This window comes from Lissotriton helveticus, chromosome 4_1 (genome assembly GCF_964261635.1).
Source record: "Lissotriton helveticus chromosome 4_1, aLisHel1.1, whole genome shotgun sequence".
NCBI lineage: Eukaryota > Metazoa > Chordata > Amphibia > Caudata > Salamandridae > Lissotriton > Lissotriton helveticus.
In genome coordinates, this window is record NC_136063.1 from 270,526,959 (window position 1) to 271,680,391 (window position 1,153,433).

At 45.4% G+C, this 1,153,433-nt stretch overlaps 2 protein-coding genes and 1 non-coding gene across 18 annotated transcripts; 1 reads left to right on the top strand and 2 right to left on the bottom strand.

The window, feature by feature from the left end:
• Window positions 1-335,583: 335,583 nt before the first annotated feature.
• Window positions 335,584-340,366, bottom strand: LOC144826808 (uncharacterized). The gene is made up of 3 exons (XM_078685305.1): window positions 339,728-340,366; window positions 336,478-339,632; window positions 335,584-335,915 (listed from the first exon to the last, which is right to left on the bottom strand). Exons 1-2 carry the CDS (start codon window positions 340,364-340,366, stop codon window positions 337,317-337,319), a joined length of 2,955 nt encoding a protein of 984 aa, XP_078541431.1. The 3' UTR covers window positions 335,584-335,915; window positions 336,478-337,316.
• Window positions 340,367-346,443: 6,077 nt separating this feature from the next.
• On the top strand, window positions 346,444-824,513 carry CYRIB (CYFIP related Rac1 interactor B). Of its 16 annotated transcripts, XM_078686765.1 has the most exons (15): window positions 415,180-415,323; window positions 425,474-425,513; window positions 537,368-537,452; window positions 569,457-569,492; window positions 618,927-619,009; window positions 619,837-619,919; window positions 630,530-630,651; window positions 646,240-646,345; window positions 653,653-653,789; window positions 689,920-689,997; window positions 690,403-690,519; window positions 710,315-710,394; window positions 759,335-759,461; window positions 815,929-815,999; window positions 823,733-824,513. In XM_078686765.1, exons 6-15 carry the CDS (start codon window positions 619,847-619,849, stop codon window positions 823,794-823,796), a joined length of 975 nt encoding a protein of 324 aa, XP_078542891.1. In that variant the 5' UTR covers window positions 415,180-415,323; window positions 425,474-425,513; window positions 537,368-537,452; window positions 569,457-569,492; window positions 618,927-619,009; window positions 619,837-619,846; the 3' UTR covers window positions 823,797-824,513. The 16 variants fall into 16 exon arrangements, with proteins under 16 accessions (XP_078542884.1, XP_078542889.1, XP_078542883.1 ...); XM_078686764.1 differs by lacking the exon at window positions 537,368-537,452 and having other exon boundaries at window positions 415,147-415,323; XM_078686760.1 differs by lacking the exons at window positions 537,368-537,452; window positions 618,927-619,009 and adding an exon at window positions 488,678-488,787 and having other exon boundaries at window positions 415,182-415,323.
• A 34,876-nt stretch (window positions 824,514-859,389) lies between these two features.
• LOC144829867 (U6 spliceosomal RNA) lies at window positions 859,390-859,496 on the bottom strand. The gene has a single exon (XR_013610858.1). It is a non-coding gene; the product is annotated as a U6 spliceosomal RNA (small nuclear RNA).
• Between the last annotated feature and the right edge of the window lie 293,937 nt (window positions 859,497-1,153,433).

Below are 1,153,433 nucleotides of genomic sequence, written 5' to 3' on the forward strand. Positions count from 1 at the left end.
AGGCTGCGGATCTGAGTGGGGAGCAAGTTCCAGAGTAGAGTCGCCAGATTACGGAATGTGCGTCCACCAGTATGTGCCCTCCTTACACAGGGGACAACTACCAAGTTTTGCCCCAGGGAACAGAGCTGCCGTGTCAGTACATATGGCAGTAACAAATCAGCCAGGATTCCTGGAGTGGCTAATTTCAGGATCTTAAAGGCCAAGCAGAGAGCCATGAACTCAATCCGCCTGGCCACCGGCAACCCATGAAGTCGGTGAATCGCATCCGACACATGACAGGCTCTGCGGAGATCAAGGAGAGTTCTGGCGGCCGTGTTTTGAACCCTCTGAAGTCTCACAATTTCAGCCTTGTTAGACCCTAGATAAAGCGAGTTGGCATAGTCCAGCCTTGACAAGATGATGATTTGCCGTGTGGGTGCGTCGAAAAACCCAGTAAAGGTTTGAGCTGAAGAACCGGGTTATTTAAGACCCAGCGGCGCCAGGGGCACACCCAAAGTCTTCGGGTTCACCTGTCTTAGAATATAGAGACACGGGACTCTTCGTGGTGACGTCAAAGATCAAATTTATTGACTGCAGCCAGTAACAGAAGTCGTAGAAATCATCACGGTATGAGTTCTCAGGAGACTGCTCAATTTTACAAAGCAAGCCATCCCTTTTTATGCTTAAAATCACATTCCAAACAAATACCTTACATTTACAAACTGACCAATCACATGTATCCACACCAAAAGTATCGCATGACGGTAAAACCCACTTTTCAATTACCCGGCCCACGATCAATCATCGGACAAACCCAACATTCTTCTTAAGACAGGCCGAACGAACCCATAATAAAAAAGGCCACAACCCATATCATAAATAGACCATAAAGGAAGAAACAGAAACAGCTGGGAGTAGGATAAGACATATTTGTGTGTAGTAAAACTTTACGATGCCCTGCGCTCTGATTTTAGTCTTGATCAGCTAGCGGGCAAGAACTGGCTCAGCAAGGTCGGCTTCAGGCAACGAGGTCAATTCACTTCGGGTCATGTAGAAGTCAGCACAAACCCCAGCTAAAGGACACGAGTCTTAAAGGCTCATTCAGCCACAGTTCATCGGCCTATGTGAGGGCAACCACAAAATGGCTGCCTTGCGCAAAATGGAAACTATGGTTTGGAGCAGAATCTTCAAATACACTGCGAGTCTTCGTGTGTAACATGGCGAAAACACTCATACTTGCCGAACTCATCAGTTACGGTTCCTTGTTACCCAAATCGTAACGGAACCATGACATTTAGAACACGGGTTCAGAATTCATGGAACCTCAGACCCTCCTGTTGCCCTTACATAGGCAATTACTCAGTCTATATCTGAGTATCCAATGATCATCAGAAGCTTCCATCCCCAAACCGATAATAGTCCCCAAAACCATCCAGTTAATGACCAATCTCCTTTGTCCACATGTATAGACTCGGAGATCTTATGTAACTTGGAAATGGCCTCGTATACTGTCGGAGCATTATCTGGGATAAAAACGCAGCAACTCGATTGGATCACTTTACATACTCCACCTCGATCTGCGAGTATGACGTCTAAAACCATACGATTCTGTAACGTCATAAGGCGATCCGCTTGAAGCTCAGCTGTCAGATTACTAAGGGCACCGGCAGTTTCGTTTATGGTGGATTCAACCACTCTAGTCAATTGCCGTAAGCCTCTACTGTTAGCCATAGGTCCCCAAAACGGTAAGAAACCCTTAAAGAAGTCTCCCACTTCCTGTCCAGCGGTATCTTCCCGATTGAAGACACCTCTAACAACTCTTGTCTTGTGGTAATCTGCAGCAGCAGTATACATAGGAGGCAACAAGTATCCAACATAACACGTTCCTGAAAAATCAGGGGGAAACCATGTATATGCTCTGTTGTAACAAACAAAATACGTGCCCTTAGCTGCCAAAAACTGCGGGGAATATTGAGACGTAAAAACATACGTCTGAGTACAAACACTCTTCCCCAGCTGAGCTTTCGGATTTTTGCCATTACCTTGCAGACACAATTGACCTCGGTGGGGTACGACCCAAATCGGAGGTGACCTCTTTCGTTTCTGCCTTTCACTCAGACTAACACTGTAACCGGTCGTGTTCCATCCAACATAAGCCGATAACTCTTCCTTGGGAATATAGTCCTGTACGTATCGATATCTCTGCTCATATTCATAACTCCCTTCACCAAGGCTTGATTACTCAAGTTATCTCTCATAGAATGCAGAGGATAGACTTCCAGGGCGTAAATGAACATAGTCTGAAAAGCCCATATCGACCCATTCTGACTAAACGGTAGGATCAGATAGGGAACAACTCTATCTGTAGTATGTGGCAGAAGACCACATACCCAACAATTAGTAATGTTCACTACCAACTGATGTTGGTGCAGTAGCTGTATGAATGTGTTATGTACAAACTCTGACCTTCTAATCTGCTCGTGTTCGGGTAAGATATGAAAGGAATGCAAAGAAGTAGTAGTAGGAAAAGTCGTAGGTTGAGAAATGGGTGCAGAAGTCAATTGAGTAGAGAAAAACAATCCAACCCACCAAAGTTAACGTCATGCTAAAAAACATCAGAATACATGTAATCAGAAAGTACTTGTTATGCATTATTTTACATAGTTTCATCTTAAAGTTCATTTTCTCAGCAGCTCTCTCTGTCCCGAAAAACTCCATCCTCTAACTGGGCTGTTCGCGGCGGTTGGTTTTCTTCTGCTAAGGAGTGCATCTGTCAGCCCAGGGAACGCCCTGAGACCAACCAGAACCGTCGACCTTGTGTCTACATGGCTGCAATCCCAAGTCTTTACACCGCGACCCTACAGCTGAACCCGGATGGCGGTTGGAAAAAAGGAAAAAGAAAGGATCAAAACAGTTTTTTGGCTGAGAGAGTGCAGTTCTAAAATCAAAAAGGAATTATTTTCTCTTTATAAATCCAGTATTTCTAGGTCGTAGATTATAACGGTTTTTACCAAGCTCTGTCTGGTTCTGAAATAGCAGTTCAGGCTCGGTGGTGTCCAATCTCAAAGGTGAAGGCACAGCTGCTTGTAAGACATCATCGTCTTCTTTCTCAGACCCTCTCCATACCAACTCAGCATCGCTAAACTGTGTGAATTTCGGCAAGCTTTCAGTCTCGGTGTCTGCAATACCATCGAGGACCCACTGGTCGTACGGCAGAGGTAAAGGTACCCTCTTACAATGTACGCCGTGGATCCAATTTTTCTTTCCAAAGACTTTCACAGACGTTCTCATAGCCAACAGTACTTGGTGAGGGCCTGTCCAGCGGGGCTGGTCGTTCTTGGTTCGTTGAAAATTTTTCACGAGGACCCAGTCACCAGGATTGATGGTGTGACCTGGGTCCACAGAGGCTGGTGGTAGGTTATCGTGAATCTGTTGATGCAAGACACGCAATTTAGCCGTTAGGTCATACAGATAGTCCACCAACACAGGATAGTCAATATCGCTAAATTTCGTTGGTCTCGGCACTCCCCACACATTTGCCGGTCGACCAAAGACAATCTCATATGGACTAAGTCCGATTCGGGAATGCACTGTAGTTCTAGTTGACAAAAGTGCCAACGGCAAAGCATCGGGCCACTGGAGGCTAGAACTCGCCTGAATTTTGGCTAACTTTAGCTTCAAAGTACCATTGTAACATTCCACTAATCCAGCTGATTGGGGATGATTTGCAGCGTGGAATTTTTGTCGTATGCCCAAACCCTCACACACTCTCTTCATGATCTTCCCCACAAACTCACTTCCGTTATCACTCCACACCATCCTTGGCAATCCAAACCTAGGGAAATATTCTTTGAGCAAGACTTTAGCTGTGGACGAGGCCGTATTGTCTTTTAGGGGCTATGCCTCTACCCATCTAGAAAAGGCACAAACAACTACAAGGACGTATTTCAAGTTGTTACATCTCTCCATGTGGATAAAATGCAATTGCAGAACCTCGAACGGATACGTCGGAGGCGCAAAGTGACCAGCTGGAGTTGGAGTTCCCTTACCTGGATTATACATCAAACACACCATACAATTCTTGACCACATTCTCAGCACATTTAGGAATTCCAGCATTCTGCCATACTGGAGTCAACAATTTACAAATTCCTTTCGCACTAATGTGAGACAACAAATGTGCCATCGTAACCACCGCAAGCACATATGCATCTGGCAACATCCATCTTTGGTGTTCTGATAACTCAACCCAACAACCAGTCGAATCCAATCTACCCGTAGTTTCTCTCCACACACTTTTTTCATTTTCAGTGGCTTCAGCCTGGATTGATTTCACACTCTCAATCATATCTTCACACATTCCAGTTGCACCGATCCATCTCGCAGGGCCTGCAACATACATTCGACTCATCACATTTCTCTCTGTTTCTTTCGCAACTTCATCCGCAAACGCATTACCGCGACCAACATCATCCGTAACCTTCCGGTGAGCACTACACTTCACAATCGCAACTTGCTTCGGCAAAGTAAGTGACTCCAGAAGCTCATTCACCAACTGCCCATGTTGAATCTTAGTCCCATGCGATGTGAGAAATCCTCTTTCTCTCCACAAGCGTCCAAAACTATGTGCTACAACAAACGCGTACTGACTATCGGTATACACATTCACTCTTTTTCCCCTCGGATAAAATACATGCTCTAGTTAATGCAATCGATTCTGCTGCTTGCGCCGAATTATGGCTCACTCGTGCAGTTTCAACAATCGTACATAATGTAGTCACGGCATATGCCGCAGTCGTATCGCCATTCGGGAGCTTGTAGCATGACCCATCCACCCATAGCGTACCATCAGGATCCGAAAGAGGAGTATTTTTTAGATCGATTCTCCCCTTCATTTCCTCCTCCGTCCTAAGAAAACAATCATGCTGTTCCTGACCATCTGTGTCCACAGAAATCGGCAACAATGTTGCTGGATTCAATACATTACACCGCTTGATGTGTATATGACTAGCCAAAAGCGTCAACTCATAGCCCGACAATCTCGCACTAGTAAGGTGCTGAGTCTTGGTTCTATTTAACAATGTATCCACTGCATGTGGAACCATCACGACCAACGTGTTATCCATCACCAATCCAGCAGACTGTCGGATAGAAACAGCCGCTGCCGCTGTAGCTCTTAAGCAACTTGGCAGCGCTCTAGCAACCGGATCTAAAGTCGACGAGAAATACGCACATGGACGCTGCTTATCACCAAATTGTTGAGTCAAAACTGATAATGCACAACCCTCTCTCTCGTGGACGTAGAGCGTAAAAGGCTTACTGTAGTCAGGAGTACCCAACACTGGAGCAGAACACAACGCATCACGCAACTCAGAAAAACTTTTCTGACAATCGTCAGACCAAGGAAGGGGATTCGGTATATCCTTACAAGTCAATTCCAACAGAGGTTTTGCCAACAAGGAAAAATTCGGAATCCACTGTCTACAATACGATGTGATACCCAGAAAAGCACGTACCTCTCTCTGCGTACTTGGCACAGTCATTCGAGCAATCGCTTGAATTCGTTCTGGGGTCAACCTTCTTCCCTCCTTCGACAAGAGATGACCTAAGTAGGTCACCTCTTGGCGGCAATACTGCAACTTTGAAGGTGACACTTTATGATGCAAGTCCGACAAATGTCGTAACAAAGAAAGAGTAGCCCCTTTACAAGTTTCCTCATCATCAGCAGCCACTAATAAATCGTCAACATACTGAATAAGAGCAGTACCAGCAGGCAGCACAACAGTATCAAGCTGAGTTTTCAGAGCCTGGCTATAAATGGAAGGACTTTCGCAATAGCCTTGAGGAGCGCGTTTAAACTGGAAGCATTCTTCAGATCTATAACCGAAAACCAGGCAGCTGAGGCAGGAATCATAGTCAGCAAAGCAGTAATGTCCGGAACAACAGGAAACTGTGGCACGACAATTTTATTAACCTCTCGAAGGTCGATCACAAACCTGAAGACAGGTGGCTGAGAAGAGTCAGTGCGCTTCAGGACAGGTAAAACGGGACTGTTACACACATTACCTCTCGTTTCTTCAATCACACCCTTCTCAATTAAATCATAAATGATCGCTAAAAGCGCTCTTTCACCATCGCTTGAAATCCTGTATTGGGGAATACGTGGCAATTTGACATTCACTTTAAGCGTTACAACGTAAGGTGGGATCTCCAAAAGACCCACATCATTAGGACCAGTAGCCCAAAGAGTATCAGGGAGAGAACTCAATTCCGGTGGAAGCCGATCTTTAGACAAATACATCGGAGAGATCACTTTCTTACCCAATGTAAGGAGAACAATGCAATGTCGCATTCAACCTTTTCAACAAATCCAAACCTAACAAATTCTCACCACAACCTGTCGTTAAAATGAGAGGTGCTTCCAATTCACGAGGCCCTATAGAAAGAGACAAGGGACTAGAAACTGGATTACGAACTGGGGCGCCAGAGAATCCTACCGAAACATTCGTTAAGCCAGACAAAGGTGTGCCAGGGAGTTTAGAGTGCATTATAGAACTCTTCGCTGCACCGGTATCCAAAAGAAAAGGCGCTACCACACCTGATGTAACTACTGCAACATAAGGCCCACTCTGATCTACTGGAACCGACACTACTCCCTCTCTTTGTCCATGGCTGTCCTAGTAATCATTATAGTCAGCATTCTCACTCTCAACATAATAGTCATCAGCATAGTACTGAGTCGACTGACCAGATGCAATTTTCTGTTGATCAAAACAATTCATAGAATTCTGTGGGGGAAAGGAACGTTCGTTCTGAGGAAACGCACCACGTCCTCTACCCCTAGACACTTGCTGAAAACCACCACGGCCTCTCGGGGCCGTCATACCACTCGCGCGCTGTCGCAACACAGGGCACTCAATTTTATAATGACCTTCCTCCCTACAATACGCACACTGATTCAAGCCCAAAGGTGGTCTTGGAGGAAAATACCCAGCGTTCGGTTGCGATCTCTGAAATGGTGGAGGTTGCTGAAACTGTGGGCGTTGCTGTGACTCTTGCTGATTCGAGCGAGGCGGATACGCCTGCTGCAAAAGAACCTTTGTCATTAAGTCTTTAGTCTTCTTCTCTACTCTGTCTTTTTCGTCCTTATCCCTATTCTCATAGTACTGTGCAGTCGCCAATATCTGGGCCGATGAGGAAACAGCCCAAGAACTCTCAGAATCTTTCAACTTATTACATAGTTCAGGAAGTAAGTTGAAGACAAACTTATCTACGAACAATCTTTGCCCACCTTCCGTACTCATATCCTGACCACTATGATCTATAAATGTCTCTTCGAATCTAGTGAAGAAATCAGATACACTTTCGTCCTTCTTCTGCTTACAGGCTGCTAACTTGTCCCAATTTACTCGTAACACTGGCATCATCGTTTTCATAAGATCTAGAATTCTGCCAGGTAGATCTGCCACTAGAGCCTCAGGCTTAGCACCACCAACTTGTCTAGCGTTCGCAGCTGCAATATTAAGCCATGAGTCACCTAATTCAACTGCATGATCCTCATAATGAATCTTTGCCCATAGAGGTTGAGGTACTACATTACCCAACAGCATATCTATATCTGCCAAATTCATGATGCATGCGTCAACTGTCTGGGACAATTCTTTGTAATAGCCTGCTGGATTCTTACGGGGATCAGGTAAAGACTGTTTAAGGGCCAAAACTTCTACTCTCTTCCAAGGCTCATGTACCCATACTCTTTGAAAATGTGCTGGTATAGCTGGGGGAACATTATTCGGACCAGCAGCTACCGTACCCCTCCATACTGGAGGAACTTCTCTCATCGGATACTGTCTCACTTTCCTCCTAACTGCGGAATCAGGCTCAAACAGTCGCTGAGAAGGGAAATCGCTCCTAAACGCAAGTATCGTCGCAACTGCTTTCTCAACGCCGAGACCCACTATCGTCCCTTTCGCAAACTCGGACTGTACATTAAGCAACTCCAACGGGACCTGACCCGATTCAATATCTTCCCATTCCTCACGGAGGACAGTGCACATAACATCAAAAACGTACCTTTGTTTTGGTGCCTCCCACTGCTGGAAGACATCCATAACTGACTCTATGTCATATCTCGAGACATTCGAAATCCATCTACGAGCCAAAAGATCTAACACCGCCCGTTCTTCGGGACCAGGAAGCTGGCTACATAATTGTTTACGTGTAGAAACAGGGGTCATCCTCAATGACCCAAAGAAAGGAGACAAAAGACCAGTAACAGTATCAGTCATTCTTTGTCGAGCAGAAGGAGATGCTGTCATAAGGACGGGAGACAAAGTGTTTTGAGGTGATAAAAACGTAGCAGTAGTAGGAAGAGAAATCAAAGGTACAGGAGAGTAGGATACAGAAGTTTGAGGCAGAACTGATAGCAAAGTCGGCGGCCCCAGAGGAGGCTGCGCCGTAGGAGGAGAAACCAACTGAGGAGGAGCTGGCGGTTGAGCAAGACCAGTAGGCGTAACAACTGGAGGTGGAGGGGGTGCCATAGCGTTCTGTGCATAAGGGGGCGGTAATCTCAAGAGATGCGACATTAAAGGGTCCTTTTCAGGATCCTTTGTTGCCTTCTCAAGAATAGGTGGCAATGCTGGGTAACATTTATCAACACCGTCTTACAGAACCCCCAGACCTCTGCATTTTTTCAGGCCAAAAAGTGAGTAATTTTACATTTTCTGTGACACAACTTACCCCACACACTGTGTGCTTGTTTAAGGTCCAAATGGTTTAAATGCATATTTTCACTCCAATGTATTCGATTGACAATGTATGCTCATGGTTAAATTCTTTAGAGTTGTTTGAAAAAATTTCTTTTGGAGTATACAAGCATAATCATGCAATTATCAGGCTTGTTTTTCACTAAGTCTTTATTCTGTTGTGGCTAACTGTAACACTGTATGATGTCAGACCAATACGTTAGACTACATCAATATTTATGTTGTCTTTCAGGTACTGCCCCCGACGAAGGGCCGCGTGGCCCGAAATGCATTGGGCATGATCACTTATGGCAGTAAAATTGTAAGATATAAGTAAATGATAGATGTGATTACAACATTAATTCAATGAATTCCTTGTACAACTCATATGAGAGTGAATAACTACAGAGAATATAATTTAATGTGATTGAAATCACACCTTGTGTTGTGTTCATTTATTTTTGAATTTCATTTGTTGAATTTCACATGGAAACTATTTAGCATTACTATTCGCAGTCCAAAAGGGCAACAGTTACGGTGCGCAGATGGCAAGCTGTTCAGCTTGAGTCTTTCATGTCTATTTTTCAAGGCGCAGTATGGGCATTGCGTCCTCCTCTGCAGCACGCTTAGAGAAACAAGTTAAATTACGATTATCATTGTAAGAAACTGGAGTGCCTCTCCCACTACTAATTTTTAACATTTATCAATAGCCATATTAAGTTGCCTATCTGATACCTCAATTGCTTTATCTTCTTCGTCTTCTTTAAACTGCCTGGCAGCTTGCATTATCGACGACCCCTTTTCTCTCTTATCTCTTTTAGCTTGTTTGATTTCTCGTTGTCTGGCTTCTTTACGCCAAAGGCGAAAGGAGTCAAACATTGCCGGCCGGACTTTCTTCCTAAATCATTTCGTTTCTAGATTATCTAAAATCTCAGTGTCAAAACTACCATATTGGGGCCATCGTAAAACCCCATTTTTTCTGGTGTAGTGGACCCATACTTCATTGAACGTAATGGGACCCACGCCGTGTTTAGAATAAAGTTCATAAGTCGGAGTTCCAACTGGAGGTATCGGACATGAATCCTCCAATCGGGAATCCCTGTTACAACCACAACAGAATATTCTCCTAATTTTGCTAAGACTAGGCATCTTCGCTCACTAATCTAGCTTCAAACTTCAAGGGATTATCTACAACGATAGTCTCGCAAATATACGAGTCCCCCGGCTTTGGAAATTGCAATACCCAAATCAAAGACCCAAAAAGCAAGTATTCAAAGAACCAAAATACAAAGAACAACAAAGAACAGGGAGCGACCCACGTATACTTAACTAAGGTATCAGTCACGTCACCAGAAGACCCGTCTATCGTCTCGCCTTACAAAGCTGCACACAGGGGGGTCCAAGACAGGGCGACAGTCAGGGCAGCGGTCCTTCATAGCCGTCTAGAAGGCGGGAAACCTCGGAGCAAAGACCTTCAGTCCACGTTCGACATACCGGGGTCGATGGAGTGGGGGCCCTCTTCCGGAATTTCCTCACGAAGCTCTTCACGATCTTCAGGCTTGGACCGGTACCGCTTGATGTCGCCCCACGAAGGCGCCAACTGAAGAACTGGGTTATTTAAGACCCGGCGGCGCCAGGGGCACACCCAAAGTCTTCGGGTTCACCTGTCTTAGAATACAGAGACACGGGACTCTTCGTGGTGACGTCAAAGATCAAATTTATTGACTGCAGCCAGTAACAGAAGTCCTAGAAATCATCACGTATGAGTTCTCAGGAGACTGCTCAATTTTACAAAGCAAGTCATCCCTTTTTATGCTAAAAATCACATTCTAAACAAATACCTTACATTTACGAACTGACCAATCACATGTATCCACACCAAAAGTATCGCATGACGGTAAAACCCACTTTTCAATTACCCGGCCCATGATCAATCATCGGACAAACCCAACATTCTTCTTAAGACAGGCCGAACGAACCCATAATAAAAAAGGCCACAACCCATATCATAAATAGACCATAAAGGAAGAAACAGAAACAGGTGGGAGTAGGATAAGACATATTTTTGTGTAGTAAAACTTTACGATGCCCTGCGCTCTGATTTTAGTCTTGATCAGCTAGCGGGCAAGAACTGGCTCAGCAAGGTCGGCTTCAGGCAATGAGGTCAATTAACTTCGGGTCATGTAGAAGTCAGCACAAACCCCAGCTAAAGGACACGAGTCTTAAAGGCTCATTCAGGCACAGTTCATCGGCCTATGTGAGGGCAACCACAAAATGGCTGCCTTGCACAAAATGGAAACTATGGTTCGGAGCAGAATCTTCAAATACACTGCGAGTCTTCATGTGTAACATGGCGAAAACACTCATACTTGCCGAACTAATCAGTTACGGTTCCTTGTTACCCAAATCGTAACGGAACCATGACATTTAGAACACGAGTTCAGAATTCACGGAACCTCAGAGCCCCGCATATGCCCAAAGCATGTGGCAGTCACCTTCTTTGTTTGGACTTGGAAATTGAGGGCCGAGTCCATCCATACCCCCACATTTTTTACCACCTGCTTGGGAAGGGGTGTCACCGAGGGTTTCGGCCCACCAGTGCTCTCTCCAAAGCTCGGGGTCGTTCCCTACCACCAACACCTCCGATTTGTTGGCATTGAGTTGGAGGCAGTTGGTGGTCATCCACCCGGCGACGGCCGCGAGATTGCTCCAAAACTTAGGGGGCGCCTCGTATGGGGTCATCCGAGAGAGCCACCACCAACTGTGTATCGTCGGGGTAGGAGACCATAGTTAACCCTCTACTCTTGGCTACCAACGCAAGGGGTTGGACGTACAGGTTGAACAATAGTTGGCTCAAGGAGGAGGCCTGGGGCACCCATTGTTTGATGGCATTAACACCGGAGCTAAAAGGGGGGCAGTCACCTGAAACGTCCTCCCTGCGAGAAACGAAGAGAGCCAATCAAGAGCAGGCCCCACTATGCCTGCCACCCCCAGATGTTGCAACAAGATGGAATGAGAAACCGTATCAAATGCCGCACTAAGATCCAGTAATTTCAGTACCGAAGTGCGCCCGGCATCTAGTGCAGTCCACAGATGTTCGGTCACAACCAGAAGCGCTGACTCCTTGCTGGGACCAGGACGGAAACCATTCTGGGAGGGGTCCAAGATGTTGTTAATGTTCAGGAAATCTGTTAATAAGGAATTGATGTAGCCCTCGGTGATCTTAGATGCCCAAGGCAGGAGGGAAATAGGGTGGAAATTCTCTGGTTTAGATGCATCCAGGATGGGTTTTTTGAGCAGAGGTACCCCTTTGGCGTGTTTCCATGTACTGGGAAACTGAGACCTACCGCTGTGGCAAGAGATCTATTAATCACCTGGCCCAGTGGTGCTAGAAGTGCCGGCAGGATTTCCCTGAATTGATTGGGCTTGAGAGGGCCGGCTGGAGAGCCTGATTTGATTTTGCTGCACAGCGAGAGAAGCTGCTCTTGAGAGATAGGGGGAAAGGCTGCAAGGGTACGAGTGGTGCAAGGACTAGGTCCAGTACATATGCCCGTTTGGATCGGCGGAAACAATTTATAGATATTTTCCACCTTCCTAATGAAGAAGGTAGCCAGGCCTTCACACTGCTGGTCTGATGTGATTTTGGGTGTTGTAGAGGAATTTGGGGATTTGAGGTCTGCGGGTATTAAAAAGATGCTTTTTGCAGGTTTGCAGCTCTCTCTGATTTTCTGAGCATGGTAAGCTGCCTGTTCAAATTGAACGGCCCTATGATAGCTTTTAATAGAAGCCCGATAATTCCCCTTTGCGACAGGGACGAAGTCCCGTCTCCAGATTCGCTCTAGCCTTTTGCAAGCCTTGCGCATGGTCCACAGTGAGTCATTGTACCACGTGCTAGATTTAGATTTGTGGTTCTTAAACCACCTGGTAGGGATCAGTGCGTCCAGGAGCTGGAGAATCCAGTCACAGAGCAGTGTGTTAGCAGCCTCCGGGTCAGCCGGCAAACTGGGGGTATTAGTGGAAAGAAAGACACCAAGTTGGTCCCAGTTTAGTTTGTGCCAAGGCTGCTTGAGAGAGGATTTCTGTCCCATTTTCCGGAGGGGTGTGACATCCTGGAGAGACATGGAGACGAGGAAGTGGTCGGTCCAACACATCGGAATGGGGGTATGAACTGTGTGAGAGGATAAGTTAGAGAAGACCAGGTCCAGCAGATGGCCAGCAGAGTGGGTGGGTTCTGCAACCAGTTGGGTTAACTGGCATGTCGAGAGGTCTATGACAAAATTAACCGTCTCCATGTCCAAAGAGTTTTCTAGGTGTAAATTAAGATCCCTGATGATGCTGAAATTAGCAGGATTCACAGACAGGGAGCTAACTACCTCAATTACATCGGTCCTGAAGTTTCTTGACGGCCCAGGTTGCCGATATACTAGGAGCCCCGACATGGTGTAATTGGGGCTAAAGGAGAACCTGAAACACGCGCACTCACAATCAACCACCACCTCTTTCTCCAGTGTGCAAGGATAGCAGGATTTGAAGATGACTGTAATTCCTCCACCTCTAGTCAGTCTGTGGAGGATTACATTTCTGCTTTAAGAAAATCAGGCTCAACTTGCAATTTTGGTGCTGGTTTAGGTACATGTTTGAGATATCAGTTTGTTTACAGTTGTTCATAAAAAAAATGGCTAAAAGTATAGAGAGATCTATAACTTCTACTAAAGCAATGTCTAATGATTCTTCTTTTAGCAGTACGTCGATTTCCGTCATCTCAGATGAAGGTGATCATATATCCACAATTGATACGCGGAATAAAGAAGCTAGAATACCATTTAAAAAACCTAACACTTTTTGTTACAGGTGTGGTTATCGCAACCATATGGGCAATAATCTGAATTGTCCTGCTTCTTTCAAGCGATGCACCAAATGTGGTAAGATGGGGCATTTCATGTCAGTTTGTAGAAGCTCAAAAAACACTGTTAGAATTATCTCAGTAGAGGCCACCCCTGATACTTGTGCACGTGATTTGGCTAAAGTAGTACTTACAATTTCTGAGGATACCTCAGATCAGATTATTATCAAAGGCCCGTTTTGTCAAGCAACGGTGGCTCATGTTCCCATAGAAATGATGGCGGACTCGGGTGCACCAATTACTATTATTGCTGATTGGCTATTTGCAAACAAGTGGAAAGAGAGACAATTGTCTGAAACAGATATTCCCCTAAAAGCTTTTGGCGTTCAGGATATTAATATGTTAGGATACTTCATTGATGTTCTGTCCTATTTGTGTAGACAAATTACAACCAATATCTATGTGGCCATTAAGGGAAAAAAATATCATTGGCTGGAAAGATTTGGAAAGGTTGGGCATCATTCTAGTTCCCGGTGCAGAGAATCCCATTTTTATTGCTGAAAATTTTAAAAGTGATGTGGAAATGAATGTACTTAATGTTAAAAAATTCCAAAATATTTTTTCAGAGAAAATTGGTAACATTTGTCAATTTGAACATTTCATCAAGCTTAAAGAGAAGGCTACTCCTGTTGTTCATAAGGTGAGGCCGGTTCCGCTTAGTGTCAGACATGATCTCAAAGTTTTACTGGACAAAATTTGCAAAGAAGGCGTCATTAAAGCTGCAGACTCCTCACAATGGGTCAGTCCAGTCGTTATAGTTAAAATAAAGACAGGCGAGATCCGCCTCTGTGTGGACTTACACACTCTTAATAAAAATATAATTATCGGGTGTCACCCCTTACCTAAAGTACAGGACCTTTTAGCCAATTTGGGTAAAGCAAACGTTTTTTATTTGCTGGATCTTCGATCCGCTTACCATCAGATACCACTTGCTGCAGAGAGTCAATACCTCACCACCTTCATAACACCTTTTGGAGCATTCAAGTTCTTGCTTATGCCTTTTGGTCTTGTCTCTGCAGCAAGTGTATTCCAAAAAATTATGGACACTATTCTTAAAGATATTTCTGGTGTGCAAGCTTTCCAAGATGATGTCCTTATTTTTACGGAGTGTGCAAGCAAACACAATCTTATTCTGGAAAGAGTGTTGTCTGTTTTTGAGAAGGTGAGAATTACATTGAGAAAAGAGAAATGTAATTTTATGGTGGATCAATTAGATTATCTTGGTCATTGCATTTCCAATCAAGGTATTAGTCCCAAGATGTCTCTCATCTCTGCCATTAAAGACACCACACCTCCCACAAACAAAGACACTCTTCGTTCATTTCTTGGATTGTGCGAGTACTACTCTAGTTTCATTCATAGACATGCTTTAATTGGTAAACATCCTTTACAACGCAACTTTTACCACGCAGTGTCTTTACGACGCAACTTTTACAACGCAAACCATTACAACACATTGCGCTGAGGGGCGCTCTAGGATAGGGAATAGGTTTAATGTACTATCCAACACCTTCCCTACTATCCACGGGGACTGGAGTTGGAATAGTAAATTAAACTATTCACTATCCAGCGCCCCAAAGATCTATGCGTTGTAATGGTATGTGTTGTAAAGGTAGGCGTTGTAAAAGTATGCGTTGTAACGTCATACATCCGCTTTAATTGTACAGCCTTTAAGGGACTTATTACGTAAGGGCAAAACATTTGTTTGGTCTGATTTGGTGCAGAAATAATTTTCTGAGATCAAAACTTTAATCACCTCTGCACCCCTTTTATCACCCTTTACTGCTGGTCAATTGTGTTGCCTAACAGTACATGCAAGTCAATTGGGGTTAGGTGCTGTTCTGTCGCAATGTGTTGGGAGTAATGAACATACCATTGCTTATGCCTCACGCTCCCTATCTTCCTAAGAAGTAAATTACAGCACCATTGAGAAAGAGGCACTTGCCTGTGCCTGGGCAGTTGAGAAATTCAAAACCTATCTTGGGGTACCTAGTTCAAAGTTTTCACTGACCACAAGCCTCTTATGTACATGCTTAGTGGAAATGGCACTGGTAAAGCTTCGGCTGGGCTACTGTGCATTATTTCCAGACTGCAGTGTACAATTTTTCTCTTTATTATTTACCTGGTGGCGAAAATGGACGTGCTGATTGCCTTTCCAGAATGCCCATCAAAGATTCTGCTCTGCCTGAAACAGATGAAGTAGAGTGTGTTGTGGCTCTCATTGAGGATACTGTTGGTGAGAACTCTTCTTTTTCCAAAGAGTCATGGTTATCCGCACTTGGTAAGGATGCTCTCCTTCAGCAGGTTATTACTCACATCAAGCAAGGTTGGCCTCACGAGAGAAATTTTTCTCCTGGTGTTAAACCTTTTGCACAACTTTCTGATGATTTATCAGTTGTGAATGGATTTTTGCTTCATCATGACTCATTAGTTCCTCCCACTAATCTTAGGGAATTGTTATTCAAGAAGAGTCATGAAGGTCACAAGGGTGTTTCAGCTACCATTCGCAATTTACAGCAGTTCAACTGGTGGCCTTGTCTTGATTCCCAGGTTAAAAAATGGATTTCTGATTGCAGCACATGTTTAATTTCCGATAAGCATTGGAAATTATCTGAATCCAATCTACACACGGTTCCCATTCCTGATTCTCCATGGGACAAATTTGCTCTTGACTTTGCGGGCTTTTCGAATTCCTTCCCAGTAACAAAAGGCACCTTTTAGTTTTGATTAATTACATGTCTAACTGGGTGTACTTTGATTGTGTTTCATCACCTGATACTAATGCTGTAATTACATTTTTGAAAGGTATTTTTGAAAATGAAGGTCCACCCAGAGAACTGGTAACTGACAATGGTACAAAATTTAAATCTCACCAGATGCTGAAGTTTGTTCAGGATTTGGGAATTAAACACATTTGCGTCATATTCCCCTTCTTCTTCCAATGGCCCGGTAGAACAAATCAACACCTTTTTGAAGGAGGGGATTCAAACTGCTCTGTCTGGTGGTTTTCATGTGGAGGAATTTTTAAAACACAAGATTTGGAGTTACCTTGCAACTCCTCACAGCACCACCGGTGCTTCTCCTTTTAGATTATTACGCAATAGACTTGCCACTTCACATTTATGTCCTACATGGGTGAGAGATTTAACTATCTCTCCTTGCAGTTCTCAGGGCAGTTTGGAAACAGAAAAAGGATTCTGTCAAGCAAAAACATGCAGCTATTTCCATTTATCATAAGAATTTAAAGAACACAAAAGATGTCTTATTTACTGTTGGTGATTAGCTTTTAATTTAATAAAAACAGGATTAAAAAAGGAGAATCCAAGTTCACCTTACCTGTCAGGGTTATTAGAGTTCCAAAAAGGGTAGTTCTTTTGGATGGCAGAGGGTGGTGGAACAGGAGGAGCCTTGTGAGAATTACAACTGAACAAGCCTTAAAAATTACATCTGCAAAAACGAGAGGTCTTTGTATGTCAGAGGTTTATGGGGAAAACTCTGGTATGGACTTTTGTTTTGACAAACCTGTTTCTTCTTCATCAGATAGTGATATTCATGTTAATGAGGGCATGTGTACTAATAATTTTCCTCATGTGGCTTCACCAACTATTGAATCCAGACAAAGTGGTTCCACCAACTTGCAGTTGTTACCTGAAGATTGTTTAATTCCGGTGACTTCTCATGGGTTACCTAGCAATGTTTCTCTTCCTCAGAGGTTTAGAGATTATTATTTAATGTAGTTTCACATTTCAACATATTGTTATTTATTTATTTATTTATATTTTACATTCTGTGATTTGTATTGTGTTATTTATTAATTGCAATGTTACAACATGTTTTTCTTTTCTGTCAAAATAAAGGGGGTGATGTTGTAGTGACAAGTTGTTCTTGTTTCTGTAAGAACAATTTGTCTTCCCTGTGCGCCTGTCCTCGGGCGCTGTTTGTGTTCAATGTCCACTCCAGATTCTGGCGTTCTCGTCTGCCCTGCTGAAACTGCTTACTTCAGAAGTTACGTCGAGAGCACCAGAATGAGCGGTTGTGTGTTGCATATTCGTCCATGCATATTTCTTGAATAAACGGATGTTAAAATGCCATCTGCTTCCTGATCTTCACTTTCAACAGTTACTGAAGTTGTAGGATTTACCTGCTTGTTCTCAACAAAGAGAACCTACTACATTTCTGCGTAGAGGAGTTCTTACAAAGTGGCAACAACAAAACGGGAAGCTGTGTGTGAGCATGGCACACAAATCACTTCATTGCTGTGTCACCACAGAGTCCAGGAGTGTTTGGCCAAGCCCGCGAGCTCGCAGAGCAAGCAGAAGGAGTTGTTTGTGGGGATGTGAAGTCGGGATCTCGTTGTGGCCTGTGGCAGTGTGCTCACGTTGCCTGGAGGAGTTCCAGCAATTTGGAAATAGGGACGAGTGTTGAGGTGTTGGCGCAAGAGATCGGCACGCGAGCAGAGCATGCGATTGGTTGCTATGTAACCAGACAGAGCATGTGCTGCCGAGCTTCTGACAACCTGCTTGTGATTAGAGTGTCATTAAGTCATCTGTTTTGCTGCCTTGACATGCTCTTAGCGTTCTTTCGGAGTAACAAGGTGCGTCATAACGTATTTTGACACGTTGTCAACGCTATCTTGCATGCACCCTAGGCGGGTATTCACACATTTATACGCTACGTTTATGGTATTTCGCAGTGTAAGTGCAGCAGTAAAACTCAGAATGTAATCTTTTTTAATAGGCGCAGATTTTCACATCGTACGGGTCGGCGGAGCAATTTAGTTAATGCTGAGGGACTGTTGAATCGAGGGAGGGGACAGATTAAGGTTTCACATATAGGTGATCTCAACATACAGGAGCCGTACCAGTGGTTTACGGGTCCCGTAGTAAATTGGTAAAATTCAGGAAACAGTAAGGGGCGGGTCCCAAAACGTGATGAGCTTAAAATGGCGGCAAATGTGAAAGAGCCGTTAACCGGCTCGAGGAATGAGAACTGGGTTTACGAAAATCTTCACAGGTACGAGAGGGATTTTTATTTAATGTGGAACGAGAGGCAATGGGCAGGTTTTGTCATCTAAGCTAGTGGGGAGACAGTTTCGGAGATGTTTTCTAACGTGGGATTGTAAAAGCAACCGAAATGCATTGGGAATATGATACTATTGAGAATGAACTATGTATGTTTCCTGCCGTAAAAATAAGGCCCGGATGGGCATATTTACCGCATCAGAATTAAATACATAACGTTTTTTCATGTGACGGACGAAAAGGAATTACAAATTGAGAACTGGAATAAATGGATTAAAATTACAAAACTGGATCAATTTTTGCAATCTTTTGTGCGACAAAGTCTTTAAGCAGTGCTTCCGGTATGGGAGCGAAATTACGTTCCCTAACCCATTGTCAATTACTTTTCCACGCGGATGGAGGGCGGACCGCGTTCCCGGAATGCACGCATTCTACTGCCAATACTGATGATATTGATTACATGGATGAAATGGAGTGCACTCCACTCTATAATTGTGCAGTAAGGAAGGATCCATATCGTAAATCGGAACAACATGCATTTCAGTGATGCGCACACCATAAAACCGTACCCTTATTTTTTAGCAATTTGAAGGAAGCGTGCTTTTCGGTTACGCGCACACCACCGCATCTTGTCAATTTTGGTCTCTGAATATGGTGACATGTAGTGACAATTTTTACCTGGCAGTAACTGCATTTAATAGTATGGTACATGAATTTCGGTGACGAGCACACCACAGCAGTTTTTGAGTTTTAAGAATTTGTTTATATGTGTACAAGTGAGAGCTTCGGGGTTATTATTATCCTGGTCACATTTGCAAGGTTTTTTTGGGGGGGTGAACAGGCACATGATTTATGCCTGATTCAAATGGAAAAAGGTACTTTTTTGTGATACATTGACTCACTTATAACAGGTTATAGCACACACTTTGTATCTATGGATTTTTTTTAGGGTTTTAGGGTTTTCCCATCATTCAAGTTTAGTGTGTTGCTTATTAAGTCAACATTTCTAAGCAAACCTTTATATCTTGTTAATATATCTTGACCAAGCAGAGGACTCACACCTCCGGTGTCAATTCTTCCTCGTCCAGGTGAGCCTTTGTTGAAATGGCCTGATTGGAAGGATTATTTTCTGAACTACTTATCTGCTCTAGAGGAAGAAAATGAAGATGAGTTAACACTCCCTAGGGAAAAATAAATCTTCAACACAGTCTAGGGCCAAAAGGATTGCGTGTGTAGAATCAGATGGAGAAAAGGTCTCGACCCAAAAAGAACGCAAATGTTTTTATGGAATCGTTAGATTATTTAGATATTCATTATAATCCGACTGTTTGCGTAGCCACTGGCAGGTACTCCTTCTTCCAAAGGAAGCATATGAAAACTGAATTTGTGGAAGATTATGTGGCAGTGCTAAAGAAACTGGCTATAACTTGCAAATTTGGGTCTTTGCACAACAATCTTATAGTGCATCAACTTGTGCTGCACTCTAACAATGCAAGGATAGAAGAACAATTGTGGGTGTGTGGAGAGTCCCCACTAAATGAAATTGTAGCAATAATAAAGAAGGCAGAAATGTCCAAGAGATACGCTAAGGCAGCAATATAGAACAATACTAAGGGAGAAGTAGTTGGTAAAGTGTGCAATCCCAAGGAAGACGGGAAGAATAATGATCAATACACTTACAAAGATCCTGGTTGGAAAGGGCTAGCTAAAAACAAAACCGAGTTGGAAGACACGCGCCCAACTTAATTTAGATGTATTAAGAAGGGCCATATGGTCAGAGATAAGTGTTATCCTGCTATGAAGTCCAAATTTTCCTTTTATGGGCTCATGGGCCACCTTGCCAAAGTTTGTAGGAAGAAGTTGAACAAAGGAAACAAGAAATGTGTGAAGTGTGTAGTGGACAAGGAGGATGATGAAGAAGGTGATAGTGAATCATTGAGCAATGAAGTGTTTTGTGTACTGATGATACTTCTAGATGTAGTTCTATGTATGTCCCAAATCAAAGAAGAAACCATTGTGTGACATAACTACTAGAGGAGCATAGATACAGATTGTTCCTGATTCAAGTTCTCCTTACACTATGATACAGCGATCGTTGTCAGAGGACACATTTGTGAAGGTGCTAGGTAACCTACTGATATACATCCTGTTAGGTTTACAGGAGAGGAGATTCCCATGGTTGGGTTTGTGGAAGAGGAATTTTAGTTCAAAGACAGATCTGCAACAGGAAAATTATATGGGGCAGAAAAAGGACTATCTGTGTTAGTGGGTTGATCAGGGAATTACTTTGCCCCAACAGAAGGGACAAAGTAATTTTACTCAATTTACATGATGAGTGTATGGTAAGGGAAGTTAGAGAACAATTTCCCAGTGTCTTTTCGAGTAAGGTGGGCAAGATGTGTGGATTTGTACATAAAATAGTTTTAAAAGAAGGTGCTGTACCAGTGTGTCACAAGGCTAGGAACATTCCTATTGGTTTGCGAGGAAGTGAGGGCAGAGTTGGACGCACCTGAAAGTAAAGGCATTATAGAACCAGATGAGAGTGCTGAATGGCTGGCTCCCTTGGTCATCATACACAAAGTGGATGGTAGCTTGTGACTATGCATTGATCTCAGAGATTTAAATATAAGTATTGTGATTGATAAATTCCCCTTGCCCAGGATTGATGAGCTTCTTGCACAATCTAAAGGAGTATAATCGTTCTCCACTATTAATTTGACATCGGCCCACCACCAGGTTCAGTTACATCCCTCCAGCAGGAATTTGACAGCGTTCATCACTCCCTTTGGTTGCTACAGGTTTATATGCATCCCTTTCAGTCTTGCATCAGCATGTGCTGTATTCCAACGCTTAATGCATAACATTTTTAAGGGCATTAAGGGAGTGACGTATTTTCAAGGTGATATCCTGGTGATGGACTGAGACAAATCAGAACATGATGAGAGATTAAAGCAGTCCTAAGCAGGTTATCAGAGAAAGGAATTCTACTCTACAATACATTTGAACAGAATTTGCTATGAAAACACAAAACACATGGTTTGAGGCAATTGTTGAAACTAAAACAGGAATTTCTATGGATTGACAATTTGCAAAAAGATTTTGAAAGGATCAAACAAGATTTGTGTACTGCTCTTCCTTTACAAGGATTTGATACTACAGCACATAGCATAATATCTACTGATGCCAGTGGGAAGGGACTAGAGGCTGTATTGACACAAGTGGCTGACTCAGGTGAGGCGGCTATAGTAGCGTTCACCTCTCGATCTTTGTCCCCAGCGGAGTGAACATTTTCTGTCATCGAGAAGGAAATGCTGGCCACTGTTTGGCCCATGGAGAAATTCAGCAATATGTTTGAGGGGGTCCCAATTCACTCTACGCATGGACCACAAACCTTTAGTGAAGGTTCTGACATCTGAAAGTATAGTTAAATCCACTCCTAGAAAAGCAAAGATGAATTTCAAATTGCTTGATTTTATGTATGAAGTGGAGTATCTACCAGGGAAAAGGAATCAAATAGCTGATATCTTAACCCCTTCCATGCTGATGACGGCCCCCATCCGTCATGCACCCCGGTGGGCGTGTGCTGATGACGGCTGGGGGCCGTCATGAACCCGCCCACTCATTAAAACGGCCGCACAGGCGCAGAATCGCGGCCGCGCCCAAGGGGTTAAGCAGATCCCCTTTACCTTGCAGTGGTATAATTGAAGGGGATTGGGAAGATTTTAGTGTGGCTGTATTCAGAGTGACTAACAATACAATTTTGAAGGATGAAAGGAATTTAGAATACAGGAAAGACACAATGCTGTGCAAGGTGATTAGTTTCATTATTAAAGGATGGCCTGGAAAGAATGAGTTACAGGAGAAGCAGAGAATATTATGGGAAATCAATAATGCCAATTATGTTTTCAGAGGGAACAGATTGGTGGTTCCGGAAAAGTTAAGAGCCAGGGTACTGGGTACAAACCATTGAAAAAAATTGAAGAGAGTTAAATTGTTATATCGGTGGTTGGGTATAGACACAAATATTGAGAGATTTTTAAAACAGTGTCTAATTTGTGCAAATTCAGACAAAGCACAACAAAGGTTGGGGCCGTAGTTAGAAGGAAGACAGACTGCTGAGTGTCACTGGGATGATTTAAGCATAGATTTGTTGGGTCCCATTCTGTATGACAGGGAGACCACAAACATGTTATAGTTGCTATTGACAATTTTTCGAAATGGCTGGAAGTAGAAGTGACTGACAATTGGGACAGCAAAAGGGTGGTACATTTTCTTGGATTTTTGTTTAGCTGTAGGACATTCCCAAATCCATTCTCAGTGACAATTACCTCAATCTGTTTCAGATAAATGTGATGGTTTCCTAAGCAGGAATGGCATATGTGGAAAGAAAACTTCAGCTTATCCTCCAGCAGGTAATGCCGTGGTGGAACGCTTTAACAGAATTGTTATGGCGAGCATTCAGGCATCTATAAGTGCTGGTAAAGACTGGGTGAAAGAACTTCATAGCACTATTTGGGCATATACAATAACGCCCACTGGGTTACAGCCCTTAAAGGATCTTGAGAGGGAGGTAAATCTTCACTAGGGAGTTTGTAGCATGGAACAACATGAGGATTTGTGGTAAATGGTCACCTGCTGTGGTGAGATCCAACTTGAGGAAAATGCAATACGTTTATAAGACCATTGGTGCAGAGGATGTATATTGAACTCCAGGTGATTGGGTGAAGTTGGGGTTCAAACAAAAAAAGAGAAAGCAAGTTTTCAGAACCAAGGCAAGTAATATTAGTATATTCTAAGTCAGCAAAATTAAGCGACAATAAAGTATGGCATTAGCAGAATGGCAAGATGCAATAGATTTCTGATTGGGATAATGCCAAGAGAAATTGCATACCATATGGATTGGATGTGGGAAGAGGTAAAAATACTGGAGGCACTGTAAGTGCTTCTTCTTCGGGGGTAGATACAGCAAGAGATTCTTTGTTACAACCTCCTGGCAAGTCTGGTGGTGTGACGCCTACACGTAAGGACAGACCAGTGTTCTTACCCAAGAGATTGGAAGGTTTTGTCATGTAATTTACTGTGTTAAGGGGGAGGATGGGTTGGTTGACATTCAGAATGTAACATATGTGTTGTAATTTCCTCATACTACCTTCTTCTAGCGTGGAGCGTGGAGCACTGTGTTTAGTGCATTCCACATTCCACCTAGATAGTATTGTTCTATTCTTGGCAGTTGGAGACAGGCTGGCTTTGGATGAGCCCCACTTTCCACGCCAGCTGTAATTTCTCAATAAAGAGTTTTTTAGCTACTTACCTGACTTCGTCTTCATCTATGAATTTCACCTTTCAACATTGGCGACGATCTAGCCAGCGCTCCTGCAGTGGTGGTGGCTCAGAACCTGCGTGTGTACAGCTCTCAAGAAGATTTGTCTGCTGGTTTCCTACGAGTCCGACGTCCCAAAAGTGTGATTTTGGAATCATCCTTCTGACACTTTCGTGCCGTTGCGGTTTTCATTTTCTACGTTGTGGGAGTCACCGTTGGTTTCGTAACGTTTGCCCCTTTGCTCGAGCCACTTGATCACGAGTGCATTTTTCTCGCGCTTGTGCGTCATTTCTCCAATTGTATATGTGCTCGATTGCCTGTAGAAACACTGAGCAAAGCACGTAAGGCATGCTTGTGAAACAAGCCCCACTTACTTCAGAAGGCACGTTGTTACGACGTTGGCAGCCATTTTACAGAGCCACACGTCAATTCCTCAAACTGTTTAACGTTCAAGTGTTATAGAGTGAAGATTTTCTTAAGTTCTGACAGAGTCATTGCTGAAGCAATGGTACCTACATTATATTTATTTACCAAGCGCTCACTGTTACATTTAGCGCTCTAAGTACTTACTGCACAGTTGTGTATTTCCTCTTCATTGGTGATACACACACTTATATTTATCGTGATGCTCAAACAAAAGTATTTTAACTCGTTAATTTTCTTGAAATATTAAATTCTACATTGTTAATCCTGTAAGCATTTTCTCTACAGCCTTAATAGCCATTACCAAGAACTTGAACAAAGGTTTTCACAATTTATTGAACTTCTCAGTGCTCATTGTTCTACTTAGCGCTTTGTGTACTTCTAGCAGTATTGTGTATTTCCGTATCATCGGTGATACACAAACCCTTTTTACTTACTCACATATAGCTATTAAAGAAAATTCACGCATTTTCCATACTAATCTCAGAAATTTACCTTTGTGACATTGTAGTGAGATGGAATATCAAGGCTCTATCATTTCACCTCCTATTTTTTTGGCTTCCTCTGGACCGCTTTCCATGGAATGGGAAGACTGGCTATCCATGTTTGAAAATTATATAGATGCTATGGACGGTTCTAAATTCAGTGCTGCAAGGAAGAAGGCACTGGTATTAAACAATTTTGGCAAAGAAGGTCAATGCATCTTTAAATATCTACAAATAGCCACTCTACCTAATGGCAATGCCATTGAAGATGTTTATGTGGAAGCAAAGAAACGCCTTGAAATTAGATTTGCTAAGGAAACTAACATTGTTATGAATCGCTATCAATTTTATACACATAAACAAGAAGAAAATCAATCTATTGATGACTTTGTATCCAAGCTTCATGAATTATCATTAAAATGCAAATTTGGCGCAATGACTGATGAACTAGCGCGAGACCGGTTAATAGTACAATGCAAATGTAAGAAAATGCAAGAACGACTTTGGGCAGCTAAGAATCCTTCTCTGAAAGATGCAATAGATAGTGTAAAAGTTGTCAAACAATCTCAATATTGTATGCGTGAGTTGGGTAAAAAACAGGGTGGAAACTCTGAAGGAGTTTCTGTTGTGTCTAGAGAAGATTCTAACGTTGCAGCTATATTCAAATCGGGAATATTCACCCAAAGAGGCAGACAGCAATTCAGATCGTGCTACAGATGTGGCAGTTCCTTTCACAACGCTGATTATCGTAAATGTACGGCTATTGACAAAAATTGTAAGAAATGTGGCCGTAGGGGTCACTATTCAAATATGTGTAGACAATCTTTTAAACAAAGAGTTGCAATGATAGATGATAATGCTGATGCTATGTCTCATAATGCTAATTCACTCTGTGCAACTAATGAAGTTCCTTTACAGGCTGATAGAATTTTAAGTGTGGATGATCCCTCTGACCATGCAGGTAGAAAAAACAGACCTAAAGCTGACTTTATGATTAATAGTAAACCAGTACAACTGATGGTTGATTGTGGGTCCATGTACACCATTATTCCCAGAATCATATATGATAAATCATAGTCCAATGTTTCTCTACAACCCAAGGATATTAATCCAGGAGGTTATCAAGGTGAAACAATAAATCTTCTCGGATACATGAATTCCACCATAGAGTTTGGTGGAAAATCTGTGCAAGGCAAAGTATATGTTGCCACTGATGGTCCACCTATCCTTGGATGGATGCACCAATATGATCTTTCGATCATAATTGATCCCAGAGCTCCCACTCAGGTAATGGTGATAGAAAACCCATCTGTAGAGAAAAATTTAGAAGAAGCAGTGATGAATTGGGTTGCTTTAAAGGCTATGTACATGAAATAATATTGAAATCTGACGCCATTCCTATACAACATAAGGTATGTAGGACACCCTTAGTTTCCAGAGCAGCTGTTAAAGAAATGTTAAAAGATATGGTTTCTCTTGGTGTAATTGAACCAGTGGAGAACTCCATGTGGGTTTCTCCCATAGTTATTACTGAAAAATCTGGTGGAAAATTTAGATTTTGCATTGACCTTAGGTCACTTAATCAAAATGTAGTAGTTGACACGCTTCCTCTCCCGAATATTAATGAGTTGATCTTAGCTCCGAGTGGTGGTAAGTTTTTTTCCAAATTAGATTTAAAAAATGCCTAGCACCAAATTAAATTAAATGATGAATCCAAATAACTTACAGCTTTTATCACCATGGATGGCATTTTTCAATGTACCAGAATGCCCTTTGGTCTTTGCTCAGCTGCCAGCATTTTTCAAAGGATGATGAATGTACTTTTTAAAGATGTTAAAAATATAGTCTACTTTCAAGATGATATCTTAATATTTGGTGACAATATAGACCAACATAATCATACACTGAGAGAAGCTTTATTTAAAATCAGAGAATCCAGATTAACCCTTAGACGTGAGAAATTTAAATTTCTAGTTGATAAAGTAGATTATCTTGGGTACGAAATCGCTGACCTTGCGGTAAGACCCAATCAAAATCTTTTAGATGCCATCCGTTTAGCTCCCATTCCCTCCGACAAGGACAAGTTGAGGTCCTTTTTAGGACTCATTGAATAATATTCAAAGTTTGTTAAAGATTTTTCTACCAAAACTAACGATTTGAGATCTCTCTTAAAGAAAGGTGCCACTTTTATGTGGGGCACCTCACAACAGAAATGCTTTGAAAACATAAAGAAAAGTATTTGTGAACCGGGTATTCTCACCCCATGTGATACGAAACTCCAATCTGTGCTCACTGTGGATGCCAGTGCCACTGGCCTTGGTGCTGTTTTAGCTCAAATGCATAATGGTAAAAAAAAAACTGTGGCGTTTGCATCTAGAACCTTAACCAATTCTGAAAAGAATTACTCTGTAATAGAACTTGAAGCGCTGGCAGTTGCTTGGGGTTGTGAATACTTCCGGACATATTTGTGGGGTTCAAAGTTTATACTCAAATCAGATCACAAACCTCTTATTAAAGTTGTGTTACCAGGAGGTACTACTAAATGTTCCTTGAGATTAGCTAGACTAGCTTCTCGTCTTCAAGAATATCGTTACAATATAGTGTACATTCAAGGTTGGAAAATGTGCAAGCCAACTGTTTGTCGAGACTATCACTCAATTGGGAGTCTGTTGACAAAAATGCAGTTTTAAAGAAGTAAAAAGGAGGAGCTGTTGCATCAGTTCAAGATGTTTTACGTGTGTTTGAATATCAAGCTCTGACTGCAACTGAGTGGATCAAAGAAATGTCTAAGGATAATTCCATGTTAGAACTTAAAAAGTTAATTATTGTGGGTAGTAGAAGGGAAAGCACAGTTTCTCCCTCTATCAGACCTTATGTTAAGATCCTAGATGAATTATCAGTATATGGTGATGTAGTAATCATGAGAGGTGAATTGTTTATTCTCCCTGTTGCTTTAAGACACAACCTTATCAGATTAGCCCATGAAGGACATTTAGGTCAAACAAAAACCAAACAAAGATTAAGGGCGAATTGGTGGTGGCCAGGTATGGACTCCGATGTTGAGTCGTAAAGTGTGAAATATGTAAAGAAAGTGACAAGCGTTTGAAGGTTGGTGGGTCACATTACTAATCCAGGCCAACCATGGCATGCCATCTGTTTAGACTTCATTGGACCCATGAATGGTCTCAAAGATAGTCTTCGCTTTGGTTTGGTAATTGTGGATGTCCTTACAAATTAGTTAATAGTTAAGTTCTTAAAGGACATTACCACATTAACTACTATTAACACTTTGAAGGATATTTGTGTGGAAGAAGGTGTACCTTCCGTTTTGATAACAGACAATGGCACTCAATTAACTTCTGTTGAGATGCAGAATTTTTGTGTTCTTTTGGTATCAAACACATTCGCACCTCCCTGTACAACCCACAGGGTAATGGTATAGTTGAGAGAGAATACCGCCTTGTCAAAGTCACTATGCAAATGGCCATGTCCTGTGGGAATGATGTCAATGTACTAGTGACTGAAATGCTTTGGGCATATCGCTTCAGTGTGCATGGAGTTACAAACAAAACTCCATTTGAAATGATGCGTGGGAGGCCCCTTAATACTAACCTTGTTCCCACTTGGATTAAAAACATTGTATCAAAAGATTTCACTTCTATTGATGCTTTCTCTCCTTCTCAGCAAGGAAGGTGTAACACAAAGAAAACTGAGAAACGTATTTGCTCTGGTGATTGGGTTAAAATACGAAGTGGAAGACCAAGTGCACGTTTCTCTAAGTTCCTAGAACCTTATAAAGTTAAGCACACTTTGCCTTATTGTATTGTCTTGGGCAATGGTGACAAGTGGAATTACAGATGTGTAGCCTTGTATCAGAAAGGCAATACTGGTGTTAATGTCAAAACTAATCATCAACATTTGTGTTCCAGTAATACCTTCCTTTCAATGTCTGATAATGATCTCATTTGCAGTCCTCATGTTAGAAATTCCACACACAATGTTGTTCAAGGTTGTGGCGATGCTCCTGTTTCTTCTAACGTAATTGCACCTATGTTAAGTGATGTAAGACATAATAAAGGTAGTCATCCTCTAAGTTATTTGAAAGATAACATATGCACTTAACCTTTATTATCATTTTTTCTGTGCCTCACCGTTTGTTTCATAATGATAACCCGTTTGTTATCATTAATAATCTTAGATCATACCCTTCATAGTTCATTCTTTCTCTCTTTCCTTTTTCTGTTCATTGTTCCTTTCTTTTTCTGTTTCTCCTTCTTTCTTCCCTCTTTTCTTTTCTTTTTTTACTGTTTCTTTCCTTGTTATAAGAGAAGAGGATGTGTTGTAATTTCCTTTACTAGTGCATGACACTGTACCTTCTTCTAGTGTGGAGCGTGGAGCACTATGTTTAGTGCGTTCCAGATTCCACCTAGATAGTATTGTTCTATTCTTGGCAGTTGGAGACAGGCTGGCTTGGGATGAGCCACACTTTCCACGCAGGTTGTAATTTCTCAATAAAGAGTTAATTACCTACTTACCTGACTTCGTCTTCATCGATGAATTTCACCTTTCAACACTATGATATATCAGAATGTAGCCTATGTTATAACTTGTATTCAACTTGGATGACATTTCATTGTCTTTTTCCCCATCTCTTTTAATTATCATTGGAGATACCTTTGAGTTTGTATTTCTATTTGGTTGTGTTATTATGCACATTATACCTATGAGGTTACACCTTTTGTAGGATTTTAGTGCGAATGTTTCATTGCGCTTAATATATAGTAAAACTTTGTTTTTTGTTGAGTAAAGAAGGAAGATGTGGTATCCTGGTTACTGGCTCCCTGGTAACAGGATGGCACAGGTTCTGGAATGGTGACCTTGAGTGGGAGTTGGTGGGAGCTACAGAAGTTGTAGGAGGTACCTTCTTGCTCTCAATAAAGAGAACCTACTTACCTACATTTCCTCATAGAGGAGTTCTTCCTCACTGTGTTTTCCTCTATTTTGTTTAAGGGATCAATCTGACTAACTGGTCCATGTTTCTCCAAATAGCGCTTCCACTCTTTTCTAGATGGGCCTTCTCTGAAATTCACCAGGACCACTCAATTGTGATGTCACGACTTCCCCCCAGATGCCTGCTCATAATTTGGGCGTTTACTCAGCTGCTTCTTAGCCAGAGGTGCTGCCTCTATAGTGCTGTTCTAGCAGTTGCAGCACACACCTGTTGCTGCGCCTTAACTACTAGCTGCACTTCAAATTGGCTGTTTTGGGATACTAAACTAAACATTGAGATAATTGTAGCTTTGTGTCATCATCTGGTTTAGGAGGATTTTCTCCGTAGAATTAACTGTTTACTTTCTTCTTGCTTTGGCCACACTACAAGGTCAGGCGCCACTGGCTTGTTTACGTTGTGGTAACCATTGAAACTGATTAGTTTACAGGCTGATATGGTGCCTGCTGAGTTTGTCACGGCAAGTGCCTAGAATGACCTTGTGCAGGGAAGGCAACATTCTTGTTACTTAGAAACTGTATGTGCCATCCCGAATAATTTTGCCAGGTATTATGTGGCACCATTTGTGCAGGGAAAACCACTGTTTCAATTTAAAATCTGCACACTACTTGTGATGGCGAGTTGGGCACAAAGCCCTGGTTGCTCTTGAGTCAGCTTTACCTGTTTTCTTTCTCCTTTTTGGATAGTACACTTCAATACGATATAAACACGCTTTCATTGATTGATTTGTTATTTGCATTGATTAGCTACATTTTATTCTGTTGTTTGATTGGAAATGTAGTATTATGTCTGAATTGTATATATTAGCAAAGAGTAATCTCTATTGCTCCTTGCCTTATTCTTACACTTCACAATCTTTATTATTGAAGTGGATTCCACCTCTGAGATCTTCAGTGTGTGTGTGTCTGTGTGTGCGCGTTTGTGTGTGTGCTGGTGTGTGTGTGCGTGCGTGTGTGCGTGCTTGTGTGTGTGTGTGTAGTGTCCCGTACACCAGTTGTGTGTGTTATGAATGGATCTAGCCCTCCCAGATTTATTTATTTACTTATATAGCGCCTGAATCGACCCCCGAAGGGGTACCTCTGCGCTGCAGACATGCATCAGAGGAGCTGAGGAGCTGGAACAAGAGCAGAGGCAGAAGAGGAAGGTCTTAAGGTGGTTTCTGAATAGGAGGTGGACCGGGCATTGTATTAGGTACAAGGGAATCTGGTTCCAATAGAGGGGAGCAAGGTGGGAGAAAGCCTTTCCTCCGAATCTGGCCCTCCTAACTTGGGGAATCACAAGAAGGGATTTGGTTCCAGAGCAGAGGGACCTGGAGGGTGTATGTTTGCCTGTGGCAACCGTGCTATCCAAAAGGACTGGTGGGCGTGGCATGAGGTTTTTAATGCACAAGAGTAGTAGGAGTAAGAGTAATGGAGCTCACTCTCCAGTAATCTAAGCCCATAACCCACAAACTTTTGCCTGCATTGCAGTATGTGCTAATAAAAAAACATACCAAAAGTGAGTCCCCAGCAACTACGGTTTCCATGTCAAGAGAATAACAACTAAAACTGCAATTATCGTCATCTAAAAACTGAATACAATCCAAAGGCTGCCGGTGTGATCCATCACATGGGCAAGGCAGCCGGGGTCACTACTCGACAGCACATCTAGAAGGCCACCTAAGATGAACCCAGTCTGACAGAATCACAAGTCTAACAGGACAACTCACCATTGCTGTTTACTTGCCAAGCGGCCTCTAGTTAACTTACTCTCACACCATCCGAGGCATACATTAGGAGGCCCCTAGGTAAGTCCAGGAATCTTGTTAGAAAGAGCACAGAATAGTCCTAAAACACCATTGGGTGGCTGTCCCATGCCTTGTTGTTTAGGTTAAAATATATTTTTATTGGTTTTACAACACGTTTTCCAGAACAAGACAACACAACTTCTACCCTCCGTAACGACCCCCTCCCTCCAAGGACCCCCACCCTCCAGGAGCCCCAAAGTCTGTTGCTCAACCACCCCCACCGAACAGTGTCACAGGCCATTGCACTGACTGTCCACTCTGCACCCGCCCCGTGTACTCAGATGGTCACTTAGTCTCCCAAATCTATCAATAATATTCATAAATGGTTTGATTTTGTAGTATCCGTAAGTCCCTTAATCTTTTGGGGCATGTAAGTTCTTTAAAGTCTGTTTGAAAGTAGTGCAATAATGGACCTCATTGTTTAGCAAAGTCTTTCATTTCCCTTCTCACCCCTTTAGCCAGCTTCCATCCCCAATAGCCACCACAAGCCTTCGTCTCCGAGGGTACTATACTTTGTCCCCACAATGCCAGTATGGTTTGTTTGGCAGCCAATATCAGTAGGGATGTTGGTCATCCTCTCCTACGCCCCAGTGGGTAACATTCGTCATCCGGGCAGCCCAGGAGTATGACCTCTAGGCATTGGGTTAGCTCTGAACTCGTGATCTGATGTATCGCCAAGAGGATTTCATCCCAGAACTCTTGGTTCTTTGGGCAAGACAACAAGATCTGATGTAGTGATCCCTTCTCCCCACATGCCCTCCAACATTCTGCTCTTTGTTCTTTATTCATCTGAGCTAAGCGCTGAGGTGTGTAGTGCCATCTATATAAGATTTTGAGAGTTGTTTCACTCCCAACCTTATGTGTGGCCCTTTTAGTATCCCTTTGAAGAGTCTCCTGCCATTGGTCCTTGTCAAGGGTGATGTGTAATTCTCTCCCTCATGCTCTCTGAAACTGAAGTTTACCTGTGTCCCGTCATGTACTCAGCGTGCAGTAAATTCTGGAAACCATATGTGTGTCGTTTGGGGCCATGCTAAGATATTTCTCAAAGGGTGTCACAGGTGTTGTCGCTCTCAGTTTGACAGCCCGTTGGAGGAGCCAATGGCGGAGTTGGCAGTTTTAGTACCTCCCCCCCTCCAAGAGTCCATATTCATGTCTCAGCTTATCCGCAAACATAGTTAGCTTAATATTCAGCATCCCAAATCAAATACCCAATATTTTAAGAATATCTGCTCTTTCTGACCAATGATTCTAGCATTGCTGTGAACAAGGGCAGGGCTAGCGGACACCCTTGCAGAGTCGCTCATGAGATGTGAGGCAATCCTGAAAGCACCCTATTCAACCTGAAGTGAGCCTAAGGAGCCTTGTAGCCCACCAACAGCCACTTACTATAAGAACCCGGAAAATGACATCGGTCAAGAAGTCCCAGTCCAGGTGGTCAAAAGCTTTTTCAGCATCCAGAGAGACCAGGACTGATTGCTTGGCCCCTGTTTTGCCTATATTGATCAGATGTAAAGCCTTCATGGTATTATCACTGGCTTGATGTCGAATGATTTAATCTGTCCCCCCTTGAACATGTCTCATAGTGTTTTACATCTGCCCTCCCACCACATCCCACACTGTTCTCTATTTCTTCCAGGTAAAACATCTGCGTTACCCCATAGGGGAGTAAAGGGTAAGGGAAAGGTAGTAAGCCAGTTTCACTGCCCATCTACCCCTGATGTCTTAGCATTGGCGCAAGGGCCACCCCCAGGTATTCGATGTGCGAAGTGGCACATTGATTCGGGAAAAGCTGCTTCAACTCGTCTGCCAGGCAGTCTGGGATGGAGAAATTGAGAATCACTGATTTTGTGAGATTGATTTTCAATCCCGACACTACCTGATTTTATGCAAGCTCTGTTAGGAGTTGAGGAAGGGAGTGTCTCATGTTAGCAAAGGATACCAGGATGCCATCCGCAAACATAGTGTGCTTAATATTCTGCATCCCAAATCAAATACCCAATATTTTGGGAATATCTGCTCTTTTTGGCCAATGATTCTAGCATTGCTGTGAACAAGGGCAGGGCTAGCGGACACCCTTGCAGAGTCGCTCATGAGATGTGAGGCAATCCTGAAAACACCCTATTCAACCTGATGTGAGCCTAAGGAGCCTTGTAGCCCACCAACAGCCACTTACTATAAGAATCCGGAAAATGACATCGGTCAAGAAGTCCCAGTCCAGGTGGTCAAAAGCTTTTTCAGCATCCAGAAAGACCAGGACTGATTGCTTGGCCCCTGTTTTGCCTATATTAATCAGATGTAAAGCCTTCATGGTATTATCACTGGCTTGATGTCCTATGATGAAGCCCACCTGATCAAAGTGTATGCGGTCCTCTCTCATCTACTGAAGGCATAAGGAGTCGATTTTGGTGAAAATGTTGACATCCACATTCAGTAGGGATGTCGGGCAGTAGGAGCTACACCTACGAGGGTCTTCGCTCGGCTTAAGTATAAGCGATATCACAGTCTGCCAAGGAGGGCGTCACTTGCCCTTCCTGTATCATTTACAAATATACTTTGTGCAGCAGTCATAGTAGGGCAGGGCCCAAACATTTATAAAAGGATGTTGTGATGGTGTCAGGCCCTGGGGCATTCACACTCTTAAGTTTAGCGATCGCCTCTAAGATCTCATCCTTGGCTAGTGGTTTATCTAATTTATCAATGTCCCGACTGGTTAAGGTGAGAAGGGCCAGTCCCTTCAAGTAAGACTGTCATGCCTGGAAGTGTGTTTGTTGCTGCATGTAAAGGGTTGAGTAGTATGCCCCAAAATACTCTAACTTGTCCTGGCAGAGTGCGTAAAGCTTGCATCAGGACCATGCACTTCTGTTATTCAGTTGCATGTTTGCCTGGCCCGCAGGAGGTTCGCCAGAAGCATGCCTGATTTTTTGCCCTATCCATCCCTATCAAGGAAGTAGGCTGCCCTATCCATCTTAAGCATCTTAAACGGACCTTGGGTCCTGTGGATATTCCTCCAGATTTTTTGGGTGAATGTGCGCTTGTGCTCCCAATGAAATATTTTCAGGTCAGACAGAAGCTTCTGATGCAAGGCCTCCCTCAGTTTTTTCAATTGTGATGTCTCGGCGATAAAACACCCTCAGGTCACAGCTTTTTGGGCGGTTCATTGAGTTGCTACTATCATATTGACCGTGGCATTGAGCTTTATGTAGTCCAGAATGCTTTGTTGATGTTCGTAACCATTGGAGGGTCATTTAGGAAGGAGTTCTGCAGCCTACAGGAGGTTGCAGATCCACGTGAATCCCTCTGGCTGAACCTTAGGAAGCATGTGACTGGACCATGATCTAACAGCATGATTGGCTTCTGCTCCACTTAAGTCAAGCTGGGTAAGAGCCACCTTTCTAGGAGAAGATAATCCAGTAGCATATAGGTTTTATGGGTGGCGGAGATGTGGGAATAATCCCGCCCCAGTGGGAAATTCCCCTCCCCCGGCATCCTCATGGCCCAGCTCTTCTATTAAGGAGCTGCCAATGGGAGATAATACCAGTGTCCCTCCGCAGCCCATGATGTCCATGTCTACTGTGCTGTCCCACACCAATTTAAGGTGTCCCCCTATCAGGATTGGAGTTGAAGACCATGCAGCCAGAGTATGTATAGTGTCAGTAAGGAAGTGTTCCTGCCCTTGGTTGGAGCAATAAACTAAGTCACCGTCAAGCATAACCCTTGGAGGGTACCTGTTAGGGTAATCCAGTGTCCAGCTTTGTCTCTGTATTTTAACTCTACCTGCATCGGGCATCGTGAGTGTATCAATATTCCCACCCCGTCTTTTTTTCTCCTGAGGAAAAGTATTGTAGGGGGAAATATTTGGACCTCAGGCATGACCAATCATGTTGGAGAAGGTGAGTCTCCTGGAGCAATGCTACATCAGTTTGGAGACTAACCAATTCTTGGAGTACTGACCGCCATTTGAGGGGGTTATTAAGACCCCTCACATTATATGTTGTCATTTTTTTTTAAAACATATTTGTATTGAATTTTTTAGTACCATATACATTCACATGTCTTGGTCACATTAGTGTAACAATCTGAACGGTCCGTGAGCTTTGTAGCGTTGTCCTTTGACAAAACACATAATTGACCTTACAAGATGGATATTTTCAAAACCTCCCTCATACCTCCCCCCCTCCCTCCTCCCCAAACTGTGGTCACACTCCATACGCAGCAGCATCAGTAATACATGTACACCCCAATTCCATCTTATCCAATAGGTCATGGTAGAACACAACTTTTCATACATTATATACAGTATAGACATTATGTACCAAGGTATGGACTGTTGATGGTATGATCCCTTCAGGCATAGCTACCTTCTAAGCTGGCATATCAATCTCTATGGACTTAAGCTCTTCCAACATAGCCCCCCCATTCCAGTGCTATTGGCGTCTTCCTTAGTCCTCTCACCTCTTCTCTACGTAGTGCTGCGCCCTCTGCAGTGCCCCACTTCAACATTTCCGTAATCCAGGTGTATATCTCCGGAGGTTTACTAGACTTCCAACGCATCGTGATATTCCTAACAGCTAGGAGCAGTGCCAGGTCTATGAAGCGGTATTGTACCTTGTGTTTCGACCTGTGCTTGTGTAATCCCAGTAGACATTCCTCCACTGTATCTTGTAACGTGTGATGAGCCGCCAGCCCTGTAATTTCTCTTATCCTGACCCAATAGGCTGACAGCTCATTACACGTCCACAACATATGTAGGAGTCCCACTCCCTCCATGTGGCATCTAGAGCAAGAGTGTTGTGTCCCCGGGAACATCTTATCCAACTTCTCTGGAGTCAAATAAGCACGGTGTTGTACCATGGTTTGGATAAATTTGAACCTCGATACCTTCCTGGGGTGTTCCATGACCACCGCCCATTCTTTATCCGTTATTTCCCTACCTATCTCCTCTACCCAGGTCTCACGTAGGGGATATAAGGGTATCCTAGAATGTGTGCTGATCCCATGGTAGAGCCAGCGGACCAGGTGCCTTCCCCTCCCCATGTAGTGTACCATCTTTACCAACTCATTTTGGTCTGGTTCCTGGCCCTGCTGCGCCCAGTGTTTCTTAACATATTGTAGCAATGTGGCATGTGTCATAAATAAGGTATGGGGTTCACCCGTCTCATGTTCAAATGTGTCGTGGTCCAATAGGACCCCATTACTGAAAAGGTCCGCCACTGTGGCGACGCCAGCCTCCGTCCAGGGTGTTATCCTGCGTTTAGTGAGTGTACCTGCGGTAAGCGGAATGCCCATCAGTGGGATGTTACCCGCATACGTTGAGGCCGCCCTAGCGTATTTCAGTGCACCCTTCCAGCACCGAAGCGTGGTATCTAATAAGGATGGCAGATCTCTCGGAAGCTTTTGTCCGGGCAGCAGGAGAGTGTGCAGTGCACCTGTATGTACGTCTGTATCAGTGTATCCTATTTCATCTAGGTTACGCACCGCCACCCAATACGATAACCATGGTAACTGGCAGGCGTAATAATACGCCCGGAAGTCCGGTAATCCTAGCCTTCCCCCGTTGGTTCCCACTTGCATTTTTTTCAGGCTAATGCGTCTCCGTCCCTTACCCCATATTAGCTCCACAAGCATCGTGTACATTATATGTTGTCATAAGGGTTGTGTGTGTCGGCATAAGTCACAGGTGTCTGCGTACCAGTATGTGTCTGCCCAGCTCCAGTTCCTAGTGACAGTGTGGACACAACTCTTCCTCCTTCCCCACATGCCTTTCCCCCTCACCATCCCACCCCCAACAAAATACAATAGAACCGACCCAACTGTAGAACTGAAGAGGCCTCCAACTCGAAACAACCTACGATTTCCATCTCCAAGCCACTGTCGGGCCGGAGCACCTCCATCTGCGTGGAGCACACAGGACCTCTGTCAACTCCGGTGGAATCTACTTGCTTCCCTGACACGAGTCCATGTTTCGTTGCAGATTATCCCCTGTCTGGAAGTCCTGTACATAAGGGCATTGTCAATGACAATGCCCGACCTGGGGCAATGGGCACCCTGCTGTGTCAATGTATGGGCTCAGTGGAGGGAATATTGGGCAGTTCCGAGGGTGGGGAACTGCCAATTACCTTTTGTACCAGCACAAGGCGGCTTGCAATCAACAAGGGCGTGTTATTTGCTTGAGGACAATAATTTCCTTTGGTTTGATTTCAACCTCCACATCGGGCTATGTGGTCACATGAGCTCCTCCAGGGTGCCATGACTGTCTTCAAGGTGTGGGTGCTCGAGGATTCGAAAGGCTTCTTTAAGTGATTTAGTTGCCCATTACTTGCCCCTTCATTCAAAGTGCAGAGGAAATGGATGTAGTGTGTTTTGTGTTCCTTAACAAAGGTGGTGACAGGGCAGAAGGCCTTGCGCTGGGCCAGCTTGATTAAGGACACACCCTGTAACATTTGGGGAGAGTCACCATTGTAGCTAATTGGGTCTCCCCTCAAGCCGCTTCCAGCGACACCTCCTTATCTGCGTACTGGTGGAAGCACACCAGGATGTCAGTGCCCAACCGCGAATTATGGGATGATGGGCACGCTTTATGCGCTCGATCAATAACAAGAAACTCTGAGCCATGATCGTCCAAAAGTGTTTCCTCGAGGGCTTGGCTGCATTGCCTGAGGTCATTCCCTTCTCTCCCCGGCGAGAGCTCCCTTATTTGCAAATTATAACACTGTGATCTGTTTTCCAGATCCTGAATCCGTTTCACTTTCTCTTGTAATTCTATCAATCGAGCATGGTATTCTTTGAGATCCAGGCAGTGCTCGTCTTGAGCTGATTCAAAATCGATATATTCTGTAAATATAAAGTCAATAGGAAGACTGACATGAAGTCTGCCTTCAAAGAGAGTAAAGGGAAAGATGGATCACCTACCTTACAAACATTTCTGCTTCAATTAAGAGTATTTTACAAGATGTTAAAGGACACATTGTAACTTGAGCTGCACACACAGAGAAATAAGAAAAGTGCAGTCTACAACAACTGTAAATGAATTTGAGGCATGACTAGGCCTCTAAACATAAAAGGCTTTGTAAAATACTGCTGAATTACATTATTGGCAACCTGTTCATGCTAATTCAACACGCTTTATTTATTACTTGTAAATTCAGTGTTTTCAAAGGACATGCTGCATGTAGTGCACTGGCAATGAACTACAATTTCCAATGGCCACAAAAACTCGAGTGTCTAAAGAAATGGCAGCCCGCTTGTATATTCAGGTAGAAGTTCTTCATATTTTTGGCATCCTGCTCGGTAATTATACTAAAATGTTAGTGAAACTAAGACCTTGCTACATGAATCTTGGATTTCCTTGGTCAAGATCCTTTGCTTGCTAAGTGGTTGTTTTTATGGACATTTGTAATAAATAGCCATGAGTTGATGAAAACGAACTGGGATATATAATTATCAGAACTCTTGATATTGGGTTTAGTCAAAATTCTTTGTTAAGTAACAGAAAATATTCCTAAATATAAGATAACATTGCACACAAATACACACACAACATACATGTCTAGTATACACATAAAGTTGCTGGGCGAGGGAAAAGTATGTCAATGGTATTTATTATTTAGCAGTTCTACAGAGGTCAAGAAGGATAAAGCTTGGGGTAGTTATTAGAAGCAAAGAGAAATGTATTAGTACCATTGTATTTTGAGATACTTATTTTTCATATGTTTAGTTTTCAGGAATTCCCAGTCTCATATCAAAGTAAAGAGAGTTGATTATAGGGAGATACTGCTATGGTATACATATTTACAATTACAACTACAACTACTCTTAGAATTCTTTACCACAAGTTACTTGAACTGTCTCTTTATCTTTTACAGAGCCAACCTGCAGATCTCCTTGACCAACAGAAGTGAGAAGGAAGAGTGGTGGAGTCTGTGCCCCAGTTTTCTCTCTTGTCCCATTCCCTTTCCCGTCTTTTACCACTGGCCTTTGTACTCTTGTGTATGTGGTCACTAGTGGGGACCGTGAGAGACAAAAAAAGCATTGCTACTGTTTCGTGCTCACACGATTAGTGCATCCTGAGTAAGGTGCAGGTGATCTCCATTACAAGATTCCACCATGGATGACACAACTAGGACAGGAGATTTGTAGAAGGAATTATCTTAAAGCACAATTGGATGCCACACCCTGGTTACTGTCCAGTGTCTAAAAGACGGTTGAAAAATGATAAGTCCAGAAGTGGTGATGATCTGGCCCTCCATATGTTACAATCTCTCTTAGTCCGCTGCATTATCTCCTCTTAAAGTACTAAGGGCTTTGCATGACCACAGAATAGTAAAGAAGATGTACAGTGAACTTGCAAATACCTTCCTCCATCAGAAAAGGAGAAGCTCTCATTTAGTATTTCAGTCCAGCATTGCTTGATAAGTAAAATCTATAGACACATCATTTTGTGAACTCACTAAAGGCTAAGATCATATTTTGGCCACATCAATGTCGTTTATGCAAGCATTGAAATCCAGTCTCATAAGGTGATCCCAGAGAGATCCCCCAACATGAGTCATTGAGCTAAATAACACATTTAGAGATTCCTCTCCAGAAACGGGAAGAGGAATCCAGCTTAATGAATCAAAATGATACTGCTCTGGTGAAGGGGGTAAACCATACTAACCATTCTCTATGGTAAGCTTTGACTCTGAAAGAGACAGTGGACTCTAGATTTATTTAATTTAGTAGCTCTTATAGAGCACGCTGATACTGCAAAGGGCCTGCTGGTGCTTGTTTAATATAATCTATAGAGCACCAGACAAGAGGGACAGAGTACAGCTCATTGGAAAAACAGTAAGTTGTCAATTTTTTGCTCTACAAAAAGCAAAAGGTCTCAGAAATGTTTTACTTTAGGTGAATGCATGTTCCACATCTTAGTAGTAAGGTGGGATAAATAACTCCATTCAGCTTTTTCCATGCCTTCACATACTAGTTTATTTCAGGGTATAACCAGAACTGTTTCTTCCTAGATCTAAGGTCCTGAACAATATGATCTCTAAGCAATTTGGGTTGAAAAGATAGACATTGGGCCTTTAATTATAGTTTGGTCAAAACTTGTCAGATGTCCTGTGGCATTGACCATAATTGACTTTAATCATGGTAAAAGGGGATGTCCAGAATGTTTTTGATGGAGTATACTGTCTGCCAAACTCTAAATGAGGTCTTCAGTATGTTGAATCCTTGGTAGACAAAGCACAATACCTTTAAAGTGATTCCTTTCCGCACAATCTTCAAAGCCTGGGTACCTGGGGGAGAAGTAAGTACTACCAGATATAGAGCAAGTGGTGGGAACAAGAAAGGCCAGTACAGTGGTTGGTGAGGTGCAGGATGAATGGTCTCAGGGCAGAGAAAGTGCCACAGAGAGCACAGCTCTGGAGAAACAGAGAGAAGATGAAAGAGAGGGGAACAGACCGATTACAGCACAGGGCAGAAACAGAAGAGCATAGTGGGCAGAGCGAGCACAGCAGAGCGGGCAAACAGCACAGCAGAGTGGGTATTGAGCACAGCAGAATGGGCAGCGAGAGCAGGAATGATGTACCCGCTAGCAAATAATTCCCACTATATGCCGAGAATTGCTACCATTATATACCTATTTGGCAGGGGGCAACTAGTGAGCTAACCAATATTCTCTATTAATGCAACTTGTAAGCAGTGTGCACTATACATGTAGGTATCTTTACCAAATTAATCACCTTGCTAAAATATCATTACATTCCTTTACATTATTTATTTTCAATTATTACCATAAATCACTGTTGTATGATTCATTCACATTCATGAATATAAGCTATGTTAAGTATTACATATACGCATTATCCACTTTCCTATACATTGTATGGTTACATAAACATGTTCTAAACATGTTGAGTGTTTCAAGCCCAATGCATTTCGGGACTCTGGGTCCCTTCATCAGGGGAAATTCTGCTAAAGAAAAAAATAATGCCAACTAATGATGTACAAGGATAGATCTTTTTGTAAAAGAACAATCTTATGACCTGATCATTTCCAAAATTCACCACAACTAGTGAGTTTACAGAAGTCACATCTGACTTAAGAGTACTTTGGGTCTGCACCAAGGCCTAGTCCCTCACACCTACTTACTTCAGCCACCACACATGGTTGTGGTTGAAAGAGAAGATGCTGTTGAGCTGTGTGTGGCAAAACACAGCACTTTATTCTCGGTGCTGGTGCAACTCATGCACTCAGCTCTTGCATTTCCCAGCCACGGCTTGGCCAGGTGAGGGTATCTGTGAGAGGCAGCAATCATGCCACATCCCTGGCTTCAGAGGCCGCCAAGCGAGGAGAGGGAGTGCAGCAGCCATCCATGCATTTTAATACAGAGGAGTAGATTTCAGCGGGAGTGCTCACTACCCTTGCAAGCATACAATGTAAGTATGCAGGCAAAGAGCGTTGTGGCAAGTAAATACAGAATGGGACCAGGAACAGCATGGGGCTAAGATTCTCTTATGTTTTGTTTACTTTGTGTGGTCAGCACTATGCAAGACTTATCTGTACAAATGTGGACTCCTGACACCCCATCTTCACCCTAACTTAGGAATCAAACATCTTGTAGCTGACGCAGTTACAGTAGTTCTACATGTGATCAGTGCTTAATTTGAGCCGGTGGTTTCAGGTGCTGGACACCGGCAATTAATTGGCAACACCATCACTTATGACAGTCTGCCACATGGTGGTGCTGTTTGTCTAATTCAGAGATTAGTACAACAGTTGTTTATTAATTCAAAATGCATTAAAAATGACTGATAGGGGGGAGGAGCTACACTGCGAAGCACAATGGTCGCATGAGCTCCTGGCTCCGCTGACCTCCGTCCGTCGATCTACTATCCTGCATGAAATCCTGATTCTACGCCGGACCCCCGCACAGATGAATAGCTGCTGAGTCCATTGGTGTGGTCCCGAGAATTTTATCGCCCAGATATATGGAGTTATGCCGTGTGGAAGTTTCCGGCCTAACCCACTCCATGAGCCGGGGTCTCGAGTGCTGACCCTACCGGGTCGCAAGTGAACAACACCGGCCGTGGGACCCAGATAGGGTCCGGTCTTGTGCTGCGGAGAAAATCCTAGTCTGGTTTGTGTGGAGTGCCATCGGTCTGCTGCATACGAAGGAGGTGCGGTATTATTGACTGGCCGCGGCGTAGGGGGGGTCCCCGCGCTGGCGGCTCCCGCCCCTGCTGGGTTGGGACCCTCGCTCGACCCGCCGTATCGTGGCTCGATTGTGCACCCCCTGTCGCCGGACGCCCCGCTCCAGTCTGCTTACCCGGAGACACCGGGTACTCCAAGGCATTTCTCGATGTCGGGAAGAGAGCGAGTGGTGGAGGTCCGGGGACATAATGAACCGTCCTTGCAGACCGTTATGGCCGCCATTGGGGAGCTTCACTCATTTATGACTGCCAAGTTTCACGAACTGATCGCTGGAAACATCGAAACTGCGCGATCGTGTTCGGCACCTGTTTTACCTGTGCACTCGCAGCAAGTGGATTATCCCACGACAGACCGGGACCTCGGTCACGAAACTGATCTGGCGCCATTGATCGGGTCACGTAATGCTAGCGACCTTAAGACTCTGGAGAGACAGCTGCTTCCACCACCGCAGCCTCTTACCGTGGGAATCATAGACTTGTCACTCCCTGCCCATGTGTTTGACGACAATCGATGGATGCTGGGAACCCCTCCCGCCCCTGCAGAACTGTTGCAGCTGTGGATTACTGAGTACTTTGACGTTGGGTCGGTGATGGGGGACATAGCACTGGTGGAGGCCTACGAAGAATCGGGGAGTTCGAGTGGACGCGTAATATCTTTCCTCGAACTGTTTATAACTTTTGACTCTCTTGGGGCATTGGTGGTAATACCGGACAGAGTGCGTATGAGAAATCGGAGGGGTCAAGGGTGATATGGTTGGTCGGGATCTGAACTTGGGGCTTTAGAAGAAGAGGGAGTTGCCAATTTACTGTTTTGCGGGAGGTCGGGCGGTGTTTGACGTCTTCCCTTTGTTGCATTGCTTGAAATGATTCTGACTCATGGTTGATTGCGATTTAGGGTTGTTCGTTTCGGACGGGGGGTTGAGGTCACCGGGGGCGTGTATGACACTTTCCTCCTCCATCTTTTCTCTTTTATATTTCTTCACTCTTTCTATATTTCGGGTTTCCGTTACTTGGGCGACAGGCACGCTGCTAGGGGGGGTAGGCCATAGCCATCTGCAGGGGTGCAGGGTGGGGGGTTGGGGGAGGGGATTTTTTGGTTTTCCCCTTTTTTGTTTCTATGGCCCTTTTTCTCTTTGTTTTCCTTCCTTTGCCTTTCCTTTCATTTCTTCCTTCTTCTTTGTCTTGGATCAGCAAAGTGGGTCACTCCTTGTGTCTCTTATTGATCTTTCGTAACTTGTGCCTCTATTTTCTACTGTATTATCAGTATCAATGGGCGGGCGCTTAACTGGTGCAAACGGTGACTGTATGCTTGTCTATCCTGATTCATTTGACTTGGCGCCGGTGCATTAACTGTGGTCGTTCTAACGGTGGATGTTCGCTATTTGGCCCGCCCCTGGTGTGACTCTGTATTATTGTATGGCACCTGATCCTTCTATTTTCCTATTACAAAATGGAGCCTTTCTTGTATTGGGTTTATTTCTTTTCAAAACCAGATTTTATTGACATTTTCAAAATGGATTGCGAAAACAAGCACAGCGCTCCGGACACAGGAGAGGCTGTAAGCACAGAGCCAAGAATCATAGCGGCCGCAATCTGTAGTTAACTTACATAGGATATATGACTTTTAACCTCCCGGATCCCTCCCTCCAACACCCCAACAACCCCCCACCCGGGTCCCACCCTTGTCCCGTTCACGATGGTCACCAGTAACGACGAAAACATGAGCTGTACAAAAGCATGTGTTCACTCTCACTCCCGCTCCGGTACACATGGGTATTGGGTTTATTTCTGATCCAAAAGTAAAATTAAACCTCATTAATCCGGAGCTGTGACCAGTGTATGCCATGAGACTACGATTTATTGTGCTGCCGTGCCTCAGGGATGTTCGGCTGAATAGCTGTGTACACTTTTATATAAATAAAGGTTTAAAAAAAAAAAAAAAAAAATGACTGATAGCTGCCGCCCAAGCCATTCTTATAACTTTGGGGGCCTGGAATAGTCTCATTTGTCACGCCTGTATGTGTGATGGCAGTAATTGTGTTAGTACTCTCACTGGCATCATGGGCAGGGGCAATTGTTGGTGCAAGCTGCAGTGACCTCTTGACGAGGGCCCAGGATTTACAAATTAAGTACTGATGAGGTAGGAGCATAGGGTGGTGGGAGCACCACCCTCCTGCCGATGCCTTCAGTGGTTGCTCTCAGTGAATGCTGGTTAGGCGTTGGCTTTGCGGCTTGTATGTTCTGTGCTGGATGAAGCTATCCAGGGTGGGTGGGTTGTACAGAGCTCTATTAGTGAAGTTGAGGGGGAGTCTGGTTTGTTGTTCCTTTGAGCATTCTCTGGGTGCAGAAGAGGACTGGTAGGGGGAGCGCATTAGTGCCAGTGGGCACTTTTGGTGATTCCATGGCAGCTTCCTTTCTTGCAGAGATTCTTTCCTCTTACCCTATTTTTGTCCAGGCTACATTGCTGGCAGAGAGACTAATCTTCCCTTGCAAGGCAGGCATGAAGTTTTCTCTATATGGCAATGGTACTTTGCTTTGCTCAACAACGTTGTGGTTCGGCACGCCACTGGAGTTAGTTCAGGGAACATCTCCAAAATGTTTACATCTCTGTCAATATTAACAGGCAGAACAGAGCATTGTCCTAATGATTGATTTACAATGGTCCATCGAGCTGGAACCACTTTGTTTACTACTGTTTTTAAGGTGCAGGATGGGACGTAAGCCCATTGGCGATACAGTGGACATATAAATAAAGTTACAAGAGAAGATCCCTCTTCTCAAAATAGAAGCCCTCCTTCGAATCGCAGGGAAAGGGAGGTGAGCACTGCCTTTATCTTTCAACAATCAGTCACATTGTACTGTTGTTGGTGCAGCCAGTCTTACAGATATTTTCCATGTCAAGTAATATATTTCGTATTTTCGAATGAAAGAAGGTTTCTACCCCTGCCTGATGACTGTGATGGAGGAGGTCCAGCATAGAGGGATCCATATGTTCCGTTACAATGAAATAAAACCCTTTTGTGGTATTTAGTGCATTAATTTCTTTGTTATGACAATGGCCTTCAGATCTTTACCTGGATTTTCCAGGCTTGTTCTATTTTTTTCTTCTGCCGGCACCTTATTGAATCAGGGTATCGTATGCTTATATGTGCACTTATATTGGAAAGGGTTCATTGGGATTTCCCTGTCTAAAGTCCCACACAAATCAGTACAAACCATCTGAAGAAAGGAAGAAGCCTCTTCGTTCTTCTTGTTTCCATCTGGAGAAGGGGTTTCATTTTGAGCTCTCTTTGTGGCTAACCAGCAGAAGAGAAGATAGGAGAGTCTGTGCATTCATCGTGGATTTCTAGAGTGGTGAGCTGTGGGAGTTTCTTACCACACAATGCCTGGAGAAAATGGAACAGAGCTGGCTGAATGAAGATTTACTGTACCGTTGAACTACTTTGCTCTACAGCGGACGAGGACTGGAGTCCCGTACTCTTCCGAGAGATGATCCCCTGGTGTTGCTGCTGATCATGATAATCATTTTGGGATTGCTTGAAACGACATGAGCCGTGTACCCTCGCAACATTGCCATGTGACAATTCTGATCCACTAAAGCTGCGCAAGCCGGTGTGCAGGTGACATTCTGTGTATAACAACCAGGGCACGAGTCGGAGGTACACGCGGGTGGACGGCGTCCGCCCACTGTTTCCACAGGGTGAACGCCGTCCACCCAGCCAAGAAGTTGGTCCCCACTAAAAAATATGCTGAATTCGTCCCAGTGTTATTTGCAAATGCTGTGACACGTTTATTTAGCAGCGCCTACACTTTGTAGTCTGCTATTGAGCGCAACAATGTGCAGGCTGGGACGGGGCTTTCTTAGTTCAGACTCTTGCTGGGCCCATAACAAAGGCCGAATCGGGGGGTTCATCAGGCCTCCTTTTGTTCGAGTCTCCTGGCTGGGAGCAGTCAGGAGCCTCACACTTAGAACCAAAAGCAGCAGATGGGAAACAAAGGCTCAAACCTTGCTAGCACTTCACACACACTTAAGAGAGGCAGCTTTTCACTTTGATCAGTCCCTGTTTACAAGATATGCATGCACTGTAAGAATGTCAGATGCGTTGGTCTTTCCCTGTATTTACACAAAATATATGTAATTTATGTAGTGCTTACTATCCCTGAGGAGGCATTGAAATAATTTAAGTACCTCTATTTTTTGTTGTAAATCACTATGGGTAGAGGAATTTTGCACTGACAAAAGCCAACACTGTTTTATGCATAGCTTTCAAAAGTGTGAATCTTCTGCTTCAATCAGGAGGGTTTGCGTGTATGCTCGAAATGTGCTTCAATGTACTCATGATAGTCCTGCTAACCATATATGTGAGGGCTCAAGATCGGATGTCACTTCTAATGATGTCACTTCCTGTGATGTCACGTGCCGTGATGACACTTGCATTCTGATTAACTAGAGTAGTCCCCCCCACTTCTTTTTTTGGACTTGTGCCCTGGTGACAGCTCTCTGGGATGAAGCAGAGGTCACGATGTATGACCCAACATGGCGGCCATCTTGTGGTTGCCCGAGGAACATTTTGGCTGTGCATAGAGATATTCAGAGATATTCAACTTTGACGATTGGCAGTGATTTTCACGATCCCCATTATTCTCCTTCACGATTGGCAGTGATTTTCAAGTTCTGCGTCGTGAGAGAAGGCTTTCCCTTGAGGCATTGTTTAATTATTTATCAGATATTTACTTTAGAAAACTTATCAGTATGATACTATATCTTTTCTTGTTATACTTACATGTGCTACACTCATGTGTGTGCAAAGTGTCAGCCTCACTGCTCCTTGGGCATTCCTTTCTCTGCTAGGTGACCCTCTTATGAAACAGCCTGAATGTACAATTACATTCAATCATCAGTTTGTGTCACAATAGACAGGTTTATTTTTTTCCCAATTGAAGCAGGGATCTATAGAAACTATTGAGCAATATGTAGTTAATTAAAAAAAATTGGCCATCTCTTGTAAGGTTGGTCTCTTACCTGAAGAGCTTATTACAGATCAAATTATACTGCATACCAGTCTCTCCAACCTCCAGGCGAGACTTTGGGCAAATGGAGATGTTTCCTTAAAGGAAGTAATTGCCATTGCAAAAAAGGCGGAATTATAAGAGAGATGGCTGAAGCAGCCCCAAAAACACCACTACTATTTTACACACACTGAAAGATCTTCTATGTTTGAAAAATCCCTCCCAACAACACCATGAAATCTGCGACTTGGACCAATTGTGGATTCTCATGGTACCCCAAAACATGTTCTTGTATTGTTACATCTGTTTTCGAAGTGGTCTGTTGTAGAAATTTTGACTAAAACAGATTCCCAAGCTATTGTTTCCTTTTAAGAAAAGATCTTTCGGAGGGACTGTATACCCAAGTCATTGCTTAGTGATAATGGACCCCAATTTATGTTAGATTTTATGAAACATTTCTGAATTAGGAATGGCATCAAAGGTAGGCATTCTTCTCTGTATTACCCTGCCATTAATGGAGCTGTGGAACGATTTAACAAGGTGATAATGAGTAGTGTACAGATTGCTGTTAGTAATGGCCTGATTTGGGGATGAGAGTTAAACAAGCTAATCTGGGTTTATAGAAATACTCCCACTCTAACGGCCTACAGTCCCTTCAAAGTATTTGGAGGCAGGGAACCATTCAGCAAGGGTAATGCTGCTTGGCTATCTGGGGATAGAAGGAAAGTATGGTCACCTACTGTTGTGAGGGATAACATTGAAAAATCACACATTGTTTACTGAAAGAATCATGACTGGAAGCATGGTGTCATAGCTGGGTCTGGTGGCTCAGTGGACTAAAGCCGCCACTGCAGGGTCCTGTGTTCAACCTCATGGTCACAGGTCCACCCAGCCTTTCATCCATTTGAGGTCGATAAAATGAGTACCATTGAGTTGGGTAACAATAAACATCTGTTATTCAGCGCCAGGACACCTTTGGGTAATCGTGCGCTTTACAAATACACCAGTTATGCTAACCTAGAGATGGGAGATTGGGTGCGTGTCAAATGAACATACAGAACCTGGAAGGGACAGAGTTTAGTAAACCTCTCTGGGATGTAAGGTTTTACGCCAATTCTGCATGGCTGAATGATGGTAAAATATAGCAATTTAGCAAGGCGGCAACGTGCAGCAAGATACTGATGTGGAGAGTATTCCTGATGACTCGCCCTCTGAAGCATGGTTGTGAGATGTTCTTGACAATGAAAGGAATGATGTTATGAGTGGAAGAGTCAATGTGCTTTGAGTAAATGTTCCTCAGATGAGTTCTGGTGCGGATTTAGTGAACGGTGAGAACGAAGATTCTTTTTCAGATTCTGAAAATGTTACTAGGTGTGGAAGGATGATTGAACAACCTAATGAACTGAAAGATTTTGTTGTGGTTTAACACATCTTTACAAGTTATGTTTTTTTGCCAAGTACTTCAGGATTTACTCTACAAAGCCTTGTACTTATCACTTATAACTTCAGGTACTTTTTTCTGTTTTTTTGTATTTTAGTTCCTTCCTGTTATTTCTATAATTGTACATTTGTTGTGTTTTATTGTTTTGGGAGGGAAGATGCATTGCATGTCCTCGAGCTACCACTCTACACTCACACTGCATTGTGAGGTTCTGGAGTGGTGAGTTGTGCCAGTTTTTTTTGTACTGAATACCAGCTGGGGAAGACGTAACAAGCTGGCTGAATGAAAGAGTTACTCTACCCTTGAGTTCTCCTCAATCCTACACATGGCTACCTTTATTTTACTATTTAGCTTGAGCCCAGTTCAGTTGCCTCATATTAGGTCTTAGAAATGACTGCACAGTTCTGCCTTCAAAACCGCAGCGTGAGTTGCCATGTTGAGTGGGGCATCCGCACTTCATGCATGCACACAAGTTAAAGGGCAAGCACTGCTAGTGCATTGCACAACTTCTAGCCAAACTGATCCTTTGACAGACATAACAGTCTGATGGGAACAGATGAACTGCTGAGCTTGCTCAGTAGTTGGAAAGCAGGTGACTACTGTTTGTTACGTTAACCTGGCTATAGCGTGGAGAAGCGTGGCTCAATGGTTAGAGCGGCAGACCCTGATGCAGAGGTCTGGCCCGGGACCAGGGTTCAATTCCCGCCTCGGTGGCTCTTGGACTCAATCTCCCTGGACCTGATAATTCTCGCCTCGGTGCCCAGTCTAATCATGGGTCCCACTCTGTGACTCTGGGCAACAGCTTGCTTAATCTCCACAATGGCCCCAGCAGCGCTTGGATGCCTGGCTTCACCTTGGGGGTGCCCAGGAGTGGACAGTTCACATGGAAAAGCCAGGAAGGGTTCCACAGCGGTATGAGTGCAGCGCCGGGACGCCGCGTCGCGTGGGCAGCCGTGCGCTTTACAACAACACATTTACATAGCTCCAGCGGACGTGGCCTCATTCAGCTGAAGTGGTTGTCCCTTGTACCTTAGAGAGCAATGACTGCCCTCAAGCTGTGCTTTTCAGTGTGGATTACTATGATGAGTAAGGGAGATGAAGAGTTCACATGTGTGTATGAGACTAGTGGGTGGAAATTCAATAGTTATGGAAGGGTGTTCTCTGGAGTACATTCCTATGGTGTTCTTCCAGATATGGAACAAAATGACGGGGAACACGAGCGAAGGTAAGGCTTTGCAGCAGTGTAAGGCTGGATACAGTTTGTCTTAATGTTGATACCAGGCTTGTGGTCCTCATAAAACCTAGGCTGATCAGAGGAATCGTGCATTCTCCTTTGTAATGCTCAAATAGATGGACTGTAGAAGGCTACGAAATAGTGTTGGTGATAGAAGACACCGCCTTCCAGTTATTGGAAGAGGTAATGTTGCTGTAACTCTGTGGCTTCATATATGAAGGAAAGTAAATAAGGTTAACACTGATGTATAGAGTCTTGATAATTGGAGGCCATGCTTACACTTCAAGTTCAAAGGTTTAAAAAACTATAGGCTCCATCTTGGCTATTCTCACATAACCTGGACCTCTTACCTGTGACCAAGAACTGACTGCAAGAGTCATTACGCCTGACATTGAAAACATACAGAGAGGTTACAAAATCATTCATAAAAAGGGACTAAAGGGTCGCAGAGAAGGAGTGATACTTAATAGGCGCAAGCAGAAAACATCTAAATTATAAGGATCAAGTTTTGCTATTCTTACATAATCTGAACCTCTTACAGGTGACATTGGTCATCAGGACATAACATTAACAATGCCATACCTACAGGTTAAAAAATAATTCATAGAAATGCAGAAAAGGGTTGCAGAGCAGTAGAGGTCCTTAATGGGTGTGAGAATTTTAGCACCTTCACCACTGGTATTCCATTGTCCTTACATACAGAAACATTAATACTAACTTCTCAATTGACAAATACCACTTTGACACTAGTAATAGTAGTTTGCACTTGGCCAATCATACATGCACAGTTTGAAGTTGACTTTTGGTGCTACTCTAGCTGTGTGACTAAGGGCAGTGCCACGCAGCTCCAAACATTTGGAGTAGCACCAACAGTTCGAACTCTGCATGTGTAATTGGGTACCTAGCCAATCACACATAGACAGTTTATGCTTTTCTATCAGCTCTCACCAAAGAACAGACTCCTGCATTCCCTCTTCAGACAATTTGGGGCTTCAGGTACACAGGGGGGAGGTTGGGGAATCATGCACGCAAGTACTGACAGATAACTACTCTGAGAAGGTGGAGGCTCACTGTGTAGGGAATAAGGGTCATGCCTATTCAAGATGGTGACCAGTTTCCTCTTCCGGGTCACGGCAGGCAGAACAATATATATAACTGCACTTTCAGATGGCTTTCATCTGGCAACTGTACATGTTGGTGGGCTTTCTTGCTCCTCATCTAGGTTACACTCAGTCTCCATTCCATTGTCACATTTTTGGAGTTTTGTTTTGCATTTTTGTGGTAGTTTTCCCTTCGGAATTATTGAAGTTGTTGCTACTAATCCTAGCTCTTTCTAATTCAGCTCCTTTCATCTCAGAATCCCTTGATTCATCATTGTTGGCAAAGCTGTCCCAGTTTCCTGGTGATGAGTTGCATTACAATTGCCTCTATGATTAACTTGACAACTTATCTTGATTGCTCAGATGCCCGTTCACTGAGAGGAGGGGGCAAACTACATCCGCCACAAGCCCCAGCGAAATTCGCGGCTCCCGCCGCCAAGCACCAGCACTTCTGCGCATGGAGGAGCATATTTAGATCACCTGCAGCTCCCGCTGCACGGGTCGCCCCTTCACTGAGAGAAGGGGCCAGGACTACATCTGCCACAAGCCCCCGCGAAATTCGAGGCTGCCGACGCCAAATACCAGCACTTCCATGCCCGGAGGTGCATACTTATATCGCCTGGGGCTCGTGCTGCATGGGATGTCCCTTCACTGAGAGGAGGGGCAGGACTACATCTGCCACAAACCCCAGCAAAACTCCCGGCTACCGCCCCAAACGCCAGCACTTCCATGCCTGGAGGCGTGTCTTTAGATCACCTGGGGCTCCCGCTGTGCAGGACACGCGTGAGACTCACCTGGGCACGTTCCTGGGCGAAGACCGGGCCAGGAGTTGGCCAGTCTGCGCCTGTCAGCACCCGGAGGAGGCTGGGCTGGGCTGGGCCTACTCTCTTGGGGGCAGATTTATAAAGGCCTTGCGCCGCCGGTGCGTCACTTTTTCCCATGTTAAAAATGACGCACCGGCGGCGCAAGGCCGTCATAAATCTGCCCCTTGGTTTTTATATTTTGGTGCCCTGGCATCTCATCAGTCTTCAAATCTGCAGGGGGTAGATTGATACCGGACGCTATCCCTGTTACAGGACACAATAGAAGTTTACGCAGTGAGTAACTGATTATATAGCGTTGCAAAGAGACTTGGTCCCTGCCACGTGCCTCTGCCTTGTTCGGGTTCCCTGCAATCCGGGCAAAATGGGGAAGAGGAAGGCTGCACCCGTTACAACTCCTACTGGCCCAAAGCGCTCAACTATTGACTCTTTTCTAGCAAAAGCGGTGGGGGCTATTTCATAAGAAAGTGATTGGGCAGATAGATGATCTCTGTAGGACCTGGAAGTTCATCCCTATATTTGGCTAGGGAAGTTGTGCACCTGGCTGGTCCAAACCCATGACACAGGGGCCGCACCAATACACCTAGATGGCCGTAGACCAACATCTCTCTCTCTGACCCCAACAACAGTAGGGTAACCTCAGCCTCACCGGTAGGATTTGGAGTTTCCCCCAGCCCCCAAGCGGGAAAGCAAGGCCATAAAGCTGGACGAAATGCAAAACACTCAGAAGGGGGCAGAGGAGGATCACACAAAAAGTAAAATGGGGGATTCAGAGGAGTTCTGGGACCTCTAAACACAAAAAATCATTGACTGGATTAATGACCACTTTTTGAGACAAATTTGTAAAACTGATGTCAGACTCCAGAGACATACTCAATAGAGTTGAAAGTGTTCTGCCCACTATTAATAAAGCTCCCCCTTTTCCAACTTCACAGATTCAGGCGACAAGCATTGAGATGCCTCCCCCTGATTACTCAAGTAGTGGACAGTTGCATATTGATAAACTATCGTAGTGGGAGCCACAAGCCTGAATGCCCCCTCCCAGCCTGCTCATGCTCAAGCATGCCGCAAGCACACAATTATTATCAGCCAGCGTCCCTCGTAACACATCCCTGAAGTAGCAAAGGAATCTCTAGCCTCTATTAGTAGTCCCAATTTACCAGTAATTAACCTTCCCCCAGCTTTTTGCCTTTACACCCTGGTCTTGGCAGGGGGAGCAGGGCTCGGCTCCCCAAATCAGGAAACCACGGACCAATTAATTAACAAAGCTTCTCACTGGCTAGGCAGGCATATCAGTTATAACTTGGCAGATGACAGGCACATCCTGATGGACAGGAGCGTTTCCTGGATAGGCGCATCTAGGAAAAGGTTTGAGGGAGACTGCATGATCATTACTTTTAAAGATCCAGAGATGGCACGAAACTTCTTGAGGTATTCATCTCAGTCCTCTTTCCATCAATCTGGTATTAAACCAATACCGTTGAGCTTCTTTTATAGACCTTTTCATAACACTATGAATAGTGATCAGCTTTTACCAGTGGTGGGGGAGAATGTGCCCTGGGTGGGTTGCAGGCAATCTCTAACCCCTATGCTGCTTTTGGTGGACCTTAATGATTTAGATTGACTGTCAGAGAATGTCATCAGAAGTACAGTTATAAAACCCCTCTAGAGCCTCTCTCACAGGAAGTGGCGGATATCGAGGCTTTGCACCACACAAATGCATAACATTACCCTGGTAGGCTACCCATTAATGAGGCCACAGCCGAGCTTGTAGATCCTACAATGCCTTATTTAAGCTACAGTCAGGGCACTGGGAAAAATTTGCAGACATAGGTAAATTTTGTTCATTAGATCTTTTTAACATTATTCGCCTTCAGAAAACCTGGGAAGTTGAGAATAATTTTTTATCGAGGGTTTTAAGACCTTTTTCCTTTCGGTGGTGGGCTCCAGATGCCTAATCATGTTTGTAGCCTTGAGCACTGCAGGTCACTGAAGCCACTGAAGTGGGACTCTACAGTACTCAAGGGCCTCAAATTAGTAGTGGGAAGATCGCTGCGATTGACAGTAATTCATTTCTATAATGCAAAATTGAGGAAGCAAGGGCCCTCAAACCTATCATCTCAAAGCGGCGTCCTTGACTCAAAACGGGGAGAAGGAGAATCTTATTGTGACAGGAGATTTTAATTGTCACCCATGTTCAGATTAATTGCAACACTTGCATAGTCTGCAAACATGCAAAATTGCAGGGGGATTGCATATGGAGGACTCCCCAGAAGGCCTTGAATTGAACGGTCTTTTACATATTTATAATTTAATATTCACCTCAGATAAGATGTCTAATTTTCTAAATCTCATATTCCCCCAACTTATAAAGGCTGGGGATGCTCAACGATTATTGACTACAATTTTGTTTCGGCTTCCTTGGGTTGTCTCCCATTTTCTTTTAACATTTTACATAGTCCATTTAGTAACCATAACTCTTTGACCCTTGTACTTGAAGGGGCGGGTATTCAGATGGTGCTCCCTAGCACAATTGTGGGCACACTATCTTTAACCGATCAGGGGAGGCACCTACGCTGGTCGCAGCTAGACACTAAAGCTTTTAACCACTCTTTTTTTAAAATGTGACAACAAGAAATCTTAACCTGCATATAAACCTTAGCCTCTGGCGAAGAGACTATGGGGTCCATTAGGATGGCGGGCGGACAAAGTTCGCCCGCCATCCCGCCGTAAAAAGGGACCGCCCGCCATAAGGGCTGGGGTCCCGTTTGGGCCATTAGGATGCACCCGCCACAGTGGCGGGCGCATCCCGTATTTTTAACATTGCGGCGGGCGGTGCTGAAAGCACCGCCCGCCGCAATGCTAAAAATGCACACCAAGCAGTTCAATGTACAACATGACAGGCACCGCGCGGTGCCTGCCCCTTTGTATATTGAAATGCAGGGGGTACATTAAACTCTTTTCCACCTGGTCAACTTGTTGACCAGGCGGAAAAGCAGCGGACGGTCTTTCCGTCCGCCATGGTCCCCCCACCATAGTAATATGGCGGGGGAAATGGGTGGGGGGCGGGGCGGATGTCAGGCGGATCGCCTCTGCCATGCGGGTGGCGGAAATCCACCTGACATCTTAATGGGGCCCTATATGTTCATTTAACTCCATTGTCCAGTCAATTGCTAGCTTGTTAACAGTTCCAGCAGTTGAACATCTGAAATTCTTCGACGCCCATTGTTCTCTGGCCCTCCGTCTCTTGAAGGAGGCCCTGAAACAGATCCCTGGAGATAGAATCTGGGTGGCAAACTGCTGCAGTAATTATAAGACAAACCTGTGGCGCTCTAATGTACTTTTAGCTTTTGCCTAATGATTATACGCTTTTTGCAGTAATTATTTTAATGAGAGCAGCACTCAGAGCCAGAAACTCTAGATGCGACTGAGGGCTGCTAGGATTTAGTGATTTTGCACACATTTTAAATGAATTTTAACTGTAATGTTGTTGTGTTGTATACTGTGTTTTTATATTTTATGGTTGTGATTACTTCCGAATAAAGATTATGATGATGATGATTGATTGCTCATATCTGTAAAACCTACTTGGAGTCTGATTGTAAAATACCTTCTATTTACATGTGGTGTTAAACCTTGAACTCATAAACAAAAGGAATCCACTTAGGTAGGGTTCGGTTGTCACTACAATGGTGAGGAGCAACCCGTGTTGTTTAAATACCCCTCACACACCAACAGGCCCCTTGGTGTCATGCTTCATCATCGGGGTCTTCGCAAACCTCTACGGGATGCGGCGTGCTACGACTCAAGATTACGTAGGAGCACTGTCAGTGAGCTATGTGCTGGTGTGTGTGGGTAAAAGATGTGAGTGGTGAGGTGAAAGTGAAAAATTAAAAAATACCTGGCACGTAAGTACAGAAAATTTTTATTAAGTCTTCGGCTGGTATCATTAAAAAAGTGCTAGGGAGGTTGCTTTTTTACTAATTAGGGTAAAACAACCATATTAGTGCGTCGACATGTTTCGGAGTAGAAAACTCCTTCTTCAGGACAAGGATGTGCACTACTTATCCCCACCTTACTCACATGTGTGTAGATGTAAAAGTGTGCTCTACAAAAATAATCTTAGGTGAAAATGTACCTATCCGTTTTAAAGGTCATGTAGTCCATTGCGCCCAATTGGCGATGAACTGAACCTGTGAATGAAGAAAGGTCATATAAACCGAGATGTAATATACATGTTCAATAAACACTGTGTAAATACACAGTAGGGTAACAAGGAGCAAAAATGGAGGTCCAGGAACCCTAAAAAGAAAAAGAAAATACCGAACAACACATAGACTGGGACACACATTAATGGTCTCTGGAGATCTGCAAATGATGCCATGAGATGAAAAAAGCATGGAGATAATATACAATAAGACATAGATGTATGTAGCTTACTTATAGTTATGGGCCAGATTGCCTCATGAGCCAAAAGCGTGGTATTGGGGATTCCTTTTGTTTATGAGTATTGTTAAGGGAGATAGAATCCACTTCTCCCTCTCCATCCCCCCTTTGTTTATTACTAGTTCTAGACAGCGCACAGCTGTGGGAGCCCCTCCCTACTTGAACAACACATTTTGGCGACACACATTACACTCTACACCGTACTGATCATCCACTCCATCTATACCATCATGGAGGATGAGCATGGGCTAACATTTACCGAGGATGATATTGACAGGATTTTGGCTGAAGATAATCCATTCGAAGGACTGAGTACCAACAATCCAGCTCCTACAGTAGGGGATTGGGATGAATTGACAAATGTACGGAAAGTACAGATCAGAGCTGCTTTGCATGGTCTGTTAATGAGGGAGTATTTAAGGAACAAACTAGCCCCTCAGGGTTTATTAGTAAAAAACGAACCTTTTATCTTCCAAGATGACCTTACCTTCAAAAAGGCCTGGTCTCTAATTTCCTGGCATTGTAGCAGGGATTGGTTGGTACTAATAGTACAGACTGCGAGCCGAAAATCCCAGGAATTGAAAACCGAGATACAAAGACTAGAAGTCCAACTAAAAGCTTACATCCAACCTGCTGATCTTAAGAAAGGGTTGAAAGAACTCAATAAACAAATGTCGGACTTTGAGGCTACTCTAAAACAAAGTAAATTTAATAAATTCAAAAAAGACAAAGATCGTTTCACAGCCGAATGGGCGTACCCATACACGAAAGCAGATTATGTGGCTAGTGGGAACGTGAGCGATGCTGACAGCATCAACTCAGATGGACGCTCCTCTAGTACCAACTCAGGGGGATTCAGGAACAAAAGACAACAGAGGGGTGGTTACCGCCAACAAAGAACAGAGGGGCATATTATCAAGGGGTTTATCTCCGCTTTTTTGGCTTTAAAATCCAAAAAAGCGGAGATAAAATGATCTCCCTATTACCTAGCTGTAGCTAACACCAGTTAGCGACAGCAAGTAGGAGATAGCGACCATCTTGGGCCCCGCTTTGCATGTCAGAGATATTAATCACTAATGACATGCAAAGTGGGAGTGCCAAGATGTTAGCGACTGGAAACAGTCGCTAACATCGCTATCTCCTATTACCAACATTTGGAGATATTCGCGCTAAGCGCGAATATCTCCAAAAGCTAACACCTGCCCTGAGTAGTTCTTAGCCATGTTATCCAATGGGAGGTGGATAACATGGCTAAGAGCATTAGCTCGGTAATGCATGAATATCGCTGACTTTACAGCGATATTCATGCATTTCGGACGATTTTTATCGCTTAGGAGATAAACCTTGATAATAGCAAGGCTCCTAAGCGATAAAAATCGCCGCAACACGGCGATAAAATTATTGCCGCTAAGCCAACATAGCGATAATTATCGCTAGTTGTTGGTAATATGCCCCCCAGTTTCCACGCCAGAGAGGGTGGCGAGGTTTTCAGGGACCACCTATTTTCAACCCTTTCCTGGGCCCATTTCAGTTCCCCCAATACCAGTATGGCCCACCACAAATAGGACCAATGTACCCACAGTGTGGAGAAGACCCGACCACTGCACCACAGCAAAATCAACAGCCTTTTTTATCATGGGGCCCAGGATCCAACAGGGGCAGGAACAGGGGAGGGAACAACGTCACCTGGCAGCCGGTGACCGAGACAGACCCCAGGATGCGCACCAGGAGCATGACAGCGGGTCGAGCGTCAACCAGCAAGAGAGGGACCTAGTCATAAATATCTCACCTTGGCCTCTAACCAACATGCAGAAACAAGTACTAAATAAAGGCCTAGGCTACGTCCCAACGAATAAGCCAGATATGTTCCTCCTACGCAAAGAGGTTCAGGACTTTGTCAGAACTATTAAGCTAAAGGCTTTCTTTTACAACCAAGCACCAAGAGTTGAGACATCCGACACAGGCTTAAAACCTAAGTCGTCCTTTACACCACAGGATAATCAGCTTCCAGTTGAAGTTCTAGCTTTCGAAAAAGCGGTCATGTTGGAATTAGGCAAAATGGGTGCCGACTCTAGAGTTTTCCAAAATATGAGTAGACTAGAAAATGAAGCAGTAAGGGAACTGTCTCAAAACAAACAGATCGTCATAAAACCTGCGGATAAGGGCGGAGCAGTTGTGATTCAAACAACCACGGCATACGACCAGGAATGCAGGAGACTTCTCTCGGATAGGAGGAACTATCAGGTTCTGGATGAGGACCCCACAGAGTCCATACGTATCCAAGTAGGAGCAATGACTGAAGAAGCTCTTACCCATGATTGGCTTTCAAAGAAGGAGGCCCTTTTCTTGACACAAAAAAACCCGCGAAAACCTTATTTCCACACAATACCCAAGGTTCACAAGAATCTAGAGAATCCTCCTGGTCGCCCCATCGTGTCTGGCATCTCATCTATACTGGAACCACTTTCCAAGTTCGCGGATGCCTTCTTGAGACCGCTGGTCCAGGCCACTGACACGTATCTCAAGGACACAAAAGCTGTGCTCCAAATGTTAAAAGACCACCCGTTCAACCCTGACTCTCAAATACTACTGAGCCTCGATGTGGAGAGCCTCTACACCAGTCTCCCACACGAGGAAACTCTTCTCATTATTGAGGAAGTATTACACAGCAAACAATGGAACTTTCATACCCCACGTGGAGTAGTGATGGAATGTATCTCGATGGCCCTCACCAAGAACTTCTTTGAGTATGAAGGAACCCTTTACTTGCAACATCATGGGACCAGCATGGGCAGCACATTTGCGCCGAGCCTGGCAGGTCTTTATGTACACCATCTGGAGACCACTAAAATCCTTCACCAAAACAATCCGTTCAGGAGTAAGATCCTCTCCTGGAGGCGCTATATCGATGACTTCTTGGTCATCTGGGAAGGAAATAACCAATCTGTCATGGAATTCATGCAATGGATCAACAATCAGAATGACTTCCTGAAATTTACCCACCAAATGTCTAATGATTTAATGGTTTTTCTAGACCTGAATATTTATCATGAAGCAGGTCAATTAAAAACCGAGACACACTTTAAACCTACAGCTAGGAACTGCCTCCTTAGGTTCGACAGTTTTCACCCACGTCACCTAAGAGAGAACTTACCATATGGATAGTTCCTACGCCTGGGCCGCAATTGCAGCGATGTGGGGAAGTACAAAACCCAAGCCCTTGACCTGAGTAAGAAATTACAACAAAGGAAATATCCAAACAAAATCATAAACCAGGCTATGAGAAGGGCCCGCAACAATAACCGGGAAGCCCTCCTGGAAGATAATCCCCCAAAAGAAGAAACAGAAAACAGAACAGTCTGTGTCACGACATACAGCCCTGTCTCAAACCAGATCTCCAAGATGGTGAATAAACATTGGCGAATTCTGACAAGTGGGAATCTAGTCTTAGAAAAACCCATCTTCGCCCACAGGAGAGGAAGAAACTTAAAAGATATCTTGGTGCATACGAGACCCCAAACTAATGTAATTCAACAGACTAGGCTGCAAGGTCTGCATGGGCATTACCCGTGTGGAAATTGTAACAATTGCCACCTCACTGAGAAAAGCCTAAGTCTCGAATTCAGAAATGGCACTAAGTGGGAACAACGTGCTGTCACTAATTGTAACAGCCGTAATGTGGTGTACCTCATCACTTGCCCTTGTGGAAAAGAGTACGTGGGAATGACGACACGTGCTGTAAAAACCAGAATCAATGAGCACAAGAGCAATGTGAGATGTAAGAAACAGACAACAAAAATGGCATCACATTTTCTTGAGGCACAGCACTGTGTAAATGAGATACATTGGACAGTAATTAAACAACTGCCTTCAGAAAGAGGTCTGTTTGAAAAAGAACAGAGATGGGTGTTTCGTTTGGGCTCAAATGTCATGGGGCTTAATGACTCCATCCCATGGAGCCAATTACGTTAAAATAGAGACCCCAGAAACCATGTACTTAGGTGTCACTAAATACTGCATTGTAGTTCAATTCTGAAATTTCAAAATACACCCCAAAACAATGTGTATTGCGATATAGCCATCTTCTATACCTGCCAAAAAACGCTGTCCAATCACCCCTTTCCCCGCCCGCACCTTTTTCCAATTAGAATATGTCTAAAGTAGAGGGTTTCTACATGGCACTACATTACGATGTGTGAAACGATCCCGAGGCATGCGCGAGTGACCACCCAGCATTTCCCGCGCATGCTCGTATGACAAACAATCTCTCTACGGAGGTTCACGAAGACACTACCGCCATGCGCATGCGCCGGCGATTATCGTCTCCCCTCCGCACACCCGCGCACCACTAGGGAAACGCCTTACCCATTTGGCGCAGAAGCGGGTCAACATCAGAGGGTTAGGTCCTTGTATGGGCCGTTTCCTTTTTCAATAAGGGGTCAATTAGTGACAGGTGAAACACTATAAAAGGGCTCACCTCTGACCAAACCGACCATTCGTCGGAGCCGCGTTGAGGGGAAGAGAGCCAAACAGCCCTGGAAGTAACCGTGAGTGTTTGTGTATGCATGGGAGTTTTTTGATCGGCCTGAAACCCTTACCAGGATCGAGGGCTCATAATGCTTTAACTCGTTCCCTTGAATACCTCACAGGTAGCCACACCGGGCAGAACGGGAACCCCCAATACCACGCTTTTGGCTCATGAGGCAATCTGGCCCATAACTATAAGTAAGCTATATACATCTATGTCTTATTGTATATTATCTCCATGCTTTTTTCATCTCATTGCATCATTTGCAGATCTCCAGAGACCATTAATGTGTGTCCCAGTCTATGTGTTGTTCGTTATTTTCTTTTTCTTTTTAGGGTTCCTGGACCTCCATTTTTGCTCCTTGTTACCCTCCTGTGTATTTACACAGTGTTTATTGAACATGTATATTACATCTCGGTTTATATGACCTTTCTTCATTCACAGGTTCAGTTCATCGCCAATTGGGCGCAACGGACTACATGACCTTTAAAACGGATAGGTACATTTTCACCTAAGATTATTTTTGTAGAGCACACTTTTACATCTACACACATGTGAGTAAGGTGGGGATAAGTAGTGCACATCCTTGTCCTGAAGAAGGAGTTTTCTACTCCGAAACATGTCGACGCACTAATATGGTTGTTTTACCCTAATTAGTAAAAAAGCAACCTCCCTAGCACTTTTTTAATGATACCAGCCGAAGACTTAATAAAATTTTTCTGTACTTACGTGCCAGGTATTTTTTAATTTTTCACTTTCACCTCACCACTCACATCTTTTACCCACACACACCAGCACATAGCTCACTGACAGTGCTCCTACGTAATCGTGAGTCGTAGCACGCCGCATCCCGTAGAGGTTTGAGAAGACCCCGATGATGAAGCATGACACCAAGGGGCCTGTTGGTGTGTGAGGGGTATTTAAACAACACGGGTTGCTCCTCACCATTGTAGTGACAACCGAACCCTACCTAAGTGGATTCCTTTTGTTTATGAGTATTGTTAGGGGAGATAGAATCCACTTCTCCCTCTCCCTCCCCCCTTTGTTTATTACTAGTTAAACCTTGAACAACAGTATTCCTCCCTTCCCGTTCCCTCCTCCCCAGTCTCCCCAGGGCCTGGTTCTACTTGCATATGGTTTTAGTATAAGTACCAAGAATCTTAGGCTTCAATGAGGCTTGAGTACATCTTTGTGGATTCCAAACCTACTGAACGTATGACACTTTTAGATGGTGCTCATGCACGGAGGGCCCTCAGAGAGAACTGGGGCTTTGCAAACTACATCACATCATAGTGATTAGCTGTATTGTAGGTCCCAATGGTGGACACTACAACTGGAAACAAGCCCTTGCAAAGCCAGATCTCGCTTTAATGTTTGTAAGCATGTGAATTACATACCTTTGTTGGCATATTAAAGCAAGACCTTATTTGTCAAAGTTTATGGTGCATTCCAGTAGGTAAAATGAGAGTCCGGACTTAAAACATTTGTTGAAAAGCCAGCTGCAGGGAATAAAAGCTTTGCTTTCTGCATACCATTAATGTATGGAAAAATAATTTAATGTGTGATAATTCAGGGTACTGTAGATGTAAAATGTTCCCTCATTGTGAGAAAGTAGTTTATTAGTTGGGTGGACTGGCATCCACTACAAGTAATAAAGTGTCTGTCTTGTTAGGTCCAATCAAAGGTTGCATTTCTTTAAACCTGAGATCAACCTCTGGTAGCAGTGGCACAGAGCTGACAGGCTTAACTTTACAAAAATGTGTGAAGGACTTATAAGTACAAAAACAGTTAACAAACCAAAAACACAACATAGAAATCCTACTCAAATTTATAATAATAGAGTACATTTTAAGTAGCAAAATGACACCAAACAAAGGGAACAGAAATATGAATTTATGATGATTTAACTGAAAAAAACACCAAAAAGCACAAAGTGCCAATGAAGCGGTAGACTAGCAAATGGGTTCGGTCCGATACACCAAGCAGATTTGCCTGCTAGGATTTGGAAAGGGTTTCTAAGTCCCAATCTGAAATGCGATTTCTTTTTCAGAGGAAAAACTATTCTCCATATGGGATAAAGCTGGCATTTAATACGATGTTGTGGACTGCCAATGGGATACTTTTTGCGTAGCTCTCCTTGAGGATTGGGTGGAAGAGTTTTGAAAAAAGTTCTCAAACTTCTTTTGATGCCCAAACAACCATATTGGTACTCTTCCAAGGTACTGGGGAAGTCAGGAGGGGGCATTCAGGGCCAGATATACTAAGATAGGATTCACAAAAAGTGGTTGCAATTTGCACACTGATTTTTTGCTAATCCTATTTTTGTGAACAAACCTATGTACTAATTGGTCAGTTGACAAAATACGAATCAGAATGGGACTCACAAGTTGGGCCCAGTGCGATTTGCTTCCATCATCGGATTGTTCCCTGCTGGGAAAAGCAGATCACCATGTCTGTGATTGCGTTTAAATAAAAAGAAAAAGGGTTACTTTAAAAAAACAAATATATAACACACACACAAAGTTACCTCCAAACAGAAGGGGCCCACACAGGAAGGTGAGTATTGCATCCGTATTTAATGGCAGCTGGTATGCAGTTCAAAGCGACTTTTCCACCAATTATTAACAGAAGTCCAGCCGACGCGTTTCGTGCTCTGCGCACTTCATCCTGGGGTCATGGACTGGAAACGAAGAACTCTCAGCATGCAGGTGCTACAACTTGATCCTGGCCCGAGTGGGCGTGGCCACACTGTGGCCTCCTGGGATCTGTAGTGTGAATTAAAACTCCAGTGAGTTGCTGTGAGTTGAATCGTGCAAATAAAAGTCATAAACACCCCAGTGGGTCGTAGTACAGTCACCTCTTGCTGCACAACATTATTCATGCCACCATTATGCACTTCCTGTCCCAAAGCATTGTCACACACAGTGGCGTTACTACAGGGCTGTCCACAAACAGCGGGGCTCCTTCAAGCGGCTGAGGCCAACCGCTATTTAAATCAACACACAAAGTTACCTCCAAACAGAAGGGGCCCACACAGGAAGGTGAGTATTGCATCCGTATTTAATGGCAGCTGGTATGCAGTTCAAAGCGACTTTTCCACCAATTATTAACAGAAGTCCAGCCGGCGCGTTTCGTGCTCTGCGCACTTCATCCTGGGCTCATGGACTGGAAACGAAGAACTCTCAGCATGCATGTGCTACAACTTGATCCTCGCCTGAGTGGGCGTGGCCACACTGTGGCCTCCTGGGATCTGTAGTGTGAATGAAAACTCCAGTGAGTTGCTGTGAGTTGAATCGTGCAAATAAAAGTCATAAAAACCCCAGTGGGTCGTAGTACAGTCACCTCTTGCTGCACAACATTATTCATGCCACCATTATGCACTTCCTGTCCCAAAGCATTGTCACACACAGTGGCGTTACTACAGGGCTGTCCTTCAAGCGGCTGAGGCCAACCGCTATTTAAATCAACACACAAAGTTACCTCCAAACAGAAGGGGCCCACACAGGAAGGTGAGTATTGCATCCATATTTAATGGCAGCTGGTATGCAGTTCAAAGCGACTTTTCCACCAATTATTAACAGAAGTCCAGCCGACGCGTTTCGTGCTCTGCGCACTTCATCCTGGGCTCATGGACTGGAAACGAAGAACTCTCAGCATGTAGGTGCTACAACTTGATACTCGCCCGAGTGGGCGTGGCCACACTGTGGCCTCCTGGGATCTGTAGTGTGAATTAAAACTCCAGTGAGTTGCTGTGAGTTGAATCGTGCAAATAAAAGTCATAAACACCCCAGTGGGTCGTAGTACAGTCACCTCTTGCTGCACAACATTATTCATGCCACCATTATGCACTTCCTGTCCCAAAGCATTGTCACACACAGTGGCGTTACTACAGGGCTGTCCACAAACAGCGGGGCTCCTTCAAGCGGCTGAGGCAAACCGCTATTTAAATCAACACACAAAGTTACCTCCAAACAGAAGGGGCCCACACAGGAAGGTGAGTATTGCATCCGTATTTAATGGCAGCTGGTATGCAGTTCAAAGCGACTTTTCCACCAATTATTAACAGAAGTCCAGCCGACGCGTTTCGTGCTCTGCGCACTTCATCCTGGGCTCATGGACTGGAAACGAAGAACTCTCAGAATGCAGGTGCTACAACTTGATCCTTGCACGAGTAGGCGTGGCCACACTGTGGCCTCCTGGGATCTGTAGTGTGAATTAAAACTCCAGTGAGTTGCTGTGAGTTGAATCATGCAAATAAAAGTCATAAACACCCCAGTGGGTCGTAGTACAGTCACCTCTTGCTGCACAACATTATTCATGCCACCATTATGCACTTCCTGTCCCAAAGCATTGTCACACACAGTGGCGTTACTACAGGGCTGTCCACAAACAGCGGGGCTCCTTCAAGCGGCTGAGGCCAACCGCTATTTAAATAAACACACAAAGTTACCTCCAAACAGAAGGGGCCCACACAGGAAGGTGAGTATTGCATCCGTATTTAATGGCAGCTGGTATGCAGTTCAAAGCGACTTTTCCACCAATTATTAACAGAAGTCCAGCCGACGCGTTTCGTGCTCTGCGCACTTCATCCTGGACTCATGGACTGGAAACGAAAAACTCTCAGCATGCAGGTGCTACAACTTGATCCTCGCCCGAGTGGGCGTGGCCACACTGTGGCCTCCTGGGATCTGTAGTGTGAATTAAAACTCCAGTGAGTTGCTGTGAGTTGAATCGTGCAAATAAAAGTCATAAACACCCCAGTGGGTCGTAGTACAGTCACCTCTTGCTGCACAACATTATTCATGCCACCATTATGCACTTCCTGTCCCAAAGCATTGTCACACACAGTGGCGTTACTACAGGGCTGTCCACAAACAGCGGGGCTCCTTCAAGCGGCTGAGGCCAACCGCTATTTAAATCAACACACAAAGTTACCTCCAAACAGAAGGGGCCCACACAGGAAGGTGAGTATTGCATCCGTATATATATATATATATATATATATATATATATATATATATATATATATATATATATATATATTATATATATATATGCACAGGAACCCGCCAGCAAGCAGAAAGGAAGAGGCCACACGTGGAATCCGATTAGGAGGCTTTAATGTAGACAGCATGTAGGCATAGGTGAGGTGTGGCGCCGCGGCCAGGGCGACTGACTCTGGAATCTGGGATCACGGTTCGATCCCCGGCTCCGGCGGCAGGTTAGCCCAGCACCATGTGACTCTGGGCAATAGCTCGCTTAATCTTCCCGACGGCCCCCAGCGCCTAGAGACCCTTACGGGTGATTGTGCGCTTTACAAATGTGGACTTTACTTTATAATGCATTTCGGCCGGAGCCTTCTTCAGATGCCACTGCTAATGAGGAACACAACCAACTCTGCGCTTTAAAAATCTTCCTGCTGTCCTGTCATTGGCGGGAACAAACACCCTCTCCAACCATGTGATCGCCCATCAGATGAAGCACTGTAGGTACTACATCTCCCAGAAAGCACCAGATCTGGGCAGATGTTGCGTGGAGAAACGAGAAATGAGTCCATGAGGACTGGTGTAATGCAGGACAAAGCACTGTGTGCCTCATTTGATAAAAGTCCCAAATGGCCTCCTTTGGTCAGCGCATACGTTTTCAACCTCTTGGAAATGAGCACGCCGGGCCGTGAGTTAGATTATAATAAATCGACACTCCTTGTGCAGTCACAAGACACCCCTGGCAGAGGCTCTTTCTGTAGTCAAACTTTGAGGTGGGCTGGTACCGATCCAATACCTTGGACGAACAGAGTGCTGCAGAAGCAGAAACCAGAATGGCAACCAGCCAACTTAGCGAAAACGGGGCCTCTTAACGCGCCTCTGGCCGGCGCGAACAAATGCACAGGAACCCTCCAGCAAGCAGAAAGGAAGAGGCCACACGGGGAATCCGATTAGGAGGCTTTACTGTAGACAGCATGTAGGCATAATACATTTCAGCCGGAGCCTTCTTCAGACGCCACTGCTAATGAGGAACACAACCAACTCGGCGCTTTAAAAATCTTCCTGCTGGCCTGTCATTGGCGGGAACAAACCCCCTCTCCAACCATGTGATCGCCCATCGGATGAAGCACTGTAGGTACTACATCTCCCAGAAAGCATCAGACATGGGCAGATGTTGCGTGGAGAAACGAGAAATTAATCCATGTGGACTGGTGTAATGCAGGACAAAGCGCTGTGTGCCTCATTTGATAAAAGTCCCAAACGACCTCCTTTGGTCCCCGCATACGTTTTCAACCTCTTAGAAATGAGCACGCCGGGCCGTGAGTTAGACTATAATAAATCAACACTCCTTGTGCAGTCACAAGCCAGATGTACTAAGATAGGATTCACAAAAAGTGGTTGCAATGTGCACACTGATTTTTTGCGAATCCTATTTTTGTGAATCAACCTATGTACTAATTGGTCAGTTGACAAAATACCGAATCACAAGTTGAGACCCAGTGCGATTTGCTTCCATCATCGGATTGTGCCCTGTTAGGAATATCAGATCACCATGTCTGTGATTGTGTTTAAATAAAAAGAAAAAGGGTTACTTTAAAAAAAAAACATATATATATATAAAAAAAAAAAAGGCTTCCGCAAGTGCATCTCGTGCAGGGCATGCAAGTTCGGGATCAATACTGCTGAATTTCAATCGCCATTTAATCCCACCCCAACACCAATTAGAGAGCTTTACACTTGCCGCACCGATCACGTGGTATATGTCTTGGAATGCTCTTGCGGGTTAAAATACGTGGCCAGCACCAAGTTGCAGGTGTTTAATAGAATACTTCAGCATTTAAGGGCGATCGTCAATTCGGATGTCACTTATCCTGTTGCCCGCCATTTCGAACTAGTACATGCCAAAAATGTAAACCACTTAACATACTTTGTGATCGATTCCGTACCGAAAAACATCCGTGGTGGGGATCGAGAGAAGCTTTTAAGACAGCTTGAGAGCAAATACATTGTACTCCTCGATACCAGGATACCGAACGGGCTAAACAGAGGGGAAGATTTACAGGTCTTCCTTTGAGATTTGGCTCCCAATAGGTTGTGAGTATTAGTTCACTCAGACGGTCGATGTTCATTGCTTTGAGAATAGTCTCACACACACTATATACGCAATTCATTTTTTGAAATATGTAAGTAATGTCTCTAATCCATCAGCTTAGTCTTCTGTGATGTTAGTCTCATGATTTTAGTTTTTAGACTAACTGTATATGAAATACCAAGTCCATTATCATTGACTATTCTTGATATGATTGCTTCTTCTTTTTTTAAACTTGGTTTCTGTACTATCGTACCGGGGCAATTTGATACATGAATTTAGTGCACCATAATTCATTCAGTCACTATGGCTATAGTTGGTTCTCAGCAACAGCAGTTATGCTTTATATGTTTTTTTGACTGTGTATATTTCTATAAATTCTCGCGCAGATACAATGATCTAGAAATCGATTGTGATGATCATGATATATTGTAAACCATCATTTTGTACATATTGCGCGTTATCTTTGCACATCTTTTTAAGCACTTTAGCACTTTTTGGATAACATCAAATTTTATGGGTTTGCCTTATAATTTGGACATGGAAATATAGATTGATCTATATCATTTTTTCGTTCTTGAGTGCACATGTTAATATTAACATTTCATGTGTAGTCACCCAAGATACGAATTGGGTGTCAACAATAGAATTTTTGTATGCACTAACACTTTATTGCAATTTGCACATCGGGTCTGACGGAGTTTCCTAATGTAGATATCATTACAGATCTTGTTTGGGAAAATGATAGTTTGTAAATAGCTTATCAAACTGTTCCTTGCAATTTTGTTCTACTTTGTTGCACTTATTGTGATTTTAAGCTTGAGTATTTCCTTTATGTCCATTACCCATGTGATTTGACGTTTCCTTTATTGAGCACAGTATTTAAACACCCCCATTGGTCATTTGAAGCCATGTGATCAAGGCCGTTTTTTACGGCCGAAACGCGTCATGCTGATGGAGAGGGAAAAATAAAACCACTTTGAAATATCACTTTTGGTGTCGAGAGATCTGTACCTGAGGAGGCGAGCGTGTGGGGAGCCACACTCACAGGACTTTGTTCACATATATATATATATATATATATATATATATATATATATATATATAGATATATATTTTACCTACTGGCGGTTGCCAGTAGGTAGTTATAGTTAGGATCTAGTTTCCAAAGGGAATAACTTTGGCGCCGGTTGTTGAATCTTTGCGAATTTCTCAAAGAAGATGGCCCGCTCCACTCCGCTCCTTCCCTGAAAGTCTCGGGTAGATTCGTCAAGTGGGGGTCGAGAAAAAAGGGGGGTCCCAAAACGAGTTTTCCCCATGTTAATTTCCATAGGACGATTAGACACGACTACAGCCCGAACCGCTGAACGGAATTACACCAAATTTATCAAAATGTTAGAGTCTGATTCGCAGATCGCCCTTTTGTTTAAATGGTGTAAATCCCTTCAGTAGTTGTTGAGAAAATCAAATGTGAAAAAATGGATATATCTATATGCGCGAGCGGAATTCTGATTTGCTGTTGGACGTCTGTGAACATTCGATTCGGTGGTAAACAAGAAGTGTTGGCCGCCATTTTGTCAGTGTGAGGCTGAAAAGAGGGGAAAATAAAAGGTAAGAACATGAAAAGGGGGCAGGGTAGAGAGTCCCTGACCCCCTAGGCTTTCTCAGAGGTCCTTGAAGGACCCCGAAGGCCAAACAATTATTATTATTTTTTTTTAAATCACGAGGTGCGCGCACGGTGCACGCACCCTCGAGGCTCACCAGAGTGAAAAACAAAAGTGGAGAACATGAAAAGGGGTTATGGTAGAGACTCTCTGACCCCCTAGGCCTTCTCAGGGGGTCTCTGAAGGACCCCAAAGGGCAAAAAATCCTTTGTTTTAAAAAAAAAAACATTGCGAGGTGCGCGCACGTTGCGCGCACCCTTCAGCCGCCATTTTGTGTAGTTTCAGAAGAGAGTGAAAAACTAAAGTGGAAAACGTGAAAAGGGGGCAGGGTAGAGTCTCCCTGACCCCCTAGGCCTTCTCAGGAGGTCCCTGAAGGACCCCAAAGGGCAACAAAAAAAAAATGTGTTTTTTTTTAAAAATCACGAGGTGCGCGCACGGTGGAAAAAAACCAACAAAAAAAGACAGTTAAATAATAAGTTTGAGTGTTTAGATGTTGATTGGCTCTAAAAAGAGCCGTTGTGTTCATTGAGTGTTTTTTGTACCTACAAGTAGGTACCGATGCAGAGTCTAAAGTTTAAAAGGAAGACTCTGTTCCCCTCATCTGTGAAATGTACACCATCTCTCCTATAGATGCCTTGCATGTTGTAACGCAAGTTGTTGTGGTATATAGAACCCATACCATAGTCTCTGAGGAAAGCAGAAACAGACTTATTCACATGTTTCCTTGCTTTCTCAATCTGCAGACAATATTGGTTGGACCAGTTCCATTTTTGCCTTTGGCATATATTAGAATATACAAAGGCAGTTTGTGGAAAAAGTGACATCAATTGCCCAAAGGTGTCCTATAAAAGCATTTCCAGACCTACCCCAGTCAAAGTGCACAGGACATTTCCACCACAGTGCACAATTATGAGGTCAGGGTGTGGGAGATGCAAAAAGGATTTTACCAATGGCATCAATTGGTGACATCTTAATCCTCTCTGGCCAATCCACATACTATCCACATTTGGTAAATCAAGGATGAGAAAGCATCTATTTTCTGCATACCTTTCACTCCAGAATATACAACTGTGTCCTACAATCCACACTCTAAGCATCTTGAAGGCAGATCTGGTTGTACTCAGATGGGCTCTGGAAATGAAATGGCAGTTTGAAAACTTGGAGTTTAGAAATAAATGTGCTTGAGATTCAGTGCACTTGTAAAACAAAGAAATGATTGGTGGTTTCTGATAATTTAACATTGAAAACTAGTGTGCATACTACTGGTTTTTAAAAGGAATAATACTATTGGTTTAGAAAAAGTCATTGAAAAGAACATTGCACAGGATAAGCTGGAATATTGAGAAGTCAAACACACTTGCTGCTTTGGTTTGCAACATTGAGAGATGAACTTTTCACCTTTTGAGTTCAGTTAGGTATTCTATGGAGAGTTACCATGGTAACAGGCAGAGAGAGCAGTGGGGGAAGGTTGATAGTGTTGAAATGTACAACCAATTAAAATGTTAGTTTGGTTTTGAATTTGTGTGGGAAGAAATTTAATTGGTTATTTACAGGGATATGGGTGAAAAATGAGAGGGAATCAGGGCCATTTTGTGGTTCCAGTGTCTGAGGTATATTTCAGAGATTCTGCTTAAGAAAATCTGGTGTGTGATTGACACTGTTCTAAATCTTCAAAATCATTTTTAAAGGTGAGTTATTAATTTGTAAGGGGATATATGTTGTGCATTGTAAGTTAATATTAAAAATGTGTTCTAATGTGGAAGTTACTCACTTTCCCTCTCTTTCACTCTCTCTCACTGTCTTCCTTTCTCTCCACCACTGTTCTTTTTCCTTCCTCTCTTTTTCTATAAATCCTTCTGTTTCACTTACTCCTTTATCCTTTTTCTTAATATGCTTTTTTTTCTCTCACTCTCCTTTCCTCACCCTCATATCTCTTTCCTCACTGTCATTATCCCTTTCCTTTACTCCTCTTTTCTAACTCCCTCTCTCTATCTGATTTACTCCCTCTTTCTCTCTCCCTCACCCTTGCTCTCTTTATACAACACTACTAGCAAGACCCCCCTTCACTGTAGTAATCATTTGACTGAATTGCAAGTATTTCTGTTATGTGTCTAAGATCACAGTGTGAGTCAGTATTCATTTCAGACGATTCTGGCAGAATAATTTACTTTTTTCTTTCTGCCTGTAGCTTTTCACCCTCTTCTGTACCATTTTCTCTCTGTATGTATTATCTCCCTCTCTGTGTGTTTCATCTCCCCTCTGCGTGTAACATTTCTTTCTCTGTTTGCAGCATTTCTTTCTTGCTGTACCATGTTATCCCTTTGTGTGCATTATCTCTGTGTCTGTGTGCACCGTTTGTCTCTCTGTGTGAACCATATTACCTGTCTCTGTCTGCAGCAACTCTCCTCTGCCTGCAGCCCTGCATCATGTATTGTTTTTGGTTGTAATGTATTGTTTTACATTTTTGGTCCAGGATCACACTGAGTGTCTGTCTACATGAAAGAATTATATTTTGATCTTTTTTTACAATCTCCCCTGTCTGTCCTCACAGTCTACCTCTCTCTACTTATACTGTCCTTTGTTTTCTGAAATTTCCACTCTTTCCTTATTTTTTCTTTTCTTTCTTGAGAGTGCTTTTTTTTAACTGTTTCTTGTGTTCTCTCTGTTTTGGTTGTCTTTACTGTCCCCTAATGTTTCCCTTTCTTTTTATACTCCCTCCTCTGCTTTCTTCATAATACTCTCTGTTTTATTAGACCTCCTCATAGCAATGACCGACTTAATAGATAGAGTGCTGTATACACTCTTGGGTAGATTTACAAGCATATTGGGCATCTTTCTTCTTGCATTGTGTCTCATGTTTGGATGTAATGCTGGCAAAAAACTAATGGTGCATATTGGAAATGTATTTTGGAAATGAGTCAGGTTTCTGCACTGTAATGTAGTGCTCATTTACATGGGCTGTGTTCTGTCTCTTAAACGATTTACTGTGGTATATGTGTTTTGATAAAATGTATGATTTTAACATTTTTTACTAGGATCACACTGAGTGTCTGTGTAAATTAAAGAATTATATTTGTACCTTTTTCTATAATGTTACCTGTGTCTCCTCATAGTTTGCATCTCTCTGTTTATAGGGTACTCTTTATTTTGAAGCATTTCTTCTCTGTTGTACCATGTTATCTTCTGTGTGTACCATGTCTGTGTCTGCTTCCACTATCTGTGTGTCTGCTTGAACCATCTTACCCTCTGTCTGCACCATCTTTTCTCTGAGTGCACCATATGTTTCTCTGCATGCAGCCCTGCACCATCTATCCTCTGCCTGAACCAGTTTAGTCTCTGCCTGCATTATCTCATTTTCTGTCTGCATCATCCCTCTCCCTCTGCCTGTAACCTCTGCCTGCACCCTCTCATGTGCTTTCTTCTTAATACTCTCTGTTTTATTAGACCGCTTCTTAGCAATGATCCACTTAATATAGATAGAGTACTATATACACTCTTGGGCAGATTTACAAGCATATTGGGCTTCTTTCTTTTTGCATTGTGTCTCATGTTTGGATGTAATGTTGGCAAAAAACTAATTGTGCATATTGGAAATGTATTTTGGAAATGAGTCTAGTTTCTGCACTGTAATGTAGTGCTCATTTACATGGCCTGTGTTCTGTCTTTTAAAAGATTTACTGTGGTATATGTGTTTTGGTAAAATGTATGGTTTTAACATTTTTGACTAGGATCACACTGAGTGTCTGTGTAAATTAAAGAATTATATTTGCACCTTTTTCTATAATGTCACCTGTGTTTCCTCACAGTTTGTATCTCTCTGTTTATAGGGTACTCTTTATTTTGATATTGTGTATCATGTTTTGATTAAATGCTGGTATAGAGATAGTGCTGTAAATTGGAAATGTGTTTTTTGTCTGCACTATCCCTCTCCCTCTGCCTGCACCCTCTCATGTGCATCTGCAGAGGCCTATTATGATATGGCTGCTGGTGTGTATTAGACAGCGGTACCATGTTAAATCTTTTCCTTCTCTGCCTGTAGTCTCGTACCTTCTGCGTGTATCATTTTATCTCTGTCTTTACTATCTCCCCCTCTGTGTGCTCCAATTTGCCTCTGCATGTAACATTTATCTCACTGTTTGCTGCATTTCTTCTCTGTTATACCATGTTATCCTCTGTGTGTACCATGTCTGTGTCTGCGTCCAATTTCTGTGTTTCTGCTTGAACCATCTTACCCTCTGTCTGCACCATCTTTTCTCTGAGTGCACCATATGTTTCTCTACATGCAGCCCTGCACCATCTATCCTCTGCCTGAACCAGTTTAGTCTCTGCCTGCATTATCTCATTTTCTGTCTGCATCATCCCTCTTCCTCTGCCTGTAACCTCTGCCTGCACCCTCTCATGTGCTTTCTTCTTAATACTCTCTGTTTTATTAGACCACTTCTTAGCAATGATCCACTTAATATAGATAGAGTACTATATACACTCTTGGGCAGATTTACAAGCATATTGGGCTTCTTTATTTTTGCATTGTGTCTCATGTTTGGATGTAATGCTGGCAAAAAACTAATTGTGCATATTGGAAATGTATTTTGGAAATGAGTCTAGTTTCTGCACTGTAATGTAGTGCTCATTTACATGGCCTGTGTTCTGTCTTCTAAAAGATTTACTGTGGTATATGTGTTTTGGTAAAATGTATGGTTTTCAACTTTTTGACTAGGATCACACTGAGTGTCTGTGTAAATTAAAGAATTATATTTGCACCTTTTTCTATAATGTCACCTGTGTTTCCTCACAGTTTGTATCTCTCTGTTTATAGGGTACTCTTCATTTTGATATTGTGTATCATGTTTTGATTAAATGCTGGTATAGAGATAGTGCTGTAAATTGGAAATGTGTTTTCTGTCTGCACTATCCCTCTCCCTCTGCCTGCACCCTCTCATGTGCATCTGCAGAGGCCTATTATGATTTAGCTGCTGGTGTTTATTAAACAGCGCTACCATGTTAAATCTTTTCCTTCTCTGACTGTAGTCTCACACCCTCTGCGTGTACCATTTTATCTCTGTCTTCACTATCTCCCCATCTGTGTGCTCCAATTAGCCTCTGCATGTAACATTTCTCTCACTGTTTCCAGCATCTCTTCTCTGTTGTACCATTTTATCCTCTGTGTGTACCATGTCTGTGTCTGCTTGCACTATCTGTGTCTCTGGTTCAACCATTTCACCCTCTCTCTGCATCATCTTTTCTCTGACTGCATCATCTGTCCCTCTGCATGCAGCCCTGCACCATCTATCCTCTGCTTGTACCAGTTTAGTCTCTGCCTGCATTATCTCATTTTGTGTCTGGACCAACCCTCTCCCTCTGCCTGCACCCTCTACCTGCACTCTCTCATGTGCATCTGCAGAGGCCTATTATGATATGGCTGCTGGTGTGTATTACACAGCAGTACCATATTAAATCTTTTCCTTCACTGCCTGTAGTTTCGCACCCTCTGCGTGTACCATTTTATCTCTGTCTTTACTATCTCCCTCTCTATGTGCTCCAATTTGCATCTGCATGTACCATTTGTCTCACTGTTTCCAGCATTTCTTCTGTGTTGTACCATTTTATCTTCTGTGTGTACCATGTCTGTGTCTGCTTGCACTGTCTGTGTCTCTGCTTGAAACATCTCACCCTCTCTCTCTGCACCATCTTTTCTCTGACTGCACCATCTGTCCCTCTATCTGCAGCCCTGCACCATCTATCCTCTGCCTGTACCAGTTTAGTCTCTGCCTGCATTATCTAATTTTGTGTCTGCACCAACCCTCTCCCTCTGTTTGCACCCTCTGTCTGCACCCTCTCATGTTTATCTGCAGAGACCTATTATGATATGGCTGCTGGTGTGTATTAGACAGCACTATCATGTTAAATCTTTTCTTTCTCTGACTGTAGTTTTGCACCCTCTGCTTGTACCATTTTATCTCTGTCTTCACTATCTCCCCTCTGTGTACTCCAATTTGCCTATGCATGTAACATTTGTGTCACTGTTTCCAGTATTTCGTCTCTGTTGTACCATTTTATCCTCTGTGTGTACTATTTCTGTGTCTGCTTGCACTATCTGAGTCTCTGCTTGAAACATCTCACCCTCTCTCTGCACCACCTTTTTTCTGACTGCACCATCTGGCCCCCTGCCTGCAGCCCTGTACCATCTATCTTCTGCCTGTACCAGTTTACTCTCTGCCTGCATTATCTCATTTTGTGTCTGCACCCACCCTCTCCCTCTGCCTGCACCCTCTGCCTGCACCCTCTGCCTGCACCCTCTGCCTGCACTCTCTCATATGCATCTGCAGAGGCCTATTATGATATGGCTGCTGGTGTGTATTAGATAGCAGTACCATGTTAAATCTTTTCTTTCTCTGACTGTAGCTTTGCACCCTCTGCTTGTACCATTTTATCCCTGTCTTCACTATCTCCCCCTCTGTGTACTCCAATTTGCCTCTGCATGTAGCATTTGACTCACTGTTTCCAGCATTTCTTCTCTGTTGTACCATTTTATCCTCTGTGTGTACCATGTCTTTGTCTCCTTACACTATCTGTGTCTCTGCTTGAAACATCTCACCCTCTCTCTGCACCATCTTTTCTCTAACTGCACCATCTGTCCCTCTGCCTGCAGCCCTGCACCATCTGTCCTCTGCCTGTACCAGTTTAGTCTGTGCCTGAATTATCTCATTTTCTGTCCGCACCAACCCTCTCCCTTTGCGGGAACCCTCTCTCTGCACCCTCTCTTGTTTATCTGCAGAGGCCTATTATGATATGGTTGCTGGTGTGTATTATACAGTGCTACCATGTTAATTTTTTTCTTTCTCTGACTGTAGTTTCGTACCCTCTGCGTGTACCATTTTATCTCTGTCTTCACTGTCTCTCTCTCTCTGTGTCCTCCCATTTGCCTCTGCATGTAGCATTTGTCTCACTATTTCCAGCATTTCTTCTGTGTTGTACCATTTTATCCTCTGAGTGTACCATGTCTGTGTCTGCTTGCACTATCTGTGTCTCTGCTTGAAACATCTCACCCTTTCTCTGCACCATCTTTTTTCTGACTGCACCATCTGGCCCTCTGCCTGCAGCCCTGCACCATCTATCCTCTGCCTGTACCAGTTTAGACTCTGCCTGCATTATCTCATTTTGTGTGTGCACCAACCCTCTCCCTCTGCCTGCACCCTCTGTCTGCACTCTCTCATGTGCATCTGCAGAGGCCTATTATGATATGGCTGCTGGTGTGTATTACACAGCAGTATCATGTTAAATATGTTCTTTCTCTGCCTGTAGTCTTGCACCCTCTGCGTGTACCATTTTATCTCTGTCTTCACTATCTCCCCCTCTGTGTGCTCCAATTTGCCTCTGCATGTAGCATTTGTCTCAGTGTTTCCAGCTTTTGTTCTGTGTTGTACCATTTTATCCTCTGTGTGTACCATGTCTGTGTCTGCTTGCACTATCTGTGTCTCTGCTTGAACCATCTCACTCTCTGTGTGCACCGTCTTTTCTCTAACTGCACCATCTGTCCCTCTGCCTGCAGCCCTGTACCATCTATCCTCTGCCTGTATCAGTTTAGTCTCTATCTGCATTATCTTATTATCTGTCTATACCATCCCTCTCCCTCTGCCTGCACCCTCTCATGTTTATCTGCAGAGACCTATTATGATATGGCTGCTGGTGTGTATTAGACAGCGCTATCATGTTAAATCTTTTCTTTCTCTGACTGTAGTCTTGCACCCTCTGCGTGTACCATTTTATCTCTTTCTTCACTATCTCCCGCTCTGTGTGCTCCAATTTGCCTCTGCATGTAGCATTTGTCTCAGTGTTTCCAGCTTTTCTTCTGTGTTGTACCATTTTATCCTCTGAGTGTACCATGTCTGTGTTTGCTTGCACTATCTGTGTCTCTGCTTGAACCATCTCACCGTCTCTCTGTACCATTTTTTCTCTGACTGCACCAACAGTTCCTCTGCCTGCAGCCCTGCACCATCTATCCTCTGCCTCTACCAGTTTAGTCTCTGCCTGCATTATCTCATTTTCTGTCTATACTATCCCTCTCCCTCTGCCTGCACCCTCTGCCTGCACCCTCTCATGTACATTTGCAGAGGCCTATTATGATATGGCTGCTAGTGTGTATTAGACAACACTATCAGGTTAAATCTTTCCTCTCTCTGCCTGTAGTCTTGCACCCTCTGCCTGTATCATTTTGTCTCTGTTTGTACTGTATCTCCCTCTGTGTGCTAAATCACCTAAATCATGAAGTGAGTCATGAATTAGGAGATGTAGTTGTAGAAAGTCCTATGCAGTATGTGTGTCAGGCCTCTTAATTCCCAAATTGTGTTTATGCTGTACAACTTAGATACTGGTTGTGTTGTTGAAATGCAAAAGCAACTGTCTCTGTAGCATGTAGTAATCATTTCAGTGAATTTTCATTAGTACATTCTCAGTCCCACCGTGACTCTGTACACTGCTTGAACACCACTTCCTGGTCCTAAACCCTGAAACTACATCGCTAGAAAAATATTCTAAACTCTTTCAACACTACTGCAGTGCTGTAAACTCTGAAAGAATACTCACAGCAAGACCCCCTTTTACTGTAGTAATCATTTTACTGAATTTGAAGGGATAGTGTTATGTTTTTAAGATCACAGTGTCAGTCAGTTTTCATTTCAGAAGAATGTGGCAGAATAATTTGCTTAGTTGATGTGTTTAAAAATATGGCAATACATGTACTTATAAAGTTGATAAAGCTAGTTTTGTATTATCTATTAGTGAAAATGATATAATTTAGTGTTTATATTTTTTTGCAAGGTCCAGCAACATTATACTAGATATAATGGATCAAAATCAGGACAACATTCAAGTCAATTTTGAAATTTCCATCGATGTCATAGAAGACTTAAATGTACCTTCGAGGATGACATTGATCAACAAGATAATGGAGAAGGAGATTTAAGCAGTGATTTTTTTTAATCAAAGTTTGGACATTGAGTTGATGGAAGCAGTAGAAGAGATTGAGCTTCAAGTTGCAAATTTTGAAGTTGAGGACAATGGAAACGAAATCTCAGATGAAATCATGCTGGATGTTTTGCTACAGTATGAAATGTTTGAAGAATACATTTATGATTTTGAATTAAAAATGATTCGAGAGAGTCTTTTTATACAATTGTAATAATTTGCTTAGTTGATGTGTTTAAAAATATGGGAATACATATTCTGATGAAGTGAGTCAGGCTTTAGGATATGTAGTGCTAGAAACTGCTGTGCAGTACGTCTGTCAGGCATCTTAATTCGCAAATAGTCTCCATGCTGTGTACTGAAGATCCTGGCTGTGCTGTAGAAATGCCATACTAACTCTCTCCGTAACATGTAAGCATTTCAGTGAATGGCAAGGCATATTTCTATCTGTTTTCAGTGTGTTTTTTTAACCCCTTTGGTGCTAAGGCAATTCTAGCAATTTACTCTAATTTCCATTGAAATGAATGGGCACTGCATGACGAGCTGACCTTGTCATTAGCATGGAAGTGGTTAAAGATTGTGACGGAATCACTTGCTCTGCGTATCTGTTTTAAGACATGGGAATACATGTACTCATGGAATGAGTTAGGCTTTAGGAAATCCAGTGCTTTTTACTCGTAGCCCTTGTATGATACCATACACTGCCTACACATAACTGTATTGCTCTAAACTCAGAAATATCAATCTCACCATAAACCCTTACACTGTCTGAACAGCACTGCACTGTTCTGAACCCTGAAACACCATTCTCAGCAAATTACCTTATAATGTTGAAACACCACTGCACTGCGATAAACTCTGAAACAGCACTCACTGCATGATTTCCTACTCTGCTCAGACACAGTTGCTGTGCCTTAAACTTACTTATGAAGTAAACCAGTGTTTATATCATTTAGTGGTTGTAATTGTTATGTAGTATGTTAGTAGTGGTCTATAACATGTTCTTTTTCTTCACAACAGATTGAAATTATCTACAGAAAGAAAAACCAACATGCCTACTAAGGACGCAAAAAGAAAAAAAATATAAACAGGCTTACTTTTCCAAGACAACAGAATTACAAGATTTATCTAAACAACAAAGTACGGAGAAAAAGAAGAATGCTCCTGGTAAGACAACAAAGGATTTTATAAGGATATTAACCCAATGTAGAAAAAATGTGGATAATGTGCAAAAGAAAACATTTTCATCTGTAACTACAAAGAAAAAGCAGACCCCCCCAAAAATGTTGGAAAAGTTTGTGGCGATCATATTCTCTACAGTAATAGACGAAACAACCAGTTCGTTCAAATTCGCAAGAGAATGTTTTATAACAGAGTAGTTTTAAATGTATTAAAAAATGTAAAGAATTGTAAAAGGAAAGCAGCTTTTTATAAGAAAAAGAAAAATATTGAGAGTATAGTTGATCAGGCTTTTGAAATGAAAAAGAAGTATATTTTAGTAATCAATAGAATTCGTACACTAGACAAGGCAATCAATGTTTTGAAAGAGAAAAGTAAGTGGAAAAGAGTAATTAATAGAACTAATTTTTGTAATGTTTTTTCTGGAGAACGGAAGCATAGTTCAAGTTGTGAGCCATTTTTTTAATGAAGAGACTTACTTTCAGACTAATGATTTGTTGCATGCAGTTGACACCAGTGGTCGAGCATATGAGGTGAAGGACGGTTGTCCGATTGAAAAAGAGAAAATTGTGTCTAGAAATGCAGAAGAGGTGTTAGCTGATGAAGTTTTAGGGAGACGTCCTAAGGCTCCAGTGTACACTTGGAATTGTAGTAGTATTTGTAGTGTTCGACAGGATTCAATTGATTTGTTTCGCAATTTCTTTCGTACATATACTAAGAAAAGTCTTAAACAAAAGATGAAGATGTTGCAAGAATTAGATCCTTGCAGGCTGAGAGAAAAAACGGGTTTGCAAGGGCATTCACTGGTTTGTCTTTCTAGAAAAGTATGCCAGAGTGTTTTTCACCATTTTAGCATGTTAGCAGTGCATCATACTGAAGTGAGGAAATTAGTGAGAAGGTTGTATTATGCAAAAAGTCCAGCACTTAAGCTAAAACAGTTAAACAGCGCTCTTTTGCATGGATCTGTATTAGATGTAAAGAACATTTGTGAAGAAATTGAGGTTAGTTACTTTGGTGAAAAAGAGGACAGTGCAGAAATGGACACAGTAATAGAAGGAAATGTGGAGGAAAATGTACAGAATTTTAGTACAGAAATTTTTGACCAAGAAATTACAAGGTTTAAGGTCATTTCAGGTGAAAGGCCAAACTTATCTTGTGTGTGTTGTCGACGAACTCATTATAAGAATCAGACTAGGTTAGTTGATTTATATGTAAAAAGTGAAAAGGAAAATAATAATGAGTGGAAGGATTTTACAACTTATTTGTTGGTAGAGGATTGTTTTGATTTGGGTTCTGATCAACGTATTTGTAAATATTGTTATAATAAATTAATTGATAACAAAATGCCTGCTAGAGCTGTACATAATAATCTTGAGTTGGTAAATATTCCTTCTGAACTGATGGATTTAAAGACCTATGAGTCTATTCTGATTCAACGTGTGGATCCATTTCAGGCTATTGTTCGCATGGAGCCTAAGACAGGGAAATTGCCTCCTTCAGATTTACAGAGAGGATTAAAGGGAAGAGTTGTCTATTTGCCTCTAGATTTAAAGAAAAAATATTGAAACAATTGGTGTAGAAAAAGTGGAAGAGGAACCTCTAGTTATTCTAGTTAATGGCGTTCCTACAAAGAGTAAGAAAATCTGGCAGGAATTAGTGGATGTTAGGAAAGTGAAAAAGGCAACGTTGTATTTGGTAAAAAACAATCAATACTACAAAAATCTACATGTAGGAGAAGAGGAAACAACTGTAGAAGAGGACAGTGATTTGTCAGCTGGGCGAATTGAAAAAGTGGATGTGTCCAGAACTGAACAAATTTATGAACATTATAGTGTTCATCCTCTGCATTCCAAAGAAGTAATGGGGTTACCCATTGATAGAAATGAAAGAAGCAAAACGAAGTCCCATTAGTGTATGGGAAGAAAGCTTGGAAGCTCGTTGTTTTCCTCAGTTATTTCCAACAGGTCAAGGTGGACGATATGATGACCGACCAGTGCAGATTCCTGCATCTGAATACCGGACATCAAGATTATATGCAGAAGATCCAAGGTTTCGCCAATGTATTCCATATTTGTTTCATCTTCTGTTTGAGAGTGACTTGTCTGGACTTTCTTATGCAGTGAACCATATACTAAAAAGTGGAGTACATCTGCAAAATGTTTCGGCAAGGGGCTTTATGGATAAAGTCCAACAGAAAGACACTGTTTTGGAATCTCAGCTAATTAATCTCATGGCATGTCAGCATGGTACTAACGAGTATTGGTACCGTCGTCATGGGGAATTGAAATGTATGCTAAGAAACTTAGGAACTTCTACATGGTTCCTTACTCTTAGCTGTGCTTAGCATGCTTGGGAAGATTTACTTCAATTTCTTCGAGAGGCAAATGCAAACATAGAAAATATAGAATACAAGACACCTGGAGAACTGTGCTCTTTGGATCCAGTTAATGTATGCAGGTATTTCAATCATAGATTCGAAGCTATGATGTCTTTTATCACAAACAAAAAAAATCCTCCTCTTGGAGAGGTTCTGGATTTCTTTTGGAGAAAGGAAGCAAGAGGTGCTCCTCACATACATATGCTGCTATGGATCAAAGATGCCCCCAAATTTGGAACAGATTCAGATGACCCAGTGATGAGTTTTATTGAACAGTATTCTACATGTGCTGTACCAAAAAGTACAGAACAAAACAACTTAAGACATCAAGTCTTACGGTTTCAAACCCATCGTTGTGGAAAATACTGTAGTCAAAAATACAAATCAAAGGACAAGTTCTACACAAAATGTCGTTTTGGATTTCCACGACCAGTAATATCAAAAGGAAGAGTGAAAAATGTTATGTCATCATTGCGACACACTGTCACTAGAAAGTCACCGAAAAATACCTACAACTTAAGAAGAAATGAAGAGTCAAAATACATAAATGACTATAACCCAGTCATTTTGTCCATGTGGAATGCAAACATGGATATTCAATATGTTGCAGACAACTCCATTGCTGTGGCTCGGTATGTAACATCTTACATTACGAAATCTGAAAAGACAGAACTAAAGGAAATGTGGGAGGAAATTTTTCACGAAAAGAGCCTAAGTAAGAAATTGTACAGCTACAGTTTGAAGATGTTGTCTCATCGAGAAATCGGAGCATTGAATGTTCAGATTGCTTATCATCTGCAAGTCTATATGCCAAATCTAGAACAATCATTTGGGTGAGTTTAGGTCTTGCAAGAACACAAAACCGAGTTTTGAAATCTGTACAAGAAATTGAGTATTTAGCAGAGAAAGAACCAAACAGTACAGATATTTTGAAGACAAATATGTTGGATACATACTATCCAAATAGAAGTAATCATCTTGAGAATGTTTGTCTCTATGAAGTACTGCAAAGCTGTACTTTTAAGAGGAATATTACAGAAGATATCAATAAAGGTGTATATGCTGTGATTGGATCTGAAGGATGTCTGGTGAAACAAAGAAAAGGACATTTGATTAATCATCGAAAACTGAGTTGCGAAACTCCTGACAAAAGGGAATTTTACTATTTAGATCTTTTGCAACTCTTTAAGCCATGACGTACAAAAGAGGAACTACTTGGAGATTTTCTCAGTTATGAAGATTCATTCAACACAACCAAAAATACTATAGAATGTCCTGTTTTTACTAATTATCTACAAATGTTGAACGACGAAATACAGCAAGAAGCTACAATTGCAGCAGAGATTGCTAGAGACAGTTCTCAAGACAGTCAAAGTTCTGCTTCGTTGAGTCAGAATTCACTAGGAGGACCAATTATCCAAAATGAAGCAGCCACTGCCATGGATGAGGTGGAAAGAGCAATGGAACAAGCTCAGGAGGATGTAATAAACTTAGAAGAATAGGAAACACAACTAAATGTTCAGCAAAAACAAATATACGATGAAGTGACAGAGCAGATTGAGCATGGTTTATGTCATGAGAAAAAAGAGTGCTCATGTACGTCATTTAAACCTGTCCGACTGTACGTGAGTGGAGAAGCAGGAACTGGAAAAAGTTTTCTAATTAAAGCAATTGCAACTTATCGACAAAAAAGAACTGAGTCGTCACTCTCTTGTGTTGTTACCGCTCCAACTGGGTTAGCAGCACATAACATTAAAGGGATTACTTTACATCGTTTATTGATGCTGCCAGTAGAGCACGAAAATAAATTAGAATAACACAAGCTATCTGAAGAAGCTTGTTGTGAAGTTTCCAGAGTCCTGAAAAAAATGAAAATTCTCATTATTGATGAGGTAAGCATGGTATCAAATGTAATGCTTGCCTTTGTGTATTTAAGAATGCAACAAATTCTTAAAACAGAGTATGATGTGTTATTTGGAGGCAAACATGTCATCGTTTTTGGAGATCTACTACAGCTAACTTCTGTGAAAGGTCATATTTCGAATATTCAGAACTCATTCAAAATATGCGACAAGCAAAAGATACTGATTATAAAAGTATTCTTCAAGGTATAAGAATTGGAAAAGTGAGTGAACATGGCAATGAAGCTTTACAGGCACGATTACTTTCAAATTTGTTTCCAAATGAAAATGTTGGTGCAGAGAATATATATAGAAAAATTGCAGAAAAGAAATCAGTGATATGCTTGATGTCAACTCTGCAAGAATGTTCAATCTTCAATGAAAAAATTTTAAAGTTAGAAAATCAAGAAATTATTAAAGTGGAAGCTATTGATAGAATAGAGCATGAAGGAGCTCCTATTATTTTGTCAGAAAAGTTGAAGTCAAAATTGGATTCTTTAGACAAATCAATATCTAAAACGGCTGGTTTAGAAAAGAATCTATATGCATGTTTAAATTGTCGGATAATTTTACGACGTAATTTACCTGTGGAAAGAGGTTTAGTAAATGGAGCAATGGGTCATGTTGTTGATTTTGTGAATTATCCAAATAGAGATGACATTGAATTTTTGAAAATCAAATTTGATGAAATTGAAGAAGTACAACAATTGAGTTGTTGTTCGACTCAATTTTTGCTTGTAAAAGATTTATATGTCCGCCGAAAAGTTTCCTGTTTGTTTGGCATATGTGGTGACTATTCATAAATCTCAATGTTTAAGTGTAGATAGTGCTTTGGTAAATATTGGAAGTGCTGTGTTCAAGGAGGGTATGGCATATGTTGCTTTATCTCGAGTCAGAACTTTATCTGGATTATACTTGATTGATTTTGATGAGACAAAGATTAGTGCAGATCTAAATTGTGTGAAAGAGTATAATAGGTTAAGAAGAGAATATGCTCCAAATTTACCTCAATATCCTTTATTTGAAAAGCGTGTGGTAGGTCGAAAAAGAAGATATGAGAAAAATTGTAACGAGGTTGTAGAGAAAAGAAAAATAGTAGATGAACCAGTAATTTTAAGCAAAAAGAAAAAGGATAGTATTGAAGAGGTTGTTGGATTTCCATTTGAAAACAGTTCTGGTGTCAACTGTTACGCTGATGTAGTGGTTAATGTTGGTTTTTTTCTTCAAATTTTACAACAACAGATTGTTAAAATCGGGATCAAAGATTTTGTTGTTTGTTGAATTCTGTCTTTGAGAAATGTAGCAGTGATAAAACAAAAATAGAAAGTGTTTCTGATATTCAAAATGTTTTAGACATATGTTCTGGTCTAAATCAATTTTCACAGAATATTCAGCAAGATTGTCAGGAATTTCTACTGTATATGCTTGTTATATTGCAAGATGAAGGTATAGATATTGAAAATCTTTTTGGCCTTTCTTATAAATGGCAACATGACTGTGACAATTGTTCGTTTTCAAGTAGTACTAAAATAGACACTGAAAGCAAATCAAAACATGGTCTGTACCCAATGTAACTCTCAAATGTTATCAACATTATTTATACAAAGATATGGACAGTATGTAATTTTAATGCTCCAACGATGTAGAACTGATGGAACAAAATTGACAACTTTATTTAAAAAATTGTGGCTTCTCAATTATCAATTTCAGGAAGAAGTTTTATAACTGTAGCAATTATTTTCCATGATGGTCCTTCTACAACATCAGGACATTACACAGCTTATTTAAAATGTCCAAAAGGCTGGACTCATTGTAATGATACTCAATTGACTTTTAAACAACGTTTGCCTTTTGACTTACCAAATTCTTACCTAGCGTTTTTTCAACCAACATTTTAGGGAAAATAATTGGCCTAGGAAGATTAGTGCTGTTAAAAAAGGTTAGTCAGCTATTGAGAATTACTTTGTGAGTGAGGGTGATCAAGATTAAAAAAAAACTTGTACTTGTCATAGAAGTAGTGTAAGTGTGTCACAAAGTGAGTGATATGAGTATTACAGGAAATGTTGATCATGAGTGAGGCAGAGGTGTTTTAGACTAGTTATAGTTCTTGTAGATGTTGTTGACATTTTTGATTCTCTTAAATAAGTTTCTTTTAATGGTATACAGCTCCTTGCTAAGATAAAGGATGAGCAAAGTGTCATCAGCATACCACATGACTTCCAAACAAAGGACTTTCCATATACTATTTGGCCATGTGGAAAAGTATATCAATCAAAAATTAGTATTTCGGGTAAATGTTGTTAATATATGTTTCTACATAAGTTTACTTTGAGAGTATAAAAAAGAAGTAATAATGTTTTATTACTTTGTGATTGTTGATATTAACGTAAGAAATTGGTGTTTGGAAGAAAACATTTAAGATATGTTTTTTTCTGATTTTTACATTATTTATTGAAACGTTGTATGGGTTTTTTAAACACAATCTTTTTGATTGTGTTTTTTTTTGCCCGCTGTCATATGATGAGTAGTATTGAACTCACTGTTTTTAGTGAAATTCAATATATTCTGAGAACAGCAAAATAAAACATATAACATATTGTACAAATTATTTTGTATTGTGAAATATATATTATAACTCAATTGTTTATTCTCTTCCACATATATTATATTTATAAGGTAAGTACAACAAACAAAAAATACTTCTTCATCACTTTCTTCCTTCTCTTTCTCTCTATCCTTTCTTCACTCTCTCTCTTACTCCTTTACCTTTCCTCATCTTACTCCTCTTCCCTCATTCTACTTACTCCCCTTCATTCACCTTTACACTCCTTCTCTCACCACCAGTACTCTTCCTTCACCCTCACTCATCTTGTCCAAATCCCTCTTTGCCCTGTCTGTCCCTCACTTGTCTTTCCTATCTTCCTCCATCACTTCCATTGTTTTGCTGTATCGATCAGTCTCTTCTCACTGCCCCCTTACTCTCTTTTCTTCACATCATCACTCAGAGACCTTCACTCACTTCACTTCTTTTACTTCCTCACTCCCTTTTGCTCACTCCCCTTTCCTCCTTCCGTCTCTAAGTCTGTTCCTCTGTGTCAGTCACTATAACTAATTTACTCCCTCACAGTCCGTCACTCTCCCTCTGTTTCTCTCTCTCACTGTCTCCCTCTCTCTGCACCAGTCTTCCTTTTCTTTTCTCTCTCTTTCCATGAATCCTTATCTCTCACTTACTTATTTTTCCTTTCTCTTAATATGCTTCTTTTTCACTCACTCCCTTTCCCTCAATCTTATATCCCTTCCCTCACTGTCACTGCCCTTCATTCAATTTGAGTCTTCTTCCTCCACTTAAAGTTCTCTTCGCTCTGCACCACTCTCATTCTATTTGTCCTGCACCCATTCCCTCACTCTCCCTCATACTCTTTCACTCACTCCATCCGTCGATCTCCTTTCCTTATTCCCCGTACCTCAATCCCTTTTGGTAACTATCATTCCATTAGTCTCTCGCTCCTTTCACTCCATTTCTCTCTCCCTCTCTCCCTTTGTCTCACTCAGTCTAACCACTTCATTTCATGTCAGTCACTTCCTCTCTCTCTACTTCTCTCTCACTCTCTCCCTCTGTGTTTCTCCCTCACCCTTTCTTTCTTTACCTTTCTGTTTTTTTTCACTTCGACTTTCTTTTGTATTATGAAATATATATTATAACTCAATTTTTTCTTGTCTTCCACAGATACTATATCTATATAAAAAATATTCTATTAAGTTGTCATTATTTATAAGGTAAGTATGACAAACAGAAAATACTTTTACTCCACTCTCTTACTTCTCTTTTTCTCTATCCTATTCTTTAATCTCTCTCTTACTCCTTTACCTTTCCACATCTTACTCCTCTTCCCTCATTCTACTTATTCCCCTTCATTCACCTTTACACTCCTTCTCTCACCATCAGTACTCTTCCTTCACACTCACTCATCTTGTCCAAATCCCTCTTTTCCCTGTCTGTCCCTCACTTGTCTTTCCTATCTTCCTCCATCACTACCCTTGTCTTGCTGTATCGATCAGTCTCTTCTCACTGCCCCCTTACTCTCTTTCCTTCACATCATCCCTCAGTGACCTTCACTCACTTTACTTCTTTTACTTCCTCACTCCCTTTCACTCACTCCCCTTTCCTCCTTCCGTCTCTAAGTCTGTTCCTCTGTGTCAGTCACTATAACTGATTTACTCCCTCACAGTCCGTTACTCTCCCTCTGTTTCTCTCTTTTACTATCTCCCTCTCTCTTCACCAGTCTTCCTTTTCTTTTCTCTCTCTTTCCATAAATCCTTCTCTCTCACTTACTTTTTTTTCCTTTCTCTTAATATGCTTCTTTTTCCTTCACTTCCCTTCCTTCACCCTTATATCCCTTCCTTCACTGTCACTGCCCTTCATTCAATCTGAGTCTTCTTCCTCCACTTCATGTTCTCTTCTCTCTGCATCACTCTCATTCTATTTCTCCTGCACCCATTCTCTCACTCTCCTTCATATTCTTTCACTCACTCCATCCGTCGATCCCCTTCCCTTATTCCCCGTACCTCTATCCCTTTTGGTAACTCTCATTCCTTTAGTCTCTTACTCCTTTCACTCCATTTCTCTCTTACTCTCTCCCTCTGTCTCACTCAGTCTAATCACTTCATTTCGTGTCAGTCACTTCCTCTCTCTCTCTTTCTCTCTCACTCTCTCCCTCTGTGTTTCTCCCTCACCCTTTCTGTTTTTTTCACTTCTACTTTCTTTTCTATTATGAAATATATATTATAACTCAATTTTTTCTTGTGTTCCACAGATACTATATCTATATAAAAATATTCTATTAAGTTGTCATTATTTATAAGGTAAGTATGACAAACAGAAAATACTTTTACTTCATTCTCTTACTTCTCTTTCTCTCTTTCCCATTCTTTAATCTCTCTCACTCCCCTTCCTCTACTCATCTAAGTCTCCTTTTCTCATTCTCATTACTGCCCTTCATTCACTTTTACAGTCTTTCTGTCACTATCAGTACTCTCTCTTCACCCTCACTCACCTTGTCCAACTCCCTCTTTCCCCTGTCTGTCTCTCACTTCTCTTTCCTAGCTTTCTCCATCACTACCCTTGTGTTGCTGTATTGCTTAGTCTCTTCTCACTCACCCCTTACTCTCTTTCCATAACATCATCCCTCATTCACCTTCACTCACTCCACTTCTCTCACTCCCTCACTCTCTATCGCTCAGTTCCCTTCCTTTATTCCCTCCCTCACTCTGTTTTCCTCCATCTGTGTCTAAATATCTTCCTGTGTCTCAGTCACTATAACTGATTTATTCCTTCACACTCCCTCACTCTCCTTCTGTTTGTCTCTTTCACTGTCTCCCTCTCTCTTCACTACTCTTCCTTTTATTTTCTCTCTCTTTCTATAAAGATGCTTCTTTTTCAATCACTCCCTTTCCCTCAATCTTATATCCCTTCCCTCACTGTCACTGCACTTAATTCAATCTGAGTCATCTTTCCCACTTCATGTTCTCCTCACTGTGCATCAGTCCAATCCCCTTTCTCTTGCTTCTATTCCCTCACTCACCCTCACTCTCTTTCACTTACTCCATTCGACAATACCCTTCCCTTATTCCCCTTTCCTCATTCCCTTTTGCTAACTCTCATTCCTTTAGTCTCTCACTACCCTTCACTCCTTTTCTCTCTCCCTCTGCCTCACTCAGTTTAACCACTTCACTCCCTGTTACTCACTTGCTCTCTCTCTCTTTCTGTCTCACTCTTTCCCTCTCTCTCTCTCTCCCTCACCCTTCCTTTCTTTCCCTTTCTGTTTCTTTCACTTCTACTTTCTTTTGTATTGTGAATTATATATTATAACTCAATTTTTTCTTGTCTTCCACAGATACTATATTTATAATAAAAAGTACTAATAACTTGTCATTATTTATAAGGTAAGTATGACAAACAAAAAATACCTTTTCATCACTCTATTATTTCTCTATCTCTCATTCCCTTTCTTCACTCTCTCTTTTACTCACCTTCCTTTTCTTCATCTTACTCTCCTTTCCTCATTCTCCTTACTCCTCTTCATTCACCTTTACACTCCTTCTCGCACTATAAGTACTCTTCCTTCATCCTCACTCACCTTGTCCATTTTTGTCTTTTCCCTCTCTGTCCCTCACTTCTCTTTCCTATTTTCCTCCATCACTACCCTGGTCTTGCTGTATCGCTCAGTCTCTTCTCACTTTCCCCTTACTCTTTTTCCTTCATATCATCCCTCACTCTCTTTCACTCACTCCACTTCTCTCACTTCCTCTCACTCTCTTTCCCTCACTCCATCCGTCAGTCCCTTTCCCTTACTCCTCTTTCCTCATTCACTTTTGCTAACTCCCATTCCTTTAGTCCCACACTCCCCTTCACTCCATTTCTCTCTCCCTCTCTCCCTCTGTCTTACTCAGTCTAACCGCCTTACTCCCTCTCAGTCGCTTGCTCTCCCTCTCTTTCTCTCTCACTCTCTCTCTCTCTCTTTCTCTCCCTCACCTTTCCTGTCTTTCTCTTTCTGTTTCCTTTACTCCTACTTTATCCCTCAGTTCCCTTTCCTCTCTCTTAATCTCCTTCCTTCTCTCTCATTCCCTTCCCTCACCCTCATACACCTTCCCTAAGTGTCACTGCCCTTCACTCACCGTCACTACCCTTCCCCACTTCACTTCCTCCTGTCTGTATCTCACAAGCCCTTCTCTTTTTCGCATTCTTTCCCTCACTCTCCCTCACTCTCCTTCCCTCATTGAAATCCTGACTCCCTTTCTCTCACTCCAGTTTCCTAACTCCCTCCACCCCCTCACTCCACTTCTCTCTCCCTCACTCCCCATCTCTCACTTTCCCTTACCCCCCTTTTCTTATCCTCATACCCCTTCTCTCACCATCACTCGTTCTTTTACTTTTACTCCCTTTACCCTGCTCTACTTCTTCCTCTTCGTCTCTTACTCCCCTTTCCGGTCTCCGTCCCCTGCTCCCATTTTCTCACTCCCCCTCCCTCACTCTCCTTTCCTTACTGCCATTACCTTACTCTTTCACTCCTCTTACCTCACTTCCCTACCCTTTGTCCCCTTGTTTCAATCACTCTTTGACTCCCCTTTCCTCCTTCATCATACTCCCCTTTCCTCGTTCATTCTCTCAGTCCCTTCCACCTCTTCACTCAGTCATTTCAGTCATTCATTTATACACTACACATTCAAAAAGAATGACACAATATATAAGAAATACAGCTCTTCTTGGAGAAGTGAAGTTAGTTCTGAAAAGAACTGTTTTTTTTGTCTTTTTGTTTTATATTTTTTTTCTTTTTTGAAGTTTTATATATTCTTTTGGTCTTTTTTGTACAAAAAAACCAGGAAACAAAAAACTGCTCAACAGGAACAAAGTAAATAAAAAAAATTAAAAAAATACTTTCTGGAGCATTGGTGCTGCCTAATCCTGTTTTCAATCAGATTGAGACTCTGCTCTCCATAACATAATATTTCATTGCAGAAATTTCATCTAAAATGGACATTGCTCAAAAGAATTCATTCAGGCGATTTGTGCGATGTATCTCTCTCCAAGAGCGCAACTTCGCATTTCTGGCCAGCAGACAAGTTCTTTCCCCATCACTAGGGGCACACGACAGGGGTGTCCCTGTTCACCCCTGTTGTTTGCCCTGTATATAGACCCCTTCCTTTCCAAAATCGAGGCTAATCAGGGTATAATATGGATAAGAGCAGGTAATACGTCATATAATTTGTTAGCGTATGCAGATGATATAGTTGTTATAACATCAGACGTCTCATCTGCTTTTAGGGAACTTAAGGAATTAGCAGGGCACTTTGGGGCAGTATCGGGCTATAAGCTCAATGTTTCAAAGACCTAGGTGGTTCAGACCTCGGGTATGCCAATATCAGATGCCTCAGTTGTTCCGGATGCCACGTATTTAGGTGTGCGTATAACCTCCGCAGTGGATACCATACCGGATTTAAATATCCTACCGGTTATAGATGATGTAAACTCTAAATTGGAACGACTTGGAACGACTAGATAACCTGCATCTATCTTTATAAGGACGTTGCAGCGTCATTAAAATGCTAGTCCTTCCTAAGTTTTTTTATCTATTCAGGACCATTCCTCTTTTGATTTCCCAAATAAGTTTGGCAAAGGCAGATAGGGTCTGCCACAGGTTTTTGTGGGGTTAAAGGCGTTCACGTAGGGCAGCCAAATCGATGTGTCTTCCCCGTGATCGAGGGGGTTGATCGGTCACGAGTCTTGTTATGAACTATTGGGCTGCAATGTTACAAGCAATGGGCGTGTTGCTTTGTGGAGATAAAGCGAATATACCAATATGTAATAGTCCAACTATTTTTGAGTTTGGGTTGGGGTCTGCTGCAAAAGGTATTTTACTCGAGGTCCTCAAACCCAGTTATTACAAGAGAACCCGCTTCAAAGTTCTGATCGCAGCATGTACTATATGGCGGCTGATCAGGAGGAAATTAGCTATCCCAAATATGAATTTATATACGCCTTTTATGGCCACTGAAATGTTTCCTAGCATCTTTCAGGGTCTTGTTATGCATAGTTGGCAAAACAAAGGTATTTATGGGTTGGGTGATATGGTGGAGGACTGAGCAGTATTATCCTATAGCGATATTAGGGATAAATTTCAGCTATCTCCACGTGATTTTTTAAAGTATTTACAGATCCAAAGCTTTATTCAAAGGCACTAGAAGAAAACACCTGCTATGCTGGAGAAAGTACCATTTATCGAATTGATCAAGAAGAGAAGTAGAATAGGAATATTGTATCAATATATAGTTTCAACACTTCCGGATGATCTGACAGTTCAAAACGCTAAGTGGGAATCTAAATTAGGAAGGACCGGTATCGATTTAACCTTGGTGCTAGAGCTTGCCAGTCAGGTTATTGTGTCAGGCTCACTTAAGACTCAAAGCTATATGGCAATGCTAGATTTATATTACACACCCGCTAAGATAGCAAAATGGGGTTCCATAAAGGGCAATACCTGTGCACGATGTGGGCTGCTGGCTGCGGATGCAATACATATGTTTTACTCTTGTCCATCCCTCTGTGGGTTTCTATATGATATCGAGCGCTTTATTAATGGTACACTCAAGATTAGATGTATTATGACTCCGGCACCTGTGATTTTTGGGGTGGATGTTGGCAATACACTAGCTGGCAGTAACACTTTAAATGAATCAGCCCTCATATTTATTGCCATGTCGCAGGTACGTCTGTGCATAACTTCTCAGTGGCTTTCTCCGGAAGCTCCAACATTTGTGCAGTGGCGTGCAAGACTTTTAGCCATACATCGGCTAGAATTCTCCATTTTTTCATGTAGAGGGGGTAGGAGGCGGCAATTGGCAACTAGGATTTGGGCGCCTGTGGCGGAATGGGTTGGATAAAGGAAAAGCAATATTCAGGCCGCATTTTCGTTTACTATTTACTTCTGTCTCTGTTTTGTTTTCTCTAGTCTCAATTGTTAGGAATGTCTTCTGCTTTGTTACTTGTCTACTTGTCTTATGACTTTTTTTGATTCTGTATTAATAACTAATTCTGTTGTATTAGTAGGAATTTGTATTGTTTAATGTTTGGTCTCAATAAAATAAAATAAAAAATAAAAATAAAAAAATGGACATTGCTCAAAAGAGGGCGGACATCTATTGCAGATGTTGAAGGAGATGCTGGTGGTGCTCCGGGTGAAGTGCTGGGGAGAGCAGGTGGAACTTGAGTTGCGAGAGCTCTTGTTGCAGCCTGTGCATACTGGTGAGGGTGCTTATTTTTAACATGACGCAACATAGTATGTATACTAAAAGAGTATTTTTTTGTGGGATTCCCCTTGATAGTACAGTGTCACAGAGAGTACAAGTTACTTTGGGTGCATTCACCTTTTTTTGCCCCTCAGGAAAGCTGAAGAACTTCCAAATAAATGAGTCCTGCTTCTTCTTGAAAGGTGGCTGTTGTTGAGCCATGTCCACATCAGATTCTGAAGAGGAGGAATCCAGTGCCTGCTGTCTCTCTGCCATCTTTTCTGTAGAAATCTTTGAAGAAAACTCCAAGGCTGGAACAAATAACCAAAGCTCCTTCTCCAAATAAAGTGAAAGAGATAGTGAGAGAAGTGTGGGGGGGGTGAAGATTCTGGAACAGAAACTACTATAAACCAATCAAAAGTGTTGTTTTCAATTCACATGACTTTACGTGCGTGCACGGGTGCGCGACCGTTGCATAAAAATGGCGTTTTGCCCGATTTTTAAAAAAAGTTCAAACACGTGAAAAGGAGGCAGGAAAGAGACTCCCAGACCCCCTAGGCCTTCTCAGGGGGTCCCTGAAGGACCCCGATGGGCAAAAAAACCAATTTTTTTGTAAAAGAAAAATCGCGATGGAGCGCGCACGTTGCGCGCACCCTCGAGGCAGAAGCCACTCAAAAACAATAGTGGAGAATGTGAAAAGGAGGTAGGGTAGAGACTCCCTGACCCCCTTGGCCTTCTCAGGGGGTCCCTGAAGGACCCCGATGGGCAAGAAAAACATTTTTTTTAAAAACCCGCGAGGTGCGCGCACGTTGCTCGCACCCTCGAGGCAGAAGTCACTCAAAAACAATAGTGGAGAATGTGAAAAGGAGGCAGGGTAGAGACTCCCTGACCCCCTAGGCCATATCCTGCGATCCCTGAAGGACCCCAAAGGGCAAAAAAAAAAGAGAAAAACAAATTTGAATGTTTATTGTTGATTAAAGATGTAGACTATACTGTTCAACTTTAACCAAATCATAAAAATTAGATGTGCCATTGCATATTACTGGAACAGAGAAATCTATTATAATATAGAAAGGCAGTTTGTGAAAAATAAATATATAAAAAATATAAAAATTTTACACAGAAATTAGCATGCTAAAAACTTTGGAAATTCACTGAAAAAAACATATGTTTCATACTTGATATATTTAGAAATTAGCATTTAAAAAACCTTTCAAATTCACTGAAAAAACCATAGGTTTGACACACGTTATAGTTAGGAATTAGCATTTAAAAAACCTTTGAAATGCACTGAAAAATCCATAGGTTTAACACACATTATAGTTAGGAATTAGCTTTGAAAAAACCTTTGAAATTCACTGAAAAAACCAAAGGTTTGACACATGTTATAGTTAGGAATTAGCTTTGAAAAAACCTTTGAAATTCACTGAAAATACCATAGTTTTCACACACGTTATAGTTAGGAATTAGCATTTAAAAAACCTTAGAAATTCACTGAAAAAACCATAGGTTTCACACCAGTTATAGTTAGCTGGACATTTTACTCATACAAAACCATTGAAATTCCCCCGTTATAGTTAGTTGTACTCACTATAACTCGCGCACCCGCAATTCACTGATGATGATGTCACATATTACATCGCTCATGACATGGTCAGTGACATCACTGATGACATCACTGATGACATCTCAAATGACATCACTGATGACATCATCCTTCTGAAAGAGTACCAGACCTCCTCTCACCCTAATATTATCTTTGATACACACATTCAAAAACGGAAACTACAATTTCAAAAAAATGGAGATACCAATACCAACTACAACAACCTATTAGGTAATTCCAACATCTACATACACATCCACTCATTCAACAACAGTCCTATATACTCAATCATACATGTACTCACTCATCATATGTACTCATACACCTATACATCCTGTTACACACTAATACTCATCCATATAGTTACTCACACACATATTCACACATGCAAATAAACTATCAAAAATCAATTTACTTGATTATACTGCTGTTTTCACACCACTACACATACTACTACAGAAACGTACACATATTTACTCTCTTAAACAATCAATTATAAAAACACATACTTATTTATACAGGTACTCTTCCAAATTCTCACTCTCACTTATACTCAATTATATACATCAATACTAACATATACTAGTTTAAAACATATGTAGTTACACATGAATATACTATTGAGACAATCATTCACTCACTAACCCACCCATACATACAATCATCCACCCATACAGTCTTGCACACATGCTGTCTTCAAAACACATACAAACAGTGAGTCACTCATTCATGCATCTGTGTGCTAAGTAATATCGCCCAAAGAACCATACAGACACTCATATTGATACTCAAAAAAAAACTTATAACCCATGTACACACTCATGTAGCTACTCACCAACCCATGCTGCCACTTATACACAAAGTGAGACACAGATACATATATTTAAAAATTTAAACATTACTCGCTAATACATGTATTCACTAAGATACACTTAATAAATCAGTTAACCAATCATTTTTACAAAAATATCCATTTAGACACTTATTTACCCATTTATCCTTCCATGGACGTTTAGATATACACATATAATTATTTTTTTTTTTTTTAGAAAGACACACATTCACAGGATGATGTCATCAGTGATGTCATCAGTGATGTCATTTGAGATGTCATCAGTGATGTCATGAGTTATATCACTGACCAGGTCATGAGTGATGTAATATGTGACATAATCAGCAGTGGATTGCGGGCGCGCGCGTTATAGTGAGTACTGAGATGAGTGTATCAGGATAGCAATATCAAAAGCGAATAAAATGACAAGGGAAGAAAGCCTGTTTGATAAAAGCAAGTCCAAAAAGAAACAAGACCTTCAAGGAAAAGACCAGTGTAGAAGGATAACAACATATATCACCCAGGAGGCCAAAGCAAGAAACATCATGAATAAGCATTAGTAGATAGAAGGGGAAGGTTTAGACACGGTGCTGGAAGGCGGGGAGCTCCATAGGGGCTAGACAACACCTGAGCTGAAGGGAGGGTTCCTCAGGGGAGGGTGTGGGTGGGTCGGTCAGGGGAGGGGGAAAAAGAATAAAAAGTCCTCTTTGGTCGTAGAAATGCAATGTATGTTGACTCAGATGTTACAGTCACTCAGGGGGGCCGTTGGTTGGGTAACACTTGGTTATGGCTGGAAATCTGTATTCTAGTTGCAAAATCATATCCTGGAACCTTAATGGTATAGGGAGTCGGAAGAAACAGCAAAGGGTATGCGAATTTTTTAAGAACACGGAGGCCAGTGTATACCTGCTGCAGGAGACTCACCTTGAGGCAGAAGCGTGCAGGAAGGTTTTTGGGAAACAATGTTGGGTACATGATGTGCTATGCTCTAGACAGAAGGGAATCTCTAGGGGGTAGCAATAATCGTTAGGGCAAATAAGGGAATAAGGATACAAAGCTGGGACACTGATCAGTCAGGGAGGTGGTTGGTGGCGGTCCTTTTGATTGCTAGCTCACCCTATACATTTGCAGTATACTATGGCCCGAATGAAGATAATGAAATCTTTCTTCGAACTCTAGAGAAGATCTTAATTTTGGGTACAGCACCTGTTATTCTGGGGGTTGATTTCAATCTTGTTTTTGACTGTCAACTGGATCGTACCTCCAGAGCAAAGTATGTCCCACCTAAGAGGTCTCTTTTAGCTCTCAAGAATATAATAAGAGACTTTAACTTGCTGGATGCCTGGAGAGCTAAGAATGGGGATTTAAGAGAGTACTCTTTCTATAGTAAAAAGTATAGGCAATTCTCAAGAATAGATTTGTTTCTGGTAGACCATATACTCACATTGGTTTTGACCTCAGTTTCCCATACTCCAGTGGGCCTCTCAGATCACTCGGTTGTAGCACTAATTATTAACTTTGCGACCCATGTGTATGAACCCAGATGGACTCTTGATAGAACTATTCTTCTGGAGGAAGGTATTGGAGTCAAAATTAAGAACAGTATATTGGAGTTCTTTTTATTTAATGGGGGATCGCAGATGGTGGTGCGGAGCATTTTGGAGCATGACGACTCGTTTTAAGAAAACCAAAAGGACTTTAAATTGAATAACCAGAGGAATAGGACAGGAAGAGTAAAACTGAGAGAACGTTGCTTTATCTAAGAAGTATTGCAACCATAATCGAGGATACCATCCTGTAAAAGTGACAACGCCCCCATCATCTTATCAAGACATTCAAAATGACCTCTAGATAAGGTAACAAGGACTTGCCCCTGTATTAAGAAAATTTAATAGTAGTGTTTGAATTTGGAAATCCCTGCATCTGCTGTTTTAATATAAGGATGCAGTTTATTTACTATCCACCGATCTAACTGATGTCTCGGAGTCATACCCGTATCTCTGATTAATATCAATTCCCGGACGATAAAAGATACCCTGTACCCACAAGAATTAGAGGAGAAACTCTGTTGGTCCTGAGGAAGGTGGTTTTAATCCACAGAAACGCGTTGACCTGGCGTATTTAGTCACCTATATCATCTGGACTACCTCAAACACAGAAATGAATGGATGGATTGTATGTTGAGTGCAGGTTGCTATAGAGTATGTATGAATAGGGAGTGTTAGTCGTTGTATGTGTGGTTTACAGGGCTTTTTTCAAAGAATTGTTTTTTTTTATATATGTATAATGTATTGTATTTTTTAATGTTTAATAAAATATGTAATGATATGATGAAAGTATCCAACAAAAAAGAAAAAAAAGAAATTAGTCTGTTTGTAAAAAATAATAAAAGAAAATAATGAAAATGATTTAAATCTATGTCATCTGTGGTGATTAAAAGGATGTTATTATTGTAAAATACAGTTTGAACCATGTCGAATATGAAAACATAAGGTCGTAGGGGAATTTCTCTTAGGTTTGTTCATATTGTCCTCTCTTTTTCCTGGCCAAAAGAAGATTATAGAGGGGGTCCCAATTTTTTGCTGTTTAATGTGGGATCGACCACAGAACAAATTGTTTGGGAGTCGTTTAAGGCGTTTATAAGAGGCTTTTTGGGGTACCAGATGAGACAAAAAAGAAAAGATCTAAAAGAAAGAGAAGCTAAAGACCTGGACTCTATTAAGAGGAAAGAGCAGGAACTACAGTTCGCAGCTTCATGAGACAGAGATAAGATCTCGGTACTTGAAAAGGAGCTCATGGAGCTACAATCAAACATCAAAGCTAAGGCAGATAAGCTGATTCATGATAGGTGGGAAGCCAGCCAACTTAAGAACTTTGAGTATGGGGAGAAATGTGGTGCACTATTGGCGTGGAAAGCTAGATCCAATAGGACCAGGAATAACATCAACACCCTGTCCCAACGGAGCTCTGGAAAATTGTTAACTGACGAAGAAGAGATCAGGGCCGAAGCTATATCAGGAGAATATAAGTTGGGGAACAGAGGACTTGGAGAAGTGGTGGAGCCAGAGGGCCCTGCCTCAATTGAGCGAGGCAGATAAAAGCACTCTATCGAGTGAGATCACCGAAGGGGAGATTAGGGCGCAGTTAAAAAAGATGAGTAGATGCAAGGCCCCAGGCCCCGACGGTCTACCAACAGAGGTATACAAGGATAACCTAGAGGAGATTCTTCCCCACTTGCTGTCTCTTTTCAACAACATATATCAGCAAGGGGGAGGCATTCCACCCTCATGGTCAGAGGCTACTATCACCTTAATAGCTAAACCCAATAAGGATCCTATGAAAATAGAGTCCTATAGACCCATTTCCCTTCTGAATTCCGACCTAAAAATATTTTCTGGAATTTTGGCTGGGAGATTAGCGAAAGTTATCAAATCCATCATTCACCCTGACCAGAGGGGCTTTGTGCCAGGGCGGCAGTTAAACGATTTGACATTCCAGGCTATTGGTGCAATAGATTTCGCAGAAGAAAGGGGATTGCCGTTGGCCATCGTGGCAATTGATGCCGCGAAGGCCTTTGATCAGGTTAATTGGCTGTTTCTTTGGGACACTTTGCTAGGTTTGGCTTTCCACTTCCCTTTATTCAAGGTGTTAAACCATTGTATGGGAACCCACAGGCGAAAGTCTTGATTAATGGTAGCCTGACTGATTGGTTTATGATTTCAAGGGGGACGAGACAGGGTTGTCCCCTGTCTCCTCTCCTTTTCGATCTCTATATCGAGCCCTTTGTTTCTTTGCTGAGATTGGATCCAACAATCATTCCTTTTAAAATGGGAGGTCTGGAGCTTAAGACCGCATTATACGCAGATGATTTATTGCTATATACCATCAATCCACTAGAGGCCATTCGAAAGTTATTTCAACTAGCGGAGGAATTCGGTGCAGTTTCAGGATATAGTATTAATAAGAGCAAAACGGACATCATGAGCTGGAATAGTCCTGTCCCTATACCAGGGGCTAAAAGCAAGATCAGGTACTTGGGTATTTACCTTACGCAAAAGCTAATTGATGTCCCTAGAATAAGCTGGCAAACAGTGGTTAAAGAAATAAGCAAACTCTTACTCAGATGGGCCGGTCTACCTCTTAGTATATATGGCAGAGTTGACCTAATTAAAATGGTGGTACTGCCTAAAGTAACCTTTTTATTTAACAGTATCCCATTGACTTTTCACAATAAAGATATCTCCAGCCTCCAGGGCAAGATAGGTTCCTTTATTTGGGCCACTAAATCACCAAAAATTGCTTGGAGGAAGTTGAGAAGGGGTTTAAAAATAGGCGGCTTGGCCCTCCCTGATTTGCTCTTGTACTGCTACGCGTTTCAGTTAAAGAACTTTAGACTCCTGGCCAACAAGTTGGACTCATCCTCGCACAGCCGTTTGTTTCAGGCGATGTTATCTGACCTACCCCAGGGCCTTGAATTTTTCTTGTTCAAATTTGGTGCCCAGAAGTTTTACAAGAAAGTTTGTTTAAAAATCCTATTAACAGCACTTAAGTTGTGGCAAGTAGTCTGTAAAACATGGGGAATTCCCTATTATAATCCTCTAGCCCCAATCTGGGACTCCCCAGGAACACCTGTATGCCTATTAGATCGTTTGTCGCTCCCTCTGAGGGATGCAGGTTTTGTAAGATGGGAAGACCTGAGCAACAATCTAGGACTCCTTGATTGGACATCCCTATTTAATATAACAGGAGGGTCCCTTACAAGGTTTAAATATTATCAATTATCATCTTGGTGGGGAAGCCAACATTGGGAGCTGGAGGAAGAGGGAAATGGCTTTCTGGAACTAGCCAGTAGACAGGAAGGCTGGAATGGGGAGGTCTCTGCCTGGTACATTTTACTAGTGGGGGCAAAGGATTGGCAGGAGGCAGACATTTCTAAACTCTGGGGTGACCTCCTTGCAGATAGTCCAGTAGGGAAGTTGGAGGTTTGGACAGATTCATTTATAATATCTCAAAAGACAATAAAGCCTGCCAATCTTAGAAGGAACCATCTCTACACAGCACAAAGGGTTTATTGGACTCCTTCAAAGTTGACAAAAATCTCCGGAGAATCTTATTACTGTCCAAGATGTAAGCTTTTAGCAGCAGACGACTTACATATTTTTGTGGACTGCCCAGAAATTAAAAACTACTGGCAGCAAGTTTGCAGTTTTTTAGAGGACGTACTGTTGAGATCAGTAATCTGCAGCCCAAGATTGATTGTTTTTGGTCTGCCACATTGATATGATATCAGGGACAGTATTTTTCAGTTCATATTTTATGTTATTGTCATCGCAAGGAGGGAGGTGTGCAGAGAATGGAAATCATTAGCCCCCCCCCAGGTTTGCTGACTGTCTTAGGAACATCGTGGCTATAAGTAAATCAGATTTGTTGTGCAGTGGAGAGGGCGCTGCTAAGATATGGGCTCCGTTGGTAAAATGGTCGGACAGATAAACGATGAAAGGTCCAATGATTATGCCAGGGGTTTGTGGTCTGGTCCTCCCAAGGGGCAAGGTTTACCCATATCGAGAACGGGAGTTGGACTAGTAGACAGCCTACCTCTGGGTGATCTTTAACCGCTATGCATAAAATCCCAGGGCGCATGGTAATGATTATGTGCTAGCGGCTCTGAGAGATCCTATCTAGAGTCATAACATCTGGTGGCATATAATATATATACAAAAAAAAAAAGAATAAGCATTGGCACATTATTTGAAATGATCCAATATTGGGCAAAATTGTACTGCAGAAGCCACAGATAACCTTTAGACGAGCTAGATCTCTTAAACAAAAAGTGGTCAGAAACACACTGCGAAAAGATAGAAACATAAGTACAACATGGTTAAAAAGGAGACCAGGTTTCTTAAAATGCACTAAGTGCAAGGCTTGCACACATGGAAAGAATACTGCATCTTACATGTCCAATTTATCAACTCATGTTAAGAAAATCAATGGTGAATTTACATGCAAAACAGAGTATGCTATCTAGGTGTTTCAGTGCCCATGTGGCCTGAGGTATGTAGGCAGCACTATTCTGCCTGTTCAAAAACGGATTCTTAAGCATTTAGGAGCAATCAAGAATGACGATAGATCACATCCAGTTGCGCGCCATTTGACGTGTGCATTGTATTTAAAGTGTATGAAAAAAATAGAAAGGGAATCTACCCCCTCAAGGGCTTTGCATGCTAATAGCAATAGAATAGTATAAAGTGGGGGACAAGTGAGAAGATGTAAAAATAAGCACTATGACTATAGAGCATAAAGAAGAAGGAAAGGAGAGGTGAACAGAATCTGAGGGAAGGGTAGAAGGGTTAGATTCTTTATAAAAGGACAGAGAGCAAGAAAACAAAATGATTAACAAGGAGGAAGTTTTGCTTTTGCTTGAAAAGGGAGATCTTGTGCAACTTCAATAAGTGAAAAAGGTAGAAAGCTTGGGAAAAATGGAAAGGAGATGACGTTTTAAGACTCGGTGAATAGCATGATGTGTGCTATCTTGTTGTCATGTATTTTATGATCCACAGGCAGGCAAGCTGCAGTGTTACCAGTTCTATTGACAATCGTGATCTTGCTGGCCTGCTACTGTAGAATACATGAGTTGATAGCCTTTTAGACAATGCAACAGGATTTGAAGTTAATGCCTGAGGGCAAGAGGGAGTTCTCTGAGTGTGTTGATCTATTGAGATACTACAGAAACTATGCTTAGTCTCATTCTAGAGAAGACGTAATGTTTATTTCCACCAAGGTATTACTAAGCGCCATATTGGGTTTGGTAAGGACATGCTATTGGTTTTCAAGCATGGCTGTGCCACTTTGTGTAAGCAAAAATTAAATCCAGCAGCTAACTGTTCTGTTTCGACTTTAAAAGTTGTGCTATCACAGTGTAAGGTCCTAATTCAAGAATTGAATTCAGGACTGAGTGCCTGTGACAGTTTCAGGGAAGATTTGGAAGACAAAGGAGCTTAAATGTTAGTGGTGTTCAGTTAATGGAAAAAATCGTATATTCTACACTTCCAACTCCCTGTGTTCAACTTTACCAGTGGCGAGAGGGACACTGAACACCACACCTCAAATCTAGGTGTTTTTCCAGCTTTGCCACCTATATAACACACAATTTACATTTTCTCTTTCAAGTCGTCAGAAGATGTGGGGCACTGGGAAGTAAGCTACTTTTACTGTCTATTTGTTTCAAGAACAGTCTTCCTTGGTAAGAGAAGACAATTTTTCCAGTTAACTAACGGTTGTGGCAAGTTTGACAGTTATGAACATTCTTTGAATTTCAAGTATTGGCTGATAGTCTTCTTGTTCTTCCAGCAATTCAGTGTGTGTCAGCTGTGTGATGGAACTATGCCGTTCTGACAATCATGTAGTACATCTTGCGAGTTACGTAGTTTTAAAGGAAAACGGGCTACATTTTTTTTTAAATGCTTTATTTAAAAAGCAGTAGCAGACATGGTGGTCTGCTGACCCCAGCAGGCCACCATCCCTGTGAGTGCTAGCCATTCCCAATGGGGTGGCAAATTGCGTTTACCTCATGAATAATGATGAGGCATGCAATTTGCAACCCCATTGGGAATCGCAAACAGTGTCTGTGTTATTGTTGTACATTGCATTTTGCGAGACTCAAATTGCGAGTTGCAAAGCGACGCAATTTGCATGTCTCAAAATGTCAGGGTTGTACATCTGGCCCACTGTTTTTTTATTTTCAGAGTGAACTAATCTCTAGTGTATGATGCCTTTGTGTTGGGAAATTGTGCTATTATTTCCAGTATTTCAGCTTATGGTGAAGAAAGGCCACTGTAGTAAACTATGTTACAGTAAACTTGTCCTCTCTCATGCCTTTGACAATATAAGTGCGCAAACTTTTTTTTTAGCGCCTCCACAACCATTCTGACTGGATGGAGGAACTCCTTTTATGAAATGGGCAGAATTGAAAGCTTATTTTCTAAACTATATAGCAACCATTGATGAAGAAGGAAAACGTCACCAGCACAAAAAAAGAGGATTTTTTAAAATTAAATTGGACAGAAATGGTTAAAGGTTTTTGAACAGATGACTTGGGAAACAAGGGGTGGTAGTGGTGCTGAAGGCAATGTAAAGTTCAATTGCTGATTTTGACCACTTATTTATTATCCTAATTATGCATTAGTATTGTAAGATAAGTTCTTTCAAAGGAAACAAGAATCTTATGAACCTATAGTTGATTACATTGCTGCCCTTAGTTCTTTGTCCCTTGATCGTAATTTTGAAAACTTACATGAGGATGTGGTAATGCACATTAAACAATGGGAATGCTAATTTGAAAGATATTCTTGCGATAGTCAGGGGAGCTAAACTATCAAGTACTTGGGAACTCTATGTTTCTACAATCTACATTTGAACATTTTTCTCTCTATTCCAGAATAGAACTTTTTTCACTTGGTACAAAGTAATCTGCTTAAAGTAGAACTATTCTTAGAGAACAAGAAATTCATTTGATACTTCCTATAGACAATATTTGGCATTTTATATATTATGCTATGGAATGGTCTCGACTTTTTCTTCTGTAAATTTAGAGCCATTTCGTATATGTCATTTCATAAATCGTTTAGATAGCATTCTTTAATGACAGCTATTGCTTATAAAATACGTGCAAAACAAATACTCATGTATATGTATAAACCATGTTTTGATGCATTTCATGTATTTTGAGTGGGATTATGAACACATGCTCTAGTTATGTCTTATTCTTATAGATTTAGTAATATTAGACATCATACGTGGAGTGGGTGTTGTATAGCGTTTTAGGACCCTAGTGTAATTTTCCCGATTCATGCCCTTATGTAGGTATAAAATATTGTATCCTTATATAGGCATAAAAATCATAACCATATTAAGACATAGCTCAAGTAGTCCTAATACGGCTTGGCTACTTCCACTAGTTCCGAAAATCTACAGCGAATAATAATTTATCCAAGAACTCATAGAGTTTTCAGAGAATTAAGTCTCTAATGACGTTATTATATCCAATCTTACGTCAAACTCTGCACCTTCAAGGTATAAATATGCCCACACTTGTCCAAACAAACACACGGTGGTTTGGAGCAGTTTGACTATCTACTTGCCCGACGCGTCCTGCTGCAGCAAGTGCAGAAGGAAGCCGACTCTCCAGTTGACGCACTAAGAGACGCTGTACTTTCTCCAGCCAAGCAATCCAGCTCCGGTGTTTCCAGGCTACTCTTGCGGGTTGCTGGGAATCCGAGTCCTGAGAGAGAGATACCAGACCTCCTACATTCTAAAACCAAGGTACGGAGCTGATTAGACCCTAAGAGAATTCTTGGATTAGATTCTTGGCAAAGAATACTAAAACTAGGCTACACCTTACTTACTTCTTCCCTTGTACGAGACCTAGGTTAGGTACACCGGGGTAGGCGTATTTTAGAAGCACCGGTGAGTACTGTTAGTCATTATTTATCACTGTGTGTATTTTATGCATTTAAGGTATTTTATGGCTTAGAAACCATATCATGCTTTTACAATATTATTTAATAATACTCTTCGTACTGTACGCTTTGTACTTTACCGCAGGTATTACGATTGCAGCAGTTCATTTCTTATGCTTGAGAAAGAAGACTGTTCAATAAATATATTTTATTGAAAACGCCCCTCTCTCTATTTCTCTGCACCTCTGGTGAAACCAAGCATGCACGATTGACTGAGTGAAATAACTATCTATTGTTTCCGCGACTCTAGAGATATATTTCTTATTCTTGGGGAACAAAGTTGTCATGTTTGAAGCAGTTGTCAGAAACGAATCCCTTCTTGTTCATTTGAGAACGTTTCTAGTGACCTCTGAGCTAGCTGGCACACACACAATTAAGTCTAGTATATTCGGGAATATAGGAACTACACTACACAGGCAGAAGTGAATGAGAAGAGCAATGAATGTGTGAGTAGGTTAATAGGTAACCTATATCAGAATATTAAAGCAATCAAAAGATTGATTAAAACAATCAGATAAACAAAGTGAAGGTTTAAGATGTTATTGTTGTGATAGAAAATCTCATCTTGCATACAGAAAATCTGGTCCGGCGATGAAACAAAAGTGCTCTAATTGTGGTAGAGTTGAGCATTTCTCAAAGGTATGCAAGAAGAAGAAAAACACAAGTGAAATGCTTAGGTGAGGGAAGCTCAATCAGGGAGGATTCTACGTCAAGCTGTACACAGAAGAAGACTGTTTGTAAGTGTGTTTTGAATATTAGTGACAGTGTCACTAATGTGTTAAACATTGATAACCAAAAGGTAAAGAAAAAACTTTGATGTGATATGATGATTGGAGGAGTGAGCATTCCCATATATGCAGATTTGGATTCTCCATATAGTATTGTCAATGAAAGTGTATGGAAATGTTGATTTTCAGAGGTATTCTGTATAGAGAATTGTGATTTTATTAACGACAAGGAGGCTAGCATTATGCATAACCTTTTATTAACTACTTCTGAGCAGCAATGTTAAAAGCTTCCAGGAACAACATGAAGTCACAATGAATCAGAACCCCCAATACAACATAACCCCTCAACATTTCAGGCTCATCCTCTTTTGTTTCTGTTTTCTCCTTGACATCTTCTTTCCTTTTCCTCTACTCCTCTTTCTCTTCTTCTTCGTTCACTGTCCATCTAAACAAAAATAATACATTCAGATAATACCATAAGCCAAACTCAAGAAATCTCAAACAAACATCGTTCTCCTATAATTGTTTTAAACATTTTGAATATATGTTAATCCTTCCCCCACTTCAAAGGGTGGGAGGGAGGGATAATGCTAGCCTCCTTGTCTTTAATAAAATCACATTTTTCTTTACAGAATACCTCTGAGAATCTACATTTTATGTCAAGGCAGGAGGCTAACATTATGCTTGTTTAAAGTTTTTTTTTTTTTGCAGAGTTTTATATAGCGCAAACTTGACCCGAATCGGGTATCAGAGCGCTTTACATAGCACCAGTTACTTTAAGGCTCCTTCAGAAACATGCTCCACTGGTCTGACATGAAAATCCTGATCCTTTGACCAAACAGCTGCCTTCAAACTGTCACTCAAACTGCCACTAAGACCATACACCTCGAATCGAATGTGCTTTGAACTTCTCCAAATTCACACCAGCCTCACGCATAGTCCCCTTCACCCATCTTGCAATAGTTGCAGTAGACACCGCTCCAGGAGCTTTCACATACAAAATCAACAACTGATCCGTTCTGGCACACCTTGACTCACTTACTCTTGCCTCATATTTCCACTTCTCCATACACAATTTTGTTTTTCACATCTTGGATAAAAAAATATTTCGGTCATAGTTTTCGTTCTTTTTTTAATAAAAAAACCCACACCCTCTGGGTGATAAAATGTACTAGAAACATTTAAGGCCCGATGTAGGTCGGTCGGTAACGGCCGAAAATCGGTATTTTTGGCCGTTACCGATCGGAATAGAGACAACGGGATGTAGGAGGCCAAAATCCTGCGAAATCGGGGAATATACCGAATCGGAAAGTCACCGAGTCGGTAGTAATCCGAATCGGAAAAAAATTGGACTCGGGAAAATCTCCGAATCGGTAGAATACCGAATCGGAGATTTTTCCGATTCCGACATTTTTCCGAATCGGAATTCTCCCGACTCGGTGACTTTCCGAATCGGTAAAATCGCCGATTTGGTATAAATTCCGAATCGGTGAAAATCCGATTCGATGCGAAAAGCTGAAGAATGAGATGTAGGTAAGCACTGAAATACCGAATTTGCTTCAAATTCGGTATTTCAGAGTCGGACATTACCATGGATTGGAATCAGGTGGTAACCAGGTGCAACCTATAAAAAAGGACCCAAAATGCAGTTCTACTTGCAACATGGCAGCTTTCTATGTCATAGCAAGACGGCTACGGCTACAGCAGGAAGGAGAGAGGGAATGGCTGAGACAGGAGCAGGTGTATAGACAGCGGATCACCCTGTGCATGCTGACAGATCCAGAGATCCTACAGAGGTACAGGCTGGAGGCAGAGACCATCAGAGACCTCATCAGGGACCTCCAACCCCTGTTGCAGCACCCCACCCCAAGGGCACACGCAATCCCTGTGCAGGTGCAGGTGCTATGCTGCCTACACCTGCTGGCGTCTGGCAGCTATCAAAGTGTAGTTGCTGTGGCAGGAGGGGTGACTCAGAGCAGCCTGTCAAGGTTCTTCCACAAGTTCCTTGATGCCATGATCCAGAGGATGGACCACTACATTTCCTTCCCTTCCACCCATGCAGAACTGGCACAGACAAAAGCTGAATTCTATCAGATGGCAAGATTCCCCCACATCATTGGCTGCATAGATGGCACACACATACCGATTTGCCCCCCTGCTGACACGGAATACGTATACCGCAATCGGAAGTCACGGCACACCATAAATGTGCAAGTGATATGCAATGCCAAGTGTGTGATCACTGACCTGGTTGCAAAGTTTCCGGGGAGTACCCACGACTCCTATATCTTCCAGAGTAGCGGAATTTATGCACGGCTGATGGCAGGGGAATTTGGCGAAGGATACCTCCTAGGTAAGACACAGTGTCAGACCCCCATAACCAAAATTGCAGTGTGAAGTACATGTATACATGTGAGTAATGTTACCCCTTCTCCTTCTAGGCGACAGTGCATATGCCCTACGCTCATTCATTCTCACCCCTTACCTCAACCCCTCAACACCCAGCCAAAGGAGGTACAACCGTGCCCACAAAAGCACGAGGAACGTAGTGGAAAGGACCTTTGGCATCTGGAAGAGCAGGTTCAGATGTCTGCACAAGAGCGGAGGTGCAAGGCAATATACCCCCATCACCTGCTGCAAGATTATTGCTGTCTGTGCAATGTTGCACAACCTTGCAGTCAGGAAAGGCACTGAGGTAGAGTTATCCGACTACGAGGACCCTGACGATGACAATGCTGTGCCACTACCACTACCTGCTGGAGTCTCTGCACCAACTGACGGCAGATACAGGCGTCAGGAGATAACAGACAACTATTTCTGAGTGAGTACAGATGCACAAACAGGTCAATGTATGTTTCCAGAAATTAAATTTAATAATGTTGCATCAACGTTACTGCACTGATGTGCAACAAAAGAAAAGTTAAACAAGAAGGGGTAGAAATGTCCAATGTCCGGGTTGCCTCACCCGCACTGGCAGTCTTATTTTTTGCTGCGCTTAGCAGGCCCACTAGGATGAGCCTCACCCCCTTCTGAATGCCCTGCAGCCTCAGCTGAGCGCCTGCTGCTCCGGCGCGGCTCTGACGCAGCGCTGGCCGGGCTGCTGCGGCTGCTGCTGTCCCCAGCCTCGCCCAGGACGGGATTCACTACGGTGTTGGAGATCAGTAGTGTCTCCATGGCGGTGGTAATACGGCCCATGCCCCTAGTGACCTCGGACATGTTCTGTGTGAGGCTGGCCTGCATGTTTGCCCCACGTTGGCATAGCTGGGCAGTCGCAGCTGCAAGGCGGTTGAGTGACCTGTTCTGTATTCGTGCATCCCTGCGACGACTCAGCTCATGGTCATCCAATCTGTTGCAGAGCTGGGTGATGGCAGTGGTCATTCGGCCAATAGATGTCGCTATTTCCTTGTTGCTGTCAACGAAGGTCTTGAAGCCCTGTGTCATTTCACCCATCTGCAGGTTGTGCAGGCACAACTGGCGATGGCAGGCCAGGATGGATTTTGCCTGCATCCTCTGTATCGTTACCATGCTGGTCTCCAGCCCTGCGAAGACGCTGCCTCCCGGTGCTGGTATTGGGCTGCTGGTTGCACGTGGCCTACGTGGATTTCTGCTGCCCTGCTGTGTGTGCTCTGGTGACGCTGGTGTCACGGGGTCTTGTGCAGGAGCCTGACCCGCTGCCCCCTCCATGATGACTAATGGAGCTACAATTCTCCTCCGGGCCGGGGAAGTGGCAGGTGCAGGGTGGCTCTGTGGTGGTGTGTTCTCCGGGGAGAATAGCAATGAGGGCGACTGAGACTGAGACAGTCGGGGGGAGTGTGGAGTTGTGAGGGAATGTCCAGTGTCCTCCTCATTGGCCAGGGCACAGCTGTTGTCCTCCTCCTCCTGTGCTGCTGCACTGGTGCTTGCCACCGCCACCGCACTGGCTGTTGGTGCTGGAGCTGGTGCTGGAGCTGATGCTGCTCCCCCGCATGATGGTGCCCCTAGGTATAAAGAAGCATTTGTCAAGTGGGTGCTAATGTGTTCCAGTCACTACTATTAAAGCATTGCACATCTCATTACAAACACGTTGATGCTGTATTACTGTTATTTATCTTATGCTTCTGCTGTGGCATTTTTGGTAACTTTTGCAGAGTACATTTAGCAAGATGCATTGCTCATGTCTGTTGCTAGCAGTACTGGCCTGGGGTTTGGCTGTGCATTGGGTCTGTAGGGGAGGTGTCTGGTATGGTGTGTCAAGTTGCGCATGCTTCTTACCTGTAGCTGTAGCTCGGAATGAGCTATCCAGGTCCCCAATTCCCACGACACTGGCCCTCTCGATGGTGGTCGCCACTAGTTCCTCCAGCTGAGTGAGGGGTGGCGCACGGTTTGTTCCTCCTCCAGTGAGTCCAGCCTGCTTGTGCAGGTCGGCCAGTTTGCGCTTGGTCACGCCACGGATGTCGTAAAACCTCTTCTTGAGGTCGTCTAGGCTCCTGTGGGTGACACCAACTGCATTCACTTTCTCCCCGATGTCGATCAACAGCCTCCTCTTGGTGCTCTCCGGAACAGTGAGGGACAGCCTTCCATATAGCTGGGTGTGCACCCTCACCACCTCCTCCACCAAAGTTTGCAGCCCCATGGTGCTGAATTTTGGATTGCGCTTACGCGCTGCCTTCTGGCTCTCTGTGCTGTTAGCCATGTCTCACAGGGATCCTGCTCACAATGCTGCTCTCTCTGTGTTTGCTCAGCTCAGGCAGCTTTCCAGAAAGTTCTGATGAGTTGCACCTGCCTGGGTTGCCACTCCCTGTGGGGGAGGGTGCTTACAGCTCATTGGCTGATGTCTTCAGTGTCACTCAACCTGCTCGGCAAATCGCCATTCTCCGAATCGGTATTTTCCGATTCGGTATTTTCCGAATATGTTCGGTAAATACCGATTCGGAATGTATAATGCCTTCCTATTGGCCTTTCGGCCCATGGGGCGTATTTATATTTCCGATTCGGCGTTTACCGATTCGGTTGGTTCCGCATTTTTTTATTACCGATTCGGACGTGTCCGACCCGGCCTATACCGAATCTGTACTTGGCGATTCGGTACGTATCGACTCTCGATACCGAATGCTACCGATTCGGTATTTTTCCGACTACTTTTTCCTACATATCATTTTCCGATTTTGAAATACCGATTCGGTACGGATCGGTATTTTAAAATCAGTAAATGCGTTTTACCTACATCGGGCCCTTAATGCTTTAACATCAGAAACCCTCCTGAAAGAAACCAAGCAAGATAAAGTAGCTAACTTCCAAGACAAATGTTTTATTGTCAAAAATGTGTTGCTCTGCCAACATTCAAACATTTTCAAAAGCAAACTTACATCCCTCAGAGTACTATACTTTGCACCTGGAGGTTTCTTCAGATGAATACCCTTTATAATCCTGCAAACCATCTGTCCCCTCCCTACTGATACACCCTCAATGAGGGTATGACCAGCAGGAATTGCTTACCTATAACAGTTAATAGTCCTATAACTCAAATTTCTCTTAAATAGTTCAGCTAAGACATTTCCAATCATAATCTCATCTGCCTCAATGGGATCCAAATCCCCTTCCACGCACCAGCGTAACCAAACGTTCCACACACTTGCAACCCTTTTTCTTATTCCTTTTGCCCAAGACTCATATAATAACTCTGATGCCTCTCCTGATAAGCTAGTGAATCTTTCAGATCTCCTGAAATGCTCCAAACTAGTAGGTTGAGCACTCCTGACTCCACAAGAGGATGTTCCATCCCGTCCATATTTCCTGAAAGGCCTCTCTCTGCTAAAAGCAGATATGGGTACTCTATTGCTAATTCCATTACTGACGGGTACCAAGGCAGAGTTGTCCAAAAAGGAGTTACAAGAACCAATTTGCATTTCCTCACTTGCATTAACACTCTATGTATCATTGAAAATGGAGGGAATGCATAACCTTTCAATTCCCTCCAATCCAGACTGAATGCATCTACTGCTTTCGCTCTCGGATCCGGTCGCCAACTCACATACACCCCCAGCTGATTTGGCAATCGTGATGCAAACAAATCCACTTCCAACGGAACCAACTTCCTCTCTATCTCTATCTTAGGCATCCCATCCTCGTCGCCATTATTACAAAGTACACCTTGTAGATTAGGATAAATGATGTATTTATTAAGTTACATGGAGCAACCCCTAGGCATGTCTGCATCTGCATCAACTGTCTTCATTCAGAGTCCAGCCCCTTCATAACATTCTAAGTTAGCATGGTAACCATCACTAGGCTACATCCACAACAAGGTTGCTGGGATTCAACAAAAACCAGTTACACCCCTCATACTCACCTTGCTGTCCCGTTGTGGATAGAAACCCCCAGGGTATGCTGAGCCAGTTCCCCTGAACACTCCTCTTCCTTGGGAATATCCTCCCTGATAATATTGTCCCCTGACGTAAGGATGGCCGAAAGATTGGCTCCGTCTTCCGGCCGGCCCTGCCATATAAATTCCTGTCTCCAGACACCTTCTTCATTGATACGTGTGCCTTGTTTAATACAGTAAAAGTCTACACATGTTTACCTAAGGAATTTACCAGTCCCTCTCCAAACTGGATTCCTTCTTGGCAAAATCTCCTAATTTTGGACTAATTCTTAATAGCATAGCCTGTCTTCTCTCCGCTATTAACCCGCCATCTGCATTTTTTATAAAATATATTGCCCTTTGGCTCCAACCTCGCAAAATGTTTATGTCTAAATCAGTCCCTTTCATGTAAATTCTGGCCACCGGCCCCAAAATATCAAGCAACTTATCTTTGCATTGTTTTAAGGATCGTTCTAATCCTTTCCTAGGATCAACCCAATTTAAAGAGATAAGTGATGAGATCAGGATCCAAGTTTGGGGTCATAGTTTCCTTCACGTCAATGACTGGTCGTGAACACTCTGTCCGCATTAGATTCCCCTCCGCCATCTCTAAAGGGCGTCTTATCCAATGTTTATATACTCTGCCACGTGAGTGAAAGGCCACCATTCATAGCTTCAGGGGTGATGAATTTGTGTTGGGTTAAACAAATTCTCACCCAAAGGATCTTTAATTTCTCTTAACCCAGATTTACTTGAATTGTTAAAATCAGAGAACTCATCTTCGTCCTCATTATAACCCAAATCCAAAATATAATCATCCGCATCATTTTGACCTTGATCAGACCAGGTAGGCTGTTCGCCCTTCTCTCTTGCAGGGTTTACCTGCCTGTCCTTTGTGCTGCTTGGGGCACCTGAAATGGATGCTCCCGCTTTATTTATCTAATATGTTGCTTTTACTGAAAACCCTCTCACTGTGTTTTGTTTTCTTCAAACATTTTCCACCTGGTTCCCATATCTGACCTCCCTCTTCTTCAAATAAGGTCAACGTTCCTCTTTCTCTGACTGTTCTAGCCTTCTTTTACTTTTTTCATTATTTTTTCACTCTGTTTCCTAATTCCTTCTCTATTAACCTTTTGATTACCTCCTCCAGACTGTCCTGTCCTAAATCTCCACTTTCACTCATCTGTCTTTGTTTATTTCAAAAACAAATGATTCTCTTTTTTTTCCTGTTAATATATATTTTTTCTGTGTGCGTCCTTTTCTCTCCTTCTAGCACCGCTTCCTGCGATGGCCAGTAATTACATGTCAACACCTGCGGCTTTTTCGCGTTGCTAAACAACCCCCGCAGCAGCTACGTCCTGTCATCCGTTTATACAACACTCCCAACTTTCTTTCGGAAGTTAATTGTCACCGGCATGTTCTTCCGTTTGCCCAATTTCCTTCACAAAGCTGCCCATCTGTTGTGCGTCTACCGCACATCTCAATAACTCATTGAGACGCACGCCAGACACCATGATGCAGAACCGACACCCCGAGCAGTATTCAAAGGATGCCTGCCAAACGGTATATATATTTTTTTGTTTTAAAAATCAATGCACTAACCATAGGCTTATATTTACATACAACAACAACCCATATTCCTGCTCTATTTAAACTGCGCTATTTTCCAGTTACATTAAAGTCACCAACCTACACATACGCGCCTAACACCCGTAAATTGGGTTTAATCTCGAATTCAAAAAACACATATTTACAGGCTAAAAAACACGCACTCAACCAGCCACAATCCTCCCCAAATGTTAATACATGACTTAAACTGTAAAAAGTCAAAAGAATACTTATTTGCTCAGAAGTAGCAATCAAAAGAGGAAGAGCCTGGAATGTTGAGGAGTTATGTTGTATTGGGAGTTCTGATTCATTGTGACTTCATGTTGTTCTTGGAAGCTTTTAAGGTTGCTGTTCATAAGTGGTTAATAAAAGGTTATGCATACTGCTAGCCTCCTGTCTTGCCATAAAATCAAGGTTTGTTGACAGGTTAGTTAGGTAGTGAATTGGAAAACCTGATATCAGTCCAGAAGGGTATTCAGGTAGAAAATTGAGATGTTAGGATAGAGGATGTTCACTTTCAGGTTCAAAATCTTGATTTCGAACATAAAAATTTATTAAAAAAGAATGTTAAGCTGAAAATACACAAAGCTAGAAATATACCTATCTTAGAGAAGACGTGGAGAAGAAACTTGACAAACTTGTAAGAGATGACATTATTGAAAGGGTCAAAACTGATGAGTGGGTTTCTGCCCATTGTTGTGGCCATGCTCAGCAATGGAAAAATAAGATTATGCATTGACTTACATCAATTACACAATAATATCTTGGTACATCAATTCCCACTGCCAAGAATTTCAGAAATGTTAGCCTTTGTAAAGAACACCAGTGTATTTTCCACAAAAGATCTTTCTGCTGCTTATCTCCAGATTTCTTTGCAGGAAGGTTGCAAATCTTACACACTCTTTATTACTCCCATGGGATTCTACCAGTAAATGAGAATGCTGTTTGCCTTGCGTCGGCTGCTTTAGTCGTTTAACATTTAATGCATCAATTGGTAGGCAAAATTCCCAATGTAAAGTACTTTCAAGATTACATTTTGATTTATAAGAAAGACAAGGTAGAATATGACGATATTTTAGAGAAAGTTTTATAAATATTGAATTGAAGGGGGTTGCCTGCAGAATTCACAAAGTGCAGATTTGCTGAGGAGTCCATTACTTATTTAGGCCATGTGCTAAATAAGGATGGAGTGAAACATAAACCTGTATTAGTGAAGGCAATCCAGTTAGCACTAGCACAGAGAGTAAGGATGATGTGAGACATGTTTTAGGTCTTGCAGAGTGCTAATAAAAATATGCACAAAATTTTTCAACCAGAACCTTTAATATTCGTCAGTTACTTAAAAACAAATGTAAATTTGAGTGGATCAAGAATTGTCAAAACAAGTTTACAGGCGTGAAGACAGCCATTGCTAAAGCCACAGCTTTAAGTGGGTTTGATCCCAACTTGCTGAATGTATGAATGTAATTACCACAGATGCGAGTTACAAAGGGTTCGGTGTTGTATTGTCTCAGATAAAGGAGAATGGTGAGGAAGTAGTCCTTGAAAATGCTTCCAGAGCTTTAACACCTTCTGAAGTTAAATACTCAATTATTGAAAGAGAAGCCCTAGCTTGTATGTGGGCTTTAGAACATTTTAGATCGTTTGTGTGGGGAAAGCAGTGTTTGTTGATACCCCTGGTCAGATTACTTACCTCAGAAGGTTTTTTTAAAGTGCCTGCACCAGGGCTTAATTTGTCCCAAAAAACAGTGCAAGAACCCTCGTCAGGAGGCCACTGCATCTTGCACCACCCAATACCCCTGCCAGCGCTGCCAAAGACACTATAACACAACTACTAACCATCACACTCCTAGAAGTGTGACAGTCCAGAGTATTCCAGGCCTCCACGGCTATAAGAATAACTTGGCCGGCAGGTATTAGTCCTTTTTATTGTATATTGAATTAGTGAACAACTGTTGTGCTCATCTTTGAATCTGACAAACGAGGCCACCATGTGGTACACTGTCATAACTGCTGGTGTTGTTAATTAAGAGCTGGTGTTGAGCACTAGAAACCACTGTCTCAAATTAATCACTGATCTGCACAGATGCTATGAGACTTCAACATTTTCTTTACAAAATAGATTATGTACCAAGAAAATATTTTTTTTGCCCAAGACGCCTTTGCAAATCATGGAGGATTTGAGTGCTGAGCGGGATCAGTATCATATAGCATTAGCACATGATCATGGTTTTCATGCTAAAAACAAGAAGTGTGGATGAAAGGGTACAGTGAGGAAAGCTTACTACAAGATGTTTTAAAACACATAGTAAATGGTTGGCCCACGAAAGGGGCACAAAAGTCTGAGTTGAGGAGTTTCTGGGAGATTAGAAATGAAATGACTTCTGTGAATGGTATATTGTGAGAGGGGACAGGGTGATTCTACCGACTACTTTGAGGAATAACATTACCTTGCAAGGTCATAAAGGTCATGGTGGAATTGTGAGAACAAAAAGGATACTGGTACCCAAGGTTGACCATTTTTATAGAAAGGTTGCTTGGAAACTGTGTGAGTTGTCCTAATACTGACAAATAACTCAAAACATTGAGGCCTAACATGAGTGAGCCCTCTATTCCTAAAGAACCATGGAATACTATCACAGTATACATTATGGGTCCCATTGGGGTACAACATAAGTACATCATTGCAGTTATTGCCATTTTTTCAAGATGGCCTGAAGTGAAGGTAGTGTAAAAAGCAGACATTGATACGATTTTAGGTTTCCATAAATAGAGTATTCACACGGTAAGGATTATGGGCTACTATCATCACTGGTAATGGTGTAAAGCTAAGGATTATTTCAAGAGGGCTGGCATTAAGGATTGCACCACCTCTCTTTACAATCCTAGTGGCAATGGAATGATTTAGAGGTTCAATAGAGCACCTAAAAGTGCCATTCAGATGGCAGGGAGTGATAATGAAGAGACTGAGTTACAAAATCAAAATACTCTATAGATGTATAGAATTAACCTGATTGGCATGACAAATTTTAAATTATGAGCGGTCATATTCCAAGGACTAAGAGCAATCTGGCATGCTGGTGCAATCTACCTCTTGTAATGTGGATATGGAAGTTGTAAGAAAAAAATTGAGGACACCCATATGAAGTATAAACTAATGCATGACTGCAAGAGGGGATTGGTTGGTGGTGGTTTAGATATTGCAGTAGGAAAGTAAAAAAAAAATACTTGGACAGTAAGAAAGGGGGAAAGTCCGTTTTCAAAACCACTGGACGTAACAAAGATCTAGAAGAACCCTGTGAAATTAAGCAATTGTGAAAGAGATACAGGAAGAGATGGAAAGCAATACAAGACTTGAAGAAGATATATAGGTTAAGAAATGCCACTCTTATGAGGTGGATAGTCTAGAGAGTAACAATGCACGTGTGCCCCTGGATGAAAAAGGATTAGAAAGAAACTAGTGTGGATATCTGATTATGTGTGCAATGGAAATGGTTAAAGTTTTTATTTATTTATAGGGTGACATATTGTTCAGTTATATTTGTAATATTGATAGATGTTCTGTTATGTTTTTGCTAGTGTTTTATTAATGTTTGCTTTACAAGATATTGTTTTATATGTTTTTGTTTAGGCATGTATTTTTTGCTCCTTTGAAGCATATTCTATGTATTCGATTTTTATTATTTTGAAATGTTTGACAGTAGGGGATGTGTTGAGTTGGGACTTTAAAAGTTGTGCTGTCACAGTGCAAGCTCCTTGTACTAGAATGGAATTCAGGAGTGAGTGCCTGTAACAGCTGCAGGAAAGATTTGGATGAGGAAGGTGCTTAAGCGGTAGTGGTGTTCAGTTAATTGAATAAATATTATGTTGTACACTTCCGACTCCTATGTTCAACGTTACATTAACATTAATATTAATAAAACAGCAATGACCCCTACAAAAGCAATGAGGCAAACCATCACACTATGGTGTTGTGTACCATCTTAGCACAAAACAGCACCACTCAGGTAGCTTATACAGTATACAGTGGTAGTACTATTAGTACTAGTATAAATCTGTATCATTTAAGTTACCCGTTTTCTTGTTAGCACAATATCTACAACTGTTTCCTAAATCTCCCAAATACAAAAAGAAATGCATGACATCCTGTTATTGTCATACATCAATAATTTAAATTCTTTTGTTTAACCTCGATAGGTAGGGACATGCTTCTGGTGTATTCAAATCCTGTGCCTGCATTAATGTATGTGGATGATGTGGGTTTGCTTTCCCAGACTCAAAACGGCCTAAAATGTCTCATTGCTAATTTTGAGATTTTCATGAATAACCTAGATTTAAAGACCAACTTTTCCAGAACATTCTATTTGGCATGTGCTCTAAAGCAAACAAAAATAAGGCCAGTACATATTAAAGCAAGGTGCATTGAGGATGAATTACTTCCCATATTTAGGTATTACATTTGATTCCTAAAGCCCATGGACACCTTGCCTATTGACCAGGTGTGCAAAGTTTAATCAATAGGTTAAGGTTTTGTTTCACTTTACACTTAGAGTTGGAAATAAAGCAATTAAGGCTCTCTTAGAGATGTATAAACGCAAATGTTTACCTATCTAAACTTATGGATCAGCTACTACCTGGGGATACCACAAAGTAAATGGTCTCCAGATAGAAGAAAACCAGGTTTGTAGATGACTCTTAGGACTTTCACCCAGTAGCCCACACTTTTTCCAGCATGAGTACTTGGGTTTAATCTATGTAGATGACCATATTCGGTTAGCCTCAATTATGGCTGTCAATCTGGTGTAACAATAGGGATATCCTAAACAGACGAATGTTTGAGAATTGTCTAGCCTGCCATTAAGGAATTTACAGCCTGATTCATGTACGGGCCGTTTTGCGTGGCCCTAATAGCGAATCATAGCGACTCGCTATTGAGGACACGCAAAACGGTATTCATGTAGGAATTGCTAAATAAATAGCGATTCCTACATGTTCTCTATTTGCGAGTAGAAAATTGCTACTCGCAAAAAAAGGAATAACTCCCCATTAATTCCTATGGGCCAAAAGGCCCATAGGAATGAATGAGGAGTATCCCTTATTTGCGAGTAGCAATTTACTACTCGCAAATAAGATAGCGATTTTAAGGGTGCCAGGGGTGTCCAAAGGACACCCTGTAGCACCCCTAAAATGCACATTTGAACAGGTGTTGCGCACACACATGTCCAAAGGACATGTGTGTGTGCAACATGCAACTTAGAAAAATGCTTTTAAAAGCATTTTTCTAAGTTTTTGCTATTTACCGAGAGGTCTGACCTCTCGGTAAATAGCGGCCCAAATTTGCAAATTCGCAATTTTTGAAAGTGTCATGAATAGCATTTAAGGAATCTCTAATAGAGATTCCTTAAATGCTAATTCTTGCATATTAGCTAATTCTTCATTAGCGATTTTTGCATTTGGGATTGTCAATCCCAAATGCCAAAATTGCACTCGCAAAAGGCAAGATTCTGAGAATCTTGCCCTTTGCGAGTGCAATTTAGCTTCATGAATCAGGCTGATAGTTATCTCGATTAAACCTAGTTACAAAAGGGCAAGCGAGAAAGTGTCACCTTGGTATTCAGCTAAGCTTTGGGAACTTAAACAAACCTACAAAAGACTGGAAAGGAAAGACTACAATGAATTAAGTAAGCAGAAATACAGAGAGTCTATAAAACTCGGTAAATCTTTCACTTCGCAAAGAATCTTCTGGAGCTTCCCCCACCCCCACCGGTATATTACTTGATGCCACCCCAGACAGCTGCAAGAGATAACTGCCCTCCTGACATCGAACACTTACTAAAGGAACTTCCAACCATGAATTTGGACACTCTATCAGAAATGTTCTCCCAAGTAAAATCTGGCTCTCCCCTTGATCTAGCACCCCAGCTTACTTTATATGCAAGAGCAAGGAAGTAGAATTCCCAATCCTGCTGGAAGTGATAAACTTGTCTATTTCCACTGGCCAAGTCTCACCATCTTGGAAACATGCCATGGTGAGATCACTGCTTAAAGAGCCAGGCTTAAATTCTGAGTCTCTGGGTAATTATCGTCCCATCTCGCTTCTTCCTGGAATAAGTAAGATCTTAGAAAATATGTCAATAGGATTCTTTCCGAGTTCTTAGAAAACCCATAACCTACTGCACACCTCCCAAACCAGATTCCGCCCCAACTTGGTAAGGAAACTACCCTTCTTGCTGTAGTCGAAGAATCTAAGAAAATTCTCGACCAAGATTATCCGCCTTGACCTGAGCTCCGCTTTTGATACTGTCAATCTTGACATCCTTCTTAAAAGACTCAGAATAGTTGAATTCTCAGGCGGTGTCATCACCTGGCTTAAGTTTTTCTTAGAGGGCAGATTGTTCCAGTATTTGAAGGAGGTAACAGCTCCATGATCCTGTCGCTCATCTGCATAGTGCCACAAGGTACGTCACTGAGCCCCACATTGTTTTTTTTTTTTTTGCAGAGTTTTATATAGCGCGAACTAGACCCGAACCGAATCAGGTATCAGAGCGCTTTACATATTTCCAGTTACGTTACATGAGGACAAACTTTCATTTTAGGCACGGGGAGATTAAGTGATTTGCCCAGAATCACAGGAGGTTTTGGCGTCGTTACCGAGACTCGAACCCAGATCCCCAGGTCCGAGGTCGAGCGCCCTAGCTGTTAGGCCAACTCCTCTCCCCTGTTTAATGTGTATATGAGATCTCTCGCTGAGATTGTCCTGCCATTTGGCATCAACATCGTCACATATGCTGATGATACGCAACTGGTGGTTGCCCTTAATCACTCCCAGAGCCTTCCATCCGACCTGGAATCCTGTCTAAAGAAAGTGGCAGAAAGGATGGAATACTCCTGTCTTAAGCTCAATGGAGATAAAACAGAGCTAATGGTCATGAGCAATCCCTCTACCTCTGATCTCGGACTATCCTGGCCAAACTGTCTCGGCCCTCCTCTGGCCTCTAATACTAAGATTAAAAGTTTAAGCGTTTGGCTGGATAAGTCCTTCAAATTCAACCACCAAGCAGTGAAACTGACAGCATCCTTAGGCTGCTTCGCAAACTTTTACCTCTCATTCCCATGACGGCAAGGAGAGTCACGGTCCAGGTGCTGATCCTGTCCCGTCTGGACTATGGTAATCTCTCTATCTCGGAGTACCGAAGTCAACGATAATAAAAACTGCAAGTCAAGCAGAACTGTGCAGCTTGGCTACTGCTTAATATTGGCAAAACCTAGTCTGCCAAGTCGGCATGGAGGACTCTAAACTAGCTGCCAATTAATTAAAGAATAAAGTTCAAAACCTTGTGTACAGCCCACAAGACCCTCTGGGGGAAAGGGCCCCAATTAATCTCTCTGTCATCACCTTCTATCACCCCAGAAAATGCCTACTATTGGCCAACTTCTTCCTAGCCTCAGTCCCTAAAATAAAAAGGGCAAGATGTGGAAGCCGCTCCTTCTAATATAACACCGCCAGATTGTAGAACATCCTTCCTCCACATCTTCGCTCAGTGACCAACCATCTTTCTTTCCGGAAGCTCCTTAAAACCTGGCTGTTTCAGAACGCGGCCCTATAACCACCTAGCCTGCTGCTCTACTTGTTGCTGCTAGCGCTGGGATGCCTCCGAGCAGCCATGCATTCAACAAATGCTGAGTATCAATAATAATAATAATAATAATATTTCAGTGACTACAACACATCAGAAGAATAGCAGATATCCTAAATAGGCCAGATTCATATACAAATCAAATCCACTTAACATAAATAGACAAGAAATATCTAGGGTGAAGGATAAATACAAATTTTATATTAGCGCGATCAGAGAAATAGAAAAATTGAAATCATCCATAAGGATTACGCAATCATGCAAACCATATTTAGTCTTGGTAATTGATTCTTTGGAAGAGACAACTTTAATCCAGGTTCCAACTGGGAAGTATCAAGAGGCTTCATACCTTTCCCCTTGCCCAATCTGACTCCTCCTCTATACTCTTGTGCCCTTGTGTTGAATCATCCCCACAGACACTTTTGCATTGTATTTTTTGTGTGCAAATTGTATAAAAGTTTTACTTGTCGCTTTTTAATTCCTGTTCTTAATTTTTATAAATGTAAACCTGAACTATATTTCTTATGGTCAATTGGTAACCCTATTGTTTTTTACTCTGTAGGAGGGTTCCTAAAGTCAACTGCGAGATACTGTAAATTGATGCTTATTTAATTCGGAATGGATTCATTTATACATGCGCCTGTTTCTTTTATTTGCTCCTTAATGTTAAAATTAATTCATACGGACACAACAACTATCCATTTTCTATTCCCCAACACTTTAACCTTGTCTTATAATTGATTAATTGAATATATTGTGTGGTGTTTATAAGCTGTTCTGAATATAATTGCTGCACTGTTATGATTATTTCCTATTGACTGAATAAATTACAAATTGAATTGAATTGAAATGCATGACATTTATTGAAAATGATAATCTGGGGCATTTTTTTACACTGTAGGAAACAAAACCACAATGTTTGAAATGTAGCTTGTTTTACACTTACAGAGACTCAAACTACCAGTAAAATCATCTAGCAAGATGAAACAAGAACAACTCAAGAGCAAAATGTGAATCTATTCCGCGGTTTACTCAGTTTCTGCTTTGCCACAGGTCTCTTCACTCAGTGAGAAAAAAGACTGACTCACCACCGCAGTTATTGTGTGTATAGTATGATTCATGTAAAGAATCCAAGAGCAAAGCTGCACTTTAAGGCATACAATATTTGGTTTACATTTATATATTCTAAAAGGAAAGTCTATTGTTATTGGTTGTGTTGCATTCAGTTGTTTGCACTGCTTTTTTTGGTATTTTTATTTTTACAAACTTGCATCTTATATACATTGTAAAAAATATCACTGCTGGCCTTTTAGGGAAGTAGAACTGAGATGTATCAGAAGCACCAGAGAAAGAGGAAGGAACTAAATTGGCTTTACAGGAATTGTGTTGTTAAAATGTTATTATTTTTTATAACAGTTCATTCCAATCACTCTCGGAGCCTTGGAATAAGACGTTCTTATTGCAGCTAATAAAATCGATAACTGAATAGCTCACTCATGAAGTACATCACCGTGCGCAGCAGAGCGCTGATAGAGATAAATGTTAAACATATACATATACATCCCTGATCAGAAGCAGAATAACCATGATTCTGTATGGTGGGGTTATTGGATTTTCAAAAACCCTCGTGGCGTTTACATTAAATCCATAATTACGGTGCACATGCTGCAGGCAAAGACTAGCCTAAGTCGAATGACCCGCACCACCGGCCGTTGTTCTATCAAAAGTGTGATCATAAAAGGCACACACAACCTAAACATTCTAATTCCAGTCAGTGCTCATCGTTAGCTGCACTTTGAGGAAAACAACTTTTTCAAGTTAATTACACCAAAATAAACATGAAATATAAAAAAACATATGTAACAGATAAAACGAATAATGTGATCCTATATTTCAGTCTTGGGATTTTGATGGCATTTACAAACAACTTGGCTTTCAGACTTGTTGTTTATGATGTTGCCAGAACCGCTTGCTGGCAATATTGCACCTTATTACATGGTTACCAATTAGGTGGGGGCTGGGGGGTGGACGGCTGGCGGGTGGACGTGCATGTATATATAAAAAATATATAAGGAATGTGACCCAATAAAGGTTTTTGGGAAGAAGCGCAATGATAACCATAGAACACACATTTTCACAATTATTAGTATAGTGCATATGTCAGCTTGTTTTCTTCTTGATCATCTGCCTCTTGCTTTTTTACTGTTTCACGTTATGTTCCCACGCAGTGAGACAAGACTGTAGTTCTCATTCGATACTGTTTATAACTAATGCCCATGAAAGAGCAGCATTGCAAAAACAATACATGCAGATATACTGTAGTGTAGTTCCTATATTCCCAATAGGCTCTGCGCATTGGAATAATATATCTTGCAGCTTAGACGTAGGTCTGAAGTAGACTAGGTCTCTGCCGAATAGTTCAGACTTAATTGTGAGTGCCAGCTAGCTCAGAGGTCACTAGAAACTTTCTCGAATAAACAAGAAGGGATTAGTCTCTGACAACCATATAACATGACAACTTTGTTCCCCCAGAATGAAACGTATCTCTAGAGTCGCGGAAACAATAGATGGCTATTTCACTCAGTCAAATGTGCAGGCTTAGTTTCACCAGAGTTGCTTAGAAATAGAGAGACGGGCGTTTTCAATAAAAGTATTTATTGAACAGTCTAATTTCTTAAGCATAAGAAAATGCACTGCTACAATTGAAATGATAGTTAAGAAGTACACTGCATATAATACGAATAGTATTATAAAATAGTACTATAAAAGCATTATATGGTTTCTGAGCCATATATATAAAATTCATAGAATGCATAAAATACATACAATGATAAAATAGTGGCTAAAAATACTCAACTGGTGCTTCTAACATACGCCGACCCCGGTGTACCTAACCTAAGCCTAGTACGAGGGAGGAATAAGTGAGGAGTAGTTTAGATTTTAGTATTTCTCTGCCAAGAATCTGTTCAAGAATTCTCTAGGGATCTAATCAGCTCCGTAACTTGGTTTTTAGAATGATAGAGGTCTTGTATCTCTCTCTCGGGACTCGATCTCCCAGCAACCCGCATGGGTAGCCTGGAAACACTGGCGCTGGATTTCTCGGCAGGAGAAAAGACAGCGTCTTTTCAGTGCGTCAGTTGGAGGGTCGGCTTCCTTCAGCACTTGCAGCAGCAGGGCGTCGGGCAAGTAGTTAGTCGATCTGCTCCGGAACCACCGTGTGTTTGACTGGGCAAATGTAGGCATATTTATACCCCTGAAGGTGCCGAGTCTGACGTAAGATTGGACATAATATCATCACTAGTGCCTTAGTTCCTTGAAAACTCCCGGATTTCTTGTATAAATTAGTATTCAAGCAGGGGGATGTTCCTGACTGCTGAAAGCTGGTTTTACCACGAAATCAATGTGGCTTCTTGGAGTTTAGTGGAAGTAGCCATGCCGTATTAGGGCTGCGCAGGCCATAACTAAATAAGGCAATGATTCTTTATGCCTATATAAGGACTGGATGGTTTACACCTATATATGGGCATGAATCGGGAATAATTACACTAGGGTCCTAGATTCCCACATAACACCCACTCCACGAATGTTAAGTTCAATAAGACATAAGCACTGGACATATTGCAAAGCAAAAGTGTGTACAATCCCACCCCAAAAAACAAAATGCATTTGTGAATAGGCTTGCTTGCATGAAGGGAGTATACATCTCGTAAAAATCGTAAGCATCATGAAATCAAATATAAACTATGAGCATATATCTTTACATCATATAAACGAAAGTACAGTCATTAATCGATACCTGAGATCAATCCCATAGCATAATTGTTTAACTATCCTGGTACTCGAGGTTGAAGACAAATATTGTTATTTAGGAAGTTCAAACACGAAATCTTGTTCTCTAAGAATAGTTCTACTTTAAGCAGATTACTCTGTGCCAAAGTTCTATTCGGAAAAAGTTCAAATTAGTGGAATGTTTTGAAAAATGAAGGCCGAATTGCAGAGTTCCGGGAACACTAAGTGAAATAATCAAAAATTATTCTCAGGAGTGTCAGTAGAGTCGGGAGAAAACATCATATTGTCAAGGCTCGCAAAGAAACCGTCTCCACCGTATTCGGTGAAAGTGGAACCACTTCAGTTAGCAGATCAAAAGTACAGAAGTGGGGATCATCACCATCAGCTTTTGATGCATTAGCAATGTCCATAGTGGATGGTACCTGTATGCCTGTAGTTTCTCGTATCTCACCCTCAGTTAGACTTGCCGGTGAGACTTCAATGAATGCCGTCATCAGAATTGGCAGCCGTTGGGGGCAACACAATGCGCGAGCCGTTACAGGACCTAGCAAAGCGTCGACATCCGATGGCAGTACTGATGGGAGTGTAAGACAAATGTCCAACACACATTCCTGTCCGCAAAGCAGGCATCGAAGAACAGGTAAGATGCAATCTTGCCAGATTGGTCTGAACGATAGAAACCAGGTGGTGTTCAGATCTCTTAAACGACCCAAGCCAAGAATCTGTGAAATCCTTTCACGATATCTCATTGCAAGGAGGCATTGTTCCATGGTAGTTTCGGTGTTGCTGGTGACCGGACTTGCCATATCGGAGCAGAAGGAATAAAAATAGAATTCCAAGATGAGAGGCAGGCCGCTGAACACAGAGTGCACGAAATTAGGAAAAATGCAGAGGACTGCTTCAAACGGTGTTAACAGTCCCGGAAAAATTGTCTCAAATACATGTGCAATGCCGTTGGTATCAGACATGTTTAAGATTTGGCTTAACATTTCTGAGAAATGCACTGGGCAGTTTGTTGATAATAATGCATGTATCTCTGCTGAAGACCTTGCTACTTGCAGATCATACGTTTCTCTAGACGAGGTCAGTGGCACATGTTTTTGTAAAAGAATGGCTTTCATTCTGCTTAAAGTATCAATTCGTATAGAAGAGATTTTCAGTGAAGGCCATATAGCCGTCTCCCTTTCTGTCTCTGGTTTTGGATACAATACTTGCATACAACAAGTGACCGTGGAAGACACAGTTACGAGATACCTTTTTCCTGGCAACATGCCACAACAGCTGTGATCATTCAACATAACGTAACTGCCATTGGTTAGCTGCCTGAAAACCGGTATTATCGTATTTGTATTTGTATTTGTGTCTTTTGTAAAGCGCGCAGCTACCCCAACGGGGTGTCCCGGCGCTGATAATCAGAAAGCTGTTGGTACCGAAGAGGGAATACTAACAAAAAAGAAAGGTTTTGAAGGATCTACGGAATTCAGGTTCTGACTTAATCAAATGGAGGGAAAGCGGAAGCTTATTCGTAGGAGAGGGTGAAGCGTGCAGGTGGCATGAAAGGTTATTTGCAGAACCGTCACAAGTTCCATGCAAATTAACTTCATTGCACAGAAGTGTACCACTTAGTGATTTTTTGCAATTATTGCCACTAAGGAAAACTTCATGTCCCCTATTCCGACATTTGTGTGTATATGGTAAAACCCAGCTCGACTTAATGTATTCTTTACCCAACCTTTCATACAGGCCCGCTGGTATATGCTCTAGACCAGTGTTTCCCAAACTGTAGTCCGCGGACCCCAGGGGTCCTTGACACATTCCCAGGGGGTCCGCAGGCAGCAGTTTTTAAAGCACCTCAAAGTTTCCTGAATCATTAGCAGTTTTCGAGCAACAAAAAAATGTCAAGATAACACCAGTGATTAATATACCTGCAGGAGAGAGATGAGAGTTTTGTCCAGTGGCAGCTTTAACTTATCTAATGTAGCACAGAGGGTTAATATGCCTACTGCAAAGAACCTGTACCATGCATTAAAAAAAATTATTTCATGTGCATAGGTCAGTGGGTTACTGCTTTTGTCAGTAACTTATTTTTCTTCCCAGATTGTTTGCTGCCCATTTTCAGGTTCACTGGGATCCTCAGAAAAGTTATCGAAGTTGATAAAGTAGCCAGAAGCAGTTCTGTCAATTGTTGGGATTGCATCAGGATTACTTGAAATCACTGGAGCTGTCTCTTTCCTTGTCATATTTGTATACTCAGACGGTACATCATTGTAGACAGGTGTTTCTTGACAAACTGTTATTTGGGTTTCCAGAGGTACAAGTTCCATGGCTTTGTTACATAGTCCTTCTTTTCGTACTGCAGGTTTATCAAAGGTGATAAGTCTTTCAGTCTGAACCTCTTGGATTGTAGCAAGGTTTGGTTGTCTGCTACTTCTCGGGAGACCACTGGGCCTACTACTTATTATTGGCCACATGATTGTGGTTTGACCAGGTCGATAGATACAACTCTGTTCTCCCTTTTACCAGCAAGGGGTGGTAGTACTACTTATCTTTTTCCTTGGACGGCTAAGACAGGTACTGCTTTTCTGTAAGAAGACCCAAATTCCTTCTTTACCGCAATTTTCTCCCTGACCAGATCCCCAATCTTTGGAATCCAGACAGGCCTTGCTGGGACAGGTGGTTTTTCTTCAGTGGGCGTTTGCTTCTGTATTGTATTACTCAGACTTCTTCTTGTTTCATTTAAGTCCTGTAAAACAGTCAAACGATCTTTGACATCAAAGGGTTTTTGTTTCACCACTGAAGTCTGACTATCGAGGTCTTCGATTATCATTCTAGTACCAAACATTAATTCATACGGAGTGACTCCACCCAGAGAATTTCTTGGCAGATTATTAAGACTACATTGGACACTTGTTAGATTTTTGACCCACCCATCACCCGAAACTAATACCTTAGTTGTTATGGATTGTTTATGTCACGGTTTTTTCTTTCCACTACCGCAATACCCTCAGGATGGAAGGGACTAGAATACCGCAATCCAACGCCCAAGCTAGCCATGGCCTCCTTGAAAGCTTGAGAGCTAAACGCAGGACCCTGGTCAGAATGTAGCGTGCCAATTGCGTATGTGCCGATAAAGACTCACAAATCCTTTATAACAGTTTTGGCTTCAGCCGAGCGCTGTGGCCACATCCAAATAAATCTTGTGCAGGAGTCCACTGCGACGATGATATATTTATAGTTCCCATCCCTTTGTATGGGACCGCAGTGGTCCAGGTAAACACATGCTAGGGGTTTATCTGAAATGAAGAGGGGCGTCTGTACAGGACGTTTCACTGTTGACACTTTTATTTTCTGGCAGATTTCACATTCTAGAACATAGTTTCTAGTTTGTTTCCTCATGCGTGGCCACCAATATCTTTGTTTTGATAACGATACTGTGGCCGAAATACCTGCGTGTGAAGATGCCAGTCCCTCATGTGCTGCTAAGATAAGTCCTAACCTATGTTCCATGGTTGGAATTGCCCTATCCCCCACTCCAGAGATTCGAGCAAAAGGAACATTATTCGCATCAGTTATATATGAGTACTTTACTGGAAAGCCTTTCGGGAGTGTCTTACCACTGTCTTTAACTGAAGCAGTGACAGCTTGCATTATTTCGCTGTCTATTTTTGTTTTTGACCGAGTAATCGCAGCTACGGAAGCCGTTTGCACAGCTGCCTTCGCGGCTTCATCAGCCAATGAATTCCCTGCAACGTGAACGCCATCACACTGATGACTCAGTGTATGAATCACGTGAGTCTTTTGAAGTTCTTTCTGTAAAAGAACTACTTGTTCCCAAAGCGTTTTATGCTTAATTGTGCCACCTTTCGCGTCTTTGAAAACATTTTTAACCCAGTTCTGTAGATACTTATTGTAAGATTGAACGCAGTAATATGAATCACACACTATTAGTGAGGGGAATTCGCGATCGGTATTTTCAAGCGCCATCTTGAAACCCTGTAGTTCAGCTCGCTGAGCTGTACAGTCTCTGAGTGATTGAGTTTTAGTGACCATAGGTCTGAATTTACCTTCGCGCCAACGACCTTTAACGCACGCAGCACTATAGGCTTGCTTGCCCCCAATTGCGGGCTGTGCTGATCCGTCTGTATGTATTATACATCCGTAATGTTTTAGAGGCAGAATTTCGGTTGGCATTGGACATTCGTATTCGTATTGTAGGAATTCTTGTGTCTTTAAATTAGGGTCAAAGACGTATTCAACGTCTGTGGCAGCAAGAGAATTAACCCACTGTATCCATCTTGGATGTAAAGCTTTAGCATTAAGAATGCTAGCCTTTGCTACTGCCTCTAAAGCAGGGACAGGTGTAACGATCAATATGTGTTCACCCTGCGCCAGAGTTATTTCTTTTGCTACTGCAGTTTGAACCGCTGTCAGAATTTTTTCTGTTGAAGTGAACTTCATTTCTGCTTGTGTGTACATGTGTGATTTGAATGCAATTGGTACCTTTTCTTCTTCATTAAAGGTCAGGTATGTGAATCCGCATTTCCCTGGGATGACATGGATCACGAGATTGCGCACATTATTGCGTGTATCTAATTTTGTTTTAGTCAACATGTCTGTTTGTACTGAACGTAAAATTTCTGTATGTGTTTGAGTCCAATTAGTTGGTTTGAAATCAGGTTTGATTAATTCGTAGAGAGGTTTAACCCTTTCTGCCTAGTTTAGAACATATGTTCTTCCAAAATTCAAGAAACCTAGAATTGACTGTAGGTTTTTCAGCGTTTTTGGAGGTTGGAGCAGCGCACATTTCTCTAGAAAGTTTGCTGCCAGGCTCTTGCCTTCACTTGACAACTCGCATCCTAAGAAAAGGACGTTGAGGTGGGCAATTTGTGATTTCTTAAAATTGAATTTATACCCTTCAGATGCAAACCCAAGTATTATGGTGTTCACTCTTTTCAAGTGTACGTCCAAATCATCATCTGTAAGATAGATGTCATTGACATAAGATAATGCCTCATCATCGTACATTTGTAGTATTTCTGCTACTCTGGCTGAAAATAACCCTGGACTATTCTTGAATCCCTGGGGGAGATGGCAAAATTGCCGCTGCGACCCCAAGATTGAGAAAGCGGTCAAATGCCTGCTTTCTGGTGCAATGTTTTGACAGAAAAATTTGAAATGTCTAATGTGGTTTTATATTTTTTGCGCACGATGTTATTCATCAGTGCTGCACTATGTGAATTTTGTACTGCAAAAGATTTGCAACAAGAGACGATATGTATTGTCTGGCTTGGAGACAGGAAACAAAGTATTGTTCATAGATGAGGTGCATGTTTCAATCACCCCTTGATATTCAAGTTGATCTAAGATCTCCCTGACTTTATTTTTTAGCTTCTTGCTTTACTGGATACTGCCTCTATGCAGTAGGTTGATTTTTTAACTGGATTTTGTGGTGAGGAGAGTCATCATCCCATCCTACATGATTTTTATAAAATGCTGGAGCTTGGGCCATAGCCCATTTCCTGGCATATGTATATTTTTTATGAATTGGAATGTGATTTGAGAAGGCTGGCATAATTATCTCTTCGCTGTGTTGGCACTCCCTAACAACTGCAGGTGGCCAGTCTTTTCAGCTAGAAGTATGTCATAACCCTTGGAAAGCTTATCCCAGAATAGAGCTTTTATTTTTCTAGTTATGTCCCCCTCCATCCGGAGTGTTACTTCATATAACTTGTGGGGTACACTACCCTGGTGTCTGCAGTTTCAACTTGAATGTTTTTATTCAAGTCCACTGTCTCCAGATGATCCTTCAGGATCCTGCGAACTATGGTTACTTTTGCTGCGCTGTCTAGCATTGTCTGGGCCCACTCCCCGTTCTTGAGTTGTGTCCTCAGAATCCTCGGCATGTCTGACTTTTATGCTTGCTACCTTCTTCTTTGAAAATTGAGCTTTTTTACCTTGGTGAACGGGTTCTTTGTCTTTGGACTTGACGCGTTCTTCTTTGTGTTCTGATCGTCCTCTTCTTTCCGATTTCTGCGAGGAAGTCAAAAAAGATAGAGAGGGACGTGTGTCATTATCTTGATATCTATCCGGTTTTCTTAAAGTATCCCTATTTCTAAGGTTGTATCTTTTTTCAGAGGGTTCCCGCTGGGGAGACCTACCTCCTCGTTGAGGAGATCTTCCTCTGGACTGAGAGTATTTCTCTTTACGAGGTGTCTGTTTAGTGTTCTCACACTTCTTTTTAGGAGTAGTGAGATTATTTTTAATAAAAGTTTTTTCAGGATTCTCTGTTAGTTGTGGTTTTAGTGGTTTCCCACCCAAACTATCTCTACCTAGTTCTTCATAGGATTTTTTAATAATCCTGGCAAGCTCATAAGGTTGCTCAGTAATGTCTGTTTCTTTTAATTTCTGGCGGATTGCCACTGATGCTGCTTCTCCTCTAATGTTGGCTAATAGTATAGCCGAAACCTGTTTGAAATCTTTCAGTAATTTCATACCTAGATTTAAGGCCGGTTCTGGACCGTATTGATTTTGAATCTGTCTTAGAACGTCTGGTACCACCGCCATAGACGGAACACCATGTGTTTTAGTGAAGATTGAAGCAAAGACTGTGCCCCAAGTGTCACAATCCTCTACGTGTGGTGCAATCCCCATAGGTAAACAGATTGTCAGAATCCTGTGTTTCTCATGAGGTGTACTATCAGGAAATACTGCCTCTATTTGAGTAATTTCTTGTGCTAACCAGAACGGAATCTGTTCTCGTTTTGCTGGTAATTTACCAATGACTGTCTGTGGTGTAATTTTGTTTGTGTTCCCCTGGTGAGGGGTGTGATGTGGAATTCTTACAGCTGGTTAGACTGTTAATGTCCGCATGACATATTGAACCAATTGTCTATGTATCTTAATTAATTGTTTTAGCTGAGCTAATAATTCTACATCTGACATCCTTTCAATGTCTGGATGAGGTGTATAGCTGGCTAGTACCGGCCATGTAGCTCCTGGTCTACCTAGTGGACCGGCTAGGGCGCTCGACCTCCGACCTGGGGATCTGGGTTCGAGTCTCAGTAACGACGCCAAAACCTCCTGTGATTCTGGGCAAATCATTTAATCTCCCCGTGCCTAAAATGAATGTGTGTCCGTCCTCATGTAACGTAAATGGTGCTATGTAAAGCGCTCTGATACCTGATTTGGTTCGGGTCTAGTTCGCGCTATATAAAACTCTGCAAAAAATAAAAAATAAATAAAAATGTGATTTTGATGTTGTAGGGCGCCTTTAAACCAGAGCTGATGCTCTTGGTAAGTTAATGGAATTTCGATGTCCTCAAAAGGAACATATTCCTCTGGAGGTTCCTCTGCCTTGTAGTAGTGGAACTCTTGTGTTCCCGCATTTGCTGCTGGAAACTGAATCCATGAATAGAATACCTCTGTCTGCCGATATTCATGTGCCTCTATGACAAAGATTACTCTGCCACCTTTTGATGATACTCCATTATTAATGAGTCTGTAAGTTATTCTTTTTCTTACATTTACCGGGAGCAGTATAGCATCCCTGTCATTTTATATGATAGCAGCGTCATCTAAAGCTGCTTGAGCTGCTGCTGCTGCAGCTCTCTCTAATTCGATATCACTCTCGGGCATGTTTTTTTGTCGGCTGAGAGTTTTCAGAATAAGTTTCAAGGAAACAAAGATTAGGTGCACAATATTTTGGAACACTGTATCCTTCAACGTTGAATAAACCAAAAAACTAATACATAGGATTTTTTCGTCCTTCTCAGTTTTGGCGGATATTATCCTTTCACCCACTCCAGACGTCTTTTGGAGTTTTTACGGGAAAAAGGGGTCTGTGTGAAAAGCATGACTTAGTTACTCTAGTATCTAGCATTAAATTATCGCCTTACCAAACGTTGGGCACCATGTAGTGTATTTCCTATATTCCCAACAGGCTCTGCGCATTGGAATAATATATCCTGCAGCTTAGACATAGGACTGGAGTCTGCCGAATAGATTAGGCTTAATTGTGAGTGCCAGCTAGCTCAGAGGTCACTAGAAACTTTCTGGAATAAACAAGAAGGGATTAGTCTCTGACAACCATATAACATGACAACTTTGTTTCCCCAGAATGAAACGTATCTCTAGAGTTGCAGAAACAATAGAGGGCTATTTCACTCAGTCAAATGTGCATGCTTCGTTTCACCAGAGTTGCTTAGAAATAGAGAGATGGCCGTTTTCAATAAAAGTATTTATTGAACAGTCTTATTTCTTAATCATAAGAAAATGCACTGCTACAATTGAAATGCTAGTTAAGAAGTACACTGCATATAAAACGAATAGTATTATAAAATAGTACTGTAAAAGCATTATATGGTTTCTGAGCCATATATATAAAATACATAGAATGCATAAAATACATACAATGATAAAATAGTGGCTAAAAGTACTCAACTGGTGCTTCTAACATACGCCTACCCCGATGTACCTAACCTAAGCCTAGTACGAGGGAGGAATAAGTGAGGAGTAGTTTAGATTTTAGTATTTCTCTGCCAAGAATCTGTTCAAGAATTTTCTAGGGATCTAATCAGCTCCGTACCTTGGTTTTAAGAATGATAGAGGTCTTGTATCTCTCTCTCGGGACTCGATCTCCCAGCAACCCGCAAGGGTGGCCTGGAAACACTGGAGCTGGATTTCTCGGCAGGAGAAAAGACAGCGTCTTTTCAGTGCGTCAGTTGGAGGGTCGGCTTCCTTCAGCACTTGCAGCAGCAGGGCATCGGGCAAGTAGTTAGTCGATCTGCTCCGGAACCACCGTGTGTTTGACTGGGCAAATGTAGGCATATTTATACCCCTGAAGGTGGCGAGTCTGACGTAAGATTGGACATAATATCGTCACTAGTGCCTTAGTTCCTTGAAAACTCCCGGATTTCTTGGATAAATTAGTATTCAAGCAGGGGGAGGTTCCTGACTGCTGAAGGCTGGTTTTACCACGAAATCAATGTGGATTCTCGGAGTTTAGTGGAAGTAGCCATGCCGTATTAGGGCTGCGCAGGCTATAACTAAATACGGCAATTATTCTTTTTGCCTATGTAAGGACTGGATTGTTTACACCTATATATGGGCATGAATTGGGAAAAATTACACTAGGGTCCTAGATTCCAACATAACACTACAGAGAGTAACCCGCCATGACTCACGAGAGGCAGAGTCTCAATTGGGTCGTTATGCTGTCCCTCTTCCCTCAATAAAGATTATAAGCAGCATATTTCTCATGTTTGGGTCTACTGTAGTGATAACATGGCATTTGACCCTTTTCTTGTAGTAATATGTGTGAATGCGGGTTTATCACAATAGTATGCATTATTGCACCAAATTTGACGTCACTGGAACTGAACATTCATTTTCACAAATCTAGCATTGTTTCTGCTTTTTATTTGCCTGCTCAACAATGCCTGTATAGAAATTGTTTTTGATGGATACTCATTTTTCATTTCCAGGGTGAAGTATGTGTTAGGCTAATATGTATATTTTTAAAGAAAGTAATGGCAAAGTTGATATACCCCTCTCCAGCTTCAACTTTTGCATAGGGGGAACTGTTATAGCTACTACCGCACCAAGAAAGACCCCAAACAATGGCAAAGTCAATAGGTCTGACATTGAGTGCCAGCCTTTTGGCTTTTTCAATACTTGTTTTCTTTTGGTAAAACGTTATTGTTGGGGCACTGCTCGGCTTTCCCTACTATAATAAAACAGAAAAACTGGCTAAAAGCAAATATATGTTGGGGTTTCTCAAAACAAGGATTACCATAGTAGTCTCTAGTACTTTGGACTTTTCAGTGCTTGTTTTGTTTTTGTAAAACTTTATTGCTGGTGCACTGCTGAACCTTCACTAGTATATTCAAACAAAAACATTGGCTAAAAGAAAAAAATTTGGTTTAAGAAAACAAGTGTTACCATAGTAGTCCCTGGCACCAAAAGGAACCACATTGTGTTTGGTTGTATTTCTGGAAAAATGTGAAAAATGCCATCACTCACAATGAAGTTAGCCAATGGCTAAAGTAACCCTTTGCCCAATGCTGGATGCTGTAGTGTGTGGGAAACAAATGTGAATGACACACTAACAGACCAATGAATGAAGAAGTTTATTTCTATATATAATTTTAGTGAAATCAAAAGGTCATAGTTAACACCAGACCTAATAAAAATCCAGTTTCAATGATGTCTGACCTTTAGTTGCCTCCAAGTGGGTTTCCACCAGTGATTAAGCTGCTGCAAGTGGTCCGGATGCAGTCCTGTCAACATTTTGAGCCTTTAATTGTTGCGGTTTGCCGCCTGTATTTCTTTTCGGCAAGCCTCCGGTTGAGTCAGGGTTAGGTGCACAAGAGGCAGCACCCATATAAAATTCCCGACCATACGTGGGTGTCCTTCTGACTTTACGATCGGATGAGCACTCGTAACGAGTCCTTGGTGTTACCCAGGAGCGGCTTCCATGTAGCAGCTGTAACCACTCTGAGGGTATACAGACCCGCCCTGGCTGAGTTAAGAGGGTTCTCATTTTAATCTTTACCTAGTATAGCACGTACACTACACTGTTTTTTTATTACTGTGGTCCTGAAGAAGCGCCAATGACCTCCGGGCAACAGAGGCGCGAAACATGTTGGCCTTGACTTTTGATACCTAGGCCGAATGGGCCCTTTTGGGTCAGTCATTTTTTATAAGTATCACGTGCACATAAATTGATTTACCCTCCTTTTACCCAATCCCCACACACCCGCATGCATCATCCGGCAATCCAAAAAAAGATCTCCGACAAAGTGACCCTTCGGGGGACCCGTAGGGAATTGCAGCGCCGGCCCTACGAGGAGCAAACGCCCGATGATGAAGCATGACACCCCCCGGGGTGTGTGAGGGCAACAGAGGATGTAGAATTATTTCCCCCTCACATTAGGACTTTTTTACACCTAGGATTACTTTAATCTACCTCTTTTCTTTGTTTTAAAAAAAAAAAAAAAAATGGGTGACTGTCAGCACCCTGATACATGGGTGACTTTTGCACCCCTGTTGGTGACTTTTTGCACCTTGACACATGGATGACTTTTGCACCCTTGCCGGTGACAATTTGCACCTTGATCCATGGGTGACTTTTGCACCCTGATCTAGGAACTTTGTCCTCCTGTTGATTAATAAACATTTTGAGCCTCTAAGGTGACTGAGTTGGACAAGTTTTATAGGAGACCCCATTGAAATCAATGGAATTTAAACATTTTATGTTTGAGACTCTCCAAATAAGAGGTAAGCAGGTGAGGGATGTATTAATTCATGCATTTTAAACTCACCCTAGATTGAGCCCATGGCCTAATGTATACAGCTATTAACCTTGAAGCTGGGGAACCGGGTTTGAGTCTCAGCAGGGATGCTCAACATCCTGTGATTCTGGACAAATCCCCTAATTTCCCCGTACCTAACAAAAGGAATGTGTCCGTCTGTAATGCGACTGGTGCTCAAGTAAAGCGTTTTGGGTTGTGTTTGCGCTATATAAAACTCCCAAAAAATAAAAGCCTTCATTTATTTTCAGTGAGCTGGCTACCTGTGTCGCTACGACTATGAGTGATGAGAATTAGTAAATACTTTTTTCCGTCTGCTGATGCATGCACATACCTGCTAACTAGCTGCCAATCCGTAAAAGGATCATTTTTAAAGCCATGGGTCTGACCTTTAAATCTCTCCATTGGATGGGGGCCCCGTACCTTAGGAAGAGAGTCCAATTCTATTACATGCGCCGAGCTTTGAGGTCTGCTGCACTTCAGTTAGCTTGCATGCCCAAATCTTCCCATGCTCGAATTGGTGGTCGCTCCTTTCAGGTACATGCAGCGCACTTTGGAATAATCTTCCTCTGGCACTCAGACAGATGCAGGATCTTCTTCCTTTTAGGAAGCTACTGAAAACCTGATTTTTCCAGCAATAGAGTGAAATCAGCCAGCTTAGAGCTCACTGTTAGCCAAACCCAAAATATTTAGCGCCGGGACACTATATCGAGTAGCCGTGCACTTTATAAGTCCTTAATAACATAACATAACCGTCCTGATTCAGACGGGAGACTACCGATTTGAAGGCTAATCTTCCACCTCCCGATTCTTATATTGAGAAACCGGATTCCATGCGGATTGCTGAATGATCAGCTTGAAATCACTTAAAGAGCTAAATTGAGCTCAGATACTACCTTGGAGCACTGCTCCTCCTCCCCACCTCCCTTAGTTGTCAATATATTATAAAAACTAACCAAAAAAAGAGTGGGTTGCCGATGGAAATAAATGTGTGTAAACCTGCGATCGGGTACGGGCGCTACCTTCTACAGGTCACGTAAGATCCTTCAAGCCAGGGAAGCCTTCTTTAATGGTAGAGGATGCCTCACACACATTATAGTGTCATCCTTCATCATCTGCATCCTCTCCCCAACCTGGTAAGATGTACTACCAGGGTGGACTCAACCTCCGCGAAGACTTGGTGTTAAGAGGGAGTTCTTACATAAAACTTACAGGACAATAACTGGATCCAGTTAAATTAAAAATACCTACAGGTTCCTCCGTTATTACCTTTATTAGTGAGGACTCTGGGTACACTAAAAAACAATCAAAAGATGGAGGTCGTAGAGTATAAAAACTCTATTCCATCCCTAAATTGCCAACATGTTTCTGCCCTCAATTATTAGCCTACTAGATCTGGGGCATTCGTCAGGGCTAGTGGATCCCTATCAGAAAGAAAGAAGTGTTCAAACTATTCTAGATGCCACTGTAAATAGTCATTATACTCTACGAACTCCATCACTTGAACGGTTTCTGGTGCACCTAGGGTCCTCACTAATAAAGGTGATAACTGAGGAACCTGTAGGTATGTTTAATTTAACTGGATCCCGTTTTATCCCAAATGATGACACTGCAAGGCTAGCAGGTGGGGGTAAGGTTCACTTTATTCGGAGCTCGTACCACCACCCTTTGCATACATCGGGTGCAATCCATTGTCTGTGTCCCTAATGGAGCGTGGCTGTTATCTGGCATCTACCTTTATCAATTCTCACCTGAAAAAATCATTACAACAAATATTACCTAATGAGACATGATGACCTGCTTAGTTGAAAACGTGTGATCACATACTGAATCGTAAAAGCATTTATAAAATGATGAAATGAAAATGCAAACAAAGAGAGAAAAATGAGAATTTCACGTAGATGCATTTATTTGTTGCGAGAAAATGAAAAATAAGGTTAACATAGAGAGATTTTGTGATAATATTTAAATGTGCATTAAACATGAAATGCATATATGCATAGTGAGATTCGTGAAATGCAAAGAGTGCTTCTTAATAAAGAGAATTGATATAGAGCGTTTTTGGGCTTTTGTAACGTTTATGAAAATAATAAATACATTAGAGAGTGTCACATTAATAATTATGCTTGAAATTGAAACGTGCAAATAATGACTAGAAAGAAATCTTTAGTAGTACCTAACACCGACTGTATTTCATGAAGAAAACTATGGCTGAAATAATGGAGAAAGTCAAATGCATTTACAAATGTGACATTTATAATAATATTAAACCACAGTGATTAAGCTAATTTTCCAGGTAGGCCTCAAATGCTTGTCCTTTCCTACGCTAATGTAAAATTATGTGAGGCAGTCACCTGAGCCCTATGAGAATTTTCTGTAAATTTTCACTTCTGTATTAGCTAACAATGGACTCACTTCTCACTAAGAACATGTTTGATAGAATTGTAGCAACACTGTTGCAAACCCAGGAAAAAGAGCCTCAGAATGGACGGACTATGTGCAGAGTAAAGTTCCACCTGCTTCTGTGGAAGTGACCAAATGCTAACCGAAAGGAACAATGAATTTTAATGAAATTTGCAAAAAGGATTACTTAATTCTTCCAGATTAGTATGATTTACTGAGCACCCCACAACATCCCACATGAATCCCCATATACTGATGGAATTGATACATTAAGGGGTGTAAACCTGGAACATTTTGGCATATAATTGCCCCATTAGAGAAGGAGTTGGGGGCAGGCTAGTTGTCATTCTTCTTTCCTGCCTGGCATGCTGTCAGGCAGACTTTTGATCCCTCTTGTCTTTTCAAAGCCCCTTTCAATCCACACTGGATGGAGTAGACCATGGGTACTCACAAACTTTCTCTCGGGGGCCAAATTTACAGTGTGGTTTGTGTCCGAGGGCCGTACCGATGGGGGCGGGGTCAGTGGGGAAGGGGGTGGGGCTAGAGCAAAAAAAAACTGTGACCAGGAGGTTGATCACAGGTCCCTGCAGCGGACGCCTTCATCCACTGAGCCACCAGACCCAGCATACACACATCTCTCTCTCTCTCTCTCTCTCTCTCTCTCTCTCTCTCTCTCTCTCTCTCTCTCTCCCCTCTCCCTCCCTCTCTTTCTCCCTCTCCCTCCCTCTCTCTCCCTCTCCCTCCCTCCCTCTCTCTCCCTCTCTCTCTCTCACTCACTCTGACTCTCTCACTCCCTACCTCCATCTCTCCCTCTGTCTGCCTTTCCCTCACTCTATTTCCCTCTCCCTCACTCTATTTCCCTCTCTCCTTCCCTCTCCCTCCTTCCCTCTGTCTTCCTCTCTCTCCTTCCTCCTCCCTCATTCCCTCTGTCTCCCTCTCTCTCCTTCCCTCTCCCTCACTTTGAGGTCTCCCTCTTTCTCCTTCCCTCACCCTCACTCTGAGGTCTCCCTCACTCTGAGGTCTCCCTCTCTCTCCTTCCCTCTCCCTCATTCTGAGTTCTCCCTCTCTCTCCTTCCCTCACCCTCACTCTGAGGTCTCCCTCTCTCTGAGGTCTGCCTCTCTCTCCTTCCCTCGGTTGCTCTCCCTCGCTCTGTCTCCCTCGCTTGCTCTCCCTTGCTCTCTCTTGCTTGCTCTCCCTCCCTCCCTCGCTCTCCCTCGCTTGCTCTCCCTCACTCCCTCGCTCTCCCTCCCTCCCTCCCTCGCTCTCCCTCCCTTCCTCACTCTCCCTCCCTCGCTCTCCCTCCCTCTCTCTCCCTCCCTAGCTCTCCCTCACTCTATTTCCCTCTCCCTCCTTCCCTCTGTCTCCTTCTGTCTCCTTCCCTCTCCCTCATTCCCTCTGTCTCCCTCTGTCTCTTTTTCCCTTTCCCTCACTCTATTTCCCTCTCCCTCACTCTATTTCCCTCTCTCCTTCCCTCTCCCTCCTTCCCTCTGTCTTCCTCTCTCTCCTTCCTCCTCCCTCATTCCCTCTGTCTCCCTCTCTCTCCTTCCCTCTCCCTCACTTTGAGGTCTCCCTCTCTCTCCTTCCCTCACCCTCACTCTGAGGTCTCCCTCACTCTGAGGTCTCCCTCTCTCTCCTTCCCTCTCCCTCACTCTGAGTTCTCCCTCTCTCTTCTTCCCTCACCCTCACTCTGAGGTCTCCCTCTCTCTGAGGTCTGCCTCTCTCTCCTTCCCTCGATTGCTCTCCCTCGCTCTGTCTCCCTCGCTTGCTCTCCCTTGCTCTCTCTTGCTTGCTCTCCCTCCCTCCCTCGCTCTCCCTCCCTCGCTCTCCCTCGCTTGCTCTCCCTCACTCCCTCGCTCTCCCTCCCTCCCTCCCTCGCTCTCCCTCCCTTCCTCACTCTCCCTCCCTCGCTCTCCCTCCCTCTCTCTCCCTCCCTAGCTCTCCCTCACTCTATTTCCCTCTCCCTCCTTCCCTCTGTCTCCTTCTGTCTCCTTCCCTCTCCCTCATTCCCTCTGTCTCCCTCTGTCTCTTTTTCCCTTTCCCTCACTCTATTTCCCTCTCCCTCACTCTATTTCCCTCTCTCCTTCCCTCTCCCTCCTTCCCTCTGTCTTCCTCTCTCTCCTTCCTCCTCCCTCATTCCCTCTGTCTCCCTCTCTCTCCTTCCCTCTCCCTCACTTTGAGGTCTCCCTCTCTCTCCTTCCCTCACCCTCACTCTGAGGTCTCCCTCACTCTGAGGTCTCCCTCTCTCTCCTTCCCTCTCCCTCACTCTGAGTTCTCCCTCTCTCTTCTTCCCTCACCCTCACTCTGAGGTCTCCCTCTCTCTGAGGTCTGCCTCTCTCTCCTTCCCTCGGTTGCTCTCCCTCGCTCTGTCTCCCTCGCTTGCTCTCCCTTGCTCTCTCTTGCTTGCTCTCCCTCCCTCCCTCGCTCTCCCTCCCTCGCTCTCCCTCCCTCCTTCGCTCCCTCTCCCTCCCTCCCTCGCTCTCCCTCGCTCTCTCTCTCTCGCTCTCCCTCGCTCCCTCGCTTGCTCTCTGTTATAAGGCCTTTCTTCCTCTTCCTTCTTTCCACCCTGTCTTCCTGTTATGTTCAGCCTGGGAGCACTTAGAGTCTTCATTGATGTCATAGAATGTTCTGTGACTGCTGTAGGACAGTTGACTCATGGCTGAGCTGAGGGAAACAGATCATGGTGGGGCCTTCATATCATCTATATCTTGGCCTACCAACTACCTACCCTGTACTACCTGTATACCACCTATGTACTTCAACTGGAATAAATATACTTCATGGAATAACTACCTGGACTCCTGAGAGGTATTTACTTGTAACATTGGCGACGATCTGGTCTTCCCTGCGCGATTCAATGGACATACTCTTCAAAGAAATTCTTCTACTTCTACCAACCCAGGACCTCTTTACAGCATCTAGGGATTCCATACTACGAATACATCAAAGAACCCAAGCTTATATCATCTTATTATATCTACTTGCAGCCCCAGCCCCACCAGTGACAAATGACACCGTCAGCCTCAATTCGGGCATGCTAGTACTTTTTTTTTCAAGCTTGGTGAGTCTTCATTTATGTTACTTCTCCGCCTTGGCTTCACTTCTCTATTCACCAAATGACTGCTGAGTGTTAATGGATCACCTTCTCATCAAGTGCCCCTGCCATAAATACCCTGTCTCTTCAGATATACTTATCACAGAGTTGCATTCGGCCTGATCACCCTTCTGCATTTTTCTCTGTAGTTTATAATAGAGTCAGTGACTTTCAAATATTTATAGTATCTTTCTTCACCTTCTGTTTGAAATAAGTGGCTTCTTAGATGAGCACATTTACCTGGGCAAAGTCTATACGCTTTTATTTAAGAGCAGAGTTTGATTCAAGTGGAGCGACGCATTGTCGTGAATTTCTCCCTTTGTGCAAGCATTGATTGTATTTCATTTTGTTTTCTTATTGGTCAACAGCAGCGTTTTTTGATTTTCAAATACATACAAGTACAAACTGAGATGTACTTTACTTTTAATCTGCCATTTGTAACTCACTATTTTGTTTATTTTGAAGTGCTTTCTTGGACTCTTTCAACTATATATACAGCACCATTTATTCACTGATCACCTGCTTTCCGGGTTTTTTTTTGCCGTTACTATGCGCGGCATTTTAATTTCTTATGCGCTTCTCGACCTGCCAGCGCGAGCGCTCTTACCTGCATTATTTTTTCACGCTGCAAAACGTCTTTGTCCTCACCTACGTTGTCATCTACAGCATCCTGTTGCTGGGCATTATGAAGCATCCCGACATACTCACAGCAGCACGATCACGCCGTGAACCATCCGGCACGAAGTGTTTTCGTGCCGCCATTTTGTGGATGGCAGCGTTTTTCTTCGTGTTCATTGTTATTTGCATCTACGTTTTCCAAGACTTCGACTGAAGCAGTTCACTTTTCATGTATTTCCTGCTTTCACCGTGATGCCTCGTTTTTTGGGTAATGTTCTAATTTGTGCTTTTTGGACATATCTATACTTTCTTCTGGCACCTTAAAAAAATAGAAGTCTGCAACAAGAACTACATACAGTGTTGGACTTCACTTAAACAATTTCTTTTGCACTCCTCCTCAACTTTTATATCAACATCCCAACCTTGGCGATCTTCATATTTTTGCTTCTCTTCGTGACTACAGCAATTCTGCAACCCAGGGACTGTTTTTTTTCTTTCAAGCCTCAGCTTTACGACTACTGACTGCGGTGACTACCTTTCTTATTTTATTCTATTATTTTTAATTGGGACAGTATTACTTTCGGGTGAGGCATCGCTCACCGGCAGACAATGGTGCCTACTTTATTTATTTTGCCTTGTTGTGTTCTTTGAATAGCCCTGCATTTACTATATTCCTAGTATTCTTATGCATAAATGTTTTGTATTCATAGTGTCAATGACATGATATATTTTTCACTTTATAATTTTATCCTGCAGGTATGTTTATGCGCCATCTTTTGAGTTCATTTTGAATATGCTTATTGTTGTATCCTTAACATGTTTTTTTGTCCTATTTCAATCCACACTCTGGTACTAGGTCGAGTACCGGTGTTATTCCCTGCTTAATTTATTGTCATTTTGTAATATTTCATTGCATGCATTTTCTTCAGTGACACTTTGCGAGGTGACTCATTTTGAGAGGTTGGATTTTTTTTTATTCTGTTGTTGAGCTTTATGCAATTCTTAGAGGGAGGTTCATTATTTTTTCTGGTTTTAGTTTTGCGTATTTTCACCTCCTTTTCTTATATATCCTTACCCCACTTTTATTCTTCTTTCACTATTTTCTTGGGGTTTACTTACTTGAATTCATATGTGCGTTTTACTAGGCCTAGTTTCTTATTTTCTGAGATTCTGGTTGAATTTCAATCATTTACCTGAGACGAGATTCTGGTTGAATTTCATTCATTTACCTGAGACGTCAGGTGTACATTCTTTAATCGTTTTCTAATATTTATTCTTTACATTTACGATATTCTCCTGCGGTGTAGGTGTTCTTTCAGCCTTTTGCTTTTCTTCGTTTGCCTACGTTCTATATTTCGCATACAATTCTTTCTCGTTTTGTGTTATGGTTACTTTGTTTTCCAGTGCTGGTTCGCTGTCTTTCGCCATTTCACTTTATGTTGACTTTGCCTTGACGTCAGGCGTTCTAGTTGGTATGTGTTTTGTTCCTTCTGTTTTCGGCACACCTTCTTTGGATTTTGCTGTTCCCTTGTGAGAAAGGGGGATGGTGTTTGTGCCTTTGTTTGCTGATGTATTTTCCTTTTGAAATGTTGTTACATCTTTGCATTTCTTCATTCTGCGTAATGTTAGTGTTACGTGCATGTAGTGTGATGCTTTTATGCATACATTGCGCGGTGCGTCGCGCAATGTATATTCATTGTTATTCACGCGCATCTGCGCGTGTTGTGCATGTTGTTATTTGAAATGTATGTTATCCGAGCACGGAGGGTCGTTCCACGGTTGGCCTGTTAACAGTTGACTTGCCAGTGGAGCGGACGCTTCATGATCGGGTGGAGTATTTTAATACAATAAACTTGTACATGATTTCAAAGAAGAGGATTTCCTTTATTATTATTCCTCTTGCAACAGTGCATTTTCCTTTTGAAATGTTGTTACATCTTTGCATTTCTCTTTTTTTACGTAATGTTAGTGTTTTGTGTAACGGTCCCTTATCTTATACCCTGTTCTTGTTTCTTTTTCTTTTCTTTCCAATTGTAAGGAAAGAGGATATGTTATAAGGTCTTTCTTCCTCTTCCTTCTTTCCACCCTGTCTTCCTGTTATGTTCAGCCTGGGAGCACTTAGAATCTTCATTGATGACATAGAATGTTCTGTGACTGCTCTAGGACAGTTGACTCCTGGCTAAACTGAGGGAAACAGCTCCTGGTGGGGCCTTCATACCATCTACATCTTGGCCTACCAACTACCTGCCCTGTACTACCTATATACCACCTATGTACTTCAACTGGAATAAATATACTTCATGGAATAACTACCTGGACTCCTGAAAGGTATTTACTTGTAACACTCTCCCTCCCTCCCTCGCTCTCCCTCCCTCCTTCGCTCTCCCTCCCTCCCTCGTGCTCCCTCTCCCTCCCTCCCTTGCTCTCCCTCCCTCGCTCCCTCTCTCTCGCTCTCCCTCGCTCCCTCACTTGCTCTCCCTCCCTCCCTCGCCCTCCCTACCTCGCTCTCCCTCGCTTGCTCTCCCTCCCTCGCTCTCCCTCACTCACTCCCTCTTCCTCCCTCCCTCTCCCTCCCTCACTTGCTCTCCCTCCCTCGCTCTCCCTCCCTCGCTCTCCCTCACTCCCTTGCTCTCCCTCCCTCGCTCTCCCTCACTCCCTTGCTTGCTCTCCCTCCCTCCCTTGCTCTCCCTCGCTTGCTCCCTCGCTTGCTCTCCCTCCCTCGCTTGCTCTCCCTCCCTCGCTTGCTCTCCCTCGCTCTCCCTCCCTCCCTCGCTTGCTCTCCCTCCCTCACTCTCCCTCGCTCTCCCTCCCTCACCCTCCCTTGCTCTCCCTCCCTCACCCTCCCTTGCTTGCTCTCCCTCCCTCCCTCGCTCTCCCTCGCTTGCTCTCCCTCCCTCTCTCTCCTCCTTCGCTCTCTCTCGCTCCCTCGCTTGCTCTCCCTCCCTCCCTCGCCCTCCCTCCCTCGCTCTCCCTCGCTTGCTCTCCCTCCCTCGCTCTCCCTCACTCCCTCGCTCTCCTTCCCTCCCTCTTCCTCCCTCGCTCTCCCTCCCTCCCTCGCTCGCTCTCCCTCGCTTTCTCTCCCTCCCTCCCTCCCTCCCTCCCTCCCTCCCTCCCTCCCTCGCTTGCTCTACCTCCCTCGCTTGCTCTCTGATGTAATCCAGGAGACAGAAGTGGTAGTAGATAGGAGGTTTAATGAAGGAGAACAGCTTGTACATCCACAATCTTCAGGAGACAGACTTACACTGCCTAACTCCCACATATGGAATGTAGAACCAAGAAAGAACCATAACAATTCTGAAAGAACAGAAAGGAGGAATACAACATGTAGTAAATGTCCTCTCTACTATTCTTCACTAGATAGACTGTACTATGTCATCTGTGACATCATGGAATGCCTGGGTGACTCACTGGCTGAGAGTGTCTCTCTCTACCTGACTGTGGCAGTTGGTTAACTCAAGCTGAGCTGCTAACAGCTGGCTCCTGGTGGGGTCTTACTTCTATACTTAATATCTTGGAAGGAACTTACAATAAAGGAACATAACTCTACAGTGGACTCTATATCTTCCTTTACTACAATTTGGCGACGATTTAAAGAAGATGAACCTGCATGTGCACTAAGGACAAAAGTCCACGCTCCTTCTGCGGGCCTTCCTGTACAGCGTCAAATATGCGTGCCGCCATTTTGTATTTCTCCCTGGTCCCTGGTTGGCGCTATCTCAACGTATCGCATCATTGAACATGTCCCTTCAGGCAAGCAGTCACGGATATTCGTCTCCCGGCTTGCTTCAGTGTTTGGTATGGAAGGGTTTTACTGAAACGACTACTGTCCTTGCAGTTTTCAGCAGTGACTACAGGGAGTACATGCAGCGCACTTTGGAATAATCTTCCTCTGGCACTCAGACAGATGCAGGATCTTCTTCCTTTTAGGAAGCTACTGAAAACCTGATTTTTCCAGCAATAGCGTGAAATCAGCCAGCTTAGAGCTCACTGTTAGCCAAACCCAAAATATTTAGCGCCGGGACACTATATCGAATAGCCGTGCACTTTATAAGTCCTTAATAACATAACATAACCGTCCTGATTCAGACGGGAGACTACCGATTTGAAGGCTAATCTTCCACCTCCCGATTCTTATATTGAGAAACCGGATTCCATGCGGATTGCTGAATGATCAGCTTGAAATCACTTAAAGAGCTAAATTGAGCTCAGATACTACCTTGGAGCACTGCTCCTCCTCCCCACCTCCCTTAGTTGTCAATATATTATAAAAACTAACCAAAAAAAGAGTGGGTTGCCGATGGAAATAAATGTGTGTAAACCTGCGATCGGGTACGGGCGCTACCTTCTACAGGTCACGTAAGATCCTTCAAGCCAGGGAAGCCTTCTTTAATGGTAGAGGATGCCTCACACACATTATAGTGTCATCCTTCATCATCTGCATCCTCTCCCCAACCTGGTAAGATGTACTACCAGGGTGGACTCAACCTCCGCGAAGACTTGGTGTTAAGAGGGAGTTCTTACATAAAACTTACAGGACAATAACTGGATCCAGTTAAATTAAAAATACCTACAGGTTCCTCCGTTATTACCTTTATTAGTGAGGACTCTGGGTACACTAAAAAACAATCAAAAGATGGAGGTCGTAGAGTATAAAAACTCTATTCCATCCCTAAATTGCCAACATGTTTCTGCCCTCAATTATTAGCCTACTAGATCTGGGGCATTCGTCAGGGCTAGTGGATCCCTATCAGAAAGAAAGAAGTGTTCAAACTATTCTAGATGCCACTGTAAATAGTCATTATACTCTACGAACTCCATCACTTGAACGGTTTCTGGTGCACCTAGGGTCCTCACTAATAAAGGTGATAACTGAGGAACCTGTAGGTATGTTTAATTTAACTGGATCCCGTTTTATCCCAAATGATGACACTGCAAGGCTAGCAGGTGGGGGTAAGGTTCACTTTATTCGGAGCTCGTACCACCACCCTTTGCATACATCGGGTGCAATCCATTGTCTGTGTCCCTAATGGAGCGTGGCTGTTATCTGGCATCTACCTTTATCAATTCTCACCTGAAAAAATCATTACAACAAATATTACCTAATGAGACATGATGACCTGCTTAGTTGAAAACGTGTGATCACATACTGAATCGTAAAAGCATTTATAAAATGATGAAATGAAAATGCAAACAAAGAGAGAAAAATGAGAATTTCACGTAGATGCATTTATTTGTTGCGAGAAAATGAAAAATAAGGTTAACATAGAGAGATTTTGTGATAATATTTAAATGTGCATTAAACATGAAATGCATACATGCATAGTGAGATTCGTGAAATGCAAAGAGTGCTTCTTAATAAAGAGAATTGATATAGAGCGTTTTTGGGCTTTTGTAACGTTTATGAAAATAATAAATACATTAGAGAGTGTCACGTTAATAATTATGCTTGAAATTGAAACGTGCAAATAATGACTAGAAAGAAATCTTTAGTAGTACCTAACACCGACTGTATTTCATGAAGAAAACTATGACTGAAATAATGGAGAAAGTCAAATGCATTTACAAATGTGACATTTATAATAATATTAAACCACAGTGATTAAGCTAATTTTCCAGGTAGGCCTCAAATGCTTGTCCTTTCCTACGCTAATGTAAAATTATGTGAGGCAGTCACCTGAGCCCTATGAGAATTTTCTGTAAATTTTCACTTCTGTATTAGCTAACAATGGACTCACTTCTCACTAAGAACATGTTTGATAGAATTGTAGCAACACTGTTGCAAACCCAGGAAAAAGAGCCTCAGAATGGACGGACTATGTGCAGAGTAAAGTTCCACCTGCTTCTGTGGAAGTGACCAAATGCTAACCGAAAGGAACAATGAATTTTAATGAAATTTGCAAAAAGGATTACTTAATTCTTCCAGATTAGTATGATTTACTGAGCACCCCACAACATCCCACATGAATCCCCATATACTGATGGAATTGATACATTAAGGGGTGTAAACCTGGAACATTTTGGCATATAATTGCCCCATTAGAGAAGGAGTTGGGGGCAGGCTAGTTGTCATTCTTCTTTCCTGCCTGGCATGCTGTCAGGCAGACTTTTGATCCCTCTTGTCTTTTCAAAGCCCCTTTCCATCCACACTGGATGGAGTAGACCATGGGTACTCACAAACTTTCTCTCGGGGGCCAAATTTACAGTGTGGTTTGTGTCCGAGGGCCGTACCGATGGGGGCGGGGTCAGTGGGGAAGGGGGTGGGGCTAGAGCAAAAAAAAACTGTGACCAGGAGGTTGATCACAGGTCCCTGCAGCGGACGCCTTCATCCACTGAGCCACCAGACCCAGCATACACGCATCTCTCTCTCTCTCTCTCTCTCTCTCTCTCTCTCCCCTCTCCCTCCCTCTCTTTCTCCCTCTCCCTCCCTCTCTCTCCCTCTCCCTCCCTCCCTCTCTCTCCCTCTCTCTCTCTCACTCACTCTGACTCTCTCACTCCCTACCTCCATCTCTCCCTCTGTCACATCGACTCTGACTGTCTCACTCTCTCTCTCTGTTTCCCTCTCTCTCTGTTTCCTTCTCCCTCACTCTATTTCCCTCTCCCTCACTCTATTTCCCTCTCCCGCACTCTATTTCCCTCTCCCTCACTCTATTTCCCTCTCTCTCCTTCCCTCTCCCTCCTTCCCTCTCCCTCATTTCCTCTGTCTCCTTCTCCCTCACTCTATTTCTCTCTCCCTCACTCTATTTCCCTCTCCCTCCTTCCCTCTGTCTCCTTCTGTCTCCTTCCCTCTCCCTCATTCCCTCTGTCTCCCTCTGTCTCTTTTTGCCTTTCCCTCACTCTATTTCCCTCTCCCTCACTCTATTTCCCTCTCTCCTTCCCTCTCCCTCCTTCCCTCTGTCTTCCTCTCTCTCCTTCCTCCTCCCTCATTCCCTCTGTCTCCCTCTCTCTCCTTCCCTCTCCCTCACTTTGAGGTCTCCCTCTTTCTCCTTCCCTCACCCTGACTCTGAGGTCTCCCTCACTCTGAGGTCTCCCTCTCTCTCCTTCCCTCTCCCTCACTCTGAGTTCTCCCTCTCTCTCCTTCCCTCACCCTCACTCTGAGGTCTCCCTCTCTCTGAGGTCTGTCTCCCTCTCCCTCCCTCCCTCGCTCTCCCTCGCTTGCTCTCCCTCACTCCCTCGCTCTCCCTCCCTTCCTCACTCTCCCTCCCTCGCTCTCCCTCCCTCTCTCTCCCTCCCTAGCTCTCCCTCACTCTATTTCCCTCTCCCTCCTTCCCTCTGTCTCCTTCTGTCTCCTTCCCTCTCCCTCATTCCCTCTGTCTCCCTCTGTCTCTTTTTCCCTTTCCCTCACTCTATTTCCCTCTCCCTCACTCTATTTCCCTCTCTCCTTCCCTCTCCCTCCTTCCCTCTGTCTTCCTCTCTCTCCTTCCTCCTCCCTCATTCCCTCTGTCTCCCTCTCTCTCCTTCCCTCTCCCTCACTTTGAGGTCTCCCTCTCTCTCCTTCCCTCACCCTCACTCTGAGGTCTCCCTCACTCTGAGGTCTCCCTCTCTCTCCTTCCCTCTCCCTCACTCTGAGTTCTCCCTCTCTCTTCTTCCCTCACCCTCACTCTGAGGTCTCCCTCTCTCTGAGGTCTGCCTCTCTCTCCTTCCCTCGGTTGCTCTCCCTCGCTCTGTCTCCCTCGCTTGCTCTCCCTTGCTCTCTCTTGCTTGCTCTCCCTCCCTCCCTCGCTCTCCCTCCCTCGCTCTCCCTCCCTCCTTCGCTCCCTGTCCCTCCCGCCCTCGCTCTCCCTCGCTCTCTCTCTCTCGCTCTCCCTCGCTCCCTCGCTTGCTCTCTGTTATAAGGCCTTTCTTCCTCTTCCTTCTTTCCACCCTGTCTTCCTGTTATGTTCAGCCTGGGAGCACTTAGAGTCTTCATTGATGTCATAGAATGTTCTGTGACTGCTGTAGGACAGTTGACTCCTGGCTGAGCTGAGGGAAACAGATCATGGTGGGGCCTTCATATCATCTATATCTTGGCCTACCAACTACCTACCCTGTACTACCTGTATACCACCTATGTACTTCAACTGGAATAAATATACTTCATGGAATAACTACCTGGACTCCTGAGAGGTATTTACTTGTAACATTGGCGACGATCTGGTCTTCCCTGCGCGATTCAATGGACATACTCTTCAAAGAAATTCTTCTACTTCTACCAACCCAGGACCTCTTTACAGCATCTAGGGATTCCATACTACGAATACATCAAAGAACCCAAGCTTATATCATCTTATTATATCTACTTGCAGCCCCAGCCCCACCAGTGACAAATGACACCGTCAGCCTCAATTCGGGCATGCTAGTACTTTTTTTTTCAAGCTTGGTGAGTCTTCATTTATGTTACTGCTCCGCCTTGGCTTCACTTCTCTATTCACCAAATGACTGCTGAGTGTTAATGGATCACCTTCTCATCAAGTGCCCCTGCCATAAATACCCTATCTCTTCAGATATACTTAAAACAGAGTTGCATTCGGCCTGATCACCCTTCTGCATTTTTCTCTGTAGTTTATAATAGAGTCAGTGACTTTCAAATATTTATAGTATCTTTCTTCACCTTCTGTTTGAAATAAGTGGCTTCTTAGATGAGCACATTTACCTGGGCAAAGTCTATACGCTTTTATTTAAGAGCAGAGTTTGATTCAAGTGGAGCGACGCATTGTCGTGAATTTCTCCCTTTGTGCAAGCATTGATTGTATTTCATTTTGTTTTCTTATTGGTCAACAGCAGCGTTTTTTGATTTTCAAATACATACAAGTACAAACTGAGATGTACTTTACTTTTAATCTGCCATTTGTAACTCACTATTTTGTTTATTTTGAAGTGCTTTCTTGGACTCTTTCAACTATATATACAGCACCATTTATTCACTGATCACCTGCTTTCCGGGTTTTTTTTTGCCGTTACTATGCGCGGCATTTTAATTTCTTATGCGCTTCTCGACCTGCCAGCGCGAGCGCTCTTACCTGCATTATTTTTTCACGGTGCAAAACGTCTTTGTCCTCACCTACGTTGTCATCTACAGCATCCTGTTGCTGGGCATTATGAAGCATCCCGACATACTCACAGCAGCACGATCACGCCGTGAACCATCCGGCACGAAGTGTTTTCGTGCCGCCATTTTGTGGATGGCAGCGTTTTTCTTCGTGTTCATTGTTATTTGCATCTACGTTTTCCAAGACTTCGACTGAAGCAGTTCACTTTTCATGTATTTCCTGCTTTCACCGTGATGCCTCGTTTTTTGGGTAATGTTCTAATTTGTGCTTTTTGGACATATCTATACTTTCTTCTGGCACCTTAAAAAAATAGAAGTCTGCAACAAGAACTACATACAGTGTTGGACTTCACTTAAACAATTTCTTTTGCACTCCTCCTCAACTTTTATATCAACATCCCAACCTTGGCGATCTTCATATTTTTGCTTCTCTTCGTGACTACAGCAATTCTGCAACCCAGGGACTGTTTTTTTTCTTTCAAGCCTCAGCTTTACGACTACTGACTGCGGTGACTACCTTTCTTATTTTATTCTATTATTTTTAATTGGGACAGTATTACTTTCGGGTGAGGCATCGCTCACCGGCAGACAATGGTGCCTACTTTATTTATTTTGCCTTGTTGTGTTCTTTGAATAGCCCTGCATTTACTATATTCCTAGTATTCTTATGCATAAATGTTTTGTATTCATAGTGTCAATGACATGATATATTTTTCACTTTATAATTTTATCCTGCAGGTATGTTTATGCGCCATCTTTTGAGTTCATTTTGAATATGCTTATTGTTGTATCCTTAACATGTTTTTTTTTCCTATTTCAATCCACACTCTGGTACTAGGTCGAGTACCGGTGTTATTCCCTGCTTCATTTATTGTCATTTTGTAATATTTCATTGCATGCATTTTCTTCAGTGACACTTTGCGAGGTGACTCATTTTGAGAGGTTGGATTTTTTTTTATTCTGTTGTTGAGCTTTATGCAATTCTTAGAGGGAGGTTCATTATTTTTTCTGGTTTTAGTTTTGCGTATTTTCACCTCCTTTTCTTATATATCCTTACCCCACTTTTATTCTTCTTTCACTATTTTCTTGGGGTTTACTTACTTGAATTCATATGTGCGTTTTACTAGGCCTAGTTTCTTATTTTCTGAGATTCTGGTTGAATTTCAATCATTTACCTGAGACGAGATTCTGGTTGAATTTCATTCATTTACCTGAGACGTCAGGTGTACATTCTTTAATCGTTTTCTAATATTTATTCTTTACATTTACGATATTCTCCTGCGGTGTAGGTGTTCTTTCAGCCTTTTGCTTTTCTTCGTTTGCCTACGTTCTATATTTCACATACAATTCTTTCTCGTTTTGTGTTATGGTTACTTTGTTTTCCAGTGCTGGTTCGCTGTCTTTCGCCATTTCACTTTATGTTGACTTTGCCTTGACGTCAGGCGTTCTAGTTGGTATGTGTTTTGTTCCTTCTGTTTTCGGCACACCTTCTTTGGATTTTGCTGTTCCCTTGTGAGAAAGGGGGATGGTGTTTGTGCCTTTGTTTGCTGATGTATTTTCCTTTTGAAATGTTGTTACATCTTTGCATTTCTTCATTCTGCGTAATGTTAGTGTTACGTGCATGTAGTGTGATGCTTTTAGGCATACATTGCGCGGTGCGTCGCGCAATGTATATTCATTGTTATTCACGCGCATCTGCGCGTGTTGTGCATGTTGTTATTTGAAATGTATGTTATCCGAGCACGGAGGGTCGTTCCACGGTTGGCCTGTTAACAGTTGACTTGCCAGTGGAGCGGACGCTTCATGATCGGGTGGAGTATTTTAATACAATAAACTTGTACATGATTTCAAAGAAGAGGATTTCCTTTATTATTATTCCTCTTGCAACAGTGCATTTTCCTTTTGAAATGTTGTTACATCTTTGCATTTCTCTTTTTTTACGTAATGTTAGTGTTTTGTGTAACGGTCCCTTATCTTATACCCTGTTCTTGTTTCTTTTTCTTTTCTTTCCAATTGTAAGGAAAGAGGATATGTTATAAGGTCTTTCTTCCTCTTCCTTCTTTCCACCCTGTCTTCCTGTTATGTTCAGCCTGGGAGCACTTAGAATCTTCATTGATGACATAGAATGTTCTGTGACTGCTCTAGGACAGTTGACTCCTGGCTAAACTGAGGGAAACAGCTCCTGGTGGGGCCTTCATACCATCTACATCTTGGCCTACCAACTACCTGCCCTGTACTACCTATATACCACCTATGTACTTCAACTGGAATAAATATACTTCATGGAATAACTACCTGGACTCCTGAAAGGTATTTACTTGTAACACTCTCCCTCCCTCCCTCGCTCTCCCTCCCTCCTTCGCTCTCCCTCCCTCCCTCGTGCTCCCTCTCCCTCCCTCCCTTGCTCTCCCTCCCTCGCTCCCTCTCTCTCGCTCTCCCTCGCTCCCTCACTTGCTCTCCCTCCCTCCCTCGCCCTCCCTACCTCGCTCTCCCTCGCTTGCTCTCCCTCCCTCGCTCTCCCTCACTCACTCCCTCTTCCTCCCTCCCTCTCCCTCCCTCACTTGCTCTCCCTCCCTCGCTCTCCCTCCCTCGCTCTCCCTCACTCCCTTGCTCTCCCTCCCTCGCTCTCCCTCACTCCCTTGCTTGCTCTCCCTCCCTCCCTTGCTCTCCCTCGCTTGCTCCCTCGCTTGCTCTCCCTCCCTCGCTTGCTCTCCCTCCCTCGCTTGCTCTCCCTCGCTCTCCCTCCCTCCCTCGCTTGCTCTCCCTCCCTCACTCTCCCTCGCTCTCCCTCCCTCACCCTCCCTTGCTCTCCCTCCCTCACCCTCCCTTGCTTGCTCTCCCTCCCTCCCTCGCTCTCCCTCGCTTGCTCTCCCTCCCTCTCTCTCCTCCTTCGCTCTCTCTCGCTCCCTCGCTTGCTCTCCCTCCCTCCCTCGCCCTCCCTCCCTCGCTCTCCCTCGCTTGCTCTCCCTCCCTCGCTCTCCCTCACTCCCTCGCTCTCCTTCCCTCCCTCTTCCTCCCTCGCTCTCCCTCCCTCCCTCGCTCGCTCTCCCTCGCTTTCTCTCCCTCCCTCCCTCCCTCCCTCCCTCCCTCCCTCGCTTGCTCTACCTCCCTCGCTTGCTCTCTGATGTAATCCAGGAGACAGAAGTGGTAGTAGATAGGAGGTTTAATGAAGGAGAACAGCTTGTACATCCACAATCTTCAGGAGACAGACTTACACTGCCTAACTCCCACATATGGAATGTAGAACCAAGAAAGAACCATAACAATTCTGAAAGAACAGAAAGGAGGAATACAACATGTAGTAAATGTCCTCTCTACTATTCTTCACTAGATAGACTGTACTATGTCATCTGTGACATCATGGAATGCCTGGGTGACTCACTGGCTGAGAGTGTCTCTCTCTACCTGACTGTGGCAGTTGGTTAACTCAAGCTGAGCTGCTAACAGCTGGCTCCTGGTGGGGTCTTACTTCTATACTTAATATCTTGGAAGGAACTTACAATAAAGGAACATAACTCTACAGTGGACTCTATATCTCCCTTTACTACAATTTGGCGACGATTTAAAGAAGATGAACCTGCATGTGCACTAAGGACAAAAGTCCACGCTCCTTCTGCGGGCCTTCCTGTACAGCGTCAAATATGCGTGCCGCCATTTTGTATTTCTCCCTGGTCCCTGGTTGGCGCTATCTCAACGTATCGCATCATTGAACATGTCCCTTCAGGCAAGCAGTCACGGATATTCGTCTCCCGGCTTGCTTCAGTGTTTGGTATGGAAGGGTTTTACTGAAACGACTACTGTCCTTGCAGTTTTCAGCAGTGACTACAGGGAGTACATGCAGCGCACTTTGGAATAATCTTCCTCTGGCACTCAGACAGATGCAGGATCTTCTTCCTTTTAGGAAGCTACTGAAAACCTGATTTTTCCAGCAATAGCGTGAAATCAGCCAGCTTAGAGCTCACTGTTAGCCAAACCCAAAATATTTAGCGCCGGGACACTATATCGAATAGCCGTGCACTTTATAAGTCCTTAATAACATAACATAACCGTCCTGATTCAGACGGGAGACTACCGATTTGAAGGCTAATCTTCCACCTCCCGATTCTTATATTGAGAAACCGGATTCCATGCGGATTGCTGAATGATCAGCTTGAAATCACTTAAAGAGCTAAATTGAGCTCAGATACTACCTTGGAGCACTGCTCCTCCTCCCCACCTCCCTTAGTTGTCAATATATTATAAAAACTAACCAAAAAAAGAGTGGGTTGCCGATGGAAATAAATGTGTGTAAACCTGCGATCGGGTACGGGCGCTACCTTCTACAGGTCACGTAAGATCCTTCAAGCCAGGGAAGCCTTCTTTAATGGTAGAGGATGCCTCACACACATTATAGTGTCATCCTTCATCATCTGCATCCTCTCCCCAACCTGGTAAGATGTACTACCAGGGTGGACTCAACCTCCGCGAAGACTTGGTGTTAAGAGGGAGTTCTTACATAAAACTTACAGGACAATAACTGGATCCAGTTAAATTAAAAATACCTACAGGTTCCTCCGTTATTACCTTTATTAGTGAGGACTCTGGGTACACTAAAAAACAATCAAAAGATGGAGGTCGTAGAGTATAAAAACTCTATTCCATCCCTAAATTGCCAACATGTTTCTGCCCTCAATTATTAGCCTACTAGATCTGGGGCATTCGTCAGGGCTAGTGGATCCCTATCAGAAAGAAAGAAGTGTTCAAACTATTCTAGATGCCACTGTAAATAGTCATTATACTCTACGAACTCCATCACTTGAACGGTTTCTGGTGCACCTAGGGTCCTCACTAATAAAGGTGATAACTGAGGAACCTGTAGGTATGTTTAATTTAACTGGATCCCGTTTTATCCCAAATGATGACACTGCAAGGCTAGCAGGTGGGGGTAAGGTTCACTTTATTCGGAGCTCGTACCACCACCCTTTGCATACATCGGGTGCAATCCATTGTCTGTGTCCCTAATGGAGCGTGGCTGTTATCTGGCATCTACCTTTATCAATTCTCACCTGAAAAAATCATTACAACAAATATTACCTAATGAGACATGATGACCTGCTTAGTTGAAAACGTGTGATCACATACTGAATCGTAAAAGCATTTATAAAATGATGAAATGAAAATGCAAACAAAGAGAGAAAAATGAGAATTTCACGTAGATGCATTTATTTGTTGCGAGAAAATGAAAAATAAGGTTAACATAGAGAGATTTTGTGATAATATTTAAATGTGCATTAAACATGAAATGCATACATGCATAGTGAGATTCGTGAAATGCAAAGAGTGCTTCTTAATAAAGAGAATTGATATAGAGCGTTTTTGGGCTTTTGTAACGTTTATGAAAATAATAAATACATTAGAGAGTGTCACGTTAATAATTATGCTTGAAATTGAAACGTGCAAATAATGACTAGAAAGAAATCTTTAGTAGTACCTAACACCGACTGTATTTCATGAAGAAAACTATGACTGAAATAATGGAGAAAGTCAAATGCATTTACAAATGTGACATTTATAATAATATTAAACCACAGTGATTAAGCTAATTTTCCAGGTAGGCCTCAAATGCTTGTCCTTTCCTACGCTAATGTAAAATTATGTGAGGCAGTCACCTGAGCCCTATGAGAATTTTCTGTAAATTTTCACTTCTGTATTAGCTAACAATGGACTCACTTCTCACTAAGAACATGTTTGATAGAATTGTAGCAACACTGTTGCAAACCCAGGAAAAAGAGCCTCAGAATGGACGGACTATGTGCAGAGTAAAGTTCCACCTGCTTCTGTGGAAGTGACCAAATGCTAACCGAAAGGAACAATGAATTTTAATGAAATTTGCAAAAAGGATTACTTAATTCTTCCAGATTAGTATGATTTACTGAGCACCCCACAACATCCCACATGAATCCCCATATACTGATGGAATTGATACATTAAGGGGTGTAAACCTGGAACATTTTGGCATATAATTGCCCCATTAGAGAAGGAGTTGGGGGCAGGCTAGTTGTCATTCTTCTTTCCTGCCTGGCATGCTGTCAGGCAGACTTTTGATCCCTCTTGTCTTTTCAAAGCCCCTTTCCATCCACACTGGATGGAGTAGACCATGGGTACTCACAAACTTTCTCTCGGGGGCCAAATTTACAGTGTGGTTTGTGTCCGAGGGCCGTACCGATGGGGGCGGGGTCAGTGGGGAAGGGGGTGGGGCTAGAGCAAAAAAAAACTGTGACCAGGAGGTTGATCACAGGTCCCTGCAGCGGACGCCTTCATCCACTGAGCCACCAGACCCAGCATACACGCATCTCTCTCTCTCTCTCTCTCTCTCTCTCTCTCTCTCTCCCCTCTCCCTCCCTCTCTTTCTCCCTCTCCCTCCCTCTCTCTCCCTCTCCCTCCCTCCCTCTCTCTCCCTCTCTCTCTCTCACTCACTCTGACTCTCTCACTCCCTACCTCCATCTCTCCCTCTGTCACATCGACTCTGACTGTCTCACTCTCTCTCTCTGTTTCCCTCTCTCTCTGTTTCCTTCTCCCTCACTCTATTTCCCTCTCCCTCACTCTATTTCCCTCTCCCGCACTCTATTTCCCTCTCCCTCACTCTATTTCCCTCTCTCTCCTTCCCTCTCCCTCCTTCCCTCTCCCTCATTTCCTCTGTCTCCTTCTCCCTCACTCTATTTCTCTCTCCCTCACTCTATTTCCCTCTCCCTCCTTCCCTCTGTCTCCTTCTGTCTCCTTCCCTCTCCCTCATTCCCTCTGTCTCCCTCTGTCTCTTTTTGCCTTTCCCTCACTCTATTTCCCTCTCCCTCACTCTATTTCCCTCTCTCCTTCCCTCTCCCTCACTTTGAGGTCTCCCTCTTTCTCCTTCCCTCACCCTGACTCTGAGGTCTCCCTCACTCTGAGGTCTCCCTCTCTCTCCTTCCCTCTCCCTCACTCTGAGTTCTCCCTCTCTCTCCTTCCCTCACCCTCACTCTGAGGTCTCCCTCTCTCTGAGGTCTGTCTCCCTCTCCCTCCCTCCCTCGCTCTCCCTCGCTTGCTCTCCCTCACTCCCTCGCTCTCCCTCCCTTCCTCACTCTCCCTCCCTCGCTCTCCCTCCCTCTCTCTCCCTCCCTAGCTCTCCCTCACTCTATTTCCCTCTCCCTCCTTCCCTCTGTCTCCTTCTGTCTCCTTCCCTCTCCCTCATTCCCTCTGTCTCCCTCTGTCTCTTTTTCCCTTTCCCTCACTCTATTTCCCTCTCCCTCACTCTATTTCCCTCTCTCCTTCCCTCTCCCTCCTTCCCTCTGTCTTCCTCTCTCTCCTTCCTCCTCCCTCATTCCCTCTGTCTCCCTCTCTCTCCTTCCCTCTCCCTCACTTTGAGGTCTCCCTCTCTCTCCTTCCCTCACCCTCACTCTGAGGTCTCCCTCACTCTGAGGTCTCCCTCTCTCTCCTTCCCTCTCCCTCACTCTGAGTTCTCCCTCTCTCTTCTTCCCTCACCCTCACTCTGAGGTCTCCCTCTCTCTGAGGTCTGCCTCTCTCTCCTTCCCTCGGTTGCTCTCCCTCGCTCTGTCTCCCTCGCTTGCTCTCCCTTGCTCTCTCTTGCTTGCTCTCCCTCCCTCCCTCGCTCTCCCTCCCTCGCTCTCCCTCCCTCCTTCGCTCCCTGTCCCTCCCGCCCTCGCTCTCCCTCGCTCTCTCTCTCTCGCTCTCCCTCGCTCCCTCGCTTGCTCTCTGTTATAAGGCCTTTCTTCCTCTTCCTTCTTTCCACCCTGTCTTCCTGTTATGTTCAGCCTGGGAGCACTTAGAGTCTTCATTGATGTCATAGAATGTTCTGTGACTGCTGTAGGACAGTTGACTCCTGGCTGAGCTGAGGGAAACAGATCATGGTGGGGCCTTCATATCATCTATATCTTGGCCTACCAACTACCTACCCTGTACTACCTGTATACCACCTATGTACTTCAACTGGAATAAATATACTTCATGGAATAACTACCTGGACTCCTGAGAGGTATTTACTTGTAACATTGGCGACGATCTGGTCTTCCCTGCGCGATTCAATGGACATACTCTTCAAAGAAATTCTTCTACTTCTACCAACCCAGGACCTCTTTACAGCATCTAGGGATTCCATACTACGAATACATCAAAGAACCCAAGCTTATATCATCTTATTATATCTACTTGCAGCCCCAGCCCCACCAGTGACAAATGACACCGTCAGCCTCAATTCGGGCATGCTAGTACTTTTTTTTTCAAGCTTGGTGAGTCTTCATTTATGTTACTGCTCCGCCTTGGCTTCACTTCTCTATTCACCAAATGACTGCTGAGTGTTAATGGATCACCTTCTCATCAAGTGCCCCTGCCATAAATACCCTATCTCTTCAGATATACTTAAAACAGAGTTGCATTCGGCCTGATCACCCTTCTGCATTTTTCTCTGTAGTTTATAATAGAGTCAGTGACTTTCAAATATTTATAGTATCTTTCTTCACCTTCTGTTTGAAATAAGTGGCTTCTTAGATGAGCACATTTACCTGGGCAAAGTCTATACGCTTTTATTTAAGAGCAGAGTTTGATTCAAGTGGAGCGACGCATTGTCGTGAATTTCTCCCTTTGTGCAAGCATTGATTGTATTTCATTTTGTTTTCTTATTGGTCAACAGCAGCGTTTTTTGATTTTCAAATACATACAAGTACAAACTGAGATGTACTTTACTTTTAATCTGCCATTTGTAACTCACTATTTTGTTTATTTTGAAGTGCTTTCTTGGACTCTTTCAACTATATATACAGCACCATTTATTCACTGATCACCTGCTTTCCGGGTTTTTTTTTGCCGTTACTATGCGCGGCATTTTAATTTCTTATGCGCTTCTCGACCTGCCAGCGCGAGCGCTCTTACCTGCATTATTTTTTCACGCTGCAAAACGTCTTTGTCCTCACCTACGTTGTCATCTACAGCATCCTGTTGCTGGGCATTATGAAGCATCCCGACATACTCACAGCAGCACGATCACGCCGTGAACCATCCGGCACGAAGTGTTTTCGTGCCGCCATTTTGTGGATGGCAGCGTTTTTCTTCGTGTTCATTGTTATTTGCATCTACGTTTTCCAAGACTTCGACTGAAGCAGTTCACTTTTCATGTATTTCCTGCTTTCACCGTGATGCCTCGTTTTTTGGGTAATGTTCTAATTTGTGCTTTTTGGACATATCTATACTTTCTTCTGGCACCTTAAAAAAATAGAAGTCTGCAACAAGAACTACATACAGTGTTGGACTTCACTTAAACAATTTCTTTTGCACTCCTCCTCAACTTTTATATCAACATCCCAACCTTGGCGATCTTCATATTTTTGCTTCTCTTCGTGACTACAGCAATTCTGCAACCCAGGGACTGTTTTTTTTCTTTCAAGCCTCAGCTTTACGACTACTGACTGCGGTGACTACCTTTCTTATTTTATTCTATTATTTTTAATTGGGACAGTATTACTTTCGGGTGAGGCATCGCTCACCGGCAGACAATGGTGCCTACTTTATTTATTTTGCCTTGTTGTGTTCTTTGAATAGCCCTGCATTTACTATATTCCTAGTATTCTTATGCATAAATGTTTTGTATTCATAGTGTCAATGACATGATATATTTTTCACTTTATAATTTTATCCTGCAGGTATGTTTATGCGCCATCTTTTGAGTTCATTTTGAATATGCTTATTGTTGTATCCTTAACATGTTTTTTTTTCCTATTTCAATCCACACTCTGGTACTAGGTCGAGTACCGGTGTTATTCCCTGCTTCATTTATTGTCATTTTGTAATATTTCATTGCATGCATTTTCTTCAGTGACACTTTGCGAGGTGACTCATTTTGAGAGGTTGGATTTTTTTTTATTCTGTTGTTGAGCTTTATGCAATTCTTAGAGGGAGGTTCATTATTTTTTCTGGTTTTAGTTTTGCGTATTTTCACCTCCTTTTCTTATATATCCTTACCCCACTTTTATTCTTCTTTCACTATTTTCTTGGGGTTTACTTACTTGAATTCATATGTGCGTTTTACTAGGCCTAGTTTCTTATTTTCTGAGATTCTGGTTGAATTTCAATCATTTACCTGAGACGAGATTCTGGTTGAATTTCATTCATTTACCTGAGACGTCAGGTGTACATTCTTTAATCGTTTTCTAATATTTATTCTTTACATTTACGATATTCTCCTGCGGTGTAGGTGTTCTTTCAGCCTTTTGCTTTTCTTCGTTTGCCTACGTTCTATATTTCACATACAATTCTTTCTCGTTTTGTGTTATGGTTACTTTGTTTTCCAGTGCTGGTTCGCTGTCTTTCGCCATTTCACTTTATGTTGACTTTGCCTTGACGTCAGGCGTTCTAGTTGGTATGTGTTTTGTTCCTTCTGTTTTCGGCACACCTTCTTTGGATTTTGCTGTTCCCTTGTGAGAAAGGGGGATGGTGTTTGTGCCTTTGTTTGCTGATGTATTTTCCTTTTGAAATGTTGTTACATCTTTGCATTTCTTCATTCTGCGTAATGTTAGTGTTACGTGCATGTAGTGTGATGCTTTTAGGCATACATTGCGCGGTGCGTCGCGCAATGTATATTCATTGTTATTCACGCGCATCTGCGCGTGTTGTGCATGTTGTTATTTGAAATGTATGTTATCCGAGCACGGAGGGTCGTTCCACGGTTGGCCTGTTAACAGTTGACTTGCCAGTGGAGCGGACACTTCATGATCGGGTGGAGTATTTTAATACAATAAACTTGTACATGATTTCAAAGAAGAGGATTTCCTTTATTATTATTCCTCTTGCAACAGTGCATTTTCCTTTTGAAATGTTGTTACATCTTTGCATTTCTCTTTTTTTACGTAATGTTAGTGTTTTGTGTAACGGTCCCTTATCTTATACCCTGTTCTTGTTTCTTTTTCTTTTCTTTCCAATTGTAAGGAAAGAGGATATGTTATAAGGTCTTTCTTCCTCTTCCTTCTTTCCACCCTGTCTTCCTGTTATGTTCAGCCTGGGAGCACTTAGAATCTTCATTGATGACATAGAATGTTCTGTGACTGCTGTAGGACAGTTGACTCCTAGCTAAACTGAGGGAAACAGCTCCTGGTGGGGCCTTCATACCATCTACATCTTGGCCTACCAACTACCTGCCCTGTACTACCTATATACCACCTATGTACTTCAACTGGAATAAATATACTTCATGGAATAACTACCTGGACTCCTGAAAGGTATTTACTTGTAACACTCTCCCTCCCTCCCTCGCTCTCCCTCCCTCCTTCGCTCTCCCTCCCTCCCTCGTGCTCCCTCTCCCTCCCTCCCTTGCTCTCCCTCCCTCGCTCCCTCTCTCTCGCTCTCCCTCGCTCCCTCACTTGCTCTCCCTCCCTCCCTCGCCCTCCCTACCTCGCTCTCCCTTGCTTGCTCTCCCTCCCTCGCTCTCCCTCACTCACTCCCTCTTCCTCCCTCCCTCTCCCTCCCTCACTTGCTCTCCCTCCCTCGCTCTCCCTCCCTCGCTCTCCCTCACTCCCTTGCTCTCCCTCCCTCGCTCTCCCTCGCTCCCTTGCTTGCTCTCCCTCCCTCCCTTGCTCTCCCTCGCTTGCTCCCTCGCTTGCTCTCCCTCCCTCGCTTGCTCTCCCTCCCTCGCTTGCTCTCCCTCGCTCTCCCTCCCTCCCTCGCTTGCTCTCCCTCCCTCACTCTCCCTCGCTCTCCCTCCCTCACCCTCCCTTGCTCTCCCTCCCTCACCCTCCCTTGCTTGCTCTCCCTCCCTCCCTCGCTCTCCCTCGCTTGCTCTCCCTCCCTCTCTCTCCTCCTTCGCTCTCTCTCGCTCCCTCGCTTGCTCTCCCTCCCTCCCTCGCCCTCCCTCCCTCGCTCTCCCTCGCTTGCTCTCCCTCCCTCGCTCTCCCTCACTCCCTCGCTCTCCTTCCCTCCCTCTTCCTCCCTCGCTCTCCCTCCCTCCCTCGCTCGCTCTCCCTCGCTTTCTCTCCCTCCCTCCCTCCCTCCCTCCCTCGCTTGCTCTACCTCCCTTGCTTGCTCTCTGATGTAATCCAGGAGACAGAAGTGGTAGTAGATAGGAGGTTTAATGAAGGAGAACAGCTTGTACATCCACAATCTTCAGGAGACAGACTTACACTGCCTAACTCCCACATATGGAATGTAGAACCAAGAAAGAACCATAACAATTCTGAAAGAACAGAAAGGAGGAATACAACATGTAGTAAATGTCCTCTCTACTATTCTTCACTAGATAGACTGTACTATGTCATCTGTGACATCATGGAATGCCTGGGTGACTCACTGGCTGAGAGTGTCTCTCTCTACCTGACTGTGGCAGTTGGTTAACTCAAGCTGAGCTGCTAACAGCTGGCTCCTGGTGGGGTCTTACTTCTATACTTAATATCTTGGAAGGAACTTACAATAAAGGAACATAACTCTACAGTGGACTCTATATCTTCCTTTACTACAATTTGGCGACGATTTAAAGAAGATGAACCTGCATGTGCACTAAGGACAAAAGTCCACGCTCCTTCTGCGGGCCTTCCTGTACAGCGTCAAATATGCGTGCCGCCATTTTGTATTTCTCCCTGGTCCCTGGTTGGCGCTATCTCAACGTATCGCATCATTGAACATGTCCCTTCAGGCAAGCAGTCAAGGATATTCGTCTCCCGGCTTGCTTCAGTGTTTGGTATGGAAGGGTTTTACTGAAACGACTACTGTCCTTGCAGTTTTCAGCAGTGACTACAGGGAGCGGAGACACTGGAGTGAACACGTAAAAAAAAAAATCTGCGGGGACTGCGGAGTCTCTGGTGAGAACATGTATCGGTTAGAGACAGTGCGGTGCAACAGGAAGGAACTTTGCAACAGGAAGGAACTTTCAAAATAGTCTGGTTGGTGACTTTATTTTCCTGACATATTTCACCAGTGACCGCGGGTATCGAAGACCCCGGGGGAGAGATCGCTCACCGGTGCATATGTTGTTTATTTATTGTTGTTATAATTAGAGTCTTCCGAACTGGTGCCTGCTCTTATTTAAACTCTGTATTCTGTGTTAGGTCATGTCCTGGTTGGGTGTTGCTTGATAGTCAATTCTCATCCACATTCTTAAAGTTGCTTTCCTGCAGTGTACCCTAGGTTGTGTGTGTGTGGGTAGTCAATGCCCCTTTTGGGTTCTTTGAGTTTGCATCATATGCTTGTTGGTAGTCCATGCCCCAATTTTGTTCCCAGGAATATGGTCCTGCGGTGTACCCTACATAGGGGAGGTTGTGTGTGTGTATGAGTAGTCAATGCCCATTTCTTTTCGTTTTCTGTGGTAGTGGTGTTTACGGGTAGTCCATGCCCCATTTTTGGTTCCCAGGCATTGTCCTGCGGTGTACCCTACATAGGGGAGGTTGTGTGTGTGTATGGGTAGTCAATGCCCATTTCTTTTAGTTTTCTGTGGTAGTGGTGTTTGTGGGTAGTCCATGCCCCATTTTTGGTTCCCAGGCATTGTCCTGCGGTGTACCCTACACAGGGGAGGTTGTGTGCTTGTGGGTAGTCCATGCCCCATTTTTGATTTCCAGGTATTGTCCTGCGGTGTACCCTACACAGGGGAGGTTGTGTGCTTGTGGGTAGTCCATGCCCCATTTTTGATTTCCAGGTATTGTCCTGCGGTGTACCCTACACAGGGGAGATTGTGTGCTTGTGGGTAGTCCATGCCCCATTTTTTTGGTTCCCAGGTATTCTCCTGTGACTTACTCTACATAGGAGAAGTTGTATGTTTGCGGGTAGTCAATGCCCCTTGTAGTGGTGTTTGTGGTTAGTCCTTGCCCTATTTTTGTTCCCAGGTTCACTATCCTGTGGTGTACCCTATTTAGGGGAGGTTGTATTTCTTTTTAATCTCAGAGTTTCTACTTTGCGCTGTCCCCTGCTTTTGGTGGAGATTGTTTGTGCACTATGTTCTGGTCTAAGTCTGCCTTCTTGTAACTCGTGGCCAGGGTTTCATGTTGGTAAGACTTTGAGCTGTTAATTTATCATATCTTTAGTGTCAGCACATTTTTATCAGGGGAAGCTCTAGGTCTTTGAAAACATTGTTTTTTTTTGGTGAACTTTTGTGAAAGGGGTTTGCTCTCTTTTGTCTTGAGTAAGTTTGTACCCCTATTGTGTCTCTCTCCAGCTTCTCCGTTAACACTCACTTTTGTTCTAGGGTGTTCACCTTGTGGTGTACCCATCTGTGTGGGGAGGTTATGAGTGTGACCACTTACCTTAGCTGTTTTGATTCGTTAAGGGAAGGGGATGAGGCATATAGTATTAAATTTAGTTCTCTTTGTTCACATTTCTGCTAATGATACCTCGTGCTAATGTTATCTCTAAACAGCTCATTAGTTCATTCTTGTACTTTTCTGCTGATGTTGCATTTGAGGTATTTTGCCTATTGTGTTCTCTGTTCTGTTCCTATTCTATAAGGGAAGAGGATGTGTAGTAAATGTCCTCTCTACTATTCTTCACTAGATAGACTGTACTATGTCATCTGTGACATCATGGAATGCCTGGGTGACTCACTGGCTGAGAGTGTCTCTCTCTACCTGACTGTGGTAGTTGGTTAACTCAGGCTGAGCTGCTAACAGCTGGCTTCTGGTGGGGTCTTACTTCTATACTTAATATCTTGGAAGGAACTTACAATAAAGGAACATAACTCTACAGTGGACTCTATATCTCCCTTTACTACACAACACATCTTCCCCCTTTTGAAAACAAAAAACAAAAAAAATCAGATTAATGAATGAAATCACGCAATTTGATAGGAGAATATTTAACACGAACACTTCTCCTTAAAGATTCATTGCTAGATTGTTCAACAACATGTCCAGTGACTTCATAATCAGCATTCACATTAGAATTATCATTTAGAGTACCACAATTATTGATGGGTAAGTTAACATCACCAATTTGCGAATCAACATTCTCAGTTTGTGGCAAATTGACATTCTCAGTTTGTGGCTCACACCCAAAAGTGTCTAACATGGCTGAAAAAGTTACATCATCTTCAGCATTTGAGCTTGATTGCGAAGTTGCCTTGGAATCCACGACTTTACACAAAGAAATCCTTCTAAAATTCCAGACCTTACCACCTTCAACTCTTACAGCCTTTGTAAAAACCTCAGAACCCTTACACGGGTCAGACCATTTATTCCACTTATTGCCAAACGTTCTACCAAATTTTACTCGCACAAAATCACCCACTTTAATCTTTGGACTGTGAGTGACAGAACCAGAACAATTCCTTTTCCTCCTTTCCTGATAAGCTAACACCTTGTCCTTGACTTTAAAACAGGATGCTGCGTGACGACGCGGTCAAAGTTCCGGTGTTCACGTAATAGATTCACCGAATCCGAAGACAGAAGGCGGAATGGAGATCCTGAGCGTGCGGGCTCACGCGATGTCAGCAAATTGAAATGTACACAGCTCGGCAAAAACAGTACTCGAAGATAAGGTGAAGTCACTTTTCGAAATTAAATATAACGATTTCTAAGCAGGAAAGGCTGGAGTTTCCATCAGTATTTAGTAGAAAGGCGATGTCGGTAAAAAATAAGGAAAGCTTTATAGTGAATGACATTCAAAAGTTATTAAAATCGTGAAATATGAAAGGAAGGTTCAGGAAATAAAATTATTTTGGCCGCTGGTGCAATCAAAGCACATTCATAAAGAAAAATCAGGCGCAAGTGCAATCAATATGCACTTAATATAAATAAATACCTTCAGGTATGCGTGAACGCTGTTTTCAATCCTTTCTCCAAGTATCCACTTCTTTTCAAGTAAAAAAAAAAAATAGTTGAAAAGATGGTGTTCTCAAAATAGATCCCAAATCGTCGCCAAAATTATGATGTAATCCAGGAGACTGAAGTGGTAGTAGATAGGAGGTTTAATGAAGGAGAACAGCTTGTACATCCACAATCTTCAGGAGACATACTTACACTGCCTAACTCCCACATATGGAATGTAGAACCAAGAAAGAACCATAACACTTCTGAAAGAACAGAAAGGAGGAATACAACACTCTCCCTCACTCTCCCTCCCTCCCTCGCTTGCTCTCCCTCCCTCGCTCTCCCTCCCTCACTCTCTCTCTCTCCCTAGCTCTCCCTCCCTCGCTTGCTCTCCCTCCCTCCCTCGCTCTCCCTCGCTCTCTCGCTTGCTCTCCCTCCCTCCCTTGCTTGCTCTCCCTCCCTCCCTTGCTTGCTCTCCCTCCCTTGCTCTCCCTCCCCCTCTCCTTCCCTCGCTCTACCTCGCTCCCTCGCTTGCTCTCCCTCCCTCCCTCTCCCTCGCTCTCCCTCGCTCCCTCAGTTGTTCTCCCTCCCTCCCTCGCTCTCCCTCCTCACCCTGCCAATGTGTGCCCGGGCTGTGATAGCTTCCAGGCGCACACACACAGCCGCACCCAAGTACTTCACAGGTCTTTGAAAGACCATTGGCATGTTAATGAGGCTTTGTTCACCTCTCAGCGCCCCTGCAGCCCCACTCTGACTATGGCGGGAATCGCCTGGCCCCCACAGAGCAGCAGAGTCTGAGTCGCGCTCTGGTTGCTGACACTCTAAAAAAAAACAACAAAAAAAACTCGGATACGATGTCTGCAAGGTCCGCGGGCCGCCAGGGAAGGCTTGCCGGGCCGCCAGCGGCCAGCGGGCCATACTATGAGTACCCCTGGAGTAGACTCTAATGAACTGAACTTTATCGAAAGCAAATATACAAATGAGGTTGAGGCAAAATCCTACAGCACACAACCCTATCGCAGGAGAAATAATTTGAGACTTATAAGGTCGACAGAATCAAAAGTTCAACCTCTTTCAATTTTCAGTGGAAAATGTCCAACTTAAAATGATTAATACGGTTCAGCATCCTTCTTTTTTTAAACCCATATTGTTTCTTGCTCATAATCATTCAACCCAGAATTCATAAAGTCACATATTCAATGTCAAAAATTCATATTCTTCCATGTGGGTATTTTGAAGAAAATTATTTATTCTTGTTTCTTTTTCAAACTCTTCTTCTATGATTAAAAGCCACAGTAGCCAACGTGTTTCATCCTAAGGGACTTCTTCAGGGCTACAGAATACATATAAATATAAAAACCTTATTTACAATACATATATATAGTTCTGATCATACAATACCTTGAACAAATAACAAGAGCACATTGCATATTGAGTTGTGGATTACATTTTCCACATCATAGCCACAAACAACATAGTTATCCTGATTTGAGTAAAAATGTACTGTATAGATACTGATTTACAAATCATGATTTCATCATAACATCATCTATTTATTAGAGTGAGTTACCCAGTCTTATGTGTGTTCCCAATGTTTTAAAACAAATTCATGGAATAAATTATTTTCTCTTCATGGATGGAGCCAATTCCACTGACATAATTATAGTGTCCACATACCTTCTTTTAAAACTGTTCTTATTGAAGATAATGGATTCAGGCGTTTTTTTTTTTGTTTTGTTTTTTATTTCAAATTTTTTAAATTAAAATATAGATATACATATCAGAAGATACAAACAGTACAGAGTATGCAGGGGGGGTATGTTCGGGATTGGGCATAGTCTGCGCTGTACATGTTGAGATATCTTCTCGGCTTGACATTCCGTGTGCGGCAGTGCCCCCCCTATGGAAGAGAAAGAGGAAGACAGAGGTGAGAATTGCCTGTGATGTTGTCTGCGCCTCTGACGAAGGTGACCCAGTTTATCCAATTTTTGAAGGTGGTTTAATCAATTTTCTAAAACCTACAGAATGTTAAAAAAATAATTGTTCAGAATTCATCAATTAAATTCTGTTAATGCCAGCTAGTCACTTCAAGAGAGGATGCGATTAGAGGAAGAAAGAAGCAAAGTAAGAATTCAGTATATTTTCTATTCAAACCTGTCATACATATGATTTCTCACAGGGGACCATATTACGTTTTGCACCAAAAGTTTTGTCACAGCTCACTAGTGTTCTCTTATAACCTAATGGAAAAAGACATTTGTATGTGGTTGTATTACTGGCTGTTAAATGTAAACAGACGGTTAAATTTATAAGTTGTCAGATAGAATTTGCATAGATGACCATTGTGTTGTATGAAGTCTATAATCTACGAATCTGTACGTATAATATTAAAAAAAACAAAGTTGTAGCCACCGCAAGTATGGAGAATGTTTTGTATTGATATTCTATGGACCAAACAGCAGTAGTGCGGTCTTGTGTAATATTAATATGCACCTTGCATGTTTAAGTTACAGCCACAGATTGTGAGACAATGACATGTATAATAAACCTAACGACCTCAAGGAAATAATCCCTATTGACTTTATACGTTTCAAATAATGGATAGCTAATGGTGTCCGTTATTGTATGTCAAGATAAACTTGAACATTCTATGACATTTTTACAGCAACAACACAACATCACAAGTGGATGTGAGAGGCTTCATATAAACTGTGATTGATGTACCTACATATAGAATTGAGGTCGTTCCTGGTCTTTACAGTTAAAGATGCACAATTTTCGTTAAATAACAAAAAGTCAAATTTAGACACTCTGTTGCTGCGTTAGGAAACAATTTCGCAAGACCAATGGATGAAAAAGACACAATCAGGCAGGCGCGCAACACCCATTGGGCTTACGGGGCTTCAGCCCCCTCCCCCCCTCGTGTCAGTCAGCCCGGGCAGAGACAGCTTCGGGGGCTGGCGACAATCTAATTGCAGCCGCACCCGAGTACTTAACAGGTCTTTAAAAGACCATCTACTTGTAAATGAGGCTTTTGTTGTGTTTTCACCACATTTTACAGCCACTCTGTCTATGGTTCGAAGAATTAGCCCCCCCCCCCGAAATATTTTTCAGCAGTCCCCCTCCCCCGAAATTTGCCTCTAGTTGCCCGCCTGCAATCAGGGTACATTAAAGTATTTACAATGCGTGCTCATGAGGTGCCAGTGCTACGTAACACTGTGTGTGAGCTGTAATGTACCTCATGCATTGTTAATGCAAGTCAAATCCTAACATTCCCTACACGATTTAAAATAGCATAGTTGCATGCTAAAAAGCTATAAATGAAATTATTTATCAACATTTCAAACGTCAACGTTTATATTTACAGAATACGAATGCCTGGATGCAGAGACGTTTTAAGGCATGGGCAAATTGGGCTCCGGCCCAGGGCCCCAGCCTTTTAGGGCCCCCCCTGATAGAGCCAGATCTGTTCTTGTCCTGATGACTTGGAATTATTATTGGACAGAATATTGTGAAAAGCATTTTCCTTTAAATATATTTTAATGTAGATAATATGTGAGAGTCTATTACAGACATTTTTCAGACAAATGGTTTGTTTGTGTTTCATTCAAAATCCATAATAAACTTGTCTCCTAGATCAATATGGGACCTTACATATGAGTAATGGGAGGGGGTCACATAGATTTTTTTTGTAATATTGGTGAGCTACTGCTGTTACAATACTGACAACACACATCACTATTCCTGAATACTAGATGTAAATACATTTTGAATTTGGACAAGTGTGAGTGTGCAGTGCACTGTCAGTGACCTGGCTAAAGAGTAATGAAAGAGCTGAAATGAAATCATAAAATCAAAGTGTTCCGAACAGGGGCCCCCAAAATACGTTTGGCCCAGGGCCCCAAAAATCCTTAAAACGTCCCTGCCTGGATGTCAGCGATACAAGTAATAGTGTCCGTCAAGCCATATGTAGTACAGAGTCAAGAATATAAGATCGATGTTTTCGTTGAAGCAACAACATACGCCAGACATTATTAATGTGAAGCTAAATCCTAAGGACTTGGTTGACAAGATTGCTTGTCAGACAAGTGTAAATAACATTATTTATGAATGTTGGCTAATATGCCAAAAAACTGAATTCAGACCGCGATGTGCCTTGAATATGTTTGAATGCACGTTCAAACATACAAATTAATGGCTTATTTAAAGCAAAATATTGTGATGTAAGTTAATGCAAGTAACTCGATATATGGGCATCTGATATATTTCATACTCATATTTTCGGGACATAGATATAGGCTATGGTTTACGGCAAGGTGAATACTAACTCAACACGATGACTGGCGTAACACAGGCCCCCGCAGTGCGGGGGCGCTCCGGCCCCACGTTCCAGGGACAGGGGCCCCCAGCCCCCTCACTCTCAGCAGCAGAGGAAGACGGCTGCAAGCAAGGCAGCAAGCCTAAATTAAACAGTGCGCACACGCCACAACGGACGGACACAGCCTCTATAAACATTAAATTACAGGGGGGGGGGCGTATTAACACATACTCCCAACCCCCCCCCCCCCATCCCCTGGCAGGGGGCCCTCACGCTCCAAGGGCCCCCTCACGTCGGCCGAAGACGCCGCACAGCCTCTATAAACATTAAATTACAGGGGGGGCATAATAACACAGCCTCCCCCTCCCCCCCCCCCCCAGGGGGCCTCCACGCTCCAAGGGCAAGGGCCCCCTCACGTCTCTCAGGGGGCATATTAGCACAGCCTCCCAACCCCACCCCCCCCCACCCCCCACGCTCCAAGGGCTCCCTCACGTCTCTCAGAAGACACCGCACACCACAGACGGTGCCTCTATAAACATTAAATTACAAGGGGGGCGTATTAACATAGCCTCCTGACTAATGCGTGCCAATTTTGCCAGGCGCATTGTAAAAGTGCACGTGACTTTAGAAGAAGCCAGAAGAAGAAGGGTGCAGCCGCCATGGTACTAAAAGAGTACTACTACTAGCCCATGCCTGGCCCTTGTGGCTAGCCTCGCCCAGTCAGTCGCTCCCCTGTCTTCTGCTGCCCAGTGCCCGCCCCGCTCACCTTCAAAGCTGCAGGTCAGCCAGGCCTAAGATGAGCGAGTATGTCGTGTCCTGCTCAGGACTCGGACGGAGGATCTAATGATAATGAAGCCTGCCCGCTATGCATTGGAGCCTGGATGTCGATGAGAGATGGAGGGGAAGGGGGAGGGGGTAGGCGGGCGAACGAACGAGTACCGTTCTGGTAGTAGTGCTGAGCCTGAGTGAAAGCAGTGGAGTAGGTCGTGTGTGTGAGAAGTTGGCCTGGTATATGATGTTCACTATTCTAGTGAACACCTTGCACCAGTCCAAACAACCCTTATGGTGATGGTTGTAAGTCAACCTTATAGACCAGCTATCCTAGTGGTAGCGTGGACAGAACAGTCTTAGGCTAAAAGACTCTTGAGGGCGTGTAAAGCCAGCTGTTTTACCATATGTAACCCCTTGAATACCAAATGAAAGGACACCACACAGGATATATATAAAATATATATGTATTTATTCACTAACACACTCCTCTGAACTCTTTATGAGATCAGAGGCCAAAGTACATAACAAGTTACTTAGTCAGAATACGTTAAGTTGCACAATTTACAGTTAGGCCCTAGGGGCGAAGCAAACCATATATTAAGAAAGTGGTATAAGTACCACGTCACGAGAAAAGGAAAGGCCTAGAGCCTAGGGAATCGCTGGGGCTACACTATCTGAACCTTAGTTTAGAAGTGGGAGGCCCCCAGACGGCGCGTGCAGAGTCTTTACTCACACGCGTGAGTCAATGTTAAGTCAATGGGAACTTAGAAGTTAGAAAAAGAAGGATTTAGGACACTTCCGGTTTAGCTAGGAGGAAGCAACTAAAAACCTAGACACTTGGATAGTCAATACTCTTGGGAGCACCAAAGTACTCGCGTTACCTCACCCACGGACGGCGGGTGCATAGGTGTGAAGATGTGTCGGGTTTCGTCGTTGAAGCCTATGGAGACCTGAAGAAAGATGCTGGAGACGACCAGGAGGAAGATGTCCGGGTGGATCCAAGAGTGGATCGAGGATGAAGAAGACCTGAAAGCAGAGGGGATAGAGTCTGGGTGTCATGTTGTCCCTTTAAGTATTTTCTCTTAGAATTATCTGTACGCTGTGTTCTGTTGTATCTAAGATTCCTTTCTTAGCAACCGTTGTCAGTTGCTGAGAAAGAAGTCCTGTGTAGGATGTTACCTACCATGCTCCTGTGCTTCTTTCAATAAACTACACTTCTACTCATCCTTATTTGTGTAGTCAACTTTACAATTTTGGCAACGATCTTTACAAGAAGCACTAGGAAACTCAAGAACCCTATTCTAATATTTTTGGAAGAATTCATCGTTTTCGTGATCCTAAGTAAATGGAAGAAAACTTAAAAAGAATTCTTTTCGTGATTATTGAGAGCCTTCATTTCAACTTTTGAAGAAACCTACTCAACCTCCACTTGATTTTAAAATAACATTTTCAGCGTTCACAAAGGACTCCTCGTTGTGAGTAAAAAGCCTTTTTATTATCCGTTTGTGCTCTACCTTCTGCGCATTTCTAAAGCGATTTGTATTTAATTCCGATTGCATTTTGGCTCGTAAAATCTTTAAAAAAAAGACAAGGAAGCTTTAACAGGCTGTGCGTGCATCTTTTAAATCACGAACAGTTACCTTCAGCGCGCTCCATTCCTCACGCGCGCTTCTGAGTTGCTGCATCTGCCGTTCAGCGCGCTCCATTCCTCACGCGCTTCCTGGTTCTGCCGCTTATGATGTCACTCCGTCTTCAAGCTGAAACGCAACACCCCATGTGATGCGTATTGACGTCTACGCACAGCAGCCATTTTGAATCGCCATAGCAACGATTCAGCTTCCTTAACGAGCAGAGAGCACGGATTTCATCGCTTAGTTCATTTTTTCACAAAACGTTCGTTTTGCTGCCAGTTTCGATTGATTTTGTATATTAATTAATTTAAACTTTAACATTTTTCCTTTCTCATCAAGTTGGGAATATTTGAAGAGAAGATATTATACCAGATCTTCAAGTCAACTTCAAGTAAGCTTATTTTTCATCCTGAAAACAAATTATTTTTTTTGCTTTTTCAGTTAATTAAACTTTATATTCAACATGTCTTCTCAAAACTTCACTATTCAGTCTCCACAACCTTTTTGGCCATCGGGTTTGGAACCATGTATGAAATGGCTTCAATGGAAAGCATATTTTATGAACTTTATTGATACCATCGATGAAGACGGTAAAATGAAACCAGAAAAGAAAAATAAATTATTTTTACATTCGTTAGGTGCTGGTGGACTCAAAATTTATGAAGAAATGTCTAAAAGTAGTGGTGGTGGCGATTCTAATGTTTTTGATAATATTTTAAAAGACTTTGACAGTCACTTTTCTCCTAAAGTATGTATAGGTATTACTCGCTATAAGTTCTTTCGCAGGAAACAACGACCTGGAGAAAACATTGATGTATATATTGCTGAACTTAAAAAAATAGCAGAAGATTGTAAGTTCGACCATCTTCAGGAACAGTTTATAAGAGATCAGGTGGTGATGCACGCTTCAGATCCTTCTATTCAAGACAGACTTTGGATAAATGGCGACTCAGACCTTAAAGATATTTTAGCCATTGTTAGGAAGGCTGAGCTATCAGGCCGTAGTGCAAAAGCAATTAGGATGGAAGAAAAAACTATTCTTGAACAAAAATCCACCATTGATCAAACTGTTTCAAAAGTTCAAAGCAAATCTAATTATAAACAGAAATTTCAAACAAAATCTAAACCTACTGATGTTAAAAAGAAAGATAATTTAAGATGTTTCCGATGTGGTAGCAGCTCACATTTGGCTAACTATAATCTTTGTCCTGCAATTAAGGAGAAATGCTCGAATTGTGGGTTAATTGGGCATTATTCAAGGGCTTGTAATAGAGTCAAAAGTAAAAAAGTTAAAGTGGTTTATGATTCTTCTTCAGATGAGGAAGAGGATTTATCTAACAAAGTCATGCATTGTTTTGTGGATGATAATTGCATTCAAAATGTAATACCTTGTTCAATGGAGGATGATTGCATCCCTAAAACCATTGAAAAAATTTACATATTTAATATTAATGATTCTTGTAAAAGAAATAGTCTCAAAAACCCTATTTGCAATATGCTTATTGGTGGAATCCCTATTGATATTTACGCTGATTCTGGTTCCCCATATACCATCATTAATGAGAATGTTTGGAATTCTGATTTTGCCTGTTATCTTGGAAATGACCTCTATACACCTGATATTTCCCCAGAAGGTTTTTCTGGTGGTAAGATTGATATGATTGGCTTCAAACCTTTGAAATTCAGGTTCAAAGGTAGAGAGTCTTTTGGCAAATTATATGTAGCCAAACTTGGACCTTCGGTTCTCGGATGGAGAGACCAGAGGGATTTGGATATTATATTGGACCCTAACAGTCCTGATCCTGTTTTAGTCGTTAATGAAGGTGTGGAGATTGGAGAAGCTATGCTTAAAAAAATTCCAAAAGTCTTTAGTGGCAAAAGTGGCAATTTTCAGGGATTTTCACATCACATTGTCCTAAAAGATGATGCTAATCCTAAAACTTCCAAAGCTAGGAATATTCCTATTTTGGTTCGTAGTGATGTTGAAAAACTAGTTAAAGAAGACATTATTGAGCCCATTGAGTCCTCAAATTGGATTTCGCCAGTTGTCATCGCAAGGCGTACCAATGGCAAAATCCGTCTTTGTGTTGATCTTCGTCATTTGAATGAGAATATCGTAATAGATACATTTCCCTTACCTAAAATTTCAGAAATGTTATCATCAGTTAATGGTGCACAGTTTTTTTCAACAATAGATCTTTCTGCTGCATATCATCAGATTTCTCTTGATATGGAGAGTAGACAACTTACAGCGTTTATTACTCCCATGGGGTGTTTCCAATTTAAGAGAATGCCATTTGGCTTAGCGTCTGCTGCTGCCATTTTCCAACGCATAATGCATCAATTATTTGGAAAACACCCTAAAGTAAATTTTTTTCAAGATGACATTCTTGTATATGGTGAAGATAAAGAGGAACACAATTCGATCCGTGAAGAGGTGTTAGGTATTCTTGAAGAAAAGGGATTGACCATTGAATTCTCAAAATGCAATTTTGCAGTTAAATCTGTAACTTACCTTGGTCATGTTTTATGCTGTGATGGTGTTGCTACTAAACCTAAACTGGTCGATGCTATAAAAGAAGCTCCCCCTCCTACTAGTAAAGATGATGTTAGATCATTTTTGGGAATGGTAGAATTTTATTAAAAGTTTATTAAGAATTTTTCGAGCAAAGTTTTTAACATTAGGCAACTTTTAAAGAGTAAAGTCAGATTTGAATGGTCTGCTTCCTGTGAAAATGAATTTAATAGTATCAAGTTAGACATCATCAATGCTCCTGTTTTATCTCCTTTTGATTTAGATCTTGATTCAGTAATCACAGTTGATGCCAGCAATAAGGGGCTGGGCAGTGTTCTCTCTCAAATAGATAGTCAAGGAAAAGAACGGATTGTTGCATTCGCCTCAAGAGCACTTTCTGTTTCTGAGAGCAAGTTCTCCGTCATAGAGAAGGAGACTCTGGCAGTAGTCTGGGCTCTTGAGCATTTTCGTAGTTTTGTGTGGGGAAAAAAATGTGTAGTTAGATCTGACCACAAACCTCTCACCAAACTCCTTACTACTGAAGGTCTTTATAATGCCACGGCTAGAATAGCTAGAATGTCTATGCGTTTACAGGATTTTATCATTAAGATTGAATACTTTCCTGGGAAATGCAACGTTATCGCTGATTTTCTTTCCCGCATGCCTACTGACTTACAAGAGTGTGAGATGAATGAATGGGACTCTTTCCACATTGCTCTTATTCTTGATTCTAATCCTTTCTGTATTGAGAAAAAGTTATGGAGAGAAGAATATTTGAAAGACAAGATTTTAATCTCTGTTATTTCATTCATTCGAGAAGGGTGGACAGAGAAGAAAGAGTTGTTACCTGACTTCAAACCTTTCTGGGAGGTTAGGAATGAACTTACTGTTAGTGAGGATACTATTTTTCGGGGTGACAGGGCGGTTCCTCCCTCATCCTTAAGGAATAAAATTGTTGAGTTGTGTCACAAAGACCATTGTGGCATAGTTAAGACTAAACAAAATGTCAAACAATGGTATTGGTGGCCAGGAATTGATGTACTTACAGAAAGAATCGTACGAGAATGTGTTACATGCTCTAATTCAGATAAGGTACTCAATACTCTTAAACCTGACATGTGTGAACCTTTAATACCGGAAGGTCCTTGGCATACTGTTGCAATGGATATTATGGGACCTATTGGGGATAGTCATAAATTTATAATTTCAATAATAGATGTTTTTTCTAGGTGGCCCTGTATTACTATTGTTGACAAAGTTGATTCCTCATCTGTTTTACATTTTATCGATAAGGTTTTTATCGAAGAAGGCCTCCCTAACCAGATCGTTAGTGATAATGGTGTTCAATTTAGATCCAAATTAACTCAATCTTATTTTGACAGAGTTGGTATTGTCCATAAAACTACCTCTCTATATAACCCCAGTGGTAATGGACTATGTGAGAGATTCAACAGAGTTCTGAAGAATGCCATTCAAATTGCTATTCAAAAAAATGAAGATTGGGAAACTTCTGTCTTCAAAGCCGTTTGGTCTTATAGAACCAACATTCATGATGCTTTAAAATTGTCACCTTTTGAAGTCATGAGAGGTCGTGTTACAAGAACCAAATGTAATCCCAATTGGTTACATAAGAAATCTTGTTTAGATATATGTATGAATAAAGTCAGAACCAATGTTATTGATAAACATCTTGAATATAAAAGGAACTTTGATAGTAAATGTCGTACCAGCACTATGAATGTTGATGTTGGAATGTGGGTTAAAGTAAAGAAACCTTGGAAAGTTCGCAAGGGGGATTCCCAATTTTCTAAACCTCTAATGATCAAGAAAGTTTTACAGAATGCTGTCATTTTAAGCGATGGTAAGGTATGGAATCTTAAGAGAATTGCTATTTACAGAGGGAAGAATAATTTGAAGGAGAATTCTATTGTTGCTTCTCATTTCTCAAACAATATACCTGTTTCTCAATCTGTTCATGATGAGGATCATGGTGGTTTTACTGTAACAGAAAACCTTCCCATTTCTGACTTATGTTCCAGTTCACCTGATGTTACTAGTGATATTAATGTTATTGGTTCTCCTACCAACATGTCTGATATGTGCACTTCACGTGATGTTATTCCATCTGATCAAGTTTCCAATTTTACATCCATTGATGAATCCAATTGTAACAGAGATACAGTTGTGAACCAGAAACGGGTTTGTGCCAAACCAAAATGGTTGCAGGATTTTGTTTGTTAATTATTTTGTTTTTTTTCATTTCTTTATTTATAAAGGGGAAGATCTGTCATGTTGTCCCTTTAAGTATTGTCTCTTAGAATTGTCTGTACGCTGTATTCTGTTGTATCTAAGATTCCTTTCTTAGCAACCGTTGTCAGTTGCTGAGAAAGAAGTCCTGTGTAGGATGTTACCTACCTTGCTCCTTTGCTTCTTTCAATAAACTACAATTTTACTCATCCTTATTTGTGTAGTCAACTTTACACTGGGTCACCAGCCAGTGACCGGGTGGAATCAGGAAGGAACCAGACGTCGTCGAGGAGCAATCAGGTGCTGTCTTGAAGCTTGTCTCTTCAGCCACGCGGACCAGGAGGCGTCGAGGATGACCAGGTGCTGGAGGCGAGCTGTCCCACGAAGGTTCTCGCAGATGGAGGGGTCGACTGCTGGATTGGAGTCAACAAGCCTTGGCAAAGGCAACCCACGCAGGATTCAAAGAAGGCTTCTGGTGCAGACCAGCAAGGTTTGAGGTGCCTCACCTTTGCAGGGAGGCAAGGGCCAGTCTGGAGCAACCAGACCAGTGAGTTGATTCAAAAGGATTGTCGTCACAGAGGCTACAAGCCAACGGGCCAGCAACCGGACAACGCGTCGAGCAGAACACAAGCAGAAGGGCCCCACGCAGAACTTGTGGAGTGTGGAGGGCTGATCTTCGGTACAGGTGGAGCTCAGAATCGGGGCTTCTCAATTCCCAGTGCACAGCTGCGAGGATACCTCAGGAGCTGCACAGTTAGCAAGTCGTGGACTTTTCAAGATGTCTGGTCCCACGTGTATCGTCGCCTCCATGGATCTCAGCTATGCTGCAGACGTGAAGAGAGGGTCAGAGAGGTCTGGAAGTCTGGGTCTTGTCAGGCTCTGTACTCGGGTCCCGGCGGGAGCGTCGACAAAGCAAGCCGTTGAATTGCTGGATGTTGCCTTGTTGCCCAGGGTGGTCACTCCTTGGCCCCAAGGGAGATTCTTCAGTCTTCAGCTTCAGCAGAATGTCGAAGGTCCAGAGTTTCGTTTCAAGTTTCAGTTCAGGATCAAATCTAAAATCCTGGGGCTCAGCTCCGACCTTTATACAACTAAAAGGGGCTGGATTACTTTCTAGGTCCCTCCTATGGGTGGGACCAGGAAGGGGGGTGGTTACACCCCTTTTCCATTGTCCAGTTTCGCGCCAGAGCTGGGGCTGGAGTGCCCCAGCAACTGGTTTGAACTGGGGTATGCATGGAGCACCTAGTGTGCCCCAGGCAGTGGCTCATTCTATTCAGCCCTCCCTGTCCCAATACACAAAGTCCTGTCTGGGATGGTGCTCGCACCTCTCCAGGCAGGAAACCTATTGTCCAAACCTCCATGATTGGAAGGACTACCAGCAGCAGGAGGTCTGACTTGTGTGGCAGCAGCGTCCATTTTGTGACGCTGGGGCTCTGGTTAACTTTAACCCGGATAGTCAGCAACAAAATGTCTTCTCCTTCTAGAAGGGTGGAATGCTACCCCGTCGCCAGAATTGGCGAGGGGGTAGTATTCCAAAGCGTATGACACCTTACACATCATGTTTAGATAAAGCCAAACCAAAATTAGCATTCAACCGCGAGGATTATAATGCACTTAAGAGTATATGGTATGGCGATATCATAGAACAGCTATAAGGACATGGTTCCGAAAGCTGCAGACAGGCTCAGCTCATGCTAGAGCACCATCTCACACATAACCAAGCACTCTGCCTTCAGGATTGTTAAGGCCTGCCATAGTAGTGACTTATAGGTTACTGTGTGTCTATATATAAGGGTAGATATAGGAATACTATACCTAAGCAAGGGGTGATTACACAACCTTGCCCCAGCTGAGTGATCAGCCAGTTGTGTCAGTTTGAGTGGCCAGCCAGGGGTGGCATAATACATGCTGCAGCCCCTGGTAGTCCTTGGTTACACCTATGCCCTGAGTACCTAGGGTACACTTCTACAGGGGCTGATAAGGTGAACCAATTCCCAATTGTGGATGTACCTAGAGTACATGGTGTGAATTTAGAGAGAGTGCATCTGGGCTGTGGGTCTGATTAGCAGGCCCACAGCCACATCTAAGTCGAAAACCAGTAAAGCAAAAGCAAAAAGTGGGGGTGACTATAGGAAGCAGACCCTACTCTTCTACAGTGTGGTGACAGAGTCAACGGGGGTTGGGTTTCGCCTATGCCACAGAGTGGGGCCTAACTTTTATTTCAGAAATGACACAGGTAAGACTGACTGGTTGCTAGGGCCGAAGACCTCGAGCGGTCTCGCGCCCGTTTATTTATACCCTCGGGCTGACAAGCCCTCGGGGTGTGTGCATGCGTGTGTGCGTGTGTGGACGGGCCGGGTGGCTCCGTCAGTACATCCCTCCAAACTCACAGATACATAGGTCGGCCTAGGTGGACCCTCTGCTACTGTCCAAACCCCAGGCATAGTCTCTGAGTCTTTGGCTGGGAGTCGGGTTCGGCCGCTAGCTTCCGTTGGTTCAGGGCGTTCCACTGGGCCTCCAGGGCTCCTGGGGTGTTACCATGGCTGACCGTCGGTTCTTGTTCGGTCCTGGGCAGAGCTACTTCTACTCCTGGGTGACACGGTGGAGCCGCGGCACACGAGGGATTCTCCTCTTCCCACTCCATGTTTTCAGACGGTTGTTCGGAGGCTTCCCATTCTCTCGGGACTCGCTTGAACCACGACACATTCCATGTGACAGCTCGTGTACCTCGTGACACTGAAACCATGGTGCCTTGTATGTTGACGATCTCCCACAACTCCGGCTCATATGCGGTGCGGTACTTCCAGTTTGGATGTCTATCCTTGAGAACCACCTTGTCCCCAACCATGAGGGACACGGGTGAGCCCTCCGAGCCCGACTGGCTCTGTCATTGGTGAGTTGTCTTCTGTTTTGGGTAGCATTTTGATCAAACTCTGGCAGATGCCTGCTGGCACACAGTCCCTGGGGATCTTCCGGAATAGCAGGTGAGCCGGGGCACATCGGGTGGTGCAATAAGGCATTTGTCGGTATGCGCTCAAGAATTGTGATAGACACTCTTTCGCTTCTTCAACCTTCTCGACCCTGATCCGCAGGGCCCGATTCAGCGTGCACATAAATCTCTCGACCTCTCCGTTCGCCTGCGGCCATTGTGGAGTGATCTTTTTGTGGCGAATTCCCCTGGCTATTCCAACAAGTAGTGCTTCCCACTATCGAAGTGGAAGCATCCCCTGACGCACAGCTATCAAATCCTCCTGGGGGTGACCCAGAGTTTCTCTAAAGTTTATGAAATAAACAAGTTTTCAATGTTCATCTTTCTCTTTTATTAGTCAAAGAGATCTTTTTGTATTTGTTATTTTCAAACCATCAAATTCATCAGTTAGAATATAAATCGATTGTGTTCAAGTCCAATGCATTTCGGTCAATAAGACCTTCATCTGGGACCATATGAGCTGAAACAAGGTGTAACAAAAAGCTATATCAGACAAGATGCAAAGAAATAATATCAAGATATACATGCTGTTCGTTTGTGTGAATATTAAGTTGAGGTGACTTTTTGTGCATTTCACCCAAGTGCAAAATCCAGCTTCTGTGATGTCGTGACATGAATATAAACAAAAACGCCCGTTTGGGCACTCACATTTGTTCTACTCGATAATCATATGCAGGTTGCCATATTAATGAAAACTGTCAAAGAGAAACGTAAAGACAAGCTTTGCTATAAAGTTTCCTAGTGTGTATACAAATGGTTGCTGTAACACGTTTAAGTGCGGCATTACTTAGTTAAATGACTCACTTTCTCCACGCGTTAATCCCGCGTTTCCACATTCCTGTTTCTGGTTCAAAACTGCATACGGCAATCTCCCGGCATTCGCATGAAGCCGGGCCAATCACTCGTCTTAAAACTTAAGCTGTCATGAGTGTTATTCTAACTATCCTGCTGATTGGAGGAATCCCGGTCACATGAGCGGGACTTCTGCCAATCACGCGGGTCTCAGAAACGTGAAAGGTCTATCAATAACATTTCCTTAACGAAGGATTCGACACTTCATATCATGCGGTACAATTATCAGGAATACTCTATAAGCATTGTGTATAAGTGCATTGTGCATATGAAAATCATAATAATCAATACCAAAAAAATTAAAAACTGTTAATCAACGGAATTACACATTATAGAATGCAACAGTTAGCAAGTGGATGACTCTTATATCCTCCAGTATGAGTCAAGCAAAAACACAGGATGTGTTTCTCAGAGTCTCTAGCATTGTGTTCATAAGTAGCACATGAATTCTGTCCGATCATTAAGTCCGAAGGGCTTATGGGTATTCAATAGATACATCCAACTGTTCTCCCTCTGAAGGAGAAACCTATTATTGTCCCGACCTTCTCTTTTTTCAATTATTTCCAAAATCGTGAATTGAAGTTGTGAAACGTTGTGTTTTGCTTCATTGAAATGCACCGCTATGGTAGATTTTACGTTCACAGTTCTTATGTTTGATTTATGTTCATTTATAGTCTTATTTTTATTTTTCTGGTTGTCTTGCCTATGTAGGCCTTTCCGCATGGACATTTCAACATGTAGATAACATTGGCCGTATCACAGGTTGCATTAACACGTAGTTTTATGTTGTGTCCCTTCATCGGATGTGTGATCGTATTTCCTCTTATAATGTTATTACAGTGTCCACATTGCAGACAGGGTCTTGTTCCTCGGTAGATTTCATCTTTTGGTTTTTTCTGTTTCAAAAGTTCTCCTAAATTGCTGCCCCTTGTGAAGGCAAAAATCGGTTGTTGTTCAAAACTGGATTTGAAATCAACTTCTGCTCGTAGGATACTCCAATGGGTCCGTATGATTTTTTTGAATTTGTGACTCATGGTTGAATATTTCGATACCACTGTCATTCTCTCTTGTTTGATCTTGGTGCGTGTTTTCAACAGTTCAGCCCTAGATAAGTTTTTTACCTTTTCAATAGATTGATCGACAAGAGTCTTTGGGTATCCTCTCCTTAAAAATCTTTCACCCATATCCCTCAAGGTGAGATCCACTTTGTTTGTCTCCGAAGTAATCCTTTTGGCTCTCATCATTTGTGATAAAGGTAAATTCTTCTTCAATGAGTCTTGATGAAAGCTTTGAAAGTGAACAGTATTATTCCTGTCGGTAGCTTTTCTATGCATTTCAGTTTGAATTTGCCTTTCTTGTAGATTGACTCGGACATCCAAAAACGTTATTGTGGACTTGGAAATCTCCCAAGTGAGTTGTATTCTTTCATTTTTCAAGTTCAGTTCGGTTAGTGCTTGTTGTAACGTCTCTTCTGAGTTCCTCCATATTAAGAATATGTCATCTATGTACCGTACTATTATTTTCAGGTTGTCAGTCCATATCGGGTTATTCAGTATGTGCTCCTCCTCATATGCCTTCATGTATAGATTAGCATATACTGGGGCTGAGCAATTGCCCATTGATGTACCAACTAATTGTTGGTACCACTCATTGTTGTACTTGAAATAACTGTGGTATAGCGTGAAAACTAACAATTCTATGAGAAAGATCTGCATGGGTTCTTCATAGTCCGTTGATAGAATGGCTTGTTCCATAGCTTCGATGCCTGTTCCATGGGGTATCGAAGTATATAGCGACTTAACATCAGCTGTGCATAGTATTAATTCATCATTCTCTTCAAATTCCAACTGGTTCAGCCTGGTTAAAAAATCGGTAGAGTCTCTGATATACGTCATCATGTTTTGTACTGAAGGTTGCATATATTTGTCAATGAATTGACCTGTGGCTTCATGTATGCTGTTTCTCGTAGATACGATGGGGCGTAAAGGTGGGTCCCACAGATCTTTGTGCACCTTCGGCATCATGTAGAATGTGGGGCTGCTGGGGTTCTCCTTCAATAAAAATTTCTTAGTTTTCTCGTTGATGGTACCATTTTCCTTAGCTTTATCAACTAGTTCTGTCAGTTTTTTGGTGTATTCTTTAGTAGGATTTGCATCTAATTTTGCATAGGTGTTTGAGTCCCCTAAATGCTCTTCAATTTTTTGTTGATACATGGTGGCATTCATAATGACTAAGCCTCCTCCTTTATCCGCTTTTGTGCACACTATCTCTTTGTTGTTGGCAAGTTTTTTCAAGATGTCCAGATCTTTGTTGGTCATGTTTTTCCGTGGTTTTTTATCAAATTTTATTTTGTTCAGATCTTGTTTAACCATGGTTTCAAATAAGTCGAGTGTTTTGTGACTCGACGGTGCCATAAAAGTGCTCCTGGCTCGTAATCCTTTCAGCTGGTCCTGTCCTGTTGTCAAAGGTTTATCCACTACATGATCGAAAAAATACCGCAACCTTAGTTTTCGCATGAGTTTGAAGAAGCTAATCTCCAGTTCCAATGAGTTAGTCATGGTCGTGGGGACAAATGAAGTTCCTTTTTCCAGTACTGTAAGTTCTTGGTCTGTTAGTTGGTAATTGGATATGTTAATCACTAGGTGAGTTTTGGTGTTGTCTTTTTCTTTTCTTTCTCTTTTGTTTTTGTCGTCACGCTCCTTGTGTTTGGAGGATCGATTTCTCCTACAGGATCTCCTTGTTGGTCTTGGCCTACGTATAAAAAATCCTCATTACTAGTGCCACTTGTTGCTGAGGTTGTTGGTTTTTCAGCTACTGTCGTACCCTTTGTGGTGGTCGTTTCTGTGTTAGGTTGATGAGTTTGTGGTGTCTTTCTGGGCGGATAATACCTGTTTGGAGGTGGTTTGTTTGTGGCGTCACTTCCTGATGATGAAGTATCGGTATATGGGGTGTATGGACGGTTTCTTCTTCTCTGGGCATACACATCTGCCCATGTGTATACCTCCCCTAGCTTGTAGTCAAGCATGTCCCGTTTAAATTTTCTGATCTTTCTCTCGTTGATTTCTTGTGTGTGACGATCTATTTGTTCTTTTGCATCCTTCAGGGCAACCTCTAATTCTTCCGTGGTCATCATTTTTGACAGGTCTTCTGTGATTTCTTCCATTTCTTTTGTCAAATCTATCAGGATAAGTGAGAGCTCTTCAATAATTAACAAAATGAGATCCAACGAACATCGGTTCAAAATGGCATACCACTTGTCTTGAAAAGTTTTGGAATTCTTACAGAGGGATGGCTTGAGGGCAATTCGGAAAAAGGAAAAAGGAACTTCATTTGTCCCCACGACCATGACTAACTCATTGGAACTGGAGATTAGCTTCTTCAAACTCATGCGAAAACTAAGGTTGCGGTATTTTTTCGATCATGTAGTGGATAAACCTTTGACAACAGGACAGGACCAGCTGAAAGGATTACGAGCCAGGAGCACTTTTATGGCACCGTCGAGTCACAAAACACTCGACTTATTTGAAACCATGGTTAAACAAGATCTGAACAAAATAAAATTTGATAAAAAACCACGGCAAAACATGACCAACAAAGATCTGGACATCTTGAAAAAACTTGCCAACAACAAAGAGATAGTGTGCACAAAAGCGGATAAAGGAGGAGGCTTAGTCATTATGAATGCCACCATGTATCAACAAAAAATTGAAGAGCATTTAGGGGACTCAAACACCTATGCAAAATTAGATGCAAATCCTACTAAAGAATACACCAAAAAATTGACAGAACTAGTTGATAAAGCTAAGGAAAATGGTACCATTGACGAGAAAACTAAGAAATTTTTATTGAAGGAGAACCCCAGCAGCCCCACATTCTACATGATGCCGAATGTGCACAAAGATCTGTGGGACCCACCTTTACGCCCCATCGTATCTACGAGAAACAGCATACATGAAGCCACAGGTCAATTCATTGACAAATATATGCAACCTTCAGTACAAAACATGATGACGTATATCAGAGACTCTACCGATTTTTTAACCAGGCTGAACCAGTTGGAATTTGAAGAGAATGATGAATTAATACTATGCACAGCTGATGTTAAGTCGCTATATACTTCGATACCCCATGGAACAGGCATCGAAGCTATGGAACAAGCCATTCTATCAACGGACTATGAAGAACCCATGCAGATCTTTCTCATAGAATTGTTAGTTTTCACGCTATACCACAGTTATTTCAAGTACAACAATGAGTGGTACCAACAATTAGTTGGTACATCAATGGGCAATTGCGCAGCCCCAGTATATGCTAATCTATACATGAAGGCATATGAGGAGGAGCACATACTGAATAACCCGATATGGACTGACAACCTGAAAATAATAGTACGGTACATAGATGACATATTCTTAATATGGAGGAACTCAAAAGAGACGTTACAACAAGCACTAACCGAACTGAACTTGAAAAATGAAAGAATACAACTCACTTGGGAGATTTCCAAGTCCACAATAACGTTTTTGGATGTCCGAGTCAATCTACAAGAAAGGCAAATTCAAACTGAAATGCATAGAAAAGCTACCGACAGGAATAATACTGTTCACTTTCAAAGCTTTCATCAAGACTCATTGAAGAAGAATTTACCTTTATCACAAATGATGAGAGCCAAAAGGATTACTTCGGAGACAAACAAAGTGGATCTCACCTTGAGGGATATGGGTGAAAGATTTTTAAGGAGAGGATACCCAAAGACTCTTGTCGATCAATCTATTGAAAAGGTAAAAAACTTATCTAGGGCTGAACTGTTGAAAACACGCACCAAGATCAAACAAGAGAGAATGACAGTGGTATCGAAATATTCAACCATGAGTCACAAATTCAAAAAAATCATACGGACCCATTGGAGTATCCTACGAGCAGAAGTTGATTTCAAATCCAGTTTTGAACAACAACCGATTTTTGCCTTCACAAGGGGCAGCAATTTAGGAGAACTTTTGAAACAGAAAAAACCAAAAGATGAAATCTACCGAGGAACAAGACCCTGTCTGCAATGTGGACACTGTAATAACATTATAAGAGGAAATACGATCACACATCCGATGAAGGGACACAACATAAAACTACGTGTTAATGCAACCTGTGATACGGCCAATGTTATCTACATGTTGAAATGTCCATGCGGAAAGGCCTACATAGGCAAGACAACCAGAAAAATAAAAATAAGACTAAATGAACATAAATCAAACATAAGAACTGTGAACGTAAAATCTACCATAGCGGTGCATTTCAATGAAGCAAAACACAACGTTTCACAACTTCAATTCACGATTTTGGAAATAATTGAAAAAAGAGAAGGTCAGGACAATAATAGGTTTCTCCTTCAGAGGGAGAACAGTTGGATGTATCTATTGAATACCCATAAGCCCTTCGGACTTAACGATCGGACAGAATTCATGTGCTACTTATGAACACAATGCTAGAGACTCTGAGAAACACATCCTGTGTTTTTGCTTGACTCATACTGGAGGATATAAGAGTCATCCACTTGCTAACTATTGCATTCTATAATGTGTCATTCCGTTGATTAACAGTTTTAAATTTTTTTGGTATTGATTATTATGATTTTCATATGCACAATGCACTTATACACAATGCTTATAGAGTATTCCTGATAATTGTACCGCATGATATGAAGTGTCGAATCCTTCGTTAAGGAAATGTTATTGATAGACCTTTCACGTTTCTGAGACCCGCGTGATTGGCAGAAGTCCCGCTCATGTGACCGGGATTCCTCCAATCAGCAGGATAGTTAGAATAACACTCATGACAGCTTAAGTTTTAAGACGAGTGATTGGCCCGGCTTCATGCGAATGCCGGGAGATTGCCGTATGCAGTTTTGAACCAGAAACAGGAATGTAGAAACGCGGGATTAACGCGTGGAGAAAGTGAGTCATTTAACTAAGTAATGCCGCACTTAAACGTGTTACAGCAACCATTTGTATACACACTAGGAAACTTTATAGCAAAGCTTGTCTTTACGTTTCTCTTTGACAGTTTTCATTAATATCGCAACCTGCATATGATTATCGAGTAGAACAAATGTGAGTGCCCGAACGGGCGTTTTTGTTTATATTTATGTCACGACATCACAGAAGCTGGATTTTGCACTTGGGTGAAATGCACAAAAAGTCACCTCAACTTAATATTCACACAAACGAACAGCATGTATATCTTGATATTATTTCTTTGCATCTTGTCTGATATAGCTTTTTGTTACACCTTGTTTCAGCTCATATGGTCCCAGATGAAGGTCTTATTGACCGAAATGCATTGGACTTGAACACAATCGATTTATATTCTAACTGATGAATTTGATGGTTTGAAAATAACAAATACAAAAAGATCTCTTTGACTAATAAAAGAGAAAGATGAACATTGAAAACTTGTTTATTTCATAAACTTTAGAGAAACTCTGGGTCACCCCCAGGAGGATTTGATAGCTGTGCGTCAGGGGATGCTTCCACTTCGATAGTGGGAAGCACTACTTGTTGGAATGTTCAGTGGGCGACCACAGGCAAGAGGCGCCGCCCTGGCAGCACGTTTAAACTAGAGAAAATTCACCAACAAAAGTAGGAACGTTCAATATAACCAAAGCAGTGCGCCCAAGCCTCACCCTACTTCATTTCTATAACAGAATTCCCCTGGCTGTCAGATATGTCTGAAACTCTTTTCCTTGAAACGGCGGTCCGTTATCCGAGCGTATCTCTTCCGGTAAGCCCATCATCGCAAAAGTTCGATCCAACACCAGCTTTACATGCGTGAAAGCGGTGGATGGTACCACCTCTACAATTGGGAAACGCGAATGAGAGTCTATAAGCACGAGCGTGTTCCTCCCATCAGGAAATGACCCGAAGTCAATACTCAGCTATGACCATGGTTCTGTGCAGGGTTCTTTCATTATCACCGGGTGTGGCACAGGGTCTTGGCCCGTGATGGTGCACGAGTGGCAGTTGCGCACTTCTTCTTTCACCGCTAGGTCCATTCCGGGGAACCATACTTTTCTGCGTAGTCGTGCTTTAGTTTTGGATGCTCCCTGGTGTCCTTGATGCGCCAGACGTACTACCTCTTTCTGTAGGCTGGCAGGGATCACGATAGCCGTGCCTCGTAGTATTACTCCATGAGGGCCTTCACTCAGTTCACTCTGAGCCCTCCAGACTTGCTGTCTGAACGTCTGTTCCGCTGCTGTGAGAGCGCTGATGCCGTCTAGGAAGCGTTTCCAACTCCGGTCCGCTAGCCTGGCTTTCACTTTGACCAAACACTCATCTTCCTCGGTGGCTTTCCTGATGGCTTCCAGCGTGAGCGCAACAGGGCATGCCTCCTGAGATATCATCCATACGAATTGATCTACCTCCTCAATGTCTTCCTGTAGCGGAGCAGGGGAGACAGCACTTGGATGACGCGACAGAAAGTCAGCGGGGTTGTCAGCACCGGGTCTGAATATCACATCGAAGCAATATGTCTGCAGCTGGATGGCCCATCTTTCTATCATTGGAGGAGCGAGCCTGGGTGTCCCCATGAACAACGGCACCAGCGGCTTGTGATCCATGACTACTCGAAACTCGTGACCATATAGGTACAAGTGAAAATACTGACATGCCCACTTGATTGTCAAGGCTTCCTGTTCAATCTGCGCATAGCGCATCTCTGTGGCTGTCAGCGCTCGGCTGGCGTAGGAGGTGGGCACCCATTCCTGGGCCTCTATTTCTTGCATAAGGACAGCTCCGAGCCCAACCGGGCTTGCATCCAGAACGACCTTCGTACGCCGGTTGGGGCAGAAGTATGCCATGACCTTGTCGTCAATGAGGGCGCTCTTGACTGCGTTGAACGCATTATCCTCCTTCGCTGACCATGTCCACTGTTGCCCAGCCTTTGTCAGGAGCCGCAGAGGCTCGGAGAGGGACGCCAAGTTGGGGATAAAACAGCCACAGTAGGTGGCCATCCTCAAAAAGCTTCTGACTTCAGTTGCGGACGTCGGCTTGGGCGCTGACCGGATCGCCTCTGCCTTTTTGGGGCCACGCTCAACCCTTCCCTCGAGAAGATATACCCAAAGAATTCTACCGACTCCTGGTAGAAGGAGCACTTGGCTTTGTGGAGGGTGAGGCCGTGATCCATCAGGCGCTATAGAGTGGCTCTCAGGTGGACTTGATGCTCTTCCAATGTTTTTGAAAAAACTAGAATGTCGTCGCTTAGATTGATCACTCCGGTCAATCCAGACAGTGTCTCTCTAATAGCGTTCTGGAAAACCTCTGCGGCCGAGGAGACGCCAAAGCTTAGTCTCTTGTATCGTCTTAGACCGACATGTGTGGATAAGGTGGTTATGTTACGGCTGTCAGGGTGTAATTCCAATTGGTGGTACCCCGCGTTGCGATCCAGTTTGGTGAACCACCGAGCTCCATTTAAATCAGCAACGATGTCATCCATCGTGGATGTGAGGTGCCTCTCTCTCTTCACCGCTTTGTTTGGGAGGCGCATGTCCACACACAAGCGAATGGCGCCAGGTTGCTTCGGCTTTGGGGCAATCACAAGGGGCGACACCCATGGGGTTGGGCCTGACACCTTCTCGATAACTCCCAGCTCCTCTAATTTCCGAAGCTCCTCCTCCACCTGCGGCCGCAGATGGAACGGCACTCTCCTGTGCCGCAACGCCTTCGGCCGTACTGTGTGATCCACATGTAGCTTGAAGGTTTTCCCCTTTAGGTGGGCAAGGCCCTTGAAAAGCGCCCGAAAGTCCTTCAGCATCTCCGCTGCGTGGAGCTCGTGCACTTGATTTGCGAAAAGGACTAACTGAAGATCCTCCGCTGTGTGGCAGCTGAGTAGAGTTCCTTGTTTGCCTCCCGTGACATGGAACTTTGTCTTCACCTCCTGACCGTTGCTGGCCACCACTACCTCCATCACTCCCCGGAGCGGGAGCGGTACATCGCTGTCATAGGTGTAGATCTTGGCTTTGGACGGCGACAGTGGCGGTCGCGGCGGTAGTTGATCATATTGGGCACTGTCCATCACGTTTACCGAGGCGCCCGTGTCTATCAGGGCTTGCACTTGTGAGCCCGCAATGACGATGTCACACATCGGTGGTGGTCGCCTCCTGGAGCCTTCCCTGCTGACAAACGAGACAAAGAAGACGTCATCATCATCGTCTTCCAGATTGAATGCGGACCGCGATGTGTAGCTGCAGGGACCTGGGTCTTCAAGCGTCAGCTGGCGCACACTGTGCGAGGGTCCTCTCGCACCAGGGGACGGGCGGTGATTTCCACTGCTGCGGCAGACTTTTGCGAAGTGGTTGAGATTCCCACAGTTCGAGCACGTCTTGCCTTTCGTATTGCACTTGCCTCCAGCTGGGTGGTCCATTCCGCAGTTGCCGCATGCGGAGTTCTGCGCGTTTTTCGTACCCCCTCTCGGCGGCTGTGGTCGCCTGCGGATTACGTCTAGTCGCTCCTCCTTTATTACAGGCGCACGAGCCACCGCACCGGGCCGGTTCAGGGCAGCTTCCATCTCGTCAGAGCGGGCATTGGACAGTTCGTGAGACCTGGCGAGGACAAGGATCTCATCTAGTGAGATGCGGGGTTGTCTGAGTATGAGGCGTCTGAGTTGAACGGATCTGCAGCCTTGAATGAGCTGTGCGCGAATTTCTGTCAGTTGATCAGGCAGGTCACAGGCAGTGGCAAGCTTCCTCAACCTGGCGTAGTAGGCGTCGACGGTCTCGGTTTCACCTTGGCGGGCCTGGCGCAGCTTGAACCATTCATAGTCTGGGTTGATCTGCAGGTCGAAATGGCGATTCAGCGCAGTGACCGCACCGGAGTAGTCATCATCATTGCCTCTGACAGGTAGTGTCTCAAAGAGTTCGGCCCTGCCGTAGCACATCAGCAACGACCGTTTTACCTTTCCATCTGTCTCTCTGACCCCAACAAAATAGTGGTCAAGTTGACCAATCCAGGAGCGCCATCTCGCTGCCGCAGTGGAGGGGTCCGCAAGCTCGCTGAACGGGGGAAGCGGGGCGGCGATTCCGTGGCCGGGTGGGGCAGGCATGATGGGTGCTGCGGGGCCAGGGACGTGGGACGTGGGCTGCGGCCTGCTGAGGTACAAGATATGGCGGCATAGCTTGTTGATGGTCTGGTGCCGTGGATGCTGCGGCGCCCCCAGTGGCGGCAGGATCACTCATCCTGTGGGCTGTCCAGCAATGTGGCCTGGCCGGGCTTCGAAGCACGTGGGCGCTGTAGCTGTATCCCTCAGCCTACTGGGTGAGTCAGCGCGGGGCAGGCCGCTGCGTGGAGCCAGTGGCAGTCCGTGCCAAGCGGGCACGATCCCGTACGTCGTGTGGCTCTGGGCCTGGTGCGTAGACAGGGGACGTCCTGGGTCTGGCAGCACTATCAGACGCTTGGAACCTCAGCGCGTGGGCGTGTCTATGGCAGGTGCACGCTACGTCTTCTTTCCCCCCCGATGTCTCTCCCAGGCTGTGTCAGCACTTGCAGGCAGTGGGTGGGGGCGGGGCACCATAGGCCGTAGCTGTGCAGGGAGGTGGCGTTGAGCCCCAGCCTCAGGCGAGACTGCCGACGCTCCCAGGCAGGGGGGGAAGGCACTAGAGGGCAAACGTGCTTCCAGCTTTGGTCCCGCAGGGGCCGATCCAGTCCACCCGAGTGGGACCGCAGGGTGAGCGCACACGGGCACAAAACGGCACAGCGGGCCGCAAATGAGCGGGGGCGGGCCCTGCCAATCATGCACAAGGCCGCACAGAGCTAGGCGGTGGCCGCGGGCATGCGCCGCAGAACCCCGGGTGGGGCTCACCTGAGCGCAGATCCAGGCACGCAGAGCGGGCAGTAACCTCAGGGCCCAGGGTGGCCGTCCTCGGCTGGCCGATGATTCAGGTCGCGGTGCCGGACGGGTGCGTATTCAGCCGTGGGGCAAGCCCCCGCGCGGGTCAAGCGGCCACGGTAGCTCGAACGCGCAGGGCGTGAGCACCAAGGGCAAGATATGCCGACGTGTGTCTGCGGGGGCGAGGCGTGGGGAGACCCGCTTCGTCGCCAATGTGGTGGTAGGGGTTCGCCTATGCCACAGAGTGGGGCCTAACTTTTATTTCAGAAATGACACACGTAAGACTGACTGGTTGCTAGGGCCGAAGACCTCGAGCGGTCTCGCGCCCGTTTATTTATACCCTCGGGCTGACCCGCCCTTGGGGTGTGTGCATGCGTGTGTGCGTGTGTGTGGACGGGCGGGGTGGCTCTGTCAGTACAGGTGGGTGGGCATTGGAGGGGCGGCCAGCTAAGCTTCGAAAGTGTTTTCTTGTGCAGAAGGGCCCCTAACCTCTGACCTTCCCTTGATGTCTTCTATTCTAGGAGCGGGAGAGGGTGAAAGGAGGTGAACAGGTGCACATGGGATGCTGTGACACAGAGTAGTGAGGGGAGTCGTGGCGCTCTCTCTTTGAGACACCCACAGTCGCTGTGTTATAATTTACTTTGTGACTTAATTTTTGTAACTTTTAAATCACTTTGTCTTCATTGCACTGCAATCCTAGTCCCATATCAGGAATAATTGGCGCAGACGCGCTCTCAGAGAAGGTACCGCCATCTTTGGTGGATCCCAGGGCAGCGCACTAGTTGTTGCTGACTCCCGCCCTTCGAGTATTTAAATCCAGCCAGTTTTCGCGCGCTTAGTTCGTGTGTATTTGCCATCCCCTGAGGCGTGAGCCGGGGGTTCTAGGCTGCTTATTACGCTATTTTAAAATTGTCATTGTATTATAAATCGCTGTGTTATAATTTACTTTGTGACTTAATTTTTGTAACTTTTAAATCACTTTGTCTTCATTGCACTGCAATCCTAGTCCCCTATCAGGAATAATTGGCGCAGACGCGCTCTCAGAGAAGGTACCGCCATCTTTGGTGGATCCCAGGGCAGCGCACTAGTTGTTGCTGACTCCCGCCCTTCGAGTATTTAAATCCAGCCCGTTTTTGCGCGCTTAGTTCGTGTGTATTTGCCATCCCCTGAGGCGTGAGCCGGGGGTTCTAGGCTGCTAATTACGCTATTTTAAAATTGTCATTGTATTATAAATCGCTGTGTTATAATTTACTTTGTGACTTAATTTTTGTAACTTTTAAATCACTTCGTCTTCATTGCACTGCAATCCTAGTCCCCTATCAGGAATAATCGGCGCAGACGCGCTCTCAGAGAAGGTACCGCCATCTTTGGTGGATCCCAGGGCAGCGCACTAGTTGTTGCTGACTCCCGCCCTTCGAGTATTTAAATTCAGCCCGTTTTTGCACGCTTAGTTCGTGTGTATTTGCCATCCCCTAGAGGCGTGAGCCGGGGGTTCTAGGCTGCTAATTACGCTATTTTAAAATTGTCATTGTATTATAAATCGCTGTGTTATAATTTACTTTGTGACTTAATTTTTGTAACTTTTAAATCACTTCGTCTTCATTGCACTGCAATCCTAGTCCCCTATCAGGAATAATCGGCGCAGACTCGCTCTCAGGGAAGGTACCGCCATCTTTGGTGGATCCCAGGGCAGCACACTAGTTGTTGCTGACTCCAGCCCTTCTCCGTCCCTATAAAATGAGCACATGGATCCGACGGCGCAGCGGGCGGGCACAACGGGCGTGCCAAAGGAAAGCCCGTCTGCGCCCGTCCGCGCCAAGACCGCGACAGGCGCAGGACTCGCTCGCCAAATCCACTCCATTCCTAGTCATTCTATTTCCTCTCCTAGCCCTCTCAGCCCACCAACTCTTGTGTACAGGGGAGAGATCTCTTGATGTTTAAGGACACTAATAAATGCTCTAACTGTCCCTCTATGGAGTCAATATGGGGTCCCTTCTCATGTATAACCTGTAAATGGACCACCCCATGACTTCCGGAGTCTTCGCCAAATGTAGCCCCCATGAGGCCACGCACTAGTAATTTCAAGGGCGGTTTGATCAATGCCTGGTCCATTTGTTGCCACAGTCAGGATATCAGGGATTTGATCCTTGATCTCGATTTGGACTTCCTTTTTGTGACCGAGACCTGGCTTAATGACACCAGCAACCCAGATCTAGCAATTGCTATTACTACTGGCTTTACTATCTTTAGGCAGGAAAGGCAAATCGGTAGAGGGGGAGGGGTGGCTTTATTCACTAGAAGCACTCTCAAATGCCATACATTCAACTTAGGCCCTTTGAAAGGGGCAGAGGGAATAGGCTTTTCCATCATGCTGAATGCTTCTTCGACATTCTCAGGAGGTCTGGTCTATCGCCCTCCAGGTAACGCCATTTAATTCCTTGACTCAATAGGGGAATGTCTAGGACAACTTCTGGTGCGCTATCCTTATTTTACGCTCATGGGGGATTTTAATCTCCAGTTGGAGTCTAGAAATGATGCACAAGCTATTAACTTTTACCAGACCCTGGACATTTTTGGGCTACACCAACTGGTCGAGTTATCCACCCACTCTGCGGGACACTCATTGGATGGAGTCTGTTCTAATTTTCCGGCATTATCTACTCTTAACCCAGTCCCACAAATTTGGACAGACCACAGTCTTATTCCGTTCAATATCTGTTTTTCGGGTCAGACAAAAACATCCAGTGCTCATCAACAGTCAACTTCTAATATAAATTGGAGGAAGGTTGCTGAGACTTTAAAAGCCAACCCCCCACGCCAGTTGCAACCTCCTAGTTTGTTAGGAGATGCCTCTCATGATTCCAGAAATTTCCACTCCTGGATGCATCAAGTCATCACAGAATGTGCCCTGTCTAAAGTACATCAACACAAGGGCACAAAGCAAAAACCAAATGCCCCCTGGAACGCCATGCCCTTGAACCTCAGACTACTTGTATATGAAAATGCCTTCAGGAGACAGTTAAAAACCTGGATCTTTAGTTTGCCAGACGGTTTTGTAATGGCAGCCATTTAGAGCCTTCTACTTGGTGTATACACGTGTCTCTCAGCGCCAGGATGCTCCTTCCGGAGCGACAGTCGGCGCTCTAGAAATACCCCATACAAAATACAAAATACAAATACAGTTGCATTTTACATTTTCAAAGAACCCCCTGAGCCTGTGCGTCGATATATACGGATCGAACAGATGCACTGGACAACTACTGGTGATGCAACGTTGTACTGGCCCTTGAGTTAACATTCACAGAGAGAGAGGAGTGGAAACATGTTTTTTCCGTGATCAGTTAGTGCAAATTTCATCTATGTACAAGGGCCCCCAGTTGAATTGCAGAATTGCACCACGAGTGACGCAATCTTTTTTAAGTGGCCTTTGCTGCAGGCACAGGCAGTGAATTTATCATACACACGCCACCGCCTCTCGTTTCAGTTTCGTTTTTAGTAAAATGTCGGCCACTCGCTGTGATGTAAGGAGGAGTTTTTGAACTATCGTGATCCATTTCTTTCAAAACGTAGTACTATATTGGTCTTCATATAACTATTTCTATTACACTTTGCGAGTCCTATAGCACTTTTCTGCAATATTTCAATAGTGCTGCATACCCCTGACAAGGTCATGAACCGCTCCTATTTATATTGGATTCCTGGTGTCCTTGGAGTGCATTGTTGGAAGGTGTTCATAGTTTGGCCTGTATAAGACATGTAACACTCATGAGGGTAGACAACGTGGTAGAAGCATAGTGCACCTAATATCGCTGTGTATAGGCATGGGTCTAGCAGAGGTTGTGGGAATAGATGGTGTCGTCCATGCAGATGTTTAACAACTTTATTGCATGACAGTATGAAATGTGATGGTGTACATTTTTGGCCTTCCAGGGTATATGGAGTCCGTTGAGCAGTATAAAAAAACACAACTCTTTCGCAGTCATGTTTGGTCATGAAGGCAGTACTGGATATAGAGTTGACACAAGAGTAACAGAGGATCAACCCACTGGATGGCGCCTAGAAGCAGGTGGGGTGATGGGGTGAAGAGAGAAAAGGACCAATGCCCTTTCCAGGCACTCACTTGCCCCAGTAGGGACGATGACGCAGAACATGCCATTAAATTCTCTGCCCCATACCATGACGCACTGGAAGGAGAGGGTAAGAGGGCAGCACAGTGAGGGAAGCGGATATTGTGAGGAAGGACTAGAAGGAGGAAGGAAACTTCTGATGTACACTGGAGTGAGAACCCTGTTTAGGTTGCGCAGGGCTCACTGCAATGAGACTTGAAAAAAGAGGGAGACCAGAAGAGACAAGATAGGCCGGCACACCTTTAAAAAACGAAAGCTTCCAACACTATTAAAGGCGTTTTCCTGGCTTGGCAATTCATCAAGTGGCATTTCCATTTAAACTGCATCACTTCATTCTCACGTAGAGTTCCCAAAAGAATTAATGGAACACTGCTGTTTCCACACATGAAACTGGTACGTGGAAGGATAAATTCCCTTGTTAGGGCAAAACGCGTCTGTCAGAAACTTAAGCCCCAAAAAGCATATGTTGGTATCCGCCAACTACTTTTGATTTGTCTGTAGCTCCAACTCTTAATGTGAGTCATGGATAGGAATCCAAGCCTGGGCACGTGGAAGAGACGCCAGCACTTCACTTCTTTGCGAAAAATGTGCGCACACCATCTTTTCAATAAAGTTTTTTTGGTGTATACATTCACAGCAGTGGTGTAGCCAGTGTGTCATGGCCCTTTGGGCAAGGAAGGAAATTGGATTGCATATAAGCCTCTTCATTAATTAGTGTGCGCAGAGAGACTCTTCATTGTAATGAGATAACATACATCTCCACACTGTCTTCCTTTTCTTTCCCCATTGGGTCTTCCTATTATACCCTATCCTTACTTGAGCTCATCATCATCTTCTTTCTCCCCACTACCTGCACTGCTCACTTGTGTCATTGTTGTTACCTTCTCACCCCTTTCCTCCTTTTCATCTTCTAGGCTCTCCCACCATTTCAGTCCATTCACAACCACTCTTCAAGAGCCCTTCATCTGGTTCTTCTTTTCTCCTCCAACTTCTCATTCTTTCTCTCCCTAGTGATTCCCCTTCATCTCTAAAAAATAGGTTTTTGTATGTAGTGTTTACGACTGCAGATGCTTCTTTTCATATCAACATCAACAACAGATTTAACAATGCACATTTTGAGTATAATAAAGGGCTACGCAGGGACCGCAAGATGTCGTGTTGTGCAATAGAAAATGTGTCCTCTGATTACATACTAACTGAAAGTTACTATAAGTAATGAGTCACAGTGTTTTGATACCAGAAAGATGAGAGGCCAAGTAGGCCTTGTTAAGATTTTAGTTGGTAACTTGTTTGCCGAGGAGCTCAGAATGCACAGGATGAAATATTTAACTTATGCAAAGCACCAACTTCTCATTATGTATAACTTTGTAAACTGGTTAGAGGCTTAGTTGTTTCTGGTTCCAGTCAGTACCTCCTGGGCCTATTCTGTACATTTGAAATTTACATAGAAATTTACAATGAAATTTACATTTACTGCTGTAGTGTGAGAAGGCATTGAAATTGACATTTACTGCTGTAGTGTGAGAAGGCAGCACCTGAAAAGAAATATAAAGTAGGGTTGCCAATAGAAAAATATCAGCCATGTGTTGTTTAACCCCTTCCATGCTCATGACAAGCTCAGCTCGTCGTCATGCAGTACACTGCTTGTGTGCTCATGACGAGCTGAGCTTGTCATGAACAATGGATTTCAAGCACTTTCAGCACCAAGCGGGAATTGCTTTAGAATTGATAGTGTTAAAGACACTAAAAGACCTCGTCTTGACCCTAAATGGGATTATAAATAAAAATGTATGTATGTATTCATTTGTAATGTGACTTTTGTGTCTCTGTCCCCTTTAATTATCAGTCATGGATCATTCAGGCAGCCCTAAATCCCAATTAAAAGTGTTTTCTATTTATAATTGCTGTTTGAAGTATGCACAGAGAAGTGCTGAAAATACGGCTTTAGGTGATGCTTGTTTTTGTCCTGCAGGGGTAAATACTAGATTTCTGGGTGGTAGGGCAAAGTGGTAGGTAGTGGGCCGAGCTGCCGGGGGCCCCCTCCATGTGATTTGCAGGGGGGCCCCCTCAAGTTTCGTTACGCACGGATGACTCTGTTTAAGTAGCCCACCCCTGTGGACACACCTGATTTAGATTCAATGTGGAATCGCTTTCGCAGAAAGTATCATGGGGGCCATCTCTGAAAGTATCTCAATGAACTTCATTACTATTGTTTGAGAGGACGTACTCCTCCTTACTTTAATATGGAGTGTAAGGACCTCTGCTACATGTATATAATTAATTTCAAAAGATGAAATAGACATAGTTCTATGCAAAACGAACTATTAAGTGGCATCACATATGGATTGGTAAACGATCCCCCACCCAAAATAAAATTGTGGATGCCATGTTTAAATGAATGATACCACCTTAGTTAATATGTCAATTCAGAGACCCTCCTCCATGTTTTTGCACAGAATTAATAAATATCAGTTATGACTATAGAGTCCATATCTAATAAGTATGATATATTTAGTAAGAAGACAAGCTGGTAAATAATATCGCATCAGCAATAGTCCTGATACCGATAACAATTCAAGAGGAGGCCTCTTACCCGAAAGATATCATGGACGCCATCTTATAATGTGTGGCCATACTGAGTTTCTTTGTCTGTCAGAACTCCATCATTTCTATTTGGATTCTGACTCTGCTGACCATGATGACATATAGTAGCAGTTAATGAAAAGTGAAGCTTGATACACTAAATTGATATATCTATTCAGAGTTCCTCCTCCATGCTTTCGCATAGAGTCAATAGATATCAGTTGTTAATATAGAATCTGTGTCTAATAGATAAAAGGATATATCTGATTGTGCAACAAGCTAGTAAATAATGTCACGTCTGCAATCGTCCAAATACTGATAGTCGTTCAGGGGGGACAGTTACTTGCCCGAAAATTATCATGGACGACATCTTAAAGTATGTGTGTCCATACTGAGTTTGTTTATTCAGTTTATACAGTGAGTTTGCATGTCCATACTAAGTTTGTTAGTCTATAAAAACTCCATCCTTTGTATTTAATTTCAAACACTACAGGTCACAATGGTATGTGGTAACAGTGTCCGTAAAATAAAGAGGGCATATTTAAAAAGAAAACAATTAATCAGTGGAAAGGATGACATGGGCACCGTCTTTAATTACATGTGGTGACCCACCAAATCGGGTTATCATGAACACCATCGTTATATGCATGCTAATCCATTTGAATGATAGCACCATTATGGCCATATGGTTCTGAATTCACAGTTATCATGATACTAAAACAATTCAGTAAGAATTTGAGGTGTAATCAGCTATGTCAAATAGAAATGCATGATGAACAGAATACAATTATGAATTCATATTTAAATAATTAAATTTGGTTGCAGGGAAGAAGTTCCCCCATCCTCCACCGCTGCTGGAACCTTTACATGATATACAGCCTAGGACTTACTACAAAACGTAATGAATATCATTGTTTGGATTAAGACCGTCCAATACTGTCCTTAAGCGGCAGATCCATGCGGCCTCTGTCTGTCTTAAAGCCAGTTTCCTATTGCTGCCTCTTTCATTAATGACCACATGTTCGACCGCGTGGAACCACATTTTTTGTCCATTGGATGTGTCTGATGTATGTGGACAGCAATTGGGTATTTGTGAACTTCGTGTTTAAAGGCTTTAACATGTTCCTGCATTCAAAGTTTCAAACTTACAATACTACTCCCGCCATATCTTTGATGACATTTACATCCCACTATATAGATGGTGAGTGTGGTGTTGCAATTTATAAAGGAATAGATTCCTTGGGAGTGTTGTATTTGAATTTTGTAATTTTGTGTCCCAAATGGCATACACAACAAATGCCACATGTATAGATTCCTTGGAGTTTGTCAGGAATCCAGGTTTTTCTGATTTCTTTTTTGTTTTTAATATAACTTGGACATAAGTTATCTCTTAGAATGTTGCCTTGGCGATATAACATTTTTGGTGTTCTCTAAAGAATGCCAGCAGCATGTAATTACTATTGACTAAATGTCATTTCTTCCTTAAGATGTTGTAAATATGGTTGTTGTGTATATTATGTTGTTTTATGAACATGATTTCTTTTTTCTTCCTCCTTTTTGCTGCTATTGAACGGATTTTGGACTTGAGTTGATTTTCTGTCCAATTTGTTTGCTCTAATCTCAGCCTTAATTAAGCATCGTCATCGTAACGCCTCTCTTTAAAATCCTGTTTTATTTTCGTTACATTCTTGATGAAGTTCAAATAAATATATATATATATTTTTTAATTTAACATTTGGCACAGAACAATCAGTAGGCGACACAATAAAGGATGAGTTTTTGCATACATCAGTGATAGTCCAGGAGATTACGGATATGACATAGGAGTATGTATGAAAATTCCAACTACCTCAACCCCTCCATGTTGCATGGGTGTAGCAGAGTGTTGCTGACCCTGACTTAGTGTGGTATGTACGTCAATCACTATCGTCTGATTCTTGCTCCGGCATATGTCACCCAGGTAGTGATTCCACTTGCCCCAGATTCGCGTCCATTTCTTTGGACAGCGTCTGTGTATGTAGACAGACTTCTCCGTTACCATTGTGTGGTCCATATCTCGACACGACTGCTGTGGCATCGGGGACTGATCCGAACCCCATCGCTGCGCTATGTTATCCCCAGTGTTACCCAGGCCTGGTCTGTGGGGTTTAGATCTGTGGGTTCCCACATATTGAGTAGGCAGCATTTGAGCTCTGGTGGAACAACCACGCCAGAGACCCGGGACATGGTGCGCAGAACTGAAGTCCAAAAGGAAGCAATCCTCGGACATTCCCAGAGTGTGTGCCAGAAAGTCCCCTCGGTCCCACAATTACGTAGGCAGTAGGGAGTGTCAGTTTTTCCTATTTTGTATAGTAATGGCCGTGTGTGATAAATTCGGTGTCAAAATTCTAGTTGGAGTAAACTGAGGGTAGAGGGTATTGCTACCTCCCTAGGGGACATCAGGGCCATCTGCCAGTCTTCCTCATCTAAGTCTCCCGACTCTGCTTCCCATCGTTGCTTCAGGACTGCCATTGGGTCTGGTCGATTGTTTGTTATTTTTCAGTAAGTCAATGAAATGGCTTTCATTTGAAGATGGTCTGTCAGTAATCTGTCCTCTAAGGGCGAGGATTCGGGCAGTTGTGTATTTACTGGGATTGCCACTTGTAGGGCGTGACATATTTGAGCGTACCTGTAAATTTCAGTGTGTGTCAGTCCGTAAGTTTCTTGCAATTGAGCAAAGGGCACCATTCCTCCCTTCTGCCACAAATCTCCCATCCTGGAGATCCCTATGAGATCCCATTCTCTGAATTCCTTGGTGTTTTTGAATCGTCCGAGACGTCGGGTATCCCAGAGCGGTGTCGCTTGCATCCCATCACCCTCTTTGCCTCATGCCAAATTCATAGTGTGTGGGCCATAGGGCCTGTGTAGTGTGATTTCTTTACAGTATTGTAGAGAGCACCAAGTACCCCTTCAGGCTCAAGGAGATGGCAATCCATGCGGAATGCGGAGTCATCGTGTGAAGCGTGAAGCCATTGGTTTATAGCAGTGAGCTGCGATGCCCAGTAGTCGGTCCGGATGTGTGGAAGAGCGATTCCCCCATCGTACCATCCCTTCACAAGCTTCTTCTTGGCTATACAGACTGTCCCCCCATCCCGAAGGAGTTTGGTCACTTCGGCATTTAAAAGGGTAAAGAAGGAGGAGGGAACAGGAAATGGGGTGTTCTAGAAGGCATACAAAAATCTGGGCAGTGCTATCATGTTGAAGAGCGCTGCCCTACCTAGTAACGTGAAAGGGAGAGAGTGCCAGTGCAGTACGTTTCGGCGGAAGTGGGCCAGCGGTTTCATAAGGTTTTCAGCGATGAAGCGTCCGTCCTGTGGGGTGATATAAATACCGAGGTATACGAAACAGTGCTCCGCCCGCTGGATATCACAGTTCCGCAGCAACCTGGGGGGGGGGGGGGCGTGGAGATCGTAGAGCAGCGACTTCGCCCAGTTTATAGTATAGCCGGATGCTCTGCAATATGCCGCGCAAAAGTCAAGGAGGCAATTCATCCCGTCGCCCAGCTGAGCCCTCTTATGACTGGGTCTTGGCGGATCCACGCCACCAGAGGCTCCAGCACTATCACAAACAGCAGCAGGGAGAGCGAATATCCTTGTCTAATACCCTTGCCAAGGGGGAAGTCACTGGAAGTGCAACCATTCGCCACGACATGCACCATGGGTTTATTGTAGAGAAGGCGCACCCAGGCACAAAATATGGGGCAGAATCCCATGCGGCGGAGGACCGTGAAAAGAGACGGCCACTCTACCATATCAAATGCCATGCTGACATCTAAGTAGAGGATGACCGTATCCTCGGCAATGGTGGAACTGCGGGCTATGACCCCAATAAGCCTGTGAAGATTTAGGGCCGAGTTGCGGTGAGGCATAAAGCCCGATTGATCGGGATGAATTAAAGTAGCGAGATGGGCTGAAGGCACAAGGCCAGCGCCTTGGCCAATATCTTTGCCTCCACATTGATTAATGATATCGGCCTATAGGAGGCCCATTCCTCCGGTGTCTTTCCTGATTTGTAAATTGCGACTATTGTGGTTAGTCACTGGTCCCTGGGGTGAAGTTCAAATCTTGACTGCAATTGCGTCTGGTCCTGACCATTTCCCCCATATAGTATGGGCTCTATTGTTGCTCTAGGATGGGCACTTGTGGCATGTAAAACGCTATTGCAGATGTCTGTTTCTTAAATATATCACTCTGTATAGTGTTTGAGCCACATATAATCGCAAGTGTAGAAAGTCAATTTCCTGTTTAGTATATTTGATGGTTAATCTAACATTGAATCGATTCTTGTTAAAATAGCAGTGATAGGCAAGAAGATCTTCGATGTTTCCATTCCACATCAACAGTACATGATCTATGCATTGTCCATAAAAGATGATGTTGTTACTCCAATCACGCGCACTGGAGGGATGTATGACGTTACAACGCATACTTTTACCACGCATGCCTTTACAACGTGCTATTTACAACGAATACCTTTACAACGCATAGTGCTTTGGGGCGCTGGATAGTGAATAGTTTAATTTACTATTCCAACTCCAGTCCCCGTGGACACTAGGGAAGGTGTTGGACAGTAAACTAAACTTATTCCCTATCCTAGAGCGCCCCCCCAGCGCAATGCGTTGTAATGGTTTGCGTTGTAAAAGTTGCGTCGTAAAGGCACTGCGTGGTAAAAGTTGCGTTGTAAAGGATGTTTCCCGCACTGGAGCCCCAGACATGCTCCATCTCATACAAACCCATAACTAGGTTTGCATATGATGTAACAAACCTGGACCCCATCGCAGTCCTGTTTTTGCAAGAAGCAGGACCCATCATGTAAAAAAATATTCTGTGTCAAAATGATCTTCAACATTTCTAGTAACATAAAAGTGTGTTCTAAATAGTTGGCACTTCATTTGTATAGAAGATATCGTAGTGTTTTCAACCCACAATCCTCCTTGATTCATGTGTAAAGACTCTCTATGTCCATAGTCATAAAGACAAGATTGTCACTGTCCCACTGAAAGTCCTCCAATTTACACAATACATTCTTACTGTCCCTCAAGTAGGACGGAAGCTTTTTCACAATGGGCTGTAGAAAGCTGTCAACATATGCAGCAATGTGTCCGTAGGGGCACCATTGCCAGATATCATTGCCTCCCCGGGGGAAATTCGCCCCCTTTGTGGATTTTTGGGAAAATGTAGATACAGGAATATCTCGAGTGATGTGCTTGCAGATATTTGTACTCATGGTCAGTTAACAAACAAGTCTCATGCCAATCCAAAAGTCTAGCATTTATCTTTCTCTCAATTAGGGGGATAGGATGTTCTCTCAGTTTTTCTTAGCAGGTGCTGTTACATAGTTTCCTATTGATCTCCCCCAAATAATCACATAGATCCATCAGGACAATATTCCCACCCTTGACAGCTTCACGTATTACAAGGTTTGGGTCTTCCCTAAGTGATTTCAATAATTCCTTGTACTTTTTAGTCATATTAAAATAATATCTGAACTGATTACTACCATTGTGTTTATCTTCCAATTTGTACAGATGTTGGGTTACTTTGTTAAAAAATTCATCATTAACTGTGTTATGAGTTCTAGGCGGTGTAAACTTACATTTATGATGTAAGCCACTGTCAATAGTTATATCCTCCTGAATATCAAGCTCATTCGCCAATTTTAGAAGATCACCACACCCACCCTCTTCATTCAATGATGATAACAACTGATATCGTTGAGGTCTGATATCGAGAAATGAGAAACAATGGTAGTGTGTGATATAATACAAGGCAAAGTTGGACATTCATAAAAATACTTTTTTAATCTTAGTTTTCTGCAAAAATCTGTACAGAGGAAGATGGATGATAACAAAATCACATGTTTCAGTGGGACAACAATTCAAACCTTTACTAAGAACAGATATCTCATGTGCCTTCAATGATTTGGTCAATAAATTAACAATACACAATTCATTTAACACGCTGACCCTCGCCCATGCAGCCCTTCATGGATCTGGTCTGCTTTACCTTAGGAAGCGCTTCAGCTTTAATGCGCCACAGAGACAACTGCACTCAGCCTCACGGTGTTTGGCTGAGATCCCTCGCTTCCAGCTGGCAAGGGAGGGGGGGTGGCTCCCTCCCCTTTAGGGGTGCAGAGGCGCGGTACTCTCTGCCAAATGCCCTACGCAGCACTCAAGATCCTAGCCCGTTTAGGAAGTGATTTAAAACTCTGCTGTTTATTTAAGCTGCAGTCTCCTTCTCTTGCACCTATTTTATCATGTGGATCCGGCGCCGGGACACTCTTGAGTAGCTGTGTGCGTTATAAATGCTAATAACATAACACGTCCCCTTCTATTTCTTTGCTTGTATGGCCTTGCTTTGCAGCCTTGTTTGTACCCCCAATTTTGTGTTTTTGCCTCCCCTCCTAGTTCATCATTTTGATTTCTTTTCCTGTTTCCCAGTATGTACCTCTGTACCTCTTTTACGAAAAATGGATGATGGTTTATACATTTCTTCATGAGTATTTATGTTGTGTGCCTGCGTTGTCTGATAGCGCCGGGACACTCTGCCTGAGTAGCTGAGTAGCTGAGCGCTTTATAAAACCTCTCGTAACATAACAGTAGTACCTTCCACTGGATCACTGCCCGTGGAGGATTAAGAGGTGTAACTTGATGATACTGTAGTGTAGTTCCTATATTCCCAATAGTCTATACGCATTGGAATAATATATCCTATAGATGTCACATAGGACTTATGTCGACTAGGTCTCTATCGAAATATATTAGACTTAATTGTGAGTGCCAGCTAGCTCAGAGGTCACTAGAAACTTTCTCAAGTTCACAAGAAGAGATTTAGTTTCTGACAACCACATAAACATGACAACTTTGTTTCTCCAAGATAAAACTGATCTCCAGAGTCGTGGAAACAATAGATAGATATTTCACTCAGTCAATCGTGCATGCTTCGTTTCAACAGAAGTGCAGAGAAATAGATAGACGGGCGTTTTCAATAAAAGGATTTATTGAACAGTCTTCTTTCTCAAGCATAAGAAATGAACTGCTACAATCGTAAAACTGGTTTCAAAATATAATTCATACAGTAAAAAGAGTAGAATAAAATAATATTGTAAGAGCATTGTATGGTTCCTAAACCATAGCTAAATACATACATAAATATCAGAGGCTAAAAGTACTCAACTGGTGCTTCTAAAATACGCCTACCCCGATGTACCTAACCTAAGCTTAGTACGAGGGAAGAAGCAAGTGAGGTGTAACATAAATGTAGTATTCTTTGCCAAGAATCTGTCCAAGATTTCTCTTAGGGTCTAATCAACTCCGTACCTTGATTTGGAATGAAGAGGGTCAGGCTCAGGACTTGATTTCCCAACAACCCGCAAGGGTAGCTTGGAAACACTGGAGCTGGATTTCTCGGCAGGAGAAAAGACAGCGTCTCTCTCAGTGCGTCTGCTGGAGGGTCGGCTTCCTTCGGCACTTGCAGTAGCAGGGCGCGTCGGGCAAGTAGATAATCGAACTGCTCCAAACCACCGTGTGTTTGCTATGGAAATGTGGGCACATTTATACCTTGAAGGTGCCGAGTTTGATGTGAAGGTGGACATAATAACGTCATTAAAGACACTCAGTTCATTGAAAACTCCAGGAGTTCTTGGACAAGTCAGTATTTGAGCAAGGGGAAGTCCCTAGCTGCTGAAGCCGAGTTTTCCAAGAAATCGTTGTAGATTTTCAGAACTAGTGGAAGTAGCCCTGCCGTATTTGGACTGCATGAGCTATGTCTAAATATAGTTATGATTCTTATGCTTATATAAGGATATAGTGATTTATACCAATATAAGGGCATGAATCTGGAAAATTACAATAGGGTCCTAAAATGTTACACAACACCTACTCCACGTTATCATGTTCATCTAAGTTCAAGCATTAAAACATATAGTGCCCGATGTAGGTAGCCAAATACCGGTCGGTAACGGCCGAAAATCTGTAATTTCGGCCTTTACCGACCGGTATAAGATTATCGAGATGTATGTGTTGAAAAAGCTACCGAATCGGTAAAAACCAGGCGGTAAAATACCGAATCGGTATTTCACTAATCGGAATATACTGAATTCATATTTACCGAATCGGTAATTAAGAAATGGTAATTTTCCGAATTGGAACATACCGAATTCTTATTTACCGAGACGGTAAATAAGAAATGGTAAAAATGGCATGTCGAGATGTAGCAAACCCAAAAAATACCGAATTCCATGAAAATCGGTATTTAAGAGTCGGTATTTACCATGGATTGGAAGCAGGTGGAAACCAGGAACAGGATATAAAAGAAGGCCCAAAAATGCAACAGTGCAACCACAATGGCGGCTTTCTACATTATGACAAGGCGGCTACGGATACAGGCAGCAGGAAAGAGGGTCTGGCTAAGGGAGGAGCAGGTGTATAGGCAGAGGATCACCCTCTTCCAACTGACTGAAGCTGAGATCCTGCAAAGGTACAGACTCCACCCCAGAACCATCCTGGACTTGATCAGGGACCTCCACCCATATCTGGAACACCCAACCCCAAGAGCACACGCCATCCCACCCCACGTGCAGTTGTTGTGCTGAATACACCTTCTTGCTTCTGGGAGCTACCAGCATGTGATTGCTGCGGTAGGTGGGGTGTCCCAGAGCTGCCTGTCACGTTTCTTTAGAAAATTCCTGGACACCATGATGCAGAGGATGGAACACTACATTGAGTTCCCTGACACACCTGCTGAACTAGCAAAGACAAAAACTAATTTTTACCAACTTGCACAGTTCCCGCACATCATAGGCTGTATCGCACATCCCACTATGCCCACCTGCAGCAACAGAACACATATATAGAAACCGCAAGTCTACGCATTCAATCAATGTGCAGGTGATCTGCAACTCTGGCAACATAATTACGGATATTGTAGCAAAATTTCCAGGGAGTACCCACGACTCCTACATCTAGTGGGATATACAGACGCCTTGTGGCTGGTGATTTTGGGGATGGATACCTGCTAGGTAAGTAAGTGTGAAACACCTGATAGTCAATGCAGAAGGATCAATCATGAGTATGTGACTAATCAAAATTTCATTTTCTACCCAGGTGACAGTGCATATGCCCTGCGTTCATTTGTTCTCACCCCCTACCTGAATCCATCCACCAGGAGCGAAAGGCGTTACAACGTGGCATACAGAACAACACGTTGCGTGGTGGAACGCACTTTTGGGCTGTTCAAACGCAGATTTAGGTGCCTCCATAAGAGTTGAGGTGCACGACAGTACACGCCAATGATCCAAATTATTGCGACGTGCCCCATGCTGCACAAGGGTTGAATGGGTGATACCGATTCGGTGATTACCGATTCGGAGATTACCGATTCCGTATTTACAGAGTCAGAATTCCGACTGTTACCGAATCGTTATTTGTTACCGATTTTTTACCTACATACAGTTTACCGATTCATAAATACCGATTCGGTATGAATCGGTATTTATGAACCGGTAAATTGAAATTACCTACATCGGGCTAATAATCTATAGCATGTGTTTTACAAATTCCTACCCAAAAATACATTAAATGTATTGAAAAATTGGTTGTACACATAAAATGAGCATTTGTACAGTACGCATTTAAGAGCAATGATTTCATTTGTAAGCATATGATATGATAATAGTAATGCTAACCGAATGAGTCACAAAAATTACATTTATGAAATGGCTCCTAGTTACAGAAAAAAAATTAGAGACCATCCCATAGCAGAATATACAAACTTTTTTAGGTTTGGTTATGCGTATTAGGTCAATTTTGTTCCTAGGAAGTATTCAAAGAATTCTTGTTCTCTACGAATAGTTCTACTTTAAGCAGATTGCTTTGTGCCAAGTTCATTATGTTTTTGAAAAAAGTCAAATCAAATCGTAGAAAAATAGAGTTCCAGAGTTAGAAGTTTTTTGTTTTAAAAAAGTGAAGGTCGAATTTCAGATTTCAAGGAACGCTGTGTGCTAACTTCAAAAGTTATTCTCGGTGTCAGGCGAAAACATCAGGGGCCAGATGTAGGAGCCCTAATACCGGTCGGAAACGGCCGATTTTGGCAGTTCCCGACCGGTATTAGGGTTTTCAGATGTAGGGCATGCATTTACAGAATCGGTATTTTACCGATTCTGTATTTACCGATTCGGTAAAATTACCGAATCGGTAAATACAGACTCGGTAAAATACCGATTCTGTAAATGCAGATGTAGCTGGCAGATGTCAGAGTGCCACAGGGCTTTAAGAATCGGTATTTTACCACCCAATCCAATTGGGTGGTAAAATACCGAATCCAGGTGTGCATGCACATGTGTGCATGCACACCTGTGCCATGTGACACACAGACATGGCCTTAGGGCATGTCTGTCTGCCACATGGCGCACATGCCTATTTTTGGGGTGCCAGAGGGTGTCAAAGTGACACCCCCTGCACCCTTGCTGAAATCTGTATTTACCGAATCTGTAAATACCGATTCGGTAATGCCCATTGATTCCTATGGGCTTCAATGCCCTTAGGAATCAATGGGCATCACCGATCAGAATCGGTAAATACCGAATCTTAACGATTCGGTATTTACAGAATCTGAAATACCTACATCTCCCCTCCTCTTTTTTACCACTTCTTAAATACCGATTCGGTATGAATCGGTATTTAAGAAGTGGTAAAAAAGATTTACCTACATCGGGCCCTAAGTCTTCAAGGCTGGCAAAGAAATCGTCTACCACAGTAGATGAAAGTTTAACCACTTCTTTAAGAAGGTCAATTGTACACAGATGTGAAACATCGCCGTCAGCGTCAGTCACATAAGCAATGTTCGCAGCAGATGGTACCTGTGTGCCTGTTGGTCCACGTATCTCACCTTCAGCTGGAATTGCCGGTGAGATCTCAATGAATGCCGTCATCAGGATTGGTAGCCGTCAGGGGCAACACAGTACATGAGCCGTTACTGGACCCAGTAAAGCGTCAACATCCGTTGGCATTGATGATGGAAGTGTTAGACAGATATCTAACACGCATTCCTCTCCTAAAGCAGGCATCGTAGAACAGGTAAGATGCAATCTTGCCAGATTGGTCTGAATGACAGGAACCATGTGGTATTCAGATCTCTCAAACGAGCCAAGCCAAGGATCTGTGTTATTCTTTCACGATACTGCATGGCCAGGAGAGCATTTTCCATGGTAATTTGGGTATCGCTGGTGGCCGGACTTGCCATAACGGAGCAGGAGAAATAAAAATAGGATCCCTGCTACGAGTCCCAAGATGAGAGGCAGGCCGCCGAACACAGAGTGTACGAAGTTAGTCAAAATACCCAGGACTGCTTTAAAGGGTGTTAACAGTCCCGAAAAATCGTCTTAAATACATGTACAATACCGCTGGTATCAGACATTTTTAAGATACAACCTAACATTTCTGCAAAATGTATTGGGCAGTTTGTTGATAATAATGCATGTATCTCTACAGAGGACCTTGCAACTTGCAGATCATACGTCTCTCTGGTCGAGGTCAGTGGCACAGTTTTCTGTAAAAGAATGGCTTTCATTCTGCTTAAAGTATCAATTCGTATAGAAGAGATGTTCAGTGAAGGCCATAGCGGCGACTCCCCGTCTTTCTTAGTTTTCGGAAACAATACTTGCATACAAGTGACCCTGGCTGACACACTAACCAGATATGCTGTCCCTGGCATCATTCCACAACAGCTGTGATCATTCAGCATTATGTAGCTTCCATTGGAAAGCTGCCTAAAAATTGGAGCTATCACTGCTGCCGGGGAACCCTGCAGGTGGCATGATAAGTTGTTTGAAGAACCCTCACAGGTTCCATGTAAATTAATGCCTTGACAAAGAAGTGTACCGCTTAATGTGGTTTTACAGTTTCTTCCACTAAGAAATACCTCCTTTTCCTCACTCCAACATTTGTGTGTGTATGGTAAATCCCAGGTCGACTTTATGTATTCTTTACCCAACCTTTCATATAGGCCCGCTGGTATGTGTTTTAAGCAATATTGAAACTAGAAAATCGTCACTGGTGTCATGATGGTGCCATGTATTATCCATTCAACTGATGGTTTCTCAGAAACGGTCAATGGTAATCTCTCTAGTTTTTCTATGCTCAGCACCGTATAGTCTGCTCCCCTCTGTGCCAAAGAGATTTGTTTATCTGTATGGTTAAAAACAGTAAACAATGACGTGGTGTTGATTAGATGCCAATGCACATAGCCAGAAGGAAGGTCTAACAGCATTATAGAACGTAATTGAGACTGGCCATGTTGTAACATTAGCAAGTCCTGTTCCATTATGTCTATGGCAGAGGATACAATGCTGTCCAAAGAATACATTCTGGACGACAGAGTTGTTAACCCATTGTCAACTACAGAGAGTGCTTTCTCAAAATTAATACGATCAATTTCTCGTATTCGTTCAGCGGTTTCCATTTGTGTGACTTTCCATGCTTCATTGTAAGCAGCCTAAATACCGGCGTATATGAAACGTTTATGACGTGGTGTGGAGGACCAAGTAAGAATTCTCGAAAATCAATGCCATCTTTAAGTAAAGTTAAGTGTTGTTTTATCTCTGGGAGTGTGGATTTTTGTAGCCATTCAAGGCACAGTTTTTCTGCACTGTAAGTTGTTATTATCCCTGGATGTTGTCTCTGGATATATCTTGGATCTGGCCGAGTTACTGTAAACCCTTGTGTCTTGTTCGGCAATCTATTTTGACAGATATTCGTGTCTGTGGGGTAGATTAACCATTTTTTCCATTCAGGATTTGTACTTTTTTGTAGTAAAATATAATTTATGTCTACCTCCTCATCTGAAGTTAAAGTACTAGCAGGTGTGGGCTTAGATATGTTGGACATAATAACGTCATTAAAGACTCTCAGGGCCCGATGTAGGTGGCCCATTACCGGTCGGTAAACCCGAAATTCGGTAAATTTCAGGCTTACTGACTGGTATTGAGCCATTTCAGATGTAATGATTCGGTAAATACAGAATGGCATGTAGGAAGCACTTTTAAAAGTGCTTTTGTGCTTTAAGGATTTGTTATTTACCACCAACTATTAGTTGGTGGTAAATACCGAATACCTTTGAAAATGCAAATCTGTGCATTTTCAACAGTTTATAGCCAAAATGATGCACAAAGTTCCCCAGGGGGTAATGTTAGTATGATGGGGTGGTCTCTCTTCCTCTCTCTAAATAAAGGTATATCCAAGGGTCAGGGAAAGGTATCCCTTATTGGAACTAGGGATGCCTCACATTTTCAACAGTGCCATGTGGCAGACAGACATGCCGGCATGTATGTGTGCCACATGTGCACACAAGCACTATTTAGGGGTGCAACAGGGTGTCAATGTGACACCCTGGCACCCTTTAATGTGTTCCCCATTTTACCGAAATGGTATTTACTGATTCAGTAATTGCCATTCATTTCTATGGGCCTCCAGGCCCATAGGAATGAATGGGAATTACCAAATAAGTAAATACCGATTCAGTAAATACCAAATTGTACCGATTCGGTAATACTTACCGAATATTTAGCTACATAGCATTTACCAATTCTAGAATACCGAATCGGTAAAATTCGGTACTCTAGAATCGGTAAATGTACTTTACCTACATCTGGCCCTCAGTTATTTGAAAACTCCAGGAGTTCTTGGACAAGTAAGTATTCAAGCATGGGGAAGTCCCTAGCTGCTGAAGCTGAGTTTTCCAAGAAATAGTTGTGGATTTTCGGAACCAGTGGAAGTAGCCCTGCCGTATTTGGACTGCATGAGCTATGTCTAAATATGGTTATGATTCTTATGCCTATATAAGGATATAGTGATTTACACCTATATAAGGGCATGAATCTGGAAAATTACAATAGGGTCCGAAAATGTTACACAACAATACACTGACATCTTTTTTTAATGTTATTAATACCAGAAACTGGTCTGGTTACGATGTCATCATATTTTCTTGCAAAAGTAAAAACCCTCCACCTTTCATAGTCACCCTCATCAAGTTTGATCTTTTTCTGTTTTTTATCTTTTAGATATATTTGGTAACTAATCAATTTTCTTTTTAGAATCTCATAGTTTTTCTGTATTACGTCAGTTAAGTTAGTCTCATTGATCTCTTTTTCAAATTCCATAATCGCCTCTTTTATCTTTTTAACTTTCATCTGAGAATTTGTGATTGGGATTCACATCATTTTATAAGAAGCATCATATAGACCTTCTTCCCACTCTTCTACGAGATCCAGCTCAAGATCTTCGAAGTTGGGAAAGATTAATATTCGTAGACCTCTTGAAATTCTTTTATTTTCAATGTATTTCCTCAATGTTGCTCCATCCCACCATTTGACCAATTCTTTTTTTAAATGTTTTTCTAGTCTCATAAATTTAACTTTCAGGCCCTCATTTTTAATAATGGTCGAGATTGTCCCAGGCCTAAACTTCCTTTATTAAATAACTCACCTAACATTGCTTCCTGATTGTCATCAAAATCCATATTGATTATTTTAACCCTGGTTGGTGGTGCTGGTATGCCCAAAACACATAAAGCAAATATACAAAAGAGGTTGAGACAAAATCCTACCGAACACAACCCTAACTTGGGAGAAATAATTTGAGACTTATAAGTTGCACAGAACGGTAAATTCAATCTCTTTCAGCTTTTAATGGAAAATTTCCATCCTAAAACGATTAATACGTTACAGCACAATTCTTTTGAAAAACCGTACTTTCTCTAGCTCATAATCATTCAACACAAAATTCATAGTCCCATATTCAATGTCAAAAATTAGTATTCTTCCATGCGTGTATTTTGAAGAAAATTCTTTATTCTTGTTTCTTTTTAAAACTCTTCTTCTTCTAAGAATAAAAGCCACAGTAGCCAACAGATTTCGTCCTACGGGATGTCTTCAGGGTTACCTGCTAAATATAAATACAAAAACTGTATTCACAATATCTACATGTAGTTCTGATCAAACAATACATTAAAGAAAGAACAATTAAGTACACATTGCATATTGAGTTGTGGATTAGACTTTCCATGTCATAGCCACACATAACATGGTTATCCTAATTTGAGCCATAATTAACTGTATAGATACTGATTTACAAATCATGATTTCATCATATCATTATCTATTCATTAGAGTGAGTTTTGAAATACCCAGCCTTGTGTGTATTCCCAGTGTTTTACAAATATTTCATAGAATAATTTGCACCTATTCGATGGAGCCAATTCCACTGACATAATTATAGTGTCCACATGCCTTCTTTTAAAACTGTTCCTATTGAATATAATGGATTCAGGCTTTTTTTAATCAATTTTCTTGAAAGAGACACTTATTTTTAAACCATACAGAATGTTAAAAAATCATTCTTTCGAATTCATCAATTAAATTCTGTTATTGCCAGCTAGTCACTTCAAGAGAGGATGCGATGAGAGGAAGAAAGAAGCAAAGTAAGAATTCAGTATATTTTCTATTCATACCTGCGGTACATATGATTTCTCACTGGGGACCACCTTATGTTTGGCACAGAAGGTTTTATCACAGCTCACTAGTTTGTTCTCTTATGACCTAATGGAGAAACACGTTTTATAATATGGTGGTATTACTGGCTGTTAAATGGAAACAGACTGTTACATTTATAAGTAGTCATAGACACTTTATATGGATGACCATTGTGTCATCTGAAGCCTATAATCTATTAATCTGTACTTATAATATTTAAACACTAAAGTTGTAGTCACAGGAAGTATGGAGAATGTTGTGTATTGATGTTCTATGAACAAAACAGCAGTAGTGCTGTTTTGTGTCATAGATGTAAATTAATATGCATACCTTGAATGTTTAAGTTAAAGCCACAGAATGTGAGACAATGACATGTATGATAAACGTGACAGACCCCAAGGAAATAATCACTATCGACCTTATATGTTTCATGTCAGAAAGGGGTTACCAATTCTGCAGGGGGCAGCATGGAGCAGAGCAGGCAGGCCAAACTTCAGAGGACATGTGTAAAGCATTCACGCAGTACCCACAGACGATACACCAGGCACACCACAAAAGAGACACGACACTGCTTCTGGTTGGAAAAAGAATAAGTTGTGTATTATCTCCAACCTGCAAAAGGTAAAAACACAATAATAGCAGTAATCACAAACGGGCGCTAACTGGCGCCAGAGCAATGAATGCAAGGGGGGATTATTCAAATGGGAAAAGAAGAAAAGGTAAGTAAGTCCATGGGTGTCCAGCTGAAATAAAAAGAATGTCAGGAAATGCATAAACATATGATTGATATTACACATTAGGTATGAAGGTAACTCCTGCATGGCATCTGCATCCACTGTAACGAAATGAACATGGAGCACACAACATTACATCAGGCCTAGAAAGGCATATTCGCATTTACCGTGGCCACCAATAACTCTTTGGGGCATCCTGGGGCAAGTGAGTACACCATCAAATCAACGTTAGGTGCAAGACCTTAACATCAGGCTCCATCACATAGAGAGAACACAGAAGCCTAACTTAGCATTCACATGGGGCATGGCATTTGCATAGGCACAACTTCAATATCAGGCCTAGAACATCAGGCAGGAATTCACGAGCACCTCCTGCAAGAAAATGGAATACCAGCCACACAATTTTAATATCAGGCCTGGCACTTCAGTAGAGGGACCTCCGGGCATTACCAACTAGACTTAGCTTGGGGCATACGGCCTTCTCCTCAACGTGGGGGCATTATTTACCAAGTCAGCACAAGCCTTGCGAGTGGCCAATAGGGCCAAGTCACAGTTTTTCCAGGGGGGGCAATCTCAGTCCCTCCGCCCGTCGACCCAAAACACCTGTCCTGGGGGCGGGCACCGACCCTGTGCCTCGGCACACCCCCAACTCACTCAGTCGAGCCCTCACTCACCGGGCTCCTGATGTCCTTGCGGGGTTCTCCTTGGCGGTAGGGGCAGGCACCCTTCTGGTAATTATTTTAAACACGCCATAAGCGCGCCTACGCGCGGGGTGGGCTCCTGCGGCACTATTCACTCCGCAAAAGGGCGCGAACATGTGGGGTAGGCACCCACAGCGCTATTCACGGCGCTCAGCTCCTCTCTCGGGCCACACAGCTTTCAGGGCCCTGGGGCTCAAAGGGCCAGCAGCACTTCTCCAGCGCTTTGAAGTTATAGCGCTTAACAGGCAGCTCCTCACAGCACAGCTCCTTGGGGTACAATCCTCCCCATACAGCGCTTCTGCAGCACAGCGCTTTCCAGATTATAGCGCTTGGCAGGCAATCAGCAGGGCAGTCTTGGTCACAGCGCTCTTGGGACACAAGCAGTCTTCTGCAGGCCAGCGCTTCCAGGCACACAGCGCAAGGGGGGGGGCGGACAGTCCCAGTAACACGCCCAGGGGTCCCAGGGTAACTCTTCTCACCTCCTGGAGGGTCCAGTCCACAACACTCCTTCCCTTCTCGGCGCTTCTTGGCGCAGCGCTTGCGTAGCGCAGGGTCCCGGCAACTCCAGGGACCTAGGGGGGCCCTCCTTCCTCAGGGGCCCGGGGGACAGAGCAGTAGCACTACTGGGCCAGGTCAGCAGGTAGTGGGGGCATCATCAAAGCAGGGTGGTAGGCTTTCACCATCCCCACTGCAGTGTGGCCCTCCTCCCACACGGCAGCCTGAACTCCTGAAGTGGGGCTTTACAAGCCCTGGGGACGGTAGAGGGGTTTTAGATGGGTGCAGGGTCCAGCACACAGGCCCAAGTGGCGGTATCCCATTGCAGCAGGTCCCCTCACATTCCTGTCCCAGCTCTGTCTCTGCACATCACATCTCTACTGCTCTCCCTATACCAGAAAGGCTGGAAGCTTCTAGAAGGTCCCTCAAAATGCTGGGATTGCTGGGTACCAGACAACTAGACCGCTAACCCACCTCAGACAGGCGAACTAGTTCTAAGTGGCTCAGGGGGAGGAGTAGAGCACCCTGGGTGCCAGGCTTTCCCTCCAAATCCAGGGGTGGCTGGGTACTTAACGACTAGACTACTAACCTCCTGCAGTCAGGTGGCACAACACATAGCCTTGGCAGCCATTTTAAATGCAAAACACAAATGCAGCATTTCACCAGGGTACATGTTACAATGGGGGAAAATAAATGTACACACCATTGCATTGCATTTAGCATTAACATGGCGTCTCACACCACACATGGCCTATTTGGTAACCTTCACCATGGGGGCGACATCTCAAATTAGGGGGGCAAAAAGCAAAAAAAAATTTGGGGGGAAAGGGCCAAGTCCAACATTTCAAATAAATGGATAACTAATCATGTCTGTTATTTTATGTCATGATAAACATGAACATTCATTCCAAGTACAAATAATGTATTCCAATAATTATTTTTAAAACATTGGGAATACACATAAGACTGGGTATTTCAAAACTCAATCTAACGAACAGATGATGATATGATGAAATCATGATTTGTAAATCAGTATGTATACAGTTAAATATGGCTCTAATCAGGATAACCATGTTATGTGTGTTTATGACATGGAAAGTGTAATCCACAACTCAATATGCAATGTGCTCTTACTTGTTATTTGTTTAATATTTTGTATGATCAGAACTATATGTATATATTGTAAATAAGATTTTTAATTTTCTTCAAAATACACGCATGGAAGAATATGAATTTTGGAATATGTGGCTTTATGAATTCTGTGTTGAATGATTATGAGCAACAAACAATACGGTTTTCCAAAAGAAGGTTGCTGGACTATATTAATCATTTGAACTTTATCTAGATGCGATCTCAAGCCCACTTCTTTACCGGCTGGAAAAGTTATGCAGGAAATAACCTTTTGGCTGAGTAGCTAGCTGACTCCTGCTATGGCACAGAGTGCTGCTGCTCAGACTTGACCTGATTTATCCAAAGACAGAATTGAAGCGAACTGCCTTGCTTCGGTTTGTACGATTAACAACTGAATTTCTAGATTGTTACATGCTCTCCTAAAGCTAATCTTGCTGTTGAAAATTATCTGTACAGTTCTGTACACTACTGTGTGGCTACTTGTAATAAACAGTTATTATATCTGAACTTGAAATGCTTTTTCCTGACATGCCTATGCAATTTGAGGCATTAGATAATGTTTTTCATGACTTATCTTTATCGATTCTGTCTCATTCTTCTAGCCATATTCATTGTCTCAAGGTGTTTATATTGGTGGCTAAGAAACGTTTTGTTTTATGGTTAAAAGATTATGTTTATGGTAACAATTATATATTTGGGGGGGCGTGGCTGCTTAGTTGGGAGCTCCGCCAAAGCGTAGCCCATAACCCCTAATAAATCAGTTCAAAATCCGGCAGTCTGCACACACACAAGGCAGGGACGGCCTCGAGAATCTCGGTGGCAACGACGAGTGGTCTCCCTGCGCCTCAGCTCCCCTCCGAAGCAGTGGTGTGACGGCGACGTGCAGCGGGACCTGCGAGGCCTTGGGGGCGGAGCTGTGACCGCCGGCCTCGACCGCCAACGCGAGGTCCCGGCTTTGAGGCCCTCATCGGGCCGGGAAGCAGAAGTGCGGCCAGATGGCAGCGAGCCCACTGGCCCTACGACAGAGCGGCTGGAAGGTGCGAGGAGTGCAGCCATCTGGGAGTCTTCCGGTGAGGGCAGCCGGCGCCGCTGGGGCCCTGGGCCAGGCCTGATATCGAATTTAAGGTGGCATCGTGGTGGGGCGGCAGACAGAGGTATGAACTCCCCTCCGGCCGTGGGCGTGGCGGCGGTACCGCCCGATGGGGTACCTACGCTGCAGAAGAAATGATCGGCCGCACTCTATGGCATACATCAACCCGAAGGTGACAAAATCACGAGGACGTGAGCGGACTACTGTGGAAGGTGGGTAAACATAGGGAGGCAGGGCCTGGCGGGGCCCATGCTCGACGAGACAGCGAGGGACGCGTGTGAGGCACCCTGGAAACACTGCTGTGCAGCCCGCTTGATATCCCATAGACCACAGAGGCCTACTCTGCAGTGGTAGGGGCAGGAGAGACAAGCGATTGATAGGCAGGTGCGCATACGATGAGGGAAAGGAAGAGACTACAGGGCATGGTGGCTGGCGTAGTTACCAGTGCCCATTCTACGGTGAGAGCGGCCCAAATAAACTGTGCTGGGCGCGCACAACGATTGAGCCTGAGTGGTACCGGGCCGGAAGGGTGCAAGTGACCCAGCTGGTGAGTGCTCAACTCCAGTGATGGGGGAAAGAAGCTCCAGTGACCGCGGGTGAGGAACAGCCGGAGACCCCACAGAGGTGGGGATGTGGTGAAGAGAGGCGGTGGTACAGAGACATCGGGGTCGGTGAGACACCCTAGTGGCTGGCTCCCGAGAAGTGCCAAGTGAGTCAGATAAGCTGCCAGCACAGAGCCATTGATGACCTGGAGGGCTGCACCCAGGAGTGGGGACCGGCGCAATGAAACCGAAGAACGCGACAGCGGCACAAACGAACAAGCTAGACAAGTACGCGGTCCCGGTGGCGGCCTCCTAGACCGGGGGAACAACGGGACAACAACCAGCTCCCGCGGAACCCTCCCTAGCTTCCATCATGGCGGCAACCCAAACATTGGGGACCACCTTGGAATCAAAAATCGACAAGATGTCTATTGAGATGAATCTCATTCGTACTGACCTTCACAAGACATCGGACAAGGCCAGGGCCAACGAGAAAGATATTCAGGAACTCTAGGCATCCTCCAAGCAGCTCGAGCAAAGGGTCACCGAGCTTGTGCACCAACATCATCAGGTGGCCCTAAGGCTGGAGGACCAAGAAGGATGGGCCCGCCGGAACAACATCCGCGTGGTGGGCGTTCCGGAAGGTTTGGAGGGACCCAGTATGGACCTTTTCCTGGAGGACTTAATCCTTAACTATCTAAAGCCCAAACGTCTCTCTAATATATTCACCATTGAAAGGGCACACCGTGCGCCGATCCCCAAGCCCAAGCCGGGAGCGCCACCGAGGACAATTATTGGGAGAATTCTCAACTATAGAGACCGAGACGCAATCCTGCAAGCCGCCAGACAAATGGGAGACCTGCAATACGAGAACGTGACCATCCGGTTTTTCCCAGACTTTACACTTAAAGTTCAACGGGACAGACACTCCTTTGACGGGGTGAAGGCGGCGCTCCGGGACAAGGAATTCAAGTACATGATGTTCTTTCAGGCCAAGCTCAAAATTATAGCCGGTGACAAGTCTCTTTTCTTTACGACGCCAGCGGAGGTGCAGGACTGGTTGGACAGAGGAGCGGCACGGTCATCCGCATCGACAGCTGGAGCCAAATGGAGGGATACCCAAGAAAAGTCGCCGGGCTCCCAGGATGGAAGATCAGACACGGACCGACTGAGTCAGCGCTCATGGCGATCAAGATCTGCTAGCTCTAATATGGGAGACACCCAGAAACGCCAGTGAACTCTAATAGATTGAGAGACAGTGAATATGCCGAGACGAGTTGTAATGTAATGTATGCATATTTTTATAACGTTTGGACATCGGACCTCCCTGGGAGGGAGCTATCTGACTGGGTGGCAAGTTCTCTGGACCTGAGGTGGGCAAAGTTATGAGTGAGAGCAATTTTTGTGCCTTTGTTTGCTGTTCCATCTTGGGCGGACAAGTCCAGCCAGTGCATGGGGAAGGAAGGTGAGCACTTGGCGGGAGGGGGGAGTGTGGTGAGAGCGGCGGAAGAAGTTCACCCGAACATGTGTGCACATGCTTGACAAATGTTCGACTTGTGGGTAAGGGCGCTTTGCGGCAGGAGCTGGGGCCGGCACATTTCCCCCACTTTAAGCAGTTCTGGTAGGGAGTTTTTTTTTCTCTCCTTGGGGGTGTGGGGCGAAAGGCGCTCTGCTAGTTGGGGGATGTGGGTCGTTGAAAACCTATGTGGCAAGGGTAGCAGGGAGGGGGTGTCAGAGGGGGAGTTATTGGTTGGTGTTGTTGGTTGTTGCACTTCTGGGGGGAGGCGGGTGGGAATGGGCTGGACACAAGAAGATACGGTTGGGGGAAGGGGAGGGGGTTCAGAATGGTCACACATGGATTGTTCAGATGTGCTGGTAAGAAATATTAGGAGTAACAGAAAGAGCACTACAATAACACGCACCAATGGCTATGAAGTGGGATAAAAGCCTCAAGGTGAATAGCTGGAATGTCAAAAGGAGTATAGTGCTTCAATTTGTTAAACAACACCTCCCGGATGTGGTCCTCCTGCAAGAAACCCATCTGGTAGGGAACACTTGTCACGGGTTAAACAGATGCGGATACACACTGGTGATTCATGCCGGCTTTACTTCAGGGTCACGTGGGGTGGGGATCCTGCTAAGCCGTAACTTTTCACTTGTCATTGATCATACAGATACAGATCCTCTTGGACGATTTGCGGCGCTCTCGGGGAAGTGGGGGAACGCAGGCTCAACCTGGTGACAGCTTATATCCCGCCAGATCTCCAGACTCAGTCGTATCATGATCTGGGTAGGCTCCTCCTTTCTCTCCCAGAGGGGCAACTCCTAATGGGTGGAGACTTTAACGCAGTGGTGTCAGGGGACTTGGATAGGCACCCTCCTCGGGACATAGTGGCGGGACACATGTGGCTCTTAAATCTCCTGGAGGTGTTTGGGTTAATTGACCTCTGGCACCTTCGGCATCCGAACCTAAAATAATATACTTTCTTTTCAGGTCAGCACCACACGTTTTCACGGATTGACTACATTTTAGCACCAATGCAGCAGGACACCACAATTCAGGAGGTCAAACACCTAGCGAGAGGTATCTCAGATCACTCCCCCATATGGGCACACCTTACAGTTGGGAATCAGAGGGTGGGATGTGTTGCGCCAATTAATGCCTGGTTTCTTCGAAATGAGGAGACCAAAAAGAAACTCATTCTCTCAATTGACCAGTATTTTCAGGAAAACATCGGGACTGTAGAATCACCTGTAGTTCTTTGGGAAGCCTTTAAAACGTTGCTAAGGGGGGGAATCCCTTTCTGTAATCGCTGGACGCCGCAAGGAGCGAGAGGTGCAGATGGTAACCATGGAAAGCGATCTTCTCCCTCTAGAGGAAGCAGCGCAAAGGGACGGTAGTTCGGAAATCCTGCACCACATGCAACTTAAAGAAGCAGAATACAAGGCTTTGGCTATTGATGCTGCTAAGACCCTAGCAAGAGATAGGGAGGGCCGGCTATATGATCAAAGGGACAAAGCAGGCAAATTAATAGCCTGGCTGGATAAAAAGAAAAAGGCACAGAGGGTGGTGGCCGAGCTTAGGGCTGAATCCGGAACCCTCCTTACTGAACTCAGGGGTTTGTCAGGAAGTTCGCAGGGCACTTTCAAAAAGTATATAGCAGGGGGTCCGATCGTTCGGAAGAAGATTCAATTGCCCTACTGACCGACATCAAGCTGTCTACCCTCTCAGATGACGAACGAGAACATCTGGAGGCGTCACTAACTACGGAAGAACTGACTAGGGCTATCCATGACCTCCGGCCTGGAAAGGCCCTCGGGCCCAATGGTCTTCCTATTGAGCTCTACAAGCTAAAGCCCGACTGCCTGAGCCAGCACCTAAAACACATGTTCGAGGAAAGTAGGGAGTGAGGCATACTGCCGAGAGACCAACACATAAACACAATTGTGGCCATTCCTAAGGAAGGGAAACCGAAAGAATTAAGTACCTCCTAAAGAACAATATCACTATTAAACACTGAGCCTAAAATCCTGGCGAAAGTACTTGCTAACAGACTCAAGCCGTTACTCAGCACGCTTGTCCACCCGGACCAGTCGGGATTTATGCCCCACCGCAATACGGCGCTTAACTTGCGCCGTCTCCATGGAGTATTAGGACGCTGCCACACGATTCAGGAGGATGCGGTGGTGGTCTCATTAGATGCCGCAATGGCGTTCGACACGCTTGAGTGGCCATATATGATGGCAGTTCTTCAGAAACTGGGTTTTGATCCAAACTTTATCGGCTGGGTGCGCCTCCTCTACACCGAGCCTCTCGCCCAGGTGGTAGTGAATAATAAAATGTCGGAGGTTTTTACCCTAGAAAGAGGGACGCGACAGGGGTGTCCCCTCTCACCTTTGCTTTTTGCCCTCTCTCTTGAACGATTGGCTACCTGGATACGATAGGATCTCTCTCTAAGGGGGCTTCGATGGGCTGACGGGTGGGAGGACAGGATTTCGCTTTATGCGGATGACATCCTCTTCTACCTCGCGAATCCTCGTAAGTCCCTTATCGTAGCTTTGTACATTTTTAACAGCTTTGGGAATATTCAGTGTACAGTATTAATTGGGGAAAGTCACTCCTTTATGTCCTTCTTGGGACCCCCCCAATAATCCCGCGCAACTGCCCATTCAAGGTGGCCACAGAAGGGTTCATGTATCTTGGAATCTTTATCTCCAAGGAGAAGGCCATCAGATACGAGAAGAATCTCCTCCCGCCCTTGCGACGGCTGAAGAGAGACACCATTACTTGGAAGAAACTCCCGCTGTCCCTACTGGGTCGTGCTGCGCTCTTCAAAATGATGGCGCTGCCATGGTTTCTCTATGCCCTCCAAAATTACCCAGACCTAGTTCCGCAAAAATATTTTGCAGCCATCGAGGACACCCAAAGGGACCCTCTGTGGAATGGAATGCCCTGAATATCACTTCAGAAACTCACACTAGGATGGTACAATGGAGGTATAGCCCTTCCGGACATCCGGAAATACTACTGGGCGGTGCATCTCTCCGCCATAAACCAGGGCACTTACTGTGACGGAAATGACCCCGGCTATGGGATGGACAGATGGCTCCTCCCGGGCGGGAACTTTGAGGCTGCACTCTACTCTAGACTCAGCAGATACCCTCTCACAGGACCAACAAAACATTCGGTCCAACTCTAGCACATTGTTAACCGAAAACTGGGATGGGCCGACAAACTTACACTGGCTACCCCGCTATGGGCTTCTGAAAGGTTGGGTACACTGAGCCGCACCAAAGGCTTTCGCAATTGGGACCTGATAGGGATCTCTCGCATAAAAGACTTATGGGGTCCTGTTGGGGTGGTTACATTCGCTTCACTCCAACACACTTACGACTTGGCGCACACAGAGCACTTTCGGTATTTGCAGGTTAGGCATTCCCTCCAGGCGAACATACCACCAGGGACACAGCTCCCGGAATCCTCCCCCCTCGAGGACAGGTTGCTGGATGGCCACCTCCCAGAATGGGCTATTTCCCTCACATACAAAAAGCTTATATTTCACACCCTGGACCCCCTGCTGGGACTTAGGGGAAAGTGGGAGGCAGACGGACTTGAAATTGACAAAGAAGAATGGAGAGAGGCACACACATCCCCCAAAGAAATAGCAATATAGGCTAAATTGAGGTTGATTCCGCTGAAAATACTCCACAGAGTTTATATTGCCGGCACTAGGCTGATGTTGATGGGCCGAAGTGAGGATGGGCTCTGTAGAAGGAGATGTGGGGAGATAGGAACTTTCTTTCACATACTATGGGAGTGCCCTGTGCTGCAAGATTACTGGAGGCGGGTACACGACTGTATCCGGGAGGTATGGGGGGTAGAACTGCGTCCAGAGGTTAAGAGGTGCCTTCTGAACATTTGGGAGCCCACAGATCTTTCGTTAAAAGGTAAAATATGGGTAACACTAGGATTGGCAATCGCAAAAAGGAATATAGCACGTCTGTGGGGAGCGGTAACACCTCCAACGCTCAGCTCCTGGAAGAGGGATGTGGACTGGTGCATGATCAAAGAAAAGATGGTCTATGTGGACCGGGACTGCCCCCGGAAGTGGGTAGGCGTATGGTCCAACTGGAATGAGTATTGTGGCAATCTGTGTGAACCCCCCCCCCCCTATTACACCCATTGACAATCTAATCACAATGTAAAAGACTCCTCCATTGATAACATCTAATGAAATTCTCCTCCAGCCATTATCTACTTGTATTATGTTTTTACAATGATATCTTTGTGTAACCTGCAATCTCTGTATGTGATGACCACCCAATTTAATTGTTTTTACCAATAAAAAGACTTAAAAAAATAAAAAACAATTATATATTCCAGGTCCTCATAGGATAATTATTTACACTGTCTGAGTATTTTAGTGCCTATCAGCTCAACAAAAAGATCCATCAGAGGACCTTGATTAGTGGTAAACGAAAGTATCAATGAAGGTCATTGTGATAGCAAAAGGAGTTAGAAAAATGGGCCTAGTGAACCAAAGAATGCTGAATTACCCCTTCCCTGACCAGAAGCGGTGTCCAGTGGCCAGTTCCCTGCGATATGGTGTGAGGAGGATCCTTGAGGAGGATCCTGGTGTGCCACTCCATCGTGTCAATCTGACAGATACCTTCTTCATTACCTCCTTGTATTTGTCACTATATCTTCTTCTTGGTGTATTGGCTGATATATTTTGGCCCATTGTGTTGACTGGTCATACATGACATTAATACGTATGACTCACTTCCTGAAAGTAAAATGCTACATTGTGCTTACAGGTGTGGTATGACCTATTTCTATGAAGCAGATGTTATTTCTTGAAGATGGTAAAAAATATTTCTCCCAGTTACTCATATGACCTGTTTTGTGGTAAGGTGTTATTCAGGCCGTTGCACCCACTCACATTTCTCCCTCTTATCGAGGTAGAAATGTTCGCATGTACGCATGCGAGTCTCTCATATGCAGCAATCCTAGGCGTCCAAGCCCCTCGGGGGTACGTATTAACGTTTGAGACCAAATGTTATATTTTATCCGAAGAGGCATATTGGCAAGTGAGGTATTAGACCCAGAGGCCTGTGAGCGTGACTAAAGTGACACTCCATGCCTGAGCGGGACTCGAGGTGCCAGCATACCACAGGTGCTACCGAGGGAGCGAGGACGTCAGATGAAGCTCTCTCACATCGTTTTTTAATTTTTAACGATGCTCGTTTACCCTTAATTTGTGAAATACCGTACGAGCCCAGGAGCTTTATGAAAAGGGCTGTTCGAAAATAAACGGCCCCTGCCTCTTCCCCTGCGACGTGTCTACTCTTTTATAGTTATTATCAGACAGCTCTGCCGTGCTCCGTGTGAACCTGTAGTAATAGTGACGTGGTTACGGTGGGGAGGGATGGGGCTCGGCCAACCCAGAAGAGGCAGCAGGATGAGCGCGCATCTCCCCCCGTGCCTCCGCCGGGGCGGTCTCCATTCAATTAGCAGAGTGGGCCTGTGGCAGGATCAGAACCACTGTGGATCCTGCACGGTGCTGTGGGACGCCCTCACCTCAGGTCAGTGTCCTGGTATTTGATGTCGGGCAGGACAATCTTGTCCCCTCTGTGAGAATGTGTGATGGATGGAGCCGCAGGGAGGAGAGTGAGGCACTCCTCCCAAACCAGGTGTATGAGAGAGGCAAGCCCTGCACTTCCTGGTCTCTGAGCTTATTGCCCAGTGCCTCTTATAATTATTTTTATTTGCTTAATTTTATCTTCTGCACATTTTGCCTCTGCTAAGCTACTCGGGGCACCCATTCATTGAGATGCATCGTCATATTGTTTCATAATGAACAGCTCCAGAGTGTAGTCGTGTGTTTGAGATCGGTATGGGGAGCCCATGCCACACAGATCTGCATATTTAAAAAAAAAAACACTTCATTTGTTTTAACATTTTGTACTTTCTTGTTTCTTCTATTCTGCCTTTTTGTGTAAATGGATACTTCCTCTTTTGCCTCTTATCTGCGTCAGAGCAGCATCGCACTGCTTACCACAAGAGACAAGCAAATACACTGATCCTCTTTATGTTAGATACCTCTAGCAAAAGCCTATTTTATTAACCCATGCTTTGATCCACAGATAACGTACTGGACTAGGAAATTCACAAGTACAGAAATGAGTCAAAAGTCACTGTACCAGGTGTCGATGAACAGGCCAACTTTTGCTAATATAAGTAAATAATTTTACAATACTTTTTACAGTTTTTTTAACAAATTGTTAGAACTCTTGGATATTACACTGGTCTGGAGTTGGAGGTGTTGCTTCATTTTTTGTAACAGAAGTACAAAGGATGGAGAAGTTCACCTCTATGTTTTGTTTGTCTTCACCCATTAGGGCAGGATTTTTCCTACTTTTGAACTTCTGAGGTTTCATCAATACCTAGGCCTGATTCGAAGAAAACCTAAACCTTTGTAGATGTGTTTTATAATATTATGCTGTCACAACTTGCTCCCTGCGTTCTCATGGCCACCACCAGGGGACTGAACTGTGGGACCATCCAGTGTTCTAATGTAGATACTTACTTCCAGCCATTTGGACTGTACTTGGAAATAGCCATCCATTCCCAATCCATGCCGGGTTTTTTTCGAAGCCAGCTTGCTCATGCCGGAAACTCCATTACATAGAATTCCCGGCTCACTGCTTCGTATCCACCCCTGCAGGCCAAGAATAGGTGAAGGAATTCAGCTCACCTGTGGCTGGCTGCTTCTAGCCTGCTCACACCTGATGCATGTTATTACTGTGCGTTTGATTAAGCCCCAGCTCCCTTCAGGCAAAGATTGGTCATTGTAGCTGAATACCAGTGAGACCAATCCTTGTTTCCAGTGTTTTCTGAGCCTGTGATATCCTTGTTTCCAGTGTTTCCTAAGATTTAGTTATTCCTTGTTCCTGAGCTCCTGCTGTTTCCCTTATTCCTGAATTAGCACTGCCTGCAGTGCAGTGCTGCCTTGCCTCCTGAGCCTTAGCATTCTTTGTTTTGTTGTGTTCTGTTTCTGAGCTGCAGCTATTTCTTATTCCTGATTTGCACTGCTTGCAGTGCTATCTTGATTGCTTGCTTCCTGGGCTGTAGCTATTTCATGTTTCCTTGAACCAGTACTGCCTGCAGGACTACCTTGACTCCTGAAGCTTTAGTAATTATCTGTTCCTGAACTAGCACTGCCTGTAGTGCTACCTTGACTCCTGAAGCTTTAATAATTTCCCTGTTCCTGAACTAGCACAGCCTGCAGTGCTACCTTGACTCCTGGGCTTTAGTAATTCCCTGTTCCTGAACTAGCACTGCCTGCAGTGCTACCTTGACTCCTGAGCCTTAGATCAATTCTTGTTCCAGCCCCAGCACTGCCTTCTATGCTACTTTGATTTCTTGTTTCCTGGACCTACACTATTCTAGTATACCCTTGAAGCTTCCTCTTCTGTATATCCTTTGCCATTCCCAGCCTTTCTTCCCATTTCCTTGGTTCCAGTTCCTAGTTTGCTGACTTTCTATTCTGCTGACTTGCTTCTGTTGCCCTGTTTGTTTGTTACCTGCTTTCTTCCAAGTGTGCCCAGTGATGTCCTTCCTTTCCTGTTAAGCACTCCTCATTGCTAGCTCCTTGTCTATTGTGCTTGTGTTTAGTTTTACCCCCTTTCTGTTACTGCCTTGTGTGTTCCTGTTTGATCACCTAGATCCATGGGCACAGCTGACTACCTAGGTGGTGTTTCTTGTTCACTGTGAGTATTGTCTTTGAGTTACATTTATAACATCATCGTAGGTATAAACAGACCCTTCCTTTGCATGCATATCCTATATGTGGATGTATGACATTACAACGCATGCTTTTACATCGCATGCTTTTACAACGTGTTTTTCACATTGCATACCATTACAACGCATAGCGCTTTGGGGTGCTGGATAGTGAATAGTTTAATTTACTATTCCAACTCCAGTCCCCGTGGACACTAGGGAAGGTGTTGGATAGTAAATTATATCTATTCCCTATCCTAGAGCGCCCCCCAGCGCAATGCGTTGTAATGGTTTGCGTTGTAAAAGTTGCGTCGTAAAGGCACTGCGTGGTAAAAGTTGCATTGTAAAGGATGTTTCCCCCTATATGTGGGTGAGAAATGTACTGAGCTTCAGTCGTACAACGTGGAGCTCCTGAGTGCTTCATCCCACACTCTCCTTTATTGTTAATGTTGTTTCATATATATGTCTTGCACATTCATTCTGGGTGTAATTTTTCTGAATGCTAAATTACCTCATAAGTGCCTGTCCCTTCTGGGTCTTAGCCATCTTGTTCACTTGTACAGGCTTCCTCTTTTGATCCCTTTTCCTTCTCTGATTTTCTGTGTGATCCTGGAAAGCGCTGTACTACTCTTTCTGTGCACGTTTTCTACCTAGTCTCCAGTCCTTGCCCAAAACCCTGATTGTGTTCCCGACATAGTCCCGAACAGCCGCTGCATTTATTTTGTTTACGACTGAGCTCCAAATGTTTAGGCAATTTCTGCTTTAGGGTGCTGAAAAAAGGAGGCGAAACAGCAAAAATCTTTGCTAAAATTTGAGAAAACTCTTCTGACAAAATGCTTTGACATACACCAGAAAGTATGTTGACATTAGAAAAAAAGGAAGTCATTAAAGAAGCCAGGCTATCACCAAACAATTGCATACGGCACATATGTTGTGAACATTTCCCTGAAAGATGCAGTACTAGGCTTGAAATTGTGTACCACCGTACACCACCAGCTTTCCCCTCTATGCACCTTTTCGAACTGATGGCATATGTGGGATTCTGGCAGGTTGGTACTTTTTCTAGTTGAGAGATCTTGCCCAGAAAGGTCAGTAATGAAGTCCCATAATTCAGAAATAGCAATATATGGTCCCAATCATTGTGTTTTCCAAACTGTTTGAATCTATTCTCTTTGACCAAAGAACAGGCAGTGATTGTTGACAATGTCAGTACTTTTACATGTTCAGAGTAACCCTCTAGCTCTGGATGTTCCTGGATAGGTATATGTCTGGACAAAATAGAGGGACCTCTTGGTATCTATATCATATTTTCTTATTGCTTTACATGGTAAGACTACTCTGGTCTTCAGATATATTGAAGAAAGAGTTTTCGACTTATTTTGCACCAAAACACCTTTTTTGATGTGTATAGTTTTAGTTCTAGCTTGCAGTGTAATAAGTTATACTGCCTTCTTCAGAACCATAATGTGGCTAATAAAAGAAGCAAATTACACCCATTTGAATGTGTAAGAGATGATGTTTAATCTTTGGGGAAAGGTATTTTTGAAAATTGACAATCCATCCAACTTAAATAAATTGAGTTTGGTTTTTTGAGTTAATTACTGTGGTACACCAAAGAATGAAGAATTTGTTTTAGAGCTGGGGTTTGACTGCCCAGCTGTCAAATAGACTTATTGCTCACAATTTACATGGTAGGCTCTGGGTCCCCCCCTTTCAACCATAGTGCAGCCTCTTCACCCATTGGCTTGAGACTTTGTCGGTCATGCCTTCGCTCAGCCCAGTGGAGTATTCATCATTCACCTAATGCGGTTGGCTGTTTATATAGCATTCTGCCGACAGTTAAGTGCTTGTATCGCACAGCGTGGGGCATTACTTTACAGCTATAGCCTTAACCTCCCACTCCTACTGGCTTCCTCCCTTGTACTCATTGTGTTCCAGTGAAGGGAGATGGCTTCTTCTGAAACATGCTGTTTTGGTTCGTATCAAATATTATGGCATTGTGCCCTTTACTAAATTGAAAGGCTGTTGAGATGAATTTGTCAACTAATTTTTCTTAAATATCTTTTGACAATAGCAATTTTTCTCTCTGATTTTGTGTAGTGAAATTTTTGGCCAACTGAAATTTACTGCGTGATGACAATGAGAAATGCTGTTGCATCCAATGTGTCTGCATCTGTGGTTGGTTGAATATCTATGCTTAAATGAGAAAGGGATTCCCCAGATAAGTTGTTTGAGAGATGACAAAAACAACTATTTTGACTGAATCACCCTTCTGAACACTTCCTATTGATTTACCAAAACTTCAGCAAAAGTGTATAATTTTACTTGCTAGAATACCCAATGTAAACGATGGCTTTCAATAAAATTAAGATTTGAAATGAAATTAGGCAGGTTAATAGACTGTTGGTATAGTTTGAACTTGACACAATGCCATACGCATTGTCTTTTGTAATACAATGTTGCCATTTTCAAAAAAATTAAGAGTTAAAGAATCAGTCATTTTTCTTAATAATGTAGGTTTACATCTGACTTTTAGAAATAATTGATAGTTTTTCTTCAGACCATCTCCAGACCTAAAGTCATCACTGCTTGCTTTGTACCAGTTCTCTAGAAGATTTCCTAGATAGGACAGAAAAATCAATATGCAATAAATGCTTTATTTGTGTCTACTCCAATATTGACTTATCCTACTAAATATTGCAAATTTCTAAATTTAATATTGTAGATTGGAATCAGTCCTGCTCAAAACAAATATTGTATATCTGTCAACTTGAAGATCTTATCATACGTATAAGTCTCTTCTAAACCAGAATATGCCCCGCCCACAGCAAATAAACCTGTCCAATTTGGATATCTCCACCGACACAATGAGCCCTACAATTAGCATCACCACCAAAGACCTGCACTGTGCTCCCATGTGGACTTTATCATAATGACTAATGTCTCGTTCTGTCTTTCTCATACCCCATCACTTCACAACTGACTCTCGTGCATATTGATACATAGCTATGTCCTGTTCGACCTCTTGCAGTCAGGTCACAGACTTTGGCACATCATTGAGATGGCAGTGATTTACCCACTGAATGACCTCTGACAAATGATGGAGCAAGGAGGAAATGCAGCGCTAGTTCCCAGCAGTGTTTAATACCCTTGACCATGTGCTGGTATTTGAGACACTTCACTCCACAGCTGGAATCAAACCCCCCACCCAAGACCTGACGTGTAAAGTTCCTTCAAGACGTTTGGCAGTTTTACATGGTTGGGATTTGAGAGACTATTGAGAAAATTGTATAATGCATTGCAACTAATCTGCAATGTGATGCAAATTAGATGGAACACAAATAAAATGGATTGCAAACAAAATTATTGTTTACCAGAAAAAGCTAATTTCAAACTTCAGTGAAAAAGATTAGTGCAAAAGAAGATCTGTAGCACCAGGTGAAAAGTGTAGGAGTACATCTTAATTGCATTTTGTGTCAAGCTTAGAAAGCGGGCACTTGCAATGCATCAAAAACATGTGGGTAGCGTGATCTTCAATTTCCATTACTAGTTTACCACTGTCCTGTCAGCTGCAGGGTCTCAGTTCATGCCAGAATCAAGACTCCCTGGCCATACATTAATTGAACCCTCATCAGCAAAACAAAATACCTAGATTCCAAGTGGCAAGGTGCAATGGTCACAGGCAGACTCAAAACCGACACATGTGGAGCAATTTACATGGAAGCCCCAATGAGTGAAACCTACCGTCACTCTTGATCTTGCGTGGCAACTCCCAAATCGTCTTCAGAGAACCACGCTGCCATAGACGCACCTCTAGAAGCCTGCTATATACCATTGTTTGCACTGCTGTGTGCGAGTGATAGCTAATTTAAAGTCTGTATTACACAGATTTGTATGAGTGATAGTCAATTTAGTTAAGGCGAGTAATTACAACAGTTGGGAAAGTTTTGTTGGGTTGGAGAAAAGTGTATAATTCAAAAAGAGCTAGTTTCATTACATATCCAAAGCTCCAAAATGACCCGTTGTAGTAGTGATCTGTAAAGGAAGACTGTTTATAGAAATGAGGAAGTGAAGTTTGGTTTCCAAATTCTGAACATGAGAGTTGCACTTCCTGTCTCTCAGGGTTGATTGCCTGCTTCAGGAACCAAATCTAAATGTCCCCGGTTAGCCTTGATAAAAGTATATTACTGGATTTTCCACCTAAATATACTATGTACATCTCCTGTCGTGTGGTTGGTGCTATCTGTATTGAAATGGGATCAAGTTCTGGGAGATGTTAACTTCAGTGTAAATCTGAATTTCTCCTTTCTGATTTGTGGTCCCGTTGTGCATCTCGCCAATAAAACATACTCACAAGTTGACTGAATGTCATAGCAGTTTATTCACAAGCAGCAAGGCAAACTGTGAAGACAGCAGTACCACAGGTCTCCAGGGGCCAAATTACCAAAAGTGCCCTAGGTGTGCAACACGAGCCTGCATCTACTTTTGTGCCTCTTAGGTACCCTGGTATTACAGAAGGGGCCCCAGAAGCTTGTTCAACCCTTTCTGTAATACAGATCGCGCCCGCGCACAAATAGTGCCTGAGAGATCTCAAAAGGATGTTCCCTCATTTGCACGGGGGTGTGCCTACACCATGTCATAGATGCATCACGGAGGCAAGGAGGCCATCAGGATCCTCATTAGCTGTGTGTCACATAAATATGGTGCACAGGGGTGAATTAACAGTCAGTGTGGCCCCCGAGGGCACCTTGTGGAAGGGGAGAAATGGGTCCCAGGGGCATGCATGTGTAGTCTCTCAAAATGACATATAGAAGGAGCACAAACAAATCACATTATTATTATATATTCACCGTGATAGTTCTTCACAATGAGGTGCATCAAGAGGAGGCTAGAACTACACAATAACAGACATCACAAAATCTATTTTGTTTTTATATGGATTTCATCTTTTATTCCATTATTGTACATAAAGACAGGAACACAAATACAGCCAAGGGCACAGCCATCGAGTTTCATCCTAATACATAAGGACTTCCTCAGGGCTGCCATAAAAACATAAATATACACTTTAGACAAAGATTTAAAATCTATCGAATTCAAAATACAAGATAAAAATATACAGATAACCAAATCATAGACATACACATTTGACAGCTCTACCTTTTAAAAAACATCTTAACTCCATGTTAATTCAAGTAACAAAGTTACCATTCCCATTATGGAGTATAACCACATTTGAGAAAAAATCGATACTGTGATATACATTTCATTCAAAAAGCTCTATTATGACTTCCTGATACCTACATGATACACGTTTCTGATTGTGTACATTTGTATCAATAGTAGGTCCTCCTCTTTGGTATAAGCCATTCCACATTCACCACAATTATTGTAATTGATACTAAAACCCTGTACGTGCTTTATACTGACTCTTTACATTATTATCCTTCATGTATCTCCTAAATTATCAGATAAATAGCAAAGGCCTTTAAAAAAATTCATATGTATATCCCAATACTCGCCTTAAATGAGCACAGGAGTGTTTTACAGCTTACCAGAATTTCTTGGTCTTTGTGACCCATTGTACTTTCCACAAAGTTCCCCGAAGTCAAAGGGTGTCAATCCTTATAAAAAATGGAAGAACTATATATTTTAGCATGGGATTATCATTGCCTCAATAATGTTTATTTTAAACCTGACTTGCCTTTAAATCTATTCTGAAGAATGATATACCATTCCAGCCTAGTGTTGCCTAAGGCTACTTGCATATATAGATAGATATGAGAGCTATTCACCATGCAACACACACTCCAGATTGTATGTGAGTGCATTTCCCAAGTACTTCTTATTTCAAACCACAAGATTCATTACTACTTTCTATTTTTTCTGTGGTTCGACAAATGAGTCAAAATTCCCTGTAGGGCATGAAGAGAGAAGCGCATACCTCCCAATTTCAAACTCCACTCAGTAAGATCTTACCCAACAAATGTATTAATGTTGATCCGAATTGTCATCTATTTGCATAATAAGACACACATGGTGAGGCCATCACAAATAGTTTTTCTTAATTACTCTCCGAGCTCAAGAAATAAGTTCCAATACTTCATAAAATATCTATATATAACAAAATAGAGTTTGTGATGTCTGTTACTGTGTAGTTCTAGCCTCCTCTTGTTGCACCTTATTGTGAAGAACTATCATGGTGAATATATAAAAATAATAATGTGTTTTTTGTGCTCCTTCTATCTGTCTTTTCCAGTTATGTTATTAGGGCTTTTTTGAATGATTGGCCCCAGGAGTGAGAACTCTCTTATTTCAAGGGAACTAAGAGTGCGGTAGAACTTAGTCACAATCATTCAAGTATATCTAGGTGTAGCCACTCACCTGCACGTTGATCTCTGCCCTCTTTGAAATGCAGGCCAGGTTGCCACCTGTACACTGACAGGTTGCCCTAGTAGGGCAGGCACAAGTTCACCACTGTGTTATGACGCATTCATTGTAAAAGAATACACTGACCCGATTTGCACCTGGCATGCCCGTAAAGGGTTCGCTGCGATAAAGGCCAGGGCAGTGCACCCTATCTGTGATACATGCTCAGACAGGCAGATACAAACATTCTTTTGCAGTACCTATATTTCTATATACCCCATTCATACATCAAGAGAAGCTCTCTCGCATTAGTGAGGTAACATCTCACACTTTACATCTACTGTGTAGTAAATAGTAAGTGCAAAAAGGTGTAGCAATTGCTCACCCTAAAACCATTCTCGGTCCACCTGAATGTCATGCTACGACAGTATTCCTGGTTGGCAAATGCAAAAACATATGGCAGTCAGTAAGGCCTCAGAGGCAATGTATTCTGGTCCTTGCAGTCAGGTGCACATACAGAACCTTTTCAGCCAGGCCGCAACACAAAAGACCCTAACGTGATACGTAGAGAGTTCAGTGATGGGAGTACCTGCGGTATTTAGGGCCGTGCTCGGACACCACCCAAAGAAGCCTACGAACCACAAACATTTTTGAATACTAGACTCCCAGAGGATTCCAGGGTGGTGTGCATTTCATGGATCCCACAAGTTGTTCTTGCCCACAATGCCCTGCAAACCTCAACCTTTGCCTAACTAAAAGCACATGTGTTAATGCATTTCTATGAAGGAAACTTCAGGAATTTGCAGGAATCTACAAAATGTCTACCAAACATTGATATCCAACTTGTCCACGGGTCAGCTGGGCACCCTGTCTTGAGATTCATGAGGAACTCCTTAGTTTTCTTCACCCAAATAGGGGGAAAGACAGAAAGCCGAGAGGAATTGGTGAAGGTAGCAGACGCTTACATAGACAGATTGCATTCTGCTAGGGGACTAAAAGCAGAGTATTAAGAATTTTGTCTCTGAAGTAGGTGGCAAGTTTATTGCAGAACTCTTGAAGAGGGTGCGTAAGGCCTTAAATGGAAGGCTGGGACAATTCTTAGGAACTCTATAAAGTTTTGTCTAGACTCTAAGTGGAATTTCCTGCCAGACTATTTTTTTCTGTATAAAAAGCAGATTTAGCTAGACCAATAGCTAGTTTGTATTGAAGTTTAAGAGCTTTGTGTTTCTCTTTATCTATGGAAATGCAGGGCAAACTTGCGAGGTCAGTAATCTGAAGCACACCCTTGTTTTTAACTTTTGCAGTTCCTTTCACATTTTCTCAAATTTGGTATGGTACGCCCAGAAGTGCTCCATTCCTTTAGCACTTGAACATGTAACAAATGAACAAATGGTGATTCGCGGGGTTGAGAATTACAGACGGGTTGCACAGCCTGGTAAACTTAGGTATTCATTAATTACACTTCAGCCATCGTATTCCAATTTTCATCCTTTTATTTCTCACTTTGTTTTCCAAAATGTTATGTTATGTTATGTTATTTATTTCTTTTATAGCGCACAGCTACTCCAAAGGAGCATCCCGGCGCTTTAGCGAAGAGGACTTATGCAGAGTAACAAAAATAACAACTAAAAGCTGAAAGAAAAAAGAAGCCAGAAAGAAACCCTATACAGAAAAGAGCCAAGTCTTTAATTCCTTCCTGAAGACAAGAAGATTACTTGCCCTTCTTAAAGCCAAAGGGAGCTTATTCCAGCCCCGCGAGGCCAGGTAACGAAAAGCCCGGCCTCCAGTTCTGGAGCGCTTAATGATAGGCACAGCCACTTTAGCCAATGAAGCAGAACGTAAAGCCCTGCTAGGCAAGTAAAAGGAAAAACGTTTCCCGATGTACTTGGGACCAATACCATGAAGGGCTTTGAAAACCAAAGTGAGGCTTTTAAAGAGGATCCTCTTAGAGATGGGCAACCAATGCAAAGCTTTTAATAGCTCAGCAGCGTTGGCCCGTCTCGAGAGTCCGAAAATAGCTCGGGCCGCAGAATTCTGCACCACTTGCAGGCGGGTCAAAAGATATTTGGGTAGACCCAGATAGAGGGCGTTCGCATAATCTAAACGCGACCCTATTAACGCTTGCACGATGGTTCTTTTGTGGTGGAGTGACAGAAAAGGAAGACATTTCCTAAGCATCCTGAGAATGCCGAAGCATTTCCCTGAGAGCCCGATGACATGGGGCCGAAAGGATAGGTCACAATCGATCAGAATTCCTAGGTTCTTTGCCTTCACAGAGGCAGTGTCCGGGGGAAACATATCCTGTGGCCACCAGGGCTTCCAGTTGGAATCAGGGGTGCAGCCAAAGAAAAGCAACTCCGATTTGTCGGAGTTGCATTTAAGACCCTGACAACGGAACCACTCAAAAACAGCCTCGAGACAGTCCCTAATCCGTATGCCATCGAAAATCCCGCCTCTGTCACATGTGAACAGAAGCTGGGTATCGTCAGCATAGGATATGATCTGGGCGCCGAAAGATTCCGCAACCGCCGCCAGAGGGGCCAAGAAGATGTTAAACAGCATGGGGCTAAGAATGGAACCCTGAGGTACCCCCACCTCTAGCGGCGGCATATCAGCGGAAAAAGGAGGCGCCCAGATCATTTGCCGGCGGCCGGTCAGAAAAGATTTAAACCAACTCAGCACCGTCCCCCGTAGGCCGATTTCCCAGCGTCTTGTCAGGAGGCCTTCATGGGGGACGGTGTCAAAAGCCGCCGACAGATCAAGCATGACCAACACGGCCTTACCATCAGAGTCTAGAACCTCCCTGATGGCGTCGGTAACCTCGAGAAGAGCAGTCTCTGTGCTGAAATTCGCACGGAAAGCAGATTGAGACATGTGAAGAAGGTCGTTCTCCTCGATGAAATTGGAGATCGACCGATGTACATGCTTCTCGGTTACTTTAGCCAGCGCCGGGAGGAGAGAGATCGGCCTGTAGTTGGCATGAATGAGAGGGTCAAGGTTTGGCTTTTTGATCAATGGTAGGATCAAGGCACATTTCCATGGCTGAGGGACCACACCAGTGGACAGAGAAGAGTTAAGAAGTGGGTTCAGCAAGATGTTAACAGCTGACGCCACTCTCCCCAGACACTTCGCCGGACAAGGGTCCACCGGCGAGCCCGATTTCAAACCGGACAAAAGATCCAAAGAATTGATAAGGGTCATAGGAGGAAATACAGACATAGAAGGCCCAGCACCATCCGAGAGAGACAAGGACGAACGACAGCTGACAGCCAACAAAGAGCAAGCAGGACGGAGGGAATCCTGGATAGATTTAATTTTATCCACAAAAAACTCGGCTAATTGCTTAATCCAAGTTTCTGAGTGCGTATGAGAGGGAGTAAATAAGGAGGGAGAGGTAAAGTCCTTAACAATTTTAAAAATCTCTCTACTCGCATTGTCGGCCTCATCTATTCTTCGCTCCAAAAACTCCTTTTTTCCCACCCAGATTTGCCTGTGGTATGATCTTGTCGCCACTCTATACCGCAATCTCTCAGCTGGATCGTAGTCTCGCCGCCAGGCCCTTTCCGCCTTCTTGCACTCCTGACGTAGAGCTTTTAGATGTGGAGTAAACCAGGGAGCGGAGCTACGTCTCTCAGTAGATTTAGTCCTCTTCTCTGGAGCCAGCACCTCCAAGCTGGCCAAAAACCAGTTTTGGAAGAGAGCAAGATCCTCCTCCACATTGCCAGAAAATTGGCAGGGGGAACTGAGAAGGGTTTCGGATAGCATGTCGGCAGAAATCAGGTGGAAAGGCCGCGAGGTCCTCACGATGTTTATTGAAGGCCTCGTCCGAGCTATAGTGGTAGAGAGCAGCGCAAATTTAATAAAAAAATGATCAGACCACAGGACAGGCTGCGGGGAGACATATTTATTGGTCTTGTAGAAAAGACCTGGTCCAAAGTATGACCTTTATTGTGAGTCGGCCCCAAAACAAAAGGGGCCAGCCCCAACGAAGCCGTGATATCAACAAGCTTTAGAACCTCAGGGTCTAAATTGTTGTCCATATGCAAGTTAAGATCACCAAGCAGAGTACACTGCTCGGATCTAAGACATGGCACAGACAGTGCCGCTTGCAGATCATCAAAAAAGGATCCGAGGGGTCCCGGTGTTCTATAAAGAAGGATCCCGGTACAAGCTTGAGAGGGGGAAAGGTGAAGGGTAAAACCTAAGGATTCACAACCCTGAATATTATTTACAGGAAAGGTCGTGCAGCAAAAGCGATTGTCCACAATCAGAGCCACACCTCCTCCTCGGCCAGTCACTCTGTCCCTGAAAAATAATCCATCACGTCAAAGGTATGAGATTTCAATAAACAGGATTGCCCATCCAGGCCTATTCATGGACATTAAGAAATCTCAGATTCTCCCAATAATCACAGATAGCACCCAATGCATTTCGGTTCTTAAATAACCTTCGTCAGGGGTATCTGCAATTTTATATAAAACACATATATCAGTCATATGTTGTATGGTTAACCCACCCCCAACAGCAGCGCAAATCAATGACTAACACCTCTCCCCTCCCTTAACAGAAACATTAAAAAAATAAACGATACACCTCCTTCATACACCTCCATTGAATACCCCAAATTAACCTGTACCAAGTGAATCGAAACCATGGTAACATACTATGTTGATCTCCCTTCTCAACAAATCTCCTTTACCAGAAACCTCAACACATGTGCTGCTCTACAGCGATGTATTGTTGTCCGCGTTCAAACTCACCCCAATTACGCAGTGCAAACTCCATCTAAGCTTCTGTCTACGACAAATCTGTTAAAGATCTTTAAGATCATCATCTTCCCGAGAACCAGGGCATCGAGGGTTTCGATCTGAAGCAACATTTTGCTCTCAACCATGCCTTAATATCAAGGGCTGCTTTACTCCAGGCCCGGAAGCCAACATCCATGTAGTCACACGGAGCATCCACATTGGTACTGTTCAAGACCCATGGTGGTGATTTTACTAAAATTCCTACTATGGTAAAACCTTTCATTTGGTTGGGATCATGCGCCACTTAAACGTTGATGGAGGGGAGTGGAGTGGATATTATAACTGCATGGTGATCCACCCAACTCAGCGGGAAGGCTTTATCAAATGAATGGGTATGAGAATTGGAAAAAATGTCATTTAGGGTACGCCCCTTTCCGTCGCCGACTTTAAAAGTAAAAAGTGTCTAATATCTCTCCCCTCAGCTTCGCAGGCAATTAAGTAGTCCTTTGCTGATTCAAAATAAATAGGGTTTGCCAATACTTTATGTTCGTCTTCTGCGTCACGAGTAAACAAAGAGAGAGAGCGAGAAAGGATGATCTGGGGGTACGCCCCTATCCCCAATCTAAGCTATACAAAAACAGTGTGGACGACCCCACTTGAAGGAGTCGACTTGCTTGCAAAAAGATTTACAAGGGTGCCATGAAAAAAGTTTTTTTTGTATAAGACCCTTCTGCGTCATACATCTATTGATCTGTTTTTATTTCGCTAATACGTCTCTCTTAACTAATACTAGCCTGGCTTTCCCTGCAGTTCTGTATTCTATTCCACTATTCGGTGGCAATCGCAATTTGACCTTTTAATTCACTGTTGTGCTTTTTTATTAATTCCGCTAATGTATTATTTACAAACTTTACAGTAATGCCCAAGTAACACATTTTTGCTATTTGCTTTTGTTGACTTGTACCTTACTGCTTTGGGAAGATCTCTGTCACCGTTTTGACTGTCTAGGATTGGGGGGGGGGGACATATAAAATCTGTAACATAAATTGTATTGTGAGGGTGACCCAGTTTTTAGGGCGGTTAAGAGTGGATAGAAAGATTGGAGAGCCTGGACTGGCAACTTCTCTGAGTTGGCAAATTCGCGGTTCCACATGTATAGATTGGCTGTGTGAGGTTATTTGTTCTGGGTCAGGAGTAAAACTAATAATAGTGCAGCAGGTGCAGTGGCACTGGGGCCATGGGATATAAGGCTTACTGCATCTTGATTATGTGACTGTCTTTAACTGCACATACGGGGGTTAATGGGCAATTGTTCTTGCTTGGATGAGAGCCCTTGGCACCTTTACTAGGTCACAGGCTGGGGGCCCTTTTGGCTCCCTCTAAAGACAACTGTTCATTCCGTGTCATGGGTTGATGAAAAAGAATATCCTACTTGAATTTTACTCGATTTATTCTTTTCTTAAATCACTTTAAACAAAAATTGCATGGCGTTCCCTTGTGTGAGTGCCTGCACTCGAACAGGGTCGGACAGGGACAGAATATAGGCACCGGCACCAAAATAAAAGTGGCCCCCATTGGTGATACAGATAGCTAATAAAGTGACCCATATTTGCAAATCGTGGAAGGTTTGAACTTTTAAAGGCAATCTGTAGGTGTTTTGCAGGACTGCATACATTTGTTCTTGCTGCAGTTAAGGTTTGTGGTAACACAATGGAAATGTATCACAGATATCATGGCTGGCCATGGTTGCAGGTGGTGTGGGCATGTTACAAGAGGGATGTACAAGTCAAAACTCTTTTTGGTTTGTTTCACTTATCGCTCAAGTACACCAGAGGAATTTGCTGCCTTAGAAATCAAGTCTCACAAAGCATCTCGGAATTATTTTATAACCCTTTTTAAATAATCAAGAGGTTTCTTGGATGTTGCTAGTCCCTGCCTAAAGATTTCTCTCGGCAATTGTAACAGTAGAGCGTGACCTGGCTCAAACGTAGGCGTTTGGCAATGTACCACCTTTGAATCAACCCACACAAAGTGTGCACTGTGGAAGGGATCTAGGAAGAGCCACTGCAAAGCGAAAGTGGTCTTGGAAAGGGTGTTTAGTTAATAATTTAGCTACACGTGTCGAATCAAAAAGGATTTGTTGGGAAAGCTGATGGCTTGTGCTGTTAGTCTTAAAATAGATTATAAGAAACAAACACCTGGTCTCGATTTTATCTTGCTACTTTTATTTAAGTAGGCTTCGTACCTAAGTTGCTAAATTCATCGGCACGTATTTTCATTATACATTTATACCATTTTCTTAATGAATTTTAAATATTTCAACATGTCCAAGTTTGACACACTACATGGAATGAGTTAGTCAACACATTTAAAACAAATAAACACAATTTGTATGCACCCGAAGGTGTCCCCAAAAATTCTAAACTGATTTGAAAAACGAAGGTCCCCCCATTCATTACATCTCCTTTTCCTTGACAGGTACGCAGTCCAGCCCTGATGAAAACTCAGCCAAATTACAACTGAGTTTAGAAACGCATTGGCTTTCACCATCTAATAGTATATGGCATAGCACTCACAAAGGGGTATAGAACTAACAGTGCGCATGTGAGTGGTGCCCACTTAAATCCAAGTAACTGTTCCTCGAAAAATATTCCTTGTGAGCACAGTCCTAACACATTGTGATTGAATTCTCGGAAAGGACTGGTTTTGTGGAAAAAGAACTGGTGTACTGTTGCCACGAAATGTTATGTATATTATTTTGCATTTTCATTGTTTAGAATTTTTTGGGACACCTTCAGGTGCATACAAATTGTGTTTATTTGTTTTAAATGTGTTGACTAACTCATTCCATGTAGTGTGTCAAACTTGGACATGTTGAAATATTTATAATTCATTAAGAAAATGGTATAAATGTATAAAGAAAATATGTGCCGATGAATCAAGCAACTTAGGCACGAAGCCTACTTAAATAAAAAGTAGCAAGATAAAATCGAGACCAGGTGTTTGGTGCTTATAATCTATTGAATTAGTCCTACCTGGTCCCGTATGGACAAGACCCCCATTTAGTTTAAAGTTAGTCTTAAAATGGCGCACTTTCAAAATGGAGACTAGACCGCAAACCCATAGTAGTGCAGGCAGTAACGATAGTCCCTGCAATAGTTCTTTGTTTTTGCATTTTATGTAGCGCCCACCACCCTAAGGTATCCGAGCACTGTGCAAAGAAGAAGGAGGAGATGCCAAGCATCACTATCATAGAAGCAGAGGAAGATCTTAGAGTGCTCTCTGACATGTCGACAGAAGACAGCAGAGCTGAGGGTGATAGAAGTGAAAGAAGAAAGAGGGGGGCTGGCTGCAGCTTTGTGTGTTTTGACGGTCTTGGTTTCCAAAGTTAGATCTACTCGCGCCTTCAGTTCTTGTTTGCACCAGATCATGTTATGGATGAACTGCAATAAGGTGGAGTTGCTGCAGTGATATCCGTAGTGAAAATAAGTCTGCCTAATACTGGCACAGTCAGTAGCAGGATTAATAAAGTCAAAGTAATTCTATTGCGAGAGTCTGCCATTCTATTCAAATAACAGTGCCTAGTTTAAGTTTGCTTTAGTTAGCATAAGTAGGCTAGATTACAAAAGAGTGCATGTATATTCTGCTGTGAATAAGCTGTGACCGTTCATGTTTCAGTGTGCTTGCAGAAAATCATTTCAATTCAGCTGCAAACCACGGTCTATAGTTGCACATAAGAAAATAGTAGTTCACGAGCCTCCCCTCCTAAACTGCAACAACCAAGGCGGCTCAGCTGAGCCTCCGTAAACATATCAATGTTATTTCTGTGCAAAGCTGTTCATGGTTTTGTGTTTTTCATTAATAAAATGTACCCTTTTTTCTGTGTAACACATTAAATAAACTATTAACCAATAAAAATAATGTACAAGTAGGATTCTTTTTTAATTAATAGCTGATTGGGTCACTGTTCAACTCACTTTTCAGTGCTGTTTTACGTACTGTTGTGCTAAGAAAATATTGTGCTACTATTTTCCAGAACAGTAATTAAAGACATGCTTCTCCTGGAAGAGACAGATTCGTTTCCATTCTATTCCTTTCGCTTATTGCAGTAGTTTGGAATTTTCCTGTTTAGTGCTTAGAGTGCTAGAGATGCAGGTGGCCCATGCTGTATTTAGTACCTATATATGTGTTATATCCTATGCTTCCTAGTCCTGGCTGCTCTGCCTGCATGAATGTGATGTCGCAGAATGTTGGGTGTGTGTGCATGCTTTGAATGAGTGATCAGTTAGATTGAGTGGGGCTGAGCAGCAGGATGCTGCTCCCGGTGGGGCTCCCTGTACCATCTTACCTTGACTAATAAATCTACTTAACTACATCTCCGGCTCTTGGTCTACTTATCAATGACAGCACCTCCTCATTTACAAAAATGGTGACAATGTTAAAAAGAACCACGCGTGATGAGCCAAGAAATTACAGATGGAACTAAAAGAAGATGGCCAGAGTCTGAAAAGAAGCCTGAAAATTAAGCCTACGCAACGCCTTGGATGCCCCACCGGTGTCTTTTCCAACAGACAGTCCACAGAGGTATGTGTTGGGCGTTGGACATTATGTGGCTTGAGTGGTTTGGAACCTGCCTGCTCATAGACTGCCAACTTTGAATGTTTTGGAGACCTTAGATTGTTTTGTAAAGCTGCTCAAAGAGAAACGTGTTTTGGTGTGCAGTGAACTGTGTCCAGTTCCACTTGTTGGCAGCACAACTTCGATGAGGATTTACAGCCTATTGTTGTTACAGAAAGTTAAAGTGTGAATTTTCGTGCCCAACAAAGTTTGACCTTCAATCAATCAATCAGGTCATTTGTAAAGCGCACTACTCACCCGTAGGGTCTCAAGGCGCTGGGAGGGGGGGGTGCCGCTACTGCTCGAACAGCCAAGTCTTGAGCTTCTTCCTGAAGGAGAGGTGGTCTTGGGTCAGGCGCAGATTGGTGGGAAGTGAGTTCCAGGTCTTGGCGGCCAGGTAGGAGAAGGACCTTCCTCCTGTTCTCTCTCTTCGGATGCGGGGGACGGCGGCGAGGGCGTGGTTGGTTGATCTGAGGAGGCGCTTGGGAGTGTAGAAGTTGATCCGGTTGTTGAGGTAGCTCGGGCCTTGGTCGTGTAGGGCTTTGTGCGCGTGGGTGAGGAGACGGAAGGTGATTCTCTTGTTGACCGGGAGCCAGTGCAGATCTCTCAGGTGTCCGGAGATGTGGCTGCGTCGGGGGATGTCGAGGATGAGTCTCGCCGAGGCGTTCTGGATCCGCTGGAGTCTCTTCTGGAGTTTGGCCGTGGTTCCGGCGTAGAGGGCGTTGCCGTAGTCCAGTCGGCTGGTGACGAGGGCTTGGGTGACCGTCTTCCTCGTCTCGGTGGGGATCCACCGGAAGATCTTACGTAGCATGCGCAGGATGTTGAAGCATGACGAGGAGACGGCGTTGACTTGTCTGGTCATGGAGAGGGAGGAGTCCAGGATGAAGCCCAGGTTGCGTGCGTGGTCCGTTGGTTTGGGCGCGGTGCCCAGGGCGGGGGGCCACCAGGAGTCGTCCCAGGCGGAGGGCGTGGAGCCCAGGATGAGGACCTCCGTCTTGTCTGAGTTCAGTTTCAGGCGGCTGGTCGTCATCCATTCGGCCACGTCTCTCATCCCTTCGTGCAGGTTGGCTCTGGCGGTGGCGGGGTCGTTGGTCAGGGAGAGGATCAGCTGGGTGTCGTCGGCGTAGGAGATTATGTTGAGGTTGTGTTGGCGTGCGATGGCCGCGAGGGGGCTCATGTAGATGTTGAAGAGGGTGGGGCTCAGTGAGGATCCTTGTGGGACGCCGCAGATGACTTTGGTGGCCTCTGACTTGTACGGTGGTAGGCGGACTCTTTGTGTTCTTCCGTCGAGGAAGGAGGTGATCCATTCCAGTGCCTTCTCCTGGATTCCGATGTTGCTGAGGCGCTGTACTAGGGTGCGGTGGCAGACAGTGTCGAAAGCCGCGGAGAGGTCCAGGAGGATGAGGGCCGCTGTTTCTCCGTTGTCCATCAGAGTTCGAAGGTCGTCGGTGGCGGCGATGAGGGCGGTCTCGGTGCTGTGGTTCGCTCGGAAGCCGGACTGTGAGGGGTCGAGGGATCCATTCGTCTCGAGGAAGGCGGCCAGCTGTTTGTTGACGGTCTTCTCGATGACTTTGGCCGGGAACGGGAGGAGCGAGATGGGCCGGTAGTTCTTGAGGTCGGTGGGGTCTGCTGTGGGTTTCTTGAGGAGAGCGCTGAGTTCGGCGTGCTTCCAGCTCTCAGGGAAGGTGGCGGAGTCGAAGGAGGTGTTGATGATGTCCCGTAGGTGGGGTGCGATGACAGCGTCGGCTTTGTTGAAGACGTGGTGAGGGCAGGGGTCAGTCGGAGATCCGGAATGGATGGAGTTCATGGTGCGGATGGTGTCTTCGGTGCTGATCGGGGTCCAGGTGCGGAGGGTGGTGGTGGGTGGCGTCGTTGCGGTTGTGGCTTGCGTTGGTTGGTTGCGCACCCAATCCTGCGTGTCATATCTGCTGTGAAGAAAGCGGAGTTCTAGTGAGAAGGAGCAGCATTTGAAGGGTTTTTCTACACAGGATCAAAAGCGCAACTAAGGGACTGTCCGGAGCGCTTTTCAATCGTAATATGTGCGTGTTTGACCTGTCTGACAACTATCTTAAGCAATCCGGCAATATTTGGGGGTAGCACATTATGGACCGTGTTGTGGACTGCTTTTCACATACAGTAAATTGGCAGTGTTAGTTTATCCGCAGCAGGTATATGTTCAAACAGCATCGTTTTAAAAAAAAACCTATCTACAGCCTTGGAAATGCAGCGAGTTCGAACAGCATTGTTTTTAAAACCTATCTGCTGCCTTGGAAATGCAGTGAATCAGCAGCGTGTGTTGTAGAAGCCAGTCAATTCAATTCAATTCAATTCAAAAAAGTCTTTATTTCGATTGTTCATCATAAAAGACAGGATATAAAAATACACAATTCGTCTATTTACACCTTAAGTGATTAATGTAAAATTATCTTTCCAATATAAAAATATAAATACCTATATCACATATAAACCAGATCAGTAAAACAGGATTAAATACATCAATAGAACAAGACTTTTTGAACATATTCATATATTTTAAAATCTAAAAGCATAAGGATCCCTAATAAAGTGCACAGTGGGGTAATGGTAGGTAGCTACGAGGGCCCCTGAGTTTTCTCCCTAATGGCCCAAGACCAGTCATTCAAGGACGTTGTGAACATTAACTGTCGGAGTGCAGTTGTAACTTAAGGTGATGGAGACAATAGTGAGCAGTTACATCTGTATGCCTGTCTCAGCGTGTGTTATGGCTCAAACTCCTACCGGCATTCTGTTAGAGGGCGCGAGGTTCTCTTGAGAATGGTGGTACCACTAGCTGAGCCCTCCTGCCGGTTCCAGTCCGATGTGCGTCATAGAGTGAGATGCGTACTGATGACGTAATCCCGGATGTTCATTTGGCAACCTCTCACCGCCGAGTTATTGAAGATAGCGGATCTGTGTGTGGCAAGGCAGGACAGAGTTGTTCTTCAGCAAACTAGTTCAGAGGCAACGTATCGATACAGCAGAATCCAGAACTACGCAAAGAGGAAGCTATCTCCAACGATTGAACAACGATGTCTACCTTCATTGTTTTTATTTTTTTTGTGATAGCGAGGTCTTTTGTAAATCATGGCAAACTGTTGGCTGAAAGGAGAAACCGGCGTTACGCGGATGATTGTTTAATGATGATAGCTCATGAGAAACAATCTAGTGATTGGTTCCAACACCAGCACAGCATTATAGAGACTCGAGCGTGCTAATCGGTCTGTGGACCCATTTATATTTTGAACTGGTGTGCTGCTGCCCACAAGCCTGCTTTCTATGTTTCCCCTTCCAAGTCGCGGGTCAAAGGTAGACTCAGTCTAGTGCTATCACCTAATATTTTGATTGATTTTTCCTTGTTCAAGTCTATTGCCATGAAATTGTGGTGCATACTTTCATGAAGTTTTCCAGTTTTTTTGTGTATCACTCATAGAGGTTATTATCTGTGGTATTGATACATGTGAGCGCTATGTGAGGGTGTTATTTAGGCATGTGATTGTTTTTATGTCATACAGTGGATTTTCAGGTACCTGGTTGTCTTCATTTGTATGGTGAATCTTCAGTGTGGGTGTGAATGCATTGTTGTATAAGTGCATTTTGTTTTTAGTATGAGTACGTATTACATTTCTGGGTGCACAGTGATTTTTATTCTGTTAAGTACCTTGTCTATTTCTAAGTGTACCCCGTGCAGTATTTTTTTTTTTTGCTTTTGCCTTGCACATCAAGGTTGAGTTGGCAGTGTCCCTCGCACATCATGGTTGCGTTGGGAATGTCCCTCACACGTCAGGGTTGTGTTGGGAATGTGTTTTGCCTCGCACGTCAAGGTTGCGTTGGCAGTGTCCCTCGCATGTCATGGTTGCATTGGGAGTATCCCTCACACGTCAGGGTTGTGTAGTGTTGGGCATGTGCTTTGCCTTGCACGTCAAGGTTGCGTTGGGAGTGTCCCTCGAACGTCATGGTTGCATTGGGAGTGTCCCTCACACGTCAGGGTTGTGTTGGAAATGTGCTTTGCCTCGCACGTGAAGGTTGCGTGGCAATATCCCTCGCACGTGAAGGTTGCGTTGGGAAATCAGTTTTTTTTGCCTCTCACGTCAGGGTTGCGTTGGCAGAGTACTCAGGAGTAGTGCAGTAATGTCAGTGTGCATTACATTTTTTGTGTTCTCCCTCGCACGTCATTTATTGTGCGTTATTACATCTATGCTGGAACATGTGCAAATGTGTTTTTTTCTTTTCATGTTCTTTAGCAGAGGGAGATAAGTGTGTTGTATTGTTCTTTAGAGAGTACTGGGTAAGTGTGGTGATTGCATTTTCCCTGTGGTGTTCTTCACAGTGTACTGGGTAAGTGTTGTGTGATTGCATTTTCCCTGAAACATTTGCAATCTGTTTTGATTGCATCCTGCCTGTAACATGTGCAATCTTTTAAATGTGACTTTACATGTTTCATTACCATTCTATATGAAGAATACAATTATTTATGCTATATGTTCTTAAGTGAACTAGAGAGGAATCATTTAGCTCTTATCATCTTATTTGACCTGAATTGATTTAATATCCTAAAATGCTATTTGATTTTGTTGTGAACTAAGAATGCATTTTTCCTATCTAATATGATTTTTGTGATCTATTTGATTTAATTCCCGGAACGAAATGTGATTATATTCTTCACTTTGCTTCTTGTTGTTTTATTGTTTCTAAAGGAAGGAGATATGTTATATCCTATGCTTCCTAGTCCTGGCTGCTCTGCCTGCATGAATGTGATGTCGCAGAATGTTGGGTGTGTGTGCATGCTTTGAATGAGTGATCAGTTAGATTGAGTGGAGCTGAGCAGCAGGATGCTGCTCCCGGTGGGGCACCCTGTACCATCTTACCTTAACTAATAAATCTACTTAACTACATCTCCGGCTCTTAGTCTACCTATCCATGACAGCACCTCCTCATTTACAAAAATAGTAATATTTGATTGATTGCCAGATGTGCTGTGGCTTACTTAATTTCTGAAAAGCAAACTGCATTATTGCGTTTATTATGATATTTGATGTATGCTAATCCCTTCATTAATTGACTTTTGCTTTCTGTAATGATACTATTTTATTAAATCTACAGTTACTGAGAATTGGAAAAGGCTTGTTGCAACATGTTTTCTTAATAATCTGAACTGAGCATTAAAGTTCAGCATGCTTCCTTTCCTGCCTATCGACCCTCCATAATCAGGGGTGGAGCTTTGACACTATTTTAGATGAGATCAGTAGTGTTAGTACTGGTATTATAATGAGTACTTGGGTTTGTATTGGTGATAATACTAGATATGCCACTTAATTCCGCATGCAATTAAAACGTGGTTGTTACAACTACACATATGGTGCCCGTCAGGCATTGCAGTGCCGGCCTGATGAGGAGCAAGCCCTATAATGAAGCATGACACCCAAATTGGTGTGTGAGAACCCCACTTCCCAAATTAGGAGACACCCACACTCCACTACTGAGTAAGGGTGTTGACCAACCTAACCACTTTCTTCTTTCCTCACCCTACAGGAACTGCATACTCCTTCATTGTATTTATGGGGCCTCTATGCTGGACCTATATCCCTCATTTGTATTGAGCACCTTTCGGTTACTTCAGTCTGCTGGAAAAACTGACCGTATACACTTATATCAAAAGACAACTGAGACTGGAGCTCAGTTAGATGGGTGCAGACTGTTCCTGATGTCCTTCAGTTGAGGCCCTTGATCTGTGCGGGCTTCATTCACAAAGCAAATCTGGAGTTTCTGGATACTTGTAGTAGGTGGGCATGGCACACAAGAGACAGACAAGAGATGAGGTATCTTCATTGACTGCTGGTCCTCAAATGGATGCCTTAAATACAGCGCTTTATTGCGCAGAAGATCACTTCCCACCCTAGACCTTTCTTCTCAAACAGCGCCCAAGGAGAGAGCTATGCTTGCCCATCTGCCGGTGTTTACTAGCTTTGAAGTTCCAGAGCGCCTAATCAGGAGCTCTGTCTGCGAATTTTAAAGGAATAAATTGGTATAACTCCATGCTAGTGACCCTTCACGATGACGATCATGTCAGTTTAAGAGCAGATCTAAAGAGGTCTATTCTGTTAGCCATGCCGGCCACATCTCAGAATAGGATATTACTGGAAAACCTGCAGGATAGACACACTCACATGAATGATCTGTTGTGCTCTGCTTACTGTTTCAAACAGCAGCCTCTATAAAAATGGAGATTGAATAAGGTACGAAAAGACCTAGCAATTCGCCTTGAAATTTATTGTGATCATTTTCATTCGATCTGTTGATGTAGACTTTTTGGAGATTGTGCAGTGGGGAAAGGGTTGCTGAAAGAGATCACACAAGGAAGTTGGACAGAAAAGAGGGAGAGATTATACTTTGGTACAGTACTATAATGAAATTGTGCACAAGTGGTTTGAGGTGTGTTTGGATCATGTTGAGGTACGTTTGTAGCTGTGCCTACGCATGGTGGGTAAAGAAGGATATGTAGGATGGAAAGAGGCACTATTGCATATATATACCAGGGTTACCCTCTCCAGGGACTGTGTAATTTAATATATAATCAGGACTAGGATACTACAATATTTGCTAGTAGTGAGGCCCACAGGTCAACTCACCACCTGTAACCCGGACAATGTGACTAGTTGTGGCCTCGAAGGCGAAACTCAAAACAAAAAAAAAGACACCACAGTACTGGGTCTTTGGAATCACCCAAAAGGGTGGCGGCAGACACACACCATTGTACGGGCATGTGGGAGGTGGAGGGAGGGCACCCAGCAGTGGAGGGGGCAGAAGCCAAGGAATAAAACAGATATCACAATAGTGGGTTTGTGTCCTTCACCCAGGATTGGTAAATGTGAAAACCAAGGAATAGCACCGCTGAAGGTCTGTGGAACCCATAGAAACGAATGTCCCTTGGAAGCACCGCGACTGGCATCAGTTGGCTTCCCTGTGGCTAGAAGGTGGAAATATGGGGATTTGAGAGGATAGGTATAAGTAGGAAATGATGGTAACGAGGTAGGGATTCTCGTAGGCCCTTGGAGGCATCAACATGGTAGACGGCCATACTCCAAAACCAATCAGATTATAAACATGCTGCTGTTTATCCTTGAGTCTCACGAGGAGTCTTCAAGAAGCTCAAACTTGAGAGTGGCTACCGTGACACCATGAAAGGGGTTGGTGCGTTGTTTTAAGATTAAACCAGGGTCTGCCTTCAACCTTTCAGACGTTAATTTAGTGTAGATCAATGTACGATACTGCGTGCGAGCAAACAAGAACATGGGTTTGATGCAGTTTACTTGCGGTAAGGTGTCTTTTACTACTGCTGAGTAAATGGAACTGGAAGCAATTACTGACTGCATCTAGAAACCCTAAGAGTGCTGCTGCAGCAGTTCGGCCGAGACGCAAAGTGCTGAGGTGCATTAAGTCCTGAACAGCAAGTTGGTCAAAGGAAGCCAATTTCCCTTGAACAAGGCTCTTGAGTGTTCCTTCTCATCTGGAATGCTGATTGCAGTGTAACAATAAAAACGATAAGTGGTTGTTAGCTCTCAAGATGCAAAGCCTGCTCTGAAGATATTCAACCTGGATCTGTGGAAACAGAGGTAGCAGCGGAAAAACAGATTACAGGGTGCATAAAACGCACTACATGATGGTGCACACACCTTGCTACACGCTCTTGAAACTCTGCACTGAAATCGACGGAGGGAGTGAGTCTCCCTGAGCTGGATAGAAGAGGAAAGTCAAAAATAGGGTAGATCTCTATGAAAAATGCAGTAATTAAGCTATTTTAGTATGTTTCCCAAATCTTTTTGATTTTCTATTATGCTGTATTTTTTGGGATGTTAGCGGGCCAGTTTGGTATTGAAATGTATTTAAGGGATCACAAATGGTGCATCGGGGAATCGTGACGATTGCATGTGTTTTATTTTTTTTCCCCAATGGAGTTGCAGCACTTACTGATGAAGGCAGGTTTAAAAATAGGTGTAAGGTGCTTCTTGAGAAACCTGTGAAACAAATCACCGGTGTCGCCCATTAAACACCAAGAACATTCACCCACAACTTACTGTAGTTGACACATCCACCCACTCACCTAACAGAATCATACTCGTTCATGCTACTGATCATAACAATCATAATAATTTGCTTTTATATAGCGCTTCATATGGCACATCTTTATTTCTACCTGCTATGCATTACTGGCATCACTATTGTTCAATGTAATGGTAGACAACTTACTGAACTCAGTAGAATGAAGGGCTAAGTTGGCAGGATTCAGGCTTGTGATGTGCCGAGCACTGCATGTTTAAGCTGCAGATTTCCGACTGAATGTGCCATCCTGTGGTCTTTATCACATCTTCACAAGCCCTCTGACTCCCCTCCTCTCAGGAATACATTCCAGCACAGATACAGATACAGTCGTGGACTTTGACTTTTCCCTTTCCAGGACCTGCTCCATGCACTCTTACCCGTTCCCACAACAAACCTCTCGATCATATTCTAATATCTACGTTCCTGTCCGCCCATGGCCTTTCCCCTGTTCCCCAATGTACCCCATGCCTGGGTTTCTGCCAGTGACTTGGCATACCATGTATTTTCTAAGACTACATTCATTGGGAACACTTAACACATCCTCGCTGCTCCCTCCACCCTCATGCACCCCCTCTTAACCCCTACTCTGCTCAAAGTTATTTATCATTTGATGAAAGGTTTGGAGTAAAAAAAGTTAAAAAAAGACACCGACCTACTTTCTACCCAGTTACTCTGCTGTCTCTCAATTCCCCTCTTGTCTGAAACACTTGAATGCCTAGTGTTCAGTTAGTTCACCAACTATCATTCCACCTACAAACCACTCAGTCCTGTCCCCCACATTCTGCTTTCATCATAACCTCTGCGCACAGACTTCACCTTTCATCGCTGACAACTCTGCGGCATTTGACACCGTCAAGCACCCCAACTTAAAGGCAACCTTCACCTCGCTAGGCTTTACCTGCACAGCCCTAGAGATATTTTCTTCTTATTTCACTGCACACTTTACACACAGTCTGGTGTTCCTTTGAACTCCATGCCTACACCTCTATGGGTAAAGCAAGCTGGAGCACTACCAGTGCCTCCTTGTCTCACCTCTAAAGTAACCCTTTTACTCCTGGACATAATCTTAGTTGCAGAGTCTCACACAAACCTATCCATACTGCCCTCAAACTGTACTCGCCAGAAGACACAACTCCTTATCTTCATTAAACTGTACTTCACATTCAGTTTCTGCAAGCGCGGTCCCCTACCTTGCAGTGCAACTACCACTGTCGTCAAAGCCCAGAACATCCAGTTAGCGGATCAGAACAGCTGAGCCCTCTCTCTTTCTATCTCCTTACAAATATGCATCTCTCTCCCACCCCAGTCCCTTGTGATCTGTACTGGTCTGCCCCCCGTTCAAGATTTCCTTAATGTCAATTAAGATATCCACGGTAAGATCCCTTTGCATTAGATTTTCAAGTGGTTCACCAGTTATGTAGTAATTACATCAGCTGTCAAGGAGTAGATGCTTGGTACACCAGAGCATCCCCCTATCTTCCCTCTACCTTGTGGCCATTTAGGGCCCAGAGCGAGATTGTCACCCTGACCCTGTTGAAACCGACACGAGATGATTTGTGCCGCTAGGGTTTGTTTTCAAAAACGTGTGAAGTGATCACACCTCACCACCAGGATGAACGAAGGACCTTTAGGGAGGTTAGCACTAATGGCGACGCTGTGAAGCAGAGACTTTAGGCTAGTCAACAGTTGGAGCAAAAGACATTTTCCTGAAACTAAATCTTGAACACACTGTTGCTGAAACGATGGAGAAGTCCTTTAAGAGTTGCCAGGATCGTTTACTTGACGTCCTCGGACCCCTCACAAGGATCCTCGACTCTGCCGAGGAGACCCATCTAGAGGGAACTCACCTCGATACAGAAATGATAAGAGGCTTGAGCCAGAGGGCCATTATCCATTTGGGAAATGCCAATGCTAGTATCAATGCCGAAAGGCGTAGAGTGGTCCTTACTCGCATTAACCCCAAACTCAGCGATCTCGCTGATAAGGAACCTTCCAAGAATCAAAAGGGTCTTCTCTTTGGGGAGGATCTAATAAAGTCACTTGGCAAATATGTTTCGACATTTACCGCCCTCGACAGAGCGCAAAAAAACATGCGCAAAGTGTTCAATAATGGTAATAACCTTTTTGGAAAAGCCGGAAGACAAGGCCAACCTTCCGGCCGTTACTCCCTGAGGCCCAATTATAGAGGACGCGGAGGTGGCAGAGGCTACCAGCAATACCAACAATATCCAAACCAACAGTTCTATCCTCAAAGGGGTAGAGGACAGCGTGGCAGGGGATTCAGATCACGTGGATCGAACATTCAGAGTAATCCCTCAGGTGAGTGTCCCCCCTCTACTTTCCAATTCTTTACCCTTAAAGGTGAGCGTCAGACTGAAGTATTTCCTAAAAAATTGGGAATCCATTACTCAGGATACTTGGGTACCGAACACCGTAATGGGTTTTACAATAGATTTCGATCACAAACCTGTCCAAGATTCTTTCCCAAAGACTATTCCCCTGTCACCGGAGGCTGGAGCCAGAGGGCCATTATCTTTTTGGGAAATGCCAATGCTAGTATCAATGCCGAAAGGCGTAGATTGGTCCTTACTCGCATTAACCCCAAACTCAGCGATCTCGCTAATAAGGAACCTTCTAAGAATCAAAAGGGTCTTCTCTTTGGGGAGGATCTAATAAAGAGACTTGGCAAATATGTTTCTACATTTACCGCCCTCGACAGAGCGCAAAAAAAATGCGCAAAGTGTTCAATAATGGTAACCTTTTTGGAAGGGCCGGAAGACGAGGCCAACCTTCCGGCCGTTACTCCCTTAGGCCCAATTATAGAGGACGCGGAGGTGGCAGAGGCTACCAGCAATACCAACAATATCCAAGCCAACAGTTCTATCCTCAAAGGGGTAGAGGACAGCGTGGCAGGGGATTCAGATCACGTGGATCAAACATTCAGAGTAATCCCTCAGGTGAGTGTCCCCCCTCTACTTTCCCATTCTTTACCCTTAAAGGTGAGCGGCAGACTGAAGTATTTCCTAAAAATTTGGGAATCCATTACTCAGGATACTTGGGTACTGAACACCGTAATGGGTTTTACAATAGATTTCGATCACGAACCTGTCCAAGGTTCTCTCCCAAAGACTATTCCCCTGTCACCGGAACAACAAGCTATAATAGAAGAGCAAATCTCTTTGATGATTCAAAAGGGTGCAATTTTAGAGGTTCCTATGGACCTCCTGGGTTTTGTGAGCAACCTTTTTTTGGTCGAAAAGAAAGACAAGGGTTGGAGGCGGGTTATAAACCTTCGGCAGCTCAACAGATTCATTACTTACAGACACTTCAAAATGGAAGGAATTCACCTTCTGAGAGACCTACTCCTAGAAGGAGAATGGTTGGCCAAACTAGACCTCAAAGACACGTATTTTACTATTCCCATGGCGAAGGTACATCAACGCTTCCTACAATTTCTATGGAAAGGTCGACTGTACCAGTTTCAAGCACTTCCATTTGGTCTTTCTTCCGCACCCTGGTGCTTCACCAAGGTCATGAGAGCCGTTGTCTCTCACCTAAGGTCAAGGGGCGTTCGTTTAATCATCTATCTCAACGACATTCTCATATGGCGCAAGAAAAATCACACTTAATTCGAGACCTGGAGATTACGATGAAACTCATAGAGAGCCTGGGTTTCATCATAAACAAGGAAAGATCATGCTTTGTCCCCTCAAAATCCATAGAGTTTCTAGGTTTCACGGTGGACACAACTCGTTGTCTCCTCCTTCTTCCTTCGAAAAAAATCTCAAAAATAAAGAAGCAGGGGAGGAGCCAAGATGGCCGCGGAGACGGACGTGTAGTCTCCCGGCTCCCCGAGCCTCTGTTTCCCTCGCAACTATCCTGTCCACTATCCTGCTATTCCGTGCCACCGGGATGTTTGGGAACGTTTTCTGATGCTATTGGTGTTCCTCCGGTGTCCCTACCTGTCTGCTAACCTGAGGTTTCGTCGAGATGCCTGCCGACGTTTACCCTAGCCCTGGACCCGGGACCTGCGATGCAGCGCGCCGCCTGTGGCTGCTGCCGCTGCGGGGGCCGATCATGCTGGAGCAGCGCTGACATCCTGTGTTGGTCGATTGGATCTGTGGTCGTTTACACCGGGCGCTTGTGTGGAGGGTAATGCTGGACAGTTTGGAGTCTACTTTTCCGCTTCCATCTGCGGGACCTGAAGGCGAGCCGCGCTTTGTTTCCTCCAGTGTCGGAGGTGCTCCGGCGGCCGGGGCTCTTTCCTTGCCTCGCCTCTGTCTGGGCCGAGCGGAGAGGGACTCCTCGCTATTTGCCGTCCACGATCGCGGGCTTGTCCTGTCCCGAGGGGATTGCTCGTCGCACCATAGCGCTGACCTCGCCTGTACTCCTTTGTTGTCCCTGGCGGCATTAACATGGCGACTGGCTCCTCAGCAGTACTGGCGGACGGCGCCTCGGCTCCTGCCCGGTGTGCCCTGCTCGTGCCCGATTGGGAAGTGGACCTGTCTACAGCGCCTCGTAACGCGGAGGTAATGGATGATCAACCGAGATTAACCCGCACTTCTGTTCTTATTGCTCTTACTCAACTGACGGACGAGTGGCGTGAAAGCTCGAGACTGTTGGGAGAGAAGCTGGACGGATTTGCGGATAGATCGGGCTATACTTTGCCATTCCGCTCTCCTCGCTATGTTGATCAGCCACCGCTGATCCCTGCCTGTGAAACATTGTTGCCGCGGGAGTGTGTGACGGAACAGCTGCTTGGCGATGAAGCAGAGTGTGGGCTGCGGTCTGACCACCCTAGCGCTGCTACAATGTCTCCCTCCCTGGTGCAGCACACCACCTCACCCACGGCGTCCATGGAGCCGCTGCTGCAACACCTGACTATCCTGTTTGACTGTGCCTCTTCAATAGGGACATTGATACCTTCTACATTGCAAAGTATTACTGCCTTGAAACTGCAGCTCCCTTTATGTGTTGGCTCTGTTTGGGACTGGCGACGTCCATCTTGTCCTTGGACATCTCTTCTTTATCGAATGCGGCCATTTTGCCTCTTTGTTTTCATTGGGGCGGGCTTTCACTTTCTCTCCGAAGGTATTGGCTTTTCACGGGGGTGGGTGCGTCCACGATCGGGCCAGGGCTAGGAGATTTCTTTAGTGGAATGGACGCACTGACGGGCGGGGACTAGGTTGGGACTGCTTTTTGTCTGATTTGTTCGCACATTTAGAAATGACTCTCCCCATCTGCAGTACTGTTTGCTATTTCTGTCGTGCTGATGATAATTGGGGTGGAGGATGCTTATGGGGCCGGTGGTGACCGGGAGTATGTGGAACTGACCTCCTCCCGACTTGTTTTTCCTTATGGGAGTTGTAGATTAGAATACTCTTTTCTTACTCCCTATATTGGGTGTTATATTTCTTCCTTTTTCTTTCTCCTCTTTCTTTCTTGTTGTCTATATTTCGGGTTTCTAATGGGCGACAGGCACGCTGCTAGGGGGGTGGGCCGTAGTCACACGCAGTGGTGCAGGGTGGGGGGATGTTGTTATGTATTGTTTTATGTTCCTATGGCCCTCTTTCTTTCTTTTGATCTTTGCTGTCTCCTTTTTCTTCCTTTGTTTTTCCTTTTTTGTATTTTTTCCTTATTTTCGTGTATCTGGATCGGGCCAGGGGTCGGGTGGTGTTCCTTTTGGGTAGGTCTCGCACTTTGTGCTTCTGAGGTTCACGCAGCTTCTGGGACTTTTTGTGTCTAGCGTTGATAACAGTACGTAACCATTGATTGCTTGCTTATCCTGTCTTCTCTTCCTGATTATAATTTTGGTGAGTGTTTTTCCTCCTACATGGCTTGTTCCCCATAACAGTCACTTTATTGTATGACGCCGGATCCTTTCTTCCTGCTATAAAGCGTGCCCTTTCATGTCCTATTATATAGTGGCTACGTTTGCACAATATCCTGCAGTGGTTTGTCGACTGGGTGGGCCCAAGATGGCGCGGAATGTAGTATATTGTTCGGGTATGCTGTTTGCAATGTTTTATGCATGACTCCAATTGTTGCGGTCCCTTTGATTGATATTATGTAGTAGGGCCCGCCCTTCTCGGCTCTGATCTGAATGTACGATCGTCTTTAACTCTGAGAAAATGAAACCTGCATGATTCTTTTTACGTTTGCTACTGACACACTGTAGTGCTATTGTTTTAGCTTTCCGCTTATGGCGATGACCTGTACTGTTTCTGTATGTCATAGCGGCCGGCCCGTAGTGGTTGTAGGCAGACGCTGTGTACTGTTCATAAGCTGAATAAAGGTTTTCAAAAAAAAAATTTTAAAAAAATAAAGAAGCAAATAAAACATGCACTAAGCCGACAGAGCCTCTCCCTCAGGGACTTGGCCAGACTCCTAGGTCTTCTTTCGTCTTCAATACAAGCTATATTTCCAGGCCCCCTCAACTATCGAGCTCTTCAGAGGAACAAAGCGAGAGCTTTGAGGTCCGGACTCTGGTACGGGGACCATATTTTGCTGGATCAAGACTCACGTTCAGAGTTGGTTTGGTGGCTGATCAACCTGGAAGCATGGAATGGGAAAGCCATTTTTGGCTCATCCCCGGAATTCATCCTGGAGTCGGACGCCAGCTTACATGGCTGGGGTGCTTGCCTCCTGAATCAGAACACTGGAGGACTTTGGTCTCCGCAGGAATCTCTCCACCACATAAATTACCTGGAATTGACCGCTGGTCTATATGCTCTCATGAGCTTCAGAAATTCTCTTCAAGGGAGGTCTGTCCTTTTAAAGATGGACAACATGTTGGCGGTAGCTCATATCAATCGCCTTGGAGGTACCAAGTCCGCAGACCTCTCGAATCTGGCAAAAAAAACTATGGATGTTTTGCTTAGAGCACAAGATTGCTCTGAAAGCGGAATATCTTCCGGGGGCAGCAAACTCGTCCGCGGACTGGAACTCGAGGTTCCTTGTAGATTTCAGCAATTGGAAGCTGAATCCTTCTGTCTTCAGGACCCTGAATCAGATCTGGGGTCCACTGGAGGTGGATCTTTTTGCCAGCAGGTTCACCTCCCAACTCCCAAATTATTTCAGCTGGATGCCCGACCCGGGTGCTCTGCCATTAAACTCCTTCCTTCAGCCATGGAGGGATATCCGAGGATATGCCTTTCCCCCTTTCGCAATGATTCAGAGAGTCCTTCAGAAGGTGAGACAAGATCAGTGTCGCCTCCTTTTGATAACTCCCTTCTGGCCCTCCCAGGCATGGTTTCCCACAGTTCTGGAGCTGACTTGCAGTATCCCCTTCTTGATCCCGTCACTGGAAGATCTTCTCACAGATTCAGACGATTGGATACACCCTCTAATCCTCGACCGGAGTTTATCCCTTCTTGCCTGGAGGGTGTCAGGAGATCTAACGAAATCTCAGGTCTTTCGGATGCGGCTTCAATCCTCCTCCGGGAGTTTTGGGCACCAGGCACCCATTACAGATACAACAGAATCTGGAAACTTTGGGTACGTTGGTGCATGGAAAGGGACCTGGATCCCTTGGAGGCCCCTGTTGTTGATGTGACCAATCTCCTGGTCGAACAATTCGAAAGGGGACTTAGTTACAGGTCCATCAACTGCTTTAGATCTGCGATTTCTGCAGGCCTTACCCTTGTTAATGGAAAGACCATTGGTAAGAATGTCATCATTTGTAGGGTTATGAAGAGTATGCGTCTTAAAAGACCTCCTAAACCCAAGTATGACACACTTTGGGATGTTAATCTGATTCTTCGTCTTTTTAATAATTGGCCTTCTAATTCTCTCCTCAACAGGAAGAATCTTTCTATTAAACTGGCTACTCTTTTATGTCTAGTTTCTTGCAGAAGGTCTTCAGATATCCGTGCTCTTGATATTACCTATCGTTCTTACAATGTATTTGGCGTCAAGTTTGAGATCCATATGAGGACTAAGACCATGTCTGACTCCATATTTTATCCACGGTTTGACCTTTATCTCAAACTCTGCGTTGCTGAGTGCATGAAGGAATATAATTTTAGAATGTCTGGACTCTGTCCTGTTGGTGTTAATAAATTACGTATCTCTTTCGTAAAACCACATAAGGGTATTATTTACTCTTCTATCGCTAGATAGATTAAGTCCGCAATGAGCCTAGCTGGGGTTGACTTGAGTAGATTTCAGGCTCACTCCCTTAGAGGTGCTATGGCTAGCAAATCACTTTGGTCCGGAGGTAAGTTGGACGACATCTTGAAAGCTGCTGACTGGTCCAATGTTAGTACCTTCGCTCGTCATTATTGTAAATCCATCCAACACATGTCAGATGCTGTTTTGGGAAGCTTCCAACATGCATAATGTAGCCTACGGTCTTGTAATGAAATTGCGATTCTCATATTAACATGACTAGAGAATCTGGATTTCATTAAAGACTCGGAGGCTGACATTATCCCTCCCTCCTCTGGAGGCATTCCAATGGGTATTGTTACCTTGTACAATTTATTGTAATGCTTTTCAGTCCTCGTATTATCTTTACAATCCTTATTGTAATTTTTTGGGGGGATTTGTATTTTATGACATGTTTGGATTTGTTTTTTATTGGGTCTTGGATTAATTTCCTTATCTTTTCAGATAATGCCTAAACTTGAGAGTGCTTACGTCATTTCATTCAAGTTTGCGTCCTGCATGGAACTCTTCCTTTCCTGCCTTCTCCACTCAAGTTTCGAAATAACCTGCATTCATCTCCTAAGTTGCGAAGTTTGATTCTCTGGACGTCTCAAGCCTTCAAACCTTTGGATGAACTTTATCTTCTTCTATGTCCTCATTTAAAAGAGGCTGTCTGTTGTTGGTTCATAGCATTTAGCTGTTGCCGTTGTTCTAATTGGAACTTTTGTATTGTGATGCGGCTGCTGGGATCTGCATTAAAGGTTTATGCATAATGTCAGTCTCCGAGTCTTTAATGAAATCCAGATTCTCTAGTCATGTTAATATGAGAATAGCAATTACAGCAGATTTATTTGCGCTAAAATTGGACGAATGGTTGCTAGGCATAAACTGAAGGTACACAGTGCACTGTGCACAGGTGCATCACTATGCCCTAGGTGGTGTTTGAAACTGCCTCTCCCAGGAGATAATTTCTGTTCTTCAGAGTTCAGTTTTGTTGATGCCCTTTGGTGTGGTTTGGAGCAAGTCTTAAAGGCGAGTCTGTAGAAAAACTGATACGCTGGATGTGGAAAGGGCTGTCTCACAGGTCAATAGCAGGGTCAGCCATTGACAAGGAGATGGGTGTCTGGTGAATGGATGAGCTCCAAGAAAGAGGTGAGTGATGTCTCTAACCACACTTGGTGGGTGGATAACAATGTGACTAAGTCTTAGTTAGAGGAGCCCCATGTAGGCCCTCCCTTGTAGAAGAGGGTACAAGCAGAGCCCTAAAACCTGGGGCCTAAAATCCCTAGAAGCTTAATGTCTGATTTACCCAAGGGCATTAGAATCATTCCAGGGTGAGTGTGCATTCTGTAACTTTGCCCTCCTCCATTCTTTCTCCTCGCTTATTCATTGTAAAGTATCTGATTCCACTTTTCGCACTTATGCATTTTCCTTAAAACATAAATGCTGAATAGATCTCCCATTAGGCCAACCTACGTGCATATCGGAAATCTACAGGTGCTGCATACCGTGTGGGTCTCACGGAGCATTTAAATGGTTTAAATTCCATTGGTCAAGGAAGGACTGCCAATGAAGAACATGCATCAATTAAGGATAGTTTCTCAATCCTAGGCATTTACCTATTCTCTGTACATTTCGGCCAAGCTGTTCTGAGAGCTGCAATTTGTGGATACTAGCTGAACCTGTTTGGTCTTCCCATTACATTGCCGTAAGATAAGGATCCTGTCGTACCACAATGATACCAGAGCACAAACTTTACAAGTGGATAACAGTAAGTGTGTTTCTCCGTAGGCAAACCATCTTCCTAATGGGTTAGTGTTTGTCACACCTTCCTGTCGTTCGGTGCAGCTCAGTACTATTCAAACATAACTGCGCATGCGTAAATTTATGGTAAACTTAGAAGATGGCTTGTTTGTGTTGCGCAAGCCAAGATAGTACCTCCCTTTACTCGTGCCTGTCGACATTTGTGTGGCTTAGCACATTTCAAGGCTACACGTTGTTACTCAGCTAAATTTCCTGTTGGGAGAGCAGATTGTCTCAGATATGCCATCTTCTCCTTTCTGCAAACTAGTGCTTACAATTCAGGAGATGCCCGCTGTGATCACTTCCTCTCTGCAGCCTCATGCTCCCCTTTAATAGACCCAGGTTACATTTCCATCATTTCGCATCACGCTTTTTACACAAAAGTATGTATTATTGACAATTTCAAATGAATATATCTGAATCAGACATAAACAATATGATACAGAATGGAAATTATAATTCAACTCAATGCCTTCTAGTCTTATGATTCTGATACTTGCATGGAGAGTTTAATTTCAAACACTCCTGGACCCAAACTTAATCATCCTGGTCCACAGTACGAGAGACAAACACCAGTACAGGTTACCACAACCAGTGTAAGCAAGCTATGCCAACGATGGCTAGATACTTGTCCTGGTAAACGGTACAATACACAAACATCTGTAGTGGTTACCACGTATAGTGTGGGCAAGCTATGCCAACGATGTGTAGATACTTGTCCTGATCCACGGTACAATACACAAACATCTGTAGTGGTTACCACAACCAGTGTAGGCAAGCTATGCCAGCGATGGCTAGATCCTTGTCTGGATCCATGTTACAATACACAAACATCTGTAGTGGTTACCACGTACAGTGTAGGCAAGCTTTGCCAGCAATGGCTTGATCCTTGTCCTGATCCACGGTACAATGCACAAACACCAGTACAGGTTACCACAACCAGTGTAGGCAAGCTGTGCCAGCGATGGCTAGATCCTTGTCATGATCCACGGTACAATACACAAACATCTGTAGTGGTTACCACAACCAGTGTAGGCAAGCTATGCCAGAGATGGCTAGATCCTTGTCCTGAGCCACGGTACAATACACAAACATCTGTAGTGGTTACCTCATACAGTGTAGGCAAGCTATGCCAGCTAAGGCTAGATCCTTGTCATGATCCACGGTACAATACACAAACACCAGAACAGGTTACCACAACCAGTGTAGGCAAGCTATGCCAGCGATGGCTAGATCCTTGTCCTGATCCACGGTACAATACACAAACATCTGTAGTAGTTACCACAACCAGTGTAGGCAAGCTATGCCAGAGATGGCTAGATCCTTGTCCTGAGCCACGGTACAATACACAAACATCTGTAGTGGTTACCTCATACAGTGTAGGCAAGCTAGTCCAGCTATGACTAGATCCTTGTCCTGATCTACGGTACAATACACAAACATATGTAGTGGTTACCACAACCAGTGTAGGCAAGCTATGCCAGAGATGGCTAGATCCTTGTCCTGAGCCATGGTACAATACACAAACATCTGTAGTGGTTACCTCATACAGTGTAGGCAAGCTAGTCCAGCTATGGCTAGATCCTTGTCCTACTCCACGGTACAATACACAAACATCTGTAGTGGTTACCTCATACAGTGTAGGCAAGCTATGCCAGCGATGGCTAGATCCTTGTCCTACTCCATGGTACAATACACAAACATCTGTAGTGGTTACCACAACCAGTGTAGGCAAGCTATGCCAGCGATGGCTAGATCCTTGTCCCACTCCACAGTACAATACACAAACATCTGTAGTGGTTACCATATACAGTGTAGGCAAGCTATGCCAGCGATGGCTAGATCCTTGTCTTGTCCTGATCCACGGTACAATACACAAACATCTGTAGGGGTTACCACGTACAGTATAGGCAAGCTATGCCAGTGATAGCTAGATTCTTGTCCTGAGCCACGGTACAATATACAAAAACCAGTACAGGTTACCACAACCAGTGTAGGCAAGCTATGCCAGCGATGGCTAGATCCTTGTCCTGATCCACGGTACTATACACAAACATCTGTAGTGGTTACCACGTACAGTGTAGGCAAGCTATGCCAGCGATGGCTAGATCCTTGTCCTGATCCACGGTACAATACACAAACATCTGTAGTGGTTACCACGTACAGTGTAGGCAAGCTATGCCAGCGATGGCTAGATCCTTGTCCTGATCCACGGTACAATACACAAACATCTGTAGTGGTTACCACGTACAGTGTAGGCAAGCTATGCCAGCTATGGCTAGATCCTTGTCCTGATCTACGGTACAATACACAAACAGCTGTAGTGGTTCCCACAACCAGTGTAGGCAAGCTATGCCAGCGATGGCTAGATCCTTGTCCTGATCCACGGTACAATACACAAATATCTGTAGTGGTTGCCACATACAGTGTAGGCAAGCTATGCCAGCGATGGCTAGATACTTGTCCTGATCCACTGTACAATACACAAACATCTGTAGTGGTTACCACATACAGTGTAGGCAAACTATGCCAGCGATGGCTAGATCCTTGTCCTGATCCACGGTACAATACTCAAACATCTGTAGTGGTTACCACATACAGTGTAGGCAAACTATGCCAGCGATGGCTAGATCCTTGTCTTGTCCTGATGCACGGTACAATACACAAACATCTGTAGTGGTTCCCACAACCAGTGTAGACAAGCTATGCCAACGATGTGTAGATACTTGTCCTGATCCACGGTACAATACACAAACATCTGTAGTGGTTACCACGTACAGTCTAGGCAAGCTATGCCAGTGATGGCTAGATCCTTGTCCTGATCCACGGTACAATACACAAACATCTGTAGTGGATACCACAACCAGTGTAGGCAAGCTATGCCAGCGATGGCTAGATCCTTGTCCTGATCCACGGTACAATACGCAAACCTCTGTAGTGGTTACCACATACAGTGTAGGCAAGCTATTCCAGCGATGGCTAGATCCTTGTCCTGATCCACGGTACAATACGCAAACATCTGTAGTGGTTACCACGTACAGTGTAGGCAAGCTATGCCAGAGATGGCTAGAACACTCGTCCTGATGGTGGTTGCCACACACAGTGTAGTCAAGCTATGCCAGCGATGCATAGAATGCTACATAGGGCAATTGGGAGTTGTTCGGGTAAAAAGTACTATTGCTGGAACATTAGGAGAGGTTCATGTTTGCAGAATTTGTGTTTATTGCTATATATATATTTGTATGTGAGATGTGCGTCGTGGTAAGAGTTTTAAAACCATGGATGCACTTTGTGCTAAAAAAAAGTGCAAAACTACCAGATTTGCATTTTCCGTAATTTCGCTAACATTTTCTGGAATCATGCAAAAAGAAAGTATGCAAATGTTATGGTTAATTTCCAATTGTGTGGTTCTGTGCTCCCTTAAATGTTATCTTCCCCTTAATCACCTTCCTCTGTTTCTTGTCCTTGTCAAATTCCCTGTGTTGACCTTCGGTTCACTTTTCTGGGTCTAGTCTTCATACTGCTTCTTCTGCACAGCCTCCGTGCTCACTTTTTTATGGAGACCTCATTCTCACTTCTCTTCGCGCTTCACACTTTTTTCCTTGGCCTCTGTGCTCACAGTCTTGTTTTAGTCTTTATCCGTTCTGGATCCTAGACTTTGGAACTCTGACTTCTCAATCTCGGTGCTCTTTTGAGATCTTGTGTACTTTGTAATTTCTTCGTTTATTTGCATTTGACAGTTTCCCATGCATTGATTGCAGGTACTGTGCTTCAGGGGGAAAAACAACATATGTGTAATCGATAAGTACATGCCACCTATGTCTAGGCATACTGGTTAGGGAGTTCGACTAAACTAGCCCTGAAGAGACAACTGCACACTATAGTTAGTTGTCTAGGACACAAAATGTGCACTCTATATTCCTGTCTAAAGCACCAGATACAAGTTTGAGGCATACTCCCACTTCCTAGGTATTCATTAGCTCCTGGTTGACGGGTGGGTGCAGAGTAGTTGCCCGCTGCTAACAGCAGTCTTCTATTCGGTGGTGGCTTAAATCCAGAGAAACACTTCCGACCACAGTTGGGGCCCCCTTAAACTGGAAATTCACCACCCCTTGAATGGTCTATAGACTTACCGGATGTACATCAATTAGCGAGCCCCTTAGTGATTTCACTTGCAGACATATGTGTCTGCGGTTGTGGGTGTGGCATGTAATGTCATCCCCGGGGATGCCCTTGGGCAGACTGTGCCAGATATAGTGAGAGTGGTATTGTCTGGATGTTACGCTGCGACTGTACCTTTGCTGGTGTTGTCCACATGTTTGTGTGAGTAGCTGTGGGGTGTGTTTGGACTGCGTGTGTAGTTTAGGTTGAGCCTCATGTTAGGCTGTTGCCTTTGGTGATCTGTGTAATCATGAGTCTTATTTTGTTGTCTAGGTCCTTTGCCCTCTTCCCTTGTCTCTCTGTACTACTGTGTGTATTATGTTATTCTGGGTCCTCCTTTTCAAGAGCTTGTGGATTTCCTGACATGCTGGGGGTATTTGTATAGTTTAGCGATTGTCAATTATTTGAACTGCTGGTGCTTTATCTGCTTCTGGGCAGGCTCTGTCTGCCTTTGTGTGTTCGCATGGTGGAGGGCCTGGGGTCAGCACTGGAAATGGGAGGGATCCATTCAGATTGGGCAGCTTTTATTGAGTGGGATCCAGATCAGCCGCTGTGAAATGTGCTCAGTTTGTCCCAGTGCTATTTGCCGACCCTGACTTTGCTGCTTTGTGTTCAGAGGAGCATCCTTGAGGAGGTGAGGGAGGACTCTTACTTCCAGCCTCTGATGCACCCAACACAAATGCCTCACTTAAGGGGCAGTCAGTACTCTTATTGCTCGAATCTCATCCTGGCTGGGGAATTCACTGTGATGCCACCACCATCAAGGAAACAAAGACTTCTTTTTAGCTGCCAGCTCATAAACACTTGAGCAAAACTGTGATTTAGGACATGGTTTCGAGTTTCCCAAGCTCTTTATGTAAGCATTATGTATGCACTATTTAAAGGTCAAATGCGTCTATCAATAGAAAAAAATGACACAAATAACTATTTATTTAGCTTACTAATAAAATGTTAATACTACTCAGATTAACCCTTCTTATCAACCTTAGATAAACCAATTATTGATTAAAAATGGTAAGGCGTTCTTAGGTCTTGCAGTTCGCATGCAGTGCCTTGAGGCTGGTCCATTACACAGTATGCTATACTACAAGGATTATAACTTGTGACCTGCAGGTAACACAAGGGTCTCTGCAAAATAAAAATGTTAAAGGCAGTAACCCATTGAGCTGTGCACATAAAATATAAATTTGTGACCTGCATGTTGCACGCGGTTTGTAACAGGCACATTAGTTCTCTTGCTACTTTGATATTGCCAGGTATTCAAATATCTCTACTGCAGGTGCCTTAACTAGTAAGATATTTTAAAATCGAACAGCTCATGAATAAGTCAGCCAGCACAGAATTAATATCGCATTTGCCCTGGCAGATAAAAAAAAAATTGTGATTGGCTCTGACTTTGTGCCCCCTAACCACCCCCATTTCTCCTCCCACACTGTAATCCATTTTCTACACTATCTGCGATTGTAAAATGAGGGTTTTCTCTAGAGTGGTGTTTTCGTTGGTGGGGGGGGCGGTCACAGGCCTGCACCTCTGACTTAACAATTGAAGATTTGCACCTACTGCTGCATTGTTAATGTGCCTCTTGCAACGAGTTGCTCATCATCTAACTTGCACAAATGCTGTTTTGTGCTTATACGGGAAAAAAGGCGGTCTGTGAACCGTTCGAAATATGTCTTTATAAAGAATAGCTTTCTCCCTTCTTGAATTACCCTTCTGGAAATCGTTGCACGGTTTCTTCACTGAACATGCACAAATATGGATAGGGCTGTGATAAAATGCTGTTATTGCACTGGTTTAGCGCTCAAGGCCTCTTTTGCAAGCGTTGGTCTATTTCAAAAGCCCTTGGTGGGGAAATGGATGTGAGTTTAGAACGGAAATGAAACAAAAATGCAAATTGACCTCCTCTTACTGGAACAAAGGGTTGTGACTAGACGTACAGAGTGTGGTCGCAGCCTCACTTCCTGATCCCCAGGCCGTGGGTGAGGTGTATGAAGAGCTTTGACCAAGACAGTAGGTTCGGCTATTCTACGGCACATACACAAATACAGCATACACGCGCACAGAGCACACATACATGTCCTTATGCATGTACACAAATACGAAAACATTTACTGATTGCTATAGATTTGTGTATAGACGTTCACCAGTGCACACATCAAAAAACCATACACAAACTACACATACAAGTGTATATGGTGGAAGATTGAATGATGATGGGTTTGGGTGCATACAATGGTGTAAGTGGGTGGTTTCTTTGTTGCAGCAAGCACGCCCTGGACTCCAATTCAAGCAAGGGAAATGCCCCCCCCCCGCCAAGCTTCATTTTAAGTTAAAAACAAAACAAAACAGTTGGCCTCTCATTGCTCTGGACTCCTGTGCCACTGTACCGACTGCAATAACTGTGCTTGATGGATTGATGCATAGGTGTGAGTGGATAACTGGATTGATGAATGCACAGGTGTTGTTGGATGTATGGGTAAGTGCGTAAATGAACAAACAGGTGAAACGGATACAAAAATGCGCACATAGAAGCAGAAGGGTGCATGGTTGTGGATATGTAGGTAGTTGGACTGATCATGAGTGCAGGTGATGAATGATGGTGGATGAATGAATGGGCGTGTGGTAGGTGGGCAGGTGATCTTTTCTCCTCTTGTTACTTCTGTCCCTTTTTTCCTTCATTCTCCCCATCAGACAGACAGATCTCCAAAATCCTGTTCAGAGAGGTTCCTTGTGATGGATGAATTCATAGCAGTGGGCTGATGAATGTATAGTGTGTATTTCTGGATGCGACTATAGTGGATGTCTGGATACATTATTGGGTATGGTTGGATGGTTTGCTAGATGAGTGCATTGATTTGGCTGTATTTATGAATGAATGTTTAATGAATGAATGTTTAATGCATGAGTGAATCATAGTTAAGAGTAAGTGGATGGGAATGGCTGAGTGCGAGTGTGTAGACAGGTAGAAGCATGGTTGTGGATGTATAGACACATGCATGGCTGGATGGATAAGTGATTCCCAGCCTCTGCTGAAATGTTGAAACTAAATTTGCTTGCTTAGTGATATATACATACACACACATAAACCATTTGTTTTACTTTGAGAAAGGAGAACAAACGCACTACTCCGTTTTTTGGGTTAGGCACTTACATTTTTGTGTTTTTATTTAGTGTGGACATGGTCCTAGGGAATGTCAGACTGCTGTATAGAGGTAGCACCAGGATAAGAAAACACTTAGAAAATAGCAGGAAACAAATGTATATTATTATAAAATGTATATGGAAACGCCCAGAATGCTAATATTGTGGGTTATTGGGTACAAAGGATTATCCTAGTGATGAAACAACAATGCCCTCGACACGCGCATTCATGCACTAATGCTCCACTCTGATATCAGGCCGTCTACTGACCATTAGAAGCGCTATTTATGCCAAATGTTCTAGTAGGAGTCTATATATATACTATATATATATATATATATTCAAAGCACCTCCTTCACGAAAAAAGAGTAGAGGCCACAATAGGGGACATCAAGGAAGCACTTTATTCAAATGAACCGGCGAATGCATTTCGGCAGTCATTGCCTTCCTCAGCGCCATACGTGTCCATGAGGCTTCCATCCACGCTCACGGTAAGTGTCCTGCTGCCTACATAAAGCCATGTGACCCAGGCCCCGCCCATGGATACACCAGAAACAGTTCCGTGTGTGGCACCGAACTGCAAACCCCAGAATGCAACAGTTTGTTTCCAGGTGAGTGGCGGGATGTAATTTCCAAATCCAATGGTGTTGCGGGATGCAGGTTAGCGCAGAATGGACCCCAGACACTGTTGGTCAAATGAACGATGCCTCCTTGCGTCCCCAGACCGCTTCAGCCTCGGAGCCCAGGTCTCAGTGTTGGCGGGGGCAACTGTGTCAGTGCACGCCGCCCAGGACGGGGATACATATCTCCGCCACCGCTTCTCCCGGTGCCTGAACTTCAAGGCGGGCAAAGGCGATACCAATAACTTGGTGTGAAAGAAAGCCGAAGCAATGCCAGAATCGCCCAGCCTACTTGTCGAAGCGGGGGCCTCCAAATGCGTCTCTGGCCTGTACGCAAACAATGTTCAAAGCACCTCCTTCACGAAAAAAGAGTAGAGGCCACAATGGGGGACATCAAGGAAGCACTTTATTCAAATGAACCGGCGAATGCATTTCGGCAGTCATTGCCTTCCTCAGCGCGGGGGCCTGGGTCACATGGCTTTATTTAGGCAGCAGGACACTTACCGTGAGCGTGGATGGAAGCCTCATGGACACGTATGGCGCTGAGGAAGGCAATGACTGCCGAAATGCATTCGCCGGTTCATTTGAATAAAGTGCTTCCTTGATGTCCCCTATTGTGGCCTCTACTCTTTTTTCGTGAAGGAGGTGCTTTGAACATTGTTTGCGTACAGGCCAGAGACGCATTTGGAGGCCCCCGCTTCGGCAAGTAGGCTGGGCGATTCTGGCATTGCTTCGGCTTTCTTTCACACCAAGTTATTGGTATCGCCTTTGCCCGCCTTGAAGTTCAGGCACCGGGAGAAGCGGTGGCGGAGATATGTATCCCCGTCCTGGGCGGCGTGCACTGACACAGTTGCCCCCGCCAACACTGAGACCTGGGCTCCGAGGCTGAAGCGGTCTGGGGACGCAAGGAGGCATCGTTCATTTGACCAACAGTGTCTGGGGTCCATTCTGCGCTAACCTGCATCCCGCAACACCATTGGATTTGGAAATTACATCCCGCCACTCACCTGGAAACAAACTGTTGCATTCTGGGCTTTGCAGTTCGGTGCCACACACGGAACTGTTTCTGGTGTATCCATGGGCGGGGCCTGGGTCACATGGCTTTATTTAGGCAGCAGGACACTTACCGTGAGCGTGGATGGAAGCCTCATGGACACGTATGGCGCTGAGGAAGGCAATGACTGCCGAAATGCATTCGCCGGTTCATTTGAATAAAGTGCTTCCTTGATGTCCCCTATTGTGGCCTCTACTCTTTTTTCGTGAAGGAGGTGCTTTGAACATTGTTTGCGTACAGGCCAGAGACGCATTTGGAGGCCCCCGCTTCGACAAGTAGGCTGGGCGATTCTGGCATTGCTTCGGCTTTCTTTCACACCAAGTTATTGGTATCGCCTTTGCCCGCCTTGAAGTTCAGGCACCGGGAGAAGCGGTGGCGGAGATATGTATCCCCGTCCTGGGCGGCGTGCACTGACACAGTTGCCCCCGCCAACACTGAGACCTGGGCTCCGAGGCTGAAGCGGTCTGGGGACGCAAGGAGGCATCGTTCATTTGACCAACAGTGTCTGGGGTCCATTCTGCGCTAACCTGCATCCCGCAACACCATTGGATTTGGAAATTACATCCCGCCACTCACCTGGAAACAAACTGTTGCATTCTGGGGTTTGCAGTTCGGTGCCACACACAGAACTGTTTCTGGTGTATCCATGGGCGGGGCCTGGGTCACATGGCTTTATTTAGGCAGCAGGACACTTACCGTGAGCGTGGATGGAAGCCTCATGGACACGTATGGCGCTGAGGAAGGCAATGACTGCCGAAATGCATTCGCCGGTTCATTTGAATAAAGTGCTTCCTTGATGTCCCCTATTGTGGCCTCTACTCTTTTTTCGTGAAGGAGGTGCTTTGAACATTGTTTGCGTACAGGCCAGAGACGCATTTGGAGGCCCCCGCTTCGACAAGTAGGCTGGGCGATTCTGGCATTGCTTCGGCTTTCTTTCACACCAAGTTACTGGTATCGCCTTTGCCCGCCTTGAAGTTCAGGCACCGGGAGAAGCGGTGGCGGAGATATGTATCCCCGTCCTGGGCGGCGTGCACTGACACAGTTGCCCCCGCCAACACTGAGACCTGGGCTCCGAGGCTGAAGCGGTCTGGGGACGCAAGGAGGCATCGTTCATTTGACCAACAGTGTCTGGGGTCCATTCTGCGCTAACCTGCATCCCGCAACACCATTGGATTTGGAAATTACATCCCGCCACTCACCTGGAAACAAACTGTTGCATTCTGGGGTTTGCAGTTCGGTGCCACACACGGAACTGTTTCTGGTGTATCCATGGGCGGGGCCTGGGTCACATGGCTTTATTTAGGCAGCAGGACACTTACCGTGAGCGTGGATGGAAGCCTCATGGACACGTATGGCGCTGAGGAAGGCAATGACTGCCGAAATGCATTCGCCGGTTCATTTGAATAAAGTGCTTCCTTGATGTCCCCTATTGTGGCCTCTACTCTTTTTTCGTGAAGGAGGTGCTTTGAACATTGTTTGCGTACAGGCCAGAGACGCATTTGGAGGCCCCCGCTTCGACAAGTAGGCTGGGCGATTCTGGCATTGCTTCGGCTTTCTTTCACACCAAGTTATTGGTATCGCCTTTGCCCGCCTTGAAGTTCAGGCACCGGGAGAAGCGGTGGCGGAGATATGTATCCCCGTCCTGGGCAGCGTGCACTGACACAGTTGCCCCCGCCAACACTGAGACCTGGGCTCCGAGGCTGAAGCGGTCTGGGGACGCAAGGAGGCATCGTTCATTTGACCAACAGTGTCTGGGGTCAATTCTGCGCTAACCTGCATCCCGCAACACCATTGGATTTGGAAATTACATCCCGCCACTCACCTGGAAACAAACTGTTGCATTCTGGGGTTTGCAGTTCGGTGCCACACACGGAACTGTTTCTGGTGTATCCATGGGCGGGGCCTGGGTCACATGGCTTTATTTAGGCAGCAGGACACTTACCGTGAGCGTGGATGGAAGCCTCATGGACACGTATGGCGCTGAGGAAGGCAATGACTGCCGAAATGCATTCGCCGGTTCATTTGAATAAAGTGCTTCCTTGATGTCCCCTATTGTGGCCTCTACTCTTTTTTCGTGAAGGAGGTGCTTTGAACATTGTTTGCGTACAGGCCAGAGACGCATTTGGAGGCCCCCGCTTCGACAAGTAGGCTGGGCGATTCTGGCATTGCTTCGGCTTTCTTTCACACCAAGTTATTGGTATCGCCTTTGCCCGCCTTGAAGTTCAGGCACCGGGAGAAGCGGTGGCAGAGATATGTATCCCCGTCCTGGGCGGCGTGCACTGACACAGTTGCCCCCGCCAACACTGAGACCTGGGCTCCGAGGCTGAAGCGGTCTGGGGACGCAAGGAGGCATCGTTCATTTGACCAACAGTGTCTGGGGTCCATTCTGCGCTAACCTGCATCCCGCAACACCATTGGATTTGGAAATTACATCCCGCCACTCACCTGGAAACAAACTGTTGCATTCTGGGGTTTGCAGTTCGGTGCCACACACGGAACTGTTTCTGGTGTATCCATGGGCGGGGCCTGGGTCACATGGCTTTATTTAGGCAGCAGGACACTTACCGTGAGCGTGGATGGAAGCCTCATGGACACGTATGGCGTTGAGGAAGGCAATGACTGCCGAAATGCATTCGCCGGTTCATTTGAATAAAGTGCTTCCTTGATGTCCCCTATTGTGGCCTCTACTCTTTTTTCGTGAAGGAGGTGCTTTGAACATTGTTTGCGTACAGGCCAGAGACGCATTTGGAGGCCCCCGCTTCGACAAGTAGGCTGGGCGATTCTGGCATTGCTTCGGCTTTCTTTCACACCAAGTTATTGGTATCGCCTTTGCCCGCCTTGAAGTTCAGGCACCGGGAGAAGCGGTGGCGGAGATATGTATCCCCGTCCTGGGCGGCGTGCACTGACACAGTTGCCCCCGCCAACACTGAGACCTGGGCTCCGAGGCTGAAGCGGTCTGGGGACGCAAGGAGGCATCGTTCATTTGACCAACAGTGTCTGGGGTCCATTCTGCGCTAACCTGCATCCCGCAACACCATTGGATTTGGAAATTACATCCCGCCACTCACCTGGAAACAAACTGTTGCATTCTGGGGTTTGCAGTTCGGTGCCACACACGGAACTGTTTCTGGTGTATCCATGGGCGGGGCCTGGGTCACATGGCTTTATTTAGGCAGCAGGACACTTACCGTGAGCGTGGATGGAAGCCTCATGGACACGTATGGCGCTGAGGAAGGCAATGACTGCCGAAATGCATTCGCCGGTTCATTTGAATAAAGTGCTTCCTTGATGTCCCCTATTGTGGCCTCTACTCTTTTTTCGTGAAGGAGGTGCTTTGAACATTGTTTGCGTACAGGCCAGAGACGCATTTGGAGGCCCCCGCTTCGACAAGTAGGCTGGGCGATTCTGGCATTGCTTCGGCTTTCTTTCACACCAAGTTATTGGTATCGCCTTTGCCCGCCTTGAAGTTCAGGCACCGGGAGAAGCGGTGGCGGAGATATGTATCCCCGTCCTGGGCGGCGTGCACTGACACAGTTGCCCCCGCCAACACTGAGACCTGGGCTCCGAGGCTGAAGCGGTCTGGGGACGCAAGGAGGCATCGTTCATTTGACCAACAGTGTCTGGGGTCCATTCTGCGCTAACCTGCATCCCGCAACACCATTGGATTTGGAAATTACATCCCGCCACTCACCTGGAAACAAACTGTTGCATTCTGGGGTTTGCAGTTCGGTGCCACACACGGAACTGTTTCTGGTGTATCCATGGGCGGGGCCTGGGTCACATGGCTTTATTTAGGCAGCAGGACACTTACCGTGAGCGTGGATGGAAGCCTCATGGACACGTATGGCGCTGAGGAAGGCAATGACTGCCGAAATGCATTCGCCGGTTCATTTGAATAAAGTGCTTCCTTGATGTCCCCTATTGTGGCCTCTACTCTTTTTTCGTGAAGGAGGTGCTTTGAACATTGTTTGCGTACAGGCCAGAGACGCATATATATATATATATATATATACATACAAGTCAGCAGTGGCTGTTGAAATGCGTAGATGTTACCCTCGTTTGAATAAAGCGCAAAAAGTGTCTAAAACTTTACCTGGAGTGCCGGATGGTTATTCACGCAATTTTCGAGAAATCTCATAGTGGGGATATAAATATATATATATATATATATATCCTGTGCACCGTCTGTCTCCCAGCTAGCACGCTCGCGCAGACCCAGCAAGCAGACTCCGGACACGGACCTCGAGGTATAAACAGCTTTATTCACGCAGAAAGAGTCACCAACGTTTCGGCTCTAACGGAGCCTTGATCACATGACAGCGTATTTTTGACTGGGTACACCTTTTAAAGTGGAAGCGAGTGTTTAACGTAAAACACCTGTGCAAACTTACTAATGAACATGGAAAACATACTACCATTCTTTTACACTCAGCAATGCAATTTCCAAAAAGATGTAAAATACAGTAAAATTTCTAAAAGGTTTCTTAATACATGTAAAATACATTTGGATTCAAATTTTATAAGAGTGACTTTCCACAGATTAAGTAACATTGATGACTAAAAAAGTTTAAAGGTAAAACGCACAGATCTATTGTACTGTCCCGTTTTAAAACCATGCTTATAAGATATAAATAGATAGAAAGAAACCCCGTTCATTACAAAACTGTGAGAAAAATTTCACAGTTTTGTTTTCCAATTCAGGAATCCCAGCATAAAATACATATAAAGTGCTACGTGCTAACTTTCTAAAGTGCATAAGTGCTTTGAAAGTGCATCAATATGTGCAAAATAGGCAATGTGCAAATACTTATACTGCAATATGCTGGGGTCCTGATTCATAATATTGGTGAGGAGACAGGATAATATATCTCTACTCATACAGGGATCTATACAGTCTATTTTACTATAGCCTCAAATCCTAAACGGGTACATCTAATTTCGAAATTGTCACGCATTAGTCATACAAATTCATGCTGAAAATCACTACTAGAGTGCCAAGGTTTCCATGTTTAAAATATGTATGTGCTAAAACGAGTTAAGACAAATACATCAGGTCCACACGGGGCCTGTAACCCAACACCAAAGTAATTCAAACTATAAATAAATATATGTATACAACCAAATGTTAAAAAACCTATACATTTCCTCGTATATCAATGGTAATTAACCTGGTTTGAAGAAAAAAACGTGCACAGTGAAAAAACAATAATATCTAAACATTAATAGTATTCTTATAGCAGCATTATTAATCTCAGTATAAATTCTTGTGAATTGTGTTAGCTCGCAGCCCCCACGGGGTCTGTCCCAGCACTTTCCCAGCCGGGTATGTACCATGGACATTACCCACGTGGGGGAGAGCACACATACCTAATATTTGAGGTCGTCTAGAGCAGGCTAGTGTGGAGATCCTCAGTCACATTCAACCCATGGGGCACCTTGGTGTTGAGCATGAGGATGTATTTTGTTTCCAGTTTCCTCAGCTTAGTCTCCCTATCCCCGCCTCTTTTGGTGTTAATGACAGAATCAATAACCCAGTATTTGAGACCACCATTGTTACTTTGATGGTGGTCCTTGAAGTGGCGTGCAACAGGGTATGTGCTGTCCATATTTGTTATAGCTCGCAGATGTTGCAAAATGCGTTTATGGACAGCATTCCTGGTACTGCCCACATACTGTAGGCCGCAGGGACAGCGTAAAACATATATAGCATATTCTGTTTTACATGTGAGCACTTGGTTTATAGGATGTTCCTTGCCTGTGAACCCATCTCTATAAGTTTTGGTGTTTTCACCATGGGTGCACGCTTTGCAGATCTTACAGTTATAGAAGCCCTTGTTGCTTTGCCACCACTCAGTTCTGATAAAAGGGTCCGGGTTGGTCTTAACTATGTGGTCCCTTAGGGAGGGGGCTTTACTATAGGTCACAGAGATAGATTTAGGCAAACTTTTGCCTATAACATTATCCCTCAGCACAATGGGCCAGTGCTTATTCACTATACTCTTAATTTGCTGATGTTGTCTAGTGAACCCTGTGATTAATCTGAAGCTTTCCGGCTCACCACTGCCCGATTTAGATGTGCCTCCACTAGGGAGCTCCCTATCTGCTTTACTAATAAGGAGCTCATCTCTACTCTTTAATAGGGATTTTTGCATAGCTTTATCTATCACCTTTGCAGAGTAACCTCTTTCAATGAACCTCTCCCTGCTTTCCATTTGTGCTTGTTCCAGTTCCTCCGGGTTGCTGCATATGCGTCTTAGACGCAGCATTTCCCCATATGGAATACTGGAAATCAGGTGGACCGGGTGCGCACTAGCAGCATGTAAAATGCTGTTACCTGCTGTCTTTTTTCTGTGGACCCTGGACTCCAAACGGCACCCATTAGTATATAACTCAGCATCCAAAAAGGTGACCGCTTCCTGACTGAGTGATGCAGTGAATCTGAGGTTAAGGGGGTTGTCATTGATATCTTCAATGAATTTAAGGGCCTCCTCATGACTACCTCTCCATATGACGAACAAGTCGTCAATGAAGCGGAACCACGCTACTAGGTTGTTCTTAATGATGTGTTGGAAACCAAGTCCCAGGACCAGTTCCTCCCAAGCCCCCATGTGCAAACATGCGTAGCTTGGTGAGAAACTGGCCCCCATAGCCACCCCCTGTTTTTGGCGATACAGCTGAAAGTTGTATAGAAACACATTATTTGAGAGACAAAAATGTAACATGTCTAACAACATTTTGGTGTGCTTTTCATTGCCTGGTTTCCTTCTTGATAAATAATACCGTATTGCCTCGAGACCATCATTATGCGATATACTAGTATATAATGATGTAACATCAAGGGCTATCAGCCAATCCCCCTCCTGAATTTGTACATCTCTGATTTTTACTAGGAAGTCCCCAGTATCCCGTATATAAGACCCCAATTGCTGAACATAACCTTGTAAAAAGTGATCTATATAAATTGAGGTATGTTCTAGGAGGCTCCCTCTTGCTGATATTATTGGCCTTCCCGGTGGATGGACGGGGTCTTTGTGTATCTTTGGCAAAAAATACAGAATCGGTGTTACTGGGTGTTCAACCTTTAAATATTCAAATTCATTGTCAGTAATGAGTTTGGCTGACCGCCACTTACTTAGTTTCCGATGATAATCGTCCTTGATGGTCAAGAGCTCCCGGTTATTTATCTTTTCATAACAATCGTTATCATTAAGTTGGCTGTAGGCTTCTTTGTCATAGTTTATTTTAGTCATGAGGACTACATTGCCCCCCTTGTCACTGCTTCTGATGATCACATTCTTTTCCTTATTGAGTTTCTCAGTCAGTGCTTTGTATTGTTGGTGTTGGGCTGAGTATCTCCGTTTAGTGCTCCCCATCTTCATTTGCAACTTTTTCAAATCCGATACCACATTCTCATGGAAAATGTCTATATTGTCTCGTAGGAGGATAGGAAAGAAGGTGGATGGTGCTCTAAAATCTGTAGCTGTGGTTGTTCTATTGCCACTCTCATCCCACCCTTTATTGGCTCCATTGGTGTTCTGGGCTATATCATATCCCATTCCCCCTGTTTCCCAAAGCTCGCTTATGATGCGTGTTCCTTGCGAGGCCTCAGGTTGCTGTATTTCCATGTCTGGCGTTGTTTCGCCTTTGTTATTTAAGGCGTAGAATTTACGTAATTTCAGTTTTCTGACTGCCTTATACACATTGCATCTGGTATTGGCATAATCAAAGTCGCAAGGGGGAGCATATGACAAACCAAGTTTAAGTATGTTTTCCTCTTTTTCTGTAAGTTTTAGCTCTGTGAGGTTGACAATAGTGCGGTTGGAAGCTGGCTTTATTCCTGTTGCGGATGGCTCCGCCCAACTCCCCCGCCCCTCTTCTTTTGATTTCCTCTTTTTTGCCACCCTCGCCCTCTGGCGGCGCTTGTAATTTGCCCTGTGTTTCCTTGATTGCCCTTTGTGTATGATCTCAGGGTATTCCGCCTGTCCTGGCCCAAAAAAATCATCTCCTGGCCGGGCGTGAGTTTAGGTAATGATGCTGCTTCCGCCTGTCTATGGCGTTCTCCTTCCAAATCCGAATCCGGATCAGAGCTCACAGTGGCATTTGAGGAGTCGCTTGCTACACTTACATCTTTCCTTGCGGGATTGAGGTGGCTCGGGGGGTTCCTTCTATTGGGTGGTTGTTGTTGCTTGGCGCCACCCCTGCTATATATATATGAAAAAATCCTCAAACCTCCACAGCGCGCGGCGTGGCGAAAGAAGGAGACAGACCCCACAGCTTCAGGCAAGATGTTGTATTTATTTGTAACCTATCTGGCGACGCATTTCGAGTACCCTGTACTCTTGATCACACACCGAATATTTACACAGCCTGTTGTTTTTATATGCTTGGATTCCCTGGCCCCTCCTATGGGCCACACCTCCTAACGTGCATCACATGATCTTGAGACCATAGGCATAGAAAGGGTGCAAATTACAAAAAGAAATACAAAAACAGACGATTATTAACATTTGTATTCAGTTAAAAGGTTTTCTTTTTTTGCCTGAAACTGATTCAAATTTGTGAAACGGTTCAATCCTGTTTAAAAAATTGTTGTCTGTTTTAACTTTTTTGGATGAATAAAATAATGCATCAAACAATTAATATTCCTGTTTAAAAAATGTTTTGCACATTTCCCGTTGTTGTCATTGATAATATCATAACTGCATGAATGCAAGTACCAAGAAATTGCTAAAGTGGCAAGTGCTTTATCTTTACTGCATAAATGCATATATCCAAAGATATGTAAAGTGGGTTATTGGGTACAAAGGATTATCCTAGTGATGAAACGAAATGCCCTCGACATGCGCATTCATGCACTAATGCTCCACTCTGATATCAGGCCGTCTGCTGACCATTAGAAGTGCTATTCAGGCCCGGACTGGCCGTTGCGGGCACCGGGCAATCCCCCGTTCGGCCGCAAGGGTGGGGGCCGTTTTTGGGCCCCTGGGGGCCGTTTTTGTTACAGGGATGTTTTTGCAGCATAGCTGCAAAATCGGCCCTGTAACAAATTCGGCGGAAAAGCGGTCCTGGTAAAGAGCTCGGTGGCACCCCCCCCCCCTCCCCCAGGGGGAGGAGGGGGGGGGGGGCGGCCGAGCACTTTGCCAGGGTTCCCTGTCCGGCCCTGGTGCTATTTATGCCAAATGTTCTAGTAGGAGTCTATATATACACTATATATATATATATACATACAAGGCAGCAGTGGCTGTTGAAACGCGTAGATGTTACCCTCGTTTGAATAAAGCGCAAAAAGTGTCTAAAACTTTACCTGGAGTGCCGGATGGTTATTCACGCAATTTTCGAGTAATCTCATAGTGGATATATATATATATATATATATATATATATATATATATATATATATATATATATATATATATATATATATATATATATATATATATATATATATTCACTGAAAAAACCATAGGTTATAGACCATATATAGTTAGGAATTAGCATTTACAAAACCTTGAAAATTCACTGAAAAAAACCATAGGTTATAGACCATATATAGTTAGGAATTAGCATTTACAAAACCTTATTTTACTCACACAAAACCATTGAAATTCCATATATAGTTAGTTGCACTAACTATATATCGCGCACCCGCAATCCACTGCTGATGATGTCACATATTACATCATTCATGACATGGTCAGTGACATCACTGATGACATCACTGATGACATCTCAAATGAAAGTGTGAGGAGATGCATTGTATTGTCACATGAATGATATCATCAGTGATGTGACCATTGATGTCAAATGAGATGTCATCAGTGATGTCATCAGTGATGTCATTTGAGATGTCATCAGTGATGTCATCAGTGATGTCACTGTCCATGTCATGAATGATGTAATATGTGACATCATCAGCAGTGGATTGCGGGTGCGCGATATATAGTTAGTGCAACTAACTATATATGGAATTTCAATGGTTTTGTGTGAGTAAAATAAGGTTTTGTAAATACTAATTCCTAACTATATATGGTCTATAACCTATGGTTTTTTCAGTGAATTTTCAAGGTTTTGTAAATGCTAATTCCTAACTATATATGGTCTATAACCTATGGTTTTTTCAGTGAATTTCAATGGTTTTTTAATAGCAAATATCAAAAGCTTTTTTGTGGAAAATGACTAAAATTAGGTATACATAAGCAGCGTTCATTTATGTTCACCACAGCCACTGTTGAAAGTAAAGTGAAAGTCGCGAAAACAGTGGCCATGCCATCTTGTCCCTTTTAGGCCCCATCATGCACGTAAGTGACAGCCATTTTGTGTGTCATGGCCTCTCTGCCCACTGCCAATAGCCTGCGCGTCTCTCTCCCCCTCACTCCCCGGCCTCGCAAGCATTCCCCCGCGCCCCGACAGCCCCCGGTCTCTCCTGCTTGGGCCATAAACACACCTCTAACGCGACCCTGTCTCCGAGCCACATCCCGTGCTGAACCCCCTCGCTCTTTCATCTCATTCATAGAACAGGCCCTTTTTGATAACCTCTTCCTCCCTGCCCGATTGTCCGGCCTGATCCCAGGCCATCACCTAGCCCAACAGATGCAGTTTATTGCCCCCTACAGTAGGACCTCGCCTCACATCAAAGGAGCGGGGATTAATCAATGCCTTCACACCCCTAGATCCGACCGGAACAACCCCTCATGAGAAATATGAAACTAGTGAGAGGAACCGAGCTCGACGCCATGATGGCTGCAAGACAGCTCGGCTCCGCCGCCCACCCCGCCCAAAATAACGACAAACCCTATGCAAATATTATAAATATATACAACACACCAGCAAAGTAACAGGGTAAAACGTTTTATTAAATAACTATTTACATGGCAGCCTGCTGCAAAATCGATCCAAATGCATGACGCTGTTCCTGTCCCTCCTTCCTTAAAGTAGTAATGTTGGGCTACTATGGGCTACTTTTTAGTAGGATTTGGGCTTTAGAAAGTCTACAAAGGCCATCAGACGGCGAGGTAGCATAGGTGGCGGCCTAGGGGTGGAGGACCGTTGTGCAAATAGCCCGGGGGCGACACCACGCGCCAAGGCCCGTCCCCAGGACATCCACAGGTGATGTCCGGCAAGTTGTGTGGGGGATGCCTTGCTGATGCCGCCACCCCCTCCCCCCCCCACCTTCTTGTTGCCTGATCCGGCCAGCTCAATCGATCGAGCATGAGACTCTCAAACCCAGGGTCGTAGGCCCGGCCATCTTGTGGGGCGCCCGCAGGAGAGACGGCGCGGACGGCCCCCTCTCCCCTCACCCCCAGGTGGAGCTGCAGCAGGGCGACCCTTAGCGTTTCACACGCCGGTCAGCTGCAGCAGGGCGACCCTTAGCGTTTCACTCGCCGGTCAGCTGAAGCAGGGCGACCCTTGGCGTTTCACTCGCCGGTCAGCTGCACCAGGACTGCCATTGGCGTTCCACTCGGTTGGATGGCCGGGGACCCGCTCCGGTGGCCGGGGTGAAGAGCGGCTGTTGCTGCGGAACGCTCAAAATGGCGGCCGACTCCCCGGATTTGGGCCTGGTCCACTAGAACGGCTCTGGACTACCCTGGAACTCGAATGCTTGCCTGCTCGGGCATGAGCCCCACTCTTGAAGACGTCCTCTCAGTTTCAAAGGTTCTACGAGAGTCGTTGGCCCTCGACTCCCGCAGGCTTCCGATGGGGGCAACCGCCACTGTTGCTCGACTATCCCCCATGGATATACCGCTGCCACGGGTGTCCCCCGCTGTAGGAAGGTAGATCCCTGACTACGGTTGCCCCCAACTTTTTGCCTGGTGTTTTGCTGGTTTTCTGACTTAGTTGAACTGAGACCCTGCTATTCAGGGCCCCAGGCCTACTGCTCTCTCTGTAAAATGGATTCCATGTACCTTAGGTACATATCTAAATTGGATACTGAGTCACCTTATCAGTCCCTGTACAGTGTACCTTAGGTACCCAGGGCATAGGTGTACCCAGGGCCTACCAGGGGCTGCAGCATGTATTATGCCACCCCTGGCTGGCCATCCAAATCTGACACAACTGGCTGCTTGACAGCTGGGGCAAGGTGGTGTAATCACCCTTTGCTTTAGATATAGTATACCTATATCTAACCCTAAAAATGGACACACAGATCTCCTATCAGTCACTCCTATGGCAGGCCTTAACAATCCTGAAGGCAGAGTGCTTGGAATCGTGTGAGATGGTGCTCTAGCATGAGCTGAGCCTGTCTGCGGCTTTCGGGATCTATCCCTTAGCCGTTTCCATGATATCGCATACCATATACTCTTAAGTGCATTATAATCCTCGCGGTATATGCCAACTCTGGTATCGCTTTATCAAAACATGTCGAGTAAGGTGTCATACGAATTGGAATACTAACCCCTCGCCAATTCTGGCGACGGGGTTAGCATTCCACCCTTCTAGAGGGACACGACATGTATGTAACCCCTAACCCCGGTTAAAGTCAAACAGAGCCTCAGCTCCACAAAATGGATGCTGCCACCGAGACACAAGTCTGCCCTCCTGCTGCTGGGAGTCCTCCCAGAGCAGGAGATAAGGACAAAGGGTTTCCTGCCAGGGGCGGTGCCAGCACCGTCCCAGACAGGGTTTTGTGTATTGTAGGTAGGCAGGGCTTTCGAGGAAGGTGACTGCACGTGGCACCCCGGTGCTCACTGTGCATAGGCTGGCTGGAACCAGTTCCAGGGTCACTCCAGACCCTGTGCTGGGGAAAAGCCCGCCAAGGAAGTGGGTGTAACCACCCCCCTCCTAGTCCCACCCATAGGGCAGGACTTAGTCGCGTGCCAGCCCCTTTTTACAGGATAAAGGTAGAGACTGGCCCCCTTCCAAATCAGATCATCTTTGAATCCTGAAACTACTTTCCACGAAAGGAACTCAAGACTTCTTCCTAAGATTTCTCCCTTGTGACTAAGGAGTAGTCACCCTGCATCCGCAGGCACCATCTACAGAACACTGCGGTCTGCTGCAAGTCCTTCCTCCGGAATCCGACTGCCCAGCTCGACGAGAACCGGCTTCCCTGGCACCTCTGACCTCTACCTACATCATCAGTCACGCTGAGATTCGTGGGTGTGACGAGACCTCGAGGGACCGGCCATCTTCAAGACTACACGACTTCTGAACAACAAGCCCGCCGAGTGAATTCCTGGTGAGTGCTTTGGGGTCCGAGAAGCCCCCACCCTGAGCAGCTCCAGCACCGAAGAGCAGCCCCCCAGCATCTCCACGATCTGCGTGGGGCCCTTCTGCTTTTTACTGCTCACCGCGTTGTTTGGCTACTAGCCCGCTGGCTTGTGGCCTTCCTGACGACGCCCGACGACATTTCTGCTGCTGGTCTGGTTGCTCCAGACTGGCCCTTGCTTCCCTCCATCGGAGAAGTACCCTGGACCCTCCTGGTCCACTCAAGACGCCATTTTAGGTCCACCGCGTGGGCCTTGCATTTGCCAAGACTTGTTGCCCAATCCTGGGTCCAGCGACGTCGACAGCAAGAACCTTCGTGGGACAGCTCGCACCTCCATCCTGGTCGCCGACAACGCCTCCTGGTCCGAGAGACTGCAGAGCCCAGCAGCGCCCACTCACCTGACTGCGGTGACTTCGCCCGGTGCCATCCTGGTGCCCACTTAATCACTGGCTAGTGATTCAAGAACTTGGTCCCCTCTGCTTTCAGGTTTTCTTCTTCCTTGATCCAGGCTTGGATCCAACGAACTTTCCTTCACTGGTCGCCTGCCAGCAACTTCCTTCTTCCAGGCTCCTGGTCCGGCAACGAGATCCCCGACGTCTTTTCAGACCTATGCAGCTGCAGCCCCTGGGCTAGGTAACTTCGGCACTTCGGTGTCCCAGCATAGCCTCACTATCCTAGGGTCAGGATCCACTGTCGTTTTCTTCCTACCAGGTCGGGTTCGCCCGTGAACACTAACTTTGCCTTTACTAGCCTCCATAGACTTTGTCCCGCATCCCGCGTGAGAGTGCACACTCTGCACCCGAGTCCCCTAGGTCTCCTAGAAGTAATCTAACGATTCCCTAGTCAAGTCCTAGCGATTCCAAAGCCTATTAGTACTGTACTTACCTGCTAGTAATTTCGCATTCCACTTTTAAAGTATATGGTTTTTCGTGCCCCTCGGGCATTTGTGTATAACGTGCTAACTTAAGTATTTTCGTAAGAGTTTTGTTGTGTGCTTAGCTCCCTGTCTCATAAAGAGCCAGGGTAGTCTTGTTATAAATAAATACACTGTTTATTTTCATAACAACTTGTGTGGTGTCCTTTCACTGGGTGTTCAAGGGGTAATGTGATGGTAAAACAGCTGGCTTAACACGCCCTCTAGAGTCTTAGCCTTAGACTGCTCGTATCCATGCTACTAGGATAGCTGGTCTATAAGGTTGACTTACAACCAATCATCAATAAGGGTTGTTTGGACTGATATATAGTGATCACTAGAATAGTGAGCACTGCACATCAGGCCAACTTCTCACATTGGTGAGCAGCGGTTGGGATTTGAGCTTGCTGTTGTTTTACCACACATATCCTAAGAATATCTTGTGAAAGATCACATAAGTACTAAAGGTACATATAACTTAGCTTAGAATACTCTGAGTTCTACTGAACCAGCTGTTGTAGCTCCTAGGGCCTAGCACACCCTAAACTACAACTCTAGCAAGGGATCAGTAGGCAAACATATAGTGTAGGTAAGTGCACCACTTACACCTCACTATAAAAGCATGTCTACCCAGGGAGAATCTACTGAGACTCCCCTGGTCAGTGTTGACCCTCCACAGGTCACTTCAAGATATGCAGCTCTCAGTTTCCAGGAGATGAGACAGATCTGTACCTCCAGGAAACTGAAGCAGGGGTCTAACCCCACCATTCCATTTCTGATAGGTCTCTTAGAGACATATGATGCCAGAAAGCTTTCTCAGTTACATGAGAACATGCCAGCCTTAGAGGGAACCTCTGGGGATCCAGACCTCCCCAACACTGATTCAGCAGTTGAGGAGGAGGATCAAGAGGAACTCTCTGGGGATGAGGTAGACAAAGGTCTTGAGGTAGTCAGAAGGCTAACCAGGGCCAACTTAGACTTACTTGGGCTAGGTTCTGGGGGACCCCCAGTACTAACCCGAAGTGGGCCTAACCTTGGAGTTAGGAGAGATAGATCTCTTTCTAGGGACTCCATTAGATCTCTGCACTCTAATGCCTCTTCTCAGGGGAGAAGGAACTCTCCCCAGAGGAGATTGACTTCCCCTCAGAGAAGAGAGCATGAAGCAAGGATGAGACAAGCTGGACTGAGGATTGAAAGGGAAGAACTTGCCCTGGCCAAAGAAAAGCTTGCATTTGCTAGGGAGCAGAAAATGAGTGGGTTAGCTCCCACTGGTGGCAGCAATCTCCCAAGAGATAGAGAGAAGGGTTTAGATACTAAACACCTGACTAAAATAGTGCCCCCCTTTAAGCAAGGGGATGACATCCAGAAATGGATGGCTGCTCTGGAGAGAGCCTGCACTGTGCAGTGCATTCCCCAGAGTCAGTGGGCAGCTATACTGTGGCTCTCCTTTGATGGTAAAGGTAGAGATAAGCTCCTCACTACAAGAGTGGAGGATGCTAACAATTACCAGGTCCTGAAAAATGCACTGGTTGATGGGTTTGGCTTAACCACTGAGCAGTACAGGTTGCTGTTCAGAGACACCCAGAAAACTCAGTCTCAGGACTGGTCTGACTTTGTTGATTGTGCCACTAAGGCTTTGGAAGGCTGGCTACTGGGTAGTAAGGTTACTGATTTCAAGGGATTGTATAATCTAATTATGAGAGAGCAAGTCTTAAATAATTGTCAGAACCAGTTATTACACCAGCACCTGGTAGACTCTGATCTGACCTCTCCACAAGAATTGGGTAAGAGGGCAGACAAATGGGTCAGAACCAGGATTAGGCCCAAGAACCAAGGTGGTGACCAGAAAAAGGAATCAACCAAGCCTCAAGAGAAGGGTGGGAATAAATCTACAGATCAAACCACATCAGGGCCCCAAAAATCCTCTGAGGGGGGTGGGTCCCAGAATCCTTCCAATAACCAAAAGAAACCTTATTGTTATCCCTGTAAACAGGTGGGTCATTTAAAAACTGACAGCAGTTGCCCAAAGAATAACAATAAAGAAAACATACCCCCAAGTAACATTCCCAAGCCTCCTGTTACTACTAGTAGTAATCCCCCAGGTGGTGGGAGTGCCCCCAAGAATTTGGGTGCATTTACTTTGGGAGTTCCTGGGGACTCTGGCCTAACCAGGTCCCCAAACTTAGATACTCTTGTCTGTGAGACTGGCATGGGGTTTGCCAACTTCACAACTTGTCCCAACACTTTGGGCAAGTACAGACAGGAGCCCCTCATCAATGGTATAAAAGTTGAGGCCTATAGAGACACAGGGGCTAGCATCACTATGGTGACTGAGAGTCTAGTCCCCTCAAGGCAACTTTTACCTGGTGCCACATACCAGGTGACCAATATTGATGGAGTGCAGAGAGATCATCCCATGGCAGTGGTCAATCTCAGCTGGGGAGGTGTCACTGGCCACAAGAGAGTGGCAGTGTCACCAAACTTGCCTGTAGATTGCCTACTGGGGAATGATTTAGAGCTCTCAGCCTGGGCTGAAGTTGAGCAAGAAACCCATTCTAAAATGGTAAACATCCATGGTAAGGTTAGTGGGGCAGTGGTAGCCACAGCCCCAGTCCAAGATGTCCTCCCTGAACAGGTCAGGAGGGTTGTGCCAGTCACAACCCAATCTCAGACAACTTCCTTCCCAGAACAGGTTGTCAAGGCTGTCATGGTAACAGCCCACACCCAAACTGAGCCCCCTCCTGAAAAGGTTGGGAGAGTTGTGATGGCCACAGCTCAAACTCAGACAGATGATAGTGTTGTGAAGCCTGAAACTATGGATCACTCCACTCAGACAGAGAGTATTGAGGAGGAAGAGAAATCTCCCTCCCACCAGACTTTAGGAAAGGATCAGCCTCCTCAGGGAACTGATCTGACCCCTTGTGAAGAAACTGCCACAGAGGTAGTCAGGCCTAGCCTGGCAGAACCCCTGATGTCAGTGGACCCTTCCAAGGTGGGACCCAGTCTGGAGCAGGTAACCTGCCCCTCTCTACCCTGCCTCAGTCAGCCCAGGGCTGTAGAGATCAGGGAGGCCAGTGTTGGACCCCAAAGGGCCCCCTGTCCAAAAGAATCTCCCAATCAACAGATTAAGGGCACTGAAGCTAGTAGTACTAGCCAAGTGAAAATAAAACATACTCCTGAGGGATCCCCCTTAAAATTAGTTAGGGACCTCCCACAGATGGACACTGTTGGGCACAGCCAAACTTGGGACCTGAGGGCCCCAAACCTGACCTGTCCCTCCAGTAAGCCAAACAGAGGGACCCAACCTCCAGCTGTAGGTAGCCCGCCTTATCCACATCTGGTGCCGTGAGGGAGGCTGATTCAGTGCATCGGCGGAGGGATACCCCTGGTGTCCCGCTCTCCGGAAGTGGCCACAACATTGTCACAGGATGGTAGTGCTCTCATGCTGACGCCAGTTTTTGTCCGAATTACTAGGAGACACTGTAGACTGCCAACTTGAACAGCTCCGGTGGGACCTCAGCGTGACCCGGTAGGGAAGATTTTGCCTCCCTCGCCTTTGAGTCATGGTTCATGCTGCCTGTTCTTTCTGTTGGCGCTAACGAACTTTTTGAACTGCCGAAAGGGATTCTGGTCCTGCCGCTAGTTATTGGAGACATTGAACTATACTCTGGACTGTAGAAGTTACAAGAAATTAAGAATATAAATAGGGAAATTGCTATAGTTTGAAGACATTTCTGAGGATTTTGTGATTATCAAACAATTTCAGGAATTAATGTAATTTATTGCTTTCCAGGATTAGTGGTATGCATCACATTTCGGAAAGCAGAACTTCAATCTGGCGGGAATTTCTACATTCCCACTGTGACACAAATGTGCTTTTCACATGTAACTATTGTCAATGAAACACATCTGGGCTCAGGCTCACCCAGGTAAAAGGAACGGATACGCCCAAGCGTGAGATCGTCTTGACACAAAGCTGACTCAAGTGTTGCTGCTGATGCTATGCAGACAAAAACTGGTTTTCAGTTTGTACATTCTGCAGGATTTTTCCATCCAAGGCTGGTTGAGAGTTTGTAGAACGATGGCTTCAGATTTTCAACATACTACTCTTCAACATTCTTCATAAATGTAAGAATGTGAGACTCACTAGGAGAACGGCCGTTTATCTTTCCTTTCAAAATGCTGCCAACAATATTTTCTGAATGGAAGACACCATCTTGTAGCATAAAGGGCTGCGTCAAGGGTGGTATTGCCCAGAATGTCTTGTTTTCAAGTGCTCGTAATGACGAAGCCAGGACTGTGGCAGAGCGTCCAAAATCCACAAAAAACACCACTGCCAACTCTTCAATAACTTCCATCACCCAGCACCGCATTTCCAAAGGAACAGCATAGCAAGCTTTCGTGGCCTTTAGAGTTTTCTGAAGCAGTTTCCCAAGACCATCACTGCAGCCATTGCAATCCAACAGAGGAACTTTTTCCAAGATCGGCATATTAACAGGGCTGCTGGTGTAATCGGGGCTCTTGCAGCCATTCAACTTAATTGAAGCTTTCACAATGACAGACCGCCCACTGAACTTCGTGCCATGACATTTACTTATAACATTCTGCTGGGTCTTCGCCGAACTGAAGTCTACAAATGCAAAGCATTTCATTCCGCTTTGACATTTCTTGACATGTAGTGGGTTGAAGTCTTTAAAGAGGTCCACAATTTGCTCCTCAGTCACATCACTTGAAAGATTCCCCAAGCCAGGCAGGTCCCACACCACTTGAAAGGACCTACCTGGCCTCGACCAAAATGGCGCCAGTATGGGAGCGACTTGCAACTCCTTATGACGTTCTAGTTACTTAGCCTTGACGTTATGGGGGATGTATGCGGTCTTTGTGCACATGGCGGGCGGGGAAGGGTACTGACTGGGCATACGGACAACCCTATTGATGTCGGTTTTTCATTATTGATTATTGTATTATTAAAGCTTCGAAGTAATCTTACCCATGATACTCGCCCATGGTGTGCGTATGGACGATTTTATTGTAACTGATCCTGTTATACTTTCAATTATAAAATCAACCTTCACTGATCCTGCAACCGTTTGTCACGTTTATTTTTTTCAATTAAATGGCTCGCTTGTTACATACTCCTATACCCCTGGCTTTTGACCCTTTCCTACGCGCGGTCTGTACTACCGCCCTCGGGCGATCTATGTAATGAACAGACTACCATTGCCGAGACACAAGGGACTGCATCTCAGAGAGATAAGTCAAGTACGTGGTAGGTAAAAACATTTTCGTGTTTATGCACGCTGATGTGCTTTGAACGCTGCCCCCCCTCTTTTCTTTTCTGCAGGTTACATTGGAATTTCAGCTGAAGTATGGAGAAGAAAATAGGCTAGCTCTGTGAGACGGTACATTATATGTAGGAGCTATCTCTGGGAGCGTGAAAGATTGTATGGTATGAATGTGCGCATGGGCCTTGATTTGTACGGTATGAATGCGTATGTGTGGCGCACGACTGGGTCAATAAAAGAATGCTTTTTGTATGACTGAGGCGTTGATCGAACGGTTAATGGAATGAGAAAAATAAGCCCGAACATGGTATCCGCATGTGAAGGACGAAAAAGAATATAGCACTTTCCTTACTTAGGAACGACTCTCTCTGGAGCTAGTGAATGGGAGAGTAGCCTACACCAGAAACTTGAAGGGTTATTTCAGTACGACGAACCCGACCCCAACCGATATCCCAAATGTACACCCAAAATAATGCGCACCAGTAAGTCAATTTATGTGCTGACTAAATAAGAGAAGTTAAGAGTACCCCGGGTTGGGGTTCATCCAAGATCCCCCTGAGCCCAGAAATTAGGGATATTGTTATGTTTTAGATTTACCCCTTCTTCTTCCACCCTCGTAGAAAAGTCAGAATTGTACCATCGCACGTCCGACTGACACCCCTCCTTTACATCAGCTTGGATCATCATTTTCTAGATGTTGGAAGGCCCCACCGTGAGTATAAGCACGAATGGACTAGTGTCCGACCAACTAAAAAAGGAGTAAGTGTTTTCGAAAACGAGGTTACCAACAAAAATTGTCTACTATTAGGAAGGAAGGAGAACAAAGAGCTCGACCCCCAAATGAATGAATTGGAATACTGAGAATACGCAACGCGCATGAAAAAGTCCTTTTGCCCAAAATAGCTCTGTGTTTTGTCTTAGGTTTCCGTACTTGATGTATGTAATGTCGCACCCTGTCTGGTATTTGTGTGTACGTAAACTATGAATTAATGTTTTCCCTCAGCTTGTGTTTTATACATGAAACCGACCCGTACTGTTCTATATGTGTGTGCACTGAATAACCTATTATTATACACGTTTTTCTCTCTCTCTCTCTTTATGTTGTACGTGTACTAATAGCCTATTTGGTGCGCACGACGCTCTCTCCCTCTGAGGGCTCCCTTGCTCCCTTTTGAATAAATGACGACACTGTACCTCACCGGTACAGGTATAATTGGCTTTAGACACGACAGTGTTTGAACAAATTGATAGAAACAAAACGATCGTATTTTGCCATATTACTACCTCTCCTTTCTGTAAAATGTTGGAACTTAATTGGCTGAGAAAGAAAGGACAGATAAGACGACTGATGTCCCCTAATCTGACCCTTAAAAGGGAACTATATGTCAGTGGTTTTTTGTTTTAATGCCTTAGTAACACCACCCTCATCATTTAGATTACCACCGCCCATTGCACAAAAGCGTACCGGGCGCTCCCCACGCAAAAAAAACTTTTTTTTTTTTTTTTTGCCCCGCGGGGCCCTTTTAAAGCCTCCACATCAAACCTAGGGGGTCAGGGAGGATCTACTATGCCCCCTTATGGTCATTCCCCCCTTTGTTTTGGCCTCCTCTTGTCTCTCGATCCTACCGAGAGACAAGATGGCGGCCGCTCCGGACTGTTTAGAATGTTGACAGACACCGGAGAGCCAATCAGCTACGCTTCGCGAAGTTCCGTTACGCGTCAGGTACGCGAACCGGGGCGCTACCCGGAGCGCTGTTACAGATATATATATTTTTTTGAACGTTAATTTATCAAAATCCACTGGAGCACATATATTGAGACCTAGCAAAGGCACATCGGGCTAACAGTCCCTACAATTTTGCCAAGTTTCATGCAAATCCATTCAGCCGTTCGGGCTAAAAGTGAGGCCAACCGCCCTATGGAAATTAACATGGGAAAATCGTGTTTTGGGACCCCCCTTTTTTCTCGGCCCCCCCTTGACGAACCCCCCCAAATTTTCAGGGGCTGCTCAGAAACAAAATGTTCCATTTTCCTGAAAATTTCAGCCAATTCCCTCCACAAACGCCAAAGTTATTAGACATAGAATTTTCAAAAATCCCATAGAGAAAAAATCCTAACTATATATACCTACTGGCGACCGCCAGTAGGTAATATATATATATATATATATATATATATATATATATATATATATATATATATATATACACACACACTAATTTGTGGAGTGGGGAATTTTAGGCTTTGTGATTGATGCTTACTGGCTAAAGCAAGTGTACTATTAAGTGCATTGTACACAGCATTAGCACAATTTCCATTGTCCCAAAGTTATTTTATGATCTGGGTATCCTGAGGAGGTTTTGGGCTCTGGGTGACCACAATCAAACGGTAATGTTGAATTTGAGTTGGGTCTTGCTGGGTAATGGCAGGAAAGGTCCAAGGGGACAAATGTCTTGTTTAATGATGGATCAAGTGCCATTAAAGTCGGGTTCTAAAGGATTTTGGTTCTAAACTTCTTAGGACTTTATTTTTAAATTTTGCCTTAACATAAATAGACGGCCCAAGAATGATGCATTGCATTGAGGCAAGATGTTACTGGGAGCTCTTGAAAATGGACTACATGGACAGTTGTTAGAGGAAACCTAAGTACCCATTGCCATACAGGGAAAAACCTCCTACATCGCAAGAGGCAAAGAAAAGTTCCTTTGCTATCCTTTGTAACATGGGGATAAAAGAAGAACCCGTCTGCGTGACGCGGGCATATCAGCCACACACTTTGATTGCCCGTGGCACAATCATTGGCCCCATGAATAAATAAATGAGGGTATTTTTAGATCATGCAGCTACTCATGAGTGACCCAGCACTAAATACGTATTGCAGGTAAGGGAAAGCGTTAGTTGCTGAACAGGTGAGTTTTTAATAGTTTCCTGAAAGCAGTCTCGTTGTTGGTGTCCCTTGGTTGGAGTGGAAGCTGATTCCAAAGAGAGGCTACCAGAAAGGAGAAAGAGTAGTTTCCTTGCCTTTTTTTCTGAAATGGCAGAACAACCAGAAATTGAACATTCATGGAGTGCAGGGGTTTCAGGAGACAGTACATGCGGATCCTTGAGTTCAGGTATTTCGGATAAGCATCATGTAGTACTCGATGCACAATCGTTAAATCTTCGAAGATGCTCCTTTTTTGACAGGGAGCCAGTGTAGTTTCTTTCAAAAGACTGTTTTGAGAGTTTGAACAATAGGCACACCGCAGTGTTCTGGACCACTTAGAGGCGGTGTGTCAAGTAATCAGGAAGGCCAAGATAAAGAGTGAATTGTAGTCCAGACAGGATAGAATCAGAGGTTGAACTACAGTTTTCTGTGCATCTCAGGGTAGGAAGAACAGGATTTCTTTCAGTGTTCTTAGTATCCAGAGACCTGCCTTGACTGCAGCAGGCAATCTGCCTCTTCATAGTCGGGTCAACCTCAAATGGGTTCGTTAGGGGGAGATGTGGGGGGGAGGTGGGCAGTCTGCAGGCCAGCAGTCCAGCCCACCAGATATGGGGACAGGGCCAACCAATAGAATTTCAGTTTTGTCAGGGTTGCTCTGTCATGAGCCAGCTAATGACAGCTTTTATACAAGCTGAGAAAGCCCGCTGCGCATCAGACGAGGACCTTTGTACGCGAGCTACAACTGCGAGTCGTCTGCGTATGAAATTATTTTGATGTTAAACGACTCAACCAAGGCTGTAAGGGGTGACATAAAAATATTGAATGGGTCGAATTGAGTGTGGAACTGAGGGACCCCGGAGCATGCAGAGAGTGTGGAAGCAGGAGGAGGAGACTGCATTAACTTGTCTTTTCATGGTCAGTTGACTGTCGAGGATGATCCCCAGCTTGTACGTCTCGTCTGTTTGTGTAGGCGTGGGTCCAAGTTCGACTGGCCACCAGCTGTGGTCCCCGGCAGTGGTGCTGTTCCTGAAGATCAGTACTTTCTGTCTTGTCGGAGTTCAGTCTGAGCAGTTGTCTCTCATCCAGTTGGCTACATTGGTCATAGCGTTGGAGAAATTGGTTCTGTCATTGAGGGGGTCCTTGGTGAACGAGAGGATAAGTTCAGTATCATCTGCGTAGGAGATTATGTTGAGGCCGTGGGATCCGACTATGTCTGCGTGGGGGGGTCATATAGGTGTTGAACAGGGTGGGCTGAGAAATGATCCTTGGGGTACGCCGCACATGATGTTCTTGGGTGTGGAGGTAAGGGAAGCAGTCGGATGCTTTGTGTGCATCCTGTAAGGAAGGAAGCTATCCACTTTAGGGTGTCTCACTGTATGCCAATGTTGTGGAGTCTGTTGATGAGGGAACTGTGGGAGACCGTGTTGAACGCTGCAGAAAGGTCAAGGAGGATCAGTAGTGTTATTTAAAGAAGTGCAACTGCAACTTCCTACATGGGAGCAGCATTGTGGCGGTCCAGATGGATATGGAGATGTTGTTTCAGATCCTCTGTGCATAGATAGATAACACCTTCTGCCTTGTTCTTTTAGGTCGAGCCTGGGCAATGCATGCACTGTTCTGCGAGGCATGCTGTATTGAAGTTTGGAATTGAAGCTCCGTCCATTTCCCCACCCATCTTTTCAATTGGCACCTTTTACTGTCCTTTCGAAATTGTTGCTTTTCATTCATGAATAGGCTTAGTAGTTCCTCCTTGGTACTGCCTTGTCTGCATTTGTAATCTCCCATAAGGACTGGACTTTTTACTTGTGTTGTTACACGGTCTGCTTTATGTAGTCGGTGAGCACTATTTTCTTTAATGTTCTTCCCCTTTTCCATGCATGACGTCACAACACGCCGTCCACTTTTACATTGTTAATAGTAATTTATATATTTAATTTACAACACGGTCCGCGTTACCTATAACGGCCGCGCTTATTTATTTATTTCATTTACAGCACGCTTTCACTTTAGCGGCCATGCTTATTTATTTATTTCATTAACAGCGCGGTCCCCTGTCACTCTAGAAGCCCGACTACAGAACCTTTCTTTAATTATTTATTTGTTCTATTTGGGTAAAAGCACCCCACACTGCGCTGTCACTTTTATGTTGGCTGCGCCCCTTTCTTTAGATGCTGCTCACTGTAACATGAATACGGCAAGTAGTGTCTAAAGAAAGGGGCACGACCACCATTAAAGTGGTCTTACATTTGCAAGAGTTTGAGCTATTGGCGTTAGAAATGGCAATGCTTTTTATATATGTATTGCTTTTAAAAACACATCAATGAAATGCATTGCCATTTACAATGCCAATACCTTAAACTCTCACAAATGTGAGATCTATTGGATTAGAAGTGCTTGTTTCTTTTCTCTTTTGTTAGTCTGCAGTCTGACGGTGTTCTGACTGTAGGTGTGCCAGTAACCACCAGAGATGCATGGCTTGTCTGCAAGATAAGTGGGGGTGTTGGTGGTGAGTTTCAGTGTGTGTGTACAATGCATGTGTAGGGGTCAGTTGTGCCCACTGCCCACACTGGTAAAATGCTGGTTGTAGTGCAGTGGTGCACTGAAGCTAATGGAATCTGATGATGAACATGTCAATAAGAGGGTGTATCCCTGCATGAGGACATTGATCACATAGAAAGACTCTGTGAGGCACCCACGCTATTCAGTCTAGCCTATTTAGGTCACAGCCTACCAGACAGTGCAGCTGTGTGGTATGCAAAAGACATCTTGTAGATTTTCAGAAAGATGACCTGGGAATGCATTCTGCTGTTTGCTTGCCATTGGCTTTGCGGTATGTAACTCACGCTTTCTTGCTTCCCATTAGCTGACTTTATGTGCTTTAGGCTGTCCAGCTTGAGTTTGTACCTCTCCATGTGAAACCTGTGTTTACAGTATTCTTCTAGGAACTTCGTTTTCTGTAATAAACAGGCCTGTACATTTTGTTATCATCACATTTCAATCAATCAATCAATCAGGGAGTTGATATAGCGAGCTACTCATCCGTGAGGGTCTCAAGGCGCTGCGGGGGGAGGGGAGAGCGGCTCCGGATCAGTCGAAGAGCCAGGTCCTGAGGTCCTTCCTGAACGAGTGCAAGGTCGGGGAGCGTCTGATGTTCACGGGGAGCTCGTTCCAGGTCTTGGCTGCGATGTAGGAGAAGGCTCTCTCGCCAGTTCTGTTTCTGCAGATGCGGAGTACCACTGCCAGGGTGCGGTCGGCGGAGCGGAGGGTTCTCTCGGGTACATGGAAGGATACTCTGTCATTGAGGTATTTGGGTCCGATGTTGTTGAGGGATTTGTAGGCGTCAGTGAGGAGTTTGGAAGTGACCCTCTTCTCGATGGGGAGCCAGTGGAGGCCTCGTAGATGTTGGGTAATGTGTTCATGACGTTGTGTCCCGAGGATGAGTCTGGCTGCGGAGTTCTGGATGGTTTGGAGTTTGTGTAGAAGAGTTCTGTTGATTCAGGGAGGTTTTGGATACTGGAGGGAAGGCCATTTTGGTTATGCTGGATTTGTCGGCGGCTTTCGACGCTGTCCCTCATGAAGGTCTCCTATTAAGACTCCAGGAGGTCGGTTTTCGAGGGACGGTGCTGAATTGGTTCAAGTCATTTCTGACCGGCCGCCGGCAAGTGGTCTGGGCACCTCCGTTTTCCGCTGAAATGCCGCCGCTGGAGGTGGGGGTGCCGCAGGGTTCCATCTTAAGCCCTACGCTATTTAACATCTATATGGCCCCTCTGGCGGCGGTTGCGGAATCTTTCGGTGCCCAGATCATAACCTATGCTGATGACACCCAGTTGCTCTTTACATTTGATAAGGGCAAGGATTTCGAGGGTCCTCGGATTAGAGACTGCTTGGGAGCTGTTTTTACTTGGTTCCAGCGACACAGCCTAAAATGCAATTCCGATAAATCGGAATTGCTTTTTTTCGGATGCCCTCCTGATCCTGGTTGGAAGGCCTGGTGGCCTTTAGATATGTTTCCACCTGATGCCGCCTCTCCCAAAGCTAAAAATCTGGGCTTTGTGATAGATGATGGCCTCGCCTTTGGTCCTCAGATCATTGGGCTGACTGGTAAATGCTTCGGCCTTTTGAAGATGCTGCGGAAATTTCTTCCGCTCCTGTCGCTGAAGCATAGAAAGATCATCGTGCAGGCCTTGATAGGTTCGCGTTTGGACTATGCGAATGTCCTCTATCTTGGCCTGCCAAAATATCTTTTGGCTCGACTGCAGATTGTGCAAAATTCTGCGGCCAGAGCCATCTTTGGCCTCCAGCGTAGAGCTGGAGCCACAGAGTTGCTAAAAAAATTGCATTTGCTCCCAGTCGCCAAAAGGATCGCTTTTAAGGCGCTTACTTTTGCCTTCAAGGCCCTTAATCAGATAGGCCCCAAATATCTTCAGAAGCGCCTGGTTTTTTATGTGCCCCGCAGGACTCTACGTTCCGCTTCTTTGTCTAAAGCTTTGATTCCCTCCATTCGCCTCGCTAGAATCGGAGGACGTTCCCTTCGTTTTCTAGCGCCTAAAGGTTGGAATGATTTGCCTGTCCTGCTTAGGAAAGCTGAGGATCTGCTTTCCTTTAGAAAAGGACTTAAAACCTGGCTTTTTGCTCAGTAACTGCTCTCTTGCTTTTTCCATTCTGCCGTGTTATGTTTCTCTTCTTCCTAGGGCTCTTTGCCAAAGCGCCGGGACGTGCGCTATAAAAGAGCATTTTTAACATAACATAACATAACATTCCGGTGTAGAGAGCGTTGCCATAGTCCAGCCTGCTGGTTATGTGCAAGTGGGTGACGGTCCTTCTGCAGTCGGGCGGATCCATTTGAAGGTCTTACCGAAGACGGTGTTGATCTGGCGATTCATGGAGAGGGAGGAGTCAAGGATGATGCAGAGGTTTTTGTGCGTGGTCTGTAGGGGTGGGTGGATTTCTGAGGGCGGCGGGCCACCAGGTGTTGTCCCAGGCAGAGGTGCAGGGTCCGAGGATGAGGAGCTCGACTTCTCTGAGTTGAGCTTCAAGCAGTTGTCTTTCATCCATGTTGCCACGTTCTTCATTCCTTCCTGGAAGCAGAGTCTGGTGTCTTCTGGATTCAACATGAGTGAGAGGATGAGCTGGGTGTCGTCGGCGTAGTATACAATGCTGAGCCTATGCTGTCTGACTATGGTGGCGAGGGGGGCCATGTATATGTTGGACAGCGTGGGGCTGACTGATGATCCTGGGGGTACTCCTCAGTTGATATCAGTGGGTTTGGAGAGGAAGGGAGGGAGTCTGATCCTCTGGGTTCTGTCGGAGAGGAAGGATTGGATCCAGTCGAGGGCGGTTCCTTGTATCCCTGCGTCGTGAAGTCTGGCTGCGAGAGTGCGATGTCAAACGGTGTCGAAGGCTGCAGAGAGGTCATTTGCTGGGCATTCAAAAACCGAGGCCAAATGTCAGGCGCTGTTTTCCGGGGCGCATGTTTTCCTTGTTACTGAAACCTATCCTCCTCCCCTTGTTGCTAAGGTACCGCTGTGTCTGTCGGAAAGCCTTTGATTTTGTGGTACATTGTACGCCTATTTATGGTTTTATTTTGCCACAGGCGCATGGGAAATTTGAAAGTTTGTGCTCATGATATGTTCGCTTCATTGCTTGTTTTAAAAAAAAAATTGTCATTGTTTCATTTAAATGTTGTGGTCATATTGGACTGTATTCCAAGATTGCTATATTTTTTAAATTAAGTTTTCCCCATTTAGTTGTTGCCGAGAGCAGAAAATTGAGATATATTTATATGGGGTATTTAAAGTAGCACATCAGTGTCTCCACAAAAGCTGTTCCTCGTCATAAAGTAGTTTGTCGAGAGACAGTGATTTGTTTGAGAGCCATCCACAAAGAAGCCTTAATTTACCCATTTCCTTCTAGCCTCCTAGCAGTGACGAAGCTGCATAGCTCTTGGCAACTCACCATCACATATGCCATAGAGATTTTACATTTCCACAAAGGAGTGGGGGTGGAGGGGACACATACAGATTAACGGATCGTTTTTTAGATCAATGCAGATATGCAGGAACCCCAGAAGAAATCCTACATAGTTGTGTGCAGTATTCTGTGATTAAAAGACAACGAGAAAATGTAAAATGTATGCCTTTATTTATTTATCTGGAACAGGGCTTTGCATTCTGACTGTAAGCGTTGCCCCCGCCACCAATACGTACCACTTAAGGACAGCTCTTTAGATAGTATGTATATAGCCAACGAGTAACACTCGAAAGATTTATTCGAAAAATTCTGAGATCTTCCCCTAATGCTATTTTGAGCAAAGCCCCCAGCAAAACCCCCCTCAATGCCTGCAGATCTAAGATCCTATTTGTTAACATGCTGGTAGCCGGTTCAATGGTGTAGATGTGCTTGCTCAGTGAAATAAAGCATTGGCAACGTCCATAGGTCTCATCTGTGCAAGATCTATCGGCTTTGTCAATGTTTTTTATGCTAGATCGTACAGCAGCGCCGGCTTCAGTGCAGCATGGCTAAAAGTAAAACAAACAACAAAAAAGGAGTATGACGTGGTCATTGCTGGCTATGTCATACAGCTTTTTTTCTTCAGTTTAAGCCATGTTGCAGCATGGCTAAAAACATTGGCAAAACCAATAGATCTCACATATCCAAGACCTTTTGGTTTGCCAATGCTTGTTGTTCTTGCATTGGCTAGACCAATAAGTACTATTAGAACCTGGAAGTAATTTGCTCTGCAAAGCATATTAGTCATTTAATCTGTGGGGTAGGGTCACAGACATTAACTCCTATTTATGGAAATGACTTTTGCTTTTTTATATAAATAAAAACATGCCACTTATTTTATTCTCTTTGCAAGCAACTGACCTGTAATCATTTTAGCTGAAGAAAGGAGAATGCAAGTTCCGGGTAAAATGTGCTTCTATTTAGAAAATATCATACTTACTGAATTTTTAGTTATTTTTGTTTTCACAAATGCCAGTCCCATTTAATATCTGATAAATCCGTAGGATGATTTATATTAATTTAACCTTTTGGCAGACTCTGGGTATTTTTTTATTTTTTTATTCCCTTGCCTCATTTTGAGGTTTTCAGCTTTTCTCTAACACAGTTCACAAGAGCCTTAATACTCGAAAGGGGTAGGCCAGTGCTATATAAATACCTATACAATACAATGGTGGTAATTATTGATAAATCCATAGCACGATATCCACTACCTCCATTAAAATTCTGGCTGTCGCGTAATAGTGGTATTTCTTGGCAATATCTTGACATCCATGTTGGTCCTTATAAAATGGTGGCATTGCTTAATGTGAGCATCCATGTTATGATGGTGAGATATGCTGGCATGCTTCTGGCCTTCGCACAATGGTGGTAATTTCTGGCATATTGTGGACACACATCGGTAGTAGTGTCATTTTCTGGAATGAAAATGGGCCTGACAGAATTCTGGTTATTCCTACCATATTCATGGTGCCAAGACACACATGTAAATAGCTTTGGTCATGCTCCGATAAGAAAAGATCCAAAAAATACCCTTTGCCAATGCCTGCATTTTTGAGAGAGAGTTGGGAAAGGTGAAAACTATTTGTAAATGCTTCTTTCAGGAAGCTACTGTCCATTTGTTGTAGATTTCTATTCTCGTTTAAAATGCAGCTTGTGGCACCTCTCTTTCCCTAGGACTGTAGGGCCCATTAATTAGGGAAAAGGAGTTGGCCTAATGTCTAGGGTGGTGGACCTCGAACGTGAAGAACTGGGTTCGAGTCTCGGCAATGATGCTGAACATCCTGTGATTCTGGGCAAATCACTTAATCTCCCCATGCCTAACAAAAAAACGAATGTGTCCTCATGCAACGCAACTGGTGCTATGTAAAGAGCTCTGATACCTGATTCGGGTCAAATTCGCTCTATATAAAACTCTGTTAAAAAATAAAAACAACTAAGGCTCAGTACTTAGGAAGCCCTCACCACTGAGACCCTGAGTCGTGCTTTTTCCTGACAGAGTAGTGCCACCAACTTGTTTGGTGGCGGCAGAAGAGTACGTGTTGAGCAATCTGTTTTAACGAAAGTCCAGCCCAGTGTCCAATAATTTCCTCTTGATAATAAATATTTAACAAGCATTGGCATAGCCAATAGGTCTCGCTTTTGGGACCTTATATGTATTTAGTCATGCAGCACAATATTCTTGGTGCAAAAACATTAACTGTAGCATGGTAAAACACTTATAAGGCCCCAAAGGCGAGACCTATTGGCTATGCCAATGCTTGTTATACTTTGCACATTGAAATAATGTTATATCATGTGAACGCCCATGCTGTAACAAACAACCACTGCAATGATAAATCTGTACTCTCATGTTGTTACTGATACTTCAAATGCATAAAATTATTTAAAAAAAACAAAAACATTTCAACAGTAAAGCCATATGTATACAGTATGAACAGGAGTCACGCACTGCATCCTAAAGCTGCTGTTATGCAGAGGACTATAGATAGAAAAAAACATGTGCTGCACACGTAAACTAACATCACTGAGAGATGAAACAGGACCGAAGCATGGGAAACTACAAGCTGAACAGGAAGGCGAAAGCTTGTGCTTAGTAGACTATTATTTTAAATTGACTTGCTGAGTCAAAAAGTTTGAATACAGCTTGCAGACAGAATGTGGAGCAAGTTAGGAAAATAGGGCTTTGGGGGGGCGCCCGACCAGCGGGAGGCCTGGCCGACCAGCGGGAGGCATGCCCCCCCGGGGGTTTGGAGGGGAGGCTGCTGGACCTAGGGGACGAGTTGGGCTGGTTGGGCTGTCTTTGGGCTGGTTGGGCTGGGGCTGGTTTTGGGCTATGTGGCTATATAACCGGCCATTTCGTGTCACGAGGCACCATTTTGGTGGTCATGATACGACAGCCGGTGTGGGAGGTTGTTTGGGGCTTCTTTTTGTGGTTTAACTGGGCTTCTTCCCTGTAGCTTGGCTTTCGTGCTTGGCGGTTTTGCGGTCTAGCGGAGGTGTCCTTGGTAGCAGCAGCTCGGTTGGGCAGTGGAAGAATTGTGGGCAGCAGCGAGAGTGGGCCTACCTTGAATGGCCTGCAGCAATGGCGCACCTCGATGACCCCCGCGTCCTGAAGCCATCCATTTGCTTCAAGATGCGGGCCGCATTGACATCTTGCGGCACGACATTAAGGTGAGGCTGCCGCAGCACGCTGCGAGTGGCGTCGCTGCGGTGGTGCTTGCCTGTGAGCCGACGCAGACGCTGAAGCGCGTCCCAGTGGAGGCTGGGGGGGCGTGGCCACGGAGCACACGCGGCCGCGCCAAGGAAGTGCCCGCGTAAAGAGAAGCAGAGCGTGGCCAAGAGGCCAAGTTTAACATTCGAGGCGGGGGGGGGATGCAGCCAAAGGCAATGCAGGGAGCGAGGCCGAAGGTGACAGTTGCAGAGGGGGCGGGGCAGGCAGCGCAGCCCGAGACAGCAGTAGGGACACAGGTGGTGACGTGAGCGAGTGGGGAGGGGGGCAGGGGAAAGAGGGGGCTGAACTTGAAATCAGCTGTTGCGCACACAGGCCAGGGGCTGGGCTGCGGAGACGTGCCCCCCGGGGAACGAAGGGGGGTTCTCTCCTGTCCTCATGGACAGTGATGGAGAGGGGGAGTACGTGGATATTTTAAAGTTGTTACATCATGAGCTCACTGCAAAACAGGGGTCGAAAGAGGAGGAACTGGAGTTGGCCAGGTGACCTAGGGTCCCATTAAACACTGAAAATTGGTCGGCGGCTTTCTTGATCTTTGCCAGTGTGTATTGCGACAAGTACCCGGACAGTTCGGTAGCGCTTTTCAAATACATGGACGTAATCCTGTGGGCGCAGGCCACGTACGTGGGTTACGCGTGGTCGCATGATGACGAGGAATTGAGAGCGCGTTTGGCCTAGGACCCAGGGGCAAAATGGGGGGAAATCGATTCAGATTTAAATCAGCAGACAATTGGGGGGGCGAAGTTTGGCAAAACAATTTACACCGCCAGCGGTTTGCCGCTTACGCCTCGCCCCTTTTCAACTCGCCCCACCCGGGGTGGGGTGGGACAGGGAGAGAACACTGTCGGTGCCGCGGTGGTGGCGTGCTTGGACTACAACAAGGGTGCTTGTACTAGGCAGTATTGCAAGTTCTGGCACGAATGCTCCAAGTGTGGGGGGAAGCGCCACCCAGTGGTGGAATGTTGGGGGACGGGGGCGGGGGTCATGGTCAGCAGTCTGCAACGCCGGGGCAGCAAGCAGGGAGTAGGGGCGGCAGGGGAGGACATGGGCCTTTGGAGAAAGGCTGCTATGCCAGTTAGGCAGGAGAGGTTGGAAACCTTCTTAGCGTCTTACCCACGGACCGAAGACACTGGCCTACTACGGCGGGGGTTTCAGGACAAACTGGCCAAGGAGGTGCGGGAGAGGCGGATGGTAGGCCCCTCACGGGAGGTGACGATTCAGAACTTGATCATATCCCCCATAGGAGTCGTGCCACAGAAAGACCCCGGTCAGTATCGACTGATTCAGCATCTGTCATGGCCCGAGGGGATATATGTCAACGATTTCATAGCGGCCGAGTTGTCATCGGTGTCTTACTCCTCAGTGGATGTGGCACGATGTTTGGTAGCGATGCTGGGGAAAGGGGCACTCATGACAAACTGTGACATTAAGTCAGCCTTTCGGCTGTTACCGGTGCACCCGGAGATCATCAAGTGCTGGGGATGCAGTTCGACGGGTCCATTTTTATTGACAAGGCTTTTCCCATGGGGTGTTTAATCTCGTGCGCGTTGTTGGAACGGTTCAGTACCTTTCTACAGTGGGTTTTTTCGTGGCACACGGGCAAAGAGACGGTGACGCACTACCTGGATGACTTTTTCCTGGTGGGACTGCCCGGTTCAGTGGACTGCCAGCAACAGCTGGACAGTTTTACAGAACTCATGGGCTACCTGGGTGTGCCCCTGGCGCCAGAGAAGACGCAAAGTCCCAGCACAGTGCTGTCATTTCTGGGAATAGAGCTGGACTCTGTGGCCATGGAAGCGCGCTTACCTAGGGACAAGAAGGTGTATATGCTGTTGTTGGCAGATGCCATGTTGGTGAAACAGAAGGTGACGGTGCGTGAGGTGCAGGTACTGTTGGGGCATTTGAACTTTGCCTGCAGCGTGGTGTGGGCGGGACACACTTTCTGTAGGCGTTTGGGGCTGTCCTTGTCCGGTTTGACATTGCCACACCATCATCCGGAAGAGTGGGAATGGGACGTGACCATCTCCTTGGACGTGGCGGGGGTAGGCGGTTTCGGTCTGTACTGGCAGGGAGGTGGTGTGCGTAGGTCTGGCCCCCACACTGGCAGAATGGGGGAGGAGCATTGCATTCTTGGAACTGTTCCCACTGGTGGTGGCAGTGACGGTGTGGGCGCGGGAGCTAGCGCACAAAAAGGTGGTATTCAAGGTGGACAACATGTTGGTGGTACAAGTCGTTAATAGATAGTCTGTCAGGGACGCACAGGTTCTTAAGTTGTTGAGGGGTTTTGTACTGCAATGTTTGGAAAACGACATTTTGTTTCAAGCCCGTCATGTGCCGGGGGTGGACAATGACATTGCGGATGCTTTGTCTCGTTCACAGTGGCAGAGGTTCCATGGGTTAGTCACGGAGGCAGACGAATACAAGACGCCAGTGCCGGAGGGGCTGTGGTTGGTAGGAGAGAAAGCGTCCTACAGCTGGTAAGAGGATCAGTGGCGGTTTCCACATGAAACGAGTATGAACAGGCTTGGCCAGAGTTTCTGGACAGTGGCGCGGGGAGACATGACAGCCACTGGGTGCGGGGCGAACAGGTGGTGCAATTTATTCTGGCAATGATAGACAAGGGGATGTCGAAAGTGACGATTGTGGGGAAACTGTCGGCCATAGCTTTCATGGGGAAGATGTGGTGGGGCTACGCACCGTCAGAAGGTGAACTGGGTGCACGTCTATTGAAAGGATGGGCACAGGAAAGGGGCACTAAGGCTCAACAGCGCCGTACCATTACAGAGGGTATGCTGGGTGGGGTGATACGGTTTTTGCCACAGATTTGCCGCAACCGGGAGGAGATAACTCTGTTTTCCACAGTCATGTCATGGATGTATTTTGGGGCATTTCGGATGTTGGAACTAGTGGGGCCAAAGGGTCAGCAGGGTTTGCGATGGGGGGAGGTGGAATTGTGGTCCAGGGAGGTGGCGGTCCTGCTACGACGGAGGGGTGGTGTGCCCAGCAGGATGGGGGGTACGTTGGCGTCCAGGGTGAGTACAGTGACAGGGAAGGTCTTCTGATGGGCCGACGGTAGACCGGTGATGGCAGCACAGCTGCTGTGGGTCCTTCGGCACGCCCTCCAAGCAATGGGTGAGGACCCAAGACATTTTGGAAAGCACTCTTTTCGCATAGGAGCCGGATGTGGTGCAAAAGGGATGGGGGAGGGAGGAGCTGATGCGTTTGGGGCGGTGGAAATCAGACTGTTACAAGACATACATCAGGTTGCGGGGTTGTGGGATGGAGGAGGAGACCTAATTTGCTGTTCCCTGGTTTTACATGTGTGTCTTTTCAGGTGCGGTGGCGGGGCCGGACGCTACAGGACTGCCCATCCTCACCTTAGGACATTCTTTTGTGAAGCGAGCGGAGCAGTTAGAGAGGGAGAAGAACAGGAATCTTAATCTAGAGTTGGACCCTAGGCTTTTTAGTTGTCATTGGCAGGGGAAAGGGGGCATGAGGTGGCATGAGCTATTTCCGGCATTGAATAAGGTGATCAGGGAGGGTGTGTCCCGATGTCCTAGTCATCCACTTAGAAGAGAATGATTTGGCGCAATGTAAGGGCTTGACGTTGATGAAACAAATGAAGCGGGATTTGTTAGAGATTGGGCGGCAGTGGGCAGGTTGCCATATAATATGGTCTGAATTTATACCTAGAGGATTTGGAGAGGGGCCGAACGGCCAGCGCCTATAGACAGGGTGCGCAGGAAAATCAATAGGGACATGAGAATATTTTGCGACAAGATAGGATTTGGGAGGATGGAGCACCCGGAGCTGCATTATGCAGCAGTATATTTCTTTAGGGAGGATGGGGTGCATCTATCCCGATATGGCATGGAGCTCTGCATAGTGCAGCTGAAGGTGGTTTTGGACAAGGTGATGGGTGTGTGCAGGTACCTGAAGAGTCAGGATGCCTAAGGGGGGGATCAAAAGCCAGCAGGGCGACTTTCGAGTGGTTTTTTTCTAAGTTTTTCTGAGATATAATAAGGTGGGTTACAGTTATGAAGGGTCATAAGAACTTTACATAGGTAGGTAGAGAAGTTAGGAATGGCAATTTTGTTTCATAATTGTTGCAGGGGGGAACATGTTTAGGGGAGGGGGTGGGGAGTAAGGCAGGAAGACAATATTTAGTGAGGATTCGTTTTGTACGGCACAGGCCAAGGGAATGTCTTTGTAAGGTGCACCTGATTCCAATAAAGCAGCCTTTTTCACAACAACGAGCTAGTCTGTGGTCTGTGCTTCCCCCCTCTCTTGCGGCCCAATAGGGCTTGGGGGGGGGGCGGCTGACCAGTGGGTGGCCTGCCCCCGGTGGGTTTTGGGCCAAAGGGGGGGCTGCTGGACCTAGGGGACGAGTTGGGCTGGTTGGGCTGTCTTTGGGCTGGTTGGGCTGTGGCTGGGCTGGTTTTGGGCTATGTGGCTATATAACCGGCCATTTTGTGTCACGAGGCACCATTTTGGTGGTCGTGACAAGACAGCCGGTGTGGGAGGTTCTTTGGGGCTTCTTTTTGCCCTCCTACCCACCCTGATCAATTTGGGCTTTTCCGTTTTCCACTTGCACAGTATTCCTCGGGTTTATCCTGGTGGGTTGGTTAGCTACTTTAGTTTGGCAGGTCTGTTTTGCTTGGGAACAGGTGCATCGGGGGGGGAATTTTGTGTGGGGTTGTCGCTGGAACAGGTGCTGGTGTGGTACTTATTGCTGCTGGGGCTGTTTTTCTAAGTTTTCTGAGATATAATAAGGAGGGTTACAGTTATGAAGGGACATAAGAAATTCGCATAGTTAGGTAGGTAGAGAAGTTGGGAATGGCAAGTTTGGTTAGTTTTGTACGGCACAGGTCAAGGGAATGTTTTATTAAGGTGCACCTGATTCCAATAAAGTGGCCTTTTTCACACCAACGAGCTAGTCTGTGGTCTGTGCTGCCCCCCTTCTCTTGTGGCCCAAAAAAGCGCACTGCGCACATAGTAGAGCATCTGTTTCAACCTGGAGTAATTGTGTATCAAATTAATAAGCTTCACACCATAAAAAGACAAAAAGGAAAAAAATGTTCTACAGGAGTGCCTTTAGTGCATTTAAAAAGACAAACAAAGAGCAAGCACCATTAAGGCATGTGCTGTAGGGTCAAGGGAAACCAGTACGCCTAATGGAGTGTACAGGAACTTTATTGCATGTACAATTAACAGAAAAAGAAGCATTAGTTTAAGTAAATAAAACATGAGACCCCAGGTTAGACGGCGGGCCGGGGCTTATTGGAAGGAGGGTGCGACAGGGATCGGGTCACACTTTGATCTTACAAGTAGGAAAATATTCATTGAAACTGGTACGGCTGGAATGGGGAGGGATAATGTTGGGGTGTTTTGTTTGTTATCTTGTTGCGGCAAGAACTAGGTGCAGGGTTTTGAAATACTCAGGTTGTATTCTCCGATTAGGAATAGTATTGAAGTCTAAGTTAATTATTACTTAATAAAAAAAATTTGATGTAAAAAAATGAAACTAGACAAACATCACTTTTAGTATTCTTTGAAAATGTCATGTAAACACTGGAGAGTAGGATGCCTTTTGAAATTATTTATACATATGAAAGGTAACCTGTCTGAACCTTTAGACATGTTATTGCAAAAAGTTACCTATCTGCTGAACTCTGTTCATTGCTTGTAGTATTTCATATCACATGATCTCCAAATTCCTACCATCATACATACAGTATGGCATGTAGGCATGAGGTCCCCTACCTCCTCTCATAAGATCCTGATGAAAAACCATTATTGATGCAGACACCCCCACTCACCGAACCCAACAATCCAAGGTGAAATTACATCTGCAACATATCACTTACAGTCTAACACACTTCCCTCGATAAATGCAGTACATGACTTGGTGCTTGCACCTTGACTTACTCCAACTACTTTCCTTACTAAGAACATTTATTTCCTATTCCATACTACTAATCCGAAGACGATGCCACGTTCTCATGTTTGCGCTGCACCTCTGCATGATGAGGGAGAAGGTGTAGTAGTCAATACAAACATCTTGTTTCAAACTTTACGGAAGAGGAATGTAAGATTTAATGAGAGAAATCTTGGACAAGTCACACTACCCAAGTCCAGGGTTCATCAAAAACGATTTTGTAAGCACTATTGGTTTATGTGTTTTGCCTTTCAAGAAATAGTGCACCGAATGCCATAGACCTATTGTTTTGTTTAACCTGTTTATTATATTAACTTAGACCAATCATGGCCCTTTTGTGGGTACATGCTTGTTTGGTGAACAATTCTGTGACCGTTTCACGTTTGGTGATTATAAATATTATACACTTAACTAAATATTTTCAGCAAAATAGAGAAGGTCTAATTAAAGTTTATGTCCAATGTTCATGACATTAATATAGATGCGCCTATTATTATTATTATTATTATTATTTATTTTTATAGAGCGCGTAGTCACCATGAGGTATCCCAGCGCTAACAGACCCTATCTCCTAAGTTCAGTGGAACAGGGGGGAAACGAAGGGGGAAGGGGGCAGACGATCAGGGTTACGGCGAGCATGATTCATTGGGGAAAGAGGTGAGTCTTGAGCCGCTTCCTGAAGCGAAGGTATTGTAGTTCAAGTCGCAGGTCGCGGGGGAGTGAGTTCCAAAGACGTGCAGTATGGACTGAAAAACGTCTTCCTCCTGAGCGGGCTTTCTTGAATCTGGGGATAGTGATGAAGTTTTCCGAGTCCGAGCGGAGGGGTCTTGTGGATTTGTAGGGTATGATGAATTTCCTGAGAACAAGGGGGCCTTGATTTTGTAGCAGTTTGTGGGCTAGGCACAGGGCCTTGAATTTGACCCGCTCCCTTATCGGAAGCCAGTGGAGGAGTTTTAGGGCAGGTTTAGCCGAGGCTCTGGCAGGGGTATTTGTGAGAATCCGAGCCGCAGTGTTCTGGATTCTCTGAAGCTTGTTGAGCGTCGCTTCGGGGGCGCCCAGGTGGATCACATTGCTGTAGTCAAGCCTCGAGAGTATTAGGCATTGAATTAGCAATTTTTGGGAGTTGGAGGGCAAGAGGGGCAGGACTTTCCTCAGCGATTTCAGAAGCCCGAAGCAGGTCCCGGCTACTTTCTTTGCCTGTACAGTGAACGAGAGGTCTGTGTCGAGCCACACACCAAGGCTTTTTACTTCTTCTTTTGGGTCAGGGGGGGCCCAGGCAGGCTGGCCAGATGTTCGGGGAGAGTGTGAGTCCTTTCGGGCCAAGGAGCAGAACCTCAGTTTTAGTCCCGTTTAATTTTAAGGCTGAGCTGTTCATCCAGCAGTGGACCTGCGTAAGGCAGTTAAATAAATCTGCTGATTGTTGTCTGGGGTGAGATAGTGACACCACTAGTTGTGTGTCGTCAGCATAGCTGACGACGCTCACTCCGAACGGGGTGATGACCTCCTCCAATGTGGACATGTAGATATTAAATAATGTGGGGCTCAGGGAGGAGCCCTGAGGCACACCACATTGGAGGGGAGTTTCGGAGGAGCGGGCGTTCTTCTCCTAGATCTGATAGTTCCGTTGAGCCAGAAAGGATGAGAGCCAGGATAGGGCCAAGCCTTCCACACCAACTCTCTTGAGTCTTTTAATGAGAAGTTGGTGGTTGACGGTATCAAAGGCCGCGCTTAGGTCGAGGAGGATCACTGCCACTGATCCTCCTCCGTCCAATAGTGCTCTGGCCTCCTCTACCGCTGCCAGGAGGGCGATGTCGGTGCCCTGCCCTGGGCGAAAGCCCGTCTGGGAACTTTTTAGCTTGTTGTTGACCTCCAGGAACTGGGAGAGTTTTTTTTTAACCAGTTTTTCAGCAATCTTGCTGATTCCTGGGAGTAGGGAGATGGGCCTGTAATTAGCTAAATTTTCAGGGTCGAGGGAAGGTTTCTTTAATAGAGCTTTCACGACTGCCGTCTTCCAGCTCGGGGGTACGACTCCCTGTTGGAATGAGGCGTTGATCAGATGAGTCAGGGGGGGAATAATCGTGGGAGCTACCTCCTTGAGGATCCGAAGTGGGGCGGGGTCCCTGGGGGATCCGCTTTTTATGGATTTTAGCGTGTTTCCTACTTCTTCGATCGTAACTTGACCCCAAGAGGAGAGACAACTGGGTGTTAGGGAGAGCGGGAGATCGTTTTCCTCGCACGGATTCGCGGTGGGAATTGAATCAAGAATTTTTTTGAATTTTTTCATGAAAGAAATTGGCCAGTTGTTGGCATTTTTCCTGATCGGCTTTGGGGTCTGTGGGGTGTCTCGGTCCGGGTTCTGGGGTTTTCAGAAGTTCTTTTAGGATGACGTAGGATTCCTTACTTGAGCATACCGCTTTCTCTATTCTTTCCTGGAAGAAAGCACTTTTCGTTTTTCGAATCGTAGTTTTATACATTGAGAGAGAAATAGAATAAGCATCTTTGTTTGTTTCCGATTTGTTTTTTCTCCAAGAGCGTTCCGTTCTCTTGCACTCTTGGCGCAGGGCTTTAAGCTCTGGAGTGTACCAAGAAGCCGACGATACTCTTTTGGGATGTTTAAAGGAGGCAGTTTTGGGGAGGAGTGTATCAAGAGAAGAGGTGATCCACTCATTGAACTGCTTATCGGCCGTGGCAGGATTGGTGGATAGCTCAGGGATGGAGTCTGCAAGGGCAGTGGCCCATTCCCCGGGTATGAGTTTCTTCCACCGTCTATCGGTGACCTGAATTTTAGTAGTTTGGGGGGTCATGGTGGGTGTTTCCCAGGAGATAGGGACCAGAAAATGGTCCGTCCATGGAAGGGTCAGGGGTGGCCTGGTGGTGATGGTTGCCACATTAGTAAGGATGGGATCCAGTAGGTGTCCCTTCTCATGGGTGGGCTCATTGTTGACCAGTCGGATGTTGAGCGACAATAGGTCTTGAAGGGGGTCGGAGGCTATCCGGTCAGTAGGGTCCATGAAATGAAGGTTCAGGTCGCCTAGAATAAGAGAGTTGGAGGCAGAAGATGCTAATTGTGAAGCAGATTCAGTAACGGCATTGAGGAAGTTCCCAGGGGCACCTGGGGGGCGGTAGATCAATAGCCCTGACAGGGAGTGAGCTGGGGAGGTTTGGATGGAGAATTGACAGCTTTCGCAATCCTCGATATGGGCGTTGGAAGTTCTACAGGTGAGTTGTTCCCTGAAGATTATGGCTACCCCCCCTCCCCTCCCTTTGGGTCTGTGTAAGGCTTGACAGAGGTACCCTGGGGGAAGGGCCGTGACGATGTCCGAGTCGGAACTGTCTGATAGCCACGTTTCCGTTAAAAACAGCAGATCGAAATCGTGATCTTGGATTAACAGGTATGTTTCGAGCGCATGTTTGGGAAGGGAGCGGCAGTTGAGAAGTCCCAACTTCAGTCCGGGTTTTGCTGAGCCCAAGGGAGTCGGATTGCAGCGCATACAATTAACAGCCTAGACAGTATGAGTGAGATAGGTGTCAAATGAATCTGTTACTGTGCATTTTTTGTAACTTTTTAAAAATGTAATCAGCTGTTCTTATTTCTGAATTACATAAATATTTTCTTTCTTTGCGCTTTCATAGGTCTGTGACTAATATATGTTCATGTCATTCAGTCTCTTGTACCTATCCAGGAACCTTTCTTGCAGTGCCTTTCACCCTCTTCTCTAGGGATTACATGGGAACCCCATATTCTTTTAAAGTAGATAGGGCTAGCAGCATGAACCTCTGTTAGTCTTCTTTGTTGAAGACATAACGAACCTTTGGGATGAATGCTTGAGTCTTTGGAGTGTGTAGGGTCATTGTGACTGAAATAGGCTGCAGATGGGGTGACACAGCTTTTTCGTGGACTTGGCCTAGATAAATCAGCTGTATTGGAATGTTACCTGTAGGGTTGGCCATGGTATAGTGTGGCCTGATAAGAGGGAACTTATCCAATTTTCAGAGGTGGAGAATGTTCAATTAGCCTCCTGGGCAAAAGCAAATTCCGCCCAGGGCACCTTGAGGTTACAGATGCGTTCCTGCAGACAAGCAAGCACTCGAGAGTTGCAGGCCAGGTGACAGTTTATTGTGTCTGGGTAGATATCTCAGATAATTTAAGGCTGGTGGTCATTCATAACGCATGTCTGCTGGCTTAGCAAAGAGATATGCTAAGCACTCCCTGTCTAAAACAAAAAACCTCATTTTGGCACCCAATTTTCCTTTGCCCTGGCTTCTGTGGAGGCAGCTGACGCGGTGCAAGAGAGTATGGCATGACATAATTCTAGGTAATTCAGAAGCGGTGTGTGTGTGTCTTATGTATAGATGAATCCAGTGTTTCGAGAAGGTGTCATAAAAATGAAAAGGTAATAAACAGATGATAGTACTGTTTTGTAATTTTAGATTAAACAGGTTAGGTTTTTGAGTTGTTGATAAATTATTATGCCAAGAATCACACGATTTTTTATCAATGACTAAATCCAGGACTGGAATTTGCATTTCCAGGTTCCAAGAACAGAAGTCTAGTTAGTCGACAACAACCTTTCACCTGGTCTGGGTGATGTCTGAATTTTGGATTGAATTGTACTATTTGGGACTGAGTCATTGACCGCAAATTCAGTCTAGAGTGTAGATGTTAGAGGGCTGTGGTTTGTCGCACTATTGTGTATGCTTCAAATCTCTGTGAAAATCTGATCTTCTGAAAAATGTACAGCTCAGTTTGTACCATGTAAGACATTGGTAAATGAACTTTGCTTTTGTATACACTGTGTACATGAGGCAAAGCTTTACTGTCGACTGGGCTGCCTCATGGGTTATACAAGTCAAGCTCTGACTGTGTCAATGAAATTTGGTCTTTTCCCTCCAGCTACAAGATCTGTTCGGGTACCGCTGCAAATGCCACTGGCTTTGGGATTTCTGACAGTCGACAAAGGACTTTTGAAATCGATCCCTGTCTAGTCATTCACCCATATCTGTAAATGGGAGGCAAAATGATCTATATATATATATATATATATATATATATATATATATATATATATATATATATATATATATATATATATATATATATGTATATATACATATATACATATATATATATATATATATTTTTTTTCTCACCCCCTCACTGCGAGGGATTAAGTTTGCACTCACACAGGTTCCACAGTTTTCCAATTTTTTAGTTTATTTTCTCGATTTTCAGCTCATCAGTCAAAAACAACCGACGCGTTTCGCTGCTCCCACACGCAGCTTGCTCACGGTTAAACATGTTTAACTACTTAAGGTAGTTATAGGTAGGATTGATTTCCATAGGGAATTCGCAACATTCTATTGGGAATAACTTTGGCGCCGGTTGATGAATCTGCCTGAATTTTTCAGCAACTTTGCCTCGCGGCGCTCCGGTCCTTCCCTGAAAGTTTGGGGGGGGATTCGTCAAGCAGGGGCCGAGATAAAAGGGGGGTCACAAAACGTGTTTTCCCCATGTTCATTTCCATAGGGCGGTCTGTTTCACTTTTAGCTCGAACGGCTGAATGGATTTTCACCAAACTTGGCAAAATTGTAGGGACTGGTTGCCCGATGTGCCTTTGCTATGTCTCAAGATATGTGCTCCAGAGGATTTTGAGTAATTTAGGTTAAAAAAAATGTATATATCTATAGCCGCGCTCCGGTACGCGTACCGGGGAGCGCTCCGGGCGCGCCACGCGACTTGCGCACGGCAAGCTGATTGGCTCTCGGGTGTCTGTAAACATTCGAAACAATCTGCAGCGGCCGCCATCTTGTGTCCCGGTAGAATCGAGACACAAGAGGTGGCAAAAAACAAAGGGGGAAATGACCAAAAGGGGGCAGGGTAGACCCCCCTGACCCCCTAGGTTTGATGTGGGGGCCATAAAAGGGGCCCGGGGAGCGTACCACGGGAAAACTTAGTGAAACTGGAAAATAATAATTTAAAGTGATTAGAGGTAGGGTAGCTTTGCAGAGAGTTGTTGTGTTGTTTGGGTGTTTTAAGTACCAACATGTAGGTACCAATGTTGAGTCTTAAATTTAATGTACACCGTTTTCTTTGTAGATATCTTGCATGTTGTTACAGAAGTTATTGTGCTATATGGAATCCATATCATAGTCTGTCAGGAAAGCAGAAAGAACATGGAGGCAGGAGATGAAAAAGAGATGTCAAATACACATTGGAGATAATATAGTGGGAGAAAGGAAGTATCTATGAGCAAAATGACTATGTAACACAAAAAAGTTGCACAGTATACTGTAAGTCTGACTTTACATTATAATCAATTTGGTACTAGTTTAAGAATTACATATAAAAATCAATAATGTCTCAAACAATTTTAGAGTTATTAAATATAAATTTATTTTTGAGATTCATTTTCCAAATTAAACATAACTTCTAACATTTGACTGTCAGAAATGTCCTCATTTTGAAGGAGGAAATCCACAGATTCTACACATTGTAGAAGTTCATGGTCTCGTGATTCGTCCATGAATTCCAAGTCATTGGGTTCAATGTTTTCTTGATTGTTCGTCTCTAGGACAATTTCAAATGAAACTTTTTGTTCTCCTTCCATTTTGGCTGAAATTTGCATAAAAAAATATATATATCAGTAGAGAAAGGGCACTGTTGGGTTTAAGTTCAGATAGGTAGTTTTTAACAGTGAATTTATCTTTGGGCAGTGTATGGTATCAGACTGGAAGTAGAAATATAAAAAAGTGTATGTGATGAAACCTAAGTAAATTCATAATTATACAAGACAGGCCTAAATCCATCCATAACTATAACAGAGAAGTCTATCTAAATCTATAACTATTACAGAGGGATAGTATATAACTATCAGAAAAAGTTTTCCATATTAACTTAAAGTGCACAATATACTTCAGTTTTCAAAATAACAACTTAGCTTTCAAAAAGAAGTTGAAGTTCTTAGTGAAAAGTTTTATGACATGTACTTCAGGAAGTAGTAGTCAAAATGGCTGTGTTTCCCTCTCTTTCTTTATATATATTCATGTACATAACCAATCAAATGTCAGGAAAAAAAAGTAGAAAATGAAAGTAATATTTTAATTGGTTGTCAATTCTAACACTTCAGATGTGTTTTTGTGAAGTAATTTACCTCAGGATATTTAGAGAGGTCTACAGGCTAAATGGCTCAATGGAATTCCATCAAATTTGGGAAAATGGTAGGGATTGGTATGTAGTATGAGCTATTCTATATTTGGTGAAAGTGTCTCCAGTGGTTTTTATGTAAATTACCTTTTAACATTTTTTGGGAGCGCTTCCCGGCAGCGCTACGGGGGTCCTCCATTTTGTGTTTCGGTAGATTTGAGACAGAAGATGGTGGACAAACAACGTTGGGAATGGGTATAAGGGGGCACGGTAGGCACTCTCTGACCCCCTAGGTTTTCTGAGGGGGGCTTAGGAGGCCCATATAGGCGAAAACATATATATTTTTTAAAGTTTTCGGGGGGGGGGAAGCGCCCGGTACGCGCACCGGGGAGCGTACCGGGGAGCGTACTTTGGTGAAAAATAGTGAAAAAAGTTACAAAAAGATAATCATTTGGAGTGATCAGAGGTAGGGTAGCTCGGAAAAGAGCTTTTGGGTTCTGTGGCTGATTTAGGTACCTACAAGTAGGTACCAATGCACAGTCTTAAATTCAGGAGGAATATTCTATTCCCTTCATCTGAGAAGTGCACACCATCTCCTCTGTAGATATCTTGCATGTTGTAACGCAAGTTGTTGTTGTATCTTGAACCCATTCCATAGTCTCTCATGTAAGCAGAAACAGATTTATTCACACGTTTCCGTGCTTTCTCAAATTGTGGACAAAATTGGTTGGACCACTTCCATTTCTGTCTTTGACATATATTGGAATATACCAAGGCAGTTTGAGGAAAAAGTGCCATCAATTGCTCAAAGGTGTCCTTTACAAGCATTTCCAGACCTACCCCAGTCAAAGTGCCCAAGTCATTTCCTCCACAGTGCACAATTAAGAGGTCAGGGTGTGGCAAATGCAAAAAGGTTTTCACCAATGGAATCAATTGGTGACATTTTAATCCTCTCTGGCCAATCCATTTGATGTTCACATTTGATAAATCAAGGTTGTGAAAATTTCTGGTAGCTGCATACCTTTGAGCCCAGTGGATATAGCTATGTCCAATAATCCAGACAGAATACATTGTCAGAGGAGATTCTGGTGCAGTCAGATGAAGTGTGGGAAAGAAATGGCAGTTGGAACAATAGGAGTTTGCAACAAAAAAAAATGTAGACTTTCAGTGCTCTTCACAATCACAAGCAACGATTGGTAGATTGAGATAGTTGAAAAGTGAATGTTAGGGTGCATGGTTGTGTTCTGTGTAAGAAGTAATTTGATTGGTTAAAAAAAGTTATTTAAAGAAACCTTGCATCAGATAAGCTGGTGTATTCGCAGGTCAAACATCCTTGCTGAGGTGATTTGCAACATTGTAGAATAAACTTTTAAACCTGAGAGCTCAGTGAGGAGGGAGTTGCTATGGTAACAGGTAGAAAGGGCTGAGGGGGGGAAGGGTGTTGGTTTGAAAATACAGAGGGAAGAGTTTTGATTGGTTACCATGAGCAATATGTGTGTAGAATTAGAGGTTTTCTGTGCCATTAAGGTTTGCAGTGCCTGGAGAACATACCTTTTGCTCTGCTAAAATTACAGTGTGGTTTATGGTCGAGGGATGCAATGGTGGGGGTGGGGTGAGAAGGGGAGGTGTCCCAGTACAATCAAATGAAAACTTGTGACCATGAGGTTGTACACAGGTTCGTGGAGTATATGTTTTCATAAATTGATATAGAAGAGCGAATATACATAGAGGTCTCTTTGTACCGCTGTGTGACTCCATTTTCATGTCACTCCTGCTTTCTGTATCAGTTGCTCTATGTCAGTGTTTCCTAAACTGGGGTCTTCGGACCCCCAGGGGTCCGTGACACATTCCCAGGGGGTCCGTAGGCAGCAGTTTTAAAAGCACAGAAAAGTTTCTTGTGTAATTAGCAGCTTTCCAGCAACAAAAAAAATGTCAAGATAATGCCAGTGATTAATGTACCTGCTGGAGAGCAAGGCGAGTTTTGTTCAGTGGCAGCTTTGACTTAACTAATGTAACACAGAGGGTTAATGTGCCTACTGCAAAGAACGTGTAACATGCATTTTAGTAAAGCAGTATTTTATGTGCATAGGTTCGCGGTTACTGCTTTTGTCACAGAGATTATTTTGTTACTGTGCACTTCATAAGTGGCAATCGTAATCTAGCAGAGGGACCTATAAACTATCATCAAAGAGCTGCTTGAAAACTGCATGGTACCAGTTATTAACTTATGTTTTTTCCCAGTTATTCATTATCCTGATGCTACTAAAAAAGATTTGTTTGGGCGGAAATACATTTTTAATGTTACTAGCCACTGTGTTATGTTCTGAATCCTGAGTTTGTACTTTTACAGACCAAGCACTCTTTAAAAATGCCTACCAGTATGAATGACATGTGAACCTTGTAGTCCCCTTTACCTTATGTAACATTCTGTATACACACTGATTTACATGTGTGATTCAATGTCTCTATATGTGTGTGATGTAAAGTGCTCTGACATCCTACAATGGTATGAGAGATGCTATAAAACAAATGAAATACATGTGACAGAGGGGCTGTTCCTTCAATATAAAATACTAAGGGCCAGATGAACGATCCGTTTTTATATGCGCGAATGGGTTCGTGAACCCATTTGCGCATGCAAAAACCTATTGGGCCATGTACATAGCCTATTTCGCGAGTCGCAATTTGTTTGCGACTCGTTAAATAGGTTTTGCAACTTGCTATTTGGAAGGGGCATTCCCTTGCAAATAGCGAGTTTCAAAACCATGTACAAATGTTTTTCGGTCGCAAAACACTTGCAATTACCACCTACTTCAAGTAGATGGTAATGCATTCGCAAATGGGAAGGGGTCCCCAGGGGACCCCTTCCCCCCTTTGCAAATGCAGGGGGACCTCTGCCTGCCCTTAAAAAATAAAATAAAAACGTTTCATTTTCATTTTTTTTTTTTAATGCATGGTAAACGGGCTGCATTTTTTAAAAAAACTGCTTTATTTAAAAGCAGTCCCAGACATGGTGGCCTGCTGAGCCCAGCAGGCCACCATCTCTGGGAGGGCGAGCATTCCCAATGGGCTTGCAAATTGCGAGAGGCTCATTAATATTAATGAGCCCCGCAATTTGCGACCCCATTGAGAATCCCAAACAGTGTTAAACACACTGTTGTACATTTCATTTAGTGACTCGCAATTTGCAACTCGGATTGTGTCGCCAATTGCGAGGCGCTAAATGAAATGCTTGTACATCTGGCCCCAAACTCCTTAGTAGTTTGAATATTTGTTTTGTGTGCACACATGTGTTTTTTTTAAATTACTGTTTTAATATTTGAAATTTAACTCATTCAAATTGCTTGGGGGTCCCCGGCTTCCAGTGGTGATTCAATGGGGGTCCTCAGGAGTCAAAAGTTTGGGAACCACTGCTCTATGTGATCTTAGTGTGTGTGTGTCTGTGTGTGTGTGCGTTCAGTCCGGGCTGAGGAAGTTTGTTTTGCAGGGAGACGCAGATAGTCGCATCAAATTATGTGGCAGGTTTCGAAAATACTATTTATATAATTGAGATGGTTTTTGGAAGCGTTAGTCAGTGAATGTCAAGTTTCAAGATTTACCGCTCGGTCGGCTGCACAGAGCAGAGGGTTTGTCGTATTTCACTTCTTGGTTCCTTTGGTTTTTCACTTTGTTCTTTGATGGCTGGCAAAGACGTGTTTGTTATAGTGGAGATGAAAGGGTGATAAGTTGTGAAATACGACATAGCGTGTGCTCTGTAGAAGCGGGGGAGCAGTAATTATCAGTCTGAGTGAAGTACAACTGCGGCGGTGCTTGGTTACAGTAATACATTTTTTTTTACACAGAGGTACGATTGTTGGCATGGTTCACGACCCGCTAAGAAAGGCTTGACGGGCCCTCGCAGGCCAGCGAGTTGCACCATGAATAATTCAGGTTGAGAAAAGAAAACATTAACTGAGTACAGCTGAGATTACGTCAAACACATGAATACAGTTTTAGTATACAATAAATTCAGTTGTGAATATGGATTAAAAGAGGGAACGTATATATTTGAAATATTTATTCAATTATGCAGTGCTTTGAAGCGAAGTTTATTATGTAATACGAGTAAAGATATTATAAACAAAGTAATCGGCATAGTTACTAGTCCATACAACATAAATGGTGGAAGTATAGTATGATGCAAAATGAATAAGGTGTAAAAAAACATATTGTACAGCCTCCTAATCAAATATATTAAATTATATTAAATGTAAGAAGGTGTCTTTTGATTTTACGTTCAGTAATCATATATGAAAATGCCAGTGGTTAGACATCACCTCAATACCAGTTAGTTCTCTGCATACGAAGCACTATCAAGTTTGATGTATGGTATTGTGTAAGGAAATAAAAAACGCGTCAAAAGCGAGAACTTGGGTGGAGGTGCATGTATGTTATCTGCAGGGACGTTCGAAAATCAGTGTTCAGAACAACTACTGTATTGAGATAATTTTTTGAAAGGTTTCAGTACTCGATGTCACATACAGCTCGATAAGCAAGGGTAATATCAGTGTAATCACATACTTTTCAGTTATGAATCAAAAATAGTTCACTAGGCAGAAAACAAAAGCAGCACATGTGTGTGAGGCGAAAATAAGGAGGGAAAGGGAAAATGGCGTTTAATCATATAAAAAGTCATTGTAACTATACACATTTATCACGGCACATTTAACCATATTTTACCAACCCTTGCTTCGAAAATGTTTCAAATAAGATAAGATAACATAAGCGAGTGATTTGTTGAAATTAGAGCACCATGAAATGTTTTGAACGAAATCGAGTAGGTGAGGAAAAAAAATTAACTGCACATAAAACACGAAAATCTCACCAGCACGAAATTGCAATGTCCACTGTTAGTAAAGCCAATAGGTCTGTTTATATAAAAAAAAATTAGAAAAATAATAAGAAAAATAGGGAGGGAAAAAACAGTTAAGACGTCAATGGCTTGCATAACAGTCAGCCTTCCATTGAGTAGGCGAAATAAGTGGCAACCGCTTCTAAAAGGAAGTCATAGTTATCGTCCGAAAACAAGTCAGCCATCCAATTGAAAAGAGGAAATGAACATACATGCTCTTTAATTACCGGAGCCTCTAGTACCATCAGAGGACAAGTCGGTGAATTTTCAATGTAGCTGTGTGCTAAGAAATCTTGCGCCGCTAAGAATATCTTCCAATGACCCAGAACTCCATGTATCGCTGCAAAGGCCATAATCCCTCCGTCGGAACATAGTTGTTCATGATCAATTAACGGATTCATGAGATGATTGTAATTCACTTCAGGAGATACCGAGTTGCAGAGACATAAGTCCAGGGCCCACATGAAATCACAGCTCAGGCAATGAAATACAGGCTGCACACAGGTGAAATAAGAAAATCGAAATGATAATCCATATGATGCACTCAAAGTCGCGAGTGGCAGAATGCCATAGTAGTCAAGCATTCTGTGGCGAAACAGTTCTAAGTGTTCCAGCTCGTTTGCGAAGGCAGGACGGACATCCATTTTGTAATAAAGAAAATAGGAACAGAAAAGTAGCAGCTGCTGCTAGTAGATCAGGAAGTTCAGAAACAGAGGTCAGAGAATATGGAGTGAAGAATAGCAGAATGACTTTAAATAATTTGAATGCAAAAAAATCACCAAACCATTGGTTAGTAGTTGTAAAAAAAATAGGCCAGCTGCGAAGTGGAGGAGCGTTAAAGATTATGGGAGTCACCTCAGAAAATTGTAAAGGAAGGTCACTATTTAATAAGGTATGCAGTTTTCTGCGAGTGTTTGCTAAGTGAATGAGATATGTTTGTGAACAGAAGCTCGGGTAACTTCATTTTGTGACAATAAGGCTGTTATTCAAGTGTTAGGATGGAACTTTGAATTCAAGGTCGGATTTCGCGGCCAGATGGAAACATCAAGGTTCCCATGCGGGGGTGGATAAAGTACATTTTTATAGAGAGGCATATGCAGAGTGACTATTACAGAATAAGGCTTGTCGTTTAAAAACTCATAGTAATTCTCATTGTTTGAAAATAAATAACCACTGTTGAGCAATAAGGTAAAAGTCGGCATTATAGCAGGCACCGGTGTACCTTTGTAAACACATGCAATATTACAGCGCTTCCTGTTAAATAAGTCATGCCATTGGTAGTGCCTGGATGTAAACGACTAATTCCATGTTTCAGTACGCTCATATCTATACAAATATAATTTTTTGCTGTCTCTAAGGGATTAGTAAGTAAAAGGGAGCGACTTGGTTTCATGTTACTAAGAGGCAGTGAGCCGGTGGTATGTATTTCTGTGAAAAAAATCTGTGGAGTTTAAACATTGAAAAAGCGCGAAAGATAGAGTAATTAATTCGTAGATTAGGCATGTTGGAGGTGCTGCTTCTGACTAAAAAGGGTAAAGTGTCTAGGCGTTGAATGTGGAACACCGAAAAAGAATCGTGTGTGATGGAAAGGAAACGTGGTTTGAAAATAAAAATTAAAGGTGGCAAGGGAGAGGTGACATGAAAATAGTTTCAGGGCTTTAAGTTTTCTGGGTGTTTTCGGGTGTCAGTAGAGGCACTTTCTTAACGCTAGGTTACATCGTGTTCATCCTGTAGCTCTCTTTCTTTTAACATTACTCTCTTTTTTTGTTCTTCCCTCATGCTAACTCCTTCATAAAAAAAAAAAATCTTTTTTTTTGGGGTGCGCTCCTCGGTGCACGTCCCAGTGCACGTACCGGTACGCGTACCCTACTGAAAAAAGATTGACACAGATTCATTAAAAATATAGGTTTATTTTTATAAAGTAAAGGTAGTTCTAAAAAGAACAGTTTTTTTTTCTTTTTGTTGTTTTATATTGTTTTTATGTTTTTTTAAACATTTTGTACTTTTTTTGGCTTTTCTGAACACTTTTATATTTTTTTTGTATTTTTTATGGGGAGACACAAAAAACAGGGAATTGTAAATGGCTCAACTGGAGCATAAAAAAAACAGGAAAAATGTGTTTTTTTTTGGACACTTATGGTTATCACCAGCAACCATGATACGTTTGATGCTTTGCTCACCATAGCAAAGTAACTTGCTGCAATATTTGGATAAAATTTTGTAATCATTAAACTTTGGTTGGATAGTAGCCAATGTGTCTCTTGCCCCCGAACCCGATGGAGTGGGTTGTTTTGATGTTGAGCGTCCAGACGTTGATGGGGGTAGTTTACTGCAGAGGTCCCTTAACTCTGCATTAGAGTAGTTGTTTGGATGCGCACGCGTCATGTGGCGAATCATCGTGTGATTCCCGAAGGAATACTTTTTGTTAGGGTTCCCCCTGGATAGCTCAGCACCACAAATTAAACAAGTCACCTTGGCTGCGTTGACTTTTTTAAAACCCCTTGGGAGTTTGTAGAACTGCCATATAAAGTGTTCTTTGGGTTTGTAGGGCTGTTTATCTTCAGGCATGAACTCCATTCTCTGTGACACCTCTTCATCATCCTCCTCCTCTTCATCTTGACCACCAACGTAATCTTCTGGTGGTCTTTTAGATGGTGGTGGTGATGGTGGTGGACCAGATGCACCAGCTGTTGATACTACTGTAGCCATTTTCTGAGATAGAACTCGAAACAGGTCTTTCTCAGTCAAAGGACAAAGTCAGAATAAGGAAACAAGGAGGGGGCTTTCATCATTTGGAAAACCAAAGTGTTCTGGACCAATGAAAAGTGTTATTTTCAAGTCACATGATCCAAGCTTTCATCATTTGGAAACCAAAACTGATCTGCACCAATGAAAAGTGTTATTTTCAGATCACATGACCCGATGCGCTTACGCTACGCGCCCCGGGGCGCGCCTCGGGCGCGTCACGTAAGCGAGTCGAGACGTTGCGCGATCGTATGCGATCTCGTGCTTCCGGGTGCGCTTACGCAGTGCGTCATATGACGCATCACGCGACGACGCGAAACGTCATGATGTTGTTTTCGTTCGTGGGAATAGCGCTCCCGGGACGCTCCCCGGTACACGCCCCGGAGTGCTTCGTAACATTGCGCTTATTCCGCTCCGGGAGCGCCCCGGGGAAAACAATAAAAAAAAATAAAAAAAATTAAAAGAAAACATATTTACCCAATTTAAAATTTGTTATAAAAATTATTACTTTTCATACCTATAGATATTTGCTATTAAAAAACCTATGAAATTCACTGAAAAACCATAGGTTTCACACCAGTTTTTGTTAGGAATTTGCATTTAAAAAACCTATTAAATTCACTGAAAAAATCATTCTGTCACAAGGATGGTGTCATCAGTGATGTCATGAGTGATGTCACTGACCATGTCATGAGTGATGTAATATGTGACGTCATCAGCAGTGCATTGCACGCGCAAGTTATAGTGAGTCCAACTAACTATAACGTGGGAATTTCAATGGTTTTATGCGAGTAAAACTTTCAGCTAACTATAACTGGTGTAAAACCTATGGTTTTTTCAGTGAATTTAATAGGTTTTTTAAATGCAAATTCCTAACTATAACTGGTGTGAAACCTATGGTTTTTTTCAGTGAATATATATATATATATATAATACTTACACGCAACTGGAATATCCTTACAGCCGATCCAGTGGTAGGTCGAACAATAGAAAACAGACCACGAATCACCTACAGAAAGGGGAGAAACATTAGGAGCATTAAGCAGGCCACTTGTCAAATTTCTAATAAAATAAAAAATCTGCATATATTCAAAAAAGGTCGGGCGCAATGGACCATTAGTTCTAGCAACTACCTCCTGCCAACTAATTACCCTGTTTTGGACTATCATATGTCTCATCTCGTGGAGCCCACAAAGTTCCCAGGTTTTATTATGATTCAAACTTAATGGGAGGCCTATTTGAGTACATTCAAATAAACTTAATTAATGAAAACCATCAGTACCATGTTTTTTGAAAAGGAGTGACATTCTTGAGGCATATTCTCTTAACGTCTTATATCTTGACCTCTTTGGGAGCTTTGCGATTTTTAAAAAAACTGGAATTTGGCAACCTGCCTCTTGTAACATTCTTATAAGAAAAAAATTATCTCTTGTCTGATTATTCCTCAATAATCCTGCCAATATATCAAAAAATGCAGCTTCGTAATAGGTCCTTAAATGGGGTAGGGCCAAACCTCCTTGTTCAGCTGGAAGTTGTAATACTGGAAGTTTGACTCTCAAAGCTTTATTGCCCCATATAAAACCTCTCAGCAATGTTTCGAGTTCTTTAAAAAAAGTTAAATTAATTTTGAAGGGAACGTTACTGAACAGAAATATGAGCAATGGCAGCACCGACATCTTAATCAATGATACCCTACCTATAACTGATAATGGGAGGAGGAGCCTTTGATCTAAAAGGTTCCGAATTTTGTTCTTCATTCTAATGTAGTTCATAGAATACAGCATATCGTATTCGGTGGTCACAAATATGTCCAGGTATCTAATCGGGTCGCTCCTTGCAGCTTGGGCCTGGAGATCAATAGGGAGAAAATGAAGATCAGTGTTTAATGCAAGGACCTCAGTTTTTTAGTATTTACTTTATAACCCCCTATCTTTTCGTAGTTATTAAACTCTCTCATTAGGTTTTCAATATTTTCTTTTTTAGGTATTAAATATAAAATAATATCATCGGCAAACAACTTTAATTTGGACATACCGATGATAGGGGGTAGAATAGCCACGTTGTCCCTAATCTTTACTACTAGAGGCTCGATAAAAAAAGTAAAGAGCAACGGGGACAACGGGCAGCCCTTTATGGTGGAAAGACCAAAGGTATCGGATATTGGTACAAGATGCTTCATTGTTCAAATCAAAATGTATTAGTAGACATACATCTTGAGAAAATAAATATCTCTACACAATGCAACTTTTCCACAAAGGATTGGGAGGTCATTTGTCCGTTGGGAATAGATCTTTATGTGCTGCCAACTATAAAAGGATGTCTTTTCTATCTCGCAGGTTAGCGTATTATACACCGGAGGCTTTGGAAAAGATGTATCCTGAAGTTGAGAATAAATGCTTCAGATGTATGGCTAGTAGCCAGGGTGGATGGAATCATATTTTTTTTACTTGCCGGCAGTTAGAAACTTTCTGGTAGGGAATATTTGCCGATATCGATCAGGCTATTGGGAAATCTTTTTTACCAGCAGCAGAAGTAGCCCTGTTCGGTATATGCAAAGATAGGAGCGGGATTAATAAAGCAGAAGAAGTATTTATATTTATATCTTGTGCAGTGGCTCGTTCCTTAATACTTCAAAATTGGAAGTCCAGAGAGATCCCATCACATATAAACTGGTTTAATAAAATGAGGAGAACATGTTTTTTTGAAAAGGCTTATGCTGGCAGAGTGGGAGCTATTGGGAGATTTGAGAGGAACTGGAAATATTTTGAGAATCTAGAAGAAATGAAGGGAGGATGATTTGTGAAGAAAATCGAGAGTAGATGATGTTTTTTTAATATTCTAGGACATTTGCACTTATTAGCACATTCTTCTTACATCAGCTTGCACTATGCACTTTTCAAGATGGTACTTTTTTGTACTTTTTGCACTTTACTCTTTGCACTTTTGCACCAGCACTTTATTGCAGTTTTGCACGATCTTGCAGATGCACTTTATAAAAATTGCATATTTTGCACATGTCTTGGAAATTTTAATGATGTAGCAGGCTGTTTCTTCCATCTCATTGAACCTCCCTTTTCATCTTTGTACATCGTTTTATCTTTTTATCTCTTGTTTGTCATTTAAGAAATCTATTGGAAATGTGTTGTTATTGAAATCTAAAGTGTAACAGGTTTAGTACCTTTAGTTTACCTATTGCTCTATTCAATAAAAAAAAAAAATAAAAAAAAAAAAAAAGAAAGGGGCGAAACCTCAAAGATCTTTTGGTCAGAGGGAATATCACAAACAGAAGCCTTAACTCACAGATTAACCTTAATGGTTTCTTCCCCTGTGGCCATTGTAAGGCCTGTAGGAACAGTACAATGAGGAGAAGCTACAGTACCCCCACAGGAGAAAAATATATAAAGCAATTCCTGACATGTGGCACCATCTTCACAATTTACATTTTGGAATGTCCGTGCAAGATGAGGTATGTAGGGAGCACCACCCTAAACACTAAGAAAAGGGAGTTAGAGCACATGAGGGCCATAAATAACAAAGATCCCCATTACCCTGTAGCAAGGCACTTTGCACAATTCCATTTATCCAACAGCTCCCTCTTAACATTTTTTGCCATTGAACAAATTGAATATCCTCAAAGAGGGGGCAATAGGGTCCTGCAGCTGCGTAAGAAAGAGTCATGGCATATTATCAACCTCCAGACGAAAAGCCCGGATGGGCTGAATTTTGTTGAGGCAATGAGTATACATCTCCATGAATAGATCAGGCATTCTACATGAAGATAATTCCCCTACATAAGAGTACACCTGTGTTACTGTTGTTTTGAATTGTTTTTAATTCATAATGAGATAGCTCATAGATTTTAAGATGTGTGTTTTCTTTTTCTTTTTTCTGGAGAAAAGGAAGGGGCAGATTAAGAAAGGACTACCTCTCGTCTAGCCACCCCCTACCCTTTTCTTCTTCACAATGGTGGAGGGCCAGTCTGCACAGATAAGAGACTTTATCTATCTCTTTCTAAGCTGCATAATCTTGTTTTACACACACTGCTTATTTTTATGTCTATGTTGGACGTGGTTGTAGTTTTGAACAAGGGTGAAGGGGGGCAAACATTTTGAGCAGGCTGGTTCGTCTCACAGCAACTTTTGGTACCAGATAAGTGCAGGGTTTCCAGGATGTTGAGGGGCGGTATATGGTAGCAACGGGTACTTGCCTGGGTGTACACAATTTTCCACCCATCTTTTACGGGCACTAGTCCGAATGAAAATAAGATGAAATGGTTAATCTCGGAGATATGTCTAAATTATGACACAAATTAATTCTGATTTCTCCCTTAAACCAATTATGACCTTGACCTAAGTTGTACACTGTTTATCCATACCGTATTAGAGATTTACCTTACGGTACAGAAATTGAAAGTGTAAACATTTAATGTCGAGTGGCACTGACCTAGTACTGTGAAAGTGGTGGTATGAGAAAATATTCCACTATATGTTCTCATAGGCAACACTACAAAATGGATGCCATTTTGGCAATGGAACTACACACCATATATTTGTCCCATGTTTGTTTCTAAGTTTGCCTATGTATTGCTTTCTCCCCCACTGTTTCAATGTGTGACCAAGCTCGTTCTGCGAGTGAAACGCGTAACCTGGAATAAATACCAACACTGATGTTTGATACACACTCTGAGTGATCACATTATTACAGTTTTATATTGGATATATATATATATATATATATATATATATATATATATATATATATATATATATATATATATACATACACACGCACTCACACACAAAAGTCTTTTGTCTCCTGTCAGAAATCCCAAAGGCAGAGGCATTTAGAGCGGTACCCAAATATATATTACCCGCACACAACATTATGGACAGCACCAGTGCAAGCGTCTCTCACATAGAACAACAGTAGTGCCCTTAGCTAACAGAACAGGCACTGCATGGGCAGTAACGCAGCACTGCTCCCTTGCACAGGTCAAGCAGCACCACCACCCCCATATTTACTTTACTCCAATGTGGCCATCTGCAATAGTGCAGCGGCGCACACTGCTTTCACTCACACACCTCCCGGCCTTTTGATTCAACAAGGAGCCTGAGCTCTGGTGCCTTTGAAGGGTGATGACATTGGAATCAATGGAGAGTAGCGCTTATTGTGAGGGTGAATAATGTTTTCAGGGCTGTGTACTCCCCTGTAGTCAATGGGAGTATTTGCTAGTGTGGGGAGGAGTCCAAGGATGGCGACACGCTCCAAGTGGGGGGGGGTGGGGGGGGCGTGCGCATACACACAGCGCTCAAGTTTGTCTTGTGTGCAACAGGTACAAAAGGTACAAAGCAGGCTAGGAAGCGCAGACGCAACATGCACAGATGCAGCTCACGCAGCAGCAGTGGAGATTATTGTACATATCAATAAACAACAAAAGAGAGGTTAATGTCTCTTATAAGCCACTTGGATGGAGCCACCAGATTTAATACAATCGCACCCTATTTGGGTTTGAAGGAAAGCCCTCACACACTGACCTAGTCAATGTCATGCTTCATCATCGGGCCCCACCGAAGAGACCTAGTGCCTCTTCGGTGTGCTGCGACGCCAGAAGACTGCGGAGCTGGTATTGTGTAACGGGAGTGTTGTGAGGATAAATAAACTTAAACTTGAAAGTGTCTAAAGGGTATCTGAACAAAGTTTATTAGTGATCCCTAGGACACAAATACAAGAGTTCTATGTGTCTGAATTGTAAAGCCAAGGTAATGGTTGGATTAATTCAGAATTAATATATCATTAGTATGTCAACATGTTTCAGCCTTAGTATTGGTTTGATTTTACCTAGGCATTCGTCAGGACAATGATAAACCCCGGCGGTATGGACTCTCTAATCGTCCACCCTAACCTGGGGACGTGAAAGTGAAAAAATAAAAGGTGTTTAAAGTGCATAAAAATAGGAAGAGCGAATGCTCATTCCAAAAATCACTCCTAGTTTGGAGTGTCTCGGCACCTGTAGAACAAAAAGTACAAACAGACATATAAGACAAACAAACGATTATTTGTAGGGCTATGCCAAAGTACTTTTACGGTTCATGGTGTTCCAAATCAGTGGCAGCAAACGTGTTCCCAGAATAACTGCTAGCGTTAAGCACCTTCCACATACCCTCTAGGGATGATACAACTAGTTCTGGGAAGTGTAGTGAAAATAGTGATTTAAAATAAGCCATCAGTGGCTTCAAGGGGTTAAAATCACATGGTATGAGTGTTTCAGAGGATCAATAGACAAAGAGTCAGTGACCCCCACACGCAAGTATAATATAAAAACAAGTCTCACTTTAAAGATTGGCGCTATCTGCACCATGGGTCTCAGGAGGGGGGATGGAGTGTCCCTGGCACATCCTAAAGGTAAGAAAACATAGGCTAGAAACATACGGAATCGCGATTGACTTAGCTCGATAGTATGGAGTTGGTCCGATCCTCTCTGCAGCATTACTCACGCCCTCAGCACTCTCAGCCCGTTTGTACACCTAGTACTACCTCTACCGGACCCCGACGATGGAGAGCGGGGCCGGTGGATTTGTTTTTAAGGGGCTGTGAAACGCTGTTCGCGCTCTTCCGGGTGGGCGTGGCTCAACCCGACCGAGGCCAGGGTGTTCTATCCCGTGGGCGTGGTCGGTGAAAATGAGTGAAAACGAGGCTTGGATGCACTCGTTGTTGTAGCAACCTCTTGTTATTTCTTCAGAGAGAGGCTCGCTACTAGCGAGCCAATCCTTCGCAACGAGGCTTAGTTGTCCTCGTTGCCACGGAAACCTTGTCTAATCTCTCCTGACCGAGGTTTACTTTTAGTGGGCCGATCCTTGATTTTTAGGCTTCGGTTTTTGTATTTTTTTTTAAAAAAAAGGGAGAAGAAGAATCAAACACATAATAAAGGATGTGTATAGCGGCAAGACATGCTAGTATTTGTTGCCATGTAAGACATTCATTTTATAAGAGCGCAGGGTAAATTACGTGCAATGTTTTACATGAATATGAATATTATCAGAACCAGGACATTAGGTTCTTGGTGTTTACAGCATTGGCGTTTGTTTTTAACTGGAGCGCTACTGATCGGACATACATGGTTGGTGACTTTTAGCAAAACAAACGCCAATGCTGTAAACACCAAGAACCTAATGTCCTGGTTCTGATAATATTCATATTCATGTAAAACATTGCACGTAATTTACCCTGCGCTCTTATAAAAGGGTTATATATGAGCAGATCTCAATCAAACACACAAATCATTTCAAATGGTGTTATACTGGCGTAACAGCAAGCCCCGATGTAAAATAAACACCATGAATGTCTTACATGGCAACAAATACTAGCATGTCTTGCCGCTATACACATCCTTTATTATGTGTTTGATTCTTCTTCTCCCTTTTTTTTAAAAAAATACAAAAACCGAAGCCTAAAAATCAAGGATCGGCCCACTAAAAGTAAACCTCGGTCAGGAGAGATTAGACAAGGTTTCCGTGGCAACGAGGACAACTAAGCCTCGTTGCGAAGGATTGGCTCGCTAGTAGCGAGCCTCTCTCTGAAGAAATAACAAGAGGTTGCTACAACAACGAGTGCATCCAAGCCTCGTTTTCACTCATTTTCACCGACCACGCCCACGGGATAGAACACCCTGGCCTCGGTCGGGTTGAGCCACGCCCACCCGGAAGAGCGCGAACAGCGTTTCACAGCCCCTTAAAAACAAATCCACCGGCCCCGCTCTCCATCGTCGGGGTCCGGTAGAGGTAGTACTAGGTGTACAAACGGGCTGAGAGTGCTGAGGGCGTGAGTAATGCTGCAGAGAGGATCGGACCAACTCCATACTATCGAGCTAAGTCAATCGCGATTCCGTATGTTTCTAGCCTATGTTTTCTTACCTTTAGGATGTGCCAGGGACACTCCATCCCCCCTCCTGAGACCCATGGTGCAGATATCGCCAATCTTTAAAGTGAGACTTGTTTTTATATTATACTTGCGTGTGGGGGTCACTGACTCTTTGTCTATTGATCCTCTGAAACACTCATACCATGTGATTTTAACCCCTTGAAGCCACTGATGGCTTATTTTAAATCACTATTTTCACTACACTTCCCAGAACTAGTTGTATCATCCCTAGAGGGTATGTGGAAGGTTCTTAACGCTAGCAGTTATTCTGGGAACACGTTTGCTGCCACTGATTTGGAACACCATGAACCGTAAAAGTACTTTGGCATAGCCCTACAAATAATCGTTTGTTTGTCTTATATGTCTGTTTGTACTTTTTGTTCTACAGGTGCCGAGACACTCCAAACTAGGAGTGATTTTTGGAATGAGCATTCGCTCTTCCTATTTTTATGCACTTTAAACACCTTTTATTTTTTCACTTTCACGTCCCCAGGTTAGGGTGGACGATTAGAGAGTCCATACCGCCGGGGTTTATCATTGTCCTGACGAATGCCTAGGTAAAATCAAACCAATACTAAGGCTGAAACATGTTGACATACTAATGATATATTAATTCTGAATTAATCCAACCATTACCTTGGCTTTACAATTCAGACACATAGAACTCTTGTATTTGTGTCCTAGGGATCACTAATAAACTTTGTTCAGATACCCTTTAGACACTTTCAAGTTTAAGTTTATTTATCCTCACAACACTCCCGTTACACAATACCAGCTCCGCAGTCTTCTGGCGTCGCAGCACACCGAAGAGGCACTAGGTCTCTTCGGTGGGGCCCGATGATGAAGCATGACATTGACTAGGTCAGTGTGTGAGGGCTTTCCTTCAAACCCAAATAGGGTGCGATTGTATTAAATCTGGTGGCTCCATCCAAGTGGCTTATAAGAGACATTAACCTCTCTTTTGTTGTTTATTGATATATAACTGGGGATCAAGAGAGTGTTCCTGCACTTCCCTATCTCTCCCATTGTTTTTCAGCAAGATTATTGTACATACGCAGCCGGGAGTGTGCGGGAATGGGATGCGCGCTGTCCGACCTCGAGCAGACACGGCAGTAGCAGTGAATGTTTTCTACGTCGCATTGTGAATAGATAGCACTGGCGACAGGAAAGCAAGCTTCCTTGACACAAGGCAGGCGTCGAGAGACCACAGTGCAATGTGTTGGATTTTATAGACTCCCTTTCTCAGATGCACCCATCATCAGAATGCGTTCTGTAGTCAAAACTTACCTCTGATCTTTAATACCTGCTTTGTGAGTCATTGCTGCCGAAAAGCTAGGTTGTGTGTGTTATATATCTATATATATAGATATATCTCTCTCTATATATATAGAGATATATATATATATATATATATATATATATATATATATATATATATATATATGAGGTACGTGGCGTTCCCGCGTTGAAATAATCAGCAACAACAATCACAGCCGATCAGCAAACAGGAACAGCGAGACCCAGAAATGGTGCAAATGTTCTTTATTGAATGTTAGCCCAGCACCAGTCCGCCATGACGCGTTTCGGCTAGAGATAGCCTTTATCACATGACAAGCGTCAAGAGGGCTGATCACCCTTTTTAAAGTGCAAAGTGCCATCACATGCAATGGAAACAGAAAAAATACTATTGATGTTTCCATGTTGTTACAACTTTTACATTTCGACATAAATGTCCGAATTGCACACGTTTCCAAGGCAATAGTCATAAAAACTGGTTGGTATATACAGATATCATTGACCAGAAAGTACCGTCTACAAAAACTAGGCATATATTTACAAGAGTCAACATGGCAACGGCTCGTACCCGAGAGACGACGACCGGGAACTACAGGAGGAGGGATACCTTACCACGGCGCACCGCCACATAGGAAACGCACCCGTTTCTTGCGAGCCTTTCTATGGATGGATCCCCTCCCGGCTACCACCTGATACACACCAGTATTCAGAGTGCTTACACTCGAAGATTTTCTCCTAACCAATAAGGCAGAACACAAAGAAAAAAGTGTTTTTTACGTGACTCTTTTGAATATACCCTTCCTAATTAGTCACTAACGGAGAAACTAGTGTCTCTCTCCTATCTACCTATTTAGAACATGAACATAAAGTCCAGACTTATTTTCGATTAATAAGATTGAGCTGAGCCCTAAGCCCTGAAGAGTCGTGTTGACTCAACTGTACACGACGAAACACGTGTCGGCTTTGTATGACATTCCTCAAGTCTGGAGAGAATAAACCATCTTCTTGCTGTGACTAAGAACACACTAAAGAATCTGCTTCTGTTTCTTTGATACTCATCAGTCATTGTACTGTTTATGTGATACCTTATTGTAGTTGCGAGAGCTTAGCTGTGTATGGCAACGGCTATATCTAACTTTTAAAATAGTATAAAAGTTAAAAGCCAATTAAATAGTTATATACAGATAAAATATAACCATTAAAATCACCAAACTCTGTACAAAATATACTATAAATTAAAGTTCCGTTGTCATGAACTCCTAATGTTGTACAATGATGCCCAAGTGGGCTGGTTACTTTGAAGGCCAGTTGTAGGTACTATACATGTGCAAAAATCGCTACTAATGCAAACATAGTGATGGCAAAAAGTGCTCCCAAAATTGTGATAAAAATATTGAATATTTAGTGAATTTAAAATGGTCATGGAGAGTTTCAGGGACATGTTTAACAATTAAATGGAAATTCATGAGTCACATTGTCATTAAAAGGGTTCAAACTTCATTACAAGAATACATATTGTGGACAAAGGTAGAGATGCATTTAACAATCTGAATAACATAAGGTTAAAACTAGTATTTAGAGATAAGTGTGGCAGTCCTCCCCAATATTGAGACCTTGCGGTGCCTTGGTATCAAGTAATATTATGTAGCGAGTTTCCAATTTGCGCAAAAGAGACTCCCTATCACCACCTCTCCTTTGGGGAGGAACACAATCTATCGCAAAGTACTTCAATAAGGATGCATCCTTTCCATGTTTGCATTCAAAATGCCTGGCTACAGGATATGTCACATCTGCGTGGGTGATAGCTCGCAGATGCTGTAGTATTCGCTTGTGCACTTGCGGTCGAGTACTTCCCACATACCTCAACCCGCATGGGCATTCCAGGACGTAAACTACAAACTCTGATTTGCAGTTTAATTTCTGTTTGATTTTAATAGGAAAGGGTGAAAGAGGAGTAATAACCTATGTTTTGCTAATGCCATGTTTACATGCTTTGCAAATAGAGCATCTCAAAAATCCTTTGCTTCCACTAAGCCATGAACCTGGAGCTACCTCGGGGCTACTAGACACAAGACTATCCTGCATGGCCCGGGCTTTACGATATGTAATGCTAGGTTGTTTGCACATCTGGGAACCAATAATTGGATCACTGGAGACTAGGAACCAATTGTCCTTGACTATTTTATGAATACTCTTATGTTGGTTATTGTACGTCATAATTAGTCTGGTCTCCTCACCCACCTTATCTGTTGGAATCTTAGGTCGAACACTACCTGAGCCCAGGAGTGTAATTCTATCGATCTTATTGGCTCTCATGATAGCATTATCTATAGTTTCTACTCTGTAGCCTCGTTCCATGAATCGTGCCTTGCAGAGGGATTGTGCCAGCCGGCAATCATAATCATTGCTACATATTCTCCGAATTCGAAGCATCTCCCCATAGGGGATGCTACGAATCAGATGCGCTGGATGCTGACTATCTGCATGCAGCAATGTGTTCCCTGCTGTAGGTTTACGATGTAGTCTAGTCTGAAGTTTCCCTGCATGGACAAAGACCTCCACATCTAAGAAGACAATAGACGATTTGCTATGGGTACTAGTAAAATGGATGTTAGAGTTATTAACATTTAATGTCTCTATAAACTTAACAACCTCATCCTCAGTGCCATCCCATACAAATAATAGGTCGTCTATATATCTTAACCATAGTTTGACCTTGGCAGTCATGGTATCAGCATGTTGTTTCATCAGGACCTGCTCCTCCCAGTACCCCATATGGAGACAGGCGTAACTGGGAGAAAAGCAGGCCCCCATTGCCACTCCCCGGGTCTGCAAAAAAAGTTGGTTAGCGAACAAAAAGATATTGTTCTCAAGGCAAATCGTGATCATATCAAATAACATTTTTGAATGTTCCTGAAATCCAATGTCTCTTTTGTCAAGAAAATGTTGTGTGGCCTTCAAACAATCAGTGTGGATAATACTGGTATACAATGAAGTCACATCCATGGATACCAGAACATAGTTAGGGCTCCATACAAAATCTTGTAGTTTTCTCAAAAAATCACTGGTGTCCAGGATAAAAGACGGTAGGCCTCTCACAAAATCCTGTAAGAAAAAATCAATGTACCTGCTCATGTTCTCTAACAGGCTATTGCAAGCAGATATAATGGGCCTGCCAGGGGGTTGTACCAGATTCTTGTGTACTTTCGGGATGAAATAGATGACCGGCATCACCGGGTAATCCTTTTTGAGAAATTTGTATTCATCCATCGAAATCAAGCCCTTGCTTCTCCAAGCAGACAACTTCAAATAGATTGCATTTCTTGTTTGCATAGCTTCCTGCAAAGAGATACGTCTATAACAATCCCTGTCATTGAGTTGTTTGTGGGCTTCCTCCAAGTACATTTTCCGCGGCCATAAGACCACGTTACCCCCTTTGTCTGATTGTCTGATCACCAAGTTCTTATTGTCTCTCAACTTTTTAATTAAAGTATGGTATTCTCTGTCTCTATAGGTGTGGCGTTTGATAGAATTAGCTGTTCTGATCTGTAACTCCTTTAATTGTGAGGTAACACGATCATGGAAGATATCAACATTGTCTTTTAGCATCAGGGGACAGAACTTGGATTTTGTTTTGAAGTGGGTTGGACAGGCATTGGGTAAGGGTTCACCCCCAAGTGCAGTTTGACTCTCTGTAATGGGACATAGTTCCTCTTGTTGGAGCTCATAAAATTCCTGTGTGAGTGCTGCTCCTGTTATGATAGTATCACCAGCATCACTTGGTACACTCAGTATAGGAGCAGTTACTGGCATTGAGTGTGAGGAATTGTGGTCTGGTCCAACACGGGCAGCAAAATATTTGCGGAGTTTGAGTTTACGCACAAACTTAAATATATCGACTTTAGTTGTGGCGTAATCAAAATTGCCTTTAGGACTGTAAGACAAACCCAACGATAGTATGGAGGTTTCCTTAGTAGTGAGAACTATGTCCGATAAGTTAATAACTGCCTTGGTGTCAACATCACCTTGCTCTGCCGTAGTTGCTGAGGAGACTGCATTGATCGTGGTTAATTCCACTGCTTTCTGAAGCGCTGTTTCTTTGGCCTGGCATCTGGTTTTACGACGTTTGTTACATTTGCGCCTCTCTGCGCGTTGCTTGTTGTTGCGTTGTCGGCGGCAGCCTGTGCTGCAGAGCGTAGACTTGCCTTTCGATCCTGCTGTACAATTGCCATCTCCTGAGCCGGAGTAAGTTTGCGAAACCCCACCATTTGTTGTCGCCTAGTCTCAGTTTCTGATTCACTTTCATATTGCGAACTGTCCCCTGAAGCTGATGCTGAAGATAAATCAATTGGTCTTGTACTGGAAGTTGATACAGTATTAGCATTGATGGTGGCAGTGGTATTGGAAGTGTTAGAGTTATTAGTAGCTTGCCGCTGTTTGATTTTGTCGTACTTTTTAGCGAACGTAAAAATCTTCCCATTCTCATAATCCAGTCTGTCACGCTGGAACTTGTATGCCTTTCGTTTCATTATGATGTCTTCCTCGCGTTTGAGCCTTGTATTCATATCGTCTCTGAGTTTAGATATTTCTGCAGAGGGAGGTATTTTATCAATTTCTGCATTGATTGAATCGATTTTCTCAAGCAGTTTGGCTCTGTCGCTTTCAGCATATTGAACGAGAATGCCCATTAGACGCTTGGAGTTTTCGAAATTACATTGCGCCCAGTCAGCTAGCATCTGAGGGTCGGGATCCTCATAGGAGGGGGCTAATACAGTGCGCAAACCCCTTGGCACCCGCCCCACCTCCAGATAGCCCGACAGCGAAGTAAACTCCCACCACTTGGCTTGTTCGCCTTTGCTGCATTTCTCCAAACGTTTGAAAAGTTCTTTAATTTCTGAACGTTGCTCTGGTGCAGCATTTAAAATGGGACTCGTTGTGGACTCCCCGGCCGGGGGGTCCGAAAACATTCCCTTAGACATCTCCATGCGCCCTCTCAACGTGTCCGCGGACATGGTGCAAACAATGGGCAAAATTACAGTCAGGCACACACAGAAAAGTTCCTACCGGCAATGCAGCACGAAACAAATTCTGAACTCCACACAGGGGATATCCCGGTCCGAAACAGCAGCCGCTCTCGGTACTCGATCGATGAGCTCAGGAAACCGCGACCGACAACCGCCAGTCAGCAGTCCCTGAACTACTTCCGGTCTTTCCACGGAAGCGACTCACAGACAGATCCGCCGGTCCCTGGGGCGTGTCGGCGTCTCCTAACACGGAGTTTTTGCAAATTTCCAGAAGGAATGTAGCTTCTTGCCGAAGTTAGCCCAGAACGTGGAGGGGTCTCGCACAAGCCAGGGAAGCTCTCCCAGCTGAGATACGAGGTACGTGGCGTTCCCGCGTTGAAATAATCAGCAACAACAATCACAGCCGATCAGCAAACAGGAACAGCGAGACCCAGAAATGGTGCAAATGTTCTTTATTGAATGTTAGCCCAGCACCAGTCCGCCATGACGCGTTTCGGCTAGAGATAGCCTTGATCACATGACAAGCGTCAAGAGGGCTGATCACCCTTTTTAAAGTGCAAAGTGCCATCACATGCAATGGAAACAGAAAAAATACTATTGATGTTTCCATGTTGTTACAACTTTTACATTTCAACATAAATGTCCGAATTGCACACGTTTCCAAGGCAATAGTCATAAAAACTGGTTGGTATATACAGATATCATTGACCAGAAAGTACCGTCTACAAAAACTAGGCATATATTTACAAGAGTCAACATGGCAACGGCTATATCTAACTTTTAAAATAGTATAAAAGTTAAAAGCCAATTAAATAGTTATATACAGATAAAATATAACCATTAAAATCACCAAACTCTGTACAAAATATACTATAAATTAAAGTTCCGTTGTCATGAACTCCTAATGTTGTACAATGATGCCCAAGTGGGCTGGTTACTTTGAAGGCCAGTTGTAGGTACTATACATGTGCAAAAATCGCTACTAATGCAAACATAGTGATGGCAAAAAGTGCTCCCAAAATTGTGATAAAAATATTGAATAATTAGTGAATTTAAAATGATCATGGAGAGTTTCAGGGACATGTTTAACAATTAAATGGAAATTCATGAGTCACATTGTCATTAAAAGGGTTCAAACTTCATTACAAGAATACATATTGTGGACAAAGGTAGAGATGCATTTAACAATCTGAATAACATAAGGTTAAAACTAGTATTTAGAGATAAGTGTGGCAGTCCTCCCCAATATTGAGACCTTGCGGTGCCTTGGTATCAAGTAATATTATGTAGCGAGTTTCCAATTTGCGCAAAAGAGACTCCCTATCACCACCTCTCCTTTGGGGAGGAACACAATCTATCGCAAAGTACTTCAATAAGGATGCATCCTTTCCATGTTTGCTTTCAAAATGCCTGGCTACAGGATATGTCACATCTGCTTGGGTGATAGCTCGCAGATGCTGTAGTATTCGCTTGTGCACTTGCGGTCGAGTACTTCCCACATACCTCAACCCGCATGGGCATTCCAGGACGTAAACTACAAACTCAGATTTGCAGTTTAATTTCTGTTTGATTTTAATAGGAAAGGGTGAAAGAGGAGTAATAACCTCTGTTTTGCTAATGCCATGTTTACATGCTTTGCAAATAGAGCATCTCAAAAATCCTTTGCTTCCACTATTGTACATACGCAGCCGGGAGTGTGCGGGAATGGGATGCGCGCTGTCCGACCTCGAGCAGACACGGCAGTAGCAGTGAATGTTTTCTACGTCGCATTGTGAATAGATAGCACTGGCGACAGGAAAGCAAGCTTCCTTGACACAAGGCAGGCGTCGAGAGACCACAGTGCAATGTGTTGGATTTTATAGACTCCCTTTCTCAGATGCACCCATCATCAGAATGCGTTCTGTAGTCAAAACTTACCTCTGATCTTTAATACCTGCTTTGTGAGTCATTGCTGCCGAAAAGCTAGGTTGTGTATGTTATATATCTATATATATAGATATATCTCTCTCTATATATATATATATATATATATATATATATATATATATATATAGAGAGATATATATATATATATATATATATATATATATATATATATATATATATATATATATATATATATATATATATATATCAAAGCTCCACTTGCACCTGCCAGACGCACTCCCAGGCTGGTGCCTGCTCGTCGGGGGTGCACCCGACCATAATATCCGCTCAGCAGTCCCTCCCCGCAATTCTGGGAATTAGGTAGCAGCACTCCGGGGTTAGTTCACAGTTTAGGTTTTATTAATCAAAACGCGCTTTCGGCACTCGGCCTTCGTCAGTGTTCAGAGTAACATTGCCGCGCAGGGTCTCAAATGCTTTACACTCAACACGTGATGTTTTCTTAGACACAGAGATAGGACCACAAAAATAATAATCATGGTCGCCATCTTTGAATGGGTAGAGTCAATTCAATGTTGCTTTCCGCTCTCTATTACCAGCAGTACATAGCTACGTATATGCAAATAAATCAAAATTAAAGCATTTAAAGAGTCAAAATTCATCACTCATTATCTGCCATTGACATAATGCCCGCAGATGGGCTGCATACGTACGATGTTCATAACACCCCCATTCTCATTCAGTGAAATCACGCCCAAGATGGGCTATACACAATTCTAAATGTAAATAAAATAACGTGTTGAAAAGCGCATCTCTAAGGCAATGCATTATTAGCACGTATAAACAGATTGGAGCAATTACAGGACAACCAAGCAATATTTACCACTATACAAATGAGCCCAATTTATGCTTATTTCAAATCAAATGAACTGCCAAGTCCTCGTGTACATTCAACCCTGTTGGTATCTTACTTTGTAGATCGATAATGTAACGCAACTCTAGTCGTCTTAGTTTGTGTAACCTGTCACCTCCTCTTACATGGGCAGGGACTGAATCCAGACAAAAATACTTCAACAGATCCCTGTTGCGTTTATGCTCTTGGTCATATATATATATATATATATATATATATATATATATATGCAGGAAAGACCACTCACTTAAGAATGACCCAAGGACACGGAGAGGTTTGTGTTGGGAGCCTTTTATTCACTTAAATGCGCAGCGTTCAGCGTAATGCATTTCGGCCTGAACGGCCTGCCTCAGACACCTCTGCAAATGAGTGGTTCCGTCTCCCTCCTTCTTTTGATGATGCGGTGCTCCCATTGGCGGGACGGCAGCTGATCCTGTTCAACTGTGGCAGGTGTGATCAAATGTGAGACCACAACTCCCAGAATCCAGTGTCTTGGTAAGTGCGTTGACACGAAAATGCTCAAAGAGCGCTGCAGTTCCAAGTGAAGGGGGGGCATGTAGTGGCAGGAAACATCCTCCTAAATTAAAGTGTCTGGGCTCCCTCTAGTCCTCATATATATATATATATATATATATATATATATATATATATATTATCAGCAAACTCTCCCTCCGAAAAAGAAGCAGAATCCCAGAGGGGAACTGGTCGGAAAGTTGTTTTTTTTCCATCAAGACAGTTCCAGTGGCGACGAATGCATTTCGGCGTTTCGCCTTCCTCAGCGCCCAACACCAGAGAAGTACATCACGGTAAGTAATTGCCTTGCTGCCTCCTTAGTAGATGACGTGGGTCCGCTCCTCCCCCAAGCAATCCTGCTCACCTGTTGCAGTGCGTTCCAATTCTCCGGACTGCAACTCCCAGGATGCTCAATGACAGAAGCAGCTAGAGTCGGTGAAATGGGGGGAGTGCAAATGTTAAAATCACAACTGCGGATCCAATGAAGCAGGATACGATGACACACGACCATTGTCCTGAATTCACGAAGCCTCTCCTTGGTCCCCTCGTACCGTCACAGCCCCTCGCACAGGGAGAACATTAAGCAGAGCTAGATGCGCAGAGCAAATTGCCACAGACAGAGGTAAAATACCTCAACCACTCGGGTCACCCTGTTGGAGAGGTGGGTACCGGACACATTCCATCCCTGGAAATAACAATATGCCGTGAAGCGTGCCAGTTTTAGACCGGACCCAATTGCATGGCAGGGGCTTCTGTACTGCGCGGCTGGCACAGGCAGAAAATATCAGCAAACTCTCCCTCCGAAAAAGAAGCAGAAGCCCAGAGGGGAACTGGTCGTAAAGGCTTTATTTAATCAAAACAGTTCCAGTGGCGTCGAATGCATTTCAGCATTTCGCCTTCTTCAGCGCCCAACACCAGAGAAGTACATCACGGTAAGTAATTGCCTTGCTGCCTACTTGGTAGATGACGTGGGTCCGCTCCTCCCCCAAGCAATCCTGCTCACCTATTGCAGTGCGTTACAATTCTCCGGACTGCAACTCCCAGCATGCTCAATGACAGAAGCAGCTAGGGTCGGTGAAATGGGGGGAGTGCAAATGTTAAAATCACAACTGCGGATCCAATGAAGCAGGTTACGATGACACACGACCATTGTCCTGAATTCACGAAGCCTCTCCTTGGGTCCCCTTGTACCGTCACAGCCCCTCGCACAGGGAGAACAATGAGCAGGGGCTTGATGCACAGAGCAAATTGCCACAGACAGAGGTAAAATATCTCAACCACTCGGGTCACCCTGTTGGAGAGGCAGGTACCAGACACATTCCATCCCTGGAAATAACAATATGCCGTGAAGCGTACCAGTTTTAGTCTGGACCCAATTGCGTGGTGGGGGCTTCTGTACTGCGCGGCTGGCACAGGCAGAAAATATCAGCAAACTCTCCCTCGAAAAAGAAGCAGACGTCCAGAGGGGAACTGGTCGGAAAGGCTTTATTTCATCAAGACAGTTCCAGTGGCGGCGAATGCATTATATATTCAAATAGGCTTGTTTTGTGAATATGAAATAAGAGATGAGATTCCCACACACTTTGAGTAAAATTAACGCCGGGCGGCTGCAGAGCTTCATGCCCACTCATGGAGATGACCATGCAGTTTTTCCATACCCATTCAGTTCGTGGATTCTCAACTGAGACAGCGCACAAGCGAGAGGGATGCCCTTTGTAATCTTTTTCGATCCCTTCCAAATGCACCTGCCTCTAGTCTGCGAGAGACCTGGTTTCAGAAGCATTGATGCTCGAATGTGATGGGAAAGCTTCCACATATCTTTGATGGTTTAGGAGTAGTTTGCATTTGATATGATTGTCTGGAAATTAACTGCCTACTTATCCTGGGCTTCCAATTTAAAAAGTCTGTCCCTGTTTATTTCGCTGATGTGTTGCATTCCTTAGCTCACAGGTGAAGGTTTTTCCATGTAACCTGTAGGGTTTGAACATTGAATATCTGTGATTCCTCTCTGTCAAGATGGTCCTGGTAAAATAACCTCACTCCACCGCCTGCCCTCTCAGCAGCACCCCACCAAGAAACAAGCATTGGCCACGAAAGTCATCGCGATCACGAACTCTGTGAAAGCGAAAATCATCGCGATGACGTGCTAAAACACGCAAGAGATGCGTGCGCAAGCGCGCGTGCTTGTGCGCGTTCTAGCAAGCTGGTCGCCGCATTGGGAGCACTTCCCAAAGCCGCTACTGAATGTCTCTCCGAGCATCGCATGCGCGCTGACTCAGCGAGACCTAAAAACGGGGACCAAGGTTGGTTCTCAAAAACTGGAACTTGGAGTTACACAGCTGCTAAGCTGCATTTTTCACATTTTCTTTTATTGTACTTAATAAAGTATACAGCTATCATGAATTGATGTTTAATGCAGCAGGCAAACAAGCATTCACTGAACTTCCGCAAAATAAAACACTTTTTGAGGAATATGTTCATTAACACGTGGAGAATATACAAGCTAGAGGCGCGAAGCCTTTATATGTTTAGTGATCAGGTCCCCAAAGGGAATAGTGTCTCGTCACTTCTCACTTATTGCCTGTCAGGTAGAACAAATTGAAACCAGAGTAGCTAAATAAAAGCGAGCAGAATGGTGTGAACCTGACTTCTGCCTGTCACGGGATGGCAGGCATTGTATAAAACAAGCTGGGGTTAATTGAGGCCAGGCACGTGGCTGCAATGTTCTCGAAATGTATGCTGGGAAATGCTGCTTGGCTCTTCCGCGGAGGCTCAGTTCAGTTCAGTAATGAAACTGACCTGCTTTTGCTATAATGCTTTTTGTTTGGAGTTGTTCAAAGCTTCTGGTAATGTAATCCTGATCATGTGCCTGTTGTGCCTACCGGTGCACTGTGGAGACGCGTTCCCAGTGTCTGATTGAGAGATTGATGTCCGTGGCATGCAGTGGGATTCACACGAGAGGTGCCCAAGATCACACGTGATTCAAGTAAGTGGCGGAATAGTTTCTGATCCCAGTAATACGGGTAGAATCAGTTCATTTACCACTCTGCTAATCTGAAATCCTTCCTATCTCTACATCGCATTCACCAGTATTTCGATCCAACGCCTTTTTATCTTCCTGAAGGAACTAAATGGCATCCTTTTATCAAACGTCTGTCCTGCCACCAGCTACTTTCCTGCCTGCAACACCGTTTTACTGCCCAGTGCTAATCAGAAGGCCTTTCTATCCCAAGATACATTCTACCTCAATACAGAACATTTCCTTACCCCTCACTAAGCCCGAGTGGGCTCCAACTAAACATTTGCAGGTCATACAAATCCACTGACTGCCTTCCCTCCACCACCTTTAAATGAATTAATCAACCATTTCCTTTCTGTTACATAACCAGTTTACATTGTAGTAATCTAGCTGTCAAAAGCTTAAACTAATGCATGCATTAAGTAATTTATCTAAAGAGAACAACGCTAGCATTTCAATTTCACCCGCATGTGATGACACTAACAAAATAAAGCAGAATTGCGTTGATTTTATTGTAATTTAATTTATATAGCTACTTCTGATTCTGATGAGATGTGAAATCGCTTTACATTAACCAGCATGCTGCTCCGGAACTCATAGTGGTTAATCCAGTGGTTGTTCGTTATTGAGGTTCGTCTTTTGTTCTCAAGAAAAGTATTCCCTGCCATTTACTCCAGTTTCTTTGTGGTGGATTATATTAATAGGAGGGTGGTGTGATCATCAGTGGGGGAGGCATGTGAGTGCATGCAGATGATTGGCGGGGTTAATAGATGCGATAGAGCAGGTATGGCTTTCAAGAGATAAGTTGGGATTTTTTGTTTGTTTCTAAGGAAACAATGACAATTTGTAGATTTACAAGAATAAAGATGAAGGCAAACAGGCTAGGCTGTGCCTGGGTGAGAAGGCATGCAGAGGATGTAAAATAAGGAGAGGGGGATTTGCAAGAAACAGAGAGAGGACAATTGTAGGTTTTAAGTCAAGGTGAATTTTTATACAGGGTTATTGGAAGATGGAGGATACTTTTTGGCATGAAATCTAAGGATACAAAACTATAGAAACAACATTATTTCCATGTGAGATAGTGCCATAATGGGTACTTTGGTGGGGGCTAGAATCAGGCGAACAGTCTGTGCGCTTCTAGGCTACAAGTAGACCACTCCTCCAGTAAGAACAGCTAATCAGCCCGCGGGTTGGAAGCGTAAAATAATGGCTAGATGTATATATAGGGAAATATCAAAAGTTTTAAGCTGCTCTCGAAGGAAGCAGCAACTTCTGATCATGAGAGAATACATAGGGTAAATAATGCAACCACTGAAAAGAAGATCCTGCAAATGCACAGCGGATATCTTCTAATGTTCACTCTTGAGGTTTAACTCGCAGTATTAGTTAGAAGAGCAAAGTGGGAACCCTTTGGATGTGCCTGGTTTAGCATGGTCCAAAATGGGGGTGAAGACACTTCCCATTTTCAAAAGTTTCAAAAAGTCGAACATGCTAAATAATGTTTAAGAAAAAAAGTCTAGGGAACTCTACTTTCTTTACCCCCAACATAAGTGCAGAAACAGTGTTTGCTCTGATAAATATTACATTTTCAAAAATGTTATAGGGCAGTACATGCAATCAAGCCTGTTTCTAAATGTGCAAGAAAAACCCAGTTTTTTCAAATAGTTCACCTTTGAATAATCTATTGAATGAATGGCGCTTTGCTGTGTATGCTCAGTTGTGTATTTGTAGCATACAGTGAGAAGTTGGATCATGGCTGAAAGGTTTACACTGTATCAATGCCTCCGTTACTTACCTTTAGGATTTATCGGTCCTAATTCTAAATCACAATTTAAAATCTATAAACCCTATTGAACCCTGTCATAGGCTCTTCCCGCCACACAAGAACAAATTGGGAACACCAGTGGAGCGCTTCTTGAAATAGAAAGCACTGCCCATAAACCCTGTGGTCACCCCAGTCGTGCCGGCAGTGCAGATAGCCAGGACTGTGATGCTCAAATCTAAGACGTGGAGTAATGAAGATTACTGGTATGCAATTGGGACATTACCTAGTCACCTGCATTCCGCACCCTAGCCATTGCGAGAAAAAAAACACCTGACATTAGGAGAGTCAAAAATGACACTTTAAGAAAGAGAAACCCCTAGTGGCCCAGGGATGAGGTGTGGTATAGTGGCTTGAGCTGCCACCTTTGGAACCTTGGGGCCCTGGTTTGAATTCCAGCATCAGCACTACACTCAATATAGTGAGATTGTCTGCACATCACTTCATCTTCCTTTAGCCTAAAATGTGAAATGTAATGTGTGTAAAACGTATTTGTGTAATCCCCACTTAATGCACATGATCTTGTAGATTGCCTTCCTACATGTCCCATAATATATAGTGCTCTGTTGCTTCACGGCTAGGTTTACGCTATAGGAATACCAATACACACATACATACAATGTTTGAGACCCAAAATCCATAGGGAGCCAATGGCCATTCGCAACCTGTAACGGTGCATGAAGATGTGCACTGATGTCCTAGTGGTAGGATGCAAATGTCTTTTTGGGAAGCTCCCTGAAGGCCTCCCAAGAGGCAGGCGTCTCTAGTGGATCGACCCTAGACAGGACAAAGAAATGATCTAGAAGCCTGGTATGATAAGGGACAAGCCAAGCCAATCCAGTGACTCCAATTTGCAGTGAAAGGAACCCTACCCTTCCATATCCTGCTAGACTACAGGTGACAAAGACTTAATCGATGTACTGTAAAAAGACATCCTATTTAGATAGAGTCCTGTGAACATCTCAGAAATGTAACTTCTCCTCAGCCGAAGACGGAAAAGAGAAAAAAAAGGTGGAACCAAATCATGAGAGCAATGGAAAGGGAACCTTAGGAAGAAGCCCTGGGTTTGGCCGGAAGACCAGCTTTCGGAGAAAAACGAAGATGAAACAAACAGAAATGCGAGGCAGAAATTTTTCTTTGCCATTACCAAGAAGAAATGTCTGGCAAAAAGAGCAACTTGGCTATCAGGAACTTCATGTACCAAATATTCTAAAGTAAGTCATCATGAACTGCCCATTCCCTGTAAAAAAAGACTTTTCAATTGCGGGGAAGCCAATAATTAACTGACTTAACCTCTGATCCCCTTAACACGCAGATGGCCTTCAATTGACTCCATTAGAGGAAAATGATTGGGCCCAACAAGAAGCTGTCCCACAGCATGGCCATAGCATTTTCAGAAGCAGCCAGAACTACCCTGGTGGAGCATAAGGCATAAAAGATATGTCAATTACTGGCGCATGTATACCTTGAGAGTGGCAGAGGGCCTGCTCTATTGGACCCAAAGAACCGCACTTCGCAAACAATCCAGAACCTGTGGCCCTAACTTCTTCAGAGGGATTGCTGTAGCAGGACCCTTAATTGCGCAGTCTGTGCCCTAAATACTTCAGTAACCTGTGCTGGCAAAAGCATGGCTGCATGGACAGTACAGGACAGAGAAACATCATGAAAGCAAAATTCAAAATGAGCCAAGGTAGGAATACGGAAAGATAACCGCTCTTTTGCAGCTCCTGTTGGTTGCTACAAAGGCTAGGATAGGGACCATGTGTGTGTGTTGATTTTAAGTTTTGTTTAATGGGCAGAGATATGTAAATCCTGTATCTTGAACGAGAATAGCCATGGTGAAAGGACCGGAATAAGTACTCCGGGTGAAGAGGTAATGCTGTTGTCTCAAGGGGTGATCACTGTTGACTTCCATTGACATGCCCTCTGCCTTAATGCCCTAGGTAACCTCTAGTTATCCCTTCTGACCAGGCTCTGAGTGTGCGCGCACGGTCTGTTGTGAACACTTGCTGTATGCCCCGCCTCTTCGATTTGCTGTCTTCTCATTCAGTTACATTATTTAGTTATGTGGTTCTCTTTACTATATAGCTTTATCTTCATTGGAACATCAATTCTCTGTGCATATAACTGATGATGATTAAGAACGTTATGTTAATTGTTTCTAACCAAGGAATTCTATTACATTGTTCATTCAACGAAAAAAATGCCTTTGAAATATCTCTCTATAGAGAGAGGACAGTTACTACACAACACTCTTCAAAGGAGTGTATCAGAACAGCAAACACCTCTACATTGCTCTTGTAAACGCAAAACAGCATTCCCAAATAGAAAAGAAATGAAGAACTGCCCTTTCTTTATTTGCCTGTCCCTTCCCCCTCGCCACCCTCCCAATTTGCTACATAAATGCAATTTAATGTAAACTCAACTCTGCTCTGCGTGACACAGCCTCTTTGCTGCTCTTGACTATGCTCTGTAGCATACCGCCTCTTGACTCATCTCCCTTTAAGCTGCCTGCTGTGTTTTTCATTTCCAGCAATGCTTTTAGGCTATCAGAATTCTTTACAAAATACTTACCTTGCAAAGTACTGTTTAGACAAGTTTCTTTAGCTCCAACAATGGCCCCTCAGAATGTGTGGCCTGGAGGAATAGTTGGCCTGCGTGTCAAGTTGAAAGGGGCCTCAAATTTAAATACTTGCTCTTTTTTTATTTACTTTTGAAGAAACTAGACTTCTAGCAAGGGGCCTTAAAAGGTGGAAGTTCACTCGGCAATTATGGACTTTCGAGCAGGCCTGGGTACCGCTAAAATCTGTTTAGTCACTTGGTTAAAAACAAAGTGATTTTAAAAGAGAGTGGCTCCATTCTGCTTCTTGGAAGCTCGCCTTGGGCAGTGTTTTAGGCAGGGAGGTGTTGGCTTTCGCTGCTTTCTGCCAGGTATTACCTGCACACTCCCCTCGCATACCTTTCCAGGAGGACATGCTGAAACTTGCTCTGTTGCATTCTCACCTTGGCAAGGTAGGGAATGCCTCTCGTGACTCTGCTTTTTACATACAATGCTTAATTCTCAGAGTATCACTATTAAAAAGTATAAATACAGCCCTTTCTTTGCATAAAGCTTCCTTCATAAAATACGAATGTTCATCTAGGGGCAAAGTCATTCGTTTCTGGCAGTCGCATGTTGCCCCATGCATGAAGCAGTGGGCTCCCATTAATCATCCCATTGACACCTAAGGTGGTGTTTGCTCTGCTAAGGGTTTCTTTTTACTGGCTGTGACTGTGCAGAAGAGCCGAGTCTTGTTTATGGGTGCAAGGGTGGGTGGAGTTTGGTGCCAGTACGTATTATTGGTGTGTAACATCAAAACGCCTGCATATTTGTCAGTGCATTGATTACTTGCCTTTACATTATCTTCCTAGGCCAGCGAGTTCTTCCAGCCTTTATTAATAACTGATTGATGTGTGAGCATAAATATGGCGCTGATCTTTAAGGATCCTTTACAAATCTTTGAGTGCCAGTCTGTATGGAGTCGGCTTGAGCCTGCATATTTCGCGCTTAAAAGTTTCTTACGTTAATTAGGTGTTTTTAGAATATGGAAGTCATAACCAGAAAGCATATGTGCCAACATTTTCAAACTGGCAAGTAGGTGATGTTAAAAATAAATAAGAAAATAAAAAACATCTTGGGAATGTATTTTTCCTATTGGCTTATTTTGAAACAGAGGCAATTTTAGTCGGGAGACATCTACAATAAAACGCTTACTGCTTAAAAAAATACGAAGGCTTCAGCCAGAATCTGGTCTATTGGCATGTATGAGAAAGGCCAGAGGTTTTAAAAAAAATGTAAAATACCTGGCCTAACTCGTAAATCCGCATCTGCTCCCAGCTAATTCATTGTCTCGTAACAAGGACCTGCAGGATGAACCCAACCCTAATGTGGCACTCAGAACTGCATCCGTGAATGGTATATGAAAATGTCTATTGGCAGTCGCTAGGCATCTCCCCATCGCTTGACTATCAAAGTTTCTCTTTCCTATGAGCTGTTATTAGTAATTTTACATTGATTGCTTGTGATGCACACACTTCATCATGAATTGGTAATGGCCAGCGCCCTTTTTTCCTTTTTTTTTTATATATCTCAGTGGTATGCATGTTACCTGCCTTGGGTGGTCGAAGGGCAGAGCCAGCACTGCTAGGATTCACACTTCTGACCCTCAGGTTTCCAACAGATCCCTGCACCTCAATCTACTCACCTCTATTACCGGTTGTACATCACAGTACATACTAAGTACAGTTTACTGAACCGTGTTTGCTCACTAAACGCTCTAGACCACCATAGGGTGGTTTGCAATGGGTTACGTAATCCCCAAATGAAAATATAATAGAATAATACTGGATTCTTCAACCTATAGCTAGCTTTGCTAGGCCATTATCGATGTTTCATGTTAAATGACGCTGGGTTCCTTTGTGGGGAGCTCAATCTCTATTGTCCTTTGTTGATTCAATGTATGTAATGTATAGGCACCAGTTCACTCACTTGTGCCTAATAAGACAAGTAATCTTTTCATAAAAGTCATAGGAGAGCCGTGATAACATCTTGACTGGAGCAGCATTAATAAAGCCAACAGTGTCGCATTTGGGACCTGCTGGTATGCCAATGGTTTTTAGCAAAACTGAGCCACGCTGGGCAGCACGGCTAAAGAGTAAACCAAAACCAAAAAGAAAAAGATGCTATGATGCGACTGCCTGGTTGTTTACGCATGCATGTGCCTACAAACTGACACAGCACTTCCTTTATTTTTATTTGCCAATTCGAGATGGATTAGTAAATAAAGAATATTAAAAAATGAGTGCAAAAGCGTTTTTTGTTTTTGGAGGTGTTGATGGGGGTAAGCAAAACACGGGCGCGGTGGGCAAGGAAGCTACATGGGGGCAGCAGCAACAGAGAGTGGAGGTGTGAAACAGCATGGAAGGTGGGGGTGAAGGAAGCAATAGAGAGAGAAGGGGAGAGGGAGGGAGGAACGTTGAGAATGGGAGAAGAGAAGCACTTGAGCTAGAGAGAATGTTTAGCGGTTGGGGCAGCACACAGGAGAGGGAGAAATGCAGGGAGGAGCACACGAGGGCTAGCACAACAGTGAAAGGGGCAGGGGAGATGCCACTGGCAAGAGAGAGCCTCACTGACTGCAGTGGAGGGAGAGAGAAGTACACAAGGAAGATTCCATTGAAAAAACATGCATTTCTCAGGGAGTGTTGAAACAAAAAGAAAACAAGTAGTGCTTCAAAAGTGAGCAGTGGAAGGACACAAGAAGTGCATCAGTGGTCGAAAGGGGGTCAAACACAAGAAGAGGAAGTAAAGCCCACACAAGCGGACCAATAAAAAGCAAGCAAATAAGAGAGACAATAATCTGCTTTTTGTCCTCTATTCATTCTTTTAATCTGTCCCTTGGCGCCGAGAAACTCTTTGTGGGTAGCTGCGCGCCTTAAAAGTTAAATAAATAATAACAATAATGTCAACCTGTGGTAATCAGTGGGTGGGCTTTAAGCACACTGTAGGCTGACAATAGGTCCTTTCATTAACAGACCGCTTGCACTGTCTCGTAGGTGAGGCCTAAAAAGGTTTCCTTGCACCCATGGCCTTTTGAACCTCTGGGCAATTTTGAGCCTCTCAGATCCAGGCAAGCTGATGGGTGGAGAAGGTAAAATCCTTATTTTGAATTTTATCAATACAGACTTTAAACAGTGGTTAAACGAGTTTCAGACACGTATAGTACATCAGAACATACTGTTTGTATCTACCTAACATTCAAGTAATCTAATTATCATAAACTATGGACCTGTATTTCCCTTCGCCATACGATCGGGATAAATCCTCATTTTTAAATGTGACCTGTTGTCTATATTACCTATGTTTTGAAACATAATTCTACAGGTGAGCCATGACGTAATCTTGTAGTGCACATTGTGCAATATATCTTATTTAAATTTGCTCTGATTTCCATCCATTCCCTACAATTGTTGGAATACAGCATTTTGTCATCTTGAGATGTGTAAAGCGCTGTGACTTACCTTGGGTCCCAGCTATAAAAACACTACTGCAATTCTGCGTCTGCGGCACATAATCATCTTTAATTCTGAATCTGGGCGAACTCTCCTATTGCGTGGTAGGTAGAAAAGTCCGCCCCCTACAGGCTAAAGCCGGTTCAGACTAAATTGCCTACAGCAGAGCAGCAGCTGCTTTGTGTGTAGTCCGCCCTACACTGTAACTTCCTCTCATCACCTAATTTAAGAGCTATTAAAAGCGACGTCATGGATAACTACGAAAGATCTCTGTTCCCAGAGACTGTAATTGGTAGGTTGGTGCAGGCCCATTCAACTGCTTTGCACCATGCACTGCAACCTAAATTTATGGGACACTGCTCTTTAAAACAACAGTCGAAATAATGTTAACAAGCGCTATTTGTAGCTAAATAGCAAATGACAATCGCTTAATGCACGTCTGGAACGCTTTGCTTGTTTATAACTTTAATGGGTAATCTATTGGTTTTTTAAAAGCTTTTTGTATGGGTGTGCATTAATGAAAAAATAAAACGAGAGAAATCAGCTCTCAGCTTAGAAAAAGTAGTGTATTAAAAGCCTACTTTATCAAATGGACCTGCTGTGTTTTCACTTTGATGGATTAGTGCACTTGCTAGCCGCCATCTTTAATAGGCTGTACTTTTCACCTAATGCAATATTTATTCGTAGAAAGGGTGGTTGCTGTCCAGGGTGTGTCTGTTGCTGTTAAGGATGAAATTGCATATATTCTCAGGGAACACTCAATCTGTACATATTTGATGTAGGCACAGCAAGTTATTTTTCATGAATCAGTTTTAATGTATATTGTCTATAGTACCCGTTTTGAACAGAAACATGATTATTTAAATGTCCTAATATTGCAAGCAAGGTTATTTTTCCACAACAGATTTTGAGTTTCTTGCCGCTATATGGCTCGAAACACCATGCATACTCATTATCACATACATTGGAATGGCATTGTAGATTAGTAATAGAGACAAAACAAAACAACACACTGCGAGGTAGCTTGTCTGAGACTCTCCGATGTTGTCCCGGGCAGCACCCGAAACACCCAAATTACATATCAGAGAATGTGCCACACATGTCAACTGATAATTAGAAAGGAACAGTGGTCCCTTACAACACAGACAGTAATCATCCGTGTATGAATGGAGGGCCTGACGTGATAAAAAAGAGGAAGGTGTGCCTTTGGCATAGCTGGCTCGTGGAGGTCCAAGGGGAAAAACATATCTCAACCATATCACTCCACTTCCAGATCTATAGTATTGGCAATCCACAACAGAGGCTGTAGGATAACGCCTCGATATTCTGCTCATCGCTGCCAAATCTTCATATGTTTCTCAGGGCAACTAACGATAGAACACCTCTAACCTCATACAGAAGTCTATCCCCTAGAAACAGAAGATGGCACTTATATCTAGTGCCATCTATCCCATCTGTATTATGAAGAAGGGACAATCTGAGAGATCTAGGGAGTTCCCACCACAGTACTGCAGCAAGGCAGGCAATCACACCCCTCCAGAACCTATCCAATGCTGTACATGTCCATACAGTGTGTGGCAGCGCAGGCACACAGGGGATGCTATCAACCCAGCCCTCCAAAGCCTACACTGAGTACAGTAAGCCCTTTGTAGGTATTTGAATTTGATCAATCTTTAGCGTGACAAAATGGCCACCCCTCTAGGAGATTCCAAGTTCAAGTTCGGGTATTTGTATAGCGCACTGCTCACCCAGAGGGTCTCAAGGCGCTTGGGTAAGGGGTTCATTATTTGTCGAATAGCCAGGTTTTAAGTTCTTTTCTGAAGCATATGTGGTTTTGAGTAAGGCGGAGGTGAGTGGGGAGTGAGTTCCAGGTCTTGACAGCAAGGAAGGAGAAGGATCTGCCACCCATGGTGGATTTTCAGATGCGCGGGACAGCGGCGAGGGCTTGATTGGACGACCTTAGTTGGCGGGTGGGTTTGTAGAAGGACAGTCGAGTGTTGAGGCATTCGGGTCCTATATTGTAGAGGGCCTTGTGTGCGTGGGTGAGAAGGCGGAATGTAATTCTTTTGTTGACGGGAAGCCAGTGGAGGTCTTGTAGGTGTCCGGTGATGTGATCTTGGCGAGGGATGTCTAATATGAGTCTCGCTGATGCGTTTTGGATGCGTTGGTGTTTTTTCTGTAATTTTGCTGTGATTCCGGCGTATAGTGTGTTACCATAATCCAGTCGACTCGTGATCAGAGCGTGGGTGACAGTCTTTCTTGTCTCGAGGGGGATCCAACGGAAGATCTTTTTGAGAATGCGAAGTACGTTGAAGCAGGAGGATGAGACTGCGTTGACTTGTCTGGACATCGAGAGAGAGGAGTCTAGGATGAAGCCAAGGTTACGTGCATGATCTGTGGGTGTGGGTGCTGTGCCCAGAGCGGAAGGCCACCAAGAGTCGTCCCAGGCAGAGGGGGAAGATCCTAGGATGAGCACCTCCGTTTTGTCTGAGTTGAGTTTTAGGCGGCTATGTTTCATCCATTCGGCTACTTCATTCATGCCTTCGTGAAGATTGGTTTTGGCGGTGTTAGGGTCTTTGGTGAGGGAAAGGATTAGCTGGGTGTCGTCGGCGTAAGAGATGATGTTAAGGTTGTGTTGACGCGCGATGGAGGCGAGTGGACTCATGTAAACGTTGAAGAGGGTGGGACTGAGTGACGATCCTTGTGGTACGCCACAGATGACTTCAGTGGCCTCAGAGTTGAATGGGGGAAGTCGGACTCTTTGAGTTCTCCCAGCGAGGAATGAGGTGATCCAGTCCAAGGCTTTTCCTTGTATTCCGATGTTGCTGATGCGTTGTATAAGGGTGCTGTGGCAGACTGTGTCGAAAGCGGCGGAGAGGTCGAGTAGAATGAGGGCCACTGTTTCGCCGTTGTCCAGTAGTGTTCGGATGTCGTCAGTCGCTGCAATGAGGGCGGTTTCGGTGCTGTGTTTGGCTCGGAAACCGGATTGAGATGGATCGAGGGAGTTGTTGGATTCAAGGAAGGCGGCGAGCTGGTTGTTGACGGCTTTCTCGATGACTTTGGCCGGGAATGGGAGGAGGGATATGGGTCGGTAGTTTTTAAGTTCAGAGGGGTCTGCTGTGGGTTTCTTCAGAAGGGCGCTGAGTTTCCAGCTTTCTGGAAAGGAGGCAGAGTTGAACGAGCAGTTGATGACATCACGGAGATGGGGTGCGATGATGGAGTCCGCTTTGGTGAAGATGTGGTGGGGGCAGGGGTCAGTTGGCGAGCCAGAGTGGATGGAGTTCATTAGGCGGATGGTGTCTTCAGTGGTGATTAGGTTCCAGGTGGTAAGGTTGTTAGTTGGCGGAGTAGGATCTGAGGGGGGTGGGGAGGGTTGAACGCCGGGAGTATTCTCGAAGCTGTTGTGGATGTCGGCGATTTTGTTGTAGAAGAAGGAGGATAACGCATCGCAGAGGTCTTGGGAGGGAGTGATGTCGTTAGATGCTGCGGTGGGGTTGGTGAATTCTTTGACGATGTTGAAAAGTTCCTTGCTGTTGTGAGTGTTGTTGTCGAGATGATCCTTGAATGCTGATTTCTTGGCGGATCGAATCAGTTGGTGGTGTTTGCGGGTGGCTGCCTTGAGGGTGGACATGTTGTCGGTGGTTGGGTTTTTTCTCCATGTTTTCTCCAGGGTGCGGCATAGCTTCTTGGATTTTTTAAGGTCATCATTGAACCAGGGAGCCTTTTTGCTGGCTGATTTGATCTGGTGTTTTTTCAGGGGTGCTAATTCGTCAGCACTGTGGGTGATCCATTGCTTGAGATTGGTGGCCACTTGGTTTGGGTCCAATGAGAGGGTGGGAGGGTTTTGGTTGACTGATGAGAGGAGTTGGTCGGAGGTGATTTTGTTCCAGTTTCTCAGAGGAATAGGTTGTGGGCGGTTGTGGGTCAGGGTGGTTTTGTAGCTGAAGTGAACACAGCTGTGGTCCATCCAGTGGAGAGCTGTGGTGTGATCGAAGGAGATGTGCTTGCAGGAGGTGAAGATAGGGTCGAGCGTGTGTCCGGCTACATGGGTGGGGGTGTCAACAAGTTGCTTGAGTCCGAGATTGGCCAGGTTGTCCAGAAGGGTGGTGGTGTTGCTGTCGTGTTTGTTTTCAAGGTGGTAGTTGAAGTCTCCTAAAAGAATGTAGTTCTCGGAGGCGAGGGCATGTGGGCTGACGAAGTCGGTGATGTCATCGCTGAATTGACTGCGGGTACCTGGAGGCCTGTAGATGAGGGTGCCTCTAAGTGTGGTCCTAGGGTCGGTGTGGATCTGAAAGTGGAGATGTTCGGCGGTTGCAAGATTGTCCTCGGAGCTGGTCGTGATTTTGATGGTGTTCTTATGGATGATGGCGATGCCTCCTCCTGTTTGATTGGTGCGGTCTTTACGGGTAATCTTGTAAGCGTCCGGTATGGCTATGGCGATGTCGGGTGCTGATGATGTGTTCATCCATGTTTCTGTAAGGAAGGCGATGTCCGGTGACGCAGTGTCGAGTAGGTCTCAGAGTTCCGTTGAGTGTCTGTGGACCGAGCGGGTGTTGAGCAGGATGCACTTCAGGCGGTTAGAGTCGGAGCTGTGTGTGGATGAAGTGGATTTGGTGAGGGTCCTGAAGCAGTTGAACTTGCAGGAGAGGCAGGCGAATGGGCCGTGGGTACGTCCTGGGGGGGCTTCGCAGCATTGCGGTGCGCGTCCGGGGTTGAGGGCGAGGAGAGTTGCAGCATCATATGTGACTCTAGTGGCTGGGTATGGCGGGGGCCAGGGGGTCTAGCGCTGGGTGCGGTCCAGGCGCGGACGGGCGTAGACGGGCTTACCGTTGGCGCACCTTCGGCGCGACCGCTGCGCGTGGACGCTGCGCGTTGAGTCATCTGTCTCAAATGGGTATTGGAGGGAGGCGGAGCGTGGGAGGGTCAGCTGGGAGGCGGTAGCGGGGAGGGGGGCCAGGGGAAAGCACAACAACAAGATGGTGGGCGAAATAGAAAGCGAAACAGGGCACAGTACAGTACTTGTAATCCCAGGGAATGCACAAAGATTAACAGCGCACTATTTCAGAGTATCCGGGTGAGAGCGCAATCAAATAAATAATGCTGCGATCCCAGAGCGCGATTAAATAAATAATAATACGATCTCAAAGCGCTATTAATTAAATAATGCTACGATACCAGATACTGCAAGGCGATTATGAGCAACAATGTGCTTCAGCTGTGGGCGCTATAGTGAGGATCACGAGCTGGATCCAGGGAGCGTGGGGGAGCGACCGTTAAGGAAGAGGTCCAGGGGGCCTCCGTCCAATCATCATTATTGAGAGGGCCGAGATCTGGCTACCATTATATCCTTAAAGTCTCAAGAGTAGTGCTACTATTTGTAATGAGGTATTGGTATATTTTTGAAGTTTTATGATCGCCCAGATCTCCCATCAGAAGCTTACCCTCCAGTGGGTTAAACTGTGGGAGGGTCGTTAGGTTGTTTATGTACAGTGTAAGTGCGCTGCGAAATTGGAGATATTTATAAATCTGGAGTTGGGGCATGAAATACTCCTCCCTTAGCTACTGATATGATTTGAATGTGAGGCCGTGCATTACATACCCAAGAGAGGAAATCCCGATCTGATCCCAGCCACGAAAGCCCTGGAGGTCTGCCAAGTGGGATAACCATAGCGGTGTCTCGCGTGAAGGACGACCCCAACAACCCATCTGGCGGAGTAATTGACGGCATGTAACTATCATGACATCCGTGGTAGGGGGCAGAAACCGAATATCCAATGTACTGTATAAGTAGGAAAATAAAAGTCTAGCGAGTCTAGTGAGTGTTCCTAGGACAGGGTAACAATACTTTCAATAGTAGTAATTCCTAGGCAACAAAATACCTGTCTCGAATCAGGTTTAAACAAAGCAAGTTGATGAACAAAGCCTCAGTATACTAACAACAAAGCAAGTTAAAAAAAAATATATATTTTTATTTAGATGTTATACATAGACAATTATATTCCCTTTTTATAAAACTCGGCTAACATGACAAAGAGCTGCAGGATTCGAAAGGTAAGATACACAATGAACATGGTACCTTTAAATATCGACAAATGCAAAGCGTGTATTGCGGATAAGTAGTTTCTGCAATTAAGTACTATAGTTCACATAATCTGAAAGGTTGCTGCAAGATTTAAAAAGCTAGCTACATCGTGAGCATGATACCTAAAATGAACGACCCGTTACGTGCATTGCAGGTGAATGGTAACTGCAATAAAAGAAATGAATGTTATACTTAAGAGCACCAATGCTAGCAAACAAGTTATCCTTGGGAAATAAGCCCTCAATTTTAAAAATAACAACCAAGGCCACAATTGTACTTACTAGGAGCTTCACGGTAGCAGAACTGCCTGGAATCCACTTCGAAGGGTAAACACTCGAAATTAGTGAATGCGCGATATTTAAACCCATTGGAATCCATGACGTAGGCCGTAAAGTGCGTGAAAACGTCATTACATAAACCACGCTATGAAAGTTATGGTCTTGAGAAGACTGGTATGCTGACCTACTATGAATCTCGGCTCAAATGAGTCCGATGATAGAAAGCGAAAAGGGAATGAGCTGGCTTAGCGCACACTATCAGAAATGAATATGGAAAAAGTAGTGATTTCACTAGTTGTTCATGCAAGAGCTAAGCTGTAAATAACCCGTTTTTAAGGCCACCTAGGATATGTAGGTGAAACAGCTAGATCGTTTTGCACCCGGTTAACTGAACATCGCTCAGCGATTCACACCTCTAAAATAAATGCCCCCCTAGTAAAACATTACAGAGAATGCCAACATAAACCACGACTTGCGCTGTAGGGTGCTGGACTTAGGAATAGTAAGATTTACTATTCCAACACCAGCCTACGTACAGTAGGGAAGGTGTTGGAATAGTAAAGCTACTATTCCTTAGCCTAGAGCGCCCTCCAGCGCAAGTCGTGGTAACAACTTGCGTTGTAAAACCATTGTTGGAATGGTAGTGCGGTGTAAACACCGCGTCGTAATGGATGTTCCCCTGGTTCATTGCAACCTTTTATTTCTTGTATCAACAGCTGTCTGTATTAGTCAGAACATGCTGCTAAGCTCTTCATAAGGGATACACCTTTATTAATTAGAGGTAAGGTTTTATACCCGCTACTGTCACCTGGGTAATTTGGTTGCACTTTACTTGCCTATTGTCATCATGGGCTACTTTTTATCTACTATCTCTTTTCTTGTTGGGTTCTCCTTACATCTTTGCTTTGCTATCAATTCACTCTTTCTCTAATTTAGTCTCACTGGAGACAGGACAAGACTAACACTATCAGATTATCTATTCTTCTTTTTTTCTTGAGTTATGGCACCCTTGAATGATATTAGGAGTCACAATGTAGTCCATCACCTTCTTCTCCTTTTTTGCACCATAAGGGCATATTAACAGCCTCAGTGTACTATACAGTAATACATTATGTATGTTTATGTTCATATTTTGTTTATGTTCAGAAATTCAAGAGGTTCTCCTGAAGAAGGCGTGTGTTACGCCGAAACGCGCGTAGAGATTGACATATTTTCTACTACAATTCCTGAAAACCCTTGTCACTTTTTACCTTTAGATGCATATGTTTTTTAATGAATTATCGAAATATTTGTCATTTTGTATGATTTTTTTGTGTCATGTATGTGATTATGTCATTGTTTTTATAACAAGGGAATATAATTGTCTATGTATAACATCTAAATTAAAAAAAATATATTTTTTAACTTGCTTTGTTGTTAGTATACTGAGGCTTTGTTCATCAACTTGCTTTGTTTAAACCTGATTCGAGACAGGTATTTTGTTGCCTAGGAATTACTACTATTGAAAGTACTGTATAAGTAGGAATACATGGTGGGGTGTCAGAAAAACCAGCGCTCCACGGCATAGGCCAGGTCTTCACTAGAACCATACCACTAATCATTAAGAACCTGAAGGTGCAATGCCGCGTGATAGGACTAGACATCCGCTGCCGCGATACCACCACAATATGTAGGCTGAAAATGCGTATGCAGCACCACTCGAGTCATACCGCCCCCATAAGAACTCTAGCAGTCTACATCCCGGCCCTAATGTCGGCGAAGGCGAGCTGGGGGAATGCTGCTCACTTCATGCAGTTTGGCGATCTCCAGACAGTCGACCGTCACAGGCACGGACTCTGAGTCAGCCCGGCCGCAGCCTCAGCTGCTGCCTACAGCTGCTGCGCGGCCCTTTTCCGGCACCGGCTGCCACACCAACAAAGCTCGTCTGCCCCAGGGGTTGGGCCACCACATCTGGCACCGCACCCAACAGCGGCCTCAGCCTACCAGCACTGGGGCACCCCGCAGGCGGCACGCAGCACTTCACTGGATCACCTCTCTGATCGAGCCTGCAGTGACGTGTCTTCCCGGGACGGCGGCAATTTCTGTCCAAATACTTACCATGGCACCTGTCAGGCAATCCAATCTGCCCGTCATACCCTCTGCGGTCCGGCAGTCCCTCCAAGACTAATATCCCTTGAGGCAGTGGGTATCAGAGTAGGATTTTGGCAGGATTAAGTTGGCTGGCGTAGATTGCTTAAAGCATGTCTGCCATGTTGGACCCCTAGGCTTCGCACCGCAGGCAGGGTTTTTAACAATACTAGTCCTTATAATTCGCATCAAGTTTAATCTACCACGATACGTTACTTTGTGTTTTATTTTATATTGTAAAAGTTTCCCCTGTAAATAGCTAAAACTATTAATGGAGAAACAAAAATAACTTGATGAAAATCTGTGATAAAATTAAATATAATGGCACTTAAATATGTGACTAAAATCTACAGCTTCAGAATCTCCAACATGGCTACAGATGTGGGGTTGTCTATTCTTAAATAGTGATATGATGCAAACTTCACAAAGGATGACCTCCCATTACTTTGTGGGAGCAGTGGGAGGCCAATTGCTTTCTTAAGTGAGCAGAATTCCCAAGGCTCTCCCACTCTCTAACCCTCTCTACTCTTGCCTGTCAGTAGGTGGGTGGTGCCTTGCAAGTGATCCAGTGCCCCTATGGAAAATATGTCTTAACAACACTACCCAACTCCATAATACTCACTATAATTTAATAAACTCCTCACAAGGCCCATAAACTAACAGGACATATTTTTGGGCAACTGAATCATGTGACCTAATTAATAAAATATATTCACAAAATATATACACATTTATATACAACTGCAGTATAACGTTTCTACCATGGTTATTTGAATTTCTTATCATTTAATTAAGTCACTTAGGCAAATGGATCTGCTGATGGTAACAAGACCATGAATAAACAAGACCAGCTTGTCATTTCAAAAATCTCATTTATTAATTATGTATTCAAAGAAAGTGCCTTTTTAATGTTTTTCTTTAATAGCATAAAATTAGCAGCTTTTTATTTGAGGAATAACAAATTAGACTGGCATTTTTAAGCAAAATCAATTAGCATGATTAAAAGAGAAAACAGTTTTTAGAATAAACAGTTTCCATCATCCACGCTCTAATTTCCCTGTCTAAAACTTGATTCACCTAAAGGAAAAGTCAGTTAACCCTATTATCCCTACGTGCTCCAAGAAGTTCTTCAGCACGTCATGCCCTTCAGGAATCGGAAAGCGAGAAGCACCCTCCTGGCAAAGGGAACAGTTTTTATACCTTTTCTAACTAGCTAAAGTATCTTTTCTGAACATCCGAACTTTCAATTGGCTAAGTCCTGTCAGACCACCATTAGGTCATACACTCCTGACCAAGTCCGGGGCCTCATCATAGCCCTTATTGTTCTTAGTTTCTCCATCCTTTTTGCTTCCTCAAGAAAGATACATTCGTCCGAGCACAAAAGTTTACTTCCTTATCTTGGCAGGCCCTGCCACATCCTGTCCTTGGAAATGACACCAAGAACACATTCAACTCGACCAAAATTACTTCTGCATTAAACGTTGTTTGTTCAGCAAAAAGCTCTTTAGTCTGCGCATAAGTGAAGATTTCACTCTGGTCAAGTTTCATATTCTGTAGCACTGCCAGCCATTTTCTTAGGCCCAACCGAAAACTAATGTATAAACAAACACAAGACATCAATTAATGAAAGAATTAATGTTCATTCTGTTACCCACCCCCCTTTGCTAATTATTAACCCATTAATAAATGTTACCTAGCCTAAGCATTTTAGTATCAAACATGATTCTTGTGCCATATAAAGACGAAAAGACAAAACATAAGCACACACAAATAAGCACTTGCCATTAATAAAACAGCCGCATTTAATACTGACAAAGACAATAGACAAGGTTAATTTATTATTTTTACAAACATGCATTTGCAACAAAGAGCACATGTATTAGTCCCTCATGTCGTGTATGCATTTTAATCTAGGTTGGTTAATACATTTCACTTCATGCTGGTTAATATGATTATTCTATTATGGAAGTTTAACTTTGCGAGTCAAAACAAAATATATTTCTGAAGCTCGCTCCATCAACTCCCTCATCTGGTGTTTTCAAAATCACCAAACTACACCCAAAAATTTAGCAAAATTTTATTCTTTGAAGAACATATTTTGATTTTCACTGAGTTAGTATTTCTAAAGTCTTGATTCAGCTGTTTGTCTGCAACTCTCATATTGAGTTCTACGAAACTCTTCCAGTTCTATTTATTTCTCCTGTTCCTTTCTGAGCTTATAGATTCTCTTCTTTTCCCTCAAGTATTTCTTTCTCTTATGTAGCATCAACTGATCTTTAACAACAGTATCACAAAGACTATAACTAATAAAGGTGTCAGTATTTTGCCTAGAATTGAATTACCAATCTCTTGAAACCAGGTTTTGATTGCTGCAAATCTTTTGCTCAAACGTTCTGAAAAAGTCATCAACTTCTAAAGGTTCTATCTCTGAGTGAATTTCTGAAATGTTTTTAATGTACATCTCAATATTCTGGCTCTTATCAGGGATATAAGTACAGCAATGTTGGACATGTAAAATGCCACAAACTCCTCCCTCTCTAGCTAGGAGAATGTCTAGGGCAAGACGGTTCTGAATTACCATGGACCTTATAGCAATAAGCTCAGTATCCACTAATTGGAAACCACTAGCTGTATCAGTTGACAATCTGTCAACAATTGTGGACAATTTTCTGATGTTAACTGCATTCAAGGTTATACCCACTAAAGGTATTACTGCTTCAAAAATATCTCCCAAAATTTCTGAGAAACTTTCTCTTTTAAATCTATTCAGATGATTGCTGATTTCAAATGATCCTTCTGCATTTCTATCAACATGAAATATTTTTGGAAAAACTAATCCAACAAAACAAGTCCCATACCAGTGGTCTGGGAGGTTGTAGTAAGCATTGTCTCCACACACAAAATAAATTCCAGGGAAAATTGGATCCTTGCCACCTTTGAATCCCCAACCCCCCATGATCTGATAAGTGTCCTCACATTGACTGGCACCCACAAAGTAATTGTCAAACAGAGTATTATCTCTCCTAATACAAAATTCAAAATACAAAGTTCAAAATTAAATTTGCCTGTTGCACCATGTTTATCTTGTTTAACTGAAGCCTTACTCGTCATGTTAGCCTTGAACATTTCTTTGTCAACCCCAAAAGGGAAGATAACAGCTAAAATTAACCAGAGCAGGATTATTAAAACCACACAAATTAAAGACATTTTACAACATCTCCTTAATATGGAACATCTAGAGTTGGTATTAGTAAAAGTATAAGGCATATTTACTCTGATAACAAAAGCCTTTCAAGGATAACAAAAATCAAAAATTTTAAATTTTTAAATTACTAAAATTTCTAATACCCCCTATTTTTTTTTTTAAGAAAACCCCACCTTCTAACAGCTTTTCTTCGACCTTGTGTCTTACAACAATGTGTTTTTCCAGCTAACACAATTTCTTCGACCTCGTGTCACCTAACACAATTTCTTCAGCCTTATGCCAAAATCAAAACCTCATATTTTAACAGAAAACACTTCAATCGTTCTCACTTGCGTCATCTAACTCCTCCTGACTACTGCTATTCACCTCCACCACAGGTGGGATGATTATGTAAGTCCACTCAGGGGACTTATACTTCTGGTTTGGTTTTACAACTCTTTTTGCCCTACTACTAATGACTTCTATTTTCTTTCCTGCTTCACCTTTCTTTTCAGAGTCACCATTTTGACTTGACACCTCATTCACCTAATCTTTAGATCTGTTCACCAATTTGTATTTTAAACTTTCATTTTCATTTGGCCAGTTATCACCTTTTCTTGGTAATTTCTTCTTTGGCGCAGTTACATTACACTCTGCTCTCCAAGCTCTCTTTCTGAATTTTCTTATATCAGAATCCTCATCACTTTCTTCAGACTCTGTATCTGAGACTTCGAATTTGTACTTAGGACTTTCTTTACTCGGCAGCTTTACTCTGTTAGGAACATAATCCTTATAGCTGGTACTTGGTAATTCGTCTTCTTCTTCTTCAATTACCTCCAACTTCCCAGTTTCAGAATTCCTGTTCCTGCTTTCAGAGCTTCTATTCTGCTTTTCAATACTCTCTTGATCTTGAATCACAACTTGTTCAGACTCTTTTTTCGCCTCTTTTTCTAACAGATCCTCTTCATACCCAGAGTCTATTATGACAATTTCTTCAGGATTTTCATTCAATGCCTCATTCGCAATTGAACTCTCCAGATGTCGCCTTTCCTGACGATCTTCAGGATCTGGATTTCTCTCAGGTTCTTCTTCAGAATCTGAATCAGTAGTAGTGTCACCTTCGTCAGGATTTTCAGGTGGAGGTACACAAATGGTGTGACTTGCATGAATCCACCTTTTCAAACCTTTACACTTTACTGCATTTGTTGTGACAAGTATCACCTGTCTTGCTTTTTGCCACCTGGGTACTAAACAATTTCTTCTTCGGTGAACTATTGTTCTTACCCAGTCTCCTGGTAACAGATCATGTGCTTGCTCCTTTTCTCTCGTTAACACTTCGGTTCCCACCTGATGGAACACAGAAGTCACGACGTCAGAAAGGTTCCTGCAATATTCTAGAATGACGCTATCATTTATGCTCATCAATTTTCCTACTGGAATAAATGCTTGCCTCATGACTCTGCCCATGACAATATCATGTGGGCTTAAACCTGTATTTTTATCAGGAGTACTTCTTAGAGACACGAAAACAAGTGGAAGTGCATCAGTCTACTTAATTCCTGTAGCTAGACACATTTTACCTATTCTATTTTTGATCGTTCCATTCACTTGCTCAACAACACCTGATGCCTCTGGTCTGCAGGCACAATGGAGCTTTTGTTTTATGTTCAATGCTTCACAAATCATTTGTAATAGTCTGTTTTCAAAATGTGTTCCACGATCAGTTTCCACCGTCACCGGAAAACCGTACCTTGGTATGATCTCCCTTAAAAGTAATTTAGCAACAGTAACTGAATCATTGTGACGTGTTGGGAATGCTTCAACCCACCTTGAAAACAAACAGATTATCACAAGGACATATCGTAGCTTGTTATGGGGTGGCATGTCAATGAAATCCATCTGTAACCTAGTGAAAGGACCACCCTCCCGTCCTATGGTTCCCATGCTCACAACTGTTTTTCTGTTTGGGTTCATTTGCTGACAAATTAAACACCTCTGACAAAAAGATTCTGCAATTATTCTGAATTTAGGATTACACCAAGTTTGTCTGAATAGTCTTATCATAGAATCGCTCCCATTATGTCCTTGACCATGGTACATTCCAGCCATGTCAGCAATCATGCTATTTGGCAAAACTGGTCTGTCATCTTTGTAAACCCAAATCTCATCTTCTTCTCGCTGTCTGCAACCTGCTTATAACCATGTGTCTTTTTCCTCATCGCTTGCCTTATCTTGTAAATCTTTTACTCCTTGCCATGTTTCAACTACAGATGTTAGCATGAGTGAATTCAAAACGTGTTCATTATCTTTTTCCCGATTGATTGAAAAATTGTTTTTCGCACAATATTTTGCGATCTCATCTGCATAGGCATTTCCTTTAGTGATATAATCTTTGCCCTTTTTATGAGCTGCACATTTCACGACAGCAATTTTTTCAGGTAACTGAATACCATCGATCAATCTCTTGATCAATTTTGCATTTCTGATAGGTGTTCCCGCAGAAGTTAAATAACCTCTTTGAGACCAGAGCTGACCATAGTCATGGACAACACCGTATCCATACTGGCTGTCAGTCACTATGGTGATTTTTAACTCTTTCGCTCTTTCACAAGCACGAATCAAAGCAATTAATTCTGCTACTTGAGCTGAACGAATTCCTTCGAGACATGACGCTTCAATCACACTTGCTACTGTGCAGACAGAATATGCTGCTCTCAGAAAACCCTCATTCGATCTTAGACAAGAACCATCAACAAAGTAAACAAAATCTGACTCAGGCAAAGGAACATCTTTAATGTCCTGCCTAGGCTTGGTGCAATACTCCAAAACATCCAAACACTCCTGATCAATGTCATTTTCATTTCTAATTTCTTTTACAGTACCATCAGGCAAAAATGTGGAAGGATTTAAATTCACACGCCTTGCTATCAAGACGTTATCTGATCCCAGAATAACCTTTTCGTATTTGGTAAGCCTGTTACCTGTCAAATGCTGTGTTTTACTTCTGGTAAGAAGAATTTCAACAGAATGGGGTACATAAACGTTTACAGGAAATCCCATTATAATTCCTTCACTTTGCTCAAGGCTCACACTAGTTGCAGCTACTGCTTTTAAACAGCCTGGTAATGCTTTTGCAACAGGATCAAGCACTGCTGAGAAGTATGCTATTGGCTTTCTCAGTTTCCCATGTCTCTGAATTAAAACTGACAATGCACAGCCTTCTCTTTCCCTGCAATACAGCTCAAACTCCTTTTCATAGTCTGGCATACCCAGAGCTGGAGCTTCACACAAACTCCTTTTTAGCTTCTCAAAAGCTTCCAACTCAATTTCTGTAAGAACAATTGGATCTTTTATATCTGCTTTTGTTAGCCTCTGCAATGGTTTTGCAATTACTGAAAATCCACTAATCCATTGGCGACAATAGCCAACCATCCCTAGAAACATTCTGACTTGTCTCTGTGTTTTTGGAGGTTGCATTCACTGAATCATTTTTATTCTCTCAATTGTCACTTGTCTGATTCCTTTTGCAATTCTGTGACCAAGATATTTTACTTCTTGTTTGCAAAACTGTAATTTTGCAGGAGACACTTTATGTCCCTCATCTGCCAGGTGATTCAAAAGAGTAATAGTATCTGTAACACAGTTATCTCGTGTTTTTGCTGCAACAAGAAGGTCATCTATGTATTGAACTAATGTTGATTTTCCAGGTAAATCTAAATTCTCCAATGATTTTTTTAGCAACTGATTAAAAATAGATGGACTCTCTGTATACCCTTGAGGGATACGACACCATGCTAAGATGCGATTCTGGAACTTGAATGCAAAAATGTGTTGGCTATCTGGATGCAATGGGACAGTAAAGAATGCGTTACAAAGGTCTATGACTGTATACCATTCTGCATCATGCGGAATCTGGTAAGAATCACCGCTGGGTTTGAAACAACTGGGCAACATGGAACAACTATCTGATTAACCTTTCTCAGGTCTTGAACTATCCTGTAAGTTCCATTTGGCTTTTTAATTCCCATAATCGGTGAATTACAAGGACTACTTTCAATTTCTTTTACAACACCTTGTTTTATGAATTTGTCAATTACATGTATGACACCTTTAATAGTTTCTGCTTTCATTTTATACTGAGGAATGTTTGGAAAATCTATTCCCTGTTTCACTGTAATTTTAACTGGGTCTACATCAAACCCATCTCATTTCCTGACAAATCCCAAATTTCAGCTTTGACTGTCTTTTTCAGTTCTTCAGGTAAATTATCTTTATCAAATGCAGGAAATAATGTACTTTCCTCTGCTTCAACCATTAACATTGGTAATTTGTACAGCCCATCTTCTTCTAGAGTTTGAAGCTCAATACCTTCTGGTGAACAATATATTTTGCAATTCATCTTGCAAAGAATATCTCTTCCTAACAAGTTTACAGGACTACTGTTACAAACTACAAATCTATATTTGTCTTTAAATTTGCCAATTTCAACCTTAACAGGCACTGTTAAATCTGTTTTAATTTGTTGATTAGCTACACCAACTACTTGGATACTATCACCAGAGAGAGGCAGGTTTTCTATTTCCACTGATCTAACAGTAGAATGGGTAGCACCAGTGTCCACAACAAAAGTGATTTCTACATCATTCACTTTACCATTTACAAATGGACCAGACTGTTCAACCTCAAGAGTGGCTCCAAGCACACACTCTTCCCCCTCTCTCAGGCACCGTCATAAGTAATCCTCTGAATCACTTCCTACATTTTCTGTCAACAAAAATTGTTGTGAAACATTTGGCACATTCACTCGTCTGTTTACCTGATCTCCTCTGCAGAATCCTGTTTCTGTATTTTACCTCTGACCATTCGCACAGTTTGGAAGTGGTGGTTGTGGAATCTGACTCTGCTGATTCACTAACTGTCGCTGTAGCTGTTGCTGCAGATTTATTTAATTTAACTGTCGCTGTAGCTCTTGCTGCAGATTTACATCATTCTGCATCTGTGGATTTAATGATGCATTTTTTACATTTCTGGGTGGATTTTTACATTCACGCTTCCAGTGTCCAATTTCGCCGCAATTAAAACATGGGAGCTTTTGTTTCAACTCTTCAATATTAACATTAAACTTTGGCTTATTATAATTACCCTTAAATTTGCCTTGATTTTGATTCTGATTTTGATTAACATTGACATTTTTATTCTCCAAATTTGCAATTTGCTGTTCAGCTACCTTCACCTGTGCCCACATTGCCTTTTCTTTAAGCTTCTTTTGCTTCGCGTCTATCTCATCACTGCAGTATTTTGCTTTTCTCAGAATGTCATCAACTGAGAGCGATTGCCAACCAACAATCCCATTTCTAATCATCTCACCAATTTCAAGTCTCAAGCCATAAACAAATCTATATATGAAGTGGCTCATGTCTTTTTCACTTAATTTTTCATAGCCACTGTATTGTTTAAATACTAGCAGTAATCTTTCATAAAATGAATGCACTGATTCTTTTGGCTCCTGATTTGTTCTGTCTATTTTAACCCAAGCAACTTCTTTTGGGGGAATCTTGTTTTTCAACCAATAAATTACTTTATCATACAGGCTCATAACTTCTGATGATGGAGCACCTGTTATTGCATCTCGAGCAGGTTCTCCTTTTGGCCAACTTACAGAAACTTTACATTCTGTCCAAAGATCTGACGGGACAACAATGTCAAAGAATCCATCAAGATCAATCCACAAAACTTTTGAGACTTTTATGAATCTATGCACCTGTCGATACCATTCCACTGGTTTTTCTCTCAGTCGAGGAAAATCATTTGTGAACAATAAGATGTCTTGTCTTGACCAGGGAACATGCACATATCCACCTCCTGCTATTTCCCTCATTGGATACTGATTTGCTACCATGCCTCTTGCTCTCCTTTCTTCCTCTCTTTTCTTTGTCCATTTCACTCTCCATTTACTTAAGTCTCCTAATCTTTTTATATACACAATTAAGTCTTTTATATACAAAATTCTTCCCACTGTATTGAAGTTTTCAATGTCTCTTTCAGTAAATTCTAATCTGTAGTGTTTTCCCAAATTCTTCTGTTTGCTTAAGTCAATCTCTAATTCAGTAGCTAATTCTTCTAACTGTTCATATTTATTTTTTGTTTTACATTGTACACTTTTACAAATAAATAATAATTCATTATCTTGATAATGCTTTAAATTGTCAGGTCCAATTGTGCCATTAATTAATTCCTCCAAATCTGCTTTTAGTCTTGCAACATCAAGTTTTGGGGTCGTTGACTCTGTTTTATCAATACTCTTTTGTGGGGTTTCAGTATCAGATTCTGCACCAACTGGTGTTCTGCATGATGAACTTTGAATAAAAGTTAAATCAGGCATTCTTATTTTCTCTTGGTGAATTTCAGATAAATCTGAATAAAATTTTTCAGCTACTTTCTGAATTTCTGCATTTAATGGAATAGTTAAAGCTGAATGTCCCATTTCTCTTTGACCAAAAACTGGGTGAACTGGACCAATCGTTATTGGAACCGTTACTGCTTCCATACTTTTAGTTAACTGCTGTACTAATTCTTCTTTCGATCGGAAGTATTCTGAAGTATCTGGTATTTCCTTACTTCTTTCTAATCTCATTACATTTCTAAAAGTTTCATTTCTCAAAACTGGGGTTTCAGGGAAATTTCTATTTTCACCATATACACTAGAATTAGTTCTTGCTTCTACTCTTTCGGGAGTTTCTATATTATTCGGGTATAATCTGGGTGATTCTTCATTAAGTGGTGGTGCACTTGGAGTAATTCCTGGATAAACCATCGGAGTAGACTATGTACAGGCTGGTTTTAAAGGAGTCTGTTTCTGATTTGTAATATAAATTTCTTCTAAAACTGGATCTTCTAATTCACTATCTTCAATATTATTTTTCTTTTGGGTGTTCTTTTGACCTGGTATCTCTCTAACCATCACTCTTACTGGGTACAAACCATCACACATATCTGCTTGTCTCCATCGACGCATTCTATCTTCATGGGTTTCTCTATTATTGTCTAATTTTGGACCTCTTTTTATGCCACTATTTACTCGTGCAAGTTCAAACATCTCATCCTCCCATTCAACCAAAGCTTCAAATTGAGTAGGTCTAGGCTTCGGCACAAGAGCCATCATTTTTTCTCTCAAATTTTTCAAAACCCTCATATTAAATGATCCATCTTCTGGCCATGCTAACACACCATCATTTTTGGTATATTCTATCCAATTATCGAACCAAAGACAAGTATGATAACCATATTCACCTTCCATATAGGCTGCAGGTGTTTTGTACTTATGAAGTAACTTTCCACCTCGCGTTTCAATTTTCTTATCAGCTGTAAATATATTTTTCAATTTCTGAAGCCATGTAAGCTTCTTTTCCTCTTTCTTGTAGTAATAACTCATGTTTTAATCAAATCCACTTATTTCTAAATGATCGTAAATATTTCCTGGTTGTTCCGCAAAACCAGCCAATCCGTGAGCGAAACTTACCAACAAACTAATCAGGTTAAGCTACGTCACCACCTTGCTCAACCAATAGAATTGGTGCTTTCAGGATAAGCCAATCAGCTTACAGCTTAACTTAGTCACGTGAACCAATCAGTGTGTTTGCTGTGACGTATGTTAGCCAATCACAGCGGGGACCCTGTGATGTATACTGCCGCTGCAGCTTCTCGTCTCTCGCTCCTAGAGCTTACCCCTCCTTTACAAAATATTTTCACAGCGCCATTTTAAGAAAACTTTTTCAATGAATTTCAATTAATAACAACAGAAAAACAAACCATTTGTCTGTTTCACTAAATAAAGTGATAGCTTTTACAGTCATTCAAGTATTCTTTTGCGTGGAATAGACAACGCTATTCTCACAGAATATTCAATCATTGATAAAGTAAGCTTTACTCTACCCTTCTAACAGGTAATAACAAACTCATTTCTCTCTGAATGTATATAAAATAACAATTCAAAGTTTGACTCGAACGGAATTACAAAATCATTTACGCACTTTCAAACGGAAAGTATCCCTAACCATACATACATGAAATCCTGGTAGGACTTTAACCAACCATAGAAATCCACATTTTCCAAAAAAATAAACGACGTTATTTTACCCTTCAATCAAGTTTGGATAAATTCTACTAATCTTTTCGCAGTGAGTTTTAAAACAGGCTCCAAGTCCCTATACTCGAAAGCTACGATTTCATAGACAATCCTCACTATACATTTTACCTAGCACACCTAGAGTCCCTATACTTGTGCTGTACGTCCACAACACTAGTAATATATGTCAATACCACTATTTTGAAACAGAACAAATGCACTGTGCAACTTCACCTGTTACACTACACTTGTACCTGTACAAAACCAGGAATTTTCACACTGCTGGAAAAAACCTTTCGACTACATAGAACAACTTGACAAACTTAACATGTTTTAGTCATGGATCCTATGTAATTACCATGTAACATGTCAGTTACCATAGCAACCGAACTCTGCTACCAGAAAATGGATCCAGCGCCCCTATAGAAAATATGTCTTAACAACACTACCCAACTCCATAATACTATAATTTAATAAACTCCTCACAAGGCCCATAAACTAACAGGACATATTTTTGGGCAACTGAATCATGTGACCTAATTAATAAAATCTATTCACAAAATATATACACATTTATATACAACTGCAGTATAACGTTTCTACCATGGTTATTTGAATTTCTTATCATTTAATTAAGTCACTTAGGCAAATGGATCTGCTGATGGTAACAAGTCCATGAATAAACAAGACCAGCTTGTCGTTTCAAAAATCTCATTTATTAATTATTTATTCAAAGAAAGTGCATTTTTAATGTTTTTCTTTATTAGCATAAAATTAGCAGCTTTTTATTTGAGGAATAAAAAATTAGACTGGCATTTTTAAGCAAAATCAATTAGCATGATTAAAAGAGAAAACAGTTTTTAGAATAAACAGTTTCCATCACCCAAGCTCTAATTTCCCTGTCTAAAACTCGCTTCACCTAAAGGAAAAGTCATTTAACCCTATTATCCTTATGTGCTCCAAGAAGTCCTTCAGCACGTCATGCCCTTCAGGAATCGGAAAGCGAGAAGCGCCCTCCTGGCAAAGGGAACAGTTTTTATACCTTTTCTAACTAGCTAAAGTATCTTTTCTGAACATCCGAACTTTCAATTGGCTGAGTCCTGTCAGACCACCATTAGGTCATACACTCCTGACCAAGTCCGGGGCCTCATCATAGCCCTTATTGTTCTTAGTTTCTCCATCCTTTTTGCTTCCTCAAGAAAGATACATTCGTCCGAGCACAAAACTTTACTTCCTAATCTTGGCAGGCCCTGCCACATCCTGTCCTTGGAAATGACACCAAGAACACATTCAACTCGACCATAATTACTTCTGCATTAAACGTTGTTTGTTCAGCAAAAAGCTCTTTCGTCTGCGCATGAGTGAAGACTTCACTCTGGTCAAGTTTCATATTCTGTAGCACTGCCAGCCATTTTCTTAGGCCCAACCGAAAACTAATGTATAAACAAACACAAGAAATCAATTAATGAAAGAATTAATGTTCATTCTGTTACCCACCCCCCTTTGCTAATTATTAACCCATTAATAATGTTACCTAGCCTAAGCATTTTAGTATCAAACATAATTCTTGTGGCATATAAAGACGAAAAGACAAAACATAAGCACACACAAATAATCACTTGCCATTAATAAAACAGCCGCATTTAATACTGACAAAGACAATAGACAAGGTTAATTTATTATTTTTACAAACATGCATTTGCAACAAAGAGCACATGTATTAGTCCCTCATGTCGTGTATGCATTTTAATACATTTCACTTCATGCTGGTTAATATGATTATTTTATTATGGAAGTTTAACTTTGCGAGTCAAAACAAAATATATTTCTGAAGCTCGCTCCATCACAAGCTACTACAATGGAACGACCCACATGGGTGGGTGTGATGAGGCGCATGTTGGGCCCTGCCCCATATGCAAGGGCACAGTTTCGTAGCCAGGGAGCAAAGAGCTCCCTAGCTCTTTAGTGGTCCAACACAGGAGTGTCAGACCCTGTATACAGCCTCGCAGTGCTGGTTTAAGACCAGTGCAACCGATGCGGCCACACTAGGCACTGACCTGGAGAGGGGAGGCGGCACTGACCTTTAGGGTGGAGGTGGCACTGACCGTGAGGGGGGAGGCGACACTGACCTGGAGGGGGGCACTGTATTTAGCCATAACTTATCATTTAAAAACACCTGCTGCAAAGTTCCTGTGTGTCCAGTTTTCAGGCAGCAATAAAACTGTCAAGATAACTCTTGTGGTTAAAGTTCGTGCTAGAGTTTTGACTCACCATAAAGTAGCGCAGAGAGTTAATATGCTTGCTGCGAAGAACATTCTTTATGGATAGCTGAGTGGATTAGTAGCCTTTACCACGGCTTTAAACCAAATCAATTCAGTGGTGGCTACAACTATAAAAATATGATGGGGCGCTAAGGTGCCAACCTCTCCATATACTGCTTCCCTGGTGCACACCTTTCTCCCCGATCGGCGACCAGAGCAAGAAAGGGAAGGACCTCCTTCCTGCTCAGTGGACACCAATACAGCCAATACTAGAGCTGTTCTCAGCATGCTGAGAGTAGCTCCGGGATTGGTGGGAGCAGGCTAACCCTATGCTCATTTTGATTCTAGGCACTGTGCCAGAAATCCCCCGGGAATTGCTAGATGCGCACTGCACATGTCGGGCTGGCTGTAGCAATAGAGCCGGTCAACCCGACATGCGCACTGCAGGGGCAGCTGTAATTCTGTAATTGCAGGATTCAGCCCCGCCCCTTCTCTCGCACTTCGGCGTTTAGGTAAAATGGCATTAACATGCCATTTTACTTATTTGTATGTGCTTGCTTCGCTCACAGCAGGTTGTGCAATGCTCCTCTGCTCAAACGGAGGAGTCGCCCCTGAAAGAAATGTGTGTGAGAGAGGGACTATGGAGAGATGAGAGGAACTTTTACTGGGTGGTAGTGAGGGAAACTGAGAATGAAGTCAGGGGTGGGTGCCATTATAGATTGCCGCACCAGGCACCACCAGCGCTAAAGCCGGCCCTGCTGGCTTACATAATCCTATGAAATACTTGCTTCTTGGTTGTCCAATGTTCCAGGGAAGGCGAGAGAGCCCACTGGGAGGAAGGAGGTGTACCAGTCTTAAGCAAGGTGAAATAAACATAAGGAGAGTGTAGTTCTTTTTTCGGGAGTGACTGAGGTTATACTAGGGTCATGTCTAAATAAGATAATGTTTGTACACCTGAATGATTGCAGTCCTGAAGGGTGTGGTGTTCCTCTCTTTAAATGTATTTTCTAACTGTTACTTTGCAGAAAACCAGCGAAATCCCCTCTAATGTAACAGAGTCACAAAGATAAGACAGTTGGCAAATTGACAAAGACCATGTTGTGGCATATATCTTAATTATTCTTATTCAGTGAGGTATTCCTGGACCGGTAAACAAGTAGAGGCACTGAGATGCATGTAGGTGTACATTTTAGAAATGGTTTGGTGTTTCTGCATTAACACACTCCCACATAACATGCCAGCTCGTCAGATGTGAGCCTGTCTCCTCATGTTCAGGTAAGCACCAACATTTTGCACCATGAAACTGGTATTACAGATCTTTGGAGCAATCATTCCATTAATGATCACATTTATCAATTCTCCACCGGGGGTTCTAGATATGCTGCCTGTGCAACCACTCCCAAAGTAGTTAGGAATTATTGTTAACTTCTGACAACCCTTATTCATTTTGCAGCCTCCCTTCCAGTGAACATTTTACTAGTCAGTAATTCGTAAGTCGGCATTTACAAAGCCATAAAAGACACATAAATGCAACAGATAAAACACTAATAAATAGTGCATCTAAAACACGATTTAAATTCATCATATGGAAACAACCTCCCATCCAGAAATGTAGCCCTACCAGTATTCTAATGAAACACGCAAAAGACGGCCAGTTGCCTCCTTTAGAAAGGCGAAAACAGGTTGATACATCGTCCTACCCCACCATTAATCTCCTTTACCTTACAGGAGCTTTTAAAAAGGCACAGACCCCATGATGTACTTCAGAAGTATTTAACAAAAGAAGATAAAAAAGTGCATCCTTACACTCGCTAAAGTCTAAAAATGTTAAGATCAGTTTCAGGAAAGCTTTGAAACGGAATAAGAAAAGGTACAAAAAAACATAAAATGCCTTATCTTTTGCTCCGATTGGTCGTCACAGACTAGTCATGTCCCATATGTTGGGCTTCAGGCTTTTCTGATGCTACCCAATTCGAAATAGACCTCTGTGAGTGTGTGCTCTCTGGAGCTGGATTTCGTCGCTGGTCGTATTGGAACTGTCAGGGACTCAGAAACATGCCACAATATGTTTCAGTCCTTGTAGAAACATGTAGAACCATCTACGCTGAGTCTCTCAGTGTATCTATAGAGGGGAATCTAACAGTAACTATAGATAGCTACGTGTCTCCCCTCCCACCTGGTAATGTGTCACATTGGCTTTTTTTCTGTTGATTAACATGTATGTACTCAAGGTGTATGATAATCATGCGCCCCACATATATGCAAGGTCACCCAAGATATAAACTTAAGTTAGACTCTGAAAGCACAAATACGTTTCCTTCTCTGGCACATTAGAAAGCTGAGCTCTTCTCCCAGTCACCTATAATTTGGCCACATTTCCTTCTGTATTTAGCAAAATCATTGAAAATCAAAATATGATTCTAGGGCGTGCCAGCGAGGTAAGGAAGAGCCAAGGGCTTCAACATCTTGAGCCACTGGTATACACATACATATAGATTCCAATGCTCTGTATCACAGGTCCCCAACCTTCCATGGGTAATGAGCAACATTTGTGCATAAACAAAATGGTGAACATCTGAACCACAACAGAACTTAACTACATATCACTTTAAAGCATTTTGTAAATCATACAACACATTTTGCAAACTTACCTAGTGCCGTGATTGTGTGCTTTCATATTTCTATGATGCCTAATTAATATACTCTAATGTGCCATAATACCAAAGCAGAGCTTAACCCTTCCAAACTTCTCATAATGCTCCAGTTGGTACAAAGCTTGTTGTATCGTCGTGCATCAATCAGGACAAGAGACCATCGATTACGCTCAGGTATATCTTTATTGTTTCATTGCAGACCCACTCGTCCTACGTCCTGCCCCTTGCTCCGTTCCTGTCTGTGTGTCCGAGTCTGCTGTCTTGACCAGAAGTGGTGTCCGGTTTCGGCCCCCTCCCACACTCATGACTCAGGGTCCTAGTGCCCACGGTCCAGGGCAAGACATCTCCCCCTTGTTGCAATACCAACATATTTGTAGCACTACCTATTGTTACTGACAGAGAGATTAAGAGAGAGAGAGAGAGAGAGAATGAGAGAGAGAGAGAGAGAATGAGAGAGAGAGAGAGATTCTGTAAATGAACCTCTTCACATCACATCTCTTCGATCAGTCTCTTTGGCCTCTTGCATTCCCTTCTCTGCCGTGTCTCTCCTTTGTCCATTTGTGCACCTTCGTCCTGTCTGGTTTCCCCCAGCATGGGTGTCTGCTTGTCTTTTTCTTTGACCTTCAATTCCTTGAAGTGTGAGCTGTTTCTTGTGATGTGGTAATGCCCTGCTGATGCTGTTATCATGGGCCCTTTCACTTCAGTCACCATCACCGGATCCTTCGAGAACGGGCTGTCTGACTTCCTCGGCTGTCTTTGCCGCACTATCACTTTGTCCCCTTCTTTTAGTTGTGCCGGAATTGCATGCCTCCTTGCATCGGCATACGTTTTCATTTTTGCCTTTGCTTCTTCGTCCTTGGCGGCAAAGCTGCCTCGCTCTTTCTTTGCTACCTCCTCCATCTGCGGTATCCTGGCCCTGCTCAAACGGCCTAGCACTAGCTCAGTGGAGCACCGTCCTGTGGAGCTGTGAGGAGTGTTTTTGTAGTCCCTTAGTATTTGGCACAGGGCCTTCCCTATCAATATCTGTGTCAGCTTAGCTCATTGTACATCCTTCTTTATCGTTCCCATGAACCTTTCTGCCATGCCATTTGCCTGTGGCCACAGCAGTGGGTGTTATTTTCCGGTGGCGGATCCCTAAGTAGTCCATGAATTTTCTGAACTCCTCCCCTGAGAAGGGCGGACCATTGTCAGTCTTTAGAGCTTGTGGGGAGCCACATGCTGCGAAAACATCGTCCATAACTGGCAGCGTCGCGTTTGCTGATGTTGACGCCACTTGCCGTACAATGGGAAGTCTGGAAAATGCGTCTATTATCACTAGCAGGTAGTTTCCTGTCTCCAGGGGCTCATAGAAATCGGCTGCCAATTCGGTCCACACTGCCTTCGGGAGTTCTGACATCTGTAGTGGTTCCGGCTTGATCGACTGTCCTGTCACTTGACAGACATGGCAGTGTGCGACTGCAGCTTCTACCATGTTGTCCATTCCCGGGAACCGCACCTTTTCCCGTAGCATTTTCTTTGATGCTACCATGCCTCTGTGTGATTCATGCGCCAGGTCCACCGTCTGTCTCCTCAGTGCTCCTGGCATTACTATTCTCGTTCCTCTCATCATTATTCCATTTTTGGTCTCTGAGAGCTCTTCATGGATCTTTTTGAATGCCAACATTTCTTCTTGATCACTCCTTTTTCCATGTGCTGTTGTTGTTGACATGCCTCCACCTCTGTTGTCTTGTCACCGTCTTGATCGCTTGCATTGTTGGATCCCGTTTCGCTTCTTGTTTCAATTCTTCCATCTTTATCGATGCCGGAGTGTTATGTTTTAGTACAAAGTTCAGGTATTCTTCCGCCACTGATGTTGCCTCAAGTGTTTGCGGCAGAGGGTGTCTTGACATGTAGTCCGTCGGGTTGTGCTCTTTTCCTGGTTTGTGTATGATCTTGAAGTTGTAGTCTATGAGTCTTATTCCCCACCTCTCTATTCGGGGCGGTATTTTTGCATTGGGGTTTCCATAGATCGTTACCAGTGCCTGGTGATCTGTTATTATTGTGAATGGTTTCCCATATATGAACATGTGGTAGTGCTCACATGCCCATACTACTGCCAGACTCTCTTTCTCCGGCTGAGAGTATGCCCTCTCGATGTCAGACATGCTCTTGCTTCCGTAGGCTACTATGCCCCTTGGTGACTCTTTGCCTGGTCTGTGTTGTACTAGTATCGCTCCCAACCCCACTGGGCTGGCGTCCACCGTCAATTCTGTGCAAAGCAACGGATCAAAATATGCAAGGTGGTCTACTGCTCTCACTGCTTGTCTGATCGCTTCAAATGCTTTGCTGCACTATTCTGTCCACATGAAGGTCTGGCCTTGTTTGGTTAGTTCCCTCAGTGGCGTGCTCACTGTGGTAAAGTCTTTTATGTATCTTGCGCAGTAGCTAGCAAGACCGAGGAATGACCTGACTTCTGCAACGTCGCTTAGATGTTTTGCTTTTTCTAGCGTGTCCACTTTGCTGCGATCTGGTTGCATCCCTTTTTAGCGAAAATGTGTCCAAAGTACACCAATTCGTCTCACCCCAGTTCCCACTTGTCCTCATTTAGCGTCAGCCCTGCTTGTTCTAGCTGGGAGCATACGTCCCGCAGTGCTTTGTCATGTTCATCATCTGACTTGCCGAATACCAGAATGTCGTCACTGTAGTTCATACTGTTTTTTACCGGCCTTATTATTTGCCGTATTGTCTCTTGGAATATTTCAGCAGCCGATGATATTCCAAAACTCAAACGCTTGTATCGGAAACGACCCAGGTGTGTGGAAAATGTCGTGATGTATCTGGACTGAGGGTCAAGTTGTAGCTGATGATATCCTTTGCACAGGTCTAGTTTTGAGAAACGTCGTGTGCCTGTCAGGCAGCTGATCATGTCATCGAGGTGAGGTCCAGGGTGTCTTTCACGTTCAATTGCTGTGTTCGGTATTCTCATGTCGACAAAGATGCAAATTTTGGATGTGTTCTTCTTGGGCACTGCCACTATTGGCGACACCCATGGCGTCGGTCCCTCGGCTGGCTCTATGATGTCCTGACTTAGCAACGCTTAAATTTCTTCCTCTACTTGGGGTTGTAGGTGTATTGGTACACGCCTGTAATGTTCAGCCACTGGTTTTACTGCTTCATTGATGTGCAGTGTTATTTGTCGTCCTTTTAGCTTCCCTAGTCCCGGGAGGAGTCTAGGATATTCTCGCAGGATGCTTTTCTTCTCCGACATGTGGTATGTCATTTCGAGGAGGCCCATTACCTGCGCTGTGACATTGCTCAATAGGCACGGTGCCGGAATGTAACCCTTCAGTACATGCATCTCTTCTTTTATTGTCTGGCCTTTATATGTCAAGTTCTCTGTGAACTTTCCCATGTTCGTCACTGGTTTTCTTGATCCCCACGTGAATAAATCAACTCTGGATGGCATCAACACTGGTTTTACTTCCATCTTCTCATATTCTGATACACACATGTTACATGTTGCTCCGCTGTCTAGCACGAACCCTGTTTTGTGTGGTCCCACACCTATGGTCACGGTCTCTGTTTTCTTTACTTCATTTTTGTTCACCAGGTGGATGCTTTTTCGACTTGTCTCTTCTTCGGTGGTCATGGCAACAGCGTCGGACATGAGGTACAGGCGTTCTACCTTTTCCTCTTCCTCATCTTCTCCTGACTCAGCCAATGAGCTTCTGTTTGTTGTTTCCATGTGTCTGACATGCCTTCTCGTTGTCATTCTCGGTGTTCCTGATCTTCCTCTCTCACTTCTGAACTGCAGTCCCAGGCATGCGCTGGCAAAGTGATTGCTCCTATTGCATTTCCTGCATGTCTGGCCCATTGCCGGGCACGCGCCTTTGTGTGGGAATTCAAGTCCGCATCTGTAACAAGTCGATTCAGGTTGCTTCTTTGTCGCCTGTTCTTTGTGCCCTTTCTTCCAATTGTTTGTGCGGTTGTTCTCCGCCATGCGGTGTGCCTGCTCCATTCGCCGTTCCTTGCCCGCTTCATTTGCTTCGCTCGCACCGTTGCCCTTGCCCTTGCCTCGGCCCTTGCCAATGACAAGATTTTCTCCAGCGAGGTTGGCTTCTTTAGAGTCCTTGCACAGAAGTCCTTGTCACGACATCCTTCAATGATGCGCAGGCGAATCGCTTGTTCATTGTCGAACTTATCAAATTCCCCGTGTGTCACTAGCTTGCGCAATCGGGTCGCAAAATCATCCAGCGATTCATCCGTGTGTTGAAATGCTATTGTGAAAGTATATCTCTCAAAGTCAACATTTCTCTGTGGATCGAATTTGCTTGAGAGGCACTTTATTAGCCCTTTGTAAGTCGACGTCTCTCCTTCTGGTAGTGTTACTAGTAGGTCATCTACTTCATCGCCGACCAGATTTAGAAACAGATCCGTTTGTTTGGCCTCTGTTACATCCGTGGCGCGCATGTACCGCTCGAATTTTCTAATCCATCGCTCCCATCTGATCCCTACTTGTGGTTCTGATAGATTGAATGGGAGAGTTCTGAGGTATTGGGCGCTCTGCTTCTCGCTCCTTTGTTCAGTCATCTTTGTGCTTGCAGCTCCTCTTCGATGCTTCTTCAGATATTACTTGCTTGTTGCCCTTCTTCTGTCTATTGTGTGCTTCCTTTCACATTAATTTATTTTCTCTTTCCTTTCCTTCTTTTGATTTCTTCCTGCTTTTCTTTGCAGTTGCTTGTGCTTATTTTCTTTCTTCTGTGCTCTTATTGGCACTTGTGCTTGTTTTTTTTTCTTTTTCTTTTTGTTATTAGCTACTTTTGTTCTGAATTCTTCTTTCCTTTCTGATCTTTTACTTCCTCCTGCTTTTCCTTGTAGTTGCTGGTGCTTATTTTCTTTCCTCTGTGCTCTTATCGGCACTTTTCTTCAATTTTCGATCTTTTCCTAGCTTTAAATGGCCGCCGAAATCTCGCGCGATTTCGGGGCCAATCCGGGCGTTGCCTGATCTTAAAATGGCCGCCCGGTCTTCTGCAGCGCTGATTGGCCAATCTGCCTGTCTCTAAGTGCTGCTCTTGCTCTCGCGAGAGCTCGCACGATGTTTTCCAGTTCCTCACGCTCGACGTGCTCACTCGGGGATGTCGGGGCTTGCTTACCGGTGTCTCGATGCTGCCAGGCTTCACGCTTCGCTGCTCCTGTTGCGGTCGGGGTGGGTTCCCGCGCCGTGACTTCTCCCGCTCATGCGAACCAGCGTGGGCTCCTGGCTTCGCTTTTCAGCTGTATCGGGCACTAGATACACGTGTGCTCTTTTACCTCCTTCGTCGCCAGTTGTCGTATCGTCGAGCATCAATCACGACAGGAGACCATCGATTACGCTCAGGTATATCTTTATTGTTTCATTGCAGCCCCACTCGTCCTACGTCCTGCCCCTTGCTCCGTTTCTGTCGGTGTGTCTGAGTCTGCTGTCTTGACTGGAAGTGGTGTCCGGTTTCGGGCCCCTCCCAAACTCATGACTCAGGGTCCTAGTGCCCACGGTCCAGGGCACGACAAAGCTGATGGTTTTAGTAGTACGATGCAACAATGGAGACAAAACCTCAGGCAGGTACTGGTCAGGGCATAGCCCTTGAGAGTCAGCAACACATTCTTGTTGTTTGTAAACCCCTCACCCACCTACCTAGTAGGTGGCATGCTTCATCATCGGGGCCCAGCTGGATCGCCGAATGCAATCCAGCTGTGCTACAACGCCTGTTTACAGCGGAGCGGGATTTTGTGTATAAGTGAACAGTGCTATGTGAGGTGAGGTATGTGTTAAAAATGCCTATAGGAAATCCCTTGTAAAAGTTTTAATGAAAGGGTCCTATGGCATGGGTAAAAACAATAGTCGGATATATATGAGGTGGTGATGCCCCTCTATAGCTCAATAAAAGTGTGTATAGGTCTACTAGTTTCAGCCTACTTCAGTATTCGTGAGGCTTTCTTCAGGACCAAAAAGTGTGCGGTGGTCACAAAAAGGAGGTGGCCCCAGCTGTGTGTCTTTTGTATCAACGCGCACCCTAAAGCGCGTTGTGTATGTAGTGGGTCGGTATACTTACTGATCCCATTCGTAAAGTACGTTGTCTTTACTAAGTATATAGCTACATGGATCCTGACTCGTAAAGTGGATTACTGAGGGACCGTTTTTCTCCTCTAGTAAAGCCCATCAAACCTAAGACGAGTTGCAGGAACCGGAAACTAGTAGACCTATACACACTTTTATTGAGATATAGAGGGGCATCACCACCTCATATATATCCGACTATTGTTTTTACCCATGCCATAGGACCCTTTCATTAAAACTTTTACAAGGGATTTCCTATAGGCAATTTTAACACATACCTCACCTCACATAGCGCTGTTCACTTATACACAAAATCCCGCTCTGCTGTAAACAGGCGTTGTAGCACAGCTGGATTGCATTCGGCGATCCAGCTGGGCCCCGATGATGAAGCATGCCACCTACTAGGTAGGTGGGTGAGGGGTTTCCAAACAACAAGAATGTGTTGTTGACTCTCAATGGCTATGCCCTGACCAGTACCTGCCTGAGGTTTTGTCTCCGTTGTTGCATCGCATATATCTGGGGAAAAGGACAAGCACCTCTGTTTATTCCTCACTCTCTTGTTGCTATTTATCCATCTCGGTTTTAGTAGTACCACAACTAGCATGTTTTCAAAGTTCAATAACGTTCTAAAAAGCATTTTTGTTGTTTTTTCAAGAAAGCTCATGTGATGCACAAGTTACAAAGTCTGCAATGCTCCAGTAATAACAATGTGGGATGTTTACCTGGTTGTGTCCAGAGGGAATTGGCTGTAGACAAACTCTCTCTAGTACTGTAGAACCTAGTCAGCTCAATCACTTTCAGCACAATCACGTTGCTGCCAGGTCTGCATACAAAGGTTTGCCTTTATATTTATGTGTTAGGCAAGGCCATCACTCCTAGTTCTATTGGAATTCTTACTAAGAGAATATCTGTCTCAGAGATGCAGAAGAAAGCTATGCTTTCATTTGTGTTAACTTCTCCGATCAGGGTGCAATGAATTCCACATCTTTAGAACAGGAGCTCCTAATTAATGGCCACCCATCAAGTCCAGGTGAAGAAAATGTAAGGTAGATAATTTTTTTAACATATGGAAAACACCAATATATATCTGTTCATAAAAAAATAAGAACGTGTTTGATGATTATCCTTTCATTTATGATATTTAGCGCTCTAATCATGGTGTATGGTGCTCCTCGCATTCTCTCCCATATCCAACATTTTCCAATCCTAAAGACATTGGTGGGCAGGAATTTTTTGGCTAGATGGTGGAAAGTCCAGATTCCCTGAGGATGTGGCTTGCATCAAAAAAGTCAAGCTTCCTTTCCCTGGCAAAAAAGGTTTCTTTGGAGAGGGTTTTTTTGTTTTTTGATTAGCCAAATTAAAGTGGAACCCACATTGGTAAAGTAGAATACAAGTGAAGAGAAATCCTGAAATACAACATGATCTTTCACATCAGCAACAATAAAAATATTTCATATCTGAACACCTGTTTGGGGGTTACCTTGAACAAGATTATAATTCGAATACAATTTGACAGTAGGACATTGAAGAAATCGCACTAACTTTATTCAGAAGCATTTCATTTTATCTCATTCATGCAGTCAATGTGTAATTGTCTCATTGGAAGAAAAAGCAATCAGATAGATGCCTGCAAGGCAGCAAATATGTAAGGCGTTAAATATGCAAATGCGCAGTCGCATCTCAGTGGGTGATGGCAGCCACAGTAGGAGTGATGAGGAGTGGAGTCTTCTGAGAGTGATGTCTTCTGATTAATTGATTTAACTGGTGACATTGATTTTTAAACCCAAGAGAAAACAGACAAGACATTCAGTATTAAATGTGTTTACGGTATAAGAAGCAGGATGCGGAAACTAGGTCTTTCTCTGATAGAATTAACTCTACGCTTGCACTGGAAAGATAGTTGTTAGAACTGCAACATCTCACTATGAAGCACAGCATGTCTAAGATGGAGGGCCTCGCTTGTTTGGAAGCCAGAAGGTTACAACCAAGAGAGTTGAGGCATGGAGAAATCGAGAGGTTGTAAACCAAGTGGTGGAGAAAAATACATTTGGGTGATATTGTTGACTGTCCACCCCTAATGAATTAAGGAGGGTCGAGTGGCAGGAAAGGGAGAATCCTGAACTCTGCAGCCCTGTTAAGACCATTAAGAAAATCTGCACAAGCCTTTTCCAGTTCTCAGTCTTTGTAGATTTAATACACTAACAGTATCATTACAGAAAGTTAAAGTTAGTTAATTAAGGAAATTAGCATAATCTAGTATCATAATAAATAATATATAATGCAATGTGCTTTTTAAAAAATTAAGTAAGCACTGAACATCCAGCAACCAATATATTGATAGTAAATAGGCACTAAAAACAGAGTGGACCACGAGCATTTAGCCCTCTCTAATCAATAAGCAGAATAGGAATGACGGAAAAATATCTGAAGTCTTGCTGTTTCCCAGAAAGCATTATTGTGTAGACAATGAAAGCACAGCATTTTATAGGATGATTGAATGTAAATGAGTAGCACTAAAATGTTACTCGCACAGCACCAATTAAATTATTAATTCGAAAATAACAATATTTTTCACATTACTCTCATTGGGTGCAAAATACATAATTTGTTGCAGAAAAGAAATCCTACATTTTATTAATGCAAAACACAATAAACTCCATTTACACATAAATCACAGTGACATGTTAACAGAGGCTGAGTGGCTCTGCATTGTTGCAACTCTTTTCCTGGGGAAGCTAATGAAATGTTATTACAAGCAGAGACCATGGTTTGCAGCTGTATTAAAGATTCGTTTCTGAAAGCAAAATGAAACATGAACACGTGCAGCTCCTTCATAGCAAAATAAAGATGCACTCTTTTATAATGTGGCCTAGTTATGCTAACTGAAGCCAACTCAAATTAGGCTCTATTTTTCATACAAAATTTGACCCACAATAGCAACAAAGAGCATATGGGAAGATAGATTAGGAACTAAATAGAACAGTGGAGAAGATAACGCTTCTCCTTTTGTTAGAATCTTTTTGAAAAGTGCACAAATGGGCCCTTTATCTCATTTTGACTTTGGCCCGTCACATCTATATTCTAATTGGTATGGGGCCCATTTAGACCTACCTGTTTATCCCTTCTGTGGTATTAGAGTTGTTGAAGAAAGATTTCACTATCTCTGGACCTCTCCGCTCAGTATGGCAACACTCGGAAGACGGTACATTGCCTCCATTTTTGTGGCAGCTAGTCTATTGGTCTTAGCACATCAGCAACTTAAATGAGGCATTGTGAGTGTTTTACTCCCCATCTTTCTGGTGGGCCTGTCTGTGTTTGGTCTGTCTAAACATCCTTCACTCCTATCAAGCACCCATTTTACCTAATCACGCTGTCCTTCTTTCAACTTTTGACACTTGAGCATTACTGGTCATCACCTCACACCAATGATTCAAGTTAACTCTGAAATAACTTGTGGAGCCTGGGAGTGGAGGGGGGGGCCTGTGGGTTGTGGGGTACCTAGTTGGGAGTGGATGTGTAAATATTGGCGGGTCTTGGATAGAGTTGCTAATATTGCTTGACCACAACTTGGTTCATGATATAATGCTGTATTTGTCACTGTTTGAAAACCTAATAAAGAAATAGAAAAATAAATACTATAATTAATTTTTTTTAAACTTTGAAATCACAGCTGATGATGATGAGATCTACTTCTTTCTATTTACTTGTTCCCATATGCCTCTAGTTCTGCTTCCACACACCTGGGTATCACACCAGGATGCATATGTAATTCACACCTTGTGCTGCCTCACTTGCTCTTGCTCATCTCCCTAATTCACTTTTGAGGTGAACAAAGTCTAAAATGTCTCCAAGAGCTACTGATGTAGGAGTTTTGTATGCTCATGAGAGGTGTTCCTTGACTAAAATTCCATGGACATTGGAAGCAACATAGATGCAAGGACGTCTTAGTTCAAACCAGACCTGACTGAAGATTGGGAAACCTGCCTTCATCATGGCCGGACACCCAGCTAGAAATTGTTTTACCTTTCTAAAACAAAGAAGAGAACAGAAACTAAGGCATCATCAATTGTAATGTAAAGGACTTTTCCAGTAATAAAAACATGTATTACTGAATTGTACAAATTGGGTAGAAATTGGCTCCGAATACTCCCAGATTTTCTGAAAATATGTTAATAAATATTCCTGGGGATTGTTAAAAAGCCCTTTGGGAAACACTCTATGCATAGATTTCCGACTCTTAAATAATTAATTTGCCATGGTTGGTCCAATCACTCTCCTCTTTCTCTACATCCCTATGTCTGTGATCATGGGGTCTTGGAATTCACTGTTTTTTTTGTTTGTTTTATATTTTAGCACTAACGCTTAGTTGGAGTCTACAATCTTATAATAACACTATGCCATGATAAAATTGCTTCCAATACTAAAATAAAAACTACTACCACGGAATAACCAGACTTTACTCCTATTAATTCCCTTATGCGTGTGAATATGGCATGTTTTTGTCCAAGTTTCATTCTGCTCCATTTTCTCCTTGTGTGCGCTGTTTTAAAGTAAAAGAAATGCCCATTTTGCTGGTCCCCACACAAGCACACTAAACTCTTCTTCAAGAAGTGTTGTCACATTTTTTAGGACCACATCGCTTCACTTGCATTTCAATTCAAGTCAAGACATTTATAGCGGGCATAGCTACCTCCAAGGGGGTGTCCCGGCGCTAGCGGAAAGCTCGCGAAAGTGAGGGGAGAATTTAAGATTACACAACTGTGAGTGAGGTATCAGCTGAAAGGTTTTGAGATTGAGTCTGAATTCCCAGGGGCTACAGCGCAGACTGAGTGGCAATGAGTTTCACAATTTGGAGGCCAGGTATGTGAAGGAACGTCTGCCTCTTCTGGCTTTATGTATGTGGGGAACATGGAGCAACTTGAGGTTGTTAGACCTCAGAACTCTGGATTGGAGGTAAGGCTTAAGTCTTCTTCTCAGATAAAGAGGGCCTTTATGAGTGAAGGCTCTAAACACAAAATTAAGTGCCTTGAACTGGATTCTCTTGATGACAGGAAGCCAGTGAAGACTCCACATGTCAGAGGACACTGTTGATAGTGGAGGTTCCACAAGATGAAGCGTGCAGCAGAGTTCTGGATAATTTGGAGCCACTGGCTAAGAAAAGCTGGTAGGCCTATATATAAATTGTTAGCATAAATCAGACGATGGTTTTACGGGAGTTCACGGGAATGAGGTGGAGCACCTTCTGAGAGATCTGAGAGTGGCAAAGCAAGTAGCTAATAGGGACTTAATTTGGGACCCAAAGGTAAGATTTGTGTCAATTTTACCCCAAAGTTTCTGGCCATCAGAGTTAGGAGAGGGGTGGCACCCTGCTCAGGTGGCCACCAGAAACTAGCCTCGGTGAAAGATTTAGATAAAACTGAAATCCCTTTTTTGGCACTTAGTTCAGCTTGAGATAGCTTCCCTCCATCCATTCGATCACCGCCTTCAGGCACAGCTTGAAGTAGCTCAGAGTTGCAGGCCTGCTTTCATGGAAGGCCAAAATGAGTTTAGTCCCAGGACTCCAACAGTTTGGCCAAAGGCTCAAGGTGGATATAAAAAAGGGTGGAGCCTCCGGGGAACGCTGCAGACCAGAGGTTTGAAGGAAGAGGTGAAAGGTTGAAGGAAAACTGCTTGGTAGTGATCAGACAAAGATTTCAGCCAGTGCAAAGCATGGCCTCTGATTCCAGTTCTCTCCATTCTGTCAAGTAAGAGGACATGAGGAACAGTATTGAAGGCCAATGACAAATCCGATTCAATTCGATTAGCTTTATTCGATTTCAAAAAAGAAAATCATAAAAGCAACAACAATACAGGAAAATACACCAACACATTAATACATTTCATTTCATAAAAGAATTAAACGAACTTAAAAATAAATTAAATTAATAAGATGAATCAGCTAATCAATATACAAAATCAATATACCGAATGCCGCATGCACAAGTTAAAAAACAGGAGAAAATTGGCCACACAATACGAGACCCCTTATTGCCATCAGGAAATTACTCCATATTATCCGATATTATGATGGGACATATAGTGTTCTGGGGTAAAAGTCACTTAGAGACCAAACTGATATGGGACCATCCCCTATTTGTGGCTACCAGGATTGCAGGTATGGTACGACATATTTATTTCTAAACTTCACAAGTACCAAATCGCCCGCAGTGTTTTTTGTGAGAGGTCCCAACCAGCCCACCCTTCGAACACTTAATATGGTCCCGTCTAAATTGGAGGGCAGGGGTCTATTTTTGGTGAGCCAATACACCACCTTATTCCTTAGGTCCTGCTGTCTCTCAAGTTTTCCCTTTGGAAGTTCAGGTATTCCTGAGAGGACACTCACAATAGGAGCTGCCTCAGGTGGCAAGTGTAAATGGTTAGTTTTGTGGGGAAAAGTGTCATGACTAGACACTATTCTTTTATGAAATGACTTGTCTTTACTCAGCCCAGCCCTAAGGTGAAAAACTTGTGATGGCCTAGCGGCTTTAGCGGCTTTTGGGGTATTTATAGCTTTCATGTGTGGGGCGAGTGGTGGTATACTGGGGAGCGTGCTTTGTGTGGTGGAAATTGGCGTATCTCTAGGGGCTGGATGCTGTGATAGTACGGGTCCTCCCATAGATTTAGTAACTAGTGAATTAGTAACTAGTGAATTGACTTTTATAGCTTTTAAAGCTTCCTCGACACCCCTAAGCCTGTCCTCTAGGCTAGTTATTTTATCAATCAACGGAGTTATGATTGATTTCATCATGGTTTCAAGCTCCAACAATGGGAAGGCCTGTGTAGGTGTTTTCGAAGTAGAAAATGAGGAAATTGGAGCTTTTTCTGGGACCAGAGGGACGTAAGAGGATTTGCACAATAGATTAAGTTCATCCAGTAATGATATTGCCGGGGCTATATTAGCAGACTGAGGCGGAGAACCCAGAGCGAAAGAGCTATCTAGAACCGGGGATCGTTCTATTCTATCTAAATCATTTGCAATGGGCAGTATAACGCGCTTAAAGTACGTGTCCAGTGTTCCCTTCAGCAGATCACCCTGGGAGGTGAAATTTATAAGGTCCGCTTTGCAAGACATATCGTTGGAGCTATCACCAATGAGGAAGTATTGTGCAATATCAAGAACCCAGGAAGGAGCGTCTTAAAGTGACCAGAGATAGTCAATGGGTAACAGTACCTTTGAATCAGGAACTAAAGGGGGGTGACCCGACCCGGCCTCCTCTGGCCTCTGACGGCCGCAGACGGCCCCGCCCTTGTCCCGGGCTTCTCCCGCGCGCGACTCGCGAGGCGAGAGGCGTTCCCTTCTGATAAGGCGCCTCCGGGCGCGTCTGATTCGTCAGAGCCGCCGCACCTAACCCCGGGGCAGCTGGGTGATGTAGTTCCCCAGCTGCGTGTGGCTCCGGGTGGGTGTAGGCGGATGTCGAGCCGTTTCCCTCACGGCAGGTTTCACGGGGCAAAAGCTGTTCCCCCAAGGCAAGCTCCCAGGGTAAGTGTCCTTCTTGGCGTGCCGTTTCCCTCACGGCTAGAAAGCAGGTCCAGGTCCCCAGAGCGCTTCGGCGCTCCCTTCTGATAAGGTGCCTCCGGGCGCGTCTGATTCGTCAGAGCCGCCGCGCCTAACCCCGGGGCAGCTGGGTGATGTAGTTCCCCAGCTGCATGTGGCTCTGGGTGGGTGTAGGCGGATGTCGAGCCGTTTCCCTCACGGCAGGTTTCACGGGGCAAAAGCTGTTCCCCCAAGGTAAGCTCCCAGGGTAAGTGTCCTTCTTGGCGTGCCGTTTCCCTCACGGCTAGAAAGCGGGTCCCCAGAGTGCTTCGGCGGTCCCTTCTGATAAGCCGCCTCCGGGCGCGTCTGATTCGTCAGAGCCGCCGCGCCTAACCCCGGGGCAGCTGGGTGATGTAGTTCCCCAGCTGCGTGTGGCTCCAGGTGGGTGTAGGCGGATGTCGAGCCGTTTCCCTCACGGCAGGTTTCACGGGGCAAAAGCTGTTCCCCCAAGGCAAGCTCCCAGGGTAAGTGTCCTTCTTGGCGTGCCGTTTCCCTCACGGCTAGAAAGCGGGTCCAGAAGCATGACCATCACAGGTAAGCTCTGATCAAGCTTTTCCTTAATAAATTCTGATAACTCAAGTAGGGCGGATTCAGTACTATAGCCCGTGTGGAAACCAAATTGGGAGTGATGGAAAAGAAAATTAGATTCCAGGAAGCATGACAGCTGCTTGTTGACCCTTTTCTCTAAAGGTTTTGCAGCAGTAGGGATAAGAGAAATAGGCCTGTGGTTGTTCAGAACCTTAGGATCAGCCAATGGATTTTGTTTTTAGCAGAGGGAGCAATAAAGTATGTTTCCAGCATTCTTAAACCCCACCCACATCCAGGGAATTATTCAACAGCATATTGAAGATGGGGTTGGGCACATCTGAGGCTGGATTTAAAATAGTTGGAGGGCAGCGGTACAGAGGGGATTCAGATGGGATCCAGATTTGCACCACGCCAATTCTGACGTTGAGTCTGCCAAGGAAATAGGACAAACCTCGCAAGAACAGGGGTGTCCATTTTAGGTATAGTTGGCAGTTTTGTTCTCAGGACAAAATGACAGAGGTCTTGATAGAGTTGCAGCAAAGGAGAAAGAATAATTTCAACGCATGTATCATCTTTTTCAGCTTGTTTTGCATCATGCTGTATCACAGCCTATTTATATAATATAATGTTTTTTCATGTTTCCTGAGCTGGAATAACATACTGCCCTCTAACAAAATTGTAGGAAAGTAGGATCTGCTTTCATGGTTACCCCAACTTTTTGCTGATGTTATACTGTGTTTTGACTATTCTGACTCGGATCCTGCTAATCAAGACTGCAGTCACTGTGCTCTCTCCCTAAATGTGACTATGGTAAGTACTTTGGTACCTTCCTAATTGGCTACTGGGGTACCCTTCTAAGTACCTAGTATATGGTACTAAGATACCCAGTGCATAGGCACACCAGGGGCCTCCTATGGGCCGCAGCATGTATTATGCCACCCACGAGAGATCACTCAAACTGTGACTAGAGGCCTGCAATTGCAGCCTGTGGGAGCTGGTGCTTGCACTACTCACACCAAATATGAGTTTCCTTATATCTGAGGTCACTGCACTTAAAACCTATAAATCACCCCTATGGCAGGCTTTTCACTCCTGAAGGCAGGGTGCTTGGTTATAAGTGTGAGGGTGTCTTGCCTGAGCAGGACACCCCCTACAAACCCCAGAGTCGATTATCCAGGCTTTGTAAGTGCAGTCAGCCATTTAATACATATAGTGTCAATTACGAGATGTCTAACTATATACTGGCTGTACCGTAAGTGGTCATGTTTGGTATCAAACATGTTGTAATTTTACCCCAGCACCGATTGCAGTGCTGGATGTAGGATCCAATGAACTGAGGGGCTCCCCTTGGGAACCCCCCTGTATTCCCGGTACCAGCCTTTCAGAGTCTAACAGTAAGCTAGTGCTGCTGCCGACCACAGACACAATTCTGCCCTCCTGCTGCTGAGCCAGGCTCAAGCAGGGGAAGGCAGAACATAGGTTTCCTGTCACAGGGAGTTGTGACCACCTCCAAGACAGGACTTAGTGTATTGGGCTGGGGTCGGGGCGCTTGCGAGTGACACCAGACAGCTTTGAAGGGCACACTTGGTGCCCTCCTTGCATACTCCAGTTGGAACCAGTTCAGGGAACCGTTGGCTCCCACTCTTGCTAGAAACTGGACAAAGGACATGAGTATCCTCCCCTCTGTCAGCCCCTCCTCTGGGAGGGATACCCAAATCGCCCCAACCCTTTCCCTAGGGTTCTTAAGGGGTTACCTGTGGGTGGCTCTTCAGATTCGTCGTGGGACAAGATTCAGATCGGAAACCACTTCAACTTCAACCTTCTGGGCACCTTGGACTTCGTTGGACTTCGCTTGGAACCAAGACTTCATCAGGCAAAACTCCTGCTGATCCTGGTCTCATAGTCCTGCCAGTCTTCTGTGTCGTCTGCACCTGTGCTTCATTCAGGTTCTTCTCCAGGCCTGTAGGCATCAAAGACACCCGAAGAAATCTCCTGTGGAGTGAAGGAGTCACTCCCCTGCATCTGCAGGCACTGCAACGAAGCTGACCGGTCTGCTGCTCCAGAGCTCACACGGACTCTTAAAGGTTCAGCAACACAGATGGTGGTTCTGCAACTCCCTCAAGGACTGCACTGTCTTCTCTGCAAGTTTGAGGCCAGTATCCATTGCCTGAACCGTAGGAACAGAACCCATGTGCACTACGTTGACTTGTCGTTGCCAAGGTTTGTTGAATCTGTTCTTCAGGGATCTTCGAGCTACAAGAAGCTCTAGCCTCCACCTTCTCTTCCTACCAAAGGCTTCGTCCTCACCGCATCCTCTGCACCGGGGGGTCTTTACTGTGGTGAGCTGCTCAAGGTCGCTTGCGACTCCTGTGCCTTCAGCCTGTGGGTCGGTCCTCTTGAGGGTCTTCTTTGGCTTCAGAGGACTACCCTGCTTGCTCAGGCCTTCTCTAACTCTCCTGCACTTGCTGAGTCCCCTGGAACATGCTGGTCCCGGCACTGCATCTTCTTCGCTTACCACGTCTGTTGCTGCTTTCAAGGCTTGTTGGTGCTCCCGTCAGACACCGACCCCCTGGTTCTCATCTTCCTACGTGGGACAGCTCGTGAAAGGCTCCTGGTCTTCCACAGCCTAGCCTGGTCCTCACAGTCACAGCGATGAAGTCGCCGTCAACTGTATTCAATATGCCTTCCTGCGGTCCATTAGATGGTCTGACTCTTATACAGATAACACATCTTGCTGTTTCTCTTTGTTACTGCTTTTGTGACGTCCAATACTGGAGCAGTTCAAATTCAAATTCAAAATTTCATTATTCGGTTTTTAAAGTACATAAAAAAACATAAAAGCAGTCTCACAAATACAAGTACATGTATCATTATACATAGATTAAAAGAAGTTTTTACAATTTATAAAACACAGAATCCATACAGAACTTTGGGGAACCCTCACCATGCTGACTAATACATCAGTCTTCTTGATTTCTGTTAATCCATATATATCCGTTAGGAAAAAGAAGAATTTATCAAAGGTTAACTCTATGTCTAAAAATAAATTTCAAAAATGTCACAATGTATTTACAAATCAGTTCAGACTCTAAAAATTGCAAGCGCAGCATGGCTGGGCGACATCTTCTAAAACCCATCTTTTTTAACATCGGCAACAACCACAGCTTACGATGACTAGCATAAAAATTACAGAACAAAATAGTGTGAATGGTCGATTGTTCTGATGTTCCATCGCATGGACAAGGTGATAGAACTCGCTCCCAACTATTTTGGGCTGGAAATGCCACCAATCGGTGAAAGATATTAAGTCTGAATCTTACCAGAAGGAATCGCTCAAATGGTGAGAGAACGTAAGTTAAATATGGTTGTATTGTAAGGGTAGTCTGGATCGCCATTGAATGTTGAACAGAAACTTTTTTTACTTCATTGGCGATACGCAGCTCTTCTATGTGACTCAGTGCCCTTACTTTCAATTCCCTTTTGGATATTTCAGAAATCCCTTCTGGAGCAAAGTAATAGTTTCCAAGCCCTAAGTCGGTTAAAAACCTTTTCACATACACGAGCCAGCTAAAATTCGCTGAATAATGTAATGACATACAATCTGCCACTATTTGCTTAGTTAGTGAGCTTTTCGTTGTTGTCCAAATGCGTCGCCAAAGTAAAAGAGGTTGTATTTTTGCCAAATCCTCCAAGTGCGGTATCCCCAGTTCCGCATGACATGCAAACGTAGAGACACATTTAGGTGCCGCTAATAAAAATCTTTAAAATGTATTCTGTGCTCTTTGTAATGAGCTAGTATTTATGTGCCCCCATAGTCCAGCCCCGTAAAGGGCTGTCGATTGACATTTGGCTCTATAGATATGAAGCAATTCTAGAGGTGGCCTTTTTCCCAGTTTCTGTGAAAAACTTATGAGCGCAGCGGTTGCTCGCATTAGATGATGTTTTCTGGCCTCGATTGCAGATTTCCAAGTTAATCTATCATCAATAATGATGCCTAGATAGGGGTATTGGCCAGTAACTTCGAGTTTTTCTCTATCAAGGAGTATATTGTTTCCCCTTTTTTCCCTTTACCAGCTGCCATTACATACGTCTTTTTTATAATTATTCGCAGGTCAAGGTTTCCCATGAAGCTTGCATATCTGTCCAAAGCCTTCCGCAATTCACGAGGGGTACGGGCCAGTATCACGGCGTCGTCCGCATAGAGCAGAGCGGGTATCGGCCGATTTCTTACTTGGGGTAGATCCTGGCCCCCCTTCAACATTGCCACCTCAATTCCATTTGTGTAGAGAGAGAAGAGGAAGGGGGCCAGGACACAGCCCTGCCGGACACTACGCTCTACTCTAAAAGACTCAGACAACTCGCCTTTTACACCAAAGCGTACCCTCGCAGAGGCATTCGAATACAGTTCTCTTAAAAAGACTATCAGAGGGGCATCCACTCCCATTTCTGAGAGGACAGACCACAATTTCATATGGGAGACACAATCAAAAGCAGCGGACAGGTCAACATACACCATGTATAACCTGCCTTGCTTTGCGCAACCATACTTACCTATTAAGAGGGCTAAGTTTAGGGCTTGCTCCGTTTTCCCTCCCGGAATCCAAACTTGAGATCAGAAAGGATTCCACCATCGTCGGCCCACTGCTGTAAACGCTCAAGCACTACTCTCCCCACCGTCTTGCCCAGCGAATCCAGCAGTGAGATTGGGCGATACCAGGACACTTCTTGCCTATCTCCTTTCTTAAATATAGGCACCATAATGGATTTAGTCCAGGAGTCCAACAGGCCGTGCTTCATTACCGACCCGAAGACCCTGGTCAATATTGGGGCCCACAGATCTATTTTATAGTTAAGAAGTCTACGGGAACCCCATCTGGTCACGGGGCTTTCCCATTTTTGCTTGCGTTTAGTGCATAGATAACCTCGCTTTTAGCAAGTTCTAGCGAGATGGCATAAACTGCCATCAGAGGACTATCACTGGGTGCTGGATCAACCCCTACTAGTTTCGGGCCTTTCTTAAATATTTTCGAGAAGTGATCCACCCAGGCTGGTCCCTCAATGGCCACTTTTATGATTGGACAGTTTTTTTGATCTGCTAAGAAAGGAGCTTTTACCACTCTCCAGAATGCTTCACTATTTTTCTCTAGAGAGCTTTCATGAAGTTGGTCCCATAGGTCTTGTTTTAATTCGGCCTTCCTTTCTTTACACGCTATATTATAATCCCTTCTTAGAATCCTTATTTCCTCTTGATCTCTGTTCGTTTTTTTCAGGGCTAATTTCAGTCTTTTATGTGCTGCCGAACATTTATGGTTAAACCATCCAGTTTTCCTGGGTTGGTCACTTTTTACCTTAGCCGTTAATAATTCATTGATTTTCCCCAGAATTACCTTAAAAAAAGATTCTGGCGGTAAGTCTACTCTTATGTTGGTTTGTCTATAAGTATATTGCTGAACGTTTGCCCCAATTTCCTTGTCCGCCTTACTTTGAGAGAGTTCCACTTTTTTATCTAAATTCGTTTTGTCCCCCCTTTGATGACTCTCGCTTCGTTTCGGTGCTACTTTAAGGGCCAACCTCTTCTGAGGTAGAGAAGATATCGGCACTTTTTTGGGGGATTTACGTAGTGACGTTTTTTCTACGTGATTGACAGTTGTAGGGACTGTAGGGCAAGGAGGGCATAGTTTCATGGACTACGTCGAATTTACAGAATTTACCGGAGGATTAGTGATAGTAAGGCCTTTTACCAGGTCGGCTAATAGAAGTGTGTTACCTCCGACCTGTTTGTCAATCTGATCTAACTTTGAGTTGATCATCCTAGTTCTCTCTAGGAGTGGCAACATCAAGGACTTTACCAGGATTTCGATTTTTGCCAGGAGGCCACCCTCATCAGTAAGACAATCAGGGCGGTAGATGGGTATTGAGGGGCCCCTAGGAGGATTAATAGGCTGAGCTACGACTGACAATGTCGAGGTCGGGTTCCTCTTTTGTACTTTCGCTTGACGAGCCTTTAGAGGGCCACCCCCATCTTTTTTTTGCGGTGGGTTTATTCTTAGTTGGAGTCCTCTGGCTCACGTTTGGCGGAGGTGAGATAGATAACCTCGGAGAGTTTGATAGACCAGCGTCGTCACTACTAGAGGACAAACTCAATGGAGATGAAACACTGCTTAAACCATTCAACTCTTCCTTAGCATCCTCGACATCATCTAACCTAATTTCCTCCCCTATGTGGTTTGTGGACACCGGAGAAGCCACAGTCCCTATTTGCCCTAAGGAGGATCGCTTCCCCGTTAATAAATCCAGCGAGAGACGCTTCTCCACATAAGCAATTTCCTTTTCAAGTACATTTGAGACTCTCTTGAAGAAATGATCGAGCGTTCCAGTAGCCACCCCATTTGAAGTAGCAAGGGTAATATTACAATTTTTTCTGGGGCGCGAGGACATGATTACTTTGTTACTTACAAACCGTGCCTGCCAACACTTTAGAATAGGTAGCACGCCTTTACAAATTACTTTACAAATTACCTGTTCACAGCAATAGTTACACTAGATTATCTACTAGTTGTTTGCGGGGACCAAACGTAAAGGGGGGTGTCCGGCCCGGCCTTGATCGTCCTTGGACGGCCTTAGACGGTCCGCCCTTTGCCCTGGGCTTCGCCCGTGCGCGTCCCGCGGTAGCGTAAGGGGCGTTGATTAAGTAGGAAGAGGAGGGTGCGGGAAGAGGCACCAGGTGCGCGTAGTTGACAAAGCGCAAAGACCTCTGGGCCTCGCAGTCCCGCACTCCCCGTTACCGCCCAGATGACAGTCAGCAGCAGCTCCAAGGTTCAAGCAAAGGGTTGGCTAATGATTCAGCAGCAATCCAGGTCAGTGCAGGAGCGATGAATTATTAAAAGGAACCACTTTAAAAAACGAGGCAAGTTCCACGACTGCGAGCGGGTAATCTACTGATATTGGAGGTGAATGCTAGCAAGACAGAATTATCAGCAGTGGGACAAAAAAGTTCTTGGAACCACTTCTTTTGGCCAGCTGACATGGGGTCCCCACTGGTCCCTGTTGCAAAGTTGAAAAACCCTGGCCTCCTATTCGAGAGGGATCTTGCCGTCTGCAAACAGATTAATGCAGTCACAGCCCTATTCCTTCTGCTTTGCCTCCTGAGGAATATTTTCTTATTTAGAGTCAAGAGTCATATGCCTCTAGGGTATGCTCCAGGATACTCTACAGGTTACATATTAGGGAGGCCTACTGCGTGGATCTCCCCTTGTACACCAATAACAAGCTGGTGCAAATTGTACAATATATAGTTAGTAGTCCTATATACTTGTATAAATTGGCCTTGGCCATGCAACTAGAGTTAACCTTTTGTAAGTTCAGTATGTCTCCCAGTTATGGTGCAAACTCCTCTGGCTTCTAAGTGACCAGTGCGCCCTTTTTAAGACTGTATTCCTTACTCATTGACCCTTAGTGAGCAAGGGACCATGGGCCACTGGATTCAAGCTAGCCTGGCTGATGAGGGGTGTCACCCCGAAAGCGGTCCCATGATGCTTGTTTCCGTTCCACAAAAGAACTGGCTTAGCAGTTTGGGCTGGACTGTTCCTATGAGGCACAGGGTCAAGACGGATTTGCATATAGCAAGGTCTGAACTGAGGTGAAAAAGTGAGGTAAAGAACGATGATGGATTCAACCCAGTTCTGTGGCAAGGGTTGAGTGCCTGAAAAGTTTCAGCGCTCCGTCCATCATCTCCTTGTGTTTGCTTTGTTCACCCTAAGTTGGCAGGGTATGTCCCGACATGGGTCTCTTGCTCACTTTGTCACTGGATTCAAGCTAGCCTGGCTGATGAGGGGTGTTACCCCGAAACTGGTCCCAGGATGCTTGTTTCCGGTCCAGGGAAGACCTTGCTTGGAAATTCAGGCTAGACTGTTCCCATGAGGCAAAAGGTCACGATTGATTTGCATATAACTGGGTCTGAACTGGGGTGGAGAAGTGAGCTAAAGAACGATAATAGATTCAACCAAGATCTGAGACGGGGTGAGAGTCCGAAAAGTTTCAGTGCCCCATCCATCGTCTCTTTGTGTTTATCACAAGTATATAACCTTGGCAAATATATTGTGTGCTATTTTTCCACTCATACAGCAGAAACATCTACAGAGCAAATGCCTAAATTACTCACATATAGATTTCATTACTGTTGTCTTGCTTTTGTACACTAATCAATTTCCCACCCGCCTGTCTTGGTGGAAAGCTAACTTTCCATACAATATAACGGAATAGGCATACTTCTCTTTACATTTGTATGCACAAATAAGCTGAGCATGTTACAAACACTAAAATTAAACAAAATAAATACAGAATAACATTCAGATCCCGGTACGTTTCTAGTGTGAGATACAGATGTGAGGATTAGTGGATTAGAATTTCTATTCAGCTGGTGTTAGAATTGTATCAGCATGGTAACCTATATAAAACAGAGCACTAATATGATGCACAGTGACCGTATGTAATTTTGGGATAGAAGCATTAACACTTGTATTTTTTGTTTCCTAGTTATATTAATATACTTGATTGCATTAGGAATATAAAAGAACTATGTTTATAAAAGGTAAAGGAAATCACATGTGTTCCCCTTTTTGCCTTTAGGAATCTTCTTACGCCAACTCAATAAAGGTAACTGAAGAGAGCCGGGTGAGAAGAGTGTACTAGTAGATAGAAATTAGAATTTAACTCCATATAAAGAAATGTATAGTCGGAGAGTACGAATTAAATTGGTAAGGAAAATAAACCAGGGACTGGGCCTTAAAATTAAAAGTAAAAATAAATGTAGGTAACCCAATGACAATAACCTTCTTGGTATCTGATATTTTATTTACTTGGAGTGTCTAACCAGATGTCATTTCGAAAGCGGAAGTATTCGGCTGGGAGTCAGTCCATTGTTAAATGTCTAATTAGTTTGACACACTCTTGAATATTTGCAGTTTGAGTGTGTCCTGCCTAAAAAAAAATTATTTTATGCCTGCTTTGTTGGGAGATGGTGTGGATTGGGGTTACGACATTAACATGCAATAGATGGTGAAATGAAAAATGAATGGCAGGTTACAAAACAAGAAAGTGAAAAGGGGAACTATGGAGTTTTGTCTCCTACAACAAAAACTCAAACAGCAGAATTTAAACAGAAACTTGCTGAGGGGTTTAAATAAGCAACTAAACATCAGTAGCCTCTGGAGAAATAGGTTTGAAAAACACCTAATGCCTAGTGGATTGAAAGCAACGCCATGGTGTATAAATAATGTCAATTCCAATGGAAACTGTACACTCAGTTGTAGCTTCAGGGGGCATGTTTGGGGTGTTACACCCCTCTTAATAAATGTATTCCGTAGTAAATAGTTGGCTATAGAGCTCTAAGTCAGTTCGGTTAGGTGTTTGTTGGATTTCACTTGTGATTTTTACATAACGTTTAGACAAAAATACACAGACACACCCTTATCTCTGTTTTAAAGCAGCCGGGACCATAAAAAACCTGCTCCTTGTTGTTCCCTCAGTCGCAGCTTGTCACTATTGATGGGATTTACCACAAGGGCTGCAGATCTCCAGTAGTGCCGTGGCAAATATTTTGAAAGTTTGTAGTTGAACTATGCAGCATTTAGATTACCAGAGACCTTTTGTGTGCAAGCTCAATCAATCAATCAAAGTCCATTTATAAAGCGCGTGGATTCGTCAAAGCCCTGTTTATAAAAGTCTCAAAAAATATATCGGACTTCCCAGTCCATAGTCCAGCTATAGACTATGCTTACAAACCAACCATCTCCCACTTCTCAACAGCAAAAGCATGTGTTACCATACCCCTCTACCCTAAAAAAAAAAGAAGCAGGTAGCAGCTGCTTCTTAATCTCTTTTTGTTGGACTGTCAGTCCAACACTATGAAATAACATAAGAAAGAGGGCAGGCAGAGATGATGATAAAACAAGATGATAGTTTATTCTTTAGATTAAAGTAGGCATCTTTTGTTACAGAATATTAGGTTACAAGGTAGTAGAAGTAACAGTATCCCCACCGCAAGCAGCATCCCAGCTGCTCAGCCCACACTCTCCAAATGACTTTTCACTCAACCAGACACACATGAACATTCTATGACATGATCACTCACACTGGGATATATGATGATACCACGCATACTTTTAGCACGCAGACCATTACCACGCAATTTTTACAACGCAGGACCCTTTACCACGAATACCTTTACAACGCAATACACTACAACGCAGGTACTATTACAACGCATACCATTACAACGTAAGTATAGGTAAGTATATAATATGTTAAAATAATGTAATTAATATTAATATTTTTTTAATTATTAATTTATTATTTTAATATTAAATATTTTAATTAATTATATTACTTTTTATTTATTAATTTGTAAATATATATGTTAAAAATACCCCTGTACCCCAAAACCCAAACCCAACCCTGAAACCTAAAAATACCCCTGTACCCCAAAACCCAAACCCAACCCTGAAACCTAAAAATACCCCTGTACCCCAAAACCCAAACCCAACGCTGAAACCTAAAAATACCCCTGTACCCCAAAACCCAAACCCAGCCCTGAAACCTAAAAATACCCTTGTACCCCAAAACCCAAACCCAGCCCTGAAACCTAAAAATATCCCTGTACCCCAAAACCCAAACCCATCCCTGAAACCTAAAAATACCCCTGTACCCCAAAATCCAAACCCAACTCTGAAACCTAAAAATACCCCTGGACCCCAAAACCCAAACCCATCCCTGAAACCTAAAAATACCCCTGTACCCCAAAACCCAAAACCAACCCTGAAACCTAAAAATACCCCTGTATCCCAAAACCCAAACCCAGCCCTGAAACCTAAAAATATCCCTGTACCCCAAAACCCAAACCCAGCCCTGAAACCTAAAAATATCCCTGTACCCCAAAACCCAAACCCAACCCTGAAACCTAAAAATACCCCTGTACCCCAAAACCCAAACCTGAAACCTAAAAATACCCCTGTACCCCAAAACCCAAACCCAACCCTGAAACCTAAAAATACCCCTGTACCCCAAAACCCAAACCCATCCCTGAAACCTAAAAATACCCCTGTACCCCAAAACCCAAACCCAACCCTGAAACCTAAAAATACCCCTGTACCCCAAAACCCAAACCCATCCCTGAAACCTAAAAATACCCATGTACCCCAAAACCCAAACCCATCCCTGAAACTTAAAAATCCCCCTGTACCCCAAAACCCAAACCCAATACCCCTAATAAATGTTTTTAAAAAAAGATAAACTTACCTATACTTACGTTGTAACGGTATGCGTTGTAATAGTATCTGCGTTGTAGTGTAATGCGTTGTAAAGGTATTCGTGGTAAAAGTACTTGCGTTGTAAAAGATGCGTGGTTATGGTATTGCGTTGTAAAAAATGTGTGGTAACAGTTGTATACCCTCACACTGGCTGAGCAGCATTGCACAGAATACAAAGAAGGACTAAACAGAAAGAAGAGCAGGATACTACACACTGGATATAACATTTTTACAAAATGAGTCAGGACTCTTCCTTCTAGAGCTCGTAGTACAAGGATACTACTGGTATGTAATACGTTCAACAGTCTGGCTTTGTAGCTCTCTAAAACCTATATCAAAACTAATCCCAGAATTCAATGTGATGTTGTCTAAGAAGCGACTACTGGCCGAAAGTATCCTAATTGAACAATGAGGATTGAGGTTTTATTTGTCCGAGAGCTGCATGTCACAGTTCAGTTTATGCCTTGCCATGCTATGAAGTATTTACAGGCAGAAGCCTACTCCTTGCACTACAGGGCAAGAAATAAGTTGCAGATCTCCCAACAGGATGAGGAAAAATTGTAAAACTAAAAATGTGGTTTATTTGATTTTATGCCCCTGCAAAAAAGGTTATGTAGGTGAAACAAAGAGAGAGATACGGACAAGACTTAACTAACACAAATCCGCCATCAGATCCAATAAGAAAAAAGCCCCCCTAACAGAAGATTGGTTACAATGCAAACACACTGAGAAGTATATCAAATGGTGTACACTGGAATGTATTGGGGTGACATAGATAATAAGAAAAAGAGAGAGCAGTTTTTAATGAGCAAGTTTGACACCTATAAATATGGACTTAATAATCGTGAAGAGTGGGAACGTCTGCTATTGTAGGTAGGCATAGGTTCATTGAGGATCCTCATTTGGATCATACATTTAAAATTTTTAAGTGTTCTGTAATGTTTCTTTTCCTTTTAATTAATAATGGGAAACAATGTTTATGTGGGGATTAGGAGACAATTTCATCCAACGTTGATATGTACTAATAATGCTATGACCGATACATTTGCGCAATATTGATAACGTAACCGTATGAGTGAAGAAAATTTATAAGGAATAATAAATCACTTCTTTTAAACAATAAAACGTTATCAATAAAGTTTTGTGGATAACGTTCTGTAAGCGCAACAGCTATGTTTTAATTAGTGCATTTGTGCAATATAGAGTACATCGAACTGATCATGTAAGAATATACGCATTGTTGTTATAAATATAAAAAATCTTTTTGTTAAGCCAGTTAGGGAGGATTAATGTAGGTATACTGTTATGAGTATGTATAAACTCTCCAGTATTAACAACAGGAATGCATGTGTGCATCCAATGAGATGCCACTTAGTAAAAGATGAAATAATTTTTTTAGCAGCATACTGTGGTTTATATATTAAAGGTTAAAGATTTTTAGCGAAGGTAAATATAAAGCCATCAGTACTCAGTGGCTTTATTGTAGACAATCCCTTTGTAGGTGATATGTGTGTACCAATAAAGTTATACTGATGTATGTAACCGTTTTTGAAAAAAAGAAAATCACATGCATAATAGAATATAAAGAGGACGGACGGTGTGCTGCGTACCTCGCTAAATAGAAAAAAGACACCCGATCGTAGAGACGGGACAAGTACAAGTAAGTACGAGGGCAGGGAGAGCCTTCACAAAGTCCTGGGTTGGACATGTTGAAGTAAAATAATTCTGTTTCCTAAAAACACGGGGTAGTGTTTTAAAATTGCTATGATAGAGCCACTGTGACCTAGGGTAGTGGTCTGATGATAGGCCGTTAATGAAATAGGCGAGTTTTTTTATTTCTTTTACATTTTTGATTTAATGTAGAGTATGGGTATTTTCATGGTGTTAGAATTGTATCAGCATGTTAACCTATATACAACAGAGCACTAATATGATGCACAGTGACCGTATGTAATTTTGGGATAGAAGCATTAACACATGTATTTTTTGGTTGCTAGTTATATTAATATACTTGATTGCATTAGGAATATAAAATAACTATGTTTATAAAATGTAAAGGAAATCACATGCGTTCCCCTTTTTGCGTTAGGAATCTTCTTACGCCGACTCCATAAAGGTAACTGAAGGGAGCCGGGTGAGAAGAGTCTACTAGTAGATAGAAAATAGGATTTACCTCCATATAAAGAAATGTATAATCGGAGAGTACGAATGAAATTGGTAAGGAAAATAAACCAGGGACTGGGCCTTAAAATTAAAAGTAAAAATAAATGTAGGTGACCCAATGACAACCTTCTTGGTATCTGATATTTTCTTTTCTTGGAGTGTCTAACCAGATGCCATTTCGAAAGCGGAAGTTTGATGTTAAGGAACAATTGAAATTTCCAGTGGGGTGTAGTCGCTGTCACCCAGTCAAGGTAATGAAGTGGACTGGCAGTGTCATATGAGGTGGAATGATTGAGCCCATTATTATGAGTTACATGCCAATTATCCTTTGATTGCAGAATATAACCTGATTCAGAATCCCTAAATAAATATAAATTCCGTGGACAGCAAACAGGTATTTAAATATAGTTTCTCCAGACTATTTGGGAGGCCTCCATATATGATAAAAAAGGAGAATCCCAAATTAATTTGGGGATTATAATATGAATTTGGGTGGTATTATCAGTGAACTTTCAGATAACTCTGATACCCGGCTGAGGGTCTAAATCCATCTGTTTTGAAAACAAACTTAAATTCCCAACCTTTTTTTAATACATCAGTATGAATGAGTATCAGGGGACCCTTTGGCGTTACCTGGCTGCCTGTACTTGGTTTGTGGAAGAGCGCAGTGTCTCTGCTTGCTCTAGCAGAGCGGACTCCCTTCACGACTTCACGACTCCCTTCACGACTCGCCGGACCCGCTTCGCGGGTCCCGCAGCGCGTCATCTGTTCAAGGAGGCTGCTGGCTGCTGTGGGATCACTGGGAGGAGTGCGGGGAAAGGCGATATCACCAGCGGGGCTGCGAGCATAGGCAGGGACTCCAGCGTCCAGGAGCCCCTGCGCGCCCAATCTGCAACACCTGGGCTGCTCTCCCCGCTGGCCACGCCCCCCGCCGACGGAGTGAAAAGCGGGCTTCACTCTTGACCCTGTGGGACCCTTTGGCGTTACCTGGCTGCCTGTACTTGGTTTGTGGAAGAGCGCAGTGTCTCTGCTTGCTCTAGCAGAGCGGACTCCCTTCACGACTTCACGACTCCCTTCACGACTCGCCGGACCCGCTTCGCGGGTCCCGCAGCGTGTCATCTGTTCAAGGAGGCTGCTGGCTGCTGTGGGATCACTGGGAGGAGTGCGGGGAAAGGCGATATCACCAGCGGGGCTGCGAGCATAGGCAGGGACTCCAGCGTCCAGAAGCCCCTGCGCGCCCAATCTGCAACACCTGGGCTGCTCTCCCCGCTGGCCACGCCCCCCGCCGACGGAGTGAAAAGCGGGCTTCACTCTTGACCCTGTGGGACCCTTTGGCGTTACCTGGCTGCCTGTACTTGGTTTGTGGAAGAGCGCAGTGTCTCTGCTTGCTCTAGCAGAGCGGACTCCCTTCACGACTTCACGACTCCCTTCACGACTCGCCGGACCCGCTTCGCGGGTCCCGCAGCGCGTCATCTGTTCAAGGAGGCTGCTGGCTGCTGTGGGATCACTGGGAGGAGTGCGGGGAAAGGCGATATCACCAGCGGGGCTGCGAGCATAGGCAGGGACTCCAGCGTCCAGGAGCCCCTGCGCGCCCAATCTGCAACACCAGGGCTGCTCTCCCCGCTGGCCACGCCCCCGCCTATCAGCCAATGAGCACACGGTAGTAGAGCTATAAAGTGTACAGAGCCTCCGCCTCGCGGGAGCGACCGGGAGAAGCCCGGGACAAGGGCGGGACCGTCTGTGGCCGTCCGTGGTCGGTCAAGGTTGGGTTGGGCCTAGAGCCCTGCAAAAATTATTTTCTGACTCAAACTATCTTCCTCACATGGTACATATTTGTATCTCTATTACCCACCATAAGAGAGGGGGCTCATTGGTATCCAATAGGTAGCATAGTGGACTTATTTATATTTATACCTTACCTTTATATACCTTCTCATTTAGCCTCTAAATATGGCATTAAGATCTGGGAAAGAACGTTTAGTCCACATACAAACTTCTAAGGGCGTTGTTTCTGGTCCCCTTGATGCTTTTATCACCAGAGCAACTGGAATTTTAGAGAAAGAAATTGAAATGGTAGAACATAGACTGTCCCTTGATCTAGTTACCGGGAAGCGTTCTTCAATTGGTGCTTTAGCCAATGCCAAAAGCCCTGTCATTTATGCAGCTTTCAACTGCATTTCTACCTCTGAGACAGAGGCAATAGTCCACGTAGATGGTGATGGGGTTATAATATCTCCACCCCATGATAATAGGGAACAGAAATCCTATGTTAACCAGACAAGAGATGGGGATGATAGTCAGTATATTGAAGATGACGAATCTAGTCTGTCCAATGAATCCCAATCTTATGTTCCTACCCCCCTCAATTTGTCTGAGCTGTCCCCAAATAGCCTAAAACCAACATCCCGGAAAAGAAAACATGTTTCGAGGCCACAGGGGGAAAAGGTCCAAAAACAGCCCAAAATTGATGTTATCAACAGTGTGAGCTTATCTCTCTCTCAGCCCCCTCAAGGTTCCCCAACGGTGTACTGCCCTTCATTAGCTCCCCTGGGATCATCAAACCCTTGCCCAACCTGTCTTAACAGTGATGATATTCTGCTGGTCAAGATGGAGGCAATATTAAAAACCACACTGCTTCCGGTCCTAGAGAGAACAAGGTTGATGACCGCTAAAATAGATGCATTGGAACTAGTTGTAAACACCAATTTGGGTCTTTTGCAAAAACTAATAACGCCTACTACTGGGGTGGGGGCCTGTAACCCAATCCCTGCAAGCAAGTCCGTACCTTTAGGGACACCCGCTGTTAATAACAAACCCTTACCAGGGGCAAAACCCGCTGTTACTTTGACCACCTTTAGTAGAGCACCCGTAAAGAATACATCAAGGGATAAACACCCACCAACAACTAACAAAGCCCCAGTGAAAGATCCATTGCCGAAAGGCATGTCAAATCAACCTAATAGTACCCCAGTACAATCACCTAAAATGGGTAAAAAGCAAAATAATTTCCAACCCTCTAGGTCCCAGATGATGGATAATCGAAAAATACGTCCAACACCTCGAGTTAACTTACCACCAGAAGCGTCCCAATATACCATCGTTTTAACTGGAGTGGCCCCTTTAAGAGATGGCATCAAAGAGACCCAAGGGGACTTGCGGAACAAAGTCATATTCTGGTTAAATAAACATCGCCCTCTCCCACCCTCATCTCCCACTGAAATCCTCTATGTAAGGAGAGTAGATTGGGTGGGTAAGGGCTCAAAAGACCTAGAAGGAGATTGTATCTTGATTTCCTTTAAAGACCCTTGGGTGGTGGACCGAATTCGACGAAAAGCAAGATTTGCCCGTCTAGGTGACGTTCAAACTCTGGACCTTGCCTATTTCTATCCCCATACACACACTAACTACCCAATGGGCCCTAATCAGTGGAAAGTGAGAGAGGGGAGGTTTCAAGGGCCGATAACACCTCACCTTCAACAGTACCCCCCACTTTTTAATCATTTTGGGGCGCTGTCCGATCTAGAATGGATTGATTGACTGCGTTCACCCAGCCCGTTATTTATCCAGAATGATGAGAGCAGGGAAGAAGCGCAAAATCCAACTAACCTTCCTATGAAATTAAATTCGGATAATCAGCTCACGTCCCACAAAAATGTAAATATGTTGGTTCCGCCAGTTGGGGATAGGGTGTTAATTCCTAAAATCGAAGAAAATGGTGCCAGAAATAAGCCCTTGAGTGCTAGATTATTTAATCCCCACTCCCCTCCTTATCTAAGCAATAACCTTGTAGAACTCGACACATCGATATCAAATATTGTGTCCTGGAATGTAGCTGGAGCAAAGTCTCGTCTGGACTCGGAGGATTGGTTAGAGTTCATTGATAATTATGATGTAGTGTTACTACAAGAAACCTGGGCTACCGCACCTATATACAAAGCTGGGTTCATAAACTTTTCTAAACCCGCAATAAAGAGTAAAAAAGGGCGCGCCTCTGGGGGACTGACAACGTGGGTCAAACAGGCTTGGGGCTATACAACTACAGAACTTTATGTGGAAAACCTCGATATCTTGGCCATTAGGTTGAGCAAGGAAGGCGGCCAGGACATGCTTATTATTAATATCTACTCTCGAGGCCTCCCTGGCGGCCGATGCCCCCAGCTGGTGGGTACCTTGGACAATCTTCTGGCTGGTTGGAATAAGGGAACATTTATCCTGTTAGCTGGTGACATAAACTGCACTATTGAGCAGCTTTATCTGGCCGAGGATAATTGGGGGATTGCAGAGGATGCTACATGGAAAATACCGGAACTAATGAACAGAAAACCTGTTAAAGCAACGGAGGCTGCCCTGAGCTGGACTGCTTTTTGTCTCACCTGGGGTTTAAGGGCCGTAAATGGACGCACCCAATCGGACCTTGGTGCCAATTTTACATTTGACAATGGGTTGAGAAAAAGTCGCATAGACTACATTTTTTTTAAAATTGAATTCTGGAACTTGATAGTTGATATGGAAATTGTCACGCGTCCTGAAAGTGACCATAACCCTCTGTCTTTGAAACTAAATCTGTATGATGTGGCGAGATTGGCAGGACCAGTTCCTAGGGGGCAAGGGGCTGTAACCTTATCAAATGATCGGAGGAGATTGAAATGGTCCACAATTTCAAGCGATGTAACTACACAGGCCAGTATAGAAAATGTGGTGAAGCTTGCACTAAACAAAATGATGACAGAGGCCATTGGGAGGGGACACATTGAACCAGATAAGATTATGGGCATGCATGATCAATGTTTTATTGAGCTTAAGCAACTTCTCTCGAAACCTTGCAAGAAGGGTACTGGGCGTCCGCTAGCCACTAGAGCAAATTGGTATAACAAAGACTGTAGGGAGGCCCACAGTACGTTAATTGAGAAAGTTAAATCTAGAAACATGAGCGCTGTCAAGGAGGCTAGGAAATGGTACAAAAGGGTACAGTGGGAAGCAAAGAGGGCGTGGGAGGATAATTATTGGGCGGATCTCCTGGATGCCAGCAAGTCTAATAATCAGACGAAATTCTGGGACATTGTTGAATGTGGAAAGGATGGTGACTTTCGTACCCCATCCAATCATGTATCCCCCGAAGCCTGGATAACCTATTATTCTTCCCAATTTTGCTCAGACGTTATCGATCCCCCGCCCATCTCGAACTTGTTATATGTAATGCCCCCCTGTGACACGATCCTGACCTTCACCGAAACAGAGACAGAGTTAGCCCTAGGATTAACAAAGCGGGGGAAAGCCCCTGGGTTGGATCAAATTCCAGCCGATCTGTTTAAGGCCAATACAGCCATTTGGGTACCATACCTAACAAATATAGCTAATGCCATAGCGAGGGGTGCTTGTATCCCCAAAACTTGGAAGGGGGCCGAGATTCTCCCCATACATAAAAAAGGAGACAGATCTAATCCAGACAACTATCGCCCGATTAGTTTAATCGACTGCTTCCAAAAAGTCTTCGCCCGTATGATCCTGGCCAGAGTGCAGGGGTGGATGGACCTCGAAAAAATACTGTCCCCGATGCAGGCGGGCTTTAGATCTGGTATAAGTACCATTGATCAGGCGCTACGATTCTGTATGATTTTTTGGAAGGTTGTCACGCTCGGCGGTGGTATCATCTTTGCCGCTTTCATAGATCTGAAGTCAGCCTTCGATCTGGTACCAAGGGGCAAATTATGGCAGGTATTGAGGGACTTGGGTATGCCTGGCGAATTAGTGGAGATGATTATCAGACTACACGAAGAGAACTACGCCAGGGTAAGGTGGGGAGTACAAGGTCAATATACGGACTCCTTTCCGGTAACACGAGGAGTTCGTCAGGGGTGCGTTCTCGCTCCCACCCTCTTCTTACTCTTTATTGACCAAGTAGTCAAATTTTTCATGTCCACTCACACTGATGCCCCATCCCTGGCAGGGACCAAATTTCCTATGTTGATCTTTGCCGACGACACCCTACTCCTATCCAAGACCCGGGGAGGCCTACAGCGGGCTTTGACCCGTTTTGAGGAGTTTTGTAAAAAAAATGACCTCCAGATAAATGTGGGTAAAACCAAGTTCATGGTTTTATCCAGGAAAAACCTCATACGTAGTAACGTACAAATGAGTGGGGTCAACTTGGAACAAGTTGAAACCATGACATATCTGGGGGTCACTCTGGACCGTCGTCTGTCTTGGAAAGATCAAATAGTGACCCAGCAGCTAAAACTCGCTCAATTGACTGGATGCCTTCTGCGTGAGCAGAAGAAATCCATCACAAAGCGGGTCATTCCAGCCCTGAGAATATATGACACCAAAATAAATACAGCCACCCTCTACGGGGCAGATCTATGGGGGTTTATGGACCTTTCTAGTCTTTATAGAATCCAGTGTAGATTCCTTCGGAATCTGGTAGGGCTACCCCAATCCACTCCACTGATTCCACTCTGCCATGACATGGGTTGCTTGTCAATCATGGACATGGCTAGATTTAGAGTAGTGTCCACATGGAGGCGCTTGTGGACCTCCGAGGACCTTGTACTTTTTGCAAAGGAGCTAGCAGAAGTGACGTCCATGGGGGGTTCTGAGCGAATCCCATGGCTTCGCTCGGTGAAAAAGAGTCTGTATGATATGGGTTTAATACATCTGTGGGTGTCCCCAGGTACTAATACTTTTCCATCGAAAAAAGAATTTATGGAATTATTTTGGGCCTCAACCCGTCTCTCTTTGGTAAACGCTTCCAGCTCTGGAAGTCTAACGGGGCGATTTTTAAGCTTTAAGTTGGATCCCGCCAGAGAGACTTACTGGGATTCTATCACCAGGCCATTGGACAAAAAACTCTATCATCAGTTTCGGGTGGGCGCACTACCCTTGAATTCTTTCACTTCATCCTGGGGCAAAACCTCTTCTAGCTCTTGTAGCTGGTGCCCAGATCATAGAGAAACCAAGGGTCATCTACTGTTTGCCTGTCCTCAATACTCAGAACCTCGTTCCAAGTGGCTAAAACCCCTATTCAAACGACTTCCCTGCAGAAAATCGTCGGATGCAATATGGACCCTAAACACTTCTGAAATCATTGTGATATGCGTGGCCAAATTTTTAGGCTGGTCTTGGGCAATCAGAGCTAGAAGGAATTTATCGTCTTCCTAACTATATTTTGTATTGTTTTTGCCTTTATTGCTCTTCCAGTTTCAGGTTTATTTATGTCTTGTAGAATCGACAAAAGTTTAATAACTTTTTAATTGTGATTTTAGCCTTAGTGTAAATTTAACAATATGTTTAAGTGCGTTCTCATATAATTGTTTATACACAGTGGTGGTTTTGTTTTGTCTCGTGAATGTTTTCATTTTGTCTTTTATGATTTTATCATCGAAATAAAGACACTAAAACCTGAAAACCTGAGTATCAATGGGTAGACATTAATAAGAATTGATGTGTAAATAATAACTGAACTCTGTATATGCGATTGTGATATTTTTAATATAGTAGCAATCGTGTTTTACATTTTCACCAATAGATCACTGTTGTCGTGTAATTAAAGTAACGAAGAAGGTGGTTTTATCGAATGCCATCCACCGAAACGACGCGTCGACACATATGGACAGCCGTGTTTGTGAACTTTTAATTGAGATATTGATGATTCAATGTGTTTTAACGTATGTACATTGATGTATAAATTGTGCCTCTGGATATATTAAGAGATTATTTTGTGATTAAGTTCCAGAAATTGCCAGGCTATAATTTTATAATAACAACTTGCAAATAGCTCCAAAACAAACGTTCCTTGGTCAGGATCAATTCCTTTTCGTGTTCACCTTTTCGATTAGATATACTTAGATGCCATTCTTCTATTAATTAAAGCGGAGATTCACTTATGCTCAACTGAATGTAATCGGGACGATATACTGCCAACCATGAACTGTCATTTGCGGTTATTCAGATTCATAAACAAACTTAAATGTCAGTCTTTGAACATGTTCGTGGACCTCCGTAAACAACCCAATCTAAAGTGCAGGAAAAGCTTATTTTCAGTTTCACCGTTCACAGGTGACTGTTATCTCGTGTTTTCACAGCTGGGCTAAGTAGCCCCGTGAGTCGGAGCAGGACACCGACCATCCCAGCCTCAGCAACGAACCTTTCTCAGCGACGGTTGGCAGGCGTCGCGGCGGCTGTGCGTCATCATGACGCGACGCGCAGCAGCCTCCCCGGAAAGCGAGCACCCGGTCTCTAGGGGTGCTGTGCGCATTCGGCACGAGCACCATGAGGGAGGAGGATCCGTGCTGGAGTTTCCCCAGGGGCAGCTTTCCAGATCCCTAATCCAGCCGCGTATTTTTGATCCGCGAGTCCCCTGACCGTCTTAAGCACCTTCAGAGTCTTTTGACAGGTGAGGCGAAACTAGCGTCACCCATCACTGGCCAGCATGGTATTTATTTATTTTTAAGTCTCCTAGAGGTGTACGGCTAGGACGCCCAAGGCTGATTCGTGGTCTTAAAAAAATGTTGCATTCGTTCATTCATTGAGGTGGATGTTTCTTTTTGAAGCGCACCCTCCCAGCAGTAATTTGTGCACGAGGACCGTTGTGATATTTTGCAGGCGTTTATAGTTACTCTGAAAGTAACAATTACCTTGCACAGTGTATGGTTGGTGAATTAATTTTACACTTCCTCTTTAGTGTAGAAGGAAGCGGGTCTTCGTGCTTGTTAACGCCCCCTTTCTGACCTACATAATTTGACATCGTCTTCTCGTATCCTATCGTACGTTTGCCTCCCTCAGTGGGTTGTTTTGTTTTGACTAAATACTCGTGTCTGGGAGTTTGCCCTGCCTGTTTTTATGCCTGAATTATTTAAATTCCTTGCATGTCGACATCTGTAACGCCTGTAAGCATGAAAGATAGGCTGCATAGGTATGAATGTTCCAGAAGGCGTGAAAGTTAGCGCTATATAAAAATGCATAAATGCTTTTGTACTCTGTTTAGTAGGACAGCCTTATTTTTCTGTTTGCGGCATTCACATCGGCATGGGAGCTTTTACTGATTAGCAATTGCGTTTCGTCAGAGTGTTCATACTGCCTGTATTCAAGGTGTGGGTATCCGTGTTGTGAAGAATTTTCCAGTACCAGCCAACACGTAGGGAATTTTGTCTGAAGTCTGTCCCTTTTGGGATTCCAGAGTTCCATTATCATTAAAACTTAGTATGTGCTTCAGAGGAATGAAGTCATTATGTGAAAACTTTAGGAGCCTCTCCCTGTATTCTCTCATTTGTCGGCACCTTGTAAAATTCGGGTTGTTCCTTCTCAAAGCTGAACGAGCTTTCCGAAGTGGATAAGAAAGGCATCAAACATTAAGATTTTGCTAAAATGTGGGAACCGAAAACACAAATACTTATGCTAAATTTCATAAAGATTTTGTTTTCCCAGGGTCTTTCCCTTAAAAAAGGAGCATGCCCATGTGACCAACTGAAAAATATAAAAGAAAACAAACAGTCTGAGCTTGATGTTCAAATACAACAAATGTTTAAACCTTAACGAAATCCTTATGGAAGCATCTTGTTTTGGTTTGCCTACTTCAATCCAGAAACCCCTCCCAAGTACCTTTTTTAGCCTCATAAGGAAGCAAGACAATGGCAATGTGCATGTTTTTCGCTAAATGTCCCTCCAACCTAATTGTGAACAATCATGTTAATTATGTCCAGTTTCTAGCAATTAAATAACCCTTTCCCAGTTTTAACGTTTACCTATGTCTTGCGCAAACTCTTATTTAGACTTTTTTTTTATTTTCAGCTTTGTGAGATCTGTCATGCATTAACACATAGCAACGTTCTTCGTTGAAAACTTTCTGGATCCATACATATTGTCACATGCCTCGTTAATAGTATCTCTATGTGGCGTGTCATACCTTTCTAGGTTTGCCTTTGTACACTTCTGAAACAACTTTTATTCAGGATCAGATTGTTTATCTGCACCAAAATAACCAGAATTGCAATGGAATAATCCAAATAATGTGTTTAGTCCATGTTGGGCCTGGCCTCCTCTGCAGGGTCACTCCTAAACTACTTTTGCCTTTATCCTCCCCTGAATTCCTTTTTGTTGCCCATAGGACTTTGTGCACTTTACCACTCCTAACTAGTGCTTGTGCTGTCTACTTAAAAACATGGTAAGATTGGCTTACATCAGTTTGGCAAATTTAGTTTACTTATAACTCCCTTATAGAGTGGTTTTCCATAGGCAGGGCATGTAAATTAAATGCTACTAGCGTGGACCTGGCCTGGCAGTTTGAGCTGGACTGTTCCCACGGAGAGGTGGGTCAAGACTAATTTGCATATCGCTGGATCTTAACTGGAATGGTGTGGTGAGCAATAAAATGATGTATTTAATCCAGCTCTGACTGGGGGCGAATGTTTGATTTGTTCCGCATTCCACCCATCATCTGTTCTATTTGCATTTGTCGCCATAAGTGGGAAGGATATACCCAGACATGCTTCCCGTGCCACAGATTTAAAATGCTAGCATGACTGTTGAGGTGTGATGCCCTAAATCCAGTCCCAGGATGCTTGCCTCCGTTCCAGGGAGGACCTTGCCTCGCAGTTCGGGGATGGATTTTTCCCACAGGGGTGAGGGGGGGGGGGGGAGGGCAGACTGATTTCATATATAGAAATAAACCTCAGCTCTCTGTTCCATTCAATAATTCATTTGTTGAGTTATTCAATTATACAGTACTCCAACAAATAACAATAAATAGTTGCTATAGCGGCCGGTCGATCACGGATTGTTCTTGGTCTGATAAATGCCCTCCAGCTTGTTGCTGTAGCGGCCCGCTCACCCAGCTGCTACAGCAACTATTTATTGTTCTTTGTTTGAGTATCGTATAATTGAATAACTCTCAACGAATGAATTATTGAATGGAACGTATGCTCTTAACCTCCAGGGGCACCAAGACTGTATATTGATCTCTACTATATACTAAGAGGGATGTGCTACCGTTAAAACCACCACTACTGTTCGTTGATTATTGTACTGATTTGCATATGGCTGGGTCTGAACTGGAATGGCATGACAAGCAAAATAACAATGGATATAACCCATCTCTGTGACTGGGGGTGAGTGTTTGATTTGTTCAGCATTCTGTCCATCGTCTGTTCTTTTTAAGTGTGCTTGCAGCACATTTGCGCCACCCACTAAGTAGCCCCCTAAGACATGTCTCAGGCCTGCAATTGCAGCCTGAATACAGTTCTAAACTGCCAAACAGACTTGACAGTATAACCCCCTTGCCAAGCTTTAAGCACCCCTTTTTTGCTTATTAGTGAGTCCTAGGTAGTCGGTAGGGCAGAATGCATTGCAATTAAAAGGTTTAAATTTTACATGTCATTGTAGTTGAAAAATCTTGAATCAGTTTTTAGGTCTCTTGACCTACAATGCGCGCAAGCGCATTGAGGGATCGAGAATTCAAGTAGCCAAAAATATCTTCAAACTAAGGGCTTCGTTCCTGCGGTTTTCTTGAAGTTCACGTGAGCAAACAAGCACGCGCATTCACGGCCAGCCCAGCACATCAAAGGGCTTCTCCTCCCCTAATTATTCATGGCCGGCCGCAGGCCGGCCGTACTTTCAGTTTCCCAAAGGGCTTCTCCTCCCCTAATTATTCATGGCCGCTCATGCACGCTCATGCACGAGCCTTCTCTTCTCTCTGCTCTCCCCTCAGGCGCCGTGACATACTTCAAAGGCTTATCACTTCACACGGCCGCAGGCCGTGTAACCAGAGCACTTCAGTTGGTGCGCGGCCCCCCTCCCAGCACTGCCTTGTTTTATCCTGTCACCTAAGTGGTGCAATAGCTGAATGTTACTGAAACCGGGCATAAATCAATTTCGCTGCTCGTCTTTAAAGCATCTTTTGATCTCGCAAGTGGCCCACCAATGTTGTGTCTGTATATAAAGCCGCACTTTAACTTTCGTGTCTGTAATAGCTGAATGTTACTGAAACCGGGCATAAATCAATTTCGCTGCTCGTCTTTAAAGCATCTTTTGATCTCGCAAGTGGCCCACCAATGTACAATATACAGATATATTTGTAAATCATGTGTTATGTGTAACAATAGTAGAACAGTTCTTTCAGCACAAATGCAGTCCGTGATAGCTGCAACGCACTCGAGAACGAGTATTCCCAGATTGTTATAATGTTTGGCTTTTGTAAATCTTGCATCTGTGTTTTCTCTGCTGTCACTTCAGCTCACCAGGCTGAACCCCCTCACCCCTCGCTCGCCAATGTCCCTCCCACCCTTCCTTTGATCTCGCCCAGAGTTCTTACAGGCTAATGGCCCTCCCCCTCACCCAGCACAGAGCGCGCATCGTTTGTTTACTCTCCCAATTTGTCTTACTGGCTCGCGTTCTTTCTCCCTTTCGCTCTAATAGTCTATGCTTGTGGGAATTATTTTAGGATTTCAGCAGTGAAAAAACGGGTCTAGTGTTTTGTGAGCATCACTGTTTGAGCATAATTGGGTATAGTACTTGAGGAGGGTGCTCTATTCACATCTTATCTGTTAATTCCGGGGTGCACCCTTGCAGCCAAAGGGTTGTTGGCGTGTACGTTTAGTCACACCATTGGTATTCATGTGTTTATGTACCCTGTTCGTAATTCTCGGAGCTGCCCACCCAGAACTGTAGAGTTCACTTTCAAACACTGAAAGTCACAGCCTTACATCCTGCTTTCCGTGATTCATTATTTTATATGATTCAAAAAGGGGGGTGGTGATGGACAGAGTATCTGAGTTAATCAGAACACTCCTACCCAGTCAACAGATCAGGGCTTGATCCGTCACCGTTTTTTAGCTCACTGCACCATCCCAGTTCAGAACCTGGCTATATGCAAATTAGTCTGTCCCTGGCCCAGTGCATCATGGGAACAGGGCAGACCAAACTACCAAGCCAATTCTTTACTGGAAAGGAAACAAGCTTCCAGGGACCGGTTTCTGGCATTACAGCCGTCTTCGGCCCGGCTTGCTTGAATCCTGATGGTGCAGTGAGCAAGGGACTCACATCTGAGCATACCCTTCCACGCTTGTGGTGGCCAAAATGATTCAAAAAGGGGGGTGGTGATGGACAGAGTATCTGAGTTAATCAGAACACTCCTACCCAGTCAACAGATCAGGGCTTGATCCGTCACCGTTTTTTGGACTGGGTAAGAGTGGTCTGCTTAATTCAGACACTCTGTTCATCACCACCCCCTTTTCTGAATCGTTTTTGGCCACTATAGGTGTGGCAGGGTATACTCAGACATGAGTCCCTTGCTCACTGCTCCATCAGGATTCAAGCAAGCCGGGCCGACGAGGCTGAAATGCCAGAAACCGGTCCCCGGAAGCTTGTATCCTTTCTGGTGAAGAATTGGCTTGGTAGTTTGGTCTGCCCTGTTCCCATGATGCACTGGGCCAGGGACAGACTAATTTGCATATAGCCAGGTTCTGAGCTGGGATGGGGCAGTGAGCTAAATAACGGTGATGGATCAAGCCCTGATCTTTGGACTGGGTAAGAGTGGTCTGCTTAATTCAGACACTCTGTTCATCACCACCCCCTTTTCTGAATCATTATTTTATATTGCAGGGCTTCTATGGTCGTGGTTGCGTCGCTCTCCATCAGAGCCTCCTCTCCGCCCCTTCCTGCTGCTGCTCGCATCGCACTCCCTCCTCCCCCTCCCTTTTCATCAGCTTTAATCAGGCTCATCTGCTGCTGCCATCCCCCCCCTCCCTTCTCGCCCTGTCCTTCTTGTTTAAACTTGTTCGACTGACACACACACTTCTTGTTCGGACTACTGGGCATGAGGCCCTCTGCTTCTTCCCTTTCCACACATGCCATCCGTGTAGCTTCTGGTCAACCCTGTTGCTTCCACTCTTCACGTCGTGTCCCCCCCCCCCCCCCCCCCCCCCCACACACACACACGCACTCTACTCCTCCTACCCCCAATCATGTGTTGCTGGCTGTCATCCATCCATGTGCTTTAAAAATGTGAAACTTTTGGTTTACACTAGTAATGAGACGGATGTACATACAAAGCGTCCAGGCACCTATCTTTTCATCACAGCACTCGATGGTTCTCTCTCTCTCTCTCTCTTCTCTCTCTCTCTCTCTCTCTCTCTCTCTCTCTCTCTCTCTCTCTCTCTCTCTCTCTCTCTCTCTCTCTCTCTCTCTCTCACAAACGTTCACTTTCTATCGCACCCTCCACCTGTGACGTCACTCTCTGCCTCTTGCTGTCGCTCTCACCCTGTCTCCTTATCCTGTGTCTCTTTCTATCTGCTTGTCACCCCTCTCACAGTCACACCATCTCACTGTCTCTAGCCCCTGATCTTTCTTCCTCCACCCCTCGCGCTTTCCCTTTCTTTTTCTGTCCCCTCCATTCTCTCTCTACCCCGCTGTACTGTCTCCTCTTTTTCCCTCCCCCTCGCACTCTATCCGATCACACTCCTCCTTATTTTCCTCTTTCTTGTAGCTGTAGCCGCTTCTCCATTTTAGTTATTGTCTCTCTCCTTCTCCTCTTCATCGCGTCTCTCCCTCGGCCTTTCTCCCCCCTCTCTATCTGTTCATCTGCCTGGTCTTGTACTCATTCTTGCCACCTCTCTCTCTTAAATGCCATCTATTTGTGCACTTCTGTCCCACCCCCTCTCTCCTCCTGTTTGTCTGTCTCTCACTATCTCTGCACCTCCTCTCTCTGCTCTTCTTCTCCCCCTGTGTCTTTGCTTCACTTCAGCACATCTCTGCCTGGTTACTGCTGCAGCTCTTCATTCTTTCCCTGTCTTCACAAGTCAAACTATCCCTCTCTGTTTCATGTATGTGTTTTTTTCTCTGTCGTTTTCTTCCCCCTCTGATGGTCTTTTACCGATTTCCAGTCTGGCTGTTGCTGTCTTTCTTCAGTTACTGTGCCTTCCTTCACCTCATTCATTGGTCTCTCTGTCCCACATATTTGTGTGTTGTCTTGTATGCATGTATGTACCTCGTTCGTTCTTCCTCTGAGTGTCTCTGTCCTACTTTTGATAGACCAGCCGCCCTTCTCATATATTTCTGTCTTTGTACCTGAATTCCTCACTCACCCTCACACCCTCACACACCCTCACCCTCACACTCGCACAACCCCTCACCCTCACTCACCCTCTCACCCTCACACACCCTTTTACCCTCACATACACTCTCACCCACCCTCACATACACTCTCACCCACCCTCACATACACTCTCACCCTCACACGCCCTCACCCCCTCACACCGCCACACACCCTCAGAACTCACACCCCCTCACACACCCCCCTCACTCTCACACCTCTCACCATCACCCCCTCACCCTCACACCGCCACATACCCTCAGAACCCACACCCCCTCACCCTCACACACCCCCTCACCCTCACACACCCCCTCACCCTCACACACCCCCTCACCCTCACACACCCCCTCACTCTCACACCCCCTCACTCTCACACCCCCTCACTCTCACACCCCCTCACTCTCACACCCCCTCACTCTCACACCCCCTCACTCTCACACCCCCTCACTCTCACACCCCCTCACTCTCACACCCCCTCACTCTCACACCCCCTCACCCTCTCACACCCCCTCACCCTCACACACCCCCTCACCCTCACACACCCCCTCACCCTCTCACACCCCCTCACCCTCTCACACCCCCTCACCCTCTCACACCCCCTCACCCTCTCACACCCCCTCACCCTCTCACACCCCCTCACCCTCTCACACCCCCTCACCCTCTCACACCCCCTCACCCTCTCACACCCCCTCACCCTCTCACACCCCCTCACCCTCTCACACCCCCTCACCCTCTCACACCCCCTCACCCTCTCACACCCCCTCACTCTCACACACCTTCACACACCCTCACACACCTTCACACACCCTCACACACCTTCACACACCCTCACACACCTTCACACACCCTCACACACCTTCACACACCCTCACACACCTTCACACACCCTCACCCACCCTCCCACCCTCACATACACTCTCACCCACCCTCACACGCCCTCACTCCCCTCACAGCAGCCGGCAGTGCACACTTACACCACAGCACCACTCAGTAGCACCACTCAGCACCACTACAGCATCACTCAGGGGCACCACAACATCACTATGCGCTACAACTGCATCACTGAACGCCACAGCATCACTTGTTCACTCTCTCTCTCCCTTCACTCTTTCTCTCTCTCTCCCCCTCTCTAATTCTATCCCTCCTTAATTCTCTCTCCTCTCCCCCCTTCATTCTCTCTCTCACCCTTTCTCTTTCGCTTCCCTTCATTTACTCTGTCTCCCCTTTATTCATACTCCCACATTTCTATTATGTTATTGGTAAAACATTGGAATTGGTCAGAACAATACTTAGAAGACAATGAAACACTATACATGTACCTTTTAATAATGCTAGAAATTTAACATTTGCCAAAATTCTAAATATTGACATTTGTATTACAAAGAATATAACTTTAATATTTTAATTAACATAAACAAATTATAAAAATGTTAATATTTTACAAACAAAACACTCAAACTTCTCTATTGCGAGACCTATTGCATTTCCAATGCTTGTTTACTACTGTGAGGCCTTTATGCCCCTTAGGATTACATTGGGTTGCCTTATTACGTTTAATAAGTTTTAACTTTTCATTTTGTAAGGATAGGTATTTCATGTTTGGTGTCAACTAAATTATATTTTAAAATCTTCTTCAATGGTAAAGTCGGACTTTAAACTACAATTTTGAAAATGCCACTTTTGGAAATTTGACCTTTTCCTGCCATCTGCCGTTTGGTGCCTGGAGCCTCCCCTGGGTCATATGACTGGGTGAAGTTGGCAACTAGGACTTTGTGAATTCTTCCCAGACAGTGTCACATTAGAGTAATTGGATGTGCCTGAATGGGCCATCTGCTAGGAGGATGGAGAGGGGGCAGAGCTGAGCAAAGCCCACTTGCAACTGAAAAGGATGTGCTCTGCACAAAGAGCTTGTCTTCTCTACATTGTCTCTACAGCCAGCTTAGTCTAGAGAAGAGGAGTCAGGAAGTTCCAAGCACTTCAAAAAGAAACTTCTTTGACCTCATCAAAGGCACCAGGTATAAAAATATGGCCCCAAGACAGTTCGTTTTCTAGTTCTTCGGAGGACAGACTTCTGCTGTGGCCAGCTGTGTACAAGACTGCGTTGCTGCCTGGAGCCTGCATTGAACCCTCAGAGGTCTTCCCTGTTGCTTGAGCCCTGCTTCTCGGCCTGGACCTACCTGAGTGACTCTAAAGGCTAAGTTGCTGGCCTCCTGTTTATAGACGCAGGGACATAACAGGCTCCCACCATCTTGAACCTGCACTTGCACCCAGCCTGAGTGAGTCCTAATACCCCCTCATCTCCACCCCCATTAGTGCCACTTCAGTCCTGGACCCTTGGTGGTGCTAAAGGTGCAAAGATAGCCAAAATCCAAACCTTGGGACTTAGACAATTTTTTGCTAAAAACTGCTCTGAGAACCGAGGAAAGACCAGGACCAACCAGCTCTTCGATCCGCCCGAGGTGCATCGCCAGTCAGCCTGACTTTGTTGTAGCGTCTGCTACGTTAATCTCCTTAGCAGCAAATCCTGTTCACCAGTCCTTCGCTAAAGGGGCATCAGGCCTCCTGGAACAAATCAAATCGTTGGCTGCAGCCTCCTGCTTCGTCCCTCTGGATATTTTCAACTTTGAAAGTGAACGTAAAAAACTTCACTGCAACTTTGCCCATCGGCTCCCCGATGATGACGCTTCTTCCTTGGACAGCGCCTGTTTGCTCGCCCACTAAACTTTACCTTCTATTTTTCAACAGAATTTCTTGTAAGTCTGAAGGTAAGAGCCGGCCGGGTGCAATCCACTTCTTGTATCTGACCCGCGCTCCATCGCAGTCAGGCATATTTTTCAACTTTGACCCTGTCTCGTGCGACTAGATGTTCACAGTTGGCGTTTTGATCTTTTTGATTTTTAGTGAATACTTTAAAAATTCATAAATCTGGCTCTACTGGTTGGAATTTTGTCCTTCTGGCGTCAAACAATTTTTTAACCTCATCCTTGCTCCCGTCGGCCAAAGCCAGTGCTGTCGATGGCCAACGTAGCCTCGCCCACCCTTTAGAAAGCCCGCACCGCGGCCGTTTTTCCGCCGCGGTTAAGGCGTTAAAATGTACTATATCTTTCTAAATTGGTGTGGTATTTTTCTTCTGTTGTATTTTCACTTGCATTACTGTTTGTGTTCTGCACAAATACTTTATACATTACCTCCAAGTTAAGCGTGCCTGCTTTTTGTTCCAAAGTACCCAGCGTTAAGCACAGGTTAATGTACTGACTTTTCTGTGGTTCGCCCTCCCAGGGTTTGTGGCTGTAGCTTGACCAGGGCTCTCACCCCAGTCAACAAATAACCCAGTTTCTCACCATATGTGATGTATGCTAGTTATTGAAGTATTGTATTCAAACGTTTGTTTTAAAATATTCAACTCCTTTAAAAGGTTTGACATGGAATGTCTCTTTTTTTTGTTGTTCTTTTTTTGCAGTCATTGCTACTTTTAAAGAATACATTTTGAAATCTTGCAGGTAAGCATCTCAGATAATAATTTGTGAATTATGAATGTGATTACTAATTGTGCACCAGATTATGTGTGCTACAGTTGGATCTTTTAATTAACTTTTACTATGGCTTTCACTGGATTTTAATTTTTCTGATCATATAATGAAGCCTAACATCATATACATGGCCAGGTAAGTAGTGTATCAAATTATTAATACATGAGAAGAAGGAATGAACACAATGTGCTCCTTCACTATATTACTAAAATGCTGGTTAGTAGTTAACAGGATTACAGCAAAAGTCGTCCAGCAGTCCCCCAGAACGTAATTGTCCACTGCCTAAACGTGTTCGAGCTTCCTCACAAGATTTGTACTAGTCTAATCAGTTTGTCAATATCTGGAAAATAATAGAAAAAAAATATTAACAAGCATCTGAAAATCTATACGAGTCGACCCCCCTTTCAAATCATTGTGGATGCCTATGCAGACCAGGTGCTGCTGTCAACTTTCTGTGACCATTTCGACAAGCAGATGGAAGAAATAGATGTCCTAGGTAAATCGTGAGCATAAAAGTGTATACTTTATTTTACATTTTAAAATGATCAATAAAAAAAAATACCCTCCAAGTTAAAGTCGACATGTTCTTTAAGCTGTTGAGTGCTTTTAGAGTATCTCTTTCTGCACTTTTGGGTCTAAGCTGCACTGGAGAATAAATCAGTCCACCATTTGCTTGCCATTGGAGCTTTGTGCTTGCCGTTAGTACATGGATTGTCCTGAAAGTGGTGCTCGGATACATTATTTAAACTTCGTAATGGTAACCTGTAAATAACTTTGCCAGTTTAACTTAAGGTAACATGTGTCCAGGCCACATTTCATTTCTTTAATTCAAGCTGGTTTGACAATGCACGACATAGAATTTCCATTTGGCTTTTGGTTAAAATAAATTTCCTGTAACATGAGGCTGACTTAACTAAACGTTTTTGTGTTTATTTCTTTTCTATTTTGTTTGATCGGGGAGCATTGGAACCCTTTGCAATTGAGAGATACATTAAAGGCAGCAGTATGTGCATACCTAAACAGTATGACAAGCTGAAGGAAAAAGTACAAGAGCTACAGGAAGCCTCTGCACACAATTAGGAGTCTCATTTTATTATTACTTAAGTGGTGAGGATGTAAAATTACAGTATGGGAGAGTAACAGATTAGGTAATAAGAATTCTGAAGTTGTTTAAAGAGCGAAAAAAACGTACATACAAGAGAAAAACTCAGTCAAATAGGGTAGTAAGCAAGAAACAATGGAAATGTGAAAGGGTTTGGGAGGAAAGCCTGCAAGTTGTAGTAATGAACAGAGGAGGATTGACCTTGATGAAGAATTCAAGGGAGAGGGCTTTGTTAATTGTGCTCAGTTTGAAAGATTCTTTTAAAAAGTTGTTTAAGACCCTTTTTAGGTCTCGTGGCGATTACAGCGCGCAGCGCTGTCTCGCCAGAGATCTATTGTTACTGACACAGCTTTCCAGGAGACAGCACCTGGCCGCGCACATTTCCTCTCCGAGGAGGCGATCGGAGCGGGCCACGTGAACGCGCTCGCTGTGGCCTGCTGCTGTCTCCTGGGAAGCTCCAACACCACACAAGCATGCGCATACACAGAGACACACACACGAGCGCCCATGCACGCACATATAGACACCCCCCCCACGTACATATATACACACACACACGCGAGTGCTCGCACACGCACACACGTGCACCGAGACCCCCCCCCCCAGCCCTTTTGAACTCAGCACGCGGCAGGGGCAGGCACCGGGCATGTGCCTCCTCCGCACAGTTCACGCTGCGGCTCTTGCCAGCTCCTTTCCTGGGGCTCCCTCTTGGTCAAGGGAGCCCCGCAACACTTGCGCAACCTCCTGATGGCGACCCCGGGGCTCTCCACCGCTCACTGGAGCCCCGAGCCGCGATACGCATTTACTCCGCCTGCCTCCTCTTCCGGTCCGGACGCGGCCCCGCCCCCGTCACAGGCGACATTCCGGTGCGTGCGCGGAGGGATTCCTGGGGCATTTTCTGCCACACAAACCTTGCCAATTTTCCACTCTCTACTCTGCCCGCTGCCCACGAAGGAGGCCCGGCCCCCAGGAGCGTGACCGGGAGCAAGAGTCCCGCTGCCCTGGGAGCGGAGACGCCGCCGACGAAGCCCCGGAGCAGCACGGTGACAGAGTGAAGTCCCCAAGAGGCCCGGTGATTGCAGGCGTCTCGAGGCGGGGGCCCCAGTGTTCTTTAGAAGCCCCGTGGGGGCCCAGGCATACTCCTGAAGCGGCCCCGGAAGGCAGCGGGCTGCTCCCCCTTTAATTCCAGCAGCTCTGCGGGCACTGTTATTTCGAGTCCCCAGAAGGGGGACTCCATTGTTTGGGGCATATTGGTTCAAAGCCCCCCAGGGGCTCCTGGCGCCATTATCATTTCGAGTCCCCCGAGCGGGACTCCAGCATCACGGGGGCAGTTGTGTTGGCTTTCTTAGCCCACGAGGGCTCCGGGGGCCATCATTGTACGAGGGGGTGCGTCGGGGCACAATGCCATGCCCGCCCCCCTCCTGCTAAAGTGGTAGAGGCATTTGGTTATTTTAGAGCCCAGAGAGGCTCACAGCCCACCGTGCCTGAGGTGCTTCATCAGAGCTGTGTGAATAATAACAGCTGTGAGCCCGAGCCTGAGGTGCATCATCAGAGCTGTGTAAATAATACTTGCGTCAGCCCCGTGTGTGAGGTGCATCATCAGAGCTGTGTGAATAATACCAGCTGTGAGAGCAAGGAAAAGTCCTCCAGCCTCCCAATCCAGCAGGCAGCCAGGGTTGCAATTAGTGTTGCAATATTTAGCAATGCCAAAAGATCAAACTTAATTACTACGAGACCTATTGCATTGCAAATGCTTGTTGAACTTTACAAGAGAACTGTTGGTCCATAGCACATTAGAAAACGAGTTCCAAAACTGACCTTGGTGGTGCAAGATTCACTGTTCGTAGGGCAGGTAATTAGGCGCGTCCATAATCCAGTCTTAACATCTTAACAGAACGAAGGATTGAACGATGCTCTTGGTGTCTTGTTCAGGAATGAGTAGTTTGTGCATACGTCTGCCCCAAAGTAACCTGCAACATATTTTTAAATCTTATTCTACAGGGAATTTTTTTCAAATTATATTAAGAATTGTGACTATGCACAAGTTGTTAAAATCTTTTCTTGACTTTCTAATATTCAGTCCACCTTTTCAGTCACCTATCACTTCTGTCATACGTTACACAATCAGCAGGAAGCCTCACACTGAAATTCTTTAATTTTCCATCAATTTCTGAACGAGAACTTGGTAACGATCTATTCTGCATAATAAGTTGAGTGAGACATCCTACAGATGGTGATTCTCTGCTGTTTAGGTATTTTGCTTACGTTTAGGTTGAAAATGACATTGCTGATCACAATTGATTTCCCCAGGCTAGTGGATTTGGACATTGTACTTTGTTGAACTTTATTTTTTTTAAACAAATAAATGCATTAGCACGTTTTTCCTCTGAACAAAATCCAGGTTACTAAATGGAAAAATCTATGGCAATTGAACTATGGAGGGATTACACCAATTTACATCAATTCCCTTATCTTTTTGTTGACATACTCTGTCTCCGTTGTATGTTTAATGCAGCTGCTTGTTGCAGAATAAGTTTGTGCTTTTCAACTCTTGGGGAGTGCCGCTAGCCCATTTTTAAAGATTTTCTAAAATACGTAAACAATTCACATTGAATTAGCTTATTTTATCCATGGTACTGCTTAAAAGGCCCTGCTCAAGTATTTACTCCTGGTACACGTTATGCTAACGGTTCAGTATTTATTATCACATTTTTCATCAAGACTCAGTTGGCAGTAGTTTTACAATAGATTCTCTTCTTTACCAGTCTGTAGTTCCCCCAGACATTTAAACTTGGGTGAAGTCGGCTCTCTCCAGGAGGAAGTATACTGTCTTTTGCCCTAGGAGAAATGAAAATACTTAACCTTATCATAGGCCTTTCTCGTACAAATGGATGTTCCACACCCTTCATCACCATCCAGTTATTGTTTATGCATTGCTAAAGGAATAAGTACAGCAAGACCTTTTAACCTAAAAAAGGATTAGCAAAAGTAGCACACGACTAGAGTTTCCATTGTTGCTGATGTCTGACTCTTGTGCTTCCAAGTGACACCACCTGCATCATTGTGAAAGAGCGTTTTAAAAGGGACTGTTTTATCCTGCCCCATTAGTTTTCCATCATTTGCCTGTAGCCACTGTCCAAACCTGGGACTGTGGCACATTAGTACATAGTGTCCTCACCTGTAAGGCAACTGAGCAGTGCAGGATTTTCTTGTAGTGGTTTTGCTGCACCAATCTCTCAGTCTGGATTCATCACTGTTTGGTTTGTTCTCCCCCTTCGGTGGCCTGCGATTCGCTCACATCCAGTGATTTCTTATTTTTTTTTTTTTTCATAGCATACTGTCTGGATCCGCTCTGGGATTCTTTGTCTTCTCACTTATTTCATGCCTGCTCCTTACTACTTCTGCTTCGCCCCTCCAACCGACACTCCAACCCCTTGATTTCCTGGTCCTCTTGAATCCGTGTGACCTAGAAATTTTCCTTCAATCTCTTCTTGAGTCACATACATCGGACATAAATGGAAATGGATCACAAACCTTACCATCTCTTCAGTGAGTTCTGTTGTGCAGCCATCTCCCTTCATTTAGCACTTTACCAGTGGTTCCTCCCTGTGATTGTGTACAGTCCCATAGTGTGATGCCTTACCACATTATCCCTTGAGCTTACATCAACCATTTGTCAAAAGTTCAAATGGAGGGCTATATTAGTAAGGGTCTCTAAGCGCACACAGTGCTTCTAGCAATAATCCCATTAATCACCCTGGTTCATGCTTTTGAACTGCTCCATGTTCGACAAGGATCACCCTCCTCCTTCTCCAAAGATGTAAGATTGTCGCTGGAGTAAGGTAACTTGGCATATTTCTCTGCTTAGCTGAGCAGTCACTAAACTTGCATATGGATGGGGATTTCTCATTTTCCTTTCCTTGCCCAGCCGGTAAGCTTGCTTATCTGCTAGAGCCATATATTTTCAGCCGGTATATTAAGCCACCAATTGGCCTAGTTACATTGTATGATTTTCACTTTCAACTTTTCATCAATGATATGCACATCATCGTGAAAGCAGAGTTGCTGATATTTATGAACAAATAGATCACAAATAGTGGGTGCAAATTGCACACAGACTTTCTGCGACTTTTTCAAAGGTTTCTAAAGGAAGGTTTAGAAGGTCTCTTCCTGGACATAGATTTATTTTATTTATTTTATTTTATTTGTAGAGTTTTGTATAGCGCGGACAAGACCCGTGGGTAGATAGATGTCTTAAATCAGTTTTGGGAGAGGTTATCCCAGAGGTATTGAACCTTTTTATACCTCACTTTTTAAGCAATACTTCTGAGGGATACGTGCCTCCTCCTTTTTATTTATCCACAGATATCATACTTCAGGTTGGATCATATTTGTTGGAATAAGGTATATTCTTCATTTGAAATTTAGATGCGGTCTGTACGGTGGTAGCAACACTGTGTCCAGTCACGAGCAGTGTGTCCAACAAAAATATTTGGAACATGATGAAACCATTGTTATAAAAGCCTTGAAAAAGCCCTGGTCCGATTAACACTGTAGGGCGAAATATGTGTCTTCTGTGCAGGATCTTTTCATGAACCTGGTTTTATATATAAAAAAAAATGCGAAGTGGATCTATGAAAATATATCAATAAAGAAATATATTGGAAATTACCATCCAGCATGAAGTATATTTGTGGATAAATATAAAGCAGGAGGCACGTCTCACACAAGTATAGACTTTATGCGACTTGCCTGTCATAATGCGATGCGGACTATGCATTAGTAGGTCATGTCGCAAAATATACAGAGGCTCGCTGAAGAACCTGCATAAGGAATACTAATTTGGCAGGCTACTAATTGCGATCCCCTGTGATTGGCTACAAACACGGGGATAGTGGCCAGCAAGAGACATCACATCTCCATCCCTGTGCTTGCAATTTGAAAGGGGAAATTCTTCTGTAAGAAGTATGTGTGCCGTAGAGGGGCAGCTGCTGCTTAAAAAAAAAAAAGTTTCCCTATGAGAACGTATCCTGGGTAGCAGGCGGAGGACCCCTGGAACAGTTCCCTCATGCCCCCCCCACATGGCACTATTCTCAAATGGGAAGCTGTCCCACTTTGCAAATCCATGATGACCCCAACTAGTAAGTAGGTTTTGAGCACCATTGAAATTGCATATATTCAATTGCGATCACAAAGAGGGGGGGGTGAATTGGGGGGGGATTCCTCTTTGTGTAATGAAATGAGTCATAAAAGGTGTTTTTTTCAAGTTTCAAAAAGCTTTATTGTTATCTTGGTACAGCTAAGTTATTACATTCCAAAGTCGGTGAATCAGTAAAACAGGTCTCGTTTACATTGTTTGATCTTGTATCATACCTATAATTTCGATTGCTAACATTAAACTACCCCCCCTGTCCAGCCCTTGAAGCAACATAGCTCTTGAAATCAATATCCCATTTACAACTTTCAGTGAAGATAAAGGCATTACTCCAGTTCAGAGTTCAATCACCATGAGTTCGTCCAGTGAAAAGACAGTCTATTTGATGCCTGAACAGGCGGGGTATCGACTCAGCTATAAGTCATAGTCGGACCTTGTGGCAACCCCTCCCGGAGCACTCCGCCTCCACCCTATGTTCCATTATTCAGGCTTCGTAGCATAAAGCATCTCTTGTGATTGCAGGGGGCCATCGGCGGTGTCTCCCCCCGCCGGTATCTCATTTCCTCCCTCCGCCCCATCTTGCTCTCTCACCCAGAGTCCTGCGCTAATAGGTATAAAGTTAAAGGTCCCCAAATGTCTTTAGGTCTCGATTTCAGGGGTAAGAGGTCTGCGTAACTATTCAATTGACCTTGCCAAGTGGATAAATCCTGTAGCTAGTCCTTGAATTTTGGGGCATGGCCTCTTCCCCCATCTACAGGTCACCCGTTGTTTCGCTCGAAGCAGGCTTAGTGCTAGATATTTTTTGAGTTGTTAACTTCTTGAATGCAGCCCAGCAGAGCTATTCGGGGGGGATGGGTGCATCTGCGTTCCGATCATTTGTGAAAGTCCTTCGAACACCTATACCCAATATTCCCACACCTGTGGACATTGCCACGCTAAGTGTAAAAAGTCAGCTCCCTCCCTGCTACACCTGGCACATTTGTCATCGGTTCGCAGATGGAAAATGTGTAGCTTAACCGGGGTATAATATAGTCGGTGTAGGAATTTGTAATGAATACGTTTTAGTGTACTACTGGCTGTGGCCTTCTCAGTCTGCATACAACTAAACTCCCATTGTTCATCCGACAGTGGGGTCTCCATATCTTTATCCCATTCCGTCCGAGCTGGCGGTGACTGGGAGGGGGGAGCATTCTGTGTGTGTCTGTACAAAAGGGAAGTAAAATGTTTGGGGGCCTCAGGTTGTAGCAGTGCATGCAAGGGGGGGGCAGGTTTGTCGGTTTTGTGGGGAATGCTGGTGTAGCAGCCTTGACACTTTGCCGGAGTCTTCTTTACATAGAAAGGTCCATAGTGGTGGCGGGGGGTGCGTCCCAAAGAATTGCTCCCTGCAGCGGAACTGTCCTTCAACATCTAGGTTACCCCATGTGGTATAGCGAAGAGTCTCAAGTAGCCTTCTGCATATCCCTTCATTAGTGACCTGCAGTAAAGGATTGCGGAGCACAGGGAGTCTGGGGGAGTACATCATTGGAGCACCTAGTTTACGAGCAATTCGTCGCCAAGCCTTGGTAGAGCAATCTACCGTGGACGGGTCCCTTTCCTGTTCTGTAACTGCTGACAATAGGTACCCTAGTGGGGGGCATCGGGGCCATGTAGCCATCCTCCACCACCAGGTGTGGCATGAAGGGGGGTGGGTGGAACCAGTAGGTAGCAAAATGCCCCTGGGCACAGTGGTAGTAGTATTTAAAGTTGGGAACCTCGAACCCTCCCTGATGGTATGGTAGCATCAGCGTGGCCAGGTTAAGTCGCGCCTGTTTTACCACCTCAAATAAGCCACGTAAGTTGTGTGTTAAGCGTTTTAAAAAAAGAACCTCCCCTGGTGGTAAGGTATGTTTATAAAGAGGTAGAGGAGTTTTGGGAGGATTACCATTTTAATGAGGGATATTCCCGCCATAGAGAGGTGCAGGCGCACCCGTTTGGTTATGCTATCTGTTATTTTTTCTATGGCAATTCGTAGTTTGTGCGCATGAGTGTTTCTTTGTCTCGGGATATGTGTATGCCTAAATATTTGAGTTTGTCAGTCTTCCATTCTAAGGGATAGTCCAAAGGGTGCAAGATGGTATTATCCGTCAGCGGGAATATTGCTGACTTAGTCCAGTTTATTTGAATCCCAGATATGGCCCCAAATTTGGTTATTTCCCGCAGGACAGGGTTAAGGTTGTTCTGCGGCTTCTTAATATATAACGCCATGTTGTCGTCCTAGAGGGAGATAAGCAACTGACGAGATGGGAATGTTAATGTTCTTTCTTTATGATGTTGCTGTATCTTAGCTGCTAGAGGTTCAATTGCTAAGGCAAATAGGATGGGGGACAGGGGACAGCCCTGCCTAGTTTCCTTGGAAATACCAAAATTGTTTGATCTAGCGCCATTTAACAGCACTGTGGCAATTGGTCTCCTATATAGTAACTGTACCCAGTTCAGAAAGACGGGGGGTTTTCCCTTGTATCCCAAGGTGCCCATGAGGAAGTCCCACTCCACCGAATCAAACGCTTTTGTAGCGTCCAGGAATACGGCTACCGCCGAGCTATTCGGGTCTATGTCCTGCATGACCGCCAGAAGGGTTCTCAGGCTAGGTGCCATGGCCCTGTTTGGTAGGAACCCTGCTTGGTCAGGCAGCACCAGACGCTCCATCAGAAGGCTAAGCCGATTGGACAGGACTTTAGCGAGTATTTTAGTGTCGCAATTCAATAGTGATAGGGGACGGTAGGATTCGCAGTGTAACGGGGATTTATCTGGTTTCAACAAGGAAACTATCTGAGCCTCTCTCATGGTTCTAGGTAGACTCCCCTCCTCCACTGCTTCATAGAATACCGCTTTCAGGATTGGGGCTAGATGTGTTATGTAAGTTTTGCCATCCAACCCTGGCGCATGTGCTGATTTCATTTGTATGATCGCCTCTTTGATTTCATCAACTTCTAGTTGAATTTACGCTGCGTGTCTCCAAGCCAGGCCTGCACCGTATCCTCGTAATACTGATGGAGGTCAAGCGGGAGCCCCCCTTGGGAGGAATACAAGGAGCTGTAATACTCCACAAATGTCTGCAATTGGTATGGCAAGTTTCTATGTGTCCTACCCTGAGAGTCTTGTATCTCCGCTACACAATTGGAAAATTTGGGCTGGTGCACTGCATTCGCTAATACCTTCCCGGTCCTATCTCCTTCCCCATATGTCCTAGCTCTGTGATACTTTCCTCGAAACTTACACTCTCGTTCAGCAGTGTTTTTATAGTCTGTCACTTTTTTCCTCCGTTTATCTCTGGTTAAATTTTCAGCCATACCAGATTGAGTTCCCCTTCTAGGGCCTTGATATCCTTCTCTAAGGCACTTAGCTCTTGCCTGATGTCCCTGAGGATAGAGATTCACCACCCTCTTGCTGTGACCTTGAATGCCTCCCATACAGTGGTTAGGCTGAAGGCTGATGCAATGTTACGCTCAAAGAAGTTCTTTATCTCTTGCTTAATCTCAGTTCTAAAGACCGCATCGAGCAGATGTAGGGGGTTCAAACGCCAGCCGCCGTAGGGTGATTGATCCACTGGCGCCCGCAGAGCCACCAACATGGGGGAGTGGTCTGAGAGCGTACGGGCTAGATGGGTAACTGTGTCAAGCCAATGTGCCATGCCCACAGATATGATCAAAAAGTCCAGTCTGGACCATGTGGAATACACCGCAGAATAATGTGTACCCTCCCTCTGCGTAGGGTGCTTAAATCGCCAGGTATCCAGCAAGTAATTTGTGTCTATAAGTTCTCGCAGTGTCTTCTGTGTGGTCGTGTAGTGAAGGGAAGAGGCATGGGACCTATCAGTCTGTGGGCATACAACCGTATTGAAGTTGCCTACCCAGATGAATGTAAGTGGAGCCTACTGCCTGGATCTTGTTCCATAACTGGAGTAGGGTGTGTGGGTCATCAGTGTTGGGGCCCTAATAGTTAGCAATTGTTACGTCCTTAGCTTCGAGCCTTCCCCCAGATGAGGCAATACCTCCCGTTAGGGTCAGACTCCGAACCTCCTAGTTCGAACTGCACTCCACATTTAATTAGTATGGCCACTCCTCTTGAGTATCCGCAGTATGACGAGAAGCAGCGGTGAGCTGCCCATCTCGTGGCAAAAGGGGATGTGGTCTCTGGATTTAGGTGGATTTCTTGCTGTAGGGATGAAAGGTGTTTTGCAAGCTGTAAAAACGTTTCGGACTGTTAAAATACCTTAGGTATGACAATCTGGTGCTCAACCCAAATCGAGCCAAGGATGTCAGATTTCTGACTCCCTAGTGCAAGGTTCAATTCAGTGCACCAATAGGAATTAGAAATCCAGTTTGTACACTACCCATTGAGCAGTAATGTGCAGGAAGTAGTTTTTTTGTCATAATGAACCCTACTAGATGCGTTCAAGGCACAGGGGGAAGTTCTATGTGCTGTGCTAGATATTAACAGAAGCAGAAAATAGCAATTTGAGTTTCATAAGATCAATCGCATAGCGTACCTTCTCTTGGTAAAGATTGCTGTTTAGCTATTCTTAGTCACAGCTCTTGCCCTGGAATGATGACCAGTGTAAGGCTGAAGGCCACTTCTGTGCTCCACTGCAGGAGCAGCCCCAACTGAGGCTGGTTGTCTCTGTAAACCGGCGAGACTGCTGTCTTGATAGCTCTAGTGCAAAGCCCCTCCAATTACTGTTCCGATAAATGGGTTTTTATTGTACCTGATCGCCACTTTGATCTTTCATTTATAAAATTAAACTCTGCTTGGAATCATCTTTGTGGCAATTAGACAAAAGATCATGGCTGCCAATGTGTTAGCTCGAGTCTGTAACTAAAAACAATAAATACATGTCGGCTTACACTGCAGGCGTCCATGATTTTATGGCAGCATTCATTAGAAAACCAATACATTGTTAGCCTAGAACTCCACTGACTCCCTGCACAGAAAATGACGGTTCAAGCTCCTGATCCATGCATACAAGGCCCCACACAACTGCAGGCCACTTACTTGATCCACTGCCTACTTGAACCACCACCTAAACTTCAATCAGCCCACCAGACATCTCCTGTCTGCGTCCCTTTCTGAAACGGTCACTCCTGCATCTGAGATGCAGAGTTTGTTCCGTCCGCAAAGACATGGAATGAACTACCCTTTTATCTACGGATCTCCCATTCTCTTCCGGAGTCCTGAAAGTCCCTGAAGACCTGATTATTTGGCTGGACCCTTCCAGCACCTGGATACCCTGACTGGAGGTAAATAGCGCTCTACAAATCTACTGAATGATCGATTTGTAGGAGGTAGACCTGATACTAACGGTTCTGCACTTGTCTAAAACTTCATACTTTCTGCTAAAAAAGTTAGAAAAGCCTGAGCACATAGTTTAAAGGAAATAGAACTTTAAAATGCATTTCTGAGCATGTCGCTTTTTGTATGAAAGAAATAGAAAAGTATGGCAATACAAGTGATCAAAATAGTCAGCGTGACAAATGATGAAATAGAATCTGAACGGGGACTGTCATAACGTTTACGACATCCCTGAAGTAACTCTTAAATTAAACAATAAACATAACACTTCCGAATGTTTTTGCAGTTATTTGTTGAACATTTCGAAACAAAACAATCACTCAGATATTTAAATATTCTGACTGATGTACAGAATCTTGATTATAAACAGTTCATGACACATTTGCAGAACAGAACAAAATGCTAGAATCGTGCATTCAGTGGAATCACTGTTAATCACTTGTATGTTCAATAGCACGTTTTTCATATTGAGATTTAAAAAAATCTCTGCATTGAAAACCACTGTGATCATAGCATACGTTCATTGCAACTCACTGCATTGTGAACAGAGGCGTGATTTTATGTATTGCAAGCTTTGCTACCACAAAATAGCATTGTATATGAGGCCCTTAGTCAGAAATCTTAAATTCCTCTTCAATAAATATTCAAAATTGAAAGCATCTTTGCTTAAACGCTGTAAAAACAAACTTCTATAGTTGGTTTGCTCAAAACTCTGAAGTCAGCCCAATATTCTCAAACAGCCTATTAAACTATCCCATAACAAGAAGGATCTTGGCATATTCCTCGGGAGACCCTCTTCATGGAACTAGATGTCATATGTGGCAAAATATATTTTTCCATCCTTTTCCCCGTAAGAACGTTTATTCGTTTTTGTCCCCCACCTCTCCCAAATACACCAGATCATTAGCGTATATATTGTTAACTTCCCCAACACTATATCTAGGTATGGTCGAAAATATCTGTGAAAGTTACAACTAGTCAAAATCAGTATTTCACTTTTACAGGAGTTGGTCAAACAGACCAAAACAACATGCAGAATTCACCAGCGCCAGACAAGTAATGCACAACTGTACAATTATAGTAGTAAAAGTGTTACCAATCTGCTTTAAACTTTCTTCAAAGGACTGCCATGATTTTACTGGTAGTTTACGTGCAACTATGTCACGGACTTGGACCTGATAAATACCAGAGTGAGCTATAATAGATACCCAATGACACATCCCAAATTCCACTCTTATTTGCCTTTCCTATTTTCAAAACCATGGCTTGTGGATTATAGTAACAAACTAAGGCTCATTTTAAATCCCAATCTATTCTATTCTATTCATTTGGTTTTATAAAGCGTGTAGCTACCCAGAGAGAGCTTCCCTGTGCTAAGTTAGCAACAGAAGAGGACTGAGTAGAAAGAATTAGTTGAAGCGATGGGTTTTACGCAGTTTCCTAAGTTTGAGTTGAGATTCTGTTTTCCTGATTTTACTGGGGGAGTGTTTTCCAAAGCTTGGGGGCTAAAAAAGCTAAAGAACTCCCTCCACTTCTGGTTCTTTTATTTTGTGCACAGCAAATAACTGCTGGGTGGTGTAGTTCCGTGTTCTTACTGTGTTGTAAGGAGTGAGAAGTTTTTTAATTAGCATTGGTCCCCTGTTGTACATTGCCTGGTGTGCCAGGCACAAGACCTCTACCGGAATTATTTTGGTCACAGGCAGCCAATGAAGCCTGGCCAAAGCCGCAGCGGCAAAGGGAAATGTAGGTATTCTGTATCGAAAGCGTGTGGCTGCATTTTGGACTACCTGTAATCTTTTGATGATTGTTTTGGAGCCTCCCAAATAAAGGGTGTTTCCACAGTCGAGATGGGGCATGACTAACCCTTGCACCATGATTGTATTCAATGATTCGGGTAGCTATTTCAGAAGCTTTTGCAGAGTTCTCAGTAGCTCAAAGCAAGTTGTTGCTAGTTTTTTTTGCTTTGGTAGTCCAGAAAAGCTTCTTGTTAAGCCAAAAGCCCAGGCTCTTGACTTCTGGTTGGCGCTGGTAGGACGCCCAGACTTTTATGCCAGTTGGTTTCCATCCATCTGCTTGGGTTGGTTGCCACTACCATCACCTCGGTTTTGTAGCCATTTCATTTTAGGCTGCGAGCTATCATACGTTCTACCACATGTTTGAGACATTGACTAAGTTAGATGGAGGTTCTTCCTGATAGGGCAAACAGTGAGATGATCTGCGTATCGGCTGCGCAGGGGAGGACAAACCATTTTACAATCTCTGTGAGTGAGGTGACATACAAGTTGAATAGAGTCTGACTAAGTGATCTATATATCCAATCTATAGGATATTACCTTAACAACTAAAGGAAATTCCATGATGAATAAAGAGATCTGCAACTTGACCAAGACAACTGGACACTGTAAGAAAATGTCCATGTGAGCAAATCTGCTTAAAGTGGAGAGAGTGTGTGTGTGTGTGTGTTCCAGCATTGGCCAACGTGAATGAATTGTTGAACACTTTCAAACATCCCACTTTTGCAGGTAGTTTTCCCCCTTGAAAATACTATTAGAATATTAAAATACCCCTGTCTAAAGTACAAATATATCCATTTTCATTGTAGGAATGGCGATGAAACTCCTTAATTATTGCTGGGAGTATAAGGAAAGGTGTTTTTGCAGGGGGGGGTCGCGGTTTCTTCCTTGGGTAGAAAGGTTAGCAAGTAAAATGCACTGCTGTACATTCTCCCATTTGTAAATGTACACCTCTTAAATTTCCGAAAGTGCTAGTTTGACTGCTTCTTCAAACATACAACTGGCTCTGCTTTCTCTCTTCCGTTGTTTTTTTTTTTTTTGTAACATCGTGTAAAAATGTTAACACGCTCTCACTTTTTCAGTGCCATTTGCCCCAAACCAAAATGGCCTCCTTATCCTGCAAGAACACCTCGCGTGATCTCACTCACATCAATGTTATCGCTTGAGACTCATCTCAACTGTAGCAATGACGCTTCTTGCCTCACTGCCGGAGCTCGAGCTCCGCTCCACGGCAATTGATGAGGCCCCATGCTTGCGCGAGTGCAGACTCGCGGCAACAACCGTTTCACCTTAAGAGCAAAGCCCTCTTGCGCGCAGTACCGTGCTACCGCTTAACTATTTAATCTGTTAATGCACTCACACGCCTCAAACTAAAACCCCACTTACTGAAACTTAAATTACATATATAACTACCAAAACACTTCTGTAAATTAGAAGCGCCATCTCACCTAATGAGAACCTTTTATCACTAACTTGTACAAACCCTTGCTTATTCTACATATTGATATCCTAAATCATACAACAATTCTCACAGATCATCACTTATCATTTATCCATTCATCAAACATACTAAACAAAAGGTACTTATCTCAGTAAGAGCAGCATTTAAAAGAGTAAGAGTGTTCTATGTTGGGCTTACTTATGGACTGTGAAGTTCTAAGTCTAGATTGTTAGGTGTAGTGTTCTTTAAAGGTGCTGCAGTGGAGTGGCACTAAAAGTTATAATGCATAATGGTAGCCTCCGGTCTCAAAATTAAATTCTTTCCAAATTCCAAGACTCGTGGACCGTTACTCCAAATTTATGAGTTATTGGAAGCTAATTTCCAACTTATTTTGTTAATAAGATTGTATATGTTTACACACCCAGATGCCAATGCACCTTTGCTTCCTTCTCCATATACACCATAGTTTTGAATATAAATGCACGTTGCTTCAGTAGATAAACGTAAATTGTCTCCATATCATGAGAGTGACTTTATCTACCTTTTTTTTGTAATACGTTTTTGTAGACATGCTGGGACTTAGCTACACTTTTTTTGTCATAACTACTAACTTTTGAGCCTATGATTTTGGAACTATGTGTTATGAATACATCTAACCCTAGGAATATATTGGTTTGCCTTTTAGACTATGGAGCAGCAGTTGGGGTGATTGTCATTTTTTAGGTCTGACGTTAGCCAAAACCTGCTAATTTACGAAAATTATATATGTAATTTATAGACTTATAGGGGCTTTCAGCCTTTATCTGTTAATCTGTTTCAGTTATTTTGTTTTGCCTGCTACCGCATACAGCTTAGGGAAAGGAGTCAGCCTAGTTCTGCCATTTGATGATTTTACTATGAATGATTGCATTTTGCTCTTTCACAAGGAGCACGTTGCGCAAAAAGTACTCCCCTTCAGAGCTAGAGTCTACTATGCAAAGCATGCTTTTAGCCATTGTTTATATTTGGTCATATCAGCGAGGTCCCTGATGTTCCACCAACATATACAAAATCAAAACTGACGCTACAAAACAAACTTTGAAAAAGCCAGAAAACTGACAGCTAACTCCAGTCCTATTGGCTTTGCCTGGGACTGTTGTAAAGTGTTGCAGTATAACGTTTTACCTCACTAGTTTGCAAACTGCGCTATGACACAGCATTGCATTGTCTGAGCTTTTGAAGAACTGTTTGCCACTGGTGAAACATGCGTAAATACGAAAAGGCTGTGTTGACTCGTGCAGCATCATTTGATTTTAGTATAATCATCCATTTTGATCTTTTCAAGGTGGTAGATTTAATTCTAGTGTTGGTGCGGCGTGCATGCTGTTTATGTAGATTCAGATTCCCTCTGAGTGCTTAACTGCAGGCTTGATAATGATGGCGGGAAAGCAAACACCCTGAAAGTCACTGTTGACAGTTACGATTGTTTAAATTGTGATTAACGCGAGGCAGCAGAACAGACATTATTGCATTATTTTTATTATTAACACCATAGCCTGCCCCAGTACTTTCGAGTTTTGCTCGATTTCAGTTCATACTTTGTTTGTTGAAAGGCAGTGAAAAGTTCGAATATTAAAGCATTTAGAGATGTTTTTACTTCTAATACAGGCTACGACTATAACCACGTGCAACCATCGCAGTTTGATGAAATGTGTTCTAGTTTCCAGTCACGCGCATGGCATACTGTTCACCCAGAGCTGCAGCTCCTAGTGTTTGTGGCAGTTCTTGGCACATCAACTTGATTTTTGCGAGACTCGTACCAGAGCAAGTTCCTCTTGGGCAGGAAGCTCGTGTCTTGATTGCCTGACCCAAGCTTCCTGTGTAGCAGTTTCAACACCACTCAGATTCAGCTTTCAGAGTGAAGTACAAGCTTCGATCCAGTGCTCATTCATTAACAGCATATCACAGAAGCAAACTAACCAGCAGGGCATGGTCAGTCTTTCTCTTTGTTTCCATCTGTCGTTGTCAACTGTTAAATTATGGGCTTTTGTGTGGTGCTTATTTTGCCATTTCTTTGGTCTTGCGCATTTTTCGGCAGTCTGGTGACTTTACATTGGGCCCTTTAATACCATAGTCTCGTTCTGCTAAAGATATTGTATGGATTTCATGTTCTGGTTACATTCTTTGGTGGTACAGTTTTTTTCATTGAGCTGTGTGTGTGATGTTTTTATCGCCTGTGCTGGCAGGGTGGCCTGTCGTTTTCTTTTGCCTGGTTTCTGAATCCACTTGTTAGAGATCCCTCTTGGGCTGTCTAACCTTTGCAGTTAGTTTCTAAAAGACTTTCTCTCACTAAATATTTGTGGAGAATGTGTTGAAAGTTCCTAAGACTAGCCCAATAGAGCTGACGCAGTCCATCGGCATGGTAACTGTCTTCTTTTTTTAAAAATTATTTTATTCCTAAGTATTTCGGCTGCCCTGAAGACCTGGTTAACATGATCATGTGCTGTAGCCCCAGTGAAAGTATTGATTTCAAAAGACTCCTTTTATTTCCACCCTTTTTGATCCAATCGCTTGTCTAGAGTACAGAGAACATAACTGAAGTAGTCTGTGGGTTAGTAGAGTACTGATGTCTCTATTTCACTCTCCAGTATGTTAATCAAAATTAATTTCCTGTGAAGAATGCTTGACTTTGAAGTTTGTTTGGGTGGAACACGTTACTGTGAAACTTAAATGTGCTCTTTGTTGCCTTTCAAACTCTTCAGTGTTTTAAGAAATAGATTAGAAGTTTGACATGGCAGCAGGAAAGGTAGTTGTTATTCAGTTGTTTCGAAAGTAGAAAGGGGTAATATATGATGCCTTTATAATAAAAACCATTACAACCTGTTTTATATGTGCATCCTCCTACAGATGTTGCCCATTTCTATTTGTGATTACCTGCTTATAGTGATATGTTATTACCCAATTCAGTGTTAATAATTATATTGACTTCATCAGGATGAACGGGTAGGCTTAACTTTCTGGGGTTCAAACCTATGATTTAGAAAGTGTTTCCTGGGTGTTCTTTTGTTCTGTTAGTGAGTTTTGTGTTATTTGTTAGCATGTCCCGCTTGTAGTTTGCCACATTTTTTATCTGAGTTTTGATAGCATGCTTCTTGTATGCAATGAACAAGTGTCCATAGTCATAGTAAGTGATGCGACTCGTTTGGCAGTAATGTGAGGCGCAATAGTCTATCTTTCACAGATTTTATAGTCCCAACGCTTGTTTTTACCAGGTTGTTTGGAGCTGAATTTTGGTCGTGGAATTCAGTTTCATTTTATCCTCTGCTCTATTATCTATCATGCTTTAACCTTTCACTTTAAAGTTTTTGCTAGAGGATGTCTTGAGGAATATTATTCAGAAGAACTGTACCAGATCACTGCCCAGTTTAATTCACTCATTAGATTTCTAGTGCATGATGTTATTTCTTTTAATAGTGGAGAGAATTGCTTGGGTTGGTTTGTAGATTGGTGTTCCCAGTGCAGTTCTGTTGGTTGGGTACGCATGTGCGGGCACATTGATTTCAGTCGTTTGTATTGCCACCTGAATAATTGATTCTGTGTCTGTCTGAAGAGTTACTACACACAGGTTTTTTTTGTGGAGTCGTTGAAGGCCTCTTCTAAAGTACCTGTGATGTTTTTTTAATGTTTTTTTTTTTTTAACCATGTTTGCTCCTTGTTTTGGATCCCATAAGGCAGTTGTCTCTTCTAGGTGTTCCTTCTTTCCTTTTAGAAGACTACCAGTAATATTGTAATTTATTTATTTCAGTGGCTGAAGGAAGGCAAAGATGTGGTGTTATAGGAACAGCAACAGGCTACTTCATATATATGAGTTTGAATATTTTCATTTTTTTTTTCCAAACTACTTTATTGGTTTTTCACAGGGTATACAGAAAGCATATATTCGGTTAATCTGTTATGTTGCAAATATGTTGTATTGTATTTGTAAAACTTTTTTTTAAATAAGTTAAATAAAATCTAGATATGTTTTAATATAGCTATATTGTATCTGCACTGAGTTCCTAAGATATGATGTTGTCTTCTCGATGAGTTGTTAAATTAATTGAACCGCATGACTGCCTAGGGTTTTTGCCTACAATTATAATATTGCCCTGCGCTAGGAGTTCTAGAGCCACTGCAGGTGGTCCTTGATACTTGTCATGTGTGTGCCTTACTTTTTGTAGCCAACAGCACATATTCTAGTCACTTACAATAGAAACAGAATTGTCACAGCATGCTCAGTGATGCTATCTAAAGGTTCAATCAAGCTTGGCTGGAGGTATTGGGCATAATTGGGGTCACTTGACTGCAAGCTATGTTGAACTTTGGTAACATAGCATTCGCTTATGGAAAGAGCAACACCCTGAGCAACCAGTTGATTGTTTACTTGCTTGTTCAGTAGCTACTAACACGGTCTAGCCTAATTCTTGTATGCTTCCTCATTCCAGATCTGTTGATACTGGTTTCCTGAGACACTGTCCCATAATATCAGTAATGAAATTAAACTGTGATATACCTAGGAATCTACATATGTTACTTCAGATCACAAGAAAATACTCAAAATAATATTTTTCTAAACTGTATTTTAACTAGAGATTTAAAATGTACACGTTTGCTTTCCAAACATTTTAAACACATTATTGAATTTAAGTTGTAACAATGCCCTACGCCTATTAAACTTTTCATTCGGCTGCGGAAAACCACAGTATTCTGAAACTACAGTCCTACAGATTTGTTAGACATTTTTAATGTACTAGGTTCATTAAACGGAGGTTCTGAGAGTGAAGTGTCACCCTCCTTGCTTACAGCCTTCCTGTCACTTACTGTCCAATAGTTTAAGCTGCAGTATTCATCTAACCGAATTGGAGAGGCACTCCAACTTTTTCTTCAATGTTTCCATTCCTACTGATTTCTGTGCTTGGGTGGACTCCTGTTGATACGTCTCCTCTGATAACTCCTTTCTGACCACCAGTTAAAGCGTTTGATCTCATAAAGTACCCCATTCTTCTACTGTCCTCCCAGATTTCCCCAAATATACAGATTTCTTGATCACTTCCACCTTTGCTGTCAATTAACCACCTTTCTTGTCCAGTCCTTGTACAGTGGGATTCTTCCAGACTTTGGATCTTGGCTATCTACCTTCCGTCCAGTAGAAAATGCACACAGAGCACACTTTAATAAAATAATAATAAATAGGTGTTTGCCTTTAATCAGTTTGTGTGTGACTTATAGTATATAGATCAGCCATATTATCCCAGTGAACATTTGGCTCCCTTTCTAGTCCATGCACTTTCCGCTAAAGCCCTGCAATGATCCAACAGTTTCAATCCATGTGATCGAAACCTGCATTGAGTGTCTGGTATTAGGGGGGGCGTGGCCTGGAGCTGTTGATGGTGGACGTGTAGTTTGCCAGCTCCGTCCTGTGCCCTGAACACCAGCTGATTATCCTGTGATCCCCTGCCTGCAACCCACCTGATTACTGCCCAGGTTGTCTCCAGGGAGAAGCGGCGTGTAACGGTGCCTCGTTACCCCGCCAGGCCCACTCCTGTGGGAAGCTCTGCCGACGGACCCTGTTGCGGCCTTCAGATCGAGGTGACGCCCCGGCCTCGAGTGACTGGTCTGACCGGCCTGCCCCCATCCTTCTTCGTGGTCCGATCGGGACCCGGGATCGGACTGCTGCCGCTTCACGGGCCGGTGCCACAGGGTGCGGTACCCCCGCTGAGGCTCCATTGCCCCCCCCCCCCCTCCCCCCTCAGCCGCTGCAACACGGACTGCCTACGCTGCTGCGCAGCCCCTCCGAGGCGCAGGAGCGCTTCCACGCTGTCCACCAGCCGCCCAGGTATTCAGCGGGGCTCCGGCGTCACCACCACCGGGTTACAATACTAAGACCGGGCGGAGAACGCGGCGTAGCCGGCGCCGCAGGCTACCATTGTCCCACATAGGACATCAGCGCCGCGGAGCGGTTCTGGCTGGATTTGAGGTGAATACTGGCGCCATCTTGTCGCCGCTTGGGAGCTGAGTGGAGACCCTCGGACCTTGGCAGTCTTGCCCCCATTGACCACGGCTCCGCCAATCAGAGGATCAGAGCCGTTCTGCGGGGCGACAGATATTGGCACCCAACAGACCACGGGCGTGTGGGCCTGTACAGGGGTGGTGTGCCTCGCGCTTTGACGCCTTCTCACAGCGCTATAGGCCGGACCTGACTGCGCTATCGGAAGCCACGATACCCTTGCTTTGTAGCAGTCTGGTTCCCGTCACCATTGCCTCCCCCACCTCCGCGGCGGACCTCGCCAAGACACCAGTGGCGCACCGGCCCACCCTGCATTGACGCCTCGTCTAGGTCTGCTACATTGCCTCGCCAGCCCTGAGATCTACGCTACATCTGCCTCTCCACAGCACATAGTGGTCGAGCCATAACCACTGCCATATACACAGAGTGACCACGGTGAGAGGCTGCCTCTACTACAGCGACACCCTGCTAACAAGATCTATGGGCAGGCCGAGGGGCAAACCTCAGGACCAGGGCGCCCGAATGGATGTGCAGTCCACGGGGTCGGAGGACCCACTAGCCTCCTCCAATATGGACATCATCCCGCCGACCGGTAAGGGCTCACAAGACGCCAAGCTGGACCTGATACTGAATGAAATACGCGCGACGCGCGAAGCACTAGAATCGCGCATAGACAATATGGCGACTGGCCTATCCTTACTTAAGGCGGACCACAATAAATTGGCGGATCGAGTGGCGGAGCAGAAAATAGCGCTGGACGACATTATCCCGCAACAAACGGAACACTCCACGAAACTTGAAAACGTGGAGAAGCAACTGAAGCAGCTGTGGGGAAGAGTGGACGAGGCGGAAGGACGGGCCCGCCGCAACAACGTCCGCATCCTGGGCATTCCGGAGAGAAGCGAGGGGAGAGACCCCACACAGTTTGTGGAGGATTGGCTAAGGAAGCTAGTGGGCCAGAGGGATCTCACTGCTCTCTACAGTGTGGAGAGGGCGCACAGGATGCCATCACGGCCCCCACTAGCTGGGGCGCCGCCGCGCCCACTGATCGCTCGTCTCCTCCATTTCAAAGATCGTGACACTATCCTTCGGGCGGCGAGGGAGGAAGCGCCGATACGCTTCGAAGACAAGACCATCTCGGTCTACCCTGATTTCACACCCACTGTACAGCGAGCCAGGTCCACCTTCATGGGGGTGAAACGCAGGCTGCGGGACAGGAACATGAAATATGCCCTTTTGTTCCCTGCTCGGCTAAAAATCCTGCATAACAACAAGTCCCACTTCTTTGACTCGCCTGAGGAAGCGTCTGAATGGATGGAGGTCGCCCTGACTCCGCCGACTTCACAGGACCAGTTCACAGACCATCACGGCAACGCCCGGAGGGGCTCACCGGAACGACGAAACGACGCTCACAGCCCTGGACGACACTCATCTCATGGAGCAACAGGAGCGGCGCATACCCTTGGACAACAGGCGACGGACCCCACGTCATCTTCCACGCATCGGCGTCTCACTGAGGCGGCCCTGGCCGCCCACGACGCGGAGGCGTCCGGAGACAGACTCACCGTTACCACTGACACTCGTACTGAAGTGTCTGGTTCAATTGACAGCCTACAACTCTTTCCGAAGGTCACGGCACAGATGGCGGCGGAGTTCTGAGCCACGACACAATTACTTCCCTTCACGTGGTAACGTATGCCAAATCCCTTCCCTCATATAGGGTGGGTTGAGTGTGCAGGGATCCACCATATTGCGGGCTTTCACGCCCACGCAGACAGTTCAGTGCCAACCGTCGGAGGTCAACCACCCCCCGGTATGCACACGTACTTGACTGTGTTGTGCCCAAGTTGGACACCATGGTTTGGCTCCTGGGTACGTTGGCTCAGGGACCTTTTTGTTTGGGGGTTTGTTGTTTGCGAGACACTCTTCTATTTCAGCACAGCAGAATGTGTGGGGTCACCCAGTTGTTGCACATTGACACACTACACGGATGGGAATGGGGCCTCTTAATAATTTCCACTTGTGCACCTGGAATGTTCGTGGCTTGGGATCAGTGCATAAACGTCATAGAATCCTTGCACAACTCAACCGGAGAGGGACACAAATTGCCTGTTTACAGGAAACACATTTGAACGCTGCTGAAGCGGTGAAACTGCGAAAGAAGTGGAGAGGACAGCTCTATGCCACCTCATATTCCGCATTCTCAAGGGGGGCCGCAATTTGGATGCGTGGGTCTCTTCCTTTCCAGTTGTTGGAAAAACGGGTGGATAAGGAGGGTCGCTATGTGTTTGTGAGGGGTCTGTTGGATGGGGAGGAAATTGTTGTGGGAAGCATGTACTCGCCTAATACGAACCAGTTGGGATTTCTGTCCAGTATCAACGGGGTGCTTGCAGACTGGGCTGACCTTCGCTGGGTGGTAGGGGGAGATTTTAATGCTGTACTTGATGTCTTACTGGATAGGTCGCACCCCCCATTACTGGCTACTGAGAGCAGGAAGCAAGCTGCTGCGCTTGCGAGTTGGGCTGAGGGCTGGGACTTGACAGATGTGTGGCGTAGCATTCACCCCACGGACAGGGAATACACCTTTTTCTCCCCTCCCCACCAGCTCCACACCAGAATCGATCATGTGTTCTGCTCGAGGTCCCTTACTGCATTGGTTGTCCAAACACAACACATGGGGAAAACGTTCTCGGACCATAGCCCAGTGGAGGTCACATGGCAATGGGGTAGGAGGCTAGCCCCCATACCGACCTGGAGACTAAACCCTGAACTCCTTGAGGACTCGGTCTTCCGGTCCTCCCTCTCCGACACTATTGAAACCTACTTCTCCACGAATGCGGGCACGGCTAGCTCCCGACAGGTAGAGTGGGACGCTTTCAAAGTATGCCTGAGGGGGGCTGCTATGACTACTAGGGTGGGAAGGAAACGGGAGGTACTTAGCCAGCTTAAGGAGGTGGAGGGCTCGCTTGCGCCATTAGAGAACGAGGCAGCGGGTACCAATGTTCCCTTTTCACCACTGCAGGAGGCACGTATTAGGCATGCAGAGTTGCTAGAAGAGCTGCGAATTATTGACTATAGGGAGTACACGAACAGGCAGCACACACAGGCCGACCGAGCCGGCCCCCTACTTGCCCGTATCCTGCGGGACTCCCCGATCAGCCAACCCATTCTGCGAGTCTTGGACCACTCTGGCCGGCTGGCTACCACCCAAGTAGGGATTAATACAGCATTCAAAGACTACTATACCGCGCTATATGGCCCCCCACTACCCCTGTCCGAACCCGCATTAGTGTCCTTCATGGCGGAACTGGTTCTCCCGCAGCTTACTGCAGATCAGAATAAAGACCTGAAGCGTGCCATCACATTGGCAGAAATCAGACAGGCAATCAAAACCCTCCCTAAGGGTAAGGCCCCTGGAACGGATGGCCTACCAACCGACTTCTACGCCACCTACATGGACCTCCTGGCACCGCGACTACACATTGTTTATCTGGAAGCTCTACGCACAGCCTCTCTACCACAATCAACCATGCAGGCTCTGATTACGTCCCTCTTGAAACCGGCCAAAGAAGGTCTACAGCTGGCCGATTACAGACCCCTGTCCCTTCTTAATACTGACTCAAAAATTTTGAGCAAGATACTGGCGTCAAGGCTTGTACAATATGTGCCACACTTGGTCCATCAGGATCAATGCGGCTTTGTCACAGGCCGTAATACGGCCATGAACCTTCGGCGATTGGCCCAGCTCATGCTTGGGAACGATGCGGCCGTGGCCTCCGAAGGATGCATCTCCCTGGACTTAAGACAGGCTTTTGATTCCCTGAGATGGGACTATATGTTTGCCACATTATTAAAATATGGGATCCCACCGGAATTCCTCGCTTGGGTCAGATTATTATACACAATCCCCACGGCGAGGGTACGCACTTCCAACCAAATCTCGGGCCCCATGGCCATTGCCAGAGGCACCAGGCAGGGCTGCCCGCTTTCCCCCCTCCTCTTCGTTCTTGCCCTCGAGCCATTGCTCTGCAGACTTAGGCTGCTAGCCCCCCATTACGGTATACGGCGGCATGGGACGGACCACATTGTTTCTGCATACGCGGATGATATCATCTTATATCTCCGAGATTTGAGGGGTGAGCTGGGCCCAATTTCCCGGGTTTTTGAGGAGTTTCGTGAAATATCTGGCCTCACCATCAGCGAGTCTAAGTCCTACGGATTTGCCTTTGTAGATGCGGGTGATTCGACCCCCCTGTCTTTTGCCCCACATGAATTCCAGATGGCGGAAACCACTTTCCGTTACCTGGGAATACAGATATATAGAGAGGCGAACATGATGATAGATGGCAACCTGGGGAGGGCCATTAGAGCACTGAAGTCTCAAGTTCAATTTTGGCTTACTTTGCCGCTCTCCATACCCGGTAGAGTGGCAATTTCCAAAATGGTGATGTTGCCCCGTCTTATCTATTACTTCACCAACCTGCCGTTTCAGATCCCAGCGGTAACATTCAAGACCCTCGACTCACTGCTCACGGAACTTGTGTGGGGCCATGGCCGCAGGCGCATAGGGTTGGCTAAGTTGCAACTTCCCTCCAACTCCGGAGGCATGGGCTTGCCGGACTTTAGGGCTTATCATTATGCCTGTCAACTACAATGGTTGGCATACTGGGTGGCGGGCCGCAATCTACACGAGATTAATCTGACCCGAGAGGACCTTGCTAAGGGGAGAATACACCTCCTGCTCCTACCTGGCTCGGATCTGCCTAGAAACACTGCGCCCCTACTCAAACTGGCGATCACACTCTGGCGAAGGGCTTTGAAATACGCGTCCGCGGGGACACCTTATGCCCCCACAATACCACTCCTGGGCATACCACTGGGCCCGGGCACACTTACAACGACTCTGCTGGAGCCCTGGCATGACGCGGGTGTGACACATGTGGGTGACCTGTTTGAGGGGGGGCACTTGTTGTCCTTCGCAGACTTCAAAACCATGCAGGGCATACCCGGCGGCTCATTTCTCCTGCATGCCGGTCTCCGACATTATATCTCGCACACCTGGTCACCCGACGGACAGGAACCCATTGCAAATCCTCTAGTCACTATGCTTTACCTCATGGGGACGGGCGGCCATCTAACTAAGTGGCTCACTGTTAGCATTAAATCGGGGAGGGCGCTTACACTGGCACCACTAAGAGCGTCTTGGGAGGCGGATATTGGGAGGCCATTAAGGGATAAGGAATGGGAGCGCATATTGCAATTCCCCAGAAAGGTGGCTAGAAATCCTAAATACAAGTTCATCCAATTGATGGTGCTACATAGAGCTTACCTAACACCGCACCGCTTACATATGATGTTCCCTGCATCCAAGAGCAGCTGTCCCCGATGTGATGCAGGCGACGCGTCTCTGGTACACATGTTGTGGCAATGCCCCAAGCTGGGGTATTTCTGGACCACTGTACATGGCTCACTTGAGAAGGCAGGTACATTGACCCGATCACCTACACTTGAACACATGCTCCTAGGGCTAGGTCCATCGACTCGCACCAGGACCGTGGCGGCGCGCTTCTCGGATCTGGCCCTGTTGTTGGCTAAGCGTGCCATCACGATGCGATGGAAGTCATCGAAACCGCCCAACCCTGACATGTGGAGGGCGGAAGTTGTACGTTGGGGTAAGGCTGAGGGCGAGGCACTACAAAGGGAAGAGAGTAGGGGCCTCCGCAAGACACCTATATCACTGGAATGGTTTGCCACATTAGGGGTTTTCGAGGCTGGCACTGACAGTGATGATGAGGATGTTAGTGAGTAGCCACTTGGGGTGCGGTTGCGCCCATCATATGCACTACCACGAATAGTACCTGCGGTGCACTATGAGACTACACGGGCAGATCGTACCCGTCTATCGCATTCCACTGCCTAACCAGGCTGTATATTGGCCTTACCTGTGTGTAAATGACTAAAGTGTGACCCGCATAACGATATTTAGATCATATGCCTAGTTAGAGAGTGAAGGGTGGGAACTCGCAGGATGGGGGGTGGGGTTGGGAAAGGAAGGGGTTTGTTAGTTGAAATGATTCACCGACAAAATGAAAAATCGAATTTATCATGCCTGTATACTTGATGTGAGCAACCGCATACGTGTGCAACGAAGTTAAACATTAATGTTGTATAAGCATGTCTATGCTCTATTGTTGCTCTGAAACTTTGCTAATAAAAAGATTTTCAAAAAAAAAAAAAAAAGAGTGTCTGGTATTAGGGGCATAGGTCAGAGATCTCCGATTTAGCCGTCTACAGTAGGTATTGTATCAGTTTTAGACAGATGCAGCTGTATGAGCTCGAACAAATTGTTTTCAGTGTTCTAGTCTCTATATGCGAATGTTTGCCCATATATCATAAGTATTGTAAATATCCATATACCCTTTTTAGCTGTCACTTGTCTGATCCACAAGCCATGCGTGCCTAAATTCACCCAAAACACCTGGTAACAGTTATTACTTAATTATTTTATTGCGTGAAACAGACCCAGAAGCAGAGCAAGAAAATGGTACAGGTTAAAGCCAGCTTAACATTGGCTATTAAATTGCGCACAAAGGGAAGGGGCATAGACCTTGCTGGAAAACAAACCTTGGCTTTTAATCTACAGTGCAGCATCTGAGAGTTATTGACATTGGTCCCAAAGTTAAAGGCTCAGGTTCAATATTACTTAAGTAACTCTGTAATTTGTGATTTATCTGGTATGTGCCATTATCCTTAGATGCAAAAACAACAGTTCATGGACAGAATGCAGAACAAAGTCATACATTAACCCCAGTACAGAGATCTGGGCCCAAATCCATCGTTTTTTTGCACTCCACACCACCCCAGTTCAGACATGGCTATATGCAAATCAGCCTTAACCCTGTGGGCCTCATGGGAACAGTCCAGCCCGAACTACCAAGCTATGTCTTCCCTGGACCGGAATCAAGCATCCTTGGACCTGTTTCTGGCGATCAGCCAGGATAGCTTGACTTCAGTGGTGTGTGGAAAGCACTGGACTCACGATGCTTGATTCCGGTCCAGTAAGAAATGGCTTGGCAGTTCGGGCTGGACTGTTCCATGAGGCACAGGGTCAAGGCTGATTTGCATATTGCAATGTCTGAAGTGGGGTGGTGTGGTGAGCAAAAAAACGATGGATTTAGGCCCACATCTCTGTACTGGGGTGAATGTATGACATTGTTCTGCATTCTGTCCATCAACTGTTGTTTTTGCATATATCCTTAGATGACATTTCTCCTTCGATCATTGCACTATTCTGCAGTAATGAAAAATAGCCTACAGGATTCTCAAAATCCTTGGACTTTTGTGGAAACGTTTTAACTCTGTTCTATTAAAAAGTGTCATCCATCCATGCTGCTTCCTAAATTTTCCAGTACCTATTGTAGATCACTTTGGTTGTCTTCCTGAATCTGAACCCCACTCATAAAGGAACCATTGAGCTCACTGGATGTCGAATTCACAATTTCTTATCTGCTTTTTTCCATGTTTACGGTATGAGACTCTACCATGTCGGTAGCATTATCCTTGCTTTTCTAATACTCCAGATGAGTACTTCATGTTCCATAGAGTGAACACTTTTGCTCATTTACATCTTTTCTGTTGTCGCCCTGTACCAGCCAGTGATGGATATTGCTGCGGTGATGTATGTAAGGAAGAGGGGGTATCCCCGACTAGAGTTCCTAATACGGGATAAATACAATGTTTGAAAGAAAGAAATTAGGAACTAATGTTTGAAAAATATGGACATAGACGGACTAGTGACAGCACAGACTATAGTGAGACAGGAAGCATGATACAAAATTATTTTATTGAATTTTCATTGTAATAAAAAGCACAGTTGTCATTTGGATATACATAGTTATTGTGTGCATGCCTTCATTATATATGTGACTTGTTGTCTACATATACAGACTACTATTGTCAGATCCTATACAGTTTTTATTATGGTGTAACTAGAATTGGGATCTATACAAGGCTGATTTTAGAGATATTTATACATTAAAACATGGCTGAATATATCAACTACGCGCGTTTCGGCTGGAGGCCTTCATCAGGGAGCCATGTAGATATCCAAGTGGACCTGTACATATTTAAAAGATATAAACAATAGTAGTGCTTGTCAATGTCCGTGAGAAGTCCTAGATATATACATTTTCAAAAAAATATACAATACACATTTTATAGTGATACATTTATACAGTGTTAAGGCATAAAGATAATAAATGCCTTAAAGAGAGCAAACAACAAGAACCTGGCCTAATATTTACAATTATGTACAATAGGTTTTGTAACCAGTTTTGGATTGATACATTTACTGGATAACAGAAACAGACACAGATATGCTGTTTATCTAACAAAGTAGTTTTTGGCATATTTGACAGAGAGAGAAGTTGGGAAGAGAACTGAAATGGTGACTGAGAAAACTCTCAAAGTTAACATAACTTGTAAGGGGTAGAGATAAAGACTAAGAGGGGAAGGGCCCGTGAGATATGACAGAAAATATAACAGTGGAAGGAGGATACAAGACAGAAATAGCAAGGGAATGGATGAAATTAGTACCTGAACATGTGATTGGTGTTGATTCTCACATAGATGGAGTAGAATTAGTTGTTACGGATGGAGGATGGTCTATCTTGACGATTTAAGCTATGGGTCAATGGTAAATTAAATTAGTAAAGGGGCATATTTGTGAATGACACAAAAGGCGAGAGTGCAGACATTTTTAGTGGCAATGAAGACTATATACAGATCGCCAAAATTAGTAAAGTACCTGTGCAGTGTATCGTTGACCTGTGTTCTGCACTTCAGTTTTCACATTTGGGAGTGGCCTCTGTTATTAAAACTATGAAGTAGAAAATGACCACTTTAGAGATTTTAGTAAATTCTGCTATTGATGTCAGAGCTTGTAGGCAAGAGACTGAGTTAAAATAATGATGATACCTGTGTGGGTGCTCTTGGTAGACAAGAGACTACACGCTGTGGGTATTAAGTAGATGATGAATGGATGACCTATGTATCAGAATATACATATATATTAGGTGTGACAAATTAGATTCAAACAGGGACAAACAGACACGGTATTGTGGAACCACATAAGTACCTGATGCATCGGTCTGGTATTTCTATGAGAAGGGGTCTGTTGGCGGCTCTGGTTGCATAAGCAATCTACATATTTGGACAGAGCATGAGGAAATTAGAGTGTTTCATGAAGGTTATTGTGATCAGAATATCATTCACTTATAACGGGGTCAGTTGTCTGTTTCTTCATTATTACCTGTGAAATGCGCCAACGAAGTATATTGGAGGGGGTCTAGGAGCTGCAGAACGAACGCCGACGGTTACCGTCCCGTTGTTGATGGAACGTCGTCGCGCTCGCAACGTTACTGTAGGAGGGCGCATGAAAAGGAAAAATATTTGGTGGAGACTATTCTTATTGTAATATTGTTCCCTACTCTAGGCTTGTTCGTTATGTTGTGCGTATTTACCTTCAGTGCGTGTCAACGCGGTATTATGGGTGGGGTCTGTCGGCTTCACGGTGTTGGCCGATGATTGCCGTCCTCTTATGCGCAGTACGTGGACGCGTGGAATAACTGGAAGGGAGGAAAGGGACAACGGGGCCGGAGGTTGGTAATTGGCTGTGTCAGACAGGGCATGTCAAGACACCCGTTCGTGAAACGTGCGTATATGCATTTCGGTTCTTACCTGGTAGTTTGTTTTCAAAGTGTTTCAATAGTGGGGTCCGGTCAGCGTTCGTCTGCAGGCGATCACGGGAGGGATAGATGCAATGGCGCCAACTGGATTTAAGCAGGGCAGGTCACTGTGAGTGGTCAATCCATGTAATTGTTTGGGGTGACATAAAGGTAGAGGAAGGACTATGCTTGTGGAAGTCCTTATTCCTAGCGGTAAACTCGCCGCCATGTTGGAACGGTGAAGTGTATATTCAAAGGTATTAGAAGGTCGATGAATAAACATACCTATGGTTTTCAAATGCATGACTCCAGACGTGATAAAGTCAGAGAAATCACTGTCTGGATGTTTGCTTGGGTATGCGAGGTTTTGTGTAATTGTTGCTGTTCGAAGTATTGTTACTTGATGTGGCACTGAAAGTCAGCAGACATGTTGGAGTGGCTGGCACATTTTGGTTCCTGAATAAGTGTGTTGGGTGATTATTCTAGGACTGTCCAAATTGTTTCAGAGAGGACAACCAATTAATAATAGTGCATGCTGAGCAGTGCGCGGATGATCTGGGATTCTTGGGGGTTCTAGGGGGTGTCCATACAGTTTTAACCATGATTGTAAGTGAGTACTTGGTCCCATGGGATTTCGTTGTTCATCCCCTTGGTATATGTTTCCAAGGTGAATATCCAATATACCTCACGACGTTTGCGTACCTGAGTACTAAGAGTGCCAGATGTATTGTTGATTTTTTCTAAAATAAACCAACGAATATGATGACACCCAGATAATCATCCGGTTGGATGACGGTCCGGGAGCCGCCACTAGGCTACAGGACATACTGAAAATCACAGTGAATTGGATGTCCGAGAACTCTTTGAAAGTTAACCCAGACAAGACAGAAGTGTTGCCCATTTCCATCTCGGGCAATCCTTGGAGCGAGAAATTCTGGCCTAAAGAATTGGGCGCACCACCAAAACCGGCAGCTGTGGTTAAAAGCTTAGGCTTACACGTGGACAATAAATTGTCCATGGAAAAACAAATCACCACCGTAGTGGGCACTTGCATAGGCCTTTTAAGACAGCTAAGGAAGATCGCTGCCCTCCTCTCATTTTCCACTCTGAGACATGTTGTTTCGGCCACAATTTTGGCAAGGCTGGACTACGGGAACTCCCTGTACTTAGGTTTGCCACAGCGGCTGCTGGACAAACTACAGGGAGTGATGAATGATGCTGCCAGGCTGATTTTTAAAAAACCCAGGACTGCCCATGCCTCTCCCCTGATGCAGGAGCTGCACTGGCTCCCAATTCGCCAGAGAATTGTCTTCAAAGGTCTGTGCATTGCCCACAAGGCTCGGTATGGCAAAGCACCAAAATATTTGAAATCCCGACTATCCCCCTACATACCGGGTAGGACCTTGCGCTCATCGGACGCCACTCTCTTGTCCCAATCCCGCTTCAAATTGACCACGGTGGGGGGTCGTGCGTTTTCCAACACGCTCCCAGCTCTTTGGAACAAACTGGACCCAGAACTCAGGAAGGAAAGTAAACTACTCTCCTTCAGGAAAAGATTAAAAACTGTACTTTTTAGACAAGCGTGGGGCAGATCTTAGGCATGCAACTGGTCTCAAGTGAATGTAACATCCTATCACGTAAATCTGGACAAACAGCGCTTAGAGACCCCTGTGGTTATAACGCGCCATATAAATTAAATAAATAAATAAATAAATAAATTCGAGTTATGTTTGGCCTCTTGGTAATGTTTGACTAAGGGGGCTAGTTGTTTGCCTGTGCGAATGGCCGATCTATGCTCGGATAAACGTGTGGACATCTTCCTGGCTGTTTCACCAACGTAGCCCTGATTGCATGGGCATAGTAAGAGATATACTATGTTGGTGGTTTTACAATTCGTTAAAGTCCGGGAACAAATGTTCCTATTGTTGAAATTCAGTTCTTTGGTTTCAACTGCAAATTGGCAGGCAGTACAGTTAAGGCACTTATAATTGCCTATCACGGGTTGTTGATCAGTAAGTGTTCTTTGCCTGGGGATCGTTTTGATGTTAGGTTCCATTCTTGATCTTACTACCAAGTCTTTAAGGTTTTTGTTTTTTCGGTATGCAAACATTGGCTTAGCCAATTGGCTTTCTTTAGGTTTTGTTGCATTAAGAATATGCCAGTTGGAGAAAATGATCTGTTGGAGCTTCGCATTCATGGTAGAATGTCTGGTCACAAAGACCATTCTAGATTGTGGCTCCTTGGTTTGAGGTGTCAGTAGATGCTGTCTATCAAAAAAGCGTGCTCTTTTGTATGCATCACGCACTAGGCGTTTGGGATATCCACGGGATATGAATTTCTGCTTCATGTCAATTGCCCTTGTGTCAAAGTCTGTGACAGAGGAGCAATTCCTTCGGACCCAAAGGAATTGGCTGAAGGGGATGCTTGATTTCTGCATAGTAGGGTGGTAGCTGGTGTAGTCTAGCAATGTGTTCCGGGCGGTTGGCTTGACATATAAATCCACGCTGAGATAGTTATCCTTACTGATGATGTTGATATCTAAAAACTCAACTTGTTTCTGGCTGGATGTGACAGTGAAACGCATGTTTATGTCGCATAAATTGAGCCAGGATACAAACGTAGATAGAGGTTCTGTTTCTGAAGTCCAAATAAAAAAGACGTCGTCGATATAGCGAGCCCATGATGTGATGGACTCGCTAAAAGGGGCAACGTCATTATATATGAACTTGGACTCGAACTCAGCCATATAGATGTTGGCTACCGTCGGTGCGCATGAAGCCCCCATGCTGACGCCTTTGGTTTGTCGATAGAGTGAGCCGTTAAAATCAAAGGTATTTTCTGATAGAACTATTTGCAGGCACTCCAGGATAAATAGTTTTGGACAGTCAATATGATATGTATCAATGAACCATGAGACAGCTTGAATAGCACCTAATTGCGGAATATTTGAATATAGGGCCTCTATATCCATTGTTGCTAACCACTGTTTTTTGGGGTCAAATGAAAGGGATTCCACAATATTGATAATGTCTCTTGTGTCTTTTATGTGGGATGCAGTTTTAATGATGTGAGGCCTTAGGATGGTATCTATGTACTTAGATAGGGGTTCTGTAATGGATCCAATGGTAGAGACTATAGGTCTATACGGTGGATCATGACTGTTTTTGTGTATCTTTGGGACCCCGTATACTGCTGCCATTTTTGGTTGGCAAACATTAAGAAATTGCCATTCCTTTTCCATTCCTATTGCTGCGGTGATGTACAGTTTTAGCTTCAGCACTCCGAGACACCTCTTAATTCCCCCAAATCCTTTCATGCACCATAATCACAGATTTTACTGCAGTTGAGCACTTTTAAATTTTTTTTTGTTGTGATCCAGAAATACATAGGTGTCAATCTAGATTCTAGAAAAATATCAGCCAAAAGCAACATTGGTATATTTAGAAAGAATTTCAGAAGAAGTGGGGCTGCCATTTTCATTCAATCAAACTTTGAGAGAGGGAGGTCAAGCCAGAACTTCAGTGACCTCTGCAGCATTTATCAGTAAGTCGTGTTTCTCCCAAGTCTGTCATTTGCATGGTATATGTTTATCCCCAACTGTTAGACTGTATCTAGGGCACATTGCAATGAAAGACTTTCAATAAAAGAACAGTACTTTCCAGAACAGCCAAACAATGTCCCTCTTAATCCTCAGATTCTAAACCACCATAAAATCTCCCTTGTATATTGAGCAATAGATCTGCGAAGGCATATTTGGCGTTTCAGGTAAAAATTGATATTCCTAACAACTGGCTGTGAAAGTTGGTACCTAACACTGATTTCTGTTTCATGGTTTTTGGACTGTAGCGTTATTCAAGAGTTCTGGGGAGCAGTGGTCTGACTGCTTTGGTAACTAATGTACTACTACGTGAATGTCAGCCAGTGACGTGATAAGTAGGAATCATCCAAAGAAAAGATTGTGGGAAGATCCTTAATATAATCCTCCCCATATATGGGCACAAGTCGTTCTGATGATTGTGATGCATTGACGTGAAACAATTTATTAATCAACCTGCTGGCAGTCCAGTTTTGTGGGGAACCAATTCCTTTGAGAGAAGCAATCTGTCTTTTATGACGACTTGGACCTAAAATGTATGTAACCACCATGATTAACGACCCGGATTACCACAGTTGCCCTAGTCCATCTCAAGTGATAAAGGTCCATGTTCATTTTAACCAGCAATCGGAACAGGTTATTTCAGCTGACTGACTTGAAGTTCTTCTCCTCATCAGAGAAAACACAATTTCAGTATATGGCCTCTCAGTTAATTCCAGCATATAGAGGAGCTGTAAGATTAATTGTATTGATTAATGGTAGATTGATTTACTTGATCTTGTGTGTGTGTGTGTGTGTGTGTTGGTTGATTGGCTGAATTGGCTCGGGCATGCTGATTTGTAGGCTGGCATAGTTGTGTGAGCTGGGGCTGGCTTACTCTGGCAGGTTAATGCTGGTAGCCTAGGCGACTCCGGCCAGCTGGGTGACTCTCTGTTGCTGACCTGTGTGACTCTGTGTTGCTGACCTGTGTCATCGCCTGGCTATAATCTGTCTGTTACCTACTAGCTATCTCTCCATCTTAGTCTGGCTTCATGGCAATCTGTTAACATCCAGTTTGAATGTGGCCTTCAAGTATCTTTAGGTATTCTAGATTAATTGTCTAACCGCAGATTAATTGTCTAACCGCACTATCTGTGGCCATCAAGCACTGAGAATCCTGATTGTATTTCTGTATCATACTGTATGCAGCTGCGTTCAATGTGTCATTGTAGCTTGACTCATCCAGTTACCTTATGACTCCTTTCAAGATCCTTTATAACTTTGACTCCCTTCTGTAAGGTGCTATCCTTTTTTTCATCCAAATCTCGGTCTCTTTCAGATCAGGGAAGAGTGAATTTTTGCTCTTTGATATAACCTTTGACTTGACTGAGAACATCCCGCATGTTTTATTACCAACAATCATTGTATTTCTTTATACCATCATATGCCTTCACAAGCTTTTTAACCATCTGTATGTAGTCTGGGAATATTGGTAGGCTGGAATTCCCTTCTGCAGTTCTGGGATTCCATTGCTCAGTGGATACCTCTATCAGGCTATCTGCAATAAAACTCTTGCAGGTTTAGATGACCACATTAGAGGAATTGTATAAATAAGCCACAATTGCAAGATGGTGTACCTAGCCACAAGGGAAGACACTCCTTGTATTATGATGCTTACATAATGGGTTGGTCTTGGGTCATCGGAAGAATGAGCTCACTTTCATGGTTATGTAAGGGAAAGGCAGTGGTCTTTGGGAGCAATATTTTCTTCCAGTGCCCAAAACGCCATCCTGATGGAAATCCCTTCTCACCCTCACAAGATTTGGAACTCTGGTGCAGAACCTCCATCAGAACATCTCCATGACCACTCCCACATAAGAACAAAATCCTGTTAAGCCACATTGGTTGTTGGAGTAAGCATACAAATGACCTGCCTGTCCTATGCATTTCCATCGATGGTCACCTGCCTACTGGTTGGTATGCGAGTTCCCAATCCCTAAGATGTATACCACCAGCCAGATTGCCAAATTAAAATCCTAACCAAATAGGAGGAGACATTTATTAACACCACAACCTTCGAGTTACGGGGAAAACTCAAAATTGTTCCTCTGACAGTTTGAATAGGATAGCGTTATCCCTTATTGATGTGCATTTAGAAGCAGTTCTAATATTGATAAATCACAATAACCTAAACGACCATCTCGAACCGTCCACTATTTAAGATTCATCCAGTTCTATTTGTTTCTGTGGGAATACTAGTGTAAAGTCATTCAATGATGCACCAAAAATATATCTTTACTAATCATAGTAGTTGTCAATACCGTTAAGTGTTTGAAAGAGTCTCTGGTCTAGTAGGGAGTGGCCTGAGACAGGATACTAGCTTAATGCACTATTTATCTGAGTTCTTGCCAAACCTGAACCGATCCTCTTGCTCACCACTGGGTACGGTTGCTATGCTCTGGAGTTTAATACTACAGTGTTGATGGATGAGGCAAAACACGACATAGCTCAGTCACAGATCATCTCAAACCACTGAGTCAAGCATTCGGAATTTTTTAAATCAAGAATTTTATATGTGGTGCTAATATTGGTAACATCAATCCTTATTACCCACAGTGAAATAAAACCACATACATTCCCTGTAAACCCATCCTCCCTCACCAATCCTACTTAAACCAGAAAAAGTTAAACCTCTGCAAAAGGTTTCACAGTGACTAGTGTTTCTGATTGAACCAGCCTACAAGTGGTTACTCGTGATTTCATTTTTTGAGAACATGGAAACTCATATTATCAGGAGCCGATTTAGAGTGTTCAAGAATGTTTATTATCCTCTTCGATGCGTCGGTGGGCGTGGGACAGCCGGGGGCAAACCGTACTGTGCACGTGTCAAATTTCGCCGCAGCGCGGCGGAATTTGCGTTGCGGCGAAGAGGTTAAAGATAATGTTATTGATTTGAGATGTTTATAATATGTGGTAAAACATTCCTCTGTGTGTGGGCAAGTTGAAAGAAGCATTTCACATGTATGAATTTTCTTGAATCTGTTATGACTCGAGGCTTACAAGACACTGGGAAAAATTCAGTATCTTTTTACCACTTTACAACAGTCAGTGCTTGGGGATTGGAACAGTGCTCGTCCTACTTCCAGGAGTTGGGTTCATCTTCAAAAACGCGAACATGCTGACCTAGAGTTGGCCTTGAGCAAACCACGGCTAAAGTAATGTGAGCCTCTTTTCAGTGCAGAAAAGAGAAGGCTTGTTGACTTTTCTGAGCGTTGAAAAAGTTGGGTGGCACTATCTTAATCTAGGTGATTCAAAGTGAAACACAGGTGATTCAAAGTGGACACAGGTGTTAAATAACACTGCCTTCTATGTTGAAAATAAAAATAATCCCACTGTTCTGGAGGCAAGTTGTCTTACCTTGAATTGTTTCTGGGGCAACCAGTTGCTGACCTTGGTGATTTCTCTCAAAAAAATAAATAGCCTTTGCATCCATTTTTTTAAAAATAATTTTTTTTATTATTTCGGCCCAACATGTCCCGAAACATTCGTCAAGCAATATAAACGATCCTTCTTCCCTCCTACCCCGGTCCTTGTCCACTCTCCCCCACCCCTTCCCCGATGGTGGTGAACATAAATCAAATGAAAAATGGCATCAGGAAGTACTCCACCGACACCTCTCGTCCTCCATGCGGGCTTCCGCTTGCGACCATCGATGGGCTAAAAGTCCCCTGGGGTCTTCGTTCATAGGCTCTAAAATTGAAAGAGGCGTATTGCCCTACCCAAGGGTGGGCAAACTGCTGCAGGAAGGCCTTGTGAAAGGTGCCCAACTAAAGGCCCCCATTTAAGTTCAAAGGCTGTGTAGTTGTCCCTGAAAATATCCGCAAGTCTCTCCATGGAGAGTAGTCCCCACAAGCGGGCGTGCCAAAGGGATACCGCTGGGGTACCAGTTTTTTTCCATGCCACTGCTATAGTGAGTTTTGCCGCCCCCAGACAGGTCCACAAGATGACCTTTTCGGAGTTTGAAGTGTGCTCCAACCCTGGATCTCGGAGACAGAGCAGTGCGCCCCCAATATCTGTTGGAACTGTGTATCCAAGTATCTCTTTGATATGGGAGAAGATTTCCTCTTAAAACGGCCTGATACTGGGGCAGTCCCACCAGATGTGGCGAAAGTCCCCCCTCTCCCGCACCCCTGCCAGCAAAGATCGGATGTGTCGGGGGAAGATCTTCTGAAGCTTAGTGGGGTATAGATACCAGTCCAGCAGTGTTTTGTAGTGGGCTTCCCTCAGGGCTACGGATTTGTTATGTCTGGAGAGATCCCCCCCCACAAGTGTTTCCATTCGTTCTCCGTGACATCCTGCCCCAATACCTGCTCCCAGAAGGACATGTAGCGGGCTCCTGGAGTATGTAATGTGGATAACAGTGACGTGTATAAAGCAGCGATAGCACCCTTCATAGAACCCGCCTTATATGTCGCCAATGACTCTTATCGCAGTTTATCTCTCTTGTGACGGCCTCTTTTATGTGGGGTAACGTGGCCCAGTGCTTAAGCTGAAGATAATGGTAGTGTTCACTAGGGGGGATCCCAAATTCCCGTTGGCAGCTCTCAAAGGTCCACATATCAAAATTGAGGTCCACGAGTGTGAAACATCCACCCCCCTTCCAGCAGTCGAAGGGCCCCATCCGAATTGCTGGTGGAAACACTGGGTTATAGTGGATAGGGGTGAATGGTGAAGGGAAAGTAGTCCATCCCTCTCTCCTTGTGACCTGATCCCAAATAGTTAGCATTGTGCATGTGGGAGTGCTCAGGTAGGCGTTCACAGGGCGGTCCCCCCAGGGCTTCCACAGGCGATCCCAAATGGTTCGCCCCGCAATTGGGCGGTCCATATGTAACCAGTGATTATCGGACTCCCTGGCCGACCACTCCGTCACCACCCTCAGCTGGGCCGCTTGGTAATACAGCGTGAAGTCTGGTCGGGCCACCCCCCCCCCCCCCCCTTTCTATGGTTTTCTCAGGACATGGTAGGGTAGACGTGCCCGACCCCCCCCCCCCCCCCCCCCTTGCCAGATTAATTTAATGACCATGGACCGGAGGCTTGGCAGAAGGTTGCGTTCCAATGCGATTGGCAGATATAGTATCCTGGGGAGGACCGTCATTTTAACTGCCTTTATTTGCCCCAACCAAGAGATATAGAGAGTCTTCCATCTTTTAAAATCTTGTAACTGGTGCGTCATTAAGGGGGGATAGTTAGCCCGGTACAGATCCCCTATTTTAGCTGTGAGTTAGACCCCCTGTGAGATAGACCCACCGTAGAGTAGAGCATGTTTAGCCCATTGAACGGGGGTTTGGGCCCTCAACCATGCAACCTCACCAGCCGGGAGTGGAAGGTTGAGAATGGAGGATTTCAAAAGATTTACTATGAAGCCCGCTACCTGTTCGAAGCTCAGCAGTTCTGCTTGCACTGCCTGGAGGAAGGAGGCTGGCTCTGTGAGCGTGAGAAGAATATCATCCGCGTTCAGAGGCGATTTGTGCTCAATGCCGCTGAATTTATTTCCCTTTATCTCCTCATTGCCCCGAATGTGGGCTTCCAGAGGCTCTATGCTAAGAGCGAACAGAGACGAAAGAGGGCACCCCTGTTGCGTGCTCCTGCAGTGCGCGAAGGGCAGGGAGGGGGGGGCCCATTCACCACCACACAAGACTGTGGAAGATAGTAATTGGCTTTAACCATGTGGAGGAAGGTCTCCCCGAAGCCAAAGCACTGCATGGTGTGAGAGAGGATCGACCAGTCCGCCCTGTCAAAGGCCTTTTCCGCGTCAAGACCTAGCAGAATAGCAGGCAAATTGGATTTGGAGGCTTTTTCAATAAGGTGTATGGTGCGACGGATGTTATCGTGAGTTTGTCACCCCTGTATAAAGCCCGACTGATAAGGGTGGACTAGGTCGACCATCAGGCCCTCCAGTCGCGCTGCCAGTATCATGGAGTAGAGTTTGGCATCCAGATTGAGTAGGGCTATATGCCTATACGAGGCTCATTGTTGGGGATCTTTCCCCGGCTTAGGTATTACCGAAATCACCGCCTCGCCATAGAGGTGGAGATGCGAGCCTCTGAGGAAATCGCCTGGAACAGGTCAGTGAGTTGGGGTGTGAGCTCTGCCACGAAAGGTTTATAAAATTGGGCCGTCAGACCATCAGGCCCCGGGGCTTTGTGTAATTTAAGTCTCCCTATGGCCAATCTGACCTCCGAGGAGATGGGGACGTCGAGGGACACACGTCGAGGGACACCGCGGTCGCGGCGGATATCTTCAGAAGAGCCAGGGCATCTAAGTGCTGTCGCTGTAGGGCTGTGTCTGGGGGGTGGGAGCCCCGGTAAAGTTCCCCATATAAGTCACCAAAAAGATTGGCTTTCTTGTCATCTGTGTGGGTGAGCTGTCCCTGACGGTCCATAATGTCCCCTATAAATTCCCGCTCCCTCTTCACTCGCAGACATCTTGCTAGGTGGGACCCTACGTTATCCCCTTGAGAGTAGGAATTCTGCCTCAATTTCAGGACTGTATATTCCGCCCTATTGTTGTAAATCGCGCAGAATTTGCCCCACCCAGCGGTAAGTTGGTGCTGTATCACCCTAGTGGGGTCGCTTTGTGTGTCCTTTGTATTACCTCCAGCTCGTGTTCAAGATCTACCCGTTCTTTGTTTTTTTGTTGTTTAAGGGTCACAATAAGTTGGATACATTTACCCCGAATAACCGCCTTAAAGGCGTCCCAATTATTCTGCGCGGAGGTGTCTTCGTGAGAGTTGTGTGCAAAGAACTCCAATATGGCTAACCTTAATTCCTCACCAAGCACTGGGTCACGTAGGATCGGGGTCGGGAAGTACCTTGACCGACCTGGGCCCCGGCCATTGTAGATTAATAGTGACCACGCTATGATCGGAAATAGAAATCTGCAAAATCTGTGCTGCCTGCAGGGAGCCCAGCATGTCCTGACTAATAAATATGTAGTCGATCCTGGAGTAAGACTGATGCACGTGTGAGTAGAATGTGTAATAGTTGGTAGTGGGATGTAGCTCCCGCCAAGCGTCACACAAACCCAAGGAGGATATTTGCTGTTTGACCCTTTTAGGAAAGGTAGACGTTGATGCCCTGTGTATGTGAGCTATCCAGAAACTCAAGCCAAGCCAGGTTAAAGTCCCCCAGGACAACCAGGAGGCCCCTTCGCAAACCCGGAAATCAAATAAAGGGTTTATGTAAAAAAGGTAGCCTGTCCTGAGTTGGGAGCCTATATGGATGCGAAGGTACACAAAGTGCCCCTGAGCCACCCCTTTACCACAACCACCCGGCCCTCCCGGTCAGTTATAGTGGCCTCATGCTGGAATTTGGTGGAGCTATGGAATAGTAGTGCCACCCCATTATGCTTCGTGCTAGAGGACGACTTGTATGTGAGGGGATATGATTTGTGACGTAACCGAGCGTCCTTTTTCAAATAAGTTTCTTGTAGAGCCACCACCTCAAACATTCTATCCGTGAGGTATTTCTACATTTTTGTGCGCTTTTGGGGGGAGTTCAGGCCTTTAATATTCCAGGTTGCTATTGAGACCATTGCGTGGCCTCCCCTCTCCCCCTGCTATGTGGGCCGGGGTCGCCCCAGGCCTGCTGTAAAGACCTCCCCTCGCTAGATCCCCTGTAAGGCACAGCACTTTCTGCTTTCGTGATCCCCGCTTATTGCACTCTTATTGCCTTGCTGAAATATAAAACATAGCTCACATACCACCACCGGGGTACCCCCCCCCCCACAAACCCCAAAAACAGGGAGCCACCCGGCCAACGGGCCCGCAGCTCGGAACCACCCTGGCATACCAGGGAAGATTCTGGGTGGTACGGACAAGGCCCGCACCCCCCGACTGCCAAGTGCTAATGAGCATAGAAAACACAGTAATTAGCACGGAAAGGGAATCACTACCTTAGTGTCTTTGACAAACGAAGCAGTTGCGTCTGATGCCAGCTCTCATGCTTCCAGCTCGCGGAGTGTCACTAGTCTGTAGAACCATCTCTGGACAGCGACATTCAGGGGCCAAGGCTTCGGCCCCCTAGCTGTTCTGCAAAAACAGCTACCGGAAATTCATTTAGGTCTCGAGACTGTGTGCCAGGATCTGGATCCCTTCCGATGTTGCTCCGTACCGCCGGAAGTTCCCTCCAAGGCCTCCTCCTCCAGTGGTGGTAGACCCAAAATGCGGAGGCCGTCCGCCAGCTCTGTCACATGGTGTGATTTGTTCTTGTATTCAAATTCCAGACCATAAGGGAAACGACCAGCGGTATCTGTTATCGTCTCTCAGCTTGGTGGTGATGGGTCTCAGTAGCTGTCGTCAGGCGAGGGTGGCGGGCGCCAAGTCCTGGAATATTGAACATTTGAAACCCTGGAAGGAAACGTCCACCTTCTTCCTCCCTGCACTCAAAATTGCCTCTTTCGTCTTGAAGGCGTGTAGCTTGACCAGGACGTTCCGAGATAGTCTTCGGTCACCCGGCTGTGCATTCCCCACACGGTGCGCTTGGTCAATTTTAATCTTCAGCTGATGGGGTGATAGAATCTCCCTGAAGAGTCCTGTCACAAATGCCTCCAAATCCGGCCCTTCTGCTCCCTCCTCCAGATCACGAATGCGGACATTCTCCCGCCGGGATCTATTCTCCAAGTCCTCCGCTTTGAGTAGGGCTTGTTGCAGTTGAGACTTATCTCGTTGGGTGTCATGTAGCTTGGTGGTTCTGATCTCCAGGTCTTGTGTCCGCTCCTCCACTTCTAACACTGGTGCCCACTGCATCAACATCTTGGCGAAGAGACATCATCTTCTCGTTGAGGGCCGCCTTAAGGTGATCCATGGAGGACAGCAGGTCCTGTTTGATCTCGGTACAGAGGTCTGCTTTAAAATCTCGTAGTGTAGCCACCAACTCTTGCCGCGTAAGCGCCGTATTCTGTTTTTGGTGAGAGTCCAGAAGTGGGGAATCTTTATTAGTTGCCTTGAAATAGTGAGAGACTTTGTTTGTGGATTTCTTGGACGGCATAGGCGATGTGACCGACACCCCAGAGAGTTAGGGACTCTGGTGGGGCGTCAGTGATCCGTCCTTCGCTCTTCTCCAGTCACAAGGGCCTGTTCGGGCTCTATTGGCCAACCTGGGGTTGTTTAAGATTCATCCATGTTGAGGTCAGGCGTCTTCTGCGTACGATGGCGGCCCCTGCTGTGCTTCCTCGTATCCCATCAAGCTGGAAAGCATTTATGTGGACGCCTCCTCGTACTGCCCCTGTGGCCCTCTAAGATTCTCCAGTGTCCACTACCGGACTGATCCAAAGCTCTCCAGCCTGCCAGCCGCCGCCTTAAGATCAGGCGAGGCCTCAAAATTGTAAACTCTTTCATGCCCCGGGGGATGATTCCAGAGTAAATGGTTGCACTGACCGTGATTATTATTTCCCCTTCAGACAGCCCAGACTTCGCTCAATGCTCTCGTCACAGAATTCAGGGGCCGGTCGCTCAGTTATCGGGTTGCCTGCTGAGCCCCGCAGCCACACCGCTCCAACCCCCTCCTGGCAGCATTGACATGGGAGTGGACGCCCAAAAGGCAACCGCTCCTCTCCGCCTTTAGTGTTTGATTGCCTCTCTCCTCTCGGAGGCCGGGCCGTCACCGGTGCTGTGCTGCGGTACTGCCGATCGTGGCTATGGGAGAGCCGTTACGCCATCTTGGTCCAGGCCTCGCCTCACTATCACGCAACCCCAAGCCTGCTCCCGTATCGGCGCTCAATTCCAGAGAACTTGAACCGCGCCTCCGCTAGTTTGGGGCTCCTCCACTCGTCATTCCATGAAAAATCCGCTTTCCATCCGTAGCGTGAATGGCCCAAGGCAGCCGTGAGGGTCCGGAGCTGAAGCGCTTCAAGTCCACTCAGCCATCTTACTTGACCACACCCCCCTTTGCATCCATTTTAACATAGATTTGGATTGTGGATATGCTGTGCCAAGGTTAGCTACTGGATAACTACTTCCAGAGGCAAATTTGGAAAGTCCATATAAAAAAAACTTACGTTTGTCGCTGGTGACAGTATTACCAAACAACTCGATATTCTACTGTCAGTTCAGCATGGGTGTATTTACTGTACCCCCAAAAGAATATGTGGTCAGCCATACATGAAGCTACAGCAGCATATCTAGACCTTGCCATGCTTCAATTACGATTGTAACTGTTTGTAGTTTATTATATCAGTATTAGTTTCATTTTTCACAACTGGGTTGAAGTCTCCTAGAAAATTTAAGATGGCAAGTCGAGGACATTGTTGGGAAGCTACACACTCGTAGTTCAATATATCAAGCCTCTAATGCTGGACATGAAGGTTCTGGTGTTCTCAATGTCAGCTTTGATATTGTCTATAGTTAGGCCTGTGATGCAGCCTAAGGTCTAGCGGTATCGCTGCCACATGGGTTTGGTAGAGATCCCTGAATCGCAGTCTAACAAATGAATGCTAAAGGATCAATGGTGTTTCTATTCAGGTGTGAAATGAAGTGCCCTATCCCTGGCCCTTTGTTTTATGTGCTGGTTAATGGGGGCCAAGGGAACCCGGGGTTTCTTGTTAGTCTTTATCTTTAATTTGATGGCATTATTTTGCCTTGTGGAGTTCCAGTTTCTGTGGTAACATTCTGCATAACTTTCTTTCTGCCAGTGGCACTCTCAAATGCATCAGTTTGGGTACTGAACTTTCAGGCAGTAAAATAAAAAAATGTTCTCTGTGTTTGGGATTTGGAGACCTCGTTCTTTTGGAGCGAAAAGGAAAGACACAAAGGGTAAAGTGGAAGGTGAGAGATGTCACAACTGATGTCCCCATTTTCACCCAGTCACCCCTTTGCTCCTCCACCTGCCCTGAATTTACAAGGGATTTCCCATGAAAGGATTGTGAAGTTTTCATGGGGCGTAGTCCAGGACATTGGAGCTATGTAGAAGTGGAAAACCATATTATAAGAAAGGGTTGACTGTATTCTAATGTATTGTATTACAGTATATTGGTTTATACTTTCCCAGTCCCAAAGCGCTTTCAAGACCATTGGTTGAGTAGTTCCAGCATCTGAAGTGTAGGGATGAGAGAATGTTCTTCTTTGAAGTGTCATGTATGGGTACTGTGTGTGAGGGTACTACAGAATGGTGTGGAGTATGACCATTTGTTATATATATGCGTTGAAAAAAGAAAGGAATTTGAAGATGGGTAGACAGTGCTGGGAAAATAGGTTCTTATTTTTGGAAAGCAGCCTTCAATCTGGTCCTCCGCCTGGTGTCTGGACTCGCTAGGGCCATTACCGGATCATAAGGAAAAAGTTTAGAACCTCTGCAATTGGTTTGATTCTGGAATTTTGTTTGATAATCAGTTCGCTAGTCTAGCTGGGAAATATTTTGGAGACCTTGAAAACATTTCTCCTCTTAGACGATGCAAGAAAGTCAGTGCTCCAGGCCTTGGTAATGTGTAGACTGGACTATTCCAGTGTACTTTATTTGTGAGCCTCACCATCTAGATCGAGGAGACTGCAGAGGGTGCAAAATGTGGCTGACTGCTGCTTAATTTCCCTAGGCGGTCCGCTGCAGGCCCAGCACTTGCCAAATTGCATTGGCTCCCTATGGGGAAGAGAGTGCCATTTAAAGCTATGTGCTTTTGTCACCGCTTTCTGAATGAAAAAGGACCTTGCTATCTGCGCCCTCATGTCCATCCTTATGTACCTGCCAGAAGTCTTAGGTCTGCAGGAACCTCTTTAGCTGTGATGCCCATGGTCAAAGAAGCATGCATGGGAGGTTGCTCCTTTAGCTTGTTAGACACTATGCTGTGGAACACCCCCTGCCTCTTGCTCTCAGGCAGTTTCCTTCGAAAGGCCAGCTCAGAATGTAACTTAAAAAATGGCTATTTAGACCGATTTAACCGACCATTTTTTTTTTCTGGGGTGACTGTCTGGGGCTTATATTTGAGAACGAATCGCAGCGCTGGAACTCTCCTGTTTGGAGTAACCAGGCACTTTACAAATTACTTAACATAACAAACCGGTCAGGATTGAGACCTTTGGTCCGATCGGGCCCTGCCCTGGTTTTGGAAAGAGCGAAACTTCTGAATATTTAGCGGTTGATTATCTCGTTTCTTCTGCAGTATATTCTCTGACTTTCTAGGCTGTACTGAGTAGCAGTTCCTTCCAGTTTTTTTTTAAGAGAAGGAATGATCAGCAAATGGGGCCTTTATTCATCTGAGGTTTGTCCTTGAATTGTATTTTCTGTTTTTAGATTGTATGGAAGGTTCTACAACCTCTGGTTCACCAGGTGTGAAAGGATGATATTCTTGCCACTGGTAACAGGTTGTAATGTTTTGAGAGCAGGAATAATATGATCTCATCTGTTCAGATGTAGGACTTGTCTGGCTGCTACATTCTGGATTCTTTGTAGCTTGGAAACTCCTTTTGAAAGTGAGTCGAATGTAGAAGCCATCCACATAATCGAGCAGTGATATCACTAGGCCTGCATCCTATGTGTGAGAGCTGGAGGTGGAGAAAAATAAATAATAGGTTTCTAATTGCGAGACTGAGTCTCTTGATACTTTGTTGGCTTGGAAAGGGAAATCTGGGTCATAGTGACAACCTCAACTGCGCCGCTGTTTTTCACCACACTCCCTTGTGTTGGTTTGGCTTTGGTTCATTTTTCTGGGCCCAAGAGGATAAAATGGTATAATTTTGACAGGATCCATATGCAAGGTATTCAGTTTTGTGGAGTTCATTTTGAGATGATTCTCAAACATGCATTGTTCTGTTCCTCAGTCAGTGGGCATTTGCGGAGACTTGAAGTCTTGACTGCTAAATGTTATTCCAGGTTCCTCACTTGAGATTGAATGATTTCTTGAGGTTGAGAAAGAAGGCCAACATAAAATCTGAAAAATAAGGTTGCAGTTGTTTAGCTTTATGGTATATCTACACGATGGATATATCGCGTCGATTTAAATGGAAGTTTTAAGTGTCAGGGAATGCTAAAGTTTGCAACGTATTTTGCTGTCATAGGAAAACCATGCATCCTATTTTGTGGAATTGTTGGCTTGTGGTTTTGACATTTCAACTCGCCACTTCAAAATGCCTTAATTTCTTTAAAGGTACAGGTGCCTCTTTAGAAAAAAGACCTACACACGAATCAGTTTCTTTTCAAAATTGTATTCACCAAAAAGGAATAAATCGGTCTTGGGGGCAAGTCCAGGAAAACTACTTTATAAGCACTGTCCTTTCTAGCTCCCAGCAGCAAATAAACTGTGGCTGTATAGCATATGTGACGTTCAACTTTTCTATAAAAAAAAAACACAAGCCTACATTTGCTCACTTTTCGTGATATAAGGAGTGCCCCATTCATTTGGACCATCGCCTGTTTTGGGTTTACACTCTGATCACTAGGGGCACACCTTTGCATTAAAAAAACGCTCTAGATGTAGCATAGTACATTTCATTTCATATTTATTAAGTATGTGTCAAATTCTGAGATGCCTAAGAGTTCGAGAAACTGGGCCTTAAAAAACAAGCGCAGAGTGTTTAAAATTGTTGTGAAATATGCTTGCATATTGAGTGCTATGCGAAAATGAATGGGTGGGGATAGTGAAACCAAAATATAATCGCAAAGAAACAATCCTTTCCATCCTGTTTGGTTTGCAATTAGTAGTTGTTTCCTGCTGTAGACGAAAGCCCTTCCCTGAGTAGTAACATGGGCATGTTGGCAATGTTTTGACAGCTGTACCACGCCTCACATGCCTGATTACAGCCCTCAACAGCTGAACGATGGCTTTCTGGAAGCATTGCCCCCCTTGTGAAGCAAATTCCATTTCCGCTAGAAATACTTTGTTTAAATCTGTAATTTATGCGAATTCATATTTAAGTGGATAACGCCGCTTTACATGTGGCTCCTTAAATAGGTAAATAAAACCTCTTTAGAGGGCACAGCAATAACGGGTGTAAAAGCAGGATCTCACAATGAAGCTCATCTGGTAGTTTAACACAGTATTTTAAATCGATAATTAGAAAGTGGTGCACACAAGGTAGGAATGTTTACTCTACACTCCCAGTAAGACACCCTAAAACCAGGGGTCCTGAACAAAGTCATACAAAACCCTTTAGGCACACGCTATGTAAGGGTTATATTATTTATAGTTTTTCACAGTGTTGTGTTCATCAAAAGTATGCTCTTGAGTAATTCCAATTTTCACATGAAAGGTATAGTGTTCCATATCTTGGACTCCAGAGATCTTTTATTGTAGATCATTTTCAGTGTTCAGAACATCAAATTATTTCCAGTAGCCAACAAGTGTTTCATCGGATTTAAAGACTTCATCAGGGCTACAATGATTAATAAGAGATAACCGGGATGACATTCCCAAAGTATGCCACACATATTAGGCTATTACATTATCACCACCCATTCTTGTGAGCCTGTTCATGTTACATGCGTCCTCAGCACAGAGACATGCGTTGGTATAGGTGAGCATGTGTGCAACCAAAATAGGGTTTAAAATTTTTAGGACATTACTCCTATTTGTCTACCTGAACAATAACATGTATCCGGTTAGTAACATCCATATGGACGGAAGCAGAGGGAAAAACCAAAGAAAAGAAAGCCATAAATATAACATTTCCTATAGTGATACACCGCATCATTTAGGCTGTGATTGAAAGCAATATCTATAGTCAATACAACATATACATAGAGCTAAGCAAAAGTAGAGGTTAAAGTAAAGTGTTCCTCGCGAGGTCACTGTAACATCCAAAAGGGAACTATAGTGCTATACCTTACAACCCCATGCAGGAGTAAGCGTAGGATGCCAAGTTGCCCCATACCCGTTTTGTCTCTCTGAACCAATAAAAAGCACAGCCATGCTATATGAGGGAGGCAAAAAGACCACATGAATATCCAGAAAAGGGCCATGTCAATATTTTGCAAATGAGATCCCAAATATAGTCTCACTGAAACAGTATAGTCACTCACCCTGATTCCTTCCTCAGAGCCGTGTATCAATATCCCAGGGAAATAAAATCACTCCCATGGGTCCAGTGTCAAGACCCGTTTAAAGCCCTAATATGTGTAATCACTAAGGGAAATCAAAATCTATCAAATGACTACTATTCTCCATGTCAGTGCGAAAAGGTTGTAATCAACTCACCAGACGTAGTATAAAGGAGACTGTGGCAGTGTCTCCAACCCGCTTGCCGGTCAGCCTCGCTCTTGAGGATTGAAAAGATCGTGATAGTGATTGTGTCACTTTTATAATTGAACTTGCACTAATTTTTAAAAACTGCGTACTATTTTTAAAATTGGAAACCGCATTTCCCGCACTCATTTTACAGCAACACTTGCCTCTAGACACACTCGTGTGCCTTCACAGTCACTGATAGCGCTGGTTGCCGCCTCCCACCTCCCATTGTAGCAAGGGGGTGGTAGGCATTTGCGGCACTTCCGGTCCCACTAGGAGCGGTTAGCGCTCTAGTGGCTGAACACAGGGCTATATAGCCCTCGCACCCCCCCGAGCGCGCAGCGATCGCGCGCAGCCCTGCCTAAGACCCGCCTAAGACCCGCCTAAGACCCGCCTAAGACCCGCCTAAGACCCGCCTAAGACCCGCCTAAGACCCGCCTAAGACCCGCCTAAGACCCGCCTAAGACCCGCCTAAGACCCGCCTAAGACCCGCCTAAGACCCGCCTAAGACCCGCCTAAGACCCGCCTAAGACCCGCCTAAGACCCGCCTAAGACCCGCCTAAGACCCGCCTAAGACCCGCCTAAGACCCGCCTAAGACCCGCCTAAGACCCGCCTAAGACCCGCCTAAGACCCGCCTAAGACCCGCCTAAGACCCGCCTAAGACCCGCCAAAGAGCTGCCCGTCTGCGCCCGTCCGCGACAGGACGGGGCCAGGGGCCTGCTACTCTGCCACACTTGGTATTTTGGACGTTCCTACAACCGCCCCTCATATCAGGTATTCTGCACATGTCCTACTTGCCCTACAACCCCAGGACAAATATAGTTGTACTAACAGATTGTCAATATGTCCCGAAGGGCCTTTCTCCTGCATTTTATGTGGTTTTCATGCTACTCATTCCCATATTCTAGTTGGGCGCCCCTGTGATAATCCTGATATTCCTAAAGGTTGGAAAAGTTTTCTACTAAATGTAAGGTCCCTCCCTAAACATCATACACAACTCTGGGACACTATACACAGCATCAAACCAGAGATTTGTTTTATTACTGAAACCTGGCTCAAACCCCACACTATCCCCGCTATCACCTTGGGAATACCTATGGGGTACAAAATTCTTCGCCAGGATCGGCTTGAGAAAGTAGGAGGCGGGATCGCCATTATATATAAAGATACTCTGAATATTAGGGTTCTAGAACAAGTAATGCTACCTACTATGGAAGTAGTAATCTTTCATCTAAAAGCTAGCCCTAAGGTACACTGGAAAGGGGCACTAGTATACCGCCCACCCGGACCTAATGCTGGGTTTTCCCTAGCCTTGACAGAACTCTTAGCTCCCTATATTAAAACCAACGAAAATGTTATTTTACTCAGAGGCTTCAATTTTCGCATTGATGTTGCAGACCACCCTGATACAATAGCACTTTTGACAGATCTTGCTCTACTGGGCCTTCATCTTCGTAACAATGGTCCCACCCACACAGGTGGCCACACCCTGGACCTAATTTTTACTTCCCTCCCTAAAGTTTACTGTCAACCCCCCAAGTACATCTACTGATCTGATCATAAAATGCTAGACTTTTCTTTTCTGTATCTACCTGAGTCCACTAATCACCTTATTACACAGCCCATTAAACGCAGACCATGGCATAAAGTCACTCCTGCCAGTTTCGCACAAATCTGGAAGCAGCCAGTACTTTTAAACTCGGATGACGTCGAGACATCTCTCTCCAAATTTAACTCCACTCTGGTGACAGCCATTAACATACTGGCTCCTCAGAAAACGGTTAAACAGCCAACTATGGCTAAGAGGGAATTTTGGTACACTGAGGCCCTCAAAGCAGAAAAGCAGGGATGTAGGAAATTAGAGAAGCGGTGGAGACGGACACATAAGGGGGAAGACAAGGAACGATATCTGGTAGCTATGACCACTTACTACAAAAACATAAAAAAAGCGAGGAAAATTAGTCTTACCTCCCAAATAGAGGCAGGCAATTCTACTCGAGAGCTATTTAAGGTTATACAGGCCTTTACCAACCCAGTAATGTGTGAAAGCCCGAATGTTTTTACCCAAGATCTCTGCAATAAAATCTCCCAGTTTTTTGAAGATAAAATCGAGGGGATATATACGAAAATTATGAAAGTCTCAGGCCCTCTAGAGACTGTGGCCTCTGAAATCTCTCCAACGGTGACCCCTGGGAATACCCTTTATGTAATCCCAGAAATAACTCTTCAACAATTGACCACACTTATTAACAAAATGAAGACCGGCTCCCCCAATGACTTGATCCCTGCCAAAATGATTTCCCCCCTGACGGAGTCTTTAGGCCCCACTATTCAAAGACTAATGAATCTCTCCTTTGCCGAAGGGCAACTTCCACAACCCTGGAAAGAAGCGGTTGTGAACCCCATACGCAAAAACACAACCCTACCTTGGTCAGAGCTCTCCAACCTCCGCCCTATTTCCCTCCTCCCTTTTATTAGCAAACTGGCTGAGAAACACTTCAACACCATCGTTTCCAGCTTTATCGAGGCGACAGGGGGCCTGGACCAATCGCAATCTGGGTTCAGGCCCAACCACAGCACTGAATCGGCCCTCCTCTCGGTGACTGATAAGATCAAAATGTCACAGGATAGAGGGGGTTCCATGATTCTAGTGCTTTTGGACCTGTCCGCGGCCTTTGATACCGTGTCTCATAACATCCTCCTCAGCCGTTTGCAGGGAGTGGGGATTGGAGGCTCAGCACTATCCTGGCAGGAGAGCTTCCTTTCCGGGAGGTCGCAATCTATTAGCCTGGGCCCCTACTGCTCCACCTCGAGGGTGCTCACAAAGGGGGTGCCACAGGGCTCATGCCTTAGCCCTACATTGTTTAATGTATATGTGGCCCCCCTTGCTGAGATTGTGCGGAAGTATGGGTTCACACCGGTCTCCTACGCTGATGACACCCAGCTCCTCTACCCTTTCAGCTCCCTTGGCCCTAAAGTCAAGGAAAACTTTGCTGAGGGTATGAAGGCAGTGTCACATTGGATGGCCGCAAATTGCCTCCAATGTAACGTTGCAAAAACAGAGGTTATGCTCTTCGGCAAAGCAAGTCTTCTGTGGTCTCCAGACTGGTGGCCGCTGGATTTGGGTCCAGTTCCAACATCAAAGCCACACGTTAAAAATCTAGGGGTAAAAATCGACCAAAAACTGACCCTTAAGGAACATACCAACCACATTGCAGGACTGTGCTTCCATACCATTGGCCTTCTAAGAAGAGTCTTCCCGTATCTCCCTGACATCTACAGGAGGACACTCGTACAGGCCCTGGTTACCAGCCGTCTGGACTACTGCAACGGCCTGCTGATATTAGCAAACGCAGATGCAGTAGGCCGTTTGCAGGTAGTCCAGAATACTGCGGCTAGACTGGTCATGAGTGCACCGACTAGGACTCCCTCTAAGCCCTTGTTGGATGAACTGCATTGGCTCCCTATACGGCAGCGCATCAGTTTTAAGATATGCTGTACGGTCCACAAGTGCTTATATGGGGATAGTCCTAAATATCTCTCTCAATCACTGGAGCTGTATCAACCTAGCCGGTCACTCCGCTCAAGCAACCAAGCTCTTCTGAAACCCCCTGTAACAAAAAAAATCCAGACAAGGAGACCGTGCATTCTCCTCAGTCGGCCCTGCCTTATGGAATAAGCTTCCAACAGATTTGAGAATGACCACCAACCATCTCTCCTTTAGAAAAACATTAAAAACTCTCCTCTTCCGGGAAGCATTCCAGCCCCATTAATCTCTCTCACTGACTCTGCTAATGCTCATGGCTGGTAAAGCGGCAAAGCGCGGAGATACCCTTACGGGATTGATTCCGGCGCGATATAAGAAAATAAATAAATAAATAAATAAATGGGGACTACTTTAGCAAACAAAAATGACTCCGTAGCGAACAAACCGTAATAAGATTGGAAATATGTCCCATGTTGGTCCGAAAGGTGTCTAGAATCATGCCCCTAGGGGCAATAGCTGAAAGTAGAACTGACGGTACAGCAAATAATATAGTCATAGTAAGAGAATATAAATGCAAGACTCCACTCCGAGTGTTGAGTCGAAGTAACTAAGCATGCTTGCACCCTTAATAGTACTATCATAGTATCAACGTTGGAACAGCTATCACCCTCTCATAATAAATTATTGGAATCTTTATGTTAGAGGTGCTAAAGAGCGGAATAAACCAATTAATAGTATTCTATAGGGAAAACTATTGCTTATTGTCCCGTAGCCAAGAAGCTCCAATTTTAATTCAATGAGTGTTTAAATTATATACGTTTGTAGATATTCATTGTGTATAGCCATCAAAGTGACCTCACGACAAGTAACCCAATCATTATACTCTCAGATACAATATAAACTGTCCTCAGTCAGATATATTGCATCAATGACCGATAATAACATCAAGTAAGGTGAAAAATTACATGAATGACAATTCACATATGTACAAATTGACCGCCAGCTGAAACAGGTAAAATAACATATTACTCGCCCAAAAAGTATTGTAGTTCACAATCGATATTAAGCCCATTCTCCACGGACCGTAATCATAATATCCACATAGCCACTCTACGTCTTAAGTTGAGTTCTCTATTTCCCCCTCTGGGATCTCTAATCATGTGTTCTATGCGTTAGAATCTAAAGCTCTTATGTTCCATCTGTGTTGGGCATTCCATGGCGTGGGTCGCATGGTGGATCGTGTGTCATTAGATTTAACAGCTCTCATGTGCTCACCCACGCTATCTTTGAGGCATCTAATAGTGCTACCGGCATATGTCCGGTTACACTTGCAAAAGATAATGTACACAACATATTTGGTGTTGCACGTATTGTTCTGTAATATATCAAAGGTACCCACTTCTTTGACATCAAATCTTGTGGTCTTCTTCATTGCCCATCTGCACATTCTGCAGTGCCCACGTTTGTAGAAACCGGGCATATGTATTATCAACCAATTATCTTTGTGTGTACTTGGGGTAACTAGGACTAAGGAGATTTCTTTAAATGTCCGCCCACTACGGAAAGTAATGTTCTCTAAGAAGCCAGTCCGTAGTTAATAAATTCCAGTGTTTATATAGATACTTCTGAAATTGAAAGGAAAGTCTGCTGTAGTCTCTAACCAGTTTTACCTTATTAGGCCCCACCTGTCCTTGCTTGTCTCTTCGTAAGTGTCCCTGATCTACTTATCTAGGCGATTCGCTTCCTGGCAGCAATGACGAACTGATGATTGTATACTCTTTGTAGGAACCTCATTGCGAATGTCATTAAGTGCTTTCTCGCATTCCTGGTCATCACTGCAATTTCATCTTGCCCTTATCAGCTCCCTGTTATTTCGTATTGATCATTGTAGCCCTGTTGAAGTAGTTAAATCCGACGAAACACATGTTGGCTACTGGAAAGAATTTGATGTTTTGAACATTGAAACTGATCTACAATATAAGATCTCTTTCAGTCCAAGATTTGGAACACTAACTTTTTGTGTGGAAATCTGAATTACTTAAGAACATGCTTTTGATGAACATAACACTGAAAAACTGTAAATATGTAACCCGTACATAGCGTGTGCCTAAAGGGTTTTGTATGACTTTGTTCAGGACCTCTGGTTTTTAGAGTGTCTAATTAGGAGTGTAGGGTAAATATTCCTCCCTTGTCTTCACCACTTTCTAATTATTGATTTAAAATGTTTTAAACTGCCAGGTGTGATTCATTGCGAGATCCCCCTTTTACCCCTGTTATTGCTGTAACGCAGTAGGGATATAGATTGCTCCCTGAAACCCTGTAGAGACTTGCAATTGTAACTTGCAATGGATCAGGACAAAATGGCTGACAAGCTTGTTAGATACCCGAGTATGGGTGCAACAGTAGAAAGAACTGTTAATAGTGGGAACCTACAGAACCAAGAGGAACATGGAGCTAAATTTATTCATTTAGAAAAACTAAAGAAAAACAGGACCTCCAAATGGTGGGATGGGGCCAACCTCAAACAATTTATTAAACTGCATAGATGGCGACTGAGACCCCGTATAATACTCACTTATGACGATCGGGACGATGATTTGCTGTCTAGTTAGGAACAAGAACTTACGTCAGGCGCCATGAGGCTGATGAAGGATACAAATAGAAAATACTGAACGCAAGGTATATGACTTACAACATGAAATCCAACAGCTAGAGAAAGAAATTTCTGATTTAAAACTTTCAGAACCCATTTAGAAAAACTATGACTTACTAAACCATGTAAGAAACCTACCTCAGGCAGATGTAAAACAAAGAAAGGCGAGGAAACTAAAAAGGAATGAAGTAGACCATAGAAATGGGAGTCTTCACATTTTCTAAAAAATATGATCATCTGATTAGGAAAGATGTAGACAGATAACAGGATTACTCCTCCAGTAACCTCAGTACTTCAGTCAGTATTCCGCCTAGCAGTGATGGTGGGCTAGAAGGAGGCATGGGTACTATACACCAGAAATTGGAGGAGAATCCTTTTTTTAAGGGAGGTTTTAAGAATCCGAATGGGAAACCGGGAACCACCCCAAAGAATGGAGAATTTAAGAAAAGGAGAAGGGGCAAGAGAAGGGTCAGAACAAATAGGAGAAAGAAGGACACATGAGATACTGGGACAGGAAGAAATGAATGAGTATCAGATTCAGGATGTATCAATTGTAAATCTGTCCACCGCTCCCCCTTACCTCTGATTATTGAATCCTTGTTTAAGAAAGGGATGGGATTCTGCCTTGAAACATATGGTGATATTTGCAAAATGAAAATAGACCTGTATAAATTTACGAGGTGCTTAAAATTGATAAAGTTTTGTAATTGAATTCTGGAATGAATAAAGAAATTCACACCTATACACCTAGCCTGACTTGTAGTGAATTATCTATCCAGGATATACATGACACTGTTATGTTATCAGTTTCACGCCTTAAGGAAGATCCTGTTACTGTTTTTGAGGTTCTGGATGATTTGAAAGTAAAAACTGACTTGAGCGTAGATAGTGGGCTAAGGAAAAAATCGAGATGGACACCTCAATCCATTGGGGTTAACAACATTGACACTTTCTTTGATCCGATCCAAATATAGTAGAGTGAAGGACAACTCAAGCCCTTGTTCTGTCCCGTATAGATACCCCAATATAGGCTACCCCAATATAGGCTCAGGTAGTCCCCTAACACTTCACCTATATTCCCCGTACCATTACACTACATAACGTTTCCTAGTACTGACCTTTTACTTATTTACGGTAATGCCCAGAAATGACATGGGGTTTTCCCTGAAAAGCTTAAGCCGCATTCATTATGTATATGTATTCTTGGAATAACAGCAGGCCTACATCTCCTTCATAATAACTATGTACCAAGGGTCATTCCTTCCGTCATCCTAGTCAGAGATGACACAGCACGGTATATCCCCAGGGGGTACCACTTTGGGTATATATACATCATCTCTTGCTGAGATAGTCCAACGAGAAAAGGACTTCCATGCTGACACACTGATGCGAGACGCTGAGGCACCTGCATGCACTCTAGCTCGCCGTGGTCTGACATCCCTTGCGGGGTGTTAATCTTGAGACCAGGACGGGGTCCCACAGTCTCTCACTTCAGGTAATGGGGTTGACTTTATCCTAGAGGGATTCTTGGCTTTACACCCACATACATGTTAGGTACACTTAGGTACATCTAGTTAGGGTCGCATCGTAGGAGTACTCCTTTTATTGCCCTGCATTTTATATACTTGCCTGTATTCATTGTTTTAGTACGATAGTGGAAATCTACCATCCTTTTACTCTGTTGGTGCTTATAATCATCTATATCTGTTACTGTCTATAATGGTTGCTTTAGCACACCTATTTTACACTAGAATGACACTGGTTCAATAAATGCTCATTGAAAAACGTCCCCACCGTTTATTCTGAGTATCTCTCTGAGACGAAGTGAGCTTGACTGACTGAGCAAAAAGCAGTTCCACGATTCTGAGGGATCGGGGTGGTCATGTTGGCTAGTTGACAAGAACTATTTTCTCCTTGGTAAGAGGAGTTTATAGTGGCACTGTGAGCTAGCTGGTACACAGGCTAACATACTCTGTAGGTGTGAATAGAATCGGTCTGACACCAATCCTACAGTGTATGTTGTCTAAACGCGCAGATCCTGTATGGGTTGATAGGAACTACACGACAAAGTTGGTTTGGTTCTTATTTATCAGTCAAATCGGAGTAGTTCAGTTGTTCTATTCTCAGAGAACCCTACTCACATTTCCCCAGAAACGTCTGGAGTGGGAAGGAAGCTATCGGAGTAGGCAAAATTCCTATTTATTGGTTGTAGGTTTATCAACTTTGAAGGACAAACAGTTCCTATTGTGCATAAAACCTTATCTCAGTTTACTTGAAACTCTTACTTGAAACGTTTTGTCAAACAAATGGCTGACAGAAATGCAGCTGGGCGAGCATAGCCTGCTGCAGTCAGGGAAGAAGAAATAGAGAGGAAACCAACATTTCAGAAAATGGTAGGCATTCCCTTACTCAAAAGCTAACCAACTATGGACTCACCGCTAGGGGTGTGGCAGTAACATTCGTGATTGAGGCTCACGAATCATATAGAACAGAGGTATTCTATTCATGGGTTAAATTCCTACAATCAGATGCACAATCAAACACATTTCATTCTTACATTGAAGATGAAACACCAAATGTATACTGTCCGTATGAGGACATTGAAATTCCGCTCACTTACCAGTAGCACATAAACTGGTTTAAAGGCGCCCTCCCCCATACAAAAGACAAAACAAGACTAGGTCCGTTTGGAAGTGACGGAGCCACTTGGCCAGTCTTAGCGGCCTACCCTCTGCATCCAGAGATTGACACAATGCCAGTAGCAGATCTACGTCTACGTTATAAGGAAATAATAAAACTTTACAGAAACCTGACACAGTTGTTAGATCCGGGATCCCTGGTTGGCTGAGGTAGGTACCGTAGGCCATTTTGGTACCTGCGTTCCAACGTCAGGGAAAAGCAGGTCACCTTCTGAGATAGCCAGTCCCCGCTCACCCCCTAGGTAGCTTGGCACGAGCAGCCAGGCTTATCTTCAAGGCAAATGTGTAAAGTATTTGCAACCATGCTCACAGCAACCCAATGATGACACCACAAATAGACTCCTTACGAGTTTTATAAAACTAGTATAAACTTTATATAAAAAGATATACGATAAGACCACACCATATAAATCCAACATATGCATATTTGTAATATTCCTCCTGGCCTGTTGTTAGGCCAGCCAGCCCTTGTATGTTCTGGCGATATTAATGAGCACTTCTAAACATTCTATTGTAACCCTAACACCATGTTATGCAGGTCGTAATGCTAGAATCAGGCACTTTTGTAAAAAATAATGCAATGCGTACGCAACAACCGGGCACCTTACAAAGTAAAAATAATGCAATGCGTAACACAATAATTGGGTACTTTGCAATGTAAAAATAATGCTATGCATAATACAACTATCAGGTACGTCGTTATACATATGTAAGGCTATGCGTAATACACTAATTGGGTAGTTCGTTATGCAGGAATAATGCAATGCAATGCATAATACGCTAATCGGGTAGTTCGTTATGCAGAAACAATGCAATGCGTCTTATGACAATCAGGTCGTTTGTTATGCAGAAACCATGCCATGCATCATACACTAATCGGGTAGTTCATTATGCAAGAAAGATGCAATGTGTAATACACTAATGAGGTACTTCATTATGCAGAAATGATGCAATGTGTAATACGACAATCCGGTACTCCGCTATGCAGAAACGGAGTAATCTGTAATCCACTCTGGCACCGATCACAGTGCTGTAGGCGGTCTCTCCGTCACTTGGCTGACTCGCAGGTAGCCTCTGACAACAGTTTCCCCCAACATATTTCACAAAAAGTGCAGCTCGGCACCCAGGCCCCGGTACTGCCACTCTTAGCAATACGGGCTGCGATACGAGCCGAAGCAGAAGCTCGCGCTGCTGAAATGAGAGGCCGAGAGCATCTCCCACCGAGCCCGTGCCCTGCCCCAGGAGTCGATGCACTTTACCTGAGGGGCGCAAACCCACTCTCCTCTTCTCGTCCAGCGGTTTGGGCCTCCGATGCAATCTTTGGGACTTTGCAACGGCGGGCTCGGGCCGGTGGCTCAGCTCCTCTGTGGCTGCCGGTCTGGGATGCTACTGCTACAAAGATCTCAGGCTGCCACAGGGCACACACGCACAGCGTCGCAGAGACCCTCTTGAGCTTCGGGTGCACGATCACAGGGCCCTCCACTCGAAGGTTAACAAGGCCATACTCACGAAGGTCTCACATTGCACAAAGCACACCAACACCGCGTTGCTGAGACTCACTTGGATTCCGGGTGCACGATAAGGCAATCCTCCCGAAGGTCTCACGCTGCACACAGCACATGCACACAGCGTTGTGGGACTCACTTGAATAACGGTGCACACAATAACTGCACCATCCTCATAGAAGGTTCAGGTTGCACGAAGCACACGCACACAGCGTTGCTGATAATCGATTGGACTCCCAAGTGCCCGCGATCACAGGGACAACTTATGAGGGTCTCAGGCTGCAACAAGCACGTGCACACAGCGCCGGTGATACTCTCCTGGAAACTTTTGTGTTCCTGAGTTATACCCCTCAATGGCTTTGAAGTCTTTGTGTTCAGTGGGCTCTGACCGCTGTTCAAACCAGTTCTGGGTGCCTCCCTGCCAGTGACACCTTCTTCCTTTGATTAGTGGGGGTCTGGATTCTCAATTACTCAGCAGGAGTTGGGACAATTATTTTATAGCAGCAGCCCAGACCTCTAGGGGCTACTCCTCCTACACTCCAGATGCAGGTCAGCCTGTTGCTGTCTCACCTCCTCCCCTAGGTCAAGACATTCCCCATATCCTATCGCTTTCAAATCCAGACAGTCAATCCACAGCCAGGCGGAGACACACAGAAATGTTGGAGCTCAAAAACTCAGCCACTTCTAAAACAGTGGCTTCTAAACCCACAGTGCAAAAACCACCTTCATAAAAAGATGTGTTATTACATTGTGAGTTCAGGCATACTAAACTTCACCTTTCCATCTTAAGCCTTCGTGAAAATCGGCTGGAAGACATATTACACAGCCTTCCCATTCTCTCCTATGGGCAAGATGGCCTTTAAACAGTGAAAAATCAAATGGAGATTATTTTACTGTCGGGACACGATAGACAACTTAGTACATGTCCTACCTTTCACATGCACTGCACCCTGCCCAGGGGGTACACGTAACTTACCATAGGGGTGTCTGATGTGTAGAGAAAGGTAAGGTTTGGCAAGTGGGTGCACTTGTCAGAACAACATGGCAGTTTAACAAGCTGTGTGCAGGCACTGCAATGGCAGGCCTGAGTTCCCTTTTTAAAGCTACTTGTTTGGGTGGCACAAATAGTGCTGCAGGCCCACAAGTAGAAGGTAAAAAGAGCCTGCAAGGGATTTGGTTTGAAGAAGACTATTTGTTGATCACAAATCAGGGGGTTAGTCCTACCGGAACTAACGCCAGAGTGTCATCAGACAATAAAACACATAAAATATCAAAATATGAAAAAAACACGGGAGAACCTAGTAGTTTGAAAAACTTATCTTGTTTTATATTTGAATTAAATTGGCGTACAAAAGGATAAAACACATCAGCAAATAATAATCATGTAAAGAAGTCAAATCAAAATAGCCTCACAATACATGACTAAGCATCTATTCCAATTAAATTAAAAGCAAAGAATCTTAGAATGAGAGTACAAATTGCTCCACAATAACTAAATTTCTGAGGAATAGAGGTTAAGGTCGACGTTTCGGTCTGTTCGGCTGTAGTCCATCAGACCATCTTCAGTACGAGTGGATAATAGCTTTTCACCTTCTACATTGTTGCCCAAGCCTACAAGGGTAAATTGAGTTCCCCAAACTATTGATTGCAGACCCACTAGTAGCATTTGCATTACCAGCCCTGGCACACATTGTGCACTTTACTAGTAAGGTTAACCTACTAATCATGGACAACCAATTACCATTCCACTTTATACAGGGAGCACTTGCACTTTGACACTGTTTAGCAGTAGCAAAGTGTCCAAAGCCTCTAAGTTGGTAACACCATGTCAGAAAAAAGGTCTAGTGGGGAAAGCAAAAAGTTTAGGGAACTTTAGCACAAAGGTCAAAGTCCTACAGACGTTGTATCACTTTACACCAGTATAGAACATGATCATGGACTGGCAGCATTGCGGCAGATATTTACCAAAAGATCTGTGAGCCTTTGGGAACAAGCTGAGATGCTATTACAGATGACGTAGCTTATCCTTAGAAACAACGTATTTCTGTTCAAGGATGTGCGGTCTCGACAACTTAAGGGGACTGCAATGTGTATCCGATTCGCCCCCTTGTGCACCTGCCTCTTCATGGGAGGCTGTAGAGACAGCTGATCTGGGGACCTAAGGGAACATCTTGGGATAACCATGTTTTTGATTGGGGTAGTTACATAGACGACTGTCTAATGGTATGAACTGGCAGTGTTGAACGACTAAATGACTACTGCACGTATCTTGACAATTAGTACAACATCAGGTTCACAAACCAACACAGCAGAGAGAGGATCATCTTCCTCGATGTTCAGTTGTACGTTGCTAATGATAATAGACTTTTCCGCAAACCTGCGTCCTGCAATTCGGTACTACATGCTTCAAGTGCCCACCCAAAATGTCAAATGCTAACCCTTACAGGGAGATAATGGCATGGCCTTTTTCTGGCTATTCAGGTGCTCTTTTGTTCTCCCTCGTATAGCACAGCTTTGCTTTTCATTGGTTCACAGAGAGGCAAATGGGTATGGGGTAACTTGCCATCCTACGCTTACCCCTGCATGGGGTTGTAAGGTACAGCACTATAATTCCATTATGGATGTTACCTTGCATTACTGTGACTTCGCGAGTTACACTTTACTTTTACCTCTACTTTTGCTTATCTTTTAGTATATGTTGTATTGATTATAGATATCGCTTTCAATCACTGTCTAAATGATGCAGTGAACCACTATAGGAAATTTTATAACTGTTTTTATTATCTTGAATTTTTCCCCTTTGCTTCTGTCCGTATTGATATAACTAACTGGATACAAGTTAGTGCTCAGGTAGACAAATAGGAGTAATGTCCGAAAATTTCAAACACTATTTTGGTTGCACGCATGCTCACCTTTACCAACGCATGTCTCTGTACTGATGATGCATGTAACACGAACAGGCTCACGAGAGTGGGTGGTGATAATGTAGTTGCCCAATATGTATGGCATAAATTGGAAATGTCATCCCTGATATTTCTTATTAATGATTGAAACCTTGATGACGTTGTTAAATCTGACGAAACACGTGTTAGCTAATGGAAAGAATTTGATGTTTTGAACACTGGAAATGATCTACAATAAACGATCTCTGGAGTCAAATATTTGGGTCCGTGTAACTTTCATGTGGAAATTGAAATTATTCAAGAACATACTTTTGATGAAAACAACGATGTGAAAAGCTCTAAATATATAACCTGTACATAGTGTGTGCCTAAAGGATTTTGTATTACTCTATAGAGAGCATCTGCTCAGAATAGGCCTGAAGGAGCCAGGCTGGATTTATAACAAGTGGTAGATCTGTTCGCCCTTCCAGCTGCATTGGTTTACAGGCAGTCCTCTGACTTTACCAGACCTTATTTGCATTGTATCCCTACAGCACCTTAGAGACGCAAGGACCATGCACTGTATTTAGAGTCCCCTGTCCTGATCTTTCTACTGCACTGAAATGGGTGCCATGCTCTTTCACCGTTTTTGTTGTGAGGCATGGTAAGTGAAATCATACCTATACTTGTCTTACTTGCTAAGATTGTTTCAGTAACTTGTTTGTTGGTCTGTGTCAATAAATGTGCTCACTGTTGCCAACTTCCCTCGACTGTTTAAACAATCTGTGCTTCGTTGCCCCTTGCCTTAGAAATGCCCACAAATATGCTGTAGAGCTTTATTTTGTTGACTCGTTAAACTGTATTTTAGTTATTATTATTCTCTGGTTTTAAATTCTTAAGCAAGCTAATCTTTAAATGCAGCAAAACTGTTGAATTGTGTGACCTTCTAGGGCATTTGGTAAGAAAGGCTGAAAAACGGTTGGCAGTCCTACTTGCTTCCTGCTCAGTCTCAGTTATCAAGGAAGTGTCGCCAGATAATGATCTTTCTACTTGGTGTCAGTTAACATGTTCCCTATTTTGCAGAACTGTTAGCTGATCTGCCTATAAATGTCAATGTTATTGAAGAACGGAATTCAGCAGTAGAACTTTTATATTACAATAACATGTCTTACATCTGAGCAAGACAACAGAGAGCAGTCGGTGATCTGGTATTAGAGTGCCACGACAGTATGGCAGAAATACAAAGACTTACTAAGTGATGAAGTGTCAACGTAGTTTGTGTGTCTGTTGTGTATGGACACTCAAACTAATCATAAGGCTTGCTAACGTGATTATCTGTCAAACTCGTGCCAGCTTAAAACTTCTTTTGTATGTCTGTAACTAATAAACACAACTATATCAAAATAAAGCTAGAAAGAGGAAACAGAAATAAAAATTAACTATTAGTGTGTTGTTACTGTAAGTGATATGGTTTTGTGATGGGTACTGCCTGACTCAAATGCCAAATTCATTGTAAACACTGAGGCTTAGCCAGTGAGGCAGGTGGGGCCCCAGGACGAGCATTTTGCTACATTTATCTACCTTTCCTTGCAAATTTAATAACCGCCTGTTGTGCACACAATGCGTCACATCACACGTTTGATAATTCTAAGCCCTGTAAATAACGAGTGTTACCATTCCACGATTTAATGATATTAAATGTTTCGACCCCCAAAGGATGGATGCTGCTATGAGGGATATCTGTGATATGTGCACTTGTTTCTGAGTGTTCTATATCTCTAATGAGAGCCAGAAGCATAAGTAATAGTCCGTATTGTGACAATTTCCACTGAAAGTAGGATCTGCGACAGTCCTCTGACTTTGAATAGAAATTAGCATACTGTTAGACCTGGCATCCTTGGCGTGGTTTCCCCCTATCTTTTTGCCTCTACCTCCTGTATTTTTATTTTTTTGTATTTCTTTTTATTGAAACTTAACAACATAAACAATCAAGGCAGTACAAACAATCGAATGGCGAAGCGTCCTGTGGGGAGGAAAGCATGAGATCGTAATACAATCGTTGACATTGCAGGATGGGAGGATTGAGGGAATACAGTGAGGCCAGAGACAATCAAAGCAACATGATAGCAGGAATGTCAGGTCAAGGGGAGGGAGGATCCCCCACCAATTGTGTGAAGGGGGGTGTACAGATATCTCCCTGGTAGGAGTTCCATGGACCCCAAATCTTACCCCACTTGCGGGGCTTGCCACATACTCAGTCTTCTCCCTGAACATACACCAGTCCATATTATCCTTCCATGCCTGAACTGTGGATGGCCTCTGGGAGCCCCACAACTGGGCGATATCCCTCTTAGCGATCATATTGCCATGGGTCACCCACTGAGTCTGTGACAAATCATAGTCATTCGGTTCCCACACATTCAACAAGCATAGTCTAGCTTCAGGCAACAACACAACACCCGTGACCTCTTCCATTACTGCATGCACTCGATTCCAGAAGCGAACAACCACCGGGCACTCCCAGAGTATGTGAAGAAAGGTGCCCGGAAGGCCACAACCACGCCTGCACAGCCCATCCGAAGCCTAACCCATACTGACCAATCGCGGACCGGTAACCTAGATCCTGTGGAGAATCTTAAGCTGCACAAACCTAAGGCGGGCCGGAATCGCAACCTCCTTCGGCGAGGATATGGCCTGCTGTCAGTCTTCGTCATCTAACTCCAAACCATCGCCAGTCCAAGCTTCCCTGAGTCGCTGTAGAAGGTCGGTCCTATCGTTTATCAACTTTTCATAAATAAGCGAAATCGTGCTGTCTGGAACGTGCCCATCCAGCCCCCGATCCTCAAGCGGTGACGCCTCCGGAACAATAGTACCCGGAGGGAAAACCGCCATCAGTGCGTGTCGGATCTGAGCATATCTAAAAAACTCCCTGTCACTCAGGTCATACTCCAATCTCAACTCGTCGAAGGTTTTAACCCTACCCTTAGTCCACACATCATTCACCCTGCATATACCAATCACGTCCCATCTATCAAAGCCTTTCGTCTTCCATAGGGAGCCCAGCCTCTCAGAAGCATAAAGCGGAGTGGCACGTGTAAGTCTATTCTTCCATCCCATGGCTTCATTCGTACGATGCCATATTTGCACCGCTATCTTGGTGGGGCCAGTAAGCAGCCTCCCTGCGGATTTCGTATAAAGCGCCCTGTTGTAGTCACCACCAGGCAGCAACCATCTATCCATTTCGAACGCGGGACCGTACATGCCATGATTAATCGCCCCCAATTGGGAGGCCCAGTAGTAGCGCCTGATATCCGGGAGAGCGATTTCACCGTCGTACCAAGGAAGTGTCAACTTAGCAAGTGCTATGCGAGACCGTCCACCCCATATCAAGTGTCGCTGCAAGCTTTCAATCTCCCGACAGTAGCTGGCCGGGATGGTATCGAAAGTATTCTGTAGGGCATACAAGAATCGGGGAAGTGACATCATCTTAAAGAGAGCCGCAGGGACAGCGGAAGTTTACGCCATGCCACAACATCGGATCGCAAGCGCTGAAGCGGGGGCAGCAGGTTACGTTCATAGCGAACCACAGGATCCAAGGTGATAAACACCCCCAAGTGTTTGAAACCTGCGTGTACCACCTGTATTGGGCACCCACGCGGCAAGAGAGGAGAGTCTCCCGAGAGAACATAGACGCAGGACTTGGACCAATTGATCACGAGGCCAGAATTTTTACCGAAGGAAGTCAAGACATCGAATAGTACTACCAGCGACTTCCGAGGCGATTTGAGGTATAACAGGATGTCGTCAGCATAAAGCGATATCCGGTCCTCGAAATCGGGGGTCCAGCGTATACCCTTCATTGACGGCTCCCAGCGCAGCCAAGCCGCCAAAGGTTCCAAAGCAAGAGCAAAAAGTAGCGGAGACAACGGGCACCCCAGGCGAGTACCCCTTCCGAGAGAAAATGAGCCAGAAACACGACCATTAACTACCTGTGCCAGGGGTCTTGATATAGTAGTTTCACCCAACTGAAGAAAACTGGGCCGAAACCAAATTTGGCGAGGACAGCCCAAAGGTATGGCCATTCCAGCGTATCAAACGCCATTGTGGCGTCCAATGAAGCTAAAATGGCCGATTCACGCAGCGAGGACGCTCTCGCAAGGGCGCCATGTAGATGCCGAAAGTTCAGCGCCGTGTTTCGGTGCGGAATAAACCCGGACTAATCCGGATGGATCAGGTCGCAGATAACAGATTAAACGATTCGCAAGCACTTTTGCGAGGATCTTAGGCTCAGCGTTTAAGAGCGAGATGGGCCTGTACGACGCGCAGCAATCCCGCTGCTTCCCTTCCTTGTGAATCACGTCGATAGACGCAAGCCTTTGATCGGATGGAAGGGTACCCAGATCTAGCGATTCTAAAAACATCGAGCGAAGATGTGGTGCTATTTTGTCTGGGCGCAGCTTATAGAGTTCGATGGGAAGACCATTCGGACCCATAGCCTTTCCCGATCTCACAGAGCGGATCGCGGTCGCGACCTCCTCGACAGAGTGTCGCATCCATCAATTCCCTATCCAGATCCGACAGACAGGGCAAAGCAATGTCTCTCAGAAGCAGATGTGAATCCCGTTCTGGTCTATCCGACACAGGGGAGTATACGGTTTGAAAATACTCAGAAAAGTACTCCACAATCTCAACCGGGTCAGTCACTCTCACTCCATCCGCCCTCTCAATCAAAGGAACCACACGACTAGCTCTCTCCTTCTTGTCCAACCAAGCTATCAACTTTCCGGCCTTATCACCCACATCATACAAACGGCCCTGCTGCTCTCTACTCATCACCTTGGCGGCATCAGTGACCAACGCTCCATAGTCTGTTTGTTTGAGGCTGAGGAGGTGCAACCTATCCTGGGTAACATCAGATTCCAGCTCTCTTTCTATGTCGATATCTCAGTTTCAAGTCGGACCACTGTGTCCCAGGGGGGCGTCGGCTATGCTTGGCTCGGGGGCTTCTACTTGTTCCCAGGGGGAGGCGGACAAAGAAGATACGGAATCCTTGATGAGGGAACGTAAAGAAGGCTTTATTTTTATGTAGCTACGTCTCTGGCGACTCGTTAGTCTTTCACGAGCAAAGGCGGCAGAGTCAAATGGGGGTTTCTTCGGTATATCCAGGATGCCTCTCGGAACACCTTGGGCGGTCTTCGTCTCGTCTTCTCTCTCCTCGGGACATGTAAGCAAGAGAAAAGAGAGAACTTGTCAGGCCGTCGCTTGTACTCTCGGGATGGGGCCGGGGGTGAGGGACACCAGTGAGGGAGAACTATGTACACTCCGGGCTGTCAGTGCTCGTGAGGGAGGGTAGGTGTGCAGGGAAGTATACAGCCACTGGGGCTCACTCTCACTCTCGGTCCTGAGGTTGGACCCTTTGAGACACCCAACCCGATACACGCCCCCGTACCTGTTGAAGCCACGCCCGTGGGTGCGTGGCAGGGCGAATCGTGGGACAGTTGGCCTCCGGGCAGCGTCTCTGGTCCGGACTTTTCGTCGGTCTTCTCCCTCTCGCTTTCGGCTGGCTCGCTGCGGCTTCAGTCCTCCGGCTTCCTCCTCTTCCGGGTAGTTGTCCGTCTCCTCTCTTGCTGTGCTCTCTTTTGACCTTCCTTCCGGGTCATCGAGGGGCGGAGCCACGTCCACCCACTGTGGACTCTTAAAGGTATCGCCGTCCTCGTCCGTAGGAGGCCAATGGTATAACGGCTCGTCGTTCCATCTGGGATCCGGTCGCTGTAGAGAGGGAAACGGAGCAGGTAACAGGGGAGCCGGCTCCCACCAAGCACATTGTTCGTAGTCCTTCCAGCCATCCCCGTTACACACCTCCCCCCTGGCTTCTCCCGTTCGGGGAGAGGCGGCATACGGGACAGGTAATCAGCATTACCGTTTTCTTTACCTCTGCGATGCAGTACCGTAAATGAGTATGGCTGCAGGGAAAGCATCCACCTCAACACCCTAGCGTTCTTACTGCTGTTTCGATGCATCCACTGCAATGGGGCGTGATCGGTATGTAGGATGAATGGTCTCCCTTCCAAGTAATAACTCAGCTTTTCTATGGCCCACTTTATCGCTAATCCCTCCCTCTCGATAGTGGAATATCTGCTCTCTCGGGGAAATAGTTTGTGGCTAATGTATAACACCGGGTGTTCCAGCCCATCCACCCCGGTCTGGGACAACACCGCCCCTATACCCACCCCCGAGGCGTCGGTGGCAAGGATAAAGGGTTTCTCAAAATCAGGGGACATGAGGACGGGGGCTGAAGTCATACATTTCTTTAGCTGTCGAAAAGCTGAGAGGGCTTCAGGGGAAGGGTTGGCGATCTCATGTGTCTTCTTCTCTTTCCCTAGTAGATCGGTCAAGGGTGCCGCCTTCTCTGCGAATCGGTCTATGAATCGGCGGTAATAGCCGATGAGTCCCAGGAACGCTCTCAATTCTCTTTTGTTTGAGGGAAAAGGGACGTTCTCTATGGCCTTCACCTTCTCTTGTTGAGGGGAAATAGCCCCGTCCCCCAAGACGTACCCCAGATATTTCACGCTGGTGTACGCCGCTCTGGATTTTTTTGCGTTAATGTGCAGTCCCGCCTGCCGGAGCGCCGTTAAGATAGTTCTCAAGTGCTCGAGATGTTCGGCCCAATCCTTGCTATAGACGACGATATCGTCTAGGTATGCTGAGCTGAAAGTGGTGTAGGGTTGCAAGACTGCGTTCATTAGGCGCTGAAAGGTCGCTGGGGCGCCGTGTAACCCAAACGGGAGGACGGTGAATTCATACAGGCCATTGTCGGCGATGAAGGCGGTCTTCTTGCGGTCCTCCTCTCGGAGCGGCACCTGCCAATACCCCTTCGTGAGGTCAATGGTGCTCGAGATGTTTGGCCCAATCCTTGCTATAGACGACAATATCGTCTAGGTATGCTGAGCTGAAAGTGGTGTAGGGTTGCAAGACTGCGTTCATTAGGCGCTGAAAGGTCGCTGGGGCGCCGTGTAACCCAAACGGGAGGACTGAATTCATACAGGCCATTGTCGGCGATGAAGGCGGTCTTCTTGCGGTCCTCCTCTCGGAGCGGCACCTGCCAATACCCCTTCGTGAGGTCAATGGTGCTCGAGATGTTCGGCCCAATCCTTGCTATAGACGATGATATCGTCTAGGTATGCTGAGCTGAAAGTGGTGTAGGGTTGCAAGACTGCGTTCATTAGGCGCTGAAAGGTCGCTGGGGCGCCGTGTAACCCAAACGGGAGGACGGTGAATTCATACAGGCCATTGTCTGCGATGAAGGCGGTCTTCTTGCGGTCCTCCTCTCGGAGCGGCACCTGCCAATACCCCTTCGTGAGGTCAATGGTGGTAATAAAATGGGCATCCCCGATCTTTTCGATTAAATCATCCACTCTCGGAATTGGATAGGTGTCGAAATCGGAGATGTCATTCAGGGCCCTAAAATCCATGCAAAACCGCTTGGAACCATCTGGTTTGGGTATCGGGACTATTGGAGAGGACCACTGGCTGGTGGAAGGGCGTATTACGCCCAATCTCAGCATCTCTTGTACCTCTTTCCTTATGACCTCTTGTCGGGCTGCTGGGATGCGGTACGGTCGGATCTTCACGATCTTGTCTGGGGCAGTGTTGATGCGGTGTTCTATCAAGTTGGTTCTCCCAGGCAGATCCGAGAAGACATCCGTAAAAGACCTCAGAGTCTCCTGTAGACCGGCCCTCATGGAGGGCGTTAGCTCCGGGTTCACCACTAATTGTTCTACGGAGGAGGGGGGCGAAGGGGAGGCGTCTTCAACCCAGTGGTTGTCCCGCGGAGGTGGACCCAGCCACTCCTTCAACAGGTTGATATGATAGGTCTGAGTTTTACTAGGGGACATCTGTAGTCTGTAAGTGGTTTGTCCTATAGCCTCAATGACCTGAAAGGGCCCCTGCCATTCATGTCTGGCTTTGCTGCTTAAAGCCGGGAGCATCACCAGAGCCCATTTCCCCACGGAAAGTCTTCTTAGCTTTTTCCCTTTGTCATAATTCCTTTTTTGTTTGTTTTGGTGTTGTTCCAGACTGGTGTGGGCCAGGCTCCGGAGTTTGCCTAGCCGAGAACGTAGCTGGGTAGTGTATTCCAACATGGAAGATTGCTCCTGTAGGTCTTCTGATTCCCACATGTCTTTGGTCATTTCAAGGAGGGATCTTGGGAGTCGTCCATATAAGAGTTCAAACGAGGAACAGCCCAGGCTGCTTTGTTTTTGTGCTCGTAGAACATAGAGTGCCAAGGGTAGTAAGCGATCCCAATCCATGCCTTCTGATGCCAAGATCTTTTTCAGGGTCGTCTTCAGGGATTAGTTATACCGCTCGACAAGACCATCAGTTTGGGGATGGTATACTGAGGTCTTCAGGTGTTTGATGTCGAGGGTATTACATACTTCTTTCATCAGTTTTAATGTGAAGGGGGTACCCTGATCCGTCAGGACTTCCCTGGGAAACCCTACTCGTGCAAACAGCTCCACAAACTCCTCAGCTATGGCTGCCGTAGTGGTGGTTCTCAAGGGCAATGCTTCTACAAACCGGGTGGCGTAGTCCACGATTACAAGGGCGTATATGTTCCCTTTTTTGGACCGGGGTAAGGGACCTATAAGATCCATCCCGACACGTTCGAAGGGCACTCCAATGATCGGCAGGGGTTGTAGTGGTGCCGCACTGGGTCGATGGACGTTCTTCCGCTGACACACCTCACACCTAGCGCAGTATTCCTGGACGTCATGGTAAATCCCTGGCCAAAAGAAATGTCTTATGATGTTCTCGGTAGTCTTTTCTTTTCCGGAATGTCCTGCAGTAAGGTGGGAGTGGGTGAAAAACAACACTTGCTCCCGGAAGGAGGCGGGAACCAACAACTGACAAGGGCTCGTCTCCGTAGCCTGTCGGTATAATAGCTCCTTTCTGATCAAGAACCTAGGGTACGAAGGAGAGGGGTCCCCTTGGCTTTGATGGGCACTATCCCAGGCGTTGAATAAGGTTCGGTCTTCTGTTTGCGCGAACCTAAAATTCCTATCGATAACCCATGGTTCGGGGCTTAGCAAAGCTGGAGAGGAATGCCCTATCTGGGAAGGTCTAGTGGCAAGGGTTTCCCTAAATAGCGAAAGGAACTCAGGGTTGTCTGTGCCCAGGATCAGGTCTTCTGGCAGGGAATCAACCACCCCTACCCTTACTGTACTAGTCTTTCTCTTCGGTATCTCTACGGAAATGGAAGCCACGGGGTAGGGTTTCACATCTCCGTGAACACACTTGATAAAGACCTGGGCCTCCTGAATGTATTGCTCCGGTAGGACGAAGCGTACCTGCACTACTGACTGTTTACAGCCGGAGTCAAGGAGAGCTCTTACCCTAAAACCATTCATCCTCATACTCACGTGAAAGGCCGTGCCCAGTTCAGCAGAGTACATCACTGTCTTTGGGAGGTATCCGACCTCCATCGGTTCTTCAGCGGGCCTTTTCCTTGGACACATTCTAGCTATGTGGCCCCACTCACCACACTCATAGCATTGTGGTCCTTTCAACATTGGGGACATCATCCCTGAGACTCTCGTTTTGGGTGGTTCGAAAGGAGGTCTTGCTTTTCGGTCAGGCTTCATAGGGGTGAGGGCTTTGCCGGATTTCTCGGCTTCGATAGCGCTAAGTCGAGGTTGGGCCCTAGCATACTGGGCGGCCATTTCGATAGCGTGTTCTACGCTTAACCCCACATGTTGACGTAACCACCGTTGTGTGGCATACGGTAGGGCCTCCATGAATTGTTCAAGGTATATTTTATTGAGGATTTCCTCCTTGGAGCAGGATTCCGGCTTCAGCCATTTGTTGGCGGCCATACGTAGGCGAAAGAAGAGAGTCTTTGGGTTTTCGCCGGGCAGGCCTCTTTCCTTTCGAAACCGTACTCTATAGGCCTCCGGGTCTAGGCCTAGGTAGTCCAAGATCACTTCCTTAACCATAGCGTAAGGGGTGTTCCCCAGAGCGTTAGCAGCCTGATAGGCTGACTGTGCCTCTCCTGACAAAAGTGGTGCGAGAAAGAAAGGCCATTTCTCCTCAGGCCAACCCAAGGCTCGGGCGGCCCTTATTTAGTAGGAATGCATCTGGGTCCTCCCCCGGGATATATTTCTGTAGCGCGATGCCTGCGGGGTGGGGGGTATGCACTCGCGCTTCTCCCGTCGTCAGGGGGATGGTCGGCGTCACGTGCTTCATGCCTTCGATTTGCGCGGTCAAAGAGGACTTAAAGAGGTCCCTGTCAGCTTGTGCGGCTGCCAGCTGCCGTTCAACGGCCCACTCGAATTTTTGTTGCCCTTTTATTATGTGCTCTATGAGGGTGTCCATCTTTTCGCTGCAGATGGGGGATGTTGCTGATCCCACTTCTGACACCACGTGTCCCAGGGGGGCGTCGGCTATGCTTGGCTCGGGGGCTTCTACTTGTTCCCAGGGGGAGGCGGACAAAGAAGATACGGAATCCTTGATGAGGGAACGTAAAGAAGGCTTTATTTTTATGTAGCTACGTCTCTGGCGACTCGTTAGTCTTTCACGAGCAAAGGCGGCAGAGTCAAATGGGGGTTTCTTCGGTATATCCAGGATGCCTCTCGGAACACCTTGGGCGGTCTTCGTCTCGTCTTCTCTCTCTCTGGACATGTAAGCAAGAGAAAAGAGAGAACTTGTCAGGCCGTCGCTTGTACTCTCGGGATGGGGCCGGGGGTGAGGGACACCAGTGAGGGAGAACTATGTACACTCCGGGCTGTCAGTGCTCGTGAGGGAGGGTAGGTGTGCAGGGAAGTATACAGCCACTGGTGCTCACTCTCACTCTCGGTCCTGAGGTTGGACCCTTTGAGACACCCAACCCGCTACACGCCCCCGTACCTGTTGAAGCCACGCCCCTCCCGTGGGTGCGTGGCAGGGCGAATCGTGGGACCGTTGGCCTCCGGGCAGCGTCTCTCGTCCGGACTTCTCGTCGCTTCGTCGGTCTTCTCCCTCTCGCTTTCGGCTGGCTCGCTGCGGCTTCAGTCCTCCGGCTTCCTCCTCTTCCGGGTAGTTGTCCGTCTCCTCTCTCGCTGTGCTCTCTTTTGACCTTCCTTCCGGGTCATCGAGGGGCGGAGCCATGTCCACCCACTGTGGACTCTTAAAGGTATCGCCGTCCTCGTCCGTAGGAGGCCAATGGTATAACGGCTCGTCGTTCCATCTGGGATCCGGTCGCTGTAGAGAGGGAAACGGAGCAGGTAACAGGGGAGCCGGCTCCCACCAAGCACATTGTTTGTAGTCCTTCCAGCCATCCCCGTTACACACTGCCTCGCACTTACGTTGCTTAGCGTTATTAATTAACGATAAGGCGTGGCCGCGGATGACCGCCTTATAGGCTTCCCATAGCGAGACAGACTATGACACAGACCCCACATTCTCCACAAAATAATGGTCAAGTGATTTGATCAGTTCCGTACGGATCTTGGGGTCACAGAGATACCAGGGGTTGATTGGGGCTACCCGGCCCTCGGTTCCCGGTCCCGTTTCCATTACGAGCCATAAGGGGGAGTGATCTGAGATACCGCTAGCCAGATGTCTGATCTCCTTAACAAGTGGGGCCTGCGTTGCGGGCATCAGGATATAATCAAGCCTCGAAAGACTACCGTGAGCACCAGAGTGGAAGGTGTATTGTAATTGTCCAGGGTGTAGCAGACTCCAGCAATCAATTAGTCCCAAAGTGTCAAGGAAGCCACCCAGCCAGGACTGGGACCTCCCAAGGTCCCTGGGCGGGTAGCGTTCGACATTTCCGGAGACCACAGAGTTAATATCGCCACCCACCACAAGGATGCCCTCCGGGAGCCCCAGTATCACCCTCCCCAGGTCAGCAAAGGTCGTTGTCTGAAGGCCAGGCGGGACATAAACGGAGAGCAAAGTGACGACCTTCCCCTCCCACCAGCCAGTAATGGCAGCATATCGCCCCCTGTCGTCAAGGACAGCATCTATCTCCAGGGGGAGGGAGACTCTGACCAAGATACCCACCCCCCCTAGAGCCAGTGGTAAAGCCGGAGTGTGCCAGGAGATGGTAGCCCCTACGATTCAGAGCCTGGCATGTATTGCCCATCAAATGTGTTTCTTGCAACAGCACAACATCAGGGGAAAGACGTCTCAAGAGTTGTAACACCACGCCACGTTTTATCCTGCCCCCCCAACCCGTTAACATTCCAACACAGAAATTTTAGCCCCCTACCCCCATCCCAAACGTAGTCGCAGCATCCACCCCACATTAGTCGCAACAGCCAAGTCCAAAAGTCCATCAATATAGTGCCTTGAAGGGAACCAAACCAGAACAACTCCCCCGCCCCCCACCCCCCTCCCTGCACCCCTGCTTTAGACTCAAAGGCCCCCCAACTTGCAGTGTGCCTGTCGCCCTAGCAAATATATAATCTACGGAAAGAAACCCCAGAGGAGGAAGACTCACTCCCCCCGCCACCCCTGGAGGACCACCCTAATTAAAGCAAATTAAAAGGTCTGCAAACAATGCCGAGAGATCTATATGCAGTTCAGCAAACCCAAGTCACATTACTATTCCTGGTCCATCAGTCCACCCTCAGCTCCACCAGAATGTTCAGGGTGTTCCCGCTGCCTGGGCAGTGTGTCGAGCCAGTCACTTGCGGCCTCAGGGCGATCGAAGAAGAACGTACGATCCCCATACTCCACACGTAGCCGGGCTGGAAATAGCATTGCGTATTTCATGTCCCTGTCCCTCAATCGTCTCTTCACTCCCTGAAACCCCATTCTTTGCTTCTGCACCAACTGGGTGAAGTCGGGATAGAAACTCACCGTCGTGTTCTCAAAGTTCGTGGGGCCACCCAAACGCGATGCCTGCAGGATAGCATCCCGATCACGGAAATGAAATATCCTGGCGATTATGGGCCGTGGTAAGCTTAGGTTTACCACCCGGCACTCTGTGCGCACACTCCACAGCAAAGAATTTACTCAGGCCTTTGGGTGCAAGATGATTGACGATGAGGTCCTCCACGATGAGGTCGACATTTAAGTTGTCTGAATTCTCAGGGACACCCACAATACGGACGTTGTTCCGCCTAGAACGACTTTCAAAGTCTTCCAAACTACGGGAGAAGGAGTCATTAGAGGTCCGTAGATCACGGACCTCCGTTTGTAGATCGGAGACGTCCGTCGTGAGGCTGGAGGTCTTCAAGTCCAGGGATTTAACTTTCTCGTTCGTTTTAGCCAAATCCGCCCCGATCAAGGTGACATCGATCGCCACTGTATCCAGTTTGTGCGCCAGGGTTTCATACTGCGCATCGATTGAGGCCTGCATACTCGCAGTGGCGCCCATAATATCGTGCAGAGACTGGTCGTCGTCTGCCGTAGGGTCATCTCCCTTGTCCGCTGGGGGCTTGTTCCACCGGGGGATCCCTTAGGATGAGTGTATCGGTCCATGACATTAGATTGTATGGAGCCCCCACGGTGAACAGTCTTGGTCTTCCGCTTTTCAACTTCAGGCTTGCCGGCCATTTTGAAAGCTGCGCCCCCGAGGGGACCCCGAGATCTGGTGAAAATGGCTACGTCGCAATCACCCACAGGTGCTCAACCAAAGTACAGCGTGTTCCACGTCACACACCGAGCGGTGATATACAGTCCCGGCCCTGAAGTGGGACTGCGAAGTGAAGCAGTCCGTGGGCGGCGGGGCCAAATACGCTGCGTAAAAGGGTCCGGGGCAAAAGCGAAACCGAAAGCCAAGTCCAGGGTCGAAAGTAGGATCAGGGAAGCCGCTGTTGTTCAATTACCATCCAGGCAGTTCACCAACTCGAGCCTGGGGTAGATCCGTGGAGCAGGCCAGGAAAGTTCAAATCATCATAAAATCTGTTTTCTCGGACCAAATCAAATTTTGAAAGCAACTATCATATCAGTTGGGTTTCATCTTCGATGATCCGTAGTCATAACCAGGATTATAGTCAGGATAAATGCCGGAGGTGGCGAAGGTCCGGGAGCCCTGTGCTCACGCGATCATCTCGGTTGCGTGCGAAGCTCCTCCTCTACCTCCTGTATTTTTGACGCTGTGCTGGATTTCGTTTTGTCTGGTATAGATGCTTTGGGCACTTTGCCACTGCTGATCAGTGTCAAAGTGGAAGTGCTCCCTGTGTAAATTATGATGGTAGATTTCCAATCTGGACTTGATGGAGATTTTCTGGTAGAAATGTAAGAAAAGCTGAATCTTTTCTGTTAAGCTTTTACAATGTTTTTTCAAAGATATCTGCAAACTGAGTTTTTGCAACAAGAATGAGATTTTGCTGTCGAAGCTCATATGCAGATTTAGAGCTTGGTTCACAGGAGTTGGGAGCGGGCTCAGAACCTTTGGCCATGAGAGGGGGAAGGAATGGGAACTTACCAAACTGAAAATCAAGATTTCAATTTTATCATCATTGGCACAGCTTTCAATTGTCTCAGTTGTATGTGGTTCTTGTAGAAGCTCTACCTCATGAGCAAAGGAAGCGCCCTCAAACAATGGACACAGCCAAGTACCTAATTTCTCCCATGTAATCCTCATCCTCTGTATGCACCATTTTCACAGTTGCACCTTTATTTCGATACCATGAGAGCTCCACCTCAAATATCACACCATCCCAGCATCTTTGTGGAAATTTGACTGGCATTTTCCGCTCCTAAATTTATTACCATCTCTTAGGAAATTAAACTCTTCGTTCTGCTCTGGCTCTCCAGCCTCCCCTCTGCAAAATTCTGTTATTAGCTCGCCTTTTGAGGTTGTGGTTGTGGTTGTCATTATGGTCTAACAGACCTTGATGACTCTCGGATCTGGCAGTCTAAACAACCAATGGCGTACTTATGTTGTGCAAGGCATCAATCCTGCCATTTGCATAAAAGTATGGAGGTTGATTGACAACTCCTTTTCATCAATTTTTGTTTCCGAGGTGTGCAGAAAGGGTATAATTTCCCTGTTGACAATAAAAACAAGACCCTGATGCTACTAACCTTAGGAACTTTGTCCCTATGCCACTACGCCGATCACTTGACAAAAAATGAATAAACACCTTGCCAATGGTTTGTCACTTACTTGGACACCCTAGAGCTCATTGATGGTTGCCAGGCTGGTTTCTTGACTAGACAGATTACTTACTCAGTACTGGTAGAGACCCTTAAGGTTTAGGATTAGAAGGATAGATTTCAGGTCTGCTATCCTTAGACCTGTTCTCAAGGTTTGGTATGGAAGATCAGTCCATTTTTCATGGTCTCACCACCTTTGTCTCTAGCAGCATGGGTTATGATTCTGCACTGAAGTGGCTCAGATCTGATCTAGAAGGCTACTCCCAGAAGGTCTCCCTCCCTCTAATTTCGTCATCTGACCTAGTGTTTTGCAGTGTTCCTCTAGGATCTGCATTATTCCATTGGTCTGTTAAGTCATTCAGTTTATATCCTTGGTGAGTTAATGTGTTCGTTTTGTTTAAATGCCTTTTTCCATTTCACTGTATTTTATTAATCAAACTTTTTCTCCAAAGCGCTGCCTGGAACACAATGACAAGGAATAGGAGCAATGTATGTAATTTAGTGATCATGTAGAGTGCACAAAAAGAATATTTCCTTAGCTGATGGAACCCATCTTCTGGTCAAATTTCAATAGAAGCTAATTGAATTCACCTGTTTAGGGAATGTTTACCTGAGATTCAGCGATAAGTGGTTAATTCTGAGCTTTTGCTTATGCTATTTGGCTCAATACCAACTACTTTCTTGGTTACTGCGAATGTAGACATCCTCTTTCCTTGGTAAATTTTCTTTTCTACCAAAATTCAAATTGTCTGGTCTACTGACTTTGTGCAACTGAACATGTTGAAAATAATCCTCCATTAGTAGTAGATTGTTTGATTTCACTTCTGGATTAAAGTATACCTTGTATCTCAGATATCCACAGAACAGGTTCTCCAGAACATCACAATGTGTCTTGTTTGTGGATTGTTTTCAGCTCTCCGCATTTGCTCCTTGTGAACCAGAGAATTCTACTCAAAGGTCATTGCCTTACTCATCATGCCTTCCACAGAACTGTACCCACTTTTCTCTGCTCAACATGATCCCATATGTGCAAGCAGTCCCTTGATGCCAGGCACCCCTTTGGCATTGAGAATTCCTTGCATTAAACAAGCTTACAGAGCTAGTAGGGCATTTCCTGTGTTGGGTCCCAAGTTGAAGAACTCTCTGCCGATGAAGATTTATTTACTGTCTAATCTTGTGCAGTTCAGTTGGGCATTAATTTTTAGTGGACAGTTTCTTGCTGTATTTCTTAGTTGTTTACTTTTAGAGGTTCTTTACTCCATGATGCCTTGTGATGCACTTGTCTTGTAGTCTTGTATAGCTAAGTAAATAAATTAAAGAATGTACATGTTTTGCAAATCTGATGGGTTACTGAAATCACAAGTAAGATCTAAAAAGATCTGTTATCAGTCTTGCACTGTTGCAGCTTACTCATCTAAGTAACAGAAATGTAATTGCCTTCCTTATAGTTGTACTTCCATAGTCCAAAGCTTTCTGCTTCTCACGCAAGAGTTTACCACACGTATTTACTTCATATTGGTATTGGTTGACTCTTTTCTAAATACATCATTGTCGTACCTGTTAACAACCTAAGCAATGTTTGTCAATGAAATAACACATTTCAACTGCCACTTCTATTTTAAGTTACAGTGTGAAATTGATCTCGTCAGTGTATGGACTACAATATTCAGCAAAATGTTCAGTTCAGTAATATTCCAAATATTTCACGCGTTCAGTGAGTGTATTAAACAAGAAAAACCTAAAACCTTCATTGAAAACACTTGAGCCAGGACAAAGTAAACAAGCATTGAAAATGCAATAGGTCTCGCCTTTGATTAAGTTAGTCCTTTTGCTTTACTAATGGCATTATAAAGCAAAGCACATGGCTTTTAACTTGATGAAAGGAGAGACCTATTGCATTTTTAATTCTTGTTGTTTTTTAGGACCTGTGCTCAGACAAAAGGTAAATGCAAATCTTCACACCACACCATCTGTTATTTAACTTGTTTAACTTGCTTCCTGAACAGGGCTGCTAACAAATAAAGTACTGGAGCACATGAAAACTAGCTTCCCTCTGGGTTCAGTCCACCCTTCCTAAAAACATGGGCATGCGTAAAATTTACTGGAATCTCCCCGGATATATGGTGAAAAACTGGAACCGTCCTGGCAAATGCGAGATGTTGGGTTACCCTATGCAGAGAGACCCACATTTTCCCCTAAAGAATGCCTTGCCATGTGATTTAACTACTTTTTTTTATTTGAAAAGATTGGGCGAATTTTAAGTGAAATTATCTTTTGAAACATGTTGTCTGTGACTGACGAGATTTTGACAATTCGGACCAACAACCGCATAAATAAGTGATTCCACTTGTCATGTTGGTGAATCTCAATGCTTCATCTCCTTCACTGCTTTAAAGCAGGGAAAGGTCATCACCGTCATTGTAAGTTTTTTTAAAAATATTTTATATAGCGCGAACTCGACCCGAAGGTATTTGAGCGCTTTGCATGAGCACCCTATTTACATTACACATTCAGGCACGGGGAGATTAAGTGATTTGCACAGAATCACAGGATGTGGACGCGACCTTGAGGCTCGAACCCTGGTTTCCAGCATCAGAGTCTGCAGTTTAAGCCGACGGACCACATCCTCTCTTTATCTTTCGCAGGACTGTCGGATAGGTGAGGCTGACCACCAGGCATGCTTGGCGTCCCTGTGGGTATTTATTTTGTGACGTGCCAATCCGGCCCCAGAGTGCAGCGGGCGATGCTTTTTTTTGGGAATGAGTGCATATTTGAAAAGGTGCACCCTTGTTTACATGCGCTGCCGTGCTATACTGGACTGTTCCCATGAGGCACAGGGTCAAGACTGATTTGCATATGCTGAACTGGGGTGGCTTGGTGATCAAAATAACAATGTATTAAACCCAGATCTGTGACTGGGGGTGAATGTTTTGCCATTGTGCAGCATTCCGTCCATCATCTTGTGTGTTGTGCTATACCGATGGCAGATTGTGTTCTTCCCACGGACTGAGAAATGCAACAATTTCTTACAAACTACTTAAGGATTTGATTAGAATAGGGACGGACAGTCGCCTGCTTTCAACAGAAGGGCCTTCTGTTGAAAGCAGGCGACTGTCCAATGATGCCTCGCACACTCCCAAAACCACAACCCGTCCACAATCCACCAGGCCAGCAACCCTCCATCTCTGGCGACCTGCAGCAGCTCCCCAACTCCCTCAGAGCCCCCGGCGGGCCCAAATGGGTGCAACCTCTGACACCTATGCGTTCTTCTCCTCACTGCCTGACCCCCTGCCCGCCGGACAGCGGCAGTCCCGGCAGCCAAAACCTCACTCACCACCCCACCGAACCTGTCACAGCTAGCAAACCAAAAACTCCGGCAGCTATGTCCACATCCAGACTGTATTCTACTTATGCTTGTAACATCAAAGTACTCCTTATCTTACTCCTTATCTTACCGTTATTATCCAATGAAAAGCACTAGGCACACAAAGATCTCAGCGGCAAGTGCTTTAACCCCATAATATATTTTAAGATGCAGCCACTTTGTGACCAATTGGGTAAGCCGGAACAGACTTGCTGTCGCATTTGTCCTTACTGCCAATTTCTAGGCAGCAGAGTTAAACATTTTTTTATAGTTGACTGACCAATACAGCATTTTATGACTCCGCCCTTTTGTGCCTCCTCCCCTATTCCTCAACCACACCATGACCAATTTATGTTTTTCAGGAGCAAATGTTTTCTATTTCCAGCACCTGCACCCAGTAAAAGTAAATGCAGATTGGGTAGGAGTTGTGATCACAGGAGCAGCCTGGTCCCACCCGACCACCTCCTGTGGCACCTCAGCAGCCCCTAAGCATGCCCTGTATCTTAACCTCTGCCTTCTCACCACCACCCTATGACTAATGTTGCCCCCTCCTACAACCCCACCCCCCCCCTACACCCTGTTACCATTAGCTCAAAGCATGTTGTAAATGGTAGCCGAGATGTCCCTGAAATCAGGTATAAGCCTGCGGCAAGGGAACCGATAATTACAGGTGGACATGGTTATTACTGATCTGGAGACTGAAATCCCTCATTGCACGGAGCAGTGATGCAATTACAATCTAGGCATATTTACCCTGTCAACTCACACATAGGCCTTTAGTTGTTTATATGTGTGATGCAGATCACTCATTTGTTACACTAACACGCAAGCCAGTTAATGACTTGCATAAAGTATAATAAAAAAAGAGAAGGGGTGGTCCTTGTGTAATGAAACTGGGGCTCATGTAAAGCGCTGCTCTAACTTCGGGTCGTCGTTGTGCTACACAAAAGCGCAAACGCACTCCAAAAAAGACTTCGGTAGTGAAGTGAAACATTGTAGAGCCTGGAGTCGCCCGTGTGAGAGCAGCTCACCGAGGTACTCTGTGAAAGGAACTGGAAGCACATTGTATTCATGGGCAGTAAACATCTTTGGAGTTACTCACATGACGTAGGCGCAGGTGGAACACCCTCCTGTGTCAAATATGTTCCCCTCATTAACATCTGTTTACCATCTTAGAGCATCTTGCCACTTCTATGCTGTGTGCCCCATCAGTCCATAATTCAGAGATTTCGGGGTCAGATAATATCCTTTTCAATTGTGCGCAGATATTTGTACCATTCTAACGAAACCCAGGACCTTGTTAGACTGTTGGATTAATGGCTTCAGCTTTGTAGTCGCCGGCTAGAAGGAGCGTGGTATGCAAGGCAAATGGGCACCGTCTGCCTGCTAAGCATGGGAGGTAAGAATGATGATAGCAGCCCCTTCGAAGCTTGTGTTTACTGAGAGGTAATAAATGAAGATGCGCAGGAGGGAGGAGTAGACAGCGAGCCAGATGGTTGCTGCATGGAAGAATGTCTGCTTTGATAAGCGGCCGCTGAATGATGTCAGTGTTTGTCCTGAATCTTATTAAATCAAAGTTTTGCTTATATTGGCTCCATGAAAAAAACAAGCGCGTCCCGAAAACAAACAAAAAAGAGGCTCACGCCAGTGCTTATCTTTATGGGGCCATGTGTTTGAAACACATGGCCCCATAAAGATCAGAATCCTTTTGCGACGGGAGTAAGTCAAGTGACCCCGTCCAAGTGGGACGGCTCAAAGAGAGAAAACTGTACGCCAGAGGATGCTCTTTCCCAATGGCTGGCCACCGTTTAGCATAAACGGTGACGCCGGCCAATGGGAAAGAGGGCGGGGCTTAAACCCCGCTCGTTGAAAACTCTTCAATATCATTAAATCTCGCCAGCGAGACTGCGCACGCTAGCAGAGATCTAAAAATACTGCTGTTGAAATGGGAGAACATTATCTTATGCGAAAAACAACAAACTAACGCCGTCGTTTTGGTTCACTTCAGTAAATCATGGACTTTCCTGGTAGAACTAGCATTACGGCTACCTAACCTCTCCTCCTAGGGCCTCAGACCCCAGTGTACACTCAAAGAGTGGAAGGGTGACTCCTGTGTTATTTACACTGTGTTTGCGCTTGGAAGGGCCTCCTTCCTTTCTCCCCTCTTCTGTCCTTCCTCTAACCTTTTCCCTCTTCACACCTAGGCGCTTGCCATACAGTTACGTCTTATTGGCTGAACAGTTCCTCTAGTAAGGTCTGGCCTCCTCTTGCTCCTGGATGGACTCCATATGATACTCCCTGGTGGCTTAACACAGCCTCTGTTTGTCTGGTCCTCTGTCACTGTATATCACTGCCCAGTATTTAAGCAATGCCTCCAGTGGGTTTTGGTCTGCTGCTGCTTATGCGAAGACACTGTATAATGCTTGTGGTTGGCTTAAAAGTTGTAGATTGATTCCTTTTTAATCCTGGTGTGGCCTTGATGGCTTAATAGTACATCTTATGGGTTGAGTCTTTTAACTCACCTGGTTGGACTCCATATACTCTAGTGAAGCCTAGTGATACACAGCTACTGTGATACACTAGACTGATTATTGCCTGGCCTAAAAGTACGTACCTACCTGCATGGGTGCTTTTGTCTGTCCTCACTCTCTCGACAACACTCTTTGCTTAAATGTATCAACATTCAACACTGCCCTTCCATCACATAGTCGCGCCTCCTCCAGCATGTTCAATAACGGTCAAATTACTGATTACAAAGTTTTAAACTTGCACTCAGAAGGGCTCCTAGGAACCCCATACAAATCTACATGCTCCATGACCTTGCTGAGAGTAGAACGTACTACATCAATAATACAATTTGACCACCCAGAAAGTGTTTTGGGTCTTGCAAGTGTTCAAGCGTAATGCCATCCCCAATGCATTAAAACAGTCCATAGGTTAATTTTTGGATCATCAAAACAGAATAAACCGCAGGTAGTTCTGTCATAAGTTTGAGCACCAGACATCTGATAAGCAACCATGAAATAAAAAATTAAAGTAGGAAGCCGTGAAAATGGATATTAAGTGATTTTAAAACTGTCCACCTAACTCCATTGCTTGAAAACCTTTCTTTAGAGGAGTCTTTCTGGTTCCTGCCCAATTTCCTAACTCTCCTATTTGTTCAGCTTGTTTGAAAATGCTGCGTTTGTTCAACTATCTAAACCCGTAGAAAATAACGACCTTCGCCATCCGATGCAAGAGTGCTTTTACGGTGAAAGCAGCATGGAAATGGTTGTGGTTACTGCCTCCTGCAAATTATGTCTGTGCGCCAATGAAGATGTACTTACTGTCTGAACTGATTTTACTTGATTTGAAAGTATCATTTGACACCATAGATGACCAAGTTCTTTTATCTACACTGGATGGCCTCTGTGTCAAAGACTGTTTTATCTGTTGTGAAGTCTCTCTGAGAATCACAAGTTTTACATATTTGGCCAGGTTACTTAAATGTGGAATGCCCAAGGCTCCCTTTGGCTCATCGTATTCAGTCTTTTGGATTTGCCTTATTTATGCAGATTGCACCCAAACCATCGTAGAAAACTCTTGTGATGTTATGGAATGTGCTTCCAGTCCACACACCCATGTGGAAAAAGTTAAAAGCTGGGTGTGTCTCAACTGGCTGAAGATGAATGGTGACCAGATGGGGGATTTTTGCTGCTGTTAAGACCATCACCATTCTTGGACTTCCCTTTCGGCCGTAACTCCTTGGTGATAAATCTTCAGTTTTATGGCTAAAAGAATAGGGGTGTCAAGTTGAATTTACACCCAGTCTGATCAATAAAATAAGCTCAGTGGTCCATTCTTGTATTCTCCATCTTCACAATTTAAGGCAGAATTACTCTTTCTAATAGTGCAAATACTAAATGCTTTCTCCTCAACTCGAAATTATACTTGTAATGAGCTTTAATAAGATCTCTCCTTATCCAGTATTATGGGTGTCTTTCATAGATTCACATGCCTGAATCATTCCCCGTCGTCGAGACGGGAGTCCCCGGTACATAGAAAAGTAATGTCCTATAGACATACATAGAGAAAGTAGGCCTAAGGGCCTTGCCTTAGTAGCCTATCTATGTCCTTTTGTAAAAAGGACCAAATTCCAGAAGGTAGCCAATCAGCTACCACCTCCCTCTAGAACCTTCCTGTCAGGAGCCTCAGTCTCTCAGATTTTCTACCACACGTTGTGCTAGGGAGTCTCCACCTGAGTTCTCCTCAGGTTTTACTAGTTTTCTCTCTTTTCCTCACAGAATTTGGATATTTCTTTCACGAACCAACTATGGCTGACCAGCAGAAGAAGGGTCTTTTCAGGGCATGCTCTTCTTGTCGTAAGAAGAGGCTCCACGTCGATGACCAGCATGAAACCTGTCTGTACTGTCTTTATCCTGACCATTCTCCCAAAGAGTGTAGAATTTGTAGAACCTTTTCTACAAAAACACTGAAAGACAGAAGGTCGACTGCTGCTCTGGTTAAACAGACTTGAATCCAGAGACACCTTGCAGTCTTCAGAGGACGGTGAGATGGCTTCAGTTTCTTCTAAAATATCCTTGAAGAGGCCAAGGGTTACTTCCCCTAGCCCTACAGACGTTCCTCCTAAAAAGACTACGAAAAAGTCTTCTGAGGAAACATCTACAACGTCTGACAAGGAGGCTCCTGCCTTCAGGAAGCCTGCGCAGTCGTCGTCGACGGGCTCGTCGACGCTACCATCAGCGCTAAAGAAAACCGTCTCTGTTGTCTGTCTCCACATCGACGACGGTATCGACGACGGCGTTGTCAGCATTTTCATTGACGACGACGACTACTCCATCGTCGACGGCAGGTAGGCCGGTGTCGTCTATTGTTCTCATCAAGAAGCCCTCGACGTTGATCAAAATCCCACCGTCGACGACTACATCAACCTTGACGACGAAACCTGCGCCGTCGACTAAGGCGCCATCGTCGACTTCCACACCGTCGACTAAGACATCGACGACGGTAAAAACATCTTCGGCAACGAAGACACCGTCGACGAGCGCACCATCGACGATGATTGCGACGAAGACACCGGTGACGAGTACACCGTCGACGACAATGGCGACGAACACACCGTCGACGAACACACCGTCGACGAGGCTACCGTCGACGTAGATTCCGTCAACGAAATCACCGTTGCCAATCGACCCCCAGTCGACGACGACACCGTCGACGACGCCACCAAAAACGCTCTGGAAACAATCCGGCTTGATTTCCACACAGCCGTCGACGATTCCATCGGCAAAAAGGAGTAAAATAGCCATTACACCGGATTTAACCTCGCCAAGCAGGGTGCACAAATCGCCACCAGCTTGTTTGCTACAGGGTGAGGACTCTGACGACGATCAATACGATCAGGCCACCAGTCCATCAGATCTCATAGTCAAGTGCCAAAGCACTGATGAAGGCGACGACGTGGTTTGTGCAGAAGAGTCTGTGGATACACAGGTTCAAACGCATGTCACACCAATGGTATGCCTCCCGGTGTCCATAGTCTCAGACCTGCAATTTCTGATACAAGACTATAAGCAGCGCTTCCCGGAATCGTCATCAGCCCCACCAACAGGGCAGATTCCACCTACTCCAGGGCAGACCACATCCTCAAAACCTAGGCAGTCACCTTTGGTGGTCCGTCCAGAACGGGAACAGGTGCACCATGTCCCGTCTTCTGAGGACGAAGGTCCGGAAGAAGGGGAGGTACAGGACGACCAGTCGGAGCACAGAGACGATGAGGACTACATCGCTCCGTCCCCAGCTACACCTGAGCCCACTACCTCAGATTCGCCGCCAGCAGATATTGGCGGTTTCCACAATTTGGTGGAGAGAGCGGCCACACGATTCCACATGACCATGGAATCTCACGAAACTGACTGTTTCTTGTACGATTTTAAGGACCCTGTCAAGAAAACCTCCAGATCAATTCCCATCATTGATCACATTTGGGAACAAGGAAAACCGCTCATGCAGACGCCAGCCTCGGTCTCCGCTGTGGTTCCAAGGCTAGACAAAAAGTATAAGGCACCGTCGACAGCTCCAGCATGCCTTACTGGACATCCTAAACCAGATTCCGTGGTTACCCAAGCGGCCCAAAAGAACTCTAGGAATCCATCATCCCCTTTGTCAGCTCCACCGGACAAGGAGGGTAGGAAATTGGACGGCATTGGCAAACGATTCTCTACTACATCGGCCATGACAGTTAAGATAGCTAATGCCATCGCGCTGCTAGGCCGTTACAACAGACAACTGTGGGAGGATATTGCACCATACCTCACAAAACTGCCTGATGATCTCAAGGAGGAAGTCCAATCACTCTTTAAAGAAGGACAAACATCGGCATCAGAGCTCATTGACTGTGCTGTAGACGTGGCAATGACCGGCTTTAGACAGCTGGGCGGGAGCCGCGGTCTTGAGAAGACAAGGCTGGCTGAAAGCCATATCCTTCCGTCAAGAAGTCCAAACAAAGGTCCTCGACATGCCCTATGACGGACAGCACCTCTTTGGCGAGAAGATCAACGAGGCCTTACAAACCATCAAAAAGGACATGGATACGGCACAAGCACTGGGCACATTACAGATCAAAAGCCAGTCCTTTCGAGGGAGCAGGGGCAGAGGTCAGCCCTCTTACAGAGGATCGTACCAAAGCAAGACCTCTTACTCTTATAACCAAAACAGATCGCAGTACCAACAGCGACAACAGCCACAGGGCCGCCAGACCTCCTACGGAAGGTCTAACTACAGGGGCAAATCTCAGAGAAAGGCCACTGGCGGACACCAATGACCGTTTCCTCCAGCCAGTCCCTCTACCATCTCGTTCTTTCGAACTTGGAGGGAAACTAACACACTTCCTCCACAATTGGAAATCAATAACTACAGATCGGTGGGTACTTCAAGTGATACAATTTGGACACTCACTGGAATTCACCTCAATTCCCCCAACAACTCCTCCTCGCCAACTACAACACAGGCATGTACGATTACTCCTTCAAGAGGTATCTTCCATGTTGAAGAAAGGAGCAATAGAACGAGTTCCTTCAGCTCAAAAAGGGAAGGGATTCTATTCCCGCTTCTTTCTCATACGGAAGAAGGCGATGAAATTGAGGCCCATTCTAGACCTCAGGGCACTCAATACATTCTTGAAGAGTCAATTGTTCCGCATGGTGACTATCCAAGAGATCCTAGGGTCGCTGGAGGAGGGAGACTTCATAACGTCTTTAGACCTGCAAGACGCATATTACCACATCCCTATCCACAAACGCTACAGAAAATTCCTCAGATTCGCAGTCGCAGGTCAGCACTACCAATTCTGCGTCCTCCCATTTGGCCTCAAAACGGCACCTCGAATCTTCACCAAGTGCCTCTCCCCTGTGGCAGCTTTCCTACGTCAACATGGACACCAGGTCTTCCCTTACCTGGACAACTGGCTGGTGAAAGCTCCATCTCTGACAGACGCAGCCGAGTCCTCCAACGCCTGTCTCAATCTTTTCCAGCACCTGGGTTTGACGCTCAATTACCAAAAATCTGCCTTGCAACCTTCCCGAGTTCTCACCTTTCTCGGGGCAACCTTGAATACGAAATGCTCAAAAGCATTCCCATCACAAGAAAGGACACACAAACTTATCTCGCTGGCTACCGCACTGACCACGAAGACATCCATACGGGTCCGCACTTTCAAGTCCCTCCTAGGGATGATGTCCTCGTGTATCCTGCTTGTCCCACACTGCCGGCTCAAAATGCGCCCTCTGCAGGAGGCATTGGCCAGACAGTGGACCCAGAGCATGGGCTCTTTCGACGATCACATAGTCATCACTCAGCGGATCACAAAAGCCTTGCGGTGGTGGATGTCGCCCAGGAACCTCTCGCAAGGTCTACCATTCCTGCTGCCTGCAACTCCACATGTCATAACTACGGATGCCTCCCTCGAGGGATGGGGAGCGGTCCTTCAAGAATTGCAGATCAGCGGCAAGTGGACAGACCAGGAACGTCAACTCCACATAAACCTTCTCGAACTCAGAGCAGTCTTTCTCTCTCTACAAGCCTTCCTCCCGCGCATCAGGAACTCCACAGTGCTTGTCAGAACCGACAACACCACAACAATGCATTACCTGAACAAGCAGGGAGGAACGCGTTCGCTTACACTATCTTGCGAATCGCAAAAACTCTGCAACTGGCTTGTGCTCCAGAATATCACTCTAACAGCGGAGTATGTCCCAGGCAAGGACAACCTCATAGCAGACGCTCTGAGCAGACGGAGATCGCTGTCCCACGAGTGGGAACGCGACCAAACAGTGCTGAACCACATCTTCTCAGAATGGGGAAGACCGCAGATAGACCTCTTTGCCACCAGGGAGAACACCAAATGCCGCAACTACGCAAGTTGGCATCCCCAATCGCGGTCCCTAGGAAATGCATTTTCCATCGCCTGGCTCAACGTGTTTGCGTACGCATTTCTGCCATTTCCCCTGATCCCAAGGGTCCTTCGGAAAATGAAGACGGAACACTGCACCCTAATTCTGATTGCACCGTTCTGGCCGAGACAACACTGGTTCACGGACCTCCACCGCCTTTCAGTCCAACCTCCAATCCGTCTAGGCCAACATCCGTCTCTTCTCACGATGTCCAAAGGCCAAGTACTTCATCCGAGCCTGAACTCACTCAAATTATCGGCATGGCTCCTGAGTACAGAGAGTTCTACCAACTAGACATTCCGCAAGAGTGCAAGATGTCCTCGCAAAAGCAAGAGCTGATAGCACAAATAAGACCTATTCCTTAAAATGGAAACGCTTTTGCATCTGGTGTAGAGACAAATGTCTCCATCCATTTCAAGTTACCCCAGAGCAGTTGCTTCCATACCTCTTACAACTAGCACAATCGGGTCTTGCGCATGCTTCTATCAGAGTGCATTTGGCAGCAATCTCCCGGTTTACAAGAACTTCAAAAGGACCCTCTCTCTGGTCCCACAGGTTAATAAAGCAATTCCTTAAAGGGCTCTACAGATCCTTTCCTCGTCCAAGGAGAGTTCCACCATCATGGCATCTCAACGTGGTGCTCAACCAGCTGATGAAGCACCCCTTCGAGCCCATCCACAGGGCTGATGTCAAATACATCTCCTGGAAAACAGCCCTCCTACTTGCTCTGACCTCAGCCAGGAGGGTCAGCGAACTACAGGCTCTTTGCATACAAGATCCTTTCATGCAATTCAAGGAAAATAGTGATTTTAAGAACTAATCCTCGATTTATACCTAAGGTCCCGTCGGACTTCCACCTTAATGAACCTCTGGTCCTCCGTTCATTTTTCCCAAATCCCAGCACTGCAGCGGAAATGTCCCTGCACTCTCTGGATCTGAAGAGGTGTCTCAAGTTTTACCTATGGTAGATAAAAAAAAGAACTTCAGAAACTAATCCGCTTTTCATCGCTTTCAGCAGACCTAGAAAAGGCATGCCACTTTCCAAACAGGGTATCTCAAGATGGATATCTTCTGCAATTGCCTTTTGCCACGACAAGGCCAGACGGCCATTACATTCCAAGGTGAGAGCTCATTCTACAAGAGCTGTGTCCACATCAGCGGCGCTATTTGCTGGAGTGCCGATACTGGACATTTGCAGAGCGGCGACCTGGAAATCGCCTCATACCTTCACCAGGCATTACTGCCTGGACACAGAACTGATGCAGGATGCAGCTGTGGGCCAGGCTGTGCTTCGCCACCTATTGCAGTGAGGTGAGCCTTCCTCCTTCCCACCATCCTTCACTGGCATGCACATTTATTTACTTACTTCTTGTTACTTGTTGATGGTTCTTAGTCGCATGATATGTATTATCTCAGACTGCTTATGCTGTTCCATCAGAAATGTGCATAATATATTGCTTGCTACTCTGATTCAGGCATGTGAATCTATGAAAGACACCCATAATACTGGATAAGAAATGCGTTACTTACCTGTACCAGCAGTTATCCAGTATTGGTGTCTTTCATAGATCACATGCAACCCTCCCACCTCCCCTGGAAGGTCTCATCTCTCTCTCTCTAACATATACTACGCCTACCTAGCTTAGTGCGTACGAAAATCTGAGAGACTGAGGCTCCTGACAGGAAGGTTCTAGAGGGAGGTGGTAGCTGATTGGCTACCTTCTGGAATTTGGTCCTTTTTACAAAAGGACATAGATAGGCTACTAAGGCAAGGCCCTTAGGCCTACTTTCTCTATGTATGTCTATAGGACATTACTTTTCTATGTACCGGGGACTCCCGTCTCGACGACGGGGAATGATTCAGGCATGTGAATCTATGAAAGACACCAATACTGGATAACTGCTGTTACAGGTAAGTAACGCATTTCTTTTTGGCTCTGCAAAAACATCAGCCGGTACAAACCTTTACTACCAAATCAGCACAGTAACTCGAGAGGTATGACCATGTATAGCCAGACATGGCGTCTTTACATTGCTGCTTTATAAAGCTCTTTGCCTTGTACATGGTGCCCTGCGTGATAATAGGCATTCTTCTCTATCCCACAATTTTTTCCCTTCAGGTTCCTAGAGTTAGACAATCTATTGGAGGAAAGACCCTTATGGGTGGCTTTTCCATAATTGTTTTGTTCTTAATCGTCAACTAGAGCAGGCTTCTCAACGAGTAGCTCGTGAGCTACTGGTAGCTCCCCAGCTACCTGTAAGTAGCTCTCCTATGAGCAGTTCAGCCCACTAAATTAGTAGCTTTTGCTTGGGTGAATTAAAATACATATACCAGAATTGAGAGTATATATTTGAGACACAAATGTGTATCTTTACAGATCTCATAAGCCGATATTCAGAAAAAAATGGATACATTTCCAAAATATATTTAAAGCTGATATTGGAGAGCTACTGGCGATATTTTTACAAATGGTATTATCTCAATGCCAGAGGCAATATAGCTATGGCTTTTATGTATTACATATGTAGAGGCTTTCCATAGTGACAAAGCTTTTTTTAACATTACTTCTTCACTGAATTGATCACTGCTAGTATTCTCGTATATAGTGGGCACTAATGTAATCGTATCTGATGTGGTCCCTATTGCAACATTAGTAATATTGGTAGCTTTCGATGAGTTTAATTGAACAGAAGTAGCTCTTATTATAGAAAAGGTTGGAGACACCTGAACTAGAGAACGGCAGCAGAAATTGAACACTTATCTTTTCACACTTATGACAGTCTCATTGTTGAGCAACAGAGAGAATGGACACTTTTTAATGCGAGTTTGCCTACTGCAACCTGGTCCGGTAGGAGGCGGCAATGCTGAAACGTGTCTGTCAGTTTTTAGTTAACCAAGATTGCTCACTCTCACACTCATACAGCCACACCCTCACACACCCAGGTTGCAGGAACTTTATAGGTAGGAAATAACATTAACAACATAGAAATAAACTGAAAAAACAAAGGTAACAGGGATGTTATAGCTGGGAAATAAAATATAAAAAAAACTTTAAAATTCACTGGAAAAAAACAAAGGTTACAGTGAAGTTATAGTTAGGTTCAGATTTTACACACACAAAATCATAGAAATTGAAAAGTTCTAGTTCGTTATGTCAAGTTTCTATAACTCATGCCCTAAGGTAACTATAACTTGCGCCATCACCATGCAATGTTAATTGCCCCACATATTGCATCACTCATGACCTCTTCTAAGGCCTCAGTGATATCATTGCAACATTTGCAATGAAATTATTGATGAGAAAACTGATTGGGAGGGCACGAGTTATAGTTACTTGAGAAAACTATAACTGCTGAATTTCTATGGATCTGTGTCTTTTTATGGACAACATTTTGATACAGTGTATAAATAAGGAAAGCAGGTGTAAATGGTCAGTTTGTTGCTTACTTACTATGCCACTTTTCTAGGTCTTAAGTGCTATTGGAAGCTACTTTTTTTTTTACAAAGAAGCACTTGTGTGGAATTCATAGCAACATACCTAACATGTTGACATTAACTAATTGTGATGTTATTGCAAAATTAGTTCGCTGAATGTAGTAACTGAATAGTACCATCCTGACCCTCATTGTGATGAACACTACTAGAATAAATAAATCCGACCAAGCAGGAAAATGTGGTTTCTGATCTCGCTTATAATTTGTCTAAATGTTAGGTGGCCCTCTCTAAAGACCAGGGCGGGCTGGCTGTACCGGGCATTTCACTGAGAGATTGGGGGCTCGTTTTTAGGTCTCGGCCTAGCGTTTCACTGCACAGCAGTGTTCGCACAGCCGAGATTTTATGTAAACACAGTGTGGGGGTTTGAACCCGCCCCTCTTCTCCATTGGCTGGCCTCCTAAATGCTGGCCAGCCATTGGAGGAGAGGGGCGTCACTCAGTTAAAGCCCCGTCTTTTTCGGATTCGGGGGCGTGTTTTTTGCAGTTTTTAACTCTGTGACATCATCCGTCACTCAACTGCAAAACCATTCCCCCGAACGCGAAAATGGCGGCGCTTTTCTTATGCCATTTCGGCCCGACCGCCGCCTGAAGAAGTCGCCAAGTCCTCCGTCCCAGCCGGTGAGTGCTTGCTTTTCTGCCCCCCCCTGTTGCTCGTTCTGCTCGCTTTTTGCCCTCCCCCCCCCCCCCCCCCCCCCTGTTAAAAAGTCTGCCCCGATCGCACCCAATGCCCAGGCTGCTGGTGCAGGGCGACTCTTCGTTTCCATCTTGAATAATTACCAAATAAAGAGACGGGCACTGGAAGCAGGAAGAAAAGGAAAGGTTTATTACTCATGAGGGAGAGCCTGTCATTTGGGACACTCGCATAGTGTCTTCGGGAGGTGCTCTAACAAGTTTCTCTGAGGCTTCGCCTTTTATACACAGGTTTGTGGCACACAGGCATCCTTTATTACAATCAATACATTGTGAAGTACGAAGATATTCCAACACGTGGCTACAGTAGGGGCCCTTATCCTTCATGCAATAGGAGGGGGCTGTCACGCAGCTGAGAGTTCTGCTGATTCCATTGGAATGTGTGTGCCTGATCGAATCTCAGGGGGTGGGGTGGTCATGATCAATAGTGGCTTCTTTCAAGAGAGACGAGTGCATACAGTAGTGGGCAATAAACTGTATCCTCAGGCTAAGGGATGACCAGCGGTCCGTGCAAACAATTAGGTTCAGAGGAAGAGGTCATCACAGGAGGGGTATTCATGGAGGGACAGGAGGTGTTGGTCAGGCGCGGGGTGCGATTCTCAGAGACAGAGTCATGCATGTGAGAGCGGGGGCGGTCAGGGTGCATGGGGGAAGCTTGCAGGGTCAGGGAAGCGTGCTGACGGGCGATCGTGAACAGGGAGACCATGATACCTAAAATGGCTGTCGTGTACGTGTGTGCATGGGTCTATGCTAGCGGGATAACACAGTCAGTGTTTTAGCGATATCCGTTCTGCTTACAACAAGGGATACAGTGAACACAAATGAACGCCGCTTATGTGTATATACATTGCCAATTTCAACACCCCCTGTTCATCGTCACTTTTGGTCTCTCCCATTGCGGCGCGCTCGTGCCCGTTGCCCCCGTGCCTCGCGCGCGCCCTGGTACAGTCAGTCATCGACCCCAGAGTGTTCGTTGTTCTGTCAGGCGTCACCATCGATCGTTGATTCTCCTCAGAGGCCGTGGACCTGGCGCTTCGTTCCTACCCTGGGGCCCTTGCCCTGCCTGACCAGCGGCGCAATGTACCGTCTGCGCCCGTTGAGACCTGAAGTCGGCCGCGGCCTGCTTCCTCCGCTGCCTCCCTTGCCTCCCCTCCCGAGCCTGCCTCCAATTCACCCCGTGCCCCTTCTGCCGCCTTTGACACCGATGCCTCCTTTGGGGCCGCTCGGATCTGTGGGATCGCTGACATAGTCAGCTTCGCTGACATCCTACAGGAGGGAGATGTCGTCCGACCTCCCGGGAAGGGAGAGTGTTAAGGGGCGAGCACTGGTGGGGGGTGGAGAGGAGACTGTCCGATATCATGGGAGTGATGGTACTGCAGGATATGAAGAGGAGCCTGGAAGAGATGATGGAGGGGATACGGGTGACTGCATGACAAGCACTGATAGGGGATGTGCAGGGAGACATGATGAGTGAGTGTGTGGGGTCAGGTTTGCCATGTTTTGGTATGGGGCGTCGCTAAACCAGCTGCCTCTCTGCTCTTTACAAGTTAAACAACATTGGATTTCGAGATCTCATTATAGCGAAAATGGAAAACAGTGGGACCGGTGCAGAGTTAGGCTGTTTGAGGAGGTAGGGTCATCTTGCAGCAGCTGAGGTGGCGGAAACAGTATTGCTTGTGTTGGGTAATGTGGAAATGGAGCTCTATTAGAAAGAGGAGTGTCTTGGGCAGACATACTCGACAAACCCGTCACTTCTGTACTATGCCACGTTATATCTAGGCACTATACTGCTCTTGTCATTAGAAAAGTAACGTAAAAGAGTCTAATGCCTTGACTTTATAATTGCGCCCCAGATACGAGATGATTGTTTTAATGGATTCCAGGTCAAATCCTTGCAAACTATGTGCCTGATAGTTGCGGTTTGGGATTAATTATTGAAAGCAAGGTGCATACTTTGAAGTCGTGGGTTACTCGGCGGCCTAAATGCAGCGTGTTTTCTGCAGCACCTCGGAGGCTCTGTCTGGTCATTAACATCTGATGTTAATGAGGGTCTGGCAGCAAGAGGGAGGGGGCAGGTGGGGCACAGTGCCAGGGGCGTGACTGTGCGCTCTACCCATGTCTGTCTGTCTGCGTGTCGCTCTGTCCTGGCTGTCTGCCTCACCCTCCGCCTGCCAGCCTGTCTGGGCAGCTAGTTGTACAGACAGACAGACAGAGCACAGAGCGAGGGACACATCACCCCATGGGCACTCTGCCACGGTCTCAGACCCTCGTTCAGATGCAGGGGAGCGGCCCCAGGGCCTGCTGCCAACATTTCACCTGCGTGGCTCCTCCTTTCAAGAGGGGGCTCTCGCTTCTCTCCTGTCTCCTTTACGTTCCCTCTCCCTCCGTCTCCTCCCCCTCCCCCCCCCACACACACCTCTTTCTCACACACACACTTCCCCTCTCACACACACACTTCCCCTCTCACAAACACAAAAACACTGTCTCTCTCTCTCTCTCTCTCTCTCTCTCCCAGAACACTGTTCACTTACCTGCACACAAGTATCTCCGTTATATACACGAGTCACGCATAAATGTCACACTCCCTCACACACGAACCCCACAAACATCGCACTCCCTCACACAAGAACCCCACAAACATTGCACTCTCATATACGAACCCCACAAACATCACACTCCCTCACGTGTGTGTGTGTGTGTGTGTGTGTGTGTGTGTGTGTGTGTGTGGCTCTGTGTCCGCTAATACTCTATACTACTCTCTAATGCTCACCTATTGCCATTGTAAATGACAATACCATTTATTTGTTAAAAAAAGAAATGCCATTTGCAATGCCAATAGCTCTAACTTTAACAAAGCCGAGACCATTGCATTATAAATGCTTGTTTTTTTTGTTATTAGAGGCAGATTTAGTAGCGGCGCTGAAAAATCTGCAGCATGCGAGCATTTCTGGTATCAGGGGAGCAGGCAGTGCTTCCGCAGGGGCTGGGCCGATAAAATTGCCAGTTATGCTTTGGGTTTTCAGTCCGGCTCTGCTAAAGACCTAGGCTTGTTAAATTAATACTTGGTGTTTCCCTTTTTCGTCAATGTTTACGAAACGGCTCAGTTAAATAGATTTGACGTATCATGGTGTGCTAATTTCCTCTGTCTTGAGCTAGCCTTTTTCTCAGACTTGTTGAAGCAAATAAATACGTAATTGCCATACAATATTTGGAATCACTGTATTTATGTTCGACAAGCATTTTCTTGGAAGACATGGTTTGAGTCAGCCTGTCTTTTATTTCCATGCTGTTGCATCCTCTTCAGTGGTCACATCTTGTACATACATGTTAGGTAGACCACCAGCCATGATGAAGCAAGAGCGTTACACACCATCTGGTATGTTCACTTAGGGCTTTCTCGAGGCTTCTGGGCCAGTAACGGAATTGTGGTCAAGACTGAATCAGAGAAAACGGGGAAAATGTGATCATCCTCCATCGGTTAAAGGAAAAGAGCCACAGTGACCCGTTGCCTCGGAAAAGTAGAATGTTTGCGGTTGGCTTCAAAGAGAAGCTGTATGGTGCAGTAAGAAGACTCTCATTTTAAGTCGGCTTCCCATGTCTACCTCACCTCTTTACCTTGCTTACCTCTGCTTACCATCGCGTGGCTTTGCCTCTCCTTGAAAGACATTTAAGGCGCCATGCACAAAGGCATCGTAATTGAAGGTTTTAAGATTATTATCATAACGTAAGATATGTGGGGTGGTGTCCCTCGAGATATTCAAACTGGGTGCTTTAGAAACGGGCTCAGTGTACTATTCCACTGTAGCTGAATGCAATCCGAGAAGGCAGAACAGGTTTTGAAAATGAAGCAATAAACATATCTTTGGGTGATTGATTCTTCTCCTGTCTTTCTGTTGCTGTTCGTGGATTGGATTTGCCCTTTGCACTGCATTCCTTTTGTTTTTTACCCGCTTTGGTTTATGCGGAAATGAGCGCATACCGAAAACAGCAACATGTTCCGACTCGCTCAAATGATACAAGCCCATCTCCCTGCACGAATGCATGAGCAGAGCCGAGATTCTTTCTGTACACACAGTGCCATTCTTACCTACTGTTTATTTCCTTGTTACTTCAGTGCAAGTGTCCAACTCTAAGGGTGCGATGCTGGACTCCATTCTTTCTATTGTATCTTTACAGAATGGGAAAGGCAAATGGTATATCTATTTGAAGTATCAGACGAAATAGTTGAGGAAAAATATATATTTGTTATTCGCAACACCTTTTCTAGTATCTCATGGAAGGCATTCCGACATCCGAGGAAAGTGATGACTTCCTGTGTGTTGTAATTAATGTGTAAACTTTTGTGGTGGTGTTTTTTTTCCTGTTTTTTTTCCCCAATTTTAACCACACATCACCAACGCATGTCCCAAAGCCAATAGCAAGGCAAAACAGTCACAACAGTTCATATTAGACTATAATATTCCTTAGCACACGCAAGTTGAAATGATGTTATATATACAAGTGTTTCCACATTCTGATATAATCATGAGAAGTAGTTTGTTATTGGTTCTTCAATTTCTGTTTTATTCATGTTCACTGGAACTTTTCAACACAGCCACACAGCCGACACGTGTTTCGTCGTATCTGGGAATGTAACCCTACGACTTTTTCAAGGCTATTTCCAGATCTGTTCTTTCTCATCAGTATGCGGTGATACTTCCAACCCGCATGGGGGTTCTACGGGGATGATAATCGAGCGGACACGCTGATCATAAACGGGGAACACTTCTCGGGCTGCGATATATCGGGCGAAAGCCTTCCAGCAACAATTTAAACAAGCATTTGCAATGCAATAGGTCTCGCATTAGGAAAGTTTGAGCTATTGGTCTTGTAAATGACAATTTTTTTATTTATGTGTTGGTTTTGAAAATAGCTAAATTAATAGCTTTGTCATTTACAATGCCTATAGTTATAACTTTCGCAAATGTGACACCTATAGCATTTGTAATGCAACATATGTTGTATTTACGTGACTTAGATGTATTGATATTAAAAATAACTACCATTTTTTTCAGCATGCAATACACCATGGGAGTGGATACCCACACCCCCACTCCATGACACCACACGCGTCCAAACACAAGGCACATAAGGGTGTTACACTATAAAGCCCACCACAGACTCACAGGCGGAATGAAGGACTCCACTTTCGGGATCTGAGTGGATTTTACCTGCGGTAGTAGGCCTTCTCCTCACAGGTTTACCCTTAAAACAGACTGTGTTCTCAAACTATTGATCGAGCTGTCACCATCTGGTAATCTCCTCATAGCTGGGTTTGAGTGACAGCTGCCTCACTCTGTAATAGATAGGGGTACATTTTAAGTGCCCCCTGCTCAGCAAATCATAATGTTCTGCAGTGGACAGTCAAAGAAAACAGATGGAACATACAGTGGACTCACAGACTGAAGTACACCGACGGAAAAGCAAGCAGGGAAGTCAGTAAAAAGTAAAAAGGGGCTAATGGCATGGTTGTTCGCACAAAACCCAATATCCTCTGCCTTTGCCCATTACAGTTCCCACATTTAAACTGCTTCCAAATGCACCCATTTCCCAGCAATATGATGTTATTGATATTATGCACCAAATGTGCTGTCCTGAAGGGGTCCCTGGACCAAATGCACCCTACATGAGCGTGGCAAATTAATTAATTAATTGATTAATTAAGGTTCAGTAGAAAGTATGGTGTTTATTCACGGTATAGATAAGAAAGACAATACACTGTTCATGTAGAATGACTGCCAACTCTAGTAAAATATCAAACCACTTCCAGTTACCGAGAGCAGTACCGCGCAGCTGCTCAAATCAGACACGAACTTCCAGGATAGGCAAACATGGACACATTCAGCTCTGCACGTGACTCTGTCTCTTGGTCTGAATAGCACGAGCTTTGAAGCAAAAAGTCGTAAGTTTCACATCATGGCGCCTTCTTACCTTTACTCTGAGCTTTGCGTCCATCTGTATGGCCAATGACGAGGAGAAGACGCAAAAAAGAAAAATATGTGAACAAGTCCCCGCCGGGCCGCCGCGCTGCCTGCGACGACCCGGAAGCGGTTGGGCAGCCGGCGAATCCCATCGCGGCCCCAACCGGAAGTCCCGCCCCATCGCGGAGAGAGCGAGAGAGAGCCACGAAGTCTCCGGATTCAGTTCCGGTCCCGAGATGGGGGACCGGGTGAAGAGCGGCCGGGCGCATGGGGAAGGCGGGGCTCTCATGTGGTGAGAGAACCCCGCAAAGCGCTATCGCCGCCCGAGAGGCAGAACCGCCGCCGAGCACCGCCAGAACAGGTGAGTGTGTTGAGGGAGAGGAGGGGTGAGTGGGGGTGGGGTGTACGCGTGTGTGTATGTTTGAGTGCGTGCGTCTGTCTGTGTGCGCGTGTGTCTGTTTAAGGGAGGGTGCGTGTGTGTATGCAGTGTGTGTATGTGCGCATGCGTGAGTGTAGAGTGTTTGCGCAAGGGAATGAGGCAGGAGAGGGGCACGGCGCCGTGCGCGCTCACGAGGTAAAAACTGAGCAGATCTGCGCTCGTGCACCCTCTCCTGTCCACATTCCCAAAAACGGGTAGCAATAGTTGTCGAAGCACTGCAATCAATGCTTACGCATTGAATGCAGGTCGTGCTTCGACCTAAAAATGGAGATAAATGGATTGCAATCATAGAAAAATATACAGCTGAGGACCCCCGTAGAACCCCCATGCGGGTTGGAAGTATCACCGCATACTGATGAGAGAGAACAGATCTGGAATTAGCCTTGAAAAAGTTGTAGGGTTACATTCCCAGATACGACGAAACACGTGTCGGCTGTGTGGCTGTGTTGAAAAGTTCCAGTGAACAAGAATAAAACCGAAATTGAAGAACCAATAACAAACTACTTCTCATGATTATATCAGAATGTGGAAACACTTGTATATATAACATCATTTCAACTTACGTGTGCTAAGGAATATTATAGCTTGTGTAAGGCTCGTGCCGTCTTTGAGAAGGATTATGGTGGTTCCTTCTACCTTTTAGCACCGTCAAATATAACCCCAAAGAGATATTATTTGTGAGAATTTCTTAGTGGTGCCGAATAACCTATACTAAACCACTATCTGTGCTCAAGTTCATATTAGATTGACAGTTTGACAGCCACAATTAACGCACAGTCGAGAAGAAACAGAGGAGACTTCGGATTCCCCCCCCCCCTTACAGTCAGTCAGCTGTGGCCCTGTGAGGACGTGCGTCTCCCATCATGGGCCATGGTCTGGGTGGGCAGGGTTCCAACAGTATCCCTCTGTGACCGGCCCACTCCTTCCGAATCATATTGTGTTTCTGTGGGCACCCACTTGCTAAGTAAACTGTCCATTACAGACTAGTGCAATAACCCATACCTGTGGCATGTCTGTCGACAGGAGGGGCCGCAGTGTCTTTCCATGCCCGTACTATGTCTCGCATTGCCACCAATAGACCCAACTAGGGCAATGCTTTCCGGCATCTGTCACCCCCTATATCTCCTGTGGTGTGTAAGAGGATCAATTTCGGATCATTGGGTATCCTTCGGTCCAGTGTTCTTTTCAAGGTTTCCAAGCCCCCCCCCCCATACCCACACACACACATCTCAGAGGGGTACTAAGACCGAACATTGCCAGAATGTATGTAGCAAATTCGTTATTCGGTCATTGCAGCGTAGGCAACATCCTGTGCTAATCAGTACAATTTTTTACAGTTGTGTTCTTGTAAGGTACGTGTGGTCTAGCAGCTAGCCAGATCTGTGTGGCCATCACCGCCTCGATTCAGTCTTTCTCCTCCAGTGGTCCCAGGTCTTGCGCCCACACTTCCCTCACCCTGACCAACGTGTCCGTTCGGTTGCGCAGCAGTGTCTGATGTATGATGGACGGTTTGTGGGACTTAATATTAGTCTGTAGGATTCTTGCCTCCAAAGGTGAGTTTTCTGGATTGGCCGTGTTAGATTGTTTGTATGGCATGAGCGCATGTCAGAGCTGAAGATAGCAGAAGAACTGGGTACGAATCATGTGGTATTCTGTCTGCAGGTCCTGAAAGTACTTCAGCAAACCATTGTGCAGCATGTCGCCCACTGTTGATAGGCCTATATTGTCCCGCGGAGAGCAGTGACCTGTGGGAGCCTAGTCTCCTCCACAGTATGGCCTGCTTGCCCATACCATGCATTTCGCCATATTCACCCAAACAGTTAGTATGTCCTTTGTAGCGGCGGGTAGAGAGCCCGGGATTCCACCCGACCCTCTCTAATAGAGCAAGTCAGGGAGGTTGCTGCGATCCATGATACACCTCTCCACCGCGTATACGGGCTCGCCAAACCCCTTGAGCCAGCAGTTAAGAACAAGTAGGTACACTGTTCTGTAGTAAGAGTATGTCTGTGGTAGCTATACATCATCAAAGGTAGGTCTGCACTTTGCAAGGGAGATCAGGGGGACTTCGCATTCCTACTAAAGGTCCCTTGTCAGTACATTGACCTTAGCCAAAAAGACTCGTCCCAACAGAAAGGGGTGGTTCTGGAGCTTATAGAGAAGCCTCAGGAAAGAGACCATCTTTAAAATGGGCGATCGGCCCAGTAGTGACAATAGGGGGCAGACCAGTGTTTTATGCCCTTTGTCAGGCTATCGGCTGAGGCTGTAGCTTGGCAACGTACGTCTGGTCCCAATCATCCGCAATGAAAATCCCTAGATATTTAAACCCCAGTGGGCGCACCTGTAACTCTGGTGCCCATGGCATGACCGGCAGGCATAAAGCAATAGGGTATATAGGATTTGGCCTTGTTCATGAGTAGGCCGGAGAAAGCGCCAAAGACTTCTAGGATATGAAACTCCTGTTGCTATGTCACCTTGTGGGCTTCCAGAAACAGTAAGACATGTTGGTGTAGAGAAAGATTCTGTCACCAACTGTCGGAGGCCACTGCAAGCCGCGGAATTCACCAATGCTGTCAGGGGTTCCGTTGCCAAGGCGAACAGCAGCGGGGAGAGAGGAGACAGCCCTGACGAGTGCCCTTCTGAATCACAGTTTGAGTTAGTACCTTTTCCCACTACATGATTGGTATCACCATCACCCAAATCAACATCGACTGCCCTCCCCGGGTAAGACACGGCCATGAGTTTTGTTTGACCATGCCACTTTTGCTGTACAAGGCCTTTGTGGACATCCTCCCCGCTTCTTTTTACTGCTGGTTCAACAGCTAATCGTTTGGTAATGTTTTTTTATTTGGTGGCCGGGCGGAAGCACGTGTAGAGACACTGGCTGTGGTGTTACTATGAGTCAGTGTCGATTTTGAAAAATCCACTGGAGTGCCAAGGGGGTTTGGAAGTTCAATACCGACCTCATTATTAGACAGAGGTATAATAGTGGTTGCATCACAATGAGCTGGCGAGCGGGCTGTGGCTATAGTCCCCAGGGAAGATCTCTTGTTTAGTAATAGGTCCATAGACAACCGACGCTCGGTCATCTGAATCTCATTTTCCAGGACAGAGGTTGCCCGAAGGATAAACTGATCGAGCGTCCCCACCACTCTGCCATCGTGGGAGGCACCTAGTTTTTTCCCTTCGCGTTTGCTCATCATTGACAACCTAGGTGCACTTAGCCAGACAGTCAACAAGAAACAAAGATAAACCTGGGAGATTTTTTCCCCAAATATATGACCAACTGACCTTGCTGGAAGATGAAATTAAGAGGGGGGACCCAGCCCTGCCTCGTCGGACTCGGACGGGCTCATACGGGCCCGCCCTTGGCCGGGGCTTTGCCCGGCGCACTCCCGCATGCGTCCCGCGGAGCGGGAGCGATGATGCGCTAAGTAGGTGCCAGGGAGATGACTCAAACAGGCTCCGGTGCGGGCTCTCCACTCATTCCCCCTTAGGACTTGTAGTATGCACCAAACGTCCTCCTCTAAATTGCTGGCGATGCGGCTGCCCTTCTCTGTATTGAATCAATCGGTCATAGCCCTATCAATACGCACGCTCACACAGAGGTTCTTACGGAGCTGAAGAATTTTGGTCCAAACCGATAATTCCAGTCAAATGCTTTTTTGAAGTCTACCAGCAGCAGGACTTGGTGACTGGTCAATCTACTACTCAGGTCGATGGCGTTATGGATGTGTCTATTGTGTTGGCTGGCCCAATAAGTTATAAATCCTGATTGATCAGGGTGAATGAAATCAATCACTCTCATAAGTCGGTTGCCTAACATCTTGGCCCATATTTTGACCTCTTAGTTCTACAGGGAGAACGGCCTGTATTCCTTGCATCCGGTGCTGCTGAGGCCTGGCTTCGGGGTCACTACTATCTCCGCCGCTCTGGGGTTCTTGGGTAACTCGCCCTTGGTTAGAGATTCACTGAAAGTTTGTAGTAGCAGTGGGTCAATCTGGAACCAAAAAAGGTGACAAAACTCCACAGGGAACCATTGGGCCCCGGCGCCTTGCCCGCTTGAAGTTTTGGAAGGGCTGCTCTCCACTCCTCGCAAGTGATCCTGCCTCCAGGGATTTGCAGGCGCAGCTCTGGCAGGTCTGCCACAAACTGGTTCAGATTCGCCCAGGTGCCGGCTGGGTCGGGACCATGGAGTCTACTGTAGTATCCTACGAATGTATTCGCTTTGTCCTCACTGCCTGTTTCCTGGGAGTCCCCACCGGTCTCAAGGTACGCAACGAGGGTTCCAACAGCGCAGTGGATGCACAACCAATGCAGCGTTTTGCTTGCTTTGCCTCCCCATTGGTAGGCGCATCTTCGGTTATCCAGCCACACATCACGAGCCTTCTGCATGAACTCCTGTTAAAGCAAGGATTGTGTATATAGGGAGACACACAGGATGGATTCTTCTGCCACTGCAACATAATGCTGCTCAATGTCATAGACCCGCGATTCATGGTCCTCCTCCTTCTGCTGGGCCCCATCTTGCTGACCCTTTTTTTAAGCGAATGATGTCATCGCAAAGGGTGGCCTTAAGGGCCTTTCAAAGAACACCGGGAAACCAGCCAACCTGCGATTCTTTTAGAAATTGTTGGCTCATTGATAAGCCACTCGAAACTCCTCACCTTGGAGGCTCCAGCGGTTCCATTGCCACCCCGTGGCAGACCGGGTGGGTCCCCAGGCTAAGTCCAGCATCACCGGTGAGTGGTCTAACAGGCCCTGTGCCAGCAGTCTGACATCAAGTACTTAATGGCCATCTGTGGGGTAGATGAAAATAGTCTAATTGGGAGAAGGATCTAAGGGCGCCGGAGTAGAAAGTGTACCAGAGTTCTTTTGGGTGGTGTGCTCTCCACACAGCCGCAAGATAAATGTTGTGTAAAAAGGTAGAGAGTATTGTTGGGATGGGTGTGACTGCAGCGAATACAGAAGATCGGTTAATTCCAGAGTTGTTCACCTCATTAAGGTAGAATCCATTGTGCATCTGGCATCTCCATGAGGAGATTGGTCAGTTTTCCCCAAAACTCAGCGGTGAGAGGTGGAGAAGCGTATATGCAAACAAGAGAAATCGGGGAACCCTGCAAAGTGCCAATCACTGCTACGTACCTGCTTAGAGCATAATACCGTAACCTGGACACTGCCAGGTGGATATGTCTGCAGACCAGAATAGCTATGCCTTGTGAACCCTGAGTGCTATACCTGTGAGTATCCCTTGCGGGCTAGAAAGGGGCATTTAGCCATAAGAGCTGTTTTTTGAATCGTAAGGATAGTGGGGTTGGATTTGTGAGCTGCTTTAGCACTGCCCCTCACTTGGTCTTATCTAACATGCCATTAACATTCCAAGAGAGGACACTTCGCCTTCCCGAAAAGATGTACCATTTTGCATCAGACATGTGGTTGGGTCCGCAATAATTTGCTTGGTGAAGTGAATCTCTAGTGTGCCGGTTGTGTGAGTGCTTCAAGGTGTACCACTGATAGAACAAAATTTGCTTACCCTCTTCTCACAACTCTACCTCATACTGTGCAAACTATAAGTACATGTCATGGTGCAACTAGGGACAGTAGTCGACGGGGCTAACCCGAGATGTGTATTTCCCCTCTTTTGCAAGCACCCGGTCCGCTACCTCAACTGTCCCAAGGGTACCTGTCCCTCATCCCTAACCGACTCAAACCCACAAAAGAAAAACTGGCGGAAGGCTTAGTTGACCAATCATTCAAGGCCATCACAGTGTTGTGCGAGGCCGGCTGTAGTTCAGTGGATGGCATCTGTTGTGTCAGGCCCCTGCCTGTGACTCTCCCCCCTCATGGATCGAGCCCTGCAATCTTGGTGGCACGGTCTTCGCCTCAGAGCTGTGCGCCACTCACCTGGACGGCCCCCATCTCCTCCACCCCTCCTGGCTCCTCTTCCACCCCATACAAGAAGGAACCTCCACTGCATAGTTTGGGACGCTCCTCTACTGCATAGTTTGGGACGCTCCTCATCCCAGTCTCAAGTCGACTGCCGCGTGTTGAAAAAGAAAGTTCTGCGCTCGAAGGAAACTTTCAGGCGGGCCGCAAAAAGGAACCTGTAATGGATGCCCATGGCCCTGAGATTTTGCTTTGCCTCCTAGAAGGATCGCCTGTTGAACCTTCATACTGTAATCTGGGAATATCATCAACGGGGAGGATGGGAACGTCAATGAGCTGGCCTTGCATGCAGCTCAAATGATGCCATCCCTGTCTGCATAGTTAAGAGCATTGGCACCATAGAGGAGGGGTGGGGAGTCCGCCTGGGGCCTAGCAGAAAATGCTTGGTGTGCTTGTTTAACAATAACGCAGGCAAAAACCTCCAATGTAGGCACCCAACTTTTCAACCAGTCCAAGATGAATGCGGTGGATGCAGTCCCTTTTGCGCCCTCGGGGATGCCCACAATGCGCAGATTATTGCACTGCAATCTACCCGTGGCGTCCTCCATCTGGGCCTCCAGATGTTCCAAAAGACTTTGTAGGGTCCCAAGGCGGACCTTGTGCCATTTGAACATATGTTCAGTTTCAGATACTCTGCCCTTGACCTCCAAGAGCCTGTGCACTGTATTCCTCAGACCCTGCCGTATCAGGGCCAGGTCTACTTTCAGTTCACCTATTTTGCCCTTCATTGTGTTCTTGAGATCCTGGATCACCTGCAGAATGGATAAAGTCTGTAACTGTAAACCAACACAAAAAGATGATGGTCTGAATACTGAACATTGTTAAACTCACCTGCAGTCACAGATCTGGGCTTACAGCCATCGTTTTATTGCTCCCCATGCCATTGAAGTTCATGCAAATAAGTCTTGATCCTGCTCCCCATGGGAACCGTCAAGCCTGACCTGCCAGGCCCGGCCTTCCCTGGGCTGGAAAATAAGCATCCTGTGGCTGGTTTTGGGGAAGTCTGTAAATCCTCTGCAAGTTGTGTGCTGCCCCCAGTCTCACTGGAGTCATCCGTCTGGGTTGCTTGTTTGGTAAATGTGACGATTTTCTGTTGTGATATGGAGCCAGACTGTTTGTCTCTCGATGATGTGTTCAGAGATACTGGAGAGGAGGGGGCGGAGCCAGATAGCCGAGGGCCACAGGCAGCAGCGCACATAAAGTGCCGCCCGAGTGATGACTGCACAAACTAGATCTCCTGGGGAGCCTCCTGGAGGAGCTGGATATCCCGCTTTCTGAAAAGCCCACTTCATCTATGCGGGGCTCCCCACCTTTGCAGAAATCTTCATGAACAGCACAGTGCTTATTCCGGCGTGGCCACATGTCCCCTTCTGCGTAGGACTGTTGGTCCCTCTCTCCTGGCATCTGGCCTGGTCTGAGGGGGCTGCACTCTGGATTTGTAGCCGTGAATCTGAGGCTAGTTCGCCACTCAGCTCGACTGTGCTGCAGAGTGTGGCCAGCACCACGGGGACAGCACAGACACGACCGCTCCAGTGAGGGTGAATGGTGGGGGGGGCCCTCCCAGTGCACGCCCCTGCCTTAGCGTTTGCCCCAGGCCAGGGGCGCAAGCCCACGGGTCGCAGCAGAGAAGGTAGAGCAGGGATGCAGGAGGACCTTTGGCTGGCCAGTAATATGGAGATCTCACCTTGTGGTAGTCCCTGCACCACTCGACCAAGGCCCTGCTGCGGCTCAGCCGATGCATTTTCCCCCCTCACCATGACCGGGGCGTGTGGGCCCGCTTCGGCTCTCGTCGGCCCCCAAGTTTTCCAAACTCTCCTCTGCCCCAGAGTGTCAAGTCAGGAATAGGGCTACCGCTGCACCCACTTGGCCTCATCACCTTCTGTCCACCCCAGGGCCAACTCGCGGCACTCAATTTCATGCATGGGTGAGGGTGTGGCGTAATTGCCAAAACTGCCGACTTCGGAGCTGGAGATCCAAGTTTGAGTCTCTGCTTGTTGAACATCCTTCGTAAATCACTTCTCCCTGTGCCCATGGACCGAGGCTAGAGAACCTCATTGGTGATTAGCCACGCTATACAAATCAGAGTATTATTATTAATATTATTAATATTATTATGGTTCCTACAGCGCTGTCCTGCCCCAGTGGTAAGACGCCGGCTTTCCTCTACTGCAGAGGTCGCTCAACTCAGGCATATGAGCCTTCTAGCCGGGCGTGACATCATCTCCTCTGTCCCAGCCCTCCACGCCCTTAACTCCTTATGCCCAGGTCCCACATGGTTATGCTCCGTCAGGGGTGGTCTGGCCGCTGCAGTGAGCCCCCAGTGCTCCTCAACCTCAAGAGAAGCAGAGCTGCCAAACGTAGGCCAATGGGCACCCCCACGCTGGTGTCAATGTCACCTCCCCAGTCTCTGTTGAGGTAAACTGGCCCAAGACACTGTCCTCTACGTGTGCGGCCTGCTAGGCTGCATGCTCATGTGCCAGCCGCAAGCTCTCAGCATGTCTCGGTGCAGGGGGGTAGCACCGTCTAGTACAGTCAAATGGGCCCTCCAGCCAGGCGGCGAACTTGCCTCATCCCAGCGAGGCAGACTATCTCCGGATATGGCCCTCAAGCATTACAGCCCATTGGCCCTCCCCCACGTGCGCTGGCCGGCTCCCCTCCAATCACTCCTTTCACAAGTGTTGTGCTGCGGCGGTAGTTCTCTGGGCAGGTGCCTCATGTGCGCCCCTAATTCATGCACCAAGGGGAGCAGTGGCTTGAAGGAAATTACTGGTGCGATGCAGTGGAGCTCTCCTAAAAAAAAATCCGTCATTAACAGCTTCTGAACCACGCCCGAACTTTTGTGTAGATTCTTAAGCATTTTGCCACCAAGTGTTTATAAAGGATGAGTGTTCCGTATATTAGACCATTTGTTGCAAATGCCAGTAACGTAAACCTGTTCTTAAGAATCTTACAGTATATATGCTAATGCAGTTTACAGAAAACGTTAACAGAACCTGCATTGGATCTCTGAAGCCTAAGTGGAGGTGGCTAAACGATTCATGGCTAGAGAACTCTCGATCGTTCAGTAGGGTATTGTTTAACTTTGGTATTTGACTTTCTGACAGCTGTTGTGGCTTTTAAGGCGCTTTTGAATACTTAGCAAGGTGTGCAACTTTGGCCTCACTGTGGTAATTTGCCCAGGCCAGCTGCTTTTTTAGGTCTTACCTGGCTTTAGCAGCACGCATGCGCTGCTCTCGCCATGCCAGGGCTTTTTGCAATCCATACAGATTTAAAAGGGACTTGAAGCCCTGCCCCTGTTTCCCATTGGCTTGCGTCATCGTTTATGGTAAACAATGGTGCGTGATTGGAAATCTGGCTTCTTGGTTACCTCCTTGTCTACTTTGAGGACGGCCCATGTGGACATCTTTGTTTCCTTTTGTGTAGGGGAAGCTTTGGGTGTCAATTCTTGTGCAGCGCCTGTGCTGTGCATGTAGTAATGTGCGCACTCCTCACCTGCTGCCGCTATTGCTACTGCAACTGTTTCTGTGTGCTGTAGTTATTGATGCACCTTTCTGGTTATGATTCCTGTGTGTGCCTAATGGGGTTTCATTCGAAGGCAGACATAAAGCCGTTTTTTTGCCTACGTTTTAAATGAAATCTGGCCAAAACTGACATAAAGCGACCCCCAGCCAGCGTCGCCTTCCTGATGCAACCCCGTGCTCAGAAACGCACGCATTTTTAGTGAGCTTGCAGAAAACACGACACTCAGGCCACGGAGCTACTCCTCTTTAATTTTCCCTATATTGTACTGTGAAATGCCAAATAATCATAATGTAATTAGACTATAATCAGGCTTGTAATTATGTTAATTGCCGAAGACTTGCATCAATCCTCCAGCAAAGTGCTAGGATTTGAGGTTTACCATTAACACAAGCTGACTGAGGCACTTGGAGTGAAAGAACGGGAAGGGCCACGAGACCCTTAGAACAGAGAGAGAAACGGGCCGATATTAAAGGATTCGATAATGCAAACAATCCGGAGAGATAGAGCACGAACAGTTTGTTTGTTTTACTCACAGATGGAAGAGAAAGCCAGTCTCCTTCCGAGGGGCGGCCCCACCCATGGAGTGAGTCACAATCATCACCCTCCGCAGGGCAGCCTGCCAGCTGGGCATGCCAGAGGCCGCACTGCCGCACCGGACCACTGCTGCCAGCCCTAGTTTTCATTTATTCATTGCAGTTTGCACAATGGGCAGTGTGGCACTCCTATAAAAAATTTCAGATCGACTTCAAGAGAGCACTCCTCCTTCCATGTTTACACTAAGTGCCATGGTGTATCTAACAATCATAAATTTAGAGCTGTAACAGGAATAACTAGCTCCTATCAAACACCTAAGCATTACATATGAACATTTAGCTCGTGTTGTGGGAAGGTAATGGCCAGTTGCAGAGTTATTCAGTAGTACAGCCGTTAGGAAACCATCATTTAAAAGGACTTCCATTGGTTTTGAAGCAATGTTTAACTACAAATCGTTCACGCAGAATTTAGTACAAAAATATAGTAAATGAATGTATGAATGACACAAGTTGCAAAATGCCAAATAGCAGTGTGTGCTGGTAAATAGTGGGCCGATGGGAGTAAGCCCCGGGGCGCTGTTCAATAACAAGCATGTGCAATGCAATAGGTCTCGTATTTACGCAAGTTTAAGCTATTGCCATTGTAAATGACAATGCCTTTTATTTATGTTTTAAACACGAAAACAAAAATAAAGGCTTTGTTACTTGCAATGTCAATAGCTCAAACTCGCGTAAATGCAAGACCTATTGCATTGCAAATGGCTGTCTTTAGAATCCACCTCTTGCGCTGCCGAATTCAGAGGTTGCCGAATCAAGAAGGCTCTCTAGTCTTGATCCCACTTCAAATCTGTTTCTCCCAGCACCCTCCACTTCCTGTTTCTCTAACTCACTTTTGAAAGTTCTTCTTTCATCCATGCTTTCTCAGTGTTTTCCTATATTTGTCTTCCTCCTTTCTCCATTTTCAGATGTTCTCGCTTGATCAGGGGTAAGGTCTGATGATGAGAAACAGTCCCAATCCCCCCAAATCAGCATTATAGCCAACTATCTCCATCCACCGGCACAGTTTAGCCGTTGGCTAAAATGCTTTTGCTGCAGAGAGTGATGGTATTTATACTGTCCTAAGAATTGCAGGAAGCTATTTTGGGATCCAGTGAGCAAGATGGACTATTAGAAATCAGGTGGGACAAGATGGACATATACAGAAGGTGTGGGATTGGGCTGTGGATGGCCTTAAACTAGTGTGAGAAATGTGTGAAGATCTGTTTTCGGCTACGAGATATATACCATTGTGACATAACCCAGAAGGCATATGAGGAGGTTGTGCTTGTGAGACAGAGTAGAGTATGGATGTAAAGTCTAGTCAGAGTTGAACAGACGGAGGGTGCAGTTGCAGTAGTGTAGTTTGCTGATAAGTGTGAGGGACATGGTCTTGGTCTAGTGAAGTACCATGTGGGAATGGACCCTGCAGTTGTTCAGGAATGTACGTATGTGTAAAGTATGGTAATGTGATCAAAGAAGACAGTCGCATGCAGCATTCAAATTAAAGGGCAAGATTACTGTTTGAGGCAGGTCGAAAAATAAATTATGTAGTGAAGGTCACTGAAATTATTAAATTTGTGGCATGATAGACAATAGCAAAAACATAGTTTCAGTTTTGGCAAGGTCACTAAAAGATCGCTCAGGGCCATGCAATGTGCGTTGGCAGAGGAGTAGCCCCCAATGTGATTTTTAAAAAAAAAATGTTTTTATTCTTATCAACAGAGCGGTATTGCTGACAGCATACAGAAATCCACAGGATACAGCTAGGTCACATAGGTCCATACATCTTTCACTCAGAAAGGCAAAGGTAAGTTGTACTAAATTCAGTACTCTCTTCAACCGTTCAGTCCCAATCCCTCCCATATCCCCCACTCACTCCCTACTCATCCCCTGAGCTATCACTTTCTGATTCTGGCGATGGGTCGCAAATGTTCCCTCGGTAAGTATTCCATGCTGTCCAGGTTTTTGTCCATTTGCGGGGACATCCCCAATTGAGATATACTGTCCTTTCCGTGATCATTGTTAGATCCATATCCTGACACCACATAGTTAACGAAGGTAGTTACGCTGCGCCCCATTTTTGCGCAATGTTACGTTTTGCCACCATTAGTCCCAATGTGACCCACAACTGGCTGTAATGCGTTAAATCATTAGGTTCCCATATGTTCAGTAGGCACCTGCGTGGCTCCGGCATAAGGGATCCTGTCATCACCTGTGAGATTGTTCGCATTATTTGTCGCCAATATTCTGCTAAAGCTGCACATTCCCATATAGTATACATAAACGATTCTTCCTCCCCGCAACCCCGAAGACAATATGGGTGCTGCGCTCTCTGCAGTTTGTGCATGGTAAGCCTGGTGTAATATATTCAGTGTAAAATCTTGAGTTGTATAAGACTTAGTCGTGCGGGGATCCCTACCTCTTTGGGCGATGCCAGGGCATCTTGCCAGTCCGAGTCCTCCATGTCATCTAAATCTGCCACCCACCTGCTACGTAATGTGACTGTCGGATCTGGTAGATTATTGATCAATTTCTTATACGTGAGAGAAGTGGCGCTTTTTTGCATGTGATCAGTAAGTATCCGGTCTTCTAGCGGGGCAGCCTCCGGGACGTCCGTGTCTGGTGGAATCACTGCCATCAGTGCGTGCCTTATCTGTATGTACCTATAGGTCTCAGTTGGGCCCAGTTCATATTGATGTTGAAGTTGGGTAAATGGTATTACCGTTCCCTTGTCCCATAGATCCCCTACCGTGGAGATGCCGATGTTGTCCCACTGTGTGAATCCTTTGCTTGTCCTTAGTTGGCCCAGTTTCTTTGTGTCCCACAGCGGAGTAAGCTTGGTTATAACCCCTCCCCAACCCATCCGGGGTTGTGCTGCGTGCCATATTGTAGCAGTATGTCGTGTAGGGCCCTGTAGTTTTGATGTTAGTCCCTTGTTATAGAAGACAGCTAACATATTTTGATCTCCCAATTGTGCCCAGTCTACCCTATATGCTGGGTCATCCTGGGATACATGGATCCATTGGTTAATGACTTTGAGGTGAGTCGCCCAATAATATATCTGTACGTTCGGGAGTGCTATCCCGCCGTCATACCAGCTTCTGTGTAGCTTTGTTTGTGCTATGCGCGCGGGCCGGTGACCCCAGAGGAACACTGATACCTGTGCTGCTATTTGCTTAAAGTATATGGGCGGGACCGCAAAAGGCGTATTATCCAGGGCATAGAGAAACAGGGGCAGGGCCATCATTTTAAACAATGCTGCTTTACCGAGGAGTGTAAGGGGCAAGGATGCCCAATGTTTTACATCTCTCCTTAGTCGCTCTAAGGGGGGCACCAGATTCCTGGCTTGGAATTCTGCTTCATCTTGTGTGACATGTATTCCTAAGTATTTAAAGGAGTCTTCTACCACCACCAACGGGCAACTTGCCGGGAGTTGCGGCGCAGGGCCCATCACCATATAGAGTATCGATTTGGACCAGTTTATTGTGTATCCTGCTATTGTCCTGAAGTCTTCACAGATGTGAAGGAGCTCTGGTATCTATTGGTTTGGGTCTGTGAGATATACCAATATGTCATCGGCATATAGTGATATTCGATCTTCCCACCCTTCCTTCCATCGAATACCTTTTAGTAACGGTGCTTTCCGAACTAGTGTCGCCAGCGGCTCCAGGACGAGCGCTAATAGAAGTGGTGACACTTGGCAGCCCTAACGTGTCCCTCTTGCTAACGGTATTTCACCTGACGGGTGCCCATTGGCCGTCACTCGGGCTAGAGGTCTCGTATTTAGGAGTCGTACCCACGCACAAAATTTAGGGCCAAATCCTAGATGCGGGAGAACCCCAAAGAGATATTTCCATTCAGCCATATCAAATGCCATTTTGGCATCGAGGGATAAGACCACCGCCGATTCTGTCAAAGAGGGAGCTTTTGCCAATGCGCCATGTAGGCGTCTGAGATTAAGGGCCATGTTTCTGTTCGGCATAAAGCCCGATTGATCAGGGTGTATTAAGTATGGCAGATGGGTCAACAGTCTATTTGCCAACAGTTTAGCTAGGATCTTAGCCTCCGCGTTTAGTAGAGAGATCGGACGATAAGAGTTGCAGTCAGACTGGTCCTTGCCCGGTTTTGGGATTGCCACTAACGTGGCTATCCGTTGATCCCTTGGCAGCTCTCCCCGCTCTAAACCTTCGTTATACATTGCTAATAGGTGCGGGCTCACTGATTCCGTTACTTGCTTATACCATTCCACTGGAATCCCATTTGGTCCCAGTGTTTACCGGACTATAGTGACCTAATTGCTAACTGCAATTCCTCGATCGTTAATGCTGCTTCTAGTTCCAAGGAGGCTTCTTGCGTTAGTGTTGGCATGTCAACCATTCGTAGGAATTCTTCAACCCCTGCCTCCGTCACAACTGAGGTTGGTGTATATACCACGCGTAAATGATCTGCTAGCGCATTCACAATTGACTCCGGGTCTGTAGTAATTTGTCCCCCCCCATTGACGTATGTGGCCTATTCCTCTGCAGTACCCTCCCGTTTATCCAGCCAGGCCAGCATTTTACCTGCTTTATCACCTATATCATATATTTTATGCTTGGTAGCTAGCAGGTTAGCCGCTGTCCTCTCTTGCAAATATTCTTTATGTTGCTGCTGCCTGAGGAGTAGTGTGTGTGCCTTATCTGATGTGGGGTCAGTTGAATATTCGGTGTCAGCTTGTAATGCTAGTTCCAAATCCCCCAATTCCTTCTGTTTCGCCCGTTTATGCCCTGTGATCAAAGCTATTGCCTGTCCACGAATGACAGTTTTGTACTGTCGCTTGGGACTCCACCGATGTGGTGTTTTCTGCAAAGTAGTATTTCGTAACTTTATGAAGTTCTTTTTTTATACTTGGTACACGAAGGTAACCGGGGTAAATGGGATACAGTCTCTTACGCGCCAGACGGTTGTATGAGTAAGTCATCACTACCGGGGATTGGTCCGAAATCCCTCGGGGCTTGATTTCTATCTCCTCTACCTTACTCAGGTGAGCGTCTAGTGTAAGGAAGTAGTCCAGTCTGGATAGACTATTATGTACAGTGGAATGATATGTGTATTGACTAGCCGTAAGGTGGGTATGCCTCCAAATGTCCACTAACCCCATTGCTCCCAATGTGATTTTTAAATAGACTTTGAGTGACTTAGATGAATTCTATAGTAGAAGAAACCATGCTTTCGGTGGTGGTGTAAAGTCCCCTCTTTAAAGGTTTGTGGAGTGGATCATTTTAGAATTTTAGGTAAAGCATTATGGGACCATGTTTCTGTGAAGAAACATTCCCCAGCAGACCAATATTGGCAACAGGGGCTACTGTTAAATTAAGAAAGATGCTTCAGAGGTTGGTAAAAGAAGTATCTTTAATGCGAGTCTGTTGGTACAGTATCAACGTCCAGTCAGCTTCAACTCCTTCTCTCAACTGGCCCCGTGAAGGGCTCACATTCCATGACATCACAAGGTTCCTTAAACACCTACTCAACATAAGATTGTAACACATCCCCCCTCACCGAATTACACAAACACCATAAAATATAAAACTGTAATAATAACAAAAGACAGAAAACAAGAAAAACTTGACTTGAATTTAGCACAATAAATTAAGAGCAATGACTGTCTAGTCTATAATTCAAGTCATGACATAATCTTTAAATTTAATTGGAACATGGCGCTGTCTGCTGGTGAAATTACCTGAATTTAAGCCTGACGACGTTGTACATGTTCCTGAGGTTCCAACAATATGGTCACTACTCAACTTCTTGTCAGAAAAACTTGGATGAGTTTTGAGACATTTGACTAACCTAGACATACTCCATATGGTACCATTGCTGACTTTCACCACATTTTTCTTTATGGAAACAATGGTGAAAGGACCAATAAAAGTACTTTTGCACTTAAACGTGTGTCTAGGATTCTTTATCAACACTCTGTCTCCAACATTCCACTTCCTTCCCTTCACATGCATTTTCGAATCATATTGTGCTTTTTATTTGTACTGATAATTCAATATCCTATTTCTTTTGGTTTCTGCAGAAATAGTCTCACCATTAATAACAGGCATCCAAAATGGGTTTAATTTAGAAATTGCTTTCCTGCCTCTCAAAGCTTCACAAGGCGATATCAAAATAACAGCATTAGGTGTGGTGCGGTGTACCCACAAGGTATCTCTCAAAATTTCCTTGAGAGAAGTTTAAGAATCTAAAGCACGCTGAACACAACTTTTTACAAGTCGGTTCAGTCTCTCTGCTAATCCATTAGCCTGAGGTGAATATAATGCAGTTTTTTGATGAATCACATAGCAATTTTTAAGAAACTCGTACATTTCACTAGAAACGAATTGTACACCATTATCTGTTATCAAAAATTTGGGTAATCCTTCGAAAGCAAATACACGCTTAAACTCGATAACAGATTTAGCATTTACAGAAGATGTACACTTTGTCACCACCCATTTAGATGTGTAATCAACCAATAAGATGACATAGCGCTCACTAGTTGGTAACAATTCAAATGGTCCCATTATGTCTAATCCTAACTTTGTCCACACTACCTCTGGGACATAAACAGGTGACAAAGGTGGACGACTAGTAGCATACGACTTGTCATTAGTTGCACGTGATACAATCTTTGACCACATTCTCAATCATGCGATCCATTGTAGGCCACCAATGCCTTTCCCTTACTCTTGCTTTCGTGAGGCTTCTACCAAGATGACCATCATGTGCAGTGTTGATAATCTTGTTCCTAAACTCAACTGGAGGAATCACCCTCGTACCTCTCAAAATATTTCCCTCAACAAAAGAGATCTCCTCTTTAATAGACCAGTATGTTTTCATTTCTTGGTCTAAAGTTTTGTAGTCCGGCCACCCTTGACTTATCCAGGTTTTAAGCTCCGTTAAAATCCTGTCTTTGTTCACACCATCCACCCATTCATCCTGTGATAAAGCAACCCAAAATACACTCTCCTCCTTGTCATTACATAAAGCTTCTTCAACAGGTAACCGAGACAAACAGTCGGCAGACTTGTTATTGGACCCAGGTATGTATTGTACTTGGAAATTATATTCTTGTAGACCCTCACTCCACCGCTTAATTCGTGGAGTCAGATCTTCACTATGTCTGCATGAAAAAATCTGAACCAAAGGTCGATGGTCGGTTCTGACAAGAAATGGGATTCCCCATAAGTAGAACTTAAAATGTTGAACTGCCCAAAAAACACTAAGTGCCTCTCTTTCAATACAGGAATAATTTGCTTCAGCTTGCCTAAGTGCCCTAGAAGCGAATGCGACTGTTCTTTGTTCACCATCAATTACTTGTGAAAGTACCGCACCTAAATCTCTGAGGCTAGTATCAGTGGTCAGTATGGTTTTTTTGTTCACATCAAAATGTCCAAGGGTAGGTATCTTCCCAATTTCTTTTTTGATCTTCTCAAAAGCCTCTTGGCAATCCTCTGACCACACAAAATGTGTTCCTTTTTTGAGTAACATCCTAATAGGTTCTGTTACACAGGCAAAACCTTGAACAAACTTAGCATAGAACTCAGCAAGTCCCAGAAATGACCTCACTTGGTCTTTATCACATGGCACAGGGGCTTTCACTGCACATTCTGCAAATTCCAACTTTGGCTGAATTCCTTCGCCAGAAATTACATGACCCAGGTAAGTAAGTTTCCACACCAATTCGACACTTTTCCTTTTTTACCGTCAATCCCTTTTCCTTCAATCTCTCCAAAACGTCAACCAAAACTTTACTATGTTCAATCTCTCCCTTCCCATATATCAAGATGTCAATTTGGAAAAACATGATGTTATTAATTCGCTCCAACACTTTCTTCATGACCCTCTGGAAGCATGCCGCTGCCGACGCTAACCCGAAAGGCATCCTCTTGAAACGATATGCTTCCAAAGGTGTCACAAATGAAGTGAGATGCCTTGACTCCTTATGTAAAACAACCTGATGATATGCGGACGATAAGTCCAAAACACTGAATATACGCGCACCCTTCAAAGTACTAAGCAACTCCGAAATGTTGGGTAATGGTGCCTGTCAACCCAAATCCACTCATTCAATCCTCTCAAATCCACACACATCCTAACCTTGGCCCCACCATCCTTTGGGGCCAAAACAATGGGGCCAACCATTCTGATGCCTCAATTTCCTCATACATCCAGCTTCAACAACCTTTCCAACTCTAATTTCAGAGGATCCATCATCATGTTGGGAACCTTCCTGACTTTGTGTACACAGGGTATGGCTTTGTTCTTATGGATGATTTTATGCTCAAATCCCTTGAGACAACCTAAATCATCAGAAAAGACTTCCGGAAATTTCTTAAAATACATGCAGTTCTGATTGTCAAATGTACCACCATTACCTTCACAATCTACCAACATGACCTGATCTTTGGGATCCTTTGCAGATGGATTAAGCATGAGCCCCAAATCAGGTTGATGCCTCCAGCCTAATCAGTTATACCCTCTCACTGCCACATAGACTTTGCCAACAGCCTGCCTGTTCTTGAATCTGATGCAATCCTCCACATAACCAAGAACAGTAATTTTAGCTCCTGCATAGCTGACCGGATTTATGTCAGTAGGTAACAAATTAGTATTATCCAAACCAACCACTTCATCCCATTGTTTATTACCTATCATGGTGAAAGAAGACCCCGAGTCAGCTAAAACTACAAATTTAAAATCATTCACCATAATATCACACTCTGGCATATAAATTTTGTCAGCATCAATCTTACCATTCGCATCACTAACACTAGATATTACAATTCGTACCGCATCAGAACTTTTCTTCTCAACAACACGTGTTGCCTTACAAACCCGAGCGTAATGTCCTTTAGTGCCACACTTCATACATACAGCATCTTTAGCATAGCATTGTGGATAATTGGAGAAATGTGTAAAACTCCCACATCTCAAACATTTTGGTTTAAGTGATTCTTTTCCACTCTTGTCCTTGCCACTTCCACTACTTGAATTTGGTCTAACCAAATTACGTGTGAGAGCATCCTTGTCTATTTTTTTAAACTCTTCATTAGAAGAAACTTTGCTCACACTCTGCTCAATACTGTGTTCTTCATTAACAACATGAATTTCACTCTCTAATTCCTTTTTCTCCTTGTGGCCTTTTTTCATCTCTTTTACTCAAGATGAAGCGTTTTCCATGCCCTCCACAATTTTAATAGCCTCATCAAGAGTAGGATTTTTAGATAAGAGCTTCTCTTGGACTCGACAACTATTTGTACACAGTACTAATTGATCCCTGACTAATGAATCGGAGAGCTCATTGAATTCACAAGTACGGTCTAAAGTCTTAAGGGATGCCACGTAGCTTTTAACACGTTCAGTAGAGCCCTGTGTGCTAGTGAAAAATGTATGTCGTTCTAAGACAATATTTATGCTAGGACCAAAATACATTTGTAAAATCATCGACATTTCGTACACATCACAAGGTTCACCTTCCCCATTTCCAATTGTAAGTAAATCCATACTGTCATATATTACGTCCTTCTACTCCTAAGTTATGTAAGAGAATGGCCTGTTTCCTTACTGCAGAAAAGTTTTCACCCCCCAATAGCCAAAATATAAGAATCGAACAAGTTTCTCCATCGTTTCTGTTCAAAAACATATCTTTGCGTCGGTTCATCCCATTGACGGAAAACGTTCATGACGGACTCTACATCATATCTGGCTGTATCCAGAGCCCAATTCCGTGCTAACTTATTCAGGCATTCCCTCTCTCGATAATCAGGCATTTGGCTTCGTAACTGTCTTAGTCCCGTATTAGGGGTCGTTTTAGGCGACCGAAAAAGTGGTGAAGGAATGTTAGTAATAATGCTGGCCGTTTTATGCCAGACGGAAGGTGAAAGTGGAGGAATAACTGGTGTCAGAACAGAGTCACGCAAAGCAGAAACAGAAGCGTTCGCAGAACTAGTATCGGAAGAAATAGAAGGTGCGCTAGGCGAAGTTGTAGAAGGAACAGTAGGAGAAGTAGATGTGACTGGTGAGCCTTGAGGAGGCTGCACTAGAGAAATAGAAGCCAGCTGAAGAGTAGCTGGTGAGTGCTGTAGAGGAGCTGGTATAACAGCTACCAGAGGTGCAACTAAAGGTTGCGGAGGTGCTGTGGCATTTTGCGCATAGGGTGGTGGCGAACTCAGCAAATGCGCCATTAATGGATCTTTCTCACGCTCTTTTACTGTCTCTTGCTGAAGAGATGGTAAAACAGGATAGCATTTATCTATTGCCATTTTACGTTGCCTGTGCAACTGCTCACTTATTCGATCCTCTTCGTTGTCTTTAAATTTTATCGCGGCTTGTATTACTGAAATACCCCTTTCCCTCTTATTCTTCTTTTCTAGTTTAATTGCCTTTTGTTTGGCCTCTTTACGCCATAAGCGGAAAGAGTCAAACATCGCCGGTCGGGCTTTCTTTTTGAACAGTTTGACCTCTAGGTTATCTAGAATTTCTGAGTCGAAACTACCATATTGGGGCCATTTTAAAACACCATCTTTACGGGTGTATTTTATCCACACTTCATTATATGTGATAGGACCTACGCCATGTTTTACATAGAGCTCATACGTTGGAGTTCCAATTGGAGGAACCGGACACGAATCCTCTAATCGGGAGTCCCTATTATAACCAAGACAAAACAAGTTTCCAAGTCTGCTAAAACCAGGCATCTTCGCTCACTAGTCTAGCTTCAAACTTCAAAGGTTTATCTATTATGATATTTCTCGTGAAAACACGAGTCCTTCGGCTTTGGGGCTTGCAAGTGCCAAATCAAGTCGTATCTCCAGGATACCAAAAACTAAGGACAAACTGAGGACTGGGAGACGCTCCACTTATACTTAACTGAAGTATTTGAAGATCGGTGACGTCGCTAGAAGACTCGTCTATCGTTTCGCTCTACCAAGGATCACTGGGTCCAAAACAAGGCGATAGTCAGGGCAGCAGTCCTTCGTAGCCGTCGGGACGCGGGGAACCTCGCAGCAAAGACCTTCGGAACCATGTCGACATACAGGGGTCGCTGAAGTGGCTGGCCGTCCTCCGGAATTTTCACACGAAGCTCCTCACGAACATCTGGCTTGGACCGCCGCCGCTTGATATCGCCCCGAGTTGGGCGCCAATTGAGGTGCCGGGTTTTTAGGAACCCGGTGGTGCCAGGGGACAACACCCGAAGACCTCTGAGTTCTCCCTTGTTCCGGACCACAGAAACAATGAGTCTTCTAGTCGCAGTCAGAGATCAAGTTTTTATTGGTAGCTACCAAGTAACACGTGTCCTAGAAGCACGACAAACACGGGTCATGTATTCTCAGGAGACTGTACGTGTTCGTTTTTACAGAACCAGTCTTCTCCTTTTATACAGAAATAATGGCTTCAAGCAAGAATTCTTGAGTTTATGATATGGCTGTAAACATATTTCTGTAATAATACAAAGTGCGGCGTCACGTAAGCAAACCCACATTTTAGATGTCCAGTTCGTGACAGATTACCCAGCAAGATCCGGGACTCCCATCAGATATCGATGAAACACCAATAAAGGCAGGTACCACCCAGTCATAAAACTGGCCATAAAGAAGAATTATGGAGAGGTGCATGTTTGTAGAAAGCATGTTCTGTATGGGGTGAATGGTTTGTGGAATGTTATGTGTCGATAGTATCGTATTCGGCCACTGGGCGGGGAGCCGCCCAAACAGGTTTGGCTTAAGGCAATGGAGTCAGTTTGGACAGGTCAGGGGGAAGTCAGGGAAGGTGGACGTGTCCTTTTGGATCAAGCTCGACCTTTAATTGACTTAACATGAGGGCAAGACGTAAGATGGATGCCGTTCACAAAATGGAGTCTAAGGGATTGGGACGGAAACTACGATTTAGGGGTGTTGGCTACCCTCGATTGTCACGCAAATACATAGGAATGATGTCTGTTGGAACTGGGGTAGCCTGGCCTAGGGCAAGACAAACATTTCAGAGTCACAGTGTTAAGGTTGCAGACCACCCAAAAGTAATTCCACGCAATAGCACTCAAAAGAAAACACTACACCAAAACTGTAGAAAAATACGAGCTGCTTTATAAAAATAATATTCTCCTTATCCTCAAAATATATAAATATAACTTAGAACATTGCAGGTCACTTTTGTATCAGCACTTATATCACTTAAACTGCTAAGCAATTAATCATTTAACTTGTCAGTACTCTTACACTTTTTACTCTAGGATTCACAGTTCATTACTTTATAATCACACAGGTGAAATAATAATCTGCTAGAACCTTGGGAGAGAAAACTACCACTCAATTTAAGTACATGCAGATTTCATGGAATTAATAGGGTACTTTTCAGCAGTGTTAACTGTCATAAAAAATTCCACATCAGTAGTATTCTCTCATTACATCCAGATAACATATAAACAGTAGCTCCACTTTCAGGGATATTTACTTATTTTACTTGTTATTGATAACAGTACAGTTAATAAGTTCACCACATTGGCCAGATCTGCTTTCCTTATGCTATTCCCCAACCTGTGTTTAGCAGGGATTGACTGACCAGTATCTAATTCTCTCCTTTGTAGGCACTAGCGCCACTCCCCCTGCTTTTCCACTCCTTACTTGTTTCCACCGCGTGGTTAAGTTCTTCTCTGTGTTCAGCAGCAAGATGAGAAAGGGGGGGGGGCTGAGTACACCACCGAGGTGGTCAATCACTTAACTGGGGCGAAGGCTCCCTGGAAGCTCCCCTGCTCTCTCCTCGCTCGGGCCAGCTCCTCTGCCGGGCGCTCAAGCGGAGAACAGGGCCGATTTCCCAATGCCCCCAAAAACAGCCGAGTCTCTCAACTCCCTCTCCCTACTCGGCCAGCTCCTCTGCGTGGCGCGCGAGCAGGGGAGCAGGGAGACACTCACTCTGGCTGCAGCCGGCTCCTCACGTTGCTCGGCGGGGTCTCTGCTCCCGCGGGCATGCGCTGAAGCGCTCGCTCCGATGCTCCTCCTCACGATGATCGGCGGGGCCACTGATCTCCTCGTCATGCGCGGAAGCGCTCGCACCCGCTCTCAGGAAGGAAAACGCTACTCACGGACCTGCCCGACCCTAGGCCCTTCCTGAAGAGACGATGAACCCGCTTTGGGCATGCGCGAAGGCGCCTTTTTGCAGCGTCTCGCTCTGGCTCTTCCCTGGCAACCGGGTCACTCCCCAACAATGTAATTACAGCGCGGGAGGGCCCCCGGGGTCCCAATCACGGCAGAAGCGCTCAGGACTCCTCAGCTGGGATGAGACTTTCCTTCACACTTCACCACCTTAGCGTTCAGAGGGGGATCGGCTCACTAGCAGTCCTGCCACAGGTAAGGGGTGTACAGCGCTACCCAGGCCACCAGCTTTCTTCCTATCCTCAGAAGGGAGGAGGGAATCAAGGGGGGGCTTCCTCAGTAGACAGTCACTGTGCACTTTTAAGGCACTGGAACCCCAGCCCACCTTACTGGACGGATGACAGGTTCAGGAGTCTTCTTTAGTTCCGATCCTCCCACTGGGCAGAGGACTGCGCACCGCAGCACTGCAGTCTCCTTCTCCTTGGACTTCCCCTGTTTAGTTTGGACAAGGGGCAAGCTAGGCGCCCAGGGTCTCCAGTAACCCTTCACAGCGGGGTCAGGACAAGTAACCCAAAAGGGGATAATGAGGTGACAACCCAAGGCAGCTTCCCTATCTAGGAGGTCAACCCTATGTCTAACCTCTCCCACCCTTGGCTACAGCCTGTCCTCCAGCTGACTTCCACAGGTAGACAAAATGGCTGCCCCGCATTCCGCCTTATATAGGCTGCCCTTCAGTGGTCCAGAGTGGACCAGAAGGTTCTAGAATGCCCTATGCTAGGCTATGGCCAAGTTCTGGGTGTGACAGTTAGAGCAGTTGGTGGCCACCATTTTAGGTAGTGCCAACTTTCCTGTCAGAACAGGCCTCAGGGCCTGAGGTAAAAGATTATGGGGGGAAAAAGAACACCTATCCCCTTGACCAACACCTAGAAAAAATAGTAGACAGAAAAATATTAAGGATATGAGGGGCAAAAAGGGGACAAAATAAAAAATAATGAGGATGGACTGCGCAAAAAATCCAGACAGGTCTAACACGCGTCCTCCCCCAGCTGAAAGTGGGGAGAACTACCCAACCCCTTGGGAGTCCTCATCACTAAGGCGGAAATACCTGGAGAGACCGTCTGCATTGGCGTGGTCCACTCCAGGCCGATGTTCCACCCGGAAGTCCATTCCCTGTAGGGAGATGGACCACCTCAACAGCTTGGGATTTTCCCCCTTCATTTGCATCAGCCAACGAAGGGGACGGTGGTCAGTCTGAACTAGGAAGTGCGAGCCAAAGAGGTATGGCCGCAGCTTCTTCAGAGCCCACACCACCGCAAAAGCTTCCCTCTCAATTGCACTCCACTTCTGTTCCCGGGGAAGCAGTCTCCTGGATAAGAAGACTACAGGCTGATCCAGGCCCTCTTCATTTAGTTGCGATAACACTGCCCCAATGCCATGTTCGGATGCATCTGTTTGCACAATAAACTCCTTGGAGAAATTGGGAGCCTTCAGGACCGGTGCTTCACACATTGCCTGCTTCAACTTTTCAAAGGCTTGCTGACAAGCCTTTGTCCAAACTACCCGTCGAGGTTGTTTCCTTGAGGTGAGCTCTGTGAGGGGCGCTACAATAGTGCCATACCCCTTCACAAAGCGACGGTAGTAACCTGTGAGGCCCAGAAAAGCTCGGACCTCAGTTTGTGTCTTGGGGGGTTCCCAGGCCATGATTGCCTCAATTTTTGCCTGCAGGGGCTGCACTGACCCCCTACCCACCAAGTGTCCAAGGTACACAACCGACCCCTGCCCAATCTGGCATTTACTGGCTTTGATGGTCAATCCAGCTTGTTTCAGCGCCTGGAGAACTGCTTGCAAATGTTGCAAGTGGTCCTCCCAACTGCTACTGAAGACAGCAATGTCATCCAGGTAAGCAGCCGAGAAACCCTCCATTCCAGAGAGGACCTGGTTCACCAGTCGCTGAAATGTGGCAGGAGCGTTCTTGAGACCAAAGGGCATCACACAGAACTGGAAGTGTCCCTCAGGCGTGGAGAAGGCTGACCTTTCCTTTGCTCCATCTGTCAAGGAGATCTGCCAGTACCCTGAAGTGAGGTCAAAGGTACTTAGGTATTGGGCAGCTCCTAGCCGGTCAATCAACTCATCCGCCCTGGGGATTGGATGAGCATCAGTTTTGGTAACTGAGTTCAGTCCTCGGTAATCCACACAGAACCTCAGTTCTGGTGTGGTGCCCGGTGGGGCGGCTTTTGGGACTAGCACCACCGGACTGGACCAAGGGCTGCTGGACGGTTCTATCACTCCTAGCTCTAACATCTTGGCGACTTCGCCATGGATGCTAGCCTTCACCTTGTCCGACAGCCTATAGGTCTTGGATTTCACTGGGGGGCTGTCTCCTGTGTCCACATCATGGGTACACAGGTGGGTTCTTCCCGGGACAAGGGAAAACAGTGAAGAGTACTGCCCCAATACCTGTCGGCAATCCTCTCGTTGCTCAGGAGTGAGAGACGGGGAGAGAATTACTCCCTCCACCGACCCATCCTTCTCTTGACATGAAAAGAGGTCTGGGAGAGGCTCGCTTTCTGCTTCCTCAGCACCATCAGTCACCATCATCAGGATGACCTCTGGCCTCTCATGGTGGGGTTTGAGGCGATTGGCATGCAGCACCCGTAGGGGCTGCCTCGGGGTCTTAAGATCCACCAAGTAAGTGGCCTTACCCTTTTTGTCCAACACCTCAAAGGGGCCTGTCCAACGATCCTGAAGGGCACTTAGCTCTCCAGGTTCCATCACCCAAACTTTCTGGCCAGGCTCCAACTCCACCGGGTGAGCATTCTGATCATACCATTCCTTCATGACTGCCTGACTGGCCTCCAAGTTGTCAGCAGCCTGCTTCCACAACTTGGCCATCTGGCTTCTGAAGGCCAGCATGTAGCTCACCACATCCTGGGGAGGTTTTCTGGGAGACTTCTCCCATCCTTCCTTCACCAGACTGAGAGGCCCACGCACTGGGTGCCCATACAGCAATTCGAATGGGCTAAAGCCCACTCCTTTCTGTGGCACCTCTCTGTAGGAGAACAGTAAGCAAGGTAGGAGGATGTCCCACTTCCTCCGTAAGCTCTCTGGCAGACTTCTTATCATGCCCTTCAGGGTCTTATTGAACCTCTCAACCAGTCCATTGGACTGGGGGTGATAGGGAGTGGTGAACCGGTAGGTCACCCCACACTCCTTCCACATGGTCCGCATGTAAGCAGACAGGAAGTTAGTCCCCCTGTCAGACACAACCTCCTTCGGGAATCCTACCCTAGTAAAGATTCCCATCAGGGCCCTAGCTACCACAGGTGCAGTAACAGTCCTCAGAGGGATGGCCTCTGGGTACCGTGTGGCATGATCCACCAGAACCAGGATGAACCTGTGACCAGCTGTTGTTGGTGGATCCAATGGCCCTACAATGTCGATGCCCACCCTTTCAAAGGGGGTGCTAACGACAGGAAGTGGTTCCAGGGGAGCCTTTAGCTTCACCCCTGTCTTCCCACTGGCCTGGCAGGATACACATGTCCTACAGTATGTGTTGGACGCCACTTTCATCTGAGGCCAGTAAAAGTGGAGGACAAGCCGTGCAAAGGTCTTGTCCTGGCCTAAGTGTCCTGCCAGTGGTATCGCATGAGCCAATTCCAGCAGAAAGGCTCGGTATTGCTGCGGGACCACCAAGGCTCTTGATGAGCCAGGTAGAGGTATCTTGGGTTCACTGTAGAGGAGGCCATCCTCCCAGTAAATATGGTGGTGTCCCGTAGCATCACCTGCTGCCTGGGCTTCAGCCTGACGCCTCAGTCCCTCAAGGGTAGGGCACTCCCTCTGCCCCTTACAGAATTCCTCTCTGGTAGGACCTCCCTCCACATGCCATTCAGCAGGGATGGGCAAATCCTCCAGAGAGTCTACTTCCCCCTCCACGGACTCCTGGCCTACCACTGCAGGTGGCCGATCTGTCACATGGGGCGTGGAAGCCGGAGCAGGCTGTCCCTGTCTCCGTTTCTGACCCTTTTTGGCAGCGGGTTGGGCCATTGTTCCAGGCTCCAACCCAGGCGAACTCCCTCTCCGGGCAGTCGCAGACCGTGTGCTTACACAGGCCCAGTCAGGTGTACCCAGCATCGCAGAATGCGTCCGGTATTCCACCTCTCTCCAAGTGTTGTGCTCCATGTCATTCCCCAACAGACAATCAACTGGCACGGCAGGGCTTACGGCAACTCGAAGTGAACCTGCAACCCCTTCCCACTCAAAGGGAACCTCAGCCACTGGATAGTGGCCCATTCTGCCGTCAGCCATCGCGGCGGGGTGGAGTACATTAGGAACAACCTGCTCTGGAGACACCAGTTGACTTCTTACCATAGTCATACTGGCTCCTGTGTCTCTCAGAGCCTCCCCTCTTTGGCCATTGATGGTAACCCATTGCCCATACTTAATAGTATTTGGGGGCACCTGGATCTTTGGCACCATCTCCCGTTCTCCCAGGGACACTAAGGTGACACCCGCCCACTCACCCCCCTTATCTAAGGGCAACTCCTCCCCGAGCGCTACACTAGCTACTCCCGGTGACTTTCCTCCGGTGGGAGGGGGTGGTCTCTTTGGGCATTTGACATCTCCCTTATAATGTCCAACACCACCGCATTCAAAACAGTGGAGAACCCTTGGCTGCTGGCTTTGGCCAGGATTAGGGTTTCTGGGCGGGTTTGCCCTAGGGGTGAAACCTGCTCCCTTACCTTGGAAATTATTTTGGGGACCTTTGGAGAACTCCTTCTTTTTGTCTCCTCCCTCTTTCTTCTGGGGGGCGCCCTGTTCGGCTTTTTGAGAATCCCCTCCAGTCCCCTTGGAGGACACCCGGGTACTTGCCCAAGTGTCCGCCTCCTCTGCAAGCTTCCGGGGATCGGTCAGCTTGCTGTCCACCAGGTGTTGGCGCAACTCGGGAAAGCATTTCTCGAGGAGATGTTCTTTCAAAAATAGATTGTACAGCCCCTCATAATCTTTTACCTCGCTGCCCTTGACCCAACCCTCTAAAGCTTTCTTGGCGTAGTCTAGAAAGTCTACCCAATTCTGGTTACTCATTTTGTGACTTCCCCTGAACTTTTGTCTGTACTTTTCAGGGGTAAGTCCAAACTTTTTCACCAGTGCCACCTTCATGGCAGGGTAGTGGGTTTGCTCATTCTGCTCCAGAGCCAACAAAGTGTCTCTGCCAGCAGGTGGCATGTATTTGTACAGCCCACCTCCCCAGTGAGTCTCTAGGATCCCGTGAGCCCTTAAAGAAACTTCATAGGCGGCTAACCATTTGGCAATGTCATCACCTGAGGTATAACTAGCGATGACATCTTTAGGTAAGTAGGGTCTGGATTCCCTGGTGTCTACTTTCTTTTCGCTGCCACCATTGTCTGGAGTGGGAGGCCTTCGTATCAGGACCTGTAGGTCCATCTCCTTGAGGGTTCGCTCATGAGCTAACCTCCTTTCCTCCCTTTGCATATCCATCCTAGCTAACTCCAGCCTCATTCTCCTCTCCTCCCTCCTATCTTCTAGCTCGGCTTCAGTTAAACCCTTCTCCGAGACGCTGCTGCCCGCCCTGGGAGGTGTCTTGGAACCTGTCAGTAGATTTCCCCCCTCCCCTTGGTACAGCATGGCAGTCTCAACGACAGTATCCCTGTCACTCCCTTCTGACACTGGTACCTCCCCGGAATGAGCCTCCACCCATGCCCGTATGCTTGTCTGCAGCTCGCCTTTCTTGGCACCCTTGTTGAAAAACACACCTTGCTGCTGACACCAGTCCTTTAGTTGGGTCACAGTATAGTTATCCAGCTCTTCCACATTTATCTCCATTTTTGCTAGAGTATAAACTTTTCACACAGGAGGAAACCAAAAGTGTCCTAGGGTCAACCTCCACCCACCACCAGAAATAAATTTAGAAAAAACAAAAATGTAAATTAGGAGGGCCGCAAGGAGAAAACTCCTGGTGTAGGTTTAGTGTATTGCGTTAAATTACTAGTGAGTAGCTGCAACCAAGTCAGTAATCCCACCGCTAGGCACCAAATGTTGGAACTGGGGTAGCCTGGCCTAGGGCAAGACAAACATTTCAGAGGCACAGTGTTAAGGTTGCAGACCACCCAAAAGTAATTCCACGCAATAGCACTCAAAAGAAAACACTACACCAAAACTGTAGAAAAATACGAGCTGCTTTATAAAAATAATATTCTCCTTATCCTCAAAATATATAAATATAACTTAGAACATTGCAGGTCACTTTTGTATCAGCACTTATATCACTTAAACTGCTAAGCAATTAATCATTTAACTTGTCAGTACTCTTACACTTTTTACTCTAGGATTCACAGTTCATTACTTTATAATCACACAGGTGAAATAATAATCTGCTAGAACCTTGGGAGAGAAAACTACCACTCAATTTAAGTACATGCAGATTTCATGGCATTAATAGGGTACTTTTCAGCAGTGTTAACTGTCATAAAAAATTCCACATCAGTAGTATTCTCTCATTACATCCAGATAACATATAAACAGTAGCTCCACTTTCAGGGATATTTACTTATTTTACTTGTTATTGATAACAGTACAGTTAATAAGTTCACCACATTGGCCAGATCTGCTTTCCTTATGCTATTCCCCAACCTGTGTTTAGCAGGGATTGACTGACCAGTATCTAATTCTCTCCTTTGTAGGCACTAGCGCCACTCCCCCTGCTTTTCCACTCCTTACTTGTTTCCACCGCGTGGTTAAGTTCTTCTCTGTGTTCAGCAGCAAGATGAGAAAGGGGGGGGGGGCTGAGTACACCACCGAGGTGGTCAATCACTTAACTGGGGCGAAGGCTCCCTGGAAGCTCCCCTGCTCTCTCCTCGCTCGGGCCAGCTCCTCTGCCGGGCGCTCAAGCGGAGAACAGGGCCGATTTCCCAATGCCCCCAAAAACAGCCGAGTCTCTCAACTCCCTCTCCCTACTCGGCCAGCTCCTCTGCGTGGCGCGCGAGCAGGGGAGCAGGGAGACACTCACTCTGGCTGCAGCCGGCTCCTCACGTTGCTCGGCGGGGTCTCTGCTCCCGCGGGCATGCGCTGAAGCGCTCGCTCCGATGCTCCTCCTCACGATGATCGGCGGGGCCACTGATCTCCTCGTCATGCGCGGAAGCGCTCGCACCCGCTCTCAGGAAGGAAAACGCTACTCACGGACCTTCCCGACCCTAGGCCCTTCCTGAAGAGACGATGAACCCGCTTTGGGCATGCGCGAAGGCGCCTTTTTGCAGCGTCTCGCTCTGGCTCTTCCCTGGCAACCGGGTCACTCCCCAACAATGTAATTACAGCGCGGGAGGGCCCCCGGGGTCCCAATCACGGCAGAAGCGCTCAGGACTCATCAGCTGGGATGAGACTTTCCTTCACACTTCACCACCTTAGCGTTCAGAGGGGGATCGGCTCACTAGCAGTCCTGCCACAGGTAAGGGGTGTACAGCGCTACCCAGGCCACCAGCTTTCTTCCTATCCTCAGAAGGGAGGAGGGAATCAAGGGGGGGCTTCCTCAGTAGACAGTCACTGTGCACTTTTAAGGCACTGGAACCCCAGCCCACCTTACTGGACGGATGACAGGTTCAGGAGTCTTCTTTAGTTCCGATCCTCCCACTGGGCAGACGACTGCGCACCGCAGCACTGCAGTCTCCTTCTCCTTGGACTTCCCCTGTTTAGTTTGGACAAGGGGCAAGCTAGGCGCCCAGGGTCTCCAGTAACCCTTCACAGCGGGGTCAGGACAAGTAACCCAAAAGGGGATAATGAGGTGACAACCCAAGGCAGCTTCCCTATCTAGGAGGTCAACCCTATGTCTAACCTCTCCCACCCTTGGCTACAGCCTGTCCTCCAGCTGACTTCCACAGGTAGACAAAATGGCTGCCCCGCATTCCGCCTTATATAGGCTGCCCTTCAGTGGTCCAGAGTGGACCAGAAGGTTCTAGAATGCCCTATGCTAGGCTATGGCCAAGTTCTGGGTGTGACAGTTAGAGCAGTTGGTGGCCACCATTTTAGGTAGTGCCAACTTTCCTGTCAGAACAGGCCTCAGGGCCTGAGGTAAAAGATTATGGGGGGAAAAAGAACACCTATCCCCTTGACCAACACCTAAAAAAAATAGTAGACAGAAAAATATTAAGGATATGAGGGGCAAAAAGGGGACAAAATAAATAATAATGAGGAGGGACTGCGCCAAAAATCCAGACAGGTCTAACAATGTCCTAATCATTATCGGTTCACGGACACTAAATTCGTCATGGTACGTTGATATTTTGTGACACGGGTATTGGACCTCGATATTGGGATAACAATAGGGTCCAGATTTTCAGAACCACACTCTGTGTGTGTGTGTGTGTGTGTGTGTGTGTGTGTGTGTGTGTGTGTGTGTGTGTGTGTGTGTGTGTGTGTGTGGGGGGGGCTCTCTGTGTGTGTGTGTGTGTGGGGGGCTCTCTGTGTGTGTGTGTGTGGGGGGCTCTCTGTGTGTGTGTGTGGGGGGCTCTCTGTGTGTGTGTGTGGGGGGCTCTCTGTGTGTGTGTGTTTGGGGGGCTCTGTGTGTGTGTGTGGGGGGGGCTCTGTGTGTGTGTGTGGGGGGGGGCTCTGTGTGTGTGTGTGGGGGGGCTCTCTGTGTGTGTGGGGGGGCTCTGTGTGTGGGGGGGGCTCTGTGTGTGGGGGGGCTCTGTGTGGGGGGGGGCTGTGTGTGTGTGTGGCTCTGTGTGTGTGTGGGGGGGGGCTCTGTGTGTGTGGGGGGCTCTGTGTGTGTGTGGGGGGGGCTCTGTGTGTGTGTGTGTGTGGGGGGCTCTGTGTGTGGGGGGCTCTGTGTGTGTGGGGGGCTCTGTGTGTGGGGGGCTCTGTGTGTGGGGGGCTCTGTGTGTGGGGGGCTCTGTGTGTGGGGGGCTCTGTGTGTGGGGGGGCTCTGTGTGTGGGGGGCTCTGTGTGTGGGGGGGCTCTGTGTGTGGGGGGCTCTGTGTGTGGGGGGCTCTGTGTGTGGGGGGCTCTGTGTGTGGGGGGGCTCTGTGTGTGGGGGGGCTCTGTGTGTGGGGGGGCTCTGTGTGTGGGGGGGCTCTGTGTGTGGGGGGGGCTCTGTGTGTGGGGGGCTCTGTGTGTGGGGGGCTCTGTGTGTGGGGGGCTCTGTGTGTGGGGGGCTCTGTGTGTGGGGGGCTCTGTGTGTGGGGGGCTCTGTGTGTGTGGGGGGCTCTGTGTGTGGGGGGCTCTGTGTGTGGGGGGCTCTGTGTGTGGGGGGCTCTGTGTGTGGGGGGCTCTGTGTGTGGGGGGCTCTGTGTGTGGGGGGCTCTGTGTGTGGGGGGCTCTGTGTGTGGGGGGCTCTGTGTGTGGGGGGCTCTGTGTGTGTGTGGGGGGCTCTGTGTGTGTGTGGGGGGCTGTGTGTGTGTGGGGGGGCTGTGTGTGTGTGTGGGGGGCTGTGTGTGTGTGTGGGGGGCTGTGTGTGTCTGGGGGGCTGTGTGTGTGTGGGGGGCTGTGTGCGTGTGTGGGGGGGGGCTCTGTGCGTGTGGGGGGGGCTGTGTGCGTGTGTGGGGGGGCTCTGTGCGTGTGTGTGTGGGGGGGGCTGTGCGTGTGTGTGTGGGGGGGGCTGTGCGTGTGTGTGTGGGGGGGCTCTGTGTGCGTGTGTGTGTGGGGGGGCTGTGCGTGTGTGTGTGGGGGGGCTCTGTGTGCGTGCGTGTGTGTGGGGGCTCTGTGTGCGTGCGTGTGTGTGGGGGGGCTCTGTGTGTGTGTGGGGGGCTCTGTGTCCGCTAATACTCTCTACTACTCTCTGATGCTCACCTATTGCCATTGTAAATGACAATACCATTTATTTATGTTTTTAAAAAAACCAAACCAGGAATAAATGCCATTTGCAACGCCAATAGCTCTAACTTTAACAAAGCCGAGACCATTGCATTGTAAATGCTTGTTTGTATAGCAGTCTGGCACTTTCTTGTTCTTCTATCTAGACTTCTGCTCCAGATATAGACTTTTTTGCAATCCGTTAGGTGTTTCATAGTAATTTCATCATTTGATAGTGTGACTCTTAACTTTATTGAAATGGATAAATTAGCCTAGATCATGCAATCGTAATCTAATCTTTCAACTCTTCAGATGTCTCACAGCCATTATTTATTTAATATCCTTTAGTTCTTTCTCTACAAAAAAAAGAGAACTTCATATCCTTTATATTGTTAAGACCTTGCGGACCAAAGTTTCAAAATGTTCTATGAAAATATCTTTCCTCAACTGTTAATGTTTCTTTCTCACATTACTCTATGATAATTCCAACCAGTGCTCCCTCTAATTATTTTCATCTGTCTGGCAATAGAGTGCTTGTGGGTATACTTTTTTTTAATGTGTGAGCAATTGAGATTAGTCGCACGAGTCACAGAGCGTGAACTATCAGATTAGAGGGGTTGGTGGAGGTGGTAAAGCTGTAGGAGGGTCAGAGGTAAGGGGCTTAGCTAAGATCTGTTAGAAAATGTTCCACATAAAGAGAAGTGCACTACTCCATCTACCAAAGATCCGGTTGTGGAGTTTGGACCCGAGTTTGGGTAAAATTACATTACTGTAAAAGAGCGCACCTCTGATGCTTACCCGCAAACTGTCTAGTAAAATTATTTTCAAATATGCTGGCAAAATTCTGTATAAAAGTGAGATCTGGTAGTATGTAGCAGGTTCAGTTCCCAAATGGGGCACACTTGAACATTGGTTATTAGCTAAGAATATTTTACAAATATAAACACGATTATAAATATAAAACAGTAATAAATAGGTTCACTTGTAGATATATTTTCTGGACTGCACTCTCGCTGTATTTCCTGCAGTGCAGCAGAATGTTTACCAAGGAAGATTCTGCATTATTCCCCATTATGAAAATTGTCAAACATAGTTCATCTGTTTTAAGGCTCAATATTTTGAATCCTAACATAAACAATAAATATGAAGCACCATACACTGTCCTGCAGACTTTATTACGGACCATTGTCTTTCCAGAAGTCTTGCACCGTGTACCTGGATACAAGTCCAAGTGCAGACACTTATTAAAATGCACAGGTATATGCTCTATAAATAAAAGTACTTCTTATAGCAGAAGCAGTGTTTTAGGTGTGCATGTTTTACCCACACAGCAGAAGCATAGCATAAACGAAAGAGACTGCAGTTATACCCAGTGATAAAAGTAAAAAAAAAAAAAATACTCTTTTGAAGGACCAGTGTCTTGAATTCTAAACTGCTTCATAGACACTTTAAAAATAAGGATAAAGTGTACTGCAAGTCCTTCTTAATGGCTGTGCAGAGCTCTCTATTAACCCCTCCCCTGCTCATGACGGAACCGCTCCGTCATCAGCCGCGGTCGCGCTGTGCTGATGACGGAGCGGTTCCGTCATGGCCCGCTCGGCACGCCTGCGTGGATTCCGCGCCTGCGCTGAGCGTTCTATTGAGCGGGGCGGGCCATGACGGAACCGCTCCGTCATAAGCACAGCGCAACCGACGCTGGTGATGGAGCGGTTCCGTCACCAGCATGCGCCCGCCGCTCTTCCGCCCCGCCCCCTTAGCACTGCGGCGGAATAGCCGCCGCAGTGAAGGGGTTAATTGGCAGAGATTATTTGAGAGAATTGTAGAGTGGGCGCAGGTAAACATGAAACCGAAGAAGACTTGCACAAAACAAATACTGGAATGTACTGAATAAATGAAGCTCACCTTTTATAATAAGTGTGTACATAAGTGCATGTTTTCTGTAGAGTGCAATGCTGTATGTGTTACACAATCCATTGTACTCTGGACAGTAGAAAGGAGAGATTGCCTGAATAAGAAAAGTTTGCTAAGGACTTTGGGTATACAAATATACTTGAGACTTTAGGAAGCATTTTTAAATGGTTCCCCTTCTGCTGTCTGCACAGAAGCCAGTGTGCACAAAAACTTGCCTTACTCTCCTCTCTTTTTTTTTTTGTGTGGAAAGACCTGTAATGGTAATGATGTACATTTGTCGAAGTATCGACACTGAAGTGTCGCCGGGATACTCTTGCAGGTAGTGCGCTGTAGAAATACACATAACATAAAAGGCTTGTATTTGACCCTGTGCTGTCAAAAGGAAAAGAGAAAATGGAACTTTAAGAAATTTAAAGATTTGTAAGTTGCACTTGGTAAACAAGCAAGCAGTAGTGCTTATAGAAAGGTATATTTTAAGTGGCCTATTGTTTGCATTGATGTAGAAGCTGCTGGAGGAAGGACTAATGCATTTTTTTTAGCAACAAGTTTTGGCTTGAGATATGTTAACAAGAAATGTGAACGAGATCCGTAAGACAGCCCTACACCAACTAGAGACCTGCGCCAAGGCCTTCAATGTAAGGCCCTGTGAGCGTTAGCCCAAGAGTAATCCCCACACCCCCAAGCCCTCCCACTCTCTCCCTAGGAGGCTAGTAATTGCTGTCTTCGTTCCGTCAGGTTTGTGTCTGCGAGCTGTTCCTCTCTGTGGGAGATATGTCGACAGTGGTTGTGTGGGCATCCAGATCCACAACTTGAAGGGAACCCATATTCCAAAATTTGAAATCTTAAAATGGGTGATAGTTAATGTTACTTTTCCACAAAGTTCTTTGCCAGCGGTGATTTTATGTTTATTAAACTTACATTTAATCCCTGTTCATTCAATCGGGACTAGGCTTTTCTTTCAGTGATCTCTAGTAAAGTCTCTATGAACATTTATTAATCATGGCTGGCCGGCCGGCCGTACTTTCAGTTTCCTATCTACTCTGTTCCTTTGTCCGCCGTTCATGTTCACTACCTAACTACGCTACGAGATTTGTTTAAATGTTGACGCCCACATCGTCATTAAACCTTTGAAGACGGAGTTCATCAACACAGGACACAAATTCACGGTTTCATTCACGGTAAATGCAGGGTCATTGGTCCATCATTTAGACATTTTACGAGTGACACTCCAACCCTCTCACCACTCTCACTTAACTATCTACTCTGTTCCTTTGTCCGCCGTTCATGTTCACTACCTAACTACGCTACGAGATTTGTTTAAATGTTGACGCCCACATCGCCATTAAACCTTTGAAGACGGAGTTCATCAACACAGGACACGGATTCACCGTTTCATTCACGGTAAATGCAGGGTCATTGGTCCACCATTTAGACATTTTACGAGTGACACTCCAACCCTCTCACCACTCTCACTTAATTATCCCAGTCTCATCCGCTGTCCTTCCCCCACACTTCATCTTGTACTCCCCTCCCGCCACCCCTCCCCCTTTTCCGTCGCCACCATTTCTTCCACTTCATTCATTTCCAGATTTTCCCCCGTATAATTTCGGTCTGCCGCTCTGCATTAGCTACTCTACTTAATTATCCCAGTCTCATCCGCTGTCCTTCCCCCGCACTTCATCTTGTACTCACCTCCCACCACCCCTCCCCCCATTACCGTCGCCACCATTTCTACCACTTCATTCATTTCCAGCTTTTTCCCCCCGTATAATTTCGGTCACCTTCATCATTCATGCTGTTAAACAAAAAGTACATCAAAATATAAAACATCAAAAAGGGCGCTCTTTCTGTTGCTCACGAAGTTTGCTATGCAAACAAGCACTGGCGTTGCCAATAGGTTTCGCATTTGGAAAGTTGGAGCTATTGGTTTTGTAAATGACATTTTATATTTATAGATTGTTATTGACAATGCCAATAACGATATATAAATATAAAATGTCATTTACAAAACCAATAGCTCCAACTTTCCTACTGCGAGACCTATTGGCAACGCCAGTGCTTGTTTTCTTTTGATATGGGCTTTAGGCAATACCTCTTGATTTTACTACCACTATACATATAATATACGTCCTTATAGGGGCGATCTGCCACCTCTCTTCATTTTAATCAGTCTGTTACTGTGTAATTCGAATTTTTTCTTCACCCACTACAGGATGGGGCAGTTGACAAGTCCACTTGATCTATTAGCTAACTTCACATTGGGTGACTGGATTCACTCATTTCACAATAAGAACATCCACACACAAAGTAGTTCCCTTAAGTGACAGGGACAACTATGGCAATGTTGCTTTTTCGGACCAAAACATATTTTTGATTGTAGCATATCAGCTTCCCTAGCTATAAAGATTTGCAAAAACTATGACAAACTGTGACAGAAGAAAACTAGCATTGTTAAAGCTAAAAGGGCTGTGACTAATCCCCTTTTCTGATCCATTAGTCTCCTACAACCATTCATACATGCCAGTATTTCTTCTAGACCTGGTAGTTAAATTAAGGCTCGATCTCCGAAGGGATGACCTCAATTAAGTATGTCTCATGTTGAAGTCTGCGATCAGCATTATATTTCTAGTGTTTGTTGCAAAAACTTTGCATACCCTTGATGTTAAAAGTCCTGTTTGAAAACCACAAATGAATTCACTCACTGGAACTTTGGAATGCATACTCAAATTATGTCTCAATAGCTCCAACTGGATCGTTTCATATGTATGTATTTTTTTTTGTTTTCTCTAACCCCTTCAGGTCATCGACGAGTCACTTCAGAGTTGATCGCATATCTGCCCTACCATGATATCTCAACATGTGAGGGGGAATTAGTTTGAAGCCCTTTATTAATGTCTTTAGAGAACACAGGGTGCTCATTGTAATCATTGTAGGGTACCTTTGAGACCTGGCCAATATAGCAGTGTATTGGTACTTTTGGGGATGTGAGAATTTGGAGGTTGACTCCTCAAGTATATTTGTGGTGTGTTCAACATCTATGGGCCATGGACTTAGACACTTTCTTCCATGTTTAAATTGCCTACTGCTGTTTTTTCGTGAGATAAATGTGGGACCTAGAGGTCTGGGTCATAGATGCCTTTCTCTCAGACTTTCAGATTTCTGTGCTCATGCCTTCCTCCCTTTTCCCCTCTTTGGAGTCTACAAGGCTCTTCAGTTGTGCTCTTTTCCCAATTTATCCCATATTAGTTTTCAGAAGCTTGGTTCTTTTATCTTCTGGAGTTGGCAGTGGAGTTCTGTCTCTTCTTCCTCTGTCTGATGTTCTTCTTTAAAGTCTGGATGGTTCTTACCCATGAAGTGGTCTTTGAAGTTTAGTGGCAGTTCTTCACTTGGAGAATCGTTCGGGATCTTTGCAATAGGCGGAGCTTCTGAGACTTGCTGCTGACTAGGTCACCAGGTAATGATTCACAGGAACCAGCCATGCCTAGGAGTCTTCACATTCTATACAGGGAGCAAGAGTAATAAATAAAACAGCCAGCACACCTTCTCAGTCTAACATAATGTTAATTCAAAATAATGTTCATTAATCGGATCATTCAATTGTAGAGCCTAAATTATTAAGTTCAGTGGTGTGTGTTCGATGAGAGAGAGTTTGCATCCCCTTACTGCTTCTCCTACTTCTCTTGCAAATTTTCTTTCAGATCGGTTTGTTAAAGGTTTGTGCTAAAACACCAGCCTTGTTTATTTCTTGGTGATTGCGGCCCCTCTGTACTCTACCATGTTGTTTCTGTTGGTAGAGACCCATTGATATGCATCATAAGAAGGTCAATTACCTCAAGAAACCTCCTTCTCCCTATTGTCTTTCACTTGGTGTGCATCTCTGGTCCTCTGTTTTCTCACTTGACTTTAATTTCGCTCTCTCCCTTAAAGGACTGTTGTGTAATCTCATAAATCTGCTTTTTCTTATCTTGCAGAAGATTCTCAGATGTTAGTGCTCTTTCTGTCTCAGACCTTCATTTTTGTCCAAGGTGGCTTCTGTTTGATCTTGTACCTCTACCTTCCATTGGGTAGTCACTTTTACATTGCCCCCTGTCTGAAGTAATATACATCTGGGACAATCTCCCTTAGATAACATACCCCTGATCACCTCATGATATCCTTCAGGAAGCCTGATAAGCAAATCTCACTGGGGACTTGTTACCTGAATCCAGTGGACTACATAGCTGGCAGATTCCTGCAAGGGCTCCAAACTTGTTTACTGTACCATCTCATTGTCTTGATCTAAACATGAGATTTTCCTAGCTTTAGCAAAAAGGAAACCTAAAAGTTTAGTAAAGACGATGAAAGAAGTGTATTTTAATTAAACAAGGAATCTAAACTATTTACATTAGAATGAAACCATAGGAAAAAAATGAGCATAACATGAGAAGATTTGGGATGGCCAAAGCATGGAATAGTAAACAATATTTTTTAGTATATGGTAAAAAAATTAAACCTCCTAAATGGAACCTTCCAATAAAGAAAAGCTGTGCAGTTCTTATGTGAAGAATCTTGGATGGGTGGGTTAAAAAGATTCATCCGGAAAAGGTGAGTTTTCGCAAAGAAAAGACAGCGAGTTTGGTATGAATAGTGAAATAGAAGGAAGTTTCCTAGACATATAGCTACTCCTTAGATGGATCGCCTCATTGCTTGTAGTGTTTTGGGGTCTCCAGGTGGATTCTTTGCTTTTCAAATTCCGTTTAGCTTTAGATGTAGTCTATAGATTGAACAAAACAGGAAGGATATTCAGATGTAAAGCCTTGTGTGCAAAGTAGTCTTTCTTATATTTGGCCATTGCTTCTAGGGGTAACTCTGAAAGTCTCTGATCTCTGGACTGAGTGATGACTGGAGAATGCCTGCCAAAATAACATTTCTAAAGGCTTATCCTGAAATAATTTGGGTATGACATCAGTTTTTACTCTGCTTAAGGTGGTCCTTGAATTCTTTTTTAGTTAGTTTAGATAGAAGGTAGTCTTATTTAATGTGTTTGTGTGAGAATAGAAATGCGGTATTGTCAAGTGTGAGTATTGTATATCTCTCACCTTCCCAACCTCTGGAGAAGTTTGTTCCACACACACAATTGTAATTTATTTCCAAGAAATTACATTTTGAAAATACAAATTTGAGAATTATTTTAAACCTGTTTTTTAAAAACCAGTTTGTATACTAAACATGAGAACCAATCCATTGTTATAGTTGCCCAATGCCAAATTCCTCCTCTTACGTGCAAAAAATGTAAGTTACAAAAATCATTTAAAATTTCTTTGAAAGAAACTTATCTTACCAAGTCATTTAAAAAAGAAAGTAAAAAAGAAACTAGAACTAGAACAAGTAAGTGATTGCAAATGCTTAACAGCAAACTTAGACCAGTAACAAATTCCAGCATCATCTTGTTGATAATTGTCGAATCAACACCCCTCAGACCGCGTCTTCATTTATATTGTGGGCACTTACTCTGAAATTAACTGAAGAATCTTGTACTAGCAATTGCTATGTCAAAATATTTCATTGAAAATAAAATAGCAAAAATGCTTCTCAACAAGTTATAACTTAATATTTCTTAAAAATTCTTTTTTTCCTTTTTCCCAAAAAAGAATAGACCGTCTTGAAGAGGGCAAGTTGTGCCTTCTTTTACTCTTCGTGCAACATGAACAGCAACTTGATGGATGGAATGCTTAAATTAATCTCAGCCACTGGCAATCGCTCGGGTCACATACCAGTCCATGGAGGATTCCTAAGCCTGCTGACGGACTTGTAATTTTGTTTTAATATCGCCTAATTTTTATGGGGGGGCAGCCTGCACTAGGAAAGTCCCATTCTCTAAGTCACTATGTGGCCTATATGCACTTTATTGATCTTATTGTATTGTATTTAATCAAGTGTGCTTATTTCCCTTTTTATTGAAACATACTTCGAATTATAGCAGGCGCTGTACTCCTTGCTTACAACTGTTTACGAACTGCCATTTTATGTTTTCATTGCTCTGAAGTGATTTTAATTACATTTTTACTGTTTATCTTTTATGATCAATTGTTTTGAACTGAATAAAGATTTTACTTCAAATCGACTGATCTGCCTATGGCTTGTTCAAATCTGAGGTGGCATGGTGGACAAAAGAACGATGGGTTGGCCCCTAGCGATTGGCAGTGGTTATGCTTATTGCAAGCATCCTCTATCACCTTTTGTGTGTTTGTTGTCTACTACCAGGCCGCAAATGCAGCAGTCATTCTCCATGTTGGGTCAATTCCTATGCAAATTAAAAAAATTATGTTCCAGACACCCTCCAAATAGGGGAAACCCCCTTCTTACCCCCAAAATTCAATAGTGTCACTTTTTGTATTTTTTCTTTTTTTTACTTTCGAGAACACCACAATACCGAAAACTTTCTGAAATGAACCCAATCCATTGGTTTTCACTAAACTGGGCTTTCAGGTTGCTTGGACATATAGATACCTGCTAGTTGACCACACACCAGAATTGTTTAGTTCTTCCCTGCAATAGGGCCCTCTTAAATGAAAAAAAGATTTGTTTTCGCAATATTTTTTTTTTTTTTTTTTTTTTGTAAAACCTTTATTAAGGCAAACAGAGCAATACAGGCGCAGGCCTACAACCACAGGGGCCGGCCGCAAAATCAGGAGATAAAGACAGGGCATTGTAAATGTGTACGATAAAAGGAAGAAGCACGTTATAATCTGAAGACGTGGTCGTAGCACAGTGAAGCACAAGGATAGAAGAGGTTTCATTTTTATAATATTGAGAAGGAGGCAGCGGCTATATCAACAGAGGCATCACACTACACAATAGACAAAAAGAGGGTATACCCCTCCATGCAATCAAAAATCGATGATAAGCAATAAGACCGAAAACACCCTACGCCCGCCGAAGGCAGGCCAGGAGTAAAGGTCAAACAATGGCAAGCAAGTGAGCAAAATTTCGTGTAGAAAACCCACCCGCACAAGACAGAAAGAAAGACAAGTGCAGATGTCTAACAGGAAAAGGATGGAAGAAGAAGATCTAGCCAACCCCCTTGGGAAGAAAGAGAGAAAGGGACCATAGAACAAAACAAATTAAAATAACAAAACCCCCCCAACACCCGTCACCATACATCACCGTAATGGCTATGGCCTACCCCACTAACAGCGTGCCTGTCGCCCCAGAGTCACCCGAAAGAAAGGAAATAAAGAGAGAAAAAAGAGGACTATAAAGAAAAAGAATGAGGAGAGGAGCCGGCGATTTAGATACCCGGTCCCCCCCACCCCCGCAACTAAAATCATAGAGACCGAGGCCATAGAAAGTACAGAGATCAGCGAACTCACAAAACGCAATCAATAACAGCCCTACAAGACATGTCCTTGAATCACCATTAACCAGCAAGAAGACCCTCCAAGACCCAAGCGAGGTCACCCCTGGCCACTTCTGTGAATAGTAGAACTGCTAAACAGCCTTGCAGTCAGGAGACCGGTCGCTACAAAAAGTCCAATCCTTCCAGGCGGAGCAGGCAGCGCCTTCGCACAACATCGTCCCAGCCACCAAGAAACAGCCAACGATACATGGCGGCGGCCAGAATGCAACAATACTCCGACCACCAACGAGACCAAGTCCAAAAACAGGTCTGCCAAGCACGGAAAGGAAAACACAGGATGCGGGAAGCACCGCAGCACAGGAGCCAGATCCATTCGCACCCTCAATCGTAGATTCATCCGGGGACCCCGGCACAGCGACCGAAGGAGATTCAGCGGCACCAACTCGGGGGAAAGCCACTACGCCACAAAATGGCGGATCGGCAATGGCAGCGATCCGTACCTCCAAGTCCCGGGATTTCCGGAGCAGAGCAGTCCGCAGGGTAACCAGTGCAACCAGCACGTGACTACACGTAAGTGTCTCCCCATGTAGCCGAAGTCCGGGGGTCTCAAATGCAGCGGTGTCTCCGTCTCCGGGAGGGGTGCACTCCAAGGGGCCATCCGCCATCTTAACCACTTCATTCTCCGCCACTTCCCCTCCACCTCCGTGTCCAGTCCGACCGCCAGAGGCAACAGGTCTCACGACTGATCGTCGGCGGTCGACGCCTGGTGCGGAAAGGAGAGTCACCGAAAGGCCGGGTGCGCTCCCCGCAGCTCTCCGGGAGCCAACCGCCGGTTCCCGGACGGGACTATTAACATGGGCGGGCGTCACACCCAAGGGGAACCAGGCGACACGGCTTCTCTCCGGCTCGTCAACAGCTCGGGCACAATTGGGAGTGGGTCAGCACCATCTCTCCCGGCTCGCGGCTCCCAGGCTTCCACTGACCGGCTTCTCATCCAAACCAGGGTCGCCAACACTACGAACACTGCCGGGCGGCCTCTGCACTCGAGGCCCCGGCGTCAGCGCCAAGAAGGCCAGCAAGCAGACGAGGGCAGTTCTCCGGATCTACTGCACGGTGGAGCCCCAAAAATAGATGGTAAGTGAGCGCTTTTCTCTAACAACATAGATCATAAAGCCTCGCTCAGGATTATCAACAGGATAGGCGTGCGGGGAGGAAGGGACCTCAGAGCGAAGCGTTCATGCGACTGTTCCGATCGCCATCTTGGCTCCTCCTCGTGTTTTCGCAATATTAATGGCTAGAATTTTTTATCCCATTTGTAAACTCTCGTGTAACTATTGCACTCTTATTATTCATTAGTTTCTTATGCACCTTGTTTAGCATTTTTGTGTGAAGGGCAGTCCCTGTCGAACCACCCTGTGGAGTGTCTTATTTTGTGGTCCGATTAAGCTGGCTATGACAGTTATACAGCCTTTATATAACAGTACTTGTTTTTGGAAGTTGGTAATTTTTGTGATTTGGTCAGTGGAAGAGTTTGCTCATTAAGGTTGTTGCTTTGTTTGTGGTATTACAATTTAATGTGCCTCTTTCAGTGAATCTTTGGACTTTAAATAATTGTTACATTTTGATTTATCAGTGTTTTTTATTGCAGATAGTCGTGCACACAAAACTTCGGGACTGGCTTTAGGTGAGCTTTTCAACGCACGTTAAAATTGTCTAGAAATTAACTGTTAATATGTGCTTGTCATGCAGAATTTCTAAAATCAATGCAGCTGAATTTTCAGTTACAAATTGCATCTTCAAATGAAGTGGGTAATTTGAAATAAGGTTTTCATCTAATGCTGTTGTCCACTTTCCCTGTGTCATGAAACTGCCTAAAGTGCTCTTGCCAGTGCCTTGTTTTTTTATTTAATGATCTCCAACATCACCCTAATATTTCATCCCACCCCCCTGCCCACTGTGATTTACTTTAGCTTACCTAATGCTCAGAAATGTTCCATTGTTGAATACTCCACCTTTTGCCAACATCCCTGCTGCTTACCTAGGAGGAAGCAAGTATATGTACGACAACTGGACACTGATTACCCCAATGTTTTGGGAGACTGTTATCCATATATTCAAAAGTATGACCACACCCCAGCAATCTTCCCTCTATTGTTATTGCTATAGAAAAGAGAAAATCTGACACACACTGAAGGTGTATATTAAGAATCAAAGACGACATGGTAAAGGTGTAAGGCTGCAAAAAAGGAAGACCACTATGGTTTTCAGGTTGTAAGAAGAGGAAGCTAAAGTGATCAATTATACCTTAAGAGGTAGTGGCAATGTGGGAAATTATTGAAAAATCCTTGGCATGCCTAGGAATTAACCATGAGCACCTGTACAGTAGATGGGTGGAATAGAAAAGCATGATTTTCAATGAGAAAAGGATACAACCGATGTCTAGGCGATTGTGTAGCTATATCATTTTAGGAAATCTTAACTATAAGTTGAAGTTAAACAACTTTTTTTTAACTTCTTTTTTTTCGGGATACACATAGCAGCAGTAAACAGTACGCGCATATACATCATATGTACAGTATATCATTATGGTTGAAATCCTGTAGCAGGTGCATGCCAGAGCATGTATTAGTCAAAATGCTACAAGAGCTGCACATCCCTATATTTAGGTAAATAAGTTACAGCGATACGGTTATCAATAAACATGTAACCATTAACAGGAGGAATGAAAAAATTAGGCAGCGGTTGGCAGAGCAGCACTTCTCATATATCTTCTAACAACAGGAACCAATGTGATTTTACGGCTATATCCATCCCAACTTCTCCTCTGATAAATCTTTAGTGTGTTTGATAGCAAAGTACTGAGGCCTTGCCCCTATGTATCTCCTGCAGTGTGTAGCTGAGTGGCATCCTAGGCCGTAGGGGCGGCTTGCTCATCATCAAAGTATGACCATAGATCTCCTCTTCCTGCAGTAACCGATCAGGCTCTCTTGTCACCAAAAAACCCCCCTAAAACTCCCATGTCAGCCGGTATTATCCGGGCTGTTAGAGGTTCCCCCACCACCCCGTCTGAAGATAAACAACAAAATATAGTAGTACACCGATTTAGAACCATTACTTTAAGGTTGTGCATCCAGAGGGATGGGTGGACAACAAGCTGTCTTTTGACTACCACTCCTGGCGGGTGTCAGGCACCTGCTTTGGAATTTTACGGGGTCTACAAAAAAGCTCTAGACACCCTGCCCACTGTATTGAGGAAGACTATGGTACATGCATTGGTGACTTCTCGCCTGGATTACGGCAGTCTCCTATATCTGGGTGCTACTGCCAAATGTATGCGGAGGTTGCAGTGCATCCAGAATGCAGCAGCAAGACTGGTTCTCATGCTTCCAAAGAGAGCCTCAGCAAAAAGGGCTCTGGCTTCCCTCCATTGGCTTCCTATTAGGGGGAGAGTGCAGTTTAAGGCCCTGTGCGTCAGTCATCGGATTCAACAAAGGAAGGGGCCCTCCTACCTTCATGACTTTTTAACTCCCTAGGCACCGACCAGTCACTTGAGATCTGGTGGGACAGGAAAGGTGTTTGTCCCTTACATTAAGAGAGGCAGGATGGGTGGCTGCTCCTTTCGTTTTCCGGCTGCACAGCTGTGGAACACACTTCCTCAGAGCCTCCGGTTGGAGTGCTCGGAGTCTATTTTTCGGAAAGGTTTGAAGACCCATGTATTTCCTGCTGCATAACAGTAGGCTCAGCCTTAGTCCATGTGTTGTTGCTGTTTTGAGGCCGGTACCTTAGCGTGGGAGAACACTGGCCCAGTGTAACCAGGTGCTCTATAAATGCGGTTATTATTATTATTATTATTAATTTTATTATATGGGAGACCCCTGGTGCACCTATTCCTTGTTTACCTTAGTACCATATACTAGGGACTTACAAGGGTACACCAGTAGTCCATTGTGGAGGTACCAAAGTACTTACCATGTCAAAATTAGGGAAGAAGGGGGCGTGGCCTGCAGCCGTGCAAGATGGCCGCAGACTAAAGGGACTCCGAGGCTGAGACCACCTTCCCCAGTAATCCGCCTATTTATCCGTACTTAAAACTATACCCAGAGTTGGTGATTACACGACGTAGGAGAAGCGGTGCAGAACGAGCTGCCACCTGGAGTCCGCGTGAGGGAGATATCGTGGCTGAAAGATTGAGGCCTGGTCAGGGGATAGCATCCGGGGGCTCAATTTTGGTGGCAACACTGGGAGGGAGCGGACTGGCGTGGCGGCCGTGTAGCAGACTGCGCTCCGGAAAATCTATACCGGGTGCGCTGGCTGCCGAAGTGACTTCAGGTGCACCTGCCCGTATCTGCCAGAGCGACTAGGAGCGGCTCACGTCGGGGCTCACATATTGCCGACTGGATCAGGCACCACCACAGGCCAAGTGTAAGATCCGGAGGCCGGTGCAAAGACATAGCGCGACCGGCAGTGTTACTTCGAACGCCCCCACGGAGGATTAGGCTGACGATCGGCCCACAGTCGGGGCTTGCTTGACAGGCAGCGGGACCAGGATAGGCCGCGGCCTACTGGGGGGAAGCCGGGGAGAACATTTTTAGGGCCGACACCGTGAGCTGAGGCTGAAGACAGAGGGGCGCCTCATGACTGGGAGTGCAAGAGTGCATGTCTGGCCACAGTGACGCTAGCTATGTGCATTGGGGCCTCCGTGAAGAGCTGCAGTCTCTGTATGACGTCTGTGAGAGGGCCGCATAGAGCGGATAACGTCCTGGAAGAAGCGGACCTGGTGGTAAGGTGACTTGAACCTCGGATGGTGGCCATGTGAAGGGAAGGCCCTGAAAGGACGCTGATATACCTGGGGGTGATAACGGCTGGCAGTGCGCCAGGTGTGTGGTGCGACACTTCCTAGAGAGGGGCAGACTCTCCTGCACCCAGTAGTAACCCTGCTATATTTGGCCAGAGGAGCACAATACTCGTGACGATAACCGTGTGCGGGCCTGCACGATTTATCCCGCAACCAGTAGCCCAACAGGCGATAATTACCGCAAGCTCTGCAGCTGGGAGGCGAGTGATCAACGAGTCGAAGAGGAACCCGAACGACCCAACAGGGAAACCTTGACAAATACGCCTTCAATAAAGACTTTCTGCCAAAGCCAGAACCAAAAGGGCAAGCGGCTAAGGGAGGGGAAGAAGCAACTGCGCCTAAAATAACGCTGGAAGCTATAACGGTGGCCCTCAATAATGTCCAGACGACGGTGGGCTGAGAGCCCGCGAGCTGCCACATTCAATGCTCTTCCCGGCAAAGTTGCGAGTGGCAGCAGACAGCAAGACGTGGTTCTTCGACACATCAGAAGAGGCCTATGACTGGCTAGAAGGGTGGCGACAGGTGGGGAAGCCTGGACGAGAGCAAAGGGGCCGCCGCCGTCTGGAGAAAGAAGTCGACCCGGACAACATTGAACAAGTAGAGGGCGAGACTCACCAGATGCATGCAGAATCGGGGGAAGGAGATCTGTGGAGATTGCCTACAGACCACCGCGAACTGGCAGACTGATGCAGACGCAGATACTCCTCATCAAAACAACAACGGCGAGACTATCGAAAGATGAGGACTCTGGGGCGTGGGGAAGGAATGGACCTCCTTGGACTTCCCGCTCCTATACGTGCAAGTAATGGTTATGAGATGGGGCTTTAAGCACTCTGCTGAGTTGGGGTGGCGGGCCCTTTTGGGTACGCATGGCAGGGTGGGGGGACAGGGGACGGAGTTTGTTTCAAGTTGGTACACAAGTAGGTTTTTACATGGGTAGATGTACGCTCGTAGATAAAGCTGACTGTATGTTTTTCATAGGCACAGACACCCAGGACGGTTCAGGCATGACACAAACCGCTGAAATCACTAACTCTTTCCACTATAATTATGGGGGATGACTCACTACCTACCCCGAGGGGCGCCTCTGACACCACAGCACCGTCCCTGTCCATGCTTACATGGAATGTAAGAGGGCTGGGAGATAAAATTAAGCTTGGGCTGGTATTGCAATGCATAAAAAGAGTAAACCCGGCGGTGGTGTTGCTGTAGGAGACGCATCTTACGGGCACGTCTACCAAAGCAATTGACAGATGGGGCTATAAGATGGTGGCTCACTCCGACTTTACTTCAAACTCCAGGGGGGTTGGAATATTAGTCAAAAAGCAATTTCCATAAATTTTAAAAGAAGCTAAAACTGATGGTGCTGGGAGGTTTGCCGCCATACATACGCAATGGGAAGGGAAACACTTAAATATTGTTTCGGTATACATCCCCCCCAGCATTACACACAGTGGCCCTCCCGGAATTAAGTGCTTTTTACTTGGGCTACCGGCAGGGGAACTACTTATTGGGGGAGATATCAACTCTGTTGCTGACACTTCCATGGATAGGCTCCCTCTGAGGACTGTTGGGTCGGGGGTCTCACGCCTGGGGAGCTTCTTTGAGGCGATGGGACAGATAGATGTCTGGGGGAAATACCACCCTACAGAGCGACAATACACATACTACTCTAATGTCCACAACGTCCTCACTAGAATAGATTACTTTCTGGGCTCCTTGGGTGTCCTCTCTAATATTAGCAGTATAGAAATCAGACCACGGGGTATCTCAGACCACTCCCCGATACTACTCAGCTATACGCATCATCAACAGAAAAGGCGCCGGACTTATCCGATACGTCCCGGCTACCTTAGGATCCCTAAGATTAGGAAGAAATTAAAGAAGGTGACAAAACACTATTTTCAGGAGAACGAGGAGTCGGTGACTTCCTATGTCACTTTATGGGAGGCATATAAGACAGTCCTCAGTGGACAGGCAATATCCTCCATAGTAACTAATAAGAGGGAGAAACAACTAGAATTGCAGACTCTAGAGGCGGACTTGGTGGTGGCGGAGGCCCAACAGGCTAGAGACCCGACCCCCGACGCGATTCATAGTTTGCACCTTGCACAGAGACGTCACAGGGAACACCTGACGGAACAGGCCAGACAACACCTAGCGCACACGCGACACAAGATATGACATTGGCGACAAGGCAGGGAAGCTGCTGGCATGGTTGGACAAAAAAGAGAAAAGGGACAGATGGGTAGCACAGCTAAGCACAGTTGACGGACATAACACAACGGACCCCCACGCCATATTGCGCCTGCTGGCAAGACCCTTCCAGACAATCTACTCCACCGACTCCGCGATCTCGTAGGAGGAGGCGATGACTTATGTAAGGGATCTGGATATGCCCAAACTGTCCCCGGAGGAGGCACAAGACTTTGAGAAGGACCTCTTGGAGGAGGAGGTGCAAACAGCCATTAGGGCGTTACAATCCGGCAAGGCGGTAGGGCAAAATGGAATACCGATCGAATGGTATAAAAGCATGGCAGGATCGCTAACGCCGTGCATGCTGCACATGTTCGTCGAAAGTCTAAAAGCGGGAGAACTCCCGCCGGACCAGCGTACGGCCACCATAGTAGCCATCCTAAAACCTGGGAAGCCGGCAGATTAATGCACCTCTTACCGACCCATCTCCCTCATAAATGCAGAGTCCAAAATCCTTGCCAAGCTGTTGACGGCGAGACTTACGCCATATCTATCGAAACTCATCCATCAGGACCAGTCGGACTTTATGCCTGGTAGAAACACGACACTTAATTTACGAAGATTACATGGGGCACTTGCTCATGCAGAATATGTGCAAGAGCCGGCAGTGATACTTTCCCTTGATGCACATATGGCATTTGATATTGTTCACTGGCCCTTCCTTTTCGCAGTGCTGCGACATTTAGGATTCGGCCCGAAGTTTTGTCCCTGGATTGGACTACTTTACACGAAACCCATGGCACATGTCACTGTTAATGGTCACATCTCTGAAGACTTCCCCCAGGCACGCATCCAGGCTGCCCATTGTCAGCTATTATTCGCCCTAGTGCTGGAACCCTTGGCGGCCTGGATAAGGTGGGAGCCGACTATACGTGGCTTTAGCTGACCTGGGAGGATAAGATCTCCCTTTATGCTGACGACATCCTGCTGTACCTCACTTCCCCTAGGCGTTCCATAATAAGTCTCTTAGCTGTCTGCACGGCTTATAGGCGGGCCTCCGGGTACACCATCAACTGGTCTAAATCCACCATGTATGTGCTCCACGGCCCTCCTGCACGTCTTCTGGACAATTGCCCGTTGATGGCGGCGGCGAATACGTTTAATTACCTGGGGGTCCATATTACAGCTGATGCGGACGACTTTTATAATCTCAATCTTCAGCCACTGCTGGACCGTCTTAGGCGTGATGTCCGGCATTGGGAAACTCTACCGCTAACCCTGCTGGGTAGGGCAGCACTCTTTAAAATGATGGGGCTGCCTCGTTTTTTGTATATTTTGGAAAATACACCCTACCCAGTCAAACCGGTATATTTTAAAGCAATAGCGGCACAAGTATCTAATCTGCTATGGGGCAACAAACCGCCACTTATAGCACAAGCGAAACTGGTGCGCAGCTGGTACGACGGAGGGATAGCTCTCCCAGATGTGCAACTTTATTATTGGGTAGCACAATTAAAAGTGATTAATCAATGGGTACATCTTCCGCAAACAGAACCGGCGCTGAAGTCGGATAGAGACCAGTTTGTTGTGGCAGATCTCCTAGCTCCCCATTACTATAAAAAACTGTCACTGAAAAAATTGGGACCGCTGCGGCATACACTTGGGATATGGCACACCGCTCAGGCGAAGCTAGGATGGCAAGGGGTGCTCACGCACTCACTCCGCTGTGGGACACAAAGCGACTGGGAAAACTCAGACACAGCAAAGGTTTCGATCGCTGGGATGTTATTGGGATCTCCGCGGTCAGAGACTTTTTTTTTTTTTTAATTATTTTATTTCTCAAAATTTCAGTTACCAGTTACAGATTTTCAAACACATCCCTCCCCCCTCCCCACCCATTCAATCAGCTATCAATTCCCTTCGCAACACACATCCGACCAAACCGTTCCCAATGTTTACGCAGCCATTGAGCCAACAACCCACTTCGTAGGGCAGGCGGCGTTTCCAGCATGAATGCGTGCAATATGACATTCACGCGGGAATCCCAATTAACTTTAGTAGCAGCAGTCATAGCTTCTAGTTCCCAGATCAGAGTTGCATTCAATCTCAGTGTCAGCGGATCAGCAGTTAGTGTCAAGGACCCTACGACTCCGCTTCAGTTGTGCTGACCCCCCGCGTTGCCAGATAAGTGTGGTATAGTCCCCAGAAGGTCTTGGGTCTACTGGTAGGGGGAAGAAGTTCACTATAGGTTTCAGACTGCGTGCAGCAGTACAACATGTCATGCGCCCATCTCTGCGGTGTCGGTTTGGGTCCCCGCATCCAACAGCATGCCACTACAATCAAAAATCCCATGTCAGCTAGTCTGCGGATTGCCCTCTGCAGCTTTTTAGTGTATCCCAATAACGCTATCATGGGGTCTGCAGGGATGACCACTTCCGTGACCATACTGACTTCTTCAAAGATTTTGGACCAGAAATCACTGATTCCTGGACATAGTCATGCCAGGTGTAAAAAATCTGCGTCAGGTGCATGACATCTCTCACAGTCTGCCGTGGTGCGGAGTCCGTATCTGAAAAGCCTAGCCGGTGTATAATGTATCCTATTTAGGAACTTAAAGTGTACCAGTCTGTGTCGACCATTTAAGGAAATTTTTTTGGTGTTAGTGCAGCAATAAGTCCAAGTGTCATCATCCAGTACAGTCTGTAAGTCTGACTGCCAGGCTAATCGTGCTTTGGTGTATGTGTGTTCTCTATGCGATTGTGATATGTTGTACAGGTGAGATATCAGCTTCTGTGGTGAGTTCGTTTTTACTACATGGGTAAGTTCTTTTACCTCAGGTGGTTCCGCCATGTCGCCCTCTAAGAGGTCTGAAAGAGCATGCCGCACCCTAAAGTACTGGAAACGCGTCAAGGGCGACGGCGATTCAATGTCAGACGTCACCTGTTCCCAAGTCTTAGCCACTCCGTTTTGAAATAGGTCCCCGGCTGTCGCTAATTTGAGTTTCAGCATCTCGGTTATTACACCCTTCTCACGTAATGGGGACAGCCATCTCTCCCAGTCAAGAGGCATGACAGGGGAGTACAGCAGTGCTCCATTCTGCTTCTGGAAGAGGTCATGCCACGCATGAGCAGTGGCAGTCAATGAGTCAAGGTTCCCTGTTCTGCGCTCTGGAGGTTCAAAAATTGTATGTGGCAGGGACAGGGGGCTGGCAAAAAGGGTTTCCATTTTAACGTGTGGAATGTCTCGCGCCCCATGTACCCAGATGTGTAAATGTATGGCCTGCGCCACTCGATAGTATAGTTCCAGGTCCGGCGCACCGAGACCCCCCATCTTGTACGGCAGAGTAAGTAGAGACCACCGCGCCCGAGGTTGGCCTTCCGCCCAGGCAAGTTTCGTCATCACCTGCTGCAGCCGTGTGAAAAATATCTTAGGTTTCACCATCGGTATATTCATTAATAAAAATAGAAATCTGGGGAGTAAAACCATTTTCATTATGGCAATCCGTCCTAATAGCGAAAGCGGGTGCCTGCACCAGGCAGTGACATCATCCTCCAGCCGACTGAAGGCCGTGCCATAGTTCGCCCTGAATATGGTCTCTGGGTCCGTGTGTAGTTGGATACCCAGATATCTAACTGGTTCCGTGGTCCAAGTGAGCGGGTATTCCATGTCTATGGGTTGTGTGATAGGGGTCAGTGGGAAAGCCAGTGACTTTGACCAATTGACTCGGAGTCCTGACAGTGCGCACCACTTCCCTCAGAACCGGGGTCGGGTTGATCTCAGGGTCACGAACGTATAGTAAGGTGTCATCGGCGTACATGGACACTACTATCTTGTAGGTCGGAAAGCATATGCCCTCATTACTATGGTATTCCCTCAGTGCGCACGCTAAGGGTTCTGCTACGAGCGCGTACAGGAGGGGCGAGAGTGGGCAACCCTGCCGTGTCCCTCTAGTGATCATGAAGGAGTCCGTGACCAGGTCATTGATTCGGATGCATGCTCGAGGTCGATGGTACAGTGCCCCTATCATCTGTAGAAAGGGCTGTCCAAGTCCCATACGCCGCAGAACCACCCTCATGAACGGCCACTCAACCGAATCGAAAGCTTTCTCCATGTCCAGGAAAATCGCTAAAGCTTTCCTGTCTGGGCGGACGTGCTGCATCGTTCCAAACACCGTCCGGATATTATAGGTGAGGTTCCTACTCGGAATGAAACCAGCTTGCTCCGGGGCTACCAATCCAGGAGCCAACAGAGCCAGCCGGGTGGCCAAAACCTTGGCGAACAGTTTGGCATCTACATTTAGCAAGGATATGGGCCTATAAGAGCTACAGGCCTCCCTAGGTTTACCTGGCTTGGGTACCGTGACAATCGGGGCCTCTCTCGTGGACTCCGGCATGTTGCCCTCAGTGCATATCTCGTCGAAGAGAGTGGACAAATGGGGAAGCAGCTGTTCCTGAAATGCTTTATAGAAGCCCGTCGTTAAACCATCTGCTCCCGGAGCGCCTCCAGACCGCATGCTCGCCAGCGCGTCAGTGATTTCGGCTTTGTCAATTGGGCACATAAGGAACTCCCTGTCTGTATTCTGTAGCACAGGGAGCTCGATATGGCCCAGGTAATCCTCAATGTCCTCTTCAAGGTCCCCACCCCCGGTTGTGTATAATTTCTCATAGTAGGCCTTGAATGCATTAGCTATGTCTAGCGGATCCGTGAGTGTGTCCCCAGTGTCTGAGGTCAATTCAGTTATGTGTTGTCGCTTCCTCTCTCCCCTTAGGATTCTAGCCAACAGCGCGCTAGGTCGCTCACATTCCCCGTATACTCTAGCTGTGGCGTACTTTCCCATATGCTTGACCTCCCTATTGGCTTCGTCATGGAATTCTTCCAACAGTCTTAATTTCTTCAGCCACCTCCCCCTCAGCACCCTCAGCTTGTTGTTTCTCCAGGACGCCTAGTCGTTTCTCAATGTCTGTCAGTCGGGTCCGGATGGCCTTTAGTACACCTGAGTGTTTAGAAATCACCACCCCTCGTATATATATACACCTTAAAGGCCTCCCACACCGTGTGGAAACTATCCACCGATCCTATGTTGGTATCAAAAAATACTTCAATAGCTTCAGCAACTTCCCCTCTGAAGACGGGGTCTAATAACGAATAGGGTGGGAACCGCCAAGTGTATGGTGGGATGGTCGTGCCCCTAGTCCTTAGCCCCAGAAGGACAGGCGAGTGATCTGAGAGTGTCCTAGGGAGTACTCAACACTCACTTATCAGGTCTAACTTCAGTGTAGGGACTAGCCAGTAGTCAATCCTGGTGTGTATGTTATGGTATGCCGAGTAGTGGGTGTAGCCCCCTTGTGTGGGATTGCGGGCTCGCCAGGCATCGTCTAATCCCAGGCACGTCATTTCAGCCCGTAGTTCGACGGCAGCCGCTGCTGGTCTACGAGGAGCCCCCGCCGATCTATCCAGGGCGGGATCAAGGGTTAGGTTCATGTCTCCCCCCCCACAGTATATCACTTGCATCATACCTTCGGATTTTGCTCGCCAGAGTTTGGTAAAACGCCGGAGAATCAAAATTCGGACCATATGTGTTAATGATCACCAGTGACATGCCCAGCCCAAGACACCTAGTTATGACATATCTGCCTTCCGAGTCAGCTTCCAGGGTGTGCTGTGTCAGTTTAGACTTTGGGTTTACCCACGTCATGACCCCTCTAGCATGTGTAGTGAACCCTGCCACCGCTATGTTACCCTCTAAGCCTCTGCAGTGTAACATCGCACTATTCACGGGAAGATGAGTCTCCTGAATTAGGGCCAGATCCACATGATGACGCTGCAGATAACTAAGTACTTTACGGACCTTCCTGTGATCATTTATACCTCGCACATTCCATGTGAGCGCTCCAAGTGTAACTGTATTCATGCTTCCTATGCGGCCTGCCATGGCATCAGTAGCGCAGTAAGATCTTGTGTCTCGGGTGCATAAAGCAAGTGTGCTGGTAGTAAGGTGCCTCTACGACAAATGTAGGGTGAGGTATAAGACTTCGTGTCTAAATCATTCATCACGGAGGTTGGTGTGTTTGCGTCGGAACCTAAACATTTCCCCGTCCAAAGAGTCCCCCCCCCCCCTCTCCCTCCCACAGCAGACCAACCCCAACTCGGCCTCGCATGTCATAATACCACCCCTCAAACAATCCCCATCCCTCAAAACTGTCCCCAATTGGAACCATTAGTGCTGACAGCGCTGGGGCAGAGGTAGCTTGTGAAGCAAAGAACAACACTGCACCAGAGTGCACCTCATTTTCGCCCCCTGCACCGCCACCCTTCTCGTAGCAGGTAACAGCAGTCTAGCACATCTCACAGTGCGCTCTCAAGTACCCCCCCTCAACGTAACTGTCCTTTTTGCCAGCAATCGTCCAGGCGAACATGCAACTATGCGGCCATGGGGTGTAGAGTCACTGCCGCTCTCGGCACAGTTAAGGCATTAATCGGTGGACTAACGAGTAAGCAATAGAAAGGTCTCACCCAGTGGCAGTTCACAGGAGCCTCCGTAGTCCCCAGCAGTTCTCACAGAGCAGCATCGGGCCGCTAGTAGAGTCCCAGGCAAAGTGGCTTCCAGATACTACCGCAGTACCGTCAGCGGAATAAGCCGGCTCTCGGTACAGGTGGGTCACTTTTGGGGGGGGGGGGTCACGTCAGTCCTCCGAGTTCGCCGGGACCGCCGCGTCTGCTGCAGTCGCACGTCGGTGCATGCACTCGGGGGCGCAGGCTAGGCCAGGTCGCTGCTTCACGGCCCAGTCCGTCTGGGCGCCCGCTCACCCGGGAGCTCAGAGTAGATGAATGTGCCCCGCTATTGCCGCACACCTCCGATGGCAACAGTCACAGGGGGTCTCGAGGCACCTCTGTTGCTGCTCAGATCTCGCTGTTTGTAGGATTAATGAACAGGATCGTCGGCGACGGTGCGGAGCTGTGCTTTCAGGCGTCCGCCATCATTGCCGGCTAGCTCCGCCCCCCCTCCACTGTCGGAGACTTATGGCAAAAAGGAGTGATTCCCTTCAATACGCTGCGACAGCAATATGACTTAGCCCCCTCTGAACTGTTTCGCTATAACCAAATTCGACATGCCCTAGCAACAGCGCTCCCACCTGACTCAGAGGTTCCAGAGTCGTCCCCTCTGGAGGACAGATTGTTAACAGACTATAACCTATCGTAAACTGGTGAATAATCTGCCCGATCCGATGGGAACATTAAGGAAAAGATGGTCTAGTGATGTTGGTGAATGTGATGACTCAGAGTGGCAGCAAGCACTAACATCCAAGAAGGAGATGGGTATTCCCTCGCGCCTTCGACTTGTACAATTGCGCATTCTACACCGCTCCTATTATAGGAGACACACCCTACATAAAATAGGACGTATAGCTCACCCCTACTGTTTGAGAGGGTGCGGGGAGGAAGGAACCTTTTACCACACAATATGGGATTGTCCCAGGATAGCTGAATACTGGGCCCAAGTGCTAAGGACGATGTCACAATCTGAGGGGGCCACGATGCTACTAGAGCCCAGATGCTGCCTGCTAAGTATCTGGGAACCAAATGACCTTACGCGTGCAGGGCGAAGTTGGACTACAATGGGCATGATGGTGGCCAAGAGAAATATAGCACAGGTCAGGTGGAGCGGAAAGACCTACTCTAACAGCATGGTGTAATGACATGGACGCTGCCATGATAGCAGAAAGGACGGTGTGCAGTGGCAGGGGGTGCCCAAGAAAATGGACCAGACTATGGGGGGGCGTGGAATAAGTATAGGGGAAATATCTGTTAGCCGCCACCAGACCAAGATGATAGCAGTGAGGATTCAGAGGCCGACTAAGGGCTTCAATATTTCTGTACAAAGTTCACTCTCAAATGCTCTACAAATGTACACTCGTGATTTGAACAGGTTGGAATGGGTCTCTGATGGAGCGATGCCATGTTTGACTATATGTTTGTGCTTGGAACGTCTGTACTGTGCTAACACACAACATCTAATAAACATTTTTATAAAAAAAAAAGGGGGGGGAAGAAGCACAGTGGCTGTAGTCCTGATTAGCAAGATCCCAGCCAGACCAGTCAAAAAACATACGGACACCAGCAAAAAGTGGTGGTAACCATAAAAGCAGATCCTACTTTCCTACAGTGTTTCTTTAATCCGGTAAGCGCCAGGGTACTTGTTCACTTGTCTCCAGAGGTTTATTTCAAAGCTGTGCTTTGATGATGTTCATTAGTTTATCTCCCTTAAACTGTTTTGTTTATGAAACCAGGATATTTCCTAGTAGTACCTTTCTTGAATAGATATCTTTGTGTACTGCAGATTAAAAAAAAACACTTTTTTTGTCTATATTTATTCACATTGAAATTGCTTTCAGTTTTGTTAATAGGAAGCCTTTCATTGGGGTTATGGTCTGAACAGACAGTTGTGATGGTTGAACATGCACATAAAGCGTGGCTCAATGACTGGTAGTGGGCTTAGTTTTTATTTAGTGACTGATAACCTGAGGTTGTAGGTTAATGAAGGGGACAGCCTTACATTTTCACAGTCCATCATAATAAGTTTGTTTTTTTTGTTTTTGACTGACTTGCAGTGAGATGTTGCACACAATATTTTTTCCTGTTTGCATTTGTTGCACAGAGCAAAGTCAGCACAAAATTTTGGAAAACTTTTATTTTCAGGTAGTGCAGTGTGTACGAATGCCAGAATTGTGTAGGTTTTCAATAGGTTTCTGTAGTGCACGCTAACTATTATTGAACAAAACTGTGGGAGCAACTGTTCTGAGGCATGTCCTGGAACCACTCTTATTTTAGTCAGGAATAAAGCTCTTGATGAACTGCTCTTTTTATTTGTTTAATACTTTCGAACTAAAACTTGCACAACAAGCTATGTCTCAATATAAATACAATCAGGGGTATAGAAGCAATTGGGTATTACATAAATGTGGAGGACAAGTTTAAAGCAATTCATATCTAGCTTATTAAACAATGACAATGTATAAGCAATGAATTCATGAAGAGTTCATTTCAGCAATGGAAAACTCAACATTGCGGTACAGGGGCTTCAAAGGAAGACACAAGTCTAGGTAGTCCGGATGAGGGATCCGGTGTTTTGTGATAAAAGGTAGTCTTGCAGTGGACCCCATATATTTTGTGGTCTACTAAACAGAGGTAGTATGGCGCAGCGGCCAGACCTGCCTACTCGGGAGCTGCGGATCTGCATTAGTCTTGGCGCAAAAGCCTGTGATTCTGGGCAAATCACTTAATCTCTCCGTACTCTTGGACAGCACCTGGATACCCTCATGGGTGATAAGCCACGCTGAAACATCTACATACTTAAACTTAAAATTAGTTGTTTCTGACAGTGAGCCAGATCCAGTAGCCAGTCCTGACTAGAGAACACATGCACTCTGTCCCATACACATTTCACCCGATGCTTATCTAGGAGCAGCGCCAAAACAAAAAGATTTCTATTTTCATCTGGCATTTCTGCCATTAGACACAGAAGCGCCAACCCTGATGAAGGGTGTAATTGCAAGTGTAAGAGCATGGAAAAGACCACAGCCCAGTAGGCTGCATTGGGCGGAATAACCACAGTACATGCAGGACGTCTGTCCCACCCCATTACATCTGTCTCACTACTCATGGGTAGCTAATTTATATTTGCACAGTTTGAATGAGGTATAATATGTCTGATGAAAAAAAACAGAAGTGTATAATGCGGAGCTTGTCATTGGGGGAGAGAGATGGAGTCAGACTACATGTTCCAGCCCACTCCCTATCAGATAGTTTTACCCAGATCTGCTTCCCTGTGGGCCCTGGCATGCTGTGAACCCAGCTGCAGCTCAGATTGTGCAGAAGTGTAGAGACGATAAAGAAGATGCTGCGAGGAGGACGCCGTAACTAGGAGAGTAAAAGTCTTACATTCAGATTGTGCTACTGGGAAGTCAGGGTAACAATCTTGGAGTCGCCCCCGGACATGGAAAAAAGCTAAAAGATCTAGCAAGTGCAATGGGTCACCTGTACCTGTGGTTATTCTTTCACACAATACCCAATCTGAGAAAAAGCCACCCATCTCTGTGACCCCACAGCACAAAACACACTGGGCGGTATTGAGAACAATGAGAACCTGGTGGCTGGTTGTCTATGGGAGTATAGTCTCTGATAACTAAATTTAGCCTGTAAATGGATCGAAGTCTGCTGTGTGCATGCTGCTGTATCGATTTCACAGCGACATTGTTGTTTGGTATGGCCAGTTAAGTCCAGAGGAGGAGTGGGATATACTTGATCATACTCGGGGGCATAATAAGAATGAGGCTTGAACCATAATGGGCAAAGGGAGCTTGTTCACAAAGATAATGGAGCTCAAAATCAGGCCTCCCTGATCACAAGGCAAGGTTTCCACGGACCCTCTGCCCAGGTGAGGCGCACCATAAGAGTGTGCAAGGTACCAAAGAAGTTGCTAGGGGTATATTAAAAACAAGATGAAGTAGCCTGGGGAGGATAACCGTTTTCATAACGACTATGATCCCCATTAGGGATAGGGGTAGTTTATTTCACCCTCTGATTTGTTCCTCCAACATGTTTAACACTACCCCACATTTTTCAATTATAACATCTGGTTTATGAACACTAATCCGGAACCCCAGGTATTTGAGGGAATTAATCGAATTAAAGGCAGCAAGAGTGGGTGAATAGGAGTGGTCGGAAACAAGGAAAGATATAAGATTTGGTCCATTTAGTAGCTATGCCGGATACCACTCAAAATAAAGAGAATTCCTATATAACAGAGTCACGATTCACACCTAGATTGGACAAATTGAGGGTAATATTATTTGCAGAAAGCAATATTACACTATTGCGTTGCACGAACGCCAGGCCCTTATGTCCATTTAGTTGTCTGATAGGTCGCCCTGCTCCAAGAAACTCACCTTTTGCAGGGTGAAATGGAGAAATTGCGTAGAAGATGTAGGGGGCAGATCTGTGTAACTGGTTATTTAGCCTGTGCTAGAATGGCCTTGATATAGATATGGCCGAGGGTCCCTTTCAAAGTTACAACTACCCAGATTGATCAGGAAAGGCAATACTAGACTGTTCACATCCCCTTCTACCTGGGGCTCAACTCACTGCACGACAATGGGTTATCATGAATGGAAGGGACTTTGGGTACTAGTGGACAATTGGCGGGTGCAGTATACAACGGAGAGAAAATATTCCTTTTTCTCACCCCTACGTCCATTACATACAAGACTAGATGTTTTCCTTTGTTCCTCAGACTTTACCAAGCTCATTACACACACTGAATACCTGGGGCTCACCTTCTCAGACAACACCCCGTTATTAATGACCCGCCAACCCTTAGAGATGAGACCCCTAATTCCCCTTAAGGAGGTTCAATACCAGGATGTTGAAAGATGCCCTCTTTAGGGAATCCCTGGACTCTAGTGTCGAGACCTTCTTAGCCACTAATGCTCACTCCATCTCCACAGTGTTAGTTGAATGGGAGGCCTGCAAGGTAGTGGTCGGGGGGAACTGTATGGGTCAATCAGTCGGAGTCATGAGGGTGCTCCACAGGGAGCGAGAAACAATTGAGAAGCAGCACAGATACCACAGCATCGGCAAACCTCCTAGACACCAAGACCAAATATACTGGAACACCTACGCAGATATAAGTACAAAAATTACCTCACTAGGGTCCAGAAGGAAGAGGAGCAAGCTGGCCGCCTACTCGCGTGGCTGATTAAACCAGAGCTTCGAGGTACCCAAATGACATGTTAGTACTGAGACAGGCATGTCTGTACACGAACCGGGAGCAATAAACACCCTGTTTCGTAAATACTATGAGGTACTCTACACAGCCCGCCTCCAGTCACACAAGAGACAGTTGGGGACTGCTGACACCCTTGTAGTTAGCAACACTAGACAGACAGGCCCGAGACTTGCTGAGAGGCCCAGTGACACTGCTGGAGGTCTGCCAGCCATGGCTTCCATGGCCACGGGGAAAGCGCCGGGGCTGGATGGGCTCCTTGCCAAAGCCTGATCACCCTTTATGCTGAATACCTGAGACTGGGACCTCTCGCCAAAAGAACGTAAAGCACACTAATGATCCCGCTCCCCAAGACCAATTCGGGCACCCGCGTAACTGATTACAGACCCCTATCCATGCTTAACATGGATTTTAAGATCCTAAGCAAGGACTGCTTCCTCAAAAGCGTACATTAATCCACACTGATACGAACAGGTTTATTCCATCTCGGAACACCTCTTTCAACATGAGAAGAATCTATTCCATCCTGTACCATTCTGAGGCGGGAACGTGCCTGCAGGCGGCAATATGATCAATAGAGCTAGAGAAGGCCTTCGATACAGTGAGCTGGGATTATTTGTTTGTGACCATGGAACTAAGGCGCCTTGGGGAGGGCTGGATCAGGTGGGTTATAGTGCTGTACACGCAACCCACAGCAAGAGTCAAGGGCAGGACAATGTCTACCCAATATGAAATCTCTTGTGGCACCTGACAAGGATGCCTCCTATCACCTTTGTTGTTTACCCCGATGATGGAGCCAATAGCTGCTCTGTTTCGCCAGGGAGGGAATGGGGTGGGATTGATCATAGATAAGTGAACTTATACCATTTCCCTGTATGCTGACCACCTCCTGATTTATTTGAATGAGGCTGTGGCCCGTTCCAACACAGCCATGGGGCTTATGAGTAGATTTACCGCGCTGTCAGGTCTGCGAGTCAATCAGACCAAAGCTTATTTATTCCCTGTGTCTGGCCCCCTGCTGAGACCCCCAGCCCTGCTGGACAGCCTCAATTGGGCTCAGACCATATTCAAATACCTAGGTATCCATATCTACCACTCCCTGGACTAATAAGAGGTTAATCTTGAAAGGGCGCTAAGATCGCTTGAATCTTGTGTATCTTTTTGGAGCTACCTGACACTACCAATCATAGCACGAATATCACTGACTAAAATGGTCATGCTACCCTGCTTCCTATATTTGTTTGTTAATCTTCCCATAGTATTGCCGAGGGATGGTTTACTCAACCAGACTCACTAGGGAGGGACTTAGTCTGGGGTGATGGACGGAAGAGAGTCTCCCTGAAGACGCTGCAGTGTCTGATGCAGGAAGAAAGCCTAGGAGTGCAGAATTTTGAATTTTGCCTATTAGCCTCACAGTTGCAGTGGCTGGAGGGAATGAACACAGAGCGGACGTTCCTGTCTGAGCCCGGTGCACGTCCCACCCATTTAGTGGCTAAGGTACTTGACCACACAGAGGCTCCCCCCCTACCAGTCGCTGCTGCAGGCTTCAGCTCTGCAATGCTGGAAAAGATGCATGTCCAAAATGGTAGAAATCCCCCAGATATACGCCAATCCTACCACTGGTGGGCCTGCCCCATGGAGTCCCACACATGATGTTTGTGCCGGAACAACTGCTTTCTGGACGGAGTTGGGACTGGAGAGACAGTAGGACACTGCTGATTCCCTTTGAGGACCTTGTAGAAAACCTTTGTTAGTGGCTTTAGCTCATCTGCAACAGCAAGTTTTGAGTGTCTGAGGCGCTAGAGAGGTTCCGAGTGCTCCCCACTGTTCCACCAGCCTCCATGGTCCTCTGAGTTGTATCTTATCGAGGTTCGAACCAAAACCTGGGTTGCTTGGGGTCAGTTTTACCCATTGTTGGAGGAGAGAAGTCATGAACACCAATCTCCCAGTCAACTGAGGTAGGGCCTCCCCAGTCAGAGGAGACAGCACTCAACCTGTGTACAAAAAGTGTTCATGTCTGTGTCGGTATATCAGGTCGAGAAGATGAAGGGATGATGACAACCTTAGCCTCAGTGAGGGGACTGTTTAATAACGCCTAATAACTGACAACCGCTAAGCAGATCAGGGAATCCAACAGATTCGTAAGCCAAGAACCACAGCTATCGAAGAGGAGTAGTGGCTGATGTATATTAGGATGTGAGAGGTGTGCCTTCAACTTGATTCCCCTCTTCTCGCTATCTCCTACAATGGGGCCAGTATGGGGCTACACGTGTGGCACAGAGTAGGAACACTGCACATCCAGAGGCCAGCAATTAAATTAACAGTCCCATCCACACAAGCTGGCCACGGAGAAAGCTGTACGGGCAACCACAACAGCGTTCAATCCACCTTAAAATGGCGAAAATATTGGTCCTGCTAGGGCCCGCAGTAGCCACAGAAATGTATGGTAGACTTGTAGGGCCTCCTGCACCACGCAGCCTGGGTCCCAATGGATTGAAATGTGGCCATGTGAGAGGGAGATCAGCCAAACCCATCGGCAAGTCAAAATGCGGGACCAAGCACTTGATCCACCACCTCTGCGTCAAGCAGCATGGCCTGAAGAAAGTACCGGCTGGTGCCACCTAGAGCAGGCTGAAGTAGCGTGCTCAACCATAGCCCGCCCCAGGAGTCCGTCCCGGTTTGCCCAACGCTTAGTGGGCCTGAGGGTATCACAAGGTCCTCTGGATCCGTGCCGACTGAAAGCATGGCCTGCGCCCAGGGCACATGCCAAGAAGAGTTGCACTACTATAGGCCGCCCCTGGGCACCCCTGCCAAGGAAGCCTTGTGTCGGCCCCCCAGGCCCACAAGTGGAGAGAGCCCCTGGGGCCAGTCCCAGCTGGTCAACTCCCCCCTTACCCGGAGTCGGTCCGGTTCACAGTACACCTCGCCAGCCAGGCCCAGCGGACTCCCATGCGGTGCCATTCCCGGGATGGGGGGCGAAACTGCAGACCAGTCACAGAACTACACCCCCACCCCCTTTTGCTCAACGCCTGCTCTGCCGCAACGCCGCCTCAGCTGCTAGAAAGCAGACTCCAGCGCATGCTGCTGTGGCAACCCGATGGGCGAAGAGCAGTGATTTTTCAGCGCGACGTGGTGTCATTTGACCCCTGAAGATCCAGGCACAGCTCAAGATGGTGATTGATCCAAAAGTCGGATAGATCTGTACGAACTAGTTGGGTGGAGGAGTGGGACTCACTTTTCAGGTAGGCTTCTTGGTTGCCTGCGGGCTATGCCCCGATAAAATGCTCTTCTATCATAATTATAGAAGAATTGCTCTTTACTATCACCACTGTGCTGGAAGTTTACGTTTGCCTTTATACACATGCAAGGCAAGCGGATGATGTCTTTTTCATGTACACCACATAGTTTTCAGCATAAAAGCTTGAAATTCATATTACCACAAGATGACCGTCTTTCAGGAAGGGAGAACTTCAAATCGGAACAGCAAATGGGAACTGTTTCTGTAATATTTCTGTCATAAAAACTGGGATTTCATATTTTCATAAGAACTTATTAAATATTTAGAGGGGGGGGGGTGTGTGTGTGTGTGTGTGTGTGTGTGTGTGTGTGTGTGTGTGTATAGATCTTGATCTTTCTATTTATATGTGCTTTATACCTTCTTTCCTCTGGATTCTATGCTGCATAGTCCTGTAGAGTCTTCTGAAGCGTTTCCTCTCCTATTGTGGTATGTGGCCATGATTGTTGCTGTTGTTGGCGATGCTTTATCGGCTATTTGTGGGCATCCTCGGCCTTGCCTAATTCAATGACTAGGAAATTTAGCTTAACCTGCGACCTCTGTCTTTTGGACCGGCTACCCTTCCCTGTGTGCCTTGTTGTGCTATATTTATATGGAGTCTTGTTTTTCTGCCTTGCCTTTTCTTCCATGTTCATTGCACGGCTGTGGATTTGGTTCCATGCAAGCCTTGGGCTTGCAGAGGAACAAGACTCCTTATAAATAAAGTTCAAAAGAAAGTAATGGGAGCGACCCCACACCCAAGAGAAGGGGTACCACAGGTAGATAAAGAATAGATTTCTCCTGGGAAAGGTTTCACTGCACTGAAATCAGTTATGTTGATTAATCTCGACCATACAAACTCATTCTCTCATCCGCATACGTCCACAACACCTATAGTGTCATCAGTTACGACTGGAAAGTACCAATCTGGACCCCAAAAGTCAATTATGTGAAGAAACAATACTCATAAACAACTGATATGCAAAAATAGACAAGTTAATTTTAATAAAATTGCATGTAGTTTACAAAGTAATTAAAAGTCGCTTGTGAGCAAATTCATAATGTGCACAAAAAATAAAAAACACAAATGTACTAACAATAAGAAAGAATAAAAACGAGATAACAGTGCATAGTCATAAAAACATCCTAGATTCGTTACTCCACATAAAATTCATTATAATATCTCATGGGTGTCCATAAATCATGTCGTCTATTCGGCACCCAGTCAGATCCTTGGATGTAACACCACGTAATGCGTTGACTTGTTTCGATGGCACTTATTTTACTGTAAGCCACCTTCTTCAGGACAATATAAATAAACCGTTCTCTCCCAATCCAAACCATGAATATATCCTAATCAAAAAACATGTAAGCAATATATCATTTACTAAAACCTATCAATCCAAATTAAATTACATTGCCTAATTCCCCCCCCCTTTTTTTTTTTTACATGCTCTTGCTTCCCCCGCCCAAAACTATAGGACCGGGGGCAAAGTTGATACACACTACCTATTTAACAGATCAACCTATTTAAAGATTTCCTTTGTAAAACATTTTTTACAGTAGGTCTCACCCTGATGATGACTCAACAGACGTGCTAAGTAATGAGCATAGACGTGTCTAAACCTGGTTTCAGAGAAGCCCTATACACAAGATCCCAGATGGGACATCTCTAGATGTAATATTGTAGAACACAATTGTCCATAGGGTCCCCACTTTCCAATCATACAGCCATTCCATATAAATGCACATATACCTCAATACCTGCACCATCTTCCATTCTTGACATGTTCCATTTGCCCTCTCCTTTCTAGACAATACAGGGAAGATAGATAGAACACTTCCACCCACCTTTTGATATCTCTGGGGTGGTTCAGAAGATTATTGCAAATTCTAAAATTTAGCGGGGCTCCTTGGGGCTCCAGTCGCTTCTTAATGCTAACACTATAGACCAAGGACAATCATCCAGTTATATTTAATGTCAGGCCTCCTTCTTCTCTCGGGTTGAGATATATTATATTATAAAATCCTCGACCCTCTTGGGACCTACCGGTAATTTCAAGGTTGTGTGTCCGGGGTAATGTTAAAATTAAGCGGGGCTCCTTAGGGCTCCAAAAGGGGGGGGAGGGGGGAAAGGAGGGGGGGGGAAGCTTGTTTCCGGTCCAGGGAAGGCATGGCTTGGCAGTTCCGGCTGGACTGTTCCCATGAGGCACAGGGTCAGACTGATTTGCATATAGCCATGTCTGAACTGGGGTGGCAGATTGGGCTAAAGAACTGTGATGGATCAAACCCAGATCTTTTGACTGGGTGTGAGTGTTTGATTGGTTCAGATGCTCCGTCCATCACCACCCCTTAGGGCTCCAAGCGCTTCTTTGTCCTGACACTGTAGACCAGAAGGGACGGTCATCCAATTATAATTCATATCGAATCCCCTTATCGTTTGAGGTTAAAATATCTTCACTTGGTGGATTTGATTTAGCCGATAAAAATAAGAAAAACCAACGTCTTCTCTATTGCCAGAGGTTAGAATATTTTTGTTTGGTCTGGAAATGAAAAAACATACAGCGGAGTTCTGTTACTACACCCCAACTGGTTTGATCGACCCCATATCCTCTTACTCTATTGGTGAAACATACTCACCAGGATCCAATGGCTACATGGGCGTATGTGGTGCAGCTCACATGTATATGTCCCCAATCCACGTCCACTCATTTATTTGATAAGAGGGGTAAATCTAAAGAAAATACCATATTTATAAATATTAATTTTATATATATAACTTGTAAGAGACTAACCTCCTTACACTATTTAAGTAGTCCTTACTAATTTAAGAATTTAAAAATTAGTATCTCCAGTTCTTGGGCAACCCTGCTGTTTTAAACCCGACACATAGTGCATTCAGTCGGCCCAAATCTTTGATTGACCCAAGTATTCTCTTATGCCCCCACCCTGTTAGTGCAATACGTGTGAGGAAATATCCCCTCTCAATTTACGATCTAGATGTCCCCCACCCTGTTGGTGAAATTCCTATGAGGACATGTCCCCTCTCAATTTGCGCTCTAAATTGCCCCGCAAGGGAGAAACCTCTAAAGGAAGCTAGCCCACAGAAGTACGCAAACCAATGTCCCCCCCCCATTTCTACCTATCTTAACCCCATGGCAATACGACACTTCGCACCTTCGGCTCTCCTTACCTCACGGTAGAATCACAGCTCCCACCCGACTGTCATGCAGATAGGTTTGTGGATTCTGTTAGTCCCGGGTGCCCTATTTAACCACAGTTAAAGCGCGCCCACCCGACGGCGTGCAGGAACACCTCCCACGCCGCTACCAGGAAGACGGGCCTTCTTACTAAAAATAAAAAGGGCGATGTCAATTCATGGGATTGCCCGTATCTACGTCTGGCTTAAAAGGGCAATGGACTGTTGTTGTAATACTGTGGGACCCACATGGCTTATTTTATGATTATACACTGTTGTTTGTTGTTCTCTCGTTTTTATTCTTTCTTATTGTTAGTACATTTGTGGTTTTTATTTTTTATGCACATTATGAATTTTCTCACAAGCGACTTTTAATTACTTTATAAACTACATGTCATTTTATTAAAATTAACTTTTCTATTTTTGCATATCAGTTGTTTATGAGTATTGTTTCACACAATTGACTTGTGGGGTCCCGATTTGTTCTTTCCTGTCGTGACTGATGACACTATAGGTGTCGTGGACGTATGCAGATGAGAGAATGAGTTTGTATGGTTAAGATTAATCAACATAACTGATTTCAATGCAGTGAAACCTTTCCCAGGAGAAATCTGTTCTTTATCTCCATATAAATAAAGCCTGAATCCTGAGTCCTAAGATGGCTGCCACCACTTCCTGGTTGGTATGGTGGCAGTCAATCCGATCTCAGCAGGAGATTGGTCAGCTATGCGGGTCATCTGAGGCATGTAACATAAAATGATTTTGAGCATAAATTGCTAAACTACTGAACAGATTTACACCAAATCACAAAAAGCATTCTTTCTGGACCGAGATCAAGCTTTTTGCCAAGTTTGCTGTAAATCCGTTAAGCGGTTTTGGGTACAGCTGTGTCTACAGTTCTTTGGAAAAATGAATGAATGAAAACTTGTTTTGGGACCTCCCTTTTTTCTCGGCCCTCGATTGACGGATCACCCCGAAACTTTCCATGCACAAATTAGTCAAAAAGTAGCACTTTATGGGAAAGGTTCCATGGAGATTTGTCAAACAACGCTGTCATTAGCAACACTAATACTTTTCATATGAAAACACGATCCTAATTATAACTACCTAGTGGCGACTGCTTCTGGGTTTTATACATGAACGGATGGGATGGATGCTCTGTGGTTAGGGTTAGTAGAGACCAGGGTTTCTTGGATTTTTGTCCCTTAATAGCTTTGCGCCTGTTTAATGAATTTCTATGAAACTTAGCAGACCAGTTGCACCTGTTACATTGTCAGAGGATTTAAGGTATCTCGGCGTTTGTTTAAGGGGGTGCTAAGAAAAAATGGGGAAGAGGCAATCGACACACCTGAAATATTTCATATAGCGGCTGATCAGAATTAAATTTCACAGCAGTGTTCATCTGACTATGTAGATGATTCTTTTTGCTATTGCAAGCGATGTTGTGAAGTGGTTATGAAGATATAAGTGCCAATAACTTGGTGATATCTTGTAGCACAACATTACTAAAAGTAGCAAGGTTGTCCAAAAAATGAACTAGACTGTATATTTAAAGTTTCAGATTTAATACATGAACAATTGTAGGACCAATTTATGGTCACATGCTGATAGAAACCTAGAAACAAATACATAACTAATAATACATCTTAATCTACGTACGTTTTCTTTGGATACTGTATGGCACAGAAAATAAAACTGACCGAGCAAGCCAATAACCATCTTTCTTATGCACCCCAGTGCATCAAAATAAAGAATTGACCTAGCAGTGAGCCACATAGACTACTATTTGGAGGACATGATAAATGACCACTAGGAAACAAAAATATCCAAAAGTTTTATAACAGTAGCAACGGTTCCCTTTCATTCACTTTGGTCTTCATATGTAGCACAGTCATTCTAAAAGTGGCAAAAAAGCCAAAAGAATAAACTAGGGTGCATTTGTAAAGTAAACTTTCAGATGTACAACATGAAGATCTAAAGGACTCATTTATAGACACATGCTTATGGAAATCTATAAATGAATACATAACAAATAGAGTACATCTTAATCTACAAAGGTTTTTCTCAACAAATAAAACTGTGCCCAACAAACCATACAAAAAGCATCTTCCTTATGTACTACTGTACAACAACATGGAAAATTGACGTAGCAGTGAGCCACACAAACTACTATACTATATGAAGGACATGATAATTAGCCATCAGGAAAAAAAAAAACAATCTTAGTTTTTATAACAGCGATTGGCTTTCATTCACTTTGGGCGTCATGTGTAGCACACTCCTCCTAAAAGTATTAAGGAAGCCCAAACAATTAACTACACTGCATAAGTAAAGTAAGGTTTAAGAATTACTTCATGAATAACTAAAGACACATTTATGGGCACATGATTATGTAAACCAATAAACAAATACAATAGATAAAAAGAAAGAAACCACATTAAATAGTTAGTATTTCCAAAGATAGGAATTCTTCGGATATTAGCTCCCTAATAACCTTCTATACATTTGACAAATCAACACAAAACTTTCCAGACCTATAGCACTTTCTACATTTTTAGGTGATGTAAATTTTTGTAGTGAATTGGTAAGTGGGTGCAAAGATCAAAAGGGGTCCCGAAACTTCCAACAATGAATTTTCCGTAGACTATTGTATTTGACGTAGTGTGAAAACGGATTTACATAAAATTTGTCAGGATTATATATTATGGTGCAGACATTATGCTTTTTGGGTACTGGAGTTATCCAGTATTGGGGTATCTTTCATAAATTCACCTGCCTGAATCATTCCCCGTCGTCGTAGTGGGAGTCCCACGGTACATAAATAACAAAGTAGTAAAAAGTAAATAGTATATTTCCTTAGGCTATTATGGTAGCAATCATATACTCCATAGCCTATTAGTCTCCTTTTACAAAAAGGACCAAACTGAAAACCTAACCAATCAGCAGCCAGCGCCCTCTAGAACCTTCCCAAGAGAGGCTGAGTCCCCCAGATTTTCACTGTACTTCGTTGTGTAAGGGAGTCTCCCTGAGCTCTGCTCAGTTTCTCGAAGTCTGATTTAAATTTCTTTCAGAATTATGTTTGGGAAAAAATGATTATTTAGAGCTTGTAAATCCTGTGGGAAGAAGAGTGCATGTGGACTATGCACACAAGCATTGTATTTATTGTCTCTATCCCAACCATGGGACAAAACAGTGTAAGACATGCCACACCTTCTCAACCAAAACCCTGAGGGATAGAGAAGGGAAACTTTTAATATAGCTAAAGAAGCAGTCTTCTTCCTCTGATGTGGATAGTGACATGTCCTCTGTCACACAAGTGGCCAGGTCGCCTTCGGGTCAACGGGAACAGAGAAAGAAGCATTCTAAAGTCTCATTTGACCAAGGAATCTCTTAATCAGGAGAAACAGCCCAAGTTCTCCTCAGAGATTGGATCCCCCCAGTCTTTAGGAATGTAAAAAAAAAAACAGAGTCATCTAGCCATTCCAGAGGTAAAACTAGCCAAAAATCTACCTCTGTGTCAAGTTCACCGTCGACGCCTGTGTCTACTTCAACGACGACTACAGTAACTCACTCGTCGTCGAAATCGTCGACGGCGTTAACTATATCGACGGCAAGTATAAAGGGATTCATACCGTCGACATTGCCTTTTATTGTCGACGACGACACCGTTTACGAGAGCACCGCAGATGAAGACCTCATTATCGACGAAGCCATTGTCGACTAAACCACGGACGACACCATCGTCGACAAACTGTTCCATTATTGGCAGTCCCCCTGGCTGTGGAAATACCATTGACTATGACTGGGCTACCGTCGACGATGTCCCCATTGACAATGAGAATTTCTCTGTCGACAGCACCAACATCAAAAAAATCCAGTTTTGTATGCAGGCCCTTCAACTCCGTTCCTGCAATCTGCCCAAATCCAATTTAGGACCTCAAAGATTTCTCTGCTACCTCCCAGCCATCTTTTAGATGTGGAAGATATGGATGAGGACGAAGGCTAGTTTGGAACGGCATATAGTCCTTCTGAACATAACGTTAAGTATCAATAGGAGGAGGATGAATATGATGATGCGGAACTGTATTACCAACATTATCTGGCCCCCTCATGCTCAGTATCAGCAAATCAAGTATTTTGAGCAGCCTAGACAACAGCCTGCACAATTTCCTCTGGAATTAATACTAGATCTTCAGAATATGTTGGCGGATTACAAAAGAAGGTTTCCTCACCAAGAGGATAATGTCGTAACTCCTCCACCTCTGCCAGTAGCTCCTCAAACACCGCTATCTCCACCTCCTGCCACTCCTGGGTTGACGCCATGTCCCATGACTCCTCTTCCTCCCAGTGAGGATCCTACTACATCTGAGCTGGAAGAAGGAGATATACTAGACCCTCCTCCACCCACTGATGAGTGGAATGACTACATAGCACCAAACGCCATCCCCGTCAGACTCTCCTCTGGAGGATATCGGAGGATTCCACAATATTATGGACAGAGCCACTTGCAGATTTCATTTGCAAACAATTGTACATCAATCTGACTGTTTCCTCTATGATTTTAAGGACCTAGAAACACAGTCAGAACAATACCTATAATTGATCATATTTGGCAGGAAGGAATCAGTCATGAAGGCGCCAGCTTCTGTCATTCCTGTGCTACCAGGGTTGGACAAAAAATCCAGAGCACCTGAGGACTCTCCTGCATGTCAGAGTCACCCCAAACCTGACTTTGTGATCTCTCAGGCAGCCCAGAGACGATCAAAAAATCTGTCTGCTCCTATCACTTCTCCACCAGACAAGGAGGGTCGATGTCTTGATTCATTCGAAAAGAGATTTTCATCAATGGCAGCAGTTTCAGTTAGGGCTGCTAACGCTCTGGCCATTTTGGGCCATTACAATAGGCAAATGTGGTCTGATATAGGTACGATGAAGGATATTATTCCGGAAGACAGTAAAGAGGAATTCCTGAAAATACTCACAGAAGGAGAAAGAGCAGCGTCAGAAATAATTGACATTGCTATGGACATTGCCACGGCAGTTAGCTGGTGCTGCCGTTTTAAGGCGACAAGGGTGGTTAAAAGCAACAAATTTCCAACCAGAAGTTCAGACCAAAATTTTGGATATGGCCTATGATGGTGGCAACCTGTTTGGCATATGAGTGAGGCGCTTACCGCCATTAAAAAAATACTGATACTTCTAAGGCCCTTGAAGCCCTTCAGTACTGCAAGGTGCCCTTTCGGGGAGCTCGAGGTATGGGTTTCTCAAGTTATGGGGGGACTTACCAGTGTTCAGTCCTACCAGCTGCAATATCGACAAGGATATCGGCAGCAATCCAACCGACCACAGCTGGTTTCTCTAGGCAAGGCTCCTGACGAAAGCCAGGATCTCAAGGCCGTGACTCTGGCCGCAAGCAGTGAATGCAACGGGGTACCAGCTGCTTCTACTTTCCACTGTATGGTGCGACAATCTCCAAACGTATCAACTAGTGGCGGGACATCACTTCAGACAAGTGGGTCCGGGATCTCATCTCTTATGGCCACACTTTGGATTTCATTCAAATGCCTCCCAATACCCCTCTCAAGGGATCGCACCCCCTTCGTCTTCACTTTCTCAAAAAGGAAGCAAGGATCATGCTTCAAAAAGGGGCAATAGAAAAGGTTCCTTTTTCTCAGAGAAGGAAAGGCTTCTACTCCCACTTCTTTCTCATTCGCAAAAAGTCGGGAGAGTGGAGGTCTATCCTAGACATCAGGAAATTGAACGAATTCCTAAGGAGTCAAACATTCAGGGTGGTCACACTTTCAGACATCCTACGACGCCTCAACAGTGGCGCTTTCATGATTTCATTGGATTTCGAGGATGCATACATTCATGTCCCTATTCATCCAAAGCACAGGAAATTCCTTCAGTTCACAGTGGCTGGTACCCACTATCGATTCATAGTCCTTCCATTTGACCTCAAATCCGCTCCACGGACTTTCACAAAATGTTTTGCTCCAGTAGCAGCAGCCTTGCGAAGCAAAGGTCGTCATCAGGTATTCCCTTACCTGGACGACTGGCTGCTAAAGGCACCACCTTCTTGTCTAGTGGATAATGCAACAGACGATTGCCTCACTCTCTTTCACAAATTGGGTCTCTCAATCAACTATCAAAAATCTTTGATCCTGCCGACCCGAATGACATTCCTGGGTGCCAGATTGAACACCATTCAGAACAAAGCCTTCCTTTCCCAGGAAAGACAACAAAGGTTGCAAACATTAGCTCTCGTACTGTCCAGAAAAAAGTGCGTTTCTGTGAGCGTGTACAAATCTCCACTGGGAATGCTCTCTTCAGCAATAGATCTCGTGCCGCTGACTCGATTGTATATGAGGCTTCTTCAAGAGGAACTACAACACCAATGGATTCAAACCAAAGGTTCATTCGACGACGTGGTCAACGTCTCTCCTCGGATGAAAGAGGCTTTACGGTGGTGGACTCAGATCACATCTGTCTCGGGGCCAGTCTTTTCTTCCATTCATTCCAGATTACATAGTAACAACAGATGCTTCTAAGGAAGTCTGGGAAGGACACTTACAGGACCTGCAGGTGCAAGGAAAATGGTCCTTGGCTCAATGACAAATGCACATAATCAGGTTGGAATTGAAAGCCATTTTCCTCTCTCTTCAGACTTTCCTTCCTCGAATACAGGGGTCATCCGTGTTGATCGAACGGACAACACCACAAGCATGTTTTGTATCCAGAAACAAGGAGGCAAAAAATCCCTGACTGTCTCAGGGCGCCAGCAGTTATGGAACTGGCTGACGCTCAATCGAATTTCCTTGACAGCGGATTATGTCCCAGGTGTCCGGAATACCTTAGCGGATGTTTGGAGCAGAACGAGCGACAGCTGTCACGAGTGGGAGCTGGAACAACATCAGCTGGACAAGATATTTGCAATCTCGGGAAATCCAGCGCTGGACCCGTTTGCGACCCAGACCAACTCCAAATGCAGATTCTTCGCAAGCAGATTCCCTCTCCCAAAATCAAGGGGGAATGCTCTTTTAATGTGCTGGTCAGGGATATATGGATAAGCTTTCCCCCATTCCTCTGATACCCAGGGTCCTCACAAAGGTAAAATGGGAACACTGCTGCATTTTGCTGATAGCCCCCAGGTGGCCCGTACAGCATTGGTACACGGAATTCCTCCTAATGTCGGAAGCTCAGCCCATCCGCCTATTGCCAACGCTGTTGACCAAAAACAAAGGCCAAGTATGTCACCCGAACCAGCTTCTCTGCAACTGCATGCGTGGCTCCTGAATTCTCTGAATTTAAAAATGTGAAAATTGCGCAAGACTGCAAGGAAATTATTGGCAAGTCTAGGGCTGAACGCACCAATAAAACTTAAGGGCTTAAGTGGAAGGGTTTTTGTCTGCGGTTCAAGCGCAATGAGGTACATCCCTTTCTTTCTACTTCAGAAGAAGTCCTACTTTATTTGGTCTCTTTAGCAAAGTCTGGTATTGCACACTCGTCTGTTAGAGTTCATCTGGCTGCTATATCTAGATACAGGCCATCGCCACATACTCTATCTTTATGGTCCTCACAAATTGTAAAGCAATTTATGAAAGGACTGTTTAGAGCTTTCTCACCCATCAGAGCTCCACCCCGGAATGGCAACTTAATGTAGCGTTTTCTCAATTGCTAAAACAGCCATTTGTGCCCTTTCACAAGGCAGAATTAAAGTACTTAACCTGAAAGTCGCCCTTCTTCTGGCGCTTACTTCAACAAGAAGGGTTAGTGAAATACGGGCTTTTACCATATCCCATCCTTTTTTGCACTTCACTGATCAAAAGGTCCTTCTTAGGACAAACCCTAAGTTCATCCCAAAAGTTCCTTCGCAATTCCATTTGAATGAGCCAGTCATTCTGAGAACTGTCTTCCCTAACGCTTCCACACGTGCGGAACGAGGTCTCCACATTCTTGACCTGAAGAGATGTCTTAAATATTAGTTACAAAGTACTAAAGACATACTGAAAAGAAATCTGTTATTCATAGCTTATGGTCCAAGCTGTCCGGGCGCGGCAGTCTCTAAAGCTACCATAGCCAGGTGGATAGCGAGCGCACAACAAGGCTGGCAAGCCATTATCCAGGACTGTGAGAGCGCACTCCACTAGAGCAGTTTCAGCATCAACTGCTCTATTTGCCGGAGTGCCACTTGAAAAAATCTGCAGAGCTGCGACGTCAAACTACGCAGACGTTTACGCAGCATTACTGCCTGGAATCATCACAACGTGCTGACGCATCCGTGGTACAGGCAGTACTAAGGAACCTATGTTGCTAAGGTAAGCCTCTTTCAAAAGAGGTTTTATTAGATGTTTTGGATGCAGTATATGTTTATTTGATATCTCTGCATGATTGTTTTTCCTTTACTTGTTAATACCGCATGTATTCTATGCACTGTTTAATGTTTAAACCATTGATCTTAAGATTAATGTTGCATTGACGATTATTTTAGCACTACCCACCGTCCACAAAGGCGCGTATTTGATGAACATATATATGTATGCATTTTATGCATATACATGCATATGTATATATATATATATATATATATATATATATATATATATATATATATATATATATATATATTCACTGAAAAAACCATAGGTTATAGACCATATATAGTTAGGAATTAGCATTTACAAAACCTTGAAAATTCACTGAAAAAACCATAGGTTATAGACCATATATAGTTAGGAATTAGCATTTAAAAAACCTTATTTTACTCACACAAAACCATTGAAATTCCATATATAGTTAGTTGCACTAACTATATATCGCGCACCTGCAATCCACTGCTGATGATGTCACATATTACATCATTCATGACATGGTCAGTGACATCACTGATGACATCACTGATGACATCTCAAATGACATCACTGATGACATCACTGATGACATCTCATTTGACATCAATGACCACATCACTGATGATATCATTCATGTGACAATACAATGCATCTCCTCACATTTTAATATAACCTCTGTTTCACCCAGTGTTAAATACAGAATATAATTTTTGAAACCATTGACACACCAATACTAGTTACTACATACGCACTCACTGATTCCTACGTCTACACACACCTTCACTCATTCACCCATACTATCATTCATACATACAATCACTCATCTTTACAACACTATCATATGCACTCATACACCTATACAGACACTCACAGTCTGCCACTCATCCATGGAGTTACTCACACACCTAGTCAGTCCTGTAAAGAATCAATGACACTTCCATTTTCTTGTCTATACAGTTAAACATAGAGCACCTTACATTTTCAAACATATACTAACACATACTTACCTTGTTATACAATCATTGATACAAGTACACATTGATCTGCACAGAGTCACACACCTCCCAACCAGCCACACACACACTCAGTCTCCCATACAAATACTTGGACAATCAATCAGTAACCCATATAGTTAATCATATAGCTACTGATCAAAACATGCAGCAGTTTACAGAACAACAGACATAATGATGCACAAATTAAGACACTTTAGTCACTAACCCATGCACTCAGTGAGACACATTTAATCACTCACTCATGCATTCAGTCATGCACCTACTAAATCCTTTGTCCAGACACTTATACTTCCACTCATTCTTCAATATGTAAGACACATTTTAACTTTACAGAAACATACAGTCACTGGATGTTGTCATCAGTGATGTCATCAGTGATGTCATTTGAGATGTCATCAGTGATGTCATCAGTGATGTCACTGACCATGTCATGAATGATGTAATATGTGACATCATCAGCAGTGGATTGCAGGTGCGCGATATATAGTTAGTGCAACTAACTATATATGGAATTTCAATGGTTTTGTGTGAGTAAAATAAGGTTTTTTAAATGCTAATTCCTAACTATATATGGTCTATAACCTATGGTTTTTTCAGTGAATTTTCAAGGTTTTGTAAATGCTAATTCCTAACTATATATGGTCTATAACCTATGGTTTTTTCAGTGAATTTCAATGGTTTTTTAATAGCAAATATCATAAGCTGTCGAATGTCAAGTACGTGGTAAGTGAAAACATTTTCGTGTTTATGCACACTGATCTGCTTTGAATGGTGCCCCCCCCCCCTCATTTCTATTAGGAGTACTCTCTCTTTGCAGATAGTGAAAGGTAGTTAACGCAGGTCTTTGCCCCCATTGTAATCCGTCGTGCCTGCTTCTCTCTCCATTTGATTCATTGTTATCCAAGTATTTACTGTTTTAGAATTAGTTCTCTTTGGTTCATTCTCTATTTACAAACAAACACAGAGTCGCAATACTCTGTTTAGTCTTTGCAGATAAGGAAAAATCGTGTAAAAAAAAAGAAAAGGAATCGAGCAAAATCAGTAGGCCACTAATGGGATCTCTTTTTGACCTCGCTAAAATAGAAACATTCGGAACAACCCCTCATGACAAATACAAAACTAGTGAGATGAACTGAACTCCACACAATGATGGCTGCAAAACAGCTCGGCTCCGCCACCCACCCCGCCCAAAATAACGATAAAGAACGGCTGCCATGATTGGTTGCGGAATGACCACGACGGAGCTACGAAATGGTGCTGCTCTCATGCTAACCCCAGCTTCAGTCTGAAACATCCAGAAACACTGTAGACTACCAATTCGATCAGTTCCGGTAGCGCCCCAATGTAACCCGGTAGAGAAGAACTAGCCCTCCCCTCTTTGACTGATGGTTCTTGTTGCCTGTCCCTTCTGTTGTCATTTAACAGAACTATTTAGCCTGCTGAAAGGGGTTGTGTTCCGACCGCTGGTTGGTGGAGACATTTTGACTATATTCTGTACCTGCGTTGTCGCGTAATGCGTCATATGACGCGCCGCGTTAGCGCATCCGGAAGTCATCCGGGGCGCGCAGCGCGTAACGTAAGCATAACAAGTCATGTGACTTGTTAATAAAACTTTTCATTGGTTCATTTTACTTTTCTTATTGTAATGATGAAAGGCTTGGTCATATGACCTAAAAATTACGCTTTTCATTACTTCCGAACATTATTTTTTCTTAAATATATGTTATAATGTTCCAGGCTAATGTACTTTCCCGGAAATTTTACAACTGTCCTGCAAGTAAAATATATTCTTTTTTCGAGAAAAAGAGCGTTTCTTCGTCCCATGACGGAGCCGTTGAACAAAAGAGGGTCGACCTGCTGTCTTAGTCGCCGATACGCCTGAATATGAGATTCTTATCGATCACTTTATGTTGCAGGAATAGAAAACACAACAGCCCTTGACCATTTATCTTTACTGCGTTCCTTCGTATTATACCTTTTACCCTTCATGTAATTGGTCTGCTTTATTTCACTTGCCTTTTAATGATTCTAAAACAGTGACTATTATTAAAAACTTTACCAATGTATATACTACTACCATGTTTTCTTTTAAAAACCTTTATTGTGAAAATTTCATTATACAAATACGAGCCTATAACCACGTGGGCCGGCCACGGAGCAAACTGTAATCGTATATGATGAATAGACATTTACACTGTAGAGGAACGTAACGGGCGGGCCATTAGGTTGCAAGAACTAAGGTGTCTAACAGTTACGGAATCGGTGGACGTACATTTTATAATTAAAATACGACAGGGCCAGTTACAATAAAATTATCTAGATATACATTTGCGGGCAAGTACCATGGGTGACGTTAATTCGAACTTTCAACAGTACAGTAATCAATAACACATCAGAACTTAATATCAATAGGGATGTCGAAATATTCAATCAATTCTCGTCCCCGCCCGCCATGTGCTTCAAAACTGCATACGTATCTCGTGATTTCAAGGTTCTGCAACCAGTACACAACAAGGAGTTACGAGTCCCATTTATTCTGGCGCCATTTTGGGCGAGGACGGGCAGGTCCAGGATATAGTCAAAATGTCTCTACCAACCATCGACTATGATGATGTTCATATGCTGTATTTATTAGAGTAACACTCATAAATTTGCCACAATCTAAACATGTCATTTTAATCTTTCCAAAGTTCTTCTAAATATTTGGGACCGTTTCCCTTGCCTCTGAAGCTCTCAGTGCCACTTCTTTGATGAATGTACTAGCAGGTCAGGGGTTCTCCTCCAAATCTCTCTTTTATGCAGCACTATAATTAATTGGTGCCACCTCTCCATATGACGATGCATGGTATAGTTACCACAACTATATTTTTTTTCGGTTCCTCTAGAGAGTTCATCGTGGCAGATGAAGCGTGTAACGTACCGGGCATTTACCTTTTTTTGCATGTACAGGAAAGGAAAAAAAAATCGAGCGTCCGAGTTCTAAGGTGTCCCAGGGCCATTTTAGTGGACCAGGCCCAAATCCAAAGAACAGGCCGCCATTTTGAGAGTCCTGTTGCAGCCGCCTGTCGCTGTAGCATCAAGAGCAGCCGAAACTCAGCTGAATGGCAACTGAAACGGTAAAGGGGCGCCCCACTACAGCAGACGAGCCAGGCCCAAATCCAAAGAACTGCTATCTCACAGGCTAATGGGGCGACCCACGCCGAGTTTCAGCATTGTAGGATGACCACACAAGTACAGCAACTTGCTAGACATCACCTCGGTGCCATCCGGATCTCTGCGCCCCACTGCAGATGAAGTGCCTCTCAACTATGAAACCACCACGGTGACATCCGGATCTTGGCGCGTTGTGCTGCCTTCGGCCTATTCGCACATCGGTCCGCTACTGACGCCATCTCACAGGCTAATGGGGCGACCCACGCCGAGTTTCAGCATTGTAGGATGACCACACCAGTACAGCAACTTGCTAGACATCACCTCGGTGCCATCCGGATCTCGGCGCCCCACTGCAGATGAAGTGCCTCTCAACTATGAAACCACCACGGTGACATCCGGATCTTGGCGCGTTGTGCTGCCTTCGGCCTATTCGCACATCGGTCCGCTACTGACGCCATCTCACAGGCTAATGGGGCGACCCACGCCGAGTTTCAGCATTGTAGGATGACCACACCAGTACAGCAACTTGCTAGACATCACCTCGGTGCCATCCGGATCTCGGCGCCCCACTGCAGATGAAGTGCCTCTCAACTATGAAACCACCACGGTGACATCCGGATCTTGGCGCGTTGTGCTGCCTTCGGCCTATTCGCACATCGGTCCGCTACTGACGCCATCTCACAGGCTAATGGGGTGACCCACGCCGAGTTTCAGCATTATAGGATGACCACACCAACTTGCTAGACATCACCTCAGTGCCATCCGAATCTTGGCATCTCAACGCCTAGTGGTATCTTCCATACAAAAAATATTGTTACGCTGCCTTTGGCCCCATTCGCACATCAGTCCGCAACTTAGACATCACCTCGGTGCCATCCGGATCTTGGCATCTCAGCGCCTTGTGGTGTCAGTCAGAAAATATTGTTGTGCTGCCTTCGGCCTATTCGCACATCGGTCCGCTACTGACGCCATCTCACAGGCCAACGGGGCGCCCCACGCCGACTTTCAGCATTGTAGGATGGCCACACCAGTGCGGCAACTTGCTACACACCACCTCGGTGCCATCCGGATCTTGGCATCTCAGCGCCTTGTGGTCTCTTCTACACCGGAAATATAGTAGAAAATATTGTTGCGCTGCCTTTGGCCCCATTCACACATCAGTCCGCTACTGACACCATCTCACAGGCCAACGGGGCGCCCCACGCCGACTTTCAACATTGTAGGATGGCCACAGAAGTGCGACAACTTACTAGACACCACCTCGGTGCCATCCGGATCTTGGCGCGTTGTGCTGCCTTCGGCCTATTCGCACATCGGTCCGCTACTGACGCAAACTCACAGGCCAACGGGGCGCCCCACGCCGACTTTCAGCATTGTAGGATGGCCACACCAGTGCGGCAACTTCCTACACACCACCTCGGTGCCATCCGGATCTTGGCGCGTAGTGAAGCTGCAGCAGCTGCAAATAAGCTTCAGACAGTGTTACAACCGCTGCTCAGAACTCTCAACTATGACACCACCTCGATGCCATCCGGATCTTGGCGCGTTGTATTGCCTTCGGCCTATTCGCACATCGGTCCGCTACTGACGCCGCCTCACGTGCCAACGTATTTTCTCCGCATTTTATACCCTATGCCGCATAACAGGTCATGTGACTTGTTTATAAAACTTTTCATTGGTTCATTTTACTTTTGGTTTCCTAATGATGGAAGGCTTGATCATATGACCTAAAAACAACACTTTTCATTGGATGAAAACTTTTTTTTTCCCCCAAACGATGAAAGCCCCACCTTGTTTCTGGATGTTTCAGACTGAAGCTGGCGTCACCATGAGAGCACCACCATCTCGTAGCTCCGTCGTGGTCATTCCGCGAGCAATCATGGCAGCCGCTCCCCACCAGAAGCCTGCAGGAGTCGGGGCCCCCAAAACTTTTGATGAATTCTCAAGGCGGAGGGGACGCTTTCGAGAATGGGGTCCAAGACCTAGCAGACAAGCGTCCGATTTCCAAGGTGTCCCAGGGCCATTTCAGTGGACCAGGCCCAAAAAGGAAACAGCCTGCCGCCATTTTGAGAGTCCTGTGACAGCCGCCTATCGCTGCACCGCAAGAGTGGGCGCAACTCAGCTGAATGGCGGATTTTGACACAGTGGACCAAAAGCGGACGGAATGGCAACTGAAACGGTAAAGGGGCGCCCCACTACAACAGACGAGACTCCACCTGGAGAGGCCCGTTCACGCCGCCTCCCCCGGGGCGCTCCACGCCGTTATTCGGAGCAGCATTGTAGGATACCAAAACCAGTGCGGCAACTTACTGGACATCACCTTGGTGCCATCGTTCTGCTGCCTTGGAACTATTCGCACAACAGTTTGCTACTGATGACCCACCCCCCGCGACGCCCCACGCCGTTATTTGCTGGGTGGCAACTTACTAGACATCACTTTTGTGTCATCTAGATTTCGGCGCGTTCTGCTGCCTTGGAACTATTCGCACAACAGTTTGCTACTGATCACCCACCCCCCGCGACGCCCCACGCCGGAAATCTGGACGTTGTGCTGCGTTGGGACTATTCGCACAGCCGACCGCTACTTCGTTGTTTTTCTCTAAAAATGTTTATATGTTATTACTATTTTTGTTTTCTTGTATATATTTATAAATTATTAAAGTTTTATAATCTTACTACTTTGTCGGAGTGCTATATATTTTTAATGTGACACATAATTGTAAAAACTTTGATGTACAAAGAGTCATCCCTGGAATCTTCCGCTTCACGCTCGGTCCCCTCCCCAATCACAATACAGAATGGTTTTCAGATAATAGCAACGCTTCTGCTGTGACGGATCTCATCGAGTGTGGGCCTTGATCTACTATAACTCCTTTGAAGACGGGTGATTCTTTACAGCTGTGGCCATAAACTACATCTGCAGGGCTAGCTGATAGCCTAGGACCGGCCTGGACAATCGGACACAGAGGAAAAGGAGTGTCAGAGGGTGCGGTAGTGAATAGGGCGAAAGGGAGGTGTCGGGCGGGCACAGGGTGTGATTCTCAGGGAAGAACAGCGCAGATGGGGGGAGGTTTATTACCCATGCATAAAACAGAGAGCGGGGGTGACCACTGCCTGGGGGAGATGCTTGCGAGGGTGGGGAGCCATGCTAAGGATCGACAGCGTTCACAGAGTGGATCTGGTCAAGGCATCTAAAATGGCTGCCGTGCACGACAAAAGTGTGGCATTTGAAAAAAGACAAGATGGCGCACACAATGTTTTTCAACAATTCCTGATTTCCTTCGAATCGAACGTTAACAGACGTTGGGGCATATTACCAAAGTTAAGCGATATTTATCCCTAACGATGCATTGCAAAGATTTTTTTACCGTCAGAAATTATCGCAGATAAAAATGTAAATGTATAGGCATTTATATAGCGCACTACTTACCCGTAGGGTCCCAAGGCGCTTCGACCGCTGCGAAACCCTTCCTGGCTTCCCTGAGAGATGGTCCCTTAATGGGTATCTCCAGGGTGAGACCAGGCATCCCCGGCGGTCTGGTGGGGCCGTTAGTGAAGATGAGGCAAGCTAATGCCCAGAGTTGCCGAGTGTGATCGCTGATCAGAGTGGGCACCGAGGCGAGAGAATTATCGAGTCCACTGACCCTGGTCCAGAAACCTGCTATTATCAAGGTTTATCGCAAATACGATAAAAAACGAGCGCAATGCATTAATGTCGCTGAAAACTCCGCGATATTCATGCATTACCGAGCTAATGCTCTTAGCCATGTTATCCACCTCCCATTGGATAACATGGCTAAGAACTGCTCAGGGCAGCTGTTACTTTTTGGAGATATTCGCGCTTATCTCGAATATTTCCAAAAGTTGATAATAGGAGATAGCGATGTTAGCGACTGTTTCCAGTCGCTAACATCTTGGCATGCCCACTTTGCATGTCATTAGTGATAAATATCACTCACATGCAAAGTGGGACCCAAGATGGTCGCTATCTCCTACTAGCCGTCGCTAACTGGTGTTAGCAACAGCTAGGTAATACAGATATAATTTTATCTCCGCGAAGCGGAGCGCTGTTACAGATATATATCTTGTTTTTGAACGTTAATTTCTCAAAATGCACTGAAGCACATATATTGAGACCTAGCAAAGGCACATCGGGCTACCAGTCCCTAATATTTTACCAAGTTTCGTGCAAATCCATTCAGCCGTTTTATTATTATTTTTTTTTTTTTTGCCCCGCGGGGCCCTTTTAAAACCTCCACATCAAACTTAGGGGGTCAGCGAGGATCTACTATGCCCCCTTATGGTCATTTGCCCCTTCGCTTTGGCCTCCTCTTGTCTCTCGATCCTACCGAGAGACAAGATGGCGGCCGCTACGGACTGTTTGGAATGTTTACAGACACCGGAGAACCAATCAGCTTCGCTTCACAAAGCTCCGTTGCGCGAAAAGTACGCGTAGCGGAGCGCTGTTACAGATATATATCTTTTTTTGAACGTTAATTTCTCAAAATCCACTGAAGCACATATATTGAGACCTAGCAAAGGCACATCGGGCTACCAGTCCCTACAATTTTGCCAAGTTTCGTGCAAATCCATTCAGCCGTTCGATTATTATTATTATTTTTTTTTTTTGCCCCGCGGGGCCCTTTTAAAACCTCCACATCAAACCTAGGGGGTCAGCGAGGATCTACTATGCCCCCTTATAGTTATTTCCCCCTTTGTTTTGACCTCCTCTTGTCTCTCGATCCTACCGAGAGACAAGATGGCGGCCGCTACGGACTGTTTGGTTCTCCGGCGTCTGTCAACATTCCAATCAGCTTCGCTTCACAAAGCTCCGTTGCGCGAAAAGTCCGCGAACCAGAGCGCTAACCGGTCCGCTGTTACAGATATATATCTTTTTTTAAACGTTAATTTCTCAAAATCCACTGGAGCACATATATTGAGACCTACAAAAGGCACATCGGGCTACCAGTCCCTACAATTTTGCCAAGTTTCGTGCAAATCCATTCAGCCGTTCGGGCTAAAAGTGAGGCCAACCGCCCTATGGAAAACTCAATGTTAAAAACACGTTTTGGGACCCCCCTTTTTTCTCGGCCCCCACTGGACGAACCCCCCCCAAATTTTCAAGGGCTGCTCAGAAACAAAATGTGCCATTTTCCTGAAAATTTCAGCCGATTCCGTCCACAAACGCCAAAGTTATTAGACATAGAATTTTCAAAAAACCCATAGAGAAAAAATCCTAACTATATATACCTACTGGCGACCGCCAGTAGGTAATATATATATATATATATAATGTGTATATATATATACGTATATATATATATATATACGTATGTAAATAAGTATTATTCTGGGCAACGGACATTTTAATTTGGGTGCAAGCAGAATTGGATTGTATTCAGTTTTGGTTGTATTCAATTATTTCTGGCCCATAAATTGAGAACGTGTTTAGATTATTAAGCATTTGTTGTTTGAACACATATTACATTTGCACTTTGGTAATGTATTACATTTGCACACTGATCAAGCACTTTATATATTTGTTGCACTTTAGGCCAAGAAGGTTGAGAGGTACTGTTGAATTCCTAGGTACAATTATGACTGAGGAAGGAGTAGGTTCTGGGAAGGGTTGTGAGATACCAGCATTTATGCAGGAATTGGAGGCAGTTCTAGGATAGTAACATATTAAGCTTTGAATTAAGGGGCGATTTGAAATAAATATTCACATCTAGGAGAACTCATACATATTTATCCTGGTGTATTCTGTGATATATTTATGATTTTATACATTGAACGTGATATTATAAATATTTATATAGATATTTATTTATATATATGATATTTATATTCTCCTACGTTATAGATGAAATTGGAAATATTTATTGAAACTATTTATTAAAACTGCCACAGAACTCATTGGGACCTATCACCTCTATATGGAATATGAAAGAGAAGATCATTCACAATAATTGGATACAACAGAAAAAAGAAAGAAAGACTTTGTACCTTGGTTGAAGTGTGTATTTTCACTTTGTCTACTTTGGGTGTTCTACCACGTGGTTTTAGCATTTAAAAAAATGGTGTTTTCACTCTTCGCTTGTGTGATCAAGGACAAGTGGTGCCCGAAACGCGTAATTGAGAGGAAACCGCAATAAACAATTAAATTGCCTACATTCTGGATTATACACACACACACACCCACACAGATGAGGAACTGTTTACTATTCTGATTCAGGCATGTGAATCTATGAAAGATATCACAATACTGGGTAAGAAAAAAGTTACTTGCCTGTAACTACAGTTATCCAGTATTGGTATCTTTCATAGATTCACATTCAACCCACCTCCTCCCCCGAGAGGCACCTCTAGGATATTGTACTGTTATTTATGTACCGTGGGACTCCCACTGCGGCGACGAGGAATGATTGAGTTGAATGTGAATCTATGAAAGATACCAATACTGGATAACTGTAGTTACAGGCAAGTAACTTTTTTCTTCAGTAGGTTAAATAGTAAGTTATAAGGCATTTAAATTTGGTGAAATATGTCACCCCTATAATTTTGCGGCATTTCACAAACATTTGTGGATACTACTGCGATACAGGATCGAAAGCTTCTTTAGAAAAATATAAATACAGTTCCCTACTGATATCAAAGCCCCGAACATTGAAAAGTGTGGTAAAAACATAATGGTCTACACCACGCAACTGGACGCATGTCCACTATATGGTATTAGTAGTCATAGTTTTATTAAACGCACATATCACCCAAAAGGGTCTCAGGGCGCTGCAGCGATAGCTGGTGAAGACAGAAATTAAATTCTATATATCGACTGCGCACTACACTGTTAATCCTTAGTACATAGGTTTGGTTGTGCTCCACAGGTATACTCCCTGCCTTGGAGTAGTAACATGAATATGAAGAGGTTGCACCAACACTGTCTGTGTGGGTGTCTCCTGGGGCACTGAAGGGTGCTGTGCTACAGCAATCAATAGTTTTTTTCAAAGTTCAACTTATGGAGCGTTGCCATATATTTCCAAAGTATTTTATTCATACTTCATCCTTCATATATTGCTTTTCAATTCCATTGGTGAACAAACATAAGTTTATCAAACATCATTCCATATTGCTGATTATTCCAATGCATTTCGGCATAATTGCCTTCATCAGGGAAATCTAAAAAAAAAATTGAGAAAATAAACGACTAATATTCTACCTCGTGTGTATTAACATACAACAATACATTCGCTTAATGTTATCAATTCATACTATATAGTGATCTCATTGGTACACATAAGACCGTATTTAACAGGTTACGCATCATATTATCCCTTTCAATGTATACAAAAACCTCGACTAAACATATCACTCGCTATTTTATGTAGCTCGGTGCCCCCAATTTGGTTATTTACTCAGGATGTATCAGTTCTAAACGTACTATCGCGTAGTAAACATATATGCAAATGAGGTACAATCCTGTTGAAACGAAGGGTTAATATTACAAAATATGCCATAACAGGTGCTCACTATTTTATTTACCTGGTCTTTCATGGATAGTTTATCATCAATTTTTACTCCAAGGTTACGCACCTTGGGTTTAGGAGAAAGACAAGGGCCAAGACTATTTACCTAGTGTTCATGAGCCTTGCCAAATAAGATGATCTCTGTCTTATTGGCATTGAGCTGCAGATAGATAGATTGCATCCAGAGATTGATATGAATCATACAGTTTTTGAATCTGATTCTGGTGTCAGCTGGGTTAGGACTGAGGGTGATTAGTAGCTGGGTGTTATCATCGTAAGATGATACGTCAAACCTATATGATCTAATCAGCTTGGATAGGGGTGCCACATACAGATTAAAAGGCATGGGACTGAGTATAGATCCCTGAGGTACTCCCTTGCCTACCAGCCGGCTACAAGAAGCAAGAGTGCCCAGTTGCGCAATCTTTTAAATAGCTTCTGAGTCAGATTAGGGCTGTTCCTCTGTTACCCATCTCCCACAGTTGTTGTTCTAATATACTGTGGGAGATGGTATCGAAGGTACCTAACATGACAAGTATGGCCGTTTGTCCAGTGTCCTTGGTGAGTCTTATATTGTCGAATACCTCAACCAGAGAAGTTTCGGTGCTGTAACCGGCCCTAAAGCCTGACTAGGGTCTAACAGCTTGTGATTGGACCCTTTTCAGTCAGGCTTTAGGGCTGGTTACAGCATTGAGACGTCTCTGGTATGCCACTCCACCCTATTCTGTTCCTCTATGTGCCACTCCACTGTACTCCACTCCATTGTATGCTATTCCACGCCACTCTAGTGTATGGCACTCGCCTTCACTTCATTCTCTGCTCTTCGATTGGACGTCACTCCAATGTGCATCATTCCCCTTCACTTTATGCTATTCCACGCCACTCTAGTGTATGGCACTCAACATCACTTCATTCTACGTTACTCGATTGGACGTCACTCCAATGTGCGCCATTCCCCTTCACTGTATGCTATTAAACTCTATCCCATGCCACTGTACGCCACTCCAGCCTACCACACTCCCCTCTACGCAATTCCACTATACGCTATTGCACTGTGTGTAACTCCACTTTAAGCCTCTTCAGAGTAAGCCGCTGTACTGTATGCCATTTTGCTGTATGCTACAACAGTAAATGCTACTCCACTCTACGCCATTGCACTGTATGCCACTCTGCTATTTCACTGTATGCTTATTCCCTTCTGTGTATGCAACTCCACCCCACTCTATACTATTCCATTCGATGTCACTCCACTGTATGCTATTACACTCTACACCATTCCAATGTCCGCCACTCCGGGCTTTACCACGTCGCTGTATGCCACTGCACTGTACGCTATTGCACTGTACGCTATTCCAGTCTATCCCACTCTACTTTACACCACTCCACTGTACGCTATTCCACTATTTCCAATATATGCTACTCCACTGTACACCTCTCTGGTGTACGCCACTCCACTCTTTTACACTTCTCTTTGTAGTATTCCACTGTACGCTATTCCACTCTATGCTACAGCTATTTACTGTAGTCCACTCTACGTCACTACAGTGTACACCACTCCATTGTATGACATTCTCCTCCACCCTATATAACTCCACTGTATAAAATTCTACCACACTACATGGCACTTAACGACATTCTATTCCACTCTATCCCCGTACACTCTTCTGTCCAACGCTATACTTCACTCTATCCCCGTACACTCTATTCCACTATGCAACACTTTTCTGTACGGCACAGCACACCACTCTACTGTACAATACCCCACTCCAAATCACAACAGTTTACCACCTACGCTACACCAGGGCACTCTACTTCATACCACTCTATCCTACGTCACACCAATACACTCTATTGTACTTTACTGCACACTGCATTGCACCACTACATTCAACTCTAATCCTCCGTACAAAAGTTTAACTCACTGTACGCTACCATACAACAATCCACTCTAAACCGCTCCACTGTTTCACACACTATTGTCCGCTATGCAACGCTCCTGCATGCCACTCTCAGACACTTTACTCCTGTCTCCATCCTTCACTCCACTATACAACACTGAATGCCACTGCTCAAATCACTTCTCTACTCTACGATGCTTAAGTACAACACTGTATTCAACTCTTTGTATGCCACTGCACCCTTTTTTAATCCACTCTACTGACCTAGTACTCCACTCTATGCTTTTGAACTCCATAACACTGAATGTCAATCCACTCTACAACACTGTACTGTACAGCACTCCACTGTACAAACATCAACTAGACTATATGCCACTGTACTGTAGTCTACATGACTTTCAAATACTAAATGACACCCCACTACACTTTACTGTTCAACACAGTACCTCGATTTGACACTTTATTCAACTGTATGCTATTCCACTCCACTCCGTGCCACTATAGTCTGACATGCCACTCCTCTATGTAACTTTATTTCATTCTGCAGTACCCCACTTCACTGTACTCCACTATACTCCAGTCTACTATGCTTTATCCCACTCTACGCCAATGTACTATGCTCTGCGCTATGCCGCTCCGCTGTCTTACACTGTATGCTACTCCACTCTACAACACTGTACTACATTCTGTGCTACTCTATACCACTCTATGCTCATCCACTCTAGGTCACAGTGCTACACTGATTGAAACTAGATGACACGCAACTTAACTTCTCTCTAGAATACGCCACACCACTCGTTGACGCAGGTACTCAAATCTACCACACTTTCCTCTACTGTACTCTACGACACTCCACTTGACGATACCCCACTTTAACATTCTACTCCACTCTAAAACACTCTGCTCGACTCTGAGAGTCTACGATTCCCTACTCTATTGTTCGACATACCATTCCACTGTACAACTCGCTGCTCCAGTCTACAATACTTGAACCCTCTATATGAGACATGCCACAACACTATATAACACTTTACTGCACTGTAGGTACACTACTACACTACTTTATTCCAGTCTACAATACTCCACTATGACAATTGACTTTATAATAATCTCCTCCGCTGCACTGTACAACACTCCATATAACTCTGCACTTGCAACACTAGAGACTACAATCTGAAAGACATTTTTATTAAAAATGTATAAAAACTATTGAAATTCAATGAAAAATAACGGTTAAAGCTTATAGTTGGGAAAATGTATTTTTGCTATAAAAACTAACTTTAAACTACACAAACGTTCAAAATTCTATGGTTATAACGATAACTTTCATTTACAATTTATCCACAACTTTCAAATGATATTTTATTTGAAAAGTTTTATATAGCGCTGGCTAGACCCGGAGGTATCAGAGCGCTTTACTTGAGACAGGACATTGTTTCAGAACATTGTTACATAGTTGCATCAGTTACAGTTACCAGTATATGCTTAGGAGAAAAAAGTGAGCTTACACAATATTATAAGATATTAGCGCGTAGCATATCCAGGACAAACGTCAGATGGGGGAATGGAAGGTAGTGGGGGGAAAGGTAAACCGGGAAGAGGAAAGCAGACAGGTAGATCTGAAGGGGGAAAGTACTTCAAGGGGAAGAAAGCAGTGAAGGCAGTCTAGCAGAGAGACAGATAAAACGGGGAAGAACCATGAAATACAATGTCCGATGTTATATCGTCACTTTACAACAAATATGGCATTTTAAAAAAACACAAGGACAGCCTGGTACTAGCTCCCTCTTTTAAAGAATAGTAACCGTTTCTTCGAGAAAGCCACTTCATAATTGCTGTTCAAGCCCTCACAATCGTGCATCTGGAAGGTGGTCACATCCCTCTCCATAGCCACATACACTCCTCACTAAAACTCCTTTAAAGGAAGGCATCCCACCCACATGCCACAGCAGGTCTCATCCAGGGTCAGAAGAAATATGAACACATCTCCCTCATCCAGATGGAATTCCACTGGCTCCATTTGGGGGCAGCACCATCTTCAAAACCCCTGCATCATTTGCAAAGCTATTATGATAAGCACCCCTGCTTATCTTACGGAGACGCTAACCATCTGGAAGTAGCGGACCACGATACATGCTCTTTTCAGCTCCCTAACCAGACAACACTAACTGTAACTCGCCAATCTACCATGCTCTGTGTTTTCACAAATAATGATATTCCACATTACAACACTACACTCTACTGCATGACACTACGCTCAACAACACTGAACTGCACCCTGCACTCTGCCACTCTCTATGCCACTCTACGACACAATACTCTGTGATACTCCTACACAATCCGTTTTATGACACTCCAGGCAATGACACTCCACTTTACAACATTCCGCTCTACTGCTCAACATGCCACTACACTGTACAACACGCTGCTACACTCTACGATACTCCACTCCATGATGCTCCATCCCACGATATGACACACCAATCCACTGTATAACAATTTACTCCTATGTACGCAATGACACTCCACTCTATTCCACTCTAAAATACTCCACTCTGCGACACTAGATTGTACGACTCTGCTTCACTGTACTGTACTACACTACCCTCCACTCCGACACTCCAATCTATGACAATCCACAATGCAATTTTAAACACATTATTATTAGAAAATAAAAACAATTAACATACAAGAAAAAAAAAACAAAGGTTAAGGATCATTTATAGTAAGAAATGCCTTACCTATTCTTTCTACACAAAACCAACTTGAAATTTACAAACATTAAACATTGTAAAGTTATAATTATAACTTCAATTTATAATTTACGCACCACCTTCAAATTACTATAAGTTGCGCTCCTCCTAACAGTCTGGTCACCTCACTCTTCACACTACATTACCTATAACTCATGCATTTTTCATGCATTGGTCATACCCTTGTATCCTACCTCCCCTTTAGCATGTGGAATCATAGCATTCATAACATTTATAACTCTCAAATTTCATTATTTGTCACAACACTGTGCATGATAGTGGTGAGCTATAGTTATTGTTGTCTGGCTATCGAGCTGAAAAGAGTGTGTAACGACGACCGCTACTTAAAATAATTTGAAAGTGGTGGATAAATTGTAAATGAAAGTTATAACTATAATTTTACATTTTTTATAGTTTGTGTAGTCTGAACTTGGTTTGTATAGGGGATAAACTTTCTTCTGCCTATAACTAAGCTTTAACTTTCGTGTTTTTTCTTTGATATATATTGTTTTATAATGTACAATCCCTGGGTGGTGATGGAATACGCTGGTGATCAGCTACTATAGTCCATGAGAGTTCTGGGGGGGGTCTTAGTGACACTTTACAAATACTGGATAAGGGCACCTTTTTATAGATGAAGAATCTGTGTAGGATGCTCTTACAGCATCCAGCCCCTTATCAATAACCAACTGGCCTGCCCAGTCTCCTTCTTGCTATACAGTTAAAGGCTAAAGGACACACACCTTTGTGATCTTTGCATGAGAAAATGTTACAAGTAAGTATCTTGTCTATTTTTAGTGTTTTAAAAAAACGTATAATGCGGTCAGTGCAAGGTTACATGTTGCTTAGTCATTCCTTAGGCAGTATCTACCAGAATATTTCTCCCTATAAGGATAGATTTCTGGTTTCATTGTGATTGTCTCAACTCATATAAAGTAATATTATTAAATCTCCTGTGCACCGGGTGACCGATACCCGTTCCATCCATTCACTATTATATGGTGGTTTGCTAATCTAACACGTGTTGTTGTACCCTCGATAAGCCACCACTGATTAAACCCATCCTCCGGCAGAAAACAATCACCGGTACTAAACAACTTTGCCATTTTTATTTGTAGGTTTGCTGGCATGGGTAATCTCATTAAGGTCCTAACCAGAGACATAGACCACAATGCAGCACATTTTTTCTTGGATTTTGAAAGTAAGTCTATTCAGACCTTCACAGCAAGTCCACTTCAAACCGTGACTGTGAGCAGCCTGTAGCTATCTCTGCAGCAGTTAAGGCAAATGGACGTATCTGTTTAGAACCATTGTTGGACATGGGTGCCATAATTATTATTTTATATTATTTTAAACGATGGACAAACACATTCGTTTTACAATTGTATTTTCTTTTCAAAGTCTGTAAGGTCATTGGTTGCTCAATGAAATGGATACTTATTAATGTAGGAAAAAGGTGGCATTATTGGGCATTAAAGGTCTGTCACTAAAGATTTCAGTGTGGAGGATTTGTTTGGATCTCCAGAGCTGATTGGATGACCATGAAAGAAAACGCTAGTTACACCATTTACAGTGTAATGATGTTTTCTTTTAAATGGTTGCAGGTAAGGCTTTTGGTAAATTTTGAGGAAAGATTGGATTTATTGAGGAAAATAAATTTGCAATTGAATGGTTTGCTTTAATAACCCTAATCCAATTGTTGTAATGCAGGTGGAATTATTTTCTGTCAACCCTTCCATCAAATGCTCTCCACTGAAGCTTGAGTGCCGGGCTGAAACTAATTAATCAAAATAATCCATCTGTGTTGCGCTTCGTGTATCACAGAAGGATTAGGATTTTGGCCCCTCTTTAAACAATTTTGCATTGCATGACAAGGTTTAGTGTTGGTTGTTGACAGTGATATAGATTAATCAGCCTGTCACAGCTAATAAGCTCACCTTTCTCTCCACAAACCACACTTTGTGCTACTGCATTTGGGCTGCTCTTACTCACAAAGGGAAATTTTCTTTCTTTTTCTTGTCTTAACAGGTACCTTAACATGGGGAACCTTCTAAAAGTTTTGACTTGCACAGACCTTGAACAGGGGCCAAATTTTTTCCTTGATTTTGAAAGTGAGATGATTTTCCTATATCTTCTTGTCTGCAGTAGACTGCGATTTTGTCTTGTTCTTAACATGCTTGCACATTGCCATCTATTTACTGACTTTTATATTCCATGAAATACCTACTACGAAGTAACAAAGAACTCTGTACAGTATACCTTGATATATCTGCAGTGTACCTGGATAGATGTGAAATTATAAATTTGTGTTTTACATTACATGTGTGGTTTGAGGCTACTTATTATCAGAAAACCAAGCTAGAGTTGTTGATCTAGCAGAGGCACTGTTGACAGCTACAAATACCATGTTCTGATAACACATCACTGTGTACATCTATAATGAACACTTGTGTACAAATACAATTTCAGGCTTCTCCGTGGTCCTTTTGGAGGGAGTCGCAATGACCTACACATGACATTCCTTTGTTTTGACTTGAGTGCATGTTCCGAGCGTAGAGGTGTCGCCAGAACTGATTTACATCCCCCAAATACATGTACTGACGGATGGAAGCCACACCTGCTGATCATGATCATTTATTGGTAACCACTCTGAAGAAGGCTAAAGTTTTTTTTCTTTTAGCAAGAGTACATGCAAAATGATTCTTTCCCTCCTAGAAGTACTGCTACAAAATTAAAAATATATTTTTCAATGTATATGTTTGTACTCTAAACAGTGCTAAATAGATTACATTTCAGATCTTATTGTTAACATATATGGTACTTTTACCTTTTATCAGATATCATTAAAGACTACCCAACCCCACAAAATGGTGGATAAATAATTCAGTTTCTCTGTGTCGGGTTTACCTTTTTAACCTTGACAGTGCGTACTCAGGAGCAGGGATATGCTGACTATGCAAAGTAGTACAAATTAGCTGTGTGTTTTACATTCATTGAACTCCTTGATCAGATGATCTATATTGCTTAGGGGAGCAAGCTGTGCTTGACCTCTCCCTTAGATAATGCAGACAATAGATGACAGCTCATCCATGAGCTATGCAGTGTTCAAATACACTTTTGTGGTATATATGTAAACTTAAGGAGTCCACTCATACAAAATACCAAGATCATTCACAGCGTATTGTTAAGTTATAGAGATGAATCCAGTCAATGTTCCTATCTCACCAGCCTTAGAGGAAAGGTCTTGAATGGTCTCTAATATAAAAGAAAAAAGTCTGAGCGACTGCTCTGACCAAAATAATGAGGTTAATCACTGGTCGTCATGCTGGAAACTGTTTGCATCTGGATATCCAACACTGACTTGCAAGTGAACTACAACAGGGAGGCATAGTGGAGGCAGATATATTGATGTCTACTATACAGAGCCTCTATACTATTCATGGAGACTATTCACATAAAAGTAAAGAGAAGTGCCATGATGCACACCTTTAACATTATTTGACATTGCACATGGTGATGAGCACGGTTTTCCTCAAACTGCTACTAAAGACAATACACCAAGTCTTCTCAAGATGTGATGGTTGGGCAGTATGTATAAACATGTGCCTTGCTGTAGATCTAAGTGCTAAATGTAAATTGATAAAGATCGGCTTCCCATTTTCACGTCCAATGAGATTTGGCATGGCACAATGTACAACAGGTAAGAGAACTTGATTGCTGTGCATGCTTGATTGCTGTGCATGCTTCTTTGCTGTGCTTTGTTTTATCAAGTTTTTTATATTTTTCAAATCACCTGCATGCTTTACTGTTTTGATTATCAAATGTTTCACTTTATCAGTTGAAGTGTCTAAATACATATAAATCAGTGCATTTATAGGGCTTTGTGTGGGCAGGAATGTACACATGCTGAAACACGCAGCATGTCACAAATCTGTTATTATAGAGATTACCATTTAAAAATATCCCCAGATAATCCACCATCAGTACAAATCCTTAATGAACATTACTGACACAACTAAGCTGTTGCAAATAATTTCTCTATAGTACAAATATTGTTACTATGTGCCTCACTATACCTAAAGTTAAACTTTGACCTAAGCCTCGTCCTAACCCCAACTATAAATTGAGACCAAGCCCTACGCTTAACCTTAAACCAAACCGTAACATTTTTCTCACTCTAATTCTAGCCCTAAATTGAAATGTAACCCTGAGCCTAACCTGATCCTTGACCCAGTCTCAAGCCTGTACCAAAAACCTAATCAAAATTATTCTTACCTTCAACAGAAATAGCCCTTTAAATTCAGTGCTAAAAAATTATAAAAATCACTTACCTGAACTTTCCTTTGAAATTACTTACTGGAGCGATTATATTTAATAGTTTTCTCTCTCAATATTTTGTTGTAACATTGTCTTGCATGCCAGCCAACAGACCTTCCCATAAACTTGGTCTTTTGTCTGTCTATTCCAGCATGGAATAGATTCCGCACTCTTTCGACAAAGCATGCAGAGTCTGAACAGTAGACACATCATGTTTGGCTTAAGATACTGAGGGAACGGCAATTTGTCTGCTGCTATCCTGCAGTGCCATTGCCATATCTGGCCAGCGTTGACATGTTCAGCTAGCCTAATCTTCTTGCATTATCCTTTAAGGAGCACCTTAACCCAGCTTTTGCATCAGTTAATGTGCCCTTCCCTGGGCTACACTGCCTTTCTAGCACCTGTTTTCCTCCATCTCTCCTAATTTGTATTACTTGTCTTGATCCTCCTCTGCTTCTGGCCACACCTTCAACTTTCAGCATGACCTTCTAATGTCAGTAATTTCTACATCACCTAATCCTTCTTCTAGAACAGTGTCATTAATTATCCTAGGCATTTTTTGCGACTGGCCAAGTCACCTTGAAGTCCAGAGACTACCTTTTTTTTTCACTGACGTTCTGAGAGGCCCATTTTCGTAGTTCTTTTGGAGAGAGGTTTCAGTGTTAGCAGATCAGATTGCACTGAGCCCAAATGTGATCAGAAGGTCCATCCATTGCTGATTTGTGGCTGTTTTGTAAAGTAGTGCCTTTTGTGTGTCAGATGCTTCTTCATCTTTTCAACTGTTGGCTGTAATCATTGTGTGTGGCCTGATATTGGGAGACGGTCGCTTACGCGTTTTCTTTCTATCAATTTGTCCCATGGTGATGTTTCTGTATATAGCAGTCTATCGCAGCTTTCAGAATTCTTATTTGCCAACTGGGAATTGTTGCCCTTTCCTGCGCTTTGGTGCTAAATGAACTTGACATTTTAAATTGAAAAGCCAGCATCTCTGTTCCAATTGCATAATCATTTTACAAATAATCAAAAGGATTTTTGGTCTTTTTGAGAAAATAGTTTAGAAAATCCCTGGTGTGTTCAGAGTAAATGCCTTGTGGAAGAGAAATTAATAAAATTAATGCTTTGCAAGTGTATTGTTTATCTACTCTAGAATTTGTATTCATTTCTGAATGTGTATCTGATGTTTTCCAGTATTACATCTTTCATAGATTCACATGCTTGTATCTTCCCCGTCGTCATGGTGGGAGTCTCACGGTAACAGAATGACCAAAGCAGTATCATAGAGAAGAAAACTGCATAGAAAAGCCCATAGGGACTGTATTATTTGGTAACCAGACCTCCTCATTGTTTGGTCCAAAAGTCAGCCAATCAGCATTGCTGCCCTGCCCTCACACTCCCCAGCAGAACCTTCCTGCCTCAGATTTCCATCCGCCTTCGTGTGAGAAAGGAGTCTCCCTGAGCTCTGCTCAGTTTGCTGTTCCTGTGTGAACTATTGACCTTGTTTTCAACTCTTATCATCTGGATTAAGGTATTGGGAGTACCCATTTCCTTTATAATGGCTGAAAGCTCTAAAAAGAGGCTTTTCAGGCCTTGCAGATCCTGTGGAAAGGCTAGGCTTTTCTCCAAAGACCCTCAGAAGGACTGCTTATATTGTCTTCATCCAAAGCATGTGGCCAAGGATTGTAAATATTGTAGAACCTTCTCTGCTAAAACTCTGAGGGACCGAGAGGCTGGTCTGCTGTTGTGGCTTCAAAAGAAGAAGGCTGCATCAGACTCGGATTCTGGTGAGGAGTCTACTGGCTTAACACCTAAAAAGAGAAAGGCTTTACATTCTGAGGAAATGGTGGTGCCTGAGAAGGGCAAATCAAAGGGGAAGGAGGTCTCATCTCTCCCTCATACTCCCCTCAAGAAGCCGTCAGGTCAGAAGGGGGCAGGGTCTGCTCCGTCGACCAGCTCCCTGGTTTCTACTGTAAAATCTGTGGCAAAGACTTCAGCTCCGTCGACGACTTCACCGCCGCCGACGACTGTTTCGACGACGGCAGCTGCGTCGACGACAGGAACTAAGACAGTGTCGACGACGACTACGTCGACTAGTTTGATCATACCGTCGACGACGACATCGTCGACGATGGGATCAGTGACGAAGTTGTCGACGACCCAGTCAACGGAGACCCCGTCGACGACGGTTCTGTCGACGATGGCGTTAGTGACGACGGCTCCGTCGACGATGGCTATGTCGAAGACGACTCTGTTGACGAAGCGTGTAATTTCAACGGCAAAGGCATTTAAATCGCCTCAGTCGTCGAGGGGTTCGGCGACCATAAGCAAATCTGCAGAATTCACGTCGTGAAGATGGGGGTAGATTTCGCATCTACCCCCATCTTCTTTGCTGGAGCAGGATTCAGACGGGGAGGAGTCGTCTGGAGTGGCCTACAGTCCTTCACAACTTAGGATAAAAAGCCAGGACACAGATGACGAGGAGGTGTTTTCCTTTAAGGAGAGGGCTCAGTCTCAGTCTTCAAGATATGAATCTTTCCAGGAGACTCGCGACTATGGTGAGGAAGAGGAGTCGCGAGAAGAGTCAGTCTCCATACCTGTAGCTCTGGTTTCTGACCTGAGGTTCATGATTAACGACTATTATCGTCGTTTTCCAGAGGCGAATAAGCCTCCGCCATCTACGCCGGCACCTGCAACACAGCCTTCCGCGAACCCATTCTACTCCTCACACGCAGTCTGTGAGATCACCTCCAGTGATCACAATCAGGGACGATCTAATGGACACTGATGATGATGAGCAACCTGAGGAAGGTGAAATTATGCAAGATTCTACGGGAGTTCAGGAATGGAATGAGTACATTTTGCCGTAGGCCCCTTCACCTACTCCACCGCCAACCACTTCTCCTCCTCAGGATATTGGAGGATTCCATGACATTATGGAAAAAGCAGCCAAGAGATTTGATCTGGAAATGGAAGTTAAAGAAACGGAATGTTTCTTATATGATTTCAAAGATGACACCAGGAAGTCTGCTCGCTCAATCCCGATTATTCCTCACCTTTGGGAGGAGGGACCAAAAATTTTGAAGACACCGGCCTCCATCGCGGTTTCGGTTCCTAGAATCGAAAAGAAATATAGAGCACCAGAGTCTTCTCCGGCCTGTCTGATAGGACACCCGAGACCGGAGTCGGTTGTTGTTATAGATGGTTTAATACGTTTCTTTCAAGAGTTTGCACTGTATGATATAAGGGGTATTTGTTTTTTTTATTACTATCTGCCCTGTGTATTTTCAGCTCATGTTCTAACGATATTTCAGCTGCAGAACTTCCTTCTGGGTTCTATCCTGGAAACGCTGCAGGTGTTGTGTACTGCTTACTACTCTGATACAAGCATGTGAATCCATGAAAGATGTAATACTGGAGAAGGAATTAGTTACTTACCTGTACACTATAGTTCTCCAGTATTATCTTTCATAGATTCACATGCACCGGCCCACCTCCCTGTTTCTCAGGCAGAACCTGTTATCTCGGTATTTATCCATGTCTCCCACTTGGGGCCGGAAATCTGAGGCAGGAAGGTTCTGCTGGGGAGTGTGAGGGCAGGGCAGCAATGCTGATTGGCTGACTCTTGGACCAAACAATGAGTAGGTCTGGTTACCAAATAATACAGTCCCTATGGGCTTTTCTATGCAGTTTCTTCTCTATGATACTGCTTTGGTCATTCTGTTACCGTGAGACTCCCACCATGACGACGGGGAAGATACAAGCATGTGAATCTATGAAAGATAATACTGGAGAACTATAGTGTACAGGTAAGTAACTAATTCCTTTTGTATAGAGTTTAGGTATGTTGCAAAAAAAGAAAACTCCACTTCCATTTGCTAGAAAATAAAATTCACTTTTCTTAGCAAATTAGGCTTTGACACATAGAAGTACTCAATAGTCTCATCGAAGACCTAAATAATTATTCTTGATCATCGGTTTGTGATTTGCATGTGTTTCGGAATAGTTGTCTCCTGATCAATTTTTTTTAAAGTATTGAAAAGTTGTTTGTTTTGTCATTTGAATGTGGTTTGAACCCCCTAGGACTTTCCCATAAATGACCCTTAGCACTGCTAAATGCAAGTTATAAGTCGGCCCCTTACAGTATGGTTTATCTGTGTGAGGGTGTCCAATTATTCAAAGGTAGTTAAACATTGAGTAATTAAGAGCTACAGCTGTACTCTGCACTCCTTTTTCTACTCTAAACTAGACTTTTATGTTGCTTTGATCACTAAATATGATCTTACCAACTTTCAGTTTATGCCAGAACTGCTTATACCCGTAGACTGAAGGACCACACGTTTCTGATGGATACTGCTTCTGGCAGATTCTTCACCTCTCGAATCCTGCCAAGGGCCCGAATGCATCTTGAAACTGATAGTTCTCCTGTGCCAGTAGTTCACACACAGCAAAAGGAACAAATGATGGACGGAATGCTGAACAATGCAAACATTCACCCCCAGTCAGTGATCTGGGTTTAATCCCTTGTTCTTTTGCTCACCACGCCATCCCAGTTTGGACCCAGCTACATGCAAATCAGTTTTGTCCCTTCCCATTATGGGAACAGTACAGCCCAAACTGCCAAGCCAGGTCCTTCCTGGACTCGGAACAAGCATCCTAGGACCCATTTCTGGGTGTCACCCCTCATCAGCAAGGCTAGCTTGTTTCTAGTCTCGCATTGAGCACAGGACCCACGTCTGGGCATTCCCATCCCACTTAGGGCAACAAAACCCAAAAGAACAATGATGGACAGAATGCTGAACAATTCAAGCATTCTCCACAAGGCACAGAGATCTGGATTTAATCCATCGTTCTTTTGATCACAACGCCACCCCAGTTTGGACCCAGCTGTATGCAAAACAGTTTTGACACTGCTCCTTATGGGAATAGTCCAGCCCGAACTGCCAAGCCAGGTCCTCACTGGACCAGAAACAAGCATCATGGCACCGGTTTCTGGGTATCACCCATCATCAGCTAGGCTATCTTGACTCCAGTGGCGCAGTGAGCATGGGACCCACGTCTGGGCATACTCTTGGGGCGACAAAAGCAAATGGAACAAATGATGGACGGAATGCTGAACAATGCACACATTCACCCTGTTTGAAGTTTATTGAACCTTTACTGGGTGGACAAACAAAATGTAATCACTCTAGGTTCCTTACCATATTAATTGGTGGCTGCAGATAAGTATCCTTCAAGACTAGCAGCCTCACTGACCCTTAGTCCCGTTCGGACCTGGGTGACTGTGGCACATGCAATGGTTGTTCAGTGTACTGACATGCCATGTAGCACCCTTGAATGGCCCTAATTGTGTGTTGATGAGGGTGGCATTGCTGAGCAAGAGCCATACACCTGAAAGAACAGGATTGGAAAAAAGAATGCCAAATTTAGCTAATTAACTGAAATAAAAAGTTAAGACTCGAACATGCACCCCTTAACTTTTTTTTTTTTTAAAAAGGGAAATTATTAAATGTACATGCTGGAAGCAAGATTCTTTCCGCCAGGTACAAGGAATTCAGACGACTGTGGTAAATGAATGAACCAAGCATAAGTTAAAGTAATAAATGGCTTCTTCTGTGGCTTCACATAGAGAATTTATAGGTGTAAATCAAGCAGCAGGAGCCAGTAACACCATGGAGGTACTTAAGGCGCCACTTAGGTGCCCTAATGTCGACCCTTTTTTCCCCCAAGCCCTGGGATGTGATTCCAGAGTTGCTTACTTGTGAACTTTGCAGTTAAAAGCTTTAATAATGCAGAATTTTGGTTACAGTCTAACCTCTATAGCTTACAGGCATAAAACATTGACACTCTTGCGGCAAACATATGATGGCGTAGAACCCCCACAATGTCTGCCGGCTGTGTCTGACTGTGGTATGATTCCATATATTGTGAGAAGTGTGAGCTCATGCATGCTAAGACCATAAAGGAGAGCGGGATGCTAAAAAGCTTCATGATCCGAGATCGGCATCTGGTAAGCAGTGCTGCTTTGCTATCCTGTGCCACTGTAGTTTGACTTTAATCAATAAATCCCCCAAGAGTGCGCCCTCCACTAGCAGTTCTCTAGGAGACCACACAACTGGCGCTTGAGACATCCTTTAGTATGTCGATGTTTGTGTTCCAGGGTTAGATCGTTCAGCTACTGGTTCTGCGTCTCGACCATGGCTTCTGTGTCTGCTTCAGAGTGGCAATTTTTAATTGTTAAACCGGCTTTACAGATCGAGCTAAATGAAAGACCTATTGCATTGCTAAGGCTTATTAGGGAATGGCAACAGTCCCAGCAAAGCAATGTCGGGTTGTTAGTTCAGGTTTTATACTCGGCACTCTTTGCAGCTTCTGTACTATTTCCTCCCAATACGGTCCAATAACCTGGCATATCCACGGGACATGCAGAGCCAGCTGGGGACGCATGCATCTTTGCGAGTTGGGTACACACTATGCAACCACTGCGGTGTCAGGTACGCTCTATGTAATTAATAAAATGGTGTCAATTTAAACATGGCTTTGCTGGCCACCTCCTACACTTGCTTCCGTGTACGCCTCCACTCTCCACCTGAGAGAGCGCTCTCTAAGCTCCAGTCCCATCTATCCTGCGTGGATGTGAAATCCGTCTACCTATTACTTTCTAGGGCAGCTTATAGTCTGGAGAGGATACCCTTGGTGGATCCGGGGTCCAACATCACCCTCAGAGTGTTTACTTCACTAACCCAGGGAATGCAGTCTACAGCTCCCTGGTCGTGCGGGACACTGGCGTATTGTAAAAATTGTCCAGGACCTATTCCGTAATGTACTCCTGCTTCCTCCATTGTCATGAAGGTACCAAATGGGTAGCAGCTTAGCATAGAGTACCCTCTTTAGTACTTGGGTGACCGCTCTTTCCCAGGTTTGCGCGACCTATCGGACTGTAAAAGAGGTAGCTGCTGGCGATCTGCGGCACTGCAGCGGTAACTCTGCAGCAGTCAATCACTCCAGTAAAACGTTTTCCCATTTGCGGTCTTCATGCTGTGTATTGAGGTAACACTGCCAAGTAGTGTAACTTAAGGTCTGGGAGACCCAGTCGTCTTCAGCCATGTCTAGCTTTAGGTTCCTCAGCTAAACTCTGTTCATTTTCCCTGACAACACCTGTGAGACCAGTAATCTGTCAAGTCTCTTAAATAAGGAGTTTGGTAGGAAGCAGAACAAGTGCAACATAGCGTATAGGCATTGGGGTAGTAATACAATATTGTTTAGTGCCACCCTACTCCTAACCGACTGCGTTGGCGTGTTCCAGAACTGTATTTAGCCTGTGAGGCCTTCCAACACTCTACTCCTATTCAATTTATATTGTTGGTGTGAGTCATGCATTATCTGCATTTCCAGATTATGAAACTGTTGCATCCCACGGCAACCGACAGGAGGGAGACCAGCCTCCGAACTGTCTGGTAGGGACACTAGGGGGAAAAGTATGGTCTTGTAGCGGTTGATGTGAAGATCCAACACTCCCCCAAAGGTAGTCATAAGCCGCAGGAGGTAGGGCACTGAGAGTCCTGGATCTGTCACATATATGAGGGTGTCACCCGAATACATTGACACAGCATGTCATGGTGCCCGCATTTCCCAGTCACCCAGTTCTACCCTCAGATGTATGGCTAATGGCTCCATGGCAAGCACAAAAAGGAGCAGGAATATTGGGCATCCCTACCTAGTTCCTCTCTCAATATTGCAGGCATTGTGCACAGTCTGACCGGTGCACACCGTCGCTCTAGGCGTCTGATACAGAAGGCAGACACATGTCAAAAAGCCCAGAACCATACCCAACTGCCTCAACATCTCTCACAGATATTCCCAGGATAAGGTACCAAATGCCTTTACAATATCTAAGGCAACTAGTGCTGCCTCTCCTGCTTTGTCTTTGGTCTAATGCATCACGTGTGAGAGCCTTCTCAGATTCATGTAGGTGCCGCTTCCGAGCATAAAGTTGCTCTGATCCCTGTGTACCAGGTGGGTAACCACACAGCTCAAACTCCGTGCCAGTACTTTCGTGAGGAGCTTGACATCCACATTAAGCACGAAAAGCGGCTGGTATGAACTCTGATCTGTGGGGTCCTTGTCATGTTTTAAGAGTATAATTATCAAGAACTTCCGCTTGTGGGTCGGTAAGGCCTCGTTGGTTTGGGCCTCACAAAGTGTCTCTACCAGGGCAGAAAGTAGGACAGCAGAGTATGCTTGGAAATACTCAACCAGGAGACCATCGGGTCCCCGTCATTTACCGTGGGCCTTGTCCCGAAAAGCCTTACATTCAATGTTGATGCTTTCGCCTTTTTTTGGGCTGATTTACTATAACATGAAATAACATACAATTGAATGTTTACTACTATATTTTCCTGCTGTTTAGATGCCAGACCAACAGAATTTGAGAAGGAGATCTACAATCAGGTGAATGTAGTGTTAAAAGATGCAGAGGGAATATTGGACGATTTACAGTCATACAGAGGTGCAGGCCATGAAATTCGACAGGTAAAACTTTCAAAATGACTTGTATTCTGTCAAAGATTCTGTTTTGCTGCCAGCTTATGCCATCCATAGTATTTCTACAGTGGTGGGTGATTGATATTCATTCCATTGTAATGTTTTCTCTACCTTAACAGCCAAATATTAAGTGACCATATATGTGTGTTATGTAAATGTACTTTCCAATTAAGTATAATACCTGCAAAAATCACCATAGAATGGTGGCCGACACAATGGAATGGCGACTGAGGCCATGATCCATAGAGATGGCCTTTAAAAGCTATGCAGAACTGTTAAGTCAAATGTGATGAAAGTGTCCATAGGCAGTGTATATGAATTTACTGCAGGTTGGTAAGAGATGTTTGTGGGGTGACGCAGGACGAGAGAGGTCTTTAGACTCTGGGCATAGGTATATGAAAGGTAGTTATATGCAGTGCATATGTTTATGCTTTTTATGCACACATCTACTCAAGTGGAAAGCTTCACAAAAAACATTTTTAAAAGTAGACCATACAGGAAGCCAAAGCAGTGATCCTCAGTTCAGCAAATCCAATACCACTAGGTAGAGGTTAGAAAAGTGAATGAGTCTATAAAGCTTTGCTCAGTAGAGGCAATATTTGCATCTCCTCCAGTGAATCGTAGGAGTCTGACTTGCTCCTGACAGCCACACTAATGTGCAACTAAGTCCTCCGACACTAGTATCCACATTTAAATTCTTTGTTCTTCCTTGGTCTATCATTTTCTGCCAAAAAGTGACTGACCAAGCAGGGAGAAAAGGAGGACAGGCACCTTAGCGGTGAGGAATACCAGTGGTAGGATTTACAGAGTTAGGAACATTCTGCGCTAGGTGAATGTAAAGCATACCTGTTTTTTTTTTTTTTAAAGATCTTTTTATTGCAAGTAAAGCAAACAAAAGAATAGTGACAGTAAGCATTACACAGTGCTTCATCAAGACACACTTCAACGAATTCGGAACCTCATCAGTATTCAAAGCCCTCAAATCCTCCTGCCATCAAATCACAAGGCAGCATTTGGGTCTGGGCGCTCCAGATCTACTGGATTAAAACCAGTATTTTCCATAGAGGCACATATCCCTCCTCTGTAATTATTCCATTTCTCCCATATCGTTGTCCCAATTCTGGGGACCGCCTCTTCTTTCATACCCCACTCTCTCCGCCAACATGCACCAGTCCATGTCCTCTTTCCACTCAGTTGCAGAACTAGTTCATACGTCTGTTTTTTTAATAAAACAATTAATAACTGTCTAGTCCTCATTTTTCGTAATCTCGGCCTCTAGTTTTTCTATTACATTTGCAAAACGCCACCTCATAAAGTGTAAGCTGTAAATATTGTGGGAGATTAGCCTCAAAGGCTGTTCTGTGTCTTGCATTAACAAGCGGTGGGAGCGCTTCTTTAAATTAGTCTCCAATCCCTTGAAAAAGGGTGAAGGTGGAAATAAGACATTGTGATAAATTCATTTAGATATAAAGAGGATGCCCAACAAAGGAACAAAATGTACAGACCGATCAGGCTCACATAACTAAACAAGCAGACAAGGCAGCAATCCTGGTTGTCGCAATCAATCAAGCAGGCGTTTGTTAAGCGCGACTACTCACCCGTAAGGGTCTCAAGGCGCTGGGGGCTGCAGGTTTCAGTCCAAGGAGCGGGTCCGTCGAAGAGCCAGGTTTTGAGGGTTCTTACAAAAATGGGAAGCAATGTTGTCCGTCTGAGGTGGAGCTGACGTGCGTCCGGTGTCGTGGAGGGCTTGGCGTGCGTGGGTGAGCATCTTGAAATGACTCTTGCCTCAATGGGGATCCAGTGGAGTGTGCGCAGGTGCTGGGAGATGTTGCAGTGTTTTGGCAGGTTAAGGACCATTCTTGCCGCAGCGTTCTGGATGTTCTATAGCTGGCGGGTGAGTTTTTTGTTTATTCCGGCGTAGAGTGCGTTGCCGTAGTTTAATCTGCTGGTGACCAGGGTGTGAGTGACGGTCTTTCTGTGTTCGAGGGGGATCCATTTGAAGGTCTTGCGTAGGAGGCGAAGGGTGTGGAAGCTTGCTGAGGCTGAGTTGATCTGGCGGACCATTTTTAGCTCGGAGTCCAGGATGATTCCCAGGTTTTGTGCGTGGTCCGTGGGGATGGGTGCGATTCAGAGGGCCGGGGGCCACCAGGTGTTGTTCCAGGCGTCGGGGTTTGGGCCCATGATGAGTACTTCTGTCTTGGTGGTGTTTAGTTGTAGGCAGCTGTTCTTCATCCATTTGACGACGGCTTCCATGCCTTCTCGAAAGTTGTCTGGTGATGTTGGGTTCATTGGATAGGGGTGTGTGCGTATGACACAATGTTGAGTCCGTAGGTTCTGACGATGGGGGGGCGAGCGGAGCCATGTAGATGTTGAAGAGCGTCTGGTTGAGGGAGGAGCCCTGGGGGACTCTGCAGGTGGTTGGTGTAGGGTCAGAGAGGAGGAAGGGGGGGTGGGGAGAGTGACCCGCTGCGTTCTGCTGGAGAGGAAGGAGCTGATCCAGTCGAGGGCCTTGTCCTGGATCCCTGCGTTGTGAAGTCTGCATATCAGGGTGCCGTGGGAGACTGGGTCAAATGCCGCTGAGAGGTTGAGGAGAATGAGGGCTACCGTTTCTCCTTTGTCCAGTAGGGTGCGGATGTAGTATGTTGCGGCGAGGAGGGCGGTTTCTGTAGTGTGGTTTTTCCTGAAGCCGGATTGGGAGGAGTTGAGGATGTTGTGCTCTTCGATGAAAGTTGCGAGTTTGCTGTTGATGTCTTTCTCTATGACTTTCGCAGGGAGATGAGTCTGTAGTTTTTGAAGTCGGTGGGGTCCACCGAGTGTTATTTCAGAAGAGGGTTGATCTCTGCATGTTTCCAGTCGTCTGGGAACGAGGCGGCTGCCAGGGAGCGGTTGATGGTGTGGCGGAGCATGGGTGCGATGGTGTCGGCGGCTCTGTTGAAGATGTGGTGGGGGGCAGGGTTTCGTGGGGGCCCGGAGTGGATTGATTTGTCTTCTGTGTGTCTTCGGTGGTGAGGGCTGTCCAGCTGTCAATCGTTGGCTTCAGGGTGTCGGAGTGGTTGGTGTGGGTTCCGTGTGTGGGCTGTCTTAGCCAAAGTTGTTGTATATGCTTTTGATTTTGTGGTGAAAGAAGGTGCTGAGTTTGTCGCAGAGGTCTTGTGAGGGAGGGATGTCTGTCGATTCGCTGGTGGGTTGGCCGAACTCCTTGATGAGGTTGAAGAGTTCTTTTTTTTAAAAAACTTTTTTTATTGAGAATTCATGAAGCATAATAAAAAAACAATATACATAATTTAAATGAGAAAAAAGGCGAGATACAATATATAAACAATACACCTGAATTGACAAATAGAAAGGTAATATACAGGTCAGTTGTCGGATTACATAGCTTAGTATCTGTTTTTTTAAAACATCGAATAATTACTATGAATATTGTAAATATTAAGCTGGCTACAGCAAACGAAAATTAGATAAGAAGAAAATATAACAGTTGAGAACATTACCATAGCCATCGTCCTAAGGATCCTATAATCTTTCAACAATCTACAATCTGCTATCACGCCAAGCAGCCACTGGTGCCCAGATCTTCATCCCCACTTCTCTTGATTTTTTACTCTTAAGTTCATAGAGAGCCGCCTCAACATTGTGTATTCCCAATAGTCTAGACAACCACATTTGGAAGGTTGGGGCCTCGGTATCTTTCCAGGCTGCTGAAATCAAAATTCTAAGTACAGCTGTAGATATAAAAATTAGAGCTTCAGTTTCAATATCTAATTTCAATTCGCTTTGGCATCCTATAATCATGAGTGTTGGAGACCAGGTTATCTGAACATCCAACAGCCCCGTCCAGAATAATTCAATCTCTGTTTTAATTGATCCGAGTTTCTCACAGTAATAAAACATATGGACGATATCACCAGGACTTTTACAGCATCTGGGGCAGTTACTGTTCTCCCTCTTACCCCAATCATAAAGCTTAGAGGGGGTATAGTACAAGTTAAATAGTGTTTTAAAGTGCTGAGCTCTTAAATTGGAGGAGCGTAAAAATCTTCTATCCATTGAAAGAGCTCTGTCCAGGTCAATGTCCGGATCCTCCAATTTTGAAGCCCAAGCTGCCTCAGTTTTGCCCATGTCATCCTGGGATTCCTCCACAAACAGCCTATACACTCCATTGATTCTGAGTTTACTCCCCTTCAGATAATCCAATAAGTTACACCTCTCCCTTAAAATGATAAGAGGCCTTGTTGATCTAATTGTACTAACCACCTGAGCATATTTGTAATCCTGGTTGCCCTGGAGGGAATACCTTTGTGTCAGTTCTTCCAGGGTTCTACACTCATCTCTTACCATAACTTGCCCGATTGTTAGAATACCCTGTCGCTGCCAGTGTCTCCAAGACCCATCACTACTTAGGTTAGAAAAAAGGCCCGAGTTCCAGAGTGGGGTGTGGTGATTATATTTAGGGATTGCCAGTGCTTTCTGAGCTGCTACCCAGACCCCCCCATATCCCTTCAAGTGTCTTGAGTCTTGACTTATTGTAATATCTTCTTTCTGTTCTCCTTAATAGTACCCCGGTAGCCTCACTTCCAAGCAGCAATTCAAATATAGATGGAATAACATCCTGTCTACTCGGGGAATTTGTGTTATTTCCCCCGGGTTCAAATAATATAGTCATCTGCGTAAGAAGACAAGACCAGTGATAGTAACTGAGGTTTGGCAGTCCCAAGCCCCCCCTTTCCTGAGGCAAAGACATAAATTTAATGGATCTTCTGACCTTTCCATATTGCCACAAGAAATTCATAAAAATGGATTCTATTTATTTGATAATTTTCTCCTCTATTTTAAAGGGTATCGACCGAAATTTATATAGCACCTTAGGGAACATGGTCATTTTAATGACATTAGCACGACTTATGATTGAAAGTTGTAATGTATCCATTCTTTTCAGATTCTCCCTCATAGATTTCATAAGGGGGATAAAATTGTCTCTAATTATCAACTCCGGCTGTGCATTGATCGTTATCCCCAGATAGACCACAGAATCAACAAATCTGGAATCTGAATTATTTATATTCTTGGAGCAGAGCACCTGCGTTTTACCCACATTTAAGCGATAACCTAATTGCCCTCCAAATTTACTCGTAATGGCCACCACTTCGCGCATAGCCACGTCGGGGTCGGTGGTGATGACAGCCAAATCATCGGCATATGCCAAAATTTTTGTTTGAAATCCCATCGTAACTACCGGTTCAATTGCGATGTTATTAATTATTTGGCGTATTAGAGGATCAATGTACAGTGCAAATAAAATGGGTGAGCATGGGCATCCTTGCCTTGTCCCCCTCGTAATAAAGATCTTATCCGAACTCTCACCCATCATTTGAATTTTCGCGGCTGGGGTAGTATACATAGCCTGAATAGCCTTCATAAACCTTAGTCCAAACCCCCTTTCGGCAAGCACGTTCCACAGAAAATCCCATCTAACGCGATCAAAAGCTTTCTCCGCGTCTAGGAGGATCATTGCGACCTCCCCGTCCCCGGCAGCATGGATATCAAACAACGTAATAGCTCGTCTAATATGATCGGTGGTTCCCTTACCGGGAATAAAACCATGCTGCCAGGGAGAGACCAGGGTCCCAATGATCCGTCCTAGGCGGGTTGCCAAGATCTTAGCGTATAATTTATTGTCCGCGTTTATTAGAGATATGGGTCTATATGAACCCGGATTTTCCGTGGGCTTGCCCTTTTTATGAAACACCACTATATTGGTGTTCATCCATGTCTCAGGGATTGAACCTGTATTTATTACCCCATTAAAAAGATCTAACAAAAGTGTAGATGTTTCCTCCGATAAACATTTATATAATTCAATTGGTAGGCCATCGGGGCCCGCAGCCTTCCCTGCTGCCAAATCTTGTAGGGCTTCCAAGAGTTCATCCATAGTAATGGATTGTTCTAAAATTTCTTTATCACCCTGAGCCATTTTGGTCCCCAATCCTGTCCACTTGATCGTTGGTTCCTCAGTAACCGGATATTCCTGATACAGTGTTTGATAGTATCTTTTGAAGACATTTATGATGTCCTTTGGCTCCTCGTAGGTCCTACCTTGCTCTTCTATATGTGTAATAATATTTTTGGAGGTCGCTTGTCTAATACGTAGTGCCAGTGCTTTCCCGGCTTGTTCCCCCGTCTCATACATATTCCTTCTTTGTGCTTTATATACAGCGGCTGCTTTTTTAGCTAATTGCTTCTGTATCTCAGCTTTAATAGTACTCACTCTGTCTAAACTTTGCGTTCCCTGCCTTCCCTGGGACATATCCTTCTGTGCTGTTCCTCAGCCACTGTTAATTTATTCATTAATTGTTCTCTCTCTAAATTGAGTTTTTTCCAATTTCGAGAAGTATAGCTGCTGGTTTCTCCCCTTAAGGCGGCTTTATAACTGTCCCAAACAGTGTTACGCGATGCACTATATCTATTTGCGTCGAAGAAGGCCCGTGACCAATTCTTCATATGAGCTATATATTTACTATCTGTTAAAAGCTTCCTGTCAAAGGTCCATGTTCTCATTGGTTTAGCTAGTCTGTTGAGAGCTATTGGTAATAACAATGGATTATGATCTGATATTATCATGGGTAATTTGCTGATTTCTACTCTACTAATCTCTGAGGTGGAAATCATAAAATAATCAAGCTTAGAATATTTCTTGAATGGGTGTGAAAAATATGTAAAACATGAATTGCCTGGTTCGATGCTACCCCAGACATCCCTCAGACCGTGTGACTCCATCATTGAACATACTGCCCGATACACCCGGGGTTTATGCCCGGTATATCCTGTTCCCCCTTCGAAATCTGCAGAGATATTAAAATCCCCACAGACCACTATGGGTGCTGGCCAACTTGCTAGCTCCTTCTCCATACGGTCGAAGGTATCAGGGTTGTCGCTATTAGCCCCATAGATGCAGCAAATAGTGATGCCCAGATTCATTTCACATAATGCCCACCGCCCCATGGTATCAGCCTTAAATCGTTTAGCTCCCCCCAGACTGACCTTGCCAATGATAGCCACCCCCCTAATAGTAGACGTTTGGGAGGAACAAGAAAGAGTCTCGAATCCCTTTTGGTTTAACCAGTGCCTTTTCCCCCATGGTAGATGAGTCTCCTGCATACACATAATATCCATTTGTGTAAATTTTCCAAATTCCTCTAGTCTTCCCCTTTTTTCCCAGTCATTTAGACCCCCCTGTATTTATAGAGCAGATCCTAAGCTTTGACATACTTCTGTCTTAGGTTCTTCTTTGTACTCGGCCTTACATTTAGCATACTAAAAACACGTATGACTTCATACCTTGTTACGCTTTTTAATCTCATCCTGATTTTAATTACAGTAGTATCATGAATTCTCTTTTTTCTGTTTACACCCACCCGGCACCAACCCATACCACCCAGCCCCTCCCCCCGCCCCCAACCACCCATTGAGGCGTCCTGGGTCCGACCGGATCCAGGTATGGGCGTCTGTGTGATCCGTACACCAACGATCACTCTCAGTGCCTCTGGCCCCGCCATTAGAAAATAAGGAAAGAGCACAAAAGCCAAGAAGGAAGAAAGAAAGGGAAAAACAAATCTGAAAAATGAAAACCTAAGACCGTATCCTAACAATAGTTATTTTACGAATCTCCGGCAATTACTTTATCCTCAATATATTTAATTTTTTTCTTTTTTCTTTTTTTCCCTCTTGCTCATAATGTTTATTATTTATCCTTACTTGCAGTGTCCGATATTTCTTGCAAGTATCCTTCCGCTTGTATTTCACTATTGAAAAAGCTTGTAGTTCCTTTGAAGATTACTTTCAGACTGGAAGGATTTTGTAGATAAACAGTAGCACCAACTTTTTCGAAAGGAGCGAAGAGCTGCCGCATTCTCCATCTTCTTTCGACTGTTGGATGTGCAAAATCTGGTCTTACAAAAAAAAGGAATCCATTGTACTGCCGCTTGCTGGTCGGCCGTGCAAGGTCGTAGATGGCTTCCCGTAAAAGAAAGTTGCCAAAATATACCAGCATTGCCCTTGGGTATTTGGTAGAGTTCTCAGTTTGTTTACGTTGTGTGAGGGGAAAGCGATGGGCCCGCTGAATTTCTTTGTCCATATCCCACGATTGCAATTCTGGAAATGTTTTTTCCAGAAGATTGCTTATATATCCCCTAGGGTCGTTGCTCTCCACAGCTTCCGGGATACCAAGAAAGCGAAGGTTATTTCTTCTGGAACGATTCTCCTGTTCTTCAACCTTGAACATTAAGTCTCTAATGATCCCTTCTTGAGTTTTTTCTTGCTTTTGAAGGCAGGCAACATCTTTCTCTAAATACTCAGTACGAGTTTCTAGAGATACCATCCTTTCCGATATCTCAGTGCAGGTGCTGCCTACTTTGTTAACCACCCCTTCTAGCTTCTGGATGACGGCATGATTCCTTTCACTGTCTTTCTTTATATCCTTGTGGAAGTCTCTGATAGTAGTCAGGATATCTTTTAAAGAAGGCTCACCCACGTTCCCTTTTCTTGCAGCAGATCCATGTTGTGATTGATTGCCGCTCCCATTTAAGTCCTCTTCCCTAAACTGAGCCTGTACGACTTCATCAGAATTGTTGGATTTGTTCCTGCTTTTACTGACTAGCCGAGTGAGGCTTTCTTGGTCTGAGCTTTCTTCAAGGTTTGACTTATTGAGCCTTTGGTTCCTTGTTCTCCTTTTTTCAATTTTTTTTCCCCTCGGGGTAATGCCTTGATCTGAAGCGCTAGATTTCTTGGCGTCTAAGGAGTCAGTACCTTCGGGTGTTGAACCTCGATCCAGATTAATGTCATCATCGCTAATCTCACTTGTTGTAGATAGTCCGGTCTCATATATATCTGCATCCCATCCCTCAGATGGATTTTCCACTTCAGATTGTAGTAATTTCACAATAGAGGGATTATGTAAGAAACTAGGAGACTCATTATAGCCAGATTGCGTTAAAAAAGATTTAACCGATGTTTCAGGGGCTGGTTCCAGAAGTGTCATCATGTTCTCCTCATTCTTAGATGATAATTCAGCCATTGCGGAGTGTTTTGAAACATTTCCCCCCCTTCCTTGGGTATAGAGCTAAAGATACTGGATATACTGGGCTGAAGTGTACTGGCTTGTTCTGTAGCTTTAGCATTTGCTTTCAGATTCTTAATAGTTTGGAGTCGCTTAGCTTTTTTTGCCATTAACTCTACATCATCATTTACTTGAATGCATTTCTCCTTTTCTTTATCCCTTCGTTGAACTTTCTCTTTTTCACCAGGGCATTTTTTATTTCTTTCTTTGATTTTTTCGTTTTCAGTTTCCATCTCTTTCTTTGTCTCTGTCTTTGTCTTTGTCTCTGTTTTTATTTTGATCTTTGTCTTTTCCTTTTTCTTTTTCTGGACTTTTCCCTTTTGATTTATCTTTTTCTTTATCTTTCTCTCTCCCTTTCCCTTCTTCTCGTAGTTCTTCTCGTAGTTTATTTTTAATTTCCTTTGCCTTGGCTCCTCGAGTTTCTGGTCCCTTTATCTCTAGTCGTTTATCTGTGTTTTTATCTGCGTTTTTATCCATCGATTTGCATAAGTCAACAAAACTTTCAAGCTCCGGTGTATAAGCATCCCCGCCTATATTCCTAGAAGATGTCGTGGAGTTGCTTAAATCCCTTGATAGTTCCAGTGTATTCTCCACTTTTTTTCCCGGGTTGGTCTCACTGTGCTTTATTGGTCCAGTTTGCTCCTTCTGAAGGCTCGACACTGACATTGACAATAAAGTTGACACTCCAGCTCCTGCTCCATGGACTGAGTCTTCCATGTTTTATCTTTTATTAAATATCTTACCTAACCCAAAAGTTTCAATAAAAGGTGATGAGCTGCTGAGCGGAGAGGCTGTGGTGACTGCTTCTGCTTGAACCTTGCTTTTTATCGCTTTCCACACACGTCGCCCTCCCTTATGCCCACCCTTATGCAATTTTACATGGATAGGGATCCGTAACCTTGATTGTACTTCGTGTTCTCGAGGTGAGTTGTATATGCAATTTATCATACTTATGATACGATGACCACCAAGCACGATCAGAATTGCCACTTTCACCAGTTGATGCCTAATAGAGCCAAATGTAGACTGTATATGTTCGTTTATAGATTGGGTTTTTACTTTCAATCTCTGCCTCTGCGTCTGTCTCAGCTGTCCAAGCGAGTTTTTATTCTTTGCTGGCCCCACTCTCATTGCAGACAACTGGAATTAAATCAGCACTAATCAGCTCTAATCGCTCAGTCAGTCAGTCACTCACCACAGTGCTTGTTGTATCCTGTTTTTTTTTTCAAACAAACTACCACTCTACTAAAAATATTAGCTATCTAATAGTTCAGTTCGTTTCAGAATATCAAGGGAATTCAGGGTATTGAAGGCTGATTTCGCCCTGTTTATCCAGTCAATTAAGGTCCCTGCAAAACAAAAAACAAAAAAGAAAAGAAAAAAAAACTGTAAGACGAGGCTGAGTAGCTGCTGAGGAGTACACTGATTGGGTTTTTAATTTTTTTTTATCCTCGTGTCTTTCTTTAAAGACTTGCCGACTCCCACGAGACAAGTGATGTCGTTCCCCCCCACAAGGCAGAGAGGAGAGAACACAGGATCTCCACACCGGACAAAACCGGGAGTGAGGAGTGAAATGCCGAGCGAAAGCCCTGAATAATGTAGTGTAGAATGCCGTAGGCACAACACGACGCTTGACCCTGAAGATTGTCCGTGTCCACGACCACCAGACTACTGCCGTATCGTCTGCATCAGGGACACACACACACCGATTATGGTGAATACCGGCAAAGCCATGGCACTGGGAGAAATGGGAGGGAGCGACGGGAGCTGCAACTGTCCCTCACGCCGCCTCACCTCGAGTCTCAGTCCCAGTCCACACCGCCTCCACACCGCCTCACCTCGCCTCACCTCTTATCTCAGGCCGCTTAAATCCTTCCTCCTTTCTCCTTTTCCTCCTCTGCCTGTCTCCGACACGAGACACCGATCGGCACTTGCAGCTCACCCCCCCAGAGAGACGCTCTGCGGGTCAACAGGTCAGTGAGTCTGTGGGTCTGCGGGTCTACTCACAGTATGTCAATACAGGTTTCTCTCTGGAGGACTCCGTCACCCCTCCACTGCCGAACACAACACCATGATGCTCTATTCGTCCGAGACCCAGAGAGAACCGCTACTCCGAAGCACTTCTCTCTCGCTTCCTCCCGGGGCACCAGAACAGAGTCAGGAACAGAATCTCATCAAGACCGCTCCGTAAAAGGTCTCCACGCTTTGTTTCCGATTTTTCCGCCTTAGCTAAGTAGAAGTCATCCAGTTACTCATACCATTTCTTTAATCAACCTGGCTCGAGTCTCAGTTTAGCTTATCAGGGTCATTAGAAAAAAAACCACACAGCAGGAGCACAGTGTCTGTGAGAGTGATACAGCGGCGTCCTCTCACTCAGGCGCCATCTTGCCTCCAGGCTAGCTTGAATCCAGTGGTGTCGTGAGCACAGGACCCCCGTCTCGAGGTTGAAGAGTTCGTTGCTGTTGTTGGTGGAGATTCTGTCTTCAATCGCTTTTTTCCCCGTTTTTCTGATGAGTTGGTGGTGGGCCTTGTTAGCAGCACTGAAGTTGTGGGCTTCTGTGGATTTGGTGTTCCTCCAGGCCTTTTCGAGGCAGTGACAGGTGCTTCTGGACTCTGAATGCTTGAGTCTGTTTCGATAAATGGTTAAGAATTTGTGGGTTATCTGACCTATCTACATTGTAGAAACATGACCACAGTTGGTGACCATCAATTTATTTGTCAGTCTTGAAAGGTAAACATTATACTACAATGCGGGGAATAGCTCTTCTGTTGCTATGTTTATAGTTGTATCTACTCATGGATTTTTTTTCTGAAGTGTTTATAAAAAACCTCTGGGGCACATGTAAGAGTAAACCTCTTAACCTCATGCATGCTTGTGACGGAACCGCTTCGTCACGAGCCTCAGGTGGGCTGTGCTGGTGACGGAGCGGTTACGCCACGGCCCGGCCGCCGCGCCTGCGCAGCGCGTTCTATTGAGCGGACGGGGCCGTGACGGAACCGCTCCGTCACAAGCACAGCTCACCTGATGATCGTGACGGAGCGGTTCCGTCACAAGCATGCGTGCGCCCCCCCTCCCCCCTAGAGCTGCGGCGGAATTGCCGCAGCGAAGAGGTTAAGGTTTCTTTTTCACTAAACAATGTGTGGTTTGTTAAAGCAATATTCTCCAGGGCTTTCTCATTTGAAGGTGGATCAATCTTTTTAATACATATTGCCTACTGATGGGAACCAAAATATTACCATTTGACACTAGAAAAGTTGTGACACTGTTTGATTTTAAGAGTTGTTAAGAGTATATTTGACCATTTTCTTTTAACTCTCCCCTCTGACTACCTACAAACGTTTTCACTAGATTAGGTTATCTGATCAAGATCTAGAGTGATGTGGCAAAAAGGAGCATAGCCAGCTGGATTTAAAGGCTAAACAAAGTTGCCTTCTTATTTAGTTCCTCAGTGACGAGACTCCTGGATGGATTTTAAGAAGGTGTCATTTTTTTAGTTAGCCGGTTTTCTTAGGAAAGGGTTGGAAGCATGGATGAACCTTGGAGTGACAACTAGTGATGAAGGTGTTTAACACAGATGCTGTATCCTTTCCTAAGCTTCACCAGGATTTTCTGACCACTTCTACATTCAGGTTTAAGGGGAATTAATTTTTCTCTCTTTGGCATCTAATTTCTGAGTTTATGATTTGCTGTATACACTGTGCCTATACAATAAAGATTTTGTCAAACCCTGAATAAATGGTCAAATGTTTTCTGAGTAGGTCTTCAATCTGAGGACAGGTCGTAAGGGGTGGTCAATGCAAATAACATTTTATTGACACTTTCATGTCTCAACCTCCACAAGAACCACTACATGATCACTGCCTGTACCGGTCTCTGGGCCCTCAATGCTGGGATGCCAATTAAGGCTCCTTTGCTTGCAGATTTTGCCACAAAATTGTAAACTCTAGAACTAGTGTTGTCGTTTAGAGAACTGTTTCCAGAAGTGGTTTCCTTGCAACACTTTTTAACAAAATGTGCAAACTATTGGTCCCAGCTTTGAGGAACAGCAGACATGATCGTCCTGAGATGATTTACAAATCAGGCTTATGTTAATCTTTTTACCCACATGCCACAAAGGTTCAGCTAATCAAAGTGACCTTTACAGTAAGTGATTGCTCTTGGTAAATTGAGCGATCAAAGTGGACCCCCGACATCAGCGAATCTGCATTTTGGTTGCAATATTTTTGAAGCAGCCTGGAGTTCAGATGCTCTTATCCTGGAATCTGCTAGGATCTAAAAGGGTTGCAGTTAAACTTTTGTGAATTAAAGATTCTAAAATGATTCTGTTTCATTCCGATTCATGTTTCATGAGCATCCAGACTTGAACATTTTCCTACATTAATGGGCATTGCGATTAGTGGCAGTGTCTTTTAAGGAGCCTGTCAAACTATATCCCTGATTTGAACAGACAAGTTGATAAAAGAATTGTAAAGCACCTGGTTACCAAATGTATCCTGGTGCTAGATTCTAAATAATTAGTGGCTGGGAGAACAGTTATGAGGGATATAGGTACGTTAGTCTGTGGATTGATAGTTAAGGAGATGTATAAGGGGGAAGCATACAAGATCTTAGACAAAGTCTTAAATGGAGCGGCCTACTACCTGAGCAGAGCATATCCACTGAATATTGGCAAGTGCCAAAGAGGCTGGTCCAAGAGTGTTTAGGTACATAATGACTGATCTTCCTTTGAAAGTCTGTAGGATCAATGATATTGAAAGGCAAGTGAACCAAATATAGCTCATTGAAATTCCTTTGTTTTTTTAACAAAGGTTGCATAAATGAGTGGATATTTAATCGCGTTTCTTTGGTCCCGAAGGAGGCCAGCTGCAGTTTTCTGAATAATCTGCAGTCTACTGGCTTAGAACTTGGGCAGCCCTTGCTAGAACGTGTTTTTTTTTTATGTCAGATGTGAGGATATCACAGACTAACGGGTGAGGCAACAGTAGTATGAAGCAGGTATTAGGATAATTTTGTACAAGATCAGATTAAGAACACATTAGAGGCCACGTTGATGATTTGGCAAATGAAATATAAAGCAGTGTGAAAAAAAGACACCAAAATTGGAATGTGGGAGGGATTTAGGGTGAGAACCTCTGTTTTATTGAAGCGAAGCTTTAAAGAATTAAGACTTTCAGAAACCTCTAGCAACAGAACCAAAGATTCTAATATTCATTCCTTTGCGGGCCATCAATATGGACCAGCAGATTAGGGTTATCTGTACCAGCATGAAATCATTAACCCAAAAGAGTGAATCAGTGCTGCGAAAAGGGCTTCAAGTGTACCTAAGAGCATTAGAATATAAGATTTGTGAACTGGGTCAGTCCACAAGCAAGTGTTTTATATTCATGTACAAAAGGAAGTAGAGAGCCATATCCTGACAGCCAAATAGGAATGCATCACAATCAGGGAGAGGTGCCTTATTTCTTGCATACTTTGAATGCTGGACAAGGCACTCTATTAGTAGTATGTGCCACTCATCATTTCTCTTCTAATGGAGAATACAAAAAATGACATGCTGTGCACCCCCCTGCCATACTTTGTTTGTTTGGTTTGTATTATTGGCCCTTTCATTATTGTGGTCTGAACACATTTACTGGTTTGGGTACAGTTGTAGAGATTCATATTTTATTAGAAATCACATTTATCACAACATACAGTATTTAATCTAATTTTGCTCTCCATTATTCAACATTCCATGGCCTACTTAAATGTATGTTAGTTTTTCAGTTTGGTTACAGTGAATGAGGCCTGGTACGTGAATTGCACATGAAGAGGGTAGGGTGTGGCTACAGCATATAACCTCCGCATTGGCCAACTTAAGTATCCAAACTTCTTGGGCTTTTTGCCGATTTGGATTTTCCAATGAGTTGACTGTTGCCTTCAGAATACAACTAAGCAACCCTGCCTATCACTTGCCCAAGATTGTGTGACACATCATAGCCCTAGAGCAATAAGTCACCTACTTCATTGCAATATTGTGGGTGTTTAAAGTGTACCTACCTTGGAGATATCAGGGATGGGTTTTGACCTCCCTTTGTCAAAGATGGTACAATTAAAGTTAGGTAACTTGTATTTTCCACGAAGCACTGTGAGCCTTATTTGAAGATGAAGGCTTTTGTATTGTAGGTGTAGAACCAGACTGCATTTTGGCAGAACATGCTTTTATGGCAGCTCTGCAAAATGCCAAGTAGTCGGTTTTCAAAAATTTTTTCTGTTTGATAATTCCCTGTGTAACTGCAGTAGCTAGCTCACAAAGTTTAATAGTGAAAATTGCTGTCTCACAGTCTACTTGTTAGAATGCAGTTTCGTGTGTCTAACATGTCGCTTTTCAATCTGCTCATTTTGAAGTTAAACCCTCCCTGTGAATGTTTTGAGTTTTAGTGTTATCCATAGTCTTATGTTTTTTACTTTGATTTTAAAGGCAATTCAGCATGCTACTGATGAAAAGTTGCAGGAGAAAGCATGGGGTGCTGTTATTCCTTTAGTTGGGAAACTAAAGAAATTCTATGAATTTTCACAAAGACTTGGTAAGTGGCACCAATATGAAGTAAACATTTGTTACAAGTTAGTTTCTGTTAATTCATTACACATCGTCTGAACTCAAGCTTTGGTATGGGGATATGGTAACGTCATGAAAGGGCATTGAAGCCTCTGGTCCTATTAAGGTATTCTAAATACTGCTGAACTCTGCTTACCAGGACATTGTGGATTGGAACCATGTGTTCTGGCAAACACAATGCCTGAAATCCCTGTTGTTAATGATTGCTTTCTCCTAGAGATCAACCAAGCTGCATGATTAATGAGACGTGATCCATTGGACAGAAAAGTCAACCTCTGCACATCTGTCTGTCAGTGCAAGGCATCCATGTAGTCACAAAGATTTCATTCAAGAAACACACATGTATATGCCAGCAAAATTAGCCAGATTCTTTTTTTTCTAATCTGCTCTGTACCCCGCAGAATTTGTTTTCCTTTTTGGAATATGCAGAATTCTGTAATAATACCTGTGTAGATTAAAATACACATTTCTGTTGGGCACTTCTACTGACTAATTTCTCACTTTATAAGTAACTCCAGGTGCTTGATTGGATCCGTTAACATTTTCACATACCAGTAGCTCTTCAGGGATACTGATGGTGAAATGAGAGACGCCACACTTCGGGCTCGAAGTCTGTGGCTGCTGGCATGTCCAACTCTCCATCGACGGCGAGACTTCCGTTGACGTCGAGACACTCTCCGCTGCCCTCGAGGGGGTCTGCGTCGAGAGTTATGACGGCTTCCAGATCGCAGCCGGCTGGCGTGCCACTGTCGAGAGGGTCGTCAAGATCCCACCATTCGATGTCGAGGAGGTCGACGTGACGTCAGGAAGGGTCGCCATCGACACGATGTCGAAGAAGGTCGTCATCGACACGACGCCATGGAGGTTCGCCGTCGACACGACGTCGAGGAAGATCGACGTCGATGTCACCGACTCGATGCCGAATATCGCAGTCGAGGTCACCACGGCGTGGCCTATCGACGTGAGAGCATCATGGCCTCGCTCGACGCCATTGGTCACACAAACGTCATCGACGTCGAAGCTCTCGCCGTCGAGGGAACAGGTTGTGGTCATTGTGGAGTCACCTGGGTCCAGGTCATCAGGAGGCCGATCCTCATCTCCTGGGTTGAACATCGTGGAGATCTCTCCAGAAGCTTCCCCCAGATCTGAGGACAGATCACGCAGTGAGTCATCTCACCATCCTCAGGGGACTGTATCGGGCGGTCGCAGTAGCCTGGGCTCAGGTTACTCCCGCGCATTCTCACGGTCTGCTCCAAGGACAAGCACTCCGATCAGACCATCTAAGTCTCCTCCTCGGAGGCCACGACCCTCATCCAGGCCAAGATCTCCTGCCAGATCACGATCTCTAGCACGATCAAGAACACCTGTCAGGCCAAGATCTCCCCCAGGCCAAGATCTCCGTCTAGACATTGGTCTAGGTCCAGGGGTCGGCACAGCCGTCAACGCGACAGGCCCCATAAGGGAGGACGCACAAGATCTCCGACTTGCTCCTCTTTCGAGATCTACGGTCCGGGACTATTCTCTGACCTTCTCCTCTACACCTCCTTCACGAGTCTCACCTATAGATGGCATCGCAACTTTTACGGATGTGCTGGTTAGGGGAGCAAAGAAATGTAACATCTCTCTGCATACCCCTGTGGTACCCATTTCAATAAATTTTTATACCTACATCACCAGACAGCGCCCAGACCCCTGCTGCCTCTGGTGCCTGGCTTCATTGAACCTGCGATGGCTACCTTCCTCTCACCTGCGATGGTAGGTTCTGTTCCATCTAGAATCGCCAAGAAGTACAAGGCTCCTCCAGAGGACCCCTTGTTCCTCAGGTCGGACCCACCAGCTGACTCGGTCATCGTGGCGGCTGCCATGAAATCTCATTCTGCTTCGACCTCATCCTCGGTACCCCCAAAAAAGGACAGCAAACTCATGGATTCGTTTATGAAGCTAGCCAGTGCCTCTGCTCTACTCGTAAGGTACGATAGGTCACTCTGGGACTCCCTCACTCGGTTCACGGAGAAGCTTCCTAACGATGACCGACAGGACTTCGCCGAGAACCAACAGGAGGGAGGGCTCGTAGCTAACCAGGTCATCAGTGCCGCAGCAGATGCTTCCGACCTCGCGGCCCATGGCTGCTCCCATGGCATCTGCTCACGGCGTTCGGCTTGGCTCCGCCTTACAGGCCTCAAGCCGGATGCTCAGAAGAAGATCTTGAACCTCCCCTTTAATGGTACGTCTCTATTTGGTTTGCACGCTGACGACGAGATGACCAAAATGAAATCAGAAATGGACACTGTTAAAGCTGTGGGTTTGGATTAGCGTAAAGAATTTTAAAAGAGCTTTCGTCAGGGGGACAAACTATCTTACCAGCAGATGGTTCAAACCCCTCAATGATTATCCCAATCACAGCAGAAAACCCAGTTTCAGCAGAGACGCCCTGGCAGAGGCAGAGGGAACAACAACAACAAACAGCAGTCTGCCTCCAAGCAGCCTCCCAAGCCCTGAGCTGTTGCTTCCTCCTCTACTGATCGCCACTCCGGTCGGAGGGAGTGTTTCTGATCATCTGGAAGAGTGGAGATCCATAACAAAAGAGAGATCTGTGCTGAGTATTGTGCAGCATGGTTACTTGCTGAGGTTCAAGTCCCCCCCCTCCTCAAGTCTTGCCTCAATTAAAGCACCTTCCCCGATTCCACAGTCAACTGCTGCAGGACGAAGGGTCTGTCCTCAAGAAGAAGGCCATAGAGGAGGTTCCTTCCATGTAAAGAAGTCAAGGAGTGTACTCCTGCTACTTTCTCGTCCAAAAAAGAGGAGTAGTCAAAGAATACAGGCCCATTCTAGACCTGCGACTACTGAACAGGTTCATCAGGAAAAACATTTTGCCTGCTAGCCCTGCAACAGATCTTCCCGCATCTTCATCAGGGAGACTGGATGTGTGCCATCGACCTGCAGGACGCTTACTTTCACATACCTGTCTCTCAGTAAAGCACCGAAAGTTTATCAGATTTCAGATTGGACGCCATCACTACCAGTATCGAGTGCTTCCGTTTGGCCTCAAATCCGCGCCACGGACATTCTCCAAGTGCATGGCAGTGGTGGCTGCTTTTCTCCGCAGGCGGAAGATCTTCGTCTATCCCTATCTAGACGATTGGCTTCTAAAAAGCTTCGCTCCGGCGCTGCTTCAGAACCATCTTTCGTTCTGTCTCAACCTGATGAACTCATTGGGGTTGCAGATCAACTTCAAAAAGTCAGTACTCAATCCTTCCCAATGGATTCACTACCTGGGCTCTTCCCTGGACTCCGTGCAGGCAAGCGTGTGTCCTTAGGAGGAGAGGTTGTCATCCATGCTCCTGAAGTGTCGTCTCCTGCTGGACACTCACAGTCCCACAGCCAGACAAGTGTCCTCTCTCCTGGGATCAATGGCCTCGTGCATCTACATCGTGCCCAATGCACGCCTTCACATGAGGCCTCTGCAGCAGGCTCTTGAGGATCAATGGTCTCAGAGGTCAGGTCACTGGGAGGACCGTGTTTCTCTTCAGCAAGATGCCAGAGACTCAATCAGATGGTGGATGAAACGTTCCCACCTTCTCCGGGGAGTTCCATTTCATCAACCTCCTCCATCTCAGTCAGTGGTCACGGATGCCTCTGTACAAGGCTGGAGTGCTCATATGGACCAGCTTCAGGTCCAAGGTCTCTGGTCCGAAGTAGAGCGAGGCTACCACATCAACTTCCTTGAGCTTCGAGCCGTCTATCTGGCGCTCAAATCCCTATATCCTTCTCTGCGCACCAACTACGTCCAAGTTCAGACCGACAACACGACAACCATGTTCTATCTGAACAAACAGGGAGGCACCAGGTCGAGTCCTATCCCAGGAAGCTCAAGCCATCTGGCACTGGCTCCTGGCAAGAGGTCTATTCATCGTGGCAGTTCATCTACCAGGGATCCAAAATGTCCAAGCGGACTGCCTAAGCAGAGACTTTGTAGAAGCGCACGATTGGGTGCTCAACGAAGAGGTCGCACAGGAGGTGTTTCAACAATGGGGCGTACCGGACATAGACCTGTTCGCAGACGGGGCAAACGCAAAATGCCCCATCTTCGCGTCCAGGTTCCCCCAACAGGGCTCACGGGGGAATGCACTTTTGATCAGCTGGTCGCAGAAATTGCTGTTCGCCCCCTGCCTTTGATCCCGGCGGTGATTCAGAAATTCTACAGGACCAACACCAGGGTGATCCTGATAGCGCCGGAGTGGCCACGCCAGTGGTGGTACCCGGATCTCCTCCAGCTGTCGGAAGTCCCACACCGGCGACTGCCTTGCTGTCCAGACTTGTTGACCAAGGACCAGGGGAAGGTGTTTCACCCCAACCTTCCTTCCCTTCGCTTGATGGCATGGCTCCTGAGGTCATCCAGTATGGCCACCTAGACCTTCCAGCAGACTGCATGAACATCCTTAAGGAAGCCAAGAGACCCTCCACTAGGAGGAAGTCATATGCTTTCAAGTGGAAGAGGTTTTTCATGTGGTGTCTTGACAACTCTCTTGACCCTATACACGGTCAGAAGACAGGTGATTCTACCCTATCTATTGCATTTAGCAAAGTCAGGCCTCAAGTACCCCTCTATCAGAGTTCACATAGCGGCTCTCACAGCCTATAGGAAGTCACCTTCTCAGACATCATTCTTCCTTATGCCTGTGGTGAAAGATTTCTTGGAGGGGCTTAAAGTGTTTCCACCAGTGAGGTCCCCCTCCCCTCCCTGGGAGCTTAACATCGTACTTACTAAACTGATGGGTGCTCCTATCGAGCCTATACACAAGGCTTCTTTGCAGCACTTGACCTGGAAAGCGACCTTTTTAGTGGCGATTACCTCTCCCCGTAGGGTTAGCGAAATCCAGGCCTGTGTTATAAGGAACCTTACACAGTGTTTCACGCCAACAGGGTGGTACTGAGGACACACCCAGGTTTTCTGCCCAAGGTAGTCTCAGACTTTCATGTCGATCACCATGCCTACCTTTTTTCCTCAACCTACCACTCCCCCGGAGAGGTCTTTACACTCTTAAGATCTCCGGAAGGTACGGAAGTTTTACCTGGCAAAAACCCTTCCACTTAGGAAGTCTGACCGGCTTTTTGTTAATTATGGATTAACTAATACTGGTCTGCCAGCCTCAAAAAGATCCATTTCTCGCTGGATCGTCTCCTGTATAGCTCTGTTTTATCAATCAGCTAACAAGGCTTTACAGGGTAGACCTCATGCACACTCTACTAGAGGGAAAGCTTCTACTACGGCTCTCCTTCGTAATATTCCAATCTCTGAGATTTGTAAGACGGCTACATGGCGTTCAGTACATACCTTTACCCGCCATTATTGCCTAGATTCAGATACACAGGCCGATGCCCAAGTGGGACAGACCTCTTTGAGAAATTTATTTGCATAATTGCATTTAAAATGTGAAGTTTATTCATGTCTTACTGTATATTTATTTGCTTGTCCACGAGACTTTGGGTATGAGCTTGCTAATCTATTCATAGATTGACTATTGTTGAGTATCCCCTGGATGAGCAGGATTAGTTACTTACCTGTAATCCTAGTTCTCATCCAGGGGTATACTCATCAAAGTCATAACCTCCCGCCCACCTCCCCGGACGAGCATGATCATAAAGTTATGAAAGGTTGCTATGGATCTACTCAGGTGTCATGCACCTCCAAAAAGAATTGACCCACATGATGCACCACCAAAGAATTGACTCCCATGATGCACCACCTGTGGTGCATCATGGGAGCAGGGGTTCCCCTCCTCCCATGATGCACCACCTGTGGTGCATCATGGGAGCAGGGGTTCCCCTCAGGTCTTAAAGGCACGGTACCCCTACTCTAATGCCTTAAAGGCAAGGTGTCAGTCTTTCTTTGTTTCTTTATACTCTACTGCAGCCTACTGGCAAATGCTTGCAATTACAGGTTTTCCTATGGCAATAAAGCATTGTTGTATGCAAATGTTTACTGCTCTCTTTCTTCCTTAGGGGTTAGGAGAGTACAACTGTGTGTATGCTAATTCATGTAGTTTTGCAGCAGATTTGCCAGTTGGGAAATGTTCTAGGCTGCAAATATGTTTTCACAAATGTATACATATATATTTATATGTATTTTCTATATGCTCCGGGATCCCGCACATAGGCGGGGATTATTGATAGATTATGACTTTGATGAGTATACCCCTGGTTGAGAATTAGGATTACAGGTAACTCATCCTTATGCCACTGTACAATTTCACTTCAGTTTTTTACTTTTGCTGTCATTTTCATTTGTTTGTCAAGACTAAAGCAAGTGTTTTTTCCCCATGAAACACGCTTTTGCTTAATACCAGTAGAAACTTCTGCAAACTGTAATACTATCATCTTTGCGTACCGATGTACAGTCAGGCACATTTGGGCTGTTTCCTCTTTACCCTCCTCTTCCCCTGATGTTCATTGGTAGATTACCCGTTAGCAGTCCCAACTACTTTGTGTTTAGTGTATTCTACCCTATTCAAAGGGATTCACTGCAGATAATTTCTGTTAGTTTGGGAGGACCTTCATCTAATCAAGAAAGTACAGGTGATTTAGAAGAACTAGAGGCAAAATCTGGCATTGCTGTCGGAGGCAGGAAATACAATAGATAATCTAAAAGAGTGTAAAAACTATGACTGGGAGATAATTGGAGACATTGTTCTGTGTACTAGTAAGATGAATCAAAGCGTCACATATTTGAATCTCAGCAAGTCTTTCATCCATTTGAGATAAAACACATGGTTCATATACCATTTGTTGATATAGCAGATCAAAATGTGTGCAAAACGCTCTACTAGGGTAGTACATATCTAATAGGCAGGATGTTGGTAAGATAGTGTCCAGGCTAAGTATTTTGTGACCTCTAGGATGAACAGCGGGACAAAAATTAAAATCTTGGCAAAGACAACTGTGCCTTTTATTCTTCAGTGATAGATATTAGGAGTACCTTTTCTTTGGGTAGTAGTAGTTTATGTGCTTAGGAACAAGAAAACCTAGAGTGGAAAGTGCTATTTAAAAATAAATTGTTGATATCGTCGTGATAATATAGAGTTGTGACATGAAGTTTTGTCGAGTGTTTGATATTGAATAATGACTTGGAGTACAAATAGGTTCTTCTGGTTTGGTGTAGGTTTAATGAGTATGTACTGCTGCTATCAAAGGGATATTAAAATTAAAGCACCACATATATATTTAAACAAATTAGGAACATGGTTAATGATTTTTTAATTTATATCCTTTGTTTAGAAGCCGCACTGCGTGGTTTACTGGGAGCTTTGACAAGCACGCCGTATTCTCCTATGCAGCATCTAGAGCGAGAGCAGGCTCTTGCAAAACAGTTTGCAGAAATCCTCCATTTTACACTCCGATTTGACGAGTTGAAGGTAAACTGTGTTTCCGTGTAATTGACTCAAACATATTTTTATTTGCATGACTTGTCAATAATTGTTGACAGATTTCCTATTTGAGATTTTACATATCAAAAGCAGAAATGTATTTTCTTTCTTTAAAACCTCAACAAACTTTTCTTTTTTTACTATGCACATATTTAATGTGTTTAGGTTGCTCCAGTTTCATTGATAAAAACAAAATTTGTTTAAATGAAAGCTTTTAATGTGTCTTCGGACTGATTTGTTCTAGCAGCACTTTTTTTATGTTGGAGGCAGAGTAGACCTAGACTGCTGTCAAATTTTGGTGTAAATATTGATGATTTGCCATGTTCTGTGATTTGTACTATTCCTTTACTAATTTGTTTTTTTTGTGTTCTGAAATGGCGCAGTTATGCTAACACAGATAACTTTTCTACACACTTCCCTATGAAACTTTGGTTAGAAAGGGCTAGTAAATCTCAAGTGACTGTTTATGACCTTCTCCGTATCCTAGTAATGTAGATTTAACAGCTAAGCTCTCAACTACAAATTGTATCTAAGCAAGAACATGTTTGCTGTATTGCATAAAGCTTTAAAGTGTTCATTGAGTAGAGTGCATATACACAAAAATGAGCTGTATCAAATACTTTTTACAAGCTTATGATATGACACGTTCGTATCAGATGTCTAAATTGCCTCTTGTGTATATGCCTTCATTTGAAAACAATGGCTATACTAGCCTAGGCCTGTGACTTTTAATTAAAAATAATTCTGCCAAACCAGAAGCTATAGTGCAACCATTTATCAGAAATCAGTAGTGTATTAAGTAATTTAATCTGAGACCCCGTATTTATTTTCCTGATTGTTCCCACATGATTTTTTTGTACATCCACTGATCTGTCTACTCAATAACGGTGTGAGAAACTTTGAATTTGTTTTGCGTCCAACATATAACAAGCTCTTTTTCTTCATTGTCTATCTTCTGCGTTCTTCTGCTTTGGAATCTTTCCTTTAACAAGTAGTTGCTGTTCTGGTTTAGACTGTGTTGCATACTGATACAGAAATTATCTGAAGGTATTGATGTGCTGTCTGTTAGAGCCTATGGAACAATTGTCTTTTCAATTTTACTGACTGTGAGGCACCTGAACATAGTCAGAAGCTTAAACCTCTTGACAATAATTCTGTTAATTTACAGTTTTTCTGTCCTTGCAGTATTGCATGAGCTCCACTCGCCCTTCTCTCTCATACAGTTTCTGCTAGTCATACTTTTTGTTATTTATCCTGTTTGGACGGATGGTACACGCTCCGCTTTTGACAGTATTTTGGTGTTAAGACATGGTAGAATCAGAGGAGCTGTCAAATGAGAATCCCAGCCACCTTTCATTCTCCATCTGTTAGCTTACCTTCAGCCAGACAATGAAACCTAAACATCCATATATTGGATTTTGTGTTTTTGGGTTGATATGCTGCTTGAGTTCTTGAAGGACAGTACACATTGTGAGGCTTATCCTCAACTGGGATTTGAGCAACCCAATATAATCATTCATGTCTCCTAAAGACATGGAGGTGGAGATCTAGAAAGAATGGACAAGAAATTGAAACAAGTAATGAAAAATATTTCTCACATGTTAAAATTGACCCGTTTTCTCTTCACTGTTGGCCCTAAACCCAAGCACACCCTTGCACACCCAGCTTCTTAATTATTGCCAGTTTTTTGGTTGCTGCTGATGTTTCCTTTCTTTGATACCGCAGCGTGGGGACACACTGGCCTCAGTGTAACCAGGCGCTTTATAAATGTAACTATTATTATTAATAAAGAATCTGAAAAAGCACTGGCAAAATAATCTGTTTTAAGTCTGGCCAATATACTGCTTTAGCCTTCTTTCCAGCCTTTTGTATTCCGAAAGAATCGTAATAAAAACATATGCCTGTATATATAACTGGGAGGGCTTTTGGTCTGCTCTCTTCAACCATTGGTCTGTTTGTGTCAATCAGTTAGTTTTAATCCAGCACAGCCTACAGCATTGGACTGTGAGTCATCCCTCTTAAGCCATTGGCTTTCTTCTGTGTGATTAAATGCATTTTGCTCTTTGACATGTACACATCTGCCTAGAAAGTAGTCCACCTTGGTTTAAGGACTGGTAGTCCAGTCTCTAATTTTCTTTCTGCATCCATTTAATTTTTTTAATGAAATTTGACAGTGGGACAGTTTATTTTCTTACTTGTTTTGAAATCATATGCATTCTAGCTTTAGATGGCAGAATATTTACTTCTTTCTGCTGTTACATGTTCAATGTCTATTGCATAGTTTTGCAAAAATCATTATAAGCTTGCCAATACTTGTTACTAAATCCGTTCAGGTCTACTCCTTTCAAATAGTTTAAATCTAAGGTTGCCTCCTTTTTCATACAACTGTGTCCAGGCTTAAAAAGAGCCTCACCTTAGCCAATGTGGACAACAGCAGCAGACTTGCTGCCTCCCACTTTCATTTACTTTCATTCCGAAAGCAGTCTAGAAACAGTAGAGGGGGTATCTACTTGTGAACATGGTAGAATATGCCAGTGCTGTCATTGTAATTGAAAAAGGACTACAGGTTGTCCAGAATGTTGAGGGACACATAAATAGGACCTGCTGGATAAAGAAAATAAACATAAGAGAAACTAGAAACTAAAAAAAAGTTTGAGAACTTTTTGGCTGCCTTTTATTTCCTCTTCAATTTCTTTTTCTTACTGATCTTCACCTGTGCATCTACATAACCTGTTCTTAAACTGCTGTGTTGACGAGTGTTTACTAATACCTTTGCTATTTTAAAAGAAAAAGAAAGGTAAAACAAAACAAACGACGTCCTACCTTCGCAAGACCTGTGTGACTCCCTGGCCACCTTCTTTCACTGCAAGATCGTAGACATCCACGACCGCTTCAACGCCACGACCGCCCCGACCACAACTGAGACCTCCACCCCCACGACCACCATCTGCACCAACCGCCTGCTCTCCTGGAACAACGACAACGACACCATCAAGATCATAAACACCATCCACTCCGGATCTCTGACAGACCCATGCCCACAACACATCTTCAACAAAGCCAGCACGCCATCGCACCCCATCTCCGGAAAGTCATCAACATCTCCTTCGAGACCGCAACCTTCCCGGAGAGCTGGAAGCACGCCGAGATCAACGCCTTCCTCGAGAAACCCAAGGCGGACCTCAAGTACTTCCGGCCCATCTCCCGTCTCCCGTTCCCAGCAAAAGTCATCGAGATGACGGTCAACAAACAACTGACCCGCTACCTCGAGGAGAACATACTGGACCCTTACCAGTCCGGGTTCCGCAGCAACCACAGCACCACAACTGCCCTCATCGCCGCCACCGATGACATAAAGGCCCTGCTGGACAACGGAGAAACAGTGGCCCTCATCCTCCTGAACCTGTCAGCCACCTTCAACACAGTCTGCCACCACACACTACGAACACGCCTCCACGGCGCCGGGATCCAAGAGAAGGCACTGGACTGGACCCCCTCCTTCTCCTGCAGAACACAGAGGGTCAGCCTTCCCCCATTCCGCTCCGAAGCCACCAAGATCATCTGCGGCGTACCCCAGGGCTCATCCATCAGCCCAACGCTGTTTAACATATACATGGCACTGCTCGCCCACGTCACCCGCCTGCACCACCTCAACATCATCTCTTAGGCCGATGGCACCCAGCTGATCCTTTTCCTCACCAAGGACCCCCACACCACCAAAACCAACCTTCACGAAGGAATGAAGGCCGTCGCTTAATGGATGAGGAACAGCCAACTGAAGCTGAACTCTGACAAGACGGAGGTCCTCATCCTCGGATCCACCCCTTTGGCCTGGGACGACTCCTGGTGGCCGACCGCACTGGGAACCTCTCCACACACGCAACCTAGGGGTCATCCTCGTCTCTACCCTCTCCATGACTAAACAAGTCAATGCCGTCTCCTCCACCTGCTTCAACACCCTCCGCATGCTCCGCAGGATCTACAAGTGGATCCCCACTGAAATGAGAAGAACGGTCACCCAGGCCCTCATGAGCAGCAGGTTGGACAATGAAAACGCGCTCTACCTAGGAGCCTCGGCCAAACTCCTGAGACTGCTCCAACGCATCCAGAACGCCTCTGCACACCTGATCCTAGACATCCCTCATCGCAGCCACATCACACCCCACGTGAGAGACCTGCACTGGCTCCCTGTCAACAAGAGAATAACCGTCAAGCTCCTCACCCATGCACACGAGGCACTCCACAGCACCGGACCAGTGTACCTCAACAGACGACTCAGCTTCTACACCGCCAGCTCTGCTCCGCCAACATTGCCCTCGCCACAGTCCCCGCTTCCGAAGAGCGACCTCCGGCGGCAGATCGTTCTCCCACCCTGCTGCCAAGACCTGAAACACCTTCCCCATCCACCTATGGCTGACCCAAGACCTGGCTTTTTGAGCAGTAGCAGCATTCCCCCCTCCCCCCCCCTCCCCCTCACCCTCCCCCAAGCGCTTTGAGACCCTCACGGGTAAGTAGTGTGCTTTACAAATGATTTGATTGATTGAACTAGAACAAATGAAATATGAAGACTGACTAATCAAACCTCCACGCTCAGCTCCACTGTCCTCTGACATATTTATACAGTTCTTTAATTCATATCTGAGAGTGCTCTTGTCCAACCCAGGTATTTACCAGGGAGGTGAGGAAAAGCAAAGATAATCAAGGCAGCTGACTTAAAGCCTTAAGGATCAAAGGATAATAATGTGATCCTCCACTCATCCTGCTGCAATCAGCTCGGTCAACCCAGTAAAGTTTGTAAGTCTACATTGAGTACTGTCTTTTAAATTCTACTTGACCATCAGAGAAAAAGCATAATTCAATTCTCCATCCCCATGATGCTCTAGGGACAGTAACCACTAGCTGCAACCCCAGCTCATCTGTTTGTTATAACATCAGCCAGTTGGTCAACTGAAGCACCTACTGCAGTTATTGAAGGCTACCTTGTGCAATCTGTCTGGCATACTGTACAAAATATCATCCAGTTTACCACAGCCGACCACACAAAAATTTTATATCTCTAACCCCAGGTCATATTATCTGACCTATACTACATTTAACACTTTCTCATTAATCAAAAATTCCATAAACTCACATGACAGCTCATCACATTGCTTCTCCTTAAGCAAGCAGTTGTGCCCAGTAATGAGTCCGTAATGCAGGGGGTAGCTCCAGATGCCTCCACATCAGAGTTGTTCAAACAGGGAAGTGGGGGAGCAGCTGCCCTTGGGGGTGGGGTGTGGTTGGAATTGATTACAGGAGAACTTGAGCACTGGCCGAGAGAGCATCATGCTGAAAACAGTGTTATGTATTTTGGTGAAAACAAATAGTCAGTGCGCCACTTTTGTAGTGTAGTTCCTATATTCCCAATAGGCTCTGTGCATTGGAATAATATACACTACAGATTTGACATAGGACTGAGGTCAGTATGTCTCTATCGAGTTTATTAAACTTAATTGTGTGTGTGCCAGCTAACTCAGAGGTCACTAGAAACTTTCACCAATAAACAAGAAGGGATTAGTCTCTGACAACCGCTTAAACATGACAACTTTGTTTCCCCTAGAACTGGAACAATATCTTTAGTCGATAGATAACTATTTCACTCAGTCAATCGTGCATGCTTCGTTTCTACAGAGTTGCATAGAAATAGAGAGACGGGGGTTTCATTAAAAGGGGTTTATTGAACAGTCTTATTTCTCATGCAAGAGATATGAACTGCTACAATCGTGAGACAGATTGCGAAGTATAATGCGTACAGCATAAACAGTAATATAAAATGATACTGTAATAGCATTGTCTGTTGCTATGACATATATAAAAATACATACGTAAATAACACAGGCTAAAATACTCAACTGGTGCTTCTAAAATACGCCTACCCCAATGTACCTAACCTATGTCTAGTACAAGGGAAGAAGTAGGTGCTGTTTAGTTATAGTTTTAGTTCTGCCAAGAATTGCCAAAAGTTTCTCTAGGTTCTAATCTGCTCCGTACCTTAGAATGAGAGAGGCTGGTATCCCTTTTCCTGGACTCGATCTCTCAACACCCCGCAAGGGGAGTCAGAAACACTAAAACTTTATTCTCGGCAGGAGGATGACAGCTTCTGGTAAGTGAGTCAGCTGGAGAACTGGTTTCCCTCGGCACTTGCTGTCGCGAGCTGCGTTGTGCAAGTAGGTAGTCTAATTGCACGAACCACACTGTGATTTGCTATAGCAAGTCGAGGTCTATTTATACCTTGAAGTAGTTAGGAATGCCAGTATTGACGTAAGAGTCGGGCATATGAATGTCATGCATGAACCCCTAAGGAATAGATGTTCATAAATAATGAGTTCTTGGAGAAATCAATATCCAGGCAAGGGGAAGTCCCTTCTGCTTAAGGGTCTGGTTTTCAAAAAAATCGTGACGTAGCTGAACGGATGGAAGTAGCCATGCCTGTATTTGGGTAGCATGGGCTATGCCTAAATAAGAACTCTTTCTATGCCTATATAAGGGCAATGTGAATTATACTTATAAGGGCATGAATCGTGAAAATGCATACGGAATCTAAATCGATACACAACACCCACTCCACTTTCGTATGTATGACGTTACTAAAAATGTTTATTATATCTACGCATGAAGTGCTAAAACCCCTCCAAATGCATAAAAAATACATTAGAATTGGTTGTAAGCATAAACAAGCATTGAAAATGCAATAGGTCTCGCAATAGAATAGTTAGACATTTTTCTTTTTGCAAATGGAAGAGTGGCGTTGCGTGGATGAGTAGCGTTGCGTGGATGAGTGGCGTTGCGTGGATGAGTGGCGTGTGTGAGTGGCGTTGCGTGTGTGAGTGGCGTTGCGTATGTGAGTGGCGTTGCGTGTGTGAGTGGCGTTGCGTATGTGAGTGGCGTTGCGTATGTGAGTGGCGTTGCGTGTGTGAGTGGCGTAGCGTGTGTGAGTGGCGTTGCGTGTGTGAGTGGCGTTGCGTGTGTGAGTGGCGTGTGTGAGTGGCGTTGCGTGTGTGAGTGGCGTTGCGTGTGTGAGTGGCGTTGCGTGTGTGAGTGGCGTTGCGTGTGTGAGTGGCGTTGGAATGCAATAAGTATCGCATTAGAAAAGTTGTAGTTATTGGTCTTGTAAATGACAAAATTTCTTTTTTTTTTTTGCGATGTTAAAATTGCTATATTGATGGCTTTGTCATTTACAATGCCAATAGTTATAACTTTTGCAAATGTGACACCTATAGCATTTGGAATGCAACATGTTTAGTATTTACGTGACTTATATGGCAGCTCTGGTCGTTATGCTACATCTCTAGATAGTTTTATCTTCCGCAAATGTGACACCTATTGTAACACAATATGTGTTGTGAGGGTGAGTGAGGGTGAGGGGATGAGGGTGAGGGGTTGAGGGTGAGGGGTTGAGGGTGAGTGAGGTGTTGAGGGTGAGGCGTTGAGGGTGAGTGAGGGTGAGGCTGAGGTGTTGAGGGTGAGTGAGGGTGAGGAGTTGAGGGTGAGTGAGGGTGAGGGTGAGTGAGTGTGAGGGGTTGAGGATGAGTGAGGGTGAGGCTGAGGGGTTGAGGGTAAGTGAGGGTGAGTGAGGGGTTGAGGGTGAACGGTTGAGGGTGAGTGAGGGTGAGGGGTTGAGAGTGAGTGAGGGTGAGGCGTTGAGGGTGAGTGAGGGTGAGGGTGAGTGAGGGTGAGTGAGGGTGAGGGTGAGGGTGAGTGAGGGTGAGGGGTTGAGGGTGAGGGGTTGAGGGTGAGTGAGGGTGAGGGGGTGAGGGGTTGAGGGTGAGTGAGGGTGAGGGGTTGAGGGTGAGTGAGGGTGAGGCTGAGGGGTTGAGGGTAAGTGAGGGTGAGTGAGAGTGAGGGTGAGTGGGGTTGAGGGTGAACGGTTGAGGGTGAGGTGTTGAGGGTGAGTGAGGGTGAGGGGTTGAGAGTGAGTGAGGTTGAGGCGTTGGTGAGTGAGGGTGAGGGTGAGGGAGGGTGAGTGAGGGTGAGGGTGAGTGATTGCGAGTAGCAAAAAAATCGTATGGAGCCAGGGGCGTAGCGCAGGCTCCTGCAGGGGGAGGCAGGGACAGGCTGGGGTACCCCTTGAACTCAATTTCTACGACTATCCCTGAGTTGTGAGAAACTGGTGAGGGGGGGGATTCGGAAGGACGGGGTGACATCATGTAGATTTACACCATGGCATCGTGCTCCACAGCAAGCGAACGTCTCCCACAAACGGCAACATAGCGCGGCACAAAAACTCGGACTCTTTCGCCTGAGGGAAACGCGCACAGGCCTGCAGAACGGCTTATTTCCACCCTGTCAGAAATGGCACCTCAGCATGTGCCTTCCCTCGTCACTGAACAGGGCATATTGAACAGGGTCGAGGGCTGGAGGGCTGGCAGCTCGTCCTGTTCTCTTCCGTAAATGTCTAGCTGATTTGTCTTGCCAATAAAATATTATTTAACCGGGAGATGGAAACGTGCAGAGAAATGGATAGAGAGTGAGCGGAGACAAATGGAGGCGGGGCTGGGGAGAGCGAAGGTAGGGAAACAGACAATAGGAAAAAGTAGAAAGAGGAAACATGCAGCAATGGAGAGAACACATCAGAAGAGCAGCTGTAAAATGGGATTGCGAGAGGGAAAATGAAAGGACATGTGGGACAGAGGAGAAGAGCACGAGGTGACCCAACAGGAGTAGATGGGTACTGGGGAGACATGACAGAAGTTAGAGATTAAATAGGTGCGACGGGGGTAAGAGGGCTGAGATATAGGGGTGCTTAGAGCGACAGAGATGCAGGGAAGGAGAGTGACGGTCACAGAAGGGGAGAGGTGTATAGAGATGGCGGGAGGGGGACGAGGAAAATGGTTAGAGAAGGAAAGATGAAGGAAGCACGAGGGAGAAAAGGAAGACGTAAGAGGGTGAAAATGCGTAGAAAACAGAAAAGATTAATAGGTGGGGGAGAGGGCTAGCGAGGGGAGAGCAACAGAATAGACGATCGTGATTAGAGGGTGAAAGGAAGAGAGATGAGATCGTGGGACGGAGGTGAAGAGAGAGATATTCGTATAACGTGTAAGAGGAGATAGCTGGAGTGATAGATGAGTTGAGATGAGGATGAGGGACATCGAGAGGTAGGCGATTAAATGGAAACGTATTGAAAGGAGATGGGCAGTTGGAGGAAATTAACAAACAAGACGGAGGGCATTGCTGTGGGGAGGGGGTGGAGGAGAAATGCACACGGCGGGCAGGGGAGGGGGCGGAGCGGGGAGAGCGGCATGTGGGTGTGAAGAAGCCGGGGCCTTTGAAGTGAAGCTAAGCTTCACTTCAAAAGGTGTCGGGAGGAATGCGGCTGAGGGAACAGACGGCGATTGCGGCTGAGGGAACTGATGTGCACGCGCTTTTAAGCTCAATGCACATGCGCATTGAGCTTAAAAGTCACGGGCACTGCAAGGAATCGCCACGATTCCTTGCTTCTTAGTTAAAGGTTGTTTAAGCCGCAATAGGCTCGCAAGCTCGATGCGCATGCGCATCGACAGGCGAGACCTAAAAATGCATTGGTGCTGTACACATTAAAGCAATGTTTCATTCTAAGCATTTGAATGCTGACTGAATGAACCACGAAAATATATATTTATGAAATGGCTCGTGAATACAGAAGAAAAAAGGCTGAAACCATTTCATGGCAGATTACATAAAACTGTTTGTGGACAAGGTGATATATTGTCTCTGGAAGTATTCAAAGAATTCTTGTTCTCTTTGAGCAGATTACTTGTGCCAAAAAATGAAAAATACAAATTTGGAGAAAAAAAAATTCATCCTAGGAAAAAGTTCTTTGTTTTAAAAAATGGAGGTCAAATTCAAAGTTTCTCAGAACACTGTGTGCTAAATTCAAAATTCAGTCTTAGCGCTTGGAGAAAACATGAAATCTTCTATGTCTGTAAAAAAAATCGTCTATCATTGTAAGTGACAGTTGGATTACCTCGTTTAGAAGATTAACTGCACATAGATGTGAAGCATAGCCTTCAGCATTGGTCGCATTAGCAATGTTCGTAACGGATGTTACTTAGGTGCCTGTAGTTTCCTCTCGTACCTCAACATCAGCATTTTGCGTCTGTTAGATCTCAATGAATGCAATCATCAGAATTGGTAGCCGCTGGGGACAACACAGAGCATGGGCCATTACCGGTTCAAGCAAAGTATCAACATTCGTTGGCATGACTGATGGAAGGGTTAGACAGATGTCTAGCACGCATGCTTCTCCACATAGCAGGCAGAGTAGAACAGGTAAGATGCAATCTTGCCAGATTGGTCTGAATGACAGAAACCATGTGGTATTTAATTCTCGTAGATGAGTTAATCCCAAAATTTGGACGATGTGCTCACGATACTTCATCTCCAATAGAGCTTTCTCTATGGTGCTTGGAGTGACGCTGGTGATTTGTCTTGCCATATCGTAGCAGAAGGAGCAAAAATAGTATCCCTGCAACGAGTCCCAAAAGGAGTGGGCAGTCTGCCAAACACAGAGTGCACGAGGACTGCTTGAAAAGGTGCTAACTGTCCGGAACATACGTTCTTAAATAGATGTACAATACCACTCGTATCAGACATTTTTAAGATGCGACTTAACATTTCCGAGAAATGTACAGGGCACTTTGTAGTTAAAAGGGCATCTATCTTGGCAGAAGTCCTTGTGACTTGCAGATCATAGGTCTCTTTGGCCGAGGTCAGTGGCACAGTTTAAAAAAAAAAAAAAAAAGAATAGCTTTCTTTCAGCTTAGCTTATTAATTTGTATAGAAGAGATGTTCAGTGAAGGCCATAACGGCGACTCCCTGGCTGTCTTGGTTTTAGGAAACAATACTTGCATACAGCTAGTGACTCATGCTGACACAGTTACTAGATATGGTATGCCTGGCAACATGCCACAGCAGCCGTGATCGTTGAACATGAGGTAACTCCCATTTGAAAGTTATCCAAATATTGGATCAATCACTGCAGCTGGTGACAGGATAAATTGTTAGAGGAACAATCACAGGCCCCGTGTAAATTAATACCCAGACAAAGGAGAGAACCGCTAAATGCGTTTTCACAGTTTTTACAGCCAAGAAACACTTCACGTCCCCCACTCCAACATTTGTGTGTGGATGGTAAATCCCAGGAGGTCTTGATGTATTCTTTACCCAACGTTTCATATGTGCCTGCTGGTATGTGTTTTAGGCAATACTGAAAATACGAGGCTGAGGGGTTGAGGGTAAGTGAGGGTGAGTGAGGGTGAGTGAGGGGTTGAGGGTGAACGGTTGAGGGTGAGTGAGGGTGAGGGGTTGAGAGTGAGTGAGGGTGAGGCGTTGAGGGTGAGTGAGGGTGAGGGTGAGTGTGGGTGAGGGTGAGTGAGGGTGAGGGTGAGTGAGGGTGAGGGGTTGAGGGTGAGGGGTTGAGGGTGAGTGAGGGTGAGGGGTTGAGGGTGAGTGAGGGTGAGGGGTTGAGGGTGAGTGAGGGTGAGGGGTTGAGGGTGAGTGAGGGTGAGGTGTTGAGGGAGGGTGAGGGTGAGTGAGGGTGGGTGAGGGTGAGTGAGGGTGGGTGAGGGTGGGTGAGTGAGGGTGAGTGAGGGTGAGGGGTTGAGGGTGAGTGAGGGTGAGTGAGGGTGAGTGAGGGTGAGTGAGGGAGGGTGAGTGAGGGCGAGGGTGAGTGAGGGTGAGTGAGGGCGAGGGTGAGTGAGGGTGAGGCTGAGGGGGTGAGTGAGGGTGAGGGGTTGAGGGAGGGTGAGGGTGAGGGGTTGAGGGAGGGTGAGGGTGAGTGAGGGTGAGTGAGGGTGAGGGGTTGAGGGAGGGTGAGGGTGGGTGAGGTGTTGAGGGTGAGTGAGGGTGAGGAGTTGAGGGTGAGTGAGGGTGAGGGTGAGTGAGTGTGAGGGGTTGAGGGTGAGTGAGGGTGAGGGTGAGTGAGGGTGAGGGTGAGGCTGAGGGGTTGAGGGTAAGTGAGGGTGAGTGAGAGTGAGGGTGAGTGGGGTTGAGGGTGAACGGTTGAGGGTGAGGTGTTGAGGGTGAGTGAGGGTGAGGGGTTGAGAGTGAGTGAGGTTGAGGCGTTGGTGAGTGAGGGTGAGGGTGAGGGAGGGTGAGTGAGGGTGAGGGTGAGTGATTGCGAGTAGCAAAAAAATCGTATGGAGCCAGGGGCGTAGCGCAGGCTCCTGCAGGGGGAGGCAGGGACAGGCTGGGGTACCCCTTGAACTCAATTTCTACGACTATCCCTGAGTTGTGAGAAACTGGTGAGGGGGGGGATTCGGAAGGACGGGGTGACATCATGTAGATTTACACCATGGCATCGTGCTCCACAGCAAGCGAACGTCTCCCACAAACGGCAACATAGCGCGGCACAAAAACTCGGACTCTTTCCCCTGAGGGAAACGCGCACAGGCCTGCAGAACGGCTTATTTCCACCCTGTCAGAAATGGCACCTCAGCATGTGCCTTCCCTCGTCACTGAACAGGGCATATTGAACAGGGTCGAGGGCTGGAGGGCTGGCAGCTCGTCCTGTTCTCTTCCGTAAATGTCTAGCTGATTTGTCTTGCCAATAAAATATTATTTAACCGGGAGATGGAAACGTGCAGAGAAATGGATAGAGAGTGAGCGGAGACAAATGGAGGCGGGGGCTGGGGAGAGCGAGGGTAGGGAAACAGACAATAGGAAAAAGTAGAAAGAGGAAACATGCAGCAATGGAGAGAACACATCAGAAGAGCAGCTGTAAAATGGGATTGCGAGAGGGAAAATGAAAGGACATGTGGGACAGAGGAGAAGAGCACGAGGTGACCCAACAGGAGTAGATGGGTACTGGGGAGACATGACAGAAGTTAGAGATTAAATAGGTGCGACGGGGGTAAGAGGGCTGAGATATAGGGGTGCTTAGAGCGACAGAGATGCAGGGAAGGAGAGTGACGGTCACAGAAGGGGAGAGGTGTATAGAGATGGCGGGAGGGGGACGAGGAAAATGGTTAGAGAAGGAAAGATGAAGGAAGCACGAGGGAGAAAAGGAAGACGTAAGAGGGTGAAAATGCGTAGAAAACAGAAAAGATTAATAGGTGGGGGAGAGGGCTAGCGAGGGGAGAGCAACAGAATAGACGATCGTGATTAGAGGGTGAAAGGAAGAGAGATGAGATCGTGGGACGGAGGTGAAGAGAGAGATATTCGTATAACGTGTAAGAGGAGATAGCTGGAGTGATAGATGAGTTGAGATGAGGATGAGGGACATCGAGAGGTAGGCGATTAAATGGAAACGTATTGAAAGGAGATGGGCAGTTGGAGGAAATTAACAAACAAGACGGAGGGCATTGCTGTGGGGAGGGGGTGGAGGAGAAATGCACACGGCGGGCAGGGGAGGGGGCGGAGCGGGGAGAGCGGCATGTGGGTGTGAAGAAGCCGGGGCCTTTGAAGTGAAGCTAAGCTTCACTTCAAAAGGTGTCGGGAGGAATGCGGCTGAGGGAACAGACGGCGATTGCGGCTGAGGGAACTGATGTGCACGCGCTTTTAAGCTCAATGCACATGCGCATTGAGCTTAAAAGTCACGGGCACTGCAAGGAATCGCCACGATTCCTTGCTTCTTAGTTAAAGGTTGTTTAAGCCGCAATAGGCTCGCAAGCTCGATGCGCATGCGCATCGACAGGCGAGACCTAAAAATGCATTGGTGCTGTACACATTAAAGCAATGTTTCATTCTAAGCATTTGAATGCTGACTGAATGAACCACGAAAATATATATTTATGAAATGGCTCGTGAATACAGAAGAAAAAAGGCTGAAACCATTTCATGGCAGATTACATAAAACTGTTTGTGGACAAGGTGATATATTGTCTCTGGAAGTATTCAAAGAATTCTTGTTCTCTTTGAGCAGATTACTTGTGCCAAAAAATGAAAAATACAAATTTGGAGAAAAAAAAATTCATCCTAGGAAAAAGTTCTTTGTTTTAAAAAATGGAGGTCAAATTCAAAGTTTCTCAGAACACTGTGTGCTAAATTCAAAATTCAGTCTTAGCGCTTGGAGAAAACATGAAATCTTCTATGTCTGTAAAAAAAATCGTCTATCATTGTAAGTGACAGTTGGATTACCTCGTTTAGAAGATTAACTGCACATAGATGTGAAGCATAGCCTTCAGCATTGGTCGCATTAGCAATGTTCGTAACGGATGTTACTTAGGTGCCTGTAGTTTCCTCTCGTACCTCAACATCAGCATTTTGCGTCTGTTAGATCTCAATGAATGCAATCATCAGAATTGGTAGCCGCTGGGGACAACACAGAGCATGGGCCATTACCGGTTCAAGCAAAGTATCAACATTCGTTGGCATGACTGATGGAAGGGTTAGACAGATGTCTAGCACGCATGCTTCTCCACATAGCAGGCAGAGTAGAACAGGTAAGATGCAATCTTGCCAGATTGGTCTGAATGACAGAAACCATGTGGTATTTAATTCTCGTAGATGAGTTAATCCCAAAATTTGGACGATGTGCTCACGATACTTCATCTCCAATAGAGCTTTCTCTATGGTGCTTGGAGTGACGCTGGTGATTTGTCTTGCCATATCGTAGCAGAAGGAGCAAAAATAGTATCCCTGCAACGAGTCCCAAAAGGAGTGGGCAGTCTGCCAAACACAGAGTGCACGAGGACTGCTTGAAAAGGTGCTAACTGTCCGGAACATACGTTCTTAAATAGATGTACAATACCACTCGTATCAGACATTTTTAAGATGCGACTTAACATTTCCGAGAAATGTACAGGGCACTTTGTAGTTAAAAGGGCATCTATCTTGGCAGAAGTCCTTGTGACTTGCAGATCATAGGTCTCTTTGGCCGAGGTCAGTGGCACAGTTTAAAAAAAAAAAAAAAAAAGAATAGCTTTCTTTCAGCTTAGCTTATTAATTTGTATAGAAGAGATGTTCAGTGAAGGCCATAACGGCGACTCCCTGGCTGTCTTGGTTTTAGGAAACAATACTTGCATACAGCTAGTGACTCATGCTGACACAGTTACTAGATATGGTATGCCTGGCAACATGCCACAGCAGCCGTGATCGTTGAACATGAGGTAACTCCCATTTGAAAGTTATCCAAATATTGGATCAATCACTGCAGCTGGTGACAGGATAAATTGTTAGAGGAACAATCACAGGCCCCGTGTAAATTAATACCCAGACAAAGGAGAGAACCGCTAAATGCGTTTTCACAGTTTTTACAGCCAAGAAACACTTCACGTCCCCCACTCCAACATTTGTGTGTGGATGGTAAATCCCAGGAGGTCTTGATGTATTCTTTACCCAACGTTTCATATGTGCCTGCTGGTATGTGTTTTAGGCAATACTGAAAATGGAAAATTGTAACAGGCAGAGTGATTGTTCCATGTATAATCGGATGTATGACGTTACAACGCATACTTTTACAACGCATACCGTTACAAATTTTTTTTTACAACGCAAGTACTTTTACAACGCATGCCATTACAACGTAAGTATTGGTAAGTATATAATATTTTTATTTTAAATTAATTGTAATTAATATAATTTAATTTAATTAATTTAATTTTTTTTTACCCTGTACCCCTGTACCCCTGTACCCCAAAAACCCAAATTAACCCAGAACCCTAAAAATACCCCTGTACCCCAAAAACCCAAAACTGTCCCTGAACCCTAAAAATACCCCTGTACCCCAAAAACCCAAAACTGTCCCTGAACCCTAAAAATACCCCTGTACCCCTTTACCCAAAAACTGAAAACTGACCCTGAACCCTAAAAATACCCCTTTACCCAAAAACTGAAAACGTAAAAAAAAACAAACATAAAATATTAAATATAATTATATACTTACCAATACTTACGTTGTAATGGCATGCGTTGTAAAAGTACTTGCGTTGTAAAAACATGCGTTGTAATGGTATGCGTTGTAAAAGTTTTTGCGTTGTAAAAGTTTCGTTGTAATGGTAGTGCGTTGTAAAAGTTGCGTTGTAAAGGTTGTTTCCCGTATAATCCATTCAGTAGCTGGTTTCTCTGCTACCGTAATGGCAATCTTTCCAGTTTTTCAATTCTCAGCACCGTATAGTCTTGCTCGCCTTTGTGCCAATTTGATCTGTTTATCAGTGAGATTGAATTCTGAAAACAGTGACGTAGTATTGATTAAACGCCAAGGCACATAACGTCCAGCCTATTAGCATGATAGAACGTAATTGCGACTGACCATGTTACAACGTGACCAAGTCCTGTTCCATGATGTCTATGGCAGAAGACACTATGCTGTCCAGTGAATGTATCCTGGACGACAGTCGTTAACCCATTGTCAAGTACAGAGAGTTTCTCGTATTCTTTCTGCAGTCTCTGCTTACGTAATCTTCCATGCTACGTTGTATGAGCATATATTCCGGCATATATTCAACGTTTTTGACGCGGTTTTCTTGGTCCTAGCAAGAATTCCCTAAGGTCTGCGCCATCTGTAAGTATAGATAAGGATTGCTCTACATCATTACGTGTAGATCTTTGTAGCTAATCAAAGCAAAGCTTCTCTACACTGTGTTACTATTCTAGGATGCTGTCTTTGTACATATCTTGGGTCAAGGCAATACAAAAGGTGATGATGGACGGAGCGTTTGAGCAAATCAAACACTCACCCCCAGTCAACTGATCTGGGTTTAATCCATCACCATTCTTTAGCCCACTCAGCCACCCAATTTCAGACATGGCTATATGCAAATCAGTCTGACCCTGTGCCTCATGGGAACAGTCCAGCCCGAACTGCCAAGCCATGTCTTCCATGGACCGGAAACAAGCATCCTGGGACCGGTTTTGGATTCATAGTCCTCATCAGCCAGGCTATCTTGAATCCAGTGGCCAAGTGAGCAAGGGACTCACGTCTGAGCATACCCTGCCACACTTAGGGCGAATTCGAGCAAAAGGAACGTTGTTTGCATTAGTTATATATGAGTGGAAACCCTTTAGGTATCATACTACCGCTGCCTTTGCTTGTCGCATTGACAGCTAGCATTATTTCACGGTCTAGTTTCATTTTTGAACGAGTGATTGCAGCTACGGAAGCAGCTTGCACAGCTGCCTACGCAGCTTTATCAGCCAATGAATTCCCTTCAACGTGAACGCCATCACGTTGATGACTCAGCGTTTGTATTACGTGAGTGTTTTGTAGTCCTTCTCGTAACTGAACTACTTGTTCCCAAAGAGTTTTATGCTTAATTGTGCCACCTTTTGCATCTTTGAAACAGTTTTGACGCCAATTCTGCTAAAATTAATTATAAGACTGTACACAATAGAAAGTCGCACACTAGGAGTGTGGGGAATTTGCGATCCGTATTTTCAAGTGCCGTTTTGAATGCTTGTAGTTAAGCTCGCTGAGCTGTACACTCTCCTAGAGATTGCGTTTTAGTGATCATTGGTGTAAATTTGCCATTACGCATATGACCTTTAACGACCGCGCACGCCGGGCTATTAAGCCTGTTTACCCCTTGTAGCGGATTGAGGTGATCCATCAGTATAAATTTATACATTCATACTGGTCAAGTGGCAACATTTCAGTAGGCAGAGGAAATTTCTGTTCGTATTGTAGAAATGCTTGTGTTTTAAATTATGGATCAAAAACGTATTCAACATCTGTTGCAGTAAGATAATTAACCCATTGTTTCCATCTTGGATGTAAAGCTTTAGCATTTGGAATACTCGCTTTTGTCACTGCCTCTAAGGCAGGAACAGGAGTTACAGCCATAATGCGTTTCCCTTGTGCTAGGGCTCTTTCTTTTGCTACAGCGGTTTGAACAGCTGTCAGAATTTTTTCTGTAGAAGTGAATTTCATATCGGCCTGTGTGTACAAATGTGATTAGTAATCTATTGGAACTTTTTCACCTTCGTTAAAAGTTAAATGGGTGAATACGCATTGACCCAGAATGATTCGATCACTAGGTTGCGTACGTTTATGCGTGCTTGCAAATGTGTAGTTGACAACATGTCTTTTTGTAGTGAATGCAACATTTCTGTGTGTTTTTGTATCCAATTCTTTTTTTTTTGTAAAATTTTATTGAGAATTAATTGGCACAAAAATCATCATAATGCATTAATGCAACTGGCAATATTAAAAAGAGAAAGACACAATAAATACATAATTGTACATTTACATGTTCTTCCATAATCGGGGAGTGATATAAAACCATTATATACATTCTTAAATAGCTCAAATATACATTAGTTTATTCCTGCACCCTTGCATCCCTCCAATTTTTCAAGGGTGCCCAAATCTTTAACCCCAACTCCCATTTTTTCCTGCCCTTAAGCTCATATAGGGCAGCCTCTAAATTATGTATACCCAAAAGTTTGGTCAACCACATCTGGAAGGACGGGGCAACCGTATCCTTCCATGCAGATTAGATAAGAATGCGGAGAACTGCCACAGATATAAAAACCAAAGCTTCTGTCTCTACCTTTAGGGCCAGCTTACTTTCACTTCCTAAGATCATCAAGGTTGGGGATAGGCTGATCTTGATGCCTAGCAGCCCCTCCCAGAATGTCTCGATCTCACTTTTGATTATACTTAACTTGTCGCACTGATGGAACATGTGCAGGGGATCGGCAGGACCTTCCGAGCATCTGGGACACCTGTTATCTTCCCTCTTGCCCCATTCAAACAGTTTAGAGGGTGTGTAGTATAAATCTGAAAGAGACACGTTAGTGATAGATTCCTTACCTTAGAATATCCCCAGGCGTCAGACTGGATCCGGAAATGTTTGCGTAGCAGTACCCTTGCGCGTCGGTAGGCGGCATCTGCGGCTCCGCGTCCGTCGTCTGCGTCGTGGGCGCCGTGATGACGTCGTCGGAATACTTAGACGCCGCCTCCGCGTGCTGACGTCAGTTCTTCTTGTTTCCGCGCCAGCAGCGCAGATATGCAAAAAGTGGTACCTTAGTCTTTTTTTGACTAAACTTTTTGATCATTCTTTTTCGAGTCTTCGACTCCGAACGGTGCCGGTAGGGATGCCAGGTTTTAAGACCTGTGAGGATTGCGACCGACTAATGTCGGTCACCGACCCTCACCGTCGGTGTCTCCACTGTCTCGGTGTCGACCACGACGACAAGACCTATTCCGACTGCCGGGCCCTGACTTCGAAAGCTAGGCGGGAGCTGTCCCGTAAGCGACTCGAACTCCGGTAGTAGGCCCTGCGCCGATAGAGGTCCCGGTCCGGACGGAGGTCGAGGGACCGGTCGCGGGAGCGAAGCCATCGTAGCTCCGGGAGTCGACATCACTCCTCTGGGTCGAAGTCGTCAGGTAAGCACAAGAAGTCGAAGAGACGTCATCGCTCTTCCGACACCCCCCCCTGACGCTCGCTCGACGCGGCCGGGGGGTTCAGGTGACACCGCCCACGCCTGGGCCGCGCGCGACGCCGGAGGAGATCGAGCGGTCCTTCATGGCCATGAGGTCCCTCATGGCCATGAGGTCCCTCACTCCACCGGCGGGCTCCGCGGCGCCTGCGGGCCCAGCGGACCCGTCTGGGGGCCCTAGCGGGTCGGGGGCTCCAGCCCAGACGCCGTCGAGTGCTTGGGCCTCTGCGCCGCCGGGCCCCACTGGATCCGGATCCGGGTTGTCACCGGTGGACCTAACGACCTCCCCGGCGCCGGTCCCTCAGGTGTCACCCCCGGCACCGTCTTCGGGCGGCGCCATCCCCGAGGCCTCACTCGACCCGGCTTCGGCGCCGGAGCGGCGCCGCTGGGCACCGCTTCAGACGCCGTTCGGAGAGTTCACTTTTCATGAGCCGGCCCTATCATTTGACAGTGTGGCTCACTGGTTAGAGGAGGCAGACCTGGAAGCAGATGTCAGCCCGGGACCAGGGTTCAGTTCCCGGCTCGGCGGGGTCTTGAGTCCTAAAATGTCCATGGACTCGACAATTCTCGCTCCGGTGCCTACTCGATTCACGGGTTCACACTCTGCGACTCTGGGCAATAGCTTGCTTAATCTCCACAACGGCCCCTCGCGGCGGGATGCCTGGCTTTCACCTTGCGGATACCCTGCCGGGGTTATCTCACAGGGGAATACCAGGACGGGTTCCCTAAGCAAGCGCTTAGAAACCACTCTGTGATTTGCGCTATATAAATTCCTGTACATTTACATTTACATTACCCCTGGGTACCAGGAGATGGGTGATGAGGAGGATTGGGAGGGGTCTGAGGACCCTCTGACACGGGAGTGTCATTCCCAGGAGGACTGGACAGGTGGACTTGGGGATGCCAGTGGTCTGGACACATCACCAGACACTGGCTTTGTCTCCCCTCCTACCGTGGCTACGGAGGAGGGGGCTACCTATAGTGTGATGCTGACGCGGGCGGCCAAGGACTTGGGCCTTGAACTCCCGTCGCGGCCGTGAGGACTAACCTCCTCACTGAGGTCCTTAAACCGCAGTCAAGCTCGGCTGAGCCTCTGCTGCCGTTTAATGAGGCCTTGACCGACGTTCTTTTGGGCACTTGGTCCAGGCCTGCTACAGGTTCGCCTGTAGATAGGAACGTGGCCAGACGCCACCGCCCGGCCCCAGGCGACCCTTGTTTCCTGTCCACCCACCCCACCCCTGAGAGCCTGGTGATCCAGGCCTCCAATTCCCAGACCGCATCCCGTCGGCTCTGCCTGACAGGGAATCCAAGAGGTATGAGCAATACGGCAAGAAGGTATTCTCCTCCCTCAGTTTGGGACTGCGGTCTTCCAACACTGCATGCCTCTTGGGCCGCTACACCCACTCCCTGTGGGATACGGTCGCGGACGTGCTGCCAGAATGCCCGTTGGAGGTACGGGCTAAACTCGGCCAAGCCCTTGTGGAAGGCCGAGATGCGGCACGTTATTCTATTCGGTGTGGACTGGATACCACCGACTCACTGGGCAGAGCGATGGCAACGACGGTGGCGATTCGTCGCCACGCCTGGTTGAGATCCGCCAACTTCTCGGCTGATGTCCGGAATACACTCATGGACATGCCGTTTGATGGCCGTCGCCTTTTTGGCGACAAGGCAGACCATGCGCTTGAGCGCTTTAAGGACTCCAGGGCTACGGCCAAGTCCTTGGGCCTCTCGGCCCCGCGCCAGCAATCGGCTGCCTTTCACTCCTTTCGTGGCCACGGAAGGGGTGTACCCACACGTGCTGCCAGCCACGCGTCGTAGGGGAATACCCAACGCGGTGGCAGCCGTGGAAACCGCCGTGGCGGCGGTCGGGGACAACGGCGAGGTCAGTCCACACCTTCCCCCGTGGCATCCGCGTCAAAGCCCTCCTAGTCCGTGCTTTCAGGCCCATGTGTCGCCAGTGGGGGGCAGGGTTCGCCATCACCTCCTCCACTGGCACACTGTCAATTCGGACAGGTGGGTGCTACAAATCGTCCCAATGGGCTACTCCCTCACCTTCGAGACGACCCCTCCAGCCATGCCACCGCAGTACCACCGCGTATCGGGGGATCATTTGCGGCTTCTGCAGGAGGAAGTTACGGCCCTCGTGGCCAAGGGGGCCATCGAGCGCGTTCCTGGGCCAGAAGTAGGGTGTGGTTGTTACTCCCACTACTTTCTGGTACCCAAGAAGGGCAAAGGGGGCCTACGCCCTATCTTGGACCTACGAAACGTCAACGGCTTCCTCTGGAAGGAGAAGTTCACAATGCTGACACCGGCTCAGGTCCTAGCTGCCCTGGACCCAGAAGACTGGATGGTAGCGTTGGACTTGCAGGACGCTTATTTCCACATCCCTGTCCTGCCGGCCCACCGGCGCTACCTGCGGTTCAAGGTTGGCCACGAGCGCTTTCAGTTTACCGTGCTCCCATTCGGCCTTACCAGCGCCCCACGGGTGTTCACAAAGGTGATGGCGGTGGTCGCAGCTCATCTGCGCACGTTAGGGGTTTCAGTCTTCCCCTACCTCGACGACTGGTTGTTGAAGGCGGGCTCGCCCCAGACAGTCGTCAGCCACCTCCAGACGACGGCAGAACTCCTGCACCAGCTGGTGTTCTCCATCAATGTGCCGAAGTCACACCTGTGCCCCTCTCAGAAGCTCCTCTTCATCGGAGCGGTTCTCGACTCGTCGCAGTTTCGGGTTTATCCTCTCGAGCAGCGGGTTCGGGATATTCAGGCTCTGATTCCACTCTTTCAGCCTTTATCCCGGGTCTCGGTCAGGTTGACGCTGCGGCTTCTTGGGCTGATGGCCTCCTGCATCCTTCTGGTGCATCACGCCCGGTGGCGGATGCGGGCTCTGCAGTGGGACCTGAAGTTTCATTGGGCCCAGCATCAGGGCAACCTTTCCGACCATGTCCTGATCTCGGAGGGCACTGCGAGACAGCTGCAGTGGTGGCTCACGGACCGTGATTGGGTCAGCAGCAGATCCCTCTCCCTTCCCCAACCGGAGCACGTAGTTGTGACGGACGCGTCCCTCCAGGGCTGGGGAGGCCACATGGGAGAGGCGGAGATCAGAGGCCTCTGGTCTCCGGCGGAGTCCCGGCTCCATATCAACCTTTTGGAGCTGCGGGCGATTCGTCTAGCACTGAAGGCATTCCTCCCCTCTGTCCGGGGGAGTGTAGTGCAGGTGTTCACGGACCACACCACCGCCATGTGGTACTGCAACAAACAGGGCGGGGTGGGGTCGTGGACCCTTTGCCAGGAGGCTCTGCGCCTCTGGCAGTGGCTGGAACATCAGGGCGTGACCCTGGCGGTTCAACACCTGGCAGGTTCTCTGAACGCCGGGTGGACGAACTCAGCCGTCGGTGCATGATGGATCACGAATGGCGTCTGAACTCGGACGTGGCGCAAGGCCTCTTTCAGCAGTGGGGAGAGCCTTGGCTAGATCTATTCGTCACAGAAGAGAACGCGCAATGTCATCAGTTCTGGGTCTTAGATTTAAGTGTCTGGACGACTTGGGCATATTTTTAGCCTTGGTTTCTGAACATATTATATCTCTGTTGTAAATCCTCAAGGCTTCTGACCTCTTCCCCTTCCATAATATCTCCTACTGTCAGAATTCCCTGCCGCTCCCAATATTTCCACATACCATGAATGCATAAATTTGGGAATAATCCCGAATTCCACAGAGGTGTAAGGTAGTTGATCTTTGGAATTTCTAATAGCTTTTGAATTGAATTCCATAACCCCCAGACGCTATCTATTGTCTTATAACTCATTTTCTTAAAATACCACCGTTCTGTCCTTATCAGTAATACCCCTATCGCCTCCCTCCCTAGAATTAATTCATATATTGAGGGGGGACTTTCGTTCCTATACAAAGCATTTGGTTCAGTTACAGCAGTGATGGTACCTTATATTGGGGATCCCCAGGCCTCCCTTTTCCTGTGAGAGACATATGAATTTTAGCGAGCGTCTAACCTTACCATACTGCCATATGAAGTTCATAAATATGGCTTCTATTGATTTAATAAGTTTTTCATCTATTAGGAAAGGAATATCCCAGAACATATATAGGATTTTTGGAAACATTGTCATTTTCAGGACATTAGATCGCCCTACTAATGACAGATGTAATGTATCCATTCTTTTAAGTTCTACCTCCGTTGATTTCAACACTGGGGTAAAATTATCCCTGATAATAAGTTCGGCTGCCGCATTAATCGTTATCCCTAGATATACTGCCAAGTAAACAAATCTTGAGTCTGATTAAACAATATTCTGGGAGCAGATCACTTGGGTTTTCCCCTCGTTTAACCGATATCCTGAGTACATCTCAAATACCTTAGTGATTTCGACAAGTGCCTGTAGAGCTGCATATGGTTCCACAGAAATAACTGCCAAGTCATCGGCGTATGACAACATTTTGGTCTCAAATCCATTTGTGATGACAGGTTTTATCTCTGCATTACCATGTATCCGCTGTATCAATGGGTCTATATAAAGCTCAAACAGGATGTGTGAGCAGGGACATCCCTGCCGTGTCCCCCTTGTTATATGAATTTTATCCGAGCTTTCACCCATCAGCTGGACCTTAGCGACTGGATCAGAGTACAAGGCTTTGATAGCAGTCTGAATTCTTGATCCGAACCCCCTCCCTTCCAATACCCCCCACAGGTATTTCCACCTGACGCGATTGAACGCTTTCTCCGCATCGATAAGAACCGATGCCATCCCCCCTCCTGGGCAGCATGGATATCAAACAGGGATAATGCTCGTCTTATATGGTCAGTAGTTCCCCCGACCTGGAATGAAACCCTGCTGCCAAGGAGAGACCAGACCCCCAATGATCTTCCCCAATCGGTTTGCCAGGATTTGTGCGTAAAATTATTATCCGCATTTATAAGGGAAATGGGCCTGTAGGAGCCGGGTTTTTATTTTGGCTTCCCTTTCTTATGGAAAACCACTATATTTGTGTCTTTCCAAGTTTCAGGTATTTTGCCCGTATTCATTATCCCATTGAATAGATCAAGTAGCATTGGGGCTATCTCAACTTACACACACCTGTACACTTCTAGAGGAAGGCCGTTGGGCCCTGCTGCCTTCCCCGGTGCTAGCTCTTGTAATGCTTCCAATACTTCACTCATGGAAATCTTTTTTCCAAGATTCTATCCCCTCCCCCCTCCCTAATATCCAAGCTAATACCTTCCTCACCAAGCTCCCCCTGTGCTATCTCTAAGACTGACTCTTCCTGATATAAAGTTTTAATGTAATTTTTAAAGACATTCAAGATATCCTGGGGTTCAACAAATTCCTGGCCCTGCTCATGGATACTAGTTATTACATTTTTAGTAGTAGCCTGTGTGATACGAAGTGCGAGCGCCCTTCCAGCATGCTCCCCTGTCTCATACAGCCTACCTCCATGTGCTTGATATTCGGAGGCAGCCTTTTTAGCCATTTGTTTGTGTATTTCTGCTTTGATGAAGCTAATTCTTAATTGACTTTCTTTCCTCTCTTTACCCTGCAAGACATCTTTACCATGTTGCTCCTCTACTCCTATCAATTGGCCTAGTAACTGCTCATTCTCTATTGAGATTATTTTTCTGGACTGGGCAACATAGCTGATGGTCTCGCCCCTTAATGCTGCCTTATAAGCGTCCCACACACTGTTCCTAGACGCGCTAAACCGGTTTGCATCAAAATATCCCTGGAACCAGTTCTTAATGTGTTCCACGTAGGTACTATCTGCTATTAACTTTCTATCAAAGGACCAAGGCCTATACTTTCTAGTTGGCATTATAGAGTCATGGGTCAGGGTTAGCGGATTATGGTCTGATAATATTTTTGGTAACTTCCGGATCTTCACCCTACTTAGCTCAGTGGATGAAATCATAAAGTAATCCAGTTTCGTATACCTCTGAAATGAACAGGAGAAATAAGTGAACCCGGGATTACCGGGCTCCTTATTCCCCCACACATCTATTAGTCCATGTGATTGCATCATAGAACAGAGAGCGCAGAATACACTGGGCTTACGGCCCGAGTATACAGTTTCCTTTACAAAATCTGCTGAAATATTCAGATCCCCACATACCACAATAGGGGTAGGCCATCCAATCAGTTGCTTTTCTAGAAATTCAAAGACCTCGGGGTCATCCTGATTAGATCTGTATACCCCACAAATGGTGATACCTATACTCATTTCAATAAGTGCCCATCTCCCTAATGTATCGGCCCTGGAGTGCTTTACTCCCCCCAATCTAACATTCCCTAAAATAGCCACCCCCCTTACTGTAGAGGTCTGAGAGGAGCAGGACAAAATCTCATAGCCACTTAAATTCAGTAGCTGTTTTTACCCCATGGCAAATGTGTTTCTTGTAAACACAAGATATCTATCTGTTCTGCTTTAACAAACTCTGCCAATCTGCCCCTTTTTTCCCAGTCATTTAGCCCCCCGATATTCAAAGAACATATACTAAGTTTTGTCATTTTTCTGTTTACCATCTTCCTTCTTTTTTACCCACAGAGACTGAATAACGAAACCATATTCAGCCCATAATTCACAATTCACATCCAAGGATAAAGCTGCATTTGTGCCAAAAATTCTCTTTTTTGCGTTCCCCCCCGCCGCCGTGCCCCCCCCCCCCCCACTACCCCTGCCCGGCGAACCCCTTGCCACCCCCCCAGCCCTCTGCCCTCTTCCCCTCCCTGACCCCTGCACCCTCCCTCCTGAAGCGCTCAGACCTTGGTCTGTGCATGTGATGCATACAACAATAGCAGTGAGGACTTCCTTATACATTCCTTTTAGCAAGTTGATACCCCTTACACCCAAAAATCAGAAAACCTACATTAGTGGCCAAAGACAGACCGTAATTCACCCCCCTTACTTGGACAGAGAGAACAGTTCACTAACTACCCAAAGTGTCCAATTATTCTTGTGCCTTTACTTCTGATGAAAAGTACTGTGTCCGCCCTTTAATAATTATCTTGAGTTGCGCCGGATTTATGAGGTATACTTGTATTTTTTTGTCCTGAAAAGGTTTGATCAGCTGCCTCAACCTCCAGCGCCTCTCCACGGTTGTATGGCAGTAGTCTGGGCGGACAAAGAACGTGATTCCATCGCTAGACCTTCTTGCATCTGGTCTTGCTTTTTCAGCTATAGCTTGCCGTAGCATGAAGTTTCCCAGGAAGATTAGGATTGCTCTTGGTTTGTCTCCTTCCCTTGCATTGCGGTGTATTTTAAAAGGGGTTCGATGTGCCCTCTGAATTTCTCCAGACCAGTTCCAGTCTGAGAGCTCCGGGAAAGCAGACTCTAATAACTTTATCACATAGGCTCTGACATCTGCTCCCTCTGGTACTCCCAGCACCCTGAGGTTATTTCTTCTGAGCCTGTTTTCCATGTCCTCCAGCTTCCACTGGATATCAATGACATGGGCACTTTGAGACTCCACTTTGCTGGTGGCTGCAGCCGCCTCTGATTCTATTGCGACAATCCTCTCCTCGAGATTAGAGACCCTGTCCCTCACATTGACACAGGCTTTAGACAATTTCCTCACCACGCCCTGCATCTTCCTCATTGCTGCTTGAGATTTGCGGCTGTCCTGGCGTGTTTCCTCCCTGTGAGCAAGAATTGCCTGATAAATCACTTCAAGGAGCGGGGGTTGAGTTGTTAAGATTTCCGCATTGGGACTGCCCTGGAGTGGCATTGAAGAGGAATGATCCCAGCTTAGGTCTCGTTGAGGCTGCTCATATATTTTTAATAAAATATTCGGTCTTATGGCTGTCCCCGGGGTTTCTTGTTCAGGGTCGCTCTCAGACTCCAAGTTACTGGCCCCCATAAATGAGCTCCGTTCCTCATCTTCTGACCATTCCGCCCCTTCCGAGACGGAAAAAAAACACTCACTGGGATCTTTATCCTTCTCAAAGTCCAGCGTATCTTTGCCACTCATAACAGCAAGAGGACCTGGGATTCCGGTCTCCCCTCCTCCCAACATGTCGCCATTATCTAGTTGTGCGATTTCCGGAGCCTCCTGATCAGCCGTAACAGCCATAGCTTAATTATTCTCCTCTTGAGGGGTGTTGGCATTATTTTCCAATGTCCCTACCCCTACCTCAGCTATTTTCCCATCGCTGCAGACTGATGCCTTGCTGCCAAGTCCCATTAAGCTAGCCACAGGTACCCCTAGATCTGCTGTTAAGGGAATTGTGGCAGTTGCCTGAGTATGGGGCACTTCTTGGTTAATTCCAGTTTTGCTTTCTGGGGGAGGAGCTTGCGCCGCGTCAAGACCTGTCTCCAGCCCCTGCACCGAGGCCGCATGGACATCAGCTGCTGTCCCTGCATCAGTCCCAGTCTTTAAGCTCTTCTCCTTACCGCTTCGTGATAGTAGCTCCGCAATTGACAATTTTGCCTGGCAGGTCCTAATTGCGGTTTGTTTAGTTTTCTTTTCCGGCTCGGGCGGAGGCGTCCGTAGCTTTCGCTGCGTCTCCCCTTTGCCTGACTCCGCCTCCACCATCTCCGCTTTCTTCGAGGCTACCGCCGCCGCTTTCGCACCGGTCACTACTTTCGGCGCCATAGCGCCCTCACTCCGCTCCCTCAGCCTGCTCCGCCTGTCTCCACCACTACGCCTCCTGCGTCGGAGCAAGATAGACACTCTGGAGAGAGCAGCTCCAGCCGCTTGTCTCCACCCCAGCCCGGACTTCACTAAACTCTGCGTCCTCACCCAGAGCAGCCGACAGGTATTCAATATCTGCATTAAATCTGTTTTATATTCGTTCTGTGCCCCCTGTGGAAAAAAGATTTAAAATTCGGCCACCACACCATGCAGGGTTTCAATTCGAACCCATGCCCTCGCTGCTAGTGCTGCAATCGACCACCACTACGCGGTCGCCATCTTGCTTCCACTGGCCTTTGTATCCAATTTACTGTTTTGAAATCAGGTTTGATTAATTCGTAGAGAGGTTTAACCCTTTCTGCGTGGTTTAGAATGTAACTTCTTCTGAAATTCAGGAAACCTAGAATTGACTAAGTTCTTCAGCATTCTTGGAAGTTGGAGCAGCGCACACTTATCTAGAAAGTTTGCTGCTAGCTTTTGCCTTCACTTGATAGTTCATATCCTAAAAAGCAGGCGTTTAAATGGGCAATTCTAGATTTTTTTTAATAGAATATATAACCCTCCGAGACGAATCCAAGTATAATGGTGTTTATCCTATTCAAGTGCCTATCCAAGTCATCATCTGTCAGATAGATGTCATGCACATATGACAATGCTTCGTCATAAGTTTGTAGTAACTCTGTTACTCTTGCTGAGAATAACCCCGGACTATTCTTGAATCCTTGAGGGAGACGACAGAAGTGACGTTGTGTCCCCCATAATTGAGAAACCGTTCAAATACCTACTTTCTGGTGCAATGTTTTGACAAAAGAAACAGTTAGAAATATCTAATGTGGTTTTATATTTTTTACGCACATTGTTATTCATTAATGCTGTACTGTGTGCATTTTGCACTGCAAATGTTTACAATAAGAGTTTAGATGTCTGTAATCCAATACTAGACGATATGTATTGTCTGGTTTGGAGACAGGAAACAAAGGATTGTTTATTGACGAGGTGCATGTTTCGATCACCCCTTGGTATTAAAGTTGATCTAAGATCTCCCTGACCTGTTTTTTAGCTTCTTGCTTAACTGGGTACCTCCTTTGCGCAGTTGGTTGATTCTTTAGTTGGATTTTATGGTGAGCCCCAGCATTATACAAAAATCATGTAGGATGGGATGAGGACTCGCCTCACCATGAAATCCAACTAAAGAATCAACCAACTGAAATGTCTTTACTAAAAACACTCCTACCTCTTCTAAAAAGAAGTGGGAAAATAGCAAACAAACTTCCAAAGAGAAGCGTTCTCATTCCCGAGGCAGGTCTCCTCAAAAAGAGCCCTCTGAAAGGAGGTATAACCTCAGAAATAGGGATAATTTGAAAAAAAACTGACCGATATCAAGATCGAACATGACTGCTCATTTCCTGGCATATGTATACTTTATATGAATTGGAATATGGTTAGAGAAGGCTGGCATAATATCTTCGCCATGTGGGCACTAACTGACAAATGTTGGTTTCCAGTCTTTTTCTGCTAGAAGTATATCGTAACCCTTGGAAAGTCGCTCCCAAAAGTGTGCTTTCACTTTTCTTGGTATGTCTCCCTCCATCCGGAGTGTTCTTTCATCTAACCTATGTGGAGAGCTAACCCTGGTATCTGCAGTTTCAACATCAATGTCTTCATTCAAGTCCACTGTCTCCAGAAGACCCTTCAGGTTCTGGCGAGCTATTGTGACTTCTGCTGCGCTGTCCAACATTGTCTGAGCCAATTCTCCGTTCTTGAGTTGTGTTCTCAAGATCCTCTGCATGTCTGATTTTTAGACCTGCTACCTTCTTTTTGGTGAATTGAGGTTTCTTGTTTTTCTGAACGTGTTGATAGTCTTTGGACTTTACTCGTTCTTACTTATTTTCTGACCGCCCTCTTCTTTCGGATGTCTGTGGCGAAGTCTGAAAAGTACGAGAGAAACGTGTTTCAGTATCTTGATATCTGTCAGGTTTTTTCAAATTATCCCTATTCCTGAAGGTATACCTCCTTTCGGAGGGCTCCTTTTGAGGAGACCTGCCTCGGGAATGAGAACGCTTCTCTTTGGAAGTTTGTTTGCTATTTTCCCACTTCTTTTTAGAAGAGGTAGGAGTGTTTTTAGTAAAGACCTTTTCAGGACTTTCAGACAGTTGGGGTTTAACTGGTTTCCCACCCAAACTGTCTCGGCCTTATTCTTCATTGGATTTTTCAATTATTCTGGCAAATTCTTGTGGTTGTTCTGTTGCATCAAATTCCCTCAACTTCTGGCGGATCGCCACTGATGCCGCTTCTCCTTTAATATTCGCTAATATTATTGCTGAGACCTGTTTGAAATCTTTCAGTAGTTTCATACCCATATTTAAAGCAGGCTCTGCCCCGTATTCGTTTTTAATCTGTTTCAGGACGTCGGGTATTACCGCCATAGACGGAACACCATGTGTTTTAGTGTAGATTGCAGCGAAGACTATAACCCAAGTGGTGCAGTTCTCCAGATGTGGTGTGATCCCCATCGGTAAATAGCCTGTTAAAATTCTGTGTTTTTCATGAGGGCTAGTATTAGGAAATACTGCTTCGATCTGAGTAATATTTTGAGCTATCTAGAATGGAATTTGTTCACGTTTTGTAGGTAATTTACCTATGACTAAGTGTATAGTCTGTGGTGTAATTTGTAGTGTATTCCCCTGGTGAGAGGTTTGTTGTGGAATAACTACTGTAGGTTGGACTGTAAGAGTCTGCATGACATTTTGAACAAATGGTCTGTAAATTTTGATTAACTCTTTAAGTTGAGCTAATAGTTCTACATCTGTCATTTCTTCAATGTCAGGATGTGGTGTATAGCCGGCTAAAATCGGCCAAGTTGCTCCTGGTCTACCTAGTGGACGGAGCCTGGTAATGTGAATTAAATGTTTTAGGGCGCCTCTAAACCAGAGCTCATGCTCCAGGTATGCGAGTAGAATTTCAATATCCTCGAAAGGAATATACTCATCCGGTGGTTTATCTTCTTTGTAGAAGTGAAACATAGGTGTTACTGGATTTGCTTCTGGGAAGACTCACCATGAATAGAATACCTATGTCTGGTGATATTCATGTGCCTCTATCACAAAAACTGCTCCTCTATCACAAAAACTGCTCTACCACCTCTTGATGTTAGGCCATGTTTTATAAGTTTTATAGTGATGGCTTTCCTTATATTAGGAGGAATGATTATAGCATTCTCATCGGTTTCTTGGAAACTTGTATAGTTTAAAGCTTCATCGGCTGGATCAGCCGCAGCTCCACCGTTTCCGGTGTTGTCGCCGTTTTCTGTTTAATGAAAGTTGCAGAGCAAGTTTCAAGGGAACAAAGATAAGGTGCACAATATTTTGGAAAACTGAATTCTTCAACGTTAAACAAACGAAAAAGTAATACATAGGATTTTTCGTCCTACTCAGCTATGGCGGATATTATCCCTTACCCACTCCAGATATCTTTTGGAGTATTATGGGTAAAGGGGCTCTGAGAAAGCACAACTGAGTTACTTCAGTATCTAGAGTTAAATCTGAAAGTAACAGGTTAGTGTTAGATTCCTTACCTTGGAATATCCCCAGGCGTCAGACTGGAACTGGAAAGTTTTGCGTAGCAGTACCCCTGTGCGTCGGTAGGCGTAGTCTGCGGCTCCGCGTCCGTCGTCGGCGCTGGGATGACTTCATCGGAGTACTTAGACGCCGCCCTCGCTCGTTAACGTCATTTCTTCTTTTTTCCGCGCCAGCAAGCGCAGATCCGGGAAGAGCAGTACTCCAGTCAATTTGTGACTAACTTTTTGGATCACTTTTGATATCTTCTTGAGTCGCGGTGCCGGTAGGGATGCCTGGGTTTAAGCCTTGCGAGGACTGTCACCGCTTGATGTCGGTGACCGACCCCCACCGTCGGTGCCTTTACTGTCTCAGGGCCGACCACGATGACAAGTAAATGCCCGACTGCCTGGCCTTGACCTCAAAGGCTAGGCCGGAGCAGTCCCGTAAGCGGCTCAAGCTCCGGCAGTCGGCCCGTGTCGCTCGAGGTCCCGGTCGAGGAGGAGGTCGAGGGACTGGTCGTGGGGGCGTAGTCCTCGCCGCTCGATGAGTCACCATGACTCGTCGGACTCCAAGTCCTCAGGTAAGTCGAAGCACTCGAAAAAGAAGTAGAAGAGGCGACAACGCTCTTCCGACTCCCCCCGACATGGCCGGGGGTTCGGGCGACACTGCCCACGCGGCTCCGCCTGAGCCGCAAGTGCAGTGTCCAGCTCCACACCCGCCGGTCCCTGGGCTGCACGTGACGCCGAAGGAGATTCGTGAATTCCTCGTGGCCATGAGGACTCACTTCCCTCCGTCGGGCCCTGTCGAGGCGCCTTCGGGCCCGCGGGTCCATATGGGAGCCCTAGCGGGCCGGTGGCTTTGGCCCTGGCGCCGTCAGGTGCTTCGCCGATTTCGGTCCCGACTCCGCAGGATCCAGGCCTGGATCCGTGGTGTTGCTGGTCGACCTTATGACCCCTCCGCTGGTGCCGTCACCATTGGTGTCGCCCACGATGCCGTCCCCGGACGACTACGTGTCCGGGTCAGGCGTTGGACCGGCGCTGTCTTTGACGCCGGTAGGTGAGCAATTCACCTCTGATCCGGCTCCATCCTTTTTCCCTGATTATCAGGAGATGGATGACTAGGGGGACTGGGAGGGGTCTGAGGACCCTCTGGCACTGCAGTGCCAGTTGAGCCAGAACTGGGAAGACGAGCTGGGGGAGGCCAGTGGTCTGGACACTTCGCCCAACATTGGATTTGTCTCCCCTCCTACCGTGGCTACGGAGGAGGAGGGGGCTACTTACGTGGTGTTGACTAGGGCAGCCAAGGCCTTGGCTCTTGAGCTCCCTGTTGCGGCCGTGAGGACTAACCTCGTCACTGAGGTGCTCAAACCGCAGGCAAGCTCCTCGGAGCCTCTCCTGCAATTTAACAAAGCCCTCACCGATGTTCTGGTGGGCACCTGGTCCAAGCCCTCTACAGGCCTTTCTGGAGATCGGAATGTGGCCCAACGCCATCGCCAGGCCCCGGCGACCCCAGCTTCCTGTCCGTTCACCCGAGAGCCTGGTGATCCAGGCCTCTACATCCCAGACCGCATTCCCGACCACTCCCCCGGATCGGGAATCCAAAAGGTAAAATCAGTTTGGCAAGAAACTGTTTTCCTCCCTGAGTTTGAGGCTGCGGTCTGTCAACACTGCCTGCCTTTTGGGGGTTACACCCACTCGCTGTGGGATACGGTTGCGGAAGTGCTGCTGCAGTGCCCGGAGGAGGACCGGGCAAAGCTCACCCAAGCCCTAGCGGAAGGGGGGGAGATGCAGCACGCGACTCCATTCGGTGTGGACTCGATACCACATACTCGCGGGTAGGGCGATTGCAACGGCAGTGGCGGTTTGCCGCCACGCCTAGCTGAGGTCCGCCAACTTTTCACGGAAGGCCAAGGCACACTCATGGACATGCCCTTTGATGGCTGTCGCCTCTTTGGCGACACAGCGGACAGTGCGCTAGAGTGTTTCAAGGACTCCAGGGCTTGGGCCAAGGCCAACGCCAGCAAACTTCTTTTTTTCGCCCCTTACGTGGCCAAGGAAGGGGTGCACCCACACGTCCAGCTAGCCACGGGCCGCAGAGCCAGACTCAATGTGGTCGTGGACGCGGTAACCACCGTGGCGGTGCCAGGGGACAACGGCGAGGTCAGTCCACATCCGCCCCGCAACATCTGCCTCAAAGCCTTCGTAGTCCTAGATTTCAGGCCCATTCGATGCCAGTGGGGGGGAAGGGTTCGCCATCGTCTCCTTCACTGGCGTACCATCACATCGGACAGGTGGGTGCTGCAAATCGTCCGAAGGGGCTACTGCCTCCCCTTCGAGGTGACCTCGCCAGCCATGCCACCTCATGTCGGGGAATCACTTGCAATTTCTGCAGGAGGTAGTTACGGCCCTCTTGGCCAAGGGGGCCATCGAGCGTGTTCCTGGGCCAGAAGTAGGACGTGGTTGCTATTCCCACTACTTTCTGGTACCCCAGAAGGGCAAAGGAGGCCTATGCCCTATCTTGGACCTACAGAGCGTCAACGGCTTCCTACGGAAGGAGAAGTTCAAGATGCTGATTTTGGCTCAGGTCCTAGCTGCCCTGGACCCAGGAGACTGGATGGTAGCATTGGACTTGCAGGACGCATATTTCCACATCCCCGTCCTGCCGGCCCACTGGCTCTACGCAGCATGTCAGTCGATCCCCCCTATTCGTCTGCCTCTTCACGAGGACCTTCTGTCGCAGAAGCAGGGGACGGTCCTCCACCCGAACCTGTCCAGTCTCCACCTACATGCGTGGAGATTGAGCGGCGACAGTTGAGGCCATTTGACTTGCCTCCTGAAGTCTGTGATGTGATTCTGGGAGCCACGTGTCCCTCCACAAAATCTGTATAAGCCTGCAGGTGGAACAAATGTGTGGCATGGTGCACAGCAAAGGCTGTGGATCCTCTCTCTGCCCCCCTTTCAGAAGTTCTCCTCTTTCTTCTTTCTCTGTCCCAGCAGGGCTCTGCTCTGGGCACTGTCAAAGGCTACCTCTCTGCCATTTCTGCCTTCTTGAGGCTTCCTGATCAGCCTTCTCTTTTCAAGTCCCTGGTTGTAAATAGATTTCTTAAAGGCATCACGCACATGATGCCTCAGTGGGACTTGAACCTTGTTCTGACCTATTTGATGTGTACTCCTTTCGAGCCACTTCACAATTGCCCTCTTCGTCTTCTGACTCTTAAGAATGCATTCCTGGATGCCATCACCTCTGCCAGGAGAGTGAGTGAGCTCCAGGCTCTATCTTCTAAGCCACCTTTCCTCTCTGTCCATCCGGACAAAGTTGTCTTAAGAACTTGTCCTTCTTTCCTGCCCAAGGTGGTTACGGCCTTTCACATCGGGCAGTCCATCTTGCCCACCTTCTTTCCGCCTCCGCATCCTTCCAAGGAGGAAGTGAGGCTCCACCGTCTGGAGCCAAAACATTCTCATTCTATCTGGACCGCACACGCCAGTTCCGGGTGGACGACCAGCTCTTTGTTGGTTATGTGGGTGCTAAGAAGGGGCGGGCGGTGCACAAACGGACAATCTCTGGTTGGGTTGTGTTGTGCATCAAGGTCTGTTATTCTTTAGCGAAAAAGGATCCTCTTGTTGGGCTGTGCGCCCATTCCACTCGGTCCACGGCGGCTACTACTACCCTGGGTCGGGGAGTCCCCTTGCAGGACATCTGTCAGGCAGCTACGTGGGCCTCGCTGCACACGTTTGCTAAACACTACTGCCTGGACAGCCAAGTCCGGAGAGATGGCTTTTTCGGCCGTTTCGTTCTCCAGGACTTTCTGGTTTGATCTTGGTTCTCAGACCCACGACCGGGGTTGGTATTGCTGGAGTATCTATTCTAAGGTAAGGAATCTAAAACTAACCTGTTTCTTTCAGATGTACAAGTTACTTACCTTCGGTAAGAAACAGTAGTTTGTGTTAGATTCCTTACCGGCCCACCCATCCTCCCCGTTCTACGAACCGATATCTAGGGTTAAGGACATCCCTTTCAGGGCCCTAGTTTCATGGCACCAGTGTCTGTCTCTGGCATGGCTCTGCGTTCCTGGCGCGGAAAGCTATGTACAAGAACTGACGTCAGGGTGCGAGGGCGGTGTCTAAGTACTCCAACGTCATCCCGGCCATCACGACACCAACGACGGACGAGGAGCCGCAGACGACGCCTACCGACACGCAGGGGTACTGCTACGCAAAACGTTCCGGATCCAGTTTGACGCCTGGGGATATTCTCAGGTGAGGAATCTAACACGAACTACTTTTTCTTACAGATATATTGTTACCGAAGGTAAGTAACTTGTGCATTAGTGCCTTACTAAATCGTTGGGCGCCATGTAGTGTAGTTCCTATATTCCCAATAGGCTATGCGCATTGGAATAATATGCACTATAGATTTGACATAGGACTGAGTTCCTCAAATCCCACAAAACAGTTAACCTTTGCAAGTTCTATATCGTATAATGTCTTGAACAAAATAAACCTATTACACTTCCTCTAAATAATTTAGTGTTCGAAGTTTTAAAGCTTTTGCCCTTGTTATATTAATCGAATTTTTTTTTAGATGACAAATCCGGCCATACAGAATGACTTCAGCTATTACAGAAGGACGTTAAGCCGTATGCGGATTAACAATGTTCCAGTAAGCTAAATTGTTGAAATATTATTTTGTTTATGCACTTTGTCGATCAGGTTGGTTCCAGCATACTGTTAACAGAGAATACTTTTAAGCGATTGCTTTTTCTTTTGTAAGGTATGCATACAATGTTTAGTGACCCCTACCTTCTTAAATATTGCCCTTTTTATATAAACATCAGAGCCAGTTGTCAGCCGTTCCCAAATTCAGAGTTTGCCCAGCACCATCATTTTCCGCTAATTTACTGACCCTTTCCCCCCCATATAGACCGTGCCAATGTTGTGTGTCCACTATACTAGGTGCATATTGGGCTGAATTTAGGTTGTGTGCTGCTGTTCAGTTTTGTTTCTTCCACACTTGGCAAATGCCTTACTTGCTACTTTTTCATATTAATTCAATGTTCATTTACAGGCAGAGGGAGAAAATGAAGTTAATAATGAAATGGCAAATAGAATGTCCTTATTTTATGCAGAAGCGACACCAATGCTGAAAACGTTGAGTGATGCGACAACAAAGTTTGTATCGGAAGTAAGTGCACATACTCATACTAAGGAGATTTATTTTTATTAACATTAGTAAAATAGTTTCTTTGTCTGTGCAACCATGAAAGTACTGCTGCAGAAGTGCCTATTCCACACATTTCAGCATGAAGACCATTTTCTCAGTATGGACTTGTGCTTGACCTTCCCTTAACTTACTCAAAGATGTGTATTAAAATGTGACGCCAAACAAAACTGAGTATACATATTCCCATATGAAAGAATTTAACTTGTATAGTAGCATTTACATTGTTCAAGCCCAGAGCCTCTGATGTTCTAGTGTTAGATCATGAGAACTGGTTTACAATTCCAATGGTTTAACACTGATGAATATTCTTAAAGCAAAAACACTATCCTGCCTACTTGTCAAGACTAGGCAGATGATTCAAGAGTACAGAAATCTTTTCTGGTAGTCTCTAATGTTACTGCAACCTCCACTCGTAGTGTAAAGAGGCTTCTGCAACCAGTATGAATACACAGGTGTGTTGTTTACCTTCATGTTCCTTGCCACACAGACCAACGTCCGTGTGGTTTTTCTGTCCTGAAGTCACTCCCTGCTCTGCCTTAATCCTAAATGGCTAAGAGAACTCAGACACTCTTAGCAGCCTTAGAGCTGGCATATGATTGGGTGATGGACATAACCAGGCTTCCGTGTGAGTAAAGTTACCCAATTCATATGGTCAGTATAGTCATAGGGGTTTGCGGTCTCAAGCAAGACAGGATTGTGGGGGGGGGGGGGAGTGGAACCAATACTGCACAGCTTCTTTATGATGTGCTTGGAAGCTAGTGTCACAGTTTGCTATTTTACCAGGGTTTCCCCTTGCAGCGTGTTGGTGATGTTTGTGTCTAGGCAGCAACCTTGGCTGCCTAGACACAAATGACCCTCATGTGTTCTTTTCTTTTAGATGACTGTCAGGTTTGCTGCCTTTTGCCTGATTCTATGATGTTATTTTAATAAGTTAGTGCACATCATATGACAGATGCCCAGATGTGTCGGGACCATTGATTTTGCTAGCTATGTTATTTAGGATTTGATACAAAAACTGTGACGAGCAATAATATTTAGAAACTGATACCCTTCACCACAAAATTAACATTTTGGATGCACAGTGGATACTGAAGATAACTATGAAGGAAATAATCCTCCAACTTTGCATTCAGGAACACCGCAGCTGACAGTATTTCCTATTGCTGAAGATTGGAGGCCTCTGTCGTATTCTAGATCCACGCCTTCTAAATGCTTTCCTGAAGGACACATTCAAAATGCTCACACTGGCACAGGTTCTGCCCTGGTTCGAGTGACTGAATTGTAGCCTTGAACCTGCCGGACGTGCACTTTCATGTGCCTGTCCTTCTGTTCCTCAGATATTAATTGTGGTCTGTTGTTGGCCAGGAGCATTTTAAGTTTGCTCTGCCCTCTTTGACCTTACAAACTCTCCTGGAATATTCACAAAAATGATGGCGGTGGTCTACGCTCAACTTTGGAGGCTGGCGATACCCCTACTTTGACAATTGGCTGTTTAAGTCGGGCTCACTACTGTCAGTTGTACACCACTTCCAGCCAACAGCAGACGTCATGACCCTGTTGGGTTCTCGATCAAAGAGCAGATTTCGGACCTCACTTCTTTGCAATTACTTTGTTTTATTATAGTTCGAGCTTCTTTTGACACAGTGCTGTTCAGGGACACTCCTCTGCTGCAATGAGTCTTAGACATTCGGACAATGATCCTGTTGTTTCTGTCTCTGTTCTGGATCTCAGTGAGAGCAGCTCTGAGTCCTCTAAGCCTGGTGGGCATTGTCCTCTTTGCCAGGTGACCTGTGCGAACCCTGCAGTGGGATCTGCAGTCTTAGTGGCCCCAGCCCCAAGGAAACCTGTTTAATGTTATCCAGGTTTCAGAGGAGGCTGCACAAGATCTGCAGTGGTGGCTGCTGCTAGACCGCAACCTGACCCTTCACCACCCAGAGCTGAATTGGGGAGGTTATCTGGGAGAAGTGGATTTCAGAAGACTCTCGTCTTAAGTAGAAACCCTGATCTACACCATTCTGTGAAGCTGCAATCCATTCTTCTAGCATTGAAGACCTTTCTGCTGTCCAATAAAGGAAAGTCTGTGCAGGTTCACACGAACACCACCACGTGGTGTCCTGTGCTGCCAGGGATCATGAATAGCTGTTGTTCTCTGAAGTAGTCTCGAACATTTTCCGACAGTGGACAGAACCCTGGCTTGATCTTTCCACCTCCATCAAGAACATGCAGTGTGAACATTTCTTTTTGTTGATTTCCTAAGAACAATATCTCTTGGAGGCTCATTCAGGTTAGAGTGGTGAAGGGACTCCAGTGTGAGTTTCTGCCTCTGCTTCTCTTGCCCAGAATTCTGAAGAAGATCTGGAACAACCAGGCCTAAGTCATCCTACTGGCTTCAGATTAGGCAAGAAGAGTGTGGTATCTGGAATGTATGGGCTTGGCTACTGCTTCTTGAGGATCTTCTGACTCAGGAGTAACCCTGGGCAGTGAACTCCGCTTGCGGAGTTTTTTTCCTTGCTCATGCTAGTCAACATCAAGTTGGTAAGCTTTAGCGTGGAAAATCCACCTCCTGGTGAGATTGTTCCTGGTTCGCGATCGTCAACGTCAAGTTGGCGTGCGCGGAAAATCAGCCTCCCAGCGACATTTCTCAATGTGGGCGGTCTGATTTCTCTTTGCGAGTGGTCCTTTCGTGTTAAGAAAGCTGCTGCTCAAGTAAAAAAGGTACTCGAGCGGCAGAATAGAAGCAGTGCCCGTTTGCACTGGGCATGGTGGCGTTCACAATGGTTGCACAGTGCGGATAAACACCCAGTACTGAAAATCACCACAAACTGCAATTATCTTATGCACTCCGCTGCTTGCAGAGTTCTTCGTAGCGCGGCGCAGTTTTTCTTTTGTTGCACTTATGCAGAACTCCGCAAACTCCACCCAGACTTACTCAGGAGCAGGACAGGGTTCTGCACCTGAACCTATACAGTCTACAGTTCCATATGCGGAGATTGAGCATCAGTAGTTGACTGCATTCGATCTACCACCTGAGGTTGTGGATGTCATCATTTCAGCCAGGCATCTATCTCCAAGTTAATCTATGCCAGGATCTTTGTACAAATGTGTTGCCTAGTATGGAGTCAGCCACACTGATGCCTTGTAAGCCAAACTGTCAGATGGTTTATTGTTTTTCTCTTTGGCTCAGCAAAGCCTTGATGATTTTCATCAATGGTTTGACGCACATGTTCTCTCCCAAACCATTCATGATTCCAGTGATATCTTAATTTGGTTCGGACATTCCTCATGTGCTTCCCCTTCGAGCCAATGCAGATCTGCCTGTTGTGTCTTCTGTCAAAGCTGTAGTTATGTGAATGAGCTCCAGGCTCTCTTGGTGCATCCACCCTACACCACCTTCTTTCTCTCAGACAGGGTGGCCTTTTTGCAGAAAGTTATGACTCCTTTTCACTTTCGGCAACCCATCCTCCTCCCAGCGATCTTTGCTCACCATCATCCCTTTAAAGCAGAGGAGAGACTCCATTGGCTAGACCCCAAGAGAGGCTTAAGCTTTTACTTTGATTGTACCAGAGACCATTGTCTAGAATGGTAAGCTTTTTGTAGGGTTCTCTGTGACAAAGAAACTCAAGGAAGTTGCTGAAATGGTTATGTTAAGGTGGATAGTCCACTGCATTCAGATTGGCTATGCATACCCCTGGAAGGATTTGGGGGCCTATGCACCTGGGCTAGGGCAGCTACCACTCTATCAGCATTCAGATTGCCTATTCTTGACATCTGTGAGGCTGTGAAGCAGGTGTCAGTGCATATGTTCAAGAAGCACAACTGCCTTGACAGCCAGGTCAGACTGGAAAGCTATTATGACTTTTTGGACTGATTCCAAACAGACCCTCCACCGTTGGAAGTATTCCTTTGGTATCTGTTCTACAGGTAAGTAATCTGTGTGGTCCAAAGTATGCATCAGTAACCCTTTTTGCTGGTGGATACTCTCTCTAACCATCTAAAAAAGTTCTTCTCTGCCCCAAGTATTTATGATAATGGACGCTTCAGTATCTGGGTGTGGTGCGCCTCTGGACAACTTGACCTTTGGTACTCCGTGGTCTCTGAATGAAACCTGGTTGCAGATAAATGTATCTGAGTTAATTCAATTGGCTCTGAGTTTTGCTCCTGCATGTCAAATGCAAGCAAGTGCAGAGTTTTAACGACTACACTTGTACATTGTATTATCTAAACCAGGATGAGTGGGTTTCCTACCTCTTTGTCAAGGAGCTGTAGTCCTTTGGAGCTTGGCGATAGACAAATTGAGCTATTCGCGTGTGATATTACAGTTAAGGAGAATCATAGCGTGCCTGCAGCAAGATGGCCACACACTAGTGCAGCTCTGCTGGTCAGGGCCGAAATCAGCTAATTATCCTGCATCTCTCGGATCACTCCCGTCTTGAAATACGGTGCCATCGACTTACCTGATTGTGCGCAGTAGATTTTTGTGCAGAAAACGACTGTCTGGGTGCCCTGCAAGCTGTTATCTGGCCTGAAAGGATTGTGCCCGGGTCTCTCAGAGCAAATGGCGGTGTGGGCCCTGTGACCATGGAGGTGGACCGGCGAGGCATGCTGCTGGATTGCGGACCGTCGTGCAGCGCTTCTTCGTACTGCAGCGCGGAGTGCCGGTGAGAGCATTTTGGCCTGAGGTACATGGCCGCGAAGTGCGGTACTGTTGTTGGCTCTGCCGATCCGGACATGGCCTCCATTCTCCAGGTGAGTGCGTGGCGGCGCGGATCCGGTGCCGCCGATCCGCGTTGCTGTTGCCGGCGCTGGGCGCTGTCACCACGGGATCCCAGTGTTGCCACGGCGGTGTGCGAAGCGGCCCTATTGTTTCCAGTGCATCCCAAGCATAGTTGCACATGAAGCGGAGCCCAGCCTTGCAACTCTGTGCTTTGGAGGAACACATTCCTGTTGCTGAGCTAAGGATCAGGCCTCCTATTTGTTGTGGAAGTTGCGCTGCCCTGAATCCACCATTTTGAGGTCCCAGGGTGCGAGAGGAACCTGCTGTGTGTGCTGGCATAGACTCTCCTCTTCTATACAGCTCCTGTACGGTGGAAACTGCTGTGCGCTCCTGGTCCTTGGGGCCCGTGCTGCTTGCCTGTCAGGGGCGCCCTGCTTGCTGCTCGGCTTGTGCTAACACTATATTGGCCGCCATTTTGAATCCAGGTTTATCTTCTTGACAGGTGGATATCACGAGCTATAGGCTAGAAGCCTGGTGGTGCGCTCAGGGCTACAGCGGGTAGGGGATCACTCCTCTACTGACCGGTGGGGACCACGAAGCACAGGATATCCCCTACAAGTAAGCCGGCCTGTCCTGCTTATTTCCCATCGCGAACGCTGCTGCAACATCTACCACCTACTTGCCAACGTTGTGGGTAGCAGGGCGGGTGCTTTGAAATAGCGCACTGACGCGGACACTAGCCTTTCATAATTGCCTGCAACGCATCTGCTGGCACAAGGGGCAAGCCGGAAAATCAGGTACAGCCCATCATTTGAATCGAAATGCCTTAAAAAGTCAACCCCACAGGCTGCATCAGACTCTGAGACTGATGTAGAGGCTAGTAGCACCAGTAAACTTGAACGTATGATGCTTACAATGCAGCAAAGTTTACATACCATAGATAGTAAAATTGATACGCTTAATCTTCGCATGGATAACATGGCGTCCAAGCTGGATAAACATGGTGCGTGCCTAACTGAAGCAGCACAGCGCATTTCCACCACAGAGGACAAGGTTGAGGACATCACCAAATCCTGGGCACAGATGTAGAAGTTACTTTTGGTGATTAATGCGAAGAATGAGGACTTGGAAGCCAGGTCCTGACGCAACAATCTGCGCATTACTGGGGTACCTGAATTCTCGAATATAGGGAAAATGGCGCTCTACATTGAGGACCTGCTTAAGACGATGTTTGGTGCAGAGAACTTCTCCAACATGCTAGTGGTTGAGAGGGCGCATCAGTCCCTTGCGCCGCGCCCAGTTCCGGGAGCTCCCCCCGTCCGATAATCGCTAAACTCCTCAATTCTAGGGATCGAGATGTGGCGCTCCGGATGGCAAGGGAAATGGGCACTACGACATATCCAGGCACGGAGGTTCAGCTATTCCCGGATTTTACAACGGTGGTACAGCAGGCTTGGCGGGAGTTCCAGCTGGTTAAGAAACGACTGTGAATGCTGGAAGTTCAATATGCGATGCTCTACCCGGCCCAACTCAAGATTCAGCATGGCAGCAAACCTAGAATATTTACGACACCAAAGGACGCTAAGCTCTTTGCTAAACAACTTGAGCGCAAAGACACTGCAAGGGTAGAGGGTAACGAAGCGTACAATGAAGACAGACAACTGCAAATAGTTCATAGGTTTCCATTGTTACTATTGTTCGCAATCTTTGGGAGTAAGGATTCACAGATGCAATACACACAAATTCTATGATGTTATATGTTTGACATGTGACAGGGGTTTGGGCCTGCATCATCAATCAGACGACTTGTAAAGCGCGCTACTTACCCATGAGGGTCTCAAGGTGCTATGGGGAGGGGGTGCTGCTACTGTTCGAAGAGCCAGGTCTTGAGGAGTCTTCTGAAGGTGAGTAGGTCTTGGGTCTGCTGTATGTGGGTAGGGAGGGTGTTCCAGGTCTTGGCGGCGAGGTAGAAGGATCTGCCGCCGGAGGTCATACGTTTGATGCGGGGATAGCGGCGAGGGCGAGGCTAGCGGGTGGGGGTGTGGAAGCTGAGTCTGCTGTTAAGGTAGGCTGGTCCGGCGTTGTGGAATGCTTTGTGTGCGTGGGTGAGGAGCTTGAAGGTGATCCTCTTGTCATCTGAAACAAACAGGTTAGTATTAGATTCCTTACTTTAGAATATCCCCAGGCGTCGGACTGGATCCGGAAATTTTTGCGTAGCAGCACCCTTGCACGTCGGTAGGCATCGTCTGCGGCTCCGCCTCCGTCGTGGGTGCCGGAATGACGTTGCCGGAGTACTTAGACGCTGCCCTCGGGCGCTGACGTCAGTTCTTCTTTTTTCCGCGCCAGCAAGTGCCGATCTGGCAAAAGTGGTACCCTTAGTCAATTTTCGACTAAACTTTTTCGATCATTTTTGATCTACTTCGAAGTCTGTATGACTCCGACGGTGCCGGTAGGGATGCCTTGGTTCAAACCCTGCGCCGACTGCGACCGACTGATGTCGGTTACCGACCCTCATCGCCGGTGTCTTCATTGCCTAGGCCTCGACCACGACGACAAGGTCCTTAAACCGTGCAAGCTCGGCCGAGCCTCTGCTGCCGTTTAATGAGGCCTTGTCTGATGTCCTTATGGGCACCTGGTACAGGCCTGCTACAGGTCAGCCTGTAGATAGGAGCGTGGCCAGACGCCACCGCCCGGGTCCAGGCAACCCGGCTTTCCTGTAAACCCACCCCACCCCGAGAGCCTGGTCATCAAGGCCTCTAACTCCCAGACCGCTTTCCCGGAAAGGAAGTATTCTCATCCTTGAGTTTGGGATTGCGGTCAGTGAACACCGCATGCCTCTTGGGCCGCTACACCCACTCTCTGTGGGGCACGGTTGCGGACGTGCTGCCACAATGTTCGGAGGAGGTCCGGACTAAACTCACCCAAGCCCTTGCGGAGGGTCGAGATGTGGCACGGTACTCCATCCGGTGTGGGCTGGATACCACGGACTCACTGGGCAGAGCGATGGCAACGACTGTGGCGATTGGCGATTCGTCACCACGCCTGGTTGAGGTCCGCCAACTTCTCGGCTGATATCCAGAACACTCTTATGGACATGCCATTTGATGGCCGTCGCCTCTTTGGCGACCAGGCAGACCATGCGCTTGAGCGATTTAAGGACTCCAGGGCTACGGCCAAGTCCTTGGGCCTCTCGGCCCCCGCGCCAGCAAACTGGTGCCTTTCGCTCCTTTCGTGGCCAAGGAAGCGGCGCCCCCACACGTGCTGCCAGCCACGCGCCGCAGTCTAACATCCAGCGCGGTGGCGGCCGTGGAAACTGCCGTGGCGACGGTCGGGGACAACGGTGCGGCCAGTCCACACCTGCCCCTGCAGCATCCGCCTCGAAACCTTCCTAGCCCGAGCTTTCAGGCCCATGTGACGCCAGTGGGAGGCAGGGTTCGCCATCACCACCTCCACTGGCGCACTGTTACATCGGACAGGCGGGTGCTGCAAATCGTCCGAAGGGGCTACTCCCTCCCCTTCGAGGCGACCCCTCCAGCCATGCCACCGCAGTACCACCGCGTGTCGGGGGATCACTTGACACTTCTCAGAGAGGAAGTTACGGCCCTCTTGGCCAAGGGGGCCATCAAGCTCGTTCCTGGGCCAGAAGTAGGGTGGGGTTGTTACTCCCACTACTTTCTGGTTCCCAAGAAGGGCAAAGGGAGCCTACGCCCTATCTTGGACGTACGGAACGTCAACGGCTTCCTCCGGTAGGAGAAGTTCAAGATGCTGACGCTAGCTCAGGTCCTAGCTGCCCTGGATCCGGGAGAATGGAGGGTAGCGTTGGACTTGCAGGACGCTTATTTTCATATCCCCGTCCTGCCGGCCCACCAGCGTTACCTGCTGTTCACGGTAGGCCACGAGCACTTTCAGTTTAGCGTGCTCCCCTTAGGCCTTACCAGCGCCCCGCGGGTGTTCACGAAAGGGATGGCGGTGGTCGCAGCTGATCTGCGCAGGTTAGGGGTTTCAGTCTTCCCCTACCTCGACGACTGGTTGTTGAAGGCGGGCTCGCCCCAGACAGTAGTCGGCCACCTCCAGACTACGGCCGACCTCCTGCACCTGCTGGGGTTCTCCATCAATGTGCCAAAGTCACACCTGTGTCCCTCTTAGAAGCTCCTCTTCATCGGAGCGGTTCTAGACTCAGCGCGGTTTCGTGTTTATTCTCCCGAATAGCGGGTTTGGGATATTCAGGCTATGATTCCGATTTTTCAGCTATTATCCCGAGTCTCAGTCAGGTTGACGCTGCGGCTTCTGGGGCTGATGGTCTCCTGCATCCTTCTGCTGCATCACGCCAGGTGGTGGATGCGGGCTCTGCAGTGGGACCTGAAGTTTCAGTGGGCCCAGCATCAGGGCAACTTGTCTGACCACGTCTTGATCTCGGAGGGCACTGCAAAACAGTTGCAGTGGTGGCTCACGGAACGCGATTGGGTCAGCGGCAGATCCCTCTTCCTACCCCAACCGGAGCGCGTAGTTGTGACTGACGTGTCCCTCCAGGGTTGCGAGGGCCACATGGGAGAGGAGGAGATCAGAGGACTCTGGTCTCCAGCGGAATCCCAGCACCACATCAAGCTTCTGGAGCTGCGGGCGATCCGGCTTGCACTGAAGGCATTCCTCCCCTCTGTCCGGGGGAGTGTAGTGCCAGGAGGCCTTGCGCCTCTGGGAGTGGCTGGAACATCGGGGCGTGACCCTGGTGGTTCAACACCTGGCAGGTTCTCTGAACGCCAGGGCGGACAAACTCAGCCGTCGGTGCATGATGGATCACGAATGGCGTCTGAACTCGGACGTGGCGCAAGGCCTCTTTCAGCAGTGGGGAGAGCCTTGGTTAGATCTATTCGCCACCGAAGAGAACGCGCAATGTCATCAGTTCTGCGCGTTGGAATTTCCAAGGCGGGACTCGCTCGGCGACGCTTTTCGTCGCGAGTGGAGCTGCGGTCTGTTGTACGCCTTTCCGCCTATACCACTTCTGCCCAGAGTGCTGAAGATCAGACGTGACCGGACCCAAGTTTCCTTGTCGCTCTGGACTAGGCACGAAGGTATTGGTATCCCGAGCTACTCAGTATGTCTGTCGATCCCCCGATTCGTCTGCCTCTTCAGGAGGACCTTCTGTCGCAGCAGCAGAGGACGGTCCTCCACCTGAACCTGTCCAGTCTCCACCTCCAAGCTTGGAGATTGAGCGGCGACAGTTGAGGCCATTTGACTTGCCTCCTGAAGTTTGTACTGTGATTCTGGCAGCCAGGCGTCCCTCCACAAAGTCGGTATACGCCCGCAGGTGGAACAAATTTGTGGCATGGTGCACAGCAAAGGGTGTGGATCCTCTATCTGCACCCCTTTCTGAGGTTCTCCTCTTTCTTTCTCTTGCCCAGCAGGGCTCTGCTCTGGGCACTATCAAGGGCTACCTTTCTGCCTTTTCAGCCTTCTTGAGGCTACTGATCAGCCATCTTTGTTCAAGTCCCCCATTGTAAATAGGTTTTTGAAGGGCATCGCACACGTTTCCTCCTGTTCCATTCGCGATGCCTCAGTGGGACTTGAACCTTGTACTTACTTTTTTGATGTGCGCTCCCTTTGAGCCACTTCATAACTGTCCTCTCCGCCTTCTTACTCTGAAGACTGCTTTCCTGGTTGCCATCACCTCTGCCAGGAGGGTGAGTGAGCTCCAGGCTCTTTCCTCTAAACCTCCTTTCTTTTCTGTCCATCCGGACAAAGTTGTGTTGCAGACAAGACCCTCTTTCCTGCCCAAGGTAGTCACAGCCTTCCACATCGGGCAGTCCATCACTTTGTCCTCCTTCTTTCCGCATCCCTCGAAAGAGGAAGAGAGGCTTCACCGTCTGGACCCAAAACGTGCGCTCTCCTTCTATCTGGATCGCACTCGCCAGTTCCGGGTGGATGACCAACTCTTTGTAGGTTACATGGGCGCGAAGAAAGGTCGGGCGGTGCACAAGCGGACCATCTCTCGGTGGGTCGTCTTGTACATCAAAGTATGCTACTCCTTAGCTAAAAAGGAGCCTCCTGTTGGGCTGAGGGCCCATTCCACTCTGGCCATGGCGGCTAATACTGCCGGACATATGTCAGGCAGCTACGTGGGCCTCTCTGCACACATTTGCAAGACACTACTGCCTGGACAGCCAAGTCCGGAGGGACGGTTTCTTTGGCCGTTCCGTCCTCCAGGACTTTCTGGTGTGATTTTTGGTTCGCAGACCCACCACCGGGGTTGGTATTGCTGGGGTATCTATTCTAAGGTAAGGAATCTAATACTAACCTGTTTTTTTCAGATGCACAAGTTACTTACCTTCGGTAACGATATATCTGTTAGAAACAGTAGTTAGTATTAGATTCCTTACCGACCCACCCATCCTCCACGTTCTGTGAACCGATATCTAGGGTTAAGGTCATCTCCTTTCAGGGCCCTAGTTTCATGGCACCAGTGTTGGTTTTAATCATGGCTCTGTTTCTGGCGCGGAAAAGCTGTGTAAGAACTGACATCAGCGCGCGAGGGCACCGTCTAAGTACTCCGGCGACGTCATTCCGACGACGGACGCGGAGCCGTAGACACCGCCTACCGCCGCGCAAGGGTACTGCTACGCAAAAATTTCCGGATTCAGTCTGACGCCTGGGTTTATTCTAAGGTAAGGAATCTAATACTAACTACTGTTTCTTACAGATATATCGTTACCGAAGGTAAGTAACTTGTGCGACGGGGAGCCAGTGTAGGTATCTCAGGTGGGGGGTGATGTGGCTGCGGCGGGGGACGTTAACGATCAGTCGGGCGGAGGCGTTTTGGATGCGTTGTAGTCGTTGTAGGTGTTTGGCTGGGATTCCTACGTACAGTGCGTTGCCGTAGTCCAGTCTGCTGCTTACGAGGGCCTGTGTCACCGTTCTTCTTGTTTCGGTTGGGATCCACTTGTAGATCCTGCGACATGCATCCTGCCACAACCTATTCACTAACAATCGACATTAACGGCTCGCTGTGCTTTAGCCCTGTACTGTGGGGAACTGTATATGTGCATGTAGATACATCTAAGGTTTGGAAATATTTCTTTTTTGGCATTGTGTTGCGATATAGGTGGTACAGTCAATACACTGATACACGTGATCATAGTTATATTACGGTACTGCATCTGCCTGTCCTGCTGGTATCGTACATGGTATGTGATGGGAATGTATGGTGTACTTAGTCATATTACATTTTTCTGTGGGAAGACTGTATCTGTTGGGTGTTGCATTTTGCCTTCGAGATAAGTGATTTTCTGCACGACTGTTATGGTAAGACATGTTATAATCTGATGTGCTGAGGGGAACATAGGTATGGCCTAGACCCCTCTCATATCAACGAGGGGGACCTTTGGCACCTAGTGACCTCCATAAGGGTACACCCCAAGCAGTTATACATTTGTTATTAGGGTATGGGCAGACTTTCTGCTTATGGTGGGTGGGATGGGGGGGGGGGGCTTCTTTTTATGGTTTTTCTGTCAATGGGGCTGCTGGGCATAATTGGGATGCCTGAGTGGGAGGGTGGGGGTTTGGTTGGGGGTTTGTTTTACTGCACTATTAAACGACTCCGAGTACATTATGGTAGCCAGAATGTGAAATACAGCTTGAATACAGTGACACAGTGTGATGCACAAACTGTGACTGGAATAACTGATGACTGAGGTAGACAAACTTACATGGTTGACGTGGAATGTCAGGGGCCTTAACAATCTGAGAAAAACAAGGCAAGTACTAGCCTACCTGGATAGACATAATGTGCAAATGGCGTTCCTACAATAAACTCATTTGTCCCAGCAGGCAGCTTATAAAGTGGCCACAAAATGGGCTGAGACAAAATGGGCATCCACTTACTACTCCTATGCGAGGGGTGTAATGGTTTTAATTAAAAAAATCTATCCCTTCCTGATGACGCATGTGGACATAGATGATAATTGATAATGGAAGATATATTATCTCTGTGGCATGTTGGTAACTCTTCATAATTTATATGGTCCTAATGTTGATGACCCTGAGTTCTATGATGCGGTCTGGAACAAAGCCTATAGACTGCAGCCAGCTCCCATTGTTTGTGGGGGGGATCTGAATGTGGTCTTGGATTCGGAATTAGACCGCCACTCCAAGGTGGAGTATGTTGCCAAGAAGGCCGCGCAGGCCGTTAAAAATGGTATGCAGATATTATCCCTAATATACATTTGGAGGCTGAAGCATCCAGAGCAGAGGGAGGGCACATGTCATTCTTGCCCACATCACTCTTGGTATCGTTTAGACTATTGGTTAGTTACGGATGAGATCAACTTGATGATCACTAAGGCATTCCATCTGCCTAGAACGCTTTCTGACCACTCTCCATCCCTGTTTCAAATGTTTATACCTACATACACTCCACCCCAATTCCAATGGAGGCTGCAGGCCACTGCTCTGCAGGATCAGGTGTTCCGGGAGGGGGTGAGGGATGCCATTGTAAATTACTTTGCTGAAAATACTGGCTCAGTTGACAATTTGAGTACACTGTGGGAAGCGTTCAAAGTTACAATTTGGGGTGTGTGTATAGGAATACAGGCAGGCGTACTTAAATCGCCACTGGGCTCTATGAAGTTGCTGGAGCAGGACCTGATAGAACTAGAACGCCAGTACACGACGACATCAAATATCCAAACCTTGGCATCAATTAGTACTAAAGTGACTGAATATAATGATTTAGCGGACTCGGAAGTCAAACATATGTCGCGGCGATGGACGGCCAGATATTATGGTGAGGGCGGAAGGCTGGGTAGGACTCTAGCAAACAAAATCAAAGTGCCTTGGGCAAAAAATAGTATGATACAATCTATTGTGGATGGGGATAATCGGCATTGCGAGTATCCTTGCAACCTTGGTACGGTATTATACGGATATGTAAAAAGCTAGACAGACAGCGGATGAGAACTAAATAGTGCAGAATCTAGAGGATATTGCCTTGGTGTGGTTGTCGAAAAGGCAAAAAGATTTTTTTAATGCACCCTATCACGACTGGCGAAATACGTGATGCAATCCTTGCTTTGCCCAATGGCAAAGCTACAAACGTGCTCCCTGCAGAGTTTTATAAGGAGTATGTTGATTTACTGGTGCCGCATCTGCATACCATGTTTGAGGATGCCTATGAACAGCAGACACTGCCAAGCACGCTCCGTGAGGCACTGATTGTAACCTTATTGAAACCAGGGAAGTAATCTGATAAATGGGAGTCCTTTAGACCGCTGTCCTTAATAAATACGGACGTTAAAATACTTGCGAAGGTCCTTGCCATGAGGTTGCGATTATTATTGCCCGTCATGGTGCTGCCGGATCAGTCTGGTTTTGTCCCTGCTCGATCCACAGTCCATAACCTGCGTACACTATTTACATCTTCTAGAGCCCACTTTGCCTGCTGCGGTGGTCCTTTTGGACTCCGCAAAGGCATTTGACTCCATCTCCAGGCGTTCTATGATAGCAGGGCTACATCATATGGGGGTACCCTTTAATAACACCAACTGGATCAAATTATTGTATGAAAATCCTGTTGCCCGAGTGAGAGTGAATGGTCGGATATCTGAGCCGTTCCCAATTCGACGTAGAACGAGGCAGGGCTGTCCTTTATCGCCTATACTCTTCGCGATAGTGCTGGAGCCTCTGGCTTATATACTGCGGCAGAGTCATGCCAAGGCGGTGTTGCGTTTTCATCAGAGACCATTGGTAGTTTCCATGTACGCGGATGACATGGTTTTATATGTGCGAGAGCCAGCAGTGTACATAGAACAACTAATTATGGAATATATAAGGTTTGAGTGGCACTCCGGGTTAGGGATCAATTGGAATAAATCGGTGGTGTTCTCTTTGACGACAGTCACAAAGAGATTTGAGGTAGGATTCCCTCTGGTGTGGAGTGATGAACTGGTTAAATATTTAGGAGTGTGGGTTCACAGCGACCCGCAATGCGTTCTTAGCGAAAACTATGGCACTGCGATTACCCAGCTTGAGGAGCAGGTCACTCGATGGATACGCCTACCATTGACATTTGCGGACCGGGTGGCACTGCTTAAAATGGTAGTTTTACCAAAATTAATTTGTATACCTATTTGTCACTATACCCATAATATTGAAGCCACATTTTTTTAACACACTTCGCAGCTTACTGATTACTCTGGTTTGGGGAGGGTGGGGGGAAACGTGCTTTAAATGGGAGGTCCTGACACACCTTATGAAATGGGAGGCTTTAAAGCTCCTGATATACACTTGTACTACTTATGTGCCCAAGCACAATATGCCTTTTATTGGCAGAACGCGCTGCCATACACACCACATGTAGCGGTTGAAGCTGGGGCGCTGCGGTTCGACCAGTACCGCTAAAGGCAATGATTGTGAATAGCACAACAGTGTTTGAAAAAGGTGAAATAGATACCGTACAATGTACAGCACATGCTTGGAAAGAACTCTGTAGGTGAGCTGCGAGATTCCCATTGTATGCGCCGTCAATGCCGCGTTTACACCATGAGAGCATATCAGTGTCCAGAGAACCGGGCTCACTCAGTTTTGCAAGGTGCAGGAATGTACACTATGGGTGATGTTTACCCTGCTGGCAAATTTCTTGAAATTCAGACATTTGTGGGGGAAGATAACAGGCCCGCTATGGAGACGTTTATATACAGTCTATTGAGAGCTGCGGTTAGGGCATTATACCCCGGATTACGTGACAAGCCCCCTACTTTAACAGCGTTACAGATACTAAACACTTCGCAGCTTAGAACTAAATTGATCACCAGATTGTACACTGCCTCACAGGCTGATGAGGCGACTGTTGCAATGGGACCTATGGGACGATGGAATGATGCATTACCACAGCCACTCACAGAAGATGAGTGGGAGTCGTGCTGTAGGCTGGTTAATATGCGTCTAATGGAGATTTACGTTAATACACTATAAATATCTTCATCAAATGTATTATACGCAGACACGGCTCCATAAATATGGGCTCAGGATCTCGCCCTGCTGTAGGCGCTGTGGGACGGATAATGCTGACTTCTGTCACCTGGCTTGGAGCTGTCCGAAGGTGGCGGACTTCTGGGACAAAGTCACATGGGCCTTGAGGGAAATGATTGGTGAACCTGTATCCTGTGATAGGACTTTGTGTTCTAGGAAATGTGCTAAAGCTCAAATCTTGTAATCGGAAGTTGGCTGCAATGGTGCTGCTGTTGGCGGGACGGAGGGTCTCAATTCACTGGGATGGTAGACCTGCACCACAAATGACACAGCGGCTTAAAGATGTTGCATATTGTTGTGATCAATTGGTGTGTTATGGGGAGTGTGAAAAGTTGGCCTGGTATATGATGTTCACTATTCCAGTGAACACCTTGCACCAGTCCAAACAACCCTTATGGTGATGGTTGTAAGTCAACCTTATAGACCAACTATCCTAGTGGTAGCGTGGACAGAACAGTCTTAGGCTAAAAGACTCTTGAGATCGTGTAAAGCCAGCTGTTTTACCAAATGTAACCCCTTGAACATCAAATGAAAGGACACCACACAGGATATATGTAAACTATATATGTATTTATTTACTAACACACTCCTCTGAACTCTTTGAGATCAGAGGCCAAAGCACATAACAAGTTACTTAGTCAGAATACGTTAAGTTACACAATTTACAGTTAGGCCCTAGGGGCGAAGCAAACCATATATTAAGAAAGTGGTATAAGTACCACGTCACGAGAAAAGGAAAGGCCTAGGGCCTAGGGAATCGCTGGGGCTACACTATCTGAACCTTAGTTAAAAAGTAGGAGGACCACAGGCGGCGCGTGCAGTGTCTTTACACACACGCGTGAGTCAATACAAAGTCAATGGGAACTTGGATAAAGAAGGATTTAGGACACTTCCGGTTTAGCTAGAAGGAAACAACTAAAAACCTAGACACTTGGATAGTCAATACCCTTGGGAGCACCGAAGTACTCGTGTTACCTCACCCACAGGAAGCGGGTGCATAGGTGTGAAGATGTCTGGTTTCGCCGTTGAAGCCTATGGAGACCTGGAGGAAAGATGCTGCAGGCGACCAAGAGGAAGATGTCCGGGTGGATCGAGGATGAAGAGGACCTGAAAGCAGAGGGGACAGAGTCTGGGTCACTAGCCAGTGACCTGGTGGAACCAGGAAGGAACCAGGCAACGACGAGGAGCAATCTGGTGCTGTCGTGAAGCTTGTCTCTTTAGCCATGCGGACCAGGAGGTGTCGAGGACGAACAGGTGCTGGAGAGGAGCTGTCCCACGAAGGTTCTCGCAGATGGAAGGGTCGACTGCCGGATTGGAGTCAACAAGCATTGGCAAAGGCAACCCACACAGGATTCAAAGAAGGCTTCTGATACAGACCAGCAAGATCTGAGGTGCCTCACCTTTGCAGGGAGGCAAGGGCCAGTCTGGAGCAACCAGACCAGCGAGTTGGTTCAAAAGGATTGTAGTCACAGAGGCTACTAGCCAACGGGCCAGCAACCAGACAACGCGTCGAGCAAAACACAAGCAGAAGGGCCCCACGCAGAACTCGTGGAGTGTGGAGGGCTGATCTTCGGTGGAGGTTGGATTCGGGGCTTCTCAATCCCCAGTGCACAGCTTCGAGGATACCTCTGGAGCTGTACAGTTAGCAAGGTGCAGGCTTTTCAAGATGTCCGGTCCCACGTGTCTCGTCTCCTCCACGGATCTCAGCTATGCTGCAGTTGTGAAGAGAGGGTCAGAGGTCTGGAAGTCTGGGTCTTGTCCGGCTCTGTGCTCGGGTCCCGGCGGGAGCATCGAGAAAGCAAGCCGTTGATTTGCTGGATGGTGCCTGGTTGCCCAGGGTGGTCACTCCTTGGCCACAAGGAAGATTCTTCAGTTTTCAGCAGAAGGTCGAAGGTCCAGAGTTTCGTGTCAAGTTTCGATTCCAGGATTAATCTAAAGTCCTAAGACTCCGCTCCAACCTTTATACAACTAAAAGGGGCTGGATTACTTTCTAGGTCCCTCCTATGGGTGGGACCAGGAAGGGGGTGGTTACACCCCCTTTTCTTTGTCCAGTTTCGCGCCAGAGCTGGGGCTGGAGTGCCCCAGCAACCGGTTTGAACTGGGGTATGCATGGAGCACCTAGTGTGCCCCAGGCAGTGTCTCATTCTATTCAGCCCTCCCTGTCCCAATACACAAAGTCCTGTCTGGGGTGGTGCTCTCACCTCTCCAGGCAGGAAACCTATTGTCCAAACCTCCGTGACTGGAAGGACTCCCAGCAGCAGGAGGTCAGACTTGTCTGTGGCAGCAGCGTCCATTTTGTGACGCTGGGGCTCTGGTTAACTTTAACCGGGATAGTCAGCAACAACATGTCTTCTTCCTCTAGAAGAGTAGTATTCCAAAGCGTATGACACCTTACATGACATGTTTTGATAAAGCCAAACCAGAGTTAGCATTTAACCGCGAGGTTCATAAGTATATGGTATGGCAATATCATAGAACAGCTATAAAGACATGGTTCCGAAAGCTGCAGACAGGCGCAGCTCATGCTAGAGCACCATCTCACACATGACCAAGCACTCTGCCTCCAGGATTATTGAGGCCTGCCATAGGAGTGACTTATAGGTTACTATGTGTCTATATAAGGTAGGTATAGGGATACTATACCTAAGCAAGGGGTGATTACACGACCTTGCCCCAGTTGAGTGATCAGCCAGTTGTGTCAATTTAGGTGGCCAGCCAGGGGTGGCATAATATATGCTGCAGCCCCTGGTAGGCCTGGGGTGCACCTATGCCCTGGGTACCTATGGTACACTATACAGGGACTCACAAAGGTGACCCAATATCCAATTTGGTATGTACCTACAGTACATGGAGTCCATTTTACAGAGAGAGCAGCTAAACACAAGGCAAAAAATCTGGGGTAACCATAGTCAGGTGTCCACCTTCCTACAGGGAGGAGCTGCCACAAGCCTCAAGACTGCGTGACATTTGGGGTCCTTTTACTGCTTATGTAGTAGCGCACTCGACTAATGAATAATGTCTCTCAATATTCTCCTGACATTGATGTATGATTTGCTATTCTACTGTGTGTTACTGGGCTATACTTGAATTTGATAATGCTGTCGCACCTTGCTGCTATGTATTCTGTAATATGAACCAAAGGATGAATACGTGTTCTTGCTGTTAACTGAAAATGTATAAATAAATAAAAAATATAGAGATCCTTGGCCATAACCTACAGCACAAAGTTTAGTGAGTCATGATTGCAGGTAAGTATCTTGCTCCATATACTATACTTTTAGGATAACCTCCGACTGTGTAAACAATTCCCTTTTAGAATAACTGTATGTACATTTTTCTTTTCTGTAGATCTTAATAATCTGACAGGAACATCAACGGTACAGCCTGGCTATAGGAGACCAATAGCCACTTAAATTTTTGCAATTTCAAAAGATCATGTTTGGAGTGAAGAGAAAGATCTGTATCGCAGAGGATGTCTATTTGTGAGATATTGCTCCAGAAGGTTTCTTTATTAGCTGTGAAGACCTTCTCATTAATGTGTGCTACCAGAACTAATGATTTTTAGTGAACACCTTAACCGCGGCGGCAATTCTGCTGCGGTGGAGGCATTACATTAGGTGGGCGGGGCTTCTTTGGCCAACGGATGTGCGCAGCACTACTGAGGTAGTGCGCACGACAGCCGTTGGCCGACAGAAGCAGCGAAGGGGTTAAAATACGTTTTCAACTGAAAACAGCCAAAACCAACATGAACTTAAAAAAAAAAAATAGTCTGTAGTATTTTCTGGTGTACTGCCCAGGTATCCTTTAGCCGGCAAGCTCTCATTCATATTCTAAATGATCTGCTAGCAGGTTGCAGCAACTCCTTAAGAGTCTTTGCAGTTGTAAATCAAATCCTAACAAATCCTTTCATTTGCCATAAGAAACACAAGTGATATTCGCGACTTTTGACTTTTGTACTCCAGTTACAGTTCTTGATATTTCCTTTTGTGCTTTCTCCTAACACAGTACTTTTATTTTCCACAGAACAAAAACTTACCTATAGAAAATACGACTGATTGTTTAAGCACCATGGCTAGTGTGTGCAAAGTGATGCTGGAAACGCCGTAAGTATTTTTAATCCGCTTTCTGAAGAATATAATGGGACTGTTTGATGCATACGCCGTAAAACTTAAATCCGAAAGAAACAGGTTAGTATTAGATTCCTTACCTTAGTATACCCCCAGGCGTCAGACTGGATCCGGTAACTTTTGTGTAGCAGTACCCTTGCGTGTCGGTAGGCGTCCTCTGCGGTTCCGCGTCTGGCGTCGTTGGCACTGGGATGACGTCGCCGGAGTACTTAGACGCCGCCCTCGCAGGCTGACGCCAGTTCCTATTTTTTCCGCGCCAGCAAGCGCCGATCGGGAACAGTGGTACCCTTGAGTCATTTTTTGAACGACTCCGACGGTGCCGGTAGTGATGCCCGGGTTTAAACCCTGCGTCGACTGCAGCCGACTGATGTCGGTTACCGACCCCCATCGCCGGTGTCTTCATTGCCTGGGGCCCGAACACGATGACCAGTCGTGCCCCAACTGCTGGGCCTCAACGTCGAAGGCTAGGCGAGAGCGGTCCCGCAATCGCCTTGAGCTCTGGCAGTCGGCCCGCGCCGTTCGAGGTCCCGGTCCGGGAGGAGGTCGAGGGACCGGTCGCGGGGCCGGAGTCATCACGACTCGGAGGATCGACACCACTCCTCGAGCTACAAGTCCTCAGGTAAGAGGCACAAGAAGTCGAAGAGGCGACATCGCTCTTCTGACTCCCCCCGACGCTCGCGCGACGCGGCCAGGGGTTCGGGTGACACCGCCCACGCTGCTCCGTTGGAGCCGCATGCGTTGCGGCCTGCTCCATACCTGCCGGTCCCTGCGGAGAACGCGACTCCGGAGGAGATTGACGCCTTCCTCTCAGCCATGAGGTCGCTCACTCCTCCGTCGGGTTCCGCGGCGCCTTCGGGCCGCGCGGCCCCAACTGGGAGTCCAAGCGTGCCGGGTGCTTCGGCCCCGGCGCCGTCGGGTGCTTCGGCTCTGGTGCTGTCGGTGACTTCTGTCCCGATGCCACAGATCTCTGCCGGATCCGGGCCATCGCCGGTCGACCTTACGACCTCGCTGGCGCCAGCTCCAAGGGTGCCGGCGCCGTCCCTCCGTCGGTCCGGCGCCGGAGCGGCGGCGATCGACGCTGTTCTCGACGCCGATGGGAGATTTTTACTTCTATGACCCGGCCCCATCTTTTGACCCTGAGTGCCAGGAGATGGATGGCGAGGCGGAGTGGGAGGGGATCTGAGGACCCTCTGGCACGTGAGTGCCAGCCTTATCAGGACTAGGAAGGTGACCTAGGGGATGCCAGAGGTCCGGACACTTCGCCAGGCACTGGTGTTGTCTCCCCTCCTACTGTGGCTACGGAGGAGGGGGCAGCCTATAGTGTGGTGTTGACGCGGGCGGCCAAGGCCTTACCCTTGAACTCCCCGTCGCGGCCGTGAGGACTAACCTCCTCACTGAGGTCCTAAATCGCAAGCAAGCTTCTCGGAGCCTCTGTTGCCGTTTAATGAGGCCTTATATGACACTCTTTTGGGCACCTGGTCCACGTCCGCTACAGGTCCCCCTGTAGATAGGAACGTGGCCAGACGCCACCGCCCGGCTCCAGACGACCCTAGGTTTCTGTCCACCCACCCCACCCCCCGAGAGCCTGGTCATCCAGGCCTCCAACTCCCAGACAGCATTCCCGACGACTCCCCCCGATCGGGAATCCAGGAGGTACGAGCAATATGGGAAAAAGATGTTCTCCTCCCTGAGTTTGGGATTGCGGTCAGTTAACACCGCGTGCCTCTTGGGCCGTTATACCCACTCTCTGTGGGACATAGTCGCGGACGTGCTGCTACAATGTCCGGAGGAGGCCCGGACTAAACTCGCCCAAGCCCTTGCTGAGGGTCGAGATACGGCACGGTACTCAATCAGATGTGGACTGGATACCACGGACTCTCTAGGTAGAGCCATGGCAACGACGGTGGCGATTCGTCGCCACTCCTGGCTGAGGTCGCCAACTTTTCGTCTGATGTCCAAAACACCCTCTTTGGCGACAAAGCAGACAGTGCGCTTGAGCACTTTAAGGACTCCAGTGCTACGGCCAAGTCCTTGGGCCTGTCGGCCTGCGCCAGTAATCTGCTGCCTTTCACCCCTTTCGTGGCCATGGAAGGGGTGCCCCCACACGTCCTGCCAGCCACGGGCCGCAGACGAACATCCAGCGCGGTGGTGGACGTGGTAACCGCCGTGGCGGTGTCCGGGGACAACGGCGTGGCCAGTTCACATCCACTCCTGCAGCATCTGCCTCAAAGCCTTCCTAGTCTGAGCTTTCAGGCCCACGAGACGCCGGTGGGGGGCAATGTTCGCCATCACCTCCTCCACTGGCGCAACATCACATCGGACAGGTGGGTGACGCAAATCGTCCGAAGGGGCTACTCCCTCCCCTTCGAGGCGACCCCTCCAGCCATGCCACCACAGTACCACCGCGTGTCGGTGGATCATTTCAATCTTCTGCGAGAGGAAGTTGCGGCCCTCTTGGCCAAGGGGTCATCGAGCGCGTTCCTGGGCCAGAAGTAGGGTGTGGTTGTTATTCCCACTATTTTCTGGTTCCCAAGAAGGGCAAAGGGGGCCTACGCCCTATCTTGGACCTGCGGAACGTCAACGGCTTCCTCCGGAAGGAGAGGTTCAAGATGCTGACACTGGCTCAGGTCTTAGCTGCCCTAGACCCTGGAGACTGGATGGTAGCGTTTGACTTGCAGGACGTTTATTTCCACATCCCTGTCCTGCCGGCCCACCGGCGCTACCTGCGGTTTACGGTAGGCCACGAGCACGTTCAGTTTACCGTGCTCCCCTTCGGCATTACCAGTGCCCCACGGGTATTCATGAAAGTGATGGCGGTGGTCGCAGCTCTTCTGCGCAGGTTAGGGATTTCAGTCTTCCCCTACCTCGATGACTGGTTGTTGAAGGCGGGCTCGCCCCGGACAGTCGTCAGCCACCTCCAGACTACGGCCGACCTCCTGCACCAGCTGGGGTTCTCCATCAATTTGCCAAAGTCACACCTGTGCCCCTCTCAGAAGCTCCTCTTCATCCGAGCGGTTCTAGACTCTGCGCAGTTTCGGGTTTATCCTCCCGAACAGCGCGTTCGGGATATTCATGCTCTGATTACGATCTTCCTGCCTTTATCCCCGGTCTCGGTCAGGTTGACGCTGCGGCTTATGGGGCTGATGGCCTCCTGAATCCTTCTGGTGCATCACGCCAGGTGGCGGATGCGGGCTCTGCAGTGGGACCTGAAGTTTCAGTGGGCCCAGCATCAGGGCAACTTGTCCGACCATGTCTTGATCCGGAGGGCACTGCAAGACAGTTGCAGTGGTGGCTCACGGACCGCGATTGGGTCAGCGGCAGATCCCTCTCCCTACCCCAACCGGAGCACGTAGTTGTGACGGACGCGTCCCTCCAGGGCTGGGGGGCCCACATGGGAGAGGCGGAGATCAGAGGCTTCTGGTCTCCGGCGGAGTCCCAGCTCCATATCAATCTTCTGGAGCTGCGGGCGATACGACTTGCACCGAAGGCATTCCTCCCCTCTGTCCGGGGGAGTGTAGTGCAGGTGTTCACGGACAATACCACCGCCATGTGGTACTGCAACAAACGGGGTGGGGTCGTGGACCCTATGCCAGGAGGCTCTGCGCCTCTGGCAGTGGCTGGAACATTAGGGCGTGACCCTGGTGGTTCAACACCTGGCAGGTTCCCTGAACGCCAGGGCGGACGAACTCCGCCGTCGGTGCATGATGGATCATGAATGGCGTCTGAACTCTGGCGTGGTGCAAGGCCTCTTTCACCAGTGGGGAGAGCCTTGGTTAGATCTATTCACCACAGAGGAGAACGCGCAATGTCATCAGTTCTGCCCGTTGGAATTTCCAAGGCGGCACTCGCTCGGAGACGCTTTTCGTCACGAGTGGAGTTGCGGTCTATTGTACGCCTTTCCGCCTATACCACTTCAGCACTCTGGAAAGAAGAAGATCAAACGCGACCGAGCCCAAGTTATCCTTGACTGGGCATGTAGGTTCTGGTATCTGGTATCCTGAGCTACTCAGCCTGTCGAACCCCCGATTCGTCTGCCTCTTCAGGAGGACCTTCTGTCACAGCAGCAGGGGGCGGTCCTCCACCCAAACCTGTCCAGTCTCCACTTACATGCGTGGAGATTGAGCGGCTGCAATTGAGGCCATTTGACTTGCTTCCTGAAGTCTGTAATGTCATTCTGGCAGCCAGGCGTCCCTCCACAAAATCGGTATACGCCTGCAGGTGGAACAAGTTTGTTGCATGGTGCACAGCGAATGATGTGGATCCTCTCTCTGCCCTTCTTTCAGAGGTACTCCTCTTCCTTCTTTCTCTTGCCCAGCAGGGCTCTGCTCTCGGCACTCTAAAGGGCTACCTCTCTGCCATTTCTGCCTTTTTAAGGCTACCTGATCAGCCCTTTTTGTTCAAGTCCCCAATTGTAAATAGGATTTTGAAGGGCATCACTCATATGTTTCCTCCAGTTCCTTTCGTGATGCCTCAGTGGGACTTGAACCTGGTTCTGACCTTTCTGATGTGTGCTCCCTTTGAGCCACTTCACAACTGTCCTCTTCGTCTCCTTACTCTGAAGACTGCTTTCCTGGTTGCCATCACCTCTGCCAGGAGAGTGAGTGAGCTCCAGGCTCTTTCTTCCAAACCTCCTTTCCTTTCTGTCCATCAGGACATGGTTGTGTTGCGTACACATCCCTCTTTCCTGCCCAAGGTAGTCACAGCCTTCCACATCGGGCAGTCCATCACCTTACCCACCTTCTTTCCGCCTCCGCATCCCTCGAAAGAGGAAGAGAGGCTCCACCGTCTGGACCCAAAACGTGCGCTCTCCTTCTACTTGGATCGCACACGCCAGTTCCGGGTGGATGATCAACTCTTTGTTGGTTACGTGGGTGCTAAGAAGGGACGGGCGGTGCACAAACGAACCGTCCCCGTGCAGGACATCTGTCAGGCAGCTACGTGGGCCTTGCTGCACACGTTCGCAAGACACTACTGCCTGGACAGCCAAGTCCGGAGAGATGGCTTTTTCGGCCTTTCCGTTCTCCAGACTTTCTGGTGTGATCATTGGTTCGCAGACCCACCACTGGGGTTGGTATTGCTGGGGTATCTCTTCTAAGGTTAGGAATCTAATACTAACCTGTTTCTTTCAGATGCACAAGTCACTTACCTTCAGTAACGATATATCTGTGAGAAACAGTAGTTAGTATTAGATTCCTTAACGCCCCACCCATTCTCCCCGTTCTGCGAACCGATATCTAGGGTTAAGGTAATCTTTCAGGGCCCTAGTTTTTATGGCACCAGTGTTGGTTCTGCGTTTTCTGGCGCAGAAAAGCTGTGTATAAGAACTGACGTCAGCGCGTGAGGGCGGCGCCTAAGTACTCCGGCGACGTCATCCCGGCGCAGACGACGGACGCGGAGCCGCAGAAGACGCCTACCGACTCACAAGGGTATTGCTACGCAAATGTTTCCGGATCCAGTCTGACACCTGGGGGTATTCTAAGGTAAGGAATCTAATACTAACTACTGTTTCTTACAGATATATCGTTACCCAAGGTAAGTAACTTGTGCTTTAGGATAATTGAACAATATTTCTAGGAATGATAGTGCACCATTTCCTGCAGAGCTTGGTCCTAGAGATCAAACAGATTTCTGATTTTCCTTTCCTTGTGAATACCCCCCAGGCACCAGGTTGGATCCAGCAGCTCCTAAAATAGCTCCTCAATGCGACGAGTGGCATTGGTCATGGCTTGAGGTACTGCCACCCCCTCCTTATGTGACTTCAGGGCGCCATGTATGGTACCACTATGTCAGTTTCTATTTTTCATCTGCCCTTTGATATGGATTCAGAGGGCCTCTCTTCAATTTTACAGGTTTTCTGATAACATTTTAATATTTGGCATTGTACATTAGGGTGGTCATGCTTCCTTCCACTCTCCATTCCCACCCTCAAAAATTAAGCTCTAGATTTTCTTCAGTAAGTGAGTCATTTAAACAAAAGTATTCCAGACGAAAATCCTCTAAGTCCACCCTGACTCCTTTTACCGCTTGGCAAATTATTCTCTTGATATAATGTTAGATTTTACGTTGCATTGTAGAATTCTCGTAGCCTGGACAGCTCCCTGACGCGGATCTGGATTGTCTAGTTAGTCTTCCGTGTGAGGAAGTTGCTTCTTTTACTGTAGTGATCTACAAGGTGGGCAAAGTTCTGGAACTTACTATGGAAGAAACTAAGGTTAGCTAACTGAGGTTTGTCTACCTTCCTCTTTATTTTCCACTGCAGAGCCTTTGATGCCCTGTAATGAGGTTCATTTGAACTCCTTTATACAGCCTTTGCAAGTTCTCTCTTCCTGTGGTTAATCACTATTTAGCTTGGTGCCATGATCCAACTTTCTTTGCACTCACCTTTAGCCCAAGAGCCTTCTAATGCAGGCTTTCTATTATAAGCAAGTTCCAACTCTTACCTTTCTGTTCATCCCGAGTGATAGTCCAGGCAGATGGGACCTGTGAGGAGAAAAGTTTTCTTCTATTATAGTCTGTCTCTGCAGTCTTCCAGTGGTACATGCTATTCCCACGTACTTTGGAAGATGGCTTAACTGGATATGGGTAGCCTCCTGGACCAAAACCCTTTGAAGGATGGTGAGGATGTTGCCAAACCAATTCCCCTGCTGTTGGTTGAACGCAACCCATTCCATCTCAATTGCCACTTCCTTTGCCAGCCACCGAAATGCCTACATGCTCTCTACTATATTTTCAAGAGACCTGCAAGCAATTCATATTGGAATACCTTTCACTGCCTCCTATCTTTTTGCAGACTAGACCGACTCTGTCTTGGAACGTTCTAGGCAGAACTGCTCAATGGCATGCTCTCTTTGTCTGACATCCCCGGCACTCTAGTTCCACCTTTAGTACCAGAAGTTCTTGCAATTTTCATCGGGCCTACCCAGTTGTGAGCCCAACCCTCAGCACTGCAGCAGCCACTGCTTTTATTTGAGTATCCAAGGGATGTGGCTGTGCCAAGGGCAGACACCAGCAAGAGTCTTTTATCTGTTCCTCTCCCGCCACTGCCTCAAAAGCTCTTGAATTTGCATTTGGGCAATCAGGTGTATCCTATGAGGCAGCAGGTTTCTCATTTTACAGCACTCAGGCGGACCATCATGGTAGCATGTTGGATAATCCAATTTGGAAGCCACCTCCCTATATTTGTCTAGCGGGTTCTTCAGTGTTGGAAGATCATGCTTAGATTTTCCACAAGGAGATGCTCTTGCTACGGAGCAGGGGAATTGGTCCCTCAGGCGTTATTGGATATGGGTGCTACCATTTGGTTCTCTTGAAGAAGGGGGTAGTGTTGAATATGATTACTGTCAAGGTATTTCCCACTGCTCCGAGTTTTAAGCATTCAGGTTAGTATACTCCTTTTTCTTCAACTACTAAAACACCTGACCTGCTGTATTTTGCTTGTTCTGTTCACACAGTGATACATGCGTACTTGTCATTGGTACCCCTGGTTTCAGTTGTCTCGTGATCCCCACAGTTCGCATTTTGATTTTCATAATGGGTTTTCGGACCTGCAGTGGTGGCTGGTGCTAAACTATCAAGTTTGCAGGCAGCTCTTCTGTTCTCCACCCACAATTTCCTAAATCGTGACTAATTCCTTAACTCTTAGCTTGGTCTGTCATCAGCATGTCATAGCAAAACAAGGATGCCACATCGGTCTGTTCAAGCTGCAGGCAATTCAGTAAGACCTCAAGGCATTACTGCCCTCTGTCTGCTGTTGGGCACTTAAGTCTTAATGGACAATCGAACTGCAGTGTGGCACATCAGCGAATAGAGCAGTGAGGGTTCTTGCTCCCTGTGCCTAAAAGGTCTGAAGTTATGGTGCTGCACAGTACCTTACGATGTCTCCCTCTCCATGAATCTTCTACCGGATCTCTGAATGTGAGGTCCGATGTCCTGAGCAGATGACTTCTTGCCAATCACAAGTGGGGTCTCTACCCAGAAATAGATTAGTTGTTGTTTGCCTTTTTGGGGCATGCCCAGAGTGGACACATGAAAAAAAGTTCACTGTCCGTGCCTTGTAAATTAGGCTGCAGTGGGCTTTTGACGAAGGCTTCTTTGGTGGAAGACTGTCTTACTCATTGCTTTAGTTTCTGCAACCGGGGTCAGCAAGCTGCAAGCCCTTTCTGTTCATTATTTGCTTAAGTTGTTCTTCCTGGGGATGCTTTTTTTTGTTGTTGTTGGGCAGTCATTTCTCTGCTGATGTTTTCGCCTCTACATCCTACCACTGAGGCGGCATCACTTGAACACACACACTGGCTTTGAGCTCCTGCATTGACTTTATTTGGGAATTTCGTGTTCACAGTTGTTTTTTTGGCTTCCTTTTCTCCAAGAGCAAGTTGGACCAGAAAAGGACGATCTCCGCTAGAATTGTCTTAAGCATTAATGAGTTCTCTGATGTGCAGCCTTTGACCAAAAGGAGCCCCTTGTAGGCATCAGGGTGCATTTTACTAGAGGAAACACCACTTCTTCAGTGTTGTCTAGGGGTGTTCCATTTCTAGACATCTGTGAGCTGTTTCACACCTTCACCAGATGCGGCTGACTATGGGTTTACCGCATCTACTACTACCTGGACTCGGATGATGATACAGAATGGTTGTTTTGCCAGGGTGATACTGCAAGACTTTGTATGTGGTCAACTTCCACCTTCCTGGAGGTACTGCCTTGGTGCTGATTCACACGGGGGCAATCTACATGTAGAATTGTCCTTCGGAAACCATTAGTTTTGTGTAGGTCAGGATTCTTTAAAGACCTGCCCACCTGATGAGTGGCCTTACAGATTTTGATAATAAGGACCAAAACTAGTTTCATTCTGTACACGATTATTCTCTCAATTTTGGCAGTCTCTATTGTGCCTTCAAAGTAGGTTGGGATCTGACATGTGTTCTGTTTGATTGTATGTAACTGCTGGGGAGGAACCAGAGCACCATGGTGCCATTTTTCAGTACTGTTATAAAAATGGTATACCCAAAAACGTCCCTGGGACCTGGATGTAAAGTAGTGCTGTCAAAGTCCCCGTTGAATGAGGCGCGCCGCCAGAGCCGGTCGGCAAACCGCAACATCTGTAAAACTAAGTCCATACTGCTGTCAAAGTCCTCGTTGAATGAGGCACGCCTCATTCAACGAGGACTTTGACAGCAGTACGGACTTAGTTTTACAGATGCTGCGGTTTGCCGACCGGCTCTGGCGGCGCCCTTCCTTCGAACAATTTATGATTTTTACGCTCGTGGAGACCAAGACTCGAGAGGTCTGCACTCTTCTCGCTTTTGGAGCCTCTGGGCCCTCAATTACCATGTAATTTATTCACCGTGCAACTGACAGTCACGGCTACCGGCACCTTCCTCGGCCCCCTTGTCCTGAAGAAGACCCCCTACTAAGGTTACACTGATACCTAGAACATATTTGGGGTCGAAACGTCGACATTCACCTTATTTGCCAGCATTGACCTCAGTGTGGATATATTCACCATGGTTGTGTATATGACGGCTTTTTGAAGGAATTGTATGAACATTTATGTTGTGAGTGTGGCTGTAAATTCAGGCCAACGTAGTTGTATATATTTCAGATAACTAGGTCATCTTGGCCAATACCTTCCCTAGAATTCCCAGAAACCCATGCACACATCCTTGCACCAATCCTACCTTCCCCCTCTCTAATGCAAATGTTAAAATTGATGGTTTAGACTCATTGTGATTAAATAACAGTGAATCCAAGCTTTTCTTATCATTCTTTGAAAATGTATTTTCTTTACTATTCTCTTTCTTTATAAGGATTCTGTACTGGGACCCTTTATCTATGTACTATTTTTCAGTACTGAGCAACTATTTAAGTGTTTCTGGATCCACTCATTGGGCTGTGGAAATTCAAAAGAGGGGGAATATCAATGAAGATAGATATAAAGATTGTTACCAAATGAAAGATTTGATTATTAAAAAGAAAGGTTTAGGCCTGGCAAAAGGTTTATTTTAGGAACAATAGGAGCCTCGTCAGGTACCCAATGCAGGATGCACAGCATGCGGTCCATCCTGGGTTGGGTGCATGACGAGTCTCCTATTGTTTTCAGAGATATTTCCTGCGCACTGACGGATCATGTTTCAGGATGGCACACACTTGTCATTTCTTTGAGCATCCCAAAAAATGATTGATTGTGCATTCTACCATAGCAGGTGTGTGAAAGTTTTATTTTGCTAGGTTGGAATGACAGTTATAACTGCACTTGAGGCTGCAATGATAGGCCTGAGTAATGTTTGTAAGATGCTACTGTAGTGGGTGGTACAATGAGTGCTGCAGGCGCGCTATTAGCATTTCATTTACAGTTTACAGTAACTACCATTTACTAGAGACTCACAAATGAATTAAATGTGCCAATTAAGGGTAGGCCTATTTTAGCATGTTTGAAGGAGTGAGCACAAACACTTCTGCACTGGTTAACAAATGCAGAGTCCTAAAGGCAAATCGAATTCAGCAACAAAAGGCAGAAATGTGGGGAGAGACTGCAAAAAGGGCCAGGTCCACCAAAGATGTTTGAGAAAATTAGGCACTTGTGTACTGCAATAAGGGCCTGGCACCAATACTAATTCCAGAACATCTACATAACCATGAAAATTAAGTTATATAGATGAAAAAAACACTGCCTTTATTAAAATTTCAGAAAGTCAGTCACCTAAAACGTATCTACTACATGTGTAATGCTTTAGAAGACTTGGATAATAGCTGGAATGGTTGTCAACTCAGAATTATAACGTTTTAAATACTTTGTTAGTAGAATTCCCTTTCATGGTAATTTCTTTGAGAAGAATGTGTGGCATCAATTATATCTACTGTATAGGATTACAGCATTTATGGTGGCGTCAATTGGGATTCTTTTTTTATCATGCTTTTGGAATTTTCTTAATAGTTGTGACCACGTTCTGGAGTGATCCACTAACTCAGATGTGTGTGTGTTTTATAGTGTGAAGCATCGACTGTACAAAGTAATCTAATTTTGTATTTATTGTGCCCACAACATTGTGGCATTCTACCAGTTGTCTCCAAAACGGTTGCTTTAATCTTCAGGCATAACCTTTACCTAGTTAGTAGTTTTAACATCTCTCATTTCCTTGGTTAAAGATATATCATGATTATAATTTATTTATGGCATGGTTCCAGTATTCCAAAAGAGTTAGAATATAACTTTCAGTTAAAAGGTCCAGCAAGGCTCAGTCAGGTAGGTGTGTGCACTTTCTAAAAGGTGGGTTTAATTTATAATTTGAAAACCATGGTACCAAATAACTCTCAAATAGTACTTGTCCCACAATCCTGCCAGTTTGAAATGACAATTTAAAATTGCTGTCTATAATGAGGTTAGTATCAGGTGATATAAGCAGGATTATCTGATCCCAAAGGAGTGTCTTAAAAGAATTGTTGTCCGCAGGAAGTCAATACTGTAGGAGAGTGGGGTCTGCAATCCTATGGTCACCCCAGATTTTTGCTTTTTGCTTCACTGGTTTACGACTTTCCCTGGCTGTGGGCCTGCTAATCAGACCCACAGCCTAGCTGTTCTCTCTCTAAATTGACAACCATGTACTTTAGGTGCATTTACCAATTGGTACTGGGCCACCTTATCAGTCCCTGTACAGTGTACCTTAGGTATCCAGGGCATAGGTGTACCCAGGGGCTGAAGCATGTATTATGCCACCCCTGGCTGGCCATCTAAAACTGACATAACTGGCTGCAAGACAGCTGGGGCAAGGTGGTGTAATCACCCTTTGCTATAGATATAGTATACCTATATCTAACCCTAAAATGGACACACATATGCCTATCAGTCACTCCTATGGCAGGCCTTATCAATCCTGAAGGCAGAGTGCTTGGAATTATGTGAGGTGGTGCTCTGGCATGAGCTGAGCCCGTCTGCAGCTTGCGGAACCAAGTCCTAATAGCTGTTCCATGATAACGCTATACCATATACTCTGAAGTGCATTATCAACCTCGCGGTTAAATGCTAACTCTGGTGTAACATTATCAAAACATGTCTAGTATGGTGTCATACGAATTGGAATACTACCCGGTCGCCAATTCTGGCGACGGGGGTAGCATTCCACCCTTCTAGAGGGACACGACATGTATGTAACTGTGAACCCCGGTTAAAGTTAACACGAGCCTTGGCATCACAAAATGGATGCTGCCACCACAGACACAAGTCTGACCTCCTGCTGCTGGGAGTCCTTCCAGCGAGGGAGGCCTGGACAAAGGGTTTCCTGCCTTGGGAGGTGCTAGCACCACCCCAGACAGGATTTTGTGTATTGAGGTAGGGAGGCCTGAAAGGAATGAGACATGCCTGGGGCACACAAGGTGTCCTGTGCATATACCGGTTCAAACCAGTTGCCGGGGGCATCCCTGCCCCAGCTCTGGCGCGAAAACCGGACAAAGGATAGGGGGTGTAACCACCCCCCTTCCTGGTCCCACCCAGGGGAGGGACCTAGTCACCAGTACAGCCCCCTTTAGCAGGATAAAGGTAGGAGCTGGTCCCATTCTAAATTAGATTATACTGAACAACTTTACAAGAAGAAACTCTGGACTTCGACGTTCTGCTCCACAGAAGACTGAAGAATCTCCCTTGTGGCACCATCAAGCGTCCAGCGGCTTCACTTTGTCGTCTTCCCTCAAGGATCCAGACTTCAGAGCCCGACGAGACCCGGATTCCCAGACCTCTCCGACCTCAACTCACATCTGCAGCAAAGCTGAGACCCGTGGGTGTGACGAGACACGTGGGACCGGCCATCTTGAAAGAACCTGCACTTCGCTTCCAGCACGACTCCCGAGGTAAACTCGACCAAGTGCTTTGGGGATTGAGAAGCCCCAGCCCCGAGCAGCCCTTGCACCGAAGATCAGCCCTCCAGCTTCCACAAGATCTGCGTGGGGCCCTTCTGCTTGTTTGCTGCTCGACGCGTTGTCTGGTCACTTGCCGGCTGGCTAGTGGCCTCCTAGACGACGAACCTTGAAATCCTCACTGCTGGTCTGGTTGCTCCAGACTGGCCCTTGCTCCCTTCCAAAAGAGGGGCACCCCGGACTCTCCTAGTCCGCATCAGACGCCTTTTCCACTCACCGCGTGGGTTGCCTTTGCCATGGCCTGTTGACGCCGAATCCGGAACCAACACTGCCGACAGTGAGAGCCTGCGTGGGACAGCTCGTGCCTCCATCCTGGTCGTCGAAGACACCTCCTGGTCCACGTGGCTGCAGAGTCAAGCGTCCACTCTTCACCTGATCGCGACGACAGTATCTGGTTCCTTCCTGGTTCCACACCGGTCACTGGCTAGTGACTTTGAACACTGTCCCCTCTGCTTTCAGGTCCTCTTCTTCACTGATCCACCCTTGGATCGCGCCGGACATCTTCCTCCTGGTCGCCTGCAGAATCTTTTCTTCCAGGCTCCATAGACTTCAACGCGAGAACCCGATACACTTTGACACCTATGCACCCGCAGCCCGTGGGTGAGGTAACGAGAGCATTTCGGTGCTCAAGGGTAGTTTAACTGTCCTAGTGTCCAGTTCCACAGTCGTTTTAGTCCTAACTAGTCAGGATTGTCCGTACTCTCCTTTAACTTGAACTGTACTGTCTATAGACGTTGTTACGCATCTCGCGTGTGATTTCACACACTGCACCCGCGTCCCGTGGGCCTCCTATTACTTACCTAAGGTGAAGATAGCGTTGTCCCAGCGAACCTCCAGCCTCTGGACAGCTCCACTCCTTTTATCGACTTTCACATTCCACTTACTTAGTATATGGTCTGTCGTGCCTCTAGGGCACCATTGTAATTTTGTGCAACTTGGCGTATTTTTCGTAAGAGATTTTCATGTGCTTAGCTCTCTGACCTCATAAAGAGTTCAGAGTTGTTGTTATTAATAAGTATAGTGTTTATTTTCATAACAACCTGTGTGGTGTCCTTTTATCTGGTATTCAAGGGATTATATTGTGGTAAAACAGCTGGCTTCACATGCCAAAAGAGTTTAGCCGAAGACTGCTTTGTCCATGCTACCATTAGGATAGCTGGTCTATAAGGTTGACTTACAACCAATCACCATAAGGGTTGTTTGGACTGATACAAGGTGATCACTAGAACTAGTGAGCATCATATATCAGGCCAACTTCTCACAAATACATTATTACAAATGAAATTGTCTTAAAGCCAATAGTATACATTTGGCTGTGATGTGTTCAATATGCACGAATGCAGGTGATGTTTAGTTCTGTGAGCTGACATCAGATGTATGTATTATTGCTTACCCCTCCCACCTTCGCTGGGCCAAAAGTACTGTTTGCCTTTTCTTTTGAGTAATGATTCACAACTGCAGCCGATTAGTAGTTTAAATCATCCAGCTACATATCCATAACAGGCTCATTGTTTGGTTTGGCTTCTTTAATTAGATTGTGAATGTCAGGGCTGTGCATATGTAGTAATTTAGTTGAGAGCATTTCCATTGCTCATCACTAGGCTGAAATGACACAATTTTTTTCCCATCATGGTAGCCAGTGGTATGAAGGTTTTTTTTTTCTCTGAAGGATGCGGTAGATGTGTGGGGTGTGCATGCCATTGGGCAGGTTCTGGATGCCTGGCAGCCTTAGTGCAGCTTGTAGTGTGAGCTTAGGTGCGCTTTGGTGGTGTCTGCCACAAGTCGTCAGGTTCTCGAGGCCAGCCGTGTGAACCATAAAGAAAACTTCCTTACCTCATGAGGGCTCCCTAACTGACCACCTTAATGAGGTGCCTTGAATCTGTACACCAAGTAGGGAAGTGGTCTGAAATAAAGTTAGACAAAAACCAGAAGGATTTTGTGACACTGTCAGCTACTGGTAGTTACAAGGTAGTCCGGAGCGTTCTGTTAATTAAAATAAAGTCCACTTTTTCATCATACCGTCCTTGTGGTATCTAATTTTGAAAATAAGAGTTCAAGCTACGGTATTAAATACAAATGTATAAACTAAACTTTCCACTAGAGCACAGTACACACAAATCAAAGAAATGTCTGAAGTAACTGGGCAAGCAACACATTTAAATCAAAGGACGTGAAATTAAAGCCAAAAACAAATAAAGCATGCTTTGAATTAGAGAGACTACGGAGTCCCTTTCCAACCATGTTCGGTATGCTGAAGCATGGTGCAAGAAACGAGGAAATTCTGCAGCAAAATAATATAACAATAATGACAGCTCAAATTAATGCTCCAACATGCTTTCAAATCCTCCCAATACCCAAGTTGGACTTAGACAGTGACTCCATACATGGAGGGTCAGAACAGTCGGCAGAGAACTTAAATTTCACACAAAAGTCTCCCTAAATGACTAAAACTTAACTGAGCTAGATAACTCTTTCTATGACCCTTAACTACATAAAACACCTCGATCCAATGACATTAGCAGACAAGCAATAAACAGCATTACTGACAGATGATACACATTCTTTTCCAAAATACTTAAATTATTTAAAGAAAATAACATCACAGGAACTTGTCGAGGACAGAGACATGCCACCAATCTACCCATTTCTATTGGCTATCAATGCCTTAAGTAACAACTTATAGAAAATCAGTCACAATAGTAGAACAATCAACATTCGTTACAAATCAGACGGCAGTCTTAAGAGTTTGCGAAAAATCTAGATACTGAAAAAGAAAACAGTATTAATGCAGTATTGCTGAAGCTCTTGGAACTGTTAATGATGCAACTTCAGCAGACTTTCCACATTGATGATGTAGTGGATTTGTTACAGTTTTTACAGTCAAACCTGAAAGCACTACTAGTAGATCTGGGAAACCTACCTGACATCAGTACTGTCACTGCTACTCTGCTTTCATCAGGATCAGATAAAAATGGTGCCTCAGCAGTCCTGGAACCAAACCAGGAAACTTAAGAACAATAAGTCAGGGTTATTTAACGCTAAAAGCAATCCAGATACTGTATCATATTACAAAACAGCAAGCTTGACATTACACAAAAGTGGTAGCTTCCTATTACGGCTCAGGAACCCATGAAAGATCAACACTCACCTGTAAGACCTAAAGAAGAAGCTGATGGTTTTCATCCATACATCAGCAGAAAGTGTCTGTAAAGGCTACACAAACTAAATAACCAAACCGCACCATTTAGCTCTATTTAATAAGCCATCTCAGCATATCGATCCAAGGAACTTTCCTATATGTGATGACAACCACATGCCTATAAAACAAAGTGTGGACGACTAGGATAACTGAATTACTTTAACAAAGGAAGCTTCAATAACCGAGCTACATACAAAGTTAAACTTTCAAGAACAAATTACCAAGAACACAAACTACAAATTTCACACAACAAATTACAGTGGAAAAGCTGAGTGTCCTTGGTGAACTGTTAACCTGAGTCAGGTATTCAAGCAAACTCAGTACATAATGTGGCACACTCTACGCTGGAAGGAACAATCGTGCCTGGACAAAAGGATAATACAACTAAAAAGAGTGATTACTTGAAAAACCCTAAAATAAATAATAACCGGGACGTCCCCAATCTGACATGTATCCGAAGGTATTGCAGAGATTTTGAGCAGCTTACGAAACCAGCAGTCCGACCAATGCATTAGGAGGGACTTAACATAAAAGGAAGATGGTGTGCCTCCCGAAGCATGGGTTCATGGTAGGAGCATCTCACACCTATCAATAGCACCACTGGCCCCATAGATGCAGTTTTATTTCTTAACACCTTCATCTGCCACCGCACTTAAGACGCAGCTAACATCCTCACTAAAGTTGCAAATAAACTGGATCCAACATCTTTCTACCAACATAAGGGTCTGAGGGATCTTTCACAATTCTAAACACACAAAATATACTTGGGGTCTTGCAGCAGTTTAAAGACCTTGCAAGCATTCAATCTTTGGACGTAATGAGTATCTGCTATCTGACGGACAAATGTTCCAAGAGGGAATTTATTAGAAGAACTTGGTGCTCTGGATATGAGTATGCAAAAATATTAACGAAAGCCACAGTGATATCGGATTGGGAAATTATTATTAAACCTGTAAAAGCCATGGAATAGCCTTACTACTTAAAAAATTAAGCTTAAATTCAGGTAGGCAAGCCAGCAAAAAAAGCCCTTACTCGCATGACAACCTTTAAAGGGCCAGATAACTTTCGAATGAGGTAACCACTTCAGAGTCACGTCATTTTCTTAAGCAACAAACCAAATGAAAGAGTAGTACAACAACCAACAGGCCCAGAAGATGAGTTGCAATCAATTTGGCACTCCTGATGGCAGCATACACTGGCAGCTAAAAAATCTGGTCAGTTTGATGGTATGTTCATGGAATAGCGCAGGCTAAGATTGGCAGCTGTAAGAGTGGGGTCAATCTATGCGCCTTTCTCAATGCATACCGCATAATCTGCCTCCAAACAAATTGAAAAAAATCAGAATAAAATGTTCAAGGCTTATGAGCTGTAGATTATATGCTTTTGCATAGATTGCCATCTGGTGTTGGGCCAGGATATTTGCACTTTGTTTTTCCTCAAAGAAGTCTTTCCAGTCACAAGGTAGGTGACTCCTCTTTTTGGGGACTCCATCCCCAGATTGGTTTGGATGTGTATTGCTGCGGTTCTGTATCTTTTTACGCTCCATCCTCTACCCTCGCCGGTATTGTCATCGATCGTGGTTCCCCATTCTGTGCGCATCGTTTCGACTGCGAACACCTTCGATCTGGCAACTCGAGGCAGGCCGTTGGGCATACCCATGCTGACCGCGCTAGCAGTCGATGGAACAGACTCCATTTAAACTATGTCCCGGGTGATGTGCTAAGTTTCCACGCACCGATTTGCATGAGGTCTGAAACCTCTGCTTATCCCTGGAACACAATGAAAAGGAATGTGACGCTTGTCAATCATTTTGACTGAAAAAGACAATTTGCGATCGTCCGGCTCAATGCCATGAGATGCAACACCATAGCAGCTCCGTTCCGGACATCTTCGGCAAAGATTCCGATATCCAACACCCAGCTGAAGGAGCCGAGGAAGAACAGGTCTTCATGTCCGAAGCGGACTCCGACATGGAAGAACAACAGCACATCACTCCGGGTCAGTGTACAGGGAGTACTAACTCCCCCGTGCCCAGTTAACATAAGGCAAAGGCTCCGATACCTCCTTCACCTTCAGGCTCAGGTTGGCACCGACAAAGTTTCAGAAGCCCTGCCCTCAAGCCCGGCTAAGTAACCTAAAGAGAAGTCTTCCGGCTCTGGCTCGAGCCAGCCCCATTCAGGTGCTGAACCAACACCTTTGCCACTAAAACATAAGTCAAAGCATACACCGGCACCAAAGACTACACCTTCGGCGCCGAAGACTTTGGAACTGAAAACCCCCGTACCTAAGGGGTCAGAGCCGGAATCCTCCATGCCTACAGGTTCAGAGCCAAAAGCGTCCATGCCTGAAGGTTGGGACCCGAAACTTCCAGCATCTAAACAGTCTGAGCCGAAATCGGTAACACCGAAAGGCTCGGAGCCGAAGCCTACCAAGCACAAAGACTCTCAGCCAAAACCTTCCACACCAAAAGGGCCTGAGCCAAAACCTTCGGCACCGAAATCAACATACAAAGAAAAGGACACACCATCCAAAGAGCCTTGGTCCAATGAACCACCGTTGGATCCCAAACAAAAAAGGCTTGTCATTAACCCTCAAACAGGTGATATTCATGCCACTCTCCCCAAGAAACCGAAGACTGATCTCTAAGAGGACCCTCCTATACCTCTCAAGAAGGACATCCTCTCAAGAAGGACATGGGTACTAACCTTCTCCCCCTTACATTCCACCTCTCTCTCCTCCTCCTAATCCTCATTTGCTTAACTCACCAGCAAATTCACCACCACCTCCTCTTTCACCTACCACACAGGAAGATGATGATGGGTATGGTGATACGGACGGAGAACAGGACATACCACAAGATCATATTATACCACAAGACACTGACCCATGGGAAAATTATGACAAGGGACCAGATACAGATGGCAACCCTGACCTGTATCCCTCTAAACCCTCTCCGCCGGATGATAACGTTGGCTTCTGTAGTAGGGGATCTCTGTGTATAGTCCTAATCTAGTGAATAGTCCCGCTCATGTGCGGGGACCCCGGAGCAATCAAAAATAATATCTTAAGCTGTCTTCTTTGCAATACTGCATAGACACTTAAGAGAGAATTAAAGACAAATAATGCAGCCTATACATGCAAGGCTACACTGTCCAGTACTTCAACTAGTAATGCAAAGGACATTCCACCCATATCACATTTAAACCTGTCTGCCAGGTTTCACCATGGAAAACACTATCATCTACTTCAGCGAGTCCACGGTCGCGGCGGCGACGTCGCTCGTCAACAGGGGGTATGGCCTCGAGATCCCCACCTTCTTGTCAGAAGAAGAAGAAGAGAAGGAGAGTGGGAAAGTCTCTCTCTGGGCTCGGAGTACTCGCAAGTCTACTCACCCTCCCAACCGAGGTTGCCTACACCTCCTCCATTACCAGTGGGTCCTCCTCCACGTACCCCGACTCCTCCTCCACTGCCTCCACCCCCTACTCCTCCACCAACACCGGTGCCTTCTCATCGGCCTACTCTGCCTCCACCACCGGCTCCGCCAAGGTCTATCTCGCTACCTCCTTTGCCGACGCCGCCTACGGGGCCCCCTCAACCTAGGCTCCCGGTCAGGCCTCCACAACGCCCTCCTGTTCGTCCCGCGGACCGTCCGAGGCCGCGGAGATCGAGATCTCGCTCCAGACGGAGAGATAGGTCCAGGAGTCGCCGTCGCTCGTCTACAAGGTCCAGACCGCGCCGTAGGAGGGACAGGTCTAGATCCCGCCACACGGATTCCTCCAGTGCCATGGACTATTCGCCGACCCGGTCGGACTCATCTCGGACGAGGGTGTCACCGATAGACGACATTGTCTCCTTCCAGGAGGTACTGCTGCGAGGAAAGGCGAAGCTGGGCATCACACTCACGGTGCCCGCGCCCTCGACGTTCGTCATCTTCGAGACACTGCACAAGAAGCAATTGTCTCGCCCATTGTTGCCGTTGGTGCCAGGGTTGGTGGAACCCGCCATGGAGCTCTTCCTCACCCCTGCGGTGACGAAGTCAGCGCCCTCAAGGCTGCAAAAGAAGTATCGGGCCCCCGACTCGGACCCAGCGTTTCTGCGCTTGGACGCTGCGCCGGACTCCGTGATTGTGACGGCGGCGAGGAAACACGCCACCACCCCATCATCAACAGTGCCTACTGACAAGGAGAGCCGCTGGATGGATTCGGCGGGCATGAAGGTCTGCGGGACGGCCGCCACTGCTATGAAGGCTGCTAGTGCCTCAGCCTTGTTGGGACGTTATGATCGGTCCCTATGGGAGTCCCTCACACGGTTCGTGGAACTCCTTTCCCGGGATAACAGGGAGGATTTCCAAGAGATCATGAATGAAGGACTCATGGTCTCCAACCAAGTGATCGGATCTGCTGCAGATTCCTCCCTCCTGGCAGCCCACGGATATTGTCATGGGATCAACCTGAGGCGCCACGCCTGGCTGCGTCTGACGTCCTTTGAAGCCCGAGGCGCAGCAGAGGGGGGCCAATCTACCCTTCTCTGGCGAGACCTTGTTTGGAAAAGATGAGGACGAGGAGATGGCCCGCATGAAGGCGGAGGCTGAGACCTTGACGGCTGTCGGGTTGGAAAAGCCGAAGGAACAGAAGAAGACCTTCCGCTCATTCCAGAGACGGTACGGGGCGCAAGGTAGAGGGCAAGGTCGACAGGCTGGACAACAGCCGCAGCAACAACAGTTCCAGCAGAGCCCGTTCCAAAAGCGACAAAGGGGCCGTGGTGGTCAGCAGTCTTTATCCGCGACCAAAGGCCTGGCTGGGTCTAGGCCCTGAGGTGGTTCTTCCCCCTCATCCGCGCCGGTGGGGGGGAAGCATCCAACATTACCTGGCAGAGTGGAGAAACATTACTCAAGACAAGTGGGTGCTGAATATTGTTTGCAATGGATACAGTCTTCGGTTCACCAGTCCGCCTCCAGCAATTTCACCGGTTGCCTCGCGGTTCCAGCTACCGGCCGACACCCTGTTAAGAAAAAGGGCGATAGAAGACGTCCCTCTGTCTCAAAGGGGAAAGGGCCTTTACTCTCGCTTCTTCCTGGTAAGGAAGAAGGACAAGAACGAGTTCGGGCCCATTCTGGATTTGCGACAAGCAAACAAGTGGATTCGCAGGGAAAGGTTTTGCATGCTGTCTTTGCACCAGATTTACCCTCAGCTGCATAGGGGAGACTGGCTTTGCGCGATAGATCTGCAAGATGCGTACTTCCATGTGCCCATTGCACAGAAACACCGGAAGTTCCTGCGCTTCCTCGTCTGCACCAATCTCTATCAGTACACCGTACTACCGTTTGGACTGAAGTCTGCACCCAGGACGTTTTCAAAGTGAATGGCTGTGGTGGCAGCGCACCTGCGAAAGAACAAGGTGTTTGTCTACCCGTACCTGGACGACTGGTTGATGAAGGCCTCCACCTTCCAGGAAGCACAACTGCACTTCAACAGGACGGCCGTCCTGCTGAATCAGTTGGGGTTGCACATAAATATGTCCAAGTCTGTTCCGATCTCAGTCCAGTGCCTGCAGTACTTGGGAGCCTCCATCAATACGCTGTCAGCAAGCGTGTCTCCTTCAGAGGAGAGACGCTGATCACTCCTTCGGAAGGCTCAGGCTCTCATAGCTGCTCCATCCACAACAGCGAGGACGGTGTCTTCTCTACTGGAGTCGATTGCCTCTTGTATCTTCCTCACCCCACATGCGCGTCTGCACATGAGGCCGCTGCAGGAATACTTGGTGGATTAATGGCACCAGAGGAAAGGGTGCTGGGACGACAGGATCCAGTTGTCTCTTCATGCCCAACAGTCCCTAAGATGGTGGTGCTCGGCAGAGAATCTACTCAGGGGGGTTCCTTTCCACAAGGATAGCCCGACTTGGACTATCGTGACGGATGCGTTTCTCCAGGGCTGGGGGAGCGCATTCAGACCATCTACAAATCCAGGGAACTTGAACTTGGTCTCCAGCAGAGTCCACGTATCACATCAATTTCCTGGAACTCAGAGCGGTTCACTTGTCACTGAAGGCCTTTCATCTGTCCTTCCAGACCAACTCATTGCTTGTGCAGACGGACAATACGACCACGGTGTATTAGCTCAACAAGCAGGAGGCTCGAGATCGCACACACTGTCACAGGAAGCGCAGGCGATCTGGCACTGGCTGCTAGCCAGAGGACTGACGATAACGGAGACTCATCTGCCAGGTGTGCAGAATGTTCAGGCGGACGCCCTGAGCAGACTGCTTCAGGAAAACCACAAGTGGGTCATAAACGACAAGGTGCTCGGCGACGTCTTCACCATGTGGGGCACTCCAGACGTAGATGTGTTAGCCACCGCCGAAAACAAAAAATGCCGCGACTTCGCCGCAAGGTATTATCAGCCGGGGACTCTGGGTAGCGCGTTATGGATCAGCTGGTCGAACAGCTTTCTGTACGCTTTTCAACCCATTCCCCTGATTCCGGCGGTGCTCAGCAAGCTGGCCCAGTCCTGGGCGCGGATGATCCTCATTGCTCCGGAATGGCCCAGGCAGTGGTGGTTCACGGACCTGCTTCACCGGTCGAAGCTACCTCATCGGCCGCTGCCGTGTCGGCCGGACCTTCTCACGAAGTTCGGGGGCAGATGGTGCACCCCAACCTCTCATCGTTGAGTTTGGCGGCATGGCTCCTGAGATAGTGCAATATGGCCATTTGAATCTTCCTGAGGATTGCATGGATATACTGAAGGAGGCTGAGGCCGTCTACTAGGACCTCTTATGCTTACAAATGGAAGAGATTCTGCATCTGGTGCATGTCTAAGAACTATGATCCGACGACCTGCAAGGAGGATGTCATCCTTCCATACCTTCTGCATCTAGCTCAGTCTGGACTTAATTTCCATTCCATTAAGGTTCATCTGGCTGCATTGACTGCTTACAGAAAATGCCCTTCGCAGACATCCTTCTTCCAGATTCCTGTGATTAAGGATTTTTTGGAAGGGTTGAAGAAGGTGTACCCTCCTGTTCGGCTGCCTTCGCCTGCATGGGAATTGAATGTGGTGCAATCCAGGTTGATGAAGGAACCTTCGAGCCTATTCACAAGGCTTCACTGCAGCACCTGTCTTGGAAGGCGGTGTTCCTCGTGGCCATTACATCGGCCCGCAGGGTGAGTGAGATCCAGGCATTGTGTTGCCAAGAACCTTATACTGTGTTTCATGCTGCTAAGGTTGTTATGCGTACTCACCCTAAGTTCCTTCCTAAGGTGATTTCTGATTTTCATATAAATCAGACTATAACTTTACCGACTTTTTTCCAGAATCCTTCCACTCCAGCGGAAAGGTCTCTTCCTTCCCTGGATTTCAGAAGGTTGTTGAAATTCTATCTGGATAAAACCAAAGACATTCGCAGGTCCGACCAATTGTTTGTCAACTATGGGTCGGTTAGGACTGGTCTGGCTACTTCGAAACAGTCCATTTCTAGGTGGATTGTGTCCTGTATCCAGCTCTGATATCAGAAAGCGAATAAGACCTTAGGAGGTAAGCCTAAGGCTCATTCCACCAGGGGCAAAGCGGCTACAACAGCTTTGCTTCGTAATGTTCTCATTGCAGAGATCTGCAAGGCTGCCACTTGGAAGTCGGTCCATACCTTTGCCAAGCATTACTGTCTGGACTCTGATGCCAGAGCAGATGCTCAGGTTGGGCAGGCTTCGTTGAGATCTGTTTGTACAGTAGTGCTGTTGCCTTATTTTTCTCCACCGCCGGGTTAGTTTTGGATGGGCTTGCCATTCTATTCACTAGATTGACTATACACAGAGATCCCCTACCATAGAAGGAGTAGTTTCTTACCTGTAACTCCAGTTCTGTAGTAGGGGTATCGCTGTTATAGTCATAAGCGCCTGCCCTCCTCCCTGGTGGAGATGAGGATAAAATGATGAATGCTACAGGTCTAGCTGTATACACCTCCCAAAAAACAAAGTGGAGGGAGTTGCTGTGCATTCTGGGATACCAGGAGAGTTCTGGAAAGTTTCCTTTTTAAGCCACATAATGGCAGCCTATGGGGGCTTGTCTGTCCTGTCCTTCCTCTCTATCATTCAAAGGATTTGGTGAAGGGGAGGTGGGGGGGGGGGGGGGGGGGGAGTGTTTTCCATGGTGAAACCTGGCAGACCGGTTTAAATGTGATACGGGTGGAATGTCCTTTGCATTTCTAGTTGAAGTACTGGACAGTGTAGCCTTGCATGTATAGGCTGCATTATTTGTCTTTAATTCTCTCTTAAGTGTCTATGCACATGAGTGGGACTATTCACTAGATTATGACTATAACAGAGATACCCCAACTACAGAACTGGAGTTACAGGTAAGAAACTACTCATACGTTCTGTTCATTAATAGTGCTTCCCAATATCACGGGTGGAACTCCATTAAGAGCCTTTAGATAAGGACTTCCTCCTTGAAACACTTACCTATTCATAAACATCTACTCCTACTTTACTTATGCTAAAAGGCATTTTAAAGCATACAGATGAGGTATACCAACACCCAGTTAGAGCAAGAATACTCACACCCAGGGCAGACCAGAAATATAAGCCCGCTCCCACTGATCCTGCTTACATCAAAGGTCAGTTGCCTTTAGACTCTGTTGTAGTCTTGAACGTTCGCAAGAGAGCTAACTCTCAGCCCACAGGGAGGCACCCCCTTCTGACAAGGAGTCCAAAGTCATTGATGCCTCAGGTAAGAGAGTAGCTACACAGGCTGCAAATTATTGGAGTATCCCAAACGCTCAGTCTGTACTAGCACGCTATGATAGGGGTCATTACAATGAGTTAGAACGACTAATGCAACACTTACCTGATAAATACAAAGCAAAGGCTAATGACCTAATCCAGGAAGGCAAACTCTTCACCAACACTTCCATTAATTGTGCACTAGATGCAGCAGACACAGCAGCTCTTGCAGTAAATACTAGCGTGCTACTGCACAGACACGCATGGCTTAGGATCTCAGGATTTAAACAAGAGGTACAATCCTCCATACTTAATGAACCCTTTGATAAGGAACATCTTTTCGGACAAGCTGTAGATACTTCGCTCAAAAAGATGAAAAAGGACTCTAAGGTCGCAAAGTCTATGGGGGCTGTACAGTTACCTACTAACAGGGGTTCCTTTCGCCGCTCCTTTTACAGGGGTGGTACAAGACAGCGTTCACAGAGAATCCCTCTTCCTCTTACAAAAGAAATATACAATCCATCTCCCGCCGAGGTTATTTTCGAGGAAATTATAGGGGGAACAATAATAGGGGAAGAGGCAAGGGCAACTCCACCCGCACTTCCCCCGCAAACAAACAGTGACTTCCCTCAGTTTTACTCCTGATCATTCCACACCTGTGAGGGGATGTCTCTAACCATTCCTGCCTGTCTGGAACTCAATCACCTCAGATAAGTGGGTCCTCCAAATTATCCAGTATGTTTACGGCCTGTAGCTTACAAGCACTCCCCCCAACTATTCTTCCAAAACCACATTTAATGTCACCAGAACATCTCACTCTCCTAAAACAATAGGTTCTCTCTCTATTGGAGAAACATGCAATAGAACCAGTTCCATTTCAGCATCAAGGGTTCAGGAGTATACTCCCTGTACTTCCTAATCCCCAAAAAGGACAGCTCTCTCGGGCCTATAGTAGACCTCAGACTGCTAAATCTCTACAGTTAATCAGACCACTTCCACATGGTCACACTCCAACATGTGCTTCCACTACTTCAACAGGGCGACTTTCTATCCACTCTGGATTTAAAGGATGCCTATTTTCATATTCCCATTCACCCGGCTCACAGAAAATAACTCGGGTTCATGGTGGATGGACAACATTACCAATTCAAAGCTCTCCCGTTAGGGCAGAGGTCTTCAAACTTTTGTAGGTTGAGGCCCCCAGCTGAATCTTTTTAGATGTCGTGCCCCCCCACCACCTGGCAGGAATTTCAGGAATCTGGGACACTACATAATCAACCACCACCCATGTATCCCGGGGCATATCTTGCAAATGATATTCCACACAATAAGAGTGTTTAGTAAACTGCAGGTTTGTGAGTGGGTGTGGTTAAATGGCTGGCTGATTACTCGGGTATTTTATCTGCATGATCCACTTCTTTGTAGCAGGTACATTAACCCTATGCGCTGTGGGTGGCAGGACCGCCCATCCGAGTGCACAGTCTATGATGCAACAGTGGGAGAGTAGGGCAAGAGGAGTGACTGCAGGGTGAGAGAGGTGACCATGTGAATTTGGGTGCAGATGTAAGTGCAGAGTGGGGCAAATGATATGGTTAGTATTGGGCATATTTGAGTGAGATTGCAGATTGAGCAGTGAATGGGACAGGTGAGTGAAGTGTCACATGAGCGCAGGCTGAATAGTGTGCTCGTGAGACTGCAGGGTGAACAGTGCAAGTGCATTGTGAGTGCAGAGTGATCACTGTGAGTACAGGGTGAGTGGGTGACTGGTGTGAGTGCATGGGGATCATGTGAGGGCATTGTGATTTCTGTAAATGCAGGGTGAGCGTGAAAGTGAAAGGCGAGAATGAGGAGCGAGTTGTCTGAATGTTTGGTGCATTCCCAGACACTTGAAGTAACTCAACATGCTATTGACAGTGGCATAGAGTTTCAGATACAAGTTAAACTATTGCTATTATAGCATTAACCAGGGATCAAGGGTGGAAGAAATAAATAATGTGCTGATCTTGCAACAAACTTCCAGTTTTATGATTAGGGTTGCCAGTTCATTATTTTGATGTCCCAGGTGGTACAAAAATAAGCAGTCACTAACGCTGTATTTTCAGCACTTATCTGTGCATACTTCGAACAGCAAAAATAAATAGAAAGCTCTTTAATTGTGTTCTAGGGCTGCCTGAATGAACCATGGCTGATAATTAAAGGGAACAAAGACAGAAAAGTCACATTACAAATAAATACATACTTCTTTATTTATAACAGTCATTTAGTGTCAAGACCAGGTCTTTGCAGGCTATTTAAACAACACATGGTGCTTTCAGTTTTAGCAGTTTGTCATTTTAGGAGTACCCTACTTACCAGCAAAGAAATCCTAGATAAGGAATCCTTAAATATAGCACAATCTGAGATAGCAATGATTCTACTACTTACACGCCACAAATAGAGCAAACTGATTTGCCTCAGAGTTCCCATCTATATATTTCGAAAACTGGGAGACATTTATTTTATCCAACGAATATGTTAAAATGGCAAAAATAAAGCAGAATCAGTCTGTGCCATGTCTGCCCTGGTGAAAATCTTATTTAACCTAGTCCACACAACACAACCTGTAAAACTGCAGCAGGTGTGTTTTCCCTGCTCTTTGAGCAGCGCCAGTACTGAAGATGTTGTTGCCCCCCTGGTGAGGTAATGGAGAGCTGCACACACCGCTCCCAGGCTGCATGACCTGTACAGGTGGGTACTGTCCGGAACAGCGCCGATTAATAATTCATGATCTCCGAGCACCTGTCATACCTCGCTGGCTCGCTGTGTCAGGGTGCGCAGGCCTGCTCCTGTGAGCTGTTTCTTGTTTGCCTTTGCCATGGCGGCCGGGGGTGTGTGGCATGCAGTAGCCCCGGTGTCAGGGGGGTGAGGAGTGAAGTCCCACCTGTAATGTAAATCTGATTAATATGGAAACTTCGAACGCCTCCGTAGCCCTTTATCAGTCACCAGTTAGTGAGTTATGTGAAGCTGTGGGCCATATGCATCGGTATGCCTGTGCCATGGGAGGGAAAAGTAACAGCATTTCAGCTGCAGCCATTAACCCCCGTTAGCTCTTGCTATGACAAAAATAGCATGGGCACGTTGTGCCCCATCGATTCCCTTTCCTTCCCCCTCCAATCCTCTGTTATTGCTGAACGCCGCCCAATGCCTCCCTCCTCCCCCCCCCATCCGCCTCCCTAGCGCCCCAACCCCACACACACCCCCACCTCGGACTTTGAAAACTGGGCAGCACTAAATGGCCCAGCAAAGCCCTCTTTCCTGTTGATGTAGATTTCTGCAAAGTCCTTCACAGCGAGGCGGCAGTAATACTCAGGAAAGCGTCGGTAGGAAACAAGGAAAGAAAGGCAGCACGGACTAGATGACTGCAGCATCTGTATGCACGCAAATTTCGAGGCACTTCCTGACATCTCTGCTTCTGTCCCCCTCATTGGTGACGTTCTTCCTACGTGCCCCAGAGTGCTCCAATCATACATCCCCATTTGAAATGGGTGAAGACTTGCTACGTGGGACCCGCCCCCCCTGAAATAGTATCGCCCCCCCCCCCCCAGGGGGGCGCGCCCCACAGTTTGAAGAACTCTGCGTTAGGGTAACTACAGCACCCAGAGTTTTCACCAAGTGTCTGGCAGTAGTCTCAGCTCATTTATAAAGATAACACGTTCACGTCTTCCCTTACCTTGACAACTGGCTAATAAAAGCCAGATCACAACACAGCTGTATACATCATACTCACAAAACAGTTCAGCTGCTTCACGACTTAGGATTCACTGTAAACCTCACCAAGTCTCACCTCCTGCCATCTAACAAGCAACAATACCTAGGAGCCACCATAGACACTTGCAAAGCTCTACCATACCCCAACCCAGTCAGGATACGCATCATGGAAAATCTGATATCCCAATTTCAGCCTCAACACTCATTACCAGCCTGAGTGTTCATGCAATTAATAGGCATGATGGCCTCTTTCATTCTCATTGTTCCTTACGCAAGACTTTGAATGCGTCCCCTGTAGGAATGCTCGGCACGTCTGTGGAACCAGGCTCAAGGTCAGTTAACAGATCTAGTGTTGGTGGACGGCCGTACCCATCGCTCTCTGCAGTGGTGGAAAACACACATGCTTTCCAAGGGACGGCCATTCGCCGACCCAGTTTCACAAATGGTGCTAACAGCAGACTCATCGCTCACTGGTTGTGGAGCTCATCTTCAAAAACCTACCATTCAGGGCATGTGGACCCTACAACAAAAACTCCTTCACATAAACCACTTGAAGCTACTAGCAGTTTTTCTAGCATTGAAAACCTTTCAACTGCATCTAATAGGCAAAGCTGTCCTAGTTAGTACGGACAACATGACAGCAATGTACTACATACAGGGGTGGGGACACACTCTCTACAGCTTTCACAACTAGCTCAAAGCATATTGAGATGGGCCAATCCTCAAAAAATATATCTCCTTGCAGAACACCTCCAAGGAGTAGATAATCGGATTGCAGATCTGCTCAGTTACCAAAGACAACAGCTTCACAAATAAGAACTACATCCTCAAGTTCTCCTCCCATTCTTCCAGATGTGGGGCTACCCAGAAATAGATCTCTTAGCCACTCACCTCAACACAAAATGCCCAAGCTTCACCTCCAGGTATCTTCACCTATCATCCAAAGGCAATGCGCTATTGATGAATTGGTCAGGAAAATATGCGTACACCTCTCCCGCTAATTCCATTAGTGGTTCGGAAGCTCAAACAACATACACTGACAATGATCCAATTTGCTCCAACATGGGCTCGACAACCATGGTTCACAACCCTGTTGGAACTATCCGTTCCCCACCAAAAACTACATCTCTCCCACAAGCTTCTCCCTCCGAACCATGGGGAGATAAGACATCCAGATCCCAGTCAACTCAACCTTGCGATCTGAATTCTTAGAGTTTGGCTACCTCAATCTTCCTCCAGACTGTATAAATGTCATTAAAGAGGCTAGACGTCCTACCACAAGAGCATGCTACACAGCTAAGTGGAAACGGTTTGTAATTTACTGTACAAACAATCAGTCAAGTCAATCTTTATTCGGATATTTCGTTATCCATAAAAGTACACACATAATACGTACATGGTCTAGATAGTAAAATCACAATAAAATAAGATAAAACGTTATGTTTCCCATATCATTAACAATAGCAGCAATACTTGCATAACAATGTGCAAAGGTGCATTATTTTCCAAATCATTGGCAACTTTCAAATATATTACTATAGCAGCAACAAATGAAATATACATGTGCAAATTCACCTTTAGGATAACAGCGGTATAAACACAGTACACATTAGAGGATCATTTAAAATAAAGTGCAGAATAAGAGTTACCCATGCAAAGTGCAAGTATACAAGACCTCTAAATACATGTAATACATCTTAGCCTGAAAGACATTAATTAGTAGATTACTATGGCTCATATATTTACAAGATAGCAGCGTAGAATAAAGTGCGACTGTGCAAAGTGCAAATATACGACATCTCTAAGTATATGTAATACATCTTAGCCTAATAGATAATAATTCATGGAGGAGCGGGAACGAATAGCCATTTTTAAAAAAGTGCATACACGGTATATAATGCCATCATCTTTAAGCTGAAGAACAGTTTTATATGCCTCTTTAAAATCCTTTGTACCTTTAGCTCTGAAGAATGGTATCAACAAGAGCGTACTATATTTTTGGTAAAAAGAGCAGAAAAACAAAAAGTGCACCATGGTTTGAATTCTGACATGGGCAGACCAGGTTCTCAATATTAGGTTGATAGCCTAAGGGAAAACACAGTAAATATTTTATAGTTCCTGCTCTTAATCGGAAGAGAAGACTACGCTCCCAACATGTAATGTCTTTGAGGAGATAACCAGCTGGTATACAGAGATGGATTCAGTATCACCTTCTAATTGGATGTACTGTTTCACAGATGTTTTAACAGATTCTTGTTTATATCTGATCTCCCCGTAATGTTTATAAAGGATATTACAAATTATCTTCCCGTCAATCCCATCTAATTCATCTGGACTATCAAAAATATATTCGAGGTTGACTGCTGCCAGGCTCGCCCGTACTTGTGCCAGCCAAGGAATTCTAATGCCATGGTCGCATTTTAAACAATCAGCCAAGATTTCCCTGGTGAGAGAGGCTTTCGGGGTTTTTCCAGACCTTTATCCAAAACAGGGCAGGACGGGCCCTGATGTAGTCCTCCAGATAAGACAGTTTTAATTCAGTGTGGCTTACATAAATAGGCTATGATATAGGTATTCCAAAGAGCCTTCTGCAAAATATATTTTCCTCAGCCTGCGCACTTTTTAAATTTGTGTGTCCCCAGATTTCTGCCCCGTAGGTCATGATTGGTACGCATTGTGTCCTATAAATTTTTAATAATGATAGTACCACCTCTAATCTTTTTGGCTTAGGGAGGGGTCAATACTGAGTTTATAGCTTTGATAAACTTTGACCGCCCATAAGCCAAATGTGGGGTCCATGAGCCGCTATCTGAGAATTGTATGCCCAGGTAGGGAAAAGTGTGAGTGCATAACAGGGAGTCTTGGTCCAAAGTAATCCTATTGATGTGACGTTTCTTAGGGCCACAGCACATTAAAAAAGATTTTTTTAAATTGGTACAAATGTCAAGACTATGCATAAAATCTGCAAATCCCCAAACTAGAATCTTCAGAGCATTTGGTATGCAACCCATTAAATCAGCATCGTCTGCATAGAGTAGGGCGGGGAGTTTAGTGCCATTTATTGCAGGGACGTCGGGAGTTAGATTAGACAAAACATTGTGAAGTTCATTAATGTATAAAATGAATAAAAGAGGGGCAAGAACGCACCCTTGTCTAACGCCTCTATCGACCGGTATGTCTCCTGACACTGCTCCGTCCATTCTGATCCTTACTCTAGCTTTTAAGTCTCTATGAAGGTAGGCTAAAAAGTGTACCAAATTATTGTCCAGACCATAATCCAAGAGGCGTTGCCAAAGCCTTGATCTGTTAACAAAATCAAAGGTGGACGAGAGGTCCATAAATGCCAGGTACAGTGGACTGTGTCGAGCTATGGTGTACTTTCCTATTACTAAATTAAGGTTCAGACACTGTTCCACTGTACCAAGGTGGCTCCGAAATCCCAACTGGCATTTATTCAAGATGTTTCCCTCCTCTGCCCATGCTCAGATCTTGTTGAATAAAACTCTCCCTAGTATTTTAAGGGTATTATCAATTAATGAGATGGCTCTATAGCAACTAGGGTCGGATCAAGATCCTTTTTTTAAAAATCGGAATATTACGGAAGTTGACGATGTACTGGGGATTTTGGTTGTGGTTAGATTATTAAAAACATTTAATAACCAAGGAGCCTAGAATTCCGGCTCTATTTTTATGAGGTCTATAGGTAGACCGTCCGGGCCTGGGGCTTTCTTACCCGCGCTCTGGAATATTACCTCCTCTACCTCACTTAAAGATATTGTAATTTCGGTGGGGGGGCAGGTTTTCCAGGGAATTATCACAATATAATGGGGAAGCATATATCTTAGAAAAATGGGCGACCCATGCTTCACTAGAGGTATTACAATCGAGAGGGGTAGAAGGGTTCCCAAGGGTTCTCAGGGATTTAGTAGCAGACCAAAAAATGATTGTGTTGTTCATTTTGGCAGCACAGGCTAGATTGTCCCAATGTTCCTTCAGGACGATATCTCACCTGAATCTTAATTCCCTTTTATAATTAGTTCTTAACTCACGAATAAGGGTGGGGTCTCTAGGTTGGGCCGACAGGGCCGATCTCAGTTCCCTATTAGCTCTGGAGCAGATGTTATTGAACAATTTAGGATCGGAATTATGTGTGCCCACTGGTCTAGAGATCAGTTTTTTGATACCCGCACATAATTTAATAAAGGCAAGAACTGCCTCAGGGTTGGGATCTCTCAGAACAAGACAGGTCTCACATAAAGTGGGATATGCTTTTACCATCCTCGTAAAAATCTCCTTGTAATCTAACCCTCTCCATTTAACTCTCAAGGTGTCAGTTGAGAGATTTAAATACCCTGCTCCCAGTTCTTTCCTAAAGTTGGGGCGCCGTGCAACCTTTAACAGGACGATTTTAGGGTTATGATCTCCAAAGGTGGACTGCTTTACCTCTGCCCCGAGAAGATGGTCTTGTAGGGAGGGAGATATAAAGACATAGTCGATGACAGAGGCTCGTCCTAAACCTCTATACGTGGGCGGTGGATTATTGGTGATGTTAATAGGGGCAACATCCATCACATTTAGGAGACTTGAATTTACTAGGTGGTCTATTAACTCATATCCTCTCTTGCATGGGTTATGTGTAGTTAGGAAAAGGTCTTAATGGGAATCCCACTTATCTTTGCGTTGAAATCGCCCCTTGACAGATCCCCGCCAAGTTATACTTTCCCAATAAGTTGTCTCGATCCTGAATGAAATTATAAAGTTCTACAAAATTAGGAATCTGAAAGAAACAGGTTAGTATTAGATTCCTTACCTTAGAATATCCCCAGGCGTCAGTCTGGATCCGGAAACTTTTGCGTAGCAGTACCCCTGCGCGTCGGTAGGCGTCGTCTGCAGGCGTCCCCTGCGGCTCCGCGTCGTCGGCGTCGTGCGCCGTGATGACGTCGCTGGAGTATATAGACGCCGCCTCCGCGCGCTGACGTCAGTTCTTCTTTTTTCCGCGCCAGTTAGCGCAGATCCGAAGAGCAGTACTCCGGTCTTTTGACCAAGTGTTTGTAAAACTAATTCTTTCTACGGTGCCGGTAGGATGCCTGGGTTTAAGAGCTGCGACGAGTGCGACCGCATGATGTCGGTCACCGACCACCATCGACTCTGCCTCCGGTGTCTGGGCGCGGACCACGACGTGGAGTCCTGCGTCGACTGTCGGGCCTTGACTGGAAAAGCTAGGCGGGAGCGGGTCCCGCAAGCTTCTCGAGCTCCGGGTGTCGGCCCCGCGTCGAGAGCGGTCCCGGTCCGGTCTGAGGTCGAGGGAGCGGTCGAGGGAACGTTCGCGGAGCCGCCATGGGCGCTCCGGGAGTCGCCACCATTCCTCCGGGTCGTCAGGTAAGCACAAGAAGTCGGGGCGTCGCCATCGCACCCCCGACTCCCCCCGACGCCCGCGTGATGCGGCCGGGGGCTCGGGTGGCCCCACCCCCGCGGCCCCGCGTGGGTCGCCGACGCCGTCTACCCCATACCCGTCGGTCCCTGGGGAAGGCGCGTCGCGTGAGGAGATCGAGGCCTTCCTCATTGCTATGAGGGCGAGGTCTCCTCCGGCGGGGCCTTCGGCGCCTGCGGGCCCGTCGGTCCCGTCTGGGGGCCCGAGCGGTTCGGGTGCTCCGGCCCCGGCGCCGCTGGTTCCCTCTGGTTCGTCGCCGGCTGGTCTTCCGGCCTCTCCGGCGTCGGTTCCTGTGGGCCAACCCGTGGTACCGCCCCCGCGTGGTGCAGCGACTCCGCCGTCGGCTCCGGCCGGCGTCGGGTCCCCGGCTCCGGCGCCGCGCGGCGCCACCCCCCTTTCCTCCCCGACTCCGGACGCGGAGTCGGACCGTCGTCGGCCGACGCCGGATCCGACGCCGATGGGGCCCGTTGACCCCGATGTCTATATCGTCGACCCAGAATATGGGTATGATGAAGATGAGTATGGAGAGGGTTGGGAGGGGTCTGAGGACCCTCTATCCCGTGCCTGCCAGTATGATGTGGACTGGGTAGGTGATCTGGGTGATGCCAGTGGCCTGGACGAGTCGCCCAACCCTGGGTTTGTCTCTCCGTCCCCTGTGGCGTCTGAGGCAGGTGCTGCCTATTCGGTGGTCCTGATGAGGGCTGCCAAGGCCTTGCACCTTGAGCTCCCCGTCGCGAAGGTCAAACCGAATATTCTGACAGAAGTGTTTAAACCGCAGTCATGCCCCCAGGAGCCTCTGCTGCCGTTTAATGAGGCCCTGTCGGATGTCCTTTTGGGCACCTGGTCCAGGCCTGCTTCTGGTGCGCCGGTTGACCGGAATGTCGCAAGGCGTCACCGTCCATGCTCGGACGACCCTGCCTTTTTATCCACCCATCCCTCCCCGGAGAGTCTGGTGATCCAGGCCTCCACTTCGCAGTCCGCATTTCCGTCGGCTCCGCCCGATAGGGAATCAAAGCGGTATGACCAATTTGGTAAAAAGGTCTTTTCCTCTTTGAGCGCTGGACTGCGGTCTTGTAATACCGCGTGCCTCTTGGGCCGCTACACCCACTCCCTGTGGGATACGGTCGAGGAGTGTCTGCCGCAATGTCCCCAGGAGGTGCGGGACAAGCTCACCCGGGCCTTAGTTGAAGGCCGGGATGCGGCGCGGTACTCGATCCGTTGTGGTCTCGACACGACCGACTCGCTGGGACGGGCGATGTCCACAACGGTGGCGATTCGTCGCCGTGCTTGGCTGAGATCTGCCAACTTCTCGCCAGACGTCCAAAATTCACTCATGGACATGCCATTTGATGGCAGTCGCCTGTTTGGTGACAAAGCGGACCACGCGCTGGAGCGCTTCAAGGACTCCAGGGTCACGGCCAAGTCCTTGGGTCTTTCGACCCAGCGCCAGCAGACGGGTTCGTTTCGGCCCTTTCGTGGCCAAGGGAGGGGAGGTCCCACACGTGCTGCCAGCCACGCGACGCAGAACGCTCCCCAGCGCGGTGGCGGCCGTGGTTTCCGCCGTGGTGGCGATAGAGGCCAGCGGCGTGGTCAGTCCACGCCTCCCTCCGCTGCTGCATCCAAGCCTTCCTAGTCCGAGCTTTCGGGCTCACGTGACGCCAGTGGGTGGCAGGGTTCGCCATCACCACTCCCGCTGGCGCGCGATAACATCGGACAGGTGGGTGCTGCAGCTTGTCCGAAGGGGCTATGCCCTCCCCTTCGAGTCCACTCCTCCAGCCATGCCACCGCAGAACCACCGTGTGTCGGGGGACCACTTGACACTTCTGCAGGAGGAAGTTACGGCCCTCTTGGCCAAGGGGGCCATCGAGCGCGTTCCTGGGCCAGAAGTAGGGTGTGGTTGCTACTCCCACTACTTTCTGGTACCCAAGAAGGACAAGGGAGGCCTGCGTCCTATCTTGGATCTACGGAACGTCAACGGCTTCCTCCGGAAGGAGAAGTTCAAGATGTTGACTTTGGCTCAGGTCTTGGCTGCTCTAGACCCACAAGACTGGATGGTAGCGTTGGACTTGCAGGATGCGTATTTTCACATCCCCGTCCTGCCGGCCCACCGGCGTTACCTGCGGTTCACGGTAGGCCACGAGCACTTTCAGTTTATCGTGCTCCCATTCGGCCTTACCAGCGCCCCACGGGTGTTCACGAAAGTGATGGCGGTGGTCGCAGCTCATCTGCGCCGGTTAGGGGTTTCGGTCTTCCCCTACCTCGACGACTGGCTGTTGAAGGCGGGCTCGCCCCAGACAGTCGTCCACCACCTTCAGATGACGGCAGACCTCCTGCACGAGCTGGGGTTTTCCATCAATGTGCCGAAATCACACCTGTGTCCCTCTCAAAAGCTCCTTTTCATCGGAGCGGTTCTCGACTCGGCGCAGTTTCGGGTTTATCCCCCGGAACGGCGGGTCCGGGATATTCAGGCTCTGATTCCCATCTTTCAGCCGTTATCCCGGGTTTCGGTCAGGTTGACGCTGCGGCTTCTGGGGCTGATGGCCTCCTGCATCCTTCTGGTGCATCACGCCAGATGGCGGATGCGGGCTCTGCAGTGGGACCTGAAGTTTCAGTGGGCCCAGCATCAGGGCAACCTATCCGACCATGTCCTGATCTCGGAGGGCACTGCGAGACAGTTGCAGTGGTGGCTTACGGACCGCGATTGGGTCAGGGGCAGATCCCTCTCCCTTCCCCAACCGGAGCACGTGGTTGTGACGGACGCGTCCCTCCAAGGCTGGGGTGGCCACTTGGGAGAGGCGGAGATCAGAGGCCTCTGGTCTCCGGCGGAGTCCCGGCTCCATATCAACATGTTGGAGCTGCGGCGATTCGCCTAGCACTGAAGGCATTCCTCCCCTTTGTCAACGGGAGTGTAGTGCAGGTGTTCACGGACAACACCACCGCCATGTGGTACTGCAACAAACAGGGCGGTGTGGGGTCGTGGACCCTTTGCCAGGAGGCTCTGCGCCTCTGGCAATGGCTGGAACGTCAGGGCGTGACTCTGACGGTTCAACACCTGGCAGGTTCTCTGAACGCCAGGGCGGACGAACTCAGCCGTCGGTGCTCGGTGGATCACGAATGGCGTCTGAACTCGGATGTGGCGAGAGGCCTCTTTCAGCAATGGGGAGAGCCTTGGTTAGATCTATTCGCCACAGAAGAGAACGCGCAATGTCATCAGTTCTGCGCGTTGGAGTTTCCAAGACGGCACTCGCTCGGCGACGCCTTTCGGCGCGAGTGGAGTTGCGGTCTGTTGTACGCCTTTCCGCCTATACCACTTCTGCCCAGAGTGCTGAAGAAGATCAGGCGCGACCGGGCCCAAGTTATCCTTGTGGCTCCGGACTGGGCTCGAAGGTACTGGTATCCCGAGCTACTCAGCATGACAGTCGGTCCCTCGATCCGCCTGCCCCTTCAGGAGGACCTTCTGTCGCAGCAGCAGGGGACGGTCCTCCACCCGAACCTGTCCAGTCTCCACCTCCATGCGTGGAGATTGAGCGGCGACAGTTGAGGCCATTTGACTTGCCTCCTGAAGTCTGTGATGTCATTCTGGCAGCCAGGCGTCCCTCCACAAAGTCGGTATACGCCTGCCGGTGGAACAGATTTGTGGCATGGTGCACAGCAAAGGCTGTGGATCCCCTTTCTGCCCCTCTGTCTGAGGTTCTCCTCTTCCTCCTTTCCCTTGCCCAGCAGGGCTCTGCTCTGGGCACTATCAAGGGCTATCTTTCTGCCCTTTCCGCCTTCTTGAGGCTACCTGATCAGCCATCTTTGTTCAAGTCCCCTATTGTGTTACGATTCTTGAAGGGCATCACGCACATGTATCCTCCAACTCCGTTCGTGATGCCTCAGTGGGACTTGAACCTGGTTTTGACTTTCCTGATGTGCGCTCCCTTTGAGCCCCTTCATTCCTGTCCTCTCCGTCTTCTCACCTTAAAGACGGCCTTCCTGGTAGCCATCACCTCTGCCAGGAGAGTGAGTGAGCTCCAGGCTCTTTCTATTCAACCTCCGTTCTTGTCTGTTCATCCTGATAAGGTGGTTCTTCGGACTAGACCTTCTTTCCTGCCCAAGGTAGTCTCTGCTTTTCACATTGGGCAGTCCATCACCTTGCCCTCCTTCTTCCCGCCTCCGCATCCTTCAAAGGATGAAGAGCGGCTCCATCGTCTGGACCCAAAACGTGCGCTTTCATTCTATATGGATCGCACACGCCAGTTCCGGGTGGATGACCAACTGTTTGTTGGCTACGTGGGTGAGAAGAAGGGAAGGGCGGTACAGAAACGGACCATCTCTCGGTGGGTCGTCCTGTGCATCAAAGCATGCTACTCTTTGGCTCGGAAGGAGCCTCCTGTTGGGCTGAGGGCCCATTCCACTCGGGCCACGGCGGCTACTACTGCCCTGGGCCGGGGAGTCCCTTTGCAGGACATTTGCCAGGCGGCCACGTGGGCCTCGCTGCACACCTTTGCGAGGCACTACTGCCTGGACAGTCAAGTCCGGAGGGATGGCTTCTTTGGCCGTTCGGTCCTCCAGGACTTTCTGGTGTAGGTTGTATTGGTTCGCAGACCCACCACCGGGGTTGGTATTGCTGGGGTATCTATTCTAAGGTAAGGAATCTAATACTAACCTGTTTCTTTCAGATGAACAAGTTACTTACCTTCGGTAACGATATATCTGTAAGAAACAGTAGTTAGTATTAGATTCCTTACCGCCCCACCCGTCCTCCCCGTTCTGCGAACTGATACCTAGGGTTAAGGACATCCCTTTCAGGGCCCTAGTTTTCAAATGGCACCAGTGTTGGTTCTCACATGGCTCTGCGTGTTCTGGCGCGGAAAAGCTGTGTGCAAAGAACGGACGTCAGCGCGCGGAGGCGGTGTCTATATACTCCAGCGACGTCATCACGGCGCACGACGCCGACGACGCGGAGCCGCAGGGGACGCCTGCAGACGACGCCTACCGACGCGCAGGGGTACTGCTACGCAAAAGTTTCCGGATCCAGACTGACGCCTGGGGATATTCTAAGGTAAGGAATCTAATACTAACTACTGTTTCTTACAGATATATCGTTACCGAAGGTAAGTAACTTGTTCTTCGGTGTTACAAAATCATTATTGTAAAAATTAATAAAACAAATTGAGGCACCCCGTGTGTAGATTAGGACTTGAAAATTAGAATTCCCGGTAGGGATTAATTTAGCTCTGCCCCCTGAGGCAATGCTGACCCATATCGATAGGTCCCCTGATGGTCTGCCATATGTAGGATTGGGGGGAATAATAATAAAACATTCATACCCTTCAAGATATAATTCTTTAGAAGCCAAGGTCTCTTGAAGCAAAAGGATATCAAATGCTCTTATCATATCTACCCAATCCACTAATTTTAGCTTTGAGGCTAAGCCAGCTACATTCCAGCTCAAAACCTTCAGTGTCGATTCTGAACTATCAATTTGGTGGGGGTGGGACACCTCGGGGCTATCACGAACAATCTTATCAGATCCCTACACACCACCAGACTGTTAACGGGAGTTATGTTCGAAGGTCAATCGAGGGTATCTAGGTCAGAGATAGCCAAATATTGATTTATGCACTGAGGGAGTGAACTAGTGGGTGGGTGTTGTATCAATGGACGTTTATAAAAAGATCCAAGAGGTAGGGCACAAATATTAGTTGAGAAGAGACTGTTAGTTTCCTTAACTGCAAGTATGGATCCAACATTTCTTGGGCGTGAAAAAGTGATAACAATACAGTCCCCTTTAATAGTTTTTGTTGTGGGTCCCCCCAACCTACCCTGCGAACCATTAAAATTTCACACATATCGGGCCGCCTGTACCTTTTATGTTTAGCCATCCAGTCCACACATTTATTTCTTAATTGTACCCATGACTCCGATGTATTTTTCTCTAATGGGGGTACCCCTGCAAGGACTAACACATATGGACAGGAAGCAGGTGGTAGATTCAAAATATCCTTATTTGGTTCGGCTTGCCCCTTATCGCCAACCACAGCGGTGCTAGTGTTAGCTGTCACGTTACTATATGCAACATTTGGTTTAACAATGTGGGATGTGCCAGGGCATGTAGGCTTATTGCAATTAGTAGAGGATGGCATTGGTTTTGAGATTAAGGGGACTAAAGGTACAGCGGTGGCAATCCCGACGGGTGATTTTCCTTAATATTTGCATGATTGGTTACATCATTACTTTCCCTATCGGGTGGTGTAACTTTGAGTGTTAGACTTTCCAAGCGATCTAGGCGTTTCCACAACTTATCAAAGTTTAAATCCTCAAGCCCTTTAATACGGTTGCACACTGTATCGACAATAATATCAATAGCAGTGTCCCCAAGTGTGAAATCTGAGAAGCCAGTTTGTGTGGACTTCGTCTCCGTGATGTTACATTGTATGTTCTCATTAACTACGATGATTGGGTCGATAGGACTACAACGTGGGTCACTACTTGGGATTGGGTCTGTGGTAGCTGTATTGCCCCTGAACCATTTATTCAAGGTTGTACTTTGAGAGTTCAGACGTGGGGGCTGTCTTCGTTTCGGTTTGGGGCAGGGTGGTTTTGATGCCTTCCTCTTCTTTTTTGTCCCACATATTTCCGGATCAGGCGAGGGGGATGCATTCACTGTAGTCGGAGGGTCGATCAGGCTTAAATCGGCCTCAACATCCAACCCGACGAGGTCTGGCCCATCCACATCCAGTGAACTCTCTCCAGTTACAATTTGTGGGGAGTGTACGGTTACTATGTGTCTCGGTGACTGTGCCACGATTGGGTCTGAAATATCATGGTGATTGGTGCAGGGTAGTTTAGAAGAACCCACAGACAGTCTTCTCTCAGCCTGCTGAATTTTGCTGCTTACTAAATTCATAGCGTGTTCCAGCATAGTGTCAATAGTGTTTAATTTGGCCGCTGGAATAATGGCACCATTTTTCCCCATTTTCAACAGTTGCCCACAGGGTATTCTATCCGACTAGGGTACCACTCACTGCTTGTCTGTTGGATGCAGGATGTTAGTGGGGTAGCCCGGCCCGGCCTCCTTTGGCCCTGGATGGCCACAGATGGTCCCGCCCTTGTCCTGGGCTTGACCCGCGCGCGTCCTGTGACGCGGGAGATTCGCCGCTCTTTTGAGCGCCTCAGAGCGCGGTGGTCGGCGGGATGACCAGCCAGGTGTCCTGGGGGATGTAGTCTCCCCGCTCGGCGGCCGCGTGATGTTCAGAGCTGCGGCGGCGAGGGAGACTGATGGCAGGAGCCCCACAGGAAAATCAGCAGGCAGGTAGGTAGGGATTTGTTTCAGGATTCGCCAGCAAGTACAAACAATCAAATCAATCCACTTGATGCTTCAATCCAAAACATAATTGTTTATCTATTACACCTACAGTGTTCCAATTTGGCGTATACATCCATACGCTTACATCTTGCTGCACTAGCTGCTCACCTACAAAACAGACCGCATTTGTCGTTGTTTCAAGCTTTTATAGAAGGACTCAAAAGAATCATTCCTCCTAGGCTTCCACCTTCCCCAGTGTGGAATCCTAATGTAGCTCTTACAAGACTAATGGGTCCACCATTTGAACCTTTACACAAATGTGACCTACAATTTCTTACCTGGAAAGTAGCCTTCCTTATAGCCATCACATCTCTTAGAGTTTGAGCTTCAGGCATTAACAATACAAGAACCATTTTTGCAAAGTGGTTCTTAGGACTAATCCCACATTTGTACCCAAAGTAATCTCTGCCCTTCATATCAACCAGTCTGTTGAGTTACCCGTGTTCTTTCCCCAACCAGACTCCGTGGCAGAGCATGCTCTTCACACATTAGATGTCAAAAGAGCCACAATATGTTATATTGAGAGAACTAAACCTGTTAGGAAAACAACATTTTAAAACGCTTTTTGTTGCTTTTGCACCACCACATAAAAGCAGTCCCCTATCAAAAGCAGGTATTGCGGGGTGGATAACTAAGTGCATTCAAACATGCTACTTTAAAGCAAAACGCACATTAACAATTCCTCCTAGAGAACACTCTACATGCAAACTGGGGGCTTCTATGGCATTCTTAGGGAATATACCATTAGATGACATCTGCAAAGCTGCAACATGGCCACACACATTCACAAAGCACTATTGTGTAGATATGTTAGCCAGGCAGTTTTACAAACACTATTTCAAACCACCAACAGCTACAGGTTAGCCACCGCTTGGGATATAAATACTGTATAGTCTATGCTAAAGCATATGATCTACAGCTCATATGCCTCGAACGGAAAATGCTACTTACCACAGTATGCATCTGTTCTTGGCATATAGAGATGTAGATTCATATGTGCCCACCGCCTCCCCGGGAACCTTTCTCTGTTGCAGTATTATCTTACTTAGATACATTATACCTGGACATCTCTTTACTACTCTTACTAACTCGTTAATCACCCTTACGGGAAAAACAATCTGAGGATGGAGTTGATGCCCATGTGCACTGTCACCGAAAGGAGGTGTCACCTACCTCGTTACTGGAAAGACTTCTTCGAAGAAAAACAAAGTGCAAACATCCCAACCCAACACCAGATGGCGATCTATGCTAAAGCATATAAATCTACGGTTCTATATGCCAGGAACAGATGCATACTGTGGTAAGTAGTATTTTGCTTCCAGAACTAAAGAAATCTCAATTCTCCAGCTACAGAAGGAAATGGGAAGACATAGGGGTGGGCTATCTATACCATTGAATACTAATATGGGCCAGGAACATTGCACTATAACAATATGGGGTTTGCCCATATAATCTGCCTGATTTTCTTGCTGTTTGATCACCTGTTGTTTTGCCTTTTTACTGTAGGTGAGCCCCACAACTGGTGTTTCATCCACAGTAATCACACGGTAAACAATCTGCATATGGTTACTGCAGTTGTCCACAGCAAGTGTGTTTGGCACTTTGCTGGTTATATGTGAACACGTGCACAGGCGTGCACACACATATACTTTTTCAATAAAAATTAACAGACTAACATGTTTCACTTCTCAAATTCCATATTCAACTATACTAATATTCTGCCCAAATAACTGAATAACATATCTACTACTCAAATTACTTCATATTTATACTATACTAATTTTCAACACTAATCCTTTATGGGTTCCGGAGTGGCGTGCTACTCGCCAGAAAAGCGCTTCAACGCCCATCAGGGGTAACAAGTGCTTTATGAATGCAAATCTTTCTTCCCCTTTTATCCTTCCGCTATCCTTCTCACTCCAAGTAACAGACGAATATCCACCACTGAAATTACCTCATATTTCACCATATTAATTCACCACTAATTCTCTATAGGCTCCCTGAATAGCATGCGTCAGCGAGCGATAAATAAATACAAACCTTTGTCCTACTCTATCCTTCTGCTATCATTCCAAATCCAAATAACTGATTAACCTATCCACCACTTAAAATGTACTTGCATGTTTCACTATACTAATTCAACACTAATCCTCTGTGGGTCCCGGAGTAGCGTGCTACCCGCCGAAAAAGCGATTTGACGCCTCGTCGGGGGTAGTAAGCGCTATATAAATGCAATTACAATACAATACAATACAATACAATACATGTGAGGGCGGCACAGGTGAGATCACTGTTGTGGGTAGCCCGGTAATTGTGAACAGTTAGCCCTGAGCAGAGGGAACTCTGCAGGGTTAGATATTGACTTGGGGTAGACCTTATAAAAATAGTGGCCACTTATGTAAAGTCAGTGTGGTTCACTGTCTTGTCTGTAGTAACTATTGTACATATAGGGGGAAATCTGCTTTAGAGTATAGTTTTGCTTCCCTTTGGCCTACAAAGTCCATCAACATGTCAAAATCGGATGAAAGGTATGCTCCGAGGAAATCCGCAAGTTTTGAAAAGATATTATGGTCATCCAGAATTGTCCTATTTCCCTAACTCCGGATCAGAGCCCAGGTCTTTTGACACCCTGCTGAGCCAAGTTAATTTAATTGCTCTCCAGCAGCAGAAACAAAAGCCTCCCTACAAAAGGAAGCCATTAACACTCCGCTCCTGAAGAGGAAGGAATAAGGGGGAAAATCAGCACCCATTAATTATATTTCACGCTATACAAGGCTGGCACAGCCCAGGCCCACTGAACAAAGGAGGGAGCCCAGACCTCTGGGGCAAACACAGGAGAGGTCTCCTTTTAGGTGGGAATGGCCCTGGCAGTTACATCAGCGAGGGGCAAAGCTGAGGCCCCCAGAGGAGATGTAACCAGTGAGACCTGGATAGCGCCATCTTGAATTGTCCCAGCATGCCATGCAAGAGAGTTGGGATATGGGTGGAAAGGTGATGTGAGACCCTAGGATTAGCCAGGGGTGCCTGGCTTTTAGAACATTTCGCCTCCCACTTAAAAAGACATGCACAAGGGGGAGAAAGTGTTTTTTGATGGATCTGGACACTGGGACTGGACTGCAGCAGCCATGGGCAATTGCAAGTAGGAAGCCCCTGATGCCCACATGGATTAAAGACGTTGCCAACAGTTAATCACAGAAACAGTGGGTTTCTCCGCAGGACCAGGGAAGCTGGCCCTCTTACACCTCATAATGTTTAGTTGGGGGAAGAACTGGAGATCTGCATCTGGTGAGAGGCTGGCGCAGGAAAGCCAGTGGGATCCATCCTCCTGCAATGTTTGCTGCCCTAGTGACCAGAAGACCTAAGAAAAAGGCTCCAGGTGGCTACAGCTCACCATCAGGAGCAAAATGAGCCCAAGATTGCGAGAATCTGCCTAATGGGCCTAAGATGTCAACAGGAGAAGGATTTGACCCAACCAGCGATGACACAGAGCAGGTGGAGCTCGGCTGCCAAAGACCAGATACTCCCAGGGTGGGCAGGGCCCCAGCGCAAGCAGAATTGTCATGTCTACGCTTGGGATGGGGCGAGCGTGGAGCCCCCTCCCTAGAGCCCTTGAGGACCGGGGATTCCAAGCCCCTGACTGGATTATGCATGAGGTTACCGGGACACCATCTCCAGGCCCCTGTGAATTCAATTGTAACTGACAACCACAGTTAACACTAGCATGGTGAGCATCACATCAAGAAAATCAATACTTACTTGTCACGGGGGAGGGGGGATAGGACTACTCTGCTCCAGAATCCTGGGTGGGATAATCCTCGCCTCTGAGTACTTAATAGAGCTGAAACTTTCAGTTACGATAGCTAGGAAATGTTTCATTCTATGTCAGGACTGAAGGCTCGGATTATGCTAGTTCAAAGCTTACTTACCACCAAACTAGCCAGATCCACAACTGGCTTAAAATAGAACCTCTTAAAGGTTGAGTCTGAAGACCAATCCTCTGCATTGAGGATATCCTCCAATCGTACCATAGCCATATTACCGCAGGCTGAATGATCACCAAACATGCGCAGATTAGTGCCAGCCTCATTCGTCACCCATCTCACCCAACGAGCAATCGTGGGTGAGGAGATGGCTCTATGAGGTTTTCAGAGCGATAAGGAGCTGTCATTCACTGGGAGGTCGGATCTCCTCATATGCCTTGATTCAACACACAACTAAGGGGAATCCGTGAAGGCCCGATAGGAAACAAACCTGGTTCCACATTTAGTCTGTTTACAGATTGTTAAAGGTCACACCAAATGGTGAGAGTGCGCCTGTGGAGAAGCGTGGCTCAATGGTTAGAGCGGCAGACCCTGATGTAGAGGTCTGGCCCGGGACCAGGGTTCAATTCCCGCCTCGGCGGCTCTTGGACTCAATCTCCCCGGACCTGATAATTCTCGCCTCGGTGACTAGTCTAATCATGGGTTCCACTCTGTGACTCTGGGCAATAGCTTGCTTAATCTCCACCACGGCCACAGCAGCGCTTGGATGCATGGCTTCACCTTGGGAGTGCCCAGGAGTGGACATTTCACATGGCAAAGCCAGGAAGGATTCCACAGCAGTGTGAGTGCAGCGCCGGGACGCCCCGTCGCGTGGGCAGCCTTGCGCTTTACAAATACAACACATTTACATTTACATTTTACATTTACATTTACATATCCAGGACACACACGTCAGAACTTCTGACCGGAAATTAAACAGAGCAACATAGCTAGCTTGGCCAAGAGCTCCTTCCTGGACAAGAAGTGATTGTGTTGTCAGGATAAGAAGAGATTGAGGACCACGTTAACATCCCATAACGCGGAGTACCTGCATTCTGGCAGAAGGGATGGTATACTCTTAAGTTTGGTAGTTCTAGAGGAGCTGTAGGAACCTCTGATGAGGGGGAAATACGGCAATCAAGAGATAGGCGTCCTTAATGTCCAGACGCACCATCCAATCCTGAAGCTGAAGCACATCCCGCTAGAGGTGAATTCCCTCCATTTTGAAGTGGTGGTAGACCGACTACTTGTTGAATTCGCGGAGGTTGATAACTGGTCGCTGGCCCCCGTTGGCCTTGTCGACCAAAAAGATATTACTGATAAAACCCAGCGAGTGTGGGCTCGCTCGAACAAGGGCCACTTTGGCTAGGAGGGAGCGTATCTCCTCTTTCACCAGGTGTTCCTCGCCGTCCGAAAACTGTAGCGGTCGAGGGACGAAGGCTTGCCAGGGGGAATCTTAAAACTCTGTTTGGTAACCCCACACGTTCTGCAACACCCAAGCATAGTTTGTGATGGAAGTTCAAGCCGAGAAAAAAATCGCCAGCCAACCCCCTACTTTTACAAGGGAAGGAGAGGGAACACTCACCAGAGCCACTGGAAGCGGCTGCGCCTCTGCCACCTCTTCCTCTGCCACCTCTTCCTCTGCCACGTCGTCCTCTGGTGGGATAGAAGTTGACGAATCCGGCCTGGTCCTCAAACTGCCTTTGGCAGGAGCCTTGTCTCTTGGGAGGGTATTTGTTATTTAGGCGTCCGGACATAGTTTGAGAAGACTCGCTTCATGGAAGTCTGCACCTAATCTAAGGAAGTGAATGTATTAACAAACTTCCTTAATTCCTTTATAAAGGATTCCCCAAAGAGACACTCGTGCGCAATAGAGGCCGCTTCAGAATCAGCGAAGCCACCCAGTTTGGGGTCAACTTTAATCAAGAGGGAGTGGCTCCGCTCCGTCGATAGCGCACAGTTTGCGTTGCCCAAGAAAATGACCGCCATCTGTGCCCAGGCCAATAGAGTGTCAGGCGATATCACAGAGCCGAAGGCCTTGGCCCCCTTGGCTATATCCAATACTTTAGTAAGGGGACCCAGGACGTCCAACAACTTGTCCCACCAGGACCTATCGATCCACTTTTGAGGATCTTTCACAAATGTTTGGAGGCAGGTGGCCATTCGTGGGTCAATTTTCCCTCTGTAGATCAGTCAGGGGATCCTCCTCACCCTAGTCCTCATCATATGGGTTCCATAATGGGAGCGCTGATTGCAGAATACAGGTTATTGAGCTGATATATATGTATATACATATCAGCCCAATAATTTGAGGGCCAAGCCTCAGGGTCACGTACATGCACACGGTGCACAATCAATAAGGGGGCTCTCCTGTGTGTCCCTACATGTCTGCAGGCCTTTAATATGTACTGTGGCCCCCTCTTTTGGGGTGTAAAACGTGTCTCAATACCTGACCCTGAATAGGGCGTCAACTGGGAAAATGCAATTCAATCACAGCTGGTACAGACACCCATGGGCATCCCTCTCCAGGGGGCAAAAGGCTCAGGCCGGCGGCGTGCAGCTCCAATTCCTCAGGAGTGACATGAATTCGGGCTGCGCATCGCGGGCGAACAACGTGTTCCAGCTCCTCCTAGGTGCGGGAGGACCGCACCTCAGAGCCGCTCCTCAAAAGAAAACCACAGCCATGAAGAAGCGAGAACGTTCCTGTGGCTGTGAAAGGTAATATAACCTTCGCTAGAGCGCGAAACCGCAGCGTCTGCTACACAACTAAAAAAACAACATAGCGCATTGCAAATAACAATGCCTTTAACATGCATGCAAACGAAGAGGAAAAAGGCTACTTATCTTTGCTGCGAGCAGCAAAGAAAGAGGCATGAGAAATAGAGAAGAGGGACTATCAGTGGCTTCCTTCTCATTGGCTGGAGAGCAGGATGGACTGTTGATTGGACTGCCTCTTTTCTTCCACAGTCCCAAGTTTGCATGGGAAACGTAGTTGTTTAATGTTTAATTTGAATGGCTGCTGTAAAAATAAAGCCAAGAAAGTACAGCATAATCAGAGTCTCCGGTCCTGACATATAATTGGCAATAATCTCAGTTGGAGCCCTCATTTGGATCAGTTGCACACACCTCTAGTCCACGAATATAACCGGAGGAATTAAATTATTTGCACAAAAATATGGAGGTGATGCGATGAAGCCCCACCTCAACGGCAGCTCAGACTAAATTAGTGCTTGTGGTGTTGTATGGTGTATTTTGGATGGTCTCAAAAGACAATATGGAAAACAGACAATATTTATGACCCTTATCAGGAATTACTGCAAAGTAGACACTAAAATAGCTTGTCTTCTATATATCACTGAGATCCAGGGAGTAACTTGCTAACGCTGTAGTAGAGAACATATGATAGGATGGGGTAAGATTGCCAAGATTTTTGCAGCAAGGGAGCATTCAATGTGTAGGACGCTAATAAATGGAGTGATGATGAGTATGACTTTTGGGGATGTAGGGTGTGTAGTAGCAGCCAAACATAATAGTGGAGGTGGTAGTCATAGAGGAGGGCATTTAAATGTCAACGCAGATTACTAAATTTGGCTATGTTTATTATCTGTTCTCATCTCCTCTAGAAGTTTTTTGATAATTTATTCCCACACATGGTGTGTGGCTCATATGTGATGCTATTTTATTCTCCTGCATCTGATCTTATATGCTGTCTTTTGCCTTTTATCTGTAAATGGCTGAATTACATTTATTTGGTGTCCTTTTATTGTCCCAGTGAGTACAGAAGTCGATTTGCAAGTGAAGAGACTGTGTCCTTCTGTCTGCGGGTAATGGTGGGTGTCATTATCCTGTATGACCATGTACATCCAGTGGGGGCTTTTGCAAAGACGTCAAAGATTGATGTGAGTAATTCTTTGTTTCAGTAAACTACTGCCAATGTATCATATGAGCATTACCATTTCAAACCTTGAACATCATATGGCAACATTAGCAAATATAATATGGGTACCAAAGTTGAAACTGCTTTTTGGCAGAAACTTTGATCTTTGACAACATCACAGCATGCATTTGCAAAAAGAAATTTTGTTTGGATCATCCTTGTTTTGAATTTGTAAACGATATCAAGAACTGTATTTCTTATATTGCCATTTGCATTGTACTTTGTCAGCGGTAAATACAGTAAGACTCATGGTTGGTCATTTTACATGTAACTGGTCAAACATTGTGTTCTGCTTTCAGCAACTTTTCTGAGGTGGCTGTGGGTAAGGTCTTGCAAAATATTAGCATTTTTAATTGAGCACTATGTTTTCACTAGGTGAAATCATGGTCTAGTTTAGCAGAACCTGCATGCCACTACCTTTCAAATGGTTCTTTCTAAAGAATACAATTTGTGAGAAGGGTGTTACTGTTACAGTGCATAGGTTTTAGGAGTCCTGTCCTCCCCCCCCATAGCAGGGAGTCTATCTGGTGCCATTGGACCTTTGCCAGACATTAGCTGCTGGAAATAAGTACTAGAATCAACACAAGCAAAACCACCTTGGATTCTTCTGACTTTATAGTTTTCAGAAAAGTGCCCTGTTGGTAGAGTTCCATCAACCTGATGCCTGAATTCTGCACCCCCACTCCCCCATGGAAAGTGAGTGGAAATTGGGTGTTTTAAAGCCTAGCTATGATGCTTGCAGGGAATTCTGGGTAAAAAGACTTACTGGGATTCAAATCACCTTGGACTTCCTCTGGTGTCTAGTTTTCAGAAATGTCTAGGGATGATCTGGTTTCCTGGGTGCGGTCTATCCCTGGGTCTTAAAATCACAGATCCCAGTGTCTCAAGTAACCGTGCAAATGCAAAGGAAAATTATTGAAGCTTCCCTTTAGCGTTTTATGGGCCTTTCTTGTTCCAAAATAGGCCCATCCATGAAAGTGGAGCACCAATTGTATGAAGTGGGATACCAGATGTATGGACTTCCTACATTGAAACCAAAGTACATTGATTGTTCTGATGAATGGGTGTAACTGCAGATTCTTTGCTTTAAAGGTTATCCCCAGGCACCAGACTGGACCCTGAGAATTTTCTCAGCAATGATCTCGTGCACTGTAGATGGTGCCTTGTCTCTGCAGGGTGACTCCGTTACGTTCCAGAAGTGATGGAGCAGAGCCTCAATTAAAAGTGCAACCCCTGCAATCTCATGTCATTTCTTTTCTTTCCTCACTCTTCTAAGCAGATCGGGAGATTAGCTACCAAATTTTTATTTTCCACGACTTTCAATACATTCCGGACAGTTTGCCAGAGGCATCAAAGCCCAAAGCAACAGAATTAAAGAAGCAGGAAGCGCATATTGGTCATGGACCCGCATAACGTGTCCCTTTGTGCTTGAAGGTGATCTGGGAACTGGAGGCAGAACTCTAGATCACTGAACATAAGAGGGTGCTGTTGAAAAATACAGCATGCACCCACTCTGTCATAGGACCATTCGCTATCCCATTCTGGGAGTCGTTGTGTGTATCCCTTTCACATTTGAAGATGCTTTGTACGTCCAAGTTGAACTTGATAACATCGTGCCACTCAAAAGCCAGCAAGAATACTCGAGGGCCTCAGTCTAAGGTGCCCATACCCCACAAGGCACCACGACTCTAATCCGATTTTGTCGCGCCCCGAATTTCCCTGGAAATTGTCCACCCTACAATAAATTGCAGCTTTCTAGGCTTCTATGCTACACCTTTCTCAAACGGCTGGCGCCCTCTGGTATGCCTTTGGGCCCCATGGAGCTACAAGCAATTCTACTTCTGCTGGTGGGCCCTCCCTCTGCTGCAACTGATCTTGTGGGAACTGTGCCTTCCTGGCATGTACAACCATGCTATATGGGATATGACCAGCAAATCTTGTCAGCTGTCCCAGAAGACCTCTCTGGCTCAAACGATACATGGCTAAAACATAGTGAAGTATATCTTGCATGCTGGTTAGGAAACCATGACCTGTGAGACCAAAGCTTTATGCAATGGTGTAGTGCTTAAAAAGAATGCCTGGATGTGGTTTTGGGGAGATGTTCAGATGTCATATAGACATGCCCTTTAATGGTTATAGATTGTTAGAGAAGGCTGATTTTGTGCTCAACAGATGGAAGCACAGCTGAGCAAGGGCATAATCCTGGAGAGACTTGTCTAAGGCCAAGCCATTCCATCAACTGATCAGGATTTTCAGGGGTTATTCCAAGAGGCAAGTCTACAGACAACCTCAGCCCTCCCACCCTCTGTAGAAGCAGCAGGCTCAGCCCTTTAGGGGCAGAGGTTGTGGCGGCGGCTGAAGATTGTATGCACTAACAAGACAGTTCTCCTCTACGCCTACCTCTCCTGCTGCATCAGCTGCCAGACTGCTTTAACTTGCCTTCACAAGCCCATGCTCAGCCGGCTGGAGAATTGTGTTGAGCAGAAGGGTCTTGTAAGTCATTTAAAGGAGCTATGCTATGCCTTTCTTCATTACCACTGTACCTAATTTCACTCCACATCAGCTGACCATTCCGCAATCTTCTTGCAAAAAGTCCACCTTTTGTTGGACAAGGGTGCAGTCGAGTGGCTTCTGGCTTCAGAGAGGAAGGGGGTGGAGTTCTAGTTGCGCTACTTTCTCATACTGCATAAGGATGGAGACGTCAGGCTTATATTGGATAGCTATCTCCTGAATGTCTTTCTGGGGAAAGGCTAGTTCAGGTTGCTCAGTTTCCATATTCTTTCTGCTCTGCGCCCAGGAGAGTGGATGTTGTCCCTGGACTTGAAGGCCATGTATTTTAATATACCTGTCCTACAGTTTCATCGGATCACTTCCAATTTGCTGTTTTCATCTTTGACTTTCCCTCAGCTTCTTGGGTTTTAACGAAAGGAGAAGCAGTGGTTGCGCCCACCTTCGTAGGTAGGTGATACATGTGTTCCCATACCTCGATGAATGACTGCTAAAGGTGGTGCTGCCTCAGTCTGTCAAAGACCATCTCCAGTTCACAGACAAACTCCTTACATCTTTTGGTTTTTCCGCCAATGAGCTGAAGTTCCTCTCAAAGGGTTTCCGTTGCTGGGGCTGTCCTGGACATTGTGGTGTTCAAGGCTTTTCCACCCCTGCAGCAAGTCTCGGGCATTCAGGATATGATCCCGATGTTTTAGACTCAATCCTGAGACTCTGTGTTGCTCGCTGTGAGGCTTCTTCGTGAGACCGGCAAGAATGTGCAGTGCCAATTCTACTCTGCTCTGGAGTTTCCTCAATACAAGAAAGTCACTAGAAGACTCATTCCAACTGCGATGGGACACTGTTCTCTTGTACGCCTTCTGGCAACTACCTCACCTACCTTGAGTGTCAGAACTCAAGGTATGTCAGGGAAGATCAAGCCCAACACCTCAAAATAGTCCCGGGCTGGATCAGGAGAGAGTGGTACCTATGAGCATTTGCCTTCCAATCTGGCTACCTCTTTAGAAGAAGCTCCTGTATAAGCAACATGACCGGATCCTTCACCCTAGTGTCTGAAAACCTACAACTCCATGCCTGGAGATTGAGTGGCGACAGTTCTTTCTTTATTAGATCATCATAAAAATAATCATAAAAGAACAACACATCCACTTCTGTTTACAATCCATTACACATTAACACACTGGAATTAAGTAAGGACAGTTTTAAAAAATAATGATTACAAGATAAAAACAAATATAAGAAGTTGGCTAAAACTCATTTCCTTGCATCTTGCAATAATCCTATCAAGTTAGAAAATTTGTAAATTTCGATGTTTTGGGGGCCAGGTAAAAAAAAAAAAAAATCCAACACTGACACACCTCCTCAGAGCACAGTGACTGCAAATAAAAACACTCTACATTTCGTGATCTGAATCTTTTTTTAATTTGGGATTATTAAACCTCACAACAGGTACTTAGATTTACAAAAAAAGACCACATCTAATAAAGTTTGAAGGAAAATGTTGGCACAAGGACAACAACAGATTCCAGCCACTTCATGTTGTCCCAAGGGTAAACAAAGTTTCCATCTAATGGACACAATGTGAAACCTTGTGAGTAACATCTTTTCCCAGGGATGAGTCACCCATTACAGTTGGGGCTCACCCATTCCAGTTGGGGCTCCATCCGGGAAGTAGTTTACATCAAAACCTAATATTTAAAGGAGCGTTTCACTGACTCAGACAATTCCCTCTTCCTGGTGGCTCTATTTCCCATTAATCTGTTAACCAGCTTGTGTCCTTCCGGAGGTCGCACAGGCTCAAAAGAATAAATGGTCTTCCCAATTTCTGAGTGGCAGGCTGGATGTAATGCAGCCATGGAAACTTAAGGCTCAGGGCACATGCCAGACAAATTGGGATAATCTCCCTATTTAGGGAGGCCCTTATTACCCAAATCGAGGCCCAAAGTAGCAAGGGCACCAATTTTACATGGTCCTCAACGTAGTCAATGCAAAGCTCCTCACGGGCCAAGAATTAGGGGCTATTTGCGGGGATGCCAAAAATCTGTCATTTTTTCACAACTCTTCCCTAGAGGGACCCCCTGGACCCAAAGCTCAGCCTGGTAAGGCTCCAGCTCCTGAGGCTGTTCCTCTGGGGCCGGGTTATTATTCTCGGACTCCAGCACCTCTTTTTCACCCTGTGCTCTGCGCTCTGCTTTTATACACAAGTGTGATTCCAAGCATTTCTGCAGGGATTCTCAGTTCTGCCTCAGCCCAGGCTGAGGACTCCAACTCACTGCCAAGCAAACAATCAACTGGTATAGATGAAGATACTGATACCTCGTTCTTTCCTGCAACCCCTCCTTAGACACAAGACCCTATTGCAATGGGATGGGGTTTTGTCACATTGTCCTCATTGATGACTGGATCGGTTTTTCCAGGCAGATACTGTTCAGAGGACACCAGCTGCTCACTAACCATGGTGATGCTGGCACCAGTGTATCTCAAGGCTTTCACCCTAACTCCATAAATAACAGATGCCTGTATTTTTGCATTTTAGTGGGATACACAGCAAGGGTAACTAAGTCCACATTCCGTTCTCTACTGGAGTCGCCACCGTGAGCTCCTTTGCATGGTTTGTGCTTTCCCGAGATGCCATCTGGAGATTGGTCACTGCATTTACTGCAGGTGAACTAGAGGCATTTTTCTTGTTTGTAATCAATCAATCACAGAACTTGTAGAGTGCACTACTTACCCGTGAGGGTCTCATGGCGCTGCGGGGGGGGCGGAGGGAGGAGGCTGCTGCTACTGCTTAAAGAGCCAGGTCTTGAGGAGCTTCCTGAAGGTGAGCAGGTCCTGGGTCTGCAGCAAGTGGGTCGGGAGGGTGTTCCAGGTCTTGGCCGCGAGGAAAGAGAAGGATCTGCCTCCGGAGGTGGGATGCTGGATTCGTGGGATGTGGGCAAGGCTGGCGGAGCGGAGCTGGCGGGGGTGTAGAAGTTGAGTCTGTTGTTCAGGTAGGCTGGTCCGGAGTTGTGGAGTGCTTTGTGGGTGAGGAGCTTGAAGGTGATCCTCTTGTCGACTGGGAGCCAGTGACGATCTTGAGATGGGGGGTGATGTGGCTGCGTCGGGGGAGGTTGAGGATCAGGCGGGCCGAAGGGGTCTGGATGCGTTGTAGGTGTTTGGTGGGATCCCTGCTTAGAGTGCGTTGCCGTAGTCCAGCTGGCTGCTGACGAGGGCTTGGGTCACAGTTCTTCTGGTTTCGATCGGGATTCACTTGTAGATCCTGCGAAGCCTGCGGAGGGTGTTGTAGCAGGAGGAGTAGACGCCGCTGACTTGCTTGGCCATGGAGAGGGAGAAGTCGAGATGGCTCCTAGGTTGCGTGCGTGGTCCGTGGTTGTCGGTGCTGTTCCTAGCGTTGTTGGCCACCAGGAGTCGTCCCGGGCTGAGGGGGTGGGGCCGAGGATGAGGACTTTCGTTTTGTCCGAGTTCAGCTTCAGACGGCTGCTCCTCATCCAGTCGGCGATGGCCTTCATTCCCTCGTGGAGGTTGGTTTTGGCGGTGTGAGGATCCTTGGTGAGGGAGAGGATGAGCTGGGTGTCGTCGGCATAGGGGATGATGTTCAGGTCGTGTTGGTGGGCCACTTGTGCGAGGGGGCCATGTCGATGTTGAACAATGTCGGGCTGAGGGATGAGCCCTGGGGTACACCGCAGATGAAGTTGGTAGCTTTGGTGAGGTGGGAGGCGGACCCTCTGGGTTCTGTCGGAGAGGAAGGGGTGGTCCAGTCGAGGGCTTTTTCCTGGATTCTGGCTTCTTGGAGGCGTGTTCTTAGTGTGCGGTGGCATACCGTGTCGATGAGGGCTGAGGTTTTGCCGTTGTCTAGTTGGTGTCAGTTGTCTGTGGCGGCGATGAGGGCTGTCTTGGTGCTGTGGTTCCGTCTGAATCCGTATTGCGACGGGTCTAGGATGTTGTTGTCCTCGAGGTGGAGGGTCAGCTGTATGTTGGCGATTTTCTCAATGACCTTCGCCGGGAAGGGGAGCAGGGAGATGGGGTGGAAGTTCTTGAGGTCGTTGAGGTCCGCCTTGGGCTTCTTGAGGAGGGCGTTTATTTTGGCGTGCTTCCAGCTTTCCAGGAATGTCGCTGAGTCGAAGGAGATGTTGATGACCTTCCGTAGTTGGGGTGCGATGATTGCGTCCGCTTTGTTGAACACGTGTGGGCAGGGGTCGGTTGGTGATCCAGAGTGGATGGAGTTCATGATCTTTCGTGTCTCGTCGTCGTTGACGTGGGACCATGATGTCAACGGATGTATGACATTACAACGCATGCTTTTACCACGTATGCCTTTACAACGCGGTATTTACAACGCATGCCTTTACAACGCATAGCGCTTTGGGGTGCTGGATAGTGAATAGTTTAATTTACTATTCCAACTCCAGTCCCCGTGGATAGTAAGGAAGGTGTTGGATAGTAAATTAAATCTATTCCCTATCCTAGAGCGCCCCCCAGCGCAATGCGTTGTAATGGTTTGCGCTGTAAATACCGCGTTGTAAAGGCACTATGTTGTAAAATTTGCGTTGTAAAGGTTGTTCACCGATGTCAACTGGTTGGTGCAGGTGGTGTTCGGGGTGGCATCAGTCGTGGTTGGGGCTGGTGGTGTGTTGAAGCTGTTGTGGATGTCTATGATCTTGCGGTGGAAGAAAGTGGCCAGTGAGTCGCACTGTTCTTGTGAGGGCGGGATGTCGTTGGTGTTGGCGTTGGGGAGTTCCTTGACGATGCTGAAGAGCTCTTTGCATCGTGTGCGTTGTCCAGTCGGGTTTGAAGGAGGATATCTTGGTTGTTCTGATGAGTTGGTGGTGTCTGCGAATGGCGTCCTTGTGGGCGGCATGGTTGTCTGACATGCGGTCTTGGAGCCATATTTTCTCTAGCATCCGACATGTGTGTTTGGAGGTTAGGAGTTCTTCTGTGAACCAGGCGGCTTTCTTGCTGGAGTGGTTGACGGAGGGCCTCTTCAGTGGGGCAAGAGTGTTGGCGCAGCCTTCGATCCACTGTCTGAGGTTTCGGGTGTCGGGGTCGGTTGGAGGGTCCAGTGCGAGGGCGGAGGTCAGTTGGTTCTCTGTGATTTTGCCCCAGCAGTGGCGAGGTAGTTGTTGGGTGTGGTGGTGCGTGGTTGCCTTCTTGAATGTGAAGTGGATGCAGTGGTGGTCGGAGTTCTGTGGTGTGGTTGAAGGCGACGTGGGTGCTTGTGGAGAAGATGGGGTCGAGTGTGTGGCCGGCGGCATGGGTGGGTTCGGTTACGAGTTGTCGGAGGCCGAGGTTGGCGAGGTTGGCGATCAGGGTGGTGGAGTTGGTGTCGTTTTTTTGGAGGTGGTAGTTCAGGTCCCCGAGGAGGACGTAGTCCGTGGAGGCGAGTGTGTGGGTGCTGGCGAGGTCGGCAATGGAGTCGCTGAACAGGGCCCGGGGTCCGGGAGGTCTGTAGCTGAGTGTTCCTCTGAGAGTGGTGTTGGGGTCGGTGTGGATCCGGAAGTGGAGATGTTCGGCGGAGTTCAGAGAGTCGTCTGTGAGGGTGTGGACCTGGAGTGTGGCTTTGTGGACAATGGCTATTCCTCCTCCGATTCAGTTTGCGCGATCCCTGCGGGTGATCTTATAGCCGTCCGGGATGGCAATAACGATGTCTGGTGCCGAGGATTCGTTCCACCAAGTCTCGGTCAGGAATGCTACGTCTGGGGCCGTTGTGTCGGGTAGGTCCCAAAGCTCGACGGCGTGTTTGCGTGCGGAGCGGGTGTTCAGGAGTATGCAGCGGAGGTGGTTGGGTCCGGTCCTTGGAGGCTTGGTGGTTCTGTCGCAAGAGAAGTTGCAGGTGTGGCAGGAGAAGGGTCCATGGGTCCGTTTCGGGGCGGCCTGGAAGCAGCCGCGGTCCCGGCCGGTGTTGAAAGCGAGGAGGGTGTTGGCGTTGTATTGCAGTCTGGCGTTGTGGGTGGCGCGGGATCCAGGGGTCCTGGCGCTGGGCGCCGTCCAGGCGCAGACGGGCTTGCCTTTGGCGGGCCAGCTGCGCGCTTCCGCGCGGCGTCCTCCATAAGAGGCAAAGTGGGAGGAAGGAGCAGCTGGGAGGCGGGAGCGGGGTGACCAATGGGCGTGGGGGACGGAATACAGAAGGTAAAGGGGGCGGGGCCGCAGAGGTGCAGCGGGGGGATACAGCGGGCAAGGGGCGCAGAGGGCGCCTACAATACCACAATGATACAAAGAAGAAACACAAAGCAAATAGCTACAAAAAATACAGAATACAGAAAGGAACAAATACAGGCAGTCACCCGATCGCAGCCACAGGAGCACACCATTGGCCAACTCTCAGCAGCAGCAGGGGGCAGGAGTGACGGGCGCACAGGGGGAGCCGTGTGGCGTGGGGAGCGACCCGACCTGCAAGCAGGGTCAGGGGGTCAACCAGAATCCAGTTTGGTCCTACAGTCATGGCACCAAGCCTTCTTGCGATCCCAGTTCTTCCCCTGATACCCACCCTTTGGTTGTGTAGAGTCTCTGGGCCCACCCTCCTGAACAGGTTTTTGGGGGCCTTAAGAGGACTTTGTTTTTAGGGTTACCCTTTTTCGCGTGGAGGGGCTTTTTGACCTCTTTCTTTTGGTCTTCTCCCACCAGTGGTATTCTTGGTCCCCTTTGTTTTGACCAAGTGGTCTGCCTTCTTCCACAACTCTTGAGGAGAAAGTCGACCTAGGTCTATCAAGAATTGATGTAACTTCTCCTGGTAAAAATTACTTAACATGCTCCTTTATTGTCATATTATAAAGCCCTTCAAAGCCATAAACATGATTATCTTTAAACTAACCTCCTAGTGATTTCACTGAGTAGTCTACAAAATCTACCCAGGTCTGGCTCTGGGTTTTTCTAGCTTCACTGAACCTGATCCTATACTTCTCAGTGGTGAATCCAAATCCCTCAATTATGGTACCCTTCATGAGGTCATAGGATGCCACCTTTTTCTCAGTGAGTGTCAGAAGTCTATCCCTGCACTTTCCTGGGACCATTTCCCACAGAATAGCACTCTACTGCTTCCTGTGGATCTGTCTGCTAAGACAGGCCCTCTTAAAATCAATGAACCACTTGGTGATATCATCCCCCTCAATTATATTTGGGACAATTACTTTGCGGATATAAGGGTCAATTCTACTTTCGCCCAATTTATTATTGTACAGCCACCAGAGATGGGTCCTAGGCCCAACTGTTTTCTCTCTCTATAGCTAGGAGTTGAACTTCTAGAGCTGCCCTCCTGGCTAGTCTTTACATAGCATGCTCTTCATATGAAGGTTCTTCGATGTCTTGGTGTATTACACTGTCACTCCCGTTGTCAGTGTTTTGAGCTACTGTAAGATCAGAGTCATCCTTTGGATGCTGTTATACTCTGCTAGAAGCTCATGGAGCTGTGCTTTGGAAGGGTTTGAGCAGGTCTTGATGCCACAGGTTTTACACAAGCCTTGAAGCGGTTTCATGTTTAGAGACAGTAAGGTGTAAGGTTGAGTTCCTCCACCTGCATCAGCTCTTTTTATTTGCTACTTCTAGTACTCGTTCTCTTTACTAAATTGGGACATTTTTGGGAAAAGACATTTTTTTTAAAGCATTGGTGTTATAACTACAACAAGGTTTGGACTTTTAAAACAGTTGTACTTAGGGGAACAAAACCGGGCACCTGACAATTTACATTTTGGAGAAATAGTCAACTTGCAAAACTACAAACAATTTTTGGATTTATTCCTATGGTCACTTATTGTCAAAGTGGTCCAGAAAACGCAAAGTCATGTACCCCACCTCTGATCCACCAATGTAGGAATCAGGCTCTATGCACAGTAAACCTCTTTTTGGTAAAGTATGTTGAGTCCCGTGGATCCCCAGAGGCTAAAGTAGGTAATACTAATGCTCTCTATTATGGTAGTGTGGGCAGTTAGGCTTACAGAGGGTAGAGTTCAGATTCTCCACGTAACTTTAAAGTCCATTTGATCTAACAAATCACCAATGTCTTTAATATGATATCAAGGCTCCACAATAGCGTTTCAATCACTTTAGTAGTTGGAGTTCTCCACGTTCTCTATCCGTGTGCTGCCAGTAACAATCAGGCGAATTCGAGCCTTGATATCATAAAGGACTTTAAAGTTACGTGGAGAATCTGAACTTCCGGCTGGAAGTGATTGATATTGATGTGCAACTTGTCCGTCCTGATGATGGTCCCAAGGATTATATAGACCAACGGGGGACCGAAACGTCGACAGTTAAACACTGTTTCGCAAATATAATGATCATTGTTATGACCTCAAACTGGTTCATTGATATTCAAAATTGAATATGATATATGGTCTTTTGACTGGTCCATATGAAGGAGCGAAAAGTGTTTTTGTACTACCGATAATGAAATGTGAATATTGGAGTAGTATATATGTTGCCATATTTCAGTTTTTTAAAATTGTGAATAAATAACACGACAAATTGTATTTCCTGCATTTTGTTGATTGAAGATCACTGTTTGGTGACTGAATTGTATCAACTTAAGTATTATGAAACAAATACTGTGAAGGCAAATTTGTTTTTGTAACTGATAATACCCAGCCTTGACGGGAATATTGGGTGGCTCTGTCTTGTCTGAAGTCAAAACCTTCCTAGTCCGTGTTTTCAGGCCCATGTGACGCCAGTGGGGGCAGGGTTCGCCATCACCTCTTCCACTGGCGCACTGTCACGTCTGACAGGTGGGTGCTGCAAATCGTCCGAAGGGGCTACTCCCTCACCTTCGATGCGACCCCTCCAGCCATGCCACCGCAATTCCACCGCGTGTCAGGGGATCACTTGCAACTTCTGCAAGAGGAAGTCACGGCCCTCTTGGCCAAGGGGGCCATCGAGCGCGTTACTGGGCCAGAAGTAGGGTGTTGTTGTTATTCCCACTACTTTCTGGTACCCAAGAAGGGCAAAGGGGGCCTACGCCCTATCTTGGACCTACGGAACGTTAACGGCTTCCTCCAGAAGGAGAAGTTCAAGATGCTGACTTTGGCTCAGGTCATTGCTGCCCTGGAGACTGGATGGTATCGTTGGACTTGCAGGACGCTTATTTTCACATTCCCGTCCTGCCGGCCCACCGGCGTTACCTGCGGTTCACGGTAGGCCACGAGCACTTTCAGTTTACCGTGCTCCCCTTCGGCCTTACCAGCGCCCCACGGGTGTTCACGAAGGTGATGGCGGTGGTCGCAGCTCATCTGCGCAGGTTAGGGGTGTCAGTCTGCCCCTACCTGGACGACTGGTTGTTGAAGGCGGGCTCGCCCCAGACAGTCGTCGGCCACCTCCAGACTACGGCCGACCTCCTGCACTTGCTGGGGTTCTCCATCAACGTGCCGAAGTCGCACCTGTGTCCCTCTCAGAAGCTCCTTCATCGGAGCGGTGCTAGACTCTGCGCAGTTTCGGGTTTATCCTCTTGAACAGCGGGTTCGGGATATTCAGGATCTGATTCCGATCTTTCAGCCTTTATCCCGAGTCTCGGTCAGGTTGACGCTGCGGCTTCTGGGGCTGATGGCCTCCTGCATCCTTCTGGTGCATCATGCCCGGTGGCGAATGCGGGCTCTGCAGTGGGACCTGAAGTTTCAGTGGGCCCAGCATCAGGGCAACTTGTCCGATCATGTCTTGATCTCGGAGGGCGCTGCAAGACAGTTGCAGTGGTGGCTCACGGACCGTGATTGGGTCAGTGGCAGATCCCTCTCCCTACGTGGTTGTGACGGACGCGTCACTCCAGGGCTGGGGAGGCCACATGGGAGAGACGGAGATCAGAGGCCTCTGCTCTCTGGCGGAGTCCCGGCTCCATATCAACCTTTTGGAGCTGCGGGCGATCCGACTAGCGCTGAAGGCATTCCTCCCCTCTGTCCGGGGAGTGTAGTGCAGGTGTTCACGGACAACACCACCGCCATGTGGTACTGCAACAAACAGGGCGGGGTGGGGTCGTGGACCCTATGCCAGGAGGCTCTGCGCCTCTGGCAGTGGCTGGAACATCAGGGCGTCACCCTGGTGGTTCAACACCTGGCAGGTTCTCTGAATGCCAGGGCGGACAAACTCCGCCGTCAGTGCATGATGGATCACGAATGGCGTCTGAACTCGGACGTGGCGCAAGGCCTCTTTCAGCAGTGGGGAGAGCCTCGGTTAGATCTATTCCCCACAGAAGAGAACGCGCAATGTCATCTGTTCTGCGCGTTGGAATTTCCAAGGCGGCACTCGCTCGGAGACGCTTTTCGTCACGAGTGGAGTTGCGGTCTATTGTACGCCTTTCCGCCTATACCACTTCTGCCCAGAGTACTGAAGAAGATCAGGCGCGACCGGGCCCAGGTTATCCTTGTGGCTCCGGACTGGGCACGAAGATACTGGTATCCCGAGCTACTCAGCATGTCAGTCGATCCCCCGATTCGTCTGCCTCTTCGGGAGGACCTTCTGTCGCATCAGCAGGGGACAGTCCTCCACCCGAACCTGTCCAGTCTCCACCTACAAGCTTGGAGATTGAGCGGCGGCAGTTGAGGCCATTTCACTTGCCTCCTGAAGTCTGTAATGTCATTCTGGCAGCCAGGCGTCCCTCCACAAAGTCTGTATACGCCTGCAGGTGGAACAGATTTGTGGCATGGTGCACAGCAAAGGCTGTGGATCCACTCTCTGCACCCCTTTCTGAGGTTCTCCTCTTCCTTCTTTCTCTTGCCCAGCAGGGCTCTGCTCTGGGCACTATCAAGGGATACCTTTCTGCCCTTTCCGCCTTCTTGAGGCTACCTGATCAGCCTTCCTTTTTCAAGTCCCCAATTGTAAATAGGTTTTTGAAGGACATCACACACATGTTCCCTCCTGTTCCTTTCGTGATGCCCCAGTGGGACTTGAACCTTGTTCTTACTTACCTAATGTGTGCTCCCTTTGAGCCGCTCCATAAATGTCCTCTCCGCACACGTTGGCAAGACACTATTGCCTGGACAGTCCAGTCCGGAGGGATGGCTTCTTTGGCCGGTCCGTCCTCCATGACTTTCTGGTGTGATTATTGGTTCGCAGACCCACCACCGAGGTTGGTATTGCTGGGGTATCTATTCTAAGGTAAGGAATCTATCACTAACGTGTCTTTCAGATGCACAAGTTACTACTTGTGTAAGGATATATCTGTAAGAGACATTAGTTAGTGATAGATTCCTTACTGACCCACCCATCCTCCCCGTTCTGCGAACCGATATCTAGGGTTAAGGTCACCCCCTTTTAGGGCCCAACTTTGATGGCACCAGTGTTGGTTCTATCATGGCTCTGCGTATCTGGCGCGGAAAAGCTGAACTGAACTCCGAACTGACGTCAGCGCGCATGGGCGGCGTCTAAGTACTCCGACGTCATTCCGGCGCTAACGACGACGGACGCGGAGCCGCGGACGACGCCTGCCGGCGCGCAGGGGTATTACTACGCAAAATTTTCCGGATCCAGTCTGACGGCTGGGGATATTCTAAGGTAAGGAATCTATCACTAACTAAAGTCTCTTACAGATATATCGTTACACACGAAGTAACTTGTGCAATTCATAATGTGTTAATCGTGCATTTGTCAAATGTTTTGTCATTTTAGTTAATAATGCAGCTATAGAATTTGGGCATAGATATGTTGTGCAGCCTAGGATCAGTGGCTCAGCTTGTTGCAGGATAACTGCAGAGGCAGCTGCAATTTAGCAGACCTCTGGCGACTGCAATTTAGCAGACCTCTGGCGACTGCATCCAGTAACAATGAGAAATAGCTTCAGAGGTATTTATCTCCTTGATATTGGCTGTGGACTCCTAGTGCACAGCCATTTTTTTCATGTACAAATAAGTGACCATCTTTAGAGTAATCCGGTTTACCCAAGTTGGGTGCACTATTAGGAGCTTGTTTAACATGTACAAAACTGTTTTGTCATTCATCAGTCCATGGAAGTAGATGAGGAGCATCTTTAGTTGTCAGTTTCAATCGGGGTTTGGAAAGGAGAGAGAAGTTGGGTATACATTTTCTTCAGTAGCCTGCCATTCCCAAGAAAGCCCATACCTGTTGTTGTGTAGTGAGGTGCCAAGTCTAGTATTGATTTTATTTGTTTTGGATCCAATCTCCTTTCCCCCTTAGCAAGGTGGTGCCCTAAATAGGCAACCTCCTTGAGAGCAAAACTGTAATTTGGAGCAGGATACCTAGTGTCCATTGTCAGCTACAAAATTCAATAATGCAATGTTATCTCTTTGGCACGCCTTCTCATTGGCACTAACTAATAGAATATTGTCAATGTACTGTGTATAGGCAGACTGTGGAGAAAATTGGAAGTTCTCTAGTTTCTTTTGGACTTGATAATAAATAGAAAGACTCTCAGTATAGCCATGTGGGATTCTTTTAAAAGGATATGATCTGTTGGCAAAATTAAACTAAACAAATATTGGGAATCCTCATGTAATGGAATGGAGAAGAAGGCATTCTTCAGGTCTATCATTGAAATGTGAGTGTGTCCCAGGGACACTGGCCAGAGACCTAGAAATGTTTGGAACAACTGGGTATTGGAGCTGCACTATTGTGTTAATCTTGTACAGGTCAACCACAAAACGCCACCAATCTTTAGAGGACCACTTCCCCTTCAATACCAAACGTATGGGGCTATTACATTGTGGACCTGCCGTCTTTCTGATCCCCCCCCCCCCTCTTTCTCAACAAGTCTGTTATGTGTTGCAGTCCTTTCTCCCCCTCTTTAGATATACTATATTGAGAAGTTCTTGGTAAAACACCTTATCTAGCAGTAATGGTAAAGTGTGATATCCATGTAACCGACATCATTATTGTCCTTAGCCCAAACATTTTCATTCACTGCGTCTGTGAATCAGTCAGGGATGGTGTTGGGGGAGCTGACAATCTACTAAAAGGTGGGGTCTCATTTTAACAATCCAAATATATTCCATCAGGGGTACATGGTGGCATGCATTTTCTGTAGCAAATCTATTCCTAGAAAATTCATGGGACATTTGTCTGTTAACACAATGGAATCTTTGTCTGTGATTTGGCCCAATGGTGTGCGTTAGTGGGGCATAAATAGGGCTCCCAACGGGCACATTGGTAAACCCACAGATTTATTATCTTTGCACAAGAGGCGTACCTGTGGGAGGAATAGTTTTAAAATGGAGGAATTGGTGGCCCCTGTGTCTAGCAAAAATGTAACCCTTTCTCCTTGTACTATCCCTTCGATGTATGGACCTTTGGGATCCACTGGGATGGCCATCATTTTCACATCTCCTCTTGGTCCCACCTATTCCACAAAATCCTAATCCGGAAGGCGAATAATAACTATCTGTTTGTGATTTAAATAGTTAGTGGAATCAGAAAAATTAACAATGGAGAAATCCGCATTTTGGTATTGTTGGAAGGGGCGGGATTGTCTGTTGGTGTTAATAACTGGTGTTTGCCCCCCCTATCATGGGATCGTACTCTTGGGAGCGCTGTTACTCTATTATAAGTCAGTAGGTAAGGGAACTCCCGAGCCTAGTCGTCGTGCTCCTACAATCGTAACATTCATTCTTTACGCGTCCACCGTGTTGGCGGCCAGGAGGGGCTGAATGAGCCCTGTTCCCTCCTCTATATCCTCTGTGTGACCCTCTGTTACCAATGCCACTCTGTAATTGTTGTAGGAACACTTTACTTTTTAGTTCCTAAATCTTCTTATCCATATTTGTCTCTTCCCGAGAGTATTTTTCTTCATAGTATTATGTTAAGGCTTAAACTTCCATCAGAAGTTTAACAGTCCATGTAGGTTCATATATATGAATATATTTAAATATATCTCACTGTAATCCGTTAACTAGGCAGTTAGCCAATGTCTGTTCTGCACCTAGCTGCGAGGTGTCCATGCTGCTAAATGCAGCAAAAATAGCTTACAACCTGGCGAAAGATGAAGACTGTCTGTTCCGTGCCCTGTTGCAATTATTTAGTTTCTGCCATTTATTTTCTGTCAGGGAATTATTTCCTGCAATCGTTATATCAACTTATCGGGCAAATCTGCTATAATTTCTTGCACTTTCCTTGTCGTTTTTACTCTAACATCCTGGAGGACTCTAATTACTTCCACTTTATATGTTGTTATGTTATGTTAATTTGGTCTTTTATAGCGCGCGGCTACTCCAGAGAGTGTCCCGGCGCTTTTATTTTAGAAAAACCTGTAGCAGAAACACACAACACAGCAAAATAAAACAGACCAAGCAAAGGAATAAAAGCATACTAAAGGGCAAAAAGCCAAGTCTTAAGGCCCTTCCTAAAAGACAACAAATTGGAGGTGCTGCGTAATGCCAAAGGCAGAGTGTTCCAAAGCTGTGGCGCCAGCAGCCTAAAAGAGCTGGGTCTTCCCTATCCTGTTACCTCAATTTACACCATATATCTAGGGGCGGGATACAGGAGAACATCTGCTCTGTCATTTGTGTCAGTTGAAGTATTCAGAGTATTTTCTCTTCTGGTGTACCATTCTTCTGCTGTTTTGTCTAATGTCCAGATAATCTTTAGCGCATGATATTGGTTCTGCCTTTGTCCATGGTACATGTACATGTACATGATATAATGGTTTGGCAGCATTAAACCCTGGTGCTTCCCTCAAGGGGGCTGCTTTGTTTTCGGTAGGCATATTAGAGGGGGCAGAATTAGTATCGTCTGGGACGGACACTTAATTTTATCTTTACTCATCTGATCTATCTGCCATTGTGTTCGTGCAATATCCTATTCTGAAAACTACTGTTGGACAGTCAGGAATAGTTACCTTTCTTTGGCTGGGGAAATATCTACTCCACCGGCATATTTATAAAATTCCTTGTAATTGTCAACTTCCAGGACACCAATCACTGATTCTTTTCCTTTTTGTACTATTTTGTTATAATCTTTTAAATGGGCCCACATCCTAAGTAGTAATATCCTATTCACCGAATGTTGCATGGGATAAGAGTCCTTCTGGGAAGTCCTTATTCTCTCTGATTTTGCCATCTTGTATTATGTTTGTGCAAAAATCAAATACTTTATCTTCTTGAGACAAGGATCTTTGCATTTTCAACTTGTCATCTCTAGTCATATGATTAACTATATCTACTGTCGTCTTCTTGTCACTCGTTTCGTCCTCTGGATCACTTCCTAGGTCCACTTGTTGATACGGAGGCAGTCTACATCCCATCTCTAACAACCCCTTTAATACTACATCTTTTTCTACCATTGGGGCAGTTGCACTAGGTAAAATATTTTCATGTTTCAAGGCAATTATTCTGCCCATTTCTGCTACATTTCCTTTACTTTTTTAGTCATTCTAGGCTGCCAACTTCCTTCTGCTTTCAAACATTCTTTACTCTCTCTCTGTCTAGCATATTTGTCCCATTTATTTAACACACAAAATTGTAACAAACAACTTTTCTTCCTGCCTAATTTACACAGACATTCACATAAAAAGGTCAATTAACGAGAACTGCAACGTTGCATATTCATGCCATTTGTATAAAAAAAAGTCTCAATACCACATTTAGTCATCATTTTCCAAGCAGTTGTACTGTTCCTTGGGCAAGACTATGCCTCATTTATGCCTTTAGATTCACAGTTACCCATTGTGGTACCGTGTCAGAAACATTGCTGCCGTAAATAAATTCCTCGTATAACAATGATCCTAATAATTGTTTCTAACCAGTGACACATACTCATATTTCATTTAATTCTAAAGACTTTTGTGATGACAATCATTCATTACAGACATAGGCCATCATATATCTTACCAGGTCTCGACGTCTGTGTCTCAGGTTCAAGAGGATACAGCGAAGTCAATCTTTAATCTTGGGTTACCGGCGATTACCTCAGACTGTAAAAAGCGAGAGACGCAATCCCCTCTGCGTAAATGTACTTTGGAGTCCGTCTGCTCTTCAACCAGCCCTTCAACTGCAGCTATAGTTGTCCGTCTGGATTGACTCAGTGAATCCCTGATGAGCCCCCAGTTTGTGAGCGCAAAACTCAAGTACTGGCAATTCGGAGACCATAAATGGGCACAGTTGTGAAGACCGTTTATAGCAAGTTCGAACTGGAGATCTGCAAAGCCAGATGCTTCATTGAATGCTCACTGGATGCAACCAGCATGTGTATATTTAAAAAAAATGGTTCCATTCTATTGTATGGAAAAAAACTCAATCTGTGCGTGCTAACAGTTTAACCGCAATGAATGTTACTGTTGAAAGCCTATGCACTAAAACTAGTTAAGATGAGCACATATTTTTTTTTTTTTTTTTTTCACAACCAATTTTATTGAGCAAACGAACAATAAGAACGTGAGCACATATTTTTGCTAACCTTTGTACTTGTGGTCGGAACATCTGTCACAGGTGTTCCTATCTTGTGATCAGGCTTGCTCTCGTTCGCGGAACAAACAAGCAAAACTGTTATTTGAACTCTCCTATCTCACTTATGAACTTTAAAATAATTACAGAAAAGATTAATAGAAATCGAGCACATCTAAAATAAAATGGCAGCTGAACTCACAAAATTGAAGAACAGGGGGGCGTGGCCGGGCAAGATGGCCGAGTAGACTTCGAGCCTATTGGCTCTCGGTCCGCGCGCTGCTTCGGCTTGATGTAAGCGGCTGCCGAGCTTTCTTTGGGACCAGAATGTGACCCTCCTGTAGTGGAACGCCTGAGGCATCGACAGAGTGATCTTGCCCAGTTCAGCTGCAGCATAGACGCTGACATTTGTAAGCAGGGGATTGCCGCGGCGGAGACCAAAATGGCTGGCAGCTAATGAGAGACGCCGCGAGATGAAGCGGCTTCGGGGCGGTAAGCTTCTCCCCAGTGCGGGATCTGCATTTCGCTGAGTCTCCCGCTTCGACACTGACCCAAGGGGCACGAATCTCACCCCTGCCGTGGCGGCGCCTGTAGGAGAGTGGGGTCTGCAATCCTATGGTCACCCCAGATTTTTGCTTTTTGCTTCACTGGTTTACGACTTTCCCTGGCTGTGGGCCTGCTAATCAGACCCACAGCCTAGCTGTTCTCTCTCTAAATTGACATCCATGTACTTTAGGTGCATTTACCAATTGGTACTGGGCCACCTTATCAGTGTACCTTAGGTACCCAGGGCATAGGTGTACCCAGGGCCTACCAGGGGCTGAAGCATGTATTATGCCACCCCTGGCTGGCCATCTAAACAGACACAACTGGCTGGTAAGACAGCTGGGGCAAGGTGGTGTAATCACCCTTTGCTGTAGATATAGTTACCTATATTGTGGTAAATAAATAAATAATACCTCTATTTTTGACTAGATATAACAATAACAGATAGCTCAATAAATAAGAGTCAAGATTCGAGGTAGTAGGAGTTTGCAGGTTTAATACAGCATAAAGGACAGGAACAGGACAACCTGCACGGGCAAGATCTGGGATGGCTAGCCAACAGGGGGGCCCCGACAGCTGTCGGGCAGGAGCTGGAATGAGCGCGCTAAAGGGGACAACTTTTTTAATAACAGTGCACAAGTATATATAGTTAAAACAATTGCATTACAATACATACAGTAGGCGGAACAGTGGGCAGGGCCTGTAACAGTCGCGAAAGATAAGGGTGAAAGTAGGTGTAACAAGAGGCGTGAACATAGACATGTGATGTAGACGTAACAGAATATGTCATAAACGGGGCGGAAACATGGAGGGGGCTACCTAAGGAGCCGGGACCTCTAACCTAGTGGTGCGCGCAAGCTGGCAATGACGTGTTACTAGGGAGAAGCTGGGGGCTATGGCTTCTGCGCTAGAAGGAGAGACGAAAGTCTGGAGAGTCAGAGCGACATGTACCTAAACACTATCTAGTATCTGATGTTTAGAGAACATGTTGATGGAATCCAAAAGTTATCAGGGCAAAGGCTAACAGACACTAAGACTGGTGCATGCATTATTCTACATGTAGTGCGTGTTGAGGAATATTAAATGACCATAAATACAGTATTTCTCTTACATGGAGACGTAAAGGCTAGACGATGACTGAAACTATTGATGCGATTCAGTAGCTTAGGAATGCAGAGAAGGAGAGCTGGACTGATAACTAGAATCATAACATACTCTTGGCAGACTGGCAGGCAGAGCCAGGCCGAGCCGGGCACTGTGAGGCAGGAAGTAAGTGAAGGGTCAGGGATACAGGTGGGGGCTGTATCGCTCCTCGGAGAGGGTTCAGGAGACAGGAGCTGAATCTGAGTCCGGGCCCTTTTGAGGCCTAGAGACGGGGATTTTCAATGAAATAACGTGCACACTGTGAAACGTGGCAACGTAACTTTACATAGGCCTAATACTCGTAGCTTTCACGAGAACTGGAAACTGGCATACTGGAGATGGACACAACTGTAATTGCGTCTTTAATCGATCATGGGGAATACATATGCATATTAATCATGCACATACAACATAAGATGGGGAACACGTAGGGACACAGAACATGGCAAAATTTACTTTTCCACATTCCCTCCTTGTCACTACGTTTCCATCAGGAAACATCAATATTCATGATACCATCTATCATTTCATACAGTATCATTTGTTCGTTTCGAATTTTCTTGGAACGGGATCTAGGACGGGACTTGGGACTAGGAATACAAGAGGTAGCGCAAATGCCGCAAATCGCAGGGCCACATTGTATACAGAGGCAGCAACTGAATATGATCGCTACTGCAATACCTAGAAATGACAATACTTTCCATCCCCAGGCAGAAATTATACTCCAGAACCAACCGGACCATGTCCAGGTGCCTGGATTCTGGTGTAACTGATGGGCAATTTTATGAAGTCTGGTTATAGCTGAATAAACAGACGGCGCGTTATTAGGAATGAAAATGCAGCAACTAGATCCGATGACTCTACATGCTCCTCCTCTATCGGCCAGTATGACGTCAAGAACGAGACGATTTTGGAGCACGACAAATCTCATAGCAGATTGCTCTTCGGTTAAGTTACCTAGAGCAGAGGCAGTCTCATTCACTACTGCTTCAAGGGTTCTGGTCAATCTACGTATTAACTTACTATTCTGGATAGGTCCTATAAAGAAGAAGAAACCTTTATTGAAATCTGTATACTGTTCTAGAGCAGTTTCAGTTTGATCGACAATCGGGGACTCGATCTCCCTTCTATGTCTAAGGTGTACTAGATGTGTGTTTCTATGATAATCGGATGGGGCTAGGAAAACTGGTGGCAGTAGGAAGGCAATGTAACAGGTTCCCTCCCAATCGAGGGGCAGACGAACATATGCGGTCTGACCACAAACAAAATAAGAATGACGTGAAGCTTTGAAAATAGATTTCCCACTGTCACTATACTCGACAATAGTAGTACAATCACTATGTCCTACATGTACGGAACCGTTATTTCGGACACATAATTCGCCTTTGACTGGTAGTACTGAAATAGCAGGTAAGTCTGGAGTAGGATCAGACTGAACAATCAGGACCATGAATTTCGAAGAATAATTACCTAAATTATAAACTTCATTTTCTAGATCTAACCCTGTTCTGTGGGGAAGACCTTGCTTGTCTGGAAAACATGTACTGTTCAGAAGGGACATATCAGTTGAGGATGACGTTAACATGGACCAGGCTCCACATGAACCATTATGTGAGAACGGATAAGGAAACAGTGGCAGAACTCCCTTCGGTGTCTGGAAAGGGGGGAGTCGACCACACACCCAACAATTTGTGGCATTGCTGGTCTGGTGTGAATAATGTAACATACGGATAAATGAATTGTTGCGCATAGCAAGACGATAGGATAGTTCGTGAGGAGGTAGATCACTAAACGTGTGCTCTACTGTAGCATTAGAAGACTTATTTACATGAGAAATTGGAAAACATAAATGAAATGCATAACTCGTGCAGGTAACCATCAGGCTGAGAAACAATATAAAACTTAGAAAAACGATACATCGGATTGAGTTTTGACTAACTCTCTCACTATGGGGGTCTATTTCATACATGTCAGATACCTGTCTAACCGTTTCACCTAGGGGAGGACTTAGACAATTAAACTGGCTGACTTATTTTACTAGACCGGAGCTTACTTTTATACTCCTGCTGTGGAGTTTTCTCTAACAGGGGAGGCTTGGTATCAATGTCATTTGCGGGACAGTCCTTAAGAATAGTTTCTTGGCAGTCTTTAAAATCTTGACAATCCTTGGAAAAGTTCTTGGAAACAGTTTGTAGTCCGTGAAATTTCTTAACGTGTGACAGATGCACCCACCCCTTCCTGCCTTCCAACTTGACGGCAGTACGGGTGGCCAAGAGGACCAACTTCGGCTCCTTCCAGCGAGGCTCCAGCGGACTTGAATGATCGAAATTCCGGACGAGAACCAAGCTTCCTGGAACAATTTCATGCGGTTTCACCTCGGTATTGTCTGGAAATGCGGCGGCAACCTGTGAACGACAAGAGTGTAGGGCAGACATCAAGGAAGCTAGGTAATCTGTCAGCATATTACTGGAAACATCTGTAATACTTCGGGGTCTAGGTGTACCCCACATATTTGGGGGGCGGCCGAATACGACCTCATAAGGGGACAGACCTGATCTGGAATGTGCGACCATGCGCATATAGAACAGAGCGACTGGCAAGGCAACTAACCAGTCTACACCTTTCTCTTGACAGATTTTAGCAATGCGGATTTTCAAGGTTTGATTATGTCTCTCTACGAGACCGGCTGCTTCTGGATGGCGTACACAATGGAACTTCCACTGGTACCCTAATAAAAGGGAAACGTGCTTCATTAGTTCAGATGAGAATGGCTGGCCGTTATCAGAATATACGACCCTTGGGAGTCCATAACGGGGGAAATATTCACGAACCAACTGCTTGGCAGTGGTCGCGGCTGTGTAATCTGGGACTGGATATGCTTCTGTCCACCTGGACAAAGCGCATACAACTACAAGGACATACTTGAAACCTCGACATCGCTCCATCTGAATATAATCCATCTGGAGGACTTCAAAAGGGTGGTCAGGGGGTTGGAACCCACCTTGTTCCACCGGGACACTTTTACCTGGATTGAACTGGCAACATATCATACAAGTATGGACTTTCTGCTTGGCTGCAGCTCGTAAATGCTTGTTAAACCAGATGTTCTGGATACTGTCTATCATGGCTTTTTCTCCTAAATGTGCAGGACTATGTGCGGTATTAATAATGACTTGAACCATTGAGTCGGGGAGAAACCATGTGGCTTTTCCCTTCGTCACCCATCCCTGATCTGTCTGGACCCCTCCTTGTTCGGACCATTTCTTAATTTCTTCCGGAGTAGCATGTAACTGGATATCTATGACATCCTGAGTAGGGTCCTTAACTGTCATACAAGTAGTCTGTTCTAGAGTGGATGTCGGTGTCTTGTTAACTGGTATGTCTGGTGTCTGTGCTGTAAGCTTGGCTGTTCGATCTGCTAGATCATTACCTTGGGAAATAATGTCAGTGACTTTCGTATGTGCTTTGCACTTCATGATAGCGATAGATGTCGGTAAATGTATTGCATCTAACAGAGCTTGAATAAGGAAACCATGCTGAATCTTGGTTCCATGAGAAGTCATGAAACCTCTCTCCTGCCAGAGCACTCCGAAGTCGTGTACGACTCCGAATGCGTAGCGTGAATCTGTGTAAATATTAACTGTCAGGTTCTTGGCGTGTATGCAGGCTTGAGTCAGAGCAACTAGCTCTGCTGCTTGAGCAGACAGGGTGTCAATACGATGTGTTTCAATAACTTCAGTGTCAGTAGTCACTGCATACGCGGCTACTAGTTTTCCTGTACTCGTTCTCATACATGAACCATCCACATAAAGTGTCAGGTCGGGATCTGGTAATGGAATATCTGTCAGGTCTTGTCTTGGCTTAGTCATAGTGTTAACAACTTCCACACAGTCATGCATGGCAGGATTTGAAGTAACTGACGGTAACAGTGTAGCAGGATTTAGAACGTTGCAGCGTCTGATTTCTATGTGTGGCTGGAACAGTGTCAGTTCATAACCTGTCAAACGTGCAATTGTCAAGTGCTGAGTCTGTGTTCGGTTTAAAAGAACTTCCACGGAGTGTGGAACTTGTACTGTCAGGGAGTGTCCTAATACTATGGAATCACTTTGTCTGATAGCTAGTGCTGTGGCTGCAACTGACTTGAGGCACGCAGGCAGAGCCTGGGCTACTGGATCTAGTGTGCTCGAAAAATAAGCACAGGGCTTGTACTGTCCGGCTTGATCTTGTGTGAGAACAGATAATGCAGTACCATCACGTTCTGTGACAAAAAGTGTGAAAGGCTTACTGTAGTTCGGTGTAGCTAGAACGGGTGCTTGGCATAAAGCTTTCTTTAACTCATTAAAACTAAGTGTATGTTCAGATGTCCAAGGGAGAACAGTCGATACGGCTGCCTCCTGTGTCGTTAACTGTATCAGTGGTTTAGCTAGAAATGCATACTGAGGAATCCATTGTCTGCAATAGGAAGTAAGGCCGATAAAAGCACGTACCTCCTTCTGGGTCTTGGGCTGAGGAAGACTCGCTATTAACTGGATACGGTCAGGTGTCAACTGCCTACCCCACTTGGACAGTAAGTGGCCTAAGTAGATCACTTGCTGGACACAGAATTGAAGCTTTGAAGGGGACACCTTGTGCCCCATCTCGGCTAGGGAGTTCAAAACTGTAAGTGATGCTCGCTCGCAAGCACGTTCAGAACGGGCTGTGATCAGTAGATCATCGACATATTGGAGCAGGGCAGTGTCAGTTGGCATGTGAATATTGTCTAGTTGTCTCTTAAGTGCTTGACTGTAAATACTAGGACTTTCTGTGAAACCTTGAGGAGCTCGTGTGAATTTATAGCTCCTTCCATTTAAACAAAAACCGAAAAGGTACTGGCTGTCTGGATGAATTGGAACACTGAAAAACGCGTTTTTGAGGTCTATGACTGTGAAAAATGTAGCCTCAGAATCAATGGCTGTCAATAGAGATGAGATATCTGGGACTACTGGATACTGGGGGATGATACATTTATTAAGTTCTCGAAGATCAATCACTAATCGATATACTGGAGGTGCATTTGGATCAGTACGTTTCATGACTGGAATGATAGGAGAATTACATACATTGGAGTCAGTTTCTACAACTACTCCTTGAGCCGTGAGCTCGTCAATAATTTTGGATAAGGCTGCTACAGCCTCAGGTGGCAATCTGTACTGTCTGATTCGTGGCAAGACTATACCTTGCTTGAGAGTCACACGATGGGGTGTGATTTGCATGAAACCAACATCAGTTGGACCTTGCGCCCATAGATGCTGCGGGACATTAGACAATCTTGGATCAAAATCTCGTAAAACATAGTGACCCTTGAAGTCACGTAAAAACAAACGTATTCCCTCTGGGGAACAGCAAATAACTGCACCTAATTCTTTCAGTGTCTTAATACCTAACAAATTTTCTGGACATGACTTCGTAAGCAATAGATCAGTAGTTCGGGACAATGGACCTACTTCTAGAGTAACTGGTTTGGAAATCTCGTTAACAATTGGCTTTCCTGAAAATCCAAGGGAAACATTTCTAGAGCCTGAGAGCGGAGCCCCTGGAACCTCGTCGTGACTAATGGTAGTCCTACTTGCCCCTGTATCAATCAAAAACTTTCTGTCTTTCCCCAATACTTGACTATGTACATAGGGACCTTCTTGATCTACAGGAATCTCGATGAGAGGCAAGCCTACCTCCCTCTCTAGGCTGTTTCATGAATACGCTTGATACTCTGGATACTCTGTCTGTGCATACTGGTACATCTGCTGTGTAACATGCTGAGTTGCAGCAATAGGCTGCGGTGCTGGAACTGTCTGTTGTGTATTCTGTGGCTGAGAAGTCTGTGAAACTTGTTCTTGTCTAGGCGGACGTGGTCTTTCTTTAGTTTTACCAGTGGCTATATTGTGTTTCAGAACTGCACACTCGTTTATAAAATGACCTGGCTGTTTACAATAATTGCATGTCCCTTTAACGGGAGCTGCAGGATGACTGGCTTGATTCGGACCCCTCTTCTGACTGTCTTGAGGAACAGATTGTGCAACTAGTACTTTCATTTTCGTGTCTTTCATACGTCTTCTCTCGTGTTCTTGCTCTTCTCTGATTCTATTCTGGTGGTACTGGAGCATCTGGAGCATTTGGGACGGAGTATTAGCTTGCCAGGTACTTTCGACTTTCAAAACTCGATTCTTAACTTGTGGACTTGAATTCTCGACTAATTTAGTAACAAAAAGATGAGGGTATGACTCGCTACTCGTCTTCAAACCACTGTTTATGCTAAAACATTTCTCAAATCTAGAATAAAAATCACTAGTGTCTTCGTCTTGTTTCTGTTTACAGGCTGAGATTGCATCCCAGTCTTCCTTTTTAGTGGCTAATAATCTAGGCAAAACTTGTATCAATAATTCTGGTAATTCTTTACATTTATCTCCAAGACCGGTACCTGGTACTCGTATCTTATCTTCAGCTTCTAGAGCTGTCCAATCGATCTTTTTCTCTCCCACCTCCCAATCTTTTTCCTTGAGTTTTTCGTATACCCCTGCGGGCAACAGGACTTTTAACATTTTAATAATATCTGGATACGTGTATTCTCCCATACGGAGCATGTCTTTTAATTCTCGGTGGAACCCTGCTGGATCTTTGTCGTGACAGGGAATTAATTTCTTCATCTCTAAGAGTTCCATCTTGGTAACTGGGGTGTAAACAAATACTCGTTGCATTTCACCACCCGGTGTCCTAACTGGGTGTACTTCTCGTAGCGGATGCTGTCTATCTATGTAAAACGGTTTACTTTCTGGAGGTGAGACATGAACAAAATGCGGATTCAGAAACGTTCTATATTTGTGGCGCTGTTCTAGAATGACACTAATTAAATCGGTACCTAAACCTTTCCATCTATACTGGAGTAACTTGTTCAGGACATCATGTAACGGACCTGGATCGGACTCAGAATGTTGACCCTCATACAGTGTAATGAGGTGTTGGATCATATACATACCCACCAGTCGCTGCTCGGCTGGGGGCAGTTTCAGAAACATTTGTGCCACTATTTCGTCTGGAAAAGTGGTAGAATCAGTAATCCATCGGACTGCTGATCGGGCTAGTTCTTGTTCATGCATAGTACTTAATTCACTATAACCGATTCGTGATTTCAGAATTTGATCGGTAGCTTGAAATACTTGTTCCAGAGAACCTTGTTCTGGTGCTGGAAGATGAAAAACTTTCTTGTGTTCTAGGCGTGACTGTCGGTCTGGAAATCTAGGTTTACCTACATACGCTATTCTGGCGGGATTCTCGTCGTCTACCTCTTCAGTAGAAGAGTCATTTTCTTTCTCGCTTCCTAGAGCTTCTTTGCGTTGTTCGTGTAACCTTATTAATTCTTTACGTATTTTCTTGTACATACTCTCTATACTATTGAGTGTCTTGTGCTTACCCTCGGCTATATTATCACTCCACTTTGTCAGAATTTTCATTTCGGTCTGATCTTTAGTCGGGGAATCTTGTTCCCGTATTAAACAATTGATCAGGAACTTTAATAGCATAAACTGGATCTCGGATTTCCTGAGAGACATGACTTCAGCAATACTTTCTGGATCTTGTCCTGTACGAATGAAACGATACATTCTGTCTAGATCTTCTTTCATATTCGGTAGGGTGACCAAATACTCGGACACCTGCCTTATACGTACGGAATATATAACCATACTATCCTCGCCTGGGACTGGATCATAACAGCATTCAGTAAGAAGTCGCCTGATTTCTGCAATGGACTTATATTTGGGCGTACGCTGTAACGCACGTTCATGTAACTCGACTGCTCCTAAACGTCTATTTGGCGGCGGGGTACCAGGAGGACCTCCTCCCGCGGCCCCTATACTGGAATCGTCGACTGATACTCTTCGTGCTGGCAGAGTGACTGATGTGGCGGGAAGCTGTACTACGGGCTGGACCGGGGGTACCGTAACAGGTACTGCAACAGGTGCCCCGGTGGCTGGAAGACCATGAATTACATTATTTACAGGAGCTGGCGGAACAGGATTTGCATATTCTGGGACTGTGTCGTCCAAATAGGACGAGAGAAAAATATCAGCTGCGGTCGGTTTGTGACGTAGCTTGGTCGGAACTAAGGGTGGCGGAAAATTACTGGATGCCTCCGGGGTTGCTTTTGGCAAGCCCTCGGCAAGAAGAGGATACATACCCTTAATGAGGGCATTCCTCTGTCTGTCTGACTGTTCGGTTTTAACTCGTTCACCTATTTCGATTAGTTCCCTTTCTTGGGCTCTTTCTAAGGATTCTCTACTTAATTCTGACTTTCTGATTTCCTTTTCGGTTCTTTTATGAGATTCTTTGCGCCATAACTCGATGGCATCTTTCTGTGACTGTCTGGCTTTCTTTTTCCATAATACTTCTTCTACTCGCATGATGCACTCGGCATCCCATGTACCCGATACGGGCCATCTGTACTTTTCTTCTAACTGTTTGGTGTACTCCACCCATAAATCTAGATATAATATGGCACTTATGCCATGCTTTTGATACATAAAATGACCTGGACTGTCCCTAGGCGGGACAGGAACTGCTTCTTCTAACAGACCTTTTCTAGTTTTTAACTGACGTAATTTGGAAAACAAAGGCATGACTGAACTGTAGTCTAGACACAATACAATACACAATGAACACGATAATTACACCACTTTCATACCACGACATTGAAATACATGAATGACATTTAAAATAACAGTTTTGACAAAATACTACCTGGAATACTGAAAACAGAATACATGAATTTCTCGAGAACAGAACGGACTAGAACAGAAACTAGATGCACTGCTAAAACAGTACGAAACTTACCGGTCTCATAAAGAGACACGTCAGGACCCGCATCCACCTAAGTGGACACTTCGTGTTGGATCTGTGTACCCCAAACCCATGGACCAGAGACAATACAATTGACCCTGTCTAGATACTACCCCAGCAACGGTACTCACCGGGCAGCAAGAACGGAAGGCCTCGGACTGGAATGGACTGCTACGACGCCGGACGGACGAACTTCGGATTTCTGTTACGGGTGGGCCTCCGGATACCTCGGACCTTGGACTCTCGGCTTGGGCTCTGGTCGGGACTCGCCGCGTTCCTCCACCGCCTCGTCTGGATGCTGGACCGCAACCTCCGTCTCCTCCGTGGGCCTGAGAGATACTTGAAGCAGAAATATCTGCACGTGCACGGTATGGTTCCGTCACGGCTGCAGAGGATCAGGGGGCTTGCGTGGCTTCACCGGCGCGTGGGGAAAGGGCAAGTCCCTATTCGGGCGCCATTATGTGGTAAATAAATAAATAATACCTCTATTTTTGACTAGATATAACAATAACACATAGCTCAATAAATAAGAGTCAAGATTCGAGGTAGTAGGAGTTTGCAGGTTTAATACAGCATAAAGGACGGGAACAGGACAACCTGCACGGGCAAGATCTGGGATGGCTAGCCAACAGGGGGGCCCGACAGCTGTCGGGCAGGAGCTGGAATGAGCGCGCTAAAGGGGACAACTTTTTTAATAACAGTGCACAAGTATATATAGTTAAAACAATTGCATTACAATACATACAGTAGGCGGAACAGTGGGCAGGGCCTGTAACAGTTGCGAAAGATAAGGGTGAAAGTAGGTGTAACAAGAGGCGTGAACATAGACATGTGATGTAGACGTAACAGAATATGTCATAAACGGGGCGGAAACATGGAGGGGGCTACCTAAGGAGCCGGGACCTCTAACCTAGTGGTGCGCGCAAGCTGGCAATGACGTGTTACTAGGGAGAAGCTGGGGGCTATGGCTTCTGCGCTAGAAGGAGAGACGAAAGTCTGGAGAGTCAGAGCGACATGTACCTAAACACTATCTAGTATCTGATGTTTAGAGAACATGTTGATGGAATCCAAAAGTTATCAGGGCAAAGGCTAACAGACACTAAGACTGGTGCATGCATTATTCTACATGTAGTGCGTGTTGAGGAATATTAAATGACCATAAATACAGTATTTCTCTTACATGGAGACGTAAAGGCTAGACGATGACTGAAACTATTGATGCGATTCAGTAGCTTAGGAATGCAGAGAAGGAGAGCTGGACTGATAACTAGAATCATAACATACTCTTGGCAGACTGGCAGGCAGAGCCAGGCCGAGCCGGGCACTGTGAGGCAGGAAGTAAGTGAAGGGTCAGGGATACAGGTGGGGGCTGTATCGCTCCTCGGAGAGGGTTCAGGAGACAGGAGCTGAATCTGAGTCCGGGTCCTTTTGAGGCCTAGAGACGGGGATTTTCAATGAAATAACGTGCACACTGTGAAACGTGGCAACGTAACTTTACATAGGCCTAATACTCGTAGCTTTCACGAGAACTGGAAACTGGCATACTGGAGATGGACACAACTGTAATTGCGTCTTTAATCGATCATGGGGAATACATATGCATATTAATCATGCACATACAACATAAGATGGGGAACACGTAGGGACACAGAACATGGCAAAATTTACTTTTCCACAATATCTAACTCTGAAATGGACACATATATTCCTATCAGTCACTCCTATGGCAGGCCTTATCAATCCTGAAGGCAGAGTGCTTGGAATTATGTGAGATGGTGCTCTGGCATGAGCTGAGCCGGTCTACAGCTTGCGGAACCAAGTCCTTATAGCTGTTCCATGATAACGCTATACCATATACTCTTAAGTGCATTATAATCCTCGCGGTTAAATGCTAACTTTGGTATAGCATTATCAAAACATGTCGAGTAAGGTGTCATACGAATTGGAAAACTACCCCCTCGCCAATTCTGGCGACGGGGGTAGCATTCCACCCTTCTAGAGGGACACGACATGTATGTAACTGTGAACCCTGGTTAAAGTTAACTCGAGCCTTGGCATCACAAAATGGATGCTGCCACCACAGACACAAGTCTGACCTCCTGCTGCTGGGAGTCCTTCCAGCGAGGGAGGCTTGGACAAAGGTTTTCCTGCCTTGGGAGGTGCTAGCACCACCCCAGACAGGATTTTGTGTATTGGGTAGGATAGGCCTGAAAGGAATGAGACATGCCTGGGGCACACATGGTGTCCTGTACATACACCGGTTCAAACCAGTTACTGGGGCATCCCTGCCCCAGCTCTGGCGCGAAACCGGACAAAGGATAGGGGGTGTAACCACCCCCCTTCCTGGTCCCACCCAGGGGAGGGACCTAGTCACCAGTACAGCCCCCTTTAGCAGGATAAAGGTAGGAGCTGGTCCCATTCCAAATTAGATTCATCCTGAACTACTCTACAAGAAGAAACTCTGGACTCCGACGTTCTCCTCCACAGAAGAATGAAGAATCTCCCTTGTGGGCAAGGAGTGTCCACCCTGCAACTGCAGGCCCCATCAAGCGTCCAGCGGCTTCACTTTGTCGTCTTCCCTTGAGGATCCAGACTTCAGAGTCCGACGAGACCCGGATTCCCAGACCTCTCCGACCTCAACTCACATCTGCAGCACAGCTGAGACCCGTGGGTGCGACGAGACACGTGGGACCGGCCATCTTGAAAGAAACTGCACTTCGCTTCCAGCACGACTCCCGAGGTAAACTCGACCAAGTGCTTTGGGGATTGAGAAGCCCCAGCCCTGAGCAGCCCCTGCACCGAAGACCAGCCCTCCAGCTTCCACGAGATCTGCGTGGGGCCCTTCTGCTTGTTTGCTGCTCGACGTGTTGTCTGGTCACTTGCCGGCTGGCTAGTGGCCTCCTAGACGACGAACTTTTAAAACTACACTGCTGGTCTGGTTGCTCCAGACTGTTCCTTGCTCCCTTCCAAAAGAGGAGCACCCCGGACTCTCCTAGTCCGCACCAGACGCCTTTTCCACTCACCTCGTGGGTTTCCTTTGCCAAGGCCTGTTGACGCGTAATCCAGAACCAACACCGCCGACAGCGAGAGCCTGCGTGGGACAGCTCGTGCCTCCATCCTGGTCGTCCAAGACACCTCCTGGTCCACGTGGCTGCAGAGTCAAGCGTCCACTCTTCACTTGATCGCGACGACGACATCTGGTTCCTTCCTGGTTCCACTCCAGTCACTGGCTAGTGACTGTGAACATTGTCCCCTCTGCTTTCAGGTCTTCAGCATCTCTGATCCACCCTTGGATCACACCGGACATCTTCCTCCTGGTCGCCTGCAGCATCTTTTCTTCCAGGCTCCATAGACTTCAACGCCGGAACCCGACACGACTTTGCACCTATGCACCCGCAGCCAGTGGGTGAGGTAACAAGAGCATTTCGGTGCTCAAGGGTAGATTGACTCTCCTAGTGTCCAGTTCAACTGTCGTTTTACTCCTAACTAGTCAGGATTGTCCGTACTTACCTTTTTCTCGAACTGTACTGTCCATAGACGTTGTTACGCATATCGCGTGTGAGTTCACACTCTGCACACGCGTTCCGTGGGCCTCCTATTACTTACCTAGAGTTAGGGTAGCGTGGTCCCAACGATCCTACAGCCTCTGGACAGCACCATTCCTTCTATCGATTTCCGTATACCATTTACTTAGTATATGGTTTGTCGTGCCCCTAGGGCACCATTGTAATTTTGTGCAACTTATCGTATTTTTCCTAAGAGATTGTCTTGTGCTTAGCCCTCTGACCTCATAAAGAGTTCAGAGGTGTCTGTTAATAAATATACTGTTTATTTTCATAACAACCTGTGTGGTGTCCTTTCATCTGGTATTCAAGGTGTTATATTGTGGTAAAACAGCTGGCTTCACATGCCAAAAGAGTTTAGCCTAAGACTGCTTTGTCCATGCTACCATTAGGATAGCTGGTCTATAAGGTTGACTTACAACCAATCACCATAAGGGTTGTTTGGACTGATACAAGGATATCACTAGAACTAGTGAGCAGCATATATTAGGCCAACTTCTCACAGCGCCCTCCCCTGAGACTATGTCCCCGCCGCCTGCCTGTTCTTAAGATGGCAGTCTACGATGCTATTCGTGCAGCACCTGGCGCCTCACCAGGTCTTCCTTGACCTTGCCTGGGAGCCGCGGGACCTGTGATCTCCTCCCGACTTTGCTGCTATTCACCGGTTTGACATTGGGGCTACCTTATTAGACTCTGTCACACTGCTTCTTCAGCCCCACAGCGCTTCTCTTGCTGGCTGCCAGTTCAGTCCTACCCTGGGGGGTTGTACCATGAGGGCGACTATTTTATTGGAGTCCCCGGCCCTTGCACTCCACGCCGCACTGCCGCTGCATGCAGTTTGCGACGGATTTTGACACCCACCCCCGCTGGGTAGACCCTGGAGCGGCGCACACGGGGTTGGTGTCCCCCTCAATGTACCCTGCTACTGGGCACCCTCCCACATGATATCACCCGGACATGTGACAAAATTAGTACTGTGGGAGTCACCGCCTAAAACTCGACACCTTGGGCATTAATAGTTAGTCGCGGCCGCTTCCTCCTTTCACGTGGCTTCTTGGACTGGCCTGTTCCGCATCCTATGCCGCCAAAGAAGACGAAGAATAAAAAGACTGGTAAAGTTTCTGATATTTTTCCTTTTTTCAGAAAGGCGCCAGACGCTTCGTAACACAGAAGGTTCCGCAATGGCCCTCACGAAGGCTGACTTGGCAGGCGATGTTTAAGGACTTTAAAACTTAACTCCGCACTGATCTGCCCCAAGATATTAAAACCTCCATAGACCAGCTACGCACGGACTTAACAGACCGCCTGACGTCCCTACAGAGAGATGCGGATTCTGTGAGCACCAGGGTTCTCGACCTGGAGACACAAGCTCAGGCGCAAGAGAAGCTCACTACAGATCTGAGGGAGGATGTCTGCCAACTCCAGGACCAGCTTCACCAATCTCTCCGTAAGGCGGAGGACCTTGAAAATCGCTTGCGGAGGGAGAACATACGCATCTGTGACTTGGAGGAGGCTGCGTAGGGGCCCGACCTGGCGGCCTTCGTGGAAGGACTTTTTGTGGAGATTGTTGCTCCCCAAGCACTTAAAATCAAACTGGATAGAGTGCATCGGGTGGGTACGATCCAGCCGGGCGAGAAAAAGAGACCGCGTGACGCCCTGGCTAAGTTCCACTCTTTCAAAATAAAGGAGGACGTTCTCCAGGTAGCCTGGGCAAAGAGCTCCATCTCGTTCCAGAAATACTCGTGCTCCATTTACCAGGATTTGGCTCCTGCAACTTTGGTGAGTTAACAAACGTTTCGAGGCATCACGACCAAGCTCCGCGAAGAAAAGATCCGTTACTGCTGGACATACCCCTTTGGCTTAAGCTTTGACTTCAAGAACAAGCGTCATCACATTACGGAGCTGAAAGAGGGCCTGGAGTTGGGCCTTATGACAGATGACTCAAACATTGCACCAGATAGCAATGGTGCCCAACCACGAGGGACGCCCTCGACCTCTGGGTGGTCAACGGGCGCTCGCAGGGGCCGGAACTGATGGGTTGGGGCCCTCTGTTGGTTCGGCATCTGCCACTACTTTGGGTCCCCACTGCGGCACTGGCCCTCTGCGAGCTCTTCTGTTCTGTGGCTCCTCCTCAAGGCGAGGGCCGTAGGCTGGTCAGGCCTTAGTCTTCAACGCGGCTTTCCAGCTGGGCTGCACCGGGGCCCAGTCTCATCTGGGCCTGTGGTGTCCTGGGGACAGCCTTGATCGAACTTGAACTGTCCGGCTCTTCAAGTAAGGTTTATGCTTTTAGTTTTAGGACACCATTGTAGTTCTGTGTCAATCACGTCTGTTTTGAGTGATAGATGGGCATTATTTTGGGCCGCGACTCATATTTTATGGGTGATGCCCTCAGTGACTCTCATATTAAAAATGCCTATCCCTCCGATGCTGTTGGGCTATTGTTATGGGAGAGATTTTGTTTAAACTTGTTTCGCAGCTGTACCTAGTAAATGTTAAGCTTACCTTTTCTGACACTGGTAACCGGGGTGGGCATGGACGGGGCCTCGGACCCATTGTTCCCCCTGGTTTCCGTGGGTGCTGTGTGCCCCCGCCGGAATCTTGTTACCACATTTTGGCACTGCATTTTGATTTGTCTGTTTCTTTTACTTGGGGGTTTTTGGGGGGTGGAGGGGATAGAGAGACATGGTGGCGGCTTTTTATTGTTTAGCTCAAGTTGGCTTTTGGGCTCCTATCTACTAATGGCTGATTTGAGTGAGCAATGGCTTCTTTCTGGAGGGGTGGGCGCCGTCCCAGCACAGGATGGAGATGTGGGGATCTCTACAGCGGGCATGCAAACACGGATGACACTATGACGGTGACACTTGGAATTTGGAATGTTAAAGGGCTGAATTCCCATCAGAAACGTCAAAGTCTGGAAATATATTACTCATCATTTAGATATAGTTGCCCTTCAAGAAACGCACCTGGCTGGAGCCGAGGATCTGCGCTATAGGCCTAATCATTACCCTTTAATCTATAGATCTTCGGCACTTACTAAACACCGAGGGGTGGCACTGTTGTTCCGTTCTACAGTACAATTTCAACCTTTAGCTGTCCTTAACGATAAGAAGGGTAGATGGGTGATGGTCAAGGGGCATTTAAGGGGGAAGATATGCACCTTTGCAGCACTATACATGCTTAACTCTGGTCAGGCGCCTTTCCTGAACTCACTACTGGGAAATTGCTAGACTTTGCCGACGGACAAATAATCCTTATGGGTGACTTTAACCCGACGTGGCACAAGGGAATGGAGAGCACACACTCTCAGCGCTCCGATCTAGGCTCCTTTCCTACTGACTTACAGCAGCGAATCCACGACTTAGGCTTACTAGGCTCATGGCGCACACTCTTCCCACAAACAAAGGACTATACTTTCTACTCCCATGTGCACCGCACATACTCCAGGATTGATTATATTTTCATTAGTCAGTCTCTTTTGGGTTCTCTCCAAGATGTCAAGATTTTTCCACTCTGTGTCCGATCATAGTCTGCTCTCCATCTGCCTCTCCTGGCGCGGAGATGCGCCGTCTACTCCCAGGTGGTACTTTCCGTCGTCCTTAGCGCGAGATAAGGAGTAGTGTGCTAAACTCCGGGACACTATCAAAGACTTCTTTGAGGTTAACGCTCCAGAAGATACTTCGGAGTTCACCACTTGGGGCGCATTCAAAGTGGTCCTTCGGTGGCAGTGTATTGCCCTTAATTCGGCCCTAAATAGACATCGTGCTAGGGAAAGAGAGCTTCTAGAATCAGAATTTTCCTCTATTGACAGCACACATAAACAAAACCCCACTCTGCAAACGCTCTGCCATTTGACAGCTCTTCGTGGCAAATTACGTGCTACCTATAACAGGGCTGAGTTCACACTCCTCAAACTCCGTCACCTCTCCTACTCTCAAAGCAATAAAATTGGCAAACATTTAGCCAGGCAGCTTCGGGATGAACGGGAGAAGGAATATATATAGGAGGCATAGTGGGTCCTACAGGGGAACTCGCGCACAAGGATGAGGACAAAGCTGAACTCTTTGGTTTGTTTTATGACGCCCTGTACGCCGGGGAGGAGCTGGACGCGGACTCCCAACAGGAGTTTCTCCGGGCGCTGCCCCTACCCCAAGTTTCCAACAAATGGAATGAATTGCTCTCCGCTCCCTTTACGCAAGAAGAGGTCCTTTTAGCTATTAAGGCTCTGAAACCGCATAAAGCCCCAGGCCCGGATGGGTATACTGCTCTCTTCTATAAGACCTATGCATCAGACATCTGCCCCTACCTAGTGCGCCTTTTTAATGAGATGGCCGATACTGGGGACTCTTCTTCTATGACTGAGGCTCTGAAATCGGTGATACCGAAGCCAGGGAAAGACCCCCAACATTGCTCTTCCTATCGCCCTATTGCCCTTCTAAATTTGGACGCCAAATTATACTCCTCCATCACAGCTACGAGACTCAATGATCTAATGCCTGACCTCATCCATCGGGACCAGTCCGGATTCATTAAAGGGCGCCAAACACATGACAACACCCGTAGAATTGTCCATCTAATCAAAAGGCTAATAGGCGCCAGATCCCTGCAGTCCTAGTGGGTTTAGATGCTGAGAAAGCTTTTGACCGCGTCAAATGGGCATTTTTATTCCAAACTCTTAAAGCTTTTGGGTTTTCTGATAGATTTTTAACCATGATCCAGGCTAAATCCCGGCGTCCCCGCTCTACGGTAGTAGTCAATGGCATTAGCTCCGCTTCCTTTTTCCACTCTAGGGCCACCAGGCAGGCGTGCCCTCTTTCACCACTACTTTTTGCCCTTAGCTTAGAACCCCTGGTAATTGCAATTGGAGATAACCCCAATATTCAGGGTATACCGTTCACTGGAGACTCCCATAAAATATCTTTGTTTGCGGACGATGTCCTCTTGTCCCTTTCCGAACCGGCTGTATCTCTTCCAGCTCTTCAGGAGGAACTTGAACGGTTCGAGGCAGTTGCAGGTTTCAAAATAAATTTTAGCAAATCTTATATTCTCAACCTTACTTTGCCTCCCAATGAGGTCCACAGACTTCGACCTCTCAGCCCCCTCGCCTGGGCCTCCGCTTCTATACAATACCTGGGGGTGCAGCTGACGTCGAGGCTTGGGAAGCTGTACTCTGCTAACTTCCTGCCTATTCTCTCCCGCATTCAAGCAGAACTTATACGGTGTAGGCCTCTCTTCTTATCCTGGTTAGGCCGAATTCATGCGGTCAAGATGATGCTCCTTCCGAAACTTCTCTATCTCTTTCAGGCCTTACCCATAGAGTTAGGGAGAGACTTCTTTTGCTGAATCAAGAGTATGATCCTCAGTTTCCCCGCTCGGAGGGGGGAGTGGGCCTCCCCAACATTCAGCTCTACTATAAGGCAGCGCAGCTACAGGTTTTGGTCGAATGGTCCAAAATTGAAGAACAATTGTTCAACTCCTACGTAGCGGACATATACTTTCTCAATGCTTTCTCCCCCTACCGTGGCTACAGGGGACAGAGCGTTATTCACCATGGTGGTGTAGATGGCGGAGGAGGTCCTTGACTTAAGTCTACCCTCAGTGGCAGTCCAGATGAATATCTTGACAGAGGTGTTGCAACTGGGAGTGCCCCCCTCAGAACCTCTGCTTCTGTTCAACGAAGACCTTACAGACGTCCTATTTGGGGCCTGATCTAAGCTCAACATGTGTTCTTTACCACCGCCCTGCCCAAGGGGACCCGAACTTCTTCACTTAACATCCTACCACCGAGAGCTTGGTGATCTAATCCTCAATATGTCCTGTGTAAATCCTGGTGCATTCCCTACCGCACTCCTGGACAAGGAAGTCCCAGAGGCTAGATAATTTGGGTAAGATGTTTTCTTCCGCCAGCCTCGCACTGAGGTCTGTGAACATGTGTGCCTTTTGGGCCATTATTCCCATGCCCTGTGGGATACAGTTGCACAGGTGCTGCCAACAGTCACGGAGGGGGCCCAGGCCGTGCTCTTCCAGGCTGTTGCCATCGAGAAGGATACAGCTTAGTACGTCATTTGCTGTGGACTAGTCACCACCAACTCACTAGACACAGCAGTTTAGTTGACAGTAGCCCTGCAACTCCAAGCCTGGTTGAGGTCTACTGGCTTTTCTGGGGATGTCAAGTCATCACTCATGCTCTTTGATGGATCCCATTGCTTCCTATACGAGGTGAATTTGGCGCTAAAGTGCTTCTAGGACAGCAGGGCTACGACCAGGTCCTTGGGCCTTTCTATGGCCCCTCGTCACCTTCAATCTGCCTTTCGTAGCCACAGATGGGGTGTACAGCTGTAGCCTAACTTGCCCAGCACCTGCAGCATACAAGCTTTCTAGCCCTTGCATGGCTGTGGACGCTGTACCTACCAGCCCTGTGGGTTTGGTGGCCAGTGTTCGGGTCAGTCCACACTCCCCCCAGCAGCTGCAGCTTCCAAACTCTCCTAGTCTGCCCATTTACCATCATAGGCACCTGGTGAGCGGCAAAATTCTCCATCACTTGCCCCGTTGTCAGTCCAAAACATTGGAAAGACCAAAACATTGAACAGATGAGTTCTGCAGATTATCTGAAGGGGCGACTCCTTTCTCTTCGAGACTACCCTTCCCTCCATGCCACCTATTTATGACCAGCTGATGGAGAATCACTTATCCCCTTCTTCATCAGGAATGACTGCTCCTTTGGCTAAAGGAGCTGTAGAGCGATTGCCAATGCCAGAAGTAGGTTGTGGTTGCTATTCCCACTACTTTGTGGTGCCCAAGAAGGCTGGGAACCTTATTCCTATCCTCAACCTGTGTTAATATCTTCCTCAAGAAGTTGTTTTAGGTGCTCACTCTTGGTCAGGTCCTGTCTGCCCTGGACCCGACACAGGAGACTGGATGGTAACGTTGGACTTGCAGAATGCATATTTCCATATTCCCGTCCTGCCTGCCCACAGGTGCTACCTGCGGTTCACTGTGGACCAAGGGCACTTTCAGTTCACTGTGCTCTCTTTTGGCCTCACCAGCGAACCTCAGGTGTTCACCAAGGTGATAGTGGTGATTGCAGCTCATCTGTGGAGATCAGGGATGCCAGTCTTCCCCTGTTTCGACAACTGGCTGTTGAACGTGTGCTCATCCCAGGCTTTCATCTCCACTTCCAGACTATGGCAGACACCTGCATTCTCCCGGGTTCATGATCAATGTGCCGAAATGAGGTGTGACGCTTCTAGTTGGTTCCACAAAAGAGGACTCCAAAAAGCCCAATACCTGATAAGTTGCCTCCAAAGAGGCGACACCTACCCTTTGCTCTTTTGGGAGTCCTATGGTCTTGAGGCTCTAAAATAAAAACGCAAAGTCACCTTACCTCTGCATTTATTCACAGAGAAGTGAACTGTACTGGTCACATGCCACTCAGTTGTTGGTACCATCTAGAACTTCAAACTCTGAGGTTTGATACTGCCTTTGTCCCATCCAATGGAAAATATACTCCCACTGCCATACCAAAATCACAAACTCAAGTCTCTGATCAATGACATTAACATTTCTGGAAGATGCCACACAATGCAATCGTGTTTTGGCGTTTATGCAAGGCAGGTCCTCATAATGTTTGGAACTCTGCATCACAGTAATCCATCATTGTATTTAATCTTCATAGTTAAAAGACTGTTTGTTCCCATTGCAGATATGTTTCTTAATCCAGCTGCAGCTACACCACAGTGCAGAGGCAAGAAACAAAATGCCAATGGAGTACTCCACTTTCTTGACTACAGATTTCTTTCTAGATTCAGTAATAACATTTAAAGTAACAAGTTCCACTGAAGAATAATCTTTCTTTATGGGAAAAGATGAGATGTCAGGCCAGAGATGTCTGTACGCGGCATTCCAGTTGCCAGTTGATTAAGCGAGAGGTGTGTTTTAGCCATCCAACTTGTTAGTGTTTTTGATCTCTGACCACCCTGAAGCTTTAGGCAACACTGATTCTTTTTTTCCCCCAAAATAGGGGGAGTAGACACACATTGTCTCGTGTGTGTGCAGATGATTTACTCTTAGTGGATGTTAGAAATTGGATTTTTGGTAGGCTAGGGCGTGGGCCAAAGCCAGGCAAAAACCACCACTCTAGTCAGGATAAGGGAGTTACACGTCTAAAATAACCCCTGCTCACCCCCTTGGTAGCTTGGCACGAGCAGCCAGGCTTATCTTAGAGGCAGTGTTTAAAACATTTGCACATAACCAACAGTAAGACAGTGTACGCACCACAAAAGGACACCACACTAGTTTAGGAAAATATCCAATATTTTTATATAATTAAAACCAGAGTAAAAACGATGAAAATCCACAATACTATACTTAAAAGTTCACAGTTCAAAAATACGTTGATTAAAAAGAGTTCCTTGTGTGGATAGCTCTGTCCGGGCTTCCACGGTGTCGTGAGCACACAAATCCAAAAACCGTTCTGGCTGACCGTGGGGTCGCAGGCCAACTACGGTGTCGGGAAGACCCACAAAAACAGTACCTTTCAGAGATGCAGGGCGATGGGGCCTTTGAAGTCACTCGCGTTGCAGGTCGAGCTCCTTTCTGATGGGATCAGGAGCGCTGGCGCCAACAGGCGTCTGGTGCGGCGGTGTGAAGGCATGCGGTGCCCCAGGTCTCAGTGCGAGCAGCGGCTCGGTGGCGGCGTCGGTGAGACCAGGGTCGCGGTGCGAGATGGAGGCGGTGTTCATCAAGGTGCTAGCAGGACACGGTGCAAGCAGCTGCGTTGTTGCTGAAGCGCTGTCGTCGGCTGATGACCTAGAGTCGATGACACCGGTGTCGGTGGGCCAAGGCTACGGTGTGTGATGAGGGCGGTGCATTGTAACTTACAAGCGGTGCCCCCGAACCACGGTGCAAGCACCGGCAGGAAGTGGCAGCATCAGGAAGGCCACGGCGTTGCTGTGTAGCGAGGCAGTGCAGAGTGCGGGCCCACAGGTCAAGGTGTGAGCAGCAGCTCTGTGATGTCGTCAGCAGGGGTCATCTGTGAGACCAGGGTCGCAGTGCGGCTGCGGTGCCCTCTGTGGTGCCAAAGCTTCGTGGGTGCAAGGCGTTGCGGAGCACGGTGCCCACAGGTTGCGGTGTGAGCAGCAGCTCGGTGGCGGCGTCAGCATGCGTCGTCTGTGAGACCAGGTTCGCGGTACGGCGGCGGTGCCTTCAGGACACTGGTTCGGCAGGTTCATTGTAGACGTCGAGTGGTGTTCTTCGGGTTGCAGCACAAAACACACAGTCCCCAGCTCTGCAGGTCGAAGAACCAGAAGTCTTTGCTGTTCCTGAGACTTCGTGAACAGGAGGCAAGCTCTACCTCGAGCCCTTGGAGAGTCTCACCAATTCGGTTGCAAAAAGTCCCGTCCAGGCCTTTCACTGCCGAAGACAGTAGCAGCCACTGCAGGTCAGCCCAGCAAAGCACGCAGTAAAGCGGTCGTTCCTTGTAGTAGCTTCTCCGGCTCTTCTTCTGTGCAGTCTTCTTGATCCAGATGACTTCTAAAGTTCAGGTTTTGCTTCTAAAGTTCAGGTGTCTGGGACCCAGTATTTGTACACACAAATCCTTTGATCTTCCAGGCAGAGGGTGTCGGGCCAGAACCAGTTGGGCCTTCTCTGGCGTGAATTCCTGGCAGGAGGTAGAGCCGGCTTTGTCAGAGGCCGACCATGTCCTTTGAGGTGCAAGGAAATCTCCTCCCTCGCCGTCCACCTCCCTATCCGCCCCCCCACACCCCATTGTAACCCAGGTCTATTTAGCCCTTTCCTGACCTACCTAGACTATCGGGAGCCACACTGCTTCCTAGCCATCTGTCGACCAAAATCCAGACGGGCAATTCACATTCCAGCAGAGGCACATGTGATGACCAAGCAAAATAATACCCACTTTCTAAAAGTGACCTCTATGAACAGGTCACCCTCGCTAAAGGCTGCGTTTTTAAACGTGGAGTTCAGGCATACCAAACTTCATTCACTTATACCTTTTTCGGGCTATGCACGTGGGTGGCACAATCCGTGCTGCAGGCCCACGAGTAGCGGTTGACTCACAAGCCTCGGCATCCGCAGAGCCCTTTACTGGGGACTGACAAGTAAGTCACACATCCAATCTTAACACAATTTACCACAGGAGCACCAGCGCTTTACCACTGTTCAGCAGTGCGAAAAGCACGCAGAAACGTTATACCAGCAAAAACAGAGTCAAAACCGGGAGGGCAGAAAGCAAAAACTCTGGGAAAACACGCCAAAAGATGCGAAGTCTAACAGTGGATTACATTCCTACAGCGTTGCAACACGAACTTCAAGCACTTTGTTCCTAATGTGAGATAAACTACCTAACAATAAATGTTGAAAAAAACCAAGACCTTCATTTTTTCTAATAGTCAAAAGAAATCCATTTTTTTATCAGGACATTTATTATATTTTTTAAAGAAAGGGTGGTAGAGTAAAAATAAACAAGCATTTGCTATGCAATAGGTCTCGCAATGACAAGGGTTTGAGCTAGTGACATTGTAAATGACAATGCCTTTTATTTATGTGTTGTTTTTGAATTAGATCAATAAAAGGCACTGTCATTTACAATGCCAATAGCTTAAACTTTCTCAAAAGCGAGACCTCAAATACATTTGGCGCCCGTGCTGGCCCTCTGAGAGAACACTGTTAACATAGTTAGGATTAGTTAGGACGATTTATGAGCAGCATGGATGGCGCTCATGCAGGTTGTCTGTGGTACTATATTTCTCACCAGCTGTCTTAGTTAAAAGAGTGCATTAATAGAGTGCATAAAGCACTAACAAGCCATTGCCTCTGTCCACAGAATGTAAAAAATATTGCCGGCCCCTTCAGAAGGCTAAAATATCATAAACACTGGCTGCGTTTTACTATCAGAACATATGGCACCTTACCTAATTGAAAACACTTCCCCGTCTTTAAAAGAATTGCACCTAACAACCAGCGGTGTCACAATACTGAAACAAAGCCCTCAACTAAATGAACTAATAGCCACTCTAATGACTTGCCACCACTGAACCGTAATTACAATGGTTTCCATTGTTAATGAAAAATGAGGACATATTTTGCTGAAGGAAACGGCGCATGTATTTTTATTTTTGAAAGCACTTTCGCAAATTACGCCTTTTATGCTGAAAGACGAACAGAAGGCAATCTACTTCTAAAAATGTGGGTGAGGACCAATTATTCGCTGTTGTATCCCTGTCAATATATATTTAGGAACCTAAGAGTCTAGACATTACCTGACCTTGTCTGCTAGGGAAGGGGTCAACAATTACCAGATGCAAATCAGCGACCTGTTGTAATGAATAATGCAAATTAGTGCTCCTCTTCCTATGAGCCAGGATGCAGGAATCCTCAGCGCCTCACATTTCTCGAGGATTTAAGCACTGCGTGTCACAAGAAGTTAGAGAAAGGAATTTAATGACAAAGCCATGCAGCTGCAAGTGAGTGCAGACAACAAGGTACATATAAATGCATGGTGCAACATCTCATTAAAATGAAAATGTTGCAATATTTCCTTCACCTACTTAATGGCGTTGTATGACATTATATTCTGCAATTGACGGTGTCCCACGAGTGCTTGGGGGGGCGGGGGGCAGCCACAGTTAATGGGCACATGGCCCGCTGCTAATACATAGAAGCGGCAGCCATTTCTTCCCCCCCCCAGAGTCCTCTGTACAATAATTAAGGAAATAGTTCTCCAAACTGATAATGAAAGCTCCTGAGTTAGGACACATGTAAAAGGGCCAGTCCTCATGGGAGGTAACAGATGATAGGGAGGTACTAAGGAGGGACTATTAAACCTATCAACAAATCAGAAGCCAACATTTACAAACCACAATGACACAAGCTAATGAAAAATATGGGCGAAGAGTGGGTGTAGCTTCAAGTCCCTACCGCAATACAGCATGCTTCGTAGAGCAGCACATGCGCTGCCCAGGCTCGACCTAAAAAACAACCTGTAAACAGACCTGTCTGACAAGCCATCATGAACTGCTGGATTTCCCTATAGGCCAGTTCGACCCTGCTTACCACCACAAGTGTCTACTGATGTCCACGCATGTGCAAAGTGTAGCCAGGAGAAGAACGTGTCTCCACGCGAGCAAAGTGTCCTCCTAAATAATCGAACGTTAGGGAATTAAGCTGAGGCGCAGCAAATGCAACATGTGTGTTGTACAAAATGTCATCATAAAATAACGATTAACTCAACATTACATCTGTTTTCCTTCTGTTGCGCTGTGTGACTATGTTGTGTTAGTTTAGGTCCGCGAGAGTATTATTTTCATGCTCTTGATTTCCCTCAATGTGATACTGACTGGTTGTGTTGCTGGGGTGTACAGAGGTGTGACAAAGGATTCTGAGAACCTCCCCATCCCTGAAGACAGAGGGCTGTGAAAGAGACCAGCAAGGATGACTCTGCACAGAGGGTGGAGGAGGCAAGCAACATTTCAACACGGTATGCCTTCACAACGGGCCCTGAGGACAAGCAACACTCGCAACGTAGCACGCAGTCGTCCAACAACTGAGAGCCCAAATGTCATAGTAGGAAAAGAGATTGATATTCAACCCATCTGTGCTGTTATGCCCCAGTGCCTTCTGGTAAACTTAGTCCGCCTATCCTAAGAATGAAGATGGTCTCATTAAAGTGATAGGGTGTGAAGTTCCACCAGTCTCTCCCGCCTTACCTTTTCTGACGTAGCATATGGTGTCTCTTTAGTAGAGGCGCATACACGCCAATGTCCTACCACTTCAGAAGTTGGTGCGCTTTATGCATGCGCAGCAACATGCCCGTATTTTTAACCCCACCTTCTAGACTTGGGTTACACGTTCTCCAAGTTTCCATTTCAGACCCTGGAGTTAAAATAGTAAATTATCATGTCCTCTAATATTTGAAGGTATGTAATTGCCATCGGTCTGCTTTTGAAGAAACCATCATAATACAGTTAATTTCAGGGTGTAAGAATGTACGGAGAACTTCGAATGCTTACAGCAGCAGTTGCACCAAAACGAACCTAAACAGCTTAAGTATTGCCAGCTATACCAAACATTCTGCCGTTGTCAGGCCTTACTATGAAGGCAGCTATGAGCACGATCATGTGGGGAGCAGTGAGCTGCAACAAACCTACTGCAGGTATGGTAATGGAGTCAGTTCTCAGCCGAGGCTCACGCGTCAGATTTTGAAGCTTTTCAGCCCCTTGCGGGCCATATGAGATGTGGCCATCTCACAGGAGCACAGGCACACAGACGAAAGTTAAGAGCTCCACAGATGCACAGCAACCCACATGACAGATGCAGAGCCAACCATATCACAAGAGCAATCATCCGCACTTTAGGTGGACTGATAACGAGTGCACAGCCAACCACAGAACGGGTGAGTTCGCAACCTCCATCGCAAGCAGACATCCAACCACGTTCACTCTCCCCACAGGTACCAGGAAAATCTTATGCTACCTGTATGGTAAACCACAGGAACACATAACCTTCACTGGTAGTGCACAGGCAAGCTTATGCCAGGTGCTTAATCAACCTCGCCATTGCTGCACAGCAGGTTCAAGAACAGGGGGCACAGTTAACAACACCACGTATTAAAGAACACAACTTTAATATAGGTGTACAATTAATCCCATGCTGGTACACACCAATCGTATCACAGATGCATGGCCAACCAAGAAAACTCACCTCACCATAGTTTACATCCACCCACGCGACATGAGAAACTGCAAGCACTGCACATGTGCTCAACTAAATACACCACAGGTGTACAGGAAACGACACCACAGTTTGAGGTGACAATGTTGCTAAATCCAACAAGCATTGGCTGCACGGCCGTGAAAGCGAAAGTAATCGCGGGGACACGCTCTGTGGTGAGGGAGGGGCAGAGAGCAAGCGAAAAAAAAGGGCACCGCGAGCAAACCCAGATGGCAGCTTGTCTGAACTGGGGTGGCAGAGTGGGCTAAACAACGGTGATGGATCAAACCCAGATCTCTTGACTGGGTGTGAGTGTTTGATTGGTTCAGATGCTCCATCCATCACCACCCCCTTTTGTACCGCTTTGGCCGCCATAAGTGTGGCAGGGTATGCTCAGACGTGAGTCGCTTGCTCACTTTGCCACTGGATTCAAGCAAGCCGGGCTTAAGATGGCTGGAATGCCAGAAACCGGTCCTCGGAAGCTTGTTTCCGGTCCAGGGAAGGCATGGCTTGGCAGTTCGGCCTGGACTGTTCCCATGAGGCACAGGGTCAGACTGATTTGCATATAGCCATGTCTGAACTGGGGTGGCAGAGTGGGCTAAAGAACGGTGATGAATCAAACCCAGATCTCTTGACTGGGTGTGAGTGTTTGATTGGTTCAGATGCTCCGTCCATCCGTCCGCTGTGGTGAGGGAGGGGCAGAGAGCAAGCGAAAAGAAAGGGCACCGCGAGCAAACCCAGATGGCAGTTGTGTGCGTGCCCGCGCGTGTAACCGCAAGCTTTAGCCCACTCTCTAAATGTCTCGCCAGAGCAGTGTGTGTGCTGGCTCAGGCGAAACCTAAAAAACAATGATGGACACTGTTTGGAAAGGAACAAAGTATCAGGACAGACCAGCCAACAGGATTGCCATTAGCGACTGCCAAAGTCAAACACAAAAAGGAAACCAAAGAATACACAAAAAATAACACAAACACAGCATGTACTGGTAGATTAATCTCAAACCACTGACTGGGGCAAAAGGAAGGAACATAAAACACTCGCTTCCCCCTCTACCCCATAGCATTCAAGATGCAAAATCTCAAATTTTGGCCTCCAAAACAGATTTGTTTTTTAAATAAAATTCCTCTAAAGAATGTCAGTGACTACAAATGTTTAGGGCTTGTTTTTTTCTGGATTTTAAATTCAACAGTCACATGCCAAATGTTAAAAACCTTGCTTTTAAGGGCTGTAAATGTGTTGAAAAGCTTTTAAATGCGGAATGGAGGCTCATCTGTAGATCCCCTAATCAAGGCAGTAGCAGGCAAATTAATCCCTCAAGCACTATATGGAGCTGAGCTTGTTGCATTAGAGCTACGTGCTAACTGGGAATCACAGGAAAACCTGTGTCTGAAGACTCTCATGGGTCTACCTCGGAGTTTGAAGTTTCAGGCTATAAGGCCAGAGTTAACTCTAGAATCTTTAATGTTTCTTTATCAATCAATCAAGTACTTGTAGAGTGCGCTACTTACCCGTGAGGTTCCCAAGGCGCTGAAGGGAGGGGGGGGGGGTGTTGCTACAGCTCGAAGAGCCAGGTCTTGAGGAGTCTTATGAAGGTGAGTAGGTCTTGGGTCTGCCGTATGTGGGTAGGGAGGGTGTTCCAGGTCTTGGCGGCGAGGTAGAAGAAGGATCTGCCACCGGAGGTCGTTCGTTGGATGCGGGGGACAGCGGCGAGGGCGAGTGGAGCTGGCGGGTGGGAGTGTGGAAGCTGAGTCTGCTGTTCAGGTAGGCTGGTCTGGTGTTGTGGAGTTTTGTGTGCGTGGGTGAGGAGCTTGAAGGTGATCCTCTTGTCGACGGGGAGCCAGTGTAGGTTTTTCAGGTGGGGTGATGTGGCTGCGGTGGGGGATGTTGACGATCAGTCGGGCAGAGGCGTTTTTTATGCGTTGCAGTCGTCGTAGGTGTTTGGCTGGGATTCCTGCGTAGAGTGTGTTTCCGTAGTCCAGTCTGCTGCTGACGAGGGCCTGTGTCACCGTTCTTCTTGTTTCGGTCGGTATCAATCTGTAGATCATGCGGAGGGTGTTGTAGCAGGAGGTGGAGACTGCGTTGACCTGTTTAGACATGGAGAGGAAGGAGTCCAGGATGAATCCTAGATTGCGTGCGTGGTCGGTGGATGTTTGTGCTGTACCCAGTGTTGGCCACAAGGAGTCGTCCCAGGCTGGGGGGGTGGATCAGAGGATGAGGACGTCTGTCTTGTCAGAGGTCAGCTTCAGATGGCTGCTCCTCATCCAGTCGGCGACTGCCTTCATTCCCTTGTGGAGGTTGGTTTTGGCGGTGTGTGGGTCCTTGGTGATGGAGAGGAAGAGCTGGGTGTCGTCGGCGTAGGAGATGATTTTGAGGTCGTGATGGCAGGCCACTAGTGCGAGGGGGGCCATGTAGACGTTGAACAGCATCGGGCTGAGGGAAGAGCCCTGGGGGACGCCGCAGATGTCGGTGGGTTCGGATCAGAAGGGTGGGAGGCGGACGCTCTGGGTTCTGCCGGTGAGGAAGGACGTGGTCCAGTCAAGGGCCTTCTCTTGGATTCCGGCTTCTAGGAGGCGTGTCTTTAGAATGCGATGTCAGACCATGTCAAAGGTGGCCGACGGGTACAGGAGGATGAGGGCTGATGTTTCGCCGTTGTCTAGTTGGCGCCTGATGTAGTCTGTGGCGGCATTGAGGGCTGTCTCGGTGCTGTGGTTTCGTCTGAATCTGCACTGGGACGGGTCCAGGATGTTGTTGTCTTCCAGGTGGCGGGTCAGTTACATGTTGATGATTTTCTCGATGACTTTAGTCGGGAATGGAAGCAGGGAGATGGGCCGGAAGTTCTTGAGTTCCTTGGGGTCTGCTTTGGGCTTCTTGAGGAGGGCGTTGATTTCTGCATGCTTCCAGCTTTCCGGGAATGTCACTGTTTCGAAGGAGATGTTGATGACCTTCCAAATTTGGGATGCGATGGCTGCGTCTGCTTTGTTGAATACGTGGTGTGGGCACGGGTCAGACGGAGATCCTGAGTGGATGGAGTTCATGACCTTGCGTGTCTCGTCGTCGTTGACGTTGGACCAGGAGGTCATGCGGTTACCTCTGGTGGTGTTCACAGGGGAGGTGGAGTCTGGCGTAGTCGGGGCGGTCGTGATGTTGAAGCTGTCGTGGATGTCGGCGATCTTGCGGTGGAAGAAGATAGCCAGTGAGTTGCACAGTTCTTGTGAGGACGGGATGTCGCTGGAGTTGGAGAGTTCTTTTACGATGCTGAAGATCTCTTTGCTGTTGTGTGCGTTGTTATCCAGGCGGTCTTTGAAGGAGGATCTCTAGGCTAATCTGATGAGGTGGTGATGTCTGCGGGTAGCGTCCTTGTGGGCTGCGTGGTTGTCTGGTGTGCGTTCGTGGAGCCAGGTCTTCTCCAGTTTTCGGCATGTGCGTTTGGAGGCCTGGAGCTAGTTGGTGAACCATGTGGCCCTCTTGCTGGTGTGGCTGTTGGGGGGTTTCTTGAGCGGGGCGAGGGTGTTGGCGCAGTTGTCGATCCACTGTCTGAGGTTGAGTGCTGCCACGTCAAAGTTGGTGGGGTCGGTGGGGAGGTGAGTAGCTGGTCTTCGGTGACTTTGCTCCAGCAGCGGCGAGGCAGCTGTTGGGTGCGATGGTGCGTGGTTGGTTTCTTGAAGGTGAAGTGGATGCAGCGGTGGTTGGTCCAGTGGAGTTTGGTGGTGTGATTGAAGGCGACGTGGGAGCCTGTGGAGAAGAATGGGTCAAGCGTGTGGCCGGCGGTGTGGGTGGGTGTGGTGATGAGTTGTCTTGAGGCCGAGGTTGTCAATCAGGGTGGCGGAGTTAGCGTCGTTGTTCTCGAGGTGTAAGTTCAGGTCCCCAAGGAGGATGTAGTCCGCGAGTCCATGGGTGCTGGCGAGGTCGACAGTGGAGATGAGTGTTTCTCTGAGGGTGGTGTTGGGGTCGGTGTGTATCCGGAAGTGCAGGGTGTGAGAAGTTGGCCTGATATATGATGCTCACTAGTTCTAGTGATCACCTTGTATCAGTCCAAACAACCCTTATGGTGATTGGTTGTAAGTCAACCTTATAGACCAGCTATCCTAATGGTAGAAAGGACAAAGCAGTCTTAGGCTAAACTCTTTTGGCATGTGAAGCCAGCTGTTTTACCACAATATAACCCCTTGAATACCAGATGAAAGGACAGCACACAGGTTGTTATGAAAATAAACAGTATATTTATTAATAACAACACCTCTGAACTCTTTATGAGGTCAGAGGGCTAAGCACATGACAATCTCTTACGAAAAATACGACAAGTTGCACAAAATTACAATGGTGCCCTAGGGGCACGACAAACCATATACTAAGTAAGTGGAATGTGAAAGTCGATAGAAGGAATGGAGCTGTCCAGAGGCTGTAGGATCGATGGGACCACGCTACACTAACTCTAGGTAAGTAATAGGAGGAACGCGTGTGCAGAGTGTGAACTCACACGCGAGATGCGTATCAACGTCTATGGACAGTACAGTTCAAGTTAAAAGGTAAGTACGGACAATCCTGACTAGGTAGGACTAAAACGACTGTGGAACTGGACACTAAGACAGTTAAACTACCCTTGAGCACCGAAATGCTCTTGTTACCTCACCCACGGGCTGCGGGTGCATAGGTGCCAAAGTGTCGGGTTCTCGCGTTGAAGTCAATGGAGCCTGAAAGAAAAGATGCTGCAGGCGACCAGGAGGAAGATGTCCGGTGCGATCCAAGGGTGGATCGGTAAAGAAGAGGACCTGAAAGCAGAGGGGACAGTGTTCAAAGTCACTCGCCAGTGACCGGTGTGGAACCAGGAAGGAACCAGGTGCTGTCGTCGCGATCAGGTGAAGAGTGGACGCTTGACTCTGCAGCCACGTGGACCAGGAGGTGTCTTCGACGACCAGGATGGAGGCACGAGCTGTCCCACGCAGGCTCTCGCTGTCGGCCGGGTCGGATCCGGATTTGGAGTCAACAGGCCTTGGCAAAGGCAACCCACGCGGTGAGTGGAAAAGACGTCTGGTGCGGACTAGGAGAGTCCGGGGTGCCCCTCTTTTGGAAGGGAGCAAGGGCCAGTCTGGAGCAACCAGACCAGCAGCAAAGATTTCAAAGTTCGTCGCCTGGGAGGCCACTAGCCAGCCGGCAAGTGACCAGACAACGCGTCGAGCAGCAAACAAGCAGAAGGGCCCCACGCAGATCTCGTGGATGCTGGAGGGCTGATCTTCGGTGCAGGGGCTGCTCGGGGCTGGGGCTTCTCAGTCCCCAAAGCACTTGGTCGAGTTTACCTCGGGAGTCGTGCTGAAAGCGAAGTGCAGGTTCTTTCAAGATGGCCGGTCCCACGTGTCTCGTCGCACCCACGGATCTCAGCTGTGCTGCAGATGTAGGTTGAGGTCGGAGAGGTCTGGGAATCCGGGTCTCGTCGGGCTCTGAAGTCTGGATCCTCGAAGGAAGACGACAAAGGGAAGCCGCTGGACGCTTGATGGTGCATGCAGTTGCAGGGTGGACACTCCTTGCCCACAAGGGAGATTTCTTCAGTCTTCTGTGGAGCAGAACGTCGAAGTCCAGAGTTTCTTCTTGTAGAGTAGTTCAGGATTAATCTAATTTGGAATGGGACCAGCTCCTACCTTTATCCTGCTAAAGGTGGCTGTACTGCTGACTAGGTCCCTCCCCTGGGTGGGACCAGGAAGGGGGGTGGTTACATCCCCTATCCTTTGTCCGGTTTCCCGCCAGAGCTGGGGCTGGAGTGCCCCAGCAGCTGGTTTGAACCGGTGTATGCACAGGGCACCTTGTGTGCCCCAGGCATGTCTCATTCCTTTCAGGCCTATCCTACCCAATACACAAAATCCTGTCTGGGGTGGTGCTAGCACCTCCCAAGGCAGGAAAACCTTTGTCCAAGCCTCCCTCGCTGGAAGGACTCCCAGCAGCAGGAGGTCAGACTTGTGTCTGTGGTGGCAGCATCCATTTTGTGATGCCAAGGCTCGAGTTAACTTTAACCGGGGTTCACAGTTACATACATGTCGTGTCCCTCTCGAAGGGTGGAATGCTACCCCCGTCGCCAGAATTGGCGAGGGGGTAGTATTCCAATTCGTATGACACCTTACTCGACATGTTTTGATAATGCTATACCAGAGTTAGCATTTAACCGCGAGGTTGATAACGCTATACCATATACTCTTAAGTGCATTATCATGGAACAGCTATTAGGACTTGGTTCCGCAAGCTGCAGACTGGCTCAGCTCATGCCAGAGCACCATCTCACATTATTCCAAGCAGTCTGCCTTCCGGATTGATAAGGCCTGCCATAGGAGTGACTGATAGGAGTATATGTGTCCATTTTAGGGTTAGATATAGGTATACTATATCTATAGCAAAGGGTGATTACACCACCTTGCCCCAGCTGTCATGCAGCCAGTTGTCAGTTTTAGATGGCCAGCCAGGTGTGGCATAATACATGCTTCAGCCCCTGGTAGGCCCTGGGTACACCTATGCCCTGGATACCTAAGGTACACTGTACAGGGACTGATAAGGTGGCCCAGTACCAATTGGTAAATGCACCTAAAGTACATGGTTGTAAATTTAGAGAGAGAACAGCTAGGCTGTGGGTCTGATTAGCAGGCCCACAGCCAGGGAAAGTCGTAAACCAGTGAAGCAAAAAGCAAAGATCTGGGGTGACCATAGGATTGCAGATCCCACTCTCCTACACAGGGGTTCGGCGGTGTTGAGGGTGTCATCTGCGTGGGTGGCGACCTTGAGGGTGGACTTGTGGACGATGGCTATTCCTCCTCCGATTCTGTTGGCGCGATCCCTGCGGGTGATCTTGTAGCCGTCCGGGATGGCTATGGCGATGTCGGGCGCCGAGGAGTCGTTCCACCAGGTCTCGGTCAGGAAGGCCACGCCTGGGGCGGAGGTGTCGAGCAGATCCCAGAGCTCGACTGCATGTTTGCGTGCGGAGCGGGTGTTGAGGAGTATGCAGCAGAGGTGGTTGGGTCTGGTCCTTGGAGGTTTGGTGTTTCTGTCGCAGGTGAAGCTGCAGGTGCGGCAGAAGAAGGGTCCGTTTCGGGGCGGCCTGGAAGCAGGCGTGGTTTCGGCCGGCGTTGAGTGCATGGAGGCTGCTGACGTCTTAGTCTGGTGTCGTGGCGTTCCTAGGGTCCAAGGGTTCTGGCGCAGACGGGCTTTCCTTAGGCGCGCCTTTGGTGCGGCTGCTGCTCTGCTGCTTCTCGGCCTGCATAAGAGGAGGCTTGGGAGGGAGGAGCAGCTGGGAGGCGGGAGCGGGGAGACCAATGGGAGTGCTGGGGGGCGGGGCCGCAGGGAGGCAGAGGCGGGAAGGCCGGGTAGGGGGCGGGGGGGAGACTGTGGCAGAAGGGGCACCAGGAAACTGCAATCAGCGGGTCTGCAGGCGACGAGTGGCGGTGTGGGGGTGACCTGCCTGCAAGCAGGGTCAAAGGTCGCTCCGGATCCCCGTCGCTCGGCCTGTATAAGAGGAGGCCTGGGAGGGAGGAGCAGCTGGGAGGCGGGGAGGCCAATGGGAGTGCAGGGGGGCAGGGAGGCAGCGGTGGGAAGGTCGGGTAGAGGGCGGTGGGAAAGACTGTGTAGAAGGGGCACCAGGAAACTGCAATCAGCGGGTCTGCAGGTGACGAGTGGCGGTGTGGGGGCGACCTGCCTGCAAGCAATGATGCAACGGCAATGAAAAACGTTCCTGTTTGATTTTTCAGGCCTTAATGTCTTCATCAAATGATTTCTCACGATCAATCACGTCTAGTTAAAGGCACAGCACGTTAAAGATAGTCGTCCGTGAAGGGGTAAGCTATCGTTAAAAGCTGGTGACCGAGCAGATCTTACATCAAAACATTAGTTGCACTTTTATTTGGGTGTCTGAGAAAATACACGTTTTCTGTGTGGGTCCCAGGTCCTGGAATAGCGTCTCTCGTCGCAAGCAGAGTTTTAATGGTTTGCAAAAGTCGAAGCAATAAATAAAGATGCCTTTAAGTTATGTAATTTTCTGGTCACATATCTCCGCTTCAAAGACAAAGTCCAAATGTCAGGCTATGTCTTTTGACTAATTGCTGACTGTTTATTTTTGTAACATGGGATTTAGAAACTCCTCTCGCTTTGAAGTCCGAGAATGAAAAGTCAAGTGAATTATGTGACAGTCTTTCTGGGGAACATGGCGTGTTAAAGGAAAGGCTGAAAGATGTAATTGTTTTTGTAACACACACCAAAATGTTAATACTTGTAAATGAACTGCTCACATTAAACAGTTAGGAAAGCCAAAACCAAGCCCATTTTTTTTTTTTGTAATTCTGAAGTGGGATAGAAACAAAGATTTTAATATGATCAAAGCAAATCAAGACACTTTACTTAGTGATGCACAAATGATAAGTATTTGTGAAACCAGATTTACACACATTATCGTTTTGTAGAATGTAGTTTTATGAGTCTGCAAATCTAGAGGCCATTTCAGTGGGCAATGTGATGGCTATAAATGACAGTGTGCTACCACTCGATACTTGTTACATTAAATAAGTGCCTCTCATATGTCTATTAAAGCTAGGTGGGTGGCGCAAGTTGTTTGTTCCTAAAATTGGGTTGTGGTTTTAAAACGTTTAGGGATCGCTAGTCAAAGGAATATTGTTCTCCATCTTCAGATAGGAATTGAGCCACTGGAGACTGTCCAGCCAGGGAGAAAAAGTTTTGGGAAATAACGGATACTGTTTGTGACCTAAAAACGAAATACTCCATAATCGGAGATTTCACTTTTTTCTGTGTGATCGGAGAAGATGACGTCCTATCTTTAGAAAGTACTGATAAAGACACTGAATGAAAGAAAGGGCACTTTATTTGCAAGTTAGTCACTGGATCTTGTAATTGCAAGGCATACTCTGTTCATTCAAACAAAGGTGTTTTAACATCTTATTGAGAGTTTACTGCCTCATTTACATGAGATGTCTACTTGATGTCGGTCAGAGTATTGAGTTTATGGTCGAATTACTATAACCATATTTTAGGATGTATGAAAAATTTAGATACATAATGTTGGATATTTTTATGAACACAAGATGAACTTTTATTGTTTGGTATATTTTGACGAATTTGAATATTTATTTTAGTATTTTGTACATCAAGAAAATGTTTATTTTATTTTTGAGTGTCTGGAAAGATGTTTTGTATTGGTATTTCTAGAAGAAATTATTCTTGTAAATAATACATTTAATAGAAAAAAAGATGACACCTGTATGAGTGTACAGTGACTATTTTGTACTCTTCAAAAGGATTAGAATATGGGGACCCATTACTATCGCAGAGAATGCTGCTTACCCATTACATAGTTTTTACTGAGTGTATTATTTTCACATTCATGAATGTTCGTCTAATTGTCGCTAATATTTTTGGGGTGAGTGGCATGAAGATATTTCTGCCACTGGATAAAAATGACCAAGCTGCAGAGGAACACGTTTTATAGAAGGCTGGCAAATCTACTATTTTGAAGCACTGGTGTTCTTTTCTGCATTAATGCAGGATCATCTGCTTCTTTTCATTTTGTAAGTGGCCTTTAAATATAGTGTTATTGTTTTAGAAAGTGTTTTAACATATTCCTGCAGTTGACAGCAGATAAGGCTAAACGTTATGAATGACTGAGAACTGGAGACAAGTAGCCATTTCATACACTTATGTGGAGAGAGTCTGAACCTATTTTTGTAAATAACTGCTATAGGGTTGTTTTTTATCCACATACTTTGTAACTGACAATTACATTTTCGTTACTTGTTTACAGATGAAAGGGTGCATCAAAGTACTTAAGGACCAACCTCCCAACAGTGTGGAAGGCCTTCTTAATGCTCTCAGGTAGTATAATATCTATGTCACAGCATAACCTATTTCATTTTGTTGTCTGTATCTGATCTTTGCTTTTTCATTACTGCATTCTTTGTGGCACTTAAATAGATTAAACCAATTTAAATATCTCATGTTAAATAACCTGACATGATAAAGCAATGATATTGAATGAACAGTTGCATTACAACATTCATGTTTTATCACACACTTTCTCTCCAATAGTTAGGACCTAGTTTACATAGGAAAAGCGTATTTTGATTTGCAATTATCTTTGGCGTCGTTTTACGAATCTTTGAAATTTTCAAAACTAATGGGTCTCTATGGTCAGCTCCTGTCTTAAGTTTCGGAGTGATTCGTCAAGCAGGGGCCGAGGAAAAAAGGGGATCCCAAAACGCGTTTGCTCCAAATTAATTTCCATAGGAAATTTTGGAAGAGGCTTCAGCCCGAACTGTTGAACGGAATTGCACCAAATTTGGCAAAAAAATAGCTCTTGGTTCAGAAAGCAACTTTTTTTTAAAGTGGTGCAAATCTGTTCAGTAGTTCCTGAAATATTCATATTTATAAATCTGGTGACCGTGGTGGATCCGAGAACCCTCCCGATTACGATCTTGATTTTGATTGGCTGCCAACACTAAAAACCAAAAAGTGTTGGCAGCCATCTTGTCACTCGGCTTAACCAAATCATAAGTAGAAAGGTAAAAAAACAAGAAAAGGGGGCAGGGTAGAAACACCCTGACCCCCTATGCTTGCTCAGGGGGTCCCACAGGGCTTCAAGGGTCCATAGAAGCAGTAAAAAAACAGCGGGATTCGCGTAGTCTGCGAATCCGGACGAAATTTAAAAAAATTTAAATGTGTGGTCTCCCGCACTTTCTTGAAGCCCCCTGGTGGGCCGGGGGCAAGGTTTCATATTGGTGGGCTCCTGCCAACATTAAATGGGGGGGCGGCCTCGTGCCCCCCATAGCCCCGGGGACAGCCACCTTCCCAGGGCTTTCAACTGTAAATAGAAAGGTTTACAAAAGTGTAAACTGCCCCGGAGACCACCATCTCCCTGGAGCATACAGTAATTTAAATACAGGGGTCCGTATGATAATGCACCCTGCGTGGAGAACATGCAAAGTGCGCATGACTGCCGAGACGGCAGGCCAAAGCGTCCTACGCGCTTGGAGTGGGCAAACCACTCCTCCCCTTCCCTGCTCTGTGAGGGAGCCCTTACCCAGCTAAGCAAGGGGAAAAATAAAATGATAATTAAGTTATCATTTTATTTTTTCCTCTTTAACCTGGTTTATGACACCCAAGTTTGCCTTAAAGTCAGTGTCCCCCACACATGAGAAGTTGGCACAGGTTTCCAAGGACCTAGATACCTATATCTGTGTCAAAGTAGGATTTTCTGCTGATATCTTTTCTGCTTATCGGAACCTCACCTGGACTGGCTGAAAGACGTTGAAAATGCTACTGTCAGACTAAGCCAGCCTAATAAAGAGACCTTACTGCTCTTTTTCTCATAGGAGACATAAAATTATAAATACTGTGCCAGATCCCTATCTGTGCCTACTAACGTGCCCTATATCATAGATCTTACGCTCCGCAATCTCTTATCTTACCACTCCATCACCAAACTTCTCAAAAGAGGTGTCAGTTGTTTTCACAGTGGAAGTCATTCGCCTTTTAAATGACCTTTCATTGTCCCCCACCATCCTAACCAGGTTCTATTTGACATGGCTAAGTTTCACGATGAACCTAAAGCCTGCCATTCACGACAATGGATTGTGTGTATGTATGCGCTATTTGAAGCCAAAAGCAGCAAAACACTGCACGTGGTCCAAGGCAAAAATTCAGTCAACGAGTGAATTCCGTGGTAGCAGGGCATTTAGACATGATGTTGTTTAGTTTTCTTTAAATAAGTGTCTTCCCTTTACCACATTAGAGTGGGTTAAGGGCTTGATGAATTAAGAGATGTAGCTGCAAATCCGGGTTGCATGCCTGGAAAAGACGAGGCTGATGGTACCGTGGCTGCTTGTGTCCCGAAAGCGTTGAGAGGTGGTGGATTTGTCAGCCAGACAGTTAGGGTGCCAATTGTGATGACTTTGTGATGGAGCTGTTTTAGAAGATGAGGCGAGATGGCAAGCAGAGCATGTGAAGTTCCATCAGGGAGGGAGTGATGTGGTTAGTTATGTGGTTATGTTTCCTCAGGCTCTTGATGAGGCTGTTCGGGCTGACTGTTCCCATTGTAGCAGGGCTGAGACTGATTTGCATATGGCTGTGTCCAAACTGAGGTGGCATGGTGTGCAAAATAACAATGGATTGGGATGCTGCCAGAGTAATTACCTGTGTCTGAGATCTGATAGAGACTACTAGCCACAGATTCCTTAACGTAGAATTATCCCCAGGCGTGAGACTGGATCCGGAAAACATTTTGCCACAGCGTCCCTGCGCGCCAGGGGAACGGCATCATGCGACTCCGCCCATGCGTCGTCTGTGTACAAGACGTCAGCGAGGTCACAAGTCCCACCCCGGCGCGCCTATGTCAGTTTTTTCCTTTTCTGTGTGCAACGCGGCTCCGGTCTCTGTTCGGGCCTGTTTGGAGCGCCCTTTTTTCCCTCATTGTGATATATTTTGGTAGAACAGTGTGCAAATGCCTTCAGACGGACCCTCACCTCATTTGCATGTGATGTTTGGGGGAAGATTACGGCACCACTGATGGTCAGGCGTGCCAACAGTTGAAGCTAGAGTCGCGGCGGGAGCGCCGGATGAAACTCCTCTCTGTACATCTCTCAAGGTCTGCTTCATCCCCTCGATCAGCCTCGGCTGACTGTTTCAGAAACGGCCGTCGCCCTAGTGTCCTCATCCCTCTCCGATGTCGCGAGAGCGTCGCTCCCCGGTGGGTAAGTGTCACAGCTTGTCCCCGGGAGCTGGTGTTCGGCCTGCCGGGGGTGTGGCCTCTGCGGGTGATGCGGCCCCGTGTGTCGGCCTCCTATCCACCGTTTCCCGGTGAAGGGGCGTCGAGAGTCCAGATGGAGACATATGCGGCGGTCTTGCAGGCCTCGCTGGCGTCTCCTCCTTAATAATAATAATAATAATCCACATTTGTATAGCGCACAATCACCCGTTAGGGTCTCTAGGCGCTGGGGGCCGTCGGGAAGATTAAGCAAGCTATTGCCCAGAGTCGCATGGTGCTGGGCTAACCTGCCGCCGGAGCCGGGGATCGAACCGTGATCCCCAGATTCCAGCGTCAGTCGCCCTGGCCGCGGCGCCACACCTCTCCCCTCCTGGGGTGTCAGCGGATCCCTTGCCATGCGCGGGGCCGTCCACGGCGTCGCCGGGGGGTCCGGCGCCAGTGTAGACTGGTTCGGCTCCAGGCTTGGAGTATGTGGTGCTATTGGGGTGCGGCCCTTCGGGGTCCCTCCTTCGGACCACGGCGCCTCTGCCTACAAACTCCCGTGGCAGTCCCTGTGGTGTCGTGGGAGGTCACTGGGGCTCGGGTCGCATGCCCGAGCCCTGCTCGGCCCTCTGGACAGGCGACTGCCTTGTCCACGGCTGAGCTGACGCCACCTAGGCGCCTGCTGGACCAGGCAACACCACAGGGGTCAGTGGACCCTCCCCGTCCCGCTCTGAGTCGCGGCTGGACGGCGACCTCTCGTCCTCCTCCGGGCCCCTCTCGTCCCTCCACGCAGGCAGCTGCCTCATCAGAGGGCGAGTCGGAGGTTAAATCGGCCCTGTCGGTGCCGCATGGGTCGGAGGGCCACCTCCGTCACATTCTGGTCCGAAGCTGGCGGAGGGCTTAGTGTCACTCCCCTGATCCCTACATGCAAGCGGCTGCGTCGTCGCAGGTAGAGTCGGCGGTGTTCAGGCACTGTCCCTTGGCCACTTCGGCTCCGCTCCGGTCCCCGGTGCGGTGTGGCTTGGAGGAGCCCAATCCGCCGTCTCCTTCGGCGCCTGATAGTGATGACGTCCTGCCTCAGGTGGCGGACTCTACGGCACCAGACAGGCGTCGAGTCTCGGATTAGTTTTCGGACGCTCCCTCTTCTCCGGAGATTGGATGCCTACTGGTGTCATCCTCCCTGGAGACAGGCGGCCACGTGGTTTTTCACAGGTGTCCTCTAAGGGTGGCTCCCCGCCATGCCAGAGGCTCAGGTGTTCCCCAGATGAGCGCCAGGTCCCCCACTCTTCGGTTCCTTCCGACTTTCAGGTCTGGCATTTGCCTGCCCCACTTGGCTTCAGGGACGGCCGCCTTCATTTACAGCTGTCGCCCACGGAAGAGCTGCTTTCTCCGCCGCGGGCCCTATGGAGGCGGGTGCGGCCTTCGCCCACGCAGTGTCCACAGTTGTGGGTATTCTGCTCATGGGTGACCCGGTTGCTCATTTCCCGGCGGACCATCTCTTGGAGGTTTTCCACATGGACTCTGGTGGGAGGGAGCTATTGCTTCCCTTTGAGGGTTCGCTCCTTTCTTCCCTGATGGGGGCTTGGAGGCGTCCCGCCTCAGGGGATCCGGTGCCTCCACATCTTCTGCACCGGCGCCGCTTGACCCAGCGTGTCTTTCCCTCCACCCCTCTGCCTCAAGTCCACTTTTACCGACTGCTTTTCCCTCCCTGCCGCCACTGTTGACTCCACCGTCCCGGGAGGCCCGCTGGCTGAACTCTTGGGGACGCAACATATTCGCCTCGACCAGCTGCTGGCCCTTAACACCTTGTGTGTTGGCTAGGGCCACCTCTTGTTTGTGGGACTCGGCTGAGTTCTTGGGTATCTGCTGCTTCACAAGAGACTGTTCAGGTGGACTTACGGCATCATGCGTTAGTTGGCCAGCAGCTAGCAGCGTTTATTCTCCTCTCCGCTCTGGACATCTCAGAAGTGCTTTGTTGGGCCGGGCAATGGCTTCCTCGGTTGCCCTCCGTCGCCATGCTTGGCTGCAGGGCAGCGTGTTCTCTGAAAATGTTCGGAGCGGCTGATTGATCTTCCATTCGATGGCACCCTGTTATTCCATGCCCCGGCAGACTCCGCCATCCAGAGGTTCTTGGCAGGGCTCCGTCCTCCTCCTCCTCCGCCTTATCCTCCCCCCTCCCCCTCCTCATTCCCCTCCTCAGTGACTGCTGAGTTGAGCTGGCTCTGGACCTTCTTTTAGGCCGGTTGCCCTTGCTGTGGGGTGTGTTTTATGGCCACTCGAGTCCTCCTTGCAGGGAATGTGGCTTTGTTGGCTGCTGGACGGCCCTTTTATTGACTGTGTGTTTTTGCTTTAGTCATCTGCACAGGCTTGACCCTGAGATTAAGCCCTCTGTTTTTCTCTTAGGCTGCTTGATCAGCCCTCCTTGTGTTTATTTTTGTCCGTGACTTTTGTTTTTCCTCAGCTGCGGAAGTTTCTTCCAAAGAGGGTTCCCATGTCTTGGGACTTAACTTACCCTATGTGGGGTAGTGGTAGCTGTTATATATACCTTGGACTCTGCTAGGGAGTTCTGGTCGCCTTCGGGCCTCTGCTCTCCAGGGCATTTATGTATGTTGCTGATGCTTCTTTGGGTCGTGTGCGCGGACCCCTCGTAGTAGTGTGTCCGGGCATTTCCTCGCCTTCATGCTCCTGTCCTGGAGGCTGGGAGGGTTCTGTGTTTCTCCCTTTGTCAGGCGTAGCCGCCCGGTCTTCCTGGGGCCCCGGGTGGTTCTTCCTGCTTATGGCGGCTTATTACTGCTGGCGCCGCTCTGTCTGGTCTGTTGCCTTCCGTCTATGGTGGGCTCACCTTCTTTTCCCTCATTTCCTTGGGCCCTCTAGACTTTTCTTCTTCCCTTTCCTGACGTTGGATGGAAGCCTTGTTGCCCTGTAGGGGGGTGGGGTGCTTCGGCCTCCCTGGCCATGCCCTTGCCCTTGGTTCCTCTGTTGAGAGTGAACGGGCTTCTTCCAAATTCTTTCTTCTTCCCACATCCTTCTTTGGGTCGGTGGTGTTCTGCTTGTGGGGGGTTCCCCCCTTGCCTGGGAGGACGGGGCTCTTCGCCCTGTCCATTGGACTAGTCCCCTGTGGGACCCTCTGTTATGTCCAGGCTGGTGGGGCCCTTCCGCAGACCCTCCTTCCCCAAGAGTATGGCTAGGGTATCTATTCTACGTTAAGGAATCTGCGGCTAGTTGTCTCTATCAGATGTACAATATCTTCGGTAACGATGTATCTGGTAGAGACAATTCTAGCCGCAGATTCCTTCACGGCCCGTCCTTCATTCCTGTTCTGTGAGGACCTTTGGCTTCTGCACTCGTCTCCCGGTGGGTGGCTGTGTCTACTGTGAGTGCATTCTTTAGTTCTTTGACGGGATGGTTTGTCTTTTTCTTGTTCCTTTCCTCCTCTTTGACACTTTGGAGGACGGGTCTATAGGCATACACCTCTGCCCCTCTGCTCTGGTTACTCTGGGGTTGAGGCTTGCCTTTACTCTTGTCCCTCCCTCTTTGTTACTAAGGGTCCTGGTCCCTCTGCTACCCTCTTGGTTTGGGTAATTTGCCTGTGCCCTGCCCTGGCTCCCTTGAGTGGGTTGTCGCACTCTGTGCTGGGATTGCCTTGGAAGTCTGTCGTTCCCGGTTTGTCTTGGAACTGACTCCCTGGGTCTTTGTCGGGGTTGTAGTCCTGCTACATGTTATGACATTTTGCATATGTTCCTTGTCTGAAAGGGGGTACTGTTTTCATAACTGGCAGGGTGGCTGCTCAGGGCTGTGCTCTGTTTCATCTTTCCCTGCTTTTCGGTACTGCAGTGTTGGCACTGCTCCGTATGGTGTTCTTCGTCACCGTTCCTTTTTCTTTTCTATTATTCTCCTGTTTCGCACACTGTTCCCATGCTTCCACAGTTTCTCTGCTGGCTCTGCGTTGTGGCGTGGAAAAGTTCTGTGAAGAAAACTGACGTAGGCGCGCCGGGGTGGGACTTGTGACCTCACTGAAGTCACGTATGTGTACGATGCATGGGCGGAGTCGCGTGATGCCGGCGCGCTGAGATGCTGTGGCAAAAAGTTTTCCGGAACCAGTCTCACGCCTCGGGATAATTCTACGTTAAGAAATCGGAGGCTAGAATCGTCACTACCAGATACATCGTTACCGAAGGTAAGTAAGTAACTCGTACATTAATTCAAGTATTCCAGTGGTAGTGTTCTGGCCTTTGTGTGATGACACACTCTCTCTATCTCAGAACTCAAATATCTGTACTCTCTCTAATGGTAATCCGTTAGTATCCTGTACGAAAACAGTGGCATCTTTACTCTTTGGCCAATCCCCCACTTTACCCGTTTCCATTACCCGGGAGCACTTTTTGGAGGTAAATTTGCGAAGAAGCAAAAAAGAATAACTGTGCCAGTGCAACTTAGAGGAAATGTTTTGGTCCCAGTGTAATTAGATACCATAACACTGATGGGAGTGTTGGTGGACCTCTTGAAACTACAAAAAGATGCATTCCTTTCCAGTCATTCGTATGCAGCTTTACATTAAATGATTAGCGCATTCTTGTGCATATTAACAGTAAATTTGATGTTCTACTGTACCAGACAGTCTCTTTTGTAAATAACCTAAGAATGCTGAGAAATGCTCGCAACTTAGCAGGATTTAAAATTGTGCAAGCACTTAAGGTGCAGCTTACTGTAATGCTGTTGCTCATTGGGGCACGCAAGAGTGAGTAGCAGGAAGAACACTGTGTTTTAACTTCGAAGCTATCGGTGTGTTATTAAAACAGTATTCCAACTATGGAAATGTTGGCATATATATAAAACTTATTGAATTTCATCTGTGTGGTTTCAGGTACACAACGAAACATTTGAATGATGAAACTACCTCCAAGCAAATCAAATCGATGCTCCAATAACTAGGAACTGAGACTTTTACCTGCTGTAGACAGAAGACAGTATTCTGCAATCACTGATATGCACAGATTTTTTGCAAATGGCAACTAGTTTCTTGATCTTGACATACTTTGCCCCTTTGTCCTCATGTAAATCATCTTGTTTTTAAATGCGCTCATTCTTTTCTGTGCCAAAATCAATGACAAAAAAGTACATATGAACCGTGGAAAGCATTTCTTTTTATTTTTTTACTTTTCAGAATGGTCTTTGAAGTGGCAGCTATTTATGCATGACCTCTGAATTCTTCTATACACTGGAGGATTCCGTGACTTGAACTTTGAACTCGCTTTTATTTTCAGGAAAAAAACGAATATTTAATATTGATTCCTCTGAATGGCAAACAGCCTATTTCTGGTATTTAAAACACGCCACTTGTTTTTCATTTTCTATTCAAGTATTTTCATGTGATGAGAGAAAAATATGAACAGATGTTTAAATTTACTGTTGTACGAAATGGTACTCAGCACAATGATTTTTTTAAATGAGTAAAATAGCAGTTTTGTTTTAAAAATCTTAAGTTTTGCGTTTAGAGTAATTTTCGTAAGGATGTATGTTATTTGTTTAACCTTTTAATGAGTAATATTAAATACTGTGATGTGTGTACTGGAATCACGTGTGCATGATCTTGTCAAATGGATGGCTGTGCATAAAGTATTAAAAAGGAGCTTTAATTTTTGTAAGTGTGGTCTGTTTTACTATTATTTTAGAAGAAGTGAAGCCGCATCTTACTCATAAAAACTGATAAAAACATTTCCTCTTGAATAATCTTTCTTGCAACTTGTATTCAAAATCCAGAATTTAGGGCATATTCAGAACTTTCCTCTGTCAAAGAACTTATGGTTTAAGTATTGCTCAGACAGTAAATTGTAAGGGTTTGGAGCAGACTTGCAGTAATCGTGCCTAGTGCCGAAATGATGCTGCTTGTCTTATGCATCCTAAAATCTCATTAGGAAAAACTAATCATGACCTTTCATGAGGACTTGAATTTTGTTAGAAGAATGCTCATCCTCCAGGGGTGTGGAATTCCTATAGCTCGATGCCCAGGACATATTGTTTGGGGTTAAGGACTAGTAGTTTTCATGTTTATTTTGTCTTTGGGACAAGTAGGCCCAACCCCCCCTGTCTGCAGTTTAGGGAATAGTTGTGCCCATATGTTAATACTGTCGAACTTGTATTTAAGGTTCATTAATACAAAGCCTTTATTATCAGACTGCCATACTGACAGCAGCTCCAATATAAAAATGTGGACACATGTTTGCAAAGTAGAACAATATAAGGCTACGTATAATGCTTCCAGGATGCACTCTGATTAGATGCAAATATATGCAAAAGTTTGAAAGCAAGATTGACACAAAATTATAGAGAACACGAAAATAAACAAACCGGCATTGGCAAACCAATAGGTATGACTTTGGTGGTCAGCCTTTTGGTTATATCCATGCGTGCCTTTGACATGGGTTTTGTAAAATGGAGGGTTAGGTGAGTTCTTGGTAGGAGGATATGCATGACAATTAGCTGTTTGACACAATTATGTTTACACATATTCCTCAAACAGTAATATAGGGCATCAATTACATCAATAAGCAAGAATACTGTTTTCGTTCTACATATTCAGGTAGACCACATCCATACATCCACCCTGACCATGATGTTACCCCTGGGGCGCACCTCATATCAGGATAACCGCTATGGTTAAAATATAATAGTAAGCATTTTGCCAATAATGAGGCTGTTCCATATCCTATCCCTCCTGCATGTCTGTGTGCCATTTGACCCAGGTGGTAGCCAGACCTCTAGCCCAGCGCGTTGCTGTCTGGCCAGTAACATCCCAATAGACACTGGTGGTCTATTTATTTTATCCACCCCCTTGTCGTATCCCAATAGAGCCAACATGGGGTCAGCCCTCAGGGAGGAAACAATCATTCTAAACTCTCAGAATACTGCTTTCCAGAACTGTGCAACCTCCGTGAAATACCATGCCCGTGTATTAAATTAGCCACACCTATACAACATCTTGGGCATTCCTGCAGTGTGTCTTAATATTTGAAGCGTCTTTCTGGGGTATAGTATACTCGATTGATATATTGTAAATGTATGAGTCTGTCGCCCATTTAGTGATGCCAACTTGGGCACAGAAGAACAGTATCTTTAGTCTTCGTCATCTATGTTCTTACCTAAGTCCCTCTGCCACTCCAGCCACGCACGTGTGACACCAGGTGTACGCGCTTCCTGCTCTAGAGCATAGAATTTAATGACCCGCCCGGTGGAAGTGCCTGATTGGATCAGAAGTTACAGAACAGGAGTGAATGGGGGCTCCTGCATCTCCTCTCCCAAGAGATCCCGCAGGGTGTGGCAGACTCTAAAATATTGGAAGCGGGTGAAGGGCTTCTGTGCCTGCTCTCTGTCTCTGAAAGCATCCCAACCTTTCACTTCCCCCTCTTGGAATGAATCACCCATCATGGTGGTCCCCAGCTTATGTAATGTATTTACTACACTTTTCTTCCGACTCAGCTGAAACCAAAAGCACCATTCTATTGAAACAGGAGGGGAGTGTAGTAGGGAGCCAGCCTGTTGCTCTATCAGTTGCCGCCAGGCATGCACCACAGAATTGAAGGAGTTTATATACCATGGCATCTCAACGGGTTACGGAACAGTGTCGGGGAGCATGAGTGAGAGTGCAGCTTCTCTTTCAATGTACAAGTGTGGCAGGTTTGTGGACCATGAAGCTAGTGGTACACTGACGTGCACTGTGCTGCCCTATAATATAACTCCTAAGTCTGGAGCGTTTAGTACCCCATGTTTTACGTCAAAGTGAGGACCTTCTTCTGAACCCTAGCCTGTTTACCCACCCACGCCAATTGAGCCCGCAGCTCTGCAAACAATGACAGCGGCAGAAGCATTGGGATATGTTGGAACAGGAATAAAAAATGTAGGATTACCACCATTTTCATAAGCGGTATCCGCTGCATTAGAGACTGGAAGTTTAATCCAGAGCTCAACGTCTTATCCTAGTTTGTGAATTGCTCTGCCATAGTTCTCTATGAGGACCTGCCCTGGTCTGTGTGGATTTGTATCCCTGAGTTCAGGACAGTCAGTCATCCAATGTAGAGGGAACTCCATCGCTATTGATGTCATTGCGGGAATGAGTGGAAAGATTATCGATTTGTCACAGTTAATCTTGAGGCCTGAGAGCCCCCCAAATCTAACCACTTCTTGTAACATGGGCGAGAGGTTTTTCTCTGGGTCCCGAATATATAATAAGTTATCATCTGCGTATGTTGATACAGCGAGGTTATAACCTGGGAAGCGTAGTCTCCGATGCCCATGGTATTCTCGGAGGGCACATGCCAATGGCTTCGCCATCAACGCATACAGTAAGGGCGATGGGGGCATCCCGATCTGGTTCCTCTAGTAATTGTTATTGAGGTTGTCAGTGTTTCCCCACTCAGATCCAACCCATCAGAAAGATGTCTCTTCAAGAGAGTAACAATTAAGGCCTCTCGCATTGAAGGGGGCATCTTACCAACTTTGCCATATCTTCATAAAGTGTGACCAAGTGTGGAATAAGCAGGCTTAAAAAAAAAAGCCATCTGAGCCTGGTGCTGTGCCAGACTGCAGAATAGAGTGGGCAGTGTGCACCTCCGCAGAGCGCAGTGGAGCCATTAAGTGCTCCCTGTGCTACACTGAGACCCATGTCATACCATTGTGCTCCAGGTAATCCTTAATAGCCTCTTCGTCAGGCGCGACCCATGCACGGTATAGGTCAGCCTAATAATCGCAAAACCGGTCTGTGATGCGGTCTGTATCACTAAGCAGTTGTTTCTCCTTATCTCGAATGCCCATGATCACCTCAGACTCCCTTTTGGGGCTCGTTAGCATCGCAAGAGTGGCTCCCAGACGTTTACCCTCCCCATACGTCTTTGTGATACCGTATTAACCCAGGTGTTAGATTTAGTCTTTAGCTGTATCTTGATATTCTTCCATTTTAGTTTTAATTTCCCCTAATGTGCTGGGGTCACCTTCCCTCTGGTGCCTTGTTTCCAAGTCTGCTATCTTCTTCTCCAACCATGACAATCTGTCCCTTTATGATCTAAGGACCCCTGCATGCTTAGTGAGCACAATGCCTCTAATATAGACTTTGAATGTTTCCCAAACTGTTGCAAAGCTGTCGACCGACCCCACATTGATGGCGAAGGACTCATCTATAGCTTGTGCCAGTTCGGACTTAAAAACTGGATCTAACAGCAAGTAGGGGAGGAATTGACAGGTAACTGCAGCAATCCTTGGGGAGCTAAGTTCTAGGTCCAGTATCATAGGTGAGTGGTCAGAGTAAGTACGCAAGAGGGGCTTACACTCAGTTACACGGAACACCAAACTCCTAGATTGTGGTGTAGATGTCATGGACCGCGGAGTAATGGGTGTATCCCACGTCTTCAGGGTAGCAGTATCTCTGTATATCTACCAGTCCTGTGCATTCTGCTATTTCTGTAAGTACCCTAGCAGCCATGGAGTGGTGAGGTGGACACCTTGAGAGGTCTCAATCAGATCAAGTACACTTTAAGTGTCTCCCACCCCGATTTATGGGAGATCGCCCCACTGTAGCAGGCGAGCATTGAGGGAGTGGTAAACCTGAGGGTTGTTTTGATTGGGACCATACACCCCTACCAGTACAGCCTCCAAATCATCCATATGGCAGGAAGCTATTGCAGATTTGCCCCCTGGGTCACTGAATGCTTTTGTCAGTCTTGTCCCCGAGCCACTATCTGCCCATATAAGAACTTGTGCATGTGTGGAGAACCCTGCAGCATAGTGGCCACGTAGTTACTGCCTTATCAGTGTGTTACTATAAGGTGATTTGCATCTCCTGCTAAATCGCTATGTCCACCTTATGTCGTTTGAGGTAAGCTACCAACTTCCGGATTTTGCGATGATCATTAAGGCCACGCATATTCCAGGTGTTGAATCGTATCTTCGGTTTGTCAGGACAGTCCAACCTTGCCCGCTCTGCCTCCCATCTGCCCTCAATGGGGAAGTAATGTTTGGTCATACCCTATCTTTAGTTATGTTTCACTTTTCCCTCAAAATAACAGCCCCACCCACGCTAGAAAACCCCAAACTGTCCATAGCAAAAACAGTACCCTCCCCTTCCGACATATCCCCAATGAAAAACAAACAAAATCTGCAATTTGTGCTTGGTGGTGCACACATGGGGGTGGATGGTATTGACCGTCTTAAGTCTCTGCCCCTTCCAATTTGTTGATCAAGAACAGTCTAGAAGTGTGCCCAATGCCTGGGAGGAGGGGGAGCAAAGAAGCCAGAGGGGGGAACATGTGACATGGAGGACCACAAGCCCGTCTTAACCCATTTTCGTGCCCTCTAATCCCAGAGCAGGTGCCAATTAATGAGCAATGTCAACCCAACAGTTCAAGAGAGCTCGGTCTACGTGCAGCCATTGTTATTGTTATTGTTAACTACAGCTTATATAGCGCCAAATCACCTACAGGTCTCAATGCGCTTTTGACAGAAGAAGCTAAGCTAACAAAGTAACAGATACATGAAGCTATACCACTAAGTAAGGCTTAAGGCTTAAAGCTTCTCTAAACAAGAGTGTTTTTAAAGATTTCCTAAACTGCAGCAAGTTGGGTTCTTTGCGAAGAGATTCAGGAAGTTTGTTCCAAACTTGTGGGGCAACCACCGAGAAAGATCTGCCACCTTTCGTAGCTAGTTTATAGCGAGGGCAGGACAGCAGTTGAGTGTTAGAAGACCTTCATGATCGTGTCGGTCTATAGACTCCAATGCGTTCTTTAATGTAAGCCGGTGCTTGGCCATAGATAGCCTTATGGGCAATGCACAAACTCTTGAACTCCACCCGTTGTTTTATGGGGAGCCAATGTAGCTTACATAACAGCGGCGATGCATGGGTGCGTCTAGGTAGCCGAAAGATCAGCCTAGCTGCATCGTTCAGGACTACTTGCAGTCTATTTATCAGAGTTTTGGGGAGACCCAAATACAGGGCATTCCCATAGTCTAGTCTCGAAATGATTGTAGCTGAGACAATTGTCCGGAGCGTAGAGGGGGAAAGCAAGGGGACTAACTTACGTAACTGTCTGATTAAGTTAGTGCAAATCCCAACCACTGAGGAGATCTGGCTGACCATTGACAGCTCATGGTCGATCTTAATGCCAAGACTTTTTACGTTGGAGCAGGGTTTAGGGGTCAGGCCAAGGTCTTGCGGCCAAAACAAATCACCCCAAGGGGATGCTTCAGATGAAACCACCAGGACCTCGGTTTTTTCAGGATTGATCTTCAGCGAAATTGCTGTCATCCAATTCACCGTATGACTAAGTATTGTTTGAGCATGGGTCTGTGCGGATGCAGTGTTCTCGATGCTAAATAACTGAGTATCATCCGCATAGTTAAAGGTTTTACAGCCCATGCTAGCTAAAGAGTCAATTAGAGGCTGCAAATAAAGATTAAAAAGGAGTGGGGACAGCGCAGATCCCTGGGGGACTCCACACTTCAGGGTGCCCCGATTTAATATGCAGTCTTCCAATTGAATCCTTTGAGATCTTTCAGAGAGAAAGGATTTAAGCCATTTATAGGCTATATCTTGTATCCCAAACGCAGCCAATCTGTCCAAGAGCAGGGTATGGCTGACAGTATCGAATGCCGCTGACAGATCTAAAAGTATCAGGGCACTCGGTTTTTTACTGTCAGCCATACCTCTGAGCTCATCAAGCACCGAAAGCATCACCAATTCGGTGCTGTGATGCGCCCGAAAACCTGCTTGGCGTTCGTGGAGAAGATGGTGTGACTCCAGGAAAGATGACAGGGACATCAGAACATGTTGTTCCAAAATCTTGGACAGGAAAGGAAGCTGAGATATAGGCCTATAATTTTTTAGGTTGATGGGATCAGCCCCCGGCTTCTTTATTAGGGGCCTGACTCGAGCTTCTTTAAAACTAGATGGAAGCTGGCCGGAGTCTAATGATTTATTTAGTAGGGAGACAAAGTGACTACCAAAAGCAGGAAGCGCCATACGAAAAATACTAGGAGGACAAGGATCTGCAGGGGAACCAGATTTTGTTCTATTCATGAGCTGTCCTAAGACTGTGGAGTCGATCGGGGGAAACTTAGAAATGGTATGTATTGGCGGAGGAGGTTGGGGATGTGGGAGAGAGGGGTGATTACTGGAGGTGTTCTTAATATCAGTCAAAATAGTTTGTACTTTGTCGAGGAAGTAGTTTTGAAAGGTGTTACAATCAATAGGAGATTCTGATCTTTCTACTTTTTTACTCAACTCTGATAAGATCTTGAAAGTTTCTTTTTGAACATTGTCCGCATTGTTGATTCGGGATTCATAGTACTCTGCTTAAGTTGACTGAATATAACTTTTATATAGTTTAAGAAATTATTTATAATGATCTTTATCAACGGAATCATTTGATTTCCTCCAACGTCTCTCTAACAGACGTAATTTAATTTTGTGTTCCCTCTGGGAGGAATTGAACCATGGAGCTCCCTTTGCCGTTCTATTTATCTTTTGATTCCTTTCAGGTGCTATTTGATCGATGGCCTGACCAAGATTTTGCATAAGATAGGTATATTCTTGATCAAGGTCCCCATGCATATCATGGAATTGTAAGTTATTAAGAAGGGTGTCCGACAAAGTTTCTGAATCAATTTTCTTCCATTGTCTAACTTTTTTGGATTTAGAGGGTGGAGGTTGAGGCGGAAGGCCATCTACAGGAATGTCACAATTTATCATGTTGTGATCTGACCATATGCAGGGTATAATATCTGTTAGCACCACAGCCGGGTCAGAAGTCCAAATAAGATCCAGAGTGTGACCTTTGATATGTGTAGGTGCCTCCACTAATTGTTTAAGTCCAAGTGGGGTCATAGTATTTTCCAACAGTAGCGTTGCTCCCTCTTTACATAATTTGTCCCAATGGACATTAAAATCTCCAGTTATTAGGACCTTTTGATAACGTGTACAAATGTCTGAAATAATTGGGGTCAATAGGTCATTGAACATTACAGTGGATTTTGGTGGACGGTAAACTGTAAGGATGACCCAGCAGGTGTTTCTCGGTGTAATCTTCACTCCGAGTATGTCCGCTAAATCCACTGTTTCGGCCATTAGTTTAGTAGCTGTCAGATGTTTTTTTAAAAGAATGGCTACAACCACCCCCCCCCCCCCCCCCCCCGGGCATTGTCGGCGCGATTATGCCAAATTGCATCATAGTCATTAGGTAGAGCGACAATAATATCAGGTAAAGAGTTATCGCCCAGCCATGTTTCTGTGAGGGTTAAGATGTCGATATCATAATCCTGAAGGAGAGTAGAAATTTCAAGGTGGTGTTTTTGTAGTAATCTAGTGTTCAGGCAAGTTAACCTCAAGCTGGGGTGACGCCCCGTGGTACTCCTATCAGAGGACAATATACTAGACTCTTAACTTAGCTAAGGTAGTTGAGGGTAATGTGAGAGTACTAGTATGTAACAGGTGTAACTCACCCGAGGAGTATGTCAATCGACAAGCAGAGGGATAGGCCCTAGTGCCCGGTTGTGCGCAGACGGGCAGGACTCTGGCACGACTCCGGCGCAAGTCCGGCGCGTCCGATGTACGCGTCCGCTGCGCGGAGGCATGACCGCCCACTTTTAAGCGCAACTAGAGCGCGTCCCCGCCCTGCCCGCACCCAATATGGCCGCCAAAGCCAGAAACCAACCCTCGGCGTCAATGCTCGGCCGAGGGTGGTCTGGTGGCGAAGGGAGGGGGAGGGAGAGGTCACAGAGCGCAAAGGAAGTCTCAGGACAAAGTAACAAAAGCTTATTAAATCAAGTCACAAAATGCAACGTTTAAAATGCACGAAAAGTAAAAATGCACAGAGTGGAGAGGTGAGACCTCCCGGCTTCCGCCTCAGGAGTGGGAAAACAATCCTTCAGTCAATTAGATCGCCGGGCTCTCTAAGCCCCTTTTAAGCGCAACTAGTTCGCGTCCCCGCCCAGCCCACACCCAATATGGCCGCCAAAGCCAGAAACCAACCCTCGGCGTCAATGCTCGGCCGAGAGCGGTCTGGTGGCGAAGGGAGGGGGGGGGATTGGTCACAGAGCGCAAAGGAAGTCTCAGGACAAAGTAACAAAAGCTTATTACATCAAGCCACAAAATGCAACGTTTAAAATGCACGAAAAGTAAAAATGCACGGAGTGGAGTGGAGTGGAGAGGAGAGACCTCCCGGCTTCCGCCTCAGGAGGGGGAAAAGAATCCTTCAGTCAATTAGATCGCCGGGCTCTCTAAGCCCCTTTTAAGCGCAACTAGAGCGCGTCCCCGCCCAGCCCACACCCAATATGGCCGCCAAAGCCAGAAACCAACCCTCGCCGTTAATGCTCGGCCGAGAGCGGTCTGGTGGCGAAGGGAGGGGGGGGAGAGGTCACAGAGCGCAAAGGAAGTCTCAGGACAAAGTAACAAAAGCTTATTAAATCAAGCCACAAAATGCAACGTTTAAAATGCACGAAAAGTAAAAATGCACAGAGAGTAGAGGAGAGACCTCCCGGCTTCCGCCTCAGGAGGGGGAAAAGAATCCTTCAGTCAATTCAGCCATGTCCATATGCATTACCCAAAACAGCGGTAGTCTTTTTTGTGCTATAATTGGAACAACCTTAACAGTGTCTCAAGTGCTGGAGCAGTGCGGTGAGACATTTCAAGCAGCAACCTCCAGCTGTAACCAGTAGGAGACCCAAATGAGCGGTGTCTTAGCAGTCTGTGGATCACATCTCTGTTGCCACCAGATCAGTATCAAAAAGGAGTGAGTACTGCATCACTTCTACCTTGAGCTTTTTAAAAGTTCCGGGCCTCGATGAATGCTCCTCCACGTTGCCCGCATCCGCATCCTCGTCCTGTCAAGAGGCGGTGCGTGGATGTCTTCTGCTCTCCGCCCCTTCTCTCTGCTTGAGAAAATGAAACGCCTGCTTCGGGTCGGTCAAGTAGCGCACCTTCCATTCCGAAATAACATGCAATTGCGCTGGATATAAAATGTTATATTCAAGCTGGAGATTGGGAAGTTTCCTTTAAACAGAGACAAATGGCCATCGTGCCGCCTGTACCTGCTGCATGAAGTCCGGGTATAAGGACAATTCCGTGCCTTCATGTTGCAGGGTGCTTGAGTCACACGCCTTTCTGTAATTTAGGAGCTTTGCTAAGATTGGACAGGGACATTGTCCCCAGGATAGTTCTGGGTGTGAGCGAGTGGTGGGCATGCTCCACCACAAAATCTCTGAGAAAATGTTCCTTCCCAGAACAGAAGTCAGGAGTCGTTCCACAAATTGCTCCATATTGTTGGTTGATTCGGCAATCCCCATGATTCGTATATTTCTGGGGGAGCGTGCCTCCAAATCTTAAGCCTTCGGTTGCAGGTATTGTAGTAACTTTTCCATTTTTTTGTGCAACGCTGACTCAGCTGTTAGTACATTTTCAGCATCAGACACTTCTCTCCACCATGTTCAATCTCTGTGTGCTTGTCCAGCCATTCCATCATTCTGTCCATTCGAAATGAGGGAATCTATTTACCCATCTATCTTAGTCAAAGATCTGCTTCAGTTCAGGGTCCGTGGGAGGATCAGTGGTCTCCACCCCAATTCCGCAGTGGGCAGGTCTGCTTCACGCGGTTTGGGAGTCTTGTGTGACTCGCATTGGAGCTTGGGCTGGGTTCTGTCTGTCTTGCCCAACATATGCCTCTCTTTTGGCCCACTCTGTATGGCGGCAGTTCTGCATCGTGATAGTAAGCTGTGGTTAGTGCAGTGGAAGGACACCACAGGGTTTGCCACAGTCGTTATTGTGGCTTAATGTGTCCTGGCCTAATTTTCTCTCTTACCCTTATTTGAAGGCACAGCGCCTTCAGCGGACTGTACAGAATTAGTGACCAATTTGCCTCCAATATAGCGCCTTTCGATCCATCTGCCTCTTACTTTAATAAGTGTCCACAATCGATCAGAATGCTCCCATACCTTCGAAGACTGGTACAGGACGAACAGTCTGGGTTTATTCCAGGCAGGAATACGCTTCGGAATGTCCGTCACCTGGCCCATGTGATGCAGTCCCTAGAGCGGAGCAGAATACCCTGGTATTCCTGGACATCGAACAGGCGTTCGATTCGCTCAGGTGGGAATATCTATAGCAGGTACTGTTAAAAATGGGGATCGGCGTGGCAGGGGTGTCCACTTCCCCCCCCTGCTGTTCGCCCTGGTGAAGGAGCCATTGACGTGCCATCTTCGTGGGGTTCTCCAGGGGAGGGGTATTAAGGTTGGAGCTGTGGAACATGTCTCACTGTACGCAGATGATGCGCTGATTTACCTGCGGGAACCAACACATTCACTCCCGCTACTGATGGCGGCTTTGGGCCAATTTGCTGAGGGCTCTGGACTCTGTCAACAAGACCAAATCCCAACTATATTTGGCGGGGTCTGAGACTGAACGGTGCGGAGTCCAACTCCCCGAGATAGGGATCCCCTGGGTGCCGGGTGTGTTGCGCTACTTAGGGATCTGGGTAAGCAGGGACAAGGACGTTTTTTACCAGCATAATATGGATTACGCTCCCACTTTCACTGATGGGGAGGATTGCCCTTATTAAAATGGTGATATTGCCCTGATGTCTCTACACAATGCAGGGCTCCTTCTTCGAACTCCTGCATCGGGTTTTCAAAGACCTGGATTCGCTACTCCTGCGATTACTTTGGAACGGCAAATGCTGTCGAGTAAGCCTGAAGGTCATGAAACTCACTTGGGGTATAGACGGCCTAGAAATCCCTGATCTAGATCTTTATTATTTTGTGTCCCAATTGCAGCACGCAGTGACTTGGCTGGACACGGACCCGTCGTGGGAACGTTTGCATCTAGCCGACACTTATGGGGACCGACAGCTGGGGGCACTTTTATGGCACTCTGATGGTCACCAGAGGCAGGGCCCCCCACCGGGTGGTTTGTTGGTGGCCATCTGGGCCAGGGTGGTTAAGAGAATTATCAAAGAGAAGGGGTTCGCCCCGGAGGGGCATTTCTGGCTGATGCCACCTTTCGTGCATATCGAGCGCGTCATGTCCATAGATACATGGAAGTCAGGAGGCTGTCTTATGCTGTCGGATCTCTACCTAGAACAGCGGTTCATTACGTACCAAGAAGCTAGGTCTAGGGCAATTAGGTCCGGGTCAATTCCTACAGTACGCTAAGACAACGGCGAGACAGCTATGGCCTACGTTCCCAGAGCACTCACGCACCCTGGTCACGTTGATTACCATGGCGGGCAGGCGGGCGGAAGCTTGTCACACACCTGTATAGGGCTCTCAGGGAGGATAAGAAGGGTGCACCTCTTGGGGTGGAGGGTAGATGGCAGGAAGTGAGCCAACAGGAGATAACACCACAGGAGTGGGAGAAGATCCATGAGGGGTTCCGCAAGGTGGCGGTCTCAAATAGATTTAAACAGATTCAATACAATATGGTCCATATGACGTATCCAGCACCCAAACGCCTACACACCATACAGTTCAAGGGACCCACGTTGCCCCAGATGCCACTATGGCTAGGCAGATTTCGCACACATGGTTTGGTCGTGCCCGACGATACAGGGATCGTGAGTTGCAATACTAGAGGACCTGCCCAGGATAATGGGTGGAGGGTGGCTTTGGAGGTCCGCACTTGCATCCTGGGATTAATTCCCCGACACACTAAACGCAAAACCAGTCGGAAGTTCCTAGTATTGGGACTGGTGACAGCTAGGCAACAAATAGCAATCCACTGGCTGACGCCACAGGGGCCACTACCAATACGCTGGAAAAAGGACCTGAAGGAATGGCCATTGGCGGAGGAGGGGCACATGCGTAGTACTAGAAGGGATGCCAAACTCCCTGAGGTGTTACAGGCATGGGGGTTAATGGTCCAGGAGATAGAGGGGAATGCCCCTGGTTCTACACAGACGATGACCATGGGAGATAGTCCAGAGGGAACGGAGTCCCCCCAGGCAGAGGAAGGGACTGGGGGTCGCCCCGACTTGAATGTTGACTAACTGGACTTTGAGATGGGTGAACCCGGTGGGGGGTTGTTTGTTTACAAGTTCTACACACTAATAACATGATTCATGTGCATGATGCTTTCAATGATTGATTGTTTTCATGGGCGCCTCAGAGACCACCCGTAATGGTTTGATAACCCCGGATGGAGGAATGTATTACTTATTGTATGGGATGGTCCAGGTGAGGTACCTGTTTCCATGTGTAAAGTATGATTAAATTGCAATAAAGAAAGCTTTAAAAAAAAAAGTGTCCACAAGCGATCCGCCAGATCACTAAGCTTCCGTCCCCGCAACTAAGGTGAAGTCGCCTGTGATTTTGCTATTTGGGGCGATGTAACCAAGTGGGCTGTAGGCCGCTGTCACTGTTGAAACGCAAGCACAGCAAACTATGGAGCCGGGGCGCAGTTGTAGATGAGGCGACAGTGGGGGCCCTAGATCAAAACGGCACCTGAATTCCAAAACCTGTTGACTTGTGGCCGCTCGATCTCAGCGCTTCCAGGGCCACATATTTCGGCCTGGCCAGCCGTCGCAGTGGAGATGGTTCACGGCAGTGAGAGGAGCGGTAGTTCTCGGCTATTGGTTCACGCAAATGGTGCTTATCGGTCAAGGTCCGGTCACACAAGCTGCATCTCATCCACTCACCTGCGGCACCTCTGGAATAGCACATTCTGCGCATTCCTTTGCTGCAATCTCAGGCACTTCTTGCAGGAACCTTTTCCCGGGTCTTTGCCGTCCGTCCCACCGCTGACACTGGAGGCCTGAAGGAGTGGTCTTGATTGAAGAATGGAATGTTGCTGAGGAGACATCCTGCATCAGGAGACCCTTGTCTTTGCAGACCAACGTGTTTTTCCAGTTTTCTTGATCTGACCCTCCAGGTGGTGGCCGGTCCCGACTGAGATTTCCTTTGGCATACATTTTGAAGTGACCATTAGGTCGACCAAGAGATTGGCAGTTGGAGGTTGGAGACTTTTGTTTGGTAAGGTCGCTGAAGTGGCACTCTTGATTTTTGGATTTGTTTGGCCTAGATTCTGGTTATGTTTGTTTGTTTACCTATTGCAATAGGTAAAAGCAGTTAATGTGGAGATTTTTTTCTACTTTGATATATCTGGGATAAGTAATATTTTACTATAATTTTGTAGCATGCCTGCTCCTAGCGCTCTTCGTTGGTTGTGTTGCTGTCATGAGGTACCAAAATTGATTTAGAAAGAGGTTAGCTGGCTCCCCCAGAAGGGGATACCTAATAGGCATATGTACATTAAATACGGTATTTCTTCCATAATGTATAGTACACTGTGGAACAAATATACGAAAAAGGATCCTGATTTATGATGGCCTATGAAAGGGTCATTTGACTTTAAAAAGATTCAATATTTAGAGCAGTGTTTATTTAAGCAGAAAACTCGACAAGATATGTTTGATTGTGTACGAATGTGGGAGAAAGAAGTGCAAGAGCGAGTGAGGAAAGAAGCTTTAGCAAAAAAAGAGCGGCGTGAAACAATATACCAAAAACCATTGGAATTTAAAAAAAAGGAAATTAGGGAAATAAAAAAAAAAGAGGAAAGGGAGCGTTGTTTAGAGGTAACTGGCCAGTACCCTATTAGGCGCCCCATTTATCCCATACTTATTATACCTTAAGATGATTTCATCTTGTTAGATAGACCTCCACCCCATATAAATTCCCTAGTGCCCCTGAGACTGAGGTTTCTGACGAGGAGCATTTGTCCTCAGATGAGAAAGATATAGTTAAGAAAGATGGGTGGCACACTCGCTCTACTTTGAGCACAGAAAAGAAAGATAGATTACGGGACATTGCCAGAGAGGAAGCACGTCGGACTACTACAGCGATGGTCCTCACAGTTACAGTTTAGACTTGAGAAAAAGCCTAACAGGTATACTTTTTAGAAAAATTCTCTTGGGAAGTAATATATGGTTGGCGGCATAATTCTAATGAAACAAAGGCAAATTATATCAGTATTGATTATAAACAGTTAGTAGAGGGGACTTTCCTTTTTTTCAAACTTACCTGATATGATTAGGCGAGTGGTAAAATTATGAGATGAAACATTGCATTTACGAAAAGAGAGTTGGCTAGAAAAAATAACATTGTAGAAATAGATCCATCTTAGACAAACTTGTAGATGCGAACAAACCTAGTAGTAGTGAAGCTGTTATGAAACCAATGCGTGAAGCAGCACAGCACCACTGTATGTTCCCCCAAAAGGAGCGGGAACGGATGAGAATAAAACCTCAGATGATGCAAAGGGATATTTTATTTATAATTGGGTCTATACCCCTTGGAGTAGAGCAGATGTTATGACTCTTAATGCTGCTTTGCCCGACCCAGGGAAAAATCCGGCCGCTTTTTATGACGAAGTGGAAGGAGCTATTAGCTCCTGCACTATTACCCTGCCAGATATTGATATGTTTTGTTTACTTATTTTGCCCCCCTATTATGTGGAGAACAATTTGGAAGGTAGACAATATTGCGGCTAATGGTGATACTTGGGTGAATTTAGAGGAAAAAGATGTGGCTAGAGAACCTACTCAGAAACCGCAAAAGGTGATACTAGATCTTCCCGAAGCTATTATAATTAAGTTGAAGACTCTCATACTCCCTAAGAAAATAGATTGGACCACGTTAGCATTCTGTAAGCAGAAAAAGGATGAGTTAGTTTCTGACTTCTTTTCAAGATTTGAAGAGGCATTCCATGATTTTAGTGGTCAGTCATTGGCAGATGACACAGGTAAGCATCTGTTTGTCGACAAATTTGCTCTCCCCAGATTTGAAGCATTTGAACAAGGACTAAATTACTCTAATACTTTTGATAGGCAAAATCAATATCAAATGTCTTATTATTCTGCTGATGCTCTTGCAGATTCCGATTATGCTTAGGGATGCCTAGAATGGGGTAAGGGACCAGTTGAGGTGCCAGTAGATTAAATGGGTCCTTATGTTGATGCAAATGTCTTGGGCTGTACTGCTCAGTTTCTGGTTGATAAAGGAGCTACTCGTAGTGCTTTGTCGGAAAAAAAATGGGTTCCTAGGGCTTTCCTGTCCGGCACAATGATAACCTCGATAGGATTCGATGGGACACCTACACCTAGCTCACTTTCACAGTCGCTTGAATTCGGCTTTGATAAGTTCACTGCAGCATGTCCATTTCTTGCTTTCTCCTACCATACCTGACAATATTGTGGGTATCAATATGCTTAAATATTTTCGTGCCACAATACGTTGTTCTCCGGAAGGTGTGCGTGTTATTTTAAATAAATTATTCAATGGTTGAGAGATCATGTCTTATCAATGAGGATGCCGCTCTGGCCTCCTTACATAGTGTGAAGAAGGAACACTTTTATTGTTCCTATTTCTTGCCTTCCATCATCACAAAGTCTCTAGAAAGAAATTACAATTTTGTAGACAGCAGGTTACCTACTTAGGTCACCTCCTGTCTAAGGGGGGGAAGTGCACTCACACCAGACCGCATTCAGATCATTTTAGACACTCCTGTACCCTGCACTCAGATGCCTTTCCCATGGACTACTGAATTCCAGAATGCTTTTCAGCAGTTATGTCACCCTCTATGTTCTGCACCAGTATTAGGAACCCCAGACTACACTAAGGCCTTTACACTCTATGTACACGAGGGGGACGGTTGTGCGCTTTGAGTTTTAGTACAGACACATGGTGATAAGCAGCGTCCTTGTGCATATTTCTCAGCTGTCCTTGATCCAGTTGCTCATGCGCTGCCTGGGTGTTTTCTAGCGGTGGCAGCAACGGCTGTGTCCATATGTCAAAGTGAGAGAATAGTCTTGTCACATACAGCCTGATTCATGAAGCTAAATTGCACTCGCAAAGGGCAAGATTCTCAGAATCTTGCCTTTTGCGAGTGCAATTTTGGCATTTGGGATTCACAATCCCAAATGCAAAAATCGCTAATGAAGAATTAGCTAATATGCGAGAATTAGCATTTAAGGAATCTCTATTAGAGATTCCTTAAATGCTATTCAGGACACTTTCAAAAATTGCGATTTTGCAAATTTGGGCCGCTATTTACCGAGAGGTCAGACCTCTCGGTAAATAGCAAAAACTTAGAAAAATGCTTTTAAAAGCATTTTTCTAAGTTGCATGTTGCACACACACATGTCCTTTGGACATGTGTGTGCGCAACACCTGTTCAAATGTGCATTTTAGGGGTGCTACAGGGTGTCCTTTGGACACCCCTGGCACCCTTAAAATCGCTATCTTATTTGCGAGTAGTAAATTGCTACTCGCAAATAAGGGATACTCCCCATTCATTCCTATGGGCCTTTTGGCCCATAGGAATGAATGGGGAGTTATTCCTTTTTTTGCGAGTAGCAATTTTCTACTCGCAAATAGAGAACATGTAGGAATCGCTATTTATTTAGCAATTCCTACATGAATACCGTTTTGCGTGTCCTCAATAGCGAGTCGCTATGATTCGCTATTAGGGCCACGCAAAACGGCCCGTACATGAATCAGGCTGATAGATTGCTTGTGCTAGTACTCCATTCAGTTGATACTCTGTTAAATCAAACGAAAGCACAACATTTGATTAGTGCCCGTTTGACAGGATATGAAATTATACATTTGGCCCCTCATATCACACCGAAAAGATGTTTGACTCTAAATCCTGCTACATTATTGCCATTTCCAGCTTCTCAGTCACAAGAGCTACATGACTGTATATCCCTTACTGAAGAACAAACAAAGGATTGTGTTGACCTACAAGATATACCTCTTTCTAACGTTGATGGGGAACTGTGGGTTGATGGGTCTTGCCTGAGGTTGCCTGATGGCACTACATCTGCTACTTATGCAATTACAACAATTTAGACAGTAGTTGAGAAAGCTCGCATCCCACAGAAGTCGGCTCAAGCAGCCGAGTTGATGGCACTGACGAGAGCATGTGAGCTTAGTACAGATCTACTTGTTAACATCTACACCGATAGCCGATATGCTTTTGGAGTTGCTCATGATTTTGGGCAACTCTGACAGGAAAGAGACTTTCTTACTTAACATGAGACACAAATAGTGCTTGGGGAATTAGTACATAATCTCCTTACTCTCTTGACATATCCTAAGAAAGTGGCCCTTGTTAAGTGTAGTGCACACAAGAAAGTTTCTGATTAAATAGGAAAAGGAAATGTCTTTGCAGACCACACAGCTTGTGAGACTGCAATGCAATGAAATACTACATCTATGTATGTAGTTAAGTCACAGGCTGAATGTTGGCATGATGCCAGACAAGAGGTGCTGGACATGCAACAATCTGCCTCTGTCGAATTAGACCTAGGAGGGAGCATTGAACGATGGAGGCTGTTGGAGGAATAAAGAAATGACAAAATGGAAGATACCCTCTGCCTATTTACATCCTATGATTCACATGGCACATGGGCCGGCACATGTTGGAGCATCCTCAATAGCAAAGCAACTTATGCAAGTTTGGGATCATTCAGAGATTGTCGGTACAGCTAAGAAACGAGTCCAGTCCTGTCAGATTTGTCTTCAGTATACTCCTGGAAAGGGAACTGTTGGAAATGGCACCTTTTGCAGGATTATCCCCAAATGTTTTGCTTCTTCCTCCCTTGTTTTTCATGACCTGTGGTTGTTGGCAATAGGACTCTGGGCACTTTACCACTGCTGATCAGTGCTGAAGTGCATATGTTCTCCCTGTAAATTATTAATGTGATTGGTTATCCATGATTGGCATATTTGTTTTACCTGTAAAGTCCCTAGTAAAGGGCACTGAGTGTGCCAGGGCTGGTAATTCAAATGCTACTAGTGGGCCTGCAGCACTGATTGTGCCACCCACCTGAGTAGCCCTAAAATGGTGTCTCAGGCCTGCCACCACAGTGCCTGTGCGCATTCTGTGAACTGCCATGTTGTCATGGTCAGGGTACACATTGACCAGGCCTGACCCTTCCCTTTTCTTACACATTGGACACCGCTATGGTAGGCCCAATGTACCCCCCTGGGCAGGGTGCAGTGTATGTGAAAGGTAGGACATGTACTAGTGTGGGTGACATGTCCTGATAGTGAAATACTGCCAATTTCGTTTTTCACTATTGAAAGGCCATCTTGCACATACAATAGAATGGGGAATGCTGTGTCCCATGTGCACCTGCACATCTCCTCATAGGAGCAAGATGGGAAGCGGAAGTCTGGTATCCCTGAACTCAGCATTTTTTAGGAAAAATGGTTTTTAAATTCAGTGTTTGAAAATAGCACTTTTAGAAAGTGGCTATTTTCCTGTTCAACCTTTCTGTGTGTCTCTGCCTGTTTGTGTATTGACTGTCTGGTTTGTGAGTGACAGGTGCTGGGGTGGCTCCAGGAGGCTGGGTGAGTCAGCACTAGACTGAATAGACCCATCTACATATAGAGTGGTGGGGAGGAGTAGCACCTGGGTCTGAATAGGGCTGTGCCTGCGTCCCACAATGCTGACTCCACCTCCTGCGATGCGTCTGATAGCCCTGGCCCACACTCACAAAGGAAGAAGACATGCCCTGGCAGAGGGCACCTAGAACTGGTTTGGACTTGGTACTGGACCTCTCATACATGTAAGATCTGAAAGAAACACGTTAGTGTTAGATTCCTTACCTTAGAATATCCCCAGTCGTCAGACTGGATCCGGAAAGTTTTCTTCAGCAGTACCCCTGCGCGTCCCTAGGCGTCGTCCGCAGATCCGCGTCAGTCGTCGACGTCGTGATCACCGGGATGACGTTGTCGGAGTACTTAGATGCCGCCCTCCGTGCTGACGTCGATTCTTCTTTTTTCCGCGCCAGCAAGCGCAGATCCGGGAAGAGCAGTACTCCAGTCAATTTTTGACTAACTTTTTGGATCACTTTTGATATCTTCTCGAGTCGACCATCGACTCGTGGTACCAGTAGGGATGCCTGGGTGTAAGGCTTGCGAGGACTGTCACCGCTTGATGTCGGTGACCGACCCACACCGTCTGTGCCTTTATTGTCTCGGGGCTGACCACGATGAAAAGTCGTGCCCCAACTGCCGGGTCTTGACCCCGAAGGCTAGATGGGAGCCATCCCGTAAGCGACTCGAGCTCCGGCAGTCGGCTCTGCGCCGCTCGAGGTCCTGGTCGAGGAGGAAGTCGAGGGACCAGTCGCAGAGCCGTGGTCATCACCGCTCGACGAGTCAACACCACTCGTTGGGCTCCAAGTCCTCAGGTAAGTCGAGGCACTCGAAAAAGAAGTCGAAGAGGCGTCATCGCTCTTCTGACTCACCCTGACGCTCTTGCGACTTGGCCGGGGGTTCGGGCAACACTGCCCCGCCGGAGCTTCAAGCGCCGCGTCCAGCTCCACACCAGCCTGTCCCTGGGCTGCACGTGACGCCGGAGGAGATACGGGACTTCCTTGTGGCCATGAGGACTCGCTTCCCTCTGTCGGACCCGCGGGTCTTCTGGGGAGTCCTAGCGGGCAGGCGGCTTCGGTGCCGTCAATAAAAGAAACGAAAGAGCGGCTGACTAAGGTTATGCATACAGTATTTCAAAGTATGAGAGGTAAGTTCAAAGATTGTGCACAGGACATCCAGAGTATGCCACACCAATTCTCTCTTGCAAAGCAGATCCAAAGTTCATATGAAAAAGGACGGTGCACCAAAGGGAGTAGTCGAAAGTTCCAGATCTTGATTCAAAAAAGTCTTTTATTAAATTTATTTCCCATTAAAACAGACTCCTCAGCCAACGCGTTTCGTTCTCATTGAACTTCGTCAGGGCTATTTAGGGTGAGGGAACAATTCCGTGTTGTTTTGGTTCGTTGCAGTACTGTTGAGATGTTGCCAAACACGGTAGTTCCAGATATGACCATATAATGGTATGCCACTCTATAAATAGATAGATATTCGTCCGTTCTCACTGTAATAGTAAATTTGAGTGCCAGTAGCCTGATAACTCTGGGGAGGTCCGTCCTACATTAGGGTCGTCTGTTCGTAATAGTCGCAGTGTCACGATCAAAGTACTTTGATCAAAGTACGACAGGTGAGCAATTCTCCTACGACCCGGCGCCATCTTTTTTCCCTGACTATCAGGAGATGGATGAGGAGGGGGACTGAGAGGGGTCTGAGAACCCTCTGGCACTGCAGTGTCAGTTGAGCCAGGACTGGGCAGACGAGCTACGGGAGGCCAGTGGTCTGGACACTTCGCCCGATATTGGATTCGTCTCTCCTCTCTCGTGGCTATGGAGGAGGGGACTGCTTACAGCAGGGTGTTGAACAGGGTGGCCAAGGCCTTTGCTCTTGAGATCCCTGTCGCGGCCGTGAGGACTAACCTCTTCACTGAGGTGCTCAAACCGCAGGCAAGCTCCTCTGAGCCTCTACTACCGTTTAACAAAGCCCTCACTGATGTTCTGTTGGGCACCTGGTCCAAGCCCTCCACAGGCCTCCCTGTGGATCGGAACGGGCCCGATGCCACTGCCCGGCCTAGGGTGACCCTAGCTTCCTGTCCGTTCACCCCAACCCCGAGAGCCTGGTGATCCAGGCCTCTACCTCCCAAACCACATTCCCGACCGCTCCTCCGCATCGGGAATCCAAAAGGTACGATCAGTTTGGAAAGAAACTGTTCTCCTTGAGTTTGGGGCTGCGGACTGTCAACATCGCCTGCCTTTTGGGCCGTTACACCCACTCCCTGTGGGATACGGTTGCGGAGGTGCTGCCACAGTGCCCGGAGGAGGCTCGGGCAAAGCTCGCCCAAGCCCTTGCGGAAGGGCGGGATGCAGCACACTATTCCATACGGTGTGGACTCGACACAACATACTCGCTGGGTAGGGCGATTGCAACGACGGTAGCGGTTCGCCACCACGCCTGGCTGAGGTCCGCCAACTTTTTGGGCGATGTCCAGGCCACCGTCATGGACATGCCCTTTGATGGCCGTCGCCTCTTTGGCGACAAGGCGGATAGTGCGCTGGAGCGTTTTAAGAACTCCAGGGCTACGGCCAAGTCCTTGGGCCTAGGCCAACGCCAGCAAACTTCTGCTTTTCGCTCCTTTCGTGGCCAAGGAAGGGGTGCCCCCACACGTCCAGCCAGCCAGCCACAGACCCAGGCTCAACGTGGTCGCAGACGTTGTTACCGACATGGTGGTACCGGGGGACACCGGCAGGGTCAGTCCACACCCGCCCCTGCAGCATCTGCCTCTAAGCCTTCCTAGTCCGGCAGTTCAGGCCCATGTGTCGCCAGTGGGGGCAGGGTCCGCCATCACCTCCCCCACTGGCGTACCATGACGTCGGATAGGTGGGTGCTGCAAATCGTCCGAATGGGCTACTCCTTCCCCTTCGAGGCGACCACTCCTGCCGTGCCACCGCAGTACCACCACATGTCGGGGGATCACTTGCTACTTCTGCAGGTGGAAGTTATTGCCCTCTTGGCCAAGGGGGCCATCGAGCACGTTCCTGGGCCAGAAGTAGAATGTGGTTGCTATTCCCACTACTTTCTGGAACCCAAGAAGGGCAAAGGTGGCCTACGCCCTATCTTGGACCTACGGAGCGTCAACGACTTCCTCTGGAAGGAGAAGTTCAAGATGCCGACTTTGGCTCCGGTCCTAGCTGCCCTTGACCCAGGAGACTGGATGGTAGCGTTGGACTATCAGAACGTGTATTTCCACATCCCACCGGCGTTACCTGCGGTTCACGGTAGGCCATGAGCACTTTCAGTTTACCGTGCTCCCGTTCGGCCTTACCAGCGCCCCACGGGTGTTCACGAAAGTGATGGCGGTGGTCGCAGCTCATCACAGATTAGGGGTTTCAGTCTTCCCCTATCTCGACGATTGGTTGTTGAAGGCGGGCTCACCCCAGACAGTATTCTCCCACCTCCAGACTACGGCTGTCCTCCTGCACTTGCTGGGGTTCTCCATCAACGTGCCGAAGTCACACCTGTGCCCCTCTCAGAAGCTCCTTTTCATCTGAGCGGTACTGGACTCAGCGCAGTTTCGGGTTTATCCCCCTGATCAGCGGTTTCGGGATATTCAGGCTCTGATTCCGATCTTTCAACCTTTATCCCAGGTCTCGGTCAGGTTGACGCTGCGGCTCCTGGGGGTGATGGCCTCCTGCATCCTTCTAGTGCATCACGCCAGGTGGTGGATGCGGGCTCTGCAGTGGGACCTAAAGTTTCAGTGGGCACAGCATCAGGGCAACCTGTCCGACCACGTCCTGATCTCGGAGGGCACTGCGAGCCAGTTGCAGTGGTGGCTCACGTACCGCGATTGGGTCAGTGGCAGATCTCTTTCCCTTCCCCAACTGGAGCACGTAGTAGTGACAGATGCGTCCCTCCTGGGATGGGGGGGTCCACATGGGAGAGAGGGAGATCAGAGGCCTCTGGTCTCCGGCGGAGTCCCGGCTCCATATCAACCTTCTGGAGCTGCGGGCGATCCGTCTTGCACTAAAGGTATTCCATCCCTCTGTCCGGGGAAGTGTAGTGGAGGTGTTCATGGACAACACCTCCACCATGTGGTACTGCAACAAACAGGGCGGGATGGGGTCATGGACCCTCTGTCAGAAGGCTCTGCGCCTCTGAACATGGCTGTAACACTAGGGCGTCACCCTGGTGGTTCAACACCTGGCAGGTTCCCTGAACTGCAGGGCGGACGAACTCAGCCATAGGTGCATGATGGATCACGAATGGCGTCTGAACTCTGACGTGGTGCAAGGTCTCTTTAATCAGTGAGGAGAGCCTTGGTTAGATCTATTCCCCACCTAAGAGAACGCGCAATGTCATCAGTTCTGCACGTTGGAATTTCCAAGGCGGCACTCGCTTGGCGACTCTTTTCATTGCGAGTGGAACTGCGGTCTGTTGTACGCCTTTCCGCCTATACCAGTTCTGCCCAGAGTGCTGAAGATCATCAGGATAGACCGGGCCCAAGTCATCCTTGTGGCTCCGGACTGGGCACGAAGATACTGGTATCCCGAGCTACTCAGCATGTCAGTCGATCCCCAGATTTGTCTGCCTCTTCAGGAGGACCTTCTGTCGCAACAGCAGGGGATGGTCCCCCACCCAAACCTGTCCAGTCTCCACCGTAATGTGTGGAGATTGAGCGGCGACTGTTGAGGCCATTTGACTTGCCTCCTGAAGTCTGTGATGTGAGTCTGGCAGCCAGGCGTCCCTCCACAAAAAACGTATACGCCTGTAGGTGGAACAAATTTGTGGCATGGTGCACAGCAAAGGCTGTGGATCCACTCTGCCCCCCTTTCAGAGGTTCTCCTCTTCCTTCTGCATCTTGCCCAGCAGGGCTCTGCTCTGGGCACTATCAAGCGATACAAAAGAGGATGATGGACGGAGCGTTTGAACAAATCAAACACTCACCCCCAGTCAACTGATCTGGGTTTAATCCATCACCATTCTTTAGTTCACTCAGCCACCCCAGTTCAGACATGGCTATATGCAAATCAGTCTGACCCTGTGCCTCATGGGAACAGTCCAGCCTGAACTGCCAAGCCATGTTTTCCCTGGACCGGAAACAAGCATCCTGGGACCGGTTTCGGATTCATAATCCTCATCAGCCAGGCTGTCTTGAATCCAGTGGCCAAGTGAACAAGGGACTCACGTCTAAGCATACCCTGCCACACTTAGGGCGAACAAAGCGATACAAAAGGGGATGATGGGCTATCTTGAATCCAGTGGCCAAGTGAACAAGGGACTCACGTCTGAGCATACCCTGCCACACTTAGGGCGAACAAAGCCTTCCTAGTCCGACATTTCAGGCCCATGTGGTAGTTCGGACTGGACTGTTCCCATGAGGCAGAGGGTCAGAGCTGATTTGCATATAGCCAGTGTCTAACCCAGGGTGGTGTGGAGTGCAAAAAAAGATGGATTTAGGCCCAGATCCTTGTACTGGGGTGTATGTATAACATTGTTCTACATTCTGTCCATCAACTGTGTTTTTTGCAATTTTCACCCCGAGTGGGCTGGGTATGCTCAGACGTGAGTCCCAGGCTCTCCACACCACTGGAGTCAAGCTATCCAGGCTGAATGAAGGCTGACAGCCAGAAACCGGTCCTTGGATGCTTGATTCCGGTCTGGGACAGACATGGCTTGGTAGTTCGGACTGGACTGTTCCCATGAGGCACAGGGTCAGAGCTGATTTGCATATTGTCAGTGTCTAACCCAGGGTGGTGTGGAGTGCAAAGAAACGATGGATTTAGGCCCAGATCCTTGTACTGGGGTGAATGTATGACATTGTTCTACATTCTGTCCATCAACTGTGTTTTTTGTACTGGGCACCATCAAGGGCTACCTCTCTGCCGGTTCTGCCTTCTTAAAGCTTCCTGATCTGCCTTCTCTTTTCAAGTCCCCTGTTGTAAATAGATTCTTGAAAGGCATCACACAAATGTTTCCTCCTGTTCTCTTCGTGATGCCTCAGTGGGACTTGAATCTTGTTCTGACTTTTCTGATGTGCGCTCCCTTTGAACCACTTCATAACTGTCCTCTTCGTCTTCTGACTCTTAAAACTGCATTCCTGGTTGCCATCACCTCTGCCAGGAGATTGAGTGAGCTCCAGGCTCTATCTTCTAAACCTCCTTTCCTCTCTGTCCATCCGGATAAAGTTGCTCTGAGGACTCGTCCTTCTTCTCTGCCCAAGGTGGTCACAGCCTTTCACATCGGGCAGTCCATCACCTTGCCCGCCTTCTTTCCGCCTCCGCATCCTTCAAAGGAGGGAGAGAGGCTCCATCGTCTGGACCCAAAACGTGTGCTCTCCTGTCTAGATCGCACACGCCAGTTCCGAGTGGACGACCAGCTCTTTGTTGGTTACGTGGGTGCTAAGAAGGGACGGGTGGTGCACAAGCGGACCATCTCTTGGTGGGTCGTTTTGTTCATCAAGGTTTGCTACTCCTTTGCGAAAAAGGAGCCTCCTGTTGGGCTGCGCGCCCATTCCACTCGGGCCACAGCGGCTACTACTGCCCTGGGTCGGGGAGTCCCCTTGCAGGACATCTATCAGGCAGCTACGTGGGCCTCGCTGCACACGTTTGCTAGACACTACTGCCTGGACAGCCAAGTCCGGAGAGATGGCTTTTTCGGCCAGTCTGTTCTCCAGGACTTTCTGGTGTGATCTTGGTTCGCAGACCCACCACCGGGGTTGGTATTGCTGGGGTATCTATTCTAAGGTAAGGAATCTAACACTAACGTGTTTCTTTCCGATGCACAAGTTACTTACCTTCTGTAATGATATATCTGTAGGAAACATTAGTTAGTGTTCGATTCCTTACCGTCCCACCCATCCTCCCCATTCTGCGAACCGATATCTAGGGTTAAGGACATCCCTTTCAGGGCCCTAGTTTCATGGCACCAGTGTCGGTTTCTTTCATGGCTCTGCGTTACTGGCGCGGAAAGCTATGTACAGAACTGACATCAGCGCACAAGGGTGGCGTCTAAGTACTCCGACGTCATCCTGGTGATCATGATGCCGACGACGGACGCGGAGGGGCAGACGACGCCTAGCGACGCGCAAGGGTACTGCTGACGAAATCTTTCCAGATCCAGTCTGACGCCTGGGGATATTCGAAGGTAAGGAATTTAACACTAACTAACGTTTCTTACAGATATATTGTTACCGAAGGTAAGTAACTTGTGCAACAAAGACTTTTGGAGTATAAAAGTAAGAGCTGAAACTCCAGTAAAATTAGACTACTTCTGCAATCAAGAGGAATCCCTGCCCAAGGAGATCAGCTGAAGAGACTGCGGAGGACTGCCCTTGCTGTGTGTTCTGGGGCTGACCTGCAGTTTGCTGTTTTCACTGAGGAAGAGGACAAGGGGGACTTTGCTGTGTCCCCCCACCTGCTTGAAAAAGGAACTTTGCTGTGTCCAAGTGTGTCCGAGGCCATTATAAAAATGGGTTAACCCAAAATGGTTCGAGGACCTGGGTAGTTAGTAGTATCAAAAACAGTGGTCCCAACCGACAGTTAAAGATCAACTAAATGTATTCTTACAATCAATACTTATTGTTTATGAGCAATCAAAATATTCTGCTCTAAAGAATCAATCAACTACTACTTTACAAAAGAAACAAAGGAAAAGTAACAGCACCCTGACATATCAACCCAGGTTGAACACAAGGAGTTTAATAAATCACTCCATCGCACATATTTATATACATTTTTACATAATTACATTAACGGTATGAAGAAGCAGAATTGCTAAGACCGTGCAAGAAAAAGAAGAAAGTGCAGTGATTAGAAAAGGGTGAACAGGCTAATCAGAATCAGTGACAAAGAATTGTTATATACACAATTTATAATGGTTCAAAACATAGGCTGGTAAACAAATATACAGCCCTTTTTAGGCAAACGGCCACTACTAATTAATTCACTCTGGATTCATATATACAGTCTTAAATCACATGTATAATGCAGTTGGAAAATAGTGGACCATTTCACAATATTAAAAAAGCGTCGACGTTTCGACCCGACTGTGGCCTCGTGGGTAATTGGGGGCCTCGACCTGCGGGTCTTCCTCAGGACATGAAAAGCACCACCTTCATACCGTAGAAGAGTCGTTATCGTCAACCCAAAGAAACTTTTGTGGGTGGCCTGGTCCTCTGGTGATGGTAATCAATCGATGTATCTCGGCAGTAAATTGAGATCCCTACTATCCAGTTAGGGATTTTAAGGCGTATCCAAATAATTTCCTATTTGTGCAATGCGTTATCATGTATGGCCACGCATGCAGTCAACCAGTTGGGGCGAGTCAATCTTGTTCGTAAAGAAGCATTTAATCCCACTGCGTTGTACTAGGTAGCAGACCCTTTGAGGTTAAGTGGCATTAAATGCTTCTTTACGAACAAGATTGACTCGCCCCCAACTGGTTGACTGCATGCGTGGCCATACATGATAACGCGTTGCACAAATAGGAAATTATTTGGATACGCCTTAAAATCCCTAACTGGATAGTAGGGATCTCAATTTACTGCCGAGATACATTGATTGATTACCATCACCAGAGGACCAGGCCACCCACAAAAGTTTCTTTGGGTTGACGATAACGACTCTTCTACGGTATGAAGGTGGTGCTTTTTATGTCCTGAGGAAGACCCGCAGGTTGAGGCCCCCCAATTACCCACGAGGCCACAGTAGGGTCGAAACGTCGACGCTTTTTTAATATTGCGAACTGGTCCACTATTTTCCAACTGCATTATACATGTGATTTAAGACTGTATATATGAATCCAGAGTGAATTAATTAGTAGTGGCCGTTTGCCTAAAAAGGGCTGTATATTTGTTTACCAGCCTATGTTTTGAACCATTATAAATTATGTATATAACAATTCTTTGTCACTGATTCTGATTAGCCTGTTCACCCTTTTCTAATCACTGCACTTTCTTCTTTTTCTTGCACGGTCTTAGCAATTCTGCTTCTTCATACCGTTAATGTAATTATGTAAAAATGTATATAAATATGTGCGATGGAGTGATTTATTAAACTCCTTGTGTTCAACCTGGGTTGATATGTCAGGGTGCTGTTACTTTTCCTTCGTTTCTTTTGTAAAGTAGTAGTTGATTGATTCTTTAGAGCAGAATATTTTGATTGCTCATAAACAATAAGTATTGATTGTAAGAATACATTTAGTTGATCTTTAACTGTCGGTTGGGACCACAAAAGTGTCCAAGGGCCTGATGAGAGCTGGCCTCCTGTTTCAGGAAAACTCCGGTATATAAAAGTTTTCCAAAGGGTCATCTACTCAGTGCTTTGTGCGTCTGTTTTGCACCCAGTGTGTTTTATGAGGCGTCTGAGAAGTCCTGCGCTATCTGAAACCTGGAACGGCCGTGGGGCGTGTGCTGTGTGATCGGAGACAGCCTAGACCCCACCTGTGCGAGTTGCAGCGTGACCCACGAAGCGCTGCTATTCTCATTAGCTCGAGCTGTTCTCTACAAGAAGCTACGAGCCTTTCACCCGTGCCTCCACTTGCTCAAGAAGGATTGCCAGATTTCCCCGCCACCGGCTGGATTGCAGAACCGATTAACCCTTCCTTCTGAGCAGCTGCAACGTGCTGACTCCAGAGCCGCTCCAAACCCCCTGTGTCTCGTCAGTGCCTACGGCCCCGAGCTCGAGGAGGAGATCGCACTGCAGCAGGAGCCGCGGCGAGACATTGCCTAGCAACGTGGGTCAAGCACAGCGGGAGAGCGGGCGTGCTCTCTCTCGCAGGCCGAGACCTGCGTCCTACAGGAAGTCGTTGAGAGTCTGGGTGGCCGTCCAAAAAGACCAGAGGTGCCAGGAAGAGGCCAAACACCTTGGGTAACCACCGGACTGAAATTTGGGACCGCAGAGTGTGTGGTGTTGCCAGGGGGCAGGTTGCTGGCTGAACAGGGCTGGAGTTTAGAGATCAGCTGTGCTGAAGTGGGGCAGGAGTTACACCTCCCGCCTCCATGCATTGAATTTAGAGACAGATTGCGGTAGTACCGGGGTCTGTGCTCCAAGACAACCTGGGTCACCTAAAAGTATACCGGGGGCATATTGCCGCAACTGACTGCACCAGGAGTTGAGGGCTCCCCTTTTCTTTCTTTAACCCACGCATACGGCCGGCACTGACCCAGCAGACAAGTTGCAATACCGGGGCCTCCTCATCGGAGCTTGTGTTGACGACAAGTTAGGGGGCACATGCATTTCACCACTGCGTGCTTAGCCTTTAGAACAGCACGGTCTAAGTAAACAACCTTGGTTTTAGGAGAAGCCTTTCAGACGTCTGGAACAGCTGGTTTACATTGGTTTAGAGACATGCAGAACAAAGCACGTTAATTTCTATCAAGCACATTAACAAAGTGAACGTTTTTCAAGAGACCATTTCTAATGAAGGAGTACTTTGTGCATTTTTGGGCATTTGTGATCTAACCTATACTATATAAAGAAACTTTATTTTTTATAACCACCTGTGTGGTGTCAATTTGTGGTGTTTCACAGTGTTATTGTCGGTGTTGGTGCAAACACTTTACACATTGACTTGGGTATAAGCCTGTCTGCTCGTGCCAAGCTACCAAGGGGTTGGGCAGGGGTTATCAACAGTGTGTTTCCCCCCTGACTAGAGTGGTGGTTTCTGCCTGGCTTTGGTGCAAGCCTCAGCCAACCAGAAATTCCATTTCTAACAGGAACACAAACTCCAGCAGGAGGTTTGCAATACCTTCTGCTCCTTTTGAGGTTCTGCAAATGGATTATATCCAGCTTGAACACTGTAATAAACATGGCTTGGCAGTTCGGCTGGACTGTTCCCATGAGGCACAGGGTCAAGACTGATTTGCATATAGCCATGTCTTAACTGGGGTGGTGTGGTGAGCAAAATAACGATAGATTAAACCCAGATCTGTGACTGGGGGTGAAAGTTTTGCTATTGTGCAACATTCCGTCCATCAATTGTTGTTTTTGCAGGTTTCACACAATGGCTCCTGTAGAGCCTAGTTTGTATTGTTATGGGCCTCTGAAGTTGCTAACATTACTTATGCTGATGTGGGAAGACTAAACTTTCAGTTAAATAGAGCTTGTTACCCTGATGAGGAAGGAGATCCACACGCTAAAGGAACTGTATGAGAAATGGAGGAGTATCATGGAGGAAATTACTCTGTGCACTATGTTTTCCCTAACACTCTAACTATCAAGGGTAATGGACCTTGTTATAGCTGTTACTAGAGCTCGAGCAGACCTTTGTGTGAGCAGTATTGGCAGTATCCCTGTGGGAAAAAGTGACTGTACTAGAACATTGAACATTACTGGAATAAACAATAGTCGTTTTTGGTCGTCTCATAACACCTATTTCATTTGTGGAAGTAAAGGATATTACGACCTACCTATTGGGTGGTCAGGTAGCTGCTTTGTGTCCTATTTGCTACCACCTATGTTTTTGGCACCTGCAACCTACCATAACGACTATAAACTGTATAATGACATTCCTAAGAGCCGATTCAAGAGGATAATAAACAATGATGAGGTGGATCAAACTGATACTGCACTGCAGCAGTATGTTGAATTTAATTTGTGACTATACTTCTTTAATGGTGCGGCCTTAACCCCTTCGATGCTCATGACGGAACGGTTCCATCATGAGCATCGGTCGCGCTGTGCTCATGATGGAACCGTTCTGTCATGACCACACCCGTGATTGGAATGTTCAGCACCGGGGGGGAATCGGCGCCGCAGGCAAGGTGTTAAACAGCAGAAAGATAACATGCTTGACATGTGTTGTAGAGGCTGTAACCAATCTGACAGCCATGACACTTGGAAATATCACAGAAGAACTACAAATTACGAGAATTGTGGTGCTCGAAAACAGGATGGTCCTCGATGTCATCCTTGCCGAACGTGGTGGAGCATGCTGCATCATTGGAAGCAGCTGCTGTGTGTATATACCTGACCATGCCCCTTCAGTTTTTGATGCGATTTCCAAAATGCACAAAATAGCCACTGAAATTCATCAGGATTCAGGGACATGGACTTTGACTGGATGGCTATGGACTGTGTTTACTGTATAGGGCTGGAAATTACTATCAGTTCTATGTATATCTGCTGCAATACTTTTAATTTCTTGCTTATGTACTCAAAGTGTCCCAATGATCTGTTCCCTTTGTATTTCTGCTTGTACCTCATGTATACCGACTAAATGAAACGTCACAAATGTAAATGCTTGCTTGGCAATGGCCAAGAAATTACTGAATTAATGTAGATAGATGTGCATGATGTATTCCGTACCCTCAAAAGTATAGGAAGATGACTTCAGCATATGCTAAAAGGGCCGTCTGTGGAAATCGTAGATAATCTCTGTTAGCATAGGCTGAAACCATCTTGTTTGTGGCATCCATTTTTGTCAGCTATGTAATTCTTCCATCTTCACTGCTGCTTGCCTTTCAATTCTACTTGTGTCATCAGCTTTAGTTAACTCCTTCAGTACTGAGCCAGAGCAATGTATGAGCTAAGAAAGGCATGTAACTGATAGAATGCACCTGTTTGAGAATGTAACTGTCTACCATTTCCTACTGATGTAAGCAGTTCCGTTTCCCCTCCCACTCTGCTAAGTGATATCCATCTGCCCATGTTTGTTGGTAGCTATTCCTGTGAATGCTTGTACCTTCTATTTGACTCTACATGCTTACTCTGCAACAAATTCAGTATAAAAGGCCCATGGTCTGTGTATTCAAGCCACTACCTCCTGGAACACTTGAGGACGTTTCATTGACATGGTCTCACTCATGAGTGAATAAACTTGTTATTTTGAATTTCAGCTTCAGTGTCAGTCTCTATTTTGTTTGTCTAAGGACCCGTGAACAAAGAGAAGGACGAACCCTGCACCGTTGTGCCCCTAAAAAGGCATATTTCCACATCAGGGCCTGGCTTGTGGTGCAGCCCTGCTTCCAACCCTCTTTTGGTAACCCCTATTGCATTGCTCTTTGAGTGGTCAAGCAGAGGAAGAGTTCCTTTTTTTTGGATTCACAGACCCCACTTTAGATTTGCGAACCCACACTGGCTCACTAAACCACGCTGGATCATGGACTTCCACAGGTTCCCTTGATCCAGTAGTGTGAATGTGAATCCCGCAGAAGGTCTAACATGAGTCCAGGAGTTTTTGATGTGGGTTCACTGACCTCAAGTCAGGGACAGAGAACTTTGGATCTGCAAACCATTCCTCTGTCTGCAAACCCCACAATAGTTGTTTTTTTCCAAATTTGGCTTAAGGTGGGGATTCTCTTTGACCCCAACACCCTCCATTTCAGTCACCTTGCAAAGGGATGCTACCCTTGCACCATTAATACTCCTGCATTTTAATCTTTTAGGACAGAGTCCCAAAGTCCTGAAATGGTAGATGCGACATTTTTCCAAAGTTGCTGTCATCCAATCCGAGTACTTCATTTCCGCAGACCCTGCTTTAGGTCTCGGCTGCCTAAAATGGATGTTGAGACAAAATCTTACTTCATCCAGTCAGATTTTAATTATTTTTTTTTGTTGGGTCTGTGATCTCAGTGGGCAAACAGTCCAGATATCCCTACATTTTTAATCCTTTCAAGCCCACTCAAAAGCATTATTTAAACATTAATTTATTAGGCTACTTAACAGATTTGCAACAAACCAAGAAAATGGCACTTCCTTTAGTGAAGGTTTACTATAATGACAAGTTTGGTGTCATTCCATAAACCATTTGTTTTCTGTATCAAAGGCAAGATTCACATCATATAGGAATTAAAATGAGAATATTCTTTTTTTTTTACACTCCTTTTCTTTGCTACCTCCTATTGATCTGCTTGAAATTTGCCATGACATAACAGATGAGGGTATTTTTTTTTTTTATTTGTATAGATTTTTCAAATGACTCCAAAGTTATTAAGAAAAAAAAAAGTATTTTCAAAAGAAGCTCTGACTTAACCATAACATACAAAGGCACTATTGGTGCCTCTGTTAAATATACAGTATATTTCCACTGAAAATAACTAAAGCTAGTTATGTTATGATTAGCTTTAAATAGATATAAAAAAACAAAACTTAAGTTAATGAAAAAAAACACAGCTACGGTGGAGTTAATTCACAAGAAGTCCATAACTTGCACGACAGCTGACGAAATGAAACATTTGAATTTGTTATAAATGTGTTTTATCGCCATATTGAAAAGTAAATATGTTGACCGTAAAGTATGTCTTGCTTTTACAGTGTTGTATTTATCATGGTCGAGGGGAAGTGGGGTTTGCCATGTTTGAGAAAGGCACTGATGCTGAAACACGTTGTGTTTCTGCACTAATAACTCCTGTAACTGCATCCTAATGAGTGCCTTCACGTCTTCTTTGAAGTACTACTACATATTAAGAGCAGGATTGTCGCCTCGGTTGAAAGATTACTGACGCCGCTTGGCAGGAGGACTCCAAGTTGAAGGTCGATCAATTTTTGTTGGCTAAACCAGATATTTTTCTGGTGAATGGGTTCAGCTAATTCTGCGTAAAGCCATAAAGTAGGGTTCTTTTACAGCATGCATGAAAACAGGCTCCCACAACCGAGGAGTTGCTATTTAAGCATCAGTGAATGACACAAAAAGATTACTTACTTTGGCTCACCCCGAGCCTTGATTTCATAAGTCTCCATATTGTTTTCTGATTTTTTTATTTTTTTTATTTTACACTCTGGTTGCGTCACAAGATCATGGTAGATATTTAAGAAATGTTAGTCTCATTTCTCCATACATATTTTGGTTGATTACATTTTGTCTTTAAATATCCATAATTAACTTTTAAAACCAGCATTTGCAATGCAATAGGTCTCGTATTTTGGAACGTTGACCTATTGGTATTGTAAATTACAATGCCTTTTATTTATGTGTTGTTTCTAAACACGTAAATAAAAGGCATTGTAATTTACAGTGCTTATAGCACAAAAACTTGCAATTGCGAGACCTATTGCATTGCAAATGCTTGTTCACTTGTGTCACTAGAGTGAGGCCTACAGACTCACTCACTTTTAAAGTTCAGCTGCTGTGTGCTTAAGACACCCATGGCCAGCATTAGTAAGATGTGAGTCCTTTGCAGTGTGGGAGTGGTGACTGCACTGGTTGCATGTGTGCCTGTGAAGGGTACGATATAGGGGTAGAGCAGTGCTGTGCAGTGCATGCATGGTGAGTCCGTGTGCATACAATGTGAACCGCTACTAACGTACATCTCAGCATCGTACTCTCGGTGTGAGCATATGGCGGTCACCAGTGCACCACAAGTCTATTGTATTCTAGTTGCATTTATATAGCGCTTCATACCCCTAAAAGGGCGCCGAAACATATAAGCCAACAGGTAGCACAACATTCCATTTGAGCACTTGGATGGAAGAGTTTGAGCCTTTAACGTGGCCTACTTGAGAAGTGTTTTGTGTGTAGAAACAAAGTCTAACTCATCTGTGCATCCTACGACGTGGGCAAATAAAGAATAGCTCATCTTATTTATTATTATAAATGATATATTCATAAATGACAAATGGACCATGTCTTTCGTTGCACCTTAAGGCAATCCTGGCTTCCTGTGACTTGTATTATAAGAAGGGGCTTAAGATGTCAGGCTGAAAAGTGACGATGGATTTAAAGGTAAAACCGAGAAGAGAAATCACACGCAGGGCCTCTGTGGGCCCCAGGGGCGCACAAACACTGAGCATGGCAAGGATTCACTCCAGGGCTGCACCATCGGTAGATCAGCAGAACAGCTCCAAACTCCCGACTCTGAAAACAAACTGCGTCAATTTTAGTACCTAAAACCACACAATGGGAATATAGAAATACATTTCACGTTGGTGACACTGTCGGTCAACTATTTGTTGAATAAAAAAAACACAGTCTCAGTCATAAAAGCTCTACGCAATGTATATTCTTACTTAATATCTCGTCTATGCCGGTGTCACAATAACATACACAAATATTTTAAAAGGAAAGTTGTAGCTCTTCTATTCGTGTCAAAATTCAAACGACGGGGTGATTATATGGGAGGGCCCTTAATGTCTCAGTTATATAGTGATAATTAATTATTGATAAATATCATGAGACGTGGAGCAAAATATGGAACGCTTCACGAATTTGCGTGTCATCCTTGCGCAGGGGCCATGCTAATCTTCTCCGTATCGTTCCAATTTTAGTATATGTGCTGCCGAAGCGAGCACAACGTTAATGCTTTACACAGCGCTATATAAAGTTGAATTTTCAAACACTTACTTACTAAGGGCGCTTTTATCTTATTACAAACTGTGAGTATTGCACTTATAGTAGTTTCCTTTCAACATGCATACATGCTTTCTACCTCTCAAAAAAGTGAACGTGAGGAAAAAACCGGCATTACATATGTTGCAGCGCAGATGCATTATGGGCATGCAAATGCAGTAAATTACGTCACCGTCCAGGCTCGTCGTACTCTACAGAAGGCAAAACACGTGGAACAGCAAGAATTAGAGAAGGAACTATAACGGCTGTGAACTTCCGCTTAATTACCAAATTAAAAAGGTCCAATTCTCTCAAGAACAATGTTAACTTGGAATATCTTGGACTCAGCTACAACTATTTGTGAGATAAAATGGACGTGGAATACTACCCCGAGGGTCTCGTGGAGGAGCGCGGACTCTGAGGGCTCCCAGGACACCTGCTTCCGGCAGGGAGCAACTCTTGGGGCTCCTCACGCCCCTTCCCTGATAGGATCCAGCAACATAATCTGCTTTAAAAATCCAAGCATGCCAAGTGCTGCTGGGGAAACATCCAAACGCGACGAAGGGAAATGCAGGGCGCGGGGCCGCGAGCAAAGCACGAAAAAAGAATGTCAAGGACTGTGATGGTATGCAGTGCACAGTTACATCGTAGAGTTGCAACCTCCCAGGACAAGCATTTGCAATGCAATCCGTCTCGCCTTTGAGACCTTATATGCATTTAGCTTTGCAGCACATTAGCCTGGGTGCTGCCCTTTTCTTGTCGGACGGGGCTGGTGACTTGCCAGGCAAAAATGGCAACATCACATACACTCTCTGATACAATATAAAGCATCACTTAAATATAATTTCCTTAAATAACGTAAGACAGTAATGAATCTTAATATATTATATAATAATTAAAGAAGTATAAACTATGGACAGCATATCAGGCGCTGTACCGTATTGGAATGCAATAGTTCTAAGTATTATATAAGGCTTCGACCTGTTACACCTCATGCGCTCCAGCATTTTATTTATTTATTTATTTATTTGATTTATATAGCACACTATAACCCAGAGGTCTCTAGGCGCTTTGACAGGATTCACAGGCAATTCAAAGGCTACAGCATATTTGATCATTTAGGAATAGCCCCATGCTTGCTGAAACAACACTGTTTTTAATTTCTTTCTGAAAGACCAGGGCACAAGTCCTATAAAAAGAAGTTGGGGGACGGATAGTATACAAATGGGCTCGTGACGTCACGTGCTAAACGTGTCCCGGTGTCTGAAATTTACACCGGGACAAGTTCAGCATATTTCTGTGGAGCCCAGCTTTTTGGCAGGGGGGACGGCATCCACCCTGTGAAAAGAGTGGGGGGACGCCGTCCACCCGCGTGGACCCCCGACTCGAGCCCTGTGAAAGACATTAACTTAATATCCTTTCGCAGATCCAGAGGCAGTTTATTCCATAGCGCTGGTAGGGTGTGTGAGAACGCACGACCTCCCACCGTAGCCAACCTACAACGCGGCTGGACAAGGAGAGCTGCTTCAGCAGATCTAAGCTCCCTAGCTGGTCTATAGGGAAACAAACGGGCCTTCACGTAATGGGGTGCCCTTCCATACAGAGCCTTATGAACAATGCATAGCCCCTTGAACATTAGCCTCTGCTTGACTGGCAGCCAATGTAGTTCGCGCAAAAGGGGGGAGGCATGTGTATGCCTTGGTTTTTTGAATATGAGTCTCGCAGCATCGTTCATAACGATCTGCATTCTTTTTAGGAGTCTTTGGGGTAGTCCTATATACAGCGAGTTGCCGTAGTCCAGCCTGGCTAAAATCATAGTGGAGACCGCACTCCTCAAAGAGGAAAAGGACAACACAGATGAGACCTTCCGCAATTGTCGGAGCTGGCCGACGCAGGTGCCTATCACAGCTGTGACCTGTTTTTTCATGGACAGTTTATCGTCCACCCGGATGCCCAGGCTTTTGACCACTGTCGCCGGTTCCGGGGGAGTACCCAACTCCCTGGGCCAAAATTGATCACTCCATGGGTTGCCAGCTAAGGTGATTGGCAACACCTCGGTTTTATCCGGGTTGATTTTCAGGGAGTTCTCGGACATCCAATTAGCCGTGCTTCTCAAGATGTTGTGTAATCTTGCAGAGGCATCCTGACTATCATCCAGTTGGATGATGAGTTGGGTGTCATCGGCGTAGTTGTACACCTGGCAGTCCAATTGATTGAGCATCAGAATCAGGGGCTGTAGATATATGTTGAACATGAGAGGTGACAGAGCAGACCCTTGCGGTACTCCACAGGTGATCGATGTTGCGGTGGAAAGAAGGTCACCTAATTGCACTCTCTGATTCCTCTCTTCAAGAAAGGATGCGAACCAGGCAAGTGCTGTGCCCTGAATGCCGGACTCCCTCATCCGCGACAGTAGTTGTTCATGACAGACGGTATCAAATGCCGCGGAGAGGTCCAACAGCACCAGGGCACCGGGAGTTTTCTTGTCTGCTCTGTTCCTTAACTCATCCACAATTGACAGCATAACCAGCTCCGTGCTGTGATTCGCACGAAAGCCAGCCTGATTCGGCTCTAGCCATGAATTGGACTCCAGGTGTTCCGATAGAGTGGTGAGAACGTGTTGCTCCAAAACCTTCGCAAAGAACGGAAGCTGAGAAATTGGTCTGAAATTTTTCAGACATTTCACGTCCGCCCCCGCCTTTTTTAACAAGGGGATAAGCCGAGCCTCCTTAAAGGAGGCGGGCACTTGTCCTACCTGTAGCGACAGATTTAGGAGATTCAGCACATCCTCCTCTATACCAGGAAGTGCTAATTTAAGCACTTCAGGTGGACACGGATCCAGACTAGAACCCGACTTAACCCGCCCTGTGAGAATAGACAACCTCTCCTTAGTAATCAAGGGTAGGGTAGATAGTGGAAGTGTCACTGCCGATTTAGCTGGCGCAGCCTGCCATGGACAGTCTATCTTAGGAGTCGCCCTAATTTCAGTGACAAGATCAGTGATTTTGTTGGTAAAAAAGTCCTGACATTTTTGGCAGTCTTCCAGGGTAAAGTCAGGAGTCTGTTCCTTATTTTTCCTCAGCTCTGTAAGAACTTGGAAAACTTCTTTCTGGGGGTTTGATGCAGTTATTATTCTTTCCTCAAAGAACTCGGACTTCCTAGCTATAATTGCTTGTTTATAGCCGGTGTGTGCCTGCATATAGCTACGCCTAGAGTCCGGATTATAGTCCTTACGCCAGGCTCTCTCTAATTTGCGAAGCCCGCGTTTCTTATCTCTGAGTGACTCGTTATACCACCTGGCCCTTCATCCTCTATCCACTATGTTCATCCTGCGGATAGGTGCCACTCGATCCACAGCCTTTGAGACTTTATCCAGAAGTTCCTTACACAGGAGCTCTGGATTATCTGTATGGTTATTAAGGGGGAGGTTGGTACGAAGAAGATTAACCATTTTGTCCCCATCAATATTTTTCCATTTCCTGACTTCCCTCCACCTTCCACCAATCGTAGAGATTTGTTTGTCCACTAAGAGGCCACCCCTCACCAAATGATGGTCTGACCATACACATGGCTGGACTGTTGTCACTCCCTGCACTGGGACTGTCGTCCATATCAAATCCAACGTATGTCCCTTCACATGAGTTGGACCATTTACTTGTTGGGCCAGATCTAATGAGGCTAACGCCTCCTCGATCTGTGCTGCTTGACCTTCTCTTGGTACCTTTTCCCAGTGATAATTAAAATCACCCATTATGACTACTTTGTCATATCTTGAGCGGATGTCATAGACCAGTCTCGTAAACAAATCGGGAAACTCCTGCGAGGCCCATGGGGGGCGGTATACCACTAGAATGACCAGGCAGTCTGTCCCCAACTTCAACTTAACCCCCATTACTTCTGCGCCAGCCAGATTTTCGGTCAAAAACCTTTCACCCGATAGGCGAGAGCTATACAAAAGGGCCACGCCTCCTCCTCTCCTAGCTTCCACTCGATTGTAGAAGAGTGCCGAAAAATCAGCTGGCAAGGAGGCTACTAAGTCCGGCATTGAAGAATCTTCAAGCCATGTTTCTGTTATTCCGAGTAGATCCATATCTCCTTCCTCTAGGAGAGTGAATACTTCTAGATGATGGCATTAAAGAGAGTGAGTATTAAGGAGACCATAACGCAGGCCTTGTGCCTTCACAACTGTTTTCCTGCCTCGGTAGACACTGGGGGCTATCAGCAGTCTTTCCTGCCTGAGTCTATCAGTACCATCCTGACTGATGACACCCTTACCTGAATTAAGAGCCTTCAGCTCTGCACCGGTATAGATAACATGCGGGCCAGGGGTCATGGCCCCAGGTCCCAGTAGGTCCCGGATGGGCACAGATGGGCTTGCCTCTGGCGAGCCTCCGGCGTGCCCACGGTGCGCCCGCGGCGCGCGCGCGCTGCGCGCTCGCATATATGCAGGGTTAAGTAGCGTTCCATATACATGTGTATCACGCAACGCCTTTCATGCCTGTGAAATGACACAGACAATGAAGTCCACTGGAACACTCACCATGACACAAACACACACAACAAAGACCTCGACTTGGGCCAGATGCTGTGCCATATACCACACTTGTGCTGCAGTGCCAACGTTGCAACACACCTCCCATTCTCCGGAATCTAGAACAACGCCCAGAGGTAATCAGGTACTCTCTTATGACCAAAAGTGTTGAGGGTTTGGGCGGTGTTCTGAGGCTTTGTATTACACGGTGCTGTGTTTGAGCAGTCTGCCTCCTATCTTGTCCCGCCATTATTCTGTGGAAAGGAATCCGACAGAGTCACTGACAGAGCTCCCTTAGGCTAACATGACTCAGTTTTTCGCTCATCTTACACATGGATAACGGAGCCGTCCCTCTGGGCATCCCCGAATACGAAAGAGCAACGTTTAGAACTATGGCGGACAGGCCACAGAACAGCTTTCTATGGCGACCGAGGGGCGATTTTAACATAGAAACACCACCACATTCTTGCCTCAACTGGTAGATTAAACAAGCACAATTACACAGGAACCAAGCGGGCTATTGCTGTTCCTCTTGACAACATTAAATTGCGGTTGGTGCTGAAACATCGGTCATATCCCAGTCGATCCCCTGGTGCCAGTGAGGGGGAGGGGAGGCTATGATGGTTGCAAAGAGCTTTACAGCCCATTAGGAACATTCAAAACCGCCTAAAGTAACAGATTGCGCAGGCTTAGGGTCGAAATAAATAGTAAACTATGTAATCTCAAAACTGTGAAGGGTGCTAATCGGAGTAACGTACATACGACTGCATTATAAACATGTTAACCAAGATCATAGACATTAAAATAAAATTGCGATCATGAGGTTTTGCTTTTTGTGATCTGTGCAAATTTCTAACAATTCTTAACTTTGCTTTGAAGACTCAGAGGGTCTTCTAAAGTCCAATTTATTGAAAAAAAGTTCTTAGTTGGTTAAAACCATCTTACATCAAATATAAAATGAATACAAATTCAAAACTTATTATTTTTGTCTTACATTCAAGTCAACAACATTTCATTATAGCAATTCATAATTGGAAAATAACTTAAATGTATTAAGGATACCCTCCGAATGGTGGCCATGAGTTAACATTTTCTCGAGAATGTTCAATTTATGCTTGAGTACTTAATTTATCGTCTCTTGCTACGATATTCAGAAGGATAGGCAGAGAATACATGTTTCGCCATTTTTGTGTTTTCACTATTGTCAGCTCTTGACCACTTTCAACAAACTGTCCCGACACACACTAACGCAAGAGTGAAAGTTGTGCTACCAGGAATGCTCCAATCTTTGCCTTTATTTTCATTAAGCCAAAGGTTTTAATGACTTAAGTTTCTCTTTAGTATTACGTCTTTTTAATGAAAGATTGCACCACATACAAAAAATACCAGCCGATATAGCCTTCACATCCTTTAACATAGCAGAATCTAAGGTTCAAAGGTGCTGTCAAGTGCGTCGATGCTAATGCGGGCTTGAGCTACTTTAAGAAGGCATTGTATATGCTATAACTTTACAGAAGAAAAATAACGATTTGAAAACCCCTAACCCCTTCCCTACCGCTTCCCACCCACCAAGTAACCTTGACTCATTCTTTAAAGATTGTCAGCATTTTTAACAACCTGACATTTATACGAATGTGCACTGTAAGAAATGGGGTTACCAAATCTCCAGGGGGGTAGCACGGAACCAAGCGGGCAGGCCAAACTTCGGAGGACATGTGAAGCACTCACGCAGTACCCACAGACGACACACCAGGCACACACAAAAGAGGCAGGACACCAGCTTGCGTTGGAAAATTAGTAAGTAGTTTAGTGTATCTCCAACCTGCAAGGCAAAAAGACATAAACAGTGGTATCACAACACGGCGCCAACTGGCACCAGAGCCAAATGTATCAGGGGGGATTATTTACATAGGAAGTAAGGGCTGAGTCCGTAAGTTCATGGCTGAAATAAAGGAGGTGATTAAATTTGTCATTAAATCTGGGGCCAATATGGCGGGGCCAACTCAGGCACTAATCTTCAGGGGGAGGCTGTAATTGCAAAATACAATATTAGCAGAAGTACACATCGTGCACTATAACTCAAACCCAACCTCTGTAAGGGAAAACTTCATGGCATCACAGCAAATCCCAACAGAAAGGAGCACCTGTAATAAAGCAGCAATGCTTGCTCATTAACATGGGATATAACCAGGGGCCTGGAATGACACGTCAGGCCAGCACAGGGGCAGGACACCTGCAGTAAAAGGGCACATCAACATTAGATATCGGTCTCATCACCTTCAGCCAGGGAGATGACCATCTCATCAAGGTAGTAGGCACCTTGTATGCAATAGAACCTTAGGCATACACATTACGCTGTGACATTAGGCATTTAACCATAAGCATATCAACACTGGCGCATCACTCCTGAGCAATACCCTGGCCATCCAACACATTGCGCACCTCACCAGTGCGTACATTAGGCTCACTTAGGCAGGTAAATAACATCCGCAGGGGCCCACAACCTTATTTGTATACAGCCTGGAATCAGCATAGGATCACCTAACAGGCGTGAAACATCAAAATACATTGGCATCAGTAACGGTAGTAACTGGTCACAACCAATCAAACATTTCCTATACCCTGGTCACTGTGCAGGAATAAACATTTCATTAGGGCAACCTAAATATCTCTTCAGGCGAATAACACTTCCTTAGAGGGGCAGTAGACCCATTTGTGTAATTGACCAGGCAACCCTTCAGCACCCAGCCCAGGTAGTTAATCCATCAAACCAGGACCCAGTTATCAACTCAGTTGGGGACAAGTAGATCACTGATTCAGCAGGAGACTGTAGAAGTGGAACTCAGTTCTGGCCCCCACCCAGCCTGGAAGCATTCGGCCTGTCCGGTGGGCATATCCTGGTGCCAGGAGTATCCTTAGGCACCACTGTCCCCGGTATGGGCACCCCGGTCTTTGGGGGTGAGTCCCCACAACAAAACACTGGTCCTGGGGGGCGGGGGGCTCTGATCCTGTGCCCCTGTGCCCCGACACCCCCCCAACCCACTGCAAGCAGCCCCACTCACCGGGCTCCTGATGTCCTTCAGGCGTCTCCTGCGGGGCTCTGGCTTCTCTGTACCAGCGGGCGGGACTCTCCTCACAAGATGGGAGCCCCGCTGGAGTGCAGACGTCCTCTGGCCGGTTTCGCTTCTCCGGGGGCTCCTCACACTCGATGGCTGGCGTCTTCAGGGGCACAGACCGGTGCGCGGCACACTTGCTTCACCCGGCCCCCCCCTTCCTCACAGGGGCACGGGGTTTCAACACGGCCACGGAGAGGCCTCAGGGGGCAAACGCGGTGACCTGGCCCACGTGGGGAAGCCCGCCTGGCTTTCCTCCCACCTCACATGGGGCTGCCTCGACCTCCCGGGAGCCCTGCAACACCGTCGGGTCGCTTCTTCTGTGGCGGCGGGGCTGGCACTGACAGTGTGCCCCGGCCCCACCTCTTCCACCGGCCCCTCACTCCGGGGCGCAGACCGGCGGGGTGGGCTCCCGCTCCGGTCACTTTCAATCGGGGCTCCCCCTTGACCACGGGGGCCCCGCACCGGCACTTCACCTGGGTCCCCCTCCCTCACGGGGACCCAGGGCTTCGGGTCGACTCCTCTTCCCTGGCTGCCGGCCGGCAGCCTATCCCTCCGCGGCCTTCCAGGGGCACGGCCGCGCAAGCCAATCCGTATGCGGCGGGCTGGGGGCGTGGGAGGTGACGTTACCGGTGCCCCAGCCACGTGACGCTGGCCAGGCCGTCCTCAGGCCTATCGCGGCCCTCACTCCACTCCGGCGGCCCTCTCCTGGCACTGGGGGCCGCCGCAACGATGCCCACAGCAGTGGGGGTCCCTTAAATGCAGCGCCGGGCAGCGGCGGTGGGATCGGCGGCAACAAGGGGTAGGCTCCCTTTTAATTAATTATTTATATGGCGGACAGCGCGCCAAAACGAGGGTAGGCTCCTCCAGCTCGATTCCCCTCACAGTTCCTTCAGGCCACACGGCGCTATTCTCCTCAGCAAACGGCGCTATTCACAGCGCACCGCTCCTCCCTCTGCCCACAGCTCTGAGCTCCTTTCTCAGGCCACGCAGCGGGGGCAGGAATTTAGCACTTCTCCAGGGCTTCCAAATTATAGCGCTTCACATGCTGCTACAGTCTTTGGACTCACAGCGCTTCGGGCCATGCAGCAGTTCGTGTCAGTCAGCCGTCCACAGTCCCTCGGGGGCACAATCCTCCCCGGACAGCTCCTCACGACCCAGCACTCCCAAAGGGGCCACAGCTTCACCAGAGGGGGAAGACAGTCCCACTCCTCACCTCCTGGGTGCTTCTCCCACGCAGCGCTGGCGTGGTACCCGGTCCAAACAGCGTCAGCGACCTGGGTAGGGACCCTCCTTTGTCAGGGGCCTGGGGGATAGCAGAGGGGGGTTTTAGGGGTGCAGGGCCCAGCTCACAGGCCCATGTGGCGGTAGCACCTCGCAGCAGGTCCCCTCTCTTTCTTGTCCCAGCTCTGACTGACTCTCTGGTGGCACATCCACCTTACTTATACCCTCCTCCCAGGCAGCGCCAGGACCTTCTAGAATGTTGGCGGAACTGGCCTAAACTGGCTCAAGGGGAGGGGTTGAGCACCCTGGGTGCCAGGCTTTCCCTCCAAAAGCTAGGGGTGGCTGGGTAATAATAACTAGACCGCTGACCTATGGCAGTCAGGTGGCAAAACCCATGGCCATGGCATCCATTTTAAATACAGAACATTTCAGTCAGGTGCATTTTACAATGGGGGGAATTTACAAGTGCTCACACCATTACATGATATTCCATATTAACAAGGTGTCTCACACCACACATGGCCTATACAGGTCTATTCCCATGGGGGAGACATCCCAAATTAGGGGGACAAAAAGCGAAACATTTCTGGGGGAAAAGGCCAAGTCCAACATGCACGGTATCAAGATTTCGTAAGAGCTTGTCTACAGGTTTGTATCCTTGCTTTTTTCAAAACCTCTCGTAGCATCTTTCTTCAATATAACAGCAAAGCTGGGCAAATGCAAAGGATGTAAACCATGCCCCCCTCCCCTGATCCATAAAGTCTACATGCCACTGATTTGTGTGTTATTAGCCATGGAGCATCCAGTCCAAAGCTGGGTGTACTTCCAGCCGTAGTCACATAAACTTCATCTTTATTTGTTGCACATACCCCTGATCAAGGTATTATTGTGGTCTCAGTAATTTGTATGTATTTATAACTCTTTGTCAGATTAGATTTGTCATCCAGTAAAGAGAGATACTTAGTCATGCTATTAAGTTGTGTTTTTTAAGACGAAGGGAGATATGTGAGAATTCCAACAGTGATGCTAGCAGTGACTGAAGGCTATCCCTGAACACAGCTTTACATTTGAGCATACTCTTCTGGTTGTTTATTTCTTGCCAAGTAATATACAACAATGTCTTTTCATCTGCAAATTTAAATCTGTATCATTTTGAGAAATGCGCCCTTAAGGGTCCAAGATTGTTTTAAGAGCCTAAATTCAAGACGCAATTGCACCTGTGAGGTATAATTTGACAGGCTATGCACTGCCCAGTAGGCTCTGGCTCCTAATAAATATGTTTTGCAGCCTTCCCTAAAATGATTTTGCTCCCACACGTAACTGATGGTAAGAATTGTACCGACATTGCCTCCAACAGGGGTTTTAATGTAGGGCCCTGTAATGATCTGGAGAGCGGATTAAAACCCACAGTAAGGACGATAGCCTTAGCCAAATGATTGCCTTCATTTGTTGGATTATTGATGGCCCTTGTGTCAAATGTTACCCCTAGATATTTGTACTTTGTGTCGCAGGTAAGTCTGCTTCCATTGATATGCCAAGATTCTACTGGACCTCTCAGCCACTTTCGACACAGTCTCCCACCGCACCCTAATCATGAGACTTCATGACGCCGTCATCTGTGACAAGACACTGGACTGGATCCACTCCTTCCTGAACGGTGGAACACAGCAAGTCAGACTACCCTGTTCCTCTCAGAACCTATAGTGATCAGCTGCGGACTACCCCAGGGATCCTCCCTGAGCCCTAAGCTTTTCAAAAACTGCATGGCTCCCCTCGCAGCCATCATCAGAAGCCACAGACTCAACATCATCTCCTATGCCAATGACACCCAGCTGATCATCTCCCTTACCAACGAACCCACGACCGCCAGAATCAACTTTCACAACGGAATGAAGGCAGTCGCTACTTGGATGCAAGACAGCTGCCTCAAGGTCAACTCGGACAAGACCGGAGTACTCATCATGGGCCCCCCCCCCCCGCTGGACTAGGAATCCCTCCCACCCCTACAGACAACGCACACAGCCTTGTAATCATACTGGACTCCTCGCTCTCTATGAACCCCCAAATCAATGCAGTATCCTCCTCCTGTTTCCACATGCTCCACCTACTCCGAAAGACTTTCAGATGGCTCCCCACAGAATCCAGAAATACGGTCCCCCCACACTCATCACCAGTAGTGTGGACTACAGCAACGCACTTGACGCCGACATCATCTAGCAACAGCTCAACGAACTACAGAACGTCCAAAATGCCACAGCCATACTGGTCCTTGACATCCCCCCCGCAGCCACATGGTATAACACTTCCGACGACTCCCTAGGCTCCCTATCAACAAGAGAATCACCTTCAAGCTCCTCACATACCTACAAAGCTCTCCACGACACAGGATCAGGATATCTGAACCACCGCTTCACCTTCCACACACCTGCCAGACAACTCCGCTTCTCGCCCTGGCCTCCGTCCCACGGATCCCCAAGACCAGAACCAGAGGAAGATCCTTCTCCTACCTCTCCATCAAGACCTGGAACACCCTGCCCCTCCACCTCAGGCAATTTGCATTGTTGATTCAGTTCAGAAAAGGACCTCACGACCTGGCTCTTCGACTAAACCTCCTCATCCAGACAGATCAGCAGTCCAAACAGCGCCTTGAGACCCTCACGGGTGAGTAGCAGCGCTTTACAAACCCCTGATTGATTGATTCATTGATTGATTGAAGAGCCTGGTGAATTTGGCTTCTTAGCAAACTTCACAACTTTAGTTTTCTTGGATTTTATTCCTAATTTTGTCCACAGCGTGTAGGTGTAAAGAGTGTTTAAAAAGCAATGCAACCCCACGAGGGTCCTGCTCAATAAGAGTAGGACATCGGCATACAGAATGTGGAATAAAGTTTGATTGCCAAGTTTTGGTGCATGGACTTTTAAAGCATCTAAATCTTTGGATAGGGTAGATATGTGGATATTAAACTATAGAGGCCAGTGATGCACAACTGATTAAGACCGGTTGTGTTGCATGTTTTCCTAGACCATTTCGAGCCATCTCCTAATTTCGTAAGCTGACGGACTTCGCTAGATGTTTCCTCCTTATATCTGGTATAAAAAATAAGTGCTAGTCTTTACAGTGTTTCACCTTGCTTATCACTTTAGTTAACACTATGTCTGAATACCCTCTGTACCTGAAATGTTTTATCATTTTTGTCTGTTTTTCCACTTCTAGTGTGGGTGTACTTCAAATTCGTTTAGCTCTCAGAATTTCATTACAGGGGATGCCACTCTTTTGTGGATCAAGTTGAAAGCTGCTAGCCTGCATCAAACGGTTTTCTGGTGTTGGTTTTTTATATAAAAGGAAACCATTTGATCTTTCTGTACGTTTAATTGATGTAAAAAATATAATTCTTATCGGCTAGTATATGTGAAGGTTAGGTTCAGATCAATCATGATCAAGAATATAACAACATTTTCAAACTTGTCTTGTCTTTTTGATGTAAAGAACAAATGATTAATGAACATGACCCATTGTATAATGTTGCAGGCAAACCCAGGCATGTCTTCTCCAGCTAGTGCCTGACGTTCTCACCAGCCCATGTGTAACTTTGCTTAACAGTGGGCCAAGCAGATACTTATTGCTGGTACCATAAGGAGGCTATACATAGTGTTTTTGAACATAAATGTTTTCTTAGAGACACCAATTTATCATGATCAGCAGCATATCTGTATGTTTGTATAAACTTAAGGGTGTATACCCGTTTATTGCGATGGTATGTCTAATGCTACTATCTTACAGTCAATTTCCCATCTGAGGTTCTATATTCAGCTAAAAAAAAGAACTTGCATCTATTATGTTCAAAAGCAATGATTCCTCCAACTGATGTAAAAAAAACAAAAAGCATAAATAGAGAAGTATTCTACAAATAACTTTCATTGGCGGAAATAATTTGCCTGCCTGAAGACTTTGTTTTCTTTGCGTGTACTTTCTGTAACAAATAAAAGGGATGATCATTCCTTAAGTAATCCTATTCATCTCTTTCTAATAGACCATCCCCCCACCATGGATTCAGCTCAGACTTATCCCATTGTTTAATGCTAGGTTTTCTTTTCTGGTGAGGATTTCATTACATTTATCTGTCATTAAGCTGTTTCATTGCTTCTTTATAAATGTTTCTGGGCCACATTGCTACATTACCTCTTTTACCTGATAGAGACTTCTAGCCTCAGATTCCTTACTTTTGAATTTTACAGGCATCAGACTAGATCCGGCAGATTTTTTGGGAGCAGTACCCCTGTGCGTCTGTAGGTGGTGGTGTTTGGCTCTGCATGCATCGTCTGAGTGGTCCACACTGGAAGGGACATCCGCGGCGCCTATATAGGCGCTATCTAGCCGCTCTGACTTCGGTTCTTTTCTTTCCGTGCCACCCAGGTCAGATCCCAAGAAGCGCTACTGCTCAATCACTGCTTGACTGGATTTTTTTGACATTTTGTATCCTGGTGTGTAGAACGCCATCATAGAAAGCAGGATTCAAGCCCTTCAGAGCCTGTCATCAGCCGATGTTGGTGACTTACCCACACCTTGCCTATGGTATCTCAACGCGAGCCGAAGTTGTGCTCCAACTGCCGCGCCATGAATCCCAAGGCCTTGCTGGAGCAGTCCCCCAAACTTATGGCAGCCCGGCCTGCGACTCAGCGACGTTCGAGGTCCCACTTGAGGGGCGAGTCAGCCGATGAGACAAGGGAGTCTCGACATTCGAGGCCGGGCTCTCGGTAGAGCCTGGGCCGAATCCGTACCTCCCCAACTTTCCAGCAGCCGGAGTGACCCCAACTCAACTAAAGGAGTTTTATGAGGCCATGTCCCTTATCTTTGGTAAGCCTGGCCCGTCTAGCACACTGTTGAGCCCCACAGGGTTGGAGGGAGCCCCATCTGGTTCTGTACTGGCAGCTCCGGCTTCAGTGAGTCCCCATGGATCAATTCCTGAATTTGGATAGGCATCGGTGGTACACACTTTATCTTTCTCCGATGCCGGTCCCAATGCTGACACTCCCGGTGCTGGAGGCACAATCCCCATTTTGATTGCCAATTCCGATACGGAGCCAGAGGGGCCGCGCTCGACACCGCATCCAGTGCCGACAGGAGCCTTGCTTCCTTGGTTGGAGTCTGAGCCTTATTCCCTTGAATTAGGACTCTGGAAGGAATTTGAGGGGTTGCTGGACCCTCGTGAATACCAGCCATGTGAGGAAGATCCTAGCATGGACTGGTGTGAGGAACTGGGTGATGCAAGTTGATTGGTTACCTCTCCAGATACTGGTAGGCATTCTCCTCCTACCATGGCTATGGAGGAGGTAGTCTCTTATGCAATAGTGATGCGGAGAGTGAATGAGGTCTGTGACCTTCATTTGCTCTCAGTGGCTATGAAGACTAACCTCTTGACAGAGGTGCTACAGCCGAGAGTCTCCACATTCGAACCACTACTCCCATTCACTGACGTCCTTTTGGGGACTTGGTCCAAACCCAACACAGGGGCTCCTGTGAATAGGATGATTGCCCACAGCTCTGATCCAGAGGCCCCAAACTTCCTCACCCACCACCCTACCCCGGAGAGCTTGGTGGTCCAAGCTTTAACATCCCATGGCACTTTCAGAACACTCTCCTGGATAGGGATTCCAAGAGGCTTGACTCTTTGCGGAAGAAGATGTTTTCTTCCACTTGCATGGTGTTGTGGTCCATAACACCGCATGCCTTTTGGTCTGTTATTCCCACACTCTATGGGGCACGGTTGCACAGGTGCTGCCGCTGGTCCTGGAGTGGACCCGGGCCATACTTTTTCAGGCTGTTGCTGATAAGAGAGATGCAGCAACTGTGGACTTAACACAACCAACTTACTGGGCAGAGCAGTTACATTGACAGTGGCTTTGAGGTGCCATGCCTGGTTGAGGACGACTGGCTTTTCGGGGGATGTCCAATCCTCACTTATGAACATGCCCCTGGATGGCACCCGTCTCTTTGGAGACGAGGCAGATTCAATGCTCTAGTGCTTCAAGGACATTCCGGTCACGGCCAAGTCCTTGGGCCTTTCAATGGCCAATGTCACCCCCAATTCGCCTTTCACTACTTTCGTGGCTATCAAAGGGGCTTCCAACCACGCCAATTCCCTCCTAGCCACAGAGCCACGTGTGCTCCCTAGCCTCTGCATAGCCAAGGGCACATTAACCACAGACCTCTTGGGTCAGGTAGCCAGCAGTCTGCTCAGTTTACCACTCCACCAGCAGCTGCAGCCTCAAAACTCTCCTATTCTGCCCCATTACCACCATGGACATCCAGTTGGTGGCAGAATTCAACATCACCTCCCCAACTGGCAGCACACAACATCGGACAGATGGGTTTTGCAAATAGTCTGAAGGGGCTACTCTCTCCCCTTTGTAACCACCCCTCCCTCCATGCCATTGTCTCTCGACCAGGTGACAGAGGATCATCGGTCCCGTTTCCATGATAGTCATGACTTTCTTGGCCAAGGAGCCATAGAAAGGGTTCCAGTGCCAGAAGTATGCTGTGTTTGCTATTCTCGCTACTTTCTGGTTCCCAAAAAGGACAAAAGGCTTTGTCCTATTCTAGATCTATAAGCCCTCAACTTCTTCCTCAATAAGGTGTTAAAATGTAATTGACAAACGTGAACATCACTGGCGCCATCTTGCCTAACAAGAGCCACTGTCCACACATAAACGGCATCCATTTTAGGTGCCGTGGCCATCTCGCAATTTGCGAGTCACCTACGATTCACCCTGACCTCGCAACCATCCCCGGTGCCCTGATTCAGCATGACCAAATGCTCTGAAGTCATAAAACCTTGTCCTCGTGACAAGGCCCCAGAGCCACTTCCCGCCTGTCCCGAGGGGGTTGGGACGTGTGGGGAATTGACCACTGGACTGACCGGTGAAGTTTGGGTAAAGAGAAACAGGCGCCTTCAATAGCGGTTTTAAAGAGGGTTTAATGGGGATGTATGTCTTTTTCATTGAAGGTGGTAGTCCACTGTATCCTACAAGATATCTGTGTCCCAAACTATATAATGCTTTTTCCAGCTTTACAGTCCCGAGGTCTTGACAGGCGTGGTTTTTGTCGGACCCTGGGATCTTCTTACTCGTGGCTCCACACCGGTACCAAAAGAAAGAGAAATGGGGGTCAGGTACGTGTAACACTCTGGGACTCAAAATAGGGCCGGGGGTGAAGACACGAGAACAGTGCACCAGTGCTCACTTCACACGTACTGGGGTGAGGGGAAGTGCTCGTGACGAGGGAGGGGATTCTAGGGCGGTGCTCATTACACTCGGGGCTGCCTCTTCCGCCCGACCCAACCCGCTACCCGGCCCGTACCTCTTGGAGCCACGCTCCTCCCGTGGGAACGTGGCTGGGCGAAGAGTGGTAATGTTGGCCTCCTGGCTTGTCGCTCTCGCTACCCTCCGACTCTCTCCGTCCGTCCTCCTCGATATTCACCGCCTCCTGGGAAACGCCGTCCGACGAGCCCAGGATACTTCCGGCTTTTGATCTCGTGCCGTCATCGATGGGCGGAGCCTCGGCCACACTGTACATTTCCTTAAAGGGCCCGCATGAGTTGGTATCGTCGGTCCAGCCGGACTCGGGATCAGCGGGCCAGGTACACTGCGGTAGCTGTGGGGATAAGGGGCATGGTGAAAGGGGGGTGGTGGACCACCAGTCCGTAGGTCCTTCTATGTCCGGTCCGCCCACCCCGTCACATTCCTCCCTCCCTGGATTCTCCCGTTCGGGGAGAGGGAACACTCGAGAAAGAAAATCCGGGTTCCCATTGTCTTTCCCCTTTTTATGTTGCACCTTAAAGGAAAATGGTTGTGAAGACAGCAACCATCGTAACACCCGGGGATTGTTGCTGCTGTCCTGGTGCATCCACTTCAAGGGGGCATGGTCAGTATGAAGGATGAATGGTTTACCCTCCAAATAATATCTAAGTTTTTCGATCGCCCATTTAATGGCTAGGGCCTCCCTCTCAATAGTGGAATAGTTACACTCCCTGGGAAATAGCTTCCGGCTAACGTATAACACAGGGTGCTCGACTCCTTCTTTGCTGACCTGTGACAATACTGCTCCTATCCCAACATTGGAGGCATCGGTGGCCAACACGTAGGGCCTAGTGTGACCAGGGGATACCAGAACCGGAGCCGTGATCATGGTGGTCTTCAGGGACTGAAAGGCTTTCAAGGAGTCAGGGGAGGGATGTCTGTATTCACGGGTCTTTGTGTCTTTTCGTAGGAGATCTGTTAAGGGTGCAGCCCTCTCAGCAAAACAAGGTATGAACCGGCGGTAGTACCCTACCAATCCCAGGAAGGCCCGTAGTTCTCTTTTGGTGGATGGAAACGGAACATCAGCTATGGCTCGTACCTTTTCGCACTGTGGTGCTATCGTACCCTCTCCCAGTACATACCCCAGGTAATTCACGCTATGGAACGCGGCTTTAGATTTCTTGGCGTTGACATGGAGTCCCGCTTCACGTAGCGCTGTAAGGATGGTTTCTAGGTGGTGTAGATGTTCCCTCCAATTCTTGCTGTAAATGACGATATCGTCCAGGTAGGCTGAGCTGAACGACATGTAAGGCCGCAAAACCCGGTTCATTAGGCATTGAAAAGTCGCCGGGGCTCCATGGAGGCCGAAGGGAAGAACCGTGAATTCGTAGGCTCCTTCGTCCGTCACAAAGGCGGTTTTCTTCCTGTCCTCCTCACGAAGAGGCACCTGCCAATACCCCTTCGTGAGGTCCATGGTGGTGATATATCGGGCGTCGCCTATCTTCTCAATCAAGTCGTCCACCCAAGGGATAGGGTAGGTATCGAAGTGGGATACGGCATTCAGGGCTCGGAAGTCCATACAGAACCGTTTGGACCCGTCGGGCTTGGGTATCATCACTATCGGGGATGACCAATGGCTCTGGGATGGTCGGATCACTCCTAATCTCAACATGTCTTCTACTTCCTGTCGTATGGCTTCCTTTCTTGCTGCGGGAATCCGGTACGGTCTTTGCTTCACGACTTCTCCCGGAAGGGTTTCAATACGGTGTTCCGCCAAAGTGGTTCTCCCGGGTAGGTCAGAGAATATGTCCAGGAAAGGATGCAGCGTTTCAGATAACTCAGTCTTTTCTTGGGAGGACAACCCGGGGTTTACCACCAGTTGGTTCAAAGTGGAACCGTAGGGGTTGCTCGTTTGACCTACGAAATGTCCCGCTTGGGGTACTGGGCCCAACCATTCTTTAAGAAGATTGATGTGATAGGTTTGGGTTTTGTTGGGGGACAGGCGTAGTCTGTATGTAGTTTGCCCAAGGGTTTCGACTACCTGGAACGGTCCTTGCCACTCATTCTTGGTTTTGTTACTTGAAGCAGGCAACAACACAAGAGCCCACTTTCCGACATCAATGCTTCACAGCTTCTTTCCCTTATCGTAGGTCCTCTTGTACCTTTCTTGATGGTGTTCCAGGTTGGTAAATGCCAGTTCCTGTAGCTTCCCCAGTTTGGCCCTCAGTTGCGTTGTGTATTCCAGCATGCTTTTGGTTTCTTGGGATGCCTCGTTTTCCCACATTTCCCTCGTGATGTCAAGGAGGGAGCGAGGCTGACTGCCATACAAGAGTTCAAAGGACGAACACCCTAGGCTGCTTTGTTTTTGGGACCGTATAACATCAAGGGCGATAGGTAGAAGACGGTCCCAGGTCGGTCCTTCGGCGGTCAGCATTTTCTTCAAGGTCAACTTGAGGGTCTGATTGTACCTTTCCACAAGGCCATCGGTCTGAGGGTGATACACCGAGGTCTTCAGATGTTTGATATCCAGTGAGGTACATACTTCTTTCATCAGTTTAGACGTGAAGGGGGTCCCCTGATCCGTCAGCACCTCCTTGGGGAATCCAACGCGAGAAAACAGCTCTATGAACCTCTCAGCGATGGCGGTGGTTGTGGCGGTTCTTAAGGGAAAGGCTTCCACAAATCTGGTCGCGTAATCAACCAACACGAGGGCATATAGGTGGCCTCGACCCGTCTTCGGCAATGGACCGATTATGTCCATGCCAATCCGTTCGAACGGCACTCCTATGAGGGGCATCTTCTGCAGGGGTGCCGCTATGGGACGGTGGGTGTTACGCCTCTGGCAGACCTCACATTTGGCACAGTACTCCTGCACGTCCCGATAGATCCCTGGCCAGAAGAAATGTCTGACTATACTGTCGGTGTTTTTTTCTTTTCCGGCGTGGCCGGCCGTTAGATGGGCATGCGCGAAAAAAATAACCTGATCCCGAAAGGATTTGGGTACCAATAGTTGTGGCTCTCCATCGGGTTTGGCTTGTCGGTACAACAGGTCGTTCCTAATCATGAACCGAGGGTAGGAGGGGGTTTGGGGTCCGCGTGGGGCGTGGGCGGTTTCCCAGGCGTGAAAGAGAGTCCTGTCTTCTCCCTGGGCAAATCGAAAGCTCCGATCAATAACCCAAGGTTCTGGTGACATGTAGGTGGAATGGCTCTTGTTCTGTTGTGGTCTGGAAAGGGTTTTCCTAAATAGGGAGAGGAATTCAGGATTGTCGGTACCCAAGATCATGTCCTCTGGCAGGGAATCCACCAACCCGGACCCGACAGGGACCCCTATACGGTAGCTTGATGGTAAGGAAGGCCACCGGGTACGGCTTTACATCCCCGTGGACACACCGTATGTATACAGTACTCTGGGGTCGTACCTGGTCTTGCATGACAAATCGGGTTTGGATGACGGACTGTCTGCACCCTGAATCTAAAAGTGCCCTTACCCTATAACCATTCATCCTCATACTCACGTAGAAAGTGCTGCCCATTTCCGCGGAGTACATCACAGTTCTGGGGAGGTACCCGACCTCCATGGGTTCCTCATGGGTCTTTCTCTTGGGGCACATCCTCGCGATGTGGCCCCACTCTCCACACTCGAAGCATTGCGGACCTTTATTCAGGATAGTCATCATTCCTGTTGGACGTAACGGTCTGGGGACCTCGGTCCCAAATTTTGATCTTTTGTCCGCCTTAGGGGGAAGTAGGGGTTTGAGGCCTTTCTCCTGTTCCCAAGAGAGGGTCTTGGGCTGTGCCCTGGCATATTGGGACGCCATTTCAATGGCCTGGGCAACCGTAATTCCCACATGTTGGCGCAACCAGCGTTGTGTGGCGTAGGGCAACGCCTCCATAAATTGTTCTAAATACACTTTGTTTAGGATGTCTTCCTTACTGCAGAGGTCCGGACGCAGCCATTTGTCTGCTGCCATCTTCAATCTGAAGAATAGAGTCTTTGGGTTCTCCCCTTGGACCCCTCTCTCCTTCCGAAAACGTACCCGATAGGCCTCCTGGTCCAGCCCTAAATGATCCAGGATGACCATCTTAATGGTCGCATAGGGGGTCGTGCCCATGGGGTTAGCGGCCTGATACGCCGATTGGGCTTCCGCAGTAAGGAGGGGAGCCAAGAAGAACGGCCATTTCTCTTCTGGCCAACTCATTGCTCGAGCAGCCCTCTCAAAATTCAAAAGGAAGGCATCCGGATCTTCTCCGGGCACATATTTCTGGAGGGCCATTCCGTGGGGATGGGGGCTGTGCTGGCGTACCTCCCTCTGGAGGACCTGCGTGGGAGGCGGCACGTTTCTCAGACTGTCCAGCTGGGCTGTTATAGTGGTGGTGAACATGTCGCGGTCGGCCTGGGCTGATGTAAGCTGGCTTTCCACTGCCCTCTCCAATTTCTCTTGGCCTTTAATTATGTGCTCGATAAGGGCCTCCATCTTTTTGCCACAGACGGATGGTGGTGGAGATCCCACTTCTGATACCAGTTGTCCCGAGGGGGTTGGGACGTGTGGGGAATCGACCACTGGACTGACCGGTGAAGTTTGGGTAAAGAGAAACACAGGCGCCTTCAATAGCGGTTTTAAAGAGGGTTTAATGGGGATGTATGTCTTTTTCATTGAAGGTGGTAGTCCACTGTAGCCTACAAGATATCTGTGTCCCAAACTATATAATGCTTTTTCCAGCTTTACAGTCCCGAGGTCTTGACAGGCGTGGTTTTCGTCGGACTCTGGGATCTTCTTACTCGTGGCTCCACACCGGTACCAAAAGAAAGAGAAATGGGGGTCAGGTACGTGTAACACTCTGGGACTCAAAATAGGGCCAGGGGTGAAGACACGAGAACAGTGCACCAGTGCTCACTTCACACGTACTGGGGTGAGGGGAAGTGCTCGTGACGAGGGAGGGGATTCTAGGGCGGTGCTCCTTACACTCGGGGCTGCCTCTTCCGCCCGACCCAACCCGCTACCCGGCCCGTACCTCTTGGAGCCACGCTCCTCCCGTGGGAACGTGGCTGGGCGAAGAGTGGTAATGTTGGCCTCCTGGCTTGCCGCTCTCGCTACCCTCCGACTCTCTCCGTCCGTCCTCCTCGATATTCACCGCCTCCTGGGAAACGCCGTCCGACGAGCCCAGGATACTTCTGGCTTTTGATCTCGTGCCGTCATCGATGGGTGGAGCCTCGGCCACACTGTACATTTCCTTAAAGGGCCTGCATGAGTTGGTATCGTCGGTCCAGCCGGACTCGGGATCAGCGGCCCAGGTACACTGCGGTAACTGTGGGGACAAGGGGCATGGTGAAAGGGGGGTGGCGGACCACCAGTCCGTAGGTCCTTCTATGTCCGGTCCGCCCACCCCGTCACACCGCCCTAAACACGTTTGTCCTTTTATCCTCCAAACTCGAGCAGACCCTTCTGATTACCCCCAACTGCACCTGGCCACTCGATCCTGTCCCAGGCTATAAACCAAGCCTTGCGGATGTACTTTATTGCCCCCACACAGCAGGACTTGTTGCACGAACAAAAATGCTTGATCTTATCACTTGCATAACCCTTAGATCTGGCTAATCCCACACATTTACAGATCCTGTCGGAATTCCCGGCTGCGAGAAATCGTTCCCTAATCAAGATCTGGGTGAGGGACGACAAACTGTTGGGACTTTGTGAGAACCTGCTGGAGGCGGCAATTCCTAGGATGTTTGACTACCAATAAAGTTGCTGTAAATTGTATAAAAAGTGGAGCAGCGGAGAAGTTGTTAGAACACCTCCTGAAGACATTTCCTTGTGTCGGACCTGACGTGTTGTCCTCTGGAGCAATAAACCTGTTCTTGCTTTCCAGTTTCCAGCACCTGTCTCTTATTGTAACTGTCGATATTGGGAATTAGAGGCGCCTTGCGCCTAACAGCCTTGGTATTCGTTAGAGATTGGCTGTTTTTCCTACAAAGGAGAAATTCAAAAGGCTTACGTCAGCTCAGGGCTTGTCTGCCCTGGACTCAGGATACTGGATGGTAGTATTGGACTTGCAGGATGCCTATTTCCACAGTCTTATTCTGCCTGCCTACTGGTGCTATTTGTGGATTGCGGTAGGCCACAAACATTTTCAGTTCACTGTGCTCCTTTTAGGCCTTACCAGCGCCCCTGGGGTGTTCACCAAGGTGATCGCGGTGGTTGCAGCTCATCTACGGAGATCGGGTTGTCAGTGTCCTCCCTCCCCATCTCAATGACAGGCTGTTGAAGACGGGCTCCCCACCTCTAGACTACAGTGGACCTCCTGACTCACTTGGGTTTACAATCAACATTCCAAAGTCACGCCTGACTCCCTCTCAGATTCTTCTTTTCATCAGAGCTGTTCTTGACACAATGCAGTTTCGGGCTTATCCTCCCGAGCGCCGAGTCCAAGAAACTCAGGCTATGATACTGATGTCTCAGCCTCTACCCTGGATTTTGGTGAAGCAGACCCTGAAGATGTTGGGACACATGGCCTCCTGCATCCCACTAGTAACTTATGCACAATGGCATATGTGGGCTCTACAGTGGGACGTGAAGTTTCAATGGAGACAGCATCAGGGGAACCTTTTCGACATGGTAGAGATCTGAGAGGGAACTGCGATTTGATAAGAGGCAGCCCCTTCTCCCTTCCCCAACGAGATCTCACAAGGAGGCAGTGACTCTCTGGACATGTCTGGAACAGCGGGGCATATCCCTGTTGTTTCAGCACCTGGCCGGCTCTCTGAACACCAGAGCACAGAAACTCAGCCGTTGATGCCTAGCAGATCATTAATGGCATTTTCACACTGAGGTGGCGCAAAGTCTCTATCAGAAGTGGGGAGAACCTGGGTTAGATCTGTTTGCATCCGTAGAATGCGTATGTCAGCAATTATCAGGCACTGGGGTTTCCAAGGCGACTCTCACTCTGAGACACCTTTCATCTTGAGCGGAGCTCAGACCTCCTGTATGCATTTCCACCCATACCACTCCTGCCAAGAGTTCTCAAGAATGACCAAGCCCAAGTCACCCTTGTGGCTCTGGACTGAGCACAAAGAGTCTGTTATCCTGAGCTACTGAGCATGGTCATTGATCCTCCAATCAGGCTGACCCTTCGAGAGGATCTTCTGATGCAGCTACAGGGGAGGGTTCTCCACCGGAACCTGTCCACTCTCCCACTTCTTGCATGGAAATTGAGCGGCGACAGGTATACGCCTGCTGTTGGGAAAGAATTGTGGCATGGTGTTAAGACAAAGGCATTGATCCCCTTTCTGCCCCTGATTCTAAAGTCTTGCTTTTCCTTATTTTCCTTGCCCAGCAGGGCTCTGCTTTAGGCACTCTTAAGGGCTATTTATGTGCTCTTTCTGCTTTTGTGCGGCTGCCTGACCAACCCTTTTTGTTCAAGTCCCCTATTGTACATAGGTTTTAAACAGTCTTTTTCCATCTCATCCCTTCTTCACTATTTATTATGCCTCAGTGGGACCTTAATATGGTTTTAATTTTTCTAATGAGAACCCTTTTCGAGCCTCTTCATACTTGTCCCCTCAGTTTTTTGACAATAGAAACAGCCTTCCTTGGGGAAATTACATCTGCCTGTCGAGTGAGTGAGCTGCAGGCCTAGTCATCTGTGCCACCTTACCTCTCAGTCGCACAAGGGACCCCTTTCTACCGAAAGTAGTCACCCCCTTTCATGGAGGCCAGTCCATCACCCTGTCTGCTTTTTATGCTCCTCCACATCCCTCTAAGAAAGACAAGCAACTCCACTGTCTGGACCTAAAAAGAGTGTTCTTGTTCTACCTTGACTGCACACAAAAGTTCCGGGTGGATGACCAACTCTCCGGGAGGTATGTTGGTGAGATGAAGGGTCGAGCTGTGCCGAAGCGGACCATCTCTAGATGGGTCGTGCTCTGCATCAAAATCTGCTACGCACTGGCCAAGAAGCAACCTCCTGAAGGCTTGCAAATGCATTCCAGTTGAGCTAAAGCTCGGACCACTGCTTCCAGGGTGCAACTTGTGCTTCCCTGTGCACTTTCACAAAACATTACTGTCTGGACAGTCAAGTCGGTCTGTAGAGATGAGCACTTCGTCTGCGTGGTCCTGCAGTACTTTCTTGTGTGAAATTGGTCTGAAGACCCACTGCCGGGGAGGTATTGATATGGAATCTGTTCAAATGTAAGAAATCTGCGGCTAGAATTCCCTATCCGATATTCAAGATACTTCTCTTCGGTAATGCCTTTTCATGTAGAGACTATATCTAGCCGCAGATTCCTTACAGACTCACCCATCCTCCCCGCTCTACGAACGGATTCCTAGGGACTGGGCTGACCCCTTACAGGGCCCTAGATTTCCACACCAGTAGTCAGTGTTCTTCATGGCTCTGTGCTTCTGGCGTGGAAAGTCTTGAAAACAAACTGATGTCAGTGTACCTAGCTGGCACCTATATAGATGCTGCGGACATCCCTTCCAGCCTGGAAGTCGCCGACGACGCACACTGAGCTGAACAGTGCCACCTTCCGACACGCAGGTGTACTGCTCACGAAAAATCTGCCGTACTCAGTCTGACGCCTGGGAAATTCAGAGGTAAGCAATCTACGGCTAGATCTAGTCTCCACCAGATAAGGTGTTACCGAAGTTAAGTAACTTGTTCGGTGGGTTTGAACTCTGAGCATTGAAATTCCTTTATGGTGTTGGACAATGTGTCAGTTTGCATTTTATTTCTGTTTCTCTTATTGCCAGATTACAGTATATGTCTTAGGAATCATGTGGTAACTCAGGTATATATCAAGAAGGTAGTCTGAATTGGGTTTTGTCCTATCCCTTGTAAAATGTTTTAAGAAGTGATAGAGTTGATGTTGTCATCCTGTTTCATTTCTTCAATTATATTGTCATAACAATAAGCATTCCCTCTCTCCCCAAACTGCTCAGTCATTCAAGATCTCTATATCATCAATACTCAAATTGTAATCAGTGGATTTCAATATATCCTCAGGTTTCTTTTTTTTCGACCAAGAAAATGATTTTAATAATGGCAATTTACAGAGGAATTTGAAAACCTTGATACAAACCTGTATGTAATCAAGAATCAAGAGGTTTCTGGACAAAAAGTCCATAACTGGCCAGGTGCAATTCTGATTTGTTCAGTTGAATGTCGGATAAATTGATTACAGTGTTTTGATTCATGATCGAAGCCAGTTCTTCTATGCTTTCCTAGTGAATTCTTTTTTTCTAAGTTTTATATAGCGCAAACTTGACCCGAAGATATCAGAGCATTTTACATGAGCACCAGTTGCATTACACAAGGACATATTCATGTTTGTTAGGCATGGGAAGATTAAGTGATTTGCCCAGAATCGCAGGATGTTGAGCGTCATTGCCGAGACTTTAACCTTGTTCTCCAGATTTGAGATCGACTGCCCTAGCCGTTAGGCCACATCCTCTCCTCTTTTTGCCCTTGTTTGTCTTCCCACCTCTTTGTTGTTTTCTATTCTTTTGTTTTAATCCTTTTTGCTCTGTTGTTTCTTCAGTTTTATTTGTTCGCACAATCCTAACAGGTAAAATTCCTCTACAAATGTGATGATGGAACCCTCCTCTGCATTGGTTTTAATTCCTGAACTCGCATCAAAGCTTATATCACATTGTCTTCTGTGATAGACAATTCGGTTTCATGCTCTTTTCCTTTCTTAAGTGCTTAAATTTATATGCAAAAGTACACACTTGTCCAAGTTCACAATCCACTTTATCGCTCTGGTATTTAGGTGCCATCCTTTTCCTGATAAGTTCTTCTTTCTATGGTCTGATTTTCGTTCCTCAAATTTCTTGGTCTTTGTATTTCTCAAATCGTAGCACAAACCAGTTACTTCTTCCATTCCTGTCCAGGATGCATACTTACTCAGAATTTATTTTGATTTCCGCAAATTCCTTAAAAATGGCAGAATTAGAATGTTCATAACTTGGTATTCAAGAATCTGCAGTTCTTGTGAGATTTGACGTACATATAGGGATTTGTATAATAATTAGGGCTCCCGGTTTTATGGTATTTATGTTTGTAACATTTCCGTCTATATTTATCCATATTTATTTTGTGTTGTGCGTAGAAATGAAGTTGAAAAACTGTACAATTACATATTTATTTAACTGACAGGCGTGCACCCATACTTTGGTATCTATCGTGTTTTAGCTATTTAGGCTGTCAAATATTATATAACAATACATCCACTGGTAAATACTAGCATTATACCATAAATGTATATTGACATAGTCCTTTATTTAAATACATTTCATGCAGTTTTTTTAATTTCCCATGCTGTCCATATGCTCAGTTGCTGGCCTATAAGTCATCAAAGACCGCATGGAGAGTCACTTAAAAGGAAAACAATTTTATGTATTTATCCACTTTTAAAAATAAATTCAGACAGAAAACACATTGTTTTCTGTCTGTATTTATCTGTAAAAATCCGTAAAAACGGAAAACAGGGAGCCTTAATAATAATCTACTTCCCACCATTTAGACATTTTAGAACTGGATAACCTCTCGGGTCTATATAGTTTATTTTTAATGTATACTTCTTTTTTCATTATGGTAAGAAAAGGTCACTAAAAGTTATGAATTCTTTAAAATTTGCATAGACTGAAAAAAAAGCACCGTATGTTTTGTGAGGAAGTCTACGATCGTTAGTTAGCATAATTAAAATGTAGTAGTATATACATTATTTGAACATCACACCTCATAATTTTTGTCAAGATTATTTATGGGTTTAAAACAGAATTCCATCTACCACATTATTTGTGGAGAAATGACAGTACTAATGTGTAGTATTTCTTCAATATGTAGCATGATCAATTGACATGGTTTGTTTCAAAAATATGTTCAGAAAACAATATGACAACTTACCTGATCAAGATTCTGGGTAAGCTAAAATGATTCCGGTGTCATTCACTGATGCTTAAATAATATATTCTAGCACTAGTAACAATCCATGAGTTCCAGTGCCTGTTTTCACACTGTAAACTGGATCTGCTTCATATATATATATATATATATATATATATATATATATATATATATATATATATATACATACATACTTCCTCTGTGGGAGTTGATTGTTTGTGTTCATATATATGTATGTATATATATAAATATATATATATATGTATATATATATTTCAAAAAGACCTCACCACACGGGAAAGAATGAGCCGCACACACCGCAATGGTTGTTAAGATTTATTTAAAGCAGTTCAAAGCTCCAATAGTCCGATGCATTTCGGCCAACCTTTGACCTTCTTCAAAGGAGGAGCTGCATACATCCGGGGGCTGTGCACGCAGAGACCAGGTGAGTGCTCTTTTTATTTCATAGTGATTTCCCTCTAGTGGGCGCCACGATGGACTGCGGTATGGAGCATTCTGGTCCCTGTGGTTCACCTCACAAATCCAACCCTTCAGTGGGTGATGTTTGTTGTAATCCGCCGATGTTGGTGTACCGCGATCCTCTTGCACACCATTTTTGAGTATGCTGAGGGCCTGACCAGGGATCGGTCCCTGGGGCTGCTACTATTTATATATATATATATATATATATATATATATATATATATATATATATATCAAAGCTCCAAAACTGCCCCCAGGCAGAGATGCACTCAGAAGGAAACTGTAGAAGCGTTTGAGCAGGTAAAACTGATCTGCACGCCAAACTTGGCTGCAGCAGGATGCCGTCAACAGCCTGACGCGTTTCAGAGCCCTTCGCTCTTTCTTCAGAGGCTCGGCATTACCTTGTGCCCTGACACACCCACACTTTAAATACCCTCCAATGGGCTAGCTTGAATAAGCAAAAACGCACAGTCTTATGGACTTTGTAGTGTGTGTCCTTTATTAACAATCCTGGATGGATGCACTTGTAATTTTCGCTGTATCCGATTAAAAGTTCAAATGAACCTCGGGGTGCTGCACAGTCATAAATCCTTAGTTTCCTTCCCACATTATGCGCTTGCCTGAATGTCAAGCACGTGGCTCCAGTCCTAACGAGGTGGTGCATCTCTCACGGCGGGGCTGCCGCGTAACATCAAAGCTCCAAAACAGCCCCCAGACAGAGATGCCGCGAGAGATGCACCACCTCGTTAGGACTGGAGCCACGTCCATTAGGTTCTACCGAGGCACAAGATGGCTGCCAACACTTCCTGGTTTGGAGTGTTGACAGTCAATTAGCATAAAGCTCAGGCGGATCCACAGCTCTAGATATATATGTGTTTTTACTTTTGAATTTCTCAGCAACTACTGAACGGATTTACACCATTTAACAAAAAGGCCTCTTTCTGAACCAAGGGCTACCTCTTTGCCAAATTTGCTGCAATTCCGTTCAGCAGTACGGGCTGTAGCTGTGTCTAAAGTTTCCTATGGAAAATTACATGGGGAAAACACGTTTTGGGACCCCCTTTTTTCTCCGCCCCCGCTTGCCGAATCACCCCGAAACTTTCAGGATAAGAGCGTCCCTGAGCGCCCCACAAGTTTTGAAAATTTCACGAAGATTCGACAACCGGCGACAAAGTTATTGGAAATAGAATGTTGCGGATTTCCTATGGAAAATAGGTCCTAACTTTAACTACGTACTAGCGACCGCCAGTAGGTAATATATATATACACATACATATACACATACATATGCACATACATATATACATGCATACACACACAGTGACAGTACTTTTGCAGTTATGGCTAAACCAGAGTTTTCTTAATAACTTTGGTGCTGTTCGAATCTCCATGAAATTTTTTAAAAACAAAAGTACATTTTCTTGGAAATCTTCATTGCAGTTTTTGTGCAGATTCATCAAGCATATGACAAGGAAAGGTGGGGTTCCCAAAAGTGCTGTTTTCCATTTTGATTCTCATGGCACTATTTCCTCCTCAATACAGAAAAAACGGCTGAACAGAATTACACCAAAATTGATATTACGGCTAGAGCGGTCAACCTCGAAGCTGAGAACTGGGTTCAAGTCTTGACAGGGACGTAAAATCCCGGGGCAAATCACTTAATCTCCCTGTGCCTAAAAAAATTAATGTATCAGTCTGTAATGCAACTGGTGCTCATGTAAATCGCTCTGATACCTACGGGTCGCCATATAAATCTCCCCCCCAAAAATAAAAAATGTTACTCAAGGAAGTGCCTTTGCTTTGTTTTGTGTAAACCCACACAGTAGTTTTTGAGAAATTAGTATTTAAAAAGGTCCTCGGGCTGGTGAAGTGATTATATTGTAGAAATATGTGGACCATTAATTTGCGAATATCTAAAGCGTAAAAATATAGTCCAATCTCATTCATCAAGGGAAGATTTTATTTCCCTGTCATCTGTTTCAGTTCAGTGACCATCTGATTATCTGGCTGCAACATGGGGGGGGTTATGGGGGGGTGTTGCACTCTCCACAACAGGACAGTGAAACTCTGTCTCTGCATCCTGATGAGCTAAAGTAAAGGCACATAAGAGTGCGGGATGAGCACACCCTGACCAATAGGCCCCTGGGTTAGGGAGAGCAAAGGGGCACCATGGTTTCGAATCCTGATTTTGCGCAGGTTTATGGCGTCAGCTGCTGGATTCGCAGCCCCCAGCCTGGCCTATAGGTTTTGTGAATCATGGCAGAGAACATCAAATCTGTTGCCTGGTACCACACACCCAGGACAAGCTTCACAAACCTACGTCGGCCAGCTGTTGGATTCGCTAGCCTAGTTCCAGAACTGTTGATCTGTCACAGGTACATAACGCTTGAACTAGATTCACAGTATCAGTGATAGCTCTTTAATGTATGTTTGAAAAGAATCTCAGAAGTTCAATTGAAAAACCACAGTTAAAGGTCAGAATCGAAAATCCAATGAAAATTGCAAGTTATGGTTAGTACCACAATCCATACCTTGCAGGACAGATGCAAACCATAACTTGCACATCCAATGTAATGCTTATGGCATCACAATATTTACACCAATCATTAACAACACATACTCAGACCAATAAATGATAATAGTTTCATAGCTGGCTGTCAAAGTGGTAAGGGTAATGTCGTGTAATCTCTTTTGTAATACGATTTACGACATTTGTGAGTGCATCTCTTTCATTAAGAGTGTGAGGACGAGCATTGCATCTCGTGTACGATTTATGGTTTGCACAGCTGTTCTGCAACTTAAGAATTCTAGTCCTATTACACTGTGCAGATCTGCGCCATTCTGTTGCCACGAGTTAGTTAAATTTCAATATTCTGTGTAGTATTCCCTTTCGCGCACTGTATCTCTCTCTGAGTCAGCTCCGTGCTATAAAATATTGGTAATTGGTAAAATATTGGTAATAAGTAAATCAATGTTCTGGATCAGAGGTCGCCAACCATTTCATTAGTAAGAGCTACTTATGTTCAAAGAAAATCATCTCGAGCTACTGATATTATTAGTATTGTAGTGTTGTATTAGTCACCACATAGGCCACCCTATTCAATGTTTGTATCAGTGATCACCTCAGTACATCAGGCAGGGTTGCCAGCAGTAACGTTAAAAAAAGGATTTGACGATTTGGAACGCCTTTACTTTGATAATACCCACAACGCCACGGGCACCAAGGTAATGATGTTAGTGATAAGTCTCCCAAACACCAAATGATTTATCACTCAAATATCCGCTTTAAATATATTTTGTAAATTCAACCACTTTCCTTCTCTAAACATCGGCTTAGGAGTTTTAAAGATACACGCACTTTCATCTTGAATACACGCTTTTCGATTTTGATAGACATATTAATTCAGACAAGAAAAAACTTTTCATTTAGTAGGCTGAAATACACAAAGGAGAGCTACTTACAAGTAGCTAGAGAGCTACCAGTTTGAGATGCCAGTTCTGGATCTTCTTCATTTTTGCAGTTTTTTATGTCACAATCTTGGCTCAGGGACGAAGGAGCCAGGAGCGGCTGCTCACAGGAAGCAGCAGTGGGGCGGGGAGGAATTGGGGGTTTTAAAAAAACAAAAAATAAATTCCTGCCTGCTGGCCAACCACTGACTCTCCTCTGTCCTCTTCCCGGCTTCTTCTCTGCAAAGGAAGCAGGAAGCACCAGACTCCCGGGCTCCCCTGACCAAGCACAATGCTGCAATGCAGCATTGTTATTGGTCTGAGCGCCGAAACACGGCGCTCAGCCAGGGAATGGGAGGCTGGGCATGTTCTCCATGTAACCTGTAATGCAGCCTGCATGGAGAACATGTAGAGTGTGCATGAATGTTTGGCCGGCCCCAGAGGGTCGTTCAAACATTCTTGCGCACTTACATAGTGCCCACCACTCATCCCCCTGCTCAGAGCAGGTCTGTCCCACCCACCCCGCCCGCCGACACGCAGGAACAATAAAATGTTAATAACGTTGAGTTATTATTTTATTTTTCCTTTTCTTCCATTGCGTAAAGCAGTGGGGCGACGCTCCTCGGTCTTAGAGGAGGAGCCGCCACTGGATAGAGCATTGTACAACAGAACCAGACTGTGTCACACTTTTTGTTCCCTTTTAGGCTCCGGGAGATTAAGTGATCTACCCAGAATCACCACTTGTTTAACCAAAGTTGGGATTTAAAGCTTACTCCCCATGTTCCAAGGTCGGCAGCTCTAGCCACTAAAACAGGTCTCCTCCTGCAAAATTTCTAAACACAGTGACTATAAAACTAACATTAACAACCAAAGATTTTTTTCTTTTCTTCAAGTTTCATTTTTACTACGTCATGTCTTGTGCTGCAGTGGTTGAACGTCAGTCACTCCAATGTACATGCTCCTTAAATTTCAAATAGATGTCGCTCCGATTTCGCCCGCCACAGTCAGTGGCTCTAGCACGAGGAGGGCGGTGGTGCTGGGTGACCCCGCTGACCTTTGAGAACGTAAGCTGGAGAATAAGCCATAAAGAGGCCTGTGAACCCTTCTTCTTGCAGCACTGGCTGTCTGTTCAAAGTGTGTCAAGTGTCAACAAAGATTTGGGCTTTTCTCTCTTTTCTTTGATTCCAAATGTATTACATTTTAAAACATAAGGCTGCGCTCAGATGTAATGTAATGTGTATACTTGTAAAGCGCACTGTTGCCAGCCGGCGCTGTATACCGCTGGGGAACCCGTCCTGGCTTTCCCTGTGGGATGGTCCCTGCTGGGAATCCCCAAGGTGGAGCCAGGCATCCCCGGCGTTGATGGGGCCGTTGTGGAGATTAGGCAAGCTAATGCTCAGAGTTGCCGAGTGGGACCGCTGGTTAGAGTAGGCACCGAGGCGAGAATTATCGCGTCCGCGGAATTGAACCCTGGTCCCGGGCCAACTACTGCTTCCGGGTTTGCCGCCTCTAACCAGTGAGCCACACTACTCCACAAGTATTACTCGCCAGTGTTCAACACGTCCTATTTTCCTTTAAGGTCTACTGCAACAAACGCAAAACAAGCATTGGCAAAGTCAATATCTCTCTGTGCAAAAGCTTTGGGCTTTGCCAATATGTTTTAGCCATGTTGTGCGCCAGCATGGTTGCTGTTCAGCATGGCTAAAAGTTATTGAGGTGAAGGAGAGTGGAGTGTCATAAAGTGAAGTGGAGTGTTAAGAAAGGGCGTAAAAAGTCATGGAGTGGTGTAGAGTTAGGTGGATTGTCATGGAGTGGCGTAGGTTGGAGTGTTGTGGCGGGTGTAGAGTGGAAGGGCGTAGAGTGGAGTGGAGTGGCGTAGTGGGTGTTGCGTTGACTGTTTTAGAGTGGCGTAGAGCAATGTAGATTGTTGTGGAGTGGCAAGAGTGGTAGTGGAGTGGTGTAGATTGGAGTAGAGTGTCATAGAATGGAGTGGCATTAAGTGGCGTGGAGTAGTGTTTCATAGAATAGAGTGGAGTAGAGTGGACTGGAGTGTCATAGGGTGGCCAAGAGTGCAGTGGTGTAGCATAGATTGCAGTGGCGTAGAATAGTGGAGTGGTGCAGGGTGAAGTGGAGAGTGGACTAGAGTTGCATAGAGTGTAGTAGCATAGAGTAGATTGTTTTGGAGTAGAGGGAAATGGCGTAGAATGTCTTTTAGTGGGTGGCCATAGAGTGGAGTGACATAGAGTGGTGTAGAATGTCATAGAGGGTGTGGCGTAGGTTGGAGTAGAGTGGCGTAGAATTGAGTACTGTGTTGTAGAATGGAGTGGCATAGAGTAGAGTGCCATAGAGTGGAGCAGAGTTTAATGGAGTAGCGTGCCATAGAATGGTGTGGAGTGGCATTGAGTAAAATGACACAAGGTACAGTGGTGCAGAGTAGATTGGCATTGAGTGCAGTGGCATAGAGCTCATTGGTTTTGAGTAAAGTGGTATAGAGTGCATTGGCATAGACTAGAGTGGTGCAGCATAGATTTCAGTGGCATACAATGCAATGATCTTGAGTGGAGTGGCACAGGTTGGAGTGGCTTAGAATAGAGTGGTGCAGGGTAGAGTGCAGAGGTGTAGAGCCGGGCGTAGACTGCAGTTGTGCAGAGTAGAATAGAATGGTGTACGATGGCGTGGCGTACAGTGCAGAGTAGTTGGTGTAGAGTGCGGTGGTTTTGAGTAAAGTGTTGTAGAGTGCATTTGTGTATAATCCAGTGGTTTAGAATAGAGTGGCATAGAGTAGAGTAGTTCAGCATAAACTGGTGTGATGCAGAGTGAAGCAGAATGCAATGGCTTAGAGTATATTGCGGCAGTGTAGAGTGAAGTGGCATAGAGAGGAGTGCTGAAGGGTAGAGTGGTGTGGCTTAGAGTAGTAGCGTGGTAGTGGAGTAGTAGTGTGCACTGGCATGGAATAGAATGGTGTAGACTGCAGTGGTATAGAGTGCAGTGGTGTACAGTACATTGTTTCAGAGTAGAGTGAAGTGTCATAGAGTGGAATGGTGCAGGGTAGACTGCTGTGGCATAGAGTAGTATACAAAACAGTGCTCAATGGAATGCTTGAATTAATCTCAGTCATTGATAATCACCCGGGCCACATCCCAATCATCGTTATTTTGCACACCATGCCACCTCAGTTTGGACTCTGCTATAGAAGCACAACCATGAGTACAACCGGTCCTGGGTTGCTTGTGCTCTGTTTCAGGAAGGAACTGGCTTGGCAGTTTGGGCAGGACTGTTTCTATTGGAACAGGTGGAAAAGTAAAGAACGTCCCTAATACTTAGTATTTGGAATATTCATAAGTGAGGGGCACACAATCCAGGTTAAAACATATATTCACCACACAATTAACAATTAATCGTTCAGGAGAATTTAAAACGGCCTCCTTGCACCCACACAGCTTCTTTTATTCTTAGGAATTCCTAAGAAGAAAAGAAGTCGTGTGGGTGCAAAGAGGCCGTTTTAAATTTTCCAGAACGATAAGAAGAATCCCATTGTGGTTGAGATATGCCAACTCGCCATTACCCTGCGAAGTGCCAAAAGACTAAGTTAACAGTCCTGTTCTAATCTACTACCAGTGTCGCTTAATATACCACGGTGGCACCCACAGAAAGTTTTTCAAATTTAAAATCCTGTCCTGAATAGGGTATTAACCTTGGACACATATAAATATTTTTTTGCAAGAAATTTTATCCTAACTCTTAAAGAACCCATACCGATATTGAAAGCTGGTAGTACGTCTTTGCCGTTTGGCTAAGATAGAAAACAGTCCTGAAGAAGGTGAATATCGTAGACAAATCACCGAAACGCAGCGTCGACTCATGTTTTCTAAAACTGGGAACTGTAACAATAATACCCTGTGATTGCGTCATTTGTACATGTTTTTAATTTTGATATGTTGTATTGTTTTTATAATGAAATGATGTAATAAATTGTGTCCCATTTTTATCTTTTTGTAATTTGCATTTATTATGATCAGTTGTTGGTTTGACCTTTTTAATTGATATATTTTTTGTAAATGATATTTGAAATATGTTCTGTTAATTGTGTGGTGAATATATGTTTTAACCTGGATTGTGTGCCCCGCACTTATGAATATTCCAAATACTAGGTATTTACTTTTCCACTTGACTTACCCTGTCCCTATTGTCATAATAGTAGGGTTCCCCCCTCTTTGTTTAATATACTCTATTGGAACAGGGCCAAGACTGATCTACATTTAGCTGGGTCTAGACTGAGGTGGCATGGTGTGCAAAATAACGATGGATTGGGATTAATTCAAGCTTTCCATCTATCGCTGTTTAGTATACTTACTGTGTCGGCCTAAGATGGACGGGTATGCCTATACATGGATCCCATGTACACTGCCCTTAGAACCAGGCTGTACCCATAACTAGGGCAAAACCGGTTCTGGGTTGCTTGTGTTCCGTTTCAGGGAGGACCCGACTTGGCGGTTTGATGAATTGGGATGCGGCCCGAGTGACTGGAATTAATTTAAGCATTCAATCCATCACTGATTGTATACTTATTGCGTTGCCCTAAGTGGGACGGGTATGCTCAGATGTGGGCCCTGTACATACTGTGTAAATGGAACTAAGCTTTACTGGGCAGATGAGCCCATAAGTAGGATAAAACTGGTCCAAAGTTGCTTGTGCTCAGTTTTAGGGAGGGCCTGGCTTGGCAGGTTGGGCTGGACTGTTTATATTGGAGCAGGGTCAAGACTGATTTGCATATAGCTGGGTCCAGACTGAGGTGTGCAAAATAAAGATTTATATGGGATGCAGCCCCAAGTGATTACCAGTCGCTGATATTCATTCAAGTATTCCATCTATCACTGTTTTGTATACTCATAGATTAGTGGGATAGAGTGCATTAACGTAGAGTGGAGTGGTACAGAGTAGGGTGAAGTGGCCTAGCCTAGAGTAGTGTAGAGTGCAGAGGCAAAGACTGCCGTCGTGCATAGTGGAGTGGGGTAGAGTGCGTTGCATCGAATAGAGTGGTGTACAGTAGATTAGAGTGGCGTAGAGTGTAGTGGCATATGGTGCAGAGTAGAGTGCAGTGACGCAGTGTAGAGTGACATAGAGTTCAGTGGTGGAGAGTGCAGTGTTGCAGAGTAGAGTGGCGTAGAGTGCATTGGTGTGGGGTGCAGCAGTATGGAGTAGAGTGGCGTAGAGTAGAGTAGAGTAGAGTGATGCAGAGTGGAGTGGTACAGGGTAGATTGCGGTGGTATAGACTAGAATGGTGCAGTTTGGAATGGGGCAGTGGCTTAGAGTAGACCGTTTCAAAGTAGAGTGAAGTGTGCTGAGTGGAGTGGTGCAGGGTAGGGTGCACTGGCGTATGTGGAGTGGTAAAGAAAGAGTACATTGGCCTAGAATGTGGTGGCATAAAGTGCAGTGTTGTGGAGTGGCATAGATTGGAGTGGAGTCTAGTGGCGTAGAGTGGAGTGGGGCAGAATGGAGTGGCCTAGAGTGGAGTAGTGTAAAGAGCAATGGTGAAGTGGAGTGGTGCATAGTAGAGAGGTGTAGGGTAAAGAGGTACAGAGTGAAGTGGTGTATAGTGCAGTGTCATAGAGTATTGTGGTGTACAGTAGATTAGAGTGGCATCTAGTGCTGTGGAGTGGTGTATAGTGCAGTGTCTCAGAGAAGAGTGGAGTAGAGTTCAGTGGTGGAGAGTGCAGTATTGCAGAGTGGAGTGTTGTAGAGGGGTGTGTTGCAGAGTAGTGTCATAGAGTGCAGTGTTGCAGAGTGCAAAGGTGTAGATTGCAGTGCTATAGAGCATAATTGTGCAGAGTAGAGTGGCATAAAGATCAGTGGTGTAGAGGGCAGCAGCATAGACTAGACTGGTATAGAGTAGAGTGGTGCAGAGTGGAGTGGAGTGGAGTGGCACATGGTAGATTGCAATGGTGTATAGTGGAATGGCGCAGAGTGGAATAGAGTGTAATAGAATGCAATGGCATAGAGGAGATTATTTCAGAGTTAAGTGGCGCAGAGTGCAGTGGCATACAGTAGAGTGTTGTAGAGTGCAGTGGTGCAGAGTAGATTAGAGTGGTGTAGAGTGGCAAAATGCACAGTGTAGTGGCGTAGAGTGTTGCAGAGTAGATTGGTGGAGAGTTCAGGGGTGGAGAGTGCAGTGTTGCAGAGAAGAGTGGCGTGGAGTGGTGTAGAGTAAAGTGCAGTGGTGCAGAGCATAATAGAGTGGTGTAGAGGGTTGTAGAGTACAGTGGCGTAGAGTAGATTGTTTCAGAGTCGAGTGAAGGGGCGTTGAGTGGGTTGGTGCATGGTAAAGTGGAGTGGTGTAGAGTGCAGTGGCATAGAATGCATTGGCATAAAGTACAATGGTGTGGTGTAGATTAGAGTGGGTGGAGTAGATTAGAGTGGCATAGAGTGGATTGGCATAGAGTGCACTGGCGTAGCAGATAGTGGTACAGAGTAGAGTGCACTGCGTAGAGTGCACTGCGTAGAGTGCACTGGCATAGAGTGCACTGGCATGGAATGGAGTGGGGTAGAGTGAATTGGGGTGAAGTGGAGTATGCATGGTGTGGTAGCCCACTGCCATTGCAGACATTACATCTTCAATTGAAATGACCAATACATTTGCAGACATACAGTTCTACTTATAAACGCGGTAGATTGCACACAAATGATGATGTGTGGAAATGTCATCAGATAGTATATTGATTTGTTTTGATCATAATAAAATATTTGTTTCCACCACACTTCAGAATTACCAAACAAAACAAGCTTTATTTGTACTTTCCAAATTTTGCTATATTCGGGCATATTTGTACAGACATTTACATTTTGTTGTGTGGTAGAAAATAAAATAACATGGTAGAGCCTTTCTCCAGCACAACCCCAGTAGCCAATATGATTGTCACATAAATCCTCTCACTTTACAGTCAGAGAGAGAAAATTAAACACCAAGCTCCCTCAGAAGACAGAGCCTGACATTTGACCTCTGTCTATGAATGCACAGAAAATGTGACAGGAGAATAACAAGATTTAAAGGCCTGTTTACAGAAATCGAACAATGGTGGAACAATGCAGTAAATAGGCTGTGGGCCACAGAAGGGACAAACTCAAGCTGGACAGTCTTAAACAAATAAAGGCAACAAATAGAAAACAAATGTGAGTTACAAACCAGAAATCCAATGGTAAGGAACAAGCGAGACTTATTCCCAGGGGAACTTTCTGAATGTCCCCAGGATGTTGCTAGCCAACCGGACAGCTGTGCTGTCTGATAGGCTTCGACCTGAAAAGCAACATTTTGTGGCCTAACATGCATTGATAATGAATTATTCTTATAAATGCCAATTATCTTATGCATTAGCACTTTTGTGCACAATCCCAAGTTTAACAAATGTTGTTTGCATGTGTCATAAATGTAATGTTGAGCTTGCTTTTGTGGTGTGGTTTGACTCTATTGTCCGACCCACAGGATACTGGCACATGCTATTCTGACTTGCCTGGTGACCTGAGCCCAGAATTACTGTGTCTGCAAACACTGCACCTGGTAATCCCGAGTCCCCCAAATCGGGACCTGGAAATTTGTGTCCGGAGACACCAGATCCGTGTGAGGAGCTGTTGGGACTGTAGTTAGCGACTTAGCCCACGGCTAGCCCACACTGCTCCCGCGCAATAATGTAGCTACAGATGCTCCCCTGAAGAACTGTAATCTTCATTCTCAGGGGTCTCACTAATACAAAGAACTTGGCACAGAAGCTGAAATATGAAAAGACATCTTTATTAAACTTAATTAAGTGAGACTACGTCACACAGGAGCCTTAGCAACTGAATGAGGCAGTCTAAAGAGTACAGAACACAGAGCCTTTTATATGCTTAGGGTTACAAACTCAGCACAAAAGTAAGGGGCAGTCCTAGCTTTTGCTAGCATGCAAAATACCTAATATGGACATACAAGATCTGCAAAATATTAGCCAATAGGAAAACATTCAAAACAAGGTATCATGTAACCAGAACTTCCCCCTTAAGTGTGTTTCTGCCCTACCCATAAGTCAATCAATTACAGCACCTATAGGTCAATCAGTAATGGCAGGACATGTCTGTATACAGTTAGGCCAGCTGGTGTCTGAGATTGGTTTTCAAAACAAGGACAGAGGGGGTTTTCAACACGTTGCAGTCCAAAGGGCAGAGACACTTCATGAATAGAGCAGCCTGTGTAAAGGCAACACAAAATGATGACAAATGTAAGATGGAGTAAAACATTAAAGAACCTCACCCCACAGCTCTCTCCTCACCTACTCTGCCCGCCACCCACACCAAGGGCCTTAACAAAGTGCATGCAGCCATTGACCACCTCATCCAGGCAATTGGTAAATTGATTTAGTATTATATTCCCCTGGAAGAGGGAACAAGATGCAGCTTTGGGCCCAGTATTCCTGAATCTTCTTGTTATGATTCATTCTGAGGGAACTAGCTCATCCCTGGTATTCCGCTGCAAGGGTTCCATCCTTGCACTTAAATCTGGGGAACATGTAATAAATAACTCTAACCACGGATTTGTCATCCTATTAATACAACCCCGCACTAGAATGGATCTGGAGATTTTTTTTTTTAGCAGTGCTCCCCTGTGGTGGCATTGCACAGCTTCAAGCTGGCCCACAAATGAGAGAACCGAGCTGTATATAAGCACCACCCCTGCTTGCTAATGTCAAATCCTTTCATTCTGTGCCTTCTGATGGGAATCAGGAGCTCTGCTCTCAATTTTCTCAGTCTTCCAGTGTTTTGAAATTCTAGAAATACAATGTGCTAGGGCACAAGGACCTCACCGAAAATGACAGGCTTCGAGCTATGCCAAGACTTCTGCAAGCACATGTTGGTCACCGACCCCCACGAAGTTTGTTTTTGCTGCCAGGCCTCTGGTCATGACTCCAGGTCGTGTCACCAGTGTGCCCTAATGCACCCAAAGTCAATGCAAACCGAGAGGAGGAGTTGTACCCCTTCGAGCATAAGAATCTACAGACGTCCTATTGCATGTCCAAGATGTAGGCTGCCCTGGCCCAGTCACTAGGCTGTTCCTGCTTCCTCTCCACCTCCCAGGCTAAATCATAGGATAAATCTAAGATCTCTGCTTAGGAAACAGATACCCCAGCTGGTCCTGATGTACTGTCTTCGACCCTGCAGCAGATATGGGCCTTGATGGATGCCATGCTGTAAACCTTCAGTGCTTCCGGCTCCCATTGGCACAACATAGGGTCCCACAATGTCAGGGTCATCCAGTTGGGTGCCAAGAGGTCAGCCTCTGATCGAGCCTGGCCCCCTTGTATCTCTTTAACAGACCCATACCAATGTTGGTACAAGCTTCCACGGCAGCTTCACAGTGCATGCTGGTTTCTGCCATACTGATGCTGTTGCAGCTCCATCTGCCTCAAAGCCGATGCCAGACCCCAGCCAGTGTCAGCCCAAGCTTGCCTGATGTTGCGCTAGGAAATAATTGAAGCACAACCAGTTATCAACTCTTTACCTCTACAGTAATGGCCTATCAGCAGAGGCTTCATTCTATTTTTGGCTCCGACGCTGAACCTGTACCCGAACAGAGAGGACCACAGGATACTGATTATGATGATGTTAAGGAGAATGGCTTGCTTCCATCTAATTGTAATCATGATACCTTATACTTTGATTTTAAAAAAACGCCAGTGGGCTAGATACCCCCTCTGAAAAAGAACTTGACTCACCACCTGAGACTCAAAGATCTAATGCAGTGGTCGCAACTTTGAGTGAGTTCTCAATCACTCAGAGCCTGCTGCTTGGCCAATACATAGCAAATCCTAAAGCAGGGTGCAATCCATCTAGACATGGTGAGTTTCTGCTCAGCCTTCCCTTACTTTGCTCCGGCGAACCCAATGAAAACCTACTACTCGAAAATGTCTGTATCCAGTCTGACACCTGGAGAATATTCTAAGGTAAGGAGTTTGTGGATAGATAGAGTCTCCAACAGAAAAAGCGTTATCGAAGTTAAGTAGCTTGGTCATCTCAGTCACTGGTAATTACTCTGGCTGGATACAGTCCATCATTATTTTGCTCACGATGTGACATGAGTTTGGACCCATGCATATCCAAATCATTCTTAACATTGCTCCACTAGGAACAGACTTGCCAGAACTGCCAGGCTAGGTCTTTCCTGAACCAGAACATAAACAACACAAGACTGGTTTTGTCCTTAATAGGGCTCATCAGTCTGGTATGGCCTGGTTCCAGTGGCACAGAGTGCACAAGTCCCATGTCATATCCATCCCACTTCGGATTTCAACCTGAAGTACACAAAAAAGGGATGGATGGGATGCTTGAATTAATCTCAGCCACTGGTAATTACACAGGCCATATCCCGGTATACATAATTTTATGGTGGGGGCGGCTGCTGCAGGTCCTCCCACACAACATGACCACCATGTCCTACTGCAACAGGCAGGGTGGAATGGGGTTCATGGACTTTTGCCAAAAGGCTTTAAGTCTCTGGAGCTGGCTGGAGCAATAGAGCATCCCTCTACTAGGCAGGGTTCCTGAATGCCAGAGTGGACAACTTGAACAGATGATATCTCTATTTGATAGGTGGGCAGAACCCCAGCCAGACCTATTAATCACTGCCAGTAATTCTGATCCTGTGAAAGGTTATTTTTATCAGCTCTATTGACCTGTGTGTGTTTGACGGTTCAGCTGCCCTTGCTTAAAGCACCAGATGTGATGCAGTTCATTTAAGGTTTGACAAGTTTCCTCTCAAACAGTTTGTGATGTCCCAGTTAGACATTAACTTAGTCTTGACATTATTTACGTGTACCATGTAGAAACCTATACATAGTTACGCTGCGGCTCTTGATACTGAAAACTGTCTTCCTTATTTCAGTTACCTCAGTTTGACCTGTGAGTGTACTGTAAACACTCAAACTGCAAGCATTCTTGGGACAACAACTCCATACGACTTTCTTCCCAGACAAATCGATTCTGAGGATCTGGATTCAGGCGGCTTTCTTACTGAAGGTTGTGACTTCCTTTTACATTGATCAATTGACCACCTTACCAGTGTTCTTTGCTCTCTCTGTCCCTTCAAAAGAGGACAAGCTACATCGGTAGGACCCAAGAGAGATTTGAGTTTTTATATTGATCATACCAAGGCCCATTAAGTAGACGATCAACTCTTTGTGGGGGTTTTTTGAGTGAAGAAAGGGAGGACTTTGCAGAAGAGGACTCTATTGAGGTGGATAGTATGTTATGCACTGGCAAAAAAACAGCCCCCTGGGACTGACAGCTCATTCCATCAGGGCCCAGACTGCTACAACGTGGATGGCGTGAGAAACTTCTGCCAGGCTGTGATGTGGGCATCAGGGCTTACATTTACAAAAGACTACTACTTGGCAGCCAATTGCCTTTCTCGGTTCTGCAGGACTATTTTAATTCGAGTGTACTTCACGGTCCCTCCACTTTTGGGAGGTACTACTTTGGTATCTAATTAGAAGGTGAGAAATCTATATTTAGGAGTATCCATCCGAAGAGCAAGTTACTTACCTTCAGTAATGACTTTTCCTGCTGAATACTCCTACTGATTCCTCTCTGCCTTCAAACCTCCCAATTGTATAGAGTGGCCTCTTCAGCATCCAAAAAAGGCCCCAATTTCGAGATCAGCATAGTGTTCCCAATAATTGTCTTATGCTCTACATCTAAGGTTGCAGAAAAGCAGAAGATAAGAGGCGGACATCAGCCCGCAGAGGTGGCATTATATGTGGCTCCGCTCTGTAGTTTCTGGGGAGATATGGAGTAAGCACCTACTGGCATGCTGGAGCACTGCTAAAAGTTCTGTGGCTCCAGTCTGGCACATGGGGGATATTCAAAAGGTGAGGAATGTGCGGTTAGATAGTGTCCAGCAGAGAGAGCGTTACAGAAGGGAAGTGACTTGCTCTTTAATGACATAAGTAGGGTCTCAGGCATATAGAGCTTACCAACCTTATTGTTTACCGATAGGTGTTTTAAAAAATAATATAAACTACATTATTTTATATTATATTATTAATTCAGGTATATCAACGGAATGCCTTTTTAAATCATACTCTTTAACACATAGTTAAATCATAAGTTATTGTTAACTGGTCATTCCCAATTGTAAGAACAACACCATCAAATATGGATAATACCTTACATTAGCATACATGTGCCTCACTCACCTTGGATGGAGATGGCTTAAATATTGGTAAGTGACAGCATGGTTTGAACACACCTACAACTGCATGAGTTTACGGCCGCCTTAATGTTCAGGTATCACCCCGGGCTAGGGTGACGTTCGGGCAGTAAGGTGAGGGTGCTGCTCATCAGTTGCTCCTTGCTGTAAGGGATAGGTGAGGGTGCTGACCATCAGGTGCTCCTTGCCGCAAGGGATAGGTGTGTGCGGTGCTCATCAGGTGCTCCTTGCTGCAAGGGATAGGTGAGGGCGCTGGTCATTATGTGCTCCTTTCTACAAGGGATAGGTCAGGGTGCTGCTCATCAGGTGCTCTTGCTGCAAGAGGTAGGCAGGGTGCTGCTCATCATGTGCTTCTTGCCACAAGGGATACATGAGGGTGACACATCATGTGCTCCTTGTCACAGGTGAGAGGTGAGGGTGCCGCTCATCATGTACTCCTTGGCGCAAGGGATAGGTGGGGTGCAGCTCATCATGTGTTCTTTGCTGCAAGGGATAGGTGAGGGTGTCGCTCATCATGTGCTTCTTGCCGAAGGGATAGATAAGGGTGCCGCTCATCATGTGCTCCTTGCCAAAGGGATAGGTGAGGGTACCGCTTATCAGGTTTTCCTTGCTGCAAGAGCTAGGTGAGGGTGCCACTCATCATGTGCTCCTTCCTGCAAGGGATAGGCGATAGCTCTGCTCATCAGGTGCTCCTTGCTGCAAGGGATAGGCAAGAGTGTTGCTCATCAGGTGCTTCTTGCTGCAAGGGATAGGTCAGGGTGCTGCTTATCAGGTACTCTTTGCCACACGAGATAGGCCATGGTGCTGCTCATCATGGGCTTCTTGCCACAAGGGATACATGAGGGTGAGACATCATGTGCTCCTTGCCACAAGTGATAGGTGAGGGTGCCGCTCATCATGTGCTAATTTTCGAAGGGATAGGTGAGGGTGCCGCTCATCATGTTCCCCTTGCCAAAGGGATAGGTGAGGGTGCCTCCCATCATGTGCGCCTTGCCGCAAGGGATAGATGAGGGTGCTGCTCTTCATTTGCTCCTTGCTGCAAGGGATAGGTGAGGGTGCCGCTCATCATGTGCTCCTTGCCGCAAAGGATAGGTGAGGGTGCCGCTCGTCATGTGCTAATTGCCGAAGGGATAGGTGAGGGTGCTGCTCATCATGTGCCCCTTGCCAAAGGGATAGGTGAGGGTGCCTCCCATCATGTGCGCCTTGCCGCAAGTGATAGATGAGGGTGCTGCTCATCAAATGCTCCTTGCTGCAAGGGATTAAGGAGGGTGCTGCTCTTCATGTCCTCCTTGCCGCAAGGGATAGATGAAGGTGACGCGCTCATCATGTGCTCCTTGCTGCAAGGGATAGGCGAAGGTGACGCTCATCGTGCACTCCCTGCTGCAAGGGCTCTGCCCAGAGTCGACTCCACCTGTGTATCTCAGTGTCAGGGCTCTGGATCACTTTGTCAGTAGAACACAGTTGTTCCATTCTGGCAATAACATTTAAAATATTGTTTTCGGTGAGTTGTAACTCTTCAGCTTCCATTCAGTCATTTGGAATAATGATCCCAACATTAAACGAAAGGAACGAAATATTGGTATCCCACTGACATTGAGCACTCTTCATGTGCTCCTTGCCGCAAGGGATAGGTAAGGGTGCTGCTCTTTTTGTGCTCCTTGCTGCGTGGGATAGGCGAGGGTGCTGCTCATCAGGTGCTCTTGCTGCAAGGGGTAGGCAGGGTGCTGCTCATCATGTGCTTCTTGCCACAAGGGATAAATGAGGGTGACTCATCATGTGCTCCTTGTCACAGGTGATAGGTGAGGGTGCCGCTCATCATGTGCCCCTTGCCGCAAGGGATAGGTGGGGTGCCGCCCATCATGTGCTCCTTGCCGCAAGGGATAGGTGAGGGTGCCGCTCATCATGTGCTTCTTGCCGAAGGGATAGGTAAGGGTGCCGCTCATCATGTGCTCCTTGCCAAAGGGATAGGTGAGGGTACCGCTTATCAGGTGCTCCTTGCTGCAAGAGATAGGTGAGGGTGCCACTCATCATGTGCTCCTTCCTGCAAGGGATAGGCGATAGCTCTGCTCATCAGGTGCTCCTTGCTGCAAGGGATAGGCAAGAGTGCTGCTCACCAGGTGCTTCTTGCTGCAAGGGATAGGTCAGGGTGCTGCTTATCAGGTACTCTTTGCCACACGAGATAGGCCATGGTGCTGCTCATCATGGGCTTCTTGCCACAAGGGATACATGAGGGTAAGACATCATGTGCTCCTTGCCACAAGTGATAGGTGAGGGTGCCGCTCATCATGTGCTAATTTTCGAAGGGATAGGTGAGGGTGCCGCTCATCATGTTCCCCTTGCCAAAGGGATAGGTGAGGGTGCCTCCCATCATGTGCGCCTTGCCGCAAGGGATAGATGAGGGTGCTGCTCTTCATTTGCTCCTTGCTGCAAGGGATAGGTGAGGGTGCCGCTCATCATGTGCTCCTTGCCGCAAGGGATAGGTGAGGGTGCCGCTCGTCATGTGCTAATTGCCGAAGGGATAGGTGAGGGTGCTGCTCATCATGTGCCCCTTGCCAAAGGGATAGGTGAGGGTGCCTCCCATCATGTGCGCCTTGCCGCAAGGGATAGATGAGGGTGCTGCTCATCAAATGCTCCTTGCTGCAAGGGATTAAGGAGGGTGCTGCTCTTCATGTCCTCCTTGCCGCAAGGGATAGGCGAAGGTGACACGCTCATCATGTGCTCCTTGCTGCAAGGGATAGGCGATGGTGATGCTCATCGTGCACTCCCTGCTGCAAGGGCTCTGCCCAGAGTCGACTCCACCTGTGTATCTCAGTGTCAGGGCTCTTGATCACTTTGTCAGTAGAACACAGTTGTTCCATTCTGGCAATAACATTTAAAATATTGTTTTCGGTGAGTTGTAACTCTTCAGCTTCCATTCAGTCATTTGGAATAATGATCCCAACATTAAACGAAAGGAACGAAATATTGGTATCCCACTGACATTGAGCACTCTTCATGTGCTCCTTGCCACAAGGGATAGGTAAGGGTGCTGCTCTTTTTGTGCTCCTTGCTGCGTGGGATAGGCGAGGGTGCTGCTCATCATGTGCTTCTTGCCACAAGGGATAAATGAGGGTGAGACATCATGTGCTCCTTGCCACAAGTGATAGGTGAGGGTGCCGCTCATCATGTGCTAATTTTCGAAGGGATAGGTGAGGGTGCCGCTCATCATGTTCCCCTTGCCAAAGGGATAGGTGAGGGTGCCTCCCATCATGTGCGCCTTGCCGCAAGGGATAGATGAGGGTGCTGCTCATCATGTGCTTCTTGCCGAAGGGATAGGTAAGGGTGCCGCTCATCATGTGCTCCTTGCCAAAGGGATAGGTGAGGGTACCGCTTATCAGGTGCTCCTTGCTGCAAGAGATAGGTGAGGGTGCCACTCATCATGTGCTCCTTCCTGCAAGGGATAGGCGATAGCTCTGCTCATCAGGTGCTCCTTGCTGCAAGGGATAGGCAAGAGTGCTGCTCACCAGGTGCTTCTTGCTGCAAGGGATAGGTCAGGGTGCTGCTTATCAGGTACTTTTTGCCACACGAGATAGGCCATGGTGCTGCTCATCATGGGCTTCTTGCCACAAGGGATACATGAGGGTGAGACATCATGTGCTCCTTGCCACAAGTGATAGGTGAGGGTGCCGCTCATCATGTGCTAATTTTCGAAGGGATAGGTGAGGGTGCCGCTCATCATGTTCCCCTTGCCAAAGGGATAGGTGAGGGTGCCTCCCATCATGTGCGCCTTGCCGCAAGGGATAGATGAGGGTGCTGCTCTTCATTTGCTCCTTGCTGCAAGGGATAGGTGAGGGTGCCGCTCATCATGTGCTCCTTGCCGCAAGGGATAGGTGAGGGTGCCGCTCGTCATGTGCTAATTGCCGAAGGGATAGGTGAGGGTGCTGCTCATCATGTGCCCCTTGCCAAAGGGATAGGTGAGGGTGCCTCCCATCATGTGCGCCTTGCCGCAAGGGATAGATGAGGGTGCTGCTCATCAAATGCTCCTTGCTGCAAGGGCTTAAGGAGGGTGCTGCTCTTCATGTCCTCCTTGCCGCAAGGGATAGGCGAAGGTGACACGCTCATCATGTGCTCCTTGCTGCAAGGGATAGGCGATGGTGATGCTCATCGTGCACTCCCTGCTGCAAGGGCTCTGCCCAGAGTCGACTCCACCTGTGTATCTCAGTGTCAGGGCTCTTGATCACTTTGTCAGTAGAACACAGTTGTTCCATTCTGGCAATAACATTTAAAATATTGTTTTCGGTGAGTTGTAACTCTTCAGCTTCCATTCAGTCATTTGGAATAATGATCCCAACATTAAACGAAAGGAACGAAATATTGGTATCCCACTGACATTGAGCACTCTTCATGTGCTCCTTGCCACAAGGGATAGGTAAGGGTGCTGCTCTTTTTGTGCTCCTTGCTGCGTGGGATAGGCGAGGGTGCTGCTCATCATGTGCTTCTTGCCACAAGGGATAAATGAGGGTGACTCATCATGTGCTCCTTGTCACAGGTGATAGGTGAGGGTGCCGCTCATCATGTGCCCCTTGCCGCAAGGGATAGGTGGGGTGCCGCCCATCATGTGCTCCTTGCCGCAAGGGATAGGTGAGGGTGCCGCTCATCATGTGCTTCTTGCCGAAGGGATAGGTAAGGGTGCCGCTCATCATGTGCTCCTTGCCAAAGGGATAGGTGAGGGTACCGCTTATCAGGTGCTCCTTGCTGCAAGAGATAGGTGAGGGTGCCACTCATCATGTGCTCCTTCCTGCAAGGGATAGGCGATAGCTCTGCTCATTAGGTGCTCCTTGCTGCAAGGGATAGGCGAGAGTGTTGCTCATCAAGTGATAGGTCAGGGTGCTGCTTATCGGGTTCTCTTTGCCACACGAGATAGGTCATGGTGCTGCTCATCAGGTGCTCTTGCTGCAAGGGATAGGCAGGGTGCTGCTCATCATGTGCTTCTTGCCACAAGGGATACATGAGGGTGAGACATCATGTGCTCCTTGCCACAAGTGATAGGTGAGGGTGCCGCTCATCATGTGTTGCCGCAAGGGATAGGTGAGGGTGCTTCTCGTCATGTGCTAATTTCCGAAGGGATAGGTGAGGGTGCCGCTCATCATGTGCCCCTTGCCAAAGGGATAGGTGAGGGCGCCTCCCATCATGTGCTCCTTGCTGCAAGGGATAGGCGAAGGTGACGCTCATCGTGCACTCCCTTCTGTAAGGGCTCTGCCCAGAGTCGACTCCACCTGTGTATCTCAGTGTCAGGGCTCTGGATCACTTTGTCAGTAGAACACAGTTATTCCATTCTGGCAATAACATTTTAAATATTGTTTTCGGTGAGTTGTAACTCTTCAGCTTCCATTCAGTCATTTGGAATAATGATCCCAACATTAAACGAAAGGAACGAAATATTGGTATCCCGCTGACATTGAGCACTCTTCATGTGCTCCTTGCCGCAAGGGATAGGTAAGGGTGCTGCTCTTTTTGTGCTCCTTGCTGCGTGGGATAGGCAAGGGTGCTGCTCATCAGGTGCTACTTGCTGCGAGGGATAGGCAAGGGTGTTGCTCATCATGTGCTCCTTACCGCAACGGATAGGCAAAGGTGCGGCTCATCATGTGTTCCTTGCCGCAAGTGGTAGGTGAGGGTGCTGCTCATCATGTGCTCCTGCCGCAAGGGATAGGCAAGGGTGCTGCTCATCATGTGCTCCTTGCCGCAAGAGATAGGCAAGGGTGCTGCTCTTCATGTGCTCCTTACTGCATGGGATAGGCGAAGTTGCTGCTCTGCATGAGCTTCTTGCTGCAAGGGATAGGCGAGGAACTGCTCATCATGTGCTCCTTGTTGCAAGGGATAGGTGAGGGTGCTGCTCATCAGATGGTCCTTGCTCAAAGGGACAGGTGAGGATGCTGATCATCATGTGCTCCTTGCCGCAAAGGATAGGCGAGTGTGCTACTACTCATCATGTGCTCCTTGCTGCAAGGGATAGGCGAGTGTGCTACTCATCAAGTGCTCCTTGCTGCAAGGGATAGGCGAGTGTGCTACTCATCAAGTGCTCCTTGCTGCAAGGGATATGTGAGGGTGCTGCTCATCTTGTGCTCCTTGCTGCAAAGGATAGGCGAGGGTGCTACTCATCATGTACTCCTTGCTGCAAGGGATAGGTGAGGGTGCTGCTCATCTTGTGCTCCTTGCTGCAAGAGATAGGTGAGGTTGCTGCTCATCAAGTGCTCCTTGCTGCAAGGGATATGTGAGGGTGCTGCTCATCATGTGCTCCTTGCTGCATAGGTTAGGCGAGGGTGCTGCTTATCAGGTGATCCTTGCTTGAAGGGATAGGCGAGGGTGCTGCTCATCATGTGCTCATTGCTGCAAGGGATAGGCGAAGGTGACGCTCATCGTGCACTCCCTGCTGCAAGGGCTCTGCCCAGAGTCGACTCCACCTGTGTATCTCAGTGTCAGGGCTCTGGATCACTTTGTCAGTAGAACACAGTTGTTCCATTCTGGCAATAACATTTAAAATATTGTTTTCTGTGAGTTGTAACTCTTCTGCTTCCATTCAGTCATTTGGAATAATGATCCCAACATTAAACGAAAGGAACGAAAGATTGGTATCCCGCGGACATTGAGCAGTCGGGCAAGCATGGTAAAAAACCAGGGGGCATATTATCAACACAGGCGATAAAATTATCGCTTGCTTTATCGGCAGAAAACTGCCGCTAAAGCCGCTTTTGCGGCAGTTTTCTGCCGCAAAAGCGGCTTTAGCGGCAGTTTTCTGCCGATAAAGCAAGCGATAATTTTATCGCCTGTGTTGATAATATGCCCCCAGGACTATAAAACCACGTATTTGCCCCAGTCTCTGGCACAGTACTTCTAATGCTCTTTTTTCTCACGATTTCTAGACACGCAGGGGCATATTATCAAGCCTGTGCGATAAAATTATCGCCGCTTTATCGGCCGAAAACGGCCGATAAAGCGGCGATAATGGGCTTGATAATATGCTCTATGGAATTCCAATCGAAGCCCATGTTAGATGTCTTCACATCTAACATGGGCTTCGATTGGAATTCCATAGAGCATATTATCAAGCCCATTATCGCCGCTTTCGGCCGTTTTCGGCCGATAAAGCGGCGATAATTTTATCGCACAGGCTTGATAATATGCCCCGCAGTTCTTTGGAACCGAACTGAGGGATTTGGTATCATTACGCAGCAGCTCTGTGGTGCATTCTTTTGTACTGGGCACACAGTACTTCTGATGGCAAAATGTATGTGTAACAATGGGCCTTCGAGTTTTTGTTGCAAAAGATCTATTATGTTAACTCTATTATATCTGATGTGGCCCAATATCTTCCGAATGAGACAGTTTGTAAAGTTAGGGGCACAATGTTTCTCTTCCGTGATTCTGTTGGGAAACATATTTGAAAAGTATTCAAAGTTTTTGTTGTCACTATCAAATGTCTTTTTTTTTATATATATACATTGCGGAATTTTGTGTGCAGATGGGAGAAGGGCCTGATAGCCATGCCTGAGAAGTATTACATCACCAGCGGCAAAAACTGTGCCATTCTTTTCACACTCCCCAAAGGAATGTGCCTCTCCTCATGGGCACAAGCATTTTTTTTGGCTGGGCCGGCCTATGAATGGATGCTGATTCCTGCCGCATTAGGGCATATGTTAGAGACCCTGGACGAAACTGGCAGGAGCCCTGGCAAGAGTCGTAGGTTTCCACGTATTCTAGTGACAATATCGGCTCCTACATCAATTAATACTTGTTAAATGTACAGTTTTTGCAAGTCTGTCTGTTTGCGTCTGAAAATATCCCGGTCTTTTTTTCATCATAGATATCACTGGATGCCACAATCTCGCTTCTTGTGTTATAGGGTCGACTACAGTGGTTTCAAGAAAGGCTTAGGGTGTCCACAGGGTGGCAGCAGAGCACTACAACAAAAAGCGCTCCTTATCTGGTCTTAGAATTACAATAACTGTCGGCTTGCCACCACGTTCTTTTAATGAAGTCATTCTTTCTCTCCTCAGAATCAGCAGTATTTTTAATCACTGCACTTTCCTTTTTTTTTCAGAGATTATAAAGCTTCTCAGGTCATGTCCTTGGACTTTAAACGAAGTAAAGCTATTGCAGCATTGGCAGATAACGTATTCATTTCTTTTGTACATTTATTCGTCTTTAAATGCAATTGAGTTCCCGCTTTAATTCCAGAATCGGATAACGCAATAGCCATTTTTTGTCAGCCACTCAGCAATTTCCATTTTGATTCTGTTGCCCAAAGAGCCACTTGTTGGTTCCTTGCTTTTACATTGTAATAGGCACCAAGCAAAACCTGTGCCTTAAATCATCTGCAACCGAGGAAGTGTTTCATATCAACTGTTAAAAAAATAAATATATATATGTATATATATATTATATGTATACATATTTTATGTATATATATATATATATATATATATATATTTATATATATATATATATATATATATATTCACGCAAAGTTCAACAATTGATCGCACTCCACTCGAGAAATCTTTTAAACAGCATTTATTTTAGGCTGCGAAGACGAGGCAAGTTGCGAGTACATATATATATATATATATATATATATATATATATATATATATATATATATATATATTACCTACTGGCGGTCGCCAGCGTGATGTCGCCTGGCTGGCGAGGGGAGGCTATTCGACCGCCCTGGTCCACAGATGGGGCGCCATGAAAACACAGGACTTCCAGTCCCATCAGGCACTGAGACATTTGGACTGCCCATCTAGGGGCGTGCCATGGTTAAAATTAGGGCTGGTACCTGTATTCCCGTGATGAGTTCGCCTTTCCTCTGAAGAAGAAGGCGGGAGCCTTCGAAACGCGTCAGGAATGACACGGCGAACTGGTACTTGATAAACATTTTCCTGAGCTCCTCAGCTATCCAAGCACGCTGTGGCATTAAAGGTGTGTTGAAAAATCTCCCCGTGAGTTTGGTTGTGTTTCGACATGCGAGCGTACATACATACATATATATATATATATATATATATATATATATATATATATTCACGCAAAGTTCAACAATTGATGGCACTCCACTCGAGAAATCTTTTAAACAGCATTTATTTTAGGCTGCGAAGACGAGGCCAGTTGCGAGTACATATATATATATATATATATATATATATATATATATATATATATATATATATATTTTTTTTTTTTTAATTTTTTTTTTTTTTTACTCACTTACTACTGCATAGACCAGGTCCCCAGAACAGAACGAGGGGGGAATAGAGAAAAAGCCCTCCGTATACTGGAATCGAGGTATATCCTGGACCTCAAAACGATGACACCATGGGGTCTTAACAATGATGCAGAAATGTGGGTACACCTATGACAATCTCCCGATCTGTAAAATGAACCAATCTGTCAGAACATCAAGACAAGACTCCTTGACCGAATGTAAATTGAAATATATTGTAGCCTTGTAAATACGTATTATCTCCCTTTACGCCATTTTGATTAGACATAAAATAAACAATAGTGATACCAGGAAATTCTGTCTGCCAGGCGTGGCAAATCATAAGCCCATACAGGGCATAATCACAAGTAACCTGCCCAGTTTAAAATTGGTCCTACTATATGTATATAGATAGTGTAGATTTGTACATAGCTGGCATAGGGTTTAGCAATATACTATTTGTATATATTTGATTTGCGCACGGTAATGGCTTGTATATAATTGGGGATACACCCCTACATAACACCATGAATGCTTGCAAATTTATAAAAAGCAACGCCGAGTATCACAAATGTAAAGCGTATAAATATATGTGCCAGTCATGATAATTTTTTGTCAAATGTCAAACTTGGTTTTAAATTTTTGCACAAAGCACTTTATTAATCGCCATATCAGAAAAGTAGTAGAAACCTTGTATACACACACTACAAGATGGCCGCCACTAAATTGAGTCTATACCATTTTTTATGTCCATGAACTAAAAAGGGCGGACTGTTTAAAATGGCGAATTTGTTTGTACACTGACGACACTGACGAAGCCTTGAGCGAAACGCGTCTGTCGGGGGTGCTGGGGGGTTTGGAAATAAAATATTTGCAAGATCACGACATCGGTGTGCTGGCCGTTTCTTTCTGGACACTATTGTTTGGGAGCGTGTGACGATATATATATATATATATATATATATATATATAAGCACAAATATATATATATATATATTACCTACTGGCGGTCGCCAGTAGGTATATATAGTTAGGACCTAGTTTCCATAGGAAATCCGCAACATTCTATTGGGAATAACTTTGGCGCTGGTTGATGAATCTTCCCAAATTTCTCAAAGAAGATGGCCCGCTCCGTTTCTCTCCTTCCCTGAAAGTTTTGGGGGGATTAGTCAAGTGGGGGCTGAGAAAAAAGGGGGGTCCCAAAACGTGTTTTCCCCATGTTAATTTCCATGGGACCTTTAGACACGGCTACAGCTTGAACCGCTGAACGGAATTACACCAAACTTGTCAAAATGGTAGAGTCTGGTACACAGATCACGCTTTTGGTTAAATAGTGTAAATCCCTCCAGTGGTTCCTGAGATATTTAAAAGAGAAAAAACGTATATATCTGTAAGCGCGCACCGGGCGCGCACCACGCGATTTTCCGGGGAAAAAAATGGGGGGGGGGGCTTGGGGGGCTTCTCTCTTTTATTTTAGTGTCTTTATTTTAATTTCGAGGGTGCCCACCCCTCGTTTTACCCCCGAGATCACCGCCACGGCCCAAGCCGCCTCAAGATGGCCGCCGCCTGGTTGTGGGCGGGGCCGGGGGGACGCGGTTTCCGCTTCCCCCTGCCTGGGGGAAGCCTTCGATGTGCCCGCCCGGTCTCCCGTGCCGAGGGGGAGACCGGGTGATGCTGCCGGCTGGTGCGGGGATCCCGTGTGCTGAGGGAGCCCCGGGAAAAGAGGAGACGCCGCCCGTACCGCAGCGGGGCCCCCGTGGTGTTGGGAGAGCCCCGCAGGTGCCGGCGGAGAGGAGAAGACGAGTCACAGGAGAAGAGCCCCGCCGCACCTGTACCGGTGAGTGCGGGAAAGTACTGTGTGGCCCAGACGGTCGGAAGCCAAAGATTGTCGTGTTGCTAACTTTACATACCGCAATGGATTTAATGCAAGCATGAGTGTTGGTCCTTCCTTGACACACAGCTGAGTTTGCAGTCCTTTACGGCCTCTTTAAATGCCAGACATTTCTTGAACTCTGGTTCTGAAATTGTGCACCACCGGATGTCATTCTTGGGCACCGGATCTGCCAGGCAGCATACTGTGGAAAACAGAAGACAGTAAATGAATGGGATTCGACAAGAGGGAAGAAAAAAGACAGAGGAAGACAACGAAATAACAAAAAGAATTGTTAAAGGAGCAAGGGGCAAATAGAAAAGAGAGGCTTGGGGAAAGAGTGAAAAATAAGATAAAATGTGGGGGCAAGTAAAAATACAGTAGCGGCGAGGATTGTAGAGATGGTCAATTTTTGAGACATTATGAAGTGGACATGGCAGGAGGAATGAAGGGAAGGAGGAAGAAGGAATGATACAAGAATATGGAATCACTGCAGAGAGTCAAAAGGGAAGCTGGGCTGGAGCAAGGGTGCTGAAAGGAACAAAGAAAGAAACATTAAAATAAGTTCCTTAGAAAACAGTGCAGGATATTAATGCACAATTGAAACTGATGGCAAAGAATGATTTGGGTACAGACAGGACAACACAGGTTGCAAAAACGTTGCTTGTAATTTGAAAATGTAGTAGAGTGCTACAATAATGCCCTCTCTGTCCCCTTTTCCAAACTGAACTATGGGCATTATTTAGAGTTTGCCGTTGGAATACTATGGGCCTGATTACGAGTATGGGAGTCTTGGGACCGCTGTACCTACATTGGCAGTACGACTCCTGCCTCCTCGGCAGTCCAACTGCCCAATTACGAGGCTTGCTGTCAGATCTCCCTAAGACCACCGCCACCACCAGGATCTCAGCTCTTGTGGTGGTGGAGAAAGCGGCGGTCTATGAAGGCTGTGCCGATGCCTGTACCACAGTGCTGAGCGCGACCTGCCTTTCCGCCGACCTTGTTATGATGTGCCCCTCAATGCCAGCACTGTCATGCGTGCACTGCGTGTCATGCATGACATGGTGCATGGCAACAGTGCACCGATGTGCAAGTAGCACTGCACTGTGGTGGTATGTGTTTCAGGCTCTCTTTATGAGTCAAAGCATGCCACCGCTGTGCCACCACCGCCCGACAGACCGCCAGTCCGGCAATAGTGATCTAATACGGCATCAGGATTGCCTCTGGCTTGGCAGCGTTCTCCAAACCACTGTAGCAGCGGTCCGTCGGTCAGACAGCTAACATCATAATCAGGGCCTAAGTATCAAACATGCGAGTTCTCCCGTCCACAGCATTACAGGTGTTTTACAGCATATGGTGCTTATAATTTGGCAAATAGGTGATCCACCTTGTTTTGACAGAGTATCCTATGGGCCAAAGTCTAAATAAAACCCTATGGCCTAAAACATATTAAACATTACCTTCTCAACACCTTAAGCAAATCAGCACTCCCTCATGGTTTTAACAACCCATTTGTGTGGTCCAATTTTTCCCATTTTCCTCTGCTTCTGGATTCTATTATTCGTCTACTCCCCTTCTGGATAGGTCCACCCTTATCAACCTTGCCTGTATGTGGGCCAGAGCTGCGACGACTTCATTCTCAAATTAATCTTACCAGTAATGCACTATGTCACTGAAACTCTACATCAAACTTAAACATTCCCTTTTGTGTCATTTTATGCACACTGTGTTGCGAAGGATTGGACTGGGAACCCAAATACAATTCATGATATAGCTTTTATACACACCTCGGACTGCACACGTTCTTAATAATGAAACACTTTTGACACCAGGCAGGGCAGCGCCATGTCTATGCTCCTCTTTGCCATTGCCATGGAGCCTCTGGCATGTAAGCTCAGACAACATCCTGCTCATAGAGGGGTAACATTCTTGCAGAGACAATTGAACATTCTGATGTTTGCTAAATATATTCTGCTTCTAATAAAAAAAAACGGGGGAAAACCGTATGTTTGTGCTCTGTGAGGTTACTAAATATGGTGGCTACCCTAGCATTGTGATAAACTGAAGAAAATCAGATATACACTCAGTAACGCACTTTACACAAGCTGTTGCCCTGGACTACTCGATTAATTGGATAGAGGAATCGATTTGCCATCTGTACATTAAAATACACAGGGACAGAGAGGTAATTATGATTGATAATTAATGGCCAGTGATGACTAAAGTGCATACAAAGGTGAATACATGGATAATCCTTCCCCATCCTTTACAAGCAGGGTTGCAATCATTAAGATGTGGCGACACCCAAGTTTCTTTATGTCTATACAAATGTACCAATCCCTTGACAAAACACTTCTTTCAGTATGTAAAATCTGAGGTTGTTACACTAATATGGGCCGGGGGTCAGTCAAGATTCAGATGGGAAATTATAACCCTACCACTCTGCAAGTTCAGATTGGCAAGACCCGACACAAGCTATTCTGTTTATCCGCTCAAGACTTTTATGTGGTCTACTGGCACCTTCTACAGCCACTGATACGACACACAGTTATTGAAACAGAGGCAATTGCCTAGTTTAAAAAAACGCCCATATTCCAGAGCCGCTGTGGATATGGTGATGAAGACTAATAATGACTGGAATGAGCTGCGTAGCCTGGTTTGCCATCAACTAATATATATATATATATATATATATATATATATATATATATATATATATATATATTACCTACTGGCGGTCACCAGTAGGTATATATAGTTAGGATTTTATATCTATGGGATTTTTGAAAATTCTATGTCTAATAACTTTGGCGTTTGTGGACGGAATTGGCAGAAATTTTCAGGAAAATGGAACATTTTGTTTCTGAGCAGCCCCTGGAAATTTGGGGGGGGTTCGTCAAGGGGGGGCCGAGAAAAAAGGGGGGTCCCAAAATGCGTTTTTCCAATGTTAATTTCCATAGGGCGGTTGGCCTCACTTTTAGCCCGAACGGCTGAATGGATTTGCACGAAACTTGGCAAAATTGTAGGGACTGGTAGCCCGATGTGCCTTTGCTAGGTCTCAATATATGTGCTCCAGTGGATTTTGAGAAATTAACGTTCAAAAAAAGATATATATCTGTAACAGCGGACTGGGCAGCGCTCCGGTTCGCGTACTTTTCGCGTTACGGAGCTTTGTGAAGCGAAGCTGATTGGTTCTCCGGCGTCTGTAAACATTCCAAACAGTCCGTAGCGGCCGCCATCTTGTCTCTCGGTAGGATCGAGAGACAAGAGGAGGCCAAAGCGAAGGGGCAAATGACCATAAGGGGGCATAGTAGATCCTCCCTGACCCCCTAGGTTTGATGTGGAGGTTTTAAAAGGGCCCCGCGGGGCAAAAAAAAATAAAAAATAATAATAATCGAACGGCTGAATGGATTTGCACGAAACTTGGCAAAATTGTAGGTACTGGTAGCCCGATGTGCCTTTGCTATGTCTCAATATATGTGCTCCAGTGGATTTTGAGAAATTAACGTTCAAAAAAAGATATATATCTGTGACAGCGAACCGGGCAGCGCTCCGCTTCGTGTACTTTTCGCGTTACGGAGCTTTGTGAAGCGAAGCTGATTGGTTCTCCGGCGTCTGTAAACATTCCAAACAGTCCGTAGCGGCCGCCATCTTGTCTCTCGGTAGGATCGAGAGACAAGAGGAGGCCAAAGCGAAGGGGCAAATGACCATAAGGGGGCATAGTAGATCCTCCCTGACCCCCTAGGTTTGATGTACCATTTTGCCAAGTTTGGTGTAATTCCGTTCAGCCATTCAGGCTGTAGACGTATCTAAATGTCCTATGGAAAATTGCATGGGGAAAACACATTTGAAAGTGTTGAAATTTAGAACCAATTAAAATGTTACTTTGGTTTTGTATTTGTGTGTGATGAAAGTTAATTGGTTATGTATATATGGGGAAAACACATTTGAAAGTGTTGAAATTTAGAACCAATTAAAATGTTACTTTGGTTTTGTATTTTTGTGTGATGAAAGTTAATTGGTTATGTATATATCTAAAATGAGAGGAAACCACAGCCATTTTGTGATACTACTGTCTGAGGTACACTTGTGAGGAATTTTTGGTGCTCAATTTCTGGTGTTTGATTTACACAGTACTAACGCTTCTCCTACTTTCAAAAAGGTGAGTTGTTAATTTGTAAGGGGAACTATGTTGTACACTTTAAGATAATTTGAAAAATGTTTTCTGTTATTTATTTACAGTCCTTCTGTTATACTAAATACTTGATAAAGTTAGTTTTATATTATGTATTACTAAAAACGATAAATGAAAGTGATTATTTTTTTCCGCAATTTACAGCAAGAAATTTCAAAATAAAATGGATCACAATGAAGAGACCGTGGCAATTTCTTTTGAATTATCCACTACATTTATTGAAATTGACAGCACCAATAATGAAATATTCTCACAAGGAGGAGATGACTTGAATGATTTTTTTGATCAATCTCTTGACGGCGAATTTATCGAATGTTTGGAGACTATAGAGTTACAAGAATCATCATTGCAGACTTTTCATGAGGAGATTCCTGATGAGATGATTGAAGAGGAAATTCCTGATGAGGACATGTTACTAGTTCTTTCAAATTATGAAAATTCAGAAGAATACATTTATATTTAGAAATCAAAAATTGTTTGAGACATTATTCATTTTTAATTTATGAGGTTGTAGCGAAGTGATTGTAAGGATTTTTGAAAATTCTATGTCTAATAACTTTGGCGTTTGTGGACGGAATTGGCAGAAATTTTCAGGAAAATGGAACATTTTGTTTCTGAGCAGCCCCTGGAAATGTGGGGGGGGTTCGTCAAGGGGGGGCCGAGAAAAAAGGGGGGTCCCAAAATGCGTTTTTCCAATGTTAATTTCCATAGGGCGGTTGGCCTCACTTTTAGCCCGAACGGCTGAATGGATTTGCACGAAACTTGGCAAAATTGTAGGGACTGGTAGCCCGATGTGCCTTTGCTAGGTCTCAATATATGTGCTCCAGTGGATTTTGAGAAATTAACGTTCAAAAAAAGATATATATCTGTAACAGCGGACCGGATGGTTCTCCGGCGTCTGTAAACATTCCAAACAGTCCGTAGCGGCCGCCATCTTGTCTCTCGGTAGGATCGAGAGACAAGAGGAGGCCAAAGCGAAGGGGCTAATGACCATAAGGGGGCATAGTAGATCCTCCCTGACCCCCTAGGTTTGATGTGGAGGTTTTAAAAGGGCCCCGCGGGTCTGGGGAGCGTACTACAAGGAAACAAGAATGATTGACTTTTAACTTATTGTATGTTTATAGACTTTTTTTTTTCTTTTTTTTCTGCTGATTGACGTCTCGGCCTATCTCCACGGGATGCAGTCCCTACCATCTCGGCGTTTAAGCCCAGGGGGACCGGTAGTGTGGTAGAGATAACGTCTGTTAACGTTCGATTCGAAGGAAATCAGGAAGTGTTGATAAACATTGTCTGCGCCATCTTGCCTTTTTTCAAATGCCACACTTTTGTCGTGCACGGCAGCCATTTTAGATGCCTTGACCAGACCCACTCTCTGCACGCTGTCGATCCTTAGCATGGCTCCCCACCCTCGCAAGCATCTCCCCCAGGCACTGGTCACCCCCGCTCTCTGTCTTACGCATGGGCAATAAACCTCCCCCCATCTGCGCTGCTCTTCCCTGAGAATCACAATCTGTGTCTGTCCGACACCTCCCTTTCGCCCTATTCACTACCGCACCCTCTGACACTCCTCTTCCTCTGTGTCCGATTGTCCAGGCCGGTCCCATTCTATCAGCTAGCCCTGCAGATGTAGTTTATGGCCCCAGCTGTAAAGAATCACCCCTCTTCAAAGGAGTTATAGTAGATCAAGGCCCACACCCGATGAGATCCGTCACACCACACGCGTTCCTACTATCTGAAAACCATTCTGTATTGTGATTGGGGAGGGGACCGAGCCTGAAGCGGAAGATTCCAGGGATGCCTCTTTGTACATCAAAGTTTTTACAATTATGTGTCACGTTAAAAATATATAGCACTCCAACAAAGTAGTAGGATTATAAAACTTTAATAACTTATAAATATATACAACAAAACAAAAACAGTAAAAACATTTAAACATTTTTAGGGAAAAAGAAGGAAGTAGCGGTCGGTTATGCGAATAGTCCCAACGCAGCACAACGTCCAGATTTCTGGACGGCACCCAGGTGATGTTGCCTGGGTGCCGCACTGATTTCGGTATCCGGCGTGGGGCGTCGCGGGGGGTGGGTCATCAGTAGCGGTCTGTTGTGCGAATAGTTCCAAGGCAGCAGAACGATGGCACCAAGGTGATGTCCAGTAAGTTGCCGCCCTCCGAATAACGGCGTGGGGCGCCCTGGGGGGGGGGTGGGGGGGGTGAGGCGGCGTGAACGGGCCTCCCCAGGTGGAGGCTCGTCTGCTGTAGTGGGGCGCCCCTTTACCGTTTCAGTTGCCATTCCGTCCGCTTTTGGTCCACTGTGTCAAAATCCGCCATTCAGCTGAGTTGCGCCCACTCTTGCGGTGCAGCGATAGGCGGCTGCCACAGGACTCTCAAAATGGCGGCCGGCTCTTCAGATTTGGGCGTGGTCCACTGAAATGGCCCTGGGACACCTTGGAAATCGGACGCTAGTCTGCTAGGTCTTGGACCCCATTCTCGAAAGCGTTCCCTCAGCCTTGAGGATTGTACAAAAGTCTTGGGGGCCCCCGACTCCTGCAGGCTTCCGGTGGGGAGCGGCTGCCATGATTGCTCGCGGAATGACCACGACGGAGCCACGAGATGGTGGTGCTTTCATGCTGACGCCAGCTTCAGTCTGAAACATCCAGAAACAAGGTGGGGCTTTCATCGTTTGGGGAAAAAAAAAGTTTTCATCCAATGAAAAGTGTTATTTTTAGGTCATATGATCAAGCCTTCCATCATTAGGAAACCAAAAGTAAAATGAACCAATGAAAAGTTTTATAAACAAGTCACATGACCTGTTATGCGGCATAGGGTATAAAAAGCGTAGAAAATCCGTTGGCACGTGAGGCAGCGTCAGTAGCGGACCGATGTGCGAATAGGCCGAAGGCAGCACAACGCGCCAAGATCCGGATGGCACCGAGGTTGTGTTTAGCAAGTTGCCGCACTGGTGTGGCCATCGTACAATGCTGAAAGTGGGCGTGGGGCGCCCGTTGGCCTGTGAGGTGGCGTCAGTAGCGGACCGATGTGCGAATGGGGCCAAAGGCAGCGCAACGCGCCAAGATCCGGATGGCACCGAGGTGGTGTCATAGTTGAGAGTTCTGAGCAGCGGTTGTAACACTGTCTGAAGCTTATTTGCAGCTGCTGCAGCTTCACTACGCGCCAAGATTCGGATGGCACCGAGGTGGTGTCTAGCAAGTTGCCGTACTGGTGTGGCCATCCTATAATGCTGAAAGTCAGCGTGGGGCGCCTCGTTGGCCTGTGAGTTCGCGTCAGTAGCGGACTGATGTGCGAATAGGCCGAAGGCAGCACAACGCGCAAAGATCCGGATGGCACCGAGGTGGTGTCTAGCAAGTTTCCGTACTGGTGTGGCCATCCTACAATGCTGAAAGTCGGCGTGGGGCGCCCCGTTGGCCTGTGAGGTGGCGTCAGTAGCGGACCGATGTGCGAATGGGGCCAAAGGCAGCGCAACGCGCCAAGATCCGGATGGCACCGAGGTGGTGTCTAGCAAGCTATGCAGCTGAGTTGCGTGCGCACTTGCGGCGAATAGGTCGAAGGCAGCACAACAATGTTTTCTGAATAGAAGACACCACAAGGCGCTGAGATTCGGTTGGCACCGAGGTGGTGTCTAGTAAGTTGCCACATTGGTGTGGCCATCCTACAATCCTGCTCCGAATAACGGCGTGGGGTGCCCGAAGGGGGGGGGGGGGAGGCGGCGTGAACGGGCCTTGCCAGGTGGAGGCTCGTCTGCTGTAGTGGGGCGCCCCTTTACCGTTTCAGTTGCCATTCAGCTGAGTTTCGGCCGCTCTTGATTCTACAGCGACAGGCGGCTGCAACAGGACTCTCAAAATGGCGGCCTGTCCTTTGGATTTGGGCCTGGTCCACTAAAATGGCCCTGGGACACCTTAGAACTCGGACGCTCACATTTTTTTTCCTTTCCTCTACATGCAAAAAAGGTAAATTCCCGGTACGTTACACGCTTCATCTGCCACGATGTACTCTCCAGAGGAACCGAAAAAAAATATAGTTATGGTAACTATACCATGCATCGTCAAATGGAGAGGTGGCACCGATTAATTATAGTGCTGCATAAAAGAGAGATTTGGAGGAGAACCCCCGACCTGCCAGTACATTCATCAAAGAACTGGCACTGACAGCATCAGAGGCAAGGGAAACGGTCCCAAATATTTAGAAAAACTTTGGAAAGATTAAAATGACATGTTTAGATTGTGGCAAATTAATTTCATGTGGACAGATGAGTGTTACTCTAATAAATACAGCATATGAACATCATCATAGTCGATGGTTGGTAGAGACATTTTGACTATATCCTGGACCTGCCCGTCCTCGCCCAAAATGGCGCCGGAATAAATGGGACTCGTAACTCGTTGTTGTGTACTGGTTGCAGAACCTTGAAATCACGAGATACGTATGCAGTTTTGAAGCACATGGCGGGCGGGGACGAGAATTGATTGAATATTTCGACATCCCTATTGATATTAAGTTCTGATGTGTTATTGATTACTGTACTATTGAAAGTTCGAATTAACGTCACCCATGGTACTTGCCCGCAAATGTATATCTAGATAATTTTATTGTAACTGGCCCTGTCGTATTTTAATTATAAAATGTACGTCCACCGATTTCGCAACTGTTAGACACCTTAGTTCTTGCAACCTAATGGCCCGCCCGTTACGTTCCTCTACAGTGTAAATGTCTACTCATCATATACGATTACAGTTTGCTCCGTGGCCGGCCCACGTGGTTATAGGCCCGTATTTGTATACTGACATTTTCACAATAAAGGTTTTTAAAAGAAAACATGGTAGTAGTATTTACATTGGTAAAGTTTTTAATAATAGTCACTGTTTTAGAATCAGTAAAAGGCAAGTGAAATAAAGCATTCGAATTACATGAAGGGTAAAAGGTATAATACGCAGGAACGCAGTAAAGATAAATGGTCAAGGGTTGTTGTGTTTTCTACTCCTGCAACATAAAGTGATCGATAAGAATCTGATATTCTGGCGTATCGGCGACTAAGACAGCAGGCCGACCCTCTTTTGCTCAACGGCTCCGTCATGGGACGAAGAAACGCCCTTTTTCTCGAAAAAGGAATATATTTTACTTGCAGGACAGTTGTAAATTTTCCGGGAAAGTACATTAGCCTGGAACATTATAACATATGTTTAAGAAAAAATAATGTTCGAAAGTAATAAAAAGCGTAATTTTTAGGTCATATGACCAAGCCTTTCATCATTAGAATAAGAAAAGTAAAATGAACCAATGAAAAGTTTTATTAACAAGTTACATGATCTGTTATGCTTACGTTACGCGCTGCGCGCCGGATCACTTCCGGATGCGCTAACGCGGCGCGTCATATGACGCATTACGCGACAACGCAGGTCCAGAATATAGTCAAAATGTCTCCACCAACCAGCGGTCGGAACACAACCCCTTTCAGCAGGCTAAATAGTTCTGTTAAATGACAACAGAAGGGACAGGCAACAAGAACCATCAGTCAAAGAGGGGAGGGCAAGTTCTTCTCTACCGGGTCACGTTGGGGCGCTACCAGAACTGATCGAATTGGTAGTCTACAGAGTTTCTGGATGTTTCAGACTGAAGCTGGCGTTAGCATGAGAGCACCACCATTTCGTAGCTCCGTCGTGGCCATTCCACGAACAATCATGCTAGCCGCTCCCCACCAGAAGCCTGCGGGAGTCGGGGGCCCCCAAGACTTTTGTAGAATCTTCAAGGCTGAGGGGACGCTTTCGAGAATGGAGCCCAAGCTCTAGCAGACAAGCGTCCGAGTTCCAAGGTGTCGCAGGGCCATTTTAGTGGACCACGCCCAAATCTGAAGAGCCGGCCGCCATTTTGAGAGTCCTGTGGCAGCCGCCTATTGCTGCACCGCAAGAGCGGGAGCAACTCAACTACATGGTGAGCGAGACGTTGTAGTCGAAAGAGCGGGCGGTAAACAGCTGAATAGCGGAAGAGGCACAGTGTAGCAAAAGCGGGCGGAATGGCAACTGAAATGGTAAAGGGACGCCCCACTACAGCGTGTCTTTAGGTGAAACGGATTGTGGGACAAGGTCAAGAATGGAAGAGTTACCAAAAGGCAAAAAGTTCCGCTTGATCCCGGGAGCCGGCCACCTATGTCGGGGGCGATCTCAGGCCACACCAGGAGAACACGACTTGGGGAGGGGGCAGGAGCCAAGCGCCCCCTCAGAGTCCGCGCCATCACACCATCCCTCGGGGGCCTCCGTTAAGCGGTTCAGGGTGGCACCGCATCACATTGTTTACAAATGCAGTAACGTACTCAAACAGCCCCCACTTACTTTTAGAATAGTGAAGATGAAGCAAGTGCAAATAGGCTTCAGACAGTGTTACAAGCACTCTTCAAAACTTTGAATCATCAGAGTGCATGAGTTTCATGCTCGATCGATTGAGCTAGCCGGATCGGGCAACAAAAAGTTTAAAATAGTTATGTAAATAGTTGTTTAATAAAATGTTTTCACCCTGTTACTTTGCTGGTGTGTTGTATATATTTGCATAGAGTTTATCGTTATTTTGGGCGGGGTGGGTGGCGGAGCCGAGCTGTCTTGCAGCCATCATGGTGTGGAGTTCAGTTCATCTCACTAGTTTCGTATTTGTCATGAGGGGTTGTTCCTAATGTTTCTATTTTAGCGAGGTCAAAAAGAGATCCCATTAGTGGCCTACTGATTTTGCTCGATTCCTTTTGTTTTTTTACACGATTTTTCGCTATCTGCAAAGACTAAACAGAGTATTGCGACTCTGTGCTTGTTTGTAAATAGAGAATGAACCAAAGAGAACCAATTCTAAAACAGTAAATGCTTGGATAACAATCAATCAAATGGAGAGAGAAGCAGGCACGACGGATTACAACGGGGGCAAAGGCCTGCGTTAACTACCCTTCACTATCTGCAAAGAGAGAGTACTCCTAATAGAAATGAGGGGGGGGGCAGCATTCAAAGCAGATCAGTGTGCATAAACACGAAAATGTTTTTTCTTACCACGTACTTGACATTCGACAGCTTATGATATTTGCTATTAAAAAACCATTGAAATTCACTGAAAAAACCATAGGTTATAGACCATATATAGTTAGGAATTAGCATTTACAAAACCTTGAAAATTCACTGAAAAAACCATAGGTTATAGACCATATATAGTTAGGAATTAGCATTTACAAAACCTTGAAAATTCACTGAAAAAACCATAGGTTATAGACCATATATAGTTAGGAATTAGCATTTACAAAACCTTGAAAATTCACTGAAAAAACCATAGGTTATAGACCATATATAGTTAGGAATTAGCATTTAAAAAACCTTTTTTTACTCACACAAAACCATTGAAATTCCATATATAGTTAGTAGTACTAACTATATATCGCGCACCCGCAATCCACTGCTGATCATGTCACATATTACATCATTCATGACATGGTCAGTGACATCACTGATGACATCACTGATGACATCTCAAATGACATCACTGATGACATCACAAATGACATCACTGATGACATCACTGATGACATCTCAAATGACATCACTGATGACATCACTGATGACATCTCATTTGACATTACTGATCACATCACTGATGACATCATTCATGTGATAATACGATGAACCTCTTCAGACTCTAATATAACCTTAGATACACTCAGTGTAAACAGACACTCACAGACTGTCACTCATCCATGGAGTTACTTACACACCTAGTCAGTCATGCAAAGAATCAATCACACCTCCATTTCCTCAACTATACAGTTATACACACCTTACTTATTCAAACATATACTAACACATATTTACTCTCTTTTACAATCCCTGATACAAGTTCACAATCATCCATACAGCCACTCACACATTCACTGGCTCTTATGCACAGTTATTTATATATGCCAACTTTCACATGTACTGTGTTTTACATATGTACTTACTTTGACATGTAGCACTGAGATATCCATTCACTCACCAATGCACAGAGTCATACACCTCCCAGCCACCCACACACACACACTCAGTCTCCCATACAAATACTTGAGCAACCAATCAATAACCCATATACTTACTCATATAGCTACTGATGAACACATGCAGCAGTTTACAGAACAACAAACATAATGATGCACAAATTAACACTGTTCAGTCACTAACCCATGCACTCAGTGAGACACATTTAACCACTCACTCATACAGTCAGTCATGCACCTACTAAATCCTTCATCCAGACACTTCTACATCCACTCATTCTTCAATATGTAAGACATATTTTAACTTTACAGAAATACACAGTCACTGGATGTTGTCATTAGTGATGTCATCAGTGATGTCATTTGAGATGTCATCAGTGATGTCATCAGTGATGTCATTTGAGATGTCATCAGTGATGTCATCAGTGATGTCATTTGAGATGTCATCAGTGATGTCATCAGTGATGTCACTGACCATGTCATGAATGATGTAATATGTGACATGATCAGCAGTGGATTGCGGGTGCGCGATATATAGTTAGTACTACTAACTATATATGGAATTTCAATGGTTTTGTGTGAGAAAAAAAAAGGTTTTTTAAATGCTAATTCCTAACTATATATGGTCTATAACCTATGTTTTTTTCAGTGAATTTTCAAGGTTTTGTAAATGCTAATTCCTAACTATATATGGTCTATAACCTATGGTTTTTTCAGTGAATTTTCAAGGTTTTGTAAATGCTAATTCCTAACTATATATGGTCTATAACCTATGTTTTTTTTAGTGAATATATATATATATATATATATATATATATATTGTAGCTCTTGCTTGATCCGAAGTACTAGGAATCACTCGAACTACATCAAAGGCTCCAAGCAACAGCCTTTATTCAAAAGGTATGGAAAACATGCTTCGGCAGGATCCTTTTAGCAGTCACACGCCAGCCTGACGCGTTTCGATAATTGTCCTCAGAGGCTTGTGGCGGATGAAGTGCACTGCCTTACTTCCCGTTTTTCTCCTCTCATGGCGCACACCTGTTTTGGTACTGCGCTGCGGATTATGGGAATTGTAGTGCCGTTTAAATGTGCAATGTTCTGCTGGCTTCGTTTCAAGGCCCTGGATGGGCCCCCGCCTCCGATGTTTTCCTAAATCCTGTGTGATGTAGCTCCGAAAATGGGCTGGCAGGATGACAGTCCACACGGCTCCCAAGTTACCAGGATGGTGCATTCCTGACGGCTCGGCTGCCGTTTTAACATTGTAGCTCTTGCTTGATCCGAAGTACTAGGAATCACTCGAACTACATCAAAGGCTCCAAGCAACAGCCTTTATTCAAAAGGTATGGAAAACATGCTTCGGCAGGATCCTTTTAGCAGTCACACGCCAGCCTGACGCGTTTCGATAATTCTCCTCAGAGGCTTGTGGCGGATGAAGTGCACTGCCTTACTTCCCGTTTTTCTCCTCTCATGGCGCACACCTGTTTTGGTACTGCGCTGCGGATTATGGGAATTGTAGTGCCGTTTAAATGTGCAATGTTCTGCTGGCTTCGTTTCAAGGCCCTGGATGGGCCCCCGCCTCCGATGTTTTCCTAAATCCTGTGTGATGTAGCTCCGAAAATGGGCTGGCAGGATGACAGTCCACACGGCTCCCAAGTTACCAGGATGGTGCATTCCTGACGGCTCGGCTGCCGTTTTAACATTGTAGCTCTTGCTTGATCCGAAGTACTAGGGATCACTCGAACTACATCAAAGGCTCCAAGCAACAGCCTTTATTCAAAAGGTATGGAAAACATGCTTCGGCAGGATCCTTTTAGCAGTCACACGCCAGCCTGACGCGTTTCGATAATTCTCCTCAGAGGCTTGTGGCGGATGAAGTGCACTGCCTTACTTCCCGTTTTTCTCCTCTCATGGCGCACACCTGTTTTGGTACTGCGCTGCGGATTATGGGAATTGTAGTGCCGTTTAAATGTGCAATGTTCTGCTGGCTTCGTTTCAAGGCCCTGGATGGGCCCCCGCCTCCGATGTTTTCCTAAATCCTGTGTGATGTAGCTCCGAAAATGGGCTGGCAGGATGACAGTCCACACGGCTCCCAAGTTACCAGGATGGTGCATTCCTGACGGCTCGGCTGCCGTTTTAACATTGTAGCTCTTGCTTGATCCGAAGTACTAGGAATCACTCGAACTACATCAAAGGCTCCAAGCAACAGCCTTTATTCAAAAGGTATGGAAAACATGCTTCGGCAGGATCCTTTTAGCAGTCACACGCCAGCCTGACGCGTTTCGATAATTCTCCTCAGAGGCTTGTGGCGGATGAAGTGCACTGCCTTACTTCCCGTTTTTCTCCTCTCATGGCGCACACCTGTTTTGGTACTGCGCTGCGGATTATGGGAATTGTAGTGCCGTTTAAATGTGCAATGTTCTGCTGGCTTCGTTTCAAGGCCCTGGATGGGCCCCCGCCTCCGATGTTTTCCTAAATCCTGTGTGATGTAGCTCCGAAAATGGGCTGGCAGGATGACAGTCCACACGGCTCCCAAGTTACCAGGATGGTGCATTCCTGACGGCTCGGCTGCCGTTTTAACATTGTAGCTCTTGCTTGATCCGAAGTACTAGGAATCACTCGAACTACATCAAAGGCTCCAAGCAACAGCCTTTATTCAAAAGGTATGGAAAACATGCTTCGGCAGGATCCTTTTAGCAGTCACACGCCAGCCTGACGCGTTTCGATAATTCTCCTCAGAGGCTTGTGGCGGATGAAGTGCACTGCCTTACTTCCCGTTTTTCTCCTCTCATGGCGCACACCTGTTTTGGTACTGCGCTGCGGATTATGGGAATTGTAGTGCCGTTTAAATGTGCAATGTTCTGCTGGCTTCGTTTCAAGGCCCTGGATGGGCCCCCGCCTCCGATGTTTTCCTAAATCCTGTGTGATGTAGCTCCGAAAATGGGCTGGCAGGATGACAGTCCACACGGCTCCCAAGTTACCAGGATGGTGCATTCCTGACGGCTCGGCTGCCGTTTTAACATTGTAGCTCTTGCTTGATCCGAAGTACTAGGAATCACTCGAACTACATCAAAGGCTCCAAGCAACAGCCTTTATTCAAAAGGTATGGAAAACATGCTTCGGCAGGATCCTTTTAGCAGTCACACGCCAGCCTGACGCATTTCGATAATTCTCCTCAGAGGCTTGTGGCGGATGAAGTGCACTGCCTTACTTCCCGTTTTTCTCCTCTCATGGCGCACACCTGTTTTGGTACTGCGCTGCGGATTATGGGAATTGTAGTGCCGTTTAAATGTGCAATGTTCTGCTGGCTTCGTTTCAAGGCCCTGGATGGGCCCCCGCCTCCGATGTTTTCCTAAATCCTGTGTGATGTAGCTCCGAAAATGGGCTGGCAGGATGACAGTCCACACGGCTCCCAAGTTACCAGGATGGTGCATTCCTGACGGCTCGGCTGCCGTTTTAACATTGTAGCTCTTGCTTGATCCGAAGTACTAGGAATCACTCGAACTACATCAAAGGCTCCAAGCAACAGCCTTTATTCAAAAGGTATGGAAAACATGCTTCGGCAGGATCCTTTTAGCAGTCACACGCCAGCCTGACGCGTTTCGATAATTCTCCTCAGAGGCTTGTGGCGGATGAAGTGCACTGCCTTACTTCCCGTTTTTCTCCTCTCATGGCGCACACCTGTTTTGGTACTGCGCTGCGGATTATGGGAATTGTAGTGCCGTTTAAATGTGCAATGTTCTGCTGGCTTCGTTTCAAGGGTTTAGGAAAACATCGGAGGCGGGGGCCCATCCAGGGCCTTGAAACGAAGCCAGCAGAACATTGCACATTTAAATGGCACTACAATTCCCATAATCCGCAGCGCAGTACCAAAACAGGTGTGCGCCATGAGAGGAGAAAAACGGGAAGTAAGGCAGTGCACTTCATCCGCCACAAGCCTCTGAGGAGAATTATCGAAACGCGTCAGGCTGGCGTGTGACTGCTAAAAGGATCCTGCCGAAGCATGTTTTCCATACCTTTTGAATAAAGGCTGTTGCTTGGAGCCTTTGATGTAGTTCGAGTGATTCCTAGTACTTCGGATCAAGCAAGAGCTACAATGTTAAAACGGCAGCCGAGCCGTCAGGAATGCACCATCCTGGTAACTTGGGAGCCGTGTGGACTGTCATCCTGCCAGCCCATTTTCGGAGCTACATCACACAGGATTTAGGAAAACATCGGAGGCGGGGGCCCATCCAGGGCCTTGAAACGAAGCCAGCAGAACATTGCACATTTAAATGGCACTACAATTCCCATAATCCGCAGCGCAGTACCAAAACAGGTGTGCGCCATGAGAGGAGAAAAACGGGAAGTAAGGCAGTGCACTTCATCCGCCACAAGCCTCTGAGGAGAATTATCGAAACGCGTCAGGCTGGCGTGTGACTGCTAAAAGGATCCTGCCGAAGCATGTTTTCCATACCTTTTGAATAAAGGCTGTTGCTTGGAGCCTTTGATGTAGTTCGAGTGATTCCTAGTACTTCGGATCAAGCAAGAGCTACAATGTTAAAACGGCAGCCGAGCCGTCAGGAATGCACCATCCTGGTAACTTGGGAGCCGTGTGGACTGTCATCCTGCCAGCCCATTTTCGGAGCTACATCACACAGGATTTAGGAAAACATCGGAGGCGGGGGCCCATCCAGGGCCTTGAAACGAAGCCAGCAGAACATTGCACATTTAAATGGCACTACAATTCCCATAATCCGCAGCGCAGTACCAAAACAGGTGTGCGCCATGAGAGGAGAAAAACGGGAAGTAAGGCAGTGCACTTCATCCGCCACAAGCCTCTGAGGAGAATTATCGAAACGCGTCAGGCTGGCGTGTGACTGCTAAAAGGATCCTGCCGAAGCATGTTTTCCATACCTTTTGAATAAAGGCTGTTGCTTGGAGCCTTTGATGTAGTTCGAGTGATTCCTAGTACTTCGGATCAAGCAAGAGCTACAATGTTAAAACGGCAGCCGAGCCGTCAGGAATGCACCATCCTGGTAACTTGGGAGCCGTGTGGACTGTCATCCTGCCAGCCCATTTTCGGAGCTACATCACACAGGATTTAGGAAAACATCGGAGGCGGGGGCCCATCCAGGGCCTTGAAACGAAGCCAGCAGAACATTGCACATTTAAATGGCACTACAATTCCCATAATCCGCAGCGCAGTACCAAAACAGGTGTGCGCCATGAGAGGAGAAAAATGGGAAGTAAGGCAGTGCACTTCATCCGCCACAAGCCTCTGAGGAGAATTATCGAAACGCGTCAGGCTGGCGTGTGACTGCTAAAAGGATCCTGCCGAAGCATGTTTTCCATACCTTTTGAATAAAGGCTGTTGCTTGGAGCCTTTGATGTAGTTCGAGTGATTCCTAGTACTTCGGATCAAGCAAGAGCTACAATGTTAAAACGGCAGCCGAGCCGTCAGGAATGCACCATCCTGGTAACTTGGGAGCCGTGTGGACTGTCATCCTGCCAGCCCATTTTCGGAGCTACATCACACAGGATTTAGGAAAACATCGGAGGCGGGGGCCCATCCAGGGCCTTGAAACGAAGCCAGCAGAACATTGCACATTTAAATGGCACTACAATTCCCATAATCCGCAGCGCAGTACCAAAACAGGTGTGCGCCATGAGAGGAGAAAAACGGGAAGTAAGGCAGTGCACTTCATCCGCCACAAGCCTCTGAGGAGAATTATCGAAACGCGTCAGGCTGGCGTGTGACTGCTAAAAGGATCCTGCCGAAGCATGTTTTCCATACCTTTTGAATAAAGGCTGTTGCTTGGAGCCTTTGATGTAGTTCGAGTGATTCCTAGTACTTCGGATCAAGCAAGAGCTACAATGTTAAAACGGCAGCCGAGCCGTCAGGAATGCACCATCCTGGTAACTTGGGAGCCGTGTGGACTGTCATCCTGCCAGCCCATTTTCGGAGCTACATCACACAGGATTTAGGAAAACATCGGAGGCGGGGGCCCATCCAGGGCCTTGAAACGAAGCCAGCAGAACATTGCACATTTAAATGGCACTACAATTCCCATAATCCGCAGCGCAGTACCAAAACAGGTGTGCGCCATGAGAGGAGAAAAACGGGAAGTAAGGCAGTGCACTTCATCCGCCACAAGCCTCTGAGGAGAATTATCGAAACGCGTCAGGCTGGCGTGTGACTGCTAAAAGGATCCTGCCGAAGCATGTTTTCCATACCTTTTGAATAAAGGCTGTTGCTTGGAGCCTTTGATGTAGTTCGAGTGATTCCTAGTACTTCGGATCAAGCAAGAGCTACAATGTTAAAACGGCAGCCGAGCCGTCAGGAATGCACCATCCTGGTAACTTGGGAGCCGTGTGGACTGTCATCCTGCCAGCCCATTTTCGGAGCTACATCACACAGGATTTAGGAAAACATCGGAGGCGGGGGCCCATCCAGTGCCTTGAAACGAAGCCAGCAGAACATTGCACATTTAAATGGCACTACAATTCCCATAATCCGCAGCGCAGTACCAAAACAGGTGTGCGCCATGAGAGGAGAAAAACGGGAAGTAAGGCAGTGCACTTCATCCGCCACAAGCCTCTGAGGAGAATTATCGAAACGCGTCAGGCTGGCGTGTGACTGCTAAAAGGATCCTGCCGAAGCATGTTTTCCATACCTTTTGAATAAAGGCTGTTGCTTGGAGCCTTTGATGTAGTTCGAGTGATTCCTAGTACTTCGGATCAAGCAAGAGCTACAATGTTAAAACGGCAGCCGAGCCGTCAGGAATGCACCATCCTGGTAACTTGGGAGCCGTGTGGACTGTCATCCTGCCAGCCCATTTTCGGAGCTACATCACACAGGATTTAGGAAAACATCGGAGGCGGGGGCCCATCCAGGGCCTTGAAACGAAGCCAGCAGAACATTGCACATTTAAATGGCACTACAATTCCCATAATCCGCAGCGCAGTACCAAAACAGGTGTGCGCCATGAGAGGAGAAAAACGGGAAGTAAGGCAGTGCACTTCATCCGCCACAAGCCTCTGAGGAGAATTATCGAAACGCGTCAGGCTGGCGTGTGACTGCTAAAAGGATCCTGCCGAAGCATGTTTTCCATACCTTTTGAATAAAGGCTGTTGCTTGGAGCCTTTGATGTAGTTCGAGTGATTCCTAGTACTTCGGATCAAGCAAGAGCTACAATGTTAAAACGGCAGCCGAGCCGTCAGGAATGCACCATCCTGGTAACTTGGGAGCCGTGTGGACTGTCATCCTGCCAGCCCATTTTCGGAGCTACATCACACAGGATTTAGGAAAACATCGGAGGCGGGGGCCCATCCAGGGCCTTGAAACGAAGCCAGCAGAACATTGCACATTTAAATGGCACTACAATTCCCATAATCCGCAGCGCAGTACCAAAACAGGTGTGCGCCATGAGAGGAGAAAAACGGGAAGTAAGGCAGTGCACTTCATCCGCCACAAGCCTCTGAGGAGAATTATCGAAACGCGTCAGGCTGGCGTGTGACTGCTAAAAGGATCCTGCCGAAGCATGTTTTCCATACCTTTTGAATAAAGGCTGTTGCTTGGAGCCTTTGATGTAGTTCGAGTGATTCCTAGTACTTCGGATCAAGCAAGAGCTACAATGTTAAAACGGCAGCCGAGCCGTCAGGAATGCACCATCCTGGTAACTTGGGAGCCGTGTGGACTGTCATCCTGCCAGCCCATTTTCGGAGCTACATCACACAGGATTTAGGAAAACATCGGAGGCGGGGGCCCATCCAGGGCCTTGAAACGAAGCCAGCAGAACATTTCACATTTAAATGGCACTACAATTCCCATAATCCGCAGCGCAGTACCAAAACAGGTGTGCGCCATGAGAGGAGAAAAACGGGAAGTAAGGCAGTGCACTTCATCCGCCACAAGCCTCTGAGGAGAATTATCGAAACGCGTCAGGCTGGCGTGTGACTGCTAAAAGGATCCTGCCGAAGCATGTTTTCCATACCTTTTGAATAAAGGCTGTTGCTTGGAGCCTTTGATGTAGTTCGAGTGATTCCTAGTACTTCGGATCAAGCAAGAGCTACAATATATATATATATATATATATATATTCACTGAAAAAACCATAGGTTATAGACCATATATAGTTAGGAATTAGCATTATCAAAACCTTATTTTACTCACACAAAACCATTGAAATTCACATATATAGTTAGTTGCACTAACTATTTATCGCGCACCCGCAATCCACTGCTGATGATGTCACATATTACATCATTCATGACATGGTCAGTGACATCACTGATGACATCACTGATGACATCTCAAATGACATCACTGATGACATCATCCAGTGACTGTGTGTTTCTGTAAAGTTTAAATATGTTTTACATATTGAAGAATGAGTGGATGTATAAGTGTCTGAATGAAGGTTTTAGTAGGTGCGTGATTGACTGTATGAGTGATTAAATGCGTCTTACTGAATGCATGGGTTAGTGACTAAACTGTCTGAAAGTGTGCATCAGTATGTCTGTTGTTGTGCAAGCTGCTGCATGTGTTGATCAGTAGCTATATGAGTGGCTATATGGGTTATTGATTGGTTGCCCAAGTATTTGTATGGGAGACTGAGTGTGTGTGTGGCTGGCTGGGAGGTGTGTGACTCTGTGCAGATCAATGTGTACTTGTATCAGTGATTGTATAAGAGAGTAAGTATGTGTTAGTATATGTTTGAAAATATAAGGTGTTCTGTGTTTAACTGTATAGATGAGAAAATGGAAGTGTGATTGATTCTTTACAGGACTGACTAGGTGTGTGAGTAACTCCATGGATGAGTGGCAGAGTGTGAGTGTCTGTATAGGTGTATGAGTGCATATGATAGTGTTGTAAAGATGAGTGATTGTATGTATGAATGATTGTATGGGTGAATGAGTGAATGTGTGTGTAGACGTAGGAATCAGTGAGTGCGTATGTAGTATCTAGTATTGGTGTGTCAATGGTTTCAAAAATTATACTCTGTATTTAACACTGGGTGTAACAGAGGTTATATTAGAGTGTGAGGAGATGCATTGTATTATCACATGAATGATATCATCAGTGATGTGATCATTGATGTCAAATGAGATGTCATCAGTGATGTCATCAGTGATGTCATTTGAGATGTCATCAGTGATGTCACTGACCATGTCATGAATGATGTAATATGTGACATCATCAGCAGTGGATTGCGGGTGCGCGATATATAGTTAGTGCAACTAACTATATATGCGAATTTCAATGGTTTTGTGTGAGTAAAATAAGGTTTTGATAATGCTAATTCCTAACTATATATGGTCTATAACCTATGGTTTTTTCAGTGAATTTTCTAGGTTTTGTAAATGCTAATTCCTAACTATATATAGTCTATAACCTATGGTTTTTTCAGTGAATTTCAATGGTTTTTTAATAGCAAATATCAAATGGTGTAAAATATTTTCGTCTTTTAAAGGAAAAATATATTTTATATGTATCTAATTTAATATTTTTATGTCTTTAATTTTTTTTAATTATTTTTTTTGTTTCGCTACCGGTCCGCGCACCGGGAAGCTTCCCGTTAGCTCAATTTGCTGCCGCGACCCGATCCGCGCACCGGGAAACATTCCGTTAGCGCAACTCCCGCGATCGAACACAACATCGTGATGTGTCGCGTAAGCACGACGTATCGCGTTGCCGCGTAATGCGTCTTATGACGCGCCGCGTTAGCGCACCCGGAAGCGCTTCGGTTCGCGTCCCGAGACGCGAAACGCAACACCCCGGAAGTGAACCGGGCGCGGAACGGGACGCGTAACGTAAGCGTAACAGGTCATGTGACCTGAAAATAACACTTTTCATTGGTTCATTACATTTTTTTTTTCACAAATGATGAAAGCCCCCACCTTTTTTCCTCACTCTGACTTTCATCTTTGTGAGAGGAAGACCTACTTTCCATATTTTCTAAAATGGCAAGTGTTGTAGCTGCAGCTGCTGGAGCCAATCCACCACCACCACCACCACCAAAAAAGGATGGACCACCTCCTCAGGTCATCCTTGATCAAGAGGAGGAAGAAGAGGAAGAGGAGCAAGAGAGGAGGCAGTTTTTGCCTGAAGAGCCAAGGAGGTCCCATGTGAAGGATAATTATATCTGGCAATTCTACACATTTCCCCGGGGCCAAAAAAAAGTAAATGCCCGCTACGTCACATGTCTGATCTGTGACAAAGTTCCGTCAAGAGGGACTAATAAAAAGTACAGCTTCGGGAATTACACCATGCATCGGCACATGGAGAGGTGGCACCCTATTAATTATAGTGCTGCGCAGGTACGTGACCTGCAGGAAAACCCCCCTCCTGTGGCCAGTACATCAACTGAACAGGCAGTGACGGGACCAGAGGCGAGGGAGACGGTCCCAAACATCCAGATGAACTTCGGGGACCTGAAGCATGTCTGCATTTTTTGCGGCAAATTAATTTGCTATGGGGAGAAAAGCATAAATCTAATCAACAGAGCTGTTGAAAATCATAAATGTACAAAACGCCCCAGAAAGTAAATTATCTTTTTTTTTTGTTGCTCCTGTTGAGACCTTTATAATAAATGATTTTCGTTTCCCCCCCAAAAAAACCAAAAAAATATAAAACCGTTCAAAAAATACATAAAAAGTAAAAAAATGTTCAGAAAAATAATAAAAAAAATATAAAACAACAAAAACAATAAAAAAAAGTTCTACCTTCCCATTTATAAAAAATTGCTAGAATGTTTAGCACTCTGGCAACCTCTATTTCTTTTGATTCGCTTCCCGGTTCGCGCGCCGGTACGCTAACCGGAAGCGAAACAGAAAAAAAACAATAAAAAAAAAAAGGAAGAGTGAGTATAAGGGAAGGAAACAGAGAGTAATGTTAAAAGAAAGACAGCTAGAGGGAGTAACACAGAGATACTGTTTAATAGATCTATTTACCAAAGAAAAGATCTAAGAGGGTATAATTGAGAAAAACAAAATAGATAAGGAAGTGAAAGAAAAAAAGGAGAGTAGAAGAATAATAAACAAGAGTTTCTTGGAGAATGTGAGTGAATGTTCAAATTAAGAAGAAAAACAGTAAAGGATGTGGAATGAGAGGTAGGGATAGAACCGGACAAAAAGAACAACCCTGAGGGAAAGTGTTAAGAAAACAGTGAGCGAAAGTAAATAGGAATAAAACAAGATGTATGACAGTGACTAAGGTTAAAACATGTGGAATAACAGAGAGAAAAAACAGAAAGCAGAAAAGAAGAAGTGACAGAAAAGGAATAATTGAAACAGCAAAAAAATGTAAATAACATAGTGTGCTTGAACTACAGGGAGAAAGCATAATGAACAAGTAGTGAAAGAGTGATGAGTCAGAGACAGTGAGAGTAATAGAGACGGACTGAGTGAACAGGAGTGAGGAACTATGAGAACAGAGGGACTGAGAAAAGGAGTGGAAGCAGTAGAGTAAGTAAGTTATAGAAAAATGAATGAGGGAAGTAGCAAAGGCAGGAAACTGAGGGTTAAAGAAATGAAGCAGTGGAACTAATAGAAGTTAAATGTGATAGAGATGTAACGGAAAGAGTACAAAACACTTACCTTATAATTGTCGTTAACTTAGTCACTTGTTATTTTTATACTTTCAATCTGTGAAAGAAAGAACAAAAATTTGAAAAATATTAAAACATGTATTTAAAAATTAGAAAAGACAAGGGAAAACATTGAAAATCATCCAATTTTACAAAGAAATAAAGTTAGAGATAAACATGCAGAAAGAAAGAGAAAGAAACGGTGATAGACAGACAGAGACAAAAAGAAATTGTAATAGAGTAAATTACTAAGAGAAAAAAAAGGAAGATACTTTCAGTGACAGAAAAGAAGGATAGAAGAGAAAACTAAATTGAAGTTGTGTAAGCTACTAAAAGAAAGTGAGTAAGGTAAACTATATAAGGAAAGGGTGAATAAGGAAAAGAGAGTGAGGGAGAGAGGAGATAGAGGAAGTGAAGGAAAGAGTGTCAGATACAGACTGAGTGAGGCAACAAAGAAAGATAAATGAGTGAGGGTGAGTTATACTAACTGATTGCACCAAAAAAGGAGAACCCAAAAATATTTAATTTAGAAAACAAAGGGAGGAAAGATGGAAAAGACAAGCGAACGAAGCAGAGAGTCTAAAAGCTGGAAAATGGTGCAAGGGAGAAAAGAAAAAAGCAGAGTTGGAATAGGGAAACAAAGGTTGAAAGATAAGTGGAGTTAGAGAACAAGGGTGAAAGAGAATAAAACAAAAGGCAATGTGAGTATGTAAAGAGGATTGATAGAAGGTAGTAAAAGACGAGTGAGCATGAGACAAGACGAGTACAAATTATAATTCACAATACAAAGTACAGAATTAATTATACATGTTAAATGGTTTATTTTTGCTGTTCTCAGAATATATCAAATTTCACTAAAAACAGTGAGTTGAAGGTATTCATCATATAACAGCGGGGAAAAAAAACACAATCAAAATGATTGTGTTTAAAAAACCCATATAACATAACCAATCAGAAATCAGAACTCCTCAAAAGTAACTTACTTTCCATGACGTCGAAGGATGTCCTATAAACAGCTTATACTCTGTTGTGCTGTTATTATTTTCTGCCCGCCACTTTCTGAAAGAAAAGCTGCATCGTTTTGACAAATATGTTACATACAATAAATGACTTCTCGCTCTCTACCACACTTCTCCTCAAGGCCAAATAGTGTAAAAGCCATTTATAACTCTTGGAATTCTTCTAAGCAAATCCCGTCATTTTCTTTTCCCACAACTTTCAGAAAGAAAACGTCCAAGATCACTTTCACAATCCTGTACTAGTAATATCTCACCCTTCTTGATCACTCATGTTCCACATTTCCTATGACACTGATACTGCTTACTATGAGGCACACTTACACTACCTCAATGACTACTACAATTATTTAATTCTCTTGATCACTGTTAATCACAAAGCAATTTAAAACAGTACATAAAATTATATCAACTCCTAGAATCATTATTGGCCAGTTACCTCTCTCTTCTGAAAACACAAAGTAAGAATATTTTAAGTCAAAAGGCAACATTGTTTCATAGTCAAATGGGAATCATTTCCGAAACACCAGCTTTTTTTACATTTTAAATAAGCTGTGTAATAAGCGGATGTTGTCAAAGGATCATCATGTCATATAATAGCTGCAGTTACAAATGTTCTTCCTAAAATCAACGACTGTGTAGCCACAACATTTGTAATTAAATTTGAAAACTTACTTTCATCAGGTTTATATAGTTGGAATTTTAAAATGACATTATAACCAAACGTTTGTACAAATAATGTGGACAGCATTGCAGACTTACATTACCTCTACTCTATGTTTTGATTGGCTGCTTGAATTAGCTTATTAAAAGAAACAGTTTTTCTGAACTCATTCAAAGTGCAGTTATTTTTCCATGACGTCAAGTGTTATGGTAAGAACACCGTTTGCTTTGGGAAATACTCTGTTGTCCTTTAACTAATCCGTGCCCACCACTTTCTGTAAGAAAACCTTCTTTTTTTTCAGGAACTACTTAAAACTCAAAAATAACTTTTCACTCTGTACTACACTTATCCTCAAGGACAAATAGTGTAGGAGCCGTTAGAACCTCTTGAAATTCCTCAGAGCAAATCCCGAGATTCCTTCCCTAAAATTTTGGTTGTAAAAACACCAGGTAAGAATTTTTAAGGTCAAAAGGCAATCTTTTTTTGAAAGTTAAAACAGAATCATTGCAGAATGACCAGCCGTTTCCAGACTTCAAATAAGCTGTGTAATGTCCTCATGTTGTTGAAGGACCGTCATGATATATAATTGCTGCAGTTACAAAAGTCCTTCCTGATATTGACAACAGCGAAGCCACAACATTTTTAATTAAAGTTGTCAATTTTGTTCCATCAGGCCTACATCGTTGGAACATTAAAATGACATACTGGCCATATCTTCGTATAAATAATGTGGACAGCATTGCAGACTTACATTGGCTACACTCCATGTTTTGATTGGCTGCTTTTACTAGCTTATTAAAGGACAGTGATTTACTGTCTGGCAAAGTTAAATATATAAATCTTTCTGAGTCTACACTAGTAGTACTTGATACCCTACAGTTCTCGCAGTCATGCTGCCATTGATAAGAAAGGCCAAACAGATGATCTACATCTACACCTTCATCTTGCAATACATCAAGCATATACATTAAAAATTCCTGACAATCTTGCTGAATATTTTGAGAGAATTGCGTTTGACCTGAACATTTGTCTAACAGATTTCGAATTTCAGACACACTTTCTATTTTTGTTCTATCAGTGCTACATTTCTCTAACACAGAATTCAACAAACAGCAAAAACTTTGATCCGAATTGATCACAATCTGTTCTTTTAAAGTTTCTAGAGAAAAGACAACATTAACCACTACATTAGCATAGCAGTTGACACCAGAACTATTTTCAAATTGAAAACCAACAACATCTTCAACAGAATCCATTTTCTTTCTGCTTATAATTTCGGGTTCATCGACTTTTCGTCTTTTTGCTACAACCTCCCTACTATTGGTCACATTTCTTCGTTTCCGGCCTACCACACGTTTCTCAAACAAAGTATATTGAGGCAAATGTGGCGCATACTCTCTTCTTAACCTATTGTATTCCTTAACACAATCTAGATCCGCACAAATGTTTGTGACATCACACTCAATCAAGTACAATCCCGATAAAGTTCTGACTCGTGACAATGCCACATATGCCATACCCTCCTTGAACACAGAACTGCCAATATTCACCAATGCACTGTCTACACTTAAACCTCGCGATTTATTGATTGTCACTGCATATGCCAAGCAAACAGGAAACTGCTTACGGCGAACATATAAGTCTTTTACAAGCAAAAACCTAGCAGAGCAACGACCAATTAGCTGTACTTCCTCAATGCCATCAAATTTAATTTTTAAAAATTCAATTCCATCTCTATTTCTGTATTTCTCAAAATCAACAACATTACCCATTGATCCATTTACCAGACCTCTTTCAACATGTAAATTCCTTCTCAAAATGATACAGCAATTTAAGCACACATTCAGAGTCTTTTCAAAACCAGCAGTTTTAGATATAGTCTTCTCTAATGAATCCTATTTAGATTTCAAATTCTCAGACAAAATAATTGTTGCTCCCATATGCTCTATTCTGTCAATAGCTTCCAGTTTCACAATCTCTTGGTTTTCTAAATTCAACATTTTGTTGTTGAAGATGGCACATTCTGCAAGAGTTGGCATCAAACATATTCCAGATTTCTTCTCAGTAATTTTCCGAAAAATATTCTCTGGCAGAATGTCTTCTTCTGGATACAAATTTGACAGTAATCGTGCATGTAAAACTTCTTTTCCATGCTCGGTCACTTTCCCGATTCTAACATCTTGTAGAATATTCTTGTAATTTTCATCCTTCGCCTGACGCATATTTTCACGCAGCTCAGCATAATTGAAGTTTAACCATATGTTAACGTTGCCAATGCTCCCAAGGCACTTCCTGGTATCTTCATGCGTAAGCAGTTTAAACACTGGTTGTCCTTTCACTGGTGTCAGCTGCAGAAGATCACCGAAAACAATGATGTGTTTGCCACCAAATAACACATCATACTCTGTTTTAAGAACTTCCTGCATTCTCAAATGCACAAAGGCAAGCATGACATTAGAAACCATGCTTACTTCGTCAATGATAAGAAGTTTCATCTTCTTCAGGACTCTTGAAACTTCACAACAAGCATCTCCAGATTACTTGTGATATTGTAATTTGTTATCATGCTCCACTGGCAGCATCAGTAGACGATGTAAAGTAATCCCTTTAATGTTATGTGCTGCCAGCCCAGTTGGAGCGGTGACAACACAAGACAGCGATGACTCGGTCCTTTTCTGCAGATAACATGAAATTGCTTTAATTAGGAAACTTTTTCCAGTTCCTGCTTCTCCACTCACGTAGAGTCGGACAGGCTTCAACGATGTACATGAGCACTCTTTCTTCTCATGACTTAATCCATGATCAATTTGGTTTGTAACTTCGTCATATTTTCCTCTGCTCAACGTTGAGTTGTCTTTCTAAATCTTCTAAGTTAACCGCATCCTCCTGAGCATGTGCCATGGCTCTTTCCACTTCAATCATGGCAGTGGCAGCTTCATTTTCGATAACTGGTCCTCCTAGTGGATCCTGACTCAATGAAACAGAACTCTGACTGTCCTGAGAACTGTCTCTAGCAATCTCGGCTGCAATTGTTGCTTCCTGCTCGATTTCCGCATTCAACATTTCTAGATATTTTGGAAAAACAGGACATTCTATGGTCTCCTTGGCTGCATTGAAAGAGTCTTCGTAACAGAGGAAATCTCCAAGCAGTTCCTCTTCTGCACGCCAAGGCTTGAAAAGTTGCAAAAGAGCTAAATAGAAAAACTCTTTTCTTTCAGGAGATTCGCCACTCAATTTTCGATGATTTACCAATTGGCATTTTCTTTGCTTGACCAGACATCCCTCACTTCCAATTACAGCATACACTCCTTTATCAATATCTTCTTTGATGTTCCTCTTGAATATGTAATTTTGTACAACCTCATACAGACAAACATTCTCGAGGTGACTGCTTCTATTTGGATAATATGTATCCAACATGTTGGTCTTCAAAATATCTGTACTGTTTGGCTCCTTTTCCGCCAAATACTCAATTTCCCGTACAGGTTTCAGAACTCGATTACGCGTTGCAGCAAGACCAAGACTCGCCCAAATGATACTCCTAGATTTGGCATAGAGACTTGCTGAAGATAACCGGTCAGAATATTCGTAAGCTCCGATTTCTCGATGCGACAACATCTTCAGACTGAAACTGTACAACTTCTTACTGAGGCTCTTTTCATGGGAAATGTCCTCCCACATATCCTTCAATTCTGTCTTTTCTTTTTTTGTGATGTAAGATGTCACATACCGAGCCACAGCCATACAGTTATCAGCCACAAACTGTATATCCATGTTAGCATTCCACATGGACAAAATCACTGGGTTGTAGTCGTTGATGTACTTGGACTCTTCGTTTCTTTTCAAATTGTATGTATTTTTAGGTGATTTCCTCGTCACATTATGTCGCAGCGAAGACATCAAACTGTTCACTCTTCCTTTAGATATCACCGATCGTGGAAATCCAAAACGACATTTTGTGTAGAACTTGTCCTTGTTTCTGAATTTACGACGACAGTACTTTCCACAACGATGGCTTTGAAAGCGTAAAACTTGTTCTCTTAGGCTTTTGTCTTCCTTTGTCTTTGGAACAGCACATGTAGAATACTGTTCTATGAAACTCATCACTAAGTCATCCCGATCTGTTCCAAATTTGGGTGCATCTTTGATCCATAGCAGCATATGTATATGAGGAGCACCTCTTGCTTGATACTCCTTTCTCCAGAAGAAATCCAACACCTCTCCAAGAGGTGGATTTTTCTTGTTCATGATGAAAGACATCATAGCTTCAAATCTATGATTGAAGTACCTGCATACATTCACTGGATCCAAAGAGCACAGTTCTCCGGGTGTCTTGAATTCGATATTTTCAATGTTTCCATTTGCCTCTCGTAGAAATTCAAGTAAGTCTTCCCAGCCATACTCGGCACAGCTGAGAGTGAGGAACCATGTGGGAGTTCCTAAGTTCCTCAGCATACATTTTAAATCACCATGACGACGGTACCAGTACTCATTAGTACCACGCTGACATGCCATGAGATTAATCAGGTGAGAATCCAAAATACTGTCTTGCACATTGACTTTATCCATAAAGTCCCTTGCCAAGATATTTTGCATCTGTACACCACTTTTCAAGATGTGGTTCACTGCATATGACAGTCCAGACAGATCACTTTCAAACAGTAGATGAAACAAATAGGGAATGCATTGACGAAACCTAGGATCTTCTGCATACAATCGTAAAGTCCGGTATTCAGAAGCAGGAATTTGATCAGGTCGCTCATCATATCTTCCTCCTTGACCTGTTGGAAATAGCTGTGGGAAACACCGAGCTTCCAAACTTTCCTCCCAAACACTAATGGGACTCCCTTTGGCTTGTTTCATTTGAAACAACTCAAAAGCATTCCCCATGACTTCCTTGGAATGCAAAGGATGAACACTATAATGTTCATATATTTCTTCATTTTTAGAGGCTTCTACTTTCTCAATTTGTCCAGCACACAAATCCCTGTCCTCTTCTGAACTTACTTCCTCTTCTGCAACACATACATTCTTGTAGTACTCATTGTTTTTCATCAAATACAATGTTGCCTTTTTGACTTTCCTAACATCCACTAAATCTTGCCAGATTTTCTTACTCTTTGTCGGAACCCCATTAACTAAGATAACCAGAGGTTCCTCTTCCACTTTCTCTACTCCAATTGTATTAATGTTTTTCTTCAAATCTAGAGGCAAATAAACAACTCTTCCCTTTAATCCTCTCTGTAAATCTGATGGAGGCAATTTCCCTGTCTTTGGCTCCATTCGTACAATAGCCTGAAAGGGATGGACACTTTGAATCAAAATAGATTCATAAGTATTTAAATCCTTCAATTCAGAAGGAATGTCAACCAATTCCAGATTATTATGAACCGCTCTAGCAGGCATCCGGTTTTGATTTAATTTGTTACAACAATAAGTACACACACATTGACCCGATCCCAAATCAAAACAATTTTCTACCATCAAGTATGTTGCGAAATCCTTCCATTCACTATGATTTTCCCTTTCACTTTTTGCATATAAATCCACTAACTTAGTCTGATTCTTATAATAAGTGCGTCGACAACACACACAAATGAAATTAGGCCTCTCACTTGATTTCACCTGAAACGTGGCAATTTCCTTCTGAAAATTATCTGTACTGGAAATCTGTACACTCTCTTCCACATTACCTTCTTCTTCTGGGTCAATTTCAACATTCTCCTCTTTACTTGCAAAGTAACAAAACTCAATTTCTTCACAAATATTCTTCACATCTACTTCAGAACCATGCAAAAGAGCACTGCTTAATTGTTCAAGCTTAATTGCTGGACTCTTAGCAAAATACAACATTCTCACTAATTTCCTCACTTTATTATGATGGACTGCTAGCATCCTGAAATGATGAAAAACACTCTGGCATACTCTCCTGGAAAGACAAGCCAGTGAATGACCATGTAAACCTGTCACTTCTCTCACTCTGCATGGATCTAATTCCTGCAACAACTTCATTTTCTGTTTTAAACTTTTCTTATTAAATGTCCGTACAAAATCACAAAGCAAATTGATGGAATCCTGTCGCACACTGCAAATACTACTACACTTCCAGGTGTACACTGGACCCTTAGGACGTCTCCCTAAAACTTCATCACCTAACACCTCTTCTGCCTCTGTTGACACAAGTTTTTCTTTTTCAACTGGACAACCGTCTTTCACCTCATATGCTCGACCACTGGGGTCAACTGCATGCACCAAATCATTGTCCTGGAAGTAACTCTCCTCATTGAAAAATGCCTCACAACTTGAACTATGCATCCATTCTCCTGAAAATACTTCACAAAAATGTGTACGATTAACTATTCTTTTCCATCTACTATTTGTTTTAAATTCATAAATTGCCTTGTTTAGTTTCTTAATTCTATTGATTACCAAAATAAATAACTTTCGCTTCATTTCCAAAGCCTGATCAATAATTTTCTCAACATTTTTCTTTTTCTTATAAAAAGCCAGTTTCTGTTGACCTTTCTTTACATTTTTGATCAAATTTACAATTATCCTGTTGCAGAACATTCGTCTACGAATGTCCCTAAATTGATTGTGCCTTCTACCGGCACTCACATCGTTTTCTCCTGCTCTACCACTAACTTTATTAAGGGGCCTTTCCTTCCTGTTTAAATTGACTCTCTTCTTCTGGACTAAAACATGTTCTGTAGTGATACTTTTTTTTCTGGAAATGTTTCTTAGGAAAGATTTTGTTGTCTTACCCGGAGCTTTTTTGGTGACTTGACGAGTTTTTATTGTAGAGGACTGCTGCAAGCAAGTACTAAGCTGCTGTGTTTGACGTTTTGTAGCCTTTCTCCTCCTTTGCCTTGAAGGCATTTTTTAATTTTGAAATGATCTGCAGTTGAATCTGTGGTAAAATATAATAAAAAATGTTATTAACCACTATTACCAAACAGTAAATCAATAACAGTCGTTAAAAAATTAACACACTAGTTGTCAATTCTACATACAATAATTTTTAGTGCATTGACAAATTTAAAACTCTCAAATAGTAGCAAAGAAATGGAATGCTTCTACATTTGACCTGTGCTCTTTTATATGTGAATCTGAACTAATTTTATTAGCATATTTCACTATTTTATTGAAGACACTCCACACAAGCTGTTTTTGAAGTTGTATTTAAATTTAAATAAAACGGTTAACATGGTTACTTTTCATTTCCAGTAACTTAAATTTATTTTTAAAAGTCTTTATAGTTCAATAGACTCGAGCAGGTCAGCTGCCCACCCTATGTCATACAATTCTGACAAATCGGCATCCTCATCATATTCTTCATCATCCACAGGATATAAATCATCCAAGGGATCTACTTCCACTGACGTTTCAATGACAAGTTCAATAATAAGATCGAGATCAACAGATTGCTCATTATCACTCATGGTTGATGTTGTCGTTATCTTTAAAGAAAGAGAACAACAATGAGATGTTGCAGAGTAAGAGACAAATCTCAGAGACTATAATAGTAAAATTGTTTAACAAGAGTAACATTTTGCAGATATTATTTAGCCATGTCCAGCGATGCTGAGGAGGTGAGGCCTATGTTCATGTTTTCAGTGAACAGGACTCATCTCTTCTTAACCTTGGATAAGCCTCACCGACTCTGTGTCCCCTGCTCATACTTAAATGTAAAGGATCAGATTTATGTTAACTGGCGCATCCCCAGGGATGCACCAGTTAACGTGCACCGCTGCTCTGCTGCCCATGGTGTGCCGCATTTACAATGCGGAGCACCATGGGGCAAAAACAGAACAGATGCGTCACGCATCTGTGCCGCAAAAGCGGCGCATTGCAGGAATCACGTCGCAAGCGCGACATGACTCCTGCAATGCACAGGGGCAAGTCACACATTGCATGGTGCGTCACTCCTTATGCCTGTTTCAAACAGGCGTAAGGATTTGATTCAGCAATGCCATAAAGCTGACTCAGTGAAATCTTGTAAATTTCACTGTGTTAGTTTAACAGGGCTTTCATGCAAATGAACGCCCACCCTGCAACAAAACGCCCACATGAAACCTGACGCAGGTTTCATGTGGCGCAGGACTTTACAGCGTGACACATCTGCCTAGATGCATCAAGTTGTAAATATGTCACAACATGGCGCATCTTTTGTGCCGCCGCTGCGTCACAAAAGTGACGCAACAGCGGCGCAAAAGAGGCGCACGGCCATCATAAATCTGCCCCTAACATTTTAAATGATTGGTTCAGGATGCCGATAAGGCGTGGCCTATCCAGAGGTTTGTTTGAGGTGAGGCCTACTCAGGGTTGCAGATGAAATTTAGGCTTGTTGAAGAGTACAGAGGAGATAATACATGTGCAGGCCTACCAACGAAGTGAGTCATGTCCACTGCACTCTTGAACAAAGGCCAGACCTCCTCTGTCTCCCTGGACAGGCCTAAACCTCATCTGCACAATGTGATTCGTAATGTTAGGAAACACAGGTGATATAATTGAAAAACGTGCAAATATTTTTGCTCATTTCACAATCACATCACCTGTATTTCCTCAGCTTAGGTATCTCATTGTGCAGATGTAGTCTAGCATATCCAAGAGTACGCAGAAGATGAGGACTGTATGCAACAGAGCAATGTACATTACTCACCTCCCTTGACACTTACAGAAGCCTCAGTTTCTCCATGCCTCCAACACAGTTCTAAATGTATATCATTATCATCATAGTGACTATGAAACTCTAGCAGTACATATTGTGAAACCTAAATGTCTTAAAGTAACGATTTTTTAACCGACAAACAAGCAAATTATTCTCCCAGATTGATGGTGAGAAGTGATATATTTATTTAAAGTAGCAGACACCTTTTTGTCATTGTCATAAATGTAAAAAGCATTCCTTTTCTTTATGAACCATTTTCATGTCATAATTTGAAAACACAGCACAACTCCTATGTACAAGTACACCCTGTCAGTACTTAAATTTGCCAAGCACACACGCGGGCGTATTTACAAGAGCCTTGCACCACGGAGAAATGACTTAAATTTACCAAGCACTCATGAGGGCTTATTTACAAGGACCTTGCACCACCTTTAAAGTCACTTTTAACATGGGGAAAATGACGTGAATGTAGCTCATAAGCTTTGTAAATTTGCCCCCATGTTGACTATGAAACTCTTGCAGAACATATTGTGAAACCTAAATGACTTCAAGAAACGAGTTTTTAAACCGACAAACAAGCAAATTATTTTCCCATATTCATGGTGGGAAGTGAAATATTCATTTAAAGAAGCAGACACCTTTTTGTCCTTCTCATAAATGTAAAAAGCATTTCTTTTTTAAAAAAAATTGATTTTCTGATCATAATTTGAAAACACACCACAGCTCCTATGTACAAGCACACCCTGTCAGTACTTAAATTTGCCAAGCACACATGGGGGCGTATTTACAAGGACCTTGCACCACGGGGAAATGACTTAAATTTGCCAAACACTCATGAGGGCGTATTTACAAGGACCTTGCACCACCTTTAAAGTCACTTTTAACGTGGGGAAAATGACGTGAATGTGGCTCATAAGCTTTGTAAATTTGCCCCCATGTTGACTATGAAACTCTTGCAGAACATATTGTGAAACCTAAATGACTTCAAGAAACGAGTTTTTAAACCGACAAACAAGCAAATTATTTTCCCATATTCATGGTGGGAAGTGAAATATTCATTTAAAGAAGCAGACACCTTTTTGTCCTTCTCATAAATGTAAAAAGCATTTCTTTTTTAAAAAAATTTGATTTTCTGATCATAATTTGAAAACACACCACAGCTCCTATGTACAAGCACACCCTGTCAGTACTTAAATTTGCCAAGCACACATGGGGGCGTATTTACAAGGACCTTGCACCACGGGGAAATGACTTAAATTTGCCAAACACTCATGAGGGCGTATTTACAAGGACCTTGCACCACCTTTAAAGTCACTTTTAACGTGGGGAAAATGACGTGAATGTGGCTCATAAGCTTTGTAAATTTGCCCCCATGTTGACTATGAAACTCTTACAGAACATATTGTGAAACCTAAATGACTTCAAGAAACGTGTTTTTAAACCGACAAACAAGCAAATTATTCTCCCATATTCATGGTGGGAAATGAAATATTTATTTAAAGAAGCAAACACCATTTTGTCCTTCTCATAAATGTAAAAAGCATTTCTTTTTTTTTAAAAACGATTTTCTGGTCATAATTTGAAAACACAGCACAGCTCTTATGTACAAGCACACTCTGTCAGTACTAATACTTCACATTTTCTCCAATTACAATTTGTCAAAGAAGCAAAATCTTTTTGGAAAATATAATGAATACACTTGACACAAAACAACATTTTAAATGCACAGCTGGCTTCCTTATTTCTCCATAAACCATACTAGTCTCTATCTAAAGTAAATGAATCTTTTCTCACCTTAGCAAATGCTTTTTGAGTTTGAAAACAGTCTCAGGCACACACCAATTTTTCTTTAGCAGAGCAAAGGGTATGATCTTCTGAGTCTGCAACCAGCAATGGCACAGAAATCCTGTAATTCTTCACACATATCCCTCATGTCAGCCAATCAAAACTCTTCCCTCACTTTTTTCAAATGAACACCCTTCCCCCCCTGCCCTTTCTGCCTTTTTTCCATAGCAACTACCTCCTGAAAGACCTCTCACACAACAATGTTTCAACTGAACTCTGAACTCTCAGTACACCTGCTTATCCAGTGCAATGTTACTTAAAATGATTTTTTCTTAACCATTCAAATGACATCTTTCAAAGAACTCATCCATGCACCCTAACTTTCTGTTTTCAGCAATCATAATCCACCAATCACTGCTACTGAATCATTAGCACTGAAACTCCACAGTTTTTTTCATAATAAACTCCTACTGTTTCAACTGCCATTTCATTCCCACACTTCATCTGACTGCAGCAGAACATCCTCTCACCATGTTTTCTGTCTGGATTATTGGACATAGTTACATCCACTGGGCTCAAAGGTATGCGGATAATAGAAATTTACACAACCTCAATTTACAAAATGTGGAAATCAACTGGATGGGCCACAGAGGATTAAGATGTCACCAATTGATACCATTGGTGAAAACCTTTTTGCATTTGCCAAACCCTGACCTGTTAATTGTGCACTGTGGAGGAAATGACTTGGGCACTTTGACTGGGGTAGGTCTGGAAATGCTTTTAAAGGACACCTTTGAGCAATTGATGGCACTTTTTCCTCAAACTGCCTTGGTATATTCAAATATATTCCAAAGGAAATGACGAAGTGCACACCTATTTTTTCATTAATTTGTCCATTTTGTGTTTTTCGCGTGCTGGCCCAGAGTCGTGGTCTGCCCAAAGCCACGAAAAAATGAATATCCATCAAGAACAATGGGGCAAGCTCTTACCCCATTCCTGGACGCACAGCGGTAATGAAAGCATGTCAATTATGCAACATTTCAAACTAAGTTAGTTCCAAAATGTATTCAAAAAGTTCATCCAAATTGTTCACATTATGCAGGATTCCTCCAACGACACGTGCGAGGCATTTTACTAGCATAACTATAACCTCATACGCTACAAACATGCCGAAGCCTTAATCGGTAGCTAGGAGTATATGCCAGTAGTCTTCATAAATTTCATCACGATAACCCAATGCATTTCGGGCCCAAGGCCCTTCGTCAGGGGTATTTCTACAATTAAAAATTGGAGAACAACATTTCAGTACCAAAATAGTATGCATTTGAATTATGTAAACACTTTTCTCAGCATCTGTTTAGTCACGCTTTCAACATTTTCCCGCTAATTGTGACCGTATGCCGCCACTGCCTTCTTAATAAATGTCTAAGTAATCCTCCCTCCATTTCATCAAATATCAATGAATCTACTCATTCCCATGTGTTCATCCTGAATATGCAAGGTACACCAAACTGCCTACGTGTCGACGCTGAACTGAATATAACAATCCCTCGGCATGTTTGTAGCGTATGAGGTTATAGTTATGCTAGTAAAATGCCTCGCACGTGTCGTTGGAGGAATCCTGCATAATGTGAACAATTTGGATGAACTTTTTGAATACATTTTGGAACTAACTTGCTTTCATTACCGCTGTGCGTCCAGGAATGGGGTAAGAGCTTGCCCCATTGTTCTTGATGGATATTCAAATATATGCCAAAGACAGAAATGGAGGTGGTCCAACCAATTTTGTCCACAAATTGAGAAATCGAGGAAGCATGTAAATAAGTCTGTTTCAGCTTACATGAGAGACCATGGAATGGGCTCCATCTACAACAATAACTTGCGTTACTACATGCAAGATATCTACAGAGGAGATGGAGTTCACTTCTCAGATGAGGGGAACAGAATTTTCATCCTGAATTTAAGACTATGTATTGGTACCTACTTATAAGTACCTAGAACTTACACAGAACCCAAAAGCTCTTTTCACAGCTACCTTAACTATGATTACTCTTTAAAAATGTCAAATGTACCTTTTTTCACTAATTTTCACTTTTGTTCGCTTCCCGGTTCGCTACCCGGTTCGCGTACCTGCAGCTACCCTTGCGAAAAATTCATTTTTTTTTCTTTTTCGACATATATGAGCCTCCTCAGCCACCCTTAGAAAACCTAGGGGGTCAGGATACGTCTCCCGTGCCCCCTTATACCCATTTCCCACATTGTTTTTCCTCCATCTTGTGATTAAATTCGACCGAAACACAAGATGTCGGACTCCCGTTACGCTACCGGTTAGCTACCCGGTTCGCGTACCGGGTAGCGCCTCTACCGCGAAAAAAATGGTATTTTATTTTTTGTATTTTTATCCCCACGGGACCCTTTAATAGCCCCCTCATCAATCCTAGGGGGTCAGGAGGGGTCTACCTTGCCCCCTTTCATTAATTTCCCCCTTCGTTTTTCTTCACCTCTTGTCTCTCGATCCTACCGAGAGAAAAGATGGCGGCCGCTCCGGACTGTTTAGAATGTTGACAGACACCGGAGAGCCAATCAGCTTCGCTTCGCGAAGTTCCGTTACGCGTCAGATACGCGAACCGGGGCGCTAACCGGAGCGCTGTTACAGATATATATATTTTTTTGAACGTTAATTTATCAAAATCCACTGGAGCACATATATTGAGACCTAGCAAAGGCACATCGGGCAAACAATATCTACAATTTTGCCAAGTTTCGTGGAAATCCATTCAGCCGTTCGAGCTAAAAGTGAGTCCAACCGCCCTATGGAAAATTGCATGGGAAAAACGCGTTTTGGGACCCCCCTTTTTTCTCGGCCCCCCCTTGACGAAACCCCCCCAAATTTTCAGGGGCTGCTCAGAAACAAAATGTTCCATTTTCCTGAAATTTCCTGCCAATTCCGTCCACAAACGCCAAAGTTATTCGACATAGAATTTTCAAAAATCCCATAGGAAAAAAATCCTAACTATATATACCTACTGACGACCGCCAGTAGGTAATATATATATATATATATATATATATATATATATATATATATATATATATATATATATATATATATATATATATATATATATATATATATATATATATCCAAAACCTCCTTTGCAGGAAAATATAATATATATATATTACCTATATATTACCTATATTATATATAGTTAGGACCTAGTTTCCATAGGAAATCCGCAACATTCTATTGGGAATAACTTTGGCGCCGGTTGAGGAATCTTCGCAAATTTATCAAAGAAGATGGCCCGCTCCTCACCTTTGGCACAATCAGGGGGGCAGAAGCAAGAAATACGGCACAATCAGGGGGGCAGTAGGCAAGAAATACGGTACAATCAGAGAGCATCTTGCTCCGGTCCAAAAATTGGATCCCTAGGGCTGCTTAGGTGGTCTCAGAAGGATATTAACATATTTAAACGTTATCCGCTAATAGAATTAGCATCTTAAAAACTACTGAAAAAACCATAGGTTTCAGGCCTTATATAGTTAGGAATTAGCATTTAAAAAACCTTTGAAATTCACTGAAAAAACCATAGGTTTTAGGCCTTATATAGTTAGGAATTAGCATTTAAAAAACCTTTGAAATTCACTGAAAAAGCATAGGTTTCAGGCCTTATATAGTTAGGAATTAACAAATGATGTCATTTGAGATGTCATCAGTGATGTCATCAGTGATGTCACTGACCATGTCATGAATGATGTAATATATGACATCATCAGCAGTGGATTGCGGGTGCGCCAAATATAGTTAGTCCAACTAACTATATAGGAGCAATTTCAATGGTTTTTTATATGTTAATTCCTAACTATATAAGGCCTGAAACCTATGCTTTTTCAGTGAATTTCAATGGTTTTTTAAATGCTAATTCCTAACTATATAAGGCCTAAAACCTATGTTTTTTTCAGTGAATATATATATATATATATATATATCAGCTCCAAGTATCACCCATACTGCCTGAACTCTGGACGGGTGCTTTCTCCCGCTGCCGTGGGGGTGAAACCATGTTTAAAATAAAAGCTACACAAATGCGGAGCACTCATGGAACTTGAACTCATCAGTTGGACTCACTTTTAGCCCGAACGGCTGAATGGATTTCCACCAAACTTGGCAAAATTGTAGGGACTGGTACCCCGATGTGCCTTTGTTATGTCTCAAGATATATGCTCCAGTGGTTTTTACGAAAATTTACTTTGAAAAAATATATATTGGGCTACATTGGCTATATATATGTTAGAGCCCAAATGTAGCCCAATGTAGCCCAATGTAGCCCAAAGATGGCCACCAGAGACAAAAAAAAACCAAATGTAGCCCAAATATCAGCCAGATGTAGCCCAACTATAGCCCAATGACAGAATGTCCCAGAGTGTTCTAAAGAACAACTAGAGCGCTAACTTATGACAAAAGTATGACACACCTGAAGTCATCTTGATTGGAATAAAGTGTTAACACTTAAAACATTTAATTTGCAAAGGAACAAAATGAGGGGGTTCATTTTGCCATAGTAATTATGATTAGTGCTGAAGAAAGAAAAATTAGGGCACATTTTGAGTGACTTCTCAAATCCTCTTATATTTCATTAAAAAAATTCTGATATGCAGTCTCCCAAGATGACCACCAGAGACAAAAGAGCCCAAATGTAGCCCAAGTATCAGCCAGATGTAGCCCAACTATAGCTCAATGACAGAATGTCCCAGAGTGTTCTAAAGAACAACTAGAACGCTAACAGTCTTACTTATGACAAAAGTATGGCACACCTGAAGTCATCTTGATTGGAATAAAGTGGTAACACTTAATACATTTAATTTGAAAAGGATACACATTCACTGGATGATGTCATCAGTGATGTCATTTGAGATGTCATCAGTGATGTCATGAGTGATTTCACTGACCATGTCATGAGTGATGTAATATGTGACGTCATCAGCAGTGCATTGCACGCGCAAGTTATAGTGAGTCCAATTAACTATAACGTGGGAATTTCAATGGTTTTATGCAAGTAAAATTTCCACCTAACTATAACTGGTGTGAAACCTATGGTTTTTTCAGTGTATATATATATATATATATATATATATATATATATATATTTATATACATATATATATATATATATATATTACCTACTGGCAGTCACCAGTAGGTAGTTGTAGTTAAGACCTATTTTCCATAGGAAATCCAAAACATTCTATTTGCAATAACTTTGGTGCCGGTTGACGAGCCTTAGCGAAATTTTCAAAACTCGTGGGGCGCTCCGGTCCGCTCCTATTCTGCAAGTTTCAGGGTGATTCGTCAAGTGGGGGCCGAGAAAAAAGGGCGGTCCCAAAACATGTTATCCCCATGCAATTTCCCATAGGAAACTTTAGACACGGCTACAGCCCGAACTGCTGAACGGAATTATACCAAATTTGGCAAAAAGGTAGTCCTTGGTTCAGAAAGAGTTCTTTCTGTTAAATAGTGTAAATCCATTCAGTAGTTGCTGAAAAAATGAAAAGTAAAAAAACATATATATCTATGGCCGCGGAGGATCTGCGCACCCTCCCGAACACGAGCTGTATGCTAATTGGCTGTCAACACTTCAAGCCAGGAAGTGTTGGCAGCCATCTTGTGCCTCGGTAGAACCGAGGCACAAGAAAACAGAAAAACCTCCCACAAAACACGCAAAGGGGTCAGGGTAGAAACACCCTGACCCCGTAGGCCTGCTTAAGGGGTCCCACAAGGACCCCAAATTTTATATATTTTTTTTAATCTGCAAGATTCGCGCAGGGTGCGTGGATTCTGCAGAGAAAAAAACAACGAAGCGTGGGCTCCCTCACTTCGTTAATATTCAGCCCCCGGGTGGGCCAAATCCCGTGTGCAAAATTAGTATTGGGTGGCGGGCCCAGAAGGGCCGCCCAGCCCTGCGGACCGCCACCCCCTGGAGCTTTATAAAAATGTGTGGGGGGGCTCACAGCCCCCCTGCCCCGGGGATCACCAACCCCAGGGCTTTGAAAATAAATGGGTGGGGGGGCTCAAATGCCCCCCAGCTCCCGGGGACTGCCACCCCCGGGGCTTTATAAAAATATGAGGGAGGGCTCACAACCACCCCCTGCCCCGGGGACCGCGACCCCCAGGGCTTTGAAAATGAATGGGTGGGGGGGCTCAAAGGTCCCCCCAAGCCCTGGGGGACCGCCAACCCCGGGGCTTGTGTTTTATGCAAATCGTAAAAAAAACAAAAACCCTGTGTGGGGGCTCAAAGGTCCCCCAAGTGTCGGGGACCGCCACCCCCGGGGGCCAAACCTCAGGGGCATGGTTAGTATTGGGTTGTCGGCCCAGAAGGGCCCCCCAGCCCCGGAGACAGCAACCCCCCCGGAGCTTTCTAAAAATATGTGGGGGGGCTCACAGCCCCCCTGCCCCAGGGACTGCCGCCCCCAGGGCTTTGAAAATGAATGGGTGGGGGGGCTCAAATGCCCCCCCCAGCTCCCGGGGACCGCCACCCCCCGGGGCTTTATAAAAATATGAGGGGGGGCTCACAGTCCCCCCTGCCCTGGGGACAGCCACCCCCAGAGCTTTGAAAATGAATGGGTGGGGGTGCTCAAAGGCCCCCCAAGCCCCGGGGACCGCCACCCCGGGGCTTGTGTCTTTTGCAAAGTGTAAAAAAATAAACCTGTGTGGGGGGCTCAAAGGCCCCCCCCAAGCCCCCCAAGCCCCGGGGACCGCCACCCCCGGGGCTTTATGCCAATATATGCGGGGGGGCTTATGCCCCCCCAGCCCCAGGGACCACCACCTCCCCAGGGATCTAAATATTTCAATTGGGGGGTCCCTGACGGACCCCCCAGCTCCTGGGGACCACCACCTCCCCGGGGCTTTCGAAATGTTGGGAAAGGGGCCGCGTGGCCCCCTTCCTGGAGCCCTGTCATGGCCCTTGGGACCGCCACCCACCAGGTCCGGCTCCTGCAGTGTCCCGTGGTGCCCACCCCCGGACACTGTAGTTTGCTATGGCAGGGCGGGAGCCGCTGCCATAGCAAACTGCTTTGGTATTTGGAAGAGAGAGCAGGAAACCTGCTCTCTCTTCCAAATACCAAAGCAAATTGCTTTTCCACAGGGGGAGCTGCATCTTAGCAATCTATCACAAGGATGATGTCATCAGTGTTGTCATTTGAGATGTCATGAGTGATGTCATGAGTGATGTCACTGACCATGTCATGAGTGATGTAATATGGGACATCATCAGCAGTGCATTGTGGGCGCGCGAGTTATAGATAGCTTATCTAACTATAACGGGGGAATTTCAATGATTTTGTACGAGTGAAATGTCCAACTAACAACAACACCCCTGAAACCTATGGTTTTTTCAGTCGCAACTCAACGACAGGAACTTCTACAAAAGAAGTACCATCCAAGCAGTCAAATGTGCATGGGGTGATTTCAATAACAAACTTCCGGCATGGAAATCTGCAGGTCTGTTAAGCGCACAGGAATTCAAATTCCTGAAAGTAGACTAACCTGTTATACCAGCTATATATTTCATCCCCAAAATGCACAAAGATATGCACAAACCACCGGGGAGGCCCATTATATCGGCCCAGGGAAGGCAACTTGAGAACACATCCAAGTACGTGGATTTCTTCCTTCAGGAACATGTCCAGAAGCTCCCGTCATATGTACAGGACACGGGGGATTTATTGCGCAAAATTCAGAGTATGAATTGGGATGATGATTGTGTACTTATAGCACTTGATGTTACTTCTTTGTACACAAGTATTCATAATGTTGATTTTATCAAAGCAACTGAATTTTATCTGAATACAAGACCCTTGCAACACACTGCGCACAACAGGATGTTAATTAACATGATTTCCACCTGTCTGGAAAATAACTTCTTCCTTTTCTTCAATCAGATCTTTCAACAGATCAGGGGTGTTGAAATGGGGGCCTGCTTTTCTTCAAGCTATGCCTGTCTGCATATGGGCATGTGGGAGGAGCAGGTCCTACAGGAAAGCGCGCTCTGTGAGCAACGCTTTGGTAAAGAGCAGCCTGAAGTGACAGTGACTAAAAATTGGCTCAGCAACAGGACGGGCTTTTACAAGTGTACTACTTGCAAAGCCTGCAAACAGGGAGTGAATACAAAAACATACACCACTCCCTTTAAACCTAGACCTGTTGCAATTACCAAATCTCTAAACTGCAAAATAAAATTTGCAGTATATGTGCTGGAGTGCCCGTGTAGCCAGTGGGGAGCACTAAGCTTCAGGTCGACAAACGGGTACTCCAGCACATGAGGGCAATCACTAACAAGGATGTCACGTATACGGTGACAACACATTTCCAGGAACACCACAACAGCAACATACAGCATTTGAAATACTTTGCTGTGGATACCGTCTTGCCCCTTAGAAGGGGTGGCAATCGTGAGTACCTCCTTAGAAAACTGGAAACCAAATACATCTTGGAGCTCAATTGTAAAACACCACATGGTCTCAACATCAGTGAGGATTTTGTCACCTGTCTTTAAACTATACTGTTCCCACACCCAGTACCTTCTAGCTGGCATCAGCCGCGCCTCTATTGAATTTAAATGTAAAGAAAATGTATTTTTCTTCTTTTATTATGATTTTATGTTTTTGATTTACGGCTGTAATTCAAAAATGTTTAGAGCACGATTTTTATTATGCACTAGCACTTTGCACTTTCAAATGTTACACATGATTATTGGCCCACTTGGGCAGGATCCTTCTTAAACCTATGAGATAGTATTGTCAAAGCCAGTGTGCAATCCAGCTTTTCGGGTAGAAATGGAGTCAGCATGATCAGATGTACCACTGGGGCATGTATGAGGTTGTATGACAGATTCTTTAGTAGGATACATATTGTCCACTAATTAACAAGAGATCATGTATATATTGTTGTATGATTCATTTTATAACAATTTTATACTGAGACTTTTTTAGACTGTCAAAAATAACAAAACCTGAACTTGTTTAATAATGTATTTATTTAAGTTGCTATGCTGATTTTAAATGTTTTACATATTTTACATATTTTAAATATGTTGAATATTTTAAAATATTTATGATTACATGAATATTTATTGCGGAGTTTGCAATTATGTATTATCATATACAGGCTGTACATCGTTGGGTTCACTATACAAGCTCACATTGTAACTTCTATGTCTAGCATGCACTTTCCACGTATGCCAATTGCACTGTCTCTTTAAAATTGAAAACAATGCTTCTGAAACGCGTCATGTGATCAAGGCCTCGGAGGAGCCTGAAACACGATATGGCGGTGGTGCGGGCGTTCTCTGAATAAACCCGTTATCTGCACCATACCTGGGTCTGCCTTCTTGTCTTTGTATGCTGTTTGACTTGAAGAGTTGCGGATATATATATTACAAAGTGCTGGTACTCTGAAGTTACAGTTAGGGCGACTGGACCTAGGAATTTCTTTGATTTTGTCCCTTAAAAACTTTACACATGTTTGAAGAATGTCTGCGAAAATTTGCAGACCCACTGCCTCTGTTTAATTCTTGGAGCCCTGAAAGTGTCATGGTTTTTCGTCTCGGGGTGCGAAGAAAAAGGGGGGTGGGGTCCCAAAACGGGTGGTCAGAAGATTCTTTTGGGTACTGCAGGTGAGTACTTTATACGTTTTAAGTGTTTTTAATATAGCTATATCTCTGGTCACTGTGGTACCGCAGTACTTGTGTGGTGCATAGCGATAAGAAGTCATTAGCTAATGACTGCTTTTACAAACGTTAAAGATAGCCATGTTGTTTTCAGTTCAAGTTTCCCTATGTTTTGCGTTACCTCATTCAATGTAGGTAAGTATTAGGTTTGATATTTTTCCCACATTTATTTCCACTTTAGTAAAGTGGTAATAGGGTACAATATTTAGAAGTGTGTATATATATATATATATATATATATATATATATATATATATATATATATATATATATATATATATATATATATATATATATATATATATATATATATAAATATAAATATAATGCTCTGAATCCTCACATATCGGGAAAGGATGACAGCACTCCGGCAGCGGCAGTTATCAGCGGTTTATTTTTGGCAACAAACAAACGTTTCGGCGTTAGCCTTCGTCAGTGTTTCTGACCAGCAGTACATAGTTCCGGGTAAATAAAGTCTTGTTGCAGGGGTAAACATCAAAAAGGGAACAGCCCAACAAACACCAAAATAGGCGCCATCTTGGAACGGGTTCCTATACTAGGAAACACCATTAAATACTACCGTGTATCGGTATTCACACAAGAAGAATGGGCATATAGACAGTATAATATACAAATACATTTCATGAAGCCGTGGATCGGCATATGTCCCTTTGTATGGATGCGTGCCCTACATAAGATATGTAGATATCTTAACATGCATTACTATGCTCGGAACTATATAGAAATATTCAACGTATTTCGTTTCATCAGTAATCGACTGCAGTACAAAATTGTATGCATATGAGCAGGCAATCACAAAGAATAAGGTCACCATCAAAAAGCGAAAACAGCCGAGCCCCTGCCACTGGGAAAGGAAACTTAATCTAAAGAGTAAGAAAGGATTTAAAGTTTATATTCTTAGTGTAACATCCTATGCAATTTCTGAAAAACAATAGCTCATTGTCCATAATTGTTACATCGGTTCCATCAGATAAATTTAAATAATACTTAGTCAAAACACCAAGATAATTTCGGCTGATCAAAACTTTAGAGCATAGTCCTAGATAAAGATATACAGTTATACGCTAATGCAGTAAATCTCATGGCTAATAGCAATAAAATGAGGACTAGCTAATGTGAACAGTCAGCTCTGTCTGGTAAAATAAATGAAGACTCTTGAAAGTTATTCCAGTATGCTACTATTTGCCTAGGTGAACTGCCATGTCTTCCCCGCTATTCATACCTTTGGGGTACTTAGTGGACATATCGATGATGTACCTTGATTCAAGGCGTCGCAGCCTTCTCAGTCTGTCCCCGCCCCGTGGATTATGCGGAACATGATCTAACCCAAAGAATCGTAATTTATTTCTATCTTTGTTATGGTACTCCGCGAAGTGCCGGGCTACTGGATAGGAGGGGTCTACTCTGTCTATTGCCCTTAGGTGCTCTAGCACTCTGAGCTTGAGTTGGTTGATGGTGCTACCAACGTAGCGCAAGCCGCATGGGCATATTAGACAATATACGGTGTAGACAGTACTGCATGTGATGAATTTTGAAATCTTATTAGTTCTGCCTGCATCTGGGATATCGTAATGGAACACCCTCCGGCTATTGGCACACGCCTTGCACTTTCCGCAAGGAAAGAAACCGCTCATTTCCTTGAGGGTATTGGTCTGGGTGGTTAGAGCTTCCAAATGGCTATGCACCAACAGATCCCCTAGGGATCTAGCCTTGCTAAAGGTAACTAGCGGATATGGTGGCAGATCTTATCTCAACACCTCATCAGTAAGCAAGATGTGCCAATTCTTGCGCATCATTGCTTTGAGGTTGTCAGCCCCCGTGGAGTAAGGTGTTATCATCCTAAAAGTACCCTTCTTGTTCTTATTTGTCCCACCTGATTTCTTTTTTAGCAGATCCTCCCTGGGAATCCTCTTAACTCTGCTCATTGTGGTCTGCAACAGTAGTTCGTCATACCCTCTTGAGCGGAAGCTGCCCAGGCAGTCTGAGGCAGCCGCCTCAAATTGCCGAGCTTGGGTACTATTTCTCTTGATTCTCAAGAGTTCCCCATAGGGGATGCTCTTGATGAGTTTTGGTGGATGTCCGCTTGTGGCACAAAGGATGGAATTCCCTTCTGTCTCCTTTCGGTACAGCGAGGTATGGACATGGCCATTCTCAACATACACCCGTAGGTCCAAGTAGTTGGCTGCCATCCCGCTAATTGTCCCTGACAGGTGTATGTTGTAGCTGTTATCATTGAGAGATTTGATGTATTTCTCTGCAGTGTCCCTAGTCCCCTGCCACACGATGAACAAGTCATCAATGTAGCGGTACCAGTGTACCACCTTCCCGCTTTCCTGGCCTTCCTTCCAGCTTCTGGGCACCCGCTCCTCCCACCAGCCAGCGAACAAGTCCGCATAGCTGGGGCGAAGCAGGTGCCCATCGCCGTACCAGAGATTTGCCTATAGAACCTATCCTCAAACAAGAATATGTTGTGAGTTAAGCAAAACTGCACAAATTCAATGATCATGGTGTTATGTTGTGCAAAACGGATTTGGCGTTTGCCTAAATAGTGTTCAATGGCAGCCAGGCCGTGGGAATGGTCAATGATGGTGTAGAGACTGGTAATGTCCATCACCAGGAATAGGTAGTCTGGCTTCCAGTCCATAACAGCTACTTTGTTCAAGAAGTCTTTAGTGTCTTGAATGTACGATTCCAAATTTAAGACAAGAGGAAAGATGTAATTGTCCACAAATCTAGACATGTGTATATATATATATATATATTCCATACAATAGCGCTCTGTAAATGAAGACAGCCACGCAGCGTACAGCTGAACAGCGGATCCTGGACGCATGTAAAGTGAAAAGCGGCGTCATGGGGAACAGTGATGATCGTTCTCTAAAGGAAATACAGGCTGGAACACGGCACATTTTTATTCAGCAAACCTGCTAAAGGATTTTAATATTAAAAGGAGGCATAGTAGCAAACTACTGTAGACTGATAACTACTAAGACCAGAGTGCATCACAGCAACGCCCACAATAGCGGTAGAACATAAAGCGCTGCAAATACGGCGAGAAATCACTCAGCTTTGCCTCCTTGGGACACCAGTGATTAAGGGCTTCTGAAGCCTGAAATGCGTTTGGTTTGAATATTGCTGTTGAAAGATGACGTTTTCCTTGCCACCTCAGAGAATATAAGGTCCAATATCGCCGAAGTGTCGTGCTTCAATTTTTAGGGCAGCAGCATTTGGAATATATATATATATATATATATATATATATATATATATATATATATATATATATTCACTGACAAAACCATAGGTTAGAGACCATATATAGTTAGGAATTAGCATTTACAAAACCTTGAAAATTCACTGAAAAAACCATAGGTTATAGACCATATATAGTTAGGAATTAGCATTTAAAAAACCTTTTTTTACTCACACAAAACCATTGAAATTCCATATATAGTTAGTAGTACTAACTATATATCGCGCACCCGCAATCCACTGCTGATCATGTCACATATTACATCATTCATGACATGGTCAGTGACATCACTGATGACATCACTGATGACATCTCAAATGACATCACTGATGACATCACTGATGACATCTCAAATGACATCACTGATGACATCTCAAATGACATCACTGATGACATCACTGATGACAACATCCAGTGACTGTGTATTTCTGTAAAGTTAAAATATGTCTTACATATTGAAGAATGAGTGGATGTAGAAGTGTCTGGATGAAGGATTTAGTAGGTGCATGACTGACTGTATGAGTGAGTGGTTAAATGTGTCTCACTGAGTGCATGGGTTAGTGACTGAACTGTGTTAATTTGTGCATCATTATGTTTGTTGTACTGTAAACTGCTGCATGTGTTGATCAGTAGCTATATGAGTAAGTATATGGGTTATTGATTGGTTGCTCAAGTATTTGTATGGGAGACTGAGTGTGTGTGTGGGTGGCTGGGAAGTGTATGACTCTGTGCATAGATGTGTGAGCAGTTGATTCACTAGATGTATGGGTTCAAAAGTGCACGTGGAAACAGCTGTATGGGTGGTTGACTGTGTGCATCAGTGTATTGGTGAGTGAATGGATATCTCAGTGCTACATGTCAAAGTAATTACATATGTAAAACACAGTACATGTGAGAGTTGGCATATATAAATAACTGTGCATAAGAGCCAGTGAATGTGTGAGTGGCTGTATGGATGATTGTGAACTTGTATCAGGGATTGTAAAAGAGAGTAAATATGTGTTAGTATATGTTTGAATAAGTAAGGTGTGTATAACTGTATAGTTGAGGAAATGGAAGTGTGATTGATTCTTTGCATGACTGACTAGGTGTATAAGTAACTCCATGGATGAGTGACAGTCTGTGAGTGTCTGTTTACACTGAGTGTATCTAAGGTTATATTAGAGTCTGAAGAGGTTCATCGTATTATCACATGAATGATGTCATCAGTGATGTGATCAGTAATGTCAAATGAGATGTCATCAGTGATGTCATCAGTGATGTCATTTGAGATGTCATCAGTGATGTCATCAGTGATGTCATTTGAGATGTCATCAGTGATGTCATCAGTGATGTCATTTGAGATGTCATCAGTGATGTCATCAGTGATGTCACTGACCATGTCATGAATGATGTAATATGTGACATGATCAGCAGTGGATTGCGGGTGCGCGATATATAGTTAGTACTACTAACTATATATGGAATTTCAATGGTTTTGTGTGAGTAAAAAAAGGTTTTTTAAATTCTAATTCCTAACTATATATGGTCTATAACCTATGGTTTTTTCAGTGAATTTTCAAGGTTTTGTAAATGCTAATTCCTAACTATATATGGTCTCTAACCTATGGTTTTTTCAGTGAATTTCAATGGTTTTTTAATAGCAAATATCATAAGCTGTCGAATGTCAAGTACGTGGTAAGAAAAAACATTTTCGTGTTTATGCACACTGATCTGCTTTGAATGCTGCCCCCCCCTCATTTCTATTAGGAGTACTCTCTCTTTGCAGATAGTGAAGGGTAGTTAACGCAGGCCTTTGCCCCCGTTGTAATCCGTCGTGCCTGCTTCTCTCTCCATTTGATTGATTGTTATCCAAGCATTTACTGTTTTAGAATTGGTTCTCTTTGGTTCATTCTCTATTTACAAACAAGCACAGAGTCGCAATACTCTGTTTAGTCTTTGCAGATAGCGAAAAATCGTGTAAAAAAACAAAAGGAATCGAGCAAAATCAGTAGGCCACTAATGGGATCTCTTTTTGACCTCGCTAAAATAGAAACATTAGGAACAACCCCTCATGAGAAATACGAAACTAGTGAGATGAACTGAACTCCACACCATGATGGCTGCAAGACAGCTCGGCTCCGCCACCCACCCCGCCCAAAATAACGATAAACTCTATGCAAATATTACAAATATATACAACACACCAGCAAAGTAACAGGGTAAAACATTTTATTAAATAACTATTTACATAACTATTTTATACTTTTTGTTGCCCGATCCGGCTAGCTCAATCGATCGAGCATGAAACTCATGCACTCTGATGGTTCAAAGTTTTGAGGAGTGCTTGTAACACTGTCTGAAGCCTATTTGCACTTGCTTCAGCTTCACTATTCTTAATGTAAGTGGGGGCTGTTTGAGGACGTGACTGCATTTGAAAACAATGTGATGCGGTGCCACCCTGAACCGCTTGACGGAGGCCCCCGAGGGACGGTGTCATGGCGCGGACTCGGAGGGGGCGCTTGGCTCCGGCCCCCTCCCCAAGTCGTGTTGCCCTGGTGTGGCCTGAGATCGCCCCCGACATAGGTGGCCGGCTCCCGGGGTCAAGCGGAACTTTTTGCCTTTTGGTGACTCTTCCATTCTTCACCTTGTCCCACAATCCGTTTCACCTAAAGACACGTTGTAGTGGGGCGCCCCTTTTCCGTTTCAGTTGCCATTCAGCCCGCTTTTGCTACACTGTGCCTCTCCCGCTATTCAGCTGTTTACCGCCCGCTCTTTCGACTACAGCGTCTCGCTCACCATGTACTTGAGTTGCTCCCGCTCTTGCGGTGCAGCGATAGGCGGCTGCCACAGGACTCTCAAAATGGCGGCCGGCTCTTCAGATTTGGGCGTGGTCCACTAAAATGGGCCTGCGACACCTTGGAACTCGGACGCTTGTCTGCTAGAGCTTGGGCTCCATTCTCGAAAGCGTCCCCTCTGCCTTGAAGATTCTACAAAAGTCTTGGGGGCCCCCGACTCCCGCAGGCTTCTGGTGGGGAGCGCCTAGCATGATTGCTCGTGGAATGGCCACGAAGGAGCTACGAAATGGTGGTGCTCTCATGCTAACGCCAGCTTCAGTCTGAAACATCCAGAAACACTGTAGACTACCAATTCGATCAGTTCCGGTAGCGCCCCAACGTGACCCGGTAGAGAAGATCTTGCCCTCCCCTCTTTGACTGATGGTTCTTGTTGCCTGTCCCTTCTGTTGTCATTTAACAGAACTATTTAGCCTGCTGAAAGGGGTTGTGTTCCGACCGCTGGTTGGTGGAGACATCTTGACTATATTCTGGACCTGCGTTGTCGCGTAATGCGTCATATGACGCGCCGCGTTAGCGCACCCCGAAGTGCTCCGGTGCGCGAAGCGCAGCTTCCCGGAAGCGATCCGGGGCGCGGCGCGCAGCGCGTAACGTAAGCATAACAGGTCATGTGACTTGTTAATAAAACTTTTCATTGGTTCATTTTACTTTTCTTATTCTAATGATGAAAGGCTTGGTCATATGACCTAAAAATTACGCTTTTTATTACTTTCGAACATTATTTTTTCTTAAACATATGTTATAATGTTCCAGGCTAATGTACTTTCCCGGAAAATTTACAACTGTCCTGCAAGTAAAATATATTCCTTTTTCGAGAAAAAGGGCGTTTCTTCGTCCCATGACGGAGCCGTTGAGCAAAAGAGGCTCGGCTGCTGTCTTAGTCGCCGATACACCTGAATATCAGATTCTTATCGATCACTTTATGTTGCAGGAGTAGAAAACACAACAGCCCTCGACCATTTATCTTTACTGCGTTCCTGCGTATTATACCTTTTACCCTTCATGTAATTGGACTGCTTTATTTCACTTGCCTTTTACTGATTCTAAAACAGTGACTATTATTAAAAACTTTACCAATGTAAAAACTACTACCATGTTTTCTTTTAAAAACCTTTATTGTGAAAACGTCAGTATACAAATACGGGCCTATAACCACGTGGGCCGGCCACGGAGCAAACTGTAATCGTATATGATGAGTAGACATTTACACTGTAGAGGAACGTAACGGGCGGGCCATTAGGTTGCAAGAACTAAGGTGTCTAACAGTTGCGGAATCGGTGGACGTACATTTAATAATTAAAATACGACAGAGCCAGTTACAATAAAATTATCTAGATATACATTTGCGGGCAAGTACCATGGGTGACGTTAATTCGAACTTTCAATAGTACAGTAATCAATAACACATCAGAACTTAATATCAATAGGGATGTCGAAATATTCAATCAATTCTCGTCCCCGCCCGCCATGTGCTTCAAAACTGCATACGTATCTCGTGATTTCAAGGTTCTGCAACCAGTACACAACATGGAGTTACGAGTCCCATTTATTCCGGCGCCATTTTGGGCGAGGACGGGCAGGTCCAGGATATAGTCAAAATGTCTCTACCAACCATCGACTATGATGATGTTCATATGCTGTATTTATTAGAGTAACACTCATCTGTCCACATGAAATTAATTTGCCACAATCTAAACATGTCATTTTAATCTTTCCAAAGTTCTTCTAAATATTTGGGACCGTTTCCCTTGCCTCTGATGCTGTCAGTGCCACTTCTTTGGTGAATGTACTGGCAGATCGGGGGTTCTCCTCCAAATCTCTCTTTTATGCAGCACTATAATTAATCGGTGCCACCTCTCCATATGACGATGCATGGTATAGTTACCATAACTATATTTTTTTTCGGTTCCTCTGGAGAGTACATCGTGGCAGATGAGGCGTGTAACATACCTGGCATTTACCTTTTTTGCATGTAGAGGAAAGGAAAAAAAATTCGAGCGTCCGAGTTCTAAGGTGTCCCAGGGCCATTTTAGTGGACCAGGCCCAAATCCAAAGAACAGGCCGCCATTTTGAGAGTCCTGTTGCAGCCGCCTGTCGCTGTAGCATCAAGAGCGGCCGAAACTCAGCTGAATGGCAACTGAAACGGTAAAGGGGCGCCCCACTACAGCAGACGAGCCTCCACCTGGGAAGGCCCGTTCACGCCGCCTCCCCCCCCCCCCCCCCCTTCGGGCACCAACATCAATGGCTATAGACTCAGGACGCTCTGGTCACCGTCTTACCCCGCACGCTGCTCCGCTGATGTGATCATTCCTGCATGAGAGCACCACCATCTCGTGGCTCCGTCGTGATCATTCCGCGAGCAATCATGGCAGCCGCTCCCCACCGGAAGCCTGCAGGAGTCGGGGGCCCCCAAGACTTTTGTAGAATCCTCAAGGCTGAGGGGACGCTATCGAGAATGGGGTCCAAGACCTAGCAGACAAGCGTCCGATTTCCAAGGTGTCCCAGGGCCATTTCAGTGGACCAGGCCCAAAAAGGAAAGAGCCTGCCGCCATTTTGAGAGTCCTGTGGCAGCCGCCTATCGCTGCACCGCAAGAGTGGGCGCAACTCAGCTGAATGGCGGATTTTGACACAGTGTACCAAAAGTGGACGCAATGGCAACTGAAACGGTAAAGGGGCGCCCCACTACAGCAGACGAGCCTCCACCTGGGGAGGCCCGTTCACGCCGCCTCACCCCCCTCCCCCCCCGGGGCGCCCCACGCCGTTATTCGGAGCAGCATTGTAGGATACCAAAACCAGTGCGGCAACTTACTGGACATCACCTGGGTGCCATCCACATCTCAGCGCGTTCTGCTGCCTTGGGACTATTCGCACAACAGACCGCTACTGACGACCCACCCCCCGGGACGCCCCACGCCGTTATTCGGAGCAGCATTGTAGGATACCCAAAACCAGTGCGGCACCCAGGCAACATCACCTGGGTGCCATCCAGAACTCAGGACGTTGTGCTGCCTTGGGACTATTCGCACAACCGACCGCTACTGACCATTGTTCCTTCTTTTTTCCTAAAAATGTTTAAATGTTTTTACTGTTTTTGTTGCGTTGTATATATTTATAAGTTCTTAAAGTTTAATAATCCTACTACTTTGTTGGAGTGCTATATATTTTTAATGTGACACATAATTGTAAAAACTTTGATGTACAAAGAGGCATCCCTGGAATCTTCCGCTTCAGGCTCGGTCCCCTCCCCAATCACAATACAGGATGGTTTTCAGATAGTAGGAACGCGTGTGGTGTGACGGATCTCATCGGGTGTGGGCCTTGATCTACTATAACTCCTTTGAAGAGGGGTGATTCTTTACAGCTGGGGCCATAAACTACATCTGTAGGGCTACCTGATAGCCTGGGACCGGCCTGGACAATCGGACACAGAGGAAGAGGAGTGTCAGAGGGTGCGGTAGTGAATAGGGCGAAAGGGAGGTGTCGGGCGGGCACAGGGTGTGATTCTCAGGGAAGAACAGCGCAGATGGGGGGAGGTTTATTGCCCATGCATAAGACAGAGAGCGGGGGTGACCAGTGCCTGGGGGAGATGCTTGCGAGGGTGGGGAGCCATGCTAAGGATCGACAGCGTGCAGAGAGTGGGTCTGGTCAAGGCATCTAAAATGGCTGCCGTGCACGACAAAAGTGTGGCATTTGAAAAAAGGCAAGATGGCGCAGACAATGTTTTTCAACACTTCCTGATTTCCTTCGAATCGAACGTTAACAGACGTTATCTCTCCCACACTACCGGTCCCCCTGGGCTTAAACGCCGAGATGGTAGGGACTGCATCCCGTGGAGATAGGCCGAGACGTCACTCAGCAGAAAAAAAAGAAAAAAAAGTCTATAAACATACAATAAGTTAAAAGTCAATCATTCTTGTTTCCTTGTAGTACGCTCCCCAGTCCGCTTCCCGTTACGCTAACCGGGCGCACCCCACCAAAAAAAACGATTTTTTTTTTTTTTTTTTGCCCCACGGAGCCCTTTTAAAGCCTCCACATCAAACCTATGGGGTCAGGAAGGATCTACTATGCCCCCTTATGGTCATTTGCCCCTTCGCTTTGGCCTCCTCTTGTCTCTCGATCCTACCGAGAGACAAGATGGCGGCCGCTCCGTACTGTTTGGAATGTTTACAGACACCGGAGAGCCAATCAGCTTCGCTTCGCAAAGCTCCGTAACTCGAAAAGTACGCGAAACGGAGCGCTACCCGGGACACTGTCACAGATATCTATCTTTTTTTTAACTTTATTTTCTCAAAATCCACTGCAGCACATATATTGAGACCCAGCAAAGGCACATCGGGCTACCGGTCCCTACAATTTTGCCAAGTTTCATGCAAATCCATTCACCCGTTCGATTTTATTTTTTTTTTTTTTTTTTGCCCCGCGGGGCCCTTTTAAAACCTCCACATCAAACCTAGGTGGTCAGGGAGGATCTACTATGCCCCCTTATGGTCATTTGCCCCTTCGCTTTGGCCTCCTCTTGTCTCTCGATCCTACCGAGAGACAAGATGGCGGCCGCTACGGACTGTTTGGAATGTTTACAGACGCGGGAGAACCAATCAGCTTCGCTTCGCAAAGCTCCGTAACGCGAAAAGTACGCGAAGCGGAGCGCTGCCCGGTGCGCTGTTACAGATATATATCTTTTTTTGAACGTTAATTTCTCAAAATTCACTGGAGCACATATATTGAGACCTAGCAAAGGCACATCGGGCTAACAGTCCCTACAATTTTGCCAAGTTTCGTGCAAATCCATTCAGCCGTTCGGGCTAAAAGTGAGGCCAACCGCCCTATGGAAATTAACATGGGAAAAACGTGTTTTGGGACCCCCCCTTTTTTTCGGCCCCCCCTTGACAAACCCCCCCCAAATTTTCAGGGGCTGCTCAGAAACAAAATGTTCCATTTTCCTGAAAATTTCAGCCAATTCCGTCCACAAACGCCAAAGTTATTAGACATAGAATTTTCAAAAATCCCATAGGGAAAAAATCCTAACTATATATACCTACTGGCGACCGCCAGTAGGTAATATATATATATATATATATATATATATATATATATATCACTCCCAGAGCCACCTCCAATCCCCACGGACCGGCGAAGCAGGAGACGGACCACAGGATCTGACCAGAAAATTCTTTACTTATTCAGGTTCAGGTAACAGCAATGACGCGTTTCGGGCTCGAGAGCCCTTGTTCTCATGCAGAGAATTTACATATTTTTTTAGTTTATATAGTGCAAAGTGCACGCCTTCAAAAAACATCCAGCTTGGTTATGTGACCATAGACATAGTAAAAATACTGTTGTTGTTCATTAGCAATACTTTAATGCAATTTGGCCACAAGATGTGTGCGTAGCGCTTTGACCTTATTTACAAGATTCCACTGCCATAAAGAGACTTGTTCGTTTTTAAATTGTGTTTTTACCTGTACTTGGCAACTTCCTTTCTCCACTGCTCCTGACCCCGTTCCGATGCGGCAAGTGCCGATTGTTCGGAAGGTCTTAGACTGAGCAACACAACTTGCGCCTGCTCCCTCACTTCCGGCGAGGTTAGCGGACCAGTTGTTACCGTTATCAGGACTATTAAGATGGAAACTAGACGGAGGCGCAGCGGACGCGCGCAGCGGGCGCGCCAGCGGCGCGCCTAAGGCAAGCCCGTCTGTGCCTGTCCTCGCCCAGCCGGGACCAGGGGCCAGTTATAATGCCCAATTGACCATTTATACCTCCTCTGACCTCCACAATTTACAGCACAACTGGCCTATCAACGCTAATGCCAGGACGGCTGCCATGAAAGAAGGGATGTTGGCTCCTAGAACTACACCCCCTGAACATTACACCCAACGTATTAAGCAGGACTCCCTCCCCCCCCACAAGGATTCCCCGATACTCACTAACCCCAACACCCCGGTAGCAGGTCCCCTTGCTATCACCTATTTAAACACACGCTCTATGGTGAAGCACCAGCTTGAGATCGTTCAATTGCTTGACGCCGACAATCCTGATACCTTACTCCTGTCGGAAACCTGGCTAACGGGTGACGCTACCCCCGACATCCTCGCAGCAATACCTTCTGGCTATTACATACTCCAAACTAATAGGGTGTCGGGTAAACCAGGGGGCGGAGTAGCAGCTATTATCCATCAAAAACACAAATTTACCACCCAAGATATCAATAGCCTTCCTCGTGTCGACAGTCTTAGCCTGAAATTTGTCTCCCCCAAGTTTTCCTTCATTTGTGCCCTCTTCTACCGACCCCCTGATCATTTGCCCCTGTTCCCTCAGCTTTTCGGTGAATTAATTTCCCAGCTAGTCATCAACCATGCCAAGATTATTGTCCTTGGCGATTTCAACTACTGGCCCTCAGATACTCGTGAAAGTGCCTCTTCGGTCGAGTTCTCAGACCTTCTTCTAGGCATGAATTTCATCCAACATGTCTACAAAGCTACTCACGCCAAGGGGCATATTCTGGACCAAGTCTGGACCTCCAACATCAATATCACACTCCCTCTAGTCTCTCCCTGCTCTTGGTCTGATCACTTTTTTATCTCTTTCACCATGGCTTACACTCCCTTCATCATGCCACCATTAGCAGACAACCTTTTGGCTAGAAACTGGAAACTGGCTAAAATGGGCAAATTCCACACGCTGCTAAGAGCCACCGCTCCCAATGAACAGGTCCCTATTTCTCTCCAGGCATCTAACCTTGATATCTGGCTAGAATTAGCCAGTGACAAAGGTTGCCCTTCTGAAAAAAAAATCAAACGCCCCCACGACGTCCATCGCTGGTTTTCTGAGGACCTAAAAAAGGAAAAGCTGTCCCTCAGGCAGGCAGAGCGCCGTTGGCGGCGAGCCTAAGCTTCTGAGGAGAAAACGGCATATGTAGCCCTGTTAAAACATTACAAAATCTCTATCCTTCAGACTAAATCGGCTTACTTTTCGCATAAAATCACCAACTCATCCACAAAGGCTAAAGATATTTTCTCAATTGTCAATGAACTCACACAACCTGACCGGGTGACGGCTAAATCCGTCTCCTCACAAACACTATGTGACTCATTGAACTCATTTTTTATCGACAAAATTACTTCCATTAAGAATAATATCCCTACCTCCACTTCCCCCACCATCCCTCTCTCATCATGTAAGAACCCCCTCACGTTTGATCACATTCCCCTGATCTCTAGATAAGAGAGCTTTCCTAATGATTGTTGCCCCCCACATTTTGAAAGAGGCCTTTATTGCCTGCCCTGACCTACCGCTCTTACTCCTTAACAACTCCTTAACAACTCTCTGAAATCAGGCATTGTTCCGGACACTTTTAAATGCGCCACAGTGACCCCATACTGAAAAAACCCAACGCAGATCCCTCGGTGCTGAGTAATTTTCGTCCCATTTCTCTGCTCCCCTACCTCAGCAAAATATTAGAGGCCCACCTTACAAACTGCCTCAACTCATTTATTGAGCATTCCCAGTTTCTTGACCCCCGGCAGGTGGGTTTCAGGTCAGCACACTCCACAGAATCTGTCATCTTGGCAGTAATGGATGAGCTTAGGAGTGGAGCTTATAAAAACATCGCCCAGGCCCTGCTCGATCTATCGGTGGCTTTTGACACAGTCGATCATGAACTCCTGATCGACCGTGTCAACAATGCTGGCATCCAGGGTCTGGCCCTCAAGTGGATCACATCCTTTTTACATCGACGCTTCCAGGCGGTCCGTCTGTCTACCTTCTCAGCAGGGAAAACAAAACTGACCTGTGGGGTTCCTCAGGGCCTTGCTTTATCGCCCCTCCTATTTAATTTATATATGCATCCCCTGATTGTTTCCCTACGCAATAGCCCGGTCGCAATTTTCAATTATGCCGACGACCTCCAGATGGTATTTAATCTCGATTCCACCAATACATCCATCAGTAATTTCCAATATACCATGATTTTTAATAGTGAATGGATGTATTCCAGTCAACTTGTTTTTTATAGCCCAAATGGAGCCCAAGCTTAAATGCTTTGGGCTCCGGCTCCCAGCCACCATTTTGGGTTTGGTGACCTGGGGCCATATGTATCAAGGCCAAATGGGTTCGCAAACGCCAACATTCGCAGAATTTCGGCGTTTGCGAACCCATTTTCGCAAAATGGCATGTATCAAACAATTTGGGTGCAAAATAAGGAATCGCAAAATTTGCCATTCCTTATTTTGCAATTGCATTTAATGAATTGCAAATTTTGCCATTCCTTAAATGCAATGTATCAAGGAAAAAATACATTCCAAAATGCCCTTAAGGAATCGCAATTTACCACCAACTTCTAGTTGGTGGTAAGTTGCGGATTCTTTTAAAAATTTTAAGGAATCGCTAAAAAATAGCGAATTTCTTCATACATACCATTTTGCGATTTCTAAATAGCGATTCCTTAAAAATCGCTATTTAGGAATCGCAAAAGGGTATGTTGATACATATGGCCCTGGTGGCTGGGAGCTTTAGCTAGTTTAATTTTTGCCCCCCTCCCACTCTTTAGATTTTTATTTTTAGGGGTTTCTTTATGTTCTCTTTCTATATCTATTTGGTGGCGTTGTTGGAACAGGTGAGCAGGGTATTGTCTCTGTACTGTCGCTTGGAACAGGTGCGGTGCTGGAGTTATTGGAAGTTTGCCAGGGTTGGCAGAGTTTTGTTGTTAATTTTTGAAGTTGGGTCATCAACAGGGATAGATTGGGCAGGTTAATTGTTGGGGTGGTTACATAGGTTGGGTGATCGAAAGTTGTAAAGGTGTAGGCAGTGGAGGTTGTGTAACAGATGGTTTGGAATTATAGGTTTATACGTTTATGCATTGATTTGTATTGTTTGTAATTTTGTAATGTTGTAATACACGGGAGGGGAGTTTGAGAACATTTTTAGGGGTAGGGGGATGGGGTTAGGTAAGTGTTTTGATTAGTGAGGTTTAGTTGTGTAATGTGTTGGCGGAGGTTTTATAATTGTTATGTGCACCTGTTTCAATAAAGCGGCCTTTTACACACAAAAGCTGGTTTGTGGTCTGCTCCCCCCTACCCCTCCCTCCCAAAGACAGATAGAGTTGGGGGAGCAGCATTATATACAATTCCGCTCTGTGATGAGCTAGTTTATTCTAGCGCCATTGATATAGTAGTGTACACAGTATTCACTGTGGCTTAGGGTAGATAAGAGCAGGGCTCTATGGCTGAGGTGGATACCGTAAGGCTGCGGATGCCAAAACAGAGCAGGGGCGGTTGGAGCACTATAGCCCCTGTTAGTTCACCCATATTTAGCCTATTGTTCTCTACTAGTTTGAAAGAAAAGAGGAACAGTCAAGTGTGGGCTGGTGGTTATGGGTCCAGCCGTTCATGTTGAAAGTCAGGGGCTCCAGTTTTTGCCAGCGGGTGAGGCTTTGTTAATCCTGCTCCGTGCTGAGCTAGTTTATTCTTGAGCCATCAATATACTCATGTATGCAATATTTGTTGAGGGAGGAGCATAATATCCTCTGTTAGCCCCCCCCCATACTGAGCTGAGTTTAATGAGGTGTAGGAGATGCAAGGATGTTTGGAACGTGCAAGGAACATTGCCATTGTAAAAGAGTATTGTTGAAGGTTAATTTTTCATGCATAACCACGTTTCCAAGGAAAAGAAAATGAAATAGTTTAGTGAAGTTTCATAAAGTTCCTAACTTCAAAAAAGTATATTTCCCATTATCCTGAGTTTCTGCACATTTAGAGTTGGGGAAAAAGAGGCGTATACTAATAAATGTAACAAAAGCATACTACATTTCTACTGCTTCTGCCTCAGGTAGTTGTGGTGCAAGTAACAAGCTGGACAACTCTGCCATGCATATGTTTAATTCTACGCATGCAAAGATTTGGGATTTTGGTAAAGCCAAATGTATATTGTTCTTACTGAGTGCCTAAGTGCAACACGAGAGACAAGTAACAGCTGCAGGAGGAGGGATTCAGATGCAGGCTAACGCTCCCTTCTCTCATTAGCACCCCTGAGTTGGAGGTTGTGAATGCAATTGGCTAATAAATTTGCCATTTCATTTCATAAACCTTTAGATGAGCGATGCTCTCAATGTTTAAAATACACAGAGGGCCTACATTGAAGCCCATACGAGGAAGTGAAATCGTTTCTAGGGTCAGGAGAGTCTGATGTTGCTAGGAAGTTTTCACAGTGATAGCTGCTCTTCTCACATTGTGGGGCATATTCTCAAGGGACTATCGCCGAGTTAACGGCACTATATCACAGCCAAAGTCACTATAAATCTAACTCCCCATTCACAAGCAGGTGCGAACAGCCCATAACCCCAGTTTACCCACGAAAGCAGCCGCTAAAAACATCGCCACAGATGACCCAGGCAACTATCGCTAATGAGATGCAGAGTAGACGTTCCCGTGCCGAAAGCTGCGACAGCACCACTACGTAGCATTATCAATGACCAGCCAGATCGGCGATAAGAGCACAAAACATGCGATAAGGCACATTAGCAGCAGGAAACTAACACCTGCTCTGACCTGGTGTAAAGTCGGACAACAGCCTGCATCACAAAAGGGAGCCCAGCCCAGAGCCACACCTGAAAGGCAACAGATGCCATGGAGCCACTGATCATGTGGGCTGGACATCCAAGAGGGCCAAAACACCCACCACCAACAACCCCAGGACCGCCCTCGGCCCTACCCCGGGCACCCCCCACCTCCCCCGGACCAAGATTGTGATGTATTCCTATAGGTTCTGTATCGATCCCCCTATTCCTGACCCTATTCTGGTTAACAAATTAACTAGCAGCCATCCCATGATGCAGAAACCGTTATCTGATTACGCCAGACCACGGCACAGGAGCGCGTTATCTGATTAGGTCATAACGCTTGCCATCTAATTAGGCAAGCAATATTCCTCCAGCCCCTGATAAGGCATACGGAGTTCTCAAAACAAATCAAACCTATGACAACCTGGGAAAAACCCTGCGGCCATTGTTTTGATTTCACCGAGAACTTCAGTATAAGAATGTGCTAACGACCAGCTCGTATGACATCCTTATTGACGTATCTATGTCCATCCTTACGTCAATCTCGGCACCTTACAGGTATAAATATTACCGATATTGCCTTAAGCAAACACACGCGGTGGTGACGAGATCGGAGCAGCGAGACTTGCCGAAGCCCAGCAGAGAGCGAAGCCCATTAGCTGCCCCGCCTTCCTGACGCGCTGAGAACGAGACGCTGCCTTTCTCCTGCCGAGAAATCCAGCTCCGGCGCTTCCGAGCAGCCCTTGCAGGCAGCCTGGAATATCGAGACCAAAGATGAGAGATACCATCCCTCAATCATCCTAGATTCAAGGTACGGAACTGAATAACCCCTTGCAGAGAATTCTTGAATCAGTCACTTGGCAAAACAAACTTAACTTGAACTACTACTTTCTATCCCCGCCCACGTATTAGGCTTAGGTCAGGTACACTGGGGTAGGCGTAGTTAGAAGCACCAGTTGAGTACGATTAGTCAAATGTTTATATGTATGTATCTATTTTATCCATTTTAAACCACCATATGGCTTAGAAACCATATAAATGTTTTTACAGTATTATTTTATACTTCTGCTTTTATTGTATGCACTTTACTTAACCATAAGTATTGCAATAATATGGATTCATTTCTCTTGTACGAGAAAAGAGACTGATCAATACATAACATCTTTTATTGAACACGCCCGTCTCTTCCTTTTCTCTACAATCTGGTCAAACTAAGAATGCACGTACTGACTGAGTAAAATAAGTTGTCTTTTGTTTTCACACGACTCTAGAGATACACTCTTGATTAGGGGAGAGCAAAGTTGTCATGTTCTATGGTTGTCAGAAACTAAATCCCTTCTTGTCTATCCAGGGAGGTTCAACTCCTCCTTGTCTATTCGAGAAAGTTTCTAGTGAACTCTGAGCTAGCTGGTAAACCCAAAACTTTAAGTCTAATATCGACAGTAAAAGACCTAGTTAACGTCTGGTCTAGGTCTATACTATTGGAGGTATTATTCCAATGCGCAGAGCCTATTGGGATAATAGGAACTACACTACATGGCGCCCAACGTGTTTGGATAGGCGATAAAACTAACGCAAGACTTTAGAGTAACTCAGTCGTGCTTTTTCACTCAGACCCCTTTTTCCCATAATACTCCAAAGACGTCTGGAGTGGGTGAAAGGTAAAATCCGCCAAACCTCGCAGGAGGGAACTCCTATGTATGGTTCTTGGTTCAATCAACGTTGAAGGATACACTGTTCCAAAATATTGTGCATCTCATCTTTGTTTCCACAAGAAACCTGATCTGCAAGCAAACAGAATAACCTTCCTGACAGTAAAATGCCAGAAAGTGATGATGAAAGAGAGATAGCTAGAGTAGCAGCTGAAGTAATAGAAGCTGATAATACTATGCAAGAAGCAGACCCGGATATAATACTCATCCCGGTCAACATAAGAAGATCTATAACGTTAAAACTTATAGACAATGGACTGACACCAAGAGGTGGTACAGTCATATTCGTAATTGAGGCACACGAATATCGGCAGACAGAGGTATTCTATTCATGAATAAACTTTCCAGCAGCAAATGCTGTAACAAAGGAGTTCCCCTGTTATAAAATAGAGGAACCTCCGGATACCTACACTCCTTTCGAGGAAGTGGAGGTACCACTAAAATTTCAAGAGCACCTGCTCTTGTTTAATGGCGCCCTAAAACATAATAATCACATCACCAGGCTCGGTCCACTAGGTAGACCAGGAGCAACGTGGCCGGTCCTAGCCGGATACACACCACATCCAGACATCGAAAGAATGTCTGCAGCAGATGTTTTAGTACAACTAAAACAATTAATTAAAATATATAGACAACTAGTCCAATATGTAATGCGGACTTCAACCATCCAACCTGTAGTTAAAATTCCACAGCTGACCCCTCATCAGGGGAACACAAATAAAATTACACCACAGAACATACAGTCCTGCCTAGGTAAAGTACCAGCTAAACGGGAACAAATACCATTCTGGTTAGCACAAAAAATCACCCAAATAGAGGCGGTGTTTCCAGACACCACCCCTGTGGATAAACACAGGATTCTGACTATCTGTCTTCCAATGGGAATCGCACCACACGTGGAGGACTGTGACACTTGGGGTACAGTCTTTGCTTCCATTTACACAAAAACACATGGAGTTCCATCCATGTCAGTAATACCAGATGTGCTAAAACAAATTCAAGACGAATACGGTCCAGAACCCGCTTTAACTCTTGGTATGAAATTACTAAAAGACTTCAAGCAGGTCTCGACAATATTACTAGCCAACATAAAAGGAGAAGCAGCGAATGTGGCGATCCGCCAGAGGTTAAAAGAGACAGATATAGCAGACCAACCAGCTGAAATTGCCAGAATTATAGAAAAATCCTATGAAGAACTAGGTAGAGATAGTTTGGGTGGAATACCAGTAAAGCCCCAACTAATTGAAAGTCCTGAAAAAATATTTATTAAAAATAATCTAAACAGTCAAAAGAAGAACTGGGATGGAAACAAACAATCCAATCCAAAAGAAAAGAGATTCCAGTCCAGAGGAAGGTCTCCTCGGCGGAGAGAAAGATCTCCGGACCAAGGACCCAAGTCTCCCCAAAGGGAGCCCTCTGTGAAAAAATACAACCTTAGAAATAGGGATAACATAAAGAAACCTGATAGATATCAAGACTTTGATACACGTCCCTCTCAATCTTTCAGACTTCCTCGCAGAAATCGGAAAGAAGAGGACGATCGGAACCCAGGGAAGGGCACGTCAAGTCCAAAGACAAGGAACCTGCTCATCCAAATAAAAAATTACAGTTTCCAAAAAAGAAGGTAGCAAGTATTAAAGTATTCAACAATGCCGAGAATACTGAGGACACAGCTGAAAAACGGAGAGTGGGCTCAGACAATGCTAGACAGCGCAGCAGAAGTGAGCATAGCACGCAAAGTCCTTATGAATCATCTGGAGACAGTGGACACGAATGAATACATTCAGGTGGAAACTGCAGACACCAGAGTTAGCAAACCTCACAAAATATATGAAATAAATTTACGTATAGAAGGGGATAAGACTAGAAAAATAAGGGGCCTTTTTTGGGATAATCTCTCCAAGGGCTATGACATCCTTCTAGCTGAAAAAGATTGGCCACCAGAGTTCGTCAGGGAGTGCCCACATGGCGAAGAAATAATTATGCCTGCCTTCTCAAATCATATTCCAATTCATAAAAAATATACACTTGCAAGAAAGTGGGCAGTAGCTCAAGCTCCTGCTTTATATAAAAATCATGTAGGATGGGATGAGGACTCTCCTCCTCACAAAATCCAGTTAAAATCACAACCTACTGCACAAAGGCAGTATCCAATCAAGCAAGAAGCTAAAAAACATGTAAAAGAAATTCTAGATCTACTAGAGTACCAGGGGGTGATTGAAACTTGCACCTCACAAATGAACAACCCTTTGTTTCCTGTCTCCAAACCAGACAATTCATATCGTCTAGTTTTGGATTACAGACACCTTAACTCGTGTTGCAAAACTTTTGCAGTACAAAACTCGCATAGTGCTGCACTAATGAATAACATAGTGCGCAAAAAATTTAAAACAACATTAGACATCTCTAATGGATTGTTTAGTCAAAATATAGCACCAGAGAGCAGATACTTATCAGCGTTCTCAATAAATGGCGCTCAAAAAGAATTCTGTCGGTTACCCCAGGGGTACAAGAACAGTCCAGGAGTATTCTCAGCGAGAGTAACAGAGTTACTACAAACATATGATGACGAAGCATTATCTTATGTCGATGACATATACCTAACAGATGATGACTTGGATACTCACTTGAAGAGAGTGAACACCATAATACTTGGGTTCGCAGCAGAGGGTTACAAATTCAACTTTAAAAAATCTAGAATTGCCCATCTAACAGTCCTGTTCTTAGGATATGAATTATCAAGTGAAGGCAAAAGCCTGGCTGACAATTTCCTAGAGAAATGTGCCGTACTCCAAGCACCTAGAACACTAAAAAAACTACAGTCAATTCTAGGCTTCGTAAATTTCGGAAGAACATACATTGCAAATTACGCAGAAAGGGTCAAACCCCTTTATGATCTAATAAAACCAGATTTTAAAAAAACCAATTGGACTCAAAAACACACAGAAATTCTGAGATCCTTACAAACAGATATGTTAATTAAAACAAAATTAGAAACACGTGATAACACACGCAACCTTGTGATTCGAGTCATCCCAGGAAGATGCGGATTCACATACCTGACCTCTAACGAGGGAGAAAAGGTACCAATTGCATTCAAATCACACTTGTACACAGAAGCTGAAAAGAAATTCAGCATTAAAGAAAACATTGTTCATGCAGTTCAAACCGCAATAGCTAGAGAAAAAGATAAAGCTGACGGTAGACACATCACAGTCAGAACAGCAGAATCAGCCTTTGAGGCATTAACAACCCCGTGTAATTTACCAACAACAGCATTGAATCCGGAATGGATACAATGGGTGAATTCCATTACAATGGACAAAATAAAATACTACCTTGATCCAGAACTAGAGGAACTAAAATATCTAGAATATGAAAGAATATTCCCTCTGCCAATCGACATTCTGCCATTACGACAGTACGCTTGTGTAATCTATACAGACGGACATGCTCAACCATCCGTTTGGGGGGAACAAGCATACAACCCCACATGTGAGATTACAAAAGAAGTGTGGCGCGGAGGTATACTAAGACCTCTATTAACAAAAACACACTCAGTAGAAACTAATTCAGAACAACAGACTGAAATAATAGCATTGAAAATGGCGCTAGATAATGCAGATCGCGAATTCCCGACACTCATAGTGTCCGATTCATATTACTGCGTCAAATCATATAACAGCGATTTGCAGAAATGGATTCAAAACGGTTACAAAGATGACACAGGTGCAACAATAAAGCAAAAACTGCTTTGGGAACAAATAGTTCTGTTAAAAAAAGAACTACCAAAGACTCACGTGATACACTCACTGAGTCATCAGCGTGATGGCGTTCACGTTGCAGGGAATTCATTGGCTGAGAAAGCCACAGCGGTAGCAACTGAATCGGCTTCCGTAGCTAGAAAAAAGCGTGCAGTAAAATACATTGACGGTGAAACAATGCTGGCGGTGAAAACGTCATCAAAAGGCGACTGCTCAGCGTTACCGATCAGTTATCCACTCAAATATACATACATAATCGATGCGAACTCCGTTCCTTTTGCTCGAATCCCTGGAGTGGGGGATAGAGTAATTCCAAACAAGGACAGGAGAACTTTGTTAATAGCAGACGCACATATGGGCGAGGGTCTCAGACACCTCAAACTAAAAGATTCTGTGGAAGAACTACAATCAGTGTACTGGTGGCCAGGCATGAGCCTGCATCATCACATCTTTGTAAAAAATGCCCGGGCTGCAACAGAGATCGCAGCGGCGAGAGGAACGGGGTAATACCATGGCGTTTCACTCAATAAGGGCTAAACAATAATCAGTGAAACAAGTGTAAATAATGCGTCCCATTAACAAATAAAGACTAGTTTCCACTTATAAATGTAGACCCCAGCACTCGGCTGACGTCGGGACTGTTATACAAAGATTTGCGAGTCTAAATGGCATATACGCTAGGAGCATGCTACGTTTGACCAATGTTTTCACTTTAGCCCTCAAGCTTGTGGGAAAGCACGGCCAAATGAGCATAGCGAAGCAGGATTCTTCTCACTTCCTTCCTGAGGGATACGGGATGGTGTAAAGAAAAAACCAAGGCATAAAGCAATCTATAACAGCAAAGGTATTAGGTTCGGGAGCTGGGTGGGTCAAACATCTAATAAGTGTCCAACATAGTCTAAACAACTTGCCAAGAAATTCTCTGAGGGGATTCAGTCCGTACGAATTGTTGTTTGGAACTAGGATGTTAGTCTTAGATCTTGACAGTCAGACTTCAGTGGTAAAAGAAAAAGGCTTTGATATCAAAGACCGTTTGGCTATTTTGCAGGACTTAAACGAAACAAGAAAAGACCTGAGCAACATAAAGTTGAAACAGCAGCCAACAACCACTGAAGAACCACCACCTGTCCCAGCAAGACCTGTCTGGATTCCAAAAGTCGGGGATCTAGTCAGAGAAAAGATCGCGGTAAAGAAGGAATTTTGGGCCTTCTTACAGAAAAGCAGTTCCTGTCTTGTCCATCAACGGGACAAGATCAGTTGTACTACCGCCGCTTGCTGGTAAAAAGGAGAACCGAGTTGTATCCATCGACCTGGTAAAACCACAATCATGTGGCCGATAACAAACAGTAGGCCAAGTGGACTCCCGATAAGTAGTAGGTTTGCTACAAGTACAGAGGTGCTAACTAAAAGGCTAATCACATTCGAAACGCCTACAGAACAACAACAAGGACTATGCAACAATGCAATGGAACTCACACCTCTGAAAACCCAAATAAAAACATTTAGTAGAGACACACCAACCTACAATGAAGTAACAAATGAATATGCTGAAGCTGCAAGAAACAGTAATCCTGAAGCAATTGGAACAATAGACAGAACGGCATCCGGCTACTTCATCAACTTTGAAGATTCTTCTGAAGATCTAAGTGAATCAAAGACACAGCCATCAACAAAAACTTTTAAAGATAAAGCTAAGGAACTTTTGAAACAGCTGAAAGAAACCTATCTGATTTCTCCGTGGATTGAATTTTGGGTGTCCTTTGGTGTAGTTATCCTGATACTTTGGCTCATCATGATACTATGTTTGGGACGCTTCATTGAGGGAAAATATGCTAAAATGGACACAGCAAGCCAGAAAATCAACTTGATCCTCAAGCCACACACGTCTTCACACGTCAAGAAAAGAGAACTTTCTTCAGTCAATTTCACAGCCAATCCTATACCGGGTGGGGTAGCATGGGACAATACTGACTATGAAATTTATGGTCCGGTTGAAATCCTCAAATATCCACACCAAATCAAGATCTCGTTGAGTGACTTTGTAAAACCAAACTCATTTGCTGATGATTGGGACTTTGAAAGTATCAATGACATGATGTCTGATCTAGTGATGTCTGCTAAATTTACCAAACATGATTATTTGCAGGGTTCATCTAATTATGATAGTATGTACTGCTACAACCACTATGGTAACCATTTTTTACATAAATCAGCACAACCTAGAAATGTTTTAAATTATAATCAATGGGAACATTGTGCAACCCCTCCAAAAGGAAGCTCAAGAACCTTTTATGACAAATATTCATACTTTTCAGGGTTCAACACAAGTAATGCTGAAACATTTTATTTCAAATTGTCAAATAAGACAGGAACAAAAACCATGCTTACAAACACAAAATTGATATATTCAGACTCATTTTTTGAACAAATAAATACATTTGGTTTTGATTATTGGGACAAAAATGTTGAAGTAAAAAGTGTTTGGGGTAAAAAAGAATGGCAAGTACAAGGTATAGAATCATTGTTTAGAGCCTGCATGATCCCAGAACAAATTATATTCTTGAATGAAACTATTCAACAAACTACCTGTCTTGGATTAGCCAAAATCAAAGACTTAAATAAACCGTCTATTCCAAAACCAACAATGAACAGCAATAACTCTGCAGATGAAGAGATAGACGTAAACTATGTATTAAACCAATACAGAACAAATCCTGATTGGAAACAATGGTTGATCTGGCCCACAGATACTAATAACTGTCAAGACAGATTCCTGAACAAAACACAGGGGTTCAAATTGACCAGGCCAGACCCTAGATATTCCCAAAGACAACACCCAGGGATAATCACCACCTACAGTGTGGGCAAACTCTGCCTTCAATGGCTAAAAACTTCCACACTGACAGAAATTAAGCAACACCTAACTTTACTTACTGATGGTGCTGACTTGCGTGATTTCATTATGGGACCACGCAAACAGCGTCAAAAACGCTTCATAGCAGCCTCCATATATGCAGCTTACAACGAGGTGTGGAAGATAACTCAAATTGAGACAGCAGAAAGTATACGGGAAATTGACCGTATTAATTTGGAAAAATCGCTTTCTGTAGTGGACAATGGGTTAATGACTCTGTCCTCCAGAATCTTTTCATTGGACAGCATTGTGTCATCAGCAATCGACATAATATCGCAAGACTTACTGTTGTTACAACACGGTCAGTCTCAATTGCGTTCTATTGTACAGCTTGGCTGGACGTTACAAAATCTGCGTTCAGGCTATGTGCCTTGGCGTTTAATCAACACAACGTCACTATTCAAAATCTTTAACCTTACTGATAAACAGATCAGTATGGCACAGAAGGGTGCTGATTATACAATCCTGAGCATTGAGAAACTCGAGAGATTACCATTGACAATGTCAGAACGACCTGTCATTGAATGGATAATACATGGGATAATTAATATTCCGATATCTACTTTCAGGTTTCAATACTGCCAAAAATATATACAGGCTGGCATGTACGAAAAATTGGGAAAAGGGTACATTAAGACAACATGGAACTTGCCCTATTCACATGCATGTGTCAGTAATAAAGGACAGAAAGTGTTTCTTAGTGGCAATATTTGTGCGATGTCACTAAGCGGTACACTTCTGTGTAATGGAATTAGTTTGCATGGAGCCTGTGAAGGGAACTCAAATAACCTTTCATGTCACCAGCTAGGCACACCTGCAACAGAGATAGAACCATTCTTTAAAAGACTCTATAACGGGAGTTACATTCTAATTGTGGATCGCAGATGTTGTAGTCTACAGCCCGGGGTTCCTTATCTCATCAGTACGACTGCGAAGGTCATGTGCTGTGGACGCTTATTGTTCCCCAGCTCCTTTCCAGACAGGGAGGCAAGGGCATGGCCTAACTTGAAAATTACTTCTATTCGAGTTGATACTTTAAGCAGAACGAAAACAGTGCTTCTTCAGACGCCGACCAGGCTCACGTCATCAAAAGAAACGTATGATCTCCTAGTCGCAAGGACGACTGCAGAGATTCACTCATTGTTATCAACTAATTCCCCCATACATTTCGCAGAAATCCTGAATGAAATCTTAAATATTTCTGATACCAGTGGAGTCTCAAATGTATTTAAGACAGTATTTTCGATGGCATTAACACCATTCAAAGCCATACTGGGTATTTTTCCAGACTTCGTCCATTCGATTTTTGGAGGAGTTCCCCTCATTTTGGGACTAATTGCAGGAATCCTATTCTTAGTCCTTATATTTCGTTATGGCAAACCATGTCACAGACAAAACACCTGCGACAAGGGAAGAAACAATCCGAGCCATTGGATACCGGGACCGGATATCAAAAATCCTGGGACTAACCCGGCTTAGAGACCTGAACATGACTTGGTTTCTTTCATTTCGGCCGATATGGCAAAGATGTGTTTTACCTGTATTAAGGTGCATGCTGTGCGGAGAAGAATGCGTGTTGGACACCTGTCTGACGCTACAATCGGATGCGCCAATGGATGCAGAAACATTGTTGGGTCCGGTAAAGGCTCATGCATTGTGCTGCCCTCAACGGCTGCCAATCCTGATGACGGCATTCGTGGAAACTTCACCACTACGATTAAGGGGTAGTGAAGATCAAGATGAAAGCAGCATCGATCAGGTACAACCTTCTGTCAGCAATACTACTCAAAACGTCAATGGAGACAATCATGCACATGAATGCATGGTTACATCCTTTTCCGAGTTAGTGGAACTCTCACAGGAAGCTGTTGACAGCTTTTTCAGCAGTCTCAATGATATGATGTTCTCACCAGAGCAGAAATAATGACTCTTGAACAAGCTAGCACACGGCGTTCCCGACACCTTGAATTTGGCCTTCAACTTTAATAATAAAGTAGCAAGATCGACTTTTCCTCCAGTTCACGGACAGCAATTTTTTAGCAGCCCCAAAATATTTTTGTTAAATTTTACGGGACACTTTTCTTCTGCTTAAAGTAAGAACTATTCTTAGAGAACTAATTTCTATTTTTAGAAACTTCATAGACATTAGCTGCCCGCTGGTATGTTCATAAATATTTTTTTCTCTTGAACTGTGATGAAGTGGTCTCGAACTTTTCTTCTGTATTAAGAGCCATTTCATGTGTAATTCTCATATTCGATTACTAATAATGTATACATGCGTGATTAATTTAGAATTAGTCTACTGCTTAAGTGCATATAGTACATATGGCTATTTTATTTTTCCCGTACATTACATAATTTCGAAATGCATTATATGTATTTTGGGGTGGTAAGGTATACACGATACTCTACAGTATGTTTTACTATGCCTAGATTCGTAAATATGGCCATAGTTAGCGTGGAGTGGGTGTGATGTATTCCTATAGGTTCTGTATCGATCCCCCTATTCCTGACCCTATTCTGGTTAACAAATTAACTAGCAGCCATCCCATGATGCAGAAACCGTTATCTGATTACGCCAGACCACGGCACAGGAGCGCGTTATCTGATTAGGTCATAACGCTTGCCATCTAATTAGGCAAGCAATATTCCTCCAGCCCCTGATAAGGCATACGGAGTTCTCAAAACAAATCAAACCTATGACAACCTGGGAAAAACCCTGCGGCCATTGTTTTGATTTCACCGAGAACTTCAGTATAAGAATGTGCTAACGACCAGCTCGTATGACATCCTTATTGACGTATCTATGTCCACCCTTACGTCAATCTCGGCACCTTACAGGTATAAATATTACCGATATTGCCTTAAGCAAACACACGCGGTGGTGACGAGATCGGAGCAGCGAGACTTGCCGAAGCCCAGCAGAAAGCGAAGCCCATTAGCTGCCCCGCCTTCCTGACGCGCTGAGAACGAGACGCTGCCTTTCTCCTGCCGAGAAATCCAGCTCCGGCGCTTCCGAGCAGCCCTTGCAGGCAGCCTGGAATATCGAGACCAAAGATGAGAGATACCATCCCTCAATCATCCTAGATTCAAGGTACGGAACTGAATAACCCCTTGCAGAGAATTCTTGAATCAGTCACTTGGCAAAACAAACTTAACTTGAACTACTACTTTCTATCCCCGCCCACGTATTAGGCTTAGGTCAGGTACACTGGGGTAGGCGTAGTTAGAAGCACCAGTTGAGTACGATTAGTCAAATGTTTATATGTATGTATCTATTTTATCCATTTTAAACCACCATATGGCTTAGAAACCATATAAATGTTTTTACAGTATTATTTTATACTTCTGCTTTTATTGTATGCACTTTACTTAACCATAAGTATTGCAATAATATCGATTCATTTCTCTTGTACGAGAAAAGAGACTGATCAATAAATAACATCTTTTATTGAACACGCCCGTCTCTTCCTTTTCTCTACAATCTGGTGAAACTAAGAATGCACGTACTGACTGAGTAAAATAAGTTGTCTTTTGTTTTCACACGACTCTAGAGATACACTCTTGATTAGGGGAGAGCAAAGTTGTCATGTTCTATGGTTGTCAGAAACTAAATCCCTTCTTGTCTATCCAGGGAGGTTCAACTCCTCCTTGTCTATTCGAGAAAGTTTCTAGTGAACTCTGAGCTAGCTGGCAAACCCAAAACTTTAAGTCTAATATCGACAGTAGAAGACCTAGTTAACGTCTGGTCTAGGTCTATACTATTGGAGGTATTATTCCAATGCGCAGAGCCTATTGGGATAATAGGAACTACACTACAAGATACTGCACATCAACGGCACAAACCATGAACAATAGCACCTGCCTGATGTCGCACAATTACAACACTCAACATACATGCGAGTACCGAAAAACGTATTCATTCATTCACCATTGAAAGTCCAAACAAAATATCACATTCTAATTTGTCTCCAAATAACTATTTTGAAAAGGCATGGCGGGGCATCCCTGGACAATCTGTGAGTCACAGCCTGCAAGACAATATCCAAGATAAGGAGGAGTGTCAGGCACCCATCAAAGGACAGAGAGAGAGAGAAAGAGAGAGAGAGATAAAGAAAGAGAGAGACTGAACAAGAAGCGCAAGGCCAATCGGGCCCTTGTCACATTCAAACATGCCAACTGCTGCATGTGTTACGTAATTGGTGCATCCCAAATCACAGGCCTGGCATCAAAGTCAGCTCGAAGGCCACTGTACATTTAAGAAGTGCAAGCAGCAGCCAGACTAAAATTAGGTTTGAAAGCTCCTTTGTCTCATTACACAAGATGAAAGGACAACTGAACCCCCGACCTTATCCTGAATGCAACTGGCACACCCTGCGTGAGATACCATACCAACCTCCGATGACTCCCACACCACGAATAACGCTAATGAATGACCAACGTGCCCACACCCCAAACACACTTTCCCCTGCATGAGCTATACCTGCAAGGGATGCCCTTGACACATTGGTTAAAAACAAACCATATGTCCAAACGTTGCACAAACATATGACTCATTGCCCACAGCTGTGGCATATCGTCCACCAAACTGCTGCCGGTCTGAGGATTGCTGGTGCTAAGAGACCAACTAACGCAATGGCAGGCCATTCCGGGCACATGCACAACACCTGTCATGTGGAACTGTACTGTGCACGAATGCTGTATCTGTTGGGATCACTGCCAATGGCAGTGTTGTGAATCAGTTCCCGTCTGACTTTTCATCTTGCCTACGTCACCTGCGTCCAGCCCTGGTTCCACTGTCGATCATGCACATTTGAGTGGCCCATGGAGGTCTGCCTATCCAATGCAACAGTAGCAGAAATGGATTATGACTTGAAAGTGCGCCCCCTGTTGGCCCACAAACAGCAGTGCCACATGGATACCCGTGCAGGGGATGCACTAATCTTAGGCGTATGTGCTGGCAGTTGTGCATGGGAGATTGCAGAACTCCTCGTGTGCAGTGACCACATCGAGGCGCTCCCCTATTGGGCTGTGGTGCGGATTGGTGAAACGACGTTGACGGAGCACATCTGCCCGGACCAGTTTATGGATTGGCTCACCCTGGTGTTCTTTGAACCCGACAACGATGTACTATTGGAACAGATTACCCATGAAGCTGCGCTCGCATTCATGGACGAGTAACTACGTTCCTGCAGCCACATCGGATTGTCACCCACAGCACAGGTCCCAACACCGTGTTGCATCGTGGGGAATGCGCATGTGCGTGGAACTATGCGTGTGTACCCACACCTGTGCAAGGTGATGCAGTTCCATGGTCGGATCAGCACAGCGTTGTGTGGCAATGGTTCACAATTTCGACATACTGTTGGGGGGAGAGTACACACATGGCAATGTAGCACGGCATGTGATCCTGTCGACCCTTTCACCTGATCACTGTCAGTAGAGCAGACAACCGGCGCTGTTTGGTGGTACAGCACTATGCAGATCCCATGGGCTGAGTTGTGCCCCCTCACACGGGGCAATAAGCAGACACCAAACATCAAATGACTCGTCCAGCAAGACCTTTACCGTCCGTAATGATTTTGTGTAAATTTTGGCTCGCCATTTTGTTGCACCTCAACATGTTCCCATGCTGCGTGTAAGTGTCTTAAGCATTTCCCTGCATGTTGAGGTCCTTCCCGTGTCCATACTGACACACACATGCCAATAAAGTCTACGCAACTTCACTGGTGTCTAACTGTGATGAGTGTCGATTAGATTGACAAATCGTGTGTCACAATGAGCATCATCCCTACACAGGGACTGACTGACGCATGTTCAATGGGGGTGGGTTCCTTTTGACAGCTCTACCTCTGTGAGCTAGACATTGTGTTTGGGATAGTTGCTGGCAGACCTGTGCACTTACGTGTCTTCAGCAATGTGAGTGTGGTGTCCAAACTCTGTTCATGTAGAGCAATGTTATACATCAAAACAGGCTGTGTCCATACAGATGTGTGTGAGTAGGTATGGGAAGTACGTTCTGTTGTCACATGTGATGGAGGACACTACTTCTGGCCTGCTACCGATTTTGTCCTACCTACACATAGCCCTATTTCATACATGGACGCGTGCCTACGTTGGGGGGTTGCGAGATTGTTGTTCATGTTCAATGAGGCCACAGCTAGTTCGCATCTTCACAGTCATGTAATTGGCCATGTGGGTAAGGGTCAAACATGCACATTGTTGTTCTTTACCAGGGTGTACCATCTTGTGCAATCAATGTCCCTACACCCATCCATACTTTCATACTTGAGTGAACATACACATGACACATCAGTGTGATTTTGAATGTTTTATTCACTTTCTGGTGAATGCCGGAGTTGAAGCTGTACATGGCCATGCCAAGCCCACTTATTTATTTATTTAACTTTTAACATTGTTGGCTCCTGTGAGTTTTGGGCGCTTATTGATGTGGGGGTTCGCTACGGCAGCCCGACTTTGTTTTTATATGTAATATTTTTTAACCGCTCACTTTCTGCACTAATTTGGATGTTTGTGTTGCGGAGGCTGAGAACTGTTGTTCTACTCCGTGGTACTTAATTTTTATGCATATTCACTCACCGCACTGGTTGTGGTGTGGTTGGTGACCTGCTTGCCTTCCTCGACTTTGGGCGCGCTGTGCTCCGTGTTGGCTGGGTCCGTCCGTGCGAGCGGACCCGCCATCTTAGAGTTAGTGGTCTAGTATTTTGCACCGGGAGCATATAAAACTGGGCGCTGGCGTGAGCGCGCTGCTTACATTGTTGGCTCCTGTGAGTTTTGGGCGCTTATTGATGTGGGGGTTCGCTACGGCAGCCCGACTTTGTTTTTCTATGTAATATTTTTTAACTGCTCACTTCCTGCAATAATTTGGATGTTAGTGTCGCGGAGACTGAGAACTTTTGTTCTACTCCGTGATACTTAATTTTTATGCATATTCACTCACCGCACTGGTTGTGGTGTGGTTGGTGACCTGCTTGCCTTCCTCGACTTTGGGCGTGGTGTGCTCCATGTTGGCTGGGTCCGTCCGTGGGAGCGAACCCGCCATCTTAGAGTTAGCGCTCTAGTCTTTTGCGCCGGGAGCATATAAAACCAGACGCTGGCGCGAACTCGCCGGCGGCGTGCCGAAGACAAGCCCATCTGCGCCCGTCTGCGCTAAGGACGCGCTCAGCGCCAGCCATGCTGCTGGTTTTTCCAGTTGTCAGATGCCTACTAAAGGGCGCTGCCCGGTCAGCTATACCAGTGAGGAGCTTCATTTTATTGGTAAGGTGGGCAGGGATAAGGGGGCCCTTGATTTTGTTCAGTCTGCCTTTCTATTGTCTGACTTTCTTGACATCGGATTATTATCATGTGGACTTTTAAATGTTAGGTCTCTTCCTAAGCACTTCACGGAAATTCAGTTGTTGCTGGAACATCATGAACTGGAGGTCCTGTTTATGACTGAGACTTGGACCTCTCCAGATTGTGAGATTGATCCTGGCTGGGCTTGCCCACCTGGCTGTAACATTCGCCATAAACCTAGATCGAATGGGAGGGGTGGAGGAGTGGGGGTGATTTTTAAAGATAGTTTGAATCTGGTCATTTTTGATGTGGATGCGGTCGCAGGTTTTGAGCTACTCGGCTTTGCTATTAAGAACGATGATGGTCAAGCCCTAACTGGGATCATCTGCTATCGTCCTCCTGGGGTTCTCAGTGTACTGCAGCAGCAACTCCTGCTGGAGACGTTCACGGACATGACGGCTACTTACCGTCGATTGCTGATCTTGGGAGATTTTAATCTTTGGTTTAATGGGTCGCTGGACTCTGCCTATTCGAATGTTCTTCATTCCTGTGAAGGCCTGGGCCTTTTTCAGCAGGTGCCCAAGGCCACTCATACAGGAGGGCATATGCTTGATTTAATTTTCTCAGAGGCTAATCATCTTTTGATTGGGGAAATTCTGCCAATGGACTGGAAGGACCATTCGCTGATCACATTTTTTGTTAATGTTGCTACCTATAATTTTCGGGGCACTAATTCTGTTCGCAACTACGTGAGTAGAGATTGGAAGTCCCTCTTGCGTATGAAGAACAATGCCCCGTTATTCAGGGTAGTGGACTGTTTTTCCTCAGACAGGCTAGTTGATGAGAACTATGTTTCCTTCTGTAGTGAGATCACCTCAACCCTGGATTTGTTAGCCCCCTTAAACAATCATCGTAATTGGGGTAGACCTTCAGCTTCTTGATTTAATGAAAACCTAAAAAACATGAAATTGGATTGTAAGCATGGAGATGGAGACATAGCTATCATGACATGACACTATGTGGAAGTCTAAGATTGCGGGATATAAGAAAGCGATCAACATGGCTAAGGCTGACTATTTTGCCTCCTTGATACTTAAGTCCCCCAACAGCTCAAAAAGTATTTTTAATATTTTAAACAGCTTGACCAGCCCCAACTGTTCTAAGAACGTGATGCCTTCCTCCCAAGAGCTCTTTGAGGACCTGGCCAGGTTCTTCCATGATAAAATTAAACCATTATCGAGGATCTGGGAGGTGGTCTACAACCTTCGGGGGTTGCAAACGCGGTGATTATCGGCTGTGACGATAGGGCAGACATTGATGCTGAGGCTCTGGCTGTTTGTGTAGAAGGAGAAGCCTTCAACTGCCTTTCTGAGTTTGTGCCTCTAGGAGTGGATGACTTTAATAGGGTGGCCAGTGGTGTCCACTCAGGGTCTCCGCTTGATCCTGTGCCCCATAAAATTTGGACTGAATTTAAGGCAGAGCTGTTTCCCACTCTTCGACTGATCTGCAACCAGTCTCTGTCTAGTGGTATGGTCCCGGCCTGATGGAAACAAGCAGTGGTGACACCCCTGTTAAAGAAGCCCTCGCTTGAGCCGGAGTGTCCTAAGAACTTTAGGCCCATCTCTCCCCTGCCTGTCCCAGCCAAAATCGTGGAGCAAGTGGTGAGCAGCACTCTGTCCAAGTTTTTGGAACAACATAACTTGCTGGAGGAGGTGCAGTTTGGTTTCCGGCCGGCCCATGGAACTGAAACGGCTCTTGTGACCGTGATGGATGAACTTCGGATGCGGGCAGACAGGGGGCAGGCAGCTGTTCTGGTTTTGCTCGACCTGTCTGCGGCCTTCGACATGGTCAACCATGGGATCCTGCTGAAGAGACTGAGAGAGGTTGGGGTGAGGGGAGCAGTCCTGAGGTGGTTTCGGTTATTTTTACGGAATAGACAGCAAGCGGTATCCCTCCCCCTTTTCAATCCACATACTCAAACATCTCGCATGGCGTACCACAGGGCTCGGCTATCAGCCCTATTTTATTCAATATTTACATGAAACCTCTGATTGCTGTCATCAAAAAGCATAACATTAACATTGTTAATTATGCGGATGACAGGCAGTTGATTTTCTCCCTTTAGGGAGACCAATCAATATCTATAGAAGTGTTTCATAATTGCCTGCGTGATATGGCCATCTGGCTGAGGGAGAACTTGCTGTAATTCAATGCAGATAAGACAGAGGTGCTTTACTGTCCGAGGGACAGAATTCCCTCTGTCTTGCCATGTAACTTCTGGCCGGCCACTACCTTGTCCATGGTTCAATCTGTGAAGAAGGTCCGTAATCTCTGCATCTTGTTTAATTTCAATCTTACTCTGGAATCACAGGTCATGAAAAACGTGACCTGTTGTCTGACTATTATCAGGTCTCTGAAGAAGATCCTTCCTCTGCTTCCATCTCATGCTCGGGCTTTGATAGTACGTAGCAATATTCTTAGTAGACTTGATTATTGTAATGCTCTGTTTCTCGAGTCTCCTAAATTCTTGTTTGACAGTTTGCAGAGGATTCAATCTACAGCTGCCAAATTGGCTTTGGGGTGGCCCAGAAGATCTGCCTCTTTAGCAGCTATGGCAGAACTGCACTGGCTTCCGCTTAGACAAAGAGTCCACTTCAAGTCTCTCTGCATAGTGTTTAAAGCCTTGCATAGGTTGGGGCCTGTGTCTATGCAGAGAAAGTTTGAGTGGCATGCTCCTGCGAGATGCCTCCGTTCTTCTTTAGCAAGACTTGTAATAATTCCCAGAGTTAGGAAAGTCAGGGCAGGTGGTCGAACCTTTGGGTACGCTGCTGCCAAACTTTGGAATCAACTCCCTCTGGAGCTAAGACAAGTTGGTGATCTGTGTGTCTTTAGAAGGAGACTCAAAACCTGGTTGTTTCCTAAAACCTAGTCGGATGTCGGCTCTGGTTCATCTTCTTGTCCTTTCTTATCTTGAGTCAACAGCACCAGGATGCCTTTTTGGTGATAGTGCGCTTTATAAGTTAAATAAATAAATAAATGCTAAGCCCACATTACATGGTAGCCCAGTGGTGGGTCAACCAGAGTCCTTTGGGGATTGAAAAGTGAATTGGAAAAGGGAGAGTGCAGTCCGCAGCAGGATTGCTGTGTAATTGGCAACCAGTGAAGATCTGGCAGCCCATGTCGGGGTCCAGGTGAAGGTCGCAGAGTGTTCCGGGGGTCAGTGGGAGGTGTTGTCCCTGTGTATGATGCATAGGGCTGAACCAGGCAGGGACAGGTAATGGGGCGGGGATGGATGCTACTACCTCCTTCCTCACACAGTAATTACCATCCACATTTTACTCCTCTGATAGTTGTTCTGTGTCCGGTGTGTCCGGTGTGTGTGGTGGTGTAATGGTTGCATCGCTGTGTGCCACTGAAACATCAGGGTGCAAAGATGATAGGGCTGCATCATTGTGTGCAACTGACACATCAGGGTGCGAAGGTGATAGGGCTGCATCACTGTGTGCCACTGACACATCAGGCGGCTAAGGTGGTAGGGCTGCATCACTGTGTGCTACTGACACATCAGGGGTCGGAGATGTGTGTGTCAGAGTTCCAGCAGCAGTTATCTGGGACAGGCTCAGTGGCAACAATGGAAAGATGAGGAACTGCAAGGCATGGATGATCCCAGCTACATCTTACTGGTGCTCAGCCGTGGCGGCCATACTGCCAGCCTGCATCTGCTCCACGGTCTCCATTGCCTTGTGCATTTGTGCCAACTCTGTGCTGTCCTCGCTGGTGCCTGTCTGACTAGACAGTTCTTGTATCCGAATAATGGCCCCAGCGATGTCAGCCAAGGATTGTCGGGGAGCATGGTGCAGACAGTGGTTGTCCGTTAGGGACTGTAAGTGGTCCCTGATGGGACTCAGACACCCAATTATGGAATGGAGTTTGGCTGCCACAAGCTCGAAACCCACCACCAGCTGATCAGACATCTCCACCTGGCAACCCAGCACATGGCGTTGGAATTCCATGTTATGTTCAGGGGGGTCCTGGTTGACAGCCTTGGTGATGTGTTTTTCCTGTTATGTGGTCTGTGCAGGGGGTGGTGTCACCCCGAGGCACCTGGGCTGCCCTGTTCCTGGGGGTGGGGTGCGGAGGCTGGCCATTAGCTGCTGGAGGCTGTCACTGTGCATGTGTGCAGGTTGTCCTGTCCATAATCACTGACGAGATTTGTGGTCTGCTCGGTAGTAGGTGTTGATTGTCCCTCTGCAATGTAAAGGGGAGATGCAGGTTAACAGAGTGTCTCATATATGTTGTCGCTTTGTAGATGTTCACATACAGACTGCATGGCAATGTACATTGTAACTGTTTTGTAGGAGCTGGCTATTTGAGGGGAGACAGTGGACATTTCAACTACATGACAGATGTGAGGTTGTCTAGGTACATTATCATCTCACAGTATCAGACAATGCAAGATGTGGGTGGCCAGTTACTACGTACAAGCGTAACCTGTTGTGTCCTCTGTCCTGTGTTGTAGGTGTTGCACTTTGTACCACATTGCCGTCAATGTTGATGTGCTGTGATTGATATGTGTGTGTGCTGCATTGTGGGAGAGTCGCCCCTGCAACTCTGATTTTGCGGCCCCTTATCCCTTTGAGGCGATGTGCCTTTGAATTGTGTGATTTACCAGGGCTGAAATGTTTGTGACTTGGGTCATTTGTGCCCTTGGACAGATTTTTTGGTCTTGTGCATTGTTTGTCTGCTGATGTGTAATGGACGTCAGGGAATGTAGGTGCACATGGATGTTTCAGAGTGTGACCTTCTCCTTTCCGGATGTAATCCACACTGGGCCACCTCAGTGTCGTGTCGTGCACAGTGACATGTATTTTGACTGCAGCCATGCTATCAGTCATGCAATGTCACTTGCATTGTCAGTGTGGCTCACAGAACCGCGGCAGTGCTGGATTCAGCACATGTGCATGGGTGGGTTGTGTGATTGGTGATGGGGGGGCCCTTTGTGCACATAGTGAACGGGGGCCCACTTGGTGTTTTTATGTGTGCTGCAGTGTGCCAAGGGTATCAGGGACATGTTTCACTATCATTGTGCGTGTGCAGTGTGCTACATGGTTGTGCATGTGTGCCATTGTGCCCATCTCCCCCCCCCATACGACGTTGTTAACGATGGTCTGCCATATTTCCGTTTGGGTTTCCAGTGCCTCAGTGGAGGTGACAAACAGTTGTTGGTAGTGGTCTGTCACCTCAGTGATGATGATCTGGTCTTCCTGCGGACTGAACCCCGTCTTCCTCTTCCTTTTCTCCTTGCCCTTCCCCGTACCCCAGGTTCCTGGCTGGTCCTCTGTGGGGCTTGTGGGGTTCGAGTTGTCCTCTGCACTCGGTCCGGGTGCATCCATGGGGCTACGCAGTTTGATTTTGTTTTGATGGTTTTCTTTGTTGCTTTTATAGTGCATTTTCTCGCATGACGCGTTGGAATTGCAGGCCTGTCGCTGGTTGTCGCTGATTTTTGTATCGCGATTTCGGGCATCGCAACTTTTTGGGCGTTCGTGTTTTGTATTTTCTGTGCGTTGCGTTGATTTTTGCGTGGTCATTTGGCGCGTTATCCTGCTACTATCGCATGGTGCCACTGGGTTGGGAATTGGACGTTAAGACGGTATTATTTTCTCGCGAAACACTACGATATGCAAAGTTGCATCAAGCTAAATTTGCAATGGTTATCACACGTTCTTGAGAATATCCCCCTGTATTGTTTCACTGAGAGCCTAAGTACAACACGAGAGACAAATAACATCTGTAGGAGGAGGGATTTCAGATCCCGGCTAACGCCCCCTTCTCTCTTTAGCACTCCTAAACTAGGGGTTGTGGCTCATAAATTCACAATTTGATTTAGTAATCCTTTGGATGAGCGGTGGTCACAATGTTTAAAAAACACAGATGGCCTACATTGGAACCCATTGGGGTGGAGTTAAACCATTTTTAGGGTCAGGGGAGGCTGGGGTTGCCAGGCAGATGTCCCTGTGAGAGCCACCCTCCTCATGTTGTACTCAGCATTGCGTTGTTGACCAATTACATTGCGTTGTTGACCCAAACCAAATGCGTGAACCTCAAATATCTCAGTGAAGCGGAATCACCCAGGAGCTAAATTCGCTGATCCGTCTAGTTTTCCATGTGCCTTGACCCCCTGCTGATTACTGGGATCTCTAGCGGGGAGTGCTTGCTGTAGTAGATGTCACTAAACCACCGCTGTAGGAGCTGGTCATCCAAGGAGCACAAACCGTGAATGCTATAGTCTGATTTTGCTTTGCTGTATGTAGTTCAGTTGCTCCCATTGATTACAATCTGCTCTCTCACAGGTAGACGGCGATCTGGCATGAGGTTGAACGACACATCAGGCATGTGAGTCATTTGTTCACACCACATGGGTTAAGTACCCAAAGAGGCATATGTGACAAGCCCTGCCTTTAAAGTGTTCACCCATGGAAGCCAGAAGGAGCATACGTGAGTTGTGGGTTGTTTGCATTTGCAGAGGGAAATGGATGACAGCAGCGGTATGATCCAGAGTCTTCAAGCAGGAGTTATTCACTGAGTTACCTGCATTGCGTGTGACATTGCCACTGTTTAATGCAGTGCAGGCAAGAAGGATATCATGATTGGCCTAATAATGGGAGAGGGGTGAATGGAAACTCCGCTCAGGACCATCGCGCTCCTTGGCAACGAGTGAGTACGGGTAATGCTGTGAAGTCTGCACTAAAGACATTGAGATAAAGCCATAGGAACAATGTTTTGGCGATAAATGTGAGCTGTAACACACTTGAATGACCAACCAGTAAGTTGCAAAATGTATGATCCATGTTTTGAAATAAACTGCGGCCTTTGCGCACCATAAACTGTTGTCTCCTGAATGATAGGTAGGGGAGATGGTGCATGGCATGGCTGGTGAGAAAGGGGCGGGGAGGGGTTTCTCCTCACACTCACTTTGGCATGGCACCGTTCGCTCACAGCCTCTGCAACGAATCAACCCAGCAGTTATCCAGGCTCTTTGTTTCACACTAAGGTTGTTTTACTGCAATGTCAAACATTTGCATTTATTTGCATGCATTTACATAATAACAGTTAAGTTTCACTTACGGAAATGCAAATAAATGTTGACTGCGATGTGCTGTTAAAAGAGTCCTCATGACCAGAAGCTGTTATTCACGGTTTGTAACCGAGAATGCAGAAGGTGCGAGCATGCACGTGCACTCTCTTAAAAATCCACTTTTTACTGCTATTTTACAAGCATTATGGTGTAGTTTCAAGGTAGTGTTAGTTTAAATGTGACTGCAGCCACAGGCAGATATCACACAGAGCTGAACAGCAGTAGAGGGCATGCTTCTGTTCAATATGTTTGCACAACATTTGGCTTTTTTTTCCAAGCTTTCGAGCAATAACAAATGTTCTCTTGCGCCACTTGGAACCACAGTTTTTAGTACTTCTAGGCACTATAACTGACATTTGTCGCATCTATCAAATTTCCTGATCGTATATCGAGCTCGAAATTCATATTTGGCAGCTTGCATGATGCCGCCATGTGTCATAAGACATTGCCTCTCCTCACATGGTCAACTGGCCAAGTGATATCACGCGGTGAGGTGGAATCCCTCCAGAGATGGTTTTCAGCTTGTGTGAGGAAGGGATTCTCACCTGATATGAATTAAGGCCCTTTATAATTTCTGATGTCCATCAAGGGTGTTTAAACCTCTTCAAGAGCTCAGTGGCAGCCATAGAATCTTTTGTTTTTATTGGGGATGGGGTAAGGGGTGGAAAGGATAAGGGGCTCATTTATAAGGCTTTGCTGTAGGGCAGCGCCACAGGCCTTCCTGCTGCGCTGCCCTACGGTAAAAGAAAAGGGCAGGAATGTGCCGTATCTATGAGATATGGCACATTTCTGTCCTTTACCCCAACGCCGGCGCTCAATGGGCTGCTGTGCACCAACGCAGCACCATGGTGCAAGGGTGCCTGCATTGCGAGGATGATTATTTCTGTGCAGGAAGGGAAACCTTCCTGCGCAGAAACAATCAGAAGAGGCTTTTTCGTCCCTGGGGAGGCATAGGTTTTTGGCACTGCCTCAGATGTACAATTTCTCGTCAATCTGGGGTAGTGCGAAAAAGCCATGGATGTTGCTGGGAACGCAACCAGCAACACCCATTACATGCCCCTTTAATGCACAAAACCTGCGTTAAAGGAAGACATATTTACGAGGCAGCATTAAGCCAAAAAAAGTGTCTCAGTGCTGCCGCGTAAATACGGAGCAGGCTCCTGCGCCACGGAATGTCACAAAAAGTGACTTCCGGTGGCGCAAGTGGCCCTAAGTGTATTTTGACAGTGCTTAGAGAAGAGCCCTGCCCCTCCCAAGCTCCGCCCTCTCTCTTAAAATTCAGAAAGTCAATCAGCACTTTGCAGTTTCCATTGTCAATCATCCCCACTCCATCCTCTTGCCATCTGCGACCTATCCGAGTGTCTTGCTATGTATTTTTCAACATTTAAACCTACCATAATTTATCACTTTTGTCTTGCATGAACATGCGCCTTCACATTAAACATGCTTGCCAACTCTACTGTTTTAGGACGCACACTAATGCATTTTAGCAAACCTTTCACCTACAAATTTAGTGTAGTCATCTATTTCTGGGAAAGCTGTGGTTTGAATCTGCTAAGAGGTGGAAGGCAGCTACAAACCTTCCCAATCGTCTTATTAGGTATACTCCTACCTACTGAGGGAGCTTGTGTGTGTTTTCAACAAAAAGTTCAATAATAATAGTTACTCTTCATGTGAATTCACACTTGTACACATACATAAAATCATTGCTATTGAAACAAAATCCTTACAATTATATAGTTAGCTTAGAGGAAAACTAGGCCTCAAATTGCACCCTGATACATTAAAATCGTCAGTATTTTCAAAGCATAATTGCTATAAACAAAGGGATGTGCACATAGGCTGGACACTTTGGGTCTCAAAGTATAACTTTGGACACAACTTCCCTAAATGGATCGTCTCCAGCGCACCAACAATAGCGCACGCATATGCGGGGGGCCGTGTGCTTCTTCTCACTGGATCCAGGGTTCTATTTTAACCAAGCCGAACAAGTGTTATATTTTTATTAATTTTATTAAGTGTCATCATTTTGTCTTTTGTACCTTGTAAAGGTTTCTTTTTAAATCATGCAATAAAGATTACTTTACTTTAAAAAATGTTTAATAATAATAGTTATCTTCATGTGAATTCACACTTGTATACAGACATAAAATCATTGCTATTGAAACAAAATCCTTACAATTATTTAAGTGTGTTTTTTAGCTTACAAGAAAACTAGGCCTCAAATAAGCCTCAACACCATCTTTGTTTTCAATAAATGCTGCATCATAATGTTCACTCTTTGTTTGATCGCTTGACAATATATGCAGCAAGAGGTGCACTATTTATTTCATTATTTTTAATTTTTATTTGTTATTGATTTTATTATTTTGTATTACATATCACCTCTTCCTGCCTGAACTTTGAATTGCATTAATTCACACTTGCTTTCTGTTGTTTATGTAACTTTGTTCTAAAATCCCCAGATAGCATCATGTCAGAGGGAGTGAATCAATATTCATGTTGTGGGTCAGTGCTAAAATGGTAGGGTTATGTGAGGTTTAAGAAGCACAAATTCTGATTTGTTAAACATGGTCACACCCCATTGACTTTTGAAGTTACTATGGTTTTCTATTTTTTTATAACTCATGGAAGGTGCACCAGGAAAGAAGTCACAAACTTTTTAGGAAGTCCTTTATATTTCTGTTATTCTTCTTGGTAAAACAAGCAATAAGACAGCAGCCAACGCGTTTCGTTCCTTTCAAAGGAGCTTTATCAGGACTATAAGTGCTAAGTTTAGTAATCTGAGGTTTATTCACAATAAAATTCCAAATTAATTCAAGAAGAAGCCCCACAATAAGGGTTCAAATATATCAAATTCAGCCACGATAATCTGGATAACCTCCTTCATCTAGATGGTAGGTACGCCCGGCAGTAGTGTTGGTTTTCCATGCTGAAAATGGCTATGTGAACGCCTGGATCTCTACCACGGTTACTGCCCAATTTACTATTGATTTGCTACACACTTGAAACTTGAACTTTCCCTGAGTTTTTGTACAATATTGTCTTATTCTATATTTGAGAGCCTTCATGGCAAATGACTTCTGTGCACTTCAATGACATTACCATTGCATTTTACAAATTTCTGAATTGTACTTTTGAATTTCAAATAAACCCTCATAGTTTTTTTCAAAATTTCTGATCTTGAGCTTACATTTGAGTCAGTACTTTCTTATTTGGCAGTATGTTGACACGCTGTTTTGAATATTATTTGGGAATCATTATTTCATAGACTTGGAGTTTAGCACTGCTCCTGACCCCGCAATTTGGGCCCACCACTGCTATGCAGATTTAGTAGGTGTCTGTTCCCCCACACCTTTTTAGGGATTGGGTTTGGTGTGGTGACAAAGGAGTTGCAGCTTCACACTAACAAGTTGGAGATGTTGAATTGTTTAATTGATAAGTTGTTGCAACAGGGGAAGTGTGAAGTGAGTCTGGTGCTAAAGTTGTTGGGGCATTTGACTTTTGCATGTTGGGTGGTGTCCCAGTGCATTCTTTTTACTGAAAAATTGCATTTGTGATGCAAAGGGATGAGCCACATCACAGGAATTGTTTATCTAGCCAAGTGATGGAGTGCTTTGGTGGAAGGTGGAGAAGTTTTCGAATGTCTTGGAAGCCTGGGTGTTGAAGACGCTGAGAGAATTGGCCTTGCTGTGCTTGGAGAAGAACATTTTGTTAGAGCAAACCACATTGTGGGTTTATGTAACAGAGTTGCTGATGGACTCTCTTGATTATTGTGGGAGAGCTTCCATGATTTCGCCCTGGGGGCGGAGAAGGGAGGTCTTTGGTTTCAAAATACGTGTGGGACATTGGCTGGTGTAGCCAGATATACTTGTGGAATATTAGCTGGCAGAGTCTATAGGAAGATGTACGGACAAAGTTTAAGGGAGTTCCCAGCATTGGAGGCCAGAAGGTATGTCCAGGACAGAGTGGTGTTATGGTTGAGATGTGAGGACTGGCTGGATCTTATTTTTGACAACTAGATAGGGGCTTATCTGTGATCACCATAGGGGACAAGCTGGCAGGTATGGCATTCTATGGAAAGATGCGATTGGGGTATGACCAATGAGAAGATTACACATTTACTTCCCAAAACAACAGTATTTTCAAAAAGATATAAACTGAATGTTTGAGGCATCTAGCAGAAGAGAGCTAGGCAGCCTGCGCCATGGTTTAGGACCCAGTAGAGTAAGAGTGTCAGTAGTTAGACAGCCCTCCCCAGATCAGTGAGGGCCCTGAGTGCGGCCAGCGTAGCGTGCTATGTGGGGTTGGAAGGAAACGAGTCTGAGAGAGTGATAGTTGCTGGTCCAGACGGCATAACCGGGTGCCCTGTGTAAGGAGTTCACTTTTGACTGGTGTCCAGTTGGTAACAGTAAGGCAGGCGAGAGTCGCAAGCGCTGCCATCTGGGGGGCACAGCTCTTCAGAGCACTTTCAGTTTGATTTTCTTCGGGGGCCTTTAGGAGCTCGGAGTTGATAGTGAGAAAGTTAGTTCAGGGATTGTGGTGGCTGATCTGGTGTGGCATCCAAAGGGTTACAAAGTGCATTTGAGGAGGTCTCAGACTGGCCCGCAGAGTAATGGGGCAGTGGTGCACTTACACTGTTCAGGTGCTGCCCCACTTTGCCCTTGGTTGCAGCTGCAGGACTTTTACCATTTAAGGGGCAGAGGTGTGGACCCCATTTTCTTGCGTGAGAACAGTTCAGCAGTAACCTCAGGGCAAGTGCTGGAAGTGTTGTGAAGAGGCTTACAGGTATCAGGGTTACAGGACTTAGATACTCACTCATTTCGGTTACGGGCAGCAATGGAAGGGGGTAGAAAGAAGGAAGGGTTTGGGTAGGTAATTAAAGCGGTGGTACTTTATTGGAAGATGGTCTTTGTATGGCACCTCACTAGTGGGATACGGATCTGCGGCACACTGCGGTGAAGTGGGCCAGGGTTCAGGCCAAGAGGCAAACAGGAGGCAACCTGCCTTGGTGAGATGTGTTGGGGGCAACTGGTGCAGGTCATGTGATAGTACAAAGCAAAGTGGGGCAAGCCCAATGTTTTGGTCATCCACCTAGCAGTGAAGGATATGGTGCAAAACTGGTGCCGGGTTTGTGAAAGTACAAGGCAAAGTGGGGAAAGCCCAATGGTTTTGACATTTATCTAGGGGAGAATGATGTGGGGCATTTCCATGAAGTGGGACTTGGAAATGCCAAAAGTCAGCTAGGTTTACAAAGATATTTTCTAGACTAGGCTGTTGGCTAGGCGGTGTGGAGGGCATACATCGGCCGGCTGCAATAAATAGAGCCAAGAAGGAGCTGAGTTGAGAGATGGCTGTTACTAAAAGTTATGAGGGTTTATGGGCGATAGTGCATCAAAGCATTCTTTTTGAGTCCCCATTTTGGGGTGCACTTGTCTAAGCATGGCAAAAACGTATACTGAGAATGGTCAATGAAGTCAAGGAGAGTGTGGGAAGTCCTGGGTTGTGTGGTCAAGAAATGACACCTCAGGGGAAGATCTTCTGGTGGCAGAGGAAAACAAACTGTTCAGCTGATTGTGGGTGTAAGAATGGGCAAATAATAGAGACAAGATTTAGAGCAAGGATTAGGGACTTGTCCAAGAGCGGCAGACTCGAAGATGGTCAATGTGGGTTCTGGTGCGAGGACCACAACGACTCATAGCATTTCAAAGGTTGGGTACAGTTCAGAAGTGAATGAATGAATACTTTATTTGTGCGGTTAATTAAATTAATCAAAACGCAACATGTTTAAAAAGGAAGAGAGCAGCATTTAGAAGTATAAATGATAAATATTTGTTCAAAATATTATTAAAATCTCTGTTTGTTTTTGTTTATAAAGTAGGACAGTGGTTATAAAAAACCTTGATGGGCAGAGCAAGTCAAAGGTTCAATATTGGCCAAGCATCCGCGGCCCAGGCCCTCCCTTTTAAAAAACCCTGAAGGGTGCGCCCCACTCGGTGTGTGGAGAATTGCCCTTCGTAATATGCGGGTATGATAGACAAGTTCCCAAACCTGGCCATGTGCTTTACAATATCCAAAGTATAAAGTTGTTGAACTGCCACTTTTGCTGTACGGGTGCCCAATTGGAGGAGGATCGGTCGAAGGTACATTCTGCAAACTGACTGAAGGGCTGGATAGCAAAATAAAATATGTGCCAGGATTCCCGTTTGTAATTGCAGAAGCGGCACTCCCTAATGCCCGGCCTTATATTCACAGTTGGATATAGTTCTTTTAAAGAGAGAGGGTGTACTCTGGCAGCTAAAATCCTGTGTAGGGCTTGCCTCCCTTGGCCTGCGTGAAATGAAGTTAACGACTGTCCGTGTGTGTGGGAGACTTTGGGTCTCATGAAAGCCTCTTGCTGCCTGGGAGTCCATATCCAGAGTGCAAGAGGGTAGACAAAATTGTTTTTTCATTGTTGCTTTAATAATAGCGTAGTTGATTATGCTAGGGTCCCAATTTTCTGTAGCGAGCTGCAGAAGATCTTTGGCTAAAGCAAGACAGGCAGACAATGAGGTGCTGGATTGTAGGAAAATCGATTTTAAAACAGCCTTCATAGAGTTTGAAGGGGCCGCAGTTGTTAAAAAGAAATATTTCGAGAGAGCCGCCAGCTCTTCTAGCGTTTGTTGGTTGAGAACAAATTCCAAACGAATTAAGATATTCCTGGTGCAAGCAGGTAAACGGAGTAACTTTTTGTGGGCGGTACAATGTCTTTTTTCCAGGTCCTGCGCAAATTTCCCTGGGAATGCCTGTTGCACATAAATGAGGGACGGTAAAAGTTTGGCCCTCAAGACTCTTTGTATGGCCATTGTTGATGGACTGTCCAAAGTTGCGTATAATTTGCAAAGTGCGTAGGTGACCATTTTCCCCTTCGACTGCAGTTTGTGGAGGTGAACCCGTGGGTGTCCTGATTCGCTGATACAAACCCCAAGTTAATTATAAGATTGGACTCAGTCAAGAGTCAGCATGCCCAACTGCCACATTGCCACTTTTTTTGGGATAGTGGCCAAAGATCACTATTTCGGACTTGGTTGGATTAGCAACCAGCTTGTTCTGAGGGTTGTGTATAGAAAGGGCCGTAAGCGCTTTTTGGAGGCCTTTTTTGGTATGGTCGAGGAGGACCAGGTCATTGGCATACTGCAGCAGCTGTATCTTTGTGAGACCAATCCTGGGCGTAGCTAAAGTGGCTCCATGCAGAGCCCGGATCATGTCCGCAGTGTACAGATTGAAGAGCATCGGGCCAGGACACATCCCTGCTTTAGCCCCTGATTCATGGTAATTTTCTCTGTGGCCGACTGACTGGTAAGTTTGACCCTTACCTAAGTTCGCGAATATAGTGATGTGATATAATGATGTAATAAGGGTGGACTGATGTTCCAACGTGCCAGTTTTTGCCAAAGGATGGAGCGGTCTACCCCATCGAAGGCTGCTAAGTAATCAATAAAGCTGGCAAAAAGCGTCGGGGTGCAGTGGGACACCGCTTGATGGGCTAGATATGACAGGGCAACATTTTTATCCACGGTAGAGCCCCCTGGTCTGAACCCGGTCTGATAAAAGGGCAGAAGACTTTCCGTCTTGACCCAGTCCACTAACTCTGCCAGAAGTGAACTTGCATAGGCCTTTGCCCTCGATGTCCAGCAGGGCGATCATTCAGTAATTCCTAGGGTCAGTATTTGGCCCTTTTTTAGGTCTCGGGCCTAGCCACTGCGTTAGCAGTGGGCGGAGCCACGAGTCATTTTCTGAGGGCTTCTAAAAATTTACCTAGGGATTCCACGCTGCTCGTGCATGTTTTTTCCTAGGTGCATTGCTATTGGCCTTTCCGTGCTTTAGAAACAGAACACGCAATAGGCCATAGGCGGTCGCGTAGCTGCGCCTATTGCCTATTGGTGTCTGTTACGCGCACCAGAAGGCCATATATCTTCAATTATCTCGGCCGTCACGGCAGAGATAATTGAAGACATATGCTGGGCGCTCGTGCACCACCCTCGAGTTTCTTTTTATTTTTTTTTAATCCATTTCACGGAGCTCTCCCTGTCAGCGCATCTTCTCTGTGAACACGCTTTCGCCATCGCGTGCAACACTCTCGGTTCTTTTCATGCCTAGCCTGGTAGTGCCAGGGATCATGGAGAGGAACGGGGGCTTTGCAGCCGAGCTGGGGAGCTCAACCTTCGGGGGCGGTGGTAAGGGGCAGAGGGGGGCGCTGCTGGAGGGGATATTTTCACAAGCTGTACTTAATTGTTTGGAGCTCACAGTGGAGCGCAGATAGGGGAACTTGTTGAAAGACAGATGGCCAGTAAACTATTGTAGTCGCAGTCTATCCATGGCATGAGTGATATGAATACCTCAGCGTTGTCACTTACCTGTAGCGATGAGGCTGACCGAGTCGCGCATGAATGCACAACAAGTGTGCTATATGAAGTAATATGGACATGAATTATGTCCGTGCGCATGAGTGACAGTGAGTGCAGAGTGAGTGCGAGAGCGACAGTAAGTGCAGAGTGAGTGCGAGAGTGACAGTGAGTGCAGAGTGAGTGCAGAGTGCAAGAGTGACAGTGAGTGCAGAGTGAGTGGAGAGTGACAGTGAGTGCAGAGTGACAGTGAGTGCGCAGAGTGAGTGCAGAGTGAGTGACAGTGACAGTGAGTGCAGAGTGTGAGAGTGCAGAGTGAGTGCAGAGTGACAGTGAGTACAGCGTGAGTGCGAGAGCGACAATGAGTGCAGAGTGAGTGCGAGAGTGAGAGTGAGTGCAGAGTGAGTGCAAGAGTGACAGTGAGTGCAGAGTGAGTGCAAGAGTGACAGTGAGTGCAGAGTGAGTGCGAGAGCGATAGTGAGTGCAGAGTGAGTGCGAGAGTGCAGAGTGAGTGCGAGAGTGACAGTGAGTGCAGAGTGAGTGCGAGAGTGACAGTGAGTGCAGAGTGAGAGTGATAGTGACAGTGAGTGCAGAGTGCAAGAGTGCAGAGTGAGTGCAGAGTGACAGTGAGTGCAGAGTGAGTGCGAGAGTGACAGTGAGTGCAGAGTGACAGTGAGAGTGACAGTGAGTGCAGAGTGCGAGAGTGCAGAGTGAGTGCAGAGTGACAGTGAGTGCAGAATGAGTGCGAGTGCAGAGTGAGTGCAGAGTGAGTACAGAGTGAGTGCAGAGTGAGTGCAGAGTGAGTGCAGAGTGACAGTGAGTGCAGAGTGAGTGCAAGAGTGCAGAGTGACAGTGATTAGTGCGAGAGCGACAGTGAGTGCAGAGTGCGAGAGTGACAGTGAGTGCAGAGTGAGTGTAAGAGTGACAGTGAGTGCAGAGTGAGTGCAAGAGTGACAGTGAGTGCAGAGTGAGTGCGAGAGCGACAGTGAGTGCAGAGTGAGTGCGAGAGTGCAGAGTGAGTGCATGAGTGACAGTGAGTGCAGAGTGAGTGCGAGAGTGACAGTGAGTGCAGAGTGAGAGTGACAGTGAGTACAGAGTGCAAGAGTGCAGAGTGAATGCAGTGACAGTGAGTGCAGAGTGAGTGCGAGAGTGACAGTGAGTGCAGAGTGAGAGTGACAGTGACAGTGAAATGCAGAGTGCGAGAGTGCAGAGTGAGTGCAGAGTGACAGTGAGTGCGAGAGCAACAGTGAGTGCAGAGTGAGTGCAAGAGTGACAGTGAGTGTGAGAGTGCAGAGTGAGTGCAGAGTGAGTGCGAGAGTGACAGTGAGTGCAGAGTGAGTGCAAGAGTGACAGTGAGTGCAGAGTGAGTACGAGAGTGACAGTAAGTGCAGAGTGAGTGCGAGAGTGACAGTGAGTGCAGAGTGAGTGCAGAGTGCAAGAGTGACAGTGAGTGCAGAGTGAGTGCGAGAGTGACAGTGAGTGCAGAGTGCGAGAGTGACAGTGAGTGCAGAGTGACAGTGAGTGCAGAGTGAGTGGAGAGTGACAGTGAGTGCAGAGTGACAGTGAGTGCGCAGAGTGAGTGCAGAGTGAGAGTGACAGTGACAGTGAGTGCAGAGTGTGAGAGTGCAGAGTGAGTGCAGAGTGACAGTGAGTACAGCGTGAGTGCGAGAGCGACAATGAGTGCAGAGTGAGTGCGAGAGTGAGAGTGAGTGCAGAGTGAGTGCAAGAGTGACAGTGAGTGCAGAGTGAGTGCAAGAGTGACAGTGAGTGCAGAGTGAGTGCGAGAGCGATAGTGAGTGCAGAGTGAGTGCGAGAGTGCAGAGTGAGTGCGAGAGTGACAGTGAGTGCAGAGTGAGAGTGATAGTGACAGTGAGTGCAGAGTGCAAGAGTGCAGAGTGAGTGCAGAGTGACAGTGAGTGCAGAGTGAGTGCGAGAGTGACAGTGAGTGCAGAGTGACAGTGAGAGTGACAGTGAGTGCAGAGTGCGAGAGTGCAGAGTGAGTGCAGAGTGACAGTGAGTGCAGAATGAGTGTGAGTGCAGAGTGAGTGCAGAGTGAGTGCAGAGTGACAGTGAGTGCAGAGTGAGTGCAAGAGTGCAGAGTGAGTGCAGAGTGACAGTGATTAGTGCGAGAGCGACAGTTAGTGCAGAGTGCGAGAGTGACAGTGAGTGCAGAGTGAGTGCAAGAGTGACAGTGAGTGCAGAGTGAGTGCAAGAGTGACAGTGAGTGCAGAGTGAGTGCGAGAGTGACAGTGAGTGCAGAGTGAGTGCGAGAGTCCAGAGTGAGTGCATGAGTGACAGTGAGTGCAGAGTGAGTGCGAGAGTGACAGTGAGTGCAGAGTGAGAGTGACAATGACAGTGAGTACAGAGTGCGAGAGTGCAGAGTGAATGCAGTGACAGTGAGTGCAGAGTGAGTGCGAGAGTAACAGTGAGTACAGAGTGAGAGTGAGAGTGCAGAGTGAGTGCAGAGTGACAGTGAGTGCGAGAGCAACAGTGAGTGCAGAGTGAGTGCAAGAGTGACAGTGAGTGTGAGAGTGCAGAGTGAGTGCAGAGTGAGTGCGAGAGTGACAGTGAGTGCAGTGTGAGTGCAAGAGTGACAGTGAGTGCAGAGTGAGTACAAGAGTGACAGTGAGTGCAGAGTGAGTGCGAGTGCAGAGTGAGTGCAGAGTGAGTGTGAGTGCAGAGTGAGTGCAGAGTGAGTGCAGAGTGATAGTGGGTGCAGAGTGCGTGCGAGAGTGCAGAGTGAGTGCAGAGTGACAGTGAGTAGTGCGAGAGCGACAATGAGTGCAGAGTGAGTGCGAGAGTGACAGTGAGTGCAGAGTGAGTGCAAGAGTGACAGTGAGTGCAGAGTGAGTGCAAGAGTGACAGTGAGTGCAGAGTGAGTGGGAGAGCGACAGTGAGTGCAGAGTGAGTGCGAGAGTGCAGAATGACAGTGCAGAGTGCTGAGTGACAGTGAGTAGTGCGAGAGCGACAGTGAGTGCAGAGTGAGTGCGAGAGTGACAGTGAGTGCAGAGTGAGTGCAAGAGTGACAGTGAGTGCAGAGTGAGTGCAAGAGTGACAGTGAGTGCAGTGAGTGCAAGAGAGACAGTGAGTGCAGAGTGAGTGCGAGAGTGCAGAGTGAGTGCAAGAGTGACAGTGAGTGCAGAGTGAGTGCGAGAGTGACAGTGAGTGCAGAGTGAGAGTGAGAGTGACAGTGAGTGCAGAGTGCGAGAGTGCGGAGTGAGTACAGAGTGACAGTGAGTGCAGAGTGAGTGTGAGAGTGACAGTGAGTGCAGAGTGAGAGTGAGAGTGACAGTGAGTGCGAGAGTGCGAGAGTGCGAGAGTGCAGAGTACGAGAGTGCAGAGTGAGTGCAGAGTGACAGTGAATGCAGAGTGAGTGTGAGTGCAGAGTGAGTGCAGAGTGAGTTCAGAGTGACAGTGAGTGCAGAGTGAGTGTGAGTGCAGAGTGAGGGCAGAGTGAGTGCAGAGTGACAGTGAGTACAGAGTGAGCGCAAGAGTGACAGTGAGTGCAGAGTGAGTGCAAGAGTGACTGTGAGTGCAGAGTGAGTGCGAGAGTGACTGTGACTGCAGAGTGAGTGCTAGAGTGACTGTGAGTGCAGAGTGAGTGCGAGAGTTACTGTGAGTGCAGAGTGAGTACGAGAGTGCCTGTGAGTGCAGAGTGAGTGCAAGAGTGACAGTGAGTGTAGAGTGAGTGTGAGTGCAGAGTGAGTGTGAGAGTGAGAGTGAGTGCAGTGTGAGTGCTGAGTGAGTGTGAGTGCAGAGTGAGTGCAGAGTGAGTGACTGTAGTGTGACTGCAGTGTGACTGCAGAGTGAGTGCAGAGTGAGTGCAGAGTGAGTGTGACTGCAGTGTGAGTGCAGAGTGAGTGTGAGTGCAGAGTGAGTGTGAGTGCAGAGTGAGTGCAGTGTGAGTGCAGAGTGAGTGCAGAGTGTGAGTGCAGAGTGAGAGTGAGTGCAGAGTGAGAGTGAGTGCAGATTGAGAGTAGAGTGAGAGTGAGTGCAGAGTGAGTGGAAAATGACTGCAGAGTGAGAGTGAGTGCACAGGGTACGAACACTCGAACTAAGTCCACCACACATAAGACCACACACATAAGACCACATACATAAAACCACACACATAAAACCACACAAATAAGACCACATAAATAACACCAAACACATAAGACCACACACATAAGACCACACACACACACACACACCACACACACACACACACACACCACTCTCACCACCACACACACCACCACACACACCACCACACACTCACCACCACACACGCATCCACACACGCAACCACACACACACACCACCTGCCGTCACTGCACACTTTCACCGGGCACAAACACCATCAGCCGTCAGTGCAGGCTTCCACCAGGCACACAACACCAGACGTCAGTGCACGCTTTCACCAGGCACACACACCTCCAGCCGTCTGTGCACGCTTTTACCAGGCACACACACCACCAGCCATCAGTGCACGATTCCATCAGGCACAACCACCTCCAGCCGGCAGCGCACGCTTCCACCAAGCACACACACCACCAGCCATCAGTGCCCAATTTCTACAGGCACATACACCACCAGCCATCAGTGCACACATCAATTGTTAACGCATCCACAATTAACTATTGTAGCAATCGCAGTATGGTGCACTTTACTTTTAAACATATTCATCTAAAGCGCAGCATGCCACCATTGCTACAATTCCAATCCAACCCATATAATTCCACTACACACCACATGCATACACTCCATAACACATGGCTAAACATTGCCATTTACAAAGCCAAGTGAGTGCAAGAGTGATAGTGAGTGCAGAGTGAGTGCAAGAGTGACAGTGAGTGCAGAGTGAGTGCGAGAGTTCAGAGTGAGTGCGAGAGTGACAGTGAGTGCAGAGTGAGTGCGAGAGTGACAGTGAGTGCAGAGAGAGTGAGAGTGACAGTGAGTGCAGAGTGCGAGAGTGCAGAGTGAGTGCAGAGTGACAGTGAGTGCAGAGTGACAGTGAATGCAGAGTGAGGGTGAGTGCAGAGTGAGTGCAGAGTGAGTTCAGAGTGACAGTGAGTGCAGAGTGAGTGTGAGTGCAGAGTGAGTGCAGAGTGAGTGCAGAGTGACAGTGAGTACAGAGTGAGTGCAAGAGTGACAGTGAGTGCAGAGTGAGTGCAAGAGTGACTGTGAGTGCAGAGTGAGTGCGAGAGTGACTGTGACTGCAGAGTGAGTGCGAGAGTGACTGTGAGTGCAGAGTGAGTGTGAGAGTTACTGTGAGTGCAGAGTGAGTACGAGAGTGCCTGTGAGTGCAGAGTGAGTGCAAGAGTGACAGTGAGTGTAGAGTGAGTGTGAGTGCAGAGTGAGTGTGAGAGTGAGAGTGAGTGCAATGTGAGTTCTGAGTGAGTGTGAGTGCAGAGTGAGTGCAGAGTGAGTGACTGTAGTGTGACTGCAATGTGACTGCAGAGTGAGTGCAGAGTGAGTGCAGAGTGAGTGTGACTGCAGTGTGAGTGCAGAGTGAGTGTGAGTGCAGAGTGAGTGTGAGTGCAGAGTGAGTGCAGTGTGAGTGCAGAGTGAGTGCAGAGTGTGAGTGCAGAGTGAGAGTGAGTGCAGAGTGAGAGTGAGTGCAGATTGAGAGTAGAGTGAGAGTGAGTGGAAAATGACTGCAGAGTGAGAGTGAGTGCACAGGGTACGAACACTCGAACTAAGTCCACCACACATAAGACCACACACATAAGACCACATACATAAAACCACACACATAAAACCACACAAATAAGACCACATAAATAACACCAAACACATAAGACCACACACATAAGACCACACACACACACACACACCACACACACACACACACACACACCACTCTCACCACCACACACACCACCACACACACCACCACACACTCACCACCACACACGCATCCACACACGCAACCACACACACACACCACCTGCCGTCACTGCACACTTTCACCGGGCACAAACACCATCAGCCGTCAGTGCAGGCTTCCACCAGGCACACAACACCAGACGTCAGTGCACGCTTTCACCAGGCACACACACCTCCAGCCGTCTGTGCACGCTTTTACCAGGCACACACACCACCAGCCATCAGTGCACGATTCCATCAGGCACACACACCTCCAGCCGGCAGCGCACGCTTCCACCAAGCACACACACCACCAGCCATCAGTGCCCAATTTCTACAGGCACATACACCACCAGCCATCAGTGCACACATCAATTGTTAACGCATCCACAATTAACTATTGTAGCAATCGCAGTATGGTGCACTTTACTTTTAGCAAAACAGTGTGTTACGTGATACGTAGACACATCCCTGTATCCGGGCACACTTGTGTAGTTCAGCGTAGCTGATTCAAATGAGGTTCAAACGAGAAGGTTTTCAAAGTTTGTGTATATTTGGTAAATGTTCACAAGTTCATTGTACAATGGCGTTACATCACGCCATGAAATCAATTGAATGTAATCCAATGGTGTATTCAAAGTATGCTCCAATGCATTTCGGACTCGTGTAGTCCTTTATCAAGGAGCGCTGCAGGAAGGATACAACAACAGCAATTTAGATCAACGGAACCAGGCAGCTGTAAAGTAGTGCACATGCGGTGAGGGGGGTGTGTATAAGATTTGTCAGCTGTGATTAAGGTGACATCAAAGTGAGTACATGCGGCTAAAAAGAAGGTGTGGCATTAGCATGCAGTCATTAAGCTGGAAGTTATAACTGAAAACGAGTGGTTCTGTGACCATACGTGCATTGCGGTAAAAAAGTGCGTTGAAATCAAACGGCGTGTGTCATAGTTGGTTTAAATGGCAGTGACTTGTAATATTAGCGCGAACAGGAGGTGGAGTAAAACGGGGTTAGTGGTACAATGTGAAAGTATCTTACGCTTCCACATTGGTGTACAGCTCACATCAGTGCTGCAAAAAACAATGACAGGATCATGAAAAGTTATCAACGAACAAAGCGCTCGTGTAAAAGACGGCTCACCGCCATGCGGTCGCGGTGACTTACTGTGGAGGTTTCAAGGAGGTGGACTACGTGTCTCGAGCTTCGCGGAGATACTGCGGAGTTCGGAGGGAAAGTGTAGAATGATAGAAATAGAGAAAAGACACCCAGATTGAAAGGAAAATCACAGCGGCCATCTTGTAACGGTGAAGGTGAAAGACCAGAATGTACTACAGTGAAATTACAACACACTGGTAAATGTAACAAATAAAAATGCAGAATAAGAGTACAACATATCAAACGACCTTGTTACAGGTAGCAACTCAGTTCAGTCCGATCATTAAGCCCAAAAGGCTTCAAAGATTGGAGTTTATAAATCCACGATGTCTCACGTTGTAAGAGGGTTTTGTTGTTGTCTTTGCCCTCACAGTGGGTGACCATTTCCAATACCAAGTACTTCAACTGGGCTACACTGTGGTGCGCCTCGTTGAAATGCGTTGCCAGATTAGATTTGGTGTTCTTGGTACGGATATTTGATTTATGTTCATTAAGTCTGGTTTTAATTTTTCTGCTGGTTTTACCTACGTAGATCTTTCCACACGGGCATTTAAGTAGGTAAATCAGATTGGCTGAATCGCAAGTGGCATCTACTTTTAAGGTGATCTCAAATCCTTTCATAGGGTGATGTATGATGTTACCACCAATTACGTTGTTGCAATTGTTGCAATGATGACAGGGACGTGTACCTGTGTATTTCCTCGGCGTATCAGTGGGTGTAGATAAAATTTCTCTGATGTTCATTGGTCGGTTATAAGCAAAGATCGGGGGATCTTTGAAGAGGTCCCCAAAGTCTGGTTCCGACGACAAAATACGCCAGTGTCTTAATATGATTTTCTTGTAGATTTTGCTCACAGTGGAGAATTTGGAGACCAATGTCATTCTAGGATTAGGATCCTTTTTTCTGCTTTTCAAAGCTTCCGTTCTAGAGATAGTGAGTACTCTATCATGTGCCTCTTTAATGATGTTTTCAGGGTAACCTCGGGTGGAGAACCTAGAGGCCATTGTTTGAATTTGGAAATCTCTTCTGTTGTCGTCTGATACTATCCGGGTGACTCTCAGCATCTGGCTGAATGGGAGGTGTCTTTTCAGGGAGTCTTGATGGAAACTACTATATAACAGGGTGTTATTGCGGTCTGTTTCCTTGCGGTACAAATCAGTTTCGATGCCATCTGTGGTGATTCTCACTAGTACATCCAAAAATGTAATTTCTGTAGCTGAAATATTCCAGGTGAACTCAATTCGGTCATCTCTAGTATTCAACATAGATAAGGCTGATTCCAGGTGCTCCCGGGAATCTTTCCAAATAAAGAAAAGGTCGTCTATGTATCGTGCGTAAAGTTTGAGGTTGTCATTCCAATCCGCATTGGTCAAAATATGGTTGAGTTCAAAGTTGCCCATATAGATATTTGCGTATGTCGGCGCGGCGCAATTGCCCATTGCCATCCCAGACATTTGTAAGTACCAATGATCCTCAAAACAAAAATAACTATGGTACAAAGTGAAAATCATAAGTTCTAGAATGAAGGTTTTCAAAGGGTCTGCAATTTTCGATTCTAATAGAGCTAATTCAATAGCTTCAATTCCCCCAGCATGGGGAATGGAAGTGTATAGGCTCTTGACATCAGCAGTGCATAATAGTATTTGTTCATCTTTCTTGATTTCAACGGAATTTAATTTGTTGATGAAGTCAGTGGTATCACGAGTGTAACTTTTTAAGCTGGTTACCATAGGTTGTAAGTGGCGATCAATAAATTTTCCGGTGGGTTCGTGGATTGACCCCCGTGTGGACACGATGGGGCGAAAAGGTGGATCCCTCAAGTTTTTATGTATTTTGGGCAGCATGGTAAGAGTAGGACTTTTTGGATGATCAACGATCAAATATCGCTTGGTTCTGTCGTCGATGATGTCATTCTCTCTGGCTTTATCAATGATGTTAAGTAACATCGCTTTGTACTCCTTAGTGGGGTTACCTTCAAGTGGCAGATAGGTTTCAACGTCAAAGACGTGTTCTCTGGCTCTACGGGTGTAGAGGTCCGCATTGAGGATGACTAAGGCACCACCCTTGTCAGCTTTCAAACATTTGATTGTTTTGTTGTTGGCGATATTCTTCAAGGTGTCATGGTCTTTGTTGGTGATGTTCCTGCGTTTAGGTTTCTTGTAATTGATCTTGGCAATGTCCTGACGGACTAGGGTTTCAAAATTATCAATACTCTTATGACTGCTTGGGGGCATATAGTTACTTGTAGGTCGTAGGCCAAGTAGCTGATCCGGTTTGGTTTCCACAACAGGTTCCAAAACTTTTTCAAAAAAATGTTTAAGACGTAATTTTCTGGTGAGCTTAAAGGTGCTGACTTCTAGTTCAAGAAGATTGGTGTTGCTAGTTGGGATGAATGACATACCCTTTTGTAATGTTTTAATTTCATAAGGTGTAAGGTTGGTGTCAGAAATGTTTATGACTAACGATGCTTCCTCGTTTTGGGTTTGTTTTGAGGTTGGCTCCTTCCGTTTTACTTTTAAACATATTCATCTAAAGCGCAGCATGCCACCATTGCTACAATTCCAATCCAACCCATATAATTCCACTACACACCACATGCATACACTCCATAACACATGGCTAAACATTGCCATTTACAATGCCAAGTGAGTGCAAGAGTGATAGTGAGTGCAGAGTGAGTGCAAAGTGACAGTGAGTGCAGAGTGAGTGCGAGAGTTCAGAGTGAGTGCGAGAGTGACAGTGAGTGCAGAGTGAGTGCGAGAGTGACAGTGAGTGACAGTGAGTGCAGAGTGCGAGAGTGCAGAGTGAGTGCAGAGTGACAGTGAGTGCAGAGTGAGTGCGAGAGTGACAGTGAGTGCAGAGTGACAGTGAGAGTGACAGTGAGAGTGACAGTGAGTGCAGAGTGCGAGAGTCCAGAGTGAGTGCAGAGTGGCAGTGAATGCAGAGTGAGTGTGAGTGCAGAGTGAGTGTGAGTGCAGAGTGAGTGCGAGTGCAGAGTGAGTGCAGAGTGAGTGCAGAGTGAGTGCAGAGTGACAGTGAATGCAGAGTGAGGGCGAGAGTGACAGTGAGTGCAGAGTGAGTGCAAGAGTGACAGTGAGTGAAAGAGTGACAGTGAGTGCGAGAGCGACAGTGAGTGCAGAGTGAGTGCGAGAGTGCAGAGTGAGTGCGAGACTGACAGTGAGTGCAGAGTGAGTGCGAGAGTTACAGTGAGTGCAGAGTGAGAGTGACAGTGACAGTGAGTGCAGAGTGCGAGAGTGCAGAGTGAATGCAGAGTGACAGTGAGTGCAGAGTGAGTGTGAGAGTGACAGTGAGTGCAGAGTGAGAGTGAGAGTGACAGTGAAATGCAGAGTGCGAGAGTGCAGAGTGAGTGCAGAGTGACAGTGAGTGCAGCGTGAGTGCGAGAGCAACAGTGAGTGCAGAGTGAGTGCGAGAGTGACAGTGAGTGCAGAGTGAGTGCGAGAGTGACAGTGAGTGCAAGAGTGACAGTGAGTGCAGAGTGAGTGCGAGTGCAGAGTGAGTGTGAGTGCAGAGTGCAAAGTGAGTGCAGAGTGAGTGCAGAGTGACAGTGAGTGCAGAGTGAGTGCGAGAGTGCAGAGTGAGTGCAGAGTGACAGTGAGTAGTGCGAGAGCGACAGTGAGCGCAGAGTGAGTGCGAGAGTGACAGTGAGTGCAGAGTGAGTGCAAGAGTGACAGTGAGTGCAGAGTGAGTGCGAGAGTGCAGAGTGAGTGCGAGAGTGACAATGAGTGCAGAGTGAGTGCGAGAGTGACAGTGAGTGCAGAGTTAGAGTGACAGTGAGTGCAGAGTGCGTGAGGGCAGAGTGACAGTGAGTGCAGAGTGCGAGAGTGCAGAGTGAGTGCAGAGTGACAGTGAGTGCAGCGTGAGTGCGAGAGCGACAGTGAGTGCAGAGTGAGTGCGAGAGTGACAGTGAGTGCAGAGTGAGTGCAAGAGTGACAGTGAGTGCAGAGTGAGTGCAAGAGTGACAGTGAGTGCAGAGTGAGTGCGAGAGTGACAGTGAGAGCAGAGTGAGTGCGAGTGCAGAGTGAGTGCAGAGTGAGAGTGAGTGCGAGAGTGACAGTGAGTGCAGTGAGTGCGAGAGTGCAGAGTGCGAGAGTGCAGAGTACAAGAGTGCAGAGTGAGTGCAGAGTGATAGTGAGTGCAGAGTGAGTGTGAATGCAGAGTGAGTGCAGAGTGAGTTCAGAGTGACAGTGAGTGCAGAGTGAGTGTAAGTGCAGAGTGAGTTCAGAGTGAGTGCAGAGTGACAGTGAGTGCAGAGTGAGTGCAAGAGTGACAGTGAGTGCAGAGTGAGTGCGAGAGTGACAGTGAGTGCAGAGTGAGTGCGAGAGTGAATGTGATCGCAGAGTGAGTGCGAGAGTGACTGTGACTGCAGAGTGAGTGTGAGAGTGACTGTGAGTGCAGAGTGAGTGCGAGAGTTACTGTGAGTGCAGAGTGAGTGCGAGAGTTCCTGTGAGTGCAGAGTGAGTGCAAGAGTGACAGTGAGTGTTGAGTGAGTGTGAGTGCAGAGTGAGTGTGAGAGTGAGAGTGAGTGCAGTGTGAGTGCAGAGTGAGTGTGAGTGCAGAGTGAGTGCAGAGTATGTGCAGAGTGAGTGACTGTAGTGTGACTGCAGTGTGACTGCAGAGTGAGTGCAGAGTGAGTGTGACTGCAGTGTGAGTGCAGAGTGAGTGTGAGTGCAGAGTGAGTGTGAGTGCAGAGTGAGTGCATTGTGAGTGCAGAGTGAGTGCAGAGTGTGAGTGCAGAGTGAGAGTGAGTGCAGAGTGAGAGTGAGTGCAGATTGAGAGTAGAGTGAGAGTGAGTGCAGAGTGAGTGGAAAATGACTGCAGAGTGAGTGTTGGACCCGGCCTCGTGGCGTGGTTCACCGCTGTCCCTCCACACCCTGTGAGCGTAGGCCTGTACCCCGAGTCCCCCGCGCAGCCACCCCGTTAGTGTAGCCTGCAACCCGAGCCTTTCCCGCTCCTCGCCCGGCTCCGAGCGCCTAACCATGCATGCCCCACAAGGCCCGGACGCCATCTTCCCTTCCCGACATCCCTGTCTCCCTAGGCCTAGCGTGATCCCGGCCCCAGCGAAGCCCAGACTCCAAAGGCGCGCCAGTCCCGGCTGGGGGGTAAAGGGCTCCCCGAGTGAGATAAGCCAGGGAGTTTCGATGGCACCTCCGGCCTCCCCTGAGGGGCTGGTTTCTGTCACACCTTTGGCCCTCCCCTGTGGGCCAGTTTCGATCACCCCTCTGGCCCCCCCGAGGGCTGGCTCCAGACCCGCCGGGCGTCTGGGAATTCCCGGACCCATCTTTCAAAGGGATCAAAGAGCCAACCGCCGGACCTCACCAACGACCAGCCCCCAGGGCCGGAGACCTCTGCCTGCGAGGGTCCGGAGATCAAAGAGTAGAAGGACTATAACTGGGCCCGCCTGACAACTGGCGGGCAGTTGTATCTTGGACCTGAAGCCTGCTGATCTGATCGCGGCTGACCCTAAGAAGACTCACCTGGAACCTCTGAGCCCTGCTGACGCTGTCGCGGCTCCTTCTTCGCCTTAAGGAACTGAACCACCGGAGCCCTGCTGACGCTGTCGCGGCTCGATCTCTAAAGACCACCGGAGCCCTGCTGACGCTGTCGCGGCTCGACCTCTAGGACCATCCGAGCCCTGCTGACGCTGTCGCTGCTCGACCTCTAAGACCATCCGAGCCCTGCTGACGCGGCTCTCACGAACTTCTCCAGATCAAGCCCTGCTGACCTCGTCGCGGCTCGAGGAGTACTCTGGTCCGGCTGGACCATCGAGACCACCATCACGACCGGGCCGACTCGACGAAGGTGAGGCAGCCAGTACGACCACCATCCCGTAACCCCCGGCTCGAGGATTGAGAGCTGTGCGTGGGGTACGCCTCGTACTGACCCAGAGACTAAAAGACTGTCCCGCTTCCCCCTTCCCGAATCCTCAGAGACTTTGTGGTCCTGTTGCCACTGTGTATATAAGAGTGCTTCCTTCATTATTTGCTTATATAAAGAACTTGTTCCTAAAACCCAACGGTGTGGTGTCTGTTCGTAGTGTGGTGTGAGCTCAGTGTGTACGATCCCAAACCCAAAGGCCTCCCCGGCGAGGACCTCACAATCAAGACTCTGCAAGTTCTGTGGGAGAGGTGGATCTTGGGGTGTCTGGGTGAGCACAACCTGGCCCTCGGAGATTGCCCCTTCTAACATTGGTGGCAGCGTCGCGATAAGAACCTACGTCTAGGGATCGTACAGTACTGACACACTACCCGAACAAAGAGCAGCCATGAGCGTCACTACCGACAAGACCACCTTCCAGATGGAGCTTCTGGGAGACTATTCGCACCGTGAGCTCAAGCAATTCTGCAAAGATCTCCATATCCCGTCAACGGGATTAAACACCAAAGAGGACTTCCAACAAGCTCTAACAGCCTGGGTGGAGACCGGATCCCAACCTCCAGCACCGACGGAAGCCGATGGAGGGGGAGCACCCCTGATCGAAACCCACGCCCCAGAGCAAGAAAGAGCAAAGTCCCCGACGCGGACTTACAGCCCCGAGAGAGGTCTGTCTCGAGAAGAGATGCCCGACCGAGAGCGCAACCGAAACCACGAGCTAGAACTAGTCCGTTTGAAAATGGAAGGAGAACTCAAGCTGGCCGAGAAGAAGCTAGCCATCGAGCAGCTGCGGCTGCAAGGAGAACTGGAGGAGAAGAAGCTCCAGCGAGAACATGACGGAAAGAAGCTCCAGCTGGAGCACGAGCGCAGCATATTGGAAATCGAACTAAAGGCCCGGAACGAAGGCAACAAAACAGCAGCGACCCGAGAGTCTGGTCCCTCAGTGGAACCCAAGGTCCACATCCCCAAGGATGTAGTCAAAGAATATTATAAAAACGATGACATCCAGCAATGGTTCAAGGCCTATGAGGTAGCTATGACCTCACACCGAGTTCCACAGAAAGATTGGGGAGCCGGGCTGTGGGGTCGATTCCTGAGTGAGGGGAGAGACACCCTACTCGACCTACCGTCTGCCGAACAGACCTCCTACAGCCACATGAAAGAGGCCCTCCTCACAAGGTACGGGCTCACTCCAGAAATGTACCGCCAACGCTTCCGAGAATGCAAGAAGATCCCCGGCACCACGTGGGTAGAATATGTCAATTTCTACAGCCGGGCCCTGGAAGGGTGGATCAAGGGCAGCAAGGTATCCACCTTCGAGGGGCTCATCGACCTCATTGCCTACGAACATTTGTCCCTGAATTGCTTTGTGGAACTCCGACAGCACCTCCTGGACAGCAAGTTGGCCGACCCCCGGAAGCTGGCCGTCGAGGCCGATCGCTGGGTGAGCACCAGAGTACCCCGGGGGCCCGGGGGGGACACTGGCCGGAACGAACAAGGACCATCCCGCCTGAGGGGAGGAGGGGGTCGGAATAGACAGAGGGGTTCCCAGGTAGGGTCCCCGCGCAGTCCCCCCAGAAACCAGCCAGGTACCTCGCCTCCCACAGCGCGCGCAGGGTTTCCCCCAGCTAGGCCAGGGCCCCGGGTCAGCCAAGCCTGCTACCATTGCCAGAAACCCGGGCACTATGCCAATGACCCCCGCTGCCCCTTGTTCCAGAAGCCTGCCGCTGCAGGGCCCCCAGTGCGCCACATCACCTCCGTAGCCCTAGAAGAGGAGGGGGAGGAAGAGTTCGAGGGAGCTGAACCCGCAGCTATGATGTTAGTCTCCTTGGGTGATAGGGAGATGGTCCCCGGAGCTCCCCTACCCGACAACACAGAGAAGTACCGGCAGCAGGTGACTATCAATGGCCATCACATAGGGGCGCTCCGAGACACTGGGGCCAGTATCACCGCCGTCAAACGGCACCTCGTCACCGAAGCCCAGATTGTTCCCCACATCTCCTGCAGGGTGATCACAGCCGATAACTCCGTCCGCACCTGCCGGATAGCTCAAGTCCCGTTCGAGTGGGGGGGGCGTCTCTGGAGAGTTACGAGTGGCGGTCCGCTCCGACATGCCGGTGGACTGCCTGCTCGGCAACGATCTAGAGAGCTCCCCATGGCAGCGGGTTGAGAAAAGGACCCACTTAGAGATGGTGGGCCTATGTGAGTACCCGGTCGATGACCACCCGAAGGACCGCCCCCGAAGGGGTGACCTTAGAGGCGGCCCCGGCGACCCCCGAGGACCCCGAGGTCCCTGAACCCTTTGAGACCCCTGAGCTATTCCCCGGGGAGAGCTTCCCCCTCGACGCAGGGCCCCTCGGCCCCGACGTCGAACCGACCCCGAGCTTGGACGACCTTCCTGAGCTGGCCCAATGGCGCCAAGAAGGGGGACCGTCCCGAGAAGTGTTCTGCCTAGAGCAGACATCCTGCCCATCCCTGGTGGGGCCGCGGCAGCAGGCCGCCGCCCAGGCCGCCGGTGACCAGTCCGGCTCCCACTTTATCTATTGGGAAAATGGCCTATTATACAGCGAGCAAAAGTCCGCCGAGCTAGGGTCCGGCCGAGTGCTGGTGGTCCCCCTACGCTTCCGCGGCTTTCTCCTGAACCTGGCCCATGACGTGCCCCTGGCGGGACACTTGGGACAAGACAAAACGTACCAGCGCCTGGTCACCCACTTCTACTGGCCGGGCATGCGCTCCGATGTGGAGGCCCACTGTAAATCCTGCCCCACTTGTCAGTCCAGCGGAAAGAGCGGAGGGAAGCGCAAGGCTCCTCTCCAACCCTTCCCCGTGGTCAGTACCCCCTTTGAGAGGGTGGGAATCGACATTGTGGGCCCACTCGACCCCCGAACCTCCTTGGGGCACCGCTTTATCCTGGTGCTGGTAGACCATGCCACCCGATACCCCGAAGCCGTTCCCCTCCGAACGGTGACCGCCCCCGTAGTGGGGCGGGCCCTCATGGCCATCTTCTCCCGGGTGGGATTCCCTCGAGAGGTCATCAGTGACCGAGGGACCAACTTCATCTCGAAATACATGAAGTCCCTTTGGCAACAATGTGGGGTGACGTACAAGTTCACCACCCCATACCACCCCCAGGGTAACGGTCTGGTGGAACACTTCAACCGGACCCTCAAGGGAATGATCATGGGACTCGAAGAGCCCCTGAGGCGTAAGTGGGACGTCCTCCTTCCCTGTCTCCTCTTCGCGTACCGCGAAGTTCCCCAGAAATCCCTGGGGTTCAGCCCCTTCGAACTGCTCTACGGGCACCCCGTCCGGGGACCCCTCACCCTGGTCAAGGAAGGGTGGGAGACGGCGGCCCCAGAGCCCCCTCCCGATGTGTTTCGATACATTTTGGCCCTCCGGAACCAGACGAGGAAGTTCCGAGAGCTGGCCGAGGCAAACCTCGAAGCCAGCCAAGAAGAAATGAAACGGTGGTATGACCAAAATGCCACTCTGGTCGAGTTTCAGCCCGGACAGCAGGTCTGGGTTATGGCCCCCGTAGAGCCCTGTGCCCTGCAAGACAAGTGGACAGGGCCCTTCAAGGTGGTAGAGCGCAAGAGTCAGGTGACCTACCTCATCGATGTAGAGTCCCCCAGGAACCCCTTGCGGGTCCTTCACGTGAACCGCCTCAAGCCCCACTTCGCCCGGTCCGAGTTGAGCTTGCTCCTCGCCACGGACGATGGGGAAGAAGAAGAAACGGAGCCTCTCCCCGATCTCCTGTGCGTGAAAGAAAAAGATGGCTCCGTAGAGGGGGTGAGTCTCTCCTCCTCCCTCTCTCCCGAGCAGCGCGAGGACTGTCGCCAGTTGTTGGGACAGTTCTCGGACCTCTTCTCCCTCACCCCCGGCGTCACCAACTGGTGCGTCCACGACGTGGACACCGGGGACAGCCCACCGGTACGGCACCGAGCCTACCGCGTCCCTGACCGAGTCCGGGCCTGTATCAAGGTCGAGGTATCAAAGATGCTAGCTCTCGGGGTGGTCGAAGCCTCTGACAGCCCATGGGCTAGTCCCGTGGTCCTGGTTCCGAAGGCAGCCGCCCCCGGTGCTGTTCCCGAGCTGAGGTTCTGCGTTTACTACCGCGGGCTCAACGCAGTCACCAGAACCGATGCTCATCCCATCCCCCGAGCCGACGAGCTTATCGATCGCCTCGGGGCTGCTCGCTTCCTTAGCACGTTCGACCTGACCAGTGGATACTGGCAGATCGCCCTCACCGAGGGAGCAAAGGCAAGATCCGCTTTTTCCACCCCGGATGGTCACTACCATTTCCGGGTGATGCCCTTCGGGATGAAGAACGCCCCCGCCACCTTCCAGAGGCTGGTGAACCAGGTATTGGCGGGGTTGGAGGAGTTCAGCGCTGCGTATCTGGACGATATCGCAGTGTACAGTTCCCACTGGCCCGAGCACCTCCAGCACCTCTGGGCGGTGCTGACGGCCCTGAGAAGGGCCGGTCTCACCATTAAGGCAAGCAAGTGCCAGATCGGACAAGGGTCCGTAATCTACCTCGGGCACCAGGTCGGAAGCGGCCTCGTAGCCCCCCTCCAGCCCAAGATCGATGCCATCGTGGCCTGGGAGGCCCCCACGACCCAGACGGAAGTGCGGGCGTTTCTAGGGCTCACGGGGTACTACCGCCGGTTCATCAAGAGTTACGGCAGCATCGTAGCCCCCCTCACGGAGTTAACCTCCAAAAACCAGCCGAAGAAAGTCAGCTGGACCCCCGCCTGCCAAGAGGCGTTCGAAACGTTAAAAGACGCCATGTGCACTGCCCCCATCTTGCAGGCCCCCGACTACTCACGAGAGTTTGTAGTCCAGACGGACGCGTCCGAGCATGGCATCGGAGCCGTCCTGTCCCAGGTGAATGAGAACGGCCTAGACCAACCAGTGGCATTCATTAGCCGGAGGCTACTCCCTCGAGAACAAAGGTGGAGCACCATCGAGCGGGAGGCCTTCGCGGTAGTTTGGGCCCTGAAGAAGCTGAGGCCCTACCTGTTCGGTACTCACTTCCGGGTCCAGACCGACCACCGACCTCTCCGGTGGCTAATGCAGATGAGAGGGGAGAATCCCAAATTGCTGCGCTGGTCCATCTCCCTCCAGGGGGATGGACTTCACTGTCGAACACCGGCCGGGCGCGGACCACGCCAACGCTGACGGCCTGTCCCGATTCTTCCGCCTCAGCGAAGAGAACCCCCAAGAGGATGGGTAGTTCTCCCCGCCTTCAGCTGGGGGGGACGCGTGTTGGACCCGGCCTCGTGGCGTGGTTCACCGTTGTCCCTCCACACCCTGTGAGCGTAGGCCTGTACCCCGAGTCCCCCGCGCAGCCACCCCGTTAGTGTAGCCTGCAACCTGAGCCTGGTCGTCCTACCCAGGGACACCTAGATCCCCCGAGAACCTTGACCAGGCCTGCCTTTCCCGCTCCTCGCCCGGCTCCGAGCGCCTAACCATGCATGCCCCACAAGGCCCGGACGCCATCTTCCCTTCCCGACATCCCTGTCTCCCTAGGCCTAGCGTGACCCCGGCCCAGACTCCAAAGGCGCGCCAGTCCCGGCTGGGGGGTAAAGGGCTCCCCGAGTGAGATAAGCCAGGGAGTTTCGATGGCACCTCCGGCCTCCCCTGAGGGGCTGGTTTCTGTCACACCTTTGGCCCTCCCCTGTGGGCCAGTTTCGATCACCCCTCTGGCCCCCCCGAGGGCTGGCTCCAGACCCGCTGGGCGTCTGGGAATTCCCGGACCCATCTTTCAAAGGGATCAAAGAGCCAACCGCCGGACCTTGCCAATGACCAGACCCCAGGGCCGGAGACCTCTGCCTGCGAGGGTCCGGAGATCAAAGAGTAGAAGGACTATAACTGGGCCCGCCTGACAACTGGCGGGCAGTTGTATCTTGGACCTGAAGCCTGCTGATCTGATCGCGGCTGACCCTAAGAAGACTCACCTGGAACCTCTGAGCCCTGCTGACGCTGTCGCGGCTCCTTCTTCGCCTTAAGGAACTGAACCACCGGAGCCCTGCTGACGCTGTCGCGGCTCGATCTCTAAAGACCACCGGAGCCCTGCTGACGCTGTCGCGGCTCGACCTCTAAGACCATCCGAGCCCTGCTGACGCTGTCGCGGCTCGACCTCTAAGACCATCCGAGCCCTGCTGACGCTGTCGCGGCTCTCACGAACTTCTCCAGATCAAGCCCTGCTGACCTCGTCGCGGCTCGAGGAGTACTCTGGTCCGGCTGGACCATCGAGACCACCATCACGACCGGGCCGACTCGACGAAGGTGAGGCAGCCAGTACGACCACCATCCCGTAACCCCCGGCTCGAGGATTGAGAGCTGTGCGTGGGGTACGCCTCGTACTGACCCAGAGACTAAAAGACTGTCCCGCTTCCCCCTTCCCGAATCCTCAGAGACTTTGTGGTCCTGTTGCCACTGTGTATATAAGAGTGCTTCCTTCATTATTTGCTTATATAAAGAACTTGTTCCTAAAACCCAACGGTGTGGTGTCTGTTCGTAGTGTGGTGTGAGCTCAGTGTGTACGATCCCAAACCCAAAGGCCTCCCCGGCGAGGACCTCACAATCAAGACTCGGCAAGTTCTGTGGGAGAGGTGGATCTTGGGGTGTCTGGGTGAGCACAACCTGGCCCTCGGAGATTGCCCCTTCTAACAGTGAGTGTGCAGGGTACGAACACTCAAACTAAGTCCACCACACATAAGACCACACACATAAGACCACACACATAAAACCACACACATAAAACCACACAAATAAGGCCACACACATAAGACCGCACACATAAGACCACACACATAAGACCACACACACACATCACACACACACAGACACCACTCTCACCACCACACACACCACCACACACACCACCACACACTCACCACCACACACGCATCCACACATGCAACCACACACACACACCACCAGCCGTCACTGCACACTTTCACCGGGCACAAACACCACCAGCCGTCAGTGCACACTTTCACCGGGCACAAACACCATCAGCCGTCAGTGCAGGCTTCCACCAGGCACACAACACCAGACGTCAGTGCACGCTTTCACCAGGCACACACACCTCCAGCCGTCTGTGCACGCTTTTACCAGGCACACACACCACCAGCCATCAGTGCACGCTTCCACCAGGCACACACACCTCCAGCCGGCAGCGCACGCTTCCACCAAGCACACACACCACCAGCCATCAGTGCACAATTTCTACAGGCACATACACCACCAGCCATCAGTGCACGCATCAATTGTTAACGCATACACAATTAACTATTGTAGCAATCGCAGTATGATGCACTTTACTTTTAAACATATTCATCTAAAGCGCAGCATGCCACCATTGCTACAATTCCAATCCAAGCCACATAATTCCACTACACACCACATGCATACACTCCATAGCACATGGCTAAAAGACATAGCTATTTACAATGCCATTAGCTCTAACTCAAATAAATCCGAGACCTATTGCATTTCTAATGCTTGTTATATATTGGTTGGTGCAGTGAACTCCTCCAGGAGTATGGGATGTCCCCCAGAAGCCTGCATTCTGCATTTAGCTACACTAGGGTGTCGGACCAGAAGTTTGTATCATCCCTAAAAAGGGAGCCTGGTAGACCACTGGGGCTGGGTGCTCCATTCTGTAGTATCTTTTTTGGGATTAAACAGACCGCGCCTTTACCTGGGAGAATTGAAGCGGCTAGAGGGACAACGGGCTTTGCTGAGATGTTTCCATGTCCCTCCCAGGGTGTTGTAGCACTCTTCTGCGAAATGCTATTTGGATCATCGGTGTACAGACTTTTAACATTGGCTACCCAGGTAGCTGCGTCGAGAGGGTTCTCTCTGTTGGAGGTCCCGTAAAATAGTTGGTTTAGATATTGCCAGAATTCTTGGGATTTCCGCGGCCCCAACAGGTCAAAGATCTTCCCCCAATCAGGGCCGGACTGGGAACCAAAACCGGCCCTGGCAAAGTGCTCGGCCGGTCCCCCCGCCCCCCGGGCGGGAGGGGGGCGAGCGCTTTGCCAGGGCCGCTTTCAGCCGATTTTGTTACAGGGCCGATTTTGCAGCTATGCTGCAAAAACAGCTCTGCAACAAAAACGGCCCCCAGGGCCCAAAACCGCCCCCCACCCTTAAGGCCGACCGGGGGATTGCCCGGTGCCCACAACGGCCAGTCCGGGCCTGCCCCCAATATGCCTCTGTGAGTTCTCGGTTTGCCTTCCAAACCTGTTGTGAATGTTTTTTTGCTGCTGATTTAAGTTCCTTTTGGCGGTCTCTGACCTGGTTTTTTTATAGGCCCTTCGTTCGGCCTTTATTTAGGTGTTTTACACATTGCTTTATCACTGGAGCTTGACCCAGACTGTATGTTGGGTTTAGGGGGATGCTGTATGTGGAATTCCCCCGCAACAGTGTGGCTTGTGCATATGCAAGTTTGTCCCATTTCCCTATACGACACCAGTTATTAGGACCGGTCTGCCATCCGATCCATGTTGTTTTCAATGAGGCAAATTCATTAATTGTCTGTGCCCCCCATTTGATCCTTCCAAGGAGTCTATGCTGTTCTTCACCCTGGGACACTCCGATGCAGCGGGGGTGTAGCGGATATTCGCTGTGATGGTTAAATGCAGAATTAAGGCAGCGTGATCACTTTCACACCGTGGAAGCACTTCTAAGTTTAGCATATGTTTTTGTAGCCTCTCACCTAGTAGAATATAATCTATAGTGATCTGGTTGTTGTAGGTAGGTGCGTGAGATACCCATGGCTTGGACTTTGTAGAATCCCGAAGAGACCAGACTCTGCTTCCAGGAGGGAATGAAGAGCGTGGCAACCTGGATGAACGACAGCTGCCTTAAGCGCAACTCAGAGAAAACCGAGGTCCTCATCCTCAGATCCTGCAACTCCGCCTGGGATTACTCCTGGTGGCCCTCCGCCCTCGGGAACCCACCCACTCCTACAGACCACGCACACAACCTCAGCATCATCCTCAACGTTTCCCTCTCCATGAACTGCCAGGTAAACACCGTTGTTTCCACCAGCATCAACTGCCTGCGCAACCTCTGCAAGACCCTTCAAATGGATTGCCCCCGACTGCAGAAAGACTGTCCCCATGCGTTCATAACCAGCAGACTGGACTACGTCAACACCCTATACGCTGGAATCAACAGATCTCTCCTACACAGACTCCAGACCATCCAAAATGCTGTCACCAGACTCGTCCTCGGGACTCCACGCCACGAACACATGACCCAACACCTCCAAGACCTCCACTGGCGCCCTGTCGAGAAGAGGGTCACCTTCAAACTCCTCACCCACGCCTGCAAATCCCTCAACAACACCGGGCCCAAATACCTCACCGAGAGATTATCCTTCCACGTACCCAAGAGGAACCTCCGCTCCGACGACCTTGCCCTGGAAGAGGCCCCCGCATCTGCAGAAGTAGACCAGGTGGGAGAGCCTTCTCCTACATCGCTGCCAAGACCTGGAACGAGCACCCAGTGAACATCAGACACTCTCCAACCCAGCACACCTTCAGGAAATACCTCAAGACCTGGCTCTTCGACTGATCGGGAGCTCCCTCCCCCCCCAGCGCTTTGAGACCCTCATGGGTGAGTAGTGCACTATATAAACACCTGATTGATTGATTGATAGGGAGTGCATAGTGGCCAGATTGAATTCCCTCATAAAGGCGTTAAATCTCCCAGCTCACCCCGCGGAATGACTTTCCGATATATCCTCTCCTATTTTATGCATGTTAAGATCCTCAAGGATAATAGGTTTCATTGGGAGCAAACTGTATGAGCAAAGACTCAATCTGAACAATCAGCTGAATAAGCTTGTCCTTAGGGGCCGGCCCGTGAGGGTTATAATATACGTTGTTTAAGAGTAGGGATAGAGGGTCATTGCCCGTATTATGGCCTTTCAAGGTCCCGACCAGGAACATATCTGAGGCATTCTTTATCTCAGAAAAATAGACTTTAAAGGCATGTTTGATGTATATGGAGATGCCCCCCTCAGGTCTCCCGAATATAGTGCCTTTGGTTGTGGGTTTAAAGTATTCCGCATAACCTCCTATTGGAATGGACATGGTTGTCCACGTTTCTTGAACGCAGATTAAATCATAAGTCTTTGGGGTAGGATTTTGGGGCTGGGAGTTACTTAGGGGAGGCAGATTGGTTTAAGTCCTTTTTGTTAGCCCAGTTGACAGGGTAGCTTGTGTGGCTCAGCTCAACAGCTAGGTACTCTGCTTGCCAGTTGCAGATAAAACAGCCTTTTGCACTCAGAGCAAGCAGAGTGGTGTGATCATTTCATCCCAAAAAAGAGTTTTGGATCTGTGTGATTTCTGAATCAGCCCTTCCACATATATAGGGCCTGCATTTGGTGTATGCATTTGCCCAATTTACAGGCACTTGAGTTGTAGCCATTCCTTTGCTTTGGGACAATTAAATGACTCTTGAGCTTCAAAGCAGGATGTTGTCTCTATAGATCAATACAGAAAGTATGTCTAGATTTGTGAGACATTTCTAATGTCTTGGTCCATTTCTTGAAAATCACTAAGTAGTGTGCTGTGCTTTAGATAATCAAAGGATTTGGCACTTCTGACAAAAATATAATTAGGATTGGGAGGGCTCAAGTTAATCATTTTCCTCGGTTTGCATATCTAGAAGACTATATATATTCTTATAAGGACTACCTAGGCCCAAAGTGATCTGTCTGTGATTTATCCAATTATTTTTTTTGATTTGGATTTTTAGAGTGCATGGTTACCCAAGATAGATTTCCGACCACAATAGGAAAACCGCTGTAAGAACAAATCCACAATAGTTGAAGCAGCCAGATTGTACATGGTTACAACTACCTTGTCTCAGTTGTTTTCCAAAAGAAGATTCGCTGGTGGAAAATTTCAGCCTTAGCTGGAGAGAATTCCAGAGATTTGAGGCCAAATAGCAGAAGGTGCATCCTTCTTGCCTGGATTTGACACCCAGGGCTTTACAAGTTGGGACCTCAGGACTCAGTAGGGGTGTAAGATTTAATCAGGTGTCTCAAGAAGGGAGGACCTGTATTGGAAAAAGAACAAAATTCAACGCAGAGAGCTTTAAATTGAATAGGCTATCCAACAAGGAGCCAGTGGAGCTTAGATGAGTGGAAACTGACTGTTGTTTGGGGGTGCGTAGAAGATGAGTAGCTGTATTGAATATGATCTGTAATCGCTTTAAGAGGGCTTCAGTGACACCTAAATAAACATCATTTCCATAGTCCAGTAGAGACATAATCATTATCTGTAATACTGTTGTCTGGGTGAATGGGAGAAGAGTCCATAAGATCGTCCTCGAAGTCCCTAGAAGGCTAAAACAGCAGGTGGATAGCTTTCTGATGCGGGGTTCAATGGGTAGCTTATCATCGAACCGGTCCTCCAGGTTCTTTATCGGTGACTTGGCTAGGGGAAAAGGCCAAGACAGTATGGCCACCAGGCTGAAGCCCAAAACTGTGTATTGCTGCCTACTACCATAACGTCTGTCTTTCTCCATGTGCAGCTTAAAAGAGCCGCCACCGATCCAGTCAGCTACAGAGGAGGGGCCATTCCTTAGCTGCCCGTTGTTGTTGCCCTTGTCCAGAGATAGTGAAATATCCAGCTGAGTGTTATCAGCATGAGAGGCCAGGGTAAAGCCGAAGGAATGCACAATATCAGCTTGAGGGCAGACATAGCCATTAAAAAGACAGAGGTGGTTTACAGCCCCACAGCTAGATTGTCCCATCATTTACGCCGGAGGAGGAGCCTTTGGCTCCAGCCAAAACGGTGTGTAATTTGGGAGTCTTGGTGGACAGTAGTCTTCAAATGGAATCACAGGCAAACAAAACTGGGGCTGTATGCCTTTCCTTACTGCGCATGCTACGTCAGATTCTCCTGTTACTCCCTAAAGACACTCTCTCCCTTGTAGTGAGGAATATAGTGATGAGTAGGCTGGACTACTGCAATTCCCTGTACCTGGGAGCACCGCATTTCATCTTTCAGGGGCTGCAGAGAGTCCAGTCTAGATGGTGCTAAATAGGCAACGCAGATCCTCTACAATGTTAGCTTTGAGAGATCTCCATTGGTTGCCTATTAAGGAAAGGGTACATTTTAAATCACTCTGCATTGTTTACAGAGCTGTGCACAATCTAGGTCCCGTCCCACTACAAGAGAAGTTTACTTGGTATAATCCCAAAAGGCAGCTTCGATCTTCTAGCACAGGCCTGCTGGTGGCCACCAGATTTAGGCGCTCTAGGATGGGGGGAGGGCCTTTAGTGTGGCAGCCACCCATCTATGGAATGGGCTGCCTCAGAACATTAGACAAGCTAACTCCTTGATCAAGTTTAGAAAGAGCTTGAAAACTTGGCTCTTCCCCAGGATTGCTCCCTAAGCTTGCCCTTACTGGTGACCTGTTTGTTTAAGAAAGACAAGGGAACCCAAAAGGTATGCCATAGGGACCTTGAGCAGTATCATGTTACAAAAAACAGTGGTCCCTATTCGTGGACACAATGGTATACTGAGCTGATAATCACAACCCTGATAAGTGTTATGTCTTTTGTCCAACCGGACAAGGAATTTATTTAACAATTTTCTTAATAAAAACTGAATGAACACATTAATAACAAGTGGGCACAGCCGTGACAAAACAACTAACAGAATGGTAAAAGGAGCAAAGCAAAAATATGTCTGTGTACTTGTAGTCAGTGTTACAGACAGAGATTGTTATAACAACACCATTGCATTTCACAATATTTTAAATGTCATATTGCATACGGGGGGTTTTTGGTCAACGACGTTTCGATGCCTAAGTTAAATGAGGGGCATCATCATCAGGACAAAAATATAGTCATTGTTGTCTTTAAATATTACACTGCCTTTTAACGCAATTGCGTATCGCATCAGGCAATTCAACGGATCAGCAGATACCATGAACAATGGAGGAATCGGTACTGCAGTTTCCAGCGTGGAAAGTCGTCTGGATTGGGAGCATAATAGCTTGATATGCAGAAGGTGGCAGCGCTGTGGCGGACGGTGGGGTTCTGGTGTTGGTGTACTGGTGACCTGGTCTGTGTTTAGGTCGACCTATTTAAGTCTGAGCGCCAGGATACCCGTAGGGTGGCAGTCGCGCTATATAAAAGCTCAATTCAATTCAAAAAGCACTGGCCCTTAATGAGGATCTCGGACACGCAGGCCAGTGGGAAAGTATAGCAATAGAAAGGCTTCTCAAAGACTTGGAAACATTGGTCATATGAGGATATTTTGACTTGAACATTTTCTGAAGCTGACTAATGATAAGAGTGTTTTTATGATTTGATCTGATTTCACTTTCGGACCCGTGCTTTGGAAGCAGTGAGCTGCAACAAGCTTTCATTCAGCTAGTCGTCTCTATCATGGAGGCAGATGACTATGTCAGCCTATTGGTTTGGAGCACCATCTGAGCCAAGAATCATCTCTGTGAGTTTGACATAAATATTCATGAGAATTTGGGGTTCGGTTAAGTCAGTTAGGGTCCCTTACAGAAGTCTTGTGGGTGATAAACAATGTTGACATAGGCATAGTTTGGTATACAGTTGGTCCAGTTTAAGTTTGCCACTTGTACTATGCCTTCCTGTTGGGTTGAGTTTAGGAGTTCCACTGTGACAAAAGTGTGAGGCAGGCCCAAAGTCACCACTGCGGTGTCAGGGAAAATACAATCTACTGCTCCAAGATCGATGAAACGCTTTAGTCCATCAAGGTGTAAGTTGGGCTTCTTTCAGAATGGCATAGTAACAAAATGTTTTCCAGAGAAATTAGATTTCTACCAATCTCCTTCATAGGTTAGTGTATTACAATTAAAATGTATATATTTCCCAAGTTTCCAGTCTATCCCTCCTCTTGTTTCCAATTCTTTTTTTACAAATTGGACTCCCTGACTGGAAGTTTCATAAGGGGATATCAAAGGGCTAGAAGGGCTATTTGATTCTTGAAGCTCCCCCTACAGCAAAGCATCTTTGCCCACCCAGTTTAAGGTTTTATTTTTGGGCTGTGATATCCCAAAAAATGTATTGTTTGATTGCTGAAGAGCCACATGACCACTTTCTTCCTCGTTTAAAATGTGTGTTGGCAATGATGCCAATGGTTGCCTTCTACATTTTGTTTGATTCAAGTTATTTTAATAGTTAGATTCACAGTTACTAACAGTATACAATGTATGGCAAAACTGGTGGAAATGTTTTAATATTGTACCAATTAATCTCTATACTCTGCTTTGGAGGCATTTATCATTACCAGACATTATTAGAAGTTCGATTATAGGAAAATGAGCAACACAAGTTATTAAATATATAGGGCAATTATATCAAGATGGGGCAATTAGGACATTTGAGGAGCTACAACACACTTTAACTTTCCAAAGCTCAATTTTTAAAAATATTTACAGTCATGACTTTGTCCAAGGTATAGAACCAGAAAACTGCTATTCAACTAAATAATGTTTATCAATGAATTTATCATTAAAAATTATGGGAATGCAAACCAGAGATCTATGTAAGATATTTTTGTGAAATCGTAATGATAATATGAAATATGTTTCAGACGCATGCACTAGAAAACAAGGCATGGAATTAAGCAGATGGGATGTAAAATCTGTTGATGTGCGTCGTATGATTTTTAGAGCAACTCCTTTCTGACTGTAGAACATCAATGTTGCGGACATGTTATATTATACGCCCTAAAAATTATTTAAATGGGATTGGAGAATTGATTGTAAGTGCCGTAGATGTGGAATCGATGAGGTGGGTGAGGTGCATGTTTGTGTCATATAAGCAATGGGAAAAAGGTTGATGTGAGGTTATAGAACATACATCAACTATAAGAAAGATGAATTTAAGTTTAACCACAAAAAATACCAGGCTCGAATTTGAAAAGGTTATGCAGGCTCGAATCCTTTATTTTTATTGCCATATCTATTGCCTGACTGTGTGTTGCACAGGAACGATCTGACTCCTAAAGTTGACACCTGGTGTAATCACATACCTATCGGAACTTGAAGCTCTATAACAAGTTAGGGGATTATTAAGGAGGGAGGCAATTTTTAAAGAACGGTGGCTCTTTAATGATTTTTTTTATTATAAATGTGTAATTCAATGGAATAAGCTGTTCCCATCAACTGTGCTGATATGAAAAAAACAAACAGAAACCAAGGGGGAAATATATTTTTATGTCTCTATTTCTCGACATATATGAATGCTATTGTTTCTTTCTTCTTTATACCTCAATAAAAAAAGAGAAGGGAGCCTTCTATTTAAGAACCATTTATAATGACTTGGTTTGAGCCAAAAAAGTCAGGTATACTATGGCTCCGGTGGAACACATGTGAGCATCAGGGGGTTCTAATGGAAAGTGCCCTCAAGTGATATCAGGGTACATTATTGTGGAGTGACACATTTGAGCAGCTTCAGGCTTCATAATCAATGCGATGTAGGTTATTATAGTAGAACTTTAGTTCGTAGTTATTTTCCCACATGCATTTCGGGAAGCAGTAATAGAACAGTTTTGAGGGAAAGCAGTATTTGTACTGGGGCACACAAACACCAGGAAAGCGTGTTATGCAAGTATGGGGTAATAAACTAGATTATTTTCATACATGATTTTATTTTGTTTTACAATTTAGCTTCCAATTCACGCTTTTTTTATCTTGTACTTCCAGGGTACACATAGTGCCATCTGAGTCTGAGCCCTACATCTGAGTTTATTTGGGGGTTAGAAGTACATCTATAGATTAGCCCAGAACCGATTTTCTCTCAGTAGAATCACCTGAATAAAAAATAAAAAAATAAATCGTCAAAGAGGATATTCCTTATTGTTAAATCAATGTTTAGTTTCCCATTGGTTATAAACCCTATCCTAGAGATAGCACTTTCCAGATTGTATGTCAATAGCAAAGTTATTAGTAACAGTAGAAAGATAGCAGTCGCAGTGATTACTCGGCAACTGTGCTCGCGCTAGGATTTAATAAGCCATTTTATCTCCTCCCCCTCGCCACAAAGACATAAATACTTGACCTTTCATCTGGAGATTCATCTGCTGCTGCGTGCAGCATACATGAAAGTTACAAAATGGCATTTTTTAAAGGTTTGTTCATGTACAGGAAGGGACACCTTCCTGTACATAAACAAACCATGGCATTTTGCTTTTTCCATGTGTGCTGCCTTGTGCAGCACACATGGAAAAAGCAAAAACGAGGAGAAATAATTAATTTCTCCTCGTTTCGCCAACTAAAGACCAGGATTTTCCTGGTCTTAATTTGGGCGCTGCCTCCTATGTACGCCACCCTTGTACATAGGGGGCAGTGTCAAATACAATGGGTGTTGCAGTGTAACGCCCACCACAACACCCACTGCAACCTTTTCACGCTAAGTTAGCATGAAAGGGTGCCTTATGTACAAGGCAGCGTTAAGCCACATTAAGGGGCCCATTATGATGTCGGGCGGATTGCCTCCGCCAGGCTGGCGGTAGCCACCGCCGGCCTGGCGGAGGCAATCCGCCCGACACCTATGCCCGGATTCCCCCCCGCCGTATTAGGATGGCGGGGGGGAGTGCGGCGGACGGAAAGATCGTCCGCCGCTTTACCGCGGCGGTCGCCTTGCAACCGCGGCGGAAAGGGAATAATATGGTGGCAGTGTCCAATGGACACCGCCAGCCATATTACAATGGTGGGTGTAAGGGACCTTTCCGCGGTGGCAATGCCGCCACGGAAAGGCAGGCGGTGCCTGCCGTTTTGCATATGCAAATGCGTTCAGAAATGTCTAGCATTGTGGCGGGCGGTGCAGAGTGCACCGCCCGCCACAATGCTAAACATGTAGGATGTGCCCGCCACTGTGGCGGGCACATCCTAATTCCCCCTACGGGACCCCCGCCCTTATGGCGGGCGGTCCCGTTCGCCGTTAGGGTGTCCGCCCGCCATCCTAATGTGCCCCTAAGTGTCTTAATGCTGCCTTGTACATAAGGCCAGGCCCCTATCGCCACGGGAATGTCACAAAAGTGACGTTTCCGGGGTGATAGGGGCATGTACATATGCCCCTCTGTGTCATATTTATGAAAATTGTGGTGCAGGGCAGCTCAGCAAGTCACCCTGCTGTGCTGCCCTGCGTCACAGGGAAAAGGCAGGAATGCACCGTATTTATTCAATATGACGCATTCCTGTCCTCTTGTATTTTAGGCAGGATTGTTTCTGCAGCACACATAGAAAGAGGAAAAAGCCTCTTGTGATTGTTTTTGTGCAGGAAGGTTTCTCTTCCAGCACAAAAATAATCATCCCAGCAACGCAGGCCCCTTTGCACCATGGTGCAAAGGGGCCTGCAATGATGCACAGCAGCCCATTGTCCGCAGGCACAGGGGAAAAGGACAGGAATGCGCCGTATCTAATAGATACGGCCATTCCTGCCCTTTTCCTTTCCTTTAGGGCAGCGCGCAGCAGGGCCTGTGGCGCTGCCCTACGCCAAAAAACCCATAAATGAGGCCCAATATTTCTTGTTTGTGGTTTGGGGTGGGTTGGTGTCAGGCTATGCATTCTTGTGTAAGACAATAAACGTTAATTCATGGGAGGTTGCATGGGTTTATCCTCTGAAAAGTGTAGTTTTCAGTGTAGTTCATGAGCAGATTCAGTTGGTCTTGGAATATATGCTCATTCTAACGTAGACTATACAATCCCACAGCACTTGTCCTGGTCACTATACTGTTACTAAACTGTGTCATTGCAACAGAGCCTAATCAGACATACACTATCGACCCACAAATATGACTGGTGTCATCAAAATGTGATCTTGGAGCATACAGATGTTGAGCAATCCCAAGAAGAATTGCTTGATCCTAGTATACCATGAGTGCCACAATATTGAGATTGCTCTCCTTTAGAAATTTCATATTGACCCGTCAAATGGTCTGGGTTTGTGGGTTGATGGAGGCAATTAAATTACTTTGCTTCTTATAGTTCCTGTGCGAGTGGGGTAGTGATTTTGATTCGAAAGCGCTAGGCTTCAAATTTGCTTATGTACACAGTGACCCGGGTGGAGGGGGTGAAACATCTACATATTGTAGACATTACAAGATTGCCCAATTACACTCATAAACATATACGCCCTAACATTGACTCCCTTGGGTTGCTTGATAACATTATTAGCCATTGTATGAGGTGGGATTTTAACTTAGCTCTAGATCCCAACATGGACAGTTTTAACCTCCGCACAAGCAGCTATCCCAATTCTGTTAAAACAATCCATCACATCCTTGAATCGGATGTCCTGGGAAACATATGGTGTGAATTGAAGTCCTACAGTAAGGCCTACTCTTTCTGTTCCTCAAACCACAACACTTATTCCGGTACAAATAGACTTTGATCCTATCTAAATAGGAACAGTTTCGCCCAAACTGCCAAGCCTGAGCCTTCACGAATAACCTACGTACAATTTTTGGGCTGATGCATAGGATCTGTCCTGAGATCTAGGCTGTAACTACGTTTTTTTTAAGTGGGCGAAAAGGCATTTGACTCCATTGAATGGTATTTTCTGCTTGCAGTGGTCTGTATGATGAGCTTGGGCAGTTAATTTTCTAAACTCATCAGTGCTAAGGATTATATAAAAGGGTATGTCCCTACCCTGTAGGGTCTTTAGAGGTACGCACCATGGGTGCCCCATGCCACCCATACTTTAGAGCTCCTTGCCCCTTATCACAAGAAAAAACCTGGCATTTGGCCCTAAGAGGTGATTCCTGTTATTGGTATTTGGAGACAACTGCCTCTGAATGCTGCTCTATGTAATGATCTTTCAGAGTTATTTGTGTCATTGCAGCCTATAAAAGCCAGACCAAAAGATATCAGGGACCATTCGAGGAATATCTGCTATGTGCAGACACAGCAGATAACTAATTAGAAGATTGAAGAACACACCAAGGTAGACCTAGTGCCACGATGGATTGTCATTACACTTTTGCGATATGGAAGTTTTTAGGGAATGAGATCTGCAATCCCTCCTGGACTACAATAAACAACATTTGTGATATTGTGCTCTATCACTAGCTAACTGGTTATGAAAGTGCCTACCTGTCCTTGTTTAATGCTGTGTGCCATTGACATGTAAACCACAACAATCTATATTGAATTATGGCTTATTTTGAGTGATTCACTGTAAGAAATTGGAGTATTTGTTGAGTGAGGGTGAAGAACTGTAATCTTCATTCTCAGGGGTCTCACAATACAAAGAACTTGGCACATAAGCTGAAATATGAAAAGACATCTTTATTAAACTTAATTAAGTGAGACTACGTCACACAGAAGCCTTTAGCAACTGAATGAGGCAGTCTAAAGAGTACAAAACACAGAGGCATTTAAATGCTTAGGGTTACAAACTCAGCATAAATGAAAGGGGCAGTCCTACCTTCTGCAAGCATGCAAAATACCTAATATGGACATACAAGATCTGCAAAATATTAGCCAATAGAAAAACATCATGTAACCAGAATGTCCCCCTTACGTCGTGTTTCTGCCCAACCCATAAGTCAATCAATTACAGCACTTATAGGTCAATCAGTAATGGCAGAACATGTCTGTATGAAGTTAGGCCAGCTGGTGTCTGAGATTGATTTCAAAGCAAGGACAGGGGGGGGGGGTTTCTACACGTTGCAGACCAAAGGGCAGAGACACTTCATGAATAGAGCAGCCTGTGTAAAGGCAACGCAAATTGATAACAAATGTAAGATGGAGTCAAAATTAAAGAACCTCAAGGGTGAGAACCCACCTCAAATAATAGTCGCAATCTATGTTAGACTGAGCAGCTAAAGTCACTAATTAAACTTGTGCTTAACCCTCTGGCAGCTTGAAACAAAAGCAGTCAGGCTTAATTTAGAGGCAATGTGTAAAATATGTATGCACACATAATCAGAGGGACATGGGCTTTTAAGATCTAGGGCCAGCATACATGCCCTAAAACGTGTAAGTCAAACAAAAAGGTATGCAGTTCCTAAAATGTGTATGCAGCACCCAAACAGTAATAAAGTGAAAACAGCAAAAGAAAAATCTCAAACCGTTTAGAAAAATAGAATTTTTTTTAACCAATAATGACAAAAATCCAATCCGTAGTACCAAAGTTATGAAGTTTTTAAGTTTAATGTTCAAAGAAGCTCAAAAAAGCAATAAGCGCCAGCCGCGGTCATCTGTTTGCGCTGGGACAAAGTCAAAAGTTAAGGTCAACCACGATGGAGCATGGGTTGGCTATAGGGACCAGCTTTGTCCCGATGGAAAGTTTTCCTTCTGACTTAGGGCCATATGTATCAAGCTAATTAGCATTCGCAAAGGCCGAAATTCTGCGAATTTCGGCCTTTGCGAATGCTAATTAGACAAATGGTATGTATCAAACATGTTTGATGCAAAATAAGGAATAGCAAAATTTGCTATTCCTTATTTTGCGATTGCACTTAAGGAATCGCAAATTTAGCGATTTCTTAAATGCAATGTATCAAACAAAAAATATTCAAAAAATGCCATTAAGGATTCGCAAATTACCACCAACTTCTAGTTGGTGGTAATTTGCGAATTCTTTTCAAAAAGTTTTTTTCCAAAAAACAAAAGGTGCCATATGACACCCATACATGCCCTTAGGGCATGTATGTGCGCCATATGCCCCCAAATGTCTTTTTCAGGGGTGCAGCAGGGTGTTCTTGAGACACCCCTGCACCCTTGGAAAAATTCATAATTTGCGATTAGCAAATTGCTAATCGCAAATTGCCCCTTCATTCCTATGGACCTCCTTACCCATAGAAATGAATGGGTAAATTGCGATTAGCAATTAGCTAATCGCAAATTAGGAAGGGTAAGGAATCGCTATTATATAGCGATTTTGTACATACATACCGTTTTGCGAATTCCAAATAGCGATTCCTTAAAATTCGCTATTTGGAATTCGCAAAACGGAAGTATGATACATATGGCCCCAAGTCTCTGGAATAGAAGTAAAAATCCTCAGTGGGGCAATGTAGCATACTGTAGCTAAAAGGACTCCATGAGGTGGGACACCTTCTTTGCGAAGTCCCACCGTACCTGATTTGCTGCTATGGAGAAGAATGCAAGGTGGCGTTGAGTGGCTTGGTAAATCTCATTATAGGTTTTCCATCGCCCTGCGCACCCTTGAGTGCTGCAAGGTCAATGTAAATCCCTTGATAAATATGCACCTTAGTTTGAGGAGTTATATTCTGCTGAGATAGGTTCATTACTTTGCTTCAACTTAGAGTATCTCTTTTTGAAGCGTGTAGTGAGAAGTACAGACGAGTTTAATATAGGGAGTCTTAGTTTTTAAGGCTGTCTCCCCTCTTTCATCAACATGACCAGGTATGGTTTTTTACCATTTTTGGTGAGAATTCTTATATAAAGAGACTGTCAAGGACTAAAGAAAGGACATTACATTGAGTGCTTAAGTACGCAACATGGATTTGATTAACAATACTCTTGAAATCTCTTCTCATACAAGTACAGTTGGAGAAGTGTCTATACATTTATATACTAAGGCTAACTTTGTTAAAGTTTCCCAAAAGGTATGGTCAGTGTCTGACCTATTTCATTGTACTTGAAATTAAATCAGTGCATGGGCCAATCAGGATACTGGTGTGATAGAGGCATTTATTGGTGACAAGCTGAAATCAGGACCTAAATCTAGTGCATGATCAGCCTTGTATGTGGCTACCTGTTGTATGCTGATAAAAAACCCAAACTGTCAAGAAGATCAAGGACATCGTTTGCTAATGTGTTATCAGTATCCATTTGAATTGTAAAGTTGCCTGTAATAAAGATCTGCTTACTGAGGACTTTTAATTATTCGAAGAGGTCTTGGAATTCTGTGATGAGGATGTTGGTGTAAATTTGGGGACGGTATAGTACTGTGATGAGAATAGGGAACTACCACACGGTAGTTCATTTCAAAGTTCACTTGTTCCAATGATTAGTACTACAGGAGTGAACTTTAAATGCATTGAAAAGTGCGGAGAGTCACCCCTCCCTTACTTTGACCTATGATTGTGCAATGTAGCCTGATAACCTGTTTTCATAAGTATAGATAGTTAATATCAATGGCAGAATATTGATGGTTCTTAATATTGAAATCCATGCCAGTATATCGAAGTCATGAAAGCTGATGGTAAGTATATCCTTTTTTGGTTGTTTTATAATAATATAAATGTTTTAAATGTCTAAAACTTTATAACACATTTTAAAAGTTTTGTTATGTTAATAAAGTTTAATTTAGTTGTTTGTTTTATTCTAAAAGTAATTTGTTTATTACATTTGTTTTTTTAATAACATTTATAATTTTCAAATTAATGTTATGTGTTTTTTTGTTCATCAAAATGTGTTTTTATACTTTTGATAAAATGTGTTAAAGTATATATTTTTTAGTTTAATGTTATTGATTTTTAGAATGTTGGATGTTATAGGTGTGGAAATTTAGTTCGTGTACTGAACATTATCTACGCCATCTTGCAGACTCACGTATGAGAATACACGACAGCCATTTTAGGTACCATGGTCTCCCTGTTCACGATCGCCCGTCAGCACATTTCCCTGACCATGCAAGCCTTCCCCGCGCACCCTGGCTGCCCCCGCGCTCACATGCACAAGCCATGAAACCCCCCCATGACTCTGTCTCAGGGAATCACACCCCGCGCCTGACCAACACCTCCTTCCCGTCCATGAATACCCCTCTGTGGATAAACCCTTCCACCGCGCTCGATTGTCCACACCAGTCCTTTCCGTCCATGAATACCCCTCCTTTGATGTCCCCTTCCTCTGAGCCTGAACGTCAGCACTGACCGCTGGTCATCCTTTAGCCCGAAGATACAGTTTATTGCCCATTACCGTACGCCCTCGCCTCTCCTGAAAGAGGCCACTATTGATCATGACATCCCCGCCCCCGGAGATTCGATCAGGCGCACACATTCCAAAGAGATCGGCAGAACACTCAGCTGCGTGATAGCCCCTCCCAATCATATGAGGGGAAAGGGTCTCTACTGTTGTCATGTGTTGGAAGGGGTTGGAACTGGGGGGTGTCGGAGATATCGTTCTGATGTCATTCTCATGCTCTACAATGTCCCTGTTGTAATAAAGGACGTTCACATGTCTTAAACCAGTGTATAAAAGACCAGGTCTCAGAGAGGTTGAGAGAGCACCTCGAGACGATACCTCGTTGTCCGATCTGATGTGTTCTACTCCGTCGGAATAAAACTTGTTTCCTGTCTTCCAGTCTCCAGCGCCTGCCTCTTTATTTAGTAACTTCGTATGGTATTAGAGGCGTTCCACGCCGGGCAAATTTAACTTAGGAAACAACTTCTGAAATCGCCTGACCATTGTAAATTGATCTTTATCAATTGGCGTCCCAAACGCGGGGCCCATCAGCGACACGTGGATCCAGTGGGAGAGGTCCCGACGACAGAGTGAACGACTGCAACGATCGGAAGAGCTCCTGTCCGATAGACCCTCGTCTGACAGCCGATCATCTGAACTTCACTGATTCCGAGCAGACCTCTCCCGCGTGATCTACGGTCCTGACTGGGAACCACCAGGAGTGCCGCGATAGCAACAGAGAATAGAGGACGATCGGGCGCTGGAAGCGGAAGACGAGAAACTGTCCATGCGGTCCGGGTAAGGTCGTGACACACGACAAATTGCGAAATTGATTGATTGATTGTTTGAAAATACTAGTATTACTTATTGACCGTTTCTGAGAAATTCTCTATTTGCAAACAAACACAGAATCGCCATACTCTGTTTAGTCTTTGCAGATAGTGAAGGGTAGGCAACGCAAAACTTTAACACGTCGTGCCTATTCTTTTTTCTCCCCATTGATTGATTGATTGAATCGAGCATTGAATTGTTCGAAGTTGGTTCTCTTAAGGATCTTCTCTGTCTACAAACGGGGAAGAATAGGAATATTCTCTCTCCCTTTGCCGATAGTGAAGGGTAGGTAACGCAAAACTTTAACACGTCGTACCTATTCCACTCCTTCATTGATTGATTGTTTGCCCAAACATTGACTGTTTTGGGAATTAGTTCTTTCTGGAGGTATTCCCTGTTTGCAAATAGCGTAGAATAGAATATTCTGTCCAGTCTTTGCAAACAGTGAAAAGATAGGTAGTGCAGGCTTTTGCCCCCCATTGTAATCCGTCATGCCTATCTTCTCCCCATTGGCTCATAGTTGGGTCAACCCGGACCGCTTATTAGAGATGAACCATCCAGCTCCACTGGAGGGCACCCCTAATAAGGACATGTTTACTAAACAAGGACTAGTCGCTATAGCTTATAGTAAGTTATGGCATAAATATACAAAAAGGGATCCTAAAAACCAGTGGCCACTGATAGGTTCTTTTGATGAAAATAAAATAAAAACACTAGAAGCAGCTGTAAAAATAAATAAGGTAACGCCCACTATGCTTGTTAGTATTGGCATGTGGCGCAAAGAAGCAGACCATCGCAAAAAAAAGGAAGAAGCAAAAACAGTGAAAGAATTACGCAAAGCAGCCCATCTGGCTGCAAAAGAACTAGATGAAGAAATAAGAAGAAGAGAGGAAGTTAAACAAACGCAAGAACCAGGACTGACAGGTCAATGCCCTGTCAGGACCACCTCTGCGCTCTACCCGGAGATTCCCTCCAAACAGCGGGCAAATGACGAGTTACTGCTCGGTCCTCCAATTATCTACATGCCTCCTCCATATGCTCCCTGCCAACCTCTAGCACAACACTCACCAGTTCAAAGTGCAGGCATGGGTGACCATAGCGCTAGTGCCCCGGCTCTTACAGCCTTCTCACCAGCCGCGTTGGTAACAACAGCAGATGAGCATGAGACCAACAGGCATCTAACAGCTAGACCAAACAGGTTGAGCAAAGATGAGCGGGATGGAATCGACCAAATAGCAAAAACCCTGGTAGAACGAAAAGAGAGCGAAGAATATACGATGAATATGCACAACTCGCATGCCGGTAGTCACAGACGGCATTTTATTTTACGGTTCAGCTACCACACCCTGAACGCGTATGAGGATAGGTACCAGACTAAGGGTCCTGCTAAAGTGACGGCTCTATATAGAAGGGTCGATGTCGGAGATGGGGCTGAAAGCGATGTGACGGACCTCTTCATGCAAACGCTTGAGGTCTTCCGCCACCTCGCGGAACAGAAACCAGAAGTCAAGATCACAGTCCCTGAGACGATTGGGCCCTCATTAGAAGCAGCCAACACCATGATGCCTATCAGAGAAGCCGCCCCCTATTGGGTTCCCCCAAGAGGTCAGGGAACGAACGATGATATCAACCATGTAGATGCCAAAGGGAGGGTTGTGTACAACTGGGTTTACCTACCATGGGATCGGCAAGATATTTTAACTTTTAGACAAACCCTGCCCGATTTAAGAAAGAACCCTACAGCATTTTATAGTGAATTAGGCACAGCCTTGGGCTCAACCATAATGACTCTAGCGGACATGGATTTGTTTTTCGGGTTGTGTCTGCCGGCTGATGTGTGGAAGCAAATCCGAAGAGCCGACCACACAGATCTGTTCGGACACACCTGGACAAAACTCGATGAACTAGATAGGCAGCGAGAGCCCGGAAAGAAACCTGTAAAAGACATATTGGAACTCCCCGACAAAATAGTGCAGAAGCTAAAAACGTTGATCCCAGAAAAGAAGGTAGACTGGTCGATAGTCACAGCCTGCCGCCAGAAACCTCAAGAGGACGTATCAGAATACTTCTCACGATTTGAAACAGTGTTCTCCGACTACAGTGGCCAAGACATGACCACCGCAACCGGACAACACCTATTCGTGCAGAACTACGTAAAGGGGCTATCGCAAGAGGTCTCCCAAAAGTTACAGACTAGCGAAAGTAGTTGGGGAGCCTCTAAACCTACAGCTATCCTTCAGATGGCTCAGTATTACGAACACCAAAAGAACGAGAACGAAAGGGCAACTGAGAAAAAGAAAAAGGACCTAAAGGAACGAGTAATGATTGCACAACTACAGGGAGTGACCACAGGGAGGGAACGGTATAGGGGAAATTACCAGTCAAATACCCCTAGGAATTCGACCCCTAGAGACCGCAACCCCACCCCTGGCGCTCCACGAACCGACCTTGATGAGAACCAATGTGCATTTTGTAAAGAATTTGGACATTGGAAGTCTCAATGCCTAGCCCTTCGGGAACTGATTAAAAATAAGGAGACAAGGGACATGGCAAATGGCCCCAAAACTGGAGGGCAGGGACGAGGACAGACCCACGACACCACCAATGACCGATCTGGTAAATCAAACACATTTGACCGCCCCCGACAGAATCAGTACCAGCAGTCCGATGGCAACAATGCTCACGACTCTGCATAGGACTGCCAGGGGCAAGGGAGGGATCCAGTCGAGCTCTGTGTTGACCAGCAAGGTCCTTATGTCACTGCTAAGGTCCTGGGTACAAAGTCTCCATTTTTGGTAGACACTGGAGCGACACGTAGTGTGTTATCAAAACGACTGATTCCAAGGGCGCCCTTGTCTGGCTCGCACATTACCTCGATAGGTTTCGATGGGACGCCCTCCACTAATCCCCTGTCGGTACCTATCTCCTTTGACCTAGGAAACAATCCCACTGACACGACGTTTCTGCTCTCCTCCAACTCCCCTGACGCTATTATGGGTATTGATTTACTGAAACATTTCCGAGCTACTATTAGGTGTTCCCCGGAAGGAGTCCGAGTCATCCTGTACGACAACCCGAACTTGACCGGACCCTACCCCGCACGACATATGTGCACTTTAACAGATGCTGACCTATCCTTGCTCGATTCGCTACCCCTGCACCTATGGGCCAGAAACGACTCGGATGTGGGACGAATGATGATCGACCCTGTACACATAACTGTTCGACCAGATGCAATACTCCCGAAACTCCCACAGTACCGGATATCGCCCGAAGGCGAGAAGGCGTTGGTAGCGATTATTCAGTCCTTGGTAGATGCAGGAGTGGTAGAGGACGTGGTTAGTAATGTCTGCAATAGTCCAATCCTACCCATTGTTAAGAAGCAAGGTGAGGGGGATGAGAAAGCGTACCGCTTCATCATCGACCTGCGAGAAGTCAACAAAGTGGTGGTGCCACAGTACCCCGTAGTCTCAGACATCGCCACCATTCTGACTCTCGTCCCGTCCACTGCCACCACCTTCACCGTTATAGATCTTAAAAATGCTTTTTTCTCTATCCCCATCCATCCAGACAGCCGTTATCTCTTCGGTTTCACTTTAAAAAACCGTTCATACCGATTTTGTAGAGCTCCCCAGGGCTACACTGAAAATCCCAGCATTTACAGCCAGGCCCTAAAAAGGCAGCTGGACGCCGTCCAGCTACCAGATGGAGTGGTGTTGATCCAATATGTCGATGATATCCTTTTGGCGGCCGACACCACTCCACTTGCAATCACAGCCACTATCCAACTCTTGCACTTTCTCGCGGAGAACGGCCACAAAGTCTCCAAAAAGAAACTGCAGTTCTGTCAGTCCCAAGTAACATACCTGGGTCATCTCCTGTCCAAAGAAGGGAGAAAACTTACACCCGACCGAATCCAAACCATCCTAGACACCCCTATTCCAAAAACACAGAAGCAAGTCCGTTCATTAGTAGGCCTTACTTCTTTCTGCCGACAATGGCTACCAAATTTCAGGCTCATTATAAAACCCCTACTTTCCCTGTTGACCAAAGATGTTCCGTTCCCACTCCCGTGGACCCCTGAATGCCAAGCATCCTTTAAGGAGTTGCGGGATGCCCTTTGCTCGGCACCCGTTCTAGGAACACCAGATTACTCCAAGCCCTTCTCCCTCTACACTCACGAAAGGGAGGGATGCGCATTGTCTGTTCTGACTCAGCCCATCGGCGCCAAACAGCGCCCTTGTGCCTACTTTTCTGCCACTCTTGATCCAGTCGCCAGAGCTCTACCAGCCTGCCTTCGAGCAGTAGCCGCTGCTGCTGTCTCTATCCGACAGAGTGAGGGAATTGTACTTTCGAACTCCCTCACAGTATTAGTACCCCATGCAGTTGACACGCTTTTGAACCAGACAAAACTCAACACCTGACTAGTGCACGACTGACAGGATACGAATTGACTTTGCTTGCGCCCCACATCACCCTGAAGAGATGCACGACATTGAATCCTGCTACACTGTTACCCTTGCCTGAAAATGACCCCGATGTGCCCCCTATACACGACTGTGTGACCCTCACGGACGAACAGACTAGGAGTAGAGTTGACCTCCGAGACATTGCTTTCACAGACCCTGACGGAGAACTATGGGTAGATGGCTCTTGCATCAAACTCCCAGACGGCACCACTTCTGCTGCCTATGCGGTAACGACTGCTCGAACAGTAGTTGAAACAGCTTGCATCACACAACGATCCGCACAGGCAGCAGAACTAATTGCCCTCACACGAGCATGTATCATAGCAGCAGGAACCACGGCAAACATTTACACGGACAGCCAGTACGCCTTCGGGGTAGTTCATCATTTTGGGATCCTTTGGAGGGAAAGGGGATTCCTGACGTCCCATGGTACACCCATCCTTCACGGAGATTTAGTCTCCGCCCTGATTGAAGCAGTCCTTCTCCCCACACGATTAGCAGTGATCAAATGTCAGGCACACAAGAAGGTGACAGATTTAGTTGGACAGGGAAACGCACTAGCCGACATCACTGCCCGAACCACAGCTGAGAATAGGGCCACGACACGCATGTATGTGACCAGGTCACAAGCAGAAAAATGGACCAACGCTAGGGAAACGATCAGGGATATCCAATCGGCCAACACACCACACGAACTGACTGAGTGGGCACGGGTGGGTCTAAGGGATGACGAAGGCTGCTGGCGGACAAAGGACACAAACAAATGGTTACTGCCTGATGCATACTTGATCCCCATACTGACAATGGCACATTCCCCTGCACACATAGGTTCTGCCCCCATGATCGAACTCATTTCCAAAGTCTGGCACAACGGCAAGATCCCCGACTCAGCCAAACGCCTAGTCCAACAGTGCCTTATCTGCTTACAACACAACCCCGGGAAAGGAACTGTAGTACCCCGGGGAGGGTTTGGGATCCCCGACCACCCCTTTGAGGTCCTCCAGATGGATTACATCCAATTAGAGAGGTGCCAAGGCTTGAAGTACGTATTAGTCATTGTATGTGCCTTCAGCAAATGGGTGGAAGCCTATCCGACCCGTGATAACACTGCCATGACTACTGCCAAAGTACTACTGAAGGAGTTTTTTACCCGCTACGGCCTTTGTCGAATTTTATGGAGCGACAATGGCCCCCACTTCATAGCTGAAGTTATCCAACTCATCCTGAAGGGGTTGGGGGTCAAACAAAGGTTCCATGCGGTCTTCCACCCCCAATCCGCTGGCCTGGTTGAACGACACAACGCTACACTGAAACTGAAACTGTCAAAAATAGTGGCCACCACAGGACTTAAGTGGCCAGATGCCCTTCCACTGGCATTGCTATCGATGCGCTCCACCCCCACTAAGCATCACTTGACCCCCTACGAGGTTGTGTTTGGACGGCCTATGAACCTCTGGACTGCCCCCAAACCAACCTCCATTCATGACGTCCCTGACGTCCTGCTGTCAGATTATTTATACAAGTTAACTAAGACATTGTCTGTCATTCATCAACAGGTGCAGCAGGCCATCCCCGATACTTCCAGGGGTCCCGGTCACGATATCCAACCGGGTGACTATATCTTGATCCGGAACTTTCAACGAGCGAAGAGTCTGGAACCCCGGTGGACGGGCCCCTGGCAAGTACTGATCACCACTCGGACGGCTCTTCGAGTGGAGGGGAAAAAGAATTGGCTGCATGCGCACCACTGCAAGAAGATTTCCTCGACCCTGGCCATGACAGACAACGTCAGCACCCAGGAAGAGCTCCTGAACAAAGACCGACCGTCACTGAACTGCTATCCTGATACCGAGGCACTTGAACTTGCAAAACACTCTGATCCCACTGTGCCATCTCGAGAAGGGTATTTCCTGCGTCGAAAGGAGGGAGCTTCGGCTGAGTAGGCCACTGACTAAGTTAAAAATCTCAGAACGGTGACCCAAAGCAACCAAGGGTTACCTGGAGAGAAGCTAAACTAAGTCTGTGGTTCTGCCCACTACCGAGCACCTTGAAGATGATGGAAGCGCCAGATAAGAAGATGATGGAAGCGCCAGATAAGAAGACGTCGAAAGCAACAGGAAATACCCACTATAGGAATCCAAAAACTGACAATTTGCACAAATCAAAGACAATTGCTTTCTTCATTATCTCCCTGTTCTGCCTCCTCCTCATGACTTCCTTCTGGATGCCCGCCCGCTCACCAGATGTTGCCAACAACTGTCCAGCCAACAACCGTGAAAGAGCACCACCTGATCACCCTTTCACCTCAGCTTCAAGAAAGGCGTAGGGAATTCTGGAACAATTCCTTTGTACAACTGTTGCACCAGCACAACCTTGCTGCAAATGCCACAAACTGCTGGATCTGTGGGTTACTCCCACATGCTACCGGACACTCCATCCCCTTTATTCCTTCACCTTTCTCAGTTCACGGCTCTTGCCTCGCCTGGTTGATCCTCATGCAAGAAAGCCACAAGGACAATGCTGCTTCTGGTCAGACAGTGTCGCACTTCTACTATGGGTTCTGGCCGAACAACACAGGAAAGCCCTTTTGTCCCGCAATTTCAGGTTCAACCTTCCTTACGAACATCCCTGCCAACGAAAGGGTCGAAATGCAGGTGCTCCACAATCCAGCCAGATCCACCTTCTCCCACCTGCGGAAACAAACGGCTGCCACCCTGACTGCAGCCCTGTCTGTCATCAATGTCACAGGGCTCGTATGCCTCGAAGGACAAGGAACGCAGCTGGTGGGTCACAGCTCTTGCCGCATCACCAAAACATTGGCCTCAGCTAACACCCCCTCCTTTGTTGCTTCCCCGAATATGTACTTTGTTTGTGGCACCAAAGCTTACACGTGGCTCCCAAAAGGCTGGAAGGGTACGTGCTACATCGCCTTCATTCTTCCTCCCACGTATGTGGCTCCAGCCAACCACCACCGGCAAAAGCGCGCTGGAGATGTTGAACAAGCCGACTCCACCGGAGCACAGTTCCTAGATGCAGCAAAGGCACTTGTTCCTCTGTGGGGACCAATGGCAAATAGCCGCGCTATCCGACACCTGACTCAGGCATTAGAAACAACCATTAACATCACCGCTGGCGTCCTCGCCAACAACACGGCTGAGCTTCAGGCAGTCCGCCTGGTGGCTCTTCAAAACCGTCTTGTTCTAGATGTGGTTCTGGCCGACCGTGGAGGTGCATGCCGCATCATCGGCTCCAGCTGTTGCACCTACGTGCCAGATAACTCACCTTCAGTCTACAAAGCAATCAAACACCTCCACAGACTGTCCTCGGAGGTTCACCAGGAACAGGAAGGATGGTCGCTTGGAGGCTGGTTCTGGGACACTTTAAAGAACTGGGGATGGAGAGTGTTAACGTTTTTATTGATACCAATCATGATACTATGTGGGTGTTGTTTAGGTATTCAATGTTTACCATCTTTATGTGCACTCGTTTCCAACTGTATGTGCCCGAAGACTTTGAACTTTAAACCAGAGCACATGAGTCCCCTATACGAAATAGAAGTGCGTGGTCTCATGGGGATTGATCCGAACTGACAAGCTGGCGAGACATGTTAGAGGGAGGACTGTGGAAATTTAGTTCGTGTACTGAACATTATCTACGCCATCTTGCAGACTCACGTATGAGAATACACGACAGCCATTTTAGGTACCATGGTCTCCCTGTTCACGATCGCCCGTCAGCACATTTCCCTGACCATGCAAGCCTTCCCCGCGCACACTGGCTGCCCCCGCGCTCACATGCACAAGCCATGAAACCCCCCATGACTCTGTCTCAGGGAATCACACCCCGCGCCTGACCAACACCTCCTTCCCGTCCATGAATACCCCTCTGTGGATAAACCCTTCCACCACGCTCGATTGTCCACACCAGTCCTTTCCGTCCATGAATACCCCTCCTTTGATGTCCCCTTCCTCTGAGCCTGAACGTCAGCACTGACCGCTGGTCATCCTTTAGCCCAAAGATACAGTTTATTGCCCATTACCGTACGCCCTCGCCTCTCCTGAAAGAGGCCACTATTGATCATGACATCCCCGCCCCCGGAGATTTGATCAGGCGCACACATTCCAAAGAGATCGGCAGAACACTCAGCTGCGTGATAGCCCCTCCCAATCATATGAGGGGAAAGGGTCTCTACTGTTGTCATGTGTTGGAAGGGGTTGGAACTGGGGGGTGTCGGAGATATCGTTCTGATGTCATTCTCATGCTCTACAATGTCCCTGTTGTAATAAAGGACGTTCACATGTCTTAAACCAGTGTATAAAAGACCAGGTCTCAGAGAGGTTGAGAGAGCACCTCGAGACGATACCTCGTTGTCCGATCTGATGTGTTCTACTCCGTCGGAATAAAACTTGTTTCCTGTCTTCCAGTCTCCAGCGCCTGCCTCTTTATTTAGTAACTTCGTATGGTATTAGAGGCGTTCCACGCCGGGCAAATTTAACTTAGGAAACAACTTCTGAAATCGCCTGACCATTGTAAATTGATCTTTATCATAGGGATTGGGGTTGGAGTGTTTAAAACATTTATATTTAATTGTCTTTAGTTCATTACATTTTTTATGTTACTTTACATTTTTAATTACTGATTAAAATTATATTTGTGTATGTTCTTTATGTTTCCGGTTGTTAGGTGTGCAATATATTATTTATTATTATTAAGTTTTCGCTTTAAACAAATAAGACATTTTTAAGAAATAATTTTCAGATGTATTCAAAATGAGTTTAAATTCCTACTATTTTTAATTTTAAAAAGAAAAAACATTCTTTAATTGTTATTCATTTAAAAATTATTTACATTTTTTTATGACAAAAGTGTGTTAATACTAATTTATATGTCAAATATTTATTTTTACTTTCTATTTATATTAAGTTTTAAAGGTTTTATTTTTGAAATATTTAACTTTGCTGTCTTTTTTACTTTGAGATACAGTAAATGAATTATATTTCTATTGTTATTTATTTTACAAGTAATTTAAAGCATATGTATTTTCTTTAATGTTGATTAGTTTGTAGTGTGAATAATACATGTGATTCCACCAGAGTCAAATATTTGTCAGACACTTTTCCCAATGCTGTTTAACTTATTTTTAAGGATGTATAGTGTGTTAGACTTTTTTATATCTAAACGTTTAAGATAATTCAGTTTATTTTTCAGTTTTCAGTATGCATTCCTTTTTTTTAATAAAAAACACAAATAAATTGTTAAGGTAGTTTGCACTGCATGTACTAATTTCTTTTGCTTGGATGATAAAAAATGTTCTTAAAATTTGGATTTTTTCATTTGTTGGTGTGTCTCTACTAGATTAATGTCTGCTTTGGAGGAGTTTTGAATGCTGCCTACTGCTACAAAATTGTAATTATTCTTTTAAATTCTTCATTTTTGTAGGAGGGTATGTTCTTATTGTATTTTGTTTGTAATTAAAACAATGTTCATTTTTGTACGATCTGTTTTGTTTATGTATTATTACTTGTTGTGTTCAGTTCATTCTTTTCTAACTTGTATATCACTTATGTCTTTGATATGTTCATCCGTATCGTTTTTGTACTTATGGTGTTTTTAACTATTGTCATGAGTTTATAGTAAAATTCGGATTTTTTAATGAAAGGTTTTACAATATAAAAACATTTATTATTGTTTGTATGTTTTTATTATTTGTTTAATATGGCTTAATTGATATATCCAATAAATCAATAAACAATTAACACTTTTACATATGGTATGTTCTCAGATATTGCTCTATAATTATTTAATTGTTGGTTTATAGGGTGATTTTACTTAAAGTATGGTGTATGTTATAGGGTCTAGAATGTAGATTATATTATTAAGGTGTGGTATCTGGTTACTTCTGTAGGGTGGTACGAACGCCAGAGCAAATAATTGTTTCTTTGAAATTGGAAAGTGCTGTTTGTTGAGTACTTTATACTTAGAGTAGATTTGTGAAATTGGTGCCTGGTGGTTCTGTTTTAGTGGAAATAACAATCATGTATTTGGCTGTTTAGATACATGATTGCTATTGTGTGTATCATGGTAAATTCGAAGTCTATTACTATTTTATTTTGTCAATGATTGTTGTTTTTTCTTTTATTATGTTTAGTAGTTTAGTTTAGGTTGTGTACTATTTATTTGGTAACATTGCGCAGATGCGAGATGTGTTTTTCTCTTGCAGTAGTAGTTGTTTAGATTTGGTACAGAAGGTAAATAGGCAATTCATCGACTTGTATTTTGTGTGCATAGTCTTTTTATGTATTGTTTCAGCTGTAAAACATGTTGTGACCTTTTTAGGTCTCGCCTAGCATTGCTGCGCACATGCACAGCTCGCTCGGCGAGATTTATTGTAAATGAGGAGTTTGAGAAAAGGGCTTGAAGCCCCATCCCTTATTTCCATTGGCTGGGGTCACTGTTTATGTTAAACGGTGGCCTGCCATTGGAAATTAGGCGTTTGGGTTGCTTCCCTTTGTCTTTTTGTGCCGGCCCACCCGGAGTGGCTTGCCTGCTTTGCATCCGTCACAAAGCACTTTCTTATCTTGATGGGGCCATGTGTTTCTAAATAGAAACACATGGCCCCATAAAGACAAGAGATCGAGGCTTGTTTTTGTCATCTTTATGGGGCCATGTGTTTCTAAATAGAAACACATGGCCCCATAAAGACAAGAGATCGAGGCTTGTTTTTGTCAGGGCCGGGCCTATGTATTTCTTTCACGAGGCAGTCAGTGGTGGTGAACGTGATTTTTCAGGGGTGTTTGCAAAGGGCTGCGCAGCTGTGCCTTCCCTGTGTCGTCTGTGCGGCTCGGCCCCTCGCTCCCACCCCTTCGGCTGGCTGGTGAGTGGGCGGACTCTCCGGGAGCCGTCTGTTTTTGTCTTTGTTTCGTGCCCACTACGAACTCAGCCTTCTCTGAGAACAGCCTCCCTCGACATCCTTTCCTAATCCTGTCTAAAGCCGCCCGAGCGCCAAGGTGGAAGCTGCCACAGCCAATGGTGCTTTAATCTGGATCTATCCTAAATAGAGCCTCTCTGCGCTACCACTGCCCGGGCCCACTTTTAGGGGGACGGAGTGGCCTCAAGTAGGCTAGCGTGGTGGCCTGATAAATGCAGCGGGGGAGTGGTGCATGCCCAGCCTTTTAGGGTGGAGAGTGAGTGAGGGTGAACGGGAACTCTGCCAGTTTGGCTCCGTGCTTTGAAAATGTAGCCTGTTGTTTATCCGGCAGAGGATGCATAGCTTTGAATTCATCTCTGTGCCTGACAATGGGACAGCCCGACAATGGAGCTGTCAAACTCGCTTAATTCCAGTCCACCACTAGGAGTACCCTGGTCACAAGGGTCCGACGACACCTTCACCGCCGCCGAGCACCTCCACTTCCAGATACACACCGATCCCAAGACCACCCTTAGAGGCACCCTCATCTACAGGCCCCCGGGACCACGCACACAATTCAGCGAAGACATCGCAGACTTCATCAGCCCGCACGCCATCCCCTCCGCTGATTACATCCTCGTAGGGGACCTCAACTTCCACCTGGAGAACAACAAGGACTGCAACACCACCGCCCTGCTGGATAACCTCGCCAACCTCGGACTCAAGCAACTGGTGGACACTCCCACCCACTACGCCGGCCACAGGCTTGACCCCGTCTTCTCCTCCAGCAAGCACATCTCCTTCAGCCACTCCACCGGACTTCACTGGAGGGATCACAGCTGCGTCCACTTCAGCTTCAGAAGAACCACGACCCATCACCACCTGCAACAGGTTCCTCGCAGGAGCTGGAGCAAGATCACCGCCGACCAGCTCACCACCTCCCTCAGCCAGAACCCTCCCGCCAGCACAACGGACCCCAACGAAGCAGCCCGCACCTTCACACAGTGGCTCACCAACTGCGCCGACGACCTCGCACCACTGAAGAACCCTCCCAGCAGACCTGGCAGCAAGAAAGCCTCCTGGTTCACCGACGAACTCAAAACATCCAAGAAAAACTGCCGCACCCCTGAAAAAGCCTGGCGCCACGACCAGACCACAGAAAACATGACTGCCCTCAAGAACGCCACCCGCAAACACCACCAGCTGATCCGCACCACCAAAAGGACAACATTCAAAGAACGACTGGACAACAACACCCACAACAGCAAGGAACTCTTCAGCATCGTCAAAGAGTTCTCCAACCCCAACGCCGGAAACAACGACATCAGACCCTTGCAAGACCTCTGCGACTCACTCGCCACCTTCTTCCACCGCAAGTACGCCGACATACACAACAGCTTCGGCGCACAGACCACGCACCCAACCACCGAACCAACGCCCCCCACCACCGCCCTCTGCAACTGGACCCCGGTCAGCACCGAAGACACCACCCACACGACGAACACCATCCACTCCGGATCACCAACCAACCCTTGCCCCCACCACGTCTTCAACAAGGCCGACTCCGTCATCGCACCCCAACTCCGGGACATCATCAACATCTCCTTCAACACCGCCACCTTCCCGGAGAGCTGGAAGCCCGCCGAGCTCAGCGCCCTCCTGAAGAAACCAACAGCGGACCCCACCGACCTCAAGAACTTCCGCCCCATCTCGCTCCACCCTTTTCCTGCCAAAGTCATCGAGAAGACCGTCAACAAACAGCTTGCCGCCTTCCTCGAGACAAACGGATTCCTCGACCCTTCGCAGTCCGGCTTCCGAGCCAACCACAGAACCGAGACCGCCCTCATCGCAGCCACCGACAACATCAGATCCCTGCTCGACAACGGGGAAACAGCGGCCCACATCCTCCTGGACTTCTCTGCAGCATTTGACACTGTCTGCCACCGCACCCTAGTACAGCGCCTCAGCAACATCGGAATCCAAGAGAACGCACTGGAGTGGATCATCTCGTTCCTCACCGGAAGAACCCAGAGAGTCCGCCTCCCCCGTTCAGATCCGAGCCCACCGAAGTCATCTGCGGCATGCCACAAGGATCCTCACTCAGCCCCACCCTCTTCAACGTCTACATGAGCCCCCTCGCAGCCATCGCACGCCAACACAACCTTAACATCATCTTCTACGCCGACGACACCCAGCTGATCCTCTCCCTCACCAACGACCCCGCCACCGCCAGAGCCAGCCTACACGAAGGGATGAAAGACGTCGCCGAGTGGATGAAGAACAGCCGCCTGAAACTGAACTCAGACAAGACGGAAGTCCTCATCCTGGGATCATCGCCCTCTGCCTGGGACGACTCCTGGTGGCCCCCTTCCCTGGGCACCACCCCCAAGCCAACGGACCACGCACAAAACCTGGGCTTCATCCTGAACTCCTCCCTCTCGATGACCAGACAAGTCAACGCCGTATCGTCATCGCGCTTCAACACCCTGCGCATTCTCCGTAAGATCTTCTGATGGATCCCCACCGAAACCAGGAAGACAGTCACCCAGGCACTCGTCACCAGCCGACTGGACTACGGGAACACCCTCTACGCGGGAACCACTGCCAAACTACAGAAAAGACTCCAGCGCATACAGAACGTCTCCGCACGACTCATCCTGGACATCCCTCGCCGCAGCCCCATCTCTACCCACCTGAGAGACCTGCACTGGCTCCCCGTCAACAAGAGGATCACGTTCAGACTCCTGACCCACGCACACAAGGCTCTCCACGACATGGGCCCAAAGTACCTCAACAGCCGCCTCACTTTCTACACACCCACCCGCCAGCTACGATCGGCCAGCCTCGCCCTCGCCGCCGTACCACGCATTCGCAGAGCCACCGCTGGAGGAAGATCCTTCTCCTACCTGGCGGCCAAGACATGGAACTCCCTCCACATCCACCTACGGCTGCCCAGGACCACCTCTCCTTCAGGAAACAACTCAAGACCTGGCTTTTCGAGCAGTAACGAACCCCTCCCCCCAGCGCCTTGAGAACCTACTGGGTGAGTAGCGCGCTATACAAATTGTTGATTGATTGATTGATTGAAGGGAAAGAATGTGAATGTCCCCATTATATCGTTACCCAACTGTATGCTTTTTAGTTGATGTACGTATTAATATATTTGGGGTTTTTGATTCATGAGCAGCACTTGTAGAGTGCAACAACTCCATCTAAGTGGCATTGTGGCACTTTATTCATTCATATTATTAAAAAAATGAATTTACCTTAAAAGGATGTAAGGCTCAGCCCCTGCAGGTGTGAAACCATACCTAATCTCTCTGCATCAACATTGTGAGTGCTCTCCGGTGACTATAGCAACCAGCCACCGCCTGTCTGACTGCATCCATTTGCTAAACCGAAGAGCAATCTGGTGTCAAAAGGCTGCAAATGTGCGCGCCCTTGTCTCTGCGCGTGATTTAAATTATCGTTATGTTGATTTTTTGTTAAGTACACACAACATACAGTATCTTGAATCTCGAAAGATAGCAGCCATTACTTAGGAATTGAACGCACGCTGCGTGTTTTGTGAGCCTTGCAGGAAAGGTGAAAGGCTGAGTTTGCCCTACATGTGAGCTGCAGGTGACAACCAGTGATGTGTTTTGCTCAGTCCCGTCTAAGAGGCATCCGAGAAGAACCGTGATCGGAGCCCTCCACAGGGGCGGAAAGCAGAAGTCGGCCTGCTGCTCATTAACTTACCGATGCCCTCACCCACAGGATGTTCATTGCTCGGTTTTATTCAGCGGTTGTGGTGGAGCAAGGGGAGTGGGTTGGGTTGTTGTTACTATATAGAAACCTAAATGTACCATATTGTCTTAAATGCCAATAAAAATGTATACATAAAAAAAACTTGCCGATGCACGCTGCTTGTGTGGCCTGGGCAAGGTTTAAAGCTGCACTACAACATCGGCAATCTCCTGGATCTATTAGGCTCTGGGGTGTGCTTTGCGACATTAGTGTACTTAAAGCTGCAGCATTGTGCGTTTTATTGAGCGCTGACTAAAAGTTGCTTTCAGTAAGACTAATTATGTAAGCAAGCTGTCAATAAGTTGGTACATAGCCGTGTTTGGCATCGTATAACAGCGAGAAGCACGAACATACCCAAGACCACAGGGTTTGTGTGTCAGTTGTGCCCGTGCCATTTTCTCCAAGCCTCTGTCGCTGATGCCAGGGGACATCACCTTCTCGTTATTAGCTTCATCCATCTCCCTGTGGGGTGAGGGAAGGGGGTATCTTCCATGAAGCGCACAGTGCTCGCCGCTCCAGGAGCCGATTTACCCCCCTCCACTCTCCCCCTCCTGCAGAGACGGTTGAGGAGGTGCATCCACATCCGGGCTGTCCACTGTGAGGGCACCTGGCCAGCAGGGCATTGTGCGGGGGGGGCACAGTATTCCCTGTCCCCCCCCCCCCCCCGCCTACTGCGGGAGTCTGGGACGCTCGTGGAGCCTGGGGCTACGGAGGGATGGTGAGAAATGAGGTTTGATCAGTTATCATTTCTTGGAAAGAAAGGAGGGGCGCAAGGTTAAAAGAAAACAAGATAAAGATGCCCTTATCTTCACCCTAGCCTTTCCCCAGGGCCCCCCTGCACACATATGCGCCCCGAAGGCTGCTTTGCACCGCTAACACATTGCAGTTTTCTCATTGGTCTGCTGTTTATCGGGCTCTGCCATTGGTGCTGTGCTCAGCTTGGAGATTAATGCAGGGCTAGTGCATTGCACGACCAGTGGCTCTATTCGTGCAATGTGTATGCTGGTGCTTGTTATCTCAGTGCATTGCACAGTGCGATGAAAGTGGTGCCAGCCCAGGTCTTTACCCTACCCAGTGTTTTGGATCCGCCTCTCCGAGCTTCCACACCTCCCAATACCATAGAACACCCCTACAGAGCCACTCGCCTTCTCCCACGTGCAGCTGCACATGTATCTGTACCACGCACTAGCAGGGCCGTAGCTTCCATTGCTGCAGCATGTGGAAGCGTTTCACCTTAGTGCATCCGATAATATTAATGTATTGAGAGGTATTTATTTAAAGCTATAGTTTTAAAACTTGAACTTCGAAACATTTATGCGTTTCTCCACCGTCACGACGATGCCATTAGTGAACTAAGAGGCAAGTTAGTTGTCATGTTCATCCTGCGTGGCCTAGATTCTTATTGGGTTTGGAGAAACATTAATAATTTATTAAATCATGAACGCAAGAGGTATTTGTACAGAGCAAGTTCTGGACTCATGTATTTCAAGGTGGTCTCCTATGCAATAATAAAGAACAAGCATTGAAAATGCAATAGGTCTCGCCTTTGACTAAGTTAAAGCCATTTGCTTCGCTAATGGTATTCTATGGCAAAGCAAATGGCTTTAACTTAATGAAAGGCGAGACCTATTGCATTTTTAATGCTTGTTTAAGATCTGTATCAAGCTGCAGACCTCCCTTTCTGTCATATTTGGCAGGGGATTATGCTCAGTTGTTGGTTTCTGCATTAATTAAAAAATAAAAAATATATATGTAATATATTTTTGTGTGTTACATTAATTAATTGCCAATATGTATGGTATACATTTTTCTCATGGTTAACAATTTGTAACTTGCTTTCTTGTTTAATGACGGTTGCTTAACATTTTGTCTGCTTCTCTGTGTGTTTTTGCTAAATGTTTCCTACTTTCTGCAGTACTGAACATATGAGAACAAAATATAGAAAATATATTTAGATTTAGTATTTTGATAACTATGTTTTAAAATGTGGTTGTTTTAGTGTTGCAGTGTTTATATTATTAAAAAAACTTTTTTTTGGTTTCTGGATTTATTTGCAGTTTGACAGACTTGTGTCTTGTTGCAGGCATAAAAGTGATATTTCATGGTTTGTTTTATAGTGCATGGTTAAATAATGTTTGTTCTTATTTGTTAGCAAATTTCCTTTTGAATATGATTAGTAATTTTTTTGCTGCTTTCCTTACGTGGAAAATGCTAATTTAGGTGCATGTTTTTGTAAGTATATTTACATTTTCTGTTGCTTTATATAGTGATATATGTATTTATTGAAATATTTTGATGTTAGTCTGTTGCTTGATATTTCATTTTTCAATCATTTTATATGCTTTATTCTGGACAGAGGTGTTTCGATACTGCATTTTATATATTTTCTCTATGATATTCTGAAAATACCGATATTTCAATACTCAATTTTATTTTTTTCAAGATTTTAGTTATTTACATAGTCTTTTCAAAGTCGATATTGTGGTCTTGTAGAAATGAAAATCTTCATTCTCAGGGAATACTTACTAATAAAAAAGAACTTGGCACAGAAGCTGAAAATATGAAAAGACATCTTTATTAAATTTAATAAGTGAGGCCACGTCACACAGAAGCCGTAGCAACTGAATGAGGTAGTCTGAGGAGTACAGAAAGCAGAGTCCTTTTATATGTTTTGGGTTACAAACTTCAGCATACAAGTAAGGGGCAGTCCTAGCTTTTGCAAGCATGCAAAAATGCCTAACATTCCTTCTTACACAAGCCGGCCAAACCCATAATAAAAGGACCACAACCCATATCATAAACAGACCATAAAAGAAGGAACAGAAACAGATGAGAAGCAAGATAGAAGGGTGTGTGCATGTACCATAAACTCAGCAATGTCCTGCTCTTTGATCTCTATCTTGATCAGCTAAAGGGCAAAAACTGGTTTGGCAAGGTCAGCTTCAGGCAACAGGGTCAGTTCACTCAGGTCATTCAAAAGTCAGCTAAAGTCATCAGCCTATGTGAGGGCAACTACAAAATGGCTGCCATGCACAAAATGGAACCCAAGGATTCAGAACGAAATCTTCAAATACACAGTGAATCCATCGGTGTAACATGATGAAAACACTCATACTTGCTGAGCTCACTGTTTTCGGTTCGCTGTTACCAAAATCGCAACAGAACCATGACCTTTATGACCCAGGTTCAGAATTCACGGAACCTCAGACCCTCCTTTTGCCCTTACATAGGCAATAACCTAAACTCACGTCAATCTGAATCCAGGTCTATATTCATCAGATCATCAAGATGTTGCTGGAGCATAATCCTATTACTTAGCAACTCTCTCGGGACAGGTCTCCTTACACACGTAGTAGCACAAAGGCCGCATATGGCAGGACCAAATAGGGAATACCTCTATCTGTAGTATGTGGCATAAGACCACACACCCAACAATTAGTGATGTTCACTACTAACTGGTGTTGATGCAGAAGCTGTACAAAAGAATTGTTTACGAATTCTGATCTTCTAACCTGCTCATGTTCAGGAAAAGTGTGAAAAGAATGCAAAGAAGCAGTAGTAGGAAAAGACATAGGTTGGGAAGTGGGTGCAGAAGTCAATTGAGTAAAAAAAAAGAATCCCACCCATAAAAGACAATGTCATGTTTAAAAACACTAGAAAACACGTTGTTAAGAACATATAGACAACAGGAGAAAGTAGTGACCACTATTACAAACGAAATTATAATTTTTCACAACCCTAGCAAAAAGTAAATCCTAAAATCATCTAGTAACATTTTTAGGGCTCCTATGCATTTCAGTAATTTATCATATGTTCAGGTGAAACAGTGGTGATCCTTATTAATGCTCTCAGATGAAAAGGGATACTCTTCCACAGAGAATGGACTTTATTCTGCTTTTACTAAGCAGAATACTACTTTAAAACAATGCCAGCAAAACAGCAAAAACTAGTCTCCTAACACCTATTATATGCAATCGCACGGAAACCACTTGTGAAACCAACTATGCCCAGAGTCCGTTGAAAAGTCTCTCTGACAGGCTTCTATTGTCCATCAAATCTTCTTTTGTTGTTTTCTTCCGCATGGGCCTTGTCATTCAAGCCTTTCATGTAAATGGTGCTTCTCAGTATCCGTTGGAGTGCCCTCCTGGCAAACACTCAATGCTCACTTAAAAGTCTCAATGTCTCAATGCAGTGCACCAGTATCTCTCCTCTGCGGCAGACACTACAGATAGCATGATCTTCATTGATCATGGGCACAAATCATCTCGTGCAGACCCGGGACCATTCTCAGACTCCAACACTCATCATTCAGTGTCAGAGGACGCTCAGGCTGCTCTTTCATGGGAACCAGAATGGAGTGTCTTTTGCCAATTTTGGATCCTCCGGTGCACTGCACTTCCGTTGAAGTGAAGGAAAAGGGGGTGTGTGTGGCAAAAACTCAGGCCAAGGGGCTCAAGGGACTGCACACTGTCAGAGGTTAACCAGCACATGACAGGCGCTCTTTTGCACTGAAATTCTGGTTCTGTGGCAAAACCAGCTCCTCCTTCTTTTCTGATGTTGAACGCCTTCTGATGAAGCAAGTGCGATGCTTTAAACAGTTCATTGTATAACAAAAGGACTGAAAACAGGTGGCCTGCAATCTTCAAAGGAGTGGCCACACGCCATGGGACAATTTTGCGTTGAAATACACTGTCATTCTCAAAGGCAATACAAAAACAAAGGCAGTAGGCAAAACAGTGCCTCTAGGCTCTTCAATTGGGTTTCCGTGTGAGAGCATATCCTTCACCATCTAAGGGTAGATAGCGACATGGGAATTCTATCTGAATGGATGTCCTCACACATAGTGGCATCGTCTAATGGGGTAAACACATTTTATCTCAATGATTACATATAGGTGCTCCTAAATTCCTTATCTAGAACATCTCAAAAGAAAAATAGCATAATGCAGATTATCAGGGAAGACAGTCTGGTTATGCAAAAGGGAATTTTACATAAGATGGGGGTCCATGGTACATTACTGCAATCTGAAAGTGTGAACCTGAACAATACACTAATAATAATAAAAGCTGACTGGTGAAAGGAATACGGAAAAGAGAAATGGGACTAGGACACAGCTAAAATCCCCAATACCTAGGCAAGATACGCTTGGGTGATAGTCAGGCATGTGACACAATACCAAGAGTATGGGTGATATACAAAAAAAATCACAATAGTTTACAAATTTAACTCTACCGCTGGCCGCTACACCATATACGGTAATCTTAGCTAATGTTCCAGTTCCTTCTTCAGGGAAAAATGAAACCTGGTTTTCTTTATGGTACAAAGCCATACACTATTCAGGAAGCAGAACAAAACTGACTAATATAAAAATTAGGTCACCATGCACAAAAGTCACAGATCTATAATTTATCCTTACGTCCAATTCAGGATAGATAATTTTAGGGCTGCCTGTTCCTTACAGGAAAGGGGGCAGTAATGTGACTGTAGGTGAAACCTTGTTTCCTGTATATCTTTTTTATTTTCCTTCAAATACCATTAAAGCCAAATTTGACATACACTGATGAAGTGTTGTCTGTCTTTCTGTGAAATTTAGTGTCAAAGCAAATCTACCCAACTGTTTGCAGGATACACACCGTCATGTATATCCCTTCACAACACAGGTAAACTTGTATTAGTATCATAAGCAGCAACATAAAACATAAAACATGCAAAAAAACGCACAAAACGGACATGTAAAGCCATCAGATATACTCGCTGTAAAACAATAGCATATATAAATGAGTGGTGACGCATAATACCGTGTCAGGTTTAAAATCCTTACCCTCCTTTTTGACAGTAGATCACCAATTTGTGGATATCTGCTGTCAAATACAACTTACAGACACACAGAACCAGCAAGAACAATTCATGATAGAACCAAATACACAAATATGAAAAACGCATGGACATTTCTTTCCAAAGGAGTTACGCAAAAACCACATCTCATTTCAACCAAACGAACTCACGTGTATTGACTTCCTTAAAATCACCCAGAACAATTCATGAATGATCTGTGAGCAGAAGCAGAAAGAAAAAAAACACAACACACAAAAGAGAGACATTTTTCATAACAAACAAATATCAATTATAACTTTTAATCAGAAGACAAAACATAATACACATTAACAGACACAAAAATAAATTTCCATTACTTAACTGTTACCATCTTGTCAGTCACCTTGCAACATGAAGCCCTTTTAACTTTCCAAAAGTACAATTCTTTCACTGACACTCCATGTTAGCCTTGCCCCACAATTCGTTCTCACTTGGGCATGTACCCTTTAACATTTGAATAAAGAGCTTCTTCTTATTTTCTGTCTAAAACTGAATGCAATGCATCATTTTTGTAGAGCAGAAATACAAATATATCATTTCTGCAGAGCATTTAGCATGTGTTGGGACTTTCAAAGAAACCTTTTTCATATTTTTCCCTTTGGAATTAAGTTCTTTAATTTTGTGGAGAAACCAGAAACCCTTCCTTTTGAGGCCTGTTTAGCAAGGTCATTCTGCATTTCACAGAGACCAAGCCCTAATTCAAAAGGTCGCAAATGTCAACATGACAGCCTCCTTCCATTGTTTACAGGAAAACTAAAAGATAGCATCTTAGCGCAACTTGAGCAGCCTGTTCTCCTAGCCCACAGCTTCTTCTAGCCCCCACTCTCTGCTCATTCTGAGGCTGACAAAGGCAAAAGGCCTACTACATTTACTGTAAATGATTCACAAAACCTAATAACACACATACCCGTTTTTAGAACAAATGCTTGTTGCAATGGTACTCATTTCAGCAACTTTAAATGGTTCTCACTGGGCCATTTAAAAGTAAACCCAAATGGGGACAACCTGCAAATTTGTATTATACCTAAATGTATGCATTTACTGAAGCCTAAAGCACTTTAAAGCTATTTTAAATGGCGAAAATACCCAAATTCGACTTTGATATTAGGGGCACTTAAAAATAAATATCCTATAATTATGTTACATATTAATCATCCTCAGAATGTTCTTTACAAATTACAGAGATTTATAATCAGACATATCCCATGTAAATCTTTAGAAAAATTAGTTTTTTACGCCGGCGCTAAGTGAAATTCAATATGCTAATGTTCTCATTAAGCGGTATAGCACAACTTAAATTAAATTTTAATGCTAGGATGTCATAGTATGAGCATTAAGCTTCATGAATAGTAAAAAATGAATTTTGTAGCACTTATTTTTAATAATTATTTTTCATAATTTAATAATTATTTTTAATAAACCCAATTATTTTTGATAATTCCACATAGAAAAGCAACCTGCATCCCTTGCCTATCATTTTTAGACGCATTCATTTATAAGCCCAAGCACAGACGCCTAACTTGAAACATGACAAAATGTTTGCGCCACTTTTTTCTTTCAAAAAGGACAAATTTATTTAGCAACAGACCCAAGAATATGCTTACAAAATGTTGCTTAATAGACTGAAAACATCAAGAAAAACCACGAACAGACATTGAGCTCATTTCAGACATAAACAGAAAGGGGTCAAAACACTCAGGACACACAATACAGCGCGCTTTTAGCCATGCAACTCGTGAATAGCGCCATCGCTATGTACTTACAGAAGGTGCACTAATGGGAAACCCACATGGACATTTAAACACACATTTAACCCACAAATCAATACTCAGGACAGAAACCAAGGACAGCCCACAGACTGCACTTAAACGAAACCATTTGTAAATACTAGTTGTAAGTCATATTTACAAGAAACACTTCTCAATTGTGTTTCAAAAGACTGCAAAAACAGCCCAACAGACTGATGTATGTCCAAGAAGCGAAAATACACTCAATTCACTAGCTTTGGCTAGCAGAACACCACACAAAATCGTTCTGCATATCTTTGTTCATAAAACTGCGCAGAACAAAGGATCCTTGTTTTGTATTATGTCATATTTTAATTCCCTGGGGATACAAAATCACCAAGGAAGAAATATGTTTTTAAATCTAAACCTATTTAGATATTCCCTTTAGGAGAAACCGGCTAATCCAAACGTATACAAAGTTGGCCAACACAAAGCTCCAAATTTGCTTAGATCAGGCATCTTATAGCTCACTAATCTAGCTTCAAACTTCAAGGGGCTATCTCTATCGATACACTCGTAAATCTACAAGACCCTCGGTTTTTGAAAATTGCAATCCTCAAATAAAAACTAAGGACAAAACAAACTAAGAACCAATCAAAACCAAAGAACCAAAGAACAAAGGATTGGGAGCGACCCACTTATACTTAACTCTTACTTTTACTAATCAAAAGGTTATCCAAATTCTAACTGTCAAGTTCTACATGACCTAACGGTCTTTTTAAAAATACTCACGCCAAAAAAAAGGTTCTCAGTCAGGAGTGACATCATGTGGAGGATCAAAATCAGGAAGATCAGAAATATACTGGGCTGCAGAGATGAAGAATCTCCAGAATCCCTGTGCACAGAGTACCTTCTTAGTAGAATCCTGTTCTGTCCTCCTCAGCAGATTTCAGTCTCCTGACAAGATCACTCCCACAGAAAGCCACTTCTCTGATGAGCCCCGCGTTGGCTGCGCCATTTGAGGAAAATGAAAATCTTCATTCTCAGGGAATACTTACTAATAAAAGAACTTGGCACAGAAGCTGAAAATATGAAAAGACATCTTTATTAAATTTAATAAGTGAGGCCACGTCACACAGAAGCCGTAGCAACTGAATGAGGTAGTCTGAGGAGTACAGAATGCAGAGGCCTTTTATATGTTTTGGGTTACAAACTTCAGCATACAAGTAAGGGGCAGTCCTAGCTTTTGCAAGCATGCAAAAATGCCTAACATTCCTTCTTACACAAGCCGGCCAAACCCATAATAAAAGGACCACAACCCATATCATAAACAGACCATAAAAGAAGGAACAGAAACAGATGAGAAGCAAGATAGAAGGGTGTGTGCATGTACCATAAACTCAGCAATGTCCTGCTCTTTGATCTCTATCTTGATCAGCTAAAGGGCAAAAACTGGTTTGGCAAGGTCAGCTTCAGGCAACAGGGTCAGTTCACTCAGGTCATTCAAAAGTCAGCTAAAGTCATCAGCCTATGTGAGGGCAACTACAAAATGGCTGCCATGCACAAAATATAACCCAAGGATTCAGAACGAAATCTTCAAATACACAGTGAATCCATCGGTGTAACATGATGAAAACACTCATACTTGCTGAGCTCACTGTTTTCGGTTCGCTGTTACCAAAATCGCAACAGAACCACGACCTTTATGACCCAGGTTCAGAATTCACGGAACCTCAGTCTTTAGATTGGGTAATCAATATTTTCATACTCTGAGTTTTTTGTTCTCGATATTCATTGTTTTAAAACAGTATTTGAGATCACTGAGTAATTTTCTGGAAACTAGGTTTCGGTCATTCCAAGTGACTTGTTACTTTTGGACTCAAAAATATTGTGATATGCAATATAGTTTTACTGAAGATATATTATTTATCAAAGCTAAAGGCAACATACGCAAGGGATTTCATTTGAGGTACTCTTCATAGGTAAGGAGGAACTCACCGGGTCAATTAATTCTACTTTTGGTAAACATTTAATCTGTTACCATTATGTGCTTTTATGTTGCCCTTAGGTGGACAACAGGGCAATGGATGCCCTGGGAGAGTATGACAGGGCGTGACATGAAATGACATAACACAGGGAAATTAGCTAGCTACAGCATAGCAACCAGCATAGAGTGTGCCTGAAGAGTAAAGGCGAACTTCTAGGTAAATCCAAGGTAGGGAAATGGACAAACCGCCTGATAAAATGACAGATATTTGTGTCCTCTTTACATGTTTTTATAAAAAATTAAAAGGCAATTAATTGTTATCAGTTTTCTATGGGTACATTTAGCCTCATAATGTAATGACTGTGGCTAGAAAGAGGAAACTGCAAGCCCATGATTCTTAGTATGTCATTGTTTTGAGACATGACCTTGGAAGAGATGTTGGTGTGACCCAATGTTCTGATGCCTGTTGTCTTATAGAATATGCTTAAGTCTGAGAAAAATTCCCTTTGGGGTATTCTCTAGTCATACAATATGTCCAATCATACCTCAGTATTCAACAACACTCCAAAACACTCTTTGAGTCAGTACCATCAACACCAGAAAATCAACAATTAAACAAAAATTATTTTCCATGAGGGAATTTTTTTTATTGTTATTAAGCTTGTTCATATAAAATCTTAAAAAAATATCTTGCTAAAAATAGCACAACAATATACACATTAAAAACATCTGTAAATACCAAGTCACAAAAATACACAAAAATTAATAGCAATCTTCACAATAATATAACATTGATCACTTATAAAAAAATGTTTTTTCCCTCATGGAAAATAATTTTTGTTTAATTGTTGATTTTCTGGTGTTGATGGTACTGACCCAATGAGTGTTTTGGAGTGCTGTTGAATACTGAGGTATGATTGGACATATTGTATGACTAGAGAATACCCCAAAGGGAATTTTTCTCAGACTTAAGCGTCTTTTTGGTGTCCTGTCCCTTTGGGTTGTTGGACCCCTCTCGTTATATTGAGGTCTTATAGAATATCACTAATAGTTTAAAGGTTATGATCTCTGTTCTTTTGGCACAGGACTGCCTGTCAGATTCAGTGATATTGACTTTTCTGGCAGGGCGCTCTAAACCTTAAGAGCAACCACTACTGTTCCAGTTGTCTTGAAAGCTGAAGAGTTTGCCGAATAGGTGCTAGTTTGTTGTGCCTGCTTGGCTACGTTTTTTGTTTTTTCAGGCGTAAGCTCCCAAACCAGGAGTTTTTTCTTGAAAAACAAAAAATCGGTGGCCCTGACATTCAGTGAGCTTTCTCCTCAAGCTTAGGGACCATTGAGTTGTTTCTCTGCTTGGGACTGCCATGCCTTATGTGTTAGTCCTGGAAAGGTAAAAGTAGTGACAGGGCAGGGCAGATGTTACCATAACCTCACAACACTGTAGTGGGTAGGGCATTCAATGGTATAGGTAAGTGTGGTGCAACATTTAGAAAACCTGCTATTCACCACCTTAAAATGAGGTTGGGAAACCACCATTATTGATAGGTGAGGGGTATCCATCAAAATCTAAATATGGGATTGTCTTTGTGGCATTAGGTCTAAGTGTGTGAACACACCCATCCAAATCTTAATGTCACAGGGATTGGCTAATACTCACTGTGAGGCGACACCCTTGGATATATTTGTGCGTATTTTATAAACTAATGATGCACGCAGATGCTAGGCACTTGCATACCAGTTAATCGATTTTAAAATTGCTTTTATCCCACTGATAGTGCAGTGAATTGTATAATTTTATATTTGTCACGATTTCATGTCCTTAGGCACTTTGCACTTTAAAGTTTTAACACTGCCATAATTTCTGCTCTTACCTAAAACTTTGCCGCTAGGAGGCTCCACGCGGCTATCAGGCACCTTCCGCCCGCACCCCGGTCCACCACGGGCTCACCCAATTGTTGTGAAGGGTGCTGGGGCATTGAGGTTCCTCTAACGGCCTAAGATGGGGGCGGAGCCTGATGGTTAGCGTTCTAGAGCCTGCTGCCTACTTAAACCACATGTCATTTCCGATGCGCAGTGGACGCATGCAGATGCTAGGCACTTGTATTCCAGTTAATCGATTTTGAAATTGCTTTTATCCCGCTGATAGTGCTGTGGATTGTATAATTTTATATTTGTCACGATTTCATGTTCCTAGGCACTTTACACTTTCGAGTTTTAAAACTGCCTTAATTTCTGCTCTTACCTAAAACTTTGCCCCTAGGAGGCTCCACGCGGCTATCAGGCACTTTCCGCCCTGCATTCCGGTCCAACACGGGCTCGCCCGATTGTTGTGGAGGGTGCTGGTGGCATTGAGGTTCCTCTTCCAGCCTAAGACGGGGCGGAGGCTGACGGTTAGTGTTCTAGCACCCGCTGCCTACTTAAACCACATGTCATTCCCGACGTGCAGCGGGCACGCCGGTGGCGCGCCAAAGGCAAGCCCGTCTGTGCCCGTCCATGCCTGTACCGCAGCCAGCACCAGGCATGCTGCCAGTGGGCCCCCCGAAGGTCCAACATAATGCTCCAGAGCTCAACTCATTAACCTTGGAGACGGGAACTTTGAGTGCTCGATTATCCCTGACCTTTCCGGGCTCCTTTCCCAATGCAAGGCTGATCCCTGTCAATTTACTCTTACTACTGACTTCTTACCACAGCTCTCGGCTATGCCCACTCCCCCTAATACTTCAAGTGGGAGCGCCTTGACGCCCGTCGGGCTAAGTTCTGCGCACAACAAGATCCGTTTCATTCATTCATTCACTGATCCCCCCCATTAAAGGCTGCCTACTCAACTGCAGATCCCTTCCCCGCCAATCAGATGACATCTGGCTCTCCCTGGAAGCACATTCCTGGGATTTAATGTTCCTGACCGAAATATGGGTCAAGGGCATTCGAATCCTGACCTTACCTTAGCCATTCCTAATGACTATCGGTTCGCTGGGGTTAATAGGGCTGACAACAAAGTGGGAGGTGGGGTTGCAGTGGTCCTTCACTCTACTTGGGAAATCTTGTATAGCAAAACTCCTGAACATCGAATCCTTGAAAGCCATGTACTTTAGCATAACAATGGCCCCAAATGTCGCAATGGCCGGAATCTTGATTTACAGACCCCCTAACTCCTCCCAATCACCTTAAAAAGCTCTCTAATATAGCTGATGACCTGCCGCTTAAGCACGCCCATTTTATGATCCTTGGAGATTTTAATGTGCACGCGGACTCCATACACTGCACCAAAGCCCGTCAGTTTATAGAGACTTTGGAGGGCCTTAATCTGACCCAGCTGGTTAGTGGCCCCACGCATCGGGCCGGTCACATGCTAGACTTGCTTTTCACCAACAACCCCAATTTGGCTATAGCTTCTCCCTTACCACTTACCTGGTCCGACCATTTCTTAATTACTTTTAGCCTGGCACTACCTGCCCAAACCTCCAGTCCTCCCATTAACATGGATTATAGAAGGAAATGGTTCAAAATAACTAGCAATACTATGACTCCGGTATTCTCCCCCACCCCCCTTCAGCTGACAGGAGTCCCGGTTCTTGATTCTTTAAATTTTAACAGCTCGCTCTCTTCGGCCCTAGACACTGTTGCCCCCCTTAAATTCACTAACTCCTCTAGACAGAAAACCATCAGCCCCGTGGTTTACCTCTGAGCTCTGTGCAGAGAAAAGCCACTGTAAGAAACTGGAGCACAGCTGGAGATAATCCTATGACCCCACGGCTAAATCAGTTTATAAAGTTGCCATAAAAAATCTTCACAAACTCAAACGTTCTACGATGAGACAGTATTTTGCTAACAAAATTCACACTGCTGGTAATTCACCTAAAACTCTTTTTAAAATTGTTAAAGACTTCACTAAGCTGTCTGCCATCTCGAGTGTAGTCCCTCCTACCCAGTATCTATTCAATGGACTATGCGATTTTTTTCATGACAAAATTCTGGATATATACTCAATGTTTTACCTCCCTCCTCACCTTCTAATTCCTGATATTGAGACAGTTGACAGTGATGCTCTGACCACTTTCCACCCTATCTCCACCGAAACCTTACTTCAGAAACTATGAGCTTGTAAATCAGGTTCACCTAAAGATCCTTGCCCGGCTTAGTTCTTTAGCATCTTAGCTCCTCTCATCAATTCCCCTCTGAACCAGATCTGGAACTCCTCCCTCAGCTCTGGTACCTTCCCCACAACCTGGAAACAGGCCCTTTTAGTGCCCATTCTGAAAAAATCAGTTGCCGACCCTGCGGTCCATAAAAACTATTGACCTATTTCTCTTCTACCAGCTCCAGCCAAAATCTTGGAAAAATTAGTTCAGGAACAGCTCTCTAGTGATCTGGAATCTCAACATTTTTTTCATGACTCCCAGTCTGGGTTTAGATCCGGCTACAGTACTGAGACTGCCCTCCGAGAAGTTCCGGGGACCATCCGGGAATGCGTGGATTCAGGCAAAGTAGCCATGTTGGTGCTTCTTGACCTGTCCGCGGTATTCGACACGGTCCCGCACTCCATCCTTCTAGAGAGACTCTACAACATTAGGAATCCAAGGAATTCCCCTATCTTTGATCCGATCCTACCTTTGCTGCCGGACTTAACAAGTTTCCCTCTACCCTTTTGTCTCCGATGAAAAACCCTCGAGTTGTGGGGTCCCCCAGGGCTGCTCTGAGCCCTCTCTTCTTTAACACCTACCTCTCCCCTTTGTGGCTTTGGTTGAATCTTGCGTGTGAGAGTGATCTCCTACGCCGATGACACCTAACTGGTGTTCTCCTTCCATGATCAATCAGAAGCGGCATTCTCCAATTTCAGTCACTGCCTGTCCAATATCTCTTCATGGATGTCACTGAATACTCTCAAGCTCAATTCGGACAAAACCGAGGTTCTTTTCTTTAATCAAAAAAGCCCCCAACCCCGACGCTCCGGTCACCAACTGAGTTAAATCCTCCTCCTAAGCCTATGGACTCGGTTAGGAACCTTGGTTTCCGGTTTGACAATGACCTGTCCTGTAAATCCCAAATTAGTCCGGTATCATCCTCCTGGTTTGGTAAGCTTCATATGTTCCGTAAATTCCTCCACTTCCTCCCCCTGGAGTCACGCCGGACCATCATCCATGCCTTAATTACCTCTCATCTTGACTATGCAAATAGTCTCTATCTCGGGGCACCAGCCTATCTGATCAGGCGCCTGCAGATCATTCAAAATACGGTGGCCAGATTGATATGTAAAATTCCATATCATCATTCGATCACCCCCCATCTGAGGAAGCTCCATTGGCTTCTGGTGATCAAACATATTCAGTTCAAGGCCCTCGTCTTGGCTTTTAGGGCCTTCCAAGGACCTTAGAGCTCGACTCAAACACTCCTACATAGCCGTACCCTCGGATCTAATCACCTTCGCCTCCTGGTGATCCCCCGCTTTCGCTGGTCTAGAATGGGTGGCAGAGCCTTTGCAGTGATCCCCGCCAAAGCGTGGAATGGCCTGCCACTCTCTCTTCGCATTGCTGAGTCTGAAGCTATCTTCCGACGTGCTCTAAAGACCTGGCTGTTTACTTCCCTCTAGTCCACTGCTGGGACCTACCTTTGCCGTCTGACATAATGCCGGGACACCCCCGTTGGGGGTAGTTGTGCGCTTTATAAACTCCTAAACTAAATAATAAATACATAAAATGAAAGGGAGGGCCTAGCATAGATCCAGCTCTCCCAATAGCGTGGTGCTGATGATAAAAACATGACAGTTGTGAAGGATTCTTGATTAGTCTGCAAGAATACAACTACAGGATGCGGCCGTTGCTACCTATACAGTCTGCTAAAATAGAAAATGATTCCCTCTGGTGCTGGGTGCATAGATGGGAAAATCTGCAGTCTTAGTTTTTCTTTTTTACAATTCAAGGTCTGCAGCCCTGGGTGTGTCCTGGCTGTGTGTGTGCGAGAACCACCAGAGATGTTGAGCTTGTCTGCAAGATAAGTGGGGGTGCTGATTGTTATGGCTTTATAAACAGTGCAGCTGGTTTTGAAGAAGTGCCGTGCTGGCATGGGGGGGGGGCAATGAAGTTCCAACAGGAAGCAGGGCCGGCGCTAGGCATGGGCAGTGTGGACAGCGGCCCAGGGCCTCGCGCTCTGCCAAAGATTAGGGGGCCCCCCCATCAGTGTGAAAGGCCACACTTTCACATTAGCCAACCTATTCTTGCGAGGCCCCCTGTCCCAGCAGTTCATATTACATCATGAACTTGCTGGCGTGGTGACATTCCTGGGGGTGCAGGGGTGGGGTAAGGTACAAACTGAATGGGGGACAGCACACCAGCTGGGCCAGCAATTATCTTGGCTCAGTGTCAGAGGCAGGCAGCGCCTAAGTATCAGCCATTCTAGGCCCTTTGTTTCCAGGGGAAGGCAGACACAGGTAAGAGGAGGTGGGTGATGGGTGGAGGGGGCAGCCAGATCAACTTGTTTTTGACCTTTCTTTGTGTATAAACTGCGTGTTGTGGGAAGTGTGTCCTTACTGTTTCATGGCCCAGGGGAGGGGGCCCCCTCCCTGGGCCTTGAAGCACTGGATTAAGCTGCAAGGTTCAGATGTGGGGGCCCCCTTACCTGGGCCTTGTAGTAATTATGCAGTGCCAGGGTTGGATTGGAAAGGGAGTTATTCGGCTGGTGCGAGAGGCCCAGTCCCTGAGGCTTAAGTGGGCCGTTTTTTTTCCTCATTTATGTTGAGGCTTGCTCTGCTGCTGTGAACTGGAGAGGCCTCAGCAACTCCTTGCACTGCCCATTTTCATATAAATAATTCGTTTTTTCGATTGTCCTTGAACAGCAAAATAACTGAATGGTTTTTGGGATTGATTTAATATTAAATGTTCAATCTTGGTGCTCCATGTAAAGCAAGCATTTGCAATGCAATAGGTCTCACATTTAAGCAAGTTTGAGCTATTGACATTGTAAATGACAATGCCTTTTTATTTATATTTTGGTTTTTTAAACATAAATAAAAGGCATAGTCATTTACAATGCTAATAGCTTAAATTTGCGCAAATGGGAGACCTATTGCATTGTGAATGCTTGTTTCCTTCTGGCACTCCGAGCGCCGCAGAAGGGAAGTAAAACTACAGGTCCCAGAATGCACATGTGTGAGGCAACTATAGAGCTCTAAGTATCTGCTTGATGCCTGCCCACTAAGTCTAGTTAAGCATATTAGTTGCACAGAGAGCCAGTGATAGCACTGTCCACCTTTGGAGCTGAAATCATCCATAACAATTACTCAGTGAGAATTATCATGGCATACTCATCCTCCTGTGTAACCTTTGACCCACAGTGTGTCTGCCTTGCATGACATCTGGTACTGCAAGTGAGAGACCAACTTCACCTAATAATTTTTGAACTTCCAAAGACTCTTATTTTGCAGTCATATTTAAGTATTATGTCCCTTGTGGTTCTCGCTGAGTCATGGATTAGGAGCCTGTGGTCCCAGACTAGTTATCTGATCTGCATAAATGAGCTTTGCCTGAGGCTTTTTGTCCGTAATTTAAAAAGAGAGAAGTCTGACAATACCATCTGCATGTATGTATGAAGCGGGTATATCGCTCCTTGGTACGGGGCCTGTCCTTTCACCAAAAACACACGATGTAGCATGCAGCCTTTCAATAAAAGAGACAAAAATAAACACAATAATTTGAACTATTTCAGGCCCCCAAGGCTGTAAGAATGGCTTGGCTGGCAGGTACGCCTGGCTGGTCTGGCTTGTCTGCGTACCGACCAATCACAATGCTGCCATTGCAGCCTTGAGATTGGCTTAGGGGAGGGAGGCTTCCTGTTCTGTTCCTGTTCCTGTTGCAGGAGAGCAGGTCAGGAACAGAGACGACGCAAGACCTGTGAAGGTAAGTTTATTTTATTTTTAAATCACGCCCCCTCGTGCGAACACCTACGTGACCCCCCACTCGCGCATCAGGCCGGCCGCGATTGGATGTTACATGCAAATTCAAGGGGCCCCACATCTTTCCTTTCACCCGGTGCCCCAGTTCTAGGACCGGCCCTGACAGGAAGGGGTAATGTAATGTGATGTTACTTCTTCAAGCCCTGGATGAGACGTGCTGTAGTGTATAGGATGCACTTAAGGGGTGCCATTGTGAAGCCAAGAACGAAGTGAAGCAGGGCAGCATCACTCAGATGCTGAGATGAGAAGGGTTTGAACAGCAGTTCTGAACTCAATTCCTAGAAGAAACCTTTACTTTCTTTAGAAGAGAGAGCTAGTACCAGGCTTTCTTTGTTTTTTGGCAACGTGTTTCTTGAGAAAGATGTTAGCGTTCAGGGTGAATCCAAGTCACTTGGCATTCAGGGGAAAGTGGAGATTCAAAGCCTCTAAGGTGCCTGTCATTGGGCCAGGTTTGTGTTATATCTTTTTGTATATTCTTTCCAGGAAATGTTTAAATTGGTAGTTGACACTAGGCAAAGACAATATCATGTTTTTGATTCGTATTAATTCTCCCAAAGCCCAAACATCCCTGCATTACGCAATGCCGTGCAAACAATTATAACAGCACCCTTTTGCGTTATGATTTTAATACCTCTTCACCCTGGTGTCATTTCCGCTTCCGGTGCCTTGACAAAAATAAGTATTCATGGTTGTTAACGAACTCCTATTTCTAGCAGGCATTTTCCGAAAAGAAAGCTGCGCTATTTCTTTTAACTTGTTTCTCAAATGCATTGCCAATAGGTGCTTACTGCGGAATCCCTTTAGAATATCTTATAAGCAAGGAATTTAAAAAGCACACGCCTGAAGCAGAGTATTCATTTGTAGGCAGTCTAAAAAATGTAAATGATCTTACGTGTTGCCTCTGCACCTAATGTGCGCTCCAGGCATCACTGCGCGGATATTAGCTCGAAAAGAGCATCAGTTCTCTGACATCAGTATGCCACTTTCCACCCGCCCATTGTATTCATTTCCACAGCCTGTGATTATTTTGTTTTCCCAATGTAAATGTTTTATTTTTATTTTAGTGAAAAGTTTTTTCATATGAAAATAATCTTGCTTTAATCACAAGCAAAAGCAATGAACTAGGTTTGCTGCGCGTGCGACAACTGGCGCAGTGGAATTTAGCACAGCGAGCAATATGGCACATTCACTGCAACGAGCATGAGAAATGGGCTCCTTTTGGTCTCAGGGAAGACCCCATAATTCATCTATTGTCCTGGCTGCGAGTGGCCCTTTTACTGATGCCTGATAATGCTCCCCTGCGCTGCGGGTCTCTCTGCCTCGCCGCTCGCTCTGACGAACACAACATTAACTATTCAATATGCTCCTGACCTCTGCAGCAAGGGCGCCCTTCACGGAGATAAGTGTGAAGGGCGACGATGTCGCTCCAGCCTGCTTACAAAGCAGCCACCAAGCCTATTTCTCAGCTATGCTCTAGTGCACTGCACTACTATTCTCCCATCTGTATATGTCATGTCTTGCATTTTCCCAAAACGTGGTTATACACAGGGCACAAGTCGTAAACAAGCATTTACAATGCAATGGTCTCGGCATTATTAAAGGTAGAGCTATTGGCATTGCTTATGGCATTTTAATTTTTTTTAAATCATAAATAAATGGCACTGTCATTTACATTGCCAATAGCTTAATAGTTAAATAAATGGCATTGTCATTTTCAATGCCCATAGCTTAATCGCTCGCAAATGCATGACCTATTGCATGTACACCCACCCAGAGCCACACACACAAAGCCACCCACACACATACAGAGCCACCCACACAGAGCCACAGACACACACACAGAGCCGCGCACACACACAGAGGCGCGCACACACACAGAGCCACGCACACAGACAGAGCCACGCACACAGACAGAGCCGCGCACACAGACAGAGCCGCGCACACACACACAGGCAGAGCCGCGCACACACAGGCAGAGCCGCGCACATACACACACACAGACAGAGCCGCGCACACACACGCACAGACAGAGCCGCGCACACATGCACAGACAGAGCCGCGCACACATGCACAGACAGAGCCGCGCACCCACACAGAGCCACGCACACACACAGACTGTGGTAGGATGGTGCGGTGGTGCTGTGGAAGGATGGCGCGGTGGTGCTGTGGAAGGATGGCGTAGTGGTGCTGTAGAAGGATGGTGCAGTGGTGCTGTGGAAGGATGGTGCAGTGGTGCTGTGGAAGGATGGCGCAGTGGTGCTGTGGTGGGAGCTACACTAGAAGATTAATCCCATGCGCTCATTCATTAGCAACAAGCACAACTATATGTCAGTACTTCAAAAGCTAAGCAGCATGCACCTGTATCTGCAAAGGGACGGCGCTCCACTTCCCGATACCATGGAACACCTTTGGCTCCGGGCGCCTCAGAAACATAGGTCCGAGTCTCGGGGTGCCCTGAGAGGTGGAATATATATACCCCTGCCTCCTGGTGCCCCCAACAGCTGAACATGCCCCCGTGTTTCCTGGTGTCCTGTGCGGGGGGGATAAACATCAAGAACTAGTCTAACCTTGGCTCACAGATGAACCTAGATGGATTACAACCCAAACTTTCTACAATGCCAAGTCACTCGATACACCCTAGGCACCAACTTCAGTCACAAAGAATACACTGCGAAGAAACCAAGAAGACTGGGTATCAATGTGGCTTAAGGGCTAGAGCAGGCAACCTTGAAGCTGGGGAACCAGGTTAGAGTCCAGCTGAAGCCTTAGGCATCCTGGGATTCTGGGCAAATCACTTAATCCCCCTGTGCCTAAAAAAAAATGAATGTGTTCATCTGTAATGCAACTGGTTCTCATGTAAAGCGCTCTGATACCTTCTGGTCGAGTTTGCGCTGTAGAAAACTGCAACCAAAAAGAAACCTCTTTAGAAAGTGATACTGTTCCTCCTAGAATTAGAAACAGCTGTTTGAACCCTTGTACTCTTGAAACTGGATGAGGCCCTGCTCCACAGCCTTTCAGACGCCACACTGACTCTCCTTAAAGGTATCCTACATGCCGCAGTACGTCCCATCAGGGGCCTGAAGAAATATACCCACATCAACCCGACCCTCATGAAACTCCATAGGCTCCTCTTGCTGACCTTAACCATCCTCAAAAGCAGCAGCATCATCTACAAAGCAATCACCTCCAGCAAACCTGCATATCTGGCTGACAAGCACACCATCTCTGGCGGTTCTCAGCACACACACACACACACAGCCAGGACACCATCAGACTAGAAAAAAAATGCAAAAAAGAAAAAACAAGGAAACAGGCCTTCTCAAACTATGCCCTGCATATCTGGCTAACAATGACACCATCTCTGGTGGTTCTCAGCACGACTACAGCCAAGACACTAAGAATGGAAACAAAGAAGGGCAAATGAGAAGAATCAACTAAACAGACCTTTCCATCCATGCACGTAGGCCCCGGAACATCCTCTAATCCATCAATACAGCTTCAAGCTCGGAGAGAGTTAAGGCATGCCTCTTTAAAGAACACTATATCATAATGCAGTTAACAATCCACTTTCATTCTTAAAAGCTAGCTACCTTTTCAATCACACGACTTCTCTTTATCTTTGACCCAGTACAGCACTCTGCTGCTTTTCAACTATGTGTGCGGCTCACAAGTGTCACATGTTTACTTACATACATAATCAAGAAAGGAGTGACTATCCAATAAAAGAGAAATGCCTTGTAAATAAATAAATAAATAAATAAATAAAATACCTGAGGTGGTCTGCTCAAATCGGTTGTTACTTAAAAATTATTCAGCAAAAATAGCACAGCATTTAAGCATAGTTTGTGGATAAAAGTGCAGAACACACAGATCAATCGGCAACAGTGGCGGTAACCGGTAAAGATTTAGAAACACATACATAGAGAAGCGAACATTGTGCTGTAACAGGGGCGGCCTTAGGCATGTGCAAGCTGTGCACCTGCATAGGGCCACCAAACCCCAGGGGCCTCCGTGCCAATATATATCCTTAATATAATAATCCTCTGAGGATGGATACATGTTTGCGTGGCGGCCCCTGGCAGGGATTTGGCGGCCTCCGGCTCTGTTCCACTCTCTAACTCCCTGACCCCCCTCCTGAGCTCCAGGGGGCTCTGCCCCGCCCGGACCCCCTCATTCGGGGCCCCCTGCCTGCACTCCCTGCTCGGGGCCGCCATGAGCCTAGAGCCGCCCCTGGTAACCAATACATTAAATGAACTTATTGAAAGGTTTGCTCAGAATAGTAGCACTGTATGCATTATATAAAAGGTAGATTTAAAAGTTTTCATAGCCCTTACAGCAGAATGGAAGGTAAACTATAAAACTATTTCCAAAGGCACCGTATAGACGGTAAAATATACATTAATATTTGAAAGAGGATATTATTTCCAGAGTAAATGAAGATGTGCAAAGGTAAATACCGAGCAGCCGTGAGGAATGACTATTAGGAAAGATTTGCAAATGCATAAGACATAGGAATTCAGTAGGCAATGAACCACATAAAAGTAAGTTCGCATACATTTAGTGTCCGTCCACTATATTTTTATGGGGAATTAAAATATGAAATGGCACTCGCAGAACAGGCTTTAGGCAATGAAACTGGAATTATGTTTAAGATGAGGACCAAATTATGTTGACGGGTTCACTAAATTACGAAGCAAGAAAAGTCAAATGATGCGGCTCACTGTGGCACATTTTGTTATAGTATTGCTTCATTATTTTGCCATTTTTTCATGTTAACACTGCCCGTTCAAAGGTTTCACCTCATCAGTACCAGTAAATAGAGCAACATGCAACTAATAGGTGACCAGACTACCTTCGCGACCCATGTATAGCAACACCGCAAGAAACAAACTTTTTTGTTAAAACCTGCAGATCAGGCAGCAAAAGATGGATTATGTGGCACATGCAGTAAATTCATAAGTATTTAGAAAACGAAGCGGCCGCGGAATCGCATGATTCCAGTGGCCCTAGTTGTTTATCATATGTAGTTAATGAAGAAGTGAAAAGGGACTCACAGCAGCAGCATGGGCTGTCCCGTATATAAGTGAATTGGGATTTGTAAATTCTGAATAGCAGAAGGAATGTCACATGCTTAAAAAAAACACGCTCGACTCAGACATGATAGTTCCAAAGAAACAGCTAAGCGGCACACACAGATGACAGACGAATGTTTCTACTTCGCTGTTCACTTACCAGTCGCCTGTAGAAATGGATCGGATGAGCCGGATACCGGGGGCCAGAGAAGACCTCATACTTCTTGACTGATATAAACACCTAGGGCGCCGCTAAAGAAATGGGAAGTAATCAGCGAAACGCCTTAAAGAGGTAAATGTGTAAAATAATAGCTACTAACAACAATCTAGCCTACATAAGAAAGGGGGGGGCAGTAAATCCTAACGTTAAAAAAATGTATAAAATAACTACGTGGTATAAATCTTCAATGGTAAGATGATAAGTGTGGCTCAAATCCACCCGAGTGACTTACCGCACTCACCTATAATGACCAAATAATAAGTCAGCCGGACAGTGGAGAAGAATAAACAGGATATTTTATTAGGCCACAAACTCCCGTATGAGAGGGCCCTGTCCGACCTCACCCCTAAGAGTGCACCGAGAGGACTGCCTCATCTCATCACAGCAATACATTATAACAGGATACAGTAGGATAAAACACGCCCATTCTGGAAAAGTACTGGACCCCTGAAAGAGCGAACAATGGCCTCACACAAGAGGCATCTGCACCTGCGATGGCAACATTTCTTATCTCGGTCCAAGGCCGCGGAGCCAGGCCTCAGCGTCTCCAGCACATGGGAACAACACAGATTAGAAGTTTGCTATAGTTTCGATCACAGTTAGCCAAGAAACGAAAACTGCTGCGTTCAGGGGTTTTCTATTCCTACGGGGGGGGTGAACAAGTGCGACTCGCACAAAGAGAGAAGCACTCCAAAATGGTGGCACACAAGCTAAGCTAAGAAGACTGAATAATATATCACGCATAAATGAATAATGAAATGGAGAATATAAACGTAAATGCATAAATTAATATATCATTGGTTAGACACATTATGCTAACTCGTAAGCGTACGTGTAAGTGGGCGGGGTATTGGAAAATGAAACCTATCAAACCCTCCTTTTAGCATACTGTGGCTAACATGAGTGCAGCCTTTATTAGCTAAAAGAAGGGCCTTTACAGATAATGCTAGGGGCGGGGCAACATATCAATCGAAAATATCATCATCAATAAGCATTAACCAATGGATATCATGAAGCTCTACATCATCTGAAACAGGATACTGGCGTGTTGGTCTCCGAGGAACTCGTAAATTGCTGGCACACATGAAGCAACAAGGGGGAAGGCAATAAACACATAAACAACAGGTCAGCAAGATACCCACAACTCCCACAACACCCATCAAAATCTTCCAGCCCCAGGAGGAGAAAACACTCCACAACCACGTCTTTAATGACCAAGTACCCGTATCCTGATGGAGTTCAGCTGCCAATCTATGGAGTTTCTGTACGGCTAAGTTAACAGTCGGGGCCGAGTCAGGAATATATACACAACAAGATGTCCCGATGACGAGGCAGGCTCCACCCCTATCTGCAAGGATGACGTCAAGCACCGTCCTATTCTGGATCGTAAATAATCTCATAGCCTGCATCTCAATGGACATATTGGCCGCAATATCTGCCTCCGTACTCACTACCTTCTCCGTCACCCTTGACAGTCTCCGAATAGCCCTACTGTTAAAGATAGGACCCCAGAACGGCAGTAAACCCTTAGAGAAATCCGTCCATTGTTGCAAAGAAGTGTCGGTCTGATCTACATCCTCAACTTGGAGTGCCCTCCTTTTACGCTGTCCAGGCATTATAGCAAACCGCTGATGGGTCTTATGATAATCTGAGGGTGCTACATAAACAGGGGGAAGTAAATAGGCCAGATAGCAGACCCCACCCCAACCCTCAGGCAACCACAAGTAACCATTGCCCCCGTATACAATGTAAATATTCGGGGGAGTTATTAAAGAAGGACTAAGGAGCAGACGAATCGAAGCAGTCACATTGCACGAGCTGTCCCCTACCTTAATAGGACCCCTCCGTAGGATACAGAAAAAGGGTGATGGCCCAACAACTGCCAGGGGTACCAAAGAACGACCACTACTATTTGTCGAAGGAGGATGTCTATAGGCTAGGAAAGAGTTCAACTGTAGAAAACTCTCCCTCACTTTGTTAGTGTCGTTGGGTGTCACAAATGGTTCTACCTTCCTCGAGCATGTTTCCAAAAATGTCTGATCAAAACGTCCGTCAGTAAACAACCGTCCAAGGGAAGAGGTGGGCATTGGGCGTACTCGCATTGTCAACGTCGATCCTGTACCTGGTAATCGGGGGTCCAAAAAATCAGGCTGCTGAAAGAATTTCACCATGCCAATTAGAGTGTACCAACCCACACAACTATTCACAGGTGTTAAAGAAAGTGCCAGCAATCTATCCTTTTTATATGCAGCAGAGGGGAGCAACCCACAGACCCAACAATCTGTCACATTATACACGGCATGGGCATGATGTAGAGTCTTAATAAAAACATTATCTCGATAGCCCTTCCGCATGCATTGTTCACCATAATCAACAGTAACCATATTATGTTCGGGCAAGGCGGAAGGGGTAGGAACGAGCTTATGGACAGGGTAAGCTTCATCAAGGAAAAACAGTATTCCAAGAATGATCAGAAATACAATAATCAACATCACTATGACCACCACTTTCCCTTTCCGTGATAGAGCAAGCCATGGAGAATCTGGTTCTGGTCTACGAGGAGCTGCAAAGGGTTGCTCCTCCTCAGGGATAGGACGATCAAAGGGGTACATATTTCCCTAACTAAAAGTCCAAAACTAAACTAAAAAGGTACTCAAATAGTTCCAGTCACTCTGAAGCCGGCCAGAGGGGTTCTTCACCCTCAAAAGGGATCTTCTCCCTGTGTCCGTTAAAGCCTCACAGGTAGACTTCTATTGTTCGGTCCCTAATCCCACGACTGAGTCACACAGCCTTTGCAACTCAGGAGCACTGAATCTAGGCCCAGACGCAATCCGAGTGTCCCATTCAACAATGTCTCAACAGTGCACCAGGGCTCTTACCAGCAGTCCGTCCCTAGCACTTAACTATTCTGCAACACAGTCCTCATCTAATCCCTATCTCAGCCCTTCTTCCAGTGCTCAGTACTTTTTCTTCTCCTTCCTGGGCCGCAGATTATAACGAGTGCTCCCTCGCACCTCTGGATCTGTGAACAGAATGGGGGGCTTAGTGGCAGAAGACGTATCCTCTGCCGTTTGCTCACTGTGATCAGAAGTGGCCTCGCCACTTGCAATCAGAACTGGCCTCTTTGCTCTTTGATCCAGCTCCTCACCCCTCAATGAAGCATCCGAGAAGGGGATGTACCGAGGAACCGCCTCGCACTCTTGATCAGCGACGCCGTCTCTCACCCATTCATCATATGGCAGCGGCAAGGGGACGCATTTGACATGCGAGGCATGCGTCCATGCCTTTCAACCCTGGATCCGAAGTGCGGTGCGGGTGGTCAGAAGCACCTGCCTCGGCTCTGACCACCTGTGGACTTCCTCTGGTACTTCTTCACGACAACCCAGTCCCCGGGTTGTATGGCATGGCCTGGCCCCTCTGGCAGCGGTTTCAGGGTGTCTGCTACCTGCTGATGAATAGAACGGAGATCTTTAGTCAAAGCATACAGGTAATCTATCAACAAAGGATATTCAATTTCGGAGAAACATTTTGGTCTAGGGACACCCCACCCATTGGCAGGGCGGCCAAAAATAACCTCGTGGGGTGAGACACCTGTCTTGGAGTTGACTGTCACTCTAGTGGAAAGCAGTGCTAGGGGAAGTGCATCTGGCCAACGCAACCCTGTACTCTCTTGTATCTTGGCCATCTTCAATTTGAGGGTCCCATTGAACCTCTCCACCAAACCCACAGCCTGAGGGTGCTGTGCTGCATGGAACTTTTGGGAGATCTGCAGCCCCTTACATATCTGTTTCATCAATTCAGCATTAAAAGATGTGCCATTGTCACTCCAGATCACCCGGGGCAAGCCATACCGGGAAAAATACTCCTTGATCAACATCTTAGCTGTTGAGATAGCCGTACAATCCTTAGTTGGGAAAGCTTCCACCCACCTGCTAAAGGAGCATACCACCACTAGGACATATTTGAGGTTCCTGACCCTCTCCATTTCAATATAATCCATCTGAATCACTTCAAAAGGGGACATCCTGCCTACCTCGCTGACGTGTGGGCGCTAGTACGGAGTGTTGCTTGTGAGGGGTCTGGAGACTGTTCGTGACGTGACCCGCTGTTCGCCGCACTCGCTTCGCGGGTGCCGCCTCATTGATTGCTGCCAAGTGGAGGAGATCGGAGGAGCTGTTTGTTTGTGGGGCGAGGCAGGCGGAGCAACGCTGCAGGGACTCGCTTTCCCAGGAGTCCCTGCTTGACCTGTTACACCTGGTCAGCGCTCCCTGCCCACCACGCCCACAGCACACCGAGGGTCTAAAACACTGGCCCTCCCTTTGTTTTGTGGGTCATCCTGCCTACCTCGCTGACGTGTGGGCGCTAGTACGGAGTGTTGCTTGTGAGGGATCTGGAGACTGTTCGTGACGTGACCCGCTGTTTGCCGCACCCGCTACTCGCGGGTGCCTCTTTATTGATTGCTGCCAAGTGGAGGAGACCGGAGGAGCTGTTTGTTTGTGGGGCGAGGCAGGTGGAGCAACGCTGCAGGGACGCGCTTTTCCAGGAGTCCCTGCTTGACCTGTTACACCTGGTCAGCGCTTCCTGCCCGCCACGCCCACAGCACGTATTCCACCTACATTATCGAGTGCTCACTTCCGCAACGCGGGAGCGCGCAGGAGTGCCCGGGGCTGAGCCCGGGCATAGGGGGGGCCCTCTGAGGCCCTCAGAGACCGCAGGAGACTGGGCTGGGCCCCCCATTTAGCTGTACATACTGACTTTATGATGTTTGCCTAGTGTAGTTGTATGCTGTGGGTTCTAGTATCTAGCTAGGCAGTGTGTTTGTTTGTTAAGTCAGTTGTTTGAAATGTGGGCCATATCAGTGTGCCAGAACAAATCTCTACAGTTACTGAGGATGTCGTCTCCCATCAAGGATAAGCAACTACCAACAGGAGGGGCTAGCCAGCGTACGTTGGATAATTATTTATCTAGGATCACAACCGGAATAGATAAGGAAATCATCCTCTCTGAACGACGAGCGGAGAGACGCCGTTCTATAGAATCTATTAAAAATAGGCGATCATCCTTGGGATCGCTAAAGTTAATGATTTCTCCTATTCATAGTACCTCCTCCGTAAAAGGGGATTGTGAGGTATCCCTAAATGATAGTATTCCACTTCTCTTACAAGAAAGACCCCCCCCAATAGTCGCCATTAGTGACCAGACTCTAAATGAATCAGCCTTCAACTGTAATATGACGCCAGAGCTAGAAGTCCTGCCTGACACTTTGCCGCCTGAAGCGGAGATAAATCACATAGCAAAGGAAACATCTAAAACCCCTAGACCCCAAGGCCCACCGCCTAAAAGAAGGAAAAAGAGGGGGGACTCTTTTCGAAAAAATAAAAATAAAAATAAGATTACCTACAATAACGATGGACCCACCAAAAGACCTATTCCTAGTGTGTTTACACCACCTATAACGACTAACCCAACACTTACCTCGATACTCTTATGAGCAGTATAGAACAATTAATAAAAGCTTTTACACTGCCATTAGTGGAAAGAATGAAGGGGCTAACCCACCAACTCGAGAAGCTAGATAAGGCTATTGGGGAAATCAGAGTTGCAATTAAGGACTTATCAAAACCAGCTCTAGAGGCCCAAAATTCCGTTTTGCCCTTACCCATCAATGCTAAAGTCCAAAACATAACTAAAATCCCCAATTTGCCCATACCAAAACCCCGTAATATACTGCCCCCCAATGCAGCTGGGTCAAACAATAAAAACAATGCTAAGATGACAAACGAAGGAGAAATAGCAAAATCACTTGGAAAAGCTCCAAAATTGAACCCTCTTGGAAACGCCCCTAAATCCATTGGCCAAGATAAATCCGCCAGGACGCTACCAGCCAAGAGGCCCAGAGTAGAACTGCCCCCGGAAGCGGCCCCGTATGTAGCTGTTCTTATCGGAGTACCAGTCTTAGAGGACGGTTGTGGAGAAGATCAGCGCAGGCTGAAAAATAAGGCCATATATTGGTTGAAACAGAATTGCTCACTTCCCCCACACTTAAATGGGCTAATTCTTAATGTTAGGCGTCTTCCCTGGCTGGGCCAAAGAACTAAGGACCTTGTAGGCGACGTTGTTATAATAAACTTCCAGGATGATAAAGTCGTCAGATATATTGTAAATGGGTTTTCCCAAAATGCTGGTAGCTCAATCACCCTACGAGATCTGACCTACTTTTATCCCAGAGGATTATTTGCTCCGGTCTCCAACTTTAGGCCCCCGGCTCACCAACTAAGCTATCATATTGACACCTCATCTTGTCACCAGTCTTTTGGTTTTGGTCCCCTATTTCAAGGGCAGGGAGGTAGTTTCAGACCATTTTTTCAACGTCAGGCTGATTACTCCCTGCCCACCTCTAAACGTTTTTCAGCATTGGCAGGCATGGAGGGAGTTGATTGACTTTGTGTAGCAGATAATGATATTGCTGGTCTACAAAAGGTTCCCCCTGTACCTGTAGAGTTACGCAAAAATAGTAATGTACATGTCCCTCCTTTAAAGCAGACTCGGTCTCAAAATACATTGACGGAAAATGTGGCTGAAGATGTTGGGCCACTAATCCCTCCACAAGTCCCTGGTTGGGGAGGTATAAGGGGGGAGGCAGTTGATGAGGCAATTAGAATAGTGTCGTGGAATATAGCCGGTTTGGCCGCTAAATTTAATAATAAAGAATGGCGTCAGTACATAAGCAAATTCACCATAATCTGCTTACAAGAAACTTGGGCAGTTGGCAATAGCCCCCTACATATAGAAGGGTATAAATGTTTCTTTGTTCCGGCAAGGAAATCCAGACCAGGTAGGGCTGTGGGTGGGTTATCTGTATATGTAGACCTGAACCTCCATGGCACATAGTCCACCTTAAACTGTAACTCACATGATATCCAAGAGGTGCGGTTTAATGGTAAAGGACTTAAATTGATAATGTTTAATGTTTACAACAATGTGGCGGGTGGAGGAGGGGATGTACTGATAAGAGAACTGGAGTACAGATTGTGTCAGGTCCGCACATGTGAAGCCAGGGTCCATGCCCAAAATATCTTAGTTATGGGGGATTTCAACTGTCATCTCTGCCCAGCCCTCTTCCCAATGGATGAAATATGGTCACGATGCCCAGAGGAGAATGGAGCCCACTTTGAGCACTCGCCAGTAGGTCATGCCTTAACAAAATTTATGCATAACCACGACCTAGTTCATACTATGGACATGGTGCATTTACCGCAAGATGAGACCTTGCCACCCACTTTTAAGGGTAGAGGATGCTCGTCATATATTGATTACATTCTTGCTTCAAGGGTTTTTAAAAATTGGATTTCAAGGGTGGGGATTGAATGGAACCCGTTTAGCGACCATAACCCCTTGGTGTTAGATGTCCCCTATCGTGCCGGTCCTAGTGGGATGAAGCACGTTGCAATAAATGAGAGGGCCATTGACCAGGGTGGACGCCTCAGGTGGTCAAAGATTGATGGAGAAAGGTTCTATAAATCACTGATGGAGAAGGGGAAATTAGCTTTTGAGGCATGTCTAGACGTGGCAATAAAAGGACAGCAGCTACTTACAGCATTAAACATATTGCTGATTTGGTAGATAGCCTGTTAAAGACTAGTGCCCCGATAAAAGTGACTGGTAGTCAACCACGCTGGTTTGACTGAGACTGCTCCAAAGCCCTGAGGGAACTCAAAGACAGTATTAAAATAAGGCCAAGGGATGCCACACGAGTTGCCTCCTGCAGGAAAAAATATAAAAGTGAGCTGAGTAGGAGGAAAAAGGCACTACAAGCAGAAGGTTAGGCGGATTTAAGGGAGGCGGGGGAAAAGAGGGACATGACTGAGTTTTGGAGAATTATTAATAGACCCACCTTGCAGGATGATACGGTCCCCAAATTAGGAACAAACATATCACCTACTACGTGGATTACTCACTATAGGGCTCTATATAACCACGAAACGTGCATACCGCATGAACAAGGGAACGTTGACCAAGGCCAGCCCGTAGTCTTCTCACTAAAGGAAATTAAGGTCGGGATTGAGGGGTTGTCTAAAAATAAGGCTCCAGGCCCAGATGGAATCCCGCCTGATTTGTTCCTAAGCTCAGTGGAATTATGGGCCCCTATAATGACAAGAGTCATTAACACTGCAATCCGTCATGGCTTACCGCCCTCCTGGTCAACGGCCATTATTGTCCCTATTTTTAAAAAGGGCAATAGGGATGACCCGCAATGTTATCGCCCTATTTCCCTGATCGATGTATCCGCAAAAATTCTGGGGAGGGGGATACTAAACCGTCTGTCGGAGTGGACTGAGGCAAATAATATCATCTCAGACACACAGTACGGTTTTAGGACGGGTCGGTCCATGAGCGACCGGTGCTTGAACCTCTACATGAACCTCTACATGCTAGCAGCAAAATACACTAAGGCCAGTACTAAGGCCAGTACGGAATCCATTTACATGGGGTTCATGGATCTGGCAGCTGCTTTCGACCATGTAAATAGGGACAAGCTCTGGGACATGATGACCAGTATGGGGATTGAGGTCGGCCTTATTAATATTTTAAGAGAATTGCACAGTAACACCTCAGCGCAAGTTAGGTATAACACGGAGGGTGGATGCACTGATTCCTTTTACTGCAGAAGCGGGGTACGCCAAGGCTGTATTCTGGCACCTTTTTTATTTTCCCTCTATATTAATAATTTAGAGCAGCATCTTTTACAGCTGGGATCAGATTGCCCACGAGTAGGGACGCGTCATGTTCCTGTGTTACTTTACGCAGATGACGCGGTCCTCCTCGGACGAACACCAAAGAGTCTACAGATTTTAATTGATGGTTTTGTATCTTTTATGGGTTCTTTAGATCTTTCTGTTAATCTTGGTAAATCGTATGTTTTATCAAACCATTCAATAAATGTACATTTACGATAGGGAGCCACAAGATAGAGAAGGTCAAATCATTCTCGTATCTGGGCTTACTATTTGACGGGTCTTTAAAATTCAACTACCTGGTGGAGGAACGTTGCCGCAAGATAAATGTCACCAATGGAGCTATTGCAGGTTATGGTTGGAGGTTGGGGAGGTGGTGCCCTGAACAGGTGCTGAATCTATACAACTCCATGTGTTGCTCCAAAGTCACCTACGGGGCTGAGGTGTGGGGCTTTGTGAATAATTGTCAACTTCAGCAGGAGGAGAACAAACATCTACGTTCCATCCTGAAAGCCCCACACAGTCTAGCTGCAGCCATTGCACACAGGGAGTTAGGGATACCCTATCTTGAGGACTTGGTGAAAGTCAGGCCAATTTTAGCTTGGCTAAAAATTTGGATAAACCCCGATGCGACCTTAAGTAGGGAAATAATGAAGGACTGCTTGGGCAGATAAAAATGGTCGCGAATCCCGTGGCTCAGTTATGTCAAGTCCGTTTTGGACACTCTGGGCCTCGGGAATCTCTTTGCCGATCCGGCAGCAATTATCCCTCACCATAAAATGATTGTCAAAAAAGTGTTTTTGGCACACACAGCCACACAAAGAGCAGAGCTAGATAGGGCCAAAACTACGGTGTGTGCCTATAACCTTGTAAAGACCACAGAAGGAATGGAACCTTATTTATATTTGATACACAATGCCCAGGATAGTTTTTTTTTTTTTTTGAAATGTGTTTTTATTGTTGCCACCACAGAAGAATTATGCATACACAATCATAGTATACCGCAGCGTCAACATTCAGCTGCATGCAATCAAAAAAAGCAACTTTTCACATTTTCATCTTTTCCCCCCAACAGAAAACATACTACTAAAAAGGTCAGGGACAACCTACCATTTTGCGAATCAATGATATCATTAGCGTCAATAGAGGCACAACAAGCAGTATTCACATTGTCGTTCAGAATTAAGTGCATCCACATGTTCAGTGTCATACGCCCGGGCAATCCCACCCCTCTTAACTGAACCTTCTAGTCCCAACATTACTCCTCGTCTTCACCCTCCTCTGAGCTATCCAGATCCTCTTCCTCAGGCAAAGGTTCACAAATGTCTCCCCTGTACGAGTTCCACGGCAACCACATCTTGTTCCACTTGCGTGGATTAAGCCTCTGTTTGTAAATCGCTCTCTCCGTCACCATAAGCATGTCCATGTTCCGGCACCACTGCGACAGTGTCGGAGTAATCGGTGCCCCCCAGTTCTGTGCTATATCCCTCTTTGCCAGCAGCCCAGGATAGGTTTTTAATGAACCGTTTTAGGCTCAATCTTTTACCATATTTATTGGGATCACCATTAGGGTATTCCCCCACAATTGAGCAGAAGGGAACCTGCGGCAACGACAATAGGTCTCCGCAGGATTCCCTTCATTTTGTATTGTTATGTTCATTTTATTCTGAACCTAGGCGTAGATTTTTGGTAGACATTTTAAAAAAGTCAAACATAAAATGCGCTCAAGAGGTCTTGATTTAATTACAACAGGCGAATGATCCCCTTACACTGCGCTGTATTATTAATTTTATTAAAGTGGCTGTTCGATTGAGGGCAACCAGAGGGGGGGGGGGGAATTGTGATATTTCAGATATTGGTTTTAAAGGTTCATAATGTTTTTCTTAATACAACTGTGATTTAGCTGTATCTATATCAGGATTGATGTTAATTTAATTGTCTTTGTAATGAAATGAGTGTATATTGTATGTTTGTACTTTTATGGTGATTTTTAATCATCAAATAAAGAATCCTGACTGACACTTCAAAAGGGAAAGAAGGAGGGGCAAAGTTACCAACTGGAACATGTGTTCCCTTTCCCGGATTATGCCTTAAAAAAACCATGCACTGTTGCACCAAATGGGTTGCTACCTTGGAAATGTTCTTATTGCTCCACACGGGATCTAACAATTTACATATCCCTCTTGCACTAATGTGTGCTGGCCCATGAGCCATTGTCACCACTGGGAGGACATACGCATCCGGGAGTAACCATCGTCTTTTGTCTGTCACATCCGTCCAACACTCATCCGTGTCCAACCGCCCCCCACCATTCTCCCATGTCCTCAACTCGTCGTCACTTGCTTTTTCCTGTATGTTCCGCACACTTTGTACAGTGTTCGCAAACAAATTAAAATCCGGTACCCACCTAGCTGGTCCTGCCACAAACATTCGTGGGAGTTTCATCCTAGCTGTCTCCTTAGCTGTCTGATCTGCAAATGCATTTCCCCGTCCTACATCATCCACCACCACTTTGTGTGCACTACATTTGATCACTGCCAGTCGTCTGGGAAGTGTCAATGCCGTCAATAGTCGTAATATCAATGGACCATTCTGAATCCTTTGTCCGTGTGATGTCAAAAATCCCCTCTCCGCCCACAGTCACCCGTAACTATGAGCCACGCCGAAGGCGTACTGGCTGTCAGTGTAAATATTCACGTCCAGTCCTTCACTCAATTCACACGCACACATCAATGCTATTATTTCTGCAGCTTGGGCTGAGTGGTACGGGATCCTAGAAGTCTCCACCACTGTTTTCAATGTCGTGACTGCATATGCTGCAGTTGAGGTACCATCCGCAAGTTTAAAACAGGAACCATCAACATACAGCTCCCCGTCGGGATCATCTAGGGGGTTGTCTGTCAAATCTATCCTTCCCTTTGTCTCCTCCTCTGTCCGAAACAAACAATCATGGACTTCATCGTCCTTTTCATCTGAAGGGACAGGTATCAACGTGGCCGGGTTCAGAGTGGCACATCTTTTAATTGTAGCATGGGGTGCAAATAACGTCATCTCATAACCAGTAAGACGAGCACTTGTTAAATGCTGCGTCTGCGTTCTGTTCAGTAAGATATCCACAGCTTGCGGTACCATCACTGTGAGTTCTGAACCCAACACGAGCCCTGCCGATTGTCTTATTGAGACCGCAGCAGCCGCTGTAGCCCTTAGACAGCTCGGCAACGTTCTCGCCACATTGTCAAGCATAGGAGAAAAGTAAGCACACAGTCTTTGTTTCCCTCCGAAACATTGAGTTAGGACAGACAACGCGCAACCTTCCGCCTCATGTACATAAAGCACAAAAGGCTTCTGGTAATCAGGAGTTCCCAAAACAGGCGCAGAACACAAAGCAGTTTTTAGTAACTCAAACGCTTCTTGACATGCTGGAGTCCAGGGTAAGGGTTTGTGCACTTCTTTAGTAGTCAAATACAAAAGGGGTTTGGTTAGTAAGGCATAATTAGGTATCCACTGGCGACAATACGATGTTATGCCCAGAAATGCGCGCACCTCTCGCTGCGTGTTAGGTACAGCCATGTTAGTTATCGCTTTGATGCGCTCCGGTGTCAACCTCCTCCCCTCCTTCGATAGGAGATGACCTAGGTAGGTAACCTCCTGTCGACAGTATTGCAATTTAGGAAGGGACACTTTATGTCCCTTGCGAGCCAAATGATGCAGCAATTTAACCGTGGCCTCTCGACACCCTTCCTCGGTGTCAGATGCGATAAGAAGATCATCTACATATTGCAAAAGAACATTGCCCTTGGGAAGCTCTAAGTCGTCCAATTGAGCCTTCAAAGCCTGGCTATAAATGCTGGGACTCTCAGTATAGCCTTGGGGAATTCTACAAAATCTGAAGCTTTGGTCAGCCAATGAGAATCCGAAAAGAAAACGGCTATCAGGATGCACAGGAATGCTAAAGAAAGCATTTTTTAAGTCCAAAACAGAGAAATATTTGGCCGTGGGGGGTATCATTGTCAAAATCGTGGTAATGTCAGAAACCACCGGATATTGAGGCTTAACCACCTTATTAATGTGGCGCAAATCAATCACAAAACGATAGACCTCAGGTGTACCATCGCCAGCATCGGTGGAGTGTCTTTTAAGAATCGGGAGAATAGGACTATTACAACTGTTAGAGTCTGTCTCCTCCACTACACCTGATCGTAATCAAATCCTGTATTATCTGTAGCAAAGCCTTCTCTCCATCCCTAGATATCTTGTACTGGGGTATTCGTGGCAGCCGAGCTCCCACCTTAACCTTGATGGACACAGGAGCTATATCCATTTTTCCCACATCAGTATCACTACTGGCCCATAGAGTCTCTGGGACTCCCACAAACTCAGCCGGAAGAGGCTCGTCTTTCGAAAAACACTGCTGCGCATGCGCGACAGTAGGACCCAACGTGAGATACACGCCGTCTGGAGAACAGTAAATCGTAGCATTTAATCTCTTCAATAAATCCAAACCCAACAAATTTTCAACCCAATTTGAAGTCAGAAGGAAGGGGGAGTCAACAGTAAGAGGACCAATCGTAAGTGCAAGAGGCTAATCACCGGAGTACCGAAGAACCCTACGGAGATATTATTCTTGCCAGACAGAGCCGCCCCTGGGACCTGAGAACGTGCTACAGAACTCTTCATAGCACCCGTGTCCACCAAAAATTTCTGAGAAGACCCCAACAAATCCGCAGTCACATAGGGTCCTTGTTGATCAACATCCACAGAAACCGGTCCCATGCTCTGTCCTACGCTGTCCTAGTTATGAGAGAACCCAGTCAAGTCGTCCATTGCATATGCGTCATTGTAGTATTGTCTGTCTCTACTGGCGTCAACCTCCGTTTGAAAGTGTTGTCGATCTCTCTCTCTGTCAAAATAATTTCTTCCTGGTCTCCTGCCTTCATCAAACTGTCTGTCATCCCGACGAAATTCACCCCGACCTCTTCTCTGCCTGACCCACCGTTTGACCGGAGTTCCGGACAATCTCTCCACCAATGCCCCTCCTTTTTGCAGTTCGCACACTGATTCTGCCCTAAACGCTCTCTCTTCTCTCCCCTTCCGTAACTACTTCCCTCTCGATCCGCTACCATGGGTGGGGCTCCACGTCCCCGACCCTTCGACACCTGCTGCAGCAACACCCTCTTTTTCAAGTCTTTAGCTTTCTTTTCCTGCCTGTCTTTGTTCTCGTTCTCTCTATGCTCATAGTACTGAGCCATACTCAGAATACCAGAGGGGGTGGATGTCGTCAACTTACTCTCCGATGCCTGCAATCTAGCCGATATTTCCGGTAACAAATTCGCTACGAATCTATTAACGAAAAGTCGCAAGCCTCCATCCTGAGATAGATCCTGACTGCTGAAATCCGTGAAAGCCTCCACGAAACGAGTGAAAAAATCTGACACTGCTTCATCCTTCTTCTGCCTACATGCAGTCAACTTATCCCAATCCACTTTCTTTGGAGGAATAAGGGAGTGCATATACTTTATTATTCGTCCCGGTAATGCTAAAATCTCAGCCTTCGGCTTCTCTCCTGGCTTTTGCTCCTTGTCCCAATCCTTAATTTCCTCCCAAGTACCGCCCAATTCCTCCGCATGATCCGTCCCCTTTACCTGTCTCCACACATCCACCGGAACCAGTAGTCCAAAAAACAATTCTATATCAGCTAAAGTCATGACCGTCGAGGAAGCTGCTTCCGTCAGCTCTTTGTAGTAAGCAGTCGGATTTTTTCTTGAATCAGGCAACTGAGCTTTCAATGCTAAAACCTCGCTCCGTTTCCAAGGCGTGTATACCCACTGTTCTTGGAAATGAGCATCTACCCGAGCCCTACTAACAGTCTGAGTTACTGGGTCTACCACTTCAGGCACTTCAGGATGGAAGATAGGGTGTACCTCATGCATTGGGTGCACCCCAGGAAAATGGGGCTCTCCTGCCGTCGGCAACTCATTTCTGTATTCTAACAAGGACCGCAAACTCTGCAACACATCCTTTATTCCAGTATTAGCCCTATAGGCTCTGTTCTTAATGTCATAAAGAACCACAGGCGCCGCTCCACTATAGCCCTGTTCCCACAACGCTATTAGGGTCGTTGACATATGCCATAAAGCATGCTGCTGCATCAGGGGTTCATAATCTTTCATCGTGGACCAAATGTCTTCAAGTGAGTAAATATTATTCCTGGCCCACTGACAAACCTGATTAGCCACTACCGTTTTCTCATCTAACCCAACAGTGGAACGCGTAAGCAACTTTCGTACCTGAGTAAATAGCCCATTTCCCGCGCCTCGAGCCGGAGTCAACAGCCCAACTTGAGGGGTAGCACTGGCAGAAACAGTAGGGAGTGCAGGAGAGGCCACCGAGGGGGCAGGTGAGCTAGCCGCCAAGAGAGAGACCAAGGGCGCGGTCACTGAAGAAGTGACAGAAGACAAGGCTTGTTCAACATCTCTCAACAAAGTAGGGGCTGAAACAGAGGAAGAGGTGGGGGTACCAGACAAGGGAGGGGCACCCGTTTGCGGAACTGAAACCACTGCAGAGGAAGCAGAACCCGTCAACACGGGGTACAACGGTTGTGGGGCATACAGGGGAGGGGGGCGAGCGTTCAAAATGTCCTCCATCCCATCTTGTTCCTCCTCTCTTACTACATAACTTTTATTGTCTTGCAACCTATAAAGTCTGTCTGCGCGCTGAATCCGCTGCTCATTCTCTTTCTTAGTATGTTCTCTCGCCTTCTGCGCCATCGTCTGCGCTGCTCTCTTCTGTGCTACCTTCTCCTCTCTTAGCTGTCGCTCCTTTACTTCCTTCTGCCACATCCTTAGGGAGTCAAACATACTCTGACGACTGCACCTAGCCAATAGTCTGTCTTGCAAATAATCTAGTTTTGCCACATCGAAAGAACCAGTCAAGGGCCACTGCAAATCCACGTTTCCTTTAGTATATCTGTGCCACAAAGTGTTAAACAAAATCGGAGTCAGCCCATGCTTAACATACATCTCGAAATTAGGGGAGCCCTCCACTGGGGCGTGTTGGCTCTCGGCCAATCTAGTGTCTGAGGTGCCGCAACAGCACCCGAGACACCGCAGCTTACTGAAACACGGCATCTCCACTCACTCACTCTCACACCAACACAAAATTTACACTCACCCTCTCACCGACTCCCAGATCGCACAAACACAACGAAACACACACACGCACGTATTCGCACTTCTTATACGTCAAATCCCTACCAAACACGTGTTACCAAAATGGGACAAGGCCCGTCGACCAAATCCTGGGGAACCTGGACCCTACCGCAGACCGAACAGCACACACACCGTTCCGAGATTGGGGAACACATCCGCCTCCCGGGCGGCACTACAGATCGCTGCGCACTATACCACGTGAGACCCGGGACCCGTTCCCAGTGAACCACACAGCCTAGGGGTTCGGGTAAGTCCCAGAATCCGTCCGCAGTGAGACGCGCCTCGACCGCAGTACCATCCGGTCGGATGATAAAAAAAAACGTCCACCCAATCTCCACCAAGTCTGTCAGGGCGCCACTCGCACCCTGAGTTCCCCGGAGCACACTAGTCCCAGGAGCACACCGGCTCCTCCAATCACCAGAGACACACCGGTCTCAGAGACACACCGGTCTCATGTAGCATCCCAGCTTCCTCAATCAACAGTCGGACCACTCACCTTCTATACGCGGTACCGACCTCTACTGTTCTCCACCGCCGGCTGGTGGGACCAACATGGTCAGCTCCAAAGTTCCGCCTTCCGGACCCAGGTGCAAGATCATGAACCAGGACCTCTACCGATCAGCAGGGTGGGGCAGCGCTGCGAGAGCCAAGCTCGGCATCGAAAATGGGTACCCAGACCCACCGTGCCGACCAGAGGGTCCCCGGTCTTCTGCTACCCACTTACGGGTGAGAAAGATCCTTATCGCGGGGTCCCTGTTCGGGCGCCATCTGATAAGTGTGGCTCAAATCCACCCGAGTGACTTACCGCACTCACCTATAATTACCAGATAATAAGTCAGCCAGACAGTGGAGAAGAATAAACAGGATATTTTATTAGGCCACAAACTCCCATATGAGAGGGCCCTGTCCGACCTCACCCCTAAGAGTGCGCCGAGAGGACTGCCTCATCTCATCACAGCAATACATTATAACAGGATACAGTAGGATAAAACACGCCCATTCTGGAAAAGTACTGGACCCCTGAAAGAGCGAACAATGGCCTCACACAAGAGGCATCTGCACCTGCGATGGCAACATTTCTTATCTCGGCCCAAGGCCGCGGAGCCAGGCCTCAGCGGCTCCAGCACATGGGAACAACACAGATTAGAAGTTTGCTATAGTTTCGATCACAGTTAGCCAAGAAACGAAAACTGCTGCGTTCAGGGTTTTTCTATTCCTACGGGAGGGGTGAACAAGTGCGACTCGCACAAAGAGAGAAGCTCTCCAAAATGGTGGCACACAAGCTAAGCTAAGAAGACTGAATAATATATCACGCATAAATGAATAATGAAATGGAGAATATAAACGTAAATGCATAAATGAATATATCATTGGTTAGACACATTATGCTAACTCATAAGCGTAAGTGTAAGTGTGGGGGGGATCGGAAAATGAAACCTATCAAAGATTGAAAATATCTGAACTAGCAGCTAGCGGAGTAATGGCCCTGATAGAAGCGCTAACTGTTTAAATATGCTTTACAATCGCATGGAACCTGTCCCGACTGGTCAGTCTGTCCTCTAATTTATAGAAGATAAAATGACTGCAGTTGTCGGTCATTCAGAACTGAGGTGCTCTGGAGTTAATCAGCTGTGTTTCAACCTGGGAACCTGTGGCGCTCAGTACTGCTGTTCCTAAACTCAGCACTACTCCTACGCTGCCTTGGTACCCTGCTTTGCGCCTACGCTGCCCAACTGCCTCTCGTCTCACCCGCCTGTTGTCGGCAGCCTCTTTTAAAGCGTCCCATGAATACCGTCCGCCCGAGCCGGCTGATGTACACAGAGGAGGAGGACCTGGGAGAGGAGTGCAGCGCCCAGACCAAACATGTGATTCAAGGGAGAAGGGCCGGGGCACCGTACGGGGCGGGGCTGATTCGAGGCACGGGAGCTGCATGGGGAAGTAACATGAATCAATCAGCCGACGGGGACTCACGCGGACTGACTAAGTGAGCTGGAGACCCGTATGGATCCCACAGAATCGTATGAGCAAGGGGCACGAAACATCAGAGTAATGTAGGTGCGTGAGTAGGATAATCGAAAGTGCATGACAACCAACCATTCTGAGATCTCATCCGGCGGCATGGTGTTTGCAAGAACGACTAAGAACAAGACGATCCTCACCGGCAGACGCAGAGACTCTGGAGTGGCAGCAGGATCCACTCGTGGCAGCGTTCACCGAGAAAAAAAATGGCGGCCGCAAAGCTTTGCAAATTTCGGATTCGGGGGCGTGTTCGGCGTTCAAAAAAGGGTGTGGCTAAAAAGTGGAAAGAACAGCACGAACACGCCCCCGAATCCGAAAGAGACGGAGCTTCTTTCGAGTGACGCCTCTCTCCTCCAATGGCTGGCCTCCGTTTAGGAAGCCAGCCAATGGAGGAGAGACGAGGAGAGAGGCGGGTTTAAGCACCCTACTGAAAGACATTAAATCTCCGACTTCCGGCTGGCAAGCCAGCCTTCGGTCCTCGACCTAAAAAAGAAGTGGGGGGACGCTGTCACCGGAAGTGACGTCACGAAAGGTGCCGAGCTTCTCGTCCCAGAGAGGCCAAAGAGTGAAGTCCAGCTGTTTGGCAGGGGGGACGGTGTTCCCCCGGTAAAATAAGTGGGGGGACGCCGTCCACCCGCGTGGTACCCCGACTCGAGCCCTGTTTATACAGAAACATGCTTCCTTTGTCACACTAAGATCCTTCTTAATATTCAGCGGTGAAGGTATGGTTATTGCTGTCATGATACGTGAGGGAATTAGCAGAAGAGGCAGTGCTTAATTTGAGCCAGTGGGATTCCTGCGCTTGGCTCCTGCACTTAATTGTCAACACCGGCACTTGTAACAGTCTGCCATGAGGTGGCGCTGTCTGGCTAATTTAGAGATGACCACAACAACAGTTAATTATTAATGTAATATACATTAAGAATTACTATTACCTGTTGCCCAAGCCATTCTTATAGCTTTGGTGGCTTGAAATAGTCAGTATTATGATGCTTGTAGGAGTGTGATGTTTAATAGTTGTGTTGTTACCATCATTGGCAGAGTACCTGCACTTCTATTTTTCCCTTTCAAGCACTAATTGGCAGCATAGCAGGGGCAATTTGTGGTGCAAGCTGCAGTGGCCTCCTGATGAGAGCCCTGGCACTTATTTCTTTACAAATTAAGCACTAACTGAAGAGGCACTGGAAAGAACATTCACAGTGGTAACACATATTGTTTGCTGACAAATACCAGGAGTGGCTCCTCCATGTGGGTGGGGGAGCGTCGCCCCACTGCTTTCTCGCAGTGAGAGAAGCAGAAACATAAAATGGTGCTATAAATATGTTTCTGCTTCTCGCACTGCGAGAAAGCAGAAGGGTTTGGTTGGTGGTGGTGGGTCCGGCTCGAGGGCAGGGGAGGAATGGCTAGTCCAATGTTGCGGGCACTGACTGTTTGGTTGGCCCTCTGGTGCCAACCAAATCAGTCATGCGCACTCTCCCATTTCTCCATGTAGGCTGCATGCAGCCTACATGGAGAAAACGACCTCCACATAGATTCCTGTGGGGTCGGCGCTCCAACCAATCACAACACTGTCATTGCAGCGTTGTGATTGGCTTAGTGGCGGGGAGGGAGGCTGCCTGCATCCTGTTCCTGTGGAAGCAGAAAAGTAGCACAGGGGCGGCCTTAGACATGTGCAAGCTGTGCACCTGCACAGGGCCGCCAAACCCCAGGGGCCGCCACGCCAATATATATCCTTAATATAATAATCTTCTGAGGATGGATACATATTTGCGTAGCGGCCCCTAGCAGGGATTTGGCGGCCTCTGGCTCTGTTCCACTTCCAAACACCCTGACCCCCTCTCTTCACTGGCCTCCGCGCCTGCGTTACTCCTGGTTTCTGATTGGCTGGTCATCTAACGCCTTTTCTGGACGTTTTATTAAAACACCTTCCTGAGTTCCGGGGTGCTCTGCCCTGCCTGGATCCCCTCTTCCGGGGCCCCCTACCTATGCTCCCTGCCCAGGGCCGCCATGAGCCTAGAGCCACCCCTGCCAAGCAGAAGACACGAGATCCGAGAAAGGTAAGTTTTTACATTAATTTTTTATTATTATTTAAACCCCCCGTCCTTGCCTGACCCCCCTTCCCTCGCTACCACTCGCCCGTCCCATCCCCTCTCCGCGCCCGCTCCCCCACCCGTAAGCCATGCCGGCCATGACTGACAAATACGCTTATGAAATGCGTGGTCAAATAGTCCTTCATGCTCCATATTTTTTGCTTTAATTGTATAAAATGCAGTTTTATTAAATCGATTTTTGGCAGGGAACTGTTAAACAGAGGAAATATTTCACAGTTGCCTGTGAAGTATGCATTTCATCATCACAATGACAACCTAAACATTGCTGTTTTGTCATGCCTTCCCTTTCGAAGTGTTTTTATGTATATTTTAGGCAACATTTTTATTCTAAATCACCACCGATTTGATATCATCTCTTGGTAAAAACTGCCGTCTATCGTTCAGACTGATTTATTAGATAAACTAGATAAAGCTGTGTCCGTCTAGAATGCGTTCCCAGTAAAATTAAGGAACATTTCCAGGCCAAGCTGCTATTTCAAATAGTTTTAAAAAATTCAATTGCTTATGTCAGTGAATACAGATTAAATTACTGTGCATTGTTTTTGTTATATATAGGTTTTAGCAAAAGTACGTGCAGAAGGCGTTAAACTAGGGATGTGAACAAGTGGTGTAGCTTAATAAATCGTCATCGTCACATATTGCGTCAGTAAATGTTTTATTGGCAGACCACCTAGGACAAAAGAGTAAACTGTTCTAGCTAGGAAAGATTCTCTCTCTCTCTCCACTTCTCTTTCTCACACTCTATCTCTCTTTGCCTCTCTCTTGCTCTTTCTCGTTTTTTTTCACTTTCTATTTCTCTGTCTCTAACTTTCTCCCCTCTCTGTCTTTCCTTGTCACCCTGTTTCTCTGATAATCTCCCTCCTGCGCTCTCCTTTTCTTTCATCTCTCCATTTCTGTCTGTCTATTTCTCCCTCTCTCTTTCACTCCCTCTGTAACTCTCCTTTTCTCTCTCTTTCCCTCTTTCCTTTTCGTCTGTCTCATTCTTCTTCTATATTTCCCATATCTCTGTTTGTCTGTCTCTCTTTCTTTCTACAGCAGCAGTCAAACATAAATTAACCATCTACAGTCCTCTAAGAACTCCTTAGATAAGCCTGAAATTACTAGAAAATTAAAGACTAAGGAATACATGATATGTTTACATAAATACAAATCTAATTACAGTTTATGGAATATGTGTACTCTTTCTAGGGGAATCACCCTAGTTTCAAAACTCTTTCTAGGGGAGTCACCCTAGTTTCAAAATAAGTGTCTGGAAGAAATTGGGGGATTGGTTGAGGGGGTAAAAACCATACTCAAGCAACAGCTACAATTCTTGTCAGAGTGAAACACAAAAGTTACAAAATTAACCTGTGCTTGACCCTCTGGCTGCTTGGCACAAAAGCAGCCAGGCTTAACTTAGAGGCAATCTGTAAAGTATTTTTGCGCCACTAAAACAGCAATAAAGTGAAAAAACAACACAAAAAAAACCCAAACCAATTTAGAAAAAAAAAAAAAATAATGGATAAAATGACAGTTAAAATGAATTAAATCTAATCATAAGAACCAAAATTATGAGTTCTTAAGGTTTTTAGTGAAAAATAGCACCAAAAAAATCAAAGTGCCAACAACAGGTAGCTTGTCGCACGAGACCGGGGCAAGGATAAAAGTTAACGCTGATCGCTATGGAACGTGCGTCGGATACAGGAGGTGGATTGACAGGTTTCAGGTATACCATGGATTTTGCATATTCCTTCCAGACTGGTCATGCACCATATTTTGTTTTCTAGTGTCAGCAGGAAAGATGAGAAGGCTAAGAGCTCCCTGTCAGTGGAGCCCAAAACAAAGGCACAAAAGAAGAGAGACTTCACCACTCAACTATGTTGGGGTGAATGCCACTCATGGAAGAATAGACTAGGGCAGTCACTGCTCTAGAAAGGGACCGCCTATTTCCTGTTGTCCACACTCTATAGTCTGGTCCACTGTGTAGGACCACAGGATTGCTTCAGATGAGCCCTGGAATCTACATTGCAGTCTGGCAGGTTCTATCCAATCTCCCTCTTCTGTACCACTCTTGCCCAGGCAATTCATAATGAATTCATATTTGCCACATTTAATCAAAGCACATACAGGCCCTACTTCCTCTGCCACACATGTACGTGTTGTGTTAAACAACCACAAAAAAATGTATATCCCATATGAATGTCGTGAAGCACCTGGTTGCAAGCCAGTGATAGACCAATTTAAACATGAGAGGGCAGTAGACCACTCCCATTGATACAGCAGGCAAAAAGACCTAGCATGATACTCCTATTAACATGCTGCCACCACTATCAGTCCTTCTCAGCTTAATAGAGGAGGGCTGAGATTCTGAAACATAGAGCCCACATCTAGGTCTCTCTTCGTATCACACTGGGCCTTTGACGTACGGTTATCCAGAACCTGCTCTGGGGTGCTTGTCACAGGGGTGAATACTCTTCTAAGCCATGCATGGGACATTTTCCTTACCAACACATGAAATTATTGCCTCATTCTTAATGGGCAGAAATTTGGTAAATTATATCAAATACATTTTTCTGCTTTGACGGTTTAGTGCATCTATCCCAGCGCAAAAATAATCTGAGACTGCATGTTGATGCTCTTCAAAAATTGCATCTACAATGCGTCTCATAATTAGTTCATCAGGCCCCTAATGCACTAGGACCATACTCTGCCATGCACATTAGGGAAAATAATGCACAACACAGCACACATGCTATAGATACCAATCCACACACTGCACTGCATTTTAAAGGTCTTCTATGGTGCATCTAAGGCAAGTAACCCACCACTGCAATAAAAAGGGCAGGGTCCCACTACACAACATTGGAAAGTAGAAACACTAACTCCCACAATAAATGGTGTTTTGACAGAATATTGAATACAAAATATTGTGATGCAAACGTATTGTTGCAAGAATATCTTGATGTTAAAAATATAATGAAGGTTAATATCGGAGGTAAGTATATTGCTTATAGTGTTGTTTTTAATATTGCTGTGAAATACATCATTTGTTAAAATATCATGGGATTATAATGTAGTTACAATATTTTTGTTAAATGATTGTGATATTTCTGAAATTATTTAATATATTTAATGTTATAATTGTTTTAGAGTATTTGTATATATATATACATATCCAAAAATAAGAGTTGCCCCCAGGGAAGAGTCACCGATCACCGGTAGTGCCTGGAATGATTATGCATTACTAAGCAGCGCCTTTGTTGTGAGACTGTTGCCTTCACCCACTGGGGTTTTTATCAATAGGTTATAAGTGCAAACTTTGAGCAGCCTCACATGAGGAAAACGAATGCTACTACATGGACCAGAAGGCCACAGGAGTGGCCACGCCCACTGGGGGCAGGTCCTGTAATACGAACAGCAGCAGATTCTGTCTCAATCTTGCAAGGACTAAACGCCACTGAAGAGGGAAAAACCTGAAACGCGTATGGTGTAAGGAGAATGAAGCCAGTTCTTCGTCAATTGTGACTGCGGCATTTTCATTAAAATTGGTGCATACATGAACCTACCTGGAGGCTCTTCCTTGGGGGCAACTCTTATTTTTGGATTTGAAGCGGCTCGCTCAGCCGCAGGAGAGCCACGCTGCAGAAGCGGACCCGTGGTGATTCCAAAAGAAGTCACCGATCATACGGGAGGTAGTGCCTGGAATGATTATGCATTACTAAGCAGCGCCTTTATTGTGAGACTGTTGCCTTCACCCACTGGGGTTTTTATCAATAGGTTATAAGTGCAACTTTGAGCAGCCTCACATGAGGAAAACGAATGCTACTACATGGACTAGAAGGCCACAGGAGTGGCCACAGGAGTGGCCACGCCCACTGGGGGCAGGTCCTGAAACACGAACAGCAGCAGATTCTGTCTCAATCTTGCAAGGACTAAACGCCACTGAAGAGGGAAAAACCTGAAACGCGTATGGCGTAAGGAGAATGAAGCCAGTTCTTCGTCAATTGTGACTGCCGCATTTTCATTAAAATTGGTGCATACATGAACCTACCTGGAGGCTCTTCCTTGGGGGCAACTCTTATTTTTGGATATATATACATATGTATATATTTGTTAAAAACATTTTTACGATCTTTATTTCATTTAGGGGTCGATTCCGTTTTGGGAAACAAATCCGTACGACGATTCGTATTCGTAGCCATTTCCGTACGAATCGTACAAATCCGTCCCAATCGCGTAGTACGATCCGTAGGAAAAGAATACGTACAAATGTGTGTGAACCGTACGAAAAGCAAGGGAAAATCCGTACGATACAGGACCCTCACGGTGAACCGTACGAATCGTAAACATGCTGTACAACCCGACAAATACGTTCCCGACCGGGGAACGCGAACGCGATTCGTACGGAAAACGTCGTATGAGCAATTCGTACGGAGAACCACACATTCACATGCGCACCGTACCCCTGTAATCATGGGGGTACGCACCTACCCCTAGGCTCTGTACCCCTACGCACCGTACACCTATGCACCATACACCTACGCACCGTACACCCATGCACCATACACCCATGCACCGTACCTCGTTGAGCCATGGTGGTATTGTAGCCAATACACCATGGTATGTAGAATTTGGTTAGGCGTTTCATGCATCCCATACTTTGTGCAGGTGTTTGGAGATGCCTCCATATACTTTATTTGAAGTGGAAATAGCTGCCTTTTATGGCGCTGTGTGAGTACAGTTTCAGTTTTGTTTTGTATCATTGCCTGTTCAAAGGCAATGTTAATTTTGTGCAGAGAGTAGTTGTTAGTTTTTATTTCGATGTGGTTTGAAAGTTCATAGAAAGTTGCACTTTGTTTTTTAGGTAGCAGCACATCAAAGAGAGGTATGCTGATTTTATGATATTCATCATGTATGGTGTATATCTGTGTATGGAGAAGGGCACATTTAAAAGTGCCGTTCATCATCCACATTTCACATTAACTTAGTCTTGGAAGGTTACTTTTAATAGCAGATATTATACATCTTTTGTTGTCATGCAGGAGTATTTCTTGGTATCTTCTAGGGGACGCAGTGGTTTGACTTGTGGCTTTTTTAGGATGTGATATTAGGTGTTTTAAGGTAGCAATTGCTGGCAGCTGTCCTGTAATGTGCGCTGGTATATTAGGGAGTGTGTCTTCTAATATTTTAATTGTAGGCTCTTGTGAGCTGGTCCTTGCCTCTCTGTTTCATTTGATGGGTGGTTATGTTTTCTGACAATAATGACAATATCGTTTTTGGTAGTAGGCCTCCCATAATAAGAATTTGAGTAATATTTAGAGCATCCTTAATTCACATTCTCGGTGCACGTTCTTTTCTGGCTGTGTGTATCACGTGTCAAAGTAGTTGTTTGTCTGTCCATGATGTGGTATATGTTGCTCTTTCTGAAACTAGCATCATATTAAAATTATTATGTTAAAACCTTAGTTTTGCTTGAAAGTTTAAATTAAACGTGCTTTTAAAGATTTACATTTTATATTTACATATGGATAGGGATTTTTTCATTTGATATAACTGTTTATTTTAATTATTTGAAAGTGGCTTTCTTGAGTTCTTCGTCTATGCTGTTTACATTTTTTTTCTTGTAGTTCTTCCTTTTGGTTGAAGTTCTTTTATATCTAAGGTGTAATATACATAATAAAAGAGATAGTTTAATAATGTATTTATTGATTTATGTTTTAGGAATATGTCAGGTTGCATTGCAGTTGTCTTAATTTTTAAACTTACTTGTGAGGGTGGTTTCTTTTTTTTATAGTCTTCCTTCTGGCTTCCCATCATGCAGTCTGACAGGGTGTAATTTTCGACTAGTTTTTACATTTGTTCTATCAAAAAATAGTTAGGCTTTATGCACTTTTTATATTGTTCAGTTAACTATGTTTGTATTTTTAGTGATTAGTCTATTTTACTGTAAATATTATTGTCTAGTTTGTGTTTTTTTAAAACAAAAATTCAGTTCTGACCTTTTTTGGTGCTCTCTAATTGATGTTTCTGTTTTACTTTTAAGTGTGTGTCTTTGTTGTATTGTGATTTTAGTAATACATTTTTAAAATGTAATTTAAGATATTCAGTTTTAATGTGTGTTGTAATATTTATTTTTTGTAGTAGTGTTTTTTTATTTGTTTATAGAAAATTAGGGTTAATAGTTGTGGTTTTTTATGTGAATACTACAATTTTTTTTGTTTTAATGTATGGATAATATTTGTGGTGTAGTTTGTTTATTTAATCATATTTTCTACATTTATTATATTTAAATGGGCATTCAATATTAACTTTAGCTTATTTATAAAGATATTGTACTCAATATTTTGTGTTTCAATATTTTGGGCATTTTTTTTTATAGATTTAGGGGCTCATTACAATGTCAAGGGGAAAGCCTCCACCCGACATCGTCTTGAATTTGGGACCGACCGACTTGCGGTCGGCGGTTCCTGACCACCGGATTACGATGCGACCGAACACTGTTTGCTTGTAGTCCCATTGTTTCCTATGGGAGATCGTGTTACGCCCGAGAACCGGCCGTAACACAGGCTCCAATGGGGAAATGAGGTGTGTGTGAAAAACCCTGCACCCTGTGGCAGGCACCCCATGGTTTCTGCCACACAGTGCAGGGTTTCACATAGGAGTACCTTAGGTACCCGCTCGGCACCAACCATAGGCGGCAGGGGTAAAGGATCCCTGCTAGGGGCCCACAAAGTCACTTTATGACAGCCTTTCCATGTCAGACAGGCTGACACAGAAAGGCCGTTGGAAACCGACATTGTAATCCAGACGGTGTAAACGCCGTCCATGCGGGGCTATGGTGCGGTTTCGACTGACGGAATGCTCTGCGAGTTAGTCGGAACCGAGTCGGAATGACCAGCCGATTTACATTCGACTGGTAACCTTGTAATCGGGAGGTCGGACTTCAAACGGGCTGAGTCGGTCGGAAGTGCTCCAACATGGTCATGAAGGTTCCGACTGTCAGGCGGAGGCTGTCTGCCTGACATCGTTATGAGCCTCTTAGTAATTAGAAAATATTTCTTTCAATATTTGTGTTTTCAATAATGTTAATTTGAGAGATTTGTACTGCGATATATTTGTCATCGATATTTCTGCTATTTTTTTTATCAAGTATAGGATAGCAATATTTTTATAAACATTTTTATTTTGGAGAATCATTATCGTTTTCCACAATATTCAGTTGTACAACCCAATGAAATATATTTCATGGATAATAACTTGCTGCTCACAATTTCTACATAGGACACTTACCAACAACACTGTGTTTTACAGTGGGCAAACATACCACACTGGGCACACTAAGCAGCCATCCTGCACTGCACCTCCAGGGCACTTACCTATCATGCTAAACGCTACTCTTTGGGTACTAACCTATTACACTAAAGTACTTATCGACCACTCACTACTGCATCATTGAGACACTAATTCATCACACTGAATTCTCTTCTAGGGAAACTACCCACCTCACTTCAGTGCAATCTAGGGACAGTAACTGAATGCATAGCATCATTGTAGCACTTTCCCCACGTGCTGAAGCACACTCTCTGGGCACAAAATCCACACCACTGTAATGAATCCTGTTATTAACAGTATCTTAGAACAATAGAATGCACTATATCTTTGGGACAGTGGTCCCACACAACATATCATTATAGGGCACCATCCTATGGACACTAACTCAGTACACTCAGTATCATTACTGGAACACTAACCAATCATAATGCATTTCATCCTGGGACCGTTAACACCCTGCTCTGGGTATTAGTGGCATGTGCCCACCAAATGTAGTGTAGGGGAGCTAAGCCACAACGTTGTCTGTAAACAATAACTCACCACACAGACCTACATTGTATTCTAAGTTTGTGTACTTTTGAATGGTTGCTGAAACTTTGCTCTTTTCCACAGATCAGCCAAATGTGATTACATTGGTAGATGAGAATATTTCACAAAGCCTAGAAAGATTGTGGTACACTTGTTTTGCTCTGTAAAAATAATAGTACTAGTATTATCTGGAACCCCATATTGGTGTTATCTCGCTCTCTTGAATTTCTGGGTTTTCCACAAACAGAAAATCCAGCCTCCCGGAGTATGGTAAAAAAATGAGTACTACCGAGGTAATTTCTTCTTCTTTTTAACAAAAGATGAAAAGTTCATATTCATGTACTCCTGCAAGAACAAATATATAATTCAAATCTTCCCAAAATGTATTTGCAAACTTTCACCATTTCATTTTCTACTATAGCTGTATGTTTATCGGTTCATAACAGAAGAAATATACAAATACAGAAATACCTCATTCTATACATTTCACACAGTCACCTTTTATGAATGAACGATGAATGATAACACTTACATACCGTGTTACTTCACATGTCTTTCTTGGCCTTTGTCAATGCTTTTTTTTTAAAGAGCTGGGTCATTTGATACATTTAAGTGTTAGGATACATTCTCTATAACATTTGCTTAGAGGTGGGTGACCCACCGAAAGCTCAAGCCTGGATCAAGCCAAAGGCCTGGCTCTGGTTGAGGTCCCAGTCCTCTAGGACCCTAGAGCACAAAACAAGCTGAGCTTTCTGGTAATACCTTCTACCACTCACACATCATTCTTAAGTCCCCACACATGCTCACCCGCCCTCCCTCCAGGTATTGCAGTTAACGGGCTAGCCATCACTATAGATCTTTTGCATTTTGATTACTTGTTGTTGGGAGAAGCGGGAATTCAGCACCTTGTCTTATACAATTTACTTCAGAGCGTGTACCTGTCTAATCTTTCATTTTACAAAATGTTCCTAAATGAAATACTCTCCAGGTACAGAGCACCCAAGACAGGCTTCGAAACAAACCCAAAACATGCTTCAAAGGAATTTTTCCTCTATAATGTTCTCCTCTTTACTCAAATAAGACCGGAGTCTCTTACTGATCCTAGTGGTAGGCCAGATACAAATGTATCTAAGCAAACATGATACAGATGGCTTTTGTTTACATAACCTGCCTTCTTGCTGCCTCAAATTTGAGCAGCATAAATGCTAATGCCAAACATTGGTCAGTTAAACCAGTCTGTGATGAATCTTACCTTGTTTTTTCAGTCTCTCCAAATGACAACAATACCAACTAAATCTCACTTCTAGATCTGAATGCAGTCCCTGAAAGGATTGTCCTTGTTATAGCGATACTTTATTTCAAAAGTGTGGACATACAGACATGCTAACCATGGGATGTAAGTATTACCCATATATGTCCTTGTGTCTGTAGGAAAAATGTGTCCTCAAATTTAAAATAACTGTGTGTCAGCACAATCTAGTACAAAATCGCTAGGTGTCATGTACTTCCATTCAGATTCGGAAAGGAGAAGATCAATCACTTTAAAATGTTTCCTCTGTCGGATGCTGGTACAGAGGGAATCTACATCCATAGTTATCTCACAGTAGGAATTTCACTTTAATTTTCCCATGTATGTGTGTGCTATGTAGACAAACCAACGGATGGGATTCTTCGAAGCCCAGATGAATGCCCCTGACCAATTTTTGGCACAAGTGAGAACAGAAACATGTTGGCCCATACAGGATGATCTGGTTATTCTACTGGTTTACCATCCACCCATCATTTTATACAATACAGAAGGTACCCACTAATCAAGGCAATCCCTTGGGTTTACCTTGAGGTATATTAGCTATTTTTATCTGGATCCCTTCTTTATCCAGTATCTTTTATCAAGAACTCACTCACACTGAGGTTGAGTGTTTCATGGTATTACCATCTTACCAGGGTGGGGTGAGGCAGGCTATGATGACCCATGCCAAAGATGTGGATGAATCTTCCTCATCCAGTATAACTAGTGAATGACTCATTATCTAACGTCAACTATCCTCCCTCTGTTTTCTGAGGGAAGACCCTGATCACTATTGCTGATTGTGGTTACCTGGTGCTTGCTTTGGAGGGTAAGTGGTGGTTGGACCTCTGTCTCTCTCTCTGTGATAGACCTAATAATTTGGAAAACATTGCACTTCATTTATTGATTTTGTTAGCTAAAAATATACAAGTTCTAAAAGATGTGGGTAGTCTCACAGTTTTGCTATAGCCATTATTTGGTATTATTTATTTATTTATTTATTTATTTCATCTGGCCCTCTGACCCAGTAGTAATCTGGAAACAGTATATAGGTTGATCAAAAGAGAATGCAAGTCACCATCAGCACTCCATTTGTTCAGCTTCCTTTCCAGACGATTTTAGTCCATCATATTGAAAGAGGCAATGTAATCAATGAAACGTAGTCAAAATGTATACCCTGCTAGTGCTGTACTTTTGTTGCTAACATACATATTGAAATTATATTAGCTAATGTTAAAAATCCCCTTCATAAGTGTTTTTAAAAGTAAAGAATATGAGGGAGGTTGATGACCGAGGTCTCTGAAAGAGTTCATAAATCAGCGAAATCTTTGAAAATCATGGCAAGGGCTTCCTCTGCAGGTACCCGAGCTCGTGGAAGAAGGACCCGCACGCCAGTGAGAGGTAGTTGACCTGATGTGATTGGCAGCCTACTCAGCAAACCCCAAATTTGAAGTCTGTAATCTCTACTGATGTCGGTTAAAGAACCAGAAACACGTGTCTAGAGATCAGCACCATCTACGGCAACTTTGGCGAAACACTCGTAAATATTTTAGCCAAGCAAACAACCTGAGACTGCATTTACCATAATGCCAGGGGCGAACCTTGCTGGGAGGTGAAGCGGTGTGCTCCCACCCCTGCTCCAGTTTAAAAGCACTCCCTTGAGTCATTGAGCTGATGAGCTCGTGGAAGAAGCAACCATGCGCCAGTGAGAGGTACTTGACCTGATGTGATAAATGTAAAAAAAAAAGAAAAAATGTAAATGTAGTGCTTATATAGCGCACGAACCACCCCCGAAGGGGTCTCAAGGCGCTGTGCACATACCGCTGTGGAACCCTTCCTGGCCTTTCCTTGTGAAGTGCCCACTCCTGGGCACCCCCAAGGTGAAGCCAGGCATCCTAGCGCTGTTGGGGCCGTTGTGGAGATTAAGCAAGCTATTGCCCAGAGTTGCAAAGTGGGACCCATGATTAGAATAGGCACCGAGGCGAGAATTATCAGGTCCAGGGACATTGAGCCCAAGACCCGCCGAGGCTGGAATTGAACCCTGGTCCCAAGCCAGACCTCTGCATCAGGGTCTGCCGCTCTAACCATTGAGCCACACTTCTCCACAAAATGGATGTTTGGCAGCCTACTCAGCAAACCCAAAATTTGAAGTCTCTAATCTCTACTGATGAAGGTTAAAGAACCAGAAACACGTGTCTAGAGATCAGCACCATCTGCGCCAACTTTGGCGAAACACTTGTAAATATTTTAGCCAAGCAAGCAACCTGAGACTGCCTTTACCATAATGCCAGGGGCGAACCTTGCTGGGAGGTGAAGCGGTGTGCTTCCACCCCTGTTCCTGTTTAAAAGCACACCCGAGATGGACTTAGTTGAATTCGTTGGGGCAGAGATGAAGTATGCACAGTTTTTACCTAACATGATAAGGTTTATATCTCTTTGTATTTGAGATGGTTTCAACCTCATGCACTGGGATGGGTGTAAGATCCCCCAGTCTGTGGCCAACACAAAGGAGTGAGGGGAAAACTGATCTCCCAGTACTTGGTACGGGGTGAGTTCATCATAAGCTGCTTGACATGTAACTGTAATGATTTCAGAGTGAAAGTAAACATGTCTTATTGTCTTGAATTCAGAATTCAGAGTAGCAATAAAGATTTGGCTGCTCGCAGAGGCTGTCCCCAATTGCCTCTTAGAGTATAAGTCATACCGACATGTATACGCTGTCCGCAATGCTGTCTCTCACAATACCTCCTCATTCCACTCAATCAATCAATCAACCAAGGGTTGGTAAAGCGTAACTACTCACCCGTCTCAAGGCATTGGCATCCATGCATTAGATCTTCTACATACACCCCAACAAGCTGCATCACATGCCGGATACCAAAGCACACTACTCATAAGTGAACAGAAGGTACCTTGGTGTCTCCACAAGAGGTAGTAAAGTGCTACAGTATGTTATGGGTGCATAACAGTGCATGATAGTGCTTTTGTGTGCTTTTCTTTGGATGAATACTAAGCAAGCACAACTCAAAGCCATGGAGAAGTATTCTAAAAAGTACAAATTGATAATAAATGCATCAAAAGGAAGTTTGAGGATGTGAGGGTCCAGATCAAAAGACAACAAATACAAATCGCTCCACTTGTATCGGGTCAGCCCATCAATAAATCAATAACTTTTCAATGCCTGGGTCTAACCATCTCAAATACCCTTAGCAAAAAACATAATGTTGAGAAGGTGTCCACTAAAGTAGAGGGAAATACTTTGATTTGACAATTATTTGGAGGATACTCATTGTGACTACCTAAACCATATTTTCCATGGAAAGGTAGGAATATAACATGCCATAGAGCTGGAATTTGTGTGAATGTGTTGACGCCATACTATTGGACTATTGTAACGGTTTTGGAAGGAAGCCCTGGGCCTTACCCCGTCACCTAGCGCTGGGCTCTTAGAATAAGACTTGAGCTTTATGTCAATCCAGGCCGGAGCTGGTCTTTTTATGTAGCCATGAGAAACATTGATTTGGCCAGCCATCTAATTGACAAAGACTGGGTCATTCTGTTTCAAATTGAAAATAGGTTAGAATGCCACAACTGAACATTAGGAAAGATGGCTCATTTCCTCGGAGAAACACTGGCTGTCTAATCTAAAAGGTTGATTATGGCAACGGTACATTTACTCACGCATGATTCACTAAAATTGATGGGCTCTGGAGCCACCAGCATACCATTTATTTTCGGTGTGTCCACATCAAAGTACGAATAGAACACTTGAGCCAGGTTTATAAAAACATCAATTGGGAATCGCAAAGTGCTTAATTTTGCGAATCATGTCATGGATCACAGACCAATGCAACCCTGAGCACAGTGACCAGTCTTGGAATTAGAACACATTGCAAATACACAGTATTTTCATTTTCTTTCTTTGAGTCCTCTGTAGCCCCTTTTCTCTTTATTTTTTACTACTCCACTTATGACCCCGCTTCCCTTCTCTCCATTCAAGTTTCTTTCAATTTTATCAACTATACGTTCTGCGCTCTGGATCTGTGACATTCTGTCTCATAAAAGGTAGCAAGGAGGAAAGTGATTCTAACAGGTGCGGTGCGTCCATTGGGCGTAGGGGCGTAGCCCCACTAAGCCTGGGATGCACCGTCATCAAGCACTGCAGTGCACACTAAGAAATAGCGCAGCAGCGCTACTGTATCTCCGGGAATCGGGACACACCCGGAGCATTCAGGAGTGATCAGGGGGTGGGGCTGGGCTGGGCTGCTGCAGCTTGAGTGACAGTCCAGTCCACACTCCTGCCGCAGCCCCCAGGGTCTCAAAGGGCGAGTAGTGACTGTGCCCCCCTAGCCAATCATGGCGCTGCATGCAGCGCCAGGATTGGCTGTTCCACCACGCAGAAGTGCAGGCAACCCATCATTGGATGCCGCGCGTGGGTGGTAGTACACACTGCCTTAGCCGCACTTAATGGCCAATCACTGTGTGACTTCATGTGAAGCCATGCAGTGATTGGCCATTTGGGGATGTGCGTGCTGCTGGCTGGCTGGCTGCTGAGTGTGTGTAGCCAGTGGTGTGTCGTCGTTACTAGGGCTCGTCTCGGGTGCTGCACAGTCCGACTGTCCGACTCACCACATGGCTGCAGACATGACTCTGTCTGTCTCTCCGTTCGTTCCCTGGCAGAATTGGTTGGAAAGCGTTTTTTGGAAGTACTGTACAGTACACAGCAGCTAAAAGTTCAAGTGAACAGGTGTCTGACTCGACTCCGTGGCACTGGTAGGCAGCATAGGTAGCCTTCTTATCTTTTCAATTTGGGCGGGGGCGGGGTGGTCATGAATCGAATGGAGGCCGACTCCGAGGCTTTAGTTTACCAATGTTTGTTACCATGATGGCTAAGGGACAGGAGGATCCCGGAGAGGGGCCGGGGGCTGGATGGAAAGGCAGCTGGGGGGGAATAGACACCACCAGGCAGAAGCTGCTTTGTGCGCGGTCAGGGGGTGTCCCGGCCTGGCTGAAAAAGGCGAGTGTTTGTTGTTTGTACCGTGTCATTGCCCCCTGCTGCTCGCTGGCTGGGACAGGCCCAGTGTCGTGGTGTCGTTAGGGCTCGTGTGCTGTGCAGTCCGACTCACCACGTGGCTGCCTGCAGACAGACACTAACTCTTCGTCTCCGTTCGTTCCCTGCCTGGCAGAACTGGACACAGGCCCAGCATTTTTTAGAAGTACTACTGCTGTAGTGTGAAGTTCAAGTACTTTGTATTATACCTTTGTAACGAACCTGCACAGATGTCACTTTTTTCCTCCTATAATTGTACTGTTTGCTACCTCTTGTATTTTGTTTGCTCACATTTATCACTTTTTGCCTCATGTAACTTAACGTTTGCTGTTGTACGTTGTTTGTTCACTTGTAATTTTCTCCTCATGTGTAGTATCATTATTGTTCCTATTGTTGTGAAGCACTCTGAGACCGAGTAAAGTCCGCGCAGCGCCCTATATAAAAATGCATAATATCTTTTCAATTTGGGCAGGGGTGGGCATGAATCGAATGGAGGCCGAGGCTTTCCGGTTTAGTTTACCAATGTTACCATGATGGCTAAGGGACAGGAGGATCCCGGAGAGGGGCCGGAGGCTGGATGGAAAGGCAGCTGGGGGGAATAGACACCACCAGGCAGAAGCTGCTTTGTGCGCGGTCAGGGGGTGTCCTGGCCTGGCTGAAAAAGGCAATTGTTTGTTTGTACCGTGTCATTGCCCCCTGCTGCTGGCTGGGACAGGCCCAGTGTCGTGGTGTCGTTAGGGCTCGTGTGCTGCACAGTTCGACTCACCACGTGGCTGCCTGCAGACAGACACAAACTCTCTGTCTCCGTTCGTTCCCTGCCTGGCAGAACTGGACACAGGCCCAACATTTTTTAGAAGTACTACTGTACTGTAGTGTGAAGTTCAAGTACTTTGTATTATACCTTTGCAACGAACCTGCACAGATGTCACTTTTTTCCTCCTATAATTGTACCGTTTGCTACCTCTTGTATTTTGTTTGCTCACATTTATCACTTTTCGCCTCATGTAACTTAACGTTTGCTGTTGTACGTTGTTTGTTCACTTGTAATTTTCTCCTCATGTGTAGTATCATTACTGTTCCTATTGTTGTGAAGCACTCTGACACCATTGGGTAAAGTCCGCGCAGCGCGCTATATAAAAATGCATAAGTGAACAGCAAGGTGTCTGACTCGACTGTAGGCTGCATAGGTAGCCTTCTTTTCAATTTGACCTAACATGATTTTGGTTCAGATTGGGAATACAATGCGTCAAAGTGCTGAGTGTCCCCAGCCCAGGCTGCTTATGTACTGGAGCCAAGGGGGGGAATTGTTGACTTGGAATGAGTACGTGTAGCGCCTTGAATCCTAGTTTGAGGGGCACAGTGGCGGGGTTCGAGATCCCCGGGGCCCGTTGTTGAGTGCATTCAGCTTGGGCCTTGGGTGCTCTGTCAGCCTCCTGTGTATTTCAGCACACTGTGAGACTGAGACATCCTGGCCTCTGAGTCATTCTGTTCAAACTATGATAAATACATTCACTTCACTCACTGTGCTGCTGAAGCTGAACGATGTTTTTCAGCCTTAAAGCGCATTTAGACATTCCTCAGGAACACCATGCTAGAGGAAAGACTCAATGCTTTGGCGATGCTCTCTGTAGAGAGCAAGCTAGTCCAAAAAACACCGGACTTCAACAAAAAAGTTATTGACATGTTTGCTACAATGAAAGAGAGACGTGCTGATTTACTTTACAAAAAGTGAATGCTGCTACTTGTTTGTTAAATAAAAAAAAAACTGTGAGTGAGGTACTCAGAAATGCATTGTTATCTCTGTTTTTAAAAGTTTTCTAGTGTTTGTTCTACTTGGGGACAAAACAGATTTTACTGATCAAATGGCATATTATTAAGTACATTCTGTAGCACCTAAACACTACAAACTGTGTGGAAAGACATGCGTGATAAAGTCACATGCTGGTTGTAATGGAACCGTGGTAAAGGTAATGCGTGGTTCCCAATGCTTTGTAAAGGCTGTTTCCCAACTGCTGTGCAACTTCTGCTACTCTTAGAGCTGAGATTTTCATGAAAGTCTGATAGTCTGAATTCAGCTGCGTAATAGGACGGAATGTATGAAGCTCTGTGGTTATACTGAATAAGCAGCTACCTATGTTATGACATCTATTAATGTAATAACTGCACTTTCACAATTGCTTTATTAACCTTCCTGCTTTCTCAAATTTGCTTGAAAATGCACCATTTGCCCACCCTTTTTTCAAAAATTTCCCCCGATCTCTCCTTAGGGGGTTCGGGCTCGCGAGCTGTGCTCGCTCGCTACGGTGCAGTATGATTATCATTTTACGCCCACCACTTTCAAATGTCACCAGCCACCCCTGCATTCTAAATCTGGAATTCAACTAATGGAGCGAGTTTGCATTACAGAACTTGGAGTTTCAACCTTACTGGTTTATGAATGGCGAAATGAAACCTCATTTATAAGAGAATGAACTGTGACTTCAATGTGGTATCCAGGCACGAAAGAACAGACTGAAAATGCAGAGCTGAGTGCCCCAACATAAATTGTGAAAAAATACATAGTCCGATATGGCAGGGAATACCTGTACATGGTCATTCAGTAGCTTTTTGTAAAAAGGTATAATGAGCAAATATGCAAATATCATGTGAAATTTATTTTTGAAAATTAATGGTTTAAATGATGCACGCACTTGAAACAAATTTGCTTTGCTATTTGTAAGTATAATTAATAGTGCAAAGTTGTTATGTCACATGTTTGTATTAAACACCATTTATTTTAAAATGGAGGCAGTTTTTCGGCGTTTTACTCATCTTGCTCCTGCTGATTTCCACTCCCACTGCAAGACTTTTCTCCTCTCTTGTCCACGGCGCACCAAGTGAATGACATGAAAGATTCAAAGATGTACAATTGTGTTAGGAAATGTGTAAAAATTTCCATCAAATGCCCAAAGTATCATTTTCAAGGACTTCCGCTGGAAGTTCTGTTGCTGGCATGTTAGATCTAGGAGCCATTGTTAAAGAAATGTTTCATTTAAAAAAAATTTTTTTTTATTGAACATGGTGATAACATACAATACAACCATGTGCATCACATCAGATCAGAAACTGGATATTAAATTTCATGTTGATTATTCAGAAAACAACCCCATCCCCTCCCACCACCAGAAATACATCATATTTGTAACCCAGCTGGTCCATGTCTACGTATTGATGGGGAAGTGAAAATATTATCTCGGTACGCATTCCATTTCCCCCATATCTTGGCCCATTTCTTGGGACAACCCCTATTTGTGTAGACTGCTTGTTGTGCCAGCATACACCAATCGACATCCCGCTCACATTCCACTATCGTTGGTAGGTCTGGGACACCCCACTTACATGCGATGTTGCGTTTCGCAAGTGCCAACCCATTAGGTGCCCACAGTTGGTCCAAGCGGCTAATATCGGTAGTGTCCAAGATGTGAAGAAGGCAGGTCATCGGGGACAGTGTTAAAGCAAACTAACACACCGCACCCACTGTTCGATTAACTGCTTCCCAGAAAATCTGTATCAAGGGGCATATCCCGATCATGTGGTAGAATGTACCCACCTCCCTGCAACCCCTCCTGCAGTCCTCCGAACCACTACGACTCATCTTGACCAATGTTGTGCAGGTGATATATATTCGATGTAACACTTTTAATTGAACCAGTCTTAGTTGCGACGGTATGGCCACCCTGAGTGCATCCCTCCAGTCTTCTTCCTCCAAGCCACCCAAGTCAGTCTGCCAGCGTGTACGTAGGTGTATCAACTGGTCTGGTAGGTTATTCATGATTTTCCGGTATGTAAATGAAATTGCCTCACCCACCATTGGTTCTGCAAATAATCTGTCCTCCAGCGGGTTAGCCTCAGGAATCTCATCATCACCTATGATTGCTTCCTGTAATGCATGGTGTATTTGTTAATAACGGAAAGTTTCGCCAACTGATTGCAAGTATTCTTTTTGCAATTCAGCAAATGTCAGTATTTTACCCTTCTTTAAGAGGTCGCTGACTTGCAAGATTTCGATGATGCCCCACTTATCAAACCCCTTGCCCCTACTCAGGTTGCCCAATATAGCGGTGTTGGACCTGGCCCTTTCTGGCAGGTTCACCCCGAAACTTTTTGCTTTTTCCTAACCTGTTTCTGTGACCTGGTGTTGGTGATTTTAGGCCTTTGCGCACTTTTTCACTGTGGTACAGTGTAAAGTGTGTGAGCTCTCTGTGTATGTGTGGTGAGTGACCTGCCCTCCCAAAGGAATGCATGGGGAATATGTGTGACCATGGTAATTCCTGATGTGTGGGGAGTGCAGGGTCGAGTTTGGTATGTGCGAACTCGTGAGATTGAACGCTGCATAATGATGTATGCGGCATTAATGTGTCTAGTGTAGAAGTGCCACTTCTAGACATGGGTGTGCATGTGTAGTGAGTCTGCTGGCACGTGATTGGCTGGCGCCTGGCTCCAGGAGTGCCTGGGCCTGCTTGTGGATTGACTGTCTGGTTTGAGGGTGACAGGGGCTGGGGAGCCCCCAGGAGGTTGTCTCAGTCAGCCCTTGGTTGAATGACTGCATCTGCAACTAGAGTGGTGGGAGGAGATAGCACCTGGGAGTGAATAGGGCTGTGCCTGCCTGCCCCAATGCTGGCTCCACCTCCTGCTGGGTGGCTGTCGCCTCTGCCCCTCACACTGAAAGGAGTTCCCTATAACCAGTTCTAGCTGGTTCTCACACTGCCTGCACCCTTTAGACAAAGGATCTTATAGTATAAAAAGGGTCATTGTCCCCTTACAAAATGTTCTTGTTTCTGACTTGAATCCTGCCAGGGGCGTGCTGCTGCTTGAACTCAGGGGAAGGCTTGCCTCCCTGAGCCCTGCCCAGCCCCTGGATGCCTGATGGACTTGGAGGCTGGATTACTTTCCTTTTTCTTGGGAGCTGCTTTTTGCTCCACTTTAATCCCTCCAGGACTGCTGGACACGTTTTGCTGGGCTGCTTATAGCCCTAGGGACTTGGGGGCTGCCCCAGCACCTTGGGAGTGCTGGCGTTGTTTTGAGATGCCCCTGGGTCTCTCTCTGCGCACTGGAGCGCTTTATTCTCATTTTCTGGCAGAGCGCTGTGGTTACCCCAGGGGGGAAGCGCTCCTGCCCTTTATGTGACCCAGAGTGCTTCGTATGCACTTTATTTTTATAAATTCGGGTGCTACCCCGTGTATGGCGCCCTAGCGAGTGCCTACCTCGCTTCTATAGTTTAACTGAATTTCGAGGGTGCCCACCCCTCGGTACTGCTCTAAGAAATCACCGCCGGCCGGCCCGGGACACCCCCGTGACGTCATTCCCGGGCCGCGCTGTGATTGGCTGCCGGCCCGGGACCTGAGGCGGAAGGAGGAGAGAGGAAGTGTGACCTATTACGGGGCTCCCGTGTGCTGAGGGAGCCCCGAGAGAAGAAGAGGAGCCGAGAGGTAGCATGGCCGGGGCTCGAGTGAAGAGCCCTGTGCACGGGCAGAGCCCCGGCCCGTGGCCTGTTTGCGAGGAGACCCGCTAGGATTGGCTGACGACGACGGGCTTCCCTGAAGCGCCACGCTGCCATTGGCGGGCTTCAGGAGGCTCGCCCGGTAATGCTGCCAGCGGATTGGGGCCGCGTCCGGTGACCCGTGACGCCAGAGGAGGGCTGCCGCCGTACAAGGAAGCCGGTGAGTGTGAGAGCAGCTCAGGTTAGTGGGAGCGTCGGGGCACATTGCTGGTGCCCGCCCCCCCCTCTAGTGTGTGGAGGCAGTTGAGGCTCCGGGGCAGTTGGTTCTTTGTGAGTCCCCAGGGGAGGGACTCCACCAGGGCTCCGGGGACATATTGTGGTCATTTTTAGCCCACGAAGGGCTTCGGGGGCATTTTGTTATTACGAGCCCCGAGAGGCTCTGGAGGGGCACATTGGTGACGAGCCCGAGAGGCTCACAGCGGCATAGTTGGTTTTGCGAGCCTGAGAGGCTCTGGAGTGCCGCATTTGTTTCTTGAGCCAGAGAAGGCTCCGGGGGCAATTTTTGGTTAGAGGGGGCGTCGGGACACATTGCCGGTGCCCGCCCCCTCCTGCCTGCGAGATGGTTGTTCTTGAGCCTGAGAGAAGGCTCGTGGCGGCATTCATTTGATTAGGAGCCCAGAGAGGCTTGTGGCCGCATTTCTTTGCTTGGAGCCCAGAGAGGCTCAGAGGCGACCTATTGTTCAGAGCCTGTGTGGCACCCACGTGGCCCCATCATCATTGTCCCAGCTGCCCAGCAATTAGTGGGCAGCTGCACCGTTTAGGCCCTGACTTTTGGACACAGGGCGTCCTAGCCCCAACAAGGCCAGGTGGCCTAGGGACTGCCACAGGTGGTGGCTTATGTAAGTTTTTGCGCAATTGTGTGGTTTTTCCTTGCACCTCTGAATGTTTTAGGCATCATGTGTTTTTGCGCTATTGAGTTGGGTTCTGGCACCTCTGAATGTTTTTATGCATCATGTGTCTTCCTTGTTCTTACACCTCTGAATGTTTTATGCATCATGTGTTTTCTTTCCTACACCTCTGAATGTGTTTTTATGCATCATGTGTTTTCTTTCCTTACACCTCTGAATGTGTTTTTATGCATCATGTGTTTTCCTTTTCCCTACACCTCTGAATGTTGTGATGCATCATGTGTAATGTGTTCTTGCTGATACCCCTAAATGTATTTTATTCTTAGGTGGTTGTTCTTTCCAGTACAGGTGGTCCTAGTGAGGTCCTGGTCCCCTGCGTGACATTCTCCTAAGGTGGTTAGGGTTGCGTAGGTGGTACTTACCTGTTACCAGTAGTTACTGGTTGTGTGCTATTCTTGCTAATTTGTGCTACAGTGATTTTATATCCTATATCCTATGTTCTAGAAGTGCTATTTCTACTAAGTGCTGATTCTGACAGTGGCCCATGTGGCCCTGTCTTGTAAATAATCCCTTGTGAATATTGCCTGTGCCAGTTGGCACAATGTACATGTGTGATTTCTATCTAATGTGTTTTGACAATACATAAGTTATTTTTATATGACCTTGTGTGGAGTTCCTTTTGTGGTGTGCCTAGGATGTTGTTGCTGTTGTGTGCTGGCGCAAATGCTTTACACATTGCCTCAGAGTTTAGCCTTACTGCTCGTGCCAAGCTACCAAGGGGGTGAGCAGGGGTTATCTTGGCGTGTGACTCCCTTGCCCTGACTAGAATGGTAGTTTCTGCCTGGCTTTGGCGTCAGCCTTAGCCTACCAGAAGTAGCCAGTTCTAATAAGCGGCATGTCATAAGGGTGTAATTTGCATCAATTTGCCGCCCCTGCCAAGTTTTGTAGTGGTAGTGTGCCATATGGCCACCGTAAGAGCAGTGAGCTGCTGTCCTTGCACCTTCGTGTACAGTGCCTCTCTATAACCTCCATCACCCATCAGCCATCTATCCATATGCAGGGTCTTGCTGTGAGCCATATACCCATTTGTTGATAGGTGCGCCGCCCAGTAATAACTTCTTAGGTCCGGCAGGGCAATGCCCCCATCATACCACCCACAAACCAATTTAGACCCTGCAATGCGTGTGGGCTTCCCATCCCAGAGCAGGTTCCTGAGTTCCCCATCAATTGATTTAAAATACGGAGTGTTCTGTAGTGCCTAGAGGAGACGGGTGACAGCCATGAATTTTAGTGCGCCGCGTGCCCCAATAGCGATATCAGCAACGTTAGCCAAGGGCGGACATCACTTTGCAATCGGGTCAGGGGGCCCAAGAGGTTCCGCACATGAAAAAGCAAAGAATCGGCTGTTGCGTAAATCCCAAGGTATCAAAAACCGTCTTCAACTACTGTGGCTTCGCAGTTAGCTGGAAGGGCAGGCACTGGCTTATGAAGTACGTACACAACAGGCGTTAACTAATTTATGACGTAGTCCGAGTATCTGCCGTGATTGGAGCAGATTTGAAGGATTCTACAGTTGGAGGAACGGGGGGAGGCAACATGAAGTAAAATATCGTCAGTGTAGAGGGAAATTCGGTCTTCCCACTCGTCCCATTTCAGTCCCCGTATCACAGGATCTCCTCATATCCAAAAGGACAGGGGCTCAAGGACGAGAGCAAATATGTGCCAAGGCCGAGGGTAAATGTGGTGGACACATGACCATTCACCACCACCTGGGCTAGCGGTTTGGTGTATAAACGTTTAATCCAATCAAGACACGACCTCCCCAAACCCATATGTTCATGGACAGCAAACATATAGAGCCATTCTACAGTGTTGAGTGCCATACGTGCATCCAAGGAGAGTATAGCCGCACTCTCTCTCACTGTGTGTTTCTTAGCGAGCACTCCATTTAACCGGCATAGGTTCATGGCAGTGTTTCAGCCAGGCATAAACCCCGACTGATCTGGGTGGACCAATTTCGTGTTTATGGGGAGCAATTTGTTATCAAGCACTTTTGCGAGAATTACAACCTCAACATTTAACAAGGATATTGGCCGATAAGAGGCAAAAGAAATGTTTCATTTTTTGTTGTACATCTCCAGAGCATAGTTGGAGAAGGGAGAAGATTTCTCTTACCTTAAGAAATGGATTAGTACTACAGATTTAGAAAAGTACACTGCTGTTTCTGATTTGCAGTGTGACCCTTACCATGATCATACCTTGTTAATTTTGCAGAATCCATTTATAGCTTGTGGATAGAAACTCTTGGGTTTTAGAATTGCAGGGGTAATTTTTTATGTGTCGCATCAGCTGCTCCTTGGGTGACTTTTCATTCTTTTTGCCTAATGCTATGCCCATTTGTCTTAGATTTGTCCTTTAGGATGCTGTCAGTACTCTTTATGAAATGAAATGAAAATTAAACTTATATAGCGTGTAACTACCCTGAGGCCTCGCAGCGCTTTAGCTAGAACCATTCAGGCGGCATGGCAGGGCGCTAAGCTCTTGCAAACAAATGCATTTTTAATAGCTTTCTAAGAGCTGTCAGGTTGTTATTTTCTCGCAAGACCAACGGAAGAGCGTTCCACAACCTTGCAGCGTTGTGCGAAAAGGAACGACCACCCCAGCGGGATTTTTTCACTTTTGTGGTGGTGGCCAGATGTAGCACACTGGAGCGGAGAGCTCTAGAAGGGAGGTATGGAGTGACCAAGGGGAGCATGATGGATGGACCTGACTTACGAAGAGCCTTCTGGACCAGGCACATAGATTTAAATTGTATCCTGGACGCTACCGGGAGCCAATGCAACTTCTTCAGGGCAGGTTTGGCCGACTGCCAATGAGCAATTTGAAAAAGTAGTCTGGCCGCACAATTTTGAGTAACCTGGAGTTTGGTAATAGTAGCAAGGGGGGCTCCAAGGTAAAGTGCATTGCCGTAGTCCAGGCGTGAGAGAATCAGGGCCTGGACCATGACTCTCCTCGCCTGGAACGGCAATAGAGGGAGAACCTTCAGGAGCATTCTCATAAGTCTGAAGCACATGGCAGAAGTCTTAGTAGCCTGGACAGTGAAATCAAGTGAACTGTCTAGCCAAACTCCCAGGCTCTTTATCTGGGGTTTGGGGGGAGGAAGGGGACCTAGACAGGAAGGCCAGATGGGGGTCAGGATGGTAGGAGAGGGGTTACCCAACAGCATGACTTCCGTCTTTTCCCCATTTAATCTAAGACAGGAAAGTTCCATCCATCTGGCGACAGCCTCAAGACATGGGCTCAGAGTGCTAGACGACCCCTCAGCATTGTTCAGAGATACCACAAGCTGAGTGTCGTCTGCATAGGTGACAATACGGACGCCAAATGGATGGACGATCTGTGCAAGGGGTCTCATATAGACATTAAAAAGTGTGGGGCTCAGGGCAGAGCCCTGAGGCACCCCACAGCTGAGTGGCTGTTTGGCGGAGGTAGCTTCCCCTTCAAAAACTTGGAAGAAGCGTTCCTCTAGGAAGGAGGTGAGCCATAACAGTGCCAAGCCCAACACTCCCATGCCACTAAGACGGTGTAATAAAGTGGCATGGTTAACCGTGTCGAACGCGGCGCTGAGATCTAATAGTATGATGGCCGCTTTTCCTCCCTGGTCCAAAACTGTTCTGGCCTCCTCAGTCACTGCTAATAAAGCTGTCTCTCTCCCATGTTGGGGACGGGATCCAGTTTGAGAGGCACATAACAAGTCATTGGATTCAAGATGTTCCACTAAGATGTTTTAATGTGCCTCTCCAACAGCTTACTCATCCATGGCAACAGAGAGATAGGACGAAAATTAGCTACATTATTCTGATCTAAATGAGGTTTTTTTAACAGGGCCCTAACCATTGCACATTTCCAATACTTTGGGACGGTGCTTGAAGTGATAGAGGAATTTAGAACGTCCAAAATGGCTGGGCGAATTAACTCAATAGCCGAGGTAAGGACTTGTGGCGGTGCAGGGTCCTTGGGGGAGCCTGAGGTGACTTTAGAAATTATTTTGTCTAACAGAACTGGGTCTATAAGGGTAAATTTTTCTAGCATACAGGACGGGGGTGTATTGGGGCTTGCTACTATCTCTGCCACAAGGACGGTCAGATCAGAAATAAAAGAGGAATAAATGGTCTGAATTTTTTGATAAAAGAGTTGCTAAGTTATTGCAGCGAGAAAGCGCCCCATCTAGTGGTATTTGCTCCGGGGGGGGGGGGATGGGTGATCAAAGACTTCGCTATCCGAAAGATTTCCTTGGGGGAATTGGCGGCTAAAATAATTTTTGATTCATAAAACTGGGCTTGACTTGCCTTAATTTCAGTTTTATAGAGACTAATGGCGGCTCTATAATCTGCCTTTTTTCCCTGTGTCTGATCTTGTCTCCAGATCCTTTCTAATTTGCGGCATGAAAATTTCAAATCCCTTAGTCTAGGGGTGTACCAGGGAGCTACTTTTTGCCTTTTCATACAATGAAGAGCTTCCTTCGGCAGAGCTAAATCAAGGGAGTTGTCAATCCAATTATCAAAATTGGCACTAGCTATATCAGGGTTAGAGGACCTCGGAAACTCGAATGCCGCAAGCATGGATTCCCACTTAATGGAGGGAAGTTTTGACCACTTCCTACCCAGGTGTCTTTTGGGTTTTTGTACAGGGGGGGAGCTCCCAGTGACCCAGTTAATGGGTAACAAGTGGTGATCTGTCTAGGGTAGAGGAATAGGGGGTTCAGTTTTTAGGGCATCAAGATTACTAAACACGTGGTCCAAGAGGTGACCTTTAACGTGTGTCGAGAGGAACCCCTTTTGAATCAGGTCAATTGCTCGAAGGCTCAGCCGAAGGCTGTTGGCTGCTGAGTCAAGTTGATCGTCTAAATGAAGGTTTAAGTCTCCCAAGACGGTGAAGTTAGCCGATGTAATCGCTAAGTTACCAGCTAAGTCTGCTAAATTTGAGGTAAATTGACCTGGCGATCCGTGTGGTCGGTAGATCAGGAGACCCGTGAAGGAATCTGTAGAGGATAGCTCTAATGAAAACAACAGGCTTTCGCAGGCTGGTATAGATGTAAGTGTCAGACGGCATTTAAATCTTTCTCTGTAAATGATAGCCAGACCACCTCCTCTACCCTTATTACGATTGAGTCTTTTGATTGTATATCCTTGTGGGGTTGCCCATACAGTAGCTGGATCAGCCTCTATATGGAGCCAAGTCTCCGTCAGGAAGAGTACATCAGGGTTGTACTCCTCTATTAGAAGGGCCAACTCGGTTTGGTGTTTGGGTAGTGATCTGCAATTGAGAAGGAACATCTTCCATGTCCTGTGGGTGGGGATTCTCTTTAAGGTTTTTCCTGGTAATTCCCAATTAAAATATGCGCACTTACGTGAAGCATCTAAGGGGCGGGTGCGGTGCAGGCATTTGGGGTTAGGGACCTTTCTTAACTTATGCAGAGCAAAGGAGTTATACATGATTAAATTCCTGGCCATTTTACCAGAAAACTTGGTTATGGGCACGGTAGGCACGGGTGGGCGCGGACTGGTGCAGACTGGCTTCTCTTAGGTGACTCTTTGGCGCGATGGAGGCGCCCGCTTACGCGCCCGCTGTGCGGAGAAGGAGGCCTCTAATTATATAGCTGAGCAGGGGAAGTGAGGAAGCCCGCACCACTGGACTGCCGACCAGCGTGCCTGGCTCCTCCTATGATGGCCGCTGGTGGTGTATTCAGCCTACAAGCCTACACGTCCCACAATGCCTCTGCGGCACTTAGTCTGCCGTACAGGTATGGGAACAGGGAGTAATGTAGCGCAATACAATACCACCGGACAGAGGAAGGCAAGAAAGATCAGCAGGAATCGATAGATCCAGGAAACACCCGGCTCCGCCTCAGGTGTAAGAAATGAAAGGAGAAAAAGGTGCACAGGGCACGTAAACACGACCAGGTAAGGGCAGCGAGTGGCGAAATACTAACGCACTAGCAATCACTGCAGAGTCAAGCTAAAACAAAATTAAATTTAAGCAGCAATGATGGGGGAATATTACCGGCGCTAGCAATCAACGCAGCTTACACCAATGCAGCACAAGTTTAAAAAGCGCTTGTGATCAGCGCGCTTCGACGCAGTAAAACGGCTAAAAGCGATGCAATCGCTCAACTACCCCCAATCTTTGTCTCAGGCTCTAGCAGGGATGTAGTTATGAGTTTGACTCTTTAGGTTTTGGTTAGTCTTGACTAATTGGGCTAAGTTTTGTGAATCTGTATTTCTGTATCTGAGCCTTCATGGCGATTCATGCATTTATTCTCTGATCCACATTTATTAATATTTTTGGAATAAATCAATGTTTGCCCTATTTTTCATTATAACACAGTTATTAATGCTTCCATGATTTATTCTGTTTTACTCTGCTAAATTATGTATTTTCATCAATGAGGATTGTTGTCTCTAACCCCAAGATCATTTGGAGAATTTGGAGCTGAATTGATTAGGTAAAAATTGAGGTGTTTGAATTACTGGGGTTCAGCTCCCAAAGTCACCAGGTAGGAGAAAGATCTGGCTAACAAGAAACGAGGAATGGTCATAAGTTTGCAGAGGACTCGTCTTAAAGGTCGAGTTCTAGCAAAAGAGTGTCGCTTGAAGCATATTTCCGAAAGTACGAAACAATATAATGTGCTGCTGTATGACAAATAAATAGTGCTTTAAAAAGTCCATGTTTCTGCTATCCAGATTTTTTAGAAATTGGGGCTCTGTGAGGCAGACCATGCACAGAAATTGTATCACTTTCATTTCGTGGATCACAAATTGCAAGAGGCCTAGATAAATGGCATTGTCCTGGTCCATGAGAGAAGAAACTAAAGCTTGTGCGATGGTTATTCCGCAGTTGGTGGGAGGCAAGAAAATAATTTTCCTTAACGTCTTAAGGATCAAGAATCATGAAGATGTGCATTTAGGTCAGTGTGGACTAAAGGACAGTTTGTGATTAAAAATTATTCCCAGATTACGAGCTAATTTAGCTGACAATGAAGGCCCACCAAGAGATGTGAAACACCATATAATGGGCCATAAAGAAGTATGAGCCCAAAAAGTCAATGCTTCTGTTTTTTCAGTCTTTAATTTGAAATGATTGTTACGTTTTTATGATGCGACATCTTAAGCAAATAGTTGAAGTTTTCCGTGAGAAAGAGAAGCATTATAAGTCTTAAAAAGGTATCCATAACTTCTCATGACCTTAGATAATTGAGTCATCTAAAAAACTTAAAACAGGGTGTGACGTTTGGAGGGTACATTGGGACAACATAATGGACTAGGCCCAACTGTAGGTTAGAAAAGGCAGGGGAACTGTCTGTTCCCTTCCCATAGGAAAAGATGCAAGTCAATCAAGCTCACTTTTACCGTGCTTCCTAGAGCAAGTGAGGCAGAAAAGGTGAGAGACAGTGTTGAATGAATTGAATCAAGCCAGTAAGTCCATGGAGGGCAGAATGGGTGGTCTTCTTGCATCCAATCTGGAGTTAGTACAATCTAATGCGGTGATTAGTAACGATTCCGCTCTGTGTCCAGGATGAAAGCCTGATCGGGCAGCGTCTGGTAAATGGGTTTGTTACATAAAAAATAGAAAACTGGACGTTAACTGGTACCTCACAGATCTTAGATATGAAAGAAAGGGGAAAAAGTTGCTAATTACAGTGAGACAGCTGCATTTTCTTTTTAAAGATGGAAAACTATTACCTTTTTACAAGAGGATGGCACAATTGTGGGCAGAGATGACCTACAGGTCTTCTTTAGTAATGATACGTTCATAGCTTTTTTTAAAATGGTCCTTAAACAAGGATCAAGTGGAGAACTAAAAATGTAGGAATTTACTTTGCAAGAGAAGTGTGGCTCACTGGTTAGAGGAGGCAGACCTGGAAGCAGAGGTCAGCCCGGGACCAGGGTTCAATTCCCGGCTCGGCGGGGTCTTGAGTCCTAAAATGTCCATGGACTCGACAATTCTCGCTCCGGTGCCTACTCGATTCACGGGTTCACACTCTGCGACTCTGGGCAATAGCTTGCTTAATCTCCACAATGGCCCCTCGCTGCGGGATGCCTGGCTTTCACCTTGCGGATACCCTGCCGGGGTTATCTCACAGGGGAATACCAGGACGGGTTCCCTAAGCAAGCGCTTAGAAACCGCTTGGTGATTTGCGCTATATAAATTCCTGTACATTTACATTTACAGGGTAAAGTTCAATGTAAGTGTATATTGCTTGATACAGGGACAGGATCATCTGTAAAAGGTGGAGCTGGAGTAAGCGAGGAGGAAATGTGGTCAATTTTAATTAGCAAAAACTTAGTAAGATCTTCACCAAGAGTTAAGAAAGAAAGAATATTATGAATGCAACAGTTCAGATTCTACTACTCCAGTATAACTCGGAAGACTTCCACAATAGAGTAGGGAACGGAATCTCTGCATTCCTCGTAGTACTGTGCTCTCGATTTACCAATGACCCACTGATAATGATTTGTGGCTGAGACATAAAGAGCTATAGAGGTGAGGGTGAAGTCTTTATGGCACTGGCATTCAGCATGCTCGCTGAATTAGCTGGCACAATTTTATCAAGGGTAAAAATGACCCAAAAGAAATAGACTATAGTAGCAGCTGCCAGGGATGATTACAATAAGGGATGAACTAAGGGCTACTGTGAGGTTGGTGGAGGAAATTGTAGACCATGATATTGTGATTGTTGGACTTGGCCCTGCTTGCAGGGTCATCCCGAAACGTTTTGCCTTTCCCCTAGCCCTTTCGCTGTGATGGAATTGATAGGTTAAGGATGTTGGACACTTTGGTGCTGGTTAGCAGTGCAAAGTGTGTATGCTTTCTGCCTTACATAGGTATATTAGGAAACCCCCCCTTTAGGGGACATCTCCCCCATGGTAAGAAATGTATATGCCATGTTTGGTGTGAGAGTAAAATAATAAATGCTGTGTAGTGGTGTACGCACCTTTATTTTCACCATTGCAGAAATATCACTTTTAAAATGGACATCTGTCTGCTTGTGCCGCCTGCCTAAGGCGGGTTGGCGGTCTAGTGTTTGCAGTGACAAGGTGCTCTACACTTCCCCCAGTGACAGTGAGGCTGGAACTGCCAGGGACCTTCTAGAAGCTTCCAGCTCTTTCTAGTAGGTGGAAGGAGGGGTGTACATGTAGAGCAGTAGAGATGCCATGTGCTCAGACTGAGGGTGGACTGGAATGAAAGGGGACACTCTGCCAGGAGGTACCGCCGCATGGGCCTGTGTGCTGGCCCCTGAGCCCATCTGTACCCCTCTGCTGTCCACAAGGCCAGTGTGAGTCGTTGCTGGAGTGAAAACTGCCGTGTCAGGAGGAGTGCCACTTTATGGGAGATGACTGCTTCTAGGAGCTGCTGTCCTGTACTGATGAGTGCCCACTGTCTGCTGATCTTGCCCAGCCTGGCCTGCATGCTCTGCTGCCCTAGCGCCTCGTGAGTGCTATATTTTGACTGCCTGCACTCCAAGGAGGTGAGGAGCATGGGCGCTACTCCCACGGGTGGGACTCCGGGAACTGTGAGTCACCTAGCGCCTGGTGAGCGCCATATTTGAAGTGACTGTGCTGCTATGCCTGCACTCTAGCGCTTGGTGGGCACTGTTTTCCTGATTACCAAAAGAGGTACACTATCTTCTGTCCCTGAAGCTTCTACTGGGACCCAGTGCCTCGCAAGCACTATATTCAAGGTGCCAGGGGAAGAGGAGCTGACGCCTGCAGCGCTGTGCTGTCAAAGTACTATATTTCAATTCCCCTGCGCGAGTGCTGCTTTAGGGTGCTGCCAGAGTGCCATATTTGCATTGACTGTGCTCTGCTTGCTGCCAAGGTGCTACAACTGTGTTCAGGAGAAGAGGAGCGGGGGAAACAACCTTTACAACACAACTTTTACAACGCACTACCATTACAACAAAACTTTTACAACGCAACATCCATTGCATTGCATGCCATTACAACGCAACCATTACAATGCATGACACTACAACGCATACCACTACAACGCATGTCATTACAACGCATAACATTACAACGCATAGTACCCTTACACTTTCCAACACTTACCCTACTGTTGCACCCCCTGGAGTTAGAATAGTAATTTTTACCCCTACACTATCCAACACTTACCCTACTGTTGCACCACCCTGGAGTTAGAATAGTAATTTTTCTCCCTACACTATCCAATACTTACCATACATGCAATGTAATGTTATGCGTTGTAATGGTATGCGTTGTAAAGGTAGTATGGTTTTAATGGAATGCGTTGTAAAGGTAGTTTTTAAAAATTTGTTGTAATGGCATGCATTGTAAAAGTATGCGTTGTAACGTCATACATCCGAGGAGGGGACGTCTGCAGCGCCGGGATTCTAAAGCGCTACGAGGGGATCCCGGCATGTGGGATTCCCCCCTGCCTGCTTGGTTGACAGTGGGCAGCTGCAACATATTGGGGGGCATTGTACTCCTTAGGAGAAGAGAGAGAGAAGTGAGAGACACTCCTGCACTGCCCCAGTGCTTTGTGCACTTTGCTTTTGCTGTTTTTGCAGCCAGCCCTGATTTTGTGGGACATAGGGCATTTGAGCCCCAGAGAGAGGCCAGTTGGCCTGGGGCCAGTTTCAGAGTGTTGTGCCCCCGATTGGGGTGAACTGTGTTTATGCTGGCGAGGCCTATTGCCCCATATGATTTCTTGCATAATATTGTTGCATAATGCATTTGTACCTAGGATAATACCTAATGCTTTTCCCTCCGGTTTGCAGTGCTGATTTTGGGCCATTGGTAATTTGAGAGCCCTCGAGTAGGCGCTCCCCAGGCGCAGTAGCCCAGAAGCGAATCTGCAACCTTGCGGCAGCTATTCCAGGTGTATTTACATAAAGTGTACTGTTAATGTTGCTTATGCTTAATTCATGTGGTTATATCGCTAATGGTTTCTTTCCCCGCTAATGCTTACAGGATGTTTGGGGGTTACTAAGGATGCACCATTATGCTAATGTTCTGTCCTAATGTGTGCAATAATGAAATGCCTCATGTGTATGCCCCATTCTAATATGATTAGGCCCCATGTACTGCAGGAGGTGCCTTATGCATCTGCTAATGCCTAAGGTGATGTTGCCTTGCGTTTTTACCCTAATGAGAATGCTTCATGCCTACTATGTTTATGCCCACAGGTTCATGCCTAATGCTTTTCCCGCCTAATAGGTTATTCATACTGTTTGTATGCCTAAAGCATTAATGCTGGCAATGCTTTTACCCTAATGCTGCCTTGTGGGGGTCCTGCATAAAGTGCCTAATCTAAGGTGATTTAATGCTCCCATGGTTTAGGCCCCAGCTGAGTATGGTGTGCCTAGTGATATGCAGAATATGCTCACCCGTTATGCCTAATGCATTTGTGTTTTCAGGTCCACTGTGACGGTAAGTCTAAGGTGTTGATTCAGGCTTTATGCCTGACCACTGTGTGTTTTATGTCTAGTACTGATGGTTTCTTTTCTCCTAAGGCTGCAATGCTGGTGTTCTGCATACTATGAGAATAAACTGGTTCCCTTGCGGAATAAAACAAATAAGCTAAAACTTAGGCTTTAAGTCAAACAGATAAAATCATGAACTAATGCGGTCATAAACACGAAGTACAGCAAAATTTATTAAAGAAACAAGAATAAAAACAGTTTGCATTTATACATCATAGAGTTCCTAAACATAACAATTAAAATTCAAACTAAAAGTACAATCTTATTGTGACCTGCACAATACAAAGGACAGACAGAAAATTGTAAAACATAAAAAATTGTAAAATACAAATGGTACATTCAACGCTATATTTTCATCACACCCTCGTTGTATAGCCACAAATTTTATATAAACAAGGGGGGAAAAGCTTGAATTGTACAATGGTTAGGCGTCGACGCGTTTCGGTGGTACTGGACGGAAATGTGCTCCACCTTTGTCAAGACTGAAGTTTGATGTCTGTCTTGTTACTGGGTCTGGGCAATTACCCTATAATAAATATACATACAATTAATCATACCATTCACCTAAAATACTATCACAATTGTGATACTCAGTCTGCTCATAACATTTCCATATCACATTGTTGACCCTCATTTCCTATTGCAGGTCGCCATTTGCGACTGACATAGTCCAACTATGCTCTATTTGTACTGTCATGCATTATTTCTATTATCCCCAACGTTGCTAACTATTATGGACAGCCAGATCAAAATGTTTACTGGGAATTTAGAAAGAAAAAGGTCTTCCTCTGTACTCGGTTAGTACTTGGGTGCAACAGCTGTATTTTACACTATCGTGTTCTATTAGAATATATATGGCCATCTTATGGGGTTTTATGGACACCCTCCCTTCATGGGAGTATTTATGTCTATGAACATTTAGAACCTCATTCATTTCGAATTTCAGAAAGGGAGCTCGTTAAGTGTCTAATACTTTTGAATAACAATTCTGCTATTGTAATGTGTTTTTTTTAAACGGAACTCGTTCAGTGGCTAATACTTTTGAGTAACCTATATGCTATTATAATGTGAATTATTAAGTCTCCATCTTACCTATACAAATCAGCAATGCATGGTTGACTAATGGGTCTGGAAGCCAATTCTCAATCGTGTTATTTATATGCCAGGTAGGCCAACATCCTCATTGGTTCAGAAAGGTGTTATTCAAAATATCTGCAAGGATAAAACAATTATGTAAACTAAGTTTGGCACAATTATAATATGGTGCTTGAATCTTTTATCCTAAGTTATATATTACGGAGTTCAAGTGGAGGGGTCAAGGAGCCTCGAATACTACTACCCTTAGTTAGGATACATCGGAATTGCAGGATAAGTGAATTGCATTTTATAGAAAAATATACCTGTAAGATCTGTTCGGTATATAGAATGAAAAACGCTTTGCACTTGCGTAAGAATGCGTGAATACGTGATTCCTGTGGTGATTAAAATCGTGTTCGATCTAGGTAAAAGAGAGCACAGAAACCCCTTGTCAGAGAATTGTGATGAGAGAGTTGACAGGTTAAGTTGTAAAAACCTTCATACACGTACCTCCAAAAATAGAGTGATTCGTTCTCTCCAGATTATGGAAGAGAAAAGTGCTCTCGAAACCGTTTGTAGAGGGGAAGCGATTTCGCGCTTGTTGAGCCTGTTGCTGCTGAAAGTTGCAGGTGATTAAAGGCGGAGAGCTCTAATGGTAGATATAACGGCTTCCCCAATCAAAGTTTGAATGGCCCCTAATGGAGTAAAATTAACATAAGAGTATTATCGTTTCTGGTGAGATTATTGAAAGAAGGATGGTACTAATTAGTCTATTTATCTATTCTCGAGTAACGCGGCAGGTAGAATCTTACCTTCTCGTGCGGATAAATCACGCTGTCTCGGGGGTTCTGGAAGAAATGGTACAACAACCAGCAACCACCCTTGCTTAAGTATTAGGTGCTGTAGTCAGATTGGTCTGTGCCGATTTATATATCGACCTATCGTCTTTACCTATTTAGAGGTTTGAAATTTACTGCGCTTGTAATCCGCACGATCCTATTGGTTGTTTGTACCATGCTTGGAAGCCCACCTCTACTAGTTGGTTAAGTTTCCACCGCGGTCCTCCCATTGCTCGTATTTATCCGTGCCCTATCTGGATGGTGTATTGGGATACATCTGATTTTATATCTCGCACCCTAAACTTATTTACGGGATGCACAGCGTTATCGCAGCTCTTTCCTGGAAATGGAAAGGGCTATACTATCGTAGGGGCGAGAAGTTTCCTTAAAGTGAGAGTAACATTACTTCCCTACGAAGGTTGCTTTTGTGCGCAAGATACTTGCTACACTCAAGTCTAAAGATTACCGAAGTCTGTAATCTTTCATCTATGGCTTATTCTGATAACGTATGAACTATACTATGCCTAACCTGAGGTCCCCATTCCAGGCTATGGCAACGATGATTTATGACTGAAGTTATGCATAATGTGTTTTCATGATTAATGCCTTCATGCTACTGTTTTTCCCTAATGCCTACGTGGCTGGTTTCATGTTTAGGCCTATCTTGACAAATGCTTAAAGTGATTTATGCCAAGTGCATGTCTACTCACCAGTAGGTACGGCCGGTGAGACGTTATTGCTTATGGACTTTCAGTTATCCTTGGACTTGTGATGGTTCTGGCAGCGGCCCGATTGGCGAAGCCCTGTATATAGTCCCCCTGTGAATTATTCCCCGGTGCCGGCTGGCACAGTTTATCTGCACCTGTGATTCCCTTCTGATGTGTTTATCCTAGAATATACATACTGGTTTTTTTTCCCACCCTAACTGGTGTGGTCTCTTTTTGTAGTGTGCCTTGTGTGTCGCCTGTGTGTGCTGCGTGGGTGCTTTACACATTTCCTCCGGAGTTTGGCCCGCCCACTCTGCACCACGCTACCCCATTTCTAACAGTGATGGTGTGAGTCTAGCAAGGTGTACAGTGTTCTGAAGAAGTGAAATTAAATTTAGTGTGGAATGGTCAAACCAGGGCACAAAGACTACTGACTCCAAAGCTGGGGTGTCAGAGCTGAAGAAGACATTGTTCCAAATGTGGTCAAATGAATGTGTTTAGATTGCACAAGTTGTGACACGCCTAGCATGCATCAAGAAAACTAAAAACTGTATTGCGATTAGGTTTTTCTTCCTACATATTCAAATCGGCAAGTAAGACAAATATTTTTCCCCACGTACTTGCATAATACCTTGAATGAAAAATGATCATGGTATGAAGAATAATCTGGTGACTGTTTATTGCCTGCTGATAGACAGCACATATTGTTTGCTAAGATTGGCACTTCATGTGATGGAATAGAATCAATTTAGTTTATTTGCGCTAAAATAATATGCTAATCTGTAACCCGCATTAACTCTATTTTACTTAATTATCACACAATTTATTCATGATGTGTCTTATTTCTCTTCATATCAGTATATATTTAGAATTAGCAGAATGAATGACATATTTGATTAACTTTAGATAGTCAAAGTACATTTTAAGTTGACATGAGTGGGTGTAGGTCCCTCACTCTATCTAGAAATAAACATTTTATTTCTGTTTTCTGTGAATGATATTTTTCTTTTTCAGATAGCAGAGTCACTGTGTGCTCATGTAGAAATGTTATTTTTGGTTTGCTTACATTTTGAAGGTCTTTGCATAGTCATTAGTGTTTGGGCAATGATTCCCAGCACCTGCAGGTTGGGAGGAGAGGAGGTGAATACTCCTTTTTGAGATGTCATGAAGGTCGCAGTGGGACAAAAAGTGGCATTGTAATAACCGTGAGGAGGCCAACATCAATTACGCAGAGAACATCGAGTTTGATTGCTATGAGAACCTGAAGATTGTATCATCTTTTAACTGTGTAATGCGTGATGGTTAGAGAGATCACTTGTGTCTGCTCACCTTTGCAGGCAGACATTCCTTCTCTCTTGAGACCAATGCTCCTTATTTTCCTGCTCATAGAGATGTTCTCACAAGCAAGTAACTTTCTTATTGTTCCCATGGGAACCTTTATCTGGTTCTTCTTTCGATTCTATTTTGGTTGACACCAGCTGCTTCTGAATTTCCCGACCTGCTCACAACCTTAGCTTAGAATTCAGGAGTTTCCTTGATGGAAAGGAGCCTTTGCTTTAATTGCACGTTACCTCTCATAATATAAAACTTGCATTACTAATTGAACTGTTTGGGACATGTTCCTGTATGCTGTAAGGACGCGATTATCAACTTTATCTAATTGATAAGATTATAACTTTACTGATCTGTTCCTAAACCTTGTATAGTTTGCAATCTACTCCTCTCTGTCATTATTTTGGAACACAATCTGCTTCACTGTCAATGCAATGCTGATGAATCTGTGATTTCAGCCTCAGTTGGGGACACACAGACTCCGCTGGGTGAATTTAGTAGAGTTCTGAGATTGTGCCAAGTAACAGCGGTGCAAGTGCCATCCTTATCTCATCTGCTATCACATGCTCCAGCACCTCAGGGGGTGCCCACCGGATGTGTTGAGAGGAGTATGCGCCCGTAGCAATAGGTTTATATCCGATGGCAATTATGAACTCCTCCACACCAAACCAGGAGGGTGCGGCTTCAGGTTTCCTACTTAAAGTGGTAGGCTGACGGATTACGTTCTGCTCTAGAGGTAGAGTCTCTTGGATGTTGCTGTTGCGTGGGTTAGCGCAGACAACAAAAGAGAACAGCAAATTTAAAAAAATGACTTTCTTCTATTGCTAACTCACATGCCACTACAGCCACAGTTGTCTCAAAAAACCACTCTCACTGCAAACCTTAATCTTCCTTCTTTCAAAGATACCACATACCCATCAGATCTCACCATCAGGACTCCTCCCCTCCTCAGGACCAATCCTCCGGCAAGTCCCTCAGAATGAATAAAGGATAAGTGTAAGAATAAATTCTAATACACAAAAGCTCCTCCTAATTGTACTCAGGCTATTAAGTTGTTCGTGTTAACATCTCTATTGTCTTTTAGTGCTCCCATTGACTCTTGCGACTGCTGTCTTTGTGATGGAACTCATCCTGGCCACCAGGCTTGCCTGTTTGCTTGTTAAGTACAAACCTAAATTAAACATGGGGTATCTCTTGCTTATGTAGAAGAAAGTCCTTTCCCAACTTGCTGCCCTGTCATTTATTAGTACAGATAAAGAATTGTTAAAAATAAAACAAAATGCTCGTTAGCGCTGGGACGCTCAAGGGCAGCCATGCGCTTTATAAATCCCTATTTCATTTCATTATTTCATTTCATTTCAGTTACCGAAGCCTCTTCTCTGTGCTGTAAAGAAAACAACACCACGTAACTGAGAAAAAGAATACATCTATATTCATATGGGAAAAACTCACACAAAAAACTTTGCTCTTTTCTTTCCCTCCAGCTCCTACCCACACCAACACACTGGCATGTGCTACGGTTCGTCCCTGGAGGGGTGGAGGTCTGGGGACCACCAGTCTTCACACTGGTCCGCATACTCTCCCTCCAACACCGGTCCCATCTTGCTGAATTCCTCTTTCTTCCTGTGCATCATTTCTTCCTGGGGCGGCGTCACACCAGCTGGTCGTCACGTTCGGGGTAAGGAACTTCAGAGGTCACAGCTCCCCCACCATCTTCACATTGCTCTTGAGCCAGTGGTGAGGTCCTCCTGTGGAGTACATCCTCCGTGTAATTCCTTCCAGTCTCCTTGTCTCCTGGTGTGCAGTACCTATGGGAAGCCAGTGGAACAGGGCATAGAGCCAGTTGTAGCGTTTTCCTTCTGCTTCTTTTTCCAGTCTATCTTCTCTATCTATCATCCCAGCTTCCTTTCCTCTAGCCTGTCTTCTATTTCTTCTCTTTCATCTTCTAGTAGTTTCTCCCTATTGAATCTACTTTTCCCCCCAAGGTTTCATCATTTACCTCCCCAGCCAGGAAGAGGTCATGGGAGTCTCTACTGGTCTCAGGTATGTGTTTGTTACACATTTCCCCCTAAAGTCCTCAGTTTGGGAAGAATAGAGATAGAAAACCTGAACTAAACATCCATATTTACCCGTTCTTTCCCCTTCCTGTATTTGACTCAGAACTTATAAGGTTGTAGAGACAAGAACCAACTGAGGATTCTCGTATCGTTACCTTTATTTTAAGCCAACCATGCAATTGCAGCAGGGTTAGTGTATAGCATGAGCTTCCTGACATCTAAACATATTTTAGCTTCCCTGTGACCCATTTGAATTCTTTCTCTATTGTAGCATATTTCCTTTCTCTGGGGAATAGTTTTCGACTAATAAATACAATTGACCTTCCTTCCCCCTTACTATTTCCCTGAGACAAATTGCCCCTAGACCTACATTAGAGACATCTGCTTGTAAAATAGGTGGGCCGTATTCATAAAAATAATCTGAGACAAAATCCTTTAACGGGCAATTTGTCGGGCGCTGTAGGTTCCAGCTGTGACTTGTCAAGCCCGAATTGTGTTCCGTGTTCTTTAACGTGTGTTGGAGGTGTGTTGTAATCGATGTTATCAAGTCAACAAAGTTGTTGAAGTGGTTTAAGTACTTTATTAGAAGTACAGAGAAAAGCTGGTGTTCCCATTAAAGGCTCAGGAGCAACTGACAATAAGAGAACACTAGAGCACTAAGTTGCAAGGTGACATCAGTAGATATAGAATGTTCTATTTAAAGGGAAGATGAGGAATAAGAGAATACAACATATCCTCCTTCCTTTCAGATAAAAATAAAAGGAGCAAACTAAAGAAAGAAAAAAAAACGAAACACCCAGGACATATGCCCATAATTTCCACAACTGTACTAATGACAGACGAAATCCTGAAGATAACTGGGTTGCTTCCTGATCCTTTGAGGCAAAATGTAAGCGTCACTACCAGAGGTGTCTCCATTTTCTTCCATTCGCTCTGGAACTGGATGTGACTGTTGACCTGGATGTGACTGTAAACCATCAGAATTGACATTGTTTGCCTTCTTGTAGAGAGCAACCCTCCTTAAATTCCAATGTTCTCCATTGTAAAGTGTCACAAACTTGTCATGGACTGACTTAATCTTGAAAGGACCTCTGAACTTGGTAAGACCCTGACCTACACGACCAGGTTTAACTTTCACCTAATCATTTGTTGCTAATTTTCCTTCATTCAATCCATCACAAACCTTAGATGAACCACTACTCAAATCCGCTAACCCAATGTACTCTTTCAACCAAGCTGGAACGAGTTTGGTACTAGCCATCCGTCCCCTCATCACGTCAAACATAACTCTACTGGTAACACCATTCTCTGTTGTCCTGTACGCCCATACTAAGTTGTTAATCATGTCTCTCACACACCCACCAGAACTCACGGCCATTTGGATAGCACCCTTCACCATTCTGTCAGCCCTCTCAACGATACCATTCCCTTGTGGATTGTACAGAGAGGTCCTGGTGTGAACAATACCACAAGCATTCAGAAAGTTGACCATATCTTCAGAGACCAATTGGGTTCCATTGTCAGTAACGAGTTTAACAGGGTAACCTTCCTCTCTGAAGACCTCAGATGATAAGTAGATTGTGGATTTTGTTGTTCTCTCTTTAGTGAATTTCACAACCAACCACTTGGAAGTGACATCGATCATGACAAACCCAAATTTCATGTCTTGACTCAAAGAATGAAATGGGCCAATAAAGTCAAGGCAAACAGTATGACAGGGCAAATTCGGATTATCAATCTTCCCAACATTACCCTGACATCCCACTTTCAATCTTTTCTCGCTCTCAAAACACTCCACACATTTCTCAACCCACTCAGAAACCTGCCGGTCCATTCCCGGCCACCAAAAGAACTCTCTGATTCTCTTCTTCGTAAGTGATTGTCCAAGGTGTCCCTCATGTGCCAATTTAAACAAGACGAACCTTAATTTGTGAGGAGGAATGAACTTATCATCCTTCATGATGACATTTCCATCAATATCCAAAATGGATAGATCCTCTAAAATCTTCAGATAGGGGCAGACACCTAAAGGTAGGGTACTCTCCCTCCTAGAACCTTTCACAATCAAATCCTTCACACATCTCAACACCTCATCATTGGCCATACAAGCATTCCATTTACTTTTGTTAATAGCGCCAGTACACATATCTACCAGTTCATCAATGGCTGCCACGGATCCTTCAGATTGCATAGCTTCAACACCCAACTTGTCTACAATCTCCCAAGGTAAGGGAAGTCTAGATAGGCCGTCAGCTTGAGAATTCTTCCATCCAGGAATATACTCCACTTTATACATAAATTCTTGAAGCCTAGCAGCTAATCGAGCCAACCTCGCTGACCCTTTTCCTGCACCACCCGGGGAAAGCAATTTGAGTAATGGTTTATGGTCTGTCAGCAACCTAAACTCAAACCCCCACAAGTACATTCTGAAGTACTCGCAACCCCATGCGGCTGCTAACGCCTCACGTTCTATAACAGAATAATTCCTTTCTGAACTTGTAAGTGTCCTTGACGCAAAAGCTACTGTCTTCAAACCTGAGTCATGTTCCTGCGTCAACACTGCACCAATACCAACAGCACTGGCATCAACGGTCAACACCGACTTTAACTTAGTATCAAATGGAGTTAGAATTTTTGCGTCACATATTGCCTTCTTGATATCAACAAAACACTCAACCTGCTCATCAGCCCACACAAACTTACACCTCTTCCTTAGTAACAATTTGATCTTCTCAGTCCTTGCCGCAAAATTCTCCACAAATTCGGCATAGTATTCAATAAGACCAAGAAATGATCTTAATTGATCCTTGTCACATGGTGCAGGTGCCTTTCTTATTGACTCTAAAAGATCCCTCTTAGGCCGCACACCAGATGCAGAGAGGGTGTAACCTAGATACTCCACTTCTTCTACAGCAAATTTGCATTTTTCTTTCCTTAAGGTTAGACCTGACTGCTCCATCATGATCAGAACCTCCTTCAAAATCTGATTGTGCTGCTTCATCTTCTCTCCGAACAAGAGAACATCATCCTGAAAATACCCTACGTTACTTATCCCTTTTAAAACCGATCCCATCATCCTCTGAAAAACCCCTGCTGCAGACGCAAGACCAAAGGGCATACGGGTAAACTGGTAAACTCCCTCAGTAGTGATAAATGCAGTCAACGCCTTTGAGTCCTTGTGCAACCTTATCTGATGGTACGCACTTCGTAGGTCTAGTTTGGAGAAAAATCTACCACCCTTCAATGACAAGATTAATTCGTTGATATTAGGAAGTGGAAAATTGTCTACAACAATATTCTGGTTAAGTGTGCGAAGGTCCACACAGAACCTAAACTTGCCATTGGATTTGGTCGTAATCACAACTGGTGAAACCCAAGGTGAAATCTCAATCTGTTCAATCACACCGTGCTCAAGCATGTTATCTAACATTTTCCTAACCTCTTGTCTAGCTATAAAAGGCACTTTCCTCACTTTGTGTTGTATCGGAACCGCATTCTCCTTGAGTACAATCTTATGTACATATCCTTTCAATTCACCTATACGTTCAGCAAACAAGTCTGACATGCTTTCAACTATCATTTCAGCAGTCATTTCAGTAACAACCATCACCTGTTGTGTTGCTCTGGGATCAATGACAATGTGAAGGTCATATTGATGGCCCCAACCTAAAATTGCCGGCCCAGAACGAGCAACGTACACTTTCCCTTTGGTAGATCGTCCCTGAGACCTAATCTCAGCCTCCATGTACCCTAACAAATCAATACACTACCCTTGGTATCCACAAGGATTAATGTCCTTAGGTAACAAAACAGTTCCCACCCAATTCTCTTTGAACAAGGATTCTGGGACTATTGTCCAAAACGAACCCGGGTCAACCATGAGTTCAACTTCTTTCTCGTTGATGTTGAAGGTAGCTTTAGGCCTATTTCTTCTACCAGGTTCCATTCGTAGAGCATTTGCCTCATCTAAACACAATATTTTATCTGCACCTTCCACATTCTCTTGCACATTCATCTCACGCCTTACTTCAACAATCGCTACTCTGTCACTATTTGATGTTTTGCACATCCTAGAGAAGTGACCCTTCTTTCCACACTTCCTGCACTCTTTATCAATGGCAAAGCAAGGTTTATAATCTGCACCATGATAGGTGTTACCACATCTGCTGCACATCCTCATTTGATATCTCCCTCTCTCCCCACTGTTGTATCCTCCGGAACTTCTTTTTTCAATTTTCTCATTTGCCTCGAATCCCTTTCTGTTCAATGCAGCAACTTCAGTTTGTGCGATACTCGAAACTGACCCATTCCCACTCTCCCTGAAAGTCTCTTTCTTCTCCATCTCTTTCATACACGCAGTGGATTCTTCAACAATCTTGGCAATGTCTATTGTTGCTTGTAGAGTGGGATTTTTTGCCGCCCAAAGTTTCTCTTGCATTTTCTTGTTCTTACATTGAACGATCATTTGATCCCTTATCATTTCGTCTCTCATCTCGTAATCTAGTAACAAACTGGTCAACAGATTCTTCAGTTCGCTGCGGTTGAGTGTAGAACTTGTGCCTTGCCATAACAATATTCACTCCTTTAGAATATTGTTTTTTCATTCTTGCCTTTGCCTCAGTATAAACATTGTTAATAGCTCTACCATTCTGACTTAAACCTAGTGGTAAATATTTGAAAGCATGTTGACCTTCTTTTCCAAGTACACTTAAAAGTAAAGCTTTCTTTCTTGTGGCGCTAAAGTCTTTACCATCAAGAGCTTCTATATAGTTTTCAAAAATGTCAATCCAATCATCCCACTCTATGGGCGGTTCTCCACTTTGTTGAAGAAACATAGGCGGTGCAATTACACTTGGATTCTCCATAGTATTCCCTAAAGAATGTTTCTGATTGTTTCAGTCCTTATTGAATAATAAATACATTTCACAAACTTCAAACAAAAGTGTATTCCACAGTGAGTTTTCTGGTTGTGGTAATCCCATAAAGATAAGGCGTGAATAAAACAAAAGTGAACCAGGACACAAGAGTACTTCTAATTACTTGAGATAGATTCAATAAACTATCACATTTAGATGTAACTTCTAAATGTACTCCATCCACTTGAAAGTAGTGAAAAGCGCGACGTTTTTTTTTTTTTTTAACAAAACAAAAAAGGTTTCCTACCTCACATTAGCTCATCTGACTCGTCTGGTTGCTAAGTAACGAGAAGTTGTATCCAAAATGGCTGCCCGTACGTTCCTACATAGGCAACGCGTATTTGATGTTGTACACGCTAGTTATCCTGCGCATGCGTGTTAGCACGAGAAGAGAGGAACACTGGACGCACGCTATCAGTAGCTGAGACGTGGGAGCTCGTGAGTAGGTTTACTTTCAAAAAATACATGTTGACTTTCGTCCGGTTGGTGAATGTAGATCAAGTATTCACTTTTAAGCACAAATCTCACGGTGACTTCGTTCTGACGCTGAAATCAATATGAATTTTGCAAATTTCAAAAAAATATAACAGTCTCGATACCAGTCAATTAAAATGCTCACCGCGAGATGGTTGTTGGAAAGCTCTTGTCTTTCTTCTTAAGAACCAGGTTTCTTTCAAACGTCTTGTTACGAGATGAGGGTCATTATTCCATTTTCTTAAATGGCAGCTACCAAATCCTTCTCACTGACGAAAGGGTATTCTTTTTCTTCACGCGTTTTTTTTTTTCGGTTCTTTTCTCACCAGTCGAGTTTTCTGTAAATTACTCACTCTCTACTTCGTTTGCCCCACAAGCCAATCGTCGCCATCTGTTGTAATCGATGTTATCAAGTCAACGAAGTTGTTGAAGTGGTTTAAGTACTTTATTAGAAGTACAGAGAAAAGCTGGTGTTCCCATTAAAGGCTCAGGAGCAACTGACAATAAGAGAACACTAGAGCACTAAGTTGCAAGGTGACATCAGTAGATATAGAATGTTCTATTTAAAGGGAAGATGAGGAATAAGAGAATACAACAAGGTGCTCGACCATAAGAGTGCAAAGTGAATGATGTCTACAGAGCAGGAAGTTGCTGGTATACTGCAGGTGCTATAACACTGCAGGTGCTCACAGGACCGAATTGCACCCCACCCGGTGCCTACAGACAGTCACCTCTGGAGCCAACACCCGCACCCTCCATTATAACATACTGTGCCTTGCTAACCTGAGAGTGTTACATGGCATCAAGACTTCCTCTCTGTCACCCTGATCCTTCAGCCATTATCTGTTTGACTCTGTTGAACGTTTTTCCTTATCCAAACATATGCATACTCATCTAGGCCTGTAGATGTTGCTTGGCGATACTGTCTATTTTCTCATTGGTGGTAAATGTGGGCTTTGTTTGCGTACATGTGGAATTGTTGGTGGTGGCCTGTTTGTTTAGCTGCCACTGTTTTTTAGATCCAGACCCGTAGACATATTTAGCCGTAAGTGATTGTCCAAGGTGTCCCTCATGTGCCAATTTAAACAAGACGAACCTTAATTCGTGAGGAGGAATGAACTTATCATCCTTCATGATGACATTTCCATCAATATCCAAAATGGATAGATCCTCTAAAATCTTCAGATAGGGACGGACACCTAAAGGTAGGGTACTCTCCCTCCTAGAACCTTTCACAATCAAATCCTTCACACATCTCAACACCTCATCATTAGCCATACAAGCATTCCATTTACTTTTGTTAATAGCGCCAGTACACATATCTACCAGTTCATCAATGGCTGCCACGGATACTTCAGATTGCATAGCTTCAACACCCAACTTGTCTACAATCTCCCAAGGTAAGGGAAGTCTAGATAGGCCATCAGCTTGAGAATTCTTCCATCCAGGAATATACTCCACTTTATACATAAATTCTTGAAGCCTAGCAGCTAATCGAGCCAACCTCGCGGACCCTTTTCCTGCACCACCCGGGGAAAGCAATTTGAGTAATGGTTTATGGTCTGTCAGCAACCTAAACTCAAACCCCCATAAGTACATTCTGAAGTACTCGCAACCCCATGCGGCTGCTAACGCCTCACGTTCTATAATAGAATAATTCCTTTCTGAACTGGTAAGTGTCCTTGACGCAAAAACTACTGTCTTCAAACCTGAGTCATGTTCCTGCGTCAACACTGCACCTATACCAACAGCACTGGCATCAACGGTCAACACCGACTTTAACTTAGTATCAAATGGAGTTAGGATTTTTGCGTCACATATTGCCTTCTTGATATCAACAAAACACTCAACCTGCTCATCAGCCCACACAAACTTACACCCCTTCCTTAGTAACAATTTGATCTTCTCAGTCCTTGCCGCAAAATTCTCCACAAATTTGGCATAGTATTCAATAAGACCAAGAAATTATCTTAATTGATCCCTGTCACATGGTGCAGGTGCCTTTCTTATTGACTCTAAAAGATCCCTCTTAGGCCGCACACCAGATGCAGAGAGGGTGTAACCTAGATACTCCACTTCTTCTACAGCAAATTTGCATTTTTCTTTCCTTAAGGTTAGACCTGACTGCTCCATCCTGATCAGAACCTCCTTCAAAATCTGATTGTGCTGCTTCATCGTCTCTCCGAACAAGAGAACATCATCCTGAAAATACCCTACGTTACTTATCCCTTTTAAAACCGATCCCATCATCCTCTGAAAAACCCCTGCTGCAGACGCAAGACCAAAGGGCATACGGGTAAACTGGTAAACTCCCTCAGTAGTGATAAATGCAGTCAATGCCTTTGAGTCCTTGTGCAACCTTATCTGATGGTACGCACTTCGTAGGTCTAGTTTGGAGAAAAATCTACCACCCTTCAATGACAAGATTAATTCGTTGATATTAGGAAGTGGAAAATTGTCTACAACAATATTCTGGTTAAGTGTGCGAAGGTCCACACAGAACCTAAACTTGCCATTGGATTTGGTCGTAATCACAACTGGTGAAACCCAAGGTGAAATCTCAATCTGTTCAATCACACCGTGCTCAAGCATGTCATCTAACATTTTCCTAACCTCTTGTCTAGCTATAAAAGGCACTTTCCTCACTTTGTGTTGTATCGGAACCGCATTCTCCTTGAGTACAATCTTATGTACATATCCTTTCAATTCACCTATACGTTCAGCAAACAAGTCTGACATGCTTTCAACTATCATTTCAGCAGTCATTTCAGTAACAACCATCACCTGTTGTGTTGCTCTGGGATCAATGACAATGTGAAGGTCATATTGATGGCCCCAACCTAAAATTGCCGGCCCAGAACGAGCAACGTACACTTTCCCTTTGGTAGATCGTCCCTGAGACCTAATCTCAGCCTCCATGTACCCTAACAAATCAATACACTCCCCTTGGTATCCACAAGGATTAATGTCCTTAGGTAACAAAACAGTTCCCACCCAATTCTCTTTGAACAAGGATTCTGGGACTATTGTCCAAAACGAACCCGGGTCAACCATGAGTTCAACTTCTTTCTCGTTGATGTTGAAGGTAGCTTTAGGCCTATTTCTTCTACCAGGTTCCATTCGTAGAGCATTTGCCTCATCTAAACACAATATTTTATCTGCACCTTCCACATTCTCTTGCACATTCATCTCACGCCTTACTTCAACAATCGCTACTCTGTCACTATTTGATGTTTTGCACATCCTAGAGAGGTGACCGTTCCACACTTCCTGCACTCTTTATCAATGGCAAAGCAACGTTTATAATCTGCACCATGATAGGTGTTACCCCATCTGCTGCACATCCTCATTTGATATCTCCCTCTCTCCCCACTGTTGTATCCTCCGGAACTTCGTTTTTCAATTTTCTCATTTGCCTCGAATCCCTTTCTGTTCAATGCAGCAACTTCAGTTTGTGCGATACTCGAAACTGACCCATTCCCACTCTCCCTGAAAGTCTCTTTCTTCTCCATCTCTTTCATACACGCAGTGGATTCTTCAACAATCTTGGCAATGTCTATTGCTGCTTGTAGAGTGGGATTTTTTGCCGCTCAAAGTTTCTCTTGCATTTTCTTGTTCTTACATTGAACGATCATTTGATCCCTTATCATTTCGTCTCTCATCTCGTAATCTAGTAACAAACTGGTCAACAGATTCTTCAGTTCGCTGTGGTTGAGTGTAGAACTTGTGCCTTGCCATAACAATATTCACTCCTTTAGAATATTGTTTTTTCATTCTTGCCTTTGCCTCAGTATAAACATTGTTAATAGCTCTACCATCCTGACTTAAACCTAGTGGTAAATATTTGAAAGCATGTTGACCTTCTTTTCCAAGTACACTTAAAAGTAAAGCTTTCTTTCTTGTGGCGCTAAAGTCTTTACCATCAAGAGCTTCTATATAGTTTTCAAAAATGTCAATCCAATCATCCCACTCTATGGGCGGTTCTCCACTTTGTTGAAGAAACATAGGCGGTGCAATTACACTTGGATTCTCCATAGTATTCCCTAAAGAATGTTTCTGATTGTTTCAGTCCTTATTGAATAATGAATAAATTTCACACACTTCAAACAAAAGTGTATTCCACAGTGAGTTTTCTGGTTGTGGTAATCCCATATAGATAAGGTGTGAATAAAACAAAAGTGAACCAGGACACAAGAGTACTTCTAATTACTTGAGATAGATTCAATAAACTATCACATTTAGATGTAACTTCTAAATGTACTCCATCCACTTGAAAGTAGTGAAAAGTGAAAAGCGCGACGTTTTTTTTGTTTTTTTTACAAAAAAATAAAGGTTTCCTACCTCACGTTAGCTCATCCGACTCGTCTGGTTGCTAAGTAACGAGAAGTTGTATCCAAAATGGCTGCCCGTACGTTCCTACGTAGGCAACGCGTATTTGACGTTGTACACGCTAGTTATCCTGCGCATGCGTGTTAGCACGAGAAGAGAGGAACAATGGACGCACGCTATCAGTAGCTGAGACGGTGGGAGCTCGTGAGTAGGTTTACTTTAAAAAAATACATGTTGTCTTTCGTCCGGTTGGTGAATGTAGATCAAGTATTCACTTTTAAGCACAAATCTCACGGTGACTTCGTTCTGACGCTGACATCAATATGAATTTTGCAAATTTCAAAAAACTATAACAGTCTCGATACCAGTCAATTAAAATGCTCACCGCGAGATGGTTGTTGGAAAGCTCTTGTCTTTCTTCTTAAGAACCAGGTTTCTTTCAAAGGTCTTGTTACGAGATGAGGGTCATTATTCCATTTTCTTAAACGGCAGCTACCAAATCCTTCTTACTGACGAAAGGGTATTCTTTTTCTTCACGCATTTATTTTTTTCGGTTCTTTTCTCACCAGTCGAGTTTTCTGTAAATTACTCACTCTGTACTTCGTTTGCCCCACAAGCCAATCGTCGCCATCTGTTGTAATCGATGTTATCAAGTCAACGAAGTTGTTGAAGTGGTTTAAGTACTTTATTAGAAGTACAGAGAAAAGCTGGTGTTCCCATTAAAGGCTCAGGAGCAACTGACAATAAGAGAACACTAGAGCACTAAGTTGCAAGGTGACATCAGTAGATATAGAATGTTCTATTTAAAGGGAAGATGAGGAATAAGAGAATACAACAAGGTGCTCGACCATAAGAGTGCAAAGTGAATGATGTCTACAGAGCAGGAAGTTGCTGGCATACTGCAGGTGCTATAACACTGCAGGTGCTCACAGGACCGAATTGCACCCCACCCGGTGCCTACAGACAGCCACCTCTGGAGCCAACACCCGCACCCTCCATTATAACATACTGTGCCTTGCTAACCTGAGAGTGTTACATGGCATCAAGACTTCCTCTCTGTCACCCTGATCCTTCAGCCATTATCTGTTTGACTCTGTTGAACGTTTTTCCTTATCCAAACATATGCATACTCATCTAGGCCTGTAGATGTTGCTTGGCGATACTGTCTATTTTCTTATTGGTGGTAAATGTGGGCTTTGTTTGCGTACATGTGGAATTGTTGGTGGTGGCCTGTTTGTTTAGCTGCCACTGTTTTTTAGATCCCGACCCGTAGACATATTTAGCCGCTGTTAAAGACCTATTTTTTTAGCTATACAGTACATAGAGCAGGCTTTGAATTGGCCCATTGCTGCTGATAGGATGGATTTCCTATTTATCTCAGTCCTCCGATTCCCCAGATAGCTTTCATACCTATTCTTGTTCCCCTCCCCAGGAGCATTTCAGACTTCTAGCCTTTCACCCTTGACTGGAAGGGAGGGACTACTTTTTCTTTTTTTAATATGCCCTCCGCACTCTGTGAGGGTGCTTTGCTTTTCTCACTTTCCTACTTACGTTTTCTTTATATTTTTGTATATTATCTTTTAAAAAATTTTTTATCAAGGGGCAAGCAGCTGCACACTGCTACATGTCTGATTGTTTTTGGGCCTGTGCTTTCCCAGCCCCACTTTAAAATGTTTAAGATTTGATTCTTTTAAAACAAGCATTGGCATAGCCAATAGGTCTGGCCTTTGGGACCTTATACGTTTTTAGCCATGAAACAGTTGATTTTGTTGCACCAAGGATATTGTGCTGCATAACTAAATACTTATAAGGTCCCAAAAGCGAGACCTATTGGCTATGCCAGTGCTTGTTTTCAGTATGTTGCTTAATGAGGCTACTATTTGGGACATTCAAGGTATAAACCTTTATAAGTATACAATGAGACCTGAGAAATCTTTAAGTTAGTTTCTTGTAGGGAAAAATAATTCTTTGATAGCATATACCTTCTCTGTGATTTAATACATCCATCTTTTAGAAAATGACCAAAGTAATAAATCTGGTTACTGACGATTCTGCAATTTCAAAAACATCCCTCAAGTCCTGTAAATGATTTTCCCAGGGCTTACTGTGTATAACAATTTCTCTAAACATACTAAAGCATATTGTTGGTATTCTTGCAACAGCACATTTATTAGTCTTTGGAATGTAGTGGGGGCACCATGCAAACCAACAAAAAGACGGCAAACTGATATAGAGCTGTTGATACTGACGTCACTGTGTTATTCTTTTCTTTAGGGCTTAGGCGAGTTTGTCTGTATGCTTTGAGAGATAAAGGGTGGTAATACACCTAGCTTTCCCTAATTGCTCGATCATCTTGTTGATGCGAGGTAGCGGGTAGGAATCAAACATGGATGTCATTTCGGGTTATCAGGGTCGCAGATGTGATCACTGACTTGCCCCATGTGTCCCCTGGCATTGTTTTTGCGACCCCTTGGCCTCAGTCATGGCAAAGGCAATAATACCAAGCTCAGAAGGTAAGCACTGCTGTGATGTGTACTGTCTACTTTCTATAGTTCCAACTGTGACATCAGGCATTAAACTCTTAGCTCTGCGAAACAAAAACTTATAGCAGTTCGAAGTATACTCTACTGAATAAAAGACAGAAATTAAATTAAAAATATACATTTTTGTAAGCAAGATGTTGCTGATTTTCATTATTGCGAACACATTCAAAATTGTGTTAGAATGAAAACCTTACCTCTGTGCTTTAGTGATCGATAATGCCTTAGAAGTGATGTTAACCCCTTTGGTGCTCAGGATGTCCAAACCCCGCCCGCTCATTAATTCTCCTGCACAGCGCCGAAGAGTTAATAAAAAATGTTGACATTATGTCAATAATAGTTCACATTCAATATATGGTCTAAATGAAGAAATACACATTGACAAAAACCCTATTGCTTTTTCAATCTTTTTTTTGTCTTGTACATTTTATGCTTGGCGTTATAACTAGAGAAACCAATAAATCATGACATTGTTGTTTTATATTTTTTTGTGGCACTATATATTCTCCTCTTCCAAGATATAATTTGTTGTGCAATAAAAATGAGAAATGTGTAATGTTCCTAACATGTCAGCACCCTATTTAAAATTTAGGTTGAATTAAAATGGACATTAATCATTGTTAGCAACTGTTTTGTTATTATGTAATTGCGCGCTTAAGAGGTTTTTAACTTCAGCCATATCTTCTACTGTGATGTCATCAGGATTAAGCGGTACAAAAGGGGGTGGTGATGGACGGAGCATCCGAACCAATCAAACACTCACACCCAGTCAAAAGATCTGGGTTGAATCCATCACCATTCTTTAGCCCACTCTGCCACCCCAGTTCAGACATGGCTATATGCAAATCAGTCTGACCCTGTGCCTCATGGGAACAGTCCAGCCCGAACTGCCAAGCCATGTATTCCCTGGACCGGAAACAAGCTTCCGAGGACCGGTTTCTGGCATTACAGCCGTCTTCAGCCCGGCTTGCTTGAATCCAGTGGCAAAGTGAGCAAGGGACTCACGTCTGAGCATACCCTGCCACACTTATGGCGGCCAAAA

Bases quoted from the DNA above. Each gene is read 5' to 3' on its own strand.
- LOC144826808 (XM_078685305.1), bottom strand. From the start codon at position 340,366: ATGTCCGCGGACACGTTGAGAGGGCGCATGGAGATGTCTAAGGGAATG. The intron at 339,633-339,727 runs GTATCAACTTCC...AACTGAGACTAG, and splicing joins CCACCATCAATGCTAATACT to GCGACAACAAATGGTGGGGT.
- CYRIB (XM_078686758.1), top strand. From the start codon at position 619,847: ATGGGGAACCTTCTAAAAGTTTTGACTTGCACAGACCTTGAACAGGGG. The intron at 646,346-653,652 runs GTAAGTGGCACC...TCCTTTGTTTAG, and splicing joins TGAATTTTCACAAAGACTTG to AAGCCGCACTGCGTGGTTTA. The intron at 690,520-710,314 runs GTAAGTGCACAT...TATTTTCCACAG, and splicing joins CAACAAAGTTTGTATCGGAA to AACAAAAACTTACCTATAGA.